Source organism: Onthophagus taurus, chromosome 2, assembly GCF_036711975.1.
Source record: "Onthophagus taurus isolate NC chromosome 2, IU_Otau_3.0, whole genome shotgun sequence".
Lineage (NCBI taxonomy): Eukaryota > Metazoa > Arthropoda > Insecta > Coleoptera > Scarabaeidae > Onthophagus > Onthophagus taurus.
In genome coordinates, this window is record NC_091967.1 from 10,454,935 (window position 1) to 11,539,328 (window position 1,084,394).

At 32.8% G+C, this 1,084,394-nt stretch overlaps 90 protein-coding genes, 10 long non-coding RNA genes and 5 other non-coding genes across 211 annotated transcripts; 53 read left to right on the plus strand and 52 right to left on the minus strand.

Moving 5' to 3' along the window:
* Positions 1-308: 308 nt before the first annotated feature.
* LOC111426822 (fab1 kinase) lies at positions 309-9,464 on the plus strand. The gene is made up of 17 exons (XM_023061602.2): positions 309-699; positions 754-943; positions 997-1,261; positions 1,314-1,520; positions 1,590-1,795; positions 3,697-3,936; positions 4,417-4,605; positions 4,664-4,899; positions 4,958-5,893; positions 5,944-6,964; positions 7,020-7,280; positions 7,338-7,504; positions 7,559-7,893; positions 8,191-8,444; positions 8,499-8,825; positions 8,881-9,042; positions 9,229-9,464. The coding sequence occupies exons 1-17, from the start codon at positions 376-378 to the stop codon at positions 9,423-9,425; spliced, it is 5,517 nt and encodes a 1,838-aa protein (XP_022917370.2). The 5' UTR covers positions 309-375; the 3' UTR covers positions 9,426-9,464.
* On the minus strand, positions 9,446-11,121 carry LOC111426823 (protein TFG-like). Of its 2 annotated transcripts, none has more exons than XM_023061605.2 (5): positions 10,745-11,121; positions 10,451-10,690; positions 10,118-10,393; positions 9,847-9,916; positions 9,446-9,789 (listed from the first exon to the last, which is right to left on the minus strand). In XM_023061605.2, the coding sequence occupies exons 1-5, from the start codon at positions 10,932-10,934 to the stop codon at positions 9,591-9,593; spliced, it is 975 nt and encodes a 324-aa protein (XP_022917373.2). In that variant the 5' UTR covers positions 10,935-11,121; the 3' UTR covers positions 9,446-9,590. The 2 variants fall into 2 exon arrangements, with proteins under 2 accessions (XP_022917373.2, XP_022917372.2); XM_023061604.2 differs by having other exon boundaries at positions 10,442-10,690.
* Positions 11,122-11,306: 185 nt separating this feature from the next.
* On the plus strand, positions 11,307-12,523 carry LOC111426842 (tRNA (guanine-N(7)-)-methyltransferase non-catalytic subunit wuho). The gene has a single exon (XM_023061646.2). The coding sequence runs from the start codon at positions 11,369-11,371 to the stop codon at positions 12,473-12,475; it is 1,107 nt and encodes a 368-aa protein (XP_022917414.2). The 5' UTR covers positions 11,307-11,368; the 3' UTR covers positions 12,476-12,523.
* Positions 12,524-13,212: 689 nt separating this feature from the next.
* On the minus strand, positions 13,213-18,122 carry LOC111426840 (deubiquitinase DESI2). 2 transcript variants are annotated; one of them, XM_071194202.1, is made up of 5 exons: positions 18,041-18,122; positions 17,471-17,652; positions 17,306-17,420; positions 16,470-16,611; positions 13,213-14,096 (listed from the first exon to the last, which is right to left on the minus strand). In XM_071194202.1, exons 1-5 carry the CDS (start codon positions 18,058-18,060, stop codon positions 13,920-13,922), a joined length of 636 nt encoding a protein of 211 aa, XP_071050303.1. In that variant the 5' UTR covers positions 18,061-18,122; the 3' UTR covers positions 13,213-13,919. The 2 variants fall into 2 exon arrangements, with proteins under 2 accessions (XP_071050303.1, XP_022917411.1); XM_023061643.2 differs by lacking the exon at positions 18,041-18,122 and adding an exon at positions 17,733-17,935.
* A 217-nt stretch (positions 18,123-18,339) lies between these two features.
* On the plus strand, positions 18,340-19,928 carry LOC111426839 (Regulatory particle triple-A ATPase 4). Its single transcript, XM_023061641.2, has 5 exons — positions 18,340-18,514; positions 18,569-18,688; positions 18,745-19,254; positions 19,308-19,623; positions 19,683-19,928. The coding sequence occupies exons 1-5, from the start codon at positions 18,421-18,423 to the stop codon at positions 19,819-19,821; spliced, it is 1,179 nt and encodes a 392-aa protein (XP_022917409.1). The 5' UTR covers positions 18,340-18,420; the 3' UTR covers positions 19,822-19,928.
* A 1,191-nt stretch (positions 19,929-21,119) lies between these two features.
* LOC111426886 (WD repeat-containing protein CG11141) lies at positions 21,120-25,263 on the minus strand. Of its 2 annotated transcripts, none has more exons than XM_023061735.2 (8): positions 24,967-25,263; positions 24,633-24,914; positions 24,410-24,570; positions 24,222-24,357; positions 23,977-24,170; positions 23,828-23,922; positions 23,056-23,775; positions 21,120-23,002 (listed from the first exon to the last, which is right to left on the minus strand). In XM_023061735.2, exons 1-8 carry the CDS (start codon positions 25,183-25,185, stop codon positions 22,893-22,895), a joined length of 1,917 nt encoding a protein of 638 aa, XP_022917503.2. In that variant the 5' UTR covers positions 25,186-25,263; the 3' UTR covers positions 21,120-22,892. The 2 variants fall into 2 exon arrangements, with proteins under 2 accessions (XP_022917503.2, XP_071050301.1); XM_071194200.1 differs by having other exon boundaries at positions 24,633-24,925; positions 24,967-25,262.
* A 174-nt stretch (positions 25,264-25,437) lies between these two features.
* Positions 25,438-26,653, plus strand: LOC111426844 (peptidylprolyl isomerase cyclophilin-33). Its single transcript, XM_023061650.2, has 4 exons — positions 25,438-25,731; positions 25,792-25,971; positions 26,031-26,237; positions 26,302-26,653. The coding sequence occupies exons 1-4, from the start codon at positions 25,528-25,530 to the stop codon at positions 26,617-26,619; spliced, it is 909 nt and encodes a 302-aa protein (XP_022917418.2). The 5' UTR covers positions 25,438-25,527; the 3' UTR covers positions 26,620-26,653.
* An 82-nt stretch (positions 26,654-26,735) lies between these two features.
* Positions 26,736-29,276, plus strand: LOC111426846 (uncharacterized). 4 transcript variants are annotated; one of them, XM_071194205.1, is made up of 5 exons: positions 26,736-26,852; positions 26,948-27,039; positions 27,690-27,792; positions 28,182-28,328; positions 28,591-29,276. In XM_071194205.1, the coding sequence occupies exons 4-5, from the start codon at positions 28,193-28,195 to the stop codon at positions 29,151-29,153; spliced, it is 699 nt and encodes a 232-aa protein (XP_071050306.1). In that variant the 5' UTR covers positions 26,736-26,852; positions 26,948-27,039; positions 27,690-27,792; positions 28,182-28,192; the 3' UTR covers positions 29,154-29,276. The 4 variants fall into 4 exon arrangements, with proteins under 4 accessions (XP_071050306.1, XP_022917420.1, XP_022917419.1 ...); XM_023061652.2 differs by lacking the exon at positions 27,690-27,792; XM_023061651.2 differs by lacking the exons at positions 26,948-27,039; positions 27,690-27,792.
* Positions 29,277-31,263: 1,987 nt separating this feature from the next.
* LOC111426843 (acyl-coenzyme A diphosphatase Fitm) lies at positions 31,264-33,197 on the minus strand. 4 transcript variants are annotated; one of them, XM_023061649.2, is made up of 3 exons: positions 32,925-33,196; positions 32,788-32,847; positions 31,264-32,707 (listed from the first exon to the last, which is right to left on the minus strand). In XM_023061649.2, the coding sequence occupies exon 3, from the start codon at positions 32,686-32,688 to the stop codon at positions 31,558-31,560; it is 1,131 nt and encodes a 376-aa protein (XP_022917417.1). In that variant the 5' UTR covers positions 32,689-32,707; positions 32,788-32,847; positions 32,925-33,196; the 3' UTR covers positions 31,264-31,557. The 4 variants fall into 4 exon arrangements, with proteins under 4 accessions (XP_022917417.1, XP_022917416.1, XP_071050305.1 ...); XM_023061648.2 differs by having other exon boundaries at positions 32,788-32,876; positions 32,925-33,195; XM_071194204.1 differs by lacking the exon at positions 32,788-32,847 and having other exon boundaries at positions 32,925-33,197.
* Positions 33,198-34,536: 1,339 nt separating this feature from the next.
* Positions 34,537-51,877, minus strand: LOC111426824 (glycerol-3-phosphate acyltransferase mino). 4 transcript variants are annotated; one of them, XM_023061608.2, is made up of 11 exons: positions 51,726-51,877; positions 41,723-41,891; positions 37,756-37,866; positions 37,035-37,366; positions 36,624-36,857; positions 36,145-36,568; positions 35,924-36,083; positions 35,681-35,865; positions 35,288-35,623; positions 34,949-35,234; positions 34,537-34,889 (listed from the first exon to the last, which is right to left on the minus strand). In XM_023061608.2, the coding sequence occupies exons 2-11, from the start codon at positions 41,879-41,881 to the stop codon at positions 34,702-34,704; spliced, it is 2,415 nt and encodes an 804-aa protein (XP_022917376.1). In that variant the 5' UTR covers positions 41,882-41,891; positions 51,726-51,877; the 3' UTR covers positions 34,537-34,701. The 4 variants fall into 4 exon arrangements, with proteins under 4 accessions (XP_022917376.1, XP_022917377.1, XP_022917374.1 ...); XM_023061609.2 differs by lacking the exon at positions 51,726-51,877 and adding an exon at positions 50,846-50,940; XM_023061606.2 differs by lacking the exon at positions 51,726-51,877 and adding an exon at positions 48,070-48,444.
* A 537-nt stretch (positions 51,878-52,414) lies between these two features.
* Positions 52,415-54,265, plus strand: LOC111426899 (scruin like at the midline). Its single transcript, XM_023061771.2, has 4 exons — positions 52,415-53,105; positions 53,155-53,366; positions 53,419-53,642; positions 53,697-54,265. Exons 1-4 carry the CDS (start codon positions 52,665-52,667, stop codon positions 54,131-54,133), a joined length of 1,314 nt encoding a protein of 437 aa, XP_022917539.2. The 5' UTR covers positions 52,415-52,664; the 3' UTR covers positions 54,134-54,265.
* Positions 54,260-54,797, minus strand: LOC111426898 (replication protein A 14 kDa subunit-like). The gene is made up of 2 exons (XM_023061770.2): positions 54,540-54,797; positions 54,260-54,481 (listed from the first exon to the last, which is right to left on the minus strand). The coding sequence occupies exons 1-2, from the start codon at positions 54,732-54,734 to the stop codon at positions 54,332-54,334; spliced, it is 345 nt and encodes a 114-aa protein (XP_022917538.1). The 5' UTR covers positions 54,735-54,797; the 3' UTR covers positions 54,260-54,331.
* A 151-nt stretch (positions 54,798-54,948) lies between these two features.
* On the plus strand, positions 54,949-57,334 carry LOC111426897 (pre-mRNA processing factor 19). The gene is made up of 7 exons (XM_023061769.2): positions 54,949-55,019; positions 55,297-55,446; positions 55,501-55,769; positions 55,826-56,020; positions 56,158-56,680; positions 56,738-56,942; positions 56,999-57,334. The coding sequence occupies exons 1-7, from the start codon at positions 55,001-55,003 to the stop codon at positions 57,141-57,143; spliced, it is 1,506 nt and encodes a 501-aa protein (XP_022917537.1). The 5' UTR covers positions 54,949-55,000; the 3' UTR covers positions 57,144-57,334.
* On the minus strand, positions 57,325-61,700 carry LOC111426896 (ABC transporter G family member 20-like). Of its 2 annotated transcripts, none has more exons than XM_071194210.1 (7): positions 61,135-61,700; positions 60,987-61,077; positions 60,599-60,930; positions 59,597-60,548; positions 57,975-58,131; positions 57,634-57,915; positions 57,325-57,570 (listed from the first exon to the last, which is right to left on the minus strand). In XM_071194210.1, exons 1-7 carry the CDS (start codon positions 61,284-61,286, stop codon positions 57,362-57,364), a joined length of 2,175 nt encoding a protein of 724 aa, XP_071050311.1. In that variant the 5' UTR covers positions 61,287-61,700; the 3' UTR covers positions 57,325-57,361. The 2 variants fall into 2 exon arrangements, with proteins under 2 accessions (XP_071050311.1, XP_022917536.1); XM_023061768.2 differs by having other exon boundaries at positions 60,599-60,916; positions 60,987-61,090; positions 61,135-61,210.
* On the plus strand, positions 61,698-95,974 carry LOC111426894 (ABC-type transporter snustorr). 11 transcript variants are annotated; one of them, XM_023061755.2, is made up of 10 exons: positions 61,698-61,779; positions 65,066-65,260; positions 87,101-87,316; positions 88,579-88,893; positions 93,233-93,434; positions 93,636-93,926; positions 93,988-94,519; positions 94,576-94,762; positions 94,823-94,911; positions 95,108-95,974. In XM_023061755.2, exons 2-10 carry the CDS (start codon positions 65,190-65,192, stop codon positions 95,584-95,586), a joined length of 2,382 nt encoding a protein of 793 aa, XP_022917523.1. In that variant the 5' UTR covers positions 61,698-61,779; positions 65,066-65,189; the 3' UTR covers positions 95,587-95,974. The 11 variants fall into 11 exon arrangements, with proteins under 11 accessions (XP_022917523.1, XP_022917527.1, XP_071050310.1 ...); XM_023061759.2 differs by lacking the exons at positions 61,698-61,779; positions 65,066-65,260 and adding exons at positions 73,683-73,747; positions 77,823-77,973; XM_023061761.2 differs by lacking the exons at positions 61,698-61,779; positions 65,066-65,260 and adding exons at positions 73,728-73,815; positions 77,823-77,973.
* LOC139428985 (uncharacterized) lies at positions 88,592-92,193 on the minus strand. Of its 2 annotated transcripts, XR_011639687.1 has the most exons (4): positions 92,100-92,193; positions 91,858-92,021; positions 89,099-89,200; positions 88,592-89,041 (listed from the first exon to the last, which is right to left on the minus strand). It is a non-coding gene; the product is annotated as an uncharacterized lncRNA (long non-coding RNA). The 2 variants fall into 2 exon arrangements; XR_011639686.1 differs by having other exon boundaries at positions 88,592-89,200.
* Positions 95,975-97,132: 1,158 nt separating the features above from the next.
* On the minus strand, positions 97,133-110,099 carry LOC111426829 (TRPL translocation defect 14). Of its 3 annotated transcripts, XM_023061617.2 has the most exons (10): positions 109,807-110,099; positions 109,516-109,583; positions 109,358-109,395; positions 108,764-108,801; positions 100,004-100,132; positions 99,788-99,924; positions 99,390-99,723; positions 98,782-98,992; positions 98,544-98,725; positions 97,133-98,265 (listed from the first exon to the last, which is right to left on the minus strand). In XM_023061617.2, exons 1-10 carry the CDS (start codon positions 109,853-109,855, stop codon positions 98,123-98,125), a joined length of 1,329 nt encoding a protein of 442 aa, XP_022917385.1. In that variant the 5' UTR covers positions 109,856-110,099; the 3' UTR covers positions 97,133-98,122. The 3 variants fall into 3 exon arrangements, with proteins under 3 accessions (XP_022917385.1, XP_071050312.1, XP_022917386.1); XM_071194211.1 differs by lacking the exon at positions 109,807-110,099 and having other exon boundaries at positions 109,358-109,409; XM_023061618.2 differs by lacking the exons at positions 109,358-109,395; positions 109,807-110,099.
* Positions 110,100-111,260: 1,161 nt separating this feature from the next.
* LOC111426819 (domino helicase) lies at positions 111,261-128,154 on the minus strand. 5 transcript variants are annotated; one of them, XM_023061597.2, is made up of 25 exons: positions 127,934-128,154; positions 126,851-127,023; positions 123,886-124,501; positions 123,102-123,587; positions 122,717-123,030; positions 122,245-122,655; positions 121,855-122,032; positions 121,476-121,788; positions 121,229-121,415; positions 121,032-121,168; positions 120,640-120,826; positions 120,271-120,583; positions 119,874-120,074; positions 119,491-119,612; positions 119,272-119,436; positions 118,266-119,204; positions 117,692-118,033; positions 117,416-117,637; positions 114,900-114,935; positions 114,033-114,614; positions 113,360-113,724; positions 113,132-113,304; positions 112,725-113,074; positions 112,062-112,664; positions 111,261-112,007 (listed from the first exon to the last, which is right to left on the minus strand). In XM_023061597.2, exons 2-25 carry the CDS (start codon positions 127,010-127,012, stop codon positions 111,669-111,671), a joined length of 7,743 nt encoding a protein of 2,580 aa, XP_022917365.2. In that variant the 5' UTR covers positions 127,013-127,023; positions 127,934-128,154; the 3' UTR covers positions 111,261-111,668. The 5 variants fall into 5 exon arrangements, with proteins under 5 accessions (XP_022917365.2, XP_022917364.2, XP_022917362.2 ...); XM_023061596.2 differs by having other exon boundaries at positions 113,360-113,658; positions 123,886-124,648; positions 127,934-128,145; XM_023061594.2 differs by having other exon boundaries at positions 123,886-124,648; positions 127,934-128,145.
* Positions 127,725-131,990, plus strand: LOC111426821 (Rad51 recombinase D). The gene is made up of 5 exons (XM_023061598.2): positions 127,725-127,798; positions 130,530-130,731; positions 130,809-130,927; positions 130,977-131,187; positions 131,243-131,990. The coding sequence occupies exons 2-5, from the start codon at positions 130,588-130,590 to the stop codon at positions 131,714-131,716; spliced, it is 948 nt and encodes a 315-aa protein (XP_022917366.2). The 5' UTR covers positions 127,725-127,798; positions 130,530-130,587; the 3' UTR covers positions 131,717-131,990.
* Positions 131,991-132,257: 267 nt separating this feature from the next.
* LOC111426884 (uncharacterized) lies at positions 132,258-133,521 on the plus strand. Of its 2 annotated transcripts, none has more exons than XM_023061732.2 (3): positions 132,258-132,357; positions 132,424-132,626; positions 132,897-133,521. In XM_023061732.2, the coding sequence occupies exons 2-3, from the start codon at positions 132,538-132,540 to the stop codon at positions 133,393-133,395; spliced, it is 588 nt and encodes a 195-aa protein (XP_022917500.2). In that variant the 5' UTR covers positions 132,258-132,357; positions 132,424-132,537; the 3' UTR covers positions 133,396-133,521. The 2 variants fall into 2 exon arrangements, with proteins under 2 accessions (XP_022917500.2, XP_022917501.2); XM_023061733.2 differs by having other exon boundaries at positions 132,296-132,357; positions 132,435-132,626.
* A 270-nt stretch (positions 133,522-133,791) lies between these two features.
* LOC111426862 (tyrosylprotein sulfotransferase) lies at positions 133,792-161,191 on the plus strand. Its single transcript, XM_023061678.2, has 4 exons — positions 133,792-133,971; positions 154,624-155,036; positions 159,902-160,453; positions 160,512-161,191. Exons 2-4 carry the CDS (start codon positions 154,747-154,749, stop codon positions 160,819-160,821), a joined length of 1,152 nt encoding a protein of 383 aa, XP_022917446.1. The 5' UTR covers positions 133,792-133,971; positions 154,624-154,746; the 3' UTR covers positions 160,822-161,191.
* Positions 161,192-162,053: 862 nt separating this feature from the next.
* Positions 162,054-164,046, plus strand: LOC111426874 (regulator of chromosome condensation-like). 3 transcript variants are annotated; one of them, XM_023061715.2, is made up of 8 exons: positions 162,054-162,134; positions 162,300-162,382; positions 162,441-162,640; positions 162,694-162,873; positions 162,939-163,167; positions 163,239-163,388; positions 163,447-163,716; positions 163,773-164,046. In XM_023061715.2, exons 2-8 carry the CDS (start codon positions 162,316-162,318, stop codon positions 163,958-163,960), a joined length of 1,284 nt encoding a protein of 427 aa, XP_022917483.1. In that variant the 5' UTR covers positions 162,054-162,134; positions 162,300-162,315; the 3' UTR covers positions 163,961-164,046. The 3 variants fall into 3 exon arrangements, with proteins under 3 accessions (XP_022917483.1, XP_071050315.1, XP_071050314.1); XM_071194214.1 differs by lacking the exon at positions 162,054-162,134 and adding an exon at positions 162,151-162,220; XM_071194213.1 differs by lacking the exon at positions 162,054-162,134 and having other exon boundaries at positions 162,228-162,382.
* A 2,444-nt stretch (positions 164,047-166,490) lies between these two features.
* LOC111426857 (leucine-rich repeat-containing protein 69) lies at positions 166,491-167,808 on the minus strand. Its single transcript, XM_023061674.2, has 3 exons — positions 167,188-167,808; positions 166,866-167,133; positions 166,491-166,810 (listed from the first exon to the last, which is right to left on the minus strand). The coding sequence occupies exons 1-3, from the start codon at positions 167,676-167,678 to the stop codon at positions 166,595-166,597; spliced, it is 975 nt and encodes a 324-aa protein (XP_022917442.2). The 5' UTR covers positions 167,679-167,808; the 3' UTR covers positions 166,491-166,594.
* Positions 167,809-176,674: 8,866 nt separating this feature from the next.
* LOC111426880 (liprin protein kazrin) lies at positions 176,675-222,459 on the plus strand. 5 transcript variants are annotated; one of them, XM_023061726.2, is made up of 14 exons: positions 176,675-177,067; positions 203,674-203,798; positions 208,408-208,963; positions 209,864-210,226; positions 211,089-211,216; positions 216,891-217,070; positions 218,271-218,730; positions 219,237-219,324; positions 219,943-220,115; positions 220,354-220,553; positions 220,627-220,815; positions 220,868-221,026; positions 221,081-221,204; positions 221,259-222,459. In XM_023061726.2, the coding sequence occupies exons 2-14, from the start codon at positions 203,760-203,762 to the stop codon at positions 221,501-221,503; spliced, it is 2,904 nt and encodes a 967-aa protein (XP_022917494.1). In that variant the 5' UTR covers positions 176,675-177,067; positions 203,674-203,759; the 3' UTR covers positions 221,504-222,459. The 5 variants fall into 5 exon arrangements, with proteins under 5 accessions (XP_022917494.1, XP_022917490.1, XP_022917491.1 ...); XM_023061722.2 differs by lacking the exon at positions 176,675-177,067 and adding an exon at positions 180,587-180,657; XM_023061723.2 differs by lacking the exon at positions 176,675-177,067 and adding an exon at positions 180,587-180,657 and having other exon boundaries at positions 220,399-220,553.
* On the minus strand, positions 205,201-208,531 carry LOC111426881 (uncharacterized). 2 transcript variants are annotated; one of them, XR_011639688.1, is made up of 2 exons: positions 208,279-208,531; positions 205,201-206,980 (listed from the first exon to the last, which is right to left on the minus strand). It is a non-coding gene; the product is annotated as an uncharacterized lncRNA (long non-coding RNA). The 2 variants fall into 2 exon arrangements; XR_002707882.2 differs by lacking the exon at positions 208,279-208,531 and adding an exon at positions 207,880-208,267.
* Positions 222,460-223,144: 685 nt separating the features above from the next.
* Positions 223,145-224,648, minus strand: LOC111426855 (uncharacterized). The gene is made up of 4 exons (XM_023061671.2): positions 223,990-224,648; positions 223,801-223,933; positions 223,612-223,741; positions 223,145-223,555 (listed from the first exon to the last, which is right to left on the minus strand). Exons 1-4 carry the CDS (start codon positions 224,604-224,606, stop codon positions 223,470-223,472), a joined length of 966 nt encoding a protein of 321 aa, XP_022917439.2. The 5' UTR covers positions 224,607-224,648; the 3' UTR covers positions 223,145-223,469.
* A 185-nt stretch (positions 224,649-224,833) lies between these two features.
* LOC111426847 (cold shock domain-containing protein CG9705) lies at positions 224,834-225,719 on the plus strand. Its single transcript, XM_023061657.2, has 3 exons — positions 224,834-225,037; positions 225,098-225,220; positions 225,272-225,719. Exons 1-3 carry the CDS (start codon positions 224,949-224,951, stop codon positions 225,414-225,416), a joined length of 357 nt encoding a protein of 118 aa, XP_022917425.1. The 5' UTR covers positions 224,834-224,948; the 3' UTR covers positions 225,417-225,719.
* Positions 225,720-225,849: 130 nt separating this feature from the next.
* LOC111426868 (RNA polymerase I subunit F) lies at positions 225,850-227,553 on the plus strand. The gene is made up of 2 exons (XM_023061692.2): positions 225,850-226,267; positions 226,316-227,553. Exons 1-2 carry the CDS (start codon positions 226,077-226,079, stop codon positions 227,460-227,462), a joined length of 1,338 nt encoding a protein of 445 aa, XP_022917460.2. The 5' UTR covers positions 225,850-226,076; the 3' UTR covers positions 227,463-227,553.
* LOC111426867 (basic helix-loop-helix ARNT-like protein cyc) lies at positions 227,550-234,636 on the minus strand. Of its 2 annotated transcripts, none has more exons than XM_023061684.2 (11): positions 233,985-234,636; positions 233,789-233,920; positions 231,101-231,172; positions 230,423-230,660; positions 230,267-230,359; positions 230,090-230,207; positions 229,360-230,032; positions 229,217-229,293; positions 228,994-229,160; positions 228,047-228,185; positions 227,550-227,985 (listed from the first exon to the last, which is right to left on the minus strand). In XM_023061684.2, the coding sequence occupies exons 1-11, from the start codon at positions 234,149-234,151 to the stop codon at positions 227,798-227,800; spliced, it is 2,064 nt and encodes a 687-aa protein (XP_022917452.2). In that variant the 5' UTR covers positions 234,152-234,636; the 3' UTR covers positions 227,550-227,797. The 2 variants fall into 2 exon arrangements, with proteins under 2 accessions (XP_022917452.2, XP_022917453.2); XM_023061685.2 differs by having other exon boundaries at positions 227,550-227,982; positions 233,985-234,579.
* Positions 234,637-236,077: 1,441 nt separating this feature from the next.
* LOC111426864 (uncharacterized) lies at positions 236,078-237,166 on the plus strand. The gene is made up of 2 exons (XR_002707881.2): positions 236,078-236,453; positions 236,518-237,166. It is a non-coding gene; the product is annotated as an uncharacterized lncRNA (long non-coding RNA).
* Positions 237,167-238,427: 1,261 nt separating this feature from the next.
* Positions 238,428-250,788, plus strand: LOC111426837 (inositol polyphosphate-4-phosphatase type I A). 2 transcript variants are annotated; one of them, XM_023061638.2, is made up of 12 exons: positions 238,428-238,596; positions 238,837-238,980; positions 239,507-239,569; positions 241,874-242,047; positions 242,109-242,309; positions 242,368-242,522; positions 242,582-242,893; positions 247,593-247,795; positions 247,850-248,194; positions 248,246-250,056; positions 250,110-250,245; positions 250,301-250,788. In XM_023061638.2, exons 2-12 carry the CDS (start codon positions 238,863-238,865, stop codon positions 250,431-250,433), a joined length of 3,651 nt encoding a protein of 1,216 aa, XP_022917406.2. In that variant the 5' UTR covers positions 238,428-238,596; positions 238,837-238,862; the 3' UTR covers positions 250,434-250,788. The 2 variants fall into 2 exon arrangements, with proteins under 2 accessions (XP_022917406.2, XP_022917407.2); XM_023061639.2 differs by lacking the exon at positions 239,507-239,569.
* On the minus strand, positions 243,052-243,889 carry LOC111426838 (uncharacterized). Its single transcript, XM_023061640.2, has 2 exons — positions 243,529-243,889; positions 243,052-243,475 (listed from the first exon to the last, which is right to left on the minus strand). The coding sequence occupies exons 1-2, from the start codon at positions 243,565-243,567 to the stop codon at positions 243,065-243,067; spliced, it is 450 nt and encodes a 149-aa protein (XP_022917408.1). The 5' UTR covers positions 243,568-243,889; the 3' UTR covers positions 243,052-243,064.
* A 1,548-nt stretch (positions 250,789-252,336) lies between the features above and the next one.
* LOC111426865 (diacylglycerol lipase-beta-like) lies at positions 252,337-266,149 on the minus strand. 2 transcript variants are annotated; one of them, XM_023061681.2, is made up of 6 exons: positions 265,866-266,149; positions 257,288-257,411; positions 253,838-254,837; positions 253,278-253,781; positions 252,962-253,224; positions 252,337-252,908 (listed from the first exon to the last, which is right to left on the minus strand). In XM_023061681.2, the coding sequence occupies exons 2-6, from the start codon at positions 257,380-257,382 to the stop codon at positions 252,737-252,739; spliced, it is 2,034 nt and encodes a 677-aa protein (XP_022917449.1). In that variant the 5' UTR covers positions 257,383-257,411; positions 265,866-266,149; the 3' UTR covers positions 252,337-252,736. The 2 variants fall into 2 exon arrangements, with proteins under 2 accessions (XP_022917449.1, XP_071050316.1); XM_071194215.1 differs by lacking the exon at positions 265,866-266,149 and adding an exon at positions 262,341-262,694.
* A 1,809-nt stretch (positions 266,150-267,958) lies between these two features.
* LOC111426833 (uncharacterized) lies at positions 267,959-273,927 on the plus strand. Of its 2 annotated transcripts, XM_023061633.2 has the most exons (5): positions 267,970-268,118; positions 268,196-268,299; positions 268,466-269,594; positions 272,119-272,540; positions 272,608-273,927. In XM_023061633.2, the coding sequence occupies exons 3-5, from the start codon at positions 268,467-268,469 to the stop codon at positions 273,779-273,781; spliced, it is 2,724 nt and encodes a 907-aa protein (XP_022917401.2). In that variant the 5' UTR covers positions 267,970-268,118; positions 268,196-268,299; position 268,466; the 3' UTR covers positions 273,782-273,927. The 2 variants fall into 2 exon arrangements, with proteins under 2 accessions (XP_022917400.2, XP_022917401.2); XM_023061632.2 differs by lacking the exon at positions 268,196-268,299 and having other exon boundaries at positions 267,959-268,118.
* Positions 273,928-274,251: 324 nt separating this feature from the next.
* LOC111426875 (broad-complex core protein isoforms 1/2/3/4/5-like) lies at positions 274,252-278,641 on the minus strand. Of its 2 annotated transcripts, XM_023061716.2 has the most exons (7): positions 278,290-278,639; positions 277,864-278,064; positions 277,327-277,774; positions 277,202-277,270; positions 275,496-275,861; positions 274,888-275,002; positions 274,252-274,833 (listed from the first exon to the last, which is right to left on the minus strand). In XM_023061716.2, exons 1-7 carry the CDS (start codon positions 278,479-278,481, stop codon positions 274,806-274,808), a joined length of 1,419 nt encoding a protein of 472 aa, XP_022917484.1. In that variant the 5' UTR covers positions 278,482-278,639; the 3' UTR covers positions 274,252-274,805. The 2 variants fall into 2 exon arrangements, with proteins under 2 accessions (XP_022917484.1, XP_022917485.1); XM_023061717.2 differs by lacking the exons at positions 274,252-274,833; positions 274,888-275,002; positions 275,496-275,861 and adding an exon at positions 276,385-276,940 and having other exon boundaries at positions 278,290-278,641.
* Positions 278,642-281,778: 3,137 nt separating this feature from the next.
* LOC111426831 (trafficking kinesin-binding protein milt) lies at positions 281,779-305,395 on the plus strand. Of its 4 annotated transcripts, none has more exons than XM_023061626.2 (13): positions 281,779-281,883; positions 293,590-293,694; positions 296,257-296,361; positions 298,304-298,636; positions 300,493-300,609; positions 301,074-301,204; positions 301,350-301,645; positions 301,703-301,996; positions 302,056-302,187; positions 303,041-303,576; positions 303,632-303,903; positions 303,991-304,240; positions 304,314-305,395. In XM_023061626.2, the coding sequence occupies exons 4-13, from the start codon at positions 298,330-298,332 to the stop codon at positions 304,562-304,564; spliced, it is 2,586 nt and encodes an 861-aa protein (XP_022917394.2). In that variant the 5' UTR covers positions 281,779-281,883; positions 293,590-293,694; positions 296,257-296,361; positions 298,304-298,329; the 3' UTR covers positions 304,565-305,395. The 4 variants fall into 4 exon arrangements, with proteins under 4 accessions (XP_022917394.2, XP_022917392.2, XP_022917396.2 ...); XM_023061624.2 differs by lacking the exon at positions 281,779-281,883 and adding an exon at positions 284,435-285,106; XM_023061628.2 differs by lacking the exon at positions 281,779-281,883 and adding an exon at positions 289,509-289,667.
* A 666-nt stretch (positions 305,396-306,061) lies between these two features.
* Positions 306,062-311,377, minus strand: LOC111426849 (structure specific recognition protein). Its single transcript, XM_023061664.2, has 3 exons — positions 311,236-311,377; positions 310,589-311,169; positions 306,062-307,746 (listed from the first exon to the last, which is right to left on the minus strand). Exons 1-3 carry the CDS (start codon positions 311,284-311,286, stop codon positions 306,195-306,197), a joined length of 2,184 nt encoding a protein of 727 aa, XP_022917432.2. The 5' UTR covers positions 311,287-311,377; the 3' UTR covers positions 306,062-306,194.
* A 704-nt stretch (positions 311,378-312,081) lies between these two features.
* Positions 312,082-313,355, plus strand: LOC111426852 (mitochondrial ribosomal protein L16). Its single transcript, XM_023061667.2, has 4 exons — positions 312,082-312,351; positions 312,413-312,478; positions 312,530-312,886; positions 312,944-313,355. The coding sequence occupies exons 1-4, from the start codon at positions 312,315-312,317 to the stop codon at positions 313,201-313,203; spliced, it is 720 nt and encodes a 239-aa protein (XP_022917435.1). The 5' UTR covers positions 312,082-312,314; the 3' UTR covers positions 313,204-313,355.
* LOC111426851 (sorting nexin-29) lies at positions 313,291-318,236 on the minus strand. Of its 2 annotated transcripts, none has more exons than XM_023061665.2 (8): positions 318,060-318,236; positions 317,676-317,973; positions 317,370-317,615; positions 317,085-317,207; positions 316,259-317,017; positions 316,026-316,198; positions 315,852-315,979; positions 313,291-313,517 (listed from the first exon to the last, which is right to left on the minus strand). In XM_023061665.2, exons 1-8 carry the CDS (start codon positions 318,060-318,062, stop codon positions 313,445-313,447), a joined length of 1,803 nt encoding a protein of 600 aa, XP_022917433.2. In that variant the 5' UTR covers positions 318,063-318,236; the 3' UTR covers positions 313,291-313,444. The 2 variants fall into 2 exon arrangements, with proteins under 2 accessions (XP_022917433.2, XP_022917434.2); XM_023061666.2 differs by having other exon boundaries at positions 317,676-317,993; positions 318,060-318,143.
* A 396-nt stretch (positions 318,237-318,632) lies between these two features.
* LOC111426905 (pancreatic lipase-related protein 2-like) lies at positions 318,633-322,140 on the plus strand. 4 transcript variants are annotated; one of them, XM_071194234.1, is made up of 10 exons: positions 318,633-319,846; positions 319,904-320,082; positions 320,141-320,279; positions 320,337-320,470; positions 320,519-320,738; positions 320,792-321,045; positions 321,104-321,224; positions 321,277-321,403; positions 321,456-321,638; positions 321,699-322,140. In XM_071194234.1, the coding sequence occupies exons 1-10, from the start codon at positions 319,744-319,746 to the stop codon at positions 322,051-322,053; spliced, it is 1,815 nt and encodes a 604-aa protein (XP_071050335.1). In that variant the 5' UTR covers positions 318,633-319,743; the 3' UTR covers positions 322,054-322,140. The 4 variants fall into 4 exon arrangements, with proteins under 4 accessions (XP_071050335.1, XP_022917550.2, XP_022917551.2 ...); XM_023061782.2 differs by having other exon boundaries at positions 320,141-320,272; positions 320,324-320,470; XM_023061783.2 differs by lacking the exons at positions 318,633-319,846; positions 319,904-320,082 and having other exon boundaries at positions 320,163-320,245; positions 320,296-320,470.
* Positions 322,141-322,491: 351 nt separating this feature from the next.
* Positions 322,492-334,302, minus strand: LOC111426892 (RAS oncogene family member Rab3). 3 transcript variants are annotated; one of them, XM_023061748.2, is made up of 6 exons: positions 329,787-329,869; positions 329,357-329,436; positions 326,607-326,828; positions 326,165-326,283; positions 325,723-325,894; positions 322,492-324,283 (listed from the first exon to the last, which is right to left on the minus strand). In XM_023061748.2, exons 1-6 carry the CDS (start codon positions 329,797-329,799, stop codon positions 324,137-324,139), a joined length of 753 nt encoding a protein of 250 aa, XP_022917516.1. In that variant the 5' UTR covers positions 329,800-329,869; the 3' UTR covers positions 322,492-324,136. The 3 variants fall into 3 exon arrangements, with proteins under 3 accessions (XP_022917516.1, XP_022917519.1, XP_022917517.1); XM_023061751.2 differs by lacking the exons at positions 329,357-329,436; positions 329,787-329,869 and adding an exon at positions 334,161-334,302; XM_023061749.2 differs by lacking the exons at positions 329,357-329,436; positions 329,787-329,869 and adding an exon at positions 328,863-329,013.
* A 3,680-nt stretch (positions 334,303-337,982) lies between these two features.
* Positions 337,983-399,571, plus strand: LOC111426888 (SH3 and cysteine-rich domain-containing protein). Of its 19 annotated transcripts, XM_023061736.2 has the most exons (23): positions 337,983-338,074; positions 351,820-351,929; positions 352,136-352,942; positions 355,625-355,798; positions 371,329-371,437; positions 372,348-372,570; positions 372,822-372,986; positions 377,064-377,144; positions 378,512-378,709; positions 378,918-379,193; positions 385,709-385,848; positions 386,105-386,149; positions 386,953-387,071; positions 387,358-387,522; positions 387,626-387,730; positions 388,299-388,559; positions 389,756-389,896; positions 392,138-392,203; positions 392,704-392,862; positions 393,161-393,223; positions 393,425-393,564; positions 396,716-396,928; positions 397,354-399,571. In XM_023061736.2, exons 3-23 carry the CDS (start codon positions 352,288-352,290, stop codon positions 397,513-397,515), a joined length of 3,660 nt encoding a protein of 1,219 aa, XP_022917504.1. In that variant the 5' UTR covers positions 337,983-338,074; positions 351,820-351,929; positions 352,136-352,287; the 3' UTR covers positions 397,516-399,571. The 19 variants fall into 19 exon arrangements, with proteins under 19 accessions (XP_022917504.1, XP_071050318.1, XP_071050331.1 ...); XM_071194217.1 differs by having other exon boundaries at positions 351,820-352,942; XM_071194230.1 differs by lacking the exon at positions 352,136-352,942 and having other exon boundaries at positions 351,820-351,856.
* LOC139428986 (uncharacterized) lies at positions 348,294-348,969 on the minus strand. The gene is made up of 2 exons (XR_011639689.1): positions 348,863-348,969; positions 348,294-348,809 (listed from the first exon to the last, which is right to left on the minus strand). It is a non-coding gene; the product is annotated as an uncharacterized lncRNA (long non-coding RNA).
* On the minus strand, positions 348,989-350,340 carry LOC139428987 (uncharacterized). Its single transcript, XM_071194216.1, has 5 exons — positions 350,133-350,340; positions 349,924-350,052; positions 349,665-349,868; positions 349,264-349,596; positions 348,989-349,203 (listed from the first exon to the last, which is right to left on the minus strand). Exons 1-5 carry the CDS (start codon positions 350,274-350,276, stop codon positions 349,021-349,023), a joined length of 993 nt encoding a protein of 330 aa, XP_071050317.1. The 5' UTR covers positions 350,277-350,340; the 3' UTR covers positions 348,989-349,020.
* LOC111426890 (luciferin sulfotransferase-like) lies at positions 393,588-395,710 on the minus strand. The gene is made up of 5 exons (XM_023061747.2): positions 395,055-395,710; positions 394,689-394,785; positions 394,453-394,624; positions 394,279-394,399; positions 393,588-394,088 (listed from the first exon to the last, which is right to left on the minus strand). The coding sequence occupies exons 1-5, from the start codon at positions 395,230-395,232 to the stop codon at positions 393,664-393,666; spliced, it is 993 nt and encodes a 330-aa protein (XP_022917515.2). The 5' UTR covers positions 395,233-395,710; the 3' UTR covers positions 393,588-393,663.
* An 85-nt stretch (positions 399,572-399,656) lies between the features above and the next one.
* Positions 399,657-402,787, plus strand: LOC111426889 (Autophagy-related 7). Its single transcript, XM_023061746.2, has 12 exons — positions 399,657-399,890; positions 399,939-400,134; positions 400,189-400,299; positions 400,357-400,580; positions 400,642-400,863; positions 400,916-401,060; positions 401,161-401,316; positions 401,501-401,689; positions 401,751-401,921; positions 402,077-402,192; positions 402,255-402,543; positions 402,598-402,787. The coding sequence occupies exons 1-12, from the start codon at positions 399,697-399,699 to the stop codon at positions 402,625-402,627; spliced, it is 2,043 nt and encodes a 680-aa protein (XP_022917514.2). The 5' UTR covers positions 399,657-399,696; the 3' UTR covers positions 402,628-402,787.
* Positions 402,788-403,214: 427 nt separating this feature from the next.
* On the plus strand, positions 403,215-428,395 carry LOC111426834 (Tondu-domain-containing Growth Inhibitor). 4 transcript variants are annotated; one of them, XM_023061635.2, is made up of 4 exons: positions 403,215-403,577; positions 415,597-415,690; positions 426,783-427,118; positions 427,589-428,395. In XM_023061635.2, exons 2-4 carry the CDS (start codon positions 415,606-415,608, stop codon positions 427,879-427,881), a joined length of 714 nt encoding a protein of 237 aa, XP_022917403.2. In that variant the 5' UTR covers positions 403,215-403,577; positions 415,597-415,605; the 3' UTR covers positions 427,882-428,395. The 4 variants fall into 4 exon arrangements, with proteins under 4 accessions (XP_022917403.2, XP_022917405.2, XP_071050336.1 ...); XM_023061637.2 differs by lacking the exon at positions 403,215-403,577 and adding an exon at positions 403,897-404,003; XM_071194235.1 differs by lacking the exon at positions 403,215-403,577 and adding an exon at positions 410,047-410,314.
* Positions 406,897-416,770, minus strand: LOC139428990 (uncharacterized). The gene is made up of 3 exons (XR_011639693.1): positions 416,667-416,770; positions 407,462-407,488; positions 406,897-407,402 (listed from the first exon to the last, which is right to left on the minus strand). It is a non-coding gene; the product is annotated as an uncharacterized lncRNA (long non-coding RNA).
* Positions 421,138-426,065, minus strand: LOC111426835 (uncharacterized). The gene is made up of 4 exons (XR_011639692.1): positions 425,977-426,065; positions 425,673-425,928; positions 425,377-425,584; positions 421,138-424,622 (listed from the first exon to the last, which is right to left on the minus strand). It is a non-coding gene; the product is annotated as an uncharacterized lncRNA (long non-coding RNA).
* Positions 428,396-436,810: 8,415 nt separating the features above from the next.
* On the plus strand, positions 436,811-464,628 carry LOC111425978 (very long chain fatty acid elongase AAEL008004-like). Of its 3 annotated transcripts, none has more exons than XM_071194236.1 (9): positions 436,811-436,954; positions 461,800-461,867; positions 462,101-462,183; positions 462,243-462,350; positions 463,090-463,173; positions 463,239-463,295; positions 463,346-463,451; positions 463,509-463,645; positions 463,700-464,628. In XM_071194236.1, the coding sequence occupies exons 1-9, from the start codon at positions 436,869-436,871 to the stop codon at positions 464,042-464,044; spliced, it is 1,074 nt and encodes a 357-aa protein (XP_071050337.1). In that variant the 5' UTR covers positions 436,811-436,868; the 3' UTR covers positions 464,045-464,628. The 3 variants fall into 3 exon arrangements, with proteins under 3 accessions (XP_071050337.1, XP_071050338.1, XP_022916067.2); XM_071194237.1 differs by lacking the exon at positions 436,811-436,954 and adding an exon at positions 443,649-443,836; XM_023060299.2 differs by lacking the exon at positions 436,811-436,954 and adding an exon at positions 461,617-461,735.
* On the plus strand, positions 457,966-534,415 carry LOC111426018 (acyl-CoA-binding protein-like). 3 transcript variants are annotated; one of them, XM_071194240.1, is made up of 3 exons: positions 457,966-457,972; positions 533,788-533,810; positions 534,073-534,415. In XM_071194240.1, the coding sequence occupies exons 2-3, from the start codon at positions 533,796-533,798 to the stop codon at positions 534,304-534,306; spliced, it is 249 nt and encodes an 82-aa protein (XP_071050341.1). In that variant the 5' UTR covers positions 457,966-457,972; positions 533,788-533,795; the 3' UTR covers positions 534,307-534,415. The 3 variants fall into 3 exon arrangements, with proteins under 3 accessions (XP_071050341.1, XP_071050340.1, XP_022916123.1); XM_071194239.1 differs by lacking the exon at positions 457,966-457,972 and adding an exon at positions 533,307-533,468; XM_023060355.2 differs by lacking the exon at positions 457,966-457,972 and adding an exon at positions 533,592-533,671.
* Positions 466,461-476,891, minus strand: LOC111426031 (very long chain fatty acid elongase AAEL008004). Of its 2 annotated transcripts, none has more exons than XM_023060373.2 (7): positions 476,616-476,891; positions 469,502-469,565; positions 469,201-469,391; positions 468,584-468,664; positions 468,051-468,213; positions 466,976-467,112; positions 466,461-466,916 (listed from the first exon to the last, which is right to left on the minus strand). In XM_023060373.2, the coding sequence occupies exons 1-7, from the start codon at positions 476,700-476,702 to the stop codon at positions 466,749-466,751; spliced, it is 891 nt and encodes a 296-aa protein (XP_022916141.1). In that variant the 5' UTR covers positions 476,703-476,891; the 3' UTR covers positions 466,461-466,748. The 2 variants fall into 2 exon arrangements, with proteins under 2 accessions (XP_022916141.1, XP_022916140.1); XM_023060372.2 differs by lacking the exon at positions 476,616-476,891 and adding an exon at positions 471,121-471,363.
* Positions 476,177-481,827, plus strand: LOC111426005 (very long chain fatty acid elongase AAEL008004-like). Its single transcript, XM_023060335.2, has 6 exons — positions 476,177-476,273; positions 480,154-480,308; positions 480,368-480,555; positions 480,614-480,694; positions 480,765-481,064; positions 481,122-481,827. Exons 2-6 carry the CDS (start codon positions 480,206-480,208, stop codon positions 481,383-481,385), a joined length of 936 nt encoding a protein of 311 aa, XP_022916103.1. The 5' UTR covers positions 476,177-476,273; positions 480,154-480,205; the 3' UTR covers positions 481,386-481,827.
* Positions 485,161-488,170, minus strand: LOC111425987 (very long chain fatty acid elongase 7-like). The gene is made up of 6 exons (XM_023060310.2): positions 488,046-488,170; positions 486,673-486,739; positions 486,240-486,511; positions 486,017-486,179; positions 485,827-485,963; positions 485,161-485,771 (listed from the first exon to the last, which is right to left on the minus strand). Exons 2-6 carry the CDS (start codon positions 486,731-486,733, stop codon positions 485,535-485,537), a joined length of 870 nt encoding a protein of 289 aa, XP_022916078.1. The 5' UTR covers positions 486,734-486,739; positions 488,046-488,170; the 3' UTR covers positions 485,161-485,534.
* LOC111425969 (TBC domain-containing protein kinase-like protein) lies at positions 491,704-495,454 on the minus strand. The gene is made up of 11 exons (XM_023060278.2): positions 495,133-495,454; positions 494,822-495,080; positions 494,534-494,771; positions 494,212-494,483; positions 493,885-494,158; positions 493,208-493,369; positions 492,769-493,153; positions 492,446-492,717; positions 492,274-492,389; positions 491,977-492,133; positions 491,704-491,919 (listed from the first exon to the last, which is right to left on the minus strand). The coding sequence occupies exons 1-11, from the start codon at positions 495,353-495,355 to the stop codon at positions 491,800-491,802; spliced, it is 2,478 nt and encodes an 825-aa protein (XP_022916046.2). The 5' UTR covers positions 495,356-495,454; the 3' UTR covers positions 491,704-491,799.
* On the minus strand, positions 496,279-522,984 carry LOC111426058 (Ephexin). The gene is made up of 11 exons (XM_023060406.2): positions 522,389-522,984; positions 509,543-511,460; positions 507,513-507,604; positions 500,157-500,278; positions 499,454-500,105; positions 498,984-499,393; positions 498,747-498,924; positions 498,493-498,669; positions 497,653-497,824; positions 496,762-497,585; positions 496,279-496,708 (listed from the first exon to the last, which is right to left on the minus strand). The coding sequence occupies exons 2-11, from the start codon at positions 511,453-511,455 to the stop codon at positions 496,551-496,553; spliced, it is 4,698 nt and encodes a 1,565-aa protein (XP_022916174.2). The 5' UTR covers positions 511,456-511,460; positions 522,389-522,984; the 3' UTR covers positions 496,279-496,550.
* LOC111426059 (uncharacterized) lies at positions 518,984-521,951 on the plus strand. 3 transcript variants are annotated; one of them, XR_011639695.1, is made up of 3 exons: positions 518,984-519,410; positions 519,503-521,463; positions 521,504-521,951. It is a non-coding gene; the product is annotated as an uncharacterized lncRNA (long non-coding RNA). The 3 variants fall into 3 exon arrangements; XR_011639696.1 differs by having other exon boundaries at positions 518,985-519,410; positions 519,503-520,984; positions 521,046-521,951; XR_002707776.2 differs by having other exon boundaries at positions 519,015-519,410; positions 519,503-520,067; positions 520,158-521,951.
* LOC111426016 (Bardet-Biedl syndrome 1) lies at positions 524,858-530,763 on the plus strand. Of its 2 annotated transcripts, none has more exons than XR_011639694.1 (11): positions 524,858-526,030; positions 526,255-526,424; positions 528,220-528,482; positions 528,538-528,733; positions 528,782-528,995; positions 529,050-529,292; positions 529,342-529,570; positions 529,624-529,785; positions 529,838-529,965; positions 530,019-530,337; positions 530,444-530,520. XR_011639694.1 is itself a non-coding variant. In XM_023060353.2 (11 exons), the coding sequence occupies exons 2-11, from the start codon at positions 526,414-526,416 to the stop codon at positions 530,645-530,647; spliced, it is 1,785 nt and encodes a 594-aa protein (XP_022916121.1). In that variant the 5' UTR covers positions 524,858-526,030; positions 526,255-526,413; the 3' UTR covers positions 530,648-530,763. The 2 variants fall into 2 exon arrangements, 1 of the variants encoding a protein (XP_022916121.1); XM_023060353.2 differs by having other exon boundaries at positions 530,019-530,153; positions 530,444-530,763.
* On the minus strand, positions 532,347-532,987 carry LOC111426017 (Acyl-CoA binding protein 4). Of its 2 annotated transcripts, none has more exons than XM_071194238.1 (3): positions 532,824-532,987; positions 532,656-532,770; positions 532,347-532,563 (listed from the first exon to the last, which is right to left on the minus strand). In XM_071194238.1, the coding sequence occupies exons 1-3, from the start codon at positions 532,851-532,853 to the stop codon at positions 532,433-532,435; spliced, it is 276 nt and encodes a 91-aa protein (XP_071050339.1). In that variant the 5' UTR covers positions 532,854-532,987; the 3' UTR covers positions 532,347-532,432. The 2 variants fall into 2 exon arrangements, with proteins under 2 accessions (XP_071050339.1, XP_022916122.1); XM_023060354.2 differs by having other exon boundaries at positions 532,845-532,986.
* A 2,566-nt stretch (positions 534,416-536,981) lies between the features above and the next one.
* On the plus strand, positions 536,982-538,372 carry LOC111425906 (acyl-CoA-binding protein homolog 1-like). Its single transcript, XM_023060200.2, has 4 exons — positions 536,982-537,066; positions 537,167-537,192; positions 537,916-538,030; positions 538,101-538,372. Exons 2-4 carry the CDS (start codon positions 537,178-537,180, stop codon positions 538,238-538,240), a joined length of 270 nt encoding a protein of 89 aa, XP_022915968.1. The 5' UTR covers positions 536,982-537,066; positions 537,167-537,177; the 3' UTR covers positions 538,241-538,372.
* Positions 538,373-539,789: 1,417 nt separating this feature from the next.
* On the plus strand, positions 539,790-540,639 carry LOC111425898 (acyl-CoA-binding protein homolog 1-like). Its single transcript, XM_023060192.2, has 4 exons — positions 539,790-539,873; positions 540,039-540,064; positions 540,129-540,243; positions 540,297-540,639. The coding sequence occupies exons 2-4, from the start codon at positions 540,050-540,052 to the stop codon at positions 540,434-540,436; spliced, it is 270 nt and encodes an 89-aa protein (XP_022915960.1). The 5' UTR covers positions 539,790-539,873; positions 540,039-540,049; the 3' UTR covers positions 540,437-540,639.
* A 1,369-nt stretch (positions 540,640-542,008) lies between these two features.
* Positions 542,009-547,282, plus strand: LOC111425882 (actin-binding protein IPP). Of its 2 annotated transcripts, none has more exons than XM_023060176.2 (8): positions 542,009-542,256; positions 542,329-542,790; positions 543,682-543,965; positions 545,069-545,337; positions 545,393-545,627; positions 545,829-546,175; positions 546,231-546,448; positions 546,512-547,282. In XM_023060176.2, the coding sequence occupies exons 2-8, from the start codon at positions 542,578-542,580 to the stop codon at positions 546,737-546,739; spliced, it is 1,794 nt and encodes a 597-aa protein (XP_022915944.2). In that variant the 5' UTR covers positions 542,009-542,256; positions 542,329-542,577; the 3' UTR covers positions 546,740-547,282. The 2 variants fall into 2 exon arrangements, with proteins under 2 accessions (XP_022915944.2, XP_022915945.2); XM_023060177.2 differs by having other exon boundaries at positions 542,009-542,219.
* LOC111425881 (uncharacterized) lies at positions 547,279-553,241 on the minus strand. Its single transcript, XM_023060175.2, has 10 exons — positions 552,948-553,241; positions 552,452-552,844; positions 552,141-552,395; positions 551,847-552,005; positions 551,625-551,797; positions 551,394-551,571; positions 549,369-551,333; positions 548,185-548,308; positions 547,939-548,125; positions 547,279-547,889 (listed from the first exon to the last, which is right to left on the minus strand). The coding sequence occupies exons 1-10, from the start codon at positions 553,110-553,112 to the stop codon at positions 547,475-547,477; spliced, it is 4,014 nt and encodes a 1,337-aa protein (XP_022915943.2). The 5' UTR covers positions 553,113-553,241; the 3' UTR covers positions 547,279-547,474.
* A 933-nt stretch (positions 553,242-554,174) lies between these two features.
* On the minus strand, positions 554,175-554,883 carry LOC111426034 (uncharacterized). The gene is made up of 3 exons (XM_023060376.2): positions 554,750-554,883; positions 554,506-554,701; positions 554,175-554,454 (listed from the first exon to the last, which is right to left on the minus strand). The coding sequence occupies exons 1-3, from the start codon at positions 554,873-554,875 to the stop codon at positions 554,237-554,239; spliced, it is 540 nt and encodes a 179-aa protein (XP_022916144.2). The 5' UTR covers positions 554,876-554,883; the 3' UTR covers positions 554,175-554,236.
* Positions 554,884-555,246: 363 nt separating this feature from the next.
* Positions 555,247-563,415, minus strand: LOC111426033 (uncharacterized). Of its 2 annotated transcripts, none has more exons than XM_023060374.2 (4): positions 562,979-563,415; positions 557,743-557,984; positions 556,293-556,461; positions 555,247-556,227 (listed from the first exon to the last, which is right to left on the minus strand). In XM_023060374.2, the coding sequence occupies exons 1-4, from the start codon at positions 563,043-563,045 to the stop codon at positions 555,473-555,475; spliced, it is 1,233 nt and encodes a 410-aa protein (XP_022916142.2). In that variant the 5' UTR covers positions 563,046-563,415; the 3' UTR covers positions 555,247-555,472. The 2 variants fall into 2 exon arrangements, with proteins under 2 accessions (XP_022916142.2, XP_022916143.2); XM_023060375.2 differs by lacking the exon at positions 562,979-563,415 and adding an exon at positions 560,327-560,445.
* On the plus strand, positions 560,848-560,919 carry TRNAA-UGC (transfer RNA alanine (anticodon UGC)). The gene has a single exon. It is a non-coding gene; the product is annotated as a tRNA-Ala (tRNA).
* A 5,999-nt stretch (positions 563,416-569,414) lies between the features above and the next one.
* On the minus strand, positions 569,415-578,713 carry LOC111426049 (uncharacterized). Of its 2 annotated transcripts, none has more exons than XM_023060395.2 (3): positions 576,955-578,713; positions 572,160-572,300; positions 569,415-570,700 (listed from the first exon to the last, which is right to left on the minus strand). In XM_023060395.2, the coding sequence occupies exons 1-3, from the start codon at positions 576,959-576,961 to the stop codon at positions 570,285-570,287; spliced, it is 564 nt and encodes a 187-aa protein (XP_022916163.1). In that variant the 5' UTR covers positions 576,962-578,713; the 3' UTR covers positions 569,415-570,284. The 2 variants fall into 2 exon arrangements, with proteins under 2 accessions (XP_022916163.1, XP_022916161.1); XM_023060393.2 differs by lacking the exon at positions 576,955-578,713 and adding an exon at positions 574,878-575,133.
* Positions 571,190-571,261, plus strand: TRNAA-UGC (transfer RNA alanine (anticodon UGC)). The gene has a single exon. It is a non-coding gene; the product is annotated as a tRNA-Ala (tRNA).
* On the minus strand, positions 573,870-573,941 carry TRNAA-UGC (transfer RNA alanine (anticodon UGC)). The gene has a single exon. It is a non-coding gene; the product is annotated as a tRNA-Ala (tRNA).
* A 61-nt stretch (positions 578,714-578,774) lies between the features above and the next one.
* LOC111425965 (uncharacterized) lies at positions 578,775-580,832 on the minus strand. The gene is made up of 5 exons (XM_023060270.2): positions 580,560-580,832; positions 579,846-580,310; positions 579,648-579,787; positions 579,417-579,590; positions 578,775-579,362 (listed from the first exon to the last, which is right to left on the minus strand). The coding sequence occupies exons 1-5, from the start codon at positions 580,636-580,638 to the stop codon at positions 579,249-579,251; spliced, it is 972 nt and encodes a 323-aa protein (XP_022916038.1). The 5' UTR covers positions 580,639-580,832; the 3' UTR covers positions 578,775-579,248.
* A 272-nt stretch (positions 580,833-581,104) lies between these two features.
* On the plus strand, positions 581,105-586,705 carry LOC111425972 (Monopolar spindle 1). Its single transcript, XM_023060281.2, has 5 exons — positions 581,105-581,263; positions 581,333-582,436; positions 585,506-585,675; positions 585,731-585,930; positions 585,990-586,705. The coding sequence occupies exons 1-5, from the start codon at positions 581,178-581,180 to the stop codon at positions 586,245-586,247; spliced, it is 1,818 nt and encodes a 605-aa protein (XP_022916049.2). The 5' UTR covers positions 581,105-581,177; the 3' UTR covers positions 586,248-586,705.
* Positions 586,706-587,728: 1,023 nt separating this feature from the next.
* Positions 587,729-589,766, plus strand: LOC111425864 (uncharacterized). The gene is made up of 3 exons (XM_023060152.2): positions 587,729-588,255; positions 588,309-588,577; positions 588,638-589,766. The coding sequence occupies exons 2-3, from the start codon at positions 588,493-588,495 to the stop codon at positions 589,711-589,713; spliced, it is 1,161 nt and encodes a 386-aa protein (XP_022915920.1). The 5' UTR covers positions 587,729-588,255; positions 588,309-588,492; the 3' UTR covers positions 589,714-589,766.
* A 390-nt stretch (positions 589,767-590,156) lies between these two features.
* On the minus strand, positions 590,157-758,848 carry LOC111425866 (myelin transcription factor 1). 5 transcript variants are annotated; one of them, XM_023060155.2, is made up of 19 exons: positions 758,301-758,848; positions 754,993-755,130; positions 669,163-669,232; positions 628,042-628,088; positions 615,563-615,615; positions 605,070-606,229; positions 603,923-603,995; positions 603,805-603,845; positions 603,194-603,385; positions 602,211-603,084; positions 601,982-602,162; positions 601,717-601,862; positions 600,886-601,223; positions 600,534-600,774; positions 596,564-596,758; positions 596,366-596,428; positions 595,854-596,122; positions 595,017-595,168; positions 590,157-591,555 (listed from the first exon to the last, which is right to left on the minus strand). In XM_023060155.2, exons 2-19 carry the CDS (start codon positions 755,119-755,121, stop codon positions 591,289-591,291), a joined length of 4,491 nt encoding a protein of 1,496 aa, XP_022915923.2. In that variant the 5' UTR covers positions 755,122-755,130; positions 758,301-758,848; the 3' UTR covers positions 590,157-591,288. The 5 variants fall into 5 exon arrangements, with proteins under 5 accessions (XP_022915923.2, XP_071050342.1, XP_071050343.1 ...); XM_071194241.1 differs by lacking the exon at positions 603,194-603,385 and having other exon boundaries at positions 758,301-758,845; XM_071194242.1 differs by lacking the exons at positions 754,993-755,130; positions 758,301-758,848 and adding an exon at positions 703,340-703,530.
* Positions 737,486-737,558, plus strand: TRNAA-AGC (transfer RNA alanine (anticodon AGC)). Its single transcript has one exon. It is a non-coding gene; the product is annotated as a tRNA-Ala (tRNA).
* TRNAC-GCA (transfer RNA cysteine (anticodon GCA)) lies at positions 755,241-755,312 on the minus strand. The gene has a single exon. It is a non-coding gene; the product is annotated as a tRNA-Cys (tRNA).
* A 2,040-nt stretch (positions 758,849-760,888) lies between the features above and the next one.
* Positions 760,889-763,020, plus strand: LOC111425865 (prion-like-(Q/N-rich) domain-bearing protein 25). Of its 2 annotated transcripts, none has more exons than XM_071194247.1 (5): positions 760,889-761,210; positions 761,282-761,554; positions 761,612-761,746; positions 761,803-762,069; positions 762,126-763,020. In XM_071194247.1, the coding sequence occupies exons 1-5, from the start codon at positions 761,141-761,143 to the stop codon at positions 762,197-762,199; spliced, it is 819 nt and encodes a 272-aa protein (XP_071050348.1). In that variant the 5' UTR covers positions 760,889-761,140; the 3' UTR covers positions 762,200-763,020. The 2 variants fall into 2 exon arrangements, with proteins under 2 accessions (XP_071050348.1, XP_022915921.2); XM_023060153.2 differs by having other exon boundaries at positions 760,918-761,219.
* LOC111426043 (protein-L-isoaspartate O-methyltransferase domain-containing protein 1-like) lies at positions 762,746-769,158 on the minus strand. Its single transcript, XM_023060387.2, has 4 exons — positions 769,068-769,158; positions 765,139-765,609; positions 764,833-765,084; positions 762,746-764,354 (listed from the first exon to the last, which is right to left on the minus strand). The coding sequence occupies exons 2-4, from the start codon at positions 765,578-765,580 to the stop codon at positions 763,276-763,278; spliced, it is 1,773 nt and encodes a 590-aa protein (XP_022916155.2). The 5' UTR covers positions 765,581-765,609; positions 769,068-769,158; the 3' UTR covers positions 762,746-763,275.
* Positions 769,159-769,267: 109 nt separating this feature from the next.
* LOC111426042 (lethal (3) malignant brain tumor) lies at positions 769,268-781,603 on the plus strand. Of its 4 annotated transcripts, none has more exons than XM_023060386.2 (6): positions 769,268-769,357; positions 775,963-777,578; positions 777,636-777,864; positions 780,320-780,631; positions 780,713-780,935; positions 780,996-781,602. In XM_023060386.2, the coding sequence occupies exons 2-6, from the start codon at positions 775,968-775,970 to the stop codon at positions 781,483-781,485; spliced, it is 2,865 nt and encodes a 954-aa protein (XP_022916154.1). In that variant the 5' UTR covers positions 769,268-769,357; positions 775,963-775,967; the 3' UTR covers positions 781,486-781,602. The 4 variants fall into 4 exon arrangements, with proteins under 4 accessions (XP_022916154.1, XP_022916153.1, XP_071050347.1 ...); XM_023060385.2 differs by having other exon boundaries at positions 769,280-769,357; positions 775,426-777,578; positions 780,996-781,603; XM_071194246.1 differs by lacking the exon at positions 769,268-769,357 and adding an exon at positions 770,012-770,118.
* A 169-nt stretch (positions 781,604-781,772) lies between these two features.
* Positions 781,773-782,445, minus strand: LOC111426066 (uncharacterized). Its single transcript, XM_023060421.2, has one exon. The coding sequence runs from the start codon at positions 782,337-782,339 to the stop codon at positions 781,818-781,820; it is 522 nt and encodes a 173-aa protein (XP_022916189.2). The 5' UTR covers positions 782,340-782,445; the 3' UTR covers positions 781,773-781,817.
* A 173-nt stretch (positions 782,446-782,618) lies between these two features.
* On the plus strand, positions 782,619-783,214 carry LOC111425911 (mediator complex subunit 9). Its single transcript, XM_023060204.2, has 3 exons — positions 782,619-782,801; positions 782,887-782,992; positions 783,049-783,214. Exons 1-3 carry the CDS (start codon positions 782,707-782,709, stop codon positions 783,187-783,189), a joined length of 342 nt encoding a protein of 113 aa, XP_022915972.1. The 5' UTR covers positions 782,619-782,706; the 3' UTR covers positions 783,190-783,214.
* On the plus strand, positions 783,210-783,555 carry LOC139429166 (protein NCBP2AS2 homolog). The gene has a single exon (XM_071194669.1). It carries the CDS (start codon positions 783,210-783,212, stop codon positions 783,459-783,461), a length of 252 nt encoding a protein of 83 aa, XP_071050770.1. The 3' UTR covers positions 783,462-783,555.
* A 3,371-nt stretch (positions 783,556-786,926) lies between these two features.
* Positions 786,927-876,979, minus strand: LOC111426062 (phosphatase and actin regulator 2). 8 transcript variants are annotated; one of them, XM_071194249.1, is made up of 13 exons: positions 876,814-876,979; positions 875,265-875,363; positions 865,394-865,423; positions 833,656-833,820; positions 830,448-830,549; positions 829,511-829,705; positions 792,692-792,868; positions 789,316-789,555; positions 788,440-788,725; positions 788,105-788,137; positions 787,677-788,035; positions 787,349-787,625; positions 786,927-787,215 (listed from the first exon to the last, which is right to left on the minus strand). In XM_071194249.1, exons 1-13 carry the CDS (start codon positions 876,914-876,916, stop codon positions 787,200-787,202), a joined length of 2,082 nt encoding a protein of 693 aa, XP_071050350.1. In that variant the 5' UTR covers positions 876,917-876,979; the 3' UTR covers positions 786,927-787,199. The 8 variants fall into 8 exon arrangements, with proteins under 8 accessions (XP_071050350.1, XP_071050352.1, XP_071050351.1 ...); XM_071194251.1 differs by lacking the exon at positions 865,394-865,423 and having other exon boundaries at positions 876,814-876,948; XM_071194250.1 differs by lacking the exons at positions 875,265-875,363; positions 876,814-876,979 and adding an exon at positions 869,139-869,338.
* On the plus strand, positions 788,536-789,249 carry LOC111426063 (uncharacterized). The gene is made up of 3 exons (XR_011639697.1): positions 788,536-788,622; positions 788,682-788,853; positions 788,904-789,249. It is a non-coding gene; the product is annotated as an uncharacterized lncRNA (long non-coding RNA).
* Positions 861,334-873,512, plus strand: LOC139428992 (uncharacterized). Its single transcript, XR_011639698.1, has 3 exons — positions 861,334-863,614; positions 872,129-872,615; positions 872,717-873,512. It is a non-coding gene; the product is annotated as an uncharacterized lncRNA (long non-coding RNA).
* A 540-nt stretch (positions 876,980-877,519) lies between the features above and the next one.
* On the minus strand, positions 877,520-878,169 carry LOC111425907 (ribosomal protein S21). Its single transcript, XM_023060201.2, has 4 exons — positions 878,075-878,169; positions 877,931-877,991; positions 877,656-877,847; positions 877,520-877,593 (listed from the first exon to the last, which is right to left on the minus strand). Exons 2-4 carry the CDS (start codon positions 877,978-877,980, stop codon positions 877,584-877,586), a joined length of 252 nt encoding a protein of 83 aa, XP_022915969.1. The 5' UTR covers positions 877,981-877,991; positions 878,075-878,169; the 3' UTR covers positions 877,520-877,583.
* Positions 878,170-878,514: 345 nt separating this feature from the next.
* On the plus strand, positions 878,515-890,438 carry LOC111425872 (ankyrin repeat domain-containing protein 29). Its single transcript, XM_023060161.2, has 8 exons — positions 878,515-878,763; positions 878,957-879,067; positions 883,719-883,817; positions 886,788-886,886; positions 887,164-887,262; positions 889,355-889,552; positions 889,618-889,713; positions 889,773-890,438. Exons 1-8 carry the CDS (start codon positions 878,752-878,754, stop codon positions 889,965-889,967), a joined length of 909 nt encoding a protein of 302 aa, XP_022915929.2. The 5' UTR covers positions 878,515-878,751; the 3' UTR covers positions 889,968-890,438.
* Positions 890,439-890,491: 53 nt separating this feature from the next.
* LOC111425873 (syntaxin-1A-like) lies at positions 890,492-894,168 on the plus strand. Of its 3 annotated transcripts, none has more exons than XM_023060164.2 (6): positions 890,492-890,683; positions 890,890-891,064; positions 891,124-891,446; positions 891,513-891,650; positions 893,894-894,004; positions 894,062-894,168. In XM_023060164.2, exons 2-6 carry the CDS (start codon positions 890,938-890,940, stop codon positions 894,128-894,130), a joined length of 768 nt encoding a protein of 255 aa, XP_022915932.1. In that variant the 5' UTR covers positions 890,492-890,683; positions 890,890-890,937; the 3' UTR covers positions 894,131-894,168. The 3 variants fall into 3 exon arrangements, with proteins under 3 accessions (XP_022915932.1, XP_022915930.1, XP_022915931.1); XM_023060162.2 differs by having other exon boundaries at positions 890,606-890,830; XM_023060163.2 differs by having other exon boundaries at positions 890,614-890,721.
* On the minus strand, positions 894,032-895,229 carry LOC111425871 (lymphokine-activated killer T-cell-originated protein kinase homolog). Its single transcript, XM_023060160.2, has 2 exons — positions 895,069-895,229; positions 894,032-895,011 (listed from the first exon to the last, which is right to left on the minus strand). Exons 1-2 carry the CDS (start codon positions 895,163-895,165, stop codon positions 894,158-894,160), a joined length of 951 nt encoding a protein of 316 aa, XP_022915928.1. The 5' UTR covers positions 895,166-895,229; the 3' UTR covers positions 894,032-894,157.
* A 7,619-nt stretch (positions 895,230-902,848) lies between these two features.
* Positions 902,849-968,418, minus strand: LOC111425932 (nuclear receptor-binding protein homolog). Its single transcript, XM_023060222.2, has 10 exons — positions 967,766-968,418; positions 914,785-915,009; positions 914,425-914,555; positions 912,620-912,714; positions 911,787-911,876; positions 909,035-909,325; positions 905,402-905,561; positions 905,149-905,326; positions 904,935-905,054; positions 902,849-903,387 (listed from the first exon to the last, which is right to left on the minus strand). Exons 1-10 carry the CDS (start codon positions 967,889-967,891, stop codon positions 903,193-903,195), a joined length of 1,611 nt encoding a protein of 536 aa, XP_022915990.1. The 5' UTR covers positions 967,892-968,418; the 3' UTR covers positions 902,849-903,192.
* A 1,039-nt stretch (positions 968,419-969,457) lies between these two features.
* Positions 969,458-970,846, plus strand: LOC139428993 (uncharacterized). Its single transcript, XR_011639699.1, has 2 exons — positions 969,458-969,653; positions 969,843-970,846. It is a non-coding gene; the product is annotated as an uncharacterized lncRNA (long non-coding RNA).
* On the minus strand, positions 970,811-974,369 carry LOC111425937 (kelch-like protein 26). 2 transcript variants are annotated; one of them, XM_023060229.2, is made up of 4 exons: positions 974,078-974,369; positions 972,924-973,584; positions 971,418-972,124; positions 970,811-971,360 (listed from the first exon to the last, which is right to left on the minus strand). In XM_023060229.2, the coding sequence occupies exons 2-4, from the start codon at positions 973,577-973,579 to the stop codon at positions 970,909-970,911; spliced, it is 1,815 nt and encodes a 604-aa protein (XP_022915997.1). In that variant the 5' UTR covers positions 973,580-973,584; positions 974,078-974,369; the 3' UTR covers positions 970,811-970,908. The 2 variants fall into 2 exon arrangements, with proteins under 2 accessions (XP_022915997.1, XP_022915996.1); XM_023060228.2 differs by having other exon boundaries at positions 970,811-972,124.
* Positions 974,370-976,342: 1,973 nt separating this feature from the next.
* Positions 976,343-988,927, plus strand: LOC111425979 (CKLF-like MARVEL transmembrane domain-containing protein 4). 2 transcript variants are annotated; one of them, XM_023060300.2, is made up of 4 exons: positions 976,343-976,725; positions 985,323-985,490; positions 986,419-986,547; positions 986,605-986,912. In XM_023060300.2, the coding sequence occupies exons 1-4, from the start codon at positions 976,585-976,587 to the stop codon at positions 986,710-986,712; spliced, it is 546 nt and encodes a 181-aa protein (XP_022916068.2). In that variant the 5' UTR covers positions 976,343-976,584; the 3' UTR covers positions 986,713-986,912. The 2 variants fall into 2 exon arrangements, with proteins under 2 accessions (XP_022916068.2, XP_022916069.1); XM_023060301.2 differs by lacking the exons at positions 986,419-986,547; positions 986,605-986,912 and adding exons at positions 987,724-987,840; positions 988,064-988,927 and having other exon boundaries at positions 976,378-976,725.
* Positions 988,928-990,515: 1,588 nt separating this feature from the next.
* LOC111425991 (CKLF-like MARVEL transmembrane domain-containing protein 8) lies at positions 990,516-994,706 on the plus strand. Its single transcript, XM_023060316.2, has 4 exons — positions 990,516-990,888; positions 993,876-994,052; positions 994,141-994,257; positions 994,314-994,706. The coding sequence occupies exons 1-4, from the start codon at positions 990,775-990,777 to the stop codon at positions 994,386-994,388; spliced, it is 483 nt and encodes a 160-aa protein (XP_022916084.1). The 5' UTR covers positions 990,516-990,774; the 3' UTR covers positions 994,389-994,706.
* Positions 994,707-994,787: 81 nt separating this feature from the next.
* LOC111425956 (MARVEL domain-containing protein sing) lies at positions 994,788-997,308 on the plus strand. The gene is made up of 4 exons (XM_023060245.2): positions 994,788-996,659; positions 996,717-996,899; positions 996,966-997,106; positions 997,160-997,308. Exons 1-4 carry the CDS (start codon positions 996,513-996,515, stop codon positions 997,235-997,237), a joined length of 549 nt encoding a protein of 182 aa, XP_022916013.1. The 5' UTR covers positions 994,788-996,512; the 3' UTR covers positions 997,238-997,308.
* Positions 997,309-998,493: 1,185 nt separating this feature from the next.
* LOC111426024 (uncharacterized) lies at positions 998,494-1,006,751 on the plus strand. 2 transcript variants are annotated; one of them, XM_071194255.1, is made up of 7 exons: positions 998,494-998,719; positions 998,799-998,979; positions 999,319-999,486; positions 1,001,249-1,001,344; positions 1,001,397-1,002,008; positions 1,006,299-1,006,431; positions 1,006,498-1,006,751. In XM_071194255.1, the coding sequence occupies exons 2-5, from the start codon at positions 998,800-998,802 to the stop codon at positions 1,001,475-1,001,477; spliced, it is 525 nt and encodes a 174-aa protein (XP_071050356.1). In that variant the 5' UTR covers positions 998,494-998,719; position 998,799; the 3' UTR covers positions 1,001,478-1,002,008; positions 1,006,299-1,006,431; positions 1,006,498-1,006,751. The 2 variants fall into 2 exon arrangements, with proteins under 2 accessions (XP_071050356.1, XP_022916130.1); XM_023060362.2 differs by having other exon boundaries at positions 998,494-998,979.
* A 1,563-nt stretch (positions 1,006,752-1,008,314) lies between these two features.
* LOC111425985 (carbamoyl-phosphate synthetase 2, aspartate transcarbamylase, and dihydroorotase rudimentary) lies at positions 1,008,315-1,022,474 on the minus strand. The gene is made up of 10 exons (XM_023060308.2): positions 1,022,179-1,022,474; positions 1,021,517-1,021,655; positions 1,020,853-1,021,123; positions 1,020,484-1,020,797; positions 1,017,274-1,020,424; positions 1,017,106-1,017,210; positions 1,011,334-1,011,576; positions 1,009,541-1,011,277; positions 1,009,100-1,009,483; positions 1,008,315-1,008,588 (listed from the first exon to the last, which is right to left on the minus strand). The coding sequence occupies exons 1-10, from the start codon at positions 1,022,294-1,022,296 to the stop codon at positions 1,008,391-1,008,393; spliced, it is 6,660 nt and encodes a 2,219-aa protein (XP_022916076.1). The 5' UTR covers positions 1,022,297-1,022,474; the 3' UTR covers positions 1,008,315-1,008,390.
* LOC111425986 (uncharacterized) lies at positions 1,012,439-1,016,052 on the plus strand. Its single transcript, XM_023060309.2, has 4 exons — positions 1,012,439-1,012,837; positions 1,013,330-1,013,631; positions 1,013,972-1,015,365; positions 1,015,422-1,016,052. Exons 1-4 carry the CDS (start codon positions 1,012,617-1,012,619, stop codon positions 1,015,884-1,015,886), a joined length of 2,382 nt encoding a protein of 793 aa, XP_022916077.1. The 5' UTR covers positions 1,012,439-1,012,616; the 3' UTR covers positions 1,015,887-1,016,052.
* Positions 1,022,475-1,022,606: 132 nt separating the features above from the next.
* Positions 1,022,607-1,024,508, minus strand: LOC111425916 (pyridoxine/pyridoxamine 5'-phosphate oxidase-like). Its single transcript, XM_023060209.2, has 5 exons — positions 1,023,460-1,024,508; positions 1,023,305-1,023,404; positions 1,023,092-1,023,166; positions 1,022,837-1,023,039; positions 1,022,607-1,022,785 (listed from the first exon to the last, which is right to left on the minus strand). Exons 1-5 carry the CDS (start codon positions 1,023,606-1,023,608, stop codon positions 1,022,665-1,022,667), a joined length of 648 nt encoding a protein of 215 aa, XP_022915977.1. The 5' UTR covers positions 1,023,609-1,024,508; the 3' UTR covers positions 1,022,607-1,022,664.
* On the minus strand, positions 1,023,737-1,026,268 carry LOC111425914 (peripherin-2). Its single transcript, XM_071194257.1, has 5 exons — positions 1,025,614-1,026,268; positions 1,025,277-1,025,516; positions 1,024,933-1,025,226; positions 1,024,635-1,024,881; positions 1,023,737-1,024,229 (listed from the first exon to the last, which is right to left on the minus strand). Exons 1-5 carry the CDS (start codon positions 1,025,724-1,025,726, stop codon positions 1,023,825-1,023,827), a joined length of 1,299 nt encoding a protein of 432 aa, XP_071050358.1. The 5' UTR covers positions 1,025,727-1,026,268; the 3' UTR covers positions 1,023,737-1,023,824.
* Positions 1,024,800-1,042,674, plus strand: LOC111425913 (dynein heavy chain 2, axonemal kl-2). 2 transcript variants are annotated; one of them, XM_023060206.2, is made up of 30 exons: positions 1,025,240-1,025,831; positions 1,026,140-1,026,559; positions 1,026,631-1,026,909; positions 1,026,960-1,027,900; positions 1,028,267-1,028,929; positions 1,028,987-1,029,226; positions 1,029,277-1,029,447; positions 1,029,502-1,029,694; positions 1,029,755-1,030,103; positions 1,030,159-1,030,405; positions 1,030,553-1,030,801; positions 1,030,857-1,032,155; positions 1,032,215-1,032,434; positions 1,032,509-1,032,671; positions 1,032,926-1,034,040; positions 1,034,091-1,034,589; positions 1,034,646-1,036,530; positions 1,036,756-1,036,937; positions 1,036,986-1,037,193; positions 1,037,253-1,037,704; positions 1,037,755-1,038,934; positions 1,039,151-1,039,350; positions 1,039,518-1,040,138; positions 1,040,187-1,040,403; positions 1,040,706-1,041,082; positions 1,041,134-1,041,481; positions 1,041,534-1,041,676; positions 1,041,729-1,041,883; positions 1,042,154-1,042,400; positions 1,042,475-1,042,674. In XM_023060206.2, exons 1-30 carry the CDS (start codon positions 1,025,765-1,025,767, stop codon positions 1,042,627-1,042,629), a joined length of 13,485 nt encoding a protein of 4,494 aa, XP_022915974.1. In that variant the 5' UTR covers positions 1,025,240-1,025,764; the 3' UTR covers positions 1,042,630-1,042,674. The 2 variants fall into 2 exon arrangements, with proteins under 2 accessions (XP_071050357.1, XP_022915974.1); XM_071194256.1 differs by lacking the exons at positions 1,040,706-1,041,082; positions 1,041,134-1,041,481; positions 1,041,534-1,041,676; ... (1 more) ...; positions 1,042,154-1,042,400; positions 1,042,475-1,042,674 and having other exon boundaries at positions 1,024,800-1,025,831; positions 1,039,518-1,039,942; positions 1,040,187-1,040,256.
* LOC111425915 (rRNA methyltransferase 3, mitochondrial) lies at positions 1,042,661-1,044,223 on the minus strand. The gene is made up of 4 exons (XM_023060208.2): positions 1,043,714-1,044,223; positions 1,043,407-1,043,654; positions 1,043,196-1,043,351; positions 1,042,661-1,043,144 (listed from the first exon to the last, which is right to left on the minus strand). The coding sequence occupies exons 1-4, from the start codon at positions 1,044,103-1,044,105 to the stop codon at positions 1,042,687-1,042,689; spliced, it is 1,254 nt and encodes a 417-aa protein (XP_022915976.2). The 5' UTR covers positions 1,044,106-1,044,223; the 3' UTR covers positions 1,042,661-1,042,686.
* A 56-nt stretch (positions 1,044,224-1,044,279) lies between these two features.
* LOC111426020 (lethal (3) 80Fj) lies at positions 1,044,280-1,054,978 on the minus strand. Its single transcript, XM_023060357.2, has 20 exons — positions 1,054,865-1,054,978; positions 1,054,706-1,054,805; positions 1,054,437-1,054,632; positions 1,054,193-1,054,379; positions 1,053,855-1,054,010; positions 1,053,112-1,053,364; positions 1,052,682-1,053,058; positions 1,052,310-1,052,628; positions 1,051,731-1,052,245; positions 1,051,489-1,051,667; positions 1,051,222-1,051,432; positions 1,049,512-1,050,537; positions 1,049,101-1,049,334; positions 1,048,605-1,049,046; positions 1,047,032-1,048,551; positions 1,046,380-1,046,952; positions 1,046,055-1,046,324; positions 1,045,653-1,046,000; positions 1,045,199-1,045,604; positions 1,044,280-1,045,116 (listed from the first exon to the last, which is right to left on the minus strand). Exons 1-20 carry the CDS (start codon positions 1,054,877-1,054,879, stop codon positions 1,044,515-1,044,517), a joined length of 7,929 nt encoding a protein of 2,642 aa, XP_022916125.2. The 5' UTR covers positions 1,054,880-1,054,978; the 3' UTR covers positions 1,044,280-1,044,514.
* Positions 1,054,979-1,056,566: 1,588 nt separating this feature from the next.
* LOC111425887 (uncharacterized) lies at positions 1,056,567-1,058,937 on the minus strand. Its single transcript, XM_023060181.2, has 7 exons — positions 1,058,412-1,058,937; positions 1,058,217-1,058,367; positions 1,057,970-1,058,166; positions 1,057,677-1,057,912; positions 1,056,931-1,057,367; positions 1,056,788-1,056,878; positions 1,056,567-1,056,723 (listed from the first exon to the last, which is right to left on the minus strand). Exons 1-7 carry the CDS (start codon positions 1,058,636-1,058,638, stop codon positions 1,056,587-1,056,589), a joined length of 1,476 nt encoding a protein of 491 aa, XP_022915949.2. The 5' UTR covers positions 1,058,639-1,058,937; the 3' UTR covers positions 1,056,567-1,056,586.
* Positions 1,058,938-1,059,040: 103 nt separating this feature from the next.
* LOC111425958 (carboxypeptidase M-like) lies at positions 1,059,041-1,062,271 on the plus strand. The gene is made up of 7 exons (XM_023060249.2): positions 1,059,041-1,059,280; positions 1,059,358-1,059,485; positions 1,059,545-1,059,854; positions 1,060,713-1,060,847; positions 1,060,907-1,061,031; positions 1,061,094-1,061,270; positions 1,061,321-1,062,271. The coding sequence occupies exons 1-7, from the start codon at positions 1,059,085-1,059,087 to the stop codon at positions 1,061,606-1,061,608; spliced, it is 1,359 nt and encodes a 452-aa protein (XP_022916017.1). The 5' UTR covers positions 1,059,041-1,059,084; the 3' UTR covers positions 1,061,609-1,062,271.
* A 148-nt stretch (positions 1,062,272-1,062,419) lies between these two features.
* On the minus strand, positions 1,062,420-1,063,859 carry LOC111426019 (uncharacterized). Its single transcript, XM_023060356.2, has 2 exons — positions 1,063,752-1,063,859; positions 1,062,420-1,063,368 (listed from the first exon to the last, which is right to left on the minus strand). The coding sequence occupies exons 1-2, from the start codon at positions 1,063,770-1,063,772 to the stop codon at positions 1,062,592-1,062,594; spliced, it is 798 nt and encodes a 265-aa protein (XP_022916124.2). The 5' UTR covers positions 1,063,773-1,063,859; the 3' UTR covers positions 1,062,420-1,062,591.
* Positions 1,063,860-1,084,394: the final 20,535 nt, after the last annotated feature.

Here is a 1,084,394-nt window from a genome sequence, read left to right on the forward strand (position 1 = left end):
TGTAATCGGATAGAAAGCTACCTATCTTGACCTATCTTGATATTATGAATATATCACAAAATAATAAAACATTAAAATACATAATTAATTACAGTTGTTAGCTTGTCCTTCATTAAAAATATTTTACTTATATTTAAAAATATATAAATCTATAATTATTTTAATTTAATGCATATTACTGCATTAATTCTTAAATAACATAAAAATCCAAATTAAAAATCATAATAAACTTAATTAATTAATATTAATTTTTTTATTTAATATTAAGTTGTCAACACCTTCTGTCAAATGTCAAAGTAATGTCAAAAATCAGCTGTGCGCCTCCCTTTAATTTAAGATAAATTGTAAACTTTTAAATGTAAATTAATAGAAAAAATGACGAATAAAAATTTACAATCGCCAACTAAATTAACGGAATTTGCTCCGTTACAGCCGGAGGAGAAACAGCAAACGGTGACACAATTAATTTCGAAATTTTTTAAGCTTAATCGTTTCAACAATAATGGACAAAGTAGTCAAAATCCCGAAACGAGTAATTACAAAGTCGTGCAGGAAAATTTACCGGCGTGGGCTGTCGATAACACCTCTGAAAATGAAAAGACTTTTAATGAAGAAGGTTACCCCGAAATTGCGGATGGAAGAAGTTTACCGAATGTATTAAAGCGTATTAGTAGTTTATTAGCGTTAAATAAGACTAGTGTAAGGGTATAAAACGAAAATTTAACTTATTTTATATTAAAGTGTTATTATTAGAACTCTCCTGTATATTCAGAACAAGATTTAAAGCAATATTGGATGCCTGACTCTGTTAGTAAGGAATGTTACGAATGCTGTGAGAAATTTACTACTTTTCGAAGGAGACATCATTGCAGAGTTTGTGGACAAATTTTTTGCTCTCAATGTTGTAATGTTCAAATTGCTGGAAAAATTTTTGGAACAGCGGGTAAACAAGTTTTATATTATAATTTAAAAACATTTAAATAAAATTATTTTTAGGTTATTTACGTGCTTGCATGTACTGTTGCAAAATCGTTATAGGATATTTAGAATCATTAGATTTAGGTTCAGATTTAACAGTTTATTTAAAACAACTCCAAGAGATTGTAGATAATAAACAAGGATTACATCATGATCCTTCGGTTGATTTAATTCAAAGCAGGTTATCTTCAGCTGATTTACCTGTAGATTCTTTGGATGTAAATAGTGGGTTGCATAGGAAGGTTTCAGTGGGTTACCAAGAGGAAAAATTTGTTCCAGGAAGGTACTTCATTAAAAAAAAATAAATCATTAAGACTCTAAATTTATTAATTTAGCACACCAGGAAGTTTTATTACAATAGAAGAAAGATGTAAAGCATTACAAAATTCAACATCCCTCCGTAATTTATATGAAGAAATTTGCCGTCCAACAACTGGAATAATTTTAAGAAAACAAAAATATAGATTAAGAACTTATTCGGATTGTTTTTTGGGATCAGAATTGGTGGATTGGTTGATTAGACAGCAAAAAGCTAATACACGGTAATTTGAATTGAATAGAACCACAATGATTTGGAAATAATTGAATTAAAATTGCATTCATATTCATAGAATACAAGCATGCACTTTCTGTCAAGCTTTGTTGGAGGGAGGTTATGTTGAATCAGTTTTTGATTCAACCACATTTATAGATGGTTTTGCCTTGTACAAATTAGGAATAATTTTACCAACAGAACTATCTCAGCCAATGGCAATCTCGATAACCCAAGATGAACCAAATTGGGTTAAATTTATACCGTTAGAATCGGAAATTGCAGGTAAACTTTCTAATTTTAAGTATACAGGGTGTCTCAGCAAGACCGGTTATTAGACGTTTTTGGGGTTCTGGCCAAAATAAAAATTTGATAATTCAGATTTAAGTATAATCAATTGCGTTCTCTTCGACTAGAATATTTTCCGATTTCTAGCACTTCCGGTTATACCGGAAGTCGCCACCTACTTTATTTTGTTAAATGGAACACCCGGTATATTTTTACATATTTGGATTTGTCTATTTTCAAGGTTTATGAATAACTTTACTTTTTGCAATTTGATTCGGCCGTTCTCGAGTTATTCGATTTTTTCTAAAAAAATCTGCTCTAGCAGACATTTGTTCAAAAAATCAGAGAACACTCGATTTTTGGGATATCAATTTAGGATTCAGAACATGCTTAAGCAACATGATGGAGTATGTTTTGGTGCCAAGAACGGCTGTCTAGATCGTTTGGTCGCTTTACTATGGCACGTTAACTTTTCGAAATTTGGAAGTACCATAACTTAAGTTTTTTAAATGGCACCCCCCATATTTTATTACTTACTCGTCTCATTTTACATCTTTTATATCCCATATATCCTATACCTAACATTAATAGTTTGGGAAATAATTAGGGTTTTTTGAAAAATGCACACATCGCGATATTTAATCTAGTGTGCCATGGAAAACAAATGTTTAATGACTTATTGACAAACGTCAAAGTCTGATTTACGTGGTATTGTGAGTCAAAAACCAGTTAAAATAGATATTAATAACGTAAATAATGTTTATACAAATGAAGAAATCCTTAATTTATTTTTTATGCAGGGGAAATTGCGACAAGATTCTTAGTAGAACTTGCAGAATGTTTAATGAAAACTATCCACATTTACCTACGATGACATAAGGTAAATTTAGAAGAATAGGAGCAAATTTTTTGCATTTTGGACGAATTAATCACGTGTTAAACTAATCAGTCGGATTTTTACTTTTGGAATTATGACAAGGACGAAGTTTATAAAAGGAGATACGCGAACTTGATTGAACCTCAGAACAGCATTACAAACGTTATAAGATACATTGATAGAACAACAATTCTAAAAGCTACAAAACATGTCACAAGGAATGCCTGAAAATGTATTGAACAAAACGGTGATGTGTTTGCATATCTAATGTGAATTTCTTCTGTTTAAATAAAATGAAAACAGTAACCTCGAGCTCTTAAACTCTTTAGCCTAGTTCAGTCAACTAGGCTAAAATGAAAATAAGCTGATAATTCGGTTATTTTCAATTTTAGCCCGACATTGCTTATAACCTTTTTTGTTTTAAAAATGTTGTACATTTGATTTTGCAAAAGATATACAAGGTGTTCCATTTCAAAAAATTACATTTTCCTAATTTTTTCTTAAACATATTCAATGTCGTCTTGTTTCATCTTTTTCTTTTTACACTATTGTAATCGGCAGATAAAATGCTACTAGTTTACTTATTTACCGACGTTGTACTAATGACAAAGTTACCAATAGTGCGCACTTAATTTAGAGCTGTATACCTCTAACACACAACCTCACACAGAGGTCTGCACATCCTCTGACAGCCCTTGCTCCTGCCATCCCCATATCTCCACCCCGTATATCATAACGCTTTTTATGAAGCTCTCAAACATTATCCTCTTCTTTCCCATAATCTTTCCCCCCGTCTCTAGATCTATCCCATAACCTTATTAGCTTTCCTTGCAATTATTCTAATATATGTCACCTTCCCATCTCCAATCCTCTTCCTTCTGTCGCCCTTACTTCATCATATTCGGTTTGTTTATATTCACCTCTTCAGGATTCCAAATCCTTCCCTCTAAAATACCCTACCAGAGACCGTATTATTGCAATTTTTTTTAATATACATTTTTTGAATACATTTTTCTTATAGATTGTGATTCTGATCCAGTAACACCAACGTTTGTGAGAGCACCCGGTAGGTTGACATCGTCTTCTTCGTATACATTAGATTTAAATGTCGAGGCGAATACAGTTTATATTTCTAAACCAATGCCTTCGAATCACAGCACATCATCTGGCGAAGAAACTTTAGAAGCTGATCAGCAAAATTTTGGAAGTGAAATATCCGTAGTGAGGACTACAGAACAAAGAGAGAAAGCTCCTGAATCTGGTAAAAGAACATTATAATTATTTATTATATTTTTGAGTAAGTCTGGGCGATCAATAAGGTCACTCAATTTTTGGCAGAAATTTTACCAACACTGTTCCTCGTTAAATTATCATCTTTATTAGATAGATAGAGCGCGGTATTCGTAGTGGGTCACGCTCAGAATCTCGAGTATATTACAAAAAGCTTTTAGATTTAACTTCTTGATCAATCTCAGCACATGAGCCTCCCACGTTAGCCTAAAATCAAAAATAAACGTCAATGACTCAATCTTGAACGTGTCCATTCCAAGATTGAGATTCTTTGCAATGTTGAGAATGTTTTTTATTCTTTCTCTAAAATTTTTAATAGGAATGTCTTCTCTCAATTCGAAAATTCCCTCAAATTTTGCCTTAATTCTTACACATAGATAAATAGCACATATTCTATTTCAATCATTCTAATTTTTGTTATTTCACGTTTTTTACTAAAATTAAATTATAGGTTGGTATAATCCTAGTCAACTTCGTGAAGAAAATAACGAAAAATTAGCTTATAATCTCCTACAAGATGCTTTTAAACAACACGAAAATAATTTATTGAAACAACTTTTAAATCAGGAAGGTTTAAATTTATCATGGGCTGAAGTTTTGTTACCATTAGTACATGAAATTGTAGACTTAGTCAGACCAGGTAGTTATAATAATCCAAAATTTATTTACAGTAATTTATAATTTACCTCTTTTTTTAGATTTAAATCACAACGCTGAAGCAATCGATATTTGTCATTATGTAAAGTTTAAAAAAGTCCCTGGCGGGACAAAATTGGATTGCAAATTGGTTCGTGGAATAATCTTTACAAAAAATATCGTCCATAAAAGTATGTTAAATCAAATTGATAATCCCAAAGTGTTATTATTAGAAGGTGCTGTGGTGTATCAACGAATTGAAGGGAGATTAATGTCATTAGAACCAATTCTTATGCAGGTGAATTAATTAAAATAAATACATTATTATTTAATTATTTAAAATAAAATACTTTTAGGAACAAGAAAGTTTAAGAAATTTAGCAGCAAAAATAATTGCTTTAAAACCAGATATAGTTTTAGTACAACGAAACGTAGCGAGATTAGCACAAGATATTTTACGTGAACAAGGAGTTACTTTAGTGATTAATGTAAAAAGACGAATTTTAGAGGCTTTATCAAGATGTATGCAAGCAGATTTAATAACATCATTAGACGCGCATTTAATGGGCAAACCAACATTGGGAACTTGTAATAAATTTTATTTGCAATGTTACAAAAGCACGTCAGGTGAAAAATCAAAAACATTAATGTGTTTCGAAGGTTTACCTCAACCACATTTAAGCAGCACTATCTTATTAAGAGGTGCCTCAAAAATTGAGCTACAAAAAGTTAAAAGAGTCGCTTCTTTATTACTTTTTACATGTTATAATTGGAGATTGGAAAAGTCGTTTTTAATGGATTTTTTTGCTTTACCACCGCACCATAAAAACGAATTCTTTTGTGATAGCGGTGAAAATTCACCCACGCTACCAGAAAATTTCCCAATTAAATCGCGTATAAATTATATTAAATCCGAAGATAAATTTGATGATTTAAATAAAACAAAACGTGAAAAAAACTCGTTAAAAGTCGTCGAATGTTTCACAGATCCATTAAATTCTTATGATAAAGAAGAGGAAATTATACCAAATGAAAATTTTAAAGGAAAGTTATCTGTAGCTGATTTACCATTTTCAAATCAATTTCGAAAACATTTGGATGATACGATTTTATGCGTTTCGCCGTATGTTACGTTTTCTGTTCCATATTTGGAGACTGAAAATGGTAGGAAATGTAAATTGAGAAGTTATTATCCTGATCAAATATTTAGTAGTGAACAATTTTTAAATACTAGTAAGAAAGTGTTGAAAACTGTTGATGATAATTTAAGTAATAAACAACCAATATTAAAGGTAGGTTTAAAAAATATACATATTAATAAAATTAATAATTATTGTTCTAGATAAAACCGCCTCATCCATTTATAACAACAGTAATTGGCAGAAACATCGACTCTAATGAAATAAAAAATTCTTTGGCACATTTCCGTGCTTGCGGTGGTCGCTATGAAAAAAAACCTTCAATTGATTTTATGAAAAATCAATCTAATGATGAAAAACTTACAGAACACCCCGCCGAAAATTCAAATAAACAACTTGATGTTTTTGATCCACATAATCATCAAAAATTGGATGCTCTTTATTATAGTTTTAGTTATAAATCGGCGAACGCCCCTGCGTTTTGCGTTAATCCTTGGGTAGTTCACATGAGTTTTTATCGAGATAATGATATTCCTTTGGGATGTTTTTTGGAAAAATATTGTTTTCGAAAATCATATGGTTGCCAATCAAAATCGTGTGGTGTTCCAATGTTAAATCACATCAGACGATTTGTACATAATTCGGGTTGCATAAGTATATCTTTAGATGAGTTACCAAATAGTTTTACTGAGGATAGAATAATAATGTGGAGTTGGTGTTCAAAATGTCAAACTTGTTCGCCTAGCGTTCCTATGTCTGGTGATACTTGGTCATTTTCTTTAGCTAAATATTTAGAATTAAGATTTCATAATGGATTGTATACAAGAAGAGGAAATGTTCCGTGTAATCACAGTTTACACCAAGATAATTTACAATATTTTAGTTACAACAATATTGTCGCTACATTTGAATACTTACCGGTTGATTTATGGGAAATTTCTTTACCCCCAACTATAATAAGTTTTGTACCCGATCGAAGTAAACAACATTTAGAAATGATAGAAGAAATTAAGACCATTGCATTAAAAGGTCACGAAATATTCTCGTTAATAAGCGAAAAACTTTCAATACTTTCACCCGATTTTGACGGTTTAAACAATTACAAACAAATGTTATTAAAAGATCAATTAATGTTTAAAGAAATGGTCGAATTGGTTCAATGGAAATTAACTTCACCCACTTTAGAAAAAACTGAGGATAATTTTGGGAATCCAGAAAGTAAAGGTAAAAATTTTTTAAAATTGTATTTCGTTTTTTTGATATATTTGTAATATTATAGATGCTCAAATGGCAACATGGAAAATATCAGATACATTGGTGAGAATAAAAAAATTAATAGCAGAAGCGGTTGATCAATGGAATTTAATATTACAAGAATCCATTAAAAAACGCGACGCTGATAAACGAAAAGAAAGAAGCTCACATTCAGAAATTGATAGCCACTCTTCGTCTGATGTTAAAAGTAGCGCCACCGATTCTGAATTTGATATTAAAGATTCTAAAAGTGGAGCTAGTAATCGAAATAGGAGTTTAGACCAAGGTAACTTTTGATTTAAATCTAATTTATGTTGGAGATAAAAAATAATAAAATTTCCAGAACATGTACCACCATCTCCTAAATCTCACCATCGTTCACAATCAGATGGAACAATTTTATCTCAATACGACGATTCTTACGATGGAAAGAAACACGATGACCGCAAAACGGTCAAACACATTTTCTCACAATTATTACCATCAGCAACTGCATTTACACCAATTTTAGTAAGTTTCTTTTCCAACACTATTATTAATACATATTATGTTAATATTTTTTAGCATACTTTTAATCCTCAAGAACATTACACTCTTCCAATCGGCGTTTACTTTCCAATTATTGTCTATGAAAATGAACCTAGTTCAATAATAGCTTATGCATTAAACACTTTTGATTATAAAAGAATTTTGGAGGAATTCGCGACAAAAAAAATTCATCAAAATGAACCAAGTCCCAGTCCGAGTCATAAACGGCTTTTATCCAATGACAAAGATAAACGTATTTCATCTGGGGATAAATTGGAATCGCACGAATCTTCTTCTGGATTATTATCGTTTTTAAGAAATAAAGATGTTAATAAAGTGGATGGTGGCAATAATGTAAATGTTGATGCAAGGTGAGAATAAAATTAAAAATGATCACTTTATTAACTCAATTTTAAAATAATTGATGAAAATGATGTAATGTTATGATATATAAGTGTTAAGATGTTATTTTGAAAACAGTGTAGGTTCTAAAAAATTATTTCTTAGACATCGTTGGCGAAATGTTGTTGTATGAGGCGCTTCTTATATTATAGCGAATATAGCTTTATATTCGCTTTTATTTCCCATTAATTAATAATTCATTTAAAATAAATATTCTCAAAATTACATAAACAACCTGTTAAACTTATTAAATAACTTTATTTTAGTCAAGGAAATGATCAAACTCTTCACGTTGATAAAATTGATGATTCAAAAAAACGAAAAAGTTCTCACATTGAAATTCAATTTGAAGATAGTAACTGTAACTTTTTCTGTCGGATTTATTTTGCTGAAGAATTTACATTTTTACGAAGTTATATGTTACCAAGTGGTGAAGAAGCATTTATCAGATCGTTAACAAGATCGATTCAATGGAATGCTAGAGGTGGTAAATCTGGATCAACGTTTTGTAAAACAACAGGTAATTGTATCGATATTGTAATTAAATTAATTTTCTTTTTAAATGTAATTTTAGATGATAGATTTATTTTAAAAGAGATGCCAAAATCCGAAATTCAACTTTTTTTGGAATTCGCCCCTAATTATTTTTCCTATATGAATCATTGTCACGACACGTCCCAACCGACTTTATTAGGAAAAATTGTGGGAATTTATCAAATTATTTTTAAAAATAATAGTACAAACGCCTCGTTGCGAACTCACGTTTTAGTTATGGAAAATCTATTTTATAACCGCACAATAACGCAAAGATTCGACCTCAAAGGTTCCATGAGAAATCGTTTGGTAAATCCAGATAATCAAGATGAAGAAATAGTACTTTTAGACGAAAATTTATTATATAGTAAGTTAATAGAAACTAATTAACCAAAAAAAATTATTTTAAATAATATTTTTAGTGTCTTGTGATTCTCCTTTATATATCTTTCATCATTCCAAAGCTGTACTTGCTGCAGCTATACAAAAAGATATTGAATTTTTATCTGCGCAATCTGTGATGGATTATTCCTTGTTAGTAGGACGAGATACAAATAATAAAGAATTAGTTGTAGGAATAATTGGTAAGGCTATTTCCATACTAAAGAAATTTTAGAAAAACTAAAAAAAAACTTATAGCTATTGAAAAATGTATGTACATTTATAATATACTTAATTTATAATATAATGTTTATAAGGTCACGAATTTTTAGGGTAAAATATTTTTTTTATATCATTTATGTATAACGTATGTATTTTATTTTTTATAGATTATATTCGAACTTTTACATGGGATAAACGATTAGAAACGATGGTAAAAAAATCGGGAATTCTTTGGGGACAAGGAAAGTTACCAACAATTGTATCGCCTGAAGAATATCGCGATCGATTCATTGAAGCAATGCACAAATATTTTCTTCAAGTTCCTGATCCTTGGATGGGATTTGGGAAAAGTTTGGAGTATTAAATTAAAAAATAAATAAATCATTTTAGAAGAAAAATAATATTTTTTATTGAATAATAATAATTAATCAAAGAAAAGTCACAATATTATACCTCAACTTTTAAGTTTAACAAAGAAATATAAAGAAATAAGGAAATATGGCGGATGTTAATAATCAATAAAATATAATTAACGGGGCATATAACCTTGATGAGGTTGTTGGTTGTATGTCTTTGAATACGGATTTCCTTGGGTTTGCCCAGGAAAAATTGGAGGTACTACTCCTGATTGGTTATATTGTTGTTGTTGAGTTGTATAAGGCATTCCCGGTTGAGTATAACCATAAGTGTTTGTATTTGGCATTTGGGGTTGATCGGATTGAACATATCTATTAAAACAAAGCAAATAAATAAATTTATCAATTTATAAATTAATTCATACTCACCCTGCATTTGAGTATGTTGGGTACTGTTGGGTTGGATATGGCATGTTAGCATATGTAGCTTGAGGGTACCCTAAAATAAAACACCCATTTTTAAATTACACATTAAAAAATCATTTTTTAAATAGATTCTTTTTATATTTCCAATTTAATTTTTAAAATACATGCATAAACCGCCCATTGACATGGCTAAGTGCATAAATCATATTATAAGAAATCTGTCCTAATTCAGTTAAGGGTGGAGAGACAGTCCCGGGGGAATAATTCCACATACCCGTTGTTGGAGTTCTAATATATTGATTGCTGGGAGCTCCCAATGAGGGCGCAACTGGAGGCGTTGGAGTCGGTCTCACCGGTACAGATTGTGGACGATTTTCATTTTCACCATGGCTGATAACCGACGAAGATGAATTGACTTGATCATTTTTGTTCGAAGAATCTTGATTTTGCTGTTGCTGCTTTTTATCTTGCAACGGGTCAAATTCGCTTGAATTTACTTTGCTTACAACGTTCGTAGAGGGCCCATTTGTTGGAACCTTCTCCGACTCTCCTAAATAAGAAATAATTTATACCAAATAAACATCATAAATAGTTTTACCTTCTATACTTGGTTCAGTCTGACTAGGAACTGGATTATGATCCAAAGCGTCTAGTAATCTATTTACTTGATTTCTGATACTACGTAATTGCACTTTAATATCAGCCAATTCAGTGGGTTTTAATGTACCACTTGATGAGGTATCACACTGCATATCGTTATTCATAAGAATGTGTAATTTTAAAATTCTGCTGCATTGTATAGCAAACGATAAGTCTGAACTATCAAATATAGTAATTAGGTCACCATCTGCAAGATTAATTAAAATAAGCAACTACAGTAAAAGGAACACAAAGAAATTACCTTCATCTTTATATTTAATTGTAACGTCATCGGTTGAAGTTAATTTCCCGCGAAAAACTCTTTGCATCATCAGTACCAATTCGTCATAAGTTATTGCTTCGTTATGTATTGGAATTCGACGGATATCATCGCCAAGTTGAACTTTTATAATGAGTTTACCACTCAGGTCTACTACATTATTTATGTCCATGTCTTTTTCGTCGTTTTAGGATTTTTTTGTTGCAAGATCTATATACTTACATAAAGGAAATTTTTAACAATTATTTTTCCGATTTAAATGTTTTAAACAAACTGGAAATTTTAGAAAAACACCGATGTATTTACAAAAAGAGAATCGTTTTATGACGTGATGAGATCGATGAAATGTTAATTGTCAAACAACAGTGTCACCAACATAAAAAATTTTAAAGCAATAAGTCACCATAATTAATTTTTTTAAATATTAAAATTAAAAATTATTACACTTGCAAAAAATTTATTTTAAAATCTACATAATTTTAATAAATCAATAATAAAAAAAGGATTATTCAACAAAAATTTGTCAAAACCACACTAAAGATAAAACATAACCTTAAAATTTTAAACGTCAAAGAAAAAATTTTATTTAATCCAAATCTCAACATTATGATCATTTTAAAACATTTAGACAACGAAAAACTACTAATATCAACCTCTAAAAGTCTTCTATTATACGATATCTCAAAAGATACATCCTCCGATATAGAATTACCACAATTAAGTGTTATTCAAAAGGGAAATCATGAAACTAACATAATATCTTTAATTGCAACATCGAAATGTGGAAATTATTTTGCTTTACTCCGTAATAAACAAGTAATAATATATGATAAAAAGTTAAATGTTATAAAAGAGATTTCACTAAAACGTGCGGCACATTCAATTATGCTATTTGGTGGTTACAATTTGTTGGTTGCTGATAAAACTGGGGATGTTTATTTGTATAAAAGTGAAAATGAAGGTGGAGATAAAGATGGGATTCTCTTATTTGGTCATTTAAGTATGTTGTTAGATGTAGTGTTAAGTGACAATGAGAAATTTTTAATAACATGTGACCGAGATGAGAAAATCCGAGTTTCGCATTATCCTAATACATATAATATTGAAAAATTTTGTTTGGGACATAAAGAATTTGTAACTAAATTAGTTTTGTTAGAGAATTCGTTTTTGTTATCAGCTTCGGGAGATGGACAAATAATTCTTTGGGATTACTTAAAAGGAGTTAATTTACATAAAATTGACACAAGCGATTATGTAAAAGATAAATCAGTTTTAAATAATTTTATAGAGACCATGAAACACAATAAAACGGATGTGATGTGTTTACCAATTGTAGATATTCAAGTCCAAAAAATCGAAAATGTTTATTACATAGTTGTTCAAATTTATAAACTAAAATCGCTTTTAATTTTTTCAATTGATGCGTTTGATAATTTTGAATCTAAATTTATTGATGAACTTAGTTTCAAATCGGAAATTCAAACGTTTTCTTTAAGAACACATTTATTCGTCGCAACAAAAGAAGATATCAAAACTTTTTGTATTTTAGATAATAAATATGTTGAAGTGAAAAAAGTTTTCTTTGAGAATTTTAAAATTTCAATTGAAGGCGATGATAATTGCGATATAATAACTTTGTTTAAGAGAAAATTTGATAATGTTGAGGAGTATTTAGAAAGAAAACGACAAAGAATTGAAACAAAATGTAATTAATAAAAAATTACTTTTTTATATACTGAAATAAAAAATTATAAATTAAAATCGATTTTTTTTATTTATCCTGAAATATTTTGTTCAAAAGAAATTGAAATTAGAATGCCATAAAGCTTTATCTATTTATGGATAGGATAATAGACAATGTATTAAAGTAAGCTATAATTATATGATATGGGGACAAAAAATCGAGCAGATGATGTCGTCATACTGGGCGATACTGCATCTGAAGACGCATGGCTAAACCCGAAACTTTCTAGAGCTACTGTTCTAGTTTTAGTTGCTATTGAGTGCTAAATTGACCAATAAGTAGAACTAGAAACATTCCTGTTTTTCTTCTTCCGAATATTTCTAGATCTAGTGTTAGTTCAATAAAAAGATACAGCAACCTGGCGCTGAATAACAAGTAAAACTAGAACTAACACTAGATCTAGAAACAACATAAACTTAACAGCTAAACGGGTCGAGACCCCTTTAGCTGTAGAAGGAGTGTTAGATACCCTTATCTCAAGATACATTTACGAATGGTTAACACCATTGCATAATGGATAATAAACATGAAGAAGATTAGGGAACATTGTTAGACCTTGTTCAGTATTAAATATTGACACAAACAAACAATATTAATCCTTTTGTGTTTGATCTCCACTTAAATTTGACCATATTATTAAGAAACTTAATAATGTGACATGATTATATACATAGTAATTATTAGGTGTAATAATAATTGCAAAAAGTTGAGCAATAACATGAATTTCATTTTATTGATTTTGTTCATTTGTTGATGTTTCAGCAACTTTAAAGCTGCCGTTTGATCTTACAATTTAATTATGAACATTATAAATTTAAAAGTATTCACACGTTTCTTTTAAATCTAAATCTATTAATAAAGCTACGTAACAGAGAAACAATGTTTTTAGATAAATACAATATATATGTATATTTAAAAATAGGATGGGATACAAATGCTTAATAAATTAAATTATTTATATTCGGATCGTTTTTAAAAAGTCCATAAATACATAAAGAGAAACTTTTTAGTAAATTTGTATAAATTAAAATTATGGGTAAAAAATTGTTTTTATTTAAAAAATATTGTTACATTTAAATATCATTTTCTTACTTATTAGATTTTTTTAGTTTTCTTGTCCACATTTGATTGAAATTTAGCTCTCATTTAATATAATAAAATTAAAAACTTAAAATTATAGAGATAATAATAAAAAACAACCCTTATATGATAAAAAATAGAGAACTGCACTAAATCATGATAATAAACAATTTAAAATTGAAAATCTTGTTGATTTAAATAATTATTATATGGTATTATACTTAAAAATACAATTAAATGTGCGTTTATTAAATATAAAAAATAAATTATTTTTACAATCTCATTTTTGTTTTATTTGTTATTGATTTGTTTGTTAGAAAAACTTGTTGGCATTCAGTACGGTGGCGTCGACGCATCCGAACACGTCGAATCCTGTTTATGTGACAGTGAGTGTTGTAACGCCATGGGCATTAACCATTCTTTTGGTAAACACCGTTCAAGAAATGGAACCCAACTGCTAAAATACGCCAAACGGTTTACCCATGATGGGATATCTTGACCACACAAGATCTAACAAAATAAAAATTTACATAAAAAATCGTTTCATTAATAGCGAACTCAAAAAGACACGAAATCCGCGGAAATCTTAACATAGTGAGGATAGTAATCAAGAATCTACTATGATTTATACAAATTTATAAAACTTTAGAGACGCGACATCCAGTCTAGATATACACCAGCACTATCTTGCCCGATTGAACGAAACCCTACACGGCTTATGTCAGATTCTTCTTAATTTAGAATTTGCATAAATCGTTCTAAAGAAATTCGATCAACAAGACTAGATATCACATATGCAGTGAACATTATTAACAGTGTTGCCAACAGGTCGGTTTTCAGACAGGCAATTAAAAGAATCGGAAAACGTGAACGTATCTATCACGAGTCTATCAAGAGTGGTTGGAATGCATTTATCCCAAGTCGCAGGGTTACGTGCAAAGGCGTCATTAGACAAATAATAGACCCATGTTTTGCTGATGAAGAATTATTAGCTCATTTTGAAACAGAAGAAGGAAAAAAGGAGGATGGACCTAAATATATTAACACTGCTTTACCACAAATAGTTAGTCCTTTTCAGTGTCAGACGCCCAGAACCATACATTGTCTAGTTAACCCAACTGATGATCCAACTCGACTGTTTATGGTCATACCAAAAAAACAGTGCAAATCGAAGATAAGATGCCTGGCTTGCACTGAAGAGCACAGTTGGAACGACTGTGATATGAAAAATTCTCAAATATACATCTTCTGTGGTAACAATCATCTTAGCAATGAAAGAAAGACTCCACCAGGTATGAAAAGATGCCCAGAATATACAAGACAAAAGAAAATGAAGGAGGTTATGACCACATATAATATTTCAGCTTATGACGCTGCGCAGAAAGTAGGTATAGACTATACTCAACAATTCTTATACAGGTAATGATGGACCTGAGAAGGTTCCCAGAACTTAAAGCAACCCAACCTAAACAAACTATCAACAAAGAAACAACGGTACAAACAATCTCATCTGCATTGTTATACAATTTTAACAATGACATAATTCTCTCTAACAAAACACAAATAAATATCCCCATCACAATCGAAAGATCGTCACAGAAAGTCAAGAAAGGTCTGGATCACAAATGGAATATGAGGAAGGATCGTGCTCCCCGCCAATTTTGTGGAAAAACGAAGTAAACAACAGACAACACATCTTAGTATAGCTGCCCAAATCCCCAAAGAACATGCCTATTCATCAAATGATTGGACCCATGCATTAATCATCAATGACAATCCATTTAAAATAATGACATGGAATGCTAGACGCACATCGACAAAAGTTGATGTTGGGTCTATGAGAGAGACGAGTCATCATACCAATTAACCTGGCTTCCCTATTTGCAACAGGTTCTTTCGAAATACATATATGTATTATCCTATGAATATGTTGCTTCCTTGAGAAAATACGGTGATAGCAAAGTCCAAAACTAGAAAAAATGTGATATCAACAAGGAGTGAATAGAAATAATTGTGATAACTATCGATTATAGAAAGATATAACTGACTGTGATACTACTTAGACCTAAATCACTATTTATACTTATAATCCCTTTCCAGATATAATTGTCTGAGGGTCCTCCTAAAGGTCTTGAGAAAGTTGAGTTAGCTTGATTGCAGAAAAAATTCCATTAATTGTGTCATCTCTATTTTAAAGTGTTGTTCCGTTTATGTAAGTCTTTATCATTATATGTATATTTATAATTTGTTAAACCTTGGGGCAGTTCAGAGAAAGAAGATACCATGTAATAAGAAACTCTGCTAATAGAGAATGATCTGAATGAAAGTTCGAACTCCAAAGTATGTGGAAGAAAACAACAGCAAACAACTAATAATAAAAACTTATTTTCGTGTTCCAAAGATTATTTTTTTTACTTAAAAGTCATATTCCATAGAAAAACTGATAAAAACTTTTACAACATAAGTTTTAAACGTCATACCTACCGCAATCAAAAACACCAAGGTTTTATTGCTTTATCTTGCTTGATATTGCTTTGATTTAATTTTATTTAATAACCAATAGTCCAGACTAAACCATAATTAATAAAAATTTAATTACGACGATAACAAATGAAATGACTCACTAAAAAAATCAATCAATTCCATAAAAGGAAACAATAAATGATAATAAAAAAACACAATAAAGCGTTTATTTCCACCGAGATAAATTGAAAAAACGCTAAAGCGACAACAGCAGATAACGAAAGAATCTTGACAAAAGGCCCCTAATAACAATAAACATACATTTACATAGCGCTCGCGTGCATTAATGAACACCTTGCAAACTAAACAAAGTTATCAAGGAAAAAAATTATTAAACAACCCGATTTTTTTGTAATTTACCTTTGTAAATGCACCAGAGAAATGATTGCAATTGTTGTTCATCAGGTGATAACGATCCCCACGAAATTCCTTTCCCAATTCGGTAACTATTCTTTTTATTTCATCTTCCGTAAAATCTGTATACCCAATATGAATGCTTTGTCTATGGAAAAAATATTCAATATCAATAATTCTTATGATTTATATATAAAAAATTTAATAAAAAATAAAACTAAATCTAAATTTCATTAAATAACTGTGTAATATGCCACAAAAAATTTACATATAAACAAATTATTTAATATCCTATATATTTCGTGTATTAAAAAAATAATAATAAAGTTTTAAAGAATGATAAGTTTCTAGAATCGGCTACTGCAAAGAAAGTAATTGTAATAATAATCTAATTAAACCAATCAATATTTTTTTAATTCCTCCAAAGTAAATTAAATTGTAATTAACTCATTTCATTTAATTAGAAAAACAATTTATGACGAAAACGTATAATTGTATAGAATCAATAGAAATGTTATAAATCACTTGCGTTAATAAACAGAAAAATTTTGAGTTGATGTGATACATTTTGACAGTTGTAATTAGCGCCATCTATTAGCGAAAATAAACGGTGCGATGAAAACTTAATTTTTTGAAATGAAATACTTATAAATAATTCAAAAGACACTATCACAATAGATCTTTTAATTATTTAGCTAGTGGCATGTATATACAAGCAAATCAAAGTAAATTAATATAAATTGACAGTTATAGCAGCGCCATCTATTGTCCTTTACATATAAAAAGATAACCTTAAAATTTTCTAAACAAAAAAGTGTGAAAAACCAAGCAAAAATATTTACCTAAATCTAAATTGTTCACCTAATTCATGTTCGTCACGTGGCATAATTTCAAATATTCCAGTAAAAGGAAATTGATGACCACCGTAAGCGAACTCGGTACCATATATTTCTACACCTAAAAATTAAAAAAAAGAAGTGATCGAAATAATATTTAAAATACTTTACCTGAGTGAAAAACCCCTAAACCTATATTAGATGTTATATCATTAATTTTGTACATATCATAAACATTTAGTAGGACCGGTTCTCTGGCCATTTTACTTGGTAAAAGTTCATCAGATCCAGAATCTCTTGTAACACTCATGCAATTGAAGGGGAGACTACAGTTTAGGCCATTTGAAAACATTCTGAAAAGAATTAAAAAATAAATATACGTATTGTTAAGAATAATTGAGTTTATAGGGGTTCTTTTTTTTCTTATTCTTACCCTGAGTTAACCAATTATATTGTTTGTTGAATAAATAGAAAATAAAGAAGGAAATTAAGAAGAAAAACGGCTTTAAGCTAATTATTACCACCGCGTAATCATATGCCGGACATCAGAGACTACCGTTCTCCGATTGTAAACTGGGCTCCGATAAATAAAAGTACGGCCACGGAAATTGACATTACACAAAAGGTTAGTTTTCGAAACATTTTATGCGCATGATCACTGCAGGTATTCGCAACTAACACAGACTTTAGAATCTTTTGTTATTTTTCATTTATAAATAAAGAAATTATAATAAACTTTACCTCAATTTAAATTTCGGCATAATTAATTCGAACTCGAACCTTACTCGTTATAAATTAACCTCATTAAGGTTAATACAAGAAAATTAAAGAATTATGTCACTGTCAAATTTAAACTTTTTAATTTTCCTAAACAACAAAATCCCTAGATTATAAAAAATCGAATTTAATTAATTAATTTATGTATCAATTAAAATTCAAATTCACTTAATATAAGTAAGTTAATAGAAAATATTACACCAAATATTATATTAAATTAATTCTGTAATTATTACAGTTTTCTATAATTATTTTTAGGTTATGTTCATTTTGATGTTGTCAAAAACTGAATTGTCACTCTTGTAATTTCTGAACATTCTTCATTTGTGTTACGAACAGAAAATATGACTGCTGTTGAAGTTGATAGGGAAAAAAGTCTTCAAGACTATCGCAAGAAGCTTCTTGAGCATAAAGAAGTTGAATCCCGATTAAAAGAAAGTAAGTATATCTAAATAACACCCAAAATGATATACAAAATTAACCGTTTTATAGTGAGAGAACAACTTAAAGACTTAACAAAGCAGTACGATAAATCTGAAAACGACTTAAAAGCATTACAAAGTGTGGGGCAAATAGTTGGAGAAGTTCTCAAACAATTAACAGAAGAGAAGTGTAAGATATCTTTGAAATAAATCTAATTGTTAATTATTTTGTTATGATTATTTTAGTTATTGTGAAAGCAACAAATGGTCCGAGATATGTAGTTGGATGTAGGCGCCAATTAGATAAAACTAAATTAAAAGCAGGAACAAGAGTTGCTTTGGATATGACTACTTTAACAATAATGAGATATTTACCAAGAGAAGTTGATCCGTTGGTTTATAATATGAGTCATGAGGATCCTGGAAATGTTACATATTCAGCTATTGGTGGCTTATCAGAACAAATTCGCGAATTACGTGAAGTTATTGAATTACCTCTGATGAATCCTGAGTTGTTTATGAGAGTTGGAATAACACCACCAAAAGGTTGTTTATTGTATGGCCCACCCGGAACTGGTAAAACGTTGTTAGCACGTGCTGTGGCTTCTCAATTAGATGCAAATTTCTTAAAAGTTGTATCCAGCGCAATCGTTGATAAATATATTGGAGAATCTGCGAGATTAATTCGTGAAATGTTTAATTATGCTAAAGATCACCAACCATGTATTATTTTTATGGATGAGATTGATGCTATTGGTAAAGAGGACGCTTATATTGATAAATTTTTTTATATAAACATTTTATTTAAGGTGGTAGAAGATTTTCTGAAGGAACATCAGCCGATCGTGAAATTCAAAGAACTTTAATGGAATTATTAAATCAAATGGACGGTTTTGATTCCTTGGGGCAAGTAAAAATGATAATGGCAACCAATCGTCCTGATACTTTAGATCCAGCTTTATTACGTCCAGGTCGTTTAGATCGTAAAATCGAAATTCCACTTCCTAACGAACAAGCTAGATTGGAAATTTTAAAAATTCACGCTGGTCCAATTGCAAAACATGGCGAAATTGATTATGAAGCTATCGTTAAATTATCTGATACTTTTAATGGTGCAGATTTAAGGTAATAAGGAGTAAAGGTGTGAATAAATTATTTTTGGTACTAATTTTGATTCTTAATAGGAATGTATGTACTGAAGCTGGATTATTTGCCATTCGAGCAGAACGTGAATATGTTGTTCAAGAAGATTTTATGAAAGCTGTTAGAAAAGTTGCTGATAATAAAAAATTGGAGAGTAAATTGGATTATAAACCAGTATAAAACTGTTTATTATAAATATTTATGTAATAATTCAATGTTTTTTTTTCTTTTTTCAATGTAATTTCTCATTTTTTTGATGGATTGAAAAATATAATAAGACACATAAATTTTTGGAGTTTTATTTATCTTCTATAATTTAATAAATAGTATATTGTTTTATATGGAAGAGAAGCAGTGCTTTTTATGGCGTGGTCTGTCGCTTAGCGACGAACGCAGTGAGTCGCTAATGACAGATGAGCCGTTAAAATTGTGGCGTGTCCGACAGTTTGCCGGACGAACGAAGTGAGTCCGGCAATGACGGACCAGCCACAAACGAATCTGCTTCTCTTCCGAATAAAACATAGTATTTTTTCTTCAAACGTTGCAAATAATACGGCGCTAAAGTGAAATGTTCTTCAACGTTATGGCGCTAAAGTGAAATTTACTTTAGCGCCATAACGCTGAAGTACTTTTTTGCTATGTTGATCTTAGCAACCGTCGTTATGCAACAATGACTTACTTCTACCGCGAGTAAACACGACAACAAAGTTGTCATTTAATGACGTTTGAAGAAAAAACCTATTACATAGAATATCATTTGTTATACAGGATGATTCACATAAGAATCAACACAGAGCAGGCAACGCAACTTGTCTCTATATTAAGTTGTACCTCTGAAGAGTTATATGCCTCTAAAGTTGGGTCTTAAATGTTTAAAACATTCAATATCTTCATAATACATTAAGCTCGTAAACCCAAATTTAATATAATTGGTAGCAAGTTGAGACCAATGTCATTTTCAAAAAAACCTCAAATTACTAAAGACATGTACAGTGTCACAATACGCGTTTTGCGTATTGTAATACCAATACTGTGATATTGGTTGCATACTTGCAATGATGACGTCGGGTACCATAATTTATTAATAGACAACCTAAGCCTTGACGTCATAGAGATGGGCGCAGCTTATACCAACTCCAAACATTTTCGTTGCTAACGGTAAATCACCATAATATATGCAATTTTTCATTAGTGTTAAATAGTATACTATTATATGAGCATATAATGAGGGCTATTATTCACTAAGGTTAAGTTTATGTCACGAGCATAGCGAGTGGCATAATTAACCTGAATGAATAATAGCTCATTATATATGAGTAGAATGCTATACTTTGTCCACGACTATTGAAATTTATTCCATAAATTTATTTTTTAAATAAATTTTGGAATAAAGTTTAAACGTCAAATGTGACACAAATTCAATGTTATTAACTGTGACCAACTTCACAACAATTTGTCAAAATTAAATGTCAATTAAATCAAACGTCGTTTTTTAGTCGGCTGTGAAATTGTACGTCAAACTTGACAAATAGGTTATAAAGCCTTGTCGTTTATACAGCATGTCCGTAAAGTAGAGTTAAAATCTTTATAAACGATTTATGGAAAAATCCCTGAAACGGGTCTAAAGATTTAAATTATTTGCAAATTTTTTGGTGATTTTAAATTTTTTCTACCTTTTTTAAACGAATTATGACGTCATCGATAGTTTTTTTCAAATGGCAATCCCCCATTTTTATTATGGAATATGAAAGAGGATTTTTTTCTGAATCTAATACAGTCAACATTAATATTAGTTACATAAGAAAATTTTCGAGTAAAGTTTAAGTACTTCAAATTTGTAAGACATGATATGGACATGATAAAAATAGCAGTAACCATGAGTAACTATGGTAACCAATTATTTTCTAAAATACAAATGTCAAAAAATGTTTTAGTAAGTAGTTAATGCAACATTTCCTGATTGAAAACTGTTTAGCTCATTAGCATGGTAAGCCTAGCTGTCACTAAATTTAAAAAGCATGGACATCTTCAAGATTTCTCGAAGTCTGCCCGACGGAATGGTTCAGAGGAGGTTCGCCAAAACGTAGTTTTGGTTGGGCAAGGAAACCCTTCAATGGTATTGAGTCGAATTTGGACATTAGTAAATCAACGGTTCATAAAATTTTAAAAACCGCAAAAGTAAACCTCATTCACGAGCAATAAGTCGTAGTTTTTCCAACAACAATTTTGCGACGATGACAAAGACTTTGTCAAAACATATTTTTTCCCAAAGAGAGAACAAGTAACTAGACAAAATTGTTACCCAAAATCCACATTGGGCAAGAACAATATCCGCAAAAGATCAATGTGTGAAGCGAAATAGTAACCTAAACTGAAGAGAGATGTTTAGATTTTTTCAAAACGATATAATATTCTCCCACCTGAATTCCAATGGCAATTATTCCAACAAGATCGCGCGCCACCACACTTCAACAAACTTTACCAAATCAGTTTTTGCAACTTAGGAAACTGTTTAAAATAATTGGTTACCATAGTTATTTGTGGCTACTGCTATTTTTATCATGTCAACTAAATTAAAAAAATTAAATCTTTAGACCCATTTCGGGGATTTTTCCATAAACCGTTTATAATGATTTTATCGCCTATATCCGTTACTTTACGGACACACTGTATATACAGTAAGCAATAACTAAAAAATCAAATAATTTTATAACCTATTGGTCAAGTTTGACATGGAAGTTCATAGCCGACTACTGAGCTGTTTTAATTTTAAGTAACATTGTCTTTAATTATTTGAGATTTTTATGAAAACGACAAAGTTTTTTAAAAAATAATAAAAGTAAAAAAAAGTTTTAGAATTAAATTCCACATGAAAGGAGGTAATTATGTATTAAATCCCCCAAAAGGTTAGAAAAGTCTGTCAAAATTTAGGGGACCATCACCCTTAATCAACCCTTTGAAATGCCTCAAATGATCTCAATTTGCTGCCAATTAATACCATATAATAATGAATGTTTTAAACATTGAAGACCCAACATTGAAGGCCTATAACTCTTTAGGGGTACAACTTAGTATAGAGATAAGTTACATTAAATCATCTTAATTTATTGTTCTCCACATGCTCTGTGTCAGTTCGTATGTGAATCAGCCTGTATATTAATTTCTATTGTTGCGAGTGGCACTTATGTAAAACAATATACAAAAAATATTCTTAACAAGCCTTTGCTTATTAAACTTTTTATTTAAAGTGATTATATAATTTCCCAATCATTTAAGGAATTATCAGATTCCGTTATCGTCCTCTTTTTCTCTGCCAATTCAACACAAGACAGATTCCATTCAGTCGGTATCGAAAGTAAATCTGAAAAGTATTTTATTTCTTTTTTATCATTTTTATTTGTCAATTCAAATTACCTGGAATATTTGGAATGGTTTTATTATCACCTTGAATGCATAATTCAACTTTTTCATCAACATTCGAGTTTGTTAAAGATTCAGAAACATCTAAACATTTATTATCACATTTAACATCATTCGATTGATCAATTTCAATTTTATTTGATTCATAGTTTTTAACTTCCAAAATTTTATTTGGAATTATTTTTGTTGAAAACTCTTTATCTATTAATTTTTTTTCATCAGCTTTCTTCATATTTATTTTAATTTTATCAAAATTTAAAATATCTGATATTAATTTTTCCTTTGTTTCTATGTCATTTTTAATTGATTCGGGACTTCTTAAATCTGGTAAAATGGGCGTACAACTTTCACTTAAATTAATTGTTTTACTTGTTCCTTCTTGATAATGTTTATAATAACCATTTTCGTTTTTTGTATAGGATTTTGAGTATCTATGGTGCTTGTAAATTATGTTATCATCATAATCTTCTTGAGAGATTTTACTGTACATATTACTTATAGATTCAACGCGTTTTTGTTTAATTGGTAAATCGGATTCATCAAAATAATTTTCTTCCCCGGTGCATTCAACTGCTTCCTCTGTGTTAATTTTACTCGGTTCATTTCCATCTAATTCTGAAATACCCGGTGTTATTGTGCATCCATCTAATGTTAATCCTAAAATATTCATTGTTGTTGGAAATACATTTACTGGTAAACCAAATATAGATTCATCTAAAATAAAAAAATTTACTATGTTAAATTAAAAAATATATATATATTTTACTGTTAATTAATTCAGGGTTATAACCAAGTCGAATTAAATTTCCACTTTCTTCTAATATAAAAATTTCATCTCTATTTGTAGCAACGTCTAAAATCCTAAAAAAAAGTTTAAAATAAGATGGACAAAATTAATTTAATATTAATGAACACCTTTGGGTTGTATTAAATTTTCGAACGACGCCCATTTTTTGTGGATCTAATACGTAAATGGTTTTATCATTATAAGTTACTAATAAAATATCTTGGAATGTTAAAAGTGTACCAAAAGCTAAATCATCTTCACATAAACTGCTTGTACTTGAGGTCATACTTGTTACATAAACATCTTTTTTCTTTAACACATCCTTAAAATATTTCAAATTATATTTTAATTCAAACCTAAGTTAATTATTTACTTTAAAAAGGATAGTTTTTTGTACATTTCCTTGCATATCAGCAATCCATATTCTAAGACCAGGGCGTGAACAATAAATATGAGAATTATTTGGTTTTGTGTTATCTGAGTAAATGATTGCTCCATAATTTCCAAACCTAGAAAAACTTCTATACTTTAAACTGTCATATCTTTTTGTTGTACAATTACAGTTTACGTCCTTTTTTTCCAACTTGAGTAATTTTCCATTTATCCAATTTCTGACAAATAATACTTCGATATGTCGTCGATATGAGCAAATTTTGATGGTAATAACTAAGTTGGACAACCTCATAACTTTCATTGAGTATTTCAATTGATTTACAAATATGCTATAAAACATAAATTACATTATCAAAAAAATTGCTTTACTTTTATTTGCTTTTTATTTTACCATGTAAAAATCTAATTCAGTTAAAACAACAATACCATTTGAATCACCAGAAAACAATTTCATCCCATTTTTAGACCATTCTAAAGAAGAAATTGACGATTTATGCACATCAGATACTAAGTAGCGTTCCACTTGTTGTTTCTTTGGTTTTAAATTTTCCGGAATACATTCCGGATGAATTTTTGGTATTTGAAATATGTTTATTGTACCTGATGTAGTTCCACAAGCTAACATATAATCAACAGTTGATATAACTTTAATCACTGTGATTTGAACAGGGCTCTATAACATTTCTTTTTAATTAAACATAATGTATATTAAATTAACTTGTTACATCGCATTGTAATTTTTGTAAATCCTTTTTCGTCCTATTATACCAACAGACTAAACCAATATTTGTACCTAAAGCAATAAATTCGGGGATAACATCTATACATGTTATTTTTACTTCTTGACTCAATAATCCACTGTGAACTTTGCGCGGTATCTTTTGTAACAAATCGGGTAAAGGGCCCCATTCTCTTAATACTTGATTAGAATTGTATTCAGCCATACTATTGCTATATTTATTGATTTACATTTTCACCTTTATGTTTGCAGCAAAGTATCTTTGACAGATGTCACCTATAATAAACATTTGAGAAGTTAGTTACAAATTGATAAGATTCAAAATAAATATTGAATTTATTTCTAATTTTATTAATGTTATTTATTTTTATATAAAAATTCATTTTCAAATATTATTTTCATTATAAAAGTTAAAATAAATTATTGTTAAAAATAAAACAATGAAGTTTGCTGCAAAACCATGAAATATAAAATAAATTTTAAGGTTATGTGTACTTAACCTAAAAATCGAATTAATTCTAATTTCTTATAAAGAATTTTATAAACAATGAGCGCAAATTCAAAAAGAACCGTTTATGTAGGCGGTTTAGCCGAAGAAATCGATGAGAATATTTTAAACGCTGCTTTTATACCATTTGGAGATGTAATCGACATTCAAATTCCTTTAGACTATGAAACAGAAAAACACCGTGGTTTTGCATTTATTGAATTTGAAAATGCGGAGGATGCTGCCGCAGCAATTGATAATATGGTATATTAAGATTTTCTTCTTAAAATCTTTTAATTAATTTCTTTTTTTGTTCAACTACAGAATGATTCAGAACTTTTTGGAAGAACTATTAGAGTCAATTTAGCTAAACCACAAAGGATTAAGGAAGGATCTACTAGACCTGTTTGGTCTGAAGATACATGGTTACAACAACATGCTGGTGAAACTATTAAACGAACTGTGGGTGATGGTGAGGAAGGAGTTGAAGGATCTGTAGAGAAAGTATAAAATTAGATTTAAATAATTTGTTAAAATGGATTAATAATTTACAAATTTTTTAGGAAGGTGAAACAGACAAATCAAAAAAAGTTAAAAATCCTCAAGTCTATTTTGACATAAAAATTGGTAAAACCGAAATTGGACGAATAACAATGATGCTTCGAGCAGATGTTGTCCCAAGAACAGCTGAAAACTTCCGTTGTCTTTGTACCCATGAAAAAGGTTATGGATTTCAAGGCAGTTCCTTTCATCGTGTTATTCCAGATTTTGTATCCTTTTTTTTAAATTAACCTTCCATATTATCAATTTTTAAAACACCTTAATATTAATTAGATGTGTCAAGGTGGTGATTTTACAAATCACAATGGAACTGGCGGAAAATCGATTTATGGTAGGAAATTCGCGGACGAAAACTTTGATTTAAAACATACTGGTCCGGGGGTACTTTCAATGGCCAATTCAGGACCAAATACAAATGGCTCACAATTCTTTTTGTGTACTGCAAAAACGGACTGGCTTGATGGTAAACACGTTGTTTTTGGACATGTTATTAGTGGAATGGATGTTGTTAAACGCATTGAAAGGTGTGGGACAAAATCAGGGGCAGTTTCTGAAAAAATTGTTATATCAACTTGTGGTGGAATATTGTAAAAAATATAAAATTAAAAATGTACTGAGAATATAATCTTGTATTTTTTTAAATATAATTTGTCATAATGATTAATTAAATTTCGTTTGTCATATAGGCAACCGATATTACAGAAAGCATCGTTGACGTGGCGAAGAATTCGTTGCGGAAATATCGCCATGTTGTTAGGCAGTGAATGTGGAGCGTATTTTTCGCGGCGAATTTAATTTGTTTGATGTTAGAATTCTTGGAGAACGTGAGTAATGGTTTAATATTTGATTAAAAATACATCTCTTAAACAAATGAAAGAAAACAACGTTTTTCTCCTTTCATATTTTTTGATCTTTTTAGATTCATTTTGTGAGCAAATAAAAGCCTATAAAAGTGTGATATTAACCCCTTAACGCAGCGTTTCTCAACCTGTGGGGCGCCCCCCCTCAAAGGTAAGAGCCGCACATCAAAATGAAAAAAACGATAATTATTAATAAAAAAAATTTAATTCACAACGAAATGATGTTTATTCTGACATTACAAAAAATTAAGTAAGTACAGTACACATTTAAATTAATATACTATTTAATTATTATAAATATGATTGTATCAGTAGGTACTGTCAAATGCCAAATAAAACTAATAATAAACTCATCAGTACTAAATTAAAAGTAGCTTTAATAATTATTAGTGACTCCCTTGGGCCTGTCTTGCACAGCAAAGCTTTTCAAAAGAAGGTTTTATATTTCAAATAGCCACTCTCAGTACTTTAAAGCAGCCATCACAGAAAATCTGGGTTCACAAAGGTAGGATGCTGAAAATGGCAATAATAAAAGGCATCATCCACTCCCGCCTAAAATTCAAAGAGAGATTTATTAAATTCTCTCTTGATTTCGCCGCTTGTAGTGAAGTCTATGAAGATTTCTTCTTCTGCAGTTGAGAAACTCACTTGCAACTTGCTACCAATTTGTCGTCAGCAAGAAAATACTTTTTAAAATTCTGTGCCAAACAACTTTCACATACTGTTCTTCTTCCTTGTATGTTTTGACATACTCATTCACATTTGCAAACATTTCTACTTTCTCACATTTCTGCTCCACAGCTCCAATTTTCTACAAAAAGCACTAACTTTATCACTGCTTTCCAACATATGTGTGTAACACATAACACGCTGCACTAAGGGGATTAGGATGAAAATTTTCAAGGTATACGTAGGTATACGTCTTATTTTATTATTATATGAAAAGGAAAGGTAGGAGACCGCCATAAAAATTGGTCCCCAAATACTGAAAGGTTGAGAAACGTTGCCTTAACGCACAAGCCCGAGTCTGAGTCGAGCTCCCAAAAATGGCGAAATTGTGCAAGCCGCGGGACATAGTATACAGTTACATTTACTATATATTTTTATAACTTTCGCGTAAAAAATTGTATGTATAGTTTCAAAATTTATTAAAGAGTACTTATCAGCAATAAAAAAAAAATTTTTTTTACCAACTTTTGACAAATATAATGTACGTTAAGGGGTTAAGAAAGAAGTTTTGCATTTATTCTAGATAAGATAAAAACTGATAACAATATAAACAATATTTTATAGCGTTTAAGAAAATGGTGGCTACTGGAGATTTGATTAAAGCTGTTGAGCGTTATCCTGTTTTATATGATTTCAATCATGAAGATTATAAAAATATTAGAGAAAAAGATAAATTATGGGCAAAAATAGGATGTCAAATAAAATCAAATGGTAAGAAATTTAAGTAAAATAAGTTATAATAATTAAGAAAACATTTCTTAACATGATCACTGTCAGAACGGTTTTAACATATTTGATCTTCAAGGCCGAGGTATAAATTTCATTTATGGACAAAATCTTCATTTTTTGGCGCATAATGCGCAAAGTTCAAATATTTATCATCTTGCAAAGATATTGACCAAAATGGCAGTGAACGTGTTCAAATCTAAAAAAACTTTGAATTGTGTGCAATATAGCAATAATTAATTTTTAGGTAAAATAGCCAAAAATAAATGGAAGAATTTGAAAGATACATATGCAAAATACTTAAAAACCCATAAAAACGGCACTGCCCGTAAAACGAAATGGTTATGGGCTGATGATATGAAATGGTTTAAGCCATATCTGTCATATCCAGAATTAGCTTCGTACATTGTAAAAAATGAAAGACATGAAAATAACGAACCCAGTACGCATTATATAGAACCTGTTGATGTACCCTTACCTGAAGCAACAGAAGACAGCTCTGAAGAGTCTCCATCAGACTCAACACACTCCATGTCAAATAACGACCCATTACGAGCTTCATCATCAAATGAAACCGTAAAAAAATCAAAAATTGTAAAATGTGTAGCACAGTCAAGTTCATCAGTCGAAACTATGATTGGACGCTTAGAAAATAAGATTACCATAGAACTAGATGCAATAGATACTTTGTTTCTAGCACATGCAAAAACTATTAAGTCATTTCCGCCAAGAAGACAAATTAAAGCTAAGATGAGAATTGCTGAAGTTATAATGGATGAGGAATTGGAAAATTTAGGAGAATCGAAATAATTTTGATATTTAAAATATATAAGCCGATGCATATATGGTATTAATAAAATTGCTAGATAACTTGTTGTAATTTAAAAGTATAATTTTTCATCATGATTCAATTTAATAAAGAAATACAATTAATTTTTACTTTTTAACATTTCCTGTTCAAAAATTGCTGAGCATATTATAAACTTCGAAACAAAGCGTTTTTAGTATAAATGAGCGAATATAGTGCTTCTCAAGCTTTTTTTTATAGAGAGGATTAGGAAATTTGCTAAATAGGTACACGATCTATGGATCCTAGTTTCGGATTGGCTTCTGGTTCCCTCATGGGATCGCTGATCGACTAAAACCCTTCTCCTCCGGAATCGCTCCTCCAAATGGCTGGAAAACTTCTATTTCTTTATGATTCCTCTATTTCACGTTTCATTCCAGCTACGTTATGAGAGTTGCTCGCTTTGTTATTTCCTCCTTCTCTTCCACCATTACACGCCGCAAGTAGTCCAGGGGATGTTACCGTTTTCAAATCTCTTGCAACGGAAAATGCAATGTTCGGCAGTGTCAGCTTGACCGCAGTCATCCCAACACTCATTCGTCTTCTGTTTTCTAATCATTTTTAGGCAGCTATTGATTATTAATAGCTATTGTAAGTGTGGGTTTGTTTACAGTGGCTATGACTTGGTTATGACGTGCGAGAGCCAAGTCGTTCACCGTGCGAATTTATCTTATATTCCTTTACCTTGCTAAAGACCACAGATAACGAGTGCCGACTGATATGTCGTCTCTAATGCCCATTGGCATATCCAAAAAAATGTTTCTAGGCATATACTTTACATCATCCTCGATATGGAACTAATTGTTCATCAATAGCAACACTTTCATCAGCTTTATGTAAAGTCCGCATTACTGCAAAAATAAATTCCAAGTATTAGAAATCGTTCAAAATTTATCTTCTTTGAGTCTTTCATCTGGTGTTCTTTTGTCGTAAAAACGCAGAAATCTTGATATACATACAAATCTTCCGACTGCCACAACAGCTTTAAACAAAGGATTGATTTTTCCCGAGAAAAGTTTCCTTATTGGCAGCCAAGAAATTGGGATTTTATTCAACACCGCCTTGTAGCACCAAAGCCAAAAATGCATAAAGCTCAATCAAGTCTATTTCGCGCAGTGTTATGTTTTTCTGTAGGCCTACTAACAAGACTGCTTTCTAAACTTCTGTATCTGTTTAACTTCTGCAGTGCATCTCGATGGGCACACTGAGAGCCATCATTTGCAAGGTAATCCATATCGTATATGTCTACTGTGGCGTTATTATTGCTTCTATTATTGCGGCTGAGAGTCGGAATTATAGTTATTCTGTGCCTTTGGTAACTCGCGTTAAAATGGCGAATTTTAAATCGAGGCCCAAAAAACGAGGTGCTGCCAACATCAAACGAATCGACGTCAGTGTCGATTATGTGTCTGGTTATTCTGCGCTAAAGACACTCTGCAACACATCTATGCGCAGCGTTGTCAGATTTTCACGAGTTTTCATTTCACAGCCGATCGTACTTTGAAAAGAAAATAGCCCTTGTAGTTACATATTATGTACATACATGTATAATTGTAAATTATATATTTATTTATGGAACTGAAGCAGCAAAGGTCCCAACAAAACCCTTGCACTACTTCATATCTACAGCGACATCATCACCTACTTTTACATTCTGCTCTTTACTGATAAGGAATTCGCAATGCAAACTAAGACTTCCGTAAGCTTATGCAAAAGATTATGGCTTCCAGTTACTTTTTATGGCAGTGTCAGCATCACAGCTATAATTGTCTTCAATCCAAAATATTATCATATAGATATGTGTAGTCGTTGATGAAGTTCTGCATGATCGCTTCGCTTATTTAGCGAAGATCCAGCGTACATTTCAAAAACGGAAAATTTTCTCAAAGAGTTTACTTTGTTCTCGCGGTATATTTCCTTTAACAATCTGCAGTTTCCCAAACTAGTATAAGCTGTATCCAGCAATCCAAGAGTATATTTGAATTTATTTAACTAGTAGCATCTACATTTCCGTGATCAACAAAAGAAATGTTTTTAAATTAAAATTTTAGGAATATTTAAAAAAATGTTCCAAATATTTTAAGTGTTATATTTCAACAACAATAACAACCCATAGAAATAAAAGATATAAAATTAAAAAAAGAAATTAAATAACAAATATTTGAAAAATATTAATTACAAAGTATTCTTGAAACAGCTTTCATTATTCCAAACTCCAAAATAAAAAAAATTCACCTAATAAATAAAGCTGTGACACCAAAATATTACGTAAATACAAACTTATATAAAATACACCTAATTTAACAAAATAAACTATCCAATTCTCTTTATATAAGTTACTTTTTTTATTATATATTAAATGTTTTTTTATCTAACATCCTCTTTATCTACAGGTGCCGCACTTTCCTGTGATTGTGACACTCTTAAAGGCATTCCCATAAATGTACTTTGTCCGTTTGTATTTAAACTTGTTCGTTTCCGTACAGCACTCACATTGAATGGTGATGTTTTCGGTTTCATATGATACTTAAAAATGCCTTCTCCAGGTAATTTCGGTAACAATGTTGATTGCTTATACCAAAAACGATATGTAAAAAACCATGTTAAAATTGCAATAGCACCCCCCAAGAATTTCTCAATCATTATGTGATAATACAACATTGTACAAATTAACATTACATCCCATAATATTTGAAAAATCGTTATTAAAATGAATAAAGATCTTATGTAAGGGGTGTACTTTTCATAATTAATTTTTAATATACTAAATTGTTCGTTTGATAATCCCCTTAAAATGTTTGTGTTTTCAGATGTTAATTTATTTATCCTATGATGCTCCTCGAGCCGAATACAATCTTTAATTGTACTCCAATTATTCATTGATCTACATTCTTCAATTAACAAAAGACTGCCGTAAATTAAAATAAAACAATGTCCAGAAAGGTCAAATCCGTTCCAATGATACCCATTTTTTAAGCAAGTTTGTTTAGAATCGAATGATTTCGTTGAACATCTTCCATAATTTGCTTCAATTACATTAAAAATAGTTGTCCACAACCACCAAAAGAACGTAGCAATCGCTATTCTTATTAAATGATGCTTTATCATCTGACGAATATTTCCACAACAATAAACCGATGATGTTAAAACAACGTATGGCACCAAAATAGTTAAATTCCATCCCCAAGCGAATTTTACAAAATATTGATTGATTGCATTATCCGATCGTGATAAATAACTTTTTGGTATAATAATTACATCGGCAATTAGCGATAATAAAAATAATGCGGCCAAATAAAGACCAACTTTTAAGTTTGTATCAAAAAAAAGCGATTTTTTACATAAATGTATCATCATCAAACCTAAAACTTCCTTTATTGAAGATTGTTCCGTCGTCGGTTTAGTCCCACGGGGTTGTTCTTGTTTCGATTCCGCACTTGTCGAGGGTCGAAAATTTAACCCCGAAGTATTGTGAATTGATCTCCTTCTTGTTGCCATTATGTCACATTTAATAGTTCTAAAATAATAATAAAATAGATACAGTTAGGTTTTCATAAAATTTCAACTGATTTTTACGTAATAGTTCAAATTGAGCACCTGAATTTATAATGAAGATAATGAACAAGTTGTGATGACACACATGATAGAATTTATAACCTAAAAAAATTGTTGAGTAGGTGGATGACCTATGCACTCTAGATTAAATATGTATAATGATAATAAATTATAATTACTTTTTCTTTAAATAAATTAAGAATAGATATTTTAAGAACCTTTTAAGCTCTTTAATATAGTTATTTATAGCTCATGGCAGGGTAAAATGTAAGGTTCTTAATTTCTGCTTTGTACGGTACTTTAACTTTGAAGTATGTTAGGCAACCAAATTAACTAAACAATTTTTGTTGTCTCTCAAGGACGGTAAAATTTAGTTTTAATTCAACGAAAATATACAGCAATCTAACGTTGAATAATTAAAACTAGAACTAACACTATCATTTGAGCTTACACTAGAACTAGAAACGTTCAGGTTTAGCTGTCTTAAGAGACTCACGGCTAAACCTGAATGTTTCTAGTTCTAGGTTTAAAAAATATACATCAATCTAACGCTGAATAACAACTACAACTAACACTAGTATTAGAACTAGTAATAAATCTTGAACTTGAAACTTTTTAATTCTAGGTCTAGTGTTAGTTCTAGTTTCAATTCAATAATAGTATATTATTATATGAGCATATAATGAGGGCTATTATTCACTAAGGTTAAGTTTATATCACGAGAGTAGTGAGTGGCATAATTAACCTGAGTGAATAATAGTACATTATATGTGAGTGGAATACTATACTTTATTCACGATTATTGAAATTGATTCCATAAATTTATTTTTTAAATAAATTTTTGAATAAAGTTTAAACGTCAATGTGACATAAAATTCAATGTTAGCAACTGGAACCAACTTCACAACAAGTTGTCAAAATTAAATGTCAATTTTATGAAACGTCGTTTTTTTACGAAAATTAATTAATTTATGCTTAAATCATACGAAAATAGTTATTTTTGATACAAGACAACGAAATGATACTTCGAGAAAAAATCGTTCGAGATTCGAAAACGATGAAAGGTTTTATAATGACATTTAGAATTCATTTAATGTTATGTCAAAAACTTAACGTCACATAGACTTAACCTCACATATTGAACAAATGTACAATTATAATTTGCATTTAAACATGAAATTAAATGTTGATTATTTTGTGTTTATAGAAACATACCTAGAACTAGAAACATTCGGGTTTAGCTGTGTTAAGAGACTGACAGCTAAACCTTAACGTTTCTAGTTCTTCTGTTAATTCTAGTTTTATATTAAATTTCTTAGTTTCAATAAAAAATATACAACAATCTAACGCTGAATAACAACTATAACTAGTACTCACACTGGACCTAAAAGACCTAAAACTAGAAACATTCATTTTTAGTTGTATATCTAAAGACTGCCCTCGTTTATTAATAAACTTTTATTTTAATTCTGGGAGAGGGGATTGGTACAAATAATTGAAATTATTATACAGATTTATTTATTATATTTGTTTCATAAGAAATTTAATGTATTTACACATATAAAAACAATCATAATCGATAGCCTTATATTATGCTAATTTTGAGTAAAAAAAATTAATTTCCATTATCACAGTACCACTAATTGTCCTGAAATAATGTAACATTCTGAGCAATTGCAGGCCGTGTGCTACTGCTATGTAGCACGGAAGTTATAATATTTTATATGTTTATATGTACAAAACACCGTTATTATTTTAACATTTCTTTTTCAAATTCATTTTAAACGAGAATTTTAAAATTGTACACATGTGAATCTGTCTTTTATTAACAATTCAATCGTTCAGTACTATTTCAAGAACAAAAATATTAAATTATACACCTATTTACTAATAGCATAATAATTATAATTATTTCAATCTCTATCTAAAGGACAAAAACTTTGGTTATAAACCTCTTTATTCGCTACTACTGCTCGTCTTAAACTTATTTATCCTATTGTATAACGTGTTTATGCTAGTTGCGTTGTCTTGACTGTCTTTCAAATAGTATAACCGAAGTCTCTTTTCTGAGTGGCATTCTAAAATATCCCATTTTTGGAAAAGTTTTAATGCATTTTTAATAGGGTCTACAGAAACACTTTCAGCTAGAAAAGAAAAATACAAATTTAGAACAATTTCAAAGTTATTAAATTAATCAACGTACGATAAAGTAGTGAACCATCCGCTAATTGTTTCTTCATTTCACTCATTATATCCCCAACCAATTCATTTTCAATTAAACTCCTCCCAATTATCTTCTCTAAAGTAAACGCTGTTGTGGCGTATGCTTCAACCAAAGATCTTAAAACACTTCTAAGATAAATTAAATAATCCGTTGCTTTCTCATTTAATTTATATTCAACAGCTGGACAGTAATCTTCATCAGAACTGTCATCGAATTGTTGAGCAATTCGCTTGCTTTTTTGAACATCTTCCGCGTTTTGATTATTCTAAAAGGAATCAAATTTTATTTTATTTTAAGTTGTTGTTAAAATTTGCTTACATAAATAAATATTTCTTTTCTTATCACCAAATCATCAATACAATCCATAATCATAATCTCTAAACTTTGGCAAGGCTTACAGAATAAAAATTCGTACTGCAAAATATCACACAGCTCAATTGCAGCATCAACCAAATCATCTCTATACACCGAACCTCTTGATAAGTCCAGTGAATATAACGCGGTTGCAACCACTGATTCGAGTGAATAAACTGTTGTTAAACTATTAGAGTAATACATCAGTTCGATTACGTTTGGTAACATCGCTACTGGCTTAATTATTTCTTCGTTATTTAGTCTTTCTTTTCTTATTAAACCTGGTCCAAGTAGTTCAATCTAAAAATAAATTTATTTTACAAATTGAATATTTATTTTATACAAAAATTAACTTACAGCATAATTAATTACATCTAAGGAATCGCCTCTAAAACCAAGATCTCGTCTAACCAAAGCAAGATCTACTCTTAACTCATCTACAGCATCTACTAATTGATCTACAGTAACACCATTTCTAAATCTATTTAATAATAGGAATGCTACAGCATTTGTTGACATCACAGCCATCGATTGAGCACAATCTATTAAAAAAATATTTTAAGAAATGTTTTTATATTAATTTATTATGCAAGAACGTACCGTATATTACGTGCTTCGATATATTTTCCACTAAAGTTTTATGTTCATCAGAAACAACATCAGTACCATACAAACTAGTAGTAGAAGGATTTGATTTCAACATTTTGGCAACAGGAGCTTTGGTTGTTCTTCCATTTGAGTTAAACGTTTTAATTAATTCCTGCAAAGAAAATTTTTCAATTTTAATTTAAATTAAAAAAAAATTTAATTTTTTAACTTACCCTGAGAGAAAATGGTTGATTAAAATCAACCCGAATCATACCATAATTACTATTTAAAACATGCCAAATTCCCTTGATAGCATTTCCAAACGTTTCCATTTCTTTAGGTTGCCCAAGTTGTTCTCTAACAAAATTACCATCAACCAGTTTTTCATAATTAACACTAACAGGAACAAGAAGAGCATCTTCAATGATCCCATCGATAAAAGCCTCAACAATTACACTAAGAATTCCATATTTGGGCATGCATGGCTTTCCGGTTCTTGTGCGGCCGCCTTCCAAGAAGAACTCAATGTTATGACCGGCCTTGAGACATTCATTCATGTATGTGTGTAAGACAGCTTTGTAAACGTGATCTTTTTGCCCCATTACAGGATCGATACGACGCTTAATGTAAAACGCGCCTAAACCTCTCAAAAGAGACCTACAAACAAAATTAAATAAAAAAAATGTAAATGTTAATATAAATTAATTTTTACCCAAAAAATGGTATCCGCAAATTATCTCCTGATGCAACAAGTGGTGAACGAACGTTATTATTTAATAATATAAATGACATTAAAATGTAATCCAAATGGGATCGGTGTAGTGGTAAAAAGATTAAAGGCAAATTCGTTTTTCCCGCTTTTTGTAACATTTCTATATGGCCAGGATGGACGACGATTGATGACACAAAACATGGAAGAAGTTTGCATAATAACCATGACGTAAATCTGAAATTAACAAAAAAATTAAATTAAATTAAATGTAAAAAAAATTAATTACAAATTAAAAAATAATTTATTTTTAATTATGGATAATTAACTTACCTAATCTAAGTCAATAAGTCAGACATAAATAAATAAAACCAATTAAAAATAAAAAAAATTAATAAAATTTAAATTAATTACCTTAATAAAAAGTCTGATAAAGTTGATCTCATATCATGTAAAATCCTCTTAGCTCTTTTCTCATTGTTTGTAACTAGCTGCGCGTAAAAATCAGAATCGTCACTGTTTGAATCTTTATACTGTTGAACGGCGGTTTTTTCAACAGCATACTTAACACGTTCATTGCCCAAAACCAACCCGGCGCACTGAGGATAATCGAATTTTTTCAGTTCATAATTTTGGGCGAGATGCTTAAAAGTGCGTTGTAAAAATCCATATCTTGATGCTTTCGGGTTATAATCAAGAATGTTTTTCAATGCGAAATTCTCCGCCGACTGGTTAACGAGTGAGTCCTGTAACATAAACGAAAGGTGTAATAAACGATTTTCTGAGAGATTCGAGAGCTTTATTAAAATGAAACGATAAATAAAGTTTACCCTATGGTTCGCGTCATAAAAACCGCGCCACGCCATTTTGGGCGACTGAGAGGTAAAAATAATGTTAGTTGTTTGTAAAGGAGCGAGGATTGCGACTCGGTTATCGTCTAAAAATACATCAACGCTCTATCATTCTACTGAGCTTAAGCTTAATGGATGGTTATAATTTGTTAAAGTAATAAAAAAAATGTAATTTTAAGTGATTTCTTTAGTTTTATTTTTAAAGCTCAATGGTTACTTAGAAATGCACAATTTTTATAAGGCTTCACAATCAAATAAAATGTAAATGAATTTTTTTTACTTACTCTGCTAGATGGGGTACACCCATAACAACTCAATCCCATCATTGGGCGTCTTTTTGGAACGACAACAGGAGGAGCATTTTCCTTGATTTCAAATATATGATTATTCCTAGCCTGAAATCAATAATACAACATAAAACACAAAGGAAATTGTTAAATTTTATATAACAAAACACGGCATCATTAAAACTACATTAGCCAACAAAAACATTTAAAAAATTCATAAAATCAAGATCTCATAATGCTCCACAGGAAATGATGGTAAACAGTAAACGATCTCAATTGTCCAACAGGAAATAAATAGTTACACATTACTTCAGGTCGCCAGATACAAAAGTGAATATGTAATCTGATGACGCCCGCATATTGTGGTCGAAATTATTCGAAGTATGCTCCAGTTAACATGATTACTCTCACCGATTAAATATTTTTTATAAGAACGAAATAAATTACCGCGTCAAAAAAATGTCGTCATAAATTACGTTAATTAATCCATTGTAAATGAGATAAGGTAATTAAGTAATTCCACTTCTGATTAAGTAGGTATCACGATTGAAAAATTGGGTTATACATGTTGTTAACCTATACTCTGGGTGATAAATATAACTAAAGTAATTTAATTGATGGCAATAATTGTTGAAGATTTTTACTGTTTGTAAAATACTTTTAATTGAAATAAGTCAAGAAGAATAAGATTTACCTTTCACAAAACTCACATATAAAGACATGATTAACGTTTTGTTAACGGAGTTTTAAGCCATTTTATATATTATAAAAAATATGTAGAAGTTATATCTAGGATTATCTATTAATCTATCTATAACCTATCTAAACAGGTTCACAAAGGGTCCTTCAAATAAACAATTTGTTCATCTTTAAAAATAATCGAGGTATGAATATAAATAAAACTTTATCTTGGGGAAAAATTCTTTAAAATAAGTATATAAACACGGTAGGATTCTCTCTAAAAATAACGGAGATAATACTATTTTTAATATATTGTTTTCATGTTAACAACAGGAAATCAATAAATTAAAAAAAAACATATTGTGACTGTATTGAAGTATTTTTTAATCATCGAAGAGTACCAAGAAATATAAAAAGCTATGTGGTATTAATCAAAGTGGTTCTAAACGCCATGAAATATCTCGAATGACTTAAACAAAACTTATTCTATTTATGCTTCCAAGGACTCCTATGCCTCAAAGCTGCCCTCCAATTCTTTACTTCAAGCAACTTCATAGAATTCCTTTTTATGTTATCTTGCCATCGCGTTCGAAATCTTCATCTTAGCCGGTTATGGCCAGTTGACCTGTCATTACTCTTTTAGGAACCTTGTCCAACCCACTGAAGTCTTCAAGACCAACAATTCTCCTTAATACCCTCTGTTCAAATACTGCTAACATTTCTTCTAATTTCTTTGTGAGCGTCCACGCTTCACATCCGTAGGTAACATATGTTTGTATGTAATCTTGATATTTCTTTGAATAAGCGATGACCTTAGAACTGCATTAGATACATAAAATGTTTTTGCACCTGTGTGGTGTAATTTATTATGCTTCACAGATAGGTAAATGTTATTGCGGATTAAAATGTTTCTAATCGATTGGAAACAATAATTCTAATCTATTAGTAATCTGCACGAAGTAGTGTAATCTGATAAAATGTGATAGACCTCTCACATTTTTGTCATTTCTAGTTTGATTGGACCACTTTATCAACACTTTATATTGCATCAATTATACACACACAAATAATACACTCTCACATTTTCAGTCGATACTCTCCGTAATCTTGTATCCCGACCAGGATCGACGCAATGCAACATAAATTTAACACTCTTCTCCGCCCAAACAACCATGACAAGCGATACAAAACCATACAACCACCGCCGATCCCCGGGCATCCTCATCGTCACGAGCCACGAAATTGTACCACGGCAAAAACTTATGAATAACAACAAAATTAAAAACATCCTTTCACTATTTTTTGACAGCGTTTCGAAGTATCAGCGAATAGAAAAATTATTACTGTGCGTTAAGATGTTTCTAATCAATTGGAAACACACAACAATTCTAATCAATTAGTAACCTGAAGATATTAACCTTCTGGTTCTGTTAACTCTTACATTTCTGCTTTGATTTAGACTAGAAGTAGCAATAAAGCTGCAATTACTAGTTCTCGCAGTTTAGGTTAAATTGAATGTATTGAAAGCGGCATTGGCAGTTTCTGTTTCTGCATTCCAATCTGGATTGAATTGATTGGAAGTTGTAATATATTAACCCCGTTGCCCCTTTCTGATTGTAACATCCATTCTACTTTCAGCATTTCTGATTAGATTACATCAATAAAATTGAAAGAGATATGATCAACTCGATTGTCATCTTCTGGTTCTAGCACTTATTTGATTTGTGACATTTGTAATTAGACTAGTTCAAATTACAGTTATAATGTGTCAGTTAGGTTGGCTACTTTTCGGTTCTGGTATCTACTTGATTTCTGGCATTTCGAGCAAGCAAAAATGAAAGTTCTGATAAGATTACATCATTTCATTATCGACATGCCCTTTCAGTTTTTAAATTATTTTCTGAGTTTTGCTTCAAACAGATTTCTAGCATTTTAATAAATACCTTTTGCTTCTGGTATTTCAGGCTGTTATCTCCTGTATTCTGGTATCCATTCGATTTCTGCCATTTCTGTTTGGATTATTTCATTATGAAGTGTATTGAGTTAACTGAACTATTATCTACAGGTTTTGATATTCTAGATATTATTAGATCAATTGGAAATGGAGTTAATCGACTAGGTTCGTATATTCATCTCTGGAATCTATTCGACTTCTGGCATATCTCGTTAGGTGAATATCTAGATTACCATCTCTTTGGTTTTAGTATTTCGAAATTACTTTGATCGGTTTTTACATTTTACTTCCAACATCCATCTGAACTTTTCCTTTTTAAAAGTTTCAGGGTTTCGTATCAACTCAATTTCAGCTTTCGCATTGATTGGAAGGGAATCAAAACAAATCCAATGTTTTTTAAAAATGTTTCAAAGGAATAGAAAAAAATATAATTCGGGTATTTTTTTTATGGCAGAATATTTGACAAGAACAAAACGAGGTAAAAATAGTTCAAAAAGATATTTAAAAACTTTGACTAATAATAGAATGTAAAAATACAAAGGTGATTTTTATGAATCATAATGATTCAAAAGTAACTCAGAGACACTTATCAACGATGACAGAATTAAAAACAAATCTATTTTGTGCAATAAAGACAAAGAATAAAGGAATTGGTGTAACAAAGTAATATGATTCTAAAAAGGAAATTCTAAAAAAAATTCTTTCAGAATAAACGATATAAACATTTCAACTGAAATTTTTTTTTCTTTTATAATATATCTAAGGAATAAGATAATTATCAATCTAATTGTATTTTTATGCGGCACATTACATTTGCAACTACTTATGTTTATATCTCCAAAATACTGTAATCAAAATAGCAAAGTCATTGCTGATGTAACAAATATATTAAAGAAGGAACAGAGGAAAGTTTATATTAAAATTGATAAAAATCAATTTTGAAAGTTTAGATAAAGGCATGTGGATACGGTGTGATAAAAAAATTATTATATTTTATTAGATAACCCGAAGTCAGGAGTAACCTTTTGTATCCCAACATCTTCAGAGATAATTTTGTGACACATATCTATTTGGAATGAACTTCAAAAGACATTGATAAAATAATTTTAAAAAATATAGGTCAAAAAAATCTCTTTCTTCACATTTAAACTATTGATGTAGTTTTATATTATTTATAAGATGTGCAATAAAAAAGATGTAAATAAAAATATGTAAAAGATAATATAAAAACAACACCAAAACGTGCAAATCTAATTCTAAAAATAAAGCAATAAATCATAATTTGAAGTTGATTACAAAATCTCTCAAAATTCAAAATTGTTCACAAACCTTTTGTTCAGCTTCTTTAGTAAGCTTTCTTCTATTTTTTTGTTCGGAAGAAAACCGTTTCAAGTTGCTCATCGTTGCCAAGGAATCATTTTGGTGACTTTCTCGGGGAGAAAACTTGTTGAAGACATCAAACATACGATTAGTTACAATATCAACCATTTTGTTAATTCTGAAACAAAAGAAAATTATTGAAGATAACTTCAAATTCATATAACCAAAATTATACAAAGATAAATTAAATTAAACCTACGTTTTTAAAGCAATAACAAAATAAGTTAAGTACAAAGCCACTGTGAGTTGAAAAGATCCATAAATAGTAAACAAAATCGACATTTTTGAAAGTTTTATTCACACAAAAAGAAAACGAGTTTTAGAGAACACAAAAGAACCGTACACTTTCGCGATCACATTTACATTAGTTATTAAGTTTGAAATGTTTTGAACCGAATAAGCCGAATATTAAATATCCGATAAACTTCATTGAGATAAGTGATAAATAACAAAAGGAAATGAAATTGTAGAACTTATTTGTTCGAGTTCGGTTCGCACTCGGTTCTTAACACTTTACAGATAGTGAACGTTTCGACCAATGTGTGTAATGATATCGTAATAACGTTTCGTTGATATCGTTTGTGCATAATGCGCAAGACTCAAGAAGAAATTTTCCTAGATGTTAATTATTATTTGCGCTCTCTCGATAAGTCAAAGGGTACACGATCTTGTAATTTTTCGATAATAAAGTCATATCTAATACGGTCGATATATTGTGGTGGTTACAGCAAAACTAAAATAATAATCTATTTATATCTTTACCACGTTATCAGTCTTTTTTGGACGATTAAAACCAATCGAAAAATTTCCGATAATAAATCGATATCAAATATATTTAAAAAAAAAATTTAATCTTAAAACATTTTTCTATAATGTGTGTTCAAGAACTTGAACTATTTCCACGGTTATTTCTCACAGGATGATCAGAATAATTCACTTCAGAAGAACGCATTCAAAATCGTTCTCATAGTTTGGTTAAAAAGTTAAATATGTTTTAATTTATTAATAATGAATTGGTTAATAATAATTTCTTAATTACATCACTTTTAAAACCTAACTATATAATTACTTGAGTAGTCACTTAAAAATACATGTCACGGTCATCGTAACGTTTAAAGATATTTTAGTTTCAAATACTTTGCGTTTAAAAATTTCTCTTTTTTAATAAAAATAAGTTTATCATAACGTAAAAACTTAAATAATAACTGTGCTTTTCACACGGTGTTTAAAAAATCTTGCACAAATGAACAATTCAATCGCCTATTTTTATTGGAATTTATATAGCTTGTCGTATATCACCAGTTATTACCCAATATGACCTTTAGAGGACAGAAATTTCGACGCAAAACGAAACACAATAATAAAAAAAAACTAGTAACCAAAGTATGTGTGCGTGTTTAAAACAACAACGAATTTATAAAGGACGACCGTCTAGATGAATAATAATCACGTCCATCGGAACGGGTCAGGGATCAACTTGGTGAACACGTGATTGCTTCGAAATTTTTACGTTATTATCAATACCAACTTTAATCTTTACTATTTGAATTTAGTTAAATACATGACCTTAATACGTGATTAATTATTTCGAGATTTTATTCTGATCAGATAATGTTTTTAAGATTGCAAGTAAAATTTTATTCAAATTGACAACTGCTTACTCGACTAAATAGTGAAAGTGTATCGCTTTTATTTCACTAAGGAAAACGTTGCAATACCGCACGAGCTGCATTACAAGTTATAATATAAGAACTGAATATCATTTAAAGAGATATTTCAACCAACAAATTCCTTAAAATGTCATAGACGTCAAAGGAATAGTTCCTATGAAATCATTGCCAAGTCAAAAGCTTTATTTAGAAAGATACAACGTAACCGTAGTAGTACAAGAAAAAAATTAATTCAAAAAAAACCACAACGTAAAGTTATTATTATAGATGTAAGAATTCAATGAATGAAGTGTGATATAAAAAGAATTTATAGAATTCTTACAATTGATTATTAACAATGAAATTACGTTTCCGTGAAATTGTATCTTGTTTACATACGCGATTATTGGAGATTAATAGGCAAATCATTTTCAAGGAATAGTTGAATAATAATTAACCGGAAAAGTTCAAGATTGTAACTTAAAACTATCGAATGAATTCAAATAATAACAATTTTATCGTACATTCCAAAATTGTGCATCACATATCTTAATAAGTATTGTTTATAATCAATTTTTAGTAATTAAAACTTTTTTAATGGGAAAATATTCGCATGTATAGTAAATATTTACAATTTAAACGTATTTATGCTTAACGTATACGGCTCACTTCCGTTGGTTAAAATAAATGTTGAATAAATACAGAAATTTTTACCGAAAACTGTTTTTAATTAACACAAACGTAGGAGTAGGATCTGATGAGCAATTAACAAACCCATCGGGAACCACTCGATGGTGACTGAGAATTAAAAATTAAATAAGTGGAAGTCTATTAATACTCGTTCTATTACGTTTGGGTATCAACTCCGCTATATTAACAACGGTTGTATTCGGATGATCAGTTTGGCAGGAACGGGTCAATAAAAGTAATTATAGAGTATTGATTTCTAATAAGTATAGCACAAAAAGGATTTTGCATAAAAACAAATAACAACAAATTAACAGTGACGACAACATACAATTGAATGTAAAAAATCGATCCATTGCATTAACTATCAACTATAATATACAGAAAAAATAAAATAAATTATTGCAAGAAAAGCAAACACCGAAATTAACTCTAAAATTTGATGAAACTGCAATTACTATCCAACATCATAGGATGAAACAGAAAGCAATCAGATAAACAAAACTTAAGAAGAAGACAATTTATTTAAGACAAACAGCAAACAAATATAATCACTAATCACAATGCAGTTATGAACCTTAGAAAATCGCTAAATTGAAAAGAATGGACACTTACAATTAGGTATGGTAATGACATGAGCACTTATTTAGTTTGTAAGATATGTTATATGAAACAACTAAGAAAAATTGAAAATATGAGATAAGTTAGGAATAATTATATCAAGAACGCCAAATCAAAAACAAAATAGAAAACTAGTATTAATAGATGTAAGAATTTCTCCTTGAGGTGTCGCCTAATAAAATTTATTTTATTCTTTGTAAGCCTAGACTTTATTCTCCACATTAATCTTGCATGATACTCTACGTGTTAATAGCCTCAATAGTCACAATATTAAGGATTTAAAGAGGTTCAAAAAAAATCCGACAGATAATCGTAATCAACACCATCATGCGGTTGGCAATACCAAAAAGTTTTTGTATTGGCACTATAATATTTGTTTTATAACTCTTAATTCAACTTAAAGACACTCGGTCTAACAACAACACAGTACGGTAGCGACTAACCTAAGAGATCTTATCATTTAGCCAATATGTAAGAATGTCTCATTTTGCGTTTTCTAATAAACAAATCTCCGTGTTTATTAAAGAGGTCAAAATAAGTACAAAAGCTATCGTTAGTCTAAGGAATTTATAGATTGTGATAAGAAATAAGTGAGAACAAAAAGAAAGAACTTATAAAAAACTTCTAACTAAAATAAAAGGTTTAGTTAAAAATTAATTACAAGGACCGAAATATATGAAATCCCTTTTAGCTACTATAGAGATATTCCCCATATTTCTGTTTGGCATGGTAATGTAATAAAATGATTAATATATTTTTATCAATGTGCGAAGTATATTAAAGAAAGAATGTGTGAAAACCAACTCTGCACATTGTAATAAACAAGCGTTGTCAAGTTTACCTCGGCCACATTCAGTCGCAAGAAGATCATATTATTGCAAAATCATTTACTAAATTCGTGGTTTTACGATGACTTATATAACAAACAGAGCTAAGAAATCATATAATGGATACTTTTTAATCTTTGAGGCTCTATCTACAGCGTGTTAATTAATTATCGTACCCGACGTCATCATTATAAGTATGCAACCAATATCACAGTATTCGTATTGCAATACCAGTACTGTGATATTGGTTGCATCTTGCAATGATGACGTCGGGTACAATAATTAATTAACACTGTATTTGGAAATTGAGTTTAACGAAATTAGTTTCTTATTGGCATAAGCTAAAGCTAGAAATTGGAAAGCGCTATCACAGCTAGAACTTAAAGCAAAGATCAAGAGGATTACACCTTGCACAAGTAAAGCGCAAGAAAAGAAACTCATTTCAATTTGGCAATGAACGAGATAAGAATGAAAAAAATCGTTTCATTAAATTATGTTTGGTACCTTAGATTTGGATTTTGAATAGTCGGCAATTTTGTAATAGACTTCGGACAAAATCCAGGTATGAAGAAATAGGAGGTTCTTATCATTAATTGAAGACGAAAAGTGGAGGTAAAGAAACGAAATTAAAGATAGAATGGGATAAAGATACTAATAACAACGAACGGAACTACAAAACAGAAGTGAATTATGACTACTATTACAAACAAAAGAAGTGGTTGACACCTCATAAAATGAGTGAATAATATTATTAACTGTAAAATCTTGTCGTTGCTGGTCGAAAATTTTATTAATTTATTCAAAAATGTAGAAAATGTAACATGCAAGGAATGTTATCTAAAACATGTCCTGTTCGAAGTGTGTATCATAGTAGTTTAAAAAAAGCTAAAGAATTGGGTTGACATATCAGAAAATAAAATGGCCTAAAAGTTCATAGTTTTGACAACCTACACTATTAATATATACACAATTATAACTAACTCGAAAATAACTCCTTAAAAATATATTTATAAACAAATATAGGCAATAACAGATCATGCATTATAAGCACAGCTACGAAGATCGAACGACTTCTACAATGATAAATAAAAAGAAATAAACATGACAACGTTGTATATAAAGAAATCTCTGTACTATCAGTGTACTTTATTTATCATTTGTAATGATAAATAAATCGAAACTATAATTAAATTAGGATAAATATTATTTATACTCTTTTACTGTTAATCAACTTAAATAAGAAAGTTAATACGCCAACCTAAATGTTTCAGGGTAACTAAAAATAGCTAATAGTTTATAGTCAAGGATCCAATATACACAACCCATTTATTAGTATCCCGTGTTCGTAATTCTTCGCTATATTGGAACAAAAATATGACTAAATATTTCAATTTCACAAATTAATATTATCGATAATGTAAATATTTACAATCAACACTAACATTTTATTTGAAATATTGGACTATGTAGAGATACGGAAACCTTATAGGATCCGACCGGAAAATTGTAATTCGTGCTTATAATAATTTTTCATGACACTGACATTGAATCTTTAATGTTCAATAGCCTTTCTAGTACAATGACCTCTCTGTACCATTTTTAAACCTAGTGAAGGTAGATTCTTAAATAAATTTTGGTTCAATTCACTAATTATTAAAAAAAATACCTGTATTAAATTTTATTAATAATAAATTTAATAATATTTATTAATTAGTCAATTTATTAATGATTCAACAAAAAATTTAGCGCATTTCGTTGATATCAAGGAAGCAGATAAAAATGTCACGTCATACAACACATTGCTTAAATTCCTTTTATATGATTACCGTTTTGGCTGTACATATGGCAGGTAAATTATTTATTTTACATCAAGTACACATGCACCGAACCGTTTGCGTTTCAATTTTTTACGTTCTACAATCCATTGCGATAATGGAAGAGATCCATTTAGACAACGCCGAGAAATGTTCTATGTAGTTATTCAATAAGCACAACAATTGTTAAGTGGAAACTTAAAGATAAAGCTGGTTACGTTTAATGGTGGTAACAATTTGGATTTAAGCCAAAAACTTTCATATTATAAATGAATTAAATGTAGAACAACGTTCTCTTAGCTAAAAAAATGTTCTTTTTATTCGGACAAGTAGTAAATTATGAGGGAATAAAAAAATAATATGTTATGGAACAAGTTTTTTGTTAATTACTTAAAAATTAAAAAAAAAATTGTTTTGTTGAAATTCACATAAGTGACTACTTTACTATTTTTAAATGTGCCATATCACAACTTTTCTGTTAACATTCTAACGTATAAATAAATGGAGTTAAAAGAAGGGTGGTTTTAAAAATACATCCCCAAGAATCAGGTTTTAGTTTACATTTAAAACTATTCATAGACTTATATAAAACAGCTTATTTTTAAAAACACAAAATTAGACACAAAGGAATGTTTCATCCCTTTCCTTGTTAAAATTCTCACAAAATACAAAATAAATTAAATAACTAAAAAACAAACCTTGATATGCCTTCAGTAAAAAAGTTCGGAAATAACCAATAAATAAGCCCCATGAAAAAAAGTAATTCAATGGCGGTTTCCATATTCGGCTGAAAGAATAAATAGGGGAAACCGGCGAATATATGGCCACGTACACGAGAAGGATCCCCAACACAAACGTCTTCGCGCCCGGACGTTTGAATGATGCTTTCAGCCCTCGGATGCAAGCAATGGTTCATTTTTAATAAACCAACCGATTAAAATCGGGAAAAGTGTTTGTATTTTTTGTGGTTTAAGTTTCCGAGATTCCGAACGCGCACTTTTTCATAGTCGGAACGGAAGTTGCTAGCACAGAAAAGAGCACGCGACTGCTGGAGGTATGCTTCGGTCGCGAACGGATCGACAGAAAACCTCGGCCACGCCAAAACCGCTCGACACCGCCGCGGCAACGTCCTTTCTCTTTTCGACCTAGCACCGATCTTTGTCCCACTCACATTTCCACCCAGGTCGTGGAGAACACAATTGGAGTTGATGTACTGTTAGGAACAGATCCGTAACTATTTTCAAACAGATATTTATATTTTCAATTATTTACGAAGAAGTTTAATTTTAATATATTTTCATAGATAGCGCTAGTGTGTAATAAAAAATCGTTTATATATAATAGTAAAGATAAGAAAAGCAATAAAAATGAGCAAAAATGGCAGAAAATTGCAAACTGTTTGTTGAAATGTATCAACATATCTTCATATCCATGCCTATTACTTTTAGTGATAATTGTGGTGAACAAAATAATAACCATTGTTAACGGTTTTGGTTCTTGCACATTGAGCAAAACTAAAAGTGTCTTCCATCAGTAAGTTATAATGGTGGCCATAAAATAATGTATTCAAGAATCGTTAGTCTACAACTTACAGTACTTCTTACATTGTAGATCAAAGAAATTATGAATATTTTTTATAAGGATTTCCACCTGAACACGTAGACGTAGTGTTGCATAAAATAGACAAAGTACTAATAACATTGATAGGTATCAAGGATGATATTTAGTGATATCAAGAACTACGTTGAAAAATGATAAAAAAGATGTCGACGGAAAAATTATTGAAAACCAGGATTTGATGATGTTCCGTTCCAAATCAAGACAGCCCCGCAGACCACAAGTCAAGAAGAATTTTTATTTAAATTTCAGCTCCAGAGCGACATATTCGAAAAATCAGAACCTCTCAGAACCAGCGATTAGCAGAACCACCCGCAACAGATCGAAAGCTCTATTACAATGATTACAATTCACACTGCTGGAACAAATCTGCAAGCAGGTTAGATTTGAAAAATCGATATTAGTTATTTTCTCTGTGTGAGAAATCAGTGAACTAAATGTGAAATAAAACAAAAAAATTCAATTATAAATAAAATTAACTGAAGATTTCAGCCTTTGTCTTCCAAAAATAAACCAATATGCAACATTAAAGGAATAACACGTTTTGATATCTAATTCTGTTTACAAACACAGAGAGAGAGATACAATTGCTAATCATTTTTTTTTTAAACGACACAATCCGTTGTTGCACGATTGCCATCGTTAATAAAAAGATAATTGTTACTAATAATAGTCTCGTAAATAATAGAATTTTAATAGTTGAACCAATAGCAAGTAATCATAAATAATTGTCCTTTATGAACTTTCGATTGAGTTTAATCAAAATATACAATGCAAAAAAATATTTACAAGTGTTGTTCATAGTGACAGTGAATTACCTCCTTGTGATTGAAATTTAACGATTTTTTTACAATTAATATATTGGAAAAAAACAAATATTATATACAGGTTGCCTCGAAAATGTGTGTACAACGGAAGACTATAGATTCCTTGGCTCAAAATAGGTCGATTTAAGTTAAATTATCTATATCCAAAGTTACTTCTTAAATCGGTGCCTATTACGACGAGATTTTGTAATTGCAATGACGTAAAGAAGGCTTGCAAATATTTAAAAATACTTTTTTCTGGCATAACCACTTACGTAATCAAAATCTTACAAGAGACAAAAAAGTTATAATAAAAGAAATATGGAGTAATATCTGCTGAACACATGACTTTGCCATCATTTCTGTATTTCTAAAATTGTATCGGAAACAATAAAAAGATGTTAATTGAACCTAGGAAAAATCATTTAAACTGACTTACGGAATTATAAAAAATTAAAGAATTTATTTTGCTAACTTTGACATCCTGTAGCAACGAAATGAAGCAATTTTGGATATAGATAACTTAAATCAACCTATTTTGAGCCTATTATTCTTCCATTGTACACGCATTTCGGAGACACCTGTATAAAATATAATATAAATATTGCATATACAGGTGTTTCACTTTAAACTTCCATGTCACGTATCTCTGGAATGAGTTGAGATATTGTAGTTTTGTAAGAAGTTTATGCTAGAGTTCGTAAATGACTTCAGTTCTTACGTATTGTTATTATTCATTGTACAAAAATAAAGGTGGCGCTGCAGTAGAATAACGAAAACTGTGCAACTTTCCTTATTAACGTTGATTTGAAAAACTTCTTTGAGGTATTATAAGGTTTCTTTGGTAGTTCCAATTATTATTATGGTGAAAAATGTATTTGGTATCCTAAAATGTAATTTTAAGAACTGAAGGCATTTATGTACTCTAACAACTTGATACAAAACTAAGACATCTCAACCCATTACAGAGATACTTGGGCCTGCACGTTTTAAGTGAAACGCCTATATATATCTTTATTATAACCAAAATAATAACAACAAAAATACTTACCGGTTTTATTATTTTCCTTACCTATATAAAAATTTCCAATAAAAACATAATAACAATCACCTATTCATCTCAAGTGTTCAAAACATAAAAACAGCAAAATCATTTTCAACGTGGTTTTATATACGTACGTTATTCGCAATTAAAAAAGCGTAGTGCGTTTTGTGGTAAAAATAAACTGCGTCAGAAAAGAAATCATTTTGCTGACGAAAAGGATTTACACCGAAAATAAATAACTTTTCCTATATTTATTGTTTGTCTAATAATATTATCCATTTTTATCTTATCAATATCTTCATTTTTTACTTATTTTTTTTAAATTTATCATCAAAGAAAATATTAGTGTTAATAAGTGTTTTTAGGTGGCAAACACAAAAATTATGTTGAAATACGGTCCTGTTTTTAAACTAATGACGAAGTATGGCGTGATCTGGTGGATAAAGAGAGAAGTAATTGCATATTATGTTGGGTAGAAAGGAATGGGGCGAAAACAGAAGGCGTACATGCAGTAATTATGCACTCAAGTGATGTTCAAAACTATAGTCAGGATGTCAGTGCACCAAAACAACCTTGATAAATAAATATCTTAACAAATACATATTTCGTAAAACATAGTTAAAAATATCCCAAATTTTATAAGCAACACGCAATTGAAATTACAATGATCAAAATCATGACTCACCAAAACTATTTTATATTTTCATAAAATACTTATCTTAACCACTAATAAAATATAATCAATTAAACAATTAAAATAAGTCGCGCTTAATGACTTCAAACCAATTACATAAGTAATTTTTTAAAATACCCAACCCAAAGAAAATTGAGGTTATGTTAGCATATTCAATGTCAAAGAAGATTAAAACGAATCATAATCACTTACCGGCTCTTAAATTGTTGCTAATTCTTGGAACAATTATTTCAACAAAATTCAAAACGATCAATACATTTCTTTTCACAGATTTTCAAATAAATGAGAGCGAAAAACTCCTACACCTGGCAACGTGTGCAATCACGCGATGACAAAACTGCTTCGGTGCCGGATTTTTTAATATTCAACGATACCCTACAGAGTCTTTATGAATCAATCGAGCGAAAGTCTCTATTTAAAGCTCAACTTAATAAATCGAATCGCAATAATTGCCGTTTTAAATGGGAAAAATAAAATAAAATGTTTGTTTTGAGGTTATTGTTTTGACAGGTGGTGTAGCTTTTGATGTGGAGATGGTGTTTTCAATAATGATTTTATTTTTAATTTTTATATCATTTCTTTATAAATTAAATACGATTTAATTTAATTTAACTTTATTAAAAAAGTATCTATATAAAACATATAATTACGTAATATAATACAAAATAAGAATAATTTAAGAAGATATCAGCGACATCTTTTATTTGAGGAAATCATTTTTTCTTTTTCAAATTGGTAATGGAATCCGGTAAATGAAAAAAAAATTATTATGTATGAAAATAAATCTATAAATTGTATTTTTGTTAAAATTTGAAATAATAAAAAGATCTGTAATGTAATAACCGCATTAACACTTTTTTAGTTGTGTTAAAGAGATAAAAACGAAATCTATATTACCCGCCGTAAATTTTATTCCCAAGATACTACTTCCGCTTAAAAAATATTGAACCTAACTATTCAATGTCAATAACTTTCATAATATCTCGACCTATTTAGTCAACGGTACGAAAGTGAAAAGAAACCGCTTGAAGATATTTGACCGGAATATTGCGCAAGCTTTTAATCGTGTTGGGTTAAAATGTCAAACAACCGTGTAGCAGGTGGATGTGTTGAAATGTTGCCGATATCGTTATGGGTTACCACCGCATATTAGAATTTATCTACAACTTACTTTTATTAATATTAATACCGTTAATCAGAATGGGTAGTAACGATGGAAAAAACCGCATCAAACCGGTCAAGAATTACACCTTTAAATTGTTTAAATACGAGAAGGTACAGGTAAACAAAAAAATCTCGAGACGGATACCTTTACCAAGAAGTGGACATAGAATCGTTTGTGATACAAAGAATTTATACTCGTTTGGAGGTTACAATCCTGCTGTTGTAAGAGATAATATGGAAATAGAAGATAGAGACGATGATGAGTTATCAATACATTCGTTCCCTTTATTTCAAGAACTTTGGAAATTTAACTTTGCTACTAGAAGGTGGACCAGATTTAATTGTAGGGAGAGTTTACCGCCGGAATTGGCTTCAAATGCCGTTATTAGAAGAGGAAATTATTTAATGGTAGATTAATTTTCCATACAAAATGGTTAAAATAAAGTTGATTTTATAGGTTTATGGTGGTACAGGTTCACCATTTGGTTATCGTTGTAGTAATCAACTGTATATTTGTAAATTAACAGATATTAATAGCCGAATGACAGAGATAAATACAAAAGGTCCTCCACCAGTGCCACAATATGGACAAGCTTTAGTGTATTACAATGATAGTCTTTACACAATAGGAGGAACAACAGGATTTTCATACACTTGTGATATTCATAAGTATGTTTTAATTGCTTTTAATTTGTTTGGCTACGAATATTTCTTTTTTTAGATTGAATATGAAAACCCAATCTTGGGAAAGTGTGTATATTTGTCAAGGAAAAGGCGATTATGAACCGGAAGGACGCTATCGTCATGAAGTAGGTTTTGATGGACAATGCATTTATATTTTAGGTGGAGGTACGGTAGAAGATGTTTTTGATTTTGCTGAAATACCAGTTTTTGATTTGGAAAAATTACAATGGTCTGTGCAAAAAGCACTTCCTGATTCATTGGGTTAATATAGTTACATTTTGTTATATTAACTATATATAAATCAATTTCGTTTAGTTATAAATTCAATCCATGATGGATATCCACCTCCAAGACGTTGTCATGGTGCTGTTCAACTTGAATTTGAGGATGAAGATTTTAAAGTATTTATAACTGGAGGATATAGTGGCGATCAAATATATGATGACCTTTGGTGCCTAAACTTACGTACTTTCCAGTGGAATCTAGTCACATCTTGTCGATTACAATATCCTACGTATTTTCATTCGAGTGCTGTTACACCTGAAGGAAAAATGTACGTTTTTGGTGGGATAATTTCACGAGAAGATATAGAGAGGAGCAATACGATACACAGTACATGGTTATGTATACCAAAATTAAGTGAAATTTGTTGGGAAGCTTTATTACATTATAACCCAAAAATGATTAGTTATTCAAAAAGTGAATTGATTAATGCTGGTTTACCACGGCATTTTGCACAGAGGATCGAGTAATTATTTGTGTATAAATGGATTATTTATGTTCATTTCTTTAATTGATTCTTTTTTTTTGTTTATGCAATTTTTTCCTTTATAAGCAGCTTAAAAGATGTTTCTAAATTAATAAATAATACTCTACAAAAAGTTTTACTTATTTATTATTTTTATAGAAAATGAAATAATAATATTAAATACTTATTTAAATTACTTTTTTTAATCATCAGTTACCCACAATTGAGGGACAGAATGTAACAAGTTACATAGTGTATTATGTGAAGCAGTATCAAAATCTTTAGATCCATCTTGTGAAAACAAAACCATTTCATCACAAATTATGGCTTTATTTTGAGCTGTTCCATGCACCTAAATCAAAAGCAAATTATTACTATATTAATTTATTGCGAATCAGTAAATAAATCACCTCTACATATCCTTCCAAAACATTTCTATTCGGTCTCTTTAGGTTAACTTTAATTAAGACATCATCTGTTGAGCGGACATCAAAAGAGAGCCCATTTGGATTGACGTTCGTAATTAAACCAGTTAAACTTACTTTTTGGTTTATAAATTGAGGTAATTGGGCCCCATTTACTATTTCTCTTAGATTTTCTGGCATTTTGAAGCAAATATAAATTGACAGTTAAATAACCTAAAATTTGTTTTGCCGCTAATTACCAATAAAAGTTATGTTGGCAAGTTTGAATATTAATTTTTAATTTATTTTAAGATTTAATTTATAAGCAAAATAGTACTTTCGGTTATTTTTGTACGTATAAATATACCTAATTATTAATAATTAATAAATAATTTAGAAAAATATTTTATTATAGGGATTTTTAGTTTTGTGGTGATTATGTTGTTAAAGCTGGTTAGCGTGGAAAAATGGCGCTTTGTTGTGCAAGTAAGTTTTTCTTTAAAATTAACTTAATTTAATCAATATCGAAATATTTTTTTATTAACCCAACTATAAAATAATGAAAAGATAATTTGTATTTCATTAAATATTACTTCTATTGATAAAGAGCTGTCAACAAACATGAAATTTGTTCCTAACCTCAACTATAATTAAAACGCCGAATGTTTGTTTTTCCTTATTTCCTTTTCCGGTTTTATTACAATTTTCACTGTTAATAATATAAGTTTCTATAATTAAATGATCATTTTTATTACTTATATAGTATCAAATGAAGTACCGGAACATCCTGTTCTCTCACCATCTTCTGGAGCAATTTTTGAAAAGAGAATTATCGAAAAATATATCCAAGAAAATGGGGTAGATCCACTTACAGGCAAGCAATTGGCGATTGAAGATTTAATTGAAATCAAAAGTAAAATTTGTTATTATTTAAATATTTTAGCATTGTAATTTTTTAACATTATAGCCCCACCAATTGTAAAACCTAAACCACCAAGCGCAACAAGTATTCCAGCAACATTAAAACTTCTTCAAGACGAATGGGATGCTGTAATGTTATACAGTTTTACTCAAAGACAACAATTACAAACAGCTAGACAAGAATTGAGCCATGCACTTTATCAACATGATGCTGCCTGTAGAGTTATTGCTAGATTAAATAAAGAGGTTATGGCTGCCAGGGAAGCTTTGGCTACTTTAAAACCACAAGCTGGAATTACTACAGTTCCACAGCCTGTAAGTAAAATTATAATGTTTTATTATTTGTTGATTACAAACATTTTTAATTGAAGGCTGTAGCTGCTGAAGCTGCTGGTGTAGCAAATCAACCAACAGAACAAGCAGGAATGAGTGCTGAAGTTATACAAAAATTACAAGATAAAGCCACTGTATTAACATTGGAAAGAAAAAAAAGGGGTCGAACAATTCCTGAAGAATTAACTACACAAGAGGATTTAAGATCGTTTAGGACATTAGCTTCACATCCAGTAATTATAATAAATACAGTATAACCTTGATATATAACTATATAGACTTTTGGCTCCCTTCTCCATATTAATCCATTATATCAAGGTTAATTAAATTTAAAAAATATCTAATTTTTTTAATTTTTTTGTTTATTTAGAGTTTACATTCAGCATCAGTTCCTGGTATCTTAGCTTTAGATATCCATAGCTCTGATACAAGTAAAATACTAACAGGTGGAAATGATAGAAACGCGACAGTGTTTAATAAAGACACCGAACAAGTTGTTGCCATTTTAAAAGGGCACACTAAAAAAGTTACCAAAGTCATTTATCATCCTGATGAAGATTTGGTGATTACTGCATCTCCAGATTCGACAATTCGAGTTTGGAATGTACCTACATCTCAAACAACTTTGATGTTGAGATGTCATGATGGCGCTATCACTGGATTGTCTTTACACCCTACCGGAGATTATGTTTTATCAACTTCGGATGATCAACATTGGGCGTTTTCAGATATTCGTTCTGGAAGATTACTTACTAAAGTAGCTGATCAAACAAATGTTGCTTTAACCACCGCTCAATTCCATCCTGATGGACTTATTTTTGGCACAGGAACTGCAGATTCGCAAATTAAAATTTGGGATTTAAAAGAACAGAGTAATGTGGCTAATTTTACAGGTAAATTTTTTTGTTTGATGAAATATCAAAATTGATTGATTTTTTTTGTTTAAATAGGTCATACTGGTGCTATTACATCAATTTCATTTTCTGAAAATGGTTATTATTTAGCAACAGCTGCGGATGATGCGTGTATAAAATTGTGGGATTTGAGAAAATTGAAAAATTTTAAGACAATCCAGTTAGATGAAGGTTATCAGATTAAAGATCTTTGTTTTGATCAAAGTGGAACTTATTTAGCTGTAGCAGGAACTGATATAAGGTTTTATAAATTAAATATGTTTAAAAAAAATGTTATTATAATTATTTACTTTTCAGAATTTATCTTTGTAAACAATGGCAAGAATTAAAAGTGTTTAATGATCATACAGCTGCTGCTACTGGAGTTAGATTTGGTAAGCATGCTCATTATATAGCTTCAACTTCAATGGACAGAACGTTAAAACTCTATGGTCTTCAATAGTAATTTAAGTAATTAATAATTTTTTTTTAATATACATTTTCATTAATTTTTTTTACAAATGAATTGGTGATTAATGTTTTTTGGTAATCAATTTGGTTCATGTAATTTGACGTAAATAAATTAAAAAATAATTATGTATTATGTTGAGTGTGACAAAGAAAAAAATCATTAAAGATTTTTTTTGATAAAAAGTATATTTATTCTTATAAAAAAAAACTTCAACTTATTTTATTAATCAAAATAGTCAGTAATATAAATATAAGTAACCAAACTAATGGTGCTATATAACCAAGATTAAAATCCGTTGTGTCGCTTGTTATACCTCTTTGCATATAACAACGTATTAAAAATATTGCTTGAGTTTGTGGGAAATACTTGACAATCGTCACCAACCAATCTGGTAATCCATTAAGTGGCCAAATAATACCTAGATAATGAAAAAAAATGATTAAGTGAATTGTATTAGTAAACTTATTTAATATTATCTTACCACATAAAAATATAGTCATTAATAAGAAGCAAAAAATCGCAATTCCAGCGTGAACGTTATCTCTTACGATATTTGCTATTAAAATACCTAAACATAACCCACACCAAATTTGTAATAATAAAACTAGCAGCACGTGACTATACAGTACATAATGAGATCCTAACATTTGATTTGTATCATTGTTTATCCAAATTAAAATTCCATACATCAAAAGACCTTCAATTATTAATAAAACACCATAAATGATTAATTGAGATAAAACAGTTTCTGACCATCTCACACCTATTTCAAATAAAAATGAAAGAATATTTTCAGAATCACAATAATCTGAAGTCTTTTACCTGCAACATAATCTCTAGTCAACATATGTGATTCACGATGACTGATTAAAACATATGATGCTATAAAAGCTGCTAAATGATATAAAAGAACAACAGCCATTCCATTTGCTATATACTCTGATTCCGTATGTGTACGACCATATAAAGGAACACCAACCTAAAAATTAAAATACAAAGTATGAGTACTCAATTATATATTGTCTTGTAAATAGAATATAGAGAATTTTAAAACTATTTCTTTTATATCTTTTGCTGTGTTTGTCAGAGGTGAAACATCAGTTAGAGAATATTTATGTAAAGCTGATTTTATTTTTTAGTCGTCATTTATGGAATGAAAATCCTTTTAAAAAGGTGAAAAACTAGCATCAAGGAAGAAACCTTTGCGTACTTATTTTAGACATTGAAGTGTTATATGAGGAAAACTTTTAGTCAAAACTTTTTCTACAGCTATCAAGTTGTAGAATACCAGCCTTTTGCTTATATTTATTGACATTATAACATCATTTTACAAATACTAATTTTGTCTCATCGATATCCATGTTTTTTAAAGATAACTTTTAATCTATTTTTGCTTGCGGTACTTGTTGTATGAAAACCTTTTTTCTACTTTTAGGTTTAGGGTTAAGAGTATGTTGTGGCTCATAAAATAGTTATTGAAGAATATTTCATAATCTGAAGGATTTTCAATGATACTCTGCATATTCAAAATAATGTTTAATCCCAAGGCGAACCTATTTTAAACTGTTGTACTTAATGCTGAGATGTTAATAACATGTCCATGTTTCATATTATTCAGGTTGTATTTATCTTTAATTATAGTCAAGGTGGTAGATGTCATATTGAGAGATCATATCAAATTTGTTGTTGCAGGACTCTAACAGAATCATCATTTTATTTAGTAGTTTGAAGTAGATTTCATTTAGACATCATAGATATCATTCAGATCTCAATGGGAAGTGAATGATCAATGTGTTAACATTTTAAAGTTGACTACCATTAGTAACTTGGTGTTACCATGTTCTGATTCTAATTCTTGACTATGTTTATAGAGTCGAACTGTATGACTTGTATAACTGGGGAACTAGAAGAAACATCAGGAGAAAATCTTTGGCGGCCAAGAACCATGTTGAATAACATGATATGAGTATATTTCTTGCAACTACAGACGATACATTTACCTATACAAGACATTTCTTCTTTTCTTGGTTTCGTATGTCAATCATTCCATGTATACTTTCCTGGTTGATGTAAAAGTTTCGTTAATATAGGCGATTAACTAAGAGTTTGTGAGGATATGATTTGAGCATATAGTGATTGATAGGCGTAACATAATGCTGCCATAGTTCCAAAAATAGATATTAATTTTTATAAACTTAGCACAAAGCGTGGGATGACCAGTTTTACTAAAGAAGTCAATTTAAAATAGCTTACAATAGTTTTTTTCAATCTAGGCCATTATGTAAAGTAATTGGAAAAAATGTATAGCTCATTTAGAAGAGGAAATCATAAAATGGAGGCTTAAACTCGAAATCGAACATGTGAAAAATAACTTTTTGAAAATGGTTTTAAGCCTTAAGTTTAAGGTTCGAACCTTTACTGTAATTTAGAATTTAAAATATTACCTTTAAAGGATATCCAATATTAGCATTTTGTACACTAGTATTTTTAGTTGCTTCATTTAAATACTCTTCTACAGCTTGTTTAGTATAATGTTCTATAGTACTAGCAATAATACTACTGGTTGCATCGGGTCTTAAAATAAGTTGTGATGTATCCGGATTTCCAATATCGACATTATTAAGATCAATATTCGCCATAGTTCGCATTATTTGATTCGTAAATTTTTCCCCAATAATTAAAATCCCGTTTATCCCTAATTTGTATGAATCTTCTTCCGCACTTTCATAACTATCGTAATATTTTTTACTTATAATGTTACTGTCTATGAGATTTACGACGTCGCAACTGACGTATTTATGAGGATCAGTTTTACATTCGTCTTCGGTTGCTTCGAAATTGACTATAGCTAATTTTAAATTAGTCGGTATTTGTCCAATAGTAAAATTAATTAATAATAATATTAGTAATGGTACTAATAAAATAAAACATAGCCATTTAACATTTCTAAACGACAACAATGTATCTCTAAAAAGCAACATTCCCAATCGGCGAAAATTCGGCAAAAATGAAAATATTGCTCGTTTACATCTTCTAAACGGATTTGGGAATTTTCTGTGAGTTTTACGGAATTCTTTATCTTCTTCTTCCGCTTTATATAAAAATCCATCTGAGCCATATTGTGGTAAAACATCAACTTTAACATAAGGATTTTCTTGCACTGAAACTTTTTTTGGTACTTCTTTACGTATTGCAAAGGAATAAATATGAGTGTAAAGTGATTCAACATTTTTTTGTTTATGTGTTGAAGCGAGTTCTTTTGGAGAACCTTCCATTAAAAGATAACCACTACGAATGATCCCCAATCTACTTGCTGTCTCTGCTTCTAAAATGTTTTTCGATGTCATAAAAACTGTACAACCCGATTGAGTTATCTTAATAAGGTGGTCTGAAATACTAAACGAAAAAAAAAAATAAAATAGTAATAAAATAAATGAATAAATTACGATTTTTTTGTGACGGGATCCACTCCTTGATCGGGTTCATCTAAAATAATTAATTCTGGTTCGTGGAAAATCGCAACGGCAAAAGATACTTGTTTTCTTTCCATTGATGTGCAATGACTTATAAATCTATTTCCTGGTGGTAAAGCTAATAATTCATTTACAGCCGAGATTCTTTCGTTGATATAGTTCTTTTTTAAATGTAAAAGTATGCCAAAATAACGAAGTGTTTCATTTACTGTTAGCGACATAAATAATCCTGCGGAATCGGGCGAATAACCTACTCTTAATCCGGGAACACCACTCGATTTTTCACCATGGCTAAATCCAAATATCTAGTTTTAAATTATTTTATTAAAAATGTTTGATTAATGAAAACCAAAAAATTTACTTTTACGAATCCTTGATTTAATTGAGTAACACCTAATATAACATTAATAACGGTAGATTTTCCAGATCCACCAGGTCCTAATAAAACATATCTACAAAAAACAACTTTTTAATTTGTTACAGAGAATCTATTTTGCCTTTTTATTTACATTTCTCCTTTGTAAGCCGTCAGATTAAAATTTCTCATAACTTGTCCCCATTTGCTTCTCACACCGAAATGTTTATAACCGTTTACAATCTCAATAACAGGATGAATATTTTGAACTGCAGTTGAAGGCCCAGAACCGCCGGCTTTTGACATCGCTGATGTCCATTTGACAAATTCATAGTTGTAAATGAATTTGTATTATTTTTCAAATGTTTTTTTTTTAATTTAGTCTAAAATTATTTTAGAGTTTTAGAGTTAAAGATTTGCTAAAAAATTTTCGATGTGTTGTACGGAAGAAAGTGAAATTCGGTGTCAGGAGACGTAACGTGTAGAGAAAGAGAGAACATTTTTGATCCGGATGACCACTCGAGCCCGAAATCCCGAAAAGAAAAAAAAACTCGCTCGCCGTTGACGTTACGCAAGTTTGGTCGTTCGCTGTTGGATACTTACTGTCCATGGCGCATTCTTCCATGGTACAGGTGCACCTCGGCCACAACCACGAACCAATGGAAGATTAGAAAGGACGCAGAGAGAACTTTCTACTTCTCGGCGGTTTTTCCAGACTCTCACGTTTGAAAACAACAGTTTACTCTCGGTTCTCCGTGTAGAACGCGTGTTATACTTAAAAACCACCGTCAGATTTCGGGTAATTTTTTAATTTTTAATATATCTGGTGGATTTATTGATAATGTTCTTCTATATTACTGATTTATTAACAAATTGTGATTAATTTTTTGGAGGTTTTGTTAAAGAAAACCTGGGAAAATTTCTAAGTGATGATTATATAATTTGTAAATCTTGTTGAAAAGTCTTCAAGTATCAGGAAGTTGTTTGGAATTTGTCCCAATTACGTAATCGGGCGCTTTCAGCCGGTGTTTTGTCCTTATGCAACTTGTAATTGGTGCGTTGGATAATGCAGATGGTGGGTGACATAAATAGAGAGATCTTATTGGATATGTATGATTACGTTTTAAATTACACATTTATTTTTTACCTTATTTTATATTATAAACTTTCTTTTAAATTAACGATTTTTCTATATTTATATACATTCAAATCATTTTTGTTGAATTTTAAGTTTTGTTACACATAAATTAATGTATTACGACTAAAAATGATTTCTTAATTTTAATAATAAGACTTCATAAAATCATCCATCAAAAATTCAAGGTCAATTTTTTTCAAGTTCTAAAGTAACTAAGTTTCTTGTTAAAATGAGTTGAAGTTGAGAATTTGGGCAATAACTATGTTGGGTGATTAGAATCCCTTAATCTAGATTTATTCATTAAAATTCTTGTTAGAAATTCATCCAAATTTGTTTTTTCCGTACAGATAATTGGACAGTTAGTTTAATATACAACAATAATTAAGTTTTTGTCTTGAATCTCATTTTATGAATACATATAAACGAATACACGTTACTGATTTCCCTAAACTCCAAACACCTAGGTTGGACATCAATTTATGGAGTATTAGCCCAAAAATGCTAAATGAAATTCGTTCGGTCAAGTAATTCCATAGGTGCTGTCTTTGGGTCTACAGAAATCTTTTCATATACGCCATGATCTTTGCCAATTTTGCTGCATTTTAAGTTTCTGTAGTTTTTTTGAGTTGCAAGATTATAATAGATAGGCATTTTAATGGTATTCTTTAGCCTTTCAGTGTAAAAGAACGGTCATGTAATGAGCTCATAGAAGTGACCTCGGCTACCTCATCTATCTATCTACCTCATTAAAAATAATACTTCATGGACTCGATATGCAATCATTATTACTATGGCAAAGTCATGGCGTTTTACATTGTCATTGAGATCTTTAAGAGTAACTAGTTAATTCATCTAAAAATAGTAAGAAGTGGTTATCAAATCAGTTTTAATATCCAAAATTAACTGGGCTTAATTGCTAGTTAATTAAATTAAGTCATGTTAAAAATTTTTCAGCTGGGTTTGTTAGACATTCCCCTGATTTTTGATGTTAGTATTGTTAATGTTAGAGATTCTGTTATTGTCAAACTAGTGAGTTCAGTGAGTTTTCTTCATTTAATCTTTCATCTTTATACTGGTATAAATGTTGGAAAAATGATGATGACCCGAGATATTGAAAGTAGAGGGCCTGATCAGATAGTTAGTGATTCGTGTTGAATCTCCAATATAATGCATTAATCAAAAAATGAAACGAACATTTTTGGCATTCTTCAACAACTTTTCATGATAGTGTTTAATAAATCACATAAAATCGATTTCTTAGCGAATTGTTCTGAAAGTTATTCATTTTATAAAGGAAAGTGTAAGCTTTCTAATGGGCTAAATCGTTTTTGAAAATTTTATATAGATTTTAAGATAACAATTTTTAAATTAACCACAAATGCTTAAAATCATCTAAAAAGAGACCATAAAGACAGTAAAAATTTGGCATTCAATTTCAAGATAGATCTTAGTTGTGAAAGATTAGATGACTTAGCTACTTGCTTCAAACGATTAGGTACATTCAGACTACAATTAAAAGTGAAATAAATTTACTTCTAGAGCGTATAATTGACCTAGTAAAAATTCAATTATTTTTCCTGTGTCAAAACTACCAGTACATCTTGAGAAGGTTTGTTAACCAATACGGTATCAACTTCAAAGATAATGTTCATTTGTACTCGTTCATGCATCAATCAAAATCGTTTAACTGAATATCAGAATATTAGTCGATGGTCTTATGGTGTTTGAGTGAGTACCTTGCGCGCCACTCTCTCTGCCGGCATTCTTCACACGTGTTCCAGCCACCTCAGTCTCTGGGCTTCAATCTATGTTGACGTTTCTGGTCTTTCCTGCAATTCTCTTATCTCGGTAGTTCATTAATCTGCATCATTCCAGGTGCTCTGCTCCGGCTTGTTTTAGTTCTGTCCCGAACTTCTTCTAAGGAAGCTTCGTCAGTGCTCACGATGTCCGTTATATTCTTTCCATCACTACCGCTATTCGCTTTAAGCCTTAGAGGCTCTTCCCCTCATCGGCATTTGCTTCATCAAAGAGCTTCTAAAAGTATTGTGCCCATACGTTGATAATTTCGCTTTTATCGCATACTAGGTTTCTTCTATGTTTCTGCATATGCTCCCTCTTGACTGAAATCTGCCTTTGGTTTTGTTTACTGTTTTATATATGTTCCTAGTATCGTTTTTCGCATATAACTTTTCAAACTCTTCTATCCGTTTACGCAAAAAATCCCTTTTTTCCTTCTTACGTACCCTGTGCATATTTCTTTTTTCTTGCATGTATTCATTAACATTATTCCTTGTCCTGTTCTGTAACATTTTACTTCTTGCTTTTTGTTTTTTCGTTGTTGCTTCTCTATATTCGTCATCAAACAATTGTAAATCATCTTGTAGATCTTCTGAACCGATTGTAAGATAGCATATTTATATTGTTCCACATTGCTTCTTCCAATTCTTCTAAACTGGTATCTTCCTCAAGTTCCTCGTCTAACCGTTCACTTATGGCACTCTCATATTATCCTCTAATTTCCTCCATTTTCTTTTTTTCTTTTCCTTGTGTTTGTGTGACTAAGAAGTGGTGTGTAGCCACATCTGCGCATCTCACGTCTAGTAAACTTATTGCGTGAGTGGTTAGAGTCATGGATAATTAGTGATTTTAATTATTATTATTTATACTTTTAATTTTTAAAATTTATATTTCTTCGTCACAAAAGGGGTGTATACAAATAAATATTAGTATATTGATTTACAATATAAATTTAGTCATCAAAAGCTCATAATTTATAGATTAGACCCAGATGGAAGGACATTATCATAGAGTAACCCGAGTAAAATTATCAGTCCCGCGTATTATTTCAACTGATATTGACCGATAGATTACTCATCTAATAAATATTGCATACAAAGTGTTATTTGGAATTAACGTCATCTGGTTTGGATCGTTTTTCCCATTTCAGTGTTAACATCGTCTTGGAATGGATCGTTTATGACACTAACTTGATGATGATGCATCGAAGTTTTTATGACTATTAAATTTTTTTATTTTTCATTTTAAAATATAAACGTGCGAAATAGTTGAAAATGGATAAGAAAAATAACTCGACGAGTGCTAATAATAGGAAGATGTTTAGTTGGAGCAACAACAGTTATGAGTAAGTACTTTTTTTTTTTAATTAATCGTTCGATTTATATGCGTCGAGTTGATTTGATTGTTAATTAAAATTGTACGAAATTATTTATTTTTGATATTGCGTAGCATTAGCGTCCTAGTTAAAAAGTTAGGTTTCGGGGTCATATAGGTTGTTACACAAAGTTCAATTACCTAACGATTTGTCCAAAAGCGAGGCGGCGCAATAAAGTTTTGCTTCGTTTCGAGTTCGACAACGAAGCAAAACTTTCATATTCAGGATGTGCTCCAGGCGAGAGAGAAAGTTTCAAGTTTCCCTCTCTATATATCGACCTGGTCCGTCTTATGTAACACGATAACCCACTTTTAACGGAGACTTTGAAGACAAGGTATCTTATACAAGACACATACCATCAGGTGGATTGTAAATTAACTTTTTTTTTCAATATAAAAAGATAATGTTTGTTTTCGAGTTATGTACAATTTTATTTTCAACGGATATGCGTGAGTTTAACAATTTAACACCAACGTATATATACTAAGAAATTATTACCACACCTAGATATCCACTGCAATTGGGTCATTTTAAACTGCATAAATACAGAATATGTTTTTATTTCACTCTGTTTAAATATTCATATTTTATTCACATTTTTTTCTTAATTTGGGAATTACACAACCTTTTTTAAAAAATTATTCCTTGGTGACGTCAATCCTGCAAAAAAATATATAAATTTCTATAAATCAATTATAATTTAAATATTAATGTAATTAATTTCAAATATTCCATTAATAATCTATGATTACACTTTTTTTTGGTCAAGGATTACGTCTTAACATTCCTTCCTTATAAATAAAATATTTAATAGGACAACTTCAAGCTCATTTTTTATTTCGCTTCGACGTTAATTGTTTAACGTTTGTAATGGAAAATTAATGTCCATGTATGCTTATAAGTATGCGGAATTTAATAAATTTATTACAAGTTGATTTGAAGAAATTCTTATAAAATTTTAACATTGAAACATTGAGTACAAGTTACATGATAATTTAAATAAATTGTTAGTAACTTTCCCCTGACTCGGTAACATTATATCGCAACACTACGATTTTAGACACGTTTTAGAAACGTTACCAAACACTAATTAACCTTGACAAAGTACTAATGGTGTCCTGGAAAGTGTCAATATAAATTTGATTTTGAATTACTTTTTAATTTCAATTATTTGATTCAATTTAGCATTAACAAATCGTGCGGTAGAGATCGTAAATAAAATAAAAATTTTAATTTCATTTGACACCAAGCTATAGTAATGTAAGAATGAATTAATAAATAATAAATGTATGGCTTCAAGTCATTATTTAAAATGCCAAAGACCTTGTAAGTTTATATCTAAAAAATAATATTCCACCGTTATTATTACAACCATTAAAATAAAGGTCATAAATATTAGTCTTCACAATAAATTCTTAAGAAAACCATATATTATATAGTGTGTTTGATTTCAGTTGTGTCATCTCGACTATTCTTGAAGATATGATAAATTGTTATAGAAAAAAAGTTGCTTAATATCATATTTATTTATTCATCTTTCATAGTTATGCATCGTAATTTTACAAGTTGTTAATGGTACCACTCGGGATATGGAGCGTGAAACCAAGTCTACCCTGCTAGAAATTTATGGAAGAAATAATCTCGCCCGACTTCAAAGACGACGGCCGCCCTAAGTTATAAAGGGCGGCCGTTATTATAAAGTATTACCGACTTCGAAGTCGGCCGAGATTTTGCTTGGGATTAGGAGCATATTACAAAAAAACTTTTAGAATAAACGTTGTAGGAAATTTTATTCTTAACAATATTTCTCTCTTCAATTTTTGCTCTAAGATGCATAAATATGGAGAAAAATAACATAATATGATGATTGGATGAATTCGTAGTTTTACATACTGCTGATAGTACCTAACGATTGGGATTCGGAGCATATTACAAAAAAACTTTTAGAACAAAAGTTGTAACAAATTCTATTCTTAACAACATTGTTCTCTGCCACTTTTGATCTCAGATGCATAAATATGGAGAAAAATAAGAAAATATGATAATTAGATGAATTCGTAGTTTTACATGCTGCTGATAGTACCTAACGATTGGGATTCGGAGCATATTACAAAAAAACTTTTAGAACAAAAGTTGTAACAAATTCTATTCCTAACAACATTGTTCTCTGTCACTTTTGCTCTCAGATGCATAAATATGGAGAAAAATAACATAATATGATGATTGGATGAATTCGTAGTTTTACATACTGCTGATAGTACCTAACGATTGGGATTCGGAGCATATTACAAAAAAACTTTTAGAACAAAAGATGTAACAAATTCTATTCCTAACAACAATGTTCTCTGTCACTTTTGCTCTCAGATGCATAAATATGGAGAAAAATAAGAAAATATGATAATTAGATGAATTCGTAGTTTTACATGCTGCTGATAGTACCTAACGATTGGGATTCGGAGCATATTACAAAAAAACTTTTAGAACAAAAGTTGTAACAAATTCTATTCTTAACAACATTGTTCTCTGCCACTTTTGCTCTCAGATGCATAAATATGGAGAAAAATAAGAAAATATGATAATTAGATGAATTCGTAGTTTTACATGCTGCTGATAGTACCTAACGATTGGGATTCGGAGCATATTACAAAAAAACTTTTAGAACAAAAGTTGTAACAAATTCTGTTCTTAACAACATTGTTCTCTGCCACTTTTGCTCTCAGATGCATAAATATGGAGAAAAATAAGAAAATATGATAATTAGATGAATTCGTAGTTTTACATGCTGCTGATAGTACCTAACGATTGGGATTCGGAGCATATTACAAAAAAACTTTTAGAACAAAAGTTGTAACAAATTCTATTCCTAACAACATTGTTCTCTGTCATTTTTGCTCTCAGATGCATAAATATGGAGAAAAATAAGAAAATATGATAATTAGATGAATTCGTAGTTTTACATGCTGCTGATAGTACCTAACGATTGGGATTCGGAGCATATTACAAAAAAACTTTTAGAACAAAAGTTGTAACAAATTCTATTCTTAACAACATTGTTCTCTGCCACTTTTGCTCTCAGATGCATAAATATGGAGAAAAATAAGAAAATATGATAATTAGATGAATTCGTAGTTTTACATGCTGCTGATAGTACCTAACGATTGGGATTCGGAGCATATTACAAAAAAACTTGTAGAACAAAAGTTGTAACAAACTCTATTCCTAACAACATTGTTCTCTGCCACTTTTGCTCTCAGATGCATAAATATGGAGAAAAATAAGAAAATATGATAATTAGATGAATTCGTAGTTTTACATGCTGCTGATAGTACCTAACGATTGGGATTCGGAGCATATTACAAAAAAACTTTTAGAACAAAAGTTGTAACAAATTCTATTCCTAACAACATTGTTCTCTGTCACTTTTGCTCTCAGATGCATAAATATGGAGAAAAATAAGAAAATATGATAATTAGATGAATTCGTAGTTTTACATGCTGCTGATAGTACCTAACGATTGGGATTCGGAGCATATTACAAAAAAACTTTTAGAACAAAAGTTGTAACAAATTCTATTCTTAACAACATTGTTCTCTGCCACTTTTGCTCTCAGATGCACAAATATGGAGAAAAATAAGAAAATATGATAATTAGATGAATTCGTAGTTTTACATGCTGCTGATAGTACCTAACGATTGGGATTCGGAGCATATTACAAAAAAACTTTTAGAACAAAAGTTGTAACAAATTCTATTCCTAACAACATTGTTCTGTGTCACTTTTGCTCTCAGATGCATAAATATGGAGAAAAATAAGAAAATATGATAATTAGATGAATTCGTAGTTTTACATGCTGCTGATAGTACCTAACGATTGGGATTCGGAGCATATTACAAAAAAACTTTTAGAACAAAAGTTGTAACAAATTCTATTCTTAACAATATTTCTCTCTTCCACTTTTGCTCTCAGATGCATAAATATGGAGAAAAATAACATAATATGATGATTAGATGAATCCGTAGTTTTACATACTGCTGATAGTACCTAACGATTGGGATTCGGAGCATATTACAAAAAAATTTTTAGAACAAAAGTTGTAACAAATTCTATTCCTAACAACATTGTTCTCTGTCACTTTTGCTCTCAGATGCATAAATATGGAGAAAAATAAGAAAATATGATAATTAGATGAATTCGTAGTTTTACATGCTGCTGATAGTACCTAACGATTGGGATTCGGAGCATATTACAAAAAAACTTTTAGAACAAAAGTTGTAACAAATTCTATTCCTAACAACATTGTTCTCTGTCACTTTTGCTCTCAGATGCATAAATATGGAGAAAAATAAGAAAATATGATAATTAGATGAATTCGTAGTTTTACATGCTGCTGATAGTACCTAACGATTGGGATTCGGAGCATATTACAAAAGAACTTTTAGAACAAAAGTTGTAACAAATTCTATTCTTAACAATATTTCTCTCTTCCACTTTTGCTCTCAGATGCATAAATATGGAGAAAATAAGAAAATATGATAATTAGATGAATTCGTAGTTTTACATGCTGCTGATAGTACCTAACGATTGGGATTCGGAGCATATTACAAAAGAACTTTTAGAACAAAAGTTGTAACAAATTCTATTCTTAACAATATTTCTCTCTTCCACTTTTGCTCTCAGATGCATAAATATGGAGAAAAATAACATAATATGATGATTAGATGAATCCGTAGTTTTATATACTGCTGATAGTACCTAACGATTGGGATTCGGAGCATATTACAAAAAAACTTTTAGAACAAAAGTTGTAACAAATTCTATTCCTAACAACATTGTTCTCTGTCACTTTTGCTCTCAGATACATAAATATGGAGAAAAATAAGAAAATATGATAATTAGATGAATTTGTAATTTTTCATGTTGTAATGTATTCGCTGTAATTAATACATTTGATGCTTAATTGTTTTTTAGAATATGCTAGATAATAGAATATTAAATATGGAGCAACTTTCCTTCTGTTACATATTGTCATATTTTTAACAATAGTCAAGATATCTGGTGTGACAGCTAAAATCAAACACACTGTATAATACAATAAATTTAATTAAATATTTGCGTATTCCATGTATTTAAGTTATTAACCTGTCTCGTTTTGAGTGAAACGTTAAAAAGTTCTGGGAAAAATTAAATTCGAAGAAATAATCTTTTGTTATACACGAAAAATGTAAGGAAATCTACAAACACAGTGCGTGTTAAAGGCGATTTGTTCGCTCAATTTAGTTTATACTTCCTGAATTCTGTATAAAATGCAATAAACTCATTAAAGAAATGCAACAATTTTATTGTTGCGTAATACTACATAAATACAAAAATAAATGAAGCAATATCCAATGTGTTCTTACCCGAAGAAAAAATAAGAATTAGTAATAAAATTGAACAGTTGTTTGAAAGTGACTTTCGTTAATAGTTTCAAGGCAGCTTCTAGATAATTACTAATATCTATCAAATGATTGGTTTTGTTACTCACCACCTATATAATTTATTATGCTTTTACATTATTTTCAGTTGTTCAATTCACGTTAAATCGCTTAATAATAATTATAAAAAAACACGATTAAATTTAAAAAAACTGACATACTTAAAATCGATAAAAAAAATTGTAAAAATCTTTCATTTCAAGTTTATTTAATGATAATCTCTGGTTTTAAGTCTTTTCGGTCAAGGACATCACCGAAAAGGCATCAAGGTGAACGGGGTTGTAATGTTTACAGGTCCAGGCAGCATTTGGATCGAAATGATGAAATGGATAACGAAATATCAATTTCTTTTTATATAGAAATCGAAACGAACTTTTTATTTTAAAACGTAAAATTAAAAAAGAACGTTATATAACGTAGTTTTTAGTTTTTCTGGAAAAAAAACTTTTAAAATGACCATTAAAATGTCCAAGTGAATCACTATTCGATAGCTTTCGATAAATGAACGAGTGCTTAAAACTATTATAGACAAAATTGCTGTAAAATTAGTTTATTTTTGTACATATTGGAAGGACGACCACACATTTTTTTTAATTGACGCCGTCAGTGAATAAACATACCCTGACATAATTGATGAATTTTACATAAATTAAACGTTGTACTCAAACTATTTTTTTAACCGCTCGTTTTAACCTTTATACGTTTTATTTTTTTTTTAATTTTCTTGTTAAACCAACTATAATAAAACATTTCTTTTTCTTCTATAATTACTTTCAGCATTAGTTTTATGATTTTAATGGTTTTTTTTGGAGATTATTTCATTATCAGTTAGATATTTAGTTGAAGTATGTGTCATCAATAATTGTGGTAATTTTAATGAGTATTTTTAACTATTTTGAACATTAATCCATTTCCTAAATATAGAGATTGTGTACTGAGTTTCTGACATAGAAGGAAAACTTATATTTTTACCAATCGAACTGATTTGACTGATTTAGGTTGCTCAATTAAATCCAATGAAACTATAAACGTTTACGTCATGCAATGTTAAATGGTCAATCACTTGCGAAAGTCCAAAGAATTATTGAAAACATCTATGAATGGATAATGAATACTTAGAAAAACCTGTTGCAGTAATCCAACGTTCAATCAATAACAGAATACTTGCACGCAATGCCACTGCAACCCCGATTAAAATCATTTTTGTGGTTCTTAGCTACTCTTTCTGGTTTTGTTACATGTTTAATCTTCTTTTATTAGAAAATATTATTGCTATACTATACATATATTTCGGCAAGTAAAAGATGCTTGTTGCAGAAACTCATGTGTGGTGAATGGGTTTGGCTCTTTTAATCCATCAGAGTTTGGTGGAGTCTAAGGTGAATGAATACATATTCTGGTGGTCTCAAGACTCTTCTCAATTTACTTTTCTAACTTCTCTGCAGTATTTTCGTAGAGAATAATCAAAACAGGTCGATCTGCTCACCAACCAAAGTTGATTTTTTCCAATTATTCTTTACTGTTCTATCCAAAAAATTGGAATTTGCATGCTGTCCTTTTAATAACTGCAACGCCATTTTTTCGAACTGGTGAAACTAAGAAAAATGTATTCTCACAACTTTACGACTCAATATGGCCTTTCTTACGGATATCCTAATACTCCCTTGAGTGGCGATCAAGGTTCAATGCTTCTGTAACAATAATTTAAATCTCTCACAGCTTTGTTAGCTTGAGAGAAGCCACAAAGTCTTTGATTGTGCCATTAAAACAGAAATGGAAGATTCTTTCTCCACTAATTTCCTGACACGCCGCTCACACCGTTTAATACCATAAAGACCAGTTGAAACTAAAGAGTCAGAATAGGACAAGAATTCTGACTGTAGACATAATTTATGCCATGACAGTGCTGAGTGCCTAATTTTGAGACTAATAAATTTTGGACTATATTTAGACCATAGGATTTGCTCTATTAGCGAAATAGATAGCTAGAGTGCTATATTTTTATAGTAACTCAAAACCGCAGTTTTTGAACTCTATGTTTGTTAGCCAGAATTGTAAGAACTTAAAATTAATTAATTATTATTAATGAACAAGTTATAACTGTCGAATCACATTTAACTAAGTCACCAAATGCACTTTTACAGAGTAATACCAAAATTACAATACTGTGATAGCTGATTATAGAAAGTAGACAATTCATTTCAAAGTTACTGTCTTTCCTGTGTTTTTGAAAGATTCTTTGATAAATTTTCTAAAAAAATATTAAAATTTAATTTTTCTACAAAACATATTAAATTCAGAATAAAAAGTTTTTAAAGCTCTAAAAGAATGTTTAAGGTTACGTTCGAAATCTTACGTAACCATAATAAAGAAATGCAATATCTAAAGTAAGTATAGTACAGTAATAAAACAGCTATAAGCACACACCGTGCTTGAACAGTCTAAAAGCCAATAGACAAGATCAAACCGGTATGTTGTAATGGTACTAAGAAATATTTTGCGAGACTTGTCACCATCTATTAGTTAAAAGAATTCCTTCGCATTCTTTAACATAATGAACAATAAATTTATTTCTAAAAGTACTTTTTAGAATATAATGAGTAATTTACTAAAAGAATTGGTATTTACCGTATAAATGTCAACGTTAATAAATTCTAATATAGTTTTATGAAAGTCTATCCGAAAATAACACAACTAAAATCGTCTAGAACATTATTTTAACAATAATGCGCTTCTAGTAACTTTACCAAGTTATTATTGTCGCTATTATAAATTCTCCATTTCGTAATGATTTAATTCCGATGACGACGTAGATTTTCGGCGTTTCAAAAATAATAAAAAACGTATCGTACGAAAGAAGTGGGGACCTCGTACGCTGCTACAAACGATTTTCGTGGAGATCCTGACGTTCAGTACGACGACGAACCGGGTTTGAAACGCGTCGTGCCGCCGCCGTCAACAACAACAAAAACGCCACCGCAAGGTTAGGGTCCGTTATAGCGCGAAAAGTGAAACCAAAATTTTCACTTTTGCCATTTTCCTTTATTCATTGTAAGATTTATTTAACTCGGCAACGGTCGTGCTTATAATTTTCACTTTTGTTTTTTCTCGCGTTCGGGATTTGTGTCAAATAAGCTTCTTGAGTGCGTTATTTTTTCTTTAATAATTCAACGTTAGTTGTTTACATTGGCGCGTCGTTCTCACTTTCTACAACTTATTAGAAATAAATAGTTAAAAAGGAAATTTTGCATTCGGTCTGTGATATTTCATTTGAAATTTATTGGAAAAATTTTGTTAATTGTAATTTATTGTAAGTGGTTTTTGTGGTTTTGGAATTGTGGTAGTAATGATAAAGACTGAAATGAGTAAGAAGAAATGTTTGTAAAAGAGTTGAATGAATGCTGATGATTAATATAAAAATTTAAATGATTATAAGTAAATGTTGGTTATTTCCAGAACGGTAGCATGGTATAAATTAAAGATGTAGTAGTAGTCTCGTAATGGAAAAACCCCTGAACTCTTAATATAAATTTAATTTAAAATTACTTTCACATATTTCTGTTAAAAATGTCTTGGAAACTCCGATTCATTTTATGTAATATTTTTAATGTAATTAATGTGGATTCATTAGAATCCACTTTATTTCATCATATTAATTATAAATTTATCGTTTTTACTTCTTTTTCGCTTCTTTTTTAACTTTCTATTTCATTCCGTATATCTTGATTGATATTGATTACGATTGTCTTAAATAGCAAACAGTTAAACAACATTTCTAAATAAATAAAAATCTAAATTTCTAAATCCAAATTTCTATTTTTATTATTAGAAACTTTCAAAATAGGACACCTCTATTTAAATTTTTCGTAAATTTCGTATACTTCTCTTACGAATAAACAATTTTCGATATTAATCCCAAATACCAAGTTGATTGAATTCCTGAATACGTTGAACAAATTGTTTTTATAGGCTATAAAATATTTACAAATACCAAACCTTTTCAAATCGAACTTTTATGCTAGAAAACATCAGTAGTCGTAATCATCAATAAATTGCCTAACAAAGTGGCAATTTAAGTATAATGAAGGACAAAATATTTCCAAGATTAGGTGAACAAGAAATGACGAGGCGATCACAAAGCCATGGTCATCTTTGGTTTGTTGAATTCATTGTTAGACACTGAAGGTTTTGTATTTTTATTGGAATTCGATTGATTCATGATTTTGATTCAACCAAAATTAGAAAATATCCTGAGCTGGCTCAAAGTCTATAAATTCCTTTTTGTCGATATCTTCTTCATTCAAGACTACTTCTATGTCTTCAGGCACTTCAGTAATGTCTATAACATTTCCATCTTCATCATCATCAAAAAATCGTCTAAAACTTTATGAATTACTTTTTATCTGTGGAAATTTTAATTAAGAAGAGACTAGGATTTAGGTGATATGCGTTGTGGTCATAAGGATATTAACTCCTAACTTCAGCTGTAGCAATGGATTGCAACAATTGCTGAATTTCGGCGAATGGAAGCACAACATAATATCCAACATTAAAGAATTTACAGAATTTCTAAAAGAAGAGAACAGAGCCCCTATTGTGCAGACGGAATTGTACAACATGAAATTGTAGTACTTTTACAAGTCTCTCTCTGAATGCAAATTCAATTCGGGAATTCGTTTTAAAGAAGTCAACTGAAGTTGCATAGAATGGAACGGAGTCAAGATTCTGGCTATATTGACCGAAAAAGAATTATTGCTTATTACGAGTAACAAAGTTTAAGGACTATTGAACGAAGATCTCAAACTATGTTAGGAAGAATTGATTTGAAAGCTAGAAAGCACATGAAATCACTAGAATCAGCTAAAATCCCAGTAGTAAGTATTATAGTAGCAAAGATGAACAATTTGTTCCGGAAATTGAATTTATAAGAGGAAGGACAGTATTATTCCCAAGAATAAGGAGTAATTTTCCATTCTGGCACGCTGTGTTGAAGTCCTCGATTTCAAATTAGAGGTGTGTCACACTGAGGAACGCGAATATATAGAGTTTTTCGAATAATTTGATTGCCTCAATGATGGTTTTTATCACCTTTGTGAGTTGTTTGCGGAATAGGCTTTAACGGTTTTTCTGATTTAGCTGACGGCAAAATGTTGGGCATACTGTAAACATAATCACTGCCTTCACACGGAGATTTTCCATACAAACTTGTCCATCAATGTCCAATTTGTAGAATCATCGTACGGATAAATCTCAGCTGCAAATTAAACTATTCGCATCTCTTTGTAGCAATCCATCTCATGGCATCGACAAGTATTCTGCCCCACGTCCAGATAGAGCATCATCAGCTTCATCTACCTCCGATACTGCTTTTCCTTATTTATGGTGAACGTCAATGTACGTAGATAGACCAAATTCCATTCCGACATTCGTAGAGCATTCTTTGACCATCTCCACCATTTAACAGCTCTCAGTCTATGAATATAACATGGTATGATCAAAATCAAGAAAATAGTTAATTTTTTTATTCCTAGATTGGTTTGTGCCTAAATTTTTAGTAATAATTTGTTAGTTTTCTTCCATTATCTAGTATCATGCTTGCTCTACAACTTTCTATTGAGGTGCGTTCCTACGGAACGTGAAAACAAACGTGTATTACGCCTTCTTGCTTTCATGCATGTGTTGAAGGAACCTTACCAGTCGTGGACCATTCACACGGATTGAAGTATTAGCGAAAACATGATACAGTTGATCGCGGAAAGTCGACCATGAACGAGCTGCTCATCAAGACTTGTGCTGTAATGATTTTCCGTGAAAGAATGAATGAAGAATGAATTAGTTGCCAAAATCGGAAAAAAAGTGATGGTGGATTAAAATCTGATATATGAGACAAGCAGTAAGCGCTAAAGTAATTTTGATTGTATGGGTGTTGCTGAAACAAGAAAATTTTTGCTGTAAACATCACTGTTGGTTATTTTCTTGAACTCCTGACAGTATGAACGTTTTTTCGTCCAAATCCAGGAATATTAAGCGCTTTAGAAATTTTCTCAGCTGCTGCCATTCTCAAATCTCGATTTCAGTATTCTTTGATAGTTGTATCATGTAACACTGGTTCACTAGCATACGTGTATCAGATGTTGAAAGAACTTTTCAGATATCCTTCGACTGAAACATTTCAGTCATTTGTAGAATAATCCTCAGTGGCATGCACATATACTGTCCATTATCCCAGTCTAAAGGACTTTAAATTAAAGCATTTGCAGATGTGTAGCTCAACAAGAAGTGTGGGTAAAGGGGTACCAATTAGACTTAGATGCCACCTGCAATTTGATATAAAAATCATTTATTTATGTTCATATTTAAGCTTAGCTTGATTTTTTAAAGATTCGAATTAATATTTTTAAGTCAAATAACTTCGTTTCTAAAAACTTATTCATCTCCAAATTAAGATTTTTTTTTTTCATTTCTTTGAAATATTAACGAAATTGTAATCATTTACAAATAGTTTTCTTCGAAATCATTAAAATATTTGTTCCTTTGAGTTTGTTGAAATCATAAAACTAATGAAAAAAACGACAAAATAAATTTAAAATAGCCATTCAATTCATGTTTTACTATTTACACTTCCAAGTAAATATAAAATTTAACACCTCCCAATAACCAAATAAACGTTGGTCAAGGATTAATTGTAATATTTTGCTGCCACCGCATATAATGATTCAGTCAATTTAGCAGAATCGAACACATTCCATTTTATTAACCAACTAATACTCGTAAAAAACTAAAATTGTGACGAAACGATTCGGTAAAAATATTTGCAATACTCAAGTGAGTATTCGCGATAAAATGATTTAAAGACAAATTTAGTATATATTTTTTAATCGTATTTATTTTAATTTGTGTGTGTGTAAGGTTGTGACTTTCCCTTCGGTTCGTTCGTAGTCGTTGCAAAAACGAATTCAAGTGGCAAATGGTAAAACGTGGTTTGTTATAGCCGATTGCAAAATTCCTTCTTGCTAAAACCATACCAGAAGACATTTTCCTATATTTATTTTCCGCAGGACGTACACGTAAGACACGAGAAAGAGATAAAAAACAACATGTTTTGCTGGCAGTGAAAGTGGACATTGTATAATATTTTGACTTTTACCGTTTTCATCGAACCGCATTAATGAAAACGTCAGCACTTGGAACTAATAATATGTTAAAAACGTAAGTTTCTTTTTATATTATACGTATAATATCAAAATCAATTTATTTTCTTGTGTAATTTAATAAATCATACAAAAAGTATGAACTCAACATCATATATTTATTATTTATACATCTGAAGACGCATGACTAATCCCGAAACTTTCTAGGTCCAGTGTTAGTTCTATCGCTAGTGTTAGTCCTAGTTTTAGTTATTATTCAACGTTCGATTGCTGTATATTTTCATTGAATTAAAGCTAGAACTAACACTAGACCTAGAACTAGAAACATTTGGGTTTAGCCTTTTGCTACCGTCCTTTGGTTTAACTTCTGCTTAGGTTAAAGACAATTTTTATTTAAAAGTCGTGAAAAATCGATTTCTCAACGTATTTTGTCAAATTTGTTACTTTTTCATGAATAAAACACCAATTGAAAATCTCTGTCTGCTTTTAAGCTAATAATTTTTGAATTTTTATGACTTTGTAAAGATAACATTTTTCCATCGTTTTTTAAAACTCGTGAAAAATCGAATTCTTAAGATATTTTGATGAAATGTTGACAGTTTATAGAGAAAGATATGTATTTTTTTATAAATCAAATCGTATTTGAAAATCTGTATTTGTTTTTGAGATAATAATTTTTGAAATCAACCTCAATATCTAAATCTTTAATAAATCACGAAAAATCGAATTCTTAAGATATTTTGATAATATCTTAAATATCGTAATTTATAGAAGAAGATATGTACTTTTTCATGAACCAAACCGTATTGGAAAATCTCTGTTCGTCTTTGAGATAATTGTTTTTGAAATCAACCTCAATTTCTATGACTTTATGAAGTCAACAATTTTCGACAATCATCTTTAAAAAATCACGAAAAATCGGACTCTTAAGATATCTTGGTAAAATGTTCGTGATTTATAGAAGAAGATGTGTATTTTTTTATGAACCAAACCATATTTGAAAATTTCTATCCGTCTTTGAGATAATAGCTTTTGAAATCAACCTCAGTTTTTATGACTTTATGAAGGTAACAATTTCCGACTATCATCTTTAAAAAATCGCAAAAAATCGAATTCTTAAGATATATTTATGAAATATTAACAGTTTATAGAGGAAGATATGTACTTTTTGATGAACCAAACTGTATTTGAAAATCTTTATCCGTCTTTGAGATAATAGCTTTTGAAATCAACCTCAATTTTTATGACTTTATGAAGTCAACAATTATCGACTATCATCTTTAAAAAATCGTGAAAAATCGAATTCTTAAGATATCTTGATGAAATATTGACAGTTTATAGAGGAAGATATGTACTTTTTCATGATCCAAACCGTATTTGAAAATCTCTATTCGTCTTTGAGATAATAGTTTTTGAAATGAACCTCAATTTTTATGACTTTACCACTAGAACTCATACTAGACCTAGAACTAGAAACACTGTGCTAGTTAGAACTAGTTTTAAGTATAATTCCGCGCTAGATTGTTATATATTTTTATTGAACTTAATTATAACTTTTGGCTATAACGTACATTCGCTTCTCCGTATTAATCCGTTATATCGATGTTTTCCTGTACTTGATTAGTTAAAAAAGTTTCGTAGTGAGTGTGGTTTGCCGATCTAGTGACCTTTGAGCTAGTACTTTTCAATGTTAAGTTCTGTTCAAGGCACGTTGTGAAACTCAAAAGACCTTGCGCGATTCCTTTTTTTAAATCGCGCTTTTTATGATAATTAGCATAATTGCCTCTACGATAATATTCTAAGTGCAAACGCAACAATCCAATTTGTGCATTAAGATATATGTTTTATGTGTTAAATTTATTTTTATTGATACGTTTTAGTGACGCACTCAAATCCAGGTATTGATTTAAAAAAAATCAAAGTAAAATCGTTTTTATTGCAAAAACATGGTGCGTAATGTCTTTATTTTTGTTGTGTCATTTGACAATACAATATCCTCAGGGGGGATTACTCCTTATATAAATGTTCGCTCACACTCTCTTTCTTCTTTCTGCGCGAATTTACGCAACGCTGACTCATCGTTTTATAAAAGTGAGTTGCACGAAAATTGGGTCGACGTATTCAGAGCGATTTTAATTAGTAACTTAGTATAGTAATTAGCAGTTTCTTTTTTTCTAAACTTCCTTATTTAGCAATAAACTTGTTAAGAACCTCATTAAATTGTTTGTAATCTTTGTAGACATCCATTACAATTTTTACGGTTATATTAACATAAGTTTTTTATTTTGGTTATCATGAGACTCATAACTTTTTCTTGTTTCGGTAACTTTATCAAATTTGGCGTTGTAAACAAACCAAAAAATTCTTTTGTAATACAATTTCGGTATCAACTAATTGTTTTTAGTAAAGTTTAACGAGGAAACGTACAAAAGATAAAACTCGTGTGCGTCTCAAGGTTTTACGTTCGCGGAATACTCATAAGATTAATCAGCATTTAATTAATTTCTCAATAGAAAAAAAATGAGGTATTCTAACTTGAACAGATGTCGTTCTAATAAATATCTCGTTTAATTTAATTTTTTTGAATGAGTAAATTGATTGTGCAAAAGTACCTGAACCTTTCACGTACTTACAAGATACGACCTGATTGTTGTTCTTGAAGGGTAACTGCTTACGTAAATCTATTAAACTATTCGTCATTGTAACAATGGGAATTTAAATTAGAATAGATCACAATTAGTTATTAAATATATGCAGAAATAATTAAATGTTGGAATTTATTGATCGTTAAAGAAATCGCTTTTTTTTTCTGCTATTTCTATAATTTAATGAATTTAGTGATTTATGAAATAGAAAATTTCTCAATTAGTATTTAAACAGTGAAACGAAGGCCATCAAGTGGCAACTTATCCAATTACAGAAAACATTACCGGTTAAAATTTATTTTGCGCGTAAATCGTGGTGGACAAACATAAATGAATGTATAAATTATTTTGCAAAATAATTTCTTTTTGTATAAGAAAATATTAAAAATAATAATGAAGTTACGAATACATTCCAATCGCCCATAAACGATTCGAATGGAGATAGTTTTGGATCGTTGGCTTCTAAAACTGACGTATTAATCGTTCGGTATTACGACACGTGAAAGTCAATGGCTGAACCACTTCAAAGTAATCGGAAGTAAATCGAATTTATTGCGATAAATCTATTGAAAAAATGTTTCCTCATTTTTTTAATAAATTTCTATATAATGTTGCATTATATGTATATTTTTTCAAATAAAATATTCGTCCTTCAATCTTAAGAAAATCAATAATAAATGTATTGAATAAGATTTCTTTCATTTCTTGCTATTTTACCTCATTCGCAATCTTTTACGATCACTTCCACCTATTCATCTATTTTAGAAACTTACAACAGCCAATTTTAAATTCTTTCTTGATATTTCATTTCTCCATTCCATTCCACTTGCAGCTATTAGTGATCTGTTTCCACTGATTCAGTTTTTCAATCCACTACTTATCAATTGTAGCTACAACTTGTTTATACAAGAATTATTGAGTTTTAATGTCACTATACTCTTGTAATTAAAACCAACAAGAATACTTCTGTCGTCATTTCGGGTGATCTTTTGAAATCCAGAACATCGAGATTGTAAGTAACTCAATAGTGCCAAATATTGTATGAGATTAGACTTAATATAAGAACCTGTATCTCTTTTGAAGGCAAAGCCAAGTATAAAAAATATGTAGTTTTACCATTACTAACTCTTATCTGTGTATGTGTTGTATAGACCTGTAGAACAATTTGCTTTACTGAGAGTTAGTAATTATGAAAAGCTCTTATTGATGGAGTTGCTGATTGCGAACTTGTATACTGCTGCTTGGTTCTAGACTTCCTTGGTCCTTTTCTCAATTCGATGGTAAAAACATTCCCAGGTAATAATGTGCACGAATTCAAATAAAAGTTAACTCCATACCGTCCCACAGAAACACCCTTCAATTTTTGCCCTTTATAGCTCTATTAATTTTATCATAATACCTCTAACCAAAATCATCATAATCAGCTACTAAGGTTTGCTCAAAAATTCAAGTTTATTCAGAATTCGGAACAATTCATAATCATGAAGTTGTTGTCCGTCTTATTCAACAACAATTGTTGCTCTAAGTTCTGGAATAAATTTAATCACAGGCTAAGAAATATAATTTTTGTACATAACGAAATTTGGGTTTGAGAAAAATCTCAAGTTCACAATTTTGTGTTTTTGAAATTAAAAATCTATTATGCACATTTCTTCCAATATCATTGTCACTTTCCTATTATTAAGTTTCTTCCTACTTCAGTATACATTCTATAAAAGCCTACCCAGCAATAAATCCAAAAACACACTGGTATCTTTGCTTCACTGCATATCTTTGAGATTATAACTAGGGCACGGAACTTTTGTAACAAAACGATACGATTTCCCCCCTCCACTCGTTCTGATTAAAAAAACAACATACTGTTCAGTGGGAAATTAAAATTTCAAGTTAAAAAAAAATTGTTTTAACAAAAATTGTTCCTGAAACAATTCTAAACAAACTTTGTCAACAATTTTTTTTGATTTAATCATTAATTAAAGAGATAACCTCAAAATAATAATTTTTCCACTTTTATACATAATTACACTTAGATGCTTAATTAATAGAGATGTAAAATTTTTTTATTAAGATAATTGATTCAAAATCGAAATTGGAACAAATTTTATTTAAAACATTTTTTGATAAAACCAATAATTATTGAGATAATTAATTTTGATAGCATACTATTCAGAGGGAAATTAAAATTTCAAGATAGCTAAAAATTGTATTAACAAACACTGTTTCTGAAGTAATTCTAAACAAATTTTGTTAACAAAATTTTTTGATTAAATCAACAATAAGGATATAACCTCAAAAATATTAATTTTTGTACCATACTGTTCAGTGGGAAATTAAAATTTCAAGTTAGCAAAAAATGTTATTAACAAACACTGTTCCTGAAGTAATTCTAAACAAATGTTGTTAATAAAAATTTTTGATTTGATCAATAATAAGGATATAACCTCAAAAATATTAATTTTTGTACCATACTGTTCAGTGGGAAATTAAAATTTCAAGTTAGCAAAAAATTTTATTAACAAACACTGTTCCTGAAGTAATTCTAAACAAATGTTGTTAATAAAAATTTTTGATTTGATCAATAATAAGGATATAACCTCAAAAATATTAATTTTTGTACCATACTGTTCAGTGGGAAATTAAAATTTCAAGTTAGCAAAAAATTTTATTAACAAACACTGTTCCTGAAGTAATTCTAAACAAATGTTGTTAATAAAAATTTTTGATTTGATCAATAATTAAGAACATAACATCAAAAAAAATTTTATATATATATTTTTATTGAAAAAATCGTTTTAGAATTTAATTTAGAACAACTTTTGTATGAAATTTTTTGCTGAGAACGAGTGGAGGGGGGAAATTGTGTCGTTTTGTTACAAAAGTTCCGTGCCCTAATTATAACAAACAGTTCAGCAGTTGTTTACCTCCCGTTTTTAGACAATTTAAATTTAAACTGGGCATTAATATCGAGGTTGAGATTGTATCCTTGCTGGAAGTAAAGATACATAGGTACGAGGTTAAGATAATGGAATGTGAAGATAATTTCTGCAATTGATTAATATTACGATCTTAGACGAAGACTTGTTAATGGTTCACAGCAAGCATCTAATTTTACACCATTTCTTTTAACAACTTCTAACTACATCTTTTCTGCAAAGCACTATGGTATACTTTTTAACCCTTAATTAATGATTTGATAGTTTTTGACAAAGTTTGTTCCAATAATAGCGCAAAATGTTTCTTCCTTCGAACGAGTTTTTCTAGACTTGGTACACTTTTTCCACCTTTCTTTCTAAGCACGAGAAATTGCAATATCCGTATGTTTAATACCATTTTTTTCAAATCTATTGATGTACACATTCCTCATAACATTTCTTATTCTCTTTAAATACACGATTTATCTTTTGCAATATTTTTGCAGTTAATGAAAAGTGAAAATGTTAACCACGTAGAAAGTGAATCGAGGTCAATGTCGCAATACTTACGAGACGACACTCAAAGAGCCATAAACCTTGAAGTTCTCACTTGCCAAATTTCATATTTACTTAAACATAGAGCTCCGTTTGTGTCGCCGAACTTTACACGACGAAACCTTTTCGAACTCGCCTCTAGATATTTATAGTTTTCTTGCCATATTTAGAAGACCAACAGACAATGGGTTGCAATTAACCGAAGCCTAATTTCGTCTTTATGGACTATTAAAATTGTACAGATATGAATGTCATCAAGGTCTGCTTACGATTTTTTAATATATATTCCTTTGATGTGTACGGATATGTTTACTTGTCGATTTGTTGTGGAATCAGTAGTTCTAGAATTCTTGACCAGGATGGAGTGAAAAAATGTTGTGTTAAAAAAAATGTTGGTGTAAAAATTGTTTTTCGACCATTTTTTAATTAATAACGTTAGGGAAAAAAATGTGAGTACTTTATTAAATCTTAATTGATTACAAAAAAAAATGATTATAAATTTTAATGCGAAAGTCTTGCTGTATTCATAAATATTAAAATCATTGTTTAACCCACTTTTATTCAGCTCATAATGTTACCTAACATACTAATTTTTGTGTATTCAAGTCTTGTACGAAGTGAACGCGATGGTACGATGCGACAACAACTTGGAATTCTTATAAAAAATGTACAATAGCAATTATTACTTTTATAACCAATTTTTTTATTAAATTCTTTTAATTGTTTTTTTCGAATATAAAAGATAAAATATGACTTGTCATAAAAAACTAAATTAAATTTTAACAATTAAAATGGTGTAGTTGATTGAAACATGTTTGCGGTATCCGCTATCCGGTATATTTTTCTATCTTGGGAAAATCGGTGACATAATCGTTTTCTGGGCGATTGGATCAAAGAAAGGTAAAAGATTTCCGAGAAATGCGTACAACTGCACGGTGAAAGGGGATTTACTTCTAAGAAAAAAAACGTAGAATTCAATCCCATTAGTAGGACATTTATGTTTGAGGATTTAGATAGTAGAAAAAACATATTTTAGAAATTAGAGAGGATTGTATGACACTTCCTTTAACATATTTTGAAATATTCTCGTTTTACTTTTTTATGGTAAAATTCGTTGTTTGCATTCACATCTAAATTATTTTTAGTCAAGAAAGAATTGTGACGAAATGTTACCTTAAAAGGTGAATTTCTTTTTTTGATTCGAAGGAATATAATTTTGAAAAATGACATTTATTGTGTTTAAAAATCTAAAATGTTGAGTAAAAGTTATATACATACATCAAAGTCTGGAAAGTTGTCCATAGAAGATTTTGAGAATTTTATGGTGATGGGAAATCATCCTGAGTCTTATTTGTGATTGTGCCTAACTTTTTTGCTACCATCTTTTGGTTTAAGTTGTGCTTAGGTTAAAGACAATTTTTATTTAAAAGTCGTGAAAAATCGATTTCTCCACGTATCTTGTCAAATTTTTTACTTTTTCATGAACAAAAAAGCAATGAAAATCTCTTCTTGCTTTTAAGCTAATAATTTACATATTTTTCCATCGTTTTTTAAAACGTGTGAAAAATCGAATACTTAAGATATTTTAATGAAATGTTGACAGTTCATAGAGAAAGATATGTGCTTTTTGATGAACCAAGCCGTATTTGAATATCTCTATTCGTCTTTGAGATATTAGTTTTTTAAATGAACCTCAATTTTTATGACTTTATGAAAGTAACAATTTTCCACAATCATCTTTAAAAAATCGCGAAAAATCGGACTCTTAAGATATCTTGGTAAAATGTTCGTAATTTATAGAAGAAGAAGTGTACTTTTTCATGAACCAAACCGTATTTGAAAATCTCTATCCGTCTTTGAGGTAATAGCTTTTGAAATCAACCTCAGTTTTTATGACTTTATGAAGGTAACAATTTTCGACTATCATCTTTAAAAAATCGCGAAAAATCGAATTCTTAATATATTTTGATGAAATATTGACAGTTTATAGAGGAAGATATGTACTTTTTCATGAACCAAACCGTATTTGAAAATCTCTATTCGTCTTTGAGATAATGGTTTTTGAAGTGAACCTTAATTTTTATGACTTTATGAATTTAACAATTTTCGACTATTTTTTTTTTAAATCGTGATTTTATCACTATAACGCATACTAGACTTAGAACTAGAAACACTCTGGTTTAGCCGCACGTCTCTAGAGACGGCTAAATGACGGCGAATGTTAAGCACAACGCTTTGTCATCAGCCGATTTAAAATATCAAATTTTAATTTGACTTGTGATTTATCTTTTTTGAGTTTGGAAATGATCATCAACTGATAAAAGAATCAAAACAGCTTTGCAATTACAACATTACATGACAGTTTCAAGAAAAAACTTTATTTATATATTAATTTGTTCGACTTAAACGAAAACAACTATATTAAAATATTTTTTTCACTGAAATAGAAATTGACTTGTTTACTTGTACTTTCCGTTTTGATTTGGAATTTCCTAATTGGGTATACACTTCCGATTAATCGGTGTCAAAATTACATTCATTTGCAAACTTTCCCTTTTTCTCATACGACCAGTTTCAGGAAGTAATAAAACTTTAACCATTACGATTCGAATAATAATATTTAACTGATAATGGAAAAACCCAAAACATTATTATTAAATTTAAAAGCTTTCCTTATTTACATAAACATGCGATTTCCAAAATTATTACATTAACAATTAACACGCGGAAATGAAATAATACAAATTTGAAATTATATTGAGGTGAAACTTACCTTAATCTGATTCACGTCGTTAAGTTTTTCCACTAATCCGTTTAAAGTAATTTCTAAACAGATTATTGCTGTCTTAAAAACAAAGACAGAGAAACCTTGAGACACAAACTAAATTAATTATAAACAATACATGTTAAATTATTCGTAGAGAATGGTTTCTTCCGTTCTGAATAAAATGTGGAAAGTTCCGTTAATATTCAAGAAATTGCTTGTTTGTTTGTCGTTATTAAAATAATTTGTTTTGTTTTTTTTTATAACAATTCTTTTTCAACATATTTAAATTTATGGTTTTATTTTCAGTGACGGTACAGCGATGGGAGAAATTGTTGAAGCGACCAACAATGGCCCGGATTTAGTTGGTGTCGAAATTCCACCTTTAAGAATGCAACAATCTTCCGTTTGGACCAGAAGTCAACAAGCTGTAAGCGTTCGGCATGCTTTCAAACATTATGGCACCAAGAAAAAACCTAATCATGTTCTTACCGATTTAAATATGACGGTGGCTAAAGGCACAATGTAAGTAAAATTTACTTTAATAATTTGAATACAATAAAATCTCGATATAAATGTTGGTGTATATAGATAGAATCTAACTCGGGTTAGATTTAGTTTTCTGTCAACAGTGGACCTAGTCTTGTATTACAAGTATATATTCTTCTATCAGTAGTGTCTAATCATCTGCAAGTAGTATCTGGTCCTTTATTAGTAGCATCTAGTCTTCTATTAGCAGACTCTAGTTTTCTATTACCATCATCTATTCTTTTTGTAGCAGTACCTAATCCTTCGCCTACTGCATCTAGTCTTCTATCAGCAATATCTAATTATCTGCCAGCAGTATCTGGTCCTCTATTAGTAGCATCTAGTCTTTTGTCAAGTGCAAATAGTCTAACATTTTTCATATAACGGTCTTTTGACTATAACGCACATTCCCTTCCTTGTATTAATCCTTTATATCGAGGTTTCACTGCAATAAGTTTTTATTTAAATCACTTAACTTTTTCATTAATTCAATACATTTAATGAAGCACTAGCGAAAAAGAAATTAAAACAATTTAATTGAATAAAAAAAGTAGAAGTAAGAAAATTAAATTAGACGATTGTTATTTATAGTTTAATTACTAAAACACGTTTACGACGTTATCGAGCAAAAAAGTAGAAATATATACATTATTTATTGTTAACTATGATTTATATACTGTTGCAATTCACTTTAACAAGACAGATCTAACCATTTAAGTACTCTAGAGAAAAAATGTTAAGTCATTATTTCTCAATTTACTAGAACAAATTTCCATCTATAAATTTAGACAAGTTTGTATCGGTTTTAAACAAATTTCAATAAATTATTCTTGATATATACAAAACCTTCAATTTAAGTTTGAAGGTTTTTTTTAATGGACGGAATTTTTGGGTATAATTAAAAATAACAGCTCGTCTCCATCAATTTATTAATTCACTACAAACGCGAATAATTAATTATTCAAAGCAAAAATTTAAATGCGTGTACGCGTCCTCAACCGTATCATTACATGTCATGGGACATTAATAATACACGGCTTATCATTTTGACTAAAATGAAATAAATACATAGACGTACACATGGCATGTGTTAATTGCAGGTTTTTCGTAATTGCGATGAAACATAAAAGCACGTCAATTAGTATTGCTGAAACAGACATTATCAAATTAATTTAATCTTTTATTGTTAGATCTTTTCTAACTAATTTTATTGTTAGACAAGATATATCAATCAATATTTGTGTTATTTTATTTTTCAGTTATGGTTTATTGGGTGCTTCTGGTTGCGGAAAAACAACGTTACTTTCCTGTTTAGTTGGTAGGAGGCGATTAAATGAAGGTGAAATATGGGTTTTGGGTGGAAAACCGGGCACGAAAGGTTCCGGGGTTCCTGGAAAACGCGTCGGTTACATGCCACAAGAAATCGCTTTATACGGAGAATTCTCTATAAAGGAAACCATGATGTATTTCGGGTGGATTTTTGGAATGGAAACATCCGAAATTATCGAACGGCTAAAGTTTTTGTTAAACTTTTTGGATTTACCTGGTCAAAATCGTCTGGTGAAAAATTTAAGGTAAGTTAAATCTTTTCTTTGGTCGAATAATTTAATTACATTACAATGTCTTTTGCTTCATGATGTCTTTGTTCTTGAATCTAAAGGTACAGTTTTTATCGTTATAATTTTTCATTTTGTTTCTTAACGTAATCTTGTGGAGATAATACTTATTCAAAAATTTAAATTAATTAATTGCCCTGCGGATTTTATTTGTTGGTCTTACCTAGACCTAAAATTATAGTTTCCAAGATCTTTGAATGTGAGCAAACACATAGCAAATAGGCCACCAATATCACACTATTAGTACTTAATGCCACGTAAATCCCTAAAAATTTTAATTATTAACACTATGCCGTCCGGCGACACCACAGTGGTGTCGCGCGAAAAATATCACTCAACGGCCGGCGTCACCACATTGGTGTCGCCCGCTTACGTATGGATCTACTATCCGTGCAAAAAGTCAAGGCCCCTCACTTTAGAGATCGATATCTTCGCAACCGATCGATGAAAAAAATTGTGACAAAATTTGTTGTAATCACTGAACATTTCTACGTAACATATGTTAATTTGAAAATGTTCGGATTCGCGGTTTTCTTTTTATCGCGAGTTAAATGAAAAAAGTACCCGATTTTTGAGTGTGCCGGCAACTTTGTCAACTTTGCGATTTTTTTTCTCGAAAACTATTTAACGAAAAAATTTCAAATTTGAACTGGTGGTAAACCGATGTGTTCTTAATGTGGGGCATATTTTATTTTTTCAATATTCCATATAGTTTCGCGGAAAATCGCGGTTTAGTAGGATGCGGTTATTTCGGAAACGACCTGGCGGATTTCAACGCGGTTTTTACCAAAATATGTCAAATCATGTCGGTTGTCGAATTCCGTTATCAGTTTTTCAAAATCAGGGCCCCCTATTTTGTTAAGGATGATTTAATGGAATTACAAATTAAAGAGAAACAGAAGTAAGCCATGCGGGGAGGGGTGGGGTTCCGGCCAATCGGAACAGAGTTGAAGAGATGTTGCTGGCGTGCGCTTCGGACGGGCCGTGGCGAATAATATTTAAAATTTTAGATAAAATTATTTTATTTCAAATTCAATAAGTATGTTTCATTTTTGTATACAAGACATGAATAATGCATATAAATTTAAACAAAATAGCTTGGCACTATTTTCTTCAAAATTTTTTATTTTGTTTTTACATAATATATCACTTATACATGGACAATTACTACAATTGTGTAGAACTTGCGGAGAATTTACTTACAAAGAAAATTCGAGTCTGTGGAACGATGCGACAACATAGAGGATTTCCAGAAAAATTAAACTTCGTAAACGAAGAAGATGCCGTGTTTGTTCCAAAAACAAAAAAAGAAGGACAACGAATTTAATGTGCAAGTCTTGTGGAGTTGCGTTACATCTCGGGGATCGTTTTGCTTCATATCATCAAAAAGAGAAATACTAAGTAGGTACCAAAGAAAATATAAATCAAGAAACATATATGCCAAAATACGTATTTATTTGTTGTGTGGTTTACGTATTAGTTTATTGTTTATTGTTATTCTTACTATTGTTTTGTTGTATTTATTTTGTGGTATCAATAAAAGTACATTATTATTATTATTATATAAAACATACAAATTTTACATTCATTTACATTTATTCGAAATTTCGTGAAAATAGCTAGACAGGATTGAAAATCAGGAGAACTAGCAATAAGATTAATATAACATAATAAAAATAAAATAATAATAATAATTATTAATATTCTTGATATATGTTAAAAAACAAAATAAAAAATTTTGAAGAAAATAGTGCCACGCTATTTTGTTTAAATTTATATGCATTATTCATGTCTTATATACAAAAATGAAACATACTTATTGAATTTGAAATAAAATAATTTTATCTAAAATTTTAAATATGATTCTCCACGGCCCGTCCGAAGCGCACGCCAGCAATATCTCTTCAACTCTGTTCCGATTGGCCGGAACCCCCATGGCATATTTCTGTTTCTCTTTAATTTGTAATTCCATTAAATCGCCCTTAAAAAATTAGGGAGCTCTAATTTTGAAAAACTGATAACGGAATTCGACAACCGACATGATTTAACATATTTTGGTAAAAACCGCGTTGAAATCCGCCAGGTCGTTTCCGAAATAACCGCATCCTACTAAACCGCGATTTTCCGCGAAACTATATGGAATATCGAAAAAATAAGATATGCACCACATTAAGAACACATCGGTTTACCACCAGTTCAAATTTCAAATTTTTTCGTCAAATAGTTTTCGAGAAAAAAAATCGCAAAGTTGACAAAGTTGCTGGCACACTCAAAAATCGGGTACTTTTTTCATTTAACTCGCGATAAAAAGAAAACCGCGGATCCGAAAATTTTCAAATTAATATAGGTTACGTAGGAATGTTCAGTGATTACAACAAACTTTGTCGCAATTTTTTTCATCGATCGGTTGCGAAGATATCGATCTCTAAAGTGAGGGGACTTGACTTTTTGCACGGATAAGTAATCTGAATATTCTGCCGGCGCCGAGCGAATAAATTTTTGCGAAACGTGCGGACGGCAAAGTGTTAAGATTATTACAAATCCTAATAATACTATAATACGTAATAACTCCTAAATCAAGTAGTTCTACTTCGATTTTTTACTTTAAAGGTTCAATTAGAAAATAACTACGGTACAAACAAGTAGTTTATTTTTTTTCTATAACCTGTTAAAATCAATCATTTTTAGGGTTTCTGTTGGTATTACTTAAGGTCTCTATAAAATTTGTCATTTTCTAATTTCTAGTAGCTTCCGGTTAGAAATGTCAACGTCAATTTTGACATATTTGTAATTGTCGTGAAAAATCCTTTAAAATGATCCCAAACATGATAAGTTTAATTCCAATATTAAACTAATTTAACCCTAAATTCTTGTACATTTTAATTGATCTAAAAATTTTTTTTTTTGATTTAATCCACTTACCTTGCTTATAATTTCATCCATTTACCCATTTTGAATTAAATATGACCTTTAAATCCAATTAATTATGTTTTTCATTAAAAAAACTTAAATTCAACGTGAATTTTGACAAGCAACTGCAATATTTGCATCTTAATCACCATGGTAACCGAGTCAAGCTGGATAACCTTAAAATAATAAAATTTTATTCCGATTTTTTTATCAATTAACATAATTAAAAATATCTTTTTTTTTATTTAACCCACCTTGTTTATAATACCTTAGATAAATCAATTTTGAGTTAAATACAGCCTTTTAAACCAATTAAATAAGACTCTTTCCTAAAAAAAAACTTAAATTCAATTTCAATTTTGACAACCACCTGCAATATTTGGATCTTAATCACCATGGTAACCAAGTCAAGTTACATAACCTAACAATAATAAAATTATAACCGTTAATATTTCGCTTTATATTTTAATTAAGTACAAATTTACTGTATAAACGTGCTTTAGTGTAATAAAATTAAACAATTATATGTCAAATTTCAATTATTCAGATATAAATTTAAACTATTTATGACATAACTTGATTTCAAAACATGACAACAAAATTCCCAGTTAATCTTACCAACTTTACAAAAATTTGACAGGTATTAGAGATAGAAACTGAGTGTTATCACAAATTCAGAACAAAACATTCATTAAAAAATTTAAGGATTAATGGCAAAGTAAAAAAAAAATTGTCAAATGCATCTTCATGATTTACACTTCTAATTTATACCTGTTCTTCTCACCAAACCTGTTATAATTGTCTTGAGCTATTTTACTATTGATTTTTCCCATTTCTTTTGTATTTCTGTATCTGAGGGCTTGTTTTATTTCTTTCTCTTCTTTCCACATGACTTTTAGTATCATCTCCCAACACAATTTAAGCTTACTTCTTAAAAGTCCGATATATTATTAAACCAAACTCAACCTAACCCAGTCCATTCCAGATTCAGCACAATCTAGGTGTGCCTAAGACCACTCAGTCCAACCTCACCTCAAAAAACTTTATTTTCCACACGATTTTCAGTGTCATCTCCCAACACAACCTAAGCTCACTTCTTAAATGTCCAAGATATAACTAAACCAAACTCAATCCAACCCAATCCATGTCAGTTTCAGCACAACCCAGGTCTACCCAAGACCACCCAGTCCAACACAACCTTCTTTTTATATTTTTATACTCGAATTTTGTAAGCAGACAAGCCCCTTTTTGCTTCTTAAAAGTCCTCTTGTAATCGTCTAAAGCTCTTTGCAACGTCACATATATTCAAATCTCACTTGTCATATAACAATACTTTATTAATTTGAATTATTAATTTATTTATCATCTCTTTTAATTATATTTTTAGTGGAGGCCAACAAAGACGTGTGTCTTTCGCTGTAGCTCTCATGCACGACCCAGAACTTTTAATTCTGGATGAGCCAACCGTAGGAGTCGATCCACTTTTACGACAAAGTATATGGAATCATTTGGTTCAAATCACAAAAGACGGTCATAAAACGGTCATCATAACAACTCATTACATCGAAGAGGCACGTCAAGCGCACACGGTAAGTTATTAAAAAACATATTCGACGCGAAAAATATTCCAATGGTTGTCGCTAACAGGTTATGAGTAAAATTTACGTAAATAACTAAACTCGCGTTGATCAAAGTGCAAGGATAGTCCAATGAACAGTAAACAAACAACATTTTAAGACAACAAAATACCTTTTATTCACGTTTATTTTTGATGTATGTTTTTTTTTTAGATTGGGTTAATGAGAAGTGGAAAACTCCTAGCTGAAGAATCCCCGCATGTTCTTCTTTCCATGTACGGGTGTCAATCACTCGAAGAAGTCTTCTTAAAGCTCTCTAGAAAACAAGGTCAACTCAATAACCCTACAGATTATCCTGTTAACAACATAAGCGCAGCGCAACTTAATTGGGATCGTAAAAATGACTCTATTTATGTTACTGAGGAAAGTGGTGTAGTAGGACTTAATTTTCATCAAAGTAAAGAAGTCCTTATTAATGAAGCTACTCATAACGGTATTCCTGATGTAAGCAAAAATTTTATCCCAAAAAAACATCTTTACCATACCATTTTTTTTTTTATTTTAGTTAAGAAATCAACAACCACCATCATCTAAAACACCATCATCTTCCGACGATTCTTGTTCTTGTAGTAACGTTACTTCTTGGGGTAAAATTAGAGCACTTCTTCAAAAAAATTTTCTACGTATGTGGCGAAATGTTGGAGTGATGTTGTTTATTTTCGCACTTCCGGTTATGCAGGTTATTCTATTTTGTTTGGCGATAGGAAGAGATCCGGTCGGATTAAAATTGGCCATTGTTAATCATGAAACGATGTTTTGGAATCGATCGTATCAAGAATGCAATTTTGAACAAGGCTGTGTAACAACGAATTATAGTTGTCGATATTTGCGACATCTAAAACACGATACGATAGTTAAAGAGTATTACGAAGATCCAGGGGCTGCAATACAAGCCGTAAAATCTGGAGATGCATGGGGGGCTCTTTATTTTACTGAAAATTTTACGGATGCTTTGGTCGCTAGGATTGGTTTAGGTCGAACTGCCGATGAAGAAACTTTGGATCAAAGTGAAATCAGAGTTTGGCTGGATATGTCAAGTAAGTTATTAAAACAAAAAGAAATTTGTTATGTTAAATTTATTGTTAATTTGTAGATCAACAAATTGGGATTATTCTTCAACGTGATCTACAATTGAGTTATCAAGATTTTGCGAAAGATCTATTAGTTTCGTGCGAACAAAATCCAGCTATTGCAGACGTTCCTATTTCTTTTAAAGATCCAATTTATGGTTCAAGTCAACCCTCTTTCACTGATTTCGTTGCTCCTGGAGTTATCTTAACGTAAGAAATAAATTGTATTATCTTTATTAGTTTGTTTTTAATTTTTATTTTCTTTTTTAGCATCGTATTTTTCTTAGCCGTTGCTTTAACGTCATCTGTATTGATCGTTGAAAGAACAGAAGGATTATTAGATAGATCTTGGGTCGCAGGTAAAACAAATTTTTCCTTAATACTAATAATAATATAAAAAAAGTAAAATTGTTTGCTGTGTCATCATAAAACTTTTTGCCCATCCCAAACTGGTTCTTTTAAAAATTGTTAAATTCCACTTTCTCTTAAGCCGGTTTCTTAACATTAAAATTTTCCATATTAAGAAAAAATTTAACATTTTTTTTTTGTTTTTAGGTGTATCTCCGGGAGAAATTTTATTTTCACATGTCGTAGTACAATTTGTAGTAATGTGTGGACAAACTGCATTGGTGCTAATTTTTATGATGTTGGTTTTTGGTGTACAATGTAAAGGAGATATAGGTTGGGTTATTGTAATAACAATTTTGCAAGGTTTATGTGGAATGTGTTTCGGTTTCGTAATTTCGGCGGTTTGCGAGTTGGAAAGAAACGCAATTCAATTAGCCTTGGGTAGTTTTTATCCAACACTTTTATTAAGCGGTGTTATTTGGCCTATTGAAGGAATGCCTATTTTACTTCGATACGTTTCTATATTTCTTCCGCTAACGATGGCCACAACGTCTTTACGTTCTATGTTAACAAGAGGATGGTCTATAGCCGAACAAGACGTTTATATGGGTTTTATATCAACAATAATTTGGATTGTTTTATTCTTATCCATAAGCATGATTGTACTAAAGACGAAAAAAGGATAAAATAATTTAAAAAAACAACAAAAAATTCCTTCCTTAACGAAAAACTAGTTTTTAGATTATATTTTCTTTGTCTTCTGGTATTTTTCAGTTTGGATTTGTCATCCGTTTCACACATCGCCCAATTTTCTTCCATCTATCTCTCTTTTCTTTGTACTTACGTGTAGATGTTACCATAGTGAATAGTTTTGTATTTCTATCCAAAAAGTTTACTCAATACAATAAGCAATACTTATTTAAGTATTAGCAATTACGACGTGACATAGATGCTCAAATACGTAGTTTTTTTTATTTAGTATTGATTAATTATTTACTTATCTGTTAATATGAAGAATACATAAGGTTATGTGATTGTACATTTTGTTACAAAATAAAATTATTTCAGGAAAAATTGCATTGTTTCATTATTACCCATCGAGTAAAATTTATTGTTAAAAACATTACTGCTGTAATTGATCATTTTCTGCTTGTCAAGCTGCTTTTGTCAAGTCTATAAGTGTCAACAATATCTTTGAAACGAATGCGTTCTTTCTTATAAACGAAGTTACTATTCACTAAGTTATTTCGGACTCTTTACAATAAATGGGGGGGATCATACAAGGCTACATATTTGGAATCTCCTCTGTAAAGTACAGCTTTTTTACATCCAAACTTGTAAATTATTTTTTGGTTAGTCGTGGATCGATCGCACACAATGGCAATAGGTTTTAGACCAATTATCTTCAACTTCTGAAGCTTGTTTGGCATATTTTGATGTTCTACCAGATTTATTCATTTAGATTCCGACTTTTTAACATCAACCGTTTTGGTGACTAATTCTTTTTCCCAATTCTTAAGTTGCACAGCTCAGTAAAGCTATTTTTAGCACTTTTCACAATAGTGAATTCGAACTAGTTTTGTGGATTTTCCTCAAACCCATTGTCTCTTGTATGCACCTGTTACAAAATGGATCAAATTTGGCAATTTATAATCGAAGAACTATTGACATTACTCATTCTCTTGTCAGAAAACTTTCGTTTACTATCCACATGATTTCCAGTGTCATCTCCCAACACAACCCAATCCCACTTTTTAAAAGGCCGACATATTATAACCAAATCAAACTTAGTCCAACCCAATCCATGCCAGTTTCAGTACAACCCAGATCTATCTAAGACCACCCAGCCCAACCTAACCACAGAAAACTTTATTTTCCACACAATTTTCAATGTCATCTCCCAACACAACCTAAGCTCACTTCTTAAAAGTCTCATATATAACTAAACCAAACTCATTGTGGCTAAAATAGAAACTTTTCTTCAATGCAATGCTCCTGTATGGTTTAAATAGCAGATGGCGATAACAAAATAACGCTGTTTCTTCTTAGAAACTGTCTGTCTGCTGATCATCCTCAAGGAAAGGTTGCCGATTTTTGTGATATAACTGCATTGCTACAAGAGATCTTGCAAATGTTCGCAATTTGCTAGCGTTGTTTGGAGTGAAACTCTTTAAGGCAGATTATGCATTGTTGAATGACAGAAAAATGAAAAGTATAATAAAGCAAAAGAAATTTTAAATTAAAACATATTTATTTCAAAGAACAACTTTGTTTTACAATATTTGGAAATCAAAAATACTACAAATAAGTACACCGTTACTAAAAGTTTTCAAATTGCTTTTTAAGGCCAGACAGGTTTAATATACTCTTTTCCAAAGTGTTTTGTCACAATTACATATTTTAAGTGAAGTGGAGTTAAGTACCTGGCCTTCAAGTACTAAAAGTTGAAGAATTAAAATAAAATACCTACAAAATGATAAGTTCCTGCCTATTGTTTTCTCAGCAATATCAAGTAATTTATTTTGTTAAGAAAAATATTTGGAAGGGATGATACAATCACAGACTTTTATTACATATTATTACCATGTTGTTTTTTTTCATTTTTAAAATTCTTTTAAATTCGAAACTAGCACTTTTATTCCATTGTACAAACATTGTAAGTGCAAAAATATATTATAGGCAATTCAAGAAAAATATTGTTACAATATCCATTTTTTTAAGTATAAATTTTGCGAATATCGTTATCATATCGGGTGTCTCTTTACATCAGGTACCCGTTACAACAAGTCATAAAAGAATTTCTTTTAATTTGAAAAGAATTCGAGAAAAAATAGTTAATGTACATTAATTACATTGTTATTAAAATTGTCTTTTTTACAATAACTTAAAAGAAAATCATCCAATAAATTTTTATCAATTTTGTTGTTGTTAATTCTCTTTTCCAACTATCTACAATCGCTCTAAGTCAAACTACAGGTAGATAATACGTGTTTACAATTAATACAATTTTAACGCCAACGATTTTACTTTTTTTTCGACGATTTTTTTTTTTGGTGTTACATCGCGACGAGTATTATTTAAAGAAAAATTACAATAGTCACTGAAGATTGAACAACAAAAAGACCCACAAGAAGAAAGACAAAAAACGACTAAGTTTAAAGGTACACTACGTGCAAACTTAAGGTGTATATATAAATTTTAATTTAATTTCAAAAAATTCTCTCACACCTTTCCTGCTATTGGAGCACTACTTTGTATTGATTTTGAATCCTTTCCATTTGCACACGATTGAAAATTCTCCAATCCATTCGAATGGCCATTCATTTTATGACTATGAGCTGGTAAATCTTCCGCATCTTTAATAACTAATTGAAAAAATAAATTATTATTTATATTATTAAGATAATATTATAAATATTGTTGTTAATGATAGCGATGTAAACGACATCTAACGGTAGAAAAGAGAAACTATTAAAATGTTAAGTTAGATACAAAACGAAATAAGTTAACTTTGTAAAAACGAATTGTTGTATGTTTTATAAAACAAGTCTTAATAAAACTTTTAAACAAAACAGCTCAGTGAAACAGTTGTGTATTTGAAGACCATAAAAGAATCCCAGAATAACAAATATGTTAAACTTACTTGTAAGATCTTTACAAAACTTTTTGGTAGTTTTCCAATCTTCCTTAAGCGATAGATTATACATTGAATAATTCGGATCCCCCGTTACTTCTTTTTCAATATCTAGGAACGGTGGTAAACATTTTCTAAGAATTGCTTCGTCTAAAGCTGAATAAGTTTCTAATAAAATCAATCCTCTACATCTACACAAAAAAAAATTTTTTAGTTCTATTTTTAATTATTTTTGCAATATCTGTACCTTGGATGACTGGGTTCTTGATAAACATCAAGTTGAAAGTACTGATTATTAACCAAAAAACATCTTCTCTTCTTATAAACGGTTAAATGAGACTTATCCCTCTGTGCAAGTAAATTAATGTAATCCCTGTGATTGATTTGCGTTTTTACCTCAACTACTTGACCTCCTGGTTGTGGTTGCCTACGAACTGTATGGATGTAACTGAAGTTTCCTGAAAAATAAAATGTTAAAGAAAAATGTAAAATGGTTTTTAATAAAAAAAGCTTTTCCACACGTATTTATATACTTAATAAATCCTCAACAAAAAAAAAACACACTAAAAATTAATATAATTACCTTTTTAAATATTTTAAAACTCTAAATATTAAGTACTTATTAACCTAGAAAAGATTTTTTTATTATAAAAAGAAAACAAGGCTACTTTATGCAAGTCCAACATTTACTATAAAATTCTTTACAAGTATAACAAAACGTTATGGTATAATAATTTAATGGCCATTTACGCACAAATTATATAACAATAATCAACATAAATACAAAATAATAAATATATAAAATAAATTAAATAGCGCGAATGGCTGGAAATACATTATTTGTCTTTTTCTCACCTTTTTGACCCCGTTTTCTTAATCGCACTTGATTAGGAGAATTTGAGTGTAAATAGGTATGGACAACTTCGAAGTCTTGGAAACGGGGAAACAATCTTTCTTCAGGTAACGGTCCCTTAACCAAGAACTTCAATTTTCTGGAGTTCTTCAATAGACGATCTCCCGTATCTATACCCATTTTTTGACAAACGCTCCCAATCATGCGACGCATTTTTCCTTCAAAATCTGTTGAATTATCAATCACATCAAAATATGGATGGCCAACCCAAGCTGAAGCTGCATTTGCATCTAATTCACGTGCTAATTCAACACCTTCTGATCTACAAGAATGATCCTTAAAGAAAAAACAAGAAAATATAAATATCTTAGAAAATATATATTTTATTTTAATTTTTTACCTCTGTTGTATAGAATTCTTCAGCACCGTTAGCAGCGGAAACCATGTGGACAATTTGGTTGTACCTGTTGTCCCTGAGCTCAATATTATTCCACTCATTATCCGCTAACATCTTCTCCCATTGTTCTTTTGGTATGACTATTAATATAATTATAATGAGGGTTTAATATTTTAGAGGTTATTAACGTTGATTTAAGGGAAATGGAAAATTTCTTACAAGCTGAAGCGTCCATTGCACCTCTGTCACAGATAATCAAGCAATTTCCTCGACATGATTTACCCAATTCAAAGAAGGTATCTTCAATTTGTAACATTGTTTTCAATAGGTTTTCTTGGAATTTAAAAGCTGCAAATAATAAATATTATTAGTTATTAGTATCGATTATTGAATTGATTTAGAGGGTCTAGAACTAATGATAATGTATCTCGTTTAAGCTTAGCAAATAGAAGCGAAGTGAACAGTAAGAGTTAAGACGCCCGCTTTGTTTTAGTGTGTTGATTTGTGCTTTCATAAAGACAAAAAGTAAAATAAAATAAAACTAACTTCATAAAGGTAACCTTTAATGACTAGCTCTTATACGCGGAGATTTATATAACGATTTATAACATATGTTTTTTAGTAGCCTTAATACAATACGATTTCTTTTGAAGTTCAAATGCAAACGTTTTCGTCTTGCACATGGATATGGATATAGAATAAGAACACTGATGAAGCTGCAATTAGGGAATTGGTATTGTTTGAAACATAAGATAACGACTTATTGATAATGCAATAAATCATTACCATAAATAATCATGTCAAGAAAAAAATAAGGGTGGTTTTGTTGATATGGATCAAAAATAAGGTATAGAAAAGAATATATGAATTGATGGAAATGTCATTAAACAAGTTGCACTTAGCTTGTATAAAGGAATTCCAGAAAGACAACTAAAAACTGTAAGATACTGAATATGGACAAAAAAATCTTCCTAGCCTTCTTAAATTTGAAGGCGGGGTTTGATCAGGTGGAAGCGCTCCAAGAATTACTAATAAAAAAAAGCAATTAAAAGCCTGTATAGCAAGGAAAAAGGAAAGGTAAGACTGAACAGACAGGTATCCAAAGCATTCCATATAGATAAAGAAGTAAAACATGGCGATAGCCGTCTTTAATTTATAATCCACATCGACCAGGTAAGCATCAAACACCAAACAACATCAACATCGAGACATTTGTTATGTGCAGATGACGACATTCTAATAATCAAAAGCCAACGTCAATTACAAAACAATTTAGAAATATGGAAGAACAGCCCCGAATAAAAAGGAATGACCTTGAATAATAGGGATAAAAGCAAAATGATACACATTATGAAGAAGCAAAATGAAACAGCTAAGAAATGAGAATCGATGGAAGAGCAATAGAAAGAGGAAGCGCATTGGTAAAGAAATAGAAACAGAAACAGAATTAGAAAACCCAATAAAATGTATTAACAAATTAACAAAACACTAACAGGAAAAGAGGAAGTAAACTCCTATGCAGAAGATCTGAACAACTTCAACCCTGAGTTGTATATTTTGCAATATGCAGACGACACGAAGCTCATCTCACATAGCCACACATTGAACAAAGCCACATCAAACCTACAAACTCAATACAAGCAAGTATTGAAATGGTTACATAAATGGAGACTTACTTCCAATCCAGGAAAATTCCAAGTCATGGTTCTATACCACCGTATTCGTGAACACTTATGCATAAAACCAACTCTATCGGTTAAATACCTGGGAATAATTTTGGATAATGCCCAAAAATTATCCAAGCATTATAAAACCAAAAGAGACGAAGCAATCAGAAGAGCTAAATACTTCCGAACACTCACCTACAAAAACAAAGGGATACACACCAACACGACAATGAAGATCTACAAAGTCATATGCAGACCAATTAACCCTAGGATACTTAACCAATAAAATAACCATAGTAACTAAATGCTCGCCGGGCCTGAGAGGCCCGGTTTATGCATCCTAGGGTTAACTCAGCGAATAAAACTAAGGATATTATTGATAAAGCAGAAAGGAGATGCATAAGAAGTATATCCAAAATCCGACATCCTAAAAATCTTCTGCAAAATATAAGTAATGAAGACTTATACGTTCAAACACAAATAAAACCAATACGACTAAGGCACGAAGAACTAATTGGAGAAAATATGTTTGAAAAAATGTGGCCAATAAATAATTATGTCTCTCCATATATATACCAACCTTAACATACTGAGCCAAATCATGGAAGGCAACAGAAAAACATCGATTAAACACAACTACGTCAGAAATGAAGTACCTACGACGGGTGGTAAGAGGGACAAGACTTAATAGGATGAGCAACAGAAGTATCATAGCAGAGTACAGATAGTACAAATAATAAGGAAAAAGAACTTCAGTGCTACAACAAGAGCAGATACCCAAAAATAATCATGGAGATGAGGACAGAAAGGAGAAGGCCTCGAAAAAAACCAAAGCAAAACCTAACAAGACAACATCGAGGAGAGAAAAAGAGGGAACAACAGGCAAGAATAAAGGAAATGGCTCAACACCACGACACCGTAAGGTAATTGGGAGACGACAAAGTAATAAAGTATATATTATTATCGATATCATATTATTACTTAAATTTTCAAGTCAAGTAAATACTTTATCTAACATATAAATTGCATGGGTGACAAGAAAAAAGGGTCTAAGAAAGATAGAGTTGAAATGAAGTTTCTAAGAGCGATAAGTAACAGATTAGATCATATCATAAACGAAGATATTAGAGAGGAACTGGAAATTTTCGCAGTTAACGATAAAATGAAGGAATACAAAGAGAAATGGATGGACCACAGAATGCAAGATGACAGAATACCAAAATTGGCACTGCAGTATAAACTAAGAGGAAGACGATCAGTGGGTACAGCATCTGTAAATGAAACGACAGCGAAAATATTTCCCCTAATACTGCAGATGAAAGTGGTATCTTCTGAAAACGATATCTAAAGAGAATCTGATTATATTGCTACAACGCTTTAAAGGATTATATGTTGAAACTATAGATAGTAAATCGCGCTATAAAGCCACGTTCAATGCAAGGTAGATATCAACAACATATGTACACACACTGGTTGACTAAATAATTAAAACTTGTTTTGGTTACATGCTCCTTGTTATCTTAGAACACCCGAACAATCAAATTGTATTTCAGTACAATATATTAAAATTACTTTTAAAAGACTCTTAAAAGAGTCATAACTAGATTCTATGCAATTCATTAGGAAAATCAAGGTTGCAAATTTAATCAAAAAAAAATACATTATTATTTATGTTTAATCATCTTTCCTTATCACTTCGTTCTATCCTTATCTGTCTGGCTGTAATAAGGAATTATTAATACAAAAACTTTTGTAATCTAACAATGGTAATAATACGTCAATGAGGCATTTTATTTGTAGACGCATTTCCGTTATGATGTCTAATGAAGACTCATCACAATTGATTCAATGACTAAACAACTTTTATAATTACACAAGAGAAATTTGAGAATTAAAAGACAACCTTGAAAAAAAATTTCATTTTCGTTTGTTGAACAATGGAAGACGACGAAACAAAGAAAGATGGAGCTATAAAGTTTATTGATAGGGGGAAAACCTACCTATTTAGTTAAAATTGCAAAGTAACAAATGTGTTATTTTTAATCGAGGGTATATCCTTCTTGGGAGATCGCCAAAACCTATTATAAATTCTTTGGCTGCCTGCTACGTGTTAGAATTGGTGGGTGGATCAGACTGAATTCAAAGGATTGTATTAATCCTACGTTTTACTACGCATACAATTTACTTCCGCGGACGTTTCTATTCATGGAATATTTTTGTGTAATGTAGTAGAAGTAAAAAAATAAAGGAAATAAACCCCGTAAAGAACAAAGCTGGGAAAAATCTAATAAAACGCATAATTTAGAAGAAATTAAAAATAGATTTAAAATAATATACATGGCTTTAAGCCAATAATAATAAACAAATAAAACCTTGCCAGGTGTGGTGAAATGACAAAACACCTCAATGACTAATAAAATAAAGAAAATTATTTCTTTAAAGCCACAAAAAGAAAATGTTTAAGATTAAATTAAAAAGATGATAACTAAAAATGATTAAAATTCCCAATTTTTAAATAAAAAACAAGATTTCGAACAAACAATAACAGCATATTTCCAGGTAGATTCCAATAATAGAAAAACCCAATGATTCATGAATCGTAAATCCGGTTATTTTGTTACTTTCGAGCCAAAAAAGGAAATAAGCAACAAACATAACTCTAGCTTATTTAAATATCTAGCTTATTATTTCTTACAATCTTACAATATGTGATATAAGGACACCAATTACAACTGTGATCCCTTAGATTTTGTTCATTTAGAAAAGCTACACAAAAAAAAATTGAAAACATTTTTCAAAAAAAATTCAATTTTATCTACCTTTGTATATTTACTTCAATCAAGTTTATCTCGTTATCACTACTAGTAAATATTTGTTACAGCGTAGCTGCGACATTTCTGTTAGTATATCACCTTTTTACATTTATTGCGATAAATTTCATCTCATTGCGTCATTCTAATATCAAATACTCCATTAAAAAAAAGATGAACCACTTTATAATTATCACCTATCACAATTTTGATTAGGAAATAAAACCTACAATTATAATTTAATTTTACCGCGTGCAATAAAAAACATCACACAAAATAAAGCGTTTTTGCGTCAAAAAGCGATAAAACGGATCCAAACCACGTGTTTGTACTCTAAAATCGTGTACGAGCGCGTGATTTAACGACGTTGGTATAAACGGTGATGTTAATCCAATTTGAGCTAAGGCGATTTACACAGATTTCGCACGAGCTCGGGTTTTACCAATCGTAACATCAAAAGGATTCACAACACGATTGTGAACATATACTTGATTTCTATTATTAAAAAGGTGTGGCGTGGCACGATCCGGCGGAGGCGCACGTTTTGCCATTTTCTTTCCGTCCAAACATGACAGGGTTTCAGATCGTTTCTATTTTTGAAATGACCCATAGTAAATTTGCTACATCAGCATCGTTACAATACGACCTTGCACTTGACAAATGTTGTAAAGAGCAAAGGCGTATTGTATCGTAAATTTGTTAAAAGTAAATTTACACAAATAAATTAATATATTAAAAGTACAAATAAGTCTCATAGTTGCGACTTTGCAAAAAATTAATAAAACAAGCTTTATTTGGTTTTCGCTTTTGAAAGAGTTGAATATTGAAGTATCGTTTTTCAACTATTTTTCAACTTTGACATATTTGAAGACGATTGTGCTGTTTGACGGCTAAACAACAAAAGGAGCTTCATTTTATGTGCTTGTTCAAAAAATTAATTACAAAATTTGTAATCGTTTGGTGCATGATGAAACCGACATAATATATGATAGAAAGCGTAAGACAAGTTTTCGGAGATCTGTCACTCTTGATACATGCTCATTTTGTATGACATTTATCATATTTACAGTAGTTGATAATTGGTAACAGTTGCAATGGGTGAATTTGGTATTTTGGCTAATTTAACATAGATGAAGAGTTAAGTAGGGACTATGGACAGAAACTTGACTTATCAGAAGAAAATTTGACGTTTTTGCTGTCAATGTTAATGATAATATATGAGAGGATAAATTAGCGTTTCTCCTACATTTTGGTTGGTTAAAGTTGGATTTTTACCAAAACACATTTCGTTCTAATATCTTAACGCTATTTCTTACAATTATGGACCAAAGTCCTGAAGTATTACATATTTCTGAATTTGTTATTGAATTATTAGAACGAAAATATTGAAAAACTCCTCGGTAGAGGAGACTACACACATGTTTTAATTAACTTAAAGGATCGTGAACTGTAATGCCGTAATCAGAGTAATTCAGAGCAGCTGTTGCATGTTTTCGATCAAGCTAGAGTTTCTGCACTGTAATCATTTCTTGTTTCTCGTATTTTACGTAATACCTAAAGTAATATAAGTCATAAATTGTTAATTGTAGAAATCGGAGCAACTAATTGGAAAGTTTTTTCATTGTAACATATCGCGATGAGTTTGCTAATGGAGTGTGTAAGATAGTACAGTAAATGTTCATTCTGTTCCTCTTTGTTCTTTGTTTCCTGGATATCACAATGTTCCCCGGTAGTCCTATTATGTAGATATTCCCGGAGTTCTGCCACAAATTTCTACAGAATAATGCAGATATTCTCTCTTTTGATCCCTTAGAAATCTTTGACATTGTCTATAAGAAAAATTTTGCAACTGATGGAAAAACAATGATGACTATACAGAGGGAAATTAGAAGCAAAATACAAGTAGCCAAAGAAGGAATTGCAATGGAATTGAATGGTGGAATTGCAAACGAGGTATGATGACTTCAATCTACATAAAAAGGATTAAGGGATTAAAAAAGCAAACACAACCAGTCTTTTACTAAACAAGAATGGTAAGATAATCCCAAAAACGAAGGGGAACCAGAAACTGTTTGAAGATGAGATGCCACAGAAACCACTTAATGAAAATATCCACAGTGATCAAGGATCAAACATAACGAAGGTTATCCCTACTAAAATTAAGCTTCAGGTCCCGACGAGGTCCCAACGAGGTAAATTTATCATTTACCAATTATGACATTTAGCACAATTTAACATATTGATAAACAATTTGATATATTACAAAACTATTATTACTTATTACGGTTTTTTTTTTCAAATTATACACATTACAAAACAATTTGACGTTAAATGTAACTTTTTTTAACATTTATTTTGCCATATTTAACTTTTGACAGGACCATTTAACATATTGAACAACAAAGTTAAAGTTTATTTCGTCAAATTTTACAAATTAAAACCCAATTTTGATATTTTGATTTTGTCATATTTGATTTTTCAGCAAACAATTTCGACATACACTCGTGCCATATTTCCCATTTCGGGTCACAATTTGACTTTTACGCCCTCACATTTAACGCTTTAAAAGTTAATTTGACATTTGATGTCATTTGTGACACTTCGAATAATAATTTGACATTTACTCCGTCATGTTTGACATTTTGGATATAAATTTGATATTTAGACCCAATTTATTCACCTTTGGTTACATTTAACTACTCAATATTTTTCATGGTTACTGTAATTTCACTTGCCATGATTGGCTATCTGACCAGTAACTATGTTAAATATCCAATAGTTAAATTTAACCAAAGGTGAATAAACTGGGCCTTAGAGTCTATCATATTTGATGTTTCAGATAATAATTTGAAATATACTTGGTTGTGTTTAACATTTTAAAAGATAATTTGCCGTTTACTCGTTTTATCTAACATAAATTGGATGGGTGACAAGAAAAAAGGGTCTAAGAAAGATAGAGTCCGCGAAAATGAAGTTTCTAAGAGCCCAAGGGCTGTAACAGACTACATCATATCAGAAACGAAGATTATATCGCCGTTAACGATAAAATCAAGGGATACAAAGAGGAATGGATGGACCACGTGGCTAGAATGCAAGATGACAGAATACCAAAATTAGCACTGCAGTATAAACCAAGAGAAAGACGATCAGTGAGACGCCCAAGAAAGAGGTGGTCTGAAGGAGAGGTACAGGTCCTAAAGATTAAGTAGACGACATTTGGTTCGTTAAGACATTTTGACATTTATACTCAAAATCAATGGGAAACAATTGCATTTCAATTAATAATTTGGTATTTACTAAATTTAATATGTGGAAGATAATTTGACAATTTAAAAGACAAATTCGTACATATCTTAAGAATCAAATTAAATTTTAAATAAATTGGGTCGTTTTAAAGATAACCTTGATGTTTATTTTTTGTTGTTCTGATTATTATGTTGTGAAATACTATGAGAAAGTAAATCCAAAAAATTTCAAATAGTGATGAGTTTGTTTTTGTTTGACAAGAATTGACTCAAAATTTGTTATGAAATGAGGTCAATCAAGATAATGTCATAACAAATATCTAATCCCAGAAGATTTATATCAACAATTCTATCAAAATTATGATAAATTGTTATCAATCCTTTATCTAAATGCATCAATTAAAATTATTATTAGTGTTGAATGATTCCATAACATTTCTGATTTAATTAAAAATGATATATTTCAACAATGCATGTTAAAAAAACAGATATTTAGGTTTTTATTTGGTGATGAACTTTGTTGCAAACATTTTCTATACCAAAATATTGATTTATTTTAAATCTTGGCTTGTTAACTTGTTTTGATGATCTGATTGATTTATTTTTACTCAACTAACTATATACAGTTAACTAAACCATTAGAATTTTCAATGCAAAATCAATTAATACTAAAAAAAAAACTTATGGAACTCAGTCACGAAATATTGCATGACTCTAAGCAATAAAACAAATATTAATAATTGCATTCTATTAAAAAAAGATTGATAAAGTTTCAAAATCTATAGTTATTACGTAAAATAGAAGTATAGAATAGTCGACAAGGAATTATTTGGTGAACGATGCCAAAAAAGTTGTTTGAGAACAGTTGCACTTGCAAAAACAGCAGCCAGGATTTTGATCCCAAACCTAACGTGTATTATTTGGACGGTGTTCGAATTGAAATAGAATTTTCTAGCGTTTCTTTACATAGCTGCTTCTCCCAGCCTAACTAATAACCGTTTGCCCGAAAAACTAGTTTAAAACGAAAACGACTAAAAATAGTTATGATCACGTAAATATTTAACGCGACTCGGTTGGTTACGTTACAAATTATTTGGGGATTCGCGGTTGGTAAGTGGCCAAAAACCGTACATACATGAGTGACTGTTTATTTTTGGTGCAAATCCCGGCGGGAATTATTACTTCATTCAAGACTTTGTTTAAAAAAAAAGCAATTTTTAAAGCAAAATGAGAAATAAAGAATCTAAAGAAACTCACCTTCAACCACACTCAGGTCGCTGAACTTTATGCCACCACTGAAAAAAATGAAAAATCACACAATGAAATACAGAAAGTAACTTTCTTTTTAAATATAAACAAAAATCAACATAAAAATGAAAACGCGCGTTTTTTTAGATTGATATTTTAGGCTCATTCATAGATTCATTATCAAATTTAATAGTTACTAGGTCAAAAATGAAAGACTTTTGATAAAAATCACCATTAAATTTTAATTAACTTGATTATATTTGAATGTTTTGACTTTACAAAAAGATAAATGATATAAACATAAAATAAAAAATGTTATATCTACAAGGACAATTGATTAAGGCTAAGCACACAGGGTTGATTTTTAATCAGCCAACAGTTTAGTTGATGGATATAAATGTATTAAGTTTGCAACAATTTTTACATGTAAACTTAACATATTTATGCCCATCGATTAAACTATCAGGCGACTGAAAATCGACTTTGTGTGGCTAGCTTAAAGAAAATGATTTATCCCCAAATTTAATGAGGGTTTCTATATGTACAAGAACGAATCGCGTCGATCTACAATACTCTCGACGTCTGTACATTTGAAAAACCTACCTCAACAATACGCTTGCGGTCTCTGGGACCCGGAATACCTGCGAACAAGGGACTATTTCGAACATACCCCCCAAGTACAAAATAGTAAAGAGGCAAATTTACCTGAACCCAATTTTTATATTTTTTCTTTTAACGAATTAAAAACTATAGCAACTCACCTTCCATCCTAAATTCTCGAAAAACGTGCATAAACGTGACTGTCCTGTTGTTTTACCACCGCAAGGTCCTACATTTGAAAAAAAACAACAAATTTATATTAAAAACTTTAAAATCATGTGATTTAATATCATTAAATTTAACCTCAATCTAAAGAATAAAAAACCACGTTTTTATTTACGACGCAATTTAAACTTACGACTATTGATTTACTTGAAAAGTACCAAAGAAAATTCGTAATTTTACGGTTAAGTTTCCTAATTGGGTTTTATCATCGAATCCGAATCACTTACCGCCTGTCAATACTAATTTGTACAGCCTTTTATTGGTTTGCTTCTCCATGTCGATGAATTCTTCTTTTAAAAAGTAAAATAATTCTTTTTTGCCGGGTGAACTGTTGATTCCTGGAAGTAGCTCCCGGGAGTTTGATGTGTTGAGTTATAATTTGAACGGTTAATTAAAGGAAACTGGTTACAGAGCACATTGTTACATCAAAAGAGTTTCTGGCGGGTGAACATCATTATTCTCTACGAAGGAGCGCAGAACGCACCGGGGCGCACTAACGTGCGGTTTAACGAAAAGTGACAGAGAAATTTTAGACGGATATATTTTTCCAACTCGGTTGGTAGCAATGATTTGTGCCAACCGTTGATTATAAAAGTCACTAATCAATTCAAATTGATTTATTAAAGTGTAAATACATTTTTTATTTTAAAACACATACTTTTACACAAATAATATTATTTCGTTGAGATACAAAGAATTGTTAATTAACGCTTTATTCGAAAGATGAGTTCTGTTATAAGTCAATGTTTTTTTGGATACATCTTACAACCAATAGATGGCAGAACTAAAATTATCTGAACTAAAATCGACCCTCACTGTCTGAATACAATAACGCTAAACTAGTTGCTTCAATTTTTTATGTAAAGAAAATTTGTTTCAACACTTTCGGTGATGAGCCATAAATTTGATGTCAAAAATATTGACTGATCAATTTCTTTTGATGAGATAAGCAATATAGATCTGATTGCAATTAACAAGTAGGTAATTAACACAAATAATTTTGGTTCATATTTTATTAAAAAAAGGGAAATAAAAATAAACTTACATTAACTCATTTCTTCCATAAGAGTAACCATTATGATTATGATATATACAAAGATAATATTCAACGTTTTCATAATGTTACATCTTTTTTGCTTTATTGAATAATCAATTAGATGATAAAATATATCTTTTAATCCTGCCAATGCTGTAGAACTCTAGAAGATTTCTTATTGAGGTGCATCGCATAAGGCTACACTAACGTATCTATGCGTATCTAACAGCGAAAGGGTTAATCAAGCATTAATTATCAAGTACATACTTCAATGTTCATAACCACTGCCATTAAACTGCCATCATACAACACTGTCATCTAGTGATCATACGCCACAGCTAATAATTATTTTACTATATAGACAGATTCCTACATTAAAGATCTGCAATTTTTCGAATTTACATTAAAATTTAACGTTGAAGTATTTAACACGACTTCATTTATGGAACCAATTAACCGTGATTACTGCAATTCATAAATTTAGTTGGGTAATGGTGATAAGTAAAGAAAGCCAAAAATTGGTGTACACAAAAAAGATCATGCAGCAGTAAAAAAATTGATTTAGAAACGTATAATGTTTATTTAAGAAACAAATGTACTACAAAAACTTTAGAGAATGAAAAAAAAAACTAAAAGCATAAAAAATGCGTTTATCCCTTTTATTGTTCATCGTAATTTGGGAGGGCCAATTTTAGTAGAACATATCACAGATAAGAGAAAAAGGATAACATTTACAAATTATTATGAGTAAGAAAATCGCTTAGCGTTAAACTATAAACAAAAACGATATAATTTAAGTATTTTTTTTTACTATAAATAATGGAATTAACGGTTGGAATACTGAAATGACGAAAAAGAAAAACATTTTACTTACGTTCATGTGCTGAAAGTAACCTAAACAAAATACCAACAAAAAGACTATTTTATTATAATTATTATATACACGTTTTATATAACATATTTTTTTTCTTAAGGTTTGTTTCAGTACATTAACGATACAATTACAAAAGAAAACATCAGTAGTAAATTATTACAAAAGAAAAACGGATCAAATTATTTTTTTAAAAGCCTATTACTTACTTGTTCGCGGTCTTTTTCGGTATTCGATTGGGGTGAAGATACCGTTTGATTAACGGTAACACCCGATTGCATCGAAACCGTCACAATAGGACTATTTGTATTAATTCCCGAGCCAGACGACGTCTGTATACGAACGGGACTACCTTGTCTTACAACAGATTGATTTTGTAACGCTGCTGTTACTTGCGACAATAAATGAGTTGGTGATGTTACATTTGAAGGTACTTTTAAACCTGCCAATGCTCCTGCAAGTGTTGAAGATCCTTGAGGACGTATTGTTGTTGTTATACCTTGAGATGTCGCAGCTACAACCTTTATAAGACAATTAAAAAGTTATATATTTAATACAAGTAATTAAATATTTACTTGTATTGTTGGCTTATTTCCTTGTCCAGTATTTACAGGAATAACCCTTGGTGTACCTTTTGCTAACACCACAGGAGTTTGTTGCACAGTTAGAGGTGTTTTAATAACTTGTTGGAATTGTTGCATATTAAGTGGTCCAGTTAAGGGTTTTGATCCAACAATTAATTGGGTCGACACACCAGGTTTCCCTGTAACTTGAGCGATTCCAATTTTTTGATTAAATATTTTCTTCTGGGCCAACATTTGTTGTTGAAATTGAATGTGTCGGATTTGTTGGGGTGTACTCGTTTTTATAGTGGCACCTGGTGCTAAGGCTTTAACTTGTCCCAAAGTTACCCCAGTTACAGGAATTGTCACAGTCTGTGTTACCCCGGTGCTTGATACTGCTTTCACCAAAGTCGCAACTTGCGTTCCTGAACTTCCCGCCTGCTGTATAGTTTGTACAAAACTTTGGGGTGTTATACTTTGAATACTCGAAGGTTGCGACGAAGCTGTTAACACTTTTTGATGAAGTTGTCTTTGTTTTAATAATTGAGTTACTTCACTATCTGCTACTCGAGCGATCGCTTGTTTATTTATACCCGCTGTTCCTTGTTTTACATACTAAAAATGGATAAATTTAATGATTTTGTTTCAAAAAATTTATTAGATGTTGTAACTTACGCTAACTTGAGCTCTTGGTTGAGCTTGAGTGAACTGAACTTGTACAGCTGGTTGTCCAGCGATTGTTACAGTGGTGGTTTTAACGGCTTGAGCGGCTGTTAAACCTCCCGTTTGTAAGCGAAGCTGCTGTTTCAACATTGCTTGTCGAATAATTTGCTGTTGAGCTGGAGTTATTGTTTTTCCAGCAGCAGTGCCACTTACGATGGCTTTAGCTTGGACTGGAGTTCCAGAAACGATTAATCTTTGAGTGGTTTGCTGAAGTTGAGTGGCGTTTAAACTGGCCACTGGAACTCCAGCTGTTGTTTGAAGTGGGGATGCTACTATGCGTTGCGTTCGAATTGTAGCTTGAGCTGAAACAATAAACAATTATTTTTCTATCTTATACAAGGATGCATTATATTACATACCTGGAGGTGTACTTGGAGTAATCGTTGTCGTAGAAACAGCAACAACATTACTGGTTGTTTGAGTAACAACATGACTAACGGTTGAAACAACAGTTTGTTGCGTACTATTTGAAGATCCAGCTTGTGATGGGGTTGTTTGAGTTTGTACGGTTCCAGCAACACCTTTCAACAACCTAAAAATGTACGTTTAACCAAACAAATTCTTTCTAAATATAATTCTTCATTTACCTTTGCGAATTTTGTTGATCTTGCGGTTTCTTTTCTCTAGCTAACCGTTCAGCGCGACGCGTAGCAACATCTCCTGGTAAAACGGGGTGGTCGATATCGATGCCGCAATCGTTTAATAAAGCGGCGTGTTTGGGATGAAGTTTCACAGTTCCGGAAGTGGATGTAGACCTGGACGTGGTAGTTCTTCGGGTTGTGTTTACTTTCAACGCGTCGAAACGTGAAGTCATAATTTGTGAAAATGTTGCATTGTTGTCCTGGGCATAGAGTTGGGAAGTCCTAAGAGGTCTTCCAGATTTGTTCTGCGTGGGAAATTTGTACGGTAAGTTACCCTTGATTTTCTTCTTTCGTGAGGACGTGTCTAACACCTAATGACCATTGTACAAGACTACAATATACGCGGAGATCGAAGAAAATATTTGTGGCTTTTTAAAGAAATATTAATAAAAAATAATGTTTAAAAAAAATAAAGAAATAAGATTTTAATTCCTTATGGAGAAATAAGATTTGATTTAGAAAATCATTAAGATGACATTTTAAACTTAACCATAAAAAATTATGCCATAAATTTTCTTCAAAGAACAAAAAAAGAAAATGAATATACGAGGGATAAACAAAATAGGTCAACAAAACGACAAAAAAATGGAAAAACGACAAATTTTTTAATTTTATTTACCTGTTTTCCTTCTTCTCTAGGCATAATAACCGATTCATATCGATGTCTGCATTGCTTAGGACTTCTATAAGTCACAGAAACTGTGTTAACAAAATCAGAAACAAAATCCCAATTAGGCGTATGTCCAGGATTAATCAAACTCAAATTCAAAGGCAACATTTGGAAGTTTTGTATCACTTTCAACAGAGTCATATCTTCGTAGATTGTCCAATTGTGGAAACACGGCGGTTCCACCGTCGGTTTAGACGGTTGTAACTTAACTCCAGGTAACGGAACCGGTGGTCGTATAATACCTCGATACTTTTGCAACTTATGATCTCGACGCATTTTCATTAAAGCCGGAGATGGACGTTCAAACAATGATCGAGGCGGAGCATACATGGTATCATCTTTTCTATGAATTTTAAACGGTCTTCGACTGTCGACCAAACCCGATTCGTGACGATTACGTTTGTTATCTTTTTTAACGTAAACTGGTGGGAGTTGACTTTCAGACATTACGTTTATATCATAGAGGAATGCCATTGTTTGATCTATGTAAACATCTGTGTCTTGTTGAGGCGGAGTTGGTGGACACCACATCTATACATTAATAAATAAATTAAATTTTGGAAAGAATATAAGATATAAAAATTAAGTTGCTACTGAAGTTTCCTGGGCTTCTACACAAAATCATTGGTTAAACCATCAAAATGGTTTTTAGATATGTTCATAGGGTTACAGATTGTGTTTAATCAATATCATTTTAGATCATCATATCTTATTAGTACCTTATTCGGTGCCAATTTTTGTAAAATTTACACAAAAAAATTGACATGGAATAAAATGGCTCTAATAAAAACATAATTGTATTAAAACTGTACTTACAGGCATAAGTTCCATTGTATTATCCGAAACCCAAACCTGAAAAAAAGAAATTTGTAATAACTATCTAATAAGATATTAATTAAACATGAATATTAAGCACATAAAATACCATACATACCAAAAAAAATTAAACTGTTTTTAAAAGAATAAACATACACAATTCTAAATTCTAAGTAGTCACAAAGGTTTTTAAAGGATAATTTAGAGGAATATTATTGATGGTAGTGGTTGAAAGGGTAAGGAAAGCGTAGGTTCTGTATTCCACAGAGAAAGAAGCCCTCTTGCTCGTGTCCAGCGGGGCAGTGTTTTGGTGCCCGCTGCGGCACGCCGGAGCAAGATGGCACCAAAACCTACGCCTTTACCCCGCCAAATCAAACGCAATTATACGCAAGAGAACTTCTTTATTGATTTTTTTGCCTTACACTATTTACAGTCGGGAGGTACCTTACATTTAAACAACAGACATAGTGTAGCAGCAACACATTCGCAACTCCGACATATACGCGCGGAATTCTCTCTCGTTAAATTTTTTAAACATGTTTTACACGGTACATTCACACATTTTCAGTAATTTTTTTGTTTCTTTTCTATTTAAATTATGTTGTTTACTAATTATGTAAAAAATAAATCACAGACAAAATGTAAGAATATGTACTCTTCCGAAGAAAAAAAAAAATCTATAAATAATGAATTTTTTGATTAAATTCAGAATGTTTAAGTTGGAATTATAGTAATAATTAAACATACAACATTTTAAAAACCATTATTTAACGTGAGCTTTCAAATTTTACTCAACTTTTTGTGAATAAACTAAAATATGTAGACAACCAATTCAAGAAACTAATTTCAAATTTTAAGTTATAAACACCTGAGAATGATGAATTAATAAAGATAAAATGATTAATGTAACATTTTCGGAAGAGCTAAATCATACTCCAACATTAGCGCAAGGTTGTCGTTCACACTCGAATATAATTTACAAATGTGTACAATAAAAATATTTCTCAGTAAAAAAACTATAACTCTAGTATTTTGACTATGTACACTTGCGATTCCGTTCCAGATTCCGTTTCTTCGAGAATCGCACTTCGATTGCTATTTAATAGTCTATTTGTAGAATAAATTAATAAAAGAGGAAAGAGAAACTAAAAACTTTTTTTTTAACTTTCCGCTCGTCCGATATTGTCAGGACTTTTCGCGTTTTTGCACACGTCTTTTTTCTCGTCCGCCGAGATATCGTTAGTGCTAATACTATCGGCATCTTTTGAAACGTCATGTTTAGGGGACCTCGTCACCCAAGTATCCAAACTACCAATCTTATTATCTACACATTTTCTAAGATTTCGTTTCTGTCTTTGAGGCGTTAATTTCGTTTCAGGCGATTTTAAAGTACTCAAGTCAAACAATTTTCTTGTTTTTACACCTTCCGAAATACAATTGCCCTTTGAATCATCTTTACCTTGATCTAATTTCATCTGCTGCACTTTATCAGCATTTTGTAACGTAAGTTTTAATTGTTTGTTAATTTGTTGGGTTATAGAGTCTTTTTTGTTATCTATATCGCTTTTATTTTTCGAGTTTTTGTTTAAGGGTTTTGCGGAATCATGATTCGTTATGACTTCATCTTTGCCATCATATTTTTCTTCATCTGTACTACTTATGTGAGCATCGTCTTTCGAGGAATTTTTTGTTGATTTTTCAATTTTAATTTGTATCTCGACGTCTTTGTTACCGTTTTTCTTTCTTAGTTTACGTACAACTATTTCTTCATCAATTTTATTCCTCAGTTTCCTTTTATATTTAATAGCCTTATCGTCCATTTTTTCAGGTTCCAATTCAATCTTTGCTTTTTTTGTTTTGTCAGTTTTGTCAGTCTCATTAAGATCTACTTTATCTTTTTTTCTTTGATTCATAGGAGTACTGGTTTTTATTGGTTTAACACCAGGCAAAATAGGACTTACATCTAAAGTCCAAAGATTTATAGCCACAGTTCCTCTTGATCTTGTTCTTGGTGAATTATGATCAATATGATTAGTAGCTTTCACAGGTAATTCAACCGAAGAATCACTTTCAATAGAATCATTACCCTCCTCCTCTTCATCTTCTTCGTCATCACTTTGTTTACTATCATTGTGCTCATTATCACTTTCATTGGTTTCCACCCTATCATTTTCTTTGCTCACATTACTGATTTCATCCACTTCGTTTACTTCTGGTTTTTCTTCCTCCGATTTTTCATTTTCCTCTGGTTCCTCCTCCTTAACAACCAGTTTCTCCGAATCAGATTCGCTCTTGTTTGCATCCCTTTTCATTTTTAACCTACTCGAAATAACCCTCGTCCTGTAAGTATTAACTCCTCTTGCACGGTAGTGATTAGTTGGCCTAAGATTACTTTTACCATTTGTCGTCTTACCGCCGACTAAAACTTTTCTTGACGTCCTCTTACCAGAAGCGTTAGTACTCACAGAAGAAGACGATTCATTGCTTTTCTGGAATTTTTTATTTTTTGTGCTGACCTGATTGATAGCGTCCTCCCTGCTGAACGTCAACAGCTCGTTATCCTCCTCCAGCTCGCGTGCCCTCCTCTCTTCTTCTTCTTTCATTGCCGCTAATCGATTGCGCTCCCATTCCAATTTTTGCTCCTCGATCTCGCGTTCTGCTGCCGCTAGTTGTTCCGGTGACCACGCCGCTTCCGTTTCTTCAATGAATCGCATCGCGTAACGTTCAATAGGTCTTAACTAAATAAAAAAAAAAGTTTTATATTTGGGTAAAAAACTTTAATTGAATCATACCTGTTTAATTAAATTCTCCACTTCTTGTTCGGCCTTGCTAATTTCTGGTTCTTTATCTTTTTCTTGATCATCAAGTGGAATATTTTCGTCAAATTCAGCAAGATCGGCCACTGCTTCAGCTTTAGCTGTCCTAGCAGCTTGTACATCTTGGTCGTCTTCACAAGCAGCAAGGGCATTTTCTAAAGCACCTATAGCTGCTTTGTCCTCAGGAATAGTTGGAGATGTACTGTTACTTTCAATGTGATTTTTCTCACGTTCTCGGTTACATTCAATAACTTCAGACATTCTTGTTGTTGCAGATTCTTCAGAGTTATCAATGTTAAATAGATCTTGAATTGTAGACTGCAATAATCAAATAAAGTCATAAGAATGTAATAGACAAATAAAATAAATAAAAAAGTTGTACATAAATGTTTGCAAGGTTCTAGAAAGCTCAGAGTATCAATTACAAAACAGAGCATGCTGGCCATTGCAAAATAATATTGCACCAATGCAAAAGTATATCAATTATTAATAATTTGATAAACTGATCGTTAGTGCTTCATAAATAAATTTTTAATTCTTATTAACTTACACTTTTGAAATAAGCAGTTGTAAAGTTTCCACCTTCAATCGCCAAATCGCCCAACAATCTCTTTTGATTAGCTTTCTTCAAGATATTCTCCTCAATAGTTCTTTCACTAATCAGTCTATAAATATGGACATCTCTAGTTTGGCCAATTCTATGACACCTGTCTTGTGCTTGCGCATCCATAGTGGGGTTCCAATCCGAATCATAAAATATTACAGTATCAGCGCCGGTTAAGTTGACACCAATACCGCCAGATCTTGTTGATAAAATAAATGCAAAAATTCGTTTATCACCATTAAAACGTTCCATAAGCATTTGTCTTTGGTCTACTTTCGTCGTTCCGTCTAAACGAAGATAAATGTGACCATGAAAATTCAAAAACGCCTCCAAAACGTCCAACATTTTCGTCATTTGCGTAAAAATTAATACCCTGTGACTTTCGTGTTTTAATTTTCTTAACAGATGATCGAGAGTTTGTAATTTACCGCAATCATATTGTATGAGTCTAGGATCGGGAAATTGGGTAACCATTGCAGAAACGATTGGGTGTAATATTGTTGTTGGTTTTAACAATTTTTGGGAAAGCTCAAGTTTTTCAACTCTCAAACGATTGTAAATGCTTGGAATAGGTTTCCGCACATGTAGATCTGGTTGTGGTGCGTGCACCGATGGCACAAAAACAATGAATCTATTAAATATTTCCGTCATTTCTTCTATACGTTTTGCGGGGTTACATACTAATTCTTGAAGACAATTGGCCGTGTCTATGTTTAAGTTTGAACTATAACGTTCTGTATATATAAACCCATCGCCCCATGGAGTCATCTTAGAATTTGTTGTAATTTTAACCGCATCACGAAAATCTTTACCGTATAATGGTATACTATTACACCGTTTTGAATTTACTCTCGCTAATAAATCAAGACGATTTTTTCTTGCACACTATAAATTTTAACAAAAAAAAACATTACTTAATAAAATCGACAAGATATCCTTATTTAAAACTTACAATGATATCATTATCCTTTTTATTTTCATCATTTTTCAACCATCGAACGTCCAATTCACGTTTGTTAGATTTGTTAGCATACAATTTCTCAATGTATTTAGATGTAACAGTTTTGGCAGGATGAGAATTACGATCTTCAATTTTAAATTCTGGCGCCGAACCGGTCTATAAAGGATACATTTTATTTTTCTACAAGATATAAGTTTGTTAATTAATTACCACTGTTGTACTTGTTGTTGTAGGAACTGATGACAAATGAACTTTTACTACAGCTTTCGTTAATACTTGAGGTTGATTGCATACTGAAGGTGATATCACAAAACGTTGATCTGATGTCATTACTATAAAAAAGGAAAGGAAATTCAATAAAAAAATCCCATCGATTACTAAATAAGCGTTAAGTTGCTAAAAGTTAAAAAAATGTTTACAAACATGCACCCAAATTGATTATAATAAAACCAATTTGGTTGGTATGTTGTGATTTTACTCTCCTTTCTATTAAATTATGAGAAAATATAATTATTTACCCACATTGGATGTAGAAAGGGGTGAACAATTATTAAAAGTTGTAATATAATTAATAAAACGCTTCATTTTCATACCTGTAGGATTTATTGGTAAATTTAAATTTGAAGTTGAAGCGACCGATGATGGTGTAAACAATATGTGTTTTCCCATAGACGTTTGAACTAAACGTGCAACCCCCGAAGGTACCGTTATTTTATCAGTTGGTTTTAAAACGCTGGACAAATTCACGTTAGTTGTTGTTGATTGGACGGTTGGTGCCTGGGACACAACAATACCTGCAAATAACAAAAAGATTAAAATAAAACTCAAAATTTCTAGTATAGAAACAAACATTACAAAAATAATAATCAGACAAATGCCTCATTGTCACTCAGTAAAGAACAGGAATTGAATGGATTTCCTGTTCTCAGTAAGTGAAAAGTTCATCATTTAAATTTAACTTATATCCATTCTATACTTTTATTTAGTTACCTTGTGGAAGGATTTGGACGCTACCAGCAGGAAATTTCATTTTTGTATTCACTGGAGTAATAGACTGTACAGTAGCTTTAACAGTTTCCTCCTTAGGTTCAGTCTTAAGTTCTTTATTTCCAGAATCGATTTTCCGAACCTGCATACTTAATCTTGTTGGGGGTGGACATGGAATTTCTTCAACATCACTAAAACCAATCTCTTCAATAAGTCGTTTGGGCGATTGGTATTGACGCATTCTGTAACATTGGTAAGCGCTGAGATGGATTTCCATGGCGAGTAGATTCAAATTCATAGCTGTCAAATTTATGTGCTACAAAATAAATTAACAGAAAAAAATATTTTCAGCTAAAATTATTTAATAAATACCTTTAATGGATTATATTCAAATAAACTGTAGACTAAAGACGGAATGTGTTGAACTATTCCCTCACAATGAAATGGAGATATTGTTGGTCTCACTTCAAACAGATTTGGATGATTACAAACTTTTCTAAGTTGCATTAAAACGTTGATTACGCTTAAAAGATTTCCACTTGCTAAAGTTTCTCTAGTTCTGAAATCAATAAAAATTATTATTAAAAAATTGAACACAGAAAACATTTAAATTATTATTATTCTTTTAATAATCAGACAAATGCCTCATAGTCTATCAAAAAGTAGATTGGAATTGAATGGATTTCCAATCTTCAGAAAAATGAAATCATCATATTCATAATAATCACTCATACATTTATTTGAATGTAAAAAAGAACACTTACTTTGCCCGTGACATATAATCATCATAAAGAAATCGTTGCCTTTTTGATAATCTGCACATAATGATGTGTTCGTATTTCTTTGGCATTTGTTTTTCAACTTCAGATTTTAACCTTCTTAATAAAAACGGTCTCAACACCTAAATAAATTAATTAATCAATAACTTGATAAGAAAACGAGTTGAAGGTAATAATAATACCTTATGTAATCTTTTAATAATGCTTTCATTGTACTCAGAATTTCCTTCTATCATTCCTGTAACAGGATTAGAAAACCACTCTTTAAATTCTCTGTGAGATTGGAATACATTAGGCATTAAAAAGTGCATTAAAGACCATAATTCCATTAAATTGTTTTGAAGGGGAGTACCAGTTAGTAATAATCGTCTAAAAAAATTTTTTTCATTCAGTTTCTTTTAGATCAAAATAAAAAATTTCAAATCTTACTGTTGTGTTTGAAAGTTAAGCAATAACTGCCACCTTTGCGATTTAAAATTTTTAATATTTTGTGCCTCATCCAAAATTAAATACTTCCATTTTTTCCTTCTAAAACTCTGATGATCTTGAATAACTAACTTGTAGGATGTGATACAAATATGAAAAGCGTTCGGTTTCGTCCAACCAGTGCGCTTCATTTTCCGTTCCTTTTGCGATCCATAATAAGTTAAAATTTTAAAAGCTGGACACCACTTCTTACATTCCATCTCCCAATTTAACATCACTGATGTAGGAACAATAATCAAGTGTGGTCCCCAATTTTCTATTTAAGGTAATAATAATACAAAATAATAAATGAGTTTAAAAGTATCAGCAATTAATTCTTTACCTTTTTCACATGCTAAATGAGCTAATAGTGCTATCGTTTGAATTGTTTTACCTAAACCCATTTCATCAGCTAAGATACCATTTAATTTCCTTTCAAACATTGTAACTAACCAATCTAAACCAATGTGTTGATATTCTCTTAATGGTAACTTTAATAAAAAAGGAACAGGAGTGACAACCTGCAAAAAAAACAAATCAAATTAATTCCTTGTTTAATTAAATTGCGTTATTAAGAAGTCACTAAATTTGATTATTAGTCAGACAAATGCCTCATTGTCGCTCAATACAGAACAGGAATTGAATGGATTTCCAGTTCTCAGTCAGTGAAAAGTCATCATATATACATAATATTCGTTTTTATACTGCATTCGAAAAATTAATTGATACTTACACTAGTGGAAGACAAAGTATTCCCTTTCGGTTGTATACTTTCCGCTATTGCCGCAGCGTCATTGATAAGATCATTATTATCAGTCTTTTTATCCTCTCCCTCATCATCCTTTTGTGATTCAACAGTCATTTCATCATCATCTAACAACAATTTTAATCCGACTTCATCTTCTTCGTCATGTTCGCTACTATCTAAAGGTTTTTCATCTTCACTTGAAGCTTCGTCAGATGAACTGCCTTCATCCATAGACGGAACAAATTCGTCTGTAGATGCGGACATATTCGTGTCTTCATTTATAGGCGGTAAATTTGCGTATTTCTTCCTTAATTCTTCTATACTCATTTCATTTTCAGCTTCTAAATCGTCTAATTCTTTTTTATGGTCTTGTTGACCTTCGGCGTCTTCTTGTTCCTATTAAATAAATAAAAATAAAAGGGAGTTAATTTTTTTTAAGGTTTATTTTTAATATTACTTGTATGGTATCTTCGTTATCTTCATCACTGGAGGAGTGGGCAACAAAATCGCCATCTTTATTTTTAGATGGTTTTTCAGATTCTTTAATTTCCGATTCGTTTTCCATATCAGATTCCGCATCACTTAATCGAATTTTATCTCTATTTTGTAAATAATCTTTGGGTAATTCGTTCAAAAACGATTCAAAGTCCATTTCGGATTCCCTTTGAAGCGCCGCCACTTCCGCGCTTTCTTCTTCTTTGTTAGTGGCTTCTTCTTGAGCGATTGTTTCTTCATCATCTGAACTATTTTCGCTATCTGGACGAAATTCCTCTGAAAATTGAATCCACTTTCACAAACTGAACGGGAAACAATAAATAGATTTCTTTTTATTGTATACTCACCATCTGAATTAACCCTAGATTCGGAACGAGACGATGCGTTGCTGATTGGTACGACGGGAGCTGCAGGTTCTAGAGGTTTATTCATACCTTCAGCCAACAACTGGGAATACTTTTCGGTTTGGTCAACAATAAAACTGAGATGTTGGTCAAGAGCCTTTTTACGTTTTTCTTCTAACCGAGTGTTAAGTTTATATTCAACCAATTTCTCAACGTTACTCCAAAACATTTTAATTTCTTTCGCGCAAAAATTCGCCAAACGTCGAATATTCTGCTCTTGGGCTTTTTCAGCCTTTTGAGCAGCTAGTGCTTTGTCTTGGAAATATTTTTGGACCATTCTCGCACATTTTTTTGCTGCCGCTTTTTTCCACTTGCGTTCCTGCGCAAAATCCGTCGCTAACCAGGCCATCTCCTCCAGCAAGAAGTCCCAGTGAACTTTTCCTCTAACTGTCTCTTGTACTTTTGGCAATCGCCTTTCAGACCAGAGACCTTTACAAAACAATTATTTTAATTTCATTTGTACACAAAATAATAAGTTATTAACAATTTTATGTAAGAAACCATTCAACCCAACCCAAACTATGCTCAATGAACACTCTAAGCCTTAGATATGTCCACACAAGCATTTATTAATTAAATGGTCATTTGGCATTTATAAGGCTTGGTGTTTCTTGAGTGAAATTTAGTAACCCTTTTTTAATGGTTCCAAAATGATGAATTATTTAAGATATTCATTTTATGCAAAAAAATGGTATGGTTTAGAACTGAATATGTAAATAAAACAAACCTTCTTTTTGTAAATCACTAATTCTTTGTACAACATATGCTTCTTGTTTAGCTCTTTCAACAATAAGTTCTTGATTTCCGCCACCACCTCCACTAGAATTTGTAAACCCACCAGTTTTTGTTTTATTCCCTACACTTAATTTAGGCGTTGAATTCACTTCCGATGGTGTAGCAACTGTTTGAGATACATGTGAAGTAGTAACCATGGTAGAAACTGGTGTACTAGTCGTAATTGTACTACCAGGTAAAGAACTAACTGCGGTTGCAGCTGGAGGTGTGGGGGGAACATTAACTTTTGCGGTAATATCTTCGACATGCTCCTTGGGATCAATGGCATTTTCCTTGAGATAGTTCACAAACTGCTGAGTCCTCGGCCGCTTTGCGAATTGATAGAGATCAAGTATATTACCACCGCACTCGAGAAAAAAGCACTCAAGCAAATGCTCATTGTACTTTTCTTTGACGATTTTCGACCGAACGTTCCGATGATTCATCACTCGTTGTAATTTCACAGAGTATGTGTCCTTTTTTTCGGGCGATGTGGATGAAAGCGAACGTTTTACTGGTGCCCTTGGTTGCTGCTGTTGAATGGTGTCTGTGCTACCACTAGAAAATAACTGCAGCCGTACGTTAGTATTCGAGGTGCGAGGAGATTTTGTTAGCGCGTTCACTATGCTTTGATTTGTTAAACTCGGACGTAATGTCGTCGCTTGATTTCGAACAGGACTTAAGTTAATTAAATGTGTTACATTTCCGGTAGTTATCTAAAACAAATAATTTTCACTTAGAATTCTATCAAGAAAATCTTGTTTAAAAGTGGTTGTAATTTAATAATCTTGTTAAAAATACAAAACATTTAATGTAAAAATGAAGAACACAGATTCGTTTAATGATTTTGTTGTCATAATGAAAATGTGGGGAATTAATTTATGATTACACATAGTTGCATCATGATTACAATTACACATAGACACAGGACAATTTAAAATTACAACCTCTTTTAAATCATTAAAATAAAGTGAATTTGAAAAAAATTAAATAAAATAAGTGAAAATTATAATATTGTTTCTTTATATCCAACTTAATTCTAAATATAGTGGGAACTCGCTAATCCGAATTAATTAAAACGATTCGAATTATTGAAAAATTTGGAATACTAAATCATCATTATAATAATTTAAAATTTTGTTTTAGACTATTAAACATTTTGCTATGTAGAGGTAAAAGGTCGTCATCTCCAACAATCCGTTCGTTAAATTCAGTTTAATTATGCTGATGACTATCAGACGAAATTTATAGCAAGATATTTCTGATTTCAGTAAATTCCTGCCGATTATCTTGAGAAAGTAGTTTTTCCTTCATGGCAGTTAATGGATGATCATTATGTCAATTATGTTCAGATGATTTTGCCACAGAAGCATTATCACTAGAATAAGAAAATATTTTTTTCCAGCATTTATTTATTGTACATTAGACATGATATAAGAGTGCGAGCCCAAGTTAATATTTTTAAGGGCGTTTGAAATGTCTTCCACAACAGCTAGAATGTGGACCAAAAGACTTTTTCGATAATAAAGGTTTATTAGCCTTATGGCATTCTGATTCATTGGCTGAAGTAACGCGAGCATTAGTAACCGCGCCTTCCCATTAAGATTGTTGTCTTTATGAAATGTTCTTACTTTTTTGTCAAAAGATGTATTATGAAACCATTCAACTAATAAAGCGGATGTCATCCAAGCATTTTTTGTTAAATGGTACTCAACTGGAATATTAGCGTTTTTAAAAGCTCTGGAATTTTAAGCTTTGCCAATAACCATCATTTGGGGTGTATAAGCACCATTAGCACAAGCAAAAAAATTTACTCTTTCTTTGGAACCTTTTCGTCCTGACGTTTAACTTTCTTTGACGCGTATTAATGTAGTATTTGGTAGCAGCCTCAAAAATAGTGCTGATTCATCAGCTAGGGAGTAGCTTAAACTCGTTCATTTTTTCAGAAAAGGCTAAATCACTGTAGGATTGTTTGATAGCTTTTCCCCCTCTACCTTTTCATATGAGAATGCTATACCTTTCTTTAAAACAGTTATGTTTTTATCAGTTATCTATTTTTCAATTCGAAGAAGTGTTTTAATTTAAAGCGCCAAAAAGAAGAGTTGCTATTGGTCAGTTTTAAGCAACAATTTATTACATTAGGAAAATTCGAGATGTTGCCGGCCGCCATATTGTTACAACAGCTTCTCTTTAAACTTGCGTTGTAATAGTAAAATAGTTCTTTTAAGAACTAATTGGGTACATACTCTTCGTGTGAACATTTTCACGTCGTTTTTCTTCAATATGGACGAAGTAGCAAGTACTTTTGGATTGCAAATATCTCCGCCGAGAAAGCGAAAATATTTCAAGTTACAAGACATCTATCTGTGATTGAGAAGCAGAATATATTAAATATATGATTTTTTAGCTCACCATCAAACTTTGACATATGATAGCTAATTCAATTATAAAAAAATGTTAATTAATGTTTATTTTTTTTTTGGTAAATGGATTAGCTATCATACCTATGTCAAAGTTTGAAGGTGAGCTAATAAATCCCTGTATATGTATATTTAAAATGTAATATGATAATGTTCAATAAATAATTATTCTGCAGTGTCTTTTATAATTAATTTAAAAAAACAATATGTTTACCTATCTACCGCCTTTAAGAGGTTTGATTTAAATATTTCACCTGTAATAATCAGCCCTTCTTACTACAGACTAAAAGTATATATTTTTAAATAAATAAGTAATTAAATTCGTAACTACACTTTATTTAAAATTCTCTCTGGTTTTAAAACTCCCGCAAAAAAATAGCTTTTCTTAAAAATAGAAAGATGGTAAAAAAATCGGATTATTGGGGTTCAGTTTAGCGAGTCCCTCCCAGTATATAGTGATAGAGATAATATTATATCTAATTCGTGGAAAATATTTACCTGTGCTAAGGCAGGCATGTTATGACTCTGCGATGTGGCTAATGTTGAAGAAATAATGTATTGGCGCCCACCCACTTGTGTATATTGAATTGGTGGTCGCGTAGAGACGTCTTCCTTTGGGGGCTGACCACTTTGACCAGCCCCCACCGCTTCGTCACTCATCGTCTACACTTCTAAAAAAAAAAATATATAAATAAAATTTAATTTTTTTAATAAATAGTAAATGAAATGTTGTGTTGGGAAACAGTTTTCCTATTGTTTTAAATGGAAAGTTAAGAATTAATTATGATTACACTTAATCTAAGGAGGAATAAAGGAGAAAAACGAAAAACAAAATTAAGATGTTACTTCTATGTTCTTCTATATTCCACTTTTTAAAATTGTAAATATGTTCACATTAAATGATTGTTTGGATAAAAACTTATTAAATCTAATCTTCAATTAGGTACATTACTCAGACATCTTACTCACCTGAGATTAATCTGATACATTTCTTATTTACTTGGTATTTAAAAAACTTAACTAGTTAAGACTTTAATAAAAATGCGTTAAGTAATTGATTTTCAAATGACTTCAAAGTGAATTAAGTAATGAAAACAATATCAAACTAACCTAAAAATAATAAAATTAAAGGGGTAATTTGTTTCAATTAAAAATTAAAATTTCTATAAAGTATTAATAATTAGTACAAAGAATAAATTTTTGTGAAAATACACATTTGCACCATTCAAAATTTCCAAAAATACATTTTCAAAGTCCATTAGAATTTTGTTGTTGTTGTCCAATTTAAAACTGTACTAACCGGAATCGATATAAACCTATGACGTAAAAATTCTACAGACCGTACGGTTGTGCGTGCGTCGGTCGACCGACGCTAAAAATCGAGGCGTTTTCGAGATTTTTGAGTAAAAAGCCATAAAAGAATGGTAATGCTAGATTTTTCAAATCGTAAGTAACCGGTTTAGCGGTAAACTATCAGAAATCTCGATCCCCAATCAAACGAAACCGAACAAAGGACCCGCTTACGCCGTCGCCATATTAGCATCGATAGAAAACGACCGTTTGCCCGTTTGGCACACTTACCATCATGTATCACTAAATTTCCACGTGAAAACTGCCCATCCGACGAAAAAGTCACGTTTACCGTTTATATCGCGACGGGCGCAACAATTGGATACTCCACGTAAACGGTCAGTCGCGAAATTCGTACGGAATTTTGAGCATTTTACGAGGTCACAACGACAACGCATCGCCCTCTTCAAACATGGCGACTGCCGTTGCGCTACGGAGACGATCGGCCTCGACGCCCGGCTCGGCCTACTCGATGGCCGCTTAATACCCTCAATACGCATGCGCACGCACATGCGCGCTGAATTAATTTTTTTTTAACATATCCGTTCATAGCCGGCTAGATTGTTGGAGGAGGAATTTAATTAACGTATAAACAAGAATTGTTTATATACGATCCGTTTGTTTGCTAATGTTGGTAAAATTTTGTCGGGTGAGAATTTAAAAAAAGGCTTATTGTTGCGATCAATGAAGTAGGTAATTCCTTTTAATTTTTACTACTTAAGTGAGTAGGAATAAAGGAAAATAATGTTTATGAGGCGTTTTATGTTTCGGCTTTGGCAAATGTGGTACAGTAATTTAAAAATGAATGAATCACGAGGGTATTGATAAACTAAATTGAAACTCAATTCATTCCAACGTAATTTCATACTCAAATAAATTGCCGATAGAAATGGTAATTTAACACTTTTCATTCAGGAAATTAAACTGCTTATTTAAATTTTGCTTCATGGGATGTTCATCTTTAAAACGGACTTCAAACTTGAGTGGTCTCATCTTTCTTACATTTTTATATTGCATATGTATCAGCAGATAATAATTAATCTAATAAAAGTGCAGCAATTTTGTTGTGCATTTTTATGCCTAAAGCTAAGTCCACATCCAAAGGAACACTGCTTGTTCCTGGAACTTGTATCTCAAAGTTTCTGGATGTTCCTTATTGTTTATAATTGCAGAAACAAATGTTTCTACAAGTTGCTTGTTTCAGTATTTAGTGATAAATATCATTTGGAAACATCTGTAAATATTTTTGTTTGCGCAGTATGGACAACATGTGTGCAGAGTATCTGTTAAAAGCAGAAAATATGTCGTTCCAGTGGTCTACCGAAAATTTTATACATTTAATTGTGATATACAAAAATGCCGAGTGTTTGTAGGACCCACGGGATAAAAAGATCGTTACAAAAAACAAGATTTGTGGGTGATACTCATACGACTAAAGTTCTTTATATTTCCATTGTTGATCCTGGATGCTGCTATTAAATCATCTTTTTTTAATGGATTCATAAGGTGCGTGATACCAGGTGTATTTCTTTCTAAAAGAGTCTGCCTAATAGTGCAATTTTTCGGGTTTTGCAAAATAATAATAATTACCGCCACTGCTGCCTGTAAGTAATTTTCTTCATTAAATATGGTGGTTATTATCTTATAAAGAAAATAGTCAAAATGCAGTTGACCACACACTCTGCAAGCTGATCCAGTCAACATGTAATGGTGTCGTCTTCACTCAAATTTAATCTCCTTTATGAATACATGGGCCACAGTAGTAATAAAGTTTCTGCAATTCTTACCCATGCTTGTTCATGCTTTTTAGTAATACCTATTGAAGAATTTATCTAAATCACTACTAATATTTGCAATAGACACCAACATATTATTTCATTAATGAATGCTAGAGTTGCGTGAATCCGTATAAATACAAATGTTTAAGCAGAAATATCATAATATGAAATGTATTTACACACGGTGAATAATAATTAATATTCAATTAGACTATTTACACTATTAATTACACTATTTTGTTCAGGGACTATATCAAGCTTCATTTTTTTGTTATACTGGGTACTCTAAAATTCCCCTTACAAAGTTCTAGGACTTGTAGTGGTAACTGAATAGATAATACTTTGAATTGAAACTCAGCTACAGCCGTTTGAAAATAAGTTTTTAACGCGACCACTTTTACTAGTAATTGGTATGGATAGAGTTGTTGTTCATGTAATGCAGTATGGCCTCTTTCAATTCGAGAGTGCGGCGTGTCGTTAGAGCACCACAGTCGATCCTGCAGGTGGTGAAGGTCATACTATCGTCATACTATGTTGCTTTAACACTGAAAGACATGTGAATGAGACTCAAAACAGTTCCGAGAGGTGAGAGATGTCAATTGAGATCGGGTTTTCAAACGGCTATAGTACCGAAACTGTGCGTTTTCGGACATGGGTTCCAATTCAAAATATTATCTACTCGTAGGTAAGTTTGTAAGGGGAGTTTTATAGCACCCATGTCCAAACATAAGACTTTAAGCTTTTAGCATAAGGAAGAAGAAGGAGAATAGTGTATGTGATGTCTTCTAAAACTGTCAATAATTTCAATAAACAAAGATAAACAGTCAACAGGAAATGAACATGGGGTTAAAATGAGAGTTATGCACTTGTTCCATCATTTTGGCGGGCACTGTATATTTGCCTAACTTCATTTATAAACAATGAATGCGATAAAGATGAATGTCCTTCAGACAACAAGAAATAAATAATTTAATCATAAATAATATAAATAATAAATAACTACAAAAGTATGAATAAAGTCCCTTACTTTAATTGAATTCTATTTTTAGATGTGAAATTTACGGAAACGACCAGATAACATAACAATTCTTAACAAACAATATAAAAATGTCACGTTTATCTACTGAACAACACAAGTTATTAACAGAATCGATGATCGAAAATCTGTTTGATAAAAATATCTACACAACTTTCGATTTTGTTCAATCTGATATACAAAAATTAATGGGTGCAACCAATCTCTCATACAAAGTAAGTTAACCTTATCACAATTTGTTAATAAAAATCTATTTCAAAACTTTTTTAACTTTTTAAAATATTTTTTCAAGGACTCTATAGATATAAAAAAGCATCTTATTAATAAAAATTCAGGTATCCTGCGAAATGGTTCAAATTATCTTAATAATTGCATTAAAAAATCATCTATTTTACCAACAGGAATTAAAAGGTAATCACATCGATACACATAAATATAAATCTACTAATAACTTTTGTAGTATTGATGAAATATTAGGTGGAGGTATTTTAACAGGTGAAATTTATGAAATTTGTGGACCACCAGCTTCTGGAAAAACCCATTTTTGTTTAACACTGGCTAAAAATATAATTAATCAAACAAATCAAAATGTCTATTTTATAGATACAAAACATAAATTTAACTTTAGAAGATACAAAAAAATTGTATTGGAGGATAACATCAATAATCAAGTATATATACACACTTTTTCTAAATTATTTTAATAAAAACTAATTAATATTTTAGGAACACATCATAATGGCATTTAATAAACTTTTAATCAAACAAATATCAACAATACACGATCTAATTAATTCACTTTTTGAAATCAAACATGAAATTGAAAATGGTCTGAACGTAAAGGTTATTATAATTGATTCTTTACCAGCTATTTTATATCAATTTGAAAGAACAGTGATGGTTAATCCGTTTTTGAACCATTTGGTTAACATTCTTCGCTTTGTAAGCGTCGAGATGCATATTTCTATTGTTGTTACAAACATTCTTACAAAAAAATACGTTAAGTGGTCAAATAATTCAACTGAAGCGAGTTTTACTGAAAGTATTGGTTGTGGAAAATATTGGATAAATATTCCTAATAATAGATTAACATTTCGAAATGAATTAGGTAATGAAGAAATCCAAGTTACATTAGATGGAAGTTTTATTTCAAAAATCAAGAAATGTAATTTAAAAATAATCAATAATAGAATTTCTTAAAAAAGAAATAGAAATTTATTGTTTTACGCCTGGTAATCTAAATCTGTATTAACCATTTTTTGTACAAACTTTGTGTACTGTAAACAGCAACTATATCGAAATATCATTATTTTGGATTAATTACATCAATTTGAATAATAGATGTTTTTGTTGGCAAATGTTGGTGTTAGTGTCCTAGGGAAATAAGATGAAGTTGTTTCAGCCAACCATTTAATAGTGTACAATTACACAAATTTATAATTTAAATAAATAAAGTATAAAAATTGTTTAAAAATGATTATCTTTTTTGTGACATATAACCATTGATTTCATCAATGATAATCAAAATTACTGATAGAGAGCTCCTTCTTAGAAAAAGACAGCTTGACAAGTGTCATTTTTTGATTGGTCGGATCCTGTTTTGATTCAATTTTATATTCTTTACAAATTAAATACATTATATTCAATTCTATTTATTATATAATAGATAATTTCCTTTTAATATTCAAAAAATCAATTTATATAAATATTTAAATTAAAATAAAATTGTTTCCTAATCTATTTTCCATTGTGAAGTCTATTATTGTTTACACGCATTATCCGTCATTTATATGTCAAGCACAATGTGCGTGTTTAGTTGGAAATCTTTTTGATATTTTAAGGTATTGTTATGAGACACATGTTATTATTTACAGTAAATATTCTCATAAAAATTAATTAAATTATAGTTAATCAACAGGTAATATTTGTTAACGGAAATTTCAATATTGGTTGGAAATATTTTGAATGAATCCAAACAAAAAGAAATCATCAACGATTAAGAGAAAATTAAGTATTATGAAATGTCCCTTGTCCCAGACTATGCAGTTTCCTCATCTGAGTCATCAAGTAGCGATGATGAATCGGAAAGTTCAAGTAATGAAATTGTCAGGTAAAATCGTTTCTATGAATATTTAAAGATCAAAAACACAACTGTGCATAACGTTTTAAGTAAATAAAAAAAGATTACGTCTTTGAAAATAATAGAAATAAATCGTTTTGCAAAGTTATTGTTTCGAAATAAATTCAATTAAAAAAGATAATTAATCACAAAATAACTTTAAATCGCAAGGTGATTACTTTATCTTTGTTATAAAATACCCATAATTATTCACCAATTAGCAAACCTCTTGCAAAAAATCTCCCAGGTAACCTTTTTCAGTGACACAAAACCCGAAAAAGTAACAACATATGACATTGATATAAATTCAAAGTTACCAACACCCGGTTTTATTAATGAAAAATCTGATGGATCACTTACCTCATCCGTTTTTAAGAATCCTTTTGCGGAGGCTGAAAACGCTGAAAAAGCGATTCTTGAGAAACACGTCAAAATGGTCGTAGCCAGTGAAAGTCGTGATTTCTTAAATGGGAAGAAGGTGTGTTGGAATTATCGTAAGGGAAGGTGTCGTTTTGGGCACAATTGCAAGTATGCCCACGATTCTGACCTCCAGAAGACCAAACAACAGCTAGATGCAGAGAATAAGGTTCAAGAAACTGTCGTTTGTCAAAGTCCTTCTACTCAGCCTACTAATCGAGATTTACAACAAATCAATCTTGAATCAATTGGACAGATACAGAAAAGAAAAAGACCCGGATTATCACAAGGATTAGTACCAGGTAAAAAAGTGATGAAGAATTATTTTAATCAGAAAAGTTAGTAATCAAGTGTTTAGGTTATGTTAAATTTTTTAAAAATAATTAATCTATTTTATATAAATGTATTTAGTTATGTGGAATGTGTTTGTATTAATATTAATAAAATAATAATGGGATTTTTTAAATTATTTTTTTTTTGTTTTTATAAAAGTGAATCGAACTTAACACTAAATTTTTTTAAAATTCTATCGTAAGGTGGCGCTTTAAAATTAATTATTTTTATATATTATTTTTAATTATGTTATTTTAAACATTAATTTATGAATTATTTTGTGCTTTAAGTGAAAATTTAAAAATTTTAATAGAAAACTGTAATTATTTGTGAAGTTGAATACGAGATGTAGCTAGTAACATTTAGTTTTTCCCCTATGTAAACTTGTCAAGCAAGCAAATGACATGCCACTAGGTTCAGTTTCGAAACAGCTGTTGATGCTGTTGGTGTGCTTTATCCGACGAACTTAACCTTAAAATTGTGTGCTGTCAGTCGTCTATTTACGATAGCATCGAAATTCCTGACAGAAAATCATTTATTGAGCACCAACATTCGTCAAGACAGGACATGAACGCTGAGAGTACAAGTAAGTTTATCTTTTATATTCAAAACGTTTTTCCTTCCAATTTCTTATTTTTTCAAAACTAAGAAGATAGTTTGCAGTGGAATTTATAATACACAAACATTATAACGGTTTAATTCCTGGTTTGTTTGCGTGCGTGTTTAACACGTATGTATATTTTAGTTGAAACAATTTATTTCGTCTGAAAAAATCGTTGTCATTTAAAATATACAAAAAAATTTTTAAATACCTGCGTTTGAACACTGAATAAGATAATGTCGAGTATTTACGATCGTTTCATGCTAATGAGCGTACATATATAGACTGTAATGAGGATGGTTTAAAGCACGGTTACGTTGCAAATAAGTCCGTTTAAATTAAAACCTTGCGTGTGTACGTCTTAAAAGTGAAAGCGTATTGTTTGGTACACACAATATTTTTAATTACGCGAGTTTTTTCTTTATTTGTTTCATCTCCGACTAATATTCCGAATATTAATAATAATGCATCTATTAATTCTGGTTGAAAATCAGATATCGGATGTAATAATTTATCGTTTCGATTTTAACTCTAATGGAAACCTAATTTAATCCAATAATGATTTATTGAATTGTTAAAATATAAATTAGTCACTGATTAATGTATAATTTTGAATATTATGAAAGCTTGAATTTGGAGAAAATTTTAATTAATAAAAAAATTAGAAAGTATTTTCTATTAATAATAAGGTAAGAAATGGTTAAGTATAACGTCATCACTTGGAAGGTTATATGGAAAAGTCCTGAAAACTAGGATAGAAAGGGAAATTAAGGAGGAAGAGGAATAAAGTGGTTTTAGATCTGGAAAATCTTGCGTAGATAATTTATTTATGCTTAGACACCTGGTTGAGGAGAAGCTGTCAAAAGGAAGCGAAATACATATTGCCTACCGGGAATTTCATATAACTCGCAATATACGAATGCAGTAACCAAATTTACGAAACTGCTATCTATGTACTTGCATTGGTAGTTTTGCAAATGGTCCCGCTTCAGAAATTATGGATCCCCAGATACAGGCATCAACAGAACTTACATCCATGCTGTGAAACTGATGGACGACCAAATTTTTGAGTCAAGTGCGCGTGAGAAACAAAGAGACTCGGAGAGACTCAGCTATCAGCAGAGATGATGTTTTGGAGAAGATGCTGCGGGATAATCATGCTGGACCGAGTTGAAAAGGAGGAAATAAGAAGAAGAAGGACGGCACCAAACTCAATAATAGACGCCATAGATGAAAAGCAACTAAAATGGTATGGACATCTACGCCGAATAAGTAAAGAGAGAATCCCACATAAGGTTTCGAACTGGGTGCCAGTAGAAAGATACAAAATAGGTAGGCCTAAGAAAATATGGATCCGGGATATCAATGTGAAGAAGAGGAGAGGACTGAGTGAAGATGATTGGAATGATGCGAAAAGCGGCAATAAAAAAGAAGCTGCAAATACTCGCCAAATAGTTTAAAGTTGAACTATTTAAGGCTAGAACAACACAACATAAATAAATTGAAACAGAATCTTTATTTTTATTTATTATATTTATAATTTAAAAATTAATTCGTGTTTTCAATTATAAACAAATCATTGATATTAAATAGTAAATTAGTATCTATGTAAATTAGTGTAAACTTGGCCGATCCTAATTTACTTTGTCATACTCCGCGGAGTTTGGATTGGGTCAGTCAACAAATTCTATTTACACTGGTTGCGAATTCGTTAAAGATGTTGAACTAACTTCGGAGATTGTAGACTTTGTTTCCTTTACACTTAACTTTCATTTTATGAAAGGAACTACTTCGGTAGAAAATTGGACTTCCAGAATGGATTAAATGAATTTACCTAGTTAAGTAAATTACAAGTAAAAATCTAAAAAATTTATTTTAATTCCACGGAATGTAATTTTTAACTTGATTTTTTTCCCAACTATTTTAGGTTTGTTTTTATACGAACCTCAGTCGCTTCTAAAAATAATACCGCAAATATCAATGTTTGCTTTCAACAAAGAATGTAATGATACAATAATAAAGGTTGTGTTTGGCGAGTTTAATAATAAAATCTGGTTTGAAAATTGATATGTATTTGGTTTAGAAATTCTTGTGTTAAACATGTACCGTTACAAATGGCATTGACAGTTCAATATCAATCATATTACAATATTAGTTCTTCAAAAAAAATTAAAAATTTTGAAATTCGGACTTAACATTTTAAGAACGCATTTTTAGATAAATTTGTGAATTTCAATTTATTTTGTATCATTGGTTCGATAATAATATGTTTCCAGTTGTGCAACATTCTGTGATTAAAGTTAATATCTTAAAGCAGCTTTTAGAAAAATTGCACAATAAACAAAATACAAAGTGCATGCGATAGAAAGAAAGAAAACTTGGGCCATGCAGTCGTGTCACGATTCCCTGAAAGCAACAGCTACAGTAATGCTGGTCGACAAAAATGCAGAAGGGAGTAAAAAGGAACGAGCTGTAATTCTCAAGGCACGAGCCCGAAAAATTATTTTCGGTTACCACAGACATTTCTAGATCCAACACGACACCGACACGTAGCAAACCCACTATTCCCTCAAAACTAAACGTATATGACACATCTTGATTCTAAAAGAAATAGACCATTTTATGCAACAGGCCACGTCATCATAAAAATTGTAGCCTTCAAAAAGATTACGTATTTTTCGTTACGCAAAAAGAATATAGTAACAATAAGTAGAGCAATCAGATTTAAACTTATGGGAATTGCGGTTGAAGAACGAGACTAATGAAATCAAGTTTTTTATAACATAAAGAATAAATTTTCTTACTGTTTCGAAATAGGTTATTATCAATTTAATTATTGGTATAATGTATGCGTAGGTGAAACAATGGATCGTAAACGTTATGTTACAAGACTTGGGATAATAAAGAAAAGTGGGTTGATTAAGGATCAAGTTAAAAAATATATATTAAAAATTAAATTTATCAAAAATTCTTTTATTGCACATTGTTGAAGGAATATACCTTGATAGCCTTATTCTATAAAATAGAATTTAACTTAAACTCTTCAAAACTTAAATAAGCCTTCTAAAACCAATTAAAATACTTGAGATTTCCCTATAAAAGCCATTCTCAAGTGAACCTTCTCCCCAAAGGCTAAAGTGAGGGTTTCTAAACCCGCCAATGACGTCACACTAATTAAAGAATAGATTAAATGGCACATAATTACCGAGATCTAGGTCAGAAACGTCCAACCAGCCGAACTTTAATCCAGTCCGAGAGACGTAATGAAAGACCCAGAGAGCTCGAGGGATCGATGAGATCTTTCCCGAAGAAATAGTTTCGGTGGCGCAAAGCTCGACGAATTCGGACTCGTTCTCCGAATTCCGTTTCCAGTCGGTGCCACCGAATGCGGAAACGCAGATATCTGAACACAATAATTAAACTATACGGGAACAACGGCAACGTTGCGCCATTGCACCAGTATTAACCGTGAGAGGTTGAGAGCGCAAAGCTCACATCAAAGGACTTTACCCGAAGAGGAACATAAAGTACAACAGAATGGTGCCCAACATGGCAAAAGTGCCCCAATTAGAAATAGTTATTTGATACGATTGCGGACTTTGTGGTAGTCTAACAGTACAAGTACATAGAATATGACATCAAAAGTTAAAGTTGAGGTGTTAAAATTTTGTTTTGTCATATGGCTTATTTAGGAAGAAAAGTTTGTTATAGTACCGGGTCCTAATTTACCCAACTTGACCTAAAGGTGATCAAAGGTTTAAGCTTTAATTATGTGGCGGTGATTAGTCTATACAACGGGAGCATGAAACCCGATAAAATCCGAATAGTCTTTATCGACATAGATGGTACCTTGATTATAGGGAGAACAATATACCTAAATGAGGGTTGAAGGAAACCCCTTTGATATGAATGAGCCCGTATTATTTGAAAAATCAATATTGTTTTGACTCGTTAAACAAAAATAAATTTTATATCTAAAATAAACAGTTTGTAATAAAAATACATACAATGCATACATATGTTTGTTTAGGGAAAAACCCACATCATCAAACCATTTAAATTGACAGTTAACCGGTATACAGTAATGAACTACCGTCGGGACACACAGGTAATCCACTTCGATTTATGTAAATTGCAAGCCACCTGAGCTATAATGGACCCCATAATTTCCCCTATCACGAATCTGTTTAGACAGTTTTTCCGTCAACGTTAATTGACGCGTGTACTGAACCGTCAATATTAAATTGAGTGCGTGACGTTCTCCGAAATTCGACCTCGTATGCACATATTGGCAAAAAAAGAATCGAAAAATAGTCGGAAAAAAACTCTTTTGGTCTACCGATACCATTGAAAATTGGGTTTTTTGCTTTTCCATCTGCGAACGATATTTTTACTGAATCGCTGTCACGGTTCCGTCTGAATCCAATAATTCAGATACTCATCGATGCGTTATTTCATTAATTGGCAGTTCAGTTACTATTTGGTTTCAACCAAAATTCTATTACAGACATTTTCACTTCGTCGTAGAGGTATAGACAGCAAATGGCCGTCATTCATAATCTTCTAAAGTAATTGAGAATTGGTGAGATATTGTATTGAGATGTAGTGAGAGCCTTTGGAAGTGATTCGGAGCAATTGCGATCTATCTTTTGGTTACGGTTCCCTATAACAAACTATTTTGAACTCTAAACAGATTAGAGACTTATAGATATGCTGAGAGCCATTAAAAGAGTTATTGAGGTTCTTTTAAAGTGCATTTAGAAATTAGTAAAACCAAAAACTAAATTGATTGCTATTGGAAGCTATTCGGAGTAAAGGAGCGGCATAGGGATGTACTGAGAACTGAAAATTTCGATGGCGAAAAATATTATGGAACGTTCTTATGAAATGATTCATAAGAATGAACGAGAGAATTTTAGGTGACCATTTGTAGCGAAAATTTTGAGCTTTTGATTAAAATGTTATAACGTTCTGTAAGTACCAGCGCCAATGCTTATGAATCGTTGAGTTATGATCTTAATTAAGAAATTTATTGCGGCTAAAAGTTCCGCATGCACGAAATATTCTGAGAATATCCCGAATTCTGAATCGTGGTTGGTGAAATGTTGGACTTTTGATGCGAGTTTAGATTACAGTTCTAACGATTATTTTTATTAATCATTGAGCTGTAATTTTAATTAAGAAAGTTGCAACGGTTCAGAACAAGTTTTGCTCTTTCTAAATACTCTATCTCACGGGAGTGTTTTTTTACAATTTCGATCTTCTGTTGTAATCCCTGCAGTTGTAATAATACTTAAGAATACGCTAAAGTTTTTGCTTCAAATATTTTCAATCATGTCTAAAATAGTAATAAGAAAAATTAATTGTGTAATTATTGGATAACTGAACAAGGTATTAATCTATTTGAAATCGAAATAGAATCGTTAATAATTCAATACGGTCTACGAACAAGGCAGGAAACGACGTGAACCCTACCTAATGGCACACTTAGCGCGAATTACGCCAGAACCAACCATTAGTTACGCCAACGAATTGACGACACGACGTCAATGACCTTATTCTGCGAATCAAATGAAGATGATACATTGGTTATTACAAATAGAACGAATCAAGGAGAGTTATTGAACGAATTGTTTCGAAAAGGAAAAACAATAACGAAAGAAATTATAAACGCCCTCCTAATTGCTGGAACGTTGAAGAGCGACGTCCACCTAACGGGACGAAATTCAGACGGAAATTTTCCAATTATGACGCTGTTAGCAGCGGCAGGTTTAACGGGATCGCAGGAAGACGTCAACAGCCGTCGTCCTCCCGGCGTCTTGTAATATTCAAATGAGTCCCCCTCCTCGACATTTTCAAGAACCCTCGACAGCTTCAAAATATTCAAATTATCTACGCCCTTATTTTGTTTCTCACAAATGAAACTGAAAAAAGATATTTCTTTCGTTTCAACCTAAATTTATTTCTTGTTTGTGTTTTTTTGTAAGATGTGTTTTCATATAACATTTCATTTTAACTTTTAAATATATCGTTTATCAAGATGGGAAGCAAACTTGTTAATTATTTTTTATTTACATGTTTATTTATAGTTTTTTATCGGTTATATTTTGGAATAAAAATTTTGTTAAAATTTCACGTATATGAAACTGTTTTAAAATAGATTAAATTTCACAGTTCAATATTTAAACAATGTTATTTTAAAATATACATATATTTATATATTTTTGTATCACTTTTTGATTAAAAACAGGAAACACAACATAAAATAACTTTTTGTCAGTGTGTTTGAATGTATTTTGAAGATACTTGGCACCGCATTTATGTCAACTATTTATACTCATTACATTGAATGAGTAAGGATTAAGAAACTGCTTCGAAAGTTACGCAAAAATTATCTCGATAATTTAAATTATTCAACTCGAGAGTGAAGTAAAAAAACTTTTTTTGTTTGATTTATAATTTTCTAAAGTTTGATTTCCATTGGAATATATTTTGCAAACTAAGCTGCGTAGGATTTAATTTGCTTAGTTTCGTTCTGAATTGTAAATGAAAAACAAAAAATGGAATCAAAACGTGGTTCCATATAGAAGGGAGGATTCAAATTTTAATTTCGCTAGTTCGGGGATTGTTCGAACATGTGAACATAATGGGAGTTTGCATCATAAACTTTTGAATAGTTGCTGCCGAATTAAAATCCAGGACAACCGAGCGGACGCAGACGGTTGCGAATTTAATTGAAACTATTTCGCGACTGTTCGTGTGTTTGCAATAAACGTTTAAATTTTACTCATTTATAACAAGTAAACATAATTTTTGAAATATATCCAGTGATGTTTTTAAAGTTTAATAGAAGAAAGAAGTTTTTTACTTTTTTTTCCATCTGACGCGATTCAACAAACAAAAAGGAAAATTAAGAAATATCTAAGCGAGAATTTTCTGTTATATACCATCATCGTAGGAAAAGATCGATGCGGGTCGCGCCTGGAAGTGGTTTTAGCAGGAAAGCGGTCACGTATCAATAGATAAATAGTAGGAGAGCAGGCGATGTTGGCAGCACTGTGCTGCGCGGCGGTTGGAATGGATCAACAGGTCGAGTACGGATCGCGTTTTCCCTCGCAGGATTTCCCAATCTTCCTTCTCGCCCCGTTTCGAACGAGATGCTTGGTTCGTTCGTGCAGCACATTAATTACCGCCCTCTGCAATATTCACGAAGGGGGAAATGTTGCAGGCACGTTCAAAACTATATAACCAACGAACCCCCGAAACTTATTTCATATAATAAATGAAAATATCAATAGTTATGTAATTACTGTTTAATTTGAATCGTATTAATCGCAAACATGATAAACTTTCATCGTACATTAAATTTTCTGTAATCAATGGTACAGAATTTTAAACCCACACGATTTGAAACTTCAACGAAATGTGTATGAATCTCAGTCTGTAAGAGTATATTTTGTTTCTCAAAATTTTGTAAGTCTTTATAAACGGGTTTTTAAGTTTCAGGAAAAAATATACAATCCACATCTGTAAAGTTGCCTTGCAAGATTCGGAATTTCAAATATTCGGCTTAACGGCGTCGTAAACTTAACTATGTGTCTCGTCTGCAAAAAATAACCTTTTAGACTTTGTTGTAAATAATTATAAGATTAACTCACTCAGTTGAGATTTTGTACATTTTCCAGAATGTACATCAAGAATATAAACTTTTTGTATAACATTTTTTGTCGTTGCGAAATGATCGAAATTTTTTAGATTATTTCCGTCAATCCAGTCAGGAGATCGCAATTTTTTCCAGCATATATTACTGTAAAACAATATAGTCCTTGAATTTTACTATGTTTTCCTCGACTGATACTATTGTTTGATATCGCCTTTTTTTTAGTATTGCTTGCTATTGTGAGCTACAAATTCTTTGTGGATAATTCTTCCTCTATCAAAATAAAAATCATCTAGCTATTATCGAATTAAACAAATTCCGAGCAGTCAGAAAAAAATGATGGCAAAAAAAGCACGATAAGATTATAAACTGTAACTAATACCTCTACCTAATGCGTTCGTTTAGAACGCTATCGATTTGAGCAGGTGATCTTATTTAATCAACTCACATAAAAGACCGAAAGAACGATATCGTCGGCTTAGTAAGAAAACCCCGTAACTCCAATTTTTACCAAAAATAAGATTTTGATGTAATTATGCAACAAATTATTAAATCTACCAATTCCGAAAATTGCGCGTATATTGAAATACAAGTTTCCGCTCAAATGCTTAAAATGAAAAGCACTTAACACGACTGTCAAATTAAAAAAAAATCCAGTTTTTTCTGTCTCCTGTAAAATTTTCCGAAACGGAGTTACGTGGTTTTCTTACTAAGCCGACGATATGTTTACATATCTGTCACGGTGTATGATGTATGATCTTTTCTTCGAGTTCTTACGCTTATTCGTTAATACTTCTGTGGTCAAGGATGCGAATACGCTAATTTTATGTTTTCAAATTCATATAACGATGAACGACGTTATTCACGAATATAGTTTTTTTAGAAAACAAATGTCGAATACTTTGGTCTCCCCCTATAACCAAAAAGAATTTAATTAAAATCGAAGGATCGTAAATTGTGGTCTCCCCTTGTATGTGATGTAGAGGGTGTTTCCACAAATTAAATGAAAGAATGTTGGAAATAAAATACTGTCAGTGTTTATTTTTTTATAAATATTGTATAAATAATATATTTAATGGAAATTCTCGTTTTTTTGGGTTAATGATTCGCGATTATTCGATTTTCGTGTCGCACATTTGATGTTTGCAGATTTATTCAAAATTCGGCAACGCTTTATCACATATTGATTGATTATCCTCGTCAGTGATGGTAATGGCGTAAACGACGGTTGCCATTCGAGTTAATTTAACGATGAAAATCGAAGTTTTTTTAATCCCATTTACAATAAATTTTGTGTGGATGGGAATAAATAATGTAAAGAAAAGTGAAATCAATAAAGCCATACAATATGAAAATGTAATTTATTTCGGGTTAACTCAAGAGAACCATAAATTGCCGCAATTTTGTTCGAATTTTGCTAGAAGATATGAAACGCTATATTTTATCAGTGAGGTGCCAACTGGAAATTTATTACTTTCTGATAAACAACGCCCACTTTGTAAGCGGTATATTTCATCCAGTTTTCACACTGTATTTAATATCTTTCGAAAACCGACGATTAAAGTTAGTTTCTTTATAATTTGATATTTTTAAATAATTGTTGTGATTTGGCAACAAACATCTGTCAATTCATTCAATACATATCATGTTTCAATGAATTTATATTTTATAAATCCATTAAATTAAATGTTTAAATATATGAATACCCTATGTGTATATATTTTTAAACATTGATCCGCATGAAATAAATAACATTCATATCTCGGAATTAATACCAGAAGGGAGTGTATTTAATCCTGAAAATATTTACAATAAAACCACCACTGGCGAAAAAGTCAATAAATACTTTTTATTTTTCACAATCAACTTTTTATATTAAACAAAAAATGAAAATGTATTTAATCAAGGAAATAAAAACTGCGATTTATATTTTTCAACCAGACAAATTCCCAATTTATTTCAAAGCTATTAAACCTTTGAGAATTTCACTTAAAAAAAAAATTAATGAAACAAAAATGGGACGACTGTTTTTTTAATTACCTATCCAACTTGCGAACGATATAGAAACTTGTTGGATATTTCGAATTCCGTTCAGCGTTCGGCCTTTGATAAAAAAAAAAGTTTCGTTCCATCTCGAACCGCGTGCTTTTAAAGTTCCTCTCGGTCTTTTGCAAGTCGAAGTAAAACCACGGGGTTGCTATATGAGGTGAAACAAAATAGATTTAAAGTTGCCTCGTAATAAAGTACACTCCAAGTTTTCTTAATATCGACCATTGTTTCGCGAAACTTCGAGTATACGTCTTTTGTACCTCAATGGCTTGGGATTAAAAAAAAGGCTCTCTTTTTTTTGTTTTCTTTTTCCACCCCTTTTCCGTGTTTTGCGAGAATAGCTTTTTCAGACAGCTTTTTATTCTCATGTCAGCTTTGATAAGGGGCAACTATACCTGATCGATCCTAGTTAATAGGTTTCTTATTAAGTTAAAATTGATGTTCAAAAATTAGTTTTGCGATATGAGATTGTAATTATAGATTAATTTAGAGTAGTTAATTGTATTTAAAACTTTATTGTTATAACCATTGTCACATTAATGTATATCCTGTGGAAACTGTTAAATTACCGTTCTAAATTGTATCTATCCATCACTTTCAGGTTTGCAATCCACAACGAGCACGCGGTAATGGTTTATTTTCCTAGTTCTAGTGGAAACTGTACGTTAATTTTCTCCCAACGGATGTTGCAATTATTCAAGATTGAGTGAAGTTTTACTCAAACAGAACTCCCGCATTAAATACTTCATTATTAATTATCCTTCAAAGTTTTGATTAATTATTTATTTATTATTATATCTTTTTGGTATTAAATGGCAAAGAAAACAACGAGATGTGTTCGATTACTTTGTTGACACATCAATTAACAGAGAATATCCATTACCACGTTGGCTACTCAAATATGTGTTTATTTGGCGGTAACGGCAAGAAATTGTTGAGTTAAAGTGGGCGCAGTAAAGGCAGGTATCGATTTGAATCCTTCGGGAAACGAGCAGAGTCCGTCGTCAGGGTTTCGCGAGAGCCCAATAAAACGGTGCCACCCCGAGGGAGGAACGCTAAGTGCCTAACCGAGACGACGACTACGACGCCGTCGTCGAGACGCGCACACCGCGGGGCAAACGGGGAAATTTATTCCAAGCGCACTTCTCGCGAGCCCCCCTCGGGGTAAATTGCAAACTGGGGAAGCCCCAGAGGCGTCGGTATTCGACAGCACGCTGACAAGCAGAGTTGTCCCCCCTTTCTGTTCCCCTCGGTTCTCGCTATCGTCCTCGACCTGCGACGACGAAATTAAGAACGCACCCAGATCGTTTTCATGCATGATGCTTGGAAGAGTTTCCTATTAGTATTATCGTTCTCTAAGCGAAAGGGGGGACAAAACCCTCTTTTCTTTTATAGGCAAGCGAACGAAAATGGTAATTTAATCTCAAAGTAATTATAGATTAAATTATTTGTTATAACTCCAGATAAATTAGTTTATTCTAATATTTTTAGTTATTTTAAGATATGTGCTCATTGCTGATAAAATTAAAATAAATTCTTATCTCTAATCTTACTTAAAAGGAATTAGGATTTCTGACTGTTTGTATCATTAATTTTGTTAAATTATTTTTAATAAATCAAACCCAAACATCATTAAACAAAACTACAGATGATATTAACTGTTGAACGTTTAGACACAAAACTTTGTTATGCTAATAATATTTTAAATATTGGAAACCTTTTTATTTTTATTGCCATCTGGTATTTTTACGTCAGAGTTTAACGACTTTGCCTTCTTTTAATATTTACGAACGTCCATAAAATTTCGCTAAATATTGATGAGTTTATCATATGTGATGAAGTGTATGTTTATTGGTATTCCAAAAATAAATGAATCATTTCCATTACGAAAATGAAAAGAAAATCATTAATTTATTATCTTCCTTTATTAAAATACAAATTTTCGTAAGCAATTTAGTCCTTTAGCTTTTATAAGATCTCGTTATAATGTTTCTTGAATATGACCATAAATGTTAAGTTTCCTAAACTCGGGAATTCTTCAGTTTACTGTTTCTCCCGGTAACAACAACAGCAACAACTCTTGAAAATTCCTATCTCGAAACCGAGCAGATGCATACTAGCCAAAATTACCCGAGTCGTTTTACGCTATAAACTTGATAACTTCCTGTAAAGTTCTCCCTGGTAACCTACTTAATAAAGAGCGTTCTCGTTGTTGAAATTCTCATTGCGTTCGTATACACAATGTAGGTATACATGTATCGTCAAAAGGGGACCAATTTCGGTTCAAAACGTTTTAACGCATTTTCACAGCAAAAACAATGAGCCAGTTCTGTAGTCCGAACGGGTCGCTTCGCAATTAGTTTACGCCGTTTCCGGGTCGCGAAATTAACAGGACTCGGAATCGTATTTTCCCATTAGCGTTATCGCGGAATTGGAGCGAAACTGGTCGAAGTCGTCGACGTGCTGCTACCACCAGAATAGAATATTTTCTGGGGAGACCGTTTCCATCTGTTTTCTACCCGTCTATCGTGTACCTTAGAGAGCCCTTATATTACCTGCATATAAGGTATTACACGGAATATACGGTGAAAGGAAGTGATAGTTTTGTGTGTATGTGCTCCGTGCGGAATGCGAAGAATAGAAAATAACCTGCACGACGTTGAGTTTCAATGCGATGCATGGCGGTCTAATGCAATGCAATGTCGAAGGATAATGCGGGCCATTCGAAGTTATTTACTATAATCTGACTCTGCGGTGTTGTATAAAACAAATTATTTACTATTTTATTACGTTTCTTTTAAACAAGTATTTTTGTTTTGAAATAAAATATTCTAATGTAATTTCAATCGCTGTCATTTTACGTCATAACATTTTTTTAAAACATATTTTGGCTTGGATCTATATAGATAGGATTTGCTTGGATTTGGTATATCTTAGGGATGCAGAAGTTACGTTTAGTTTGGGTTGCGCTTGGTTTGGGCATAGATGACTTTGATTTTGTTTGAGTAAGCAAAGGTTTAGTTTAGGCTTGAATGTTTGGAGATACGGACTTCTATTTGATCTAAGTACTGACGGAGCATAACTTATTTTTGTAATAAAAATGTGCAAATCAATATATTGAGAGGGATTTCGATGGGTTTGGTTTGTCATAAGTTCCTATGCTGAAAAAATTCTTCGTTCTGTTAATTACGTTTGACATCTATGCGCTCTTGGTGTAGGTGATCACTTTTGAACTTATTTTTAAAGATTTCATCTTGGCATCCGAAACTTAAACGTTATGAGACGCACACTATAACTGGCAAGTTTTTAATTTTAGTTTTATTTCTAATGACATCGATTGTAAAAACCTTAGTAGAGGGATACTGTAGAAAGTGTTAAGGAAGGCCATAAACGATTTTGAAAGGCGATTCAAGGAGGCAGTATCAATATTGAGGGATAATAGAACCGATGTTGAGAGATGTTGGCACGATAATCTACCTCTAGATGAGGGAGATGTTAAGAAAGGCCAGAATTATGTTGAATGATGTTCGGGAGTATATTTATAAAGGCCGTGATGATATTGAGGCATAATAAGCACGATGGTATGGATATTGTAAATAGAAGAGATGATATTTTAAGATTATATTGCGTGATAATAGTTGTGATTAGTGACAATATTGAAACTTAATAGTGCAATGTTGGGACATTGCAGAATAGAAGGTACCAGTATGGATAATATGTATGGATAAGAGATGTCATGGATGGTGTAAATATTGATGTCAAGGAACATGTCAATGAAATAATGTTGAAGAAATTTCATTTATTCGGCGGCGTTATAAATTTTATATAAAAAGGTTATAAAAAAACAGCCTATACACTCATTATCCACCATTTACACGATAAATTGATCAAATTCAGTATTTAACCCGCAGTTACTAGATACCAAAGTTGTTTTTATAGACGAACAAACAGGGAGATCAATGAGGTTATTGTGGTTAATGAAACCGTTCTTGTGTTCCACGGTAATATCATATTAATTTTTGAACGCACAAGTTGTGTTTTTACTGTATTAATGATCCCCTAACTAAATAAATTGTTAATTGGCTTCGTTAATACATCTGTTTAAACTGTTTTGTTGATTGTAACCGGTTAAAATTTTATTAGCAAATCCAATTAAATCGTCTATTTTCACTAAATCAAATTTACATTTTGTATACCCGTAATTTGGACATATTTTGAATGTAATCAAGTACAGAAGAGGAATCATGTGCAAATTTTTTCAACTTTTATATGTATAGTAAACACAAATTCTTTTAGAGTCGTCAATTTTAACAATGGAAGTTTTGCTGTTTTATGACCGATGTTTTTCGTTTATGTATTTTTTAATTTATATAGTTTATAGTTCATGACAAGATGAAAGAGTTGATGTTATTGTTTTTTTTTGCGTTACATTTTCCCCATTGATTTAGGTCATTCTAGTAAACCTTTTTTATACATAACTTTACAATGTGGGCTATTTTTACAAAATAACTTTTAAACACGATTTTTTATGTTATCGGTGCTTTGACTAAAAATAAAATTATGGGATGAATGGAAAATTATTCCATATCACTTTTTCACATCAAAAGAAGCGGACAAAAAGTTTGGTTTATAAAAGAAATGAAATTACGTTTTCATGAGGGGTGAAACGTTCGCACAAGTTTTAATTCCGCTTTTGAATTTTAAATTCAACATTACTATCAGGCGAAGTGTAACCGGGCGTCCAACGCTGATTTTTTTTCGAAATCCCTCGCCTTCCCGGCGTATATTTGTGTTCGTCCGACTCTTTAAAATGAAAAAAAGCTTCTCTTTGACTCCATGTGCGAGAGTCCTTATTTACATCGGAGCTCCGTTTTATTATACAGACCCCTTTGCGGTCCGATGTCCCATTGTTTTCGGACTTTTTGCGGATCCGGCAACGACGACCACCACCGCAACCGTCTACTTCAAAAACCGAAGCCACCGTATTTACGAGGCCAAGTCCGCAGGAGATGGGATTTTTTTTAAGCTAGTCCCATCAGACCGTTTCGTTGTGTTTTAAAATTGATCGCATCGCGAACGTGCCGGCACGTACTATTTTTCGACATTTTCTCGTCGATTCCGTTGAAAAACGAATCGCGGAAACCGTTTAGTCCGCGCCGTCGCTGCCGAAACGCAAACTCATCGCAATTCGCATCACGAACCACTATTCGATGGGTTACCCGAAAACGGCTTTAGAATTCCGGTTGTTGAATCTGGGCTTACCGCTTGTTGTGTGTAGACTCGATTTTTTTTTACTTTTTACTTCCCAAAACTAACTCTTCATTTATTTGAATTGTTTTTATTGATCTTTCAAGATTTAAAATTAACTTGATTTTAAGTTTGTTTAATAAATCGATTAATCAAATCGAACTAACTAATCAAATACAGTGTCATATTCAGAGAATTTCATATAACTCGTAATATATGAATGCAGTAACTATAGTACTATGCACATGCACTGTCCCACATAAAATGCAACATAGCTTAATAGTACAGGCATTGGGTAATTTTGCAAAGGCAAAGTTTTTCTTGGAAAAAGGTAAAAAAAGCCTAAAGCTAAACCCGAATGTTTCTGGTTCTAGATCTAGTGTTAGTTCTATTTTTGGTTCAATAAAAATATACCACAATCTAGCGCTGAATAACAATTAAAACTAGAGCTAACATTAGACCTATAACTAGAAACATTCAGACATTCAGAAATATAGTTTTGTATATTACATTTTAAGTGAATTTCACTTTATATGATGTTTATAAATTACAAGAAATAAACGGCGAGAATGCTGTATACAACAGTATACTGTTGTATGCAATACTACTACAGTAATATTTATAAACAAAGTGAGTTTTTTTAGAGTTGAGAGTTGATTTATTTTACACAATAAATTTTAATACCTGGGTGAATTCGTTCAATAGTTTTAACTTTTGTAATTTTATTTAGATTTATTCAATGCCACCTTTTATTGTGTCCATTACTCAAACCGCAAGCCATCAAAATATCCATTTTGGCACACAAGAACCCTCATCAATCTTTATTACCATTGTATCGAAAAGCAACCGTTTCAATACAATGACCTAAAAGGACCCAAATGGATCGTTTAAAGTTAAAAATACAGTAATCGAGTTGATTAAAGCAATTTTCAGGTCTTTTCTGTTGACAATTTAAATTACCTGCTGAAAATACTCTTTTTTTATTTTTTCAATTTGAAAGCAATGGCAAAAAACATTTCCATTGTTATTATATACCCCGGTATTGCGATCAACGGAAACATCCAATGACATAAAAAATGGAAAACTAACGAGAAAATACACAGCGAGAGGCGAAATGATGTTTGTTCTACGCGCGCGTTTTATTTGAAACGGAAGCGCCAATTTTCATCAAATACCAAACATCGCGCTTCGCATAATAACGAATTGATAATAAATGTGCAAATTGAGGGGATCGGCTCGTACGCGTTTTACTAATTTTCAAATATGAACACGACTGTAAAATCCAGCAAATCAACATAGAACTCATTTACCAGCTTGTTTTATTATCATAATTAATTCTCCTTTTTGTCTTTGTGTCATCGCGCCATTAAGTTAACGACAGGAATATTTTAGTAACACACAGCAGATTTTCAAAGGTGTAATTGTGTTAACAGGAACTACACATGGTGCGTCTCCAAAAATATATGGTTATTACAAAAGTTAAAACGGGTATCTCCTTTAAATAATGAGAAAATAGGTTGGTTATTATTAGTTTCATTTAATTATAGTTGGTGTGAATTAGGTTAATGTAAACGAAATTCCGATATTAATATTTTATTTTAATACACAAACTTAACGCTAAAGAGTTATACAGTGAATTTTACTTAAGATGCAATATAGAAAAATATATTTCCGCAGAAACCAGGGCGTACCTTCTTACTTTGTTCCACATAAAATGCAACATCTCAGTATAATTTGACATTACAGTAAAACCTCGATGTAACGGATCAATACGCGGGAAGGTAGTGTTCGTTATATCTCAATAAAAATATATAATAATCTAGCGTTGAATAACAAATAAAACTAGACTAACACTAGCACTAAAACTAACAGTAGACCTAGAACTAGGAACATTCGGGTTTAGCCGTCTTTAGAGACGTGCGGCTAAACCCGAATGTTTCTAGTTCTAGGTCTAATGTTAGTTCTAGCGATAGTAGTACCTAGTTAGCATAAGATATTACTATGTTACATATTTTTATTACACTAAAACTAGAACTAACACTAGATCTAGAACTAGAATCATTCGGGTTTAGTCGTCTTGAGAGACGTGCGGCTAAATCCGAATGTTTGTAGTTCTCGGTCTGGTGCTATTTCGAGTTCTGGACTAGCACTATCACTAGAACTAACACAAGACCTAGAACTAGAATCATTCGGGTTTAGCCGTCTTGAGAGACGTGCGGCTAAATCCGAATGTTTCTAGTTCTAAGTCTAGTGTTAGTTCTAGTTTTAATTGTTGCGTGTTTAATTGTTTCAGCGTTGCGTTAAGCTATGTTCATTTTATGTGGGACAGTGCAGACGCATAGTAGTTTTGTAAGTATGGACTATGGTTAATGCATTCATATATTGCGAGTTATATGAAATTCCCGGTATACAAGATACTATTTTGGGTCAAACATCGGAATTTCCATGAAGAACTTCTGGTTTCTACAATATTTAAATCAATAAATGTTATAAATCTTAAAGGATAACAGCAGAATAGAACTCGAAAATTAATTCCACTTTACATAAACGAATACAAATCAGTTTTTTTTTCTCAACTAGCAATATACAATGCAATGTCTCGTACAAATCCCCAATGCGCGGACGGCAAATCGGGCAAGAACGGAATCTCCATTCGCCCCGCGGGTAAGTCACGGTACTCTGTCCTGGGGGGTCGAAATGGGAAAAAGTGGGTGTGCAAAGAGGGTGAAATAATCGTGGAGCGGGTTCCGCTCGCGTATGATAAACGAACGAAAGAACGAACGGCCCCTCGTTTTATATTATAGCGGATTTCGCGGCTACACAGTCGGAAATTCAAATGGGGCCCCATTTCTACCATTGAAATTGTAATCAGACTGAACTGAAATATTAATCAACTAACCTCCGTACATACGCGCCCTGGCTACGTCGAGACGATCACATTTACTTGCAAATTATTTCGATGTAATGGTACTTGAAGAAAATTAGATTGACCTAAATGCCACCTTTTAAAATTGAAAATTCCATAAAGTTTTCATTCAGTTTAAGCTGAAACGTAACTGACGTTGTAAAAATTAAATTTATCAAATCAAATATAGTTTAGTAATTGAATAATATTCAATTCATCATTGATTTTGAAAAGAAACGAATTAATTCGTAACAAAATTGTTCCTTTTCGAGAATTGTGGCACTTAATTGATTGTGAATTGCTGAAATGAATTGAATTACATTGTTTCTCGGTTTGTTTTCCTGTTAAGAATTTTTTACCACGCTGTAATTGAGGAAATGGTGGCGCTCTTTTTAAGAACCATTAAGAAGATAAAAAAAATGCGGTACAAAAGCTAGGGTTGGACGTTAATGCGATATAGGGGTTTATTGTTGGAAGGTACGCGGTGAAATTCGGAGAAGAATGTGCTGCAAAAAAGAAGTGTAAAGAAAATTACTACGTTGGCCTGATGGTTTAAAAGGAAAAAGGTGTATTAGTCTTTTGACCTGCTAATTTCCGCAGTATGAACAGAACCTTCATTTACTAATTTTATGAACATAATTGGATCTTTTTGATCTCAGTTGATATGAGAAAAATTTTTTTAATATAAAAGTTTTGTGGATAAAACACGAAACTAATTTATCTATGTAAATAGTACTGGGTATATGACGTTTTAAACATTGTATCAACATAATACAACGATTACATTAAAGGGAACAAGTATCAATGTGAAATTGAATATCTTGAGCTGTTCCTTATGGTTTTATGCGGATCCTTTTGTATCGGATGTCTACTATTGGTTTACAGTATAAGTAACAAACACATTAATTCCCCAATATTTAGTAAAGCACACCACTCTCCTAAATCTTGTCTATCCATCGATTTGGTGAGCGTCCTCTGAACCTTCGTTCCTCTACGTTTCCCGATACTATTAACCACATTTCAAACGCATCAATTCTCTTCTATCCGCTGCTTTAATTGTCCAATAAGCCCTATATCGAAAGATGGTAGTTTCCAAATCTTAGATAGTCTCATAGCACTCCCTCTTGAACCTCTGTTATCAATATAGGAGGCTAAGTACATGATCTGGTCTACTATTTGAAATCTGTGTAGAGCATCCGTCAGTTGCAAAACATCAGAACGATCGACGATCATAATTTTTGTTTTTTCTGCGTTAATCTGAAGCCCACATTTATGACTCTCAGTCTCCACTCGGTTTAAAAGATCCACCGTTTCCTCTTCTGGTATAGCTATCAAAGTTGTATCGTTTACAATCTCAGGTTTGTAATCTTTTTCTTTTCCCCGCAATTGAGATTCCTCCATAACATTCGTCCAATGTATTTCTCATTATGTATTCTCTATAGATGTTAAAGAGGTTTGGAGAGAGTATGTATCCCTGGCGAACAGTTGTCCAGGGATCTTGATGTTGTCGTAAAGGCTTGTGTAAAGTTTTTAAAGTGTTGTGGTATTGCGTGATCTCCGAAAGCTTAGGTCTTTGCTTAGGTGATTTTTTTTTGTCAACTACCCTCAAAGGAACACATACATAAAAAAGTTTAAATTAATTTTAAAACATATCTTAATTATTTTAAGGATACTTAATTTATTTATATAATATAAATAATACATATATATATTATTATATTATTTATATATTTATATATTACATATGTATATTCAGTTGATCATTAATATTTGAAACCGGTTCTGTGCATATTTAAATAAATATGCAGTTGAGAAATACACATTGCGATTGCACCGATAATTTAGAATTTACAAATGCGGCATTAATAATGTTAAAATATTTTTGAAAATTTGTGCTATTTATTTTGGTTTTATATTCGATCGTATATTTTAACAGCATTATTTGTTCGGGAGTTTATTACCATAATTACTGAAAACCTCGTCCAATAAATTTCAACGTTTCGTTATTTATATTTGTTAAATTAAACATCTATTTCAACACCAAATTTCAGCTTGTAAAGTATTGTAGCACAAAACATACTCACTTCCGCATATAATTTACCCCGTACACACATTTTATTTTTATTTATTATTATAAAGTGCTTAGCTAGTTTATTAATAAATTTATTACTGAATTCTAAACAAAAATTTTCTTTGTAATCACATTTGTTTACAATAATCACTTAATTATGCGCGATTTTTCATTCGAATATGTATTATGCATTTCATTTTCGGATATTTAATTAACTTCCATATTTTTAAATTATAGTCAACTTAATCAACAACATAAAATTGGTACATTGTTACGGAATAAATTACCCTTCTCTGTTTATAATCGGTAATTGTAATTAATTTTAAATTATCAAACTGTATTAGTTCCGGTTGTGGTATTTCACTAAAACTCGTCGACTGTTAGCATCAAATTTCCATTTCCAACGTTAAATATTTACTTTATTAAATTTCTAATGCAAATATCAAATATTTGTAATTAATGTTCCGTATTAAGGTTATTTTAGAATATTACAATCACAATGACGCAATAGAAAGAAAATGTGTTTAAATAAATTTCTTGATGCTTCCACTTTTCTATACTTTCATCTTTTATCATGAGCCAACCTTATTAGATCTTCCTACCTTGACCTTTATAAAACTTACGATGGAACTAATGAGTTCATCACAATACATGTTATATTAATGAGTTTTTTTAACAAAGTTGTTTTTTATTTGCTTGTTTTAGTTTTGAAATGATATCACTTCGAGGGTTGGAGGTGTTGGCGAGGGCCGACATCGACCGAGTTCCAAGTAAAGAAGAGCCTGGTGAAGAAAAGTACTTAACGCCCTATTAGAAACGATAGACAATATGGCTCTTAGAATGAGGTCATCGGTAACACGAAGACTGTCCGTGTTCGCTTTGGCCCTGTTGTGTACAACCGCCGTCGTTCTGCTGCTGTTTGGCGGAAACGGAACGTCGGGGGTCGGAAGTGGTGCTCCCGAAACTGCCGCCGTCGTCGTCCACGACAGGACTCTCGTCGATTCAAACGGCAAGCCATACGAATATAGCAGGTCGATGCCAATGATATTTATTGGGGGCGTGCCTCGTTCTGGAACTACACTCATGAGGGCCATGTTGGATGCTCATCCAGATATAAGGTTCGTATAATAATATTCGCATTGAACGCAATATAATATGCCTAATTTTCCAACATAATCATTAAATGGTTTATTGAGATAGGACTGTTTGAATGGAACCAACACAGTGGTAGTTATTTGAGCTTTCACGTCCGGTTTTGCCTCGGACATATTAATCTCTATTCAAATCAAATTTCCGCTTGACTTTGCATTGCGGAAACAACTTCGTTTGACGAACAAAGTCCATGTTTACTCGGAACTTATTAACGGGATACAATTCTCTCCTGTGAGGTATAGGGGGTCGCTGATCGGTGAATTTTAATTGCGATCGTCGATTACACCAAACACGACTGAAACTAATCAGACCATGACCATATGGCTCTCAACAGTTGCTCGAGCGTATTTGCGCAAATTGGGCAAATTGGAGTAGTGTCAACAATGCGCTCTCCGTCCGATGGCAATAAGTGCCTAATTTGTCATTTGCTCGACGACTCGACTAATTACTACTAACCGTATGTTGCGATTACTTACAATTTCAATCTAGATTTGTAACGCGAGTATTATTAAATATTTTTATGGCAGAATATATAGATTTTTAATTTTGATTTATGATGGTTTTTATTTTTATTATACTTTATCTAGAAATACATTTCGAATTACATGATATAAAGTTAATAAATAAATTTTTGGCAACCACATCAAATCTTTTACCCGTTTAATTACGTTGTTGATTACAAGATTGGTTTTACGATTACCACGTTAGCCACCCAATTTTCATACGAGGTAACTTGGTGATAATGCGTCTGCGGACGGAGGTGTATTATTAACAGTGATTTACAGTACCACCCCCTTACGTTTGTACACCCTTCTGCTACACCAACAAATGGTTTGGACCAAGAGTCGTAATTTATGGAGCCAATTTAGGAACTAAACTGGGTAGAAACCTTGCTTGTTGGAAATTTAGACGGGTTAGCTTTTGCGTTTTTTTTTAAATGATGAACCACCAAATTAACAAATAGTTTCTAGTTTATTTGAAGGAAAATAAATAAATTCAAATCATTGGGGCGCGTTTATTTTATGTGCTTAAAGTTAAACGATCTCCATTATGCCGTTTTTTCGCGCGACATGATATACTTTATACATAGACGACGACAAATCCCTTCGAGAACACTCGACGCCTTCTTTTTCTGTATCCGTATAGAAAAGTTTTCCACTAATTGGAGTTGGGATATGAAGCTTTGCTGCTCCAGGATAATGGATTGCGTTTTCCTTCGTCGAGAAACGTATTTACGAAATAATGTCTGGAGATGAAAATTTTTCCTCTTTTCCACCTCCAAGTACATTTTAATTACATCTTTTTTCTTACAAAACTCATTATAATAGTTTCTTATAGTCTCTTTTGTCTTTTATATTTTTCGAATATGCAATAGTTATTTATAGTACAAGTGGGCTAGAAACATAATCACACGAGTACTGTAATTATGCTCTAGCCCACGTGTGATATACAGCATTTTATCTACGACTGCTAAAAATTACTAAAAAATCAATTTCTTTAAAAAACTCTATTTGACATTTATAAAAATATTTTGATATGATTGTTGACAATTTTGAATTGTCAGTTTCAACAACATGTTTACTCATCTGGAATAAGTGTTTTGAAATGTAAAAAACATAACAATTAATGTTTATAATAAATAGTATTGTTTCTGTGAAAGTAGATAGCACTTTTTCTTTTGTATTGTTGCTCGTTTCAATAAATTAAGTCTGTTCTGATTAGGCTAAAAATGCGTTACGTAATGAAACCAGTGCGGTAATGAACTTCATTACGTAACTCAAATCACCTCAAATGAGTGCGGTAATGATGACTTATCCAAGCAGTCGTAGATAAGATACTATTACATGTCTCCGAAAATAGTTGACATTTTCAATAAAACGTTAACCGACTGTAATTGAAGATATTTACCGAACATAGCGCTGGTAGGCAAACATTTACAAAGGAATTAAAGCGACCCTTTGCCGCGGACAAACGTCCTAGCTATGGAATAAGGCACGTCTGTTTACCTTCGTTATTTAATTGAAAATTACATCCGTCGTTCCCATTTTCTCTGATAATAAAAAAAAAATAGAAATCGAACCACTATTCGTTATGAAGGAATTACATTTTCATCCCTCTTTCATTATATATTTTGTACGATCCGTGTTAGAACGTAATCCTACGGGATTAATAACGTGGAGGCTGACATCTACGTTTATTCGCAAAGAATACTAAAACACGTTCGCTTCGAGTTCGTCGTAGGAGAGAAGGTGTCAACGAGCACTTGTGACGTCGAGTTAATTGTGTTGCGGTTTCGCTTGGTATGTCTCTTCGACCCTACGAAATTGACTTAACACCCCGTACATAATAAGCGGGTGAACCCACTGCCACCGGAATTCTATTACTTCGTGACGTCGTTACGTGATGTTTTTGAATAGTAATGTCTCGACCACGGCACGGAATATTCGATCAGAATAAAGTTCGTCGAATTTAAGCTTAAATAAGATTTTCCGAACAAAGAGAAGTCGAGCGGATGTTCTGTGATTTTCATTTTATCGTAGAACTTGTAGTGTTATAAAGAAATTACAATTCGAGACATTTCAAAATACGAATAATAGACTTAGACGACCCTAATATACAAAATAAACTCCATATTCATGAATAATTAGAATATAATTAGAACCAACCATCTGTAAACGTGCATTATCTCGGATCAAAGAACAATTATTTTACAAAGTAATGTAGTAGTGGTAATTAGACAGTATTAAAATATGTTTAATAGCAATTAACAATAACAATCTTCAAGATCTTTCATTTTTGTTGTTGTAAAAAAAGCAGGTTAATACAATTTTAAGTCAATTAGAACAAATTCTGAATGTAGTAATACATTACTTTGATTTAGCTTCCGCTAGATTTCGACATTTGGCTTCCTGTGAAAGTCACAGTCTAGATACTTATCTAGATTAACTCTTTTTATGACTTTTTCGTGAGCAGATGTATGAGATGGTATCTAGTGTACTTTTGAACCGTGTCCTATTGCATGTATTAGACCTTCTGTTTATTGAAGTTTTTTCTTCTCTCTGGCTTTTCGACCTCATCGCAGTTCGCCTCACCACCAGCAGGTTCAGAGGAGTCGTTGCTGATATTGCTGATAAAGCCGACACGGTCCTCCGCCGATACGGTGGTTAACCGTCTGAAGCAACTTCATATATTTCAAATACCTAGAGCGGTGTCCTTGATTTTGTACAGGGTGGTTCAAATTCTATGTCCGCATAGGCTTTCTCGGAAGCTATAAGAATAGAAAAAATAAAGATAAATTAAAAATTATTTTTATTTATAAATAAATAATTATAAAAATAGTCATGAACTTCATCACGTTAATGTTAAACCATCGAAATACTCTAGAATACGAAGCAGATCAGAACACTCAAGAGGATCAGCGTTCGTGTACACATTAATATTGGTGTGGGTTCTAGAATATAACTTTCGTAGCCGTAGTAGATTAGGTTTAAACAATACAACTCATTGATGTAAGTCAAGAGGAGATTGCAATCTCCTTAAACACAAAAAGAAACAAACTGAACTTACAGAAAGAACAAATTTATGTCCACTTGCACAAAAAAAAAGTTATTTGCTTATAACCATCTACAGCCCCGAGATGATCCCTTTTTATTGGATTAACTCATTTTACTGGTATTTTCCGACGGAAAATCCGAACGAAGTATTATATGGTATTCAAATATCTCAATGAACAAATTTATTCTAATTTATTAAAATTTATTACAATTCGGAAAGTTAAAAGAACTCAAAAAAGATATACAATTGTGAAATGATTGAAATGAGTATTTGCTGATGATAAATTGATAAAGTTTATAAACAAAAATTTGGTTGCTTACAATATAAAGTTATGTATATATCAGTATAAAAATTTGCTTTTCAAATTCAGGTGGAAGTTTGAAACTTTGTTTTATAGTTCTTGGTAAAAATCGTTTATTATTCTTATTTGTTTATCCAACAATTTATTCTTATTAAAAATTTACACAGATAATTTTTAATGTCATTAAAATAATTAATCCTCAATTTTAAATCTTATTATTTTGTTTCTCCGGTAAATGTCTTTATCGAAGCTTTAGTTATAAAGTATCTTTACGCGGTGAACATTTAAAGGTATCTTCAAAGTAGACAAGTTGTTCTTGTGGGCAAAGAAAATTCAAGTCACCCAGTTTTCCCACGGAGATATCCAGAGCAGTTCTATTCGTCGTTACTGCCGCAAACAAAACGGTACTTGGAAAAGTTTCCTTCCAGCGACAGTTCGCTTCCTTTAAAAGTAACGCGTACACACGATAAGACCGTTCCCTTCCACGATTTATATCCTCTCGGCTCTATGCAAAGATTTTCAAACTTCGCTTCATTAAATTTTCCTCCTACTGCGCAGGGACAAATTATGGAAGTTCGGTAACTCTTCCCTAAATCTAAACATCAAATAACTCGTTAAAACGCAAAGCTAAAATCTTTATTTTCAAAGTTATATATATTAATTAATTCGATTTGAATCTCAACAACTTGTTTATGGTTATTGCTTATTGTATTTAGGTTGGCGTTTCTAGTCCATCCCGTCCATATTTCGTATGAAATAATAGACCAACCGAGTCTCAATAGACCTCGTAAAGTCCATTCGTCCGTCCAAAGTTGTATGAAACCCCCCAGAGAGTTTGTATACCAACCCTTAGGAGTTTCTGAATTAGAGATGCTCACGATGTAGATGTTTTGTACTCCTCATTACTAATTTTCACCCTTGTTAATTCAATAAAATGAATTATTTTTGTTAAATAATAAATTAATTTATTTTTAGGTGTGGACAAGAAACTCGTGTAATTCCCCGAGTATTACAAATGCGTTTTCATTGGTTAAAATCAGAAAAAGAATCAGTAAGACTTGACCAAGCTGGAATATCAAAATCAGTTCTCGATTCAGCGATAGCGGCGTTCGTCTTGGAAATAATCGCTCGTCACGGCGAACCAGCTCCGAGACTTTGCAACAAAGATCCACTCACGATTAAAATGGGAACGTACATCATCGACTTGTTTCCGAACGCAAAATTCGTATTCATGGTACGAGATGGTCGAGCGACCGTTCATTCGATTATTTCGCGAAAGGTCACCATCACCGGTTTCGATTTATCAAGTTATCGTCAGTGTATGAAAAAATGGAACGCTGCCGTTGAATCGATGAATGATCAGTGTAAAGAGTTAGGCCCCGAAAAATGTTTAAGAGTACCTTATGAACAACTTGTTTTACATCCGAGGAAATGGATGGAAAAGGTACTTGAATTTCTTGATATTCCATGGAATGATGCTGTTTTACATCACCAAGATTTTATTAATAATGGAATCGAATTAAGCAAGTTAGTATTTTCTTTTTTTAATTCTGATTAATTTTAATCCATTTCTAATTTATTATAGAGTTGAAAGATCATCAGATCAAGTCATAAAACCAGTAAACCTAGAAGCTTTATCAAAATGGGTTGGGAACTTCCCGGAAGATGTCGTTCGAGACATGCCAGATTTAGCTCCAATGCTTTCAGTTTTAGGATACGATCCATACGCAAATCCACCGGTTTATGGAAAACCGGATGCTGTTGTGGCCGATAATACAAAACACGTGCAAAAAGAAAAGGACGTTTGGGAGAAAAGGGCAAAAGAAATGTTTGATATGAAATGGGAGAGCCAAGGAGGTGCTGGTGACAGCAACGATAATAATCAAGTGACGTGACGATTTGAGACTTAAATAAATAAAAAACGGGCCAAATTTCAATGACTGTTGAAAGTTGCGTTTTAAAAGTCTAATTTAATTCGGTTTGACTGTTAAAGACGAAAAGGCAACTTAGTAGTAGATAACGAGTGTGTCATATTTAAGTGGAGTTAAACTCCAAGAAAACCAACCCTGTTTCCCCTTTTCCTTGTCGTAAGAAAACAATTTTTCAAGACGCGAATCACGTTAATTTAAGTTTTTATTTGTATAGTGAAAATAAGGACGTGTGTTGAATTTAAATGATCTTTTTTGTGTATATGATGGTTGTTTTTAATCGTGATATAAATGTACCTATCGTACCCATTGGAAATAAATTTAATTTTCGTTGTTATTTCATGGATTTTTAAATTTACCACCATAAACTTCTTTTCAACTTCCATCATCAAATAAATACCCTTCTATTAAAAGTATTGGTTGCTGCCACCACCTCTGAGTATTAAAAAATAATACTGTAATAGTAAAAACTGGATATGAAGAGTTTAAGCCAAAAGTTATTTAAAATAGAACTTGAGAATAGCTTTTAGCAATTACAGTTGATGTTTGTAGCAATAATTTCTCACCATCCTAAGGCCAATCTATATTTGGGATACATCTGAGGAAATCCGAAAGCGAGACTGTGCTCGAGCGCCTGTCTTGCCTTGATCTTCGTCTTTCTTTAGCGGCGTACATTGACCGGCGACTTTAATGCGAAAGCGACCTCGAACAAGAGTATGTACACTTAGAATGGATATAGAAGAAGTAAAGATATGAAGCACCTCTAATTTTCGGACAGTATTTCGGAAGAGGTATACCGGAAGCGATTACCAATACATTAGCTTAAGTCTGAATGACCCCTGACACATACAACAATCAGACGGCTAGTTAGAATGTTATTAAAAAAGAAACGCAGTTTAAAGGAGTCAAGTGCGATCTTTGTAAAAGAGGCCCTGATGGACTAAACTATGGTATAATAAATAAATCGTAATAAATTCAAATTTAGTCTGAAACTTCCAGGTAAAATAATTTCGTATAATCGTCACAAGGTGTCGCTATTAAAGCTATCACCTGAGATAAAACAAATAAAAAAATCATTTATTACAAAATAAATATGAAATTATAAACATTTTAATGAATTATTTAAATAACAATTTTTCAATTACTAGATATTATTCAAATATTACTTCACTATTATAGATATCTACTTTATCGACATTATTGACATGCGTTTTACTTTTAAAAAAGTAAGGTTAGAAAATTGTGACAAATTCTCCCGCTAAGCTTTATATTGCACTTCAGTAAGATATTATTTTTGTATGGTTACGATAGTAACTGGAAAGATTTAAACTAATTTTAACAAGGATAAGTTTCTATTAATAATCATGTATTAATTACAATATAACCTATACAAATCATCACACCCCTATAGGTACTAATGCTTCACTTTTAACGTTGTTTTTTAGTACAAGAATAGGCACAATGCCAAATAATAAAAGAAAAAGTTCAGAAGAGCCCAGTAGTTCACGCCAGGTCAAAAGAAGAAAGTGTAAATTAAAATCAATTCTTTATTTGTGGTTTAATTTTAATGTTGTATTAATTAACAGTTACCCTAAATGAAGTTCCAATTGCAAAAGATTATAAAGAGGGTTTAGTTCTCGCTACCGGAGCCGGCGATGTTGGACAATTAGGATTAGGTAGTGAAGTATTGGAAAAGACTAGATTTGGTTTAGTTAATATTGATTATAAAATAATTGATGTGTATGCGGGTGGAATGCACACTGTGTGTTTAACACAAAATGGACAAGTAAAAAAATTCAATCATTTAAAACTATTTTTTTTATGATCATATATTTTTAGGTCATTACATTTGGTTGTAATGATGAAGGAGCACTGGGAAGATCCACAACTACAACTAACTCAGAATTTGAACCAGGTCTTGTGGATCTACCAGGAAAAGTTAAACAAATCACCGCTGGTGATTCACACACTGCTGCTTTATTAGAAGATGGGAAAGCTTATGTTTGGGGAACATTTCGGGTAAATTTAATCAATATAAAAAAAATTGATTATAAAAATATCTTTATTTTCTGGTTGTGTTGCAGGATTCGCATGGTAGCATGGGTTTAACACCATCAGGAAGTGAAAAATTACCATACTTAATGATGCCAGATCATGTAATAATTAAAATTGCTTCTGGCGCAGATCACGTCGTATTTTTAACAAATCATGGTGAAGTGTTTACTTGTGGTTGTGCAGAACAAGGGCAATTGGGTAGAATACCAGCTAGGAGTTCTGAAAGAGACTCTAGAAATAGTAATACAGATCAATTAGGTAATACAGATACCTAATGTGCTTAATTTAATTCTTTTATTATTTATATTATAAAATAAAAATTTTTTCAGCAAAATTTCTAGTACCTCGTGCCATAAGCATAAAACCTTCTTTAAAATTACATTTTGAAGATATTTGGGCTGGACATTATGCAACTTTTGCAAAAGTTGCAGGTAAAAATGACGTTTACGTATTTGGATTAAATAATTATAACCAAATCGGTACAGTTGCATTTAATTTTTATTTCTTTAAACACCTATTCATGTTTTCATTTTTCAGGTGCAAAAGAAACTGTAGAATATTACCCAACAGTATCGAATGTATTCTCCAAACATAATTGGCAATCAATTTGTTGCGGACAACATCACACTTTAGGGTTAGATGTGGAAGGAAACGTTTTTACGATTGGAAGAAAAGAATATGGTAGATTGGGTTTAGGAGAAGATTGCAAGGAGTCGGATGATTTAGTTAAAATTCCTTTATTAGAAGATAATAAGGTGATTTATATTGGAAATGGATCTGCAACATCTTTTGCAGTTACAGAAGAAGGTAAGTAAAATTAAAAATAGTAATAAATTGAGTTGTAAATTTTCTTTTTTTATTAGGAAAATTGTATGGTTGGGGTATGGGAAATAATGGACAATTAGGAACTGGTGGAGAAGATGATTGTTATGTACCAACACTAATTCGAGGTAACCAATTGGAAGGTTTAAAAGTGTACAAGGTCAGTGGTGGAGGGCAACATACTGTAATATTAGCATTATCTAATATAAACAATAACAAAACAGAATGATGTATTATTAATTTAGTAAGTATACTGGGTGTTACACAAAAAGCACTCCACACATGGGTTGTGTGCCATACTGGATTAAAATGTTTGGGGAATTCTTTGTGGGATACATATATATTTATATTATATACTTATGTATTTATTGCGATGTGTTCTATTAATTTGTAATCATTAATCATAGTATAAGTAACCGGTAATTAATTTAAAATAAGATCTGTTTGTAGTAATCAAAAATATATGCATGTATCTATTAATTTTTTTTCATATAATTTCAAACCGAGTGCCTTTAAGATATTACTGAAAATCATAATGGTTTGTTTATTTTGTTTCATAATAAATATTTTTTTAAAATAGATTGTTCTATTTACTTTATCCCATTGATGAAGAAACTTAAAAAGACATTCTAGAACTAACACTAGTACTGTTATTAGAACTGACCTAGACCTTCTGGTGTGATAAACACAACGCCAACTCTAGCAGTGGATGCTTTGCTTGGCCTATTTTTTTTGCATTTGCATATAGAGATAGTGGCTAGAACTACCATCTACAGGTTTAAGCAATACGCTTAAAACTGTTCCAACATGTCCTACTAATGGGCTATGGAAGACACTAAGCACTGATATTGTGTTATCAATGCCGTCAGATTTGACGGGATCACTACCAGAGATTAATGCTCGATACCAGATTGTACTGCCCAGTGGCGGCGCTACGTACAGGCGAAGCAGGCAGCCGCCTGTAGCGGCCGAAATCACGTTCTTCTCAGACATAAAAAACTGATATTAATCACGACTATCAGAAGTTACACTAACTGTATTAAATTTGCCATTTAGAGGAAAATCTGATGTACTCTTTGACAAAAATAACGGAGTGTTTTCGAAATATGGAATGTTCATTATCTTAGTAAAAACATACAAAATTAATTAGGTTTAATGGCACAAATGACTAAAAAAAAATTATAGGAATGGCAAAAAAGTCGATTTTTTTTTGTAATCATGGAAACAAGTCCCGATATCAGCCACAAAGAACTACTTACATTAATAATTCGATTTGTTAACACCGAATCAATGAATACGTATTTGGTGGAAGAAAATGTTCTTCCAATTGATTTTATTGAAGTAACTGACACTACAGGAGTCGATCAGTCAATAGAGAAACGTTTTCAACATACATTCGAATTTTTGCACAATCTTGCCAACCTAAGAAATCGAGAAAAAGATCGTCATAAAGCAAAGTATGAATTTGGAGATTACCCTTACACATAACAATAGAAAAGACATCGACAGCATTCAGCTGGCGGAAGAGTTGAGTTTTATTTCAAAACTTTTAAACCCAGGTGATACCCTATGAAGTTTTAAAATATATTTTAAACAACATTTGTTTAATAAATAAATATAAATAAATCAAAGTGCTTTTTTGAAAGGACACCTTTTTTGCATTTTTATTTAGGTAAGGGCAGCCAAATCCATTTTCGCCTGTAGCGGCCAAATCTCTATCGCCGCCCCGCCACTGCCTGAACGGCGGTCCTGGATCGAAAACTAAAATTCTCTGGTTCAGGCAGATATTTGCATGTTCACAGATGGATTAAAAATGCTGGAAGGGGTCGGGGCAGGAGTATACTGCCAGAAACTTCGGATTAAGCAAGCTTACAGCCTGGGTACGTACTATATTCCAGGCGAAAGTATTTGTTGTTGACATGCTGCTAAAATACTTCTTGAGAGAGGGATGAAGAACATGACAGTAGGATTTTTCTCCAGTCGCTGCAAGCTGTGAAAACGGTGTCGGCTCTGGTTAATGACTAAAAAAACTTTAAACACACTGAGTTGTGATAACAGAGTTTCTCTGATCTTGGTCTCAGGTCACTCTGGGGTTGCTGGAAATGAAGTGGCAAATGAGCTAGCACGAGAGGGTAGAGCTAAAGCATTTGTGGGTCCAGAGCCAGCAGTTGATATATCATTTGGGATGGCCAAACATAGAATTTATTCAATTCTTCTTGTGCTAAGTCCCTCAATTCTCGTTTCTGATACTTTATAGAGTCATATTCCTGTGGTGTGTTTAATATCAGTATTATGAGTGGAATTTAAAACATTTTCTGTGGTGGCCGAATGGTAAGCGATTATCAGGAAATGTTTGATTTTCGTTATATAGTTAAGTTCCTTGAAAAGCTGTAATTATTATTATTTTTCGTTTTTAAGTGGATTTCAACGGAAAGCTGAAAACGAAATGTTATAATTGTTACAGGTAACAAAACTAGTAGGATTAACAGTGCTAAACTGCTAAATTGCAGCAAAAAGTCAAGGAGGTATTTGGTTCACTTAGAATCTACTACAACCAGACGAAGTCATAAGCTCAGATCAGAGAATACATCAAAGGTAAAAACATGGGCATTGCTTCAGAGTAACCAGAAAAGGCTAGATAAAACAGAACCCAACAAAAGCAGCAAGTCTAGTGCTAGAGTTAATTTTAGTTGTTATTCATCGTTAGATTGTTGTATTTAACTAAAACTAGAATTAACTCTAGACTTAGAACTAGAATATTCGTGTCTGAAGACGTATATTTTGTAAAAATTTGTTTTTTTTTTCAAAAAATATTAATTTATTTGCAAAAAAAATCCAACAATCACAATGAGTTAATAATAATTTAATAAGTGAGAAAATATTTGGCAAGTCTTGGATAGAATTCATCAAATTCAAATTCAGGTTCATCCTCTTCACTTTCACTACTCGAAGCCATCATTTCAATTTCATCGCTATCCATACTTGAATCCCAATCATTACCACTTGAATCTGATTCATTTGAACTCTGATGTTCTTCCGGTTGTTCATAAATTAATTGGGGATAAATTACATTAGAAAACTAAAAGAAAATTTTGTATTATTAACATTTAAAAGACATAAAGAATTAAGTTTACTCTTATATTTTGAACTGGAGGTATTTTTTCAATGGGATTTTCAGCTAAGTATATTTTAAGTATATGTTTCATGTTTTCTAAAAGTTCCTCATCGAACTCAGTTATATGATTACCTTCCATATACAAAAATCGAAGTTCTTTCATTTTTATAAACACTTCAGGGATTGATTTAAACAAGTTTTTGTTTAAATTTAAATGTATTAATGCGCGGAGTTTATCAAATTCTTCTGGAAGAAAAGAAAGATTATTTCCTTCTAAAGTTAACCACCTAAAATTATCATAAAATATATTGATTGTGTAAAAAAAATTATAAATTATTTACCTTAAATTATGAAGTTTAATAATCGAATTAGGTAATTGGGTAATTTGATTATTTCTAGCGCCAAAACTATCTAATAATTCACACATACTAATTTCTTCAGGTAAATTTTTTAATTTACAATTATTCACCCATAAAGTAGTTAAATTTTTTAATTCTCTAATATTACTACTGATCTCTTTTAAAGGATTATTACATAAATTTAACGCTTTTAATTGGGACAACTGTTTTAACCCAACAGGGAATTCATCAAAATCGTTATTATCCAAACAAATCAACCACAATTTCTTTAAATCACCAATACTATCAGGAATCGTTTTTAGCTTATTCATTTGTAAAAGTAACATTTCCGCATCTAAACATTTAAACAGCTCTTTTGGTAGCTCATACAAATTGCTATCCCTTAATCCAATACGTTTACTTTTAGATTGTATAGCTTTCTCTATGACAAACATCACTTGGAGATGTTGAACGTAATCATATATGGGGTTCATCACTTAAAAAATACTAATTTTATGCGTTAATCGAGCACATTTAAGTAACCATTAATGATTTTTATTTATATTTTTAATAAAATTATATTTTTATAGATTTTTACATTGAATTTGACATTTCAAGTGTCAATAAACACAAATTATCAGCTGATTAAAAATTTTTTTTTATGTGAAATTTTATGTATAAATGTAATTAGCTTTGTTTTATTTATATGTTTTTGATTTTTTTTTGTTAATTTATAGTTATTAAAAAATCTTTTAAAATGATATTGTAGAAGGAAGTAATAAAAAAAATTATAAAGGTTTCTGTATAAAAGGTGTAATATTGGTTGCATACACTTAGGTTTTCGTATTGAACCATATTAGAATTGTTTATAAAATTAAAATTATATAAAAATGAATGTTTGTGTGTATGTCCTTTATAGAATCCTAAAGTATGCATTTGATCATGTGATGATCTTTAGCAAAGTTGTTGTGCATGAACCCACGAAGATTTCTATGTCAATGTAAATTACTCAAAATGAATAAAATATTTGCGTAATGTCTTTCCTTCAAATTTATTTTAGTTGCTGGCGTAGCAACGCGCGCAGGGTACAGCTAGTAGGATATAGACAAGGACACGTAAAGTTTAAAGTTTGCAAAAACGCATTTTGTGCATTTCATGGAATATCCAGAAAGAGAGTGAATGAAAATTCTAGCTTTTCATATTGGAATAACTAAGTCACTATCTGCACCAATATTCATTGATTATTATACACCATATATCTACGTCTAATACGGAAAAAGAGAAATTTGCTATATTAAAACTCAGAGTAATATTTTACAGCATTGAACTAAAAGGAATCCATGTTTAATATTTAGCAGATGTTTGGTGATTCTTAAGGATTTTCAAATATGCCTTCATCTTCAGATAGGTTTTTATTTACCTCTTTTGTATATTACTTTTAAGCCAATTTAAAATGTAACTTTTCATCTACAACTTTCTAACAATAGAAGTCAAATTTTTCATATTACTCGAAAGAAACTTTTCCTTATTCCTTGTAACTATTTCAATAAACGCGAGTTTCTATTTTGTACCTCGCAAAACTTTTAAAATTCCTCCTCTTTGCCCGACTAACAATAAGACGCAGTCAGTTGCAAGATCCCGTTTACGTTCTGAACGTTCTGAAGCCCAGTTTTCATGTAATCTTCCCCACCAACGAGTCTTTTACTTTATTTTGTACGTGTTTCCCGGCGAACTCTTGATTTTCTTACCACTCGAAGGGGGAAATGACACACGGCGTCGAAGGGAAACGACGGGAACCTTTAATAATTAATATAACTCCCTCCCTTCATCTTCCCGGTCTGATTCGGGGAATTGTACGATTCCTTCCCCATTTCAATCCAATTTTGTTATCTTGTTCTTCTTCGGGGTCAATTGACGACAGCCTTTTCATCTTTATAATGTCGGAAACGTCTAATAATTTATCACATCATGCTTTTAAAAAAAATATATTTTTCTGGATTAGTTAACGTGTAAGCTTTGAGTTTAATTTTATTAACTTGTAATATTTGAATATAACGATAGTATCATGTACTCCATGTGTATAATATGATCTTAATGAAGGGTGATGATGTACTCAACGGATCGGGACGGTGATTAAGTTCCACGTAATTAACACGTGTCCTTCAGGTCGTGTACATCTCCAAGAGATGTTAGGGATATACGTGTAATAATTATATGTAAACGTGTACCAAGTCTGCTAACTATTAATTAGGTTCTCATTAAATCAATTCGCGGTAAGATCAAAGGGGTCATTCATAAATAATTTGTGTCATAGCTAAATCATATAAAATAAATATTATTTTGTTTTTAAGAAATAAATAATTCATATTCCCTTGTGTAAAATGAGTAACAAGAAAAGAGGTGACAACAACACAAAGTTGCCGAACCCCATCGTTGTAGGGTCAAAGACCTGTGTGAACATTGCGTTTTCTTTCATACACCGATGAGATCGGGCGATTGTTAAAACGGGTCAGCAGCCGTGCCGTAACCCACTCCCCACGGAGAAGATGTCACCGAGTTATTCCCGCTGACGTAACACAAACCTATTAACACGTATCCGTCGTAAAAAAAGCGGCTTCTTTCATCTCGCCCTTTTTCTTAGGGAACGTCGAAGGATATATTTTCTTTTATTAGCTTCTCTATCAACAACCATGTCGAATTTGTCACTAAGAATATAAATAGAATAACAACAATATTTTTATTTCAAAAACTAACATGTAGAACTTAGTTAATGAGAGATTTTCTATAACAGTAACTTCATTTTTGATTCCGAAATTTTTATAATTCGAGAACCTCCACAACGTTCGTTAAATGCAGTCAGTGTAGTAGATTATGGTCTGAGTAAGTTTTGAAAAATCTCGACTATATAATTACTTTGAACATGCCCCAAAAGCTCCCTCTATGTGTTTATAATTTTTTACTGTAAGCAATTAATCCAAATACTTTTCCATTAATTTAAATGTCTTATTATCATTATTATCATTTAAATAACTTCTTAAACAGCTTCCAATTTACTTGAGCTTCTAATGGAACCCAATAAGGGACGCGCAATTGATGTGCGCAAGGGACACAATGCATTTATATATTTTTAGTCATGAACATCAAATTTTATGCCATTTTATGCCGATATTGACACAATGTCGAAACATTTTTGGAAAGTTGTCCATAGTTTTTTATGTAATATCCGGTGGAAGGACAGATTTTTCTTGGGCGATTACCTCGTTAAGTGCATGTAGAGTTATGGGACGATGGCCGATGAATTGCGCCTTTAATTATTCTCATAGAAAAGAAATTATAAGATCGGGTGACTCCAGGAATCTCTTCAAAATTGCTTCAGAACTTTGCAAAGTGTGAGTTATCGCTCTATATTATTGGAACCAGACTTCTCTTTCTTCATGGTCTCATATCACCATATACATCAAATCTAGAAATGGTACTTGAAGGTAAAGGAAACTAAAACAAAATCATGTGTAATGTTCTGAAGAATATTTTCTTCAAAACAATTTTCTTTCTTAATTCACGGGTATTCATCATTTTGGAAGGATGCATGTGCAGATGTTTATGCAGGATAGTTTTTACATTCTTATCAGACAATCCCAGAACAATTTTAAGTTTAAGTGCTGAATACTTTGGATGGAACATTTTTGGACCAGCGATGTTGTTTTTAAAGCACAACTTATTGCTTTAACGTTTGATACCTGAACTTCAATAACTTATCTATTTGGAACAGAATCATATCAGAAATGTCCGAACAGTATGCAAAATACACCAAATACTGGGGTCTTTTTACCGGACCTTGTACTATCAGAAATGTATCTACTTAATGTGTGAGTAGTAAATGTCATTTCACTTAGGTTACGGTCAATTTTCCATTTCCTTTATTGACATTAGAATACATATATCCAGAATAGATGTTTTCTAGTCCTGTTGCATTGGGTTGTGTTGGATTTTTTGTACCTTTACGACGCAATTGGAGTCGTATTGGTCTGTAATACCTGTTAAGATGTGCCAATTTATTTTTTTTTCTGTCTACAAAAACGAGGATATAAAATCGCCAGTTAGGAATTAAAGAAATATCAGTATTGTCCTCAATCAAGTACTTTCTGTGATGAAGTGGTACAATTATTTCTCTCAGTTGTTCCTTTGTTTTGTTGACAGGTTCACATCTTGGAAATATTCTTGAACCTACCGTACCAGTTTCCTTCGTTATTGTGTTATATTGCTTGTTAAATTTCACTTCTATGAGGTTGTATTTGTTTGTTGTATTTGTCCCACTTGGGTTCAGACATATTTCTATAGCATACGCCAGTTTTTAGCCTCTTGTAACGTTATTATGTCCAGAAACTTCTGTTGATGTCCCCCAACCTAACATTAGACACTAGACTTGCATGTTATGGAAAATATATTCCATCATAAAGCCAGTCTTTACTTTTTTTGCAGAATACGGTTGGAAAATGACATACTTGATAACCTGCATAAATTCTGTGGAAACCTTTTATAAAAAATTATCACCACTTGCGTGGTTTGCTTTCATTTCTCTGCAACGGATTTTAAAGATTCTATTTGGCGAGTCTTGGATCGCTTAACTTTTATTTTGGATAACCGCACGATATCGAGATGAATTCTGAACTATAAATACGCCTAGTTGATGATGGCGACTTCTTGCTACGAATCTAACGATTTCAATGAATCTTTCGATTCGCGGCAATTCGTAGCAATTCATAGAAACTTTTAATTTCCTTCCCATCTTTTATTCTTTATTCTCTATTTAAGGGGGCGGTTCAAAGCGTCGATGTTTATATACGCCGGGAGAGGTTACGTAGATGTACATTCACGACTTAATGCTACATATTTATAAAAAAGTAAATACGTAGGCTTGAAGTACATATATTACTCTACGGAATGACATATTTAGTATTCTAAAATAATCATGACGCTGACAGAAATAAATTACGAAAGTTAGTCATAATAAGGGCTTAATACAAATCGTTCTCTAGAAGAGATTAGGGACTTAAACGAGGTGGCAAATATGTCATCTAATGCTTATGTATCTTAGGAACAGATTCCGTATTCGTAAAAGTGCAATAGCTGTGTGATTATTTCATGAATGTGTTTTTTCTAAAGATATGCGATTTTGTCACAATTTTTAGTCATTACGAAAAGGTGTAAAATGGGTTGCCTAAAATCGACAAAACAGTACTAAGTAAACCTTTGGCAATTACTTTGTAGATGGCTTTAAGTACTAATTAAAAATTTAAAAAAAAAAATAAATATAAAAGATAATTAATTGCCAATAAAATGTTATAAAACGTATTATAAATTGATTACTAATCTTGAGTTGGTAATAACATTTGTTCATGGCCAATTTCTCTTTTAACTACAGAGTAAATAAGTATATATAACAGATAGAAGATTTGTAGGCAATTATGAATGAGTTGCTGATCACAGTCCTTCCGCCCTAATTTTTAGTGATTATATTAACACTGAGAAAGTAAGAAATAACACAGCAAATTGTTATCAAGATATAAGAACATAAATAATCTAAAGTAAAGTAATAATAATTTGTAATAGACATAGATAACAATAATACTATTTATTCACAAAAAAAACGGTTCTACATTATAAAAAATAATAAAAATCAATAACAACTTTAATTTTATTTTACAATAAAAAAACCATCTTAGAATAACAATTTTTACAAAACTATTTCACAATAAAAAACCATCATATACAGGGTGTTTCGGTGACTCGGGGAACAAATGTAACCACATATACTAGAGTGAGAATGATGACGATTCATGTAAAACAAATTAGTAAAAGTCCTCAAATTGCAAAGATACAGGCCATCAAAGTTATGAAATTTTAACACATTTTTCTAAATATCTTAAACACTATTTATGGTAAAGGGTTGAAATTTGGTACAGCGTAAACTAACATCACGTAAAATCATTAGGCAATTTTTGAGTTGGATCGGTACGCGGGAACAATGCTATACAGGCTGTTCATAAAGTTTGTTTGCTCAGAACTGTTTTATCCTATCATTACCCTACATTTATTTTTGCATTTTCTAATAGTAAATTTAGTTTAGAAACTTTTATCACTCTTAGAGAATATTGATAAAAACCACCGTTTCCGTATTAAATGCAAAAATGTTAGGCTCCGAATTCAATAACATTAAAAAAAATAAATAAATTAATAATTTGAATTAGCAATGACAAGTGAAAATCGAACTGAGCTGTCATAACTATTATGTATGCAACGTGTCCAAGTGTAGATTTAGCTAAATCACATTTTTAATTTGTTTTAGTTGGTTTAATAAAAGAACTCAAAAACAATAAATTAAAAATCAACACTAACAGGAATAATAAAAAAAGTACATAAAATAACAAGACAAGTAATAAAAAATACTAAAGGATGTTCAAAAACTTAGATTTCTTTTTTTTGGTAATAGTACTATTGAAATCGGAACCCAACATTTTTGGATTTAACACGAAAACGGTGATTTTTATGAATATTATCTAAGAGTAATAAAAGTTTCTAAACTAAATTTACTATTAGAAACTGCAAGAATAAATGTAGGGTTATGAAAGAATAAAAAAGTTCTGAGCAAACAAACTTTAGGAACAGAAGGTAAGCATTGTTCCCGCGGACCGATCCAACTCATAAATTGCCTAACAATTTTACACGACATTGATTTATACTGTACCAAATTTCAGCGCTTTACTGTAAATAGTGTTTAAGATATTTGGAAAAATGTGTTAAAATTTCCTAACTTTGATGGCCTGTATCTTTGAAATTTGAAGACTTTTACTATTTTTTTTTACATGAATCGTCATCATTTTCACTCTAGTATATGTGGTTAAATTTATTCCCCGAGTCACCGAAACACCCTGTATACAATATAATCAAGTGACGAATTCAGTAATGTTGTAAAATTAAATGCATGAATATTGTTGAAATATTAATCATTGACTGACGAAATTAAACCGATTTTTTTATCAATTTTATGAACCCAAGAGGTTCGAATCGCCACCTTAAAGAAAATACTAAAGAGACAAAAAAGTACCACTAAAGTATGTGCTTATAACCCATATTTTTTATGTTAATATTACATAGCGTTAAAAAGTTCTTATAAAATAAATCAAGGGGATGGTGAATTGCATCCCCTTAGAGGGTGCTAGGGAAGGTTAAGGTATGGTTGAAAATAAGGTATCAGCCAGTAGTACATACATACAAAAATTCAAATTCTATGGTTTACTTATACTCGAAATAAAAGATAAAATGTAAATTTTTGGCTCAACTTTGACAGCTCATAGCTCGAAAACAAAAGAGTTGGGACCCTATGTTTATATAAAAAACTTGTGTTATTTTGGCAAGTACTACATCCTAGCAAAGCTTCCCGATTAAAAACTGATCCACCTGTATAGGCCAAAAATCTGATTCCTGTGGAATTGGGTCGAAAATGTTTAATATTGTTGTAATACATTGTTAATGTTGAGTTAGGATCTAATACTGGTAAAAAATTTGTATTAACCAACATTTAGGTAATAGAAATATTTGAATAAATAATTGAAAATAAAAATTAATTGTTTAAAAGTAAAAATGTTAAGTTATGAAAATAACACCAACTATAACAATATTAACATTTCGCAAAAAAAAAAAAAAGAACACCAAATAATATCGAGAATAGGCATCGCGTAAGGCTAAACCAGAATATATTCCTCAATGAATAAAATATTTCAACGGTAGGATGACTAATTGTAAGCTGATATAAAAAAGCGTCGCTATGAATAACTGAATTACACTCTCGACGACCTCTTTTAACCAACAGCGGAACTATACAAATTTTTTTTGCACTTTTGCGAACATCACGTGATTGAACCGCGACCTTAAGTACGAAGGCTTTCACGCTCGGTGTTAATTGAACTGAAATTAGAATTCACACTAACTAGAAACAGATTCCGTGCGTCTTTGAAAAAGTGTTTGATGTTTCGGATGCCATGTTGCAACCTTCTTCAGAAGCAAGTTCAAAGTGTTTTCGTTTATTCAGAATTTTATCAATGATTTAACTTTTTTAATTCATTACATTTATGGAGCAGGTAGTAGAAGAGTTTCCAATAGGTTCCATAGATGTTAAATTGCTTCTAATTGTTTCCGATTACAGCGAAGAATTCTCACATTAACTCCAAATAACTTTTGCCTTTTTTGAAGTGGTTGAACTTAACACGTTGATTTTAAAACGTAAAATTTTTAAAAATATGTTAGAAAATTGCATTTAAACTGTTTCGATTCACTTAATAATTGCGACAATCGTATCTTGTTCGGTTCAACTGTACCCCCTGTATGTATTCAGTATTACGGGGGTGGGATTCATTTCTCCCCAGCACACGGTTTTATCTGGTTGGGGTTGTTGTGGAGGGTGGCACCCACAGTTAGATTGCCGTGGGGAGCTAGAAACGAATAGAAGTAGAACCGGGTCGAAACAGTTATCTTTGTTTCCAAGGCTTACCAAGCAATATGTTCATCCTTATCGGTTTTATACCAACTATCGTTATAACTTATTTTTTTTAAATGACGTAGTATTGTCAACGAAAATATTTGATAAACACGCGATTCATATTGTATTTCTAGATTTTCTATTAAAAATAGATATTGTATAAATTGAATAGAGAAGGTATTAAATTGAAAACGGAATTAATAAGAGTCTTTATGGTTTATGATCACGAAATGTTTATTATTGTTGAGTTGAGTTACTTTGTTCTGCTTGATTAATCTTCACCGATGTTTGTTTATTGTATTATTTCTTATTTGACCTAGTAAGTTTCCCTCGGTTTTAATTGATAGAAAGCGTGTTAGTTTGGTTTATGTTAACAAAGGATTTGAAATTAACTCATACATAGTTTTGTTAAAATTCTTTATACTACAAAAGTGAATCATTTTATTTAATAACGTTGATTCATTTTTTGTGGTTGTATAATTCTTAAATATGTCATTTTATAATTCGAAATATTTAATTTTCGATAAATCCGTTCTTCTATTTATTGATAAGAAATTCATGAAATATTAATTATTAATAACAAACATTTCTAAATAATGATTACAAAGCATTCCATTCCGGATTTCATCTTCAACTTTGCATCATAAAAATGCAATCATAGTGATTCACGCAAACATATTTTCACGTTTCCGGTGGACAATGTGGTTTGAATCCAGTCCAGTGTGAAAATTCCAGTTGTAAGAATGTGACATATTTTCCCGAACTTCGTTTTCGGTGTATCTATTTTATTCTTTTTCTTTTGAAGGCAAACTTTCCACGTTTTTTTTTCTCCTTTACAAAGCTCGGTGGTCTTCGTTTTCTCTAGGCGTCCCGACGCCGGCGTCGACATCAACGGACGTTAAGCGCATGCGTTCTCATTCAGTCAATGGTCGTCTCGTACGTTTAGTTTAAACTTAGACGTCGTCATCGACGAAGCTTCCGGGTTTTATTAAAAAAATCGAAATAGTTTCAGCGAGTTTTATGTTTTAATTATTTTTGTTTTTATTATTTTTATAACAAAATAAAGTTAGTGTTTAAAAAGACGGAGTGTAAAGAATTTTTTAAAATTAACTAAAACTATTATTTTGGTGTTATCAATAAAATAAATTGGACCAAAATTAAATCTTAAAAAAAGCGTAATCATTTTTATAAAAACTATCACAAACTTTTTAAAATTTTGTATTTTATGATATAAGTGTTACGCTTCTTGATACTATTTTTTTAACCGCAAAACGAACCCCTTTTTGCTGATTTGGGGTGTGTCTGAGGCCCGCCAACGTAATGAACTAACGCAAATAAAATCTCTAGGTAAGTCGATTAAATCTCGAAATTACTTTCTTACAGTATATGTTGATGTAATTTTTTGTTTGATTTTTACGCGGAAACTTTCAACACAAGATTGTCTCCCGGGAATTACCCGAAGTTGTGCTTTACGAAGGACGCTCAAGTCGAGTGTCTAGTTCCTGCACGTTGTAGATGGAACGTATTAAAGCCGGGTAGTTAAGGACTCTTCGGCTCATAAACGCAACATTTCAATATCTCAAGTATCACTCAACTTTTTTAATAATCTTCAGGACGCTGGTTTACAAACGTTTATTAAATTTATGATTTGTATGAAGATTAACCTCGTTTAATATGATATTTAATAATACTTTCTGATTTTTTTGATTATTAATTAAATTGAAACATTTCCTAGGGCTGCTTAGGCATTTTTGTGATTACCGGAAAATAATTTTGTATATAGCTTATGCTTAGTAAGAATATGAACCTTATTGCCAATAAAATATCGCGCTTCTCTACGGTGTTTACATTCTCGCAAATTAGTTCTGTATAATCCATGATAGAGATATTAAACGGATATTAAAGAGGTTCTGATTGTGTTGGTTTAAATATAAAAATGTTAAACAATGTTAAGTATCTGCTTTTAACTGAATTTGATCATAGATTTCAGAAAATTGATTTCGATTCTCGTTGTTGTCTACACCAAATACTACTTTTAACTTACTTTTGAGTACAGAAATACTTATTTGTCAGTTTTCAATAATATCCAAGTTTCTTCTATGAAAACGTCAATATGATCGAGATATCGACCAAGACGGCAGTGAACGTGTTAATGATACTGGGAAAAGAAAAGCATGGATTCGAAGAGAACTCATTCTCGCTCCATTTCTATATTGACAACTTACGGAAGACTAGATTAGACTTTTTGTATGTGTGTGGGCTGCCAGACCTGAGATGTAACCTGAGATTTGCCAACTTTATCTCCAATTTCTTTTCCTTTTTTAATGGAGGACTCTCTGTTTCATTAGTTACAGCTTATACGTATACAAAAGCAATTGTCTTTGGTGTAAGACATAGTATGGGGAGATGGCCAAATATGAGCCAGCAGAAAACAAATTGAATGTACTAAAAATCGAACTGCACAGCGCTGCCTGACCAAGAGCTGAATACAGAATACAATTTTGATTTTGTCTTAGATGGAAATTATTATATTAAATTTATATTACTCTAGCCAGATAATTCGAGTAAGCCTTTTAGTATACTAGAATCAGAAAATGCGGAACTGCATTAGGTATATTGAACAGGATTTCTAGTACACTCCATGCTAGATTTCAAACCTAGATTTATTGTCGGAGTGGAGAGTGAATCTTTGAAAGATGTTTGTTAAGAACTAGAACCTACGGCACCTTGGGACTACTCTAGACATTTCCAGTAGACCTTCTCCTACACTCTGTGCATATCAATATCCTCCACTATAACGGTTTGCGTAGTAGTAGAGTTAAATTATTGAATAGTAATAATATTTACATCTCCACATTTGCGTTCTCAAGCTTCAATCTCCATTCCATTCTGTCCCTTCGTATTGTCCAGTTTCGTATACCAATTTTTTTGGTGTCCTTCGTCACACCATCTCTACAGCATAGTTTAAGTAGTCTTCCTCTACTTGTAGTACATATAGGTTCTGCCGTAAATATCTTTTTTGCTAGGTCATCTTCGTCACTTCTTACCACATGACCTGCCCATCTCAATCTGCCCACCTTTATAGTTGTCACTATATACCTGTTTCCAGCTGACCCGTAGGCATTATGTAATTCAAAGTTACCTACTTCTACACACACCCTGTTCTCCTTTCTTTCGAATGTGGCTAGCATAGATTCATCTTTTTTCTGTCAGGGTTCATTCTTCGGAATCATGTACCAAAATTAGTATTATAAGGGTCGTATAAAAGGGTCCGTATAAATTCGGATCTTTGTGCTTCGGAAATGTTACGGTTCTGCAGGTACTGGGATAGGCCGAAATAATATTTATTCGCACTTGAGATGCGTATCTTAATGTCTACGTCCATATTGTTATCTATTATACATAAAACATCATTGACTGATGTTACTAAGTACTGAAATTCTGCGACAGTCTCAAAGTTCTGGTCATCAATTGTGATGTTTTGTCCAGCATCTCGCGGTCTTCTAGTAATAATAATAAACTTTGTCTTTACCTCATTGATAAGTAGGCCCATCCTTTCCGTTGAAGCTTCTAGAGTCAACACGGCTTCTTAATCTTTCCTTACTAATTTTGATATAATGTCCATTTTTCCAATAGTAGCCTTTTCTAATGCTATTACTCTGTCCACTTTTGGGCAATTACTGTATAGACGTCATTTTTAGTAGTAAATTTTGAATTTATTTTCTTAGGAACTAAAGGTTGCAGCACCATGGGACTATTATAGTTAATTCGAGTGCGCATTTCCTGCCTATTTACAGCCCCAGATTTGTCGTAGAGACGAAGAGGTCAATTTTTAGATATAGGACGTATATTTAGTTGTAATCATCTCTCATCTCTATGCTATGATAAATCTGGGAAGTATCCATAGACAGTCAGTTATTAGAGGGTACACTCAAATTATATAGGATAATTCTAGGTTGCTACACTTTTTGGAGATTTAGAAAATATATCTTCATTAATATATTGAATCTTTATTTGATTAACTTTAGCCATATTAGTTAAGTCAGCCTCTAACGTTTACACTTTATACTGAGACAGTGCTAGTAATTTCACAACGTGACCACTTTGTCCGAACCTATTAGGAGTGTGATTTTCTAATCTAGAAATGTGACACCTCCTAACAGTTCAGTAATTCCATTAAAGACCATTAATCTATGCGAGTTTTTAACAGAGATTTAACATTTATTACTTAAACAATTGTAGGAAAGATGCAAGTTTAGATTTTTATTATATCTTTAACCATACTATTTTCTTGACTTCACTCTTTGCTCAAATTGGATTCATAATATCTTAACCCGACATCAAGAGTAGATAATTCATATTGAGATCTCATACTGTTACAGAATACTTAATATACTTTGGTTTATCTTTCATTACAAGATTTTTACAATTACAATCTTTTCCATAACTTATTACTACAGCTACTAATATTGATCAATCATAAGAATCACACGAAGATTTAATCCAGGGTATTTCTTTTTAATTTTAAATCCACATTTCACCTAACATCAGATAAACACCCGGAAATTGGTTAGACAGCAAAGATTGATAAAATCACAGTTTGAGTGACGCATGATCGATTAAACTGAAACAACAATTTATTTTCTCTACTACTACATATAACGACGCTTGACGATCTATAGTACATTAATTAAATTAAAAGACCATAGTAATAGTATAAAAAATTTCGAATTTAACTTTCCCATTTTTTAAAGCGAACGTTTTGAACAGTACAATTACTTCGCTATGAATACCAAAACGGTTCCTTTAGTCCTCACTTAATCTATTAAAGGTTGTTAACGTGTTTTCGAGTTGTCATCGCGTTATCATTGCCATTCTTTCTATCAGTGTGGACAGAACCGGTTGAGGTTTTTCGTTTTATACCATGAACAATAATGGTAAGTTTAAAAATATATTTCTTTGTCATGTTTTATGTATTAAAACGGTGACCTACTTAACAAAACATAAAAATACCTTTAAATTTTTTGTTGATTGATCCATCGTTAAAATAAGAAATTCGGGTTTTCAAATTCACGTTGTAAAATGTCTGTTTCCGGGTTTAGGATGGCCGGAAACTGGTAGGTTAATATTATATGACCCGGTTCGGAGGGAAAACCGCTCGCCTGGCGTCCAAATAATTTATCCAAAGTATGTTTACAACCGTGGGACGTATATACTGTAGGATCGCGTTGTTTACTACTGTATTTATATGCTCCGAAAGACGTTTACCTCGTTCGTTTCTATGTGAAAATAAAAATCGCATAAACAGGAAATTAAAATCGTAAACGTAAATAGCAAATCACTTAAAACCGTTATGGTTTTGATTCATTTCGAGTAGAAATTCATATAAACCGAAATATATAAAATTTTATACATTAACACAAATTATGTACTAACTAGAGAACATTTTAATTAACTGATGTTAAACAATAGATGCATTATATATAGTTTGATAACAACGTAGGAACTATAACTAATCTATCAATGTATTTGCGGTGTAGTAGGAGTTTGCATCTCATGTTTAGATAAATTAGTACATTTCGAGATGGGATCGGACGGTTAGATGACGTTACTCAAACCACAATTTGACCTATATCTCCATAAACTCCACCGTTATTTCGGCAAATAGAGTGTCGCATATAACATCTGTCAAATTACTAACTCGAATGACTTGGGTGTAATTGCAAACGGTTTATGTAGAAATTCGTTTTTGATTACTATCGAATGTAATGGCTTAGAATAACTATTATTCTGTGGTAGTGGTCGGATGGCATATGTTTTATTTTTACCATTGTAATGTAAGTACTTCTTCAATTTATCCGTTTGCGAAACTCAGTATCCATAGATAGTAAAGTTAACTGTAAAGGACAGTTAGAAATTTAATAATCTAACTGTGTAATAAACAAGCTGCTTAATAAATATGCTATTTAATAAACTACCTAGTTAACAAACAAGTCATTTAATAAACAAGGTATTCATTGAACAATTTAATAAAATAATTAAAAAGTCGAAGTAAAACAATCCAACCCAACCTTTAACCTTCTAGCTAGATAAGGCGACGAACTTCTATAAATTGCGAAAATTTCATCAAGATATCTTAAGACTCCGATTTTTCACGATTTTTTAAAGATGATAGTAGAAAATTGTTACCTTCATAAAGTCATAAAAATTGAGGTTGATTTCAAAAGCTATTATCTCAAAGACGGATGGAGATTTTCAAATACGGTTTGATTCATGAAAAAGTACATATCTTCCTCTATAAACCATCAATATTTCATCAAGATATCTTAAAAATTCCATTTTTCGCGATTTTTTAAAGATGATAGTCGAAAATTGTTACCTTCATAATTTCATAAAAATTGAGGTTGATTTCAAAAGCTATTATCACAAAGACGGATAGAGATTTTCAAATACGGGTTGGTTCATGAAAAAGTACATATCTTCCTCTATAAACCATCAATATTTCATCAAGATATCGTAAGAATTCCATTTTTCGTGATTTTTTAAAGATGATAGTGGAAAATTGTTACCTTCATAATTTCATAAAAATTGAGGTTGATTTCAAAAGCTATTATCACAAAGACGGATAGAGATTTTCAAATACGGTTTGGTTCATGAAAAAGTACATATCTTCCTCTATAAACCATCAATATTTCATCAAGATATCTTAAGAATTCGATTTTTCGCGATTTTTTAAAGATGATAGTCGAAAATTGTTACCTTCATAATTTCATAAAAATTGAGGTTGATTTCAAAAGCTATTATCACAAAGACGGATAGAGATTTTCAAATACGGTTTGGTTCATGAAAAAGTACATATCTTCCTCTATAAACCATCAATATTTCATCAAGATATCTTAAGAATTCGATTTTTCGCGATTTTTTAAAGATGATAGTCGAAAATTGTTACCTTCATAATTTCATAAAAATTGAAGTTGATTTCAAAAGCTATTATCACAAAGACGGATAGAGATTTTCAAATACGGTTTGGTTCATGAAAAAGTACATATCTTCCTCTATAAACCATCAATATTTCATCAAGATATCTTAAGAATTCGATTTTTCGCGATTTTTTAAAGATGATAGTCGAAAATTGTTACATTCATAATTTCATAAAAATTGAGGTTGATTTCAAAAGCTATTGTCTCAAAGACGGATAGAGATTTTCAAATACGGTTTGGTTCATGAAAAAGTACATATCTTCCTCTATAAATTGTCAATATTTCATCAAGATATCTTAAGAATTCGATTTTTCGCAATTTTTTAAAGATGATAGTCGAAAATTGTTACCTTCATAATTTCATAAAAATTGAGGTTGATTTCAAAAATTATTATCTCAAAGACTAATAGAGACTTTCAAATACGGTTTGGTACATGAAAAAGTACATATCTTCTTCTATAATTTTTGATTTTTTAAAAATGATTATAGCAAATTTTTACCTTAACAAACCCTAACCTTCCTAGTTCTAATCCTAGAGATGTTAGATTGTTGTATATTATTTATTGAACTAAAACTAACACTAGACCTAGAAGTTCCAACTTTCAGCTATAACGGACTATAATTTTGCGTGTTTTCATGTCAACAGATTATTTGTACTCATTAATCATCGTGATAATAGTTGTTTTGTTGCATAGATCTTGTTGACATTTCAGGCAACAATCGATCACTTCTGAACCCTTCGTAATTTTCGGATAAAACGCACCAACAGTAACAGATTGGTTCTAATCCATTTAGAAGTGAACATGTTCATTTGTCAACGAGAACGTTTGCAATTGCTTTACAGAATTTTGTACATGTTCAGCTTGGATCGCCAAAAAGCGACCGAGATAACCGATGTTTATTGATTTTGTTACAGCGAAATTAGGTTATGATCATTCTAGCGTAAAATCTAAATTGCCATTGTAGAAATTCGTTGTGATGTTTTGATTTAAAATTTATCATAATTTCTTTATAATTTGATTTGAAAAAAGATTGATAATAGAAAATTCTTTTTTCATTTTACATCTTTGTATTCTATACCGTGTATGTCCTTGAGAAATACCGTAGTGGAAAATTGGCTCTCGGGGGTAAAAGTTATCAAAAGTTACAAACTTGGTAATTGGAGAAACACTGTCTAGGGATAACTTTTATAATGAACTTTAATTTTGTCTCGGAGAGCAAGTGAGAAAAATATCATTTCGCTCTTCTTCCCACATTTCTTTTTGAGATTTATTAAAATTTTTACAAAAAAATACATGAATTATCATAACATCAAATAATGTTGCAACTATATTTTTCCATTTTCACCATTGTTTAAATTTAATTACTACTTAATTAGAAATAGCACATAATTACAACTAACAAGCTTAACTATTCTCTTGCTGTCTACCGTTGGAGGAATTCGTGACCTTAATTTTATATTCTCTTGCAAATTCGTAATTAAGGTAAAATTACGTCACGTTGCCTTGATGATGTATTGTTTCCTTTTAAAGCAACTAAATTTTAATATCCTATTTATTTATATTAATTAATTAAGCAGACATTTTTAATTGTAACTGTAAATTTAATTTCTCTCAAGAATCAGGATTATCCTAGATAATTCGAGTGTGCCAACCGGTCCGTATTTACGTATCCTCATCTCCCCTAGAGAAAATTAAGATTTATTTTCTCCAGAATCCGAGGCTGCTGCACTCTGGAAGTACTTTAGATACATCGAATAGGCCCTCTAGTGCACTTCTTGCGTATGAACACCCCCGATTTTCAAATCAAAATTGTAGCACTCTTGAGCTACGCCAGATAATTCTAGTATCCTCTTCAGTTAGTTCCCTTCGTATCAGCAACCACAAATTTATCGTGAAGGCACAAAATGGGTAATTGTTTTCATTTTCGGTGTTAACTACTTTAAATACTTTAGACATTTTTTAAACTACTTTAGATACATCGATATCTGGTAAACTTTTTGCTTGAGTAGACTTAGGTTGCTGAAGTTTCTGGTTTTGAAGAAACGATATTTTAAGTTTAGAATTGGAACATTAAAAAAATTAGCTCTCTACCACTGTAGCAACTTTGAAGGTGCGGATATACAGGGAGCGTACTAAACTTACACATGGCCAGTCTCAGGATGCTGTATCTTTCAAAATTGATCGGTGTTAAGTTAAAGTTGCAGCCTTGCCTGCAAGTAAAAAAAATGTCAACCTTGAAAATTGTCCAGATATGTATTGAGTGACTTTGCTGTATTAGGTTGCATCTTCGTAAGTAAGCTTTGTTAATTATAGTGTTGATTATAAAGATTCACCCTCGGAAATAGTATTTGTTCCCGTTTATAGTCTATGTATCTCTCTGTAATTAGTCTTGTCGAAAGGCAGAATGATAACCTTTTCTGAGTTGATGAAGATATTTTCACCTACACATCAGATTATTACTGCAGAAGTCTAGATACTGCTAATGGATGAGTAGGCAATGCTAAGAGAGTACTAGATACTGCTTATAGAAGACTAGATAAAGGTACCAGAAGACCAGATACTGATTGCAGAAGACCAGATACTGATTGCAGAAGACTAGATACAGTTGGAAAAAGATCAGATACTGTTAATAGCAAATTAAACGTTGCTATTAAATGACTAGATACTGCTTGTGGAGCACAACGCACTGCTGCTGTTGTTTTAAAAGATATAACGTAAAACAATTAGTTGGTTCAAAATTTTTAATTGGTTTTTGGTTTATAGCGTTACTAATTGGAAAAGTTTTTATCGGCACATTAGTTGCCCTCGTCATTACGGTAAGGTTGTGTACGAAATAAGTTCGTTTCGCCGCGTCGCGTCGTCACGCAATTTTGCTAATGCATGGAAATTATCGTGGAGAATTGAGATATCCATCAAACGAATTTGTTCGTGACGTCGCGAGAAATCGGCGTGGGTTAGAAATTGACCGGGGTTACTTATTTTGTGGTTTTTTTAAAGATAATAATTACGAGGTTCGAGCTCGTAAACCGCTAATTTTCTTCACGCAATTTCAACGCGAGAAACCTCAAAGAACACGATTTTTTTTTCTAAAATTGCATAAATACTAATAAATCAACCGTTTAGTATGGTCGAGTTGAAGATTACATCATCTAATTCTCGTTGATAAATATGGACGATATGTTCTGGAGGTAATCGGATTGACCTACACACATTAGAACGTTGGAATTTATGCAAATAACCCTCTAACTGAAACCACTTAGAAGACCAATTACGGGGCACGAGGTCCACACGCTAATTCAACCAGCACTTTGGCAACTGCTCCTGAATTTGAGGCTGTAACTCCTATCCGAACTATAGCTACTGTCAATAGGTAATTTTAATCTAAATCGATAAATTTAAGAAATTATGATAGTTTGATAGAATATATTTTTATAATTATTTAATCCATATAAAAGATAATAAAACAAAACATAAAAACCATTGAATAACATTTTGTAAGTAGAAAACCGTGATATCGCGTAATTGGTGGAATGTTTGCGTAATTACTTCGGAGCAACACTCTAACAAAAGGAAGAAATTCAAATTGTTTCCTCGAGCGACGACGGCGCGCAGTGTGCGAAATTAATATTCATCAGAAGGGGAGAGGAACCTCTGTCGAATACGTGCGGTGCACTTCCGCCTTGGACTTACTTGGTCACGTGGAATGCCGAGGGAATAGATTACCGCGAGAGGTGGAGATTAAATGAGGTGTCTATTCATTTTATCTTCTTTTAAAAGCATCCGATTCGGTCGGTTACAATTTCAAATGCTCCTCTGAGTATAAAATGAGCTAACTCATTTTAACAAAATGTAATTATTTGGTAGAAGAATACGAATTCATGATACAATCCTTACTACTTTATGGTATTAAATAGAATTCCTGTGTATATGTTATATAAAATGTTTTTCAAGTTTTGTTCTCTTAGCAAAATAATTTATTCCAATTACTTCTAATGAAAGATAAGATATTTTTTGAAAACAACTTACTGCTTAAGGAAGTCTATATACTGCAAATGGAAGAGTTGGCAATGCTAATTGAATATTAGATACTGCTCATAAAAGGCTAGATAAAGGTATCAGAAGACTAGATAATGTTAACAGAAGGCTAGGTAATGATATCAGAAGACTAGATACTGCTAATAGAAGATTAAACATTGCTACTAGAAGACTAGATACTACTTGCAGCATACTACGTACCGATGGCAGAATAGATACTGTTAATGGAAGAGTAGGTATTGCTAACATAAGAGTACATACTGTTTATAGAAGACTAGGTAATGATATCAGCAGACTAGAAGTGCTAATAGAAGGTAGTACTGTGATAATTGACGGAGAAAACCAGTCAGCTCATTAAATAGTGCATAAATATATTACTGGATAACAGAACGAGGCATGGTTGGAAGCATCAAGGGTGGTGAAAGTGGAGTTGTTGGAGGGGATGAATAGCGTATGGAGAGGGGGTGGGATTCCGGAGGGATGGAAAGTGGGGATAATTTGCCCAGTATATAAAAAGGGTAATAAGGGAAGGGTAGAGAGCTACAGAGGAATTAACCTACTAGACTCGGCATACAAGGTATACACGAAGATACTGCTGGGAAGACTGGAGGAGGAGATGGAGTTGGGGGGAATTTTGCCGGATGGGCAGGCAGGCTTTCGGAAGGGAAGCGGAGCAATCGACAACGTGTACGTGTTGAAGCATCTGGCAGATAGAGAGCTGGATAAGAAGGGAGAGAAATTGTACGCCCTGTTTATAGATTTGAAGGTGGCTTTTGATAAGGTGGATAGGGGAAAGTTGTGGGAGGAGGGGGATCACGGAACACCTAATTGCGAGAGTGAAGGAAATATACATGGGGACTATGGCTAGGATAAAAGTGGGAGATAAGCTGAGTGACGTGTTTTGGACGACGAAGGGACTGAGGCAGGGATGTCCGCTGAGCCCAAGTCTGTTTGCACTGTATACGGCGGACCTGGAGGATAGATTGGGGAAGGGGCAAATGGGAGGGTTGGTGGTGGGAGGTAGAAAGGTGCATATGTTAGCATACGCGGATGACATCGTGGTCATGGCGAGAGAAGCGGCGGAGATGAAAGATATGATAAAGACATTGGAAAGATATTTTAGGGGGAAGGGGCTGGAAGTGAATGTGGGGAAGACAAGGATGATGAAGTTTTGTAAGGGGGGGAGAAAAAGAACAGAAAACTGGAGATGGGAGGGAAAAGAGATCGAGGAGGTTAGGGAGTATACTTACTTGGGGTATGTGTTCACGGAGGACAACAGGGAGGGGTCGCATGTGATAGCTATGGCAAAAAAGGCGAATAAGGTGATGGGACAAGTATGGGGTTGGGGGAAGAGATAAAGGTGGATAAAGTCAGAGTGGAGGGGGGCAGGAGAGCAGTGAAATATGAAGAAAGAATAGAAGGGAGGCCAAACTGCGGGATCTTGGGGGAGTGTTGGAGGGAAATTAATTACGGAGGGGCTGCCTAGATACTTGTTATTGGAAGGAGATGAGGAAGGGAAGAAGTTGGTGGCGAGGTTCCGTTGTGGAAACGAGGAGAGAGCTAACAGATACTGGATGGCCGATGAGGAGAGGTGGTGTAGGCTATGCAGGGAGGAATGGGAAACGTTGGAACATATGTTGAATGGGTGCAGTGAGTTGAAGGAGGAGGAGTTGGACTGAGGGCAGATCTTAGGAGAGGGGGGAGAGGGGAAACGATGGATGAGAATGGTTGTGGGGGTGAGGAGACAAAGGAATGGATGAGGGGAGGATTGGGCCGAGGAGCCGAGGGTATGGAAATGGAGGAAGAGGGTAGAGGGTGAAAATAATATACTAATGACATATATTAGGATGTATTAAGGAGAAAATTGTAATTATCAAAAACAATAAAATGCTTATTATTATATTACTGGATAACATCACTCAGCAGGTAGAGCGAGATTTTAGGAAAAAAGTCACTACTTAACGAAAGAAGACGTATTGGAACATTCTATCGGGTATAGAAATTATTAATCTTCTTGTCACGGAATGGGATCTTTGCCAAGAGAAAGTTTTCGACTTCTTAAAATGAGACCTAAGCCTATCATTTTAGTCATGACTAGCTTCCATTAATCAATGCTTTCCCGTAGTGTAAAAAAATTATGCGGTCATTCTGCACGCCCGGAACCTTACTACGTTCCCTTACTACACGCACTCGTTTGTATTAAATAACCTCATTGCATAAAAATGCAATTCTACTTTATAATATACCCATATTATACAAAATTTTAATTTAAAATATATTTAACAAAATGCTTTAAATAAAAGCAATGTTGATGTTTTGAGAAATAAAAAATCTAAATTAATAAATTGTGACTAAACCCACCCTTTGACCAGAAATCTGCAATTTTTTAATTCAAATTGGTACTGATGGTAAAACTATATAACGTTATTAATTATAATGTATAAACATTTTATTAATGTTATATGATTACCTTTGTTGATATATAAGTGAAACTTCTGATGTGAAGTTTGTTGATTTATGAGATACTGGTGACTTAATATTGAGTGTCTTGTATTGTAGTGTATTCGTGCATACGTATTAGGGGAGATCAGTTTGCATCGTATTAGCATGTAAATTACAGAAACTCATCAAGCACTGACAACGTTGTCTACTAACGGATGGGAATGTAATTGTTTCTGGACACATGACATATCGATTATCTTACCTTTTCTTTTACATTTAAAGTCAACTAAAATAACTTGTTCTTTTTGTTAAAGATAAGTTTTAGCAATTTTAAGAATGCTAAGTGAATTCGGCAATTAAGATTACAAAAAGTTGTTTTTGTATCTGTACAATCAGAAAGAAAAATAAATATATTTTAAAGTAAAATTTGTATAAAATGAAAAAAAAATTTCCCCGGCCTATAAAAAAATTTTATTTCAACTCCCTTTTTGTTTTACTTTGCCCTTAATGAATCCCTATCAACTCAATATTCGTAACAAAATGTCTGGGTACAACGACATTCACCTTGTTATTTCCTGTCCCTCGAAACGGTTTGATATCAACCCAGAACTCGGTTCGATTAGGGCGTAACAAGGGCGACGATAAGGGTTGGTTTTGTCGGTCTCGTTTCGCGTTGGTCTTTCCAAAAAGGGAGGAAAGGTAAATTGCCGATTCAACTCAAATATGTGTGCTCTCTCATTACGTTTTGCATACTCTGATAAATTTAAAAAAAATTAACGATCATGCCCTTATTTCTCATGTAATTTTACCAACAAAATGTCCCCCCTCGACAACGTAAATTACTTCGGGAGATACTTTGTTATGCAAAATAGTGTTTTGTCAACGAGACCCAAACGTCCTCTTTGTTGTAGGATTTTACAAAAAGGTTACATTAATCTTTTTGTTAGATTTACAACTAAATCTGTATAACTTTTCATTTTTTAATACATCGTTTCTTACTAAAACATGATTAAGGAACCTCGAAAAAGCATTCTACTTAGTTAATGGTTTCCTCCCCATCAAGCAACTCAACTCTATAATTGCCAGAAAATTTGCATAATCCTAGTGCTGAGCGGAATACTATCGCCCAGAAGGGATCTTTAATTTAAGAGCATCCGTTGTTAACTATTCATCGCTTTAACGTTTATAATCAAAATTGAAGTTACATCATCTGAATATAGTGAAATCCTTTGTATTCGTGAAGATTAAAACGAAACGGAGACGAAAAAAGAAGAACTGAATGAGACACGCGCTCGAATTAAGATGTTGCGAGCAGATAAGAGCTGCAGGGTTTCGAAATGTCATCATGGTTCTTGTTATTTGCATATTTTTTGGGGTTCTCTTTGGGGAGGGTTACAAACGTTGAAGAGGGTGACCACAAAGTTCTTTATATTTATGGTTCTATATATAGACCTCGTTAGAACAAACTTCGGATATAACGGACACATATTTACTATTCTATTTTCATAGACACATTCGGGGTATTCCCCGAGTTGTCTATAGGATGTATAAATCAATGATGGTAGTTCTAGTTTTAATTAAAAGTAGAACTAACTCTAGACCTAGATCTAGAACTAGAAACAGTCGGGTTTAGCTGTCATAAGAGACGCACGGCTAAATCGGCAACATTCTAGTTCTAGGTTAAATATTATTATATATTATTAAATCTATAACTGAAATACGCATATGATATAAATAGATAATTGGACTATTGTAAAGTCTACTAATTATTAGTAGATTAAGGTCTTTACCAAACTAAAATAATACCTATTAATGATGATTCAAAACGAATTATTGGTGAACTCGAAGAGGATTAATAGTTATGCTATACAATAAATAGTTCAATTTCACAAGCCCTCACCGAACACATAATATACAAATCGATTGGAACGAACATGTTATATTTTACACTATTTTAACTCCATAGATAGAAGCATATTTCTGCTGAATTTATAAAGTAATGGGGATAATTTATTGAATTACACTACACCATACGATGAATCATAGAGATAATAATTCCTAGCTGTAAAATGTGATAAAATTTTATTTAGAGAAATCTAAAAGATAGTTATTGCGATTTGTCATGCTATAGCATGTTAAAGAATCATTTAGAATGTAAGTAAATATTTAGAGAAAACGCCAAATCTTTTAATCTCAAAAAAGATATGATCTGTTTGATAACATACAACCATATCCTCTGTTATTTCTTATCAAGCTTTAATAGTATAAAACGCCAGTTTTCTATAGAATTCGAACACAATTGAACGGCAGCATCACACAATCAGGAAGTGGTTCTGTGCCCTCCTTCACGCGATGGTAGAGACCCATATCTTTCGTGCACGTTGTTGAATGGGAGGTAGGTTGTCAGGGGCAGGCGGCATATCGCGAAATTCCGCAATATCGATCGGTCCCGGCCGGTGGCGTTTGTTCGAGCGTCCTCGCTGAGTCAACGTAATAGGGTTAGTCCAACCGCACTTTTCGAGAACCTTCCTTGTTCAGAGGCCTAACAAAAAAAATACCTCAAAGTTATGTCATTCGTTCACCTACCTAATAGTTAGGATCTATATCATAGCGTTTAAGTTGTAGTTAACAAAGCTGTCAGATAAATAAATTTGAGATGGACCACAATTATAGACTATATCCCATCTAGATAAGATTTTAGTGCCAAAACTGCGGTGAAAATTTTCTTTGTGATTACTAAAAAACTATCTTACCACAAATTAATTAATTAAAATTTTAATTTGCAACTTCATCCTTTTGTTAATTAATTCTTTGTATGAATTTACTAATAAACTTTTATTACTTAATTTATTATAACATTATTTTTTTACTGTGAAGAAAGGATTTCCCATTGTGAAACGAGTTGGCTAAAATTTAATTAAATAAAAAGTTTTATGTTCCTATGTTCTACGTGAACATGGTTTGAATTTGATTCCACGTTTAACAGACAATTTGTTAACAACGTTTACTACTACTGCTGTTGAATACGACCATGTATTGCTTTATTAAATTCCAAAAAGCTTATTGATTTTGTACCTTTCATCTCCATCTGTGCCTAATTTATCATTTTTTGAATTGTTATAAAATGATAAATCATATTTTGATAGACACCTGCAGCTAGTTGGATAACATTTTCAAATTTTCATGGATGCGCATACGTTCCTAGAGAATTCCCGACAAAATGCCAAATATTTTATATCACAAAATGCTATTATATTGACCTAAGCGTATTTTATATTTCGTGTTCAGTGTTAGCAAGTTATATAAAATAAAGTGTTTAAACTCAATTTTATGCATAAGTGTCTACTTTATGACGACAATAGACCTGTTTTACTACAAGAGTTTTGTAGTTGTGAACAGTTTTAAAAATTTCTGCGCATACATATTGCATATTATAAGTATGCGCAGCAAGGTTTAGAACTGTACAGAACTCTTTAATCAAATCTAAACGATCGGATTGTTTTTAAAGACAAACACATTCGACCAACAAATGTAATAGTAATAAGAGTAGTTTTAGACATAATAAAAATTGTCACGAGACCACCAAAATCAATTTGAGCAAAATGTATTAGTTGAGTAGGCACGAAAAAGTGAATAACTTTAATTAGAAGAAAAGAAAAAAAAATGAGACTGACAGCACAAATAAAGTTGAAAGAAAAGTGAGAAATGAGCCTTTTTAGACTTCTGAAGAAAGACTGGCTTGAAAAAGAGCAAGAATAAATCAATAATCGATTGATTTTCTTAGGTTAAGTTTTGATTGGATCATTTATTGGTTGAAGATGAAGTTGGGTAAGACATATTATTCTTTGCAAAGCTTCAAAATGACGTGATCAAGATGAAATATTATTGAATTGCTTAAATTGAGATTGCAATGATTCTGTTCGAAATGATAATTTTGTAGTCTATCAGACTGATTTATGACATTCTTTCAGAATGTCCGAGATGATTCAAGTATTAGGAAAATGTAAGCCTGCTTTTGATTTGATAGAACTTTGATAGATCCGATAGTAGTGATCGGACTACCCTCTTTTCGAGCAATTTGGTGCGGAGCAGGTCTCAACCGGATCTCGAGCTAATGTAAGGAATAACCACTACGTATGAATGAAGTATTATTTTCTGGCCAACAATTGTATGATTGTTTTATTGTATTTTGAATTCTGTAATGACATTATCAAATTGACTTAATAGAATCAGTTTGGATACTGCATATATAATAAAATTTTTAAAACATTCCTTCCTACAATAATGTAAGATACCATCTCTATCATAATTAAACATCATAAGGAGTACACGAAATCTGTTTTCTTGCTAATTATTTCTATCTACAACTTTCTCTTGACCTTTCTGTTTAATATGCACTAATACTTCTGAATGTCAAGGTTATATTGTAGGATAAAGACTTACTTATGGGTTGGGTCCGTAATACCATGTATAGCTTACTGGAACGATATATTACTAACATAACAGAACTAAAATATATTTTGCTTGTATAGTTATAGCAGCATTATTTACATAAAGCTTCGCGTGGTACTTAATACTGAATATGTTAATAAATTAAAACCTTAAGGAAAAATCACTTTTCCCTTATCATTGTTATGGCTCGCTTTTGTTCTATTATTACACTAAAACTTTCTGCGTTTAAGAGGTCAATGATACTTTATCGATATCATACACTGTAACACACGTAGTACTCTTTGGACATCACAAATACTTACTACTTATTATAATATAAAATATCTTAGCTTCATTTAAATATAGTCTTAGAGGAAATACAATGTGGTAATATACCCAACTTTGTTGTCAAATACACTTCAAAATTATTGAAATCATAAGTTGATTTATACATGTTGGTGAACACGAAAGCCACTGTGCAATAACATCTAATGATAATAATATCACAAACAAACGGTTGCTGATTAATTGAGCAATAATGCTCAATCCAGCGCCTTTGTGCATAACAATAGATTTAAACAATGAATCCGGAAGTCATTCGAGTGGGATGGAGATTACGGTAACCCTTTTCCACCCTATCTAGCCTCGGTGTGTATTGACACATAACCCTAATCATAATTTACGGTTCGCTCTTCTCAAATACACCGACGAATTAAGCCATTCGCAATGTTATCACACCGAAACCTGCTGTATCTGCCCTCTGGGCCCAAAATTTAATTAGATCTCTGCTTTGTACGTTTCTCCATATTCGTTTCGTCCGGGTTTTAATTTAATTTCATAAATAAACAAACAAGTACATACATGTCAAATTGAAAAAATTCTCTTTTTTTTGTAAAGTTTGCTCTTATTATTCAGAATATTTTACTAGTTTTATACTAATTTTATTCTCTTTTCAACTCCATTTACTCTTTAGAAATACACATTATTTAACATTTAAACAGCTCTTTTCTGAAGTTAATCCGTGTGGAATAACGAGAATATTAAAATGGTACTTCTCCAACGATTCCGGATGGATTGTTGGCATGAATATTTATACATCTACTTTGAACTGATCTCTTCCACCGACTATTGTTCTCTTCTATGCTTTTATCTTCGACGAAAGCACGTACGATGTTCTCGTCAAAATTGCTCTAAATCCAAGTCTCGAAATCGAATATGGAATTCAATTTTATAAGGGCCCACATACTTATACCCTGAAGATTTGAATCCGCGGAAATCGTGATGTACTCGAGAGGGAGTTGGTGCAGAGTTTGCGTATTCTCTGAAACTTTAGGTATATTACCATTTGGAATAAATCCTAGACGACTATATTAGTCGAGAGGAACAGATTTGTAGGCTATAAAATAGTACGAGTTGTGGAAGAGATTTACAGAAAACCGTGAACGGAATTTGATTTAGTATCGGTTTAAATGCACCCTTCTAAGATTTATAGTTGATGGTGGCAGCGAATGTTTCCTCTCCAGACTGATTTATAGAATTACCTTGTTGCTTACTGTTGTGTTTAAATGTTTGTGAATGTTTCATGTTCCGTTTTCATTTTGTAAATAAAATTAAATTGAATACCATAAACTTGCCTTAACTTGATGTGTAGGTGTAAAATATCGTAGTCTCGACACGTAACGTAGCTCAATAATATTAATAAATGTTATTACCCATTTCTCTTGCCCTCGCAATCTCTGGGATTAGATTCCCGCCGCTACCACAACCACCGACATGTAAATATTACAGTAGACCTTCCAATAAAGTGCACCTGAACAATAGAGATGCGTGCAGTAGGGTGCATTGCCTTTTCGAATTGATTCATAAAGGGGGACCCATCTCTTTCCCCCGAGACCCGCGGCAGGACGACTATAGTCATAAATCGATATTTACCAAACGACTGACTGTGTGTGTGTGAAGTGTGTCCAGTAAGGGGCGTATACGTAGTGTCACAAACACGTGATGAACCGGAAGATAACATTTTGTCAGAATCATGAGGGTATTAACACTTGGGTAGTTCATAAACACATTATTATTATTTGAGTTGGGTTCATTAAATTTTTTTAATAAACCACCAAGAGGCTCTTTTTTTTTTAATATTATGAATACTCGTTTGGTTTAAAAATGTAATAAAAACAAACCAATTCGATGCTTTATTTCGCGTCTATTTACCTAAAAAAAGTGTATAAACAGTCACATACAAATAATGACGACGTTGGTACAAAAATAATCAATGATTTCGCGTTAACGATCACATCCGGCATAAAAACACAAAATAAACAAGAAAACACATCGTTAACGATGTGTTTTTTTAACATTAATGTTGTATGAACTGCAATGCGTTGGAAATCATTACAAACCCTTTCTACAACAAAATTTTCCTTCTTTGATTCAACATATTGCCGTTTTGGAATAATTCAAGAATAACAGGGTCGCCTAAAAATTGCTTTCGATGCATAACGACCATAACGACTAACTACCTGTCGTTTGGTAGAATGTGTATCTACCAACTGTGTATTAATAGACGTTGTGTTAATAGAGTGTGTTAATTGATACAAAAACGCAAAACGACTGAAATATCCGAAGACTGGTTTTAGATAGAGAAAGAATCAAGCTTTCAAATGGTGAGCTTTCTTTAGAGACGTGCGGTTAAACCCAAATGATTCTAGTTCTAGGTATAGTGTTAGTTCTACATAGTAACAGTGCTAGTGTGAAACTAGAACTAACACTAGATCTAGACCTATAAACATTCGGGTTAAGCCGTGAGTCTCTTAAGACGGAAACTCAGAGTTATTATAAGGACGTCACCTTTTCCAAGCAAAACTTTTCCTTTGCAAAACTACCCAATGCCTGTACTATTAAGCTATGTTGCATTTTACGGGGAACAGTGCAAGTGTTGCCAAATTCATTAGTCTAATAAACTCATGAAATTCTATTTTATTTCATTAGCAATGATCTGTCTTAATTTGCGACTGTTGGTAAGGCATTGTACGCTGGTACTAGGAGTAAAAGCAGCAACTTATCCTCTATTTTCACCTCACCTTCATCTACTTCATCTTCAACATCATCTTTGCATAACATAAGTTGAAACATTAAAAACAAAAATCATTAAGCGGTTAAAACTTTGATGATTTTTTAATCTAAAACTTGGACTCAAATGATTACAAGTTTGTTTAGATAAATTTGAAACTCAGAAGCATGTTTCTGCCGAAGGTCCGTTCTATTTGCATATACGAGTTGCGCGAACCGCACAGATGCGGTTACTCTGAGCTGGCCAAAGTGCTGGTCTGCATATGCCGTGGCTTGGTAACCTTCAGGCAATTTACATGACAACGGTAATTCAGGCGTAACGAGTGGTCGCTTTCAGCAAGGATTTCATATCACGAACTAACGTCAAGAACGATCCTCTAACGCGGACTTAATGAGCAAGGTCGTATTTCAAACTCCATTTCTACCGTGTTTACAATGTAGATAGGAATCCTTAATGAAAAGGTTTAAATATTTTAATTAAATTGTTTCATTCTATTCGGGTAGAGGTTTTCAAAATAAATATCAATTAGAATTAAAATCAATATGATATTTTAATAAAAGCTAATATTAAATTTGGAACTAATTTATATTTTAACAAATCTTATAGTATGAGTGAGTCATTTCGTGATACGACTAAACTGTCGGTGACACACAATTAAACTTCTATATACTACATTGAGGTCTTGTCGGAAATGGCCACAACTCCACCGCTTTGTTTACTTGACAGTGCACTCACGGTGCCAATATAAACATGTCATTCGCATATAGATCTTCAATTTGTCCATTTGCACTTTACACAAAACAAAAACTACAGTTTGATTTCCACGTTTATTCCTAAATTTACGTTAAGTATCCAGTTAACATGTTAATGTATGTGTCATGAATATTGATTCGTATCAAATTTAATTATTGATAAATTGATAATTGTGTTCATCAATAAACATACAACAGATGTTAAACTAACCAATATACAATGCTGGTTAGTCTATATTGTTAAACTAACGATTTCCTACACAATATACAATTTATTACCCTATAAATTAAGCGTGTAATGGTCGGAAACAACGATTTAATCTCTTATTACCCGAGAATATAAGACTATTCGTTTAAACAAAAATATTTATTACAATATAAATTTTAAACTTTAAAATGAATTAGGTTGCGTAGCAAATATAGTTCTATTTCAACCAAAACAAATTTAAACCGTCTAGCTTTTACGTAAATTGTTTGAATAGGAAAGGAGTCTAAAGGATACCCAAGGCTCGTACGATTGACTTTCACAAAGGGTGAGTTGAGTGTGTGAACACTTACAAACGGAATATGGAGTGGTGTTGAAAAGGAATCAGTCTCTCAAAGTTAAAAAAAAGAGATGCTGTGAAAAAATATTCAATTAGTTATGATTCTCAAATATTAATTTATTCTAGTTCTTTATAGCTTTGTGTTCTTAAGTTTATTTCGTTCTTTTTGTGTTCTATGCTATATCACTAGAAATTGGTGAATGATAAATATGAAATAAGTGTGGATCATGATTTCTTGATGCATTAGAAATATTTTTTATTCATAACGTCTTTTTCCGTCTCTTTTAGTACTTTCGTCATAGTTAATTTCATTAAGAAAAATCATCCAATTTTGACATTTTGTGATTTATGCTAAATCATTTGAAACTGGTGATAGATAAATATGAAATAATTGTGGATCATGATTTCTTGATGCATTAAGAATACTTTTTACTCATAACGTCTTTCTCCATCAGTTTTAGTACTTACGTTATAGTTGATTTTATTAAGGAAAATTGTCCAATTTTGACATTTTGTGGTTAATGCATCACTTGAAACTGGTGATAGATAAATATGAAATCAATGTGGATTATGACTTCTTGATGTATTAAGAATATTTTTTTATTCATATCGTCCTTCTCTATCAGTTTTAGTACTTCCGTTATGCTTACATATTTTATTAAGGAAAATCGTTCAATATTTTATTACATTCCTTTCTTTGCTTCTCAAAGGACAAAAATGTTTTAGATTATCTGTTGTGTCACTAAAGCACGCAGCTTTAATGTCTCGTGATACAAAATGAATTCGTGCTGTTTTAATATCATCATTTATTTAATCAATACCACTGCCACGTTTCTTCTTATATAACTTCATTTTCTCCTTCTTAACATTTTCAACATCGTGTTAGAAAACAAATACCTAGTTTTCAATATTTTATCTAAGTTGACGTACCCTTCCCGGTTATTCGAAGGGTCAATTTCAGAAGCAAAGCCGAAAATATAGAACGTTTCGAGGAAACTGTATATTTCAGCTGTTGCCTCAGAATAAATTCTGGCCACCATTGCCCGTATTTTCGCTTGGAAATTCAGATTCCAGACATCCTGAGACGTTCTCTGAATTTTAGACAAATATTTTCATGAATCGAAAGTAGGAACTATTTGTCTATCCCTCTCGGAACACTATGAAAATATTTGAATATTCTAAAGGACGTTTTACACTGAATTATTTGTTATTCAAAATTTGTCTCGAATGTACGAAGGAAATTTCAGTTGTTTTTATCTTAGTTTTTGGTTTCATTTAAAGAAAAACAAATTATCTTTTACAATTTAAATTCTTTATTACTCTATTAATTGAATTTACCTGAAACAAGTTCCGGATTCTCTTCCCATCTAATCCAAACTGTGAAGTAATCAAGATTTACACTTCTTGTTCTTCGTCCCACACCAAAGTATCGATCGTTAGGGAAAAGGCAATCATCCATCGATTGCACGGCAATTTGCTTAAGTGCGAGGGTGCGGGTGCGTTCTAAATGTAAAATAAAGGACGTAAATCAACGAGGAAAACTGCGTTGACGGACGTAGTTTTTTCAATTTAGTAATCGCAACGTCACCGACGGTTTATACCCTAACAAATAACTACATTAAATCATTTTCGAACGAAAGAATGGTCTCATTTTTATTCAGAATCAATTTTAAGTTTTTTTTTTTAATCAAAATAAAAATAACTTTAGCACCATATTAAATCGAGCATTAACCAGAGTTTCTTATTAATATTCCAGGAGGAGGAAATTTAGTCCCGCCGGGTACTGAACCGTTTGTGGGTTTGGAAAAGCGTAAACAGGGAAATGCGCGTTTCATGTACAATAATAAAAGCCCCATTTTCCCGAGGTTTCCTTTTTTCCATAGAACAGTCGCTTGTTTGCTCGAAAACGTTATATTCCACAAAACTATTATCGTTACACGACCATAAAAGTATTATTGCAACCTATATACTCAAATATTAATGTATTTCTTTTTAAAAGAATATTAATGTAAGTTTAACGTTTCCATACCAAAATTAATTTAGAATTAACCAAGAAAGTGATAATTACAAAACTAATTTAATCTTAATACATATTTTGATTAAGCCAAAAGCAAGCTTTAGCAAATTAACGCAGCAAGCAATTTCATTTAGACTCTTCGGAATATAATTAACAATAAATTTCATGTACTATCGTAACAAACTACTTAGTTGAGAGTGTCTCGAATAATTTAGTATCGTTCAAAACCCTTTCCTAACAATGTCACATTGATTAAATTAGTTCCCTTACGCCCCACTCGTTATCTAAATTGAAATTAATAAAAGCCTATTTTGTAATTGGTTTGGATTTGTTCTTTGGTAATTACAAGAATTAATCATGAACTCAAACAGGAAAATGGGTTTCTATAAGCTTTCAATCAACAAACATTTCGTACGATTTATACGGAATTTATACGAGCTTTTAGATATGTCACAACACGTCACATTGTATATTGGCAGCGATTTCAGCGCGGGAAATGCTTTTCGTATACAAAGCGGAACACTATGTCTTCTGAGTTTACTCGTATTTCTCACGTGAAGGTAAACGCTTTGTTCAGTCGCTACCGTTATCTACGAATTTATGTCCAAATGTGTCGGAAGTGGCGTTATGTGCAAACTGCGAGGTGCTTTTCGCGTCATTTAAAACTCGCAACTTGCTTCTTGCTGTTTTACGTACAAAATCTTTAAGAAAGATTACCAACCTATATTATGATAAAATATTATTTTAAGATATTATAGGAGAATTAATTTATATTGTTAATTTGTTACAATCAAATGTATCCCAACTTTAGATACTTTCTGTAATCATATGGAACGTCATTGAATATTAGAACTCGCCAGGAATCATTCCTTGGTAGAAAATATTTTAAAAGGAATTGAACATAAATTAGGATAACACAAGAAGCATGTCAGTGTTAAGTCCCTACTTAAATTTCTTTCAGTACAGAAAATCAGTTTCTCACCTGTACCGTTTTCTTTTGTGGGCGCACATGATTACAGCCAAAAATAATTGCAACCTAAGTTCAATAAACTTTTGTAGTTAATGTTTAACCCAGCAACTAGAAGACAGATGAGGTGGCGGAGAAAAAGTAAAACGTTAGTGCTTCAATACAGGAAGAAGCAAGGAAGAGATATGAAGAGGTGTGTAGAGCAAAGCAAGAGGGAAGAGGCAGACATCCTTAACATAAGGTGAAAGTAAGGTATGGAAATATATAAACAGAAAGCGAAGGAAGCGGGAGGAAATAAGTAGCAAGATATCCCCGAGTAGTGGAAAAGAGATTTTATGCAATTGTTGGAAGGCTACGACGACCAGAACAGGAGGAATGTAAAGATGAGAGTCGGAATAAAAGGTACAGGGGAAATCGAGATGGATGAATTGAAGCAACAGAGATTAATCCAGCAACTACAAGAGTTTTTCTGCTTTGACCAACCTGATTTGGTCCAATTATACTTTTTCATTTTGCATTATTTTGTCATAATCTTTCTTCCTCTTTTCAGGAATTAATAAGCTCTTCTAATGTTTTATCATATTCATCATTGCAAGATTTGTGACTAAACAAATATCTCAAATTAATCATAAATATCTCGACCTCTTAGCTAAATCATTTGACGTAATGATGTAAAAAAGGTTTGTAGATTAGTAGAGCAATGTAAGATTATTAAAAACGAATCTACACGTAGTCTTGGAAGCTTTGGTACGAAAACAAATTCATGATTGAGATGATCCTCTTGTTGACGAACTGGGTAATAAATCGCAGTCTACATACCTTCCTAACATACAGGCATGTATGAACTCTGTCATTGAATAGAAAATGTTGTCCAATGTCTTTCCAATGTTTCCCCAGAAATGTTCAAGATCTTTAATAATTTTCGTGATCATCTATATTGAACGACTTGTTTATATTCTATGTCAATATAAAACATTTATTGAGAAAGTTGACAACATTATGAGAAAGTATTGTTGAAATGTCTTGAAATTTATGTCAGTACTTCCATTCCAAGATCTATTGAAAGGAATTGAAATATTATGGCATCATCTGGTTAATTTACAAAAAGCTTTTGGGGATATACTTTCTATATATTTTATGATAATATCTTACGAGTACAGGGTGGTTCAAATTCGATGTCCGAATAGACTAACTCGGAAACTATAAGAGTTGGAAAAAAAGTAGCTTACATGTCATGATCTCGTTTTTCGAGAAACTGCTAATGCCGAAAACCTCATAGCGCTATCGTCTTTTGTTTTTCCGCTAGAGGCCAAAATTGAAAATATCGTAAAACCAATAAGTGCAATTATCTTGGTTATTATTATAGGTGGAGTATTATAACTACGACATTATATGGACACTTTTTCACAGAGAATTTCATGACATAGTCAAAAAAAATGTTTCGGTTTTAGATTTTGAGATATCATGAGAATTTTCGTTTTTTTAAATGGAAACAACCACTGATTATTCGCTTATTAAATTCGTTATTTTTTTCTGATTACAAAAATATAGGGTTTGACAGGTCTATTTCTTATTGTTTTAGAATAAAGCTAAAAAAAAACTTTTTTTATAAAATTTCCATCTAGTGTCGTCGAGGAAATTAAATTTACAGTTTCCTGTAAGTTACGGGGCGGTAGGTAAAATCTAAAAAGTTAACAATTAAATACGAAGATAACTTCTGGTATTTAAAAACAAATAATTTTTTAATATGTATCATTCTAACATGTCAAACTTTTCGTAATTGATCTTAAAAACAGGATTTTTAAAGTGACACTTCAGAAAATTGTTGAATACAAACAAATGTTGCTATGTTTATTTGAATTTAAAAAAAAAACCTATGAGCGCCATCTATCGATAATTTATTAAGTCATTTAAAAATAATATTAAATCTTAATAAAAAATGTGAAATAATGCAATCTATTCCAACTTTTGTGTAAAACATATATAAATTAAACAGTTCAACAAATATATTTGTTTCAAATATCAGAAATATGTTTTTTTAATCTTTAGTTATAGAACCGTAATTTACAGGAAACTGTAAATTTAATTTCTTCCACGACACTAAAAGAAAAGTTTATTTTTAGTTTTATTCTAAAGCAATAAGAAATAGACCTGTCAAATCCTATATTTTTGTAATCAGAAAAAAATATCGAATTTTTTAAGCGAATAATCAGTGGTTGTTTCTATTTAAAAAAACTAAAATTGTGATAATATCTCAAAATCTAAAACCGACAAAATTCTTTTGACTACGTCATCAAATTCTCTGTAAAAAAGTGTCCATATAATGTCTTAGTTATAATACTCCACCTATAATAATAACCAAGATAATTACATTTGCGGGTTTTACGATATTTTCAATTTTGGCCTCTAGCGGAAAAACAAAAGACGATAGCGCTATGAGGTTTTCGGCATTAGCAGTTTCTCGAAAAACGAGATCATGACATGTCAGCTACTTTTCTTCTAACTCTTATAGTTTTCGAGTTAGCCTATTCGGACATCGAATTTGAACCACCCTGTACATGTGCGTTGTGTTAAGAATATTTTCATGTACTGTAAAAAATCAAAATCTTGTGAATAATACTTGTGTTTGTTAGATTAAATTATTAATCAGAAAACTGTACTAAACCTAATTTGATACAATAATTTTATAATAATTTTATATTTTTTGTTTTAGATCAAAATGGGAACGGAATTAAACCATTCGAAACGTACAATGTGGAAGGGTGCGTTATTTCAAAATCCAATCGCCGAAGAGGTACTATGGCGTTATTGATTCGTCGGATATTAGGTGATGTACAGGTAAGTTTATTAAAAAGTAAGAAAAAATTGATTGGTTTGCGCGATTTACTTTGTGCGATTCACTGTGTGCGCTTTTCGCCATTAATCGAATTGACTTTTAATCTTATCGGAACCTTTACGATTACGTCTTTATGGTCCGTCGGTTACTAAAACGTATCGTTTAAAACCGCAACAGCAAACGGGGCGAAACAGACGAGTCTCGGCCTTAAAACGATATACCAATACACTTCGGAATTGGATAAAATCAACAGGAAACGTCTGCGGAGGCTTTGATCAGCGAATCGATTGGCGTTCCGCAAACCGTCTGTGAAACGAATACGTCAGTCTACAATTAATCGTGGTTTCTATTGATTTCCGGGACGTAATAAACTATTTAGTATTTTAGACAACATCTATACATTATGAGGTCCCTGAAACATCCTTGACATGAAGTTATTTTAACTTATGATTTTCAACTAAATATAGGTAACGTTATTGATTTAAAAAGTAATTTAAATTACTTTATGATATACTTAAAACTAATTTATGAGTTGCATGCATAACTTTATAAAGCCTTTAATAAATTAACACCACGTTAAAATGTAAACAGTAATATGCAAAGTTGATTAATTCCATTAAAAATGCTGTTGCTTTTTAAGAGTTATAAATTTTTAGATGACCATCGCAGAAAACCCTCCGGTTGTCCTGGTTGAATGACGTCAAGCGTAACGAAGATAACCAGAATTTTCATTTATTCGCGTTGTTTTTACAACCCGGCTTACCGTAAAATTCAATTTTGCAGTACGGTGTTTTCCAACTACTAAAACTTGCAATGGCAAGTAATCAAAATAGTTCGTGTTTTTTATGTATTACAATCACTGCAGAAGATTATTTTAATTGGGTAATATAAATGTTTAAGGACTACATATTTACATGAACTAAAAAGAAATTTCGATTATTAAAAACTATTAAATATAGATCCTGCTGAAGATGATATAAAATTAGTGAAACTTAACTTAATTCAATTTAAGTAACAAATTCAATTTGTTGTCAGTTCAAAGGTGCAAAAAGGTTGGTTACTGCAGTTGTCGGAATTAAAATTTACTGAGCAATTTTCAGGTAGGAAAACGTTGGTGCATCGCTCGTTTACCGGACGATGAAATCACCCTACATTACCGGCTCAACCGAAACAATGCAGGAATATAAATTGGACCTTGTATAACGCCGCAATAGCCACACAATTACTACGACCATATAAACTACCTACTTTAATTTTCCCCGTAGTTTTATCCGTTCCACATAAAATTATTTTAAATTCAGAAACCCTGTTTTAGTAAATAGACAAGTTTTAATAAATAAAAATTTAATATCGGGATATTTGCTGATTAAAGTTATTATAGGCGAAGTAAAAAAAAATATAAGATGAGCTTTACTTTTTGTATTTTATGATATTAAATTTGAAATCGATTTCAATATTGGTACACTGTATCTGAGGCGGATTAATAAAGCCTGGGCATATAAAACACAAGGGTTTTCTCGTTCCAGTTGGATTACGTGACAGAAACTGATGTCATAACGATAATCCCGGATATAGGTATTTCGATCCGCTCATCTAAAAGCGATATTAGTTTATAAATCCCATCCAGTATTGTTGTTGTGGTCGTTTATTTCAAAAATATTCCAATACCGAAAAAGGTTTATTGAGTTACAGTATTTATTGAAATTCAAATTTAGTTGTTTAAATTAAAAAAAAAACAAAAATTATTGTTAATTTATAACAAATGGTCAAATACTATCAGTTACATTGTATTTACAGAATCCGGTAAAATGATGAGGTTAATAAACTGGTTCAAGTAAATGCTGTCTTAAATTAACATTTTTCAACTTAGTATAACATAATCAAACGGTAAAAGAAATCATAAAAGTACATTGCACAGAAGAAGGAGTGTGACACTAAATCTTTGCAATGAAATAAGTAAACTCGTAAGATCGATGACAGTAGGTATAGGGCGCGCCAAAAATTTAGTATATAATATAACAACAGTTCGGAAATACTCAATATCATAAACATAAACTGTTTAGAATAATTTTAATTGCGTAAAGAGAATTTTCATTAAACATATAGGTAAAGAAGTAATGTTTTTCTGTTTATATTCTTCTTCTTTAATTAATACCAAGTCTTATGTTTTCTGTTATAAATTATTAAGCCTCTTGAGATGTATAGTTTTCATACCATGTCTTCCAGAAAGACACTTCGTTGTGATAACCCAACCCAACTCGAAACCCATCTAGAACCCAACCCAAACACATCCAGAACTCAACCCAACTTTTTTTCTTCTTATTGTTAGCGCCTGGCGTTGGTAGATAATGGAAAAGATTCTTCGGCCGGAAGTGTGAGAGTATTAATTTTAATATCCCACTAAAAACTCCCCTCATTTCCTCTCCGGAACCATCAAATTAGCATATCTTCAGAGAACTCAAAACCTGCTCTGTTGACTGCTCCCTCGTAGTTTTTTGACGCTCATCGGGATGTTGAGCGGTTGGAGTTCAATAGAAACCCCCTCTTTCTAAGCATTACTCCTCTTCCTGCCCTCTCACCCCGTTACTGGGACGTTGACATCACCCTCTCCATATGACAAGGACAATAAAACAAGCAAATAAAAAGTTCCCTCTATATTTTCAGAATTTTAACATATGTTTAGTGACTAACCTGGGTGGGAGGGGTTTGCCCACGGTTTTGCCCTCCAATCCTTGTGCCGTTCGCTTCCATTTGGAATTCCACCTGTTCCTTATATTTCATTATACGTCTGAACATATTCGTGACAGCATCCCAGTTAGATTCTGACTTCAACTCATCCCGCATTCCTGTCTAAGATCTTCAAATTCCTCACATCTAAACAACGTGTGCTCGGCAGTATCGAGCTTCCAGTAGAATCAACAAGCTTCCGATATGGAACCTGTCGATAGTCTTCAGGTATCTTCCAAAGATAGCATATCCTCTTTATTAACCCATGCTATTAGGTTATGCCATTGCACCTTGTAATTTTTGCCTCTTTCGTGTAGTGCATTTCTTTCTTCCACCAGGAGGTCAGTTGGTGGCATTCTCGCAATTATTTCCACCGCTACCGCCAACAACCCAACCCAACGTAGTCCAACCGAACCAAATGGAACCAAGTCATGCTTATATTTTTTTCCCAGAAAAACTGAAAATAATAAACAATTTCGAGATCATAATTTTTCGAGAAACGTAAACATTAATTAATAATTGAATAGTTTCAATTTCACCGATCCAATTTAAAATTACCCATCAAGGAATTTGATGAGTAAAAACTCATTTATCGATTACACGTTAGATTTAATAAGTAATGATAGAAAATGTCTTTTTATCCGATGCACATTTCATGCATTTAAATTATTTATAAGGAGGTTACTCGGTACTCTCCCTCGACTATATAACGTAATCTCCTGTATGTTGCCGTCGCGGTTCTGGCAGGTGGAGAGCATTGGAAAAGAAGGGTTGGAACGAACGGTATAAAGATAAATGGTCGGTTTGCATGCACGGCCACGTCTAGACTGCTTAGCACAGCGTTTCCAGTTTTAACAAGCGTGTTCGAATCGCCACTTCCACCCATTTTCCCTAGACCTTTTGACTTGCTGATTTTATAGGGCTGTTAAACACGAATTTTCACATTTCAGCTTTTTTAACCAATTCTTTTAGAAATCTATAATACTAGCCATAATACTAGTTTTGAGGATATCTCAAAATTTATTAGTTTGTCTTTGATTCAAATCTCTTGAAAAGTCATAATATAAAAGACAGCTTTTAATGGCTTAAGAAACGTTTTTAAGAGGGTTGGAAAATGCAAATCAATTCCATAAATTACCAGACTAATTTAGTCGCAATGTTCAATTCAACGGCGGCAAAAAGAAAATTGAGAACCAAGTCCCGAGTCGACGTTTCACACTTGGAGTTATTACTAATTACTGGTCGCGTTAAAATTTTAATTAAACCGGTTGACACGTGAGATTCGGTTATTTAAAATTTCAACTCAGCTCGTTTAGTCAGTTTGGCCCTTTTAGCGGATTGTATTTTCGAAAATACCTGAGGTAGACAACAATGCGGCGGCGCGAATTGGACTTTTCAATTAATCCCCACAATCAAATCCATTGCGGCGATAATTGCCAACGGAATTTACGTTATTTAGAGGTGCAATTCCAACAATACACGCACCACCTGATGTTTTTAGCCGTTCGTTGATCCCCGAGATAGAAAGGAATTCGATTAAATAGATAGATGTTTATTTACGCGGAATAACTCTTTATATTTTCGTTAATACGTCTTGTATTAAAAACAATTTTTAATTAAATTTTTCTTTTCATTCATCAATAAAGTTATTATTTACTTAATACGCGTTGTACATTCATTATCACGAAGTATACTGAACTAATTACATCAACTGTCAATGCACAAAAGAGATAACGATATTTACAAACCACTCACAAAGTGTGCACGCGTTCTTCACAAACATCCAATTTCAAATCAACCAAAAAGATAACGATATTTTGTATAATTTTAATCTCTATTTTCAATTTCTCACAAAAATTTTACTATGAAATTTATTTATTACAGACAAAAGTTCGCAAAATGGTAGAAGAACACTCAACAAATTTAAAAACACAAATCGAATCCGAATATTCACCGTTAAACGCAATGCACGTTTCAGCAAGTTTAAAATCATCGACCGATGCAATGCACGACGTTACCGAATACATATCGGTAATCAAGTCGAACGATATCGATAACCAGCAAATGGGGATAATGATGAGTGAGAAACCGATCGTCGATGACGGAACGGACGTATCATCGTCGACGAAGAAATTGGGTAGCAAAAGTAGTACGAGGCCGAGTTCGATAGAATCGAAACGGAGCAAATCATTGTGTAACACAAGTTCCGTCGATTCGCAAGAAGATCCAAAGACTAAAAAGGACGTTAAAAAATCACAATCAAATCCGATCAAATGTGATGGTGATCCGATCGAGGATGATGGTGACGCGAAAGTGAAGTGCGACGAACTTGATATGAAAGTGATGGAAAAATCTAGTCCTGTTGAAAGTCTTGCTAGTGATTTTCTTAGTGTTGGTAGAAATGATTCACCCAAACCATCTACTAGTCAAGGAGATAATGGTAAGATAATGCATTAATAATTCATTAGTTTAGTTTCAATTTTACTTTTTATCATTGTACAAATCCATACCATCCGTTTTCTGAAAATCGTGTCATATCCGGTGGAAACAATAGCGAACAAAGCCACTTTGAGTGAGCGAGCTCAACATCATTACTTCCCAAGGAGACCAAAGAAAAAAGTGGTAAATAGACCGAAACCGATAGCATTGGATGAGGGGTGTATAGATGTGTGCGTGGTTGTAGAGAAGGAAGACGCCTTCGTTTCAGTACCATTCGTGTGCCATTTACCCGAGGGCCTAATTTCCTGAACAACTTGGCCCGTTAGGATTAAGGACTGAAAGCTCGTGCTATTGGGGAAATGGGGTTGAAACTGTACTCGCCTTCGCGACTTCGTCGTCCTTCGTCCCACATCAGGCTTTTGCCGTACGAAACTCGAAGTTTAACGGCGGTTATTATCGGAAAGTCATTAAAGTTGCTCTAAATTGTTATTTATAGTTATAGTGCGTTGCCATTTTCCTGCTGCACTTCTTGTTTCTAAGCGATTTCCTCTAATTGCTAAGTACCATGATATTACCACTTTATAAAGACGAAATGTTCTTATAATAGATAATATAAAAGCGTTACTACTAAGTTTATTTTTTAAAATTTTTATGTTGAAACCTATCAAGTTGGAAGAAATCCAATCTCGTTAACTTCGCACATGAGCAACGATGTAGAAAGAATAAGTCCTTTTGTTAACACGTTTATAAATGTTTTTGCCAACTTCCTCAACTACTTTAGAGTTAACCTCGTAAAGTTAACTCTTATATTTTACATTCCTCAAATTACTATTTAAGTCATCTTCAAAGGTTGATATGAACAGATAATATTTTCTATTACTTATGTAATTATTAATTTCAGAATCTCCATCTCCAAGATCTCCACGAAGCTCAGATGGTGCTGTAACAAAAGACGAACTGGCAATTTTAGCTATTCCATCGAACAGTTCGACAAGAACTAATGGAGCAATAAGACGATTGCGCCTGGAAAACGAGAAACTCCAGGCCGAGGTGACGAGATTAAGAAGATTGGTGGTTTCTGGGGCGTTGTCACTCCTTAATGAGAAAAAACTGGCTGCCGCCGCAACAACCGCAAGCACAATTTCCCCGAACGCCACCGTTGCCACACCTTCCGTAGGTTCTACGGAAACCGGAAATGCAGAATCGCCTGTTAAAGTACAGGCCCTTCAAATTGAATTACAACTAACCAAAGAAGCACTTTTAAGTAAGTTTTAATAACGTTTTTTAATGTAAGTTCAAATTAAATCAAATGTTTCTGGTTCTAAGTCTAGTGTTAGCTCTAGTTTTTGTTGTTATTCAGCGCTAGGTTGTTGTATAGTTGTATTGAACTAACACTAGACCTAGAACTAGAAACAGTCGGGTTTAGCCGTCTTAAGAGACGTGCGGCTAAATCCGAATGTTTTTAGTTCTAATTTTGCACTAGAACTAACACAAGACCTAGAACTAGAATCATTCGGGTTTAGCCGTCTTGAGAGACGTGCGGCTAAATCCGAATGTTTTTAGTTCTAGGTCTAGTGTAAATTCTAGTTTTAGTTGTTATTCAGCTAAAACTAAATCTAACAAAATTTTTCATATAACGGATACACCCTTCCCCATATTAATCCGTTACATCGTGGTTTACTGTATATTACTTTTTATGGTAGTAAATTTTCAGATATATCATGCCAAGTATTTGTTTTTAAATTTAGCCCGCAATATACATTAAATTTCTGTACATATTCCAGTCACGAATTAGATAGCAAGACATGCAGTGTGTTTGTAATAAAGTCATAGAGTCACATATTTATAATAACACCTGCTGACTTTGGCAACAATGCATTTTGTGGTTTCGTTTAAATGTATGCATAATTATGAACAGAGACATTAAATGTTTCACTTTTTAAATTTTTTATTAAAAACTGTCATTTCGCGGTTAATTAAATCTCATATTAAATAATCAGGACGTAATTACGCTTAATTATTAAATTTGAAAATCACATTTTCAAACAATAAATAAACAATATGTATCAATCAAGTTTTGACATTATTCTGCGATTGAAAATAAATATGTTTTATTGTATTTCTAGCTTTGAAGTCGGATAGAAGACGTCTGAAAGCTGAAAAGTTTGAACTACTCAATCAAATGAAGCAGTTATATGACACTTTGGAGGACAAAGAGAAGGAGCTACGAGATTTTATTAGAAATTATGAGCAGGTAAGCTTTCCTCTTCATTTCTCCCCCCTTTTCATTTTGTGGCCAAACTTGTTACGCTGGATTCAAATAAAACAAAAGACCACACTGGGTTAGGTTACTGAGAAAACTTGGAAAGTTCATTCACAGTTTGTGGATTAATTTTAACTTTGGTTCTTCACGTTATTGAATTGGAAACAAATATATATCAAAAATTTTCGGTTGGATAATTATAGTGGTAATAAATGACTCGGATGCATGATAAATGATCTCTCCTATATCAAAATGTATTGCTCTTACGTTTAGTAATTAATCATTTGTAACATGGTTAGTCATTAACGATGTTGCTTATCAATTTACGACTTAGGTAAACTCCGATAAATACAATTAACGTGATAAAATTTTTAAATGTAGATATATTCAAAGCTTTGTGGTATTTGATTCCATTATAATTCCGAACTCGTCGGATTAATTTCAATAATTAGCCCCATAACTTCACTAAAAACCATCCACCTCTATTCCAAAAACTTTTCCTCTCCAATGTCCCCGGAAAATGGGAGAAAAAGTGAAAAAAGTTCTCGGCGACGAGAGAAAACTTCCGATCGCATCCGGAGTACGAGGATTTTAATTGAATTCCGAGTCGTAAAAACTTTTCAAACGTTCAAGTCTAATTTACAGTCATTTCATTGTTGAAATTATCTCATCTGCTGGTTTTCCATTTAATTTTCCTTTATTTTAAATTTCATTTCATTAAAAATTTTAAATAAATTAAAAGTAAATAACAAAATTTTTTTACCTCATTAGAACGGAATTCAAATATAACGGACAAAGTGTCTGTAGACGCACGACTAAATCCGAAACTTTGTAGTTCTAGAGCTAATGTTAGTTCTAATGATATTACTACACTGTGGCTAGAACTAACACTAAACCTAGGACTAGAATCATTCGGGTTGGGTTGGGCACGTTTGTGCGGCTAAACCCGGATGTTTCTAGTTCTAGGTCATGTGTTAGTTCTAGTGATAGTTCTAGTTTTAATTGTTATACACCGCTGACGTCACGAACGGGCCTTCAAGCTGTATAAGTGTTCCCAAGATGTAACAGTCCTCTTAGATTCTATTATCCTTAGTATATATAGAACCACGTAGACTAAACGCAACGGTGTGGATAGCTGACGGAATTTGTGTGCATTAAAATTATTCATTCAAACAGACTTTTGGCTATAACGAACACTCCCTTCCCCGTATTAATCCGTTATATCAAATTTTTGCTGTTTTTTAGTAGTTTGAACAAAGTTAAATACCGTTAAACATCCCTCGGACAGAAGGATTTTGTCTTCTCGGAACCCCGAAATCGGATTACTGACTATTACGGATGTTACACCTAACAATTCTACTCTGGACTGGATAAAAGGGGGATTTAAACCACTTTATTTTTGAAATCCGATTTGCGTGTTTATTAAAAACACACAAAATCAATTATTCTAGAATTAACACAAAATGTGGATGGAAAATTTTTTTATCTACGAATTGCTCCCGTTGGAGGCATATATTGAATAATGCATCAAAATCCACCCCGCCTGGGTAAATAATATCGACCTTTGCGATTAAATATATCCTTCACGTCGTGGAAGGTCGATAGTTTGCATAAGCTCTATCATCAAAACCCGGGTCACAATTGATGCTATTTGGATCGTAGGGAACGCTATCAGAGTTCGTGCTATATGGGATAGTAAATTTAAGCGTCTCTCGACGATGCGACGCGACGCGCCCTCCTATATTCAAAAACCACGTTCGATATGTGACGCGGAAACGAAGGGGACGTCAATAATAAATTTTCTATAATTTGCGGAGGTCGTAAAAGAGCACGGCATCCGCACCGTTTGCGTTCCCGTGGATGAAAATTATGGCCTCGTTCCAAACCTTTCCCCTTAATATTGATAATTAAAATCGCACGGCAGCAACGTCCACGTTTTGGAAGAAAAATATCGTCCGAGTGAATTATCGGACTTGGAAAATTGGAATTTTCCCAAGTTACAACCAGGTGCAATTTACTGGAAATTATGAAAGGGTGGAGAATGAGTTTATGAATTAATAAAATGAATGTCCGTCTCGTTGTTTCAGTACTAATTAAATTTGAATATGAAACATATTTTCTTATATCTCGTCTTACCAAACGAATACAGAACGCAAAAAGTATCCCTTTTGGAATTTGAACGCTACTAAGATGGATTACGTGGAACGCATTTACAATTGTAAGTCGATGGAGGTCCCCCTCCACCTCAAGATATCTATTCATGGAAATGGATGCGGTGACTGTTGGTGACCTAGTTGGAACGGGTTGGGTGGGTGCACGTTACCTTATATACGGGGATCGTTTGTATTTCATATACTTTTTCCTTTTTCACACACAACGTTAAACGCGTTTCAACGAGAAAGCACCGCGATAAGTTTTCGAAACATATTCGTGACGATATATTGGAAACTAGTGAAAGGCTACTTCCTTTTATCGATTATGTGCGTCAAAAAAGTTCAACTCAACCTTTATTAACCTTTAACGATTTTCTTTTAACGGCGAATGAAAAGTACGAATACAACCGTTTTTATTGAGAAAAGCGGGATAGTAGAAAGACGAGTAGAGGTAGTAAAAGCCAGTAAAAACAATTTGACGAGCTTTGCGACGAGCCAATGAAAAACATCAGAGCCACATAAAGCTTTCTAGTACACGGATCTACTCAACAAATTAGTTTTCGTTTGATACTCGACATCAACCTCCTGTAGCCAATTATCTTGGAAAATTACGCCTTACTGAAAAGATAAAATTATAGTTTGGAAACTTTACAAAATTGAAACATCAAATTAATCACCTCAACGAAAGTTTAAATTCGTCAACATCGTTAATTTAATTCTAACATTTAATAATCTTTTTTTTAGATATTTGTATATTTACTTTAAATTATGGTAAAAGATAAATGTTATGATGGTTTAATTAATATGCCAATCAAAGTCAGCTTTAACTTTAAAACGGTGTGTTTAAAATTGAGTGTACATTTTAAAATTTCACCGACAACATCGTAAATTAAAAGGGCGGGTTTATGTGGTAATGTACTTACCTCGAGGGGCCTTCTTGTCTTTATTATTTACGTCGAGGTTTGGTCAACTTATTTATAAATGGGACTAAAAAGTTCTCCGCGTTGGCTAAAATTAAAATTAAATACAAAATATACCAAATACAAATAAAAACGAACCTCATTATTTAGACATGAAAAATCGACTATGTCCACCATAAACTAGAGTAAACGACCTTCGTGTTAGCAAATTCTTAACTAAAAGCATGTAACCCCGTGGTCGCGTAATATACAGCGTGTCCCGTATCTTCCGCATCAGAGCATTATACGGTTGTAGAATACATTATTCTGAAGCGATCTTTCTAATAAAATTTTTTCGAAATGTTTATAATAACCGCACGGGAACTGTTTAACGACGACCAATAACGGACAACTTTGATTCATCGAAAAAGTTTATTTCTCTTTCCATGACGAATTTATTGGTGAGTACACGTGGGAAACAAGTTATCATGGGCGTAGCGGACCGGCCGAGGGTGGCACCGATTACCTGAGTCTGATTTGCGATCTGCTGATTGGACGAAAAACAGTTCCTTTAAACAGTTCCCGTGCGGTTATTATAAACATTTCGAAAAAATTTTATTAGAAAGATCGCTTCAGAATAATGTATCCTACAACCGTATAATGCTCTGATGCGGAAGATACGGGACACGCTGTATATCGTGAAGTTTTATTTGAACGGGTCGTGTCGTTGGAAAAGAGAAGATAAACTTCGCTTCGTGTTACCACAGCTTCGAACAATTAGTTCTCGACGTCGAATGAATCATCTCGAGTTTGACGAAGTTGCTCGTTATTCAAGCGAAGAGCTAGAGCAAGAGGGAGGATATTAAAACGTGTCTTTTTGCAATACCACCAAAATCCTCATCCTAAACTTGCAACGATCCGCGTTGACTGTAATTGATGGCACAAAGTTTTCCTTCGGTAATTAACAGATAACATGTTCGTATTCAATTTGAACTACCTAAAAACAAGGTTCATTCATCAATTAGCTTTCTAATATTTTTGAAAATTAATATATGAGAATTCAAACATCTACAAGAAGTTTTGGCATTTGTAAAGAGTCATATACGGTAAATTAATTAATATTTCTAGTTCTAGATCTATTATCTGTTCTAGTGTTAGTTTTAGTTGTTATTTAGCGTTATATTGTTGTATATTTTTCATTAAATTAAAACTAGAAAGTTTCTGGTGTTTAAGCCATACGGAGAGAGAGGGATTCCGGCGAATCCGACTGGTGTGTGTTCCAGACTGGACGTCGCACCTTTATTTTACCTACATAAATATAATAAAGGTGCGACGTCCAGTCTGAAACACACATCAGCACGAATAGTAACAGTTGTGGTTGTAGAAAAATTGCAATCTGCAATATTTTGAGGCTCATATCGATTTAGCCTTCCACATTAAAAAAGTCCTGAATATATAATACCAGAGACTGTGCTTAGCTCCACTTCATCAATTAACTTAATAGAACAAATTTAACTATTTCGTAGATGAAATTTTTATTACATAAAATGAATTGTATTGTATTACTTTATTCCCTTAATTTTTTTTTACAAATAACAAATACATTTCAACCTTCACGTAGATACACGTTTGATACTCTTGTCAGTTACAAATCACGAATTCACAAAGCACCATTTCCGCTATAAACTTTATGAACTGAACCCTATAAAGGGCCCATTCGAACAATTTTTCGTTTTTATCTTTTTTTGGGCACGTTTCGGGTTTACCGCCGATTTGCAATACTGCTCGATCAATACCTACGCCGAGGAAAAGTCTGTGTAAATGAATAGGGTATTAACAAAGTAGGACAGTGGGTGTCGCGTACTCACGATGGATTGTGAAAATTTTCATATAAATTAGTTCCGTCACCGGCATGCGGTGGAAAACCGCCTCCTCCAAATGCCGCCTTCTGGAGGTTCGGAAGCCTCGACGTTTTTCCATTTCTCATTACTCATTTCCTGAGGCGATGGGAAAAAAACTAAAAAAAAGTGAAAGAAAAGAAAATAAAACTTTAAAAAGAATTGCTCGCATTCCGATGTTGTCGAGAATTTATATCTTGACAGTAATATTTTCTAGAAAGAATTTCTTTATTTAAATCTAAATAAATTATTTTGACAGCAATATATTAACAAGGAGGTGTTCTAATTAATAGTTTGTTGATCAATTGAATTAATTTTTAGAGAATTGTTTTAAACCGTTAAAAAATAAAATTCTAAAATTTTCCGATCTTATCTAGTGAATGTAGAAAAGAAGCCTTTCTCATCTCATTAACATATTGCATCAAATTTAAGATAATATGTTTGAAGAAGGCTAACCAAGTGCTACGAGAACCATTTTGTCAAGAGTAAAAGGCACGATACGCTCAAGTTCGTTCTTTTTCGTCGGTTATGTTTGAATAAGGCCTGAGGCAAATAAGGGGAAGCAAACTAAGGACCCTCCAGTTTATAAACAACAGGTTGTGTGAAGATATTTTTTTGTAAGCCTTTGACGTAACATCCACCAGCTAATTTGAATATAAAAAGAATTCCTTCAATTTTAACAAAATCAAATAAACCATTTTCTTTTTATTTTTAGAGGATGAGAGACAACGAAACATCTTTACAACAACTTTCAACGGAACGCGAAGAAAGAGAACGCGAACGATGGAGTCTTCTACGTCACGCAAGAGACGAGGCGGAAAGAAGTCTTTCGTTGGCAGCTCAACTCAACGCCAAAGAACTTCAACTTCAACACGCCCAAGAGCAATTACACGACGTGAGTAATTCTTCGTAAGAAAAAAAAACGCGCTTCCCTCTGCACTTCACACGGTGTCGTTAAGATGCTATTTAGCGGCTGTAAAACTCATGACGAACGACGAAAGCGGTAGCGAAGAGTAAATAATAGTCGATTTTTAACAGTTTGGATTACAGCCAGAGGAAAAGCGATGTCTCTGAAAACGGTGAAGCGACGACAAGCTTTACACCGAGTTCTGAACCGTAAATAAGAGTTAAAATCGCATTTGGAGAAGGACTCGGTGAGGGTTGAATAGAGAGCCTTAAAAGTTCGTAAATATTGTGTTAAAACCGTGGAGAGGTCTCTTTTTCTCTACAAGATTTATTATGGCTTTGGACAATTTCATTAATAGATGTTAAGATTTTTAAGTTGAGATTTGAGTAACTTCAGTATTGCTTTCGTTGAAATCAAATCATAACAGAAACACTTTTTTTTATATATATTAATACTTTGCTATCTCATTCACACTTGAAAAAAAAGCTAAAACACGTGTACAGTGAATTTCACTTAAAATGCAATATACAAAAATATATTTCCATAGAAACCAGGGCGTACCTACTTACTTTGTCCCACATAAAATGTCTAGTGTTAGTTCTAGTTTAAACTACCACTATCACTAGAGCTAACACAAGACCTGGAACTAGAATCATTCGGGTTTAGCCGTCTTGAGAGACGTGCGGCTAAATCCGAATGTTTCTAGTTCTCGGTCTATTGTTAGTTCTAGCATTGCACTAGCACTTTCACTAGAACTAACATAAGACCTAGAACTAGAATCATTCGGGTTTAGCCGTCTTGAGAGACGTGCGGCTAAATCCGAATGTTTCTAGTTCTCGGTCTAGTGTTAGTTCTAGTATTGCACTAGCACTATCACTAGAACTAACACAAAACTAGAACATCACTAGAATCATTCGGGTTTACCTGCGCGTCTTTTAAGATTGCCGAAAACTCAGTGTTATCATAAGGACGTCACATTTTTCCAAGAAAAACATTTCCTTTGCAAAACTAGCCAATGCCTATACTATTAAGCTATATTACATTTTATGTGGGGCAGTGCAAGTGCATAGTAGTTTCATAACTATGGTTATTGCAGTCATATATTGCGAGTTATATGAAATTCCCAGTAATTAGTACAAAACATTTTTCACTCACGAACACACGTCTCTCGACGCTTTCATTTCGCAGGCAAACAGCGCAAACATTTACGAATCTTTAGTGTACGGTGTATGTGATTTGCGAAAAAATACGCAGGCGAGAAGACAGCTCGCGTCGAGCGGTTGCCTTTCAGATCAAGAATCGGTGGCCTCGATGCCCAGGCACAGCTTGAATGGTGGCGGAGGAGGCGGTGGAGGTGCTGTAACCCCCGGTTCCGGAGGTTACCCAACTTCAGCGGCGGCCGGAACTCACGTTGGTCTTGGTGGTTTGGCTGGACTTGGTCTTTTACCCGGTGATCGAGGAAGTTGCAGTGCGGATAGCGGAGTTCGAGTTAGTTCCGATCGTGAGAGTGCGGCAACTTCCATCGGTGGAAACTTGTCGGATTCGACGATCGACGGTACGCCGACGATTACGATCGACGGAAATAACGTGGTGGACGTCGATACCATTTCCATAGTGTCTTCCATTCCTCCACCTCATATGTATCAATGTAAGATTAATTCCATTTTTTTTTTTGAAAACTCAAATTTTTGTTTTAATTTACCAAAATGAATATATCAAGAGTTTTCTTTAGAAATTACATTAGTTAATCCGACCTTAGCTCATTTCTTTTTCTAAATTTATTATGTGGGTTGTCTTTTAATTCTTCAGTGATCCACCTCGGTAATATTTGTCGATAGAGTAGATTTAGTGTAGTTTTTTATGGGAAAGAAAATAAAAAATAAATGTACAGGATGCAATATCTTAATTAAAATTACCTCAAAGAAATCAATGCTCAAATTTGTTACATCCTGTATATTACGAATGTTTGTTATAATTTTCAATGTTCTCCTCATTATTGCAAAAATCTTCTCAAACATTAAAAACATTGAAAATTATGAATCCCAAATAACACACTAATCATTTTTAACACAAAAACACTTTTTCATATTATAAAAATTTCTTAACCAAACATAAATTAATGTTAATTATGATGAAACATATTAATTTTTGTAGCCGTATCAAATAAAGACTGCAGCCCAACTTTATCACCATCAATAGCGTCGTCGTTCTGTAAATCAATGGGTTCGGCGGTGTTATCAAGGTAAATATCACAATGATATAGTAGTGTATTGTAGAAGGGGCTTTGACTTATAAGAAATATCTTAAGAAATCCTTAGAAACCTTCTAAAAAATCTGGGAAATACTGCAAAAATCCTTAATAATCCAGAACTATCTCAGAAGGAATTCCAAAAACCATTACAAAAGTCAGACAACACTTGGAATTCTTCTAGAAATCCTTCTAAATCCTAGAATTAATTAGAACTTGTTAAAAATCCTTTGAAACAGATTGAAATCGTTATAAAACCTCAGAATATACTGATGTATAAACGTCTGGCAAGGGATCGGCTTCTCATTGTAGGAATTTTCAGCAAAACTATTCCTAACGATAGTTTCTACTATCATCTTTTCGCACATACCAATGCTTCTAGTCACTAGACTACTGAAACTTAACAAAAAGAAGTTTTTTCGCCCTGTATAAGAGGGGATATAGTTGTCTACAATCAAATTTTGTTAAACTTGACCCATCTTTTTCTAAAAAAGTCCAACAAAGAAAAAATGGGAAATTCGAATCGAATATTTCGGACTAAAATAAAATTTTAGTATTGATTATAGAAAAATATACTTGAAAAATTGTACTGTGACACTTGATGCTTTCCAGGTCTGTGGAGCAGCTGAGTTCGCCGTTAGATCCGGAGCCGGTGAATTTAGGTCGTCGTGCTAAAAACAGCCATAATAGACCAGGGGGTGGACGAGGCGGCACTTGGGGCAGCATATCGCGCGTATTCGCACGATCTCGTAATCGGAACAAATCTCAATCATTACAGGACAACAGTAAGTGTGTATGCACAACAGGCAAAGTTAATTCATAAAAACGTATTTTAAGATTTTTTAATTTTTTTTTCTTATTTTAATTTTATTGTAATAAAGAATCAGATATTTTACTTTAATAGTGATATTACAAAGACCTTGCCTAGTTAGTGCAAAATCATTTTCAATTCATCTTCTTGTTGTTTTTTTGGCGTTCACAACATACAAAAAAAAACTGCCATCGCGTCCATCTGTGTGCTAGGTGAAAGCAATTTAGAAGCGTATCGTAATTGGTCTCCTTTAACAGAAGAGGGCTATGCCGAGAAGTTGAGGTTGCTTAGGGAGGCATCTTCCATTCCGATGGAGCGATGGAGAGCGCCAACGGTCGTCGCCTGGCTGGAGGTCGCGCTGGGAATGCCGCAATATGGTGCAAGATGTGCCGAAAATATCAAAAGTGGAAAGGTAATAATTAACAAAAAAATAATAACAACAAACGATTGATTTTAATATTTAATGAGTGTCTTTTTGCTACAAGGTTTTATTGGAATTGAGTGATTTTGAGTTAGAATGTGGATTAGGTATCACACATCCAATGCACAGGAAAAAATTGAGATTGGCTATTGAAGAACATCGACATCCCGAATTGATTCGTTATAGTTGTATTGCCCAATTGGGACATACTTGGGTTTCAAGTGAATGGTTACCTGATTTAGGATTGTCACAGGTAAATATCTCAAAAATAAAAAAATGCAAAGAAAATTAAGTTTTTTTTGTAGTATTCTGATGCATTTGCTGCAAATTTAGTGGATGCTCGAATGTTAGAACACCTCAGCAAAAAAGAATTGGAAAAATATTTAGGTGTAACAAGAAAATTTCATCAAGCTTCGGTAGTTCATGGCATTCATTTGTTACGAATTATGAAATATGATAGACAAGTAAAAAAGTTATTTCTTGAAATAATAATCATAATTAATATTACCAAATTTAAGGCTTTAGCTGTAAGAAGACATCAATGCGAAAATATGGATACTGATCCGTTAGTCTGGACCAATCAACGTTTTATTAGATGGGCTAGAAATATTGATTTAGGAGAATATGCAGACAATCTAAAAGGTAACTAAAACATTTTTACTTTTTATTGCATATAATCTTTTTATTTTATATTAGATAGTGGTGTTCATGGTGGATTAGTAGTTTTGGAACCATCTTTTAATGGGGATACAATGGCAACGGCACTCGGGATCCCAACAAGTAAAAATATCATTAGACGTCATTTGACAGCCGAATTAGAAGCTTTGATACTGCCAGCAAGATATGTTATTTTCTGCCAAATGGAAGAATTCCAGTTGGAAGCGGCAAGAGTTGCTACAAAACATCATAAAACCGGCAAGGCCAAAAACAATAATTATTAAACAATAATTATCATTTTTTTATTATAATATGGTTTCGTTGTGATATTTCAAAAATAGGTAGCAATATTAACTAGATTTTATTTGTTATAATTTTATACATTTAATTATAATTTTACTCAAAGCGGGTTATTACAAAAAAAAACATATTTATTTTTGTTATCTACTTTAAATTTCGAAATAAAATCTGATACTTCAAAGAAAAATTAATACAAAATTATTCGGCAATATTAAAATTATATCCAATATTAAAAAAACACAGTTATCATAAAAATCAATTAAAAAAGTTACTACGCTATTAATTAATTAATAAAATTGATTAAAACGAAGAATCAGATGTTGTGTATTTACTAGTCTAATTATATATATGTATATGATAATTATAAACGATACCTGTAACATAAACCAAATATTTTATTTATACCTCTGAACGATTTTAAGATGTCGGAACTGTACTAAACGGAACTGTTAGTTTATCTATTACTTTTATACCCCCAAAAATCAAAAAAAAATCGAGGTTAAAACCTAAAAGCAGACATTTTTTTATTATTTATGTTCTATTTTTGATTCATAACATTATATTGTGATAAGAATAAAAACGTGATTTGTTAAGATTACGCAACAATAAAAATAAATATAACAAAGTCAAAAAGCACAAAGAAAAAATTGTACGAAATCTTTACAAATTAGTTGTTATTGAAATTTTTTTGTATTAAGCACTTTTCGGCTATCTTCCCCATATCTATTTCATGTGATACGTGTGATTGATGTTAACATGAGATGATCACATTCCAAAACAAATATATATATTAAATAAAAACGGTCGTAACACAATACGTTTAATAATCCCGTGACCATCTATTGCTAATTGATACCTTTTGTTCATTTATTTATGCTTTTAAATGTAACTTTTTCGATTTTATTTTCTACAGGAAATATATTTGTCAAACTCAAAACTATTTATCGACTTTTATTACTCTACGTTTTACGGTATGTATTGCTTGCTGTTTTTATTGTGTTATTTATATTATTCAAAATTAGCGGTAATGTTGTGACCACAAATGCAGATGCAAATGGTAAAATAGCATTGTGTACATTTTCCAGCCACTACAATAAACAGAAGTCTGTTCGGCGTTACTTATCAAGTGATTTGATTATTGAATAATTATCAAAAAGTGATATTTATGGGATAGAACGTTTCAAAGAAGACATTTTTCTGGGGAATGTACGTATGTAGTTTCATGTGGGGGTGAATTCCTTCACAGCACTTAGGCCCCAGCGGACTATTGAAGCATTATTAAAAAGTTCTTTTTCAGTGCCATTCTCTTTACTTCCTCATTGTTTCTTCCCCTCAGCTGATTCGCACTCTTGATACAGTCCAGCCACTTCTTTCTGAATCCCTTTTCCATTCTCCTTTAGTCTCTATAATCCTCTTATCATTCTTATGGATCACGTGCCTATACCAGCATTGTTCTGTATAGTTGTCTATCCTTAGTTCCTCTCTTGTAGTTGTATTTCTGTCTCTACCCCTTCTGGTCTTGCTAAAATTCGGCTTATGTACCTCATTTCTGCAGCCATCACTTTGCTTTTGTGCCAGGTTATTGCTAAACACTTCTGTAATAATGTTCATAAAATAAGAAAAAACTTATTTAAATTTTTATTTAAAAAAACCATTTGTACATTTTAAAAAGTATTGCAAAAAATGGCACTATAAAGAGGCAAGATACGTATACTACAAACTAATTTTGTACTAAATTTAAATATACTACATTTTGACATATAAAATGTATCATAAAGTTTAAACATTAATCATAATTACATAAATATTGACACAAAATCCTGTTTGTAAATAATAAATAATATAATTATTATTTTAAATAATGATTTAAAATGGCACTACATCAATTGATATACAATTCTACTGAATGAATATAATAAAAATTGCATTTTTTAATGTATTAAATTCTTTTTATCCATACTCAGAAGTTATGGATAAGCTAAATTCTCCTGGCTTTATAATTGTTTGATGATACCACACTCTTGTATCAATTAAAACTAAAAATAAAGAAACTAAACATTTCATAACTCATAATATTGTTGTTAATTCATACCAGCATCACCAGGGTTAACAATAAATGATAAGGTTTCACAAATACTGTCACACTCTGGGGAAGGTTTCAATATCCACTTTTTAGATCCTTTAAGTTGAGCCTGCCACATAAGACGGCTTATAAAATCCAACTAAAAAACAATTCTCTCTCAAATAATATTAAAATAATGTTTTTTAGATTAAAATTTACATGCATTGTTGCGCCATCATCATATCCCATAAAAACATACTCTTTTGATGGGATTTCACAATCCTCAGGCAAGAAATGTGGCTTTGGATAATATTTTCTCATTTCTTGTAAAATTTGATTGTGGCAATTTCCCCTAAAAATATAAAAATTATAATTTATTTCTTTTTTTTTTATCTTTTTTTAACTCACCATCCAACATACCAAGATTTCTCTCCTTTATCATTATTTATTCGAGACTCGCTCATAGAAAAAACATCACGTAAACAAATAAAATTTGATTTGAAATGAAGAAATTGACATTCTTCATCCACACTTTTATAACCACCTTCTGTATTTTCATAAAGATTTTTAAAAAATATAAAATTAAATATGTTAATAGCTGGCCAATGTAAAACTGCTTCTCTGACTATTACAGGCTTTGAAGTGTAAGCGTAAGGTGCAAATTCATTTCTTGAAACATTTTTTAAAATTATTGGCTTGCTTACGTTCAAACAATAATTACAATCAGAAATAGGACGAGTAGCCTCCCAAATAATATAGTTATTTGGGATTATACATCTTACCCCCGCAAAATAATTTAATAAATTATTGTATAAGTTAATTTGGTATAAAATACATATAAAGGTGAATAAAATTGGTAGGAAACACCAAAAATAATTTGATGATTTTTGAAGCAATTTCGTAGGGTTTTTAAAACATTCATCCTCTAAATCGTTAACAGATACACCAAGTTTTAAAAATGTATTGTTTAAATTTACAAATTCTTGTTTAATTTGTATTAATTTTGATTTTTTTATATGTTTCATATTGCACCATTTTTTAGGTTATGTTTACAAAGAATAGCTGTCATTGCGTTTGTCATTTCTGGTGCTATATGGATATAAAACAAAAAAAAAATTGTTATTTTTATATATATATTAATTTTATAGTTTAAAATATGTATTTGTTGATGTACTATTTGTTTTTAATTTAAATTCATTTTTTTAAATAGATTAAATATATATTTTTTGATTATATCTTTTTCTGTTGGCACTCCTTCATATTTGCATCTAATTTCACATCGATTCCCTAAAACACTCCGTAAATTCCGGTTCGTTATCTAATTTCTTGCATTTTTGAGTAAATTCTTTTAAAGCTCACCTAAAAATATGTCGCATCCAAGTTCCCCTCAATCTCCGGCTCGTACTTTATCGATACCGAGCCCAATAATCACTCGAAGAACAAGAACTGCTTCAACGTGCGTTTAATAATAATAACCACTTAATTATCTAACTTAATTAATTTCTTTAATTTTTAGGTCGGAAAGAATATTGAAAACACCCGAATTAGATGGCGAAATCAAGAGTTTTTGCAGAGAAAAGGGACATGGTTTTATAACACCTTTGGATGGTGCAAACGATGTTTTTGTACATATTTCCGAGTAAGTTATTTTGTAATGATTTAAAATTAGAATCATTTATTTTTGTTGTAGTGTTGAAGGGGAATATGTACCATTACCTAAGGATAGCGTAAAATACCGTTTGTGCCCCATTCCGCCAAAATACGAAAAGTTTCAAGCAGTACATGTGCGTATTATTAATTTAAAACCGGAATTGCATCAAAAGTGGGAGTCTTAAGATGCCAAACATAACAAATTCATTTTCTCATAAGGATATGTAAAGTTCTATCTTTTTTTAGGGATAATTTTTAACTTTCATTTAAAACATACAATAAGTAATATTTAAAATCTTAGTTAACATTTACAATTAGCACAACATTTACTTCATTTGTAATCTATTTTCGGTTCCTGTATTACATTTTTAATATAAGTGTTTTAAATATATTACATTTAAGCATTTAATTAGTACTGGTAATGGTAATAATCTGCATTTATATTATGTATTGTGCTAATTACATTGTAAAATATATAATTTCAAGTGTTTGACTCCTTTATTTCTATATAAAAGCATGAAAAATTCAAGAAACACCATAAATATTGCGATTTGTGTGACATATCGATTTTGACATTTAAATTTATGCCAATAATACCAATGGTAAATTAAACAATGCTAGTTTTTGTAATAAAAAGGAATTATCATTTTGAATTTTAACAAAAATTATAAATTTATTAAAACGTTTCTTTTAGAATCGAAATAATTCTAAATTTCCATTTAAATGTTAATTAATTTATCATTGTTATATAGTTTTCAATGTTCGGTTGGTACCTAACCTATAATTGGTAAACATAACCTATAAATTGAACACGCACAATTCTTTTTAAATTAATTTAAACAAAAATGAGAAAACTAAATAACAGAACGATATCATTTGATAAGAACTTTTTAAGGAAACTTAAAGAAGATTCAAATAGTTGTGTTCACATTCAAAAAGATGTTAAACGATTACCAATTCATCCGTTTAGATTAATTGATATAAATGCGTGCATAAAAGATATCTTCCAAACAAAAATTGCTAAATACGATGAAAAGTAAGTTATGTGTTTATTTTTACATCCATACAAAGTATTTATTTAAAGGTTAAATGGAATTTTATTGGGATACCAAAACATAACCCTTTTAGACAGCGATCGTGGGACTTTCGATGGATCTTTTACTCATATGGATATAGAAGGTGAATTTTACGTTTTTAGACCGATTATAGGAAGCATTTTAAATGGAATTGTTAATAAAAAAAGTAAAGATCATGTTGGGTGTTTGGTCTATAACACATTTAATGTTTCTCTTCCAAGACCGCAAGGCGAAGAAACCTGGTTAGGACAAAATATTAATATTGGGAGTGAAGTTCAGTTTAAAATTAATTTTACAAACATGGATTCAAAATTACCTTATATTAGAGGTGAATTGCAATCGATTATTAATGATAGTGGGTTTAGTGCTGATGATAGTTTTCTTAAACAAAGCAATAAAATTAAATTTAATGATAGTGATGATGAAGAAACTACAAAAAAATTAATTAAAAAACATAAAAAAGCTAAACATAAAGAATTAGAACAAGATTTTCAAGAAATTAAATTAAAAAGATCTAAAAAGAATAAAAAAGAAAGGCAATCAGAAGAAATATCTTTAGAAATTGATGAAAAAAATGTTAAGAAAAACCATAAAAAAGATAAACCAATGAATTCAGATTTGAATCAGCTAGAAGAATCTGAAACATTAATAAAATCAAAACGAAAAAAGAATAAGCATAAAAATGAGTCTAAAAATGAAAGTTTAAATCAATCATATAGTGAAAATGATAAAATTGATGAGAATGAAATTATGCAGACTTCAAAAGAAAGAAAACGGAAACGTGAGGATCAAACTGATGAATTTAATGAGATATTAACACAAGATTTTGATAAAAAAAGTAAAAAACATAAAAAGCAAAAAGAAAAAGCTGAATTAATTGATGATGATTTGAATCAATTTGAAGAAAATGAAAAGATAGAAAAAGTTAAAAGAAAAAAGAATAGATTAAAAGATAAAGAAGACTTTTTAGAATCTTTAATGCATAATATTGATGAAGAATTTGATCCAAAAATAAAAAAGCATAAAAAACATAAACGAAAAAAGGAAGAAAATCAAAATGAAGAAGATGGTTTCACTCAAAACTTGTATGTTGAAACTATCAATGAAGAAATTTGTAGTAAGAAACATAAAAAGAAAAAGAAGGAAAAGAATTGATTAAATTAGATTTTATTTCTTTTTACAAATAAAATTAATAATTAATTGTTTTATACAATTGGACTTTTTAAATAATATAGACTAGAATTAATTTGCTAAGTTATTTATTCATAATATCACATAAACGACAATAACCTATTAATCATTGTAGTATTACATATTGTTTGGCACAGCTTTTTAATGTTAGTTTTAATTTAATTACGAAATTTGATTCGTAAATTAATTAATATACATTTGAAGAGATTTTATTACACCCTACTACTTCAAAAACAAAACAAATCTTATAGAATTGAATGTAATTAATTTTTGCAAACATTTTCTTTTTATTTTAATGATCATGGCAAAGGCCATGGTAAACCGGAAAAATCAACTGGACCACCCAATCCAGCATCTGCTTCTAATAAACTCATAATAACAGCCATGGCAGCTTCATCATTTCCATCGGTGGTTGGTCCATTACTAGGTGATTCCCGTACTGCTTCTTCCATCATGTCCATTATTCCTTCCTCTGGATTACCACCTACTTAACAAAAAATTAAATTCTTTTTTTTTTTTTTCATTTTTGTGTTGTTTTTGATACGCACCTGGATCGTTCACAACGTTTAATAACGAAACGTTATTTCTAACGTGGTTGAATGAGTTGTTTTGTGTTGGTTGATTATATTCGTGAATAGGTTGTGTTATTCTTTGTTGATCCGATGGGATACTTGTAGATATGTGAGACTAAAAGAAAAAAATAAACTAAATTATTGATTTTTTTGAAATGTAAATCTGCATGATTAAGAACTAGTAGAAGTTTTTGATTTTTATTTTTGTTCTACAAAGTAATGTTGAAAAAGAAATAGCCATCTAGCGAAAATATTAAAAAATGTTTCAAATAAAAATTGTTGCTGATTTAATTCTAAACCAATTTTATTTGAAATATTTTTAATACAACCAATATTTATTGAGATACTCTCAAAAATCTCAATTTTTATACTAAAAAAGCGCCACCTGGTGAAGATATCGAATATTTGTGATAACAAAAACTGTTTGAAATCGCATTCTAAATAAATGTTATTCGAAACATTTTTCGATAAAACCAATAATTATTCCGATATGGCTTAATATATAATTTTTCGTACTGTTCAGAGGGAAATGAAGAAGATTTTATGAGTGTATACAGCGCCACCTAGGAAAAAATTTGAAAAACGTTTCAAATAAAATATGTTGCTGATTTAATTCTAAACTAATTTTATTTAAAACTTTTTTTAATAGAACTAATATTTAGAAACGTACGGCTAAATCCGAATGTTTGTAGTTCTAAGTATAGTGTTAGTTCTAGTGACAGTTCTAGGTTAGTATAAGATAGCGCTAGGTTGTTGTATATTACTATTAAACTAAAACGAGAACTAACACTACAACCAGAACTACAAACATTCGCGTGTAGCCGTGCATCTTTCTAGTTCTAGTGCTACTATTAGATGTAGTTTTAGTTCCAACATAATACCTACATTAATTTAATTTAAATGATTTATTTTTGATTACTTACATCATTAGTAACTTGTATAGTTGATTCAGAATCCGGATCTGGACTACCACCAGAAGAATTTTCCTCCACTCTTCGTTGCGAGTCCATAACTTGTTCCGCAATTTGACGACCAATTTTACTCGCTTCGACGTGATTGTTAATTAACCTTTGCATGTCTCTTCCGGCACCTATAAAAAATCATCTTAAAGAAGATTTTTATTGCGAATCAATTAAAATTGTTTACTTTGTACGAAAAAGTCAAAATTTTCTTGTATTCCATCCGATCTACCAGCTGTACTTTCAACGGTCCTAAAGTCAGTTCTACAAAAATACTTTTCATTATTATTTTTTGAATTAACAATGTTTGTTAATAAATTTGTTACTTACAAAATTAAATTATTTTTTGAAATCATGTATTCGATTTCTTTCGTCCACGGATTTTTAAAACTTTTCCATTCGCTTTGCAGGCGGACAAAGCCTCCGTTTTTCGTTCGAAACCGGTAAACATTCGTTGAAACTCTCTCGGTAGTTTGTAAAGCGCATTTATGGCAATCCGCAATTGTAGGAATATCATCGTGATGATAATATTCGTACATGCTACTCCCCAATAACTCTTGAGGTAAGAAACCTAACACCAAAGTAGCTCTTTGATCGACAAACAAAAATTTGCCATCTAAGGCATGTCTTGAAATAAATTGAATTGGCCGGATGTTTGTTTTTGTTTTAGTGGCGGTTGCCGCTGCAACCGTAGAGATATGCGGAAGAGTTCTTCCAACAGCCACCAAGCACGAAAGATTACAAGAATCATCAGTTTCACCTTCTTGTTCTTCCAACCCTATTTTTGCCGGTGCCCAAGATTTTAAATAACCCGTACATTGTATAACTTGGTACTTTTTATCCGAATTTTGTTTTTTTCTTCGATGACAACCAGTTGTTGTGTCAGCTTCTTCTTTAACTTGCGATGGATGTCGACATTTCATCCTGCAAAAGAACGATCTTCGAGCTCCAGGGCATAAACGAGTTACGTTCTGCGGGACGTCCGTTTTTACAGGTAACATAGCTAATTGAAGTAAAAATTTAATTAATTTTTAAATTTATCTTTTAGTGATTTATTTACTTTTAGCATCGATCAGTCTTTCACGAGGATTTAAATCCGAAGATGAGAGTTGTTCTTTAACTTTAGCAACATCTTTAGGATGGAGAATGTCAAATAAACTCTGTCCCAGTAAATCACCCTGAAAAAATTAACTTATTTGAAAATATTTTTTTTATTTTTAATATTACAATGTTTCACCTGAGAATAATTTAAAACTTTAGATACCGACTCGGAGACGTAAAGAATTCTTCCTCGATCGCAACCCACCACAAATAAAAAACCATCAGCTACCTAAAACGAAATTTGTTTGTACTCGGTTGGCCAAAAAAGAAAAAATTTGAAGTTTGTATTAACCTGTAATATAAGCTGTTTTAGTTCTTGATCCGATAAAAACGATGGTTTATAATGTCCTTCCGTATAAGAATGAACCGCACCTCTTATGGTTTTTAAATGTTGAACCGCCATTCTTAAAACTGTTAATTTATCCAATTTTCTGGACATAGCGTGACACATTGGAATCATCGCTGATAATTCTGTGATGTAAGTGTTCATTTTATCTCTTCGCCTCTTCTCGATTTCACTATGATTTTGTCTAAAAACAAAATAATTTTTTTTGAATTTTATTTTATATCATCTAATTCAGATTTATATAAGCATGTTTTTATGAATAATCAATAAATAAGTTTCATAACAATTATTAAATCGGTTAACGGTAAAGGCATAGTTGAAGGAGTTTCGACCTTCCACGGCGGTAATAATTAAACTTTTTTTAACGGTATTATACTGTTACTTTCATTTGTGCAAATGCGGTAAGGTACGTTATAAAGTTATATACAGAGTCGAATGAATGCGCGAACATACATTCGATGTCGTCGTGACATTTCGTAATGACCTAGAAAATAACTGGGGAAAAGTCTAGGTTTTGTAAGCACGGGTGCAGTTAAAACCTTGAACTCTTCTCGAACTTAGAGGGCTTCCTTGTTATGTCATCTTATTAGATGTAGTGTAATGATTTTTTAAATTTTTACTTACTTTTTGTTTTCATCGGTGGTTTTGACTGATTTTGCGTCATCACCTGTTTCATCTTCCATATCACTGGTTTCGCTAAAAGAAAATAAATCGATTTAGAACAAGATTTTACATTCAAATTAACTTAAAAGAAGGGATTTTCCAATAATCTAAAGTCTAACATTAACTTTCATTAACTCTAACATTATATCATGTGCCAATTTGTTACACCATTGATCATCAAAGTAGCTATTAGCCACGCATTATTATATACGCTTTTAATCTGGCTTTGATAAATGTAAATCTTTGACATCGTAGAATCCATAGTGAAACAATGCTAGAGTTTCCTGATTCCAAGCCGAAGTATTAGAAATTGTATACAAACAAAGGTAATATTTATCTATGCTATCAATTATTTTTGACAACTGTTATTAATAACACCGACATGGGCATTGTTCCGAAACTGGTGATTTCTGCTTTTTATGCAGATAATCTTCAATTAATCTTCAATGCAAATAATATCATTTCTCCTATTACACTTTTAATATTTGTATTAAAACCAATGATCAGAAAATGAGCAAAATTCTCCCTTTTGAAGTTGAAAATGGTTTATGCTTCTTCGATTATTATGAGCAATTGTAATGACTATCATTTTTCCTGCTTTCCTCTTTGTGCCTAGATAGTTAGTGATGCGATGGGATTCACTGTATGTACAAGTGAAACCAGCAAAATATCATATCAAGGAACACGTGAATTAAATTGCTCGATATGTCCTTATCAGTTACCTTATCATCTTCTTGACATCGCAATGATGTATACCGCAAGGGTATACATTTTGCACCACAGTATCACAAATCATCATTATCTATTGCGCTAATACCCTATACGAGCCAAAATTTTCTCCTCTATTCACCCTCATTCCGTGCTAGCCTCTAAATCAAACCTTGGTTTCCTCCTCTGTTATCCCGTCTTCCTATTTTAATTGAAGCATTCCTTGTGGTTTGACATCTATATGATCCTTTATGGCACATATATTTATATCTGGTGCTCGTTCTACATGACCCGCTTATCACAATCGCATGACCTTAATTTTAGTCACGACATCCTCGTATTTTTCTAACAGTTACTATAATACAATGTTGTATCTGCGTTGCTATGTTCTGTTCTCACACAATTCGTCTTAAACATCTCTAAAAACTTCTGCGAAGGATTTTCTTTCGAAGATAAGCAGGAAGCCGACGTCCCGCCTGCTGACGATTGACCCCGATAATTGAACCATTTCTTCTCTAGATCATATTTGCTTGCATATTTTGTGTAACTAACACATAATTTTGTTTTTGATTAATTCCGCAGGGATTTGGTCACTACCAATTAAATTTTATTTCTTAGCTTTTGAGAGGTTTCCTCTATCTCTGCTAGATTTGGTGCTACCTATTCCTTGTCATTTACTAACCTCCGATTTTTCACGACCATGTCAACCTCTACATTCGCGTTAAGCAGCTGATCAAAATACTGGATCTATCTTTATAATATTACATTGAGGTCCAACACAAGACTTTAATTTTTTTTCTTTTTTGAACCCTTTCTTTGTTGAATCTAAATCTTTACACATATCTTAATCCAAACCCTACATACTCTACTTAACAACGATCAAACGTATCATTACCCCAATTTCCCTTTAAATGTGCCCTATTAAAGCGAAGTCATACAAGATTACATAATATTTCCTTAAAACAGGTTGATATTTGCCAACCAGGAATCTAGAGGTTGAAAATTTACGTAACAACCACCGCCAAAGTCGCGTCAGTGGCAGAATCGCGACTTCGTCGCCTTAAAATAGAGACGCAAGCAAGTAAACTCAATTATAAGGGAATCCCAATCGGTGCGGGTGCCTTTTGCAGACGACGTTCCCCGGGTGCCGTTAGCCAATCAAACTGTGCCGACTGAAAACGACATCGTCACCGTCGACGCCGTCCTCTACGGTTAATTAGCGGGCTCCATTCTGTCTATGTACACGAGCCGCCAAACTCCCCAAACGGGGGGACTCAATAATTTTCCCTCGGCTACTAAGAAGTTTTCCTTATCGAAAAGTTTTGACTACTTTATTAGGTTTCCTCGACTATTGAAAATGATTTTCTTGTGTTGCACGGGGTTTGTACGCGAGTCGAGCGTTTAAATTTCTGTTCACATCTCAAGAATAAAAGGGAAACGCAAAAAAAAATTTAATTTGTCATTGAACTTATTTGAACCGACTTAATAAACCTTGCATTTGTGTCACTCGGTTATCTACAATTAGATTTATTTATCCTTGCCTTCAATAAGAACTTGCTTTTATATCGAAACTATTAATTATATAAATTTTTTCTTAATCTGATGGTTTCAATGCCAACAAAGTGGAATTATAAAATACCAAACTAAAAACAATAAATTAACATGAAAGACCGTAATACACTGTTATTCGATTGTATAACAACCAGCGTCGATATATAAATATACTATAAAATCTTTCCGTAAAACGGTATCTTTAAACTGCGTTAAAATTAAAATGCCAAGGCTTTACAAGTTAATCCATTAATCTTTTCTATTTAAAAAATACAGGAAGATCATGTAAGAATGGTTGCATATATTACAGTTTATTTAATACTGTAATACTAAAAAAAGTTTTAATTATTGCAGCTTATCTTAAAATATCTTTAATGTTTATTAACTTACTGAAATGATGCCTTTCTTTTTCTGTTCGATCCGGATGATGATCCATTTGTATTGGTGCTATTGACATGGGGCATATCCAATAATTGAGATTGTTGATGCGATTGATAAGAAATCGATGAAGAACAAGGATCACTTTAAATAAAAAAGAAAAAGTTTCAGTTTATATCAAATTAATAGAAACAAAAAAAGAACTTACTCGACCATATTATGTAATTCATAATAAGTTGGTTGATAACTTTGCGGTGAAAAACTTTGATTAACCGATGGTTTTAATTCTTCTAAGGTGATGTACTCTCTATCATCATCGGGAACTTGAAGAAGTCTTGAGTAGGGCAAATCTTGAACGAAGTTTCGGGCAACCATCTTCGAAAAATTGTTAAGTTCACTCAAAGATGGATAATCAGATGCACTCAAAAATAATCACAATATGAAGAAAACAAAGTAAAAAAGGAAAATGTTTGATGTATATTTAACAAAACTGTTTTCCATAACCCCGAAAAATGTTGATCAGTATTTGAAAAATTCTTAGAAATACAAGGTTTAGTTATAGAGTCAAATTTTGAAATAAAATTAGATTATTCAAAACAGTCTTGAAGGGTTATTACTGAAGGAACTGAAATGGGATGAAAAGAAATTAAGATAAATCACAAATTAGGATGAGTATTAAAGGATTAAATCACTTAAGTCTTTTAGCGAAGATTTCAAAAAATGTCTTTTGGAGGTAAACGGGAACCGATCGACGCCGTTCCCGCAACAGTAACAGGTGTCACTGGGGAACGGCCGCTAATTTCTTTCCGTTTATATAGGTGTATCGCGCTCTCGACTACGTTTCCACTGTGTTGTGCAGAAACGACGTCAAACGATGATATAAATCTCCATTTGCGCATGTAACGAATCTACTTGTTGCATTTGACAATCTCAATATATCTCATAATTCATCCCCTAATATTTCTAATCGACGAAGAAAAGGAAATATCAAATATATATTAATTAATTAAAGTAAGTGTAAAAGAAATTACTAAAATTTTTACTTAAAAAAACTTATAATTGAAAAATTTTGCTAAACTAAAAAACGAAATTTGATTTTCACTTCTTTTGACTTACCTTCTGTTTCTGTAATTATTTTCTTCTGCATTATTTTGCGTATCTCTTAGCTGGATATAAAACCTAAATCATTTCTTGTATTGTGGCCATTTTCGTGTTTTTTATTGTCTCCGAGCTCCACTAACATTGTTGGCTAATTGGCATTGGTAACCAACAACTTGACGCAACCCCTAAAAAAGTAGTCTAACGGCGTTAAATCGAAATGCACAAGGTGGCCTTTTGACTGAGCTATTTTTCGAAATTAACGAACTCGATCAGATATTGATCACTTTCTTGGAACCACATACCACTGATGTCAAGTCCCTCCAATTCTGGGCAAAAATTGTCTTAAACATGCAGAAGAGTGAACTGAACCTCTATTAACGTGGCGATTATTTTCATTTTGGTATTGAGCCTCTTGAAACACATTTGGGTTTGTTGATGTCCCATAACGCATATTTTGCTTATTGACAAAGCTATTAAGTCAAAAATGCTTATTTTCGATGATTTTTCTTTGATGAAGCTAATTACCTTAAATCGAAATATCTTAATATTTTTCGAAAGCGAAAGTTGTTGTTAGCATTCAGTATCAATATTTACTTCTAAGAAGAAGTAAGAGATTTAGTATCTACTTCCAAAAGGACTAAAGAATCTGGACTACAAATACAGATTAAAAAATTAAAGCCGTTTGTACCAGAAAGTGTGCGATTAAATACTGTTATACATTAGCCTAAGCGTGGACCAAGAAGAAGGTGCGGTTTATGTAACACCAAGGCATAGCCAATGCGCAATGACTGGCATTTAGCAGTTGTCAGATACCACTTTTATTAGGATTAACTAAAATCCTGCTTCCAAGCTTATCACAGCAAATAATTTCTTTATTTTTATTATTTGTTAAATACCTGCTCCAGTAAGAGTTGAAATGTGCCCTTAAATAGAAATTACTTGTATAGTGATCATGTTGATATCCATTCCTCACCAGAATGGTATTAGTCCTTTATTAGGTAGAATAATAAATACGATAATGAAGCTTACTCCGACGTACGCTGTATTGCTTGGTATGGAAATATTTAATAGAACTCGATTTCTTGCTACTCGTTTTTTGATCTCTATTTCTTCTCCGTATTTTATGGTGTTTTATTAAAAACAGTATTAATGATCATTAAAACGATACTACCAAAAGGCTTAAAGAACCATTACTCCTATTATCCTTTTCGTTTATAAAATCAACCTTGCATTTTCGAGAGATTACATGACAGTTTCAGAAAAACGATTTAAAAGTCTCTGATAAACTCGTGTGATATAGAGCTTGCGAATCTCGTTATTCCGGCGCTAATTAGTAACAAAGTATCGTCTGTTGACGTTTAGCCGATTGCATTCAGTTCGGAACGACTTTTGTCAGTCGCTTCGGGGACTTCGTCCCGCGAATGGATCGCAGTAACATGAAACCGTTAATAACACGTACGATATCCGAGAAATTCAAGTCCAAGAATCGTACAAGATTATTGCCCACGGCCAATCTCAGGTGTTCGTCCCTGCATCGAATGTCCATTGTGAAATGGATAACGAAGGGTTGCTAACGGTGACAAAGGCAATTATTTTTTAGTCCGTGAACTTAATAATTTCCGTATTTCTACTTCTTTTAGATTTAAACGAACCACCGTTTTTTTTATTCGCCAACTTTATTACAACTTGTTTTCTTTTAATAAGATAAAAAAATTGGTTAAATTGGAAAAAAAATTTATACACATTGAACAATCTTAATTAATAAGATAACCAACAAAATTAACTATTATTTTTTTTTTAATCTGCTTGAACAAACGAAGTCTTAGGAAAATGGAAGAAAAACTATAAGAAAGGAGGCCTGAAAATTTGGAATGAAGAAATACAGGAGGCAATTAACGAGAAGAAACAGGCATAGACTAGATAATAGAACAATCCAGAATATAGATATATAGAGAAAAACGGAATTAGGCTAAACAGCTCACAAAAGAAGCACATAGAGGAAGCTGTGAAAGATACATCTCCAACATCGAAGACGACGTCCATGGTAGGCAGAAATATGCATACAAAATTCTCAGACATCTGAATCAGAATGAGAAAGACTCATCATGGATAAATGTAATAAGAAACATACATCGCATTCATTGATTACACTAAGACCTGTGTTAGGGCAATAAGAAGCAAATTCTGGTCAATACTGGACAAAAGGGGCTTTACCAACAAAATTTTGTGTATAATTTTAATAAATTTTCTCTTTCATAACTTTCGAATAAATAGATGTTCCTACCTCCAGTCAGTCTCTTTCTTTCATCATTCGGCCTCTTTATCTTATTGCTCTATTGAGTCTCAAAAACCAAATTTGATGTTCAAAAACGATTTTTTATTTTGAAGGTAAAAAATGATATTTCATAAATGTCAAAAACGATTTTGTTACCAACTTAAATCAACTTAACAGGCTTTAAAAACTTAATATAGTTTTAAACTAATAATTTTAGCGTAACAATTCAGTTTTGATAATTTTTAATTATTTTATAATAAAATTGTTACTTTAAAAAATTAATAAAAAAAAATTCGAACGAATAAACTAAATGTTATAAAATTTGTTACCAACTTTAAAACAAATTATATTATCAATAAGAAACATTACTTAATTAATTCTAAATTTAAAATATTTTATTTTAATATTGTTTTGCTTCCATTTTATTACATATAGATAAATCGGCAAAATTTACGGATAAAATAAAAGAAAATAAATTTATTAGAATGTTTTTGACACATCTCTTGTTGTCCGTTATAAAATACGTAACGGTTCAGTAAACCGTCCCCCTAATAATATGAAAACAAACTCAATTGCTTACGTAAGCTTTGGGTAGGCAGACGTACGAATCATTCTTTCGACAACGTCAACGTTTGCTAAATAGATGTCAGTTGCAAATTTCCGCGTGTCTGAGTTAATTACCATTAAATCCAAGCCAGCAATTAATAACAATCCGATTATTACACAATTAAATAATGTGTATAATGAGGCTTTATCTGTTCTATTGTTTCATTGTAAAATTATTGAAATAAATTTGTTACTTAAGGGCATTAAACAATTAACTGTTATTTATGCACTTTTCTGCCATGTGGTATGCAACCAATTATACACCAAGTTATAACACGTTTATAAATAAAATTAATTATAACAATTTTTAGTGTATAGAATTAATAAATAATTAAAAATCAATTATTTATATAAAATACATCAAAAATTGATTAAATTTAATTAACTTAAACTGTAAAAAGAACATTTAAATACCGAATATACGAGTGCATATTTGGTTGCCTATAATTTTACAATAATTTAAAATTAATTTAAACTGTTTTAATCCATAACTAAAAATAAAAGTAAACCTAATCTTATCTGAAGATATCGTTTTATGTAAAACAGTTTTTTATAAAGTAAATATAAAAAATTTGCTGAAAGAAATAAAATTAATATGACCTTTTCTTTTATGTTAACAGGTGGCTCTGGTTAACATCCGTATCGTTTGACATTTACGTCAAATTGATCCAAGTGGGGGTTAAATTTTTCTATCCAATTGACGTTTCACCGATTGCCGTCAATACAAATGGCAAAATAAAATATGTAAACCGCGAAATATTAAAGAAAGTCGTATCGATGATGTAAATTGTTTAAGTATCGCTTAAATAAGCAGTGTAAAAATGTCATTTATAAAGGAGTAAGTACGTCACACAAATTGTTTGTGATTAATTTTACTCACACCCAAAAATTGTTTTCTTGTCCCATTTGTTGATCTCATAATATGACTATTTGTTAAGATCATCAAATCGTTTTCTTTTACGTTGACCTAAAATCCGTTAATTATACGTTAAAAGTACTTAAGTTACTTAATAAAAATTTAATTGAGTCTTAATCAATAAAGTCTGTTTTTATGGTTATTTTATTTTCATTGTTCCAGCTGGATTTTAATTGTATGATTTAAAAATGAGATTTAATAAATTGGAACTTGAGACATTGGCCACTCAGCCTACCAGTAAATTTGAAAAGGAAGGTGTTCTTTATATTAGGGAAAGACAAGAAGGGTTCTTTAGAAAATCAGAGAGTGAGTTTACCATTTAAATTATAAAACATTTTTAATGTTTAATGAGCATGTTAATGTTTATACTTTCTTCTGTTAGCATGACTTAATATCGTTCTTTAAATTTGATGTAAATCTACTTTTTAATTTTATTCTTTTTTGTTTAAATATAAATAGGGTTGGGTTGGTTTTAATTGTGTCTAACTTTAAAACCACCGTTATTAAACCTTAAAAGTATCCCTTTGATGTTAATAATATTTATGTAAATAACCCAAAACTTATAATAACAATAAATCCACCTAAATAAGTAAAATATCTTTTTAATGTAGGTATCAACATTACATGCTTCTTTTAATTTTAATTGTACAATTAAATTGCAAAAAAAATCAAGATTCGATATTAATTTTTTTTTGAAAACACTTATAGTGAATGACCCTTTTTTTAATCTTCATATAATCAGGGTAAAATCATGTATATAATAAAAAAATAACTATTGTTGCGAGTGCGACTAATTTTTGGTGAATTTTTCGTGATCGTGGCACGTTTGCAGGACGGAAAAAAGAGAATCAAAAGAGACTCCGGAATCTGAGCTGTGTTGGGGGCGTCAGTAAAGGTACTACTACTACCATTCACCATATAAAGCACGTAAAAAACTAACCAAATTAACCAAACAAAAAATTACACACATTTTTTTTCTAATATTGAACTAAAATTTAAAATAACATCTTAATGATGTAAGTAATGATGTTTTAATTCGATTTTAACAATAATGATTGGTTCAAAATTAGAAAATTCTTTATTTTCTAACATTGTTCATCACTAATTCACGTTTTTTATGTCGATTGTTGTTTATCTAATCATTTAATGTGTACTAACATGTTTATAAGGGTTTATAAAAAAGTAGGGAAGCTTTTATGTTTGTAAAAAAAAGTGGTGGTAGGTAAGAGATTTTTTTTACACATACACAAAGCACTGCTTCGACTTTTTGTGCGTTTTGTTTGAGTTTTGCTTAATCTGAAAGGGTTTAAAAAACTTCAATTAAAATGAGAAACAAGATTAAATCATAAATGATACATGATTTTTGGTGTATTAATTTATAAATTATGTAAATTAATATAAAATTTTGTAGTGTACAAATTTTATTGTTGATTTTTATATTTTTAATACAGGGTTTTGCAGAGAAATTTTTTTTTAAATAAATCAACAGTGTCAACGCAAATTAAAGCATCAAAATATAACCCAATCAACCCAAATTTCATACAAGATTTCCAGAACTTCCTCACGCTATCTTTCACACAATATCAGCCTCTTCCACACATCACAGTAGACACATCGATTATAAAACCCTCAAAAATAATCTTCATACCGAAAGCGGTTTTTAGACCCATCATACCATACGCGACAGAGACAAGGCCAAATATAAGCAGGACTCTCTAAATTTTGAGATCAGTCGAGATGAAAACACTAGGACAGAGGTTCTCGAACTAATTTCTTCTACTGCCCACTTTGAGAATCAATCCTAGATTATCCAGCAGAAACGTCAAATTGATGGGAGAGTAAATTACGTTCCCCCAAAGCTACATATATCTTTGTAATGATTGCCTATCAGCAATACACTGACAAAGATTTTCCTTGACACGATATTTTTCGTTCTATTGTAGTTGTGCGAAATCTTCAAGTAATTTATAAGCAAGTTGTTTCTGGCGATAAATAGAGACAAACAGAATTATGGATTCAATCTGAAAATTTTCTGTGTTTAAGATGCTACCCAGTGCGGACTTTCTCCGATTCTGAAAAATATTAACTTAATATTCAGATTGTCCAGGTTGACATTTAACTTGGAAGTTATCAAATGGAAATGTCTTTAAAGATAGTGAATTGTTATGATTCTCTTGAGCCATAGTAAAATTGGTCTATAGTGAAATAGGATCTTTGTAATCACGTAAAGTTCCAGCAAAAAAGTCGTTATTTGGTTGAATATGATAAATAAACAGTATCAACTGTGAACGTCTCCTACGAGCTTCAGTGATGAATAAAGATTCATTCATAAATATTTTAATGAATTCTTTCATTTGCATTTAATTCCCATTAGAAATGGCAAATTACTGTAAAGAATGCAATTAAAGTTGTTGTCCATTTATGTGGTAAACAGGATATCATAATATCAAGAATGTGCTGGACATATTAAAATTACTGAATTGTTTTTTATAAATTCGAAAAAATGCAAGGCTCAGTGTAAGTGTATATTTCATCATTACTGAGAAAAGGAAAGCCTTTTCAGAATCGTTTGTTGTTGACCACACTAGTGTTGGTTTAAAATTAGGTTAGTCATGGGATGCAAACTTTTTACCTCTATGCATTGCATAGAACTGCTGCTCACGTAAATCATATAACATTGAGCGGTGTATTTGCCTCCCACTCAATTTTTTTTGTTGAATTATTCGTTATCTTCGTGTTGTTGATCCAGTCAGGAAATATAAATTATTAAGGTTGTCGTTATCATTCAGTGGAGGTTTGAACCTCGGCTCCAACAAGATTATCATCAAGTAATATCTATTATTAGAGTTCCAGTTAAACTCTAGTAAGATGCTGCCATGTTGTGTTTTGAGATTTAATGAACATTTCTTGGTGTTATTTTATCCCCTATTGCCCAACGCTTTAATTAGTGGCTTACATTGATGGTAACATATGATCTCCAATAGAAAAGATGTTTTTAGATTTAAATTTTTAATAATAATTTGAAAAAAAAAAGATAATTTCTCTGCCGCACTCTGTATTAGTAATTTAAAACGTAACTCTATTTTAAAAAAGGATTGAAAATTGTATATAAAAATTATATTGATTAGGTGGTGGTTTATTCATTTAAATCAACATGTTATGTAATTCAAAAATGTATCTTTTTCTTATTGCCATTTAGTTAACTTAGAACGATGGTGTCGTTTGCGAGGAAATCTTCTCTTCTACTTCAAAAGCAAAGATCCATGGTCGGAACCGATCGGGGTAATCGTTTTGGAACAGTGTCAAGTGAGAATGGATCCACCAATGGCAACTACCCCAATATCAGCAGATGGCCACTTTCCTTTTTATTTAGGTTGTTTTTAATTTAAAAAAAAATGAAATTAATTAAGAATATTTTATTATTTCATGTTTAGTTTTTGATGGTGGATTATGCCAGTCTTTAGCGGCAACTTCAGATGGTGAAAGATCGAGTTGGATGGATGCGATTCGAGGAGCTAGTTATGAAGGAATTCGCGCCGAAATGCATGCTCTCAGGCAGTGTATCGAAAGGAGGAGAAATCATAAACCGTTGGTTGATCTTTCGATATGGCGACTACAAAGGGGGCACGTAATAGGTTGCTAAAAATTGTTTCGTGTCTATTTAATTCTTCATTTATCGTTTTTTTTTTGAAGATATGTCTGAATTACCTCTTTGCGAAGTCTCCCTAGCTTGCGACAATCTTCTCTGCGATGGCCATGGTAGACCCCCAAATCCTACACTTGTAGTTGACGTTTACATGCCATCAACTAAAGTTTGGGTGCAATATGCACGAACAGAAATAATAGAAGTAATTTTGTTTAAGACACCGAAATATTGTTTGTAATAATGTTATTTAATAATTTTTAGAGAAGTAGTAATCCCGGGTTTTTGAGTACAGTAAGCTTCCGGAGTAGCGATGGTTTAACTGGAGATTCAAGGATTCGATTTACGGTTTTTGACGTGCGCGAACGCGTCTCACACACTGCGATTCCATTGGGAACCGCTTGCGTTTTACTTAGTGCCATACAAGATTCTTCAAGATTAAGAATACCGTTATTGTCGCGATCTCAAACTACAGTCGGGTTTTTGACGCTCAGCGCTTGGTCTTTAGAGGCTGAAGATCGCGGAAGTAGCACTGAACACACACCCTGTAGAGTTCCTACGCACGGAAATAGTCAGGTAAGTTAGATTAGATTAATGTTGACAATGAACGTTTTAAAGTGAAATTTAAAAAAGGAGGACTCGGTTTCTAATTAAGAATTTATCTTTTACAAGATAAAATAACCTGGTTTACTAAAATTATCTGAATTAGAATAAATTAGATTAAAACACAAAGAATCAAGTAACAATTTATTTCCCATATCCGACATCGGGCGGCAAATTTAATAGTATCTCAATTAAAATTTCTTCTAAATTAACACTAAGATTCCCCATTTCTGAGTTAGATCTTCGAAAATCGAGAGCTGGCATACGTTTAGTTAGCATTTCGTATCCTCTTTGTAAAGAAGCATAAGCGTATTCGACCATTGATTCGAAATTCCAATAAGAGCTCTGATTCTCTTCATCTTCGTCTTGAATCGGTTCAGATTTTTCAAGTCCAATGAAAATCGACATTTTATATAAAAGTTCTGAAAACCAATCCGATCCTTTATTATCTACTTTATGTGTTTCTGGTGTTTCATTATTTTCAAATTGATCTGATTCTTCAATTAACTCGGTATCTATTTCTTGTTTATAATTTTTTCTTCTTGCTAAAGAAGACTTGAAAAAAAAAGGAATGAGAATTATCTTAATTGTATTAATCATTTACTTACATGTAACAAAAACATTAATAGAATTATTTTGATGCGCATTGTTTATATGTGCTTCTACTTCAAAAGTTAGAACTCAACTGATTCGACGCAGAGTTTTATTAGTAAGTGTCTTTTTCCCCCCTGAGGAATTAAGAAAGCATCAAACATTCGATCACTCGATAGTTGTTTAGATCGCCACATAGAATAGAAGGAATACAGTGAGCTTTAAAAAACCTGCCAGATCTGGGTTTTTGGGTCATAACCATCATATTGACTTTTATTAATGCACCAAAAAACCGAGCCGTCACGTCTTTTAATAGTTCTAATAGATGTAAATTTTAATTTACGTAATTAAAACTGTAAATACATTTAGAAAAAATTAAAACAAATTATAATCCAACATCCGTGACGTTAATTACAAATTTAGACAAAATTAATAATTTATGTTTAAAAAGAACTTTGTTGAATTTTCTTGCTTCGTTCTATTAACCAATATTTACCACGGAAAATTAAAAATTTGATACAGCTTGTTGAACGAAATAATTAGTTGTATTGTACTGAAAGTAGATCGCATCTGACGGCGAAAATTATTTATTAATTAAAGTCACCAACACAATGATTGCTTGGAATTTGATACTATGACCCCAATTTTTCATTTGCAATTTGAGATGCAATTTAAAAGTCGTTATAAAATAAAATACATTTCACTGTCTAAACTAATTTTCGTTTTATCGTTAAAAACGTATTGTTATTTGCTAATTTTATTTAAACGTTTAGTTAAATTATGTTGTTTAAAAGCTTTCATTTAATTATTTTCTTTGTTGTTTTCTTAACTTTCTTTGACCGGTTTCACCTAGTATTGGATTATTTTGTTGTTTTGATTCATTTCATCGCCTATCACTATGTTTTTATGATTTCATTAGTATGTTTACCTGCTTCTCAATTTTCCTTTCCTTTCATTAAGAAATGTAACTTTCTTCTTTCATTCATTTTATCTTTTTTCCATTATTTTTAAATGAAATATCTTTAAATTAGAAAAATCGATGTAACAAAGATGTATAAGTTAATGTTATAATTTAAGATTTATTCATAATTCACTAAATAGTTTTGCGTTCACGATGCGCGGTTTACTTCTTTTCCCACTCCAATTTATAACGCGGAAGAAAGGATGAAAGAAAATGGGAGAAATAAAGTAGGTCTTATGATGTAAACGTCAACAACTAATAATGATGTTTTCGTTTTATCTTTATTCGCTACGCAACATGTACGAACATGACGAATTTAGCATTTGAAAACAACGGAAATCTGTATCATCTTAAACTTTTTTTCTTTTTGGAGATCAACTCTCTTAGAATGTAATTTTTATTAACAAATACTGCAACGGAGTGTTATCTTTGATAGTGTTCAGGGTGGTTCAAATTCGATGTCCGAATAGGCTAACTCGGAAACTATAAGAGTTAGAAAAAAAGTAGCTTACATGTCATGATCTCGTTTTTCGAGAAACTGCTAATGCCGAAAACCTCATAGCGCTATCGTCTTTTGTTTTTCCCCTAGAGGCCAAAATTGGAAATATCGTAAAACCAGCAAGTGCAATTATCTTCGTTATTATTATAGGTGGAGTATTATAACTAAGACATTATATGGACACTTTTTTATAGAGAATTGGATGACGTAGTCAAAAAAATTTTTTCGGTTTTAGATTTTGAGATATCACAATTTTCGTTTTTTTAAATGGAAACAACCACTGATTATTCGCTTATTAAATTCGTTATTTTTTTCTGATTACAAAAATATAGGGTTCGGCAGGTCTATTTCTTATTGTTTTAGAATAAAGCCAAAAATAAACTTTTTTTTTAAATTTCCATCTAGTGTCATCGACGAAATTAAATTTACAGTTTCCTGTAAATTATGGTACTATAACTAAAAATTAAAAAAACAAATTTCTGATGTTTGAAACAAATAAATTTGTTGAACTATTTAATTTATATATGTTTTACACAAAAGTTGGAATAGATTGCATTATTTCACATTTTTTATTAATATTTAATATTATTACAGGATTTTTAAAGTGACACTTTTTGAATACAAACAAATGTTGCTATGTTTATTTGAATTCAAAAGAAAAATATATGAGCGCCATCTATCAATAATTTATTAAGTCATTTAATAATAATATTAAATATTAATAAAAAATGTGAAATAATGCAATCTATTCCAACTTTTGTGTAAAACATATATAAATTAAATAGTTCAACAAATTTATTTGTTTCAAACATCAGAAATTTGTTTTTTTAATTTTTAGTTATAGTACCATAATTTACAGGAAACTGTAAATTTAATTTCGTCGATGACACTAGATGGAAATTTAAAAAAAAAGTTTATTTTTGGCTTTATTCTAAAACAATAAGAAATAGACCTGTCGAACCCTATATTTTTGTAATCAGAAAAAAATAACGAATTTAATAAGCGAATAATCAGTGGTTGTTTCCATTTAAAAAAACGAAAATTGTGATGATATCTCAAAATCTAAAACCGAAAAAATTTTTTTGACTACGTCATCCAATTCTCTATAAAAAAAGTGTCCATATAATGTCTTAGTTATAATACTCCACCTATAATAATAACGAAGATAATTGCACTTGCTGGTTTTACGATATTTCCAATTTTGGCCTCTAGGGGAAAAACAAAAGACGATAGCGCTATGAGGTTTTCGGCATTAGCAGTTTCTCGAAAAACGAGATCATGACATGTAAGCTACTTTTTTTCTAACTCTTATAGTTTCCGAGTTAGCCTATTCGGACATCGAATTTGAACCACCCTGTACAACTGGAAAATTTGAGATTAGCATATTAATATGCCCGGTTTGAACCCTAGTTAGTATAGTTGGCACAATTTCTGGTAGTTTGATGGAGAAAATGTGGATAGAGACTTGACTCAACGATTCTGGTTCATTTTAGTCTTTGTTCATCTTCAATTTGCGTTAACCTAGATTTAGTAACCTGATAAGGCGCTATTATACCTATGTTTATCAAAAAAATGCAGATTATAAGCCGATATCGACACCGCATGCTATTTACCTGATCATATACATATTAAAAATGTTCCCATAACAAACTAACTTATTGATAATTCTAGCCTTAACCCACATTCCTTTGGTATAAACAAAACTAACCTTACTCAACATTTTTCCACGGTATAATTGGCATATCTAAAGAAAAGTGGCCTACCCTAACATTCCTTAACGATATAATTGGGGTTTATGGAGATAACTGACCTATCCTAACATTCCTTATGCTATAATTGAGGTTTCAAAAGAAAACTTCTCCTGATGTTCTCAAAATTGTTTTAGTTAAATGTTTCTGGCACACATTATGATTAATTATCGTTTCATTTACTGAAATCACTATTTACTTTGTTGAATGATAGTTTGGTGAGTGCAGAATTGGTTCTAACCTCTTATACCACGTTGCGTATGGACAAAAATGTTTGCTGCCAGACTAAGGAAGGTTTACTAACTGCTACTTTAGATTCTATAACTTGTTGACTATATGGATTGATGCTGACAAAATATTTAGTCCAATTGATTTCTGATTTTAACATGTCAGTTTTGCATAGAATTTATACTGAGGTTGTCACGAAATCTACATGAATTAGCACCGTTTCTCGATTCTCAAATAAATAACATCCTTAAATTCTTGAATAAATATTTGGACATACATCATCACAATGTGTTTTGGCCCTTGTACTTAAGAATCCACCATTCTATCTTATCCAGCTTAAAATTTATTTAGGATATAGATATATCTTAAAAAATTCTTTTTATATGTGTTCTAATACATTTTAGTTTTTTGTTCATCAACGTAAGATTCCTCACATTTCCTTATCAATATCACGAGGTTTACATTTCGTTAGGCACCACATTTCTTGATATTAGAGATTCATCACAGAGTGTCTCATAGAAACCACATCACAGAAAGGATTTTTTCATTTGGTCTCCTCCAACTCTAATCAAAGACCGCTGTTGCAACCGTTTCTGCCAAAAGCTAACATTATTATAAAATGATAATAAATAATTTTTGTTTTAGATTTGGTCACATCGAAGATCCCAATCATTACCCCCCAGATTAGGCGTTAAAATGCGTCTCCCAAGTCAAGCAGAATTAAAATTGCTTTTCTCTTCATGTTACCTACAAACCTATCGTTTTCATTCTGGCTTGGGTGGTGACATTTGCGTACACGAACTCATGGCTGAAAGTAAACTTTGTTTTACATTTCCCCATCAATTACTGTAAGTCAAAAAAAAATTGTTTGTTAAAACTAGTAACAAATTTTCTTTAAACAGAGGTATTTGGATTCAACAAGAAAAGGAATTACTCCAAGAAGTAGCTGGAATGGGCGAATTACGCGAACCTTGGCATTCCCGTCAAGTGGAGCTTTTAGATCGTCACTTACAATTGTTAAGGTTATATTCTCAAGCTCGGGAAACTTTGCAAAATCATAAGGGTCGTTTATTTAAACCAAGTTCTCGAAAAAACGATCGTAGTTTGGAGTTTGCGCCGATTAATTTGCATTTACAACGAATGTGGGTTCATAATGATACTTTAAATAAAGCTGGTTTTTATGATTGGATTACTGTAGGAGCTTTCACCGCTCATTCGCATAAATCGAAAAATGGTGGTCTTATAAAGTAATTTTCACAATTTTTTTTTGGTGTCAATTAAAATTTTTTTTTGTGTAGATTAGTTCAACAATTGAAAGAATCCCCAATTCGCGCTAATTTAAATTATCAAATAACTACAAAAGTTTCGATGGCGAATGACGCGATTCAAGCGATTAAGCAGTTACGTAAAGAAGTGGTTGAAGCAATGAAAACTTTAATGAGATTAGCCAAAGAAAAGCAAACGGTGGGAATGTTACCGATTTGCGACGATATGATTAGTAAGTCAAGAATTTTATTGAGTTTATGGGATCCTGGGTTGGTTGAAGAGGCACTTAGTTTTATAGAAGAACACAAATTGGTTGTAACAGACGACTCAGGAGTAAGCGACGACTTTTTAGATCCAAATGGAAAACCAAATATGGTTTTATCCCCGTTTAAACGCATTACGCAACAATTAACGAGTTTGGATTTAAAGAGTCCCGACTTGGATGATTTTGCAACACCATGTACGCCTAGAAATATTGAGAGTATTTGGTCGTCACCAAATTATCCGTTGGAGGATAATAAAAAAGAAGAAAAAATTGAAGAGAACGAAGAAAATATAAATGCCCCATTTCCTGATGAAACAAATTTCGAAATTTTTCCCGATTGTAACGAAGATTCAATTAATTCAAGCGAACAGAGTTTGCAACATTTTAATTCTTTAACAACTAACGGTGAAGAATCAAAATGTTGTTTATTAGAACCAGAACAAGGAAAATTATTTTTAGACACTCACGTTATGTGTAGTTCACCATCTGCGAATTATTATAAACCAACGGATGAACCGGAACCTTGGGATATAACCCAATTAAACATCGAAGCTAGTGTAATGTGTTTAGTGAGTAAGGTAAAATTTTTGTGTGGACGTTGTGGTAGCCCTGCAGTTCGACTTAGGCAAAACCAAAGATCAAAAAAACCTATAAATAATTTAATTTCAAATCAAGATAAAATCGAATCAAAAAATGATAATCCCATTAATAAAGTAATGAAAAACGGAAATAAATTTACGGATGGTTTGGATTTAACGAAAATCAATGATTGGGCTGCGGAATTAAGACCGGCAATGAGAAAATTACGTCAAGCTATGGATGGTTTATTAAAAACCGCTCGTTTAACTCATTCAGTATTTCGTGTACAAGATGATCCAAAAGCAGCCCAACGAGTTTGTAACGTTCAATATCGGAGGGATGTTTGTTTTTCGCAATCGCTTACTTCTTTAGTAACCGGTTTGATGACACGTCTTTGGTGCCACAAACCAGATCCGGCTTTTGTAACTTGTTTAGTCTCATTAGGACCGTTGGCAAGTTTTGAATGTCTTTTAAGTTATCACGGAAATGAAATCGATATGTGGGGTGATATGTCTGTTGCTGTTGAAGATTTACGAACGGTTATGTTTACATTGGTTCGTTCAAATTCGACCGATAAAAATCCAATACCGAAACTAACCGGTTGTAGAAATTCTTTAACGGTAGCACTTCCGGTACCTGATGCTTTTTATCGTTTAATTCCAAGTCGACAAGTTGTCTCGTTTCACGTAACTCCAGTGTTTTTTAATATCGGAATAAACGAAATGGCTACTATTGCTGAGGGCATTGGAGCGACTCGATCTCAAGAACGATCGAATATTGATAATTTCGAACGACTAAACGAATATTATTTGAGATATCGAAAGTTGAATATGCCGGAAAACTGCGGGTTTAATAGTAGTAACGGCGGGAGGGTTAATTCTTCAACTCAAAAACCTTTAGGGGAGATTTTGGATCATTTAAAGACCAGCGTGCATTTAGGAAAATCGAAAAATGTGGAAATTTTACATTTGGCGGGACAAATTTGTAGACAAATGAAAGGTAAATTTTATTGTAATAAAAGAAATATTAAAACTGCTTTATTTTTATTACAGGGCTACGTTTTACCAGTTGTAAAAGTGCTAAAGATAGAACTGGAATGTCTGTTACTTTAGAGGCGTGCCAGATTTTAGCAGATGAATATCATTTGGCAGAACATGAATTTCAAAAAGCTTTAGATTGCATGAGAAGGTAATTTTTAATGGCTCATTAAAATTTTGTTATATATTAAATTTATTTGTTGTAGTGAGGGTTGTAGAAGAGAAAATACTATGAAAAACACAGGAGTGAGAAAATATGCATTTAATTCATTACAAATTCTGGCGTTGCCAAAACTTTATAGGCCTCCTGCAGGAACCTACGGTTCAGCACAAACATAGATTACCTGATGACTTGCTTTAGTTAATTTTTTTCTATTATATTATTTTTCAGTAAAATATAAAGTGTATGTATGTATATTCCAAGGTGCCAACTTTATAGTCACTACGATTAAAACATAAAGAACTAACCGATTTAATTGTTGTTAAATAATTTTTTAAGTTATAAATTATTAGAGAGAGGCATTAATATGCACGTAGAAAAAATTATAAATTATCTATTATTAAATACAAACGTCATTATTTAATTTATTTTATTTACGTACTTAATTTAAAAACGGTTTCAAAAAGAAAAAGTAGTCTTAATATAAATTAAATAAAGTATTGGGACAATCTCCTAATAAATTGTTATAACATCTTTATTGGTTTTTTTATTTATATAAATTAATTTAAAATAAAAGTATTAAAGTAGTATTGTAATAAAGTTAATTTTTTTTATTTCCAAACCAATTTCTAAAAATTTTATTTATTACAAAAAATTATAATTAAGGTCTAGAGATATTTTAAAGCGAAGGGGTTGGAAGTAAACGCCGAGAAGACAAAGATCATGAAGTTCAGCAAAGGGGGGAGAAGAAGGAATGGAGGTGAGAGGGAAGACAGATAGAGGAAGTCAAAGAGTATACGCACAAGAGGGCTATGGAAAAAAGAGCTAACAGGGTGATGGGACAGGTTTGGAGATGGGGGAGAGAACTTTTGGAAGGGATGTGGGAACAAGAATGGTTATGGTTGAGGGCTTGGTGAGGAATGCAATGTACAGCGCAGAAGTATGGGGATGGAGAGAATAAAGATTGCTTCGCCCTGGAAGATGTACAAACAAGGTATTGGATGGAGACGGGTATTAGGGTTGGCGAAGAAAACTCCAGGGTATGTAGTGAGCGAGGAGGTTAAGGTGGATAGAGTAAGGATAAAGGCTGGGAGAAGAGTAGTGAAGTACGAGGAAAGGATAGAAGGAAGACCTCATCACAGGATCCTGGAAGAGTGCTGGAGGGAAATCAAAGAGAGGAGGTTGATATATGGACAGGGAGATAGGGAAGGATCGACAACAGAATACTGGAGAGAGGTGAAATGTGGAGAGAAGTGAAGGATAGAGACAGGGACATACAGAGGCAGGAAAAGAAGGTCACAAATACGGGAAGGGAGATATATAATGTAAGTTATGGGGAGATAGTGACAGAGGAATTGCCAAAGTATCTGTAGATAGAGAGCGATGAGGGTGGGAAGAGATTGGTGGCCAGATTCCGCTGCGGCAATGACAAGAGAGGGAATAGGTACTGGGCAGAGAGGTGATTGGGGCAAGGAGCTGAGGGTGTGGCGATGGAGGAGGAGGGTAGACGGTTTGGGTGTATACATGTATTGTAATAATATTGTAAATTATAAACAATAAAGGCTTATTATTACACTTCTGGACATGTGGAAATCCAGGTTGATCACCTCCACATCAGGTACAACATTTGAGTGTTTTCCAAGTGTAAAAAAAACTATTGGGAATGACTTTCGCGTCAATGATTGGGTTACTCTTAATAATATAAACCCTAAATACTCATTTATTATTTGAAAATTGCAATATATGTTGTTTATTGCATTTTTAGTGTCAAGCTCCAGCGTAATATGAGAAAATAGTTTAACATAAATTATACACCTTCCTAGAAACCTTAAAATAAAAGCATTATGGGAAATAATCCCCTATAATAAGCTTAATATTAAATGATCCGATCTAATCAATATATTGATTACAAACAACTACCATACATAGTGCTTTGCCTTTCTCCATACAACTGCCTATTAAACTATCTTGAGCTCTTCTTAAAGACTTATTATAATAAATATTGTTTAATAATGAACTAATTGGTGAGACTTGCTTAATTGTAACCATAATGAGTAAATAGCAATTCAATAAAAGTCTTGATTAAAAATAAGATTTTTATTTTTATTAATTTATTTATTTATATTTACATCATTTACCTTAATACAAAAATATAAATACACGTCTCCGCAGTTTACAAAAAAGAAACTAATAATCAATTGATCATCAAAAACTTAAAATTACCAATCAAAAGTAAATAAAAAAATCAATGTTAAAACGGTAAAAAAATGAGATAAGAAATCAATCACTGCTGATATGTTTTCCTTTTTTTAAATCACTTGTTTTTTAATTGCTTTTCAATTATTAATATATTCAGTTACAAATTGACAACAAAATAATCATTATTTGTAGATTAAAAAATTATTGGTTCGATTCTGTGACTGATTCTTGTTGATTATTTTGTTATCAATTAATAAGCATTCTTATATAATTTTGGAATGATTCAAATAACTTCACTTGCGTTATTTCTTTGTTCTACAAGAATTGTGTCAAGTGTTTTATAAACATTTTCTGGTAAATGATCCAAAATCATCCTTGGCATAATTTTCAATTCCATGAAATCTTCAGCCGTGGCCCACCGCATCTCAAAACTTGGACCACCAGTTCCAGCTTTCCTAAAAATCGAATATATAAAAGTACATTAAATTACAAAAAATTTTAAATTTACCTCTCCGCCTTAGTCTTTTTCCTGTGAACAATATGAAGTATCCTGCCGGGTGTAAAAAGACGTGTTTTTGAGAATCTTCTAACACCTATATCACGTGATAAAAGGGCGGCTTCCGTTGAAGCCGCAACGGTTGGTACTGGCCTTCTCCCGAGAAGCGGCGATGTTCCCGGTGAATTCGAAGTGTAATCTCGCCAAGTTGATTCTAAATCACCAGATGGAATTCCGAAAAGTGCATAACCAAAACCATTTAACATAATTCGATACTAAAAAAGATGTTTAGTTAAATAAATAATTGTTGGTTTAATTTTTGCTTCACCTTAGGTAGTTTACTTGCATGAAGCGTTTGAATAATCCCGGTTCGAACATTTTCAATACTATCCACACCCAAACGCATCACAAAATCATCCCCAACTCCAACAGTAAAAATAAATGATTCAGTCATTTTAGCTGCTTCCCTACTTAAAACCCCAGCGGGAGTCGCGAATGCATACACTTTTAAATCGGGATAATTAGGTCGCATTTTCAAGGCAAGAAGAGCCGCTACTCCAGCTCCTAAACTATGACCTGTTAAAACCAAACCATATTCCGGGTAAAGTCCAAGCGCTTTATCGATAATTCCAGTTTCTTTCAGTCGCTTTGCTACGTATTTAGCACCGATTATCATCCCTTTATGAGCCATTGTATCAGGTGGTAAACCATCTGCTTCGAAACGATCTGACGTCGCTGTTAAATCGGTGAAGATATCTCTGAGAGAAATCGAACCGCGAATTGCGATTACAATGTTTGAGGTTTTGTGGTCTGCCAAAACACAAAATGGTAACTAAAAAAAAATTAAAACAATATTTTATCATCAATAAAAATAAAATCATAACTCACCTCAAAAACATGATTTCTAAATGATGCAAACAAAATATCTTGATCTCTTACTTTTGATGTATATTTAAACCCAGCTAAATGACACAAACAACAATTATCATCCGTAACCATAACTGCTTTGCTTCTAAAGCAAGAACAGCAAGTGATCTCTTTCAAAAGTCTAAACATTCCGGTTGCGCAATATCTATACATAACAAACGGCCATCCATAAGCTGCCATAGATAATCTCAAAAAATGTCGTGCATTTTCTAAATTAACCCATTTCGGTGCCATACAAAAAATTCTATTTAAATCCGTCGTATATTTCGGTTCGTCACTCGATATCATTTGAATTCGTCTCATTTCGCGCGTTTCACGTTTTTGTTTCACTCTGAGTAAAATGCAACCGGCCATAACATCGGACGGAACTAAATCGGTGCTTCGAAATAAAGCGCTTAATAAAGCGGCGACTTGTTGGAAAGCTTCGTGTCCATGTTCGTCTTTTCGTACCCAACAGAAAACCCATCGAAAGCGTCGTTGCCAAACGTTGGTAACTTTGCGGTGTCTTAAAGATTCGCCGGCGCTCGGCGTTTCTTGAACTTCGTGATATCTTCTTGAACCGACCGGATCGAAAATTAAAGCCAAACCAAAAATGGCTAAACCAAATAGAGCCCAATTAAAAATTACTAAAGCTTCGATTACGGTACGTGAAAAGTGTCCTTCGTAAGGACAAACGACGAGATCGCCGCAAAATGCCCACATTGTACCAAAAACATTTAAAACAGCTTCTGGAATTATTAGGAAAAGTTTAACCAGGAGTATTGATGGAACGTGTTTTCTTGCTTCTTCGTCGGTTATCGATCCTTGAGCGCTTCGATTTATTAATGTTACGAGTACTAAGATGACGATTGATAGAAGGGACATCATCCCTATGATGTAGGTTCGGACGTATTGGCCACCTTTTGAACATTCCCATGTTGATTCGTAGTATTTTAAATGGACGCAAATTATTAAACTTAACCTGGAAATTTTAAACAATAAATTATTGAAATGTAACTCTCAACTAAGCAAATATATGATTATTCCTAGGTCGTGTGTATTCTGTATGTGCAATCACCATAAATGATCATTTTTCTCATAACCAGTATATTTTTAATGACCCGTTAATTTTCACAAACATAAATCACTATAATAATAAGAATGACTAGGCATACTTATTGTTAGTAGTGCGCATAATGTACAGAGTGTTGTACAATTACATCATTAAAATTTGCAATTATTTAAAAAATTATGTTTTTTTTACGACCGTGTAATTGCTTAAGAAATGTACTTGCGTATGTTTTTTTGCGTAAATAAATTGGGTATGTTTTCGCAAAAACATTATGTTAGTCTATTAAGTAAACTGGTTTTTTTTTCAAATTAAATCAAAACAACATTTGTTGTACAAGTATAAATTATAATAATCACTCTGTACAACTTTTATTTTTTATTGTTTTTAATGTTGGATTGTTTTTGAGGTAATTTTCTTAATAAATTGCCGTTCTGTCCACTGTACTTAATGTCATACTGGAAATCCCTGTGCTAGTTTTTTTTTTTTAGATAACTCACGCTGATGATTATTACATACATCAACTTCTCATTATGTGTTGTTAACTTTAATAGACTTATTTTCGCGAAAAATAATGTTAATAAATGATACTTACAAGAAAACCTTTGATTTTAAGGGCGATTTTTTTTTAAATTATCAATTTTGTTAAATTGTCAAATTGACATTTATACTGTCAATTTTGGACCAAACGTCAACGTTTGCAAACTATTTTAGCAAACGTAAAATTTGTACGTTTACATTTGCCAACGGTTAAACCAATAAAAATAGGCCGTTCACCAAAGAAAGTCAATCCAATCGTAAATGATTTGCGTTTGTGAATATGAAATTATCAACTGTAGATAAAGAAGACAGTTAATTAATAACTTCGTAGGTGTGGCGGTAGATGTCGCTAGGAACTTGTGATAAATACGGAAATAAATACGACATTCGAAGGTGACGATTAATAAGAACACTTTAAAGATTAACGAAAATAATTAACTTAACCTCCTAAATTCATTAAAATGAATTAGCAATTCAATAGTAAAGGATGGTATTGAGAAGGACATATTGGTTATTCAAAATTGTAACTTGACGCTTTAATGTCAAATTAGCATTTATAAACGTCAATTAACCAAATTGATAATTGAAACGACAATTGGTAACTCAACATTTAGTAATTGTTAAATTCGATTGTAAGAAAAGACGTCTTTCTCTTGGAAGCAATGGCTTTTATCCCCGTTGCTTAACTGCCATCTGCATGAGACGGGGAGACTTGGAAAACCTGCAAAATTACCTCTATACAGCTTGGTAATATTCAAAACTACTCAGGAATAGGAGATCCTTGATTCCTGACTCAGGAGTTGAATCAATTCTAAGTCAACTATGTTTGAGATTCGGAAAACACCATAAGGTTAACGAGGTGATTACCAAAGCAGATTGAAATTAATGGGGTTAGAATGGATCCTAAGCCTTAACTAACAAACTATGTTGATGTATCTTTGAAAGAATTTAATGAAAAGGTTCGGGTCATCAATATGTATCATCAATATATAATTCATCTATATGTACTGTATATGTATTGGTTGCTTCAAATCAAAGCCAACTGAAAATGTGTTTTTTTTTAAGTTTCTTCACAAACCATACATTTTAGATATAGGGATGTACTAACAAAATCCTCTTATTTTTTAGCGTACCATAGGCTGGCGAGGTAATAGAGTGGGGATGTCTTTTAAAAGAGTTGCAGAAAACTGAAAATATAATTAGCTGAAACAAGCTCCTAGGACAAACCTTGCATGCAAATTTTGCACAAGAATAGTGCCAGCAATTTGCCATATACATATACACTCAGTTCGTCGTGGCAACGAACAAAGGAAGAATCGTTTTTATATGCAGACTGTTTACTTATTTCCATAAACCTTCAATTTTCATGATACACTAACAGGAAGATACAGTTCGAATCGAAATTTTCCTCTCGAAGACTGTGGTTTTAGCTTATTTGATCCAAGCTCCGGCCTGTTCTCTCCTGTGGCTCGGTGACATACACTGTTTAGAACCCGACTGTCTAATCCAAACAGCAAAATTTCTGCGCAGCGTGATTTCTGCGCATTCTGAGAGTAATAGTGAAGAAATGCAAGAAAACACATAAAGATGAGAGTTGTTCTGTTATTGTAGTTTGGCTTGAAAATGTGTATTCGTGCTGTCATTTGTCATTGGCAAATTTGTAGGATCAAAACCAGAGGAAAGAGTTAGCCTATTGTAGAAGTTGAGTTGTTATGACTCAATTATAATGATGGCAAGCAATAACACGATTGACGGTGCCTCATACTTCCGTACACTCTTGATCAAAATGATTGTGCTGAAAAAGTAAAGCATACAATACTTACCATAAGAACCTTACTGATATTTCAAACAATCCAGGGAAAACAAGATCATCCGAGGCTGCCAACCATTTTCTGCCAAAAAGTCGAATTGCAGGCATCACTTGCTCTTCTTAAAAGAAGAGGAAATCTGAAAAAGGAAATAATACATTTTAATTATTTCTGGTTTTTTCATTTTTTTGTTCGTAAATATTTAAGAAATATAAATAAATTTTAATAGGTGCTGATCGTGAGTAAAATAATTACTATACCTTATAATTAAATGATCAAACATTTTTTTTTATGACGATTCTACGTATTATATTATATAAAAAAAATTTTTGTTAATCATCACGTTGAAGGTAAAAGTAAAATCCCAACATATTTTATAGAAAGTGAAACCGCTGACCAGACGAAATTTCTTTTCGTTGATCCTTATGTAACATCAATTTTACCGGACATACCACTTTCATCTCGTTTAGAGTCCTCCCAGAAATTTATATTCGAAGGTCGAAACAAAATTAACTAACAAACAAATCGACTTTTAAAAAAGTGATATTCTTACTTTTATATCAACTTTATGTATTAATATTTCTCTCCTGTAAATGTCAAAGGATATAACCCAGTTTTGAGCTGTTCCCAGGATCCGGGAAAACCACCCTGAGCAGGTCAATGCTTCCAGGGTTAAGGTCGGAAAGGATTGATCTATACTGTACGAGGTCACACGTTGACCTTTCATCCGAAATAAACCTGTAGGTTTATTCCTGGAATAACCAAAACAAAATCTATTACAATTTCGTTTTCATTTATAATTTCAAAACAAACATAATCAACAAAAGGTTTTTACGGCTAAATTGGGGTGTATAAACTACAAGTTGGGGTGAATAAGTCAATTAAAATAGTAATAAATTGAAAAAAAAAGTAAAGATGTCCTTTAAAATTTGTTGGAATGAAAGTCGTGAATGTATGGTATTTGTGTATGTATACAGATTACATGAAAAAAAGTGGATCTTATGGAGGTGTGCCAAATACCAGATTTAACTGGAGCTTGCTTAACCGGTAAATGGTACGTTGTCTCGTACGGTTAATGGCCACATTTACTTTTACAAAAGTTGGAGTATGAAATTGACGCAATAAAAGTGGAATTATAGTAGAATTTAACATTTGAATGTATCAATGAATTTTACATTTTATTTTGAAGTAATGTTTAAAAATTTCAAACATAATTGATTATGACAGCTGTCACAACAATGCGTTTTTGGAGAACAACCTGTCGGAATTAGGTCAACTTATACAGGTTTTTGTGTAAGCTGCAATTTTAACCAGATTATTTAAGCCATAAAAAGATATAAACATTAAATCTTGAAACAATCAGAATAAATTAATGATTGAAATTAAAATTGATCTTGTTGCCAACTTAAATCTAGTGATTTTGAAATCATAATTTAATAATTTAAAAATGAAATACATTATTAAAATGAATTATGTATATGATAAGAAAAGTAAAGTAAGAAAAAACTAACCTTAACATTCAATAGTTCGTTTTTAAATAATTTGCTATCATATTTAAATACAATTTGTGTTAAAATTTTTTTCTCAATGAAATATCCTCATTAGGTAATGAATTATATGAAAACTTCGATGATATTTTTAATATAATATGCCAACTTAATTCATTACACTCAGAATAAAATGACTTTAATTACCCACGAGCCAGTAATGTGTTGTTTTTGGTTGAAAAAAAAATTAAACTTTCTATTTTAGAGTGTAATAGCAAATTGTAATAACAAAAAAAAAGTAAATTATGTCGAATGAATAAATCAAAATGAAATTCGCAAATATCCTTGAAAAAATTAATACCTTATTTTCCGGATACACTTCTAAAAAATACAGGAACATAAGTTCAGAGTAGAGTTAAGAGTACAAGTAAAAAAATTGATGTTATTAAGTTATTATCATCATTGCCATATTATTAATGCGTCAGTTCAGGATTGAGACTTATTTGAGGTGAAATGTCAAGAAGAGAATGTTTACCATAAGTTGATTACCTGAACTTTGATTACTTGAACGAAATTTGGAAAATTTACGACTAAAGATGTAATAGTGTTTGTAACAAGCTGAAACGTCGAAACTTCTACTTTAAATATTGCAACATACCGAAGAAAAAGACTTTTACGAATAGACAATATTCAATGACTAGTTAATTTTTTATATAAATGACAAAGTAAATAAACAACGTTCGATAAGAGAGAGAAAGTTCACAGTATGTCGGAGCATTTGCGTGATTCTAAAATAGTGAATGTCTATGTGGTATCTCGCGCGAAGGTGCATGAACCACACTTTTTGGAAGAAAATACAGTTATGGGAGTTACATATTATCAAATGTTGATTGGTTAGTTGATGGCTTAAATCCTTTTTATTATTTTCCAACAAGGAGGAACAACATCTCAGCGGCATAGTGTTCTTAGAAACTATTTAGACAAAACGTTTCCGCACCATCTAGATAACTGTGTTTTCGTACGGTGGGATAATTAGTTTTGGATTGATGCCTATTTTTTTTGTAATAATCCTCTATACAACAACATGTTTATGAGAAATTACTGGAAAGCATATTGGCGTCCTTCAATGTTTTTTGTATCGAAATTTCATTACATATTATGTATTATAAGAAAAAGATTTTTTATAAAATACGCTATTTTATGTAAGCGTTAAGAACTTTACAATTGGTAATGCTATTCTCCAATCGCTCTACAGTCATTTTACGATTCGGATTGAAGTCGGATCGAAACCGACCTATACACTTGGGATTTCATGTTGTATTGGTCCCAACGTTCCTAACATCAATAAAGATTTCGCTCGAACTTTCAGCTGTATAATAGTAAAGGAGAATCGCACAGAATATAGAACGCTAAGATAGCGATTACGAAAACCGAAATCGATCTGAGTTTTATTTCTGGCTTCCACATTTATCACCAAGAAATCTCTAAATGAAAACATTAAACTGGTTCATGAAAGTGCGCAATGCCAAATTATTTTAATGATGTATATAAGCACAACATAATCGTGTAACCTACTGTTTTAAGACCTTCAAACGAATGCTGAAATGATATCACAAGGAACACTCCAACTAGAACCCTATAATCTATCAAACTACCACATTGCAGAATGTTTTCTTATAGAAGACTTTGCATCTTTACAAAGATGTATAAGAAACAGCGAAATTTAGCGTTATAGAGTCTACGACACCGCGTACATTAAAGATAGATGCATCTTTCTTTAGAGTAATTGCCAAAAATATACCGTTAATACAGAAGGCCAACATGAAGAGAAAGAGGAATTGTATGTTGTCTTCAATGTAATAGAGGGGTTGGAAAGGATCTAGGTTGTCGTAATGCACAAGTTCTATTTTGTGGGTTAAAATGTTAAAAAAATTAAATTATTATTTATGCTAAAATGTGTTGAATATCCAACATATATTTATCCAGCTTAGTTGTCTATCCAAATTTAGATAAAATTAAATGAAATGTATTTAAATAATTAATTATCTTAAAAGATCCTAATATCCTAATCGACTTACCTGTTAATTAATCGTCAACAAACTAGTTTTAATAAACATTTTAGACCCATAAAATTTGGTACATCTGATAAATAAATAATCAATTCAAATAGTTTAATTTAAATAAACAATGAATAGTTTAGTTGATATGGTAAGATAGTTTTTATTAAAAAAATAAGAATAGAAATAAAAAAGGTGCAAGTCATAATAACTTACTCGTTTTTTATCGCACTAAACAACGAACCCGATTACAACATTCTCTCTGCTATCATATATTTTAATAAAAGAAAAATTAAATGATTTCTTATTATATTGATCTGTTATCGTTTAAAATTTATTATCTTTAAACAATAGCCAATGTTTCTTTAAAGTAAGTTTTTTAATAGATAAGCTACATAAAATTATGTTCGATTGTTATCGTTACGATTACATCAATATGAAAATTTTGCGTTTAAAATAGAATCGGTTTATTTGAAAAAAAAAGTTAAGAGGGTCTTTTGATTATTTTCTACCAAAACCGTTTTGTTTAACAATATATCATGGCAGAAATCGTTTGTTTTCTTAGGTCTTTCAAACCCTCCAAACAAATTTATCCCAAATTTATCTCATAAAATTTTTTATTCCAATTCTTTTTTTAGTTTTTTCTAAATAAAAATATAAATAAATATTGTTTTTATTTTTATAAGAGCTCGTTTTAATCTACTTAAATTTAATTTGCAAATTCATTCATTTACAAACATAAAAACGACAGGTGTTCCCTCGGTTCCACCACATTAATTATGTAAAAACACGAAACCGTTCAGTTTGAACATACAAATATAAATTCCATTGGAGGAATTTTTCCATATTTATCCAATGTATACTTACACGTATATATAACTATTCGGTTATCTATAACCATAGTATTACGACCAAATACACGCAATACATGTGTTGTAACAACTATAAATTAAACAATTTTTCCAAGTTCTTTTCTTCAAATCCATTAACAGTTTAAACCACTTTAACTTTCCTTTGTACAATACTGTGTTTTTGCACACGATTATATAACCACAAATTAATTTGCATATATCTTTTCTTGCACATGTAAATTGGTTATAACAAAATTTTAAGCTATAATTCTTGTACTGCCAAAATTAAATATCAATTGAATAATTTTAAATATTAGAACAATGAATAATATAAAAATTTACTATTCAATCAAGTTTTTTATATTCATATCGGATCACGTGAAATCGTTTCTCAAACGGATTGATTAAATTCCATTTGGTTTAATTGTTGCCAATAATTCAGATGTTGGCATCATGATTCATTCAAAATGAATAACGTACTAAAAGAGTTTTATAAAAAACTTTCACTTTTTACGGTATCTATATTAATGTGATCTTTATTAAAAATATTGCACTTATATATTGTAAGTGAAATGCAGTAAAACCTCGATAAATATCCGTTATAGATAAAAGTCCGTTATATTAATAACTTTAATACACACAAAATCTCTTAAGACAGGTATTTAGTGCTTACCTAATTCTCACTCCCTCCACATCAACCTACTTCCCAAAAACCACAACAATTGGGGATCTATTTCTTTGCTAACAATATCTAGGCGTCTGCAAACTGTATCTGATCTTCTAATAGCAGTGTTTAGTCCTTTGCAACCTGTAAGTAGTCTTCTGGATCATTTCGGCAGTATCCACTCTTTTGCCAGGAAAATGTAGACTGCTATAAATAGTGCATAGTCTTTTGCAAGCAATATCCAGTCTCCTGGCTGTAATTACTTTTATGCGAGGAATGTTCACCATTCTGTATGTAGTCCTTTTCACACCCTTCAGATCAACCACTTCCCAAAAACTACAAGAATTCGTACAGTATGTAGTCTATTGGAAGCTGTAAGCAGTGTTCTGGAGCAGTACCCAATCTTTTCGGCACTATAAACTCTTCTGCCAGGAGAATGTAGACTGCTACAAACAGTACCTAGTCTTCTAACAGCAGTAGTTACTTTTCTGCTACGTCTTCTGTTAGCAGTATCTAGCTCCTTGCTTGAAATATGTAGTCCTTTGCTGTTGACACAGTTAAAAAAGTTAAAAATTTGTCAACACTTGTAAGACAAGCCGATTTATTTTTCCACCACCGCCCGGTAATTAACCTAGAATTAGAAACATTCGGATTTGGCTGTCGTAAGAGACGCACGGCATCCGATGTCCGTTTTAACGAGGTTGTACTGTATTTCTATTTTCTTTGCGAATGGTGAAAGTAATCGGTATTGAATTTATAATCACACAATATTGGTTTCAACAAAATTGTTTGTATCCGTTGGTGATATTAATAAATTCCTTAGATCTGACCTGATCTAGATCTAAACAAAATCATTTTTACTTTTAATTAATTAAAAAATGTATTGAAAAGAAAAATAAACTTTCGCCTCCTTTCTCTGAGAATACAGAATAATTACAAAATAGAAGCGGTTATGCATGACATATCTCGAAAGAATCTCTCGATCTACGTTTACATACTTTCTTTGTAATCTTTTCAAAATTGCTTTGCTACTACACGCCGTGTCTAATGAGCAAGCGTATCCTAAGAAAACGGTATTGTTACGAAATGAAATGTGCTTACAGATGCATTTTCTGTTGAAATGTCAGCATGTCGTGGAATTTTATCCTACTTTCTCAAGTGTTGGAACAACAAGCGAAAGAAATATAATTCAAAAAAAACCTTCGTATTTGATTATGTTTGTTATCCTTGAAGGTGACTAATAAATTTTGTGAAATACCTGAATATAAATAAGGTAATAAAATAAAAAGGAAATAGAAAATAAACAAAGCACCATAAGTGTTGTATTTAAAAGGATTCAAAAAGTCTTCTTTTCATCCTGTTACAGGTTAACGATTTTTTTATGTTTAAAAGAACTATTTCATTAATAGCTTTTTATGGATTATAAAAGATAGGCGGATAGACAAAGAGAGGCAACTAGGTTCAAACGATGTTCATTGAAATAATAGGTTGGTATCTTCTTCGATCCGATAATGACATAGTTTAGACATATTGTTTAGACAAAACATATACATCTTAAAATAATGCCATCTCTCAACCTAGAAAAAATGTAATATGTATGTAATTTAGTGCATCTAAGTCAATATGTCTCCGAAGAAGTTCCAATATTATCTCAGTGTTGGAGCATAGCTAATTTTTGATAAAAACAATCAGAAGTAGAAATATGTTTTAAGTTCACAACTGTATTCAAGTAATGGTGATAAATTCAAAGTACCAATGAATTACTTCATTGGCAAAGATCCCACCAATCATAGCAATAAACATCACAGCAATAAAAATGGGGAACCGAATGTCAAAAAAATATATCAATATCAGATGGTATCAGGCATGGAGATATAAACATAATAATAAATTAACAAAGTCAAAGCAGACAAAGTATACTCACTCTGTAAAATCACATGGTGTCGACGCTGTACTTATTGCTGAGGACGAGGACAATTTGCATATTTGTACAGAAAACGAAATTCCTCACAATATCCAAAGAACTGAGAAGTTGTAAGTTAGCCGTCTACAACCAGACAGTTAATCAGGTAATGATCTTTAAATAAATTGCTAATAAGTAACTTAGCGGCACATATTACTATTCATATTTTCATAATTAAGTGTTAAAGCTTTCTCGATCGAGATTAGATAAAATGAGATGCAAAAATTTAATGAGCAGAAATCACATTGCATCAATATCTGCTAAGGTCATAGTTTTAACTACATAGTTGGATTCCTCGAGTCCATGCCAGTTCTGAACTGATCGTTAAATGGCAGCAGAAGAAAAATTATTCTATCGACTGAGAATCTTTACCTTGAAAGCCTGCTGCGAATGTTGGTACAACAGGTGCAACGTCTCTACATGGCTTTCTCCTGAAATATCCATAGAACTCGAGCACGTATGCAGAAAAGAAAATTTACCTTAGATCTCCCGTTGGAATCTTTACATCCAATTTTACATCCTTTTCAATGAAGCTAGCAGAGAATCATATAAAGGTGCAACTAATCAGTATATTTGTAAAAACACAAAATGTCATTATGGCAATTTCTGCGTACTCTTTAGTTGGTTCAGAAAGCCGTTAGCTTTTAATCTAAACGAACTTCTTTCGTTGCCTATATGTTATTTCCATGTAAACATTTTCACCTTTTAAATAGTAGAAGATGATGTCCCCAAGTGCCCAGGAATGACTCCCCAAATCATTTCAACGATTTTCAAACAATTTTAATATACCAATCTTTATCAATTTGGATTTCGTAAACATAGCACAGGTCTCTGCTGTCCACCATTACTTTAATAAAGTGTTGGTTATGTCAATTAATGAAAGTTATACTGTAATTGTACCAAAATATCAAAACATCATACTAAAATTTCGTAGAAATTACATAATTGGTGTTATTGAACATATGGTTAGCGTGATGGAAATTCTTTTAAACAACAAAAATTGGTTTAACTATCTTATTTTATGTATTACGTAACTTAGTTGTTTCACTACAATAATATTATAGTGAACAGAGAAATTATACTTTAATAATTTTACTTCCCTGTTTTAAAGTTGTAACGAGATCCGAAAGATTTTCATTTTCTTTTGATTTTATCGAGCGATACGGTAAAACAAGGAAATGTAATTATTTTCTGGAAGTTAATAGGACAAAACGAGTTCGGTCAATTTGCCGGTTTGATCATGACGTACAAAATGTGTTATTAAATCTAATTAGAGACATTGTTATAAGATAATTAAACGTAATTCTTACGTAAATAATCGATGTTTTGGTTTTTTTAAGTTTATAAATTGAAATTTCTGATTGTAACGTTTAAATGGTGATGTAAAGTAATTAAGTGGTTTTTATTTAAATAAATTGCTTAGATTTAACAAAAAAGTATGGTTTTATAATGTTGACCAAATAAATGTTTATTTAGAAACCATCAAGTAAACAATAATAAAATCACATAAAAAAATAGTAATAGAATCATTTCTCGCCTCCTTTCTTAATAACTTTATGTGTCATACTTACTCAAATTACGAAGGCAACTTCCAAAGATACCTCGTAGCACTCATACAAAATTACGAAGAAAATTCACTGCTTAAAAAATCACCGATCATTTTTAATAAATAATTCCATCTGATCAAGATTTGTCATCATAATCATTCTTAATTTACTTTCGATGTAGTATTGCAAGATTCTATTTTGTTGAATTATTAGAATAAAGTTATTTACCCGTAAACCGAACCAGTTTTTTCTATGTTATCAGGTATAAGCGCGCGAACGTTACGATTTCTGGCTACCGACTGACACCTGTTCCGGTTTGGACGATCAGCCAAGAACGAGGCCCCACCGATACAAGAGAAAGACGACAAACACAAAAAAATGATATTGCGCGGCCCCACTACGTTGTGCCGTGTGCTATTCACTTTAAGGAATTGCTGCTGCTGTTTCGTTTGAAATTGCAACCATTTGGCCTAAATAAAACCATGCAAAAACTTTTACAATATTTAAAAATTGTAAATTTAATAAAAATATATGTCTTAAATCATAATTTAACACTTAATTAAGTCTCGTAATTATAAATAAACTAAAACAAATTGACAAAATAGATTAAAACGTCAAGTTTGACACAATGAAGAAACTAAAATGTCAAAAAGTTACAGTTTTAATAAAAATAAAATTATAATTTGAGCTTGCAGGCTGCCACTCCGTATGTGATCAGTGTGATCACAGTCACATAGAGCCTTAGAGTCTTCCTTTATTGTGTATCTTACTGGACTTAATAATAAAATTATTTAATAAACACGGGTTCAATTTATTATAAATAACAAGACTGACAAAACTGTCAACAATGACAGTTTCAACATGACATTTCTCATATATCTTAATTTTAATACTAAGTACCAACTATCAATCATTAAATTTTACATCATTAATATCAAAAGGAACTGTTTAAAAATATAGGTTTAACATTTAGATTTATGAATTAAAATAAAAATAACAATTTAGATTAAAAAAATACACATTATTGTTTTTTGATGTTTTATTATTAAATGTCTTTTAATTGCTAGAAATTAAATGATTGATGTACATATAAGTATTTATTCTACCGATTATGATCTTAAGTTTTATAGCATCGGTTATTCTTTCTTCCAAGTTCTTTATAGCATTTTCCAGCTTATTGTATTGCTTAAATTTAGAAGTAACACTTTAGAAGATAAGCTATCATCCCAGCAGATGGAAAGACGTTCGAAATAGGGTTATTGAAATTCTAGGTTGATTTGGGTTCGATAAAGTTACGTTTCAAGTAACTTAACCATAGAAAACCATGCGGATTCCGCTTTAATAATATTTTATGTTCGTCAAATTCGCAGTGATTACTGATAAGTCTGATCACACATCATAAAAAGCAGAGTGAAAACGCTTTCCTTTCCAGCAACTCATATACTATCCCCTGTGTACGGTTTTTACTTAAAAAAAAATAAGTATTGTTCAGTTACAAACATTTTTGCACCAGAAGAGATACATGCTATGATGTTTTGGATGCACAAACATAGAGATGATTACTCTGTCGAAATTTGAATATAACATATCTCTTTATTTTACCCAAGAAATTCAAGAGAATTACTTGATAATTAGTTAATGATTTGAGAAAAGCCGTCTTCAACTACAAAGTGTGATGTATTAATAATAATTTTCACTAACTTAATTAATTTTATTGTTAAAACTACCAAATAGGCAACCCATATTGCCCAAATAAAAATATTTTATTTTCTATATTAAATAAAAATATTCAATATTATTTGTTCAACCAACATATTTACAGCAATAAACATTTAATGAAAATCTCATGTTTATTTAAATAATTAAAGAAGAAAATTTTTTAAATGTTGATAAAAACATTTACCTTCCCATAGATATAAAACTATATAGAGCAGTCGTCACAACTTTATTTTCTGTGATAATGTTTAAATTAAATTACAACAATCAAAATGACTGCGTAATATTAATAATAAAATCATTAAAAAGATTTTTACAATATAATAAAACGTATTAGTATAAAACAGTAATTCGAGCAATCACTATAATCTACTTTCAATGGTGAGAAATGTCAAAAGAATTATCTACTTTCTTTGCACCCGTCAGCCATTAGTTGGTCGCTGAGTGTTGTTGATCGCTAATTAGTAAACAGTTTAACGAGCTCTTATCATTATTTCTAGCATTTTAAGTAATCCTCGTTATAAGATTTACATTTATTTGATTCGTTTTGATAAAGAGAAGGTATGTAATCCGTAATTTACGTAATAATACTTAAGTTATGTTCGGATAATATTCGGGGCTTACCCTTTTTATATCAGTACGATTTGGATTATGTTGAGATACGTAAAAGGCAAGAGATAATCAGTGTTAAATAGTACTTTGTCCTCTCGTTCTTAAATTAAACGGCTTTAATTTGATTTAAGTAAGTAAAAGTTTGAATTAATTTTATTTGTTTTTGCAAAAAATCAATGATTTTTTGTTGTAACACCAGTTATGTTATCTAGTATTGTTTTGATATCATATCAACTACATTTAGGGTTATTCATATGTGATTTTGTAATTAAATAAATATTTTTTATTGTTCATAGAATGGCTGCAAAAGATGATGTTGAAGATTTAACTTCAAATTTTCGCGAAATGTCAGTGGAAGAAGATGACATCAACATTTTATTATTAGGAGAGACAGGAGTTGGAAAATCTACCTTCATAAATTCATTCACAAACTATTTACAGTATCGTTCACTTGATTTAGCTGAAAAAAGTGAATTAAAATGTCTTATTCCTGCAAAATTTGAAGTTGAAATTGAAAAAGATGGTAAATTGGAACGACACACGATTTCGGTCGGTAGTAATAAAGATACAAATGAAAACAGGAATATTGTTACTGCTGCTACACAAGGTGTCCGTTCATATGTTTTTCCAGTACCAGATTTCAATAATAAAAAAGTACGAATAATTGATACCCCAGGAATTTGTGATGATCGAGGTATTGAACAAGATAAAACAAATTTAGAAAACATTTTATCCTATATTGGACGCATACAAACGTTACATGGAATTTGCATTTTATTGAGACCAAATGTCGCCCGTTTAACACCTGCTTTAGAATATTGTATAATTCAATTGCTTTCAAAATTGGAAAAATCAGCTGGAGAAATTATAACATTTGTATTTACTAATTCTCGAGGTTCTTCTTATAAACCTCAAGATTCTAGTTCTGCTATACTCTCTCTTTTGGAAAAAATAGCAAAGAAGCCACCAAATGTAGTAATTAAATATGACATGGACAACATTTTCTGTTTGGATAATGAGAGTTTTCGTTATTTAGCCGCTTTAAAACAAAATCATGATACAGGGGATAGAATTTTAAAGAAGCAAAGTTGGGACAAATCTTCAGATGAATGTTATCGATTAATCAAATACCTTATAGGCGAAGGTCCTAATAAACCAAAGCCTCATGATGTTAGGCGAACAATATCTGTTAATAAGGCACGTCAAGTAATTATGGAACTTTCAAGACCACTTGCAGATATAACCGAATTGATCGACGATAACTTAACAGCATTGCGAAACCATCAAAAACTATTAAAACAAGAAGTTAAATCAATTGATGATTTAAATGGAAAATTGTATATTCCTGTTATTGATTTGGAACAGATTGAATGTCCAAAACCTAAAACTGTTTGTCATAATAGTAAATGTTGTGAAAAATATTCTGTAAGTTAACTTAAGTGACACATGGCTAAACCCAAATGTTTTTAGCTGTAGGTTTTTTAGCTATTTACTTTGTCCAACATAAAATGCAAATGAAATAGTTCTGTTTGTCGCCATTTTGGCTAGAAAATCAAGCGGGAAATTTAAAAATATGTCGTTTTGTTGATAAAATTACGAAAAATTTCCTTTTTTTTTGTGGTACCATAAAGAGTTGAAATACCAAGGTTTATAGAACATAAGGTTACCTCATTCCCTATGCCTCTGTAGTATCGATTATTACCCCGCAAATTGACGTCACTGGTTCGATACAGTCAGAATAAAAGATAGCCTATACTGTGGTACAGTCTATATAAAATATTTAAACCTCGTATCATGTTGTGTTGTTCATAGAACCAGCTACGTCACTGACCCACCTTGCCTCTCGGAGGAGGAGAATCGGTATTGGGTAACCTTATGTTCTATAGACCTTGTTGAAATACAATATAATATGTATATTATAGAAGGTCATCATGTCGGTATAAACTGCCTCTTCTAAAGTCCGTAGATTTACAAAGTACTGCGGTTCATGAAGCCTGTTTTCGAGCCAAAATGGCGGTTTGACAGCTTGTCACTGCATCTCACCACTTATTTACAAAAATATTGCCGTCTTGTTGCCTTTGGAGTTGCAAAAATGGCAGTAAGAAGGACTTTCGACTCTTAAGAGTATCACGAGAAAAAATAGAACGACATAGTTTTAAATTTCCCGCTTGACTTACTTTAGCCTTTAGAGGAGGCTAAAGTCCCTAAATTTACAAAGTACCGCGGTTTGCCGCCATTTTGGCTCGAAAGTCAAGCGGGAAATTTAAAACTACAGACCAAAACATTACGCCAAACTTCCTTTCATTTTTTCTCGTGGTACTCTGAAAAGTCGAAAGTCCTTCTTACAGGGTGGTTCAGTTTTTATTCGGGAAACTTTACTAGGATGTAGTACTTGCCTAAATAACACAAGTTCTTTATATAAACATAGGGTCGCTCTTTTGTTTTCGATCTATAAGCGATCAAAGTTGAGCCAAGAATTTACGTTTTGTTTTGTATTTCAGCTACTACTGGTTAAGACCTTATTTTCAAGCATACCTTAAACTTCTCTAGCGCCCTCTAAGGTCATGAAATTCACCACCTCCTTGATTTTTTTATAAGAACTTTTTAACGCTATGGAATATTAACATAAAAAAATATGGGTTGTAAAGCTCATTATTTAGTGGTACTTTTGTGTCTCTTTAGCATTTTCCTTAAAGTTAATAGTTTCCGTGTAAAAAAATAAAATATCGGGTCATGTACCCGTATGTGCCGCCATGTGTAGTTAAAATTATTCTAAAAGTTGGCTCTGAGAACATGTAAGTTTCATTTACGGTGAATCTTGATAATTGTTGATGATTATTAATAATTTTTGACTGTTATTAAGAAAGAGTATCAATTTTTTAATATTGTTTAAAACACTTATTTGTGGTTTTTCTTATTAAAATCATAATTAATCGTTGTTATTTAGTTAGTACTAGATCCTAGTAAGTTCACAACTTCCATAGCCAGCTATAAAGAAAAAAATTTTTTTAATGATAGCAGCGCTTTACAGTACAATGTAGCCTATTTTATTTTTTTACGCTAAAACTATTATCTTTAAGGAAAAAACTAAACAGACAAAAAAGTACCAATAATGAATAAGCTTTACAACCCATATTTTTTATATTAATAATCTATGGCGTTAAAAAGTTGTCATAAAAAAGTCAAAGAGGTTGTGAATTTCATCCCCTTAGAGGACGCCAGGGAAGTTTAAGGTATGGTGAAAATAAGGTATTAACCAGTAGTACATACATACAAAATTTCAAATTCTATGGTTTACTTATACCCGAAATAAAAGATAAAATGTAAATTTTTGCTTGGAAACTATTTTAATGTTTTTCTCTGCTACAATTACAATTAATGATGTTGTAGTGTACATTCATGGATTCAGAAAAAATCTATCCAATAACATGAAGAAAAACATACCGAGCAATTTGAAAATCAAAAGTTGATAATCGCTTGAAATTGAAGATGGCGTTGGAAAAAGTTTATTTGTAGCATGAATCATACCTTTTCATTTGATAGCTCATGAAAATCGGAATGTAAATGACAGAGTTACAGCTTGCGGCATTCTTGTGTGACAACCTGTATAAACCTTGGGCAGCGCTAGTTAATATAAAATATCACTATGTTGCATATTTTTATTGAACTAAATCTAGAGCTAACACTAGAACTAGAATCAATCGGATTTAGTCGTCTTGAGAGACGTGCGGTTAAACCCGAATGTTTCTAGTTCTAGGTGTAGCGTTAGTTCTAGTTTTAGTTGTTATTCAATGCTAGATTGTTGTATATTTTTATTGAACTAAAAGTAAAACTAACACTAAACGTAGAACTGGAACCATTCTGGTTTAGCCGTTTTAGTTGTTATTAGCAGTTTAGCTGTCTTAAAGAATGGTTTCCATTTTTATAAATAATTTTTAATAAATTTCAGGTTGGGGACATAACAAAATTACATTATAAACAACGTTGTCATGATCCTTGTTTCCTAACAAATGTTGCACGAGAAATTGTTGGTGATACTGAGTTAAAACATTGTGCAGCAATGGATCATACTGGTAAGTGTAAACTTTGTGGTTGTGATTTTTCGGCCCACATGCACATATACTACGAAACAAGAACAGTAAATGGACAAATTGAAGGGGAGGGAATTCGTACGCAAATCAATGACATGACCTTAGGAATGAAAGAGAGAGAAAAAGTAATTAAACAAATAGAAATAGAAATGAATGAATATGAAAAAGAAAAGGATATTATAATTAAATCAATGGCAAAGTTTGCCCATTTCCTTGAACGAAATGCTATTACACCATTTAATGATGCTTATCAAAATTATATTAAAATATTAATTGCAAGGTAAGATACATGAAATAAAATTATTCTTTTTAAGTATTTTATTTAAAAAATGTAATTTTTATCTCAGAGAAAGAGGTCGTGGTCCTGAGTGTAATCTTCAACAAATTAAAAATTTAAAAGATATGCTGAATCAATATAATGAAGAAAAGAAGATTTTACAAAATGCGCTCAATACCCCTGTGGTTGGTCATTTAAAACCTAATGATATCACCCCTAATTTGATAATAAAGGAAATTAAAGATTTGTTTTCATTAAATAAAATGGGTGAAAAAATAAAAAATATGCACGAGATGCAAAAGAAAGGTGAAGCGGTTGAACATAGAAATACAGAGTATGTATTACCTCAATCGAAAAATAGTGGTTTAAAGAGAAATACTCACCAAGCTCCTAGAGGAAAAGGTAGCAATAAAGTTAATATGATCCACGAAGATGGTAAGTTTAAAAATAACAAAAAAACTGGTCAAGACAAATCGTTTCCTCGGGATAAAATGCAAAATTTTGGGAGAAATTATCAAAAACAACAACAAAATCATTCAAATCAAAAGGGATATCAACAAAAAAACTGGAAAGAAAAAAATACAGATTCTACTCAAAATCAATTTCCTAGGACACAAAATCAGAACCGTACACAACAACACAATATTCCTCCTTTAATGCAACCAAATCAATTTCCGCCTAATTTTTATCAAGGCTTTCCTATTAATTTCCAAATGCAACCTCCTCCACAATTTAATTATGCGCCTCAATTTCCATATCCAAATATTCCCCCGAACGCTTACCCACCAAATCCTCATTGGAATAATTATCCACCAAATCATCAACCGCCAAATTTGTATCCTAACGTGCCAAATTATCCTCAACAACCTCCAAATTCACAAGAAAAAACTCAAAATGTTCCCATGAATAACATGGAACATCCTTCCTTTCAAAAAGAGAAAAAAGATAAAAGCCATGATTCAAATTTGTTTTATGAGGAATTGTATTCAAATAATTCTGATAATCAAAAAACTGAAAAATCGAAGCAAAAATATGGAAATAATTATAGGGATGATAATAATAAGGTACCAAAGTATCAGGATAGTGATAGCGACAATGAAGGTGCTGCTAAATTTGATAAGTTTAGAAAGCAAAAAGGGAATGAGAATTATGCCGATTTATATGGCGATGATGATGATGATGATAAACCTACTGGAAACAAGATTAACTCACTTATGAGTGGATTTAAAAATCTATTCAATTGAAAAGGTGTAAAGTTCTAAAGAACAAGATAAATATGAAATATGAATGGACTGGAAAAGTGCCTTATGTTATGTAACATTACTTGTATTGTGTTTTATAAGCATATTATTTTGTAGAATGTGGAGTTAATACATGTATATTCTAATAATCTTGTTTTTATGGACTAGTACCAATTCGTTATTTAAATATGACTTAAGACTCTAATTTATTATTATTAATCATTCAAAGTTCATAATCATGAAAACTGGTTGAAAAAATCTATTTAAATGTTTGTAAATAAGTTCATACGACTGTTACTGATTGGTAATAATTCAATCCTCCTCTATTAATTTCTTAAATAATTATAATTATGCTGGAAACTGCCACATAGTTTTAATTAACTTAGATATTTCAGTTTTAAATAAAACGCTATTAACATTATTGATAACATTAAAAAACAAATTTAATTTCATTAAAAAATTAAACAATCAGATAAAGGTTTTATAAAAAAATTAACGGTTTATTGCACAGTTGAATAAATACAAATACAATTAAATAAAAAAAAATCTATAAATCGATTGAAAAATGTTAAAAACAAGATCTTTTTGTTATCTTGAACTTTTTCTTTTCAATCAATTTCGTTTATTAATCGAAATATAATTCGATCGTTTATAATTCTTTTTCAACTACATCAATTTTGGCACTTGGTGTCCGTTTTAATTTTAATTTTTAATGTTACTTTTCCCTTTAACACACTATAATTAATTGTATTGTATGTATATTTGACACAACGTTCTCTCCTATAATTTCTATTATAATTAAAATCAATTAAGTTCTAATTTTTTTTTCTTACTTGAAAATATTAAAAAAAATTAATAAATCAGTCAGTAAAAAAAAGTTCCATTCTGATAAAACGCGTAGATATTGTTATGATTAGTAAATAAGTCAACATTTTATGCTACTAAAATCTTCAAAGTTGGCAACATATTTTTTATTAAAACTTAATTGATTATTGTTATCTCTAACATCCTTTTTTTTCTGGTAACTTTATTTGTCCACTTCTCTTGGAGGATCACTAAAAAATGATGATGATAATCTTAATAATTTTGGATACATTTAAGATTTTTACCTGTAATATCGTACAGATTTCATTCTTAGAGCTGTAGAATTTTCTTTGCATTTATACGCCAAAACCTGTTTTATTCTGCTTACTTCCACCATTGGAAATCTAGTTGCTACGTATGCTGCCAATAAAAAAATATCACCAATTTCTTTTATGATATCATTAATTACGGGTTTAGACGACCGTCTCTCAAGACGGCTAAACCCGAATAATTCTAGTTTTAGGTCTTGTGTTAGTTCTAGTGATAGTGCTAGTGTAAAATTAGAACTATTACTAAACAGAGAATTAGAAACATTCGGGTTTAGCCACACGTCTCTCAAGACGGCTAAACCAGAATGATTCTAGTTCTAGGTCTTGTGTTAGTTCTAGTGATAGTGTTAGTGCAGTACTAGAACTAACACTAGACCCAGAACTAGAAACATTCGGATTTAGTCGTACGTCTCTTAAGACGGCTAAACCCGAATGATTCTAGTTCTAGGTCTTGTGTTAGTTCTAGTTTTATTTGTTATTCAGCGCAAGATGGTTGCATAATTTTCTTGAACTAAAAGTAGAACTAGAAACATTCGGGTTTAGCTGTGTCCTTATCGAATTCTTAAGAAGTTAATTTCTCTTACATATGATAGCTTGTACTTTTTTGCGATCCAAAGCCGGTTTAACCGGACGTTCATCGTTTCCAGCCCTACTCCATCGTTGTCCCGTAACAGAACACGTTGCTAACTCAGCGGGACTAAACAAAATCGTCGCCAAACCTCTCGTCAATTTTCGATAATCGCTCCATTTTACGCTACGTAGTTGATCTTCACAAATTTCAATTCCCTCCCCCAATTTTACCAAACGATTTCGTGTCGATGAAGACGATTGAGTGTCTGTAAAATCTGTACTTGTTGCATCTTGTTGATAAACTGGACTGGTATCGTTGAAACGATAAACGTACGGTGACCAAGAATCTGATGTTCTTCTTCTATGAATTTTTAACGTCCCTAAAGAAGATGTATTTGAATAATATGAGAAGTGAAACGCTCATATTCTCGCGTAATTTCAATTTTAACCTTAAAAATTTAGGTTATTACAGTAAAACCTCGATATAATGGATTAATACGGTTACATGAATAATTTTAAAGCACACAAATTTGGACAGCTATCCACACATTTGCGTTCAGTCTACGTGGTTTTATATTCATAACAAGATCGGTGGAATCTAAGAGGAAGATCCGTTCGTGACGTCAGCGCTGAATAACAATTAAAACATCGTATAGACAAGTCGGGGAATACCCCGAGTTTATCTATGAACATGGAATGAGCAACTTGGGGAAAAACCCGAGTTAGATTCTATCTATAAGCGCTAACATTTATATTTAAATATACTGATGTATTAAATAGATAACATTAATAGTATCACTTAAAAATTTTGATCGTTAAATCCGAAGTCTATTAAATCGAGGTTTTACTATAACTTGTTAATGCTTAATTATTATATTGGTGGTTGTAATTAAAGTTGAATAATTTTGTAATTATGGCGTTTAATAGTTCTTATATAAGAAAAAATTGCACAGTTTGTCTAATTTTATATAGGTTTCCGCTATACAAATCGCAAATATAAAGCGTGTTTATTTATGATTGAAAACCACATGATTTAAAATTCATCAATTCTTAATAAAAACAATTTTTTCATTTTCAAGTGGAATAAAATCACAACAAAAACCCTTTTAATTAAAAGATAACAAAAGTTTGCGTTTTTAATTGTTTATTTACGTCTTAGGAATAGTACTACTCTGATAACCGAGTTGACTTGTAACGGTTTTCGCGTGAATTATGGCTTTTTTTTGTTTAAATTTGTCCCCCCCGTTAGGTAATTTGCCGCCAATTTCGTGGGAGCCGAGCATGTGACGGCGTAGGTACAGGTCAGTCTTGAAGTCTTTCTGGCAGATGGGACACTGCACGTATGTAGGATAATGAATCAGTTTCATGTGTTGCCGCAAATTCGACAAGTTGCTGTACACTCTGCCGCATTCTTCGCAGGGCCGCGGGTCCAGCGAGTGGAGCTTTCTCGAGTCCGTGCCTGCAACAGATTTCCGGACCGGTTATTAATTTTTTTTTTCTGTTTTATAATTTACAATGTTTCGAATTATATTTTTTCGTTGCAAGCACGCCCAAAACGACCACAACCCGCTGAACCCACAATTTGTTTTTTTTTGAGGACCTCATTCTCACAAATATCATACTTTTTTTTGGTTTTAAATCCATTATGAATAGTTATAACAAAAATTGGATCACATGGGTTTTAATCATTCATGAATCGGCTTTTATGTATTAATCTTACCTGTATTTACATCTACTGAATTATCCTTTGATGAATGAGCATTAGCTTGTGGTATGATTTCCATGCCACCTAACACAAAAAGGATTTTTTTATTAAACATCGGGATATATTAAATTATATTTTACCTGTTAAATCAGCTGCATTAGGCGAGTGTTGATAAAAATCTGAATTTTCATCTTTTTCCTCATCACTAATGTAATCTGGTAGTTCCACTTTAGGAATGACACCAGGACTTTTTGTCTCTATACCATCACCAACCACTCCATTTCTTTCAACATCCTCTTGTAAAGAAAATGGATTAACGCTAATCGCCTCCTCATTAAAAGTACTCAATTCCTTTAGCCGTTGCAAATCACTCTCAATCCTTTCATTTTTACACTGCCTTTTACTGGGCGGAGGTGAACCGATTTTATTAATATTATTATTATTATTAGCTGGCACATCTTGACTAGAAGTAACTGTGCTTGAAGATGACGACGAAATGTGCGACTTGTGAGCTATTCTTGAGTGTTTTAACGGAAAACTTGGGCCATGTTTTGAAGACGATGGTTTTGGGTTTAAGTACACAGTGTCCTAAATTTAAAACGGGGCCTGTTTTAAATGGAGTTCTTACATAAAAGGATATTAGATTTTTATATAGGATTCATATTAGATTAACTTACGTCGTCCCTTTCTTTGTAAGGTTCCGACGAGGATGTGTCAGTAAGACCACGAATTTTAAGTGATTCCGCTGTTTTTAAAAATGCAGATAACTGAGCTTGAGCAACGTTCACTTCGCCGGCATACATAAATTCCATTAAAGCTACTATGTGACGGGCCTCTACATCCCGCATGAATATTATTGGATGTGGACATGGATTAGTCTACAAATAACAAAAAAAAAACTTATCGTTTTATAAATCAATAAAAAAAAGGTTATATAACTTAATTCAAGTATTATCAACAAATTTATAATCAAGATTTATCTTAATTCATCATCAGATTTTAGATAATTTAAATTTGGCGCCACGTCTATATTTGACAGATGATTTACTGCCAACCTATTTCGGGGATATCGACAGCTGTCAATCTGTATACACATGCCTCACCTTAAACAATTCTTTAAAAAAGGGGCTACAGGCAGAAAGGACGACCTTGTGCGCTTGTAAACGTTGCCCGTCGCACGCGATCGTCACGTCCGTAAAGTCCTCGTCGTCGCGGAGCGCCTCAAATTGCGACGTGATATTAGCCTGGAAGTTGTTCCATCTTAAACAGAACTGTTGCTCGTCGGCGATGGACATCCTACACGTGCGCGGTTGGCTGGCGTTCGAAAACCCACCGTACACCAATTTCAATCACCGCCGCGATGCAAAAATATCGCGAAAAAACCGGACCATCTCAATCATAAAAATAAACCTTTTAATTTCAATCAATATCTTGCTACTTCTTTTCGCCAACCAAGAAAAAGAATTCCCCTAAATTACTATTTTAGAAATGTCATTAATATATTTTAATAGATTTAATTATTTATTATAAAAAAAATTAATGATGTTGTTTAAAAAAATGTAGTCATTTAATTTTTAATTTTTTTAAAATAATTATTAAATGTATAAAAAAAAGCGATATTTCAGAACAAAAAATATAATTCTAGTAACTTTTTTATACAAACAGTTGGTACTTCTGAAAAATAAAATAATTCGTTCGGTGACTGTCGGGAGGACGTACAAACTCAAAAATTAACCTTAATTGAAGTTGTTTAAAGGAAACCCGGTTCAAAACGCACAAATATAACTCCTATTAATTTAACAATTAGCCCCTCCTCACGCGGTTTGCGTCTTTCTTTACCTTTTTGTCTACATGTCACATAACCTAAAAGCAAGTGATTCAATACTTTCGAATACCTTACCCACCCCAAAGAGCGTATGGTTAAGAATGAAATGCCAAAACGTAAGTAATTTATCACATTTCAATCCATCTTTTATATAAATCGAGTCAATTTAAAGAATTCATTAAATAATAAAGTACACATAAAGTTACACATGTGAGTCATTCTTAATTGTAACGAAACCAGCTGATTGGGCAATACTAATTTTTGTTACAAGTTTTCTTTGTTGAGTTAGGTTATTTTAAATTGCGGTTTATTTAAGATTGTTTAAGTATTACAATAGGTTAGGCTAGGTCAAATGTGAAATCGATAGAGAGATGTTTTCGAAAAAAACGGAAACGTTACGTCCCCATTTTGCACCTGTTTATTATAAAATTTAGCTTGTGATTACGTAATGTTAAAAAAAACGTACTGGAAGAGAATTTGAATGCATCGTTTAATTTATTCCAATTATTTTTTTCGCCTAGGCAACCGTTTCAAGGTTAATAACTATATTATTTTCTTTCTCTATGAAGCTATACATTAAATTTAGTTGTAACATGTTATTATCATTTCGAATTGCAAAATGTTTGCCTAAGCATGAATGGTCTGATATAAATAACCGCATGGATATTTTTGGTAGACGGCACCAGTCTTTTCTATTCAGGAAATTCCATACGTTTAGGAAGCGATCTGAAAAATTTTAATACTTATTATAACATAGAATATTTTAAACTATTATTTTCTTAATGTTTTTAACCAATCTGAGTATTTAATTTATCTTTATTAAGAAATTGTTTAAATAATCCGCTTTTTGATTTTGCAGATATTTTAAGTAACGTAATTTTTCACTTCTACAACATCATATAGAAAAGCACCTTTTTTGCAATTTATCAAGTCTCCGGAATATTGGTTGGAATACAAGTAATCGTCTGCAGATCGTTTGGGATCAATATTAGATACTTTTTGGTATATTGAATCAATTTCCTTTGTGTTTTCTTCACATACTTTTGACAGTTTTTCCCATTAGCTTACATGTATTTGCAGACAGTCCACCATACTGTTCCACCTCAATCACATCATTTAAAACTATTACATCGGTATATTCAAGCCATATACTTATAGATCTAGGCAGGTGATTGTTTCTAAAATATTTCACAATTTGGATCACATGCTCTTTGACTTTAGTTACTTCAAGGTCTTTGCAAAGCAAATTTAGAAAGTGAGCTGAGCATCTATAAGTTACAACAGAACCACTAAAGCTTAAGCTTTTGATCTATGTCTTCTCATACTTATCATATTCGCTATCATCGTATAAATACATCACAAAGCAACACTAATCTAAATCTAATCTAAAAATATGACTAATTGCCGCTTTGAAAAAGTTGTACGGCGTATCCTGATGGCTGGCGCTTTCTATAATGTGGAGGAGTTTCTTTAACTACCACCTTCGGAGATGGAGTCTTATGTTTAGTTTTGTAAATTATATAATTATCTTTTCTATTTATATACATTGCTTGTGTTTTGTATATATTTATATTTTTCTCTTTTTCCTCTTGACGGTGCTTTATCTGTTTTATACTTTCTTTTATTACTTGTAAAACGTTTGAAAGCTCAATAAATATTATTATTATTAAGTATTATCGGTTGCATTCATAGCCTCTTTCGCCTTTCTTCTCTCCTCAACTGCTTTCCAAGTTTCAGACGTGATCCATTCCTTTCTTTCCTTGTGCACAAAGCCAAGAGTTTTTTTCAGTAACCGTTTTGACAACATTATTAACGTTCTTTCACTTGACATTAACGGTTCTTCGTTCCGATTGGAAAGAAACATTTTCTCTAAGGTTAACGACAAATTCACGTTTTATTCACGTTACCTCTTCCTCACGTTCATACTACCCTTGTCACGTGTTCACTTAATTCGTATTACTTTCCATCAGATGGTGGTCGCTGTTTATATCCGTCCCTTTTTTTGTACAAACCTCTAGTACCTTCAACATCGAGAAATGCAGATGTGGTCGATTTGGTTTTCCGTACTGTTTATCGATGAAATTAACCGTGTTAATTACGTTTCAGACAATAAATAAATATAAAACCATATAAAATTAAGCTACATACGATTAAAATCGAACCTAATAATTTATGGGTTATGTGTTGTTGCTTATAAAATGATCCTTACACTTCGGTGCCGATTTATCTCTAACGGTCTCGAGATTGATTTTGGTTTGGTTATATAAGTAATTCAATTAATAACGATTATTATAAATATTAACACCAAAAATTAATAAAATCGAATAAACAGATTTAATTTACCAAAAATATTATTGTTCATTACTTTTTAGTTGCATTATTTTTTTAAATAATGTTTAAATCAATATTTGTTAAGAACTTTAACACTTTTAGTTCGTTGGTGTTGCCTACGTGACTTCGGACGCTTATAAACTTATTGCCCTTTTTTGTTAATTAAACCCGAATACGTTGTGCATAATTCAGCATCATTCATAATCTATATAGATAACGTTCAAATCATACCTTAGTTCATTTATTATCATCGGGTCCATCATACAGGGGATCCTATCGTTCAACACATTCATTATAAACGCCCCGTTTAATGCAGTTTTGATTTAATTTTGTTATTGTGTATCAAAAAATTGTGAATCAAATATTTTTTCTTGTTAGTAATAAATAGAATAAATAAAGGTGGAGTGATAAATAATTCGTTTTATTGTGTTTAGGGTTAATGAATATACTTTGCTATCCAAGCTGGCAGCCCCGGAGAACACCGAATTAGCCCTTGGGGCGACAAACGTTACCAGCACAAGGAATCAAGGAACTTTAACTGGTAAGTAAAAAATTAAAAATCACTTTTATCCAACAAACAATATTTTATTATTTAATTAAATAATATTATTTAATTTTTGTGGTAATTTTATAGTTACATTTGATAAGTATATTCGATTTACTAATGAAATTTGAAAACGTGACAAAACTCACCGCTTCATAATCATAAATTGTATTTATACATTTTATTATTTCTACATTAATTTGTTAACGTAAATTTTCAATTGGAAAGAATAATAATGAAATCTATTTAATTCTAAGATTTCACCTACTTATATATAAATTATGCTAAAAAAATTGGTAATTAAACGTATATTCTAACCTAACATACAATCAACTTACAAACGAATTTCACAATAATGAACTATCTTATCTCGTTTAATAACGGTTTTTTAACTCGACGCTTTCTCATTTTTTGTTTCATGTGTTTCGTATTTGCTATTATTATTTTAAAAATATTAATAGAAAGTTGTGATTAGGTTTTAAAAACAAATTTTTAATAAATATTGTTGATATTTGTTTGTAAAGTTTATAAGTAAGCTTAAATGAAGGTTAACTCTAAGCTTTTTCTATTTATATCTGACCCTAAGCGTAGAGGTGCTTCAAAACAAGGTAGACATTCCGAGAAGTCGCTTTATAACGTTCGTTAAATGGGCTTGGCTTCAATCAAAATCGATTCTTTTTACCATTTAGTTTTCGAGCTTACAGTTTGCATGGAAACTTGTTCGAGTTAAGAAATGATTCTGAAAGTTGTGCGGTATTTACGATCGGTACACTTGTAATATTTTGAGTTTGCGGGATTACGTGATTTTTATAATACGTCAGTGGAGTGTATAATATAAGACATCATTATTCGATTTAAATTAGAATTTGTATTGAAATGTGTATTAACAACAGTCTGTTTTATTTATTTTTCAAAAAAAAATTTTTTTTACTGTTTGTTGAACGCCTCTGAGCAAATAAAACTCCCATTAAAAAATTGGAAATTAAATAAGTTGGGAAAAAATATTATTTTAGCTCGAACTGTTACTATGACCTATACAGGCTGTTTTACGCAAGTAGTTTTTACTTTTTTGGGTTCTAGTCTACTCCCACATCTTTGAAATACAAGCTGAAGGGTTTGTATATGCCTAAAATGCTTACAAGAGGATTGTCATTTCCGCACTGCAGTTTTGCGTTATTTTTAATTACAACTTTTTTTTTAATAAGCACGCTTCGTTAAATCTGTATTTCTAAGACATACATCACGCTAGACAGATAAAAATCAGCGCAGTATCGATGTATTTTAAGCAGATTTTCAAAAAATGTATTTAGAATTGGAACAACCTCAAAAATATTAAATAGAAGAATTTTTAACTCTTATAATTGTAAAGTTTCTCCCAACAATCGTGTAATTTCTATTTTCCCATAATTTGGTGAAACTTGCTCAACTATTTTACGATTATATCCAAAATAAATCCTGAATAATACTGTCTTTGCTGGCTGTTTATTTGAAAGTAACTTCCTGCTGACTATACTTTGTTCTATAAACTCTTCAAGTTGATTCAATTGCAAAGAAGTAACTTTTGACTGAGGTGATCATAACATTCTGTTGTCTAGATTCCACCTTAAAAGATAAATATCACCATCATTATATTTTTCAAGTTCGCACTTCTCCAGATTTTGAATGACGTCTTAATTTGTTCGGGGTCTTTTCTTTTGTTGATGCCTGGATGAGGGAGGCGACCCCTCGCCCTCCCAACGTTTAGAGCAGATCTAGATCCTTAGTGAACCTTAGTATTGCTCCAAAGCCTTGTTCGTTTATGTCGGTAGATTCAAACCTTTCCAAAAATTTGTGTCTTATGCGATCCTTGGCGACGCAGTCACACAAAATATGTTCAGCAGTCTCTGACTTATCGTTGCTAAGTCGACAAGTTTGGTCATCAGCTTGTCTCAGTTTAGGGAACATTTGCTGAGACATAAAATCTGTTTGGTTTTCTTTTGCGACGGAGTTATCATACTCTTCGTCTGTCTGTGAGTCTTCCCATGTGGTAATCACCTGTTTTAAGTGGCTTATTGTCTGCCTTTTTCATAGTGTAATTTCATTACCCTATGGTACAATACTTCAAAGTAACTGGAAAAAAGGAACTTTCACAAATCAGTTTTCCTCTGTCTCTTGTTTAAAGGCTGGCATAGTTGAGCCGAGTCTGTATTAAATCTAAACCGTGTACTTCAAAGGTTCGACTCAAATTTTTCAGAAAATAATACAACCTTCTTCACCCTGGTATTCAATAACTAAATGTTTGTAATATATTTATATTGGAGGTTTAAATGTAATGCTTTGTCAATGGGAAAGTATAAAATCACCTCAAGTGGTTCCGAGAAATTCTATATACAACAACAATATATTATGTTACGTTATTATTACAACGCATTCATGGAGTTTTAAAATAATCAGAGCATACAAATTGGTGTTTTAAATAAACAATAAACACTATTCGTTTTATTAAATTGTTTGTCTATACAAGATCCGTTATCATAGAATATTTAACACCAATAACAATTGATAAAACGGAAACATTATATTAAAATTCCCGTGATATCACCGTTACTTTGATTTCATTCATTCATAAAAAAATATAAACAGTTTCGCTTTAAATTAATTACTTAACGAAAAAGCTTTAACTGTTTCCTTTTTTAAAAAGAACAAACTTTCGTTCGTTCTTCATTCTGTTCGATCGTTCGTTCAGTCGGTTTTAAAACGTTATCCAACGCGTTACCAACAAGCACAAGAAGCTCTATTCTGTTTGGTTGATGTTGTTGGATCGCTGCCAAGAAATCTAATCGGCAAACAGTTTGAGTCGGATCAACAAAAGCTTTAAAATTTGTGTTAAGTGAATAGAACTAAACGGATCGGAAGGGAGGGACGATCTTAAAGAAGACGTAGGCGTTTTATTTTTTGGGAACGCTTCTCTTTGTCACGTGCTGCGTCCGTTTGGAGGAGAAGCTAATAATATCGTTTTTAGAGAGAAGGTACGGTGCGGTCGATGGATGGTAGTGTTGGAATAGGTGCCGACGGCGACGACGTCGACGTCGCGAAATGAACGGTACTGCCTCCACCGCAAACGCCGCGTCCGACGACGCCACCGGAAGGAGGCTTCGCGTTCGACGCGCGAAATCCGTTTATTATTTGGATAAGGAGTTTGCCAACAAAAAACGGGAGGTGCTTAGTGCTTGGAATCAGGGTATGAATGGATGAAATGGTTTCTTTTCTATTTATTTATATTAATTCTTTATACTTTAAAATAATTTGATTACCAGAAAGTCGCAATGATTCGAAAAAGTTAAAATCATTAGTATTCACCTAAATCTGCCTAAAAACTAGATAAAAATAATTTGGAGATTAAGTTTAATGTTTTAATTTTCTGCGTAGAAGAACGTATTCACATCAAATCTGTTTCTAATTTTTAAATTTATTAGATTAATCACGATTATGATAAAATTATTATTAGGTTTTTATCAGAACACACCTTATTTTTTATTTCCTAGATTAGGCTATAAGTACTTATTAACTTAAAATATGTTATTTTAAGATTAATATTACTTATTATAACGGAAAAGAGTTCAATAAAACGTTCTTTCTAACACTATACTTATATAGACTCGTGAATTAATTATTCGCACGTGAATTAATCGATTAGTATTCGAAGTGTGATGGCAAGGCGTCCGCAATTAATTCTACGTTAGGTAACGTACATACGCAATTTGTGACTCTTGGCTATGGTTGAAAACGTTCTTTTAAAATTAGCCGATTACCTCACTTCATATTCCCAAAACAAAACAAAAATAATGTTTGTTATATATACTTAAATCGTTCATTTGGAGGTGTTTGGTTGGTTGTTTATGGAGTTGTTATAACACATTATTAGTTAGGGGAAGAAATTATGTGTACTTCTTTTAAACCTTGGGAATAACGGTTGTAATACAACTACACCATAATATCTCACAGTTTCATTTAAATACAGTCCATTGTTTAACAATCTCTCGTAAAATTACTTGATTACGTTAAAAGGTACGTTTCTGAATATTCATGAGAAAAGCTTTTTCCGCAATTTAACAATGTCGAAACACACTGTTAGATACTTGGATAAAAATTTTCTTATTAATTATCTTAAAATTAAAACATAAATTATTTTGTTTATTATTTTTCCAAATTAAAAGGTTTATTTTTTATATTAATCTTTGATTTAAACGTCTTAATTTTTAAGATTAATTTCAATTGTATCTGAAAGATTATGTTAAAACTTCAGGATTATTATATTTAATAAGAATGAACATTGATCACAGGCCACGACGAAATCTAATCTAAAATTTGAAGTTTTAAAAATGATTTTTTTTCGTGGTTTAATTAATTATGTTGTCACGCAGAGTGATTTTCATATAATTGATCAATTTAATTTGTCTAAAAAGAATTAATTAACGAGAAACGAGGAACCTTGCCACTTTTTCAACGTAATATGTAAGAAATGTGGTTGATGTTTAGAATTTATATAAACTTAATTAATCTTTCATGCCGTAACGGAAAGATTTCCCGTGAAATGTTTCAATACGTACTTAAAAGGTGTATTAAAGAAACTTTCTTGAATGTTATTGTGAATAAATTTAGTTTGTCTTGCAATTCTTATAATTATGTATAACTAATGAAAATTGGAAATCTGTAGAAAATTGTTTTAATTTGAAAATATTGTTTCTTTAATGAATTGCTGCAACAAAAATAATACAGACTTTTTCAAGTTTAAAATAGGGTAAATTAGACAAATATTGCATAAACATGTCAAGTCAAACCTTGGATGTGAATGAGTATCAAACAAGATGTTTTAACACCAACCTTGTTAACAAAATGTTTCCCTATACTGGGTGGTGAATTTATCTTGTAGATAAACTAGAATGGATAGATTGTCTGCTATTATTATTTTTCTTTAATGCAAGAAAAAGATCAGCATATCTTCAAACCTAAAGACCTTGTAGACCAATTTATAAGGTCATCATATCCATCTATAGCGATACTTCCACTTAATATGAGTAATCGTGAGTAATAAGCTAGATATCTTTCATGTTAAAGCCACATTGATCGTTTCAGCGGTAAAAACAGATCTTCTAACAGCAGTGACAATTTCTTATCCAGAAAAAAAGAGCAAAATTAATTGTATTAATTAATAAGTGTGACATCGCCGGCTTTGTTAGATTATGCATTTATAATGGTCTTGAATTGAAACAGTCTTCGATTTAATTCAAGGGCAAAATTGTGCAAACTGTTCACTTTCTTTCAGGTACGTTGCTCACTTCAGTAAATGTCGTACTATTGTCGCTGAACATATGAGAACAAAATCCATTCTTGATATAAATGTACGCGCTGCAGCTAGAATTGCCACAGTAATCAGCGCGCAGAAGTATAACAATGTATACACTTTATGACCTCTGCTTTTTGTCGTTCTTAGCTTTCAATATGCAACTTACACCTATCTAATGTAGTTTAAATTTGAGTCTTTCTATCCAGACCGAACTAAATGACTTTTGCTAATTGACGAGTTGCCTTTCTTGAAAGGTCATTCTGGTTGATTTTCTTTTGTAGTGTCGGGTGAAATAAACAATATTTTGACAGCGTTCACCAAATACTGTAGCCTTATGCTTATTAGAGAAGATTTCTTTCTAGTCCAGTAGATAAGCAACACTTATGAGTTGCTCAGTGTTTTGTAGTTATTAATTTTGCTGACACCGACTTTGTAAGGGATTCCCTAGACAAGTTATTCAAGGTTATATTCAACTTGTTAAGAGGTTTGCCTACTATCTTAAACATTCATCTCCCATTATCAATCTGCTTTATCTTCATAAAGTGTCCTTGCAGTATTGCTCTTCCATTTATGTCTCTCCCTTCTCTTTCCATTACAAAATTTGTCTAAATAGTATCTTTTCTCTTTGCTTAGTATCTTGTTTCTCTTTCCGGTTTGTGTTCAATTTTCTTATGTTTCTTCTCTTTTTTATCCGATCTCTTCTTTTCTTTCCAGTTTCTGTTCAATATTTTTCATATATCTATATTATCACTCTTTTCAGTAGATTTTTTTGGATTTTAGTATTACTTTCGGCATGTTTGAATAATTTTAGTTTTTTCATGTTGGGCGAGCTGCTGTAGTATTCTTACAGTATGATACGGCGCACATCTGGCACCATACGTAATTACGTAACCATGTTTAAGCGAAACTTTTATGCAGGTTTCCTTAACCTGAAAAGAATTCTTTGATATAAAACACCTTGCAGAGATCATTTAAAAAATTCTATGATTAATATCGTGTTAGTAACTCCATCTATTATAATTTTAATACAATAAAATACAAACAACTTTACTTGTTTCTCAAACAGATGTCGTTTCTACATTTAAATTTAATTTTTAAAATTAAAAAATGATAAGATTAAATCTTATCTAAAATGAACAATTTCTTAAATGGAATTTTCTAAGATAATAATAATAATGCGATTATCACCCTTGTTAATGCATGTTTCAAATTTTTAACAATAGCAACTTACATTCTTATCTAGGTCCACCGAAATGTAATTAAATGTAGAAACTACTTTTTTTACTAAACACCGTTTTGAACCGTCCCAGTTTAAAATTGACCTTACTCACTGCGTTGTTGTGTCGCAAATTGTAACAACATCCTAATTTAAAGTTTATTTTTATTAAAGTGTATTCGTGCTGTTGTTACGTGTCGATTACATTTATAGACTTTGGCTCGTGCTTCAAATCTAAAGGACCATTGAACCGTATAAACCGCATAAAAATTGTTGCTTTTTTAAATCAATTTGTATCATTTACATTTGTTTAAATTTCGGGTCTTCAACGTCAACGACCTTCGATAGGTGTGTATACGCGATCACTTTCACTCGATTTTTTTTCGATTCTTTTCATCAACACGAAGAAGAGGCTGTTGAACCATTTTTTTCATCCTCTTCCTTTCTTTTTTCCATTTAGAGAGAAGGTGTGAGAAAAAACTTGGGAGTTAATTAGTTTTAAGTAAAAGCTAATTTAAAATTACAAAAGTTATCAATGCTTTTACAATGACCTAATAACGTGATTCGTTTTTTATTTGTAACGAGTGATTCATTCTTTTTTCTTTCGATTGGAAGATAACGTCGTATTTAAATTTAGAGTTTTGGGATCCGTTCTACTTGGTTGGGCTAGGAAATGATTTTTTTGTCTTAGTTCTTTTCCCTTTTTTGAGTTAGCACCTATTGTTATGTAGGCGTCTTAATACATGTCAAAGAGGAGCTTTTGTTCCGTCAATCATCTTTTAATTAGAAGAATTATTAGAGAACTTATTTGAAAGGAAACAATAAATATAAAATAGATGAAAGTACAAATTATATAATTAGGTAATTTCTTTTTAATTTTATTTGTGTTAAAATCTTTTCATGAATTTCTTTATCTTTCTTTTCTATATTTCTTCCTCCACCTCTTTCATTTCTCCTTCCAATTTTCCGGACCTTTCTTCAGCAACCTTCCAGTTCTTGAAGCCAGACCAAACTACACCGGTAGTCGTTCACCTGGTTTCGCTTACTCGATACCGCGTTTCTTGTCAGTTTTCTTCAACATTCGCTCTCGATATCCATCCGAGTGCGCGATCGATCCCTTTTGCTGCAAATAAATTAATTTTATTCAAAAATTTTTGAATTGTTGTCAAGCATAATAAGTATTTCGCTTATTTAAAAATAATTTCAAGTTGTCTTCAACGAATTTGCCAATCAACTCAGGTCAGTTATTTTTGAATGAATGATACACGGTGGTGGTTAAGTAACATAGAATGATGTCAATGGGTTAATTTTAAATGTAACCTTTTTTCTAAATAGGTTTCTTTATTTTTGGGGTTCGAAAAGAAATTTTTTAACTTAAAAAAAAAAAATATTCAGATTAAGTCATGGTCTAATAAGTTTTTAGATAATAAATTAATTAATCTTTGATGATTATAATTCAAATAACCTCGTTTAAAATTGGGGAATCCACCTTATTTTTTTTTTATTTCTTTAATCCATAAACCTACATTGCTTTAAAAAGTTATGTGTCCCTCATAAGTGTTACACAACTCTTTCTCAAAAGAAAGCTCATCTCCTGGTTCAAGTGTATCATCTCGAATCAAGTTCAATATAAATTGAGATGGTGACCTGTTCGTTTTTATGACAGTTAAATGATTTGTAATTTACGATGTAGTAAAATAAAACAATTTATTTTTGCTTGATTATGTAATATTATAAAGCAATTATTTAAACGATTTTACTAAAAAGGCACTCCAAACATTTTAAAGTAAACCTTTTTAAATAATTTTGTGATAAATATAAAATTAACGATACACTAATTAACAATTTAGCTTTGTGATATATTCTAAGTTAGAAACCGTGTTCTTTTTATTTTAAAAAATTTTCATGTAAGGGAAATTTAACATAAGGCTTCTAAGAAAATAAGAGGAGTTATAGTGTTATTATAATAAGTATTGCTTTTACTTGAAACTATCTCACGATTCGATTACAGTAAAGCCAATTTACATTTTTCTTGATCATTTATTCTCGTGACATATGCTCGAGATTATACTTAAGTAAGAAAATTATTCTGTTTTCACTATGATTAGTATAATGATAATACACTGCATTAACAAATTAAAATTGTTTCCAATTAAAACTATAACGAAGGTTCAAAAACGAAAGGTTTATTTCCCACAAAGTAGATAAAAGTACTATTATAAGGTGAAGAAGTCGTGACTAAGTCTTGCTTTAAATGTCAATTATTTTTACTAACTTCATTGAAAGTTTGAAAAAAAAAATGGTAACAACAACACTCCTCCAAGAAGGAATTACATAAATATTTTCATTCCCACCACACCCACCGTAAGATTAAATGCAAATTATATAAATAAACGAGGTATTAAATTTAAATACGATTAAAAACATTTTCCCGTGAAGATTAAAAGCTCGCCATTGCAAATTAAACGTTTCATCCTGATTTAATTTATTAACAATTTCCTTTCCCATCTCCACCTACACCTTAATAAATAGCTAAAAGTGAATGTTAAGTTAAAGCTTTTCAAATGAAAGATTGATGTCCCAAATACACCTTTTTCTATGTTTTTTTTATAAATCTTTAAAAAAATAGTTATCTGTGTGGTTATAGAAAGGCGTAGAAAATCCAATTCGAATTCGAGAGTCATTCTTCTTCGTGATCTCAACTGCAGGTCAAAGAGAATGGCGTGTCTTAAGTACTGATATCTTTGTAGAATTATCTATCAATAGAGTGTGTGCAATGGTTAATAGGAACGGATGGATGAGAGGTCTGTTGGTCTATTTCTAGTAACAGTGCCTGACCTAGAAATATTCGGAACGCTGTATGCACCCGCGGTTACGTAATCTAACGTATGAATTTTAATTGTGGAATGTTGAGGTTGAATTATTTTCGTTGTAGATCAGTTAGGTTCATTCGATTATACTTACTTAATCTCTATTTATTATATCTAAATTAAATTATATCTATTTGTAAATAAGAAAGTTATTTTTTATTAACAATGAAGAATGATGATTTATTATTTACAATGAAGAAATATGAGGTTAAATCCACCCCATACCAACCCAAAGTTATATCATCACTCCTGTTATTTAAGCACTAATTAAGGTTACATTGTTTTTCTTCTTCGAGAACATGCTATAATGGATAGGTTCTTGTTGAATACATTTCCAAATTATCAACTCTGTGCATCTTCTTCCCACCTGATTATTGCAGCTTATACATTGTGTAGATATTTGCCTAATTTTTTATATTTTCATTATAAGAAACTTTGTAAGATTTTCTTTTGACCTTGTATGATTTCTAATTCTTAATTCAGTTATCTTTAACGTAAAAGTTTTATGTCAGTCTCTGATTATTCCTCAGACTAATTAGTTCCTCAAAGTTCACACTTGCAAATTGCATAAATAGGTTTGATATGCTTAACGCAATTTTCAAAAAATAGTTCCCAAATCTCTTTTCTCTCTTCATTTGCCTTCTTTTTGTCCTTAATAAAGTTTTTATGTCCTAAATTCCAAAAATATTTTATCATGATGTTTCATGTTAAGAATTTAGTTCCGGGTAAACTTTTAAAGTTTTATTCAATAATTATATTTTAATTTTTATTTAACTAAAACGCAAATGCACTATGTATCTTTTCTACGTCATATTCTCATAACTGAGAAGTTTTGATAGCATGTTTAGGAGGATTTGTTTTACTTTATTTCTCTATAACTGGCGATCTTATGCTTTTCGAAAGTCCTGGTCCAGTCAGGTTGGCGACCTTCCCTTGGTCTTCTGCCTTTTACTTTTCCTTCCCCTATTAATTTTTTTTGGTTATCTCCATCTGTTCTGATTATATGCATAAAATATACGTAGCCAGTCTGTCTTTGATCTCGAGCTCTTTCAGTATAGATATGTTATTGCGTTGTCTGTCCAAGAAATACGCCTAATCCTTTCTCTCTCGGATTCTTTGATAGTCCAGGATTCTTTATAGTAGCAAATCATTTTAAATATTAAATTTTAAACATGCCGTCTTTCACGTATATCGATTTTATTTTTGATCGGATAATGATGTTGATATATCCGACATTATCTGCTCTACATTATCGGTGCTTGTTAACATATCTAAATTCATTTAAGATTTTCTAGTCATTTAAATTTGACTGTTGGATAAACCAATTTTATGGCAGCGATAAACTCTGCAAGGACAACCTCATTTATAAATTAGTGTTGTGTTCCTTTTCATTTATCTATACAGTTATCTCTACTATATTACCTTTAATAATCAAGATTATGATTAGTTTTCTTAGAAACTCTTATGTTTTAAATAATTTTTATACCAGATTAAAGTCGCCACATTATCTTGCGGGAAGTCAATCAACAATAATCCAACTATGAAATTAAACTTAATTAAAAGAAGCAGTCTTATAATTAAATTAAATAGGTTACTAAATTAAAAAAAATAACATAAACTACAATTTTATGAATGATTTCTATTAGCCCAAATATTTGCTTCCTCTTATCTATTGTTACGTGCCAGTTATAAACACGTACAGTACTAAATATAAAACGGTTTAATCCGTCCACTCAATATTATTCTTTTTTGGCATATTGCGCAAATATAAAACAATAACAAAAAAATACGCCGATAACATTTTTGTAGCCCAAAGATAAAATTAAAACCGATATTTACCTGGATTGAAATCATTAAAACTGGTATATTACGGTTATTTCACTTTAGCATTACCGGTGGGTTTGGTTTTCCTCGATAATTTGAGTTTTAAAGTTTCCTGTAATCGCGTTTTTGTTATAATCACATTTCCGGTATTTTCTTGTGCCCCCGACTCTCCAACGAGTACTTTTTCGATCCATCTAGGTCAGGTTTACGATATCGATCGAATCCAAGTAGGGTAAAAGGTACACGCCATCGTAAAAAGCGCCAGTTTTAACCTGTAAACCGGTACGTTTTGAAGCTATTTTAGTCTTCATAACGATTTCTCTTCTTTTTAAATAGTTATATATAACAAACTATACGAGAGATAATTGAGAAGTTTTAACTGATGTTATTAATGTATTTGAGTGAGGAAATTGATTACATTATTAATTAAGCAAAAATATTGATTTTGTTTTCTTATTTATTTCTAGAACTTTGTAGTGGAGAATCGTTACCTGAAGTAGAAATCATCAGTTTGCTCGAGGAACAAATTCCTCGTTACAAACTCAGGGCTGACACTCTTACAAAATTTGGTGGTAAGTTTTTTTAAATTTAATTTTTAATATAAAAATGTTTTTTAATTTTTGAAATACTTGTATAGAATCATATTCTGTAAGGTTAAATAGGTTCAAAGCGAGTCCATAAACCTTGCGTAACCAGTCTCTTTATTGCTTCAACACTGGATCAAAATAGGAAAGGACGACGTCGTAAAACGCATTTCCGTTTTCACTGTCACGAACAGAAATGAAAAACCGGTCTAAAAAGACACGCTTCTTAGATTTTCAAAATATTTTGTATTAAGTCCGCGATTTAGTTTTTGATATATTCATTTTTATTACCTTCCCTAGATAAAGTTATTACGTTTTCTTTAAAAATGAATGATATCACCATTAGATTAATTTGTTTGCGTTTTGTCAAAACAATTTTATCTCCAATATGAGTTTTCTTATCAATTTTACTAAAAATATATAAAACACTTGTTGATTTGCGGTGTATTGTTTCTTTTTTTATTTTGAACCAGAAATAAATACATTTTTTGATACGACTCTTTTTTACTTGTGAAAATACTTGTTTATCTTCAAGCATTTTATTTTGCAAAACTGCTGCAATTTTAGTTTGAGGAACATTTTTGTGTATTGCTTAAAATTAACAACGATAGTTTTTGCTGTGCTTATGGTTTGATAAGAAAACCATACTGATTATTTTTATTACTATTTGACTAATAAATCGTTTCGAGAAAACCGGGAGCGATTGTTTAGAACTGAACCTGATTTGCAAAATGCAGAAGTAAGATTCCTAATAAGAAACGACGATAGTAGCTTCGGAAGTATGCGAAAAATTCTCAAGAAAACGAACTTTCTTTAATTTTAGATTTTAAAACTGGTATATCTTTTAATGAACTAGAATGACTAGTTATTATAATCTCTACTTTACAACCTATAAACCTAGCAGTTGAAACATTATGTTAGTTTATACATAGTAAACGTGATATCCATGTTAAAATTTATTCAGCGGCGTGGTTGCCTGTAGTTATGGCACAGAATAGCCAGAAAGTACGACGATGTCGGTTACTTTGATGTTGGAGGAACCGCATTTTTTGACCTCGATTTAAATTCCGCTATCTTTAAGAAAGGAACCCAACGATCTGGTATCGACGTTGCTAGGTCGATGGCAATGTTCGTCGATCGATACCTCCAGTGTCCTTTCTGGTTATTCTGTGGTTATGATCCAAGCTGTTCCCTAAGGCCGTACAATTTCATCTTATTGGCAATAACGGCAGTGCAGTGACTTGGTATATAGTTCCTCATTGATATGCCTGTCAATTTTTGCCTTTCCTTTAGCCTTGCAAACAGTTTTAGGAAACCAAAGCTTTCCATTGAATTTCGGTCAAGACTTTGATCTGATCATGCCAGAAGCTTCACTTTGTTCTACTCAACCCAGTTCTTTGTGAAATGGAAAGCTGTAGCTGCAAAACCCAATGCCTTCCCATATTTCATTGGGAAGAACAACTACTTAACAGTTCTATAAACATTATTGATTGGTGTTCTTACGTCTGGCTATCATCACGTGGTTTAGTGATCACCTTACATGGATAAACATAGTCTGTGATAATTGTTCCCTGTAGGAATGCGGGGAACTTTGGCTCAATGCCACGGTCGGGATGAATAATTACAAGATGAACGGACTTGGTTGATTGTTTATGGTCAAAATCGTATACACCTTGAGCTAATTGGAAATGGACTTAAAACACAATGATGACAGCTTAAGTGTTAATGGCGATTCTTTATAAATATGGAACATTCAAGATTTTTATGTCGTTTTATTAGAAAATCTTGCTGCGAAAAGTACTAAATATGCACTGTAATTAGTATGGTAATACTTTTAATTCGCGTTCTTGTAATTAATGGAAGGGATTTAGTGCTCGATGGATCTTTCCAGAGACTAAGTTTTATTGGAAACGAATAATCAAGATTTCGAAATTAATTTCAAGACTATCAGATTGGAAGTTATCAAATTAGTTTTAATTTTTTGCTATTGTATTTATCTATGTTTTGTTATAGCCTACTGTTTTGTTTGATTTTACATGTTATTAATATAAATTTTTAGATAACATTATCAATAGATCAATCCAATTATATGAGCAAATACACAGTAATAAATTATGTAGAATTATCAATGAATAAAATTATTATTTTTTTAAGTGTGATTAAAAGGACACTTTTAATTAAAACTACCGAAATAATAAAATAAAATTTCTATCCACGTCATTCCTCGTGCGCATTTTATCTATTTAAAAACAAACTCCTTTTATTTAACACCTTTATAACTAAAACCGCAAATACACCTCGTCTTAGCGTTTTTATTATTATCATTCACTATGGTCTACCGTTTTAACCTTGTACGCGATTCGTACAAAAATAATAAAAATGTTTTGTATCTCACACACTTTGCGTAACCATTCTTCGCGTTTTTAATTTAATTGTAAAGATCGTTGGGATGCAATCGGGGTTTAATTCTCGACACTTTACAACATAAAGTGTTTAAAAATATGAAATATATATTATTTTAAGAATGGTGTGTTATGGTCTGTGTTTCAGGATACGAAAATCAAGATTGGTTTATACCTTCACCAGCTTTACCACTCGAAGAGGCCGATTTGAAATTATCCCCGGATCAAATCCGAGAAACTCTCAACTATTTTCGTAAGTCTTTTGAATATGTATGAAGTTGTCAGAATATTCACATTAATTAAATTTGCTGCATCACGCTTTAACCTTCACAAATGTATAAAGTAAATATTTTTAAAATAGTAAGTAATTAATTATTCTAAATCTAAAAAAGAACTGAAATGAAACGCATGCGCATACAAATATTACAAATTCTGAAAAGGATTACTACAAAAAAATTTTGAAACCGTAGCAATTCCCCTTAAGTATTCCCATTTCTTTATTTCTTTCTTTTAAATTTTTTGTACTCTCATTAAAATAATTCCCTTTGGATAATTCACCATCGATTTTCAACCATGTGAAAACGCCGTTGACGAGGGCGTCACCTAAAGGCGACGCATGCGAAATAAGCAGAGACGTTTCCAACAACGAATAACCTCAAATATTTTTCAATTTACCAACGCCAAAATAGTTACTCTTGTTTTTTGATCGGTGCGTTTGTAAGAACAAAGAAAGGTTGGTTAGAAAGCAGCTTAAATCGCTTCTTTTATTGCTTAGTTTTACATTCAAAATGCACTTTTTCAAGATTATGCACTACCACTTATGTATGTTTAATGCGTCTATATAAATATAATTTTGTTGCGTAATTTCGGTGCTTTTTTTACTCGATAAAGGAATGGTAACGTCGCAGTGTTTCTAAACTAAAAATAAATTGTTGATTTTTTTGGGAGTGTTATTGTGTACTATATACCATCCCATTTATTATACAGGGTGTTAATTACAAATCAAATTTTTAATAGGTTTGGTTGAGTTTATTTGAAATTTTGAGTTTATTCATTAATTATTAAGACAATTTGTTTGTTTAATCCATATTTTTTAAGAATATACTAAAACCTCGATATAACCAAATACTTTTAAGTCATACCATTAATATTATCTATTTAGAAATATTTAAATATAAATGTTAGCGCTCATCAATGATGACAACTTGGGGGGGTATTCCCCAAGTTGTCGATGTATAAATCACGGACGGTAGTTTTACTTGTTATTCAGCGCCAGGTTGTTGTATATTTTTTATTGAACTAACACTAGACTAGACCTAGAAGTAGAAACTACTGTTAGTTCTAATGCTAGTGTTAGTTCTAGTTTTAGTTGTTATTCAGCGTTAGTTTGTTGTATATTTTTTATATAACTAAAACTAGATCTAGAATGTTTCCGACACTCCTTTCCGCGTATTAATCCGTTATATCGAGATTTTACTTTATACATCTTTAAAATCTTGTCGTTTCATTAATAATTATTTAGATATTTGATTAACATTATAATGAGTGTCATGAAATAGAGTCGACAATTTCCAATAAAAGAAAATAGGATAATAACTGACCGCAAACCAATTTAGATTTGTACTTAACGAGATATCTTAATTTTATTATTCCAGTAAATAACTTGTAGCAAAACCGTTGTGAACAGTTAAACGTTGATAGCAAACGAGTTATTCGCAATTCCTTATACTCGATGATTTTCCTTCAAGCTACAAACGGATTCCTTTCCACTATCTCAATAATTTATCATTGTCCCTCTACTATTTAAACGTTGCTTTTATATACCGTATATTTTACCGTTCATTTGCTTATTTAATCAAAGAAAAACAATTTTCTTTCCGCATTCTAAACGAAATATTTAGAGTATTGTTAATAATATAAGAATAAATTCGTAAAAGTCGAAATTTCTCTTTTCACGTATTAACCACGTGTTTAATTAAAAAAATTTCTAGATGACAATAATAAAATCTATCTAATCAACTTTTGTTATCTTTATCGTTAATATCCTGTATTTCTGGTTTAAAATTGAAATATGCCGCGCGAAAAAGATTAGTTGGTTTTGTGTTTTGGCGACCCGAACACCTTTATTTTCCCTCAACATCTCATTTCCTTATTTCCTCATAACCCCTATTCTTATTACTCTTGTTTCTTTGTAGTTCTATGTAGTAACCGCGTGAGCCAAATGACCAGCACCTACGATGATATAGAAGCGGTAACTAGGCTTCTTGAAGAAAAAGAGAAAGATCTGGAGTTGACCGCTAGAATCGGCAAGGAATTGCTCCAACAGAATAGTAAATTAGAGAATACGATTGCATCGCTGGAAAATGAATTGCGGGTCGCCAACGAAAAGAACACCCAACTCACCCATGAAAATAATAAGAAAACGGAACTCATTCAAATACTCAGCAATGATATGGACGATGCGTCTTCGTTTGAAAACATTTCTGGCCTAGGAAAAATTAATTTGGATTTTTTACAAAAGCATGCAGGTGAGTTCATAGAAGATAAGTTTTTTCTTATTTCGTCGATGACACATCGAAGGATTAAACGATTTGTTACAAACGTAATCTTTTAATTAGAAAATACGCAAAAGTTAAAATTTAAATAAAATTTGTCAAACATTTTTAATAAATATAGAAACTATAATCATATTTCCACTCAAAACAAACTTGTATAATTGTTGAATCATTTTAAATTTAATTTGCTCTTAATCTATTTCTCGGGTTTAATTCGTTTAATTATAAAAGAAACCCATTAAGCGGTTAATCTAATAATTATTAAACATATTTAGAAACAATCGTATACAGTTATTCGTAATTGCTAATTTATGTTGGATTGAATCTCTCATGTGATGTGCTCACACGTGAACTAGAAACCGTTTGCTGTAGAAAAAAAGAACAAGGAATGCCACGAAACTTGTACAATAGGAAACGAATTAGATTTACTTCCGCATCTCTCACAATGAAAATTGTTCTTTTATATTATTTTTTTATCAAGTTATAAATTTTGAAGGATATTTACTTTTATGTAGAAATTTTTGTTTATTAATCGATAAGATCTTCTATCTAAAGATATTTATTGTTTTGCGATTATTTCCGTAGGGGTTTATTCGTTTTATTATAGGTATTATCTTTGTTTATACATCTTTCTATGTGGCAAAGTAAATTTTTCACGTTTTCTAAAAAATTTAATAGCATCTTCGATTTACTGTTCTACATTATTTGCCCGGCATTTGCTCCTCTAGTAGGATTTACTAGCTTTAAAATGATTGTGATTATATCTTAAAGATTGTAAAATTGCGATATAGCGACATGTTTACTTCCGCTATATTTGTCATATTATGACAAAATCCTTAAGGTAAGTTCCATAGCTCTACTTCTGATGTTATTACAGCTATCACCATTCTTCTGGAATTTAAAAAATACAGTTAAAGTTAGTGACGTTTATCAATTTATCTTCGGAAACATGGAATAAAACTGTTTGCAACAGTGCAGACAAACCCAATTGTTAGATTAATACCTAATCTCATTTCAAACTGTTTATGAGCTGTTATGTTTCCTCTTTGTCTAAATGTTGTACGTCTATTAAATGTAAATCTTTATCTATCGGTTAGCTGAACTGTTTTAGTAAAGTATTAGCTGAAAAATTACAAAGGAAATTTAGTATGCATTCAACAGCTGATGTAATATTACGATTTTTTTTGCCGGGGATTAGTAATCCTAGTCGTGCAAAAAGAGGAAGAGACAGAGTCTATCCAATGACACATTAATTCCCGAATGAGTATTGAACCACTTGTAATAGCCTCAACTCTAGCGATTTTAGTCAAGAGGAGTTCTTTAGTGCTTCTCAACACCATCGGGACAAACCGCATGATGGCTTTATTAGCTGTAATATGTTTCATTTTTATTTTTCCGAATTGATACTTAGGTTAGAATAAGTTTGAAAAAGTTGCTGATGCAACCTCTTCAGTTAACTAAACAGTTTAATACACGGTTTTGGACTGCAGAAATTAAGTGATTTGTTTGTTGCTTAGGGAAAGCTCTGCTTGTCAAGTTGACAAATAAATTGAGACAATCATTTGTTATATCAAATCACCACTTCGATACCGTTCCAAAATATTTTTATATGTTTTCGTATTTGAGTATCTGGAAAGATATCCAGATAACAAATGATAAAGCAAGCTATTGCGACCTAATTGTAAGATTCAGTTTGCAACTTATCCACTCAATCAAACATCTTTCAAAAAACAAATTTATAAAAGGAAAATAATTTGTCCATTTATAATTTTGAAATGCAATCTAATATGTATAAATTATGTATTAAAGTACTAATTTTTTATTTTTAGCTTCATTGGCGGAAGAGAACAAAGTCCTTAAACATGAATGTCAACGATTAAGCGAATTCACAACCGATGCAGAGGCTCAAGAACAACGTTTATTAATGGATATCACCGGACAACTCGGTAAGAATTGGTCAAATTTAACGTTGAGCCTTATTTACATAAATTACGTTTTAATATTTACGCTGCATACAAAAAACAACTTTGTTTGTCTAGAAACGGATTAGACGTTTCGTTTAATTATAGACTAAAAATTTAGAAATAGAACGAAAACAGTTTTAAAGAACAAAATTCGAATCCTCCTTATTTAAATAAGAGATAACGTCAAACGGAGATAAATCAAAAAGTTATCTCACAACACCGGTGAAGATAACAAACGTAACGTTTATAGTCTGGTTAAAATAGTCATATGACTCCTTTATTATAATAGTTAAGTTTGAACTTCGTAACCACGCGTTTATTTGCAAAACAACCTTTAGACTACATAGAATAATGGTTTAAAAGACTCATTACACTAAATTGTTTTAATCTTTTCGTTAAGTTTCTTTTATTAAATAAACATTCTCTAAAGTTTTATTTTGGTGTAGCTTGTGCGAATTCAAGCATGACTTTTCTTGAGGACGAATTGGATAGGGTTAAAGAAGAAAACCGGCTTCAACACGAACAGATTTTAGCTCTTACCGCAAAATTACAAGATACAGAATTAAAATTGCACAAGGTAAGATTTCAATCAATTATCAATTATTTTTATATTTCATTAACCTTAACCTTCAAATAAACAACAAAGATAAGATTGATTTATGATGTTATTCATACATAACATTTACATGAATTTAATTCTTTTTTATTCCTTTTTGGTGTAGTTTATGACCGAAAACGATGAAATGAACAGTTTACTTCAAATAACCAAAGATAATCAGGGCAGTATCGCAATTGAATTGGCAGAGTTTAAAGCGCGTTATTACGAAGTGGAAGCTTTATTACGCGACGCTCAAGAACAACTTCGAAAATTGAGGAAGAAGCAAATGCCGGTTGCTCGTAGCGCTTTATTCTCTTCATTGGGTACCTCGCAAGCGCCATTTGATAGTTTACAAAACGAACTTGCTATGTCGATGCATTCTGAATACAGTATGGATTCAGGAATATCAAATGATAACTTGTAAGGTTATTTTTACAAATGTTGTTATTTAATTAAAAATATTTTTGTTTTTTTTAGGCCGCAATATAAACGTGTTTTTGATACAGTTCGTTGCGCCTCACAAAGTTCGTTGAGTAGCGGCGATAGTTTGGCAAGTTTGAATAATTTCGGCAGCAGCGGAATCGGAGGTTTTGTAACCAGCTCTGGTACGATGTTTGGATCGAGGATGGCCTCACATATGCAAGGAACCAACAACCGACGATCAACCGGTTCTATTTACAGCAGCAGTTCTTTGGGTTATCCAAGTTTGGATTCTACGGGGCAGTCGGACAACGAATCTTTCCACACCGATTCTGATTCAGATGGTTATCCGTAAGAAAATATTTTATTTCGTTTACATCAAAAATAATTTTATAATTTTTCTAAATTAGAGCCGCCCCGCAAAAGGGAATACCTGGTGCTCCAGGTGCTGCTGATTTAGAAGCTGCTTTGAAACGGTTAACGCCAGGAGAAGTACTTCAACGTCGGGCGAATTTACAATGTGGTCATCATACTTATGGAGGGTAGGTTTTATTGTGTGAAATCACTTTTAGTTCTTGAGATATACTGTCTTAAACTCAATCGGAATTTCTAGTGATTTTTAAGTTTTCTTAGGTTTTATTAAAAAAATTATGGAAAATTCGAATCGTTGGAAAATTGTTATGGAATTTGCACTAAATATCAGCAAAAGTATCAGTTTTTCAATGAAAAGGTCCGTTTTGCAAAATCACTTTTAGTTATTGAGATATACTGTCTTAAACTCAATCGCAATTTTTAGTAATTTTTAAGTTCTCTTAGGTTTTATTAAAAAAATCATGGAAAATTCGAATCGTTGGAAAATTTTTATGGAATTTGCACTAAATATCAACAAAAGTATTAGTTTGTCAATAAAAATAATAAATAGGTCCGTTTTGCAAAATCACTTTTAGTTATTGAGATATACTGTCTTAAACTCAATCGCAATTTCTAGTAATTTTTAAGTTCTCTTAGGTTTTATTTAAAAAAATCATGGAAAATTCGAATCGTTGGAAAATTGGTATGGAATTAACACTAAATATCAACAAAAGTATCAGTTTTTCATTGAAAAGGTCTGTTTTGCAAAATCACTTTTAATTCTTGAGATATACTGTCTTAAACTCAATCGCAATTTCTAGTAATTTTTAAGTTCTCTTAGGTTTTATTAAAAAAATCATGGAAAATTCGAATCGTTGGAAAATTTTTATGGAATTTGCACTAAATATCAACAAAAGTATCAGTTTTTCATTGAAAAGGTTTTGCAAAATCACTTTTAATTCTTGAGATATGCTCTAAGATTTCTTAAGATATCGAAAGTAGCTTAATTTTTTAATCGTTTTTAATCGTTTTGTTTATTTTTAGTTATGAAGGAACCGATACTTTCCTTCCATACGGTTGCAGAACACCAGATAGCTTAATGTCAACTGGTTCCTACACATACCAACCCTGGAAACTCCCTGAAAAACTTCAAATTGTAAAACCATTAGAAGGTTCCCAATCGCTTCATCAATGGTCTCAATTAGCACAACCAACATTAAGCGGTTTATTAGAGGAACGTCCAGGAGTGAAAATTAAGGGTGGTAAAGAGTTGGAAGACATCGGTTTGGAGCAGTATGGTCTTAGCGACCTTGAGGAAGATGAAGAATATGGGAATCCCGGGAAGGGTTTCGACACGTCCGCGCCAACTTACACGTTAACGAACAGTACCGTCATGCATCCGGATGATGGTACTACAACGACTTTCGTGACGCCCAGTAACCGGGCGAGTCGGGTGGCTTCCGTTTGTTCGAGTATACAGAATTCGCCGCCTCAAACGCCGAATGGTGTGTTGAGTAGAAGGAATTCTTGTAGTACGTTCAGTACGACGCTTGGATTGGCGAAAATGCTCAATGAAAGAGGTGGGTCTAATTAATTTTGATTATAAAAAAGTTTTGATTAAAATCTTTATTTTAGGAATAAAAGCTGTGACACCTTCCGCTTATAATACACCATCCGGCGTGAATAGCTTTACACCGACGGCCACCCCTTGTAACAGTCCCGACGGAAGTCCGTGTTCTTCGCGTTCTCGATCTCCGGAACCATACTACGAATCGTTTAGTCTTCCACAACTCTTATTAAGTTCGATGCCAGAATTTGTACAGCAAACTATTGGTGGGACAAAAAAGAAATTACCGCCACATTCGAAGACATCCGCTGCACGACAAAAAAGATCCAAACAAAAAGAAGTAAGATTTTAGTAATTAAACATTATCTTTTATAGTTGTAATAATTATTTTAGAATTAGAATATTGAAAAAAAAATTGTTGTTCCAGACTTTAGTGAATAAAATAGAACGTATAGGCATTAGTACTATGCTAGTAAATCCAGGTAACCTCACCATTTCCGCCGGATTATACGCTAGACCCTCGCTGACCAGCCCCATGGCTCAACTCACCTGTTTACTTCCCAGTCAAAGCACAGAGAATCTCAAGAATGTTACAACTGGTAAACCGCCTTTACCACCATCTTCCGTTTCCAAACACAACATTAAATCACCTTCAACACCAACAGAAAGCAAAAAAAGTAATTAATTGTTTAATTATTTAAGTAATAATATTTTATATTTTTTTTAATTTAAAATTTAATTTTTTTGTAGTTAAATCGTCATTAAATAGTGGTGTTTTGGGAGTTCCTGGACGTCCAGGAAGTGATTCATTAGCAAAACGACTTGAACAATTAAATAATCGGAAACAAAGAAGAGTTCAAGGAATGACCCGACCCGATTTAGGAACAGTTTCGACGAAAAATTCACCCCAAATTGAACAACAACAGCAGCAACACCAAACGTCGACGACTTTGGGTACGTTGAGTACGTTGCTTTTTGGTCGAAAAGGCGGTTTGTTTTAAATTGTTGTTGAATTGTATATAAGTTAAATTAACGAGTTAAACAAGTAGGTACTTAAAATTGAAAAAAAAAAAAGATGAAAAGAAGATGATGTCATTGTGATTAAAACCAGTATTTCTTATTATGGAAAAGTGGCACAAGGAGTTAATTTTTTTTTATTAGATGAACTTTGTTTAAGATGGAAAAAAAATATGGATAATTTTTGATTTTGTTGAAATTATCTTTTATTTTTTAATATCTTAAATCTGTTTTATTTAATTAATTAACAATTTTTAATTAATTGAGAATAAAACGATTTCTAATTTATTATTTTTGTTTGTATTAAAGTGCCATAAAATATGCAATACCATAATAAAATCGAAAAAATATCGCCCAATCCAACTTAACTTATATTTAAACAAAAAATAATGGGTATTGGATAAGAAAAATATAATAATGTGATTTTAAAAGAAACATTTTTTGTTGATGTTTTTAGAAACCTTTTATTTTACCCTCTTGTATTTCTTTTACGTATTTAGTTTGTTTTGTTCCTTTAATTTGTACGTTTTTGTGAGAATATACTCATGTTTATATATCGAAATCATAATCCTGTGTTTTAACAGTATCTATTAGTATTTACTAAAAAAGAATGGAAAATTTAAATTACCTAGTATTTTCGATGGTGGTATTCAGCGGATTGTAAGCTATGTTTTATTTTAAAAAAATATGTATTTAATAAAAGAGAGTAAAAAAATACGTAGCGCGGTGCATTTCAATATTAATTAGATTTTGTGTTATCTGTATTATGGTTTCTTGTAGTATATTAAATAAATAAATAAATTCAAAATTAAAAAGTTGTTTTTTTATTTTAGATTTTTGGAATGCTTAGTTTCCCATGGTCGAAAAAAGAACAAATTTAGGAGCGACAATTTTTATTTAATAGTGATTAAACACTACCTTTTGACTTTTTTGTATAAGACAAAGTATTGAAATCCGGTAAGAAAAGTCGACCTTGAGATTTTAATGGATTTATTCGATTTAAATCCTCATAAATCCATGAGACTATTATTTAGCATTGTTTGTGTATACCGGAAATCCCGGGAATTTAGACTATATGAATACAATAATCATAGTTACGAAACTACTGTGTACTTGCACTATCCCACATAAAATGCAACATAGCTTAATAGTACAGGCATTAGGTAGTTTTGCAAAGGAAAAAGATGACGTCCTTGTGACAACCCTGAGTTTTCGGTCGTTATTTTGCATTAGGTTATTGTATATTTTTATTGAGCTGTAACAGACGCTGCCTCCTTCGTATTAATCTGTTATATCGAGGTTTTATTGTAATGTCAAATTATATTGCATTTTATGTGGGACAAAGTAAATAGATACGCCCTGGTTTCTATGAAAATATATTTTAGTATATTGCATCTTAAGTGAAATTCACTGTATATGTATATAGGTTAAATATAGACTTCAGATAATCCTAAAATCCCAATTAAAAATGATTCAAGATGTTATTACTAAAAATTAACATATATTTGACAAGAAAATACTTATTTTAAAACAATGTAAATAACTATTATGCTAAAAAAATAATGTAAGTAACCATTAATCAAATTACAAAAGTAAATGTTCAATCGATCTGTTTCAATCAACATCCATTTCACTTTCAGATCCAGATCCCCCACTTGAAGCTGGAGTACTTTCAGCTTCTTCTTCATCGTCATCATCAGACTGTTTTTTGGATTTACTTTTTTTCTTGTCCCTATCGCCCTTACTTTCTTTATCAGAACTTTTCCTTTTTGATTTATCCTTCGACTTTTTCTTTTCGCCATCAGACGAACTACTTCCATCGCTTTCAATGTATTCCTTGCTTTTAAATCCGCTTTTCGGTGGCGAAACTGTTACGGTAGATGTAGGTTTCTTTTTGGGTGCAGATTTTTTATCTTTATCTTTATTACTATCTTTATTAAGAGTAGATCCACCACCAGATTCTTTATATTCTTTAATCGCCTTTTGATATTCTTCTTTAGCTTTTAAAGCTTTTTTATCCCACTCGCTTTTATCTTTAATTTCTTTCCACATTTCACCACCTTTTTTCGCAATTTCAATAACGGAAATTCCAGGATTTTGAGATTTTATTTTTTCGCGGTTTTCGTTTAACCATAACATGTAAGCCGATGGTGCTCTTTTTGGTTTATTAGCATCGCGTTCTTTTTTACTACCGCGTTTCTTTCTTGGTTTTTCTGAAATTGTCTTCGTTTTCTTTTCTTTTTTATGTTTCTTTTCGCGCTTTTTATCATCACCGCCGGATCCGCCTTCTTCGGAAGAACTTGTCCCGCTATGATTAGAATCGTATTCTTCAGCAACATCACTTTCTTCTTGATTCGGATTGAAATCTTCATCGGTACTTTCTTCACTTCCACCATCATCATCTTGATCGCGTTCTTGAGCCTCCGCTTTAACTCTTTCTAAGTAAGCGTCGGGTTCATTTTCATTATCAGAATCGCCGAAATCATCTTTATAATTTGCTTTGTCGTTTTTACCACGATTTTTGACGTGGAGTTTTTTTGATGTTATGAAATCAAATAATTTTCCGTACTCCTCTTTTTCAATGCTGCTAAAAGTGTGATTCGTGCCAGATTTTAACTCAATTTCAAAATCGAACGATCTCGTTGATCCACCACTTCTCGCAAAGTTAACTGTTGCGATTTCTTCGAATCGTATGTGGAGAGGTGGTTTATGAACGTAAATGAAACCCCTTTCTAATGGGTATAAATACCCGGCGGCTGCTTTAAATGAACAACCCACAGCGGGAGTTCCTGAGTGACCAATAAAACCCCCCGTTCCGGTTATTTTTCGATTAATAATTGTTTTCATAACGCGACCTAAGACGTCAAATGTAGGCCCAGAGAGTTCTTTTTCTAATTTACCCTCATATTTATCTTTTAATTCTTCATCGGTAAAAGGTAATTCAATGGATGTTTCATCCTCCATTCCAAAAAGGAGAACCAAAAAATGATAACGAGTTTGGCCTTGTTTTATTGGAGGATCTAAACTTATCACGAAAAACATTTGTCGACTATCTTTGTGTGGTAATAAGAATAAACGTAACACAGTTGACATAGGAATTTTATAGTCAAACGTTTTTCCGTGTAATTGAAAGAAAGTTTGGAAAATTTTGATGTCGTATCGGCCACTGAAATTAATAAATTAAAATTAAATTCTTTATTGTTGCATAATAATGGATACAAAAGTGAAATGATAGATATGCTGGAAAGAGAGGTAAGACGTAAAAATGTGGTAATAAGGTTTGAAAAGAGAGAGAATAAGGTAATTAACTTGATGAGGAATATCGGGATCAGAGAACAACAATAGCCCGATATTAGAAAAACTAACAAAGGAAGGCAGAAGGATGGATATCCTAAAAAACGCGAAAGAGTTGGAAAGAACGAACATATAGATAGATGAGGACTACTCTAAGAAAATTCAGAGAGAAAGATATGATTTGATGACTGAACTAAGAGAACTCAGGAGGAAAGGAGTTAAAGCTCATTTACATAATACAACAAAATAATTGTAAAGGATGAAGAAGTATAGGAGGCAAGATAAATATACGTTTGTGGCGGAAGAAAGAAAGGCTAAGAGTGTTATTGATTACATCATATACACCCGGAATCTCCAAAACAGAGTTGAGGTAAAGACTGAAGCAGAAGCAAAAATGGGAACCAACCACAGACTAGTTGAAGAAATGAAAACCTACATTAAAATAAACAACCATAAACTAAAGCAGGATTAAGAAAGACTAAAATACCAAGAAAAACCAAACAACGATTATAAAACTAGAACAAACAGAGAATTTAACACTGGAGGAAAGGTGGCGAATTTTTAAAGAAATAATGTGAAATAAAGTTATGGAGGTGTGTGGAATGAGAAAATATAATAATCAGACAAAGAGAACACACTGGTGGAATGAAGAGGTCCGACACGAAATCAAGAAGAAGAAAGAGGCATGGAAGAAATACATAAGAACGAATTTGGAAGAGGATAGAGCAAATTATAGAACGAACAGAGATGTAAGAATATGGTAAGGGAGGCGAAAAAGAAAAGTTGGGAACAAATCGACACAAAGTGCTGGAAATTCTGGAAACAAATAAGAAAACTACAGAGAGATCAAAGGAAACAGATAAACGCCCTCAAATATAAAAACAACTACAAGGGAAATTCTGGACATATGGGCGGATTTTTATGCAGAAAAGCTCAAGGATGGGAAACGGACGCAATCAATGGGGGAAGACACTACACACATAGCAACTGAAGAGATAACAATGGAAGAATTAGGAGAGGTAATGATGAAGATGAAAACAGACAAGGTTTGCGACAAAGACAAGATAGATCTGGAGATGATAAAATATTTAGGATTCAAAGGGAAGGAGTGGCTTCTGACAAGTAACACTAGGGAAGTGTCATACGGCGAGTTTCTTGAAATTTGGCACACAAGTAGTGTATGGAAAAATATTCGACACGTATATTGTCATTTCTGCCCGATCGCTGTTTTAAGGGTAGAAATCATTCGTTCCGATTTTGGAGATAAGTGCAATTATTTTACGAATTATTGCGAAATCATGTCATTAGGGGTTTTAGGGGTCGCTGATGACGAATCTGATGTCCGTTTTCGAGAATTCAGAATGGGGGGCGCATTTTTTTTTATCTTATTATATCTCATTGATGCGAAAAATTCAAGGGGTGATTTTTCAGCAAAAATTAAGGGGTGTCTTTCATATAACTTTTTGTTCAAAACCCGTTCTCCTCCAAGTTACAACCCTCTAAAGTTAGGGGAAAAAATTGTTTTTATTTAATAATCCACTATGGAGGAATTTAGAAGAATGAAATTTGGCAGATAACTGTTGCTAATAAAATGACACCTTTTGACGATTTTTGTAACCCTAAAATGTTATTACATTGCATCAGAACTTTTTAATGCGTTTACATTTCTTCATTTATAAAGTTGATTTAAATAAAGGGATTTAATCTGCAATTTTTTTGTCTCTTAATATTTTCTCCTAAAATTGTTAGTTTGACCATAAAAAAATAAAATCATACTTAGACCCATTTGACATAAATTCACAGATTGGTTGTTACCCAAGAGTTAAACATATGCTATTCTGTATTTAGGATTTTAAAAGAAGAACTGTTGTATCCTTATTATGGATAGCCTAAGTCCCTTCTTATTTATAATATTAATGGACAGAGTGATAAAAAACACAATAACAACAACAAGTAAATATCAAACAGTAATAGGTTATAAAAGTTTAAAAATAGATAATCATATAACCATAAAAAGGAAAGGAAGTTAGTTGAAATGTGGACAGAAAAAATTGAAAAGATGGGCCTAGAATATAACGTGAATAAATGTAAAATTGTGATAATAAACAAAAATGAAAGAACAAATAACACAAAAGAAATATTTATTAAGGAACAAAAGATAGAAGAAATATCATCATATCAGTACTTGGGCAGTATAATAGCACAAGATGGAAGGATAGATTTAGAAGTAAATGCAAGAATAAGGAAAACAAACAACATATATCATACTCTAAACTAAACAGAACAATTTTTGGGAAGAAGGAGATAGATAAAAAGATAAAATGGTAAGTGTATAACATGGTGGCACTTCCAATATTAACATATCCCAGTGAATCATGGACACTCCAAGATAAACAAGAAGGAAAGATCACAACAATAGAAATGAAATTTTTACAGAAAATAGTGAGATAATCAGCAAAATAGAGAGAAAGCAACTAAACTGGTACACCCATATAATTAAAATGGAACATAAAAGAATAGTAAAAAAGGTATTTGAAGCAAAGAATAAGGATAATAAAAATAGGGGAAGACCTAGGAAGAAGTGGGATGAAAGAATAGCAGAAGTTGGGAAGAGAGAGAAGACTCTAGCAGATATAAAGGGATTAGCCAAGAACCAGAGGGAGTGTGGAAGAAGTGGATGGAGGCATAAAAAGGTTTTAAAATTAAATACAAACCGTGGTGTGAGACATTGAATTTCTCTGAATATAGCTATAGCATCCCCAGAGACACTGATAACACTAGCTTTGTTCATAACTTGTTTTTGGAACGCTTCAACAGGATCTAAATCACCAGCTAATTCATTTGAAGGTATAAAAAATCTCATTTCCATTAAACTAACAGGAGCGTCATCATTTTGATGAAATTCCATCGTAATCTCATTCTTTCCAGTGATACATTGCGAAACGTGATTTAACGGAATTTCAAAAGCTGTTTTATCATCGATATCAAAGCCAAGTACGGAGCCATTAAACTTAGCAATACCCCAATTCCATCCTTTTAAACTAAGCTCCTTCTCTAACATATCAATCTTATACATTGACGTAAAATATTTCGCAATCTTTTCTTTTTCTGAGTCTTTGAAGCCGGCGTAACGATGAAGGGAACCATTTTTCAAAAATATACGTAACCCCCATGTACCAACAAAGTTTTGGAAATTCACAACATCCATTTCTGTAGCGGGTATTTGCTCCACTTTACCCGTTTTACTGTTTTTAAAAACTATGTTTTGATCGGTCATTTTTAATTTACCAGGAGTCTACATTTTGAGGGAAAATAAATGGTTACTAATATTACGAATTGATAAATAATTAGGTAAATTTACCATTAATCCTTTTATTTCCGCTTGTATATCGGAATACTCTAAGAAATCCATTTTGAAAACTCTATTTCATGCAATAACGGTTTACGAAAAACGCGGAAAATAAATGAGGTTATGTATTATTGACATAAACATAAAATGTCATGTATTTGCTAGAATTTCCATTGGATAGAAATAATTATTTAATTAATAAATGTTTCATTCTAAATCAAATTTGATTTGTATGATAAGTTTAATTAATCAGTGTTACTTATACGATAAAATTTGAAATAAGCAATACATTTTTTTCATTTTAAATCTTTATTATAAGAATCAATCGAACCCTAAACGTCTAAAACCAAATGAATTAATTTCCTAATTATTGCAATATATATTAAATATGTGAATACTTTTTTATTTATAAACGCATATAATTAAAATCTAAAACAATTTCATTTCTTAAATTTTTTTAAATCCAATAGAATCATTACTCCAAATGGGGTCATACACGATTTTTTTTTTATTATAATTTCTGAAAGTTTATATAAAAATATAGTTACCGTTATTTTTTTTTTTATATTTTCGAACAAAATCATTGTTAAAAAAATTATTGAAAATTTATACACCCATTTGCGCTTTTAAAATTCCCGCGTTGATGACGTACGATTCTCACTTTTACGTCCCCTGCTCCCCGCTCAAATGCGAGAAAGAGATGAACGTCATTTAGGTTGTATTGAAAAGAGATAGAGTGTTTGTAGGTTATGTTTATTATGTTTTGTTCATGGATGTAATAGAGACACTGTATTACATCCATGGTTTTATTTTGACACTGTCACACCGCAAGCGCTATCTAACGGACAATTTAACTTGTTTTAGGCAGTGCGGTTCCTACGTCACAGAAAAGCCGCGAAATTATTTCGTTTGAATATTTGCTATTTTTCACTTCAAATTACGCAAAATATAAAATTGATCAAAATATTTCTTTTACTTTGTGTTCATGCATATACTTACATATATCGTTTGACATAAAAATTTTCTCTAAATTTAATAAGTGTGTATGACCCCATTAGACATGACATTCCTTGGCAACCTAACCTAAAAAAATGATAACCTCAAATATACCGAAATTTATATTTAAAGGTTTTTATTTATTAATTCACTCTATTAATTTACTTTATTGTATTTAAATCTTATTTTTAAGCCCCCGCTGTTAATCTAGTCCAAACATGCGGAATGAAATTTTTCAAACCTCCAAAGCAATACAATGGTAAAAAAAAATTATAATTTAAGAAAAAATTACTTTAATACATAATTTTAGATGTCGTAATCCCGGAAAAACCGAAATTACGTTTCTTTGATAAAGTACCTCAATATCCAGCAAGTATTAAACCCCCAAAAATGCAGAAGAAATTAAAATTAATGCGAGGTCCTGAATTGGTACATAACACATTTTTGTATAAACAATATGGGATTATTGCAACTGGGGGTGGTCGATTAAGATGGGGTCACTTTGAAATGTTGCGTTTGAGGATTGGTAGGGAAATGGATACTAGTCGAATGTTTGCTATTTGGAGAGTTGATGCTCCATGGCAGCCGGTGACTAAAAAGGGGCAAGGACATCGCATGGGTGGTGGAAAAGGAGCTGTTGATCATTATGTAACACCGGTTAAATCAGGTGGGAAATTGATTTAGTTGGAATTGCAAAATAAAATTTGTATCGTTTTTCTTTAAGGTCGTGTAATTGTCGAATTAGGTGGAAAATGTGAATTTCTTGAAGTTAAAGACTTCTTAAACGATATCGCTGCAAAATTACCATTTAAAGCAATGGCTATTTCTCAAGAAATGTTAGATAAAATTAAAGAAAAAGAAATATCTGATGAAGAAAATAATATTAATCCATATACTATGAAATATTGCATACAGAATAATATGGGTGGTTGTAGAAACTGGTTATCTCCTGTTGATTATAAATGGTTTGGAAAGTATCATTAATTAAAAAATGAAAATATTTCTATTTATGTATTTTTGAATAATAAGTACATTGTAATAAATCTTTTGTAATCAAGAAAAATATTTGAGTATCAACAATAAGAATCATTTTAATTACTTAAAATCTAAAAGAATAAATATTTCTTTTTATCATATACAGTATTATACACATAAGCAACTTTGAGTTGAGTTTAAAAAAATAACTACATAATAAAATTTGTCTAAATATAAATTAAAAAACAGATTATAATCCAGCATGATGAGTATCGTTTGGACTACGACGGGGAGAAAAAATGTTTTTATCACATTCTTGGTCCCTACAAAAAAGTAATAAATATTTGATAGACTAGGTCAAGGTTTATGTTTAATAGTACAGTAAACCCCCCTGAATAAGCGGCTTCAGTAACCGCGAATTTTGAAAGACTACTACATCCTATGAACAGATGCTCAGCTTGATGACTTAATTAGCCTTGTGTATCTTAAGATGGCTAAACCCGAATTTTCTAGTTTTACTTTTAGTTCAATAAAAATATACAACAATGTAGCATCTACAACAACTCTGCTTTATTCATTTTTATTAATAACGCTTCCATCCAAATTATTATTAATAATCGATGAACATACCGCGTGGTCCCAAACCTCACTTATTCCTAGAGATAAAAAACTCCGCTAGAAAATTGTCCAAGGTAATTTTGTCATCCTACATGATGGCTCCCTCTGTCGGTCCTGGAATAGCTCGGACGGTTCGGGAATCCCAGAGACGTGAATGAACGCGTTTAGGTTTGTACATTTATTATTGTGTGAAGTATCGCATGGCAGATGAGGGAATAGTGGAGGGTAAAAACAAAGTTGTGATCAGTGTTGCCACCTTTGCAGCAGCAATATTCCTTTTCTGTCTACTGAAAATTCCCTTTTAGCCACCAAAATTCCCTTCAAGAGGCTTCTGCAACGAGCTAATTTTGTTGTTAGCAACTAAGAAAAAAGTTGTGGTTGTGACCAAGGTCCGTAAAGCGTGTTGTACAAGTTTGGCCAGACAAAGGATTTCAACGTATGAAAGGTGAACTCCCCTGAGATGCCCTACTCGTGACGTGACGTGGTACAGATGCTGACTTTTAAAAGAAAAGTATTCTATAGTTCATTTTTTTTCTATAATACCTGTCAAATTGTTGTAAAGTTGGCAAAACTAACAGGGAGTTTTGTTATATGATGTTTTGAAATAAATATGTCACACTGACGTTTATTTGACTCTGCTGACGTTTAAGCTTTCGTTATTCAAAAAGAAAACGTGCATAAAAAATGTTGTGGGTGTGTATTTGGCATTTATTTACCTACAAAAGGTGTTTTGTTCTATTTAATTACTATGTAGCACGTTTTTACAATAAATATGTACTTGGTTAAAATCGTATTTATCTAAAAATTTATTAGTATTTTAACCTCAATTATTTAGTTACTGAAAATGTTACTAAAAATCAGAAAAACAACATAAATTTTATAAAGGTCCTAGATAATACCAACAGAAACCCTAAAAAATTTACATTGACAAGTATTATAGAAAAAAACGAACTATATATGTATACCTTTGTCATTTTGTCACTGACAAACGTACAGCAGGTCAGAAAATTGCATAGTAGAAGGGTACTTTTCTTATTTGCGCATTTATCATCCCCACAGTAGCATTAACTTTGCCGTGTGGCCGGTCGCTTATCCCTACAATGGTCACTGTTGGTTGCCTAACCTATTGACATCACTCTTTTACACGGGAACTATGCTGAACGCTCAGTCCAGTTAATAATCATGTCACTGGGTTAAGACAAGTAGCTGAATGCTTTTATCAGTTGGAAAGTAATTTTGAAACAGCCGTTCCTAAAGCCCTTTGCTTAACCAAGAGGAAAGGTAAGTAAAAAACTGTTCAGATAAGAGAAAGCAAATGGGAATAAATCTAATCCATTTTACTCCAAATATTCTAGATCCAAATTTCAATGGAATTCTGTTCATCTTAATAGAGAATAAGTACAAGCAACAGCTTATGGACAATATGGCTACTATGACAAGCCCAGATGAATCTGCAGAGGTAATGGTAGAATTGGCCCTTTATCAATCTAAAAGGGTTATTTGTAAAAAACGTATGTTTTAAAATCCTTCCTATCCTATCTATTTTATTGCTCATAATTTAAAATTATTAGATTCATGTGATACCACCTAGTCATAGTTCTGCCACCAATGTGGAGGTTAATAAAGGCAATGAAGTGATTAAATGCAGTGATTTGGAAACTTTGCCAGAGTTGTCTGAAAATTCATTATATTCTAACTAATAATTGTTTAAAATTTTTCTTAGAATAATATTTGTTTTTTGTTGTTTTTTTTTTGTTATTTATTTCTAAGAAATTATTTTTTACGCCTAATATATTCTAAACATCATAAATCAGCCCTCCATAGTAATTAATCCCATAAATATGAACCTTACCATGATACAGCTGTCAAACTAAATTTTCCAAGCTTGTTCTCAGAAAATTCTCAAAATCAAGAATATTCTATTTGTTCTTCTATCTCTACTTATCTCATAAAGCCTTAACTACGCCATCCGCGGTATATTTAACTGAACCCTCGCGGATACGGGGAGTTTACTGTATAACATAATAAAATTATCTTACTTAAAAAATGAAAAATGCTGTTCTAATAAAAATCTGGAATTACACTGTGACAGTTCCGGCCAATGCGATAAGATGTTTCTTAGATATTTTTGAAGACGTTTGCGTCTACCTTCCACTAAATTTGCGTCCTAAAAGTGGCTTTGTAACTAAGAAACTTTATTATCAATATCGTACCTTTTTGCCTATACTCTTTTTTGGTGGAAAATCAAACGTTGAAACAGCTGGATCTAATTTTTTTAAATCAGTGTGTAAAGCATAAAATTGAGCATATCTTCTATAAATATTCCATTCATCTCGACCAGCTCTCAAAAAAATTTGATAAACATGATGAGAAGTTGAACCACTACCTGAAAAATAATTGATGAATAAATTAAAATTTTTCAATTAATTCAAGTGTCTATTTCAACCTGTTAGAAACGCTGATGGTATCCAAACATTGACGACACGTCTAGAATCATCATCTTCATCCAAAATTCCAACAGGTCCTCTTATTTCTTCCAATTCATCGCTCAACCTATCGATAATCCTATCTTTAGCGCATAATTTCTTTTGTAAAATCACATTAAAATCGATTAATTCAGCGTGCATTTCAGCTACTTGAACCAATTTAGTTTCAAAAATTTTCGCTTCCTTCCTATAATCTGGGTTGAGATTCTGTGTGGAAACATTTTCATCAATTACAGCATTTTCTTGTTTCAATAATTGAACTGCACTGATGTATTTCTTTAATTGTTCTCGTAAATTTTCATTTTCTATGGTTAAATTCCCAATTTTCTCATTTAACCTAACTATATCTAAATTTTTTCTTTCAATTTCAGTAAAAACGTTACTTATATCAATTGGATCATCGGGAGATTCAGGGTTTTTATTTGAAATCGGTGTCAATTCACCAATATTCGCTTGTGTTAAAGGAGTTAAAGGTCCTTCTAAACTAGTAAAACTAAATTTATCTCTCGACCCACTCGTTTCTATACTTAATTTACGCCTAATTTGTTGTTTTTCGTTGTTATCTGGTGGCTTTTTATCAATTTCCGTTGGTAAAGTATCTGAAGTTATAGAACTGGAACTGGAAGGAACGCTTGAAGATAATGATAAAGAAGTGGTTTCATCATCATCAAACGAAATTATCTGTTTTGGTATTTTGCGTTTTTTCTTTTGGGTGTTTTCTACATTTCAAATAAACAAATTTTGATCAATTAAAGTTAATTAATTATGATTAAGAGTGGAATTAACCTGGAATTGGGGCATCAATAATCGGTTCAGCCATCGATTTTAATTTATCCATTTTTTCCATCGCATTACCACAATTAAATTCCGATTTATCTATACTTATAGCAAATAAAATAGAACCTAAACCTTAAAATTAATTAAAAATATATTAATTTCATAATCAAATTGAAAATAAAAAAATTTTTAAGTTGGCATTCTGAAATTTGACACTAGTTGTCAAAATTGTCAATTTTCAAATGTCACTTCATTAATCCTTAAATAAAGGGAGTAAGTATATTAATTATTTACCTGCTGCCATATTTGGCAATAAACTGCTTTGTTCTTCATTATATAATAATGCCCAATCCTCATAATAAATTTTTAATAATTCCTTATTGTTTACTAAAGACTGAAAATACCGTTCCAAAGATTTTTCATTTAAAGCTGATCGAATCCAAGCTTTTCCTCGACCTGTATCGGTCCAAATTTGTTTTAAAATCGCGTAACGTTCGTTTTCGTGTTTAGTTAAGTGTTTTGAAACAAATGGCCAAAAAGCTATAAAAGTTAAAAAATTATTAAAAAAAAAAACTTGAGAATTAATTAAATTAAACTTACATATATTGTCATTATTTAAATGTAAACTGTTACTAACGATATCAGATACTTGTTTTAGCGTCGAAATTTGTTGAACAACTAATGGTTTATTTCTTAATCCATGTAATAAAACGGATTCTAATGTTAAACATAAAGCGGCTACGCAGCTATCGTACTCGGTGGCTAATTCTTTTTTACCACCGTACCTAGTTTGGCACTTTTTTACACAATCTAATAACTGTTGAATCAATTTCCCCGATTCTTCCGTTTTTTGAGGAGCCACTGAAGACGAAATTACCGTTGACATCAGTTTTAATGACTAATACAAAAAACAAGGTGCTAGAGAAAGTTGTTTTTATTCTTTTAATCCGGAGATGATTTGAAGCGTTTTTAGGTTAGACTTACCATAATTCACAGACGATAAACAGTGTGGAACATTTTAAAACAGTTTTAAATCGATTGGGAGTTAATACTGTTATTTGTTTCTAATAAAAAACGGGAACAAAACGATCAGTTTACACATAGTTTAGTTAGATACTGTAAACGATATTCGTTTCACAATTTGATATAAAATGCGCAATCGCGAATGAGAAAAGAATAAAGAGAATTATATAGGTGCCCTTCACGGAGGCCTTGAGAAGGTTTTGAGTTTAAGTAGCACGTGTAGTACTATCAAGTAGACAAATAAATGCGAAATCTTTGTTATTACTGATTATCATAATAAATAATGAAATATTTGTATAAATTAATAAAAAATGGAATTTGGGTTGAGTGCAAGTTTTATTATTAGTTGACCATTTATATCATAAAAAAATACTTATTAATATTGTAAAAATAGTCCGAGAAATAAAGGTTAAAATTTTAAAATATTTGTCACTTTTTAACTCTTGAAATTGACGTTTAAAAAAGTGCCAAAACATTTTTATTTTATTTTCCAGAACCCTACTTTACCTACTTTAATACATCTAAATGACAGCTGAGAAAGTGTGGTTATGTTTTAGTGTTTACTTTTAATATTAAATTGCAGATATGATTTTTATTTAATGCGAATGTTATTTTAGAGATATGCAGTAGTATTTTGTTGTCCCCAATACTTATTTATGTATTTGTTGATATCTTTGCAATTTTAGCTTGTGTATTTATGTATGTCAAGAATGGTAGTAGATATTTCAAATATTTTTGTTGATTTATTTAACTTAGAAGAGTAAAAGCAATAGTAGACATGTTGATTACCTCTGCAATTTACCCTGACAGCAAAAACAGTACTCGGACAGTACAAACTTTAATAATAACAGAAAATTATGCATTTGGAATAACTAATACTTTGTTGGATGCCTGTTTGCTTAACAACAGCACTTAGACACCTCGGCATCGAATCCACTAGTTTAGTGGTTAATTGAGGTTGTATTTTAGTCCATTCTGTCTTTAAAGGTATTTTTAAGTCGATTTCTTCTTGAATATTAACAATAGGATTAAGGTCTGGACTTTGTGATGGTGTTTTAAAGTGCTCTGAACAGTTGTATACGATCCAAAGTCTAGAATCTAGTGTGGTATGCTTCTAATCATCCTGTTGAAACATAAAATTTCGTAAACATTCCAATTTTTCTGCTCATTGCTCAATTTTTTATTTTAAATATTTGTACCCCACTTCACAAAATTAAGACTTTGTATTCCTGCTGCTGAAAAACATCCCCATATCATTATCAAACTTCCACCATGTTTGAACATAGGTATCAATTATGTTTTCAACATCGCGGATGTACGCCAGATAAATGTACATTCTGGAAATTTTTATCTTTATTGACTGGATTAAAACAATTACATTAATTAGACGGTAGTAAATTGAAATTTAACAATTCTTTATTGTTAAGATGGATAAAGTAAAAGAAAATTTTTTTTGAGAAAGTCGTGTGCATCAAAGAATGCACTACAAATAATTTGCATTCCATAAATTTTGAGATTTAGAGATCGCAACTCAATGTTTTAAATTTAATTCTCTTGATTCAAATGTTTAAAACATTTCAATCATTTTGATTATTAATACCAAAAGTTGTCAGGGACAGTATTTTGACAACAATGTCAGAGTCAAATGTTCCTCAACTTTTTTATAATACTCCTATTTTCTCTGATATTATTTTCACATGCGAACGTAACGATTGTTAAAGGAGATAAAATTGCTTCAAACGAACCACGTATGTAAATATGTATATTCAGGCTTAAATTTTACTAATTAATTATTTTATCTATAGACATATTTGCAACCTGTGTTGAAAGTTTGGGTTGTTTAGACACGAATGAAAAATGGTACCATCCAAAGTACCGACCAGTTAATTTGGAACCACTTGACAGAAATACGATAAGAACTGAGTTTTTCTTATTCAAATCGGGATCGGGATGTAACAATACTAATAATGAAACCAAAAACGACGTTAGAAAATAATTACGTTTAAGGTCGTTTTAGATTTAGCTTAATTTTGTTTTTTTAGAAAGATATTCTGTTTGATATCATTTCAAATCAAAATCCTGATACTGCAAAAGTTGCTGGATATAAAGATTGCGGTTGTTTGAAGTTGCTCGTCCATGATTTCACGGCAAGTGGGCATGCGGGATGGATTAAAGTACTAAGTAAAATCATTTCTAGAAATGTGGCTAAGTCGAAGTAATTGTAGCATATGGCTAAAGCGTTTTTAGTTGTTAATCCTTGTAACGTCGTATCCGTTAATTGGGAGGCCGGAGCGGAACCACCGTTTGATCAAGCGATTGCAAACGCAAGAGTTGTCGCATTAGAAATTTACGCTTTCATAAGAATGTTACAGGTTGGATATATTTTGAATGTAAAAGATAACTCAGTAAGAATATTTTAGGAGCACTTTCATTTAGATGTAAAACACGAAATTCAAATCGTCGGTCATGGAGTTGGAGCTCATATAGCTGGATACGTTGGAAAAGCTTTGCAGAAAACGTTACCGAAAATAACCGGCTTAGATCCAACCGGTGCTCGATTTGAAAATATGCCACCTGTTGTAAGATTAGACGTGGATGATGCAAAGTTTGTTGAGGTACTTCATACTGATGCTTATAACTGTAAGAATATAGTTTTAAATAAGAGATCAATTTACTACTATGTTTGGTTTAAGCAAGAAGCCAAGGTACGATGCAGCCTTTAGGGAGAGTAGATTATTATTTAAATAACGCGGGTCACCAACCTGGTTGTAACGACACTTGGCAATTACCTAAGTTTACGGAAGTCACAAGAGATGTGTTACAAGAAGGAAAAATTTTACCTGCTTGCAGTCATAAAAGAGCTTATAAATATTATATCAGCGCTGCTATTAATAAGGAATGCCCTTTTATCGGGATACCATGCGAATCTTACGAAAAATTCATGAATGTAAACTAAAAATGTTTTTTAAATCCAATAACATTTTAATTTTAATCATTTAATTTAGGGTAGTTGCACTGATTGTAGGAAAAGTCAATGTTTAATTATGAGATACGACTCATTTTCTAGTGATGTACCAAAAAATACTAAAGTCTTTCTAAATACAAATTCAGAACCACCTTTTTGTAGTAAGTGCAAAAAGATAAAGTTAAATTATATTAAAAAATAAGGAGTTTTTAGTGCATACGTATGAAATTGCAATTTCAGTGGAAAAACATGATAAAATGAAGAAATTGTTGGGATTCTTTGAATTTATTTTAGTAGACGAAAACAATAAAGTGTCGTTCGCGTCTCCATCTATAGATGGGTAAGAAAATTGTTTTATAGATACCCTAAAATTCTTTTTAAACACACTTTAGCACGGTGGCTAGAACATTTTTACCTGGTTTCGTTCATTACACAATTGCATACGCTCCTCCGCCAGAAATTGACAAAATCAAAGAAGCCAAAGTTAAATGGAGAAATACTAGTAAATTTAATTTAAAAAATAAATCAATTTATGTAAAATATATAACGATAATGAGAGTTTCAGAAAAAATGAAGTAAGATTAATTATGTTTTAATTATCATCATCTAAATTATTCAATTTTTGTTATTTTTAGCGCTCCGGTAAATGGTTTGTGTCCAGAGGAAGGACCGGAAATTAAAAATCGTGATTTCGTGCATTTCAATAAATGCGATGTTTCTAAATTTAAACACGGCGAAGTAATAGCGGGTGCTGCTGAATCGGGTTCTGATAAGACAGCGGCGGCTTCAGGGGAACGAAAAAATTATTCTAAATCTAATTCCCATGAGGGCACATCTGAATGCAGTAGTTCTGAAGAAACAAAGTATCCGACAGCTGGAACTACAAAGAGATCGAATGCGCCACTTGCCCCAACAACCACTAGTGACCCAAAATCATTAGAGAATTCAAATGATTTACCCGAATGCGAAGCAGTCGAACCTGGAAAATAAATTAATCATATTTATTAATAGGACGTGATTTATTAATATTTTATACATTTTCTTATAGCAATAAAACTATATGATAAGAATATTAAAGGATGGTTTTAGATTTTAAATTAAATTGTCCAGTTAAAATTTTACAAGAATTTTTTTAAAACAAAGCGTGATGAAGTACTTGTACTTTAAAAGAAAGGAATCTTAGCTCTACCTTTCTTTGTGCACTAAATGGATGTAAAGGATATAGCCCTGAGTAGGCGCGGAAAGATGAACACTACATATTCATGCTGAGGACAAAACTTGTTAATTAATCAACAGTTAATTACAGACTGGTTATAAGACGAAATTGTGATTCAGTTTTAAACATGAAGCATGCTATATATACTGACTTGTATTATAGCTTTACATCTTAGAGTTGCTTTATCATTTGATAACAAAAAAAAACATGAGGCATATACACTATATTTATTATACACTAATTTCACAAACTGTTTCAGTATTGTACAATTTTTTTTTATAATGACAACATAATATTCGATATACATAAATTGTATGGTATTTTCGTATAGGGTAATACGGTCGAACTTTGGCGATTCCATACGAGCGAAAATGCCATTTTGGGAATCCACGAGAATATATCAATGTGCGAATACATCGACAGATTTTTGAACGTCCCGGATTTTAAAAAAAGTACCACATTGCGTTGTTACATATACAATACGTGAGGCACAGATTCTTTAAGTAGGAAAATTTCCGTTAAGTCTGCAATAGATCGCGGTAAAACGTTAACATTTCAATGAGTTTTTTTTTTGCTTTTATTGAAACAACAATTTTTTTTCAACACCAATCGGCGCTAATCAGCGCGACGTTCGATATGCGAAAATCGATTCTTTTTAACACATATATTTTTTTATTAAAAACACCTATATATGGAAAAAAGAAATACTTTTTGTTAACAAATTTGCGAGCGTACTCATGCGTTGTTACTGCTTTGGTTCAACAGTGATTTTTAATAAAATACAAAATATAGTTTGTAGAAATTTTGACGAGATTTCATAATATATTGTTATGTTACGTAGATGTATATCTTATATTCAGTTCTATACAAACATACGGCAATATTATGAATGTGCGAACATGATTACACGATGTTCCAAGCACCAAAAAAATAAGCAATAATGCAATAAGAAATAAATCAAACGTTCGTAAAATCAACAATTTCATATAATATAATATTTACACGTATATTTTATCTGATCGTTTTATTTTCTAATCTTAATTATTGTATCTACGTTCAATTTTCGCACTACCAGTCAATACCAAACTTAAATACACTTTTAAATTAATTAAATTAAAAGATGTTTATTTGTTATTAAATGCTAGATACAAATTTAATTTTCATCTCTGAACTGATCTCTCCTTTTTCTGTTACATACATTTACGTAGGTATATGTGGGATTAACATGCTTTTACTACAACATCAGCCGTTCTACAATAATAATACAACAATCTCTATAAACCAACGCGATATCATGATAGAATCTTTAACAAAATAGGCCAAGATATGAAATGATCACACAAGGGAACTGATGATGATCGTTTTTTTCGTTTCATAAAAGGTAACCTAAACTCGTAGGATACAATATTTCTCAATTTCCCTTTTATCGTAAATATAAATTAGATCTACAACTATAACCAGTTTAAAAAACAACTAATTAGTAATAACTGGTAAAGTTCTCTTTTTTAGATTTTTTTCTAAGATACTCATACATGTCCTTATGGGTCGTGAAGCTTTTTTTATTCATCTTGCTTTCGAAATATTGACATCATATTGTTTAGTTTTATTTTTTAATTATTTATTTAATTTAGTATATTTTATCAATTGATTGGTTGAACAGGATGGATAACTAAATTAAAGACATCTAACGGGAGAGAGAATACGGGACGTTTTTTAGGGAGGGAATCATAAAACTCCAACTATTTAGGTAAAGGTATTATTAAAGGTACTAGTAGGTAAGGAGTAGTTGTCGCGCTGTTTAATATGTAACTAGGGTAGCAGTAAGGATTGTTCCAATGTTGACACGGTACAAGGTTATTAGCAGTTACAGTTAGCCGCTTGAGGTCCTTGTGGTGCGTCGGTTAATCTAGTACCTTTTCCACCAGCACTCATTAATGTTGGATCCGTATCTAGACTATCAGACATTTTGTCGCAGATTATATCTACCAATCTTTCGAAGACAGCCTGTTAACAAAAAAAGGAAAACAAATTATTAATTTTTATTATAAAATAATATAATATAAATAAATTTTTCCAGAAAAATCTTCCACTTTGGCCAGAAAGAAACCCACGATCGCGATGGAGACTATACTGAATGTGCTGCTCCTAGATATTTTTATCAGGAACGTGGTCGTGATGGCGTTGTTTCTACTCTGGAGTGAGGCTATTCGTAAACAACCCCTCCTTGAAGCTCGCACTGACTACATCACACCTACTTTCTTAAACAGGCCACACTTTGGCATTGAGACGATACCCCAGAGCAAATTTAGCACAAGTAAAACGCTGACCATCGACACTGATGGATGACAGGAAAAGATCAACTCAGTTGCTGGGAAAACCAAAAAGGGCTCCTCATCCACTTCCTGACCGGACACTGCAGGTTATGTAAGCATATGTTCTACATGAATTGGCGAACACACCCTTTTGTAGAGTGTGGAAATGGAAGACGAGACGGTAAGTCATATTCAAACTGGTGTACTTAGGAGAATCCATTTTTGGCATACCATGGCCCCAAATTTCGGACATAAAATACACCCTTCTGTTCTATATTAACGTTTATTAAAACTTTAGGCTTTTTTTCTGGCCCCTGAATGAACTGTAAATAGTGGGGATGTACAAAGGGTTTGCTGGGGCCGTGAAACTACATACATAAATTTTGCTCTTTTAAATTAAACTTCTTAGACATTGGTTTAATTCTAGTTTGGGATAATCTTCTGTCATTGGCAATTTCTGGGTATTCTGGATGCTTCATTATTTTTGTCTTTATTAACTACTTGTATACTTTTAATAACACTCAAAGTAATAGCAACATTTTGGATCTAATTCGTAAGAACATAAATTAATAAACCTTCTTATATTAATATTTTCTTATAAAATATAATAAATGGTTTAATAAATTGGTCTTATTTATCCAAAATTATTTTATCATTCACTTATTTTAATATAAATTGATTTACGCGTCAATGTCAAGCCCACTAACTTTATTACTGCAATAACCACACAACATGCTCTCGCAACCTCAATCAATTCACGCTAATAGGCGACAACGCTAGTTCAGTTTACGGATAAGACATATTAACGAAAGTAAATTGTGATAAAATAATTACATAGCATGATATAGTAGATAAGCGGATTATCCCTTATTAGTATGTACAAAGAAGCTTCTAAACTGTCGTTTTTACAAGTTAAATTAATAGTTCAACGAATTTTATACATCATTTATGGAGCGCTATTTTCCAAGTATTTATTGATTAATATTTATATCTAATAATAGAATAACAAGGTTCGATCAGAACTTCTTATGCAACACCCCATTTATAAGTTATTTTATTGTTCTATAAATTATTCCCAGTGTATTCGGATATTGATCGACGATAATAAATGGCAATTTCACTTTTGCTTACCTTGACATTGATGTTTTCCTTCGCACTCGTTTCAAAGAATTCTACACCAAGTTGATCGGCCAATTGTTTACCTCTTTCGAAACTGATTACGCGTTCGTCTTCCATGTCACACTTGTTACCGACGAGGATCACTTGGGCATTATCCCAGGAGTAGGTCTTGATTTGAGTGACCCTGAAAAACAAACAAATCCCGTCATTCATTCGATTCCGCCGGGCTTAAACTACCAGTAGAAAGTGCCAGGATTGAATAAAAAGAAGAAGAAAGAATTCGAATTTGTGTTACTTGTAAGATATTGATTTTCTGCCTCGCGAGACGTTAAGGACAAGCAATGCGTTTAAGAGAAATGGAACACCCAGTTCAATATAGGGCAGCAGAAACAGGGGCGTGCAACTAACTCCTCTTTATTTATTTATTTTTTTGCTTTTTGTTATAAACACTTACCAGTCTTGAACACTATTAAAAGATTCTTCGTTTGTGATGTCGTACATTAAAATGAAGCCCATAGCCCCTCTATAGTAAGCTGTGGTTATAGTTCTGTATCTTTCTTGTCCTGCGGTATCCTAGAAAATAACATATGAGTCAGTGCATGTCTTGAATAAACATCTACACAGACGAAATTGCATTGCGAACGTGATCAGATTTTCAGTAAACGTTCCAACACTTTCATCTACTGACAGATTTCGACCGCCTCATTGAAAATTCTGTGGGAGTAGGGCGTTGGCAACACAGTTTGAAAGGGTTGTGGATATTAGAATTATTTCGCTTGACTGAATTTCTTCAAACAACTTTTTATTATATTGATTTAATTAAACATTTCAGGTACAATTTTAGTTCTAATCAACACAAGTTGAATTTAATCTAAATTGAACAAATTACCACTCACCCAAATTTGCAATTTAACACGTTTGTCGTGTCTGAATACGGTCTTAACTTTGAAGTCTATTCCAACGGTACTGACAAAGGCTGATGTAAAGCTATCATCCGCGTACCGAAACAGGAATGAAGTTTTCCCCACGGAGCTGTTACCGATTATTAAAAGTTTGAACATGTAATCGAAATTCTGGTCCGCCGCATCCTTTTGCCATTTCGGATCCGCTCCGGCCATCTACAACAAAGAAAACAAAACGTTATAATAACACTGCATCCTGCTGCTACGAGTTTGTTAAAGGTAGTTACATAATTAATTTCAACGTAGCGTTGTGGATGCATGGTGTGTACTAACTAAAGTTTGCCGGTGACGTTCACCTTTTTGCTCTTGATAAAGCTTTCGTTATCGCGTTACATGTTGATAAATAAGATAATAAGCTCTGCATTTATAATCGTTTTTGGATAAGTTTTGTTGATTAAGCATTATGGGTTAATAAAAAATAACAAAGGTTGTAAATGTTTGTTAAAATAGGAATTTGGGTGGATCTAAGAAATTGATTGCTTCAGAAGGTAATTGAAAATCGACGGCGCACCTATACTTGTTAAAATGATAGAAGGTGATTATGGCATGTTGTACTTGGAACAGTCAGTTTGCCTAGGAAAAAGACATTCCTCACAAAAAGAAATCAAAATATTGGTCAAATTTACTAAAATACATACATTCGAATCTAAATTTACCGTCTTTGAATCTGCTGGGAACCTCATTAGATTTGGCAAAAGAAGATTACAAATTGAAAACAAAGAATAAAATTTTCTGCTGCTGTAAAGCATGGAGATGGATTTCTCGTTTGAGAACGTATGAGCGCCGAAGAAGTTGAAAACTTGGTATTTATTAGAAGTTGGAAGGGATTATTAACATATGTACTTGTAAATTTTGCAGGAACACGTACATTAAAGTTTCCCAGAACTTAAACTAGGTGAGTTATTTATCTTTCATCAAAATAGTGACCTGAAACTCACTGCAAACCGGGTGACGGAGTGGTTAATACTTAAACTGCAACATCGTATAACTTCTCAATCGTCGGATTGGGACCTTTTGGATCCAATGAATATATTACGCAGCGCCTGGAAATGTGTAAACTCTTCTTCGACGCTTTCCCTAACTTAACGTATCTCCAAAAAAATTACAAAATAACATTGTTTCAATTGCTGTTTCATTTATGATATATTTCAGTAAATTTTAGATTTACATTACTTCTATACTTTTGTGATTTATGTTAGGTTGTCCTTGATTCATTTTTGCTCTGTTCATAGATTCTAGATTTCTAGTTAATCTGTTAAAATCATTCCGCTGCTTATAATAGACTCCTAACATAAAAGCCATAAAACTCAATCCTGCCATATCCAAACTAAACCCAATTTAAGCAAATCCAACCTAAATTAAGTTCTACAACTCACAAATCATGCATATCTAAGCGAATCCATATGATCCACAATGAAGTCGAACCCAATCAATTCACATCCAAAACCTTTGCAACCTAAACCACACGATCCACATCACGCAACCAAACCACACCGAATCCAGAGTCAATCCAAACTACTTAAGCCAAGCCTAGACCATCCATATGGGTCAAACACAAATCAAATCCAACCTATTCGCACTCAAAACTAGCTCAATACGACTACACTGGAACAAGAACCAAGCAGTACCTGTCTGATAGTACACAACTAAACCAAATACTACCTTTCCAAACTAGATCTAATCTAAACCACGTACCTAATCCGAATCAACGACTTTATTTCTGTTATCCAATTTTTTTCTTTATAATTAGCTTAAATTAGCAAAGTGTTATATACAGTTTAGACAAATTTTATTACAATGTATCACACCAATAACTGTTTTTGTTTTTCATATTTTCATTGTTACGCTGCTCGTGATGATGTAAAATAATTTCTCGGAAAATAATAAAATCCTCTTATAATTCGTGGCTAAACTGTTAACATGAACTTTTAGTTCGTGGGAAATTTTGCCTAAAGTTTTAATGAAAGGATTTTACAGTAGCGGAGCTTTAATTAAATCCGTTTAAAACCGACTGCGATAAACTTTTCCAATCTAATGTGTATTTACTTATTGCGTTTTATTTCACTTGAATGGTAAAAATGATGAAAAGAAAGAGAATCAGCAGTTATAATAATAATTACTAATTTTAATTAATCATTAGTCAAGGTCAGAATGAATACATTAACTTTATCAATTAAAAAGAGTACTTACGTTGTGGTTTGCAGGATGTAATTCAACTGTAAACATTTTTATATTGGTGAAATTTAAAGCTATGCTTGGAAAAATTAGAAAATCGACTCTAAAGTATTGGAAATTATCACTTTTTAAACGATCAGCGCCATATTTTTAAATGTATTTATAGACGTCCGTTGTTGATAACGTTTTCGACGTAACTAGCAGGTAAATTCCTGTTATAAAGTTTTTGCTTTATTTTTAAATACTTTCAGTAAAGTTCCAATGATTTTGAGGTGAGATTATAAATCAAAATTCAAAGTTGTTAGCCATGTGAACAATGTTCTTTCACTCCATTTATTATAAATTTACTTAGTAATTAACAAAGTTTAACACTAGATATCTTACTGCCACAACTTTATTTTTTAGGTTTAAAGGTATGTTTTACGTTCTTTATATTAAAAAAAATTATGTTAATAGAAAATGTTAATTTAAATAAAGAACTGTCTTTCCGTATTTGCTTTAGTACTTACATCGTGATGCCAATATCCCAAAGGGATTTCAACAAATGAAAGTAGTCTTGATAGTTTTCGAAATTCACCGGGTTCCCAACCTGAAGAAGAAAAAAACCATGCAATTACAACCCGCAGAACATTGGTAGGTAGTCCAATTAACTAAATGTGAATTCGATTGTACAGCGACACGCGAACACAAATTGACCATAAAATCGATCGATTTTTCATTTACAAATTATTCCCGAACGCACACAAAACATGAGTAAATGAATTTGATGTTGTACCGAAATCACTATCTGCGAGAACCATAACGTTGCAAGAGACCCAAGTGAGTCGTTTGTGTCGAAAATGGGACACAGAGGAAACGTGGAGACGCGATAAAATTCGGAATTCGATGTCACAGCGTATATCTGAGTTTCTCGTAATGTTTAAATTGAAATCAATTTACCTCCGTCAGCCATTTGACGAGATGTTCTTTTGAGGTTTTAAACGGAAAAATGTTTAATCTAAAATGACGAGGTTTCTCGTGTGGTGGTAAAAGTAAGAATTGATCAAGTTGTGGTAGTTACTTGCGGAGCGATAAAATAACGACGTTATCAATGGGTGACGTCATATTTTACACTACATTTCGTATGTTAAATCGTTTACTTAACTGTGCTTAAAATCCATATTAAATAAAAAGAATGCATAGAAGTTGCGTTTAATATTAAACATTTGACATCACGATTTTTTACCACACAAAAAATATTTTTCTGTGGAAGAGATACGTTTCGCATTGTGATCACATGGAAACGAAATTAGGACAACAGAATCCTTGACCTACATTTACAAATTAATATTTTCATCCCAAATATTCACAATAGAAGGGTATTGGGTTCGCCTTCTATGTATTTTCGTTCCTCGACTTTGTGTTGTCTGACAAAACAATACCATAAAGTTTAAAATTTATAAAAGGAAGACTCAGCGCGTCGTTTTAATTCTATTTAATTTCTACCAATATCATTTTCAAAAGATTGTTGCATTTTAAACGCATTTAGACCACGAAATTCAATGAAGTAGATATTGAAAAGGAGGGCAATTGCATTAAATTTGTAATAACATACAATTTTGTAATTTTACACAAAAAATATTAACATTAACTTAATACATCTCTAACATTAATTTCTCTGGAAGGAATTACTATCCGTGCCAAAAGTCAATGCCCCTCAGTTTAGAGATTGATATCTTCGTAATCGCTACGGTAAAGTTAGGTAAAGTTTGTTGCAATCACTGAACATTTCTACGTAACATATGTGAATTTGAACATTTTCGGTTTTGCGACATTCTTTATATCGTGAGTAAAGTGAAAGAAGTACCCGATTTTTGAGGGTGCGGACAACTTTGTCCACTTTGCGATGTTTTTTCTCAAAAACTATCCGACTAAAAAATTTCGATTTTGAACAGATTGTAGCCTGATGTGTTTTTAATGAGGGGCATGTTTTATAGTTTTGCGGAAAATCGCGGTTTAGTAGGAAATGGCTTGCTGAATTTTAACGCGGTTTTAACCAAAATATGTAAATAATTGCGTTTGTCGAATCTGGTTATCAGTTTATCAAAGTCATGTGTCTGCAATTTTTATAGAGCGATTTACGTGAATTATAAATTAAAAAAAAAATAGAAATTAAAATTTTCCAATCACAAAAGATGAAACATTCCAGACTGGACGTTGCGCCTTTATTTTATCTACATAAAGAAATAAAGGCGCGACGTCCTGTATGGAAGACCAGCACCAACTTTTCCGATTGGATGAGTTAATGTGCGCCTATTATATATCTCAAAATAACTTTCTAGCCATAACGATAATGTGATGTTCTAATTACTGCCCACTCTTTTAAAAGAAATAAAGTTTGAATAGTATGGATAGGTTAAATTTGGGTAGTGATTTATTTTCGTTACAAACTAGGTTGTTCTTTCATTCGTTCTCGTTACCACACCAAAATTAGTAACCTCAACGCAATCAAAAATTGACGTGAGTGTAAAAATAGGCATGGATTGACATGACCTGTAAATTACCCGCTTGGGCATGCGGCTATTATTCTGGCATGCGGCTATTCGATTACGGTGCATTAATATTAAAATTCAGTTCGTCATGAGACCAATCAACGCTGATCGGTCCAACTGATTAGTGGCCTCATTATACTTTGGACAAGTACGATAAAATAAAGGAAAAATACAGGTTTTTAAAATATTAGGAAATCAGAGATAGGAAAGCATCTCAATAATTGAGACATTTTCTTGCGGTAACTGGGCGATCTTATCGTTTCAAAAACAAAGGCCGTTGTACGAGTTAGCGTGATCGATGCGAACGCGCGAGGTCGTATAGAAGAAACCGCTTCGGGTGAGGTTGTTACAGCAGATGACATCAATTAGCACTACTCGCTTAGCTTAGTCGCGAAGTCGCGACTATCCTGAAGCAGATCACAGATACTAATTTCAGTTGCAAAACTTGTAGTTGGTATTACGCTTTATTCGGTCACTGTGCTAATAAGTGCAAATCCTACTGTTCACGTAATTGGAGTTCGCCGAAATACTTTCCTGGGGTCTGTTCGTGACCAATTGGATAACTAAAACAGAATATTTTATGGACACCATCTTCATCATTACTGCTGTTGAATTTGAGGCCTTTACAAATTGTTAGTAGATGATAATATTACTGAAAGCCCAGGGAAGAGATACGGGAGATCAGAATGAATACATCTGAATCTATTAACGAAATCACAAGATCATTGGGAGTTCCGTAAGGTGTTATACGAAAAACCTGATGAAGCATTACATCCACACAACTTTATAACCATCGGATAAGGTACGTTACGGGAGCATACTGAATCTGGCTTTGCAAAACTTTCGGTACACTTGTGTAGTACTACACCCTTATGTAGAACCCGCGTAAACCACTTAGTGTACATCCCATTTTGCCAAAACCAAAGCTTCTTCCTATACAAACTTCGTACTTTGGAAAATTTGGCAAAGCAAAAGACAAAAATTTGAAAATGTCGATGTGGGTGTGATTTAAAGACACTGAAGGCAATTTCCTGTGCACAAGATTCATCATTGCGTTAATTTCTGGGTGTGATAGTTGATGAAGAAGATTGAGAGTGTTTGGATTTGAAATGGTTATAGATCCACGACCTACGACAGTGACTTAGACACTACGTTTCTCAATTTTCTACCATGTGGCGAAAGTATGTAATTGACCCTATAGTACACTTTTGGTAGAATAAACGAGTAAGTAGGGTTTGAGCCAAAACTATACAAAGAAATGCACCACATGCGGAAACATAAGGTACAGAGACTAATCCGAAAAATCCTTCTAGAGATCTTGACAAAACACCATTGATATATAATAATAAATAAAGTTGTGACTAAACTTGTGATTTAACTAACCACTCAAAATACACTTTGAAATTTTTTATATTTATCTAAAGTTGGGAACACGAGAAAGGTTTTGTAACACAATATGTATAGTTTAATGGGGAAGTTGGAAATTATAACTTAAAGCTCAACTAGGGAAATTATTTGGTACAGTTTCATTATGATTGTTGTTGTTTGCGTGACTATTCCAAAAACATAAAGGGAATCTTTGTAACAGCGTTTGTAGACAAAACTGGGTCACAGTTTCAGTAATTATTTATATAACATATCAATTTATAGAATTTGAATAAAGTCTGAATAAAATTATTCTGTATGAACAGTATATTTTAACTAAATTTTTATTAAACCTCATGCATTTTAAATGAACTCAAAAGCTTGAGATATATTTTAATAATGAATTTTAATAGAATACCGGAAAACCCACCATAAAAGTGTGGTTTTTCTTTTAAAGAAGATAAGGGGTATTGGTTACCGCAACGAAAATTATTTCTTTAGTTTGTTTTTGGAACAAGATCTTTACAATAATGAACTCATTAAATAATAGCTCATTATCATTTAATATCATCCAAATTAAGATAAGTATTGTTTGCGATCCTCAAAAGCAATTTCTTCCCAAAAAGGTCAAGTCTAATATCAAACCACATCTTGACACATTTGGAAACTAGCCAACATAGTTGTGAACTTCACGTCCGAATTATATTAACTGCCCAAATATGACATCTTTTTATCAACCAATTGTGGATATTTAATGAAATTTAAATTTTACTCATTACTTTTTGTTCTTCTTATTTCTTCTTTGAATTTAAGATGGTTTCTTAAATTATTTTCCAGTATATTAAGTGCATTAACTATTTCGTAATAATAAATCATTGTTTGTACATGTTACCATTCGTTTCCCGAATAAATCCTTTCGGTAAATTCGAGCTTTTCGTTTAATTACAACCGACAACTTGCGACAGCAGTAGTCGACGGTAACTAAAGCTCGAGCCCCCGGTGTTAAAGCTTAAGCTCGATAAACCACGGGAGACGTTGAATCTCGTCGTAAAATTTATGGATATACGAAGGATAGATTGCTGAGTGCACTTTTCATACACTATTTTACTGGTGTGCTTAAATTTATTCAAAAAAAGTGAATTCCTATAAGTTCACAGATATTATATCGAGAACTGTGATGCTATTTTTAGAACAGAGTTTCCCTGGCCACTTTAACAGATCGTTTTCACTTCGAGCTTTTAACCGCTATGTTAGAGCACTTTCTTAAGAAAGCTAACTAGTTAATTTGGATTATTCGAAGTAATTGTAAATCAATAATTAGTTTAAAAGAAAAGAAAAATATATTGTACAAAAATGTGTTTAACAATGGGAAGGAGTATTTTTAAAGGAAATTTTTTAGTGATACGAAAAGGCTTACCTTATTTTAAGTTCGTTTTAAATCAACAACTACACACTCACCACTAACTTTTTAACGGAGATTTTCAATAGAACCCTTACAGTAACGTCTGATAAACAAAATTTCGGACCAAGCGTCGTCGCACTGAACAACTTCCCACCACTGCTTCCTGAAAATCGATCAGCTGGAGTACAGTCAAGGACACAATTTTCAGAGCAAGCTCTACTTGAGTGGTGGGAGCTTTTCATTAAAACCTACATAATATTTCATGTTCAAACCCATAGAGGGCATATCAAAGCTTTTCTAATTTTTCACAATCATTAATAACATAAATATTCGTGTATTATTTCTTTTATTTAGTAGTTACTAAATTTTATCTTTTTATATTGTGCAAAATTTTTGGTACGAATAAATCTACAATCGTTACGTCACAACTTTTTATTGATAAGCATTTGCGACATAACATCGCCATCTAGTTGAGATTTTCACCAACATTAGGAAAATTGGAAAGTTCGCGGAAAAATTTTCAACGCCTATAGTTTCACTACTTTGTGTAAGGGGGCGGTTTGTTTATAAGTGGATTTCTGCAAAATTCTACGACAGTTATTTAATAAATAAAATAGTTGAATAATTAAATGGTGGACTTTTCGGATGACTTATAAATTATGAAGTTAAACTACGTCGATCTCGTTCATACTTTATCCAGCTTCCAGTAAACTTGACAAGAATATTTAAAGCTGTTGTTAAGATAAAGTTAAAGAACTGGAGGGAGCGTTTAAATTATAAATGAAGACATTTTTCACGAAATTATATTGAATTATGAAAAGATTTACTTAGTTATGTAAAAGATTTGATTGAACATATATGTTTAACCCATTTTAAGTTGTAAATGAAATACATGATGTTTCTGTATTAAGCCAAGGTCGCTTGCGGGCGAGGCGCTAGTGTTAATACCATGTCAAATGACTGTTTACAGTTGAGCAGTAGTTGAATGTCCTGAACACATACATAAAATAGCGACTTCAAAGAATTTATCAAAAAGAAACGTGATCTCTAAGAATCCGATTTTGTGAGGCGATTTACAAGACAAAATCAATAAGTTACTTTTAGAAGTATATTGATTGATAAAGCTGAAATTGCAACTTATCAAGTCTCATAATTAATCGCAAAAGATATGAAAGCTCATAATTTAGATGATGAGTTATTTATTTTATCTGCATGCAAACAAATGGTCATGACAATACTAGGAAATAAGGTAGTCCAACGATACTGGCCGTAGAGGTCTTCTGATATCAAGAAAAATGTTGCAATGCAATAATAAACTTCGGAATTCAAATTTTGCACTTCAAGTTAATGAGTCAACGGATACTGGCAATAAGGAGCAACTCATAGTGTTCCTTTTATTAATGAAGATCAAATGATCAGTTCCATTTTTGCAAAGAATTAAGTGTGTCACTCAGTTTTTGCTTGTTCCTTTCTCTTTTCAAGATTATTGAAACGAACGCAGGCGGATACAAAAACCTTTTTTTCTGCCATTGAACTTCTAAAAACGACTCTTTCCGTTCTAAGATGCGAATAGAGTTATATCTTCGTGATTTGATTTGAATATCTGCTACTAAAGCAGTAATCCTAGGAAGGCTTTGAATTCTGTATGGAGGAACTTGAATTCATCAAATTCAGCAATATCTTCCTGATTTATTTCTACAACCGCAACGTTTTCAACTCACATTAAAATCCAATTTTGGGTTTCTGACAGAATATCTTGGTTAGTCATTGAATGTTTTATGAAACATTTTTCAAATTTCAACAACACTTTGTATATCGACATATGAAAATGTATCAAGGTTTTAAGATAAATTTACATGCTATAAAATGTTTTTAAACATATTTTAGATTAAAATTACAATACCGTAATCTAGGCGTTTCGTATTAATTATTTAATTTCATTCTACGTCATTTCTAAGCTCTTAGTGTTCATACTGGAATAGAAATTTCATTAAGAGACTCAGCGTTCCTCTCACAGCTTCGATAAGATTGGGTTTCTAATCCGTAACGTTACCGAATTCTCAACGTCAACCATCCGTTCAAACGTGAATTTGTGGATTGCATCGTCTCAATGTGACCCATCCTGATTTGGACGAGAACTTCCCAGACTCCTTTCCAAGAGTGAACCCATTCCTGTTTATCGTATGATGCTAGGTTTAGTCAATTATAATCAAAAGTTTGAAAATGTGGTTAACTCTTCCGAGATGATCGTAACTCTATCCAAGTTTATCGATTTATAGACCTAAAGTTAAAGTCGAAGTTTGTGAGTGTATATTGTCGTATTATGAGACGTGATAGCTAAGTTAGTTACTAACTTATAACAATGACTTAAACATAAATTATTTGAGAATTTAAAACTTTTAGTATGGTATTTTGTATAGCTTTCAATGTATTTTGGTATACAAATTGATCGTTTCTTTATCATTAAGTCGAAGTTGAGCAGTCAAAACAAGGTTGGCAGCCGAGGAGAAGGCAGCATACGAATTACTTTTTTGCTTTTCCACAACTTTATCGCTTCGTTGTTGTTTCGAAGCCAACCGCGTGCTTTTGATTTTAGACTTTTACTACCCGTTGTAATGCGATACGTTTATGGCAAAAAGAAACAACCGAGGCGAATCGACTTCACGACTCCATTTGGCAAGGAAATCAAAAAATCCATCTTCCCAGATGTACTCGTCTCGAAACGTTGCCACATACGATTTCGGCGGACGTTTTTATATAACTCGGAAGTTCGGTTATAAATTAAGTCTTGTAATTTTCTTAATTTCTACTATAAAATGTGTGTATTTGCTTTTCATTTAGTTTGTATATGCAATGCGCGCGAGGAGTTAAAAGACGGATAAATATTAACTTTGGAAATCTGCACATCGCGCTTTGTGTACGTTCGGTAAATATTTTTCTAGGATGCGCCCAAACCGGCCAGGAGCCTCCAACACTTGGGCTCAATTGTTGAAAATTTATTTATCCTGTCCTACTCGAAATGCAAATATCAGCTACTGCAAGCACCCCTATTATTCAGCTTACTTGTCAGTCCAATTCCCATTGCAATTTCAACGCTGAGATATAGTTGTATGCACACTTTAGAAAAGGTATTAATCTTCAAAATTTTCTACACAATAAATTACGAAACAATAACATTTCGTTGAATTCTTTTAGATTGCCGAATTGTTAAACATACTGCTTTTAAAAGAAATAAGCTGTTCAATCATTCTGGCAAGTATCTATTTTGGTGTGGAGACAATTATTGAGAGTACTTTCAAAGATTTCTTTGTAGCTTATTAAATTCTACATAAAACCAACAATTTTATATAAAAGATGTATTCTAAAGATGTTTTCGCAACGTTATTATTATAAAAGAATTTCCTTTTTCACTGAAATCCCTTTCAATTAAGAAAAAAGCCCACCCACAAAATACATTATGAAAAAGATTATGAATAATTTCATAATTTCCTTCCTTGATGGCATTTGCCCCTGTATAAATACATTATATTCAACCGGTAGCTTAAAATCCTTCCTTGCTTGTTCGTTGACCTGTTAAAACCAACCAACCCTCATTTTTGCGACAAGAACATAAACACCGGCGTCCCAAAAGTAAATAATTATTTAATTAAAACATCAGCGAAAGATTAAAGGTTAATTAGAAAATGATGATGACCGGATGTGCGCGGAAAATTTGAATGTGCGTTAGGCAAAGTGGAAGAGAATCAAGCTGAAAAACGGCGTGACGCGTGCGCAACGAACGACGCCAGGTGAGTTCGTCGGCGTCGCGACGCCTTCCCGCCACCAGTTAGTTCAGCTCCGGCTGCGGACCGATTTAACCGTCACGTTGGCGGCGGAACGGTGAGAGCGTCGCGATGCCAACACTACGAGACGTGCGCGCTATGACTTAGGTAAGGTTAGCCAAAAAAAGTAACCTGCAACTTTTATAAATTTTCTGGTAAATACTCCTGTTTAAACTAATCTTATCTTAAAAATTTCCTCAAATTTTTTTAACTTTTTTTTTGTTTTTTCTTTTTACCCAACATTCAAATCACTCATTTCGAGAACTTATTTATAAGCGTTGCAATTTTAGCCACGTGGAGAGGTTATATTTTCAAAATTATGTAATGGAATAGGATTTTAAGTTATTATGTTAAAAGATATGTCCTTAAATTATGACTTAAACAAGTTATAAGTCTGTGAGCATAAATTTAATTAGTTGTAAGAAAATTATATTAGATTAGGAGTATTTTGCTTTGAAAGGTTGCTTTTAAACGGAACTTGTTATACAATAATACTTTATTAAGCCAAATATGATTTAAACTAAATAAACTTACAATAACTTTTTAGTTAATCTTTAAAGTTTCTCGTCGACTGCTTTCTATTAGCAAGAGACGAATTTTGATCAATATTACATGAAATAAGTATTATTGTAGAGTATATGAAATCTGAATGTGTAAATATCAATATTTAGATTGCCATAAATTCTTAAAACAAACTATATAAAAGATTCAATGGATTTAATGGATGCCCTTTAAAGTAGTAATTATTAATGCTTACTAATAAATGTTATATCTCGAACTCGTAATCTCCCAATAAACTAACTTAATGATTGGAAATGTAATTGACATTAGTAAATTGGATTTCAATTTTGTATGCAGTTTAACTTTATTAAAGATTTTAACGACGTTATTGTATCTGTATCATTAGCAAGGAATTTAATTTCCTGACATCCTTGTAATATTTATTTGTGTAAAGTTTAAATCAAAACATTTCGCAACATTATTTCTCTAACTCTTCCTGATAATGTCATTAATTTTACACTTAACTAACAACTGGCCCGTACTTATTTGAAATTTGTGTGAAATTTGGCATACCTCACACAAACATCTGAGTTTGGCTGATGAAAGTGATAACTTTAAAGATATGTTAAAGATAATGTAATTCAGTGATGTCAGAACAGGTGACGAAAATTATTTCATCTAAATTACAACTATAAATTATAGTTGTAATTTCGAACACAAAAAAAACTTTATAATCGATAACTCTTTTTAATCATTACTTATTGTTAGCTTCGAGAAGAAGTGGGTTGCTTCGCGTTAAAGTTACCGAATAAATTTCCATATTAACATTAATAATAGTTGCGAAAAGAACATCACTTTCCTTGTAAAATAAATTTATGATTTTGGAAGAAGTTGGAGTGGAATTAACTTATACGATGTTAGTTACCCATGAACTTATTGACGAACAATTCGATTCGAAATCTCTTTTGAATTCCGCTAAAGTATATGAAGATAGTACAAAAATTACATTTTTAGATGGTCATAACTCGTAAACGATATACTCGGTTATCAAGATTAATATGTCATTCGATTCGTCATAGTTTCTTCTATCAAAAACTCAAAATGCTCAAAATTCTTTCCTGTTAACCTTGTGCAGTCCTCAAAATGATAATGAAATGAGGTTCGATTCGTAGTTCGGAATATTTTAGAAAAAAAGTTTTAGTATAAAAAATGTGGAAAACTTTATTCTTAACAATATTGCTCTTTTACACTTTTGTTCTCAGATGCATCAATATGAGGAAAAATTCAAAAAGGTGAAAATTTGTTGAAATCGAGGTTTTACATCGTACTGTTGGTAGAGTACGGGATCCGGAGTGGTTTAGAAAAAAAGTTTTAGTATAAAAGTTGTAGCTAACTTTATTCTTAACAATATTGCACTTTTACACTTTTGCTGTCAGATGCATAAGTATGAAGAAAAAATTTTATTGATGAAAATGAGATGAAATCGTGGTTTTACATATTGTTTTTGATAGTGGATGAAATTTGAACGTTTTAGAAAAAAAGTTTTAGTATAAAAGTTATAGACAGCTTTATTCGTAACAATATTGCTCTTTTCCGCTTTTGCTCTCAGATGCATAAATATCAGGAAAAATTAGAAAATGTGAAAATTTATTGAAATCGAGGTTTTACTTCTTGTTGTTGATAGAGTGCGGGATCCGGATTGGTTTAGAAAAAAAGTTTTAGTATAAAAGTTGTAGCCAACTTTATGCTTAACAATATTGCACTTTTACACTTTTGTTCTCAGATGCATCAATATGAGGAAAAATTCAAAAAGGTGAAAATTTGTTGAAATCGAGGTTTTACATCGTACTGTTGGTAGAGTACGGGATCCGGAATGGTTTAGAAAAAAAGTTTTAGTATAAAAGTTGTAGTCAACTTTATTCTTAACAATATTGCACTTTTACACTTTTGTTCTCAGATGCATCAATATGAGGAAAAATTCAAAAAGGTGAAAATTTGTTGAAATCGAGGTTTTACATCGTACTGTTGGTAGAGTACGGGATCCGGAATGGTTTAGAAAAAAAGTTTTAGTATAAAAGTTGTAGCTAACTTTATTCTTAATTACAATATTGCACTTTTACACTTTTGCTGTCAGATGCATAAGTATGGAGAAAAATTGTAATAGATGAAAATGAGATGAAATCGTGGTTTTACATATTGTTTTTGATAGTGGCTGGAATTTGAAACGTTTTAAAAAAAAAGTTTTAGTATAAAAGTTATAGACAGCTTTATTCGTAACAATATTGCTCTTTTACGCTTTTGCTCTCAGATGCATAAATATGAGGAAAAATTAGAAAAGGTGAAAATTTATTGAAATCGAGGTTTTACTTCTTGTTGTTGGTAGAGTGCGGGATCCGGATTGGTTTAGAAAAAAAGTTTTAGTATAAAAGTTGTAGCCAACTTTATTCTTAACAATATTGCACTTTTACACTTTTGCTCTCAGATGCTTAAGTATGGAGAAAAATTGAAATAGATGAAAATGAGATGAATCCTGGTTTTACATATTGTTTTTGATAGTGGATGGAATTTGAAACATTTTAGAAAAAAAGTTTTAGTATAAAAGTTGTAGCAAACTTTATTCTTAATAATTTTGCTCCTTAACAGTTTTGTTGTCAGATGCATCAATATGAGAAAAAATCGGAAAGATCAAAATTTGTTGAAATCGTGGCTTTACATCTTCTTGTTGGTATAGTTTGGGATTCGGAACGTATTAGAAAAAAGTTTTAGTATAAAAGTTGTAGCAAATTTTATTCTTAACAATATTTATGTTTTACTCTTTTGCTCTCACAATGAGATACATAAATATAGAGAAAAATTCGAGAAGGTGAAAATTAGATGAAATCGTGGTTTTACATATTATTTTTGGTAGAGCATGGGATTTGGAACGTTTTAGAAAAAAAGTTTTGGAATAAAAGTTGTAGCAATCTTGATTGTTAACAATATTGCTTTTTTACACTTTTACTCTCAGATGTATAAATATGGAGAAAAATTTGAAAGGTGAATTGACTTGACTTTGTATATAACTCGAATTTAAATATGATAAATTTTTATGTAAAATTCTTTATATTACTACACTCTTTTTAAACACAACCACTTCAATTACCTACATTAATTAAATTTAGTAAATTTTAAAACTAAATTCGCTAGGTACCAATAACGGTGACTTTAGAAGTCCCCATAAAAACTTTTATAAGCCTTCATTAAGAATAACTTAAATTGCTTTGAAGTACCTTTCGGAACTAATTTCACTTACTACTTAAAAGTTTTTCTTTTGTATGTCTACTCAAAATTTTTAATTTAATCATAATTAAACATAAATGTTTCTTAGTAATTTATTATTTTCTTACTTCATTCAGTACCAACAATATTTCCCATGTAATATAGACGCAATTAATATAATAATGATCACAGCACGTGTTTACACCACTTATTATCTTATCGATCGCAATTAAAATTCATACTAATGGATATCGGATGTTATTCGTCGATTGTTTGTGCAGTACGTACACAAAGTTGTAATTTAGTACGCAAAGCTGAAGTGTGGATTTATTGCAAAGTAAGCGAAGTTAGTCTACAATATACAATCAATGATAAATGATCATTTCCATTAAATCACCGAAAATTATTCGAAATTCTGCAACCAAATTACTTAAATGTTTACATTTTGTAGTATTGTTATGAATTTTAATAACATAAAAAGCACATTTCAAATGTACAATTTCATTTGTTTGCTTCGTTTTAGTTGCACTTAAAACCGTCTTTTATTAGTTGTCCTTAAAATCCGTTTTATTTGCTCAGGAAGAAATTATTTTCGAACATCGAATAAAATTTTTTACGATCCAAAACGTTATTGGCCCGAGTAGATTTATCAGCATATAAATGTTTCACACATTTAACCTAACAGTTATTTTATGTTACGAGGATTTCTTTGTCGATAAAAATTTCTCTTAATGATGGGTAACATTAATCTTTTTAATTTTAGATAAGAAATTTGGGGACGACTTTTCCCATCGAATTTTTACGAACACCCGGAGCTTAATATGAAGTCAAACTGACGGGAAAAGAGAAATGTTAAAAGTTGATTTATCCCTCTTGTAGGTTTTCGTAAAATTCTCGTAAATCCAGCCCAGCTGGAATTTAAGGGTTTTCACAATTTAGTCGTTACTGTTTTGTTTGTTTGTGGACCTACATTCCGACTTGGCTTTATTTATAAATCACCACGAATCTACTTATTTTATAAAGACTATATTTCTAAAGAAATTTTATTCCGATGTAATCTGCATTTGACGTTTTAATTAAAAACTCTTTAGTATCTTCCTAGAAAAATTATTGAACTTAAGCTTCTCAGGCTTTTTTAAGCGAAAATTTTTTTTAAAATAAGAAAATGAACTTCAAGGGACTAATTTTCACTGCGACGTGTAACGGATTGTAAGTAACTCCCTATGTGGTCCTTTTCTTTTATACCCAATGGCAAAGAAGTCCGTGGTATTGTAGTTCTTGTCGAGGCGACTTAATTACAACAATGAAAGAGGATAGTTGTAGGAGAGAAATGTCACGGAAATTGTAGTCGGAAGTGTGCTGGGAAGTATCTTAACTTGAAACTCGGCGAGATTATCTTGGTCTTAAATCGAATATTTTATCCGTGGTTCGCTTCGGAAACCTTGTGGACGACAAAACGATAAGTCCTCGATTCTTTTCTAGTATTAGGCTTTCCAATCTAGATAAGTGAAACTTTCTTATAATTTGAAAATTTATCGACGTCGTCCAATTATGTAGGAGCTAAAGGAAAGTGCTGACCAATAAAATTTATTTAGAGACGGAAAATTCTAAAGTCCACAACGATAAAACACGGAAATGATCAAATATTTTTTCTCGTATAAAACGTGAATGAGTTTCGTAAAGTTTCTTGCTCTAAACTTTTGTGCACGTGTTCATCCATAAAACTTTGATCGACATTCCCTAAACACCAATCGATCTAAAATATTTTTCTCGTTTATTTTTCATCAGAAGACGAGATAAAAAAGGCGGAAAACGCAAACAATGGTTTTCCTAGTTTTTAGAAAATTTTACAAGCTTTGTGGATTTTTTCTTTTGTACCGGAAGCAAAAAATTGATTCCCGTACACAATAACTGAGTGACAAGCTCCTTAATTAAATTTCAAAACAAATGTGGAGATGCGCTCTTTTTAATTAAAAGCAGCACGTAGTATGTTTAATATGAAGAAAAAAAGAGGATTTCAATTTATAATATTAACGTTATTTTTATCGTATTCGCAATTATTCAACAAAGGTGCTTTTCCGTAAACGAAACCCGCATCAATTCAATCGTAAACTGTTAGATTGAATCGTGTTCGCGTTTTCGCGGCTTCTTTTTGTTACATCCTCCGAGGATTTCAAGCGATACGTGATGATTCGTTTTCTGGAAATAACGTTCTTGTTCCCATGAATACCTTTACACGTGCCGATAGACCGCATTATTCCCACATTCTTGTCGAGAACACAACACACTTTTACGCCGTTTTATTTTCGAACGGCTAAAATCTAAAACGTAAAAGTCGACGTAAATTTTTCGAAGCAGGAAATAAAAAGGCTTTATGGAATCGATAAAAATGAGGTGGATAGAATATGTGGTATTAAACAATACTTACAAGTCATTTTGGCCGTACATGAAACGGTTCCGTAAGTTTCTTTCCGCGTAAATTTCCGTTCTAAATTGCCTTCCGGTCGTATTCGTGCGCGGTTTTTCGTCCCGCAAAGTTCAGATTCGCTGCAGGCTGTACAAGAATGGCGTTAGAGTAATCCGGTTTATCCTGCACTAAAACAACGTCCAATATCTTTGCGAGAAATAATCTCCTGGTCGATTTTCTCGAATTGCTTCAGATTTGATATTGGCGAACATCGAATATTATTAGATTTCAAACTCGGGCACCGAATTGATATTCTCTGACCATTCAAGCTCTTTTTGTTGTTTTTCTTTTTTCTTAAACTCATATCCTATATCTTTTCAAAATAAAAATAAATTTTTATTTGTCAGGTCTTAAATTTTAGGTGAAAGTATTAAATTGAACTAAAACTAGAACTAACACTTGACCTAGAACTACAAAGTTTCAATTGTTGACATTTTCCATTTGTCATAATCTTCTTTTATCTACTTTTTTCTCTCTAGTACAGAGTTTTGCCAGTATTCTGCGAAGTATTTTCATTTCTTCTGTTTCCAAGATCCGTTTTGTTTTAGATGTATCAGGTCTAGGCTCAGTCATATAGATCATGATGGGTCTTATGGTGGTCTTATATATTCTCGATTTTGTGTTGTTTGGATCTTTTTAACTCCTTTTTTGATTTAATATACTATATGAGTTGTATATTCATTTAACATTACCAATTTTTAACTTTAATTACTTTATATTAAAATAACTAACGTTATAATTGGTTAGATCAGAACATCCTGTATATAATTAACGTATCTTTTTATAAATATGAATGAAATTCCAACGCATATATAAACATGATAACGTAGTAAATAAATAATACTCTAATGCCGAAACGCACAATAAGCAACAGTTTAATTTATACAACGACGAGAAGTTAAATCAGATCAAAATATACATTCGGACGCGTTGATTCCCCTGCTAAATAAACAGGGGCACATTTACAGATATAATCTGTGCGGTAGTCGAGCTGTAATGGCCAGTATAATCTTTCATTGAATCTCCGTTGATGGGCCCCGATGGTGGTCGAATTACGTTTATGGATAGGGTCATGTCCACTGGCTTTATGTTTGGGATTACTGCCGGACCGTACGGGCTTAAAATATTTGATTGACAATTATTTTGGTTCAAAGCCAATCTAGAAATAGGTGTATGCTCCAGGTTGTGCTTACCTCCACTACAATCTCGCACCAGACGGTGTCGAAATAAATTAAAATTTTATTTGTACGTCACGCATTCAACCGAAATAACAATTTATAAAACAAATCACACCGGAATTTTTATATTTTTATATCTTCCTATTATTACATAGCTCAAATGTTTAAATTTGTAAAAACCAATACTAACAACCTCTTGGTGGGAAGTCACATAAAAATAGAAGATTTAATTGGCTCTATGACAAGTACTCTTATAAATGCGATAACTATGCGTTTGCAAATACTTCTTCTCTTAATCCCAACTCAACGAAGCGTTAAAATTATTTCGGTCCTGAAAAGTTTTAATTATTAAGTAAGTCTTAAATTTATGACCAGATTATAACGTTTAAGATAAATGTGTTGGATCTAAACTGTTCCAACTAAAAATATTTAAAATCTATTATTCACAATTTAAAGTCATAATAAATTGTGTGAATTTTAATTGTTTCCAGAGAAAACTGTAAATTAGTTTTTGAAAATGATCACTTAACGAAAATTAGATCAACACATTCACACCCGACAATTAGATTAATTAATTAATTAAGTTGCAATATCGATCGACGAATAGTGAGTGGTTTACCTATAATTTCATTCTATCGGTCAGGCTTAACAACGCAATAAATCAGCATTCAATTGCACGCGCGAAATTAATTAAAACTAGGAAACTAATTACCGCAAAAATGTTATCTCATGGGAAGGGTCTGAGGACACGCCTGTTACTGGAAGTTTGACAAATTCACTTTAATGTAAGTTCGATTGGAAATTTTGAGGTTAATCGGGTTTCAAACTACAATAGATTCCACGGATTTATCACACTAGTAGACGTGTGAAATTTCAAATATTTCAGTTTAAAGTTTTATACATTTATTATCTTAATGGAAAAAATGCTGTGATTTATTAGCGAGATATATGAGGTAGAGGAAACCAGAAAAGACCTATCAATATCGAGTTATGATCCATACTTGGCTTAATTAAATAGGAAGGAATCCACACATTTCCACCACACCCTGGGAAACCCTTTAATTGCATTCCCCAATCGAACTACGTGAGGCGTTTTAAAAATACAGAAACTGAATTGGGAAAATTCCATCTACACCCGCTGAGGCAAAACCTTCGAGACCTTTGTTTTTTCATCCGTTGTACTGAATGTAATTGGAAGGGTGTAGTGAGATCGAGAACGTTTTAGAGATAATAAAAGAACAAAATTGTAAACACCAAAAATTTTTAAAATACTTAATTAACGTTGACACAATTAATTTTAGTGTCTTTAACTATTAAAGTTCATGCTTCTATTAGTTAAGTTTTTAAGTACTAAGGAGTATAATCAGTTTTAATGCTGATCATAAAGACTTAGGAAGAGAAGTTATACGTAAAATGAGGTCTAGACTTATAGCATATCGTAAAAACTTGAATAATAAATCTCATAATAAATTATCTAGATACATCATTATTTTTTAAACAATCAATATTCACATTCACAAAACGAGAAATCAACTAAAAACCACTACTCATTTGTAATGTACGAATTGAATCCAATTGTTTTTGAAGGGTCATTCGAACGTTTTTTTTTACCCGTTTTGAAGCGAATTTACAATCAATCTCATTAAAGTACAATTGGACTCAAACGCTCGTTATAAAGTTTCGTTCGTCCGGATGCGAACTTTGAACTTTGCGCGTGATTAATTTTTTGTGGAGTTACGCTGCATCGATTGCATTACGTTGAAAAAACAAAGCTGAAGTCCCTCTACATATTTTCGAAATGGAACATGTAAATTATTTTAAACCGTTTATTGTTTTGGTTGGTGAATGGGTTTTGCTTTGAAAAATATTGCTCGATTTATAAAAATTTCTATTGCAATATACAATAAAAATAAGAATTTTTTATGACCTTTATTCAGAATACAATCAAACGAAATTGTTTAAATTTACAGAATTAGAAACAATCGGGTTTTGCCGTACATGTCTAAAACGGCTAAACACGAATGTTTCTAGTTCTATGTCTATGTGCTAGGTAGCGTTAGTTAGTATTGGATAGCGTTAGGTTGTATATTTCTATTGAACTAGAACTAACACTGGTCCTAGAACTAGAAACATTCAGGTTTAGCCGTCTTTAGAGACGTACGGCTAAACCTGAATGTTTCTAGTTCTAGGTCTAGTGTTAGTTCTAATGACAGTGCTAAGCAGCGCTAGTTAGTATTAGATAGCATAAGGTTGTTGTATATTACTATTGAACTAAAACTAGAACGAACACTAGACCTAGAACTAGAAACATTCGGGTTTAGTCGTACGTCTCTAAAGACGGCTAAACCCAAATGTTTCTAGTTCTAGGTCTAGTGTTAGTTCTACACTGAGAAAAATAATGTGGGAAAACTACCTAAAATTTAGTTATATTATCTAAAATGTATAGTCAAAAATTAGCTAACTACTACTACTAGTTATACAAACTAATTCTATTTCGATAATTTAAGATAGATAAATGATCGAAAAATGTATCTTATAAATACCTAATAAAATTAGTTTCATTATATAATATTAATAGATGTTTTTACTATTAATATTATATTTATTATTAATGGTAGTAGATAGCTTTATTACTTAAATATAGACGTCGTACCTAAATTTTTCACTGTAATATCGACGATTTGTAGTCAAAATATCCCATTGTTGGTAGGTGTTATTACAACATTGTTTTGATGTATTATATAATATATTGATATTAACTACTGCAAATAGTTGAATTTAATATTGACGATAGTTCGTTTATCAAAATATTGTAAATATTTTGATCATTTTTTGTGTTTAAAATGTCTATTAATGTTTATTATTCATATCCGTATCACTAGATACTTTATCAAGATGTATCTATAAAGAAAACAAGTATACATATATATAACAAATATATTTTCAAGTATATTGTAGTAAAGTACATTTTTACATTTATGTTTAATTTTTAGGTGATTTGTGTACGTTTTAACGTCGCTAAAAAATATTGGGCATAAAAAACATTTTACGCCGTTTTCCATTGTCCTTAATTTTAATTGATACCTTGATCCTTACCTTGTTGGTTTATGAGTTCAGAAATTAGTGCAGTTCGAGCAGTACTACTTTTCTTTGGTTTATTTGGCAAATTTAATTCATAAAAATACTCTTCAATAAATTTCCACACTTGTACACTTTGTTTAGGGTATTCCAAATTGAAGGCGATATATAATTGAAATGTGACAGAAACTGCCTTTAAAAAGGATTCAACTTCATATAATATGTCATTAACGTATATATAAAAGCATTCTAAACTTTCAATTGTTTTGCCTATTCCTAATATCAATGGTTGTAACGTCCAGTGGTTCTTTTCATAAACTTCCTTTCTATTCTTAATAAAACTTTGTATGAAGCTCTTGTCCTAAATTAAACACATTATATTTTGCTGCTAAATAGTAAAAGTTTTAAATATACCTTTAAATGATAGGCGAAACTTTCTTGGCCATCTAGTATTGTTGGTCTGTAAATGTCTTGTCCAGTTCTAATTATAGCAGGAATAAGTATGGCATTCAGATTTATAATTAAGAGGTAAATTTTTGAATCTAAAATGTCTATATAAATAAGAAAACAAATCAAAAAATACAAAACAAACCTTCATTTAAGTTAGATGACTGTAATAAATTGAAAAGTGTGCGAGATTTTTTATCTTTTATATCTCTATGGTATATATTTTTTATAAGGGTTTCAAATATTGTCCACTTGGAAAATAATAGTGTGTTTCGCTTTGGATGCAATTTTTTAAAATCTAATTCAATCTGAAAATTAAGTTATTTTAATGATTTTATACGTTTTGCTACAACTAAGAAACAACTTACCAGTGCTACAGCAATGTTTTGTTTTAAAATAGGCCATTTTGTAAAAACATCTATTGATTTGTCACGAACGTCTTTTTGTCGAACATTAAACGTGCTTATCCACTTTTCAAACACTATATCGTTTGGGGAGTAGTTGTTTTTTAACCATTTATAATCGCTAAATGTATTTATGTCAAACGTCTCTTCATCAGTATCTGCTTCGTTAAAGGCATCAGTAACGTTTCCTGTTTTTCTTTTCTGTCCAATAGAAAGTGAATGCTTATACTTCTTTCGAAGGGAATAATATTTTTCTATTAGTTTTCCCCGTTGTTTTTTGGTACCCAAATACGTTACCTGAAAGGCATATGAAATTAAAAACATAAAAAATCATGTGTACTGGTAGTTTTAATTTGGAAACGTACCTCACATTCTAATGGGAATAGGTTTTTTATTTCCTTTGCGACATTTTGGCACAATTGGCGATCTACAGATGTGTCACTCGCTAACCAATCCTCCACGATTATCGTGGTAAGGATATTTCGATTTTTCGAACTTAATCCACTAACTTTATATTCTGATAAAATTAACTGACCACTAACCGATTTTAATAAGAGATTTTCTAACTTCTAAAATAAATACATCTATGATTTAGGAAATAAACTGGAATATAAAACAACTTACAAAGATCGGTTGATTTTCAGGATTACCATTTCCATCTGTATCTATTATATTAGCATTTATCCAATTATTTACTGTTGATGATGATGAATTCGATGCAGTAATTGTACTTGCTAGGGGTGTTGTTAATCCCTATAAAAAGCATTTAAAGAAAATAAACTTATAGATTGTGGCATGATGATGGCAATTATAGATTATAGCTGTCAACTTACGTTGAGTTGTTTCCATACAAAAAGCTTTTTTATAATAATAATTCGTAGACCGAATTGTTCTGCAGGAATTAAATGATCAATATCGTTGATGGTCAGTTCTGCAAGAACGTCGATGTCTATTCCTTTGGCTGTAACATAACACATACCATATACAGAGCTGCCTTTAAAACAGTTATACAACTACAAGTAACATGTCTGCCGTCAAAAATTCGGTCCGTCGATAATCCGGATTGAATACCGATGAAAAAAAAATTTATTTCTCTTTTTCTGATTGTACATACAAAAGACAAAGTACAGTGATTCCCCATTTAACACGGTACTCTTATAACGCGTTTTCATACTACGCAATTTCATGTCTCTGTATAACGTGTTTTCCCCCATATAACGCGGGGATTTCCCACGTTCTGTGAAATTTATAACGATATAATGAAATTATAATAAGTTAATATTAATTAATGGTTTTATTTATCTATTTATCAATTATTTAACCACAAAAGTCCATTATTTTTGGTTCTTTTCGAAAATCCGGACATTTTGATAATACGGACAGGGTCCGGTCACAATTAAGCCGGATTATCGACGCTCTATTGTATATGTATAACAAAATAATTGAAAACATAGTTAAATACTTGCCTTGAAAATCTGGAATTAATACGTGTAATTCCCACTGCTGTAACAAAGTAGTTACAGTATCTTCAACTTGCACATCCATTTTTATTTCTTACCAAATCGTAAAAACACTCCGAATGCCTGAACACGTTAATGACGACTTGTGACGACTGAGAGTACCACAAAACGTATTAATATTAGTGGACTTCCCTCTAACAAAACAAGAGTACAGTCTTACAGGTTTGTAACCGTAATAATGAAGAAAGTTTGTAACTGTAAGTTGGTAGCGAATCCTCAAAAACAGATGCTTTATCGATCGTTTTCGATGATGAAAAAGCAATGTTTGTATTAAGAAATATTTTCTATAAACGATCGATGTAACGATGAAAACAGGTAGACAAAACGACTAAAATACATTTAAATAAAGTATTTAATAATAGTACATTTGTCCATTTAGGTAAAATATTTCATTGTTAAATGTATATAGAAATTCAGACTAGAACAAAATAAACAAAAATACCAAATACATTAGGTAACTAAACTACTCAACAACTAGACTTATCAACTAGTTTCCACGATGTAGTTTCTTTTTCTAAAAATTAGTTACATCACCTCAGTAAATAGATAAATTAACTATCATAAATTTGACTAATTAGAATTGTATATGTCAGCTAAGTTACGTTAGGTAAATGAATAAATTTTCTAGCATAAATGACTATTTGTCTAACAACTAAATTGATTTAGTTCAATTTTCCATATCATTTTTCTCAGTGTAGTGACAGTGCTAAGCAGCGCTAATTAGTATTAGATAGCACAAGGCTGTTGTATATTTCTATTGAATTAAAAGTAGAACTAACACTAGACCTAGAACTAGAAAGTTTCGGGTTTAGCCGTGCGTCTGAAGACTATTATTATTTAGCGCTAGATTCTTGTATATTTTTATTAAACTAAAACTTGAACTAGCTCTAGTTCTAGAGCTAGAAACATTCGTGTTTAGCCGTCTTTAAAGACGTAAATATACCTAAATATATTGAAGTATTAAATAGAAAATAAGTAATAAAGTTTTTTTTAATTTCAGGTTTCTTAAAATGGGTACAACTAAACTATAACAACAGGCAAGTGACTAACAACAATACGAAGAGTAAATTTAGATCGTGTATTCAACGAACGTTTGTATTTCTTCGAAAGGTCAGATGATTGAACGTGCAAACGTGCGTGTTCAGTGCATAACAAAAAGTTGTTGATAATTACAAGAAAATTGGCTATTATTGTAAAGTTCGTCTCAGTATAATGTAAATATCAATGTTTTTAATTGTTCGTTTGCACGTTTTTATTTTAATGACCTGAAGTTAATACTTTAGCCGTTATGAATTTATTACATTTGTTATTAATAGAACGTTAGAATAAATAGTAGTGAGTAATTCCTCTTTATATAAATTGTGGATGTTAAAGCCCCATCGGAAGTGTTTTTGTAGTGTGTGGATGTGTAGCCAACAAAGGAGCTCGCGCATGAACGCTCTTCCGCGATGCGTGTGTCTACGAGAGCATGTATGTGATATTCCCGGCCGATGAAGTAGTTTACCTATCATACGGTCGACTTATCTACGTTTCGAGTACACCCGAAGTTCGCGATCCTCAATTAGCTCAGTTACAACAACATTTCCAATTTGTCAACCAAGATCTCCAATCCTCATCGTCTCAGGAGGCCCCAACAAATCAACCGAGAAGCAGTTGCCAATCTACAGGAAGTCACTCTAGCGCCCCTTCCACTAGCACTAGTTCTAGTAGGAGCTTTCGCTCCGTTCATAGCGCTCCTTTTCTTACCCAAAGCCATCAATCAAACGAAAAACTAACACCACCGAAACAATCTAAAAGCAAAGACGACTTATCTGAACGGCCACCAGAGCGTCCGAAACGACAGAAGGAGAAGAATTCGGGGTCGTTTTTGAGGCTTCCTACCCGAAAGAGTTTCCACATACGGAAAAGTGACCCGAGAGATAATAGGAAGTTGTCGTTCTCCGATTTCGCTCGCACCAACAATAGGGATTTCACGCTGCCTGTACCATCAACTCCCGTATCAAGTGCAGACAATCGACCAAGAAGTCGAGAACGTAGTCCCAGAGGGTTAGAACCAGGTCGATATAAAACTGAATATTGGGACAACAAGCTGCCAGTGGCTGTGACACAATATCCTGGGCCAGGTGAACGCCAGAGTTATTTTCGGATGACTAACGTACTAATGTGCCTTTGGTTTTATTTACTAATAACCTCCAATAATAAATTTTCCTAGACTTATATCGTATCATATTTATACATTGAAAGTCGTTGAAACCGTTATCAAAAATGTTAGTGATATTTTCAAGGTTATATGAAGGTCAAGACCAATTTTTTTATATTTTTAATCAATCTATATGTCATTCGAGCATGGATACTCTACTACTAAATATCGCAGAACAAAATCAAAGTGACTCTATACCGAGATCGTTACTATGCCTTTCAAAAGTCCCTAAAATTCTTTAAAATTCACAAATGTTAAAAATGTGGGAATATTAAAAAGGACACTCTGAACAAGCGTAACTGTTATGGGAAGGATAAATTGATATATTAGTGAACTTTTTCTATAATATGTATTGTAAGCTGGGTTGTACAGGATTACACTTGTAACGGAGGTCGCTTGCTGCCGAGGCGCTACAATTGATTCCTCATGGATACATAGTTGTATCCCATATATTGCAACGCCTCTAGTGCAAGCGACCTCGGCTTAAATCATACATTCTTTAAGTTCAATCGAAATCGTTTGCGGGCGAGGAACTTTAAAGTATGTTGTCTAATTTTGTATTGAAGTTGTATTAATGCTAGCGCTTCGGCCAAGCTTAATTAAGCGCAGTTATATATTCTTTGTTTTAAGTTTAACCGAGGTCGTTTTCAACCAAGGCCGTCTTTAGAGACGTACGGGCTGAATGTTTCTAGTTCTAGGTCTAGTGTTAGTTCTAGTTTTACTTCAATAGAAATATACAACAACCTAGCGCTATCTAAAACTAACTATCGTTCGAAGCAGACTTCGAACATGTTTCTGAATAAGGTTGCGACATAAATTTGTTTCCACTATCATCAATTGAAATGGGATTATCGGAAATTTAAGTTACCAAGTAGCATTTCAAGTTTCATATAGCATCAAAGTAACCACATCGTCTTGACGTCTGTTAGGTTAGAACTTTCACATGCATAAATAAGATAGTTCCATTTTGGCTTATTTCTCACTTAGCTTTAAATACTTAATTAAAAAGAAACAAATTTTCAAATTGAAATAGTTACGTGATGAAAATAATATTCCAAATACGCTGACTACACGATATTCAAACTATACAGACGCCAAGTTTACCTTATGCATATATAAATTTTCATCGGCGATATTCCACATACGTTTCATATTGCTTGCCATAAATTCGAAATGTCACCGGGAGATTCCGGTTTATTTTTAACATTACATAAAATGCTTTGTACCGAGTGCGCATAACAACAAGTGATTCTTACGGAAGGTGCAGATCGCTTCTTTTTTAACACGTTTTGAGTGTAAGTATCAATGTCAAAGAAAGGAAACGGCAATAATTTGGCGTAACAATTATTTTGGTTGGACGAGTCGAAAATTCGGAAATTCGAAAACAAAGCTCGTCCCCACGCAACACTCACAAAGCGGAGACAATAATAATAAAATTTATTTTGAGATGAGATTTCGGACGGTCCGCTCTAGAAGTGATTTTTAGATAGTTGCCAGCACCGTATCTCGCGATACAGACTTTTACGAAAAGTTTTCAATAATTCTTATTGCGGATTTGTGATTTTTCAATATTAATATGTTCGTGATTGTTTGCTTAACTTGAAAAGTAAGTATTATAAAAGTTACATAGTCTGAACTCAACTTCGTTATCAAAACAATCAGTACTATCTTAATAAGTTAATTACATAAGAATATAATCCGTATATAATCAAGTTGATTGATGATTAAACATGACTTTGGTGTTAGTTAGCATTGCTAAGGTAGTTGGCATTAAAATAAACCTTACTTTCAATCAGCTTGAAAACGATGTTTGTTATTTTTATGATTCACAATTTCTATGAGTAATGTTATTACTTCATTACAAATTTGTTTTTGTTTCTATTTTCTACGGAAAAACAGTTTTTTGTTATTGACACGGGGTCTGCAATTTTTAATACCTCGTAAACTCAATGTGTAAACTCACTTTTTTCTTGTTAAAATTAGCTTTTGTTTTGCATCTAAAACAACAACAAAGTAATGGACCGGAACTACGGTCTTAAATCGGTTATAGCATGAGGTTAAAATCATTGAAATTATTAGTATTGGCAATAGTCCAAGGTAATCAAATACTTTGTTTTTTAATAACGCTTCTTCCAATGAAATAATTAAAATCTTTAATGATCAAAAAAGAACTTGATCACGAGCCATATTCTTAATTGGAGCACCTTTTAGATGGAAGGTGCAATCTTATCGGAAATTTGATTATTCAGCATTATCCTAGGTCTTCATTGATGCTTTTCTAGATTGCTTCATCAAGTTTTATGAAATTTCTTTTAAATTTAGTTGAATACTTGGAATTTCTCAATTAAATTATTTGATTTAGACAAACAAATTAATCGTTGTTTACAAAAAAAATTCGATCTAAACATATTTAGTGAAAGTTGGGTGGTTAGATTTAACGGGTACTCGTTTGGCAAAAGATTCGATAATAATTTTAGATGGGAGCTTAGTGTCTACTGTTGCCAGACGGAAAATATTCGTATAGCGAGTAAACATTAATTTTTTGTTTTCACTAATGATTTTAATCGCCTAAAAAAATGAATTAATAATTGATAATTATTTACAGATAAATCTCCCCAAGGGAGGAAGAAGGGTCTTTTCGGTAGCGTAAGACACCGAAAAGCTCAAAACACAGCGGAGATGGCCGCAAATGAATCTCCGTTAAAAGATCTCATCCATCCAAGTTACAATGACCACCTCAAGACACACAACTCGGTCACGTTCAAACTTGTTCGAACCGGTAAGTGATTTTGCTTTTGAAGTTTACGGTTAAGTTCAGGTTTTATTGCTGGGAAACTTTACGACCGTGTGAAATTATCGTGCGTGTTAAATCTCGATTTCTATTCGAACCCCGTTTATGTTCTTTGACGCTTCTCTCGTAAGTATTTTCATGCGACAAGATTTTCCGCATCTTGCGTTCTGTGCCAAGGTTATAAATCAAAGGGTATAAATAATACGATACATTTAAGATATTGTCTGCCAAAGAATGAGTCATAAAGCTTTAATGTGATTTCATAAAAATTAATTTATTATAAAACATTTGTTAAGATGTGTAGTTGAGGGTACCAAAAAGAACTTTCTTATTCATATATTAAGAAAATAGGTCGAAAAGCAAACAGGATAGAAATTTGGGATCACACCGTTGGCGTTCGTTCAAGGCTAATTTATGCAGTGGTCAACATAAGAATTTCCGTACGTCATTGTGGAATATTGTGTAAGAATGGCACACGTTTTTGATCTTGAACCATATTTACTGTATTCTTTGTTATGCCTGTATTATTCCCGGAATTTATAATTTCTAATGAACGATCTAATACCTTCCTGCCTCATTTTTACTGCTGAAGGATAAATTAAATAACCAACAAAAGATCACCGTAACGTGACTGTTTAACAGTTTTAAACACGCAAACCCTTTTTCAGTAAAGTCAGTATCAGCTCGTTGAATCTCAATTACACGGACCAATTATGTTGATCTTTAAACGGTATATTTTCTAATCTTGATTTTCTATTTTATATTACTGGTGAATACAAAAAATTGTAATAAACAAATCAAAATACGATGACGGTATTGAAAATCTGATCTTACAGATATGACGCCTCATTTGCCCATGTATTTTAATAATTCAATCTTTCAATCATTCTATCGGTTGATTTACGATAATCGAGCTCTCCATGATTCATTATTTTGTGGGATTTTAACTGCTTTATTTCGTTAACTTGAACTGCTTGTATAAATTCCATTAGCTAACAGTGTCTTCTGCAGTTTAACAGAATTAAAATAGTTATCTAATTAATGATAATCGTGGACCCCAAAACTTATTGTGTCTAGATTTGGAAGTTAAATATGATTTGGAAACCACTGCTTTGTTTGCAAAAATCGCATGAATACTCTTGGGATAGATCGCTCCTCTCCTTCCTAACTTAAAATATTTCTGAGTAGATCTATTAAAATTCATGATTCTTGCAAGCGATGTTGGCTTAGGATTACGCAGCTTGATGTTTGGATTTCTACTTAGAAAACCATATAACCAAGACGTCTTCTTCAATATATTTTCAAGAGACTTTTTCAAAACCTTATTTTTTCTTGTTTTGATTAAATTGATGGTCCGTGTGATTTCGCTCTGCCAATTCAAACGCCGAAGTTCTGAATGCATTTAGTGTGAAACCAAATAATCATGATAGCTGATCATATTGCTGAAATGTTCTAGAGATCGTTGTGTGTGGCAACACAATTTTTTCTTCCATGACACTTTGCTGTTATTTTACAGTGAAATCCGTGATTAATCGTCACACACGAGTGGTAATCTAGGATTGTCATCTCCAGCTAGCCCTAGCCATAGAGAATCGACATTAAACTTTTATAATTAGAAAATAAGCGCCTCACCCGCAAGCGACTTCAGCTAAACTTGAAACAGGCAATGTAGTATTGTACTTAATTAAGCTGAGGCCAAGGCGTTTCTATACCAAATCGATACTAATGTGTACAACACCTTGACTAATATTAGAGCGTCGATATGACTTTCCCTGATTAAATCGAGGTTGTTTGCGGTCACGGCTCTACAATAAATGTCATATTAACTGGTCAACACGTAGGAACGCCTCGGGGGGAAACGGCCTCGGTTAATATTTTAGCGCAAAATAATTTCGCCTGATCAAGCCGAGGTTGGTTGCGGCCGAGTCTCTATAGTTACAGTCATATCAAATCAAAACTTGTCTACATATTGCAACGCCTTGATTACAAACGGCTACAGCTTCATAAATTGCAATGCTGTATTGTATGTTTTGAGCTTTAATCGAGGTCGGTTGTGGTTAGGCGCCGCAATATGCGTTGTTCAATTTAGTATCGATGTGTATGAATCTAACGGTCGGTTCATATGATGATTTTTTGACATGTCATAGGCACGAGTTAAACGCAACAAAAGCGTTGCTCAGGTTGATGGGACGTAAACAATATTTGTTTTCTTTTGAAGTTTTACAACGTGAATACATTGACGGCGCCTAAAAAGTCGTCGTGTGTATGGGTCTTTACATCAACAGTGTCGTTAATAAGTTTTTTATTGTAATAGAAAATGTAGTTAAGAAAAAATAGTGAAAATATAATAAATGTAATTTTGGTAGTATAATTTGCCTCATAACTATGTACCTAGTTTTGGAACTAAGTTTTGGAATTTTTAAAAAGTATTCATTAGAATTTCAAATATAGAGTCTCCAGCTTTCATAACAATCCATTCTTTTATTTTTGAATTTCAATCAACGACTGTGTATACTCTCTTATACTGTGGATTCGTTATTCGTACAATAATAACGTCGAATTTGATTTGTTCTGAATGACATTCAATTTGTCTATTCGCAGTATGCAATAGTGTTGAATTTGAAACTGGCATTAAAATGTCTGTTATGACAGAAGTTATGGCACGTTGGCACGCTGAAATTGTCCTGAAAAGCATTCGCGGTATTCCATTTCGAAACTACTAGTTACGCGTGTGAGGGTGAGTGAAGGTCAATTCATTGCACGCTCATCGGGTTTTACTAAAAACACAACCCGTGTGTTTTCAATCCTAATCGAATAAACATAGAAAGGATATGCGTGTGAATATCACGGTATTCACTTTTCATATATTTTTAAAATAAATTTTCTGCATTTATACAATGAAATCCTTTAATGTCAATTTGAGTATTTTTATTAAAAAAATATTTTAAAGCAAGTATGTTGTAATTTAAGTTTAATTTTGTGGGTTGTATTAAAATAGGGAACGGGTCAATTGTAAAATAATTTGTATAGATTTGATTTTATTCATATTAAAATTATTTGAGCGTGCTTTAATTTTGTGTGTCAATTAGTTATTTTGTTTGAAATGTGCTTCCAATAAGCATTTTACAACGAAGCAAACCGCAATGATTATGCTAAACATAATCAATACAATTGTTTTCGAAAACAATAGGTTTGGATGCTTAACACAATACCTCACTTCCAAGAGTTACCTTCATGAAAGCTCTCGAATATGCGTAATATTCTGGTCTGGCAAAGTTCGTCTTTGCAACTACGAACTAATTAACATCCGATATTTGCGTATTGCTTTAACAAACAGGGACCAGGTTTGGCGAACTCTACTAAGCGCAGTATAATACGTTGGTGGCACTTGTTGCGCCAAGCGGATCGATAGTGACCTCAGGTGCAAAACATGGCCGTATATGTCATCTAATATGCACTCTGAAAAAATATTGTGTATTGGTACTAACACTCATATATGTTTTGGTGTTCATTAAATGTTATGGTATAGTGCGATAAAAAAAATACAAAAAATATTTGATATAACGTTCTCAGAGGTACATTAAAGCCGAGTGAAATATTATGTCGTTCCCAGTGGTGTATCAACATTGGGGTGCTGTATTGGAGTCGAACAAACAAAGATTTAACTCTGATGTCCTGACGCTTTATGTAAATACCACTTTAATAAATAACGGTGATACATGGCTTCACGTCATATTTTATAACAGATACATTTTTGGTTGCTATATTCTTCTATATGAACTATTACCTTACATGGTGGCGAATATACATAAATTTGTTATATATAACAACAATAAAGCTCAAAAATAAGCAAGAGAACATGCGAATATATTTGTGTTTGCAAAAGTGTCCATTCCACGTTGTTGTTTTTGTCGAAAACTTTATCTTCATTACCTGGGTGATGTGCATTTTCCAAGTAACTTTTTTACTGTTTTTTTTTACTTTTTAGTTTTACCTCTTCTTTTATTACTTATAAAGATACTCTTTAGCATAATGAACATATTATCTTTTTGCTATTTTTTACATAAATGAAATTACTAGTCATAGAACGTAACGTAAGTTGACCGTTTAACACTCGGTAACTTTGCCAATTACCAAAGTTCAGAGCGTGTCGTCGAATATTAGCAAGACTTTTCGAAACGAGTAACAAGATTGTTCAATTAATCGAATAGACGAAGTATATGCATTATCGATTCAAAAGCAAATACTCAACAAAACTTTACAAAAAGAGTTTAAAACAAGAAGCTAGATTTAAAAGACTGTTGAGGTGTTGTTCAAAATTTTTGAAGCTATTTGAATATTCATAACTAAGATTAAAGGCCAACTCGAACGGACGTAGTCGTACTCCGTGACAAAATTTCCATTTTCCAATCTAGTCTAATCAAAGGGACCACATATTCAACTGCCAGAAACAAACTGAAACTTCTTCAACTCCATAAAATACTTCCGTTTCTAAAAGTGAACATATAAACGAATGTCTTGTTTTAGTAAAAACCACGATAAGGTGAGGTTAATGGTAGCAGTGACCTCGTTATAAAAAACGTCGACGTCGAGAAAGTTGTACAACCACCCAGTATTGATTTTACGAAGTTCAGGAAGGCACCGCACAATATAGGTACCAACTGGAAATTTATAACTGGGTAATTGATGGAGTTGAAAGCTTTTGGCATAACTTGGTGTCGACAATTTTTTTTTCATTGAACGCGTCAGTCGCGTGAACAATCAACAGCTGTCGATTAAGCTTTCAAATTGGAACAAACAGTACGTGTATTATCCCATTTTCTCTCTACTATTAAGCTTAACGTATTGCTATATTGATCGGAAACCGTGAATTGTAGTTTTATTGTTAATCAAATTTAATATTGATTGAAGCGTTTTATAATGCAACCTCATTTCTCAAATGCACGTTTTTTAAGCTGCGCTAACACGAAACGAGACGTTTCGTAATTCGAAACGTCTCTGTCAATCAAAACCGTTTGCGTGAACACGAGTACTTATTATTCATCGGAGACTTACGTCAATTAAAGTAATGGATTGCACGCTAATAACTGTCGAGGTTACAGTAATATAACCCGGTCAGTTTCCGTGTGGTCCACAGAGGTCGGGCTTCATTACAAGCTACATGAGAACCTACTCGAAGCTTGTATATATTGCACGAAATCCGGCTCCTTGACAGAGAAAAGTCACCAGACGAAAGCTCTCCCTCTCTATAAGTAGCGAAATGTAGTCACGTCAAACGTTAAAATGCACAAATAGGTCGAAATTTTTATTTGGCAAATATATTTTTGTTCATGTCACGCTGCTAAAGCTTTCTACTAAAAAGATCAGTATTTTATTACGAAATGTTCAATTTTGTAGAGTGGATTGAACACTTTAAAACGATCGTTTAATCTTGTAGAGGGTAACAACCTGGTTTACGTCCTGTTAACCAAAATTGACACATTACCAGGCACGTGACAAGGGTAAGCCACACTGACAGTTTCATCAAACCCCGAAGACTATGCCATCGCCGTAATTCACATCTTGAAATACGTAGGATATCATACCGTAAACCCGTCATTTATATAGAAGGGATAATATCAAGTCGTTTAGTTGCTTCATTAGACACGAAAGGCACGTTCTCGACTTCCGGCAAAACGCCAATAATCGATTCCAAAGGAACCAAGACAATTCGACCTAAGCTAAACAAACGGGTTGTAGTCGCGTTCGTTGTAACCTAACAAAGCCACGGTGCGTTTTCATGAACAGCTGCACGAGTTCCCAGCGCAGTTAATTATTTTCCCACCAATGAATGTCCTAATTAATCAAGAACCATGTCTTTTGTTGGTCCGTAAATAACGACGGTTTCAACGTACACGTGGAGCATTAAAGGTGTTTGTATAAAAGGAAGCATTCCAATTTCTTTTATTTTCACTTGTGTAACAATCGTTAACACAATGAATACGTTTTGAAGACAAAATTAATTACAATTACATATTAATGGACCTTGTGATAACTCTACAATACCAGTGGGTAAATACAGCTCTTAACATGTAATTACACGCCCTTGTTGTGTACGTTCCTGGATTCCCTAATGACAGGACGCAATAATAATGGATCTTAATAAAGCAGATTAAATGGTATTTTCGAAATGAAATATATCACGTTTTTATTCATAATTTTAAAAAGTTTAAGAATTATTGAAAATGATACAGAAATAATTATGTATAATAATCTCTTTATTAGGTATAATTGAGATAAGTGGGTTTGCCGATTTCTTGAATTATGCAGAATCTACGCAGACTGATATGATCGTCGTATTTTTCCTGATATAACAGAACAGGAATACGATTTAGACAAATTAGTGTCATAAAAAGAGACGATAAGAAAATTGAGGCAATAATCGATGATGAATTGGTATTAGCAAAAACTATTGCCAAAGTTAAAACAGCTGTAGCAATTATTCCGGATGAAAAACTTTTAAAATAACGCAAATTTATTCTCATTCATAGAACTCATATAATACTACTGTTAAAATAGAAGGATAAGTACCTTTGAACGATGAAATAGTGGTATTTCTATCACGAAGATACATAAAGCACTACCAAAGGTTTGTTGCCAATTACTACCGTCACGTTTCGAAGAAATATGTTCTCTGGAGTTGCGAGAATGTCTAGTCAATAAATTAAAGCTGTCTTTGTATATCCTATTCTTTTTAGAGACGTTACCCTATGATTCACAAAGGAATTCAAAATGTCAAAGAAGGATGTTTTATTATTTTCATTCACCGCCCTGATGTGCGATATAAATTTCCCTTAATTCGCAAGTGAACCCTCTTTCGATCGGGCCTTAAGATAATGATTAATAAAACGGTCTGAAGTCTGAAGTAAAATTGAAGCCTTACCCTCGTCGGATAATTAGGTCTTATTCGCTTAATCTCCCTAATAATCTTCAGACTTTCTGGTAGGATTAAGAATCTAAATGTGTTTTAATTTTATAGTGTTGTTATGATTGGTTCATTAACATTTAATATTCAAATGAGAACAGACATTATTTAGAAAAGAATATTTCCGAATAAATCATCCAAGTTTATCCGAAGGTAAACAGATTTATTTGCGTTTACATAGAAGGGTGAAGGTCAAAAGAACGGGAGGTAAAGTGTGTTTCATGAATTCCAAAGAAGGTCGCTACAAACAAACCCTTTGTACTACGTAACTTTGTAATATCAACAATCCTAAGCGTATGTATATTAAATTTATTATAGAATTGATCCCATTAACTTGCTTTGAATATTACAACTTGACTGGCCCCGATTTTCAGCGCTTTTCCGTTTGAAAAGAACTCGGTCGGGGACACCAATTTAATCAGTTCCATAGCGATTTCTGAATTATCCGAACTGATTGGATCAAACCCTAGACGCCGCCTTCGATGTGACGGCAATAAATCATCCTCTGTGCACCGTTTGAATACCTAATCCTCGACAACTCGAGCATTCGAGTACATCAAGAGCAATCGCAAACCTTCTGATGTCGATTTTGATTACGTCGGACAAATCAATATTTCGATAAGATTGGAAACACGGTGATTTTGTGTCAATCAACTTGTCAGGGTCTAAATTATGTATGTGATTTTATTTTAACGTTTTCACGTACTTTTACGTTAAAATCACTCACCGACACCTTGTGTGTTTATTTCTGATGAATACAATTGGCACCGATAGGGACTCACTTACACCTAAAAATAGAATATCATTGCGTAGATAATCTCCACGTGGTGACTCAATTTCCATTTAGATTCTGACGGCTATATGGAAGATGACGGAAACGATTTGAGAGAGATTCAGTAAATAGCGTGGGTAAACTGCGTCATATTTCTCATAGCCCAGACCATAACGTCAAAGTGGGTCGAGGATTGATGCTGTTGCGGGAGAGGTAAAAGTGCTAACCGAAGTAGTGTCACTGTCACCGTGATAAAAATAACTTGCCCGCAACTATAAATATCGAAAGTTCAGCAATAAACGTCTTGTCAAAAATAAATTGAAAGTCTAATATCGGGCAGATGTTCGTCAAATACTGAGCTTGTATCGCTTCATTTTGCTAATGGGTCCCGTTTATTTTATGAGGATGAGTTCAATTCCCCGGAGATTGTAGACATTATGACGGGAAAGATTAAAATTTCTGAATACAAATTGTTGGCGACTAGCAAGTAATATTTTCCAGGTGCTTTAGACATTAAAATATTTTTTTTTGTTTTATATGATTTAATACAGGTATTAGTTTTTATTATACAATTATTTATGCAAGTGAGGTATTTATTTATGTGAAGAATAAAATTTGCTACAACTTTTGTTCTAAATATGCTCCGATTCGCGAGTGTTGCCATTAGCAAGTAGTAAAACAACGAAATTCATCAAATTTTCATATTTTTGTATTTTTCTCGATATCTATGTATCTGAGAGCAAAAGTACAAGACAGCAATATTGTTAAGATTAAAATTTGCTACAACTTTTGTTTTAAACGTCTTTTTGTAATATGCTCCGAATCCCTAGTGTTACCATTAATAATTAGTAAAACAACGAAATTCATCAAATTTGCATATTCTCGTATTTTTATCGATATCTATGCATCTGAGAGGAAAAGTACAAGAGAGCAATATCGTTAAGAATAACATTTGCTACAACTTTTGTTCTAAAAACTTTTTTATAACACGCTCCGATTCTACAGTATTACCATTAACGGCTTGCAAAAGGAACAAACATGTCTCTGTACTACTTAAGCTTTCATTTTAGCCTGATCAACTGGGATACCTGCACCAAATTCATATTCCTTGTATCTTGTATGTCTAATACCCAGCATCCACTTTGCATAGTTCAAAACCTGGTTAACACATTCTACCATCCTGCGCAGAACCATATTGGTAGAAATGCTCTGGATGTAAGCATGTTAATACGAATCCAGAGGAAACGTTTTAAATGTTATTCACATTAATGTGAGTATAATGAAATTAGAAATCATACGTAGAGCTAGTAGAGTCCTACTAGATTTTCCAAAGGTTAGGATGTCTCTTAAAGATGACTTGCTGATACCATTTGTGTGCTATTATTCTACGAGAACTAAAACCAATAACGATACACTATCATTCTTATTTCTATTCATAGTAACTCGTGTAGTAAAACATATCGTCGTTGCCAAGCTAAAACGGCATGAAATGGTCACTGTTTACTTAACTATACCGTTGAACAGAATTTTTAAATCTACATCCAACAGTTAAAACGGCATAACCGCAAACAAATTTTAACCGCTACAATATTAGTTTAAAGTTTGCGCAAATGCCTATTTGAATACGACGTGATGAAGGTTTTTTGTGTTTCCTGGGAAATCAACTAAATGTCGTTTCGGCTTGGAAGCGACGATATTTTGCACCTTTTTTAATCGAATATAAAAACTAATTTAAGTTTGTTGAAAAAGAAAAAGTTTTTAAAAACAACAAACCATTAACATCCACCACGGTAGAAAATATAATATGCAAATTGATATATGATATACTTAGATCATACAAACGATTTTTTGTGCCATATAAAAGTAAATAACAATTTTTTGCATAAAAAATGGGTATGTTATGGTGAGTTATACATTACGAAGCGTTTCCCTTTAAAAACGGAGATCTACAAGGGGTGAAGAGCTTTCTCCTAAATGGAAATGTCAATCAAAAAGCTCTTCAATCTCTCTTATACTCAATTTGACATTAGAGAAATGATCTGTGGAAATGATGCATTTACACTACTTAAAGTAATGCGGATAATATTTTCTTAGAAACAAGAGATTTTCTTGTTATCCAATTTTCTCCATTAATAATTAAAATTAATTGTTTTCCTTTAAGATTATAATGAAATGGATTTTTATACGCTACTTTAATGCACCTAGTTATGACAGACTTTTCTTTCGCAACTTTACGACTAATAAATTCACGCTTCAATCGTTTCGGATGCGGGTTCTAACCGGCTTTACTGCTCTTTCATTATCCTTAAAAGCTAACTCGCTGCAGAGTATTTGTGTACGTAGATCGAAAATATCTCCGACGTTTATTGAATGAAAAGTTTGCCTCCACGTTCTACAAACTCATTACCGTGAATCATAAAATCGCCTCAAAAGGGCCATCTGGTGTTCTATTGTTAATTTCTATTCAAGGGAAATATCCTGCTTAAAACGCAATTATTTTTGCTAAGGTCGGCATTTATAAGACGTAACCTAAAAAGAAAAAGTAATATTGTAATAAATATACGAAAGTGGTCACATCGTATATGGATGATATTTATGATACATATTAGCATGTACACGACCTTCTCCTTTGAATTAGTTAAGAACTACGAGTATGAGATAACGCAGAACGTTCGCAGTGAATTATGACGTTGTAGAGGATGTTATACGTCCATTTAGATAGGAAATGAATGTGATTTATAGCTACTATAATATAAAAAAATTAATCTCAAGTATGTATCTCGTTAATACTTTTAAAGCTCAAGTAGATATTTATAGAATTTCCTTAAATCATCTCTTTATAATTTAGCGTTATGAACTTGAGCACCTTGAATACATTATACACGAATTTCTAACCTTTACAAGTTTCATGAACACACTTTGAAACTTTACTACCAAAACGACTACTTCCTCAGTATAAAATAATCCTAGATTGTCGATACCGGCGTGGTAGAGAACAAAGGATGTTTAAATTATTTAATTAAATTTTCTCTTGTCTACCAAAGACGCAGTTTTAACCGCTTTTACCGGTGTACGTTGAAAACTGGACTTAGCACATGTCACACGAATATGTAACATTGAAATTAAACTACCCAGGAAACTATCCGTGGATGAACATTGTCAGTTCCGACGCTTTCAAACTTTCGTGTTTGTAAAGTTCTGTCAACTCGTTTAGGAGTCTGATGCGCGCGGTAAGCTTCCACATGTTAGGATATGCAAGATGCAGTCTTGACAAGATTATTACAAGAAATACAAATATAGAATCTTACACAAAATAGTTTCCAGTTTTGAAACTAGAACAATAAATTCCGTGATTAAGTAACTAATTTCAAAGTTAAATTGTTCTTTTAGTATTTATTAAAATTCTTTGCATTTATAATACTTCAAATGATATGTAACTATGTATATATATATATATATATATATAAAGCATATTTAATGAAATTTTTAAAATGTTTTCAAATGTAGATTATAACCCGGCTATTTCTACCGCTCCAATATGTAAATTTAACTTCCGTCTCTTCTGGAAAAACATCCCCAAATCATTACGTTTCGCGAAACTTTACTGCTTTTTAATGTAAATTTCAAAAAGAACTTTTTTATATTCTCAGAAGGATTATTACAAATTTCATCTTGTATTATATACAAATAAATTTTTGTTTTTTAGGGCGGTAAAGTCGTTATGCTTTTGGGAGGATGACATTGTACTTCTTTAATAAAGCTTCCTTATCCTGTGTTTCTTAGGAAACCGTTGAGGCACTCGGAACAATGAAGTGAGAGGCAACGAACGCCCGCTCATAAATGGAAGAGTAGTAAACCGCTTGACACAAAACTTCGTTCGCACAACAAATCGTCATTAAACGGGCACAAAGGCACGAGAGCAGGTGGTGGGAATCTAGCGTCGCGACGTCCTCGTAATGAAATTTTACGTCAGTACGGTCATTGAACTCTATAACAAGGAAGTTCCGGCGGTGCTTCTATGAAACTAGGTCGAATATCCAGAGGTGGATCCAGTCCAACTTAGTCTATTTATCCCTTGCTCTATCGCTCTCTCTCTTTATCTTCGCCTTGGTACATTAAACGTTGCCGATTTGGAGAGAATGCACTGTGTTGGAAGAAATTTTGGAACGGGTCAAATTGTAAATCACCGTTTTACAGCGCAGATGTTACAGTGGAGAGTTTGTTTGAATTACTGACTATGTTTATGTATGTGTATGTTTACGAAACCGGAAAATTTTGCAATTAAAAAAAATAATTTAAATTTCTAATTCCATAAAATAATTTATCAGTTTATAACGGAACGTAGAGGAGCTTCATATTTTAATGAACACAGCGTTGTTTACTTATTTTAATACTAATACCCTTTATAGTATACAAAACGTTGGAAATGCATTATATTTCCATTATAATCCCATCATGCTCGTTTCAAATTAATTTTTACGCTTCTATCTCTAAATAAATTTATGAAATATCCAATTTTGCAATTTTGCTAATCCACGTTAATCTCGCAATAATTCCCAGTATTTCAAGATAAACTAAAACTTTCATAATCTCATAGAACTATCAGTACTAATTCTAGTTTCAATAATTCCATTTGGTTATCAAATGATATAAGTTCAAAACAGTACGATAAAACAAGAGCTTAAAGAATATCTCACTTAAATTAATCAAAAATTTGTAATTTGCATAAGAGATAAAATCTTAATTAGCTTTATTATGGAGGAAGGTCAGTGATATGCAAGCGCGCCTAGAGAAACTGACTGAACACGCCAACATAGCGGGCCTCGAGATAAATACAGCAACAACGAACAAAGCTTCACAGAACCAACACAGGAGGCACCGAAGAAGATATAAGAAACCGCACAAAAAAAAACAAAAGGAGTCTATAATTGAGTTCCCGACCGAACAGCCAACAGGAATTACTTCGGAGTTCTACCAGACATCTGGGCTTCTTACATCTTCAGCCTTTTCTTTTTCTTCTTCATCACTTTTCCCGCTTCATGCAATACGCCATCCGTCAGATGACATAAAACAAAAGTATTAACTTTTTGCAGAATTACATTTCTTCGCCGTTTCCTCCGCTATCCTCCTCTCTCCATTACGTGTCTTTCTTTCCCGGCTTCTCTCAATGTCATCTTTTATGCTAAGAATCTCCACCTTCATTTTGAACATGGCATTTCACTTTCTCTCGCTGTAACCCAACCCAACCCAACGACACTCAGCTTTACTATAATTTCAGAAACGTTCTACAAATTCTTATAAGTCATATGTTGTTTCCTTTAGTTCGAAAAGTGTAGAAGCGACAATACCATGATTATTAACATTTGCCTAACTGTAACATATAACCACGTATTATTCGAACTGTGAGAATCGAGAACTCATTTGATGATGTTCCATTAGAATATATCGAAGATATTATATTAAAAGTTATCTCAGCTGTGTTTTCTCAGATTTCTATTTTTTTCTTCCATGCACATCAATATTAAGTAAATAAATTTTCATTGTACTTAAAATGTTACTTTTACTTTTAGAATCCTTACATGACACTGAATAAAGAGCAAAACAAACACTGCAATGTATCCACCAGCTATATATAACTAGCTAATTTATATTCTGCAAAGATTTCGGAATACTCACATAACTAGACACACGACATTTACATCATCTTCAAAATTTAAAGCTTATTTCTCTACACATGGGATCATTTCCTATTCGTTTTTGAAGTTATGGCATTTTGAAGCCGGAGGGCTGATAATTTAATTAAAAGTTGTCACGAACTAGTCGTGGCCGAGCCTTTAGCCTGACAGCAACTTGGGCCAACTTCGTTCGGTTCCCGCTCGATCCGCCTCGTAATTGTGTCTGTAAATGTTTAATGACAACGTCTGAACGAGTTGTTCTCTTTTTGAAAGGAACGTTTCCGAACGAGTGAACGTTCTAGATGAAAATGAATAAATTATTTTTTTAACTGAATTAAAGTGAAGAATTATAGTTAGCGGAAAAAGATGTTGACATTGAAAACATAATTACGATTCACACAAGATTTCACCGCATTGTTTAGCTGACACGGTCCTCTATGGTCCATTATTACATTCCTATCCTTTCCCTGCAAATTCTAGCCGTTTTCAGACATCGGGGCTTAACCACATCGTTAACGTAGCGCTCGTTCTGCTAACGTTAACTATATTAATTGAAACCAAACAACGCCTATACATACAAAGTACATTTAATATGCCAGTTAGCGAGGGGATACTTCCAAAATACGGTTATACCCTTGAGATTTAACTTCCCGTTTATACGTTATTCCCCGCTAACTGAATAATATCAAAGTAGTTCATGAAATTAATCATTAACATAAAATTAATATAAGTTTTAACATTTCTACATACTCGTATGAAATGACTTTTATTGACTAAAGGAAGCTCTATGGCGTACTGTAAATATTTCAATGCCAGCAGCGATCCTTTGTAGCGAATCAGGTAGCGAAACGGGAATTGTATTTTTGAAAAGCTGAAACGTAAAAGTTTAAAGTCGGATACAGACAGAGTGCACTTTGCGCCACTCCTTTACCAACTCAATTTCTCAAACGCCCAGGTCAAACTTTTTCCGGCAATTTAAACCAAATGGGCTTTAAGGGATTTCCAGGGCCAAAATAACTGTGTCTTTAAAGGTACGCGCGGAAGAACACTCGTAACCATAAAACAGTTAATATGATTTCTTCGGTGTTTACAGTCGGATTTTCAGAAACTATTTGCTCTGGATATCGCCAAACCAGGCTACAACCTTTACGTCGACATTGTTGTCATTACTATTTTATTACTACTTATAAAGTGTGAACTAGATTAGGTATGCTCTAAGGAGTACGAACGAGAAGGATTTTATAGCTGCTTTCATCTCGTAAACCGCAACAAACACTAGAGTGCTTTTTGTTAATTAATCTGTTTATATTTTTCGACATCCTCAATAAGAATAGTTTGTTTGTTATAACAATGGTGGAATTTGAACAATTTCAATGCAACATAACTCGATGTTTAAATTGAACGTTAAAAGCCAAATGTATAATTAGGACTTTGTTTGGGGTCGCCAAAATTCCTGCCGCCAAATTGGGTCGCTAACGTTTCACGTATCTAATAAAAAATTGCCTGGACACTCGTGTTGCCATCGTAATTAATATGTTCTGCTCTATATCAAATTTGGCTCTTATAGTCTCGTAAAGTTTCTCTCCTCCGACATTTATCGATATTAAACATTGATTTAATTTCAAATTTTTTTGATATATTATACAACTTAGAGATCAACATAAAAGTGATGGTTATTAAATAAAAAATTATGTTTACTTAAGCTGGAAAGTTGAAAGCTTGGGAAATGGGTGTTTTTTTTATGTTTACAAAGACCTCTTCGTGCCGGGAAAACAAGGGAGCTAAATCGAATTAAGAGTTAGGTACACCGAACGTGATGGGAATTCGACACGTTTAAATCGTCTTCCTGGACAGCGCAAATACACCATAAAGTATAAACAAAATTATCTCGGCCAAGACTTTGCGCTGCAAACCCAATTTAATTAAAGCTCGTGTCTAGTATGCGAGTTGAACAAATACACGATTGCCCCGAGTCTAATAAACTTTACTGTACTAATTTAGGTAACTTGAAACTACTTCCTTTGATTTGAAACAGATCCTGTTTCATCAATTCCATCAAAAATCCCACTTTTACAAGGTATCATCTTACCGGATTATCTCCTTTCAGTTTCAGATTTCACCCAACAGTTGAGTCAGATGTACGAACATCATGCGGAAGAACTGCAACTCTTAGTATCCAACTTCCGCAAGAGAAACGGAGAATTACGAAAAGAAAGGTAAAGGGATTCTTATTTTTCTTATTTTTAACGTTGAGGCAAGCCAAATGTGTCACCGCGTCTACACTTCTAAGTCATATTGCAGAGCACGTACACAGACAGCTAACAATTTATAGCCTCACACAATAAAGCGGTTTGTTTACGTAGTTACGAAACGTTACGTGCTTCAAACCGCGAAAACCTGATGCGATGTTATCGTTATGAAATAACCGGGAAAACAGAAACGACTGTGCAAACCATTCGACTAACAACTGTAATAAATCAAATGTAACACTTAATGTAATGGCATCCAAAAAAACTATACTAAAGTAATTATAAAATATCTAATTTAGAAAGACGACCATATCTTTAAAACTATTTGAAACAATTAAAATTAGTGCTAACTAGCGCAACCTAGAACTAATTTATTTTTCAATGAAAAATATAGAACAATCTAACGCTGAATGACAACTACAACTAACACTAGCATTAGAACTAACACTAGACCTAGAACTAGAAACATTCGGGTTTAGCCATACGTCTTTTAAGACGGCTAAACCCGAACGTTTCTAGTTCTAGGTCTAGTGTTAGTTCTACTTTAAGTTCAATAAAAATATACAACAATCTAGCTGTGAATAACAATTAAAACTAGAGCTACCATCCTTGATTAATACATCGTACAGACTCGAGGAATACTTATATCGAGATTTTACTGTACTTAAAATGCACTAAAACTAAAATAGCTGACGTTTTCAAAGAATTTAACCCTTAGAGACCACCTCAAAATAGAACTTATCGTCATCCAAACTACTTTAGCCGAATTCTTCCGTCAGCACCAGATATGGGCAATTTGAAAATCGCTTGCATCGGCAAATTACTTGAACTCGGACTTTCACGAGTTGGTTGAGAATCTCTTTCATATCGGTTTCAGGCCCGCATGTCCCAGTTCCCTCTTCCACACGTGGGAAACTCTACTCCAAGAAGTTGAGATCGACTCTCAGACGCTAGGTGATGTCGCGTCGATACTCGGCCGACAAGTATCACGCCCTTTGCTGGAGAAGTCTTTCTACAGGAAGATCCAGTCACGAAAGGTCTTCACCCATCGCGAGAGCTACGACACCATAATAGCGAAAACGGAAGAGAAGCTCGCGAAAGTAAGTACAGCGTTGCCTCTTGAATATATTAGGATCGGATCGAGTGTACCACTTTTATTATAGTATGTATATTGAATAGGTTGGACTAGGTCGAAGGGGAAATATGAAACTTTTTGGTGGAGAACAAACTAAAATTTGTTTACAAGTACTTAGGAGATGTAACAACAAATCTTTTGTGATACCTACACATTCTAATACTATTCCATAAAAATGATATTTTCTTCCGTTATACCTAACGTTCTTTGTTTTAGTGCAGGCAAGACTACAAGAATGCTTATTTGTCATACCTAACAACGCCCACGACGGATAGTCTTAGTGCGTATTTCAACACTCACAATGCCTACATACAACAGTTACATGCTACGAATGGTATGTTAGAAGAATACGGGAAAGAAACGTTGCCCCAATTGTTGCAGGTGGGTGGTATATGTAAACACACGCAATGCCCTCATTAGTGGTTTGAAAATATTCACCCATAGCGGTGACACGTGCGACCAACAATATCCGATTGACCCGATTAGCTTACCGAAACACACTGAATGTAAAATAAGTGGATGTTACCACTAAAATATATAGCACAAGGCTTAAATAGATTACAAATCAATTTTTTTGATCTTGATATTACGATATTGTAAATTCCTCGTTTATCATTTTACTATGTCATACACTGACCGAAATGTTAGGTTTAATCGGGATGTGCTATAAATAAAATGTTCCAAGAAGAATTTGTTTTCCAACCAACTATTTTTAGTTGGTAAACAAACATAACGACTCTAATAAAGTACAACCCAATTACTTAAACTTCATTTTATATATTGCAGAAATCTCATTTTATAAATAACTGTATGGCGTATTAAATCTATTATTCAATCATTATAACGAACTTATGATATAATTTTATTTTCTCTATCAAAGGCAGCTCTAAACGTTTCTCTCCACTTACACCCTATTACCGAAGCTTCTGTCAAAAAGCAACAGAGATAAACTGTCCCGGTACCAGTTTGACCAATTCAATCTCGTCATCGATCGCTCTCCATTACCAAGCTTTTATTCGATACCAGCCGTGTTTACGGCACTTACTATGGGAGTTTGATTCACATACGTCAATCCCAGAAACCCAATCAACCGTCATGCTGCCAGAAAAAGTTTGATAATTCGTTCACATTCTTCGCCAAGTTTGCCCATACCAAAAACAAAGATTACTTTTCGCCTCAACAACTAACGCTTTTCTACAGTATTTATTAAGGTTTTATCCCCGTAAGGGGTTTTGTAATTTCGATAACATCGCCCCGGTTTCTTTAAGGAAAATCTTTTTGCTTTCGGATTGTTTTGTGGTGAAAGAATAGAAAGCTTAGTAGCCGACAGAGGATATCAGGAACCAAGCATAAAACGTTACTACCCCCACAATTTCCGTTCTCTACATTTTGTAAAGCGCCAACGAAAATACACGTTTTAAACCAACGCAAAAATTGAAATATTTGGAATTCAAATTGCGAAATGAATTGATTAAATAAAATTAAATAACTGGTCGGTTTTGATTGTTATCCCATTATTAGCTGAATTGACACAGATTATAATAACTGTATGTTTAATATATAATTCTCTGAAAATCGTTCAAAATATGTAAAAAAGAATACATAATTGAAAATTTCAAAATTCGACTATAATTAGTTGGTGTAGCCTGGTCTTAGCCGTACGTCTAAACCCGATACTTTCTAGTTTTAGGTCTAGTGTTAGCTGTTAGTTTTAACTGTTATTTAGCGTTAGATTGTTGGTATCTTTTTATTGAACGAAAAATAGAACTAATACAAATCATAAGAACGTCACCTTTTTCCAAACAAAACTTTTTCTTTGCAAAAGTACCAAATGCCTGTACAATAGTAGCAGTTAAGCTATGTTGTGTTTTATGTGGGACAGTGCAAGTGCATGGTAGTTTCGTAACAATCGTAACATTATCCTTCAAAAAATGTTCGATTTTTCGACTCTCACTACTTTATTTAGTCTTTTTCAATTGTTTCAACATTCCGTTTTTTTAATGAACTCATTTTATAAATAAAAGAGCTCAAAATACAGCTTTACACCCACATGTACGGAAGGTCTATCGATTAATTTGACACTGCTTCATGGCTGCTTTATGATGTCAAATGCAAGGGCCGTAACCACAACCTTTGCTGTAACCGTAGAGTAAAGAATAGTTAATCTATTGTGTGCTATAATAGGGTGTTAAAATTGTCGCTTACGGTTACCTCAAATTTAGTCGTAACCTAAAGTCTCTTTAAAGCCTAAACTTTCTGTTTGTGTTCTAAATGAGATGGTAGTATTGAGAAAAACTTATATTAATTATCAACCGAATAGGGTGTTCAGGAGAAATAATCTAAAATCAGGAATAAACAGACCTTAAATTGCAGAAATTGTAATTCTTGTAATATTCATTTATTCAAGATACCATGATAAAAAGGCGTAAGGAATTGAAAATTCCTGACTCCACTTTACCTCAAGCAGAAGTTCGATTATGATGTTCGATCATTGGGGGAGGAATTCCAATTCGTTAGTGCACTCAAGAAGTGATGACACCCAAGAAAGATAAAAATACACATAGAAATTTTAAAAAGTGTTGTATAAATTTAGAAAATATAATATAAATTAGGATTCATTTTGATTGTGACTGCGTTATTTTAGTCAATTAGGCAGTTGAAACATATAACGAACTTAAAATATAATTTCATTTCCTCCATCAAAGGCTTCTTTAAACGTACCTCTCCACTTACATCCCATTACCGAAGCTCCTGTTGGAAAGCAATAGAAAAAAAACTGTCCCGGTTCCAATTTGACCAATTCAATCTCCGCATCGATCGTTCTCCATTACCCAGCTTTTCGCCCGAAATTGAGCGTGTTTAGGGCAATACTATGGGAATTGCATTCACGTGCGTCAGTCGCAGACATCCAATCAAGTGTCATGAGCCAAATAAAGTTTGATTATCCGTTCGCGCTTTTTACCTATATCAAAAGCTTTTGTTGCAAGGAAGATTGCTGGCGTCTGACGCATGGATTTGAACCACTTTTCGCCTTGCCAGCTAGCGCTTTTACCGGTTTCTAATAAGCTTTTATCCCCGGTAAGGGTTTTCGTACGTTCGATACCATCATGCCGCGTCGGTTACCTTAAGGAAAATCTTTTTGCTTTGAGATTGTTTCGAAGTGGAACAATAGAAGGTTTTGCGAGCACTTAAAGGACCTTTAAAAGTGGGAAAAGCTACAGTTTGTATAAGTCTCAATGATATAAACTATTTGAAATTAATATTTATGTTATATTATGATAGTTTATTTTATTTTATTACTTAAAGTAAGACTTTTAATGATCACATTCTGATAGAGTATTCATTAACTACAACCCCTAAGATACACCATAGCTACTAGATGTACAGTAGTTAGTGGCCAAAAAGCGATAAAACTTTATATCCCCACCTATACGATGGCAAAGTACCGTCGGGAACATAAAGAGGCCTATAAAATTTTCAAAACACCCACCAGTACGAACGGACTTTGCGTGGTTTTATTTCTTCTCTCTATCCGTCCATTGCTCGCTTCCATTTAAATATCTATTAATAAGCAAGTACGTTCCTTTTCCCAGAATTTTGTCTGTCCTTTTCAGTCTTGTGAACGATAATATCTTGTGTCTAATATATACCCTTTATTAATAATGTACCACAAAATGGCTTTTCTTATCTACTTATGGGACAATATCACGCACACCTTTTAAGCGCTGGAATTTTATTATAAGTTATTTATTACTTGTAATTATGTCACTGCATTAATTAGGAATAAATTATTCAATTTTGTAAGTAAAGGAAATGTCAAATGGGTTCTATTTGAAATGATGAAGGATTTTGGATCGGAATGTATACAGAGAAAAATAGAAGTTAGTTCAGTAGTAAAATTCAAAAATGTTTCAAATGTGAAAAAGAAACTTTAAAGTCATAAATAACTGCTTAGTTTATATAATTCACACTTATATGTTGAGAGTAGAACCCTATCCAGCATAAAACCCCAGAAAAATTGAAATACGATTTAAATTTAATAAAATATAAAATCCATATTATGTGAGGGATTACTTTATAGAATAGTTTGTAAGCCGCTAACAAAAGATGCATTGCTATAAATGTTTTTCAGTAATTAGTTATCTGGACGAAATAACAAACAAGTCGTAGAACAATTCGGTGAAGTGTGCCAGGATTGAAAACGGACACAAAACTTGAAGCTGCAAAACAGTTGTCCAGACATACAGTTTTTTGAACGTTTTTCTTGCATAGTTTATAACGACCCTCAAGTTGTGGTATTTATAATATCTTACTTCTCACTCTTGACCAAGAAAATAAGACAGGTAACGCTTCAGTTACAACTCTTTTTTCGGGTATTACATTATTTACTATTCATTAAGTATGCCACAGTTCTACCTGAATTTGAATGCAAGTTTAACAATTTAATTAATTTTATAGGAGTTGGAAGAGATATATTCCGACCTTTGTTCTACTGTCGCCGATTCAGTACTTCAGGGAGCTGAGGTTTTGTCAACAAGGGTAAGTTACAGTTTCGAAACTACTTCGCTAGTCTTGATTAAAATTTAAAATTAATTTTCTGTACAAAACAATATTTTTTAAACCTCATTCAATTAATTAAATACTATAGATACAATAACATAGAAACAATATCTATGTTATTAATTGACATAATGGAATATGATCGCCATTCCAAGTTTCTGGTTAGTTGTCTTCTACTGTTAATTAGTGTATTCAAATGATGAAATTAACAGTCGATTAGTTTACAAAGCAAATGTTAATATTAACGTGTTTGTTTTCAATTATAAAATAACTTCTCTCAGTTGAACCCACAATCACGAGGTTCAAGTAAATTTTGCTCACCTGTTTACATTCTCATTTAACAAGACCATTAATCAAGCGCTATAAATCAATGTAATAATACTAATCTAAATTTGAACGCTATAATTTACTTATGCGAAGTCTGCTAAGTGACGGTAATTCTAAACGCAATTTGTTTTCTGGTTGAAGTTAAATTATTTTAGTATTGGTAAAAAGTTTGATTTTAAATGTAGTCTTTGAAATACGTAGTCGTAAAAAGAATTATCGCTAGATATAAAATTCTTATTTTAGCAGTTATATTTCAAGTACATCGTAAAATTATGAAGTCCAAGGGATAAATCAATAACTCTAACTCCTATTTGCAGTAATAACAGTAAAAACAGATAGTTTTATTATTTAAAAACAACGCTTTAAATGTATACAAATATAAAATATTCATAATATACAACCTCGATATAACGGTAAAACCTCTAGTTTTAGTTCAATAAAAATGTACAACAATCCAGCATTGAATAACAATTAAAACTAACACTAGCATTAGAACTAACACTAGACCTAGAACTAGAAACATTCGGTTTTTGAAGAAAATTTTTGTTGAAATTACTGCCACTTTTCCTAATTTATAGATATAAAGTATAAACTTAACGTTACCGAAAAGATTCTCAAACTTTTAGTCAAGGGCAAACGAAATTGGGAAACTTATCAGTATTAATATTCAGAATGGCATGGCTATCGTGGTGAATAGAGCTCTATTCGTAAAAGTTTTCCACAAATTTCGTGCATTCGAACCTCGTGCAACAAAGCTACCGAGCATTCAAGCTCTTATCATATTCTAGAATAAGCTTGATTACATTAAATATTTAGCCGGTGAAGGATGCTTTGCATTTTAATTTGTAGCTGGTCAGATAAGGGAAATAATTAAAATTTGCAAACTGTACCGCAAACTTAATAAGTACTGTTCGTGTACAATTTACATTATTTTATGCAACTGTTTCAATTGAAATTCTTTTCTTGCAAGTATTTGAATAAATCTGAAAATTACAAATCATTTTCTATTCTTTTCTTAGGCAATGGAGCAATGTAGAAGATACGAAGGATTAGTAAGTCAATGTAAAAGTGTTTCGGGTCCAAACGATTTATCCCATTTAACGAGAGCTTTACCCGTTCCAACAACACGAGGGCATATTCTTCGAAGGCCATTCGTACCACCTCAACCACCCCCATCGGTTCAAGACCAAGCAGACGACGGCACCGAACTACTCAGTGTAAGATTAACTAAATCGTTTGAATCTCCCGCAACCACCTTAATTACTCCGGAAATGGCGTTTCGCTTGTAAATTATATACCTCGATTAGTTATTAACGCACAAGGACGTTTCATCTCGTATATCGAAATTCATTCGAAGTAAATCCTACTAATTACAATCTTATAGTCATTAGGATTTGATTATAATTTGGTATTCTGTATTTCCAGGACAGTATTCCACCCCCACTTAGAGACGAGCTGGTAATTGATCGTCTTTCAGCTGTACAAGTTAGGCCATCATTTGATGCTTTAAAAAGAGAAGCTACAGATTTAGAAGTCCAGATAAGACAGATTCAAGATGCATTGGACAATCTTTTAAGAGTACAACAGAGGTCAGTGGAGGCGAACCTCTTCAACAAAGCCAACGAAATCCAAGAAGACATCTCCATGAAGCGATTTGAATTACGAGTGGCTCAGATCCATCTAAGCGCGATAAACGCTCAGGTAAGTTTCTAGTTTAACGTCTTGGTATAAGTGGATTGAATTTAGCGAATTTATCGAGTTGGAATTGAATTGGATGAAATCAAGTAAAAGGAAGTAGATGAATCCGTTGAGAGAATAAAGAGTTCAGAATACGATAAATTGCGAGTGATTTCAAGTTATATAATGTATTCTGGTCATCGTGTGGAGTATTTAATTTGAAATGATCGAGTTAGGCGATTATTTGCATCTTATAGTAGCTCAAAATGCAAATATTGCCAGTAATTGTGATGAAAATTGAACTATGAATATGCAAACATCGATTCAATGCATAAAACATAATATCCACGCGGCCAAATGTACCGGAAATCGCGATGATATCGAGGACACACGCGAACCATTTAAAAGAATATTTATTACGAATAAAAATGTCTTTAGTTTTTGAAATTAAATCTGAAAAAACGATTTATAATTAATATGTCACACGCAACTGCATCAATCGCTATTAGGATGTAATTGATGGACCACCCGCGTTGATTAAATATCGAACAAAATCCCGGAAGAGCGCACTAGGCATAGTGAACTGTCGCATCGGAAGTGATTGATATACCTTTCAAAATAACTGCGGCTAAATTAAAAAGTTGGAACATCTAACTATCCTTGTATGCAGATGTGCTCTTAACTTGATTCATTATGAGACACCATACTTTCTACTTTGGTTATTCATTACGAATTTTTTAAAAGGTAATTAAAATATAGTTAAAAGTAATAACTTAATGTGATCATGGTCAAATACCTTCCTTGTCATCTTATAGAAAGATTTTGCTATATTATATTAATTCGGTTTTTTTCCAAATAGGACCGTTATCGTAATATTGTTTTTCATGCATTCCAATGAGTTGGTATAGAGATCGGTGAAAGTGTGTCAGTTTATTTACCCGAGCTGCAATATCTGATCTGCTACAATTGGAAATAAATGACAATTGTCACTGTAATTCCAAACATGCATTAATCAAATATGAGTTGTTTTTGCACATCAATGTATCGTCACATGGGAATCGATACTGGTGTCATGTTTCGAAAATTATATTTCTCTAAGTTTTGCTTGTGCGTTTTGTTTGTGTATATTTCCAAAAATCTAATCCCAAAATCTTTTTTGATTTTCTTAACTCAATAACTACAACATATTTAATTTACGAACATTTGCAATGTGATCACATCAATTCCGTTTAGGAAAGCAAAGGGAAGTAATTGAGCAGAATATTTAACGTATATTTGTACGAGATAAGTATCCCAATATTTTTTCTGCACGTACATGTAATTCGCGCATGGTAAATATCAGTTGTTACATACTTGACAATAATTCTCCCAGAAGGCATCTTTGATAATGCCTTCTGCCTTTGATATAAGAATAACAACGAAAACATAAAAATCCCTGGACTTAACAGTTGAGTACTGGAATCGTCTATTGGATACTAGAATCAACCATTGAATACTGGACGTTATTACTGTGTATAGTGTTTCGATCTTCTGGAACTAGGACATGGGATCTGGTTCTAATCACTGTAGAAATTCTGATTTTAATCGCTATGAATAGTTCTAATTTTTAGATACTGAACTCACTGGAAGCTAGAATCATCCACTGGATGCTTTTTTGATACAGGAACTGATTACCATACCCACTACATTAATAACTGTATACTATAGTTGCCCACGGGACTCTGTATCAGCTACTGAATGCTGGAATCAATAAGTAAAGTTAAGTTAATAAGTAAAGTACATGAATTATATAATTCATAAATAATTTTTAAGTAAATACTATTGATCTAATGATAAAAGTTAAATCTGAGAAGTGTGTTGAATCATAAATAAGCAAATAAATGTATCTCGGTACACAAGTAATAGCACTTACGCCTTACAAACTCGTAGGTAAATTGTGCCGTTTTCCTTTATAAACCTAAAATTCCAGTCTACGTTGGCAAATTGAGCGAGCGTAAAAACTCTATCCGCAATTCAAATCGAGCCTTGCAAATGCAAAAATATGCACATACCAATGGCCGGATGCAAGCAGACGCTCGTCGGCGTCATTCAGGAAATCAACCACCGAGTGCGAGGCCAACGCCAATTGCTCTCACATCCGTACTCCGGCTTCGGAGCGAAGTTTCAAAGAAAGAAATTAAAACGGCAACGAGAACGAGGTGAAAATCCATGAAAACGAGCCGGAGGGTGAAAAGGATTTTAAAAATGGAACACTTCAAATTTTGATCTGACAGGAAAGTAAAAAAGTGTTAGTGCCGTATAGGTTAAAAGTTGGGCCATGTATCTTAGAAAACCCGGGTAAGTATTTGCACATACTTTGAAAATGGGATGGGGTGGAGCATCTCAACGGAATGAAACTAAAGCCAAACCGAAAACCTCAAGAGAGCAATAATTTTCGAGCTCGGGGAGCATGGGATTATAGTCAAAGCCAGTTTGTTTACATAAATGTCAGCGTTAGGTTGAGATTACATTTTAAAGGTACTTATAATTCAGCAACACGGCAAAATATAGTAATCTAACTAGTTAGACAATTAAGACAAGTTTCAAAGAAATATAATTAGATGTATTTTCAAGACCTCAAACCGACATATACGTTAAAAGTTAATTTAGGCCACACAATGCATTGGTATATGGGTCAAAGGTTAAAACACAATCCAATTTAGAGATCCGGTAGGAGTGAATTTCATTGTATAGGGGTAAAATTAAAGCAGAGAACACGTAGACGAGACGAATGAGGCCAATCTCATTGTTTCTAATTACAATTTGTACAATTTGATTAAGACTTAAACAGGAAATTGAATGACGTCCGCTGGTAAGCTGGACATTATCTAATTTGTTTCCTTGTTAATTTGTAATTAACGGAGAGATTTTTTAATGAAATCTAAAACATTTAAAACCGTCGTTCGAACTTAAATTATTATTGATTAAAACTTTTCATTGAAACGAATTTGATATGATAAAGTAAATTAAAGATCAGATTAGTTTTGTATCGGGTATCATCGTTGAAAATCGGAAAATTCGCAGACCGCCGGGATGCTACGAATGCGCAAAGTTCAATTGCGCATTCAGGATTATCAATACAACGTTGACCTACCGTATACTGTATATAGAATGTTCGGTTTTAAGGAGATCCGGAAATCACGTACTTACTAAAATCGTTTAACACGTGTTTCCTCATCCTTTACTTACCTAAACGATCTGTGATTGAAATCGGAGTAATAACCGCGAAAAATAGTGCGTAAATTACGTGATAATCAAACAGGGCTTTACTGACCTTATTCGCCGCAGCAAATTCCCGCGTTTCGAAAACCCGCATTCTCTTGAATTTTGCAAATAAATTAATTAAAAGTAAATCAAAACATTATTTTCATTATTGTTGTAATTTATTGAAAAGTTTTTTAAAACTGTTTGTGATAATGGGTTGGGTAAACCTACGAATGCATTTGGTAAGTTATATAATGAAACTGAAACTTATTTTGAGTAAAATTAATGGGTAATTATTTGATTGTAGCTCGAAGTTATATTTACCTAAGCTAATATTGGCATTCGCTTATTTACCCAAAACTTGTTAAATCCACTAAAATTACATTTTTTATATTGATCTGAACATCGATATTAACGGAATCGTTAATTTAATTTAGGTGGATGCGCCGGTGTCATAAGTTATAATTTCATAATACAATTAAATTTAATTTGATAAATATTGAGAATAATTATTAAAAATTAAATCAATAACTCATTTAACGATTGAACTCGTTTAATTAACCACATCTATTTAATCCAAAATGATTTATGTAATACATATATAACCGTTTTTATTAATATATTTTTTGTTATCTATATAGAGTTTTAAAAAAGCTGAGTTTGTTGACTTTACGAAAAAAAAGATAGTTGTGAAAATAACCGCAATTTAAAACGGGCTCTAAAGCGAAAAGGTCATTTGAATTTTAAAACCTCGGCAGTTTACTAGGTTTCGGCACGGACGGTCAGATAAAATTTCATTACTTCGCCGTGATATCTCGCAAAACTTCCAGAAGGAAGGAAATTGAATGAAATGGACTTGAGGTCTTATTGAAGTTTATCAGGATGTCCCATTTATTGTATGACTGCGCAAAGAACTTTTTTAAAGTGAATAATATTATAGCTACAAGAAAGTTTCTCTTGCTTTCAGTTATATTATCATTTTTTCATCCATAATATTTTCCTTCAATATTAACTGTACATGATCTATCAAAGTTTAGTTTGTATTACACCTGAGTTCATGGTGTATAGTTATTAGTTATTCTCGAAGTGTAAGCCCGGGTCCTCAGGGCTACAAGGGGCATAGAGAACAAACAAGGGATCGGTGAGGCATTTCTGCAAACGCTGACAAACATAGCGGTAAGCAATATTCTGAATACCGATAAACCTCGATAATTGGGTGCTTTCGAGTACACATAATATTCCAGCTCCTAAATAACAATGGAATAATTTCAGACATCTGAAAAGTAATAAAATTCTTTGAAAACACACATTACCAGAGGAGCTTCTACTTTGTAGGAAACCGGTGATAACAATTTGAATTTTAATTCTGTTTCTGTAAAAGTAATTAATAAAGAGAGCAAATTTTCATTTTCATTTAGTGGCAATTCCTTATTCCATGCATTCAAGCACTGCCTAAAAATTGATTCAAAACTCTTCAAAGAACTAGGACTCTTCACTTCTTGAAAAGTCCTAGTTCTTTGTAAAACCCGACTTTTTGTTGAACTTCTGGTTTAAGATACTACGTTTTATAAAAAATACTTTGAATCTCTCTCTGCAATTCAATAATATGCTGCTTTTAGAATTTTAGGAGAAGATAGCAATGTTTAGGAAAAAGATTTGTAGATAATAAATATCAATGAGATGGCATATTATAAAGGACCATCCTTAAACCATATTAACTGGAAATAAAACTAAACCTAGAAAGTTCTGTATTATGCCGTGCGTCTATTAAAACATTGTTTGACGATTTGAATGACAACAACTCAACTTTTTGCTCGTGACGGAAGTTGAAAGACTAGTGACCTCATAACTCGTATTTCTACTGCCAGGACAGAAAAGCTTTCGAGTTAAGGAAATAGTTGGCTAAATAGCCTCAGATCTGCACCACGAGAATTGTGTATGGTCAGCTGCTGTGATTGGGGTTGCAGCATGACGTCATCTACCTCAGCAGTTGTATCATTTGGTATGTAGGGAAGTTCTTCTCGTCGTTACAGCTTTTGATCGCCGATGTGTAGCATCGTGTGTGGAGCTTGGTCACTAGTAGTCACTAGTGGTAGCCGATAAAATACTGCTTAATAATAGTATGCAAATTTTTCAAAAACTGGTCTAGAAGAAACTAATAATTACATTAGTTCTGTTAATTTCCAAGATAGTTTAGAAGAATATAAAGCTATTCCCATACTTCCGTTCGATGTCTCTCAACTTTTCTTTTGGTGGATAATTTTGCTAGAATATTTGAAATAATTTGTTGATGCTGGTGTTGGATGCATTAGTTTTAGAAGCAAAAAGAACCGGGTAGAACTAACAATGAATGGAAACTGGTTGACAAATATGAAAAGATGATATTTTAGATACTCAAACATCATTAAGTGTAAATGGGTATTTTATCTATTTGCCTCTTTATCTCCACAATAAAAATTTAAGTTTGATTTTAATTAAATTGCCTTTATTATGAACATTAAGATGATTCATAGTGCAAATTCATTTATTCATTTACCCAAATATTAATTTAGTATTTACCTAACAGTATCCACATTTACCCTGTTGTACATTTCTGTAATTATTATAACTCAACACATCGATGCACACCGCGGAATTTTATTTTTTATTTGTGTTATCTCTATCGAGTTAAACTAATAATTTAGTTTTATTCTTTCAACCGTTTTAGAATAAATGTTATGGGACATCAAATAAATTTTGCTTTGTGGTTATTATCGAATCTACAAAACGCATTATAATTAGAGAATTGTTTTGACTATCACATAACTTCGCGACCCTTTAATATCACAACCAATTTAAAGTTTATTAATTCCGCTGAGTTGGTCGTTCTTTGAAAGTACCCTTTTAATTCTAGTCTTTGATTACATTTCAATTATTTTAGCGGTACTGGATTATTCAAATTTTCATACTGAATATTCATCGAAGAATAACTAGACCTCTTTCGGAAAGTTTTGTGTACAATAGATTGCGTCATCCGGAATTAAGACAAAATTGATTTTTTTAGGGAATAAAGCTTTTAAGTTATAAAAAGTCTCCATTCAAATTAAATGCTAAATTGGATCAGGAAATTACACGAAAATAACATCAACACTAAAGGTTTTCCCCTCTCAACAAAGTTTTTAATGAATTATCAAGGCATAATCTAAATTTAAATGTGTTAAACTACATGAAAGTTCCATCAACATTCCAAGTCGTTCTCACATTATTAGAATTTATGATAGTTTTGTTATAATAATTGCTATCTTGTCTTGTTGCAGAAAGAACTATTTGCTCATAAATTAGAATCGGGTGACGCGACTGGTCGAGAACGAAAGAATTCTTCGTCCTCAACAAACAGTATGAAAAGTAAATGGATGAAAGCTTTTAAAAGCTTGAAGACACCACCACCAGAAGAAAAGTAAGTATTATTCGTTTTGTCACTAAATCGAGAGAAGTTTTTTGTTATTCGTTATTGAATGTAGATTATTGAAAGTTAATGTGTTTTTTCTACAACTAATGTGTCGTTTACATTTATAAATAAAAATTTCTGGTTTTGGGTGAAAAATAATTACAATCAGTTCTGCATCAAATGAGTTAAAGTTGGTGTTTTGCCTCTACTTTTTTCGATCTTATAACGTTTTTTGCTATTCATGTATGTGTTTTTATTAATCTAGAAAAAACCAAATGTACCATGCCGTCTCCACAATCATACAAATGAGGTAAACTCAGGTGTATTAGTTTAGCTTTCTTGCAAAACCTATGCTGTATACGGAGACCTATCGATGTGCTTCATTATTCTTCATGCTTGCTTTACATTTTTATTCTACCTATACACTATTTATTTATAAATATGAACATTTGCATGAATTTATTATTATTACCCACATTTATCTCCTTGATTAATTTAAGAAGTTATTTACAATTGCAAAAACAAATGTTATTAAACAGCAACTAAATTTTGGCACGACGTCATATTAGCTAACAAGCAAAAACTGAAGATACATCTAATTCATGACATACACAATTTATGTCTTGAAACTTGAAACTGTTCCAGGCACAATCTCCTCACGGATATTTAACCAACGTTTTCGTAGTTTACTAGAAAACCTTGTTGCTTCGTTGTTTTATTGAACATGAATTGGAACGATTCTTATTTACAAGTTTATAAGTAGCTAAATAATAAATTTGCGTTAAAATTAATTTAATCAGACTTCTCCAGAAATTATGGTCTACCCAGGTATTGTAGGATATTAAAAAAAAATTAAAAAATATCATCCAATTGATTTTTAATATAAATAGAAAGTGTCATTTAACCTTAATCACCGCTTTTTGTGTACCTTTCCACAAAAACACAACCCCACGATAAAGGTAAAATAATCATCTCTTTTCGTCGTTTAGCTCTTCTCTTTTCTTTTTCCCCTTTATTCTTTTCCGTTTCTTTCACCACCGCTAACGGCAGCCCCGAATTGAGTTATTTAGTCGCCCAATTGAGGTTAATTACTATTTCTTTCTCTGCCTGTAGGAAAAACGGCGCGGCTGCCACGAGGGAGCTGCTTAAAGGCGATCCAGATGCCCACAATTTCCAAGAGTATACTTACAAGAAAATTACCCCATGTGACGTGTGCTCGCAGGTGTTGCGAGGTGAGTACATAGAAAGTGGTTATAACGCAAGGGGTGGTTGTGGGATGAATTTACCCGTAATTGTCCCAGTTTACCCCAAGAGGAAATCGCGAACGTTGCTTAATGAACCTAGGGAACACTAAAACGGTATCTTAACGAGAAGCCGATACGAGAAGGCAATCAACGTTAAGGTGATCTGGGTTTAGGTCTCGACTTTATTAACATTTCATAAATCGCTAACGTTGTTACTTCTAAAACCATTTTGTTATTGTATTAAAATTAACCCACTTCTGACACTTTGTTATAGGACACACAAGACAAGGTTTAAAATGTAGAATTTGCAAAATGAACGTTCATGTCGATTGTCAAGAAAAAGCAAGCAAATGCGAAGCGAAAGCTAGGTTATTGAGGCGACAAAAATCAACGTCCGAAATTGAAACAAAGATTCCAGATACGACAGCCGACGAAGAAAGTAAGTTTTAATATGGATTATTAATGTTTCGTAGCTATTCTTTTAACGGGGTCTAGTCAACGAAAACTTCTTTGATCAGACTAATTTGTTATTCACACGTAAGGTATAGGAATAGATAACTCATACTCAGGAATGCCGACCATGAATCGACAGCTGTCCATAAAAAGCGATAGTCACATTTTGGAGAAGGAATCCGATTCTATAATAGGTTTGTTCGTTGTGGTGGTTGATTGTTATGTACCTCAAATAACTTCGACTTAATTTTATCTTATACAGGATCATAAAAATGTGTACATCATAACTTTATCATTTAATTAGAATTTTTAATTAAACGATAAATAATTTTTGAATGATTCTGTATAACATCATCCTATTAATGCAAACTGGTTGAAATCTGCGATGTATGGTGGTAGCGGCTTAACGGTTTATTGAAGCGCGACATAACATCACCCGAGACTGTAACATTTTACAGTGTGTTCATTGAATCTGAATAGGAAACCTATCCGGAATCGCCCTGTTAACTTTGTGATATACAATTCACGGTTTCTAGACAAGATAAATCATTTCACACATAACTTAAACCAAATTCTATCTGCAAACTCTTATTATTAAGTTATTATAGCCGCTACCATCAACACGAATTATATAAATATTTAAATCCTTCGTTCATTTATTCACGCTTAAGCGATTAACATCGGTCAGCTCAAAAAAGGGTGAAATTCGCATTCGATCGATATGTACACATTCGTGTCGTAAGCCGGTATATCCTTTGGCAGAGACAACAGAGGTGGATCTCATTTACCAAGTCCTAAAACAGGCTGGAGAAATTTCAAGTAGCAGGTCCCGTACTAATTTGGATGCAACCGGGCCTCCTGGTATAACGGTTGACGGTCGAAGTGCTTCCGGTTCAGGTCCCGGAAGTTCTGGAAGCTCTGGACAGAGTTTAAACAGGAGGGCTCCACCACCAGCTCAACCACCGCGTAACCATGGCTCCAGCTTGTGTGTTATCAATCCTGCCCCTTGTTCCACCAGTTCAGGTTTGTCCCTGGGTGTATTATAGAATAGTTAACACCGATAAATGGAAAAATAATGTAACATAACAAACTGAATGTTGTATGTGGTGTTAACTATTCATCAATTAATTTTCTAAATTCAGACAATCTTCAATCTTTCTTTCAACCAATGGTAGTATTTTGAATTGCATGTTCTACTTCTATCCACGTCTATAATTCGAAGTCCCTTTATCGTTTAATTCCTTAAGTCTGGGGGATAACACACTTACTTAAAATAATAATATCAACTAAACCACCCAACACTAATAACCGGTGAGTATTTTCAGCTGTCGCAACAAACCATCACTAACGTTGTCATATTTACAGTTTGTATTTATCTGACTGATTTTTTTTAGCTTGATTAACATTACTGCTTCATAAAAACTTATGTATTGCTCTTTATTCGATACGTTCACAAATATATATATTTAATACAATATTTTTGAAATAATTAGTATTCAATTCCATGATTAACAAAGGCCTGACAATTTGTATACTAAAAATGCAAAGAAAGTTATGATTATTAGTTACATAATCAAAATTGAGTCATATTACCAATTTCCATTTGTGCACATTTTTGCTCCAAAGACTTACAAGTCTCGTCAACGTCTATTTCCATTCCTTTAAACATCTTCTCGCAACTTGCCCCCTCCAACAATGGACACTTGAAATTACACTTTCCAGTCGCCAATTTGAAAAGACAAATCTCTACAATAAAACAAATCTTAAAAAAAATTACACTATCTTTACGAATGTACTCACGAAGAAGAAAATAAACTAACGTAGTTAACTTCATGATTTCTTCTACTATTATCGATGCTGCAATTACCAGATTTTTATATATTCTCAAACAATCAAATTTTTTTTCTTTTATTGGTGCTCGCTCGCTTGTAAAGTAATAAGGATTTTAGTATTGTTCTATTAATATAAATATAAAACGTGACTTGAAAAAAGAACGAAAATCATAAAAAAAAGCTTTTTTCTTTCCACATAAGATTTAAATGTTTATGATTTAATTGATGTGAACGTATCGATCAAAAGCTGTTGATAATCGCTTTATAGTGACGTGAATTTCAAGCAGGATCATTTCAACATCCGGTGGTGTTGAGTCCTGCAGGAAAGCATAGTACCAACGGCTTAAAACAAAAATTTTTTTATTGCCCTCGTTGCTTTACATATAGATCGTAGGCAAGTTACGGGACCATGCAGCTCGGATGGATCAATGAGGAGGAGGCTGTTTGCAGGCATGAAAAGCCTTACAGGATTTGGATCTAGATCTAGACACGGCTCACCAGGGCACCGCTCCATCTCTCTGCCTGAAAGTACGCGAGCCAACCCATTTTGTTTTGTTTTTCCATTTCTGTACCATTGTTTGATTGTCACCTTCCCATTTCCTAAAGCAATAAATGTCATAAAGTTTATCAAAAATTAAATAGGTTTCTAAAATCAAATTGTTACCAAATTTTATTTTAGAATCCATAATTGCATTACATTTTATTCATGTTGTTTTTTCAGTATCATATTAATAGCATTGCTTTTGTGATCATTTCTTGTCAATATCAATATACCCTCGTTGTAAATCTAGATGTGGTTAGTGGCATCGCTGTTCTCTTCTGTGTTACTTCTTTCTGTGTTGTATCGCTGTCGTATTCTTACGCATTTTATTCATTATTTTACATAAAGCTTCAGTGGTAATCGCCCTTTTCCTTATTCCTTCATCTATTATTAGCTCTGAGTTAGCATCTTTATACTCGATCGCTCTCTTCTGCATTGATTACCTCCTATTAGATAACTGTTGTAATTCACACGCCGATCTTATTTTAGACTGTTCTTATTATACAATTAGTTAGATTATTTCAGTTGATTATATCTGTTATAGCATGGTGGAGAGATGGAGCGAACGGGTATAAGTGTTTGGCCGAATTTCCATAATAAACACATTTATTTAAAAAAATATCATTAATAATAATAAATTTCATGCCTCAGCGCATCATTTGCATTTAGAATTAATTCGGTATTAATTCTGTATGCAAATAGCGTTTTAATATCAGAAAATCTAACCAAATTCGCTTAAAACGAACAATTTTGTATTCTCAAAACCATCGAACAAATTGCAGAACGCAATTCCCAAGATGGTTCGGGAAATCGGCCATTTGGTCAGCCGCTCTGCATAGGCCTACCGTACTTAGAGAATGGCGAAAGCTTAGGGTCAAGTTCTCCTCCAACTCCGCCTTCACCCTCGCCTTCTAAAGGCAAACACAACGCCCTCTTCAAAAGAGACGTCAAATCCAAGAAATAATGAAATTTTAATTCTATTGAAAAGCAATCACTCTTGTACATAATCTTGTATTATAATGTATTATAAGGATACCTTCCTCAAAATTATATTTTTACAACAAGATTGTTGATGTTGATTTTATTCAGTGCTTGTTAAATTGGAATTAAAACATAATATCACACTAAATAATGAAGATAAAAATGACGCAACATCGTCCAAAGGCATGTAAGTCTTTTGCGGTTTGATTTTCAAAAATAAAAAAGTAACTAAAAGGATTTATAGAAGTGCGTTTGAAGAAGAATAACAAAATCCCCCAGATAATGATGTTAAAACCCCTCTAGCTTACAAAAAAAAACGCTGCAAAATCCAATTTTTTTTCTTCCTCTCTGCCATCCCATAATTATTGTGATTTTTTTCGTTTTATTTTTTCTCTTTCTATTCATTGTTGCCTTTGTGCGTACTGCTACTTGCCCTCTTTTCTATTTTATAAATATTAGGTCAATGCATAATTATCTGCTATTTTATAAACAAAATTTATTAAAAAGGAAAAATAACAAAAATGTATTGTGGCATATATACCATCATCTCACTTATGTGACAAAACGTATATGAAATCATTTAAAAAGTTACAATTCTTGGATCAAATTCATTTTGTGAACAAATTTTGTTTAAAATGATTGCACAAAAGAATCTTGCAAGAGAGAAGGTAACCGAAGATACAAATGTCAATTGACAAAAGTTGGAAATAATGTTCAGATTCTAACCTATTTTCTTTTCTTTCAGTTTTCGTTCTAGATTAAACTTTCCTTGAGTATCCTCGATATATGGTTGAATTCCTTGAGATTATCTTAAATGATGCATTTATCGAGTGTATCCGAATGCTGAACCCAACCCAATCTAGCAAGCCATTGTTACAATTCTACAAGATTTTTGGTTATCAGCACTATTTTCTATTTGATGATTTTAGACAATAATTAAATTCATAAGTGAATATTGTAATTTCAGGCAGAAGCAATTTTGGTACCTTTCCAAGCTTTATAAGTGTATTTAATTAACCTTTGGATTCTTAAGCTGTCTCAAAAGTCATTTCAAACTTTCTGAAAATGGTTCGAGAAATATTTTTGGCAACTAAAGTAGCAAATAATTATGCACTAACCAATATATTTCGTTTACACGTGTGAAACGCTAGGTTTACACTTTCCCAGTCGCTTTCATAGAGTTTGTAGACAACGATTCGCGAAAAGAGTGTAAACATAGTAAAATGTGTTGTTGTTGTTTTTAATAGGAACAAGCATGCGAGGCTCCACAAGCGCTGTCAATATAAACCCCCAATATGGCACCAACAGCGTCGGTCGGTATCATGGGGTCATAGACCATAGACAGAGAATAGAAATTAGAAAAGAACGGGACAGGGATCACTCCTGTTCCCAATAGAAAAATTTTCTTTTTTAATTAATTAATTTGTCGTTTATTTCATTTGTGTGTTGAATGGTTTTAACGGCAGCAATCAATTTATGGTCATAGTTCACTCAAAAATATAGCCTAAATTGTATTTTGTAGTTGTGTTAAAGATGTTGAATTTTGAGTGAATTATGATTTCTTTATCAAAAAGAAAAAATGTACATAATCAAAAAATCTCGCAAAAATAGGTAAATTTGCCATATTATTATTTTGTTTTCTTAGCACTTACAGTTTTATTATAACTCAAACCCCGCATGCCCAATTTGAATGTTATTTATTTCTTCCTTTACTCACTATAACTGTATGTTAATGTTAATTTAATGTCTTGACGTGGTTTGCAAAATAAACCTATCGCAAAAAAATTACAATTTGACGTTCTTATTTTGCCAGCTCCCCATTCGCCGCGTCGCCAAAAGTTGAACTTGCGCATGAAGAGCTTATCGCTGGATTCGCCGGAAAGTACAGAACACGTCCAAAGGAGAAAACATCACGGTGCGCAGGCAACCAGCGATCCTCATTCAAACCAAAGCTCGTCATCGCGGATCCAATGTACGGATGTGCTTTCGAAGTGATCAAACCGCTTTAGAGCAGCGATCTACTACACACACTTTCTTCTTTCTGCCTTTAAGAAACTGGCGCTTTTTCTCTCTATGCATTGTAATATATGTTTTAATGCGACGTTTAATAAGCACGCTATTTTCTCCTTTAAATGTTTTAAAATTAATGTATTGAAATTAACGACTTGGAAAAGTTTAGATAAAATTAAATTTTAACCACATAAAATTTCTAAGTCGATAAATGTTAAATTGTTAATTAAAAATACTAATCGTCCGCATGATTTTCCCAGTTTCAGTTCCTGAAAGATTCGTTCAAAGCTACGTAGCACGAAGTGACCTGAAATCTTTATCAAGTATGCACCTTCACATCAATTAAATATAAAAACAATTCAAAATAAACTATATGTACCTATCTCCTTGGCTATTTTTAATTAATTCAACAACACTATCTTTTAAACAAAAAAAACACCGATTTGCATGCTTGAATTTTCTTTCTCAAGATAAGTAATTTTATTTGATGTAGTGTTTCTTGGTAAATTTGTAATCATTTTCAGCTCCTTCAAGTCCTGTTCATAACAGACGTCTTCTTTCCGCTAAAAATATAAGGATGTCATCGGTTGAGCTTCCAGATGAAAATGAGAAAAGTCCTTCTTCAGCCAGTACATCGCCATGCCCTAGTCCAGTAGGAGCTAAGGTAATATTTTTTTTTAATAAAAAGATGTTTTAGTATTTTTTTATTAATACTTAAATTAAATAAATAATGTTTTTAATAATATTTTTACAAATTCTAATTTTACCGTCGTTGTGTAACATTCACAAAAAATTCATCAAATTTTAAGTTAGTATTTAAGGTATTTTGAGCGATCCAAGTGTTCATTATTTTAATTATATCTTGAGATAATTCGTCTTTATGACTCCCAACAATTCCTTTTCTCATAAAACTTCCTGGGCATTCTTTGTACAATTTCATATTTTTAAAAGCCTCTATCATCGGCTGGAAATTCACCGCTTTATTTCTTTGCATATTTTCGAAACACAAATGCCTTTGTAATCCGGCAACTTGTTCCGTGTTCAGGTCTTTTCCAAGAAAATTCGCAACCTTTCTTATTGACGCCGGTAAGTTTTTTTTCATTTGTTCGTACGTCATTACGAGAAGATTCGTGTGAGATTGCTTCGTCCAATAACTCAGAATGTTACTCCAAAACGGAGTATATGGCACTGAAATCGTAAATATTTTAGTATTGAATCATCCAAGGTTACATTAAATCCTGATAATTGTTTTAGGATTACGTTGATATAGGTTAACATGCTAATATTATTACAATAAATTTTATCTATTCCGATAAAGATAAGAAATTACGCGGCGTTTGATGATTGAGAAATGTTTAAACAAATTACAGATACTTACTTGTATCTGATAAGAAAGCATTTACATCTTGTTCTAAAGTGTTTCTGTATCCGGGAAAAAGTTTTCCATGATGGTGATATGAAACGCATACATCTTTCGGATTTCTTATTATATGAATTATCTAAAAATTATTTTTGCTTAATACGTTATAATTAAAAAGACATAAAGGATTACTTTAGGTTTTACTGATCCATTTTGAATTTGTAAAGGTAAAAGTTCCCAGGGAAGATGCGTTTTTATAAACCTTCTTTCTTCCATATTCGCTAATTCTCTAACAGAATTTGGAATGGATCCACATACTTCATCGGGAACAGAACGTAATCGATATTGTATTATTGGAGTGAATCTGCAATAAAAATTGTCGAAAGATGATATATTTTTTTTTATTAATTTATTGTATTAATCATTACTCTAAGTAAGGAAATCGATAATTAAGATCCATCTTAGCGCCTTCGTAATCAAGGTTGTTTTCAATCAGCCAGACCATCTCTTGTAGCCACGTTGTGCCTGTTTATAAAGAGTTGAATGAATCATTATTAAGTGTTAGTCTGAAGAAGTAAAGAAAGTTAACAGAAATTGAGAGTTGTTTGAAAATGTCAAGGTAAAATTTATTTTTAATAATTTTATAAATTGTTCCTATTGTTTTATTAAACAAATTAATAATGATAAATTGAGTTAGTTACATTAATCTTCTCACTATAAATAACCTTTCATTAAGATTATCGTAGAATCTCTCATTCTAATGGTTTAGCACCTTTCAAAATTTTCTTACTCACCAGTTTTAGGAAATCCTGTTAACCAAACATCGTCTTCTCTAACTTCAAATTGTTCGATATCATCCAAATAATTTTTAAATTCGCACGGCATAACGTATCCTTTATAATTTCTCAAAGAAGTATCCAACGTAGTTTTATTTTGGATAGAAAACAACTCAATTTTAGCTTTCGTTGTCATCTTTTTCAAAAAAAAAATCACTTTGTCCACTAGTTTTGTTGTCTCACACACCTTATCTACACACTCACATCGACCATTATTATTGCGAACGTTTTCGAGCCGATCGCGAATTACTCTATGTGCAATCAACGCGTTTCGCTAATACTGATAAGCAAATTACCCAGATCTCAACAAAGTTTTTTTGTTATTTTTGGTCGGGTGTGTTGCATTGGCGATAATCTTTATTTGGCGATTGCAAACTAACGTCTGAGCAATATTATGATCTCATCGGCGATATTTACCGAGTCCGAGCTGTACAAGATCGTAATATTTACAAGGAGCGACAACACGTTCTCCATTCCTAAAAAGGTTGACGTTATTAACATACTTGTTTGTTTTTGTTCTGATCACTGATTATAATATTTCTCGTAGTCACATTGTCTTATAAATAAATCATATAATTTCTATGCATCAATTTTTTTGTGGAGATGTAATTTAGAAAGGCATAAAAATTAACTTGTATAATACAATTTAACTTAAAAATCAGAAATAAGCTAGGTCAATGAATACTAAAGGTGTAAGTTGTAATAAATTAAAGAAAGATAAGATTTAAATTTAAATATGTGATAAAAGAGTTTAAAATAGATAATTTGTAATATCTCGGAGTAAATGTAACAATGGAAAACGATAACAATGTTTTGGGTTGGTTCATTTTCTTTATTAAACAATTTAATTGTTGTAATTTTTTAGATACAAAAGTCAATTAAATTTAATAGTTTTTAATGACTTTTTAATAACTTTAGTGGGCTCTTAATGACACATAGAATTAAAAAGTACAATTAATAATTTTAGAAAACTTAATGTTAATAAACAATTTAGAATTATTATTACATTCTATACAACAATTTATATTAACTTGGCAAAATATATATTAATTAATTTCTTGTGGTATTCATATATACCGGTAAATATTCCAAAACATTCCAACCTCATTTCACCCTTTCAATGCTGAGTTGTTTCTGAGTTACCCACCAAAAACGATCCTACCACCAAATCGTAGAAACTCGAGTTTTATGGTATAAGAGGCCAACAAGTAAATTTAATTAGATCTTACTTGATGGACAGACAACAGTCTGTTGAGTACAGTGGTAAAAGATCTGCAACCCAACCTTTGTTTCTTTCCTTTATTTGCTTATGATATTAATATCGTCTGCGTATATGCTGTTGGACGATTTTATTGATTTTTATTTAATTTTCATCTACAAGATGACCTATTAAGTGTTAAGTTTAATAATGTTGGTGCCAACCCATCTTCCTGCTTTAGCCCTTGCGTGATGTTAACCGTTTCTGTTAACTGGTTTTGTATTCGAATACACTCTGAGATATCGTAATCACGAATTTTGAAAAAAATGAATTAAACATAAAATAATTTTTAAATTCTTTTGAATTAAACAAAATCAATAAGATGTGCTAAACATTTTAACAGTATGATAATTAATTCTAGAAATCGCACAGACTTCTCCCCACAAATCTCTACGTCGTGTTGTATAATTTTAAGTCGAGACATCAAGACGAGCTGGATTTGAAAGCAGGGTACAAGGTGACGGTGATAGATACTTCAGATCCAGACTGGTGGAAAGGGAAGTGTCTGGGGAGGGTTGGATATTTCCCATCGAAATACTGTTCCAAGCTTTCCCCCGGAGAAAAAGCACTGCAGGTACGTTTCTGATATTATCCTGAAAGATTAGAACTAGCCCGCGTTGAGCCTTTCTGTACATCTTTCCTCGGCTTTGATTTTCATTTTAGTTTTATTTCCATCAGACTTTTAATCCCCCGGATAATCTCTCAATACCAAAACAAATCCGATTCGCGCACAAGTCATGCATTAAATTAAGCAATTTCGTCGATGTACTGTGTATAGGATATCAAACGAAGCTTTTTTGTTTTAATGCAATGCGATTAATTCATCAAGTGAAGCATTATGCCAAATGAGTCGTGCTTCGACCTACATACGCAGATTATGATATATTTAGTTCGTACTGATAATGGTTTCGAATCGAATCGAAACAATGCGACACGTTAATCTCTTACAGAGAATATCGATTAATTCGTTTGGTATATATATTTTTTTCTATTTTATAGGTAACACATAATCTGCAAGTATCTGATGGTGATAATGGGTTAATGTTATTGCGGGATCAAATAGTAATTCAAATCGGTGAAGAATTAGATGGAATGGTAATGATTCGTTCAGGAGATAATCGCCAAGGAATTTGCCCGATAAAATTTTTGCAAGAGGTGTGACATCGTTCTGAGGTGGCCTGTCAAGTGAATAATATGTGCACGTGCTTGTCGAACCCACCAAAGACCTTAGATAAAATTTATTATCCAGATCCAAAGGCCCCGGTAATGATAACCAATAATCCTCTTAGACAAAATAATACCGCATTAAAAAATTCGAATCATAAAAATTCAAATCACAACGTACACAATGTAATAAGAAGTGGTAATAACAACAGTAGCGCTCTCCAATATTATTACAACAACATCAACGGAAGTAATAAAAGCAACGCTGCAACGAAAAATTTGGTTAAACAAACGAACGCCTTCGTCGATAAACGAAATGATTTTCATACAAAAGCACCCTTTTCGTCAACGAAAAGACCGTTATCGATTAGATTGGCGACTCCAAAACATGTAGCCAGTTTCTTTAATAGAGCGTTTCGAACGGATTCGCAAAAAAGGCCGTTATTATTCAATGGATCTAACAATAATCTGAGCATGATGAATGAGTTTCGACCAAACTTTCAAATTATTCCCGGGAAAAGTGGGTTGAAAATATCATCGATATATACGATCAGCGAGAATGTTGAGAAGTTCTCCTTGAAAAGTTCCATTTACCGAAACAAGAATCTGTACATCTCCTCAAATAGCAGACCGTTATTCGTTAGAAAGTAAATGGAAATAAAAATATATTAAAATAGATTTAATAAAATCACCGTAGTTTACCTATTTTTGTATGTGTTAGGGGCCTACCAAAAAAAAACTTAAAATTAAATGTGATCAAGCACCTTAAATATTTAGATTTTTTTTCTTACAATTTATGTCTTCGACTTTATTTATATACATTATATGTGTGCTACACTAGCAAAAAAAACCTATAAGTGTGGTAGTTACTTGTTGTAACTGAAAAAGTAACTTTATAAAAAGTGTTTATTGAATTAAAAAGAAAAAACACTTAATATAATAATTATTAATAATGTAATTATACTAAAGAATTATACTATATCTAATTTTAATTAGTAAATTTTAATTTTTTACTTTGTGTAATAGTTTAAAGAGATTTCCCATTTTGAACAAAATTACAATCAGTATTAGGTCAATTTGACATAAAATCAACAAATAAATCTTAATTTCAAAGCAATAAGTGTTACTAAAGCAAGTAGCAATAATTTACCCCAAGAGAAACTAAAGGATTAGAAACAAAAGTATAAAAGACGAATTAAAACAAATACCTGAAATAGAAAACAAACAGCTGAGTATGGACACCTAGTCAGAATGCCAGAAGAGAGAATTCCCAGAAGAGTAATGAAAATGAGAATAGTTGAAAAACGAAGGAGAGGCAGGCCAAGGATAAAATGGGAGAATGGAGTGGAGGAGATATTGCGCAAGAGAGGAAGAAGTGTGCAGGAAGTGAAGAATATGACAAGACGTAGTTTTAGACAACCCAACGCTGTGATGGTATCTAGGGGAAATGATAAAGATGAAGAAGAAGAAACTAAAAGATTAAGTTTCACTTTGGGAAATCTCAATGTCATAATATAAGGCTAAAAAATATTTCATAAAAATTAATAATTATTCCACATTTATTTTGTTAAATACATAAAAAAAATAAAAACTAAAGTCAAAAGTACAAGAACGTGCATTTTCCGTCTTTTAGTTTATTATTATTACTAATATTTACGATCGATTGTATATATAACTTTTTTTTCGCATAAAATGTACTAATTATACAATTGCGACCACATACACAAATAAATTTGAAAAAATAAAATTTAGAAAATTATAAAAAAATAGAAATTGCATTTTTATAAAGACTGCAAAATTTCGAAGACGCGTTTAATGAGTTGAATTTATAATTTCGTACAAATCGACCAATTTAAATCTAAAACTATTTAAATAAGGATTTAGATAACTTATAAATTCCCTTACGATATTTAGATAATGAAATTTAACGCTGCACTTTCGCACTATTATTGTTATTTAATGAAGGTATATGTATATCTGTTAAATCTGTGTTACCTATATCCAACAATCACTAATCCATTACAAAAATAAATAAATATTACATAAATCTAAATCATATTTATTTAATTTAAAAGAACCGCCATAAATAATCAGTCCTACCACCACACATTTTCTTAAATCACTAAATAATTTCATTAACTGTCAAAATTGTATGAATGTCAACAATAACTTTTAAACATGGAATCAAAGCAAATACACGATATTGTTCCATTTTCTTCGTGTGTTAATCCTAGTTTTTGGCACAAACTCGCTAACTTAAAACTAGACGTGTATAAACTCGACGAAACAGCTTCCAAAGTTTGGGGTTATTATTCTAACCTCAATTGCCAAAACAAACCTTTACTTGAAGTGGATAGCACCTCCTTTAATAGGTAAAAATCACTTTTTTCGTCCTTTACAACTAATAATTAAATTTGCAGTGAATATACAGGAGTTAAATTTAGTTTGCCATACCATGGATTATTGATTAATAAAAACACAATTGAACAGTTTAAAGACTGCGATAAATTGGAAATATTGGCTAAAATGGGACAAAATATACAAGAAACTTTTAAAGATGATAGAGTAATTGAAGATCCATCTTTACTTAATAATTTTTTGGTTTTATCCCATGCTGTATGTACTTTATATAAGATAATATTAATTTATGGATGTTAATTTTTTTTTAAGGATTTGAAGAAGTATAATTTTTATTATTGGTTTGCTTTTCTGGCACACAATTTAATTGAAACTGAGATATTGAATGCAGTTTCTATCAGTTCTTTAATTAATGAAAATAAGGTAATTTTTTTATTATAAATTATATTTATAATAAATTTTATTTTATTATTTTTTTAGTTAGCAGATTTGTATAAAAAATACAGTGATTTATCTATAAATAACAAAACATACTTTATAATAAAAAATATAGATGATTTACATGTCCTAACATTAAAAGATGGTTTAAAACTAAATGATCTCAACAACTCTGAGTATTTATTTGCATTTTCTGATCCATCCGGTTTAAAAGAAAACCCTGGATGGCCAATTCGAAATTATATAATGTTTCTTTCTTTCCATTGGTAATTTAAAAAGATAAAATAATATTAATTCTTTTCTAAATTGCTCAAAATGTTATTGTAGCAAACAATTACAGAATAAGCGAGTAAAATTCGTGGGATTACGTTTGAAAGCAAAAGGACCAGAAATTTCTTGTTTGGAAAGTGTGATTTGGGAAGCTTTTATACCTAATTGTTTTCAATCTTTATCTGAAAGTGGAAAATCTTGGATTGGGTATGAAGTCAATGAAAGAGGTAAAATGGGACCTCGATTAGCTAAAATGAAAGATTCCATGTCACCAATGAGGTACTTTTTTGTTAGTATTTATTTAAAAAAATAAATAAAATTGTTTATTTAGTTTAGCTGATTCAGCAGTTGATTTAAATTTGAAATTAATGAAATGGAGATTATTACCTGAAATTAATTTGGATAAAATTAAGGAGACTAAATGTCTTTTACTTGGAGCTGGTACTTTGGGTTGTTCAGTTGCTAGAAATCTTTTGGTAGGTTACTCCCCAGAAACCCACCAAGGTCTAAAACATCTCTCATTAATGTCTAAATTATTATGTTAACATTAATCTTAACTTTTTATTATCTTATTAGGGATGGGGCGTAAGAACAATTAATTTCGTTGATAATACCACAGTATCTTATTCAAATCCAGTAAGACAAAGTTTGTACACTTTTGAAGATAGCGCATCTAATAAATCTAAAGCTTTAGCAGCTGCAGAAAATCTTAAAAAGATCTTCCCTGGTGTTGTAAGTTACTTTTAAAATTCAATTTCTATATTTACAGGGTTTTAAAAGTGGTATATTAAACGTTTTTTTCCTAAAAACTTATTTTGATAGAAAATTGTAAGAGATGAATCTTGTTGTCTCATTTTGAAATATTATTAATGTTTATGTTATGTTATTCAACCAATTAATTTGATTTGTTTTTTAGAATTCTGAAGGTTATAACTTTACTATTCCAATGCCTGGTCATCCAGTCGGTCAAAGTTTATTAGATCACACAAAAGATTCTATAGAAAAAATCACAAATCTTATCCAAGAACACGACATCATTTTTCTACTTATGGATTCGCGAGAAAGTAGATGGTTACCTACAGTTTTAGGACGAACTATGCATAAAGTAATAATACAAAAGAAATATATACTTTTTTTTATTGAATATTCTTTTATGTATCTGTTAGATTGTTGTTAATGCAGCGCTGGGTTTTGATACTTACTTAATAATGAGACATGGAGTAAAAGTATTAACAGAAAAGAAATTGGAGGGTATTGATAAAACTTCTGAGTTAAAATGCGTCCCAGGAAGTCAACTTGGATGTTATTTTTGTAATGATATAACAGCACCTGGAGATGTAAGAAAATTATTATGATGGTGTATCTACAAAAGAATCAATAAATATTAAGAGATTTATTCTTTATTGAATTAGAAGAATAATAATCTAATCTTTGTTGATGTTTTTTAAATAACACTGTAGTAATACTTAACTGAAAAACTCTTAATTTTTAGTCATTAAAAGATCGAACTTTAGACCAACAATGCACAGTAACAAGACCAGGAGTTGCTAATATAGCTGGTGCTTTAGCTGTTGAACTTGCAATCTCTGTACTACAACATAAAGAAGGGTAAAATATAAAAAAACAATATTTTATAATAAATTTTAATTAATTACTTATTTTTAAATTAGTCCTGGAGCCCCAGCTTTTTATACAACTTCAAAATCTGCTGATATAAGTCGTGAAAATGAGACGTCTTTAGGTATTTTACCACATTCAATACGAGGTTTTCTTTCGCTTTTTACTCACATTTTACCCGCAACTGAACGTTATAACCAATGCATTGCTTGTTCTGACGTTGTAATCAATGAAATCTTAGAAGGGGGTACAGATTTTATAATAAAGGTCTGCAACGATTCGAAATATTTAGAAGAATTAACTGGATTAAGTAAAATGTATTCTGAAAACTTAAACATGGAGGTTTGTATCGAAAATTATTTAATTCGTGTATTAATAACTTATTTTTGTTTATAGGAATGGGATCTCAGTGAAACAGAAGACTAAAAAATAAGGCTGATTGAAAATACTTTTGTGCCTAGTTCAATATGAGAGCTTAAAAAATTGATATTGCTAAATTATATTTATTTTGTTGATTATTTTATATATTTAAGCATTTAAATTTGTGCTTTAACTAAAAAGAATTATAATAGAGCTTATAAGCACACCTCCTTTGCTTATTTATTTTCATAAAATTCACTTATATATATTAAAGACATCAAAAGACTGATTTGAAGCTTTTTAAAAGCTAAATTTGCACTTTATAATGAGAGTAAATCACATTTTTACATAAAACGATTTAATAAATGTGTTAATTAAAACATAATTGTTGATTTTTTTAATTAAAAATAATACAGCATGAGTCGTTGAATTTAAAAACAGTTTTATTAAAAGCTTTCTTTGCGCAAACGCATAAAATTAGTAAAAAGTTTCGATAGAATTCACTGAGTATAGGAAAATAAAAGGGGAATTCCATCGTTTCAAACTGGTTTTATACTCAAAACTACTTTCCGAACTTGAAATCACCGATGCGATGCGAAAAATTGTCCAATGAGCGAAAAGACGCGTTCACAAAGCATCGTCTTGTTTATATGTAGTCGCGAGTTGCCTTTGTTGAAATAAAACATGAATTTGCCGATTATATCGCTTAAAACGGTTAAAATACAAATTGAAATGTAGATTTGTTAATTTGAAGTAGTGAAACTCTGTGGCGGGTACAAGAGATAGCGCTAGTTGTGCCGTATAAAGCGGGCTGCGCAGTAGAAAGGTTTGTCGGTAGAGGCGCCAAACAAATATTTCGGATTCTTGGCATACCGCAATTGCAGGTTTGACCGAAATGTCAAATTCTTCACAGAGTTTTGCTTGTTAGTGCAGTAAATAGTGTCAATAAAGGGGTTTAAAGGTGTTTTCGTGTCGTTCGAGTGACGGCTGATCTGATTTGTGTTATAACCTTGTGGGTAAGTTAAAGAATTTTCTAAGGGGTTGAATAAAACACGTGATACAAGAGCGAGTATTGATTTTTGGGGTGGTATTTAAATGGTTTTAGAGATAGGGGCGGTTGTTGAAGGTCCCTTATCGTTGTGAAAGACGAGTGTCGTCATTGTCGCTAATTATTTGGCACGAGGACTGGCGCAGTTTTTCAATTTAATTGACGACATTCCTTTGAAACGCGTACCGCGAAGACGCAGTATGTTTATTTTATTGTTAATTTACCGGTTGTTTTCGCGTTTTCGCTTGAATCTCTTGTAAATGGATCGATCGTCACCGTCGAGAAAAACGATTGACGGTATTGGAATTCCAATTATTTTGCGCAATTGAGGTCACCAATTTTCACAGTTTCTTTCCCGCTCCGGTTCGATCGACCACGCTTCGAAATCTTATCGGTGTGTATTTATTAATAATTTTTTTCGTAAAATGCGATGTTAAATATTTGCTTCGCTTGTTTACATTCCCTGTGGAAAGAGTTTTTTTTTTCAAAATACTCTACGACACTGTGTTTATCTGCGATAATATTAATTTATGATAAAAGATTATCTACTCGGCGGGAATGTCCACAAATTGAGTCCGTATCTAAAATATTTTGGTGTCATCGTTCAAAACTTTTCTATCCAGACAAAACTAATTTTATTCATGTTTATGTTACAGTTTTACATTCATTTTAGAACTCAGCATTTATGTTTTTACGAATCAACTATAAACTACAAAAAATTCCTCTACTAACATATTATACTGAATATTGACAAATAATGTATTAAATGAAAATATCAAAAACACTTATATTAAAGCGATATAACAAAATTTTATTTTTTTTAGGTTTGTTTTCATTCTCGAGATAATTATCATTAATGTTCAAAACTAAAATTCCTTAATCGGGTTTAATTTATGATGTGTCAATATGGTTGCTACCAATTGATTTCGATATCAATATTTCGGCTTTATTTGCATAAATTTTATCTCTTTAATATTACCCCCACAAAAATTCTAGTCACAAGAGGTGAGATCAAAAGAATCTGGCGGCGAAGCGGTTCCTATTCAAGTAACCTTTGAACCTCCAAAGCTAGAAAGTGCTCTGGCGCATCAACTCCTATTTCTTTTGTTGAGTGCTATCCTTTTTTATATTTCCTCAGTTGATTATGCTACTCTGGTATAATATTAATATATCCATACTCCTCACCTCGGTGTTAATCTCCCTCCAACACTCCCAAAATTTGAAAGTTGCTCCAGCACGTTATCGCCCTTTTGTCTACTTCCACTTTCAAATTTCTTTAATCTTCCATAGCTTCAACACATCTTTAATTGTATATCCCGCAGGCTTTCTGCTCAACCCCAGGGCCCAGTTCAAATATCTTATCTGGATCTCCCCCTCCGTATTTCCAAAATGGGCCTTCATATCTTGGGGTTAAATAGGCTTGAATCCCGTTAATTTTGAGAAAACAGAATTTGAGGGAAATAAATTTTTATGGTAAAATTTTTGCTTTCAATGAAAAACTGTATTGACAGGTTTCAAACAAGAGAATGTTTCATGTCAAGCTAGAAAGCAATGGATCAGACTCCAGAGATTGTTGATTATTGATGAAAAATTCTCCGGGAAGCCTAAGTGGTTGACTGTATACAAGTTCGGGTCTTTCTTAAGAGATGATCAAACATCACAGCCAACCTCATTTTGAATATGTAATCATGTAAAAATTATTATTTATTTATGTACATATATTTTATTATTAGAAGTTCTGCAGTACACAGTAACTAAATCTTTCTCCTTTCAAATACCTTTTATACAAGGGAAGATCATTGTTCGACCTGGTAGTGTTATCCCTGGCTGTGATGGCTGTTTTCAAGGAATGGTGAAATCTCTCTAAAATTCAGTTGCTATACGGATGGAAAGTAGATTTGTGAATTTGACGCATGTCGAGAAGAGTAAAATTTTGGAAAGAGTTTTGATTCAACGTTGAATTACGGTGTGTACATGAGATTGTATATTTTTTGATACATATTTTGGTACTGGAATTTTGCTAACAAATGATTTTGTGTATTTGTGTACTTTTGCTTGTTGGCATAGCAAACAGGTTTTTTTATTTTGATGATGTTTGTAGTTGTGCGAATACCAGGATATGTTAAGTTGTGAAATTTCGTAAAAGTTATTTTACTAAATTTTTGTGGTATGTATATGCGAGGATTGTTTCTTGAGAGGCCGTACCAAAGCTTTACATCTGATTGTGATGAAAACAAGCGTGTAGATATATAAATTATTGTTGATACGTCAATTATTCCATTAATAAACATTAATTCCATTGTCCTTCATTCATTCTATTGGCCCGAAAGGTCGATCTGCGTTTTACATGAACCATATCTTGTTGAAATCTGGGTCATTTCAAATAGTAGTCACTTTAAACAGTTAATCGTGACATGGGGAATTTCAGTACTTCCATATTCATATCAAATATTTGTTTGTCAATCTCAACAGTATTGAGAGTAGTGTTGGCGAAACAATATTCAATGGCTGATATTTTCATGGCAGTATTCACACCTGCTTGGTGACCAACATTACCAACACTGTCATCATAAACACACTACCAGAAACGTTTTAATCAAATTTTCATCTTTGATAGTTGTAACACATGATTAGGTTGTTTTGAAGTTATACTCTCTGTTGCCTTTAATTCCCTTTGAGCAGCAATCGGACTGTTATTGCCAGTAGGTCTTCGCGATTTATGAACAATTCGGGTGCATATGCTAAAAGATTCCAAAAATGGCTCTGAAAACAGGTGGAAAAATTTTGCATTTCATAGGCAACAAAAACCATCTACATCGCAAAGTAAATAACAGACCAATTGAGCAGAAGACAAACTGCTTCCTAAATAAACTGTAAATATTGCAAATACTCCAAAGTCAAAGTTTTGGCTATCTACGAAATCCCTCAAAATGTTCACATGTTGGGATTTTCACAGGATCTAGCTACTTCTTAATTATGCAAATTGAAACATGCAACAACTTTATTCATTATATGAAGAAAAATGAGAGACATATCGTTGGTTTTAATATCATAGTTAGATAATAGTGTTATTGTTCAAAACAGCACTGAATATAGATAAAAGAGAAATTAACTTTTTCATTAATTGGGGTGGATTAATCTATTAATAGATGAGAGACTAAACACACCCACGAAAGGTATTTCAAACTGCGCTGGCAGTATACAGGAAATAGGGGAGACCCCGAATCGCAGGGAAGGATAACATATGGGTGTTGGCAAGGAAATAAGGAATAACCAAATGATGCTGTAAACAATAATGATTTTTATTAAGATTCTTTATCTATAATTATTTATATCTACTAAATCTTATGTATCTCTACGAATAGGTGTCGTTTAGAAACTTTCTTAATTACAATTTTAAATGTTGAATTTTTTCCTCGAAAACCATTTTAAAGCACAAAATAGATGGTTTCTAAGAATTCTTGAGAAGGTATATTTTTTAAGTTGTTTCAACATCTGGTAAACAAAAACTTGTACAGGAATGTGTTGGGTAAGGAACACACAAAAGAGACAAAAACACGTGGTAGCGGCACCACAACACGAATAATTTCGTCCGCATGTTCCAGTAAAATGGTTGTTGCTTATGCGTACGTCGTTGGAGTTCGATGCCAACTCAAATATCGCTACGTATTTACTTCAGAGTCGTTTATAATTAGTAGGAAACCACGGTAAAATGTCATTATTGAATTATTTACGACCATATTTGCAGCTTGCGCTAATATTTACTGCACAGGCACGTTCGACTGGCAATAAACTTTAACCAATTGTAACTGTATTAAAATAAAATTGTCGCGTTATATGTAACTTACTTACCGATCATTGTTTATAATCAAAAGTTTGCTGAAAGTAAAAAACATCAAAAGTTATTTGTGTGTAGGCACAATTAAAACTTACATAAGCATATAATAACAAAATTACAGATACTTATAGCTTTTTTTATTGTGAAGGTACGTAACATTAATTGTTCATCGTGTAACGTAATTATATTTTTCAAAATAACATTACAGAACCTTCTTGTAATATAAGGCATGAATGAAGAATGCATATCCAATGTCAATGCTAATACAATATGGTAATTGACGCAAACAGATAAGTGGGTGACAAATCGTGCAATTTAATGTTTTGATTGTGGAATTTCTGACATTCTTTATACTATTATTTCGATTCAAATGATTGCTAACATTTTTATTTCAAAACAAATATCCTATAAAAATTAGTTTGGATTTTTGTACTACAATATACATTAATTAAATATGTTAACCTTACGATCATCTCTAAATCTTGTCAACGATATATATCAAATGAGAGCTACATTTAAAATGCTATCATGTCAGTATGGGATACGAAAACCATCAAAAAATCATCATCGAAAATGATCTAAATCACTTTTTGGTTTTATGATTTCGATGCGTACACGTACTTCGTTAATTTTAGGATAATAATAAATTAATATCATAAAGGGGCAATTCGTGCATCGCTGACAACATATTTTCCTTAGATATTGGGGTTTTCGAGGTTAATAATCGTTCGCCCATAATGGAGTGTATAAAGATCTGAGATTGCTGGACCACGTATCATTAATTTTAATGATAGGATATAACGCAGCTATTCGCGACAAGTAATGATGGAGTATTAAAATAATAGGATATGTTGTAGGCATTTCTTATAAAAGTTTTTATTTAATACACTCCAATGAGTGTAGTTATTTATTTAGATTAATTCAAATGCTCCTTGCAGCCTCGTTGAAATTTATGGTATCATAATACTCATAATTACATCTGAAAGCTTGTTTAAAGCTATATAGTTGACACCCCAATGAATTTTCATCCAATAAATATGCTATTTCCCATTACTGGAGTGGAATCAAGTTCTTTTAAATACCGCACTGCTAATCTCTCTCTAGAATGCCGTTGACCAATTATGGCCTCTTTGCTCTCTTCTCGTGTGGCCACGTGTTGGCACCTTCAATTAACGATCCGCATTCCTTCCAGATGTCGCCTCCGTATTATTTTCAACGCACGCACTTGACGATCTTGCGCGAGGGAACATATTAAGACACATCGTTGCCGTCGGTGAGATATTGGCCTTAACAAGTTAATATACGTACGGGTGATTGAATGCCAGCGGAATGCAAAACGAATAAAAAAAGCTTGTAAACAAGTAAAACAACGGATTGAATGCGCGCCGGACGCTAAAGGTAGGCTTCGGTGCGTATCTATGCATCACATCTTGGTCATCATCCGTGTAGTGTTATGGCTAATTGCTCCTCAATGGACTATTAGGTAAATTGAAGCGTTTATCTTAAGAATGTTAATTTTACTTCAAACGTTGTGTAAAATATGGGAATTTCTTTTTTGAATAGTAATGTAAATGTCACAAGAACAGAAACATATACTTCATTAGTAAGATTTATTTAAGTAGAACCTTATACATGTGTGTTATTTATGTCACCAACTGGGTATGAAGGCATCTAATTCATAAGTCATAGCTCGCAACGCCCCAATTCCTCACTATATCACAGATAATGCGTCGCACACATTCATTCATACCTTGTCTCCGTTATGAATCTTATTTAGACGTCTCTTTGATGTGGAGATTTTATTCGAAATCTGATGTATACGTCAACGCATTTTTTTAATTATTCAATCATTGGTGCCGAGGCCGCCAGTTAACACGAGTGCAAAAACTTCTGACAAGGACACCCGTACCAAAGCAATTTAAGGTTAAAAATTATTTAGCGCAAAATTCACTGTAATTTATTTTTTTTATCTTGAACAAGGTCAACTTTACTGTCAAAAACCTTTAAATTTAATTTTTTTTACTACAGTAAAACGGGTCTCCTTAGAACGGACTTCGGATATAACGGATAAAATATTTTTAAGTTATAGTATTAATATTAACCATGCGTCTGAAGATGCACGATTCAACCCGAAACCTTCTAAGTCTAGTGTTAGTTCTAGTTAACACGTTAGATTGTTGTATATTTTTCATTGAAGTAAAACTAGAGCTAGCACTAGACCTAGAACTAGAAACATTCGGGTTTAGCCGTCTTAAGAGACGCACAGGCTAAACCCGAATGTTTCTAGTTCTAGGTCTAGTGCTAGCTCTAGTTTTAGTTGTTATTCAGTACTAAATAAATATAAAGTCCGATTAAAGTTATTCATTCAAACAGCTTAAAGTGAAAATTAAAAATTTTTCATATAACGAACTTTTGGTTATAACAGACACTCCCTTCCTCGTTTTAGTATCGAGCTTTTACTTTATTAATCTTTTTCGTCATTTTTCTAACATTAATTTAACGGATTATTGTAAATATATAGTATGTTAAATTCATGTTGTTGACATCTCGATATTTACACATGGTAAAAGTATTCATGTCACAGAAATAACAATGAGTGAAACAACTTCGTCCACGGTCGCAGCGTGCAACAGTTTCTCTCGAAAAATGCGGTACATGGCCTGCATATGTAAACGTGATGTGTATCGCTGTCATCAGTAAAAGTGTCCAAATGGCTTTTTTTCTAAGGATATACAAGTGTCTCTGCTTGCCTAACGTAAGAACACACTAAGTAGAAAAAAGCTTCCGCTTGTTTTATCTTCAATTATGTTGGTCTGGTGCTACCTCGTACTCCAAATCACGCAGACCAAATGTCGCTCAAGGACAAGGTAAAGCAACGTTACATAAACTACTATAAGCACATGACATATACGCATGTAGACGGTTGAGATGGAGGAGGCGGATTTAAAACGAGCTTAAAGTACTCTTACCACGCTTCCTTAATACCTACTAATGAATCTGCTATATTTAGATGGATAAATCGTTTGTGGGGTGACTGGAATTTCTTGAATATATGGAGGCGGAAATTTATTTTTTTTTCGGTTAAAAAAATGTGTTTAGATTTAACCAAAAAAATATTTTAGCAAGTAAAAATATAGGTATCTTGTTTTTATTTTTACAAACATTGGAATTCCTCTACTAATAAGCTGTCAGACAATTTACAAATTCCTCCAGAATTAAAACCTCAAGGCAGCTTCAACTTCATAACAAGGCGAATTCCGCGTCAACGCGCGAAAAATTCCTTCACTCTCATAGGGCAACAATCCAACTATTTTATTTATTTTAAACCGACGTCTGTTGCGTTCCTCTTTATCCGTTCTCAATGTAATTTACGGACTTGAACGAATTTCGCTGTAAACGTCTCAGCAGGGATAGTTGATAGGTGTTGGTCTTTACGAAAGGATTAACTAAAGCTAGAGGTGGTCGTAGAGATGGTTGTATATACTCTGAGATGACGTCTTGGGGTTATAACCGTCGAATTTTATGACCGAAAGTCAGTAAGAATATTCTCTTACATAAGGTTGAAGGACTAACAATAACGTTTGCTCGAGTAATTATTGTCGGTTCGCCCAATAAAACAATCAAACCAAGCGTGGTAATATTACCATGGGTGTTCGACAAGAGGGGTAATTACCATTAGCGTTGGTTTATTACTGAAATAATGGGGGTTACGTCTTCTCCCGACAATCTTGAAACTAAACAAAGAACAGGACCGTATTAAGGGGAAGTATTGTATCGCACCGTTTATGGCTATGTATTTATGCAAATGTGTCGAAGAATGTTAAGATGACCGACAACTTATTTGAGTGACTTGCGAGCTTTTATGAAGTTGAAATGCGACAAATATTTTATGATATGTAAAAATACTCTACTAATAAGAACAATAACAACCAAAAAAAGTAAAACTGCTTGGATATTATAATGAGTACACATTTTTGTTATAAGTTTCAAAAACAAATTCCAAGTTATGGTATGTTATTATAATTGGCATTGTTTTCGTGACCAACACTATAACAATCCTCGATTTCCTAGAATATTACCCAATGACAACGGTTAGAATTTCCTTGAGATCTGGATTGTATTAAAGTTTTGAGATCTCGATCTTTTCCACGAACTCAGATGCATCTTTGTAATATTGCAAACGAATGAAATTTCGTCGCATTTATACCGTACAATTCGCGGTGTAAAGAGGTGAAAGTTTTGCGCATTCACATTCTTGCCGATATCCTTAGGTAAGCCTTATCTTTTTTGTTAATATTATCGCGCTTGAAAAATATTATGTTATTTCGGTTTAAGATTGCATTTAATCGTCGTGTAAATATAGTCGCAAAACCAACGCTTACCATATCTTATTTAAACGTTAAATGCTGAAATATTTGTCGTTGATAATCAAGATTTAATGATTTTGCTTAGTGAGTAAGATTGTAAGTATTATTGAATGCAAATATACTATTGAAAAAAGATTATTGTAAAATAAAATTTTTTTTTTCATTTTAATCTAAGATTTCGCATGTCTGGTATATGAAGGTAGGCAAAAAAGAACATGGGAACGAAGAAAACAATAAACAAAAGAATTTTAACTGTCTGCAGGATATCGCGAGACAATCCTGGGTAAGGTTGTTAAACATATTCGGTCTAGAGTAGATAACAAAGGCGGGATGTTACATAAATATTTCAAACGTTTGAAATTGGTTTTCGTGAAGATAGGTGAAATTTCATTGGAATGCCCGTACAACAGCAAACATTGCACGAATAGTTTCTCAAGGATTTTGGGGAGTATAGAAAAGCTACGTTAGTACGTTTTACGAATCGATTTTGTTTATCCTGAATTTCGCACCAAAAGGTCGAATCGGTCCAAAAATATTTGTACTAAATACCAGCTGAAAATTATCTTTGTTTTCATCTAAACAATACGTCAAGTCGAAACAGGTAGAATTCATTCTTTTTAAATAGTTGGAGTTGTGACTTTTTTGGCAGATTCCCAAGAAGTAAAAAAAGTTGCGCGATAACAATTTTTTTTTGTGACAGTTTAAAAAAATTTACGATAGAACATTAATCATTAGAATAACCGAATCAAGTCAAATAAACAGTAGTAGAAGTCCATAATGGTTAATTAATAATGAATTAATCAATTAAATTAATTATTTAATTGATTTTTATCCTTGAATTTGCTCTCCTGGACGTTTCTTTGAACAAGTCACTTATTTGTTGCAGCTGAGGGGAGCGGCGCTTCTTGTCATCGTGGCTATTGTAACTTACTATTTTATGTCTTAGGCGACTTCTAGCGATGCAGAATATATTTAGCAGTCTCTGACTTGTTATTGCAAAGTCAACAAGATTGGTCCTCAGCTTGAGCTTAAAGGCATCTTAATGCAGCTTTTTGGTCCGCTGATGTCCACACCTATTTCAGATCCAACTGTTTTTGAAGTATCGGTGTACCAGACTGGGCTCCTCTTTAACGAGTCACTTACAATTTAATGTTTCAACATCTGAACATTTTTCTTGTAGTTCTTCCGAACCCTTCTATCTTTTCTAAATGTTGTTAATGTGTTATGAAAGCGTGTTGTTATGAATTGTAATTAATCCTTTTCCGTTTAGATTCTTCCTCGGTATATTTACGTTGTTGTAAATCTTCTGGGGATTGTTCCTCATCATTAAGTAGGTAGACACTGTACACGGTAAACATTACGGGCTTTCTATTTCCATGCTTAATAATTTGTGGATGCTTCTATGTTTCCACAAGATTTACTCAGGCCAACATAAAATTCTATCCATACATGTTAAACAGTTTTTGTGTCCTTTTAATATGGGTAAAGAACCAACCAGAATGTGTTCCAACCTTCCACTTAGAGGAACGAATATTTATCTTTTTATGTACGGCGATTAGCATATTTGTCACTGTCGGCGTCATCTGGTAGTGTTAAAATTGTCATTACATTAATAGGCAGCGATTAACTCTTCTTGAAGCTCTTGCTTCTATAAGATGTGATCATGGTGTCACTGAGAATTAATTAATAGTGCTACAAATCCTGCATCGTTCCTGTTATGGCAATAAATCGCAAAACTGTCTTTATCAACAGGGGTAATTTTGGGCAAGTAATTCTTCATTAGTTAGCTTTCAAAAACTTTTTTGAGGAATTTATTTAATTGAGTTAATTTCAGTCTATAAAAGTTAAGTGAACCTTTATGCCATCAATTCACAGTTTTTATAGGGTTACGCAAAAAATGTTGTGTACTACAAGGCCGAGAAGATTGTCTTTAACGAGAAAAAGATTGTAGGAAATTGTAATACAATCTCGAGACATACCACGACAAAGCGTGCAGAATACTTTGAATGCATGTATATAGTATAACAGTAATTTCCATTCCGTTTCCATAGCAACCGAGTCCCAGTTATGGACTCCTTAAGAGGATCGTTCCTGTGAAAAAAGAAACTGAACCAATAGATTATTACAAAGAAGTTAATGTAAAAGTAAATTCTTTCGTAAACTATGTTAATTAATTTTCTGATTTGAAACAATCGCTATTAGATACTTTTATCAAGTTTCCACCTTGAATTTTTTTAACGCGCTATGTGTCCTCTTCATTACCCAACAATACTCAATTAGCATAATAATCGTGCAATTATCCTATGTAACTCGGCCAAATAGTCCATCAAATCGTCAACGATTAGCATAATCGAAAGTGGCTTTACGAGGTTTGATTATGTTGTGGTCCTATCAGACATGTTTATCACGATTTGTTGCGGTAACGCGGTCAATACGGGTCGAAGGTAGATAGGGGCGAGCTTTCAGTCGTTTTTCTTTCGTTCGTTGGCCGACGACCACGTTGGGACATCTGGGCACGAACTGGTCGACAAAAAACGAAAAAACCCGGCGCGTATAGAAAGAAGAAACGTCGTTCGAAGTGTGACTGGCATTCGGCAGAAGAAGAGAAGAGGTCCATGGTTCTGGTATGCCTCCGTTCCCGTTATGAAAGCTGGGGGAGTTGTGGCATCCGACGACGCTGGGTTTCAGATTACACGACAACGAGCACATGGCCTACGAAAATCGATGCGATATGGGTTGCTATCCGGGCAATGCTTCTTTATGCATATGTAGTGTCTTTGGCATCATGAGCTTAAAAACGAATATGTCGGCGCCCGACATAAACATGATAAACACCGTTTCCGGTTGAAGAAAATGTAGTTATTTAATTTTTTTTGGAACAAATTAAATATCTATTTGAGATGTATTTCTATGTTTTAAAATTATACATAATGTTGAAAGAATTCAGAACCAATGACTAAATACAAAGATAAATGAACAAACACAATTTCTTTTAAAACAATATGATGACTACAATTGATTGGAATGCTACAACAATTTGATGTTGTATAAGGAATGTAAAAATGGTGAAATGAAGATGTAATAAAAATGCGCAATCTTGAAATGGCATTCTTGTATTAATCTTGCGTAGTAATTTAAAAGTTTAGTAAAGAAGTCTTTGATTTCTGAAATTCTTTTTTGAATTGTGTTGTTGAAGTCGTCTGTATCGATCGTCCACTCTCGTGTACCGCGCATTGATTTAGCTCGTCTAGGGGCCTTTCCAGTGTCGGAGGCAGCAGCAAGTAGTCCATCTGACCTCAACTAAAATTCCTACAATTGTCGACGGTGCTGGTCACGGCCCCGAAGCGCGCCGGCTTCGTACCACCTCGGGCCGTTTATTACCAGATACTTTGTGAATAGCTCGAATTCTTTTGGCATACTACCGCGCTGTAGCAACCGCCTTAACCACCTCGTTCGGTTCGGCCCTCGACTTCTTCACCTACCCGCCGACTTCATCACGGTCCGTCGTCGAAGCGCTGCGCGCCGCTCTTTTGCTCCTCCTCTTCGGCGCTCAGGCACCCGTACAATACCGAAACGAAGCAAATATCGAGCGACTTAAGTCATCCAACACTACTAAATTGCCCCCACCGCGTGCCGTCGTCGCGGGCATTCTTGGCCGCGGTGGTAGTTTTACGAGAATTTCGTCGAGGCCGAATGGAATCGTGCACGTGAATACCGCGATGCCCACATGACTTCATTGTTATCAGGCCTCAGAGTGATAACCTGACATTCCTCTTGTGCAGATCGCTGCCATGGATGACTGCGAATCCCCGCTTGAAGTCCTCTCCAGAGCTGCCACTATGGTCCAGGAGAATCAACAACAATCCATTATTTCTGGTAAGCATTTATTAAATTTTAATTTACATCCACTTTTTATTTAAACTATTTTCACCGCATTTAATTCAATAAAGATGGGTTTATTCAACAATTTGATTCATTAGTTTCGGTCATTTTACTGACAGCATTCATTTTAATTTATTGGTTCGAATTTCACCGGATTTCAGGTTTAATCTTAAAATAACGATAACTTTTGCTCTTTTGATAGTGAGTATATACTGTACGGAAAAGTTAATGTCCTCTTTGTGTCAATCTAATTTTGGATGAAATAAACGAAACGAATGGAATCCTTTGGAATTTGATTCTACTTTAAAATAAAACTAGATTAAGGATCTTATAATTGCTGCTAAAAGGTTCCATAAATCAACGTTTAAAAACATAACATCCATCTTATGCAAGTAATTTTTATTTTTTACACTTTTATATTAACATCTCCATCATAAATATATCCAGTGGAAAATTAGATATTCATAGTTACTCATATCGACGTGATATCCTATTTGAGCTGAGCAATTACTAACAAACATCCCAATTACACGCCCAATTTAGTAAAATAGCCGGGGTTGAGCAATCTACTGTCTAATTAAACGACTTTCATAACGTGTTTTACGACTCGGGTTAATTTATTTCAAAGACGGTCACTATAGCCTTAGGTCGACATCTCTTTTTATTAGATCGTTTTCAATTTTGTCTCGTAACTAAAGTACATAGCAGATAAATTGTATTGATAACGTTGTCATTTTCGTTGTCATTCTAACGTACACTATTTCGTACCTCCCCTATGTAAATATCTTTAAATGCATTCTTCATTCAAATTAACTGTCCCTTTTAAATTGCTAAATAGCTCAACTCTAGTGCTATTTAAATCGTATTCTGTCGCCGGACAGAAATACAAATATATCGATTTGATGGGTAAGATTATCTGAATTTTATGTTAAAAGAAGTTTGAAAATGTACAAAATAAGCTCATAACTACCTCCTAACTAATGCGAATAATTTTCTAGTTCAACTAGCTACGTTGGTACGCATGATGTCTCGACACACTCCACCTGTTTTCTTCTAGCGTATCGTTTAATTAACCGCCAGAGCACTAATAATAGACTGGCAACAACAGTTTGTGGCTTATGGTTTCCTTTTTGCTCGCTGTTATCGAACACATCCTCTTGTTTCTGATAAACGGAAAGGACATTGTTTGTTACTTAATCGCGGTTTTTGTTAAAATAACAAAAAAATTTGCTTGAAACTGTGTTCTACTTTCTACCGGAAGTGATTTTTTTTATATAACAAAAACATCTGCGTTATAATATTAAAAATATTAAAAATAAATTACAACTGATTAACCGAACAAGATACAAATCTTAATAACGCTTAAAGGAAATATTATTGTGTATCCGGTACATATATAGGTTACAATTAACTGATAGTTTGTCAAACAAATCAGGTTAAATTGGGTCCGAATTAATTCGTGGTATAATTGAATTACGGATGAATCTAACGAAGCAATCTGCAATGCACTACATAGCTGTCTGAAAATAGAGCGAGTAAAGAAGGTGAATTAAAAGTCGATTGCAGATTGATTAGAAGACAATTATAGTTTAACGGTACGTCAATTACGCAATTTCTTTAAAGAGCTTTTTCAATTTGTTTCATGTCTCTTTTTTAGTTTCGTTAAGCACTTATTGTATAATTGAACTCGTAAAAGTATGTGGCCTCAAACGCGGTGAAAATTTCAATGTAATCACACCTATTGTGTGACGGATATATTTGATTGCCATATAAAATCTGAGAGAGCTTACATTCCTGGTCATCAACATTCCCAATCGCCCACTGTAGTCGTTTATCGTCCCGGACATTTATAGGTAGTTGTACCTCCATAATTGGGCTAACAATTTTCACATTATAATGTTTGTCTAAATGAAAAGTTTTACTTTATTTATTATGAAACAATAAAAAATTGATAATTAAATAAATTTAAGGCAGTTATAGGAATCATCTAGTTAAATCCAATAAGATAAACGAGAAAGCTTGCGTGGTATTTTTTTGGGGAACATTGTGTAGAAACCGCGACATTCCAAACTTTCTCGTCAGCTATGTCTGTGGTGACGTCGAATGTGCTTTCAAACTAAATCTCACAAAAAATATTTGAAATGATGATACAAAATCATTTCAAAGGGTTTAAAGATTCAATATTAAGTTTTGTAATGGTAAAATTGATTGGATAAGTAATTTGTGATGTTTTTGCACGCATTCCTTCAGATTTTTTTGTAATACCTTCATGCAAAGAATTCGCCTTTCTATTATAAACGTAAAATGACTACGCCAATCATATTCGTGGCAAGGTGAAGGCCGGGGCTTGTGCAGGCCAAGTCGAAAGGAGGGAATTTGGAGCAAATCGCAGGTACAACGCGCTCATTTGCGCCTCACGGCCACTGAGTCCATTAAATCACGCCAAAGTTAACGAGATGCAAAAGTGGAGTGTTTACTTTAGGCTCCGTGTTGACGGGTCGATTCATTATCCTGCAAAAAATAAAAAAAAAGGACGAAGCGTTGGCGTTAGGACATTTAGCTTATTCTTAACATTGACGCATGTGTGTGGTTAATTATTTTCTCTGGCGATTAACTGTTAAATTACATTTAAGTTGAAAGAATCTTAAATAAATCACAGTCCAGCAATCATTTCACAAATTCGTTTGAAAAACTGGACGTACTCAATCGTCCAAGTTCTTTTCCTTTGGGGACATTTCCGCGGCGCTTCGTCTCTTTCCTCTTTCCGCGGTGACACTCGTTTAGGAAGTAGGAATCCTGCCATCATAATACCATGTATCACGTTGGAATAACAATCAACCAACGGAGGAGCAACGGGCCATGCAATTTTATGGTCTTCTATCTTCCGTCTAGCGACAATGAACAGTTAAAAAGAATCTAAAGAATTCTTAACCACATTTTCAAAGATTATATATTTTTAGATAAAAATATTAACCCATTTCTTTTATTGTTGGAATTCATGTTATTTCCTTTACATATTGTGAAAGAAACGGATTTAGATAATCAGTGTGAGTTCACTTTTTATTTACTTGTATATGAGAGGTCAAATTTCAAAACGTTCAATCTTCCATATAAAAAACAAGTCGTAATTAATTATAACTCCGATATGTGGTTTTTCGTTTATATGCAGTACAGTACAACCTTGATAGATCGGAATTCGTATATAACGGACAAAATATTTTTAAGTCATACTATTACTATTATCTATTTAATGTAAATATATCGTCTGAAGACGCACGGCTAAACCCGAAACTTTCTAGTTGTAGGTCTAATGTTAATTGTAGCGACAGTGCGAGGTGGCGCTAGTTAGCACTAGATATCGCTGTTATATATTGTCATTGAACTAAAACTAGAACTAACACTAGACCTAGAACTAGAAAGTTTCGGGTGAACCCAAATGTTCCTAATTCGAGGTCTAGTGTTAGTTCTAGTTTTAATAATTGTTATTCAGTGCTAAATTGTTGTATATATTTATTGAACTCAATGTGAAACTAACACTAGCACTATCACTAAAACTATCATAAGACCTAGAACTAGAAACATTCGGATTACATCTCTTAAGATGGCTAAAGCCGATGTTTCTAGTGCTAATCTAGAAAAAATCCATTAAATCGAAGTTTTACTATATATAAAATTGAGTATAGACTTCAATTTATTTATTGTTAAATTTCATATCTTTTCATCTACACATTTTCAAACAAAAACAAATCCGGATATCCATTGAGTCCACTTTTTTGTGGTTTACAAATAGTGGAGGAAGTGGGGGCAGACGAAAACATTCTAAAAATCCTATAGCACATTATGGGGCCGCTGTTGAGCCCTGTTGGGGAGCGTATCGTTCAAAGGATTCCCATGCCGCAACCAGATGTGTTTAGGTGTGAAGTCGGAATTCCATCAGATCTTCTGTACCGTGGCGAATGTCTCTCTTTTGCAGCGTTTAAAATACCGACAATATCTATTCAATTTTACTTCCGACAAACTGTTGAATCAAAAAAAAAAAAACGGTAGATGATTGACAATTTCTATTTTTAAGGAATCTAAAACATGTTTAAAATTAGTATTAATTAAAAAAAATAAACAAAATGAACTGTTATAACGATTTAAACGATTTTAAAATGTCAATAACCACGTGAATTTAATTGTGTTATGGTATAACAGAAAATATCGGGATTGAATGCAGCTGGTGTAAGAAACCACACACAAGAATGTATGTTACATTCCTGATCAGAAGACGACAAAGTAAAACCGTTCGAACAATGCAGACGATTCTTCCGACAATTTATAAACTCTCTTCTGTACCCCTGACCCGTAAAAAGCGATTTCTATTGAATCGAATGTGTGGTCCAATAATTTCACTTTGTTCCGTTCTTTGATTCATTTCCGACAATTCTGTTTTTCATCGCTTTTACGTTTACGGTACCCAAAACAATCGATAATTACAATCAATTTAGTAATGTTGCCATGTATAGACATAATGATTGTTTACTCGCGGTAGGGCGGCATCATTTAACGACCATTTTAATCATATTAAAACTGATGGTTAAAATTTCCGAAGGCGTTACGGAATGCTGGCACTTTTTTTAAATTTATTTTAAAGAACTGGAATGTAAAATGCATCATCAGTTTATTGGATAATAGGCATGGTGTAAAAGAAATGATACGAGTATTAAACGTTGGAATTTTTCCCAAAGAATTCCTTGAAGTGGTCGTTAAGACAATTTTTTGATCGTTGTATCTCGATTGGGTTCTCACAATGCGACCTTCAATAATATCTGATTATTAAGTTGCCTATATGAAAGGATTTAATCTACCTGAAGATTTGATATATTTAAAAATTAATTAATAAAATAAAATAAAAATGAAATAAATGTCCTATAAAGCTTTTTATAACAACTTAAATTATAGATATATAAAACGCTTAATGTCATAACATAAATTTTCAAAATAATCTTGATAATCTTAAGTTTTGAAAAGAGACATTAAAATATCTCGACTTTTATCAATCCACATTATCGCAAGCATTGCATTCCTGAGCCAACGTTTTGACATTCTACAGTTTTATTGCGTCAGTAAAGCAGATATGAGCGGACAGAGACGCATTCCATTGTGATATTTGGCTTCGAAAACGATTCGGATATTTGCAAATAAGCGTAATAGTGTTTAGCGACCGTTGGTAATAATAGCGACTAAACACATCGTAGGACCGCGTCGTTATTTCGACATTTATTGGCTTTTCGACGGCTCATTAATTAATGTTGATAAACAAACACTGTTGGAATGTAAAGCCTTAATTTTGAAAAGCAATTCCCAACCGTTTGAAAGACAGTTTAATTAGGAGTTCAATTTGAAATGTTTAGTATTGTATGATGTATAAAATAAATACAATTTCGATTAAGAAATAATTTCTTGGTATTTTTGTCACTTTATTATTTCCAATATTTTACAGAGAAGTTCTAGAAATTGCTAACACAGCAATTACGAACCATAACAATTCATTATCTCCTATTATTTATCTTACAAAGAGTTTTATTTCATAGTATTATTGTTGTTCAGAAAACGAAAAACAAAAATTTAATTTCTTGACCACAATTTATGAGCTATAATCGGTACATTACGATCTTGACCCTTTTATAATTAATAATGAACGTTTAGCTCCATGTTTTCTGCGATTTGTTCTCGCTAAATCCGAACGTTGTTTCGTAGCATTGCATATTTTAGAGGATTATTGGAGTCGGGAATGGTTTGGGGATCGGCTGCCATAAACATCCTCTTAACGATTACAGTCGGCTCCTGTATAAGCCTGAGTAATTAGAAATAACAACCTTTTAATCGCAGCAAGGAAGCGCAAGCAATATTTCCGTGCATTACTGCACGAGATGCAGTTTTCCGACGCTTTAATTGGTAATTAACCGGTGAGCACAGCCACTTTGCCCCGGACATTCTAAACATGGGATTGTATAAATAGCTAACTGTATATTGTTAGAAGTAGAACATTTTTCATCAGCGACCATCAATTCAATAACAATGATATTTTTGCTAAAAATAACGCAAGTTGATTTTTATTGTTTTTATTGACGATGTCTACTGCCATCAAAGTGTGTCGTCGCAGTTTTCAGTGCTAATTGCAAACAATAAAGAATTTTACCGCCGCAATGATTCAAGATGAACTCGGTTAAAAATACCGGAAATGTTACGGTCGCGATCCTTTTCGGCACCGCGCCGTTTGGGTTGTTATGAAATATCGAGGAGCTATTCAGATCACCTAAATTAAGCAGGACACATCATCGCACAGTACCGCGGCATTAAATCCGTTTAGTACGTCGACCACTTAAGCAACGACTTGTACGAGAGCACGCACAATGGACGCTGATTAAGTACGGCAATTAATATCCGTCCACTTCGGAATGGCATCCGCACTCCGCTAACGTATACACGTTAGCAACGTAATTAGCATAAAATTGAAATCTACGTTTCCGCCTATGTTAGGGGCGCCGCACCGCTTGCAGCTGTCAAATCGACATTCCACTGTCACTTATATTAATTGCATTACTTTGACAATCTAGTTTTAAGAAACCCATTTCAAAGATATCTTTAACTATTCACCGTGAGAAACTTATTTATGTAAACCAATCAACTCCTAATCAAAAGATTTACATTAAGATTTATTTCTCAATTTATATGTGAAATTTAAATACCAATGGATAGGATAAATTTAATTGTTTCTAATTTTAACTATATATCATTTCTTTTAATGATCAACTCGCCAGTCCAACATTGATTTTTCTGAAGACCCATCTTCATTGTATCTGGTCCTTTAAATCATTACTAGCGTACCTGCCCAATGGAAAAGTTTGCAAAAAAGATTATTGTTCTTTAGTCTCTTAAGATATTCTTCGGTCGTCGTGTCACATACTTCTTCTTTCTAATATGGATATCCATATTGCTTCGGCCTGTTCATTGCCAACACGTCCTCTCCAAAAAATGAGGTTCAACATTCTTGTCATAGTTTTGGTCATCTTCTCTGTGATCTTTTGAGTATTATCATCATTTGTAGAGTCTTGTTTGTATCTGGTCTTGTCTTTGCCATGTATGCTATGATATGTCTTACAGCTGTTTTATATATCTTAATTTACCTTTTTGTATGTGATCTTAAAAACAATCTTTCGCAAGCATCCCGAAATTCGAGCCGCTTTCATTGTTTACTCTTTCAATTCGTTAGAAAGATTTTCGTGCCTCGTTATTTCTGCCTTCAAATATTTGAAGCGATTCACCGAATTGACAGCCTTGGAGTCGATATCCAGCTTACATCTTATAAGTATTTGGTCTTCTCGGTGTTGATGAGCATATATCATTCTTTTGCTTTAGTGTTAAAAGAATGTATTAACCTTTGGAGGTTGTTCTCAGAATCTACAACGAGGGCAGCATCATCAGCGTAGCAGACGGTATGGAAGAATGTGTTTCTAGAATTCAGCTGTTCTGGGATCCATTATCCATTATCAGATTAAATACTATGATGGGGCTGCATGAGTCGCCGTGTCTAATCCCTGTGTTTACATATATATTTTTTGTTGTCATATGTCTTACTCTGATTTTCTTTTGTTTGAGTATTAATGTTGTATTTTAGATTAATTAGCTTATGGTTTAGTCCTTTTATTTTCATTATTTCTAAGACATCCTTTAAGCGCATGCTGTCAAGTCTCAAAAATCTCCCAAAAGCTTGTTACCTGATATGTAAGAATTGTAAATGTAAGTTTATTCAGTATGGTTGTTTATTATTAAAAATTTTTTTAAATCGTTTCTGGTAAATCAAGCTACACGATCAACGTTACAAGAATGCACAACAGTTATTTCCTCAGAACATTTTTTATTAAGTCGTAAACCCCAATCCTTTCTGGCCGATGTTAAAAGGTGGTCTCGTTTTAAAATATTTTTATTTTCCTAAAAAATTATGAGCGAGTTGATTTTTGGCAATCAATTTCTCAAAAAATTCTTTTCTATCGCCTTAATCTTCTCCTTTTTTTGTTCTTCAACCTATATTCATCCACTACTGGATATAGGAATTTCCAAATGTTTCCAGTTTTTTGCTATTCTTATCTATTCTGTCTTTTCTTTAAAGTTACAAAACCAGTTCCGCAACCCCTACTAAATAAGTTGTCAAAATCCAACTGAAAGCACCTTCCAAAGCAACAATTGTGTCTAAGAGATTCTGAACAGTTATTGACTTACATAGAAAACAAAGATTAGATCACGTTGTTGGTCCTAAAACAACATCTTTGACAATGAGACTAGTTGAGAATCACAATGTGCTATCTTATTATAGTGTTATTAGATCTAAAAATCCAAACAGCAAAAAGGAAATGTCGTTGAAGATAAAAATAATAAAGAGTCATAAATGAGTTATTGTTAATTAGTTGGATTCTAATCTAATTTGACATTCTAAACCATCCATAAAAACTTTTTCTAAAAGAAAATAAATGTAATCTTAAGTTAAAGTATAGGCTGACATGAAACCAGTAAGTCGTAAAGTCAGCCAACCATAACAAAACAAGAGAAAACGTCAAATAAATGTAAATCAAAAATTCTCGGACGTTTTACGTATTCTGAGAAAAGTGAAGAATGAAGAAAAGGATATAAAGCGAACTCATCTCAACCGGCGAGAGATGAAGAGAAAGACGTCAATCGAGTCCGCTCGTTTCCACAGCATCTCGAGTCCGGTCGGATTTCGGAGAGGTCACAATCGGGCACACGACCCGCGGGCTGAAGAATCCCCGGAATGTTTCCCGGTGCACACGGGGCGATCCATTACGGACGTCACGACGTTGGCGGCCGCAGAATGAAAAGCGGAGAGAGAAGATGTATTCGTTCGTGCCGGTGCCGCCGCTGGACTCTGGAAGAAGAAAAACGTTCATTGTCGATCGGTTCGCTTTAAGGAACGCGCGTGATGGGCTATAATTGAGACGTGGAACTATTTGCTTTCGTGCTATGGACCGAAAGAAAGTTCCCTGGAATTCGAGACGAGATGCGGTCGTTAGCTGATTGCTACCGAGAGACGTATCGACGACGTTCAACTCCAATTTACACACTACAAGTGCCGTTTTGTATAGAAAATTGGTCGTCATTGTCATAATTTTAAAGATTAATAGTTTATACAGAAGTTGTTTCGAGAAAATTATATGAAAAAATAAGCAATTTAAGTATTAGAATTTAATTGGTCGGGTTAAAGATCAAATCTATTACTTTTTATGGTTTATAACTCTATTTAGCATTACCTCACTTGATACTTAAAGTTTGCTAACATTAAAACTCTATTAAGTTCATATTCGTTTAGCTAGAAAGAAGATAGGTAGTTATTACGTTATAAAGATAACGGTAATGTCCGTAAAGTTGTAGAGCGATAAAAACCAGAAAACAAATCATTTTCAGAAAACGTACTAATCTGTTGCAATATTAAGATTTCCTCATCCAACAATAAGAAGAACTAATTGTTTATATTTAAAACACATTTGTTGTGAAATTCGAGCACTTTTCTTAACTGCTCTCGTAATTTCTTAGTCATCATACTACGTAGAAAATTAACGTCGCAATAAAACAAAAAATTACATCGTACTAGTTTGCGAACCAAAATACCACAAAATTAGCACCTTCCAAAGCTAAACATCCTGTGCCTGTCTCTACAATCTCCAAATAATTTTCGTCTATACGTTGAACGACCTTGCCATGATGCGAGGTCGCCCCCGGAATCTATATCCATTGAAAAATGTGAAGCAGCCCCCGAAGAGTTTCTTCACGTCAATTCTTCATCCGGTATCCAGCCTTACGTGGCGGCCATCCTGCGTGCTGCGGTGGATCCTTAAAAAACAAAAAAAAGTTAAAAAAAAACCGGGCGGTCCGTAAAATGTTGGCGTTGCAAGCGAATCTCGCCTCAAAGTACCCCTACCATTCGTAGTCGCTGCGGCGAAGAAGAAAAAAACTTAATTACGAATACCTGACCGTCCAGCTCTTGGTTCCTACCTGAGGATCTTATGAATGAATCCCGCGTTACTATTGCGTCGGTCGCGGTCGCGTGGTACACGTTCTGTAAGTAGAGGAAGAACTGCTTCTCGGGACCCTCAAAACTCGCCGACGCCCGTTGTGGCTCTCTATTTACGTTCAATTCAAAGTTAATACAAGTTGTGCTTTGTTTGCTCTTGAACCTAAAAAAGCGTCCGTGATAATTGAAAGGAATGGAGCTTTTAACCTACGTCCAAGAGTTACTATTAAATAAACGTTTGTATTCAGAGTACTCTCTTTTTACCGCCGAGTTACAACCGAAAAAATATGAACTTTGGCAACCGTGGCTAGATAAAGGTAAGATAAATCTTTGATGTTTTAAGAAAGAATGTGTTTTTTTTCTTGTGTTTTTGTAAGTTTTAAATAGCCGACGTATCGTTTTGTGAGGACTGTAGACCCCTGGTCTTCCATTTATGTTAATTGAGACCTGGTCCCACCGGATGTTCTCAATCTTCCAGTTAATTTGAAGCCCGCCCTGACCTTGAGAGGGCAGCTCCTCTCGTTTTGGTCGTAATTGCCAACGGATTGAATATAAGCACCTTTCCGCTACATCCACTTACCTTTAATGGCAAACCATGAATACATTATATACGCATATTGTCACGTCATATCATCTCCATTATTACTTTTTTTTCGTATTGATCAATTTGTGATTATTTATGGAATTACATGCTTTTCATCTAGCTTGTTTACCGTTAAAATAACCTATTGTTATTACGGAATTAATTGCCCCGAGGATAAATTGGGTCTAAAAATCGCGTTTCTTTCAATAAGTAACAGATGCCCAATGGACTATGCGATTGTGGATATTGTTCCAATTCCTATTTATTAAATGCTATTAGTATTATGGTATGTGTTGGTTGCCTTGGGACTGTAATTGAAGAAGCATCTGTTAAATGCTTTACAACTAGAAACTCAATCATTTAATAATAACCTTCAATGTTTAAAAGGTTATTTTTGTTAATTAATTTATTACAATTAAATATTCTTCTTCCAGATGACTCTTCAAAACAAAATGGCAATAAGCAATTACCCACCACAAAATGGAAAAGAGATCGACGAAGTAGAAACGAATACTCAAGAAAATCTGATCCAAAACTTCCGGAAAATTTCGGACAAGAACCCGAGGTTACCTCCAACTCGCCAATTAATCCACAGCAAAATGGGCAACCAATTAAACCATCTGCGGACACACCCCTAGATATGACCGTAAGGCAAAGAGGTCAACCGCCTTCCTACAGCCAAACGATCAACAATCCCGGCTACAGATCAAGCTATAGACCATCTGTTGTAACGAACCAAAATAATGGACACAGAGATGATCTTCCAAGTGGTAAATTATTTCTTACACTATCTCGAAAACAATTTAATTTCCGGGCTAAAGTTACACGTCCTTGTCATTTCCTTCATACGTGTGTAGCTGTGTCGACAAGTATATTTGTCACGAGTATGGGAACGAACGACGTCGGAACGTGTTAAGGAAATGGCATAATAGTTGTGCCCGAACTTCCTTGAATAATTATATTATGTGTGTCTACGTGATTGCCGAACGCGACTTAATTACTAGAATCGATGATTTCCCGCTACCATACAGAAGGAAAAATAACGGGAACCAGCGGTTTATTCTTGATAATAAAACTACGTTCGCAGAAGTACCATACAAAAAATAATAGCTTTTATATGACCGCTTAATTGAGATAGCTATACGGTTATTTAATGGTTGAATTGACGCACGTTTTTAATTGTTGTTATGTTTGAACGTATTTAGCAGCTTTAATAATAAATATATTCTGTTTGTTTTAGGTATATCTATGTGTGATCCCATAATTGACGAGCATTTCAGGAGATCTCTAGGCAAAGATTACATTGCTATATTTTCGAATAACAACGTTTCGAAGGAAATAGCGACAGTAAGACCTCCTCCAGCAAAAAGTACCACCAGCGTCATCGAATTAATGGATACAGCGGGATTATCAGTTGACGATCATTTTGCTAAAGCCCTAGGGGATACATGGTTGAAACTAAACAAAAAGGAATCCGAAATCAAGAGTAATAATTCTGAAAATTCGGGTGTCGTCACTGTATCCTATTCTTAAATAAATCGTTTCATACATGGAACATTTACCTTGCATTATATTGTATTGGACATGGTGTAAGCGAAAATTTAAGAAAAACTATTGACTGTATTTCTCCCGTCTCGTTTTTATAATAATAATAAGCTTATGCCATTATAAAAAAACCATTGATACGCTCATTAATTTTATTTTTTTGGAGAAAACGTACCCAATCGTTTAGACCTGTACATATAATCCGTATAGTTTCATCATTAAGTTAACACCTTAATTTAATTTAACAATGTCTCAGCGATTTTAGGTTCTAAGTTTGTAAATATTAGTTGTACCCCTGTACATATTATCGTTAAGTTCCACAAATTGTATTTATATATACACCAAAAGAAGTATCCAAATTCATTAGAGTACATTAGAGATGATGTATAACATTAATTTTTTTTGGGGGATTGTATTTTTTGGAGATTTTTTTTCTACACAATAATTCACGACACAAGTTTATCCAGATTATATACTAAATAATAAATGTGGTCAACACTTATTTGTGTTGTTTTATTTCATCTTATCCTTTATTTTTTAAATTAATTTTTCCAAATTTAATTAGCTTTAATTAACTTAGGATCAAACAATTAACAACTTTTTGGTATTGCATAAAGTCAAAAAAGTATATTTATTTTCTTAATTACATTAATTGTTATTTTCTTTTATATTTTATGATTAAAATGGAAGTTGTTCTGGTTAGAATGATATATATCTCTCCAAACGACTGAGTTTTACTGTCTAATTCAAATATAAATAGTAATTCAATAAGTTCATTTAAACATTGTTAAAAGTAGTTCTCCAGAAATGTATCTAGAACTTCTTTCGCAATTAAAACCAAACGGTGCCGTTACATTTAAAGTACACCTCAATTTTTATAAAAAACCGAATGAATGATCCAAGTAAAGCAACCTCAAAATTATATTAAAAAAATAGACGTAACACGGTCTCCTGGAGTTTTAAGAGATACTCTGGAGTTGCTCTTTTATTGCAGAAATTCTATTAAAGCATGACACAATTTCCTTTTAATTTACCTTTTTGATTTGAAGTGGAGTAGCAAAATGGTTATTTTGAAGGGAGAATACTACACGTTATTTCCTACAGGATTATTCGAAATCCCGCAAATGTATTAAATTTACATTACAACTGTATGTACACTATATCTACATCTATAAATGACATGTAAATTACTTTTGAGCGTATTTGATACCATATTTTATCAAATCTAATAATGATAAATGTAAAACTAGCAAATTAAGTAATTTCAAATCTGAAAAGATAACTAATGTCATTTTGTAATTCTTGACTATAACACCTGAATTATTTTATATCATAACCAAATCCTGTTTTGGAGTCAACTATTTGGTTCCTTTGTACATCACCCCATTTTGTTTGCCCTCATTCCCAGTCCCAAGTCTTTTCCAAAAAGCCACTCATATTCGAGATACTTAAAACTCAAAACTATACTTACCAATGGACGCTTGTGGAGTAATTTGGATGAAGAGCCTCCATGTTAGAGCTGTGATAAAAAAAAACGTAGCAGCAAAATATGATAAATAATATGTTGACAAAAAAGAAGAATAGGGAAAGCAACAACAATGTTAAACGGCATACCTGATACATGTTGCACACCAGAAAAACATCGTTAAAGTCATAGTAGATATGTAGAAATAAATGATATTGTGGTCCTTAATATACTTCAAAATGAAGCCTTAGATCCTAGGGTGAGTAACAAACATATTATATTGAAAACTAAACAAGAGAATTCACATTTCTGATATGCTTTAGTTTAGTTAAGATTGTATTATAGTTATCTTGCTGTGGGGTGGGATACTTTATAGTTGAGTTTCTTTTAAATTTAATTGAGTTTCTTTTGGGTTTAATTCTTGGGAGCTGGGTTAGTTTGATTTTGAGTTGAATCGCTTTATAGTTACCCCACTATGAGGTTGGGTTATTTTACCTTGGAGTTGGTCTGGGTTGCTTTGGGATTGGGTTGGGATCCATTACATTAGCTTGCATTGGTATTGGATTCGTTTGCTTTGTGGTTAAGTTAAGGTTTTGGTTGCATTAATTGGTTTGTGGTTGGGCTGAAACCAAAAGCAAACTAACCCAATCTCGTGTCGAATTGGGTTTGGTTTATTTAGAATTTTGTTTGGATGGTTTAAGATCGCTTACTGTGATGTTGAATTGGTTTGCTTTGAAGTTAGGATGGGGTGGATTATATACTTATCATTTTTCAGCTGTTAATAAATGACTAGTGGGCCTATGAAGGCATAGTTAAATTTCATCAGTTTTTGTATACTAGCTGTTTCAAAAACACCCTTTCATTCTGCACACTTAGTATTTTTATGGACAATAACGTAAAAGTTTTCAATAATTATAAATGTTGTTTTTTAGATTTTTTAACGTGCTGTGATGTCGAAATCATAAACGGTGAACAACTATTTTTTCATACTTTTGAATTTTGTAGAGTTCTTTTTTTTTCTTGTTTCTCCTTCTCATTGATAATATAATCAATGGGCCAATTGATGATTTGTATATCTCCCTCGGGAATTGTATAAGAGATTTATTGCAGTTGAGGTTTCTTTTGTCGCGGAAGTTACAGCAACTGATCACGTAATTGAAAATAATATCTCCTTCTGGGAATTTCTAAAACAAACATAACATTTTCGCATGGAGAATAATTTATTTTTGATACAAAACAAGATCTATCTAACCTTAATTTGTACCCACCAATTTAGTCTACTTTCATTTCTCCAAAGTACAAAAGATACTTCAAAGCTCCCAAAAACAACTAAGGAGATGAAATCGATATTTTTTGAAGTTCATTTCTGAATGAAATAATGTGCTTGAAAAACCTGAAGTATACTTTTAAAAATGTGCAAGATAATTGAAGTGTGTAGGCTTCTTCATTTGCATAATGCATATGTGTTTTTTACTTTATTTTTTATTTGCTTTGGGTATCTAAAGTCTCTCAAATAGTTAAAAAAAATTTCTTTTCAGTATTAAAAGAACCCAGTATATATAACATCTACTAGTTATTTGAAAACTACTTACCAAAAAACACAACACTCCACATATAAAGAGAACACGTATTTGATTGAATAAAATATAAAAATATTTTTTTGCAGGATTTTGGTGCTAAGAACTGATTTCGTATGGTGCTAGACTTTCAAAACAATCTCGACACCATAAGAAAACAGTACTCCACCCCCAAATTTCTTTCGGAATATTAAAGAAAATTCATTTTCTTCACAAAAACCATTTAAAAACTTAAAAGGAAACCTTTTTGAACACATTGTCGAACATCACTACAAGCTGAGGCAAAGCAGCTAACACTGACTAACCAGTAGCACCATGTCACTTAAGTATAGTTTACCTGTCACAGTTCGTTCCCAAATACAAAATAGATATATTCACTTACAACAAGTAACTGCAAACATTTAAAACCGCTCCAGTTTTGATAACGTGTTGACGGTGGTCGCGTGTCGTGTTACCTCCACGTTCACCTTATCCCCGAGCTCTAAACTAATTTCCGACGTGTATTTTTTTTCTGTTCAGGCCACGGCGGCCCAAGTCTTTCGTTTCATTGTGTATCGTGTTTCTGTCGGTATCGAATTTGCGGTCGTCGTGTGAGATATATCATCGCAACGAAACGTTCCCCGCGCGCAAAAATCTGCCCGCTCGTTGGACGCGAAGCACACACGTTGCGGAGGGCCGTTACTGCTGGACAGTCCTGTGTTCTATGAGCGATTTTTCGACCTATTTGGCCAGAGCACCGGCACAACCGGGCAATATGATCCGGAGTCCAAGGTATCAAGTTTTTTTTTAATTAGGGATTGTGGAGGAACGTGCACTTCCTTTAATCATTCGACGGGTTAGTGTCATGTGGGACCATTCTTTAAGTACAACAATAGTCACATAACACTTCATAGATTTCAATATAAACAGACAAAATTTAGGTTGCAGAACTTTCGAAAATTCATAAAATTTGAAGATATTTTAAATTAATCTCACATTGAGGTAAAATCAAGTAAGTAATTATTTTATAACTTTTGCTTTTCTTTTCAGCGCGATGATTCTATTAATTTTATTTTTTTAGAATTATGTAGATTTAAAAAAGCTGGTATGAAAATACTCCTATGTGAAATTTGCAATTATCATCTCATAACTAAAATTATTTGCAATTTCAATAATTCATAAAATAATGTAAAATTAAATAAATTAAAAAAAAAACCTATTAAATAATGTGTATTCTGCGAGACAAAACTCATTTATGCATACAAATGTTTTACCCCTATCCCTTTTCGATCCCTTACTAAATCTATTTTTTTGTTAATATCACCATCAAATATCACCAATTCTTTCATAAACCACACTGCCCCGACTAAACATCACAAGAAATCACCAAAAGAAGACTAAAAATTGGACGCTCACACGTCTGTATATCTTCTGATTGATCGTGTCTTAGCGCTTATGACTCACGTTTTATACTGATTTCGCCGGTGGTGTAAGTTCGATTGCAGTTGCACCATGGCGAGTACATCCTGCCAAAGAACTCGAGGACATCCCCCGTGGTGTCGCCATCGAGGGGGAAGTCCAGCAATTGCATGGGTGACCAGACAAGAAGGGCAACGGTTCGGAGGGAGACTACGCCGCGTGCAACGTAGTGGTGTTGCGTTTGTGTGCGTGCTGCCCCGTTTTTACTTTTTTTTTATGCCCCGGGGGTTCGTTGGTTCCCGTCTGGAACCACTTTTCGGAGGGGTTAGACATCGACGGTCGTGTCGCTGTTTGCAGTCTCGCGAAGGGATCGTTTTACGGTAATTAATAATTTCGACGGGCGACGAGGTATTTCCACGATACTCTTTGTTGTTTAGTGGTGAAGCGAATAACGTCAGAAGAAACAGAAAATGAAGGCCGATTTTTAATGAGATATGAATGTATTGTTTATTGAAGTTTGATTATAGATAAGAAAATTGTAATATAAACTTTTATGGACCTTTATAAAACTTTTATTCTTGAAAAAGTTAAGCATAAACCATCCCTATATGGATTAAACATCTTTTTGTTTTTTATGTTCACTTGTTTATCTATCTCCTTTTATATTGTTTTTTCAAAGCCCACCATACAGTTAACCATCTAGTACTTCCATTGATTTTGAATTATCTAGGCATATTCAGATACACTCTGCAATTTCTTGAGAGTTTCTTTAGTGACGAACAACAATTGTAAAAACAAATTAGATTAATTATCAAATCGGTGGTTAACACCCTTTGAGGTTAGCGTTTGACGTGGAGGCATGATTTTGTAAACTCAACAAAAAAACCTTTTGGAGTTGTGAGATTTTTTTTGTCTTCCACTCAAAATAATCACCAGTTCTAATTCCACTTCCATCCAATTCGTTACTGTTTCCATCACTTCTTAGGACTTAATGCGTGGTCTTTAAATATCTTCTCCTTTTCTATATCTGATTTGAATTCACGATGTTCATAGGCATTGTCATCATCATTTCGGCATTCCAGGAACAAATACTCAAGTTACTTTGATAGCAGAAACGAAGAACTCTGTGCCACAAATGTTGGTATATCATTTGGGTATTCCAGGCAGTGTGCAAATGCTATAGTCACGGAGTTCTCTATTTCTGTGTTTTACGGATTGCTTTTTATAACTCGTGTATTGATATTTTCTTCGCAAGTATGGTTGATACATCAGCATATCAACTCCCATCACAATGTATTTTGTATTGGTTCCATATTCTGGTCAAGTTTTTCGTATACTCTGAATGTGTGTAGAAATACGGATGTTCTCTCGCCTAACGTTATCTCATCTGTAATTTTTATCCCTTAGGCAGTTTTTCTTTACAACATCCTTAAACATCGAAATACAATTCTGGTATTCTACTGAGTGGTGTTTCCTCAAGATTGAAACCAAGCAAAGTATCACTGCAAGGCTGTTTATGGATTTCAGTTCTACTAGTCGACAAAGAATTTGAGGAGTATCAAACCAGCGATATTTTGAATGTCTGTTTATAAGATACAATTCAGTGGTCGAGGTATGATGATATGGAAAGGCATTTCTTTACAGCATATCGACAATCTTATATTGGTCTTAATGCTATATGGAGCAGTTTAGACTACTTTATAAGCGGTTTGTTGGTTTTGTGTTTTTCATAAATTTAAAATGTTTTTTTAAAATTTATTTATGACAATAATGAACAATAATATGTAATAGTCAACCAACATTACAGTGCAGAATTCTATAGGTGTAACTGTCAGGTTTTTATAAATCCTTTTCTATTCTTTATTAGATTTTATACTAGATGTATTATTTTTGCGAACTTTAACTTGAAAATTATCTACAAAGTTTTAATATTTTCATACTAATTTGAATTTATTATTTTCTCAAAACAACATGTATAAAGAGATTACTGCAGTTATATTCATGTTACGTTCATTTAAGGCCATGATGTTTACGCAGGATAAAACAAAACTGTCGAGAGTGAGATATTCATCAATTGACTGTTTTGATTTTTTTATGATTAATTAACAGCAAATTTAATTTATGTATTTATGTTTAAATGGTTGCAGAATAATGTACCCAATAAAGTTACCTGTTGTATAAAGTGCACATTTATACTTTTTCACTTACAAATAAGATTTATCGTAAATAACTTATTTCTGAAGATAACACATAAGATATATCAGTGTCAAGTTTAGAACATAGATAATGATTTCTAATTCAACTACTCCACTATCAAATAAACTAAATGAACAAATATGAAAAAAACATAAATTGGAGATTGAATTTATTTTTAATTAATGACTTTATAAATTCCACTTTCCCTTTTGTCGTACGATAATCATAAAAACACCGAAATTGGTACGGTTACACATATTTCTCCACACCCATCTTACTTCTTTAAAAAAACGTTATTATAAAAAGGACACAGTCTAAACCGAAAAAATGAAACTTGTAAAATTGCTATAATTAACTTGATCTGTAGTTAATTATAGCACTTATAATGTTTATGGCATCCATAATTAACGAAAAAAGTTTTCTACTCAACAATTTTATAACTAGTTTTCGTGTATAAAGCCTAATAAACTCGTATAACAAGTAAGCAAAATAATATTATGCAAGCAACTCGGTTTATTAGCCCATTTTACTTTCACCGTAATTCGCGTTAACCATTATAACGTATATCTAATGGAATTTGGCGACGATAAATGCTAATTTATCTTAAGAAAAATGAGTGTTTTTTTATATTTGTGTACACTATTTCACTAAAAAAAATAAAACATTCGATTCCATAAACAATTTTAGTTTATCAAACAATAATTATTTAGTAAATACCTACCAAATTCTTCAAAAGACTTCAAGGTTTTGAAGTCGTTATGTTGTATGAATTTAAATTTGAAAGGAAGTCTCAAGAAATTTGCAAAACGTGAATATTAAATTTAATTTATGAAAATTGTTAAGTAAAAGGAATGTTGAAAGCAAAAAACTATTCTGCTCTTGCTTATATTATACTATTTTAGTTTTAACTGAAATAAATTTTCTGCTTTTAAAAGTAATGTCTCCAGAGTAATGATTTCCTGATTGTCAGAATCTGCTTTCAAAGAGTTGCATGACTCCCTAGATGGATAACAAGGATACGTCACACTTTTCTTTTTCCCAGATTAAGTATGTTGAAATTGTAACCCAAGATAGCCTGCGATTTGCTATTGCAATTAGAATGGGGGTGAAGTATTCTTTTCTTTTTCGTTAGATTTAGATTGCAGGTGGCACGTGAGTTTTCAGAAGTGTTAAGGCAACAACCAGCTTTTTATTAGTTCAAAAATATGTTTATAACGTTTAGCTTGCATAACATTTGTCAAAAAAAATATTTCGCTAAGAATAAAGATGGCAAAAAATAATTTTTCCGAAATAATCATTTACATACGATACATTCAACACCTGAGTACAGATGCAATTAATGTTTTAGCACATCTTATTTTCCTATTGAAAAAAGTAGTAGAAGTGCTAAAAGATTGACAAATACAGGATGCACCTGAATTGCACGTAAGTATGTTACAAGCTAGTTTCTTAGAAGATTAGGAGAAAAAATTGTCATTTAAATTAATGACAATATTTCGAAGATTTTTATTCGGGAAGTTCGCAATAAAAATAGTAATTGCAACATTTGGCTGTTTTATCCTTAACTATTTGACATTTTCCTACTCTTTCCTTAATAGCTTTTCTGGCAAACTAAGAACTCTGAGAAGAGAAAGTCATCTGTTGAGATTACACCATAGACGCATAAGATTTCAGGTGTTAATTTAATTGGCGCTTTATTCCGTACTTACTTTATTCATAAATTAAATAGAAGTATTGATAAATACATTAATAATAAAAACAAAAGTATCCTCTTATTAAAAGTACCTACAATAAACTCAATTAATTTGTAAATATGACCCACTTTAACGAATAACACACTGTTCAATTTAATAAACAAAACTTGTGTCACCACTTAATAATGAAATAAAAATAAAGTTACAAAATTTCCTGATTCATCGAATTATCTAAAAAACATGATCTACTTTGTTAAGTGTAATTATCTCAATTTTTTTTCCTTCCGTACTGTTTAAGTACCAATTGAGTACTATTTGATTATCCCATTGAGTTTCAATTATTTAAACTCCACCCTGAAATGGAAATAACAAATGACGACAACAACAACAACGACATTTAACAGTAAGAAACAGCTTTTGAAGTCGTTCGGGTGGTTTGTTACATAAGACCCCTTTGTATGTTTCTGGCTCTTTGCAATTGGCTTGACCTATTTTTTCGCTTCTTGCCCGCGTTTTATATTCAATAGGTATACAGCCGGCAAAAACTGTCTTCAGTGAAAGTTTCGCGTGCTTACTTCAGAGTCAGTCGATTGGGGACTGAGGTGTCATCCGCATCTATACTAAGTACGCGATTCAACGCACGATATGTCGCCAAGTATGAAGTGTTTTGATGTGATCGAACGTGTTGTGCCGCTGAAAACTTCTTGGCGTGGATTATTCACAATCTTTTTGTAAGTTATTTTTCTATTTAAGTATTTTCTTTAAGTTTAAGGCGGACAACTTTTTATTACCGGCAAAAAATTTTTATAATGATTTTATTTAAATTTATACCGTAAATTTAAATCGTAACACGTAACCCTTCGTTGCCCAAACATATATCGCATTTGGTTTGCAAATCTTCTAAAGAGAAACGTCGAAATAGAGTTAATCTACAATTGTGTAACTTTGTGCTCATCATCAAGTGACGAATCTTAACTTTCAAACTGGTCATATTATAAAATTTCAATTCACATGGTGGGTTGATACACAAAATATAAATGCTTATAAATATTTAAAAATTTACATAAATCAAGGATAATACTCGATCACGAATCCTACAGTTTTTCAATTTTTCCTACCTTGCTACTATATAACCATAATAAATTGTAAGTTTGAATCATGCAAAGGTCATCTACATGAATTTAATGAAAATAATATATAAAATGAATACGACCTTTTCTTATGACCTTAACCCTTTTAGGAGTACGAAAAGAGACTTTACTGATACATAATGTTTAAAAATACATAAATTTTTTGCAATTTTTGGCGAATAATCCATTTGGTTTAAGAGATTTATAAAGATAATCATTTATGAGTAAACAATGAGTTGCATTTTTCCTTTGTCATCATGTTACTGCAATATAAATAATAATATTAAAATAATCAAATTTCTTCTTTTACATTTAAAAGTTGATAAATCATCTTGGATTATTAAGCATTTTTAAATTGATTTTGCCGACTCATTTAACGACAGGTCGGAAGAGAATTGGTCCGAGCGAAAAGTGAATTTTTCCCAACGGAGAAAGTAAAGAATGCGGTTCCAAGCAAATGCAAACAAACGACCTCTGAGTATTGGTCACGCAATAAATTATTATGTAATTGTAATGATGTACCGAGTTTGGTTTCTACATCTATAGTCTTGCTGCAATTCAAATGCCGCACCTGACCTACTAACCCGGTTATTTATGGGTGTTGTTATACTTATAAAACTTTATAAATACTGATGTTATATTAACATCATTGTAAGTAAAATAACTTGCACTTCCTAAAGTTATTATTTCCTCGGTAGTTTTAACTTTTACTTCAAAATAGGAAATGACATACTTATACGAGTATGGTACTTTGCCTTTTCAAATTCTTCTGGATGATTTCAATTGTGATCCAGGTTTGACCCAGGTTAAAGAAAAATAAATATTTGAAAGCTTGGCATTTAAGTAAAGAAACTCATTTCTGGTGTAATTGTTACTGGTGTTTGGTTATATTATGAGAACGGTTAAAGTATAATCCTCCCTAACATTGTCCACAATCCAGTACCTTGCGTACCACTTTCTTTGCTGGTATTCTCTTCATCTCAGTTTTTGGGCTTTAATCCACGTTGATAGTTCTGGTCCTTCCTGCAGTTCTCTTATCTCGTAGTTCATCAATTGTCTCCATTCTGCCAGATTTGTATCAAATTTTGGCCCATACATCTTTCGTAAGATCTTTCTTTCAAACTTGTTTAATAACTCTTGGTGAAGATTATTGAGTGTCCATGTTTTAGACCTATAGTTTACTACAGAGCGTCTTGTACAGCGTCCTTCACTTATTAGCAGACCCAGTTCAGTTTAATTTTAAACTCCTCCGGCAGAAGGTTGCCTATTTTACATTGACACTTGATTTCTTCCACTGCAGATCTTATCAGCTTTCGTATCTTTAGTGGTATTTGGAACTCTTCGAGCATTTTCTAAGTTTCTTATCGTTTTACTCTATGATAATTAATTTTTCATTTCTCTATAATTTGTCTTAATATGAATATCTGGTCAACGGTGAATCGAGGACTTGTAAAACCAGCCTGCAAATCTCTTATGATCGTTTCTGCCATTGGAATTAGCCGCCTATGGATCATCTGCATGAATATTTTGTACATAACCACAAGCAAGGTTATTCCTCTATAGTTCGAGCAAATCAGCTTCTCCTCCTTTTTGAATACAAGGCAAATTATGCCGCTTTTCCATTCTCTACGGAACTTTTCCGTCTTCCATATTTCCTTAAACTATTTATGCATGGCCTTCGATGTTTCATGCTAGAAGTAGTAGAATCGATCACTGGTGAAGACAGAAACTTGCAAACTGAGTCAAAAGTGAGGTTAAGGAGGTAAAAAAGTGTGTATATTTCTTAATTTCAATCTATGAGAGTTTTCAACACCATCAATGAAATTTATGAACTTTATATCAACCAAAGCTGCAAAATACACTTTAATGGTTAATATTGACAGTACTGCATACATAAAGACCCTATAATTGAGAACAGAGACGCAATACCGGTTCTCCTAGGAGTCTTGCGACATTTCCTAGCTGCTTGAGAAATACTTTTTGTAATCTTTATTAGTTTTGCCCTCTTCATTTGGATGAATCCATACAATGTAGCTACTGCATTAATGTCTATCATGTTATAAAAAACCACTATTATCTTCTTGTAAAACTCTGTACATAATTCGTATTCTTATTACAAAGATTATTTAATATAGGTTTTAATAAAATAGGAACAAAAGATTTTATTGTTTTCTAATTAGAAATTATATTTTTATTCTTATAAGAAGGAATAAAAGGAAAGTATACATTCTATTCAAGTTACTTTGTTATATAATATCCTACTTCCAGAACTATTAATCATTTTATTGTAATCTAATTAATATTGTTAAAACTATAACAGTTTGTGCTACTTACATGTCGATTTATAAAAAATACTGTGTCAAGCTGCTTTCGTTTCTTTTCCTGTAACTATCGTCGATACACCTACTTAGGATTCCAAGAAAAAGAAAATGCGTAACAGATTCAAGATTTATTTCTAAAATTGTAAACGAATATAAACATGTGTATTATTCGTTACATATTAACTTACTTATTGATATTTTCTTAGAGTTAAATATTAAATAAGTGACAAACTAAAATATATATTCGATACAAAATATCATTATAAGATAATTTTTTGAAGAGATAACTAATATAGATTATCCCATACAAAATATTAGATACTTTTCATTTAATGGCTGTACAGTTAATTTCAGAAAATACTAGAAAAGATTAATCGCTATTGTTAGAAAAGTAAAGAATCGATACTGAAATGGCATGGGCGTTACAATTTTGAAACGACCCCATTCTACGGGTGCAATAAAATTTTAACGGCCTGATAAAGCCATGGAAACATAGACCAATTACTGTTACCTTGACTCTTATTACAAGAGCGTGCATTTTCAAGGACATTAAAAAAACACAACCGACATTTAAACGCATTGTTTTGGAAGGAATAAATTTAAAAGATTTAGTTAAGGTAGGGAATTTCCTGGCTATCATGACATTCTTATCACGTAGATCTCTTTTAACTTATTGTCAATGAGCATAATAATAAGGCTTATCCCATATTCATGAGACCACGGTATAATGCTCAGATTATAGAAACATTTTGAAAAAAATAAGTGGCGTTAAAAAATAAAACACTTTTGTTTCGTGCACGAAATTACTTCCTCTTCATTAATTAAGAAATGAAGAACCAAACAATGAAAGTGTTTGAATAAAAAAAATAATAAAGCTGTCATATCAAATCAACATAAATTCTTTACACTTTCTGATTTGCTTATTTATGATGACTCAAATTAATAATTTACATATGATGATGGGTGGCATTGAAATTCTAGACTTGCTTTAACATTAAACTTTATTATAAAGAGAGAAGAACAAAACGTCACATCACTTGATGACGATTAGATCAATTAACGTTAAGCTGCGGATATGCATCCTGTGTCTGTGTGAGTGTGTTGAAGAAACGAGGTTGTTGCATTGACCTTGAATCGACGCTTATAATAGAACTTAACGACACTCTCAAACAAATGTTATGTAAGCAGTAGTACAGTAAATTTATTTGTAGACTTGTCATCTCCATTTTTACTCTTCGATTTACATTGTTGTTTTTTTATATTATAAAGCAAGGTTATCGACTCCAACCAATCTACAGCGTCAATGAAAGCAATTCAAATCATTCATAATCAGGGATTAATCATCATTGCAAATTAATTATTTATGTTGATTGGAGATAATCAAATCAATTATATATCATTCAGACTGTTTATGTATAACGTTTTATTTATTACTTTTACGAAACGTGCTTTGTGCATTAATGTTTTAATAATTCCCAACATTGTCCAATAATAATTAATAATTCTAAGGAAGATAATCTATTTTTAAACAACCAATTGTTTTAGTTCCCAGAAAGAGTTACGTAAATGTGCACGATGTAAAGGTTTTAAGAACATTGTGGGAGCATTACACGAAATGTCGAGGTTTTATCTTGTTTCTTTTATTCTAGCTGGTTGATTGACCCAATTTTCTTAACAGGTTAAATTATTGTCAGATTTATGGCATAATATCAAAAAGAACAAAAATTATACAAAGAAGAGGAATTTTGAATTTATTTTGGAATCTCTCTGCCTTTCTTCTGCCTTCTATCTAATGTATATATTTTGCAAAATCTGAAACAACCCAAAAAGGAATTACTTTTGCGTTTTTTGTAATAATTTTTGCAATCCCAAAGCACATTATCCCATTTTTTTTTCTTTTTGTTCAATCCTGTATTTCTTTTTTCATTTTTAAACACATTGCCTTAATTTTTTATTGACATAAAAATAAAATAAAACAACGAAAACCCAAGGTGAGTTTGGTGACCTCTTACTGGCTTAACATATTAATTGAGCCAGAAAGGACATAAAGAGAAATCAGAAAAAGCTAATAAAGCAATAAGAATATAAAACGAAACTTGACGAAGTTAATAAGAAGGCAGAATAAACCAGGAAGCAGCAAAATCGTTTGGATTCTTTTTGAATTCTTTAATTATATTTTTTTTCAATTTTTACTACAAGAAGAGCGCTTTGACTTTTTATGCCTCGTTTCTGAACAATAAATGTTTATAAAATAATAAAATTTAGCTTATTACCTTATGAACAAGATTATTGGCGATTTCATACCATTTTTCAAGCAGAAGTTCATAAACCTACAATCAAAGAGGTTTTAAGCCTCAGCAAAAGGGATCTAAGGACGCTCTTAGGTTTCCTGACCCTCAATGCGCCCCTATAATACCACCTCTTGCACATTGGACAAGCTGAGATTTTCGGTAAAGCTCTTTTGACACCTATCGACATAAAGGAATAAGACCTTGGAGCAATACTAAGGTTCATTAAGGATCTGCATTTGTCTTAAACTTTTGGAGGGCTTAAGTTACAATAGATCTTATAGAGTAGCCGCTCCCCTCTCGTCACCAATAATAATAAGTTAAGAAAGTCAGAAACAAGCTTGTGTCCCTTGAGGTTGGGTTGATAATTTTGAGAAGTCAAAAAGATCCAAAACAATAAACAATGATCGTCTACGATTAATGACAGTATTTCCTGGACGAGGTTGTATCTTTATGTGAATAACTCTAAAATGATGCGTCTAATCAAAAATTTCTAAGAATGAAAATGATTTTAAAATGAAATAGGCTTTTAGAATCAGTTGTAATTTTAAGGGTTAATAAAAAAGTTTTAAGAAAATAACCTTTATGGACACTCTGTAGCATTGATCCTGTAGTTGCATGGTTTAAAAAGTGATCTTAAACGATTTCTCATGATAACATTGAGAATCATTTTAACTCTAGTATTTGTGATTAAAATTATGCCACAACTGTATAAGGAAGGAGAAGCAACAACAATGCTTGGCAATAAGGTAAATGAGAGAAAATCCAATAAAGGCAGAAATTGTCAGAATGAGATTTGGCTTCATTCTGTTTTATATTTAATATAAATAATTGAAGAAATCGATAAGAATCCTAAGGGAATTCACAAAGAAGGTTAGATAATAAAAAATATTTGGCTTAAAATTTATTTCGAAAAATGACTTACTTTAAATAATTGAATGTAGATTTCTTCAAATCTGCATAAAGCAGTCTTATAACTTGAGTTTACATGGTTATGAAGTGTTAAAAAAATCTTTATTGTGTTTCTTTTTCGTATATTTGATACAACCATATGATACAAAAGATCTTTAAAGTATGACGTCAACGGATGGAGTTGGAAAAACCATGTCGTTGATACTCAGACCAACGGAAATACCGTACCATAATAAATTCACCCAACATGGTGCTGAATTCACCTATCTACTTATTGCTTATAACACACTCTAATTATTGTTGATATAAAGAAGCAATTAAGATTACTTTGAAAAATACTATCTTCGTCCAGTTTTGTTTGATTGCACTGTACATATAAATTTGATATCACCTTACAAATTGAAACCTTACAAATTTTATGCAAATTAAAGAGTGGTAATAAGAGAACTGTTATCGTTATACGATTTGCTTTGGTTTCGCGTTTTTTAAAATGTAACAGAGGCGACGCGACGGTGGCGTCGTCGACGTCTGCTACAGCACATAGTAATCGTCTAGTCCAGAAAGAAAGTATTGAGCAGACCCGAACTTATCCGAAGCGCACACCCGCCTCTCCCGAACATTACCGGTGAATCAAAGTTATTTTCTGTGCACGCCGTCTGTTAGTCATGTGACCTCTCACGTTACTTATACACTATCGCGTCGTTCCGTTCCATTCCCCTGTCCTATCGGCGTGGTTCGTATTATAACTCTTTTTTCGCGTTTTCATTCGGCATCCGATCCACCCGCACACACGGCGCCGCAAAAAATACAGTGCCGCATTAAAAAAATTAATAAATTATCGTTTTCAATTTCGACGTGCTTATAGCTTAAATTTAAAGCTACTTACATTACAATCACCAGCATCCCCGGTGCCCGGAATCAGTGTCTGTGATCTTATTTAAATAATTATTTAATAGCCACATGTAAGTACCCACTTGAGAATTCTACTTATATCAAGTATATTTTTTATTATCTAGATTATTCTGTGTATACGTTTCAATCATTTTAATCGCCCAAAAAAATAATTAATTTTTTATGGTAGCATTAATTAAAAATTGGCTAATTAGCAAGATGATTCATGTAGACACGTTTGTACACCTTAACCCAATTTCCCGTACACGTTTTTAAATAACCGTGTGGGTGGAAGAACAAACTTCGCTTTTACTTTTAAATATTCCTTTTGAATTGGTTTTAATGCCTATTTCTATCCAAGATTGACTCCCACCTGAAACACATTGATGATGTAATAGATAACAGTGATGTTTGTACATTGAGACCGCGTGGGCACGGATTGTGTCATTCGGTGTGCAATTAACTCCTAAAGCATTAACCTGAACAATAATGATTTAAATTTTTTATATAATATTTATTAATATCACCTCTTGATTCTTTTTATTGCTATTTCTAAAGTCAAAAAAAAGATTCTTTTGCAAAAACTATTATTTAATTTCGCTTTATAGCAAAGAATATAAAAGAAAAGTTGGTCTCCACAACTCTAGGATATGCTTACAGCTAATATAGCTCCAGCATAAAGATCATGTAGAAACAGCGATTTAAGATTTCTTATAATTTAAGAGAATGAGTTAAAATTATTACATATTTTGAATGAAATGTATAATCGTACGGTAGGTTGGACTCCCCATGTTATTGTAATGCCCGGATGTAAAAGTCCCCTTACCCTAGTAAATCTGCCGCTATTTAACAGTTACCACCATATGCTGCTAGATCTAGATCAACACAAAGACACCTTTTTAAACTTTTTTTATTTAAATCTACTTACCCATATCTAACATGGTGTGTCCAAAACATAAAATATTTTATTACGCTAGTGTTTTCTAGAATCGCGTCTAGTAAGAGAAAAAATATTATTGCGAACTGTTTTCCAAAAACGTAAACGTTTGCGATTTAATGAGCATTTTGTGTATTAAGTTCACGTACTATTTGTATTCAAAAATCTAAACATTACTTTGTGGTGTGGTGGCGCAATTTCCATCAATTTGAAATGGATTACTAGAACGATTAAAAATATTCCATAATGGTAGCGCGGTGAATACAAATTCATGTTTGTGAAAAACAAATCTTAGCCTAAAGCAATGTTTTCAAGGTTTATTTGAAACTAAAATTAAAAAATATATATTATATTATCTTCCTCATCAATAAGAATTCTAAAGTGTTCATGAATTATTATTAACTAATAAGTATTTGCAATTTAAATGAAAAAATTGATCATTTGCTATCGGCAGTGTATCTTAGATTATTATCGTCCCATATCTCACTACAATGTCGTCGTTCTTGAGTTATCTGGCTATGCTTTACATCACACCTGACACATAAGGAAGGCAGATAAAGCCACAGGTTGATCATTTACCGTATCTGTTGCTTCTTTTCTTTGTTGGTACGTTGTATGTTTTTGGGAGGTAGCCATTTAGAGCACGATTTAGCCCAATAACTTCTTTCGTTTTTGTGGATCTCTAGAAAAGAAGCGAATTACTACCTCTTTATACATGAAAAATCTCGATACAAGGAGAAAAGTTAACTTTCTTTAACAATTTTGACTTACAATTAGATGTGGTGGCTCGTAAATTTAATGATATTAATAATTAATTTCTAATTATTAAATGATTGAGTCTAGTATTATTTTCTATATTCATCTATTATTATCAAAATAAAACTTCATGTATCAGTATTCAGTATTATTGGCTGTTCCTGTCTAGTTTTGTTAGTTTATGGCATCTTTTTTGTCTTTATGGTAGTGTTTCGCTATGGCTAATTCTGCTCCTATAAACATCCTCCTTTTTATGGAAGAAGTTTCAGTTTTTACATTTTGTGGTTTATTGTTTAAGTAGTTGAGTTGTGGGTTCACTCGCATCAGAAACAGAAATAGGCAGATAAATCTATCTCTCTTCAGTTTGTTTCTTCCATGTCGGACTTTACCGCTGCATGCTGTTTTTAGTGTTGTAGGAATTACTACTCTTTTTGATGTTCCAGATAACAGATATGTCATTACTATATTGGACCCATAACTATGTTATTCAGTGACTACTACCAACGATGCGTAATTTTGTAATGGTGTTCTGCAAAAATTTCGAAACCTCCTCGAATTGTTTCAAAACACTTCAATTTTACTGAAATAAAATGATGACAAAAAGGCTCCGCCAATTAATTTCCCAAAATAAAGGGTAATAAAACCTTGGCAAAATGAGTATCCTGCTGCTCAAAGGCCTGTTATTCATAACCACCTTAATCTATCCATTACCTTTTTTACGTTTCATTATATTTCCATTTACGTAAGGATGGGTTTTTATGCACGGAAACTTATGGACATTTCTGTCGATAGACTTTCAGATGGACGAGGTTTGTTTCAACAGAACAAATAGCTAACGTAACAATTGAATTTTTGGGCACCGTTTTCGAAAATCTAATTTTCGAATTCTGATGTTAATTGGCTGTGGTTTGAACCAGTTGGAGTATTTTTTGTGGTGAGCCGCTAAGGATAACGTTACGCTAACCATCCAGAGACGATTGAGGCCTTGAAACACGAAATCTCAGTTGGCATTCATGAAATTCAAGCCCAAACAGTCGAAAAAGTACTTGAAAATTGGGTTGCTCTGATAACGTACTGTAAGGCTAGTCGTGGCAGTCATTTAAATAATGTTGTCTCATTTTTAAATGTAAATGTTCCATCTTTCTAATAAAACCATACTTTTGAAAAAATATTCATTACTTTTCGTTTTATACCGGATTCAAATTCCATACGTTAGATGTCTCATCCTTTATTTGTCGTTAACAGCGACTTGAGAGTTTTTTGAATACTTGGATAGCGTTCAAAAATTCTACACGTGCAAAAACGATAACTTTTGATCTAAATATGTCTTGCGGAAATGATACTTTAAACGGTGAAATGATGCTTTATTTGATCACATGCATAGTTTTTTTTACATGTTATTTAGTATTTTGTACAGACTAATATTTTGACCACAGCAATCCATACTCCCCCATGGAAAGAGTTGCATACATATATATTAAAAAAATATTTTGGCACATCATAAACTTATAATATTATTACATATTACTTTTCAGGTTTAATAGAAAAACCTTGTCTTTAACTGTATGGAAATATAGATATTGGCACCTCATCCAAAAAGTATAAAAAATCATTGATCTAACGCTTCTTCCTTAGCTGAATCCTGCCCATCTCGTTTCTTGGTCTATTTTTGCATAACGGTTACAGTCCATTTTGAAGGCATTTTCGACAGATTATATATTTTCTCACAGTCTCCTGATGCACCAACGAAATGTTATAAGAGCCAATTTATACGTATATGTCAAAGAAATCTTACGTATCTCGATTAACACGTTGACTGCCATGAGAAGCGTAACTTGATGCACGGCAAAATTTCCACAACTACCAGGATAAGCACCAGTTGATTCTCATGCCTATTTAATTTTACATTGTTCCGGCCAGAATGGATAGACTTTCAGTGACTATTGCGACAGTCAACATGTTAATCAGAAAGTATATATCTTAATTAAGTAGAATTGATTGTATTGATTTTTTGTCAATATTATTTTCCACAAAACACAGTATATAAAAAGTGGTCAATCGATGCACAAATTAAATCAATCTGTTGTCCAGAGAAAACTATATGATTGATATATTTATTTTTAATTACGTAATTGCTGTAGTTATGAAAATTAGTTTACTAATTTGCATATAAAAATTCAGCGAAATGATGCTTAAATTAACATACGCACCAATAAATGAAAATTTATCGTTATGTTTGTTAGACAATTAGAGCGTGTAGAAAAGTGCAAGTAAATTAATTAAACCATAAAAGGATTGGAAATTATTTATAGTATGTAATGTCATAGGTTCGCTTCTATAATAAATTATTTCCCTTTTACTACATTTTAATCACTTGAAACATGTATGTTATTATTTACATTTAAATCGTTTAACGGTTACATCACTTCAAAAAGTAACAAAGTAGGTATTGTTTTCTAATACTGTATTCTTGTTTGATAAGAATGTTGTTTTGGAATACGATATGTTTGAAAAGCTCATAAATAATTGTAAAATGAGTATCGTTAAACTCGAAAGAGTTACAAATTGGTTAGGATAGTATTACTTTGAGAAGTTGTTAGTTCTGACGGCATTTTGAGCGTCCTCCAATCCCGGACACACGCGAGGACATTGATTTTCCCTTTTACCTTCTTTGGGACGTGATAGTTTTATTTCCCATTTTCCCGGAAGTCTGCGACATTCAGCCAAGGTGCACTCATCCTGGCGCATTTTCAATGTAAATGAGTCTAAAATCGTCTATTTATAGACGGACTATCTTTAAATATTTGGCGATGAGTATTTAAAATAAAATATATTACACATTTCATCATTAATAGAATAAAATAAGTATTACTACACGGCGGTTTTACTACACGATAACGTCAGCTGTAAGTTTAAATGCCAGAGGGAGCATATATGCTGTCAGTTAAAACTCGTAACCGAAGTAATAAAACCGCTTAACAACCCAATGTAACGTGCATTTGATGTAAACAAACGTACTGTTTCAATCGATATACATTCGTGTGGGAGAAACATGAAGTGCTAAAAGATGGTTGTAATGAATATATTGAGTTTTCTGCACAAAGTAAACTCAAATGAAGTGGACTACTTCATCAGGGAAAAGCTGCTGTGTAGCCAGTGGAGCAAACGCACAACTTCAGCCCCTTTTTAGGTTGAGATTGGGTAATCAATAAGTGGGACAAATACGAAGGCCTGAATGAGTGCCTCGATTGCGAAGCTGCTACTAAAAGAAACCTTTCAATAAAGAAAATAAAAAGAAATATTAATGAGAATCTATTTTGCGAATAGTTTTTTTTTAATAAAATTAATTAGAAAATTATTGGAAATTAAATAATAATAGTCTAAAGATGTACGGCTAAATCCGAAATTTTCTAGTTTTAGTTCAATGTAAAATATGCAACAATCAAACCTTGAATAACAACTAAAACAAGAAGTAACACTAATATTAGAACTAACTCTAGACCTAAAACGAGAAACATTCGGGTTTACCAGTCTTAAAAGATGTACAGCTAAACCCGAATGTTGCTAGTTCTAATCTAGTGTTAGTTATAGTTGTTATTCAGCGCTGGATTATAGAACAACTTGGGGAATAACCCGAGTTAGATTCTATTTATAAGCGTTAACATTTATATTTAAATATTGCATTAAATAGATGATATTAACAGTATGACTGAAAATTATTTTGTCCATTCTAAGGAAATCTGTTATATCGAGGATTTATTGTATTAGGAAAAGTATTCAAATTGATTAAATTATCCATTAGCAAGCTTTGTTTAAGTCAATTAAATAAAACAAAATTTTTTCTCCTCTTTCTTGCTATTTATTTTATTATGCTTCTAAATCGATTTCGAGGAAACAATCCTCATCTTCAGTAGAATTGTCAGTTTAGTTGAAAAAATATATTAATCATCAAATTTAACACATCTTCCAAATTTAACTTCATCTTTTTTATCCAAACTTGAAAATTTCTTACTTTAATAATTGAACAAATATAATAGAATATCAAATTCAAAACCAAAAGTTAAAATACACTTAAAACAAAATCCAAAATAATATAAAACAAAACACGCGTTTACGTTAAAAATGTTTTCATTTTTTCGTATCTTTTGTCAAATGTAAACGCGTGTTTTGTTTTATATTATTTTGTTTTGTTCAATTATTAAAGTAAGAAATTTTCAAGTTTGGATAAAAAAAATGAAGTTAAATTTGGAAGATGTGTTAAATTTGATGATTAATATATTTTTTCAACTAAACTGACAATTCTACTGAAGATGAGGATTGTTTCCTCGAAATCGATTTAGAAGCATAATAAACTAAATAGCAAGAAAGAGGAAAATTTTGTTTTATTTAATTGACTTAAAGTATTCAAAGTTTATTGATTTTCATACATTTCTATGTAATGAAGGTTGAACTAAATCATATATTGAAAATAAACAATTTCCCAAAATACTGCAAAATGGATGGACAATTCGAAATGTCGTAACGTTTCATTGGTTATAGAACAAGTTGAACTTTAATTTTGGTGCAATGCCAGCTAATCTAATTACATTTTCTTGATTAACTGCATCTTGTGACCTAGGAATTTATTAAAGGTTAGTTAATTAATCTTAATATAACAACAAGTAAGCGACAAAGTTAAAATTGTCCTACAAACCAACAGTACAAGGTAATGAAAATCTTTATTGTTAATGGGAACTTTTAATTGGTTATAAAACTTGAACTCTTGTTTATGGCAAAAAAGGATTGTATAACTATAAAAAATTGTTTTTATTATATATCGTGAAATTGACACATATTAAAGAAATTCGGTTACTAAAAAACGTTGATTTTTTCAATTACACACTAAAACATCGTTCGGTAATACTCCTATAACATTACTTTACGACCTTGGTTAGGATCATGTCATTTCAATGTCATTTCCTGTGATGTTTGACCTTAGCTTAATTGAGTAAACTTCTTCATTTCCTAAATCGGTCGTTTTTATATCCAAAATAAAACAAAATAAGTATTTTTATTAATGCTTAATAAATTCTTTCGAAAAAATGTATTGAGCAAATATTACGCAACTGAGTAAATAAATTGTTAAATCAACTTTTTTTTTGTAATGGATGTTATATTAATAAGATACTTTTTGGGTGTTAAATTTTTACGTTTCAAAGAACAATATTTGCTTAGTTTATTAGTGTCTATAGAATTTTCGGTATTATTAAGACTTGGAATCTTACGATAATTTATAAAAATTACAACCGGTAACTAAACCGAGAGTATTAAGGAGCCAACTTGTGTGGTATCAAACGGAGATTAGATAACAATCATAAATCGTAAATCGAAATGGTTGTTGATATAGAAGCGACAGGTCTCAATATTATAGTAAATAATTTTTTTTTAACTTAGACATGTGATCCAATCTTTTTCACATTGTATTGTTTCTTGGAATTTTTATTAAATTGCTATAATTGTATTTGTAATCAAAGGAATCAACTCGTTTACAGCATTGAACGTTTAAAAAATATTATTCAAAGAAATGTTCAAAAAGGAAAAATACGTTAGATGCATTTTTCAAAACGAGTGTTATTAATTGGCCATATTTTTCTTGTTCTTGGATGAATCACATTGATACCCGGTTAAAAAGAACTTCTTTGTTCCATTTGAAACGGTTAACTAGAATATCTCACCAGCTTTCAAAAACAAATTGCAACAATTTATCCATATTACCCACATTTTTTTAAGCCGTGCGAAATAGGTTTAATCTGTTAAGAAATTTTAATCTGTATAACGGAATGAGAGCGTTTTCATTCAAATTTTGCATCGCCTTTCAAAACTCGTTTTAGGTTATTTTAGATATCTTTGTAATACTCCTTTAATCCTTTGGTATGTTTAAGGTGCAAGTTTTGTTGGAAATGTATACATCGAATACATTTCATCGCATATTGTTATCCTACTTCTATCAAAAAATTGGATTTCATTGTGATTCTTAATACCATCGTTTGATATCGACATGTTTATAACTCGATTCTGACTTCTCAATGAGTCTGCCAAAGATGATAAACCAAATTTTTTATTGTGAGAAAAGAAGCCGTTTAATCACGTTTCAAAAAATAATCTTTATTCATTATAAAGAAGTGAAGATTTATTGCCATGATCATAGAGCCAAAAATAAAATTTATTTGTTTTTGGGTTTCAATTGTTAGTCATGGAGATCTACCTCGTTATTGTCTGGCTTCAGCGGTACAAAACCTTTTAAATTAAATAACTGGATTAATATTCAAGTTTTTTTGCAACGAAGTTATATTATATTCTATTTATAATTTAGGGTATTCTCTATATGTTTACAATGTTTTATTATTCTCATTTTCAATAATAGTTTTGTAGTACAACTTTTATTCTTTCTATCAAAACAATAAAATTGTTTCATTTTCATTTTCCCAACTAGAAAAATTATCCTGACAGTTTCACTTGCGTAATTTTTCTTTCGCTCTGTGCTTTATACCGACTTTTCCCCTGAGCAAAGTATTACCCAACATTTTCGATACACTTTCACGAATAGCATCGATTGCCAATTTCTATTTTTATTTTTACGTTTCTCTGACAACCTCCTTCTTCCCGCCGACTTTATTTATTAGTGTTCTATATAATTTTTAAAGCCTAACGATGATTTAATAACCGACACTTCCTTATTTCACCTCACATTAGCTATAAGTGTAAAATAAGTGTTATGCAACTGCACTCCTACTTTGTGCAGTCTTAGTTTGCGTCAAAATGTGCAAGGTGCTTTTGTTCACGCACTGTTTAACATGAAATTTTATAAAAGAACGATGTTATTGTTATGTAGAGAAATGCAATCAAGTTTAATCAAGAACATTTCATAATATTTTTTTAATTATTTTTGATGTTAGGTAAATTTAAAATATAGGAAAGGACTTTGAACTTTATAAAGTTGTTTTGTTTTTGGTGAGTTAACCGTATAGATAACAAATCTGATAATAAATGCGTTAGTACATACAATTTATCATTAATGTATGTGAACACAGACAAGTTAATACAATAAGCTGTAAGATTAAATTTATTGGAAAATTATGAAATTTTTTACACATTTTCCTCCACCTTTAAAATCAAGTAAATTGAAGTAATTTCAAGTTATACATCCACTTAAAATTATAGACTTTAACGACCTACTTCAATATTGGACTCATTCCAAAAGTTGTTTGGATGGTCAATGTTTCTTTTTATGACTGTTATACAAATGTTTTCAATATGAGAAGATCTGTTGATGGATTACTTAATTGCTGATTTTTATTAAGAATTTTCAGACTTAATTTTTATACTTATAAAGTATAAATTTTAATTTGTAACAATTAAAATAATTTGCATAGCCTTTTGTTTATGGAAATGTATAAATGTGTGTGTTAATGATTGGTCTGCATTGCAGTCAAGGTCTCAACAAACGTCTAGCGAGCAAGTACACATAGAGAACTCGAACCCCATTATGCAATTCAAACAATGAGACAGAAGTGGCGTACGATCGCATTTATGTTTACCGATAACTCAATTATTCTCTGTTGTGACATGTGGAACGTGACCATTTTTCATCACTTAGCCCATTACCTGAACTTTGAATGTGTCACGCTTTTTCGATACCTAATTACATGTATGGTTTGGTTTCCACAAAACACAATTACGTTAATTGAAATTAATAATTCTAGAAAGCTTTATTTCATACATTTAATCTCTGTAATGTGTTTGTTTTGGTAGACGAAATAAAATGGTTGTTTCCAGTAAATAATGATCTAAAGATGGTGATTTATCTTATCATTAACTAAACATTGATTTTGATATACAATACCAATTTGTGCTTTTATATTATGTGTTATTAGAATCGGTCGTAATGACGTGGTATTTGCTTCCTCTTATAAACGGTTGACCGTAAATGTTGGTTCTAAATGAGCGGGTATAAAGGCGTGAAAGTAGTTTACGTAACGAATGAATGCCATTTCAGGATTCGTTGTTTTGCGAAATACTCATTGTCTTAACTGGTTGAGGATCTTTTAAAAATGTAAACATTAAAACTTATGTTGAAAAAACTTTGATTAATATCTATGACGAATATTCTGATTTATATTTCGTAGTATATGTTCACATATAAGTGTTAATCATAAACATTCGCAATATTTCGCAATAAAAATACAGATATCGTAAAAATATTTTCTGAGCTACAACGTTGCCAAAATTTGGATTATTATTTATGCATCAATGAGAGCAAAAGAGAAAGGGACCAATATTGTTAAGAATAAAATTTGCTATAACTTTTGTTCTAAGAGTTTTTTTTATAACATGCTCCGTTTCCCGAGTGTTACTATTACAACTTGAAGAAGCAACTTTTTATCCTATTTTCATATTTTGACGATATCTATGCATCTGAGAGCAAAAGTACGAGAGAGCAATATTGTTAAGAATAAAATTTGCTACAACTTTTGTTCTAACAGTTTTTTGTAATATGCTCCGATTCCCAAGTGTTACCATTAACATCTAGTAAAACAACGAAGTTCATAAAATTTTCATATTTTCGTACTTTTCTCGATATTGATGCATCTGTGAGTAAAACAGAAAGAGAGCAATGTTGTTAAAAATAAAATTTCCTACAACTTTTGTTCAAAAAGTTTTTTTATATTATGCTCCGTTTCCCGAGTGTTACCATTAACTACTTGAAAAAGCAACAAATTCATTCACTTTTCAAATTTTCATACTTTTCTCGGTATTGACTCATCTCAGTGCAAAAGTGTGGGAGAACAATATTCTTAAGAATTAAATTTGCTACAACTTTTGTTCTAAAAGTTTTTTTGTATTAAGCTTCGTTTCCAGAATGTTAACATTAACTACTTGAAAAAGCAGCAAATTCATTCACTTTTCAATTTTTCATACTTTTCTCGATATTGACGCATCTGAGTGCAAAGGTGTAAGAGAGCAATATTCTTAAGAATAAAATTTGCTACAACTTTTTTTCTAAAAGTTTTTTTATGTTATGCTCCAAATTCCGAGTGTTACCATTAACATCTTGTAAATAGGGTGTTCCATTTAAGAAAACAAAGTTGACCCATTTTCCGGAAAAACTGAAAGCGATAAAAATTTCCAATTCCCCATAACCAAACCACATTTACCATAATTTAGCATATTTTACGATCACAATATGTAGATACGTTCAAATCGTCAATGTTAATGATTCGATTGTCACATTTAGGAAAATCACTTTACGAATAATTCAATTTGCACATTTCGTAGATATATTGTTGATATAACACAATCAAGGCAATGCCACACCAATTCTAACGTTGTCGCAAACTATTTTTTGGCAATACGTCTATGTAAATACGAAGGTCGTCCAAACGTTACAAAGCCATTTTCTTTCAACATATCGACTATTTGTAACTGTGGTTGTTATAAAACCAGCAATTCACCGATTAACATTTTCTCTAACCAAAGAAAGCTTTTTTTATTGATAGTTTCATTATCGTACTTATCTAATTAATATTATTGAGGTGTTTAAACTTACGTAATAAGATTTTTAAGAACGTCGAAAGTTGCGTATGACGATCTTTTGAGAAAGTACAATTGCTTACAACAATTTGATGAGTTCAATGATTAGTCACGTCCACTCGCTTGTCCATAGAATTTGTTATATCACCTTTTATCATCAGCGCACATATTGAAGACGATGTTTTGTATATGTACGATAATTACTCGGTTATAACGAATTTTCAATTTTCAATTTTCAATTGAGAGTGAAACTTTGGAATTATGTAAGTTATAGATTATTGTGGATGCTACCGGTAATTAACTTCACTTACATAAGCTAAGTATTTATGTAGAAAATGTAAAAAGCTGTGAATATATGATATTTTTTCCTTTACGTCATCGAGAGATTATTTAGGATTAATTATCTTGTGCACGCGTAGTCTGGATTAGTTATACTATTTTTAGAGATTAATATAAAAAGAATTAGCTAATTACATTAAAATTTGTAGATAAATTCAGTAATTAAATTTATTAAAGTAATTTGATGAATTAAATAGATTGTTGGTTTTGTTTATATGATTATTATTTTAAATTAAGAAAGTTATATTAAACAGGTGTGTTAATGATTTTGTTTTTTATCGTAAAACCGAGTAATTTTCCAATTACAAGAAAGTAAAATCTGGAACATAAATGTATCTCGTTAATAAAATATATTGTGGAGTATCAAACGCAAACACAGATAATGGTTTAATTATTACAGTTGAATATCAATTAGTTGCATAGTTTTAATTGTCATTTCCGATTACTCGCTTTATTGGTATAACATTAACAATATTGCAAATTGTTAATTCAACCGCTAATTGATTGTATCTTTATTGGTTGTTATCCGTCAAGCAATTATTATTTCTTTTATACACATAATAAGTTATTATTATGTATTTTAATTCAATCATCATTAATAATGTAGGGTTGATGCCCAAATTTTCTACATTAATAGCTTAAATGTCATAACCATTGTTACAAAGAACAATAACTGACTGTCTCAAAAATGTTATTTGCTTCAATCCAAAGTAATTTATAGGTTTAAACAAAAATGTGAGACAAAAAGATTATGATTTCTTTCCAGAATCCGACGAGAAATCACTATAAAGAGAAATTTCTAGATATTTGCTGGAAGTATAAAAGTGATTTCTTAGGTTCATGGAGACATTATCAATGCTTTGAAAGATGGCGTAAAAGATTCACTACGAGTATCATGATATTTCACAACATAGAGTTGAAAGGAACTTAAAAAAATAGAGTGATTCAAGAAATAAGAAAGCAATACTTAGTACACTATAAAAGATGAGATCAGGAATTTTGAAGATAAGAAATTGCTGCGACGTGTACGTCAGTTATTGATCTGGATTAAATTATCTGGTTGAACTAAAAGTGTAAGAGTAGGTATGGCAGAGAGCAAAAAATTTGCGATGAAAATAGATTGATCAACACAAGGCTTTTAACTTAATAATAGATTAAGTGAACTGATCATCAGATTGCCAAAGGAAAGTGGAACGAAAGGAGAGGGTGAAAGAATGAGTAGAAGTGATGAAATTGGGTATTGTGACAATATGAAATCAAGAGGAGTTCATAAATTTGAAAGCCTTCCTTGTGAGGTTGATGAGAGGGGGGTCTCGTCATCTTGCTCCCAAGTACTTAACCTCTATAGACAGTTTAATTAGAGTTGTGTCGAGTATACAAAATGATAAACATGATTCGTACCTCACCTAAATCCCATTATCTTCTTACAATTAGTGCATCTTCCTCACACTCACTTTGGTCACATCAGCTAGCTCAGGAATCTCTCATAGATCAGAATGTCTCACAGATTGAGTTTCTGATACCTTCTGTGTTGCTCTCCAAAAACCTTCCTTCTGAGGTTGATGTAATCTTGGTCATATGCGCGACAACGAAAACCTACAGCCTTCATTTTGATACGCTACAAACCTTACGAAGGACTTAGCTGTTATTGCTCGAGCATATTTTAACAATACCTTGCCTTATGGCTGTATTCCACCAGTTAAAGAACTTTTTGTGGGTGATCAAAATCAGGTAATTTTCGGTAGACACTTAGTTTGCATTATGCTCAAGTACTTAACCTCTGCAGGCAGTTTAATTGGAGTTGTGTCGAATATACAAAATGAGATTATTTGTTACACCAACTCTGAATCGAATCAAGTGATTGATACATCCTGTCAAAAATCATTGGCATAGCCAATAACTCCTTGTAAACTCCTTATGGTATAGTACACTATCGACTAAGCTGATCGCAAAGTGAATTTGCGTAAACTTGTAGTGATTGCAATCGGAACTTTAACGATTTTAATGAAAAGAATTGAGATTAATTGGTAATTTTGCTTACCCACTTTAGATATAGAGTTGACTGATTTTATGCCAACTTCCCAGTATGCAGTGAAACGGTATCTAGTCCTGGCAGATTTTCTCTGGTGCAGTATTTGGTTTTCCACCGTATTTTCCGCAGATATCTTTTTTCATGCAGATTTCTCCTTTTGAATAGTTTGTCAAACTTTCAGTTTTTAATAGTTTTTCTCTTTAATTATTTTGATTCATGTATAAAGCCTGTAAAACTAATAATAATTTAGAGAAGAATAATTTAAGTTGTTTTCTTTAACTTGTTTTTGAAAGAATTCCCAATCGGAAGAAAAGGGTAATGTCGAATGCTACTAAAAAGGTTGTTAACATATTTTGTAAACAAGTTTTTGACGTCAGACTTCCTCGGAAATTTACCTCTTACCGATGTACAATTTTTAATCACGCCTAAATGACTTAACGAAAATGTTTGTGCGTGGTATCCCAGTATTGTGGTTTTTACGTAAATGTAAATCAATATGTATTTGGTGCGCTACATTAAAGTCAATCAAATTGTTAAATGACACCATTATACTTAACAATTTACTAACAAAAAGTACGTCACTTTGAACCATTAAGATCAATAATGTTAACGATATTTTTGAGTAAAATGTACTTGAAATCATTATAATTAATTACAAGGGAATTAAACGTTATCATATGTAATTTAAAATAATTAATTAACAATATAAAACAAAATTATTGTAGTATATACTTTTATTTTGAATAACAAATCTATTTTATTTATTTTTCATCTTAACCACGTGTAATATTAAGAAGACCTTAAACGTGAGTACGTGTTGAGACGCAAAATAGAATCTGTGTAATTTAATAATTCACTTTACGGCGATGTGTTTGTGCAGTTAAAGTTGCATTTAAATTAATGTATGCAAATAGATATTGAATACTGGTAGTGGTTAAATAAAACATTGTATACATTCTTTTGCGATTTATTTGTATACTTAGGTGGTGAATCTATAAAAGATTAAAAAAAATAATTTGTTTTATTCGCAATTTTGAATAGCAATTGTTTAGTCAAAAATTAACAACTTAGAATTTATACTTTAGACAACGGCTTAATCAAAAAGTTCGTGTTGTAACTTTTTACACAATCTGACTATTCTACTTTGAAAATTACCATTTGCAAATAGTAAAATTCCTTGAAAATTCACTTAATACCTACGCAATTTTTACTGTAAATATATTGTATAAACAAATTTTTAATAAAGGTAATTTTTGTTTACTGGTGGTGTAGGTTTTCCCTGGTAATAATTAACAGAGTCTAAATAGAAACTTGCTTCCTATTTAAACTTTCAATGTGCATCTTGATACTTTACACGAAAATAATATTTCTTTGAAAAAGTGTTTAGTATTTAGATAATAAAATTGTAAATACAAAATAATGAGCAAGCTTTCAACAAAACATGAACTATTTTTAAATTAAAGTTTCTTGTAAAAACTATTTTAATGAGTAATTTTTTAAAGAAAAACTTTCAATACGTTCCAACCAAGAATATTGTATCTCCATAGATCCATAAATCTTCTTAGTATTGAAATATGCATACACTATCAACACAATAGATCTGTTTTGGTTCAAAAGTTCTGTAGTTCCGAACAGTTCTGAACCTTTCCACGCATTCCCATTACATTTTATAGGTATGCGCAGAAAGGTTCAGAATTATTCGGAACTACAGAACTCTTGAACCAAAATAGGTCTAATAGGTTGGTAAGATAAATTCGGCTATTGTTCTAATAACCAGAAACAAGTTATACATTTTCGCAGGTGTGATACTAGATTGGGACAAAATTGTACAGTTTTATGGTTTTTATGCTTTTACAACAACAGGTTTTGAAATTTATTTGTACTAGAACTAGTAGTACAGTACTACTAGTTCTTATGCAGTTGTAATTGCTTAAAGCAAAATAAGGGATTGTAAACTGTGATGTTTGAAGAGTTATATATTAATGACGTTGACTTTGAGGCATGGCATGAATTACAAAACAATTGGGTTGGATTGGGTTAGATTGAGTTGGGTTGGGTTGGATTAATGTAGAGTTGGAAAGGTGGAACTTGATGGTATTCCTGAAATGTTTTAAAAATCAGAACCAGTGTATGATGTTGAATATGCAAATTGTAAAAGCCAAAAAGAATCGCCAAAAAAAGACCACAACAATTTTGTCAAAAGAATGTTTTTAAAAGTGAATACTCAAAAATCGTTTTCTGTTAAAGCTGCTGAGGGAAACACCTAAATAATACTTTTGCATCAAATAAAATAAGTCCTCAATGCTTAAAACCGATTTCAGAGGTCCATCATCAGCCAAATTGACAAACAAAAAAAAATTCTGAATATTAAGAACGTAGAAAAATATTCCATGCAAAGTAGATCTTATTATTCAAGTTATGCTGCATGACCCCTAAAACCATCACTATTTCTTTTGAAAACCCTTTTTTACTATTTTTTCTTCTCAAAAAGGTCTGGTGTTGAAATGAATTAATTTGGCGAACACGTTAAACTCGGGAATTAAACGAACTAGTTAGCACGAATCTAAAGATCACGATTTGTGCATCGCATTATATCATAAAGTATTAACACTTTGTACAATAGGGAGTGTATAATGCTTATTTAACGAGTAGCGTATGTGAGAATCATAGATAAAATCAATTACAAACATCAACATTTTCACTGGATTCTTAGAATTACTAAATATATCTCAACGATTAGATAAATAAATATTATTAATAGTATCATATGCCGATTATAAGTTTAGGACTTATCACTTTAAGAAATATTGTATTGATGTAATTTATATATAATTTTGTTATAGTTTGAATAAGATTGTGAAACCCTTAATAAGTCTCGTTTTAGACCTGTTAATTTATCAAATTTTGTATTTGTAGTCCAAATGTGTTTGTGGACTTCGAGCTGTCCTTCCATCTTTTCATTGAAATTCCAGGCGTTCGAGTATCTGCTGGTTTTCCCTCTAATATTATTCGTGGTATTCTGCCTTCATTCATCCTTTTCACTCTTCTTCCCCATCTTATCACATCTAGTATACGATATCGTTTCCTGATCCAGGAGAGTTCGCAACGTTTTTATTTTGACAAGTCTTACCATACTCTTTATTTTGCTCGTATACGCGAAGATTGTTAGAAACCACTGAATCAAATCCGAAGAGGCCGTCAATTTCAACCTGCTTAAATTGAAGTAAATTTAAATAAATATATATAAATGTTTGAATAGATGATTGAATATATTACGATGTACGAATATATAAACGATGTACAAAAGTCATTAAATTTGATGAATGTGTCTACTCGAGTTCTAACCAATCTATATGTTGTGACCGAGATTGTTTTGCGTTTTAAATACCAATTAATTGATTATTTTCGTTAATTAAAAAAATATAAAATATAATGATGCTTTTTGAACTTGAATTACTACAATTGTTTACAATTATTATAACTTGCCTTTGAAACTAAATTATAATTTATTACTTTTAAGAAAAACTCCTTGATATTTTTCACTTATATTTTTATTAAATGAAGATTCATGACGTGCATCATAAAAACTCACATAAATCAATCTTGTTTTCTATTTTATTCATATTTTCAAACTTATATGATAAATACAACTAAAAATACAAACTAACAATAAGTCACACACTTATTTGTTAATATCTTGTGTAATTACGATTTGAGTCAGATATTTACCGTGGGCTAAAATAAGGTATACACAAAGAATTTGAATTCAATTTTCTACTATTTATTTATATGTTTAGTATTCAATACGAATCATCGATTTAATCATGGTTGTTCGTTGAAAACAGCCAGAATCTGTTAATCCCCAGTTTACCAATTGACGACAATTTTTTTTTGTAATTGTTGGATAAAATATTAAGTGCAAAAAAATGTAATTGCAGTAAGAACATTAAATGTTTACTTTTTAATTATCTATTTCCTGGAAATTCCTGTCTACACGTGCACTTTGTTTTTGATGTTTATAGGCGTTAATAAGATCTTAAATCAAAATTTATCACCTCACCAGCGCACTTTTCCTAATTATGCCACGGAAAAATTAAATTTGGATGCGTCAGAGCTGGTGCGACGATTGTCGTACAAGGTTGCAGGCCGAAACCTGTTTCATTCATCAAACTCTATATAAATATTGTTTGACCGGCCGCTGGTCGGCATTATCAGTTTGGAAGTAGTGGCGATAAGTTTGGTGATACACACAACAGTTCCTAAACACACGATTTTTTTGGATTAAATTTCTTTTTCATTTTTTTTATATACGTTCTTAGAACATAGTTGATATTTTGTAAGGATTTAAAACTTTTTTGTTGCATGTTTTATTAATCGGTTATTTTCTCTTTTTATTTCAGATTTATTAAAATGGCATTAGTAGTAAGGTATATAGAAGATGTTAACAGATTTTTAAATAAATACCAAGGTAAGTTATTTTTCTTTTTTAATTATTTTAATCTTATTAAACATTTTGCCTGCTGCAATACATTTATTGCTTGATTATTTTTTTTTAATATTCAATTTTCAACACTTTTAATCAACAATTTTATAAAGGTAGGGTAAAACTTAACTCACCTTAAAATACATTTTTAAAATTTTTTATTTTATTCTTTAATTAATTATTTTATTTCATCGGTATCATTTTTTTATTTGTTACAGATACTAGAACAGCAGATTGGTTTTTAATGTCTAGCCCATTTTATACATTAGCAATTTGTTTATCATACGTGGTAGTGGTAAAGGTATGTTATTTTTTTCTTTTCTCAACTCGGAGTTCTAAAATCGGCGTGGATTTTTTTAGTATGTGGGGCCAAGGCTTATGGAAAATAGGAAACCCTTCCAATTAAAATATACCTTAATAGTGTACAATCTATTGCAAGTTCTATTTAGTACCTGGCTTTTTGTAAAGGTATGTATGTAACGGAAAAATTAATTAATAAGCATTGCAGACCAATAAAGAATTTAATTTCTTTTTATTGATTGCATGTGCAAGAATTTAAGATTTTTAATTTAACACATCGTTTGCTATCAATTTTTTCTTTGCATTTTTTTTATTTTAAAACTTATTTGTGACCTGGACTACGGAAAGGGGGTTTATGTGCGAAAATTTACTTTTATTTCTACGAAAAAAAAATCTAAAATTAAATTTTACATTTTGCGTTTCTAATTTAAAGACATTAAACTTTCGATGCAAATAACTCAGCCGCGAAGATAGTTGCGAAGCTGAGGTTAAGTTCATTGAAAAGACCGCACTATTTTAGAAAATTCAAAATCGACCTCTTGACACCTAAACTCCCTTTCCATAGTCCAGGTCACATTTATTCTTATATTAAGTTTTATCTGGCAACTTTGTACCACTTACATCCCACATATTTATATCATTCGCTAAAAAATAACTGGATTTTCGCTTAAATAAATATTTATTTGAAGTATTTACAAAAATAACACATTAATAAGTCCACTTTAATGTTTAATCGCAAATATTTACATATCACAATAATTCTACTTTAAAACTTTTTATGTACTTATGCAAAGTACCGAAATAACGGTTTTTATAATTTTTGAATAAATTATGTTTTGGTAACAAACGATGTGTGTTGGTTTCGTTAAAATACATCAGTGCTAAAAGTGTGGTTATTTTTTATCAGATAGGGATGGGTGGATGGTTGACTGGAAAGTATAATTGGAGATGTCAACCTGTAAATTATTCAACCGATCCTGAAACGATGGAAGTAAGTTTTAAGGATTACCTCAATACAAATTATAACAGTTTAAAAATAAATAATTTATTTTTTAGATGGTGTCCGCGTCTTGGTGGTATTTCATATCTAAGTTTACTGAATTTCTCGATACCGTAAGCTTCTAATTTTTATAATTTTTTTAATCTAACACATTTTTTTTTAGTTTTTCTTTGTGTTAAGAAAAAAGAATAATCACATCTCTACGCTTCACGTGATACATCACGGAGTCATGCCGATGTCCGTTTGGTTCGGAGTTAAATTTACCCCAGGTATTTTCCAACATTTTTTATTTCAAAATTTTCCTATCACAATGTCTTTTTTTGTAGGCGGTCACAGTACATTCTTCGGTTTCTTAAATACGTTTGTTCACATCGTTATGTACACCTACTACATGCTTAGTGCCTTTGGACCTAGTGTACAGAAATACTTATGGTGGAAAAAATACTTAACTACTTTACAAATGGTACAATTAAAAACAATAATAACACTAGAAAATCTAATTGTTTTAATTTTTTAGGTGCAATTTGTAGGAATAATGGTACATGCCTTCCAATTGTTGTTTACCAACTGCAACTACCCACGTGCCTTCGTCTGGTGGATCGGAATGCACGCAGTGATGTTCTTCTTCTTATTCAAAGAGTTCTACACACAATCATACATAGGAAAAGGTGGAAAACAAAAAGTCTCCGTCACTGCCACTAACGGACATGCCAACGGTTACGTCTTACAAAATGGTGAGACGAAACTGAAGAGTAATGGCCACATAGGGAACGGCGGCTCATCATCGCAAACCAGTGCCTCCGATTACTACATGAATAGTAATATTTCCAATGACCTACAGCAACGGTTGAAGAGCCAGTGATGGTTAATAAGAGCAAATTATTTACTACCGCGAAATTTTTTTGTATAGTTATAACTTGTAAATGAACAAATATTTTTTACTTAATTATTTGTAGATTATTAATTGTTAATGAAAAAAAAAAACGAACTAATAATAAATTTTACAAGATCATGTTGCTCAAAAACCGCATAATATAATAGCACACGCGCGACGCTGAGAGTATTTATGTACCATATAAATAATGTATTTAATTTTTTTTGTCAGGTGCAAATTTTGGAATTGATTTACTTCTTTGTAAACTTTTTGTATTTTGTATAATCATTTGAGTGTCTTTGTTGTGTGCTCGTAGGTGCTCATTCTTCCATCATCAGTCCACCATAAAATTAAAAAAAAAAGCCTTTTTGTTGTTATACCATATGCGGGAAGATGTATTATTATTATTCGATATGGTAATATATCACCTAGTACAATTTATTCCGTGGTTGAATATTGTAGGATTGTTATTAATCTTTTGTACATCATAGATTTTTAATGATACTGGTTATTGTTGTATTTTTTTTACATCCTGCGAAAATATTGATGAGAATAAATTATTTACGTTTTAATTGGATAATTCTTGTTTTTAAAATGATTAATATCCCAACATTCGATTTAATACAATATTTTATTGTATATGTAAGTCATATTTTCTAATCGGCTAAAAGTAAACATTATTAATTGGCCTATATATTTCAATAAATCATATATTATTAGTTAGAAACAGGTTTTCAAGAAAAATAGAGTTCACGTTTGTAACTGCTATGGTCAGTAGATGGCAATACCTACAGTATAAATCGGTGTTTCCCAAACTTTTTTCATTTAGAGATTTGACTTGATGAATTTATGTTGACACAACAATAAGCGATATCTGATAAAACGGATTTGTTATTTGAATACACGTGTCGTTTAGCCGTTAACAAAAAGGTGTGAAAAGCTTTCCTATTTATTTTCTGACGTTTCATAGAATATCAAAATATAATAAAAATAGATTCTTGCTTCAAATAAAAATAATTTGAAGCTTGCAAGCTTCTTGTTATTAAATAGGATTTGTTATTATAGGAAATATAAAAAAATTCTAAGATGCCAAGTTCAAACAGAAAAATTTTTCTTGCACAAAGAAAAAAGGATTATAAGGTGTATGAAGAAGATTTCGCTTTGCCAGATAAATTTACATTTTGAAAAAGAACTGCTCCAAGTAACACTGACCAACGATCAGAGATAATCAATATTAAAAAATGCAACCAAACCGCAAAATTTAGGAATGTTCTAAACCACATTGATGAAGTGGTACGTTTTCAATTTATTTATTGGTGAAGTTATGATGAGTCTTAAATAAAAAGAAGTTATGATGAGTCTTAGACCAATAAAGAAAAAAAATCATGAAAGAAAAACATTGGAATGAGTTGTTGAAAGTAGAACTAGAAGCATTTATGAGAATCATTACGAATTTACATTACAGAAAAAAAAATACTGCAGAAATGTTGAGTACAAATGAATCGATCTTTATTGGATCTATGTCAAAACGTTGGATCAATCTTCATTCATAGGATCATGTCAAAATTACATGCCTGCTAAGATAGCAGCAGAATATAACACTAGTTAGTATCTATTTCTATAAAATCATCAACTTCATCGATTCGTTGAATTAATTCATCTTTATCATTACTTTTATCTATTACCAATAACACCCACGATTGCTTCTGTTTGTCAAAACAAGCCCACATATCGACTTATAAGCTTTTATTACTTTTATGTTTCTATTTTTTAAGGTTTTTGGGCGACTTGTGGTATGTAAAAACAAAATTTAAATTTTTGGATTGTATGAAGACTTTTGTGAGTAACTGTATATCAACATCAGCGTTTGTGGGGCTGCAAAAAAATTTGTTAGGTGGCAAGATGACATTTTTTTTATCTTTGGTGAAGTAAAGGTTGTGGAAATAAAATTAGAGCAGTAACCGTTTTGAATCGTTTCAAACTTATATCTATGTTCTCCATTGGGATTCGAACTAGATCGATCATATATTTCAAAATTTATCAGATGACCTGTTTTTGAGTTCTGTATTCTAGCTTACATCGTTATATCGCATTTTTCAAATCACGAATACATTTCTGGCCAAGTATATATTTTCATCGTACCTAATTGTTAGGATAGAACACAAAGTTGAAGAAATCAGTAATAAATTTGAAACAACAACAACAGTTTTTTTATAATTATTTTTATTAGAAATTATAAATATACGTAAATATAATATTATAGAAAAATATTGAGCAATATTAGTAGAAACAGTATACAATAATCAAATTTGTACAACTTAATATTTTCATAAATGCTAGGTATAAAAATGCTAAAGTAAACTTTGAAATTACGAATCAATTCTATGTCTTTTATACCACCAAATCCATTCATGTCATCCATTCACCTATGAAGGAAACTGGATTTTCCATAATGAATGAGCTTTTTTATTAAAATACATAAAAAAATATAACCTCAACATTTACACAAATCTATTGACTAGGTTATATACAATCTTGTAAACGCAGCGGGATGATTGCACACCCACTAAGGTAAAACTTATCCAAATATTTAAAAAGAGAGATTATATTTTACGTTATGTACATATTTGGATAATGATACGGACGTTTTTGGAATACAGTGATAAATAAATAAATAGTGGTTATTGTAATATTAAACCTGCTTCTTGCGGTCTTTAGAGTAAGTTTGATAATAGAAGTGGCTGAATAATCCAAAGAATATCGTGGAATGAAGTAAAAGTATGGCGCCCATAAATCTTGGATATCCACAATCAACGAAAAGTAGTTGCGCAGAATGGATAAATACCAAGAAGAATTGAGCCTAAAAAAATATAATAAAAATTTAGTACGTTTAATTTATTTGCATTAATAAAATCTTACCAACTGCATCGTTGTTAAATGTTTCTTCCACCAAATATATTTTTGATATTTCGGCCCCATTGCAGCAACCATGTAGTAAAAGTACATAATGACGTGAATGAGGTTGTTGATCAAGTTTGAAAATGTGCCATGACCACCTAAAAAATGCATTCTCTTATTTTCAAGGATTCTAAAATTGGATTACCTTTAATTTACGAGTAAAACATCTGCGCTAATTTGCTTAAAAATGTAACCATTTATGTCAACAATGTCAACAATAAGTGTCGCGCATGTTTTCGACTTGCAAATCTTTTTTTTTCTAATGCTTTTTTTTTGTAAATAACTCGCCGAGAATTTGTAATTTGATTTCGAAATAAACGATTTTATATGGAAGTTTATGAGAAATGTTCTAAGAACCTGGTCCCACTGAAATACAGATCGTATCTCTTTGCTTTATAAAACTAAGTTTCACAATGGAAACGAATGTCAAACATTTGCGTGCGACGAATACGAAATGTCGGTTAAAAAATCTCCAGTTCACGACTGCAGCAGGTGTCATTAAAGATATCACACTGTTGTAAGAAACGTAAGAGGTCGTTAACGCGCTGTTTTTTCAAGGATACAAAATCTGGCGAAGCAAGTATTTCGTAAGGAACGGAGAGTAAACAAAAAGTTGAGCCGATTTTTATGTTAAAGAGTAAGCCAAGGTTGGCAGATGAGAATATATCGTGACTATGCTGAAATAACTATCCGAACTATCGTTATTATTATAAATTTGTTAATAGGTTCGGAATCCGTATAATACGAATTTATGTAGTATTTGTGAACTAGAAAAGGTCAATGTCAGAGATATTTATGCTAATTTGATGCTAATTTTCTTGATTTCAACAATAACCTTTTTTTAAGGTTAAAAAATCATGGTTAAAACATGAATATTTATTTATTTCAACCTGAAAAGATTTACTATTGGGAATTTTTGTTTTTTTTTAAACAGCCTGTATTTTTAGTAAATTGAGGCAATCGTAACCTTTATTATTACATAACCAACCCCAATGAAATCGAGTGTTGATTAAAAGTGAACGGATTCGCATCTTACCCGCAAGGAATTTGACCAGAAACCAAGTTTCAATCGGTGTCAAGCTGTGATGGTAAAGGTGCAAAAGAGTCACCTGACTGTTCTTCTTCCGCAGGATGAAGAAAATGGTGTCGGCGAATTCAGTAAGCTTGGAAATGTAGTACCACCAGCACAAGTTGGCCATCTGAAAAATCGGATATCGCAATAACCAGTCTAGGAAAGTGAAAGCTGAAGCGCTGTAGCGGCTAACTGGGTTTGCCAGAAATACATACAACACACACTCTTTGTCTAATCGAAGAGGTGGTATTTGCAAGGATCGTTTCGCAAACCACCTCACGACGAGCGAAAAGTTTATCTCCGTCGTGAGAAGTTGCGCCACCGACTATTGCAATTCACGCAAAAAGGCAGCATTAAGTGCGAACAATATAAAAAAGTCGCTGGTACACAAATGTTTATTGCCTATACACACAAAGATCCAACCAACTTGTAATATTGCTTAATAAAAATCAATTAATAAGTTAATGTAAAATTTGTTGTAAAAATTATTCACATACCCTCATAGCTTTTTGATTATTGGAATAGTCAACAGGTTGACATTTGTAGCTATAATCAAGAAACCATCCACTCATAAGATGCTATAAAAATAAAAAGAATAAACATAAATCTAATTTCTATTATTAATCTTTATAAATTCATTGATGAATTAATGATATAACGATACGATCAAGTTCAAGAGATAGGAAGGAAAGCTTGCAAACGACTACGGTTATACAACAAATTGACCTTGTGAAAATGGAACTAAGCGCACGGCATCGAGATCGCGTTATGTAAAATCCGACTGTTTATAGAAGCAGCTTTCTCCAACTGACACGAAGTCCTTGAACCTTACATCGACCCTGACAAGAAATTCTCCGAGTCCTTGACTTGAAAGTAGCCAATGTTAAAGAGACGTAACACTGCAGGTACACCATTATTGTAACCTGCTATACGAGAAGCGGTGAGAGTATTACGATATTTACGTAACATCCATTTCGCCTTATAGCAGGTTACATTGCCAACGAGACTTAATTGGCGTTCTGCACGTTGTTGATAACTTCCTATATTCATTCATGGTGTTTCACCATTCATGACGAATAGTAAGTAATGTGATTGTTAACACTGTTTTACATACCTCATATAACATATACAAACTAAATAATACTTGGCCGCCATTATACAAAATTAGCACTTCTTTCAGCTTGAATGGTTTTTGGTTCATCATTAGGCGTGGACCAAGAAATAGGACAATGTAGAGATAAATTAGTACCATAATTATTGTTGGAATCGGAGTGTCAATTAGTGGCCAATCGGTTGTTCGAGGATCTAAAAAAAATAAATTATAATTTTTGTTATGTTTTAGTTTTCAGGATAAAATCCATATTTATTTAAAAGAGTAACATAATGGGCTTATAACGATTAATAAGGATACATACCGCTAACTTTATCGACAATTGTTACATATTGATCCAAAGCTAATCGTACAAGTCCAGCCATTTCCTGAAACAGAAGAATTAAGTTTACGTTACTTTTATGTATTACAAATATTACAGACACTAATATACTAGATTCAGTTTTTTCAATGCCATACAGACACTTCAATACTAAATTAATGCTTCCAATATCGATCAACTTATTCAGTAATTCGTGAGTCGTGATACACTGAATAAAGTCTTCCTATGACACCAGTAATACATGATAGAAATCATGAAGATAAATGTTGGCAACAATTAAAAATTGCCCCTTTTACGCAATTTGATTCAGACTCACTCAAAACTAACTGGTTCTTCTTACCACTTTGTAAGAACAATATTAGTAGAAAATTTGAACATTTGCCAAAATTGACGAAATAATAATCATAAGATAAAAACTAATTACGTCATCATTTTTTTAGTGCCTACTCGGAGTAATGGTTTTCAAATTGACCTTTTGTGTTGTCCTTAATTTCAGGAGAAATCTTACCTGTCAGCTTATATAAAATAAGTGCGTTAAAATAAATAATAATAATCTAATTTCTTTCTTAATTTTTTTTTGTGGTGCTACACTAAACTTATTGATGTTATGTTATACTTTTTGGTTATTACACAATTCGTTGCTCATAATTTTTTTACTGCTCCTTTCATTTGTTGATTGAGGACAACCTTAACTTGTTGGACAATTAGATTAAATAACATAGAGGAAAGTTTTCCTGCGCAAATCGGCAATAAGACAAAATCGAGAGACTGGAACTAACGAAAAGAAAAAAAAATAATGAAGATATTATTTGAATCTTGGCCGTTTCAAAAACTCTTTTCTTAAAACGGGGTAGAAACTTAAACGTTGGGTCAAAAAAGAAACTCAACGAATTTGTCGATGCTTTTGTAAATTCTGTTTCTCGAGTGTTGCCAAAGAGATAGATAGACTCAGACCTAGTCTGACCTGGTGTTTTGGTTCCAATCTCTTGTTATATAACCAATTTGACCTACTTCTTATGCTGTTTGCGTTGAGCGAGATGCCGAACAGTTTTTAATGCGCTGCAATTCAATGCATATTAGGTAATTTATTGAATAACTTGCATCTTCTATTTGAAAATTTAATTTACGTGTTAATTTTCAATTTATTCTTAAATTTAATAATTCTTTATGTTAATCATCATTAAATATTAAATAAAATATTTAACTAAAGACTATAACTTTTTCATTTATATTTTTGTATTGTTTAAATTTATAAAATTTTAAATTAAAATGAGATTAATCTCAAATTCTTTGTTATGTGTGAAGTTTTATAATTATTATAAAATAAATTATTATTTTTATTAAAAGAATGTGTTCCAGATAATTTTTATTTAAAAGTCGAAGTTTGTCATAACGTTAACTTTTGCTACTAATTTCACTTTCTCTTCCTTATTACAAAATTCAGCTAGGCAAACCTTTATAATGCCTTTAATAATCACATGCTATTTAAAGTAGTTCATCCAAGCAACTAAACGTTTTGTGTATTGACTATCATTAGATAACATGAATAGATAGTTTTACAATAAAAGCTTTTGTTATTTAAGATACTTTTTTTAACTTACGGTATTATTTTGAAGTATAAACGAAATGTTTTGTTGTGCACTTGGTGGCAAATACGGTGCCAAAGACCCCAACCACATTAACATCGACATAATGAAATCAAAATCTAAACTAAAACTAAATGATCTTCAACGATGTTCACTTCTCTGCACAAATTAACAAACTCGTCCTCTCAAACCAACTACAACTAAACCACTTTTACTATCTTGTCCAACCGTCCAGCAAAGGTATGCTTCGCTCAACTGCGTGGTGATTTTTGCGTTGTTTATTTTTCGATTGAAATGAACCCCACTCGAGTCACACTCAAAAATGAAAATAACATTTACGGATTTATGGTTGCTAGAAGTCTTTCGTGGCGAAGTGGGCTTTGATTTCTGCGATGGTGTCTTTCGCCTGCGGTAGATCAAGATTAGAACAAAAATTCAAATTCTTTAGCAACGATGGTGGGGAATTCTAAGTGGCCGTGTGTAAGTTGCCGTTTCACTTTTGACCAAACGAGGATTTTTTCAGCAATTTTTTTTTTCGACAAATTATCTCCTCTCTATTATTTCAACGGTGTTACTCAACTGCCAGTAAACAGTGCGTAAAGAAAATTTAGAGATTTGCTTTACTGTTTCTTTCGTTCTGCGTAAATGTTCATAGTTTTCTTGTTAATGTTTTTAGATAATTAGTTAAATTGCGAGGTAAAAAAATTGAAAAAAAGGTGAGATAATATAAGTTGTTAAACTAGATGTGAGAAAGTGCAGGTGTTAAATTGACGTTTGTATGGGTAAATTCCCTGGAATAATTATCAGTTAATTGATATCTCATTAAAAACTTGTATGTAATAAATTAGAAATTTTGAAAAACTGGAATGTGACTTTAGTGCGTAAAGTGTTAATATTTTAAATGACTATTATTATAGTAAAACATCGATTAACTGACCTCGTTAGACAAAATATTTCGGCTAAACCCGAATTATTCTAGTTCTAAGTCTAGTGTTAGTTCCAATCCAGTGTTAGTTCTAGTTTTAGTTGCATATTTTTCATTGTACTAAAACTAGAACTAACACTAGACCTAGAACTAGATACATTCGGGTTTAGCTGTGCGTCTTTAGACAGAAACTTTCTAGTTCTAGGTCTAGTGTTAGTTCTAGTTTTAATTGTTATTCAGCGCTAAATTGTTGTATATCTTTATTAAACTAAAACTAGATCTACAACTAGAAACGTTCGGGTTTAGCCACACATCTTTTAAGACGGCTAAACCCTAACGTTTCTAGTTCTAGATCTTCTGTTAGTTCTAATACGTTAATTTGATGCATATTTTTCATTGAACTAAAACTAGAACAAACCCAATTTTTTATACAACGGACTTTTGGCTATAACAGACACTGTCTCCTCCGTATTAATCGAGGTTTTAGTGTATTTAGTTTCGATTTTTTTTTAATTTAATCTATGTTTTGTATCAATTTGTTTTATGACTTATTTTATACGCAATGTATTTATAATTAAAAGAAATCCATTTTATATTCCCATTGTGTGTAAACGAAATAAGTAATTAAATTGGAATAATACAATTTTACAATATAAATTTCTCGCTCTTTCAATACCACCTACTTTTACCGATTGCGTATGAAATTGTATCTTGCTATAAGATGCTTGGGCAATCTTGATAATTAACGTTTAGATCTTTCACATCTGCTACGATTTGTAGTACAAGAAGTAGTTGATGTATTTGGAAATCTGCTGAAATTATTGCACAATCAAAAAGTAGTTTTTTGTTAATATTTACTTGGCATAATTGCCACATAATTTTTTATTCGAACTTTGATTTTTAAAGTTTCTACACATTTCCTGACTTTCTTGTTTGTTATTTATATTGTGGATGGTTTCGTTGGAATGGTGACGATGCGTACTCGACTATTAATGATACACCTGAAATTGCAACACTAACCGCTTCGTTCGTCGATAACGCAATTGCAAAAATGGTAAAAGTTGCCCACCTTTGGCGGATAATTTTCAAAATGAATTCGGCTCTCCCTCGATTTAAACACCAGCAGATAACCTACTTTTAATCGTTGCAAAATCGTCTTGTCTTTATGACCTTCATCGAATTAGAGACCATCTTTATTTTCTTTTTTAATCTTTATTTGCGCAAAATTTATTTCCCTAGGCTTATTATTATACAAACACCGGCAGATAACTATTAAGTTGCGCCATCAAAATCTTCTCCAGAACGAATGAGGTCACTGAATAACAATGATTTGCTCGAGCTGGTTTATTCTAACAATCGTGGCGAGAAGAATTGTGTGTTAACTTAAATTAATTATTTGTACCATATGTTAAAATTTAAATTTTGTGTAATTCGACCTTTATATTTGAACTATAGTAAAAAGTTTAAATGATATGATTATTGTAAGTGACATTTCGTGACACAATCAACCTTAATTTGAATCATAATAGCTTTCGATGCATAATCTAAGACTGGCGTTTACGAGAGAAACCATTTTTAAATAATCAAAAAATTACCAAACCTTTCGAATTTCACTTCGGGAAAATTGACAATAACGGTTAGAACCAGCAGTATTAACAGCTTTTGCGGTAAAGCCAAGACGCAAAATGGGGGTAATTAAGTGTTATAAAATCGCATTGCAAAATTTAGATAGTTCGTTCCGAACTGAATCATTATTTTCTCCTCAGACTCTACCAACGTAGATCTGGTAAATCGGCGTGACTGACCGATTATGTAATTGTAAGTAATAGTAACACTGTTCGATATTAAGAAAAGAAGGAATAGTAACGGCGCGGCCCAGATTCAAGTCAAGGTTGTACGAAAGCATGCAGACCTTATTTTCACTTTTCTACATGTACTTGTATTTTCACTTCTTGAGAATTTTTTCAAGTGTTTATAAACGATTAAAATATTTGTATTGGGCAAGGTGCAAGGTTATTAGCAAGGTTGGATGTTTGTTAAAGGGCGTCGCCCACCAGAAGAACTAGTTGGGTGATTCACGAAATCATAATCTTTTTATAGGAAGGTTAAAATTTTTTTTCATTATTATTTTTCGTACAATACAAAATTTAACCTCATGGTAAGGTTAAAAATTATTATTTTTTATTTTTCACATAAAGTGAATTAATAAAAGATATATTAAAAAAAATTGTGCGTCTAAGGTTAGCACTCTCTAAAAAAAATTGTTAACTTAATAAACAATTACATGTTGATTCGATTATCGTGGTGCTCAACATCGTGGCAATTCCATGTTAATTAACACCAGTGTATAACACCAACTAATTCTAACCAAGACGTAATATCGGCTCATTCACAATCTTAATTAAGATGGTAATGTTTTTCTTTCTCAAACTTGGATGTGACTTTTTGTTCAGAAAACTTTAATATGGAGATATTTTTGTGAGTCGGGATTCTCAACATCAGTTGCAAAAAAACTAGACATGAAACATGATATGCGTCTTGCGTTGTCTCATTAATTTTATCTTTTTATTAAATGTGGTATAAAGGCTTCTAAAAACGTCGTTAAATTCTGGAACAATGCTCATAAAGTTATTTGATCATCAATGTGTCTCACATCAGCACTAAAAGGATTTTTCCTAGACTTGATGTATCACAATACAGAGTATGTAGAACTCTCAATAAATGCTTTATCCATACTCATCCTTTGCAACATTTGAAACCTTTGGTATACGAAGCATGAAACTTTGTGAATGAATTTTGGATAAAGTGAAGAGAGATTTTGTATTTCTCCGTACGCTAATTTGGAGCGATGGAAGAAATTTGATAAAATGAAACTCTTTTATCTCAGTTTGTGGATCAATTTGCGTAAAAGCATAAAAATTGTAAGCTTTTGCATAAAAACCTCTATATGAAGGCTTACTAGGCTGGAGATCGCTTTTTCAAAAATAAACATTTTTACCGAAAAATCATCTTTTCAGATGAAGCCCATTTACACATCGAAGGCTATGTTAATAAGCAAAATTGTTGGATTTGGGGCTCAAAATCATTTAAAATAGTACTTGGGTACTTGGGGCCAGCTATAGCAATTATTTGAATAACGTTGTATTTCATTCTTAAATGATAAGTTACCGTCTATCTAATAAAATCATACTTTTGAAAAAATATTCGTTACACTTTCTTTTATACCTGATTCAAAATAGTTAAACCCTTTAGCTTTATTTCCAAGATAACCAAACATTACAATACTTTACATTTGTTTTTAATAGAATTACTGTATTAAGTTTTAATTATAAAATCTAATTTAAGTTAAAGAGTAAACTATATGATTTTCCATTATAAACTAGCCAATAAAAAAATCGTAAGCAGTCTATTGGAAATTTATAATTAACAATACAGAAAATGCACAAGTTGCTGCAACGTACACGTAACACTATGTCGAAATATTTTTACACCAAACCAGTGTCAATTAAGAAGAATTGTTTGAAGTTATAACATCATCAGTTAAGAACAACGTATAATTACACCACATAAACAGAAAAATCTAATAAAAATGAATATTTTCTCTTTATGTAATAATTAAGATTTATTTGATTTTATAATTCAATGTATATAACAAATAATATTTAATTTTTTAATGATATAGAATAACCGTTACTAAAATAATTACTGGCATTTTCATCATACAAGAAGTAATGAATAAGTCGTAAACTATTTTAGTGATTGGAAATATTTTTAATTTCCTATGTATATAAATCTTTTAATTAACCGTTCAAAAACACATTCAACGTGTTTTTCCTCCTCATTTATGGAAACATTTACGATTTTTTTAACTTTCAATTGAAAATGTTAAGTTGATTATTAACACTTTTATAGTTATTTAACTAAACATTCCACGAATAATGTAATAATCATTAAAATGTAGTTTAATACATTAATCGCATTGAGGTGTAATGAAAACCGGTATTTATCCCTCACTCATTTCCAGAATACATGGTTATTAGAGAAATTACCAAAATTCCCCATTATGAACATCTCTTAATTAGCTCGTAACTTTCTTTCCATTGTTATAAAGTGTTAATGCAACACGCATTTTTATTATATCAGTCGAATTGATATGTTCAGTTAGTTAAGTTGCGACATTTAACACCAAATAAATTTAAGTGAAAATATATAAAGCAGTACTTTTTTGGATAATTGAATTAATGTAAGTTTTAAATATTTTTTTGTTTTTATTATCATTCTTTCCATTTTAAAAGATTGAAGTAATTAATGCTGATACCAAAGTTTTTGAGATGAAATGGTTACCATTAGTTATAAACCTATTGGTACTTAGAAATGTTATGGTTGTAATAGGCAATAAAATGGTTTATGCTTTTATTTATTACCTATAAATGTTGTATTATGTCTTTTTTGAAGAAACTGCATTAAAGTTAACAACTAATTCTATAAGAATATTTTATTATAGTAAATTAACTAAAAATTGTCTTAAAAATCAAAAATTAAAATAAATTTGATAAAGCTAATAGTAATAAAAAAATGTACTTACTGTAGTACTAGTAAAGTTGTCTTGAATTTCAGTAACATTAACGAATTCATCTAAACCGGTAAATTTGTAAATTTTTTCTAAAGACATTTTGGAAACTATTATTTAAAAAATTTACACGCAACTTGGGCTGTACTTCACGGTTGACACACGTATCGTCTTTTGACGGACCACGAGTAGCCACAGATGACTTTAAAGCATTCGCTGTGACGCAAAAATAATTTCAGAGAGATACCATGTGAGAGATAATCACTTTACTTCTAAACTGTTTGTTTGTTTCTCGCCGATCAAATTACACCTACCGATTGATCTGTGATCCTTTCGATCATTTTGGTTTGGAACCCCACTCTTCACAGATTTTCAACAAACACGAGTAATGCGTATGGTGAAAGGAACTTTTTAAAAATTTTAATTTGTTAAAAATCTCAAATTTTTTATTAAAGGATGTAAATAATTTTTACTTTGCGTGTTTTCGTTAATTATCGGATATATGTATTTAATTCGTAGGGACAAAAATTAATCTTTATTCGTTTCGAAATTGTCTTCCTGACAACGATAATTGCATAAATCAATAAATTCATTCTGATTTATTATCAATAATATTACCTCCTATCATCATTTCACTCAAAATAATTCACTGGTGAGTAAAAGTTATTAAATCTCCTGAATAATTTACTTTTCAATGTGTCCTTTAATTGCCGTCCAAATTGATCCTACGTAAATTACATTAAAAACAACTCGTTATTACTTCCTAGTATTTTTTTTCGTAAAAACTTTTAAATTACTTTGACTATTGATGAAAAACACTAATTAATTCTAATTTCTCCGACAATGTTTGTTAGAAAGAATAGTTTTTTTGCAACACTTTTTATTATCAATTAAAATATTCTTATAAATAAAGTGAGCAAAGGTCTCAATATTTATTCAAGGCTTTTTATCTTTTTTTGTTAATTACACAGGATGTAAAATCCAGCTAGGAATTCCTGGAGATTAAATTCACTATAAGTCCTTTAAACAATATTTTTTTCATCTTACCAATTCTATGTCTTCATTATATCAAACGAGCTAAAGAAATAGCTTCTCAACTACTTGACATATTAACTCCATTTGCAGCACCTACTTAGTATTCTACATTCTGTTATAGCAGAACTTTGTTTTTTGTGGTATCAAAATTGTGAATAGCAAATCTCGGTATAGTCACTTATATGGGTTAGTGATACGTGGTAACTGATATATCCACAACGTAGTTACAACCTTGATGGAACCAGTAAGAGCAGGCTCTGCTCAGAGTCTTGAGATTTATACAAGCAATGAAAAACAGAGCTTACCATGAAGGTAACAATCGTTGCATGAAAATGAGTCTAGCTATTTTAAAACTATCATCACTATACTCAAGAGTTGAGAGCACGTAACACCAAACAATAATAAGCCAAAAAATGATATCTCCAGTTCACAGAGCTAACAGCCGTTACAACCGATAACGTTGGGTCTTTTGTACATTCTCATAGCTTTATCCAGAACCGTAAACTTTTACATTAACATCCGTCATCGAAGAAAACAGCTCTACAGATTTATAGCATCCTCCATTTTGCCATATGCCATTAATAACTACTCTACGTTTCTTGAAAACGAACTTAACAACAGTTCAAGTATAAATGACAGCCTTGTAAATAATGGAAAATAGTGAGAATGGTAATAGCTTATCAACCAGTACACAAATTAAGTATCGTAAACAAGAATCTCGTCGAGGTTAAAAACAACAGGCGAAATAAATGAATAATAATTATATGAATTATTTATCTTAATAGATGACTAGATAATGTTTACAGAAGCTTCGAGTTTGCCTACAGAAAACTACATATTGCTAATAGACGGCTACATATTTGCAGAAGATCATCTACTGCTTGCAGAAAATTACCTACTGCTTAAAGAAAACTAGATAATGCTGACAAAAGACAAAATAACGCCTGCAAGAGATTACCTACTGCTGGCAGAAGACTAGATAATGTTGACAGAAGGCTAAATAATGCGTGCAGAAGATTAGATACTTCAAATGACAAAATGCATGACTAAGAATTTCATTGTCTAGTACAACAGGATAGCTTGCGAAACTGTTTTCCTATAAATCAGTTTGCTACATATTATGTAAAGAAAAATTATTGATATCTTATTAGCAGATGTACCAACCAAGGAATTACTTTTCAAGCTATGTTTACCTCTTCCTAAAAGACATGGTTATCAAAAATGTAATTGTATGAAGAAATACACAACCAAGAGGTGTTTGTATCGGGATGAATCATAAGAGAAATAAGCAGCTATGAAGGAGTGGCTTTGATTTTGTTCTGAATTTTGTAATTAAATTTTATATATCAGACTGTTTATCCAAACTGCGATGGATAATGTCAAAGAACAAGTTTCATTACGAAACCATTCTCTATCACTTATGACAGCCGATTAAGTTTATAGCTATAATAATAAGAATCATATTTAGTTCTTCTCGAGTTTCGTTAGGCAGTTCATTTATTATTTCAAGTAGATTGGATATTTTATATAAAATATTTATTGGTTTTTAATTATTCATTGAATTTCTTTCGTTTTGACTTCTTTCAAATATATTTTTATCACATGATGATGATCTTCATAGAACAATATGCTGCTATAAAATGCTATACAATATATTCAAACATCATATTCTACATGATTTCCTTACTGTTCTTTTCGTTGTTTTTCATCTTTTTAAACTATAGGCTCCATTTGAAGATGGTATTATTAACGAAAGCTTGCTGAGTGTTGAATCACCATTTGACATGATTTAAGAGATAGGCAACCAAACATACACACAGCGTATTCTCTAGCTTATTACCTAAATTAATTAAAATTAAAATAAGTATAAATAAATATTTTTATTTTTGTTAAAGATTGTTAAAAAATGACAACAGAAAGATGTCGTGTTATTCGAAGATTAAATGTCAGATTATGATGTTAACGGCAGACTCAGCCACTTCTTCATCCTATCTTAATTCGATATCTTTTTCTGCCTGACTTAAAATATTCCGATCCATTCATTTGTGATCACCACAATGTCGATACCTTGTCATCGCCATATCCATCTTATCCAATGTATTAGTTGTACTGAAGTTTAGAATTAACCCACAATAACTCCTTATGGTGCAATCTATTTCTGAACTCATCGATTTTCTATGAACGTACATTTTTCTAGCCAAAGGGTCTAGTTTAATTTTGTCATAAGGCTTTATATGCAATTTTGTTTTCATTTAATACATGTTACAGTTCAATGGTAGTTTATTGAATCTTGATTTCAACCTTTGCCAAATACTTTTTTTGGCAGCAATCATTATATTTTTTTTTAGTAAAAAGTAGTCATTCTGCAGTGTTTTTTTTAATTAACAGCTGACGATTTTCTATCATTATATATAGTACCTATAGAATTAGTAACTATTTTGAACAAAATATTCATAAATCTTAAAAATCAATAAAAGTATCTTAATTTTAATAAATAAATATTTTTTTTTATTTTTAGGCTATTCCTTTCTTGGCTGATTTCAAACTCCAAATTATTATAACACCAAACAATGGATATTGTTTTTGATTATTTAACACACACGATGGAAGCAACGGCAAATATTTCCACCTATTGTCATGAACTTTATAATTATTTGATATATGATTTAGCAGGTAAATGTTTTTAATTCGATTTTTTTCTGTATTAATTAATTCTGTAACATTTATTTTAGATCCAAGAACAAATGATTGGTATTTAGTTAAACACCCCGTCGTTTTTCCAATTGTCATGATCTATTTATTTGTAATTTTAAGAGTAATACCGAGATTTATGAAACATCGAAAACCGTTTGAATTGAAATCAGTGCTAATCGTTCATAATTTTCTTCAAGTTTTAATTAGCATAATTATAGTAGCTATAGTAAGTTATTTTGTAACATATTTTTATAATAAATAAATATGTTTAATATAAATTTTAGGGTGTAACAGGAGGATATTTCACCCAAACCAACTTTAGATGCCAACCAGTTGATAATTCTTATAGCAAACATGCTGTTTTTGTACGTATTAATAATCATTAATTCTTAAAAACATTTTTAGTAATTTCTTTTACTTCAAATTTTTTTGCAGATGATGATAGGATGTTACGCATATTATCTAGCGAAATATACTGAATTATTAGATACAGTTTTCTTCGCACTCAGGAAAAAGAACAATCAAATCACGTTTTTGCATCTTTATCATCATTCTGTGATGCCAATGATTAGCTGGGGTGCCACTAAATATTATCCTGGCGGTCATGGAACTTTTATTGGTATGGTTAATTCTATGGTACACATCGTTATGTACACGTATTATTTAATATCCGCAATGGGACCAAAATATCAGAAGTTTTTATGGTGGAAAAAATATATTACAACAATACAATTGGTATGTATTGAAATTTATTCAAAATGATTAAGGATTTATTTTTATGTGTGTTTCTAGCTTCAATTTGGTTTAATTTTCGTTCATCACATGCAACTTCTCTTCTATGATTGTGGTTATCCTAGATGGGTAACAATTCTGATCATGCCAAACGCATTCTTCTTTTATTACTTATTCTCTGACTTCTACAACAAAGCTTACTCGGCTAAGAAGAAGCTTACAGCAGTTAATGGTGTAGCCAAAATAGAACACGCTAAAGGTTACAAAGAAACTAACAAAGCAAACGACGTACTCAACGGAGACATTGCTAAGAAATCTTTGTAGTGGATAGAAAATGTTCCTATTATTTTATAACAAAAATATGATTTAATTAATGATAATTTAAGTATTAGTATATGCGAAAGTGTGATGAGAAATAAATATGTTAATATTATATAATATTAACATTAAAGTTCCGTTGTTATATACCTTTTAGAACGCATAGTTTTTAAATGGCTGTGTGTATTAAATAAAAAGTAATAGAATTTGAATAAAAACATGGTCAATTTGAAATTTTGATACAGTTTACTGTGTTAGAATTAAGCCGTAACAAACACGCAATTTAGAGCTCAATTGTTAAGGTAGAATATTTGTTAGTAGGATCGTATTATGTAAAATTAAAGTCAATTATCTCAATAATAAAAATTGTAGTATATGCAACAGATTGTAATTATTTTTAATCACTTAAATTGTGTACTTTCAGGTGTGAACCAACTAAAGTTTTAAAAATTACCGTAATAAAATTATATAAACTTTTCTAACGACTACATTTAATTTTATAACTTTTTGTGTAATTTTGCTTTATTAAGCAAGTGTAAAAGAAGTTGCCTAAAATTCATTAATCATATAGTAATTGTATACTAATTGTAATTTTAATACCTAGAATTCTAAATAACTATTCACGAATGTATTAATGAATGTATGTATTAACAAACCATTAAATAACTATTTCTTCATAAACTTCTAAACTTCTAAACTTCTAAAGCTATAATTCAATAATGAATTACAAGCCATTTGTTTACCTGAGCACAATTAACTAACAATATGAGTTAATTTTAATGTTGATGGGAGGCACGAGCATTAATATGTTGACTTGTCAACATCGATACCTTGAACCCAACCAAAATGATTGCAAACGCGTGTAACAATAATAAATTAATTAAAATGAAGCGATACATAAAACTGCATTTACATAGATATCAGCTTGTTGCTCTATAACCCAACTAAATAATATATTGCTCCAAAACTGCTCAGGTTAGATTACGAGACTTTTATGTCAAGAACTGTAATCGGAAGAGGAGTGTACTGTTAGAACAACGTATATTTAAAGGGTAAAAGCTTCCATAAATTGACGTTGTTCGTAAAAGAACATTCTCTAAGAACAACATAAAACGTACAAAAGCACGTACCTAAATAATTCTTTCATAAATCTCTATAAAAGACAAAAATTCCAACCCCACAGACAATCAAAGACTGGACAAAAGACAGCAGATGAGGCAAAAAGATCTTAGCAACTAAGTTTATAGGTAGGAAAGAGGGAAGAGAGGAGTTAGTTTTGAAGCATATAATCTCTTTGTATAAAACAGCGATAATGATCTAATGGACACTTAATCTAGAGTAGCCCACCGTACACCTGAAAAGCTACATGGTCAAACTGTTAGACCACGTTCAATTGAAAAATGAGGCAGTGATTTCTTCCAAATTAGAGAACATACTCTTGATTACAATTTTATGTACTTCACAAACTGAGAAGGAGTAGGAGAATGAATTATTGATGAACAATTAAGTTAAGTCAACCACAGAGTGAGATGTTAAAGACTTTTAAGTTCTAGTTGCTCTAGATAGATACTAGAAATGACCTCTGTACAGATTCCCAAGCATTTCTATGGAGCTGCAAATCGCTAAAAACCTAGGAAAGTTTTAATACTAGAACTACTTAATAGTATTTATAAATGAGATTCTTCTTCTTTATAATTTTCCAATTACACCATGTACCTATCTTTAACATTCGCGATGAAAATAAAGATTTGTGCCATTTTTTGTAAAATTTTGATAAATCTTGTTACATCTCGAAAACTCCAACAAATCTGATAGGTTAATCAAATAGATGGTGTTCAATTTAAATTTCTCCAGTTGTTTCGTAATTGGCCATAATCAATTGCATGACGGGATGCAACTAAAGCCGTTCCATTTGGGTTCCATCTTATTTCCTTGATTGTTGGTTGAGAGCGGAAGTGTTAACCATCATGTACACATATTTTAAATCAAACGATCATTATGTACTATTCCCATATTTTAATTTCAATGGCGTAGGAATAATATAATCCATAAATCTAATGAACTCCTTTCGTGGAATAAGTTTGAGTGTGTTCTTTTGGTTCTTATTATCTTATACATTTTATTATGCAGATGAGTTCAAATCTGAATCGATTTTAATATTACCGTTAACAGAATTAAAATCAGAATTTATTTTTTTCAAATTATGACTACAATTATAGAAAATTGGAATTCTTACACCTTAAATTATTATAATAGCTATTATATACTATTATATCATTATCAGTTATTAGGTTTACCTTTAATTTCACTTTTTTGGTTTATTAAACGCGCATAATTAAACCTTTAATTTCATTCAATTTTTTGAAACTACTTTTTTTTTATTAAACCTTTAAAATAATTAAGCTGCGAATACGTCATGTTAGGAGAAACAAGGCCACTCAAGATATATTACACCAAACAAATAATACAAAATTTCTTAGAAGTTTGCAGAAAAATGGAAATACCAAAATAACACTTCTATGTAGGTGTTAATTTAATAGTTAAAGACGCATTCAAACTTAAACCAATGTCTATAATGTTTGGGGAATGTGAGTCAACAAGAAAAAGATGTGAATTGCCGACAAGAGGAAGAAACATTTAGACACATATCAAAATTAACTTAATGTAAACACCATCAAAAGATATCAAATTCACGAAATACTGTGCTTTATAAATAATAGCGCTACACAATTTAAGATGCAAATCTTTAATTACAACATGATGTCACCTAATGCTAATGTCGTGTGGAAAATTTTTTAAACATTTTATTTTCAAATAATACATTTATTGAGTACAGTTCTACATTCTTGTGTACAATTGACAGACACCTTTTTTTGTGTTTCTATAAAAACGGCCTAACGGCAATGTTAATTTAATACCCACTTAATTACAAAATCGACCATAAGTAAACTACAAGAACAATTAAACCTACGAAAATTGTGTCACCAATTTTTTAACCCTTCTTAACTATGTCAAAATGTTTGGAAAAACATTTAGTTTTTTTCGCATTTCTAAATGTATTTTTACATGTTGCTCATATGACACTGTTACATGTAAATACTTATTTATATTTCGTAATCTAAATGAAGAGAAACATGTAGTATCAAAACACATCGGCTTATAATTCTTTTATATTTTCTAACTGTTCTATGTAGACATATCTATTAAAGCCACCAACAAAGTCAGTTACCAACGATTTCTGTCCAAATGTTTACTAAATCGCCAACGATTTTAACGATGCAAATTGATGGTTCTCGCAACTTTGAGCGCGTCATCGTTCCTACAAATCCTCTCGTTACTGCGTAAGTTAAATACACGTATGTGTACATGATATTGTTGTATCAAATCTTTGAACGTTGGACGGTCTCTCGATCTGTAATTATATAGTCGATGTTAACAACCTTTTTTTGTCATTGTGTGCTAGTGGTATATAATTTTAATAATATGGTACCTGGATTTAATTGGAGTGATTGGGCATGTTAATTATGGCTATTTACACAATTAAAAAAGGGTACGTAACAATGGTGAAAATATAAAATCAGGAAAGTTAACCTGTAAGGTAGCTCTTCTTTCTTACAATACACTATGATTAACATCGGTAAGATTTGTTAAAAAAAAGCCTCGGTAATCTAGATCTTCGCAATTTCTGAAAACGATATTTCTGATGACAAAGTCCCAACGGAGTTTCTGTTAAGTTTAAGTAAATTTCAAAATTAAAATCTAAAAAATAAAGATAAAGCACTAAATTGTAATAATTTATTATTTTTAACAACACCCTACTAGATATAGTGTAACATATCTATATTTCACAAAGTATTTTTTAAATAATAATATCTAACTTTTAAATTATAAATATGTATGACTAATTTTATTTTATTTTAAAAAAATATTTACAACACAATAGACCACTTAAAACTAGCAAATATTAAAAAAAATTGTCTTTGCTCTCTAAACATACTGGGATAATTCAAAATTTGATAACTAACTTGAAATTACATGAAGCAAAACGCCAACAAGAGTCATTCAAATCCTACCATATCATTTTGAATCACCTATCTACTCGTTCTTTAAAAGTAACCGAAAGACTCCCTTAAATTCTATATAATATTAATTAAATTAATTAGTTTTTAATCCATCCTTTTCTTTTAACGTTGTCGTTATATTTTTGGGATCGCTATGGGTGCCGTTTTCAATCAATTTTGGTTTCTTTTTATAAGCCTTTCTGTAGAAATCACTAAATAAATATAAAAATATGGCAACGTTTCCAACAAAGAAAAAGGTTAAGGCTTTAGGTAACTTGCAATCCATAATAACAAGTGCAGATAGGTATGCTAACATAATGCAGAATTGACCCTAAAATTAAAACGAGAATAAACGTGGAAAATGTAATTACTATTTTTATACTCACCAACTGAATCCATGTCATATACTTCTTCCACCATAAGTATTTTTGATATTGCGGTCCTAAAGCAGCGATTAAATAATAAGAATACATAACAATATGTACGGAAGTGTTTAAAAATCCAATAAATATCATTTGTTCAGCTATAACACAAATGCAATTAGTTAAGATTATAAAGTAATTGTTTTAATATTACCTGGTAATAATTTTAGATAACACCACGAAAAGAACGTCATAATCGAATGATGATAAACGTGCAAAAACGTAACTTGAGATTGTTTCTTTCTTAAAACGAAAAAGACAGTATCCAAAAGTTCGACTATTTTTGAGAAAAAGTACCACCAAGCTGCTGTTGAAACCTATTTAAAACATAATTTACCATTTAATAAAATACCTATAACAAAATTATTAAACATTACCTGTAATTTATAAGGAAATGATTCCGAAGTTGAGCAACTAGATACAATATTATACATAATTCCTTCTTTAAAAATCATTACGTTACTACACAACCAAAGGCTAAATACTACTTGATAAGCATTATATGCTATAAGAGAATTTTTTAAATCAAAAGGTTTTCTATTTTTCATTAATTTCGGTCCAAGATATAATACGAAATAAAGATAAAGAATTAATATGGAAACTACAGGAAGCGGCGATTTCATAAAGAGCCAACTGTCTACTAAAGGATCTGAAAGATAAAAAATAAAAAAATAAAATTTATCGAATATTAAAACAGTTCCGCATTCAGGTCGTAAAAGTTAACCAAGATATAAGCATTGAATGGCTGTCATTAAAACACTTATGGCAAAATCTAATTAACAAAACAGTTCAAATCGTATGTGTAATTACCTTTCTTCGCATCCAAGACCTCATTGTAATTGTCGACCATCATATGCATAAAGGACGACATACTGACCTGCAAAATCAAAAATAAAAACGCTATTTTAATCCATTAAACATAGCTGATCGAAAAAGAAAATTCATCATATATACAAAAAAAAAAGAAACGAAAAGAGAAAGTATGTCCAAAATATACCGCAATTATCGGAGGAGAAACGAAACCTGCTGATGTCAAAATAACGGCACCTCTTTCACGAGGTTGGTTTTGTGACCCAGAATTTGATATAAATCACTTTCTTTACGGTTTCTAATAATCATTTAATTTTTTATTAAAAATTTTTTTTCCTTCCGTTATAAATACTATTCGTCGGAAAACTGACTGTATATTTTATGTAAATGTTGACACAACATAATCGAATACCTTAACATTATTTAATTATGCAGCAAATTTTACTTTTCACTTCGTTTACGTGCTTAGATAGCAGTTAAGCCGTGATAGATAAATTTACATTCATTCATTTCAAAAAGTATCGAATTGTTAGACAATGAACAATGAACCATATTATTTTATATTCTAGTTTACATTTATTTCCGTTCATTGTATTTTATACAATGATCTAAACATTAGTTCAAATATTTGGTATCACATACAAAAAATCCAAATAATTAACATTTTTCGATTTTTTCAATAATTGCTCATGATTAATTTATATTCAACGTAGTTCATCTAATTTTGTGGATAAGTGCTGGATAAGTACTTGATAAGTATGATTCATTTAAAAATAAATATAAATTGAGTAATTAATTGAAAAAACGTGGGTTAATTTAAAAGTGCTTTTTTATGTACTACACTTAGATGAGCTATTATTTTTTTCCAAAAACAACTTTAATTCTTAAACGAATTTGGAAAGCTAATCCTTTTTGAGAATTACACCAAATTGTTAACAAAAATAATTAGTTTGGTGAAATTCATAAAGCTGTATTAAAGTATAGTTTAAATTTGTAATAATTTTAAAGTAGTTTAATAATTACTACTTTCACGTGCAAACTTATTACTTCAACGAGAAATTGTCTATTGTTAACTCGCTAAAATGACTTCTTAAACGAGGTCTTGTTCCGGTTCGTTTCCAGCGACTCTCCATCAAATTGATCGTAAGCTGAGATATCAGAGTAAAATGAATAAGACGATATATCATCTTGTAAACTCAGATTCTTATTCTTGAACTGACTTATAAAAGTATTTGGGCTTAATACGTAAAACCATTAAAAAAAATTAACTAAAATTACAGTTTAATGTTTCAAATTTAAATCGTTTATTCGAATAAAAAATTTAAATATTTTAAAACTTTTATAAAATTCTTAACTACTTGACGAAGCTTTACCTGTTTTTTCTTCTTTGGTTCTTGAATACTCTACTAATAGATATTTAAAATCATCAACACTTCACTAAATGGATGGTGGTTGTAATGACCCAAACCTTTCTGGCTTTCCAATCACCAACTGTTTCGATTTTGGACCGATGTAAGTCCTTTAAAAGTTCTGATGTATCAACGGAGGTGTTTCCCACCTTTCACCTTTTCAGTGGGGAGGGAAATTAATACAAAACGTCTTCCGTGAACTTAACAATAATTATATCGATTATTGAGATTAATAAAATGACAAAATTATAAAATTATTTTCTAATTATTATTTTTTCCATTTTACCAAAAAAAATTTTAATAAGTGACAAAAAATGTGAAATTGCAGTTATAAGGTATGGAAAGGAAATAATTATAAAAACTCTCTTCCTAAATGTTAAAATAATGACAGACACTCCAGAAGAAACGTGATCCTTTGTTATTATTCTGTTCTGAATATCTTTTTTTATCTTAATCCGAATTAATAGCAGTTTGTTGCGGAAGCTCATTACAAAATACTTAGTTTTAATCGTTTAAAAACGAAATATCTTTTTTTTAAATCATGGTTTATCAAAGTAACACTAAAAGCAAGTTAAGTTAATGCAGTTTTATCGTAAATAAACATTAAATGTTTGTCGTAATATGACCTCTATAATTACAACAACTAATCTTAATACATAGAAAAATAATGTAAAAGTTATATATATAAACTTCGTTTTCGTTCTACTTTGTTTACAATTGATGAAAATGGTTATATATGGTAGCAAGAAAGAAAGGATGAATAGAAAGATACTTCAATGCAAAAATTTAAGTCTAACAACTCCAAAGAATGTTGCAGGGAAAAAACTCAAAGATTAATTAGCACTGAAAAAATGAATTCTAACTATCAGAAAAAAATGAAGATTATTAGTAAATTGTAGGTACCGAATATTTGCGTTTATACAAATTCAAACAATTCGAATTTGAATAGACAAACCCACGTCATTAAGAAATACCAAGGACATACCCACTATTCAATCTCAACATTACTACTATTTTACATAAACTATTTTCTTATAAATATAATATTAAATAAATTATGTTATGTTTTAGAAATACATATAACAATAATTCATATATCTTGACATATTCAATGAATGCTAAATTTGCACAAACAAATTATTCTTTGACAATAAAGTGTACCTCATTATCGTTTCTAAGAAATCATTTATTTGTTAAATTTTAAATCCAAATTATCTATTGAAGTATCCAAAACGCATTAAACAATTTTAGACGTACAACATATTCCATTACAACTTTCTCTAATTAAACCAAAAGGAGGTTAAAATATTATTGGTCGTCAAACTATAGCTATTGGCGTAGAAATAGCGTTCCATCAGATTGTAAATGAGTGAGCATTCGCACTTAGACGTCTACGCTTACATTTCTCACATCACATTCTTGTTTGTATTCTCCGTGTTCATAACTAAATTAATATTAGTATTTGTTATTTGGTCATACAATTCTGCGGGCTTTCATAAAACACAAATTTTTTTTTTATTATTGGTAATTATTTAATGATTACAAATTTAACCTTCATTTTAAGTATTGCAAATATATCATCTTCATAATAAAGATTTTCCTCAAATTCCTTTTTGTATAAACAATTTTGTTATAGAACATTATGAACACAATTATTGCCGTTAACTTAGGAAGTTTTAATATGTATCTATTAAATTTACGATGCATTTTCACATATTGGTTTTCATTGTACATGCATTAGCATAACCTTAGGTGAGGCATTAGCACACGCGATAAAGTGGACAAATCAAGACCTTACACGAAATCGATTTAATGTGTATCGTACATGCCTAGAATAACAAAACAAGATATAATAAACATCAACACTAAATGTATTTGTGGTTTAATGTGATTATTGATTTACTCTCATCGGTGACTATTACGAAGAAATTAATGTTATACAGAAGGCTGCGGTTAAGTTGTAGTTGCCGATCTAATGCTGGTTGAACATGAATGGTTGTTTTACAGCAAAACGTTCTAACGGCAATCATTAAGATGTATGTTATAAAGCTTTATTAATTCGCGTTGGTATACAATTTACATTGCTAAGTACACCGATTAGTATAGTTTATTAATCGAAATTTTAGAATCTGTGTTATCATTTTCTTATAACTATTAAATCTGCATAATTATAGTAATTAACAGGTTGTATTTTTATGTGATTTGGAATTAATGCTAAACTAAAGTTTAAAGAATATCTAACAATTTTACAAGTACTCTAAATATAACAAAATTTGGCAAGAATCTAAACATTATTACACGCAACAATATAATGTAGGTAGGTATGGTAAAATACAGATAAGGCAGTACCATTTCAAACATTACCTACTTGGGTAATTTTGTAAGAAGGACTCTCTCCTGGCATCAATCAATATACTCCAGATATCGATTGATGCCAAGAGAGATCTTAACTCTTGAGATTCTTGATTTGTAAGATTTCAAGTATTTGCTTGAGAGTGTATGAGAAGTGTTACTTTTGTATTTAAATACTTCTAAACTTTTGGGGTCCGCAAAATTTAGTTCAGTCACGGATTTGCCACGAAAAACAGAAAAGAAATAAAAACTTTAAGATCCACTTGAACATAAAAATAGAAGTATCTGGGTAAAATCATGGATCCAATTTTAAAAGATTATAACCATATCACGTATCTTGCTCAATACATCTTTCTGTAACAACTTTTTCTTTTCATTACAACACTCAGTAAATTTACACATTTTCAAAGGATGGCAAGGTCATAAGTACTCAATTATTGTCTCTGCTTGTCTCTTAATGACTTCTACAAGTCCCGGATTGTATCATGTTTTATTTATTTTTAGATTGTCCCTTTTTGTTTGTTTATCTATTTTTATCTCGTTTCTCTACATTTGATTATTTAATTAAATTAGTTCAACAGATTCCACTTCTATGAATTTCTCCTTTCTAAATTTTTTTGAACTTAAAAAGATCGTCTACTTTTTCCTACTATATCAGCATCACTTTGGTTTTATATTTCTAATTCCGGTCATTGGTATTTCTATGTCAATCAAGTCCATTTAAATATTCCAATAGTTTTATAACGTTTGTAATTGAATCCTTGAATACATTGTAACCATTCAATCTATATATTCTATTAGGTCTTTTAATATACCCTCATTTTATAAAACTATAACTTATACATGCTGTCAGTAACAATCATGTTAAATGGGCTTGATCTAGAAAAATTCAGCAATTTACATAAAAAATGTAGCAGAGGCAACTCATCCTATACAACCTTTTTTAGTCAACGTTACAGAATCGTAATAATAATTTCATTGATACATTATTCATATCTTATAGTCTATTAACATTATTGAATTGCTGTTTAATTTACAGGCTATAATTGAATGATGAGAGATGATCATCCTTTTTTATGGCCGCCTTGGCATAAAATTAGAATAAATAAACATAGACTTCTTGTTGAAAAGAAAATTTTAAATTGTTTAACAAATATAATTCATAGCAAATAGAATCGTAATTGCATTAACAAATTATATTGCTCATGCGATATTGTCTCATATTAGAGATTTATTTATCCATTTTGAGGTTCTTTAAAACTACATTGAATCAAGCTTATTTTAGTATAATTTATTTTAGGATAACAATAAATATGAATAAATACAAGTATAATAGTATAAAAATTAATAATGTATCAAAATGCATTTAAATTGATAATTGGCCTTGTGGTGTTAAAACTGTAGGTGATATTGGCAGTAAAACATTAAATCCTCCATTTAATACGCAAACTCGGTTTATGTTGCTTTTTAACAATAATTCGGCGAACTATAAAATTTAAAAAAAAATAATCACCTTAAAAGCATTAAAATACTCTCTACAAACCTGCATTGAGCTTGCGTCATCATAACCAACAATGACAATTGCTTTACAACTGTTTGCCTTTACATGAACGTTATGAACATTTAAAGCTTCTAAATTGGGATCATTTCCTAAAGTATGAGGAATATTTACACTTCCTATTAAAGCGCAACGATTAAATCTAAAAGAAAACAATGTTTGTACAAAAACAAGTAATAAATAAAACGTGTGTTCAATAAAATTACACCTAGGATTTGATAAACTTGATTTAACACAAAATAAAATCATTGAACACACGATTTAAAATAACTAGATTCTTACTCAATAGAACTTCTTATGTCAATACAGAAAATATCTCTACAACCACTCCTTATCAACTCAACAACATCCTTTACGTATATTCTTAAACATAATTCGTTAAAATGCGTACTTGGTTCCTTTAAAAAAAAAATATTTAAACAAAAACTGTATATATATAATTATTTTAGCTTACAAAATCAAGATGTTCAATTTCTTTATTTTGATGTTCCCGAACTGTTAAACTCTTCGGCGTACTTTTATAAGTTCTTAAAGAATCGTTAACGCAACGTTCCATATCAACATCAGGTAAATCAGAAAATAACAAAATGCATTCATTAAATCCTGAGCTCAATAAACGTGATCGCAATTGAGTTAAAACGGACAAACCAACGTGAAGTGGAAATGAAGAATCACCTTGAAGTAGTTTATCCCAAAGATGGAGAATTTTGTGTAGTGGAAATACATCTATAATTATTTTATGTAAAAATTATAATTTTTTATATTTAATAAACTTACGAGAAAACATAGTTAAAAACCAAGGAATCGCGAATAATTCCGGTATAAAATTAATATCGTTTAAATGGTTTGCTAAAGGAGCATCGTGGAATGCGATTAATTGTGAAAATTTGGCTAAATATTCTTGAATAATCGCCGAGTTATCTTTTAAGAAAAACTTGTACAAATATATAGGAATAAATGCGGATAAACAAGCAAAAGCTTTGGCTTCATCATTAAAATTTAAATACAAAAACGGCGCTGTTAACGAATCCAAACCTTGCCAGTAAACATATTGGGAATTTTTGGAAACCCAAGCTTTTAAAATACGTTTCAGCTTTTTGTGACCTTCCGCTGAAGACAGCAGTTCGTTATATTGGTGACATCTAGGAATATCAACTTCAATCTGTATTAAAAAAAATTAATTAATAACGAAAAAGTTAGAAACATGTAATCTTACTTGGCGATCAGTAACTGTTGGTGTATCCTTATCAATTTTCATATATTCATGTTCATAATTTCCGCGAACATTTAAAAGAGCAGCCCAAATATCACCTCTAAGAAGCGGAGGAATATCAACTAAAGATTGGTTTATAATTAAATCTCGTGTATATGGATATCCCTACATAAAATAATTAATACTAAATATTAAAAAGGTGTTGATTTAAGGGAGAAATATAAACACAGGATGTTACTGTAAGTTGTGGCATAGTTTTTTCGATTTCTCATGATAGCATTGCACTGTTTGCCAAATTTTATCTTTCTAAGACAAACCATATTGAAAATATTTAAGAAAATGTTTCAAAATTTCTGAACTTTGATGGCCTATATCTTAACCACTTATGGGTTTGGACCAAACATTTTTACACAAATGGTCATCATTTTGACTTTAGTATTTGTATATTAAAATTATGCCACAACTTACAGAAACACCTGTACATACACAGGTGTCCTACGTAAGCAGCAAATAATTTTAATGTTATTTATGTACTTTTCCGCTTACGTGAGACACCTGTACAATATTAAAATCAAAATTATTAATAAATATTTGTTTAACTTAAACATGTATGTACAAATGATATTTTTCAAGTTCCTATATCAACACGTAATTTATATAATACACAATAAAAAGCTTACATGTAATAATTTTCTTAATAAAATAATACGATGAAATTGATATTCAGGATCTCTTTCCTTAATAACTAAAGGTAGATCAGAAACGTTATAAGCATCCAACTCAGAACGAGCGATTATGTGAGATTTTGAAAAGATAATTGGATAAAATCCGGAAATTGGAATATTTCCTAAACGTTCATGTAAAGTGTCTAAGGGCATTGGGGTTACTCTTGGATCAAAAAGTACGGCGAAATTTCTGTCTTGCCCCAAAACGTTGCCTTCAATCGGTACTAAACTAAAAATTAAAAAAAAATTAAAAACAAATCTTTTGGTTGTTTATTTATTTACCGAGGCAATGATAAAATAGGTGGACCACTTCTTAAAAGGCCACGCTTTTTTAGTTCTAAAAATACGTCACCGCCAGTTAATTGCCACCAATGATAAAATTCTTTAAGTGTAAAGATTTCATATGGTTTACAAACTTTACTTTTTTGAGGGATTATTTTATTATTAAGATCGTTAAAAATCTCTTTTTGTAATAATTCTTTAGTTGAAGGACGTTCTGATGGAAAAATATTAAGACATTCATTTATTATCTGTTTTAATTCTAAAGGAGTGTTCTAAAATGTGTTAAATTAAATAATGTCAAAGAATGTTATTTATTAATTACTTGATATTCATTAAACGCATTGTGTTCTCTTGCAATTCTTTCAAAAACAGAACTGGTTGATTGTGCTAAACTTAAAACTTTTTTAATTTTTTGACCCAATTTTAAATTAATCCACAAAACCCTATCTAGAACCAACTCAACCAATATTATCCCCAAAGACCACAAGTCTGATGAATTATGTGATTTGGCATTTTCTGATTTTTGTAAATACACTTCAGGAGCTGCATAATTTGGTTGTCTAAATTTAAGAATCAATTAAAATCATTAACAGAAAGAAATAAAACTTACATCAATGGAAATGATACAAGCTTTCCCTCATTCGTCATATGATACATTCCACCATTAAACAATTTAACATCATTATTTTCTTGTAAAAGTACATTTTGGGTACACAAATAACGATGAACGATTCCTTCAGAGTGTAATTTATCTAATCCACATAAAATTTGATAAACAATTTGAACAATATCAATTTCTTTGAAACACTGTTTTCCCAAAAAATCAGATAGAGGTGTACCACAATATTGTGAAACAACTATTATTCTTTCTAAACCAAAAACATATTTATGTTGGAACTTTTTCGTTGTTGTTTATCTTACCATGACTTCCTCTAATAGTATCTAAATACTGACATAAATTAGGGTGTCTAATTGTTTTAAGACGCTGAGATCTTCCATAAATTATTATTGAATTTGGGGTTAAAGGTAACCCATTACTACCACAACTTTCACCTTTGTGGGGCTTTGCAAAAAAGGTTATTGCACCAAATTGTAATTCAGGATGGCTCAGTTTTTGACAAACTGTTAATTTATCAGGAACCATTATTTATTTCTATTTTAAATTAGTAAATCAAAATATTTTCTTGTATCTATAACTTAATTCCTAAAAAAGTAAGGTTATGTGTGTATGTGTGGTTGTCTATCTGGTCAGGTTTTGGTAGCTCGAAAAGTAAGGTTATGATAAACTGTTTGATAATTTTATTGTTCAAGGACCAAGGTCAAAAAAAAGATATAAAATAAAATAAATATTAAAATATAAAGCGAAATATTAACGGTTAAAACAGCATTTTATTATGTTTAGGTTATCAAACTTGACTCGGTTACCATGGTGATTATGATTCAAATATTGCAGGTGCTTGTCAAAATTGAAATTGAATTTAAGTTTTTTTAAGGAAAAAGTCTTATTTAATTGGTTTAGAAGGCTGTATTTAACTGAAAATTCGTTTATCTAGGGTATTATAAACAAGGTAAGTGGATTAAATCAAAAAAAGATATTTTTAATTTATTTCTCTTAATTAGAATCGATTTAAATTAATTACAATTAACGAATTTGTTATGAATGCGAGATAATCGTAAAGAATTGTTTTAAAATTAATAAAAATTAGGATAGAATTGATAAAAAAACCTTATAACCAATACTCAACGGACTTTGTTCAAGGACTGCAGAATCTAAGAGGAGAGTAGGCAACCACTATTTCACACTTTGAATTAGCAAAATGAATCTTTCAATTTTGATCTAGTTTTGCCATGCCCCTCTTAAAACGGCTAAACCTGAATGTTTCTAGTTCTACTTTTAGTTTAATTACTTTTAGTGTAACAACAATCTAAAGCTGAATAACAACTAAAACTAGAGGGTGCTAGAGGTAGCACTACAACTAATCAACAATCTAGTGCTGAATAACAATTAAAACGGGTTTTATTTATTTTTAACTCTGTATTTTTGGTAATATTAAATAAATTAAGCAATATATTTCCAATATATTTTAATAAAATACATATTCATAAAATACAAAATAAGTGACCATCCCTTTTTGCTTTTGGCCACAATCATTCAAATATACATCTTTCTTTCACTACCTTTTACTGTCTGTAGTAATTTTCTTCTACACTTCTTCCTTCCAAAGTATAAATAAAACAATTATATTATGAATGTACATTAAAAAATACATGCATATGTATAAATACATAACAATAACAAAATCTGTATAAACACATTATTAATTAACCAATGAATGAATTTAGCTCTTCGTTTTTAAATAATGTTCAGAAAATGCCAATAATCGATATCGTTGCCTTAAATTTCTGGCTCTAACGTGCGGATTTGCTATTTCTTGGATATAATTTGATGGAAACCAACCACATTCTCCTCCACTTATTTTTTCCCCATAATACCATCCTAAAAATAGACCATAAATACAACTTCTTTAAAATCACATTACAAAAACTTACCATCAGCCATTTTTCTGTTAACATAAATGACATCTCCTCTAATTAAAGTTAATTCATCAGCTTGATTTGCGACATAATCATGAACGGCAGTAACTTGTGGACAATCCCATCTTTCATAAAGTGTCTCATCAGGATCTTGCGAATTGATTGGCATAAGTACATTTAACCATCTTTCTCTATCCGTGTCTGTATTACAAGAAAGTAACATTTCGATCAATTTTTCTTCTTGATTTTCCAATATAGTCAAAAAGAATAAATGTCTTCCCTGTGCATCTTTAGACGATAAATTTGGAGCAACATCCACGTTGATTTCGATAAAATTCCTGGGGCAATGATGAACAACCACGTAAGAATCGTCAACGCTTTTGTATTTAGCAATCATAAAGAGGTCGTTGAAAAGGAATAAGAATAAAGGAACTTTAGAAAATCGTCTTCCGAATGTAAGTTTTACATCTTCACCTCTTGTAACGAGATGAGTAACCGGACCAGATTTAACTAAATAACGCGAATGCGATGCGATATCAATCGGTTGGAATCTGCCGAAATCAATTCGACTCTTTAAAGCTAGTATTTCAGTTTCGCGTTCTTTATTTCTAGCTGCTTCGTTACATTGTTTAACGATTTTATTAATCGTTGCCAAAGCTTCCTGACACGTTATATATTCCCGATCAGTAACGCATAATCTTTTAAGTACTGCATCCAAAAGTAACGGCCATCTGGTTATCCTTTGCATTGGTAACATTAAAAACGAGTATAAAGTTAAAGCTTGACAGGTAGTGCTTTTTTCTAAACGTTCTAAAGTTTCATTAAAAATTGTTCTATCCCTAAAATAAATTGATATATTTTTAGATGGTTAATAGCTTTTTATTGGATATTTTTAATAAGACTTACTTAATTCTTTTTAATGTACTATCTAAATATACTTGATTTTCACAATATTGAACGTAGACGTTAAAATTTTCTTCAGCGTGCTTTTTGATTACATCGCAGATTTGGTGTAAGAGAATTGAGTCTTGCCAACATTTTTCTAAATCTTGTAGTAATTTTTCTGAGCAATTTTTCACTAAAATAAAAATGCATTTATGTAGTGTACAGAACGATCCTTAAATTACACAACATATTTTTCATATTTCTCAGAATGTCTTATTCTATAACATTTTAAAATAATGCTAAAGCGGTTTATAAAATTCGTATTGCTTTTGGACATTATGAAGTATATGTGCAACTATTCTGGATTTAAGCAACAAATTTGCAATAAAAATTTCAATAATTACTGCTGTAAAGACTCCAAATGAAGCTAATGCAACAGTGTTAAATGAAAACAGCCGTAATATCTGCAAGTTTGATAGAAAACGTAAGTTTATTCATTCAAAGAGATTTATTAGAGTTGATTATATAACAAATGAGTTAGCACAATATTTTACACAAAAATCTTGCTTTAAAAACCAAGTTCAGCTAATTCAAGAGTTAAGTGAAATCAACAACAACATCTCTCAAGACTATCCTGGACTATCTCTCGTTGTTGGCGAATTCTTGGATAACTCAGCCAACATTTGAGTCATAAAATTCTTAAAATTTGGTTATTTTTGCAACTTGCAAAATGCTGCACTGTTAAAGTCCGATTGTCACTTTTCAATGCGATGAAGTGGTAGAGATTAATGTGAGAATTATGAGTAAATAATTATTGAAACACTGAATAATTATGCAACAACTAAACCTTTCGTCATTTACCTGGAGGAATTTTTCCAAATAAAACTTCTTTTTCCTCATTTGATAAACATTCGGTGTTATAGAGATTCTTAATAAAATGATTATTTAACACATTCAATGAATTTAAGTATGAAGCTTCTGACGTCATCATTTCGAATTTCGCTTCTTGTAGTTTCTTTTGCGGTAAACTTAAAGTACCTGTAATTTCAAGTAATAAATTAGAAAAAACTTTCAAGATAAATAAAAAAATCGAGAAAATTAAAATGAAAACTTACTAAGTACGGCGGATTGCTTAACTTCAGGAATTTCACACCATAAAGTTCTCGTAATAGAAACGCTGTTTCCATTCTTCAGAATTAATTCCATTGCGCTTGGTCGAACTTGCGTTTCACTACTACTGTCATTACTGACTTCTTCATAATCAAGATCAAGAGTTTCTCCTTTACAATACGACTAGAAAAATAATTATCAAAATTAATTATAATTTTGCAAAATTTGAGTTTTTTACATACTTCTGATAACGCAGCATCATATAATTGATACAACGGTTCATCTTGTAACAATTGTTGCATTTCTCCTGAAATGATAACTTCGTTTTTTTCGGTTTTAGAATCATTACTATTAATACTGCTGGGGCTATCTTGGTAATAAGTATGATTATCATTTTTTAAATTATAATATTCTTCAGTCATATTCAAAAAGATATCGTTTCTATTATTACTATTATTTCCACTATTTTCAGTCGAACTTGTACTTGGAGTACTTGTTGGTCCTGATTGATAGAGTCCAACCTCCGCGTACCAACACGTGTTTGGTCTCCTGGGTAAATTGGGTAATGGTAAATCGTTGTTTTTGAATAACCCGCATTCCGCGTACCATGATGTTGTTCTTTTTGGGTCGTGTTCAATTGGATTTCGAAGTTCTAAAATAATATTAAGCGATATTAATTTATGTACTTGAGTTTACAAATGCGTTTACTTACCAACTTGAACTGGTTGATTTTGTATGGTGGGAAGTGGTGGCGGAGGTACCATCGGCCGTATTGGACTAGATTTAGGAGTTTTATTTTTAACTGGAACCGAAGGTGATACGCTTGCCTTGCTTTTATCGCAAACTTTTTCTTGTTCATTATCGACATCTATTGTGTCAGTCAAATAAAAAGTACTTTTTGGTTTATTTAGTTCTTGAGTAAGTTCACTTGCTGATTCAGCTGACAATGACATACTTCTTCGGAATTTTGTAAAAAATCTCTTTTTAGCTTGTTTTTCATAAATGACTTCAGTAGCTTCGGTGTTTGTTCGATTATATTTGATATTTTGGTAGGAGGAATTTTCTTGCGAAATGCTTTGATACGGAGATGATGATTCATTGTCAGACTTGATTGAACTTCCAGATTTATTTCTATTTTCTGAAGCGCTAGGACTTGATTGTTCTTCTTTCGTCGATTTATCTAAATTAACTAAATCAGTTCGAGATTTTCTTTTCGTCATTCTACTAAGTGATTTTGTTATATCATTCTTGGTAAGTAATCGTTTCATACGTTTCCCAGCTGATGCTAATCTTGTAAAAACGTATGTCTGATTATTCGGTGGATCTGGTAATTGGGTATTTTCCATATCCACTCCACTATCACGCTAAAAAATCAATATTATACCAAAGTTAATGAGTTTTATTTTTAATTTTACCATGTTAGGTTTATTTTCGTAATAATCAGAGTCACTATCAAATGAGTCCGATTCATAATGAGATTCCTGATGCTCTCCATTTGCTCGAACACTTTCGTAATGATGGTAGGAATCTGCATCGTCTGCGAATAACAGATAAATGGTTAGTGCTTTAAGTAGTAGACATTTACATGTATTTTACATAAGTTGGCAATCGTATAAATTCCCCTTAACCCATAAGCGCGCACTAAAGACATTTTCTACGTCCATATAAAGAACTGGTAGAATGTTACAACACTGCTTTTGAGACTGGGAAAAACTTGAATAAAAAAATGAAACAAGTTACACTTTGTAAAATTATTATTATCCGTCATCATTTTTCAAAATCTGATTTGTAATACTGGAACACTAAAATTAGCAGAATTACTGATTATTTTATTTATGCATCGCATTCCTTGTTATTTATACTCGCAAATACGGAGAGAGTAATTTTTGGCATTTTCCTACATTTTTGAACAAGGTTTATTGATTTTTGGAGCTATTGGGTTGAACAGAATTTCTGATTCACTTAGTTCGAAGTGGGTATATATTTCTTATCGTCTATAACAGGAAAATACGTAATGAAAATAATTAGTCATTTTAAATTTTTTTGGAAACCAGATTTTTCTGGTCTTTCGTCTGCAAAATTGAAGTTGAGCCGAATTTCTGGACCATTTAATTTAAACTACATCGTATTTCTCATCATCAATAGCACCAAATATTAAAAAAAATAATTTTTACCATTTTAAATTTTTCTGGAAAACAGATTTTTCTGGTTTTCCTGTAAATTTTAGGTTGAACAGAATTTCTGGTCTATTTAGTTTAAACTACATCGTATTTCTCATCATCAATAGCAGCAAATACAGAAAGAACATAATTTTTGCCATTCTTAATTTTTCTGGAAAACAACTTTTGATAGTAATATATCAAAAAATTTAATATAGGGGAATATAATTTACAATTATTTAAAAAAAAGTTTATAGTAACGGTCTTTTGTTATTGTGCAACGAAACTGCGCCAAAAATGACATCACCAACTGCACTGGTAATCACACTGCGTGACTTTGATGTAAATCTGACGTAATTTATTAATTATTAAACAAAAAAACAAAACAAAAATACGCAATCAACGTAACATTCCCATAAATTTCAAAAGACTTGCAAATATGTCTTTTAAACTTTTATATATAAACTGTCATATAAAATGATTTATGTAACCAAAAATATCCTGTTTGAATCGTACTTATGTGTTATAAAGTTTTTACGGGTAACGATTTATAAGTTGGAGAATTCACTTAGAAACTTTCTCTTTATGTAATCGTTTTTAAAAGCTTTAGGTTTTTCCGATTAAACGAGTAGAGGTGAGACCTTAAGATTTCGGCCTTCTTTAGTAAAAACTTGGAAGGTTACCAAATGGATTTAAAATGTGTTAATGAACGGAAGACTACAATTTCTAATGTTAGTCATAATCATCAATATGAACATCCTTAGTAATTAAATAACCATTAACTTAAACGAACTAAATTAATTAATGCAGAAGTTTTGGAACCTTGAAAGATTTTTCTCATTTTTACAAAACTATTTTTAAAAATTATATCGAAGAATTTTTCCTGTACTATATTGATTATCTATGTGGGACGGTAGTAAATTAGAACATTATTGAAGTGTGAAAGAATAGAAAATGTCAGTTCGCACGGTATCGAACTCTTTCTAAGGTAGACATCCGCTTTTTCACGAAACTTTCGTTTTTATCTAGAAAATAACACTCTTTTAGCACACCTTTTAAGGAATCGTAAAAAATATCACTCAGAATAAAATCACGATCGTTCTAAATAAATAATACAATCAATAACGTCGTGTATCCAACCCACACGGAGTAACAAGGAGTTCGAGTAGAATAACAACTATGACCCACTAGGTATATTTTTATTGGTGATATCATAAAAGGGTCAATTTAGCTTATTAATATTCATATTTAATTCATATAAAGTAATTCTTATAGCGAAGAAAAATTTTCATTCAATCATAACACGTTATACAACACCACAAGGAAATTTTATATTCAATTTCATGAGTGTAAAGTGATCTAACCATGTTATACATGGATGATTAATTGAAATATACGTAACGTGAACTTTGATTTTCGTAACACGAAACATACTCAGTAATGTAGGTGATGATGGTTTCATTTTTTATCATATAAACGTTTAGGAAATATTTTAATAGGTATGCTGGTATTTCTGCTAATTTAAAATGCAGATAGGTAATTGCATATTGGAGAGAAGTGAAAAGGTCTGGAAATGTTAGCAACACCTAGTCACCAATAAATAGATATCTTTGAATTGACTGCAAATAACCATGAAAGTAAAACCTACTAATGTACGAGACAATATTAGAAAACGTCTCGGTGAAATTTGATTACAAATTTATCTGCTGATAAATTACGAATTAACTGATAATTGATGTGGTAATGATTTATTAAACAGTATTCATAAAATAAGATTTTTTTAGAAATGTGATTGAATCAAATTATGGGATAATAAGAGATCTAAATTAAGTGAATCCGTGCATGTCAAAAAAAAGATGTAGCAAGCTGATAGAACAAGAAGTGAATTACATACTTCTGTAGTTTAGCCGGTGTAATTGCAATTTAGGAGTAAAAAGCTTTTTGTGACTATCTTAAATTTTGTACAGATAGATCTTAACATTTGGATATTTTTATAGACGGGGTCCGACAAAACGTATGTGTCCTTCTCAGTCATGAGGCATACGGATACTTTAAGTTGCTAAAAATCTGCGTCCAATAAGACATCATCCACTTGGTAAAAACTTCTTGAACAAGGATGCTTAGAAGCCGAAAGCAACAAGATTAAGTATACTCGGCACTACAACACTCCGAATTTGGATACACAAGAGGAGCAAATACAAATGTTTGAGAAGCTCGATGATCATTAACCAGAAGGCAGTGACACAATTTTACCTTTGCCCAGTCTACGTGGGTCCTTCCCAGGTAACAAATAATGGATTTCAAGTAATCAGTCCACAAATTGATATATACTAGACATAAATGTGTTGTTGTGGTCAATCCGAGATTTCATCCGTTCTTCACCAGATTCCGACAAAGTCAAGCCATCTTCAGACGAGGCAGCAACTAACAAAAACCAAACAAGAAAGTTACTACTGGACATAAATATATCGATACCAAATAGCCAAGAACCTTATAAAAGGAGTGAACCTTATCATCGATATCCTAACGCGCAACATTATTCGGATGTGTCATAAACCAATACAATCCCCAACCCAACAGCCTAATTCAAGCGGATTCTATTTCCAATGCGTCCAATACAAAGAGTATAACTGTACCACTCTATCACAATCAGGGCGGAATGATTTAGTTCTCGACTACCCCTGACAAAGCTTTCCACATCACAGTGACTTCATTAAGATCATTTTACAATTCTAGGTTATCTTTATAATTGTCTCCAATTAAATTGCTAGACAAACACTTTCAATTACATCATCCATACCAGGAAAAGCATTTTATGTTATAAAGTCATTTCGCGTCAAATTCCGAACAACTGTTATGCCATTTTTGAAACGACTCGACATGAAATTCTAAAGACCTTCTCTATTTACTGGATATGTCCAAAACCTTATTCGCACGTGGGTTGATATACAGAAAGAAGAGAGACATCGTTCACAATGGTCTATACTGGCGACGCCTAAAGAGAAACTCACTAGTGGATTTCAAAACGTGTCTTCGTGCTTAGGGTTGGCAGCAAAGGTACGGAACTGTATTAAAGGTTATTGTTGCACAGTACTTAAGACAGATTACCACAAGCTAAGCTTCCACTGTGTAAGTCTTAAACATGAAATATCTACAGCGGTATCAACCGGTACAATCCAAAAATGGATTTTTGGATGCCGTATTATACAATTTAAATGTACATAAAGCTTTGACCCAAACGGGGTGTGCGTGGATGTAATCTGGAAAAACATTTGACACAAGAAGACGTACAAAACTTAGTCTCCCGCATTCCATAAAATTTCCTGGCTGTGAACATCTAGTTTGCGCACGTGGACATTTCACACAAAGAACGAGATATTTGAAAAGATTTAGATGTTTCTGAATTCAGAATATTCTATAATTTTCCAAAAAAAGAATTCAAAAATATTAGTTAAAAGTATATCTTCTGACGTAAATGAAAAAATGAATCACAAGCAGTTTAAAATAGCTTCCAGAGCTCATTATTAAATTGTTAATAAGTGGTCTTCAAGGCAAATATTGGAAGACCAAGGTCGACAAAAAAGAGAAACCAGTAAACTTTGGCATTAAAAAAAAACGAATCTACTAATATAAAATCAACTTCTAATAAAAACCACAATAAATCGATTTATTATCACAGTTTAACACTTAATGTCTGTATCTTTATTGATTGTGTCTTTACCTATATGACAACTGATTTCCTGAGTTTCTAATTGTCCCAACACGAAGCTAGTCTTGATCTTTGGCACAATCCTGCTGATTTTAACGTCACCAACATTCACGTAAACTGCGTCTTTTTTGGTAACTTGTTCATCCTCGCACACAACTTTATTATTATTTAAAAAATCTAAATTTTGATCTACATATTCGATATACAACGACGATGCACTTGAAATATAAACCAAATCGCCTACATCTCTACGCGGTTTTCTTATCGTCGCTGGCAAAGATCTCGGGGGCGGTTGAGGAGGAAAATTTTTCTTTTTCTTTGAACTTACACTGGAATGCGAACGTTTTTTAATGGAATACATCTTCGTTACGCACGAAATGAAAGAGGTCACTTAATGTTTTATTTAAACACTGAATTATTAAAAATTAACATCTTTTTAAATGTTATGTTATGCACTAAAGATTTTTTTTGTGTAATATTTCGCGAATTTATGCCGGATATTTTTGCTAAAATCATTGTAATGTACACCGTTTGACTTCGCGGCTGCAACTGTACGCTGCCAACAGAGAACTTTCACTAGTTCACCTTGCTCTGAAGCGTTGAGAATGGTTGCGAACCCAACCACTGAATGTAGTTGGTATATATCCTTTTGTACAGGGAATAGCAAAAGAGTCGGATCATACTAAAAGATATTTTGAATTCAAAATTATTTTAATTTGATACTGTAAAGTGTTTAATCTTGTCTTAGATTTCTTTTTATTCTCATTAAATATTCCAAACATACACCTGTAATTATAGTCGCGCCATTCTACCTACAAACCGGTAAAATAGTGAAGGTTACAAAGTTAAGTCATCACCCACCAGGAAAACAACGCCGTTGTTCGATGAAAAATAGAACAGTTAAAATAGAAGGAAACCTGTTTCTACTTATGACACATTGTAAAGACGCACATTATCATTACAAATAAGGGAGTCACTGCATCGATTAAAGAAAACGAGATATTTTACTCTGTTTCAAGTTGAGCAAGTAATTACGTTTTTAAAGACATCAAGGTTGGTTTTGTTATGAACCTTTAAAAAATCTTAATCCTTGAAACTTGAGAAATTCTTTTCAATTCAAATTAATATTCTATTTTTTTTGTAATGTAAAATTCTTCAAGGTAAATTCTAAGAATTCACCTAAACTTATTTCTCAATTGTTACAAAAACGTCGAAATTAAATTCAACACGCGTCACGGAGCTTCCTTTTGTGTTGGAACGTAATAACAACAAGTGGAAACTTTTACTTTCACCAAGAAACAGATAGATAGTTTATTTGATTGTGCGAATTTAAGAAAATTGTCACGGATGCCACAATCAATCGAAGTCGATTTACGTAAAACCGAGGTGAGAATAAACTATAAATAAACTATACACAACTCGACTACAAGAAATAGAGAAAGAAACGGAAATTGGAATCAATTAATGATATTAAAAAAATCGTCTATAAAAGTTTGTCAATCAAAACAGTAATTTTCTTATTTCTTTGTCTAGGGTTTTTTTTTTTAATTTCACCTCTCTCTGTTCTAGTTTAAAGTTTAATTTCCCTCGTTAGCAATAACAAATCTTGATAGGTATGGGAATTTATAGTATAACAGCCCCTATTGTTAATGCAAAGAAAGACGACACTTTCTCTACATTAACGTTAAGAATCAAAATCCAACCGCGATGTATTCAAGCTCGAATTCAATTAAATCTTGGTTACTTTGTACAATGCGGCAATTCATAACCTTAACCCGGCCAGTAAGAATATCCCATGATGTTTAGAAGAAAACAAAGACTGCAAACTCAATTTTGTATAAATCGCAAATTGTCTTTTCTGCAAGGTAAACGCATAGAAATGTATTTGAATAAAGTTACAATTAGGGGTAAAAACGGGGTTAAGGAAAAACATGAATGTAAAACATAAAGTTTTCAGAGTCGAAATTGCGGAGACATTTCTAATAAACCAAAACTAATTAAAACCATGTCATAACCTTAATTAGCAAAACAAATAATACATCAACAGAAAATAATAAATTTATAAGTAACAAAATACCGCTTTGCTAAAAACCATAATTGTCAGAGTGATAAAAGTGCTGGTGTAATTCTACATAGACTGCACGTCGCGTCTTTAAATTTTTGTATAGGTAAAATGATTATACAGTACGCGTCAAAACAACCCATAACCATCACTGTTTATCTCGTAGCATGAATTTGAAGATAAACATTGGTAAGAAGGTCCTTGGCAGTAACTAAGTAGCTAAGCTTTATGTTTATAAGGTTATATTAGATACCCAAACTTGAGTCCTGTGGACTTAAATACACTAAATACAGTGAATTAAAAGGTAGCCCTATGTAATCTAGCGCAGACAGTACAGTATCATGTAAATTTGATCAGAAACCATGAATAAATCAGTCATTCCTAAAACGGTATTCTATATTTGGCAAGATAGCATATGGTTCTAGTCGATGCACGTGAGTTTATACCTAAATTTACCATTATGGCAGTGCAGTTGCTGCTAGATGGGAAACTTTTAACTCAGTGGCTAAATGGAACGATGACTGAGACTGCTTTTTTGCAAAAGGGGTCTTACGCAAATCGCAAACCCACGATTATGGACGTATCTTCGCAATTGTTCTCCTAATCCTATCCATCTGTACTTCTTGGTGGAGATGGCTTCTCCACAGTAGGTCTGATTAAATTATTGGGTGGCGATCAGATTTTGCCTAAATATATATTGGATTCGATTCCTTGATTGAGTTTAGAGTTATGGTCAAATTTTGAAAGTGGGGGTATTTATGAAGGAGAGCTTTATCTAATCCAAATGTTTAATACAGCAAATCTGCTTTATGTTTATATTCTGTGTTTTAGTAGATCTTACCTGTATCTGTAGAATGACTTTTCGACCATTGCTCCCTTAGCTGCTGAGACCATTCAGAAGTTTTTTTGCTGATTTTTTGTTTTTCACGAACTCTGCAAATAGCAAAGGAACGGTTAAAAATATAATTATTAAATTCATTACAATGTAACAGAAAAACAACCAAATATTTTAAGTGGTAGAAACTGCAACATAGCGGCTAATTTTTATTATAATTGCAAAAGGAATGTAGGTTGTTATTAACTACGACTTTGATATAGCGGTGTAGCAATTAAGCTGAATGCTTTCACAGATATTCCGCTATTTTTTTTCTTTCTAATGGTTAAAAAGTGTCATTGAAGTGAATGTATTCTACAAAAACATATCTAATTATGTACTTTCTGTTTAAATCTATTTTATAAAATAAAAATTTATGTTTAATATAATAAAATACTCTCTGTTACCAATACACTCGGATATATGCAACAATTTAACAACCAACCGTTCTTAAAGTTTTCTTCAAGACATTCTTTGTGCTATTCTGGTTGTCTACACTAACGTATTCATCGCCAATGATTTATATCTGCTTTAAAGTTTCTCTGTGGGTCAGTAACGGAAATCAAATTCAACGAATCCCACCACATAAGATTTATTGAGCGTTGTTAATCAATTGAGTTAAATGTACTTTTGTACTGTTGTCGTGTGCCCATTTGCCTTTTATGAATTGATTCAAACGTGAGTGTTACAAAATACTCAATTGAATGGCATAGCTTGTCTCAATTCAATGAATTTAATAGGATTCCATGGTCTTTTTAGTGTGATAGAAAAGCTGGCATAACAAATTAATTTTAAAAGTACTAATAATTAACTTCTTACGAAACAATTCTATAAATTATAATGAACTAGTTACTTGTATTCCTTTTATTTTACGAGAATATTAACAGTTACTATTAAAGTAGGAAAAACCACTCCTTTGAATGTCAATTATGTTAATTGGTATCGAGTTAAAGGAAATAGGATTGGTAATTTCGCTTCTGAAATAAATTGCTAGTCCTTTAAGAAAGTTAATCTTGACCCATTAATTATTATTGGAATAAAACTGTTCCTTTGGGTTTAAAACTTTAAAAACTAGACAGTAAAGTTGCCTCATCGTGAGGCAAGTTAGTATATAGTTACCCAAATCAGTATAGTTATTCTGTGGCCAAATGTTAACCACAAGTCTGTGACAACAAACTTGACTGGATAGAAAATATAACGAGGATTTGACGAAGAGATGATGTAGGTTTTATAAGGGGCTATATCGAAGCAAATTTAAGTAGAAATTTAAAATCTTAAGCTTACTGTATTTATCAAGTTAGGAGGTATAAAGACTGAATTAGTTAGGTTAGGATAAGAGGTCGACCTCAAAGAATTAATGTATGGACTGTGTCAAGATTTTTTGAAATTTTGGAGGTTTAAAAAACTTTATACGGAGTTGTCTCAATGCCAATCTGTTAAATCAGAAGACATAATGGATGTAATGAAGATGTTTATAGAAATCTTCAATACACTTCTAAAGAAGTAGAAACTTGGGAGAGGCTTGGTGCAGGCATAATAGAGATTTGAAATGAACTGTATCATAATGCATCTATCAAGTTAAAGGCATAATTGACATTTTTTACAGAGAAATGATGAAGATCTAATGAGTACTCTGTAAAAGTTGCCTTTTATTATTGTTATTCGTTAAACAATTATTTCCACTTACAATGATAAAAAAATAATAATATAAGAAAATCAATCGTGTTAGTCATAACTGATGATAAAATTTTAAAAGCACGTTATATTGCTTTAAAAGTATTAATTTTCTATTTTAGTCATAAAATGATTTAAGCCAGTTTATTCTTTAAATTTCTCTGACGTAAACACCTAGATAAGACATTTTATTTTCGTCTGATTTAAATTTAAGCGTGTATGAATCATTCTGATAAAATAGCAAAAACATACATACTGTATCTACGTAAACTGTAAATAAATACTACGTGAAAAATATTAATATTAAAATGAATAAAACTTACTTGGGTTTATATTGACTAAATCCCAATTCTTCCTTTTCATCATCGTCCGGTAAATCTTCCCATTCATCACTTCTATCACTTGAACTAACACTGGTCGTTTTATAATTTAAAACGTCTTCAGTCCAACTGGGAATAGATCTACCGTACAGACTGTTGCTTTGTTGATCCGAAGATACAATAGAATCCCTATTAGATCCCGATCCCCATCCTTGACCCAAAACTTCGTAATTGCTTTCGATATCGTCGCCATTAATTCTTATCCGAATCGCACTTCCAATTGATTCATATCCGTTTGAAATAATTTCCGGTAGATTATGGATGGTGTAGTAAGAATTTTTCGCAGGAAGTGCCGGTGGGTTATTTTCAACTTGTCTTTTTGGAAGTGGTGGTGGATTTTGATCATGATGACAAGGTAGAACTTCATAAATATTTTCATTTTTTTCGACATCGATGGGGTTAACGGCTTCGTAACCATCATCTTCAACTTTTTGTTCGATATCTTCATACTTAGGTTGAACTGGATAAATGTATGTATGTTTTAGTTCTTCGTACATTTTTTCGCAATTTTGATCCGGTTCTGGCATCTTTGGTTTGATCGTTTTAATATTTTGACTGTTTTGCGGTGATGAAGAATTTGGTGGTATTTTAAATGTTGGAGGTCCATCTGGAGGTGGATTCACAACATCGTATAAATCTTCTTCGGTATCCGGTTGAGTTGGAGATTTATCGTAGCGATAAAGAAACGATGAGTTTGGTTTGTATTCGCTGATATCTAGGTTTAAAGTTTGTTCTGAATGGAATGTTTTCGTTGATTCTTTAAAATGTTTTTGATTGAGGAGTTCGTAAGCGGATTCGCTCCGTTTTGGTTTTTCAATTGGAATGTTAATGTTAATGACAGGTACTTCTACGTTTTCAGACTTTTTCTCTGTTTCTTGCACAATTTCTTTCTCGATTGTATTTTTTGGATTAATCTCAAGATGAGTTTTTACTTTAAATTTTTTCGTGCAATTTTTTGTTATTAAATCCATCATTTCTGGGGTAAACTTTTTTTCGGGTACTTTCGGTTTGGGTTTGGCTGAAATGTTTGGAGGAACGGGCGCGCCCTCCTTTTTTGAATCTCCACATTTCTCAAATATTTGTATCGCAGCTTTCACGTTTCCCGCACTTTCTCTTTTGATATCCTTTTCCTCAAAAGTGCTATCAACTTCATCCCTTTCTTTACACTCTTGCGTCAACGATGAATTTAGTTGAGAAATTCTATCATAAACATCGTTACATTTTTCGTTTGGTTTTGAATGAGATTTTTTCACACTAACTCTTCTAACTACAACGGTTGGCTTTTTAACATTAAACACCGGTTTTTCTTCTGGTTTAAGCGACATTCTGATTTTTACGCTTGGTTTTTTAGTTAGTTTATTCGAGTCCGAATTGACTCTCTTAACAAATTTCGCAAATTTCGGGTCTTCTAAAATCGATTTTTTTTCTGCAATCATCTTATCGAATTTCGAAGTCAATTCGGCAACGTTCGATCCTTTAATTGGTACTTTAGTTTTGGCTCTATACGCCGAAGACGATCTCTTTATTTTATAACTTATCCGTTTCGAAACCTTTTTTGTCCCGTGTTTATCATCCTGTTCAAAATCTACACTTCCTTTGGTCGGTCGCTTATCTTCAATAATAGTATCGTTTATCGGCTCTTCTATTTCACAAGATGATAAGGAGAGGTTTAAAAAGGCCGCGCGCGATTCCTCGATTGAACGTCGTATTACTGTTGTTGAATACAAGAATGAAGTGTTTGATTTCAGTCCTTCGAAGGGATAACTCGTTTTCTTTTTTTCGATGTAATTACTCAATTGCGTTTCGTGCAAACCCGCGGTGTCCGGCCATACTACTGGATTCATAGGCAGTGCCATTCTATCTGCAAAATAAAACCGTTTTATCTTATCAATGTGATTAAGGCATTGAGAACATGTTGTTTTTATGTGTATATGCGGCATTAATTCTACAAAATAGAATATCGCCAAAAACATTTCCTGTCTTATTTATGTTTGGCTATCATATTTATGTTATTTATTTTTTTAGTCTGAAGTAGGAAGTTTGTTTAGATTAAACAATGCTTTATTAAACTTTGCGCGAAATTACGCAGTAAAGAACAAACAACGGAAAACATCAACAATTAAAAAAGTAACATTAATTTCAAACCTTAAAAAAAGAGGAAAAAGTTCAGCTGAAAAAGTGTGATGAACAATAGTAGGTTGTGAAATATGCGGAAGTTAAAGTACGATTAAAGAGTGAAGTCTTGTACATAATGTAAATTACGTGAACAAAATCACTTTCTCGACTTGTGGTTCAAATATATCTACTTATTGTGTTTAGTTTAATTAACACCATTATGATAAAAAATTGGAAACAATGTCATCTACTAAAAATCATATCAAATAAGTGCGTTATCATAATTTGATTACAGATAACTAAATACCGTTTTTGTTTAGGTTGTTTTTTTTGTTAAAGGACAGTTCATCATTTACGGTTAACAGAACAAAACCGTCATTAACCATGCAGTTTTGAGTACCGTTTCACAAGACAACTAGTAATTCTTCTCCGTTACTTCATACATTGAGTGATTTGTATGAAAAAAAAAATCGCAGTTTGAAATTTTTTATTCCGCTTTGATTTTGCAATCAAAATTGTACTGAAACGGATTTGAACGGTTTATAAACGATAATAAAAATGAACACAAACGGCATAATGAACAGAATGTAACGGACTAAATCCTGTTAGATCCTAGATCATAGTTTTCACACCAAGGTATACAGAAAAGTTTTCATCAACTCCGTTAAAATCCAACCAGAAGCCGTTCGTTCAGTTAAGCGCAGTTAAGATTAGATTATAGATATAATTGCACCTATTGTGATTTATTTTGGTTTCTTGATCTGTGAAATTGAGGAAATCAAATTACTCTAAAGTAGGTAGATTTCTATATAATCTACAATGTATGTTTAATCATTTTTTATAGAAGTGTGAATCATTTCTAATAATGATTATCTTAAGGACACGTTACGGTCTATTAAATTTTTAGTGAGAGGCGCTTAAAAATAGGTTTAGAGATCCAATTTGTATTTATACGTTTCGTTTCGTTTAATAACTGTCACAAAAAAATCTGAAAGGAAATTATTATTAGAACAGCTCATATTAGGGTTAAATGAATCTGGTCAATCTTTGTTTTAATCAAAATATAGTGTTAGTTCTAGTTTTAGTGCAATGAAAGGTATACAATAATCGAACGCTGAATAACAATTAAAACTAGAACTGATACTAGCATTAGAACTAACACTAGACCTACAGTTCTAGGTATCAGTTCCACTTTAGGTTCAATGAAAATATACAACAATTTAGCGCTGAATAACAATTAAAGCTAGAATTATCGTCTTTGATTTATATATCATATAGATAATATAATCAGCTGATCTTATGATATTGTAAGATTAATATAGTTGTATTACAGCTGAAGTTATATTGAAGGTTGTTGACACTTGATTAATTGTTAAAGTTCAAGATTCAAGAAATTTCTTAACAACTGTAAGGTATAAATTTTCAGCATATGAACGTAAATGTTTGAGAACTATATACATATCTTTTTTGCTAGATCAGTTTGAATTTGGAACGTTTAAAATATAACCAAAAAAAGATTTAAAGTTACATTTATCTTTATAACACAAATAATTTTCCGACAAATTATTAAACAATTTCATCTATATTATTAATTTCAGTTAAGTGAAAGTATTTTAAATCATAGCTTAAAGAAAAATATTTTTTTCTCAGTAATGATGTTATTAAAAAGGGAAAACGAAGTAATGAAAGATTAACCTGTTTGCTTTACTACTGAAAGTTCTCCACCGGGTTTAAGAAGAAGTTACGATCAAGGGTTTCGCCTCGCTTTACTTCTTATAAGTTGTAGCTGTTTTGGTTCATTTCACCGCGCCTTTCATCCGATAACCATCTCCTTGTTTAAAATCGTGACTTTCTTTAAAAGAGGCTGAGTGCGCTGCTTTTAGAACACGTTCTAAAAGTTTATTGCAACTTTTTTCTCTTTGATAAATTAATATTCAAAGAACTTCGGATTTAATTTTCGCAGAAGGAGAATATGGATTTTTACATATGTAATGTTTCGATCAAAAAAATTTTCTGATCATTAAAATTTTCGTCTCGTTTTCTTTGTTTATTGTTTTGTAATGTGTACCATATCGGATATGGAAACGGATGTGGTTATACTTTAATGTCTTGAAGAGATTATTAATTAAAAATTAATATACTACTTAAGTTCAAGAAAAAAATAATTTGTGACCTCAATCTTTAAGATCATTTATCATAAAGATTTAGATGTGACATTAATAAAAAGAGATTTCTTTTAATCAACCCAAATCGCGATTAGACCGGAACCAAAAATAATTAAATAAAAATAAAAAACAACTCAATTTCCTCTTTTAGCCAATTCAAGTTAAAACTACTTAACACTTTAATAAATCCTTTACACAAATTGTGACGGTCTTTTTTTAATCATGCTTACAACACAACCACTTTGAATTTTGCAATAACTTCCTGTCCAGTAAGAAAGAGATTGCAAGTTAATAATAAAAACAATAAACGTTTTGCATTTAAAATTCGTTATTTGAATCACGTATTACGTTGTCCGTCAAAAAGGACAATTGTTGGATGAGAGAAAATGAGAAAGTGGTCTCCACGTGCTTTACTTTTTTCTATCTATTGTCAATTAACAAGTCCGTACGCGCCGATAGATAATTACCCGAATAGAAAATTGATCAGGACTTATACGCTCAACGCAATTCCTTCCTTTAACCGCTTATGGAATGTTAACACCCGGATAGATATCGTTTTAAATGGAATTCAAAGACGTGTTTATGGTTTGAAATGTGGTCATGTGGTTTTTAATGGGATTTTGTGTAATACTTATTGGGTAGTGTAACAACAGAAAGTACGAGGAAAAATTAAGATACATTTTTTATCTAAGGAAAAATTAGTCCTTGGAGATTAAGATTAAAAATGGAGAGCTTTTAGAATAGGAAATGTAACAGATTTACGACTCTTAACTATAAATTATATCATAAAATAAAAGAAACAAAATGTTCCGCAAAATAAAGCGATAAAGTTCGTAGTTTAACTTTAGCACCAAAATTGCAGCTTTCATTTTATCAGTATCGATAAAATTATCTAAAAATAATCTGCAATTTATTTCTCAATTATCGTGATTAGTTTTACTTCTCATGTTTACAGTTACATAGGTAGAAATCGTTTCTTTTTGAAAACTAGGTCGTTTTATTAACATTAAATTATTTTCATTTAATGAGTATGTATTTAATAAGAATAAATTAAAGTATTTTTTTGCGTATAACGATTAAAAAATGATGAAAAATAAAACAATATCAGCCACTCCCTCCTCATCAAATCTCACGGCATGTCGGTTAAAGACAAGTTTTGTACTTTCCCAATAACGGATCTTAAAAGACATGAGTAAGCTCAGGTATTTTCCAAAGCGACCAAAACGAAGAAGCGAAGACGTGACTCATTCCTATCACCACTGTAGGGCTAAAAAGTCAGTGTCGTCCTAGAATATCAAGTTTTCCTTTCAAGATCTCTTTTCAGGAAGTAAACTTGTAACATCCAAACGAATTTACTGTTTTAGTGTGTCAATTGGTACCTTTAACAGTGTTAAAGGTCATTCGTGTTAAATGGAGAAAGCTTAGATTGGTTTTTATTCTATAAGAAGGAAATCTTGCAATATTTATATACTTAAAAAATAGTTTCTGCCATTACAAATGGTGTTAATATTTATTTGGTAAATATTGCAACATTAGAAAAAGAGGTGTGGTGATGTTAAGTGGCCTGAATACTGAACGAGAAGCGTTCCAAATGACAAAGTACTTCGGGGTTAAGTTCGTTGTGTAACTTTCGAGACAATGGAATTTTAATACAGGGTCAATTAGCTGTTATTCGTCTTTGCAAAATTGATTTAAAATTTATTTTTAATACAACATTTTAGCATTTCAATTTAAGACTAATAAAAACATCAAAACAAGAAATAATGAAATTAAAAAGAAATCAATGACTGTTGTTAAATGATGATTACTTTCTTTCAATTTGCGGATGCAACCATAGAAAGAAGAAAATTGTAATTGTCGATTAATTTGCTTTCTATGTTAGAGAAACATATTTTCTCTAGTAAACACACAGTAATAAGTACTTAATAATACAAAAATTAACGCAAAATGTTACCAAGCTAACCTTTAAATTCAGTGGCTACAAGAATATAGAATGAATCACTTAAATGTGAAAGCAAAAGACATATCGATGAATGGTCTAAGAATTTTCCAAGTACATGACACATCTCGTGGTCTGTTAATTTGTTTAGGAATCATTATCAAGTAAATGACAAGCTTTTTGTTAATAATAAAAAAAAATTGTTTGTAAGAATAGGTGAGCAGATAAGGATAAGTGAGAGTATTAAAACAAACAACTAAGTAGGTCAATTTGAAAATGATTAACATCCGATTGAAGACACAAATGTCAAACGACTGTGAAAAACAAACGACAAACTAGGCTTTTATGCAAATGCAAATGTTAATCCAAAAGGTTTGTCCCGTTGAAAAATGCAAACGATTGTGAGAATTCTAATTATTTCGATTTGCTTCGTCTTACTTAATCCTCGCAACGGTTTGATTGCGTTACGCGCATTCTGTTGAGGTTTTGCAATATTTATCAGTTTGCAGAAGTCAGCAATGTTTACAATACGAGACGCAAGGTACACAATGTTGTAAATTAGAATAAAACGTAGTTAATTGACCTGATTTGTTTCTCTAACAACAAATTCAATATAACAATCATAAAATTATTACAAAAAAAACTGTATGATAAGTAAAAATAATTTTAACCCATAAAAGTAGATATAAATGAAAAACATCTGGTTAAATGGAAAATATTACTTTATAGTAGAATAAAAAATCTGGCGCCTTTAGACATCCTGTTTGCTCGGACACGTTGCTGCCATAAGTCTGTATGTAATAAGTTCGGAAGTGTTTTAAGTACTTTCTTCCTTTTTATAAATAACCATACCTCTGGAATAGTTAATTATTACTTTTCCTGAATGAAGAAATATTGTTTTTTGTACAGTGCAATGGGAACGATAAGAAGGAAGGAAACGACATTTCCATTAGTAGTAAATCCTGAAAGACTATTGCGTTTTAATTATAACCACTTGCCATTACATTTCTTTGTGCTTAAAAATTCTATTCTAATCCTGGGAATCTCTTACATAAAGAACCATTCAACTTTTTAGTAGCTAGAAGATAATGTATTTACTATGGGAACATAAATTGTGCCGTTTTCTTTTCTACGTAAGTTAAAAAAACTTTGTTCATAATGCCTACATAACTAATAGATGATTTATTGCATAAAATACGTATCTATTAACATCTCACACCTTAACCTTGCTGTTATGTTATGAACGTGTATTTATAGACCACAAATAATGACATCACTCGACACAGACCACACGTTATCTTTGACGTCACGTAAACTGTTGATCAATAACCAACATGGATTACAATTTAAGCAACTTAATACATTTTTATTTAAATCGTTTTCTTTTGGAAATCATTAATAAATTTATGTTGCAAATTATTACTACTACAGTTTTGTCTGCACTTCCAATTATAACAATTTAAAAGAAATAAATAAAATCGTAATTGCATCATTTTCTCTCTCTCTCATTCTCTATCGACAAATCTTAAACCCAGAAAGAATATGTACACAAATGTTAATTTATATTAAAGGGGACTTGACAGCATTTAACACCATGAAATATGTTCTTACAAAAAAAGGAATCGATTCTATCATTCTGTTATGATGCAGTACAGCGCAGAAGAAAATCAAATCGATTATTGTCTAAAATTACTTTGACAGACAATTCTGGAAAGATAGACTCACAGTAAAAGGTTGTTATAATGAAATCTGAAGCTAAGGAAAGATTTAAAGTACAAAATCCAGAAAGCAAGAACTGCGTGTACCCTGGATTGATGTTGTTTTCGGCAAAATTCACCATTCCTCTCCATTAAACCCCAGTATATTCGAAGTTGCCTGTGGCAGTCATATAAATAAGTTAAAAGGTCACACTCAGAACGCACATCCGCTTAAGCGGGATATTTCCAGTTAATTTTGAACCCTCACCAACAGTTGGCAAAAAAATTATTTACTGCACATAATTCATCAATTTCACAACAAAATGGTTAAATAAACTTTATCGCAAATCAAATAAAAATCGTTACAAAATATGTTATTTGCAAAACATCCAGTAAATTATTTAACAAATTAATCTTCTATACTTGGAATTTATAACAAAGAGAAAAATAAAAATAATCGCTGTGTTTAACATGTTGTTGTAACAAAAAAAATATTGATTATAAGAAACGCTGAGACATTGACTCCAACAAACTTTTTATTTGCAAAACAATCTTAACAAAGAAGATTTAAAAAAAAATTGCATATAAAATCGTTTAATCATCAGTCAACAAGTTTAATGTATAAAACTGTTTCGATTATCCAAGTGCCGCTTTTGTTAACATTAACCTTGGATTTTACATTTGTCGCGTTTTATTGCTTTTATTGTCTTTATGCGGTTTTATTAGTAACATATTGTAATTTAATCATCAAAATAAAAGAAAGTAATAATCAAAGTCGGGTTTTTATAATACTAGAATTATAACGGGTTCTTAAAAACTTTACAAAGAAACGTTTAACAAATTTTCTTCAACGTGTGGTCTCTTCGTTTTGTTGTGCTTGTTTTGTTCGATCGAGGATGAGCACATATGGTGAATGTAAACTCCTGTAACTTGTATATAACGACGTTGTGCATACTGAAGTTATGTGGAGAAGCCATTTAGAATCTGAATGCGACACGGTTCTTGTCCAGTTTGAAAAGAAAAAGACTGTTCAGAAAAATTAGTTTGATGTGTGCAGCTGTTGCAACGCTTTGAGGTCATTACCAACCCAGCTATTACAGCAATTGCTATAATTAATTAAAAAAAACATTAACAGATAAATAACTCTATAATCTCTTTGTGGAATTGTCTAGAGAAAATTTTCATACTTTTCGATGTTTGTTTGAAGAAATCGTTTGAATACAAAATTAGCCACACCTTTATCACGCAAATCTTCGTATGTAGGTCAATGTTATGCGTTAAACAAAGTTTTCATCCTTAATCTATTACGAGCTTAAATCGCGTTATGTTATGTCGTTAAATTAACCGCCTTTGCCTATTTGCTGGTTCATTCGTTCGTTACTAAAAAGGGAACGGTAGGTTGTTGACATCATAAATGCTTATTATTAAATAAAGCCAGACGTCGACTACTTAGTATAAAGGCGGTTGAACCAGAAACACTTATAAGCATTAAAAACTTTGCTTCTGTGATATTTGCGGAAAGCTTATAAAGTTCTACGAGGTTAAATTTCACATTTATACAATTCCGTTTAATAAATTGCTGAGTTTTGAATTAAAAGTTAGACGTTCAAAGTTATATAATATTTAAGAAACGGACTCTAAATTGTAAATAGAGAACACCAAAGAATTCTTTATGTTTATGAGCTCTCAATTTAATCTTTAGAACGCCTTTTACGCGCGATAATAAATATGAACTTTACGTCCCGCAATATAAACAAACTGAAAAGATAACGGTGGCAGATAAAATTAAAACTGGGAATCGTGTTTCTTTTTAAATAAGTGATTTTAAAACTAAAGCATTCGTTTTGTAGACGTAAATAAAAAAAAGATAAAAAGGTGTCCATTAGAATAAAAAAGTAAGCATTGTTTAAATTACTTAGCTACGTTCACGAGTGTTTTGAATATTAAATACTTTACTTTATTACATAACTTAATCATTATTTTTCAGTCTAATATGAAGAAATATAGCCTCAAAATAGCACTTTATGAATTAGCAACCAGCGACATTGAACAGAATTACCATACGCGTACCAAGAATTCAAAATATTCTCGATAATGTTCGGAATTTAACATTTTAATATTTCAATGACCAACTTGGTATTGGTACCACCGATTTACATTATGTGAAAGTGAAATACAGTTTTAATCAATAATGGCGTAATATAGAACTATTAAATGATTTCAAAAAGTTTATCTCTTAGTTTATAATTTATGGTAGTAGTTATATTGATAAATAGAATTTAATTAAATTTTAGATTGAAGATAAATCGTTGAGAAGAATGAAGTCGTTGAAAAGAATAATAACAACATTTCAGTTCGAAGTCACTTTTAGTGAAAATCTTTCTTTTATGTTATTCATTATTGTAATATAAATGCTGCAAAAAGCTCTACATAAACTTCGAGGGTCATAAAACAATCACGCCGAAGTTTATTACACTAATAACTGCCAAACTGTCTCCTTGTAACAAATTGACAATTATTATTTGTTATTTTTGGCATGCATTTTATTTCATGTTAATTTATTCGTTAGTTCAATGTTGTTATGAGAGAAATTTATCATTAATTTTGATTTCTCTCTTGTGTGTAATATTTCTTTTTTTTAGTAATAATGAAATTTAAATGTTGGTAAAAATGATTTCTGATAGAAAATGTTTTCAGTGTTCTAACCCATCGTTAAATATTTCTAACTTATGAGACATAAAATAGAACAGATCTCATATTTGACATCTATATAACATTATTACAAGTTATTATAGGATCTATTCACGAATCATCTCCAATTCCAAACAAGAACATAAGATTTTTGGACATCGAAGTTATTTTGACCTAGTTATGTAAGTGTGAAAAAACGTTTCATCAAAAAGAGATGCAACTTTTCAGCATCCAGCAGAATATAACTTTGACATCATTTAAAAAGAGACAAATACTTTTCTAAAGAAATTCTTGAAGCACAGTTTAGCAAAAACTGAAATTAGGAGAGATACCTAATAACCTATAAATCATAAACTAACTTTTAAGCTTTAAATCATTTGTTTTCCTAGTGACAAAAGCATACAGGTTTAGACATAAACATGCTGGATGTTGTGGTCACTAGGAAGATAGATGAGGGCATGGAACTGGGCGTGTATTAGGAGAAGACACATACGAACAGGTATCCACAAGTTTCGTCCCATTGTCATCCACAACAGAAGATATCAGTGATCCAAACCCTATTCCAACGAGAAGAAAGCAACGCAAGGAGAGAGAAGACACGTTAAATTCAGGTGTGATGATATTATAATACGATATAGTACAGTTAACAAAATTCGGAACTCACTTCCGATAGCTAAATCTTTCCGGTTTAGTTCCTTCAAACTTGTTTCTGAAGAAGGTTGCAACAAGGCATCCGAAACATCAACATGGCTTAACCCGGAAGTTTCTAGTTCTAAAGGTCTACTCTCGAGTTTTTGTTCAACATTTATATTACTTTTTTGTTTGCGAACACAAAATAGCTGGCAGAATATTCTGTACTACCAATGGAAGACTAGGTACTGCTATCCAAGATAGAGATTGAATCAAGTTACTTTCAGAACTGAAGAATACGGGGAAAAGTAAACATTGATGTCAAAATTAACTAAAACTCACTTTTAAGTTAAAACCGGAGAGCTGCATTGTTCGTTGCACCAGATGTTATCTTTGAGATCTACAAAATAAATGTTCAATGAAGAAAGGTATAAACACCAACTTCTCCTTCTAAACCAAATTGTTCATGTACCAATATAATGTTGATATCGACGTTTTTGGGGCTCGTGATATGGCGTATATGGAGACAAATACAAGAGTATGCAAGAAAATACAATTATTTCAAGAAATACTGCTTTCAATGTACAACTCGAGCCCCCTTCATTTGAAAACTTCATCATTGAAAAGGTTAAACTTCAATCAATAATTCCCTTCAATCCATTTTTAGAAATTTTTAACTTAATCCAAGAATAGTTAAAGTTTAAATTATGGTCAAAAACTACAAATGAATAAATGAAGAATGTGGTTATTTTAATACATTAATTAATATTGTTGCCTTTAACTGGAATAAGATTGGAATTATGGAATCTGGAGTTAGGTTGGATTATCATTGAAAGATTCATAATGTAGTAACTAATAACTTTATGCAAACATTATATATCATTGCTGACAATTTGGGCAATTTATACAAATTCACAGTGTAACTAAGCATTTTATAAAATATGTTTGTTTGGGTTGCTTCTTATCGCCCTGAAATGTAAATTGAAAGAGATTTAATACATGCAGCTGATATAACATCTGCATACCGCGAACTGATATCAACAGATCTGCACTTCATTTAGACAACATTCATTCTTGGATTACAATCTTTGCTATTTTTGAGTAACAATTGAGTAACATAATAAATTTGACGTTTTGGACCATCACCAAAATACAACAAGATAAAAACAAATTTTTCATTTCAAGCATCACTGATCTGATGTTTATAAAACACACCATAAAAATTTTGTTGGTCAATTTAATACCCAATTTTAATCTTTTTCGATTAACCTGTTTCAAAGACGCCGAAGAACTTGTTTACCTTGAACATCTGACATACAATCCTATTCTCAAGCTGTGGGTAATACCGTGCAAAATATCAATTAACGATATATCCAACAATCGCCGATAACCATTGAAATTAATATAACAATTACTTCACTATTCCGCAATAGATACAACAAACACTATTGTGTGACACACTTAAAAGCGGTTTATAAGAAATTAAAATTTACAAACAAATTAATCAGTTTTAAGTTAAAGCATAATGAAATTAAAAAAATCGATAACTTACCGATATTTTTAAACTTAATAAACTATAAAACTTTACAGACACTTCACATTTTTTAAATGATTTCAAAATGTTATAATAGATAATGTTATCGTTTTTTTAATAGTTTTGTGTTGAACTGCAAGTCATATACTGAAGCACTTTTAACAAAAATCACATGGTCTGCAAAAAATTATTAAAATCGCTGTTATTCGAAAATCACTGATTGGTCGAGCGAAAGTAATCGATTTTATTGGAAGAACTAGAAACACGGTCTTTTCAAATACGTAACTTAACACCATAGAACGTAATCGAGTTCAAAGAAAAGTAGGACCGACCTCTTGCCGTTAAGCGCATGGACTGTCGCCGTATCCTGTTGCTTGGAGTTAGGTATGGTTTCACCACGTCTGCGCAAGATTCTGCCTTAAGGCTCTCCGTTACGGTGGTGGATGCATTCTTGGGATTCCGGACTGGCAGACTTACCAGAAGAAGTCTTTTGACGTATTCTTTTGTGTTGTTACCATTCATGAGAAAAACGGTCTTTCTTTTTATGATTTATTAACAAGTAATGAATTTTCAACACTACATATTGATTTATATTTTTTTGTTAGATTTTATTATTATACATTATAAATGACCTTCTTATTTTTATTGCAAGAAAACTTTCGTAATATTTGTTACTAAGAATCTTCATTATCTGCGTTTGGTAAAGTGATCCTCTTTGGTTCTCGGAAAGAGACTATAAAGAAGAGACGACGTAAAGTCAACCAAGATTCTTTTCTACTTCTTCATCGTATTAGCGGGGATGAATGAGCGAGGAAACCAGTACACGGAAAATGTACCAACAACTACAAGAATGCTGTCGCAATCACATTTATGCCACCGCTATAGGAAAAAAAAATATATTGACGTTGCAAAACTATACGGCTTGATTGTGTGAAATTCCCGCCAACTATCGCTGTAGTAAATGAAAGTTGTAGCAATTTAACAGAAGAACCACTGTGGTTGAACGAGTTTATGGTGGTATTACATAAAGTTGATCGATGGATGGATTTTGATTGAAAGTATTTTTTTATGTGAAAAATTAGAAAATGGAATGTGATAGATATCAACGAACTAATTTAAATAAAATTTTTTTATATATTAACAAAGTATGATGATTAATTAAAGAAATTGGTGATGTTCGATTTTTTTTTGTACCCCAACTTTCCCTTTTTGACATATTTGGAAATATTGTCGGTGAAAATATCCTCATTGAAGAAATTAAAATGTACCATTTTTTTCAGATTAACCGTATGTCATGAGTAAACGAAAAGAATTTGTCAGCTGCAGTACTCTGGCCGTATTTTTATTCATGTATGGTGTTAAATATACTTTCTCTCCTGTTTCAAGAGTTTACTTATTCTACTTATGCCCGCATTAAACCGATTACGGTCGACCACCGTCAAAGAACCAGAAACATAATCCATAAGAGAAAATCACGAATACTAATAAGAATGGTTACTTTATAATTTTATCTACATAACACAAGGAAGTAATCTTGTTCTTTGTATGATAAGTTCATTATTTTTTCTGTAACGTCGTGTTATTGTTGATCAAAAATTAATGACTACAAATATTTAGTAGCTTTGTCAAATTATCAATTATCAATTAGTGTTTAGTAAGGCATAAATGTTGCAAAAGTGTTAAGGTCTCTGACCTTCTCTTCCTTCTAGTTTCATTCAAACCTGAAATATGCTTTAAAAGCATTGCCCATGAAAAGTAGATACTGAAAAATGTTAATATGTTTTTTGTACAATATGGAAGAAAGGTGTGAATCAGAAAACTTGTTAAGGGGTATGCCACATTAGAGACCTGAAAATAAAGATAACTTTAAGATTTTTTAGCAATGAGGGAAAAAAGTTTTCTAATAATGAATTGTGGGGTTTTAATCAGCAGTATTTCTAGTTTTACATCAAATTATATTTATTAACAGTTATTAAAATTGCCCCATTAGATGTCTGCAATGTTAAGCTTGCAAATTGTGCAAGGTCAATTGGTGTGCAGGATTTCTCCTAACCCAGAAATCGAAGAATCAAATTTCGTATTGATGATGTGGTTTTCAATGCGGTTAAGCTTGCTAATACAAAAAATTACATTATTAAGTTATTAATTAGTACATTTATGCTTCCTGAAGGTTATTTTCTTATCCTGTAGCTAATCTGTCTGACAATAAGCTTCCACGAGCTTGTATAACCTCACCGGTCATGGAGAGCTCAGCGTGGGCATTGCGACGTAAGTCCGCTTCGTGGCAAAATTCAAGCACGATCTTCCAATTGTATACAATTGTATAATTTTAGTACTTACATTACTTCCATAATGCTTCTAAGAGTGTCATTACAATTGGACGCAATACCAACGACTTTCTTGCCACTATGTGTATATAGCTTTTTTCTAAAATACACTTTAAACAAAAACAAAACTTCTTTTAGATAAAACGAAGAACTAGACGAAGATGGCAGTACTGGAGGGATGTTCAGGAAAGATCGGAATCCACTTGACATGAGAGAACTTGTTAAAAGAAAGCGAAGTGCTAGGAGAAGATGGTGGCAGTCGAGGGATTTCTCAAACAAAGCTATACTTAACAACAAGATCCACAAACTCAGACGAGAAATTCAAAAACTTAAACAAGAAGAAACCATGAGCTTTTATCTAGGAGAACTGTCAGCATATGAAGAGACCGATTGTTCATTATGGAAGGCAACTATCTATCCCTCCTATTAGAACCTATTACGGAACATTGGGCAGAAACAATAAGCAAAAAGTAACACTGTTTGCAGAACATCTTGCTAACATCTTTGCTCCAAACCCAAGATGAAACAATCCGTCAATACCAACCAGTACAAAATATTCCATCAGTTACTAAGAACTACATTTAAAACATTAACTTAAATACACCCAACAAAAGAGCAAGTACATAAAATAACCCACATCATTAAACGAAGCTTCAAAGAAAAGAAAACCAATTTTTTATTTATGTGTAAAAAAGATAAATCCTGAACAGTAAATTAGCATTTGAAATCATCCCGTCTCATTAGAAAAAGCTATACATCTATCAGATAGCTACATACATCTATAGGTATATGTACATCTATTATAGGAACGGCCATTAAGACTGCTTTCAGATTATAGTGATTATTAAATCAATTAGAAAACGAAGTATTAAAATTCAAAAAGTTGACTTCTTAAGTTGTTTCGTTTTTGTTAAAGCCAGGTTTGAAAACCAGTTGCTATAATTTTTTTTCCTCACTTCAATATGTTATATATCGTAAATTTCACCAATAAAATTGATTTGCCTCCCTGGTATGTAACAACAAATTGATTTCATTACTATGTAACTAACAATAAGATTAAAAAATGATGTATTCTATACAAAATCGTTGAATGAGTTTAGTCACGTAACTTATAAGGTCTTGGTACAAGTTAGTACGACCACCTCTATAAATAATAAACGCAACTGTAAAACAACATCGACTAAGAATCGATTATAACGTGTCTACCAAGGTCGCTGCGAAGAAATAGTCACAAACATCAAACGCGGTTTTAGTCGGTTTCCAATGGTGTTGTGCAATATGAATACGTATGCCGTTTACGACGCAAAACAGGTTCAACGAAATCTTGGTTGGAGTAAGTATACTCAACGTATATCATGGTGAGCCCCACGAGGGCCTCTTAATCTTCGGGCAACAACATCACAAAAACCTAACTGTAACCGCACATGAATAATATGTAAAATAAGAAGTTTTACTCTCTCATTAACAACCAGGTGTAAATTTAGTACTGTGACCTTTAAACACTTTCAAATAAAAAAGATTTTATACCATTTTTTTGTTGAATCAATTTATTTACAGAAGCTGCCATCTATAAATCGAACGTAGAATCCTACATAAGTATTTTATCGCCATAACAACCACCCAGTAATACAAACATGAATGTATCTTTTGTCGACATTTGCACACAGCCTTCTTTAGATACTTCAATATGTGCTAAAATAAATACTTCTTGAAGCGATGAGCAAAAGGTAAAAGACCTCCAAAGTTGTTCACATTCACTTTTTCTGTAGATGGAACATCTTATTTTCTCTTATTTCTTTTTTAGTTTGTTTTATGCAATCGGTTTCGATTGCAAATCACGAAATTCCTGCATACACACTCCTTTTAAAGTAATATCATGCCGTATCGCACCTGTATACGCTTTGGAATGTGCACGATTTTGTTTGTAAATACGGTAAAATAGGCTTTGGGAAAAACTGAAGATAACATTGAATACACACATTCAAAAAGTAATTGTTTTAATTTGCTGAATGTGCGTAAAAATATTAGTAAAACGCATGATATACATTAAATTAGCAATTTCATAATTGGTTGCGAAAAGTTGTTTTTTGTTGTAGCGATATTTTTGTATCCGTAGGCATTGTTCTTTTTCAACAAAGCACTTTTGTAGTTTTTGAATGTAGTTTTGTTTATACGTGTGAAAATTTGTAATACTTTCGCAAATATGGATGTTTTTACGCATTGGAAATATTCTGAAATTATTTACTTTTGAAAATGTTATAAATTAGAGTTATTGAAACAAATTTAAGTAAAAATTGAAAAAATAAAATGTATTTGTAAAACAGAAGAATATCTATGTTTATAGGCAACCAACTTTACAGTTTGCGTTATTACAATATTGCCAACATTTTGGCGTTATCAAATATATAAAATTTTATCAAATATAATTTCGTGTAATATAGCTCTGAGGAGTTCTAAGTTATTTTTGAATTGTTTTACACAAATTAATTTAATTCCTCATGTTTCAAGACACTTCAATTTGACTAAAACGAATGTTGAAATTTCTTATTTACTTAATATGGGTACATACAATAAAACATAACGGACAAAATATTTTTAAATCATACTTAAATATAAATGTTAGCGCTCATAGATAGAATTCAACAGGGGTTATTCCTCAAGTTGCTCTATTCCATATTCATAGATAAATTAGGGGTATTTCCCGAGTTGTCTATACAATGTATAAATGAAGGACCATAGTTCTAGTTTTAATTGTTATTCAGCGCTAGAATGTGGCACATTTTTATTGAACGAAAAGTAGAACTAACACTATACCTAGAACTAGAATCATTCGGGTTTAGCCGTCTTTAGAGACATGCGGCTAAACCTAAATGATTTTAGTTCTAGGTATAGTGTTAGTTCCACATAATAACAGTGCTTGTGTAAAACTAGAACTATCGCTAGACCCAGAACTAGAAACATTCGGGTTCGTCTGAAGATGCACGGCTAACCCCGAAACTTTCTAGTTCTAGGTCTAGTGTTAGTTCTAGTTTTAATTGTTATTCAACGCTTAGTTGTAGTATATTTTTCATTGAACTAAAGTACTTTTGGTTGTGCAGTCTAAAAACTATTTTATGTAATCAGCTCCAAAAAATCCAATAATCTTTCATCAGAAAATATTACATTTTCACAAAATCTCAAGTTCTTACAAATATATTTTAAGTACACTATTTCAGTGCATACAAAATTATATTATGAAATAGATACTCATTACAAGGGTGTGCAGCTGATCCAATCAAAAATTTTATAATTTTAAAAGTACCAATGCACATGTTTGATTATCCAATTTGAAATTGTTTCATAATCGTACATACTTACTGTTTTTTCTAATCACACTATAATTTTTTTAGAAGCAGTTTGAAAACACTTGATTAATCATATTACGATAACGTTTTTTAATAACACTTAAAATCCAACCTAAACTTTCCACCAGAATGTCTATGTTTATTTTAAACTTAAAGAAGAAATTATTTATGTTTTTAGTGAATTAACTGTTTCAAGATGGCTGGAAGCTCATCTCGACAGAAGCGCGGGTTTAACAACTCTACCAAGAAGTCTTGTTTTGGCCGATGTGACCGGTGATGGCGACCATAAGCTAGTTCTTACAGATTTAAAGTTTGCATCAAATGAAAGAAGTCGACTCAAGGTGTATAAAGGAACACTTTTGACTACTGACCAAACTTTACCTGAAACCCCATCCTCGCTAATTACTTTTTACACAAATTCTTATGATTCAAAAATTCCTGGTAAATTCAAAAAATATTTAAAAAAGTCAAACTTCATTAAAAAAATTTGTTTCAGCGATTGCTGTTGCTTGTGGTACAGAATTATTAATCTACAAAAACAACAAACCTTACTTTAAATTCACTGTCGTGCCCTTACCCTTTTCAGCGTTAGAACAAGCTGTTTGGAAAAAATTAAGCGATGAATCGAATCGTGATGTTAGTTCTGCTTTAAGCGATCTTAAAAGCGTTCCTTTCCATACTTTATCATCAAGGTGAAACATCATTTTATTTTACACTGTTTTTTAATTATGAATTTTTAGATCCCAAAATCTACTTTCATTGGAGGTAAATGAAATTTCTGAATATATCAATAAATATTCTACATCAGAACCGAAAAAGTTCTCCCCCATCACTTGTATGACCACGCTAAATAGAAGCACACAAGATAAGGATGCTCCAGCTTGTCCAATTTTAGCTACAGAGGCTGGACAAGTTTTTATTTTAGATCCACAAACTTTTGCACCTTTACATCAAGTATGTATATAACATACTCAAAAGATTTATGAGTGCAAGTACTCATTTTAATAGGCAGTTGCATCTTCTAATAAAACCACCCCATACATAATCCAAACAATTGGTGTGTACGACGTTGAATTTCGAATAACAATTGCAAGCAGAGAAGGTTATGTAACTTTACTTCGAAGAGGTTGGCTTGAAGGAAAAACTCTGTTTCAAACCACCCCAAATATTGTTGATATGGCATTAATTCCTGGTGATGGATTCATTATGATTGCAACAACAGAAAAGTTATTGCAATGTTATACAAAAAGAGTACGCATTTTTTATCTAAATGCAATTTTTTTCCTTAACATTTTTTTAGGGTAGCAAAGTGTGGAATTTAAAGACAAAATATGAAATAACTTGTTTATGCGTAATTCCTTTGAGTTATATAAACACTTCCTTGTTGGCGGTTGGGTTTCGCGGCGGTAGTATTCATTTATACCAAGGAAGAACTTTAATGGACGTCATTATTGGACCGGATACACCTTCTGCAATTATTTTTGGACAGTTAGGTCAAGAGGAACACGTTATGGTCATTGTTACAATGAGTAAGAAAAATTTTTGAGTCAAACTCATCAAAACATCCTTTTTATTTGTTTAGGTGGTGCATTAAATTTAAAAATATTAAAAAGAACAGCAGATTTTAACTTAAATAAAGAGGACTCTATGTCGGCTCCTATTCAACAAGCCAAACCTCTTCCACTACCAAAAAGAAGTAAATTATTTTTAGAACAAAGTATGAGAGAAAGACAAAACCCGATTGGTACTAAATTAATTAAAAAAAAAATTATTAATTAAAAATTAATCTTTTACAGATATGCATCAAAATTTTCAGAAAGACCTTATTCGTTTAAGGTTATTAGCAGCAAGAGCAATGGTTCAAGCTCAATCAAACCAAACAGGTGTAGGAAATGAAAAAGAACTTCTAAAATTATCAGCTCAAGTAAAAAAAATATAAAAGATCAATTCTAATCCGGGTTTTACGGTTTTTTGTAGGTTTTAGGACTTGGACCAAAGTTTACTTTAAATTTAACGTTGGAAAACATAAACATTGAGCGAGCATTGATCGGATTAAACATAATTTTGCATTGCAATCCGACGATTTACAAACTGTCGTGTTATCTAATCAAAGTAAGTTATGATCCAAATCTGCAAAATACTTTTTTAAAAAGGTAAATACAGGTGTTACGTGATGCAACGCAATTCAACGAGTTGTGCCACGTAATCGAACAAAGTGTTTAATTTGCTTTAAATAGATATCAATAATTGTTCTCCGCCTCACTTCTCCAATTTTATTATAACTTTATGAAACGAGGTAAATAATTATCTTTCTTGATCAAACTGATTAGTACGTTATCTGTGCTCGACTTTGGCAGGCCAAGGTTAAGTTGGATAACGTTGTTTTTTTTCGTAATACTCAGGTACCTTTGATACCACCAAATTTATCGTATAAGATTGAGGTAAAAGTGCAAGAAAGAGATTTAGAAAACGTCGTTGAAGAAAATGATGGTGCAACGGAAAATGTTAAAATTATTAGAGTCTTTGCTAGTAAAAATGGGGAAAATCGACCTGTGCTAGCTGCTATTATTACTATGCCACCAAGTGAAGTTTCGACATTATTATAAATAAATAAAATGAATTTATTGATTAATAATATGAATAATACTTATTTTTCAAAAAATAAATGTAAATAATGATTATTGAATTGAATAATTAAATAAATAAATATTACAACTTTTTATTTAGTGTGTTTTAATTTCTCTTATTTCTTACGGTTTCTTTGTTAACGATTTCTTACAAAAATTCTGCATAGCTAAAGTATAAAAAATTACTTATTAATTACTTTTTTATTAGAATGTTAATCATACTTGTATACTATTCGTGCCAGAAAAAAAAACAGAAATAAGATATGCGGGGAAAGGGGGTTTTGTCCAATCGGAGAAGCGCCTTTATTCCTTTTTGTAAGTAAAATAAAGGCGCGACGTCCAGTCTGGAACACACACCGGCCTTGTTGGAAGAAACCCTTCTCTCTGTGCATGGGGTTCGCTTAAAATATACTTTTGAACGTGAAAAAAAGGCACAGAAACACCCCTTGACTCATGAATCAAGGACTATCAAGACAATCATCAGAGAAGACTACAAGCATCCTATAGATTGAACAATCATTAGTAGCTACAGTTTACCACGGCGATTTTGAAACTACGACCTGTACTATAATTGACATCTCAATATATCTGAGACCCTCTTCGATTGAAGAGAAGGATAGCCAGGCGATCTTGCACAAGCATTCAACGGGAAAAAAGTAAACGAAAGCCACTGCTTAATGTAACAAAGAAATTAAAGAAGTGTCCACTCAAAAACCATCATTGAGCTAATTATAAAACAGAAAGATCTCCACAGCAAACTATTATTTAGAAAGCCTACAACCTTAACATCAGTGCCACTTTCTACTCAAATAATGTTTCCTGGTGCTAAAATTTCGGAATACGTAAAAATCTTCACTAACAAAGATCACAACCAAGTTCTATTAAGTAGAAAAGTAAATGTCTACGAAGAAATATGGAATTGAAGAAGTTGCATAAGATAGGTTTGGCAGAAACTACCACTGTTACTCCAAAGCCGTCGACTCTTTAAATGAAAAATGCAACTTCCGAGCCATCTTTAATTTTAAACAAGCCCTCTAACCTTAATTGTAGTAAATTTCACCCAAAAACGCCAAAAATAGGTTTTATTACCGAAACTCGAACGATTAACAAATCGTTTGAGCATTGCCAATTATAAGACTAACGCAAAGAAACTATCGTGGAAGAGGTATGATAATTATTGGCAAAAACCTCCATCGACTATTAATTCATTGAAGCCTGATCATTAGGAGATATAAGCTGCGAAAATCAAGCTTAGTATAGCAACAGAATGTTGTTACTTGACTTGAACTTCACCCTTTTTCAAGCAGATAATTGACGTTCTTCCTTATATTTTCGGTAGCGTACTTTGTACTTCGTACTTAGATGTCGCAACACTTTCTGCAAGGTCAGCATAGAACGTTTTTGCCATTAATCAGAAGAAATGGAATTTCCACTTTCGATAATTTGCATATATAATATGTTCACTATAATTTTGCAAAAACTACCCTCCTTTACAAAAAACCTTTCTGCCTCCAAATAATTCATTTGTATAGATATAAGTGAAGATGTAAACATTGTTTAAATTGTATATTTATATTATCTAGATTTGGGCGTTTCCAGCACCAAAATTGGTAATAAAGTAAACATGAATATCGTTTCAAATGAAACAGCTATATTAAGATTAACAAATAAAAAAAAATTAATATGCAATTTCTTTTATTTTAAACATATGTGATTTTATATCGAACTAATTAAAAACATTTTGGTGCAAAACTTTATAAACTTTTACTTTTCATATTTTGGTGCTAAATTGTGGACGATTTGAACATACTTTTCCTTCGCTAACGGTTGCAAAATACCTTTTCTACTGTTCCAAGCTTCCCATTTGGCTTTTCCTTTTGGGTCATTTGGTTTTGCTAGAAAATTTAATTAATTAATTACATTTCCATGGCAATTTTAAATTCTTTATCACTAATTTCAAACCTGATTTAAACTCAGATACACTTACGGATGTTAACGTCCCCAACAACGGCTTGTTTATAATAAGAGTAAAGTTCCAATAATTCATTATCCGGTGGACGCTTGATGAACTTTTTAGCTCTATCGCAAGCTTCTTGAAATTTCTACAAGAAAACAGTAAGAAAAAAAAATAAGGATTATTCATAGATTAAATTACATAAATATACGACTTTCTTACTTGTTCCATGCTTCTTCATCTAACTCAAATGATTATTCTCGCGGTTTTATACCTTTACAAACATTTCAATAAATAATTAGTTCAATAAATTAGTTCATCTTTTAACATTACAGTTTTGACACTAATTATTAACTTCTATGACATATTTCAATTTTAATTATTTATAATAATTATTAGGTATTAAAGTAGAATATATGGAAAAGTATAACTTATTATTATTAAGTTGATATAGATTTTTTTGTAAAAAGTTTATCAAACATATCAATAACGTTTCTTATCGCTACTGTTGCATAACCTTATTAATTATTAGGATAGAAGTATACGTGAAGGGCGTATTGATATTTGACCATAAAAATTCAGCCATAAAAATCTTTAATGAGATTGCCAGGACCGTATTGAAAATAATTAAGAAAGCATTAAAGTAAAATTGAATTAAATAATTTATTTTTAAAAATCATTTAAAATTATACGAAATACGATTTTATTTGAATTTAAATCTTTTTAATACATACAAATCGTGTCTTTTTCGTAAAACGAGTTTTGCGGCTTACAAAAACGCAGAGTGGTTTATTCCACGTAAAAGAGATATCTTTACATTTCATTCCTCAACTACCTCGATATCAGGTAAGAAATGATTTCAATTTTTATACAATTTTTAATAAAACGAATACGGTTCTGGCTTTTACTTTGGAACTTCATATTTTTTTGCGGTATCCTTCTTATCTAAGCTTGCAGTCTATGTGTAGATTAACCCACGTGGTTTCTATATAAGCCCAGGTAAAATTGATTGTAGATTAGTTTTAGTTGCGATCCCGTACTAACAAAAAGTAAGTGAATCACTTATTTTAATAATTATTTTACACAGATTATTATTATTTAGTGCAACGTTTTATTTTAAATTAAAACTGAAAGAAAAGGTACTAATTCAGATTTTTTTTTTCAGCTTTCATCATGTCTGCTGCCGATGTAAGTATTTTAACAAAAAATGGTTCCATTTTTCCATATAATTCAAAGAAATTATATAAACCACTTCATGTTATACATTTGCAACGACAATATTTACGTATTGATCTATATTTATCTTTTCATTATCATTATCTTTATGAAGTATCTCGGCAATCACATATAGCAAACAAATTTAATAAAACACGACTTGATTGAAAACAACAAAATTCTAAAAAAATATTTTTTGTGTATTTTATTCTAATTTATTTTTTATTTCTGGCAGTTCCAAGCTACCGCTGACAAAGTCAGAACCATGAGCCCACCAAGCCAAGAAGACCAATTGGAACTTTACAGCTTGTACAAACAAGCCACCGTTGGTGATTGCAACACCGCTGCTCCTGGCGCTTTGGACGTTAAAGGAAAGGCCAAATGGTCCGCCTGGAACGGCAAAAAAGGCATGAGCCAAGATGATGCTAAACAAAAATACGTTACCAAGGCTAAATCCTTGGGAGTTTAAGAATTAACTAGACCACTACTCACAACATATATTTTATTTCCTTCATATGTTATCAATTATTGATTAAAAAGTATAATTTAATAAAGTATGCACATTTTTTGATACGTTATATAGATTGTTTTATTTGCTGTATTTTATTCAGACGATTTAGAAGCTGTATTCAAATACCTTTATTCAAATACTTCAGACCAATGACATTCCTCTCAATAATTACACTTAAAAAACAATATTTTGGAATCATTGAAACTAGCAAAGCAATTTAGAGAAAGTCACTCAGTTTACTTACCGTGATTGTAATAAGCTATTGGACCTACTGACATTTTCGGTATTGAATTACAAAATGAAAAATTACCTAATTACTCATCATCTTCTTCAAGATCTTCAAATTCATGTATAAGAGATCCAGCTATAGGCAACGTTGGTATTCACATAAAATTACTTCATCAGATATGTACTGTGAGGCTTGAACACTCTTTTGAACCATGAATGAACCTCTATGCTTCGTTCATGGTTTACAAGCAACTCGGAAGAATGTTCAATAAGTATGGGATAATATGCCTCTATTCAAATGTTGGTACCGTCTGTAATAAACTTATTTAATTTGTTACTATTTACGCAATTACTTTACCGATTCCATTAAATATCAAGACTGAATGGTGATTAATCAATAGGGTAGTTAATGTAAGCACATTATGATAATCATTTTCTGAGCATAAGTGTGGCTCCTAACGGTTTTTCTTCTGATCTTGCCTTCTAAACACCGTTTTGCAAGAATTCTCATCCACCATAATAACCCCGCAATAACAAAATATACTATTACAACACTCACAATATTGTGTAATCCATATTTGTTGGTTGAATCTGTAGTGGTTGTCATTTTTTCACTGTTGCCTGACTTCTTCTGCTTATTCTTCATTTAGTTAGTTCTCGTATCTTCAATTTTTCTTGATCGGAACGGTTGGCACAATAACCATGTAATGTCTATTTCTTATTGTTAGTTGAAATTTTGGGTTAATTTACAAAAATCCATTTATAACTGTTAGTATTAATTTTATTTAATAGACGTAGAAACAGCATTATTAAGACTTTATTATTGTTCAACTGTTGACTACGCTTAACTCAGTTCATTCACTTACTAATTAGAGATTTAAGCCATCTAGAAACTTCCGGGTTATGCCATGCGTCTATTAAGACACAAATTGACATTTCAAGTTAAATATCGAGTGTACTCAGTTTTCACAAAAGCTTTCACCTTACAACATTACCATTACACCACCAGACGACCTTATGAAAGATTTTGATTTTGGTAGGCAAAATCGTTGGTCCACCTACGCGCGATGTAACCTCAAACTTTTCCCATCGACTTTATGTTTGGTGAAATGTAGAAAAATTGGAGACCATAAGTCCACGAAAATGATATCCTCATAATACATCGTCACCATGCTCAGCGATTAACATTTTGCCATTTTTGTTTTTCTTGAAGCAGTCGTTTCCGCAAACTTGTTGCAAAGTGATGTTGAAGAGTTATTAGAAAAAATTCCCTTAACCGTCGCAGTTGATATGGATTATTTACATGGAAAGCTATAAATTTTTCCCAAAGTTAGATTGGCCATACTACGCGAGATGTTTTTGTTTGTGAAAATTTATGAAGTGTAGTCTACAATGATAAAATTATCCGTGAGGAATTACCCATTCGCATTTTAAAAGTTGCTGCTCCCATAAAAGAACGACGAGACAACCTTATTGCGAAAAGAGTTAAAATGTCAGTTATACTTATAAACGTGAAATAACCTACATCTATTGTAATATTTTATATATTTTTAAGTATAATATTTTTAATACTAGAATGTGCTCCATATATTTTGCTTGACTAATTTCTGTCCGAATACTTGCATCGAAAAATGGTTAAACGCTTCTGTAATCATTTGATCAAGTTTTGTCTGTAAAGCACTTGATGTAACGCTTAACTTACTGAAAAACGTGTCGTTTCTTTCATGATAAATTTTTTTAATTAAATTTTGTTTCTTAATCTAAACTGAACTATTGACTTTAAATTGGAAGTAACGTCAATTTCTAAAAAGAGATTATGACAGTTGTGATTAGATGATTACAATGATAACGATTTATATAACCATTGTATTGTATTGATGCAGACATAAAAAACGATTACACGTTGACTCATTTTGGTGCAAAATTCATGTAATTTTTCATCCAAATCACTACTCTTTATTTTTTTTGTAATTCAACCTTTACGATCCTGTCAAAGGTACAAAATCAAAATCAGATAGTGGTTGGCACTCGAATAATAGATTACAAAATTTGTTATCGAAACCCATTAACAATGATAACTTTGCTTTCAAGTTCTTGTGTGATTTATCAACACGTTTTCAAAAAATAGAAAAAAATTGAAGGTGATAAAGTTAAAAAAAAAAAAAAATCGATTAAGATTCGCATAAAAATAGATTTACTTTTATGTTTTTTTGTTTAATTGACCAACGTATTTTTTTATTTGTTAAAGTTTGATGTAAAAGTTTAAGTACTGATTCATGTTTTCTTGTGATAAAAGTCCACTTTTAACGCATAGCTATAGGCAACCAAAATGACAAAAATTTTTGTCGAGTGGTTTAATGACGACAAGTTCAAAGCCGGTCCGTTTCAACTTTCAACGGTATCTACGGCCTATTTAACGACCATCAATTCGGAAGGAACGCTCAGTGCAAATCTGTGATTCGTTGTGTTACTAACAGGAACAACCAAATTGTAAGTTGAAACAAATTTTTAGAATTTTAAGTATTAAATAAATACATTTCAATATTAAGACAAAATTTAATTAATCCTTATTTTGTTTTAATTTTTTTAGGCATCGCCAACATGTCTCTTGAAGCTGTAAGTATAATTATACCAATAGTATTAGTTATAATCAATTTGTATGCTATATATAAGGTGAAAATTAATTACCAGAAGAATTAGTGCACTTTAATTACTAAAGTTCTGTCCTACATATTAAGTGATTTGTATCCTAAATTAAAGTGAAAGATAATTAATAACTAAAACAATCCTAAATAACAAAATTGCAAATATATAATAAATTTAAAGAAATTGGCAAAATCTTATATTGTAGACTGCAACTATTCCAGAACAAAAATCTAACTATTTCAAATTTTCAACAAAGAAAATTTTCCCAGTTAATTTTATATTTTCATTGAAATAATTAATTTTTGTCACGTTCAAAAATATATTTCGATAAAAATTTTCTAGAAAAAACCAATCAATCATGTAGTATATATCTTTAATTAAAAGAATTTAAACACGATGTTTTAGTGCTTCATTTTATCGCAAATAAAATTCATTCGTATTTGAACAGATACTCTTAAAGTGCTTAAATGCAAAGTAACAGAAATTTATCTCTAAATAAAAGATGTAATCATTTCTTTTACATAATTATTTTTTGAAGTACTCATCCAAAAAGTGATTCAAATGATTAAAATGATCACACTTAACGATTAAAGTGTTGTAATACTACTTCAATATCTTTTTGGCGATTATATCATTCTTTTCTTTGTTGATAAAAACTTTTTTTTTTTAATTGTTGTAATTTTGTGTGTTTAGCAATTCAACGATGCCGCCGTTAAAGTCAAAAAATTAAAAGCAATGCCAAGTAATGATGATTTGCTTGAATTGTATGGCTTATTCAAACAAGCTACCGTTGGTGACAATACCACAGGTAATTATACGAATATTCAATGAGGTTTTAAAAAAAATATATAAATAATATAATTTTTTATTAATTTTAGAGCGTCCTGGTATGCTTGATGTAAAAGGTAAAGCCAAATGGGACTCTTGGACATCAAAGAAAGGCATGTCCAAAGCTGATGCTCAACAAAAATACATCGACAAAGTCGAAGCTCTTGTTGGTTCAATTGGTTTGCAATAAATTGGATCAATCCAAAACATAAACTATTGTTGAGATGTACACTCATTTTTTATACTCTTTTTGTTACATCACAAATTTGTTAAAAAAAAATAATTTATACATGGTTAAATAAAAAATAAAATTTTCACCAAACTTTTTTTATTAAAATTTTTTTTATTAGTAGTCAATAATCAGAAATTATCTTATTTAATGGCCAAGGTCGCAATACTAGTTTAATTATTTACGTTGCTGCAATCTGCTGCAATCGAACGTTTATTGCTGACGCATCGATGTAAACTTTTCTTTAATAATTCAAATAGTTACAAACACTTTGATATCAAAAAAGGAATTTTTTAAAGTTGCCTCAATTCAGAAAAATTAAGTATATTAATTTTGTTAAAATTGTAATAAGCCAATGTAATCCAAAAAGAAGAAAATTAAATCATTTATATTTATTTAACTCTTGATGTAGGAAAATAAACAAAATCAATAATTGCGGCAGTTAAGAAGTTGGTAGTACTGTGAATGTAGCCGCTTTACATTCTTTTATATACAAAAGAATTCAAAAGTTGAGTGGCATTAATTATTTTGTAAGCAACCATCATCTTGCTATTCTGAAGTATTTTACGACTCCGGAGTAATTTGCTACTCTTGAATACACTACAGTATTCTGTAATTCCAGTGTTGTTCGTTGCTTTCAAATTTTTTTTCTTCTGTAGTATTCTGCGAACTCATTCTGGAATACTAGATTAAATTGCTACTCCTGAATAATTCACTACTATATTCCTCTACCATGTTTGTCATCCGCTTTAGTGTTTTTCTTTTTTTGGAGTATTCTGCCAATCTGGAAATCCTTGCTATTTCGAATTACTTTGTTATTTTAAAGCTTCCTAGTACACCCAAGTAGTCTGAAGTAGGTCGTTATTCTCAAGTTCCCTCTTACCGTAGTGTACTTTCTTATTCTGGAGTACTCCAGTAATTTAATGCATTAGGTTACTGAGGATTTCTTTGATACTCTATAGTACATTAATTAACGATGCAAAAGAATTCTGCTGCATCTCCTGTTATTATGATACCCCTTAAACCCATTTGGTCTTTTACAAAAGCTGGAGAACTTCATGAGAGAAAATATTTGGCTATATATATCATATATTCAGTTAAAACTGTACATATAGAATGAAATGTATCCGAATTCGACTGTTTGCAATTGGACCATAAATCAAAAAGTAGATTATGATTTAGAAAATGTGTTTTATAGACTTTTTAGTACTTCACCACAGATGTCGATATTGTGAAACTGAGGGCCTAATCCTTTCATTTGCTTATTAATTTTAAAAGAATAGTTTTTAACACAACTCATTTGTCACATTACTTTTGATACAACCTGTACTTTTACATTTACTTTAATTGATAAATTTAAAATTATACATCTAAATTAATGATATCCTCACATTTACCGTTTAATTATATCTCAAAGTGAATATCTACCATTGATTTCTATTTTAAATTTGATCTCAAACTTAAATTTATACGGTTTAAAATAAGTTAGTCTTTTCGTTGCTACATTCACATCGCCACCATATAATTACCATTCACCAGTGATTCACCATCTTGTAAATCTTTACCTCGCCGGCATCTACTTCGTAGTCAGAAGGTAATTTGATGATTTCAATATTTTCCTGATTATTAATATTTTAAGAATTTTCTGAATAAAGCTGTAACTTTATATTTTTTAAATTTTAAGAAGTTAATTTTATTTCTTTTTGATGTTTTTTAACATTTTTTTTTTTATTTACTGATAATTTCTTTCTTATCACAGAACAAATAATCATGACTCTTCAAGCCGTAAGTATTAAAATGAATTCAAGATTTTAAAATTAATTTTATTGATATATTTATTATTTTTTAGGAGTTTGATGAAGCTGCTGAAAATGTTAAAAAATTGAAAACTATGCCTGGCAATGAAGATTTGCTAGAATTATACGCCTTGTTTAAACAAGGGACTGTTGGAGATAACACCACAGGTGAAAAAAACTACATTTTTATAAAATTTTTTTAAATTTGAACTATTATTTAGATCGCCCTGGAATGCTAGATTTTAAAGGTAAAGCTAAATGGGATGCTTGGACTACAAAAAAAGGGATGTCTAAAGAAGACGCCCAACAGAAGTATATTGAGAAAGCTAAAGGTCTCATTGCTTCAATTGGATTGCAATGAATTTTTTGTCCATAAGACTTAAAAAATGTGGAAAAATTATTAAATTTTTATACTTTAATTTGTTGAGATATTAGAAAATAAAATTTTTATATACTACACATAAATATATTGTTGTTTGCCACAGCACAAATTTTTAAGTGTGGTAATTTTTTATATATTTTTATATTTGATTAAATAAAAAAAGTTATCTAAATTAATAAATATTTTCTTCTTTTTAATTCTTAATTTTTGTTGAAATCTAGAATCTGGTTGAATGTTAAGTGAATGGCAATAAGAACACAATGACTAATTTATAGATACTTTTGAGATTATGTAATAGTTGAATGGATATGTTATATGTATGTAATACTTCTTAGTCAAGACAATATTTAAGATGTTTAAAATTGTTTCTGAAAAAGGTTGCAACATGGCATCCAAAACGTCAAACACTTTTTCAAAAGACGCTGACCCTGTCAGAATCTACTTTAGTGTTAGTTCTAGTTTTAGTTAACTCAAAACATTTAGATTCCAGAATATCACATTCAGAATTCAAACTTTCTGTCGGCACCTTAGATCTTTTTAAGTTCACCTTACGTGGCCTCAAGGCTCCATATGGGAATAGAAAGCAGATTAGATTTTTTATTGAAATTGATAGACTGAAGAAAATGTAAGGTATCATCATGTGGTTTGTTTTCTTGGTTTTCTGCGTTGAGACTAATTGGCCAACCATCTGTAGTAGCTATGGTAGGTTTGAGAAGAAAGAGTTGTGTTGAAAATCTACCTGGCATTGCACAACAATCATAACACATTTTCATTTCAAAAGAAAACTAACTTTACCCAACATTCTTTTCTGGGATGATTGACAGTTCAAAAGAAAACTGACAATACCCAATATTCTTTTTCGGCATGATTGACATTTCAAAACAAAACTGACCATAGTCAACTTTCTTTCTAGGAATAATTGCTATTTCAAAAGAAAACTGACTTTACCCAACAAAACGCTTTACAGCATAAAGAATCTCTATACATGTAAAATCGTACTGTGAAGTTATATACATTGATTATTACAACATTTCGTGCAGAAAAAAGATAAAACTTTATACTTTTGATGTAGCTAACTCAATACGATATGATTTTCTTTCTACACACAATCAACCAAAACGGCAGCCAATACATGATAAATTTTTTATCATGTCTCTTAGAAATCAAATTTTTGTAAACTCAGAAACTTTTCTTTGTTAGTTTAATACTAATTGATTTTGAGTCATCGCAAATATTGAATGTACAAATTAAGCAATTTTTTAATTTCGTCATCAACTCATAAAGAATATTAAATTCTAAGAAATATTTATGCGTAACACAATTTTATCTTCCGGTTTTTTCTGTTATCACGTTTACTTGTGAATAAAACGATGCAATAAAAATTCCTATCAATGTTTATGGAAATCTTTAAAATGTTTATTCTTTTATGGAATAATTATAAAACTAAGAATTCTTTATTAATATATTCATAACATGTCTACGGATAAGCTGGCGGTCAATTAAAGTAATCTAACAATTAAAACAATTACGGCATTGTGTCCGTTTCGTTTAGTCATTCATTTTACTGGCGTAAGCGAGCCCGTTTTGTAACACAACTCGCTTTGTAAACGAACGCGAGACGTATATTTTTACGTACAGCTTGGTAAACGTTTAACTCGGGCTGGTTTGCTCGAGATTGATCGATAAAATAAACGGGAGTGCACTGTTTGGACGTTGGTATTTCTGTACTATACTGCATCACGTTTTGTGGGGAAGTTTAAAGGTGTGTGTTATTAGGGCAGATCTTGTTTCACACCTGCGTAAGAGTTTTTTTTTATCTGACAGGCGTGGTATGTTTGCATTCATTATTTTTAATAATTCCTCTTTTCCAGTTGTCGACAAGTGACGATGTTAAATTAAAACAAGAGGGGCATTGACGCAAGAAACACTCTCCTACGGCCCTTTATTATAGACGACGTTTAATCCGTGTGGGCGGGAAATAAAAAAGACCAAGAAAGAGATAAACAACCGGGAGCGGGTGTGTCATTGGAATAGTTCATTTATAAGAGGTTTTGGCGGTGTCTTGCGATAGTTTCAGTATCGTTTCAGTAGCTGAAACGGAATTATTTGATTGCGCACGTATGAAATTCCTAATGGACATCATAATTCCGCCCTTTCGAGGTATCAATGGTAAATGCAATGTTGATATGACGAAGAAAAATAATTTTTTGCAATCACAAACTGATGAAACTTGCTGTGATTATCCACTGAAGGTTCTTGATAATCTAAATGCTCTAAGACAAAATTCTAGATTTTGTGATGTGGAAATTATTGCTGGGGAGAAAATTATCAAGGTAATTTTATATTTCACAAATACAAGTATATTTCTGAAATCTTTATGTATCAAATATAATTATATTAAATAAAATTATTTTTTATAGGCAACTTATTAAACATTCTAATATAATACAGAGTGTCTCACGCAACTGGTTCTTTAGAACTTTTTTAGGTTCGTTATTTTAAATGGAATGCTACAGTTTTTATTAAACCATTTAATTGTACATAAAAAATATGTTGACTTTCATAAAAGTAATTGGTACCTAGCGTTTTTCGTTTTCGAGTTATTTTGATTTAAAAAAAAATTTTTTTTTGGAAATTTCACCATGCTCTTTAAAACCCCATATCCCAGCCAACGTTCTTTCAAAAAAGGTCTAAATTGGCACGATTACTCTTTAGATGTTGTTAAATAGATTGTCATTTGTTGTGTCAGAATATCTTCTACAGGATGGTCATAAATTGAGTTACCGTTTCCCCATTTTCAATGAGGAAAAAGTCGAAAATTTTAAACAGAACGCAACATATTTTATTAGCCAACCCAAAGGGGAATTTAATTCTCTTCAAATTATCTATAAACATTCCTATACCTATTTATTGTAGTTTTCTCATATTGGGAAATTTATTAAAACATCTTCTCTCCAAAATTTCAAACCTCACCAGTTACGCGAGACACCTGTATAGTAAAACCTCAATATAACTGAATAATATAGGGAAGGGAATGTCTTTTATATGAATACCTTTGCGTTCAGTCTATATTTACACCAAAGATGGTAGAATGTAAGAGTACTGTTAGCCTTGCGTCATAAGACGCCTATTTTCGTCTGTTATATCGACGTTTTACTATATTATGAATTATAATTTGCTTTTTGTTTGTTGTTGAATTCAATGATTTTTTACTTAAATTCTAGGCTCACAAGGCAGTTTTAGCAGCTAGTAGTAACTATTTCCAAGCTATGTTTACTGGTGGATTATGTGAAAAAGATCAAAATTCCGTCGAATTACACGCCATATCACCAAATACTTTAGAATCTCTAATAGACTTTATATATTCTGGTAAAGTGTGTATAAGTCAAAATAACGTGCAAGAATTAATGATAGCTGCTGATATGTTGGAGATGCATGAAATCGTTTCATGCTGTTCAACTTTTTTAATCAAAGAACTCCATCCAATTAATGCCATTGGCATTTATAGGTAACATACAGTACTGTGCGAAATAATAGGTGCAAGTCTATTTATGTGTTTTATAATAATGGGTATTTTTTTGAGCAACCTCTCTTAAAGAGTAGCCAAACTTGATATTGGATCCACTTTGATTCTATAACTTCTAATTGCCTCTTTTGAGTTTGAAAGATAAAATTAATAAAGAACTGTCAAAATTTGGCTGTGCAAAAAATAGGTGTTATAATTTTAAAAGTTAAATTTCAATATAGGTTGTAATTTCAGAAAGTTTTTATAGTTTCCAGGTAAGTTGTCTAGATTATTATAACATTTATAACATTATAGCAAGGAGATAAGAGAAATTATTATAAAACTGTGTAAAGAGGGCAAAATATATCGTGCAATAGCCAAAATAATTGGCTGTTCTCAAAATATGATAACCAACGCACTAAAATGGCGCGATAAGGTGGAAACCCATGAAAGAAAAACATCAACGCGTACCGTTGGAGCAATTATTTGCTAGGTAATTTGTCTGCTAGCCCATGAAGACTTCCATTATTGTCAAAAAAGAACGTATCGAGAAGATTACAATTTACATGCTACCATGGAAGACTAGCTGTTTAAAAATGGCGAATATATTATCAAGCGATGAAAGTAAATCGCATCACATAGACTTAATGGCTTCCTCCAGGAAAAGAATGTAATCCTAGCTTAATTGTTTGGGATTGCTTTTGCTGATATGAAGTTGGCCCAATTTTTTAGATACAGGGTATTTTACATCAATATTCTGGAAAGTATAATATTGCCCTACACTGAGGACAATATGCCTCTGTGGTGGAAGTTTCAGCAAGACAACGACCCCAAACACACTTCCAGGGCAACAAAGGCTTGGTTTGCTGCAGTAATGCTAAAAAACCGCATTCTTTGTTGTATTATTATTATTTATTGAATAATATTTGTTTTGAAAAACAATCGTTTAATAGTTCTGATTTTAGTATTAACCTTTTTCCCTTATATATTTTACAACTAAAATACATTTAAAGACTATTTTTAGGTCACACCGATTATTTTGCACACCACTAACCTCGTTTATGGTGATTTTTATAATTTTTTAATTTAATTAATAATTTTACTAGATTTGCAGAAGGTCATAACTGGCTTAACTTAGCAAATGAAGCAATGGGTTATGTAGAAAGTCACTTTCCTGAAATTTGCCAAGAAGAGGAAATTTACGAGTTACCAAAAGAAGAATTTATCAAGTTTTTATCATCAGAAAGATTGCGTGTCGATTCGGAGTTTCAAGTTTTTCAGGCTGCTATTAAATGGGTTGAGCATAACATAATAGATCGTAGGAGATATGTTTTTGAAATTTTAAAGTACGTTCGACTTCCACTTTTTTCTATCAGTAAGTAATAATAATAATAAAAATGTTATAATATAATTACATGTAATAATTTTAGATTTATTAGAAAAAGCAGTTAATGATTGCACAGATGGTAGTTTAAAAGTCGCATTAAAATCCGTTCACAACGATTTAATTAATAGAAAAGGTTGTCTTGTTACCTTGTCAGTTTTACCTAGACATTTAGCCAAAAGAGATATATACGTTATTGGCGGGAATAAAAGAGAATTGGCTTGGCATAGGGGAACAGAAAGTAGCTACGTTAGTGTTGTTAAATTTAACACATTCACCAAGTAAGAAATAAATCATCCCATTAAAAATTGCTTTTACCATTGTTTTAGATACCTACGTATAATCAAACAACTGTATTTAATTCGCAGGATATCTTGCAGTTAAAACATGGAAATTATGTCGAAATCAAGTTACCAAACTGCAAATTAAATCCAGTTGATTAATTTAAAATACAACATTCCTTTAATTTAATTTATGTGTAGAGAATGGACAACAGCTCCAGATTTAATAGTAAATCGTATTGTACCGGGTGTAGCCACATTAAATGGAAAAATTTACGTAGTCGGTGGTGAACAAGAATCAACAAGTCTAAACAGCTGCGAATGTTATGAACCTGACGATCCCTGTTGGAAAAGTGTCGCCAGTATGATCGTCCCAAGATGCGAATTTGGTTTGTGTGCTTTAAACGGATATCTTTACGCTTTGGGTGGTTGGGTTGGAAGCGATATTGGTGGGTGTATAGAAAGATACGATTCAAGAATCGATGAGTGGAAACATGTTGGTGTTATGCCAGAACCTAGATTTAGTATGGGAGTTGTAACATATGCAGGTTTTTTTTTTATTAAAAAATAATTATTTAAATAGATTGATTTGGATTTTTATAGGATTAATTTATATGGTTGGTGGTTGTACACATTCAAGAAGACATTTAACGGACCTATTAAGCTTCAATCCACTAACTGGGGAATGGAAATCTTTACCACACATGACTGTTGCGAGATCACAAATGGGCGTTGCAGTTATTGATGATTATTTATATGTTATTGGGGGCGATAATAAAAACAGTATTCTTGATTCTGTTGAAAGATATTCTTTTAAACAAGTAAGTTTAACTATTTTTTAATTGAGATATCATCTTATATTATTATAAACTATTTTGTTGCAGAATAAATGGAGTAAAGTTCCATCAATGATGGTAGCAAGAAGTAGACCAGCAGTAGTCGTTGTGGACAAATTATTGTACGTTATCGGGGGATCCCAGACGACCGACGATTTTTACAGAGCCCAATTCACTTTGGATTCGGTGGAATGTTACGATACGGTGTCATATCGATGGACAAGTTGTCCAGCTTTACCCGAAAGTAGAGCTGAATCTGGTGCGGTTGTGATATGAATTCATTTTTTTATGATTGTACTTGAGCTTCCAATGTGAATAATGTGGTATAATAATTTAAATTCTTATCAAAAATCGTAATCATACCAACCAAATATAAAATTAATACTTATGTGATCTCATTATACCAAATCTCATTTACTTGTTTCATATTATGTATATTTTTATTTGAATCGTTGTAATTAATTGAAGTCTAAGTAGCAAAAAACAATTTATAACAAAAATCATAAGTTTAACGTTTAAATGTGATTTTGCGCCTTACAAAAAACAGTTACCTGATTTTGTTCTTAAATTAGTTTTTTTTGCAAATGTGTTAAATCGCCGTAATCCAAGTAGTGTAGCAAAAAGTTTTTTTGCATTCTTTGGAGTCGTAGTAAAAATTATTTTTTGTTTTCCTGACAATTTATACTAAATTTTGAACACTTATATTATTCACCAATACGTTTATTTTTAATAATAGAAACCGATGTATTTACGTTTTGTGACTCTTTCATATTGACCAACTAATAAAAACACTTTGATAATTGTAAAAACTGTTTAAAACATATTTTCATTAATATTACAATTAAGTTACATGAAAAGTGCATAATTTTTTTTTATCGCATCAAAAATAAATATAAAAAAGTATTGTATAAAATAAAAATAAAATCTCCAATTGACCTTTTATCATTAAAAACTTTCAAATTAGTTTCGAACTTCGAAAATTCTTATACTTGATCAATTTAATTCTTAAATTCAAGTAAAAATGTTATCCAACGAGTAAAAACTGGTGAACATTGAGTGTTTCACCCACATGGAATTCTCGAGCATTCGGTACAAAGACAGAGCGAACGCCGGGAATGCGGTTAATATGTAACTGGAGAGGTTTAAATCGGTGTGAAAACACAAAGGATCCTTACTTTCCATACAGTTCCTGATAAATTTCAATAAACCGGTCGGTGTGTCATCGTTGAATGAAAACGAAATCTTCGGAAATTGTTTTTTAACAACTTGCACCCATTTACCTTTTATATTATCTTTATAAGCTACTCTATACAGGCAAAGATGAAGATCTTCGAGTTTAAGTGCTGGTTGACTGGGCCGAGTTCCTAAACCGGCGCATGTCAAAATAAATCTCCATTTTCTTTCAGGAGACCAAAAATATACATGACTAAAAAATACTAGTAAAAAAAAAGATATAATAAAATAATTTTCTTTACGTGACGACTTGTTGAATCGTTGGTCTTTCGACTGGTTCATACAACAACATCCACGTTATCAAATCTGAAAGTTCTAAATTTTTTGCTGATAATTGAGGAACTGCTTTATCCAAATTTTTGAGAATTACTCGCATATCATCGCCGTAAGGATGCTTTCCCGCGGTCATTAAAAAGTGAATTAACATTCCTAGAATTTTATATAAAAAATTAGTTTTTATACATAATCATTAAAGAAAATTGTACTACCAGCAACTTGAATATCAGAAGCAGAGGTACATTCCATTGTTGAAAGTTGCTTAAACGTTCTGTAAGTCTCTGTAGCAAACCAAATTATTGAAGAATTTGGTGCTTCTTTAAATTTAAATAAAGCCTAAGGAAAGAACAAAAAATATAATTATTAATAAAATTAATAATGGACAAAAGATGAGGCAATACCAACTCATGGAATAAGAGCTAAGTAAATGTATGTAGCAACAGAATGAACATGGGAAGAAAGCTGCAAAGTATAGAAGTAATACAAAGCTTTCTGCCATAAGAAACGAATCGTTTCACCAAAGATCAGCAAGCAAAAATTGGTCTCGAAAAATCCAGTATAACGCTACGGAATTAATTTTAATTACAGACACTATGGTGTATTTAATGGTAAACAAGAAGTGTAGCTCCACATAGTTCTAACCTGGGTAGAGAATCTTTAATGGGACAACTCGAGACTTGCCACCGATAAAATAAATTTTGATAGACTCATCTTGGTCTTGGTAACGTAAATAAGTTGAGGTAGCGTATCCAACCTCGGAGGCCTTGGATGACATAAAGCGAGGTATCTCAAGATTTGATAATAAAGATAATTTTTGTTTAAATGTTTCCCATTGTGTTACCAGATGAATGAAATGCTTGGCTTTGAATGTAGATGGTGTCAAAATAAGTAAATCCTTTATTGATGTTGCACTAGTGACAATATTATTAACATAGATATTATGATTTAGAATATGAGCACCATGAGGATGCGTATCGGAGTATAAATTTGTTAATTCAAGTATTGTTCGAAGAATAAAACCTTCTGGCATAACTTTTACGATGGGGGAGCTTTTGAATCATTTCTGCCTCATTTCATTACTGACTTCTGGCTGTATAATCATTAAGTCGATCAACTTTCTTGTTTCTAAATGTAAAAAATCACATATTGATGACATATATGACAACTCAATACAGAATGGAACGGAATATCAAAGGCTAGAAAGGCAAAGAGAGTGAGCATCATGATAACCATGAAATATCATCATGATTGCTGAACCATCAATTAGTAGTTATAAAAGTACAAGAAGGAAACATAAAAAAACTCGTTGGAAAGATGAAGTTGATGAAAAGACAATACACGATAATTGCTCGAATCATCAGAAATGGAACAACTGTATGTTTATTAATATTCTTACCCTATGTATTCCAAATTCAGCAATTTTAACGACACCATTCATATCAACAAAAATATTGGAAGGTTTTAGATTTCCATGTACAATAGGATAAACTCGATTATGCAAAAATAACAGTCCGGTTAAAAATTCTTTAACAACATCCAAAGCACTTAAATTAGTCTGATTTTGTTTCATCAGCATTAAATACTGTCCAACGTTGTATTCGCAAAGAGGAGTCGCTATGATTAATTCGTTCGTATCGTAATCGCACGCGAAATAATGCAGTAAATTTTTGTGTCTTAAATCGAGTAGATCCACTAACATTGTCCTGATCATTTCGCAAACGCAACTTCCTTTCGGTATTCTTTTAACCGCTAATGGACGGTCGCAAGAATCTAAACCTAATTCGACGGGAGTGAAGTTTCCTCCGGTGGAAATCACGTGAGATTGCCGTTTTTCCTTGCAACTTATTCGAACTTTGCCGTCTAAAAATATTTGGCAATCTTCCATCATTTCTAAACTTCTTACTAAAGTACACCACCGGCTGGTTTCTCCTTCGTTTTCTGGTTTTCTTAATGGATCAACAAAAGTATCGTTAAAAATCAGATCGGAACGAACCGAAAAAGCGTTTTTATTGAAAAACATCATTGTTTTTGAAATCCGATCGTAATTGAAATCGATTTCTTTAAATCGTCCCATTTCATCATCGCTTTCATCGCAAACATTCAAAATCGATTGTTGCATGTGATAAGCATTCTTCAACGTTTTCTTTTGAGCTTCAATATTGATTTTTGATTCACTCGGTTTTGATTTAGGCAACGTAATCACTTCCTTCATGAATAAAATGTCGTCTGATAAATAATTTTTTGTGAGGAATTTGAGTTGTTGGTCTAAGACGTTGATGCGAATTTTGTCGAGTGGTTCGCGTCGGTTGTTTAAAACATCTTCCATGTATTTTACGATGGCGTTTTCTGTCGAATCGGGACAAGGAAGATCAATGTTTTCTGGAAGATTAATGTTAACAAAAACCGTTTCCATCGGACAAACTTCCGATATTATTGTTGTGCCACGAATTTCGTGACTAAGTAGAACGTATTCTACGTTTTTGATGAGGATTTTGCATTGTTTAATATCTTTTGCCGCTACTTGTTTGATGTATAGTATTAATCCGTCGAATTCTTTTCGTAAAGCATCGATTTTTTCTTGTTCTAATTTTTGAAGTATCGTTCCTTGTTCTAAACATTCGTCGGAGCTTAAAAATCCTTCTCTAGCGCAAAAATTTTTATCCGCTTCTTTTTCCAATTGGTTATCAATGATCCAATGTTTTTGGTACCGATTAATAATTTTCATTAAAAGTATTTCTAAATATTTTAAACTGGGGTAGATTGCGTCGTTTAAAGTGTTTCCTGGCCAAGATTTATTTTCGCTGGAAAAAATTATAAAATCGTCTGGTTTTAAATAGGTAGGATCTTTTAAGTAATCAGGATTATAAGCGGAATTCGCACGGGAAGAAAATGGCAAATTCAAAATGTGACTTTTCCAATCTTCGGAGGAAAGCGTCATCGACTCTTTGGCTTTTTCACATAAAATTTCAGCTTCGATTCCGACCAATAAATTTTTTTTAAGCGAATTAACGATATCGCATTGATTCATTTCAAAGTCACGGAGGGATTCTTCTAAGTTAAAATCTTGTTGGGAGTCATCAATCCATGAAAAGTCTTGGGTTATTTGATTATCTTGCAATTGTTCCATATATTTTCTATTTGAAGTTAATCGCTCTCTTAACTCAGCAGTTTTAACTTTGTCGATTTTAGCTTTTAAAGCTTTTGTGCGTCTTTTAGTCTTTTTTAAAAACATTTTTGATTCATCATCGTTTTTTTCGGTTTCTTGTAAGATATTTCTTCCGTAAATGATTTTTTTGCAAATCGTTTCACCGCTTATAAGTAAGTTCATGAGAACTTCGAATTTTTTCATTTTGTTATATGTCTAGTAAGAAAGTTAAAAAATACATAAAGATGTTGATACAAAATTATTTTTTGTACTTACTCGTTCATCTGTAGTTTTGTTTTGAATTGAAATAATTCTTATTTGCTCATAATATGGTTGTAAATCCTCGTAATTGTTTTGTAACCATTCTTGACAGCGCCCTTTGACCAAACATGCTTGCATAATAGAACGAAAACACAAAGGAACAATCCAAGAACAAGTTTTATCATTTTCGTACCTAAAAAAAAGTTATTTAAATTATATTTATCATCGTAAGCTTTGTTTTGATACTTTTTCATTATTTCTAAAGCAACATCAGCATAATCACTCCTTTCAAAAATGTCAGACAAAGTTAGTTCATCTACTACGGGATTTTGACAACATTCTGGATGTTGTAGGAGTTCCAGAAGGATTGAAAGAATTATTTTCAATCTATCTGGTACGTCAATGTATTTTTGAGCAGCCTTAAAAAAGGACATTTTATTCAAGAAAATTAAAAGACACGAAAAATACCATCCTGATTTTTTGGAAAACGTTTAAATCCAAAAGAATTCTCATTCCTTCACCGGAATATCTTGCTACATACGTAAAAATGTGCAATAATATGCCTGAAATAGTCTGTCCACTGCATTGAGTTGTATTTGGGGAATTTATTATCATCATTAATCTTTTCTAAAATAAAAGCTGTATGAGATCTCATCAAAATTATAACGGAAAGTGTTGAAACTGTCAAAAATCTTGGAAATGTAGCTTAATGACGAAAATGTGGATATAAACTACATTTTCAAGACCAATAAAGATATATACTTCAAGATATTCTTCTAATGAAAATGCGTATTTATATAACTCGCTTAATAATTTTTCCACAACCAAATTTGGAATTTGTAATTGTTTTGTAATAGCCGAAGATAAAGCATAACACAAAGCAATAAATCCATTTTTATCTTCTAGCGATACATTAGCTCCCGAGGAAATCAATTTTTCAATGATTTCAATATTATTTCTAAAACTGGCTAACATTAATGGCGTTATTCTCGTAACGTTAATAATATCGACGTTAGCCTAAAACATTTATTCAGTTTAATTAATCACATTTAAATGTCGTTTATTTTAATTACCCCTCTTTCGATTAAAATGTTAATAAATAATGTCCATTCTCTTCGTACAGCCATGTGAAGCATACTGTTTCCATTTCTGTTTATAATGTTGCTATCAACAATTGTCGTGTTGTTGATATTATTCCATAAGAAAATAAAAGATTGTTCGTCCCAGATCTTGTTATCGAGGGCTACGAAAAGGACGTGATCGCCGTTTGAAGCTTTCGTTGTAGCATCGGCTCCGTTTACTAATAAAGCTTCGATACATTCCAAATTTTTACATTTGATTGCCCATGTAAGTGGTGATATATTATTTTGATCGGTACAGTTAATTTTATGTCCATCGCTTAAAATACTTCCAATCAAATCGACTTTGTTTAAAATCGCTGGGCCAATCATTGGTGGAATTCCAGACTAAATTAATGTGAATAAGAAAATACGTTTTAATTTTATGCATCAAAATTAAAACGCAATAACAACAAAAAAGAATTTATCAATACTAAATTATGATAATTACCAAATCTTTAACTTTCAAAGTATTTCTTATGGTAAGAATTTCTTCATGCGTAAAATATTTGTTAAAAGATACTATCGAGCAATCTTTTGAAACATCCGTGACACTCATTGCTTTCTTCTCTTGGTTATTACTTTTGGTCTTCTTCTTTTTCTTCGACGGCATCATTTAACAGTAGTTCAACGGTCAGTATTACTCACGTATAAAGAAAAACGGTAAACGTGAGATATTGGATGTAAAAGTACGAAAAGGCAAGTGTTATTGTATTGACATGACAATGTTTACCATTTTGTCATTTTTAGTATTATTTGGAAAGTATAAAATTGAATTGGAAGGTAACGCTTTTACGATTTAAATAAAAGGACATAATAATATTTCTTATTTATACTTTAAGTGTATCATAAAAGTAAGAGATAAAATAAATACATAAATTTTTGAAACATAGATTTTGATTGGAATTGTTCGAAGCATCTCAAAAGTTGGTGAGCAGAAAACTTCTATCTCGGAAATAAATTGGAAATGATGATTATGATACGAAACACATTTAGTCTTCATAGAGAAGGCAATGACAGCGTGCTATGAACCACAACATCCGCAGTAACAATAAATCAAAGAATGTCAGAAAGTTTCCCAACTACTACAGCCTTGTTACAAGGATGCTGTCTGTGTACGGATAAATTACTCCTTTTTATACACTTTACTGTCCGCAGACGACCAAGTCGTTGTGGGTGCAGATAGAGAAGATGCAAAATACATGAGAAGGAAACTTAAAGAAGAATACGAATCCTGAGGTCTTGAACTAACACAGCGAAAACAGAATACTTAGCGGTGAGAGCAGAGTAAGATTCCAAATAGTGAGAGGGATATATCTCATACAATAAATCTAGGGCGTAAAGCAGTAGAACAGCTAAACGGTATATGGTGGTCTAACGGAATAAGGAACTGCACTAAACGCAGAATATTCCTATTTATAATAGAAAGTATTACATTGTATTGCTCTGAAACTTGGAACTTCTCAAAAAAATATGACTGGAGGTGCAAAATATCTAGACTCATAATAAACAGAATAGAGAAGAAAAGGTTGACATAGTATGGGGCATTTGAACAGATTGGTCGAGAACAGATGGCCAAAAAAGATGTGGTGGAGGATCTCGCCAGTAAAGCATAGAAGAGGAAGACCCCGGAATACGGAAGCGAGAATGAATTGAAAACGGAGGAATGAAACGACAATTGTGTGTATACGTTAACATATAACATAAACATTTTTATTAAGACCAAAAACGTGACATAAATTATTTACAGTTATCTTTGGGGTTATAAGGATATAATTTTACATCACATCCTTTTATATCCAAAGTCATCTTTTGCAAAGTATTTAAAAAATCTGGTTCTTGGTTAGGGTTTGATGTATAAACATACAAGACTTTATCCCACTTCGTATACAAAAACGATTTTTCACCGCAATCTGTTCCATTTACAAGATAAAAAGTTAAATATTTCCCATTTTTATCTGAAATAATTACAATTTTTATTTGAAGAAAAAATTAAAAGAAATACTAACCTTTAATTTTATAAAACGGTGATTTTCCTTGTTTAATCATCTTAATCGTTTGATTAACTGCCGGCTCTTGGCCTTTTCTGTTAAATTCTTTAGTTTCTAAAATGCCGGGCGATTTTTGGTGTAATTCCCGCAGTATGCAGCAATTTTCACATGGGATTGAAGCGGCGTAAACATAAAAATAACGAGTTTTTGCACACTAAAAAAAATGGTAAATTAAAAACAATTTTTAGGAGAAATTTCTTACATCATCTTCGTTAAAATTATCACTCGGAGGTGGATTGTTACATTTTCCTGATTGAGCACCACCAAAATCAAGAAATAAACTTAGAGAAACAAAGATTACCACCGAATTTAACACATTTTTAAACATTTTGTACATTTCAAATCGAACACTGTTTTAAAATTAGTAAAGTTACTCTTTTATAAATACGATAATTAGACAAAAATGTCAGGATAAAACTGAAACTAACAAGTTTTTTTAACCACGCGTTTTAAACGTGCATTTTCTTCAATATTTTTATGTTAATTGTCTCGCAATTAGAGTTAGAACATTTTTCATATGATTTTCAATATTTCTTTTTAATGAACGGACTTCGCATATAACGGCCAAAATATTTTTAAATCATTACGTAAATTATATATCGAGTATGAGAGAAATCTGACTACATTGATAGCACAATATCAGTGCTTTAGTGTCTTCTGCAGTTTTGACTATGGATAGTAATTAATAAAAAAACGAAATGTTTATTTATGATTTTATTTCATATGTAAAAATATACACAGCTTAAAACATAAAAATACGCATTTTTGTACAGAAATTAAATTATATCAGTCCATTTTTTAACGATAATATCACAATAACGTTGAGTAAATAATAATAAAAAAATATAGTTGTACGTAGAACTTTAAAAATATTAATTGTCGTAAAACCCTTTAAAACAGAGTCAAAAACGACTATTTTCAAAGATTACGTTTGGCTCTCAGTTTGTGTTGCATCTTGCAATGAAAAACTGGTTTCTCCATTATGTCTCAAGTTAGAATCAGTTTGTTCAGATGAAGAAGTGCTTTGTTCATGTGTATCATCATTTTCCATTGAGGAATTTCTTCGATCAACGATATTAATCGAATTCTCGTCATCCTCTTTTGCATTTGGAAATAAGGTGTTATAAGAAGGCGGATCTAAATCTTCGTATCTCGGTGGAGTGGCATCATCTTGTTGGTTATTTATGATTAATACTGTTGTTGGAGTTGTTTGAACGGGCTCAACAGGTTTTGGTTTTCTTAAACACTCGATTACTCCACAAAACATTAAAACTGCCGCACATAGTAACATCCCCAAAAGAATATAACCCCAAGGACCGTATTGGGAAAGAGTCATCGAAATCGACTCTAATGCTGTCGTTGGTTTGTCTTCTTCCGGCTGTGCGGTTGTAGTTGATTTATCATAATCGTGATTTTTTGGTACAATGTTAAATAAAGGTGCCTCCGAGGGTTTCCTTAAACTATGAAATATATTTTCCGCGAACATATCGTTTTTTAAAAACCGTTGTAGTTCATTTATGTTATTAAAATTAGTACATAAATGAGTGTCTTCATCACTTTTCGTCGCACCTTTCGGACAATTTTGATAACCATCGCAAATTAAATGATCCGAAATGCAGAAAAGTGGTTTATGCCCGATACTCATACAAGTGTGTTGATCTTTTCTTTTGCAAACGTCTCCTAGTTAAATAAAAATAAAAAAGGAATTAGTTAATTGAAAATTATCGTTTTAAAATCATAATTACCTAATCCAACAGCCGTGAACAATAATTTACGATTATGCGTTGAACTTATTTTGGTGGGTTGATGCCAAAGGAGCGTTATCTCCGGATTCAAAAGGTCAACATTCCTTAACAGTCCATTCGAACACATATCTCCATTCCAAACTGGTTTATGAATGCTATCGATCTGAAACTAAAATATTTTTTTTAATAGGTAAATATTTTTGGGGAAACGAAATATAAAGATTTTGTAATAATATACAAAATTAATAAAAATCTGAATGATGAATCAAATCCATTAAGACTATATCTTACTATTAAAGATTAGATAAGAAATATTTCTTAGACTTTGACCGTATAATACAAGTTTAACTACAAAAATAGTTTTCGAAGATTTGTGGACTAAAATGATTTTACTTTATAGATTTTTTCAAAACACTCTAAATTTAGAGCTACATTGCGTTTTTGAATTGTATTGCTTTTTCTGTTCTTCATTGTAGTGTAGAAATTGATTGACCATCATAATATGTCCTATAGTGAGATAGATAAATAAGGTCGTGCAGAAAAGATAAAGCATCGGAGGCCCAAAATCATTTCTTTACTTAGCTTATAAATAATACATTTCCTTTTTTACGTTGAGGCAAAAAAGATGCTGAATTTTATTAATTCTATTATTCTGGAAGTATTGAATTTTATTTCAATAATCATGTCATTAATCTTGTTTTCATCGTTTAGTATCCAATACTATTTTCTTATGATTTATTCATCACACTTATCTTTATTACCTATTTTTTTTAGTTTTTATTTATCAATGAAAATGATTTACGGTATCTTTGTGAGGTCTTATTCCTACCATATAATAATTATTAAATTTGTCTTTATTCAAATATTTAATTTGAAATCCTGTTAATATTGTTGTTAAATTTTGTCTAAATTAAACTGCCAAATTTCATTAAAAGCTGTTTTGAGTAGCATTAATATCCATAAGCACAAAATAGAGATTATTCTTTTTTTGTGTATTCTTATAGTAGCAAAAAATATTACATCTGGTTTGTTAACCTTGAAAAGACGAGACAACAATAGCTTTATGCAGGTTTTGTGCCGTTATTGTCGGATTCAGATGAGTCATGTTCTAGGTTAGTAGAGATTTCTATCAGTTTAACCGTAATTTTCAAATTGAGGCGAAAAAAGATGCTGCAAAGAGGGAAGTTTTTTTTACACAGAGAACAACTACGTTATAAATGGCACGTATTGTACTTGCAATTTACGTAAATCAGAATTTAATTGATTCCGAGAGTAAATTACGTAGTATTAGTTTTTTTTGTTAACTTATAAACAAATGGTAGTAATAAATTTTTATACGTTCCTTATTGTTCTAAAATTTGTTTACAATAAATATTCTAAGAATATATTTCTTAATGTTTTCAACTTTATAATATTTTAATCAATAAGTTGTGTTTAAAAGAAGACTTACCACGCTCATATTGCATGATGGTTGTACTGGAAAATGCTTCCTAAACTGGAGGTAAGGCGGTGAGGGAATTTCAACAATGGTCATGTGAACAACATAAGTTTTCGGCGCTTTTATTTTTACTTTACACTCTCCTTCAATTATATTTGGATCTAACGAGACAAGAACTGAAGATTCCGATCCTTCTTTTAATATAATTTCCGAGTCTTCGCATAATTTTTTGATCGATGTATCTACGGCGTATTCTGAAAGAACAAAAATCAATAAAGTTTGATTCCATAACAGAATTTTATTTATAGATCAGTCACAATTTTTTATTGTTCTTTGTAAACACGAAAAAGGAACATCTGCTATTTTTAGCACAGCACTGATATCGCAAACAACAATTCAACGTTGAAATTCAACGTGTTATGTCATATGCTCGTTAGCCTTTTTAAAGCAATCGTGAGATACATACAAAATAGATGGAGAGTTATGTTTTTTTATGATAAAATCGACAAAAAGATTGTTAAATTAAAAATAATTGTTATCTGACATGAATCGTCTAGTTAAAAATTTAATACTCGTTTTGGAATACCTCATAAACAATAATGCAATGAAAATATTTCGTAAGTAAAATGAATTAGGTATTTATTCATATAGGAAATATCTTGGTAAACACGTATTTTTAAAATTGTTTATAAATTCACCACTGATAACATGTTCAATAAATTAACAAACAAAATCAAAGTCAATTCAAAATATTTACTGCAATTTGAAATATTTATATTGAAATCGGTAGCATTTTGCGTATATTTTAAAATAAAACGGATATTTGTCGCCGAATTTATTTACTCCCGAATCGTAATCAAAATCAAATGACGAAATGCAAATTAAAGTTCTTTTTTAAACATTTTGAACTTTGGCCAAACGTTTTCAAGATTAATTTTGAACATTTTTATTAACCATAAATATTGACCTTTGGTGTTCAGGGGAATATCAAGTCAAAGTCTTCGGTCACTGCCGTTAAAGGTTCTATATTTTTCTAATTTCTTATTTCAGGTCTCATTCATATTCATATCAATTCGAATAAGGTGTTGAAGATCTTTTATAAAGGGGTCAAATGCCAACACATTAAAGCCCACTTAAAGACAATTAAAAAAAGAACTGTTGCAAATTGTCCAACTTGCCCTTGAATGTTAAGTTTTAATTTCATATCTACTTACTTACGTAGATGTAATTACATCTTTTGTAATAATTGCCCAAGATTAATTTTAACATATATTTTTAATGAAAATGCATTAATAATTGCCAATGAAATCGACAAAATAACGAAGATTATTTCCGTAAAGATAAAAGTTATAATCGTACAGTTACTCAGCATCTAGGTCGTAAAAAATTTTGTTCTTATCGTTAACTTTGCGATTAAACATAAATCTAACTGAAAAATTAATTAAACAAATGTTTAAAATATAATTTGAAATAATCGCAAACATTTTAAATTTTAAGTGGCATGGAACAAGTTTACACAAGAAAATGAGTTTGTAGCAAAAAAATTGTCTTAAAACTTCTAGATGTAAGTGGAAAGTAACTATTTTGTGATTATTATTCTGCATTATTATCATTACAGTAAGAACTATTAGAAAAAGGTGTTTTCGCAGCAGGAACCATTCGCTGTAATACACTTGAAAAATGTCCTCTGAGGACTGAAAATGTGCTGAAAAAAAGTAGACGTGGTTGCAACTATTCAATTGTTACAGACGATGACTAAATAGTAATAGTTCGATGGCATGATGATAAAAGCATAAACATACCATTGAACCTGAAGATGAAATGAAAAAATGGGACAGAAAGAAAGGAACCTATGTAATGGTGAAACGCTACTCCTTTTTGAGTGATGCCCATAAAAGTACACATTAAAATAGTTAACATCATATCTTTTAACAACGTTTTCTATCTGAGAAGGATTTTCTTCCATGGTCTTTCTAACACTAAGTAGATTCCACTGGTTGTTTTGTGCAGATTTGTCTTTCTATTTTAATGTTATTCACGTTTATGTAGAATTATTTAGGCATAACACTTTTTAAATGAAAGGGAAGGTAACCTTATCCTATAATTTTACGATGAATGTTAACGATTGAGAGTCACTGCGTTATACCATCCGATTCGGGTGGATTCTTGTGTCTAGTGTCAGTGAGTTCAACTACATATAAATATAGATTTCACTTGGGACCTGTATTGCGTTCCCACTTCATATCAACATCTTCAAAAATAACTTAAGGTTTTTCGCAAAATAGGTTTTCCTCCAGTATGTAAAAGACTCCACAGTTTTAAAACGGGAAACTTCTTTTTATTACCAAATGACGGGTATTTCACGATAAATATATTAAGGTACGAGCGATCATAAAAATGTTATTCTAGAATCTTGACGCCAAAGGATTTTACTATGTAATGATTTTCTTAGATCTCAACGTGATTACAGATATTAGTCACGCAAATAAACTCGATTCTCGAAACGTTACATTAATGTAAAGTTAATTGCTCATGGTGTTAATAGTCATATGCTAGTAAATTTATGCTCTTAGTACAAAGTACATCGTCTACGTACGTTATAATCGTTTCTACGTAGATATGAGAAATACTAGAAAATGAATGAATACTTATTAAGTTACTTGTACAATATTGAATTTTGTTGATTTCTCTAAAAGTATTCTAAAGAACTAAAGATGTCAGATTAAAACTGAATTCATGACACGTGTCAAGATAGCTACTAATTAACGATGAAAAAATAACGATGATTGAATCCGTTTTAATCAATATATTTACAAAATTTTATCTTAATTAAATCTGGAAATTAATATTACGCAAATGAACGATTTATTCTTAGAATAAAATTTAAATTTTAGATAAATGAATGTTAATTAATGAATTTAAAGGAATTATTATCATTTTAGTTTCTAAGGATTAAGAGATAATAGCATATCAGTGCAGCTGTTCATATTCAAATAAAAATTTGAATTTTGAGTTAACGAGTTATTTAATATAATTAATAGATCACGGAATTATTAAATTGTGTAATATTAAGTAAACAACAGGAGTGGAAATTTGTTATATTTTTTTAATAACAAAGGGGATGTAGCTCAGTGGTAGAGCGTTCGCTTTGCATGTGAAAGGCCCCGGGTTCGATCCCCGGCATCTCCAATGCTTAACTTTTTTTAAACCTAACTCCTAAAGCCATCTCAAAAATCTCTGATTTATTTTTGCACTCTTGTGCTTTTTAAATAGCCCGATACACAAAAGTACACGACCTCCTCCTCGCCTTATTCTAACTGCCAGGAAATGTGTTGTTTAGATATTCCTTTTCAGCAAGCATACAGTGTGGCGCAGCTCCATCCTGCATAAACCAGAAATTTTGTGTCCAATTTAATAGTAAGTCTTCCAAAAGCCCAGGAAAACTGTTTTCCAGGAAATCAAGGTACGGTTTTAATGGTTGTGGTAACAGAATTGGCCCTAAGAACCTATCCCCTAACATGCCTAACCAGATGTTTAGGTTAAAACGCCGTTTCAATAACACCTTGGTTATTCTCATTAGACCACACATGGTTATTATGGAAGTTGAATATTTCATTTCTGGTAAAACCAGTATAGTATCATCAGTTAATTAAAAAGTTTGGAAGTGAAAACCATTGATAGAATGTCGATCTTGCATGGTAATCCGGAAGAATGAACTTGCACGCGTTGGATATGGTAAAGGTGCATGGGATGCTCAAGGAGAGTTCTCCAAACAACATGTGTGCTTCTACTCACTTCAGAAGAAAATCTTCTCACACTTATTTTGGGATGTTCATCCACTGCACTTCATATTTGTTCTTCAATCTATGGTATAGATATGTCAGAATGATCGGGGAAGAAACGAGTTATATAAGTCTGATTAAATTGTCGTATTAAAGAATTGAAAAAAATCAGTCTCATTACTTAATTTACACACTTCGTATATCTTTCTCCATTCTAAATTTAACAGAGGAATTGTATTAAGTACTTTCCTGAACTTGTCAAAATCAATTTTCCTCAAATATTTCGAAATTTCATATCGATTAAATTAATCAGTTCGAAATTTATAAATCAAAAAGTATTTGATAAAAACCACAGAATTTCGTATAACTTCGCAAAACTAAATAGTACAGGTGTAATAATGTTTGTAAACCTGTATTATTAGTTTTTGATAACGATCCTCATAAAATTATATAAATTACGATCGTTTTATTACATCAGAATCTAGGTTGTGGCAACATCATAAATATGCAAGCAACTTTCATCATTGTAACTTTAACACGTAAATAATGCTAAACAATCACGATTGCAAATTCAGAACAACAATCAGCAATCGAAAAAATAAACATTTTTATGTTCCACTTTTACCGGGGGCGCCTATCTGCAATTTTAATGATCCTATTTTACGATTTCTATTTTCATAAATGGTATCTATAAATCATCAAAATAACTATTTAATCGATTATTAATTAAATTTGATAAGGTCTAAAAAAAATGAATCTATTTCTGTTCTAAGTACTTGATAATTATAGATATTACATTCTAAAATATATTGTTTGCGACTTAATTCGTGGAAATTGAAACAAAACTGAATCAATTGTTGATTACAACTATTTGTTTTGTTATGTATGATTAACAGCGATTAAAACGATTGTATTTTCAGAAAAATCATTGTTTACAACGTGTTAAAAAATCTATCGTTTAATATTTGAAGCTTTATTTAATTCATGCAAATCCATCTACATTAAAGATCTCGTGAATTATTAATCAATATTTGATATTCTACCATTGACTTTATGAGGTAGCCATCAAGGACAAATCTATAATTAAATTTTATTTAAGATGTTATTAACAATGTAACTACATTTACGTATTTACAACTGGCTATAAAAACGTTGATTAAGTTAAATATAGAAAATTAAGTAGGTACAAGAAATTGGTTTCTTTTTGATTAAATTGTTTATAAAAAGTTATAATTATAATTAAAACAATATAAGCATAAATTTTTATTAATAATTGTTTATGACGATCCGCTATCAGTAATGGCAGGATTCTTTTACATCAAGAAGAACTGGGTTATAGGTCTCCAGATAATAAATTTATATCAGTGAAGTAAACTAAGAACAGCTCTAAGTTGAATTTAAAAATAACCTATTTTCAATATAAATCACTAATTTTTTCAAAAACATTTTCAAAAAACTTCTTTTACCTCCAAAAACGTGACTACTCATCATCCCAAAAACACCCAAAACAACGATTCCATAAACACCCATCATAGTTTTTTTTGTATCTTTTTCTGTAAAACTCTTTAAAAAGTAATACTTTCTTTTGAATCACTTTCACTTCGCCGAGAAAACCAAAATTTGAATTAACTTTTTGTTAGTTAGTTTTAAAATAATATACCGCAAGTAAGCACGTTGATTTATTTACGTTCGTTGTAGTAATACCGTTAAACGACACGGATCGTTTGTGAACGGACGAGAAAACATAACGTACTGACCGGGAAATGGTTGGTGAATGCACTTCTTAAGCGTTCACGTTGAATGGGAGCGAGTAAAGTGTGGAGTAAAGAGTTGATCTCATCCAGCACGCGACGACGACGAACTCGATCGAAACTCAATCCCCACTTTATTTGAGTCACTTTATGGTTTTAACAAAAATGCTCGAGTGTAATTTTTATAACCTGACATGAAAATGATTAATTTTGTATTGTCGTCATTTTATAAATAATGGCTGAACGTTAACTTATCTGCTCCTACCTTTTGAAATACATTTCAAGTATTTTTATAATACAAGGTTCAAAAAGATATTACGACTCAACCCAACATGCCTTGGTACCAACGCTAAATTAGGAAATACAGAGTCGATTTTTTTTTAATTTTTCATCATTTTAAATTTATGCTTCATACTTTAGTAATTTTTACTGTACGGCCAAAAAAACAAATACTTCAATCAACACCTTTCAAGTTTCTCGTTTATAAAATATCATAATTGTTTTAATCGCAATTAAAGCAAATAGTTGTAAAATGTTAGCTATGAGGAATTAAGTTTCTGAGAAAAGAATTTGAGAAAAGATATTAGGAAACAACTAAGAGTTCACTATAAACATCAATCGGTTATAGATTCCACGCTAAAAATTATACATAAAGTATACAGAAACAACTTCATTACGTGGAAATTGAAAATATCACTCAAAAATTACTCAATTTAGTAAAAGAAAAACAAAATAATGATAAAAAAATCGAATATAATAGTCATAAGGTTAAAAACAAGAATGTTAATTTAGTATATAATCGCAGCGAAGTCACTAATGACTCGGGTCGAGGAGTAAAACTAAATAATAATAAACATAATCCCGTTCAATACATACAAATGGATGATTTAAAAGGATTCACCTTTTCAGCACGCTTCACAAATCTAAGCGATTCCCAATTAAATAAGAGCAACATTGATTTGTTTAACTTGGGACACCAATTTTCAACACCATCTTGTTTGAAACCCACTAATTTTGCTATCACTATAGAATGATTCTAGGTCTTGTGTCAGTTCCAGTGTTAGTGCAATACTAGAACTAACACTAGACCGAGAACAAGAAACATTCGGATTTAGCCGCTCAAGATGGCTAAACATAAATATATTTTTATGGCTAAATATATTTTTGTATTTTATTGTATTTTAAATGAAATTCACTGTATAAGAATCATGGGTATTTCATAAAGCCATATTGCTAGCTAACAAACCTGGTAGTTTCAAATCACCACATATCTTCCAATCATGAGTACACTATTTACTTCAGACAGATGGAGCAAGTGATAATGATCCATAAATGTTAATGAGTTTCGCTTTTAACCCAACAGGCCAACCACATAAGTATCAATCTTGTTAACCTCTCATCATCTCTAAAATCAAACAAAATTTTAGCCGGACTTCCATAAGAAAAATGATGACAAAGCTGATTGACCATCGCATCTTAGAACCGTTTCTCGAATAATAGGTATAACTACTACATACACATAGCTTATATCACCATTAGATAACACATACATAACTGTATAGACTAAATCAACCTTTTTAGTAGTTCTTACTTCCTTCCCACTGGGGCTGATGGGAGATTTGTTGAAATTAGTTATCGTCATAAGTCATAATCGAGAGAAGGAAATTTCTTATAAGGACCATCGGCCAATTTCTCCCAAGATGAAAGGAATCGTGATATGTCCTTTAGCAAGTTACGTCCATGAAACTGCGATCCATCAATGAGGATGGGAATTAAAATACGAAAAATGGAACAAACTGATTCAAAAAGTTTATTAAGAAACATATGGCTATAAGCTATTATAAGCTATTGAGGCTATATGATTCAATCATTAATTTTAACCTCCATGTACAACATTTTGGGACTTTTTATTTTGATATCGTCGCGATTAGCAAAAACCTCTCGATCTCACATAATTAATCTAGAGTTATTGGCAATATTTGTTAACTTCAGAACACAATCTCAAATGGTGACTCTTTGCACGATAATAATTGCTCCATATCAATAGCTATCATTTTGATAGACAAAGATCAGGCTAATCCCTCTTATTTAAAATTACACTTCCATTTAGTAAATAGATAATTTTATAAGTTTTTTAAACTTTGAGATATCGTATTTTTTCAGTCCATTTTCGAAAAATGTAATATTTGAAAAAATTCATGTAAATGTGTATTGAACTCACATCTACTACAAAAAAAGATAAATATACACAGCTCCCGGTAAAAGTAGCTATTTATTAAGACATTATACTGCTTATTTTTTTATAATAAAATTTTTTGCAGTAATTGATGTGACTTAAATTATCTGTATTTAATTAACTTATTTTTACATTATGACATGCTTTATAAATGGAACAAAATTAACATGTTACGAAAACCATATCCAATTGAAAATTTGGAATACATTTTAAAAAAGCACCTTCGACCTTTAGTTTATTGAATAAATCAAATTATATAATAATACAGAAAACAAATCGCCTTTAAAAACAGAGGTTGAATTAAAATTTTATTAGTTATATATGTATTTGTAGACCTTGTGGAAGTTTTCTTAGCAAATTTTTCATCGCTTAGTGTTCATAAATGGCATCTTCGAACAACCTTCCATCTCTACATATAAATAAAGAATGATGTCATTTTCGGGTCGTTCCAATGAACTTGGATAACATTTTTCAAATTTTTTTACCGTACCTAATGCAAAATAGATGAATAAACGATGTATTAAAATTTTCTTCATGTTGTAGTTCCAATAGATTAAAAAAAGCAATTCGTCCTTGTGTCTAAGTTTTAGATGATGTGTCTGATTTTATAATTGATAAATCAAATGGAATTAATTTGTCAACTTACGTAACGAGTTTAAGTATTTTCTCACACTCAATCACAAGCCAAATAACAATAATAAATAATTATAATTAAAAACAGAAAAATAAAGCACTTATTTTGGGTTATTTTTTTATTTCTGTACGTCAATAAGTTATATTTAGTGGTTGTCATCGGAAAAAATCGGCGCCAGAAATTTATATTTGGCACTTGATTTTAATTGTTGATCTCGATGGGTACGATGAGAATCACTTGTCTTTGCCCGAAGATAAGTACATTTTACAAAATGATTAATGACGAAATATAAATAAATGACTATAAATCTAAATTTAGATCGAACGAGTACTTTAATAAATTAAATCTGATAAGTATCTAAAAAAAGTACTCGTAATCTAATAAGTTCTTAAAAACAATATTCGTTTTAGCATCAAGGACAACAAGTTAATTTAAGGATAAATGATTAAGTGTACCTTTATTTTAATTAAAAGAAAAAAGTCGATGATAATTGGTATCAATAAACATAAATGAATTTATTTAATTGATTCAATTAGTAAAAACATGCCTATGTAGTACAATTATTTTTCTAATAAAAACGAGACAATCGCTCAATATCAAGTACTACTAAATATAACATAACTGATATTCGCTGAAATATCGCAAAACTACACGTGGAATAGAGAACGACAAGGCTGAAGTGTGGCTATTAGAATTGACATAGAACAGCTCTCATACAATATCGGTTATTAGGCCTGCTTGCATTTTGAGCATGGCACAGAATAAGAATGTTAGGGGGTCATTGTACCGATCGATGCCAAAAATAGCTGAGGTACGGGAAAAATATAGGATAGCCGAATTAAAGAGTCAAAAATTTGATCGTCCTGCCAACAAAGCTCTAACTGTTGAAGATTACTGAATACTTCTCATATCTAATGGTTTCTTTTTATACTCATTGTGGATGTCTCCTTCCCATTTCGCTAGTTAGCAATTAGAAGAATTTATAGGTACTATGTCATGGACACAATCAATCCAATTACTTTCGTCTCTTCTTTTATAAATGGTACAATACATTTCCGTTTTCTGAGAGGTTCTGCAAAAAACTTCATTCATAGAAACTATAGAAATTATATGAATGGAACGTATGTAAGGTAATGAGATAGTCTCCGCCATTTTCTCAGTTTTTAAACTTAATGATGTGACTGCTTCTAATGCAGCAAACAATTCTCGTCACATTTCAATGTTAATTTTAAGAGTATTAGTATTCCAGGTTTATAGTAACTTATGAGAATGGGCTGTTATGTTAGGTCCGGTTTGTTGTGATAAATAGTCATTCATAGTCTTATATCTCATAGGTATGATAATCCAAAAAGTTAAATAAATGCAGTCTCCTGCAAATAATTTTATATTTTGTAGTGAGAAATATGCAACAATAAAAGCATTTGTGTAAAATTGGTAAAAATCCATTAAAAAGTTTCGACTTTTAATATTACAACCAACAATTGTTACATTTGTAAAAAAAATTAACAAATAATGAACATTATTAATAATTTATTCTTTATCATCTTTTACATCTAATCAAATTTTAATAAACCATCACCATTAAGTGGACCTTTAAAAATGAAATCATTGCTACTTAAGATTATTTTTAAGTACTAATTGCTGTGAAACGACAAAAAAAGCAAGTTGTATTAAAATATAATTAAAAGAAGTCTTAGATAATGTCATTGTATCGTTGATTTTTATCAATACATGTGATTTTTTTCCAATTCCATTACATTTTCAAAGTGGTTCTTGAAATCATACGTCATTATTTTATTATTTCAATTATACTTTTTAAAGTGGATCAATTTTCCTTATGAATTAAAAGATTATTTTTTAAAGTAGATCTTAATATCTGTCTATCTATCGCTACAGAAATACATGGAGGCCTACCATATTTATAGTTGATTTTTTGTTGTTTGTTAAGATGATGACCAATGCTATGGACTACTAACTGGTGGAAATAAATTATTATTATTATTATCATTTTATATATTATATTATATTGTGAATAATTTTAACACAACTATTTCAACAGTTTTATATTTATAAACTTACTTATTTTCATGTTATGTCATTTAACTAAAGCGTACTTACAACACGCAATGCGACTCTTCTAGATAAGTCAAACCAACGTTATTCAACATTTCTTACCTTATGGTCATTAAATTTATTGAAGGTCAGTAATGCCTTTCCCAATTTACCAGAAATTCCGCAACGTCTTTGCAATTCTTGTAATTCTACCACCCAATAGTCTTTATTTTCAAATGACTAACCCCGATAAACAAAACTGACCTGGCAAAATCTAACGGGCATTGTGCAACGACCATAACCTTGCCCAATATTCTTTACCGGAAAGTCACTGTCCTGGGTCAAGTAAACTAACCTTACAACATTTTTTGCCTGGATGTTGTTGACCCCAGTAAACAGAACTGACCATATGCAATTTAAATTTAAAAAATTTCGTAAGTCTACGAACAAAATAGTAATTTCAGAACGACATGTGATTCTAGAATTTTGTCTACAAGCTACATCAAACAATCAAATCTGTTGATCATCAACAATTTTCGATAACAAGCTATCCAATGACTAGGCCTTGCTCAAACTGTCTAGTGAAAATGAAAGATATTGTCTGCAGCATAAGATATTAGCTTTACAATAATTACCAAAGGTTTGCACTGATTCTTCATCAAGATTTGTGGGTAAAGCTTTTTCTCAAACATTTTCATTTCCCGGTCTTTACCAGTTCTTTAAGAAACTGGTCGTTGCACCTACAGTATTCTAATCAACTATCGCGGAAGTACTAAGTAATCAGTAATGGGAATACCAGGGCACACAAGACATTATATTGGAGCTTTAAATTGAAAACTTGGGTTAAATCGGTTAAATCCTATCAATAACAATCCCAACCATAGTTTTCAAGGTTATTTCAATAACAACAACAATAACCTCGGGTTGGTATCAACCATATGCTAGTCCGATAAACAGCTAGAATGACAGTCGCTTGTTACCAATCAAAGATTAGTAATCTCGGTTCAATTAAAAACTGTATACTAGGCACTTTATTTGTTATTTTAAAATTCGTGTTGGAATACGTGCATAAATCCACGAATACACCATCTTAAAACAGAATATTACACTTATAATTTGACCCTATTGACCCTCTCATGACATTTAATGTTTCGGTATGCGTGTTGCGTAAAAATATATTCAAAACTTGTACATTGTACTAAGGTAAATAAAAACAAAGAACGTTTTTTTCAGAACATCGTCTTTTAATTACAAAATAAATAACAAACAGTTTTCTACGACCCGTTTACGTAGAATATTTTGTGAATTGCAACCGTGAATAAAAAACACTGTGAAATACATTGCTACTATTGTTTGTACAAAAATACTTTCCTTCTCTTAAAATAGATCTCTTATCGCTAAAATATCACAATATGTACTCGCAATGAATTGATTAAAATCTATTGATTTGAGTCTTAAAATTCATTAAAAATTTATTTTAGATTAAGATAATAATCACGTGGCTTAATCCTAAGTCGGAAATTTTTGGTGATTCAACTCTAATTGATTTTTTTCTCGATATTCTAATCACTCACAAGTTTCTATTACTAAGATAACTTAAGTAGTCGAGCACATAAAAAGAGAATATTATTATTTTATGGCCACTTAATTGTATTGTTGTTTCAAGTTCCCCAAAATTTGTTGGCCTAGTCAAATAACAAAAACTGTGTTAACGTATAAAACATATTTGTTTACTTTTTAGATTCATTTAACTTTTATAATAGAAATTATCATTATTTACATTACATTATTTGTGCAATAAGTTTTATAACGGCAGTATTTTTGTTTGATTAAATGACTAGTTTGTATTTTGTTCTGTAATTACATAAGCTAAAATGCATCTTATTCATTTTAAAACCAACCTGACTTTAATTAATTCATTGCGATTTTAATACTTAATTAGCACATTCATTAAAAAACGCACCACACAAACATATCACAATATATCAATAAAAAAAATAATCACAATCACTCGTATAATCTTCGGAATAGTAATATCTTTTTTGTAAAGTCTTATATGGCACAACCTCCAAATTAAAATTCTTCACTTAATAAATATACTAAGCGTCGGAAACTCGTGGATTTTGACGATTTTCCAAATTTACTTCAGTTTGTAAGTTTTGTTCACTAATCGCGTTATAACTAGGAGGATCTTCTTCTCTTTGTCTCGTAACATTTTCGTCAACCAAGCTTCCGATGGCATGAACGGGGACGACGTAAACATCAAATTCGCTTTTTTCTGATGATCCGGCCGCGTTTAGACTCTCGTAAGAAGGTGGAGCGAAAAGTTCGTAAGAAGGGGGTGGCGATTCTGTACTAAGCGATGGTGAAGGTGACGATAATCCTCTTCGTGATTGTTGTTCTCTGACGTGTTTTCTGCAACACCATTCCGAACAAGACACCACCAGGAAAAATGCTACTAAACCTCCGAATGATGCGATGTACCATACTAATGACCACGAATCAAAACTATCATCTGTAAATAAATGGAAAATGTATTAGTATTAGATATAAAAATAAAAGTTTTAAATTTAAACTTATAAATACTATACTAGAACTATTTTGCTAAATCATTTTTGCATGCCAAGATATTCGTTTTTGAACTTGTTCGAAACTTTTATTAATCTTTCCATTAAAACAAACCGCTTTGAAAAATCTCTGTTTATGAGATATACATGTTTCAAGTTGATCGAAAATTCTAAAAAAAAATATTACATTTCCAGTTTTATAGTGTTGTGTTTAAAAATCTGTGAAAAATCGATTTCTTTTACAATCATTCTGGTTTTTTAGGATTACATCTTTGATGATAAAGATGCATGAATGTAGTAAATGATAATGATCGAGGTGTCTTCTGAAAGTGTCATCATGATCCCTAAAGTCTAAGAGGTAGCTACACGATTGGATTTCACAATACTGCTACATTTCTGGGTTTCAGTGAAAAATTCTGCAAATTTATATCATCCGTGGGGATGTAGCTCAGTGGTAGAGCGTTCGCTTTGCATGTGAAAGGCCCCGGGTTCGATACCCGGCATCTCCAGAGGCTCTTTTTTATTGTATCTCTTCGTATCCTCATATCTTAATTAAAAATTCGCGGATAAAAACTTTAAATGTAACAAATACATTTTTTTTCGCTTACTAATCGAAAAAATGTATTTTCGTTTAAAAATATAAAAAGATATCTTAATGACCAAGTTTTTTTAATTTAATTTGCGGTCGAAACGTGAAAACCTCCTTTTATTGTTCTTTCGAAATCCAAAAGAAAAAAACTTACCATAATATCTGCGAAGGTCTCGAATTGTTTCAAGGTTCTTTAAAATTGTTAACGGTCACGCATCTGCTAATCAATTATTTCTCTTTGTTTAATTCTTTTATTTTATTAACCAAATAAGTTAAAGTAAATCAAATTTAAAGAAAATTCTTATATTTTAAACAGTGGATTGAATTTGGTTTTGATATCATCGATAAAATCGAAACTATAAGGTTGAGCGTTTAATTTTTTTTAATTAACAACGGCCGTTGATTAAATTCACAAAACCGGTTGTCGTTTAAAAACAGAAATTATTAATTCAGGAAAGGTCCAATCGACGGCGTAAATTCCAAATGCCATATAACAGCAAAGCAAAAATCCTGCGATGCGTTTTAAGGAGAAAAAAACACGACGAAATAATTAATTAAAATGAAAAAAAAACATCGTAATAATCTCTGACGACAATAACGTTCTATACATATGGATATATTACATTATAATTGATTATATCGAATGGTGCGTATGACGTATTCAATAAACCTTTATTGGTTTATTAAAGAGCATTATCCCGTCACAGAAATTATTACATAAACAGTAAAAATTAATTGTAGTCGTTATTGTTACTGATAACAACCAACGTAGTATTTTTTGTTTGTTTAATTTCCAAAATAAAAGAAAGCAGCCTTACCTAATTCTTCGGAGGATGTATCATCTTCATCCGACCTATCAGGTCTTGACATATTTTCATCTGAATTCCAGTCCAAATTGTAGTTAAAACTATTCATAAAAGTATCTCCAAGCACTATGATGTCTTTGTTGACGTGATCATCTGTAACAAGTTAAGTTACATTTGAAAATGTTTTAAACAAGTAATTTAAGATAACGTGTGAGGTGCTAAACCTCCACTTCTTATTCCAATAAGATCATTTTATTGAAATAACAGGAGAAGCAAATACCATTACATGTTAAAAAATAATGTTTTTGCATAAAATGTTCATTAGTATTGTATTTATATTTTTACAACTGTTTAGTAAATAAACTTGGATTTGTTTGTGAGTTGAGTTGAGGGGGGCCCATAATTGTTTTGTTGTTTATTTGGGGGAGATAAGCTAACCCACTTATAAATGCTCCAAATTAAAAACATGGTCATGCGTTTTGCTATAGGATGTCAATTTTCAAGGAGGATAAGGATAAGATTAGTGGGAAAAACCTGTTTGTGGGGTCGATTATTGTTGGATTGTATGGGATTAGGTTGGGGCCACACGGCTTAGATTGTTGCTTTTATTTGATGTCGGTGAGGTTTTTCTTGGACAACCTGCTTCGTTCAGTAATGCTGCTGTATATGATTGTTGGCCGAGCCTGGTTGTAAAGTTATGTTGTTCTATTATTTTTCCAACAGTTGTAAAGATTACGAAAAGGGGGAAGATTGATTTGTAGCTTGTGGACTTGGTGCTGTGGACGCTTACGAAATGATTCACCAGTAGGTCAGCTTTCGCTTCGAAGCCGGTATTTTGGGTCCTTATTTGATTTTAGAGTAGGCCCCTATTTTTTGACAAAATAATATAATACTGCACAAGTTACATCTTTGATAACCATGTCTGGTGGGCTACCTCTATGGGGTTTGGTTGATGACAAAATTCTCCATTAATTGGCTAAAATACCAAAAACACATTTAACTCACTTCCCCATTTGACTTAGATGATAGTTCAATATTCCTTTTGTCACCTAAATGGGCGTATCCAAAACATCGTATTGTTTCTTGGCTTTAGCATTTTCAAACCGATATCATTTAGTTTGTGCGAAAGTCTCATTGTTATCAAGGAATCACATTCTTTCGTATATGCAAAAATAAACCAGTGTTCTACAAATCAACAATGGTAAGTAAATCAAATGAAAAATAATTCTTGTTATGAAAATACAACGAGCCACTATGTTTTGGTTTCGCCACTTTTAATCTAATCTAAGATACCTAGACTACAATGCATGTATGAAAGAACAAGGCGGTTTTAGGATGTCTACAAAATTATTACCAAATACTTCTAAAAAGCATGGACTTAGACTAGCGCAGACAGTTGTTATTCGATTGTAGCTTTATCCTGGATTTGCTGTCATCACGTTTGAAGATCTAATCACTATGTCCAATATGACGATAATACAGTTTTATTTCTTCAGAGGTTTACTGAATCTGATTCTGAGAAACGAATAGCCCCAATATTCAGACTTATTATGCTGACAACTTATGGACTACGCTGAATCATTGCAAATTCGTAATTATTGAGAACTAAAACAAATTATTTGTATGTACTTTGAGCTGATTTTGATCCTCACTGAGTCATGATGAGGTCTACTGCCTTTTGATCCTATTAGAAGAGGATGATGATCAATAAAAAAGAGAATTTGGAGATGCCGGGGATCGAACCCGGGGCCTTTCACATGCAAAGCGAACGCTCTACCACTGAGCTACATCCCCAAGATTGTTTGCAAAACTTTTAATTTTCTGGTCTTGTTATATAAAAATGAAATTACCAATACAAAATAATACTTAAAAAGGAATGAACTTACTTTCAACCTTGAGTTTTTGAGTGAATTTAATTATTAAATGTTACCATAACAAAAGTGTTTTGAAAAGATAACAAAGCCAATTGCTTTCAATATTTTATAGATGATCGTGATATTGATTGTTTTGTAAGCCGTAATGAATTATCGAAAAAAAAATAATTGCAATGAATAGGATATACGTGCACGTTATGATTCAATGGAAATCCCATTTTACTATCTACAAGGGGACATACTTTTTTCTTTACTTACTCAAATTAATAAGCAAAGATATCATTTCCTGTAATCATTAAGAAAATGTTTGATGATTTATTTGTGATTGTTAATATTTTCTTAGTGACTATTTTACATAGGGATTACAATTCATTGGTAATTTAATTACCAATTCAAGTAGATGTTTTTCTATTTACCCAGAAATGCAATTCTTCACCAGCAAAAACATTTTCTAAGAAAACAAAAAACTATTTTGCATTTACACTTTATTTTTTAATATAATAATTTTATGTTGTGATGAAAACGTAGTTTGAACGACACAAACATTTTTAATTTCTGAATAAGGTCGGCGTATAGAACACGTTTTAAAGTACACCGGGAATAAATTAAAAAATAAGTCGGTAACACAATGGAAACGAGTATTTGTTTTTAAAAACTTTTCGTTGTTTAAATGTAAACCTCACAGGACTTGTTTAAACTTCGATTATGTCGCGATTATCATCGTTTGTGTATAAAAATTTCAACAATTCTAATAATCATGTTCTTTCTTCTTCATTTTTGTAATAATCTTAAACCGGAAGTTAGTAGCCGAAAGTAATCGTGTTTCAAAATATTTGAAAATAAATAAATTTCTTACCATCAACTTGAACAACGCTCATACTGAAGACTTGAAAAGCATACAATAAAAGAACGGCAAACACTTTAAAAAACATGTTGAATTATTTATTGAAAGGATAAAGGAAGGAAACTTTAAACTTCACTTTAACCGTAACTTTTTATACAGGTAGGTTTTGTGCTTTAGCTGTCAGTAAATTTAGAAAAGTTAACACGAAGTGAATTGGTAGGTTTTGAACGTAAATGTCGTCTCCGTTCTGTTACCTGGTTGATTATAAATAACCGTTATCGGTAGAGTACGAAAACTCCTGGTTCAGAGAGTTACCCCTTCTACCAAATTTAGCGATCAGATAAAATAAAACAACCGGAGGTTACAAGTTGCAAACTTGTGACGATATTCTAGAGAAGGTATGGTTTTATCAACCATTCTCGCAGCTGTTTTTTAACGCTAAACATAAAATTTTAATAAGTGCGTCAACGTGGGATAAACATTATTTATACAAAAGATTATTAATCTTTGAAGGTCTTTAAATAAATCTTTACGACTTACATAGAACAATTATTAATAATTACAAAAATCGATTTATTTAATGTTGCGTAATCTTTTCTATATTGAGAATAAAAAGTAATGAACTTTTTACTCTAAAGCAAAAGGTGTTACTTAACACTAATAAAGAAATTAACATAAATCATTGGAATAAAATTAACCCATTTGCTAATATTAGAACGAAACTTCATAAATAATTATGAAATAATCTCTATGGTAATTAAAAGTCATCGTAAAAAGTAATTGTTAAAGATAACTTTGGGATGAATTAATAGATTTTAATTATGAATGTATTAACCCTTAGATAATAATTAAATCGATGTGGTTTACGGAGACTTAAATAAGGTAAAATTAATAAAAAATAAATTTTTTGCACTCGGAAATAAAAAATGATCCAATTTTAAATGTTGCACACAACACCAACATCATTCAAAAATAACTTCGATTATCAAAAAGATAAAGAATCTCATCAAATCGGATTGAAAATAACACACGGTACCAATTTACAATCATTTATATTTATTATTCAATCAATTTATTTTATAAAATTCTTTGAAAATAGAACCCACTTATTTAAAATAGTTTGTAGGATGAGAAAAGGCGTATATACCGTAGGTTACGTTTTAATCCGGGGGACGATAAGAAAAAAGAATAGAAGATAAATTTCCTTTTTTATTAAGGTTTAACGCACTTTAAGAAGTCATTGTTTCATATCATAATGCAGCACAAAGTTATAACAACATTATGTAGATGCGTCAATAATTTTATCGACTTTAAAAAGATTAAGTTGAAAGTATTAAGTTATATTTATGGATTTGTTATCTTTTAAATCTATTGATTCTTGGAATTAGAATTTTTGGGTAAACGTAAATAAATTTTTTATCAGAAAATTTAGTTGTCTACAACTTTTATTTTATGATTAATAGAATTATTACGGTTGCACAAAGAGATGTCTTAAGATTTCATATCTTCCAGTGCTATAATGTGAATGATACCACTAACAGTATTGGTTTTCTGACTAATAAAAAAATGTGAATGTTTGTAATAATCTTTTCTTATTTGTAAGAATGATAAAAGAATATATAAATGCATAAGGCATTGCTTTTCTTGCTCCTGGCAAAGTAGTGTATTCAGGAATGCATAAACTGCATTAATTTATCATTTGGTGTAATCGATATGAACTAAATGCATGCCCATCGCTTTGTTTGCCGTCCTTCCACTTCAATTCTTATAAATTTGGTATGTGCTTCTGCCATTGATTACAGCACAATAAAATAATACTTCCTACAATTAAAAACATCCTACAAGTTTGGCAGGATTTGTCACGAGTGTGTTTACGAGAACGTAAACATTCTAAAAAATCACAACCTTCACAAAATTAGTCGGATGAAAGATTAAAGAGCTGGCAAGAGCTTGCAGGTCGAAATACAATGCCTAGTATATCATGCTTACGTCACACGACGTCGTTACTGGTACACCTCTTGCTTCTCGTACACACAGCGCGTTCATCTATACTGTCTTCTCCACAACAATTAAATTCAATGATACACACCTTTCATCCAAATGAAAACTTGTTCTCTGCTAATCACTCAACAGCGATAAATTTTCTTCACATCTTTTCTTGTTTTACGAGGTTGGGGAAAATCTGCTAACACACATCCGGCCTGACGGTTTTGAGCGATCGGATAGTGTGGGGTTGGTATCATGATTGGATCTCCGACCCACTAAAAACCCCTTTCCTCGTCTTCTCCGGAACCACCAGCACATCTTCTCTCGTTCATCCCCTTCTTTCTCTTACATAGCGGTCTCGGACAGAAAAAAGGATATACATTTTTTGATCTATTACATTTCGGTTATCTATTACCTGGAGGGGGGATTGAGACCCTCCTCTCTTTCCTCTTGTGTACCCATGACTGTCTATTTCTATTTTCCTTACCGCTTTCCTCCAGCACTAGCATCCCATAGTCTTCTTCCTCCCATCATTCGGCCAAACCCAGCTAAATCCAACCCAACCCAACAAAATCCAACCAAACCCAATCCCCATTCAAACGTAATGGTAAAAAGAAATAAATAAAATTTGTAAGTTTATCTGTCTAAACAGATATTAATCTTTTATTTTACCTTATTGTAGAGAAAAAAAATTGCACTGAGGCAATAGTTTTGGAGTTACTAATTCTAATATTATATCAAATGTTAGTATCGATATTTTTTACGCAAATGAGCTGGTTGACTTAATTTTAACAAAGCCACTTTCCAGAAAGATATGTTTTCATACCAACACAATCGACATCTTGCAAACCTCAACTCCAGTATCGATGCTATGCTTGATGCATCACGATATAATACCAACCTTACAAGTTTCAGGATAATTATTACTTCGAAAAATTTGTTGTAGTGGTGTAAGCAACTTCTTTTGAATGGCCATCGCAATCAGGGCTGACCTGAATCAACAAGTTGTCCTGTAACTGACGGACTTCTTCTTGTCTATCTTTATTAACATCAATTCACGATGGTCCCACGTTGATACAATTCATAGGTACCTCTGACTTTTTATAGAAATCCTCCACGTTGAAATTTTTTGTGTTTAAAGTCTCGATTTTGTTTGGTAAGGTTGTTCCATACTGGATTAAATGTTAACATTTGTTTTCAATATTCCAGGTTAACTTTTAAGTGATTCTACAGCTTAAGAACTGTCCAGGTGTTAGATTCAACATTTTTCTCATTATTCTGACGTGTTGATATGGTCTTCCTGATGGATATCTTATTAAGGCTCAAAGTCTGATTGACATTGTGATGAATCATTTAGAGTGAGAGGCATCTTTGCTGTCTTAACGCATTTAGGTTGTGATGTTTAAATCTCTTAATTCAATTTTTGACAAAGTATCCACATTTCTATTGAATTTATCCTTATTATAAACGATCTCTAAGTACTATTAACTAATGATAATGATAAAGTAATGATTTTTAGAGCCCTATGTTGAAAGGCAATAAGTTTTTAAAGGTTTTGATTATATTATTCGTTTTAGAATTCGTATAACAATATTATTTTTCTCCAGATTAATCTTACATCTCCATTCTCTCAAATAAACTCACTGATAACATAGCACAGGTATGTATATTATAAAAACTGACAAATCATCAATGTCTTTACAATATCGTGTTAATATTTCTGTTTACTTATTTAGTATGACATTTAATTTTCTAAGGAGTCTTATTATACAATGAATGATAATATGCTTTGTTTCAAGTAACATCGACCCTGAACTCTGATTACATGAATAACAATAATAAATACGTTCTTTACAAGACGTAACATAATCAATTTAGGAATATTTTAGATTTTAAAGTTTGGAGAATTTGTAATTAAAATAATTTGGCGTATTGGCACGATATATTTACAACAAAATATACAATTACAATATATTTACAAAAAATATTCGAAAATTACATGGACTATTCCTAATTATTCTTGTTGTAAAGGCATTTATGGAAATATAAATTTAATACTAATACTGTTACATAGCAAAATATATTTATGAATATTCTTGGAGCTTAACAATTAATGATAAAAAGATATTCCCCCAAAAAACACTAAAGCTACGTCTAAAATTCTTTTTACGGTACAATCACATTGCAATCAATTCTATTTAATTTAATACCTTTTACGTAATTTTGGAATGAAAAATTATTCAAATAATAATTTATATTCCTATTTTTAACATACTCTACAAAATTCTAAGTTTTTTCTTTGTAAAAACATCACAAAAATATTGTTATTAATATTTTAGTACTCAAATGTTAATAAAAGAAATAAAATACAAATAAATAAGTAAGAAGTCAAGTGATTTATCTATCAGGAAATAAACTCTCATAAGATGGAGGTAAATCCTTTACTACATTTCTATCATCAGTTTGTTCTTGGGATTGAGATGGTTGTTCATTCATTTCTATAACTCTTGGCTAAAACCATAATAAAGTTTTTTATTACAACATAATTTAAAAGAAGAAACTTACCGTTTGAGCCTCTGAAGACTGTTGAGGTTGTGACCAATCTTCAGACCAACAAAGTTTTTTATACTTTCTGCACAAATAAATACAAATAACGAAAACGACAAAAGAAATTACTAAGGAAGACATAGAGCTTATTATCACTTTACTACCAATTGATAATTTGTCGTTGTATGTACTCTATAAGTTATACAAAAAAAAATTTTATTCTTGACATTGTTTACACTATTTAAATACCTGTATTCTACATCCACCCTCATCTACACATCCTGCATATGGACAATTTATAATTCTGTCATTGAAATACCAAGGTTTTATACACACATCCCCATCATCAAGACATGGTTCATATTGGCCAAACATTCTGTATTGGCATTCTAAATTAAAAAAAAAAAAGTATCAAATTAAGTAAATACAAAAAAATTGAAATCTCACTTTTATACAAAGTAAAAACAATATTAATCGTAGTTGGAGTTAATTCTCTAGAAATATCCAATTCAGAAATAAAAATATCAACAATCAAATATGCATTTATATCGTTCAAAAACGTATTTTCATCAACAGGCTCTACAGATGATTCCTCATTGACAAACATTGGATCCATTTTCCATTTAGCATTCAACATTCCACAATATTTTCGACTTACAACTCCATTCTCCGAAATGAACGTCACATAGTCTATACATTGTCCTGAGCTCTCATTTCGCCGTAAACCTAGTTCTTGAATTACCGCGATTATTCCATTTCCTTTAGTTGTCGTTTTTACTTTAATGGTACAATGAAAATTATGTTTTGGGCGTTTGTTTAATAGTTGTGCTGCTGTATATTTCGATTCATCCAATTTTATTTTTCCTTGTTTTAACTCAGCTGCTGAACACAAATTTGGGTCTTCCAAATAATCTAATAAAAATAAATAATGGAAATATTTACAAAAAAAGTGAGGTTAATTTTTTGGCAGCAAACGTCAAATAAATGTCAAAGCAAATATTTATCATTAATCAATAATAAAAAGATTAAATATAAATTCTTATCCAGAATACAAACAGCTTGTAATCTATTCAACAAATCTGTTCGCATCTTTAATTGATAACCAATTGTTAAACAAAGGTTATGAACCAGGATCAACAATAAAATAATAGAACTACTTACAATGTTTATAATTATCATCGTTTCCTTGGCAAACACAAATAACTATGGTTAAATAAACGAGCCATCCTATCTCTTTCATGTTTTCATTTGTATAATAAACAGAAAAATCTTTGCAATCACATTTCCAAATGAAAATGTTTAAGACCTGTTTTTTTATGAATCACTCGATACGCAATGGTTTGAAGAAAAACAAATGAAGGGGGGAGATTCTAAGAACTCAAATTTGCTTTATAAGTTTTATAAATGTTCATTATATATAGAAACACATTAATGTTGAAGTTTCATCACAAAAGTGGTAAATAAAAATAATAAATAAAAATATTTACTTAAATTCTTTATCAAAACTAACTTCACACATCTGGTTTTGGTATATTTTTCTGTCAATGACACCCAACATATCTGATTAAATTTAAGCACATTCCTAAAATGATAAATTAAAATCAACAAACTATTTTACTTTCAACAAAGAATATTAAAATAAAATTATTTATTTAAAACTGGTACATTTATATTTATAAGGTTGGTACGAAATGTAACGATTGTTCCGTTCAAATAAATGTCAAGTTTTTATGTCAACCGACTTTTTTATTTAGTAAATCTTTTTCGCATGTAATAAAAATGAATGGAAACTTAAATAATATACAAAATGGAGATAAAATTTTAAAAGATATCACACTAATTCCCAATAGTAACGATAATCAGGCGTAAGTATTGGGTTCAATTTCTTTGTAAGCAATTAATTCAATTTTTATATTATTATAATATTATTTTAGAATTGCTATGCCTTTAAGTGCATTTCAACAGGAACTTGAAGAAGCTGCTAATGAGCCTTTATTCAATAATGTACAAGGTGATGAAAAATTGGCTGATTGTTCGTACACATCAGAAATAGATGCAGCCGATGAATTAGATGTAGCTAATACTTCTTTTTGTGAAGACGATAATTTATCATCAAGTTCAAATACTCCCATAAAACCTCAATTTTTAACGCCTTTAATAAATAAGCCTAATAAATATGTTGGATTCACTCCAAAATTAACAGAAATCCACGAAAATGTAAAATCTACCAATTTTATGCAAACACCAAATAATATTTTACTTGGTTTAGATAAAAAACCGATTTTAAAGAATTTTATGACTTGTTCACGATTAAAAGATTTACGTAACGTACCTAGCGATGATCTAAAATTAAGTAGAAAATTGAATATGTCTGTTGATGGGATTATTGAAAGAGCTGATCAAATATCGTTTAAACATTTACATGATGAAAAAAGGATACCGTTGAATAAAGCGGAATTAGTTGAACCTTTTAAAACGCCAAAAAGCGAATACAGGGCGGGTCAGAATTTGATTCAACACGCAGGGGTTGTATATTCCTCTCAAAAATCTGATAAAGAAAATGTTTTAAATCAATTAACAAGTGTACCGAAATTATCAATAAAAAATTCATTACAAAGTGAGAAGAAGTTTCTTGCCTCGTTAAAGGATGAAAAAATAACAAAAAATATACCAGACACAAAACCTGTTCTAAAAGTAACTTCAAATGTGGTAAATCAAAATAGTCAAAGAGAAAATCACCAAAATGAAAATTCAAAAAAAGAAAATTTGAATAAAATTTGTACAGTTTCAACAAATAACAACCTACAGCAATTTGATGAAATCATTGTAAATAATATAAAATATCTGGTTTTAAATGAATTGGGTAAAGGTGGATCATCTGTGGTGTACCTTTGTTATAACATGGATAAGAAAGTTCATAGAGCAATTAAAAAAGTTAATTTAAGAGGAGATAAGTTGTGTGTAGAGGGATATATTAATGAAGTCAGAATGATACATAAGTTACAAAATTGTGATAGAATAATCAAAATGTATTCATAGTAAGTATATTTATATTGTTAAATGGAATTAGTTCTTAAGTACTAAGGGTACAGAGATAGTTAAAATTTTTCTAATCCCTTTGTATAAACTCTTCATACCCACAAAAGCTCATCATTTTATATCTCGATTTTATTTAGGATATTTATTTATGTAGAACTTTTTTAAAATGTATCTGAACACACAGAATTTTTACTTTTCAATAACAAAAATTTAGGGTGTCAAATGTGTGGAATATAACCAATAACTTCGCCATTTGTGGTTTTAAAGAAAAATGTTTCAAATGCAAGTTTCTTTATTAACCATGGCGCATTTTTTGGCGATATTTGTATTGTTTTTGGTTTTGTTGGTATGGCAACCATTGTTATTTTAAATGGGATGCATATATTTTTTTTGTATACTTTAATAGAGGATAAATCTCTCTATGCGATGAATATATCAAATCATATGGTTGTATAAAAAAACATCGAGAAGAAATGTGTTTTTTGAATGTATTAAATCAGGTAATTACAAACAAAGTAGGCACCGAATTAACACCGTTGACAGCTTTAAATGTCAAAAAAATTACATGTTTTCGGATAGCGAACCGGAATTGGTATTATTTCGTCGTATTTCGAAAAATACTGAGAATTCTAACGAATAAATTGATTTAGATTGCGCTCGTGTATTCTGCGAGGTTGATCTTAACAATCCAACATCGGATATTTTCGTTTATTTTTTACTGACTACCTATCAAAGTGTCGCACAAGAAACCAACAAAGATGCAGAATAAATCAAAGCTAATTCAATAGCAAAAGACTACTCATGTTTGAAGGGTTGGACAGCAACATCCGCTGAAATTTTAGTTTTTGCCATTATAATAATTCAAGGCATAGTAAAAAAAAACCAATGTGGAGTGGTATTGGACAAAGTGACAGTGTAGGAACCCCAATTTTCGTCTTATTCAAGATTTACGCTCTTGAGAAACTTCATTCATTTTGAAGAAATGACATCCATAGAAGAATGTCCAGATCTAAAGTTGAAAAAAATTTAGCCAATTTACCATTACCTGAATATGCGTTTCGCCGAAATGCTTACACCAGAAAGAGATATTTCTATAAACGAAAGCTTACTGCTTTATAAGGGACGACTAAGCTGGATTCCAAACACGCTTGATTTGGAATAAAAAGTTTCTTACTTTGTGAATCGAGCTCTGGACATACATATATGGAAAATTATCATATACACAGGGAAAAACACTTTATTGCTAACCGAATATAACGATTTGCCTAAAAGTACACAAATTGCTATGACTCTTATAAAAGATTTGTTAGGAAAAGGAGATTGTCTAACTACTCATAATTTTTATACGTCTCCTCAACTAACAGATCTATTGATAACACATAAAACAGATACATACGGGACATTGAGGTTGGGGCGTAAGGATGTTCCTGCAAATTTGAAATCACTAAATTAGGAAAGGTGTGTACCGGTCGCGCCAATCAACACTTCACAGATTACCCAATTTTAAGAAAGAGGAATAGTATATTGTTTTATATGGAAGAGAAGCAGTGCTTTTTATGGCGTGGTCTGTCGCTTAGCGACGAACGCAGTGAGTCGCTAATGACAGATGAGCCGTTAAAATTGTGGCGTGTCCGACAGTTTGCCGGACGAACGAAGTGAGTCCGGCAATGACGGACCAGCCACAAACGAATCTGCTTCTCTTCCGAATAAAACATAGTATTTTTTCTTCAAACGTTGCAAATAATACGGCGCTAAAGTGAAATGTTCTTCAACGTTATGGCGCTAAAGTGAAATTTACTTTAGCGCCATAACGCTGAAGTACTTTTTTGCTATGTTGATCTTAGCAACCGTCGTTATGCAACAATGACTTACTTCTACCGCGAGTAAACACGACAACAAAGTTGTCATTTAATGACGTTTGAAGAAAAAATGTTTTACATGAAGATTTTTCTTCATTCATTGAATCAATCTATTTGGAACTGTCATGTGCTTTATAAAAAAAATGGGGGCGGCAATTTACATGCACAGTTTCGGGTGGATCTGGCAGAGGCACTAATTGAACAAAATAAAATTAAAACTGCATCAACTAGTTCAGCTAGAGGACAGCCAGGAACAACACCAAATCTACTATGACTGTCGGACCGCCATTTCCCGGATTTTGTGCCCCCAACGAAAAATGAACAAAAATCTACTATCTATTTTCTAAAAAGGACGAACTAGGGAAGAAAGTCAGGAGAGAAAGAAACAAGATACTGCTGTAAGGAATGTGATGTTGGACTTTGTGGAGTCAAAATATATCATACCCAGAAATATTTTTAATAAATTCCGTTTACGCAAGCTTTTTTCTTTTTCTTTATGTTTATCTTGAAAAAATCATCACATTTGTTATTTTCAACAAAAATCTGACCAAAATAATCAATAAAGAAAATAGATAATTTTATGAGCATACTTTCGAAAATTTATCATTCAGTTAAGGGGTTAAGTTGCGTTCAGTGTATGTGGTTTTATATTTATACCAAGGACGGTAGAATCTAAGAGGACTGCTACATCCCGGGAACAAGTCGAAGGTCCGTTCGTGACGTCACGCATAAACACTAGCACTAGAACGAGAAACATACGAGTTTAGCCGTACGTATCTTAAGACGGCTAAAACCCGACTGTTTAGACTGATTTAGTATTAGTTCTACTTTTAGTTCAAGAAAAATATACAATAATCTAGCGCTCTGCTCTTCGCTCCCTAAGGAGATACGCCATTATTTTCGCCATTGAATTATATTTTGAAATCTCAAAGTTAAGTAATACGAGTTGAATATAGCTTTATGTACAAAAATAAATTGCATTGCAAATTACTTCACCAACTTATCTATTATGTTAATCGAAGTATTTGATACTAAAATAATTTTAAAATTTTTAGGAAATTCCATAGTATATTAAATGTTGGTGAAATTATTTTCAGAGTGCAAAGATATTTTCCTCTATTTATATGTTAAAAGTAAAGACTAATATTTCGAAAAATCTACTGTTAAAAAACATTCAGAAAAAGATTAACATTTTTTTTTATTTTTAAGTGAAATTATAAAATCAGAAAAAGTCCTGTATATAGTTATGGAATCAGGCGACCAGGATTTATCAAGTATACTAAAAGATTTATGTTCAAATACAACACATTTACCTATTTACATATTGATATATTATTGGATGGAAATGTTATTTGCTGTTAAACAAATTCACGAAAATGGTATGTTTTAAAAAAATTCTTGTGGCTTATTTTATTTCATTACTTTTTCTTTCAGGAATTATACATTCCGATTTAAAACCTGCAAATTTCCTCGCCGTTCGAGGTAAATTAAAATTAATAGACTTTGGAATCGCATCGACTGTTGAGCATGATATGACATCAGTAGTAAAGAATGTACAAATCGGTTCGTTTAATTATATTAGTCCGGAAGCTTTACACAATAACAGTCGAGACACACAAAAAGCCGAATTTAAGGTATTAAAAAAATATGATAAAAATGATTTTTTAATTGTAGGAGTATTATTTTTTTGTAGATTAGTTATAAATCAGATGTTTGGTCATTGGGTTGCATTTTATATCAATTTGTCTATGGCAAAACTCCTTTTCAACACATTGGTAATATGTACGCGAAATTGGGTGCAATATTAGATCCTGACCAGAAAATTAATTATCCTGAAGCTAATTGGGTCCCATCAAAAATTATTTCAACCATAAAAGACTGTCTTAAATACGACATGAAATCAAGACCTTCGATTGATGAATTAATTAATCAATATGATATTCATGTTTAATAACTTTTTATGATTTCTTTTAAGTATGTAATAGTACAAATATTTAACTTTTTTTGATGATTGTGTCAATACTTTAATAATATAATTGTATACATTTTTATTGTTTGTTGAAATTTAAATGATTATATATAGAAACAAAATATTAAACATAGATGTCTTGTAACATGTGCATATATTATGTACTGTATGTATGTGTACCATCATATGAAAAATTATTGTATAATTTAATTTAATTTAATTGGTTAATTAAATCAATTCTAAACAGTTCTGAATAAGTTTAAAACAAGTTTAATATAATATAAATAAGTTTAGGTTATTAATTTTTTATTTTAATGATTTTTTAGTCGGTATTATATACTTAATGTATAAATAATGACCAAGTTTGTCATAATTTGTTAGGTAATGTGGAGTCGATAATGACAATGACTCAATACATTGTATTAAATTGATCCATTTTCCCTTGATGCTTTCATTATTAACGTTATAACGATGTTGTACAGATCATCACGGTGTCTTTGCTCAACGTCGACTCCTACATCAATACTTTGTAAGCTATTTGGCGTAAACCCAATAAGCACTAAACACGAAAATGGTTTGTGTGTGTATTTTTCTTCAAAGCCGGCTTTAATTTACAGTTATTTCATATTGATTTTGTTATCAATTAACTTGTTTGCAAGGGATGTAACGTCTTTAATGGAAATGGTGAAAGGAAACAAAAATTATTTACAATTTTTAAATGAATTTAATCTGGTGATATATAACGTTTATTCGATTATTTTAATTGGATTGGCTTTGTTTAATCACAAGAAAATTATTATTTTTTTAAATTTTTGTGCAAAAATGGGGTTGGAAATACCAATTTGCGATTCGGGAAAAAAGAAATTATATGTTTTGAATTTTGTGTACAGCTTTGTTAGTTTGTTGATGATGTTTTATCATTTAATGATATATGGTGGTTATTTTCTTGATAATTCGACAAATGCATTTAATTTTTTTTCAAATTTATTTGCTCTAATCCTTCCTGATATAATCTATATTAATTTTTCAATCGTTGGATTAAAATTGATTTTATTGTTTTCTTGCTATGATAAAACATTTATTAAATCGCTACAATTTCAATATGCTCACCCATCCTATGATATGATAGAAAGTGATATGTCCGATATTACTGGTACTTTAAAATACAGGTTATGCAGTGAAAATCATAACTTTGATCTCCTTAAAGATATGAACTATTTAAAACTGCTTGAGTATTTAAGAAAAACCTACGATGATTTAATTAAATTGGTTCAATTAGCAAACTCTGGAAGAGAATCACAATTTTTGATACATTTTTGTATTGAAATAATTAATTTGGTTCTTCATTATTATGGTATTTGTATATATTTTATAAAAGATTTTGGAGGTAATTTTCGGATTCTACATTATATGAACTGTGTATTTGTTGTTTGGCATACTTATGGTATACTTAATTTTCTAAGAAAATGTCAAGATTTACAAAATAAGGTAAGAATATATTTATTTTATTATCTCATCGCTTAGTTTTTCTAATAATGTGGTCTTATGTTTGAGATTTTCGTCGTTATTTTGAGATAACCACATAAAATTCAAAAAGTGTCTTTTACTGTCCTATTGATAAATTTTTGTCATAACAGTTATTGGTGTGATAGTTCATATAGCTTTTTATTTTGAATGTTGTGTAGTGGATTATTCGGATGGCGCATCTTTGTTATTACTTTTAACCATCTTCTTCCCAATTTATTACTACTGCTTTGTAAATGTGTACTGCTGTTTTAGTGGAAATTTCTTTATTTGGACTTGTTTTTCCTTATACTTTTAGATACTCCTACCATTAAAACATTTATCCGAATTTCACAATAAAATTAATGCAAATTTTCAAACTACAGAAATTAATTTACAAATAAGAATTTTTCAAAGTAAAATTCAACAAGAATATTCTATGGGTCCTTATGGAATATTTCACTTAGATTTAAGAATAACTGGATCGGTGAGTTAATAAAGTACTTTTAATGTATTTTAATATGTTAATATCATTTTTAGCTATTAGCAAACATATTTATTTACGTTCTTGTGGCTTTGCAATTTAATTTTGCAAAATCTTAATGTATCTTAGACATTGTTGATAGATGGCGCTATATCAACGTGATTTTGACAGAAAACATAACCTCACTAATAAGTTAATGACAAATATTAAAATTTCTATTTATTATTACTGTATTAAAATATGGAATTATCAAGTGAAAATAAATGGAATCTTAGAAGTTTAGAAGCACCACCATTTACAAGTTATAAAACATTAAAAGTTATCAGTAAGTATTTTATTTTTAAATGAATCCATTTATAAATAATAAAATTCTTATTTTGTATAGATATAAATTCTTTGATTAAATGTTGTGAAGCTGCCCAAGAATTTTTTGGGAATCAAATCCATTTAGAAGGCGACTCTTTATTGTTATCAAGAACAGTGTACAGAATGAAATACAAATTTCGTACTGATAAAGGGTTTAAATTTATGCAAAAACTAAATCGATCCTTAAAAAAGTATTTTGAATTAAATTTCTTTTGTGTAATCAAAGATTTTTATGATTTATTACCAGAAACTGTTCAAGTAGGAAGTTATTTACCCACAAATAATATGTTGGATTATCTTATTGTAAGGCTACAAGGATTAACAGCTTTAATGAATTATGTATCTGAGTCTGCTAAAACAGCAGCTGATCTTATGGAACAAAGAATGTCAATTGGACATTTTTGGAAAATGGCGTTTTATTCCTATGCTTTACTTTCAAGGATTTGGTTTCTTTCAAATGATATAGTCAGATTTTGTTGTAAATTGTATATGGAGTTATTACCATTAAGGAATGTTTTGGATGGTGAACATAATTGGGTTGGTATTGATTATCAATTTCCAAGTAATTTAGAAAGTTGGCTTAATATTAATAAATCAGAAAATAATTTGAATTCATATCAAGATCAAAATTTTCATTCTGAGTGTGGAAATAAAGAGGATGAATTAAGTGCTGAAGAAAGTGATACTTTAAAAAAAGATAAACCTAAATCAGCTTTCGAGTTGATGGTGGATGATGATGAAATAGGTGAAGTTATTCATAAAAAGAATGAAGAGAGAATAGTTAAGAAAAGGAAGAAGAAAGGATTAAAAAAGAAAACAAATAATTCTAAAGAACAAATAAAAGATGAAATTTCTTCATTAGAAATAATTGAAAACTTGACAGATTTTGTTATTTTAAATAAATTTATAGAAAAAGAAAGTAATTTAAGAACCCAAGATCGTAATAAATGCGTTTTTAAATGTTTAGATGGATTAGAGTGGAAAATGTTACTAGGTAAAATTAAAAAATTGCGTAAAAATAAAAAGAATGTAGATAAGAATTTGCAATTAGCAAAGTCAATTGAAATATTAAAAGCTTCATTATGTGAAAAATAAATAATTGTATAAAATAATACATATATAAAATATATTTCTTGCTAAACATTTGACTTCCTGTACAGTTTTCCTGTTTTGGTGATTATCTTGTTTATGCCTTATCCCAAATATCTTGTGGTTTTCCTCTCTCTCCACTCCCTTGCTTTCCTGCTTTCTGTGTAGATGGTCTCACTAACTGAGCTGCCTATTTTCTATATACTCATCCATACCCTGGATATACTTCGTTCCCCCTTTGTTCTTCTCAGGTATATAATTTCTACAGCCTGCAATATATCCCTTTCCTCGTTATTTCTTTTTTTTCGTGGTTTCCACCCGCTTTTTTCTATATCCAACAATTATAGGGGTGTGATTGAGATGTTTCCACTACTTTATCAGATATAGAACTTACAGAGGATTCTTTTTTTATCATTCTTTACAAAAAATCATTAATGAGATTACGATAATTTTGTTTTAAATTATTTTTATTTATAATAACAACACATGTAGTTTAACATATATATTTGGTGTGAACAAATAATACTTTCATATTGAGAATTTGACTTCCTAATAATATATGTACAAGATTCCACAACATTATTTCCGATTGCGTATCTAAAACGGAACGCGCGATCGTATTTTATTATAATAAATAAATAAAAAATAGGAAACAATTTTATTAATAATAATCATTATCAAAAATTAGATAGAAAAAACATGTCTATAAATATAACGCAGGCAAAAACGATAATTGAACGAAAAAACTCGTCGAGAAGAGTGCATCACAATAATAATATATTATTTTAACTTATTATAAACGCTTATGAACACCTTCCGAGTGTTTTGTGTGTATGTATGTTAACTTTTTCTGGTTTGTTTAATTTTTATACATTGCACATTGTTAATGGTTTTACAAATAACACCGTTCTTTGGTAACTATTCGTTATAAACACTAAGTATACATAATCACAGATTATCTAGAAACGAATTTGTTCAACAAAAAAACGCAAGATTTCGGGGGGAGGGGGATTTCTTAGGGAGACGGACAGAAGCGAGATATTAAAATATATATTACAACTCCTTAAACTGGAGGATCGCTAATATTAGTTTTTTGTACAGCTTCTTCGTCTTTAATGTTTCTATAATGATCAAAATTGTTTTTTTTTCACTTTTAATCCGATTACAAGGAGCTTATATGCTTTAATTAATATATTTTTGTTTCAAAATGAACCAAAAAGTAAAAAAGAAAACTTGGATGTTTGACTACACGTTTATACAATTAACATTAATTCATGAGCTTTCATGTTTTCTTAATGGAGAAGTACGTTTTCTTTTTTAAACTTCGGTATTTTATATACAATGTACACGATCTAAACCTGTTAAGGGATGATTTTCTTTTAGTTTGAATGAATAACGTTGTAGAATTAATCCCTTGGAGTACGTCTTCAACATTGACTTCGAATTAATAAATGATCGATTATTATATTATATACACAAGATCACAATTTAAATTTACGTACTGGTTTGAAAAATTTACATGTTTTATTTTCACCTCCCCCTTTTTATCATTTTTTTTTAATTGTTTCCACTTTGGCTAACTTATATTGGAGTTGGGAGTACCGTAAAATCTTGTAGAGCGCATTTAACCGTCTCGTATAAGGGCCTGTTCTCTTCATTTCCGTAACCTTCCGGCGTGCACAGCGTCTGTAACTTGGTTAGATACGAATCGAAATTCTCCTGGCCAATCTTGTCTTGCGGATTAGCGCCCGGCAGTCGAACGTGTTCAAGCAACGTTATAACGTTGTTCCTCAGGCTCTCGTAGTACTCGTTCAGGTTGTTATTTCGGGCGGCAATCACTTGGGTTTCCTGGTGAGGAAAATTTTAGTGTAGTCCCATTGCTTTTGTTACGATAAAGCTGGGCAAATAACATTTTTTATTAGGATGCTATTACCAATCAAAATAATTATTTTATTATTTTTTAAAATTTTCAATCATGGTTTATTATTTTAACATTCAAAAATATCAAATATGCCCTATTTTAATTGAAAAGATACATATTTGCAACCCAGACAGGTTAAGAGATGATTAACTAAGATAAGCAATGTGTTCTTAATATAGCGATTTAAAATTGAAATTTTTGAAAAACCTAAATCATATAGGCCGTCTTTAAGGTTTCCAAAAGGGCCATGAAATTTTCTGAACACTACTTTTATGATATTTAGTAATTTTTAGATGCTTCTTGGGATTGCCAACATTAAAAAAAAATCTGGAGTTTATCAGTGGTATCCATGATCATCTAGAATTTCCAGAGTATCAGCATAGAGGATAAAGGATATTTTTAAGAATATCGAGAAGGAAAGGATTTTTCTAGATATCCTGGATTTTCCAAAGGTTTTTGAGATTATGAGATGTCCTGACATAACCAAAGATATCTGTAGGTTGTGTTGGGTTGGGTTCATCAATTTCTAGATGATTTTCAAGAACTTAAGAGGTTTTTAAATATGGCAAAGGATTTTCAAATATTATACAACAAGACGATCGAAAATACTCAATAATTCGAGATGCATTACTTGAAACACCACGATACCGAAGGTCAAGGTGTTTCATGCATTATGCATTTCTAAGTATTTCCAAATGTGTCTAAGAGAATTCCTAAATATACATACAGATTTTCAGAAAATGATTAAAGTTTTCAAAAAGTCAGATTGATGTTAAAGATTGTCCATAAGAGATTATCCAGATCCACTTAATTATTGCATGTTTCTCGTTTGCTTCCATAACCTTCGCAACTCACCCACAACCTTAATTATTAAGAAAATAAAATTTGCACAAGTCTTTTGAACCCCAGTGTGAGATGCGAAGGTTAAGTATCTAGCCGGTAGTGATAATAGATTTTAACAGATGACGCTAGTTGAAGGCGAGAAGTTCGCTATGTTAGCTCTTTAACAATTTTATCGAGGTAAGTTAAGTTATTTTCTGTTTAATAGGGCCGTTAACGTCAATCGATTAGAAAGACCGTCTTTCAAAAAATCGATAATGTAAATTAAATTAGACGGATTAGTAACGTTTTCACGTTCGAAAATTGTTTAATTTTTGCAATAATTAATGTAAAAGTTTAAAATTCCCCACCCCTGATTCATTGTGACGTTTTAAGTAAGAAGAAAGAAATCACAGACGTGATTTCTCTCCCGTTTTCTTCTGTTTTCTTCTAGCGCATAAGATTCGTAGCATTGTCTCTCTCTAGGAATTTTATTGATTTTTATACGCTCCAATCATACGCTCAAATCTGAGTGACGCGCTACTGAATTCGCGGCCTGTAATTTCTAACTTTATTATTTTTTTTTGGAAAAACTAAGCCTCAGAATCAAAAATTAAAAAATATGGGGTCAATCAATTTTAAAAAACTTTCGAATGAGCTAATAAAAAAAAAATAGTTAACGGCCCTATTGTATTGTTGCAACTATATTTTTCAATTATCCGCCATCTTCAGATTTTTTGTACTTGTCATCACATGTAAAGTGATGTAAAGAGCATGGCAAAGTTAGGCCCACTTTTACCATCCTCCTGATAAACTATCTAGGAGATGGTTGCCATGTTTGTTTGTAGCAGTTTTAAACGCTCTCATTGGCTAAGAGCTGGACTTATTTATTAGATAAGTTTATCCACAGGTGGTAAAAGTGGGCCTTAGTGGTAAACTGTCTTAAGGAAGTTGTAATGATAACTAATCTACGAAAATCTCCTTGATGACTTTATACCTAGCATTATGGTTTGGTATATATTCCCTGTTTTACCCTGTTTGGTATTATGCGTTGGAATATCTCAACGCATAATACTCAATCTTAATATTTTCTTCTTTGGGAGTCTCAGATGTTGACTCCCGATCTCATATAACTGTCCCTAAGTAATTACAATTACCACTCTTCTTTGTTTGTCTTTATCAGGATGCTCCATTTGCCAGTGTTGACGTGGTGAATTTGCTGCTTGTACCAATGTAATCTCGTCTATGTTCAAATATGCACTGTCTTTGTTCAACTTTTTTAGGAAGCGTGGCAAGGTAGTCTGATTATAGTTATTTCCAAAAACCTCTATCCACAACTAATTTTTAGGGTCATTTCGATCGGTGAAAAGCAGCGATAAAATTTCTAAAATTCTCTAAAATTTAGGAGACCTTCTATTTACCATAGTAGTCTAAAATAAATTCTTTCAATTCGTTTAAATGGTTTTTCTGCCAAATTCCAATTCAAACAATCACAGAACAACTTCTATAGTACCAATGATGTGTGTGGTGATTGTAATCTCATTGTAGGTTGAAGTAGCCCTAACATTACATGCACCTAAAATTTTCGATTTGAGCAGTTCTACAACGTATATCGTTTACCCAAGATGATTCTTAATGTAGAAGAGCAAATTTCTGACTAAATGTAGTTATGAATGGCAAAAAACTTTAGATGTAAGGCAGAGTTTTATTGAAGATCCCACATGCATCGTCACGCAGAACTGCGTGGTTACATAAGTAAGTCATTCTTCAACTTTGCGTGTATTACATAAGAATAGATTTTAACCATACAAAATTCAGCTAATGCAAGAATTAACTGAAGATGACTTCGATCGTAGATTTAACTTCCGTTTACAAGATATGTTTTATCGACGAAGCAACTGTTACGTTGTTTCGAAGTGTAAATCAAAATAATCTAAGGTATTGGCATGATGTGAATCCTTACTGGATGCGTGAAACTCATACTCAAGGATCACAAAAGTTAAAAGTATGATTGGGTATAGCAGTATGTAATTAGTTAATTGCACTGACAAACCTGTTTACAGACAATATGAATCAGATATGGTTTCAATAAGACAAGGGGCCATCTCATATTGGCGTAAATATTGAATGCATTATTATAACTTTAATCAAAGCACATAATCGAATATTATATAAGCCTATTATTACCGAGAATCGCACTTTCTCAAATTTAATATTCCGTTATCTATCAATGGACTTTTTAAAATATTGTCAATCCCCATTAGCATCATATAAAAAACCGAGAAAGTTGAGTGTTGTCCACTTTCATATTGATGTTAATTCTAAAGAGAAAATTTAATGGTAAAAATACTCACTGTCAAAAATAGAATAATTTAAAAACGTTTAAATACATTCCTCCTTTAGGTTTAAAGTCTCAATTTAATCATTAAGATATATTTTTTGGTTTTGATTGAAAGATGTTAACAATAAACCATTCGTGACTTTTTTAAACTAAATTAAATTCAAATCTACAACATCAAAATAATTTGATTGGAAATAGCATACCTTTCGATTATTCTTTATTACTTACCTTTTCCCCTTGACTCAAATGGCTCTCCATGGCATTTATATCAGACTTAAGCTTGAGCATCTGTGATTCCACTCGAGCGTTTTCCCGCTGTAGCTCGGTGATTTCAGCTTCCAAGGTCATGAGATCCTCTCCGCTTCCATTGTTCTCCATTCCTAGAAGAAACGAACAGGAAGACGTCGTTAGGGTGTTATTTCACGTTAAAAATAGGTGAGTTTATAAAAGAAATTTATGCTTTCCAATCGCTTTTTGATGATTTATTTAAATCTTTGTAAGTGCGAGTGGTTTGGAAGGAACGACGAAACCATCAATACACCACTAAATATCGAATGGCTAAAATGTGCCACTAGATATTGACAATGACACGTTTAGAATATTTTTAATTGCCAGGATATTATTTCTTTTATAAGATATTGTTTTTAGTGCAATTTCTTCGTCGTTTCTTCCATTTTAAGTTGTTGGAGTTTTTTTTTTGAAAAAATATTGTGATTTTAAAATAAAAGAGTAAAAGTGGGTATAGTTACCTCAAAAAAATCGTTATACACGATTTTGTCAATTTTTGTGATATCTGTTAAATAAACAATATTGGTATCAGATATCTCACAAATTTATACGACAAATAAGTTTAACTTTTCGAAAATAAATTATCTGACTTGGGCATACTTTTATTAAAAGTCACAAAACATTGCTTCTTACCTTATCATTATCATAACTTTTTTTCTTTAATTAATATTTGGTGACCTTTAATAGAAACAGAAAAAACTTAACTTCTTTTAAAAATTTAATACCCACTTTTTACAATAATATACTAAATATATCATCTAAATAATATATTCTTACCTGTGTATCCTTTTGAGTAAAACGGCATCTCATCGGAATATTTCGTCTTCTTTACAGTTTGTCCAGCAACAGGACATCCGCTTAATGACCGATGGGTTAGAAAGGACCCATTTATATGTCCCGTTCCATCACAACCAGGCGTTGGACAGTTAACTCCTTCAAATTTCATCGCTGTGGCAGCAGCTACGGCAGCTTTATGTTGTTCTACGGTTCCTCCGCTTTCCAAAACTCTCATTTTGTTACGATTGGCGATGGGACAGCCGGAAGCGCTGCAAGAAAAAATTATAAAAATTCTATAATGGATCGAAGCTAATTGAAACCGTTTAAGAAATTAAGACAGCAACCCGGCCTTTTGCAACATAATAAAAAAACATGCTAAAAATAACCGGCGGAAACAAGAAAATTAAGATGAATACAAAAAATTATTTGGGGATGTTTTTAGATGAAAAGGATTGGTGAGAAAAGTAAAAGAAAAATAAAACATCTATAAACATTTTATTGGCTGATGTTACCTTCTGTGCGACAAGAATTTTCCTGTCGCATGTCCACTTCCGTCACAACCCGGTATTGGGCATCTGTTTGCATGAAAAAGTAGAGTACTAATAGTCATTCGAAGAATCAAATCAATAGAAACTTTTTTATCCATTACAAAAATGACAAACTTCGTGAAGTAAAAAATTAAATTGTTCTTGCAAAATGTATTTTCGTACCTTAACGGTTCCGAGTCCTGTCCATCCCTTGGTTTGCTCTTGGGTTTGTTCGCTCTGGGACAACCCGACAGACTCCTGTGGGACGAATAGTTTCCGGTCACGTGTCCCGATCCGTCGCATCCCGGCGTTGGACACTTCAACTCTTGGGAGTGAGCTTGAATTTGCGAACGGTCCGCTCGCGGACATCCCGATAAACTGTAATTGGATAACCATGTAAGTTAATATTAGTTTAAACATTTTGTTTGCTTAAATAATACAACGCGTTTAAATTATAAAAAAAAGTTGACAAAAAAGAACATTTATTTAAGGATCTGACTCAGTCTGCAACCAATTTCTTTAACTGTTTAATTTCATGGACATGGTCTGGTGGCAAAACCCAGTCGTAATTATTTCTTTAGATTTTTAATTTTCCTAAAATCGTACAACTACATCACGATATAAATTTGATAAAGGGGTTTTAACTCAACAATATGGCCTTTGCCCAGTCTGATGGATTAAAATTTCAAGATACTTTAAACGTTTGAAAGACACTTTTGTCCATGCAGATTTCAAAGACATAGTCCATATCACCAAGTTTCGTTTTGGTGTTATATTATGAGAGTGCTTGCCTTCTATGAGTGGCGTAGTTGCCAGACACATGACCCATGCCGTCACAGCTTATGGTTGGGCACTGAATCAGCTCCTTACCGTCCCTGCCTCTAGCACAGGGCCGTACTCCACCGAAGTTAGAAGCCCGCCGCGAACTAGACGGAAAACCGACAGTCAGTTAAACGAGTTACATGATAAACAAAAAAGTTTAATCAAAAAAGAAAATATGAAATAAGTACGAAAGCTTTCACGGCCGGTTTTAATTAAACTAAAACTAGAACTAATAGTAGCACTATCACTAGAACTAGAAACTTTCGGGTCTTCAGAAACACTTCGAACTTGTTTCTGAAGAAGGTAACATGGCACCCGAAACGTCAAACACTTTTTCAAAAGACCCGAAAGTTTCTAGTTCTAAGTCTAGTGATAGTGCTACTATTAGTTCTAGTTTTAGTTTAAGAAAATATGAAGATTTAAATTTGAATTATTCCACAACAAAATCAAATTTAAGTATTATTATTGCTATGCAACCAAAAATACAACCAGAACTTGTGTTGACAATTACAACTTTTAATTTTTTTCCCTTTAAATTTAATAAATTTAAAAGCCTCGAAGCACTCAATCGTCTAAAGCATTGCATTTTAATAAAAAAATCAAAAAAGAACCAATAAAATTAGTTAATTAATTAATTAATTTCTTTTTTAAAAACTTATTTGAACTCACTCGTTTGTATCATCCACGTGTTTGATAAGAATATCGACAACGATCGAAGAAGTTTCGCTAGAGACCGCCATCGATCGAAAGTACTTATTATTTAAACTTGGTCAAACGCGATTTTTTCGAGAGAAGTCATTTTTTCACGAGCACATAGCACGCGTTATTATTCGTATTTTGATGACGCGCGATAGCGATTTTTTGTTGACACATTGTGACTTTTTGTTCGTACAACGAAATTAAGCTCGACCGTGGTAGTAGTACGTTTTGAGCGGTCGGTTACAATTTAACGACGGCGTTTTCCGTCTCACTAAAAATAGTTTAAATAGCGTTGAATTTATTAAAGGCGTACGCTTATTCTCATCGCGGCACATGCTACGAACCTAACCTACTCTCCTCTACTAATGTTTACTAAATTATTTTTAGAATAGTTTTTCTAAAAAGAAACACTCTCTTTAAAAGACATTTTTTTAAGATTAAAAGTAAACTAATACATAATTCTCACATATGTTTTTAATAATATTAATATATTGATGAGTTACTTAATTACTTGTAGAAAATATATTTCATTTTCTATAAAGTTGAAAGTTTTTTAAATAAATAGAATTAATACCTTTCATTTTCGCCCATTTATTTCCTAACAGCTTAACCGTGTGTGAGGTGCGATAGTTAGTCACGTACTATTAAATTGATTGTGTTAGAATTTAGTTGCACTGGCTTGCTTGATTGTGGGTTATATCTTATCGTGCCTTATCTACGGTAAATATATACACAAAGAATTCTTGTGGAATTATGTAGTATTGAGTCATCACTTTTAACGCATAACTATAGTTATTATATAATTATTATTTTATTTGTTAATGATCAATAATTCGTCGTCGTCGTTGTCTACTTAACGGTTTAGGCCTTGTTGACCTGTACCTTCCTTTTGGTTTATATCGCAGTGCCAACTCTGGTATTATGTTCTAAATAGTTTTCTAGAGCGTTTTAAGATCTTATTAAATTCCCAAGTGGGCTGTAGGGAAGGCAGAGTTACATGAGATGCTATTGCAAAATTGTCTAAATATGCGCGGTCTCGATAATATACTCTGTACTATAGCAATATTTTTAGATTTACGTAAGGCGTTTGACACAGTGGATCATAAGCAATTGTTGGCTAAGCTTGAGCATTATGGCATAAAAGGTCTTCCACTTCAGCTTTTTTAATCTTACTTGTAAGATAGAACTCACAGAGTAAAAATAAACTTAGATAGAAAACTATCCTGTGGTGTACCCCAAAGTAACAGTTCTGGACCCACCGTTGTTCTTAATTTATATTGATGACCTTTTGAAAGTTGGATTAAATTGTAAAATGATATAAACATTCCTCTTGTTTAAAAATCAAACATGGGCAAATCTTTTATCTTTAGCCAGAGACGATATGAGAGTCTTATTAAATTGGCTTGACTCCAATAAATTGTTCCTAAACCTTGAGAAAACTAGTCTCCATACACGTTGATTTTCAACCTACAGTCTCTGATCTTTTGGTACACAACGACTTATGCCAACAAACTGATTGTGATTGTTTTATGATTACTAGAGTTAGGTGGGATCGCGGTGGATCAGTATTTCAGGTGGGATGTGCATATTGGCAAAATGTGCAAAAAACTAAGATCAATAATGTTCTTGATTAAAAAGCTGTCACCTCATGTGCCGAGCGCATTCACGAGGAAATATTACTTTGCAATTGTTGGGGTATAAGATCATACTGAGCTTATAAGAAGCTAGAAAGATCATAAGAGCTACTGTTGATACTCACATCGATGCTTTATTGACCAACACACTAGGATGAAGAAAGTTCCGCTTGCGGACGAGATAATACTACATTGATTTAATATTATCCATAGTATGCCTTTAATAGTCACGACAGTATGAGGTTCTAAAGCAAAGATGGTTGGAGATGGATGCAGCTATAGCCTTTAAGATCTAACGAAAGGTTTGGGACTTATGTCTTATTCTCTTGTTTTTCATAGAAAATCGAATAGATTTTGCACTTATCAAATCGACTAGAAACATCTGCAAGGTACTTATTGAAAAAGAAAAATGATGAGTTTGGTGTTTTTCGAACACATCTTGAAAACGGAAAAGATTGTTGGTGTGAAAATGGTGTCAAAAAAGCTTCGTAATTCCTTTTTAACTATGCACTACAATTTATAGGAACCCATTTCCATGTCTAAATTGTATAAGCAGCGGTTATCTTTCCTGACTAATGCTGCTCGGTGTACGTTTATTTTTTGTTAGAAGGAATGGAGTCTGCTATAACCGCGTTTTTTGTGTTTTTAATCGGACAATTTATGCTAATACGGTTCGCGAGATATCTTTTTTCTTTTGATACTTGGTTATTTGTAAAACTATTAATTGTGGCGATGAATAAGATATTCAAAAGTGTGGCGTTTTAATAGAAATCAGATAAAACATGACAAAGTTTTGATTTTTTATTTATCGATTTTTGCGCGAATTTAAATCGCGTAAAATTGGTAACATAATTAGCTAAGTAATCGTTAAGTATTGCGTGTTTATACTTTTAATGATTCAACAGCAAAAAATAAAGTAGGACAAAAATAATTTGTGGATCTCTCATCGAAAATAAAAATTTATTTATCCATGTTTATTTACAAAGCTATTGACTAACCTTCCATCTTTGCTGGGTTGCTTGTCGTGTTGGGTCATGGTGTGTTGCGGTGGTGGCATCGAATAGCATGGACCTGGAGAGTAACCCCCAGGAGGCGCTGGATACCCGGTGGTTACAGTACCGGGATACCCTCCGGCGCAGGAATAGCCGCTAGCAGGATACGATGTGTAAGGATTCGCTGGGTAGTCAGCCGTAACGGTCGTCATACCATACCCCGGATGTGGACTCATGGGGCCGTATCCTGCAGGGGGCAGCGTAGTTTTCATAAATATTGACTTTTAATTATATCAGTATGTTGGGTTGTTGATATTTCGATTCTGGTGTCATTTAAGAGAATGACTTGGAAACTCACCTGAAGGGTCACGATAGGCGTCCATATAATGTGAGCCACCGCTTTCCGGTGTTGACTCCCTACTGTAACCAGCGGCTGCAGCTGCTGCTGCTGCGGCGGCGGCCGCGGCTGCTGAGGCGGCTCCGGGCGCCGCCAGAACAGGACCGGCGGCGGCCGAAAACGCCGTCACCGGGCGCACGCCACTGAAATTGACCGGCTCGTTAGCGGCGGAAAAGTCAACGGGTTCGGTTTGCTCCCTGCTCCTGCTCGTCGGGTGGGCGGCGGCGGCGAATCCACGCACCGGCATCAGCGGCACTGGCTCTCCACTTTGGTATTGGACGCTCGTGTCGCTGCTGCTGCTACGCCACACGGCAAGAAGAGGCGGATAATATTTTTTATGATGGATTAGCAATGATTTTTACTCATGGGCACTTGTGGATAAATAAGATTAGCAAGAGCAAGAGCAAACACGTTTGACCGCAATTTTTTAAAATGTCCAATGAGTTAAATCATTCCCTATTTTGGAGGAACACCATTAACTAATTGCTTTTATAGTACCATTTTTTATTTTGTGATTTATACATCCTGATATTGTTATTTTTTGAAGCCAGGCTTTTCAGGTAGGATTCAATCAATGCAGATTCGGTGATATCGAAATTGGCTTATGTGTACTATTGATCTCGTCAAACTATTTTGAAATTTTAATAGCCTCGGTCGACCCCCCCGAAATTATTTACGGGCGGTGTTGTCTCAGGGGTGGGGGCCGGTTCCCTGAATTAAGCATAAGCATGCAGCAATGATCTCCTCCTACCGGGGGCGGCTCTGAATAATGCATCGTCAGGACCAACCAACCTGTGGGATAGGCGACTAACGCTGAGGTCCAAGGTCTGCCCCTGCGGACTCGGGACCTGCGGACTGGCGGACAGGTGGGGACTGGCCGCGGCCTGCGGGCTACCCCCGACCCTTTGGCCTCCGTAATGGGGCGAACTGTAGGCCACCTGAAATATAATAACCGTGTAACTGTTCATTATGATACCGTTAATTATTAACCGGTCTTGGTCGGCTGGTGGTTTTCATTAATATATAACAAGAACTCAATCTAATCGTTTTTACTAACCTGTGGACTTGTTGTTGTAACACTAGATGTAGATAAGTCAATAACACTACCACCAGGTGATGTCTGAGGACCCACACCCTTCATATGACCTTGTGCGGTTGTTGCACATTTCACTGATAGGTTGATGGCTGAAAACCCCACCGGCAAAGTACCACCCGGAGTTTCATATTGATACATAGGCCTACAAAAGTATTAGTTAAACTTATTGAATCATAATAGTTATTTTTACCTTGGATATAATGGACCAGTTGGTTCTTGATCAGGTTCAGTTTTCATAACCCCAACTGCAGATGCATTAGCCATGGCCATTTGATGTTGTTGTGCAGCTTCTTGTTGATACCTCTGTTGTTCCTCCAAAGAATATTCGTACATACCTTGAGGAGGTACCCTGGGAGGCATGAGACCCTGTTGTAATGATCCACATTGACTTGATGAATCATATCGTTCGAAGGCAGTGGCGGTACCAGGATCATACGGTCTATGACTCGCAGCGCTTACTAAGGAAGATTCGTAAGGTCTGCTCATTTCATTTGAATATGTAACTACTGGTCTTGCGATTCCTCCACTCATTGGATCACTCATATCCGCGTACGTTCTAATGTCAGCTCTTTGATACATTTCTTCAGACATCGGCGATTGATGGTAAGGTGATCTATGAGATAATTGATTTCTACCATCGTCAATTCCATAAGATTGCTGCGGATGCTGGGCTAAAACTGAATGATGAATTTGGTTTTGTGGTATTCTTGTGTTAATATTTTCGGCGCTAGACATTGAAGATGAATTTGAATCTTGATTCATGTAAGAATCGTACGTAGGTCTCATACTGGACGAAGGAGAACGACAAGTATTTGCCTCCGTTTTTGGTATAAGTAATTCGCTTCGACCACTTATGCTACAACAACTGGTCGAAGATATTTCAGCTTTTGGAATTTTCATTGGTTCTTTCAGTTGTTGCTTGTAATACGTGTCGTAGTCTGGCTTTGAATCGCTTTCAGATGAACCGTAACCTACTAAATAAGTGGGTTTAACGTCTTCGTGGGAGGGCATTGGAGTTTGTTTTCCATCGTAACTAGATGAGTATTCTGATTGACACGATGAAACTATAACGAATAAATGTTATGTTAAACAAGAAATATATTTAAAATTAATTGTAGATGTTCTTATAGTAATGGCTAATTTGCGGGGTAGATATTGTTTGAGAAAACTCACCAAATACGTGTGGTGATTTAACTCTATGTTGTAAGCTAGCTTGATATTTTTGTTCACGAGCAGCCTGTTTATTAGCTGCAGCAACTGGACAACCAGAAAGGCTTCTATGGGAGTTTCTATTTGAGCTCACGTGACCTCTGCCATTGCAGCCGGGCGTCGGACATTTCAGGATGGTCTCATGCATGGCCAGGACTGAGAACGAACGGTTATTGAGTATAGGTGAATGCAAATTGCAAACTGGCGAAATATTTTGTTTTGCTTTTGTCATTCGAAACGCAGTGTGTGAGAACAACCAACACAACAAAACCAAGAAAAACCAAGTCAGCGGGTAGAGAGTTCACAACAAGAAAATAACACACACTGGGCGGACATCGAACGTTACGATTTTAAGTTCCTTATACTCAATAATCGTGATCTCGAGGAGGCAAACCAAAGGGAAATTTGGGAATGTGAAAACTACTGATGCGCATAGCATAATGGGATGTGAGGAAATCAACAAAAGAAAGGCTCTCTACCCCGCAAAAGAAGCGCAAAAAAATGTAAGGTTGTAAAAAATAAAAGAAGCAATCATAAGGGTGGTGGGCATTCTAGCATTTTTGTTAAAGACTTACTTTCGGGAGTGACTTTGTCTTTTCGCGGGCATCCGGAAAGACTAAATATAAATGGTATTTATAAATTGCTTTATTTCTACTTATTTATAAAAATTGTTTCTAAATTTAATAATCTTACCTTCTGTGATGCGAGTACAACCCCGTAACGTGACCTTGGCCGGTACATCCTGGTGTGGGACATTTACTTCCTTCTGGAAATGAAAAGAAATTCGAACAGATTCTATCAAGGTGAAATATTGGTCGTCTTTTTAATCAAATTTTAATCACCGGGGGCGAAATCTATTTTTAACATCGTATTACCACCACAAGGATTAATCATCTAGAATTATTGAGGATACTGCGGTTTCCTGCCAAAAGGGCTCGGGAAGGAATTTAATTTTGCTTTCATATATAAACCCCTACGTTGTTCGCCGTAACTTTTTTCTCTCATTTTCATTTCCAACTCCGGGAAACTTTCCACGTCTGCGCATTGGAGGGAACGGCCCTTTTCTCGTTTTTTGCCCACGAGTCCGACCCGTTTTGAACAAGAGAAGAGGAGAATTTAATGCATGTGCCGTGGACCGCAACGGAAAGGACCTGCGTAAATTAGCCCCGAGAAGTATTCGTCCTGCTAGAGGCATGTGAGAGTTTTTAGAGATAAAATCCCTCTCTGTCGCTCTCGTTATCTCGGTCTCTCGCTTTATATGTATATATGTGTGCTGGGAACGTTGCTGGGAAAAAGTGCTGGACGCAGGACCGTAGCAGGACGAATGGTGGGAGACCCCGCCCTGCAGGTCGATCAGCCTATAGGACGGTGCGGGTGGAGACTTGCAGGAAAAATCTCTCCTGGTGGAAAAAAGAAACCGCAGCTGAATGGAGAGTGCTGCGCATCGGGTCACCGCACCTGCGGACTAGAGTTTTCCCGGTCTCTCCACCCCGGGAGAAGAGAACTTTTTCACACGGACAGGACGTCACGGTGGAGGCAGGGGTGCTGCCTCCAACTCTGGTGGACGCCCTACCCCCACTGTATGGAGGCAGACCGATCGTTACCTATTTACGTGACGCTTTTCTTCTTCTTCTTTTAATCTCCACTCTGGAGAGACAGGTCGATATGTGGAAAGCAATATTTTTTTAATTTTAACAAATTGATGTTTTCGATCAAATATTTAACATTTTTTTTATTTAACCATGAAGTATGATATCACAAATTTAAAGACATTTATTTATTTCATTACTATTCTATTTTTATTATTTTAATAATTACTATTAAATTAAAGTAAACTTACCTCTGTTTAAACTTGATGGTGACATTGACATTGTAGGTGTGGTTAATTTAGTTTCAGTGGTTGAAGCACTACTAACTGCAGAAACGGTAATTCCTTCTCTTGCAGCTTCTTGTAAAGCACTGGCAGCTCTAGAACCACCAGCAGGTTGTAGGATGGTATACTGTTTATTGACTGCTTCAGGAGACGCGACGGATGCCTTTACTGCAACGTTCACTGCTTCCGGTTCGGGAGTTTTTAGATGCATTAAGTTGACCGTTGACTTTTTTTCTTCTGGATTAACTATGCTGGGTGGATATCCGACAAAAGTTGCTTCTGCTGGATAAGGACCTAATGCCGTGAGAGTTTTCGTGGTTGTTTGAGGTGGTCTGAAGGCCGATGTGGTTGAAAATGGTGATGGATGCGATGTGTTTGGTCTTGGAAATGGGTGGTATATTTGTTCGCTGTAGGATTTGTCTTCATCTTTCTTTTTGTGTTCTCTATCGTCACCGCTTTCTGTTCTATCAGAGTTTGCTTCAGACATATCAATTTCCAATTCATTTGAAGAGTCGTCGACCAGTTCATTAAAGTCTGGTGGTTCGTAATGTGACTGTTCCGTTTTGATATTAATCTTAGTTTTCTTGTATTGACAATCTTCGGATTTACTATCAGATAATTCCTGTTTTATTTTTATGGGTTTATCGGAGTCTTCGTGTTGATCTCTAAGGGTAATAACGTCTTTTAACGAACAACTATTGTCATTACTATTGGAACACGCCGATGATGGAGATAACTTCGACTTCTTTTCGGCAAACAGATTTTCGAAAGCTGGAGATTCGTCTTTGTACGATGTACCCCGATGTCCCGCCCAACTTCCTGATAAGCTCTTTAATGCGGCTTCCGTTTCTCGAATTAAATTTTCATCAGCACCAGGTTCTTCTTGCGAGATCTTAGCACATTTTCTTGCCGGGCTAGCTTGCTGTGGAAGAACGCGTTTCTTTTGCGGCAAGACTAATAACTTGGGCGATTCTAAATCCGTTTTAGAGTCCTCTTTTCTCCGACGTTTCTCGTCGCACATATCTTGATTTGGACTACTCTTTTGCACAGTTTTCATCGATACGACTTCCGGTTCTTCGAGCTTTCGTTTCTTCAGTTGCGTGGGAAAACAGAAAGCTCGGTTAGATCTGAAAAAAATGATAAAGCGCATTTTAGCTAATTATTTCTAAAACGCCCACAAGCCACTCAGAAGGTCACACTTAACTATAGGTTTAAGGAAAACAAAGGGAACAGTCACGCAATGGAAATTATAAAATCTCGGCAATTGTGATCTTTATCGTCTTGTCAACGCAAGAAGCCGATTTTTTCCGTTTATCAACTGAGGTCAATCGGTACCGCTTTAGCTTATCGTTAGGTGGGTGAAATTGGAATTGGAATAAAAAGCAACCAGGGCTTTTATGGTTTATACGGAATGTTAGCTCATTAGCAAGTAAGTGGAGAGTTAATGTGTTTTTAAGTAAACAATTACAATATCTAGATGCCATTAGCCGCCCAAGTAAATTATACGGTGAACACAAATTGCTATACAATTTTTGGGGGAGTTCTGTTTAAGGTTACTTTCGAAGAATAATGCAACCTCAAACATATAAATTGCAGATACCCAGTTATTATTATTTATGGTCAAAGAGTTACTTCTATAGATATAAGACTTTAGTACATCTTTTTGTTAATACAAATGACATTAATGTCGATCAGTTTGGATTGAAGTTAACACCCAGAGTTAGCTTGTAGAGTTGCCTTGTCTTCACTGAATTAGTGATTATTACCACACGCCATCTCCGCTGAACTATTGCCGTTCAAGGCGATGTGCCAGAGAAATCCCAAAGCCGTCGGGGCATCCTGCTGGATACAGATAGCTAAAATAGGCATCCTATCCAGACGGGATAGGCCTCCGTTAATCCTCTTCGTTCATTTCAAAATGAACCTTGCGGCTTCAGACCCATCGAGAATGGCCTTTCCCCTATCCTTGCCGAAGATCATCGGTGAGGGTAGGATTAATTCATTTAAGTTTGGGGTAGAAAGTTTTTCTTTTGGCAATGGGGGAAGTACGACTCACGGAATGAAGGGGCGCGGAAAAATTAAGATTTCATCGGGGTTGCTGCCCACGTTGTGTGTGTAATCGATAGGCTGTTAGTGTTTGTGCAACATTCTTTTACGGAGGGTACGTTATTTGTTTTGAAGGATCTTTTTCGTTTTTGTATTCAAAATTTTTAAAACCTCGATTTCAAATTGGTGATTTATTTTTATACTAGATCCTTAAAGTTATTTCATAGGGGAAGTTACATAAAATACTAACGCTGAGTTTAAAAAAGATTATTTTCATATTAACTGAAAAAATTTTATTGTAAACATTTTCTTTTGAATTGAAAAAGTATTTGATAACTCAATACGGATTTGTTAACTAGTGCTGTGTATCAAAAACTTTTCAAAACAATTACACAACTTGAAATTATTCACGAAAGTCCGGAGAAGACAACTTCGAAGAAGTTGGTCAAGCTTCGAAAAGAAAATTTTCAACTGCAGTTAGGCAAAGTTTTAATCGCCCCAACTTTTGCCCTTTATATTTTTTTAATCTCTTCTCAAAGAACTTTTTATACACCATAAACACCTCAAAATGTCAAACTATCAAGTTAAAAAAAAATCTACCTGGTAGTCTGAAGAGTGGCTTCTATCATTTTAAAACTCTAACAGTTCCTTTCAGACAGTTCGTTGCACACTCCACACACATTTTAGACAAAAAAATATGCACTTTCAATACAACTCGTTTAAAAATGAGATTTAATAATAACCTCAAAAATTACTTTTTTTATTTTGGACTTAGCACGAAACGCGTAAAACGTGTCGTTTTCGACGATGTCCGGATCGACGTTCAACGTGATGCTTGAAGGCGGTTACAAGACTAAACTTGCCACGCGCGCTATTGCAACTGCAGCAGGGTTCTCCGTAGAGGTGGTAGCAGAGGTGGCCTTCTGGGGGGGTAGATGCAGGCTTGCGCACGATCGTCCTGCTTCAGAATTGCAGGAACCGCTATCGGTAGCCACCCCTCGAGGTTTAGGGACTCCGTTCGTCTCTCTTTTACTCTGAAATTACACGTAACTCTTCGGACCATACTTCTCCCTACGTTTGGAATTTATTATGGTGTTGTAATTCATCAAAAGTAACTCAGGGTGATTTTAGATTATAAATACAAATATTAACATTTTGTTGCCTAGATAATTTTGAGATTTCCAAAAATGCATATATATTTGTACAACAAACAATAAAGAAGTTTGTAAGGTTGTTACTTTTACAATATTAAATTAATAATTTTAATCGAGGAAGAATCCGGTATTGTAACAGTAACTATGGTTCATTTCAAGTCGATTTTGTATCGAAGTGTCAAAAGTTTCAATCAATTTCTGTTTATACTTGGATTGTGGTTTCTTTCATTCACGTTTAACGAATACGAAATTTATTAGAATCATTCTTTGTTATTAATGATGATGTGTTGGGAAATAAACCAGTTAAAAAAATGCTTTCTCAATGTTAACAAAGTATTGATTTTCTGAGATTCATCGACCGGTTAAGACGAAGTTCTGATACAACTTCAAGTACTAGGTCGTATTGATCCATACCAAAAGTTCTAGTCCGGGTAGAAATTTGAGCGAGAAACTTCGGTAGTTTATCTCGCCCACATACTCAAACACGTAATCAATGGAAATCGCAGAGGAATAACAATCACCGACGCAAAAATTAACAGCGAAAGTTGCGTCCGAATTCTCAAGGTTGCCACTATTTAACCACAACCCTTCGTAACGGTTGAAACGGTCGACGAAAATGTAAACAGTATCGATTGCTCAAATTTCATGCCGCCCCATAAAAAGTTCGCCTTAATTTCGAACTGCGGCGCCAACTTCTGTGTGCGCGCGAAACTTCGCCGACACAAATTGCACTTACGTTCTTTGTACTTTCTCTTTCTGACTTGTGTGAACTAGTTAGGGAACTTGATGGGGTAGGTCGATTTTTACGTCCGTCGGCGGCAGTCCATCCCTTATACTTTCGAATTAACGGGGAACTTTGGAAAAAGTTTCGCGAAGCGACATAACGACGAAAATCTTCACCGCTTTATTAAATTTTTGATTTAAATCGACCGGAAAACGAAAGTTCTTTTTTGATTTTCCAATTTGACCGGATGTCGCGTCGTTAATTACCTAAATGAAAAACACACTGGGGCGATATTTTCGGTTCCCCCGATTTTTTCACCAGCAAAACCATCGAGTAATTGAAATTAAAAACTGCCCCTGGTCCAACGGCAACCCAGTGACGTCACACCCCTATTGCGGGGGAGAGAGGGTGGATTAAATTTTAAGCCGAGCCCGCGGAACTACCGCACGTCTAGCGTGTAATCTAGTGCTTCAGAAACTTTTGTATTTAGCAAAAATGAGCTTCTGGAAGGTAAAGTTTACGGTGAATTTTATTCCTATCCAAATCCAGCAGGAATTTAATACATATATATAACAAATTCTCGTCATTAATTAAAGTTAACTGTTTGTCCAACGACATTTTCGAATTCGTTTTGGAAACCACCATATGTTAAGCAACCCATCGATTTATTTATAGTATTAATTAGTGCTGGAACAGATATCATTATATTACTTAGTACTCCACCATTCACAAGAATTAGTATCTTTTTAGGTGTTGGACACTGCAGATAATAATCAAGTTCAACCCCAATAGGACTTTTTTCATTTAATACAACTTTATTTATTTCAGGTTTATCATTAGCAACCTCATGGTAACAATCCCGATTCCGTTTCTTCTGCTCGCTTGTAATTCATCATCACATTCATTACTAACAGAACTGTCGCTGTTATCACTTTCAGCTGCTTCGTTTGTTAAATCTGCATCAAAAAAGTTCACTTTGTATCTTGGATCCAAATAAATTGACATATCTCATCAGTTTTCTTATTAATTTCATTTTTATTCAAATATCGCAATGATGTAGGGTATCACTTCAGAAATGCATCAGAAATTATAACCATAATGGCCGGATAGATATGCTGGATAATCCGGCTATCCGGCTTTTCGCAAAATCACTATCCGTTCCATCACTAGTATTAATATATGGGCGAAAATTTTATTTTGTAGCAAAAATAGGAATGAAAAGATATTCGTAATGTTTACCAACAAAGTCCACAAACGTCAACAACACTCGCAAGTTCGCTATAACAAATTCTGCAACTAAGTGTATAGAAAATTTTATGCAAACGACTAAAAATGGGGCCTGCAATTTGTAGAGTATTAAAGTGTCAAGCTATACGTTGAGATTTCTGCTAAGAGATGCTGTAATGCAAGAAAGATTTTTTTGCAAATGGAATTTTGTGTTTAGCCTGCTTTTTACAAAAGTGACAAATTGAATACAGTGTTGCAGGAGCATATGCGAGATTCTCCAAAAGTCTTTTATGCTGTATCTTTTGCAAAGGTATCACCTGCAGTGGGCACAAGTGATACATCATTAAATATTGATTAATTGGTTAATGCCAAACTGTGTGAGAATAGACAGACCTTTATTTTTCAACAGTCACCAAGGCGCTCCAGTTCAATATTAGATTTGTTACGCCATGCTTGGAATGTTACAGTGAATTTATTTCTGTAACACACAGTAGTAAGTGTGCACCACTTTTTGTCACAGCAACAGACAAATCGCAATCACCGTAAAGTGAAACATATCGTGTATAGTGCATTTGCTTTCAATTCATAATGGATTTTATGGAATCTGCTTGTGTGATAGTCTCATTGAAAAGACAAAAAATATTGGGTGTATCTATTTGTATGTCAAAGACTGTTTAAAGGTTAATTTTATCAAATTCATCACGATTTGGTAAAATATCCGAAGAAGTTTTTGAAGTATTACCGGATGAGCAAAAATAGTTTCAATCTATTGAACTTACAATAAAATACCAAGACACCAGACTCTGGAAGTCTATAGTCTTTGAGAATGATTAATTTCAATTAGCGACAATCTCGATGTAGAAAATTAGGATCGCTTGCATCTTTTTTGTTGCTACACTTTCAAAACAAGGCGCTTTATTTTTGCGACAAAGAAATCATGCGCCAAATCTTACTCCAGTATTTGTGATTATGAAACGATTCACAAAAACATCCTGTAGAGATAGTGTCAGTCAAGTCTACCAAGAATGGTAGCTTGAGTTTTTCTGAAATTAAAAAGTTTATTATGGCCTAGATCTTAAAAAGATATCTTCTTTACCAATCTAATAATATCCACTGAGCCAGGCTTTTCTATATCCCTTGAAATATTATGACTACCCAAGATGTCATAAGAAAAGTTCGTTATTATCAATCAAACATGAGTTTCCTTCAAACTCGTTTGCTTCAGCAACATTGATGGAAAGTTTTTCGTTCCATCCATCGTACTCAAATAACTTCTAACATATTTTTTATTAAAAATGCAATTACGACAACACTAAATTAGAAAATATACACGTGTGAGTTTCTAACCCATAAAAATTCAATTTTTTTAAGATAAAAATTAGTTCGAAAAATTTTTCTCCAACTTTTAATATTAGACGAGTTCATCATATCCGAACCCCTGCAAACTCGTCCAATAAACAGTGGACGTTTTAATAGAGATATGGATGGAGTTGCATCGGCTGTCGATAGAACTTCATTCGTCCGGTTGTCTCCAGTGGCATGCATTCATCATTCTCGCGGATGGGGTATATTGATAGCGGATCAATCACCGAGACGTCCTTAGGGATGAAGATCTCGATACGGAGAGGCGAGCTTTTAATTGTCATCCGATCTAGATTTCCAATTACCGACGGAATCGGAAAAAAATCGCGAATAGTTCCCTGCACTCTGAAGTGTCGCATCGTTGTTCGCGAGTTTTAATTGAAGCTCACGTCGAAATTTCGATTAATCAAACCTATCCGATGATGGTTAAAAAGTTTTCTGCAAAAACGATAATGAACTGAATAAAATCATATTTTTGTTTATCAACATACTTTGAAACTACGTAAAAAGTCTTTTTGTATATGTCACGGTTTTAAACAGTCCAGACGGTGCGGACAACCCCTTGAGGGATACCCTTCAGGAAATGAACTTTCAGGACAGGGAACACTGTAACGTAAGCGTATTTCACGCACTGACAGCCACTGCGGGTTTGCGATTAAATTTTCATTTAAAAACGTGGTCAGTGGAAAAACCCTCCCACATGACGGTTTTCTAGATGAAGTCTGTCCACTTTTTCTAACCCCTTTTTTACTCATTAAGATTTACTTAAAATAAACTCAACAAATTTAATAAATTCAGATTTTTTTCAAAATGTATTTGTTAAATTTAAAAAGGAGTAAAATAATTGTTGGAAGAAACCCTCGGAGAGAGTTAAAAACCCCGTAAAAATTAAATACAATTACGGGCGGAAAAGCCAAACAGAAAAATGACGTTTTAAATGGTTCTTAATTAGTAAACTAAACCCTGCCCTCTTTAAAAAAGATTAAACCGTGTGTTTGTGAAGCGGTGTAATGCCGAGTGACTGACGTGAACGGCGGAGGGAATTCCATGACGAACCCCTCCTCATCCGCCTTTTCCCTTTTCCCAAAGTAGGGGGAGGAAAAAAAAACGGAAAAACTCGGTTAAATTCTATCTGCGCTTTAATATTGGATGCGGTCATCATTTATTTAGAACCCCCGCGTCGAGATATCTCAATAACAGGGCATGTTTTAGAGACCCACATAATGTTATTGATATTTATTTGGACGGCTCGTTTTGGAGTTTTTTGTTCACATTCCTCCGGTTGTAGCTTTTCTGCTCGACGCTCGTTTAAATTCTCCTTTTGTCCTTTAATTTTTTAACGTGTGTAGCAACCGAAACTCTCTCGTGCTGTTTTAGCGCTTTACAAAAAGGAATTATTACCCTTTCATATTTATATTTTATAGCTTTTCAAATCATTTACATAGGGGATTTTTTACATTTTCCTTTTTTTTTTTCTGATGTATGTGTAAAAAGTGCAAGAACATTGAACATAAGGTGTGACCTGCTCCTTGGACTTGATTTACGAGTAACTCCCGATATACCCGCTTGATATATGGAGTTCAAATCGTAGTGGATCCAGCGGAAAGTGCTGGTGGAATCCGAGTGGGGCATATCTCGGACCGATCTGGATGGGGCGCCCAGGAACCGTAAATATACTCAGATTTATGCGGGATCACCTTTTTCCGTCTCCTTTAGCTTCACCCCCTACCGGAGGAGATCCGATCGCGAGAGACTTTTCTAATTACGCGAATGTCACTCAAAAAATCGCCCCCGTGATTTGTGGGGTCGTCAGTTAATTCTCTTTACGACTATATTTTGAATTCGAAATCGAACGAAATTTAATTAATTTTGTTAGAAGTTACACATACGTTTTTATCACACAAATATGCTTTATTAATGAAAAACAATATTTATTTACTGATTTGAATGCTCCATAATGATTCATGATTGAAAAGTTCATTGTCTAATTAAACAGCACAATTATTCGTCGCAATTAAAGCTAAATATTATTAAGATTTGGAACTATGATGAAATCGTATTTATCATTTATTGAATTAATGTTCACGGATTTTCAATATTGAAATAGATCGTTATGAAATTTGTTTAAAGCGAAACAGGATGTAAAGAAAAGTTTCATATCCAGACTTATCATGAAAAATGGCATCAAAAAGTGTTCGAATGAAATCAAGGTTTGTAAAGCTGTGTTATGTCACAAGTGTACAAATTATATTATAGTAAGGCAAATTTGTCGAAAAGTCCAAAAAAGAAGCTGTGCAGTGTATAATTATGCCAAACTTTGGATGTAGCTTTGCTACGAGATGCTCATAAGTAAAGGAATACTTCAGCAGATGTAAACATAGAAAATATGACTTGGCTCTAATCAGAGCTGTAATAACTAATAGTTAATATTAATTGAAAAATATGCAAAAATGTTTACTGAGAGAGAAGTGTCAACAAACTAGAATAGCTAGAAATACTAACAGCACCTATAAAACTGACTAGATTCTCTACAGAGCAACGAAGTATATAAAAAGAAACTACAACATATACCACCTTAATGATGTCTACCTGACGATAAGAATGGGATCAGAAATAGCAAAGAAAAATAAAAGCATTTGTTGCGATGTGTTATAGGAGAAGGTGGTAGGTAGTTAAGCAAAACGTCATCATCAAATGCAAATTTAGTTACAATGACACTTTAGTATACAGTGTGTTAATTAATTATCGTACCCGACGTCATAATATCACTACTGTGATATTGGTTGCATACTTGCAATGATGACGTCGGGTACGATAATTAATTAACACACTGTACATCATGATTTTGCTTTTTTTATTTGCTGTTGCCCTGCCTGATTGAAACCACACTTTCTGTCTATACTGTTAAGTTTAATACAATTATCTTAACACTATCTCATAGGCGAAAATCGCTCAATAACGGACTGTACTGGGGACATGTTGAAACTGAAAACACACTGCTTTATAGTTTATTTACTTTCCATTCATGAGTTCTATTTTCAGTTCTTTAATTAAGAATTCTTCGAACAATGCGTTTTAAAAATCGTAACCAAATATTCAAGCGTTTTGCCAATCCGAGGTCGTTCAGATTGTTTACTTTTGCAACATTTTGTACTTTCCATATCAATGACATAGAAATACAAACAACGGACAATAAGCTTCCTCTAAGTTTTGTCAGAAGCCTTAAAAAGAGATTTACACAGAACAACAAATCAGTAAGATTTACAGAGAGTAAGATTAAGAACAAATTATTAAGAGTTCCCTAGTGGTGAGAGATTATGGAAACTTTGATTTAATTAAATTATACTGGATGAGATGAAACTTTTAACATTTATGTTTGTAAGATCTAAAGAAACAGAAGATTCCACAAATGGTTGTCATATTCGTAGCAACACATACATTTATCAACATTATTGACGTGTATATTAACTTACACGACAACATTTTCGTTTGAAAGTAGTTTTGATGAAATTTTGAATGCACTAAAAGAGACGTCTATTTGTAAGAGAGTTTTAAAAGGGGGAATGGGGGCGGCGACCCGTGGCGTAAATCGGTCGCGATCCTTCCAGGCGAATCAAATTTCCACTGATTTAAATCTATTACCCCTGGAGGTCGCGAGCAACCAGCACCAGCAGTATAGATCACTCGATGCCGAAACTTTTCCGAAAACATTGCATATCTCTATGCGCCCCGTCCCGGCCCTACCAATGCTGCTATTCGGCGCCCCCTGCGGCCGCCACCACTAAATCATGCACGGCTAGACCCCCCGAGATACGGATCGATCCCCATACGACCTGACAACAAAAGTTTTATTACCCCATATCGAGGAAGATCCCGATGACGAAGACCGGGTCATATTATCTCTGTATGCGATAAAAACAGATATTTTAATAAAAAAATTTACTTACTTTTGCTCGACGTTGGTAGTTTTTCTAACCCCGCCGGGTCGACAATCGTCCACCTGAAAATCAAAGAGAACCACATCAAGGCTTGTCCTTTCTGCATTGTCGCAAGTGCTAGCATAAAGAGGCACAACAGTCTGGATAGTTGAAATACTCGAGTTACAGCTTTATAACCCTTTTGATCGTCGCACTATGTCCTGTATACTGCACAACGTATAAAATATTCGTAAGTTAACTACAATAAAACAGTTGAAATAACAACGGTTACGGATGTAATGATTATTTTACTGTCACGGACGTTGTTGAAAAAATAGAGAGAGAAAGAGTGTAGAAAAAAAAGAGTGGTATTCGTACACATTAACGCGGACGAAAAAAGGGGAGCGAACGGCAATCAGAAAAACATTTGTCGCCGGAACATAAAGATGCTTTAGTGCTGTAATTCGGGATGATTTACCGGGAGAGTTACGCGCGGTGCTGCTAACGGCAGTCAACTTAGCAAATTGGTCGACAGTGGTGGAACAAACAGAATGTGTTAAGGGTGGGATTGAAATATTTTCATCCAGATTTTAATTAGATAAATTGATTACAAACTAATGAGATAATCTATATGAAAGCTCCAAGAAAAACTAAAATAAAATGTTTGGTAGACTAAATTAAATTATGTAGGTTTTTGAAAGAATATTCTCGTACAGATTTTTTGGTCGTATTTAATTTTTGTGATTCCATTTAGAGTACTGTAGAGACTCGCTGGAAAAGCCAGCTTGTGGCCGAGGCGAATCCGTGCGGAATTAGCGTCGGGTTCTCCGGTTCGGTCGTTAATTCAATTTTAAACATCCCTCTTCATAAAATATTCCGAATCATTTGAAATAATCAGGGTTGGCCGCAGGAAAAGAACACCACCTATAAAATCATCCGAATTATTTTCCGGCGGGGCATCGTTAAATATTGAAAGAGCCGCAACCATGTCGTAAGGGTGGTCGCCGACATCGGTTCCCCTAGGTCCCAAAAATTTTTTCACCCTTTCCTGAAGAATTTCCCCTTTAAAAATTTCGGTTCATCCACCCCCCAAATTTCAGAGGGTTGGATGTCTTCCGTTAACCGTGCTGTCCTTTTTCGATCTCTCCGGTAGTTTGCACTGTGAATGGGTACTAAAATTTATACGGGCTGTAAAATCGGCTCTGTATGACTCTATATTGATAGATCGTTATGTTTTGAGGTTGAAGTAATGGTTTGATCACCTCATGAAATTTACCATCAACACAAGTTTTTACCAATTACAACCGGCTCAGTTATATTAAAAATTGCATCTAAAATGATCTATCTTCTTTATTATTTATGTCTAGTGCCAGTTTTAATTTTAGTTGTTATTCAGTATAAAAGTAGAACTAACTCTAGAGCTGGAACAAGTAATATTCGCAGCCGCACGTCTCTTAAGACGGCTAAACTCGAATGTTTCTAGTTCTAGGTCTAGTATTTGTTCTAGTGATAGTGCTAGTTTTAGACCACTCCATATATTAATACATGGCGAGGCAGCTGGGCTACCGAGGCAATGGTTCTTCCTTACAATCCAATAAGAAAAGGATTTTTTGTAGTAGTGATATATTATTACAAGCCGAGGCAAGACCTTTTTTTGTTACAAAATAATAAAAAGAGATTTTTCTTCAGTATTAACATATCAATATAAGCTGAAGCAGCTGTGTTGTTGAGGCAGTGGCTATTTTATTACAAAACAATAAGAAAAAGGTATGTCCTAATACAGATGTGTGTCCTCTGTATTATATAGGGTGAGTTATTAAAAAAAATATTTTATACAAAAGTTGTTTGATTCATCACTTATTATTATTATTATGTAAAATTATTTTCATTTATACTGGACCCTGTATATTTGATCATGTTATGAATACAACTAAATTTGTTTATACAACCGTATAGTTCATTTTTTTTCTATAATACTTGTCAAATTGTTGTAAAGTTGGCAAAATTAACAGGGTGTTTTGTTATATGATGTTTTGAAATAAATATGTCACACTGATGTTTGAGTTTTCGTTATTCAAAAAGAAAAGGTGCATAAAAGATGTTGTGGGGGGTTTTGTTCTATTTAATTACTATGTAGCACGTTTTTACAATAAATATGTACTTGGTTAAAATCGTATTTACCTAAAAATTTATTAGTAGTGTAACCTCAACTATTTAGTTACTGAAAATGTTACTAAAAATCAGGAAAATAACATAAATTTTATAGGGTCCTAGATAATACCAACAGAAACCCTAAAAAATTTACATTGACAAGTATTATAGAAAAAAAACGAACTATATATGTTACTATTTGATAGCATTCATAGTTCCTGAGATATTCAATTATTCTTCCAAAATGTACCCATTACAGGATATTTTTAAAAACGACATTTTTTCCGATTTTGCCTTGAAACTACATCAGACAATAGTCAATGCCAGTAGGTAGATGATAGTATCTAAAGATATTAGATACACTATACAGCGTGTTTATAAAGCTTAGTTACTTTTAATGTTTTTCAAATGGCTTTTTCTTAAGTTTTTTCCGCTGTATATTAATTAATATAATTAATATACAGGGTGTTCCATTTAATTAATGATAAGTATGTCATATGTCTAACTTTAATAGTTTTTTTGATATTTAGAATTTAAAGAAATATGTGTAATAAAATGTCATTATTGTACTTAAAAAAGTGACAGAATATATTATATTCTCCTTTTTTGTAAGCATTAATGCGCTGTATAAAAGATCTTGAGGTATCTCTTAACATGTGCCTCGTATTTTCTCTAAAGTCGTAAATTATATGGCAGAACAATTGCATATTTTATTACTTAAATCTTTTTAAATCTCATAAAGTATCAAGTCGCATTCAAATTTGGTATATGGCAGCAAAATTATTTTACAGCGATAGATTTTTATTGAACTAAAAGTAGAATTCAAAGTAATTTTTTTTGTATCAACCTAAAAATGCTATACAATTGCGTTAGCTCGTGTTTATACAAAACAATTTATGACTATCATTCATTATGCACATTATCTCTCCACACTTGTCAAAAACATTTGACATACGACGCCGTCGATAAATGACGGACGGACAGACATGGTGGAACGATTTAAAGTGGCTCATGATGAGAGATACAAAGCAACGCAAACGACATGAGCGTTCGATTTCCAGTTTGCAGTTGCCGCTGTGGTTGCGGTGCGTATCGTGTGACACATCTCGCCACTTAATCTGAACGCTTGGCCCCAGTGAAAGGGGGCGCTTGGAAACACATTGATCCGATAAACTAGCGCGTATAGAGAGGTTGTGAGGAATGTGGTGGAAAATGAGAGACCATTCGTCACCGGCCCAATGGGATGTGTACAGGTGCGCGCCATTTATGGGCTGCTGCTCTCCAGTTTTACCACCCTAGCGTACAAGGAGAATTCCCTTTTACACGGTTTACCCTTAGGCAAGCAAGATCTCCCTGCATGTATTATGTTATATTCTATAAAAGTCTTCACAGTTGTTATTATTTATTTCATACACGATTTTTTTGAAATTTTCTTTAATGTAGTTGATGAACAAAGAGGTTCTCGTAATAGTTTATCGTCTTGGGGGATCGCCGTTGACGTGTCGAGTTGTCCAAGTTGAGCGACGGCATTATTGACTTCTTGCCCGAGGGCGTGCACGCGCTTCTCCATGGGTCATTATAAGGAAATATAATGGGGATACGGGAGAACGACAACGACATCAGATTCGCGTTAGCTGCTTTAAATATGATAAAGGCTGGCGGTGACGCGTCAACCATCGAAGAAGCGGGTTTCCGCCCCGAAACAATGGAGCCGTTAATTAAGATTTCTTTCGACGACGTCCGGACGAGGGGTAAAGAAAACGGGATTAAAGGAGTAGTTTTGTACGAAACCCACGTAGACTTACGACTTTGTCGTCGTTAGATGCGAACCTAAACTTGAGTTTTTTTTTCTATTTTAAATTTCTAACACGAATTAATCTAAAATCGAATTAAATCAGATTTTAAATTAATTATTAAAATCTCTTTTCAAATAATTCAAAAAGAAATTTGATTTCTTTGTAAAGGCCACAATTTAACATTCACCTCTCAACCACGTCTCGACTACTAAAAGGGCGCGTTCTTTTTCCCAGTTGCTCTCAGCCTTAAATGCATTACACTAGACGGTTAATTGAAAATCCACTTTGTGTTGTTGAAGTTGAAGGCTGCCGGTTCGCCGTCTTGAGCGTGGATTCGTAATCAACGATACAATTTCCACATTTTTAAATCTAATTTTAATGTAATGAGCGAAACGAGAGCGCAGGGGGAAGTCGACGTCGCTCTCTTTTTTTTTGGACCGGAAAAGCCGGCACGTAGAGTATAGGGAAAGAATGCTAATTAATTATTCCGAGACGCTGAGCCGCCGAGAGTGATTAGCATTCCGAGGTCTTCTGAGGTTTCGAATCACCATCTAATGTATACAAATAGGGGTGGGGGAGTGCCACAGTTGGATGAAAAAAAAGGCACGTCTCCTGGTTTTTCCCCCTTCTTCAAGAGATTTCCCGTCCTTCAGCGATTTCCAGTAGAGAGATATCCAAACGCCGGGGATGGAACCAATTAATACACCCCCGGGGAAACAGAGGAAAATGATTTATTATTATTTGGCGGAAGAAGGGAAAAAATGTGGCGACGATCATTTGATATATGGCGGTATTATTTTTCGATTTTTTTTGCTAGTTAATTGTTAACGGTTTAACTTAAAGACTTCCCTTTTTATGGATGTTTTATAAAGTTGTTTAAACATTTCGATATAGCGTTTCTTATAATCCATACTTTACAGCCTACGTTATCATGGTAATACCAAAAGTTTTCAACTCCAGTTATGGGTTTAATGATGTGCCGTTATCGCCTGTAAACATTCATAACGTGTGTCAAAGAATAAACTTTCCCTTAACTTTTGAGCGATATGAAATTCTCGTTGAACTCGATATTATTATCATATCTATCTCCTTTCATATTCATGGAAAATATTTAATATGAATAAGATCATAATATTGACTTTGTTAATATATGTTTTGGAATAAATATTTCTGTGATTTTACAATAATTCGAATCAGAATTCCCCAAAGGTTTAGAAAAATAGTTGTAGATCTAGAAATGGAACATTCCCCTGACAATTTATCGTCGTAAAAATATTGGAGAATCGGAGTGACCAACTACTCCCATGGGTATACTCCATCTTCAAAAAAAAGACGAATGCTTTTTAAATGCATTTGGCTACAGATCCATCAATAACCAGGTGTATTTATTTGAGGTTGCAAGGTTTTTCTTTGTTATCTAACCTTCACATGAATAAATCAATCAAGATGTTTTCATTTGAAAGCAATTAACATGTACCCGACCCAATCTGACATAAAATTAATGAAGCAGCATGTTTCGTGTAGCTTTGTGATTGAAAGATCACGCTAGCTGAGTTTTACAAAAATATGCCTAGAAAAATCAATAATTTAAAACTTTACACCTTGCATTATCAATAAATTATTTACTGAAAAGATGATTTTTGTTACAAATTTAAAATCCGGGGGAACCAAAAAAAATTGACTAAATTTCCGGAAATTCCATTCTCCACTCCTGAATCGCAGTAATGAAATAATCCCGACGAAAGAAAGTGGGGTCCCCCATTTGTTCGATTTTAATGATTTCAGAAACAGCTTCCTGCAAATTCAATTTCTCCCAAAATGATGATGTCGGTGCATTTAAATCTTTTATTATTTTTTAATATACTTTTTATTAAATCGTTCGTATTTTTTTCATGTTAGATTCATCGGTAGATATCTTGCTTGGGGCTTTATCGTGCGGTCGAGGTTTTACATGAAACGTATCTTCAATGAAAACGCCATGTACAATGCAGTCGTGTAAAGGGCATTTTTCTTTTTGAAATGCCATTCATCAGCCTTTGCATGACAACGTTCAGTTGAATAACTGCGAACGTTCATCGTTCCCGTCAGCACAGGACTGATGAATGCACGCCGCCACGTCCGTTTTCGGTCGAAACTGGAACGAAAACCTTCCACAGTTGCGTTTTTGTTGTTTACTCTCCCCCATCTCCCATTTAGCGGTACAGCGGTAGCAGCATTCCCTTCTGTTTGCTAGTGCATGTTGTCCGGTCACTAAAGCTGCGCTTCGCTACCTTTGTGCATCTCTCCGAGTTTTTTTTTTCAAGCCAAGCACAAAAACAAAAACACCCATCGCGTACATGACGCATTTTGTCCATTCCACCCTTTATGAATATTATCTTGTCCATTGGCATTGTGATCGGTCCGCCAAAGAGGATTACTTTTGAATTGAGATTGTAACCACCCCCGCGGTTGGGACGTTGACGATAACATTTTATACGCTACTTTTGTACTTTTCGTGTCAGGTGTTCCAGATTACACGTGCGCTACACGCTACTCAAAAATCTCATTCATCTTCACGCCCAACGAAGCGTGATTGATGTTTTTCAAATTGTATTATGTAGAACCATTGAACATATAAAGCTACTAAAGTTATATTAACAAAACAAAAAGGTTTCATGAAAAATATTTTTCCAACAGTTTATAATCTGCGCAGAAAATCCCACTGCTACTCACAATACAATCTGTATCTTAACAAAAAGGATCCCAAATAACTTTAAATATTAAAGAAACAGTGATTTCGTTAAATTTCATACGAGAATACATTTGTTGCAAGTTGCTCTTGGATTACATCAATTCAAAATTATGGCTTTATACTCTACAGTGTGTTAATTAATTATTGTACCCGATGTCATCATTGTAAGTATGCAACCAATATCACAGTACTTTTATTGCAATACGCGATTTGCGTATGATGCGTATTGCACTGTGATATTGGTTGCATACTTGCAATGGTGACGTCGGGTACGATAATTAATTAACACACTGATCTTCTACAATAAAGCAATTGGTGAGACTTGATTCTACCTGTTTTTACGAGAAATAGATACACTATTATGAAATATGCTACCATACGTTAGATCGATGTTATTCTTGTTACATTTTGCCTTAAGAATTAGTCTTTTCCAAGAACCAATTAACCCAAAATCAACCTTTTCAATCTATGGATATGGAAACAAAAGTGATACCCAATTAAAATGTTTAATACGATATTTGAAAGCATGATTTAAGCTAGGAATTATTTCCACATGGTGGTTAATGTCGAGGGATTGTGAAATATCCCATAGGCGGTGTAAAGATAGCGGGAAATGAACGTATTTGGACAAGTTTATTCGAACGTTCTTGAGTAACTTTTACAGAATTCACCTGCTAGCATTACAATGACCAGCTTGGAAGTCGAAGGGAAGTGTTTACAAAAGTTGGATTGGGTTGAGTAAGAATGTATACTAGAAGATGAAGATAACGTTAAAATGCGAACAGAAAATTCAGAAAGTGAACACTAAATCTGGAATGGCGAAACTGAATTATCAAGAGAAGCAATTTTTTCTCGTTTAATAGTGTCTAAATAAAAAAGTATATATATTTTTATTTGCTAAAACAACACAACAAGACAATTTCACAAAGTAGTAAATGATCCAGGCTTCAACAGAACAATGAAAAAATATAATCTTTAATCTAAATTTATTGTCGAATATTTTTTGTCGTACTAAAACTGTACAACTATCGTTAATGTACGAGCATGGAATTTACAGAGTTGTAGGGGTGGAATGGTTAGGTCATTAGGAGGTGTCCTGGGTCCCACGATTCGTAAGGGGTGGTGAAACGTGTCTCGTGCACGTAGCTTTAACCCTGAATTCCGTTTCGTGCACTACCACTACTACAGCCCTTAATCGATGTAGGCTTCGTATAATTTCGCAGAAACGGGTATGATTGATAATCAATATAAACGACATATTAATGCCGAGTTTTCCGCACCTAGGATTTAGGCACAAATTACCCGGTTACGACGTTTATACGCGGGGGAGACTCGCGAAGCAGACACGAGTAATTGGATTTGCTCACTGAATCATTTCCTACCGTTTCATGCATAATTTCCACTTAGGGGTATCCATGTTGTGCGTTCTCTTAACATTAATCTTCATTTTCATTAAATTAAAAAAAAAGGAACAATACTCAAGTGAATCTATTAGAGAATTAAGCGGCATTCGCCCGACAATGATCCACCCCCGAAACCCAAAATTTATATTTTTTAATGGAGATTTAATTTCCCGGGGACCGTTCTCCGGAGCTTTCTCTGGGATAAGGTCCCTGGTTGTCTCGTCCTGCGATGTCGGTAAGCGGCCGTCTCCTTTGCCTCATCTACATATGTTCTCGTCAGCTGCGCTTTGTTTCTGAAAGGGGCTTATTACGGATGCAAAATTTCCCATTCATATTCAAAATTTTATATCCCAGTTTTACCACTAATTTATTCAGCTTTGGAGGGAAAGAATGCCTTACCGCTCTCTTGCTCTCGCGTTAACTACGCCACTGAAATTGTTTCGTCACCATCTTCAATTTCATCTATACAGAAAACTCTTATTCATACTACTTAAGATAATAATTTTCTAATTTTTTAAATGTTATTATACGACGTACAGCTAAACCCGAAACTTTCTACTTCTAGGTCTAGTGTTAGTTCTAGTTTTAGCTCAATGAAGAATATACAACACCATTGCAAGTATGCAACCAATATCACAGTATACGGGATTTGTACGCGATTTGCATATTGCAATACCAATACTGTGATGTTGGTTGCATACTTGCAATGATGACGTCGGGTACGATAATTAATTAACACACTGTACATAAACTCCAACATTAGAACTAATCATAGACCTAGGACTAAAGACATTCGGGTGTAGCCGTGCGTTTCTTAAAACGGCTAAGCCTGAATGTTTCTAGTTCTAGGTCTAGTGTTAGTTCTACTTTTGCACTAGAACTAACACAAGACCTAGAACTAGAATCATTCGGGTTTAGCCGTCTTGCGAGACGTGCGGCTAAACCCGAATGATTCTAGTTGTAGGTCTAGTGTTTGTTCTACTTGTAGTTTAATAAAAATATTCAACAATCTAGCGCTGAATAACAATTAAAACTAAAACTACCCGTGCTTGTATAACATCGTAACTCTGCAAATATCCCGAGTTTCTAATTTTAGATGTAATATCGAATCGATGAAGTGTAGATAGTGCATCATCTAACCTGCACAGAATACAGTGACAGTTAATCCAACGAAATCATGCGACGACAGGTTACTAATAACATAACGCTGTCGCCTGAGGTGACGGATTGCGAACCCATCCGGCCCTGTGATTGATGGCGTCACGTGACTTCCGATACACGATGACCACCTGTTGGATGATCACATATACTCACTTTACACAATTTATAGGTGTGGCAAAACCTATAAAAAATATCATAAAAAGTTAATTTTTTTTTATAATAACTAGATTTGATTGGATATTTTTATGATCGTTTAAGAGTTTACGTCGTAAGAAGTCACTCAATATTCTCACCTAATTACGTAAATTGATCGTTCAATTCCTGAAAAAAATTCGCTTGTTAACTTTATTAAATGCGACGTCGGCGACGCGTCGTCTGCGTCAATAACGAACAGGAAGCAGATGAAGAAAACTTTTAATGGTTTATCCGAATGGTTATAAATAACAACTCTTATAAGAAAAAAATGTACAACATTCAATGTTATTCTATAAATTAATCATTTTCTTACTAAAAAATATTGAAATTTAATTTAAATTTATTTCGAAATCTGTCAGTTACAGATAGAAGATGGGGACAAATCCGCGCAGATTTCTTATTTCACTCGCGTCTCCGCCATAATAAATTGAATAGATATGCGGAAGTGGTGGTGAGAAATCGTCTCTCTTAGGTCGTATTAGCCTGCGTTCCCCTTTTTCGCGGGGTATAGGTGCAGGTGTCGGCGTGTGTAATCCGGATCGAGACGCTTTTCGAAGGGGGGGCGCGCTGACTATCGCCTCGGGGTTGGCATCCTTCTGCTCCGTATTACAAGGAGCACGATCGAACCCTACAAGAAAAATCTCCACCGGTAATGCGATGCTACGTTAAGACAGATGAGAGAAGGATGTCATGGTCGGATCCGGTTTTGGCTTACGAACGATGGGTGCCAGATAAAAATACCGGAAGCTTCAAGACTTTGAATGATAACTTAAAACGATGAAAATGGTTTAAATTCTTATTTGTATTTAGTACAGAATGTGCCAAAAAACGAGAAAAAATATGGGTTGGGTTATATTTCGTTCTGGCGAGTTGAGATAGTGACGCAATGAACATATTGATACTACAAAACAAAGTACTATTTGAAAAGATAATTTGTTAACAATACCAACCTCACATTTTGAAGAATGATCAATAACATTTTTGGTTTCTCTGTATATTTTTTAATATACTTTTAAATTTATGCTAGATTTGTTCTCATCAACTGCAATCTGTCTGCAATCTGCAAAGCTGTCTTGTACGTTTTCAGTAGACACACCTAAAGGTCAACTAGTTGATGCCAGAAATAATATCTTACAAACAAACGTTAGAAATTCGGGGGAAAGGAAAGATGAAAATTGATGGAATGGACGACTTTGGAGCTTAGTCATGTCAATAAAGAAGGAGTACAGACAATGTAGGAGATAGAGACTGCTTAGTATCAAAAGAGAACACGAGAAGAAGATTAAGGTAGTGATGTTGCGGGAATTTGCAGAAGAATTAATATAAAAATATAGAAAAATGCCAAACTGGAATTAACAGGTGTATACATTAAATATAAGGCAGAAATGAAAAAATATCAACTAAAATCTCAATAAGCAATTGGAAGAAATATTTTATCAGGCTGTTGGCAGATAGGGAAGGAAGGCAAGTGTAATGGTGGATTTGGAGGAAAAATAACACTTAGAAAAGTAGAGGTTCAAGAGAGAAGAGAAGATGGAGCTATAGTGGCATGGTTGGAAGCAATAGAAGTAGTGAATGGAAAGGTTTCAGAATGAATGGAGGTTAGGAATGAAACATTTGGTTGGCTGGAAATTGGGTTGAGTTGGAACAAAATAGTTTTATACCTTTTTCATTGATTTGAACATCGCATTTAACCCGGTGAATGGAGGAAAGCTGTAGGAAGAGATGAGAAACTATAAAAATTCCTGCTACAAAAGCTATTTTTGACCTACGTTTCCCAATATGCATGGTTTCAATATCGCATGAAAACCCGCTTAGGGATTGATAAAAGAGATAAAAACCACATTTATAAAACCAACTGATTGTTCTGCAATTCTGCCACTGATTGTTCTGATGATCAATTTTATGCAGCGTTGGAAGCCAAGCAAGACGAAAACTTGAAATTGCTAAGGGAGTCTGTTTACGATATATGACGAAACTAATCTACAACTCCACTTTCTTACCTGAAGTACAGAATAAGGATTAGAGGGATTTGAAAAAGTTGCAGTTCATTGTTAGGAACTGAGATATGTCCTAAATGTTTTTAAATTCTTTTTAAGTTATTCAAAAGTTTCGCTAATAATGAAATTAGTATTCATTTTCTCTTGAATATTAAATCATTATTTGTATCAATTTTGTTTTATACATATAGAATTTTAGAGGGTTCTTGTTAGCAATATTCTTGTTGCTAGAGAAATTGTATTCTGAGGGTCAGCGAGCAAGGTCCTCAGGGGTTGAAACGTCCCGTGTGTGCGAGTTGTCTTCATCAGCTTGTCTGCTACATTAGCAGCAGCGGCCGGCGGAATCCGGCTGGGTTGTAGCAGCGTGAGAGCAAAAGGAAAAGGAAGAGAAACACCACCCTAGTATCCCTAGCCCGCGTTCCATCACAATTTGCTGGGACGTTCGCGCGGTGGGACAAATCGAACATTACGGGACCTAGAAACCGTAGACCGCAGACACGCGAACTAGCAGTTAAGGCCCGTGGGGATGCCGAAACGCTCGTCGTCGCGACGCTCCTCCTTTCGGCACAAGAAGACAATGCGACGATGGTTGCGTTAAAACAGCTAGGTGATACCAGCATTAAGATTTTAAAGTGGTTAAAAAAATATTATAAAAAAAAGTAATGTATTTTCCCATTTGGATTCATGTTTATTTAGTGACGATAATTTGTGTGATAAAATATTAACGATCAACAGTGGGACATTAAAAGGGTTTTGGTACGGTATGTGTTGAAAGTAATCGAAAGCTATTAATTCATGGAACACTGCCTGTTCAATAGCTATCTGACGGTGCCGAATCCACGTTTACCAGGGTTCGCGTTTGTGCTGGGGTAATAATGAGGAACTCGCGTGCCACAGGTGTCGGATCTAATGACACTGTCACCCCCTCTTTACTTTTATTCTTTAGCCGTTCCAATCAATATGATGATCTACATGATAACCTAGGTGATGAATCTTTTATTATGTACTACCACATTATCTCAAAATTAAGATTGAAAATAAGACTAAAATAATTATGAGACAATTAACTCACCTTGCTCATTGCCTTACTAGTAGAAGGTCGACTTGTTACAGTAAGATCTGAAAAAGATAAAATAGAACAATAATTTTTTTTTGGTTTCCTTCAGACCCTAACATCCAGTTTGGCAAATTAAAGCCATCAATATTGGGTGGCGGGGTGAGTCTAAATTAAGAAATTTTAGCTGGCAGCTTAGGCGTTTCACGTAGGTGGTAGCACTGAAATCGCAAATCGTCGTCGACTGCTCGTTAGTTATGCACGAGCGATCGGCAATCTTAGTAGGGCGAACGGTGCGTTTTATTGCCGCCGATCGGAGAGGCACTCCCCCGACACTGAATTAGGTAAAAGGAAGCAGACGGTGCCCGATAACGCCAAAAAAATAATTAATTACCTTGCCAGGATCGAGGCCTCTCAATTTTTTTTCTTTTTCCCTTGTCCAGAAGGGGAACGTCAACTTACTCTCCTTTTGAAAAGACTAATAGTCTCGCGGTAAAGCGTCTTTAGATGCCGGTGGGGAAGTTGCAATAAAATATTACGCACCGTGTACAATTTGTGCTAGAGGAAGATCGATAAATCCATTATTTCTTTCCTTCTATTTTATACAGGGTGATTTATTAGCTCACCATCAAACTTTGACATATGATAGCTAATCCAATTACCAAAAAAAATTTTAATGAACATATGTCCTATTTTAATTATTTAGGAAATTATAACACTTTAAAGTTTTAATTTTTATATCATAATTAACTGCAACGTTTTTTTTAAACACATAAATATTACAAATATTGTTCAAAACAGCCTCCTTCTGCTAGAATAAATGCTTCACAACGACGAAGAACACTTTAAGTTCTTCAGCCGAATTAAAATGTCTGGTTGATTTCTTATTTCAGTAGCAGCCATTTGTATTGTGTTTAATAACTGTTAACATTTTTTTTTGGTGATTGAATTAGTTATCATATCGCACCGCGGCAAGAACAGTGACATAACTCAAAAATGCAGTATTTGGGAAATAACAAATAAGAGAAAACCATAAAACTTAAATTGCAATAGTATAAGTTTCTGTTAAATTTCAGGTAAGTATTTTTGGCAGTAAATTCTATTATATTCTAAAGAATAATATTAAGGATATGTAAATCAACTTTTGTTGGATTTTGTGGTGTTACCAGGTCAAAACAGGTGAAGTGTCTGAGTTATGTCACTTTTCTTGCTTCTTCAAAATCTTTTTTTTGTTGTGACCTATCTATCAAGTATCACTTATGTCACATTTCAAACCTAAATTATAATATTTATTTAGCTTAATTAACCTCAGATTAGACTACTTATAATAAAAAAATAAGAAATTAACTGTTTTATTAGCTTATTTAAACTACAAATATTAAATGAACGTAAAGTAATTAGTAAACAATTTACATAAACATCGATTCATAAATGGGCTTATACAATGTAGGAATACATTTTATCGAGATAAGGTATTTAATATGAGCCTGCTTTGTAGCAGAGATTTCAATTTTTTTTTTGTATGCCGAAACGTATTTTATTGTAGAGATGCTCTCTTGCCTTCTCTTGGTTTTATTATTTACATTGATTTGCGCATATTCTTTTTGTTTGTACGTAGTTTTCACAAAAAGAATGCCGGGGTCAGTCTTCTGCACTTTAATTACTTTTATGTCGGATATTTTTATCTGTTCGTTGTTTGATGTTTTGCTGTAGTTTGACCCTACCTGTTCAGAGAGCTGTTTCAAATCTACAAAATCCTCATAACCCAATTCTGTTACTTTATACTGATTTCCTGTTTTTCTCGCAGACCGAATTAATCTGACATAATCTGTGGGAATATAGATGTTGCCCGATTTCAGAGCTCGTTTAATTGACTTCTCTATGACAGAATGCACATTGTCCCCTTCATTTTGTGTGTGACCCCTGATAAGAAATTTGTGCGTGATCGATTTGATTTTCAATTGTTGCACAGCGTACAGGTACATTGCCATTATAAATTTGTTCTTTTGCTGGCCGCAACAATTATTCGAGTAGAGTACAATTTCAAGGTTATCGTCGTTTTTAGTGTTAGCTTTTTCTTCTAAGTATTTCAGAACGCTAGAGCCAATTTCTATGGCACCCCGATTTCCTTGACATTCATGCCAAAAAAAGCACTTGACGTAATCTGACTGAAGTTCGTTTACAGTTAAGTTGTAGCTGTTGATTTTGCTTTTATAATAAAAGGCATTCGTATCCCCTTTTGGTGCTGGGAGCACAGCTTGAAGATCATAAGTGGCGACTATAATTTTTCCTTCGCTTTCTTTTGCTTTCTTTTTATCCTCTTCTTTCTCTGCTCTTGACAAAACTTTCTCCTTTAAATGTTTATCGTATTTTTCTTGTATCGCTTTTTTTTCTTCTTTACTTGAGTTGCATAGGTTCCATACCAAGCCTAAAACAAACAAGTTTTAAGCTACATTATTAATATTTAGTTCCTAAAGTTCTTTATTTGAAATTACAAAGTTAGGTAAATACAGTGTAAGAAATACATTTAAATCAAGAAAAGTGACCGAACACAAAATACTGATACTTTCAGTCAGGAAAAGTGACACAAGTCGAAATAAAACAGTACAAGAAAAAAGGTTTACAGATAATTTCAAAAAAAGTGACACTTTCTTACTTATGACTATTTTAATAATTATATTCCACTTACCTTGCTCAACGAAAACTGTCACAACTGAAAATATGTCGTTTATCTTGACCGAAACATGCACACTTTCTTGTAGCAACACTAAAGTGACACTGTTCTTGCCATAATAAGTAATGAACTAGACTAAAACAAAACTGACATAACTGCCTTCTGACGGATAAATTGTGAGTTTGAAATGTGACGTTTTTCTGCACGTCGGGGGCACACCAGACCTATTTATTATTGACATAACCTCAAAATTGTCATTTTTTGAGTTGTGACACTATTCTCGCCGGGGTGCGATATGTCAAAGTTTGATGGTGAGCTAATAAATCAGCCTGTATATATCACATAAACTATCATGTATTCTATGTCGATGTATCAACTTACTAGAGCATGGTTGATTGGCTGCGAAGAAAGCTTGCTTTATTATTGATGCACTCCACTGAAATATAATTAAGTATGGAACAAGGAAGAAAAATGGCTGTAGGAAACCCGATACGTCGAAGTTGGATAGAACTTTACCGTTAATTATAGTAACGAACAAGTTAAGTAAAACAACAAAGCTCTAGATAATTTTAATTTATCGATTCTATCTTTCTAATAAAAATGTTTCAAAATTCTAACATTATATAGGGTGTAACAAAAATAAATAGAAATTTGGTGGTAAAATAATGTGATGCATAAATATTCCTCTCTGAAAACTAAATTTGATACCCTAAATATCATCATATTACAATGGTCATCAAAATGGAAAACTTTTGATATCAAATCCCAGTATCTCTGTACTACATCTAAAAAGTAGAGTATTTTAGCTTTAGTTTATTTAATATTGAATCTCTGCGTATTTTGATAATACAATGGTTTCATAAGTACTAGTTTCTAGTTCTAGGTCTCGAGGTAATGTTAGTTCTAACGATAGTGCTAGTGTTAGTTTTAGTTCTAATTTTAGTTTAATGCAATGGTTTCATTTTATTGTACACACATATTAAGTACTGCATAATCAAGTTTCATATTTATATAACCCTATACCCCTAATGTGTTTTTAATCAAATCTCTCATTATGGGCGTATCTTAATTTTTAATGAAGGGTCCAGCGGCGACGTCCGCGGTATAATCCGACTCCGGTGGGGACGTACTAAAATCCCTCTCGTCCTCCGGTTCTTCGTCCGGCCGTCGTTGGAAAAGCGCTAATTTCCTCAGCGCCTGGGGAAGTCGCGCGCATGCAAAGCGAGAGGGTGCCACGACGAGCCGGCCGGCCGCCGAAATAATAACTCGGCGACGGCGGCGACGGCGGTCTCTGTCTGACTTGATCAATATACATCCCTCCTTGGACCCGTAGGAGCGGGCCCCCTTCGTTCGCCCCCGTTCTTAATTAGGAGTCGGAATCTGTGGCGGACACACATAAGGGTCGCTAGACCAATATGCGCCACCCCACATTCTGCCCCCGTTCACCTCCGCTCACGCCGCCCCCCTCCACGGCTTTGCTCATTTGTGTGCGATTCGTTCTGATTTCGACCACCCTCTCGGAGGACCTGGGTGAAAGGACCAAGGGTTCGGTAGAGTCGGGATATGCATTCATGGTGATGTCAATTAAAAACCTTATATTCTACTCCAAATTCGTAAAATATAGTAATGTAAAAAAAATGGTGGAGGCGCCAGGAATATAATTTACAAAGAACTTGAAGTTGATTCTTCTTACGTTAGTTGAATTTTTAAAGTAACTCTTGGCATGCTAACAGTGTTATCGCAGGGTGCTTTAAGCCGCTTTTATTGCCCCCCAATAGATCGTAAAAGGGTTGAAGATGATAATTCAAGATTTTAACGTTCGTTTTATGCCCGCACAACATTCCGATGAAAAGGGGGACATCTACGATGACGATCCCTCGGTGCACTTGACTCATCTTAATATGCGTACCACGCTTGATAATTACCCACCTCAAAAATCTTTAATTACAAGTCGAATTAATTTTTTGGTAGGAAGTTTTCTACAAAGAAAGTTTTCCTTAGACGGCTAATTACGTAATTAAACCGTTCCTGGTAAAGTAAACGAAACGCTTGGTCGGAGGCAAATTCTCTCCCTGACCACATCAACGTTACCGTTGGAATCCTGAACATACTCTGGTCGGTGGTGCTTACCTTGTCGTTATTAAGATGACGTTCAATTAAGATTAGTCAGCGATACTGATCTCTCTAGCTCAGCGAGCGGTGGTAGCGTCCATCAATTCTGGAATTATTGTGCATCGTACACTTGTAAAGTTTGTAGTCCTGAACAGTTGTTCGAGAGTACTACACTAATTAGCAAGCTCTGGTAGTGGTGCTGTGGTCGCAAAGGGGCGCACCACCCTGTATTTAATATGAAAGCGGATGAAGGAGTTATAATCAACAAATGGATAGTAATAACTGTGATTTAAAATACTAAAATATTCATTTTTTATCAGTTAGTTGATTTTGAAATGATTTTTTTTAACTGGATCTATCATGGACCTTGTTCCTAGAGGAAATGAGGGTCCCCCAGAATTTAAGGTAAGTACGCTAAATAAATATAGTTTGGGTTCGGGGCCGTTTGAACAGTAACGGGAGGCTTTATTAATTCGCAACAGGGCTACTTTGATTTAATTGTTTGACTTTTAATTGTAATTCTCACCTTTATCACGTTGGCTAATTATCCGCTTATCTCGGTGTTTGCCATCCCCGTGGGTTTCCTCCACCCCCATAGCGTCTCTTTCTGTGCGGTAAAGGAGTCCGTAAAACCCCGGGATACAGAAAGAGGCTTTTCCCCGGGCGGTACGAGGAAAACGGAAGCGACTGTTTAAACGGTAACGGAAAGTACCGGGCAGAGTTTTCTCTCATCGACGCCGGAAGTTTAATGAGTTGGTAGCAAAGAATAAAGAGGAGAGATGATGGCCTACGTGCAAAACCTCCAGTAAAACGGAAAAACTTTTTTGAAGTGGGCAATTATCAGATATTAAGAAAATGTTTTTCAAAAAATGTTTAAAAAAGAGTACTAAATGGTTATTTTATTACGTTGCAGCTGGATTGGAAAACTGCTTTCTCAAGTTTCGACCAAACCCTGAATACTTAGCATGAATAATTTTGTCGTAATAATAGACATATATTTCAAAGGAAATTTCGGAAAATGTTTGGAAATACTTAAAAAAAAGTATGGAATTGCATTGATCAGATCCATACAGCAAAATATTCTTGTGGACTTACTAACCAGAATCCAAATATCAAGAAATTTCCAGGAATTAGGTTAGCCGAATTCCAAACTGAAAGGGAAAATCTGTAATAACATTGACATGATTATCAACTGTAAGAACAACTATATAATTACATTGGAATGATTTTAGATTGTGTGCATGAAAAAATCTGTAATTACCTTAGGTAGATTAAAACTTACTAGACACCAAAATATAGTATTAAGAAGTCATGAATTAAGCTGGCCGCATTACAAGGAATAAGAAAAAGTCTAATTATGCTGATAGGATTCTAGACTGCAAAAAGAAGTCTGATATGTTGCGGACAGGATATCAAGCTTTATGAAAAAGTCTTGAATGTCGCTGGTGGTTCTTCAGATCATAAAAAAGAGTCTGGAATAACTCTGGGAATACTTTACAGATTAACAAAATGTCAGGAGTTATTCTTATTGATTCTAAACTGCACAATAATGTCTGGAATTACTCGAGTCTTTCAATTTTCAAATATATGTTTAGAATTACAATGGATAATATAAATAGAAGAAACTATATAACTTAAAAAGTTTAAAATTATTCTGACCAGGCTTAAAACTTCATGAAAAGATCAAGAATTACGTTTACAAAGTTCTAAATTGCAAAAGGTGTATGGAATTACATTTACAATATTCTGAACTATAAGAAAAGGTTCTAATTATATCGATAGGTTTCTATACTGCAAGAAGAAGTCTCAACTGATGCGGGTAAATCACTTAACTGTATGAAAAGAATGTTGAATAAAACTAATACTACTTTAGACATTATGAAAAAAATCTGGAATGACATTGGCAAAAGTTCAGATTTTAACGAAGTGTCAGGAATTATTCAGATCGATTCTGAACTGCATAAGAATGTCTGGAATTACTTTCGTCCTCCAGTCTACGGATACAAGTTGCGAATTGTAATGGATAGACCAGGTACAATTAATGAAAGTTTAGAATTATTCTGACCAAGCTTGAAATTTCATGAAAAAATCAAGAATTACGTTGCCCACGTCTCAAAACAAGAAAACGTTAGAAGAGATTCTGGACTGATGAAAAGATTCCAAAATTTAAGCAAATGTCAACACTGGTATAAAAATTTTAACTGGATGAAAATGCCTGGAAGTACCTTGGTTAGTTTAAAGAGTTCAAAAATAAGACAATAACATTATCAGGACATATAAAACAAAAAAAGGTTTTCAATTGCGCTTATTAGTCTGAAACTTATACCGGGAATTTCATAGAACTCGCAATATATGAATGCAGTAACCATAGTCACGAAACTACTATGCACTTGCACTGTCCCACATAAAATGCAACATAGCTTAATAGTACAGGCATTGGGTAATTTTGCAAAAGAAAAGTTTTGCTTGGTAAAGGTGACGTCCTTGTAATAACTCAGAGATCATGAATTTAGTTGGCTTAATAAAATTTTTTTTCAATTTGAATGTAAGGTACTTCACTTTATTTATAATAACAAACACGATTTATCAAAATCACCTAAAAAAAAATTGTAGATTTAGAAATTTCCATATTTTACCTCGAAAACATGGTTTCACACCCTCTAAAGAGCCTAAAGTAAACCGTCGACGAGCCTACTATACATTCATCCACAAAATAAATCGTTTTACTGTGGAAAAGGAAGCCGCTAAGTGGGCGTTTCTCTGCGAATAAATTACCGAACGAACAAAGACGGGGGCTATACAGGGCGCGCAGTTAATAATGACAGTACGGTGACCGAATAAACAGGGCGGTCTGCGGGCCGCCGTTGTTCTCGCTACGAAATGAAATGCAAACAGGGCCCCTTGGATGGATGGAGGAAGTCGTCGACATCGTCGACGGAGGCCCGTTTTGGACCAGACGAGACCCGCGGGGGGCCCAAATTTCAACTCGGCCCAACGCTTGTATATATTTCGTATTTATTTAATAGTTTGTGTTTTCATTAAGGCTGTTGCTCGGCTCTCCATTACACGCGCATTAACGATCCATCCTTGTTGATCTCTGGTTTTTGTTATTAAAGCTCTCATTGTATTAAATAAATTTGAGTTAACCAACCGCAGAATACAATTTCCTGAAACTACTCTAGAAATTGACCTACAGTATTTCTACAAGAAATCTTCTTTTGATTTCGTTTGAAATTGTTTCAATTTGAGAAACCGTTCCAAGTTCAGTTATATTCGTCGAAACTTTTGGAAGGTGAGGTCAAAGTTCGTCGTAGTTTCAAAAATCGATAGTTAAGGCGAGAGTGAGACATAGCTTCGAAATCGGGTAATTGTATTTATGAAATATTCAATTAACCAGTTATTTACTATAACTGTGGCTTGTCTGGTGCAGCCGCGGATCTCGCTATCCCATTAAACCGCGCCGTCTGGAAACAATCAGACACTGAATTGATTCGCAGGAGGGGTCCATTACTCCTTCGACTAGGTCTGGAGCCCCCAGACGGTACTACTGCTGTTGCACCAACACCACAGACGCGCGTACGTACGTGGACTTCGCGTTCCAAACCTCTCCTACACAAAACGAGCTGGTAGAGAAGGATAGCGCCCGATGGGGAAGAACGAGAAGAGGCGATTGCTCGCGGTTCCTTGACGATATTACGGTGCCAGTCCTAGACGGAATTAAAATCCAATCTCTGGGGTGTTCGCCGCAATTTCGGATTCGACGTTATTGCTCGTACTCCTTCTTAATCTTCTTGTTTATTTTTTATCTACTAAAATATGTCTTTCGAAAAGCTTTCACTCTTCAAAAACTGATCATTGACGACTAAAGAACATTGACCCTTCCCTAAAAAAACTTTAAAAAAAGTAGTGGAACTTGAGAAAGTCGAGAAAATCGATGAAAGTTAGCGGTAGAATTGTTTTGGCCATAAGTATAAAAGTTTGTTTATAAAGTTTGGGCATATTTCTGAAAAGTGAAGTAAGTAGATAAGCCCTTGAAAAAGTTACGCAACTTCCGGGAAGTTTTCGGAAGTTACTTTGACTTACTTTTCTGTTTCCCATTGACGAAGACCACGGGACAGTAGTTTGCATCTATAACTTTACAGATATCAGTCTAACTGAACAAATTAAAACTCTATCCACACGTTTCCTTCTCTCCTTTCTTCCATCACCAAGGTAAAACCCCACCACAACATCTTTTAAAATTACCTTTGAAAAGATTCTCGTCCAAGGTACTCAAAAAAATGTACCTGTTGATTAACGGTGAAACCGGAGAGAATAGACTGGGGCGCGTCGATGAGTCAAAAGAGGAAAAAACGCGGGGGGCCTTTGAGGACACATTACGGGACGAGCTTCCGGAATCGGCTTTTTCACGACGACGAACCCTTCGTGAAACGCCCGGTAAAATCTGATTCAGAAAAGGGTGTCAACTACACAAACACTTGATTCACTCTCTCACCGTCATTTCATCGGCTCATCACTTAAGTGAGCCCGACACCAACGGACCCTCAAACCTACAGGGGTGCCAACCTGGATTATTTTTTTAATTAAACAGCTCCCTTTTGTCTACACAATTTTTTTTTTTTTAAGTTCTATTTAAATTGTAATATTTTTAGTCCTACAATTAGATTTTAAAAGTATACGAAATGCATCTGTTCCCGACATACAAAACGGTTGGCCTATTTGCGTTGTCAGAAGCGTTTCAAACAAAGTTCGGTTCGGGCGTCAAAGTTCACGTTTACTATGTAAGCAAATTGGAAATCCCGTTCACTAAATATACCGAGCGGTCGAACGGCGTCGGCATTCAATTTATCTAGATGCATGTACGCGGCCAGCACAAGCAACTTCATTTGTGCACCAGACGTCCAAAGTTATTTCCAATCAAACCCCGTCGCCGGCCTGACGTCTGTGCAATATCTTATTTGCGGCCCGACACTCACGGCCGGCGCGGTTATTGACGGCGTCCACCGAGAAAGGGTCCCCGACACCAAGGGCCACCATTGTATCGCAGGAGACGACGACGGCTGCAAACCCACCAGTATTCAAACGGTCAAACTTCAAACAGGTGTTACTCTCAATCGGCAGAACGTCGACCGCAGCCAAAGGACTTTACAATGGTCGACGGTGTATATAGGATGAAACCTGCAAAGACCATAGTATACACCTCAAACTCTGTCCACAAATTTCTATGAATCAATGATTCTAATCAACATTTCTCAAGTAAATGAAACAAGACCAAGTACTATATTAATTGGTCAAAATGAATTCCTTTTCAACAGATTTATCAACAAATATCAAAAAATAAATAATTCTTGAAATGTCGGTGAGAATTTCCTTGGTAGAAATGTCGACTGGAGTCCTAATTTGTACTTTAGGAGTCGCGTCACGTAGAAATCCTGACGACGGTGACAACGGCGCGGTAGATGTCGGACCGGATTTAATTAAGGCCCTCGTAAAAAGCGCATCTCCAGAGCTCCAAAGCTCGCGATTGCGGCTCCGTCAGGCGGTTAGAATATAAGTCAAATCACGTTAAAAGACGACCGTCACGGCCCTTCCTCGGTACAAGAAGATAGACGAGGGCGAGATTTGCCGAGATTACCGTCGCCGACAACAGGTACTACGAGAGGCGTCAACGGTTATTTGTTTCGAATGGAAGAGGAAGCGAATTCGAGGCACGTTCAGAAACCGAATGGCAATATTGAGATGCCAACGATTTCTCAACGTTCTACTCAAATTAGTAACCATTTTGATTTCTCTTCAAAAGACACGAACTCAAAGTTATAATCTCGTAATTTTGCTATGGATTTTATGACATAATAAAATTTCAATTAGATTAAGTAGTGTGTTTTGTATCTTCAGCTTTTTTGATTCTGATTTTCTAGCAGTGGGTTTCTTCTATGCAATAAGAAAAGGTTTCTTTTCAATATTGATATATTATTACAAGCTGAGGCAGTGTCTCGTTTTTCATTACCAAGCAAAAAAAATGGTTTTTTGTTCAGTATTAATACATTAATACAAGCCGAGGCAGCTGTGCTGCTGAGGCAGTGATTATTTTTCTTATAAAATGACAAAAAGAGGCGTTTCTTCAGTATTAACATATCAATACAAGCCGAAGCAACTGTGCTGCAACTGTGCTTTTTAATTGCAAAACAATATGAAAATGTTTGTCCTCCGTATTATATATCTTTAGAAGCCGAGGCAGCTTTTATTGAATTAAAACTAGAATTAACACTAAACCTAGAACTAGAAACATTCTAGCTCTTTCTAATTTTCTAGCTCTAGATCTAGTGTTAGTTCTAGTTTTACTTATTATACAGCAATAATAAGAATAATCGATTATAATACTTGGTCTTATATACTTCGTATACGAGATAAAAAGGAAAGTAAAAAATTGATCACAACAGATTTTATTTAAACTCTTTCAGTTCCCTAAAACAAAAAAGTAATTAATAAAAAAGTTGTTGAAAGAAAGTGGGTCACCGTGATAAAAAAACTTGAAAAAAAGGGGTAATAATTTATCTCGGGTTCAAAATTTCAATCTATTGACTATCAATTAAGGTCTTGTTATACGCGCCCCATGAATTATTATGTGAGTTTGGAAAGTTTTGGACCTTAATATTCATTTTTTCGAAGTTATACAAAAACTCAATATATTTTATGTTTTTATTTTGAATCAAACCAAGTTTTTGATACATCTTAAATCGTCTTATCCCGTCATCTGCTTTTCCTTCAATTTCCTGGTCGCAACGTTATTTACATTCTCACGAGGAGGCGATCAACACCATCTGCATTCAGAATCGTACCCTCGCGAATGAAATTTCCTGCAACCTCCCGCGACTTGTCTCTCCGATTGGGGGTGGAAGGGAATGGAATCGACTGGAAAACGCCGCAGGAAGTATTCAAATGAATTTCTAATCTTCCGCGATCACAAACCGTCTCTACTCCATCCTTAATAGCGTTTTAGAAATGTCTCTTTCCGTTCACAAGATCGACTTAATTACCATACCACTAATTAAATTTCCATCTATCCGATGGAATTAAACAAAAAATCCAAAAAAAAATCTGCAAAATTTTATGCTTATCCGTAAAAATAAATTTCACTTTCAGATTAACAGATTAAATTTTAATTGTACTGGAAAAAATCTCGAAAAGAAAAATGAACCGGGATCCAGGCTTTAAGTCCTGGCATTAAATAGAACATCGCCCATTAAATTAAACCCTCCCGTTCTTTTAACCCCGACGAGCAGGCATCACAAAGCGGGAGGTTAAAACTAACCTTATTTTTTCAACACCCCGGTTAAAGCAGCGCCTACCGAACGAGAGAAGGGTGCCCGAAATTGGGAATTCGCTCCATCCCCCCAGACGATGAGGGAAAGAAGTCGTTTTCGGCGTTAAAAATTCTACGAAATCGCTACGCGCCGCCGAAAGCCGTTACTGCCTTTTTGCCACACCGTCAAATTACTATAAATTATGGAGTGAGCTAGCGCGGATACGCTTTTAGCGTTTACGATGGTTAGTGGTGGCCCCCGAAAGGAGGGAAATGAGAAGCAACGAAAATTCCTGTTAATGCTCCCCTGCGAGGTCCCAAACTGACTTGGGAATGCTGGAGGACCTCCGGAAAACGCTAATGAAGTCTCGATATACCGCAGCTGCGATGGAGGCTATCTTCTTCGACTTGGAATCCTCTCTTCCCGGACGGATCAGAGAAGGGGTGTAGAAACGGCGGAAGGAAGGAAACGTAGTCCTGCGTTCCGGAAGCGAAGGAGTTCGTTACGTTTCCCGCTACCTTCCACCTAGGTGGTAATAAATTTAGATAAAGTTTAATAAATGTACAGTTATTGCGGAAAGTATGCGTCAAATTCTATTGGAATTATACTCCATTCAGTAACTTCTTTTTGTAAAGGGAGGAAATTTTTGTGTAGTCATCGTCTTTTAATTTTAGAAGATAATCCAGTATTAAGAAGGGGTTGACTGCGTATATTCGGGTTGGGGAGGGAGCCCAAAGAATGACATTTGTGAGGTGGTGGTGGTATGCAGATGAACTGATGAGCGTGTACCCAGAGAGCAGGCGGTAAATGGCAGCGGATGATTGATCGGCGGGCTAATTGGATGATCGATGGGCTTAGTTCATCAAGCTCGCTCTCTCGGCCACCGCTGCCGTCACCAAAACCGCCCTCACAACCACCCTCCAAACTCTGTAGCACGGGAAGGACGTCAGAAATTAGGGCGAGGATCGTCTCTCAAAAACTACACACGTACTAGAGAGGAGATTTATTGACCGCCATTTTCTTTAAGAGATAAAAATCAATACTTTCTTCCACCTCTTTATCCGGTATCATTTTTTAGTAATTAAAATCTTCCCCTTGTTGAAGATTGTTATTGACACGGAATATCAATCCGTCGTATTCACTGTGAAAGGAAGCCTTCATCGTGAGGTCTTTCCAGTTGGCAGTAGTTGTCGAGTATGCCTCTGGGCGGAAGGCAGACATCCTCGGTCCCACTCGAAGGGGTTAATTACCAATGTCGCCCAGGGGTGACTTATTCCTCGTCTCGAGAACATGCACTGAACGACGGCGAAATTCGAATAAACCCGAGACCCCCTCATAGGACAGTCGTAATTGCATTAATATTGCACGCTGATGATTGCTTATTCAGACAGATCTCAAAAGGCGAAAACTGTCGAAACTGAAAACTTAATTTCATCCAGCAAATATCGCCGGTATAATTTTATTTACCACTGATACACAATGTAGCCACCTCAAACGAAAATTTATTTCCTTAACATACATAAACATAATGATATATTTTACTTTCAACTAAAAAAGCAATAATAAAGTAATAAAAAGTTTTGCTTCCGGCGCATCCACCATTTCGTACTTTGCACTACCTATTATATTTCACCTCCACACTTTAATATGTCCGTTCTCAAAACGCATTCTACGGTAATTCCACCTAATGCACTAATAATTCACACAAACTCGCAGGTGGGTTGAGGCGTTTTAAGTTTCAAACGCGGTCTGCAAACATTAAAAACTTATGGAATTTATTTTGGTACCCTTTTAGCGCTCCGGAGCAGCTTATAAAAAGGAATTAACGTACTCCAAACTATAATCCGCTGATATAGATTCACCACGAACGTAGCTTAGAAAACTCCAAATGTACCTGAAAACTATATCCAGATTTTTATACACTTGAAAAGTAAATATTAGTGTAAATATATTTATATGCTTTTTAAAAATAATACACAGGATCAATCAATTGTATTGATACAAGTATAGAAGTCCATATTCGTAACCTTGTAAATAACGTTCTTACGTGGCAAAGAACTAAACACGAAATAAACTTTGCATGGTTACAGTAAAGTTAAGTCAAATATAGGAAGAGCAGCAAACAGACCCAAAGATGCAGAACTTTGCGACAAGCTGAACGATCTCTGGAAAGGTTAATGTAATAGTGAGCAAGAAACTAAAACTTCGTAGTCGCCCTTCTGTATATAAAGAAGCTGTTATGGACTAGATATGAAAAACCTATGTGGCCTATGCCATTGGTTACTCCTATTTAAAATGCAGAGCGTGCTGATGAAAGTATTGATAACCGCTGTCTATGGATATAAAGACACCTTTCTTAAATTAGATATTATTAGAAAAGGACACCGGTGGAGGTATATCTATTAGGTGATTTTCCTTCGGAGTTCTCCAAGGATCAGTGTTGGGTTCAACGTTATGAAATGTTTTCTATAATTGTGCTATTCTGGAAATGGAGGTGTTGATGGCCTATTTGGACGAAGAGAAGTTGATCAGGGAAGCAAGCAGCTTTCAAAAATGCTACAAGTGATTTGTAAGATATTTGGATTAACATTGCTGCAAAAATAGTAAATGTGATAATCCTGAAAGGTATAGGAGAAATTTTAAATACATTGGCCATATATTTGGAAAATATGTTAACTTGTAGTTAACTCATGGCATAAATGGTTCTAGGCGTTTTCATAAATAAAGATATGAAAATGATTATCCATGAGATGATGACATAGACTGCAGGCTGTATAATACGATTTTGTAATCAAAAAGCTACTGCCTCGGCTTGTAATAATATATCACTACTGCAAAAAATCCTTTTCTTATTGCTTTGTAAGGAAAAAAACGAGTTCTGTTATATCGAGGTTTTACTATAATGAAAAATGGGAAGAATTTCAAGTTTTAAAGTGTTTGTTTTAAAATAAAAAAGTATTTCATAAAATTTAATACCATATTTTTGTAATCTTACACAATATTATACCTCAGTCTTTAGTGGTTACGCTATAGACCCCACAAAAAGTAAAGGGAAGGAAAAGCTCCACTTTCGCAGAAGCTTTAAAGGGAGGCATTTTAAAATTAATAATAAAACAACGCGGACGTAAGCGGATCCACAATAAGTAAATCGAGCGCAAAGTACACCTGAGGGGAACGAACGTCGATGGGGGGAAGTATGGATATTTCGAAAAACACTGTGATGCTGTTTTGTTTCGGCGCGCCGTCCCGGTTAAGCTGATGATGTCAGGTGGACCGTGCGCGAAACGTCTACATCACAAAGAGGAACGTCGTCATAATGAAAAAGCGACCAAAATCCGCTCCGGAAAGAAGCCCAAAGCAAATTCTTTAGCGGGGCGAGGAACAAAGGCGCTCCTTCTAAGGTAGAAAACGGCCGTTTCTTAATTAAATCACTCCCGGAAATATAGTGGGTGGAGGTCGGTCGACGCGTTTTATGCATGGGTTAACGATTAGACTTTGTGAAGAAAATGAAGTATATCACAACCTAAATTAAACGTGTCAAAATTAACTTGACACTCAAAATGTTTTTATAATGTTATCATCATGTTGTAATATTTGCGATACTTATTATGTTCTGGATGGTCTTTTTAAGTCAACAAATTTCATTGTAATTCGAAGACAATGTGAGGTTTTTGATGTAACAGCAGTTGATTATCCTAAAACAAACAGATACGTAATTAGAAATGACCAAGGAAAGAAAATATTGTATGCGTTCGAAAAAAGTAGTAATTGCTGCAAAGTATGGTGCTGTAAAAGACGATCTTTCGGGATGAACATAGCTGATAAAGACGGCAATATTTTATTGTATTTTGAGAGACCCCTTCGTTGTGAATCATGTTGGTGTTGTTGTTGTTTAATGTACATCGATGTTTACGCTCCTCCGTCAACATTTATTGGAAGTGTTCAAAAAGAATGGTCTCTTTTACAACCATTATACACAGTCAGAGATAAAAGTGATAAAATAATGTATGCTATAAAGGGAAATTATTTATGTGGAATTGTGAATAAGAAACATGCAGAATTTGATATAGTAATTAAAGGAAAAGTGAAAGTTGGAAAAATATTTAAAGCTTGGACAGGACCCTTACCAGAAGGATGTCAATTTATCGATAATTTTGGGGTCATTTTTCCTGAATCAGCTGACGTTTTCTCAAAAGTTATGCTGTTAAGTGCATGTTTCTTAATAGATTATATGTATTTTGAAGGTTTTTTTTAGAAAATATTTTATAAACTATTTCAGTCCTGTTTCTTTTAGTCGTAAAACATTGTTACATTGTAATAAAACGGAGTTTTATGGAGTTATAAATGGTCACGCAATGAATTCGTAGGTCATAAAATCGTCGAGGCAACAGTTAACCCACGCCAACGCACGCATCCTCGCAGTGTGTGTACATTTTTACACTTTATGATTGCATTATCTCCCGAAACCGCGACTGTGGCGCGACGCTCTCAGTAAAAAAGGGGGAAATTTATTTTAGTGCCGTTTATGGCATTTAACTTGCAAATGTTACGAGCTTTATTCAGTGTGTGCCCAAAGTGGGAGTCATCACCTTTTGAATATTTTTATTGCCCTGGTGGGCCGACCGACAGTTTACAGTCTGGGGGACTTTTTTTTTCTTGTTTTTATATCGCACTGCGAGCAGAAATTCTAACCAAATCCCTACGCTCCATACCCTCCGTTTTGCTTTCGTTTTTGTAGTGAGAACTTTATCTTCTCTCTTTTTACGAACCTAAATTTTAGGATATTTAAACAAATTTTCGAATATTTATAAATTTGCGCATTGAAAGTGTGAACTTTTATTATCAAGTAATAAAAGTTTTTTTGTAACCAAAATTTGAAACTATCTAAACGCTATCGTAACGAAACCTCTCGAGGCATAGATTTCTCGGTTAACAGTCTTGGGACCTCCCTAGGCTATATCGCCAGACCAAGGAAAGCAATTCGGTACCGAAATCGTTACGAACTGATCGCGAAACGAGATTTAGATGGTTATAAATCGATGTCTTGCAGAAATTAATTGTATCCACGTTGTTGCACCAAAATCTTATTATACTTTTTAATATCCCCTAATAATAATAAAAAAAGGGTTTTTTTCAGTATTAACATATCAAATCAAGCCGTAGCAGCTGTGCTGCTGAGGCAGTGGTTTTTCTATTACAAAACAATAAGAAAATGTTTGATATTTACAAGCCGAAGCAGCCGTGCTGCCGAGGTAGTAGCTTTTTGATTACAAAATAATAAAAAGATGTTTTTCTTCAGTATTAACATATCAATACAAGCCGAAGCAGCTGAGGCAGTGTTTTTTTTATTACAAAACAATAAGAAAATGTTTGCCTTCAGTGCTAGATTATTGTATATTTCCATTAAACTAAAACTAAAAATGACACTAGACCTAGAACTAGAAACATTCGGGTTTAGCTGTCTTAAGAGAGGCACGACTAGTGAAGAACACAACGGTGTGGATAGCTGTTCCAATTTGTGTGCATAAAAATTATTCTTTTTAGTTACAACGGACACGCTTCCCCATATTAATCCCTTATATCGAGGTTTTAAATTTTTTTCCAAAGAATAGATAGGATTTCGACATTCTTATTAATACACATGAAGTGTTCTCAGGACGACTGTCTCGTCCCCTTTTGGTTTCCGGCGCAACCTTCGGATAGGGGGATGTTGGGGAGAGACCGAACGGAAAGTGGAGCAAGCGGGAAACGCGCGGAAATTAATATCGTAAATATAAAGTTACGGTGTAATTCACGCGACCGGCCCGTTCTTCGGGGAGGGGATCTTTTTTTGAAATATTGGGCCCACAAATTAAAGGCGGAACACGTGGTCGCCGCTTAAAACCGGATTTATGTCCGCTCGCATAACTCACGTCTTATTTATTGTACAGGTGGGCACACGGAAACATCAGATTTATAGGTCGTTTGCCCTCGCGGTCGCTTTATTAGTGTGTGGCTTCATAAAATCCCAACGATATATTTCATTTCAATTTTCTTATGATATAAATAATATAACAATATTGTTACCATTGTCTATAATGCTAGAAGCAAGGGAGGATAATTGTTTGTAAGTGTATCTGAAAGTGTAGTGATTCAGATTTATATTTAAAATGAGTATGATTTCTTTAAATCTTAATCTAATTAGATTTTAAATTTCAGGTTATGACCATACTTAATAAACCGCGGCGTCATACTAAATCGTCTACAGTCCAATGGTCCAGAGGGCGTTTTCCCTTCGGGACCGGGACGCTCGGATGAAAAATTTAGATTGCATTAGAGGGCTGGGGACCCTTGAGCCACTACAAATCAACTAATTAGACTGCCTCGAAAGCTGGGAGCGACCGGTTTTTGCGCGGGCCCCTTTCCCTCGGGCTCTTCGCCATCCTCTTCCATTCCTGCAGCTTTTCTCACCCATTTCTCTCCTTTTCGCCTCCTTCTCCTCTTCCTGAGCGGCGTTGATCTCTTGCCTACCGCCCTTATCACTTATCTATCGGCCAGTTTCTTCCCCCCTTTAACCCTTTAGCTTACACCTCGAGGCTCTGGAAGGGAGGTATCCCACCGTAGTCTTCGGGGTCTCACCTCGGCACATTCCTCATTAGGTAATTAACTTAGTACACAGGAGAATGTATCGCTGTTGAACGTTATCTAATTCCGTCCGCCCTGGCTGAACCAGTCGTAGATGCTGAATGTTGTGTAATTACAGGCGCTGAACTGTGTGTGTGAGTCGTCAATTACTGGAAATGTTTAATAGACCGTGTGCCCGCTAAGGTCTCATCAGCCTCTAACGGTGGAGAAGATGATGTTGAGAAGATTTATTGTATAAAAAGTAAATTAATTAACTCTAACTCAATTTCAGTTCCACCTTTTTTTTATTTTGAATGGAAATACATAAATTTATATAAATTTTCTGAGCTAAAGATCATCTACGACCCCGGAGCCCATATATTTGTATATTTTAGATTTGTTCGTAAGGTCGAAAGAGAGTGGATACGAAGTTCAGACCCAGCTGGTCTCCTGCTTCTCCGCCAATTTATGCATCTATTCCATATTTCCCGAGTCATTTTCATAATTCCACGCATCAGGGCGGGAGACAAGCGTCTTCGCCCTAGTACCACCTCCCATCGTATTTCCATTTCGACGGCACGGCGACGACGCCATTTCCATCGTACCTCGCGTCGCGTAAGAGCTAGCGACGACCTCTCCACTCCGCCTCCATTTGCATACACGTCAGCTGTGTCACCTTCCAACTTTTCCGCGGATAAAGTTCGGCTAAAAAGGTACTCAACGGAAACAAACTATCGGGCCAAATGTGATGCATCTATAATGCGCCTCTTAGATATTCCAGCACCTTCTGTGACAACGTTTCTCCCTATACGCATTTTCAGCACATATAGGGACTGAACATGCGTGCGAATTCGGCTATGTGAGTTTTCGAATGAATATATCGAGACGTAGGGATATGGTGAAATCTAAAAGCAAATGGGGTGGAATATTGACTGAAATGTAACGAGATGTTTTATTTTTTGGAAACTATTTGACGATAGGGGAATAGATTACTACTTCCTGAAAATATATGACAATAGAAAATAATCAATAAAAAACAATTTTTTTTCTCACTCTTTTTTTTACATTAATAATCTAAATCGGCTATTTCAAATGAAGAATGGTCAATGGTGACACGTACGAGAAATTTGTCGATCTATTATTCATGGGACTGTGATCCGCTAGGGTAGAAACATATGTTTATGTGCGGTGGTGTCAACAACAAGTGTTCGGGACCGTAAACTCGACGGTTGAGTGTGGCACGTGGGCACCATCATCTCCAGGTCCCAATGCGGTCTTTGCTCATTCAAAACTGCCTGCTTAGATCTGCTATTTACCACCCTTTTTGATAAAACACGAGTGTCACAACTTTTTATAACTACTCTCAAAAATGAAAAACTTTAACGGCATTCAAATTTTTTATAATTTGACCAAAATCATCAATTTCTTTTTTGTTTTAATTTTATTAAAAAATCAATAATTAATGAGTAATTCATTTAGACAAAAAGGAATATTTATGCGTGCCTTTTTTTCAATTTTCAAAGACTCTGATGAAGGGACTCCAGCATCACTACTTCTAAACACTACGATTAAAATATTTTTGATGTCTTGGTGGTAAAATCAAATCGTTATGCAACCTCGAATAATGAAGGTCACAATCCTTATGTTGAGTGAAAAGGATTGGATTTTTTGGATTGGTTTTATAATGAAGGTATTTTAAGCATATGATCTCAACGATCTGTGTATTAATACGTGGCAAACCAAAAAACATCGTTTATGAATTAGTATTTATGCAACTGAAGTATTTATTTATGTTAAGAATAAAATTTGCTACAACTTTAAAACAACGAAATTCATCAAATTTTCATATTTTTCTCGATATCTTTGCTACAATTTGACTCTCGACTTGAGACTTACATAGTTGCAGCTTTATTTATAGCGTGCACTCGATTTAACTTGACACAATAACCTTGTTGCCAAATTTGGTTTTGAATTTTTTTTATACTTTTTATTAAAAAAAATTTGTCTCTTGGTTTTCTCTTGAAGTGTATTTTCATTTTTCTCCTGGCTCTCTCCTCCTACACCCGGCTATGAATATTTAACAGGGAAGCCGTCTTAATCTGTGCCCAGGGAGAGAGTCGCAGTAGCCAATATGAGTTTCTTAGCTACTGCGGGTAGGTTGGCACCCCTCGATTTCTTCGACGCCACCACGGTCTCTGCATCTCGTAAGGATATTAAGAGTCAAATGATTTCTGATTTATGGACATTACTTTAACGCCGGCACATTAACGGTTCATATAAGAATCTAAGATTTATATCGCCGTAAGTTACAAAGTAGGGGAACAAAACTAACTGGTTAAGATTACGTAAAATCGCTAAAAATATTTTTTTAAAAAACTTTTCTTAATACCATAAATAAGAAATAAATCGAGTTCTTGCTCTATTAACTTTAACTTGTCAACATGTCATAAAATTAATAATAAAAATAGGACATCTTGTTGCTGTATTACAAAATATAATCATTCTAAAGATGAAAAACCGAACCGACCCTCTTGGTTTATTCATAAAAGGGCCGATCCCTTCTTAATAAGGATAAAAATTACTCCGTGGGACATGCTGATTAAACAGCAATCACCCAGCCAAACACTTGCCACTGCTCACTTCCTCCAGGTCGATGGCGCCAAAGATTATATCTCCAGGGCCCAATTCATTTTCTTTAAAGAAAAAAAAAACGCCATCACCGCCAGAAAAGATCAGGGGCAACGTAGGCGTTTAAGAGGATCTTACCGGATGTCTTGATTCTTTGCCACGTAAAAGGGATAGGGAGCATCATCTCGCGTGCAGAGATGAGAAAAAAGGGACGAACGAAAAAGCTCTTCTCTGCTGAGAAGGAGAGGTTGCAAATAAAAATCCCCTACAGGAAGGGGAGATTGTTATCGTATCCTCTAATTTACTTATTCTCTCCTTAAGACGTATTTACAACACAATAGGATTGGGTAAAAAATATTTTAAGTAAACTAAATGATGGGTATTTTCCACAATAAAGAGCAATTTATTTGTGAAAACGTCCGGAAGTAGTAGGTAATTAACATAGCTTTTCATAGATAATATAGAAATATCCCTGGGCATAAATTTTAAAGCTACACCACGGCGACAGCGGTGGCATTACTCGGAGACGCTGTCCTAATATATCAAAGGCAATTGTATACCCAGGTATACGTGTAAAGTCGGCGGCTGCGGTGAAATGTCGTTCAAGCATTAACACGACCCGGCAGGCAATTACTGAATGCATCATTGTGACGACAATATGTAAAGAAAAGAAAAATATGGCTCTGCGCTACCGTTGTTTCGACAATCGTACAAAAAGCTCCGCATTAATCACATAAACTCCACCGAGTCCTCTTCATTTATTTCTCTCAAACTAAAAGCTACCAAGCAATTTTTGTTTTAATTAATCTACGCTCGATGCTCATTATTATGTTTCTTATCCATCTCGAATAATTTACGAACCAAATGGTTTAGTTCCATCAAGCGTACCGCGTACGGAAGAAAAATTGCAACAGAATCCAATTTGTCGACAATCAAGGGCGACAAATCGTCCGAGGCGACGCACATCTCGTAAAGCGAGGAAGCTTTATGCGATAACACTGAGAACGCCGTCTTTCCCCCGTCTTTTGAAAAATGCCCCCTAATTAGTCTCCAGGGCTAAGAACTCATGCCATATCTTCACGTACGAAACGTAGGAAAGGGGGACGTTTGCCTGCCGTCTGTTGGGAAATGTGAAAGAAAGTCGCGCAAAAGTTTCGGTTAGAAAAAGAAAAACGACATTTTACCTTTTTTCTTCACCTTAATAAATGTTGATTTAATACTATTTTTAACATTTTCTCATTTTGATCTTAAAGTTTTCTGTGTTGATCTTGAAGTTCTCATTTTGTTAACAATGATAAAGGTATATTTTTCATCTAAGATTTTTTTTTGTGAGGTTGTTGTCCTGTTGAGGTCCCTGGCGTAATCCAGTGTCCTTAATTCCGTAAACAGCGTCAAGTGTTTGCAGACAGGGGGCGCGGTCGTTCCGCCCTCACCTCGAGAGAAGAGCTCGTATCACAGATGGAAATAACCTATTTAAATGCAAATTCCATATTTGTCACCTCGCCGGAGAAAAACTTCGATCTCGGTTTTTTATTTTCTCTCCTTACCTTTTTCCTTGGAGAAAATTTCCATCTTCTTCTTTCCAACATTTTCAAAAATATTTAAACATTTTTATTAATATAAAAAAAACTAAAATAAAGCTTTATAAAAGCACCTATTTTGCTACAAAAGAGTAACAATAAGTATTGTTGAAAAAACCTCAAGCCCCTCTGCTCTGAAGTTAAATCTGCGTTGATCCCCGTCTAAGACGGATGAACGTGATCCCATTATGTTCCTTAAGAAAGCTGATCCCTTGTGAAGTCGACACCATCGGCGGCTGCCTAACGACTTCGCGTCTTCTGTACGGATATTAACATCGTCTTTGTCGCCGCGTCAAAGGGTAGAGTAGACGTATCGACGAAACCACTTGACATGTGTAAAGTTCACTCGGGGTACGCAATGTCGCGGTTTAAGGGTGGTTCGAAACGTGGTAGGGAGAGATTGCCGTTGCCTTTCCATGCAGATAAAACGACGGCGACCCGAAAAGCGCCCGCTGTGAGCCGGCGCTGCAGAGAGATTTCAATATCCATTCATCTATCATACGTCAGGACATCAGACAGGTAGAAATAAGCAATACCAGCCACAAATCTTCCATATCTGATCGTTCTCTCGAATCGACTCAAGACTTGGGTGTACGAGAAGTAACTTTTTGATATAGGAAATCTTTTTAAAGGAATTTGTGTATGGGGAAAGTTTATATCACGATATTTTTTAACTTTATAATATATTTTTTTTAAGAGGATGAAATAAAGAAAATGATTAAGCGATTAATGTCCCTTTTTATGTAGAGCAAATAGACCCATTTAGGAAAGTGATACATTGACATTGGGCCAATCCTTCGAACAACCGAGAGGGCGAACGACCGAGGACAAAGGGCAAATAAACTGACCGGAAGTCCACCGAACCCGTTCGACCTGCAAATAAGATGTTCTGCCGTGATACTCTCCCTTTCGTGTTATCTTCACGCCGTTACAATATTTGCTCGATGATACCGATGTTTGCACAATCGACATTTCCGTGTATTCAGGAAGCCATTTCAACCTTGAAATCTTTACAATATATTTTTTATTTAAATATAATCATTAACAATTCGTTTCGAGAACTGACCGGTTCGATGAGTTTTAGTGGAACTTGCATCCCCAGGGCGACAGACTCTTAATGGACTCAGAGAGATTAGAGACGTGGATGTGTTGAGCATGTAAGTGGAGAATGATGTTCGGTTTAACTGGCAAACGACTTGTCCCTGTTTTTGCCAGGCCCTATTATGGCGTTTTTGCGTTCGAGGACAGGAGTGTGTTAATAATCGGATTTAAACCTAAAAACCTTAAACTTCCATTGGTCCTAAAAAGAATTAAGAGATATTTTTTTACTATGTAATGGCACATTTATCAATAATCGAAGATATTTTCTTCTTTAATGTACAAATCATTTTTAGGTTTACACTTATAACAAGTAAAGCATGGCCTAAATACATTTTTAATTGTAATGTCAAAATTGTACTCCAATATATGGGAGAAAATTATTGCTTGAGAGGCGACAAATCAGGCAGAAGCAGATATTGAAAAGATGGGAATAAGTAATTATGTTGTACTCCCTTTAAAGGTACCTGTGGAGAAGTTAACAAGAATAGTTAAAAAATTGGTAACTAAAGTACTCGTTAATGTCCGCTCTTTTATTTTTATATTTCTTGAAGACCAGCTTTTTGCGCAGAAACAACAGCGGGATGATTGATAGATTGAACTACAGTATTTTGTATGCCATGAGCTGTATGCTATGTTGGATAGATTGCAAAAATTAAAATTATAGTCCAACAGATATGAGAAAATCATTGCTTGAGAGTGGAAAGTTGCTTCAATCAGAAGCAGATATTGAAGAGATGGTAATGAGTAATTATGTTGTACTCACTTTAAAGATACCTGTGGAGAAGTCGACAACACCAGTTGCATAACTGGTTGCTAAAGTACTAGATAATGTCCGCTCTATTATTTTTACATATCTTGAACACACCAGCTTTTTGCGCAGAAACAACAACGGGATGATTGATGAACTATAGTATTTTGTATGCCATAAGCTGTATGCTATGTTGGATAGGTGGCAAAGGTATATACTCAATATTTATCTACATAGGTTAAGACCAATTTTAGTTATCTAACAGGAAGAAGAACTCCTTAAAATGATGATGTCATCAAAATCAATTAAAGCACTTCATATGATTTCCTAGTCATGTGTCAACTGATACATTTGTAGGATTTTAACGCAAAAATCCGTAAAGTTGCTATTTAAAATCTTTTGAACCATACTTGCTACTTACGACCACAAACTAGGACTCTGAGAATAGAGCCACAGTGTTTGATGACAATCATCCAAGCACAGTAAAGATTAATGTTAGTCTAGTTAAGTTGGATGCAAACAAATATGAACACAATTCACATATTTTTCTTTCTGAAACACTTCTACTATCGTATTGTGGAAATAAATTGCTTTAAAGTAGACAGGCTGGAGACCAGCTTACTTCCAGACTACTTAATTTCAAAAAAATTTTTAACCACACTTACTCTTCAATATTATAGTAGCTACAAAAATAACTATTCAGTGTAAATTCTAGAGATGGATTTCTCTTTACTCTTAAAATGAACAATTTAAAAAAGTCTAAAAGAATCCATTGGTATTCTTGGGGCGTTATTGAACGTAGCGTTCAGAACGGATTACGCACATTTTATAAATTCATCACCGGCCTCCAAGATACCGTCAGGATCGACCGATATCCTTTGTAATCTTATCAGAGTTTAGTAACATTTTCTTATTTAAAACTTTGTAACTTCCCTTTGCTTCATAATGCTTGCGTGTACAAGTAATTTTAGAGTAATTTCGCTTTATTCTAATTGACATTTTTTCGTGGAGAAATTTTTATCGCCGTCGTCATTTTATTATGCCACAAACCCGCGTGGCACGTCTTTGCGGTTGTTGTTTAATTTAAGAGGCAGGCTGGGGTTTGGTGCCCCCTTCGCGCCCCCGCTCAAAACTCTGCGGCAGATTAAAACTTCATCCCGTGACATCGCCCCGGGCGCGCAGAAGGAGGTTGTACGCTGGCTTTTAATAAAAGGAAAGGTCGTATTGTTCCGCGCAAGCCATCACGGTTTAATTTTTAATGTAATTTAGGAAAGGCCGACGCGACCAACGCGATAAATCCACCTCTAACCAGCTAAGGGGTAACGCCTTCAAAGCTTTATTTTGACTGGCAACAAACCGCCTAAGATTAACTCTTTGTGGTCAACCACCACACACTTTATAAATTAACACATACCGCATATACCGTAAGAATGTGATGACCATTACATTATTTTATTGTGAACATTTTCCCTAGTCAGCAAGTTCTGCTTTGAGCAGCATCACGTTTACGGGCTGCTAATTCGGAGAAAAAAAGGGGGGAGAAAAAGGTTCCTAATTAAGCCTCTGTCGCAAAACGTGGTGGAGCTTTTCAAATCGGCCTTAATTTTTGGCCACAACGTCGTCGTACGTCTTCTCCAAAAGCAGTCCCCGGGGCAGCAGCCGGCCGCTGCCCCTGACGCCCGTCGCCTTGGAGACGACAAGACGCGAAGGGACGCCCCTGAGAAAAAGTTAATTTTCCGATGTGATGAATAATTTGAATTCGAATTCGAGCCAGTTGAGAAAGGGCTAACTGCGGAAGGGTTGACGCGGTTCAATGGATTGAATGGATTCTATTTGGATCATGAAGAAAATTTGATAAAAAATAGGCTACCTAATATTACATTCAGTTTGATATTAATTTTACTTCGCAATTAAATCGCGAGGAAATAGAGAAAGAGAGAAAGATCGTCGGTAATCACTTCAGGAAGCGCGCGTCGTCGAAGAACAATCCGCAATATCCGCCGCGACGAATTAAAATCTCTTCCTTCGGCAAACACGGTGTCGGAATTGAAACGGAATTACGCGTTCGGATTTTAATTCACCGTTAATTACTGAGACCCATTGTACGGTTGCCAAATAAAAGTCGTTAGGAACGTCGTCTCTTTGGCTCGACGACGAGAAATGGGATCGGAGGAGGGCGTAAAAACCGAAACGCCAGAAGGCGCTTCGTCGCACCCTTTCTGCTGTTACAGGAGTAATTAGGGATGCCGCGCAGTACGGCACCTGCCGGTGACGGGATCTGCACCTAAGACGACGCCTCCTCTCATCGGTGTTTTAATTACGATCCATTATGCTAATAATACGACCCTGCTCTTTCAATTTTTCATCGTTCTTTACGATCATCTCTGCTGGTGGTTTGATGCAATAATTGCTTTACCAGATGGTGGTGGCAAAATCATCCCTACAATTCAATTTTAAATTGCTTACCTTTAAGGAAGTTAAAGAACAAATCTTACTTTTTTATCAAGTTAATTACGTTATCTTTCCTACAAAATAAAGAAAGAAAAGTTAAGGGTTACTTTTACTATCTATCCCCTTATTTAACTTACAATTTAAGATAAAACTTACATTTTATTCGAAACACCTTTTTTTTGTAATTTTTGTCTGGATTACCTCTATTTCATTTGTTGGGCCAACTAAAATTGTTATCCAAAAAGTTTTTGAGGAGAAATCCCCCGTTGCGCTTAAAGCGTAGTGGATGGGAGCAGCCAGGCGAACTGTACAACGGAGGAGGAGAATAAGAGAGACTTGCAGATGAGCGCTTGGAGGCCGGGCAGAGATTACACGTGAATTATGGCACAAAGATATCTAATTGTAGCCCCCAGGCCTTCGAGGGTGGCGCAACTTGACCCCGTCTTCTTCTCGTATGCCCATATAACCGACCCGTTACTGGAGGCGTTGGATTCCCTTCTCCTTCTCACAGCCCATTTACCGATTCAGTACATTTAGCACCACCACCAAGGAAAACCACAGATAGTATCCAGGGCAGTGTTTATATGTAGTATTGAATCAAAAGTTTAAAAGCCTACATAGTTTTTCTCGGTTTAAAACAAATTTGTCAAAGATCAAGCTTGGTTTTGGATCATTTAGCTTCCGGGGGCGAAAGCATTATTAACGCCAGAGCTAAACCGACGTGCACGAGGTGTGCCGCTTACTAATTTCAATAGATTAACCGCGCGCACTTAACCCATTCGCCCAAATCGAGTTATTTGTAATTAACCAGAGGGTTGGTTGGTTGGGTTGGTTGGTGGTACTGTTTGAACGTGGTGCCTACAGCGAAAGGTCGATTCCGTTATCTCTACGTCGCGACGCCCAGCGTCGTCGTTCCCTTTCCGGTAGCGTACGTGCGAGCTGTACCTTGGGCTCCTGTACAGGTTAGCCGCTGCTAAAGATTAATGGGCGACCGCTTTGATGGCGCTAATTTATAACTAATGGGTGTTATCTCGCGCGAGCAATCTACCTACCGGCGGAGGAGGTTAGTAAAAGCCGCGCATTTGTTGTGCGTTGATTCAATTTATCTTCGGACACCCACTCCAACTCAATTACAAGAAGCAATTTATTCTAGAAAAAAGATATTTCTTAATTCAATAAATAAATATTAAAATTCTGTTGTAAAAGCAGACACGTCCAATTTGTTTTATACAAGCTATACTATTGCGTGATAAACTCGACTTGAATGGAGCAAAACGTATAAGAGGGCTTTTGTGAAGGGCTTTTCCTTCGGTGTATATATCCTATACGGCCGTAGGGGTCTTTTATCGCCCGTAAGTCTGTAATACGTCGTATCACGGGTCAGTTCCGGGTTGCGACGGAAATCGTGCGTGATTTGGCCAATTTTTTCGCACTCTTTTCGTCTCCTAAACTGAGTTCTACGTCAAATTACGAAGGTTTTCGATCCAATTTATCTTGATTTCATTTATTTAATATACGAGAATGTTTCTATATATAAATTTATTTATTATTGCAGTAAAACCTTTAGCTGTTGTTAGATTATTGTATATTTTTATTGAACAAGAATTAGCACTAACGAATTTTTTGTTATTAATTTATTGTTAAAAATATTTGCATGGAAATCTGCATGTTTTCGATTAATTTCGCTCAAAAATGTGACACTGGTACATATTTGTTCCATCAGTGTTTTTCAACGGCCATATCTGTCCCAGTAGTGCTGAAGAGCAAAAATTGTTCTTTGTCTTGCAGAATGGCTAAAAAATATCTAACCCAGAAAGAGTTGGAAGAAGAAATCGACAATCTTTCCAAAAAAGACTGCCTTCTGAAGAAGAAATTCCATCCAAACGACCAAAAAATAACAACGATATTAGTGAAGATCAAGGTTCATCAAATAGCTCTTCAAATTCCTTTTCAAATTCGGAGGAAGAGCCCCAACCAAATAACAAGAATAACGATGATGTGGTACACTGATATGATAGCGACAAAATCGCAAATTTTCAACCCAGAAGAGCTATGCCTCAAGTTAGAAACGCAATTGTATTAGCAAAGCTGAATAGGAGTTCACCCAAACTTGTTTGCTTTTTGCAAGGATCTCGAAAAGTTTATTCTTGTACATTGCTCAAACTACAAATAAACGAATCAATGTTAAGAATGCGAAAAATCGGAGACAATGTGCTGCAACGGATGCGTTTAAGATCATGGTAGTCACAGGGTGTATGCCAGTGATGAGCTACAATCGCCTACCATCATTTCATGACTATTGGTCCAATAAGAAGAGCATGAGAAATAATTGTATCAAAAATGCGATAAGCTCGATCGTTGCACATATGTAGAAAAGCCAGAAAATCCCAGCAAGACGTACTATGTCGACGAGTTGATCGAGTGCTTGAAGCAAAGGTTTCAATCAGCCTGAACTTTGTGCTCGCATATGAGTACAGACGAATTCATGGTGAAGTTCAAGGGCCGGTTATCGCTAAAACAATACTTGCCACTAAGACCCATAAAACGGGGAATAAAAATTTGGCAACTTTGTGATTCGAAAGCAGGATTCGTCTACAACTTTGATATATGTATATGCCGGTAAGGATACTTCAGGTACGTAAGATGCGTTTGTCTGCTTCGATCGATTTTTTACCTCAGTAAGGTTGTTCTATGATCTGCCGTTTGCAGCTGTGGGCACTGGCATGCGAAATAGGAAACATAGGAGATAGCAAAGTTATTGGTACTGGATCTGGAATATTAGCTTGTTTTTGGCTACACAGAAAGGAAGTCCTAGTCCTCAACAATTGCCATAAAAACGAATTTTCTTCAGTGAACCATAAATTACAAAATGGCGAAAGAGTTTCTTTAGAATGCCCTCAAGCTATTGTTGATTACAACAAATTTACGGGGGGAGTTGATCTGTACAATCAGCTTACCACTATATACGATTTCGATCATAGGTAATGCAAATGGTGGCCTAAGGTGTTTTACAAGCTACTCATGACATTATAAATGCTTGCATAATATACAATGAAGTTCGCCATAAGAAGGAATCTGTACTCCCATTTCTAACTAATTTGGCGTAGGAATTGATTGGAAAGGGCAGAGAAAACGCAAAGGTTGTTAGAAAGAGAAAATTAGGACGACCTTCTGCTACAGCAAGACACCTTCTAAATGTCGACGATTAGCCGGTAGACAGAACTTCTCGTAGAAGATGTCATAGATGTTAGCTGCAGAAAAGAGAATTTTATGAATTTTATTTCATTAGTTTGAAAGTAATATTTTGTTTTTGAATAAAGCGTCCCAATTGAATGTTTCTAGTTCTAGTTTTAATTGTTATTCAGTGATAGATTGTTGCATATTTTTCATTAAACTAAAACTAGAAGTAATACTAGACATAGAACTATAAAGTCCGTTTTATCCAGGTTTTAGTGCATTTATAAATTTTCAGTTCAGTTTCTTGTTAATATGATTCACCTCTTTAGTGTTGCGGTTTGTAATGCGGTAAACCGGGTAAGAGTATTCTGATTGAGAGACGATCCACTTAAGCGATGAGAGGTTGCCGACAAGGAACTTTGTTAAATATCAAAGAGCAGCCTATAAACATATAAAACGTCTTGTATGGATAATAATAATTAAATGATGTCTACCAAGAACTTTCTTATAAAAAAGAATCTCGTTACATATTGATTACTTGCAATTTCTTCCCCTTTGTTTTTCTTAATAACAGTTCTGAAAATCGCACACAGACTTTAGAGAATGTAGAGTCGTAGCGAGAGTTATTTACTGGCGACGATGAGTAGGAAATTAAGTGTCAACGCGTTTGCCTTCGCCTCCATCGCTTTGAACGCGAGGTTCCTGCACAGTCATCGAACGGTAGTTATTTCGGTTGGTTGTAAATGAGGTGAACACGCCACGGGGCACAATGAACCTCTCGATGCGGGACGCATCTGCTTCGCGTTCGCAGTTTAGAGCGGGTGGAAGATGGAAGTGTGAAAATCTCCCCGTTTTCAATCCCTCAAATCGGGAAATTTTCAAACAATCAGAATACACTTCAATGGCAACGCTTAGTCATCAATACGGAAGCAAAAATATAAAATACTGAAAATTTCTATTTAAAGAAAATGGTAAATACAAAATTTTTCGTTCCAACTCAACGTTAGTGTTTGATGTAGCATAAAAGAACACAAAGATCGTAAAGCATATATCTTACAATGATTATCATTTACGGTTTGTTAAAGTAGAATCCAAATAAAGGGCAAAAAATAGCTAAACGTTTATGTATACTCAACATATATATTTTCAGTCACTTTTTGTTTTTAGAATTTTATTGAAACGATTTTAATATGATCATAATGTTAATATATTATATTATAAGGTTAAAAGAAAAGGGTGTTGGTAAATTAGCTGTTTTATGAAGTGAAAAGCTCTGACGGTATAGCATATGAAATTTTCATGATGTGTAGACTGAAAAGGTGAAGAGAGGAAACACGTTGGTAGCATAAAGGTAACAGTTTGGTGGCGGCATTGTGCGGGGTAAATAATGAAAAGAAAGCGGCTGAAATCCCCGACACCCTTTCCTGAATGCGAAGTGGCTGCGGCCGACTAACGCGTGAGGGTGTCTCCACAAAGAAGCCGCTTGAAAAATGTTATCTACGTTGAAGTAGACGGCTCGACCCGCCGCCACCACCTGTGGATCCTTCCCGTGCGTGTGTATGCGTACATAAACGGCCGCAATAGAAAATCCACAAAAAGGAGCAGATTTTATTTTTCATTACCAAAAAAAAAAAAATCAGATACGGAATTTCTAATTAAGCTCATAACTCATTATCATCGTTTTCGCTATACAATAAAACGTTCAATAACGCTTCCTTTTTACAGTTACGAAACGACCCCGTTTTTAATTTAAGCAAAAGGTGAGAAAACTCTTCATTTTCTCCCTTCCCCCTCAACCGGTCGATCAGGAATATTAATTAAGGTTATTAGCCCTTCGATGACCGTCCCGCTCCCGGCGTTTCCGCGAAAAAAGTAATTAGTGTAAATCATCTGCTCGCTAATAACGGCGCTGCTGTATGTAAAGCCGAAGGAGGGAGCGAAATCCGGGGAGACGGAGACTTTTGAATCAATATTTGATTGCGGGAATTAGCGCTTTATCGGGATTCTGCAGACCTCGCCAAGCCCTTGATGAAGGTTCACTGATTGTTGACAGCGGCCTCTGTGCCGTACGCGAGAAGAATTAACGAGCATCCCCTCAACGGTCATTGTCGCTTGACCATCTTCCGGTTTCGTTCCACCATCTGCTACCCCAAAATATCCCTCAAAATATTTCTCCTATTTAAGCTTTCACAATATTGATTGAACCCAAGTCATCAATCACTTCTTTAGTAATTTTATGAAAATCGAGAAATACAGAAAATAATATAATATAAACCAACTGGTGAAAATTAACGTTAGTCCAATGACACCAAAGAAGAAAGGGAGTAGCAGCGAGAACTTTCGTGTAACGCAGTCGTACCGTAAAGTTGCAAAGTTCTAGGCGGTTGTTGTACTTCGGACAGTCTTGTAATTAACAGCTGCAGGAACGTGAGCGTGTGCGAAACTGAAAACTTGCCTTTCAAGGAGAATGCATGCGCTGTGACGTCGGCAATTATCGACTCTTAACGTTTGAACTGAAAGCAAAAATTACTCCTGTTATTACCTTAGCACTTTTATACTAATTACAGCACGTTAAAGACGTTGAAGATAAAGGTAGGAAAATTGTCAAGATAGAAAATGAATAGTATTTAAAAATACATTTAATTTCAATAAACATAAGAATTTTTCGATTTGATTATAACATTTTTGATTTGCATCATACAATTCAAGTCATACAATTTCATAGATGGAATAATTTTTGATATCATGAGATTGCTTTTGCCTCCAGAGATCCTTTCCATATATGGCAAGTCGACTACCAAAATTATTATGTTTTGTTATTATTTCAACGTTCTTTTATTTAAAAGTTTCTGAAGTAACTTAGATTTTATGAATTTGTTAACTATGTATAATACGTCAATAGCTTTTCATTTTAAATATGCCGTGCGTCTCTTAAGACGGCTAAACCCGAATGTTTCTAGTTCTAGGTCTAGTGCTAGTTCTATTGCTAATGTAAAATGCAGGGTAAGGTCATACAGATCAAGCAATAAAGAATCTATTTCAATAGATGCCAACGCATTATTATCAGTTCTATTATTGTAGATGAAACTCTCGTAACACTAGTAGGTTTTTGGATAAGCTGTATCGCTTCTACTGATTCCAGGAAACTCATGTGAAAAATAGTAGATGGATCGTCAAATTTCAAAAGATCAATATTAAAGTCTTCAAGGCAAAAGATATTTAGAGATTCAGATAAACGCTCACTAAATGAGGTTTCCAAGATATCGTGAAACTATATCGAGGTTTTATTGCATTTGCGTCTTCATTTTTTTAGCACATCCTATGTCAACATCTTTTTTTCTTTTATTATGACAGGCTGCCAAAATCTGCTGATAAGAAAGCTAAAATACTTTAAATATGTATCTTACATGGACGTACCTCAAATTTATATGATGTTCATCATATAATTGCTCAATTTGATTCATTAAAAACGTTTTCTAAGCATAAATGTGTAAAAGTTTTATCTAGGTTTTAACTAAAAATAACGAGAATACCTTTATTAATTTTTACCTCTTAAAATATAATATAAATTCTACGTTTGCATATTCATACACCATAAGTTACGTACCCTCCCGCACAGATACACTGTAATGCTCTTATTCGGTGCGATATCCACTACTCCATTCCCGGATAAACTCGAGCTCCGTGCTTTTGGTCTCGCCCTTGCCATAAAGCCATAATCATGTGTCTTGATTAGCGGCATTTGTATATAAGATTTCTCCCCCTCTTCGTATTATTGCACTCACACCTCCACCCTTAACATACCCACTCTAGTTAATGTAAATCAAAGGACATTTCTCCTTTAACTCGTTGTCTAAAATAGTTTTGAAACTGATGCAGAAAAAAATCTTGTTGCATTTTTATTTTAAATCGTTGCATTTATAAGTTGTAGCGAAACGTAAACAAAAAAACCGTTTTGTTTTTAATACATATGTGAGGGGGTGGTGATATCGGGAAACATATAAAAGGTTTCCATGTCGGCTCACCCCAAGGGTCTCTTCATTTAAATTTTCAACGTTGGTACGCCGCGGAAAAACTGCTACCGCCGCGCCGTTATCGCATGAATTTTTAAATTCCGGTCCGTCATCGGGTGCTTGCCACCTGAAAAATTGCGTCGAATTAGGGGGTAAACCTTTGTGGACGTCTATTGAAACCGGGACCACGGTCCTCCCTTCTGACAAGCGTTTTTACAAATGATTCCATCCCCCGTTTCGACGCACTGAATTTTCTATTGCTCTCTCACACACTCTCACCCATCCACCTATAGTACACATTGATATAGAGTATGAATCCACAGGTGTTGGCTGAAAAACTGTTTTTTTTTTTAATTCAATTAAAAAGCAAAAAATTGTAAGTCAAAATATAATAACGCGTTTATCCAAAAGCGATGTTTTGGTAAATTGGATGGTTATTTGATCCACAGATATACATTAATTGTCAGGGGAAAAAATATGTTTATAATGTATTAAAATTTGTTAAAATTGATACAAAAATTCTAAAATGGAATAAAAATGGTCTCAAAATCTGTAACGATTGTTACAACATGTTGAAAATCTACAGTAAATTTTATTTCTCATTAAGTAAGATAAAACTATAAAAGGTGCCTAATAAAACCGAAATCCGAGACCGGGACAGAGAAATTCGGCCGAACTCAATTAATCAATAAAACAGTAAAACGTTCCCCCGTCGCCGTTAAGAGTGTACTCGTTGCGGGGACTGAGTCTGGGGGTGGGTTTGGAATGGGGAAGGCCTTGGGGTTCGAACCCACGGACTGCCGCGGGGATGGGGTTGAGGATTCCCCCGAAATGTGCGGTTTCGAGACGCTGCTGCTGGCTGCTATAGCAGGAGAGGAACAGCAGCAGCGCACGCGGCCTGCGGTCGACGAGGAATCTCGTGCTATTATATTGAACACTGGCTTATGCCCTGCTAGCGTCGCGACGCCATTGTCCCTTCAGGAAATCGCTTTAATTTCTAAAACCAGAAATAAACATAATTTATACCATATGAAACATATTTAAAAACAAAATAATATATCGGAAGATAATTCACTTTCTTTTCTATTAATTTTTATTATTGGAAGATGGTCCCCAAGATGAGGGTAAAGAGAAAATAATCGTCCGGAAAAATCGAATGGGCGCGTTATAAAACAATATCGCCCGAAAAGCGATCTCGGTCGCCATAAAGGCGATAATTACGCGCGGAATCGGCGTTTCCGCTTTAATGTCTTTACGACGCTCTCAAGGATAGCGTCTTTCGACTTCTCAGCGCCCTTGTAATTGCCTTGTAACGGTTAAGAAATTGTTTTTGCGCGATTGACGTTATGATAATTGAGACGATGACCATAATCATTTCGTTATTTTTAATCACAAAAATTTAATGTATTTTTATCTCTATCCAAAAATGTTATATTGGTAATCAGGTGCGTAAACGACAATTTTGTAGACGGATGACAATATAATGTTGTTGAGGTACTCTGCGACATAGTTAGTGTCTCGAAAGCCCTGAGTCGTGTAGACTGGAAATTTCTGGTAGTATGAGGACACGCCACCGGCGGTAACGATTCCCGCATTACCGGCCCCATAATGACTGTATTAATGCCCTGCGGGCCGGGCGTAATTTCTTGCCGAAACTTCTCGTTTAATTTATGCGTAAGATATTTCAGGGTTCGCTCTCGGCGTCGACCAACGGACCCCACAACTCTAAAGACGTAGGAGTCGCACGTCTCCAAAATATTCATTTCAGAAACAATATTTTTCAAGATTTAAACAAAAAGGAATAAACATTAATTTACTAAATAAAATTTTTAATTTGACGATCAACACATTCTTTTTGATTCTTGTTGTGAACTGCACAAAGCAATATACTCTACACACTTTAAAATTAAACTTCTGGATAAGTTTTTGGGAGCAAAATATTATACGCTTGTGTTGAAGTTTTTAGAAAATAATTAAAAAAGAGAAGGAAATTTAAGTTTGCTGTTATGGAAGAAGCCCAGCAACCACACTAAGGGTTCAATCGATGTTAGTGACTATACATTCTAGATATTTTTAATGATATTTTATACTCAAACCGAGCTAGCTGATTTGACTAGTGATTATGGAGAATTACTTGTTGGTAACAAGAACAAATATTAATGTAAACGAAAAGAGGTTTTCTCAAAAAATGTTAAAACAGATGCTTAATACTGATTAGATATTGCTGACTTGATGAATACATTGGGAATTGAATATAAATTGTGAACGTTTCCAATGCGAATGGGACAATACGGTAAAAAATAAATATTCCAATAAAATGGAATATTAATTAAAGGAAATATATACAGGGTGATTCACATAAGAACCGACACAGAGCAGGGACATGTAGAGGACAATAAATTAAGATGATTTAACGTAACTTACCTCTATACTAAGTTGTACACCTGAGGAGTTATATTCCTGCAAAGTTGGCTCTTAAATTTTTAAAAAGTTCAATATCTTCGTAATACATTAAGCTAGAAAAACCAAATTTGGTATACGTTATAAGTGTACCAAGGGTATTAATTGGTAGCAAATTGAGATCAATTGAGGCATTTCAAAGGGTTGATTATGGGTGATGGTCCCCTAAATGTTGACAGATTTTTTAACCTTTTAGTGGATTTAATACATTATTACGTCATTTCATGTGGAATTTAATTCTAAAACTTTTTTTACTCTTATTATTTTTTAAAAAACTTTGTCGTTTTCATAAAAAATTCAAATAACTAAAGACATGTATTTCGTTAATGCTACTTAAAATCATCGAAAATTTAGTAGTCGGCTGTGAAATTGTACGTCAAACTTGACAAATAGGTTATAAAACCTTGTTGTCAAATAATTTTATAACCTTTTTGTCAAGTTTGACGTACAATTTCATAGCCGACTACTGAATTTTCGCTTATTTTAAGTAACATTACGAAATAAGTGTCTTTAGTTATTTAAGTTTTTTATGAAAACGACAAAGTTTTTTAAAAAATAATAGGAGTAAGAAAAGTTTTAGAATTAAATTCCACATGAAATGAGGTAATAATGTATTAAATCCGTCAAAAGGTTAAAAAGATCTGTCAAAATTTAGGGTACCATCACCCATAATCAACCCTTTGAAATGCCTTAATTAATCTCAACTTGCTACCAATTAATACCCTTGGTACACTCATAACGTATACCAAATTTGGTATTTCTAGCTTACTGTATTACGAAGATATTGAATGTTTTAAAAATTTAACACTAAACTTTGAAGGCCTATAACTCTTCAGGGATACAACTTGGTATAGAGATAAGTTGCGTTAAATCATCTTAATTTATTGTCCTCTACATGTTCCTGCTCTGTGTCGGTTCTTATGTGAATCACCCTGTATATCCAATAGAAAACTTCGGTTTATTTATGCATCTGAGAGCAAAAGTGAAAGAGAGCAATATTGTTAAGAGTAAAATTTGCTAATACTTTTGTGCTGAAAGTTTTTTTGCAAAATGCTCCAAGTGTTACCATTAACCACTTAAAACAACAAAATTCGTAAAATAGAGTAAAAGCGCAACAGAACAATATTGTTAAGAATAATATTTGCCACAACTATTGTTCTAAAAACATTTTTGTAATATGTTCCGATTCCCCAGTGTTACCACTAACAACTTGTAAAACAACGAAATTCATCAAATTTTCATATTCTCGGATTTTTCTCAATATTTAAGCATCTGAGAGCAAAAATGAATGAGAGTAATATTATCAAGAATAAAATTTGCTACAACTATTGTTTTAAAAGCTTTTTTGTAATATGCTCCGATTTCCCACTGTTAGCATTAACAACTTCCAATAAACAACGAATTCGTCAAATGTTAATATTTTCTTATTTTTCTTGATATTTACGCGTCTGAGGGCAAAAGTGAAGGAGAGCAATATTGTTAAGAATAAAGTTTGCAACAACTATTGTTGTAAAAGCTTTTTTATAATATGCTCCGATTCTCCAGTGTTACCATTAACAACATGTAATACAACGAATTCATCAAAAAATGTTAACATTTTCTTATTTTTCTTTATATTTACGCATCTAAGGGTAAAAGTAAAGGAGATCAATATTGATAAGAATAAAATTTGCTACAAGTATTGTTTTAAAAGCGTTTTTGTAATATGCTCCGATTTCCCAGTGTTAGCAGTAACTACTTGCAATAAACAACGAATTCATCAAATGTTAACATTTTCGTATTTTTCTCGATATTTACGCATCTAAGAACAAAAATGAAAGAGAGCAATAGTGTTAACAATAAAATTTGCTACAACTTTTTTTCTAAAATTTTTTTTGTAACATACTTCGATTCAACAATTTCTGACTTTATATGTAAATCTACCGATTTTTTAACATTGATTCTACCGACTCGACATTTGGCCAGCATAAATTGGCAACGCTGATCACAAACGACAGCAAATTGGGAGACTTTTTGTGTCATACAAACACGTTGTTACCATGTTGGGTAATCAAATGAACCACATTGTATTTCAATAATTGCAAAACTTCTAGAAATGTTAAACAGTTAAGGTGTTGAATGAACCTAAAGATACAGTTTTTGAACAATTATCTTAATTTTTGCCAGATCACTTGGGTGATATCAGTGACGAACAAAGTGAGCGATTATATCACGAAATCAAACTCTTCAGGTTAGTATAACTTCTCTTTATGACAGGAATTGACGATCATATTGGTGATCAAAATGTCTTCCGATTGAAAATATCACAAAGCATTTTACCAAGAAGTTTACATTTGTGTGAACAGTAACCTAAGTTAATTTCTGCTCCCACTCCTCTGTATCAGCTGGAGCCCTTCCAAGAGCTTGTGGTACAGTATCATAGACATATTTTCCATGCCTAGAAAAAGTCAAATCAAGATCTTGTTTTACTTGGGTAGTATTGGATACTCAACCTGCCAAATTAAATAGAGCTAGTTCTACTGACAGGCAGAACTAGCCTATTTAGTAGGAAATTAGAACTAGACAGGACTTCTTGGTTGCTAAGGAAATTTGTTTATTTAGCCAATTCGTCGGAAAATGTCCTAATAGGTAAAACTTCTCCGATAAGTTGATGTCTTAAAGTGACAATGACACCATGAAGAACTCAGCCATAATGTCCAAACCATTACGAATCTTTTAATAAAGTCCTAATAAACTTGACCTCAGACTAGTCATAATATTCTTCTTTTTGCAGTTGAAAAGATATCAAGTAAAGGATTGTAAGTCGGTGAAATATTGATTATAATAAAAATATTTTTAATTTTCTGACATTATTTGTAGATAATTCATTTAAAAACATAAATTTCGTATTCGTACTGTAATGAGTTCGGTTTGTAGGGTAATAAATTACAGTAGACGTTAATTTCGTTTTCCCCAAGAATGTATCATAAGTAGTAAAAACGGTTGGGCTTCGTTTAAGCCTCCCCTATTGCCATATTTATTCATACACATCCGCTCGTAATGGCGTATAAATGGCGGTAGAGACCGAAAGTCGCGTTTTCTATCTAAATCACGGCGACGACGACGGCGGCGGCATATTGCGACGTGCCTCGCAGGGTAAGGGCAGAGCAGGGAAACGGTGGTGCGTTCGTTCCTTCCCTGCAACGCCCATAAATTAAACTGTAAATTACTTCATATAATTTAGCCGGGGCCGTACGCGAGACGTTACTCCTCGGTACCGGGCACATGCGGGCGATATAATAAGTATTTGATTAGTGCAGCGAGATCGTGCCAGGAATTTCAACATTATTGCTATTCCACGAGTTGCCTTCGCCTTCGTCTCTACCGCCTTTCTTATTTCCATAAGATTATATACGAATGCACACCCCTCCAATAATGGGGCGCGCTGTATAAATTTAAAGGCTTTAATGCAAAACGCAGGAAGGTATAATTTCCTATCTTTTCCGTTCTAATATATTTTCTACTCTACAACTACTATAAGTTTTCCCTTAATCTAAACTTAAATAGTAATTATATTAGTACGAATAATAATTACATAAAATTTTGAGTGAAATTGGATAAGAGATTCTATTTAGTCACAGTTTAAATTAACAAAAGATTGGTGTCGATGTAATTATAGTTAATTCGAAAACCAGGATCCACAAGTACTATAACAAACGTCAAGGTAAGGATTCCTCGAGTTGATAAAGGACCCTTAAACAGCCTCTCCTTAATAATAATTCTCGAATATTCTGAGATCTTGCCAAGAGGGACCCCCAAACACGATTTCAACACCGCCCCGTGAGAAATTAACCAATTTATATCAATTCAATCTTCTACATTATTTCGATTTAACATCGATATTTTAGGTTAAAAAAAAGAAAGAAATCTGATAGTTTCGAATAAACACGATCAGGAATAGAAAAAAAGAAGAAATAATTTTATGTATTCAATCACCATTATTCTTATTCTCGCCCAACATAAACCCAACTCCCTTGTGGAATACACTTGGTAAAACTTTTCTGAGAACAATGAAATTCTTAACGGGTCTTCATTCTTTCTCTGTTCCACGCTGACTTTCCCACTTTTTTTATTTAGTCGTTTTCTTAGCGGCCGTTTGAAATGGCTTCTTTCAGACGCGAATTCAAAATAAATAACTGAAATTCTTTATATATTTAAAAAAAAATGTTTTTAAAAACCTCTTTGTGATAAAACGTTTAAGATTTAACTCGCGGATTAATACGAATAACGCAATTAAAAGGAAACTTACCTTCCACTTCCGGTGAACTTGGTGCTTCTAATCTCGTATCTTCATCTAATATTCTTACTTTTGAAAAGCCCTAAAACAAGAAAATATATTTCTAAATCATCAATTTTCACTAAGTTAGATATCACTTTTTCATCAGATAAAAACAATACGGACAGAATAAACTAGGGAAGAGACACACGAAATTGTTAGGATGAGGGAGACAAAAGGGTGCGTGAGTGCGTGTGTTGGAAGCAGGAAAAGAGGACAACTTTATCGGGGTGCCGATCACGCGCGCGGACTCAATAAGGACAATAAGAGTTACCTTTGGTCTTTTCGTTCACTTTCAATTTCCCGAAAATATATCTCGCACGCATCTCTCTTCGCCCAGGAAACTCAAAGGGAAAAGTTGGCCGGCACGTTCGGCTTCGGCCCCGTCGCAATCCATTTACGACCGAAAAGGGGGCCAACCAAGCCGACGTTTATTTGTAACCATCGCGTATAGATAAGACCATCGCGGTCGTATAGTTAAAATTCATTTCCTACCCGCAAAGTGGTCCGTATACAAAATTTTCTGATAGCAAAAACAAGGAGACGAGTCTCTCTCTCAGAGTGTGGTTTACGATTAGCACATTTCGCTTATTTAAATGAGAAAGGGTTATAAATTTTCGCGATAATCTAAAGTTATTGTTTTAGGTTACAAAAATTAAAACGAAATTTTCATTATTCTGTTATTTTTAAGTCTAGTGATTAATATTTCATCCGTTAATTTTCACAGTTGTGTCCCCTCAAAACACAGGAAACGCGGGGTTGGTCGTTATTAAAAATCTTCTCCGATCGCGTCGACGAAAAATTTAATTTTCAACACTGGATGGGACAAACAGCAGGTTTTGAATACGAAAACGACGGGTCCTAAGGGTAGTCCAGCTATAGGGGGAGAATAAGGGATGGACAATGGTCGGCCTATCTTATTTGTCAGAAAACTTTTGGCAGCTTGACGCCAGAATTTTTCCCTGGCGTTTTTGCATGTTCCAAACCAACTAAAGGGGATGAAAATGGAATAGCTGTGTTATATTTTATGTCACTCTATTTAAGTACGGCGTGGTTCAAGCAACTAATTCTTTAAAGTTTTTTTTTTGAGTTTTAGATTTCTAAAATAAAAATGCTTAATATGTATGTAAAAAACGTTCAAAATGTGATTTGTTGTCGTTTTGCGACGTTTTGAAACATACCGTATTTTCTCGAATCTAATCCGCACCCTTTTTACAAATTTTGTATGCTCTTAAATCAAATGCGGATTACAATCGGATGTGGATTACATTGGAAAACCAACTTTTTTTACCATCATTGCATTTTTAAAATCGGGGTGCGGATTAGATTCAAGTGCGGATAAGATTCGAGAAAATACGGTATTTAAAATTTCTATCTCTTTCTGTTTCGATAAAGAAGGAGGACAAAATCAAACTATTCAACAATAACTGGTGAAACCCATTCTTGAGAAACAGTTCTTTGAGCTTTTCTTATGGAAAGAGGAATGGGTCAACCTGAAAATACACTTTTCTGTCACAACTGAATATTGAAATTGTTTGATTTTGCATTTCATGTTTTTACTCTTTGGACGTTTTACCACACTGAGACGTAATGACAGCTTCTCTCATGTTAAAAGGGCCATATCTGATTTTCTAGCCAGAAGGAATGGAAAGCCAAAAAACGTATCAAGGACTGCTCTAAGGTTTAGGTCATGTCAGCCGATAAAGAGAACATCATTGTTGTGATGGATCAGATGAGTTCCGCCATTAAAGGCTTGGATCTCGTTACACATGAAAAAATGTATGTTTCATCACTTCAGACCTTACACTCTTCCTGAATCGTAGACATGAACGTTTCGTCACTTCTCCAAGTGCTTACAATGTCTCTATCATCAAGATATATGTCAATGATATCATTCTATCCATACCAGAAACGAGAATTAAACTTGAAAACTTCTGTACTAATGACTAACATTATTTTTTTAGTATAAAAATCAAAATCTTACAGAATTAATAAGAAACTTTTAAAGAAACGTTTTGAGATTAAATAAATAATTTAGAAATCACACCGTGGAACAAAGGAAATTTAACTCTCAAAGAGCCGAGCAATTAAGAGATTCTGTACCAAGTCTTTTAATAGAAACCGGACCTGGATTTTCTGGGAATACGGCCCAGTCGGGCAAATTAACGAACGAAATATCAATTATCAAATATACCGAGGTTTCCCAAGAGGGAGGGTGGCACAAATGGTGGTGCTGGGAAACGCCAACTGTCGCGTCAGTTAAAATCTTGAAGCCCCTTTTTGACGAGGCGCATTCCTTGAAAAGTCCGCCTGCTTGTCCCATTTTGTGCCAGATTTACAGTGGGGACGTTCATAATCGAGTGGAGCGGAATGAATAATTAATAGAAGCTCGTGGTCAGATCAGTCACAATTTTATTTTTAGAATTAGGGGGGAAGAAGAAATGTATTCAAGGAAATCGAGCCAATAAGAACTAAACGTAGAGTCACGGTTTTGTTTAATAATTATAATTCGAGTGGAATGAATTTTGATTACTTCGGTTTTTCGCACTGTCGCCCTTCGAAGGGGGCAACAGCCGGCCCACTAATTTGTCTTCTTGTACTCGGAGGTGGTAATACATCGTCGGAACATGCGAAAACGGTGTAAAGGAGGCGTCAACGGCACAACGCCGAAATGGAGACATTGCACAGGGCGTGGAGGCCGTAGACCCTTTCCCAAGGGCAGATTTATGGCGTTGTAATGGGGGCAAGTGTTTCTCCCACAAGTCGCCCGACCATCACCATTTTGTCGCCACCGAGGACGACTTCTTGTTGCCTCCAGAAATAAATTGGATTTTGGGTCGGGATTGCGAAATCCGGGCGAAACTACCGCAGTTGTTTCTTTATGTTACCAATTCTTCTTTGGCGTAGGTGAATCTCCTTAAGCAAAGACTTCGGGAGTTACAAAGACTGGTTTACGGTGTTATTACCTTCGATTGTTATGTTTTAAGAGATTTATACTGAGGAGGGGAGTTTTACGGCGCCATTTCATGGTCTAAGGCAGACGAGGTCGTAATGTTGATTCCTTACACAGGGATCTATGATCTGTTTGCTAAATAAATATTTGTCTACTTCGTTTTATTGGGAAAGAAAAAATAGAATTGATGTGCTTTAAACACAATTTATCCTTATCCCGTATATTTAAACTCACTTTCAAAGACAATATGATGACATTAATTTTATATTACCCTGAGGAACATTATAGAAAACAGATAGGTAATTTATTTGCTTATAATGGAGCGAACCTCATACATATGTTAACTATAAACTAATAAATAACGCTTTAAAGCTCGCATGCCCTCTTCATCCCCTTTATAGAAAAATTATACAATAAATCCAGGGGAGATTTTTACTTTAACGGCAATATAAGCAACAGAAAGAAGTGCTTTGGCGGTAAGAATTTAAGAAAATACTAAAATGTTGAAGTTTTATTGTAATTTAAAACCGCATAAGCTCGCTAACGCTTTTTATCGGTTGTTTGAGGGTAAAGTTACATTAGCGTCGTCTCCGTAATTTTACTACAACGTCAGAGCATCGTTTCGCAAGTACTTTACGTCTTCTTTAACCAGCGGGAAACCGGGCATCTTTAAGTAGACGGGCTTTCGAGGTGCTTATTAGAGCTTTTATGTTAAAGCGATACGTAAGTCGGCAACGCTGTTCCCTAATTAATCACGCATTTTCATGTGAGATTGTTCTTGTTTTAACAGGTATTTTTTATTATATTGAATAGAAGTTGATATAGTTTTCTCTTAGGTAATTATTCCTTTAATTTTAAATTAAAGCCTCGATATAACGGATTAACACTGGGCAGAGAGAGTGTTAGTTCAACGAAAAATATAGAATAATCTAACGCTGAATAACAATTAAAAGTAGAACTAACATTAGTATTATAACTAACACTAGACCTAGAATTAGAAACATTCGGGTTTAGCCACAAGTCTCTTAAGACGGCTAAACCCGAATGTTTCTATTTGTAGGTCTTGTGTTAAGTCTGATGACGCACGACTAAACATGTAAAAACATTATTTCCAATTAATTTCTAAAAATAAAAATAAAAAGGTGTAGTAAAGTTTTATTTTTGGCAATTTAGTTAACGCTTTCAATTGCCGAATTTCCGAGGGGTGGATTTATAGACATGCATCATGCAGCAAGTTTTCGTACCAGCGTAGATCTTAAAGATAAGATCGAGCTCCCTTTAAAACCGTAAATTTCCGGGCCGGAGCGTCGGGTCGCAATCGCTCCCGGCCGAGCTTTTTCTTTTCCTTTTTATGTTTAGAACGTACAAATTGCTTTTATTGCCACCGTACTTAATTACAACGACTCCCAGACGTTCGATAACGATTTTCATGACTATACACGGAGAGAACGGTGAACGATGTGCCGGGCCGCGCCTTTTTATCTTGTTTTCTTTTCTCCCCGCCTGCGTTAATTTGATTGCAGCCGGAAAACTTTAAAACTGCCGCCGCTTCCTCAACCCAACCCCAGGCCTCGGATGGATATAAAACTAAATCGACTCTTTACTACCACCGCTCCTGTGATATCTATTTGAACGAAGATACCATTCGTTCACCCACTTACGCCCTAACGGCAACGGGATTTGTTACCCATTACTGTGTGAATTTTACACCTATTTAACTTTAAACGAGAGGGAAATAAAAAAGGGGTTAAACCTAATGCGCTTTCCGTGATTCCGAAATGTTCCAAAAATAAAGCTCGTACAACTCTTTTCGTTAACGTGTTCTAAAATACAGCGAAACGTTCTTAAACGTAAAAAAAGATACAAATAATCTGATCGAAAAAGTGGAGATATACGAAATGAGGTGGAGAAATTGGGCAAATCACGGTTCCGATAGAATAATATTGAAGGTATTTCCGTCGCGGCCGGGTCGGAGTTAGGGCAGGCGTCGTGGAATGGGGCCCCAGCGTTGGTCTGGGGAGGTCTGAAAAGAAAGTTTTCCGAAAGTTTCGGCCCGATCCCGTCCCGGCCCCACCGACGCCGCGTCGCGCCTCCTCTTTCGTATCGATTATAGATATCCCAGCAGGAGTAGCATCGTGAGCACATCCGTACCTACGCGGACGATAATGACGACAACGTAGGTGAAACTGGATGGAAAAAAGTTTGTTCGTGACTATGACCACCCTTCGAGTTAAATGGATCTGAAGGAATTCCCCGAGCGCAACTACGTTCATCCTTGTAAGAAAAAAGCATCACCTACATTGTGTTTCGATCGACAGCTGAAAGCTATTTCTATTTTTTTGTTTAACAGCTTTGTTTTTCTTTCAGAATATTACATTACTTTTTTTCTTTGAGACAAATCAGCTCTATTTGATTAGGAACTATGCAAATTGTAATAACATCCCAGCTTCTATAAGGTCTAGGAAACCACAACGTGCTGAAATTCGATATGTAAACGTATGCAGATGGACGGGGCGGGTGGTCGTCGTCCGTTTGACCCCTGCTGCTGGTTTTCAGTATAGTCCTGCGGGTTCTCAAATCGCCATTAGGCCCTACGTCGCCTCACAAAGGAGTCTCGTTAGTGAGGCACAACTAACAGACGTGTCCTGGCACTCCTAAGGGAAAAGCTCAGGTACACGATGGAATTTGCGAGGATTCAGAAACGAACATGGCAATAATGAGCGGGTGTCGTCCTGCATTCCTTTAACGATGGCGACTTAAAGCAGAAGGAAGGATGTAATTTTGTGAGCAGATACAACAAAATTTTTTTTTGTATGACAAAAAAATCAATTCTTTTTAGAATTTTATGTTTGAAGTTTTTTACTTGAGTCAGCTGAAATCGTTGTGACGATATTTCTTAAGATTTTACGATGGGCCACGCGCCAATTTACAATCGTTTGTCCGGCAATAAAAAAACGATCCCTACGCATTTGCATTCGAATATCCGCGGAAGTCGCGCCGTAAATAATTCAGGACGCCCCCGAGACTCAGACTCCGCCGATACTTATAACGATATGTGACCAGGGTCCGGTCCCATTTACATAAGGGAAGGACATGTTTGCATATGTATGGGGGTAGAAGAAAAACCATCGCCGCTCCTTCGGCGATGCCCTCCTGGTGACAGTTGTTGTTGCACTGTTCGGCAGACTTCGACAGCTTCTTTTTATGCTCCCCGATCTGACGCCAGTTGGTCCGGCGCTATGCAAATGCCTCCATATCTATAGTTTGACCATCACCCTCGTTGTTGAACTCTCTCCTCCCTCTTCGAGTTGGATTATGAAGGAAATGTTCGTGCAGATGTGACAATATAAATTTTCAACACTTACATACTTTATTTTTAATTAAACTATGGAAACGACGAAAAGAAGTGATTTCTTTAGAAAAATAAAAAATTATCGAGTTGGTGTTTTTGTTGTACACCTAAGTAAAATTGATGACGATCTGGGTTAAGGGTTGAACAGACCATGCAATAACCGACTACACAAATCATACAACCCCCTGTACGGCCGACAACCCCGTAGTCGGTTTCGACAAGGTTTTACCGTCGTCTACCCCTTTGTAATTAATACGTTTTTGATGGAGCTGCATACCTTCGGAATGGAACAGTTTCCGATCAAGCCAAACAACCCTCGGAGTCCACAGCCGCTATGTTCGATAAATGGCCGAGGAGGCGCTGTTCTTAGGCCGAAGACCCTCGGGACCGGCCCGAAGCACCGCGGCGGAGGATCAACCGGGGATCTCCTTGTATTTATCTTGTCATATAACTAAATTACTTCATTAATATGTGCGTTTCGGCGTTTAGCCCTCCCCGAAGGAACCTCACCCCCATTTTCGTTCACGTGGCTTATTTACGGTCCGGGCAATTCGTCATCGACGCTTAGCTCGGTCGGCCTGTGTTCGACAGGAATTTATGGTTTTCTAATATCTACCGCCCTATTTCTCCAGGGCGTTCTATGTCGTTCGGACGAGCGGAGAATGCAGGACGACGCGCCAAACTTGTGATTTATATCTTTGGCGATGAGATTGTGACCGGATTCGTGTTTTATACAAATTAGTCAAAAACTGCACTTAATCAATTTATAAGACCCGGTAATAAATTCTATCGTTGTCATCCTTACCATTGAAATATTACCGTGTGGCGAATATTGGCGAGGAAGCACTTTTACTCTTTCTATTTTGTTTCCCATGATAATAAATTTTTGTTTAGCTGTAGGTAGAAAATGCGAGACGGAATAATTTAAGTTAATGAATCAATATTTATTAATTATTGATGATTCATCGATACACAAGCAGTTTGCACGCCAGGAAATAAAGTTAATACCGACAATAAAGAAAGTCTAAAAAATCAGATCACATTCAGGTATTCTTGAGGATGTTCCAAAGAAAACAATAAACAAAGATTATTTCCTGACCAACATTTACTGAACACCAAAGCAACTCAACGTAACATTATATTAAGTTGAGACATGGTTGGAATAGGTTGCTTTAGGAATCCAAACAAACCTAAGCTGATACCAAATCAAGTGAACCTGATGCCAAAGCAAAGCAAATAGACGTGTTCTTTCTATTTGGATATAGCGATCTTTATTACAAAGTTTTCTATAAAGCTGCCTAAAATTGCTATGACCTTTCTGATCAATCGTTTGATCTCTTCTAATATTTTTAGAATCAACTGATGAAAATTTATCTCCAAAACATGGAAATTAACTTTTTAATCCAAAAATGTTCAATAGCATCAAACCCTAGACTGGTACAATTTGAAAATGTTTATATTAATATTTGTTTCTACACTTAAATAATCACTCATGGAATTTGTAATCGTAGTACAGAAGTAGCCGCAGGGCCCAAAACCCGTTCCTCAACCCAATAAAATGGTATGTTATCACGTGCGCTCGACCTGAAGTAATGCAGTTGTTCAAGCAACGGGCGAAAGGGCAATAATGCGCCACAAAAGCTCGACTCCGCAAGCTTCGGGCCATGTCAGAAGGCTCCCGCAGGGTATTATATGTGGTGATCGTTGCCTTTGGCGCACACAACGTCACCACCGCTGATACTTTGATGTGTTCGCCGCGGAAAGATGTAGGTCGGCGGTCTCTCCCTTTCTGAACCGTGCCGCTTTGGTATTTAAACGAAAACCTTATAGTGGGGTTGTGTTGGGGTTTATTGGGTTTCGAGGTTTTCATGTTATGTAAAATATTATTTAACATTTTTTCTTAAAACTATTATTTTATGTATAGAAAAGTATATTTCGAATGTTCGGTTTTCTATAAAGGCGATATTTTTAATAACGATCCACTATGGTCATTCTGGTGGCGGAACCGGGGTTATTTGTAGGATTTATACGAAAAATACGTCCCGTATCCCCAAGCTATATATTCCCTCACAACACAATACGCATCGAACGGGGTTGGTAGTGTGCGCCCTTCGTTGGAGAGAAAGCTCTCCTATAGATTTATAAAACGGGGATGTTTGGACTTTTTTGCTCGTTTACGACCTGCCCGGCACAATTCCGAACGCTGTTAATTTTTATTTTTCAGGTCGTCGGTTTGTGGTGAGATTTTTTTTGGCGCCACCGGCACCGGAAACACGATCGCGTGAAGCCAACCCTACTGGTTGACTTGTTGACACACGTTTGAAATGATTTTACGTATAGGTACGTAACAGTTACAAAGTTTAAACAAAAAAAATTTTTTTATTAAATCGATCGTTTAGTTATCCAATGAAAGATGTAACGAATTCATCTATTAACAACAACTCCTTTGAAAATTGCCAGACACCTAACGAGGCGGTTCTGCCAACTGAGCCTCAATCAAATATTTAGTATCCGCCCAGCTGAAAACTTCGCGACCTCTTTAAATTTTATGAGGCTACGCTACAATGAGGGTGTCGTCGTTTCCTCCCTTCGTCCATGATGACATGGTTAATTGAGTTCTGGGTGCAAATATTGGATGGCATTGTCCTAGAGTGTGGGTTGGACGTGTGTGGGTTGAGCTGAAGGCTGTAGAGAACTCTCCAGGTCCTAAGGGAAAGAGTCGATGTCGTCGTAGTTTTGGTAATCCCACGGGATACACTCTGCCTGTCCGCTTCTGTGACATGGGCAGAACTGTTGACCTCTGTTGACCGCTTTCACAATTGTTAAACATAACATTTTTGTCATCCAGTATTTTCGAGTTCATTGAAATTAATTTGTTTAGTAAATCATTGTAAATGATTTGTGAGGTTACCTAGTAACTCCAAAATCCACCCCTCATCAATAATTGTAATTCGGGTCATTTCGTAGTCTCAACGGCACCATTTTCAAGACATAGTATGGTGTCACGACCCGGCCCGTTCCATCACGGAGCCGTTGTCCCGGAGTGCCGGTATAAATGGACGCGCACCTCAGTTTCGCGTCTACTAATTAGCGGTGACGCGGCCCAGATGGGGCACTGAAGAGACGGGTTTTGTAGGTAGGTAAGCCGAGCCGCCTCCGCCGACACATGTCTGAGAGTTTGGGTGTCAAGTTGAGTTACTATCGGCATATCTCGGCAGCGCAGCCAGGCATTATTTCGCGTCGGACTCGCGCCGAAGCTCTTTAATCTTGGGCCGGCTTAAGTGCCTCCGGATTACCTCATCAAAGTTATGACTAGGTCCCGGACTCGGACGGACTAATGCCTATCGGTTCTTGTTATCGCCACGTTGGATTTTCATTAATTTCTGTTACTACTCTATTTCCTAAAACCTTCAATTTTAATGCTTTTTATATCTTGCATTATTACTTAATAAAATATCGGATATAAATTCTCTCTGCTTCGTAATAATAATGTTATAACCAACGTATTGCTCTCTGAAAACTGCGACGTAGTCGTTGCAAGAGGGGTAGGAGACCCCGGGGGCGTCGCAGGTTCGATAAGATAAGGTGCCGGCGCGCCGAACGGCACTTTAATTACAGTAATGGGAGAGCCAAATGTTAATTACAATTCAAAGTCGAAAAGAGAGAGAGGCAATTTATAGACAACGGGTCCGTTTTCCTCAGACGTGAGGGAGAGGAGGGCTCCGGCATCATCCCCGCGACCTCCCAATTACCCCGTCGAGGTTGGTACGGCGGTGGCAGAGGAGAGATGAGCAAGCCAGCCGCCGTCGTTCAACCGCGCGGCAACCGCAGCTGCGACCGTCGATATTATTAATGAGACGTGTAGAGCGGCTTGTCAATCTTGGCCGAAGAACGTCGATTCCCCTAGACGATCAATCGAACGACCCCGGTTCCAATCCCCCAAAACACAAGATCCCAAGGCCGCTTAAAGTTTAACCGGAGCTTAATTGGCGCCTTCGTCATATAATCGTAATCGGAAGCAATGTTGTATGACGCAGTAATATAGCTTCTATGTTCCTACATAGATCTCTCTCGTGTGAATTTGCTGGTGTATCCATCTTTTACAACTATTCGAAATCGCAACAACCTAATCCAGAATTTATTCTTTATTAACAAGGTGGAGGTGAACTACAATACCACAGTATGAATCTTAAACAGACAACAACAACAGGGATTTTATGACGTAGCTCTTATTCATAAACTCCATCTTTTGTTTTTCTCCCCCATCTCCGGAAAGAAAGATAACCCTTCGTTCTGCAAAAGCAGGAAGATAGGCGTTCTCGTTTTTATCTCAAGACGTCGTCGTAGTCGTCTTGGCACTTACTTTCACGTTGTCGACCGCCCGGTTCACTTTTGTATTCTCTGCGAAGTTTTTGGGCGAGACTTTGCAGCCCTTCCGTTCCAACGTCGCACTCGTTCCCGCTTGTCTATCACACATCCTGGCCCGCGGCATTGTTAATCCCATTAGTCGGGCTTAGCCGAAGACCTTTGTTCGTCAGGAGCCATTGTTGGCGTCTTCGCGGAAACATGGACCCACCGCCATCACGACGGTTCCAAGCCTCCGGTTGCGTGACGTCACACTTCGTCGAGTTACAACCTCAATAGTTAAAATATTAACTATATCATATTATACTAAAAATTCGTCTTCAATAAAATATCCTTTGTGTTGTAATCAAAAGAAAACAACTTGTAACTTGTAAAAGTAGAAATTGTGTTAATATTTTTGTTTACTTAAAATGAAAATTGGATTAGCTTAGTAATAATTCACCATAGTGAATAAATCTTTATGTTTATATGCACGATAAAGTATCGTTTCAAATCGATCGAATTGTAGGCGTCTCGCCCGATACGAATCGGGAAACTTGGAAGGGGTAATAACGTCTCTAGCGTGATAATCTCATTTGGGCGAAAACAAAAACGGGTTCCAAGACTGTGGGCCGCCAAGCATAATAACGTAGGGGTAGGAAACTCGGATCATAACGGGGTTTTTATCTTTTCCTGTTGCAATAAAAATAATGGCCGATGCTGTAACAATTGGAGCTAATAAGGTTTTTCTTAATCGTTTGAATGTTTGTTCTGTGTTACAATTCATATATTCTAAGTATATTTATATACGCATGGGAAAATGTGTGGAGAAGAGTTTTACGTACCACACGGTATGAGGGGATACCGATTAAGTCCGTTCTTCGGATGGTGTCCGTAATCTAGAAGAAGAAGAGGGGAAGTGCGGCCCTCGATAGAGTTAGAAAAGGTCGGAGAGAAAGCCGTCAGCTGCGTCGGATTTTAATACACGTAAAATTAAAATTAGGGGTTGATTTGCATCGCTCCCGCGCTCAACCCGAACGGGGAGGGAAAAAGCGCGAACTTTAAGACCGGATAAACTGATTTCCCCGGGAGGGAAAAACCGCCTTCGCCGCCCTTCTCCACCGTGCGAGCACGAAAATATGTTTTTGCTCGAGTTTCCCTCCGAGCAATTAATTAAGGCATTCCGTTGTTTTTCCATGCATATACTACGTATGGTATGAAAAGCGACCACTTCGGCTACCTCTAATCCGCCACCACCGGAATGATTATTCAGCGTTATATTTCTCGTCTACAGAAAATTATTAATTCAAAAAAGATTTTACTAATATTTTCTACAAAGCATATTGCATAGTCATGTTTATAAGTTCTTGTAAAGGGAAGCTCGTATGTGCATGTGTACGGCTAAGAGGTCGGAACGGGCGGTAAAGACCCGACATGGTAACATAATCAGATCTGATGAGATCTATTCAAGAGGAAGGAAAGGGTCCACTAGGGAGTACGAGGAATCGGGGTTGCAAACCACTGCTCTTCACGTACCGTCGTCGTCGTCGTCGTCTCTTTCACACACACAATCTCACATACACTAAGGAACGAAGGTCGGCAAATGAGCGAGAGGGGCTGCAGCCCGCCATTCAGCCACTGCTAATAGCCAATTCAGGACCTTCGATGCCGCGACTTGTACACATAAACACCGCCAATTAACAAACATCTTATTTGAACCACGATCATATATAGACCATGGTTACTTTTCACCAAAGAGAAAACATTCTAAAGTTTGCTGTATTGGTTAAAAGCATTGCATACCAATTATATAGATCGCGATAACTTCGAAATATTTGGATGCTGACTTAGGAAGTAATTAATTCCCAAACGTAATTGCAAGCCGCTATTGGAGGAAATGCCTTCAAGAAGATTTTTAAGATGTTAGATTTTTAAAATCCTTAGATCACTTTAAGTGCATCCCTTCATCTTTAATTATAGATCCCACTCACGTACTTCTTTTACCCACAACGGAGTTGAGACAACAAAATAAAGAACGAAATTCTTCGATTACTTAGGATTCCTGCGCCACACTCATTTGGTCAGCACTCTCCCAGGAGTTTAAATATTTGATGACAAGTTACCGGCCTTTCAACGTTCCCCCGTTCCCAGATCACTTCTTACGACGCCCTATCCGTCCGACCCTTACCCTCCACTTAGTGCGAAAAAAGAAGCCGGGAGGAGAAAACCAGACTTAGACGAGACTGATTTTTAAAATTCTCCTATCCAACGCCCTCGCATAAAATCATCTCCGTTTCCCCGAAGACAATTCATCTGTAATCAATGAGTGCGGTTGGCACCGATGTCGCGAGGCACCCTCTTCTTTCCCACAGATCGATCTCATAAAAAGATAAAAGAAACGTGCCTCAATAAGGTTATTACGATTGCCGTCATTTGTGTTGTTTGAAGTGTTGTACTTTCGAACACAATTAGATTACTTAAGAAAGTTTTTGATATAAATTCAAATTTCGCGTGGGATATCATTCTGAAGCACCAATAACAAAATTACCCACCCTTAAACATTTTCGTTATACAGTCACTTTCTCCTCGTATTTTCGAAAACTGAAAATTAACCATACTCCCCCACGTCAGGTGTCTGAACGAATTCATGTTTACAGCGTGAGAGAAGAGTCGAGCACTTACGTTAGTCCTCCACGATGTGTATCCAAGAAGGGGTATTGAAATAAGCGAAGAGGAGTTGTTCTTAATTAGTAAAGGCGCGTATGCGGGCGTCGAAACCCGGAGGGTTGGAAAGACGCCGCGACCGTCTACTACGTTAGGTTTGTTTTAATAAGTGCCGCGGTAGAAGCGTAGGAAGAAGCGGGCTATGAAAGGCGTAAATTTAGAGAGAAAGAGAGAGTCTTCCGGTTTCGGCTATGTTGCTGCTGAGAGGGCGGATTAATGCCAATATTTGCTGATGAAAATTGACTGAATGCGTTTTTAGTCCGGATTAGGAAACCTCCCTCAACGGCGAGGAAGAAATGGATTCGCACTTTAAAGTAAAAGGGGAACCAAAATCTTTTGGTTTATAAAACCAGATTGAATTGTTTCAGGAATCTTAAAGGATTTTCAAAAATTACCAGTTTTGTTATTGTTCATAATATTGGAATTTTATTATTGGACCCATAGTTGGGTTGCTGTGTTAATGATGATAATGAACCTGACTTGTGAATAGTGCCGTAATTGAATTCATTGATTTAATAAGAAATTATAAGCATGCAATGTTGACTTCAGTTTACTTTCTGTACAAGAATTATACCTTCTAATCAATTGGATTTCGATAGACAAGTTGCTGTGCATGCAACTATTTTGGTATTTTTTAGTATTTTTAACAATAAACATATTATAATTATTATACTCAAACAGCCACCACAAACAAAATACTGTTGTTCATCCATTTTGTATAATAATATGATTAAATATATTACGTAGTGTAAATCGACATAATATTTTACATAACATTATTTATGTTAATTAATTATCGTACCCAACGTCATCACTGCAAGTATGCAACCAATATGACACTGAATATATCTAAATACGCAAATCGCGTATTGCAATGCCAATACTGTGATATTGGTTGCATACTAGCAATGATGACATCGGGTACGATAATTAATTAACACACTGTATTTGATAATAGATCTATGACATAGAGCTATGATAGTGTAATACCGGCCTAATCTCTATAAATTATTTAAAAAAATCGATTTAACTCTAATTTACATCCCTTGTTTTATAGAATGTAGAAATCGATCAAAATTTTTTTGAATGATTTTTTTTTGGTGGTTTGTGAATAAAAAAAAAGTGTCCACGGGGAACGAATCCTCCCTACGTATTGGCTTTAATTAAGTTTACAGGTTCCACACATGTCGTTCTGGGGGTGGCCGCGTTCGACGCAGTTCGCCGGAGGTTCGCGGTTTGTTTGCCGGGAACGCAATATACTTGATGATGACATTAGAGTACGACTGCCAGGGGACCGATAGCGTTTACGAGCGGAGGCCCCCGATTTCTAGGGAGGGTCCCACATCGTCACCTATTCCCCCCATTGTAATCTTTACGATGCGAATCGGCGGCCTAATCAACAAATTGGAAACCGTACTATGAATAAAATGTCCAAAACACAAAGAAAAGAAATAATTAAAAAATTTCAAACCGCAATTAGAAGGTGATTATTTGAGTAAGAGAATTAGCAAACGTTTCATGTTAATTCGATCGGACTTGTCTTATGTTTACCTTTAATTGGACGAAAACCAAAACACAGGTCGGAAATCTAGGAGCTTGTATTTGGTTTCAGGCGGCCGAGTAGACGGAGCCTTCGCCCCCACGTGTATATGCACGATATGGTGTGAGTGAGTGTGAGGGAATGAGATTTTCACGTTGTCGTTCTCCTTCTCTGTATACCTGTTCTCTCCACGCCAAACCTTCGTCTAACACCCTACACCTCCCTACGAGGTCTGCACATTATTTACTTAATAATACACCGGCTTTTCCAGGGATAATGGACCGCGCCGGTTAATAGTTTTCCAATCTAAATTGACTAATGTTATTGTTATGGCAGCCGGCGGGCCAGGCCACAGTGGTTTTTCCTCCATTAACTAAAAGGGATACGGACGTATAGTGTAACGCATGTAACATCATACTTGAAGGTAATGAAACCCGGGTTTATGGTTATTAAATATTAATTATGAAAAGAAAGTTTTGAATGTGGGGGGATATCTTTTGAATTTAACTTTAACCCAAGTAAATTTTTAATAAAAGAAATTTTTAGACATCCATTCGTTTTTTAATACGATTATTGGAATAACATGTAACTAATATGTATTGTGGGCAAAAGTTGGAGATGAACAGGTGAAATGTTTTGAATATTAATTAGGTCAAAGTTTCTGGAGAACTAAACTTTGAAAAAGTTTCGAAAAAGTTAATTTTGCGTCGTACGGGCCAAGTTTGTTCAATCGTTACTTCTTCCAGACTTTGTTACACAAGTCGAGCGAAAGCGGGGACACTGAACTCCCAGTATAACTTTTTGAATACCCTTCATATACAGGTGTATATTGTTTTTCTAATTTTTTATAAACAATAGATCTCTAAACCATACAAGTATTTTTATATTTTTTTTTATAAATCTTAAAAAAATAATTGATTTGTTAATAAATAATTAATGATTGCAAAAATATCTTTCTTCGAAGATATTACACGTAATGTGTGTAATTTAAAGTAACGAACGATGTACAATCTTCCAGTCACCTCGATCGTCACTCGATGAAAGTAAGACACGAAAGCAGCTATCATTAGTCCATATCCTATTAGATACTTGGGGAAGACTAGGTAATTACGATACCTGGTAAGACAAGTGCTATTGACGCAGGGTATTATTTAACTACATTATCGGTGATCAATTGCAATGACCCGTTTATTAAAGAATATAAAGGAATACGAAAATGATCAATAACGCCATTGCGATAAGTGAAGGTATTATTACTATTATTTCAAGTCACGGTCGTTGTAATATCCTAATAAAATGATAATGTTTATGATAATTGAGAAAGAATAAATTAAATCATTAAGAAAGTTTCTATTTTGTAGGAAAGTTATTGGTCGATTTACGGCGTTTTAGATGAGGGCAGCATTTAGAATAAGGCCCTTCGTAGATCTGTGTAAGCCGGACCCTGTGTAATGGCTTACTTTAACTGTTCGATGGAATCCGGCGGGGTTCTTAATGGGTCCGAAATCAATTTAACCCGAAAATATTGCACTTTCGCCACGGCCGCACTGGGACCGCGGTAATGGGGACTTTCCTCGCTCTCTTCGCACACTAAAACGTGTAACGTCATTAATCACCGGCAGAATTGCCGTGTTTATAAAGTGCCGACCCCTTCGGATCAACGGATTTTCGGAAGTCGTGTAAATTTAATGTACCGTACTTAATTTTTCATCATTATCCGCCAAAAAACCGTAAAATTAAGATAGCATAAATATTTGGATTTATACGAAATTTATTTAATAACAAGTAAAAATATTTTGACTTTGTTAAGAATATTTGATCGCATCACGTTTACTAATTGAGCGATTAGTATTGTGAATTCAACCGTTGTTCTAGGTTTCCGAGTAAAAGTCGGCCTTCTACTTTCGTATTCCGTGGACACGAGAGTGTTTAAATATTCACCGGGTCGCCGTTTAGTGCCAATTTGTGAATAGCCAATCGATGAGTTCTTTAATAAAATATGAGGTCTACGTTTCAATACCTTTAATGAAAACTGGTTTAGCGGGATTACTAATTTTTTTATCAACTTAGGTATTTAATACGGAAAATACACAACGTAGATTACTAGTACCATAAAAGTACTATTTAAACTTGAGATACACATATCTCAATATTTTAAAAACAATATCTACAAGAAGGTGTACAAAAGCGTAATCTCATGGTGTGTATTTGACGATCTTTTATCGTATTCCCCACATTCTCCCAATTCATCCACAAATGACCCCATCGAGTATTGAAAGACGTTCTTAGAACGTCCGTTGAATCAATTTCAAACAGGAGGCAAAGTAAGTAATTTGCAGAGATTCTGCCAAGTTAGTTTCGGGTCAAAAATAAAGCTACGAAACTCACTTGATGTAGGCCGACCATCAAATGTGTAGTCCTACACTTATTTACCGCTCGATATAAGATAAGCAAAAGTTGTGTGTAGTACGCAGACGTTATTAACATTAGTTGTGGATGAATGGTTTATCATAAATAAACAATTACACAAGGAATTAGAAATAAGAAGAATACCAGAGTTTATCATAACACAAAGCAAAACATATATAACGTTTGGGTATAAAAATCATATATATGTTACTGTAAAAGCCCGAACTACGGTAAATCTTAGGTTTAAGTAGTACATCTTAAGATTTACCAACATGAGTTGGTAAATGTGAGGATTTTTTAAACAAGAGATAATTTCTCTGTCTTTTACCAATAGAGTTTGGTACATGTTAAGTTTTACCAATAAGGGTTCGTAAATGTTGGTTTTGGGAATAAAACAACAAATATATTTTAAACAAATTAAAAGAAGGCAAATTATAAATTGCTAGGTTTCATTGGAAAATATTAGCATTTACCGTCGTTCGGGTTTTTACAGTTACATATACATCTAAAAACAAGATAGTCACAATTCAATACAAGTTTTAAAGTGAACTTAAATTGCAAAATTGTTGGGGTCTCATTTTTCGACAAGCTTCCCAAAAAAACATGATAGGGTAGGATACAACAAATTGACCCAGACCTAACATTATATAAGATATCATAGCAAAACAGAAATATCCATTTTCTCAATTATTCTCTCAATGAATGCTTTCACTTCAAATTGCCTAACAGTATCTTCGCTGCGATTAATTTGATTATCAGTCTTATTCTGATCAACATTAAGGTTGCAGACCGTTTTAAAAAATTATTGTTAAGGTTGAAAAAAATGTCTATTACAAAATGTTTAGATATTATATATTTATCAACCTCATATATTTGCAATTATTCTAGCAACCAAATTAACCCTCCTGGTTCAATTGTTCCTGAAAACAATTTTTTTGAAAATGTCGGTTGGATTTTACAACAATTGCTCGTATGGTGTTCTCTTCTTACACAACAATGTTGTTAAGCTTTATACAATACAGGATTAAATTATTCAATGACGCGATTTTATCAATCTGGTTCTTGAGAGAGAACTATTTCATCTAAATTTAAATATCTTTTTGTAACCTGACTTAACATTTAATTCACTTCGTTGCTATCTCATTAAAAATTATATATTGTTATTTCTATAACGTAATATTTTAGGTGATGCCTAAAACAGATGACATAAACAGCTAAACCGGGTAAAGTATCGACTCACAATTATTATTCGACAAAACAGAGAATCTCAAAATGTACCTGTAGTTGTATTACGATGAAGAGTTTGTAAGTTTCTGATCCAGTTGAAGAAGTGTCAATACATGTTTTGTTGTACTGTTGATGTAACTGTTGACAAAATCAACATATTTTCTGCACTAACATGTCATTTCAAATATATCATATCCATTATTAAAGCTTTTGATACGGTGTAACACAATGAGACAACATTTTAATTCCATTTAGTTTAATACTAACAAAATTGTACTGTGATAACACTCTGTATAGAAAATAACCTCACACCAAGCATACCCTTCAAGTATGATTTCCACAGACCTAAATGAAATATGACACTTTTTGCAAAACGGGCTCGCACTCGGATAAAATATGGATCACCTTACTTTCGTAATTATAAGAAGCCATTTGGCGGGGGCTGTGGCCGCATTTCCCTTTGCGTAGGGTGGGATGGGAGTACTTTTAGGGCCCCAAACCGTCTGTCCGCGTGGTGACGGCTCGTAAATTAGCTCCACCGCCGCCGCTGCAATAAACATTCCTCGCATAAATTACCTGCATTTTCGGATTAATTACACACTTCACTAGCGACTCGTGTTCTTACAACATCTGCCGTCGTTACATCGAGGGAAAATTACACCCCAAAAGTGAACGTCGTTTGAATGGGGACCATAAAAACCAAAACCTTCGTTGAAATCAGAAAAATGTGCAAAATTGTGTTTTTTTTAATTAAAAAGGATTTGATTTTGAAAAATTGTACTAAAAATATAAGTAATTATTAATAATATAACTGAAGTAAGACTGAATTTACTCCAGTTCTGGAATTCAGTTCCAAACGAGGTCGCTAGTGGTAGAAGTTCTATGAATATTAATTGGGTCAAAGTTCAACGTACAAGGAACAACAGGTTCCAAAAAGTTTATTTTACTCGCGATACTATGAAACAACTATAATTGTTCTCAAAGGAATGTAATATTTGTTTTTTTCTTTATTATTTTCAATGATATAGTAAGAATATATTTATTGAGATGATTAAGCAACTTTTTATGCAGTAACTTTTGTTTAACATATTTTTTAGAAAAAATCTTAATTATTATGATTCATCATTCTGGATTACGATGTTTCTTTTTTAATTTCCATATCTCTATTGAATACACTATACACATTAACCCTCGACCTTAATAAAATACTATCTCCCCCTTCAGAGACATATCTACTAAAGTAATATACAATATTTGCCGGTTAATTAGCAGCAAGGGCATGGACCTTGGGCTAAACGTCTACAACGGGGGTAAGGAGTCAACCCCTGGTACGGGGTATCACCGTTATTGGCGCTATGCAGTTCCTACTTCACGTGTGCTATGCTCGGCCATACAGCGTTAAAGCCTGAGGAACGCTTTAAAGCGGAAGACACAGAACGCTCGCCGCAATGGAGAAGGAGCGGAGGCGTGCGGTCTCGAGGAAAGGGGAGGCAGCCACTGAGATCAATTAACAGCAACCCCTTCGCGTTTGCCTTCTTACCCCAACCGTGAAGACGCGGCATTAGAACAGAACGAACGTAGAAAGAGAAAGGATGAATTATTAATGAAATCCGAGAAATATTTGAAAACTATGTTTCGGGTTAAAATTAATTGATTTCAATTAAAAATTGAGATTGAGATTAAGTTAAGAAACTATTTAGTTGATTTGCAATAATGAGATGACCAAATCCTTTACTGGACTCCTTACAAAGGTCCTAAATAGCAAACTTCATCAGACATACGAGGGTTCCTTTGGCAACTGCTACATTAGCGTAATTTCCTTTACGCTGTGATTAGATGCAAACTGGTATGGGATATTCGCGCAGTCCTCAACAACTTATCTTAAGAAATCACTCTTGAAGTATTAAGGAGACCTTTGACCAATGCATGGATCCCCAACGACGCGTTTCAACGAATATATGAGGGGGACAACATCCCCTACTGAGCAATAGCCTTACTGCCCAAGCATTACGAATAGGTATAAATATGGAAGTTTGTGAGAATATGGGGTCCGAGCACCATTCAGATCTCCTTCAGTTCAAGAATTTTTATGAAGCTCCGCTGAGCACTAAATATACTACACGAAGGGTTCTCAACGGCATTATTTTCTAGATAGACATCTTTTTTAGTAATTTAAGCCGATTTTGGCAAACGTTGTAAAGTGCTTATAAGCAAAAGTTACTTGTTAAGATCGCCCCTAGGCGTATGGGCCAGTAATTAACTGCATGAAACGGTTTCGCAAACGCCAGCAAATCGATTTCCAAAGTCTTGCATCTATTCCCCTAACTACAGCACATTCAGTTGTGACGTAAACAGAAATTGTGATGTGGCTTCCTTTAAACTGTCGTAATATTCCCAGTACAAAATCTAACTATTCATATCGTTACGTGTAAGATTAAATTGAATACTAAACTATAATCGTTGCATGAAAATAATTATTAGTTTAGCCATCTCAGTTTCTACTGTTCTCTCCTTTATCTTCCGGGTTACTTTGTCCTAGCAATGTACTCGAAGAGACGTCGTCGTCCCAGTCACCGACGACGACGTTAAAATTAAATATAATACATTTAAAACTTTCTAGACTGTAACAACGGGGAAGCCTTCAAGTCTTAAAACTAACGTCTAGTGTATCGTCCCGGGAAAACTTCCTCAACCATAACGGAACCTGTCCTTCATAATTACCAACTTTTCCTAACTCGGATACGTTTTCGTATCCATCCCTCTCGAACAACCACGTCGTTTACAAACGTGCCAAAATCTTTCAAAAGATATAGAGAAATTTGCACATTCATTATAATGGATGAAATACTATAAGATAATTTCAAATAATTTATTACTGATTAGAATTTATTACTGTTCCAATGAATTTCTTGATTCATGTAGAACATTGCAATGTGCGTTAAGAGGAAGGCAACCATGTTGGGGGATTACATTTGCCCTGGAGATTATTAGGGGTAATATTTCATTACTGCGAGATTCACGTGTGTTTACATGGTTACTTAAGTCGTGCTGAATATAAAAGGGGATGTACTTTAAGAAAGTATCATTAACTTTTTCATTAATTAAAAAAGTAATTCGTTTAAATTGTAAGCGCGGTAATTTCAGAATACTTTTATATATTAAATTGTGTATTTACTTTTGTTGCTCGGTTGGATCTCTCAACATTTAATAGGTTTTCAATTTGCATCAATTGCAAAAGTTCACATTCAACGCAAGTATACGTCTTCAAGAGTAAGGTCAGTTTTCTTTTGTAATGTCAATTACACCGTGAAAAAATGTTAGGCACTGTATATGATTGATAGTGGAGTTATCCTCATGAGATGCGTTGTGATTGCATGTCGACCATGAAAAATTGAAAGAACTTCGAGAACGCGGATTCAAGCAATACCTTCCTAACAAACCAGCTAAATATGGTAAAATGTATTTGACCTAGTTGTTGCAAAAAGTTTGTATGTATATAACGTAGAAGTTTACTGGCAAGAAACGAAAAAGACAAATTTCGAGGGATATGTTGTACTTGGATTTCTACGACCAATAAGAGGTTCGCATAGGAACGTTACATTTTACAACTAGCATGAAAGCTTTCCAACGGTAATAAAACCGATATATATAACCGATAAAAACGAATTCTATTCACTAAAAAAAAAGAAATGTACTATTGATTATAAATAATTAAATAAACTCACCAATATTTTGTTTTTTGATGGTCTACTTCATGTCCATCGAATTAGACAAATAACTTTTCTAGAAAACGGAAATTTTGTTATCAATGTACGATTGGACGATTTTTAATTTAGGTTTTTCTGAAAATTCAGTTTGACAACCAGAAAATGATGAGAGGCATGCCTAATAGACTGTTGGATTTATCCACTAAAATGGATTGAAGAACAGACTGTTCTGTTAATATCAGACAACTATAAATGTGATTAATAAAATGAAGCCATTGGGAATTCAAGAGATTCATTCTTCGTTAATAAATTATGAGGGATAGACATTGACTATTTATGATCTTCCTTTTCTCACTTTTCACATTCCATTTAGGCTTGAGACATTACAGGATTTAAACGCGCTGGTTATATATCCTGTGATAGATTTATATTTACATCAAAAGATAATGATACTGAGAAACCGTTGCTCTCATTTTTCAACATCTACACCAATTTCCAGAATACGTTCTTAATCTAATCCTACTGAAATATTGCAGATCAAAGTCCGACACCATCAACTGCTTCACTATTCTCTTGAAACGATTTACAATTAATGCAGATCAAGGAAAACAAAAAATCATGATAGTTGCTGACTCACACCCTGCAGCACATCTTGCAAAAATGTCCGGATGGGAGAAGAGTGAAGAGGAGGTCAGAAGGAAATGAGAGAGAAGGTAAGAGAGAGTTTTTCATGAAGAAATCTATATCAACTCAAAAACCAAAATAGATGGCAGAAAAACCTGTGATCAAGAAAATCGTTTATAATGGTTTTCGCCAAAAATAGATTTAGCTGGAGAAATACGTTATGCAAGATAATCCTAACAACCAAAATTTAGTAAACTTACATTCTAAGCATGTAAGTAATTACCAAAAATAATTAATATTAATTGAAAAAGGTTGAATAATAATAAAGCGTACAATATGAATTTAACTAACTTTGATAGTATCAAAAAGGCAGAGGCTTAAACAAAGCGACCGGCAATAAATAAATTAAATTAAAGTTCGAAACGACGAGTACCGCCGCCGTCTGTGACGACCACGATTTTGCAAGTGCTCTGTTAAAATAATTTATTCAGATGCGACTCCAACTTTAATCTATCCCCGAACAAAGATAATTGCATTAGAGAGAACGGCGCATAGATAAAACTGTAAATGCACATATGATGCGACGGTTGCGCTATCTGCGAAACGTACGTGTACGCGTCGGTTTTACCGTGTGAGTGAGTAGTTTGTACATATTCCGGTTTACCATTGGTCGTCTCATGTCGCTTCGGTCGGCCGTGCAAAGAGAGACTGAATAAATAAACAGCCTGTATAACATTTGGACCCGGCCGCTTATTGATCGGTAAAAAGTTTTGTAACAAAGTTAGGGATGGAGCGGGGGGCGGAAACTGGGTAGCACAGATGAAATACTCCTCTTAACGCAGTTAAATATTTTACGAAAAATACGCTTTTGTATCCTCAGGTCAAAAAAAGTTTGCAAAAAAATTGTTACTTACAGTTAAATCCATAACTCCTTATAAAAATGACTTACCTGAAAAAAAGAAAAATGTATTACTTTTTTGATATATCTTAACAAATGAACAGTAATAATGATAAGTTTCGAAGCGAATGGGTCGCCTAAAACAACAACCTAATGTGCAACAGTGGTTGTTTCGCACGTATATCTAAACCGGGGACGTCCCAAAATCGGGGGTGAAACCTGCAGATTTTAACATTGCAAATTAACGGTCAGACTTATTGTTGGAAACGTTGGGTCGTGAAGCCAACCCTCTCCCGTCACCATCGAAAGTAGCGGAAAAACAACATACGCAGACAGAACGAAACGACCCTCATCCGAATAAGAGGTTATTATGACGCGCTTAACTCGTTTACATTTAACGCGCTTTTGTACGTTTAATTGAAGGCCCCCTCTTTTTCGGACCACACACCAGCGACTCCAAGCTTTTATTGAATTAATTTGAGCCCATTGATTTTGTTACTTTTAACTGAAAAGGGTTTTTCATTTAAAGTTTTAATTCAGATACAGAAAATAAAGTCAAGTTTAAATTAATATTTTCTCATCAAGTATTTATCATTGAGTTTTATTCTTTTTATGTATCATATGAAATCTATATCTTTAGATCTATATCGGATATAATATCTAGCTTTTAACATCTATAACAATCTATTTCGTTTTTCAACTTAATATATCATTTTGGAAAGTAACTATTAGCTTCAGAGAGAAATATAGAGAGATAAGAATAGGCGTATTCAGAACATACAGTGTATTTTACTTAAGATGCAATATACAAAAATATATTTCCATAGAAACCAGAGCGTACCTACAGTGTGTTAATTAATTATCGTACCCGACGTCATCATTGCAAGTATGCAACCAATATCACAGTATACATGGTTACAAAACCTTTACTCAGACTTTCTTTTCAGAAATAACTTCGCTCGAATATGAAACGACATGTTTAAAGTTTTGTTTCAGTTTTATCAGAAATTTCGATTAATTGCAAATATTGATATATCAAAAAAATGATATTCAAGAACAGACATCTTCCTTAAAAAGTAGAGTCTATATAAAGTATATCTCAAGTTGTTATGGATTTAATATTTCCACCTATATTGGATTGATGAGAAATTGACCTAGTTTAAAATAATAATCAAATAACGATTTATTAAAAGTATACAAAACGACCTTTCGGTTGATGATAAATTATAAATCGGTAAGTGTATTTGGGTAGCCGAACCCGATAACCACTCATTAAAAGGCATAAAGACCGCGGCAGTGGCGTAGAAGAGGATGGGGGGACAACAAGGGGCGCACGCGACTACCCGAAATTACCAGCAGCGCTCGAAAATTAATTACTGAATATTAATAGGGGGGAAATGACTGGTTCGTCGGGCAGTTCGTCCTCTTCCCGGTCCTACCCATTCTAGAAATTCTCGAAATAAGGAGTAGCTTAGCGGCCGGACGATGAAATTATCGATTTGTAATTAGGACAAAACTGTGCTTCAAAATTAAGCAAATCCTGTGTGTCAAGTTTTGTTAAATATAATCTAATAAAGTATTCACTACACAGAAGTTGAGTAATTTTTAAATTGATAAATTTGCGTGTTCGTCGATAAGAAATTTCTAGAAAAAAAGTCTAGTCCATAATTTTATCATTGAACACAGTTTATTACTATTATTACCTAAGCACATATCACACGAAAGGGACAACTTTAGCTCCGCCCTTTTAGAAAAAAGCGTGTTCCCACTTGTTTCCCAGTCATGCCACTTTTACTAGAATTGTAAGTACGTAGAAGTTACTACAAAGAGTAAAAACGCAAAGGATAAGAATCATACGTGCTACTAAAATAATCTTGTTACTAATTAAAATCGTTAAATATGAAAAAATATACCTTTTCATGATAATACCAGAACTTAATGGACGTTTTAATTGCTAGGTTACCGTCATTGTATGATTAATACGTCTTGTGATGAACGAAAAAAATCGTCAAAGTAAAATGTTCACGTATCTATATCGATCCAAGAAAAAAAACCTGTAATCTCACATAAAAAAAATCTGGAATTTTTCCTGTTCCTTCCACGTGTATGGTAAACGTAGACGGTTTCTACTGGACATGTGGCGGGCGTGTTTCTCTTAAATAATACATACCGACCCGGTGGAATAAGACGGATGAACAATGCCGGCAACTTTCATGTTCGCATTATTAATAATGCAGATGGCGCCATGTATAAAGTACCAAAACGTCCGTACGGGCTACACACCACCTACTTTAATGGATAATTACGCTTTAAACTCAAAAATACAATTTTAATTTAACCTATTTTGTATAATATACAGAATTATTCTTTTAAATAAAGATAATAACTTGGGTGACGAAATACTTTTTTAAACAGTTTTGTCAACAACGTTAAGACTCTTTCAGAAATAAGTTTACTGAGACTTCACAGTTTCTGATATACTTAAAAGAAACTTTAATGACGTAAACAAAAACCTAATGCAGCAAGACAAAACTGAAGAAAGATTGTATGAAATTTTGCGATGTAATAAATTTAAGTTCCTACGTTGATGCTAAAAGTTGCCTATAACAGACGATCTCATAGATGGCTGCACGCACTTAATTCCTGACGAACCTGTAAAAGCTTTTATGTTGGAAGACAAGAACTTCACCAATCGAAGACATCGATTATTGTTCAAAAAGGGGTCTTATATACTCCGGGTCTTCATATTCAAGCCAGTTAATCTTTGCAGATCGTCCTTCTCCTATACATACAGTCTCCTGTACCAACTGCTACATACATTCATAATCTAATTGCGAAAACTTAGCCTCATCAAACACCAGGCAGAAGACTAAAATTTTCTGCACATACCTCCAAGGAATGATTGAAATGAAAATACATGGATTTATAGAAGTACATATATGAAAGCCAAGAACTATACATGAACGACTTAATAACTTTTATGAAAAACGTGTAGAGATACAGTCTAAGTGTTTAAGTCTGCACGTTTAAAATTACTAACATAATAGTACTGTAGTGGTGTAATAAAGAATAAGTCCCGTTATAACACTTCAAACGACATAAAATTAGTTAATGAAGAAACATATACCTCAAATAAGAATTGATAAATAATAAAAAATGATGAATTTATCGACATGAATTATAAACGTTGTAATTTACTATATCCATATCCATTATAATCAATTGACTACTAATTGCTGATTTAATTTATGCCACATTTGGCCTACATTTTGAAATTGAAATTTCACCGCAAATCCAGTACATTGACACACGTAAGAGAGGAGGGTGTGTAATATACGTGAAACAGGGAACGGTGTAGTGCGGAGCATACTCGGTCTAAATTACAATCTATTAGGAACCCTCCCGCTAATTTGGCATAATCACCGTTTAATAACTCATAAATCATGCATCCACAGACACACGCGTATTATTGACATATTATCATAACCCGGTTAGAACGTGCATTATTTAAACCATCGTCGAAATGTGGCGTAATTTAACCACATTTTACTACTTCCAATTTTCATTGCGGAAAGAGAAAGCAGCTAATTGCGTATTACTATAATTTATGTATTTTACGTGCAAGATTGATGGGTAGTATGTTTGCAATCGATGCGGAAATGGGGCATGATAATTAGAGGTGAATAAAATATTTACCTGGTGGTTAATTAGCTTAACCAATACTAATTATGTCATAGTTTTGTACTAATAATATCGTAAGGTGTATCATAACAATAAAATTAAAAATCAGTAAAGGTTAAAACAAACCAAAACCATCATCGTGCCGGTTGGTAATAAAGGTTTTATGAGAGCTTTCATAAAATAATAAAGTTTACATCTGTCGCGCGAATATTGCACCTATAAAATTGTGCAGCGCAGCCTTGCCCTTATTACGTACAGCTACGTATAAAACGGGAACGAAGTAAAAAAAAGCTCTCGATATTGAATCAAAACCAAGATCCCTCTGAAAAAATATGATCTCCAACTTTTACGGTACGGAACTTTGTGCTTTACTTCAAAATGAAATTAAATTAAAACATTTACTTCAAAGTAAAAACTATTTTGTGTAATTTCAAAAAACGTTATATCAAAGAGAAAGAAAGTTTTATGTAAGTATAGATTAAAGATGATTGTAAGAAACAAGAAGTGTAGTTCTAATCAAGAAAGTCATGATAAACAGTCGCTTGTCATATTAACGGAAGACTTGATCAAGCATATGGTGCGTGTATCCGTAGTGAAACGTGGAAAGGACTAACAAAGACCCCGACAATTCGTATTTCGTCGACGAACTAACGCACGATTTATTCCGTTATAGGCTGCCTTACTGCTCACGCACCACTGCAGCCAACGTAACACGCATATCATACTCGAATGACTCCCAATATATCCAGACGTGGTGGATTTATACGTCGAACACAATAAGAAATATATTGGATCTTCTATAAATAGAATAGTTTCGTTGTTTATTGTATCAAGAATTTATTATCTATTAGTAAAAAAAGAAATGAAATTATAAATACTTAATTATCGTATAGATTATGTTTTAGCTGTGAGAAGGTGTTTGATGGCGATATTATTGATCGTGGACACCTGAACGAACCAAATGCTTTAACAGCTTCCAACTTTCGATAAAACTTTTTCGATTTACTCCGTCATCAGCAACTCTTTACGTATCATAAATATTGAAACGGATATTGGATGTAAATACGGCACGTAGGTCGATTAACTAAAAATCATTTGACTTATTTAGTGTTTTCAAAAATTAACTTCAGTAATAAATTTTTATATGAAATGTATGAAATAAAGATCTGTATGATATTCTTGATTTTCTCATCTTTGTGAAGCCGTTTTTTCGAGAAATGTCAGCTGTCTTCGATACAATTGTACTACCGTATTTTCTCGAATCTTATCCGCACTCGAATCTAATCCGCACCCCGATTTTAAAAATGTATAGTGGTAAAAAAATTTAGTTTGCGAATGTAATCCGCATCTTTCTTTGAGCAATTCGACAACAGCAAAACGATGCGATGCTTGTTGTTAACCATGAATATATATTTTTTCTGTTGACTGACGCTGATGTACCTAAAGAAACCTTGCTTACGGCGAGTTTTTATTAGACTAGACTTTAAATTTACCAAGCCAGAAAAAATTGGAAAATAAATATGATTTTAAAAATAAATAGTAATGCCTAGCACGAATGCCGTTCATATACTGCCCTCGTAGTAGCTCGAACGTGGTGTGTGCTTAATTATACATATAATAGCGTAATTATAAAAAAAAGTAGCAAAAATCTAAAAGGTTCTTCTATACAGCAAAGTTTAAAGAGATGTTATTAAGTTAGCGTTAAGGAAATCGAAAAGCTGGTACAATTTTTGCTGTTAATGAGAGTAACGTTGCGGCTGTTGCGGAAAGACAAGGTAGCTATTGCAGACTGTCAGGCATCGTGCAAAAAATTTACCGGGCCAAAGGAGAGACGATTTCATGAAATTGACGAGGCAGTTTTCTAGTTCTCTCAAGAAAAACGATAGAAGGGACTAAAAAATGTTTAATACTAGCAAAGGTTGGACTGTGGGATTTATGCGCCGAATGGTGTTATCGTTGAGGCGCAGAACTACAATTTCCCAAAAGCTCCTAATGATTTTCAAGAAAATTTCAATTTGTCTCAAACTGTAAATGTCAACGAAATGGTAGTATATCTGGATATGCCACCCAATTACACACTGGAAAGCAGAGGTGTGTGGGAAATTTCTTTATAAACGTGTGGTTGCGAAAAATTGCGCATAACATTGATGCTAGCAGTAACAAGTGATAAGGAAAAATTGCTGTCATTAGTAATATTGAGAAAAAAACCATTCTGAAATCTGAAAGACTTCCCGAATGACGTCCTAGTTAGGGCACAACAAAAAGGATGGATAATGAAAAAGCTGATGATGGAATGATTAAGACAAGTATGGAGTCTTAGACCAGGAGGATTATTAAATAAGGATATTAATTAATCATAGACTGATTGCCCTTGGTTTAGACTTCTTGTCATAATAATAATACCTGGTGGAATAACATCCATAATACAACCTGTGTATGTATATGTATATTAACAAACTCGAGAATTAACAAAACCGGGAGCAATTAAAGGAGCTTCTGAACTTGCTCAGTGAGTGTAGGCGACATGGAAAACGTTCCCTGAAAACAATATTACATCAATATACATCATTTACGAAGTTTTGTATAATCCGAATTGATCTGTATTGATCCGAAGATGATGTAATATGGGAAGAAAATGATACATAAAAATGTAAATATCGTTCTAAAACCCTTAATAAAGTGTTATTGTTATAATGTGATTTTATTTTACTATTTTCCAAATTGCAACTATACGACTGCGAATCTAATCCGCACCCGATTGTAATCCGCATTTGATTTTAGAGCACATAAAATTTGTAAAAAAGGTGCGGATTACATTCGAGAAAATACGGTATATATCAGCTGGCGATCTTGAATATCTAGTCCTAAATAAATCCGCTGTACAACTTTTTGAGGGACTTTTGCCATGTTTAATACTGTTGCATCGTAGCAAGATTAACGAAGCTGGCCTTTCATATACTTTGTAGCATGTACTTCCCTTCGTAGTAAAAACTTCCACTTTCCACGCAACAAACTACCGATAAAGTAACTTCCGGGAAATATAGAAGTATTTACTGCAATTAGTAGAACCTGCTTCATAACCATAGAATTTACTTGAAGAAATTACTTCAGTATTGTAGAATTAGCATTTACTACTGTTTTATTCAACCCACCCAATATCGTTGTTAGTAACTAGTTTCGTAATGGAAAAAAATAAAAGGTGTTAAACAAATATATGATCTGGGCTATAAATTGAAAGTAATAGCGTGTGCAGCAGAACATGGAAGCAAAGCAGCTGAGTGGCATTTCCGCCGTAGCAAAGAAGAACCGAAAAAAATGAGGAAGACTAAATGTGCAATGCTAAATGGACAGAACTAGAAGATGTCTATTGAAATAGATTCAAGGACACCGTCAAAATGGTATTGGAATTAGTACAAAAATGACTTTGAAGGTGGAGGTGATTGGTGCTACAAGTTTATGAATGACTTAGCATGCGACCGAAACAAAAACATCTCAGAACATACCACAAGAATATGAAGAGTTAATATTATCTTTCCATCGATTTATTATTCAACGTCGAAAGATAACCAAAGATCATTTTCAAGCGCAAAATAATGTCAAAAGCTTCTGAAATACCGCCAGGTGTTGTTGTTCATGACAAGGGTTGGACGAACGAGGTTGGTATGAAATTATGGATTAGCAGAATGTGGGAGAGAAGAAAAGCGCTTTATTGAAGAAGAGTTCTCTTTTTGTGCTAAATCAGTTTAGTATTCGTTTGAAAAATTCTGTGAAAGAGAAATTGAGATAGGGAAACACAGAGCTTACTGTTATTCCGAGAGGACTTACTTCATAATTGTATAAATAAACCACTTCAGTCTGCCGACAGGAGACTACGACAATGCAGTGAAGATGCCAGTTGAAATTTTGGCGAAACGTCTACCCCTTTCCAAAGGGAACCAACAGGAAGAACGGATGCAATCTTGGATCGACCACAACAACACATACTTCTCCATAAGTAAAGTACTACGCATTACCAAACCATTTAAAGTGTATATGAGGGAGGCATGGAACAAATAGATGATGGATGAAACCCAACATGAATTCATGTCGTAGAGAGTTAAACATTGTTAGTCTTAAGATTTTAACGCTTTTAATATAAAATATTTTTAGACAGATTAAAAAAATCTGTATTTACTTTAATGATAATATTAAGAAAACTTTTGGAAACTTATTATACAATTTAAAGCATTTCCCAATGAATAATAAATATTCTTCTTGGCTTATTTTTCTTCACTCAAGCCAACAAACAATTTAAATGATGATAAACCGGGCAACGTTTCGGCGTCGACGGTAACCTCGTTAAGCCGCAGGAAAAATAAAAACCGAAAATTTGACGCGCTTTCCTTCGCCCAACACCGGGTAATTTCACATTAATGTATGCACACCGTAAGCGTTCGCCGGCCCTATTAGCCGGGAACGGTCATAAATATTAATATCAGTAATGAAATTTAAAAGACGGAATCGCGATTCGCTTTAAAATTCATCATTTGTTGATTTAGAACGCCCATATATGTTGGGAGCGCGGAAAACACGTTAATAGGAGGCGATTTGCGATTCAAATTTCATCGAATTTATAGCGTCCGATTTGGAGGCAAGATTTATCGCGATTCGTTTAAGCACGATTCTTTCAGCTGTTGCTCTTCGTATGAAACGAGGGTTGATGGCGGCGCCGCCAGCACCCCCAAGGCAACATATTATACTTTTTTCCAACCCCCGGTACTGGCGGAAACGACTCGACGTACGTGCCGGTGATAGCGACTAATCTCATGGCTATTAAACGCTGTGATTGCGGCTTATGTTTCCGCTTAACACTTCGTAAATTTTCAAAAACAGATTTTTCCACCACATAAAAATACTTATAAAAAAAATGTACCTCTTTTTCTACTAAATAAAGAGGTGAAATAGGCTTTAGTTGTACGAGGGAAAATTAATCAATCCCACACGAAAAGTTTCAATATCCATTCGCAGAGAATGGTATATTGTTGGAATCCGGGGTTGTTGCCGCCGTGCCAGACTTTATTGCCTCTTATTCTTAATGGACGTGAGAAGAATTTGATGGAGAATTGGCATTCGACCAAGTCACGCCACCCGAGATTATCCTCCAAGGATAACCAAACCACAGTTAGTAAATGAAACCGTTGATTTAAATATAGATAACCCCAAAACAAAGATTACTCATTTAAGATTACGCCCATTTAAATAATGGGAATAAACTGAAAATTAGAATCTTAAACGTTTCTAAAAATAAATTACACCATAATTTATCACCTCCATTCTTTGTTTTTACGCTATTCGAATTCATTTGAAAAATAACAAAAAGGAAAATGGTAAAAATGGCAGTAAATTGTAACTCAGGGCTAATTGATACGAATTAACCTCTGCGGGTATCGTGCCGGGACTTCCCCAACAATTTGCCAGGTCACACTATTTTACGCGACAACAATGATAAAAATCAGAGACTCTCAAACAAAAATTATTAAAAATTTTACAATCAAAATTAGAACAAAAATACTTAAATTCATGTTATAATATTGCGCAATTATTTAAATTTAATTAAAATGTTAAAAAGTAATTTTAAAAGGTGGTAGTTTAATTTTATTATCTCTGTAATTGTTTGAGAAATGCTGTCACAGACAATGGATATAGAGAACGAGAAGGAAGACTGGGAGACCTCAGTAATCCAATAACATGGCGCGAACAATTAAATGCACTTCTGGGCGAACGGGTTGGCCGTAAAAACGTCCCTAATCGAATTTCGACCGGATCTCCCGTATGCCCGTGCAGTGAAAACATCGCCTCCCACCACCAGGAGATTGAGTTTGGGGACCACCACCGACCTTTTGCCTCACGTGACGACCTCCACATTGTCGTCTCAGAGAGTGTGGTTACCTTGGGTCAGATCCGTTCGGGCGGAAATTTCATTTGGAGAATCACGATTGTGACTGGAGAATGGACCGTAGGAGTAAATGTCGCCCCCGAAAGCTCGTTCATTTAAGCTGAGAGTTGAATAGTTTTTGGTAGCCTAAATTTAACCGCAAAACCGATATCTTTTAAAATCTAATTAAATTCAATCAATAAGCTGATAACGATTATGGGTATAGTAAGTAAATCACATTGATCGAAAACTTACATGAATTGGTCGAGCATTATAGTTCAATAACTTACACAAATAAAAACTTTATTTAAACGTTTTACTATAATAGAATGTCGTAGGATAATATGATGTGGACACAACTACAAGCACATAGAAATAGGTTGGACTTTTCGCGTAGGAACAAAAACCGTGTAACGTGCAATCCGAACGAGCATATTCAACCGGAAGAAATCTACGGAAACCGGGATCTCTAATTAATGGACCGTGGGCGCTAAGAAATGTCACTGATTGTGGTAACCAGGAGCGGTGACCACTTGGTGCGCGCAGGAGTCGCCGTCGTCGTGCTGGAGAAGTGGGAGAGGGTTCCAAGGCGGTGCCAGCTACCCTTCCCGGAGTAAAAGAAACGAAACTTTTGCCCGAACTGTCGTAAACTCCGGAGGAACCGTATCGATCCGACAAACTTAAATACTTAAAACTTTCCCGGAAAGTTTAAAAACGACAGAGAGAGAAGGGAGAAGCGGTCGAACGTTTTGCTAAGCAACGAGCTGTGGGACCTACCTGGAGGCCCACAGAAGAGGAGGGGACTTCGGCTTCAACCTTGAAAGCACCTCGGGGACGTCATTCTTGGAGTTACCAGGAGGACTCGGCATCATCCTCGTCAGTCAGTCACCTTGGAAAGAAAGAAGTGGGCACGAACGACTTTAAACGACACGGACCGACGTGAACCGAAGCTTGGTGGTGCTAAACCCTACATGGGTGTGTGGGGGTGTGTACGTGTGATATTTGTGCGCGTGTGTGAGTGCGTTCGCTGCCGACGTCTAACACACTTTGGGAGTCCCTCTCTGTACAGCTCCGTGGAGAGCGGGATGGACGCAGGATCGGACCGCCCGCCCGTCTGGACCGACTATCGATTCCTCCTCCTCCTGCGGGATTCTGGGTGCGAGAAGAAGACGGTAACGGTTGCGGCGGTCCGCTTGCACTTGCACCGGGACAGACGAATTGCCAACCTGCTCCTCCTCCCGCTACACTCCCGGCACCTCTTCCAAACGCCTACACCTGGACGACGGCTATGGTGTTGCTACCGTGTTCGGCCATTTGCACTCTCTCGCACCTACACCCCTTTCGCCCAAGAGAATTCAACAGAAAACCTTCAACACTAATCCAAAATATTTATTCGAACCTCAAAAAATAAATTCAAAAAAAAATCAGATCAAGAACTCACCTCGGAGTCATACTGAGAAAGGAGTATTCCATGAAGCGTTACAAAGTCCATAAAAAAGTTAATTAGCCCTTACTCTTCGGTTTCGACATCAGTGGTCGTTTTAATTTCTGCCCTTTCAGGGCACCCATCTACGTGGTGGCTCACACGCGGTCGCTGAAAAGGGGAGCCGACGGATCGGATAATGAAGAAGAAGCCCTGACTCTTTGCCCGCCTAATCCTCTTAATAGATTCTGTCCAAGGCGCATATGACTCTGTGCGCGTTCAGCCAACCCTTTCGGCTTAGCTTTGTTAACACAAGATCGAATAAGTCACTAGCATGGAATGGACCGAGAATCGGGGGGAAAACCGAGATCGGGGCTGCGGAGACGGGGGATGGGCACAGGGATTTAGGGTCGACCCTTAATTGATAAATAGCCTAGTAGACATTCAATTATAAAACCGGCTGAAATTTTGACAAAACGCGCCCGAATCGAGAGCGGATCTCGCTGCTCCAGCAATAATACCACCGCCGAGGATGAATCGCATTTTAATCAAGGACCCCCGAGTAATGAAGATAACGGCAGCTACAGAAGGACGGGACGTCTGGTATTTTGAGTTTATCGCCTGACGTGGATTTATATTCGAATATTCTCTGTTTTAATTTATTTCATTATCATAAATTGGATTTAGTAAAAATTAGTCTTTAGCAAAAGAATTTCTCATCTTCTCTCTATGTTTTTATTAGCTTCAATATTATTTAATAGAAAAATGATGAGTTGCTTTGTAATGATCTTTGAATGATAACGAGATTTTATAAAATAACTTAAATCTTTTATATTGATAGTTCGATAATGTTACATTGAGAAAGGAATTTTCTCGAAGTGAACCGTGCGATGGATTCGACTTCTCTGGCCTCTAAAATAGACTCTGTTGCGCAAACTCCAACCCTTCCCGTGATTTCTAGGTCCGCTGGCCCCGTATTCCACGCCCCTGGCCCTAGGCTTACCAAACTTTTTTCGTTCCTTTTCCACGGAGTTAGGAAACTTTTTCCAACCCCAAGCTCGGCGGTGGTCCGCGGCCTGACGGGAACAGGAGTTTTTCTTGGTCGTTTTTCTACCTACCGCCTATGTCGAGCTGGTTTCTCCACCCGGACGGCTTTTGAAAGCTCTAGAAACGTTTGTTTTACGTAGGATAAGAGACCCCGTTTTACGTATGAATGTTGCTCTTGCTTCAATCTAAACGGACGAGTTGCGAAGGAAGAGATTTCCACCAGAATTAATTTTCCCGATTATCATCAAAAACATGTGCAGATAAATGTTCATTGTTTTTAAAATTGCAAAAAAAGCTAAACGATATATCTTGCAAATAAAGATCTGTATTTAGACTTATTTTTGTAAGAGATCATGGTGATTTACTGTTTTGGTGGTTCTAGAGGTGGGATCGTGTTTGCGACGACGACAACTGGCAAAGAAATAAATCGCTCTTCGACGGGTCGCCAAACGGTGCAAGGAAAAACAATGAAAAGGGAGGATTTTGTTCCGTTAGCTTTCGATACCTTCGGCGTTGAAGGGGGCGAGGTCGGCTCTTAACGTAATTGAAAGCTTATCCCCAACACATACGTGGCGACATAATTCTTGTACAAAAATGATATATGGTATCTATTTGTGATAAGATGTTTGGAAAATATTTCTTAGAGAACTAATAAGTCACACAAAACACAACTTTAATCTTTACACGTAGCAATGATACAAAGACATCAAGTACAAATAAGAAAATTGCATATACTGTAATAATCAAAAGATATTAAGAACCAAGACGCTGTAAACTACAGGTTGAAGACTTTATTATACTAGAACAAGTTATGCATATCTAGGTGTAGAAATTACAAGCTATAGAGATCTATGTAAGGAAGCACAACCATAATTTACAAAGAAGACTAAATAGAAGATGAGAGTGATGGAGATGAAAGTCTTGAGATGTGACACTGCGAGATAGGCAGACCAACACCTCTATCAGAGAAAGATATAACATACAGGATGTAGTAAAATGGACAAAAGTAAGAAAGAAAAGGTGGAAGGAGCATGTGGAAAGAATGGATGAGAGGAGATTGGCCAGAATATGCATGGATGGACGACCAAAAGGAGAAAGACTTCAAGGACGACCGCCTTGAGATGGGCACAGAGATGGTTCTCCTCATCTGCGGAGTAAAGTCCAAACATGAGGCTTTACAAACAAGGATGCATCCCTAAGTAGAAGAAGAATATAGTATTACTGCACTATCTCTTTTGTGCAATTTCTCAAGACTCTAAACTTATAAGGATATGAGATCATAATGTTTCACTACTAACACTTTTAAGAAACCACAAGAAATCCACCAAAGTTGTCATGCTGCATGAAATAAATTAGGGTCTCTCCTAATCAATTGTTAATTACCAATTAACAAATGGAGTCTTGTGAGTACATAATAGTCCAAGAGTGTTTATGGTTATTTGAACGCTAAGAAACAAAACTGCTATTCAAGGTTTACCACATTTATATGTTATCATATTATACCAATCAATATCAACTATTGTTTATAATCTTATAGAAACTCTTAGGGATTGAATGGAATTAGGCATATATAAGACCAGGAAATAAATAAATATTGCAAATTACCCTGATTGCTTAGAATAATTAATTTGTAAATAATTACATAATTAATCAATTATACATAATATAGTCATTTTATATGATATTGTAAATGACTTAATAAACTTAATTTTCTTTATATTCAACAAAGAACATATTATACACACACCTGAATGTTCGAGTGTGCGTCTATGTAAGCAAACCGCTGTTGTTTACCACATTGCGGTGATTCGCTCATCTCATATCTGCCATCCATCCCCTGTTGGTGCGGTTAATGACTATTGAAGCGGTTACACATGACTCTTGTGTGCGTGTCCCAACTGTTCTATTTACTTACATTTTGCCCTCGGCTCTATTTCGACATTCTCCACACACGAAGATATCCTTTATCACTAATTTTCATCTACCTATTTTATGTAATTAGTCGTACACGTATAACGTAATAATTCCCTTTGCGAAATCTATGTACGGATTTCGCAAAATCTTCTATAGGGGTAATAAAACCAGGGCAGTCTATTAGAAAACTTTCTCCGAGTGAAGAGAGAAAGGGTCGGACGGAAGCTGCTGCAGAAAAAGTCCTCCCTTCGCCCGGGAAAGGCAGATGCGATAGTAAAACGCTGTTAGCGTGCCATCAATCGCGAGCGATTCGTGTCCTCCGATAAATAAGGAGCGAGGAGGCCGAGAGTCGACCGAGAGCCAGGAGAGAAATAAAGAGGAATTGGGGCCGTAAATCTGGGAGACCCCCACGACGATTGTTCGGAGACGGCGGCGTCACGACCGTAGCAACGACGACGCCGTTATTGTTGTTTGTGCGTAGTAGGACCGAACCCACTAGAATCTAGATACCTAGTAAAGATACCGTCCATGGTCGTCTCGATCATGTAGTTAACGTTATCTTACCCTCGGCCATGATTCGATGATGACCCGTGATAATCCTTTCGACTAATTGCATACTCATTTTTCAAATCGAACAATCACAGTTGATAAGAATAAAACTTAAAGAAAATCAATGTAATATAAAAATTATCATACCAAAATCTCTTCGGATTTACTGCTCCTTTTTTGCTGGCCATAAATCGTTTAATAAAAGACGCAAAAGCATCAAACGTCACACAGCTACCACGGATGATGGATAGTGGATATCCTTCCTGCGTTAAGGAAGAATCTACCCGTCTGCGGGGCTGATATAAATGTGGTGTACGTTGCAGTTTTCATGAATAATGTAGGGTTGGAACGGTGACAGGGTGCGACGCCCGTCGGACTTATCGGGTTTTCATGAAAAGATTGGAATTGAAAATTAGTTACCGGCTGTGGTCTTCGCGACCGGACGTTTGGGGATGATGCTCCGTAGAATACGTAAATACGAAATTTGTCAACGATGACATATTGGGGGAGGAAAGATTTTATTTCCGATAAATGTGCTAATAACAACATTAAAAATATCTCAAGATTAAATCCTTAATAAAAATCTTGTATATATGACCCAGGGTGGTAATATTCACACATAGGTTGATTCTCTCATAACATAAATATGAGAGTTTTAGCAGGTGGGGTTAGCTTATAAAAGCGAAAACACCTCAGGCTTTTCTCGCTAAACGCCAGATAAAATGGGCTTAAAAGCGGAAATATACGCGCCAAGGCGAACTGATAACGAGTAAATTTATTGTGTACTCAAAATAAAGGGAAGCCACGTATTATTATAATGGAGACAATTACAAGAACAAACCTTGCGGATGTTGATATGGTAATGATAACAAGTAAATTTAACGTGTTAATAATTAAAGGGAGGTGAAATAATCGGACAGCGCGATTTTATTATTTAATTATACGCTACGGAGCAGGTTCTCCTAAGTAAAATTATTATTTAAGGGATCGATCGAAGACCAAATATCATTCTGCCTGTATAATTATACGGTCGCCGCCGCGACTCCTAATTACCGGATTAATAAATTATTATTTCTCCGGTCACAATAAGCCGGAACGAACCGTGAACCGTGATCGTCGGCTACAATTCGTAGTCACGCACTTGTGCAGTCGTATTCTCCATATAATTATAACTCACCTAAAAAATCATTGCTAACGCCCACGATCGAATAATTTTTTTTTCATTCACTTTATTTTTATTACTTTATTATTCAAAAACGATGTGTCCCAGTTTAACTCTATTCCACGTCCAAATAATTCAGTACGAAATTCTATACACCGAAGTTATAAACTCTTCGGATCATTCCCACACGAGGCAAAGAAAGTTCGCAAACGCGTTTGATGTGAAAGGAGTTGACATTAAAATTGAAATCCCGACCCCGCTTCGTTTCGGCTCGATCAAAGATCGGTATAATTTAATCTAAAACGTGGAATGCTAGTCATTCGTCGGTGATACAAAGATCCATCGGGTAATAGTTTTCTGCCCCGTTTGGGGTTGCCGGTGAGGAAAGGGGCTCCCGTTTTAATTATACAAGGGAATCGAGTGGCTTCGCTAGCCCCGTCTTGAAATTCGATAAAAGACGTTTAGTCTCAAAGACGATTCATCTCATTCAGTAGGAATGTTTTACTGTAGGGATATGTCTAGGTATTTCTAATCGTTCATGTTATTTGGCCTTTGGTATTCGAACTGATATCAGATAAGTTAATACAATATATTGACTTATTATTTAAAACGCACATTATAAATTTACACATTTATCACCTAGAAAAATAAAATCTGAATATATAAAAAATTCCTCAGCCCAACTCGTTCGTTTTACTCTAAGTTACCTAAGCAACCTTATTTAATAGAATGAGAATGTATACATTTCCCGGTAAATCTACAAATTTGCCGAAACACATTCAGTTTTATAATAGTACTTCTAAAACAGTTATTGACATAAAGTGAAATAGATGAAGCAGTACAACAAGTAATAATCTTTTGACGACAGTGACAGTGGTTGGGAGGAATACATAAAAACAGAATTGGATGAATTCGATAATGAAATCAATTTAGATAAAGGCAGACTGAAATTTAGAGTAACCAACGTAATTACAGACATTTTTTTCAAGCTTGGATTTATACCAGCATAATTCCAGACTTTCTCAGCAGATTAGAGTTTTAGCTAATATGATTCCAGCCTGTTTCTTCAAATGTGGAGTTTGGCCAGTGTAATTCTGGACGTTTTCTTGCAGTTTAGAGTTTTGTCAGTATAGTTCCAAATATCCTCTTCCAATTTCCAGTTTTTCCAAAGTGAATTCAGACTATGTATGCTAATTAAATTGTGACCAGCGTAATTATAGACAATTTTTTCCCTTTGGAGTCTTACCAGTATAATTTCAGGCTTTTTACACAAATCATAGTTTTGGTTAGAATAACTTCAGACTTTTTCTTGACATTCTCCTACAGATTCGATAAGTTTCTTCTTTTCGTATTGAATCTTAGAGAATAATTATCATTTTTGTTTACTAACTTTTTTATGGTTCCTCAATACTCAACTAACAAAAACTGAAAAGTTTCCCCGATACTTTTCAAATATAAATATGAAATCCCTGCCGGCCACACGTCCAGCCTCCGGGACATTTCAATAAACCATCCACACAAGTCACCCCCATTCATCACACGGACCCCATCCGTCGTCTTCCACCCCTATTTTTCGGTTCAAAACGCTAAAATCAAAACAAATATGCGGACACTTCTTGTGGGACGGGCTGGTGTTCTCTTACTGTCCGTCAGCTTCGAGGTTTTGCGGCGCAGGAAACAGGGATTGGCGTCTTGGAATTGCGTGGCTTCCACTAAAAGGGGATGACGGATGACCGTCCGTCGATACCGTCCCTTTGTGTTTCCGGTCTGACACGTCCTTCGTACTACGAATGAACATGATGGATATTTTCTAACAAATTTCAAAAAATTTTAACGTTAAAGTATAAAATTATTTAATTATTTCAAGTGCAAAATTATGTTAACCAATAATCCATAAACAAGATATCAAAATGTCCTTCAATAATTAATTTTTCGATAACTCATATTTTCCTTTCATCTCGACGGCAAACAATAACACAGAAAGTAACGGCGTCTGTTTCGATAGCAAAAGGGTTGAAGGAAGTAAGTTGCTGCGTGTCGCCTTTAACTTCTTAATTCCACGCGATATTTGTCAAAATATTTGCCATTAATCAAGATAATCTCGAAGCGACCGACGCTTCTTCGAGATGGAATGGGGTGGTGGCGGCGGCATCGTAGCGTCACCCATCTTCTCTACCCCGGGCAGACGGCGTCGTCGTCTTCTTCATCTTCCAAGAAAGCAAATAAAGTCGAGTTTCCAAGTAGGTGGAGCTACTTATAATGATTAAAACATCACACGTACTCCATAATTAAATATGGCGCCGTTCAAAGAAGAGCCCAATGTGCTCGACGAAGAGAAACGAAGGGACTGACTCACAGACGACGCCGTTGTCGCAGTGTAAATACTCGCCAGTCACAAAGGCGATTTAAAAACGAAAAGAGATTTTCCCAATTAACGGACTTTAGGTACTCTGCGCTTTTTAAGGAAACCGTTCTTTCTTTTTGTCGCACCGTGGGTTTACGTAATGGAGTTTTCATCTCTTAAAAGAAATCAAGGTGCCGATTTAATTACTATTAAAAGAATCACTAAGAAAAATATCTATTCTTTATAACATACATTTAATTTAATTATTTATTTATAAATATATCATTTTTCTTTAGTTATTATGCAAATGATTATCCAACGTAGTTACATTCTATGAAATTAGAAATTTCTACCAAGAAAGAGTAAACTTGTGCTGTGCAGAAACAAACTTAGCACTTTTCAAAATTCTTAAATAATTTTCCAAAATCTGAATCCTCAAGCAACACCTTTAGAATAGAGAGGAGGGTGATGGAAACGACGGGAAGGAGAATGTAATAAAAAAAGAGTCTGTACAGGGTGTCCAAATTTCGATGGGTTTGCAGAGTATCTCAGTTATTATGAAAGATACAAAGTTGCTGCTTTCGCGAACCTGAGCTACTTTTTTGTGAAACTTACAATGGCGCAAACCAAATTTTCATAGCCCTCTTCATTTTTAATATACAGGAAGTGTTTGAAATTTACGATTTCCAGACATCTCCTGTATCTCGGCTATCCGGAAACTTAGTAAAAAAGTAAAAACGGGTTCTAATAGATTTTTTCACGTGGAATTCAATGGTGCACGTAGAATTTTTCTAGTCATCACGGTTTTTGAGTTATAAACACAACACAAATACTGAATACTCAACTTCTAAAATACTTAACTATTTATAACTCAAAAACCGTGATGACTAGAAAAATTCTACGTGCACCATTGGATTCCACGTGAAAAAATCTATTAGAACCCGTTATTACGTTTCCGGATAGCCGAGATACAGGAGGTGTCTGAAAATCGTAAAATTTGTAACACTCCCTGTATATCAAAAACAAAGAGGGCTATGAAAATTTGGTTTGCGCCATTATAAGTTTCACAAAAAAGTAGCTCAGGTTCGCGAAAGCCGCAACTTTCTATCTTTCATAATAACTGAGATACCCTGCAAACCCATCGAAATTTGGACACCCTGTACAGAGACTGAAAATAAAAAAAGTGTAGCCAGAGATTAAGAGAATGATAATAGTGTAAAGGAGTCTGGGCAAAGAGGAGCAAAACTGGAAAGCTATATCTGAAACGGATTGGGAAGAGAAAAAACTACTCGGAGAGTAAACAGAGAGTAAAAATACTAGGTAGCGAAGAATTAAGTTAGGTTGGGTTGGGTTGGGCTGGGTTGAGTTGAATTGGGTTGGGTTGGGTTGAATTGGGTTGGGTTGGGTTGGATAAGGTGAAGAAAGACTAGAAAGATATTGATAATAGAAAAAAACTGCTCAGAGACTAGACAGATATTAAAAATAGTAGGTAGCGAGGAATTAATTTGGGTTGGGAGGAAGTCTTGAAGCAGAGTGATAATAGAAGAAAAATACTAAATATAGACTGCAGAGACAGGAATGAAACTGGATAGAATATAGGGAGGATGAAAAAAAATATGGAGAAATATTGGAAATAGACTGGTAATTGATGCAAGAGACTGAAAAGTAACTGCTAAAGAAAAAACATTGACAATAGAAGGAAAGGACGGTATAGAAAGAAGAGAGACTGGCAAAATTCTTGTAATAAAAGAAAGGACTAGCTCTGGCCTTGTAGCTCTTTTATCTAAATAGTAATGATAAAAATAGTCAAAATAGATTCAGAAGTGGTTAAGACGATATTGTGTTGTAGAAAATACTGTATCTTAGAAGGTTTCTTTTAACACGTTAAACATCGCCCACTCAACGGTCTACATCGTAGCCGTTCGAATGCAAAACCGCGAAACCTCGCCCAAGGCTTTACATTCACCATTCTCCTCCTCCTCCTCCAAAGGTTTTCCAGCACCCGATGCGGGCCGGTTATCATCCTCCCAACGCTACCGCCGCCCGGAGGCTAATGTGGTATCATAGGCCGTAATTAGCCGACTGAGACTACAAGATAATGTACTTCGGCGGCGTAAATCTTTCCGTTGCCCGGGCAGAGCCGGAGAGCTCTCTTTCGGATGTCGCCTCTGGTGATCCTGCGGATCAACGGAAGGATAACGCTCACGACGAGGACGGGGCGAACCCCTTAATGGAGATTTTCAAAAGGGGCGAGCGAGAAAGACAATTGATGGTTGGAAACGGAGGGTGAGTATTTTCGGAGTGCCGTAGAGCGGCCTCGTTTCCGCAGATATTGCTAAATTATATTAATATCAAGGAAAAAGGAAATGTGGGAAATAAGGTTGTATGAAAGAGGTGTATTTTTAAGTTTTTTTAACTGTAGCCACTTTTGAGTAAAGTTTCAGGTGAAATTAGTAATATATTTACGGTAGAAAACATTTTCATTGATGAAACTCCAATTTAAATCAACCTCCCTTCGATTTTAAACCATTCAACCTCCGGTAATTACCACAAACCGCGAACTCCGTTGGAAACTCACCGCCTCCGTTCGCTAGTGACAAAACGAATTCGCTCTTTAGCAGCAACCAGATCGCGGCGGGTTTCGTCGCTTCGTCGACGCCAAAGAAGAGCCACGAAACAAAAAGGATTCCCCGCAACGAGACAATTACCAGCCGCCGCTAGAATTGTTCACTTTCCGATGAAGCCCCCACGTTTCAAGGGTGGTAACGCCAGGGGTATTGTACCACTGCTAAATTGTGTAAGTTGCGCACGGAGAGGTGCGAAATAATTAGCGCCGACAGCGGCCCCCTTCGGCGGGCGAAGTCGCTTACACCTCACCATTGAAAACAAATATTTTAACAACCGGATGACGGTGATCGTTAAATCACAAAGACGTTGTCGTCGCGTTCGCAATAAACCTCCTTCTCAAATGGTATCAACCTAATTATGAAAATTCGACAAGAACATGTTGTTAGCAAAATCATTTAAAAAAAATCACGTCGTGAATCATCTCAATCTTGAACATTATTAAGATTGGTCAATTTGAATAGGGTAGCTAATCGTCCGTAATATCATACCGGTGGTAATCTTCTTGGTGAAGGAGGAGGAACGTATCCAAAGGTCCGGTTCCGGAGCTAACAATCAGGACGGTGTCAAGTGCTTGGGTTCTGAGGTGTCGGCACTAGATCAAAGACGCAATAAGGGAATTAAGGGACGGACAAGGGGTATCATTAGCTGCCCGGCGGCCGGCTGAGCCCGCCCCCGGCCGTTTATCACGACCCGGCACCTTGGCTCGCAATTTGTCATAGCGCCACCCCCGGTCCGGCACCTTCTGTGCAAACAATTTCGAAAGGGTCACCCTTCTCCGATTGCTGCTCCAGACGCTGACGACTAACTGCAAAGGCTAGTCTATGAACATTCAGTAATTGGAAACTGCAAAACAAGCTACCAGAAAATTTCCTGATTTTTTTCTAAGAAATTAAGACAAGATTTTTTTAATTCTGATTTTCTACAACCCTCATCTTACCTGCTCACAAAAAATAAGGGGGATTCCTACAAACGTTCGAGTGGCATTTTTAAAATTCTTTTTCTTACCCCTCGAAAGCAACGCTCACGACTTGCTATTATTAGCGGGAAAGAGAGAGGCAAAAATAAAACGAAACAAAAACGAAGGAAAATGAACAGATTGGGGTGTAAAACAAAAAAAGATAAAGGTATCTGAAGCAGTGATTGCTAAAGGTGAGGGGCGAACTCCCCTCGACACCTACACGTTCCAACTGAAATCTTTTTTTTTTACACGAGACGAGTAAAGTATGGTGGATTTAAGATACACAAAGTCAATTATCACCAGTGTGCGTTAAAAATAAATAAAAAAAGTCGTCTCTTGAACCGGAGGGGAACGTTAAGGACGAGTCGTTTTAACGGCATCAAGAGGGTGTTTGTATTTTTCTCCAGTTAACGAGATTTCCACCAGCCTCTTATGAATTGAGCACCGGCACAAAACGGATTTAGACTCTTCTTCGTTCGGTTGAGTCCTGTTTAATGACAGGGCGCTGAAAACGTTTTTTCCTGTCCATCCCCTGAAACGTTAAATCTCATAATAACCTCCTAGGGAATTTTATGGGTCGACAAGCGCCCTTAAAGTACACTCTCGTTCGCAGTGACCCCCTTTTTTAGGGAACAAAAGAGAACCAAAAAAAATGTTAAAGAAATTGACCTAGAGAAGTTAAGAAATGTTAATTAGTTGCGAAGATAAATTCCAGACGAGTGTTAGGGTTGGTCCGCTCGTTTATTCCTCATGTAAAATATGCAGACGTTGGTGTTTGCCCCTTGGATCGGGCCAAGCAGTAATGTCTTGGGTATCCGAAATCACTGGCGACGGTAACGGCCCCAGCGGTCAGTTAGGAATTTTCATTGTGCATGTTCCTGGAATTGTTTTGAATTCACGCCGTCCTAAGACTTCCTCTGGACCGCTAAGGAATGCGCTGCATTACGCACGACTATGTCGCAGTTAAAATTCTTAAACTGAATAGTTGTCGCTCATCGCATTGCTAAAGTTAAAATAAAACGGTAAGAAAAAAAAATATTTTAAATGTCCAGTCAACTAATTAAAATTTAAATACAATATCAAAAAGAAAAACAAAAATTTTTATTGTTTAAAGTTGAAAATTGCTAACCATCAAACTAATTAACTAACTCCCTCGAACAGACATCATTAATCCACAGTTGGCACAATACGATTCCATTGAATCGGAACCGGTCTGCTGACTGACAAAATATTCCGACTCGTCGCTCCAAATAACGGGCAGTTAATAATCGGGTGAATCAATTCGTCCACAGAAACACGAGTTTTGGCACGATGGCTTTGTGTTCGGAAACTCGTGCCTCCGCTGCTCACGTCACGGCACTAATGATGGCCACAGCAAGGCCAATAAAAGCACCACCACCATCCAGCCCTCGACGGTCTTTCCTCCACTCCCGTTCCTGTCAAGGATAATCATAATGGCATTAGACGAATGAGTCCGCCGTGGTTAATCGGCGCGGACTTACTAATTACCACGACCAGACAATGGAAGAACAGGAGGAAAGGCGCCCGTGGAGGATGAAACGTGGCTTCTCCGGTGCGTGCCATCCGACGTCCTGGCCCTATTATATTGACTACACTACGAATTATTGTCCCTTCTACTTCGAGATGAAAAGGACGTGTCACGTCTTTCCCCAGCTTTTGTGTTTCTAGAATAGATAGCTAGTCAGTGAGATGTTAATAAAATTTACCAGCTTTTTGTTATAATTTTAACAAAAGATTATAAGAATTGTTATTTATAACATTACTAAACGTTAGTGTTAGTTCTAGTTTTAGTTCAATGAAAAATATACAACAATCTAACGCTGAATAACAATTAAAACTAGAACTACCGTCCTTGATTTATACATCGTATAGACAACTTGGGGAATAACCCGAGCTGGATCCTATCGAATCTATTTACTGGATAATATTGATAGTATGACTTTCAAATATTTTGTCCGTTTTAACGAGATCCGTTATACCGAGGTTTTACTGTAATTTGAAATTCTTGTATCTTATCCTAATATAAATAACTATTAGAGTTGTGGTGTCGAATTTATTACGCTCTGAAAAACTTCAATATCGTCGATATTACATGAAATTCTTTCGATAAAAGGAAATAAAACGAGTCATTTAGCAGGAAAGCAACTCCGTCAGGCACCACGCTCTCATATGTGCACGCGTGCGTAAGAAAAGTTATAAAGAACAATTTCGCAACATATCTGCGCAATGTCGTCCCATTCTCCGCTCCCGTCTGATCTAATAAACGGTCAGAAGACGCGAAGATGGCCACTAGAAAACTTCCGTACAAGTCATCATCTTGATGGGATGGTATTGGGCCTCAATATTAATTTCGTTACTTTTAGTCTAACCAGTTTTTAACTAAAATATATGAACGTAATCCTTTTTAGTTGTCTCCGTATAAACTCAAAGAACATACATGGTGAAAAGCTCTGGTGGAAAGTTTCAGAAAATACGGTCAAAACGACAATGTGTTCTTTCACTTTGGGAGTCTCTCAGCGGCTTATATTAAGACCAATTTCGGCTTATGGTGTGCCCGCACTCGGAGCGCTAATATGGAAAACAGCGCGGATTTTCCGCACTAATATAGCTCCCCCACCGCAAATGAGACAAAAATCTGTTACTCCGTAATGACGCGCGATAAGCGCCCGGTTGCATTATATCCAGCGGTATTAGCGTCGAGATTGCGCGTAGCTTGTAGTGGTACTCGGGCGTCCCTTATAATTTCATTAACGTGAGAGGCAGATAAATGAGACTCTGGCGCAAGATGGCGCACCCACAATATCCACCAATATACGTAGATTGCCTCGACAAATATAATAAAAGAAAGTATCTGAGAAGAGATAGAAACTTCCTTATACAAGTAATATATTGTGAAGAAAGATTACAAGATAACTTAATGTTATACAATCAATATTTTTTAACACATTTTTCAATTTGTTCAATCAATTTAATTGCTAAACAATAATCGATTTATTAAATTCATGTCAAATATTAAAAATTTGTTACTTACTACATACTTATTAATTATTTAGTAATACTTCTCGCGTAAAGAATATGCAGTAATGGTACAGACAAGACAGTAAGACATCATCATATTAGGATATGATACAGTAACACGATTAAGACTCAATCCAATGTATATATTTTGCCGATAGCACAAAACAAAATTACTCAAAAATTACTGAATGGTTTAAAGGAACACCAAAGATTGTCAACAGATTGAGAAGATCCAAGCAGAAAGTGGTAAGACAGAGCATTGCCAAATGATAGTGCTTAACCGAACCTAAGAAAATATTATTAGAGTCTGCTTTTATCCATTTCTGCAGCGAATTCTAATTCACACAATTTGTTGTAAATGATTTTGAAAGCTATAAGCTCAGCATCATTAAAGTTAAAGATAATAAAAGTGGCATCAACAAGAAGTGGTTAACCAAGAATTAAAGAATTATAGGCGTCCATGAGATATCATTTCAAGAAAGTCGTAAAATTGCAATATCTGACTAAATTAAGAATTTACGTAAGTTGGAGAAGTTATTTTAGAGACCATATAAATGAATTTGGTTGTTATTACACGACATGGAATTTCCACATTTATTTTTAACAATTTGTTTTGAAATTTTAATTATATAGTAGATATTTAATAACCAATATAACATGCCCCAATAACTTGCAATTAATCACGACACGTTTGGCAACGATATTAAACGTGATTCTGCGAACGAACAAAGCGAAATTTACCAACCAGGGCGGTTTATACAAAACGGCGTATTATTATTTGGTGCTGCGAAATAATGGGAAATAGTCTCTTTACCGACACTGCGCGGGGAATTGTTCGTTGTTGCGATTATAATATCTGTGACGTATACAATCCATACACCGGGGGCTCGTTATAACCGTCACACTTACATACAGGTTGTTATAGGTGTGTCGAGTGAGTCCATTGTTCATGAGGAGTGATTAGCGCTCTCGCATTATCAATCGGGGTAATTGTTGCTCCCGTAGCATACAGCAATACACAGAATACAATAGAGGCGTGAATTCAAATGAACGAGAAGTTTACGAGAAAAAAAAATTATTTAATTATTAAAGTTTGTTTAATTATAACTCAAACTTTATCTTCAAAATAATTCAAGCTAATTCTGAATCCTGAATGATAGTGGCGATATCGTGGACTAAGAACTGGATCTAGTAGCTGACTAAGGCCCCCGAAGTATTGCAAAGTTTGATAGCAAAGTTAAGGAAATCCATGCGAGTAAACACCTTTGGTTCATATCTTTCACGCAGCGTTTACTGCAGACGCGAAATTAAACGAAGCAGACTTAGTTGATTAGAAATCGGGCTTAAAATCTCCGCTCCACTTAAGCGACGCCGAGGGGCGTCGCGCGGGGACGTCGCCGTCGTTCGCAAACTTTTCACTAATGGTAATGGAAAGCCGCGCGAAATCGCTCCCGCCGGATTCGACGACGTACCACGTCGGAAGTATGTGTCAAGTCGCGTACATGTGGGAAACCGAGAGCATCAAAGAGGAAGCGCGGCTTAACCAGAAGCAGTTTTCGATACGGCGACGCGTTGGTTTCTGGCTTAGACGTCGTCTATCCCCTCTAAATATTTACTAGTTTGGTAATGTTATAAATTACGTCAGAGTACCGCCTGATATGCCTCCACTCAATTTAATTGTAGACGGGAGCTTAATAGGGGCGAATATGAACGAACGTTAATGGCGAGCTTTTAAGCTTTATGAAATTGCCAAATTTTGAAATTTACGTTTAATATGATGGTCTACCCCTTTCTAATTCGATATTAACAAATGTTAACCAGAAATTGATGTTTAGAAAAATAATTTTTGGCACGTGCACAACTATGTTGAAACATCTACATTTTGTTCGTATTTTCAAGGGAAGACATAATTTTCTCCCCAACATCGCATAGTTAATCCTGCGATTCCCCAGTCAGTGATAAATACCCCAAGAGATATAACAAGGACCAGTAGAAAGGACACGCGTACTAAGATCCTCATCCACCGTAGCCAACCGCTACGTCTCTCCCCGGTATCCTTCGGGCGTAATTGCGTAAGGCCTTACATTAGTATGTAATGGAGTACGTCTAAGGATCAACTGGAGCGACTTGATCCCACGCACGGCTTCTTAATGCCACTGCAGCCTCCTAATCACCGAGACGGACGCGCGGGCGGCTTAGGAAGGTCTCGGGATCGGGGCGAATCCCCCGGCCGCGGCCGCACTACATCGGGCAATTATCGCACGGGTTATTGTTGTTGGAACGGTTTAGCTCCGGGCCCGAATATTTAGCCCTCTTTAGCGGGGACGATTTGACTTTGAAATTGGCTTAGTTCCTGTTTATGCATCGCGAGGGACCAAGTCTTGGACCCGGGGGAAGTACTCCTGAGGGAGTTTATGCAAGAAAAATGATCGGGGTCTGTCTCAACCTATTAACGATTAAGTATTGAGATCGTTACAATCTCCCAAGTAACCATTAACTAACCAAATTAATGAATAATTTGCATAAAGAATACTCCCACTAAATAGAACATCAAAAAGTACTTATCTATAGGAGAACCTTCCTTCATCTTTTATCAATTGTAAGAGTAGTGAATTAAAAGAGAATTTTCTCTGGCTTCTCCTAGCTCTTGTAATGTCGAATTACAAGCTGGCCGAAAAGTTAAGGATGCTTAGAAGGGGTGCTTTTATACAAAGAACTCGTAGCCATCGTTGGACACAATGCAGCCTTCGCGCTTCCGTTGCATTGTCGCGGTGCGTTAAAGGGTGGATAATGCGACTAAAACGCGGAGGTAGAGGCGAAAGGGGCTCAGAATACCGGAGCGTCCCTTCTCAATACTGCAAAGAAATTAACGACACAGGACACAACGTCGTAAGAAAAGGACAATAGGGCATTACCGCCGTGTCGAAAAATTGTTAACATTAAAGTGAAATATTGCGCCCCACCCAGTGTGAGATTTTTAACCTTAAGAATGAGTTGAATGAATTGAAAAAGTTTTAAATGATTTAACGAGGAAGTTTTAAAAAGGTTTTAATTTTTATTTCCCAAAAAATGATTTATTATATTCTAATAGAAAAAAAAAAGTATTTTTAAAATATCTTATTTTCACGCCTTTTGTATGAAGAAGTAACTCAAATATAACCTACTTCGTCTCTTTATTCGAGACCAATGAAGTGTAACTTATTTTTGCACCCGATCGTACGTGCCCTGTTAAGTAATTCAGGGCGAATATTACCTCTACATGCAAAAGTCCTTCTATGGAGAGGCCGCAGCCCCGCCGTGCGTCCGAAACTATCCTTTGTGAGAGGATAACAAGGCAGCGGCGGCTACCCCGGAATGAAGAACTCTCTCGAAATCGAATTTCTGTTATTCACAATTCTACGGCCGCCTTCGCACAACCGAATCTACATACATTTCGACATCTGGGAGCGACGCCCGTGGTCGCTTTACGAAGTTACGCGATTTACCATCGTCCTTCTAGTCCAAGCAAGGAACATTTTCAATATATTCTCCAAGAATAAATCTATCAACTGTATACTTGTGTTCAATAATATTGCAAATACAGTGAATTTCACATAAGATGTAATATACAAAAATATATTTCCATAACTAGGACGTACCTGTTTAATACTTTGTCCCACATAAAATACGACATGTCAATATAATTTGACATTACAGTAAATCTCGATATAATGGATCAATACGGGGAACACACTGTCTGAAGACGCACGGCTAATCCCGAATGTTTCTATTTCTAGGTCTTGTGTTAGTTCTAGTTTTACATTAGCACTATCACTAGAACTAACAAGATCTAGAACTAGAATCATTCAGGTTTAGCCGTCTTGAAAGACGTGCGGCTAAATCTGAATGTTTCTAGTTCTAGGTCTAGTGTTAGTTCTAGATTTACACTAGTACTATCACTAGAACTAACACAAGACCTAGAACTAGAATCATTCGGGTATAGCTATCTTGAAAGACGTGCGGCTAAATCTGAATGTTTCTAGTTCTAGGTTTAGTGTTAGTTCTATTTTTTCACTAGTACTATCACTAGAACTAACACGAGACCTAGAACTAGAAACATTCGGGTTTAGCTGTGCGTCTCTTAAATCAAAAACACAGAGTTATCATAAGAACGTCACCTTTCCCAAGCAAAACTTTACCTTTGCAAAACTACCCAATGCCTGTACTATTAAGTTGTCTTGCATTTTATGTGGGACAGTTCAAGTGCATAATAGTTTCGTAACTAAATTGAAACTGAAATTCCCGGTATATGAACTTAAACTTTTGGAATTTGATCTAAAAGTTGTCTAATTTATTATAATTAGTATCTATAGAATGTCATACGTAGAGATTTAATACTAAATGTTAGGTTGTACCTCGAAATGATCGTAAATCCTTTTAAACCATATCAGAGTCAACGACGGCCATCGGGTGCACCCTAATTATTAATTAAATAGGGAACGGCCGGCGGTAAGTCGGCGCACGACGACGCTCGTATACAAAATAATAAACAATTAAATCATGATTAGGAGCGTCGACGGTGGCGTCGAGGAGGGCGACACAGGTGCGACACCCGTAGCCGCAACAAGCCCTTCTCGTAACACGGCCATTATCTTAAGAGGTTCACGATAGTTGGGGTGTAGGCACACTGCAAACTTGCGGACACATGGTCCTCAACCCTCAACCTCCTCCTCTCTGTGGTAACCTGGGGTACCCCATTAGCGTCTCCGACCGTAGCAGACGCAAACAGCCCGGCGCAATGACCAACGGCCCAAGTTTTACAACAAAGAGTTAGGGCCCGTAATGACCTGTTATTGAAGTGGTCTCCCATGGGAGGAGGAGGGACAACAACTTGCCGAGGAGAAGAGGCCTCCAGTTTGGTCGGCGGGAAATCTGATTAAGAGGCGCGGCGCGTCCGGTGACGCCATTTAAGGAGGCTGAGTGCTGCCGGTCACATAATTCGATTTCCGTTCGGACATGTTACCTTAAAGCAGGTCCAGAGGAGATCCTCCGTGGCCACCGTCAACTTTGTCCTTTGGCTTTTAGACCCTTTACTCGTTAAACATGTTAAGAGGTTAGAGTTTGAATATTGAGTCTCTATTCAAAGTTTCCCATATTATAATCAAATATAGATATCTACATAATAAATGTATTCATGAAATCTATTTCAAACTCTCATTATGTTTTTAACAAAACAAGAACAACGTGTAACTAGAACGTTGCGAACTTCTTAAACTTCAACAATTATTAATGGAGCTCTGTTGCAAAATTAATATTTGGTGGCTGCAAATTCGGCCGGCGGCGTCGGCCGACCTGTTCAAACAAAAATCAACCGCTAAATAATAAAAGCATCCGGAAGCGGGCGAGCGCAGCGCCAGTCCGCGTCCATGTTGTTATTCGCAGCGTCGTTGTTCTGCCGTTACACGCAAGACTCCGTTTATTATAAAACTTTTCGCTAATTAGCGTGTCGATAATTAAACGAATTCGAGAAGCCCCTTCAAAAATACGGATCGTGCACCGCGAAATAGTATCCGTCGACTATAACACGAAAATCACCATCACGGTTACTGCTTATTTCGCTAAAGGAGTAGCTGTTAGTTTCCAAGTTGGAAGGGTTGGAACTCACCGCGGCTCTCCCAAGTTTTCGACTTTAATGAATGACCGCACACAGCAAACTTGGGCGATGCTGATTTAGTAATTAGAATGCGCAGATGGTAAGCGGTTCAGGTAAGCACTGGATATAGGTAACTTGAACATGACGATTACAAAACAAAGGAAAACGAAAAGAAATAATTATAAAGCATAACTTTATTATTTAGAAGAGAATTTCAATTACTTAGTACGTTCTATTACAGTAGGAACAACGAGAATTTCCAGCTCAGTCCGCAGAGAAACAACTACAGTAGAGCCATGGGTAGTGTTGAACCTTCATCGGACAGTAACAAAAGTCGGCTCGGATCCAATCACGCCGTTCTCCCTTCGATTGAGGGAAAAGCCTTTGTTTTGGAGGCTGCTAGAATCCGTTTCCGCGGAATCAATTATTTAACTTTCGAACCAATATTAAAATCACTTCCGATCTGGGCAAAGGATTCAAGAGGAAAAAAACTTTTCAGGGCGAACTCTCTTAGGTTCTATCTCAAAAATTAAATTTCGTTCAAAAATAACACAAAGTAAAGAGTTTACTTTTTCAACGTAGAGAAACTTTTACGTTACTTTTTCAAATAGTTATATCATTTAAAATTTACAACATAATTTTATTTAATCGAAATCATACACTAAACGCCTTAATTCAAGGTCCACCAGGCAGGAACATTCTTAATCGGATTAGCTGACATACGAAGTGACCAGCAAACCTTTGCAGAACTGCAGTAACTCGACTGACCCGTGTAACATCCCAAATTAAATCGTTCTTTCTTTCAGATAATTAACCGTAACTTTGCTCTTCGAGACCTCGGGTCTATCGTGGCCGAATTGCCTCTCCGTCGTATACTCTGCTCTCGTTGATCTAATTATCCTGTTCTGTGTGATACGGTAACATCCGCCCAGCGAAAAGCTAAATAACGTCTCTTTAATCTTCTCTACTCCAGTACATTAACTTTCGGTCGCATAGAAAATTGTAATTTAGTTAATTTTTTAAAAAATTATTTTTACGAAAATGTATTCAGAAAAAAGCTCACTTCGAACTTGTTTCGCACGGCTTAACCCAAAGTTTCTAGTTCTAAGTCTAGTGTTAGTTCTAGTTTTAGTTTAATATGTCAATCTACTCAAAGAAAACAGGATAAAGGGATTCTATCCGTTTGTCAAACATCACCGATGTAGAAGGTTGACTTAAGGGGGAAGACCACAAACCTCGCGCCTGTCAATAAATACGTCCCGTCGATTCTGGTTCGGCGTGTAATATAAAACAGATTACCTAACGTCATTTTAGGAACACCAAGGGGAAACAGATATGGCGCGTTAACACGTTTCGCCCGCGTAATCTGTGACGACAGCACGGATCGTGACCAGAAACTGCGATGGTGTTGTAAGCGCCTGATGAATACCGTCGTGGAAAAAGACGACTACAACAAAATCGTAATCGTTTATCGACTTTAAATCGTTCAATTTTGTTTAAAAATATAAATAATATATAAAGTCTTAAGTAATGTTGAAGTAAGATTAAAAAATCTGCAAAATCCGAGAGCAAATTATTTTCATTAAAAATATTTTTGCAGGCACTCGAGTAAATTCGCGAAAAATTTAGCGCGGCAACCGAGACGCGCCCTCGAATTCCCTCTATTTTTTGCCTCTAAACTTTAATTAGCACCAGAAGCGAGCGCCGGATACTTTATTTTTTCGCCGGCTCTCGTCGGTCGGAGAGTTCACCGGGATGTAAAACGGCCCTTAATCGTCGATTAAGAAGTTCTGGGCCCGCGAAGCAGAGCAAAACAGCTCTGGGGTCAAGTAATCCCTAATATCCCGATCGCTGAGAGTGCTTTCGGCCTTCCTCAGGATAAACCGTCCTGGAAGCGGATTTAAGCCCCACGAGCTGAGTCGAACTCTCGAGTACGTACGGTTCGCCAACGACGTTGGCCTTGCATCCTCTGCCTTGCAAAACGTCCGTTTATGGAGTGCGCCGATAGACCCGAAGAGATGAATCGACGAGTCTCCACGTCTACCCTTTACCCCTTCTTCGTCTCCGAACCCTTTCCGGGGCTTGTAGGCCCTCGAAAACCCTTCCAGCTTAGTTGGAATTTCTGTTCGTGTACACTCATTAAATACAAGTTTATATAACGTATGGTGGAGCCACTAAAACAACGTATTGGTGCTTCACTACTCTTATACACTTAGTCAAAATATTTCATCAGTATACCAGGAAAGTTGTGAGTGGTTGTATAAAGAAGGTTTTATTGTGATTTTAATAAATTAAATCGAAAAATCGTATAATTTGTGTAAAATGATTAAGACTTGCCTGTATACACTTTTGATGTGATTTAAATAAAGCTTTGGAGTGGAAAGGCGTAGAGAGAACCTTGCGAGGCCAACTTAGGGCATCAGTCGCTTTTGTGGTTTTCGCTGCGAAACACACTTTGACCATTTTAGGGCTTCTGTACACCGTCGCCGTAAACCTGGCGTCCACGACGGTGTGTTTTTGAAATGGGCAAGAGCGAAGAGAAGCGAGAGGCGGTTGGAGAGCGAGCGGGTCGAAGCCGCAGTTTAACAGTTCCGCAAGTGCGGGAACAGCTGGAACGGACAGATTCATTTCGGATTGCGCCATTTCCATTCCTGCCCGTTCCTTGCGCCCTGACCGCGAAACTTTGCAGGTACCTGCCGGACGACTAATAGCACAGTCGGGTTACGACGACCTATAAAAAGACTTCGTCCTGAAAAGAAAAACCACACAATCCCATTTTCGAAACCGATATAACATAATGATATCAATAAATAATATTGCATAAAAAAAACAACAACAAAAAATAAACACACAAAATTATTAACCAAAATGACATAAAGTTTTCTTGTATATTGTAAAGCTTGATAACTTTAAATAAGAAAGTTTTACATTCCCAAAAATGTTTTAAAGTTTACCTCCATGTAGTTACATAATCCACGAAATTACCTAATGCATTAAAGCAACTGGTTTGGTCCTAAGGGATATTTGAAGGTGAATTAAAATGTATTTTCATGGTGCCACAATTTGAGAGAGAGTCTACGTAACGAACATCAAAGTGAAAGGCCAAGATGTCATCATCTCGAATAAACCACCAGAGGGTTCGCTGCCAAGAGTATCCACGTCGTCCACAAGTAATAACGCGACCGAAAGTTGTGCAAACACGTGACTGGAGAGCGGTTGGAACCCTTCCTTCCGATCTTACTACTATACGCAGTAAACCGAACTCGCCAGGATACAACTATGTAGCACAACTACACTAGAACAACAACAACAAGCGCCCAGCACTTGAAAACTAACTTTGCCGTCGTGAGTCTTTAATTCGATCCGCATAGTTTCATGGTAGACGTCTTAATATTCGAAGCTTTGGATGAAAAGAGGTTGTGTATTTTTTATTGTTTTGATTTTTTTATAAATTTATGTCTAAGTTAGAATGTTTGAAAATAATTATAATCAAAACTAAACGGCCACTAGTTTGTATATTCGGCTACAAACATAGTGGTCCGTTCCGGAGAAGTAAAGCCTAGGGGACCCATGTCAAGTATGGGTCATAGGTTGAGGCCAGTGTATCCGCCCTTAAAGTAATTAGTGGACGTAATGTCTTGTCCGGTCCGGACCTCGTTGGCGGTCTTGCACTTTACCCTTACTTTCGAAAAATTCGCCTTGCTACTTAACAACATTAAGCGAGTTTCAGGTCATGTTAATCAATACTTTAGTAGACTAAAATTTTTAAAACTTTTAAGGAGTAGAAACGGTTGTTTGTAGATTGAAGACAATCTGGTATAATACTACAAGATAAAAATAAGCGCTGCAATATTACCTGCCAATATGCCGGATTAATGGGGGACATTGTTTCGGGTAAGCGACGGTTAAGCACCTCGGGCGCTATTGTTCGACATCTTCGGAACGCCCGTTCCTCTCCCGATATCCGGTCATTATTAACGTATAACACGGATCCTAAATGAATTACATTGGAGCGCCTGTATTAATTGCTCCTAGAACCGAGTCTCGCCCCGCGGCCCCTTTTCAAGATTTCAACGGAATGCCCATAACGCAAGAATGATTGAGTCATTAAATCGCTTATTGTTCCGTTCAAATCACGCTCAAGTTTTGATTGATCTCAAAAATGCACTAAAATAAATCATCTGTCTAACAAGTTCACGAATCGATGAGACTCAATGAATTGAATAAATTACAGGTTCGTCGAACCATATTGCAAATTACAAAAAGGGAGATTCCCTCACCGCAAATTAGCAATCCGACCGTAGCATCGTTTGTTTCGTGTTTTCATTTGTTCTTTCTTTCACAGCTCACTCGACGTTCAGACAATTATTCTTCGTTTATCACGCGGCAACTTTCTTTACGAGGTGCTGTTGTTGTTCAACCTTTTTCTCTAGAAATTTTTTCATGGCAGACGTATTATTTCTTACAGATAATAAAGATCGATTATGTTACGTTAATAAAATAAAAACGTTATTTATAAAAAACAAACAGTAACGGTTGATAAATTCGTATGAATCGAATTTCTCGACGACAAAAGTACCGACCGGAAGATGCACTTAGAACAACACGAGCATCTCCCTTTCAGGATGGAGACAAACGTGGACAACGTTTGTCAATCTGTAAGTTTCCGCATCGATAAATGTTATTCGTTTCTAGTTCGGACAGATCCATTATTCTTGAAAGCCGGAGGAAATCTTTGAATCATCGTTGAACGCTGCGAAAGTTAGAACATAATAGATGCATTTATGGAAAACAGTATTTATCGTAATGATACAGATGTTATGGATAGATAAAAAGAAATTACCCTAACTTTTCGTGACGTGCTTTTGAATCGACCCCTTTGGAAAGATAAGGTAGAAATCAAGAATCTGCCAATTTCAACGGTGGCTTTCATAATTACCTAAAGGTTGTTTTCGAAAGATATATGAAAGGTAGGCGCTTGCCCGTGACTAGCACGGCACCAACTTCAATTATTACTGTTAAGAATAACTACGGAGAGATGAAACTGTTTGATAAGTGAAACGCGATGAATATAGGTATTCTTGTTATTACTACACAGCTGGTTTTAAAGGATACCCCGCGAAAGACTAAAGTTATAATAATCTGAAAATACCTAGCACCCTAAAGTCCTCCATCCCATCATCCTACCCTAATCGTTTCTTTAGTCTTCTTCTAGATCTCCGTAACTGTAGTTTCCATTACAAATCTCTTCAATCCTCAGTCTCCTTGCATCTTTTCTAGATGTACCAACCATACAATTCTCTCTGCTTTCCATGTTTTGTGCCCACCATTCTTGACCTGGTCCAATTTTTGCTTCAATCTTATTCTCCACTTTCCAGTATCATCGTTTAAATGAGTTATTTCTTATGTTGAGGTAGTAGTTGAGTGTACTCCATATCTTTTGTTTAGGATTCCTACTTTTGAAGCTTCTTTTCTGAGTTGTAATTATTACTTGAATAGCAGTTTGAAAGTTAAGTATTTTATATAAATATGTTGAGTTTTGTTCCAATTATTCCAAACTTATTATACAAAATGAGTTTAACTTGTTTTGTAGAGATCGAACGTGTAAAGTCACCTCGATTTTCAACGGAACATTCAAAACTTGTTATCAACAGATGTTTTGAACGACCGTGGAACGCTTGTTGTTCGCGCCTGTTTCGACGACGAACAGGCGTCCGTCGCTGACCAGAAACGAGAGAAGCATGACACGTCTAAAGGTTAACAATTAATCACCTAGAAGGGCGACGAAGCCCAGCTTCGCCAATTAATTACATATCTGGACGACGTGGCCGAGTGCGTGACTGCGCAAAACGTTTGGTCGTTTGCCCATAAACAAAGACAGGGTGAAATTATGTAAATCGAAACTTTCGAGCGTAAACACGTTTTACGTTCGATCGTTACGCCGCCAATGCCGCGTCGCTAATTAGTTACAAGCCCCACGTTCTAAACTTGCAACTATACATACGTATAATACATATTGTTATTTAAAAAATAAATATATCCCACGAATTTAATAATTATTATAAAACTATTCCAGTAGATAGCTGGGTTTAATTTGAATATTTTGAACGAAATCTGCTAATAGCAATATTAAACACAAAACAAACGCTTTGAAAATTTGATATAAATGTGTGGGACGTGAACGACGTGGAGGCGTAGCGAGCGCAACGATGCAATATGTAAAGTGTTTACAAAACACGACGTGGGACGGATATTGGCGTTCTGTCGGCAGGACCCCACTTTAAATATTAATATCTGTTTGCTCTGTCCACAAACTGCGATTGATTCAGTGGCTTTTATTATTTGCTTCGCTCGCTCCGCATTTCATTGTCCGCCCTATATTGGATTTTTCGGACCGATCTTGCCGCTTAATTGCTTTGCATTTCATGAATAATCCATTCGTTCAATAACCGATACGGTTTTACCGCAATTCAATTGTATGTGATTATTTACACATTTATTTTTAATCCTACTCAATTAGTTTGTTATCTCCAATAATCTTCTTCTAATCAGTGGAAGTCAATACAATACGGATTTATATGCATCACTAAGCTTTGGTTTCTATAGGATTTTATGTTTATGGCACTTCAACTTCTTGTTTATGTTGTTCCAAGTTTTCATTACTACAAAATAACAAAAGTATATAATATATAATAAATGTATAGGAAATCTTAAAAAATGGAAATAACAAGTGGAGAAACCAAGGTAGCTAAGATGGAAACAACGCCAAAATAATTAAATGATCCAAAACGACCAATTTAAAGAAAATAATTAAATTATTGAAACAATCATTTATTATTTATTGTACAAAAATTGAAAATTAGTCAGTTAGTTCGTTTCTTAGTGTTAGTTCTAATGCCATCGTTAGTTTGATGAAATATTTACTATTTATAGAGCAAAGTGTCTACTTTACCATGATCAAAACCGAATTTGAAAATCTCTACTCGTTTTTGAAATAATAATTATTGAGATCAACCTGATTTTTTATGATTTCATAAAGTTAAAAAAAAACTGTGTTTTAAAAAATCACGAAAAATCGAATTCTTAAGATATCTTAATGAAATATTCATGATTTATAGAGGAAAGTGTCTACTTTCTCATGATCAAAACCGAATTTGAAAACCTCGATTCGTTTTTGAGATAATAATGATTGAGATCAACCTAACTTTTTATGATTTCATAAAGTTAACAAAAATGGATTCTTGTTTCAATAATCACAAAAAATTGAATTCTTAAGATATGTTAATGAAATATTTACGATCTATAGAGAAAAGTATCTACTTTCTCATGATCAAAACAGAATTTGAAAATTTCGACTCATTTTTGATATAATAATTATTGAGGTTAACTTGTTTTATAAGTTTTTTTAAGCGTAGAATCATGTTTCAAAAATCACAAAAAATTGAATTCTTAAGATATGTTAATGAAATATTTACGATTTATAGAGGAAAGTGTCTACTTTCTTATGATCAAAACCGAATTTGATAATCTCTACTCGTTTTTAAGATAATAATTGCTGAGATCAACCTGATTTCTTAGGATTTCATAAAGTCAACAATCTTGTTTTAAAAAATCACGAAAAATCGAATTCTTATGATATCTTAATGAAATAATCATGATTTGTAGAGGAAAGTGTCTACTTTCCCATGACCAAAACCGAATTTGAAAATCTATACTCGTTTTTGAGATACAAATTATTGAGATGAACTTGATTTTTCGTGATTTCATAGAACTTAACAATCTTGTTTTAAAAAATCACGAAAAATAGAATTCTTAAGATATCTTAATGAAATATTCATGATTTATAGAGGAAAGTGTCTACTTTCTCATGATCAAAACCGAATTTGAAAACCTCGATTCGTTTTTGAGATAATAATGATTGAGATCAACCTAACTTTTTATGATTTCATAAAGTTAACAAAAATGGATTCTTGTTTCAATAATCACAAAAAATTGACTTCTTAAGATATGTTAATGAAATATTTACGATCTATAGAGAAAAGTATCTACTTTCTCATGATCAAAACAGAATTTGAAAATTTCGACTCGTTTTTGATATAATAATTATTGAGGTTAACTTGTTTTATAAGTTTTTTTAAGCTTAGAATCATGTTTCAAAAATCACAAAAAATTGAATTCTTAAAATACGGTAATGAAATATTTACGATTTATAGAGGAAAGTGTCTACTTTCTTATGATCAAAACCGAATTTGATAATCTCTACTCATTTTTAAGATAATAATTGCTGAAATCAACCTGATTTCTTATGATTTCATAAAGTCAACAATCTTGTTTTAAAAAATCACGAAAAATCGAATTCTTAAGATATCTTAATGAAATAATCATGATTTATAGAGGAAAGTGTCTACTTTCCCATGACCAAAACCGAATTTGAAAATCTATACTCGTTTTTGAGATACAAATTATTGAGATGAACTTGATTTTTCGTGATTTCATAGAGCTTAACAATCTTGTTTTAAAAAATCACGAAAAATAGAATTCTTAAGATATCTTAATGAAATATGCATGATTTATAGAGGAAAGTGTCTACTTTCTCATGATTAAAACCGAATTTGAAAACCTCGATTCGTTTTTGAGATAATAATGATTGAGATCAACCTAACTTTTTATGATTTCATAAAGTTAACAAAAATGGATTCTTGTTTCAATAATCACAAAAAATTGAATTCTTAAGATATGTTAATGAAATATTTACGATCTATAGAGAAAAGTATCTACTTTCTCATGATCAAAACAGAATTTGAAAATTTCGACTCGTTTTTGATATAATAATTATTGAGGTTAACTTGTTTTATAAGTTTTTTAAAGTTTAAATCATGTTTCAAAAATCACAAAAAATTGAATTCTTAAGATATGTTAATGAAATATTTACGATTTATAGAGGAAAGTGTCTACTTTCTTGTGATCAAAACCGAATTTGATAATCTCTACTCGTTTTTAAGATAATAATTGCTGAGATCAACCTGATTTCTTATGATTTCATAAAGTCAACAATCTTGTTTTAAAAAATCACGAAAAATCGAATTCTTATAATATCTTAATGAAATAATCATGATTTGTAGAGGAAAGTGTCTACTTTCCCATGACCAAAACCGAATTTGAAAATCTATACTCGTTTTTGAGATACAAATTATTGAGATGAACTTGATTTTTCGTGATTTCATAGCGCTTAACAATCTTGTTTTAAAAAATCACGAAAAATAGAATTCTTAAGATATCTTAATGAAATTATCATGATTTATAGAGGAAAGTGTCTACTTTCTTATAATCAAAATAGCATTTGAAAATCTCTACTCGTTTTTGAGATAATAATGATTGAGATCAACCTGATTTTTATGATTCCATAATCTTGTTTTACAAAACCTTTAAGAATCGAATTTTTTTATTAACTTTTCATTTAACTAAAACTAGAACTAACACAAATTTTCATACAACGGACTTTTGGCTATAACGAAAACTCCTTTCCCCGTATTAATCCGTTATATTATAATTTTAAGTTTAATTGCATACAAAATGCTTCTTCATCAATTTCTTATCGACAATTAATTGATCTAGATCGGTTTCTCTTGTGAGTTATTTATTACTCATATCTCTGAATTCGATGAGTCTGAAACTGACCAGTAATAAAAATACTCCCATAACGTTTACTCTATCTAGGGTTGGTTCGTAGATAAGCTGACCGTTCGGAATGCTATCTTTCTCGAGTAGTTTATGAGGATTCTCATCCTACAAACCATCACGAGGGATAATATTAGTATATAATTTATCTTTCGGTTAATTTACTACTAGTTGTAGGGATCCTTTGATATTGAGAAATATTATTCGTTGGAAAAATAAAAGTTAAAAGGCAAAACAAAAACAATGAGTTGTTGCTACAATTTTATCCATAAAGTGGAGCACTTTTAAAGTCTGGAAAGTTCGTTTGCAAACCGACCTTATTAGAGTGTGAAAGTCGAAAGTTTTAACTGAGGAGGTAATTTAGGGGGAGTTTAAGAATAAATGCAGAGGGAGTCGACCGTTGACTACGTTTGTTTACGCAATTTTATGCAAGGGCTCAGGGGAAGGTTCAGAAAAAAGTTTTTGCGGTTCGGATATTATTTTTAGATTTACACCAGCGACATAGTTGAAGTTAACTTTCGTTCCGACTTTAGTAATACTTTTGGTCGTCAGTTTTAAAACTTTTGTCGGTAACTTTGAAACTGCGAATAATTTACTCATTTTGTGTGTAAGTCGCTTTGCCTAAGTACTTCTTGACAAGAAAATTTTCTGTGCCAGGTGACGTTTAAACATAGACTTGACAGTGTATTTATGACGACAGCAACATAAGCTTTCAACTACTTAGAATCTTAACATAAAATACTTTTAACTTCTTTAAATCGATGAGTCGAAGGGAAAATTGAAAAAAGATTTGTAAGACCGTCACGTTGTGCTAATGAAATAAAAAACCTCTTTCCCTAATTGCGCCCGGTTGTTCGGGCGCTCCATTACCATAAGAATAATCAACAGATTGTTTCATCATAATTAAGCAGAGCTTTTTATCGCCGACGTTGAAAGCGTTACGAGATGTACTCAGGCTCGCAAATGACTAATTGAATGGAACAAGGAGGACACAAGGGGAACGGCTTGAGGAGAACGGCGCGGAAAAAAACTTAGAACACCTATAACGGAACAATAAAATTCCAGTTTACAGCTGAAAAGGTTCGCGAAACGTAATTAAAACACAAAGGAAACTCTGTTGGATCCATTCAGGGACCTGGCTGCGCACAATTATAATGAGAAAGGGGCCCCGTTCTGAAATAAAAGTTAAAAAACAGCTGAGGAAAAAGAGGTAAAGGAGTCGCCTTGGAATTTTTATCGAGAATAATAAATGTCCAAGTTAAAGTATTATTTTTCTTCTCAATTAAGTCAACGAATTAAGTCATTCCCAGTTTTTTTTGTAGTACACGTTATGTATGCATAGAAACCATGTACTCGCAAAGTCGAAACGGCGTTAATAACGAACGCAAAATTCAACTCGGTCGGTTTTTAATCAGTTCGCGACTCTGAGCGCGATCTGTCGGCACAACTTTCCCCACAAATTTCAATGTTGAAAAAGTCCCTTGAACTTTTCCGAGGGGTAGATTAACTGCGCGGAAAGCAAAATATGCTCCAAACGCGGTTTCACTGAGGTTTCTCCATACGTAGTACAACTTTTTTTATGATAAATCCTAACGTTTCAACAAATAAAAACATGAAGAGATGTTGATTCCAAAAACAAAACTTTATTTTTTCTCTAATTTTGAATTTGTTGCATGCAACCAATATCACAGTATTGGTATTGCAATACGCATACTGTGATATTGGTTGCATATTTGCAATGATGACGTCAGGTACGATAAATAATTAACACACTGTATATATTTTATATATTTATCGATTAAAACAACCTTAGTAATATAACGATCTCGGTATTAGATTTGGTTGGTTTTTAATCAGTTCCCAACGCGAACCGAGCTCGACGTCCCAACTCGACCAACTTTCCCCACAAATTTCAATGTTGAAAAGTTTCCTGAAACTTTTGCGAGGGGTCGGCTTGGCGAGCGGAAAGCGAAGGGAACCCTCGTGGACGCCCTTTCCGACGAGGTTTTCTTTTCCGACCTCTCCACCAGGTCCAGCTGGTGAACATAACGTATTTCCACGCGTTTGGAAACGTTGCAAAGCTCTCTGAACGTCGCGTTAAAACGGGGTAGGCGTTGACCGGCTCGGATTCAACCCTCTCGAAGGGGCGCTGATGGTCGGACGCGGTGTAGGCGGCGCTGACGACGCCAATGGCATCGACGAAACTGGGAGCTTTGGGCGGTTACACCTCGACTGCGCCGAGTCCGATCTTTTGGGAAAAAAGTAAACAGGCATCGAAACGAGTAACGACCTCGTCAGGTGATGGAAATGATTATATCATCTCATATTTCTATTAAAAAATTGTTTTAAAAAATCTGGTATTGGGGATAATTTTGAGCTGAAAGTGTTTGCTGGAAAAGCTATTAGTGAACTGTAGCGTGGTGTTCATCTAAAAAGCACTCAACATAAAAAGCGTAGTTTGAGTAGATATAACGAAACTAGTAGGAGTAAAAAAGAGGTACTCTTCACATTAGGTAAATGCAACGGTGCACCAACTGTAACCAGTTGGCAGCAGCAGCAGTACCAGGAGCAATGCCGACGTAGGGCAAGAAGTTCTGAAACTACCCCGTTCCACCGCGCGGTCGGGGGCGTCCCGACGGTGCCCCGACGTCGTTGGAAAAGCGCATCATCAGTGCCAGTTATTTACGGTAGTCTGTTTTTGAAATGCGAGAGCGGAAGGTGAGACGGTTATTAATGAACCGGTCCTGGAAAGTTCTGCCAAGCTCTCTCCAAAATAATAAACGGCACAGTATTAGCTGTTATGAGCAACAGACAGCGTCGATTCGTCATTATTTTCCGCTACATTTAGCGCATACTTTTGCCGTCGCCTTCGACTTCACTCACTCACTCTCTTTACCCTCAACGTTCGACTTCATTTCATCCGCATCATTGAACCATACGAAACAGTTTTTTGCTTTTTCCAAAGACTAATCAATATCTTCCTCAACACTTAACCTATAGCAACTATACATTTAGTCTAATTTAGAAAGCCATGTGCATATTATTTGCTAACTTAGCTTGTGAATAATTAGGCCATTGAAACTATCGTCTGGCTCTGAAATTCCAAGTTTCCCGGTTTTGTTGCGTCTATCGGACTGCAACAAAGTAGTTCGGAGGTAGGACTTGTTGACGACAAGTTCGCTTTGGTATGTACAAGGTTAGTTGAACACGAGACAAACTTCACTGCGGTCATCATTTATGTATCGTTTCCACAAAGTGATTAATGTCTCGTTCTAATAGGAATAAAAATCAAAGGCAATGTATAAATTTTTTTTCAAGATCATTGAAAAATTAAAATGTTCCAAAAAGCTTACTCAAATAGAAACAGAACAAGGCGCAAAGAATTTTTGATAAGTCTGACGAAGAAGGGTTGGTAGTCAAAGTTAGAAGAAGAAGTAGATGATGACATACAATGATACTAATAATGAGCTGAAAGTGGAGTTGCCAAAAAAAACTGTTATTAAGGAGAGGAAACTTTCGTAGATTCATCCCTTCGACAAAGCTCATCTGATGGTTGAAAGTACGAAAAGGCTATTTTCATGCGTTTTACGGAAACTGTATTTCTTCTAATTTCCAAACTACAAGAACATTATAATCGATGGTCAGTGTCAAAGCACTTGTGACACACCTACGTTCATCTTTAGCTTTTTAGGCTTTTCTAAACTTTCTCAATTTGGTGCTCATCCTGTTTTAAATATGACCAACACAATCAAACTTTTTATTATCTCTTTCTTCATCATCTCTCTTCAGTGTACAGAGCTCTTTATCACATACTGCTTGATATGCAGCCTCTTCAGATCGCTTCACTGCTTGAGATCAAGTACAATAAGATATCATTAGACATTTTTTTTGGAAAATTGGCCTTTAACGACGTATGGCCACGCTTTTTCCAAGAACCATCAATTGCAATGGAAAAGTCCCTTGTGTTTATGTCTTCGGACATATCTTCGAAAACCAAAATTAGAGGTACTTTTCTCTAAAATGTTTAATAAAGAGGTAGTAAGCATTCAATTTTTGAATCCAAAAAGATATGGCAACAGTGATCATCTCCTTCCAACAAACTATCTGTCTCACTATCACTAAACATCCTACGCATTTTGTTAAATTTGTTCCAATTATCCCTCTAAACTTTGCATCTAAAAGTATAACGTGTAGTTCGACATTGTCATACAATATGACCCATAAGCCATATTAAATGTTATTAGATGTTTACACTCTATTGGCAGTACATCGAAACTGAAATAACTAGTTTCGTTTTTGTCATCTCCTGGATTGCGTAGGAAATTAGTTGCTCACTTAGTGAGATCCTACACCTCAAATATTAACTCCTAACTATTTTTTTACTATATTTGCTTTCTCTCTTCAAAGAAGGCATCTCAAAGTTCTTATGTATTACTTTAACCGAGGGTGTTGAAAGTTTCCATAAATTTATTTACTTTAGAACATAATAAAGATGAGTTCCTGAATTGAGATGAAAAGTTCTCTTTGTTTGGATATTATCTACTATACAGGGGGCGTAGCTCAGATGGTAGAGCGCTCGCTTAGCATGCGAGAGGTACCGGGATCGATGCCCGGCGCCTCCAAAAACTTTTTTTTTTCTATTTCTGTTAAAATTTCCTCACCAATCAAGATATTTTTGTGTCTGTAAAATGAACACACTTGACGTTTTGTTTTTCACAAAATAATTAACTCACAAAATCATGTTGGTGTCGTGGGATTATTGTTAGTCCAATTTATCGAGCCGTCTCTCCTCGTCTACGTACTGCCATGTACAGTAGTCATTGGGACTGTTAAGGCCCGGAGGGGCGAACTGCCAAAACTTTTCAAAGATAAAATTGAATATGGATAAAAGTGCCGCTCGCTAACCTGCCGCTATTCCTGCGAGCCCCCGACCTATCTGTCACACGTCCAACTCAATAATGAACGTCGAGTTCGAATTATTTAAGATCGAAAATACCCCGTTATGTTTAAGTTTGTATCACGTCATGTTTCTTTCTTCAATGTCTATATGTGATATTTTTTTGATTCTTTTTAAATAAACAATATGTGATTAATGGGGCTAAATGCAAAAAAGTCACGCTTTATTTTTGGTACTTTTGTAGAATTCTTTACGATCGTCATTTGCGGGATCGTGTTTCCGCTCTGTTTCGGCTTTATTTCCCTACTGAATGCCGTTCCGGAAATTGAGAAAAATTCAATCTCATAATAAACTGTGCAAAGAGCAGACATGAAACGGGAACAAATTGACTAGCGGATTTTCAAATTATACAACAGTCGTCGACAACATCATTTAAAAAAACTCATTTTGTAATAAATTATATTAAGAGTTAAAAAGTTTTTTTATGCGTTCCCTCTCGTTACGTCCCCCTCTGGTATATATTTACTCCAAATAATGGTTTAATCCAATTTATGATTCAAAATAAGATTAAAACAGTTATAACAACTGAAAGTTTATGTTAACTTATGTTATGGCATCTGCAAATGGTATTTAATGGCATTCGAGTTATTCAAGTTCATCTTAAAAAAATGATATTCCTCTCTAGAACTCATGTACCTGAATTTGAAAAAGTAATTGTATAAGCACATCAGCCTAGCTGAAGTCATTGAGATCGCGATTCTTGAGAAAATTATCAAAAGCAGCAAAAATCAGATTTCAAGCATCGTCATAAAACTAAAACTTCCAGCATGAAATGAAACCTATGTATTTTTTTTAAATGTGTATAAACACTTTATCAAGATCAAGAATTGTAAAATCTTCAAATTATTGCCAACTCGACTTTTTGCCGCTTAAACATTTTCTTCTTTTCCATGACGTGATATTAGACAATAATTTTCTCTGAGAATAAGATGTATTTGAAATAGTCAGAGAATTATTGGAATAGATTACTTGAATTGATCATAAGGGTTTTGATAGATAATGGTATCTGGTATAAGATCTGGTATGTTCAAATATTCAGTACATTTTAGTATTTATATCTGATATAGTCTTGAAAATATGACCAAAATCTTCCAGCTCTCTGCCTTTAGTCAACTTCAAATCTATGATGCAAAGACAAAAAATGACAGAAGATAGAGTGAAAGAAGAATCAACAGCTTTTCAAATACTATGAATTAAGAAATTATATAACATCTTTGATGTCTGGCTTTGTCATTCTGTCATTACAATCAAGCAGTTATTACAACTTGCTATTTGAGCTTTATTTGACCCTTATTGGGATGACTTTGTGTTTGCGCATAAGCCGCGGTCGACTTTTCGATTTATTTTCCTGCTATCTATTATTGTCTTTTCCTACTTACCTCCAATGAGTATGTGTTTGAACTATAGTAGAGTTATTATGATGAGTAGACACACAATCAATTGCAACGCTTGTCAAGGTGCCATCCATTCAACTTGTAGAAGGTTCTTTCGATTTGAATAAAATCCTAAATCCAAAATATTGACCAAGTGTCCTTTTTCTTTTATCTCAAAGTTAGTAATTTGGCAGCTGCAAAAGTGATGTTTAAATTAGAAGCATTGCCATCTCCAATACTCCGAAGTTCGGCAGTTGGAACATCTTCGCAAAGCTCAGAGTGCAGAAAACGGTTGCGCCACACACTTCGAAAGGTTCACACTTTTAGCAAGAAAACACAATGACGATTAATTTCCATCTTATATTTCAACAAATTTTTCTAATTCTATTTTAATAAATCTTGCATCTAACAACATTTTCTTATAAAAGATTTATTGTTCCTAAGGAGACAAAGATCAATACGTCACCAATCATGTATTCATGACCGATGGTCAGTTTCGCGGATATGAAATACGTTCCGGACTACGTGACCTGCCCGTAAATGAAAACTCACCCTTCCAAATTTCGGTTTATATGGAAATAAGAAAATGCAATCAATTTTGTGTTTGTTCTTAAATCTTCTCAATCGAAATATATTCCAGATGGTTACTGACACTAATCCCAAACCAGATTTTAAAATTTTCTCATCCATATTTATTCCTATCGTAATCATTTCGCCCGTACACGTAATAAATTGAAACGAATAAGCATTTATTTTCTAAACATTTTCTCATCTTCACGTTTCCAACTTCCATCCTTGTCTTATCTGGAAGTTTATGCGAGTTGATAAACGAAGATAGTCTATATCCAGCGCCGTGAAGTAGACGTCGTCAATCGTGAGTGGCCTGCAGTTGTATCAGGGTAATGAGTGTTCGAAACTGTCGTAAAAGTGAAGACGTGTAGGTGGAGGCCGTTATCGTACGTATTCCAGGAGGCGACGTTGAGTACGTACAGGTGATGGGCTATTAGTGGCCCAGAGGGTCGACGTTGCACGGACGTCGAGACGCGCGGCATACGAATTTGGCTAATAAATACGAGGCTACTTTTCCGGCCACTTACGGCCGGCTTTGTATTCTCGGGTTTATGACCACTCTGCCAGATTAACCGACCCTGAAGTCCACACAGTGTAATTTACAATATTGTAAAAAACTTGTGAAACATAAAATATTTTTTGTTCAATTTTTTTCAAAATGTGCCGATTTTGTAGTACCAATAAACTAATCGATTATGGCAATTAAATCCGTATAAAAAACGTTAAATATTTTAAAAGTCAGCGACATCAAAGGATTTTGTGTGGAAACTTCACCACAGTAAACGGTCGTCGAGAATTACGTGATTAAAGTAAATACGAAATTAGCCGATGAAACGACAAATTAGCGGGCTAGCGCCAGAAATCGTTTAACGAATGAAAAGCGAGACCACCCCAGTCAACGGTATTTTTCGTTCGCCTTTGAAGCCATTTCCTTTTGCGTGATTTCCAGAAATTTTCTAATTTCTAAACCTCATTAGTAATTTCGGAGGACGGCGGTAAATTTTAATTGACCATTGATGTTCATCAAAGTATCGATTAACGACTTAATTATCAATTTTTATTTCAATTAAGCTGTATTAACATTTGCTTACTTGCGACTGAAGTTGTTCATATAAAGGGTAGAGAGGAGGGTATTTCGCTTATTCCTTATTCACGAACCAAGACGGTGCCCGCATACACGTTTCGCGTGAACCCAGGCGCAAACGCAAACACCGGGCAACTTGTGCCAAGTTTGCAAGTTCGCCCATATCAGCCGAAGTCCGGCCGAACAACTTCTCTAAGAAGAAAAACGGCACCTTCCGGTCCCTTGCTTGGTAAGGACTAAACGGACCAAAGGCCTCCTTCACTACGTTCCCTTTCAAACATTTAGCTCATACGCCTGACAAGGTACTAAGTTTGTCAACATTCGACCGAAGACGTTGAGAACTACTTTGGAAAGGAAGAACTATTGTTCAAAATCACATGCTATTGATGGTATCATAGTATTTATGTATATAGTAAAACCTCCATATAACGAACCTCGTTAGAACAGACTTGGGATATAAAGGACAAAACATTTTTAAGTAAAATAAAAAAAACTCTGGGTTTCCCCGAGTTGTCTATACGATGTATAAATCAAAGACGGTAGTTCTAGATTTAATTGTTATTCGTTATTTAGCACTGAATAACAAGTAAAAGTACAACATTAGACTTAGAACCAGAAACATTCGGGTTTAGCCGTCTTAAGGGCCGTACGGCTAAACCCGAATGTTTCTAGTTCTAGGTCTAGTGTTAGTACTAATGCTAGTGTTAGTTGTAGTTTTAGTTGTTATTCAGCGCTAGATTGTTCCATATTTTTCTTTAAATTAAAACTAGAACTAACACTAGACCTAGAACTAGAAAGTTTCGGATTTAACCGTCCATCTTCAGACGTCATTATAAGTAAGTATTTCCTAATATATTCATCATATTAATAATCCTTTCTATGCAGTTTTAATAAAGAAATCTTTTTTACATAATAAAGTCTACGGGTTCACAGAATGAACGTAAAGAATGTGTCGGCTGAGAAAATTCATCGCAGCAGTTTTGGTTCATGAGGTCCTAATTTTAATTTTCGCGTAACATTCCCCAGACCAGATTCTATATCCGTCCTTTTCCTTCGTACGCATTAGATGGTGCAACAGCCCTTTCAGAACAGCCCCTCTCGTTCGCTCGCCATGATTGTTAATTAATTAATAAGTTAAAAGTGGAAGGGTTGCTGTTCTTTACGGTTAGTCGTTGCAATTTGCTAACATTATTAAGAGAAACGAACCCAGGGCCGGCTTTCGTAGCCGAGTCTCGCTGTTGCTCTCCCTTTGAAAGGAATAAACTAAGCTGAACTATAGCAAATATGTCTAGTAATAATCTTATGAGACAAATTACGTTATAATTTTCTTCAAAGAATTTTTTTTAAATAATTTATTAAACTGAGTTAATAAATCACGTAAACAACCCCAAGACTGTTCTTGTTGTTAGTCGCAAAAGTGTTTTAAATGCGTCCGCAAACAAGATTATCGGGACCCAAAGCAGTACCGCTGGCAGATACACTGGTTTCTTGGAATTTATAGTCACTTGGAAGGCATAAAGGCGTACAGGACGGCCGATTCTCATGCGAGGGTAGCTCCAATGTTCCATCGAGTGTATCCCCGGCTATATTCTTTTTATTTTTCAACCCAGACGAGCACGATTTATAGCCACAATAATACTCGATGTCATCAGTAGGTAATGGGGGGTTAGTTTATAGCTTTCTTTTATCATTTTTCTTCAATATTTATTTGCTTTAAATTTTTGCATTTTTATCTAAATAATTTAAAAAAAAATCGAAATTCGCCCTTTTAAGTGGTCGAAATTATTTCCGACCGTAATTCGATTAGACTACATTATCTCAGCGCGTACAGCCGGGACTCTCATCTGGTAATGAACGTCGCGGAAGTCGAGCTTCAAGCATCGTACAGAGGTGAGCTTTTGTTCTCGCCGGCACCGTCGTCGTCGTTATTATTTTTTATCTGTTTAGCCGTCGGCAGCCGCACTGGAGGGTAAAGGCGTAATTAAAACGGGAACGGAGTTAAGTGGATTTAGGAACGAAATAGACTTTCGACCACCGAAGAAGAGTTTTACCCCAGTTCTTCTTAAAGGGGTTTCGGTTTTACTAAACAACTAAGATCCCCTTCTTAGTTAATTTTGAAAAGATCCGAAATAAAGTGCTTTTTTATTTCAAATTAATCATTTTTTGGTCATTACTATAACAATTTATTTTTGTATTCACAAAAACCGAAATTTAAGGTGAATTATTATGGGGGTAACCAAAAATCTATAGTCACTAAAGCTCAAGGTCGTCTCGATTGTATGGCATCTGAAACCCTTCTCCAACCGAAGGGGTGGTAAGAAAGACGTGCTCGGATGGCGTAAATGACTGGAAGGGGTGATCCACCCCTTTAGGAGAGCGCCGTTGCGATGCAGAGTATGTACACATAAGAAAGGCAGCGGACCCGCGGAGCCCCTTTATGTGTGACTGTACAATGCGAGCGCGGGCCCCAAATTCATTCTGCTAAGCCCTACAATAAGTTGGGAGGAGTGGGCAAGTAATGTCTTAGGTGGTAGTAAATGGCCTGTGTTATGGACTTACGGACCAATTTGCTGCCGCCGCTTTCAATGCGCTTCGCCGACCGTCCCAGAAAGTTTTTAATGATAAATCGGGTCGAATAACGCGAAATTGAAGTCAAGACTTTGCCGACTACAATGGTGAAATATATTACACTTTTTTGGAATGAACCATTCTTTGCTTTAAGACATTTCAAACTGCAACTATTGCAGTTTTCAATACAACAATGATCTTACACTTCATACTAAAACTATAAGATTATTTCAGATTAATTTTGAACTTCATTGTTAACTAAAACTCATCATGCTCTTGATGTTTCTTTATTACAAATACTCGATGTTTATGTCTATTCGGGTATAAGAAGAAGAGAGATCTAATTGTAGGACTTTTGACTTCTGCACGTGTTTTATTTGTCGGCATTATTAAATATATAAATATAGTTTAAGTGCATTTAGGCACTATCGTAATTTCTGTTTATTTTTCTTTGTAACGTTAACTAATAGCTTTTCGTTGTTGTGGTGAGTATCACGGAATCCTCGTAGGGTTGCCTAGCAAAAATGAGGAAATATGGGTCCCTGCATAAAAGGCTGCGTCGGAGGCGTGATGATGACTTTGGGGCAGTTGCCCCCGCGGGTGCACTGCGACCCGGAGTCTGAGATTTATTTCTGCAAGCGACCGAGCGTGTCCGGCCTCTTCTCCTAATGAAATATTGTATTCATAGGGCCGGCCATCCCGTGGGATGGTCAGCGGAAGAACCCGTACACGGCTCTACCATACAAGTTTTATTAAGCCATGTATTTTAATTTTATTTTTGCCGGTTATTAATGATTCTCCAGAATTTATTCTTTCGGGAAAATAACCAAACATTAGATTTAAAAGTTATTATTGGATTTAACAATAACTAATATCTAATTATCTTTGGCTTTATGTTCACAGTAACAATGGATATACGCCTTCCGGAGTAGCTGGACCCAATTTCTGATTACACACCGAAGACATCCTGCTTTCTAGAACGGTTCACGCTTTCCTAAGCAATGATAACGTTCCGGTCGCATCCGGCACTGAAACCGGAAGAGCTACAGACCGTTCACTTTAGACTTAACCAACAAATAAATTACTCCAACCACCCCTCTCAATACGAAATTAATAATATTAGTTAATAATGAAAAGCCAACGATGAAATAATGCAAGAAAACAAATCATTTTGAATAAGATTTCAATAAATGAGACATAAGTGATGGTAACTTTTAAAAACTTGCTCATCTCGAATAACGATCACGTAGAACACAAAAGACATTACGACCCGTCATAACAGCCCCACGGGTAACGTAAAAATAATGTAGCAGAAAGAGAGCGCGTTTCCGTTGCGGATTTGTCGGAGTCGCCATCAAAATCAATCCACTAAAATGAAATGGGCGATCCGTTGTGAGCAAAACCAGCGGGGAGCGCTCGTAAAGATGTTGATTTCCGAAAATGCCACAGTCTGCAGCATCCCACCGCACGTAAATTGGTTAAGATTACCGTTTCCCCTATTGGATTTTTCTATTGATAATACCTTATCATGATATTTCTATGATTTTCTAAAGAATCACAAACACTTTGTTTACAAGGTAAAATCTTAAAATGTAGTAGTAATAAAGAAATTTTTAATACAATGTACATTTGGATGAGATTCATAGTCATTAAACTAAATAATAAACGCGAAATAAAACGCAATTATGCCATTAATTAGCGTCACGGCACGGCAGTGTCGGTATCCTTGAGGGCTTCGTAGCCGCCCCCCTGAATCCCGTAGAAACGGGACGGTTGGGGGGCGTCCAGCCCCTTCAACGGGGAAGGCGTATATTTGCTCTGCGGCCTGGGAGACGAAAGGGGGCCTCTCGGTCCGGCGAAATGAAGCATTCCTTTACGTCGACCCCTGAGTGGCTCGTAAAGTCCACTTTATGATGATAATTACCTTCTCTCTACGCTGGGTCCCTTCGACTGTAAATCTGTTCAAGCCTTTGCGACGCAGAGATCGAGGGGCGACGTCCAGTCTCTTAAAAAAACGACTATTAAAAGGCCGGCAAAAAGTACTCGAAAAAAAGGTTCATAAAGCTTCTTCTTCATATACGATATTTAGTATTTAATTAAAAGTTTCATGTAATCAAAGCGCTTTCGGATTTTGAAAGATTTTAAGGCATGGGTAAATCAAGTCACGTCTTCTTTGTGGTGAATCTTTCGGAATCGTAAATCTGCCAAGTTTTGAGGTTATGTTCGATGGAAACGATTAAATGGCGGTCGTTCATCACGAAAACGACCCCCGCGCAGCGTCTCTTATTGTTTTTAAGTCGCCCGACTACTCCCCAGTGTATCGCTTCAGGCTCCCATAAAAAGAAATTAATCCAGGCTCTAGTAAGAGACTCCCTCGAGATAACGTGTCACCTGGTCCGTGGCCGTCGCGCCACACTATATTACCTCGAGAAATGCAGTAAATCCGATTCTTGGATGGGCTCCGTTGGATTCAGCTATCTTCTTCTTCTTCCGAAAACACTAAAACATGACGGTAAACAGTTCAATTATTCAGTTTTGATTTGCAGTTGTATCCAAAAGAGGAGTTAAAATTTTAATTTTTAATTGAAGTGATTGCTTAGACAAATGCCCTCAAAGGAATCCTACATGGTTTCGGAGAGAAGGGACTCTCGGGTTCAATCCACAAAGCATTCCTCCAACGAAATTCTCATTAATTAAATTTAGGTATTTGTTTTCCAGGTCAAAACGGTAACCGTTGATTCTTTTTGCATAAATTGAATTCTTGAAACTAAAATAATTTTTATATGTTATAAATGCAAATGTATTGCGGTGATTGATTTCTACTCAGATTGAATGCAATTTACAAGGTGCGCCTGTGGGGAGTGTTGGTAATGTGTGCGCCGAAGTTGCCAGTGATTTACTCGGGCATAACAGCCTCTGATCCGGGCTAACGAAGAGCTTACCGCGTACTCCCAAAGGTATCATAATCAGTACACGAGTGCGAGGTTTTCTAATATATGCAAATGTTCTATCCCCGAGGTCCCTTAGCGTGACCCATGGGCAGTTACACCAACTTCCCAAGCTTTAATGTAACAGATAATGACTGCGGGCCTTATATAAAAATCAAAAACAATCAATTTTCAAAAGAAATTTTTGTAAAAGCAGATTCCTAAACGGCGAAGTTGACGAGTATTAAAGGGGATATCGGAGAACAATGCGTGTATTGCTTTGGACGACCCTCAAAATTTCCCGCTGGGGCGATTATCACGTCCCATTACCTCCACTTTTCGCGACACCGGGCCGCAGTGATCAGTCATAACGCCTTTACGCCTCCCATCTGGAAACGTGGCAGTCACACATTCTTCCGAATTGTAGTCCTCCCCTTTTCTCTACGCAACAACAGATGCATTTATCAAAGACAAGAACTCACACATAACAATGAACGATTAATACGATATTAACAGCGATTTTAAAAATATAGAATTTTTGAAATATTTTAAGAACTTAGTTTTTTAACCCGTTTCATTGTGTATTTATCAGCACCAAACAGACGTTATACTTCGCAAGCACCTTCGAGAACTCCAGTTGGGGAGAAAATTAAAACAGCTTATTGTCGGTCGAAGGGAACCCTGATTTCTTTTACCCTCGACAAGAAAAAGAAAGAAAGTAAATATCATCCAGTAAACGTTCAAGAAATTTTAAGTATGCTTTGTGTAACCGATCGAAAAGTTGAAAAGACTAATTTCATTTATCGTGTAAATACATTTTTTTCTAAAATACCGTTTTATCTTATTTTAACACATTTCAAAAAGATGTAACAAAATGAGGTAGACTTAGATAAAAGTTTATCAATAATAAGATTTTAGCGTTTTACTATGTATATGAACTCTTCGTGTAAATTCCAACCTTTAGTGGCCACGTTGTAAATAGCTCCAGTACGACCAGGTTTTGGGGCGTGCTAATCCCGGTTCATAACGAGGTCCTCAACCGAACCGTGAAATCGTTAGGCCGACTTTACGGTGGCAATTTCGCTAAAACGCAGACCACCGCGACACGCCCGGTTACCGTTCGTCTTCGGTGGCGGCCGTACGTTAAGGAACCGCCACCGACGCCGCCACGTTCCCTTCCGCTTCCGCAGCGATAAAGATTCGGATTAGTCGACGACTATAATAATGTCACCGGCTGCGCTACACGTCTAGCTCGTAATTCGCACAAATCTGCCGTACGATCGCTATGTGCAAAACCCCTTTCTCTACCTGGTACCAAACACTACTTTTAATTGTGTTAATTAATGTTCAGATAAATGTAACCATTAACTACAAAACGGTTTCTTTTACAAACAACAATTTACTATAAATTGTATTGATTAATACATTTCATAAACCCAAAACTATTTAAAAAGTTAACTATCCCTATTAAAGTTAACATATCTTTGTATAGAGAATAAAAATAGGGAATGAAAATATGTCGTTGAAACTGCTATTCCATTGAAAATACTACTAAGAAACTTGCCGTGTACTTCTGGTATATTTTCTGCCTTTCAACAAACATTTCTCTGGTACTCTAAACTTCAAACACGTAGGAATACTAGAATCACTAACTTAAAAGAAGGCAACTTAAGAGGAAGATGAAGATAGATATTTTCTTCCTTCCCTACTTCCGGCGTTTAAGAAATTCGACGAATATCAGAAACTTATGGCTAATTGTAAAATAGAAATTATGAACATAATAAGTCTATTCCGTCTGTACCGCTGAGGCAATACTGTACAAACTTTGTATCAGAACTCCCAGAGCAGCTAGCGTACCAACCTCAACAGTGCACCTCTTTTGCTAATCTATCAACTCAAGATGCGTTATCATTTTCAAGATCCCCATCATCATACGATGGATCTTCAATATCAAACGTATCCACATTAAAGAAAGTAAGATATTAAAACTTGTATAACTGTAAGATAATTAAAGAATTTCACAGGTTGGTCCTAAATGATTCATAAAGTTTATGTAATTGCACACATGCTATGTCAGTAGCGTCTATGTTGAAATTGAAGAGTACTGCAACAATCCAATCGATACTTGGTAGTTCTTCAGAAACAAGTTCGAAGTGAAACAAGTCACGAAGTGAACTTAGTTCTAGGTTAATATTTTGTAATTTATTTTTTTGTGAAACGAAATTCAAAATATTTACAAAGTTTCAGCATGTACAAGAGATCAACTAGAGCAGTCGAAAGGTTAATTGACATTTCAAAAGAAAACTTCACGCTATAATTACCATTACTAATTACTAAGGAAAACTTCACGCTATAATTAATGTTTGTAAACAAAACTAACCTTACCTAACATTCCTTCACGGTTTAATTGAAATTTCAAAAGAAAACTTCATACTATAATTAATGTTTATAAACAAAACTAACCTAACATAACATTTCAAACGAACACTTAATAACGGTATAATTAATGTTTGTAAATAAAACTAACCTTATAAGTACGAATGTTTTCACGGCCGGTGTTAATTAAACTAATAGTAGCACTATCACTAGAACTAACACTAGTCCTAGAAACTTTCGGGTTAAGTCGTGCGTCTTTTGAAAGAATATTTGACGTTCCGGATGACATGTTGCAACTGGTTGCAACCTTCTTCAGAAACAAGTTCGAAGAGAGCAACGCCTACGCGTTACCAACTATCAAAATCGTTTCTGAAATATCTTAGCATAATCCCTAACATTTCTCGATATTGCTTACGTTTCTCATAGCATCCTCTTCGGGATATATCAACATCGTCTTCGATATCACTAAACATTGGATCTGACATCCTCCAACATAATCCCTAACATTTCCCAACATTGACTTTAATATCTGCCATACTACATGTATGTATGTGTCATGTATGTAGTTTGGCATTTCATAAAATTATTTAAAGATATATAAAGATGATATTGAGGGATGCCATCCTCAATATCATCTTTGGCACCTTTCACGACAATTCCTAACATCTCAACACTTCTTCATCAACTTACTTCCATCATTGCTGTAGTCATCTCTGTCTGGCTAAAAATAATGATCATTAATATTATATTACTGCATGTGTTTCACTATTGTCTGCAGAAATTGAACTTTTCGTAAATCTCACAAGCTTGTAATCTGTAAGATTAGAAAATTTCTATATACTTATAAATAGTATTTGCTTTTATTATATTGTTATTGCTTTTAAAGTATTACACATATCTTTACTAGAAACGTCTTTTTTACAAAATATGGTCAACACCAAAAATTGTTGATAGGATTACCTTTACACCAATACCTTAAATTGCCTAAAAATGAATAAATTACGCAAAAATCTTCATTATTATATGTTTTCCTTAATTATTTAACTCGTTTACTTCCTCAAAAATAACATGTCCTAATTGTTGTGTTCTAATTTTCTCATTACATTAGCATTTCATTTTGCATAAAGATAAGTCCTATTATAAATACACTATTTTGAAAAGAATTCAAATTAAAAGAATTTGTATGAAAATGTTGGGGCTTCAAAATATAAGGGTGTAGTTATCATTTAAAGGAGGGTTGTTACCGAGTAGATCCCATCGTTTCGAGCTGGTGACTTTTTTTTTCGAGAGGAAGAATTGTAACTGGCAATCATGGCATGGAGTGTAGTGTCCCCGAAACATGTAAAATTCAGGCAAGTGTGTCTCAGTCGTGCGGCTAATTTGGGGTTCCGGTAATAGGCGATTTGTGCCCGAACCTCGACTGGGTTCTTCTGCCGTCACCGGTCGGGGACTGTTTGTGTACGTATTTAGTAAAATATCAACTGTCACGCGAGAAAACCTCAGGGAGACCTCGTCGTCCGTGAGAACTGAACCGCTGGAAACGCCATAAAAATGTACTATGACGCGAAATCGGCACGGTTAATAAAAAGTTTTTTTCCTCTCCGCCCACAATAAATATCTAAAATATAGTTGTCGACAAGGATTTTTATTGTACATATTATTATCAGTGTCTTTGATGGTACTCTAACACGAAAAACATGAAATGACTTATTCCGTTTTTTATATCAAGGAAATTTGTTTGGCGAAGAAATTTTTATTTATCTTCTACTTGATTTATTTCTCCAGTACCATTTAATATTCGAATTTCGAGGAAAACATCGTTTCAGATCGGATATTCGCAAAAGCCAAGATACCGTGTCGCCCCGACGACAAAAATAACCCGGAAAGAAGTAGCTCACCTCTCGTCGTCTCAAGAAACCGGTGGGAGTAACTGCTGAAATCGAACATCCGCCGCCCTCGATTTGAGCTATAGCGGAAATAAATTAGTACCGATGACGTTACGGGTATGATTTACGCGAAAGAGGGATTTCAGAACTGAGAATATAAAAAAGAGAGGAGAAAAACGAATGCAACGAAAAAAATCCATTTTAACATTTTTACTTCGTGTTTGATTTCATCAAAAATAAGATCTTTATCAGCTCAAAAATAAACACCCCTAATCATCAAAGACCACAACTTCCTTTAGCTGAATTCCACACCAAACTGAAAACACTTTCCCCATCTCTCTAATAAATTAAACATAACCAAGTCCGTGGGTCGGCTCACACCGTGGGTTTAACCATCTCTCCTCCCCTTTTACAAACTTCTATGCGGCCATCGTCATCTTGTCCTGCATTCGGATGCCGCTCACGACACCTACAAGGAGATCCTTGGGCTTAGCCCGACGTAGTACAAGAAATCGCCGCCGCCAAACAGAAACTCGGTTAAGACGCCCTGCGGTCCCCCGCTCGGCGAACTTCCTCAAAGGAGTTTTAAGACGGCCGGTTACCTGATCGCAATGCCAAGGGACCGCGGGCCCCCTAACACACACTGCATAAATACATCTGAGATGGACCTCTAACCCTTCTACTTCACGACGACGACGGCATTAACAGGCAACAAGAAGAAACCGCCAAGATGACTTATTCAAGGGTCGCGAAACTGTGAGGGTGGAGAAAATCGGCCCTGGAGTCAAAGGGGAAGCGACTGCTATTTTTGTGAAGCGATTATTTTAAGCTGGCGCGGTTAGCTTTTTCTCCTTAAATTCTTCATTTACATATTAAAGAAGGTTATAAAAGGGAACTTTTTTAAAAAGATCTTATGGTGTGTTAGAAGGGATAAGATAGCAAGGCGGATGTGGATGTTCGTTGACCCGATATATAAAGGGATATATTTCCGGCTATATTGAGAAATTGTTCTGCGTTTAGTTAGTATTGAGGAGACGATAGGAATAAGATAATAGTCGGAATACTCTTCACCGGATGTGGGACGATGTGGCCATAAACTTTAGGGTCCAGATTGCGGGTGTCCACGGTATTTATGGTGACCTGAACAACCTATAGACCTACACCTCCATTGTTTATATCTACTAGCAGATGGAGAAGATTTAAATTATTATAAGATTAAGAACAAACTTATAAGCATTAAATAATGATACACTCTAATATAACTCTAAGAAAAAAACAAACAGTTTTTAATTGTGCAAAATTGTTTTGGCATAACCTTTAGCTTTTACCTATAAAATCATTTTCGTTTCATTTCATCAGATATATGACATATTCTATACAGGGTGGTTCATTTAACGTGAGAAATATTTGAACATTTATTATAAATTTTATACTTGCTGTTGATTAATAGTATAGTTTAATCATTTTTTATAAATCAACAATATTTAAAACTATTTGAATAAAAAAATATTTAGATTTTGTCTACAAAAGATGTTTCGCCGTCGTACTGGCAAAACCACACGGTAATTTTTTTTTTAATTATCTTCTTTTATCCATAGATTCAGATTTTGCAATCAAAAACAGAGGGTGTCATTTAAAAAATTGGACGTGACCTTTATATGACCTTGAAAATAAGGTTAAGGTCAAAAAATGTTATCGTCATATGGTTTCTTCCAAAAGGCAACAACATTCGAGGTAGTCGCTTGTCTCACGATAAATGGACCACCCTGTATATTATATAGTATAAGTAACGGAGAATTTCTAAAAGTTGAAATCAAGGGGTATTGAAGATGAGAGAAGTGTTGAAAGAAATTAGGAACGTATCAAAATAGTTTTAAAAGATTTTTGCGAGATCACGATTATCTTCTCTTCTTCTTAGTATGGGACTTTAGTCTTATCTGTTCTGTCACATTCCTTCATGTGATAAGGATCTCCACCTTTCCTGCCAGCGTTTGGGCAGTGTTCCAACTGGATTCTTGTGTTTTTTGGACTCAACTTTTACGATTTGTGCCAAGATCATCCTATCAACGTGGTTTCTCGTCTATCTCATCACGTCCCAGATCTCTCATTATACCCACATTTCGTACTCTGTCTCGGATTATAATGCCTTTTATACTTCTTAAGGTTCTCATTTCTGTAATTCTCATTAAGACTTTTGTTTGGAATGTTGCGGTTCTAGTCTTGGCCACATAGGTGAGTCCAGATCGTGCACAGATCTTGTATATTCAGACTTTACTTTCTACACCCATGTATTTGTTGCGCCATATTATTTTGTTTTGGCCGATTGTGTCGCAGGCCAAAAACTTGGGTTTAATTATTGACAATTCTTTCAGATACCGCAATTATATTCTAAAATAATTGGTATAGCTTATCCTACATATAATACATATTCCATGTACAACTCTCTCCCTCAAGATGTTAAGAATGAAAATATTGAAAGGTTTAAGGGTGTCGTTGGGTCTTATGTTTAATTTCGGTTCTTTTTTTGTTTTTATTATGCTTTAGTTTGTTTGCGGATTGTTAGGATAGGTAGATTAGGCATTCAAATTTGTTTGTATTCTAACATGATTTATTTGTTCGGTTTAAAAGCAGGGAATGTCTTATGGGACATTCATCTGAACGGCCCCTTGAGGTTCTCCAAATGCATAACTGTACTGTAACTAGTATTAATATGTTGTTTGTTGTGTAATACGTTATGTTGGTGAATAAACACATTTATTATTATTATTATATTATATCTGTTAGGTAGCCTGATATTTTCGCTTCCTCATTTCCTCACTTCATCCATCAGCCGCTTGTTGCTGGACGTACATGGTCTTTCTGGGTCTTTACCGATTACCACAGATTTGGTCTTCTCACACGCTATTTCCATATTCAATTTTTCGGCTGGCCTTGTAAATCTGTACAGAATGCGTTGTAGGTCGTCCTCGTTCTCCGCTTTTAGTATGGCATGGTCTGCATAGCAGATGATTCATAGAAGGCGGTTATGGACAAGTCACAGTGTTTTTGAAAAAAATGAGGGATGTGTTGACATAATACCAGCTGCTATTAAGAACAAACGCAAAAGAGGATAAAACGTGATTCCTAGATATTGGGCAAGAAATGAGCAAAGTTGGCAAATGCGGTTCAACCTCTTTAGAAAGGTTGAAGACATGGATACGACCAACCATGGGTTAAGACAGACTCAATAACTTGGCATTAATACGTTTGGGTTGGTTTGGGTATCACACTTGATGTGAGCATTAAGTTCTAATAAGAAAAAAACTAAAGATAATATACACAAAATTATCTGACTGTAACGCAAGTTTAATACATGTGTAAAAATATAATATTAGTTATTTTAGACAATCTTTTTACACAAATAATATTTTTGTAAAACGTACAAAAGCCGATTATTCCATTGCGTACTTCGAATATAGAAATACGAAAATTGAATCATGTTGGTTGTCAGTGGTAATTTAAGGGATCTCTCGAATTTCTCTCTTTCCAACCGGCAGCGGTGGCGAATCCAGAACCCGCGACCGCCCCTAAACGGCACCCGGTACACAAAACAAAGGCGAGTTAAAAGTTGTTCAAAACTTTCGTACATGCGAACGAGAGGAATTAACCGAATAAATTATGCGGGCGTTATTATGCCCGCCGTCGAGTCGGTTGGGGCCTTTAGAAAAGGGATAAAGTCGCCGAGACCGAAGCTGCCTGTTCGAATCTCTCGACTGGTTCAGGTGAATCTAAAATTTCACCCTTCAGAAACCTTTTCTAATACAAAAAAAACTACATATCGTTTAGAAACGTAATAAATTAAATTGAAACAATAATCAACAAAAACAAAAATTAATCGTCTCTTAATAAAACTCAATGGTTTTTACAAAATACACTCCAAAAAACAACCCTTCACCGTGATAAATCCATTATTGAAAAGGGCTTAAAAGTGGAACCTTGGTTTTAATGGAACTTTGTTGTACCGTGCGACGTAAATAATTAGTAACGCCCTAAAACGTCAATTCGTAACACTTTTCACCCTTTTCGAACAATTAACAACGTCCCAAAATCCTTTAGACCCCAATCCTTCTTTCGCGGCGCAATCAAGAACGAATATTTAATACGTGCAGCACCACCTTGGGGAAAGTAGTGGAACCGAATCGAGGGTCGTTTCTTTTATGGATTTATTATGTCTAGATTTCTACTTGGAAGTAGGGAATTTTATATTTGTACGTTTCTTAAAACCCCCATTTGGGTTTGCGAGAATTTATTGATCAAGAAAGTTTGGGAAACTTACCTTTTTAACTGGCGGGTTTGTTCCGCTTCTACCCTGGGCATTTTGTCTCCTCCCACGAGCCGTCGAAGGTTGAATACTTAGTAGGTATTCTATGGAATGACTTTGACCTTTTTTACTATTACCACTCATTTTGGACACCTAAATGCAAGAAAAACATGTTTATTAAATAATTTTGGATCAGTTTTGTTTTTTATTTTATTTAATTAAATAAAAAGAAAAAAAGAAGTTAAGAAAAAAAAAAGATTTTGAGGGGGCACCCGGGTTTGAACCGGGGACCTCTCGATCTGCAGTCGAATGCTCTACCACTGAGCTATACCCCCTGATATAATACTGACTATGACAGAGTTAGAAAAACGTAGGAAGCTTTCTAAATATAGTAATAAGTGGGCGAATATATCTTTTGAAGTTTTATTTAGCACTGCTAATACATATTTATGTAAATTAAGATAAATTATTGAAAGAAAAGGGTATCGAATATATAAATACAAATTGAGTTAGATATTCTATAATAAAGTTTATTAAATTATTTATAAATAGAATTTTTAAATCTGATTAAAAGTGTTTTTTCATTTTTAATTATCTAATAAGTGTAAATAATCAGTGATATAAATAAAACGTAGATAAGCTTAAATAAACATTGTACTTAAAATAAAACTTTAAAAGTTGTGTTGATTATGATAACCATATAGTTTCCTCATATATCAAAAAATACAAAGAATACAGAAAATCGTTGCACACTTATAAATGTCCAAAATATTTAGTGGTGTCAAAATAATCTTTGTAGATTTTATAAACAAAGCAAAATATATTATATATTAAAGTTGTAGGACTTTTGTACAGTAATAGTTGTGCGAAGTGAGAAAAGAAGATTCAAACGAAGGAAAACAACAAGGATCATAAATGACAAGTTGCTAAAAAATTGCAGATCAAAGATTAGGATAAGGAAACTGACTATTCGAGGAGATGGTTTATCTTTGGACAGTTCTGCCGCAGAATATTTAAAGATAAAATTTAACTAAATGTATGCAACAGTGGCTTTGCTAGGGAAGACATTTGCAACTGTGACAAAACCAGGAAAATTTGCAAGCTTTAGAAACTTCAAGGAAAAATCAGTCTTCAATCGTGATCAATTTACTTACGCATCCGTTTTTTAAGAGTTAATTTCCATTGATGAAAAGATTGAAATGATCATGCCATTAAATCCAGTCAATGGACCAAAGATATCATTGAAATTAAAAAGAATGTACAGAAAAAACATGCAACGTAGGCTTCGTAAGATAATGAAGAGTTGACAACCAAGAAATATATCTTATCTACATATATCTCATTTAGAGCTCTCTGCAACGGATGTTAAAAGTGAATTAATTGCTGAAAACCTTTTCGAATTATCTTCTCAAACTATTAAAAGATGACTCGTCGAGATAAACTTATATCAAAGTAAACTAGGTAGATGGAGAAACAATGGTAAAAATTTGTTGATGCGCACAAAACCTAATACTTCGTTACGTCAAATTTCTGGTCCAACTGGAACTTCCTTGAGTACTGTTCATAAAGTTATAATACTTCATAAATTCCATCCTTATAAGTTTAAAATAGTAAAAGCTAAAAATAAGTAAGAAAGTTAAAACTGCCATGAATAACTTGACGAAAATATGAAAAAGATCAATAATCACAAAAAGGATAAAAGTCAAATTAGTTAGAACGCTTATATTTGCGATCTTCCTATACGGTGTAGAATGCTGGACCACTATCAAAGAGGAGTTAAATGCTGGGTATTCCTGGGCAGACAAACGCAATATACTGAAAGCTCGAGATCAAAAGAAAATCAGGAAAAGTCTGGAAGAAGACCAAGAGGAAGTTTACCAACTAGGTGACTAGACCAGGAAAAAAGATAACAAACAATCCACTTCAAGGCGCACTTCAAGTAGCACAAGACCGCAAGTTATGGAAGAATAAAGTAAAAGAATGCTCATAAACATAAAATCACGACTTATCAGTTGTAAGAATACGATGCAGAAGAAGAAGATAAGATTAAAATACATTAAGTGCTAACTGATGATGATTTTGATAGAAAAGTACGATAGTATGAAGGAATGGCTAGGATCAATAACAATGCATTTGTAAAAATATTTGTTTTAGTGATGGTTATTTGATTTGGGAATAAATATAACTGTAAATATTGAAGTAAGGAAAACAGTCATCAGTCAGATGGGATCTTGGAAGATCAAGTGATTGGTCAGTATCACTCTCCAAGGTAACACTTTGACTCAAGAAAATCCGTTTAATAACTGTGTAATGAAAATTCTGACACTACAGAAAGAAAGATTTATTCAAATGTCGCCTTTTGATCAGAGAAAATCCGACCACAACTACCAGAAAAATTGCTCACAACTTAAAGCTATCTCACTCGGCGATTTGGAGAATTTTGAAAAGGCAACTTTTGTATCCCTACCATATCCAAAGAGTGCAAGCCTTATTGCCAAGAGTATTTTCAATTTTCACAATAACCACTACCCTACTTCCACCTTGGCTTATTATGAGTAGAAAATGCTTAAGAACGCTGTTTTCTGTACAATAAACGGTTCCGGAGATATTCGCAAAAAACTATTTTTTTATTAAATTTCAACACCCTGTATCTCGAAAATGGTGCATTTTAAAGAGTAAGTTGATAGAAACTTTTTTTCAAATTTTTGGACAAGCTATCACATCCTGAAGTCCTGCGCATATTATGAAACATCCTGTATATATATGAGCAACTCAGCAAGTTGTGACGAATCTTTGCAATGAGTCAGTGTCACTTAGTTAACTTTTTGAATAAAAAGAGTCCATTTTTTAGAACATGTAGCAAAAGTGATGCTAACGATACCGATGTTTCTGCATTCTGGAAAGAATTGGAAAAACTTTGTTAAAGAGTTTTCTCTTTAAAAAGTAATCATAAAAATAATAAAAGTAAAAGAAAAAAGCTAACGACTACATCAATATTAACGTATAAATAATAACAGGTGGCTCTAAAAAGGGGAGCCCTCATCATCTCGAAAATCCTCGAGATCGAATCGATAGTAATCACCGCGGAAGAGGATGAATCACGATAGGGGAAACTTGTAGGAACACGCGAACGACGAACTCGTCGCGCCGTCGAGAGAGAGAAATTTCCACACTTAATTTTCCTTCACGTCACATGCCTAACACGGAAGAAGACCTAACCTAACAAAACTCCATCGGAAAACAACCCGGAGAAACAGCGGCGAGAGTGCGCGAAACCGGCGCAAAAGTTATCGAAACTTGTTTAAAACAATCAAAATACTCACCTGACAACCGTTTCTGTAGATTATACGCGTCGAAAACCGCACAAAAATCAGTCCGGTAAAAGTCCGCACGCAGTTTGCGAACTTGTCCGCAAGTTGGTTAACAGAGACGGAGAAGGGTGTAAAAAAGTTTTCGAAGCCCGAACACTCGGAGCATGATCCAATATGGAAGTACTTAGTTATAAAATAGTCTGTTGCGCAGTCTACGGACAAAATCAATAACCGTACGGACGTCGCACGCTCTCCTCCACATTGTTCTTTAGTACTTTTCGCACGGCACACTCTGATTTTCCAGTTGCAACCCTCACTTGTTACCGAGCGGACGTTTTGCTACTCCCGATTTTATGCCTAAAACTTGTCTAAAACTTCATTAAAATCAATCAGTCTTCATCAAAAATATCTTCTAATCATCAGGAAATATTCGATAAGTATCTTTGATTGTTATCCGTTTAGTTATATGGATTAAAAAAACTAACATGATAACTTCGTCAAGTCGGCGGTGGAAAACTTTAATGTTAGCGCGTGCGCACAAGAGGAGCTTTTATATAAATACTACTTTGTATTTATATCCGGGTCTCTAAAAGCGAGTCAATAATCCTATTACTGTAAACGTTTTTAGCGCCCGCACCGATTTTATAATAATTGTTAATTCTATCGCACTTATTATTTTTATGGGCATATAGTTTATTACGAACGTTAAATGTATTAAAACTAAAGAACAAACTCTCGGTGGCTATTTTAAAAATAATCGGAGTCCTGGCAATGAATCTTCTCGAGTCTCAAGGTTGAGCTATTAAAAGATTACTTTTAAAATGGTCAAGTACTAACTATAATGATGTATTTATTAATTCAGATCAGTTCGAATGGATTCTATTTTAGATTATAGATACTGCATGTTTCTAGGTAATATTTAGTAAGAATAACAAAAAAATGTGTTATTAATAAATCCAACGAATTTAAAACTAAAACTTTACGCACATTTGTTTTTTATTTAGTATTAGAGGAAATATATCTCGGAATGATGGCGTTGTTATCTATGCGATATTAATAACGTTTTTTTAATTCATAGCAGGCATGGTTGTTTATATTAAAGATGTTATAAACTAGTATTTTTGGGGAACAGGTACAATATTGTTCTCTTATATAGTTAAAAATAACATGTACAATGTGTTAATTAATTACCGTACCCGACGTCATCATTGCAAGTATGCAACCAATATCACAGCGCAATACACATCATACACAAATCGCATATTGCAATAAAAATACTGTGATATTGGTTGCATACTTGTAATGATGACGTCGGGTACGATAATTAATTAACACACTGTATATGGAACAACTGTTCCTCTGTTCCTAATGATATAGCATAAATCCCCAAAATGTCAAAATTTTAATATTTTTCTTAATTAAATTATATTATCGAACCTAAGTACTAAAAGTGATGGAGAAAGACGTTATGAATCTCGTCTGGAGGCTCCAGAGTGAGAACTTTCTCGCACGATCTCCAGCTGCACTTTTCCATTTCACTAGAGTCAGACTGCACGACTGCTCAGGACGAAATAACTGATATAGATATAGCAGCTAATGTGATTATTGACTCCAAAAAAGTTGGCAGAAACGTTGTAATCTGCACTGATATGGCTATGCTAACGCTTACTTAGTAGACATTGAACCATATCATCGTTAGTGAAGTACTGTCGGCAATCACTTGAAGAGCATAAACCACAAAATGTCAAAATTGGACAATTTTTCTTAATAAAATCAACTACAGCATAACTACTAAAACTGATGGAGAAAGACGTTGTGAATAAAAAATATTTCTAATGCACCAAGAAATCATAATCCATGCTTATTTCATATTTATCTATCACCAGTTTTTAGTAATATAGATTTTTCTTAGATTTTAGTTCAGTTCTGAGTGATAAATTTTAATATTTTTTTGTAATGAAATTATTTTCTACGGTAAAAGATAAACATTTATTTATTTTTTATTAAAATTTATAAAACTAGTACTTAATACCTACTATTTTTTAAATTCAGTAACTGTTCCAGGGAACAACATACAAATACTTGCTACTAAACAGTATCAAATATTCTTGAAACGTATTATTACAATTAATGTTAACCATTAATTTTTTTTTTTTGAAGAGATAAAATGATGGTTCCCCTTTCAATACGTAGGTAGTATACATGACCTTATTTCCATTTTCCATCCCCCTAAACAGAACTGTAAGGGGTGACGGGACATTGAAACTCCTCCAAGGATACGCTGATGAGGAATTCAAGGCAATTATCCTCCTCGTCGGTCAGGCTGTATTAGCATGGAGGAATGCAATTACTAAGTGTCTATTCTCTTCACGAACCCTTCTTCTCCAAGTTTCAAATATGTTACTTTCAACAATTTCTTTATACACATTTCACCATTTTTAAATTTTTCACGACTCGCATCTTTCTCGTTTTATTTTTGAATGATAAGTTCTAATTTATATAACAAATTAAAACTAAAAATCTCCACTTTAAACGTAATTGTAATTTTTTGAATTTAAGATTATCTAAAACTTAAATATCTAACCTAAATTAACGTTTGCACGTTTAATACCTGTTTTTGGGCAATTCAAGTATTAAATAAAATTCATATTTAATAATTTTTAAGGATCTTCAAAGTTAATGCCCATTTTATCGATGAAAATGATAACAATCTCGTTACATTTTTAAATTTAAACGATCCCCTTAAAAGTTCTACGAACATCCGATTTTTTATAAATTTTCCGGGCCGGTTTTCGACAACCTCCTTCAACCTCTAATCTTCTCTTCAGATGTAGTGAAGCCATTGAACGAAAATGATTGCAAATCGAGCTGCATTAACATTAATTTTTTCGATTAATTTCGCCGTGCGATCTTTCGCTTATAGTTATTTAAGTAATATTCTATTACACTTTTTAATCATTAGTTAATTTTTTTAACGCATTTTTTTTTAATAGATGAGGAAAATGTCGTCGTACCATGCATTGCGGACGCCACATGTTCGGATGTCCTTCCTGGCTCGAAATGTCTAAATTATGAATGCAAATGTATGGTTGAGAATGGTTGTAGCCTCCTGCACCTGAAACAGCCAGCGAATGCGAATAAAATCGGCGAAACTTGTATTACGGATGATGATTGTGTTTTCGAACATTCGAAATGTTCGACAAATGGAATATGCGATTGTAAAATTGGATGGATCCCTGCTGAAGATAAGAAACAATGTGTTAAAGGTATAAAAATACACAAAATAATAATTTTCTTTTAATTTTGTTTGCTTTTTTTATTAGCTATTCCAAAACTTCTTGGTTCCGAATGCGCAGATACGGCTCAATGCATCATTTTAAACGCCATTTGTAAAAATAACACGTGTCAATGTTCTTTAAATACACACGAAAAAGATGGTATTTGCTACGAAAGTAAAAGTAATTTTTTTTTGACACAAAAAAAATTATTTTTAATTTAATTTTTTTTCATTTAGGTTTAGGAGAGTCATGCAAAAAAAGCAAGGAATGTTCCATCACCAACAGTCAATGTGTTAAAGATGTTTGCCAATGCAAAGAAGGATTCATCACTTCCGAAAAATCTTGCTTCGCACCAGCCAAAACTATTTTCGCACAATGTACCGAAAATGTACAATGTGAAAAAGCTTTGGGCGAAGGATCACATTGTTTAAATTCTAGCTGCTTTTGCATGGAGGATTTTGAATTTAAAGAAGATATAAATCAATGCGGTAAAGTTGAAAGCGGTATGTTTTTTTTTATTAAAATATTTCAGTTATTATATTTTGTTGTATTGTTTCAGATTCAGGATCCTCTTCTGTTGGTGTATACTCTATATTTTTAATTTGTTCAGTTATGTTTATGTTATATTTTTAATATGCATTTAGTTTTTGTTATCTTTTTATTTTCGTTCGATAGTTTAATGTAAAAATGAGTCAGGTTAAATATATTTTATTGAAAAAAATCTAAGTTTATTTTCTTTTATTTTAATAATACATTGTATTCAGTTTGATTCAATCATAATTCGATTATATTATTTATTATTTAAAGTATCATTTATGACAACTATTATTTATATTGAAAAAAAGCCATCTTTTCTCTGAGTCTGTCCTGCATTTATGATTTTTTCTCCATTAAGTATTGAATTATCTAAGCTCCATGACCATCTTTGAAGTAACACACAGATTTTGTCTAGTAACTTAGCAAAATAATATAAACTTTAATATGCAATTGCATCAAACTGTAATATTTAAAAAAAATGCTTAAATAAGAACAATAATAGTAATAATAATAACCCAACCTTTAAATTTTTGTATGTAATTAACTTCTCTGAAAACAAAACCTGAAAATTTTTAGAAATGTAATATAGGTAGGATTAAGTTTATATATCTTCTAATTACAAAAAAAATAACCATTAGAATATTGAGCTTAACATTTTATTGAACAAATTGATATGATGAGTAATGCACAAAGAGAACAAAAATGTAACTGTTATCGTTGTTATAACTCTTGAGACCAACTTAATCTAAAACTTAAAAGTAACTTAGGACACAGTAATCACAATCCTTGAATCCATTTTTTTTTATTAATAATCGATATTTTATATATACATACGACGGAAAAAAAATATAACATTTTAATATTGTAATCAAATAAAAATACGTATTCTATATCATAAATAAACTATTTCATCATCACATATGGCTTTGTTTTTTAACCATAGCGCCTTATCCGAAAGAGTAACACTGCCACAACGACTACAAGTATATGAAAAATTTCGAAAAGTGGTTCTTCTTTCACTCCATTCTTTAACAATCTTTTTTTTTGGAAAATATAATCATATAAAAATATTTAAAAACGTTTTACATAAAAACTATTTCCTAAAAAAACATCGTTTTAAACATTAATACTCGCTTAATCGGATCTTTCCCGCTACTTGATTAATTGATTACTCAAAATTCCCGATAATAATTCAAATAATTCTTCAGTACTGAAGGCAAAGGCAACTCTTGTAATTTTTCACGCATTAAAGGCGTGTACATACTTGTAACCGTTAAAGATGTAGCCGTAGGAGGCGCCGTTTTCTCTTCAGCTACTTCACTATCACTACTAAGACAGCTACTTCCAGAACTATTATCGAAAACCATCGCAGGAAGAACTTTTCGATTTTTCGGTCCCGATGAATCTGGATGAAACCTTGAGCATCGCTTATACCTCCTTCCTTGTCTATCTTCGCTACTCGAACTTGAAGCAACTCCCATACTATCAGGGTCAGATAAATCCATCGCTTCTTGTTTTGATACAATAGCTTCTTGGTCCATTTCTTCAACAAAACCACTATCATATTTTTCTCTTGGTTGCTTTTTAGTTTGCTTTTTAGTATCTTTTTTGGTATCCTTCTTTGTATCTTTTTTAGTTTCTTTTCCACTTTTACCAGCTGATTTAGTATTAAAACTAGTACCAGGATGATTATCATTCAATTCTCGATCGTTATTATCATCATCTTCAACATTTTCAGTTTCTAATTTTCGTTCGGATTCAAGAACATTCTCACATTTCGGCGAATTTTCTTCGTCTCTATTATCAAAAACATTTTCTAAATCTTCATCAACATCACTTGAAACAGCATCAACTGAATCGGCCATACGTAGACCAATTTCTTCAACACTAACATCGCTATCATCAGCATTTTGAGGTCTATTTACTCTATGTACTCTATATCCCAAATGATCCATGACGATATCGATTATGTTATCGGCCGTTCGTGGTCTAATGGAATGTGTATTTCGGCCAAGACCGTCATCAGAACTGTATTGGTCGTCCCCAGAACTGTATAAATCTTCATCAGTTTCATCAAAAATAGGGACAATTAATTTTTTTAGAGTACGATCGCGACGTTTATATTTTGCAATTGGTACTACTTTTGGTTTTGGTGCTGTTAATGATGGATTTTCAATTTCAATATTAGTCCGCAAGATGGAACGAATCGCTGTACGTGTTAAGAATTGTAAACTTAAAGGACTGACTTCAACTAGAAAAAAAAATACCTTTACTTTAAATCTATTTTTGATTCTAATTTAATATAATTCCTAAATAGGTATTGTACTATAACGTCTTCTTATAGGTACTATAACAAGCTATAATCAAGCACTATCTAAAATGTTTAACTACAACTACCATAAACTACAATTGAATTTTATCAATAGGCTGATTAAAAATAATAATGATAATTTTATCAAAACAAACCAGAAACAATAAGTGATCGCATTGTTTATATCAATATCAATTAAAACTGTAAAAATTTAAAAAAATCGTTGTAATTTGAGCGAAATCATTGAAAAATTTCATTCATCCCAATTACCTAACACATCGCCTAGATATTGTTTTTGGTAGTCGTGCCAAAAGACCTTGCGACGTAAAATTAAAAATAAACCGACAGACAATAAAATTAGAAATTCAAGGGACATCAAAAATAGCCAAAAAGAAAAACAGGAAGTATTAAAACTCACGTAATTCGACGATATCTTGGTTTCCTTCAGGTGGAAGAATCAAAGTGGCAAATGATACAGGAATTAAAGTGCGATCGACCCATTCCACTTGCGACACGCGTTTTATTTCCATCAAATGATCATTTAAAGGCATTATTAGAATACCACCCACTCTTAAAAGACTTTTCATATAACTTTCGTATTGTTCAGGACAAGATGCTCCGCAATAAACGCGATCATATTGACGACCGTTTGCAAGACATAAACAATTTCCTTAAAAAATGATTAAAGTAAGATATTTAATGTTAAAAGAAAAGTTTTTTATACCTTGAATAAATTTGGGTTCGCTAAAATCAAACTCATCGATTGCGCCTGAAAATTTTTTGAAATCCTCCAATTTTTTATTTGCGTACACGATAACATCCTCGTGAATCTCAACGCCATGATTAATGCCGTGACTGCCCAAAATCAATCCGGCCATAGTGCTCAAATAGCCAGTTCCAGAACCTAAATTGAGAAAACTCAACCCTGGTTCGAGACATAACCCTTCCATAACTTCGCTGTAAATGCACGGCGCTGATAGATGTAAATGCCCCATTTTCCAGGCAAGATCCTTGTAGGCATCTTGACGAGCATCTGGTAAGAAGTAATCCGCCCTGTCGATGGCTCGAAACACCTTCTCCACTTTGCGAGAACGAATGTAATCCGCTCGAATGAGGTTATCTATCAGGTCATCGTTATTTTGACCAGTACTTACAGCACCACCCATTATATTTGAATGATCTTTTCAAAAATTATCTGAAAACAAATAATTATTGTGATAGAAATGGATTTTTGACACAAAAAATACAATTCATAACTTTTTTGTTTTTCTTGAAATTCGCTCATAAACGTATTTAACCTAGAATCAATACAATTAATGTCAAAGTGAGGTGAAATTGTAATTTCTTAGCGTGGTTTATACATATAAATGTTAAATTATAATGTTAGGTTTTCACAAGAAACGATGAAAAAGTTTAAATAAAATTACACACCAGACTTAGATTATCATTTAGAAACTGCTCTAGAACCTTTAGTTCCTATCTAAACTTCAACACTCTCCTAAGTTTAATTTTGTACAACAAAACTTTTGTATACTAAGGTTTAGTTCTGTTTCAATATAAATATTTTAGTCTAATGTACCTCTCACAGGTACATAGACTAAAGTAGCCCTCTCACATTTGTCAAAAATTTGCCTACAACTACAATGATTTCCAAAGTTTTTTAACCAGAGTTTTTTCACTACTATTGAAGGCAGAATGGAAATGCAAAGAAATTTTTTCAAAGGGTACTTTAAGCAAGATATAACGACGAGTGGATGGATATAGATATAAATTGGTGCAGATTATGAGTTAACCCCTTGAATTAACCACCTGTTTGCCCAAACTTACGCAAAATGCATAATTCCTTACAACGAGTCAGACTCGCTTATGGCACAAATTCTTTACCACAAGTCAGACTTGTGATTTTCTCCTATGGCACAAATTCGTTATGAATCTCACTCGTGGTTATAAGCCAAAAGGTTAATCGACAAAAAAATTGATAACATAATTACAAGTTTAGACCATGCTAAAACTGAAAGTGATGGAATGGTAAGAAGCTCATTGTGGGGAAGATATTATGGAGAAATTTGCAAAAAAAATATAAATCTGTTTGTTACATGAGTGTATAAGGGAAGCGAAATTTCCAAATGTGAGACAAACATTATGTAGATAATTAATAAGATTGTATAATACAGTTGAGGTTGAGTTGAGACTTGAGGTCACAACTGAAGAGAGAGGACGGGTAGTAATGCTGACGAGTGTATGCATGTTTGAACCTGCTTATTCGCCCAGTTGGGTACCACAGCGCTATATGTTTGTGTTATGCAGTGATAGTTTCATAATTATTTTTAACTTATTATTTTGATTAGAAGAGTGTATATTGATTAGAGATATATATTTCAACCTACTACGTCGCCACCATCACAACCGTCTTGCTGGAATTTTAGCCACGAAAGCATAAAACCGTCAAAATTACAACGACATTTGAATACGAAACATGCTGCATTATCAAGAATTATCACGGACCATTTACTATTGGAGGAAAACTTTACTCTACCTGTAGCTATAAAAATGTCCGAAATTATTTATGGAAAACAGTATGGCGCTGAATTTCTTAAAATACCTTTAACGAATGACACTTTGTCATAAAGAATTTAAGATATGAGCAATTATCAATTTCAACAACTTGTTAGGAGGCTTAAAAATAGCTCAAAATTCGCAATCCAATTGGATGAATCGACCGACATTTTCAAAATGGCATTTTATGTAAGACATATTTATGAAAACACCACCACAGGTGTCCCAAAATTCTAAGTATATTTCATGTAGCACACCCTGTATCGATATTCAGTTGTCTTCGAAAAAATGGCGTATAATAGACAAAACTGTCTGTATAGAAAATCCCAGATTGGCCCACTTGTTTGATTTCTTACAACAATGTCTATTAAACAATTTAAAAGATTAGCCAGTGCTAATGACTGGTTAATGAGTGACCCAATGCTACATGATGAAAATTTATGGTAAGTATATGCAAGATGGCGCACCACCACATTATGCAGTTCACATTAAGCAATATCTCGATAAAGTGGCATTTCCTAACAGATGAAAGGCGTGCATCAATTGAATGGCCATTAAGATCCTAGATCTACAAAACTAAACTTGAGTCGCTTGACAACTTAGTAAAGAAACAATTGTTAGAGTCCGGCATGAATTTATCAATAGTTTGAGATACTGCCAGGCACAAGAAGTGTTTCAAATAAAGACAGATATAGATCAGAAGCTTAAGCTTTAATGGTTCTGTTATAACTTATAGATGCTCAGCTCAATTTCTAAATTTGCTTTGCACAGATTTTGAAGTAACTAAAGTCAAAGAGATTGTTTTAGAAACAATAACCTGGCTAACTCCTAAGTATATGGCTTGTATATACTGATGGAAACGTTTCAAACGATGTGAGGTGAAACAATATAGTGGATTGTATGCAAATACATGTAAGTTAATGAGAAAAACTGTAAAAACTGTGTGAAATAAAAAAGAAATTTATCTTACAATATATGTATACCTAAATATACCAAATAGTATCTAATATTGATATCAAACGATCTGCAGAAGATTACTTAAATGTCTTAAAGCCAATAATCTGAGGACTTGACAAATTGCAAAAAAGGTGCTTCTCTATATGATGCTGTGGAAGAAATTAGTAAGTTCATTCCAAAAAATTGAAATTATCACTGTCTCAAATACAAATTTATCAGAAATTTTACAAACAGAAATTATAAATTGCCAATGGAAGAGAAAATTCAAGCTATGAACACACTTAGGGATATATTAATACTGGATTACTACCACTAATAGTTAAGCTAGAGGGAAAAATGGAACCATTTTCTGCAAGGAAGTTATATCCATTGCTACTGCTTTGCAATGGTGGATTTCACAAAAGAATCTTCCTCATATTGAGAAACTTCTACCTTTAAAACAATTTTTATGTGTTGTTTGTTCTGTAGCTTCAATAGAGAGGGGTTTTCACAACATTTGAGCTCGTCCACTCCAATGTGTGCAACAAATGAGTGGAAAAAGTTAGAAAATTTGTATTGTTATATAAACTTTATAATTCCTGTAAGTATTGTTTTCTTTTTGATTTTACGTATATATTGTTTGTGTTTGTCTTAGTTTTATTTGCCGGATTGGTTTAAATCATTAAATTGGGCGAACCCGGCTTTTGGGACACCTGTACATTTCAAATTTATCTCAAAAAATGCGTGTTAAAACAAATAACATAAACGTCCAAGCCTTTTTTCTGGAAGAGCATCCCCTGAATTTTTAAGGAATTAATTCCTTACTTTATGTACTCAGTGTAATATACATCACAAACTTTGAAATAAATTATTATTTGAAACATTTATAATTATCTATCTTCAATTCCCTGTATTCTCAATTTTGTGAGGAACTGTAAATAATATTGTGGACAGATTTTTAACAGCTGATTCCAAACTCCAACAAAAACGGCAATTTCCTATTTTCTTAAAGTTGACATTTAGATTAATAAAAACGATCATAACCTCAAAAAAAAATAACATTTTAATTGGTTTTTTATTATTAAATACATGAAAAAAGTTGTTGTTGACGCTTAATACAAAGATGGATTGTAGAGATTGAAAAAAATATGTTTGACTTACGTTGAATTTGTGTGTCGATTGTTGTGGTTTAAAGGTTGATTTTAAACGGCGATGGAATCGATGCAATCTTGAGACTTTCGAGATGTAGACATATTTTTCAATAACGTTCAACAACCGTTTTAGTTAGTACGCAAACTCTAAAATGAAAAGCAACGAGAACGTAGGCAAGCAAAACAACTCTCAGGCGGAATATGTCAAAAATATAATATAATTCAAATAGTGGGGGCACAATCAAGAACACTTTGCTGTTTTTACTTCTAGTTTCGAACGGCACATGCGCGGTTAGAAAGGTAAGAACATCATAGAATTTAATATTTATTTTTTGATTAATCTTATTAATTTTGATGTTCTTGTTAAATTAGTTTTTCAAAAATTACACAAAGAAATCCAACACAATACATTCCGAACCCAACCCAATTTTATTTACACTTAAATTTTTTCTCGGTTTCATGTTATGTTTTTAATCTATTAGCCCGTTTTAATTCAAACTTTCACATTGATCTTTAACAATTTATTATAAACACTGTAAACGTGTGTGTTAAAACGAGTTATTTATAAAAACGGTAAGATTGAAATTGTATCTCGCCGCAATTTCTGTATGACCTTGTAGTATTGAGTTTTTATTATTTTTTTTTGTGAGACAATTAAAAGGAAATATTAAATTAAGTTTTACGAAAAGTTTTATCATTAAGGTATTTTTAGGCGTGTTCATATCATTTAATTTGATATAAAACTTGTTTAATGTTCACGTGACCTCTTTAATGTTTATCGATATTGTTTTGTTTTCTTTTTGAGAACAAATGATCTAACAATAAGAATTCATTACTATATTCACACAAATTAAATTAATATATCACAAAAGAAAAAAAATTAGATATTAATAGATATGTTCGCGTTACAAAAGATAAAAATTAATGCACAAAGTAGATTCCTTTATTTCTTCATAACGTAATAATCAGAAATGAATTGAAAAATAATTTAACTTTGGTGTGTTATCAATTAGTTTTTATTGCATAACTACTAATAGTAAGTAGGTGTACAATTCTAATAGGTATGTATGTGTTTTAATGTTCTAATGTAGGTATTATTTAAAGAATCACAACTAAAAGAAAATTAAAACAACAAAATATGACCCATTAAAATTCAAATGAATCCGATTTAAATGTTGTTTTAAATATTTTATTTTGTACGCCATGAACCATTTAGTGGTACTCCTCCATACACCTCTTACCCCCCTTACCCTTTATATATAGTAAGTACATTTTGCGCATGCGCGGTACAACAGATTATTCGTGTTGTGTTTCTGTGCTCTTAGAAAATTAAAGTTTATGGAAAAATAAGCCGTTTGAGGACCGAAGAGAAGGTAAATACCGATACATAGAAACTTTATTGATCGACTTTTAACTAGTTTTAACGAAATTCCGATACGGCATGCTCGTTATTTGTAACTTTCGGTTGTGCCGAAACACAACCGTCATAACAAGGATTTCGCACGAATTTCTCGTTCGTTTTTTTTAAATTTTACAAAACCACGGGGTTCGTTTCATCTACGACTTAATCTTCAATAAGTTTTTAATGCAATTCTTAAACGAATCTTGCTATCGTAATTATATTTAGAACTAGTTAAAATAAAAATCAACACATGGATCTATTTGCTATTATATACAGCGTGGCTAAAAAGTCGAGTTAATCTTTTAAGATTGCAACATTAACCTCGATGTTAATGTTGCCATGCGAATTAATAAATTTAATTAAGTGCTTAAATTTGATTTGAATAAATTAATATATATTAATAATCTTTTCTTATATATTTACGCATCGCGGTATATATTAAGATGTGGAGTGAAAATTTTATTGTCCCCACTACATCAAAAATCAATTTATCATGAAATATGAAATATTCTTGAAAAATTAACCTAGAAATAAATAAAGTTAAGTAAGAATTTATACCTTTTTTAAATATTAAAGTGAATTGTGTATTAACTGGAAACTGAATTAACCCCCACCACAAAAATGATTACATGAAATGTGGCCATGTTGTAAATTGTAACCAAGTTCCAGCTATATAATATATTAAAGTTTTAATTCTGGATGTGTTGAAAATTTAAATGACGTTTTAGCGAAAATACACGATTAATAAACTGTTGTGAATAAATGTAATATCTTCTTAATTATGAACGTTTTATTGACTTCGAAACTCTTACTGTCTTTATTAATAATTAATGTTTTTGTTACAAAAAGTATCTGATTAGTTTAAAACTATACTCTGTTTTTAAACCAGGAGGAGTATTTTAAATTTGTCACCAGATTGACCTTGCACGTGATTGGTTAATTGATAATTCGACAGTTTCGTGTCATTATTGTATATTTTGTGTTCTTAAACCCTTTTTTATTATATTTTGAAATAAATACACTCTTAACTTCAATGTTAATTTGTATGTATAGTGTTGACGATAACAAACGAAAATAAATACAATAATAAGTAAATAAATAAATAATAATTTTTAATTTAAATTTACCGCCAAAATATCTAGTGATATTTTCTGGTGATTTTTTCCAGTGTAAATCTGACTTTCGCGTTTACTCCTCCTGGTTTAAAAACAGAGTATAGTTCTAGTGCAAGTGTTAGTTCTAGTTTTAATTGTTATTCAGCGCTAAGTTGAATATTTTTAAGTTTCGGGTTTAGCCCTGTGTCTTCAGACGCTGAATGTTAGGCAAGGTTAGTTTTGTTTACAAACATTAATTATACCATGAAGTATTCTTTGGCAATTAGTAATGGCAATTATAGCGTGAAGTTTTCTTTTGTAATGTCAATTATAGCGTGAAGGAATGTGAGGTAAGGTTAGTTTTGTTTACAAACATTAATTATACCATGAAGTTTTCTTTGGCAATTAGTAATGGCAATTATAGCGTGAAGTTTTCTTTTGTAATGTCAATTATAGCGTGAAGGAATGTTCGGTAAGGTTAGTTTTGTTTACAAACATTAATTATACCATGAAGTATTCTTTGGCAATTAGTAATGGCAATTATAGCGTGAAGTTTTCTTTTGTAATGTCAGTTACAGCGTGAAGGAATGTTCGGTAAGGTTAGTTTTGTTTACAAACATTAATTATACCATGAAGTATTCTTTGGCAATTTGTAATGGCAATTATAGCGTGAAGTTTTCTTTTGTAATGTCAATTATAGCGTGAAGGAATGTGAGGTAAGGTTAGTTTTGTTTACAAACATTAATTATACCATGAAGTTTTCTTTGGCAATTAGTAATGGAAATTATAGCGTGAAGTTTTGTTTTGTAATGTCAATTATAGCGTGAAGGAATGTTCGGTAAGGTTAGTTTTGTTTACAAACATTAATTATACCATGAAGTATTCTTTGGCAATTAGTAATGGCAATTATAGCGTGAAGTTTTCTTTTGTAATGTCAATTATAGCGTGAAGGAATGTTCGGTAAGGTTAGTTTTGTTTACAAACATTAATTATACCATGAAGTATTCTTTGGCAATTAGTAATGGCAATTATAGCGTGAAGTTTTCTTTTGTAATGTCAATTATAGCGGGAAGGAATGTGAGGTAAGGTTAGTTTTGTTTACAAACATTAATTATACCATGAAGTTTTCTTTGGCAATTAGTAATGGCAATTATAGCGTGAAGTTTTCTTTTGTAATGCCAATTATAGCGTGAAGGAATGTTAGGTAAGGTTAGTTTTGTTTACAAACATTAATTATACCTTGAAGTTTTCTTTGGCAATTATACTCTGTTTTTAAACCAGGAGGAGTATTTTAAATTTGTCACCAGATTGACCTTGCACGTGATTGGTTGAATGCGAGGAAGGTTCACACACAGGCAATTTTGAATTTGAAGGTTAGGTTATTGACAATTCGACAGTTTCGTGTCATTATTGTAAATTTTGTGTTCTTAAACCCTTCTTTATTATATTTTGAAATAAATACACTCATAACTTCAATGTTAATTTGTATGTTTAGTGTTGACGATAACAAACGAAAATAAATACAATAATAAGTAAATAAATAAATAATAATAATTATTAATTTAAATTTACCGCCAAAATATCTAGTGATATTTTCTGGTGATTTTTCCTAGTGTAAATCTGACTTTCGCGTTTACTCCTCCTGGTTTAAAAACAGAGTATAGTATATATTAACTAATGCTAATAATTTGACATCCAATGACAACTGCAATGACAGGTTTTGTAAACTTATCTCTTTAATATCATTAAACGTCAATTTAATTTTAATTGCGGTAGAAGATCCTCTTAGCGAAAACATAAGCGGGCTTAGACTGAATTGCACCACAATAAGAACACTGCCTGACAAATCTTGATAAAAATGACAAGGAAAATTTAATAATTAAGGAATAAGTTAAAACATTTTATTTTCAACATATTAATAATTTACCATATTCTTAAATTGTATGTTTTAAGCTTCAATTTGATCCTTAATTCCTATAAATAATAGATGATGCTGGTGTGTGTTCTAGACTGGATGTCGCGTCTTTATTTCTTTATCTAGATAAAATAAAGGCGTGACGTCCTGTCTGGGACACATACCAGCCCGATTGGACGTAGTAGTACAATCAAAATCTTTGTCGACAAAGCTCGACATTGAAGAATAAATATTTTTTTGGTATACATACAATTAATAATATAAATGAAACTTTCTGCATATATACAACAACAATTTACTTATATTTGCGATTTGTGAACCACGACTAAAACGAGACCTTATAAATATTTTTCTAAAGGCAGGACGAATAACTTTGTTTCGATTCAGACTCGAGCTTCTGTATCAACTTATGAGTTAATCTGTCAAATGAGTAAACACTTAACCTGAACACATATCTTTTTATGTGTTACTTATATCAAATACCGTTATGTAATTAAAATTCTTAACCAGTAAGAAGCGACTATTGGAAGAAAACCATATTTGCTTATTCCAACGTAAAAAGAAACAATTTTGAAGAACCAAATTTTTCGCAAGAACATTAGTGACATAGTTTGTAATAAGAATAAATGTTTCATATTTCATATAAATATTTTTGGTGTGGTGGCGATAATAGTAGGACATAAAATTATTACTCCATATATACTGTGTTTATTTCGACAGTTCATCTAGATAGAGAGTTGTTATCACAAATATATTATTTGGCAGTTTTAAATTTGACATTCAAAGCAAGCTCACCGCAGCGACAAATAATATCGACGATAATTTGAATAAATTTTAATAATATATTAATGTCGATTCAAAAAAACAGAAAGTCAAGGTTTATTATAACTTGTATATTAAATTATTAATTATTAAAAACTGAAATTGATTCCTGACCTTTGATTATATGTTTAAACTTCCATATTCATGGCGCTTACAGTGGGTATTAGTAACCTATATTACTTATTCAAAACTAATTAAGATTTTGACAACCAAGTGGAGTTAAAAAATCATTACCCTGTGTGATTTTCTGGGCGAAATAAACATCTACAAAATTCTTATTGCAGCGGCCAATCTTTCTTAATTTACGCACAACAAATCTGTAAATAAAGATGATGAAATTTTGCACCATTAATTATAACTGATTGTAATGGTAGAAACTAACAACTGAAGGAGTATATAGCCGTTTTCAAATATACATAACTTTGTCGAATATTAAAGAAAGTCAAAGCATCGGAAACTGAAAGGCAGAAGGGAGCAGGAGGCCTTTTATAGTAACTACCTACCGAGAAAATAAAAGCTCTCACCGTCTTTACCTCGTTGATGGATGGAATTGGAACTTTACCCTCAAGTAAACCAAAGATTGCAAAGGGAAACCTAAGCAATGAGATAGATAAACTCTGAATTCTGAAATCTCATTAACTAAAGAATATGCGTTAACCAGAATCTTTCAAGCAGTTGAAGAAACGGTTTTAAATCAGCAATATGTAGTCATATTATATCTAGCTCTAGCCAGAGCTGCTCAACTCTAAGGACAAGTAGAACACCAAATAACTTACATGTTTATGTTGAACATAAAAATCAACTCAAGTACTTCTAGATAGTTCAGCTGACTTAAATAAGCTATAGTCATTTACATGAAGATGTTGATCAGCAATGCATGCTTTCAATTTAGTTTCCAAGACAACAAGCACATCATAATCAAAAACCAATAGGTAGTCCTCCAGTTGTTTGTATACTAGATCTTTAAAAAATATATAATTTATCAGTGTGAGTCGAGCACTATCCAGATAGAACTGTCGAAATGAAATAAACGAAATTATGTTTACAATATAAATAATATGTAGTGTCGTTCAATCCTCGTTTGGAACTAAGTAGGATTGAAATAAGTTTTCCTTTCTTTTTCTTTATTTTACAGAAATGGCATTTTCCATTTCGAGTTCAACCCCGTCCATAATTTCCGATTATTCTGATCAAACGACCAAATTAGAAGTTAGTAAAAATGGCGGGGAGAAAAATACTATTGACATTTCAATAACAACCGAATTAAATAATAAAAATAATCAAAATCAACCAACCTTACAAGCAAAGCATCAAGTTTTACCCTTTGTATATATTCAAACGCCAAAAATACAACAAACCCAAACCGCGAATAAACCGAACATTTTAGTAAATACAATTCCACAGTTGCAACTGCAAAACATCAATAATATCAATAATAAATCGAATATTGCGTTGCAAGGTAATCAAGGTGTTATTTTAACAAAACCACAGCAATTGGTTTTTCAAAAACCCTCAGGTGGCGTGGATGGAGTACCACTTTTTACAATGATCAAACCATTATATAATAAAGACACAAAAACGAATTTAAAATTGACTAAAGTAAAATCAGAAAATTTAAAATTATGTACTAACACGGCTACGATTAATACTAACGGTCATAAATTTGTGTTAGCTCCAATGCCAAAAGTATCGTCAAATAGGCTGCCCGTTACTGCAACCACAAATACAGTACAACCAAAAATTGCCATTATGCCATATCAAGTCCAAAACACCACAAACTATAAAAGCAAGTTACTCAATTTTAAATTAACCGAAAACGATAACAACACGATCACAGTTTTGTGCGATCAATCGGAAAAGAAAGACGAAAATATTGTGAAAACTAAAGATGAACAGAATGTTATAGCGAATAAAACCAACGACAAATCCTATCAATTGTCGATTGTGGAAGATTCCAAAGACGTGAGTTATACGGTAACGATACCCGAAGAATCCGAAAAACATAAATCGACATCAAAAGATAACACCAACACTTCATCGAAATATTCGAAACATGGCGTGTCCATATTAAAAAGGAATTTTAATTTGTTAGAGAAACCGAGAAATAATTTAATAATTACACCTGTTATTAATTCAATTACGACAATATCAGATGCGAATACAAAAGAAGTGAAAATTACGAACACTTTTGACGCTATAGATAATCGCGATTTAACTCCAGCTGTTACAAATCCTATTAAATCAGAAGGAAGAAGAAGAAAATCACAATTTTTATGTCGAAAAGAATACGATGACATGACAACCACGGAACCCGAAATTAAACCAAAAATACCTAAATTGAGCAATAATGATGACGATATCCAATTAATGATATGTGAAGATGAAGATAAAGATAATAAAGAGCTTATGGATGTTGTTAAGAAAGATGAATCCTACGAAGAATATGATGCTGTTAAAGAATTAATTTGGGAGGATGGAATTGGAACTTTACCTGGATCGAATTTAAAATTTCAAATCAACGAATTTAATTTGTTAGAGTTTTTAACTGACGAAGAATATAAAAATATTATCCTAAAGAAAGACAAATCAAAACCAAAAACAGAATTGAAAAAGTCGGACATTGAAGAAATTAGATGTTTACATTGCGGCTGTTTTGGAATGCTTTCAGATTTTGTTAGCTCAAATCACTGTAGTTACGATTGTTTATCGGCTACTGAAAAAGAAAAGAAGGATAAAGAAACGAAATTTAAAAGAAAACGAAAAAAAGGACCCTATGTGAAAAAAATCGATGATAATCAAAGTAAAGAAAAAGAATTATCGGGAAGTGATGAAGACACTTCAAATGATAATTCCCAAGATAAATTTAATTATCCGTGGACTTGTAGTAAGAAAGGGTTTTCATGGGCGAAATATTTAATGCATGTAGGTGCTAAAGGAGCTCCCGTCAAATTATTTAAAGATCCGTTTCCTTACGCTCGAAATAGTTTTCGACCGGGTATGAAATTGGAAGGAATCGATCCGCAACATCCGTCTTATTTTTGTATACTTACCGTTGCCGAAGTAATCGGATATCGAATGCGATTACATTTCGACGGATATCCGGACAATTACGACTTTTGGACTAACGCGGACAGTATGAACATTTTTCCCGCAGGTTGGTGCGAAAAATATGGTCACACTTTACATCCACCACCGCGGTTAACCGAAGAATTTAATTGGAACAATTATCTTAAAATAACGCGATCAACAGCTGCACCTAAACAATTATTTTCTAATCGAGTAGGAAATGTAAGAATATATTTATTTATTTTTAAATAGTATTAATTTATTTTATTGAAATTTTAGGCAATCTGTCCGAATGGATTTCGAATAGGAATGAAATTAGAAGCTGTCGATAGAAAAAACACTGCCTTAGTTTGTGTAGCTACAGTTACAGATATGATGGATAATAGAATTTTAGTTCATTTTGATAGTTGGGATGATATTTATGATTATTGGGCCGATCCAACTTCACCTTATATTCATCCAATAGGTTGGTGTGATCAAAATGGACACAATCTTACACCTCCAAATGGTAATAATAAGAAACTAAAGAAGTTTTATTAACAAATACAGAGAATTAACATTTAAATATATTTTTTTTAATGTAGAAATCATAACAACAAATTCTTTTTTTTATAACAGTTACTAAAAATATCAAAATGTTATGAACTAATTAATAAACATTAATTTCACTGTCATAATTTAAGAGTTATGCGAGCGAAATATTCTAGAACAGACATAAATATTTCTAAACATATTCTAATAACATTATAACAGGTGGTTAACAAAAATAGACTATATAAATTGATCAAGAATTATCTATGTTAATGTTGAAGTAACTGTTTTGAATGTATAGTTTTGTATAAGTGTCAGAATAATATTAATATCTCTTCCTCATTATGTCTTTCAAAATTATGAAAACTCAGTAGAGCTCCTGCAAGAGATACATGTCTCATAAAGAACATCAGCGTTGTTTCTATATATGTTTTTGCATGCGAGTGCAAAAGAGTGCGCGGCTTGCCTCACATATCCCGCGCAAATATTCTTTGGTATGTCCAAACTTGTGCGTGGCAGAATTGTATTCTTTGCTGCCACACACTTGCCGCTATGTTTAGACACACATTAAGAACAAACATCTAAGTCGTCATCCGATTTTTGCGGTTACAACCGTCATCAATCTTTTCCCTTTCAATATAGGAGGGGCAGTTTTCTTGTTAGCCTTGTATCTTCCCTTAGCGAAGACATCGTTTTAATAGATATGGCGCAAAGAATAGCTATGATGCATTCCAGCCACTCAGAGAAATTTTATGGTTTTCCCATCTCACGAGAAATAACAGATACCATAGCGGTCTGGATATTAAAACATGACATATTGCCTCAGAAACATCCCAGAGCGTGACATCCAGCTCTTCATTACAATTTTGTTGACTTTCTTATTTTTACCTATCCACTATACTTCAATTGTTGTCTTCTGTTTTTGTTTTAGATGTACAGGTGTCATAAATATGATGTTATGACAGGCTATCTCAGAATCTAAAAGAGATAAACACAAGTAGCTTACATGTGATCTTGTTTTACGAGTAAATGCTAATGCAGAAAACTCTAAACCGCTATCGTCTTGTTTTTGCGCTATCAAAAAAAAGAAAATTTTCGAAATTTCGCGAAAACGACAAACATGAATATCTCGCTTATTACCAAAGGTGGAGTAACATAGCAAAAATACAAAAAGTTGTAAATAGTTGCAAAAAGCAATTATAAGGCGATAGCAAAAAACCAGAGCGTTTAGAGTTTTTGGCGTTTATTGGACACCTGTACAGCCAGGTTACCTGAATTCTGATTCTCATAAGTGGTGTTGCATCTTGATCTTTAGTGTATTCTGTATCTTTGAATTTGAACTTCAATCTTTTTGCTTCCAACATTTTTGTTTTGTTTGTCGAATCTCTGCCATTGTTGCTTAATGCAGGTTGTTTATAAGAGATGTGGGATAGACTATTGGTATTTTGTGGATAAATATGCTCTCACATTCAGAACTGTATATTTACTAATGTACATACGTAGAGCAACTTTATACATTGTAGACAGCATCAAGTCCAGACTAAATCATTTTGTATTTTGTTCATCTTAGACATAGCTTGTTTGAATAGCGTTCTTCTTCTTCAACCTGTATTCATCCACGGCTGAGCATAGGCCTTTTCCAAATGTCTCCATTTTTTCTGTCTTGATGTTTTTATCTATTCTTTCCCCGCCCACTCTTCATGTCATCAATCCATCTCTTTTGCGGTCTTCCTGGTATCTTCTAGATTCTCGTGGTCTCCAAAACGTTATTCTTTGTGTCCATTTTTCTGTGTTTTCTCTTGCCACTCGACTCTCGACATCTATCATTTGTGTTCTTCTGCGAATGTTGCTATTTCGAATCTTGTCTCTCAGAATGACTCCCAGCATTACTCGTTCCATTGCTCTTTGGGTTACACTATGTTGTTCTGCAGGTTTTCTTGTCAAGCCTATACTTTCAAGTCCGTATGTAGTCACTGGCAGTATGCAATTATCATACACCTTTCGTTTTAGGCTTTTCCAACGTATAACCATGATATTTGTACTTGCTTGCATTCTCTAAGGAGACGTTGTCAATGGCAATATCATTTTACATGTTTTACATTTTACGTGCTCATTACTTCGATTTTATACAGGTTCATTTTGTCTAAACTGACCAGTATCACATCATCTGCGAACCTCAAATGATTCAAGCGTACACCACCCACATTCAGACCCATATTTTCCCAATCAAGTTGTTTAAATACATTTTCCAAGGTGAACAAGTTGGCCGAAATAGTATCACTAATCGTTTCCATGATTTTCTGCTGCATTATCTCTGATACACATAAATTATTGGTCAAAATAGTCCGTTCAGAGTCTTAATTGTAGTTAATAGAGATTAAATAAATAAATTTTCTATGATGTTATTTATTAATACTGTTGTTTTTTATTAGGTTGGCCAAATCCTGAAAATTTTACTTGGGAATCTTACTTAAAAGAAACAAAATGTGTGGCAGCTCCAGCTCGTGCATTCAAACAAAAACCAGCAAATGGTTTCAAAAGAGGAATGAGACTAGAATGTGTAGACAAAAGGGTTCCTCAAATAATTCGCGTAGCGACTGTTGATGACGTACGAGATCATCAAATTCGAATTAGTTTTGATGGTTGGCCAGATCGGTATAGTTATTGGGTAGATGATGATAGTATGGACATCCATCCTGTCGGTTGGTGTCATAAAACAGGTCATCCTTTAGAACCACCACTAAGTAAGTCCGAAAACCTAGATCATTCACCAAATCATGGTCAAACTAAAACCTTCATATATCCTTATTTATTTATATTTATAGCTCCAGATGACGTTTACGATTTCTTAGAATGTCCCACGGTAGGTTGCAGAGGTCAAGGTCATATTCAAGGTCCATCATATCAAACACATTCAAATCAAAAATATTGTCCGTACGCTGATGAAAATATAGATAATATAGAGCATAATTTACCAGATAGATTGTTGAGTCCTGACAGACAATTAGAAGCTGTGGTTCCAGTATCGCGCGAACCAAGAGAAAGAATGTAAGATTCTATTTCGAGTTCTAAACCAATAATTATAATAATATTTTATCAAATGTCTAGAAAACCTCGGGTTGGTCGTCCTCCAAAACAAATTCCAAAGTTAGAACCGATTATTCTAAAACAGGATTCGTCCGAAGAGGAGGATAAAAAACCAATTGAAAAGAAATTTGTTCGAACTTATTCTAAAGAAGTGGTGAAAGAAGAACCTCCAAGTGTTATAAGAAAAGAACCTGGCGAATTAACGAATGGATTCGTTTCAATTGAAGAACAACAAACATGGGAAAGACATAGTAGATATTTAACTAATTATACTAAAACGGATACAGATCCAAGAGAATGGACGGAAAACGAAGTGGTCGATTTTGTAACGAGTTTGCCGAATTGTAGAGAGCATGGTGATATTTTCGGGAAACACAACATCGATGGGGAATCTTTGCTTATGTTGACGCAACAGGATATTGTTGATATTTTACATATTAAGTTAGGTCCGGCGATCAAAATATATAATAGTATTTTACTTTTGCGACAAAACGCAAGATGTTATACGTAGTAATCTTCTTTTTTGTATTTTATTTATATTATTCACTTTTCTTCCATTATTGTGATCATTTTTGGAATGTACATTCAAGTAAAGTAAAAAAAATTTCTATTTAATGTTAATAAGTTATTTTATTTATAATCCATATTTATCAATGAGCCTCTTAAGATGGAATTAAAACACTTTAAGAACAGACTGTATATCATGGAATTTAATACATCAATTTAGATTATTTAGAACCAATTAGTGTATGATATTTATCAATTTTATTTTAAAATTGGTTCTTAATTAAAAACACATTAGCTTTTGATAAATTTTATTTCTTAAATATTATAAATAAAAAATTATTTGTTTAAAGGTGTAGTAAATACTGTAAATGCACTAATCCACGAATTACAAAGAGTGGAATCTTCCATCATCAATTGCAACTGACATTGATTAGCTTTTTCTAAATTTCCCTCGGCCAAAAATGTACTTAAATTAAAAATATTATTCTGCATCTTTTCGTTAAACTTTCCATCCATCCACATTTGCTTCATCACCTCAAGTTTACTACAAACACCTCCGGTGGAATCTCCAATTAATTTATCTTGAGCTTGATTTATATTTTGTAAAACTCTTTCTAATAATGTTGTGTTGGAAGAGTTTCCATCTGGAACTACAGGAATCATTGGAGGGGTAGCAGTTGGAATACTAGTGTTGGGAGCTGGTTGAGGTGGTAAATTTCCTGATTGATTTCCCGACAGTGGAAATGCAATTCTTTTATTTCCAATTCTCGATTTTGGAGGTGGATTTGAAGAATTATAATTTAAAGTAGGTGGATCATTCCAACCTGGATCCGCTTTTGGTCTTGTTATTTCAGACATTTTTACCTAGACAATTTTCTAACGTTACAATAACATATTTTTAGAAGAAAATCCTTATTTTATAAAAATCACCAAAATTGACATTTGACATATTAAAACAGCTGTCACATTAGATTATGTCGGCAAAGTAGTTAGTTATTGCTGTCTTTTTATAAAAACATTTTATAATCAATAATTAAATTGTTGAAGTATATAAAATTAATAAGTTTATTAAATGTATCAATAAATTCTTTAATAATTAATGTTAAAAAACATCTTTTAAAGTAATGTCGATAAAGTAGTTATTAATATTTTGAATAAACATAACCTCGAATATTTGACATATGCATTGAAAAACACTTGAATATTAATTAAAAATTTCAGTGAAATGGAAATATTGGATCAAAACCAAGAAAAAAAACGTATTACAGTTGAACAATTAGACATACAAATATTACCGGTTATTTACGAAATTATTAAAAGGTGCGTAGTTTAACAGTTTAATTATAGAAATAGAAACAGTTTAATCACAATCTTTCGACTTGTTTCATAATATTATTTTTTTTAGTATTGAAAAAGATCATCACGATAACACCTCGAAAACCAGAGAATCCCAAGATTGTTCCTTGAAAGTTTTAGAATTACAAAAGAGGTTAGATAACGCCAGAGCTCAGGTTGCATAACATTTTAATCTGTTTAACACCAAATTTAATGTAATACATTTTTTTAGATTAATTCTTTGGCGGGTATAGAATTTAGCAAGGAACAACAACTGAACCACTTGGAGGCTTTAAAAACTCAATTGAGATTAAAACAAGAACTTCTTCATAAATATCGCTATTTGTACCCATTTGGCATGCAAAAATCTTAGACTTCAATAAAAAAGGAAGAATGGTTTTACGTTTTTTAATAAGATACCTTGCTAACAATGAGGAACTTGTTAGGCGTTTAAGTGAATCATATCCGATGCGGCGAGCAGCTAGATTAGTTGTGTATATTATTAATCGTGGTAAATTACTTGCTGAAGAACGAGGGTTACATGATAAACTCGCCCCAGAAGAATTAAAAAAATACGTTAGGCGTTTTTCGAATAATTTAAAAGAAGAAATTGAAAAAGCTAAATCTAAATATGAAAAGAAATAGATATAGTTTTTTTAGCTTAATTAATTATAAAGTAAAAAGAACTTTGTTATAACAAATTTTCTTGTGATTATTAATAAAATAATGTTGATTTAAATGTTGTTTTAATAATAATGATACAGTTTTATAGTATGTTTCACCATCCAATTGATGTGGTGAGTTTGTGAGACTTGCAATAATTATTTTTTGTGTTTATGGTGTACATATTTTAAATTGTAAGCACTACTTTGTGTTTACATGTCAACTTTAGATTAATTTAATTACTTTAACTTTAATTAGGATAGAAGTGGTTTTATTTGGAATATTTCGGCCTTGAAAACGGTTCTTTTTAAATAAGAACCTTCTAAACCTGCCAAATCTGATGAGGTTATGGGTCAAATAATTTTAGTATCAACTAATTGTAGTGGCAAAAGCATATCAGCTAATAAATATACATCATTGTATACTGTGTTTTCCTGTTTTTGCTTATATTAATTCTATGATGCAGTCCTCATTTCGAAATTAGATGTTGCAACTAGTCGTACACAACTTTTTGAACAACACGGATTTTTTAATCAACAACAGCATGGGAGTTGACAGTGTGATAGGACGTTTAAGCCAGAATTGAAGTGATGAGAATGTAGCCCGCCATTGAAAGCTACCGAAAATTGGGCAATATTATCTGCAACCGACGACGAAACAGGGTTTTCTGCAAATGTTAAAGATGTGATTAGTGATGATTCTTTGTGAGGGAGGAATTTATGGACGGCTTTATAAGGAAGCTTTATATTGAACTAAAACTCGAACGAGAACTAGAAACGTTCGGGTTTAGTCGTGAAAAAAACTTTCAGTTGTCAATGTCAACTTTAATTTTATTATTATATTCCTAATCTTCATAAAATAACCTTTAAAGTGAGTCCAAACATGACGCATTTTTATCAAAAAACCAAAAAGTTCGAACTTTCAACTATTAATTTTGACATATTTGTTAACTTCATAAAAAATCATTTAAAATGAGTCCAAACTCGACATATTTAACTTTGATATTAATGGAGATACAATCACTTCCGGTTTGAAACGTCAACGTCAATTTTGACATATTTGTCGTCTTCATTAAAAAACCTTTAAAATGAGTCCAAAGTTGACGTACTTATCTCAAAAAGCAAAAAAGTTAGAATAAAAAACATTAAATCCGAAGTTAGCAACAATGAAGGTAGCAATTTAATTTTTCAATATTAATACCAACCTTAATTTTTGATTTTTTTAAAATATATATTTGTTTTTGTGACAAATATTATCGGAAGTTGCTTATATCTCGAATAACATTGAAATTAAACGTATCATGTTTGGACTCATTTTAAAGGATTTATCACGACGATTACAAATATGTCAAAATTGACGTTGACATTCTTACCCGAAAGTTGACCATAACATCATTAATATTGAAGATAAATATGTCGTGTTTGTACTCATTTTAAAGGATTTTTAATGAAGATTACAAATATGTCAAAATTAAGGTTGACATTTTAAATCTGAAGTTAATTAATATAAAATAGAAGTTTTATAACTGAAGTTAATCTAGTGTTAGTCACTTTTCAGCACTTTCTTTTTATTTGTAACATGTTTTTTGGGTCATTTCACATTGATCAAAAGAAAGTCGTCGAGTTTTAAGCCACATGATGATTTTGTTAAAAAAGAGCGTTCTTAAATTTTACCCTGTAAAGTTGTAACACTTCGTCCTTAATTTCATTTTACAACCTTTTAAACTTTAATTTTGTAAATTAGTAACTAATAATCTGATTTCGACTTTGATATGTGATCTTTTTTAATAAAAGAAAAAGAAATATTAAGAAACTTGTTTGTAAAATGGATAAGATGAGAGATGTTAATCTATTTGTAGAGGTAAACCATTAAATTTTGCAATTGATTTTGAAACTTTGAAATTATTCTCAATGACTCCCTCTCTTATGTCGTTACATCTTGGCATAGGCTCAATTATCTCCCAATCAGCCCTACATAATCTACACATCCTCTCTTCATCCTCCATCCAATATTTATTCGCCCTTTCTTCATTCCCGCACCGAAATCGCGCTATCATACGTTTTTCTTTCCCTCTACCGTCCTCCATCAAATACCCTGGGATTTCCTGCGTTATTATGGTCTTGTTGTCCATACACCCCCACGCCAGTATTAATCTCCCTCCAACATTCTTTCAAAATCTTAAAGTCGCTCCTCTGCTCCAACTCATTCTCGTATTTTATCCCCCTTCTGCCTGATTCCACCCCCATCTTCTCCAGCTTCAATTCTTCTCTCATAATGTATCACGGGGTTTCCCTGCTTAACCCCATGACCCACTTCCAATTTCCAATATCTCTCCTGAATCTCCTCTACCATCCTTCATACATTACCACACTCCTCAACAGATCATCAAACATTATTTTCCGCCTGCACAAATCTTTCCCAAATGTTTGTTCCCCCCCTTTTCTTATATCTTAACAGGTATATGCACGCGGAAGAATTATGTATAGATTACTTTATTACGTTTTATTTTGGTTAAGGTGAAAAAAAACGAAAATTTTTTTAATGTCTTGTTTATTTGGAAGACATTTCTTCTTATTAAAACCAGTATAAATCGATTGAGTATGAATACAATTACTTAGTAAATAATACATAGAGCATTATATTGCATGTTTTTTCTTTAAGCAAACATTTCTATTTTACAAGCTGGAGTTCAACAAGTGTGTACAATTTCGGTCACGTACCATTTCAATATTTTCACTTTTTTCTTTAATATTTACGCATACGAATTCGCAGTCTAATAAAATATTTGAATTTCTTTTTTTTAGGAAATAGATTATTATTAAAGGTTTTTTTTCTTATCATTATTATAATGTATTTATCTCTTCCTTTTAATTTATTAAATATTATCCATAGACTTATTTTCGTACGTAATTTATGTTTATTTTTTTAAAAGAACTTCATATAAAATTCAATTTTCTCTATTTGTCTCATCTCAAATTTTTATTATTCTTGTTTTAAATATTAATAGAACACATTTGATTTTCAATAAACTAGTTTCTTTTCTCTTTCTCTCTTGATACAAGTAAAATACAGATGTGGTCAAGTCGTTTAAAATGACGTAGTCTATGTACGATTATTATTAAATTAAAAAATAGTACGTATTGATGTACAATTTGAAATTTTTAGCAACTCAAAGAGTAAAAATTACAGAAGACGACACAATTGAATTCTCGCTCTACAGTTTTTATTATTTTATTATTTTTTCTTTCACAGTTAGTGCGTAAAATGCACTTATCAGTGATGTAAATTGGTAATAATAGTGTTTTCTTCTTTTAATAATTAATAATTGTAATTAATAATAATGAACTATTAAATAATAAAAATCATTACACTAACTAATAACTACTATAATACGTAATATACTATAATATTTACAGGATTTATTTTTTTTGTTTTCTATTTCCTTCATTCTCATTTGATCCGTGTGCTTTAACGCAAGATTTATACCTACCTATTTCTTTTAATTGTATAATTAATTAATTAATCAATTTGTGTAATAAAAAATCACGTATGTACAAAAAACAATTACACGTTTACGAGTCTATACAATGTTTGTATAAACCTGACCGACTTGGCAGTCCGGCATGAATAATAAGCGGTTATGGGAAAGTTGATTTTCTCTACGGCTATGCCCATCACAGTATTTAGCTTTTTCGTATCTTCTAACGCACCTTGGAATTGTCAAGGCCTATGAAATCTATAACAAAAATTAATATGATATAATTTAATTCAACAAAAATTAATTATGTTAATAAAATTATAATTTAACATAAAAAAATATGGGTTGTAAAGCTCATTCTTTAGCCTTTAGTGGTACTTAAATAACATACCTTGTCAAATGTTTACTTTCTTCATGCACCGTCATTTCCGAACTTTTAAATTCATTTAATTCTTTCCTGATAGCAGCTTTGTCTTTTGGTGTTAACCTCGTCCATGGTTTATCCGCCCTTCTATCATAGTCATGAGCTTGCGTTACTTCTATATAATCGTTAAACCGAATGATTTTTTTCTCTTTAAGTTCCTCAACGGTTGGCCTGAAGCTTAATTTTCTTAATAAGAAACGTTTCTTTTCTTCTTTTTGCTTCTTTTCTTCCGCGGGACTTTGTTCTGTAAATGAAAATTAATTAATTTGATAAATATTTAGGTGAATTTAATTACTTTTTAAGATATTTCTTTCTTCTAATTCTTCTTGGGTCGGTCTCATACTTAATCTTCTAATTAATCTTGCTCCAATCGCTTCTTTAGATTCTTGTCGTTCATTTTCCGATTGCATCTGAAGTATGTTTCTGTTAATTAGTTCCTGACGATCCGGTCTCAATGATAATTTTAGGGATAAACTCTCTTTTCTCGCAATTTTTAATGCCTGTCTGTGTTCCTCGGACAACATCTCTTCATCTCTATACAAAACGGGACCGTCATTTGAATCGTTGTCGTCCTCTCTGATTACATACGGACGTGCATTTTCTTTGTTCTCCATAGTACAAGGAAGACCAATTGCAAATTTTCCGGGTTTTCCACTATTACAAAAAAAAAAAACATTTTTTAATCCCATACAAAATGAATTGCGGGAATAAGTTGATAATTACCATATTCTAATCCGAGGCCTCAATTGTGACCTCCTTTTAATTAGTTTGCAAGAGAAAAAAAATTCTTTTCTAGTGAAAGCAAATAAGTTATAATTTTAAAAAACATGTTATTACATCTTAAATTAAAGGTAAAGAGAGAAGATTTGATATCAAACGTTTTTAAAAGCAAACTTTTTTGTAGGCTAATTTCACTTCATTTTCTTATCATAAAAAAAATGAAAGAATAAATTTGTCAACGATGACAATTAATAAATTTTGGTGAATATAATTTTAAGTAAAAACGGTTTCGGTTTGTGAAAACGAAGAATAGACAAAATTTTTAATATGGTTCTTACTTGAAACTAGAGTTCAGTTCGGTTTGGGTTTGCCGCACGGTCAATGGGCGGTTTTCTTGCGTAGGCGTATTGTGAGGAGTCCCTAGACCGCCAGCCGCCGCTCCCCCCTTTTTCTTCAAGGCCGATTTCAACGGCATCGCGTTGAACTTGGGCTCCTTGGCCGGAATCTCGTCTATCCGCGTGGTATCGATCGTCGGATCCGGTCTGGGCATTCTAAATATGCACATATCCGAATTTTCCAGGTCATCCTCGTTGATTTCGGCGTCTTCCTCATCGTCATCCTGATCTACAAAACAAGTTAATCTATTATTATCAAAAAAGAAATTTTTTTCTGTTTTGGTTTGCTAAGAAATGCCTAAAGAAGCTTTTGGATGTTAATTATCAGGAGCGATTTTAATATTCGTCTCAATTCAGGTACGTTTTGTTTTATTTTTGAAATTTTGATTTTGTTTTTGTCGTCGTAGAGGTATGTGATCGTGTGAAGCAAATCCTGCTGAAGCTTATCCTTCCGGTTGGCAGATCGGTGGTATCGTTATTTAATGGTTGGGATAACGAGAGTGATGACTCGGAGGAAAGCACCGAGTCTGATATTTCACGTCATTCCAACGAATGCACGCATTTGCGATGGAGTGAAATTTACCTGCTTTATCACAACGCTCATTTCAACGATGAAAGCGCTGCCAATACGGATATGGACGAGTGCTCGGCAAAGAGAAGTCTTCAAGTTATTAGAAAACATTAATCATTTTTGTACAAATATGTGTTCGTCTGTTGTCTTTTTTAATAAAATAAATTTATTGTACTAGAAAATAGCTTTTGGAATGGGTCATAACTTCTTACATATCTTTTGCGTAATTAGAATCATAGCTAACTTACTATCATAATCGTAATCTACATGTTGTGGCAGTGGCGATTGCCTATTTGGTACTGGACTCGGCGAACTGAACATCGGCGGCGGTGGAATCGGACCGATTTCCGATACTGGAATGGGTGGCTCTGGCAATTCGGACAGCATAAAGCCTCCCGGGCCGGAAACAGGCGGCGGAGGCAAGTGGTGTGGCTGTCTTTCTTGTGCGGGTGGCGTACTGCCTGGTGGCCCCTGAGATCCGTCTGTAACTAAATTAGATAATTACTACTTTAAAAAAAAATTTGAATTGATTTCATAAAATACCTTAAACTGGCCTCAAAAATTAATTATATTATTTTTAAATTAATTTTAGCACAATTTAATTTAATCGAGTGGTAATAAAAGGAATTAAAACTGCTTTGTGACCCAGAGAGTTAAGGATTGCTAAATAAGAGGATTAAATTCAGCAGATGGAAATTGCTGGAATCCAATTGCTGAAAAGGTCGACTCCAAAACTTCAACCACAATAGCCTGAAAATCATGTCGCAATCCCAGAAGGATGGGTTTAGATATATTTGAGTTGTTGACGAAATAGAAGTATTACCCCTACTCTAAAAGCTAATTAATTAGCAAATTACCTCCTTCTACCTTAATAAGATTTATTCCAACGACGCTTTTTGAACAGCGGAGTGATACTCGATTTTTTGTCAAGCATTCGCAGAGATTACTCAAATTTGTCCCTGGTTTGAAGCAAATACGTTATTTAACGCTTGCGCATAACTTATTTCAAATTGGGCAGTGTATCTATCAGCACAGAAAGGATACTGACATCGATTCCTTTGATGTTGAATGAATTGCATTTCGATTTAAATTCAGCAATATTGAAAAGGAGATCCAAAAGCACAAAAAAAAAGAAATGTCAATGGGGTATCCCGCCGAAACTGTTTTTTCTGCGTCTGTGAGGTGATGTCATATTTAGTGATTTAGTCGTTTGGTGTTTCCCAATCGTGCCTACAACTTTCAATCTGCTCCAACAATGTAGACGATTTTACATGGATGAACATATGCAGAAAGGAGTCGTGTACACGTACATGAACTGGACAAATTTGTACCAATACCCACCGTGAGTTTCCAATTTATTGGAAAAGTTTTTCAGAGCTACCTGGCAGGTCGCCATGAACCGGAAACTTGGCGTGATCACACTAAACTTTATACCTAAATGGGATAAGCAAGATTACTTCTTCCTGAACTCCTCCTAAACGATTCGTTTCTCCTCTTTTGAATTAATCGTTAAAAAATGTATGCGATTGCAACAACAGAGACCCATGTCTACAAAATAGACGACGTGTTTACTAATCAACATCCTTATATCCAGTACAATTCCACGCTGATGATTTTTCACTCAGCCTTGGGAGTCTTCACCACCTTATTGAAAACTAACGAAGTTTAATTAGAGCACAATATTTCTTCTGTCCTAAGTGTTTATAAGGAGGAGTATTAATAAGATCAACTTTCCTAGGTAGCCTTAGAAAACATCTAAACCTTGGTAGTTTCAGTATCGTTGACTAAGCTGATGATTTGATAATCCTTATAAGAAATAAATGTATTAATGTAGTTCTTGACAAGATGCACTCAACCTATTTGATGGTTAGTCTAATGATGAATTATCTTTTTCTGCCAACCCCAAGAAGATGGGAATAATTCTTTTTAGTCGAATGAGTAGCTTAGGCAATCTTAGATTAGAGAGCTTACGTATTTGAGCTTAATTGATTGTTTGTTATAGTGGATAGTTCACATGAAAAATAGAATATGTAAGGTCTGCGTTACTTTCGGCCAGTGCTAAAGATCTTATGATGCTGTGGTTTGGAGGACCAGAACTTTAAAATCATTTGTTACCACCACACTTAATATAACACAGAAATTAGTGTACAAGAGCGTTGCGATCAACACCCACGGCGTCTATAGAAATGCTATTAATGTACTCCCTAGTAGGATGCATCTTAACTAATTTATTGTTGGTGTACTGAATTATCTTTTTCTAATAAGATGGGAATGTTTTTTTTTTACTTGAATGAGTAACTTAGGTAGTCTTAGATCAGAGAGAGCTTAACGAGATAGATAATTATTAGGGTTGCGTCACTTTCGGCTTGTGTTTAATTCGACTGAACCAAACTTATGATGCTTTGGTTTGGTGGGCCAAAACTTTAAAATCAATCGGGACCAATTATTACAAAACGGAGACTGTATTTCACAAGATACGTTGTGATTAGCACTCACTATAGAAATCGCAGTAAATTTATCATCACTAAACCAGGTTATTAATGTGGATTATAATGATGTTAAAGCTAGATCTAAGATCCGTCTGCGAAAATAGTATTAAGTGTACCTTAAGTAATCACAGTATAGAGTCATTACATGTAAAAGATTTTGTTAATTTGATTCAGGAGACATTACAATATTCGTTGCTTCCTTTTCTGGATCAGGTGTATGAAAGGATCAAAAAAAGATGATCAAAGAACTTTTAATGGTCGATTTAATGGTTATGATTTCGCTGAAAAAGTTGGGTTCTCTGAGGATGGTTTATGAGTAGAAGACAACGCAGTGAGAAGTGTCAAAAAACTATGTATGTATAAGCTACATAGATCTTAATGGGTTCAATTTCTGCTCAATGTAATTAGGATATCTCACGTTATTTTTATAAAAATCATAATAAAGAGTTTTATGGAAACTAAGAATTTTATACACTTTTAACGGTTTAACAGTTATTCGTTCAGTATTTCTTTATTAGTCGTAAAACTTCACTTTTTTATGGGTGTATACATAAAAATACAATAATGGTTCATACAAAGCCCATTTGTGGCTTTACACCAAAATTTTCGCACAATTCCTCATTTTTAGAGTGTGATTCACGTTGTCTATATGTGAAAGTAACAAAAAAAGAAATAAATTACACAAATAATCTCAACATGTTTAAATTTAATTTCCAGGATGTTTAAAATTTTCATTATTAAATATTTATGCGGGAATTACCTTTTTAATTTAATTTTTTAAGAATTTCTTTGAACCACTTATATTTAACTCTTTCTTAATTATATAGTCAAAAATTTTCCGTAAGCAAATAATATTAATCACCACATTAGCAACGTGCTAATGATAAATGTTATTACAAAAGCCAAAACCAACTGAGCATATTTACTTAATAGCAGAGGATTTAAATCAAATTGACATGTTTATACATGCGTCTGGCGCCAATATAAAAAGAGCAAATCTCGGCATCGCCTACACACATGTAATCCCTAAATTATGATAGAACAATAATTTTGTTTGGCACAGTTTCCTGACACGAAACAAGAATTTTAAAATTCTTTCGTTTAATAATAAAAATACGTTTTTTGTTAAACTTACAATGCTCGCTATGGTAACATAACAACCTTCTGGTGAGCTTTCCGGGTCCCAACGAGTTGGGTCTTTCCGGTTTCGGAATTCCTTCACAACCACTTTGCATCGTCGGCGATGGAGCGTCCCCGTTGGGCGACAGAGTACCATTTTGTGACGTACCATCAGTCTTATCCTTTTTCGGCTCTGCAACAAAAAAGAATTACTTTAAACCGGATGTACAATAAACATTTTACGCCCGCTATTTCGTTGGTAAAATCAATATATTCGCCGGCTTGCCTTTGAATAAGTAAATAGTAAAAATGAAAATCCAGCTACGCGAAATACGGATTCCAATGAATTATTCAAAAAACCCCGGAAGTTAAGTAAAGGTTTCGTTGTCGACAAGGATGTTTTTTCACGAACTCGTATTAAAAGTGAATAAATAAATTTTTACATTCACAAGATAACGTAAATTTAAATCAGATTTTAAACAGGTTTGTATAAAATACCTTTAAACCTTACATAATTAATCATGTACTTTGAATTTATCTTAAAAATGGAGCCGTGAATGAGATGAGATGAGATGAATCGACTAAGATGAATACAAGTACGCGTTTGGCTCAAGTCCAAACATACACTTCGATGTTTCCTGTATAAATTCTCCAACGAAATCTAAGTTTTCTATCATCGTGGCACACCACGTGAGTATTCGCATATCTACGTAAATCTCGACGTTTCTTCTATAGCAAAACGAAAACATAGGGAAATCACGTAAAATATTTCTTTCTTTATCTAAACTTTACTATCGGGGGAATATTTTTAGATTTCGTACGTTGGAAAGAAAAAAAAAAAAGAAACAGGAATTGGATTTGGTCCAGAAGTTTACGGTCGCATTCTTCGTCGGTTTACGTTTTTTGGTGAAGGCGCCGACAGTTTCAGTATTTTTATATATTGTATTAAAACAGGTCATGATATAAATGTAAATCGTTGAAAATGTAGTAAAATTAAACGTTTTAATAGATTTTAGAAACATTTAAGTTAACAATTTATACTAGCATTAGAACTAACACTAGATCTAGAACTAGAAACATTCGGGTTTACCCGTACATCTCTTAAGACCTATGAATGTTTCTAGTTCTAGGTCTAGTGTTAGTTCCACTTTTAATTCAATAAAAATATACAACAATCTAGCACTGAATATCAAAACAAAACTAGAACTAACACTACCATTAGAACTAACACCAGACCTAGAACTAGAAACATTCGGGTTTAGCCGTACGTCTTTTAAGACGGCTAAACCCGAATGATTCTAGTTATAGGTCTAGTGTTAGTGCTAGTTTTAATTAATTGAAAAATATACAAAAATCTAACGCTGAATAACAACTAAAACAATAACTAATACTAGCATTAAAACTAACACTAGACCGAGAACGAGAAGGATTCGAAAGTTTCTAGCTCTAGATGTAGTGTTAGTTCTACTTTTCGTTTAATAAAAATATATTACTGCACTGAATAACAATTAAAACTAGAACTATCTAACAGTCCTTGAGTTCATCACATAGACAACTTGGGGAATACCCCGAGTTTATCTATGAACATGGAATAGACTAACTTGGTGAATAACCCGAGTTGGATTCTCTTTATAAGCACTAACATTTATATTTAAATAGGCTAATGTATTACATAGATATTATTAATAGTATAATTTAAAAATATTTTGTTCGTTATATCCGAAGTTCATACTAACAACGTTCGTTATAACACGGTTTTATTGTAATAAAACTATTTAATTTTAATAGAGTATATTGATGTTTTTATTCTATTTTTATCGTTCCTGATTCAGTCCAGGTTCATGCTGGCGTATACACAAGGGCAACAGTATGTCGAAGTCCCATGCCTTGCATTTTTTCGGTGTATTATTTTTAGATGGGTTATTTGCGCATAACAAGCTACGTGGTTGCCGACAAAGCCATCATAATTTCACGTTCTAATAACCAAAAAGCTACCCCGAGATAAAAAATGAACAAAAACCTTTGACTCCCTTTAATAACTTTTTTTGTTCGCATCGCAAGTATCGCAAGCAAAATCAACAAACTAAAAATAATTTTTGTTTGAAGATCGACACTGTATCATGATACTTTTTCAGTGTCAATGTTTTAACGTTGATGGATACGGTCATTTTATAAAGAGCTTTACTTTTTGTTATTATTCGTGAGTTTGAGTCAGAAGTTTTTTGGGTAAATTATTTGGCCCACCTCAAAAACCTACTTAGTGAACGAGTTAACTATATTTCGCTTAACCTTTGATAATGAAATAGAAATTTGTAACTATTTTAAAAATATTCGGTCTTGAAACTATAATTAGTAGTTTTGTAAAAAGTTGCCAGATTTCGTAACTTTTAACGTTTTAAACAAAGTAAACTGATTTACAACCTTAAGCTAGTAAAACCGGCACTTTGTTAAAGGTAGTATTAACTTTGGCGTACCAGCCGGGCAAATAATTACTGTTTATCTTGTTAATTAATTTGAAATTTGGCTACGTAGCTAAACGGAACTTTTCTAACAAATTGCTGCGCTGCTATTAAATTAACCAGTAATTATATTACACTGCGAACGAAACTTTACATGAATTTATGGTCTTAGTCTGATCTAAAAAGTTTTCTTTAAGGTTATAATCATTAAATAGCGGCATAATCCAGACGTTTTTAGCTTCAACTTCAGCTATAAACGACTACAAACAATTAAGACTGCTGAGTAGAATGTAACAAATTTGTTTTAAAGTGTAGCACCACATCGACTTAGTTATAGCCCGTAAAATCTTTATCAGGAAGAAAGAGCCATTTTACATGACAAAGTACAGAGTGGTTCAAATTCGATGTCCGAATAGGCTAACTCGGAAACTATAAGAGTTAGAAAAAAAGTAGCTTACATGTCATGATCTCGTTTTTCGAGAAACTGCTAATGCCGAAAACCTCATAGCGCTATCGTCTTTTGTTTTTCCCCTAGAGGCCAAAATTGGAAATATCGTAAAACCAGCAAGTGCAATTATCTTCGTTATTATTATAGGTGGAGTATTATAACTAAGACATTATATGGACACTTTTTTATAGAGAATTGGATAACGTAGTCAAAAAAATTTTTTCGGTTTTAGATTTTGAGATATCATCACAATTTTCGTTTTTTTAAATGGAAACAACCACTGATTATTCGCTTATTAAATTCGTTATTTTTTTCTGATTACAAAAATATAGGTCTATTTCTTATTGTTTTAGAATAAAGCCAAAAATAAACTTTTTTTTTTAATTTCCATCTAGTGTCATCGACGAAATTAAATTTACAGTTTCCTGTAAATTATGGTACTATAACTAAAAATTAAAAAAACAAATTTCTGATGTTTGAAACAAATAAATTTGTTGAACTATTTAATTTATATATGTTATACACAAAAGTTGGAATAGATTGCATTATTTCACATTTTTTATTAATATTTAATATTATTATTAAATGACTTAATAAATTATTGATAGATGGCGCTCATATATTTTTCTTTTGAATTCAAATAAACATAGCAACATTTGTTTGTATTCAAAAAGTGTCACTTTAAAAATCCTGTAATAATATTAAATATTAATAAAAAATGTGAAATAATGCAATCTATTCCAACATTTGTGTAAAACATATATAAATTAAATAGTTCAACAAATTTATTTGTTTCAAACATCAGAAATTTGTTTTTTTTAATTTTTAGTTATAGTACCATAATTTACAGGAAACTGTAAATTTAATTTCGTCGATGACACTAGATGGAAATTTAAAAAAAAAGTTTATTTTTGGCTTTATTCTAAAACAATAAGAAATAGACCTGTCGAACCCTATATTTTTGTAATCAGAAAAAAATAACGAATTTAATAAGCGAATAATCAGTGGTAGTTTCCATTTAAAAAAACGAAAATTGTGATGATATCTCAAAATCTAAAACCGAAAAATTTTTTTTGACTACGTCATCCAATTCTCCATAAAAAAGTGTCCATATAATGTCTTAGTTATTGTTTCGTAGCTCAAGTTGGTTAGGTTCCTTTTAAACACTCCCTTTCGTTTCTTTGACTTTATTATTCGTTAACAAAATAAAGATACACTTCTAAAAACACTGCTCAGCTCTACGCTTATTATATATGTCTGCTATATGAACAACACACACACGGAATGTGTATCACGCACGCGTCGCCCAGCGGTACGGTGGGATGTCTAAACGCTCGGCGCTTCCCTCTCCCCAACATACTCCCCCGCCTTGGAATGTTCCATTTCAACACTCTGTTTAGGAAGTGGGCAGACATCAGTTGCTGCTCTGACGTAGGTTTTTCCTTGCACCAGAACGGTCACTACTCTTCTTCGCTTGTCGCTGCCGGGATGAAATTTGAGGATTCGTCCCAGTGGCCAATGTTGAGATGGTGAATTTACTTGCCTTACCAACACGATGTCACCCACATCCAATTGTGCGGTATCCTTGGCCCATTTCCCTCTTTGTTGCAAAGTGGTGAGATAGTCTCGCTGAAACTGCTTCCAAAACAGTTGCTGAAGACGTTTTAATTTTTCATAACTTCGTAATCGGTTTGGCAGTTCGTCTGATATATCCACCTCAGGAATCGCGTTAATTGGGCGACCGATCAAGAAATGACCAGGAGTTAAAGGTTGGAAATCGTTGGGATCGGTTGAAAGCGGATATAAAGGTCTGGAGTTTAGGATACCTTCTATTTGACACAATAATGTCGTAAATTCTTCGATCGTTAATGTAGCTCCGGATGTTACTCTTTTAAAATGCCGTTTAAATGATTTTACCGCTGCTTCATGCAAGCCACCAAAATGTGGAGCACGTGGAGGCATAAATTTCCAAGTTATAGAATGCATAGTCAAGAAGCCATTTATTAAATCATCCCGAAAGAATGTTGTAATGGCTCTGTAAGCTAATTTTAATTCTTTATCAGCAGCCACAAACGTTCTGGCGTTATCTGAATAAAGCTGCTGTGGGAGACCGCGCCTCGCGACGAATCGTTTTAAGGAATTTAAGAATGTCTTACAGGTCAAATCCGAAAGGAGTTCCAAGTGAACAGCCTTTGTTGAGAAGCAAACGAAAACACAAACATACATTTTCAGCATTCGTCTGCCGCGGTATTTAGTTTCTTTAACCTCAAAAGGACCAGCGAAATCCAGTGAAGTGCATTGAAAAGGTAAGGTTATCGCTGTTCTAGTTTCAGGTAAGTTTGCCATTTTTAATTGAACATGTTTCGGCGAGTATTTATAACATACAATGCAACTTTGTAGGACACGTCTAACGGTATTCCTCCCAGATATTGGCCAAAAGGACTGTCGAATAGCAGCCAAAGTGGTTGACGCTCCTGCATGAAAATGCCTATTGTGCTCTTGCCAGACAATTAATCTCGTTAATGGGCAGTCTTTTGGTAAAAGTATTGGATGCTTAAAATCATACGGTATGTCAGCATTTTTTAATCTACCACCAACGCGTAATATGTTATTGGAATCAAGAAAAGGTGACAATGACCTTAATTTACTCGACGTGGACAATCCACCCTTTGTGTTCAGTTCATTTATATCGGAGCTAAACTCACGCTGTGCCAACAATATAATTTTTATAAATGCTTTATTTATTTCATCAGAATCTAGGGGTCCAAATTTTCTAACATTACATGGCTGTGATGCGTTTTGTTTAAATCTCATTACGTATGCCATCACTCTTTTTAATTTGTTGAGTGATGAAAACTTAGTCAACAAATCATCTGTTCGTTCACAAGTAAGTGTAACTGCTTGCCTCCTTTCTTCTTTAGTTTCGGTTGTATCAACATCATAATCTACCTTCCAGGTTTCAGGAGAATCATACAGGAATTTTGGACCACTCCACCATATAGATTCATTTAATTTGCTTATGTCATTAATGCGTGTTGGAATATCGGCAGGATTTTCTCTTCCTGCGACATGGTACCAATCAGTAATCTTGCTGAGGGCTTGTATCTTGGCCACTCTATTGGCAACAAATACCTTCCACCTTGTCGGATTTCCGTTAAGCCAGTTTAGTACTATTGTCGAATCAGTGAAATAAAATAGTTTGGAAATGTTATAGTCTAGATCATTTTTTATGCGGTTTACCAATTTGACTAATAGTAATGCACCGCATAATTCCAAACGTGGGATTGAAATTTTTTTCAATGGTGCTACTCTCGTTTTAGAACAGAGTAGAGAAATCTTTATGCTACCATCATCCGTAACGCATCTCACATAAACGGCCGCTGCATATGCTTTCTCGCTGCTATCGCAAAATGCACAAAGTTGAACATCCACAGGCTTGTTCACAAGTACTCGTCGAGGAATGGAAATTTCCGAGACGGAAAGCAATTGCCCCTTTAAACGGTTCCAAGCATCAACAATAAACTGCGGTAAATCGTCATCCCAGTCCAACCTCATTATCCACAGTTGCTGTACAAATACCTTTGTTTGAGTCGTAATAGGTGTTACCAATCCCAAAGGATCAAATATCTTGGAAACACCTGCTAGAATAGTTCTCTTTGTCACTCTTTCAGTTGGTTTGATACTTGCGTTAATAATAAATCGTAGAGTGTCATCTGATGAAGACCAAATAACACCTAAAGTTTTGTTATCTGTCTCGTCTTTAATTAAATGTTTATCATTAGCATTTGTACTTGTACATTTCTTTAAGATCTCCATACAATTGCTTCCCCATTTTCTTAAATTGAACCCTCCACTGGTTAGTATTTTGGATATTTCTTCTTGAAGCTCTAAACCGTCTTCTAATGTGTCACAACCTGTGATAAGATCATCCACGTACATATCCTTTATTATTGCTCTTGCTGCCAAAGAATGCTTATTCAAGTTTGAGTTAGCCAAGTCTGTCAAACACCTAGTAGTTAAGAATGTTGCTGGTGCAGTTCCGTAAGTAACAGTACATAATTTGTATACTCCAATTTTGTCCGTAGGTTCGTTTCTCCAAAGGATGCGCTGAAAATCGCAATGATTCTCACAAATTCGTACCTGGCGAAACATTTTCTCGATGTCAGCAATCAAAGCTATTTTGTGTTTTCTAAATCGTAACAATATCGAAAATAACTCGCTCTGTATTGTGGGTCCTACCAATAACGTTTCGTTTAATGATAATTTACCTGGAGTTTTTGAAGAGGCGTCGAATACAACTCTAAGTTTAGTTGTGGAGCTGGATGTTTTAAAAACCGGGTGATGGGGAATGTAATACGAATTTTCTCCTTTAAGCTCCTCCAAATTGTCACTATTTAAATCAGTAATTCTACTCATATGCCCCAACCTTTCATATTCTCCCATAAACCGTTTGTATTCTTCCTTCAGAATAGCATTGCGACCCAATCTTTTCTCCAAGCCTTGGAATCTATTTAATGTTTCTGCTAGGTTGTTTCCCAACTGTTCCATCTTTTCGTTAAAGGGCAATCGCACCGTATAACGTCCATTTTCATCTCTTGTGGTAGATTCAACAAATTTTTGTTCGCATTGCTCCTCTTCTAAAGACAGCACTCGTTCAGAAGGACATTCATCTAAACTCCAAAATCGTTGCAACTGATTATGCAAGTCTACCGGGTTACTTACACTTAAATGGCAAGTGTTCATTGTTTCGCGGTCTAGGTGTAATCGGCCAGTTATCAACCACCCAAACCTGGTTTCTCTTAATACAGGACTGTTCCTTCCCAGAGTTATCTTCCCATTAAGAAGTAGCTCATAGAAAATCTCAGCACCAATCAGCAAATCGATATCACCTGGTGTATGCCAATTTCGATCAGCTAATTTCACACCCTTAGGAATTTTTAGATCTTGTTCATTTAGCTTTATGGTAGGAATTTTTTCAGTGATACGATTCAATATCAAAAACTGTAGGTTCACTTGATAACTAGTGTATTTTGCTTGTATGGTCAAGTTTGTTTGTTTGGATACCTGAGAGGTAACTCCATTCACACTGGCTATTGTTATTGGGTCTATGGTTGTCTCAGTGACGTTCAGTTTTCTCGTGAATGCCTTCGTAACATAATTGGTATCGCTTCCGTTGTCAATAAGTGCACGTGCTTCAACCAATTCATTTCCGTTTTTTATGTAGACCGTGGCAGTCGATAAAATGACATAAGTTCCTCTGTTAACAGCATGAGAGGTAACGGCTGTCCTTGGGGCTTCACTGTTCTCATTTTCCAAATGGAGTAAGGTGTGATGTCGCTTACTACATTTGAAGCAATTTCGCTTCGATTTGCATTGCTGTACAGTATGATTTAAGTTTAAACAATTTGTACACAGTTTTAAATCCTTTGCTAATCGTATTCTATCAATAATAGCCCTCTTAAGGAAAATTTCGCATTGAAAAATGCTATGGGAGGCCTTGCATTGAACGCAACTAATTTTCGTAGCTGTGACGTTTGTTATCGCACGTTGTTTGTAGGGTTTGGAATAGTCCTTGTCTAAAGTTTTATTCGACTGAGCAATAGTTTCCAAAATTTGGCATCGATTTTTGATAAAATCCGTAAATTCGTTTAAATTGGGAATATCCTGTGATACTGATTGTTCCCATAAACGACGCGTGTTATTATCGAGTTTTTTCGTTAATAAATAGACCATTGGAACATCCCAATGTTCTACCGGTAATTTTAAAGCTTTTAGCGCTCGAAAATGCTTCAAAAAACCGTCTAAGAATTGTCTCAATGACTTCGGTGCATCTTTTATTACGTTTTCCAACTCGAAAATTCCGCGAACGTGGCTGTTAACAATGATTTTCTTGTTTTCGAATCTTTCGTTTAATAACTCTAAAGCGACAGGATAATTTTCACTTGAAACTTCTAATGATTGTACTACTTCTGCTGCGGCATCTTTCAAAGATGATACAAGATAAATAAATTTTTGCACTTCAGAGAGCTTATTGTTCTCGTGAACCAATGCGTTGAAGGAATCTTTAAATTTGTACCAATCTTCATAGTTACCGTTAAATTCAGGTAAATTTATTGTTGGCAAACGTACGTTATTTGTATCTAAATTACTGGCAAAGTTGTTGTTAAATGTTGACGTGCTCGTATTAGCTGATAATTGTACCGTTTTTTGTAATATTTCCTTAGCTTTGCTGACGTTTTTGTAGTACGCATGCTCAAACTCGACCCGCTCGCGTTCGTTATTAGGTTCATCGACCTTTAATTCCTCGATTTGATCTTGTATTATTTCGTATTCGGAAAGTACCTTTAGGTGGTTTTCCAAACGTATTTCTAACTCCGTAGCACGTGTTTCGTCCGTGCTAGCTATGAAGTTAGCAAATCGTGTTAAGGATGCTTTTAACACAGCACGTTTTCTAACTAGTTGATCCGCCATTACAATGATAACAGTAACATTAATCGTCGAATGAAGGTTTTTATTTTTTATTTAGGATTAGGAAAGTTTAGGAAGATCGGTACTTACTGTGCCGCCCCCGTGGTTCTAGACAGTTGTCGCCTTTTGTTGTCTTCTCTCCGTTCTCGAACGCCTCGCGTTCCGTGTCGTTTGCTGAAGGTAATCTTCAACAATCCTGCTCGAAGGACCAATGTTTCGTAGCTCAAGTTGGTTAGGTTCTTTTTAAACACTCCCTTTCGTTTCTTTGACTTTATTAATCGTTAACAAAATAAAGATACACTTCTAAAAAACACTGCTCAGCTCTACGCTTATTATATATGTCTGCTATATGAACAACACACACACGGAATGTGTATCACGCACGCGTCGCCCAGCGGTACGGTGGGATGCCTAAACGCTCGGCGCTTCCCTCTCCCCAACAGTTATAATACTCCACCTATAATAATAACGAAGATAATTGCACTTGCTGGTTTTACGATATTTCCAATTTTGGCCTCTAGGGGAAAAACAAAAGACGATAGCGCTATGAGGTTTTCGGCATTAGCAGTTTCTCGAAAAACGAGATCATGACATGTAAGCTACTTTTTTTCTAACTCTTATAGTTTCCGAGTTAGCCTATTCGGACATCGAATTTGAACCACCCTGTACACAAAAACTTCAAAACCCTACAATTGGAAAACTACTCCAATAGCAGTTTTGAATAGCATATCCAGGCAGGACTGAGACAAAGAGTATAAGATAACTGTGAATTAACTGAAACAAGAGTTGCAGGAGAGCCTAAAAGCACAAATCAAGAAATTGAAGTCATTATCAGTGATTGTAGTACGATGGTAGTCGAGCGATTGAAGTTCTTTGAAGTGCAAAAAGAAAAGAATATGTGTTAAGTAGATTTAGTTATTCAGGAGGATAACGAGTTCTTGTACGTGAAAAAGTACAGAAGACCTTCAAGAGTCTAAAATTGAAAAACTATTATAACTACACTTTAATCATTCAGGCAGGACTGGGACAAATGGATAAGATAACTATGAAGATTGAAGTAATTAAAACAAGAGTTGCAGATGAGCCGAACAGCATAAATCAAGAAATTAAAGTCATTATGAAATTATGTGTTAAGTGGTCCTTTTGCCTGCAGGCAAAGGTAATGCCACCGTCGATGTTGGTTAGAACGAATACGAGGCCAAGAAGAAAACTATTGGTTCCAGAAAACTACAGGATCATCAAAAGGGTCCAATAGGAACGATAAAGAAGATTCCAGCAAGACCAAGAATGAACCAGGCAAAACCGGGCAATTAACTCATCCTAAATATTCAACATACTTTCTTGGATTCTTTCCATAAGGTTTTGAAAAGCTATTGATAGGTTATGCCAACACAATTTATATCTAGACTATTTTTAGATCAATTCTGATATAATTCACCATGATAGCTACAAATAAATTCTCTTTTTTTGTAGAAAATTGAAGATAATAGAGTACAATCAAAATTTATAACCATGTTTTTATTTAGACAAACATGTCCATGAATCACCCATTAAAATGGATTTAGTAAACCAATGACGGTAAATCATAAAAGCTCTATAAACCATTAGAGATTGCAAACAAGTTTTCGAACCCGACAAAAATACTGTTTTGACCATAAAACCCATAAATTCAAATCGCACGAAATACACATACAGCACAATTTCGACGGGTACACATTGAAAAATGGATTTAGTAGAATTCGCATCATAGGAGAAAATCCCATTTCCATTGTTTCCCGAGAAGGTGGAAACAATTCCAAAATGACCGAAAAGTTTTTAAGTGTATAGAGTTAGCTTACGAGGCTACATGCGAAAACTGAGAACTCGATCAAAAGCTTTACCCAAAAATTTTTGTTGTTAGGGGTGAAAAGTTTCTTGTTTCTTTGTAGTTTAAGTTCTCGATCTGTCCAAAACAGTTTACGAAGATGTTCGAGCAATTGGATTCAACTTAAATAGATTAAAAGTTTTATTAAGAGAACTAATCCAACATAAAAACTTATCTTTAAAATTAAATGGGGGCTGACCTTGATTAAATATAATTACGATTAGAGTTATATTTATAGAAGGAATAGAAATAGAACACTTTTTTACTCACCAGTTGACATTATTAACAATTTGTTCGAAATGAATAAAAATTTAAAAATTCAATACTTTTATATTGGTATGTTTACATATGACTCATATTTATGTAAGTATTTGCTTTGTTATTGAATTTGTAAGCGAAACATGATTCATAATTAACCAATTATTAGTTATTATTAGTATGAAATAGATAGTTATTTGTTGTATTGCGATTGATTAAACAAAGGAAGTTTAAATAGAATTAATTTAGTGGTAGTTTTTCTCACCAAAAAGATGATACTTTTTATCTGGAAGAAAAGCAGCTGGAGGTGTAATAGGAGCGGCATTGTCCCAATAGGGAACAACATCCGGTTGACATTGACCATAACCGGGAAGCTCGAGCTTGTGTTGTTGCTTTTCGCATCTTCGACGACGACGCCCACCCGGAGTGAACGTCTTCACCAGGAAACCAACCCCGCTCATGCGTACCAAATAATCACCTGACCAGAAAAAATCGCAACAACCCAAAGTTCACAAAAGTAATGTTTATTTTTCCTCTTTACAACTTTCAATCAAAACACCAACAATCAAAAATGATAGAAACCTGTCAAGATTGATTTTAATTATATTTTATCTTTTTAATTTACGTTGAGATTTTTTTGGTACCGTTTGCAACAACAGGTCGTCGCTGACTGATCCGGCTCGCGCCCGTTCGTAGCCGACGTCGAACGGTTGCGTGGGCGTCTACGCCGCGACGCCCTTTCGATCGTTACCATCCTGCAGCATCGGTGACGTCACCGCGCGCCGCTGGTTGATCCTCGTTTTGCAGATTACGAAAGCTCGCCGAGTTGGGGAAAACGCGCGATAGAGGTCGGTTTCGAACCGAAATGCCTTACATGCTTTGAGAGCTTTCAGTGTAGGTGGCTATTTGCCTTGAGGCTATAGTAACTACCTCTTCATCTTAGCCGACCGGTAGCATCTCCTTCTCTAAACTGCTCTTGTAATGTTACGACGTTGTTAAGGTTTCTCCTTGATAAATTACATCTCAAATGCCATGAAAGATATTAGAACTATGCGTTTATATCTTTTTTTTTTACTAAATAAATAACTAAATATTTTGTCTATTCTATTACATATTTTTCATAAATCGTTAAGTTAATTTCAATATTCCAAAAATTGATTGAGTAAAAATCACACAAATAACATAATGTAAAAACTAAACTTATGACATACAGGAATCAATGAAAACTGAAAAACCATGCAAAAAATTGATGGTGACCTTCAAATAACCTTGCGAATAAAAACACAGATAAAGTTGAAATGAAGGTACCTAACTGCTATTTCGAAGTTATTATTTACAAAAGATGTAAACAGTTTGAGTACTGCTAGTACAGGGTGAGATATTTATAGAATAACGACGAATTGAAAAAGATTCTTTTTCCTGCTTTCACTTAGACGATTTGACGATCGCGATACAAAAGAGGGAAAAAAACCTAACAATGACAAACTTGCAGTATCGGAGATTTTCGACAGATTCATCAATAATTGATGACATGTTAGTGGGATCTAAAGGAAAATGCAGTTTCCGTGTTCACATAAAAAGTAAATAATATCTCATCATAAACATAAATTTGCACTTTTGTGTATACTAGAAAAAAATCGACCTAATTGCACCAAGCAATCGTAATATAACAGGATATAACTGGTTTACTTCTTTTGAGTAAAATTGAGTTAAATTCTCCATTATTTCTTCAGAGTGGTATTAATAATTAAAAACACTTAAATGTGCTGAAGAAAACGATAAATATATTCATCGATATTTGGTTTAACATTATGAACTATTGCATAAAATAAAAGTGTGCTTCATGACCAATGTTGTTAATTGCCACAATGTTATAAAAGGTGGCAGACTCTTCAGATGAAAAGTGTGCTGTTTTCACGTAATCGTAGAATGAGGCGATGGTAACTTGTTATTTTTATGCAATGTTGAATGTAATATGCGTTCGAATGTAGTTCTAGGTCTACAACAACCTAATGCTGAATAACAACTGAAACTAGAACTAACACTAGCATTAGAACTGAAATATTCGGATTTAGCTGTCTTGAGAGGCCCACGCCTAAACCTAAATGTGTCTAGTTCTGTCTTCCTAGCAGTGATGGGCGCTGGGTAAGTACCCAGCGGGTAGGTATTTATAAAATGGTTACAAGGCAGTACATATAAAAGTGATACAAGTAAAAATATATCAGATTCGGAAAAAAATGTAGAGGAAGATGATGAAATGGGCGTTGAAGGCGAGGAATTGTCAGCAATCGAAGACGTATTATAATCAGGCAACCACTGCTCATTCTTCATTCTTGCGATGATGATCCGTCCAGTTCCACTTGAGCTTTGCCACAATGTTGACCACATCATTTACGCCAGTTCTTCTTCGTAGGTCTTCATTTTGTATGTAGTCCCTCAGGGTTACATCCAGCATCGACCTCCAGCTTTCTTTGCGTTACTTTGAGCCTCCTGGTAATGGCCACCGTTAATGTTAAAGTTTCGGAACCGTATGTCATAACCAAAGGAGGAAGCACGCATTGATTGGAAGCCTTTCTTTTCAAATATACAGGAATATCGTTCATGAAGATGTCTCTAAGTTCTTCTGTTTAGTTCGCTTGTTTGATTATCTCTCGATACACGAACCTCATGGCCAAGATATACATAACTGTCAACTCTCTCAGTCTCATTATCCCCAATGTTGATGTTAGAACTGAGGACAAGATTTGTCATAAATTTTGATTTCTCCACGTTGATTTTTAGCCCGACTTCGTTCCCGTGGCGCAAATTACTTAGGTATTGCCATCAATGTTTATACCTTTTTGGGTCCAATCTAATTGTTTAAATGCACTTTCCAGGACTGTGATGAACAATTTGGGTTCAATATTGTATCGCCTTGTCTTACTCTACGCCCAATGGGTATTCGGTCAGTACTTACATGCAATTTTACCGTCATTGTAGCATTCTTGTAAATGTTATAAATAGGTTTGGTGTATCGATAATTGACTCTGTATTCTTGAAGTACTTGCAAAACTGCCATCAACTCAATTTAAAATTTAAATCAAATTTTATAAATACCTTTAAATAGTTAAATTTTCCATTGAAAATAAATATCCGGGTATTTAACAACACTGCTTCCTAGTGACCAAAACATCCAGGAAGGATAACTGTTTAGCAGCTTCCTTTTCCATGTTAAATTTCATTAACAGGTGTTGTGAGTTCAGGTGGTATAGGAATTTCTAGATGCGTTCATTTCCATGCTGCCAGATCACAAAGATGTCATATACGACCCGAAAGCTTAGCTTTGAATTCTACTGACTCTTCCTTAACGTTTCTTCTTCATACATCTCTATGTAGAAATTAGCGATTACCGGTGATTCATGGTCGCTCCTTGTTCGTAGAATTCTCTCTATGACTCTCTATGGTCTATGACAGCTGCATTCTTTCGGCGGAGTTCAAATGGCAATGGGTAGGACATATAGCTAGGAATCATGCAGAGCGGTGGAGTCATAGGATCACTTTCTGGAGGCCTAGGGAAATCAAAAGAAATGTAGGAAGAAGCGAGATGAATCGATGACATCAGGAGCGTGGCGGGGAAACAATGGATGAGGCCTATATCCAACAATGGAAACAAGAAGGCTAAGAAGAGAAGATAAATTCTTGGACACAAAGAAATTTCTCTGTTGTTCTGCTGAAATTTGTATAAATGTTATCAAATAACTTAATTTCATTAACTTGGATACATATTATTGAAATAATATGAAAAGTACTTTAAAGAAATGAACAACATTAATTTTGTGGAAAAAGGCATAAACCTGATTTACCAGAGTCTTGGTATGTTTTATTAGGATTTTTCCGACTTAATATCGTTCGAAATTGATATTGAAACACGTAGTAGGAGTTTTCGCTTACGTAGGCAAAACGTATAGAAAGAGAAAAAAAAGCGATTGAAAAATATTGACGTTAGCTTCCGTGTGTTTACACACGAAGTAGCTATTTCGAATCTTTCCACGTTATATGAAGCACGCAAATACGCGATTTGTCATAAACCAAAGGTATTTTTAATATCAAAATTTAAAACTAACGATAATGTTTTGTTCTTTAAGTACACAAAATTATAATCAACTTTGTGAAATAATCATTTTGGATTATTACGGAATTCCCGTTTTGGGGACAATCTTCGTCGATTAAATCTTGTTTACCCACTCGTCGGAAAGCTATTACAAGCGCGAACAAGCTCCTCATCGATTCCGTGTAGGTCAACGATGAACGAAATCGTCCGAATTTCCACGAACATTTCCACCACAACCGTAACCGATTCCAATTTGACCCAAAATACGACGATAACAAAGTCTTTTAAAACCGCTAATTTTGAGCGACATTTGTTAATGTCTCGTTTTGTCATCGAGTGTTTTGGAGTCTCGTGTCTAGTTGACGTGGGTTACGTTTAATTATTTGCATCGTTAATCTTCGTCGTGGGAAGTTACTATTACTAAAATATTGACTAGAAAACAAAACACCTAAACTTAACATAGGAGTTACAGAGTAAAGTTAAAATGAGTTTTAAATGATATAAATGTTTACTTAAAGAACTAATTAAAAGAAAATGAAAATGCATCGTAAAAGAAGCCCTGTTGAAAACGAAAGAAGCAATCGCAGCGAGTGTAGCGGCAGACGGTTTCGTCAGTTCAGATAAAAAGAAAATGAAAGAAGTCGCAATACCGTAAATATACCCTACGTGTCCTTTATCTTTTACCGCAGCACCCACTCTTCAAGAAATATGAGTACTTCCGGTGAAAATCCCACCTTTATGTTTTTTATTCTGAGGTCACGTATGTCGCGAAAAAGGAAAGCTTGGAATTATGACTAACACGAAAAACGCGCCGAATTATTCTGATTGTAATGAAAAACACACATATTGTGCCAAAAGTCTACTACAGCTGACGGTGCGGTGATTCAGCACACGTTAAAACTATTTCGTGACAAGTTGATTATTTTATTTTTGTTTCCTCCAACAGTTTTTTTTTAATAAATATCATTTTTGTTAAAACAAATTGGTTTTATTGTGAACGAAATTCAATTTTTATATATGAATTGAATAATACATGATACAACAACACATAACGTGTTTTTTTTTAAACAAATTGATTTCACTTAATTATATTTGCAACTAAAAATAAATAGATAATAAATTTCAAAACCACATATAAATTTGGATAATTCATTAATACTTGAAAATGTCAGGAATGTTTTTCAACAATATAATTTCTGGAATGGCATGACATATTTGGGAAGTATTAAATTTATTTAATTCTGTGTTGGCAATATTTAAAAAGAGGTTTAACATCAAAACGTGTAAACATTTTATGTAATTCTGTTTCATTTAATAATTTGTGTAAATCGCATTAGCAGCACGGGTTCTCTGGTTACTTGGGGTGAGATAAATGATATCAAAGGCGGCATAATTCAACATTTGTCCCCCCTGGGGAAATGTGCGACGGAATTTCAACTCGTATTACGTAATCAAAATCGCCCCCGGTATGCGAAGCTTCGCAACAATGCACGCTCCACTAAATATATCTGCACCGACAACAGTAATCATTAATGTCGTTCTGACCGGTCCGTAGTGTGGTATTTTATCTGTGAACGTCACGAGGCTTTTACCTCTATTAATTACTTTGTTCTATTCGTATATTGTTACAATTTTAATAAAAGTACTTTTTCTTAAGTAAAACTAACGATTTATTTTTCATTTCATATTGATAATTGTTCTAGTAAATCTATCCATCGCAACATTCATTGCAAAAAATTCCAAATTAAGTATGCTACTTATTTTTGAGATATGCAGAGGATCCTTGAGGAGCTAAGACATTGCATTATTTATCTGATTGATCACAATGTTGAGATCCTATTGCCAAAATAAACCAAAACCGATCTACATCAGTTCTAGATGATATATGTAGATCTAAAGATTTCGATTAAATATAACTTCTTAGAGCAGAGTAACATTACGCCTAAAAATAATTATCGTCCTTTCGCGAAATTAACTGACACCAATCACCAGCGGAAATCCGTTTACAAATCCTTCCGCTTTGTCTTTCCACAAAATGAACTACATCGTTTGTCTCCAAAATAAAGCGACTAATCATCAAACCTACCTTATATTTATTACACCGCATTCATTAATAACAACCTTAATAATAAAGGACTTTCACTTTTTTCTTGAGTCTCATTCACTTTAAGTGTTAGAGCAACCTTGTTTGCAGAATACACCGATATGATCCTCCTGTATGGCAAAACTTGAGGTAATGAATTAGCTTTATTAAGAAGCGTCTTTATTAAGAAGAAGAATGACTTCCATACTGCATCACGTTGAAGAAAACCCATCAAAAGGTACACAAGCAATTGCGCGTATAAAGGATGTTGCTCCCTGCACCGTCTAGAATGTTCTGCATGAACAACTACATCCATATCAATTACTTCAAAATATTATCTACTCAAGTTTGAAAGAAGAATTTTAGAGCACCTGTAGATTAAAGAGAAAAACATCTTTTTAAACATTTAAATAATTTATTAGTCACTTGAAAACAAATACACAATTTATTCAAAAAATTAATAACGTCGTTGGACGTCTGTAATGGTGTAAAGTGATCGCTTAATATCACCAAAATTTTCGTGTTTATCAAACATGAGAGAATCTTCCATTGAAGATCTTGATGGTATAAAAAATTTCTTCATTAAATTAATAAACCCCGTTCCTATGGTCAAAACGAAAGATGTTTCAAAGCTCTCCGCGTTCAATTGATCTTGTTTATTTTGCCGATTAGGGCCACTGAAACACTTAGAGATGATCCCCATTTGTACGGATCACACAAAATTTTGTACCCGCTACCAAATTATCAACGGTCTGAACCTTTGGAATCGCGATGCACGATTTATTTGGTCACAATATGACAATATTATTGTGACATTTAATTTATCAAAGCTCGCTAAGGAAAAAATGTAAAAAAATATTTTTGTTAAATTACCTTGAATTTTTGGCGAGTCATTTTTTCAAATTTTAAACGTCCACTTTTACTACACGTTTTCCACTTATCTTCACGAGTATCAGGTACAAGTGTCGTGACATCGAAAAATATATGGCTTATGTTGCATGTGCACAGGTGAAAAAATTTTAAAAATGCCGACGTAAAGTTTTTTAACTACCGAATGTCCAGCGAATAAATAAAATTTATTCTATTTTTGTTGCGAAACGATGCGTATACAGTGACATCGTCTATTATTTATAATAAATTAGAATTTTTTGAATGAATAATTTTAATCCACATCGTTGCGTCCTGTATTAGTTATTTCTACTTTTAGTTCAATAAAATATACAAGAATCTGACGCTGAATAACAACTGAAACTAGAATTTACACTAGACCTGGAACTAGAAACATTCGGGATTAGCAGTCTTAAGAGATTTACGGCTAAACCCGAATGTTTAAAGTTCTTCGTCTAGTATTAGTTCTACTTTTAGTTCACTAAAAATATACAACTATCTAGACCTGACTAACAATTAATACTAGAATTACCGTCCTTGATTTATACATTATATAGACAACTAGGGAATACCCTCAATTTCTGAATGAACATGGAATAGAGCAACTTTGAGAACAACCCGAGTTGGGTTCTATCTATGAGCTCTAACATTTCTATTTAAATATACTGATGTATTAAATAGATAATATTAAAGTATGACTTAAAAATATTTTGTCCCTTTAATTTTATAAAGAATGCCGGTAATTGATTTTCTCCCTCATATTTTATTTTTATTTATAAATTGGATCTTGGAGCACTTGTACTGGCGCCACACGACTAAAGTACCGAATCGATCGAAACTTTCATGACCCCATCCTCGTCTTTCTCAAATTTATCTCCAGCTTAACCGAGAAGACGGGAAATCTCGCCTATTGGCCACTGGAAATCTCACGTCCCACTCAAAACACTATGCATCAACTGAATGCCGTTAATCTTGACGATATTGCTCTCCATAGTAGAATGTACGAAGTAAGAATCGAACCTTTTTCGCTACTTCACCCCGCATAATGATTTAACACTTGTAAAAGAGAATGCTGAATAGTGTGTTTTTGTTGTTATGAATATTGTTTGTAGCTAATAAATATGTTTAATTCAAACGTTTCATTTTATATTAATTATATTTGGAACGCTTTGTACGATTTAATTGGATCTCTAGTTACAATCAAAGCATAATATCCCCTTTATTCAATGTACGATTCCATTCACGGCGTCTTTCCATTTATGCGCAATGGTATTAATTTAACTGGAATAGGTCCTTAGAACGATAGGTGTGACCGAGCTCACTGGAGCATGACCAGCAGGAACTCTGTCAATGGCATGACGATAAACCTCAAAGCGGTCATTGAGCAAGAGAGAGAAGTTAGTGCGGTTGTGGTCGAAAAAGGAGTAAGATATATCTACAGAAAAGCTCCGTGAAAAGCAATAAATAAAAGCCTTCAGCACATTGTTGCTTACGCGCTGTCTCTTTTTGGATGGCTTTTTTTATAAAGGATGTCTCATTCCCTGTTTATGACAAGATTGATGCTGGGAAATTCTAGAAATGGAGTTATCGAGTATAGGATTTAATTGGCACTCAGAAATAAGTTGAAGACGATGTACTTTCGAAATTATTATTTATGTAACAAACATTTCAAATTTATCGACTGTGTTTCTCTTGAGTTCAAATTACAAAGTTTCATAGATTACATTGTGAGAAGAAAGAACGGAGCGAAAGAAAATAAGCTTCCACCTGGCAATATTTTAGCATTATGTGACTCCAGAGACAAGCAAAGTAGAATTGTAAATTATAGCTTTTTAGAGTTTTGGGTGTATTTTTTCAAAACCAACATAAATTATTTTACGTCATTTTAAACACCACTCCTAAGAGACAAGACAATCTTTTAATAATACGATTCTAATTTTATTGTCACGCTTTATAATTTCATTTCATACCATAAAATTTGCGAGAGATAATTAACTCTTGTATATAACGGTTAATTAATAATGGTGCAACATAACGTTGAAAGTTTCTGTAGTGTTGCCAAGAAAAATTTAATGGGGAAATAAAACACCTATCGTTGTTCCACTTTCCTAAAATTGAGTTGACAGACTTTGTCGTCTAGGCACGCAAATAGGCACTTCTCTGACGAACTTAAACGACGGTATCGACACGTTATCACACCCGGTGCACCACGAGTGTCCTAATTGGCAATTGCTCGCGAGTTTATGGTGACTGAAACCGATAGGGACCGGTGCCAGACATCAATTTTGCGGTAATGTACCGTGGTCAATGATAACTCGGTGTAAAACATCCTCGAAAATATCCCCAACAATATTCGTATATTGTATCGTAAAATATGGACTAAACGATTACGAGAAAATTAGAAGCGGATTAAAAGCTTTATTATGGATCTTTCCGCCTTGTCCAAAGCGATTATACAGGTAATATAGCCACTTTGTAATTATCGGTTTAACGTATCGTTTAATATTTTTTTAATGAAACATAAAAGTGTATAATTAAATTATTAAGAAATAAAATTAAGTTAAGTTTTAAAAAATGGTTTCAAATAGAATTCCTACGGGTGACAAAAGTAGTTTTTCTATCGCAACTTTGTAATTACTCGCCATGCCCGGTGGCGAAACCTGAACGATTTCCAAACTATGGACGCTATGTACCGTTCCTAGAGTATACTTTGTCGGGCAGGATTCGATCAATAAAGTTTCAGCTCGATGCACGTACTTGCGAAACGCAGACGCTAAAACGATCGAATATATAGTTTAAAAGTACAGTAAAACATCGATATAACGGATTAATTCGGGGAATGGAGTGTTCGTTATAGCCAAAAGTTTGAATTAATAATTTTAATGCACACAAATTCGTACAGATAACTATTCACATCGTTGCGTTCTTTATTAGTTAGTCCTACTTTTAGCTCAATAAAAATATACAACAAATTAGTGTTGAATAACAACTAATACCAGAGCTAATACTAACACTAGAACTAACACTAGCCCTAGAACAAGACATTCTACACCCTAAACTTTCTAGTTGTAGGTCTAGTGTTAGTTCTAGTTTCAATTCAATGAAAAATATGCAACAATCTAACGCTACATAACAACTAAAACTAGAACTAACACTAGCACTGGAACTAACACTAGCATTAGAAGTAACACTAGATCTACAACTAGAAATTTTCGGGTTATATGTATTTATATGTAAATATCCGTTATATCGAGGTTTTACTGTGTATATATGACCGGCGCCTCCACCAAGTTGATTTTGTAAGTATTATAGTTGTTTTAATATTACAATTATTGCAACAAAATATAATTCGGAAACGTCGTGTTTGAAAATCACGTTTAGATCCTCTTCGGATTAGAGGGTTGGTTATTTCCATTAAAGAACCAACGCAACTCTCCTCATTTGCATACTTGATTTTACTTCGGCGAACGTGTATTTGCTTTGGAAACTGTTTGTGTTTTTCATTTTCAATTGGAAATCGTTTTTAATGGAATAAAACTGAATATCAATATAATGATATAAAATTGTAGGTACAAATTTTAGTTCAATATTTATTCGTTAATTAATTCATCTATTGATTTACCAAAGTGTGTACATTTCAAGATAGAAGTTTACATATTCCCATGTTGAGACATCTGGTTTTGTTTAAATTAATAATTTACAAGTTAATGCTTACATAGTTTGTACCATTAGTAAATTACATCAAACAAACATTAGCAAACTGGGTCAAAATGATACAAACGCGGAAACAGTTGTTCCATACCAAATAAATCCCCAAAGTGGTTAAAAATTGTTTTGGGACTCGAACCGCTTTATTAAAAAGTATACGTTGAGGTTCAAATAGATTTACATCGATATCTTCAAGGTCTCGTAAATACTTATATCATCAATATGTAAATTATCCATTTGCATACCTCGAGTGGCTTCTACAGTGACAGTAAGTGAAGAATTGGTTAGTAAAGCACTCGAGCGAGTTCGAACGAGCATTAAGTAGAGGAAAAATCGATTTTGAGGCTTGAACATTTCAAGTGTATTTGTTATACCGCAACGAGGTTAAAATTAAAGATTTACTTCGATAATTTTAAGCTAATGTAATGGTATCTATTTCTAATGGAATATTATCATTAATATAGAATGATAATATACCAGATAATAGCGACTATGAAATGCTATTAGTGATAACATTTTATTAACTTAGTTGGATAATGGGATTTTAAGACAATAATTATTATTATTTACTGAGTTGATAGTTAACTTTAATCTATATCCTTTTTTAACTCATTTTTTGTTTAATTTTTGTTGTGAATCACCTTTATACTCGTGTAATATAGATTAATGGGTATTTTCGAGTTGATTACATGTGGCTATATCATTTATCTGTGATATAAATAATAAAATCGAAAGTTGTAAATATAAGCAGCAATGAATATTTTAATTTTTTCTAAATTTACACAAATTGCTAATCTTTGCAAAAAAGAAGATTAGCATTTTTAATCTTTAGCTAGCTCTTGTAAGTTTAGATCGTTGAGAGGAACCTCTTTGGATCAGCAACAGGTTCCTGTCTGCAGTCTCCCGTCTATCATAATAGGTCTTATCTATCCAAACGCAATTTATTAATAGGAGATTAACTCAATCGGTTTTGTAAATACGTTAAATGAGATTATCTCCAACTTTTACTAACTTGTGTTTTAGCATACACAGAACGTGTTTTTTTTTAAACTCGTAATATAGCTAGTCATCAATGAGAAATATGATAAATTTTGAGAGAATCTTTGTTAGAAGTAATTAAGTAAACGATATCGAGCAACGTTCGGACAAACGCAATGTTCTTCGACTGAAGAGAATTATGACCAGAACGATGACGTCAACTTGCGCAAGCACGCAACTGGAAAAAGAAGCAAATAAGCGCCAGTGCAAAATGCAGGAAAAGGATTAAGCATCAGTATTTCTATATGCTATGGTGTAGAATCTATACTATAGCTCCAATCGTATGTATGAGAACAAACAACACCTTGAACTTAGACACCTTGACCATCTTAGGCCGGAATCCTCCAGAAGTAGGTATCTTTCGCTAGAAGAATCTAACTTGACCTTGAGATGCAGGGGAAGGTTCGACATATAAAAGTGTAGGTCAACTTGTATATTTTGCCCATGACCTTGATCTTGGAATTTCTCCGAGGACGGATCAATGACTTATTGAATAGTTTGTTGGACGCTTCTGATAAGCAAAAAGGATAACATTAAAATAAAATGCCATGAGACTATCTATACTATTAACCTCATTTGGCAAGTATTTCATAATGCGTACCTATTTATCACAAAGAGTTCTTCTCAAGTTGTTCATAAAGATAATTAAGTGTGATAAATGTCGCCGATTTTAACACAAATTCTTTTAACCAAGAAATAAAATACTAACTTGTCTATGTTGCAAAATTTGAAAATGTGTTTGAATTCGTTTCGGTATTCAAAGAACGATGTCATTGTTCTCATCCATTAGCGGTAAAACTGATCGTATTCCGGAAGTGGCTACTTGCCGACCAACTTTAAGCTCCGTATTTATTCGAGGGCTCTGTCCCAGAGACCTAGTCAGTGAGCTTGTAGGTAATTTTAATTGCCACTTTACGAGACGGTTGGTTAACGGGTTGTTACCTACATCCTGGTAATGATCGAGGGCGCCCTCTAATGCGACAAATCGATATTTGTTGCTTTCGTATTTAAGAATAACCTAAATCTAGGTTAACCGTTTTTATTAGTTCTTGTATATTGTTTCTTATTCACAATAAAAAATGTTGTTGATTATAAAATGATTAAACATCGATAAAGATTTGTGTAATGGATATGACAGAAGCGATCATAAATGGATATGAATGTAATGACCAGGTTTCATTGCATATTCACCTCGTAAAAGACAGCCCTGTTATTTAGGTGATTGATGGCTAGTCATGTCACTTTTTAACAACATCTCATTATTTCTTTTTGTTTCGATTTGTAAAAATTATGGTTGAAAAACTAGCTAGTAATAATTTAAAACAAAATAATTGAAATGAAATGAAGAACATAAACCGGGCAATGATTTTAACGTCATAAAGATAATTAAATATATAATGTAAACGTTTAATTCAATTTTGCGGAGGCTTTATTTTGATAGGTCGGCCTCATTAAATACCAATTGGTCCACGTTTATGGCTTTTTATTTATACCACTGTTAACTCAATGAAAATAAATCGATATAAACTACATTTGCACAAATTAAACTCCTCTACGCAGAGAATAAATTTTGAAATAATTATCTTCGCGGCGGTACCATTATCCCATAAATTATTGTTAACGTTAAATTGTGTAATATTTTCAAAGGCGAATAACAAATTAATTCAATTTACCAAAAAAAAGGTATCCTGTAATTTAAATTGAATTTAAATGTGGTTCGAATAAGAACTTTAAAGAGATGGTCGATATTTCATTATTATAGAACCTAGTCCAGGTCGATGCACAATGGATAGCTATAAATAGCCAAAGCCACAATCGAAACTGAACATCCGAGAAACGTTACAAACGTTATCTGAACTTATTGATTTCGTATTCTAGTAATGTCACTTGCCGGAAAATCAAAATACATTTAATTCGTATTGTTAGATTTAGGTTAGTGTTACAACTATTCAGATCAAGTAATACCGGTTCAATAATATATATTTTTTTAATACAATGATAGTGATGTAATTTGTATAACTTTCTGTTAAAACGTGTTAGTTTCTAGTTTTAGTTGTCATTTAGAGTTAGATTGTAGTATATTTTTATTGAGCTAAAAGTGGAACTAACACTAGACCTAGAACTAGAATCATTCGGGTTTAGCCGTCTTAAGAGACGTAGGGCTAAACCCGAATGTTTCTAGTTCTGGGTTTGGTGTTAGTTCCAATGCTGGTGTTAGTTCTAGTTTTAAATTTTTTCAAATTAAAAACTGTTCATACTATGGACTTTTGGCAATAATGGACACTCCCTTCCACGTATTAGTCCTATCATATTACTAAAACTTCACCTATCATATTGATTTGCATACTAAGAAAAGCGAGGTAATAAAACGTAAAAATTTGCATATTGTATTGATATAGGTGCGTGTAACGTTGACATTTATGAATGAAGTTTTCTCCCTCGTCGGAAGGCGCCTGGATGAATTTGCTCAGTGGTTCAACGCCATTAACCTTGATTTATCTTACGTCAAAAATTGAAATCGTATATGTTATACGTATAGGAATAACTTGAAACGTTATGCAAATGAAGTGGTTTGTATTGGGAGTCATTCGTTAAACTAAACGGGTAATATAAAGTGACCGTAAAAAAACTTTAACGATTATTCTATAATTTGTGTTTGAACTTGTTTACAAGAAAATCATAATTTATGGGTTTGTAACATAATTAATCGACCGATAAAGTTTTAAGATTGATCACAAAGTTTGATTCAAAATACATTTTAGATCGTCGTTTTAAGTTTATCTCGACGTTTGCAAATGAATAAGAGTGGAATATGATAAGTGGAGTACTCGAATCCGAAAGTAGAATCCTATTTATTGCTCGCCGATACCGAACGCTTTAAACGAAAATTCGATCTTTTAAAGTTCCCTATAAATCCCACGGGCATTGTACTGGCGCGAAGCTCAAGTTTAATATTTAAATGTACGCCCGATAAGGCGATTACGATACGTGCAACCGCATATTTGAATATTCCTATCAAAATGGTGAACTTTAAGGATACGAATACCACATCTTTTTACACACGATGTATAATTTGCAGTTTCCATTGTTATATAACACATCCTAAAGGTTTAAAGGAAACGAGGTAAAATGCACCGTGGATCGGGGCGATACAAGATTGGATTAAAGGTCCGCCATTGTTTTAGGTCGCGTTTCTGACTTGGAAACGGCTCCAACAGCTCTTGGCGACCACGATAATTAAACCGTTAGCTTTGCGATGGTCAAACTATACCGAACAAGTCGCCCACTATTCCTAACGTCCAACTTTGGCCGTTAGTTAACAACGGATGTTCCACTGATAGTCCCAACATTTATGGTACAACGAAGTTAATTCGGGAAATGTTCAAATTTTACTTGCTATAAATTAAATAGAACAACGATTTTTATACAAATGTAGATATTTTTACGAATATTATTGACATATCCATTAAGTTGTCCAACAGATACTGACATTTTACTGCTAAATGTCAGATGGATAATTTTACCTGGTATTTTTTTCTTATTTCTTTCATAAATCATTTCAGTGATACATTTTACGATTGTACCCGGCCATAATGTAAAACCATTAAATTTCATACGATTTTTTTTCAGGCATCATCCTCGAGATCTTATCCATCTTAATACAACATGGATTTATTTTCTCGGAATCTTACTACAAGATGAGGTCATGACGAAGTTATCCTTTCTATATTAAAGAGAAAAAATATTTGTTTTAAATTAATTTTATTGGAATTTAGTATGCAAAAGACAGCAAAAAGTTTAAATCTGAGGTCGCTCTTTAGCGTTGAACTTTTCTTAGAACGAAAACGAACTTTGTTTCGGAATTATCTCCAAACTTACTTTCTTTACGAAAGAGTAGTACTGATAATGCTCGTACTATTCACTTAAAGTTCACTACTTTAAAACGATTATTACTGAGCCTTTTGAAATAAATGCACCGAATGTTGGCATTAACTCACTTATTAACACTTCTAAAGAATCGTTTTAACGATAATGGTTGAGAGTGTCAATTATGAATAACTTTTGCTTGAAAAAGAAGCTGAGTATATCATCTATCTATATGTAGTTCCGGATAAAATCCTTTTGGGAGAAGAGAGTGGTAGAGTTTAATTGTTATGGAGAAAAAACTCAATATGTTAATCTAAATTTGTTTTCTTAACTGAAACAAAATCATATTTAATCCTTTTCCATAAAGTTACGTTGATGCAACAGTTTGCAAATGTAGATAGTAGATTTATGACCGCAATAGGTTAACATTCGTGCGCGCAATTGGCGAATGTGTGAATCGCGCTCGTTAGAATGTATGTGTAAAAATCTCAACTCGTAAAGATTTGACCGATCTGAAAGGATTTGTTGTCATCTGGTGAATACGGCGATGCATTTTCTAAGATATTTATCCATCTAAAGCGCACATGCCTTATAACTCATAAGATATTATTAAACCTGAGTGTTTATATAATTAAAGATTTTCGCTTTTATCCATTAAGTTCGTTGGTTAATTTTCTCTGGAAGTCATTGGCTAAATTTGATTCTATTGGATGAATATTTTTTGTCTTCTATTGCAAGTGTGTAAATGATGGAGTCAGGTATAGCTCTGAAAACGGAATATATCAAGTGTCCAGTTTCTATTGTTTTGGTCTAACCTAACAACCATTATTATATTAAACAATATACTATTGTTTAAAGCTACACAGATTTTCATGTTTAACAGACTAAGTCATTAATAGTCTTTATTGCGAAGCGTCGAGTATTATCTCAATAACCATCAAAGCTGCTGACGCTGAAACTGTTTTGAAAAAAAAGTATTGTCTAAATTTCTGGCCTCAACTCTCATTAAGAAGTAAATTAAAATAGAAGAGAAAATGTGTAGGCAGAAGAGAACAAGAATTATTAACAATGTCAGCTTCCATCAGCTTTGTAAGGTTTTGGGCTGCTATTGCATTATCCAGGTATACAATTGCATTTCCAGATAAAAGAAATTTTTGTGAATCCTGATACATTCAACACAAAAAGCAAAAGACTATTCTGTATCCGTTGAGTACCTTTTCCATAGAGCAAGGCCGCGTAAGTAACGATTTTTTTGTTAACTTTGTATTGAAAAGGAGGTTACTGCCTTTTCAAAAGCTAGGTGACAATTCATAATTAAATTATTGGACTTAATGATCAAATTCCTGCTAACTGATTTTCCCTAAAGATCTCAATAGCTGTGATCTACATCATTCTCTCTCTATACATGTAATTGCGATTATAATAATTGAAATCACATACTAAGAAGGCCAAATACATTGAATTAATTTAATGTCAATTTATTTGTAAAGTATAAAAACGTGATCATCATATTTTATCGTAAATTTTTGTTAAATTAAATTTTTATTGCTCACAAACACGAAAACATTTAAATGAAAAATGAGAAATTCAGTAGATAATTACATAAATTACAAAGAAAATTGGGTTAGGTTTACCCATAAAATAGAAAATTTTATTTAAACCTTCATTTACAGCATGCAATAGCGATTTAGTCCAAGGACGTGGTGGTAAAATGAGATCAAATTTACTCATAATTTAAAATTCAATCAACCCTGGTTCCGTTGCGGTGAATTCAACAATTCCTCCTTCCACCCAACTATCAAGAAATAAATTATTTTGAGTCTGGTAAATTAAATATTTTCAATTCCACTAAATAAATTGTTTGAATCGAAAAATTTTCGAGGTCAATGATAAGAATTTGCAATAAGATTTTTCATCGCCGTTCGTCTTTTTTCTTCGCCTATTGTTTTTACATGCCATCTCTTGAGATGGATAGGTATTGCGAAAACTTAGCCGTTGACATAGCACGCGATTATCAAAAGCCCTCTCAAAGCCAAAACTACGTCGGTGGAAAAGACGTCCTGAAGCCGTTGTCACAGCGCCTGTATATTCGAAACGGCCCAAAACTGGGTCACATCCGTCGCTTCCTAAAACATTTATTCCAATTATGGTAGCGGCGGCGTGCACCCTCGGGAAGCGTCACAGGGGCAACTCTTTTACGAATTCATGGCAGCTGCGGCTTACGCGACATCCACAAAAGCAAAAGAGTGATACCGCCTTCCGTCTTTTCTCGGGTAATCCCGGTTCTTATTCAATCTAACGAAAAGATTAGTGTCGAATTTAACACTCATAAATAGCTATTAAAAAAGAAAATAGTAAATTTCTTTTGTGTTGTTTCCGAATATTTATTGCGATATGATGAGAAAATGACGTGTTATGATAAAAATTTGTTATTCATGGGGAATATTGTTAAAATTCATAATGTAAATGGAATAATATTATAAGTAAATCATAGGTTTAAAAATGTCTTGTTTGAGATATGAATTTGGATAATGTTAATAAGGTAATTCAATACACAAAACTGAAATAACGTAGACGCAAAAAAAAATTATCTTACTTTTATCAACGTCTTATTTTGTAATTTTTAAAATGTTTTATTTTAAAAAAGATATCATCAAGAATTCATTGGTGGAATTTTATATACTGAAATAGAAAACTCTTTTATGGTATCAGTTTCATTTGGTATGCAAAACAGATAATGCTCGTTTTATACATTTGCATATTATGCGACACGCAAATACACACGTACATTTTATGGACTTGATCGATATTAAAATAGCCTACATTCTTTACGATCCGGTTACCTACTTATCATATTTGTGATAATATTCCTAAAAAAGGGTAATTCAAATATTTTCCTTTATGTTAGATCTTTCTTTAGGTTTTTAAATCAATTGTAAAGCCTTTTAAAAGAGACGAGGATCATCATATGATCCGCTGTGAAATTCGATATTTTTCAAAGGGTGAAAATGGATACAAGCTTATAATTATACAAAAAAATGATTAAAGGAATGCGTTAAAAAATGGTTAAATATTCTTGTTTTAAGTAGTTTTTGTCGTGTTATATAGAAGCTTTATAAACTATGTACGTTAACATCCGCCGCTGTATCCAAAGAGGGCTTTTAGTATAGTAAATTATTCGACAAAACCGCACATCCTGAGCGGACTACGCTGTATATATTTAAAATTTAGATCATAGATCGCACAATACGTGTATGTTATCATTGAAATTCTATTAGTTATAATTAACAAATAATACCAAAGAGTTTCAAGAAGATAATATTGTAGGTATAAAAATTTTCTATATTCCAAACGAATTCCATAAGCACTATGCGCAAAATCAATGTTACATTACAATGTTGCTAGTGTTCTTAGTTTAGAAATATCATATAAAAAAGCCCTTCAGGGTCTGTCAGGGTCACTTATGTCAAAAACCGTTCAGTCCTTGCAGTTCTCAACATGGTGGAATTAATGTGAAAATTTGCTCCTCTTTGCTATTTTCCTGTGAAGATATGGATGTCTATCTGTCCATCTGGATTGCTAAACAACAGAACTATCTCCTTAAATCATATACTTGTAAAATTTTACTGTGTGTAATAAACTGTTTACGATCACAAATACTCCCTAAACAAGCAGGATTTACTAAGGGAAGAGGCACATGAGATCAGATTTGTAATGTCAATGAATAGAGAAATCTCGAGAATACAATACACAAATGCTGTCGTGTTTCATGGCAGCAATGGGAACACTTGTGGTTATTTCTCGGCGAAATGGGAGTGCCAAATCAGCTCTTAGTGCTAATAAGAAATCTTTATAAAACAGGAGAACCAAAATTTAACTAAACGTTAATATTTGACGTGCATTTAGTGTAGAAAAAGTTGTCAGGTAGAGGTTATCACCAAGATAACCGAATGCCGGCGTTACGACTCTGCTGGCTAAAGACAAAGAGGACCTCTATAGAATGCTGGATTTGATGAGAGTAGAAAATCTAAGTCTAGTCCTAAGTCTCGGACTAGAAATGAGCAATACTCTAACACAGGAAAATATTGTAGATAAACTGGAAGAAGTCAAAGAATTCATATAGTTAGGCGCACTCGTATACAATTGAAGAAAATGTGAAAGCGAAATTAGAAGACGAATAGCGATAGCTAAAATTGACGGCTAAACTTATATGTATATCAAAGTAATAAAGCAACATGAACGCTAAATCTTGTTTACTTGCACGATTGCACCCTAATATGAAAACAGTGTATTTCAAAGACAAATATTTTCGTTTTGAAGTGGCGCATCTCGTACTTCTTCATTTATATATTTACGCCCTCAAATATCCTTTACTTCAATAAAGTTTATATAATAAAACATACTTCTTGGTTGGATGCAAAACATGTTATGGTGGATATTTGTAAAAGTACACACCAGTGTTCATCACTTTTACCAAAACAATACGTGTTCTGCAAATTAACTTAACGTTATTGTAAATTACGAAGTCAGAGCACTTTTCTCTTCTTTGAGTTATATTCGTCATACCTTGATTGGTCATGAACGTGAGCGGATTTTTTTATTATTTTGCTACAATTTAAATGTTTTTGCATTTTAGCCTCAAATAAATTCATTTATATTTCAAGCCTTTTTGGAAAAGTCATCAAACAGAAATATCGTCGGTATATTACGATTTTCCTTGACGTGCGTCTTAACGTTCCTTGTTAATTAGTGTACGACGTCGAGTGCACCACTTCTAATTAGCGAGGTTCCCAGCGAATAAAGTGCCGAAACATCATCTGCAATGGGCGAGATGTCTAATTATTTTACGAACTCGCTATTTCGTAATTTGAAAAATAAATGAATGATACGTTTGTACCATTTTTTGTTAACACAACAAAAAGAAACGAATTAGATGAGATGAATTGTTAGAATTCTTCTTGCAATCGTAAAACAATGGTAAAGAACTACAAGTGCAGACTGTAATTTAGATGATTTCCACTGATAACTACTAATGAAACACATTCCACACTAACACGTTCACAACAAGATTACGATATCTACGCATATCTGGAATATTTTAACAAGTAATACTATCAGGAAAATGTTTAGATAACAAAATTGGGATTACAAAACAAAGTTTCTTTGAGAGAGCGTTATATTTCGATAGAAAATTAATTACTATAAACATGGAAATTTCAAATTTATTATCGTAGGTATTTCTAAAGTTGTTTCAAAAACGATTATCAATCATTTCGTGACAACACCAATTCATCACGGGAAATTTATATCATTAATCTCATTTTTATGATAATAAACTAAACATATGCATTCATTTTTACACGTTGTAAACCAAAACAAACACGAACTACTAACACAAAAAAGAACATCACAATTAATTATTATCGATTACGACCATTACCAGTCTCGTTCATGATTAAACCACCTGAGTGCACTTTGTACAAGGTGAGCTTGAAGAAATTTTAAATCAATACAACACGGTGTACGTCAAGTTAGTTATTGTTCTTGCGGAGTAGGTTTAAAACGGAGCCCAAGAAATAAGGTAAAAGGGATCGATTTATGCAAATAAATTGTGTGGACTTTTCAAAGAGGAACAAAGAATGAGCTGTGGTAAAATGAAAAAAGCGGGTTTATAAATTAAAATAATAAAACGCATACCGTCAAAACAAACAAAACCGAGCTGTGTGCATCGAATCCAGGAGTCCTCGACCACTGGCAGAACATAATCTGAATCATAAAAAAAGCCCTTACTAAATTAAAATTCAAAAAAAACCGCGATATGTCTCCCAAATTTTGATGACATCAACCAAAAAAATTAAAGAAATAATGAATGAAAAAAAGCAAAAAGTGCTTAAGAGCGTGGTCATACCTTTGAAGCAAGTGCAGCCCATAATGTATCCCATCATTGATGTGCGACGGGAAATGGTATCCCGCCAGTGGTTGGTATCGAACGATCAACGAGGTTTAAATGGAAGTAGATGATAAACCCATTCGTTCGGACCCTTCAAGTCTCCTATTATTTTATTGAATTTTTTTTTGTCAACCGCACATCACGTACACACCGATCTCAACATACGCAATGGCCTGGCCTGACCGACCGACCGTCACTTAGACCTGGTGGTGGCGGAGGAATCCGCGAAACTCCGGGTTCGACGACGCGACGTCTGGCGGCCGAATGGAGAACGGTTGCCGACGCCGGCTCGCACCCCTTACCCCCACCCGGGACGAACGAACTGACCTACACTGAGTTCCCGGGAGGGAGGAAGAGACGTCACCTGAGCGCGAAGCATTCTCCTCAAGTGCGGTTATGTCAACTAAACAAGTAACAACAAAACCTTGGCAAAGAACTACTCAAGAGAACGTTGATCTCGAAATCATTATGCCAACCAACTTTTAATATCAAAAACAATGAATGCCTAGACATCTTATTTTCAAATCTGCCTAACATATTCTGTTTGGGTTACATACTCAGTCTGAGTAAGAAGCAAAAAAGAAACACATTGCACATAACAAAGCAGAAAATGTAATGATACTAAAGATTGTTGATAACGACGTATAAGACATTTTAAGACAATATTTTCCATAAATATTCAAGCAGTATCGCAGAGAAAAGACAGGCTATGCGTGATATAGATGCACCATATTGATTACAACGTGAAAATTTACGGCGTGTGCGTGCTTATAACGGTGCAAAGCCGGAATAAGTAACCGGAAGTAGAGGCGCTACGAGGACATATCCGGCGCGCTTCATCGACCAGGTCAGGAATTTTAATCGGCGGTTCCTATCGAAAAGTGAGGCATTGTCTTTTAGAAAGTAATCTAACGTGACTTATTGGAATCCCGATAGGTTGATATTGACGAAGAAAATTAAATTTTGCAATGACAAAAATTATAAAACTATTAAATGCGATGATGAAGAAACCATCTATCATGTAGAATTTGGTTAGTTACAAAAAACGATTAATACAAAAATCGTTTCTTGTTGGCAAAGAGGACAACAATATTTGTTAATTTATAGTTTAAAGTTTGAGGGTAGTAAATTATAATGTGGGAAAATGCACGAATAAGAAAAAGTAGGTCAACAAAACGATGTGGTGCTAATTCAATGGGATTTTGTGAAATATTTGCGCTGCGACCGTGTATTACTATTATTTATTGGGTAAGTCATATGACGTCCACCATGTTTTCGGACGAATCTGCAGAGGCTGGCTATAAACCACTTTAATGAACATCCTCGTAATGAATCCTAGGTTGCATTTTATGAATGCAAATCAAAGTTTAATGAACACGCCCACGCTTTCATACGGTAACTAATAGGAAGTACGTGAATAGACAGTGTCTATATGATAGGAATTTATAATGTACTTTCAAATGTTTAAGAATATACAGGCCGTTTGCTTCATTTATTTTAGAAATTTTTAATAATCTAAGTTATAATCTTTATCGATCAAAATATTAGGTTGATCACTAATGTGTATATTGTTTTATAATTGCTAATTTTATACTAATTCTTTAAATCAAAACGGGAGGTAAAACTATTCATAATCAATGGTAACCCAGGTACCACAACGAGAAAACCACTATGATATAGTTTGCTGATATATTTCAGTAGTATTTTTACTCAACCAGCTGAAAAAGTTTGGTTCTCTTGGGAATTCCTATTAACTTTAAATTGTCAAGGAGCTCGGATAGACTCGAGGTTTTCATGTTGGCAAAATCGTTATCACTTTCATAGATCGATAGTAACACTTTCATGTTTAGAAATATGACGACACAATACTCTTAGATATTCTTGTCTTTACATCTCTCAAATCAGTGTACGCATTTTCCTGCTTTGTATCAAAATCCCTTTCTAATAGGTAGGATTTTAAAACTTCTTTATGCCGTGGTAACAAAATTTTCAGTATATAGTTAAACATTAAAAAAACCGATGAATCAGACTTTTTTTCTTATCGGGTCTTTTCCATTATGTCTACAATCTTTGTACTTGTTCGACCGCCGGACGTTTTTCTCTAACGCTAAATTTATAGGGGGTACGTATAAGGTCCTTATCTTCTATTATACGACTTATACGATGTATCGTCATGGAAGGTCTTTCTAGCTTAGGTATGAGTATCATCTTAGCCTCTTTACAAACCTCCGCTACATACTTCAAACTGAAACATGTACTTATAAGATTAGTCATCTTAATAATCTCATTACATGGAAGTTGTTCTAACTTCTATTGAAACTTGTATAAGTTCTTTAAAAGTAGTTAAAATGATGTCTCTTATTATGGACCATACGGCAGTATGTTGGCTTTCCAGTTGATAGTATTTTAGACAGATAGTTATGGGTAGAAGGCATGGGTAACTTATATTTCTGCTGTTTAAAATACAGTGTTTCCCAAAAGTTTCCCATAAATTACCATTCAATTGAGATAGAAAAATAGCTGTGCGTAACCATGGCAACCAATTGTTGCAGTTATTTTATTAAAGACAATGATTAATTATTGATTTCTGAAACAATTGGTTGTCATGGTTATGCATGGCTACTGCTATTTTTCTATCTCAAATTTTTCTAGCTCAAAATTTTGTATTTTTTCTTGGAAATGTAGATTGGGTGTCATTATAAACTCTATCTTTAGCTGCATTATATGAGCAGATGGTATAGTACACTTTATATTCCTTCATATAATCACTACTTGAGTGTGATTCTCAAGCTTGGCTTTTTTCGTTATCTTATTTCTTCTTTTCTGAAGATATTTTGCTACAATAGACCCACAGAAGTTATCTGAGCGGACTTCACCGCAATAAACGTATTTTTAGGTTTATTTAGGGAGCATCTTTTGGTTTGTCACCGTTTGGTGTGCTTTTAGATCTTTTCATTTGGATTTTCTTTGTTGTAATTATTAGGTTATTGTTGTAACCTCCACTTTACAGCAATTTTATTTGCAAACTATTTATCAAGTTAGCTATGAGTTCATAATAATATTCAAAGTTCTCAGCTCCATCTGCAATTATTGGCAATAATCTTTTTACATTTGTTGATCGTTTTTTTGATTTTGGTACTGACTTGGGGAAGGAAAAAACGCGAATATTCCAACTACTAATAGGTATTATTACTAATGCAAGGACGAATTCAATGGTAATTTTTAGCTTAAAACTGGGTATTTTGTAGAGGAATAGATTGAAGCTACTTTCTCATGATTTTGTGCATTATAATTATAATTAAATACTCGTAAGTGATTTTCATAAAAATATGTAGTTATGTTCTTATGACTCTAAACCCTCGATTAGGTATTAGGTTATTATTCTTTTTTGACTAATTTTGTAAGTATTTAAACGTGTAACTGTGATTTCGTGGTCAACTTGAATCTAAAAAGAATTTTGAATTAAAAATGCTACCTAAGCAATCGTTATCATATTATCTGGCATGGTGAAAGATACACAATACATAGATTTTGATTATACGGTCGACGTATAGAAAAATATTACACATATAATATTGCAATATTAAAAGTCTACATAAATTAGAATTCGCAATTCATGATATAAGATGTATAGTAATATGTAGTAACGGTCGTTATTAAGATGTGTTCGCGCTGGTAGAATATGTAATATGTAAATTGTATGAAATGACTCACCAATATTATTGTTTGCATTCGCCTGAGCGAATTGCGGATTCTGCAGCAGCTGTTGCTGGAGCAAGTTGGGTTGAAAACCCGGGAAGGGCGACATGTTGGGATGATAAACGGGCGGAGGACACTGAGGCGACGGTTGAGGCGATGTTTGCGTTTGCTGAACGATTTCTGGAGGGAAATGACTTGGAACGGTTTCACCTGGAAAAATAACTAGCATTATCTTACAAAATTTCTAAAAGAAAAAGCACAGATTGTGTCATCTGTAATTAACCAAAATACACATACAATGCAAGTACACACAAATATTTTATTAATATTTTATGATATTATACATTGTATGCTGATTGGCACAATCATAATCTAAATCTAACAAGTGTTAATTTTTACATTTAAATCTAAAGGTTAACCATCACCAATATACGTGTTAAGTTTCAAATTCGAATAATAACAATTAGTAGTAAATCTACATCAAGATGCAAAATGATTTCCAATAGAAAAACATAAATCTTAATCTTACAAAAACCCAAACATGAAACAGGAAAGGAATAAATTAGAAACCATTAGACAAAAAATATCTCGTCATAAAGAAATCTACATATAGCCCAACATAAAACCTTCAGCGTCATTGATCTATAAAAAAGGCTACCCAGCAGGAAGGATCCGGAGTAGTGTCGCCATCTGTCGGTAGGTCTCAATACCTACATTCGTTAGCAAGGAGCTACTTCGAACGCGTTGCGATAGATGGCGCCAAGCTAACCGTTTAGAGGCGCCTTCACCAAAAATCAATATCCACCCAAAGAACCATCAACGGGAATAGGAGTGAGCGTTAGCATTGTAAATACAGTGACACGAGGGTAGTTAGTAAATAAACAAACAACAAAAATTAATTTTAGAGGGGGCGGGTGGTTTTCGCTACTTATTTAATGAGTGTTGAACAAACCTGGCTCGGAAATAGGCGGGGTCAGGGGACTTTCTGGTAGAAGAATACCTTTTTGAACCAGTTCGTCCCTGTTTGCTCGCACAGATATCTTTCGCTCTAATGCTGGAAAAGAAAGAGTCGTATTAGGATTTCGATACAATTATTTTGTATCGCGATCTTCATCAATCTATTTTGGCAGGATTTATTGCTAAAACTAAAAATTAAATATATTATCTTCACTGAAAAAAAAAAAAAAATAATAATATTAAAATAAAAATTGTTTCTAATTATTAATTTTAATTAGCCACTAAAATTTAATGATCGTCATTTCTTACTACAACATCATCTATACAACCATTGTTCTCATGATTACTTCATCACATACCTCTAGGGCCTATAGTAAATTATATAACGAAGTTTATTTTATATTAGTTAAGGTGGGGAACGTTATAACGACTTTATTGCCATGTGAACGAGCACACAGTCGAAGAGTGGTAAATTGAACTCAATTGTGATAGTAATGGTTGCGTGCAAGGCTTTTGATAAACCAGTAATTGAATTAAATGTGATATTAAGTGGTTAATTCTCATCTATTCCCCGAAAATTATTTGCAATTTATTTGTTTACTGTTATTTTCACACTTATATTTATTCAATTGCATAAGTAACTATTAAAATAGAAACCGTTTAATTTTAAAATTGTAATCTTAATAATTTCAACTGTCCAATCCGCCAACTTCATAACAAGCACACATCCTTCGTTGAAGTATATCATCCAACTCCGCAACATACTTAACAGTTACCAATTCCGTAGTTACCGCTTCGCCAAAGAATCTTCCTTGAATAACGTTCGCCTGAGCCAAAAAGGCGTCGAGTTCGTCGCCAAAAGTGATAAAAGCCGTTGTCGAGTTTTCTTGAGAATTTTTGATCAACGAAATGTGATGTATATTCCCATACATCTTCAGAGTATTGTAAATTGAGTTGGAAGATGTGTTTATGGCCATGTTGTATAATATCAAAGCGGCTGGACGATCCATTCGGATATTGAATTAAAGCAAATTGTTATAAATCATTAAAAACGGATTTGTTACTTTGACAATTTATTTAATAGTATATTGTAATGAAAAGATTGTTATGTCAGTGGCGTTTCGATTAATTTTATGTAACAAATTAATGATGGAGCTAAATCAATATTTAACAAAAGGTATTACGTATTTAATTATAAATTGATATCGAAAAACGCTTGTGTTATTTGCAATTATAAAATTACTGATTTATCTCAATAAACAATGAATCTAAATGATTTCCGGTTCCATCGGAAATTGTAAATAAAGGAGCCGTTATGAAAATTTACTTTTTTCGTCATTTCCTAGTCCCGAGGGCGGAATTTTAATTTTGCGCTGACTGAAAAATTAATCGCTAAGGAAATTGAGATGAAGCCTCTCTTCTAGTTGCAATTTTGCTTCATTTCCAAGGCCAATTAAAATTCGGTCATTGGAAAACATTTTTACTCCATACATTTTAAGTACGTTTTATGAACCTAGATCACATTAATCTATTATTAATATTCTTACGATCGGTAGATTAAATTTTTCGAAATTTACATAATATTTTAATCATACTGTTGGATTTCATTCATGGCAACGCTAATTACTTTTTAACTTGATTATTATTTGGTGATATTATGGTACCTGTTAATAAACCTAATCGAAAATCTCGTTAACGATTTAATATAATTTTTAACAATTTTTAATAATTTTTAAGATAATACAGTAAAACCCCAGGGCTAAACCCGAATGTTTCTAGTTCTAGGTCTTGTGTTAGTTCTAGGTTTAGTTCAATGGAAAATATGCAATAATCTAGCAATGAATAACAACTAAAACTAGTATTAACACTAAACCTAGAACTCTACCACGCTTTCTCTTTCCTTCTGACCTCATGTTGAACATTTTCTTAGGTGTTCTATCTTTTTTCATTTGAACCAGATGACCATACCAACTTAATAGTTTTCCCTTTATTACCTGTGCCAGGGGGCTTAAGCTTAGTTCTTCTCTAATGTTTTTGTTCCGTACCCTATCTCTTCTGGTTTTCCCCAATATCTTGCGTAGGTACTTCATCTCTGCTGCTGCTATTTTCAATTTGTGCTAGTCCAACATCGTCCAAGTTTCTGATCCATAATTAAGTGTGGGTATATAGATGGTTTTACATAATTGTATTTTTGCTTTAGTGTTCAGTTCCTTCTTGCTTACGAGGGTGTTGTTCATTTGATAGTAGATCTTTCCATCCTTACTTATTATGGTTCCAAGATATTCATAGTTTTCTACCACCTCCAGTCGTTGTCCATGTAGAGCAGAGTTTTCTTTGCAAAGACACCTACTGCAGTCTCATCTAGTCTATCGCAAAAAAGATTGATGAGAGATGGATTTGATCAGTTTTGATGCTGTATTAAAAGTTAGTGGTACAAACTGTTCTTAGCCGCCCATTTCGCCAACCGCCCTTTCCGTCACTTTATCGTGAAGTTGTTGTAAACATTACCCTCCTCAAGTGATTGCAGACAGGACTTCACTAACGATGATGTAGTTCGATGCCTACTAAGCGCTAGCATAGCCTCCCTGCTATAAGTGCAGATTTCAACGTTTCTGCTAACTTTTTTGGAGTCGATGATCACATGAGCCTTCTTTGATCAATTAGTGTATGTTATATACATGTTTTAGTGCTGAGCACTAAAGTATGGCTCCGTGGGCTACCATGGGTCTGTTAGTATTTGTCATTGAACTAAAACTAGAACTAACACTAGACCTAGAACCAGAAAATTTCTGGTTTAGGTAAACACTAATGTGCACGCAACGGTGTGGATACCTGTTCGAATTTGTGTTATTAATCAGGTATACCGAGGTTTTACTGTATTTAAAAAAAATCATAAAAATTGACATATTTATTGAACTTAAAATATTTTAAATTAAGTTAAAATCGTGATATATCGGAAAATATAAATCACTTTTATAGTGCACCTGAACCTGAATTGGAAGCAACAGTGTTTCGAAATAATTTCACCACCGCCGGTTCAATTCTGTGAGCACCAGCAAATTTTAGAGCAGTTAATCGAAATTTACGACTATAACGGTAAACGATAATTGTCATCGTGCAACAACCAAGTTCAAATTTAATTAACATTTCCATTAACTTGATTATTAATCAAAAAAATAAATGAATTTACTGTTAGGACTTACTGCGGGATACAGCTTCGAGTTTATCAGACTTCTTTTTCCTCTTCCATTTCCAAGGTTTAAAAAATTTTCCGAAAGCTGCCAGTTTACTTTTGCGTTCAAGTGGTGGCGTCCTGGTACCGCTGCCCAAGCTATTTGTTCTGAATGCGGCTCCATTCTGTTTTTTGGCTGAAACAAAATAAATTTGTGAAAAAAAATATTAAACGAACCGTAAAGTAAGGACAATCGCCTACTAATCGAGAAAAGTGAGGTGGAAAATCAAGAGGATTTTTTTTTAGTTAGTGGGGAAAGGTACATTTCGTATGATCAAAGTTAAATGGAAAACCGGTCGTTTTATCTGTTCTCTTTAATTTTTTACGAGCTTCTCTTCTGCCAGTTTGCCAACGTTGGCAACTTCGAGGGTTCCTGGTTAGAAGGGAAAATTGCAATTCGTCGCACCCTTATCTTTTGCATTTTTAATATGTTGTTTCCCCTTTAGCTGGATTTTTTACCATTTATAAAAAACAAAATTTTGAGGAAGAAATGGTTTTAATGCCAATAGAATTTAAATGAACGTGAAGGTGAAATATTATGTAGAATTATAATATGCCAGGAAGGCGATCGATAGGGTATTCAACTTTGTTCTTGCCGAGTGCAGAGGCCACCGCAATGCGAGCCAGTATATTAAAAATACATAACCGTTGACATCGGCATTATCTGTGGACAAATAGCAGGCGAAGACGAATGACCTTAGCTTAGCGAACCACCGCATAGAATCCGCAGTTGTACTTTTGTACAGTATTACTCAAAAATTTTAAATATTTACATAAAATTCTGATAAGTAGATAAAACATTTTAGTTTCTAATAACAACTTTTAAAAAGAACGATTAAATTGTTTCAAAAGTTTTATTCAACAATTTCACAATAACCAAATACAAGATAAATCAGGTTATAATATCTTTAAATAGTTTTGCTCAACCTTGTACAACTTGATTTATTTCTCTTCGGTTCCATTCATCTGCTAATGACGTTCGATTCGATTGCTCGAGCCGCATTCTGGGAGGGCGTACATAGCACTCACTTTCTGTATATTGATGTATGGGAATCGGTCAGCGCTCTTGCGGTTTCCGCCCTTTGTTCAGTACACGCTGTTTAAGTAAGGAATTCAATGAGCATACCGCAACAATTCCCTTCGAATCGATTAGGTCAAGAGAACTTTGGACGATACAGGATATCCCGTTTCGGGATGCACAAAGCAATGATAACCAATACGAAATAAAGACATCCATCTCCAATCTGAAATCCTACTTAAAAAAAGCTTTTTGCTTCAGTTTTGTTACTCTAAGATTTTGTATTTCTGATTCATCAAAATATCATCATTTTGATCTCCGCAGATTCTTTAATCATCATCCACATTTATGAAATTCCATATTTCGCATTCAATTGATATCGTTCTTGACCTAGAATATCTAGATGATATTCTTAACCAGAAAGGCTTCGAAGCAAATAGAACATAATTCTTAAATTCTAATCACATAAGAGTATCAAAAAATGTTAAACTTAAATTATTGAAATCCCTACCTGTACTGTATATTGTGTAGTAGTTTGATTATACTGCAGTATCCAATGTAACCTAAAGCTAATGCAACAATTTCGTATTTATTGAAAATAATAATGTAAAGGGATATTCAATATTAATTAATAGTAATTCAAGTGTTTGCTAATATTCATTAATTAATGAGGACAAATTACAACATTAATTGTAACATCACACCGAGATGAAAGTCAGCTAAATCAAGCTACATGCGGATATAAACCAGAACAATTCAATTATATACATTTACGAAGAACAAAAAAGGGAACGAAGAAATAAAGGAACTAAAATGGGTAGTTTCTTTCCTGATCTAGTCGTCTCGGTGGTTGCCTAGCAAACGAATACGGGCGTTTCCTTGGTAACTACTTGGAGTAGAGGAGGGAAGCTTTTTGCTAAGCCGTCATCTGTCGAGTAATTGTCCTGTCTGTCGTCCGTCTGCGTGTTTTCGTATTAAGGCGACACCCAATTACCCAGATAAAAAATATTGACGATAAAAGATACTTTCTGTAACTATTTATGATGTTTTGTAAAACTCCCAAAAAGTTTTAGTAACGTTAGACACGCACTAGTTAATTCGGTGCAATTAATTTTATTAAAACGTAGCTTCGTAGTTCCAAAGCAAAAACAATGTTTGTGGCAGTCTCGCGTGTCATGCATGATAAACGCATGCTCTATACAAAATAATCCCCTGAAGACACAAGCTACTTTTCCCTTTGAAGTATCTTTTCATTCCCGAAAAGGTATGGTGCATTGAATAAAAATTTCTACTTCACAGAGTTAATTAATAAACAAAACTGATAAAAAAAGTCCTACATGCAAAGAAAAGCTAGTTTAAAAATACATCAATAGCAAACCTACCACAAAAAAGAACAACCCTTTTTTTAATCGACCGAAACACATCCGGTTGGTGCAGCATTTCGGTCTATTTTATTTCCAAATCAGTGATTTCCTCTTCTCAACATATGCCCCCTCCTTTCCAAGGAAATCGATTTGAGCGAAACGAATGTCGTTCCGAAATGAATTCCGGCACGTTCTCATCACCCTGCCAGACAGAACTTTTGGAATTGCAATGCCATTGTCCTTGTCCGAGAACTCCCTTTGATTTTCAAACGTAAATTGTCTGGGATCGTTTCGACGAGGTTATTTGAAACGGCGCAGCATTTAACTGGCCTATGAATAACTAAACGATATTACACACTAGTAAAACGTATATTTAAATATAAATGTTAGCACTCAAAGATAGAATCCAAATCGGGTTATTCCCCGAGTGGTTTATACGATGTATAAATCAAGTATGGTAATTCTAGCTTTAATTGTTATTCAGTGCTAGATTGTTGTATATTTTTATTGAACTAAAATTAGAACTAACACTAGACCTAGAACTAAAAACATTCGGGTTTAGCCGTATGTCGTTTAAGACGGCTAAAGTCTCTAGTGTTAGTTCTAGTGCTACTATGGGCTCTAAGTTTAGTTGTTATTCAGCGCTATATTGTTGTATATTTTTATTGAACTAAAAGTAGAAATAACTGATAGAGAACGCAATGGTGTGGATAAATTAATTTAATATCTTTATGTTGTAGTCTAATTTTTGGTCCAAAAGTTAATTAAATGCATTAATCTATGTAAATTTTGGAACGAGCTCGGTCCAACTCGACTCATCATCATTTTGGCAGCATTGTTCAAAATTTATACGCCCTTATATATAACTAGGTCAAATAAGCAAGAGTTCCCCCGCAAGTAATTATATTTTATGTAATAGATATCGTTTTATCAAGTTGACTGCATCTCTACAACATCATGTTCTTTAAGTACTAAAACTAAGTTTACATCTGGTCCAAACATCATAAATTCTCTTAAAACATTTAAATAATACGCGACGTATTAAATATAAATTCGTCGTTTGTAATTTAAAATAGGATGTATTTTAACGAAGATGATTTCAAACGACTTTGTCCTTTGTTAATTTATGCTAAGAGATATCCTGTTACTTTTCTGCTTATTATGCATATTGGCTTAAAGAAAGGAAGATTCATTGAACGTAAGTTTACGCAAAGACAATTCATTTTAAATTTCACTTTGTATTCATCTCCTCTATGAATAAATTAACCTACTTAACAATACATGCAATTTTAATTCTGAAAATTTTTATTTAATAAAGAGAGTATTAAGAAAACCTTGAATATTCAAAGAAAGTGCGGATGTTCTATTTACTGAAGCGAGGTTTCCTCTTTAGTGGAGATTGAATTTTAAATGGAAGGGCGGAGACGGAAATCATGTTTATTTGCATGATGACTGACTTGAACCCCGACTTGAACAGGTCGAGTTTTTCCTACCGCGCTAAAATAAATGGCGAATGGAACATAACACCAAAACGAATCGACACAACCAAAGAACCCGAGCTTGGAAATTCGGCAAATATCCACTCCCAAGGGGCATTTCAGCTTTATATACGAGATCTCTTCCTACCCCGATATCTCTTGAGCGTTGTTACACCAAACACCTTTTCCCTTTTTTACGATATATACGAAAAAGGTCACGATTGAAATTGAAACGGTTGTCAAATCAACTGAAAAGTGAATGTAAGAAAATGAAAAAGAATTTTTTGAAATATACATAAACATTTTTGTGATTAACAAAATGTTTATGGTTGAGTATTGCAAGTGTGAATCGTGCAAACTATGAAATTGTGACACGCACCGAATGCTTTCACTTTTTAAAGGGACCCGATGGTGAACGTCTTGTGACCGAACCGAGGTCACTACACGGCACAGCGGCACTTGTTTGATGCGCCCTCCGCAAGAATGTGATTGTGACGTCATTTGTCCCGCGGTCACATTCAAGGTTAACGAGGAGCTGAACTGAACTGGCCCCATCCCATCCATGGGTGTGAAGAACTTGGCCCAACCCAAATCGGGATTATAACACTCAAGACGCAAAAAAACATTTTATAATATCTATGAATTCCAAAAGTTATTAGCTGTATTTACGTCTTTTCTTATTATATATGGTGAGTTGTTAAAGGTGTCCTTTAACAAAGTGCATTATTTTTTACAACTAGCGTGACTTGCCGCAATCAGCCTTGGTTATAATGGCACGATTCATTAGTTATTGTTCTCTAGCAAAACGTGTCTTTGAAGAGCGATCCAAGTCATATACCATTTCAAAGAACCTGTATGGAATTAACTTTTTAGACATCGTTTAAAACAAACAAAAAAAACATCGATTGTAATCGCCATAATCACATTTAAGCATGTAACATTAGTTATAACATATATCTTACAACAAGTTCATTTTAGATTGATTGTCTTGATGGCAAATATAATAAGTTGTTATAACAGAAGCTGATTTAAATTTACGTTAGTATGTAAGTTCAAGTCAGTAAATGGTTAGATCAGAGGCAATAAAAATCATTTCAGCGAAATTCACTCTACAGCTTTCGTAGTTTATGCAGCTGATTAAAGATAAATGTTTCATCTGACCAATGGCAAAATACTAAAAGAATAGGTTTAATTGATATTCAAAAACGTTGCGAAAGACTTTTTTAGAGATCCAGTGTTATATCCAGTGTTATATCGAAATGGTACAGCAATTCTTAGAAATTCAGAATACTTAAGTATTATTGAGCATGTTGTCAACTATAAAATTATCTTAAAAAAGTACTAAGAAATAAATTTTATGAATAATATTCTGCGTTTATTCTGCCTATATGCAAATTTTGCAAAGATTGTTATTTATAAAGTTTATTGAACGTTTCAGGATATGTAATACTACATAATAATGACATTGTCTAAGAAAATATACAGTTACACAAATTGTGAGGCGAGGCAATTGCATGAGAAGGTCACTACATTAATAAAGGTTAAACAATATCGTGCTACTGGAACGGGGGGAACAACCAGAGCGAAAATGATCGCGACACACGAGCGAACACTGGTACAGACGATGAGGAAAAGTAAACGATTTATGACAACAAGTATTACTTTTACAAATTACACCCGGTATAAACGAGCGATCCAAGGAGAACACGTTAACGCTCGACCATTGAAGGAAGCTATCTGTTATCCGGACGGAGAAAAATAAAAATAAACGCCATGCAGCTCGACGATTTCTCGCTCTTAGTAAATAAAAGAATAAAGTGAACAGAAATACTCTGCAGACGTTGGAATAAAATCAGTACGAATCGGTTCTTAAAGATGACGAAAATAAGAATTGTATAGAAGTAATGAGCTGCGGGAGAAGTTCAGATATAATTGGCACTTATAGAACATCTAAGAATATAACTTTAAATGATACTATATTGAGATAATAAAACTTCTACCCTCACAAAAAACTTTCTGAGTTATTACGAAATATAAGACAAGATGTTTCACGACATGAAAAGTTCACGCTTTTGCGTCTCTTCGTTTACTCGCTCTGGTTACTTGCGAGGTCATGATCCATACGAACGACCTACCGTTAGGAATTCGTTTGCTCACGTCAACCCAACCTCAACCAACCAAACGAAGATAAACCGCAAACTACGGCAGAAGGAATCGCGAGAACCTGCTGGAGATGATTTATGATTTTGCATCGTGCTCCATTTTCCACCTCATACTCTCTTACCGTTTGTGAATGCATATTGACGTTACAGATATGGAAGACACTCACAGCTTACCCAGTATCCTATTTATTATCCGCAAGTTTTGACGTTCAAGAAGCTATTTTCAAAACCGATTGAAAACAGAAATTAATCATTTATTATTCTCAGAATTACGATTAAAGGATAAATTATTGAAACGATATATTATTAAATTAGAACACATATTTATTACCATATTGGAACAGCATTTCCGCTCCAATCGTAAGCAATATCGTAATTAACAAATTCCATAATATTTTGTATAATACAGTAAAACCGTCTGAAGACGCACGACTAAACCCGAAACTTTCTAGTTCTAAGGTTAGTTTTAGGTCTAGTATTAGTTCTACTTTTAATTCAATGAGAAATATACAATAACCTAACGCTAAATAACAACTAAAACGAAATAAGTCTTTCGTACATTCAAAACTTCAAGAAATAATAAATGATCTTCTCAATTTCGCGATTTTTTCCATCTTCACCACAACGACTTTTGAGATTTCTTATGTGAGGATGAAAAAGAAAAATGGAAGGGAAAAGAAACTGACTACGACGACGTCCTCTCCACCGGGAAATTAATCACGTGAGACCCTTTCGACCCAATCACAATTCCCTCATGCATTAATCATGACGCGGTTTCGTACGATATTATCAAATTTAGGAGAATATAGAGGGATTTATAAAAAGGAAAATTTCTAATAGTTTCTTAGACATTAACGGCACATATAAATCATTTTTGAGAGTATGATAAATTTCCTTTTACCGTATTTTTAGTGCACCGGATGTTGTGTATACTATAGGTACACGATCAAAATATAACGAGAGGAAAAGTCGCTATAAATAGAAAACTCTAATTATAGACCGTAAAATGGGCGTGCTAATCTTAGCGAAGCACCGTGAAAGTGGGGTAACGATGAATACAGTTTAAAAGTCTAGGTCTAGAGTTTCTGCACTCACCATTGTTATAGCTGGAGAGGAAATATTTCCGACAGGAAGGAAACTCTTTTTGAATTTAATGAATAGGTTTACGAGTATTCCAGTTTACTCATGAAAACACTTTCATAACAAAATTTTCCTTTTAATTTGGCACTTCGATAACCAAAAATATTACTCCTAATTATTATGGCGATTTAAAAATTTCAACCAAGTACCTTTCACAAACACCTGCAAATAATTATTTGATTACATAAACTCATTTAAGTGTAATCCTAGGAACGAAATAACGCAATATTTCCAATTAACTTTTTTTAATCTTTATTAATCTTTAGCAACCAAGAAATTATCATTACTGCACTCAAATTCAATTAAACAATCAAGATTAAATTACAAATTGTAAAAGAATTTTAAAATTTTTTTTAATTACCAAAAAATGTGGTACAGTTTTTTTTAACCTTCGAGAGTGTCCCTCGTAATTTTACATCCTTTATGGATGGCACTTTAGCAATGAATGGCGACTCCCCATTTTTGGATGGAGCAATTAAGAGACAAGACAAAGACCGCGTTTGTTCAAGTAAAATATATATAGACATTCTCTTTTTAATAACCACACATTCAGAACAAGTTATGACGTGCCGTGAAATCATGTTTTTCTTGTCTCGCACGTGAAGAACGTTGGCGCTAAGAAAACCATGCGAGTTATGGTAATGCATAAAAAAAATTAAACTTGTATAAATAGCTCACGACTTGCAACTTAAGTTTTCTTTGAATAGAGAATATAATTATGGTGATTAAAGATAGTTTTTTTATGCAAAAGTCTATGAGTTTCTCATTTTTTTAATTGCTAGACGGAAGTTATTTAAGTGCACATCTTTCTATTTCATAGTATCAATTCAATGTGGTTAGGTTGCGATATTGTTTCAGATGAAAAAACAATTAGAAGAAGATTAATTGATTTTGAGCCGTTATCACAGCTATAAACGAGAAATTTGATCATAACAGAAATCTTAAATTATGTAATTCATAATATCACGATAGGCATTGAAACTCTACAGTATGACTGCAACACTAAGAGTCGAGTAGGAATTAAGAAATTCATTAGTAAATCGAGGTGAAAGCTGGATATTACATTGGTGACACCGCCTATAAAGATCGATAATAATGCCTTAGGCACACAATTCGTGTTAAGACTTTAGTTCTAATCAAGTATATGTGAAAAGCTGTGTTATGTAAACGAGGTACTGAAAACTGTACCACGATATAAATCTGAGATAAAAATTAAGGTGCAACAATTCTGCCTAAATTACCGCCTAGTACTAATGTAGATAATTTTAATAACTTCTCATTAGGGATTGTTATTGAAACCTAAATACTCCTGTTTGAACTTCTAAAAGAGATTCCATTTTTGCCACAATCTTGCAAAATTTAGTTTAATTCATCATCGAAATTTTCAATTCAATTTTTTTGCAAACCAAAACCATTTTAACCTTTCATAGTTAAGACAAATCAACGCACAAGTCGCTTATTATATTGCCAAAGTAATGAAGGAGTATATATACAGCACCCACTACTTTTTATGTATCTCAACCTCAGTAATAGAACACGTAAACAATTTACTACAGCTGTCTTCCTCGAGGTTGCTAAGTCATTGAACTTGGTTTGGATAGAAGGGCCAAAATTTAAACTAAACAAGATTGTATTGATAAATATCTTCTGATAATTATCTACTCCTGCCGGGAGAAAAGAATGCTATTAACAAGTTTGTAAACTGTTAAAAGCCATTCATCGAATACCAGCAAAATATCTTGTCTCTTATTCAATTCAACACAATCATGCATGACATTTAAGTTGACTCCACACAATATAAGTAAGACAACTATTAAATATCTGATGAAAACGAATTTTATTAGTAATTGTATAAACAGTCACGTAGTAATGCTTATGTTAGTCAGAATTTTTGTTTTTTTTTTTTTTTCTAACAAAGCGAAGCTGTTTCTGGAGACTTGTAAGTTATTTTGAATTAAACTTGTAGATGTCTACTACTTAAGTAGTCCCATAATAGCAATGACCTCTCGTTGCGTATTCCCTTTTCGTATACAGTTAGTTGGCAACGTGTGCATACGTTGAGAACGAGTGCGCATTACACGCAAGGAACTGTTGCTTTCCGTGTTTGAGCCACTGACCGCAACAGTTTGCACAATTCACGATTGATTTCCCACCAGAACCATGCTTTATCAACTTGAAATTGAAATAAATATTTGTTTCTTAAAAATGTTTTAAAATATGTTATTTTATTTATAATGTCCACAACCAAACAGTATTTAAGTTTATAAATAAACGGACGGCCTCTATTCGCCTTCTGCGATGGTAATAAAGTTATTATCGAGAGGCCTGCGCCAAAGGCGAAACTTTGACTGGAAGTCGATGAGTCATGCCGAGAATTTTAAACCGGAGTTTCGTTGGCGCCGAACCGTAGATTTTCTTTCGGTTAATTTTGGAACGATTTCCGCAGTGTGCCACTCCGTTAGCAGCTCACGTTGGGAGGTCGAAGCGTATGCTAGCTCTTTATACCTATTCTGCGTTGACAGAAGCTTGAAGTTGTGTTTATACGACGTTGAAACGATCTTCTATGTGATATATTTATGAACGTGTGGATACGATGTGAAAATATTTCCTTTCATTTTTTTATTTGATGAGAAATTTGATTAAAAAACGAAGAATTTAGAATGTGCAAAGATTTTAGTTTTATGACAACCTTGTCCTCTTTACGAATGACATTTTAATGAGGTTTTCTTTTTTAATAACAAACTACTCATACAATTGGAGAATCTCCAACATAAATAGTTTGATTTAAGTATGGGAATCGAGGTATAGTACGACGCAAGTACGTTTCTGCACTACTGGGAATTAGTATCTAAAAATAAAATTGGAAACCACGCTTCCGCATTACTCATTTTGAATATTTATTTTTTGTATACGATTTTCCAAGTTTGGCCTTTAAATTAAATTTTCTAAATTACCATAATAAATAAAAGTCAAAAACGCGTATCTTATTTGTAAAGCTGTTCAACATACAAAGAGTGATAGAATCGATGCCTTCTTTTTGGCAAGTCTCCAACCAGTCTGCCGAAATACTTTTTCGACTATTTTTCTTAAACCTGTAAAGTATGTCGTATGTCGCCGTACCTTTGCCAGGCATCAAAAGATATTTTCGGCTCCATTGCTCGCGTGCCAAAAACTCGGAAAGGCAATGTGCAACCCGAAAAGTCTTTAACGTCTCGGATAGTTCGTTGACCATAGGGTTTGTAGTGAAAGTACTGTTGTTTTTCATGTAATTGTAAGGAAACTATTTGCTGACATCTGTCGATTGATGAGTCTAATAAGAGAAATGAGATGATAATTATGATACAGAATTGCAAATGAATGGTATACCGACATTTCTCTTCCGCGATTTCTTTTTTCGAAGAAACCGGGAATTAAGTTTTTTCTTGTTATAAAACCCGTTATTATTAATGGTTATTGCTCGCATATTTAAATTGACTACTACCATATATGTGCACTAAGTTGCATTTAAAAAGTAAACTATTAAAAAAAGAGATAGAAAATGTTTTAGATGTTGTGATTCACATCCTCATCAATAATTTACAAGTCAATTGTGAAACATATGTATTATTTATCAGATATTGTTTTGTCGCACGAGTTTAGATATACATGAAATGAGTAATTTATCACTTACTAATTAGTTATGTTACATTACGGTGATGTAATGGTTACCGTGGGCACATCAATCTCCGCTTCGGCTGACGGCTCTTCGTGGAAATTCTTGCATGTAGAGCAATCGAGCATGGGGTCGCTAAGCAACAACAGAGTGCTCCCTAATTAAATTTACTAATTTCGAACCTATTAAATTACGTTCCCTTAATGACCATAGAAAGATGTGTACAATTTATATGCAAAATAGCTGACGATATAGGACGTAATTGCAACAAAATATGCAATTGTAATTAAACGCAACATCTGATTGTACTCAGTAATTAACAAAATCGCATTAATTATTTCAAAAAAAAATGTTACATCCGCAAGGTTATATAAAGAATAACTCCGTATTAATTAAAAAAACCTTAAAAACAAAACTATTTTGTCAATATCATTAAAAATTAAACCGGGGAAGCACATTCACTTCAGGAATTTTCTTTTCATCGTGTCAAGGTGAGATCTCCACTACGTTCTAACTTCTAACACGTGAAATTCCGACTCTATCGTTTGCTTACGTTTCGTATTGTCGCTTTTAGCGTCGATTACGCAAAATTTAAAACCCCAAGCCAAACCGGATTTTAATTCTCACTCCGGTCTGAATCTAAATCATTGTACGCAACGACCTAATCGTATAATACACGTACTATTTAATATTGCTGAGAATATGCGGATTAAATTGTGAGGTATGCGGATGAGACGTGCGGAAAGAGAGGAGAATTAAAAAGATCGTTTAAATGCGTGGAATGTAGACTCGTTAAGCGCGTGACGGGATATAAAATAAATTTTGAAACAAGAATGCAAGAAATTATGGTCAGGTTGCGTAATGATATTAACTTATCTTAGGGTCAAGTTTATTATTTGGTATAAAAATTAATATGTAAATAGTTTTTTAAATATTTATAGGCTGAACTTGATATTGTATTTTTCTAATCCTCAGATAAATATGGAAAAAATATTTTCGTCAATAATAATGAAAGGTGAAGTTTCAATTTTAGCATTTCGATCATAAGCAATCTTTCTGCCAATGAAAACAATACTTCATAAACTTGGTATACTAATAGCTATTATGTACTAAAACGATGAAAGATTTATGGTAGATTTATGTTAGATGGGCGGAATAGATGTAAAACATGAAACGATTCATTAGAAATAGAGAAAAATAAACTTTGGTATCTCGGGCACACATTTCAGCCTTTGTTGTCAAGTTAAAGGTAATTTGCATTGAGTTTGAAAGTATTAAAGCTGTTACTGATCGTACCCTTCGTAGCGCGTAGTTGACGATCCAATATTGGCAGACCCGAAAACTTTCTTCTTCTCTATAAAGTTACTGCACACATTGTATTAATTCCAACTTTACTTGTGTATGTATGGCTTTTCATAGAACTTTGAACTAGACTGTCAGTTTTCCATGTGCCATGATGAAAGCTTTATATAGTTTTTTGAGGTCTTCCTATCTTGGAGTCATTATCAGGCTCGCGCTTACTACGATTAATACTTACTACGTACTCGACCAGAAGAAAACTTTAAACAATACCACCTAGATTGTTTTTTACAATTATAAAGGAATTAAGGATGAAATGAAAAGAAAATTGAGTGGTAAACATTCATCTATAAATTTGGTTAAGATACCTTCGATACTGCTTCTATAAAAATATTGTAAATAGTATGGATAGAAGTGTTGGTACCAACGAAAGCATTGAAGACTGCACCACTTCCAGTTTCGACTTCTATGACATTGTAATAAATCTACTAATATATTTTCTTAACGGAGTAAATTATAGATCCTCGGCCGCAAGCGACCTCGGCTTCTGTTTTTACAACATTGTAGTAAATTAGCTGATAATTCTTTAGCGAAATAATTTACATATCGTGATATAACATTGTTTTCTTAAAAATTAAATCCCAAACAACATAAGTACGTGACTATTTACAGTATAAATTCATTTTCAAAACCACAAATATTCTTAGAATAGCCATTATAAAAATAAAAAAATAACATGCACAATTCTTGAAATAAAGAGAGATTTCAAGAATGTGAGTTTATAAATAAAAATACGAATTCGGATGCGATAGAGAAGGATTTAAATTAAACCCTAGGGACAATATATCAATTAACACGAATCGATACCAAAATTCGCGTGCATCCGGAAAATCACACCGCTGTTAGACTTAATTAACATTTACGGCTGGTCGTTTCATACTCATCCGTGTAGGTCTAGACGACCTACCTGTTTCGAACGAAAAAGTACTCATTTAATGAAAACGTATCGCGTGAACTTACTGTGAGCAACGTTTTAGAGCAGGTGCAAGACAAAGCAGGTAAAATGGGGAGTGGTCACGTTAAGGGAAACCCGCTTAAAAATAGAAAGAAAAAGCAATTAGCTTTGTTAGTATCTCGTATCGGTTACATTTGCGTGATTATAGTTTGTGCAAACTCTATTGAAAAGGTCAATTACGACCAAAAATTAAAATTAATTAAATTAAAAAGCTAAAAGCTAAAATATTCTAAAATAGCTTTGTGAAAATAAAATTTATTTATTTAATTTAATAAATTAGAAATTATATACATCGTTTAATTTATGTGTTCTAGTTTTCAATAAGGGAAATTTATAGACAATTTACCTGTCATCGCGTTGTCCGGCAAAAACCCTCCAGAAATCCACGGAAGAATATAAATATTTTCCAACCTTGAATACTACAGGTATACAATTTCTCAACTGTGCTGTAGGCACTTTGAGTTATTACGTAAAGGATTCCGGCGCGGTGTCAAGCGTGCCTGTAATTTTATCTCAGTTCATCTTATTACATCTCTCTTAACGTACTTACGTGCGTGTCGACGATGCATAGAAAACATTTTTGAAAAAATTATTCCGTTGAACACAACCTTGTATCAATGCCTTAAGCTTTCATAAAGACTCTACGCCGTAAAATTAACATTTAACTTTCTTTTTTGTTAACATTGTTAACGTGCCAATTGTTACATCGCGTATAGTTTCATTTATACTCGAGATAGCGTCTCATTATGATCTTAAAGGTCATGTAGCCCTCCTAGAAACATACTCTCCGTCTTGATCGACAACATCCGGTACTTGAACTTGAGCGGTCGCGTCTCGTTCAGTCGACTTAATAATTGGAATTAATCGTGTAAACCACCGTGTAGTAATCATTCTATTTTTATAGGAGGGCCACGTGCTTCTAATTGTACCTTTGGTCGATTCAACATGGCACTATAAAGTTTCCTAAGTTAAGATATAGTACGTCAAGTACATTTGTCTTCGGGAGAACCTCTTTCCGTTGAAAAACGTCTCCGGAGATTAGTTGAGCTCTCTTTGGAGATTTAAATCCCAGACATTGCCGTTCACCTCTTCGGTATAGCACGTCCCGCAATCGTATTTACGAGTGGTGAAACTTATGGCATATACACAGTGGGCGTTATTATTCTTCACGACGATTTGCGTCCTTAGTGACCGGTAAATCATTGTAGATATGTATCTTAAAGACCTAGTGTAAATAAATGCTCTTGCTTAAGTGAAATGTGAATACCTTTTATTATATTTTATATTCAAAGTTATCCTAAGTTATACGTATTTTCAGTACAACACTATTTCAGAAAGGCTTATAACCGTCCACATTCATACTTTTAGGTAATCCCGGATGTTATAAGGCTCGCAAGGCAAAACATAGGTATCAAAATGCTGTAGTGGAATATTCGTTCTTGCATAATTTCCAAGGGGCAGGGGGTGATATATATTTTGGACTCCTGCGGCGGGTTTCCGAGAAGGCCCTAGGGAGCAATGGTAAGAGGATGATTACCTCGAACCGTCACCCCCACTTAATTTAGCGGGACTAATTCGATCTTCACGAAAGAGATACTCTCTCGGTTGTGGTTGAACTCCAAGAATATGGTAGATGCGAGCCAAAACTTTCGAAACGCGGCTTATGTTATAATCGCATTATCTAAAAATATTGTGGTGCAATATAAATTTATTCAAGAGTTTATTAATTAGGATTTAAAAGTTTGTGAAGTAATAATTTAATTTAAATTAAAAATAGGTTGATAAAAGTTCGAAGCGATTCGAAAAGGCAATAACTTGCCGGCAAACCGCATCCTGTTCTAATCATCCAGAAGATCAACGTGCTGATTGTCCCTCATAATAACATGACATCATAACTAAAAATATCTTAAGAGCAATTTAGCGAATCCTGTCTTAATAGGCATAGTGAATAATAAGCTTGCTCTTCAATCTCTTCAATCTTTAGTAGCCATTATTGATATAATATAATGGTATAAACAACACAATTATTTTATAAACATCTAAACGACGTTGTGTTATACATTTCTCATCGTTCGTTCCATTTGCTATTTTTATTTTAATACTTGACCCAAATACGTATACATAAATAGGTAATTTAATATTGACAAAACAATGTTTAAAAACTCGCATACTGTATCGCCAAATAAACACTCATAACCTGATTTATACAGTTATACTATTTATATACTGATTTATAAACCGACTAAAGATACGTAATTTGAATTCTCAGTAACCTTTAGTGTTATTGGGTCAAATGATTTGGTGGGCAATAGGCGTTGGAGTACAAGGACGAATTCCTCCATAATGCGTGAATTTACTTGAAATTTTGGCAAGCGATTATCCCTCCTAAAAACCGTGTGCAACGAGAAACAGAAACGTGTTTTTCATATCCGTTTATAATGAAAGGATTGATTTACTTATCTTCTACCTATTCTTCTTTCTCCAACGTATTTTTCTTGTTTTATTCATAGATAAAGTAAAATTCAATAAGGTGCCATCCTCTGTGTAACAATTCATTATGCAACTTTATGGCCATCAATAGAAAATGATTTTCCATTCAGGGATATTATCATTCGTGACATAGTCAAATGCACATTCACGGACTAAAGCTGAATGTAAAGTAAAAGCCGTTGCGAGAAATCATTACATAAGGCGCCAGTAATCTGCCTTGAGGACACATTGTCAGACTCTGATGAAATGTGACATGAATGTATTAGCGATCCAGCAAATTTCAAAGCCAGTATTTTTAAACGCATCGTTGCTGAGACGGTTACTGTGCCAAACTGAATAGAAATAGATTACCTAACGTGTCTAAGAACGAAACATTTTCTCACACCGTGTTTTACAATATCCCGTGTAACTCCCCTTCGTTTCAAGAACGCGCGTCGTTGCCCAATCGGCAAAATTTAATCTGTCTGCCGCCTTATAATCTACGGAGAAAGAATATTGTTTCCGCTATTTTCAATTCGCTGGGAAGATCCCACGGCCTTCCGGTCGCATTTTACTTCGTAGCTCCTAAACTTTGTCCAATTCAAATACTAATGAAATCCATTATACCAGAGATAATGGAAATTGCAGAATCAATTTTCAATTATTCATTACGCTGGCAATAGTCTCGATTTTTAATAGACAAAGTTAATTGATCTTTAATTAGCCAAGTTGATTCAACCTAAATTTATGAATCGTGTTTATTTATAACTTAAGTGCTAATTCATTCTTAGATTATAAGTCTTTTAAGATAAAGCTTTAATCAGTTCATAAATATAACTTAAGGAAAGTACACGATTCTGTTCACAAACCGTATAACCAGTTATAATATCTTTCAGTTACTTTAACAGTTAGGCGAATGGTAATTCCATTATATATTACACACTTCAATTATTGAAACAGTATAAAGATTTACTGTTGTTATTGATTGAGACGTAAATATAATAAGTAAAGTCGTTTTTGAACGACATTTTCTACATTATATACACATCAAACCTGCTGCACTATAAGGTCAATTAACATGCCGAATACGATGTTGTGTGACGCATGTTCTGCTTGTGGTTTGGATGTCATCGAAATTCGAACTCACAATAAAATTGTCCATTAACTGGTGTTATGCAACGAGATAATTATTTGTATCCTCGCGGTGGGAATTCTGATTGAGTGTTAGAAATTTTGACAATACGTTAATCAACACGACTGATTCACTATGAATCCGCTGCAATTAGATGAAATGCTATCTAATTTCTAGCTGTCAACGCGGTAAATTAATTCCAGCAATTACCGTTAGTATTACCGCCATAATTACAATAACTGCTAGTTATACAAGTTTTTGATTAAAAATAAATTTCAATAAAGCTATTTCAAATCCGTATTTATTTTCGACGCTGTGGGCAGTAATAAATACCAATTTTTGCTTATTGTGAACGTGACTCAGACGGGGTATTCAATAACCGTGACATCAAACCGCTTAGTATTCCATTTGCATACCTTAAGGCTATCGCTATTCCAGTTTACCTCGATAGAAAGTGAAAACACAAGCGTGATAACACAAATACAATCGCCCAAAGACCTCGACTATCTTCTAAATAACCTCAAAAATCATTACTTTTATGCTAACAGTGTCAATTTATTGAATTCAAATACAAAAGATATACTCGTTCTACGTGGTTTGCTTTCTACGTATTTTAAAAGGCATGTTAAACTTAAGTGAGCGAAAATAAAAGTTAGTTTCTAAATGTACACAAATTGCATCAACTCCCGACATCCCAAGCCCTTTTGTTGGTAAACCTATTAATACTAAATTGTGGTCATAATAGAGTTAAAGCGGTGATAAACCGACATTTACGTTTAAGGTTTATGCACCTCCTAAGGTTAACATTGTTGTAATAATTTGTAACTGGATAAATGCAAGTCTCTCCAAATACACGTGCTTTAATATTAACAATAAAATAAATATATATTTAATTCAACACTCGGTGAAGTTAAATCAGTTTTTAACGCCGATAAAAATATTCTGTTGGAAGAGATTATTTTTGGTCTCCACAAATACCACAAACCAAAGTTAAAATAGTTCGTGAATGAAAATAATACATCAGTTTACGAATATTTGAAATTCCTAACATTTTTTAAAACACTTTAAATCTTGTAATCGGTAAAGTTTAATAATTTGTAAATTTTAAAATATTTCAAATTCATTCAACAAACCGATTGATAAATCTCCTAAATTTCCACGTTTATAGAAATTGTTATCTGGTAACACATTCGAATACGTTAAACACTGTTTAGAGTGAGTATTCAGTTGTAAATAACAGGTTCCTAGACCATTGTTCTCCAAAACACGAAGTTTAGTATCTAATTCTGAGATTTCCCATTTCTGCCCACTAACTTTTTTAATGGGATTGAATTTGGATTGTTGGAAACAATATCGTTGTCTCACGTGCTCTCACGGTAATTCACATAATGTGCAAAAATAGTATCATCTAACATGGTAGTCATGGTGATTTAGTATCACATTTAGGAAATCTCATGCTTATCACGTCGTATCATCAATCTCACTCGTAAATGAAGATGACATTGCGATTGTGAATATTGTGTATTTGGAAACACAACTATTATACAACAAACAATTATCAGCCGATATTTAATATGCTTAGGGTCCCTGTTATTGACTAGATGGGGTTGCTCTCTACACTTCAAGAAGTTAACCAGCATACACTTACAGATAGCCAGGGTTATTAAGGGTATAACAAGTTTATAGTTGGAAACCACTTAATGAAAACAAGACCAATCGTTAAGTGGTGAAGATAGGAGAGTGTTAATAAGGGGGTGAAAAAAGGTCAAAATCTAACATCAGACTTACTTTTCCAATATTTAATGTTACTAGGTACTTAGTACTTTGATGATATGTAACTTAAATGTTGATTACAGTTCGTTTTATGACAAAAAAATTTTTGTTACTTTTGACGGAGTTTCCAATAAAATAAATTTCTAAACCGTGAGAAACCCGAAGAGAAATATTTGAAGCGAAATAGACCACATCAATTGAAAATGTGAGTTATGTTTAAAAATTTGAGATTTCCTTTTATCATTCCTAAACAGCATCAGTTGCCCGTTGGTCCATTGTATTGCTCGACCCAGATTCGTAAATTGCTGTGATTTCGTAAATAAAGGCCTTCTTCCGCTGCATCACTTAATTGGTTTACATGAACAGCTGTTGTTTGAAAACAGCTTTCAAGGCTTGGTAATTTGGTCTTCATTATTAACTTACGTGTGTACTATAAACTAGTATCAGATACGCAATAAATATTGAAGCAGCTATTATAATTAATATTAGATTTATTTAAATATATTTTTTACGAATAAGGTAGCTATAAAAATGTGATTAATAGAACAAAGTCCATTGTAAATTGGAAAATAACATTCCAACACGATAAGTAAAAACGAATTATTTCATGAATGAGTCATTATATATGCGCTGTACAGATTTCAATCGAAATACATATTAAAACTATTCTAAAAAAAATTTGTCATTTTTAATTCCATCAAAAAGAAACTTGTAAGTATTAAAACGTAAAGAATATAAATTTTACGATCATCGTAAAACTTGTTTACTATTTTCAGGCTTTAAAATGTAAAATATTCCTTTTTTATTTTACCGCATATCAAAGAACCTTTTATTCGACCCAACAACATTTTTATTTCTGTTATACCATAATCGAACAGCATTTCCTAACAAAAAAAAATAATACCAAGAAATATCTCTCTACTTGGTACATTACTTAACTTATTTTATGGTTTCACATCCGGTCAATTACCAAGCTACATAAATAGAAGAGGTCTTATCTGACTAAAGTGCATTCTCGGATACCATTACCGTTCTTTCTTCCCTTAGAGTTGGGTAGTAGGAAGTGCAACATCGCTCAATGTAGATTTTCTTAGTAAACCTTATCCCAAATTTGGTAGTTGACCATATCAATGGAAGACGATGTGGCATTCTTGCCGGAATATCAATTACTATAAATTTACCGGAGCTAATCCCAAACGCGACGTTCACAGTATGGATTCAATTAAAGCGACGTTGAAACGACATAAAGAAACCTGCAGCACTCGGAAAACCGAACATCCGAGAAAAAGCGATTGCTTATACGCATCTTGATCGAATTGGCCATTTACAAACATAGATTAAGAACCATTTAAGGGAAGGTTAACCCAACCAAATAGGGGAAAACGTGGCAGAATTATAGGCGTTAGTTTACCAACGGTTATAAGAGGATTAGTGACATCATTTATACGAGACCTGATAAGTTGATAGTAATAAATAACGTATTACGTAGGAGATAAGATATAAACATAAAACTTGTACAGTTAATTTTATGAATAAAATTTCATAATAAAACATTTACTGGGATAAATGATCTTGATAAACATATCTGAATTAATTTATATTTAATACAAACTGTCCAGAGTTTGGAGAGTCACAAATTCAATGTACGACACCACGTTTAAATTCTAACCCAAGTCGTCCGAACGACCATCTTCTTCCAAGTTCTTCGCCTTTACTTTTTCCCTATCTCCGTCTTTCGCCTTTAGCTTTTCATTTATCGTGCGGGAAACGTCTCGTCCCACGTCGCGCCGTCCCCGTATACCTAGTGAATATTTAATAAAAAACGAGAGGAAGTCGTCTCCCTGCTACTTGCATATTCAATAGGCATAAACGTGGGCCTTTAAGGTACTAGAAGGGCGACATGAATGGCTCCCAAGAACTGGTTTTTGCTCGCCGAGCACTCCGACGATCCTCAGTACTGATTGTAAATTAAACTTTTAAAGATCGGAATCTTGGCGGCGGTAGCAGAGAATAAGAAGGAAAACCTTTCCGCGCGCAAACTTAGAAGTTACTAAAACACTTAAAATGCAAAGAAAAATAACGCAACATTTGATAATTTTGTATAACAATGGCATTGTGATCATTACTTTTTACCGGCGTACCGAAGGGTGGACTCAAGGATTGTATATCCGCTAATTTCATTAAAATAAAAGCGTGGCGTGCAGACGAGGTTTAATGTAAAGTAAGTACGTTAAATCTAGATTACGTAAGGGGTCAGCGCTTTCAAGCAAATCACTATTTCACCTTGAACGTCTTATAGTAAAAAATAAAGACTTATCAAAACAACAAAAGAAATTTAAAACTTAATCAATCTTGGGTTAATTAAGATTCAATATAATTAGTACTATATTTACATAAACATATAATCTAGCTATTCCATAATAGTCATTTTCAAAGAACAATTTGAAAAGCTAATCAGAGAAAAATTGTAGTGCACAAACGTAATTGGCAATTAGCCACGCAGTCTCATTATGTAGTACACCGTAACGGACGCATTTGTCAGGAGTTTCCCCACAATTATGATTGGTTAAACAACCCCGTGGTTCATGTAACATGTTGTGTGACGTTTCAACTGGTTCTATAACACACTTCAGCTACACCATAGTTTCACTCAACGCTACAAAGTGATTCATTATCGATAACTCGTGTCAACAAGGAATTACCGGCGCGTGTATTGATGGTACAGGCAATGGGTTAAAGGAAATTAGGTGAATGCACTTGTTAGACATCAAACAATTTGCGATCATACAAAAGAGATATTTAATTACACACTTTACACAAAACATACAAAAGACAATTGGTTATTAAAACAACTTAACAAAACTTCCTTTTATTACAACTTAACGTGTCACTTTTCTCCGTATAAAGGGGCATAAAAACCATATTTGACGATAACCTATCCGATATAAGAGGCCATTATAAGGCAATGGTACGCGAAGAAATTAAAAAGAAATCGTTACAGCATATACGCTCACACCATTATACGGCGGCAGAATATTTATTGCAGCTATAAAGTTTGAACTGTAAATCATTAAAGCGTTATGAAAGGATGCTGATAAATCATCGGCAGGGTTCGTGGTAAACAATAAAACGGATGGATAGGTAGGATGAGCTGTAAGTATGGTATAATGCTCGGTATCCTGTGGTTAAGAAAAATGGTCGAGTGATGGTAAAGGTTCAGGTTTTCTACCAGCATAAACAAAACGGCAATGTTAAGCTTGAGACACGGTATTTAATTTTATTTTTGGATTACAATAAAGCCGTCCTCCTTCAATGCCTCGACGATGAGAGATTGTACCAAAACAATAAATTATTAATGAAATGTTAAAACAAGTCGACAGTTGTATTTGAATTACAGAAGACTACTTGTTGTGTAAAATACATAAGGTTCTTGCTTTCTAAGAAACACTTCCGAATACTGGTTATTTTTAAAATGCAAATGGTTATCAGCAAATTCCTGGTAAATAAAATAACTTTATTCATAGCTAGTCGGTGAATAATGTACATCGAGGTCGTAGCATTATATTATTTTAATAATTACAATAAATGGAATTAAATTAAATTTTCATCTAGTATTATTGATTTGGATCATGGGATGATCTGTGTTTAGTTTAATGCCACGCCATACTACCATTGATAGATGTCAAAAGAATACTTGTACATTGAATACTTTTAATTTGCCTTGAACCTTCCTTGAAAATTGATGGCAAGTATACACGAAGCTAGGAAGAAAATGAAAAGGTCGATAGACAAGTGGTATAATAGCTACATGCTGACTCATGCATCGAGCAAACCATTCGGGATTAATGCAGCAGGTTGAATTGAATCAGCCACTTTTTGTAGTATCATAAACACCAAGACCACATTGTTTGCAAAAGACTAAATACTACTGGTAGAAGACTTTGTCCAATATTATTCCACACATTTTATTACAGATTAACTAGACCACAAGTATCACAAACACCAATACTTTGTGAAACCATGTAAGATGAAATGAATGAAAGAAGGGACGGCCGACGTCTTCGAAGTCACCAAGACCATACTGTTTGCAAAAGACTAAATATTGTTGGTAGAAGACATTAGCCAGTATAATTTCACACATTTTCTTGTAGCATAAAGTTTGGCCACTTCTCGAGTATCGCGACAACCAGAACTTTGTAAAACCACGTGAGACCAAGCTTACCTTGCTGGAAACGGATGAAAGAAATAATCTGGGCCGAGTTCAAAGACGTTGGCCGCCCCAAGCATCTCAAACACCAACATTATACTACTTACAAAACCATAAATACTGCTGGTAAAAGACTTTGACCAGTATAAATCCACACATTTTATTGCAGTTTAAAGATTAACCAGGCTACAAGTATTACAAACTCCAAGACTTTGTATAACAAAAAGTTCACCAACACTTCTTATGTTTAATAACCATGCCTATTCTTTATCAATCAAAGCTATTGACATGGCAGTTACAAATAGCTGGGTGATGATCTCTTTTTCGTCACATTTCCATGTTTTTTGAAACGGCTGAAAACGTTGTAGCTAGCTCGAAGCCACTGGTATTAATTCATACGATCTAAGTATTTTCATGAACTCCTATTTTGTTACTTTTGGCCTAAAAGCAACAAATGCATAAGCCGTTTAGAAATAAAACGATGAAGAAATTTGACGTAACTGTCCTCGAAATATCCGAGTTATCTACATGTCACATGTTTTGTGCGAGCAGCTTGGCCTCAGTGATATCTTCGATTAAGCCCTTGAGAGGGCAAAAAAAGGAGAAAAAATTGCTTTGTGGTCGACAGCCACAGCAAACAATTACCGTAGTATTCAATTCACATCGTGAATTATATGATAAGTTATGTGAATAAGAAGAAAAAGAAAAAAATAGTTCAATTTTTAATCTTTTTTATGATTTTTAAATCATGCTAGAGTCGTTAGATAATAAAAGAAAAGTCCATTCACGATGTAATAAAACATGCAGATTAAAATGTCTAAACAAAATAACAAAATATGAATGAAAGGAATATATTTATGTAAAGATAAAACGTGTTTAAATAACTTACTATACTCTGTAAAATAATATGTTATTGTAATTGTAACTTATAAGCCTTCAATAATCAAGCATAGTAAAAACCTCATTAAATCTCGAAATTGAGTTTATGAAAGAAGGTTTAGAAGAACTTTTTAATACAAGCATAAAGACAAGATATAAGTTATTTAGAAACTAATTTTACTACATAACCGACTTAAATAAAGTTGATGACGAACTAGACGTAAGTGGGGATACCTAATTGTAATTTAAGAACTTTAAGAAAACTTTTAACAATCTATTACTTTTTTTATTATAATGAGTATGGCAAGGTAATGAGCAAGAAGAGTAAATGGAGAAATGGAAAATAGGAATGATGAGGCTGGAGTGGTAACCATGGAACCCAGAGCATTGGGATAGTCAGGTCGTTACCGTATATTGTGGTTCTCTGGGTCTGGGGGTTTTTAAGGGGGTTATAAACACTTGTAAATATATAGGTTTATGTTACCACTAAAGCGTATAATCCGACGTTCCATAAAATTATTAATTATTAACCGGCACTGCAGTAGGTTTGCGATGATAAAGTGCGATATAAAAGGTATAAAAAATAGCGATAAGATGGAAATTATAAATTACATTGACAAATTACATTCTTCGTCCTCCTTCAACACAATTTTTTGTATTTAATTTTACCTATTTTTATATCTATGTTACAGTAAAAATGAATCAGAAAAAATGTAGTTTCGCAGGAATATGCGATAAAGAAAAATATCTTTATCTTGTTTACGATTGACAACAAAGGTATCACGAGCAACGACAGAAATATCTGCTCTAGTTTTTCCCGATATAGAAATAAAATTTGGTGGAATTGTAGGAAATAAAAAAATCGGAAGTTTTTTCTACTTGACATACGATTAGTTATTATCAAAATGTTACTCGTTTTTAGTGTTTAATTGCTATTATTAACAGATTTATGAACGCAGCACCATGTACCTTCAGGTTTAATTTTTTATAACGTCTGTAATAAACATAATAAAATAAATGAAACCAGAATTATACAAGCTGTTATCTTTACAGTATATTATAAGTATATTACAAGCAACAGTGTGTCAAGTACTTAAAGATTAACTCTATTTTAATACAATAAATTTTCTTTTTGTTAATACGAGATTACACGAATGTGTGCAATCGGTTAAAGTGCACATTTACCGGAAAATGTGTATCTCAGCTATTTCGCCGTATCGCTTATGCTAGATCAGATACTAGGTTTTATTTACCACAATCGAAACATAGGAAACATTTCCTACATTTTGAAGGAATATGTAGGTACATTTTGGCAAATCTCTAATTTTTGAATGTTCAATTACATTTTCAATTAAAGAAAGTACTGATAACAGCATGTAATTTCTAATGTCACCATATTAATGATATCTGTCAGCGAAGTTTGGGACGTTATTTTGTTAATGTGTAGTAAATAACATGTTCTAAGTAGACGTTATCACAATCGATTTTTGGAGATAACCGTTTTATGGTTTCCGCAAGGCAATTTCATTATCTCACTATTATTTCAAAATTAGTTGCTAATGTTTGTCAAAAATGTAAAAATTTTAAAGTAATGTGCAGTAATCCTTCACCACCACATATTTTGTTTCACATTTATTTTATTAGATTGCGCTCAACGCTAAAGCTATAAAAGCTGTATAAGGGAATTGAATAGTATAGACTTTGTCTCTGTATGGCACACAAACCATTAAATGTTATGAAATGTCATTTCCTCGGCAGAATTTGTCATTCTTTTACTCGTAAAACAGAACTTCAATAATCATTTGAAAAATATCTTGATCCTGAAATTTAACTTAATATACTTAAAATTAATTCATTAAGTGTTGGCAGATGATTTAAAAAGAATATTCTATATTATTGGATGTAGCATACAAGAAGATTTTGAACCAAAACAGTATTGTGTGGTGTCAACCCAACAAATTTTGCGATTTTAAGTTGTAATAAAATTTTGAAAAAAAAACTGCTCGGAAACTTTCTTAAACAGCTTGAAATAATAATTTTATCAAGACATTAACTTTTAAAATATGTCTAAGATATGCTAAGAATTTCAGAAATAACTAACTGATCCAATATGCGAAATATTTCCAAAGGAATATTTTTCGCGTGATATTTGTGCGAATAACTAGCGAGCACATTTTTGTGTGACTGTTGGAATAGTACACAAAAGCTCGTATGTATTTTTAACATTCAATAAAAAAATATGAAAATTAATCACCTTTTCGAAAATTAAAAATAATTTAAAAATATTGTATCTATACTGCCACACGTTAAAGTGTTTCTCATTCCTCCTGAAACACTTGCATAGGAAAGTGTTCCTAATCCATGATTATATTATATCACAGGTTTAATAATATCACAAATTTGCTTTGCTTAATTACTGAATTCAAAAAATAATTGGGTCACTAATTTAACTTTGACGACGAAGTTCTGTACGCTCACTAATGGCTCAAGGATTATCAAGGCTTAACTTTGACGACATACATGATATATGGATGATTTAATGTGAAAATGTATGACCTCTTTATTAAAGCTGATCACTTCAGCTTTCTCCTTAATTTTATTTTAATTAAGTATTTCATTTAGCAATTGATAGTTAACCTTATTAATCTATACAATAAACTTTCACATTACTTATATTAGGTATCAATTCATCGGAAAACAAATTCTTAACTTGCGATAACACGTGCTTAGTTAATTATTAATAATTATGATAGTTATTACAAATGAGTCATGATACTGACGTAGCATGATCTTTAACTCACATAACAACAATTATTATTTATTATGTTGCGAGCGATATTTCCTATGTTTTATTTTGAGTTTTTACGACATTCCGCATTCAAATTTCTCGTATACATACTAAAACATTCACGTCTATTCATATTCCGGAATACGCCTCAAGCAAAATAACGAAACATATATAAACTGTTTTCAAGGTTATCGACATTACTACAAAAACATTTATTACAGAAACATTTTAAGAATCTGCTTATAAATATAATAATAGATAATAAATTTTAACACAAACTTTAATCACCTGATCTAAGTATTCAAATAAAATGTTGATTCGAGATAATGCATTTAGGAAGCTATGTTTAACTTTTGACGACCTTGATACGTAAGCTAGCAGTGAATCATTTTGTTTAACAAGACGATATTTGGTGTGTCAACAAATTCAGTTGCAACAAGTGAGTTCTGAAATCGGCTACATTAAAATGGAAAGTATTAGGTAATAACATGCATTATTAATATAATAGGTTGGTATATAAGAAAGAAAAAGTGATAGAAAAATAAATAGGTATTTGAAATGTTCCCAGGTAGACATATTGTATCATAATGAAAAATAGATGTATAGACTCCCACACAATTTATTTGTGTTAATTTAAATATTGCAAAATATATAATCTTGCATTAACTGTTTGAATGTATATTATTGTTTTTGATCTTGCTATTTAAATAGTAACCTAGGGTTGGGTTTCATTAAATTCCTTTTGTGTTCAAGTAAATTTTGTTGAAATCTGGTTGGTTTCATCTTGAAAATTGAACTTACCCACAATTACCGTAGCTACACCTTCCTTAATTTCCTTGCCATTACCGCCAACGGCCAAGAAATCCGAAAGAGATAGCGACGATGCGATGAGCTGTCTCTTTTCCTCGAAGTTAAGGTAATCCAGGCTGTTGCTTCTCTGGGGAGCCACGATGGCTACGGATTTAGTTTTGGCGGTTACGACGGTGGCGGTTCCGCCGCCGCCACCACCGTGGTTCGTACAGCTCCTCTCCGGCAACATTTGTGTCGGAAGCAAGTATACACCACTTATCTGAATAGACATATTTTCAACATAACGTCGCACTAACAACAATCTACAGGAAAATCACATTACCACGTAGTGGCAAAAGAAAGTGAACGAACACATTAAGAGAAAATATATATTATAAGACTTAGTATTTATAAATGTAAACGTCGCGTGTTGACACTGTACAAACGGTGACCGACGACGTCCTACTTCTCGGACGGTCAGCGCACAAACTGAACTCGGTTCCCCTCTCTCTATGGTGGCGTTCTGTTGTAGTAGTATAGAGCATGACTGGAGATGTGATGTAGCGCGGGGAGGGAGTCTAGTAACTATGGTGATGGCTGCTGAATGCGGTGGTTCAGATGCGAGGGAATTCGGATTTCTCCCCCTTTTACGTTTATCACGTCCGTCCAAAAACGAAGATGCACACTGCTCCACAACATTCAACATTCCTACGTTTATTTTGGCGCCATCCGAATTGATGGTGCGGTTATTTTCATGTCTAACAAACAACATCTTGTGTAGACCAACCTTGATTATTACTTCATATAAATAAAATTTCTTTTATAAATACTCATATCACAAAGACAATTAAAGTATAGAGCTAAAATATGTAAATGATTCATTGAATTTTAAAAATATATATTTCAAAATTATTATAAATGTGATATTAAATAATGAAACATGTAATTATTAAGTTGGGAAACTGACGAAAGTTTAAAAGCGTGGTCATTCAAAAACGTCAGTATTCAAAATGTCATGTTGTGTTAAGTGTAGCAGAAAACGTTGTGTGAAACGCGCGCTGTTTATTGATTATTACTGTGGAACCTAATTTCCGAATGCAATATGATACAGTTGCTCCATTACTAAACATAAAGCCACCGGAAAACATAAATTACTGATGAAATGATGGAGGTGGTTAGACAAAGTTGGTGTCAGCAACTTTTTTTTGAAAATTTTGCGATTTTAACCGCATCTTACAGATATAGTACAATATTTACAATCCGATAAACTTGAGAAAACGAACAGAATTGAATTCTATGAAGTATCCAAATTTATCAACAAAATAGAGTTAAACCACTAAACGAAACACTCATTCATAGTTGGACAATGTGCAACAAGATTTGGTATTGAATTCGGGGCTTTCTAAATTTTCTGATTTTACACTCTACTATGTTCTTTTGTGTACCTCAAAGATATGATTTGGATAACACCAATGCATCCACAACACAGCATCGATCGAGATAAACTGCAAGTGTATGGGTTGAATTGGAATACCGCTTGGGCGTGCGTCGTGTAATGTGAGGAGCTCACCTCAAGCGTTTGTAGTAATGTATTCAAAATCCAAAATATTTTTTCTTTCTAGTGCCACGTCATTTATTAATTGCTGAAATATGCTTGTAAAACTTGATGAATCATTTGTAGTAAACCTGCATTATCAAAATGTTGTGTACATGTCAAATATTGATTAATATGATACTACAAAGAGATAATACGGTATAAATAAAGTAATCCAATATTTATCGGCAATAATTACCAGAAGTGGACGTTTCAATTACAACAACATTTAGTATTACAAAATAGCGCAGAAAGAAATGTCAACATTTGAAACTACATATTTTCAACAATTTCCAAATAGATTTAATTATTAATCGGCCAAATTCCAAAACAATGTTAGTTGAAAATTAGTTAGTCGTGCTAGTTGATGCACGATTCTAGTATTAAATCTAAATAAGTTTTGTTGAGAGATTAAAGAGATACTGACTTTTAATTTTAAAAGTAAGTTAACACAAAAAGATTGTATGTGCCGTAATGGTGAGGACATTCCTAGAGACTGCATTACTTTCCAAAGTAAATACGTCGTTTGTAATATATGTACATAGTAGCAAAATGTCATACATTTCTGGTAATTCACATATTTTCCGACGCGTGGTTTGATCTTTCACTATATTTATCTTGCTATTAACGTCCGTGTATGTACTGAAGGAAGAACAGAATGCTCGTCTTTGGGTAATGTTGATCCTACTTATTTGAATTGTTTACTCATGAGAGACAACTTTTTAACGATTTAGAAAGACTTAGTAAACAATTTTAAGGCAAATTGTATGTTCCTAAATATAATTCTTTCTTACACCAATAAACATTTGCAGTTGTTGAGCATTGAATTAGATAAATAGAAAACTAAATAATATCATTTGAAGTTAAATGAAGTTCTAAAAATGGTGATATCGAATATATTGATAGATTGAAGCTAGATACTCGTACGATTCTATTTTTAGCCACCTCTCACCTGAAGATGACGATGGCGCTGCCGTTCGATGTCTCAACTGCCTTCCGGAGAAGAGCAGAGAAGGCGTCACGGATTTTCCGCCCCCGCAATATGGAAGGGACGTGTGGTTACCAACCGGAAGATCGAAGTCAAATGCCGCAAGAATGTCTTTTTTCCGTTTTGTGGCGCGCGTCGCTGCACTATATCGAAAAATCCACTTTCGGCGCCAATATTATACAGGTAGGTAGTCAAGTTTCCTCGAGAGGAGATTGACCTCTCCTCTCCAGATGTACCTTCAACGTAACAATCTCAAATTGAGAGTTTTGTGTTTTCGTTATATTTTAAATCAAAGTGATTTGTCGTTGTTATAAAACATATGATGTTAATAAATTTTAATCCAATGAAGTTTAAAGTAAAAGTTTGTTGACGTAATCAGTATAATTTAAAACCCAGATTACGAAACGGGCGCAGGTGACTTTCAAACAAAATGATCATTTGGTATCCAATTATAATAATTAACACAAAACACCGCTAAACACGACACGATCAATATCACCAGCTTATTTGCAGGCAAAGTTTATCCTATTTACTTATTGTTATGCAACTCGATATCAGGGAATAGAAGGAAGTACTACACGCATAAATTAAAGCTTAGTCAGTCACACCTGCTACGAGATTCTTTGTATTGAAAAAAGAAATAAAACGAGTGGACATTCTCAAGTAACATCTGTAAGTTTAGATGTTTCTATTAAAGATGAACTTATTTGGATTGGCTGAATGGGGCTGTAAAACATCATTAGCAGCTGACGTGATATTTTTAGACTTACTTCCTTGAAAGGGGTGCATCCGAATAAGGGGACTAGACGTCAACACCAGAAATGTACTTTATCAAAACATCGATTAAAATAAACCACTTTTAGAATTATTCCATTTGGTCATCAAGTAAGCGGCAAATAATGTGAAAGTCATCACAAATTTGGTACGGTTTGATACCATAATGCAACCGATAGAAAGTGTCACTTTAAAAGTTAAGCGCAGTAATGCAAGTAATCGATTTCAATTCTATTGAAACTATTATCTTGTTTAATGCTTTGATAAATAAAAAAATTGCTATTATTAAAGAATATCTCAGAAAGACATTTCGGAAAGAGAAATTGCAAAATGACAGGTGTGTAAGCTGCTTCGTCACCTGCCTACCTGAACTGCAACGATAAAACGCGTTTTATGCCACCTGTTTTAAAGCTTTTGAAACCTTTTCTATATATGGGTAATATTTAGTTTTAGCATTTCGTTGACATGTATGCATGTTATTTGTAAATTTATTTTTCAGTGTGGAACAATAAATGGCCCGTCCGTTTTGTTTTGCATTAAAAATAGTCCATATCAACAATAATATAGGTTGCAATTAAAATTTCATTTAAAATGCATACAAACGGACATTTTATATTAAAATTTCAATAAAACGTTAGTTCCAAACATAAACTTATTATTTTTAGAGTAATACTCTTACCAATTATAATAATAAAGTAATCAAAGAGAACCACTTTCTGTAATTGCTCTTCAACAAGTAAATTACCTTGAAGATAATTAACTACCACTTAACCCGAAAGAATAGCAATTGACGGAAAGTGGAGTGGCGAAAGTGGATTTTAAGGTTGGTATCACCACTGAATATCGCATAAAGCGACCTTTGCTGCTAGAGGAAACTGGAACAATTGCAGAGATCCGCGAAAGAGCTGTCTAATTGATCTTAATTGGCCATCGCGTGATCCCCAGCCACTTAAACTTATAGTGCCTGGGGGATAAAAAGGAAATTGAACAAATAAAACTCAAAGGAATTGTTGCTACCGATGTAAATAATACACATTATTAAAAATATCAAATTCAGTTTAAACGATGCAATCGTTATAGGTTAATAATACTTCTAAACTAGAGTTAGAAACTGTTATAAAACTAATCGCAAACAGTTTTGTTAGATCATCAGCAAAATGTAATTACTGAAAACATAGAGTAACTCACCGTCGTTGCCATGGGAATCGTCACACGTACCTGCAACAACAAAGGGTAAAGTTTACATGTGCAATCTCGTTTTGGTGTATTTGTATCTGTTGTTCCGGTTTTACACATTCCATTGTAGTTTAACCCAATTAACGTACAAAAAAGTTTAGGCACGCGAATTTTACTCATTCATGTATAACTGTATCCAATTTAAGTATCCTGTAACATCATTTTTCAATATTCTTTGTATTTTTATCAAATTACAATTAATATTAGATAGAAGTAGAAGTTCTTCCATATTTTCATAATGACACTGGAATATTGTATGGGAGGAATTAAATAGATACACTTCATGGAATTCTAGATAAGAAATATTTGAATGTCTTAGGTTGCAAAAGTTAAATCTTGGTAATCAACTAAACTGCTTTCCATGAACACTACATTTATACAATGCATTACAACAACACCACACAAATTTGGAATCATGTTTTGATTGGATGAAGATGTTGAATCGCGATACATCTTGAATAGGTTCCTGTTAACTTATTCCTTAGCAACAAAGGCATTATTAAATAGGATTTGTCTTATGAAGAAACTGAAGATATTGATGTCTTATCTATAGATGAAGTGATCATGTATTTGTAGACGTGCTGCCGACGACAATCCTTGTAAGAGTGCAGAATGGGCGACGAAACAAGCTGACAAATAGATTCAGAAAACAACAATACGTTCGCGTTTTGTAAGCGAATTATTGTCATACAACCCAAGTTATTGTCAACAATTCTATGCCATCATGTACAGAATCATATCTATACTTTATCTGCTCTTAATAACATAGTTATCTAGGAGGTGACTACTTGGGACAATACTTTCGGAGACGTCGGTCACCCCAAATATGACGAACAATACTTATAGCTTGTCTTCTAAGTATTTAACACCTATCTAATATTTATCAAGTTGTCAATAGAGACAGTGAATTAATCTCTCTTAGCTTTGAGACAAATTTATCAGCGTTAGTTCAAACCGAGGCCCGCATCCTTTCTAAAAGATGTCTATAACCAGCAACAAGTAACAATTTTAAGAGTGATAACAATAATCGTAGTCTTGAAAATATTAGTTAACGTTAAACTAAGATTATGCTTATCAGTCGAACACTGTTTAATTTTATGCATGACATTTACTTCCGAAAGGAAATGTTATCTTAATATTCCTCGAATCATTACACTGTGGATCTATCTCTTACGCTTCATAAGATCCTAATGGAACTGATAACTATTGACAATCTATCAATCGTTATGGATTTGAAACCATTCAGATATTTGTTTTATTACATATCTCATTTATTTTAGCGATCATACTATCTGATTGGTATTTTTCCGAAATCCCCTAAAACTCATCGGATTTTGTTACGCCTGTTCGAAGCACGACAAAATAAATCGAATATTTATGTAAATTATCCGTAGATGACATCCTCCAAGATTTCGTTTTACAAGTTTGATTTTATGCCTCACCATGTTACATGGTACAGCGTGATAATAGAAGCGCACCTAAAGGTATCGGTACTTTGTCATGGGGGTCATATGTCGGTAAATTTAATTGCTTCCCCCCCTCCCTACACGGCCCATTAATCTTGCGGGTTCGAAACGATCTTTGTTGCAAGAAATATTCGCTAAACTCAGAGCAATATGGTGTTAGAGTAATATAGTTTAATGGGTTGACCTTTTGAGAGCGAGTTTATAGCAATACAAGAAAAATTCCAATAAAGTTTCATAATATTGTTAATAATATTTAGAAGTTTGCTTCAGCGGATCATTCCCTACTTCAAAGCTCTAATAATAATTTAGATACGAAGTGTTGAATATTCATGGTATTAATGAACAAGCCAACCAAAATTGTGAAGTTGTTTAACGAGGAGACATTTATTCTGTCAACATCGGAGCAATGTTCCTATAACGACCAAGTCTAGACTGCAGAGTTAAAATGGATAATTGCGTAAATGTAATTGTGATGAAGTTACAAATAGAAATTACGCATTAATTATAAAGTATTGATCGACTATTAAAATTTTATTAATAACAAGGATGCTTTTTTTTAATTATAACCATTAGATCTAACAACATGCATATTCATGTTTTATAATTAAAAGAGCTATTAAAACAAACTGCATTTTCCAAACATAAGATATATAATTCTGACCACAAGCAAGCGATAATCTAACTCGGTTTAGATTGTAGAAAATTATATGCTAAGAATGTTTTGATAAAGAATATTATATTTATTTTTGTTAAGAATAAATTACTTATTGAAGAATTAACGCAATAACAGTATATTATTCCAGTTAAATTCAAATGTCACTATCTTGATTCGAATTGTACAGATAACGTTCCAATGAAATTGATTTATATTTTTATACAACTCCCACCTTGAAAGTTTTGGATATCTAAAACTTTTTCGATAAATCGGGGCCATTAGTTAGAAGATCGTCCCTTTTAATCCCTGACTTCACCAACGCCTCCCGTTGGGGCGTTAAATCAGCGGTATTCATCACCGGGACGATAATTAAAACTTCTTCCGGCACAAATGGACCGTCTCGTAGATTTCAGGATGGATGTCGTGCGATTGTGGCGTAGTCAACCGTGAAATACCCCTCTACCCACACCCCACCGACGAAGTTTAAGTGATGATAAATGTTTTTCCATCCTTCTAAATCGTTCCCGTACGTATTTTAAAAATAGTAGTGAAGGCTGATAGGATAACAAATTATATCTGTATGATGTACGTACACTGTTTTTTTTTATACGTGAGGATTTCCGCATAGAGCTGCTTAGAATGAAAGAGTTTGCCAAGAAGGGTTACGATGAGGGTTATATCTCGAGACGTTCTTTAAATAAAATATCGAATCTCACGGCGGGGCGTGCTTCACAGTTTCAATCAGCGTCTCTTTAACATGCCCCAGATATCGCATAAAATTTAATTTAACCTGTCATATTTCAACGCTCCTCCGGCTTTCAAGCATGGTCTTTGTGTTGCGATATATTGAAGGAATACATGATGGATGGTGGACACGGGCTTTTGTCAAGACGCTATTCCAGATGATTTAGTTACTTTGTTGTGGAATATTTTTACACGACGAGTTCCAATTTTATTATTTTGTGAGATATATTTCAGGACAACCACATCAGTTTCGTTTTAAAGTACCAAAGTCGCTGTCAAAAGAAGGTCTTATCATCGGGTTTCGCAAGTGTCGTCATGTGACAAGCAAAAAGGGTGCCACCGTCGAGTCAAGGGGGTCGATCATTAGCTCGTCGCGAGCACTCCAGATATGATGGAAGACACAAGAAGAGACGTCGAGAAAAGATAGGCGTTGGCGTCTCTCGCCTTGATACAAGTTGTCGATTTTGAACGGGTTTTCCGCTTCTGCTGTCACGATAATTAACCCACAATGTTGGCGAAAGCCATCGAATCCGCGCTGACGCCGTCAACGTTTCAATCGATAAACGTTTCCTTAAAATAATGCCCAATGACAAACACGAAATTAACTTCATTAAAATTAATTTCAGAAACATTTTAATTTTTAAGTAAACTTATCACTTTGTTAATATTGATTTAAAGATAAGTTTACCGATTTGGAAATCTGTAAAATCGTTACAAAGTCTTGAAAGGGTTCGCAATTATTTGTTTTTTTAAATTTTTATCGGTGAGTAATACATATTTGATAAATAAATAAAACAGGTTAAATTACTATAAAAGTGATAATAAAGCATACTAAAATCATAGTGAATATCCTCAACGGGCGATGATGGCACAGTAGCAGATTCTCGGTAAAATACACTTTTTTCAACCACTAACTCAGTAACACTATCCCCGATGCCTTCTCTGGAATGAGTCGAATGATGAGAAGTAGATCTTTTGAACGAACGTGACCATCGTCTCTTAAAAGAATCCATCACGACGCGATCGCGGAATTCAACTACCGAAAAACAAATGGGCGACACTTAATCTTATCTTATCTGGATTCGATGAGTGTTGTAATGGTTGTCCAACCTAACGAAGTATTTCACGTCTAGGCCACATTGCTGACGATCGCACTCTACGATAAAAGATCGATATCGTGGAAATTCGTCCAACATACAAGAAACAAAGAAGTCGAGACACGTGAGAAGTGGGTGAAAGTAGATTTCCACTTCACACTTCTAGGGAAAATAGAATAATGTTATTGTTGTCCACGGATAAGTGTTTACTTGAAAGTAGGCTAAAAGAATACACATGTACTATACTCTTTTGCACTTTCGTTCATTCCTTTTATGTATAGAATATGATTACTTTGAAAACAAAATTGCTCTTTTCCTATGTACGTTTGGAGTTGTCAACAATTTCTAAATAGTTTTGGACACACCTTCACGTAATACATTTGGGAAATGAAGAAGTATAAAATGTAGGTGTCGCTGAATGAGGAGTGCTCGTTGCGCAAGAGCGGCCTGAAAAGACCTATTAAGGCAGTCCCGGAATGGCGATAAAGTAGTTGGGAATAGAGTGATGAGAAGAGACGACCCACCTCCCCTTTTTCTTCCCCTCACTGCTTCTCGAGAACGACGACTGTGCCACTATGAAAGAAACGTAAAAATTATACGGGCTTTTAACTACGATATAAAAGCACACCAGAGACTCCAATAAGATAAGAATAACTTTCTCAAAGAGAAATTAATTTTTTCCCCAACAGAAAATTGTATTCTCAAAATGGTTTCAACTAACAAAATGTTTTAACAAAAATAATCCCAAATCGATTCTTCTTTAGAGAGCAAATCCTTCTCACCTTGACTATAAACAGGAAAATCTCCATCGCTGTGACTGTGCGTCAACATAAGATGACCGTTCCAGCCGCCGCCCCTGAAGTCGTCCAGTTTGCAGCACGTTTCCAAACCTTCACCGTAAAGTCATGTCGAAACAAGCTCCCCAATATTGGGACGAGTTAGTTGACGCGACGGTCTGAAACGATAGCCGCCGGACGATCGTCTGTAACGTCGCCTCCACCACCACCGTCACAATCGGAACGAACGAACGGGTTTGGACGCGTCGAATTCGCCACCGTTGGCCGCGACTGAACGGATTCAGGGGGCGGCGGCAACGATGCCCTGCTTGCGCGCGACCCGCCTGTCTGTCGAAATCGTGCCCCGTTAACGCACCGCCACCGTTCTACAACAACCGCCTCCTGCTTCTCTTTCAAGAAAAGGGTCAGGCGTACCACAGAGTTCGTAGACTGTTGTTGCTACAAATCGAGGATCGTTTGCGACCTCTAATGTGCTTTAGGTCACTTGAGGAGGATTAATGAATAATAAGTGAAATGTTATTCAATTGTTTATTTTTTTAAATAGCAAGGTTGAGGTGAAAGGGGTTATTGTGGTTAGCGGAAAAGAGAAAGGTTTTTTAATTATTGTTGGAGGTTATTAAATAAAATTATAACATAAACCAAAAAGGTAAAACACAAAGTTAAATTAATTGTCTACAAAAAAAAAGTGTGAGGTGATGGAAGCGAATTCGTGTTTTTCATTAACAAATTTGTTCTGTCCTAATTAGTTGAGCACGTGTTTTTGAAATAAAGGATTATTGATTGAAAGTTTTCTCACGGAGGTTAAAATTTAATAAAGTAACACTTAGGACTTTGACCTAAGTCAAAGTTACTTAGGTCAAAAAGTGTCATTCAAATATCATTAGTTTTAGTGCTATACATACTTTTATATCCGTAAATAAAAAATGATTTTGTCTATGCCAGAACATTGTCTTTGGAATATTTTGGTCAAAATCATGCAACAAAAGTTGTTCTAACATTCGAAATTCCTTATTATGTCTCTATACACTAATAACCCGAATCCAACTAAAAATGTTGCAAAACCAGACAACCACTGTAATTTGGAATCTTGGTCCACCTACAAATTGGTGGTGGGTTTATCAGGGACTTGCAAAAAGTTCCATGACTAAGAAATGTTATCACACAACATATGTGAACCGTATTGGATTTAAACACGATTGATAATATCATACAAAGACATCAAAAGGGCAATTAGTAAGTTACCTTAAGCTATCACACTAAGCTAAACACCATCTGTACTAATAATCAATGTAATAGAACCTAATATGACGACTGATATGATGGTGGCGGTTGACATAACAACTGTCCATCGATTAGATTTGTTGCAATGTTCACACATAACCCAAATTTAGATGTTGACGAGTGATTGAAACCCTAAAGGCTGATTATCAAGTAATTTGGGGCTAATTTGGGGCGAGAATTTCAAAGATCCTTATTTTCAAAGGGGTATATGACTCTGAATCACATTTTGTCTTTAGCTGTCGAAATTGTCCATCGTTGCATTTACAATTTCCCGGGTGGTTTTTGCAGCATGTCCTGGTTGAAAAACTTTTTTGTAAGTAGCGCGTGTTAAAAAACTTTCAACCGAGTGATTCGCTTTGGAGACTAACTTCGTCCGGAATAGTTGGCGTAAATGAAGGGGGAAGGGTGATTTAATACGATAACGCCGAGGAGAAAACTTGGGCTTTATTAAAGGATACGTTTGGTGTGCGGAAAATGACATGCTTAAATACGTTTCGATAATTCTTGTAAATTTCATATCTATGCTTTGATTGCTTTGTTAAAAATAAAATAAAAATGTTTTAAAATAAAAATCAAGACTAATTTAACATAATATCGATTCGATGATTTGGTTCCCAAATCCATTAAGGTTTTTTTTTTTGTTCTAGGTCGGAAAATTTTGCAGACGGTATCACACTCACGTCTAGAAGACTTTCCGAGGATAATTGAGCGACCTTAGAAGTTGGCTCTAAAAGTGGCCTCCGGGGATCAACCAACAGCGATGGCAATATCGCCTGAACGGATGCGCTTAGAAAACACGAAACCCAATACATTTATAACTCCTCGCAAAATTACGAACGCCGTACGACTCCGATTTCACCACCAAAAGCAAAAAAAAATCAATGCTCAACGCCGTTGATGACGGAAGGCAGAAGAGTACGAAGACCGCGAGATAAAAACCTCTCGAAAATTCGAGGCACGTTCTGAACGAGCACAGACTGGACAATCACTGGAATTCAGTGAGGAGGCTACTGCTAGTCCCGCAGGACGGGAAAAGAAAACACGAAGGAATCCTTATATCTTCCTATATCTTAACTAATGGAGTTAACTCGAGGTGTGGAATTAAAAATTTATTCTTGGTATTCCAAAATTTATGTGAGTTCATTTAATTGTCAATTTAAAATTAAGTAATTAATATATTTAGAAATAATCTATTTAAAATACCTTAATGTTTAGTAAAATCGATAAACTTGCAGCGAAATCGACGGAACATCAGAGAGCGATCTCAAAGGACTGGTTCACATACATAATCCAGGGCAAATAGTGGAATACCCCCGAGGGTGGTTTGGATCTCGGTGGAACATGCAGACCTCGCTCCAGATTGTGTGTTCCTTTCCTTCACATACCTCTATCATGAATATTACTATTCCACCTACTATATTAGTCATTCCCATTTTCCCAAGCAATTAATATTTAAACAAATCATAACACCATCGCACGATTAGGATCAATAGTCTTCCTCTACTTGAGCCTTTGTCAAACACGGGGGGCAGTTTCCGCCGGTTCTTATTCAAATGTACACGTGTTCCTGTCACATATGTCGTTCACGTAACGTACAAGAGAACAAAAGACGAAATGTAGATGCGAGAGAGCAACGAAATGAATGACAACACAGGTCGCCGCCTCCATCGGGGTGAAATAACCCTGACGAAAATAACGGGAAACCAAAAGACCGGGAGAACAAGAACAAAATTAGAACGCTCAGATCGATGGCTGACGGGGTAAAACAAAGGGGGATAAATATATACGCATAACCTTGCCCTCTAGAGTACCGAGATTGGTCCAGGTAAAAACGCACTGAAGCGAGATAAATGAATGGTACGCACGGCCCCAAAAGATCGATAAATGCTTATTATTAGACTGGATACGTCGCCACCTATGGATAAATGGACTAAATCGGAAACGATTTAATAGTTTTAGAATTAAATGTTGAAATAGAATTCGATTCTTAAAATTAAACAAATTAAAATCTAAATAGATTTAATAATTTTTGTAATTAGTTTTGAATATAAGGGGCAGATTTTGATGACAAAATCAATATTAAAACAATTTTATGGTATCGCTTAAACCCACATACGTCTGACTTATTAGGAGTTTATTCAGATAATAATTTGTCTGCTTTAGTTTCGGTCCGATTTTGTTACTTTTGTAAACGAGCGTCATCTTATCCCTTAAATATAATTCTGCATTGTGTCCTGAAATCCGTAACATGAAGCAAAGTTGTTGCTTATAAACGCAATCAGCTTGATAAGACTCCCTGCCTCGTCATCGATGAAATTTTTATTCATGATCAACGAGATGTAAATGTTCCTGTGAATGCATTTTTTCACTGTAGCTTCGCAAAGTCGTCCTATACAGTAGACCAGAGGCTGATGGGCAAAATAATATAAGAAATACGAAAACAATACAGAATGATCTGATATTAACTTAATTGTGTGTGAAGGGGTGACTTAAAGGTTTTGATAAAATGAAAGGTATTGTTGCCATGACATTTGCGCTCCGCAAACGATTGACTGGATAGTTGCTGTAGTCTTAAATTTCAACATGGACGCTACTGACATCAGATGTGTTTGTGCGTTGATTATCAAAAGAAAAACCGACATTTTGGGTTCATCCCTTGATCAGTCAGCGACTATTTAACGGTCAATTTTATATGAATCATAAAGGACCACCCTATCAAATTCTTCAATTGCTTTACAATGAGTCATATGAGTTTTAACATCTTACTGGCTTTAATGTAACACCCATTACCACTTAATGATGGGGATCGTGCAAATGGTGATGCATTTTGAGTTCATGGACCAGCAAAAGAGCTGTGTGGTTGAGGTTGGTACACTAGCAGCTCTGGGAGTCGCGATGTAAAGTTAGTAAAGTACTGCCTCAGCGGTGCAGACTCAGTATGTTTATAATTTCTATCTTAGCCATAAGTTTCTGGTCTTCGTCGAATTTCTTCATCTACTACCTCCGTCCTCTTTTCAAGTAGTATGTCTAATAATGACTCCTCATAAGTCTTTGTAAATTTTTTTTTACCTGTGTTGGATGTCAACCTAGGATTATTTGGCGTTTGTTATTATTTATTATTCCAGGCAATAATTGAATCGCCTTAAAAATAGTTAAGATGTAATGTTTTAGTCGCCGTGATTAAAAAGCTCTGCCACAGTTTACTTCAACATCTCTCCTTTTCTTTTTAATGTATAATTTATTAAGTAAGTGCAAGAAAGCTGCATATTGTATGATGTTCTGAAGTAGTTTGAAAACGCGGTAACTAAATGAATATTGTAAGGTTGGCTAACTTGATATAATCAGGAATACATCTATTGCACATGTCATAAAATTAACTAGTTAACGGTATTTTTATGTTCTACGCAATTTTGAAACAATGTTTTGATGTTAAGAATGGTAAAGTAGTGGTCAAATTTGTTGATATATAGAAAATAGTATTTTTTGTACTAAAATTAAAAGTACTTAATAAAAAAGGGTATAATTACGGTTTTAAGCATTTATCTATCAGATAAATTTATCAAGTGGTAATAAAAGTGGCCCTAAGAATGGTGAATATAACATAATTGTCTATAATGAATATCATTTTGCTTTGACATTCTATATAATGTTTTAAATTCATAAATAATCTTGAAGATTATATCTTATCAATACAGAATAGAAAACAGCAAAAAAAATTTGACCATTTATTTACACTTTAAATACATAACAGCAAAAACGTAATTAAAATGATTTTGTACTTACCAGAATCACCATTGAAGTTGGAATAATCAGGAATCCTTCCAGTTGTGCCTAAATTTGTAGCGTCCAGTGTAGAAGGCATCTGTATTGTAGAATCGTTTTCTATAAAAATATTTATAAAAAAGCAAATTAAAACGAATTTTTTGTGATAAATAATTTACTAAAGTATCATTTAAACTAAATCAATAAAATGATAATAAAAGACAATTAAATCAAAAGTATAAATATATTTTCTAGTGCATATACAAACAAACTAAATGAGATTTATTATTACATTATATCCTATTTATGTTAAAAAGTAACAACATAAAATATCTAAAGCAAATAATTCGTTTTTAAAATTGGACGACAAATTTTAAAGCGCTTTCTATATACTGTATGTTTAAAATGTAAAAGAGTGTCATCGCAAAGTTTACACCTATCTTTGATTTGATTCCATAAAATTTTATCGTGTACAACCGTCCTAAAGAATCTACACGTTTCTTCTACGCGTGTCAAATCAAGTGGATTAAGATGTTTGAGAATGAGAAAGATAATTTCTATTGGAAGATTATCAAAATAAAGACCTGGATATCCATTATGCACCAAAATATTATGCTTTGCTGGAGTGCAAATACAATTTTTGACATTTATTGATAGATGACGCATATTTTGAAACTTATTTTGAATCCTTAACGTAGACGTCATGATATACAAGGAAGGATCCAAAAGAATGCTATATGTTGCTTCCGGAATATTTGAAATCGTACAGTTAAGTAGTAAATCATCTCCAAACATAGTAAAACTTAACTTGCACTCATTTTCAAGAAATTTAGGTAAAAAATATCTCAACAAAAATGATGTTTTGCTTGTTTTCCATTTTTTGGGAAGTTCAGAAAGCACAGCTATAATTCGTCTTCTATGAAAATGACACCAATCTTCATTGTAGAATTCGGTGGAGTGATGTGGAATAAATCCAACTTCAAGCATAAGAATGTGGATCAACAGGACGAGGTATTCATCTCGATCCAAAGGCATATTCATTTGATGCAGCGATTTCTGTAATGTTTCTAAGCTTCTTGGCAGAACATCAGGCTGCACCTCTTCTAATAACAACGGTTCCATTACTGAAAAGAAATCCTGATTGTAGTAGAAAAATACTACTGTATTAGCAACACATTTTCCAAAGTCAATGAAAGAAAAAAATGCACTATGTAAAACACACAACAAAACCAAACTGCACACGAAATAAACACGCAACATCAGTAAACGTTGCCGATTGCAAATAATAAAAAAATAAATAAAAACAACAATTAGAGCCGTTTAAACTAGCGATATTTACAAAACATAACCTAAAAAATAAAAGTTATAACACGTTTAGAAGATTAATAAATTAGGATTTTGAATGAAAAGTAAGCCAAATATATTGAAAATTAATGTAATTTTAAGGATTAACGGAGAAATTCGAGCAAAAATCGCAAAAATATCTAAGGATAAAAAGTGTAAGAAACAGCTGTCAAATCACAAGTAAGGTTATGTGGATGAAAAATGCAATAACGTCAAACAACGTTACCTTTGTCAGTCTTGTTTTCCTCCTTAGAACCATTTTGTTCATTCACTACCGATTGATTAGACGAGTTTGAATTATCTATCGCTACATTCTTACTTTCCGCCATAGTTACTAATTTGAGACACTTGTTGCGGTCCTTTCAAAACAAATATTCGTTACTATTACGTTCGATAGATGGCAACACCATAACGGTGATGTCAAATCATTTTACAGATAACTACTTTTAATAAAATAAATAATTTATTTAACATCAAATAAAAGTTGTATTTGTTATTCATTATTATTAATAACAGTTTATTAACCTTCCCATACACGCCACTTACACAATCACAGTAAGTGTAAAGTTAGTCAGTAGTAAAGTTCTCCTAATAATACTAAGGTTTATAAAGTACCTACATTTTCCCTAAACCTTTGGAGGGCTTGAGTTATCATAGATCTTAGAGGTCGCGGTGACGAGAGGGACTGCTCTCCTGAGTCCGGTAGCAATAATAATGCAGAATAACAACTAACATTAAACTAGAAATATTGGGGTTTAGCAGTGCATCTAATTATCATATAAAAAAGTTTAACCGATAGTGACTTTTCTCATCAAAAATCATGATGCTAGCTGGACAAATCTCTTGATGTTTAAATATCAATCTAATTTTCATTTTTCTTAATCTAAAATCAGTTTTTAAGGTTGGAATAATTCAATGAGAAACGCCATACATTCACATTTTTTTGGATTTATTTATTCATATAAAGATCTTATAAACAACATGATTAAATAAACCTTAAAAATTGCTGAAACCAAAACAAGGAATTAAAAAATAAGTATTAAATCAACATTTTTAAAATTAACTTACGGTGCAAGTAAACCATCTTTTTTAGCTAACCTAACAATACAATCGTCGGATTCTCCCATTCGTCGAATAGCCCCACATAAAGCGTAATTTTTAGTTGTGTCCGTCATCCTTCCCGTAACGGGATCAACATCAACAATCGCCAATTGAATTGAGGCGTGATCTTTAGCGTGAATAATTCTGTTGCTAGCAGAACTATAAAAAAGAAAATTAAGAAATAATCTTGATGTTTTAAATAAACTCTAATTTATATCGACAACACGTGGTCATAACCTCACCATTTTCTCGGGCGGTATAAATCAACGAATTCACCAGCGTCGTTTTCCATGATTATGTTTTCTATAAAGGAAATCGTATTTTTAATATATTTTAATTATTTAAAGTATTAAAAATAACCGGATTTAAAATTAATTCATACTTACAATGTTTGGATATGGAACAGAGAAGTTCACAAAATGGCTGTCAAACGCCGAAAGGATAGAGGGCGCTATCAACCAAAATGAAGTTAGTTTAATTAGTACGTCAAAGAATTTATTAATAATTTAGAGTTAAACATACAATGATAATAAAAATAATAATTGTTTTGCTTTATTCTATATATACATTTATGAAAATTAATTTAGTGAAGATTATTTTTAAATGGAAATTAAGCAATTAATTGACTACTTTATTATTAGATGGCGCTGAGGTGCAATTGCAAAAAGAATTCTGGTTGATTAATAGTAAAGTTTGTCTTCCTGAATAATACGTGGTGCTGTTATTTCAAAAATGAGTGAGTATGTATTTATGATAAGTTGGTTTTGGAAATGGTTTGCGCTTGCGTAAAATTTCTGTTGAAAACCCGCGCGTGAAAGGTTGGCTCGATATCGGATCGACGTTGTCGGTGGAAATCCGACAGTCGCCTTTCATTCGCGACCAATGAATTTCGCTCAAACAACCAGCGACTCTCACCTGTTTTTCTTCGCGCTGCAATTGTTCCGGTTTTAAAAAAAATTTTTTAAATCGATTTAATTCGTCGCAGTATTGATTCAAAAAAAATTTAAATAAACATATCATTTTCAATACAAAACTATTATCACCATAAAGTTCAACTATAACCATGTCATTAAAGGTAGGCTATAATTTTTAAGTCTTATTTATTTCATTTTTAGTGTTTGGTTTGAATAAAATTATGGTTAAGGTTAAAATAGATGTTATTTTAAACGAAAGCTGTTGTAAAAATTGACGTCAATTCTTGACGTAAACAAAATTATAGCTTCAAATATATTCTTTTTATTTCAATTGAATTTTTTTTATTCTTTTAGAAAGAATCACCATCGGACGTCCAACTTCATTTAGCTGCCATGAGAGGAGATGTAGAGCACCTGAGAAGAATATTAGACAGCGGAAAGGTTCACGTAGACTCTAAAGACAAAGTAAGTCACTCAAATGATCTATTTTTATTTTTACTTTCAACTCACGTCGTTACTTTATATGGATAAACTTTAAAAAAAAGTCAACAAGAATTTTTTATATCATTATCTTAATAGGTAATTAAGATTATTAAACTTCATTTTAAATAATTAAACTTAACATAATATTGTTTACATTAAAAATCGTTTTAAGTTATTAAATGTTTCTTAAAAATTTTGACAGAAATTACATGTTTTTAATTAAAAATTGTGAAATTTTTGTTGCTTCATAAAGTACACTGTATATAGGTTTATATTTGCAATAGAGTATTATGTCAATGGCTTTACTGGAAAATACGCATCATGTTGTCGAAATTTGCCATGATCCTTTTGCATAAATGTGGCTTTGATACTTCCTCTTTGAAGACGTGGGTGGTCGTAGATTTGTTGGCATAACCTTAAATTTCAAAAAATCTTTAAGAATATCCAACGGCATTAAAAAATTGCATGGCCTAGCCAGGAAATGTCTCATGCAATAATTGAGTTCCGTCGGGCTGTAGGCAGTGTCTTGTTAAAGCCACGCATAATTTGCAATTTAAGCACAAAAATCTGGATTATTATGTCGCATTAGCTACCGCTATTAAGTGTTATTGGATGATCAATCGCATTTTTGAGAAATCGACTCCAGCCAAAAATCGACAATAACACTCTTGAATTTCCAACCTCCAAACACGATAGTTTTGACGATGAAATACACCGTGAAATCTTCTGCCACCTCCCGTAAAATGTATGTGAAATCAGTTACGTTATCTGGACTGACAATGACCTAATATGAGTTATACGTATATTTCTTTTCTGTCCTTCATGGAAGCGGAAAATACCATGGACAGAGAAGCCTCCGGTCGTGATGGACCCCATCCCATTCCGAGGGTCTTCCTCCCGAAGATTCTTTTATGTACGTTGGATTGGAACTCCTAAATTTTGTTTATTTGTGGAAATGTCCTCTTGCAACCTAACCCAGTGAAACCAATTGCTCAACATTTTGTGTTTTCTTTATTTTACTTTTATAATAACTTTCCAGTTTCTAATTTAGCATTCGTAAGTGCTACATGATGCTGCCCTAGCTTTTCTCTGGTATATTGATGGATTGTCAGGTAGGTTTTTCACCTCAACTGCCAATTCTTGTATACGGGTTTTAATTCTGCTCTAGGGTTTATCCTAAATCTAATAAATGTATATCTTCGAGATCTATGGGTTTACTATCTTTCGGAGGAAGCGACAGATTCTTCTGCGTCCATTAGGTTGGAATTGCTAAGTCCAATCGAAAATGTCATTATCTTTTGTAACCTAAGCCAGATTACATGATCTTATTTTCATCTTATTTTCTCTCGTAGGTGGTGATTTTTTATCTCAACTGCCAATTTTTATATAAGTATTCGTTTTTCATTAATTATTTGGCTGTACCAGATACCTAATTATTTGAATCCAGATAAAATGTGAAAGTTCATCTTTAGTAAAAGATCGATTTTTTTTAGATTTTTTCGTAAACACTCTTGATGTCTGTTACGTAACAGAATATAAACACAGGCGTATTTACGTTTGTAGGTAGGTTTAGAAAGATAAAAAAAAGTTAGAATGCGCTTCGCTTGAAAGTTCACATGGAGTGAGGAGTCCGGAGCCCGGAGGAGTATGCGGTGCGCTTCGACGCGAGAAAATATTCAGCAATTAAATCCAGCTCTAGACGGAAATTCTTCACGCGGCTTTGATCACGGAAAAACGAAAGTCTCAAGTTTTAATCGAACGCATAAGGAAATTAGTTTTCGCTTTTTATAATAGACGTTGAAAGCGGGCTATAAAATCGATAGCAAAAAAGAAATGCTTAAAAAAGAAGATTTTTAGTATACTAAATGTATCGTCGATAACGCGATGTCTCTTACCTAACGCGTGACTCCTTATAAGATGAAGAATGTTGATTATTTGTTATTGCGTAAGACGTTGTAAGTAAGTGTCGAAACTGGTTTTGAAGTAAATTTTTATTTAAACAGTTAAGGATTATAAGATGATTTTGTGAAGAAAATTTGAAATAAACATTTTCCTTAAATTTTCATATAAATGAGTTAATGTTCATAATAACAAAACTATAAATGTGATAGAATTTAAGAAACAATCTCAAAAACCCCAGGAACAATCTAAGTCACATTTTGCAGTTAAGAACTAATTAACATAAATATTCTTTTCAATTTAAAATATTGAAAAAATCTCCTTTCACTTTCTTATTATCTTTTAATTATTTTTTTTTCATTTCAGTATGTATTCAGCATCTTCCTATCTCCAGTCTCATTCCAGTCATTCTCTTCTCTATCAAACCCTCTCCTTCCTCTCTTCCCAATCTCCAAATTCTTCTTATCTTTTTACTCTCCGTTCAGTCTATAAGTTTCTTCTAATACCAGTTTTCCACTTTTTTGCTTAGTATCTTTCTTGTCTCAGTCAAGTCTTTGTATCTCATTCACAGTTTCTGCTCAATCTCTTTTTTTTTGTTGCCAACCTTCCTTCTTATCTTTCCAGTTCCTGTCTATTTCTTGTATTACCAGTCTCTTTTTAGGCATCCTTTTATTTCTATTATTCCTTTTCTGCCTTTGCAGTATCTTTGCAGCTTCTCTCCTCACATTTCAATTTGTAGAGTACTATTTCTCCAGTCTTTGCCAGTCTTCTATTACCAATCTTTTTAATTTTTCTCTTCTCAGTTTGGTATCATTTTCCTTTTTCTAGGTTCCATTCAGTTTCGTTGTTCTAGTTACAGTCTTATAGTTTTTCCAGTTTCTGTTCAATATCTTTCTTCTATTACCAGTTTCTTTCAAGTGCCTCTTTCTTGCCTTTATAAGCTTTATATGTATTTTCCTCGTTACTCAGTCTTTCTCTTCTCTGCTTAGTATTTTTTTTCTATTACTATTCTTTCTTTTTTTGTCTTTCCTACCTTTACAGTCTCTATCCAGCTTGCTTCCTCTGTGATCAATGTAAATTTCTGTTTGTAACTGTTTTTAATATAAAATCTCGATGAAGAAAAAAAAACGAACAAATATATTTAAAAAATCTTTTTTTTCAATCTCGAAACGTTTTCTAAATAAAAACTTAATACCAAATTAATCCTGAAATTTTCACAATTTAATCTCGGTATTATAGCATTAAGCGAGTAAACATTAATTGATTTTTTTAGATAAGTTTTTTTCGTCAAAAATTTACGTTATGAGAAAAATTAAATAAAACGAACAAAAAATAGACAAGTAAAAGTTTTTTTGCGTGTTTACGTGCTTGATTTTTAACTACGAGTTACCTAACACAACGAAAGTCTAAAGTTTTTAATCGAACGCAAGGAAATGAGTTTCGCTTTTTAAATTTTTTAAACTAACATCACTTACTTATTAAATTATTATACCGTTTAGAATTCTTACGGTGCAATCTTGAGATTATAATATAACTTTAAAACGATTGAAAAGTGCAACTCAGGACCTTGATTTTATTTATCACATTTGCTACCAAGCGTAACTTACATGGAGTGTTTTGTTGTAATAAATTCGTCAGATGCTTCATTAAAATATTCAAGTTAATTGCATTATTATTATGATGTTAATAGAATCGAGGTAAAAATAAGCAGACGTTTTTTGCGTGTTTACGATATTTCCTAAGTTCTATTTTTAGCTTCCTATCATTATTATAGTAGAACATTAATAATAATCGTATTAAGAACTTGTGTTAGTTTTTTGAAACCAATTATGGTTGATTTAAAATCGTTTGATTTTCTACTAACCAATAAAAAAAAGATAGAAATCTAATAACAAAACATTTCCCGGAAACAAGGTTTGTAGATTTTATTATTGATACTTCAACTCCATTTCCTTTCCATCGCGGCTTAAGTACCATGCTTCAATTACTTTAATCCGGAAAAAGGAACGGCTCGATTCAATCCTGTTTTTGTGTATTTTCAATTATTAAATCCAGTTACTAATCAACACGTCTGCTCTGTGAGAAATGAAAAGAACATATTCCCGTTAAAATATTTGTTGTGGAATCTTGTTACGTAAACTTTTTTTTTGGCCTTGATATTTCGATTTCGAACAAGACAAAATCAAACTCGATTAACTACACGAAAACCCGTCGCTCGGAATCGACAGTTTCCTTTTAATTAATTCTCCAAAAATAGTAACGAGATGTTTTCTATTACGACGCAGTTCTAGTTTCTGGTGGATTGGAGAAACTATTCGGGGCACGCCATAAAACCGTAAGTGCCAATAAAGCACTTACGTGCGAGATACAAAACCGATCTTCTATTAGCACCTATACGGTACTGTACCTTTTATATCTTTTTATTGGAACACATGACCGCAATTGGTTAATACCGAAGAGAATCAATATTGTTTATAACCATTCCTTGAAACGGTTAATGTATTTGCTCCGAATTGAAAAGAAGTTTTATACAAGGATTAATTTTTTTTAATTAGAAACTTTTCTTTTTATTCTTTAGACGGATTAAAACTGTCTGTTATCCAAGACGTAATCGAGATTCGAGACAATTAGTGAGCTATGGCTTCGCGCTATATTAAGTTACAAAAATAAATTTTGTTATTTAAAATTATATCTAGCTTAAAGAAAGAAAAATTAAAAAAAAAATTGTTTTCAGGAAGGAACTACTCCACTAATTTTAGCAGCTGCCAATGGACACTTCGACTGCGTTCAAGAACTTTTAGATCAAGGAGCAAGTCCAGTAGCTAGAAGAGTGGTAAGATTTACTTCTCGTTTTGATCAATAACAACCGGATATTCATTATCTTTGATTATTTATTCAGATATTATAATACAATAATTTATGATAACTTTATCAATTAACGTTAAATTTATCGTTAGATCAATGTTTATGGCACTAATAAACAAAATACGGTTAAACCACGATATAACGGACATCGTTAGAACGGACTGTTAGTTCTAGGTCTAATGTTAGTACTAACGCTGTTTTAGTTGTTACTCAGCGTTAGATTGTTGTATATTTTTCATTGTACTAAAACTAGAACTAACACTGGACCCAGAACTAGAAACATTCGGGTTTAGCCGTCTTAAGAGACGCACGGCTAAACCCGAATGCTTCTAGTTCTAGGTCTAGTATTAGTTCCACTTTTAGTTCAATATAAATATACAACAATCTAGTGCTAATGTTAGCTCTAGTTTTATTTAGAACTATATAGAAAACCGCTTGTAGAAAACTATATCTATGTATTTGCAGATGATTAAATACTGTTTACTTAAAACTAGATACTGCTGACAGAAGGCTACATAGTGTTAGTAGAAGACTAAATATAGCTTGTAGAAGACATGTCAGAAGACTACTACACTTCTAATGGAAAACTTGATACTCCTTATTGAATATTCGATCTTTTGCAGGTGATGAAATACTGTTTGCAAAACTCTAAATACTTCAACTAGAAGACTAGATACTGCTAATACAAGACCAGATTACTGACAGAATGCTAGATAGGTACTGTTAGTGGAAGTTTAGATGTATTTACCTTGAAAATCTCTGAATCTTTCTAGTTCTAGGTGTAGTGTTAGTTCCACTTTTAGTTCAATATAAATATACAAAAATCTAGTGCTAATGTTGCCTCTAGTTTTAGTTGTTATTCAACGCTAAATTATTGTACATTTCGATTGAACTAAAACTAGAACTAACACTAGACCTAAAACTAAAAACATTTGTGTTTAGTAATTTATTTTCAAAACGCAATTATTTGTTTAATAATTGATGTTAATTAGTATTTTCTTTTTAGAAACTGATTTTATCGTTACTAAAAAAACTTTCTTAAAACATTTTGTTTAAAATAAAAAGTGAGACGGTTACTGTACTGTTACTTTTAAAGTGAAGTCGAGTTCACGGTCCAGAAAAATTTCTTGTACACCATGTAATTCAATTAATTTTTTTCTTAATGGTCGGGATAATAAATAATCAAGTTGCGTACACGCAAATAAACGATTTAAAACCGTTTTTCTGCTTCGTAAATCCACGGTTTAACAAGTTCAACACGCTCACGAGTCGAGCCATAAATATAAAAGTTTTCTGTTTCAAGTCGCCAACTATTCTTTTACCTCCCAATTCAAACTGTTTGAAAGTTAAGCAAAGTTAAACAGTTTATTAGAAACTCAATATTATCTATATTAAAAACAAAAAATATATAGATTTATTTTAATATTTTGTTTTACCGTTAAAGTAAACCACTTAAGTAACCGGTTGAGAGGGCGTTTTAAAGTTATTATCATGTTCGTTGTACTCAAGAATATGTACGTAGGTGTTCTTCTCCGCATTGTCGCCGTTGTGTACCGTCGTATTCGTAACAGTAAATTGAAATTTATCGCAGTAGGACGTTGTTGAAAATAGTCTCGAGATTGGATCGGAAATAAAGAATAATCGTAAAGACATCGGGCGACAGGTAATATGTTTTTCGTTTTAATATGGAATCGAGGTTCAGATGTGGTGAAAGGAGACCAAAACACCACGACGTATTCGACGGTCTCTTCATAAATATGAAACGATTCACGCTGATCTAAAATCGCGACTCGAGACTCGAAGATTATAACGGGATCGATTTTAAAGCTGGCTGCTTTATTGGCCATTTTTTACTTTGTATCATTCGCTGAGTAATAAAATATGTTGTAAAAGGATTATTAAGATTTTAATACTTTAGTTGATTTACCGTTTTGTTAATTTTTATATTCTCATATATTCTTATTTTATAAGTACAGTATCAAACATCATCTGAATACTGTGTGGATGAAACAATAAAACTGAACTTAAGGATTGCGATTGCAAAGTGAGGGTGAGACACGGTCAAAATTTGTGTTAATTTCATATGATATTTAGAACCATATAGAAAATCGCTTTGAAAAATTATATCTATTTGCGGATGATTAAATACTGTTGCGGAAAACTAGATACTGCTGACAGAAGACTATACAGTGTTAGTAGAAGACTAAATATTGCTAGCAGAAAACATCATATTGCTAATACAAGATTAGATATTGCTGTCAGAAGACTACATGCTAGTAGCAAAAGTCTAAATATTGGTGGCACAAGATTACATACTTAATGGAAGACTTGATTGAATATTCGATCTTTTGCAGGTGATGAAATATTGCTGAAATACTGTTTGCAACTTACTGTTACTATTCGTAACTTCAAATCTAGCTTTTCTAATTCGCCAGTACACACTGACAAAATTATTCAAACATCAAATCTGCTAATTCCTAGACTCCCATTTGCTGCACAGTATAACAACAATAACTCAACTCACCATAAGTAATGTTCATTGAAAATGAATTATTATTTAATTTTTTTAACATCATTATCATTTTAAGCATATAAAATAAACAAAGAATTGTCAAGTAACTCTATTTATGAAATTATCTTCAAAACGGCGACCTTTATAAAACCAAAGCACGAGTACTCTTTGTTCTGCAAAACGGACGAAAAGGGAGACATTTGCGAAAACATGCCTTTTGCCAACTTTGACCCCGCATAATTTCTTTAGTAGCACAAGGATCGATTGAGACTACGTTTCAATAAAACACCGATAGGAAGCTCTACACTAAATTCCAACTGACCTTTGAATTATTTTGTAACATTTAAAATATTTAAAAATTGAAAATTATTTATTAATGAAATAAATAAATTTCGCTTTATTAATTTTTTTGGTTTTCTGTTTCAGACTGGAACCACAGCATTATTCTTTGCTTGTCAAGGCGGTTACCTCGACATAGTGAAACTCTTGCTGGACAACAAGGCACCGGTGGACACGGCGAGTGTGGTCGGTATTATTTTCGTTCATGTTTTCCTCATCAAAACCGCGTAATTTCGCCTCGACGTGACGGGACTTTGAACCTGCAGGTTCTTATTTTGAGAACCGCGTCGAGCTTTCGGTTATTCCCCCGCTCCATTGACCCAAATCGAGGACTCTGGTTGATTTTGTTTTTGTGTAGAGGCCAATTCGTTTCGGCCGCTGCTGCACTTTCACGCAACAACATCAATCATAGAAACTCAATTATTTACTTTCTATTGTATTGCTACAATTACGATTTTTTTAGGATGGTGGAAGTCCATTATTTGTAGCTTGTCAATGTGGCCATATGGACGTAGTTAAAGAATTAATTTCACAAGGAGCAAGAGTAAATACCCATATGAAGGTAAAAGCTATTCTTGGTGCTTACATATTTTTGTTCGCACGTTTTCATAACACATTTATACAAGAGACATGTTGTTTACTTATTACAATACGTAAGTAGTTCTAACTGTGTGGCTTACGGTAGTTTCATATTATGCATCTGTTAATTATCCCGTTGTCGTGGCCGAGATGCCACCAGAAAACTTTTTATTTCAATTAACCGTAAATCTTCGTAAAAATCGATGTATTACAAAAACTAACCGCCGCTGACTCTCTCAATTGATCCACTTTGACTTACAGTTTTAAAATATGAACGTGATCAATAAAAGAAAACATAACAAGTGCACCGGCGACGATTAAAATAATTGTCACGTGCTAGATTCGACAGGCTCTCGTTGCGTTCTTTTTTTAAAGTATCTAGTGCAATGAAAATAGGTCGAAGTCGCGTCGTCGTGATTGTCTCTAAATTACGGTCAATTTTTAATGGTTGGTGAACATTTTATGACCATGAGAACCACAATAATGGACTTAAATGTTAAGTCGTTTATTTAAAATTACATAACGGAGAAATCATCAGTCAACTTTCTTTCGTAATATACTCGTAATAACATAATCATAATATAATTGGGAATGTAAATTAACATTTGTATTACTTTTATATTTCTTTAGCCTAGTTAAGCTAACGCGTTGTTTAGGAGCTGTACTCTAAAGGCTAATAATCCTTCCTCATAGAAACGTCGTCTTGAAATAGCACTCATAGTTACTTAACCACGAGTAAGTCATCCTTCGTGGTATGTTGCAGGAAAGCAAGTGTACAGCCAAAATTTATCACGACATCAAGAATATCACGTTTTGTAGTATTAGTTAACCTATTGCAAGAAGAGAGACAACTGCGTCTGCTTGCCGTTTCATTATTCTAGAATTCGCATCCATAACAGGAATCTTATTCATTTGTAAGGTAAACTGTAAATCTTCAATTGGTTTTGCGACCGTTTTCAACATAAATAGCTTTCCAGGATCATAATCAGAGTGTAAGGCAGTAGTTGCTCTTTTGTACTGAATGGCTCTATTCGTACCACTCCTTTGGTTTGAATTGAAAGCGTATACTCGTTTTAGGTGCAAAAGTTATTCTTCTCAATTAACACACGACACACCGATATCTTGAGATAGACTAACGCGTAAATTCGCAGATATTTTGGTAAAAAATATCCTCTGGCGGCATCTCTGGAATGTTTTTGATTCGTTTTTCCATAGAAACTAGCATACTGGCGGTGACTTGGAGTTTACCTGTTCTACTCTAGAACACCTGCCATTGTAAGCTGCATGGGTTTCATCGAAAAGGCCAATACAAAGAAAAGTTGCATAACGTTTGTCAAATGCCACTTCAAAATTACAAAGTCCTCAGGATACTTGGATAGATATTGCCCGTTTGTTCTGGCCATAATGGGGCTACTATTTCCAATGGGTGTGGCAAATGAGGTTTCTAGTCCAGTGATGGCCAAATAGCAAAGAGGTCACTGTATGCAAGAATCTTCAGTGTCTCACAAAGTTTCATTTAATGATACCGATTCATCATTATGTCCAACACGACAAATTGTGACAAACACAATTTAGCCCTTAGCAACCCAAACAATCTCTAGCAATCGTTCTAATCGTAATAAATTCGTGTCTTTCACAATAATACTTTATCTACCAAGAAGTCGATCATTTCATGTACATACCATAAGAGTCATCATAGAAGCCAGGCTTATTATAGTAACTAACCATCGAGACTGGGTAGCAAGACATTTCTGTGGAGAGAAACTTCCCTTATTCTAATCACTCTTTTAAACAATTTTTAAGAACGGCAATTTAGCTGTTTTTACAAAATCATCAAAGTATTTGAGAAAAGCTGAAAATCTATAAATTGTTATTTTTGTATTGTGAAGGTTTCATTCATTCTTCAAATTAAAATGATTTGTAATCTATCTTTTCTGCTTTTTGACTAAATTAATATCAAATTTCTTTGATATCTATCTAACAATACTTTTTGAAATCTTTATTTCATAAGTTTGTTTTAATTATTAATATGTATAAATACAAATATAATTTTTTTTATTATAAATTTCTTATAGGACAGAGCAACCCCTTTATTTATAGCAGCACAGAATGGTCATTATAAAATTCTAGTTTATCTGTTGGCCCAAGGAGCCGAAGCTGACACAAAAAGGACAGACGGAGCGACGCCTCTTTGGATTAGTGCACAAATGGGTCACGACCACATCGTGGCGCAACTCTTAAAAGCTGGGGCAAGAGTTGATGCTGCAAGACATGTAATAACAAAATAAAATAAATTCCCTTTTTCCCTTAATTTTTTTTTAATCATATTTATTTTTAGGATGGAGCGACAGCATTATTTAAAGCGGCTCATAAAGGGCATTCTGCTGTAGTTGGGGAATTGTTAAAGTATAAACCATCATTAGGAATGCTTCCAGTATAAGAATAACAAAGTATACATAAAAAATTTTATTATTAATTATTTTTCTTTTTTAGAATGGGGAAAGCGCCTTACATGCAGCTGCTTTATCAGGGAGTCTCCCTGTTTGTAAACAACTAATAGCAGCGGGAGCAGATCCCTTCCTTAAAAATCAAGAAGGTTATTCCCCCTCGGAAATTGCATTGCATCACAAACACAACATCGTTTACGATTATCTTAAAGGATGTACGCCAAGAAATAACGTGAAATGACACCGGGTTAAGGAGCTTAACTCCTTTATTCCCGTTTAACCGACTGAATTTATAAAAAGGCTTTGAACTTAAGATCTAAAATGTTAATTTCAAGTAAAAAGTAGACCGCCTTGATGATGCACTTGTGCCTTAACCCGATAGTAAGCTAAGTAATCCGGGTTGAATGCACGTACGATAGTACAATTAACACATTATCATAGGACTCAAATGAAAAGTTATGCCAAGTTAATGTCTAATTCTATCTAATCATTCGAATTTATTAATTAGTACATTTGTAAGTATTATCTTCCTGAGAAATTGAGGATTTGTAAATAGTTATGATTAAAATTACTTGTGTTTTGTTGTTATTGCGATTTGTTTGAATATCAAAATATATTTATTGCGTATTTTTAACAATGCTGTTGTATTATATGGTTATGTGTTATGTTGTGTTCTCAATTTGTAATTATTAATAAATAATTCATTTTCTGATACACAATTTTATTAACATTCCATAATTCATTTGGTTCAATATAAATTAGTGTAGAAAACAGGCAGCCAATTTTGCAGTCAACTCTTGATAGTGAATAATTTTAATTCCCACAAGGTCACTTTTATTTTATTTGTTTTTCACCTGTGTATGACTCATTGTTTTTTACACCTTCCTAAAAACAAATTCTTCAATTTTCTACTAAATAATATGTTGTTAATAATTTAATTCGATAAATAATTTAAAGGTATGGTGATACATAAAAATTTCGTAGAATAGAATAAGGTACACCTATATGTAAACAATTTATAAAGTAGATAAAATATAATGTTGATAACATAACTGTAGATAACGTAAAAATATGCCTGCTCGCGACCGACTAAAAGAATTACAAGTAATATTTTGTAAAAAAAATAGTTTAAACTGACTGTAAAACTATTTATACATTTGCAGGAAAACTATGAAGAACAAGACAACTCCGAAAAAAGTAAGGAAAAGAAAATGGATAAGGAAATAAAAAATTATTTAAAAGAATGCGACCTCGTTCGCGATAACTTCGTAAAAATCAATGAAAACGTCTCAAAAATCAATGCATTTCTAAAAGAAAATAGATGTTACAAATTCGAAGGTAAGTTCAAGTACCTTGTTATTTATTATTTTGGTAAAAAATTTCAAAAATATTTTTAGATTTGCAAAATGGTGTTAAACCAATTTCAAGAGAAACCGATAAAATCATTCAAAAAATTAATCAAAAACTTAAAGAGTTACACATCAATAAAGAGGATGTTGAACGAGTAACTACAGCAAATACAAAAATGAAATTTATGCAATACACGAGTTTAAGAGAAGGATTCACCACTACATTAAATTCATACATCGACGCTATGAAACATTACGAAGCAAATTTAGAACATTTCAAACACAGCATACAGAAAACGGTGCAAGGGGACGATTACGATGAAACTCAACCGTTAACTGGCGGAGATCAAGATCAATTATTTATAGGAAACGTAAAAATTACAACAATGATGATTCATTCAAAAATATCTTTATGGTTAATGTAGTTTATTTTTTAGTATTTAATTGAAAAACATGAAGCTGAACAACAATTGAAAGATGTTGAAGAACGACACCAATTGTTATTGCAAATTGAGGGTCAATTGGTAGAAGTTAAAGATTTGTTTATACAAATTGCTATATTAGTTGATCAACAGGTTTGTTAAATATTCTTTATTCCTTGTCCCATTAAAACCTATTATTATGTTAAATATATCGTGATTGAAGTAGGAATAACAATATAAATATTTTATATCTGATCACATTAAGCACTAGTATTGTGAATACCACAATAACTCCATCCTACCTGCAATAAAAATTGTAAATAATTGTTTGGTGATAAGAGCTTATCCAGCTTATTCTGAAAACGTGAAAGTTTAAAATCGTATGCTTAACCGAGCAGAGGTGATAACATTAACAGCAGATTGATAAACATTACAATTCACGAGATAAAGAAGATCCTAAAGGAGACGGCTAACAAGAGACACCCAAGGAGCCGCTAGTCTTCAACAATAAGTGATAATTCACAACATCAAATGTTCTCCATCAAATGATCCACCTGGTTGCGATCATCCAGAGTTCGCTTAAAAACTGTCGCAAGATGGTCAAGTTCATACTAACTCTATCAAACTGAAATTCTTGTGTCAAAGCGATATAAAGAAATGTAAGCTTTGTGAAATTGTTTATAATAGGAAGGCGACAATAACTAAACCTGGCTCTGGTCATCTTTTTGAAAAAGTCGTATAACTTTGATGAATATCCGTTAATTTGAAAAGATTGAATTTAAAATGGCTATATTAAGTGATAATTCAGAACATCAAATGATCCACCTGGTGCGATCATCCAGGGTTCGCTTAAAAGCTGCCACAAGATGGTCAAGTTGGTACTGACTGTTCTATCAAACTGAAATTCTTGCGTCAAAGCGATATAAAGAAATGTAAGCTTTGTGAAATTGTTTATAATAGGAAGGCGACAATAACTAAACCTGGCTCTGGTCATCTTTTTGAAAAAGTGGTATAACTTTGAATTTAGAATGGCTATATTAATTAACGCTAATAAAGGAGCAATGAATGAACAACGATAATCCCTAATCAGGAGATTGTTGGTCTAGGTTTCGAGATTCCAGGTTTATTAAAAAAGTTTGTCAATACGCATTATTTCCTATGAAATATTATATTTCCTAACAATAACAAGATTGTCAATAAATGGCATAATTTCATCGTGATCCTACTCCATAAGAAGAGTGCCATACCTGGACCAGAAAATTATCGACCAATAACATCTTTATAAACTTTTCACAAGAATTATAACCACTGGATTGGGAAATAAAATTGATTTATATCAGCCAGTAGACCAGGATTTCACCAAAGATTTGGAACAAATGACCACCTTCTGATACTTGAAAACACTTATGGAGAAGACAATAGAGTATAACACACACATATTTTTACAAGGCTATCGAAACAATTGAATTGATGACCAGTTTGTAAGCACTTCAAAACTGCAGAGTCGATTAGATACATTAAACTTAATTATAACATCTACAAAAATACTACAATGACAGTAAAATTGCATGAAAGTATTGACTGAATACCCGAAATTGTTCATCACAGTCCTGAGTGCATTTAAATAGCTGAATTGGGCCCAATAATATGTAAACGGCAAATATTTTAGTAATTTGCGCTTCGCAAACGAGATAGTTCTTATTTCAGATAGTCTTTGAGAGATGAAACTGATGATGGACGAATTATAGGATGTGTGTACGAGTTGAGCTAGATATCAATATTTATGCCAAATTTTGGATCCAGTTCTAATATATATCTATGTATATTTTGGCCATGAAGTTCGTGTATCGAGAGATATTCAAGCGAAGTAAACAGAAAGCTCTCTCTCGCATGAACAACCCATGGAAAACTTAGCGATATTCCAATACATTTGAAAAGAAAGGCTTTCAATTAATTCTCTTCTAGTCCAGCCTTTCCCCCCCGTTTCTACTGCTACTACTAATATTTGATCTTTCGTGGTATATTTAGAAATATGGTCCAACACAGAGCCCAACTTCACAATCTTTGCGCATAAATCTCGATTCTGTGCTTTGTTGCACTGTGCATTGTATGAGAGCAAACACAGCATCTCCATTTTTGTGGGAAACTTCTGAAAGGAAGTACTTTCCTGATAGTCTGGGCACAATATTAAGTTTAGGTAGTGGAGTTTGTCATGTGCTTAAAAAGATAATTTGCCAAAGATGGACTTGTGTAGTAGGAAAGTCTCCAAAAGTTTTACAACATCGCCCTTGTAATCATTGAAAATAAAATTACTATTAACACTTTGAATAACCCTTCTACAGTTTTCATAGCAACACAAATTTATAAAAAACTAATACATTTTTTTTCTTTGGCAGCAAGAATCAATAAATAGAGCTGAATATCATGCTGCTATTTCAACACATGCTGTAGAAATGGCTAATAATGACTTGGAAAATGCTAAAAAGAAGAAAAGAACAACAGGAAAGGTAAATAACTTAAACAAAATAATTAAATCACTTTCTAATCTACTTTTTTATTTTCAGATAAAAATAATTTTAATCATATCCTCGATTATAATTATACTAATCTTACTTATTATACTTTTAAATTAAAATAAAACTTTAAAATAAATTTTCCTTTTAATCTTTAAGACACTCATTCATTCTCTTCACTATCAAAACAAGATCACTTGCTTTTGGTCGTAAACTGGGATCCTCTTCTGTACAACAATGAAACAACTCTAAAACATGATTGTATTCTTTTCCAAATTCCTGTGGGGGTAGTTGAGGTCTGCTTCCAATTTTTCTTATATTTAAACAGTCGCTGTCATCAAGACTCATTTCTGAATCGTCTAAAAGAGAATAATCCTCTTCTTGTAATGGTGGAGGAACCAAAGCCAACATTTCCCAAATTACTATTCCATAAGAATAAATATCACTTTTATCACTAACAATATCGTTTGTTAATGTTTCTGGTGCCATCCAAGGTAAAGTTCCAGGACTATTATTATCTTCAAACGTTTTCTTATCAACAGTTCCATCAGGATTTAAAGGCAAAGTCACACCAAAATCACAAAGCTTACAAACTTCAAAATCTCCCTTTACAAGAATGTTATATGATTTGATATCACAATGAACAATTTTAGCATCATTATGAAGATAATTTAATGCATCAGCAACATCAATCGCAACTTTTAAGATGCAATCCGGTTCAAAAGCAGGTTGACCATTTTCGTATCTTGTCTCGATTAAGTCCCCTAAGGAAGCTGAACAAGCTTCCATAGCTAAACAAGTTATTCCACTAGTATCAGTAGTAAAAGCTCTAAACCCAACAATATTGGGATGTTTTAATTGTTTTAAAACGGACGCTTCATCACATAAACGTTTCATGAGTACATTTTTGTTACGATTATGATTTGAAACTTTCTTTATTGCCCATGGAGAATGAGTTTTATTCGATGGAGATGCTCTGTTTAATTCGTAAACTGATACACCTAAAAGAAATCAAAAATTAATGAAAATGGTATAAATAAATTAAAAAAGGTAAATACCCGTTCCATATCCCAAGTTTTTCATTAACGGCGAAGCTGGAATCGTTACTTTTGATGATATTAAACGATTTCTTACTGGAGTTTTAAGGGGATCCATAATTTTCTTATGACTTCGATTGAGCTTTTTTTTTGAGGTTAAAGTTAAATCGGTTAGAGAAAATTTGAATTTAGTTTTATTTAGTGTTTAATATTTTGAGGGGTTGGTAGTGAGAGGTTAATAAATATAAAATTAACGGTGAAGGTTATGTGAATATATTATGAATAAATAAACGTTTTATTTTGTTTATTGTAATAATAATTATTAAAATTAATAAATCAATTATCAATTAAAATTGGTAATCTATTTTGTTGTTGACGTTTATTTATGTTGGCAACAATCAGACATATTGGATATGAACGAAAAATTTTGAATTAAAAAAAAATTTTATAATGAATCTTACGTACTTTTAAGCCGATCTAACTTTACTCTACTTGGTTTGATAGAGTACCTGTTTTAACTTAAATTGAAAATAGTATGGTACAGAAGGTAATAGTAAATAGTGATAAACTTGAAATGTCAAGAATGAACCCTGCTCATCTCATCATCGTTAAGCTTTAAAAAAGCTGAAGCTGTGCAGAAACAGGATAAGAAACAGGCATTTTCAGCTACTATTGCTTGGTACGTAGATGTTCGTTTTAGTTTTATAATTCACCGTACAATTCTACTAATTTAATAGTTTTTGCCGCTAAATACTTCAACACAAAGTTTCTATGCTCGACTAGCTCTACGCTGTTTTCATTATTGTAGTGGCGGTAGAGTAGAGTTGAAAGGTATGGTGGGAGACGCTGAAGTGGTAGAGTAACTTTACCACGGTGCTATACCACTCTACTCTACCACAACCAACTACTCTACTCTACCACTTAAGTTTTCATTAGGCGAGTTCACAAGGTAGTACTTACCCAATAAACTCTACCATTAATTCTACTACAGAATGTTTCTAGTTCCAGTTTTAGTTCAATAAAAATATATAACAATCTAACGCTGAATAACAACTAGAGCTGACACTAGCACTAGAACTAACACTAGACCTGGAACTAGAAACATTCTGGTTTAGCCGAACGTCTCTTAAGACGGCTAAACCCGAATGTTTCTAGTTTTAGGTCTAGTGTTAGTTCTAGTTTCAGATGTCATTTAGCTTCAGGTTGTTGTTACAATTTTATTGAACTAAAAGTAGAACAAACACCAGACTTAGAACAAAAAAGGTTCGGATTTCGGACTAATTTGTTAACAAAAATCTTTCTTTTAACATTATGTAGGTATAATTTATAAAATTGAATAAATTAAGGAATTTTGTATGTTAAGGTATAATAAAATGATAACGTCGCAGAAAAATAAAAATAAAAATGATATCTTATTTTCAAATAATATTTATTGAACATTTTTGATGGCATCTCAACTTACTAAATCGCGAGCGCACTCTGAAGATATCTTCTCCCTCTCTCAAAAAAAAAATAATAATAAAAAGAATACCGAAATAAATATACAAGAGTTATAAAATTGTCCATATTGCATATTTATTTAAATTAGGTATACAGTAAACAGCCTGTGGTATATGATACTCTATATTACAATACAACTTATATAACGTAGTTTTTTTAATAATAATAATAATAAAAAATAATTATCACTCTTCATCTAAAATATCCTACTTACTGTTATCCATATATCACTTCTTGTAATCGAGAGAAAAAAAATGATGAAAACGTAGAAAGAAAAGAAAACGGAAAACTTATAAACAGAGAAAACGGAGAAATAAAAAGAAAAAAGAATATGTAATCTACACCTAAATATATTATCGATATAATGATTATACAAAAACGTTACACAGGAAAAAAACTACACTCTATGTGATATATATCTTCTCTTATAAAGGCGGCAATTAAAAAGTATATTATTAATATGTATATTGAATGTAAAATGATTAAAGAAAAATTAAAAGAAAATGTAAAAAATGCACTGAACACACAAGATAAGGTGACAAGAATCGAGAACAAGAAAAGTAGTATATTTTAGATGAACGTAGAGCACAGGACAACAATTACAAAGTGATTTTGGCAGAAGCGTAAATGCAAGTCTTATTCTTTTGCTTTTTATAGTTTAAAGATATTTTTTTCGTATTTTACTTTTCATTTTTAGCATTCCTCAAAGGATTTCTATTTTTTATGTATTCCTGCTCAATATGAGCCAGCGGGGGAACAACAATGCAGAGCTGATCTTTATTTTTTTTTGTTTTTTTTTTTGTTGGTTTCTTAATTAGTAAGGATATGGTTATTAAATTACCCTTTACCTTACCTTTTTCGGGTTTTTACGTTTTTTCTCTTATTCGGAAGATATCGCAAAAAATATTTGTTTAAAATATTATTTATCGGTTTAAACGTTTTTTACCCTTTAATTTTCTTTATTATAAGAAGGGTAAGCGGAAGTAACTTCGATAAGGAACACTTATTTTAAACATTTATAAGAGCGACTCTAGTATCTTAATTTAACTAAATAAAAAAATCGTATAAGTGGGTTAGTTAGAAATTAATTAAAAAAAAAACCTATATGATTTTTTATGTTATTTTAGCTTATTTTAGAAGAATATATATGTATAATATCATTTTTTTTCCTCTGCATAGTTTGTTCCGTGTTTAAGGAAGATCAATACATTGTATTAAAAAAAAGTGAATTATTTATATCTAGTTTTATATTAACTAAAAATAGCAAATAAATTTTGTCTCCAAATCAATTTTAGTTCAACTTTTTGCTGTTTTCGATTAATATATTACTCGATAATTAGTAGTGACTAAAGCATTTTTTTCCTCTTCTTTATGACTGCTTTATTTTATAACATTCGAACTTCCTTCAATCAATTTACGGCTTTTAATTATCAAAAAAAAATAAAAATAGGAAGAACCTAAAAGGAATTTGTTTTAAAAAAATCTTTATTTTATATGTAATTTGTCTCTAATTGTTTTTAATAAAACTTAACTCTTTTAGCATTCTATTACACTCATTAGGAACTCAACAGCTATATTTATCTGACAGATTAATTTACCAAAAAGATGCGAATTGCTACACTAAGATTTAGACTCTTTTGGTGTTTAAGATTGTTAATGAAGGGTTTCTGCACATCAAAATTTCATTACTTTGTGTCAAAATTAAGTGAAATTGTGCTGATACCAAGAGTATACGTTTGATTTAAGCAGTCCAACTTTTCTTATATGTTTATGACATATGCTTACACAACGAATATATCTTTCCTTTAAAAGTCATAAAGATATCTGAAATTACTGCAATTCTGCATCAAATCAATTTCTTTTTGGAAAAGTTTTGGACTAATTTTTGAATACAACAACTACTTGTGCAAGAATTAACACTGAAATAAAATAATAACACAGAAAACGTTATCCAAAATATAGTTTTTACCAAATATGCAGGAATTATCGTTAGAATTCTTCTGCAATTGATTTAACACATAGAGCTCACAGACACTACTATGCCATTGGCAGGAGAATTGATGAAAACGAAATGTTCAATAGACTCAATAGACTCTAATATTTTTGAAAAGTAACTGTTGGTTGCAGAGAAGGCTGATTATGTTAACATTTTAGGAATAGCATAATTTATGTATTTCAAATCACGATTTTCGACACCAAACTGTATAACTTCTGTACTCTGAATTGTTGATGAAATATCATATTTTTCTAAAAGTTTAATGAAAATCAAAGAAAAGCATCCGTTTGATTCTCGCAGAATATTGATTATAGAATATTGTTAATAATGGATAAATACAGAACTCATTGTACCTTAAATGTTTTTAACACTTTAATTTAAAGTACATGAAAAATAGTAACAACCCAACCCATACAAAGTTATCAACATATTTAAGAAAACAAAAACCGTTCTGATGGATAAAGATGTTATTTGATGATTTTACACCTTTTTGCACAGTCTAGCACAAATTTTGATACATATATATTTGAAATTATTCCTTCAAGCAAGCTACTCCAAGAACAGTTAAAAATTGATTGTGAAGCTTTTTGAAAAGAAATTCCATTTCACCATAAAAACAAGAGCTAACCAGAATTATTACGATTGTGCTACTTAATAAAGACGAAATATCTCAATTTTTTTACAAGTTTAGACAAAATCAAAGAAAAGTATCTGTTTGATTATCGCAGAAAATTGAATATGGTCAAAACAGAGATTTGTAAAGTTCTCCTAAAATTCTGGCAAAAATAAAAAACTGGTCTGGAGAAGAGAGGATGACACTTCTTTGTTCAGATCTTTGTTAATAATAGACAATCCCAGAACTCATTGTATTTTAGATATTTATTACACTGGATTTAGAGTACATGAAAAATATTAACAGCTGTTGAGAACGTTATCAACTTGATTTTACTAAAGATTTTGCATCTGCATGGATTGTGGAACAGTCTAGTGCGAATTATGAACGAAAGCAACATTTATAAGTGCATTAATAGCAGTCACAAATTTTGTTTAAATCCAAACGAATTAATTTTAGAAGATACAGATTCGAAACAAATTTGAAAACAAAGCAAGACCTAGAAGAATATGTAAAACGCTTAAAATACATTACTTCGTTGAGATGAAATATTTTTGGAAATTTGGATAGTTTTGCTACTTTGGTGATTAATTTGAATTTTAGTTTTTTCGTCAAGTCATAATAATTGCCTCAAAGTCATGAAGTACTAATAACAGCTCTTAATTAATTTATATTACCTTTTTCCAAAAGTTTAACAAGTTTAATTGGTTGTAAAATGAAATGGTTTTAAATTGCGATTGACCTCACAATTTAATGAAAATTTAAACACCTTGGAAAACTCTCTATATCAGAACACGTTTTAAAAACCATTCAGGGTTAACTCATTCATGTGGGGATAACTTCAATCTGCCATATAAATAAAGCTCACAGCTGTTGAGTTTTACGTTGTATTTTCCATTGGGTTTTACGACCTATAATGTAGCGCCTCGCCCGCAAAGCGACCTTGACTCCAATGTTGCGCAATAGGCAAAAGTGTATTATGGCCATTATGTTATTATATCTTTACCAATATCAAAAAGTTAAAGACAAGACCGCTTTTGGCACAGCTGCTTTAATTATAATCTTTCCACTCGTCTATTGCAGTTTACAATCCACAATTAAACTCGCAATGATTTTTTTTTAGCTTCCTAGGAAATGAAGGCGAGGTCGCTCTTAAGGCAGAAGCACTGTAATTATAATAATCGTGTTCTTCCACTGTGCTTTACCACTGCAAACCCAAACTAACCCTTATTTTTTTGATAAAGAAACTTTTTTTAAACAAAATTAAATATTTATAAAATAAAGATTTTTTTAAAGAATAAAAATGAAAGACAAAGATTGAAAATTTGTGGGAGATTGATCGAAGTGGATTAGTAATTATTGACTATCATCGAATAGCGAACATCATCACTACTTTAACCAGTTACTAAAATGACCAAGCAGAACTCTCATCACGTGTTGTTTTTTCTTTTTATTTTGAGCGTAATATCACCCGGGATCTCTAACTATTAATTAATTCTTCGATTCTTTTGTTTAGTATTAAAAGTTGATTTGTTCATTTAAAATTAAATGAAAACGGGCGCAGCTGCTAATCGACGAGCAGAAATAGATATTCAATTTAAAATAATTTATTAATTCTTAACGTTCACTAATTTTGGTACAAAAGTAATTATCTACACTTCTTCAATACAAAGTATCATAATTTAGCTATTTACATAAGTCCTACGTCCTTGTTGGTTTTCTTGACTATAATTCATTTTTCATATAACATGCTTTTTAAAGCTCGTTTCGTTCCATAGTTTGCGAAAAACGGGAATACATTTCATTAAATTTTTTTATTGATTTAAGACCAAAAAATGTTAAGAAGCTTAAAAATTTAGGCCTATTATAGCTTTAAATTGCATGTTGTTGGAGCGTTATAATCGTTAGAGCATCCCTCATTTTTTTAAATCATTTTTGCGACCAATTTCAAGCAAAAAATTGATCCTAACCTCGCATAGCTTTCTCCAAATCTCTTTGTTTTATTAATTCTTTTTTTAAATTTACTAACCACTACGTCTATTAAATTACATTATCAGTCTCAAGGGCAAAGAATAATACATTTTGCAACACGAGTATTCAATTAAAAAACGGAAGCTTAAAATATATTTTTATGTATAATATATATATTTTTATATTTATTATAGATATGAATCGTCGAATTGTACGTTTGACATAACTTCTTTTTAAAAAATTTTATGTCAAGCCTACATTTCGGTCGTAAAGAACATTTTTTTTAAATCTCCTTCGATGGTAAATCTACAGTTCCATGCAAGTCATAATTTTAAGCGTGTAAGATCTTATTTTAGCGAAATGATTTATATTTTAATAGCTAAAAAATGAAACTGAATAATGAGGAAATGATCAAAAATAAAATTGTCTTTTATTTTGGGAGATGAGCTTTTTTAAGCACCTCAAGTGAACGAATATATAAAAAAATGTTATCTAAAAGAAATGCAAGGTGTCTTTATAACTTAAGTGTAGGAAATTGTTCATAGCAGATAAAAGATTTGTCGTGAAATAATTTTTTAATACTGCTTTGAAGTTATCAAGGTCAAATTTAATGTGTCAAAGAAATAAATCATAATTCTTCAAAATAAAAATAACATCATTGATACTTATTTATACTGTATGAAAAATTGAGTTAAGAAATAATTGAGACAAATCTTGTATCCTTAAAAATAATTGTTCATAGCATTTTTGTGTCATAAATAATTTAGTCATGAAAATATTCTTAGTTGACATAAAAACAGATTAAAAAATATGATCTTGCATGGTTTTCTTTTAAAGAAATGAAGCGAAAGAAAATAAAGTAGATGATACACTGAAGATTACCGATTTTCGAAGGGAACCTGTACAGATCATATTGCAGAACAAGTACAAAAAATTATGAACAACAACTGATCACATAATACATACAATATAAACATATACCTATGATGATAAAAACAGTCCAGTGCGGTTTGTCATCAGAGCTCTGATCACAGATATCTTGTGGTCACTTGACTAGCACACCTCTAATCCTATATATCAATGTCCGGCATTTACAGTCTTTACTTCTAAAAGTCTATCAGATAATAGTTCCAACCTTAATATAAATTATGTTTCTTTTTTTTACTTTCCTGTTGCAAATCTCTGAATATCTCTGTGATCTATTCTTAAAAATTTTTTGATTTGATTTACTCAATTTAGTTTGTAGACATTAATCAGATAACAGAGTTGTTGAATTAATAAAAAACTAAGTTATCAATAAAAATAAAATCTATCATACTCTGATATCCGGTATTCAATCAACTAAACTTCAATTGAAATAAACGTGAATTATTTAAGGAACCAAAACGAACACGTATATACAAAAAAAACTGTGAATTATATCTTGAATACAATTACATATTTTTTGTATCAACTCAAAAAAATAATTTGAATCCTCTCAAATGCTTCACGATATTGTTATAATTTTCTATTTCTATTAATGTTTTGAAATTTGGATAATTCTGTCAAAATTTTTCAATAAATATTTAGCTAGATATCAAAAAAATCTCTTGATTAATAAACCGAAAAAAAGTAAAACGAGACGGTGAATTACGTACAACGTATATTAACGATCGAGATAATTCGCGTTTTATAAAAATTCCGTATCCTTTTGGCCTTTTTAGTTTTACTAAACGCAGCTCTATCTTTTTCATTTTATCTTTCTTTTTCCGAATACAAAAATAAACATTTAAAACGTTAACGAATAACTAATAACAGAAAGTTATATTCAGAGAAGTGATCTCGATTTCGCTCTCTCATTTTCCTTCTTTTTTATCTTAAAAATCTTTCTCGAAATTCGTCAAGGTGTGTTTATATATATTTTTTATCCGATATTCTCCTTAGCTTTTTCTTAAGACTCCTTCCTTCTCCTCTTGACCCTGTTGCTTCTTCCTCCTGCTCTTTGTTATCAATGTGGGGGCTCTAATGTGTGGTTTTTATTTTTGTTTTTTTTGTTGTTTTAAGAATAGCGTCGAGACAGTATCTACTAACTAGTCGAGTGCATGGGCACTTGTGTCGTCGCTGCGCTGACCACCGACAGCGGCGGCGGATTCGTGCTCAGCTGACAAGGCGGGTTTATGGGCATTGGTATCTGGGGAAACGCGTGACTAGGGCTACTGTGTCCGGAATTCCTATGATGAATCGCTTCCTCTATTTCACTTGCCACCCTCGCTTGGTCATGCTAGAAATAAATAAAAAAATAAATACAATTTAATATACGACTTTCTATTAGCCATATTTTATAAACCAACGAGACATCAAATTTATTGTAGTTAAAAAGAAATTTAATGGACATAAAACCTAATATACTACATTTTAATATAGGCTAGGGTGGGGTAGGTTCGGACATGGGGCACCTCCGGACACTTCAAATTTAGCCCCTTAAAATAATGTTACTGCGCATCTAGTATTCAAACATACTTTTACAACATCGGACGATTCTATAATCAAAACGGCTAAAAAACAACTGAAATAATCGCGTTAGTGTATTTTCCATGCTTCTAATAATGCTTGTTGGGGTGCATTCATAAGCGTCTATATTTGGAATAAAACAATTCAGGTGAGTTCTACTTATTTTACGTGAAACACCATTTAATACCGTACAACTTAACCTCACTAAAATTGATCATTGGTACAGTAGTAAAAAGTGTGGTGCAGATTCGGACACTGTGAATTTGAATGTGATTTGATCACATTTGCATAACAAAGGTTCTGTAAAATTATGTTACACTTTTTATGATTAAGAAGGGATTTAAGAAGACCAGACAACGTACAGCCAAATCTATCGACGAATAACAAGATCAAGTAAAAATTTGCTTTTGACATGTAAGCCAGAGGAAGACCTAGAAAGCGCTGGAAAGGTGATGTATAGCAGGACCTGAGGAAGATGGAAGAGGCTAACGTTAAAAGTCAAAACCCACTTTAGGTTGTAGTGCCAAGGGACAAGCACAAGAGCAAATAAATGCCAATTTCTATGGTATGATATATCTAGCTTTTAATATTAATTAGGAAGCTTGGCAGCAGTAACCCAGAATTTTTTCCACTTGTGCAAGAGTCGCAAATGGCATGATAGAGAGTCGGATTGATAGAATCTTTGGCATCATGGCAGAATAACATTTCTTATTAACCCAGATTACATAAAGCATTTTGGTGAGATTAAGATTCCTACAATTAATTATTCCACATATTTGGAGGAAACCTAAATAGTCTCTGACCTTAAAATTAGAAGATCAGTAAAAGTAGTATTAACTGTATTGTGTTAAAATAATAGAGCACATTTTGGACGCGTTATAAATCTTAGTTGTTTTCATATTTAACCAAACCTGTTCTGCCGACGTGGAATAAAATTTTAGCAAAACACGAAACTGTATAGTTGTGGATTAAATTATTTTTACCATCAACTATTAATGTCTGACAGGTAGAGGGTGTAACTTATAGCATGTTAGTTGCCAGTAGTGGGATGGGATTTATGTGTTTCGTTAAAAAATAATAAAATCTATTACCCGATTGCTTATTTATCAAGTACATGAATAAAAAATAAAGATAATTTCAGTGTCATGCAATATCCTGTTCAACACAGTTTTGTTCTAGACACGAACTGTAAGTAAAGTAAAACAACTAACTTAATCCCGAAGGGTACAATAACTTTCCATATTGCAGCTTAACACCTACTTAATTCATTTTTTATATATTTTTGTAAGCAAAATTAAATGCTAAGAAATTACTTACTTCGTTAATAAAACCATAATGAACAAGATCTTGAGCAAGCGTTTGAGGAATGTCCTGGTGCGTAATGATGGTCGTCAACTGCCTGTTCATTTTGTCGTCCATCCGCAACACGATTTGCAGCTGTAAGACAACCAAAAAACCATTACCCATAAAAGAACTTTTTACCTTTCAATTAAATTTATGTAAAAGACAATAAAGTTTAAGAAAAACTCACTACAATCTCCGGTGTTTCATCCTTAATTTCGCAAACGATGGAAACGATCTTCCTCGTTTCGACGTCCGTCGGTTCCGGTGTAACCGACTTTTCCGACTCGGTGGATTCCGGCGTCATCGCTCTGGACCTCGACGGCGGTTGTTTGATTCCGAAAGCGGTCAAAGGATAGATCCCGTTTCTGCGAATAAAGGAATAAAAACGCGTGTTAGTCACGACCACTGTACCGCTGAAATACGCCGAAATACTGTTATACTTGACGTCCTCAATGAACTTTTCCAATTTTTCTGCAGAGTGAACGTCCGAGAGTTTCGTTTGCTTCCCGATTCGGTCACCGTACCTAACCTCGGCTATTACTACTTCCGGTCTGTACACTCGTTGCATTAATTCGTCCGTTATCGTCTCCGTAATGTTCGCTGGAACAGAAAAAAATCCCAAAATGAATCAATTTCATATTTTTTTTATTAAATTAAAAATGAAAAGAAAAATACGCATTACTTATTTATAAAACTTACGTGAAATATCGTTGGATAAGTCGTCAGCAAAACCAACTACATTATTCAACGTTAATTATGAGCGAAGCATTCTGAATCTTTCATTTAAATTTTAACGAATGCAATTAACGCAATTTAAAATCGTCTTTTCACATCCGTTATGATGTTAAGATGAGGAGGATGGTAATTTATGCAAACTGATTGGTTTTGCGTCAATCCGACAAGACCATCAATAAAAATAAATGAGAAGATTTTCTTGTCGTATACAAAGTTCGTTGAAAAATAAAAATGAATTTTTTTACCATCGTTTATTATAAAGCATTTTGTATCTTTCACACGTGTTTGTTGCAAAATAGACATTTTTTGAAGAATTTTTCTAATTAAAATAATTGATGTTATGGATCATTTGAAAAAATTATGGCTTTAGATTTATTTTAGTATAAAGATTGAAAGTAATGTAGATTTCCATCTCGTTGAACTTATAACAGAAACGTAAGTTTTCTTGTTATATTGAAACTGTTGTTGTTGAAAATTTTTGATTGACAAACTTTGTAAATTCTAAGTATGGCAAGCATTTCTGATTTTTTGTTTCAAATATTTCAAATTGCTCTATGATCTTTATACTTGAACATTCCCACAATAAATGAAAGAATATGCAATGAAAAAGTAGAATGGAAGAATCAATATGGAGAGAGAAGAGAGACAGAAGAAGAGTTATGCCAAAATGAAAGGATAAAGTTATGCCAAAATGATATCAGAATAGTTCTGGTAGTATTCAATAGCGTGCGGAGATAATGCAAGGATTAATTAAGACTTGCCGACACTTATTAAGTTACCCATGGCCAACAAGAACGGGTATTCGATGTAATTTGAATACATATCTGATCAGCATACAATAAATATTCAACGTTAACATTCATCAAATCATTAAATTATAAGAATTACGAACGGATTCAATTATGTTGAAGTCCTGAGAAATACTGTGAAACTCAGAAAGACTGCCAGAAACGCCGAAATTGAATAATGTAATAAGTAGACAAAATTATGTACATAATTCGTTCCTCTTGGAGCAAATATATTGTATTTATAACAACAAAAGAAATCACCAATTTAGAAGCTGCAACATACGCTCACACACAAAAGCGACCATAACCTGGTCGTGACTACTTAGAATATTCAAAGTAGTTACAAGAATGGTATAAAATATCTCAAGGTTATAGTTAAAAGAAGGACATAAAATTACAGACAATTCACATTGAATTTTTCATAATATCGCATAAGGCATTTTATGCCGAATCTTTTATTCCAATACACACTTTATTATTCCAATAAGATACAGCAAGATAAAATGACACTACCTTTCTCCAGAATATATTCCATTTTCTTTTGCATAAATTAACGTATAAATAGATATCCCTGCGCTTACTAATTAAATCATAACAGCATCCCGACAGAATTATACAATCTAGTTCCGTATAATGTTTACCCAAATGTCCGATGACATCTAACACATCAGCGTAATTACGGCTTAGCTTGCAATTAAATCAGGTCAAAATTACTAGTTAAATAAATAGATACTTAAAATCAATCACGTCTATGGTTGTCGCACAAAGCATCAATTTTGGAATTTTGAATCACGAACTTGCTTTAAAAGCTTGGTATTATACACTGCAAAGATGTTAAAGCTGTCATAATCGATACAAATTACATCGTTTGATGAATCCACACTGACATCGTCAACAGAAAACACAGCATTCATTTTGCAGCATTTTATTATTTTATTTTTACTACTTTTATTGCCGTTATAAACCTTATCGCGTTTAATAGACCTTTTGAGTTTAATATAAGATACTTGCACGCGATCTATCCCTATTCTAATATTATGCATAATTTAAATGAGAAAAAAGTTAAGTAATTAGAATAATTCTCAAAGGATTTCGTATTGAGAACTAAACTTAAAATGAGGAAAAATCTATACCATTAACTCGCGCAGATGCTCAAACCTTCAACATGGATATTGATGCGATTCTACCGCAGCGATTTCATCGTCACTATTCCCCTTGAGTAATTTTACACGCATGGCATAAAATAAATTAATTAGAAAATAAATGTAAATACTGTTGTACTGATTATTTTTGGAAACACGATTAAATTGAAGTTGTATTGATGTTATTTAATCTTTCAAAAAAAAAAATAGTAAATTGTGGAGAGGCATACATTGTGACATCAAAGGAATTGTTACTCAACATGACGTTTTACGATACACTAAATAACGTTAAACATGCGGAACAAAGCACAGCAGAAACCGAATAAAATCATAAATTACTCAGTTGTATAACGCAACACAAAATATTAGTAACTATATTGTTTGTTAAGATTTTTCATTCAAAAAAATAGAAGCAGATACAATCCATGAAAAATAAAGGTACCAAGAGAAAGATTTTTTTTATATATTCCTCCCGTCTTTATAGAAATTTTCCTTAAAAAAGATTAAGTAGAAACTAGATAAGAGAAATTTTCTATAACATTCCAGGTTTGTGGTTTCAGCCTTGAATTTTTCAATTGTATAAGCCTCGAAGGCGATCATTTTCAAGCTTTTATCCATATTGCAGAATAATTCTATTCAAGTGGTAATTGAGTCTGAATTGTAGCAAAAAATGAATTGCACAAATTACTATTTATTTTTTTGTTTACAAAGAATTTATTTGGTATTCAAATGCAAACATCCTGCTTAGATAGATAAACTTCAAATCATTTCGAGCGGAAATGGATGCTCACAGAAAGAGACCTACTTGAAAAGGCAAATGATAGCTGATCGCAAGATATCCAAAGGTCGGCCACGGCAACTTTTTTTGTAATCCAGTAAACGAATAGCGGAGATTTAATAAATCCAACCCCATAAATTAATACGCACAACTCAATCTAATTCTATTTACTCGATCTACTAATTAAGCCATACAACAGGAGTGCAATAATTTCCTCCCTTAATGGTCGGGTTAAATTAATGTCTTTACACAATGAATTCATACACATCACGTTTTGGCGATTAGGGAGGTCAAAACATTCATAGTTATCTCATTTATCCAATATTTTCAAACTTATTAGATATTGAAACGTATGAAAGATACAGATAGATATTTGATTTTATAATGAAAAAACTACTTACAACATCTTTATACTCTCAAAATATTAATTAAAACCAACAATTTTCGTACTATGTCAATAAATGCTTTGTTCTCGCAAACAGCGTCGATGAAAATGATTTACTGATAGTTTAATATCTTATCAAACATTATTTACGTCATCAAGACAAAAATACATATTAGTAATTTACTAACAAATATAAAATTTACCTAGTAACATTTTAATATTTATTTTTGAATTAAAAAAATTACCTGCACTTTTGTTAACTAAACAGTGTGCGGCTAACAACTTCAGACTGTGAACCTCGAAGAGAAGCGGATGGAACAGAAGTTGTGGCGCCGTCGGCCTAAAGTATGGGTCCTTGTTTAGGCAAAGCTTTATGAAGTCCTTCTGTTGGTTGTCCTCCAGCGATTCAATGGTTTTCTCGACATTTTCATCGGTGACGACGTTTCCGGAGTCGCCGTTTCCCTGGATTTCTAATGCGGCCATCTCCAGGGCGCACATACCAAAAGCGTAAATGTCCATGGCAGGATTTGATTTTACTACAAAAAAAAAACAATTTAATTAGGAAGCTAAACAACTAAATTAAGAATAGAAACAAAAACAAACGTTATCAAACTATATGTATTCGATGATAAAAAGCTAAATTTAGATAGTTCGATTATACTTGGTGTAAACTATTTTATCAAACTTTTTTCTTTTTTTTTTGTTTATAGTTACCAAATGGTTATTGAAACATTGATATTTCTTTGAATTTATCACTAATCTAACAATTAAACTAAAACTGATGTGGAAACAACCGGGTCTTCGGAGGAGTCTACGTGAGGTTTACCATGACGATTCGCACAAAATGAACATAGACGATAGAACAAACGTGAGCGATTCTCGTAGATAACGCAATCTATGTCGATAAGATAATTAACATTGTTGAATAGAAGAGAATAGGTAACTTTGAAATAACGTACGATTTAATTGCTTTATGTTACATTTTTTTAATCACATATAGTGCCTTTTTGTATTGTACCAATTTACCCAAAGTAACAGAAAGAAATTAAAACAATTAAAGAAGAGTGATGCATTTGAGTTTGAGGTAAGTTTTTTGAATTAGACATCAATCAAGAAGTCGACTAAGAGTGAGGGAGAGAACTCTGTGTTGAAGACTCCATCTTTTGTCATATTGCAAAAAGTTCTTTGTGAAGAGTGTAGTGAACACAATGCGGAAAGTTCCATTGTTTAAAACATAAAGCCACATTACACATATAACAAAAAGTCTGGAATATAGCTACTAACTTTGTCATTGTCTATCATGTTCAGATGACATTTTCAGTTTGTTATTAAGGAACTATTTTATCTTTATTATAACATAAGGCAATAAGTTCCACGATAAAACATCGAAGTTTTAAATAATAACAACAAACTCAGTTACTTATTTCTGTGTCTCATAATATAGGATTTGGCAGCAATGAAAAGATATTCTTTGTGATTTTAATTTACATTACAGGGCTTATGCAAATATAGTGTTCTGGGACCCTCTTTATGTTGTTTCCCAATACTCAGAGAGCCATTTGCTATATATCAAAGCGTTAGGAAACACATTTAAGATATCACAGTTGTTTTCTAAATTGATAAAACAATAACATTTTTTTATCAATCCGCGAATGACGAATTTATAAGTAAAGTTAACATCTAGTTAGACCTAATCAATTCATATTGGAAGAAATTTTTTTAAATGTTTATTATTAACACTTGATATACGAGCAAAGTTAATGAACCATCGAGGATTGAAGAACCAAACAGATATAGATATTTGAAGATCTTTCATTTGATTCTTTTACAGGCACAAGTCGTTATGGGGTGCAGAAAGACAGTTATTAGTTTTAATTATAGATTAGTGAATTTGAAACAGCTGAAAATAATCTAAACGAAGCAGTTAAAAGTGCAATCAAATCAAACCAAACTAACTCAAATATTTATAAATTAATTAATACCATTTTCGACACACTCGTATTATAGGAAACTGTGTTTAGCATAAATCAAACTTTGTTGACTTAAAATCGATAAACTTTCAATTTGCACTGATAATTGTAACATGATGAAATGAAAATTGGCTGTACTTTATAAAATCATAATTCTTAATCGTTATCTATATTTCTGCAGTTTTTACTAATAAAGTTAATATCAATTTGTGTCTTATTTTACAAATTGAATGCACCAATTACAATTTAAACAACCTTCTTAAATTCATAATTTTTAAAATATTAATCAAAAAAATGTGAACATAAAGCATTGTACCTTTAAATTTTACCATTCTAACTTTAAACAATCCACACTCGATTTGATTTTTTTATTCGTCTTATTTCTCAAAAAACTAAAATGATTCCAAACTATAAAAAATAAATAAAATAACAGCTGCGGTTGGAATCTATTTACAGTGTTTTGCTCACACACATACAATGTAGTGAAAAATACAAAATTTATTAGGTCGTACGTCAAACCGTTCGAGGCTGATGTTTATACTTTTGCGTTCTTGGCGTTCGTTGCACTGACGCAATAGCTATTAGACTCTATGGATGTTCTGATAAACCCAAATCGAAATTTGCGAATGGTAAATATTTCTGCTAAATGAAGAAAAAAAAAACCTCTTACTTTGTTGAGATGCTTTTGATGTAAAGCAACACATTTCGCTTTTAAAACCGTTTTTTTTAATCATGAATTTATTTCGTTTTTTTATATCGTTTTAAATCGAGCGAAATGCTGAAGTAAAATACGTGGTTTATGATCTGTAACTAGTTTTAAAAATATCTCTAAATGGTAGTTAAAATTTTCTCTTTCAGCGTTAAACAGCCGTGAACTAAATGAATGACGGCTTTGTGTTATATACGAAATGGTTACGTTTCGTATTTTTGTTTTAGTTTATGTTTAAATCCTGTTATTTCATTTTAAATGATGTAGTAAAAGATTTACAACGTTCCTTTATGATTACTTTTAATAAACATTACTTACCTCCTTGTGCGAATTCTGGCGCGACAAAGTGCATATTTTTGATACTGTCCTGATACGTTTTGACATGATGGTGAATCTGCTCTGGTGCCACTAAAGAAGAGAAAGATCAATGACATCTCCGTTTAGAGCTGTAGAAGGAAGCCAATGGCCGTTAATCGATACCGGCAAATCCATCGAATCGTTTTCGACACCGTTTCCCCCAAAATAAGAAAAAAAACGTCCTTTCACCCTCATTTCATTATAGGACATTAAATTACCAACGATCGGTGTCGAATTCGACTGGGATGCGGTCGGGCTCTACACCCATTTTACAGAATATCGGATCTGGTTTATGGCTCCGTCCCAAGGAAGAACAACGTTTCGGCAATGACGCCTATCCTCAGGCAACGGGCATACTCCAAATCAGATTAACGGGCGCAGAGACGTCCCACTTCCCGCCTGTCCCGCACAGAATTTCCACTTTTCAATGCAAAACAATCAAGGCACTGTTTTCGGTGATATCTCTAAATTGGAATAAGAATTATATAAAAAAACTACAGTTGCCCAGAAAGATTGTGAATCGAAGAGTTCTGCACGAAACGTAATAGTTAAGCCAATACCCATTCGATCGGCCATTCGGCAAAAAGGAATATAATGCGCAACAATATCGCAAAAAGTAGTAATCGATCTTTTTACAAAAACAAATTCATCACGTCGTAATAACAATCAGAGAGATAGAACAAGATAGGGCAATAATATAATAATAAATAACAATTTGTCAGGCACACGACATTAATTTTATTCTGTATGGTTTTTTTTTGTATAAAATGAATGTCAGATCGTTGCATGTTTACCTGATCCTATTTTGACGAGGCCATTGTGTTGAATAAATATGGTATCACAGGTGAGATTGCCGTGGGTGATTGGCGTAGAACAGGAATGCAAGTAACTGGAAAGAAAACACACTGGAGATATCAGTACTGATGCGGGCCGGCCAATCTTGCTGGAAAGGTATAGAGGTTTCGGGACAATTTTGACATACTGACGCCAGTACTCACTTTTGCTCTACTTTATTTTTAATCTAACACATTCTTTCAACACATTCGTTTAGTACGTCGTCCTCGGACGCTTTCTCTTTCCTACTAATGCAATCATTCATCCTTCCCCAAACACACTTAGGATACTCCGTTTTACACCGATGTTAAATTTGTTCGATTTTATTGAATATCTTTACGCTGGCGTCAAAGTCGAAAATTTCCAAAACGTAGAATGGACCACATACTAAATAAGAAGTTTATTGGTATGAATTTAAATAAATTTAAACATAATTAATTGACGTATAATTAACGAGATTTGAAACAATACAACTGAAAAATTGGAAAAATTTATGATTACTTAAGTATGAAGTGCGATGAATAAGATGGTGTATTGAACGATAAGTGTTATTAAATATGATTCTATGGTTCATAACTAACATTCATTCCAACATGTGTATTTTTGCTTTTAATTCATTTTTGGGGTTTACTGTTTTGTTATTACTTATTACAACGAAATGGGGATGAGTATCTTTTATGGGGAGAATCGTTGTTGTTGCTGTTGCACAGAAGAAGTATTCCATTTTCTTTGTCAAATTGCTATATAATTCGAACCAAATAGTATATCCAAAAATCTTTATATAAAAACCAATAAAATCTTGTGCAAACATCACTATCATTATGTATTTTATCAATTTTGTGACTTAATGGTGTTTCTAATTTAATGATTATTTAAACAGTTAATTCCCAGTAAAACTTAATTTTATATTTATGATTACCATAAATGGATGTAATAAAATTGAAAGTATTAACATAACAAGTGTAACAAAAAAAGGAATATAAATAATCAAAAATATTAAACAAAACAATTCATCCCCATAGATTTACATGCACAATTCACCGAATACTGTTAGTTTCAGAACACGAACACAGACATCATTCATATGAACACGTAGTCGATAATAGATATATCAAATACAACTGGTACTGCTTTTGTGTACATTCGACTAGAACCGAATCGTGATCTGTATAACACAGAATACGAACATATAAAACCCAAAAATGTTTGAAATATCTTGTGTTAACGTCGATTAATCATTAATAATTATATAAAAATCATTTTTTTCTTAATATTGTAGTCCAGTATGTAGTCATTCTTGTGCCATCTTTTATATACTCTTTTTTTAATTCTAATGGTAAAACGATGGTAGAGTTCTTGTAGCGATATAAAAGCGTTTTCTTAAAAATAAAGTTTTTTCTGATTAAAGATGCTTCCCTACACAACGTGTCACTTACCTTTGCGCAGACCACGCTGTGAACACAGAGTTTTAAACAAAAACAAAAAATAATATTGGAGAGCTTGAGCGGCCTAATAACGAATAGTTAGAACTAGAGACATTTTCCCTTACAAACTAGGTCATATAACTTTTTCAGGAGTAAATGTCTACACATGTTCGAAATTGAGGGCAATCGCTCTGTATTAATAGTCATAAAATGTGTATCATCAACATGTATATGCCGTAAAAACTAACAAATAAATACGGTATACTAAATGTAAAAAACGCGTCCAACTAAACCTAATCGGACGCCAGATTTAGTGTTTTTAGCAAATGTGGTTTAGTTACCTTAAAGCTGAGAGGATTTGTGTGCACCATCGCTTCCAAGCTTGAAGTGGCAGTCTCTTGACGTTGCGCTTTGTGCGCTTCAGGAACTGTTTCAGGGAACCAGAGGACATGTATTCCGTTATAAATATTACCTAAACAGAAAAATAAATGTGTAAAATTAAGCAATTAATTTAATTAACGTGTAAATACTAATATATAATCGTTAAACCAATTAGAGCCGTTTTTTTTCTTAATTAACCTTGAACGTTAAATAGGAATGCGAATCTCTCTTTTTGTTTTAGAAAGCTTTAAAAAACTAATCTATACTACATCAAACTGCAATCTAAGATTTTCTAAATCACAAATAATTAAATAACATACCCTAGGTTTATCGTTGTGTGTGTCAGTCCAGTAACGATGGAATTTGACAATATTCGGGTGCTCGAGTTGAGTGAGATTTTCGAAGACCTGTCTGATGTGCTCCTCTTGAGCCTTGAAGTTCTTCCTTTCCGAAAATTGAACTTCATTCCAGACCACTTCGACGCCTTCCTCCGTATCCATTGCGAGGTACGCCCAATCGATGCCTGGTACATCCCTTTGTTCCACCTAAAAAAAAAATAATTATTCAATTTAGATACTAAAAAAAAACTACATTCAAATCTAAGTTAATTGACTTCGCTAGACACATAAAAAAAGTTTCCACTATGTGTATACCGATAATTCAACTGGCTTTTTCCGGTCATGCATAAAAAAGCTCAGCTGCCTCAGTAGGTTAAAACCTAATAGTATCCCGGTAAATTAGTGGCGTTTTCCTTTAAGAATGATTAATAGACTACGGCACGAAAATAGAGTATCGATCGTTGGACGAGTTAAAGCCTTCACTGCTGCTGTTACTGCCTACGTAGGTTGCGGGCCCCCATTTCAGTGCATGTGGCCAAAACGTTGACAGCCAACGGCTAATGTTGGCGGAAGGCCAAATCCCGAAATGTCGCGAACTTTTTTGCTCAAGGATAGTGACCTTGAAGCCGCGAGCTGAGTAACCTCGACTATAATCCATACGAAAAACGGACACACCATTATGTGGCCTTGCCATTGCTTTAATGTTCACGCTAATAACATTAATAGGTGGGAATGAAAAAAAATGGAGGAAAAAAAGTTAGCGGCCCAAATAGAATAGGTGAAAAATAGGCATCCTTGTTCCCGTCGTAAGATGAGCGAGGTGAAAGTAAACACACTTTCATGGCTTTCCAAGTTTAAATGGACCGACAAAAATAAATTGTTCGTTTAAAAGGCCTAATTATTTAAAAGTTCCGACTACGACGATTTATTAGACATTATCTAACATCTTAAAGAATTTAAAATAAAGAAAATAATAAAAATATATCGTTTTTATATCGAGTATCTGTAGGAAGTTGTTCTATTCTAAGATATCACCATGAAATGAGATCGCTTATCCAATTATATCTCTATAACAGGAAGTTTCCAGGCAATCTACAAATTACCCGCACACCTACCATGCATTTATACATAAATTTTAACCGATGTAGATAAACTATTCGTTCAACTCCAGTTTCATTAACAATTATTGCCTTTCCATTCCATTACAAATTAATTAATAGCAATCGATAAATAGAAGGTAAATAATTCACAAAATTAATGCACAACACTAAACTTTCAGAAAAAATTGTATCAATTAACTTCAAAATAAAATTTTCTTTGAATCCAATTTTTTTTTCAGACATATTTTTTAAGAACTTTCACACATATCCAATGACTTAGTAAGATTTCTCAACAAATCTGAAAATTATTAAAGATAATCAGAAAATTGTTGAAACTTTCATACCTCTCAGATAAATGTCAGAAAGCCTTCAATGTAACTGGAAATCCTTTAAACCTCTTTGAAAATTATGAGAAAATGCTTAAAAATCTTTCACAAATTCTTGGAATTAGTTGGTTTGTGGGCAACCGCAGATTATGAAAAATAAATTCGTCTTAACTGAAACCAACCTGTCAATCAACGCATCGGCTCTTGGAAATACTCGACAAATCTTGATACAACCAAAGAGATTCTTTAAAGTAGAAATGCTTGAAAAACAGCTGAAAACCTTTTAAAGATTCTCAAAAATCCTGACTATTTCTAAAATCATTGAAATTGGTGGATATTGAAAATCCTTAGAAAATACATAGAAATGGAAATCTGAAAATTATTTTAAAGATACTCCAAAAGTTGTTGAAACTCCCATACTTTCCAAATAAATCTCAGAAATCTTTCAATATTGCTGAAAACCCTTATAAACCTTTGGATTTCTTTGAAAATTATGAGAAAATGCTTGAAAATCTTTCAAAAATTCTTTGAAGTAGTTTACAACTTTAATAAGCTTTCCTGACTTTGTATATACGAGAAAGTTACAATACTGCTTTTTATCATTGGGTCGTGGGCAATCGGAGATTATGAATAATAATTTCCTCTTCTAAGATTTAAAGAATGTAGAGAAGTTTTGTAATTTCACCGAAACGCTTATATTAGCTTTGGCATTACTTTCTATGAAATCTCTGTACATTATATTCTGTTCTTAATCTTCTGCAAGCACGCAGTTTTAAAACATAAATTAACAATAATCTGATTTGATTCAATCTCTGTGACTCAAAGTGTCCTCGCACTGCTTTTGCAACTCCAAGTTGAAATGAAAAATGTTTTATTCATTTTAATCTCTTTTCTACGAAAAGTGAAAACACTATTGTTTGGAATTTATGATATCACTTTGTTGATGGAATTGAAGGTCTGATTGTAATTGTTGACGAACCCAGGCGCCAATTCTATTAATACAAATCGTTTCGTAGCGTTTCGTTACAAGAAATTCCATTATCTGGGTTGGATTCGATTTGTTTGTTTATTGCTACTCTAATTAGCTTTTCCTTTTTAATAATTTTTTATTGTAAATAACGTGAGATCAAAGATGAAGTATTCTCATAAATCTTGCGACAAAGTGCAATAACATTTGTGTCCGTTATCGACTTTTCAAATATAGAAATAGAAATAATTGTCTATAATCAATGTTTTCAATCAAAGTTCGTTTGCTTTCACTACTTGAGTAAATGTGATCTGCAAATATTAAATTAGATTTTTTAACTACATTCTAGACTTAGTTCGAATCATTTTTTTGTTGATGTAGGTAGTATTTGAATTTTAAATAAGAGTCGATAGTTGCACTTTTATATTGGGTAATAAAATAGGACGATATTGGTAACAAGGTTACACAACCACCTGAAATAGATCCGTCTTTTAAGAGCGCTCGTGCGAAAATATAAAGTGGAAAAGAAGCTGTTTGTTTGGTTTGGTTTGGTAGTGTATCACCGATGAAAACGTTAAATTTATTGTGATCACTACTATGTCACGAACAATCAATGTACCAATTGCGTCGTAATATTCGTTATTATACAAGGAAGGTCAACTTTACGCACTAACATTGCGTTGTAAACAAATAACTGTTTTATATGGTCGGAAATTTTCAATGTAATTTAACGTTCAAATTTATTTAAAAATCTTTTTGAAAATCTATTTTATTTAAATACAGTAAAACCTTCTTAGAACAGACTTCTTTGTCTATACGATGTATAAATAATCAAGGACGGTAGTTCTAATTTTAATTGTTATACAGCGCTATTGCTGCTTAGCGATTGTTGTATATTGTTATAAACAAAAAGTAGAATTAACACTGAACCCAGAACTAGAAACATGAACCCCGTTATATTAATCCATTATATCAAGGTTTTACTGTATTCCTTATAAATCTGTGTTTTAAGTGCTTCAACATAAAGTTTATTTTTTATTTTCAAATGAAATAAAAAAAAGTTACTACTACTATAAATGTTTCATACCAAAAGTAGAAATATCGTAGAATTATAAACAGAAACTGAAACGTTGAAACCAAACATAGAACGAGCTTTATTTTTAAACATGTTAACAGTCCAGGCGAATACAAAGTTTCAGTCAACGCAACTCTTAAATATCAGACTTCAGTAGAAGAAGGTAATTTGTCTTTCAAAGCGAAACCTCGAAAGTTTAATCATAAATTTTTCTAAAAATGCAGGAAAAATATAATTAAACCGTCCTTTTGTTTACATTTTCATTATATTTTGTAATCTTAAGTTCTTTTTGATCGTCACAATTTCGAAGTAAAAAGTTGCTTCATTTCCTGTTCAAATTATTTAAAATTGAAATATCTATAATTTTAAGATTTTCCTTGATTCCTGCATATCGAGAGTTTACATTAGCTGTAGATATTAAACATTCACAAACCAACATTGGCGTAATTTTCACTTAGCACTTATTCAGAGTACCATTACAGAGGATCGAAGATTGGCACTGTGCCAGTAACCCACCTCGGGGGGAGTTGCATTCATTTCAATTTTAAAACTACCCATAAATCCGTTCTTTCGTGAAACTTTCAAAATTATGGTATTCTAAACCAAATTTTCATATGTATTCATGGAAGTAAATTAAGTTAAATGTTAACACGAAATTCTTACAAATGAAATTAATCGAACTTTTTCTCTCTGTAACTCCCTGTATAACTTAAAATGAATTACTATTCCAAGAATTCACCTTTTTTTCTGTTTCTGTAAAAAAACATAACGGGCCGGAAAAAGTTCCCTACGTAATATACGACGTATATAGGCTTTTTAACGTAGACCTGGCGGCGTCGCCTAATAAATGGGTTAAAAGAGAAACGCGTAGAAAAAAAACGCCGTGTCACGAAATTTTCATTAAGTCGTTGTGATAAGAATAGATTCGTGCTGCTCACACCATACCAGAGGTCAGGGCTTATCTTAAAAATATTCACATGCCGCTTAAATAAAACGCTTCCAATGGGCTTTGTGACAGCACCAGCCAAGACATCATTCATTAATCCAATAAAAACAACATTTGTTTTGAATGACGTCGACCACTTAAAGACTCAAGCCGAACTTGATTTCCTAATAAATTTTTATTTTTTACATTTTCTTTTTATTAAGTTAATTTTTTTTTGAATGAAGAAGGATGAATATAAGGATTTTTGTATAAAATGAATTACAATAGTAATACCAGCGGGTGTTTCTTGTTCGACTTACGTACAAAATTGGTGCCTGGCTCTCAATGTCACCAGGTACTGAAACCGTTCTCTATCCTCTATTCAACTATGTCAACGTCTCCTCCTTCGAAATGAATTGAAAGCAGAAGCGGTACGTTTAGAAGCTCACGTAGGCACTTTCAAAACCACACACCCCAACTAAATCAGGGAATTAGAGGAACCATCATTTTTTTTCTACATCGACACTTTCTATGTATAGAATTCTAATTAACCTAATTCAAGATATTTTATAACATAGAAGCATTTAGTATTATTTAGCACGTTATGTTACGGCAGATGTGGAAAGACAAATGCATAGTGAGTAATTCTATTGATTTAAGAGAAATTTATAGGAGGGAAAGAATAAGACAAGCGACACTGATATAATAAGTAATATTCTTTGAACTCTTTATTTAAACTTTGAAGCAGATAATTATTTTCTGATACATTTAGTAGTTGTATTTGTTTATATTTAAAGCCATAGCATCTAATTTCTTATTTCTTTTCTTTTAGTTTTAGATTTACCAATTATCTATGGCTGTAAAAGCTCTGGCAAAGGGGTCATCAACATTAATCACAACCAAATGAAACTGCGGATGAAATATACCTTCCGAGAACAAGAGATACGTGTTGCTGTTATGATCTATGTGCAGTTCACTACACACTTAATATGCTATGAAGCATAAATATCATAACGATTTTGGGGTTAAGAGAGTCGGAAAGCCAAGAAATAGATAGGATGGATGCACAGTGGAGGAGGACACAAGGGGGGTTTGGGTGCGAGGTGTTAGAGGTGGAAGTGTAGGGATGGGGGAGTCTGCTAAAGGAGGCCAAGGCCCGAGATCGGGCTATCGCGCCATAGAAGAAGAAGATGAGGCATAAAACGAGTATAATTCAGTCATTTGTTGAATTTGGATATGAAAAAATTACCATACTATCTTTTTTTTTTAATGTTAACATGTGGCACTGTAGCAAATTTAATCAAGAAATTATAGACTTATGGTTCCCTTCAGGATGTGTGAAATATATTTTGGATTAGTGATCCCATTAACACAGTAACCATCAATGGTCTTCTTATAACATGATAACAAATTTAAATTAATATGCCATATCTCAACTAAGCCCGCATGACCTAAATTAGACTGGAGTAATATAAGGTCAGTTATGATTTAAGCCGTGTTTTCAACAGTTACATTACTTGAAGTCTTGTGTGAAACTAATTTTCTGCAAGGTCTTTATGCTGTTTTGGCTACGACTTACGCCCGATTTCATAATCAACTTTAGCAAAACTGCAACTTTAAAATTAGATTTCATAAATATGTGCTCCATAGTCACGTTTACGCGCTTTAGTTACAGTCTAAAGTCACCGGTTCAGTCATATTAGATCATTTTTACGATTTAAAACACTCACTCAACTTTTTCAGTAACTTTGAAGTTACTTTGTAGTCTTAATCATTTATTAAAAAAAAAACCTTTAATCTTTGGTTAAAATTAGAACATTATCTATTTTGAGATTTGCAATTTAACTCGTTGAATGAAACTTACGGACAATATAATAATACAAGTTGCTATTAATAGTAATATATTAACATTAATAACAACGTTGCGCAATACGGCAATTAATAATTTTCTTCAACGTATATCATTTCGACTATGGTATTTATGTGAAAGTAAAGTTCTAAATTTTCTGTCAAGATATTATTACCAAGACTTCGAGACCACAAAATTCATTGACATTAATTTTAAAAGACACAAAACATTGAAATCGATACGTTTAAAATTGGATAACGTTTAAAGGATTATACGGTTTAATAAATCTTATTTTATATTGACAATCATTTAGTCTTCGTCGGGTTTAAACATTTAACAGAATAACAAACGTATTATTTATAGCAATAACTCACAAATGAACTATCAATAAAATTCGAAAACACAAAAAGAATACAAACATTCTTCCTAATATTACAGACGTCGGATGGAGGTGTTACAGCATTAAACGTCAACGTATTTTATCCGTTTAAGCGCCAGCCTCATACATCATCCGAGTTTATTTTGACACGTCAAATATTGAATGTGTCACAGTGAGCACAAGTTCGCATCTACATTTTCCGTGCTACTATACATTATCTTAAGGCCTAGGGCGACGGTAAATTGCATTTTCTCTTCAAAATTGTTTTGTTTCTTTATCGTGTAAAAGCTTTTTGACAGCGTCGAGGCTAAGTCCGGAACGTTCGGGTTTTCTTGGATCGATGCCTTTAGGTCTTTTTACTTTTTATGGTGTTCTCTATTATTTCTATTCGAGAAGAATCACAAAAAATAATCCGTATGAGGCAAAACTTTAAAAATGTTAAGTATAATATTATTGTACTGACGTAAATTTCCAAGTCGAAGTCTGTTTCAAGTACTTTCAAAATAAATCTATTTTAAGTTCGGATGCTTTTCAACAATTTCATTGATTTTGGCGGCCGTTCGTTCACAAACCCACTTGTGGAAATAGCGTCAGACGGCGCCGTTTTTAGTGAATTTTGTTGGTAAACTGTTTACAACCTTACGCCTTTCATTTTTGCTGCACGTGCCGCGTAAACTTATTGGCATCTTCTGACAATGGATTGCTATGTTGTTTTTGGAAGACAGTCAAGTGCGCTGCAAATTAGCCTTTAGTCGAATTAATTCCAATTTATTAATACTGTTAATTTTCCCTACACGTGAAATCATTAACAAAATTAAAAAAAAAATAAGTAATAAATAAATGGATTATTTTTATTGACGTTGGTAATGGATTGCGGAAGATATCGGCCGCAAAATAAGGAAATTGAGGTGACTTAATGAGTCGTAAAGAAGAATGGAAGATCCCACGCTATATCGGACATAAAAGGCATAGGCCCCTTTTGATAACGTCCATTATCGTTCTAAAAATAACTGTTGACCTTTCGTTGTGTTTTCATTTTCAATGAGATAAGAGTCCAATTATTCTCTTCTGGGCTTATTGGTTTCAATTGGTAAACACATGGCAATGACACACAAAGTTATACGTGCATACGTTGTAAGTTAATTTTATTTAACAACTTTATTGGCATATTTTATTTTTTCCATACATGGCATAATTGAAATATTTTGTCTACGACATTCAACACGTAACGTCAACGTTGCACATTTCGAAGCAATCAGCTTTACGTGTTTTTAATTGGTAATTAAATTAAAACTATAGTCTTGCAATTTCCATTACAATGAAGATCCGATCAGAATGATGTTAACGTATTGCAACAAAGTTGCCAATACGGGAGAGAACAATGGTTCACTTAATCAATAAGGATCACCACGAATTCAATTTCTACATTACCGTTGTTGATACACGAACTTGCTAAATCGAATAATCGTGCATCTCGGATTATTCTCCCATGCACAATTGGTCATAAACTTGTCACTTGTACATTATTCCTGCGAACGCACCTTGGTGACTGTAATTATCATAGATTTGAAAGAGACGGTGAACGTTTCTCGGTAGAAAAGGTTTCGATTTATGTGGGGAAAGGTCTCTCTTATGTCTTCAGTATGATATCTAACTGAGATCCCGCTATCTTACACGGATTTATTTCCATTAATATTTAAGTGTGTATGACACAAAGGGAATGGCGGATAAATGTTTCCGTTTCTACTTTAGTAAATCTCAACACTATTGGCTATTTTCACATTCATCAAATTTTATATGTTCCTTTTATCCTTTTACCAAAGACGATGGTAATTGTATGACCTTATTGGGAACCGTAATAGCATCCGACTTCGTGTTAAACTTGACATATTTGACACGTTTGTGAGTAAATTATTCTCATTTGGTTGTATCCTTGAAATGTAGCAAAATTAAAGTATTCTTTTACTACTTTCTCTAAGACAAATTAGATATTATTAATCCATGCTATTTAGTAATCAATTTTATGGTGTTCATTGAAACAGATTTAGTTGGTGTCAAAACGTTAGTTCACATTATTTGCAATAATATGATATATAGCGGAGCTCCTAAGCAAGTGAAATGGAACGTTGTTGTTGTTGAATTGTTTCATCACGTGTATTTAACGACCACCACATTCCACTTTGCCACTGAGACATGCCGATGTTTTTAGATTGATAATTACCGGCGACTATCTCACGTGAGTTTTTATTACAACCAGTAATATAATTAAAGCCGCCTGATAATAGAAGAACGGACAATTTAATAACTATTGTAACATACTGTTATTGTCGTCATTAATAATTTACATTTCAATTGTAAAACAATGCGCACCTATTATATGGTTTGTTGGGCTTTGCACAACACGTAGAGCACGCAGTGTTTTGCGTACAATTTTATTTGGGGTTTTATAGTCGAGTTTGTGACCAGTCGTCCGTAAGACGAAACACGTGTCGATAGAATTGACCCATGACAACGAAGTACTTGTATGTCTTGCCGTGTTCAGTATTGTAACAATTTGATTTTTGTGTATATATGTGTGTAACACCAACAGGGCAAGTGATTCGAACGGTTCGCATGCTGCGGTGTGGCATAGAAATCAACGGACCGCACCTTTGCCGGAGTATTTACGATCCCTTCGATTGCCGACCGCATCTGTTTGCTTGTAAGGTCGGTTGGCGATAAATTTCAACTGCACGAAACGAAGAAAAATCACACCGACAACAACCGACACGGCCGGTCGATAAATAATAAAACGACCACATCCTGATTGCGAGTGGCTGAGAAATCTTTGAAAGTCAAAGGTCTTATCGCACCGCGGTGTTCTCGCTTTCTACGGTAATTGTTTAAGCGATCAAGATTAATTTTAACCCAACGAAAACCGATCGTTCAAGTATTTTTTTAAGAAAGCAAGTGGGTACAAGTACCACAGTAATCAATAAATTCAATAAAAATGTATTTTATCGACAGCGTAAAATCGCCATTAACACCGATTATAACAACAAAGGGGGAAAAACTGAAACGAACAATAGAATCAGGTTACTGTTAGAATTGGTAACTGTTGACTTATGCTACAATACGATTTTAACGCCACCAGTAAATAAAACCGACCTACATCAACTCAAAAGCACACTAAGGACTTTTTATATGAGATTACGAGCGATATCGACGGTGTAGATAGCACAGAAGTGCGATGTGATCCCGATAGGGAACGAGAGAGGAATTGGGTCATCCATATACACGACGTAGATTATTTACACTGATGTTAGGGTTGCTATATAATCCTGTCGGAGAATGTATCTTAGTTGGTGGTCTGTTACTAGGTGACTTATAACGCTGACTTTTCTGTTCGTGATTCAAAAGGGGGTCCGAGCAATAGAAAGCGCATCAGTTTTACCTTCCGTGGCCATACCATTGCTTGTATTCCAATAAATTTACAGGCGATATATATAGATAGGCCATTAAAGAGGAAACCTTTGGCGAGATTAACTGCATCCGACATAAACAGGACCATTGCTACCTTGCGCGAATAGATTGACTGCGGTACTTGAACCGTATCCTTCCAATGAACTGGACAGTTCTTAGATTTATACGACCGTAAAGTCGGTCAAGTCCACTTTATTATTCTTTAAACTTACTTTTAACCAAAATAATATAAAATTTGAAAAGATATCATTTTTTTTATTTATGATTTTTATAATAAAATTTGCACTTGCTTAATATTAAGGCGTTGTGATTTATAGCTAATACAAATATTATGAAATACAATGTATCAAAAAAGTACTATCGAATATAAAGAAACAAACAAGAGATGAAAAAAAAAAAAAACAAAAAACAAAAGTGAAAATAATGGTAGGGTGCTATATAACGACAAAACACTTTTAAGAAAAATGAGATCATTGTCACATTGTATATAACGAATGAATACTCCATAAAATAGAAAAAATTGGTTTGGATATCATCTTGGAAAAATTGAAAAAAATGATGTTAAATGCAGAAGAATTGGAAGGCAGGCGAGAATGAATATACGTGACTAATAAGACACAGAAAATAATAAAAGAAACTTATGGAAGTAATAGAAAAAAGGAATCTGGTCGATGCAGTTATTTCCTTCTAAATGTCTAAAGAAGAACATTGATAAATGTGAGAAATGTATGCAGAATTATCTCTACGGAAGCTCTATTGGCATCTATGGAACAACAATGCAAAAGGTGAAACAGCCTAACAAATAACACAAGACGAGAAGAAAGATGGAGCGAATACAATGGATCACACGACAATAGGAGAAATAAATTACAAAGCACACCTTTATCTACATGAAAGAGCAAACGATGAACAGTATTAACAGTCGACTTTTTGAATCTTTAAGCTTTGCCACATTATTCGTATCAAATCTTCCAATTTATATCGCACACATAGAAGTAATGTAACTGTTGTTATGGAAAATAATGGAAAATTAATATCAGTAGTTTTGCCAAAATTCGTACTAAAACTTATACAGTTCCACTTCAATATTATTGTATTACATCAATATTATATATATATTATATCAGCTGAAAAAGTGTTTTCGAGCAATGCGAGTGGGAGAGTGGCCTTGGGATGGTCGTTAACACCAATAATATACTTCTATATGGAGTTATTTAAGGAAATCCATCAAACGAATACTTCCTGGAAGAAGAAGTTGTGTTTTCAATAGTTCGTCTTCGGAGTATTCTACAACTTTTAATAGACATAACCCAATAATAACGTTTACCACGGAGGAAAAGAAGGTCAACCAGTTGCAATTCCCGACGTGACACAGACTCTGTGTCATTCTGTTTATCCGAAGGAAATACACGAACAAGTGCCTACAAGTTGCACACAGGTAATTCACGATTCTGAATTCGTACTGCTTTGTAGACAACTTCACTCATGGAATACAGGATAATATAGAGTATATAATCAGTTATATGTTATCAGTTGGAGAGGAAGATTTATTATAAATGTTGTAAAACCGGAAATGGCGATATAAATAAAATGGATGGTTTTGTGCCATATTAATTGAAGTCGTAGAAAAATATGTTCTTTAAAATCGCCGATATTTGTCGAACCTTTTAGACGAATACATTTGTGTTTCCACATTTACGTTGTTAATTTTCTTTAAAAATACTTTATGCTAATGTGATTAGGTTCGACTTCATAAAAGAGCTAACCAATATTTTATTGCTCATATTCTGCAATGGTTGTTTCAATTATGAGCCCATCGGCATCACATTTAATCTTTCTTTTTATTTGGTAAGATTGCGAAATAGTGTTTTGCCTCAAAGCTACACTACACTTTTATTGTACACTAAGATATTAGGGAATCGAACCAAGTTAAGATTTTATATTAGATATGTGAGTTAATCAACTATGGAAGGCACTGTCAACAGTTAAAGACAAACTTCTCTCGATACAAACAACAAAGGTAATAAAGTAACCTAACAAAAAAATAGTGAAATTTCAAGTGTCTGAAGTCTAGACAATTGCAAAATGTTTACGTAAATACAAACTATACGCAATAAGACCCACATACACTTTGAATTGCTTAACACTTTTATATCAACATAACAAAACGAAACGACTTCCTGACACAAAACGGGCTTTGATGCATACCTGCAACCTACATAAGAAACTCTATAGCCACTTTAGTAACTTTGGAATGAAATAGGTCAGAGACGTATTTATACCGCAAATTACCCCGGAAATATCAAATTAAATATATCGCAATAGGTACAACAAAAAAGGTCGCAAAAGTCGTCATTTCTTCCATTTGTTGAAACTAGTCGTCCTTTTTACTATTCCTTTATTTCTATTTTTATCTTCTATTGTTCACCGCTTTGTTGAATACCAAATACAACGATAAAAAGGAGACGTTTCTCTGTAAAACTAGACGAGAACACGTGAAACTGTTGTTTAAAGTATTTTTAGGAATCGCCAATCTGGTGCCATGCACCTGGTGCCATTATCTACAATCGATTCCGAACAATAGCTTATCTCTCTGGATTGGATTCCGGCCAAAATCGCGGTAGTGTTACGCGATTTATAACTTAATGGATTTTTGGAGGTGCCACACATAGCGACCGTAAAAATGAAAATATAAAATAAAATACGCCCACAACTTTACTGGTTACTGCGCGTTGACGTTGGAATTATGCATTCATTTCAACAATATTCTGTCTTCTATAAAAGTCAAACACAAATGATAAAATATGGTCGAGATTAGGATGCTATCTGTAAAATATCCCTCAATAAATATCAAGCTATTTATAACAAAATGTCTTTCTCGGTAAAATTAAAAAGAATTTCTCAGAAAATATAATATATTAATCTTAAGGCGCCATATCTGCATTAATAATAATGTCTACATCAAAACGTTTTATAAAGCTTTAAATATTCTGAAACTGTCAATCAACTTTTAATCTTGGTATAAATTCAAAAACCCCGTAATCCTTCTAAAAATAATTTTATTTTATTCCATTCTGTATTGATAAAAATCAACAAGCATTAAGATTAACTTGAACAGTAAATTTAGATTGATTTGTATTTTCGGAATTGGTCTACAATAACAATACTCACCCGGAAACACCATGTTTAAACCGGTTCATTGTAGTCTGGTCAATTGACTTTAAATGTGGAAAAAAGTGCACGGACGAGGTCAGGGATGCGGCGACAACAGCATTAACAATCAACCGAATTAGCCAATTTAAAAAGCATGTGATCGACGACGAAGCCGAGAGGGCAAATAATTGTATAGCGCCGTATAATTTTCTAATGGACGTAATTACACGTCGACAATACGTCGCCTTCTCATCCATTACCGGGTTTTGTAACGTTCGAGATTGATTGGCGACAGAAAGGAGTTTTAATTAAACCGCTGAAATTGAATCTCAAAGATTTTCACCGGTTGGTTTTATGATCTTTTCTTTGATCAGCCGAAATGTATATTTTATAACTCACTTATAAGACCCTTAAAAGGATATGACTATTATGTCTATCATATAATTAAAAAAAATGGACGGTGCGATTAGAAATTCGAGTGATGTAACGAAAAGAGAATGAATGGATGATATCTGCAAGAAGAGACGTTTTGTATTCAAGGGAATGTACACAGTAGTGGTGTCTGTTCCGTTGTGTGCAAACGTACGGAGTCGTATAACTGCCGATTGAATGCCTATTAACTCGACAAAGTATGCTAATGATTACTAAGTAGAGAGGACCTGAATTACTGCTAAAAATGGTTGTGCAACAACTTGGTATTCTCCACAAATTACCAGCCGTGCTAAATAATTACCATGACATTTAATCGCATAATTAAATACAGGATTTTCATTAAGAGTAGTAAAGGTGTCGCATAAGGTACATTAATTACTTAGGTACTTTGCAGAGAGAGAGAGAAAAATATAAATTTTTATCCTTTTACGTGGAAATTACTTTTAAAACACACTCAATGTGGGTTAAATACGGTATAAAAATGAGAAAATACTGGGTATCGTGTATCCAATGCAATATAACCTATATTAACATATAAACTACATGTAATATGTATTAATATAAACTTTAATTAATGTACATAATCATAAAGATTAGTTTGCTTATTAAAGATTATTGGTATGATATTTTTCATCAGCAGCTTTTTTCATCATGTTTCAACGCCAAATCATCCGCGTGTGCGACGATCTTAATCGAATCTTCATCGTCATGTGATCTCACGATCTAATAGAAGTATAAGTATATGTTCTAGAGCAGAGTAATCTAATAGAAGTATATGTTCTAGAGCAGAGTATAATAATGATGGGAACAAAATTCCGTTTCTTCTGTTACTACCCAAAAATTAGGCAGCATAATTGTGCCCAGCAAAATTACGTTCCTATGTAATCAAAATATACAAAACCTATCTAGGTATGTTGCCAAAACCATAGAAGCAAAGCACAAACACCAACTTTATCGCAATTCAGTGCGTTCATTGATATTAAAAGAGGTTCGGTAAGACGACCTTAACTTACGTAATTAAATGAGTTCTGAGCATGCAGTACAATATAATATTAATACTTATTGATGTCGAGATGCGGAGGAATTTTAAGCTCCGCGTCAAATTTTATTTATGTCAACAGCAGCCTTAGGTTATGCTGTTTAAAGGTCCGAAATAGACTAGTTGAGAATGTGCAAATGATAGCACTAATCTAAAAGTATGCTAAACTAGTTGTCATGCTATGAGAAGCTGGGCGAGCAACATTTGATTTCGGTGTGCGAAACTCCAGAGCCTTGTTACAATAGACCTATTGATTCCTTCACCTGAAGAACATATTGCTGGGAATGTGTCAACGCTACACTATTTGTCTAGATGGTGACGTAAAGTTATTTCATTCTGAAACCATTTAAAGCAATCAGTTTTTCCTTATGATATTAGCATTAAAAATGTTTTTGATAAATCGGCTTGCTAACTAGAATGCAACAACGGCAAAGGATAAAGTCCCATTCCCTAAGTAACCATATTTTTCAAAATAACGACACTTTTAAACAACATTTCATAACATTATGTATCAAAAAAAAAATTCCATTATGACTAACCAATTTATAAGATATTCCACCACAAAAATTCCTTAAATGGTTATTATTGCAAAACCTATACTCGTGACGCAAGATTTTAAAGTTATTGGCGAAATTCATTAGCTTGAATCCTCCGAGAGAATACCGCAAGGCACCAACTGGTACTACTGCGTTTGTTATCTAGACAGTCTGGGCAATCGATTTCATATTAAAATTTACTGGAGCTATTTTAATTATCGTAATAAACTAAAGGATAATTGCCTTCGTAATAGAGTATACCGGAAATTTATGACCGCCGTGTCCATAACTTCACGAAAACTATATACGGTCGAAAGTCTTAATAAATCCTTATTGCCTTTTTAAAATATAAACTTAAATTTATGTTTAACAATTCGGCGTATATAACACGTAATTATTAGTTGTTGTAAATTCATCATGCCACTTGGGTAAAAATTAGAAAAAGCGGTGCAGTTGCTGTTACAACATCCATCAGAAATAAGTGACTCAGCGTTCTGTTATTTACATTCGTCGGCTGGTGCGAGTGAGTCATCGACCTGCTAAGCGGCAAAGTGAGCTAAACCACTACATCAAAAAAAGTGTGTCTTGTATTAGAAAAAGGAAATAACCTTCGACTTCCGCCAATTGGTTTTAGTTTAGGACTACTATTTCCGATACCCGCCTTCTTGGAACGTTTCGCAAAATAATTCAATGACACGAAATTCTTTTATATAATAAAAACAACCTTCCTTTGAATTTTCGATGAACAAGTTCCATTGACATTTCAAATATTAGTTTTATGCACGTGGTGCAAGAACACTAGTAAGGATATTATTAATCAATGTCAGTTAGAATTTCCTATGACTAAAGAGATAATCATCAAAGAATCAAGGTTTTTTTTTCGTTGTTCTTTATGTAATATAAAACAGAAAGTGTTCCTTAAAGGAATTTGGTGTGTTTTTTGGTCTTTTTCGATCTGGCAGTTGAATAGATAAGGTGAGAACCATGGATAATCGGCCATGGTACTAATTAGTTGACGGTGACTAATGGAGCAAGCTAATTGCCTGCCGGTCGCCGATCGGCCGTTAGAGGCGTGCACGCGGTGATTAAAGAGCAGATATGGCCAAAGTCCCGCGTAAATCATTTCGAAAGAAAATAGCTGTCGCAGGCGTGGGCAGAGGTGCATTCAATTTCGCGAGGAGAGAGTCTTGCATTGCGCGCCTCGCCTTTTACAAATCGACCGGGGCTTTATTATTATTATGCGCCTATGCGAGCGGCAGTGATAGCTTTCAAACGAATGATTTATGCGCGTATTATTGTAATTGTTACCCGACCACGTTATTGATAGCGGTACGACCGTGCAAGTTTATCGTACTCCTTAATTGTTACGTTTGACTATCTAAGGTTTTTCATCTTCCGCCCGCGGTAACAACGGTGCCCGTACTGTTATATCAAGCCACGGGTAATGTCAATGTCTGCCATAACGAAGACCGTATCCGTATACCCTCATCCGTAAATGGTATGACCGTTCCCCTATTAACCAGGAGTAAAACGCCGACGGAGATGTTATTCTTATCGTGATGTTCGTTTTGTTACCTCTCTAACACAATTTCACACAAGTAATTATGAGGTTTCGCGTCATGCAATCAAGTATAGAAGGCGTCAGATTCAATATACGTTCGAAATTAAGTAATTCTCTTGAGCACGTTATCTGATTGAGACGCATGGAATGTGTAAAACGAGTGAGTAACATTTCTACGGCTCGTTAACTTTTGTATATCGATATACCTACGTACATATAACGTATAACGTCATTGGATTTTACGACCAATTAAATTATGAAATCGACAATTTAATTTTTAACCGAAATGGGAAAGTAACAACATCTTTTGAAAGTTAAGGTAGGTAAACAGTTAACGAACTTCGTTGAGATTAAATTCTAAAAACATACATTTATTTACGCCATAAATAAGAGGAAACGTACGTTTATTTTAACGTAACGTTAGTCTGTGACTATCATGCCTCGTTATGCATCCGTGACATACGACTTAGTTGACACAATTTTCGAGAAGTACAGTTTCCACGTAAGTTGGAAAGTGTGTAGTATTCCAACGTTAATAGCTGCTGCAACGCCGGCAGTTTCTCTGGCGTTTCATGATGTTTTATTTTTAAACGAGGCGTCGCGACGCTCCTCCGGGCACCAGACCTTCCCACGTAACAACACACCCGTCGCAGCATCGAGCTTGACGAACTCAACGCCCGTTATTTATGCCGAATTCTTTTACGAGCTTGACTCCCTCTAATGATCGACCGTTGACAATCGGTTAAAATCCCAAAATTCTTTGTTATATTTATTATAGAGGGAACTAAACTCTATATCCTATATATCCCATACATAGAATCTTAACTTAACTAATCTAACTTTAATAATTCGATGTAGGATTATGTTTTTATGAAACTTGATTTACAACATTATAGAAGAGTGCAATGATAAATTGTTTGTAATAAATAATTCAGAACGGTTATTAAGGCAAAACTATACGCAAGGTTTAGTGGTCTATGTATATGCAGATGATATGTAGATGTTGAGTAAGTATTAGGCTTTATGCAGGCAATACTAACTATTAATGCAGACTATTAATGAGTTATCTAATGTTGTTGGCAATGTGTGGAGTCTTATTACTATTGTAGGTTATAGACAGGCGAACTGAAGTTCTAAACTAAAATTTTAACATTAATTAACTATGTTCATGATAGGTACACGTTTTTATAGAATCATCAATCATGATTGAAGTAAAGCCATATAAAGTACATTCCTGGATACACTGTAGCTATCTTAAGGATTTTCTAGGGATGTATATACCAGATTCCAACCATACTTGGCAACTTATCTCTAACTCATCATATTATTCAAAACCACAACCATGATAGCCGTTTACAAATCGTTTATTAGAAATCTGATGATTAATCGTAGTGCACTTCTGCTAAGTCCCATAAATAACTATGCTGGTTATCTTAGAAGTTCCATGAGACAGCTAACGGTTCCTAACTCTATCCAATTAATTAATAGTTGTTCTCTCTACTTGGTGTAAGCTTTTAGTATTAACTTTAAAAGCTGATATTAAATTTATTATTATTCACTTATAAATACATATATACTTGGTAGTAGGGGCAACGACTTCTTGACATAAATGTACCTACATAATAAATATGTACTGTAATAAATATGTATTCATCAAGATCGCCGCAGAAAATGGAAGCAACAGTATCGTTTTGTTATAGTACGGATTATGGTAGCTATTTAAGTTCTGCACCTCCATCTATTAGTATTAACATGTCATATAGTAATTGCTGTTATTCCAAGGTGGAAAGGAGAATATTTCAAAGTTCGCGACGCGAGATTATGTTTATCTGCCGTGGACGTTTCGTTGCGGTGACGTTAAGAGCATGTGTTCGCATTCTCCCAGGCATATTTCATTATTTTATCCACTCGGGTTGGCGCGGCTTTTGAATAAATCGTTATAAATAAATTGAATAACCAGCTTTAGGAGACGTTACGGATCAAAACCACCTGTTGTGTAGTACTAAGCTTATAATTTATTCGAAAAAATTTTCCGGGAGGCTTATCAATGTACCAACACAAATTGATTTTTATATTTTGAGCATTAATCATTAAAATTTCATCATTTTTCTCACCTCAATTGCTCAAGTAGTAAGTTTTAAGTGGAAGTGGTGCTTTTTCTTCTTATTGTCATTGGTGAATAGTTTCAAACTGCAGTTCTTGCAGTTGTTTACGTATACTGAAGAGATTTACTGCGCGCAAACTCCGACAACAGCTAACGGTTTGTGGCTTTCTTTGCAACAAAGCTACTTTTAAATCCAAATCTTACTAAAAAATCTGTTCTTGTACAATTAATTGCGTTATTTTCAATCATGTGATAGAACGGTAATAATTATTCTATAGACAACGTGTAAACATCACATGATGTATGTATATGAACGACGACAATAATATCATTGATGTCAGTTTTAAATTGCGTTCGAATGTGTGGCAGCCAGTTACGCATAGTTATTAGTTTGAATAGAAGAGAACATACTATGATGCAACTAAATTACCTCGTTTATTCCATGTAATTTAATTTGGTTCTGTGTGTGTTAATCGTGCGTGCAGACAAACAAAACTGGGCTTGTTATTGGAGCCACTTGACCGTAAACGAAATTGCTTACATATTTCGAATTTGCTTCTTTGAAGATATCTAAGATAATTATAAGTACTTACAGGCAAAAAGGAGAGAGTGTACAAGAGAAAATTTAATTAACATACAGAATAAATTAAGGAGATATGAAAATAGATCTAAAATGGTAAATATATTATTTATACGTATTTACTAGCTGCGCATAAATCAGTTAGTATATCAACATGTATGAACAGCGGAAAAACAGTCAGGCTATTAATTTGTGTGCAATGATGCGGCAACAACTAATCAACCGTGCTATTTTAAGATAATTTAAACGATACAATTTCATCTCGCAAACTTGAAAGTAATTTGTGTAATTCATGTTCTAACAATGCCTTAAAAATTTATTAATAACTAATTGAAAGTTGCTATTATCGATGACAATCTGTTACAACATATATTATCGTATCCCTCCAGACAACCGTAGGCGAAAGAAGGGTGCATATGAAATTGCAACAAAAAGATACTGACATCGTTTTGCCCACATAGAATACGACCTACTCGTTAAACCGAACGCATACGAGGAACTAGTGAATTATCGCGCATTGTATGGCAAACCCACACGTGTCTTGATGCAAACTGAAATGAAGAAAAAATGCGAATTGTAAACTGAGGTATGTCGGTTACTTCCTGTCGGCTCGGCCCTGATTGTTTATTAATATTTAAAGATATGAAGTGTGGGTTTATAATATTTAACCTACACTTCATCTCAAAGATAATGTATTTGCTTTTTTTTTACATTAGATTCGTTTCAATATTCATATCGAGTAAATGCAAAATTATCATTAATACTTGTATATTGACTAAGCATCTAAAATTGTCAACATAACTATTTGCACTGATGACCCAATCAATGTGTGTATAAGATTCGGCGTTGATCCTCACACAATGAAATACAAACACGAAGCAACTATTGTGTAATAGATTCTAAGTTGTGTGTTAATAATTATTGATTGCTAATCAATCTAGAATTACCGGTCGCAACGTGACGGAATTAATTTACATATACAGCATTTTATTTAGTTTGATGTAATGAAATTGCGAAACCTGTTCCGGTTTGCTAAATCAAGCAACTTATATTGATTATTAGTCTATTAGCATTGGCAATGGCAGAGCTAAGGAAGCGCATAATGGTTCTGGGTCAAACCGTTCTACATCATTGATGTCATAATTTCAAACCTTGAATCAATTGAGTTTATAACTCGGAGTTCACAACTCCAACTCCAAGTTTATAACTCTGGAAAAATTTCCATTGAAAAATTAAAAATAACTTCAAAGCTTTTTTCTTTTAAGAAACGAGACTTAAAGGAAAACATTTTTTTTATAGAAAAAGTATACCCATTCGATCTTAAGTTAAATACCGGCTGTAATGAATGAGCAAATGCGTTTGCCAAGATTTTTGCCCTTTGTGTGGTTGTTCACCTTTGACTCACTTTCCGCGCAGTCTTCAAAAAACTTTTCTTAATAATAGCAGGACATCTAAGAATATCTCCGGCCATTTAGGTTTTAACTGCGCCGGTTAACTGAGCGTACCACGGTGGTATGGTGGTTCCGAGGCCAATTTCTTAAGATATAACGTTATGACCTCCTCCCCTTTTAGTTTAACGCCCTCCCGGCGACTATAAACCGCAATGGGGCTGAACGTCTTCATTTAACGCCCCGTCACAATTATAAATAGTTAAATGGAGGAGCGGATGGGAGGAGGATAGGCTTGTGTCGGCGGTAGAGCGTCGTCGACCCTTCTGGAAACAGGAATAAGTCGCGGCACGTTATTTTCGCACTGACGACGGATGAGCGAAGTCGACAACCCAAAAAGATATCCTCAGATTTCACCAGGACTAAGAAGGAGAGCGAGACTCTTTTTCTCCACGACCGACGCTTACGTAAACCAGCAACAACAATTCTAAAATCGTTCGGACGCGGTTAACTGGAGAAGTCGTCTACTTTGAAAACAAGAGCAACGTGGAAGCTGACGAACGGCACATAGTTGACCTTCCGTTCACCTCTCTAAATATATTTTACATGTATTTAAAGATTGTTTGGGTCGAATACGTTGTTACACATCTTATTCATCACACCGTAATAACAAACTTCATATTAGAAACAAATAAAAAGTCAAAAAATGTCATGTAAGAAATTAATGTATGAAATACATGGAGAAGGGTTAACAAACAAAAAGAATTCAACCATAACGATTTCATAAATTCTCATAAAATAAGAAAATACAAAACCAAGCGTCATTAAAAAAGATAGCCTAAACAATAAAACTTTATTATCGGCTTTACCGCCACAGCTTAAAGACCACTCAACGAAATAAAAGCTAAGTGCTGCTGCAGCAACATTATGATTCTTGGAAGTCGACTATTAATAAATTAGAAATATCATAAAAAACAATTTGTTGAAGAACAAGAAAATGAAAGAAATTTAAAACTTTCCTCACGTTCCATAAAATTCAAATTTAATGCATATAACTAACATCTATAACTAACAGATGTATTTTAAATTGCTATAATTTCGGTTTTCTGAGTGTCATATTTCAAACGACAAAATTATTCCAATCATTCCAAACGGCACATAAATCACAGGTTATAAATCTAAAAGAATATCATCACCAAAAAAGTTGGGCTCTTATTTATTCGATTAATCGAGTGCAGTGGTGGCAAAAAAAGCAAGATTCAAAAAGACTATAATCTTCATCTTAGAATATCAAAGTGTTCACAATAAAGATAGCAAATGTCAACACAGTCGTTCTATTATGTACTGTTGTGTGTGGGAAAATTGTTTTGATACTTATATGCAGCTTAATCCTTGGCAAATACGATAATGGCAACATACGATTCGAAATCACGATGGAATTCTGTTAAAACGCAAAAGTACACGAAAATAACGCAAAACTAAGTATGTGAGAGTGGTCATAATTTGTAAAAACAATTTTAAGTGGTCATCCTTATTATTGAAACGAGAACATATGTTCATAACATTCCTTTCATTTCAATTAACAAAAAAGAAAAATTAATTCCTACAACCAACATTATATACGTATACACATAGCCAACAGATGTTTTCTCATGTACTTGCTATTTCCGTTGTGCGACTCTCACGTTTCAAACGATGCTACACCCATTCCAAACACATCGTTTCCAATTTTGTCTCCTTAAATATTCCCTTCTGACATATCATTAGCAGTCATCGTGTACTTGGCGGCAATACAACACCTTACATCGACCCTCCTCACGTTACAACCTTCATATATGTGCGTGCCAAACCGAAACGCAACTCCACAACGAGCAATGTACTGAGCGCCAAAGAAAAGTACCTTGTGGTAATGTATATCTCTTGTAGTCGCATCTGTACACGGAACGTCCATCAAGTAGCCTTTTTAAGTCGACAAGCGAAATTCCGACCGTTCACTTCGTAACACGATTGCGGCCGTTGTACCTACTACACCTATTAATATAAATTCCGCTGCAACTGGTTCTATTCTTAGTCCCTGCATTTTTAGCGATTGACAAGGACGCCGCGTTTGTCACTCCTAAGGAGTTCCAAGAACCATACTATCCAAGTCTTGGTCGCTTATTGACATTCTTTGCTTTAAACATAGCTTATGTTTAGAACCTTCGAGACTGTTTATTTACATCTTGTTGAAGAACAATCCATAAATATTAATTAAGTTTCTTGCTTTTTTTAGACTCAAAAGAGAAAGTATTGTTGAGGACTATACAATTATTTTTAATTTTTGCTGCAAGGTATTAGAAAGATAGTAAGGATGTTATGCGATAACATTGTTACGGTGCATCTAAAATCTAATTTTAACGTGTTATATTACCGGGTGTAGGCGTATATACGAGGTGACGTTACAGTAACATCAAGGGGAGGCTATTTTCCGCTTTAACAAAATAGTTCCAGAAATAAACATATGTGGGGGCGTTGTAAAGAATCCTAGAATTAATGTTGTCTGAAATAATTTACGATCTCCTAAGGGTGGGCTCGAATTTTCATAGCATGAATGAAAAGCTAAAATAAATTCACTTTGAAAAAATTGTTTTTCTATCATCCCTTTAACATCTTAACCATAATATGAAATAAATTATTTTTTTACGATCATATTTCACGTTTATCTACATGGTATTGTAAATTTGTACACGTTCATTTATTGGTTTTACTCGAAGCTTGTAATTGTACGGTTCGGTCACGCGATGGTCGAAAAGAACAAAATTCTTTACTTTCCCCAACCAGCAACGTAGGGGGCGTCGTCCCAGTTTGAGGTCGAATTGTCGCAAATTCACTTTTTCCTCCGATGACAATTCAATTTCTAATTGGAAAGTAAGGTCATCTTAAACTTCATCTAGAATCGGTTTACGTTGAAAGGAACACTTACAATTCATCTAAGATCGAAGCTGCACGAAAGTAACCTTAGAGAAGAAAATAATCCATCTTGGGTTGCATTCAACAAAATTTTTGCGTCACCTTTCCGTTTTCCTTTCTCATAGATATTTATATCCGAAGTCTAATAGAGTGTGTAATAAGAAAAAGAGGATCTTGTACGGACTGACGTTATCGGATGACTAAGGAACCTATTCATTCGTGTAATCACGCGCACGGGTTGAACCAAAACTCTTAACCAATTTCTACATAAACAATTTAATGAACGTGTAAATTTACGATGATAATTAATTTTACAGTTGCATAAGGTACCAGTATGATAAGTTCACACACACCCGCTCAACGAGGTTAGCCTGGCAATAGAAAGTAATTCCAACACGGCTGTAATATCAAATAGCGCATGCAACTAACATAAATATTGATCGATATCGTGGACCCGTAAATAACGCCAAGAGAAACTCGGGGTGCGTGAGAATCGGGCAATTTAAATAAATCTAAATCGTGAACGATGATCACTTCGACCCGTTTGTCTAACGGGTCCATTCGGCCGTAGACGTCTACATATGTGGCGTATGTAACGAGGTACTAGAGCCATTGACGTATGAATGACAAGTAGGCCTCGTTAGGGCAAACACTGTCGCCAGATATGTTGGTCACAGGCCCTTCGGGCGCCAACAACCTCCATATTTCCATATGCTAATGGATCCGGACCATAAACTTTGAGTGGATAACTATAATGGAAATGGGAGGAGACAGTGCTTTAGACTTTCCATCCGACCAGCAGGATATTGTTATCAAATAATAGAAATCTGGAGACGTAAACCTCATAAGTATTTATAAAATAGAAGGTGTTTCTATATATAGAGAATAAGAGAATAGACAAGATACTTATTATTCCATCATTAAATAGTTCTTACTTGAAAATTCCATTGATATTTTCATAAATCACAAGTAATCGAAATAGATTATAAAACAATTAAGCATCACATTTGGATACAATAAAAGTCGAAACTGAAACGTCGGCAGTAAATTTTTTATGTAGTATTAAACTTGGAATTTTCAACGGAGGAAAAGAGAAAAATAGGCTTTTTCTTCTTTCTTTTCCCCAGCGTACCCCTATCCTGGCATTAGGGGATGTCCTCCATCTTCTGAAGGTATCCCTAGCAAAACCCTTGAGCTACTGCTTAGTTTTTCCTCGGTTGGCCGTAATCTGCCTCTATTTTATCATATTGTTACTGCAAAGCTAAAACGACATAAACGTCAAAATGGTCACTTTTATGTAGGTGCATCGTTAAACAAGATTTTTAAATCTCCATCCAACATTTAAAGAAGTATAACCACAAACAAACTTCAATCGCTACAATATTAGTGTAAAGTTTGCACAAATGTCCATTTGAATCATGCCATATTGATGATGCCGACGTGATGAAAGTTTTTTGTTTCCTGTGAAAAGAAATAAACACCGTTTATGCCTTTTTGACTTGGCAGCATTAATATAAGAACAATGATTGAGTTATTAACTATGTCTTTCAGAGCAAATTTCTTTGCTATCTTGTCCGATATATTTTTTAGTGGTGTGCTGTTTGAAAACCAACTTACAGATATAACGTAAATACGTTTGGAAAATAATTGGATTGATTCTAACAAGTTTGGAAGCTGAGCAAGTTGGTCTTTTGTTTCTGAGATACATGAGAGACGTCACACACTTTAACAATTTGTCGCTATAAGCATTAATATACTCATACATAAGTTACCTTCTCCACTACTCTGATTTTGGATTTATTTCTATGGAAGTTGTCAAAAGTGATTCAAAAGCTTGGGTATACGGAGAATTGTCTAGATATTTCTAGGAATATATTATTAATGTTATTATAATATATGTTTTTGCAACCTACAATTTACGAAACAATCAAGTGACCAACTTCACGAATATATTATGCTGTAAAATGTCTAGCGGCAAACCTCTAGCACTACAAATCCTACAAAAACGCAAGAACTAACACAAGAACTAAACCTGACACGAGAGATTAAATGAAGTGATAAAAGCAATAAACTTCATAAAAGGCAGAATATATAATCTAGAATGAGATAATTGCGTTTTAATGAACAGCTGCAACCAAAGAAAATGGGAATACACAAATGCTCACACTTACTTAAATACTTCATTCAATAAAAAAACTTTTTCCTATAATTTTTATTATATTTTCAAAGTTTAAGTTCTATGATGATAGCACAACATTGTCGAAACGTGTAGAAACTAAAAATTCCTTCGTGATAGAATTTTGAGCATTGAATCATAAAAAAAAACTAGATTCAAAAGCAGCATCAACAATTAAGTGACAACGAGATAATCGACCATGTGGTTTTAAATTGCTTTCGTAGATGTCTAATTGGTGATAATAACATTTAATTTACGATCTGCTTGTGGGATAATTAAGTAATTCAGTAAAATTACAGTTTTGTGTTATCAAGAGTGTACATACCATTTTTATCCCTTAATATTTCCTCTTCGTATATACAATCCAGTAATAATAGACATAACAAGCAAGCATCCAAAGAATACACGGAAATTGAAATTCAAATATAATGGAGTTCTTTTCATATTTCCATTATTATAAAATCTAAAAGAAGCGGTATCGTAAATCCAACTTTCTGCGAATATCTTGAAATTGAATGCCTGTCATGACTAAATTTATTGAATACAATTTAAGGAGATTGAACTCATTTTATTAAGTTCTAAGAAACATACTTATAAGGTGAAGTTTTTTGCAATTTGAATCGGCTCGTGAGCGTGACAAATTTATTTGTTAATTGAATTCCTGTAATACAACGTAAAAACTAGCTCGGGCAAGGTTTGCAGAATTTAAAAGTAAAATGATTGATTTCAAAACCTTTTTCAAAACTGTGTCACAAAACCTCATTCGCATATTAAAATGAATTAATAACAAAAACAATATTTTCTAAGAAAATATCACGGAATCAGCGTAAACTAATACTTATTGTTAGTATTTCTTATCGTGGTGAGAAATTCTCTACGATAATTCAATTGATGTTTCAATTTACTGTTAATAACTATCTTATTACTTTCCAATTAATTACACGTCATTAAATATTGAATTTAGCCAACAAAAAAGTTAATGGAAACTTTCTTGAAACGTGATATTTCGTGCCGTATGGAAGATAAACCATATGCAAGATAAGAAATAAGTTCTCAAAGGAAACTTGCAATTCCATCAAACAAAATTTTTATCTAAGATTCAAGCGGTATGATAAAATCACGATTCGCACATTAATTATCGAGACGAAAGTCCTGATGAACGGTTTCTAAAACACCCGATTTCCATTAACACGATTTCGAGAGTAAACGTTTGACAATGGTACCGAGGACCCCGCTTAGCAACTTTCATCTCGACTTTCCACCACTAAGATTTCAAAAATTGCTTAGACACCGTCATTAGCGAGATTTTTCATTCCGATATACATATTTGCATAGATCACTGAGCGCAGCGGTCGTGAATAGAGATAGATCGCATTCTCAAAAACAAAGGCTACGGTGGAATCGACTTTCCATTTGCAGTACTCGTGGTGGCGCGACGCCCCCGGGGCCCCCAAAGGTGACTCAAGTGCTTCGACTCTTGGAATGTCGGTACTCGTGCACTGAGGAAGACCCCCACGATCGCCTGCTGGCCGGCTAGTCGCTGCCCAGACGGCCAAACCGTCACTTTCACGGCGGTTTCGAGGCTCTGACCTCAAAAGGAGGCATTTCCTGCTGCCTCCGCGACTCGTTCCCTGTGTAACGTCGCGTCGGTCACCGTCATCGTTGCCTGGTGCTACTGCACTCCTGCAAACGAACACTGGCTGCTGACCAACCTGTCGAAACTGCGAACAAACGCCGCCTGGCGCCACTCCGTCACGCTATTATTAATTAGCTCGCTAATTCGTCATGCGAAATGACTATGAAAAGAAGTCTTCGCAAAGACCAACACAATACTAAAGCACAGCTATAGTTCATAATACTTCATATAGTCTTCGTAAAGACGTGTGTGTTATTTCCATCGAAAATTATATCTTCCTCATTGCAACAAATAAATATTATTGACATTTGGATAAGATCCAACTGATCCAAACATAAAACGGTATCTATTTTCTTGTCGCGCTTTGATCTGCCTTAATAAAAGTTTCTAAATTATGTTGTATGTCTTAAATTATTAAAATTTGACCATTTATTTTTATTGATCTTAACTGGTTTTTATTTATGTTCTGGAACTTGTTCCAATAAATATCGTAATCAGTCCAACTTAATCCGCGGACGGCCGGATAGTCATCTACAAAACACAGCCGTATACATGCAATCACGCAAACCATTGTGTACCGAGTACAAGTGAATCATACCCAGTGCATACCCAAATAGGAGCGTCCTCCGATGAAACAGGAATCCGCTATGCCGCTTATTGGGCGGCATTATTCATTCCCCACCAAACTGGACTCAGTGACAAAAAGGTATCCATTAGGAGTGGAAAGAAACGCCAGGAATGTACTGGGTACGCCGCCGTAGATGCCGTCCACCAGATAGAAAAGGAAAAGCATTAGTCGTAAAGCTCTCTCGGCTAAGCTGCACGTATAACTCGTGAGAGGTTCTTTCAGCAAAAAGACGCGCTCTCTTTCGTGTCTGTTTCGACATGAAAATAAGCTCACTTTGCCTGATCAGATATGCAGAGCGAAGACATTTCGTATTCAAAAAGGCTCAAATAGAACAACTTAAACCTTGTCAGAATGTTCAAAAAGCCAAGATACATATTTTATTTAATAAAGTCTACATTAAAAATGATGTACAATTAATTATCTACAAATTTTAAAGTCCAACAATAAATCTTGTAACAATTTCAAACTTAATTGAACCAATTTCTGGGATAGCAGACGTCTCAAATTGAAAGGAGAATGGGGAGGGGCTGAATTCAAGAAGGTGCGCCATCGTTCATTGATATCGACTCGTCTAGAGAGGTAGGTTGTCTTCCGGGTTGCGCGGGGGTTCCCTGAGGAAAGACCCAGAGTCTGGGAGTCGGGACCACCGAGGTTCTGTGCGAGAACGAGATGGCGTTCCGTAAGAAAAAGAGACGATGACTCGGACGTGCAATGACCCGATCTTCTCGCGCCGGTATCCTTGAGGTTGTCTCGCCGGCAAACAGCTTCCGCCCGGCGATAGAGTCATGCTCGTACACGCACCAATGGCCTCGCGAAACTCCTTAAACCCGCGCGCGCGCGCCCTCAATTCTTTTTCTCCTTTTATCAATGGATGAATAGATAGATTGGTTCTAAATCCAATCGACGGAAAAACTTCATCTCATAGAATATGAATACGGATTTCGTATTTAGAGCTGTTTATAAATAAACGACAAACCACAATGTTGAATGCTCGCATTGTAACCGTCTCGTCTATTTTCAGCAGACCATACAGTCGGGTACTTGCCATTATACTGGACCAAAAAAACGATAGAGCCAAAAATATTGAAGCTGGCGCCACGACCATACGTAACTGGGTATATGCCAAAATAATCTATACGTTATTTTGTTTTTTTTTCACGGTCATGTTGCGACGGAGTTGTTACTTTTAAAACGATGGAACGTAGCCTATACGTAACACCTATATTTATAAAGTAGACTGTTCGCTAAATAAAAGACAATTACGACAGTAAGATGTCTTCCTAATAAAATGTTTTGACTTACGTTTAACGTAAAAATATAATAATGGAGACGATGAAATTATCTAAGAATTTATTTCCTTTTACCCATAAACTAGGCCATTCTCTAACCACGCTGCTAATGCCTATCTGTTTGCCCATGAGTCAATTGAATGTACCATTTCCAACCCATCAACCAGACGTCTGTAATTAATGTCTTCTATTTTATTTTATTTTACTAACAAAGTCTATAATCTTACTATCATCTTACCTAAGGAAAAAATTACGCAAAGTAACTCCATTTTATTTTTGAACTACAATGTTGTTTATAAAAGAGTTTTTGCAATAACCTAAGCTTTCTAAACAAGACTATCGTTAAAAGTTTATACCAACTACACTTAACGATCACTTAACCATTAAGAGGAATTTGCGTACGCACACGTTGGAAGAACACATTCATCAGATGACGTAAAGAATGTTGTTTGTGGTTACGACAAAATGACGAGGTATTGTTCTAGAATGGGACACAACGGTGATATAAAATATCAGAACGGTTTGTAAGGTTGTAAACTTCGTATATAAATCACGACACCGGACGCTTTCTAGAAAAAACGTTGTAGTTTATTAGGTTCGTTGGCACCAGTTGACCCACTGTTTTCAATAGAATATTATCTGCCCGGTTTGGCTAAATATTTAAATGCACAAAGTGAAAAAGTCTAAAATTTTTATATGATACAAAACTAATGGCCATCTTTGCAATACATTTAACAATGAAATGTTGCAACAATTCTAGAATATTTCTCCTGATGTTTTTGCAAGAGTGTATTTCTCACTTCAGATCTTTTGGGGATTCAAGCAGTAGAGGTCGCCCCCACCACGTCTCCAACCGCCTCTTCGGTGTTTTAATCGGAAGACATATGTCGTTAATCGTTTTTAACGACTCCAGTTCTCGGATGCCAACGGCAGTTCGTTGACTTCACCTTTACCGCAGGGGAATTTTCGAATGAGGCCAATGTTGCATTCTTTCCCATCTCACCTCCTTTTCGTTCTTTTTCTTTCATCGCGTGTTAAAGAAAACGTACAAATATGCGATATCTTGGAGGCGGAGGAAACAGTTTAGCCGTGCGTAGGTTTGACTGTAGAAGATGCTTTTTGTCCGAGCGGATCATTGCTAATTTTTTGCCTTAAGCTGTCATTAATGATATATGCACTTTTCCGCGATACTCGCTGAACAAGAACTGTCTAATTATGTAGCTTAATAACAGTTCATTCGAGCGGACTACTGCAATCACTAAATTACTACTTTCTGTTGCAATATGAAAGATAAGTATGTAATTACAGCTTCACAAATCAGTAGATTGAAGTCATTGTATTATAGAACAACCAGATATATTTTCTAGTTTTAAATCATTTTCAAACCTATTCGTCAAGATAAATCGTTTTGTGAAATGTTATTGTGTTTATCTATACTAGATAATTCGATTATTCGTCTGGTGTAAAATTGTTGTTTACAATTTTCCCGGTACGGCGTCGATTCAATTATCGTAAAGTGGCAACATGTGAAATTAAAAATTTTGCAATAAATGTCACATATTTGTTCTCCCACTTTTGCAATTTAAAGGGTACACTTCATTTATAAACAAACTTTGCGACAACACAATGTTATCGTTGTGTGGGTAAATTGATATTACACTTCAGTTATGAAACAATTTAAGTTCGTAAACCCATTTCCAGTCAGTACAAAACAATAAAACTATAATTAAACAATTTGCAGGTAAACAGAGTGAAAATATAAAAGAAATTTTAATGAAAGCTCACTTGATTAACCTATATGGCATCAAATTAAACTTATAAACTTTGTTATCACGTTACTAAACTAAACTACATCGGTCGTATATGCGGCGTAAAAGAGAAATTAACCTGACCGACTTCTATCAGTCAATTTGATTTCACCGATAAATTTCCGTTTGATTTACCGTTTCCCGAGCATGACAGTTGCGTAATACCCGCGGTACATCGCAGACCAAATAGGAAAGCAGTTTCAAATACCTTCGTTAACGATAACTCTATCTCGAGAACGGAAAGTTGCCATTGCCCTGTAAGGAGAAGCGATGATTTCCTTCGAGAGCTTTCCACTTACCTGGAACAAAGGAAAGAAACATTAAATAGGCATTAAAACAGACAAAAAAAAAACGAATGAAATTCAATATTGCAGCGTTTCATAGTTCCAACCCTCGCACAAATATGTTTCCCGCGAAGAATTATCGTGATTTAAAAAGAATATTCGAAATAATAAATTTTAGAATATTGTAGAATAATTTGGAATGTTTTGGCTGTGAATAATGACTAGATTACGCATTCATGGCATGAACAAATATTAGTAAAACAAACGTCGTTATTGTAGTAAGTAAAAGGATTAGTAATATTTTAAAGTCGAAGGTTGTCTATAAATAAACTCAGGCGCCTAGAATTGATAACGAAATAGTTTGGAAGAATTTAGATAAAAAAATTTGAACGAATTAACAACGACTGGGTTATCATATTTTTGTATTGACGTATTCTTGGAATTCTAATGGTAAGTACTCCATTAGAATTTCAGTAATAATTGGATCAATTGTAAAAGTATAAATGGTACAAAAGCGAAATGTTTTTAAACCTTGATGAAAATAAAGTTTGTTGTCCATAAACATTTGTGACATTTCAACCATTTTCAAAGAAGCTCTAACACTTTCTGATAAACCTCCTAATATTAAGATTGTTATTAAAATTTTGTTAAAAAATGTACCTTTTAAACATTTATTCCTCAACCAACCTATAGTAAGAATTTATTATGTTACACAAATTAAATATTTTTCATTTCTAGACTTTGTTGCGGTTTTTGTTAACAAAAGTTTATCTTAAAAGTAAGTAGCGGTTGTTTACTAAGTAGTCGGCTGATAGCGAAGATATTAACAAGAATTTTAAGGTTTTATTTTTTACAAACAAAAATAAATAACAAGGACAATTTCGACGATAAATAAAGTGTGGTTTGTTTTTCGGCGCGATAATGCAAGCGACCGGGCTTCATTCAACTAATTTATGGGTCTGGTATACGTGCGCGGGCGCAAGGTGTACTCTACCGTGACTTCGTAATGTTTTTCCAGGCATACTGCTCTCCTGATAAACCCGTTAACAATCTCGAGGTTTTATTGTTGTACTTAACAGCCTTGTTTAACGAATAAACTTTCTAAACGCCGAAAATAACCGCGGGTACAAAAAACACGTAGACTGTATAGGATTATAGGTACTGGAAACCCGACTCCTTCAAGACGAAAAAACGTAGGTCAGGTTTCAAGTAGTTAAGTTGATGCAAACATCAAAGTGAACGGTTTCCCGGCGATTTTGATACGGGGATTGTACGTTAAATTTATTGCTGGATAAGAATAGTTTTCCCGAGTCGTAAAATTTATGGCTGTTGGCTATAAACCTCAAAAATTTGCTATAAATATACGTTTGCAAGTAGGAGTGAGTTTAGCTTCTTCAGTTCTTAATCGATGCATCAAAATATCTAAGAAAACACAAATTAAAACTTGTTTATTCGTAACGCTGATTTATTGCACTTGGAATCATTAATTTTTTTCTGTAAAGATAATAATTATGAGTTCCTCGAAGACAAATTATGAAGATTGACACGTTGTCTGATTTATGCTCAACTCTGATCATTTGCGCGTGTGGTATAATGACCCAAAGAGAGAGAAAGAAAGAGAGAGGGTAATAGAGTGTTTCTAAATAATGGGGTCACTCTGATATTTGAAAACGTGTTAATTAGTGACATCTGGTGACTAGACTAAACACACGATGACCGGATGCATCGGTTAGAACCATTCATGGACATTCACTTGTACACTCTGCTGTAAAAAGTTAATCGATGTATTTAAGCAGGAAAATGACTGCAATTACTTTTTTTTGAGATTTATTAATACAGCATCTACAATAATTAATACTACAAACAAAAAAAGATTTCCGTCCATTTAAGCTAATTGAAAATGCCGATCGTTAATTATAGGCTATATAAAAACATCTACGATGTGCGGTGAATCATTTGCCAGCTGATCTTTCAATCTCAGTCCTCAACGTGTAGACATACGAGGAATGCCTTTCGCATTAAGCAGATTTGGCAACCGCTAATAAAAAGTCATTTATATTATATCAACTCGTGACATTTATATACTTGGTTATTGCTTGATAAATAATTCCATTGGAAAAGTGTAAATGCACCCATATCACTTGTGAGTTCTTTGACTTTAGTTGATAAGCCCTGGGAATCTTTACGACCGAAAAAATCACGAATTACTTTGCTTATAAAGGAGAAACGTTAATTATCTATTTAGCATGATTTTGATACATTACTCAATAGGCAATCTAAAAAATACCAATACATTTTAAAGTATTCGTTATCAATTACATGATTAATTATCGGAGGGCTTACTTAATGTGTCACCACTTTTATGAATACCCAGAACCATAATTATAAGATACGTGGCAATGCATATTTTATAATGTGTAATAAAACTTCTAAGTAAACAAAAATAAAAATTTCGCAATACAATGCGTTATTTTTTGTTTGATTGTACTGATACGACCTTCATCATCCAGCATTCGTGCAATAACAAATGCGATTTTTTTAGAGATACAAGGTCGTTCTCTAATCGCAATCTATTATTTTTATGCCCGATGGGTTGGATCACTTTGATTTTGAGTGATGTGGTGTTATAACGTAATATTGATCGAATTCGTCGATTATCGTAGTCGAATAGTTTTGTAAATGCGTTTCGTCACGCGTCGCCTAATCGAAAAGATTTACTAGGTTCTAAAAATAAGTGCCGACAATCTATAAATAACTCTGCAGCAAATTATCTCAGATAAAGTGCCTTCCAGCGACGTGGAACGACAAGGTTGGGAATCTTGAAGGCGCGCAAAACACAATCGCCGCTCTCCAACCGATGGAAATATATTAGTGGTAAACAGATGATAATCAGGAGTTCAATAGCAGGTTGTGCTAGTAGCAAGTTCGCAATTTATTTAACTATTTATCGGTTGTCCTTGCATAGTACACAGTTCACTCACCTTAGCTTTTTTTTTTCATGCACACCGACACGCAATCGTTTTCCTACTTACTGACTACACATTTCTTTTCTAATCAAATACAAATTGTCCACATGTTTTCTGGACAATTTAAAAATATCTAGAAATAATGGTAAATTTTCTTTAAAGTAAATATGTCTCTATTTGTAACGTCTCAATTTCAAAAACGGTAGTTGTTTAAAAATATCAAATGTACCAAACAAACTTAAGTCATTATTTAGAAAGGATGAAGAAATGAAAGAACCGAAATATTCGCGTAAGCTTATTGTCTTCCTTCAATTGCAGTTTATAACACATTGAGTCCAAACGGATTTCAACAAACTTAAATTGAATGCTAATCAACGCTTAACATGATCTTAATCGAAAGTTAATTATAGGTTAAATTAAAACAATCAACTTAAATTGCAATATAACTCAGATCCATCATCTGTCGTTGAGGGAATGCTTAAAGTTTCTAAATAACTATATAAAGATGAAGAGCAAAGTCTTTATCAAAATTCTACGCAGAATTTGAATCGCTCATCTTTTCGACAATGCGTGTCTTCAGTACGCCGAAAACATCGAAGAGGCATCAAAACTTTTAAATACAGAGATCTCTCAAGTCTTTATGATTAAGATTTAACTTTATATTGCTGTAGACGCAAAAGATTCTATAGATAAGTAAACATTTGTTCTTTTTATTATGTTATTTGATTCAATCAAGGTACAGTTTCAGAATGATAAACAAGAAGTTTGTGTATGGTTTTAATTTGCTGTGATTTTGTTTCAATATTTGAACATCTGCTTCTCTATTTAGATATATATATATATACCTTAAGTAACTCATATGATTACATTCACATATGTTTCCAATGAATTTAAAGAAAGATATTAATGATGTAAAACGTGTTGATAGTAATGTAATATTACTAAAAGTTACAAAAGATCTCAGTTCCTGTTGAAAAATTATTTGAAAAAAAGGATAATTATTACCAATTTTTACAATAACCACTTGCCTATGTTGTTATAAAATTAAAAACCTAAGGTTTGATAAATAGCTTTCTAAACATAACTAAAAAATATATGTGAAATACGACATATGCAGTCGTATCTAGTTAACTTCGAGTGTATAACTTGCAAAACTTATAATAAGCAAGTAGTAGTTATCCCGGATCTAGTCTTGCAAACTCATATTCAAAACCATTCAATAATTTATGATTGCGAGTACATTTATTTCTGGTTTTATTGATATGATATAATGATGTTAGTTTATCTGTTTCACGTTAATATTCATTATTTGTATTTCTCTAACTTACCAAAATTACATTGATGTTCATTAATTTTTGTATTTATTGCTGATGTGTTGCAACGAAGACAAATGATTTATAACAAGTACATACAAGGTTGCCTTAGAGATACAATACTAATAAGCAAAAGCAGAACTGATAAAAACTTATTACGATGGTCATTTAGAAATGATTAAATCTCAGTTGCTTTTAAAGATAACCAAATCATGTATGGTGTCAATTTTTGTCGGATATTAAGGCCCACTTTTACCACCTCCTGATAAATTTATCCGATAGATAAATCCAATTCTTTAGCCAATGAGAGCGCTTAAAACCGCCGGCAACTATCCTCTAGATAGTTTATCAGCATGATGGTAAAAGTGGGCCTAAGAACTACTAACGGTCGATTAAAGTTAATTGTTACAATAAACTGATCGTGTATAATTTAAATCATATGCAGGGCGAAAAGAATTAATAAAGCTAATTAATGATTTAATCCAACCGTAAAGTGTTTAAATTCCCCTTCATAAAAAAATCTTTTCAAGGTATGAAATGAACTCCTTACTCACTTTATAGATCGTATGTCGGCGACCTACCAGAAAGCCCCTGCCACCTACTCGAGTATCCTGCGCTCCCGATACAAGGCGACCGTGTATTCGCGGAAAGCGAACGCCGAGCGACGCGACGCAACTCTACAAGAGTCGCGCCGCGGCGGTTGCGTTCAAGCCGCGCACATACCGACGAACGTCAGTCGATTATTATTACATTCCGCATTAATTAGGCGGGCGCCAGCGACCGTCGACGTCGCCCCCTTTTTCCCCCCGTGTGGGGGCCATCACGGTCCGTCACCGAGAGACGTTCTGCTCGGACGCCTTCGGTTCGATACGCGAACACTATACAATAACACACGTCGATAAGCAATATTTACTTGGTTCCAATGACACAAAAAAAATTATTTAACGAGAAAAAATCAATAAGTAAATGCAATAAAAGAACTAAAACTAGAATTAAGACTAGCACTAGAACTAACACTAGCACTAGAATTAACACTAGACCATAGGGTTTAGCCGTGCGTCTCTCAAGATGGCTAAACCCGAATGATTCTAGTTCTGGGTCTTGTGTTACTTGTAGTGCCAGTGCAATACTAGAACTAACACTAGACCGAAAACTAGAAACATTCGAGTTTAGCCGTGCGTCTCTCAAGACGGCTAAACCCGAATGATTCTAGTTCTAGGTCTTGTGTTGGTTCTAGCGATAGTGCTAGTGCAATACTCGATAAAAATATACAACAACCAGATGTTGAACAACAAGTAATACTAGAACTAATACTAGACCTAGAACTAGAAACGTTAGGGTTAGCCGTGCGCCTTCAGACGGTACGGCTAAACCCAAAACTTTCTAGTTCTAGGTCTAGTGTTAGTTCTAGTTTTAGTTCGATACAAATATACAACATAGCATTATCTAGTGCTAACTACCGCTACCTTGCACTGTCGCTAGAACTAACACAAAACTTCTAATTCTAGGTCGAATGTTAGTTCTAGTTTTAATTCAACGAAAAATATACAACAATCTAACGCTAAATAATAACTAAAACTAGAACTAACACTATCATTAGAACTAACACTAAACCTACAATTAGAAACGATCGAGTTTAGCCGTCTTAAGAAACATACAGTTAAACCTGACTATTTCTAGTTTTAGATTTAGTTCTGTTTTTCGCTTAATAAAGATACACAACAAATATATAGCGTTGAATAACAATTAAAACTAGAACAACCGTCCTTGATTTATATACGTCGTATACACAACTCGGGGAATAACCCGAATTGAATTTGTCCGTTATGTTGAGGTTTTACTGTATAAGAATGATTATTTTATTTCAAATCTTTATTATGATTCCTGTGACGTTTCGGAAAACCCCACAAAACAATATTTACGCATTATGATATACGTTTCAAGTTAAAAACAGTAAATTTTATTATTCCAAGTTAATCTGAACTGTTCGAGAAACTCGAATTTCGATAAAAGTAATTCCCTCATTCCCACGATTAATTTTCGTGATCACGTTTTAGCGATAACCTTAAAATACAAATATGGACAGAGTGTGACACGATGTTAGTAGATTTTGTGGAAGTAGCAATCGCAACTATACGATAACCAACCAACTATATATACTAACTCTACTACCAGTATAGGTTGCGTGTATTTGCGAGAGATTACGATTGGATTTATATTTATTTGATCCATACCGATATTAATTTTAAAAGGTAACTTCAGATACACGTTCATTCACGCATTGATAAGATAACGTTTACATGTATGTTTCCTTACGCCACACTATGTGTATAAATTTAGTTTATCGTAATAGTAGGTCAGAGAATTAAGCTATTCGACGTCATGTGACATCATATAAGCGGGTTTTATGAGAAGCTATAAAGTTGTTGAAAATGAAATTGAAATTTTTTACAATCTACGTGGTAACCTCAGTTGAGCGTATGTGAATTTTACTTAAAATTTCATTTTCACTTTGCGGTTTAATGGAATTTATTGCTACTCATTACTTAATCCTCATTCATTAAAATAGTTGTATCTACTAATGTTGCGGCGGATAGGCCACAACTTCCGGAACTTGTTTTAGATAACATAATCAAGCTGACGCGGTTCAGTGCTCCTTAGTAGTGGTTCAGCAAACTGTTCCAAGTAAAAACAAACTCTCTTACAACGCAATCACCACGATTTATTCTCCTCTCCTTCATTTGCGCCGAGTGCGTTTTAGATGGTACGTGACTTGGAATACGAAAGTCCACAAGCGCACGTACAACTGGCAATGTATATTCAACTGAATATGGAGGAATTCCGATTGTTTTGCTACAATGGCGAAATATGTTAAGAAAACGTCGTTATTTTTGTGTTAAGGGTACATTTTACATTTCTTGTAGTGGTCGTGCAGATGTTGTGCACAGGTGTTACTTGAATCTACACCTGTTGATCTTTTTTTTTATAAAAGAGTAACAAGATAAGGTTGTTTCTTTCCAGTGGATGTAATTGAAATGAAAGTGAAGATTTAATTAAGTTTGTTATAATGTTCCTAGGTGGTAAATAATAACAGTTTATAAATTGATAACAAAACAATGCCCGATTTGTACTTTGGTACAGTATATTTCCAAATGTTTATTTCGCGGAATAGACTCAATAACTTTATGCAATCTTTTCGCAATATGATACTTCGTTTGCGTACGTTGCAAAGAAAAAACTAAAGAGAAAACAACCTAAGCAAAAAGTAGTACAATGAACAATACACATCAATTTATTTATCAACCTAAATTTCTTTGTATTAATCAAAATTCATCAACAAACTGACCTAACAATATATTTTTTTTTAATATTAATCTAAATCGATGGTACTGATAATTTCTTTATTATTTCCTGAAGTATCTACTCATTTTTTTTATCTCCCCAATAAGATGTCGAAGATAACAATAGCAATTACATTTTTATATGACGGTGAATATTTGGTTTTTGCAAGGACACAAGGATTAAAAAATCTAATATTTGATTGATATTTCTAATATCATGTGTATTCGTGAATTTTTCACCTCTCTGGAAAATGAGGAAAATGGCTAAAAAATCTCCAAATATAAACAACTCCGCCAATTTAATTAATTTTTTGTTTATAAATACCGTTGTTTAACAAAAAGCCTGAGCGTAAACTCTAGTTAATTAACCTTTACTTTTAATTTTTAAACTTCCTGTACGTCGAAAGGTTGGATAATGGAGGTTCAGATATAATGGGTATAGTTAATGGAAGAAAAAGAAATGGAAAAAAAAACTAGAAAATGATGCGGGTAGTAACAAAAGGATTCAGAACCGCGTGAGCAATTAACTGTCATCATAATTAAGCTTCCCTTCTGTCTGAAAGGATTTTTGTAGTCGGTGTAGAAGGATTTAAAGGGCTCTAAATAAGGTGTTTGCGTAGGCTGTAACTGGCCATTAAAGCAAGTAAGGAAAGAATTGTTTGCTATGAATTTATTCATTTTCTAAGCTATCATTATTATTTATATCTGCTAATTTCTATCAATAATTTAACATTTCTCTTAAGACTGCTAAACCCGAATGTTCCTAGTTCTAAAAGTTTAGGTATAGTGTTAGTTTCACTTTTAGTTTTAATATCGTCGGATAAAGATAATTAAGTTACTGATTAAGCTTCGACAAATTCTTGATAACTATAAATAGTATTGTTAAATGTATAATCTAAACTAAGCAATCAATACCCGAGAATATGGAAGCTTAGATCGTACCATATGATGTATCTACGTATAAAAGATCACATGACCTCCCACGCGGTTAACAATGCAAATAAGCGTCGGTTAAGTCAACATACCAACTCGTTTTATAACGTAGCAAATCCCCTATTTGCGCAATCGAAATAAACAATGGTAAGAGAGGAAAGTTTAAAACGATTGTAAACAGTCTTTCATTCTATCGGTCGTTGAACAAGCCAGCTGGTTCGCTTAAAAATCCGACCGACAGCGGAAACAAAAGCCAGAAAGACATTTTCGGGTCAGTTTTCTATCATTAAGTTTTCTATTATATCGAGAATGATTCACAAATGAAGGATAAGCATTAAACTTATTTGCGGACGAAGCACGAGCGTTAGCAAGAACGTAATCACTTCACCTTGATGCGTAACACGATCCTCATGAATCAACAATGCGTTATGATTAACACTATAATTATACGGTACATTACGTAAGACTTGGACTTTTTTTTGCCTTTTAAGTCATTAGTAGTCAAAGTAATTTGTGTGTGTCAGGATTTTCTCAATGGATTTCTTTTAACATTACAAATTTTAACGGTAAACGTTTTGTTTTACGTACCTAATAAGAAAATTCTTACGTAGGTGAATTTTCTTATTCTATCATTATTTTAATGGTTTACGTAATTATTTGATGATCACTGTTGTTGCCTCACTCATCATAGTTCCTTGAATTTAAAAAATTTACTTTCTTAAAATTTTGGAAAATTCATTTAAATAAATTGGGATAAGGATTTATGTTTTGTTGAATCAAAAACAAGAAAAGAATGTTATACAAGGGTGAGTCGAATGTTTTTGAAATAAACGTAAATTACCTCAACTGGCACTTACTTACCTTCATTCGAATTACTGTGTGACCGAATGTATATGTCCTCCGGGCGTCAAATTTACGATTGCCATTTAAAATTTTAGGGGCAATAAATAACTTTAAAAGGCAACAACCTCGGGAAACATATCGCAACTGCCGACGCCAACCTAAATTTACGCGAAACAAATAAAAGACGAGATTGAAGAAAAGAAGACTATCGCGCGCGCAACCGGTGGCATTCATAAATAAAGACCTACCGCAATTTTCTGACAGACGAGCGAAAATAGCTAGAAAAATTCTGTTCCTCTCTCGGCATCATGTCTGCACGTAGTTTTCATACGATATCTGTCCGCGCATGTGAGTAATGTAAACATGCTTGAGGTATTTTTGGATACCGTTTGTTTAGGATACTCGTGCTAACCAAGGCGAACGGTTTACCTAAGCGATAAATAAATCCGTACACCATTTCTCACCTTATCAACCGCTAAACCCATCATTTGACTTTCAGTAGAATTTTCAAGTATTTTTATTACTCAAGTTTTTGAAAAATCCATTGGTAAATCAATCATAATTTTAAAATAACGGAAAGAACATGGATGAGTAAATTAAGATGATCTGCTTCACTTTGTGGAATTCACGTAATCAATGATAGAGAGCAACATCTTAATCTCAGATTTGATAAAATAAGACAGCAATACTTATTCTATTTTTGTATCAGCCATAAGATAACGCAAAAGGACTGCAAATTATTATTAATACCTATATCTATTTTATATGCATTAAAATCATAAATTTAGAATTTACGTTAATAACAAACTCAAATTAAAGAATTTTGATGAAGAAAAATTGTTACGGGAAATTTATTATTAACCAAAAAGTTGTTTTCCCTTATCTTATAATAAATGGTTTAATCTTGAATTACAGATATAAATCATTAGTTAATTCTCGTTAATAAAGATTACGCTTTCTATTGATTTTTTACAATAATTTTCCAATAAACTATATGATTGATGGGAGAGCTCTGTTGAGTACTTTGTAGTTATAGTTGCTGAGTGCATGTTTATGTCGGTAGATATCTTTTCTAACTTGAGCTTTGCTAGGTCAAGAACATTTTGATAAAACGTTTCTCGTTTTCTCGCTTTCGAATGTGCTTGCCCCATTATTAAACTTGTTTGACGTATTATGTAGTTTTAGGAGATTTCCTTATGTGTATCTGCACTAGCGATCTATGGTACATACAAGTATGATCAAGAGCCTCTATTTCAATTATCTGTAATGTTACCGTCAGGTACTGTTAAGAAGATCAGATACTGCTAATGAAAGACTAGAAAAGTCTAGCAAAACACTAGACTCTGCTTACAGACGACTATAGTGCTGACAGAAAACTAAATACTACTAATAAAACACTATGGTAATGAAAAACTAGATGCTGCTTACAGAAAACTCGATACTGCGGTAAAAGACAAGATAATACCCATGGAAGCCTTACTACCGGCTGAAAGCTAGATACTGTTAATGAAAGATCAGACGCTGCTAAGAGAAAACTAGATTTTGCTAACACATACCTACATACACTTCAATACACTTAAATATGACTATATACTGTCAGGAGAAGATTAAGTACTGCCTTAGAAGAACTATATGTTGCTCATGAAAAACTAAATACTACTGGCAGACAACCGAGTAGATGTATACAAAGACTATTGAGATCAACTCTTACACTTTCGTCAAGTATTCACTTTATTTTCTGTGCACACTTATATAAACTAAGGTATGTCTCAATTTTGTAATTAATCAAAGTTTTGCTGGATGTGCATGAGACTTGCGACCTATCCCTAGATTTATCTATATCTGAATTTTCAATTTTTTAATTAAATCACTAACTGCGACTACCACTACTGGAGCTCCTTGTAGTATAACAGATGTCTCTAATTGAATCAACACAGTAATTCTAAGATATAAATATTACAAGATACAACAACTACAGCACCTATAGATACAATCGTAAACAAAGTTATCAACTGGACAGGACATTTAAAAAATTGGTCATGTAGCAACTGTAAAAACGAACTGTAATAAACTACATTGAAAATATTAACATACATAATTATAATATGAATATTAAATTTTGAAAATGAGCAGATTAATGTGAAAACCTAGTATTAATTTATATTCATGACGAGTCAATGAATATACAGTATTTAATCGTTCATAAGTGGCTTAGGCTGGTGGCTTTCATTTAAAGGTAATTAATTTAATTAATTAGCTTAGTGTAAACATAGGTTTTCGTTTTAACAAATTGAATATGTGTTCCATTTGACACAGAAAAACGTGTAACGGGGTACGTAAATAGCTTACCATCGCGTTTCGCAGAAAATCGTTACGAACTACAAAACACGATGCATCGTAGGTGGTGCTTATTACACAGCTCGTTACGTCACTAAAGTAGGAAACGAGAGGTGGCATTTCTAGTCTAGTCAGACACTTGTTGATATACAGAATAACCCTGCGTGACGTAAATGGCGCCGGCCGTCGCGACGCCGACGTTTTCCAAGGTTTTCCCTAGGATGGAGAAAATGTTATCCTATTATAGGATATTAACGTAAACGAACCGGCCGTCTATATTTTCCTATGAAGGTATTCGTTATGAAAGCTTTCAAAAGGGAAGAAAACAAAACAATTTTTCTTGTTTACCTTGGCAGGAAAAAAATTTATCTCGTTAAATGAAGTTTCTGGGAAACTCGGCGTTCGCAAGAGGGAAAACATTATTAGAGGGGTTGATCCTGCCGGGGTAAAAATGTTCGACGTGTTTGCTAGTTCCGAACATTTTTGTACCAGGTGCGTTTGCTTGATTTATATGCGCAAAAAAGAAAACGTTATTGCGGACATGTACCCTCTGCAATTTTGTGCCAGCAGTACACGGAAACGAATTTAATGCTGAAAACTGAAAACGCCCCTTTATCCGAAAACGAGAAAGATAATAATATAAGCTTCAGTGAACGGTAAAATAGGTCAGGACAATACCTTTTACCATCCCATTTGAATTTCAAATAAGAAAAAGGTTTTTCTTTTCTAAGAAACGAGCCAAAACATAGAACGTCAATAAAACACATCTTTCGATTACGTTAACCGTTTTAATTTTCTATTTGCATAGGGGACTTTCTAACCATTACCAAATCCAACCATAATTTCAATTGCTTATCGCAAACCATTTTCGGTATATTTACATTGAGCAAGCGAAGTAAGTCTTTCGAGGAGGTTTAGATGGAAATTTTTTCTTACTCGTCGTTGCTCGAATGTAGGGTATCGAATTTCGTAAGGTCACCGTCATATCAAGTCATCCGCCGTCTAAAAATACTACTTATGACGATAACGGCGTTTATGCGTGTGGCGTAATTAAACAATACGGAGCAGCTGCGGTGGTGTATAGGAACGAGTTTCAACATCTGGACGTTTCAGTTTCATGAATTACCCAAACAGTTAACAACACTATACGGACAAGGATTCCATCGATGTGTATATCTGGAAAATCTCCCGGCACCCGTTAAATATTTTACCATTCGTCCTTGAACAGTAGTTCTTTGCCCCAATTTATTACATTTTAACAATATTACTAAAAATACCACATTGCTGTTTTAATTTTCTATTTAACATATTAATTTCATTTATAAATACATCGCGAAAAATAACTATGAAAAGAAGAAGCAGCCCCTCATAATTAACTATACCGTAGTGTGAGTCTCGGGTAGCAACAACACGCACTATTCTTCTTTAATTAGAGGCGTGCGTTCCAGAAATAACACACGGCGACTTGTAAGAGAGACCGAGAGAGTGTAAGATGTACGCACTTTTTCGGTTTGGTCTTTTTTGTTAAAAGGCGCATGAGAAGAGAATTTTGCGGTTCAAACTGCATTCCGAGGGCTCTAGTAATAGAACGGACGAGGCTGGAGCATCATTATTCACACGTACGCATCGCTTAAATTTAACCACCTCCAAAATGGAAACGTCGTTTATCCGCGTCAAACGCAAGAACGCCGGCGCGTGCTCGTCGCCATAAAACAAGAAAGATAATGCGTGGGTCGAGAAACCAAGAGTTGAACGGACGGTTTCTTCCTATTTAGATAAGGAAGAAAAATTAAGAAAGGGTGGTAATTTTTCAAATAGTTATTTCGTGATCCGCTAAAGAAACTTTTATTGAGCAAGTAAATTAAGAACGTTAACAGTTCATTTCATTGTGAAAAGATCATAAATAAAACAATTTAAACACGATTAATTGAACTGATAAAAACTTTAATCATCAACCAAGAACTAATTAAAATAAATTAGTACAATAAATTTTATTTTTAGGAAACCATTAACATTAATGACTTTTTAAATAAAATTACGAAATACGTTTCTGCAAACTTGTACGAACGTATAACTAATTTTAGATTATATTTTTAAAAAAGTATGTATAATTTGTTCGTCGTAAAGTGAATTTTAAGTAGCACCAAGTCTATATTTACTTGCAACGGAACTGACGTCACATACATATTAACAATAGGGATGATTAACGAAATTACCATTGAATGAAAATCACAAACCAAAACACAACAACCATAAAAATTCTTATCGTTTCCATCTTCATTTAATCATCATTTAACCTCTAGAGAAACGTGTTTTTATTTTTGTGACACAATTAATTTCATTTTCATCTGATTTTTTGAGATTATTAATGAAACTGCAAAACAGCAAAACATTAAAACGGGGAAGGGAGTATTCGTTATAGCCAGAAGTCACTTTATACTGTTGTAAAATGAATAATTTTAATGCACACAAATTCGCTAGCACTAGAAGTAACACTAGACCTAGAACTACAAATATTCGGATTTAGCCGCACGTCTCTTAAGACGGCTAAACCCGAATGTTTCTAGTTCTAGGTCTAGTGTTAGTTCTAGTTTTTAGTTCAATAAAAAATATATAATAATTTAACGCTGAATAAGAATTAACAAGAATTAACACTAGCATTAGAACTAATACTAGACCTAGAAGTGGATCATGGAACTAGAAACTACTACTTTAAAACGACACCATGAAGATGAATATAAAAAATTCCAAGAAAACCAAACTGAAGATAAAAAACTTAAGAAAACGTTAACGGAAGAAGTACAACTAAAAACTAATATGCAACAACCAACTTTACAACAATACCAAGCGAACAATAAACCTTGGGACATAAACGATTCACAAGCTAAAAAAATTACCGTCAAAATAGCTGAGATGATCTTCTTAGATAGAGCACCTTGGGGAAAAACAATGCATTCATAGACAAAGATGAACTTGTATAATGATCCAGCTCAAAATTTATACACATTGATATACAAAGGGAAAACATTGCTGATAATCAATGTTGAAGAAACGGTTACAGCCAACTGCTTGGCTTTTCAATCATATGTGATATTTCTATTGTGTGAATCATTAATTGAAGGGCAATGATTGCAACTTCGAAAAGAAAAGGAAGTAATAATCCGAGAGAAATTGAGAAGAAATTACAGAAATTGAAAAAATGATGGAAAATTAAACCAGTAATACGAGAAAATGTAAGGGTGGAGGAATTGAAAGGGGAAAATTGGTGGATTTAATACAAAAGCTTAATTTATTGTACAAATTTCCGTCAATGAGAACCCCTCGAATGTAATTGTTTAAGGTAATACTCGTTCTTTTCTGGTTTCTATTAACCATTTTGTCTTTCAATTTTACCTTTTCCGTTTTGCGTTTCAGAATGAATCAACCGAGTTCTCTCTTTATTGCGCTAATTGAAGAGTCTACAAGAGACTACAACAGTCTACATCATATTTGATTCCAATTTCGTATAAGCATAAAGTTTCGAAAAAAAAAAAAAATAAATAAGATTTTCAATTGATAAATTTTTTGCGAATTTAATTCTCTTTAACCGGACATGCAGTAGACAATACGTAGTGGGGAAACAACACTGTATGAAAAGGGGGGCCTTGACCCCTCAGCCTTGAGAGGGGCCCGTGAAAAAACCGTTCCAGTCACAAAAAAATCTAAACGTCCGTTCGACCCGAAAATAGTGAACGTTGTACAACTACGGCGCCACTTTGGCACGTGCTTAGCAAATTTAGCATCAAATACTTATTTTGTGCCAAAAAAAGTGGCGTTTGCAAAAACTCATTTGTACCCAGTTAAAATTACAAAAAAACATAAAAATAAAAACGTTAAGGTCAAATCATAATTTCGGATTCTTTTTTCAAATCTTTTTTTATTTTTTTTGCCTTGGTCTTAATGTTGAAGGTAGAAAAACAAAATTATTTTTAATAAACCTTTCTCAATTCCCTCTAGATCGTGCAACCTAAACTCACCCACCCCTTCTTGAAATTAGTTTTCTCAAGACATCTTCTTGATTTCCCCCAATTCTCTCTATCCAAGTTCCGCATGGTAACAGAGTTGGGACACTCCCAACTCGCGTTTCCGCCTACCACCAACAACGTCCAACCTACTGCCGCCCCCTCGACACGGTGAAAAACGATCGATTTTCACCGCATTCCCGACGACGACCTAGCATGTCGCAAAAATGTACGCTATTTTCCGGACGTGTAGGAAACTCCACGGGGAGAACAGACAAAAATTGAAAAAAAAAAAAATTATAATCGGGGCACAAATGGTGGTTTAAACGGGAAAACAGGAGACTTGAAGATAATTAGTTTAGAACTGGGGGATGGAAAACCTGACCATGCAGGCGTAAAATTAATAATTCGATAAAACGGTTTTTGACGTGTTGGAAAATTAGATTTTGTTTTAACAAGACAAAACAAATACTAAATTAAGATGGTGTAACGTAAAATTTTTCCAATTTCCATAAATGGTATCAATTTTCAAAATCGATGACTAAAATTGTAACTAAAAATGTGAGTAATAAATGAAATGAGTCAATGTTAACATATTGGCCACCTACATAATCTTGCAACTTAAATGTTGAAATACAGAATTCATATTTACAGAATACTTATGGTATGTAATAATTATATAAGTAATAAATTCTTTTCTAATATGCTAAGATTAGTTATCTTATAAAACACAAATTATTCAAATAAATAATCTTATCATAAATTACTATCATTAATAAAATTATTTATATATCGACTAATCTAAGATTAAAAAATAACAATAACATATTCTCGGAGCATAAAGATACTAAAAAATCCTTGACATTCCATTCGTTAAACTAAAAATTTTAATCAAATCGAATTTCCATGAAAACGTTATTAAAGAAGTGTTTCGATTTCTTCGAAATATATCAGTGATAAAATTTTAATAATTTTATCAACTTTCAAAGGAATGAATCTGAGACGTCTAAGCAACAAGTCTAATTAATGTGTTACTATACCGTGAGAAAGCAGCTCTTCGAGAGTACGGTTTTTTAATACAATCCGAGGTAAATTGGGAAAAGACCCTCTCCTCTCACCGCGCACAGTGAACAGCACAACGCAGTGGGTAACAAGGTCAATGATTCAATGGAATTCACGGTCTGCATGACTGGACGGTAAACCGTCGTCTCTGTCTGGACACGCATGTACTACGAAAATACAGAATTCAATCAAAACATGGAGGAGTTTTGAAAAATATGAAAAATCATGTAATCAGAAAACGAGATATCAGATATATCTTAAAACCTTACTTTTCAAATAATTCACTTCTCGATTCAATTTTAATTTCTTAATCGCTGCCGATTAATTATTGAAAATGTGATTTTCGCTTTACGAATTATTTTTAGCTTAGCTTGCTGAAACTATTAATAAAAGTACTAAGGACTTTGATACTTAATAAATCTTATACAAAGTTTAAGAATTGTTAAAACTAAAACTGTTAATTAAAATTTTGTGGTTTTTGTACGTGTTTGTATTTTTAGTACGTGTTTCTTTAAATAGAAATAAATTGTTTTGATTTGCGGTTTTGTCATCGATGGCGAGGTGGTTCGTTTGTTAAATCAATAATCTTTTTCGCAATTGTTCAATAAAAAATGAACGTTAACACGCACCTTCTTTCCACCGGTTCGTATTGTTTTCCATTATTATTATGAACTGGAAACGAATTCTAGGTCAACGAAAATCACATAAAATTTAACTATTAAAAGTTGAGTTAATACATTATGATAAGGCTCCTATTTTTAACCTTAGGAAATATGTAGCACCCAAAAAGTTAAATTAAAAAAATTCTTTCTTAGACAAGGTCAAATTCCAAACCTAATCGTTATGTTAACGAAAAGTTAAGTTTATGTTATACAATATGTAAGGGTTGCTTACAGTTGATTTCTTAAGTATCATACAAACATTATTAACACTTAACCTTTTCATTAACCTCACCAACATTTTTCTTAAGAAAAATAATCTCTTCTAAGGTAGTCGTCTCGACACCGCTGTTCATAAACACCAGGTACTCATTCAAACCGGTACTCATTAGTAAAACATTAACAGGAATTAACAGGATTTCTCGCTTATTTTGTTTTTGAACAAGATTAAAAACACGTTTCCACCATTTAGTACATTTAATCCTTAAATATAAACTATCAAATTTTAAGTTTTTAATGAACACGCCATATAACAAGAATATTGTCTTAACCAACAAATTTTGACTTAAAACTGAAATATATATTAAACACAAAACAATTATTTTTCCCGAAAACTCATATCCGGCTCATTCCGGAAACGAAACGTAAACTAAACCTCTAGTCCCACATCCTAAATGTAACGTTAAATGGAAGATTTTATTAAAATGTTGGATGTCCTTCCTTCTACACGTTTAGACTATACCACTAATTACAATAACCTACAGAAGATACAGAATTATTGAACTGCAGCTAAGATAAAAACAATCATGTTACTTTGTTTAATAAACATGTATTTTCCAAAGAAAAGTGTTTACATTTTCTCCCTATAAAAAGCAATTTCATCTGAACAAAACAATCAATATTGCATTTTTTGGACATGAATCCAATTTTGCTGTATTTATTTACTACATGCTATTGTTAAAGAGTACAAAAACACCAATACTATAATACAACGGTCATTCTAGTCGCGTCAATGTTCGAATAATTTATAATAAAAATAATATTACAATAGTAATTCTAAGGTCGAGAGTTTTTTGTGCAGTCTGAAAAGAAAGCTTGTATATTAAATTGTAAAAAAATCGAGATTTAGTTATGACTTAAGCAACCGGATGTAAACGCCCAGCAGACTGTTTCTGCTACATCTGCGAAGAATGTATCAAATGGAAAAAAATGTTTGTCTTAATCTCAGCTGCAAAGTGTATTGTAATTTTTCCATTTGGAACCAAGTTAAGCAATGGGTTTCATGTTTAATGCAACAGCTGCAAACAAACTATGTTGGGTAAATAAAGGGTGCGGCAGAACAAATTAAGCGATTTTCAGGGCCGAATATTAGGGTGTTGTCTCATTCCTTTCTGTCGGTAACCCCGTTTAGTATCCAATATGATTTGGAAATCAACCGCCGAAATCTGTGTGAGCAATATAGTGGTGTCCCAATTATAAGGATCGGTGATATTTCTTCAGATTGTGATGTTCCTTCGACAGCGATGTTCAATGTTGAATTGTCACCACGTTCATGATCTCCACAAAACACACCATAATAACTGGAAACTGATAACGAGTCCAAACATTATGACTCGAAAGTAATAGGTGATGACTTCTTTAAGAGACGGTAAGAACTATTAATTTTTAATTTTGTTTTAGCTTTTATGTTTTTTCCTATACATTAATGCATTCAATAAAGTTATAACCTGTAAAACGGAAGTGACACTTGAATGTAATGAAGTGATTTTTGAAGATTTTATACAATAACCAGCATTTTTCTGAAAGAAATCAGAAAATACAACACAGACGCATGAATGCCTCTTACCGGTGTGATTCCCACTGCCAGGCCTATACATTTATATGTAAGTAAATTACTTGTTAACATTTACCTCGGTGGTGTGGGTATAAATGTAAACGTGATATGGCAAACACTTAATTCTATATTTTACCATAAAAAAAAGTTTCCTATTTTCATACATCACAACTGACATTTTATTGAATATGTTCCATGATTTTTAAGCGTGCTGCATTTCATAATGATGCGGCTAGCTGCAAACAGATCTTCAATTTCTGTGCAAAAAATATTTCAAGCAAAAAAAAATGTTTTTGTTACTGCCGAGTTGAAGGGAGCGACCCAAAAGATCTATTATTGTAACTTACGCCCTCCGAAGCTTTAGGACAAAACTAGGTCCTTGATGAACCTTAGTATTGCTCCAAAGTCTTGTTCATTTATGCCCGGTGCACATTATTCCAATTTAGTAATCCAGCGAGTCAATCTAGTTCACTACTGGACTGGATCATGTCGTTCACAATATTGCAGTTCCCTAATCCAACGAGTCAATTGACTATTCAACGTACCCAGCACTGAATTTGCCGTCCACACTATGCCAATAGCGTTGGAATGAGCGAGCTGGAATGAAAAGGTAGACCATGCAATCAAAGAATTGCAGCACTTGTTTCGATCGCTGTACTGGAATAATGTGAACCGGACATTATGTCAGGCAAAACTTTTCGAAAATTCGAATTTTAGACGATCTCTGACGACACAGTAACACAGAATATGTTTAGCAGCCTCCGACTTGTAGTTGTAAAGTCGATAAATTTGATCCTAAGCTTGTCCAATGTTGAAGACATGGTAATTTAAGCTTTGCTAAGGCATAAAACCTCTTTACCCGAAAAGATTTACTTGAAGTTATAAAATTATATTCAAGAATATTAGGTTCAATTGATTACATATTTACATTGTTAATTCTTCGTACTTTAAATTGTTTACATAAGGTGATTTATTTTTAAACAATGTTAAACAAAAATTAAATTAAGACACTGTTGTTGGCAATAATACAGGTGTCTCAAAAAAAAGTACTCACACTTTAACTCTCACTAACATGCTGCCTATTTTGTATTGTAAGTGCATGGCAGGAAATCAACTTAGTTTGGAAGAGAGGATGTTTGTCCTGGAATGTTATTGAACGACCGAAAACGCCATTGAAGTGCAAAGACGATTCAGAATGATCCTCACCGGAGAGTCCAATTCTGTGAATGGTACCTAGCAAAATGTGTAGAAGATGTAGGGTTTCAACAAAATCGTGTGGAGCGATAAGGCATCCTTTAAATTAAATGGCTCTATTAATCGCCATAATTGCACGTACTGGAGTCCTGTAAATCCTCATGTAACACTTGAACATCATGTAAACTTACCAAGATAACTTTGCAGCATATTAGCGAAGTTTTGGTGTTGTTATGACAACCCGAATTGTGTGTATAATCAGAATTAAAATAAATAATTTAAGCAAAATATGATTTATTGAAATAATTGTTTCATCAAAAATTCTAACATGAAATTTTGGTTTAACATCCTTACTTTCAACGTTTTTATTTTTGTATTTCTTGAATACTTGATACTATTAAATACAAAATATGAAACACCCTGTATTTAAAAAAAAAGTTAGTAAGAGAAAAACCGTAGGTTGTTACAGAACCGGTTGTCCGCATCTGGGAAGGTCAATACTTCTTTGAAACGTCTAAAAATAGAAGCCCGGATCATTATGAATGATATATTAAGTACCTTATATGCGATGAAAACAGTAAAATGTGGTTTTAAATAGTATACACTAATAGTAGACAATGTGATGTCTATTAAAAAGAGAAAGAGAGATATGATTTTCGTCCGGAAGACGTCACACCAACAGACAGACGGACGAAAGCGGAATCGATCCTGTGACGTAACATAAAAGAGAGGGAGAGAAACGCATGCGGGGTGAAATGCCAAAATTGCAAAATGGTTGCCGGTATATTATAGGTTAGAATTAAAATAAAATAATTTTTCTTAAATGAAACTTACCTCTTCACGTCGTTTTAACCATCTACCGCAAGGACTCTCCTCCAGAATTTCACTTTCATCTTCCGAATCTTCGCCACTCTCCCTAGGCGACTTGTGGGGTTCCTCATTAATCTGGTTACCCGACATCACACAGATTATATTAATTTTTTTTAAAGGTTTTCTTTTTTTTTGTGTCCTCGATGGTTAAGTATCCGTCGATGGCACACCACTTGCGGGTGTTAATAACACACAATTACTATTATTACTATAAGAATTACGTAGTAGATAAAGCACACCGCAAACGTATTCCATCAGATTTATAACCCGGGCTCGTTTATAACCTCAAATAATTCGATTTTATGTAGGTATTTAATCAAAAACAGGAAAAACAAAAGAAGCAACTTAAAACAAAAAAGCAATAAAAAAAGTTGAACACTCCTTCTTTTGTTGCCTACTAGCACTTATCCCTCGTTTTTATTTTCAAATGCACCATCACAGTTTCTTCGTCGTTATACGCGAAAACGAGAATGGCACTCGCGGGTTCAAACCGAAACGGGTTCATTCAAAAAAAAAGTGACAATTAACCGTAAATAGGCCGATGTATCAAGGTGAGTTCCGTTTAATTATCACACGAAGAATTTAGTTCTCGTTGATGTTTTTTTTCTAATTATTATAAACCGCCTCGAACGTGTATCAACTACTCACGGTATCCAAATCGAGTATTGAGACTGTTCGTAATAAACCACTGTATATCCAGTGGATTTTTGAGCCTGCGCAGAAACGATGCGCCGACATGCGCCGTGTTCTCCCTCCACAGTTTATCGCGCCGCCACAATCGTTTTCTCCGTCACTGCAGCACGCCTGTCACAACTAACACATCTTTCAAAAATCATCATTTTTCCTATATTCGCCACCAAATTCACTAAAACTACGAACGTCTATAAGTTGAAGCGTTTTCAGACAGACAACGAAACATTGACACTTTGAATTTTATGAACCGCCATTTTATTTCGTTCGATGAAGGTTACGGTGGTAAACAAACGAACGACGACCGACGACGCCAGCGCGTTTAGCGCCACTCCAAATGACGTTCAAAAACAGCAACTCTCATTTTTATCGTTGTTTATATTTATTTCCGAGATTTTGATATTAACAAGATAACGAAACGCGAAACGCAAAACTAAACAGAGAATGGTAAACAATAAAAGCGAAATTAGTTTGCGGTCATTCAAGAGAAAATAATATGTGGTTGCAGTGACATCTATTAAGACAGTTGGTAATGTAATAATAATAACGATTTTTGACGCATAGATGGCGGTGTAAATGTTACGTGACTTGTTAAAGTACAATTGGTAATAGCGAAAACGTTTTTTATACTGTAATAAATTAATTTTTTTTTAAATGGTATTTATTTAATTTTGTATAAAATAAATACATTAAAAAGCAAAAATAAACGTTTTTTACATTCTCGCACATAAGACGTATTTAAAGCGAATGTATTGTAATTAGGGTTGCCTTAGAAAACTTTTGGTTTAAATAAAGACAAATTTTAGAGCTTCTAAGTTTGATTGGTTGCCTTCGCACAAATTGTGTTTAATAATACTTCATATTTATGCAAGGTCCGTTGAGTAAACATACTGCATAAGGCAATCACTTAAGAAGCAATATACAAAAATAATAAAATTAAAAAAATATTAAAATAGAAAACGAAATATTAACGGTTATAATTTTATTATTGTTAGGTTATCCAACTTGACTCGGTTACCATGGTGATTAAGATCCAAATATTGCAGATGCTTGTCAAAATTGAAATTGAATTTAATTTTTTTTTAAGGAAAAAGTCTTATTTTATTGGTTTAAAAGGCTGTATTTAACTCAAAATTGGTTTATCTATGGTATTATAAACAAGGTAAGTGGATTAAATCAAAAAAAGATATTTTTAATTTATTTCTCTTAATTAGAATCGATTTAAATTAACTAGAATTAACGAATTTGTTATGAATACGAGATAATCGTAAAGAATTCGAATTGTTTTAAAATTAATAAAAAATAGGTTAGAATTGATAAAAAAATCGGAATAAAATTTTATTACTTTAAGGTTATCCAACTTGACTCGGTTACCATGGTGATTAATATCCAAATATTGCACTTGCTTGTCAAAATTGACGTTGAATTTAAGTTTTTTTTAATGAAAAACACAGTTAATTGGATTTAAAGGTTGTATTTAATTCAAAATGGGTAAATGGATGAAATTATAAGCAAGGTAAGTGGATTAAATCAGATTAGGTCAATTAAAATGTACAAGAATTATACCAAGAACTAGAAAGTTTTGGGTTTAGCCGGGCGTCTTAGACAAGAACTTAGAAAAGTCTGAAGACGCACGGGTGAACCCGAATATTTCTAGTTCTAGATCTAGTGTTAGTTCTAGATTTACTAGCACTATCAGTAGAACTAACATAAGATCTAGAACTAGAAACAGTCAGGTTTAGTCGTGAAAAAAACTTTATCATCTTCGTTTTGTCTACGTTCACCTCCAAATCTTTCCCCCTACAACACCTTTTCAGAGACCGCATCGTTAAGACACTCCAACATTCTGTAGCTAAAGTATTTGACTATATACAATATAGTGTAATATTCTGACCCCTACAGACGCAGTCGATTCCATCAAATTCAATAGCGACATAAAATTGGAAACCCGTGTGCCAAAGAAAAGTATATGGGGAATGTGGAAAGCCTATATCAGGCTGTGAAACAACTACGCACAGATCATGATGAATTATGTGTAAATGAAAATATTGCTTTTGCCAAATACGTAGGTCTGGAATTGGGTATACTGCCTTTGCAATAATCAATTATGGCACAAAATGGAATTGAAGAAATTTTGAGTTTATGGATTCAACTTATTCCAGTTTTAGACAAAACCTCCATATGATGCAGACATATTGAACCGTTCTCAATTCCTATACTTAATATAGAGTAGAATTAAATATCGAATACAGGGAATAAAATTCGAGTGTTATGGTATACATTTTTAATGTGTTAAGGAAGGGATACAGAAAGAGACAATTGTAGAAATAATCTCAAATATACTATATAAATATACTCAAACATAAAATAATTCAAGACTCACTATATTATATTGTACATGATTGTCATATTTTTAATCAAACTTTAGGTACTTTCCTCTTATTTCCATTTTGCGCCTTAACATCATTTTCTTGCACATTTTTTGGAATATAAATTGTAACACAAGCATGTTCCCAACATTGTTGGGGAAGTTTCTCATTGGAAGACCAAACGTCTGTTTTTATGTCATAAGTTTCGACTGGGGTTACATCTTTATGAAACATAGCGTCAGTTAGAAATCCACCGATAATATAAATTTTGGAGTCGTCGGCAACAACGCCCGCATGATTTCTTGGTGTGGGTATTCTAGTGACGACTTCCCAAGTATTCGTTAAGCAATCGTATGCATCTATGGTGGAGGCGGCGACTCTTCTTCGTGCTGGAAGTTCAAGATCTTCGTACCATCCGCCGCAAATATAAATTTTATGCCCGTACGCGATCATGGAATGATCTGCTCTCGGTGTTAACATTGGTGGGCAAATACACCAGACTTTAATATCAGGGTTAAATAAATACATTGAATTTTTTACGTTGTCTCGATATATACCTCCACTTATATATAACTTTTCAACGCCGTTGATTTCTATTGAAGTCCCTGCATGTTGCGTTCTTCCGCATGGCAAAGATTCAACAAACTCCCATTTTTGTGTATCAGCATCGTAACATTCACAAGTATTTGTACATTCTAAATCATCGGCATCTGTAGCACCACCGACGGCATATAATTTTCTATTACAAGCGTTTAAACTAAATCTACATCTATCGACTTTCATAGCTGGAATTCGGTACCACTGCTCATTTCTTGGATCGTATTTAAAACCATACGGATGTATAATTTCTTGTAGAGATTGATTAAAACATCCACCTACAATATACAAACAATTATCTAAGACAGCAGTTCCATAATTACACTGTTCATGGTGTGGGATGGTTGTTAATTCGATCCATTTATTACATCCACGAAGTGAGTACCAAATTTGATTTGTTAAACCGTTTTCTCCAAAACCACCTATTCTTAAAACACCCAATTCCATTCCACGAATATTAAAAGTTCGAAAATTTGGAATGGAACCTATGGAATTTCCTATGGAATCTATTTGATCCATAATTTTTAAGTAAAGGGGATGTTTCGTTTGGCGATGATTAAATGGTGCAAAGTGTTGTTCGAGTATCCAATTTAAATCGGAACGAGGAATGTGTTTAAAATTTATTTTTGATAATATTGTTTCGGCTTGTTTTAATTTTTCATTTAATCTGAAATTAAAATATTTTTTTAGTTAACAACATCTAATGTGTAAAGTGTGTTCAATAAAATAAAACTAAATCCTAAATTTACTACCTTTCTTTAATAGTGTGCCAAGTTATGGATTAATAATTACAAAATATTCGATTAATTCGGGTCGGTGTTGAGGATCTACAGATTAAGGTTTGGATCCATGACACTACATCCGAAATAGCTGCCGGCGGATTCCACGACATCGATCCATAGAATAGCAATATGGTTGTCGTAAATCCATTTAGAGAAACGAGCTTTGCAGAAACGTATGCGTAACAGATAGCTCATCGACACCGCCTTTGCTCGTCAAAAATCAATACACTGATAGTGAGGATTATAAATGAAGTAGCCAAGAGTCATTTTACATCTTTTTCATGTATGTACCCCATCTATCCCTCAACTTACTTCTTTGATGGTGTAAAGTTGGAGAATTAGTATAATGTTTCTACCCCACATACAAGGACATTTCTGTTAGCAAAAAAGACAAGATAGCCACAGAGATTGTGCTCAAAATAGTGTTTAATGCATACATGTATAACATCAGTAAATAATCTTTTAAAGCTTGCATTTTCAAACACATTTGAACAATTACTAACTTTTGTGGTAATAACAAGGAAGTGGAGATACAAACTTATGAGATAGTTTATTTAATTGAACACACTAAATTTAGATGAAATTTTGCAAAAAGAAGCAAACGTAGTTTCTCAAAAACATTCTATTTTGAACATTGTTTCTTTATGCAGAATTGCATTGATTTAATATGGAAATAATTCTTACTCTGATTCATTTCCATTTAAAAACCATTTTAAAATAATATACAATACACCAGGTTCAGGCGTATCAATGGCAAGATCTAATGATAAAACGTTAGCTATTTGGGATGGTTTAAACTTTGTCCATTCGTCTAAACTGGCTATTTCAGTTAATTTATGACATAAAAACGAATAAACCATTTTTCGCATTCTCAATAAAGAATACTCTTCCGCTACGTTTAAAATATCTAAACAATTATATGTAGTTAAATTAACAATTAAAAATGCCGCGCATTCATTGATCACAGGTACGATTTGTAAGTACATGGCTGCAGATAACATTTCGTTAACATTTGTGTGATCAATTTTGATGATTGAGGTATAAATATAATCTAATAAAATTTGAAAAATATTCGACGTGATTCCATGTAAGTTAACATGACTATTTTGTGCTTCAATCATGTTATCTGAAAACATAGCCTTGAAGTAGTCACTTGAAGCTGCTAATACTACTTTATGAGCTTTAAATTCCTTGGTTTGCACAATTATGGTAATGTCTGTGAGAATTTCGTCTTCTCTTAGTTTGTTTAAATTTAATATTAAAAAATCTGGTTGGTCAGGTGGTCTTAATAATTCTTGTGGTTTCTCTGCTTTTTTACTGTGGTCACAATCATCATCCATGGTTTCTAAAAAAATGATTTTAATTAATTACGTTACGTTATACTGTAATTGTGTTATGAACAAAAAATGGGAACTTTTAAATAGAGCGTAATTAATCTTAGAATGTCATAATAATTTATCTTACATAATATTACATACAAGTAATATTATGATCATCTTAAATATATAGGATTTGTATAAACCTTAAATTTTCCACTTAAAGGATTAGCTTGTGATCACTCTATACAGGAATGTTATGTATATAGAAAAATTAAAACTTGATCTGACTTGACAACAACAAACAAAAGACTTTTTACAGTTATACGACAGAAGATGTGAAAGTACAAGTTCGATCTAAGAGGTGGAAGGTTACATGATTTTATTGTTTGCCGGGAATAAGTAATTAATTTTCAAATGTTATGAAAGTTAACTGTAATTGGCTGTAGCACGTGCGTGAATCCACGCATGTCATTGACCATAAATCAAACAGTTTAAATTAATTTTGGTTTGTATACTTACATAATTTAGTACAAAATGTTGGACAAAAAAAATTCACTAACTAATTATTTTTGAGTATCACAAAAGAAATATCTTTTGGTTGCAAAGATTCTTTTTAGTAACACTTTAAAATTGGTAGAACCATTAATTTTAGATCTAGGTACGAATGCCATAAAAGAACAACAAAGGATTAAAGTGGATATATTGCGTTAAAATGTCTCTTCGCCTCGCTGGCTATTGCAGACTGACTGAACCCGAAGGCATCTTGTTGGTATCAAGGCTGAAGAATGGCCTTTCTCTTTTGAGACAAATAGACTGGTTTGAGGACGCAACCAACTTAACTGTTTAAGAGTAGGCGGATTTAACCTATTAATGCACTTAACCTTTTATAAATAATTTACATAAAAATCGTTTTTTACAGATCACCAATAACATCAAATTTATCAATATCAAATAAAGCAAAAATTCAAGAAGATAACATGGGGTTTTTACTAAACTTTTAATTTTCGTGATTAGAGTTTTTAAAAACAAAATAGAAAGAAGATAATTTCTAAAATATTAGCAAAGAATAAATTTATTTGTGTTTATTTAAAAAGTATATGATGGTATAGTTGTGATATCATCGATATGCAGTATGTTTGGTTGTCGATACTAAATTTAGATTTTAAGTAGTAAGATTGGTTGTCTGCAAGAGTTATTAATAACAAAAAAGAGCGTCTTTCTGAATATAACCTCATTCATAGTTAAAGGATAAAATATGTAGCGGTAAGAATTTGGCCTGGAAAATCTGTAATACAACCTATATTATTGGAACATTCCAAATTTTCAAAAATTAAAATTGACCTCAAATGGAAGAATATGAGAAATGATTATTTAAGAGAAAAGATTTTCTCTGCATACTGATTAAAAGCTGAAGTGGCACTAATAGTCTAAAGAACACCAAACGCTTAGGCTGTTATGATCTTAATATTGCATTGCTAAGAAAAATAGTGATTGTCTCATCACTTTACTGACGTGTTATCTTACAGATAGAAATCAAAAGTAAGGAATCATCCCTGTAAACTTGACCGACTGATATAGTGTTTCTCAGGGGTCAATTCTTGTACCTTTCATATTTTACATTAACTATTTATCTCTCAAATAATACTACATTAAATTAATGACATTTTATATCTTTGGAGATAGATTTGTGCCTAAGCACCAGAGAGTTCTGAATCAACGTAAGACTGTGATATGACTTTCTCACAGCGACTTAATGATGCCACATTAGCACAAAATAAGTTTCTTAGGATAATTGTTGACTGAAAACTTTCTTGGTGTTTCACCGCAAACTGCTTACTACTTGAGCCTTGTGGTGTTTGTTGTCTTGTTGGGATTGTTTCGATGACGTTTTGAAAACGTGGTGCTTTAAGTATTAATTGTCGTATCATGGGGGGTTTTGTCGGTAAATAGTTATTTGTAGTATAGAGGGAGTGATTGGAGTTATGGCACGTCATGCTTACATCAGGGACGCCTGTCGAGAGGCGTTTAACGATTTGGGATTCTTAATATTATCCTTGAACACACAAAATTTTGTTATAAAACCAGAAAAGTTGTCATGGGCAAGCGACAACACTTGTGATGAGACTTTCAGTAATTGGCACAATTAGCTTTTTGATTGTTAAAAGGTAGAATGCAGGATGTATTTTTTGGCCAGTTCTCATTTTCATCTTTTTTTATTTAATAAAGTTGTTGCTCAGAGAAAAGAGAAAATGTAAACGAAACGTATAATTTTGCGATTTTAGAATTCAAACCGGTTCTTCTTCCAAAAATGCCGTTTAATTAAGCACGTGTCGTATTCTCAACTCGATCGGAGTAACCTTTTAACTACCGAGCCTCTTACGCATAATTTTTCTTCGCATACCTGGAAGCTACTAACGGTACTGTAAAGTTTTTGTAGGTCAGTGTGTGGATACGTGATTATGTCAAGCCTGGACCATATACATTTTTAAGAGAAAAGATTTGTTTATCTCTTTCTAATTTATTTCCTGAATAAGTAGGGTACAATTTAGTTATATCTTAATAAATTATCTTTTAGAATTAGATGTATTAATTGACAAGTTAAATTGATGAAACGTTCGTATCCAACGAACTGTAATGGTTGGATACCAACTGTTATCGAACCATAACAAGATATCGTCCACTAAGTCCACTTCCGTTTCCTCCTGCGCCATACCATGTCCCAAACTCTACTTTCGTACCGGCGTACATGGCGAAATGTTCGTGTCGTAGCGGTTTCGAAGCGACCGTGTCGATTCTATGAGGAGAGTCTGTCCCACCTTTTCCCTCGAAGTTGGTCGTTGTGCACTCGGTGACCAGCTGCAAAACACATCGTCGAGAGACCCAACTCAAACGTTTTCAGTACGGCGTTCCGGGCAGAGAGATTGTTGCGTTGTGCGCGCTACTTAGCTCTTCGTCGTGCGGTTTTTTTTTGTGCGTTCAAAATTGTTTCTGTCGAAATTGAAAAAAATTAATAAAACAAGTAAAAAATGACGGAAACAGTTGTTACCGTTGAAAATGCGCCCAATAATAATACAGCTAAACCAAACGAAGGCAACGGATTGAGTTTTATCAAACTCAATGTGGAATATTTTAAAACTTTACCTGGAATAATTAAAATCATCGAATTGGTAAGTTTTTTTTATTATTCATTGAACTTAAAGGAAATCTGCAATCTTTTCTTAAAGGAAAAATGCCACACCTCCATTTATTTATATTCCCAATTTCGATAATTATTAAATTTATAACAAATAAAAGTATTTTTACAACATAATATTTCCAATACAAAAACAATCAATTGTTACGCGAAAAACTCATAGATATAAATACCAATAATAACCACATTTGTTACGTCAATTCCAGTATGATATATTCATTCGCTATGCGCTTAAGTCGCTGAAACTGCTTGCAACAGTCCTTGAAATCTTTCTATTCGTAATCGTCTTATGCGTAATATTTTTATATTTAAATATTTACCAATTCGATGTAAAAAGTAGACGTAATCTATTTAAAAAAAGTAACAAAGGCAAACATTTACATTCTTAGGAATCTCAGATAAAAATCCGGTTGAATTTTTGTTCATGTTTTTTTAATTTACTGCGAAAATTTTCAGTTATCAACAAACCGAAATGGTATTTTACTATCGAGATATAACATACAATCAAAATGAAGGATTAGGGTACGACATTTACAACAACACATGGAAATGTAAATTATTAAGTTTCACCTTGGGTTGGCAGAAAACTTTTCAGGAAAATCAATAACACAGTTTAGGAAAATCTATAAATAAAATGGAAATTCATTTTCATTATCAATTACATACAATCTAGGTTTAATTTTTTGTCATAAATAGAAAAACTACTTAAAAAATGTGACTTCTAGGTTGCAGTATGAAATTGCAAAACAGAAAATAATTAACTGTTCAGAATAACTTGAAATGCTTAAGTATTTCACATCGAACAAACGTAATCCCTTACATAATCATTATAAAACCGAAGATAAAATAGTATTCTATCACCCGACTAGACTTATGCACGTGCACTTTTACGATCGTGGTCTAACATAAGGCTGCTATTAGCTCAGTATTTGAAGAACGCCATATTACGTAGGCACGCCAATGTTGTCTGAGTAACAATTCCTCAGGCTGCGGCGACGACGACAACGATGTGGAAACCTTTGCGGCCACTCCACTTCATTTTCTCGAGGTTGGCTGCACCTGTTGCTCCGTTCGTCCGACATTGAAAAATGCCGTCTCGTTGCGTTGTGGTTTGAGGTGAGAGCTGCTTCGTACAATCGTTAATTTATCGCCTTATTGTAACGAATGGCAACGATGCCAACAGTGCATTTGTTATTATGTAATTTCAACTGAGTTCAAGACTTTCCTTTTCATCTTTTCGGATATTGTTCAGTTGAACTGGAACAGTTCCAGGTTTATTTGCAACAAGCTTTCACTTTGGTTTCGGAAAATTAGGTCATTGAAACTGTTGTATTAGTCAAATACAAATATAACACTTATTAAATACATTTAAAAATCAACCATAACAAATTACAGATTCACCTTTTGTTACGAAGAGTTCTTGAGTCATATATGGAACGAGTTTAATAAATGTGGGATGTTCACAACCTCTTTGGAACGGTTGACTTAAGGTCGAGTTGACGTACTAACTCCGTACAGATTGCGATAAAAGTATTTAAAAAGAAACGGTCACTGCATATTAATGCAGACCTAACTGTAACTAATTATAGACATAGCGGTTAAGCAGAAGTAGAAAACTCTTCGCTCGTCTGTGTCTGGTTGTTGATGTTATCGATGGAACTGGGTCGGGCAGATGACGAGACGTGTTAGTGGTATTCGCAGTGAAAATTTATTTCCATGTATCAGGCGAAAGCTTAAAACGTTTTTTTAATTGAACACTTTCGTATGCATTTAATTGCAGTTGAAATTGATTGATGAATAAATGATATATAGAAATTGGTACCACTTTCATTCGATGACAATACAGCTTCTCATAGACAAGCAAATTATGATCCTTACAGTGTTTGAACTCACAGGAGAAGATCACTGTGAAAAAAAATTTTAAAATCTTGTAATATCTTTGAAATTTCCAGGTTAGAGGTTCAACATGGACTTAACTGGTTTCAAACTTCTAATGAAGACTTATTTCTAAGTAATCTCGAGACGGGGAACAGTGATGCCAATATGTACTATTCCAGCGCTGATAAGTCCTTGCAAAACGATTGGTGTGTGGCCAGAAAGGTTTCATCACATCTGTCATCGAGCAATGGTAACATTGGAGTCATACGTAGATGACGAAATTTTTTCTGTTATTGCCTACTCTGGTAATGATTTTTAGCTGATTAAATGATTGAGCTAATGTTGTAGGTCTCTGCTCTCAATTTCTCTCGATTACTCACTTTAAGTTGTTTCTTAAGAAAGTTCTGGGAAGTTATAATTGATATTTAGTTCGCCGAATTACCCCCAGTATGCCTACTAAGGGGGAAAAAGCAGCAAAAATAGACTTATATGCATTTAAACATGCATTTGAAAATATCCTTGGCTTATTTGTGGTATGCGCTTTTGTCCACTTTCGTCTATGTTGTAAAGCAGTTTTTGTGCTGACATTTTCAATTCATAAATATTTACATAATTAATTCCTTGACCCATCTTCTATTTTGCTAACGAGCTAGCTGACTGCAAATTCATCTTAACGGTTTTTTTGAAATATGAATCTGAAATAGGCCAGCCTTACCTTGCAGAAGAATAAGGAAAACTGATTAATGGAAACGTTTACCACTTACCAAAGAAACCTGTTTTTGCGATCTCTATGAACAGATAACATCTGTGAAAGTCTATTTTTGAAATGTTACAGAATTGCACATAAAATTTTTATATGAGGACTAACCTTAGGTTTTACGAAACGTAATTGTTGTTTATTTTAATGGTTGTTTATCCAAATGTACTTAAAATATATTAATCCACACTTTAAATGTACCGTAATTTAACAAACCCACCAGGTAATAACAATCCATTCTATTCCCGTTACGTCGAACTTAAATCTATATTTCACAAGATAAATTACTACCATCTGTTGCTACGTCACTATATTGTGTGTCTGAAGGCGAACAAGGGTACATTTGAATCATCTCGGTAATTGTTAGGCATAATTGTTATGCAATCAAGATGTATCCATTGTAGCGGCAACTTTGAAGTTATGGATAAGTTCACTTTCTTCCATAATAAAGTTGGAGAATCTTTCGACTAGTAATAAAAACGATTCTGATTCGTTACATCTGCTACATAATAGACGATTAGTCATGGGTTGTAAAGATCGTAATTTTTTTAACAACGTTCACGAACAGTTAAATATGACTCAAAAACAAATGGACCGTTTTAAGACAATGATTCGGTTATTTTAGGTGGGTCTTTCCTGGATCCCCGCCAACGACGATTACACAAAAGTCTGTGTAGAACGCTGTAGAGTGTAAAACGATACGGCACTTTCTTTGGCACGGCGAAGGTTAACTTGTCGAGGAATGCAATTCATGATTTCTAATACGAGTATAATACCTCTCATCGATTATTTTTTATGTTTTAACTGCAAACAAGAGTTAATCTAAAATCTCACTATAGATAGTAATCGGCGCCAAACTATCTTTAATTTTGTAAAGTGGGTGTACTTATAATTAATTGACACCTACTCATATGCTGGCTCTATTAGTAAGTGATGACGTACCTCTCTGGCAGGTAATTACACATGTTAAGTGGTGAAGTGTTGCTTGATGACTATGCTGTAAGCGTTAGAGTGGTTTGAAATGCTATTAAAAGCATAGGAATATACTATGAGTTTTAGTATATAGTGAAAGTATCCGTTCTGTTTTATGTATGTCGCCTTTCCTGTCCTAGAAAAAACAGAAAAGTCCTACGCATAACGTTGAATTTGTATTCAATTGAAGAATGCAACCACGGTAAAATTTCTCCTACCTTCCGCCACTTTATCGCTCCTACTTTACTATTTTAATCGAGTAGGAGTAAAGTGGGATGTAGCATCATTGGGGGGCGTTAATGACGTAACAGCTGTATGTTTACTGGTGTTCATATATGGACACTTAACTCTGAATATGTGCATAACTCACTTGTCTTGAGTAATTGAAAATGCTGTTAATGACATAGTATAAATTGAATTTTTTTGTATCTTCAATGTCATGAACGTAAATTAATAAAACGATTATATATTTTAGTTTTTATACTTATTTATTTTAAATTTTAATGATGTCATGGTTTTCATATAAACAACAACCATTTTATTCTTGGACAGTTGGTTGAAACGAACTAGTCGGTGTAACGGCCTGTTACGCCACCCCACCTGCCCCAGGAGGTCATCTACCTCCAACTGGAGACCGATCCATGGAGAGCCCATTTTCATCTCGACCAGCAAGCGACTGTTTTGTTTTTGCATCTTGTGTAGTTCCGCTAACAGCCTAGATCTTTTTGGTCCAATGTCCTGGGAAATAGTCTTGTGGACCAATACCCTGGGACATTATAAATATGCATAATGTTTATTAAATAACTTAGTTATTCTACTGCGCACAATGAACAAACGTGAGTCCATCTGATAAAAATTATCTAGGTTACCTGAGTCGTTGGGAAGCGGTGTTTTAATTTTTCTTTATCAAACAAAGCACGAATGTGCGTGACATTATGGTTTTTGCGTGCGAAATTTCTATCGAAGACTTATTTTAATTCGGTCCATATTTAATAAGTTATCTATTATACCAATTTATCAGTTGAGTTCGATAAATATATTGATTGTTGTATATTTTTATTGAACAAGTAGAACTCGGAGTGGGAGAAAAAATTTGAAATTACCACACATTCTTCTGAAGATGCACGGCTCAACCCGAAACTTTCTGTTAATAGGTCTATTATTGCATATTTAATAATACTAGAACTATCACATTTTTTCATATAACGAACTCTTTTATATCCGAGAATTTACTATATAATGAAAATTAGTTTTGTGTTTATGACGAGCATAAAATAAACCTATATTTATGTCGGAATGAAAAATAAAGCGAATAGTTTCTATTTCTAAAATCTTAACATTTATACAACGTTATTAAAGAAACATAAAGAATTTATTGTTAGTTGCGCGCGAAGGCGTTTGATGAAATACAAAACCAAGGTTAAACTAGACCTGCCTACTTTAGCTCCGTTACCGGAAATACGTCCTTTAAAACTGTAATATTAAGTAATTCGTTTTCAATTTATGCCTTCCCGCATTTTTTCACGTATTTGTACCGATTACGTCAATACGTATGTCGGTCAAAGTACCTGACCGGAAAGACAACGACAAATTGTAACACATAGAAGTGTTGCCATTAAATAAAAAAAATTAACCAAAATCTCATTGGACAACAGTAAAACTATTCACCGTTAACAGATACTTCGTACCACTTCGTACAATGAATATCAAATCCAGGTGATTTCTTTAAGTAGTCCGAACGGTATTAGTTGGCACTTATTCTTGGATTCAATTAAATTTTACAGCTGTTTTACGGTGGCTTCTGATTCCGGCGTTTTAATTGAATTAATTCAAAACGTTCCACTGTAGATCTAGTTTAATAAAATGTCAAGATCCTGGTAGAATAATTTTAACTCTGATTTAAATTTGGATGAGCTCTACTCAAGGATTTCAATATTTACGTTACAATAATAAACTCAATTTAAAGTTATTTTTAAGTTTTGTCAACAGACTTGTGATAAATTGAAACTGTACCATGAAACACAATTTAAAGTTAAAAATAATGCATTAAGTACATAAGGAAGTTGGGTAAGGAACAGTCTCGGTTGAAACACGTTTAAAAAAGAATCATTAACGTGGAAAGATAAAATGAAAAACTCGTTTTACTAGTGCTCTGACATTCCTATACCAAAGATAGATGTAAGATCATGCCTATAATTCTTAATGATAGCGACATACCACTATGCATGGTGCATGATCGTGTATAATCAAATCTTTTTTCCTGTACTTGGTGCTTGTTGTAAAAGAACTAACCCACCAGTATTAATTAAATACTTCTAATAATTCAAACGTTTTTTTTAATCATTCGAATATTATTAATATTCATGGTGTATATTAAATATTTTTTCTATATTGGATAAAATTTGAATGGTACAGCTTTGTAAATAACGAAATCTTTTAACTACTTTTCTTTCAAGATGTTGATGAAGCAATACCTAGTTGATTCTTACAGAAAAAAGTTTGAGGTCTTACCTGCACTGGTTTAAAACGAGGAGTTGGAATGCGAAAATTAGCCATTCATGGCAAGAGATTCAGTGTTAATGATGTAGCTATGATTTGGATTGCTATGGTTTGGAAAACACCATAATTCAACTGGATTCATTTAGTATTGCCATGGTTTTATTTCTGATCTTTAGATAGCCCCAAAATAGGCGTGGAGTGTGAAATCGTCGCCGTTTTTTAGTTCAGTCCTGTTGGAACCAGATGCTGCTAGTGGCAATTTTATTTTATTCAAGATGACGAATTAAAGGCATAGTGAGGCACTGCTTGTTATCTCTCATTTTGAAAAAAATTGGATTCGCACCATATATCACTTTTTAGCTGTGTAAAATAATAGTGAAAATTATTTTGCTTGTTGACCAAACCGTCCAAGTGAAAATGAGTCTCATCTGTCAACATCATAATTGCATTTACTCTAAAATTTGCAGCATACGTACATTAAATTGTTCACGTTGACGGTGGTTTGTCGGAAATACCCTTTGAACCACCATAACTTTGTAATGACGAAACTTCAGATGTTTGTTCAAAATGTACGTTAAACTTCCACGAGGAATTCGGAGTGCTTGAGAGCGGTCTCTACTTGATCGAGTTCGACTCTGAATAATAGATATTCTTACACGATCAATATTTTCCTGTGTATTCCACTCAATTCTCTTTAACAACTCTTCTTTATCTTCTCGAAAATCATTTACCCACCTTTCAGATGAACAATATCATAATCACATTCACAGTCTTCTTCAAACTAATGAGTATATTTGTTGTCATTAACGAAATAATTAACCGTTCCTCTGGAAAAACATTGTTTTTATGTCCTCCTTTCTAAAATTCTGCAGCACATTTTCAAGGTTATATGTACTTTATTTATACATTTCATCTTCATCGGTCTTGATTTTTAAATTGTTCTTTCTGACACGTATTATATGTATATACGTGCTAATAGATGATGTTTCAATTCTCTAAGTCTTAGGAACTGCTACATATCTTAAATTAGTAGACTAATTGTAAGTCCTTAATGTTTCTGCTACATATCAGCATTACTAAGAATTAACACTCTAGCGTTAACACTCGTTGATTTGTATATAATATTTGGGAAATAGTAATTTGTTATTTCCCTCTTAAGAATGTTAGAAAAACATCCTGTGTTTACCTTTAGAATGGTGTAATTTGACTAGAGGGCTTATTAATAAATTACTAGGAAGGTCTTAGATGATCCATAGAAAGTGCTTTTAAAATCTGAAATTCTTTTTAAAACAAACAAACTTTCTAGAGATATTTACTAAACAGGATATGATTAAAATATCTGTTTATATTATCAAATATTTATAATCAGTTCTTATTTATTCATTAAATCTTTCCAATCGTTATTGGCATACTGCATTTTTATGATCATAAAATCCTATAAACTTTACATTGAATGTAAATATGAGAAAAACGTAATTCTATTTACCATTTTCACCATCAAAATTGTTAGAGAATTCTAAAAAAATGTGTTACAAATGTTATTTTTTTAATTTTATGCAAAACCTAAAAGAAAATGTTAAAAAGCGCTTTCAAATGATAAATAAGAGTCACCTTTTTGGTTGTGAAATATGTTTATGCAAATCAAATGACTACATCTTAATGGACGACACCATATAGTTTAAAAATAGCCTGTCTATTTTGTAGTTGTTTACCAATTTAAGGCAATGCAAGTATTGATGTAAATGGATGATGTGTACTAAAAATATGCAAGCTAAATTACTACTTAGAACGTATCGATTTTATTTAGAAAACAACGTACCCAATTAAATGAAAATCAAGGTCAATCTTAAATAATAGATACATGTAGTTCATCAGCTGGTAAGCGGCTCAAAAATTCTCATGTTAATGCTAAACTCATTAGTATGATTATTACTCTTATCCACGTAGTGAAACGTAGAGAATAGGAAAGATGTTTCACGTTAATGGAAATTTAAATTTTTCAATAGATGCATCATCTACACTTCTCATTAAATAGTAATATTAATGTTTTCTTGCCGGTTTCCACATGTTTTTCAAATCGTAATAACAGAAGAACCATTAACTTAAATTGATGGTATTCGAATAAAATGAGAAACGAATAGAAAAATTGTTATTTGTAACAAATTGTTTTATAAAAATGTAATGACCTAGTAGAAAGAAATTAGTAGATCAATAAAATTACTTTGAACTTTAAGTAATAATCCTAATACTTACGCAGCGAGACCTTTTCGCCGTTCTATTTCTTGAATATTTTTGCGAATGTTTGTTTATTTAACACTCGGTTCAACTGAAATTCAACTGAAAACCGAAGAACGAAAACATGTTTTACGATCTGTTCTCAAAATACATTCAAATGTTATAAGTGACCGTCGATTTTTCTAATGTGAAATATTTATCACTTCCTGTTTTTTTTCTTTTGTTTATAGATATTGGGTATTATCTGTATGTCGTGTGCATCACCCGCTTACTTATCGGGTACTCATTGGTTCCTCTTTGCCGTCACCATCAGCTTTATAAGCACGTTAATATGGTCCTTTGTTTATTTGTTAAGTATAAGAGAGGCGTTGAATCTTCCGATTGACTGGTTGTTATCGGTGAGTATTAAATGACTTAATTCAATATTTTATTAATAAATTAACTATGGGTTGAGGATTAATAATGGCTAAATATACACGATGATTCAGTTAAATGGTCTAATTTTAAAAGTATTAACATATATAAAAATGGACACACTTTCACACATCATAATTTGATGTGCACGATCCATGCTGAAATTATCCCTCTGGAAATCATTTAAATGCCTCAAAAGAAAAGACTGGTTGGATGAATAAAATTAAATAAAATTTATGTTGTATCATCACGTCATCAATACATAAGGCGTAATCAATACTGGTGTGAAGAACGATCAAGAGGAGTAACACCATACACATCTGTTGCAACAGTCGATCAACATTGTAGTAACTCTTTTGCAGAAAAAGTGGATAATTTTTATCTCGGATTAATAGATTCGACTAGATTGTTTAAAAATGATAAAATAACTTTTAATTGGCTTATTTTAGTGATTATTATTGTTAGAAAATGTCATTTAACTGAATCATAGTGTATATAATTTTATGCAAAATTTGGTTGCTTATCTTGTCACTATTTATTTGCTTATTTTTCATATATTTTAACTTTTTATAAAATATATTTTATTTTGGTTTTACAAAAATAATCTTTTCATATCAACCGACGAAATTATGAACGTAAATTATGTAACAAAAATATACGGATGTGTTAGTAGACAACCTTGTCAAAGTTGAAAACCTTCTAACTCTAATTGATGAGGTGGAATCTTTGCCAATTGGCTCCGATTCCGAACACATTATCTAAATCAGAATGTTGCACCCTCACAGGATTTTTACCTTCGTTACACAGAGTGATTCAGAATGTAGTACAATGTGCCAACTTGAATATTATACATAAGATTACAGAATTAAGAATTTTCAAATTAAAATAGAATTTTAACGAAAGGAATTTTAGGAAATGGGAATAACCGGATTATTTACGGTGTTTTATTTGCTTGCATTTGTGGTTCAAATTTCAATTTGGAGCACTAATGAACTTGTGGATTTGTTACACTTGCCAAAAGTGAAAAATATCATTGCCGGTGTAAGTTTAAATTATTCAATGTATATTTAATCAACAAAAAAGAAACTGTTTCTTTAGGTTATTGCAATTTTAAACACGGCTGTGTATATATTCGGTACGATATTATTGTATAAAGAATGGAAACTGAAAAGATCAACAGATAATGGACCAACAAGGGGGTATTAAAATAAATTATTTTTTTTTTTAATTTTCTTTACGAAAAATGTTATTATTTATTATCCATGTAATGTAATTTCGCATACATAATAATTTTATCACTTTTTATGAAATATTCAACACAGTTGTTAATTCTTTTTTGTTATAGTTTCGTATGTTGATAATTTATAAAAAATTAACCAAATAAAAAAATAATTAATTAAACTTTAGCTTTGTGTATTAGCCTTTAACAATAACTGACGCTTCCTGGAGAGATTATTTCTAGCGCTAACATAATGGACTATACCAACAGTTACACATCAAATTTTTGGACACAACTGTATCTTAAAAATCTTTAATTCCTGAGAGCACAATCTACAATAACAGCATGAAAGGGTTTTTGGGTAAAATATTATTAACACTTTATTCGTGTAATGACAATAAACCACTATTTTGTGGTTTACTGTTTATCATTTAATAAATAAAGTGTAGATAGTAACTATCTACAACTGTTGTAGTTCACATTAATAACAAAAATATTAAAAACTTTTACAACGTACTATAACATGTTGCTTTTTCTATTAAGTTGTTTCAAATTTGGTGATTTCAAAGTGAGATTCTCAATAGCAATAGAAGTAATGTAGATGCATATAGGTCAAACTATGTTTGTCTCATAACCTATAATAGTACGTTGTATAAGTTATTTTAGATAACCTATATTCGTAATATCCAAATTCGGCCTCTAACTTTTTAAGTAGTTGTTGCGTTGACTGTCTACTGAGAAATATTTAAAATATTTCTTCCCATTCTAGGAACATAACGTCAGCCAACCACAGAGTCAAGCAGACTGTGATTAATCAATGGGGCAATAACCAAATTTGAATATTACGAATAGTGTCGAAATAATTATTTTCTATACTGCCATTACTAACAATAATTATTTAAAAAAAACTTTAAGTTCACATCATTAAGTTGTTCATCGATAAAAATAGTTTAAATGTTTTTCTATTTCTGTTTTGCTAAGTTTATGTGTTTTTTTAGGAAATGATAAATACTGGAATTGATACTGTTTTCTACTGCATTGGCTTTATTGTTCAATTAGCCGTTTGGGTGAGTCCTTATAGTCAAGTCATCAGAGTACGAAATTTAATTGCAGGAGTAAGTATAAAAATAATTCTTTAATCTAGAGTTTATTTTCAATCAGAAACACTTAACGCTTTTAACACTTTTTATTTTCACAAACAAGGTTAGAATATTTTTTTGTATTCTATTTTTATGTCAAAATTTAGATTGAAGGTTTTTGTATTAAAATATAATTGATCTTTATTATTTATTTCTTTATTCATATATTATGTAATTATATCTTTAAATCTCTTTATAGGTGTTTGGATTGCTTAATACGTTTGCTTACGGTTACGGCACGTTTATGCTTCATAAGGAATGGAAAAGTAGCAGGACAACGAATTGAGTCATCACATTTCATCGTTTAAAGTACCTCTATCATTTACGATCAAGTATAGAACAGAAATTACATTCTGTCGTTTCAACGTCCTCAAAGCGATCAACAATTTGTCAACATTGTATAAATCTATTTTTTTGTATTATTTATGTTTAGAGATATTTTTTGTTTGTTTTTGAATAACCTCGATATAGTCTTCGGCGTAGCCTTAATATGACAAGTGTAATCTATAATTTTATTTTTATTAATTTTTACTTTGCAAGATTTCCTCACTGCGTATGTTAGAAAAGTTGTTTAAAATACAAAGTCGTGTCGCCGTCCGACTTTATTATATTATATTTAAGTTTTCAAAATTTATTTTATTACTTTTTCATCATACTTAAGTACCTAATAAATTATACATACAGGGTGAGATATAATTTTATATATAGCTTATTGCAGCTGTAAGTAGTAACATTAATAAATTTTGTAAGAATTCCTTTCAAGTAATTATAATTTTTTGAAAATTTATATGTTAGGTGCTAGAAGTTGTGATTGTTTTTGTTTTTTTTTTAAATTGTTTTAATTTTAGTTATATTAGTTTTATATGATTTCTCAGTGACAACTTAATTGAATTCTCACTTAATTCTGAACATGTTACTATTAGCATAAAGCTCTGTAAACATTTTCATCTCACCTTGTACTTGAAAAATTAATTGTGTATAATAAATTTTATTTTTTGTATGTATCGTGTGTATTTTTATAATAAATTTTATTGTAACAGAGAATAAATATGAAATAAACTTACTTAAATTTGAATCATTTGAAATCTTGAAATGAGAAAAGGATTCTTTCTACGGAATATTAAACGAAACGAAATCTATGTCTATAAACTGTTAATCAAATCTCACAAGGGAAAGATACTTTAAATATCTTGAACAATCATTCTATAATGATAAAGAAATATTTTATCCAAAATCGACTTTCTTATTTTTCGCCTTTTTTTATTTTTCTTTTGAAACTTTTTCGAACTATGTCAGTTTACTATACAGAATTTGTAGGCAACTAAATACACAACTAATTGGGTTGTTTAAATTTATAATAGATTAATGTGAGATTAATGTTGTATGTAAAAAGAGTAATAAGCTAAAAATGTTTGCAATAGGAAGAAACGCATTGGTACTTGGTACTAAGCTTTGCTGCATCAGACGTTGAGTTTAGAAACGAATATTAGAAAGCAAACAAAACCTGTGTACATCACGATGAGTTATCATGACTTTTCTTTATTGTTCCAAGTGGATTTATCTTAGCTCACAATCTGTTATTAGATGTGTTTTGAGTTCTTGTGATGGGTCAGTACCACAGTACACAGTGCATCTAATTTAGAGTCTCAATATTTGAAAAACAGTGATGATTGTAAATCAGACTCATGTAGATATTTTGATCAAAGAAATTTATCTAAATAAGCATTGGAACATGAATCCTCTTTTTCTGAAACGATGATTTAAATCTGTACTCTTCCATAATGGCAATAAACTAAATTCTTTGCTTATTGCACAATTAATCAAATAATGATATGTTACTTTCGTTGGGATTCTGCTGAGTTAGTCCCATTAGAGAAGGAGGTGAGGGCTATACTTATGGACTACAAGAAGGTGTTTTAGAGAGAAAACTATGAATAAAGTATGATGGCAGATGGTAATCTTCCTCTTGAATCAGCAAGGTGGTTTTACTAATCCTGTTTTATATTTTCATGGGATAGCATAGCTAAAAATGAGTATTGGCAAAAGTGCTTTCAAAATACATACTCATGTAGGAATACTATATGTATTAAGTACGTTTAGGTAGATTTTTGATTTCTTCCAGAAAATCGGGAAAAGAGACACCAGAGTTGCAGGAATACAAATATGATGGCTGATTATTGCTGGGGAATGAAACATAATAACCGATATATTTTTTTTGTAAAAATTTCGTCTCATATCTCAATAAGCAGAGCTCTTACTGTAAAAAAGCCATATTTGAGAATCATCGAGGCATATAGATTTATAGTTAAGTATAAAACTTTATGTAATCAAATCACTATTTCGGGTAATCAGTAATTCTTTATTTTCAAACAATAATAACATTAAGTATGATGTGAACTTTTTGTAAAATAAAAATAATCTTAGTATCAAAGATTTTATCTTTTCTACATTAAAAATCGTTTAATATGAAAGCGTTTTAAATTATGATCGATCACCTCGAAAGAATCATAGTTTTTCTAACACCGAGCATTTGACCACATGAATTGAAATAGACTTTTCAAATAAAATTAGCGTTTTGGCATCAAATCCATCTGATGTTCGTCAAAATTAAATGGTTTTGGGTGGGAGTTGCGTGGGTGTCTGACATTTAGCTGATTTTTTCCTGATTTTTTCTCCAAACAAAGGAAATAGCCCTCCTTCCTTCCGTTTCTAACGATTTTCTTACAACCGCTCTGTGGTGGGTTGCTTATCGATTGCGCCTCCTCGCGAGTTTGTGAATCATCACGTATCGGACCGGTCGCGACTGTTAGTCTGAAACCGACCGTATTCCTCAACGCACACGCGAACCAAAATCACACCTGTTGTTTAAGTTACCATTAAAAATTAATTAAAAGTACTTATCAGAAAAAAATGTCGCACACCGTAACTGTAACTAGAACAACTACAACAACTACTACCTCAGCAATAATTATCAACACGGGATTTTTAAAGACTTGGCCTGGAGTGTTGAAATTTTTTGAATTGGTAAGTTATGGCATTATTAAATAGTGTTTTATTAAGTAATAGCAAGGTTTATTAAGATCTTCAAAAAAATTTATTTAAACACTGTTTCATGTGTTCAGGAGTAATTTTAGATATTAGTCCACGGTGACGTCAAGCGATATTTTCAAACAGTGCACATTGGTGTAACTAGTACTGAAGAAATCCACCCACTCCAAATATCCTCATCGTCTCTGACCCTATTTCTGTAGATTTGGGTGCGGTGATCTTCGCGTCTGCCTATAATTACGACTTGTTTATGCCCCAAATTTTTGCAGACGCAATTCGAAACCTTCGAAATTATTGGCCATTGTTCTATTTATTTTTCTTTTTAATTTTTAACCCAACAACTAACCTTTCGATTTTTTTTTTAACGAAATTGTATCATTTAGTACTGAATTTCAGTAAATCAGTATTTTCTTATCATATGTGTCATTGAGTATGTATGACATCATAAGATTTAAATAAAGACGAACATAATAGGAACAGAATTTATGTGTACAGTTGTCATCACAAATAATAAATTTATTCCAGGTAAGGATATTTAATTTATAAAAAAAAAGATTAGTTCTTATCTTATCAAGCGTCTCATACATATAAGATGATTCAAAAGGTCATCGCAATTTACACAAAAATGTTTACTCGACCAAATAACTATTCTTTTTGTTTTTAACTAAATTTGTGAGTACTGCAATAGAAACAATCGTTCTATGTGATGATTTGGAATGATCACCCGTATTCAAACATTGTCTTCATTAAGTTTAAGCAGGCATTCTTGGCATTTGTTTTCCAAGGCCGGAAACAAAAGTGTTGCTTGATGGTTAGATGTTGATAAAAGTTCTTTTTTGATTCTTTTCAATATTTTGATATCTGTATAGACTTTGTCTTAACTTCAAATACAGGTTTGTTGAAATCACTCTTTTTCTCTGTCAGAAATATTTTTTAAATTCTTGTTGCAGTCTCCAATGAGATCAGTATTTACATCCAAATTCATTATTATGGGATTTGATGGAGTCTACTTTGTTGATCTCAGTGCATAATTCACTCAATGAGTGTTAATGGTCTTGAATTTAGACAGTGTATTCAAAGTAATAATGTAATAAACGATTTATCTCCAACAACGACAATAATAGCAGGAAATGATAATTCGTGATCTTGATACCTATTTGCCAAGATCCTCCAAAATGGAAAGCTGCCAGCGAAATGAAGTGTCGATTTTGTACCTCTAGATTCATTTTAGCAGAAGAATATGTGTTAGGCACATATTTTCAATCTTTTAATGTTTTTGGATTTTGCCAGAATGACTTTTGATTTAGTGAGAATTAAATCAAAGTTGTTGTAGTGTTCCTTTAATAAGTTTTTAAGCAAAACTTTTAGATAGACTGTTGATGTTCACGATCAATGATGTTTCAGGCACAACTTTACGTTTAGTAATTGTGCTTGAGGGTGTGTTTAATAATGTCCAATGTCCGGTTTTGTTAAATCACTTTTAATTTTAGAAACAAAATATTTTAATCATATTTTTATAACCTAACATATACAGATATCGCAACGCTTGATAACTGATAACAATAATAAAACACAAACATAACAACAAAATGAATTTCAACATCAACGATTCCAAGTTCTCCAGAAGGCGAAGTTTTACTACTACAGCACACAAACCAAAATAAACAAAGTACTATTTTTGACTATACAACAAACTCTGTATTAAAAGGCGTAAATAACGAAGTGTTGATGTGGAATTGTCGAATGATGAAGCGATTGAAAGTCACATTTACGATTAATACAACAACTCTGTTTATCGTAACTTTCTTACTGTGAAAAGAAAGAATAATTTTATAGGGGTATCATTTTGGTTCATGACGAGACAGTTTGGCAACGCCTCGTGTTGCGGCAAATCATTCGCGAATTCAGTGGAAATGCTTACTCTTCGGTTAAAAATACCGTAAAATCAGGAACACGTGTTCGGGCCAGAAGGAGATTTAAAACGTCGAATTGCTACTACTTTTCGTCGCGATATTTTCGGAATATTTTAAAGAAAAAGTTTAAGAACAAAAGGACATTATTTTATAGTTTAACAGTATTTAGAGGTATTTATTAGCTATTTTTGTAACCTTGAAATGAATAATACTTGAGAGATTATTTTTTCAAAGTATTTCAAAATTGATATAGATTACGTAATCCTGCAAATATTTATAAATAAAAAAAAGATTTCTTGTGTATTTTCTTTTGAATTCTTACTTCTCAGTTTGTTTATACCAAATTAGTTGGTAACCTTCACGTGCAATGAGTAATACCTTGTGAGAATTTACTTAAATATGAAATACATAGTTTATACAGATTACGCAATGTGTGATTCATATTGGATGTATCTAAAAAACGAAAGAAAAGTGGTACAATTATTTTAAAAATGTCTTATTTGCTAATGATTTTAATCATTAAATAGTTGTCAGATTGTTATTTCCATTATGTTGTAAATACGCATATGGACTTTTAAGTGAGTTTCTCATTGAAGAACGAGTTCAAGGCTTAACCTAAAGTCTTGACCTAAAAATGTCATCGAATACTGCAATACTTTCGCGTTGCATTCTTACAAGTTTTCAAAAATTTTATTTTATTATTATAGTAAAATCTCGATATAACGAACAAAATATTTAATTGTTATTCAGCGCTAGATTGTTGTAAATTTTTATTGAACTAAAAGTATAATTAACACTAGTCCTATAACTAGAAACATTTAGATTTAGCCGTACGTTTCTTAAGATGACTAAACCCGAATGTGTCTAGTTCTGAGTTTAGCGTTAGTTCTAATGCGAGTGTTAGCTTTAGTTGTTGTTCAGCGTTAGATTATTGTATATTTTTATTGAACTAAAAGTAGAACGTTATACATATACATATTAGTATTAGATAACGACCTTTTTACTTTTGTTTTTAAATATTGAAATTTATTTTAATAAAATTTTCTTTAGATTTTAGGAGTTGTGGTTGTCGGCTTGGTAGCTTACTACAAGAACACATATATTAAGACTGACGTATACCTCTTCTTCTTGTTAATGGCCGTAACATTTTTGATAGGAACGTTTTTATTACTCCTATCATGTCTTGTTTCAATATCAACAGCCTCCATTCTACCGAAAACCATTTATGTAAGTATTAATAACAGGAAAACCGCAATTAGTGTTATCAAAAACGGAAAACCACATTTTTAATTTTTAAAATTGTTATTTTTTGTAGATATTCCTCTACCATTTATTCGCATTTTTGTTGTATTTGATTGCAAGCATCGTTTTCTTGATCGAAGTGGATAAAATCAGAAATTCTAACACGTATGAACCATTATTCGCCGCTGGAGTAAGTAAATATATTTTTTATTACTAACAAAAATTAATGTTTATTTTTATTTATAGATAATTGGGTTGATTATTTCAGTTTTGTACTTAGGAAATACAATTTTCGGGTACAGAAGTTACAAAGGGCTTTAAAATCTCTTATAACCATAACAAACTCATAATATATTTACGCTATTTATTTACGTTAAGTATATAACCGTCTACTTTTAACGATGTGCCTTTCTCAGTCAAATAGAATCTTAAAAATTACAACATAAAATGTACAACTTAAAATTTAACTAGGTTTATTGGCGCTACTGTTATTTATTTTTATATCTCTCTATTTCTATTTATAAGTTACAATACAAAATGAAATCAATATACTATACTCGATGTTGTATTTTGATATATATTTTGCATTTCGAATAAATGTTTGTGTATACTAAAATTTGATTAAACTTTTATTATGAGTATGTGTTGTTTTGGTGGCCTAATTTTCGAAATCACTTCGGCAAACGTTTTATGAACTTTAATTCATTAATTTTAATAACAACTTAGATATATTGCTTATATCATAGCCTAAATGACGCTAAAATTTATTAGTGGGCTACCTACTATCTTAAATAGCGATAAAGTTTGCTGTAATCACTGAACATTTCTACGTAACATCGTAACATGAGTGAATTTGAAAATTTTCGGCCTGCGGGTTCTTTTTTATTGGTTTTCATTATAATTAAGCCGAGATTTTTGCGGCCAAGGCATTGTTATCTATGTTGTCATTCCACACAATACACTGAATTCATCTTCATATTGCTTTAAGTCATTAAGGTTGCCCGTCAATGATTATATCCTTTGTTCGACTGAAATTGGTAGACCGAACAAAATGTAAGGTATCATTATGTGGGTTTCAAGTTACTTTGAAATAATGAGTAGCCTATATGGCTTGGTTTTTTTGCAATTGACACTAATTGGCCGACTATCTATAGTTACGAGAGGCTTGAGAAGAAAGAAGGTGTCATTATTGTTGAAAATTTACCTGGCATTGCACAATGATCACAACACCATTTTTTACTTGAGATCTTCATAAATAAAAGTAACCTTACCTAACATTCATTCACGGTATAGTTGTGATAATAAAAATATAAATCAACATGTTTTGACTCATGACAATATCTCGAACCGTTTTTGATCGAACTTTTGACGTGGACTGTATATATTATTATTTTACCTACACAAAAAAAATAAAGATGCGACGTCCAGTCTACATGGACACTCCTTTCCCCGCATGACTTTTTTCATTTATATCGCGATTTTAGTCATATTTAATGAGAATCTGCACTGTCAAAGTACATAGAATATAGATACATAGAATTGGTCTGATTTTATTCACTCCAAATTTATAATTTACTTAATTAAACATTGTAACACTAATTTCTGCTTTTACTATAGCTGATCTGAAGAACAATCAAAACTATTAGAATGCTGCATAAAAAAGAACATCACATTTTTTTAAAACATTTTTGCAAATCAAAAAAAAGTGGGATGGGAACAGAAGAGTTGTACATGCCAAATTTTTTTGCATTAAAAGAGCTAAAATGATATATTTCTAAATAATGAAAATTTTTTTGCTAACATCATGATCAGCAGATTGCTTTTTTGCCCTGGAAATAGGAGTAATAGTCCCAGTAGTAATTCTTCATTACTAAATCATTGAAACAATTGTTTATCTGGTTAGTTCAAGGTATTAACAAAAACAGGCTTATTGAATGCAATTTAAAGTATACTTAGCGCGATTATATCAACATTAATTTCAGCGATGATATGAAACATATCATTAATGTTTCTTTATTAACAAAATAGTAGTAAAAATAAAAAAGAAGAATGAATAATCTTGAACACAAATAAAATCCTAATATAGGTGTGAGTTTGGTAGCCTACATTTGGCATTCTAATTTCAGAAATCACCATGTGGTATAATTAATTAATTAATTAAAATTATCAATTAATAATAAATCAGATTAAATAATTAAAAATGCTTGTTTATATTCTAACTTTTTTATAACTTAAGTTTATTTTTCAACAAGTAACGAGGGAGGGAGATTTAACTTAAGGGTGTCCAAAAATAGATGTTAAACTCCAAAGCAAGGGGTCTGTGACATTTTAAATTTCCTTAGTTTCCTCTAAGTTATTGATGGTGTTCTACGTCCATATTACATTACGTATTTGTTACTATTTATTAAACAGTTTCAAATATCCGGTTCGATTAATTAATCAATTATGATTCGCGGTCCAACAGTAATTAAAATTGGGAACGCGCCTTCCGGCGGAAGCGGTTTCACATGTTGTTGTTGTTTTAAATGTTGTACTTGTTTAAATCTACAATTTTTAAGAACCGATATTGGTATGATTAAATTAGCAGAATTGGTGTGTATAATTGTCAATGTTTTTTTAACAACTAAAGTAATTTTTAACTTTTTGTAGATTTTAGGTTTTTTTTGTCAATCTTTGGCGTTAAATTTCGGTTCGGCTTATTCAAGTTCAATGGGATCAGCTTATTATGGATTTATAACAACAGCTTCTTGGTCGTGCATGACCGTTTTTTTATTATTATTTTGTTATATATTTTCAGAAAAATCCGTGTATTTAATGCGCCAGTCTTTATTTGTAAGTTTATAAAAAGGAAATGGGAAAGTTATGGGATATATTACATTCTTTTAAATTTTATTACAGGAAACTTCTTTTAATATCTTAGCTAGTTGTGGATATTTAAGTTCATGCTCGGTGCTTGGGTTCATAGTAAACACGGTTTTATATCCGCTTTATATGGTTACACCATTTTTTCAAGTATTTCCAGCTATGACCAGTACTTATGTAAGTAAAAAAAATTACAGAAATTTGATAAGTGATTCAACAAATTTTTATAGATATTGGGAATAATTCTGGGACTGATTCATGCTTACGATGCTTACAAATCTTTCAAATTTTTGCAAGGTTACCGATAAAGTTAATTTTGCTTGTATTTCCTAACATTTTGTATTTATAATTTAATGTAATAAAATTACATGAAATAAAATTCTGTGTATCATTCTTTAAATAACTAAAATTCCACTATAAATCAACTATGTAAGAAAATATTATCCATCACAACCATCCTTTAAAAGTAATTTTTGCGATAAATCCTAAATAACACTACTCTATAAAAATCTAACCTGACACTACCAAAATCTAGTTCTACCATTTCTTGGAGCGGCAACAAGTACCACTAAGAAGTGAATCCTCAGAGAATATTGGAGAGAATATGTCCCAGAATTATGTGAAAACAGTGATAAACCTTTATCAAAGGTTGAGATGGACGACCATGAGGTGGCTCTTCCACAGCCTTGATGCTGCTAGATAACAGAAATGTTAGAAACGCGAGAAAACCTGAATCTCCAGACCTCAAGCTGTCAAGCATGGACTTTGCTGAGGAAATTCTCAAAGACAAAAAGCAAACATAAATACCATGGCCACTCACATAGCAGCAACGTTTAGTACACCAAAAGACATTCATCTACAGTCCGACAACAGCATCTGCCAGACAGTGTTTGATGTAATACCGATCGAACAAGCAGGTTTCAGGTCAAAACGGAGCAGCGTTGACCAAATCATCTCGCTTTCAACTTATATTGAAGCGAGATTCCACAGAAAGTAAGTTCCTCCAACAGCTGCTGATAAATATGCTGAATGACAGAACATTCTGAATTGTTATGGGCTCTGATGCGAGCTCACCCTGAAAACTCAAGAACGACCTGCTCCTCCTTAACCTATATACAGATAGCAGATATGCCAGAAACAGAACGTTGACAGAAAGCTTAGAATGAAAATCGAGAACACAAGGCATTACACTTGATAGAACGCCCTCATTCAAAGAACATATAATGAAAACAGCGAAAAAAGTAAATGTTTACTTTCTTTTGATAGATAAACTGCTAATACAGTTTTAGTTCCTTTTAGTAGTAATAATTTAATTTAAATTCATTTTTAACACAGCTCTAATTACATTAATAAATTACATTAAAAGCTGCCAGGGAAATGTATAAGTACAAACCAGTTTTGTTGGAAAACATCGAAAAATAATGTTCCCTGGCAAACCATTTGGTGCGTACAATCAATTGTACTTCAGAAAGTATTTCTGTTTTAGTGCCGTAATTTTAAAATTCTTTCTGGATAAATGCCAATCTGTTAAATCGGCCAAAGCTCATAACAAATCTCCATAAAAACGGTGCGGCGCGATTGTCGTGTGCTACACGATGTATTAAATTTACATCCTGTCATCTATCAGTAACAAACAATAAATAAATTAGCTCATTCTCATCTTGTTTCAACCACCCGACTTTTTCGGTTAACTTTCGAAAGAAATGGAGGAGATAGTAATGAAGATTCAATAAGAAGACATTGAAAATCGGCTAAAAATAACCACCTGTCGCGGTTGAATTTCAGTGGGGGTAGACATTGAATTTATACGTGCTAATCAATTCAAGTTTAAAATTATTTCATTTCTACTCTGAAAATTCGCCGCTTCAGGATGCTTTTCAGTACTCGAAGTCTTCGAATCGACGATATCATCCGACCACAATGCGAAGCGGGTCCTGAAACACCGGAAACCCCGCAAAGTTTTGATTCTTCCTCACCTGCCATTAGACCGGTTATTAGTGGATTCGATTTCTTCAGAACTGAATTAGGAATTTTGAAACTAACCGAAGTGGTAAGTTTTATTAATTAGTAAAAATTTTAAAACTTTTAAAAGGCGTATTTAAATATAGTTCTTATAGTTGCCGAATTATTTTTAAGAGAGGAATGGTGATTTTTCTTTGGCGTGTGACGCTGTTTTAAATTGCTTATTAATAGTTTTTGCCGAAACTTGCCGCCACATGCGAACTCGTTATTTATTTTATTAACGTTATATGTAATCATTTGAATTAATAATAATTAAATTATGATATGTATATACTATTTATAGTCTATTTTTTTGCTGATATAAGACACTGGGATAAAACAGCTGATTAATTTTATGTATTTAGTTAATAGAAAAATTTTATTTTAGATTTTAGGAATTTTAACAACGTTTTTCATTGCTGGGTACTGCCAACCTTCAACCATCTACAACATATCTTTGGTTATCATTTCGATATGTATCCTCTCTATAGTATTTTTAATTTTTATTTATATTCACTCCATAAAATTATTCTTCACCATCCGTCAATCACCATTTGTAAGTATTTATTTATTTTTTAATTTTAGTTAAGCTAATTTTGGATTTATGCAGAATGATTCAGAAGTAATCTGCTAAATGAAATATTTTAAAAACGAAATTAAAGAATGATAATTGTCTATTTTTTCTTTTAAGAGCATTTTCAGTTGAAGAGAGTCTATTATTAACTATAAGTTTCGAAGTTAACATCGCAGTCAACAGTGATTGGATCCAGTTATTGGATGATTTTTCGGAATAAATATGGATGAATTTGTTAAATCATAACACTGTAATTGCTGGTTAAAAAATGTTAAGACACACAAATATTCGCTGCAAAATGAGATATCCTTTATTGAAACGTTTGAGGATTCTACAACCGATGTAGATTTAAAAGTATTCAAAGTTCTAACTATATGGAGACATTAAGTAGCAAAATTCGAATTCATCAATGAGTTATCCATACTCTTTTACTAACAATAAGTCATATTAGGAAACATATTTTCTTTCTAGTGGTTTTCTAGTGTTAGGAATTTTAGGTCGAATTTTATCAAAATGGGATCCAATCTAGACTTTAGTGTTGATCTTGGTAATCCACAGAAGGGTTGGGTTGTTGCTATATAAATTGTATTTATTAATAAGTTATACTAACAAATCAACATTGTTTTACGGTTCTTGTTTTATATTTATTGTGGACAAAGCACTACATAAAAATGCATAAACTTGCAAAATCACCAAACGTTCCTTGATTACTCATATGTAGTCACCATAACTGAACGTTTCCGTAAGCCGGAAACCTTTTCTCTTAACGACATCACTTCTGGTATCATTTTGGACACTCTCTTCCAGCACTATTTCAGCAGATTTGGCATTCCAAGCATTATCACCCAAGATCAGGGGCAATAATTCGCTACCAGGTGGTACAATCATCATTCCTTACTTCTCCTAGACCTCAGATCATCCCTTAAGGAAGACCTAGGTTATTCATCTGCCAAACTTGTTTATGGTCAACCACTTAGACTTCCTTAATCAACATATAATTTCATTAATAATCAACATTGTCTGGACACAAAGAAATGTTGTGGTAGCAAGTTTTAAATCTCAACAGGTCGACATTTCCACTACGAGACAGGGAAACTCCTTCATATCATTTTGACAATAATATTCTGTGGAATGTACGATTTTGTCATGGGAAGCAATTTCAGTTAGTAAGATTGTGTTCTGCAAGATCACTTTGAATTCTGTCTCAGTAATGTAAAATCCTTAGAGTTTCAACCAATATAAAATCAAACTTCTTTTTCTTCATTTTATTATGATCACAACAGTAAACTACAGTTTGAAAATAGAGCCAGCTTTTAAGGAATAAGTTCTTTGAGAATACACACTGTTGCCAAAAACTCCAAGATACCGATTTAGGGAAATATAAATATAGTTATTAGGATTTTGAGTTTACTCTAATGATTCTAGCTAAATTTAAACGTTGATTGTTGTGGACTGTGGTAGTCATTGAAATAATTATTTTTAAATTAGTTTGTTTAAATTTATTTTTATGATTCTAACTTCATTACATTGTTTATTAATGCGCGTTGACCTTTGAAATGATTTTTGAGTAATTACATTAATTACTCGGAGTAATTTGAAAATTGAAACAATGATAGCGTAAATTTACGCGCATCAAATGTAATAAAAATGTCATTCTTTAACTTCGTTTTATTAAAATTAATTTATTTATAATTGAGTATTTCCATATTTCTTTTTAATCATTTTTTACATGATTTGTTTCCAGGAAACGTTTTTCAATGCCATTCTATCGATAATATATCTAATATTTCCAACAATTCTTTTAATTGAAGCGATGAATGCAGGAGTCATTGTTGTTACTGTAAGCATTTATATATAAATCTTAATTTTAATTTTTTTTTTGTAAATTTTAGTTACTGGGAGCGATTCTGTTTATTATACATGCTTATGATGCCTACAAATCTCACATATGGTATAAACAAGTTTTGAAATAATCATTATATTTATGTTGTTTTTAATTATATAAAAGTAAATAGTACAAATTATTATATTACATTTTTTTAACGTTACATAAAAAAGTTATGGGTTATTTCTTTGAAACAACTACATTTTTTTTCTATATTTTACAGCTGTCTTTTTTTCCTTTTAATTTCCTCCCCTAACATTCTTTTCGTCTACCGACTACCTGAAATTCCCATAAAATATTTTTGGGTTTACTCCCAAAGCTGCATTGTATAGACTTTTAAGTTATCCGAGATGGTACCATTTGGTACCTTGCCTCGCCCCCCTATTTTTCTCCCACTATAATCAAATCACTGGTGGCACGTGTTGTTGAAGCCATACACGAAACTTGCAGCACACATCAAACAATTTGCCGCTAAAAAGTCATACGCCCGCGCTGCATCGATGAACATTTTGGTTTTGAAACGTCTAAGTACGAAATAGAAAATTTGTATTAAAAGTGTATCTAGTAATTTATTTTATTTTTAACATGGAAGAAAGTAACGGGACAGTTTGGAGCATGGGTAAGATTTAAATCGAGTTTTTATCCGCTTTTTAAAAGGAATTGTTTTTATTGTTAAGCGACCTTCATTGAAAAGAATTAATCGATGTTGTGTTCGTTATTGGACAACTATAAACGTATTACTTAAAGTTTCTGCTTACCTTGACGAGTTACTAACAACAAATTTTCTATTTTAAAACATTCAGGTGATTGTATATAAAAAAATGTTTATTCACATTGCAAATCCTTGAATGCATTATTATTTTTAATAATCTACCCAAAAAAAATGATTAAACGTGTATGAACAAAAATTATGTATAAAGAGGCTGTTATGTGTTGTACACGAATCTATAATCTCAAAGGATAATAACTGTTTATAGAGGACGATAATAACAAAGCGCCATTTTAAAAATTATTGTAACCACAAAGAACGAAGAATTTAAATTTTTTTATTCGTTTTATTTCTAATATATAAATTTTCTTTAAACGCATTCTTGCTTAATGTGTAAAATAATTTGAGTCACCACCTTATCAGGAGTTGAACTTGAACCCAAAAAATTTGTTCTCTTTGTTCACATAAATTAGTTATTTTTCGTTTTAATATATACAGTTCTCAACTAAATTCTCGTAAATAATAACATACATTTCCTGGTAATCTACTGATTTAATACTAATTTATTTATGATATCGTCTATAACACGCGCGCATATTTTTCAATGGAAAAATTATTACGCAAACCATATATCGAATATCTTTCGCTTACGCTTATTGTAAATTGTGAAATAATTAACAATAATTAATTACCATTGAGATACTAATATTTATAATTTTCAAGTGTTAGTAGTTGTTGTGGTGCTAAAAAAATTTATCACTTTCTTCAATTAAAATTATTTATAATATTAATTAATTAATTTAATGAAATAAATACTTATAACTCCAGTTATCAAATCTTATTGTGGCAGTCCAAAAAAAAATACCTTTGTCATCAATGAAATAATAAGTAGATAACTCATGTAGACAAATGGTTATTTTAGGAAAACTAAATAGCCATAGTATCCCAAGAAAAAGTTATTGAATCATACTAAATTGAATCATGACAATCCAATATTGAAAAATTATTACACATAATTTAGTATAAAAGGAAAAACTAATGTATAGATTTAAAATTGCTAAATTAATAAGAATTGTTTGTTGTGTCATGTGGCCTTGTGGATGAGCCACAATGATAAATAATTCATCCATAATGATATCACATCATATAATGGTCATGTTTCACGACACCTCCAAATATTTGTCGCAGGATCTATCTTTCGAATGTTGCTAGCAATGTTTCGTCATTCTTGGACATTTTCCAAGTTTTGTATCAATACCCTAGAATTGATCGTATTAAGATTTTATATATTTGGCATTTTGTGTTTCTTGTCAAAGTAATAGATAGTAAAACCACGTTATTTTAACAATATCTCTAAAACTTGATATGCTTTTCTATAGGTACCCCCAAAAAACAAAGATTGTCGAGTATTTGCTTTACCAAAATTTTTCTGATGGTATTGTATAGTGTTACAAATGTAGAATAATGTTACAAGGGATGTTGGATAAAATGTTTTAGGGCGTCAAAATAGTGTTCAGATATGTCAGGGATAAGTTTTACACCATAATCGATTTTGGAGCAATATTCGAGGATACCACAATGTTTTAAATGTGATGCTTCAACATCATGCGTGATGTTTGGTGATATCAAGGACGCTAAAAACTTCTCAACCCAACACAACTTTAAGCTTTCGATTAAAATATTAATTATTATAATTGGTCTATAATAGTGGTGGAACGAATATCCGGCAACTATCCGGTATCCGGCCAATATCACCAATTATTAATTAAAGTATCCTCTTTTTAAGGCAAAAAGCCGTTTTGAAAAATCACTTTTAGTTCTTGAGAAATAAATTTTTGAAATGATTGACAACTTTTTCGAATTTTGCAATTTTCGCCGATTAAGTTTTAAAAATTCGTATAAAATCGATTTCTTGGAATATGAGTATGAAAATTTTCCAAGACGTTAATAAAAGTGTCCTCTTTCCAATGAACCAACAGGTTTTGAAAAATAACTTTCAGTTTTTAACAAAACAATATTTGATAAAATTTTTGATGTTGCAATTATCTTCGATAACTTGCAAAATGCGCTATAAAATTAATTTCTTGAAGGATCCTTGTGGAAATATCACCAATTATTAATTAAAGTATCCTCTTTTTAATGCAAAAACCCGTTTTGAAAAATCACTTTTAGTTCTTGAGAAATAAATTTTTGAAATAATCGACAATTTTTGCGAATTTTGCAATTTTCGCCGATTAAATTTTAATAATTCGTATAAAATCGATTTGTTGGAATATGAGTATGAAAATTTCTCAAAATGTTAATAAAAGTGCCCTCTTTCCAATGAACCAACCGGTTTTGAAAAATAACTTTTAGTTTTTAACAAAACAATATTTGATAAAATTTTTGATGTTGCAATTTTCTTCGATAACTTGCAAAATTCGCTATAAAATTAATTTCTTGAAGGATCCTTGTGGAAATATCACCAATTATTAATTAAAGTATCCTCTTTTTAATGCAAAAAGCCGTTTTGAAAAATCACTTTTAGTTCTTGAGAAATAAATTTTTGAAATAATCGACAATTTTTGCGAATTTTGCAATTTTCGCCGATTAAATTTTAATAATTCGTATAAAATCGATTTGTTGGAATATGAGTATGAAAATTTCTCAAAATGTTAATAAAAGTGTCCTCTTTCCAATGAACCAACACGTTTTGAAAAATAACGTTTAGTTTTTGAGAAAACGATATTTGAAGTTTTGGTAAAATTTTCGATGTTGCAATTTAAATCGATAACTTGCAAAATTCCCTATAAAATTAATTTCTTGAAGGATCCTTGTGGAAATATCACCAATTAGTAATTAAAGTATCACTTCAGAAATGTACCAGAAATTATAACCATAATGGCCGGATAGATATGCCGAATATCGTAAAATCACTATCCGTTCCATCACTAGTTTATAAAAAAAGAGATGTTTGTTTTTTCTTTGTGGTTTGTATAAAAAGTTGAGCTTTCGATTGCGGCATAAATCATTATATTCCCTTAAAGAGGTGAACAGTAATTTTGGTAGTTAAAAAACACTTTTGAATAAAAATTTGGATATCTACAATCAATTGTCAAATTTTGAAAATTGTACAAAAATTAAAAGTTCCATTTAATTATTTTGTTAATGCTATGAAATACTTTGTAACGAGACAGTAGATATGAAGGCTTTATTTAGTTATCATGTCAACTGTCGTATTTATCTATTACTTCTGGAATTTTAACACGTTATTTCCGTTCTTTCCATACTACAAAAGCTGATTTAACTCTAATCTTAAATGCACGTTCTCAACATATATATAAAATAAAACATTAATTTTTAGAATCAATTAATTACTTCGATTAATTGTTATGGTTTACGATGTTTTTATCGTCTGTTTCAACATGATCTCACCTCGTCTCGCCAAATAAAACATATCCATTTGCCAAATAAAATACTTGAAATTAAATTAAACACTTTAAAACACACTTCCCCGGGGTATAATCTGCTACTTAGTTCTGATGATCAACAGGGCAATACTCAGAGAGAACGAGTTTTCAATTCAAAACAAATCTTTTGATAATCTCGCATTTTTTTTAATCAAATGAAAAAAATAAATTAATGTTAACGTTAAAAATAGATGTTTTGAAACCGTCTTTTAAAATCCCATAAATACCTTTTTTTAATTAACTTTAAAGATTATCTATATAAACTCTAAACGATAAAATATTTAATAATTGATCATGATTAGTAAATAAGGTATCCTTTAATCGGTGGGATATCACTTTTTGTAATCGCATTTCTCATCAACCACCGGATGTATTATAAATAACAATTAATCATTGTTTCATTATCAATTTTACTTATTTATGATTATGTTTACTTTAAGAATTATGTGGTATACAATTTTAAGAAACACTAAACATTCTTTTTCTTTATGAGTTATTTCCTGCTGGATGACGATCTCATTTATCGATTTCTATCAACTTCACCTTTGATATGTTTCGATTTCGAATGGAAACTGCTTATATTATCTTTATGTACAATGTAATACACGGGTATTACAATTTCTAACAATAACCCGTTAGTTTAAAATATGGTAATTTTAAATAACATAATAGGACTCGTTTATATTTAAATATCATGGGTTTTTCCATCCAGATTCTATTTAAACGAATTCAATTTAAATTATTTTTGTAGAAATAACTACCGCATCAACATTACAAGAAGCTGAAGAAGAAACAATAGCCACTGTTGTAATAATTGTTTTAGCGGCAGCTGTTGTAATAGCAGCATTATTTGTTTTGGCGGTATTCATAGATTGCAGGCAACAGTAAGTAATTAAAAAAAAATGAATTACACAATAAACAATAAATATTTTTCAACTATGTTCATTTAGAAAAGTTCATAAATCCCGACTGCAAAAATCAAAAAATGTACTTAAATCAATAATCCCTCAACTAACAAAGGGAGAAGATCGTTTGGAAATAGTCAATCATATTCAAGAGGAACATAGTACTAACTCTGATTTGCCAGTTTAAATTAAAAAATTAAAATTGTGTGATATTGTATAAATTTATTATATATATTATTATAATATTTTAGATATTTCTTCTTATAAAACTGTTGTTTATAATAAATGTATAAAAACCACTACTGAACTTTTTTCATCGCAATAATCTCCCTATATATATTTTTAATTATCTAAAGTAACATGTAATGCGACCTCAAGTAAGACGAACATGACATGATAAGACGATATCTGCTTCGATTGGCATAGTTCGTTATTGCTATTGGACACTTTGACTTCAATATTCTTGTCGTGGTGCTCTCGTAGTGGTTGTTGAAGTACTTCTAGAATTTCCGATTACGGTTTGACGTGATATATTTAGAATTTTACAGGAAGAAGCGCCTGATTGTATTTGAAGTATTCTTCACTTTGTTGGAAGATATTCAAGATAATTCCCGGAGATCTAATTTTTAGAACCAAAAGCTTAGATTTTAAATGTTTTATTATAAGTAGAAAATATTACGTTATAAGTGGATGTAAGGCAGATAAAAAAGATAAAAAAATAAGTTTCTTAGTTTGCATTAACATGATTAAAAAGTTTTTAAGATTCCAACCACGAGATAGAAAATAAAAGAACATTTTTAATTTTTATTTATCATTACAATTGTATCAGAGTAGCGAATAATATTGATTCACTTTTTTAGAATCGAAAAAATTTATAGTAATTTTACGTTAATATTTCTAATTGTTTTATAAAATGGAAATAATGAATATGCATATAGGAAATAAATATTAAAATAATTGGTGTACTCAATTTTCGTATTTTATATGACACCTAACAATATTTGTATCGATAAACGATGGAAAATTAGTTTTAAAAAGCGCAAGAATTTTTGCTAAGATATGGATGGTGAGCAGATAATCGTGTTTGTGATCATTTAGCATTTTTAGTCTCTTTATATTTTGTTTCATTTTATAATTTTAAGTCTATCATTTCAGCCTTATGTGTTTTTCATTTCATTTTCATTGTCGGCAATTACAATTTTATTGTTATTCGCTCTCCTTTTGATATAAATTTCTGAATGCCAATCTGGCCAATCTTAGCCTTAGAAGTAGCCTTACAAGTTTTCATTTCATCAGACGTCGACCAACGCAGCTTAGGTTTTATAGAAGTACTTCATATTTTTCAGGATGCATCGATAACCATAGCGAAGATACTTCCATAACTTTTATCATAAATCAATGATCACGTGTATCATAAATTATAAGCGTTAGAGTAGTTTTCTCTTTTTTATTATCTTATCTATTTTTTGTTATCTATTCGGAAATAACTAAAATGTTAAATATTAGTCATAAAACTTCAACCTCTTAAACTTACCACGCAGTTAAACGATTGACCTTATCATTTGAACGAAGTAATAGAGTTTCAAATAAATATTTACGGAGTAAATCCAATATTTTATTTCTTTGAATCCCGCCGAAATCACTCCACAAATGTGTCTCCACTCCCTATTCTAATACACTACCATCTCGCCTACTTATCCCATCCATAACGCTAAATACACAGTGTTTAGCACAATCTCTTTTTAATTTGTGACATTTTCCCGATATAATGATATAATGTATGAGAACATCTACATTACACCAGAATATAACATAGTTTCAAACAGTTCAGACAAATAAATAAAATGATACTACAACAAACATTTTAGCTTAAACTACTTTATTGATTTTTTTTGTTCCCATATAAAATAAAATCCATCTTAAAACAATAATGAATTATTAGCACCTTCCAAGAACCATGGCCAATATCGCCATACGAACAAACAAACCATACTCAGCTTGTCGGAAATAAGCAGCTCTGGGATCCGAATCAAATTCCGGGCTAATTTCGAATACTCTTGGAAACGGATGTAGAACCACCATACGTCTTTTTGCTCTGGTCATTAATTGAGGTGTGACGATGAAATGGCCGCAAGCCTATAAAAACAAAACAAATGACGTTGAGTAAATTTAGATCGATCACGTATTTGTAAAATGTTATAAAAGCAGACATATATTTATCTTATCTAATGTTTGAATTTCCATTTTATTTATTAGTTGATTTTATTGCCTTGAACGAGTTTTAATGAATTTTTGCTATTTTATAGAATAACAGAAAAGTAAAGCCTTCCTAATAAAAACGTATCTTTCATTTATTTATTTATTTGGCCAGTTTTGGTAAGAGTTATTTATTTTTACTGCCATGTAGGTTATAAACCAATATTTCACAATTTACACAGATAACTTAAAAATAGAAATGATTCCCTTTAGGAGTAAGTAGTAATAAAAATTGGAATACAATATCAATTGGAACGTTATACTTAAGTTTTTTTTAAGAATGTGGGAAACCGGAATGTATTTTGATAAGAAAGTAATTAAAAGTAAACAAACTTAAACTCATTGTGTGGAACAAAACCTTATTGACTATTAAGATTTTTTATTTTATTACCTTATCATATTCTTCTTGACTCTCGAATCGCTCTCGTTGAATTCGTGTCATGTACAAAACATCTGTATCAGGTAAAACGGATTCAAGGTTGTCATGCTCCTCTTGCGGGATTCTTTTAGAGCCGACAAAGTCTACAATATGCTTAGGCATTTTTAAATTCGGCGGACTAACGTAACGCAATTGAACGTTGTACAACGTGAGTAGACGAGCCAAAGAATGAACGGTTCTACCATTTTTTAAATCTCCTACTAAACTGATTGTCAAACCATTTACAGTACCGATTTCTTCGCGAATTGTAAAAACATCCAATAAAGCTTGAGTTGGATGTTCTCCAACACCATCGCCAGCATTTATTAATGGCTTACGACAATGAGCGGCTGCTTTCTGTAATACACAAAATATGTTATCTTTATCTGCAACACGATTGGTTTAAAATCTTACCTTAACTGATCCTGGAACAGGATGTCTCAAAACGACTACATCAGCATACCCCGCCATAGTAGCAACAGAGTCTTCGAGACTTTCACCTTTTTTCACAGAAGAAGAAGTTTCGTCCATGTAAATAACACCACCTCCCAATCTTTGCATAGCCGCAGAAAAACTACAACAAGTTCTTGTGCTAACTTCGTAAAACATAGACGCCATGATTTTTCCTTTAAGTATATGATCCAAATGTCGATCTTTGCTCACATATACTCTAAAGGTTTGAGCAAGATTAAAAAGATCGTTTAGTTGATCTTTGCTGAACATGTCGACATCTAGTATACACTTTCCTGTTAATCCATGACTGTGTGTTTGGGGAGCATTGTCGGAAGAATGTTGGTTGGAGAAACTTTCTGTTCTTATACGAGGGAATGGTAATGGAATTGGTGAAATATTATTGTGCATTCGGTTATCATCACTGGCGAAGTGAACGCGACTTGCTGGATCTGAAAGAAGTCTGGAGAACATTTCGTTGGTATGACCATCGCTTTCAGCCGGCGAGATTGGGCGATCAAATCCGGAAGAAGGTCTGCTTGTATCCAATGATAACGTAATAATCGGTTTTCTTAGATCACATTCTCGAATGTTTTGCCCATAACCTGGTTGTATTAATACTTGACCATCAACATATGCAACTTCTCCTCTTAAAATAACTCTATGGATAGCTCCTTTAATTTTTTTACCAGCAAACGGAGTCCATTTGCATTTACTGTAAGTCATGGCTTCGGGAATTGTCCATTCTTCGTTTAAATCAACTTCGATGTAAGTGTTTGGTTGATCGGGCAAATTAAAGATTTTTCTTGGATTTTTATACATCTTATTGATAATATCTTCGATGGTCAACCTTCCTTCGTTAACAGCATTAAGAAGTAATGGCACGATAGTTTCTAATCCTGGAAATCCAGGTAACGGTTTCTTAGCAGTCTTTTCTTCTATAGTGTGTGGAGCATGATCAGTTGCAAAACAATCAATTATATTCATATTATCCCATAAAGCTTGTTGATCTTCTAAGGTACACAAAACTGGTCGCACTTCACTTTTACTCCCCAATTTCGGGATATCTTCAGTTGACAAAAATAAATGATGGGGACAAACCTCGCAAGTAACTTTCAACCCTTTTTCTTTCGCAGCTTTTATTATAAGAATTTCTTCTTTTCTTGCAATATGACACACATGTATTGGTCTATTACAAGAATTTGCCAACAGTAAAACCATAGCTGTAGTACTTCCTTCGGCGTGAACACACAAAGGAGATCTTTTCGGCCAGTTAGTTAAATGCTTCATCCATATCGAGACATCATTTAATCGTAAAGTGGTGAATGTTTCGTTCAAATACATTTTTAAAGCAGCCGCATCTAGCGCTAACTCATTGATTGTATTAAAATTATCAGATGAGGCACCAACGTATAAAGCATAATCGCATCTCGAGTGTTCTTTTGCAATCTTTTTTGCTAATTGGAAAGACGCGGTATCTACAATCGCCGGATTTGTATTCGGCATTGCTCCAATTAATGTTATTCCTCCAGCTAAAGCCGCTGCTGTACAGCTTTCGAAATCCTCTTTATAAGTAGCCCCAGGTTCCCTAACATGAACATGCATGTCGATTAAACCAGGAAGTTTTATTAATTGTTTAGAAGTCATACAATCGCAATGAGTTTTCATTAGCGGAGCTTCTTTTCCTATCAATCTCAAAGCCTGAGAAAGAATACATCAATCCATAAAAAGTAAAAAGATGCATGATGAATATTTACCTCTACCAACAACTTTGTACACTTTACGTCAGTTACTAAAGGAATAGAATAATCGATGGCTAATCGCCTAGTTCTGTAACCGTGAGTCATGAAGGACGAAACACGTCTTGCACCACCATTGCGCATTGGTAAGTTAATTACTAAATCGAATTGTTTTTTTGAAAGGAATTCGGCTAATGGTTTTAATTCTCCTTGGCTGGTAATGTCATCTATGCTGTCGAATGTCCATTGAACGGATTCAACCTAGAAAATTATTAATGTACAAGAGTGATACATTTGGAAGGATCAAAGAAAATTGCAAATATTGATGTATTGCAAAGGAAGTAGGCGTTTAATTGGATTATCACAACTTTATAGCAATAAAGCGAGCACCTCCGAAATGTTGATTTACTTTTGCTTAATTTCATCTCTATATCGCATGCTCCTGTATAACCGTAAATTTAAATAAAGCACATTTTTGTGTTAAGTAAAATAGTTTATATCCATTGTAAACTACTAAGCGACAGTAGCTACTTCAAGTTATCTAAATTCAATGATAATCACTCAATCAATTTGCGAGCAATAAAAAAATATGGCTGCGACGACGTAATATTTTGAGTATACTTAAATATACTTTAACGCAGATTATCTCAACATGTGAGATTAAAAAATGTGTAAACTTTAATCTTGAAGCATTTAATTCCTAAAATTGGTTATTTTAAAAAGTAAAAATTGCTTCAAGGATATTACAAGACATATTAAACGTGTTGTTTGGACAACATAAAAGTTCTTGAAATAAACAACACGTTGTGTTGGCGCAATCGTTTATCACCAATCTACGTGTCAATCAAAAATAATTACCTATTCCAAATTTGTACTCCAAAGAAAATTATCTAAATGTTTAAATTTAGATAAAATGTAAAGTAATCATTCCAAAAAACCATTATATTAATTATGTTATTAGATATTAGAAATAAATAAGTATTAATTAAATTGCTAAACGGAAATAATAAAACGTTTTTATGTTCATAGCTGAATGGAAATGAATAAGATAACAAAATAAAAAGTAAATTTCAATGTATTGAGAATATGGTGTCCATTGGAAAAAAAATTCATTCAGTCGTGCAGTAACCACCGTGATTAATCGTTAATCTAAAAATTAATGATAAGATATCTTTTGCACTTTTAAAGGACATGGCGTGAGATAAGATTCAATTTGCGGAATGCAGTGTGCTGAGATGGACAAATCGCGGATGATGATTTGAGTGTAGTGTTAGCATCTGTGTTCTTTTGGGCAAACAAAAATGGGGTGTTCCAATAGTAAAGGACGTCCAAAACCTGGGACGCAGCAAAGGCGCCCGACTACAATCGACATGTCGACGCAAGAAGAGACTGTGGAAATTTCCCAACGAAAATTCGACGAAAAAAGTATCGAACAACTTAGAAAGGATTTTAATGAAAATTTTGATATGTTCTTACTCAATAACATTCTTATGTCGATTATGTTCTACGAAAATTTTGAAGAGTAAGTTTTCTTTGTGTAATGATTGTGTAATTACGTAGTACTTGAAACATTACAAACATAATTTTAGTTGCATTGATTTGATTAAAATATAAATATGACGATATATTACAATTAAAATCATAAGAAAAGATAGCAAATTTAGAGACACTTCAACACAAATAAGTGCTGTTAAAAATGACAGGTGTATAAAGATGAATGAGTTTAAACGAAAAAAATACATTGAAGTAGCCACCACATCAATAAATTATACAGTGACATAAATTGGTTTTTACAAATTTCTTGAATACATTTTTAAGTATATTTTAATCAGATTATTATTTTTACCGATAACCAGTACAATTGGCGACAATAGATTTCGGAAGTATCATATCAGTTCCGAGAAAAATACGTAATATTTTTAGTTAGCTAGATCAATAGAATCGATAATTTTTAACTGAGTTATTGATGATGTGCAAAATTGTTTTTATTAACAATCTCATCTTTCTTTTTTAGTGAAATATTAAAAGCAAAAACGTTGCTTACGAAACCAGAACAAGATCTTAACGATAAACTAATCCGGGAACATTCAAAACAATGCGTTATGCCAGATACCCTTTACGACAAAGTAAACCAACGGGTTCATTTTAAAAGAAAACATGGTCCAAAAAAAGATGTTGCTGAGCCGTTAGTTCCTATGAGGATGTTTATTATTCATGATAAGATCGAAATTTTGAAAGAAAGTGAAGATTTAGATCATTACAGCGGAATAGATAAGCCAACTCATAGAGTGAACGTGGAAAATTCAACGCACGCAGGTTAGTTAAATTTTGTTTTGTAAAAATTATCGATTTTTACTTCGAAGTCACTATCTTACACACTCATCTTAAGGTTAAATTTGCTTTCTAACGTTTTACTGAACATCGGAAACGATTTTTACAAAAGTGGCAGCGTATTTTTCGCCGATACTATCACGGAAACCAATTGATTTGATTACCGTTGTTCAAGCATTCGAAAAGATTAATCATCAAATAATAACGTTACAAGAAAGATTAGATTAGACGCGATATCTCATCCATTTGCCATGCCAAATTGTAACGTACATTTTTAAGAGATAAATATCGCAATAATTAAAAATTTACTTTCGTACGTGTTTAGGTTTTGTGAAGCTAAAATTGCTCTACTTTCCAACCTTGGAACGGTGCGAATCTTATACATCGTTAAATTCGGGTTCATCGACTTACGCTCACGGTCAAGCGGCATTAAAAAACGGCTACGATAAATCACAAGCAAGCACTTCATCTTATAGTGACTCTGACGAGTACGATTACAGTAGAGTCAATCAAGCAAGAACCGAATTACCGATAAATATTACAGAAAAAAGAAGTAGTTCCGTCGGTTTACCACCTGGTACAATAATCGAAGTCAAAAGTAAAAATTTAGATAGAGAAAATGACGAGGATGATATGTTTCGGGTTGATCGTTATATTAACTCAGAAGCCTTTATGAAGTATTTTAGGGAAACCGATTTTCCTGCGAATTTAGGAAAATCGTTAGGATTTTCATCCGAAGAAATTAGGAAAGCGACTTACACTGCCACTTCCATTTATTGTTGTATGTACGACATTTCCAAAGAAGTTGACGCTAAATGTGAAATATTACCCGCGGTAAAAAATCCTTTCCCCGATTTAAAAGTATTCCATAAAAGGGATAGACCCAGAATTAAACACAAAGATGATAATCTAATTTACGTATTTCCTACTCAAAACATGCTCAAAGACATTTGCAGTCAACCCTCGATAGTTGTTCCAAGAGGATTTCTTCAAAAGAAAGGGGATAATAAAGATTACAAATTCGAGTGGGAAACTATCTTTCCCAGAGCTGAGAGGCACATACAAGTACGAATGTTTCACGGTCAAGTACGATGTTTCTTATTTTTGATTATCTTGCATAAAATGTTTATTGAACCTATTACCCAACATAAAGGTTTAACCGTGGATCATATTAGAAATTTAATGTATTGGGAGTGCGAGAAAAACTACAGAAACTGGCCTGAACATCGTTTAGGCAACAAAATGATGTACGTTTTGGACGGTCTTCGCAAGTACTTAAGCAAATTAGAAATGCCCGATTATTTTATTGAGAAAAAGAATATGTTTTGCAACATTCCCGGCGCACATTTATACAAAGCTCAAGAACAAATACACAGAATCATAGAAAATCCTGTTTTATACGCCATAGCGGCTTTAAGAAACGTGTATTACACAAATGATGCATTTTACCCATTATTGGACTTTGATCAATTATATAAGTTGATAACAAAGAAAGGAGAAGCCGAGAGAGCAGCTGCTCCAAGCGCCATGAGAACAATTTCCCAGTTCACTCCAACTGGGAGATTTGACCCAAGTCGCCTCACAAGGGAACAAAGATGGGAATTAGATAACATGGAAAAACAACGTGAGAAGAAAAGGAAAGAATTGGAAAAGGTAAAGAATCTCAAAGCAACCGAGAAGAGAGAATCCGTTGATTCAATAGATCTTAAATTTTCTATGGTAAGTTGTTCTTTCTAACTAAGATTAAATAAATAAACACATTTACTTTTTCATAGAATTCATATTCCGTAAAAGAGAGCTTTCTCCAACAAAAAACCTTTTTGGTCTTTTTCATGGAACATTTCCTTCAAATAGTAAAATATAGCCAAAAGTACAAAGCTTGGAATCAATACTCAATCTATTTGGATCAAGTGAAATATTTAAACGCACTCTTAGACGACATCGACGGTGGGGAAAGTCAAAAGTTTAGCGAAAAAATTCGAGAGGCCGACGAAATTGCCACCGAACAAAGAGAGTACACTCCGCCTACTCCTATAATTCCCGCCAGGAATTCGATGCATGGTGGACACACCGGGGTGTTACTTAAAAACCAAATGAAACCGAAAACGATTGATCTAACAAATGTTACCAAAAATTTTCAAATGGGGATCCAAAAAACGATATTAGAAAATGAACCTTCGGCGTCGTCACCAACGAGAAGAAAAGAAGTGCGTTTGATGGAAACAGCCGAAGTACATTAATCATCTCGATAATTTATGAAAAAATGTAATTAGAAAAAATTTAGGCGTTAATAAAAAAATAAATGTGTTTGCCACTAAACCAGTATTAAGTGAGTAGAGAAAGATTGTAGATTATCTTCTATATTTTTTAAATTTGTATATAATGTAAATAAAGATATTTATTATTTGATTGCCTTTTTTTCATGTTTCAATAAAATTATGAGACACTCCAAAACTATGTACTTATTAAATTTAATTAATTAAATTAACCGATATGAAAATGCTTTAAAAATCGTTTCGAGTATTTATTCATTAACCGTTATCTATCACCTGTAATGTTTACCGCTGCAATTAGTTGTCTAATTTTTTTTTTAATTGTATTGTGTGATGTTCTCATACTATTACTCACAAGGAATTACGTATTTAAAACTTTATCTTATTGTTTTACAAATCATTCACACTCATGTACAATTGCACTACATGCTATATGAAGTTTTGTAACTTATGTTGTTTTGAGATGCTTTTATAGAGGGCTGACGAAAATCACATAAGATGTGGTATCGGTCTCTTAGAATCTATGACTCTAAATTTTAGTCTATATTACTGGACTAAAATATATTTCATAAATATACTTTGCGTTTTACAATGTTTGAAGTTTTCCAAACACAATGATCGGACACAAACTGATAATCCGAACTGTAGTATAATATTATATAGAGAAGGAGTAAGGTCAAAATAATGGTACCGACCTTGACTAGGTTATAATTGACTTTGATCTCAAGATTAGGTCAGCGGTACTTTGAGTTTTTTAAGACGTATGTCACGAGTTCAGCTTTGGCCAGTAAAGCTACCGGTTGTCCTTTAGCTTATATTGCTGCTGAATTAGGTTTGGGTATTCTTCTTCCAAAAATATCATATCATGATTTGAATAAATTTGAGTAAATTTTTAAGAATAAGTACAAAAATTGGAAGCTCAATGAAAAATGTTGGAGAAGTTTTATCAATTAGAAGAAGTTATGAAGCGGCATTCCAATCCACGTGAGCACGTTATGACCTTGACCTTTGGAGGGTTCAAGGAAGAGGTTCATCAATCGGCAAATACCTACTTCTAGCCAGGTTCATAATAAGAGTCATGTAAGTAATTATATATAAGGCAGTACACAATAACAACTATTGATTGATTGAAAAGCATTCTTAATTTTTATTAAACGATTATTAAATTAAAAAAAATTCTACTTACTTCAACTCCATGCTCATTATAAAAATCTGCTGTTCCTAAACTGGCGTACAATTTATATCCCATTTTTTGAAGAGCTCTCATACTTGGCAGTAATTCTACTTTGTGCTACAATGACATAAATAGGATTAAATAAGTATTACAAAAAATTATCAACTTGTAGCAAATTACCTTAAAACTTCCAATTGATAAAAGAATCGATTTTTGAGGGATACTAAATCCGGTACTCATCATTGCCTTTAAATACGCCTCGTATCTATTATCGCCAAAACAAGCAACTTCTCCGGTAGATGCCATTTCAACTCCAAGCATAAAATCGGCGCCCGCTAATCTTGAGAATGAAAATTGTGGAACTTTTACGCCAACTTTTCCACATCCACCCAAAACATCAACCGGTTCAACCGTCTCTCCGACGATTACTCTGGTGGCCATAGCCACAAAATCATGATTTAAAGTTTTTGAGACAAAGGGGAAAGATCTTGAAACTCTTACATTACACTCGATTACTTTGAGCATATTATCTTTAGCTATTAATTGCATATTAAATGGGCCGGTAACTTCCAATGATGCAGCGATTGCTTTGCAAATAATTTTAATTTTTGCTAAGGTTTCTGGATTTATATCTTGCGGTGGAGTAACTAAAGAAGCATCTCCCGAGTGAACCCCCGCGTTTTCGACGTGTTCTGAAACGGCCATACATAAAATTATCCCATCGCAAGCAACAGCGTCAACGTCAATCTCTTTCGATTCCAAGATGAATTTTGAAATTACAACTGGATATTCTTTGCTTACTGTACTCGCAGCGTTTAGATAAGTTTCTAAATCTTGGTTTGAATGAGCAACATTCATTGCGGCACCACTTAAAACGTAAGATGGTCGAACTAGGCATGGATAACCAACTTCTTCGCAAAATTCAATCGCAGATTTTAAATTTGTAAGTTCTTTCCAACGCGGTTGGAGAATTCCGATGCGATCGAGCATTCTTGAAAATTTGAATCTATTTTCTGCGCCGTCTATTGAGTCTGGTGAGGTTCCTAAGATTCTTGCTTGTTGTCTATGAAGATCCATTGCGATATTATTGGGTAATTGACCACCCATTGACAAAATAATTCCCGTAGGATTTTCTAAATTATAAATGTCCATGACAACTTCAAACGATATTTCTTCAAAATAAAGTCTATCCGACATATCGTAATCTGTACTGACCGTTTCTGGATTATAATTAACCATAATAGTCTTTTTATGTAAATTTCTAAGTTCTCTTAAACACCCTACAGCACACCAATCAAATTCAACTGAACTTCCAATTCGATAAACACCAGAACCGATGACCATCACGTGTTGCTCATCAAATTTAATATCGTGGGTTTTTGCGCAGTATGTTAAATATAAATAATTTGTACTTGCTGGCCATTCAGCGGCAACTGTATCAATTTGTTTTACGAACGGCAATATTTTCTGTTCCATTCTTCTAGTTCTAACAGCAAGTTCAGTGCTTTTAACAGCAGATGCGATTTGTTTATCAGAAAACCCCATTTGTTTGGCTTTTACTAAGATATCGTGTTCCAATGAATTCCTACCAAATGATTCCAAAACGGTAAAATAATCAATAATATTTTTCATTTTTTGTAAGAACCATCTATCTATTTTTGTTAAATCGTACAACTTATCAACAGAATAACCACTCTTTAAAGCAGCAGCCACAACAAACATACGTTTATCCGTAGGTTCTTTAAGTTCTTCATCGCAAACCTTTTTTAAATAAGGATCGAATCCAGCCACTGATTCGTCAACCATTCGTAAAGCTTTTTGGAACGCTTCTTCAAAACTTCGCCCAATTGCCATAACTTCCCCAACACTTTTCATTGAACTACCAATTTTTGTACTCACTCTCGAAAATTTGCTAAGATCCCAACGAGGCATTTTTACAACGCAATAGTCCAAACTTGGTTCAAAGCATGCTGTAGTAACTCCAGTAACGGAATTCTTTATTTTTGGAAGAGGAATACCCAAACCTAATTTCGCAGCAACATAAGCTAAAGGATATCCGGTAGCTTTACTCGCCAAAGCTGAACTTCTCGATAATCTCGCGTTAACTTCAATAATATAGAACTCTTCTGAGTTAGGATTTAAAGCGTATTGAATATTGCATTCACCAACAATCCCAAGGTGTCTAATAACTTTAATCGCCGTTGTTCTCAACATGTTGTATTCTTTGTTTGATAATGTTTGGCTGGGAGCTACAACAATTGATTCTCCAGTATGGATCCCTAAAGGATCAACATTTTCCATGTTGCAAACGGTAATGCAATTATCGTAAGCATCTCTAACAACTTCATATTCAACCTCTTTCCATCCTTTTAAAGATTTATCAATAATTAATTGGCTAGAGTGAGCTAATGCCTGAGTTGCCAATAATTTCAGTTCGTCTTTATTGTCTGCAAAACCAGATCCTAATCCTCCTAACGAAAACGCCGCTCTCGCCATAACTGGATAACCAAGTTTATCAGCTGCATCTAGAGCTTCTTGTACAGAGAACGCAGCTAAACTAGGAGCTACTTTCTCGCCAATCGCAGCTATTCTTTCACTGAATATTTTTCTATCTTCTGTGTCAATTATAGCTTGAATTGGAGTTCCAAGAATTTTTACACCGTACTTTTCAAAAACACCGAATCGTTGGAGTTCCACCCCGCAATTTAATGCTGTTTGACCACCAAAAGTTAAAAGAACACCTCCAGGTCTTTCAGCTTTGATTACTTGCTCGACGTATTCAGGCACTAATGGCAAAAAATAGACTTTATCCGCTAATCCTTTCGATGTTTGAACAGTCGCAATATTAGGATTAATCAATACCGTTTTAATGTTTTCTTCTTTTAATGCTTTTATTGCTTGCGACCCAGAATAATCAAATTCACCAGCTTGACCGATGGATAACCCACCAGAACCAATTATTAATACTTTTCTAGGATGATCATTAATCAGTTGATAAACAGGATCGTATCTTAACGTTTTTGTAAGGTGATCTTTAATATTAACGAACGATGATGAAAGATATAATCGAGTGGTTTCTATGAAAACATCGAAAAGGCATTCTAAATCTTCAGGTCCAGCAGTATGTTCAGGATGAAATTGAACACTGAAGTATGGCAAGGATTCGTGAATTATACCCTCGTTTGTTTTATCGTTTGCATTGTAAAAAAGAACCTTCCAACCGGCGGGTAAATTATCTGAATTTACTGCAAATCCATGATTTTGAGATGTTGTATAACATCTTCCGGTGTCTGTGTGAATGCAAGGTAAATTATGTCCACGGTTGCCATAACTAAAAATAATTAGCTTCATGGTTAAATCGGTTATTAAATAAGAACAAATATTATTTACCGCATTTTGTATGTTTTACAGCCTATAGCTGATGATAACAATTGATGTCCTAGGCAGATTCCAAAAATTGGTTTAATTTTTGATCCATTAACGATAAATTTTAGATTTTCAATTGTAATGTTGCACATAGATGGATCACCGGGGCCGTTGCTTAAGAAAAGACCATCATAATCATCAACATTTAATTTATGATTCCAAGGAACAACATCTACCCTAGCCCCTCTTTTAATTAAACACCGGAGTTGATTGAATTTTAATCCACAATCCACTACGCAGATACGCGGAGATCCGTTTGGATTGTATGTTACAACTTCCTAGAAAAAAATTTGTTTATTGATTAAAGTTATAAAATTAAAATGGTTTGATTACTTTAACAGAAACATCCTCCACTAAATTTGTTAGGTTGGGATCGACAAATAATTCGTGACTATTCGGCAGTTGAAATATTATTTTACCCAAAATCGTTCCTTTTTCTCGAATTATCTGAGTTAACGATCTTGTATCAATTCCGGAGATACCCACAATTCCCTCTTGTTCCATCCATTTGGATAAAGTTTTTGAATTTCGCCAATGGCTTGGGTAGTCGCAGTATTCACCCACGACCAATCCTGTTGCCCAAATTCGGTTTGACTCGAACCAACTAGACCAGAAAAAAAATTTAAGAATACAGTAAAACCTCGATATAACGGATAATTAATGAATAATTTTAATGCACACAAATTTGGTCAGCTATCTACACTGTTGCGTTAGAACAGAAGAAGGACGTTAGATTTTAAGAGGAATACTATATCACGCTTGGAATTAGCAAATGCTTAATTTATTCTATTCGTGTTTTGTAATGTTGGCAGTTTGAGACTTAAGGTTCAAAATATAAAAACGATCTTGATCGAGTTTAGCGGTGCGTTTCTTAAGACGGCTAAACCCTAAACTAAAAGTTCTTGGTCTAGTTAGATGTCTTAAGAGACGTACGGTTGTAATGTTTGCGAAATTTGCGCTAATTTAAAATTATAATGTTATAAAGATTTTTCCTTACTATGGCAAACCATTTTCATCTTTTTGATCTCCTGGAACACCATAATTACCGATTATTGGATATGTAAGCACTAGAATTTGTGAATGGTAACTTGGATCTGTTAAAGATTCTGGATATCCTACCATTCCAGTTTGAAAAACTACAAAAAAAGATATTATTTTATCATGCATAAACTCTTCCTTTGTCATTTAATCATCAAATTTGGTTTATGGGTTACATCCGTTTCATACAAATAAGTAGGAAATAACAATTCCTTTTATAACTTAGACTCAAATTATAGTATTAACACATTTCATAATAATTCTATTGAAAAATACAGATTTCTAAACTACATTTAAAATCAAGGTCAGTCGCTACTGCGTCGCTTGAGCACATGCGCTTAAAATATCAATAGTATCTTTATTTTTTTTCAGTTCTACAAACATTAAAACATATTTAACAAATTTACAACTAAATTATAAACGTTTATCTCTACTTGGTCTTTTAAAAAAACCTATGATTTTTAATAAAATGCCGCATTTATCCTAAAAACCAAATTTTAATGATCAATAAAATGAAATTAACGTCGAAATTTTCTTATCTTTAGTTGGTTATAAACACGTGGTCAACAAAATGCGGGTTATTTTATCTGCCGGTAAATATATTGCGCAAAATATACTCACCAACTTCGCCATTAACCGGTTTTTTGGCACCGAAATGTTCTCCCGAAAGAATCGTCCCATCCTCAAGCAGTAAAAAGCATTTTTCACGTATTGGGGCTGGTGCCATGTTAAAAAACATGTACACGCATTTAACAAAATATAACAAGTATTAAAATTTTCTTATCACTTTTTATCGAAAACAATTAATTAATTCTTAGAAACTTAACTCTTTAACAAATATGAAATAATTCTTTAAAAAACCCGGATATTTAAAACGTCGTGAACACGATGGTATTCACGGCAGTGTAAGCATTGTATGACTGAAGAGATTCCCTAGCACAGTAGCGGTTATCCATTCGTGAAACTTGATCTTACCTGCCTTTCATAATGGTCATAATGTTTAGTAAAAGGGATAGGACAAACAAAAGGGATTTATTTAAAAACTAACCTCCATGTTTTTTTTTATTATTTTGACTCAAAATTTGAAATAGAATTTTTAAAATTTATTTATGCAGATAAATGCACATAATTCCAATTATTTCCTCGATAAGTAAATAATACTCTATCAGCAGTAAAGTTATCATATCCGTAATAAAACTCCATTGCTGATGGTAGCAATTTGTAAGCGCTATAATACAAATTATTTACATTAAAGCAATTAAATTGTTTGTTTGCTTACGCCACATATGATGGCATCTCTAATATACGTCCATTTTCGACGTCTTCTAATATTTTATCATGTATTTTTTTAATTTCTTTCTGATCAACTATTAATCCCTGTTTGCATACGTTATATCGAATTTTTCTAAAAGTAGGAGCCGCGTCATAAAGTTCTTTCGTTTGGTCTAGATCCAATTTGTTTATGACACCTTGTAATCTTATCTAAAACTCGGGAGATTTAATAAACAATATAGATTAAACAGGGAGGAATTACTTGCTTTGTGATGATTTCCCCTCCATCGTTACTATAACACCATAGAAATGTTGAAGCTACATTTGGGTTATCTGCCTAAAAAATAAATTGTAATTTTCCTTCTTAATTATTAATTTGTTATCAATGTTTACTAATTACGTTTGATTAAAACCAAACTTACAAATAATAATATTTACAACTTTCTTTCTTAAAAATAAAGTTATTTATACTTACAATATCTTTAGCTTTTCTGCTACTAGAATCAGTTAAAAATACAAATCCATCAGGATCGTAACGCAAAATCTGAATATTTCTGTTACTAACACAACCATCTCTAATGAATATTTGAAATCGTATTAAATAGCATATTTAAAAACACCGCTACTTACTTTGAACTTGTAGCTAAGTTCATAACATTCAACGTATTGGGTTTAGATAAACATCTAAAGGCTTCTTCTTTCCACAGGTAAAATAATTGGAAAGGGTCGCTTGTATTCACCTCAATCGATGCTATTCCACTTATAATTTTACTAGCCATTCTTGCTTAATTTATAGCAATAAGATTCCGTGTATTTAACGATTATAGTCTTTAACCTTACTATTTAAGATGTTTATACATAGAACTGCGCATTGTAGCTGCGCATTTATCCGGAGTTTTAAACTTCCTAACGTTTATTATTTATTTATTAAAATATTGTTTACATGAACACTTAAACAAATACAGAATTCAACTTAATATTAAAAAACCAATTAATTATTTAAGCATTAACGCTTGTTCATCTTCACTTGAAATCACACCTTCCTCCGTTGTATCATAAGTTTCCGTAGAAATTACTTCTTCTTTCTTTTGCCGAGCTGATACTTGTTGAATTTTATTTCGAAGTGCTTTTGGCGATAATTTCGTTAGTGTAACCTTCCTGAGATTTTTCGCAGCAATAAATTTGGTTTTAAGCTTCTTTTTTGGCGTAGATTCGGCTTTGGTCTTTTTTCGATCTTCCTTAGATTTCAAATCGATCACCAATTCAGAAATTGTTTTGTGGGCTTTCCCGATACAACCACGTGTTAAAATATAACCGGGTGATTCGCCTTCCGGATCTCTTAAAATAATCGAATTTTTACATGATGTATACAAAAGTCGTGATACTATTATTATTGCAAGCTAAAAGAATGAGTTTTAGTTTAAATTAAGATTTTTGTTAGTTTAAAGGGTGGTGTAAAAGTAATTACTCGATTTTCGAATACTCTAAAACTATTTATATCTACATCAATGTGATTATTTGTAATTCCATTATCAAGTATAGTGGTGTAGGGCCTTTGAAGCAGGACGTACAGACATTCATGATGCAGATGAACATGAAACGCTGTCTTGGATGACAGAAGTTTGTCTTAGACAATAAGCGTCGAGAATTGACTTAAAGTCCTATCTTCTATAACAAGGGTATTAGAAAATTGATGAGGACTAGCTGTAAGATTAATTTTGCGCCCGATCGGGCTTTCACTGATTTTTAGAGAATAAAAAATTGAATGATTATTTTTGCACCCCCTTATATAGTTAAATAAGTACTTGAAATAAAACCAAAAATGTGCAAACTACGGTAAATCCAATTAAAGACCACCGAATAGGAGCTCTTAGCTTATCTAAGCATCCTTCTGTATTTATCGACTCGAGTACTAATTTTGGTTGTTCATGCCAAAGATGAACTGATTGTATTTGTTGAAGAGGATCATGAAGACATTGCATAGGAAAGCTTCTACGACAACAACTCCAAGGAATTACCGGAAAATGGAAACGATCTTGTGACAAACGCAAACTAAAATAATAAATTGTATTGTAATTGAGAAATTCAATAAATAAGGATTACCTTTGAACTTCTGTTTGTGTAATATCAATATGATATTTATCTAACCAAGTTAATTCGTACCAATCTTTATAATCATTAACACCGCAACATTGCATATGAAATTGCCAATTATCTATGGTTCTTTTCCACATAGGTGATGTTAAATAGCTTTGCATCCCTTTTTCCAACGAATGTCGCATTGATTTCGCGATGTGCTTAGATATCTTCACCCCAACAATTGAGAGGATGATAATGTTTAAAATTGTGTTGCATCCTATTAAACACCAAATCAAAAGATGCTGTTTAGTACTCTTTCTAAAAAAATAAAAAATAATAATTTAATTAATACTTAGGTGTAAATGTACTTGTGTGCTTTAAAAATAGTTTTTTCACAAATTTTCATTCCAACCAAAAAGTGGATAATCACGTGAGTACCGTACATTCCAGTACATGTAAAAACGAAATCGATTTCTGGTTTTTCAGTGTACAATTTAGGAGCAACACCCAGTATTACATAAAGTGACCACGTCGTTGTTAGAATACCTAACAACACTTGTAGCGCATTTAAAACACTAAAAACAACACCCATTCGTAATCTTTGTTGTCTAGAAAATAGATAAATCCTTGCAAGAACCATTTTTTTTCAATATTGACGTATATTGACATCAATATTGAATTTTTATGATATGTAATAGTCGTTACTTGGTAACGTATTGAAGGAAACATCGGTATCCCGGGAAGGTTGTCCGAAGCAACGTGTAAATATTTAGTTTTGCGTAACCCGTAACAGACAGGGTTACGCATTTTGTCTTCATTAAAATCGAATAAAGAATCTTCTCCTCTGGTTGCAGCAATGGCGTCGCCCGATGAACAGCAGCCAGAAGAGAAAGATTCCTTATTCTCCGATGAAGAGCCTACAGGTATGAACAATCTTATATTCTAAAATTAAAACTAAGATAATATTAAATAATAATAAATGCCAGAGGATATTAGCTAAAATTAGGATAAAAATTAGAATAAATTTAGAATAAAAATAGAGTAATTTTAAGATTTAATATAAGCTTAGAATAAATTGGTATATTTTGACAATTTATTTTGACGATTAGTGTTTTTTTTTCGCTACCTAAGATTCCTAAAAATAATCCAAGGATACAAAAATTTTACTTACCTTGTTGTACTTAAAGATCTAATTAAACACATACAAACTATATTTTCCCTAAATGTTTAGTAACTGAGGCAGAGGCCGTAACAGCTGTAGAAGAAGACGTAAAACCTGAATATACCGAAGAAGATTTGGAGAAGTTAGTGCGTTTTGTGAAAGACATTACAACTTTGTATGATTTACGTGACACCGATTGGAATGAGGCGAACGAAGACGTTATAAGGCAGTGGTTTTTGAACATTAAAGAACCAGTGTTATGTATTTATTTCGAAGCGGACGATTTAAAGTGTATGTACGGATATCCAGACTGTCCCGTGTTAGATTTAACTTATTTTTTACGCGAACCAAATGAAATTTTTGATGTGGAAACGTTTCATGATAAAATTACTTTTGCGACTGTCGATGATAATATCGAGGGGACGATTTTGAAGACTTTAGAAAACGTTTATGCTCCAGTTTTTTTCCATGTTACTACTTGGCCAGATAGTATCCTTTTATTTGAATTTTAATAACAACAAAATAATTGATCGTAGGTGATTCTTTAATGATTTATCTAGGTGTAAAATCTGATTTTTGTGCAAAATTGCATATGTTATTAGCTAAGTTAACTGATTTGTATTACAAACTGTTGGGTTTGACCGTTATTTACGTGCCTAAAGAAGGATTAGATATACCAGTTGAAGTTGCCAGTAAAGATAAAGAACTTGTAAAGCGATTAGAAAGCATCGTTGTTTATTGGACAAGACAGATACGTGTGGTAATTCAAGATCAAGATCAAAACGCACCTGATGATTTATTATGCCCTAACGATGAATATGAATTTTGGATTTATAGATGTAAGTAAATCATAATTTTTTTAATTTAATTAATTTAATCATAATTTTAGATGAGAATCTTTCTGGGCTAGCTTACCAATTAACAAATAAAGACTTAAAACATACCTGCGATATTCTCGCAGCGGTTCAATCTATATACGCTAAACAATTTATTAGTTTATCAGAAGAAATTAATCAAAACTTAATTGAAGCAAAATCCAATATTGAATATCTACAAGTTTTAAAGAAACCATGTAATGACTTACGAAAATTAGAATCACCTGAACTAATTCCACCAAAACTACAAATCATTCTCCATCTGATCCGTTTTATTTGGATAGAAAGCCCATATTACAATACCGTAGAAAAAATAACAACCATATGCAGAGCGTTAACCAATCAAATCATTCTACAATGTACGACGTATTTAGACTTAAGCATTGTATTCAAGGAGAGACGTACAAGACAAGCAATCGACATGTTTCAAACTTGTATCGAAACCTGTATAAAATATATTCAAATTTATACATTGGTTTCGGAATGCCACACAAAACACACCGAATTACCTTGGGATCTCGATAAAGCCCCGATATTCAATCATTTGGATTCATACATCCAACGGTGCAAAGACATGATTGAAATATGTGAAGCGATGATTACCTTTGGTAGATTTGACGAGATTGAGGTCATACCAAAACCGAAATTTGGGGGAAGTCGGGGAGAGGAATTTGAAATGTGGTGCGAAAAAATCGAAGCTATGTTATTGGAGAGCATAGAAGATGTAGAAGCTGTCCAACACTTAATATTAAACGTGCAAACATCGGCTTGGTATGATGAAATTTTAAAGTTTAGGGGGCGCATGAAAGATATAGAAATTGTAATAGAAAATTTGGTTAATAGTGTTTTTGAACAAATTACAACAGTTGAAGATGGTGTTGAAGCTATGGGTGCTTTTTTTAATTATATACATCGTGATACATTAAAAGGATTGTTTGAAAGAAAAACTTTATTTGTAAGTATGGTTTATTTTTAGGTTAGTTTCGATTATTGCCATCACATATGATATTCTGAAATGTGTTTAGCAATTAATGATGTCTCCAAACTGATAATATAGCTTAATTTTCTGCAATGATGGTGATGTTTTTGTAGGCCAAAACATCAAACTCGTAGTACTCAGATTATGCACAATATATTTGAAAACAAATGTAGTCAAAAGTTAATATTACTATTTTACCATGCGCGTTATGGGCTCGGTTCAAAAAAAACGTTGAAAGAATAAAAACCATAAACATAACTTTTTTATTAAGTGTATAAATAACAATTAAAGTTAAAATATAAAACCTTTCTTCAGTCTTCTTTAAATGTTTGTAAATTTTAGATTTATCATATATTCAGAGCAGAAATACAAAATACCAAACTAGATTTAGTTGAAGAAATGGAAGATTATCCAGCTAGATTTCCATATTACGCTGGTAGAGCGATGATGGTAGAATGTAAGAAGAGTAATTTGAAAATAATGAGAAAAATATTAGATGCAGCCGCGTGGCTTCCGTCTTGTAGCATTGCAGACGAAGTCTTTATGCAATATGATCATCTAATGTCCTCTATCGACGAGTTGCGAATATCAATTTACAGATCTTTTGTCTCAAGTTTAGGAGATGACGTATTGGCTAGACTAAATGTAACGTTAATGTGTAGAAGTGTCACTAAACCGGGGCTTATTGAATGCAATGTTGACCGGGTGATAATAAACACCATATTTGAATTAAAATGTTGGCTAAATATGGGTTATGAAGTGCCACCACATGTAGTACCATTAGCTAAACGGGAAGAAACTATAAGATTCATATATGAAAACGTGTTATCGGTTGTGATGGATTACAATAAAATAATTACGTCGCTTTCTGAAACAGAAAGATTACTTTTTAAACAATTGTTATATTCTCTTGAGAAGAAAATAGCACCCGGACTTTCTCAACTCACTTGGGCTACTGATGTGTGTGATGAATATATCGCCGAATGTAGTGCTTGTACATCTGACGTAATTTTGTATTTCAGTGTCGTTTAGTGTCTTTTATTAACATTATTTTAATTTTAGTTACAAGAATTTTTGGATGATTATAAAACATGTAATTTAAAAATTGTGTCAATTTGCGAAAGAATATGTGATACACCAATGATAAATTTGCAAATTAGCCAAGCTATGCAATTATCTCAACTTGTCGAAGACATGCATCTTTACCGTAATAAAGTTATTGAAGAATTGGTGGTACATTATCAAGATATTGCTCGTTATATAATCGTTGTTTATGAAGGATTTGAATCTCATATAGCCAATGTAAGAAATATAAATGAAATCAACTTCATACGAACATATTATATTTTTAGATGGCAGACGAGTGGATAAAATACATGTGTAGGTTCGATCATCTTTTAGAGGAAGCAGTCAAAGTTTGTGTTAGAAACTCTTTGCAGAATATGTACGAAGCTTTACATGGTGATGGCACTACGGGGCCAAATTCAGTGCTAAAATTAGAAGCTAACTTAAAGCAAAATCGAGTTAGTAGTAATAAAATCGAGTAGTTAAAGCAAAACAATATACTCATTTTTCAGATTAATTTTGAACCATCCCTTAGTGATGTAGCTTATTTTGTATCGGATATTTTGCCCTCAATTACCAACACTTTATGTTCTCTTCCACGATTAGTGGACAAATTTCAAATACAAATAGATTTCTTAAAACCATTTCATCAACTAATTGACGAGGATCTCGAATGCCAGCGACTACAAGCAGCACTAAACGAAGGCAATTATCTTTTAAAATTAAAGAATTGAACGAATTAAAAATAATTAATTTAATTTGCAGAAGTTAGAATTAACGTTAGACTAATACAACAGTATATGGTGACTTGGGAACCATTTAAAGAATTGTGGGAGGTCAACAAAGAAATGTTTCTAAATAGATATGAATCCCAAAAACCGGGTGCCGCTCAATTTGACTCCGACATCGGACGATATACGGAAGTTATCAATAACATACAAATGCAAGAAACTATGACTGCAGTTCATTTTATTTTGGTTGATTCATCGGAATTAAAACGCGAAATCAGTGAACATTGTTTAGATTGGCAGAGAAAATTGTGTGCGTTGCTTTACAAAATGACAGTAGATAAAATTAATCACGTTTTCCTATATACTAAAAAAAATGGCAAATTGTAAGAGAAAGTTGCCGTGTATTTGTTTTATTTGTTAACATTAAATATGTTTTAGAATAATGCATCGTCCGGAAAATTTGGATGAAATGCAATACTCCGTGGTATTTTTCCAACAACTTTCGGATGAAGTGCCAATAGAAGCAGCACAATTTCCTGTAATAGCTGATCAAATTACCGTTTTGGATAAGTACAAAGTAGAAATTCCTAAACAAGTGCTTGAAGATGAAAAGCAAATACCCATTGTGTGGGCCGATTATGTAACTCTTCTAGAAGACGCTGATAAAATGATTGGCTACGCTAAGGTACTTATTGAGGAAGCCAAAAAAAAAGAAAAGTTAAAGTAAACAACTCATCACAACACTACCATGTATATATATATTTAATGCCAACACAAATTTGGGAAATACGTTTTAGTATAACTTAATTTTAAAATGTAGTGATAATTTTAGGATGAGTTTAGAGCTGGTTTATTAGAAGCTGCGGAGGAGTTTAAGAAAGAAGGTGCAACTATGTTGGAAAACTTCATGGCACAAGGTCCATTTAGTTCAGAATGGACCGCCACCCAAGCCCTTAGTTTTCTGGATGATATGAGAGCTCAAATATCGGCTATGAGAGACAAAGAAGCTCAATTGCGTAAAGATTTAGGTCTGTTCGATTTAAGTTTGTTCAGTTCTGCAGAATTGGCAGCTTTGGAAAAAGTAAAGCTTTCGTATTTTCTTCCAAATAAGTACTATTTAATTTTTTTATCTTTAGGAGTTAGCAGCACTTCAAGGTGTTTGGGAAGCAGCACGCGAATGGGATATAGCTTGGGAAAAGTATAAAGGAGGAGGGTTCTGGACAATAGAAACTGAAGAAATGGAAGTAACAGCTCAGGGATTATTTAGGAAACTAACTCGCATGTCAAGAGAATTTAAAGATAAAGGGTGGACGATAGTGGACGATACCAGAGCAAGGGTGGATGCATTTAGAAGAACATTACCATTAGTAAGTGATTTGAAGAATCCATCTATGAGAAAAAGACATTGGGATAAAGTTAGGAAAGTGATTGGTCAAGATTTTGATGAACAATCTCCATCCTTTAATTTAGAGGCTATCGTTAGAATGAGAATGCAAGACTTCGCCGATGAGATAAACGATATTAGTAATGCGGCAACTATGGAACTAAATATTGAAAAAGGAATAAAGGCCATAGAAGATCTTTGGAAGACAATGACAATTGATATGGCCCCATATAAAGATAAAGGTGTGTGTCGCATCAAATCGGTAGATGATTGCTTTCAAGCACTTGAAGATAACGCCACTCAAATATCAACCATGAAAAGTACTAGATTTGTGGAACCATTCGCAAAAGAAGTGGACTATTGGGAACGGTTACTATCTTACATTAGCGAATCTTTAGAAAATGCATTGAATGCTCAGAGACAATGGCTTTATCTAGAAAATATTTTTACTGGAGAAGATATTCGAAAACAATTACCAAAAGAATCCGAGGATTTCATTAGGATCACAAAAAAATGGATAGAAATAACATCTGCAATGTATAACGCCCCAACTGCTGTTGCAGCATGTACTTTCAGACCACCGCCATATTTATTAAATCAAGTCATTAAAATGAACGATCTATTAGAACAAATACAAAGGGCTTTAGAAAAGTATTTAGAAACCAAACGTCACGTTTTTCCAAGATTTTATTTTATTTCTAACGACGATATGTTGGAGATTCTTGGAAATGCAAAGAAACCAGAAGCTGTTCAACCACACCTTAAGAAGCTTTTTGACAATATGAACAAAATCAAGCTTCAGAAAAACATAACTTCTGGTAAAAGCGAAGCTGCTGGAATGTTTGCTGATGATGGTGAATACATGGAATTTCCCAAATTTGTAACGATTGATGGCCCCGCCGAAAACTGGTTGCGAGATCTAGAAACTGCAATGAGAAACACTTTAAGAACTGAGTTTAAGCCGTGTAAAAGCTCCCTAAAAAAGATGTTAACAAAACGAGATAAATGGTTATTATCGAATTGTGGGCAACTATGCAATGCTTGTAGTTTGGTAAGTAAGATTGATTATTTTAATTCACAATTTTGTATCTTAATACTTTATAAAATTAGATTCAATGGACTAGTGTATGTACACGAGCATTGATACATTGTAAAATTCTTGAAAGCAAGAAACCGTTAAAAAGATTACGGAAAAAACAAAATAAAGTTTTGGCAAAACTTTCTGAGTTGAGTAGAAAGGACCTTCCTAAAATCCAAAGATTGAAGACCAATGCTTTAATTACTATTGAGATTCATTCGAGAGATGTAATTGATAGAATGTACAAAGCCAGTAAGTATTAAATATCCCGTAATAATGTCAATAAACTTACAATAATATAATTACACATTCATTTTTCATTTAAGATTGCACTGATACTAACGCCTTTGAATGGTTCTCACAACTTCGATTTTATTGGGATAGAGAAATTGATGATTGCGTAGTTAGACAAACCAATACTAGATTTATGTATGGATATGAATACAATGGAAATTCTGGGAGATTAGTTATTACCCCCTTAACTGATAGGTAACTAGACTAAGACTAGACCTAGAAATAGAAACATTCGTGTTCAGTCGTACGTCTCCTAAGACGGCTAAACCCGAACGTTTCTAGTTCTAGGTCAAGTGTTAGTTCTGATGCTACTGGTAGTACTAGCTGTTATTCAACTACTAAAAATAGAACTACACAACACCTAGAAAATTTCTGAAGACGCACGACTAAACCCAAATGTTATATCGAGGTTTTACAGTATTTTATGTTAAAATATTTCTCAATTTTAGATGTTATATAACATTAACCACCGCACTACATTTATTTCGTGGTGGAAGTCCGAAAGGACCAGCTGGAACTGGAAAAACGGAAACTGTGAAAGATTTAGGAAAAGCAATGGGAATGTGGGTTATTGTTAATAATTGTTCGGAAGGGCTTGATTTCAAAAGCATGGGTAAATGTTTTTCGGGGTTGGCACAAACCGGAGCATGGGGATGTTTTGATGAGTTTAATAGAATCAATATCGAAGTGTTATCGGTCGTAGCGCAACAAATATTATGCGTGTTATCAGCAATGTCTCAAAGATTAACAAAATTTACTTTTGAAGGCACTGAAATAGGATTAAAAGATACATGTGGCATTTTCATTACTATGAACCCGGGTTACGCAGGCAGAACAGAACTTCCGGATAACTTGAAATCAATGTTTCGACCTATTTCCATGATGGTTCCAGACAGTTCCATTATTGCGGAAAATATCCTCTTTAGCGATGGATTTCAGAGTACTAGATCTCTAGCTAAAAAAGTTTTTACTTTATATCAATTAGCAATGCGACAACTGAGTAGGCAAGATCATTATGATTTCGGTTTGCGTTCTATGGTTGCATTACTTCGGTATGCTGGGAAAAAACGCAGGCTACACTCAAACTTTCCAGAAGATCAAGTTGTATATTTAGCTATGGCCGATATGAACATTGCTAAATTAACTTCTGATGATTTACCATTATTCAATGGAGTTATGTCAGACATATTTCCCGGAGTTACATTACCCGAAGTTGATTACGAAGAAATGATAACAGCTATTGAAGAATCATTTAGAAGTGTCGGGTTACAAACAATTAAATCAGGCGTTATAAAAGTTATTCAGCTATATGAGACGAAAGGATCTAGACACTCTGTGATGATTTTAGGAGCGACAGGAACGGCAAAGAGTGTTACTTGGAGTGCTTTAAAGGACACCAAAGGTCGAATGAAGCAAAAGAATAAACCGGGATTTCAGGCTGTTCAAGTTTATCCAATAAATCCAAAAGCTCTCAATTTAGGTGAATTGTACGGAGAGTATAATTTGAGTACAAATGAGTGGCATGATGGAATTATTAGTGCAATAATGAGAATTACGTGTGCAGGTACTATAACGTCTATATTCATTATCTTTACCAATTTTGTTTACATTTAGAGGAAACCCCTGATGAGAAATGGATTTTATTTGATGGTCCAGTAGATGCAGTTTGGATAGAAAATATGAATAGCGTAATGGATGATAATAAAGTTCTTACATTAATTAATAGTGATCGCATTACTATGCCAGAGCAAGTATCGTTATTATTTGAAGTTGGTGATTTAACTGTGGCATCTCCTGCGACTGTTAGTCGCTGTGGAATGGTTTATAACGATTATAAAGATTGGGGGTGGCACCCGTACGTAAAATCATGGATACAAAGGCAAAAGCAAGGCACAAAGTACCAAGATGTTATGCAAAAGTACTTTAACACTTATCTTCAAATAATGCTCGATTTTAAACGTTTACAATGTATCGAAACTGTTGTGACTACAGAATTGAGTATTGTTCAAGCTCTTTGTCGATTATTAGAAATTTTCGCCACAAGAGAAAACGGAATAGACCCAACTAATGATGAACAATTTGATGAAATGTCGAAATTATGGTTTTTATTTTGGTAAATTATAAACAAAAAATATTTATAATTACGGATTTAAATATTTTAATTTACAGTCTAGTATGGTCAGTAGCATGTACAGTTAATGAAGATGGCAGAAAGAAAATGGATACTTATATACGCGAAAAAGAAGGAATATTTCCATTGAAGGATACCATATACGAATATTATGTAGAACCCAAATTGAAAGCGTTTTGTTCTTGGGAGGAGAGGTTAACATTGGGGTGGAAATATGAGACGGGAATACCATTCTTCAGAATTATCGTTCCAACAATTGACACTGTTCGATATCAATATATTGTTGGCAATTTATTGAAACGAAACTATGCAGCGTTACTATGTGGCCCTGTTGGTACCGGAAAAACTTCCACAGCTCAATCAGTACTCAATGATTTGGATCCTGATCGATACCTACAGTTGAATATCAACATGTCGGCGCAAACAACATCTTTAAATGTACAGGATGCTATTGAAGGACGAGTTGAAAAAAGAACAAAATCAAAATTTGCACCACCGGCCGGAAAATTATTAGTAGCTTATATGGATGATTTAAATATGCCAGCAAAAGAAACTTATGGTTCTCAACCACCTTTGGAATTGTTGCGACAATGGATGGATTATGGGTTCGTTTACGATCGTGCAAAGCAAATCAGAAAATATATTGAAAACATGCTTATTTTGGCTTCAATGGGGCCTCCAGGTGGTGGACGAAATGTGATATCACCGCGATTATTGAGTAGATTCAGCGTAATTAACATGACGTTTCCAACAAATGAAACTATTGTTAGAATATTTGGAACTATGCTTGCTCAACACTTAGGTGATTTTTCGGAGGATGTAAAACGCATAGGTAGTATTATAACGGATATGACTATAGACCTTTATGAAATGGTAGTTTTGAAAATGTTACCAACACCAACTAAAACACATTACTTATTCAACTTGAGAGATATCTCAAAGATATTCCAAGGAATGTTGCGTGCTCATAAAGATCTTGTAAATACAAAACCTTTGGCATTAAGGCTATGGATACATGAATCGTTTAGGGTATTCTATGATAGACTTGTTGATAACAAAGATCGGGAATGGTATAACGAACAAATAAACACACAATTAGGACGATATTTTGAGCTAACTTTCCATGCTTTGTGTCCAAACAGAGAAATACCAATGTTTGCTGATTTTGTAAATCCGTTTGGTTTGTACGAAGATTGCAGAGACCCGGTCGCACTTAGAAAGTATCTAGATACACAGATGGAAGAATATAATGTCTCCCCTGGTGTTGTTAGAATGGATCTAGTGCTGTTTAGAGATGCGATGGATCACATTTGCAGAATTGTTCGAGTTATTTCTCAACCGAGAGGAAATATGTTACTTGTAGGAATCGGAGGTAGCGGAAGACAATCATTATCTCGAATAGCTGCTTATATCTGCGAATACAGTACTTTTCAAATTACAGTCACTAGAAGTTACAAAGTAGTAGAATTTCGTGAAGATCTTAAAAAACTTTACGGAATGACAGGTGTAGATGTTAAACCACAATCATTTCTTTTTAATGATACTCAAGTTATGGAGGAAAGTTTCTTAGAAATTATTAATAACATGTTGAGCTCAGGAGAAGTAGCAAATTTATATAAAACTGACGAATTTGATGAAATAAAAAACAAACTTTTCAGTGCGGTCGTAAAAAATAACATTCCTCAAACAAACGAATGTATTTACAATTTTTTTATTGACCGAGTTAGAGCAAACTTGCACATTATTTTATGTATGAGCCCAATTGGTGAAGCATTTCGCAATCGCTTAAGACAATACCCAGCACTTGTTAATTGTTCCACAATCGATTGGTTTTGTGATTGGCCAAAAGAAGCATTATTAGAAGTAGCTAATAAGTACATCAACGATGTTAATTTTGTTGAAACTATCACTGGTGATAAAGCGGTACGTATTGTTTAATAAGTTTTTAATTTATATTTGTTCATACCTCCATAATAATAATCCATACATTTTTATACCGATCGCTTATATCTTAATTGTCACTAAGTTCTTTAAAATAGCAAAATCAGCACTATAAAAGTTATAAGAATACAATTTTAATAAAACGTTTCATCATGTCGTTCCGTGTATTTAAGAATATTGCGTAGTGTTAAACAAAATTTGTTACAGGTTAAAAGAAAAGAATCAGTTTTGGTTTCATCTCAAGACAAATTACGTACCTCAATGGCTGCTACTTTTGCTACCATTCACGCATCAGTAGCACAATATGCAATAAAAATGGCAGAAGAACTTAAAAGACACACTTATGTAACACCAGTTAATTACATCGAATTGGTCGCTGGCTACAAAAAGTAAGCAACAATTATGTTTCAAAACAATACTATTACAAACAATTTTAGAATGTTAGCTGCTAAACGATTTGAAGTTTCATCTCAAGCTAATAAGTTAAGAAATGGATTATGGAAAATTGACGATTGCAAAGATAAAGTTCAGGTTATGTCTGTAGAGCTTGCTGAAGCCACGGTAAAAGTGGTAGAATTTCAACAACAATGCGATGAGTATTTGGTTATAATTGTAAATCAACAAAAAGAAGCTGACGAACAAGCGGTATTGATAACATATTAATAGTTTCCGTGTGCAATTAAGTTTATTTCTTAAACTTTCAGAAAGATGTTGCTAAAACTAGTGAGAAAATAGCTGAAGATACAGTGCAATGTAAAAAATTAGCGGATGTTGCACAAGCTGATTTAGATTTAGCAATGCCTGCATTAAACGACGCCATTGCCGCTCTCGATGCTCTTAATAAAAAAGATATTAGTGAAATGAAATCGTATGCTAAGCCACCGGCAAAAGTGAAAATCGTTATGGAAGCTGTGATGATACTAAAAGGGGTTGATACCTCTTGGGACGAGGCCAAAAGACAATTGGGTGACAATAATTTTCTAAATGATTTAAGAGAATTTGATAAGAACCACGTAACTGATAAAACACTAAAGAAAATTGCTGTATATACTACAAACGAGGAGTTTGTGCCAGATAAAATTGGAGCTGTTTCATTAGCGGCTAAATCTCTTTGTCTATGGGTAATCGCTATTGAAAAATACGCAAAAGTTTATAAGTAAGCACTTTTTATTGTCCCACATTTTCTTTTAAAAATATATATGTTAGGATTGTAGCGCCAAAACAAGCAAAACTAGACGAAGCGATGGAATCTCTAAAAGAAAAACAAAGACTTCTAGCTGAAGCTCAAGCAAAACTAGCTGAAATTCAAGCAATGCTTGCGCGTTTAGAGCAAGAATACCAAGAAAAACTTCGCCAAAAGGAAGAATTAGATAGAAAAGCTAAAATGTTACAATTAAAATTAGAAAGAGCTGCTATGTTAGTTGATAATTTGGCAAGTGAGCGAGATCGATGGAATATAACTGTGCAAACGTTAGATACGCTTTACGATTATCTCCCGGGAGATTGTGTCATGGGTGTAGGATTTATTTCTTATGTAGGAGCATTCACATCAAATTATCGAGAAGAATTGGTAGAATTATGGAAAAATGAAGTTCAGACACAAGAAATACCATTCAACCCAACATTTAATATTATAGGATTTCTAAGCGACCCAACATCTATACGTGAATGGAACATACAAGGTCTTCCCTCGGATGCATTTAGCACAGAAAACGGTATTATAGCAGTTCGAGGGACAAGATGGCCGTTAGCCATAGATCCACAATGCCAAGCATCTAAATGGATAAAAAATATGGAAGCAAAGAACGATTTGAAAGTAATCGATTTTGGAATGCCAGATTTCATGAGATATGTTGAACAGGCAGTTGTTTTTGGAAAACCGATTCTTCTACAAAACATAATGGAAAGTATGGATCCATCATTAAATCCAATATTAGACAGGGCTGTGGTAAAACAAGGTGGAATGAATATAATTAAATTAGACGACAAAATGGTCACATACGATGACAGATTTAGATTTTTCATCTCGACTAAACTAACTAATCCTCACTACCCACCAGAAATATCAACAAAAACCACATTAATTAACTTCTCCGTCAAACAACAAGGTCTTGAAGCCCAATTACTTGGAATTGTAGTTCGAAAAGAGCGGCCACAACTAGAAGAACAAAAAGATAATTTAGTTATGACTATTGCAACAGGAAAGAGAACACTAATTAATTTAGAAAATGAATTATTGAGGTTATTGAATGAATCTAGAGGGTCGTTGTTAGATGATGCTGAATTATTTCAAACTTTACAAACATCGAAAGCTACTTCGATTGCTGTACAATCAAGTTTGCAAATTTCAGAAACTACTGAAGTACAGATTGATACTGCAAGAGAGGTATTCAAAATAATTAATAATAATATCAATGTGGTGGTTGATTCATCCAGGTAACAATCTTCTGAAAGGTAATACTAGTTATGTCTTGTCCACTTTACAATAGCCGTTAATTTTCGAAAATGTCAACTTCCTGAAGTTTGGCTGGATGTTGAATTCACCCACCATCATATAAATAAAATTACAATTGTTTTGTTAATTTTATATTTTTAAAAATAGGGTTATAGACCATGTGCTGAACGAGCAGCTATATTATTCTTTGTTTTGAATGATATGGGAAAAATTGATCCTATGTATCAATTTGCATTGGATTCTTACATCTTATTATTTAATCAATCCATTGAAAAAAGTACAAAATCACAAATATTAGCAGACAGAATAACGGGATTGAATGAATATCATACTTATTCAGTTTACAAGTAAGATTATTCGTGAACTGCTGATACCAAAACGAGTTAACCAATCGCAGTCTTCGCTTGTTACAATCTAATTTATTGTTGAGCGGAAAAAAATGGTTGTCTCGTTTTGGTTTTCGTTTTGTACGAACCAGGCTTTAAAGTTTTTTTAATGAAAATATTTTCTTTAGGAACACTTGCAGAGCAATCTTTGAAAGGCATAAGTTATTATTTTCGTTTCATATGTGTATAAAAATATTAGAAGCACAAGGAAAAATAGTAGTGGGGGAATATAATTTTCTCTTAAAAGGAGGTGTTGTTTTAGACCGCTCAAATCAAATGGATAATCCTTGTGCGCAATGGTTAAGTGATACAGCATGGGATAACGTAACAGAATTAGATAAATTGGGAGGATTTCATGGTGTTATAGATTCGTTCGAGCAATTACCAAGGGATTGGTACCTTTGGTATACTAATCCAGAACCAGAAGTATTACCTTTAGCCGGCGAATGGGAAGAAGTATGCAATGAATTTCAAAAAATGCTTTTTATACGAGCATTACGTCAAGATAGGATAGCATTTTGTACATCTTCGTTCATCGTTAATCAATTGGGAGGTAAGTTTGTGGAACCCCCCGTTTTAGACATAAAGGTAGTCTTCGAAGAGTCTATTCCACAAACTCCTCTGATATTTGTCCTTTCCCCCGGTGTCGATCCCACCAACTCTTTAATCCAATTGTCCGAAAATCTTAACATGGGTTCGAGATTTATGTCGTTGAGTCTTGGTCAAGGTCAAGCACCCATAGCTACCAAGTAAAATCTTTCCTCTTTAAGACTACCAAAATAATGTTTAATTTTCAGAATGATTCAAACCGGTGTTAGCGAAGGTAATTGGGTATTTTTAGCAAATTGTCATTTATCATTGAGCTGGATGCCAAAATTAGATAAGATTGTGGAAACTTTACAATCTGGAAAGGTGCATAAAGATTTTAGGCTTTGGTTGAGTTCCAGTCCTCACCCAGATTTTCCCATTTCTATTTTACAAGCTGGGATTAAAATGACTACAGAACCTCCAAAAGTAAATAAGCTAAATTTAATCCGCCTTTACAATTGATTCTGAACAAGAGAGGACAAAGCCTCTATGGCAAGGTTGGGTTGCAAAATATTAATTTTATAACTTAAGTAATTTCTTTTGCAAACTATACCATGGTTTTTCATTAAAACAGTAACATCCTAAGTCTGTCTATTCTAAACTATCGAAATATAGAAGATGCCACTGAAGAAAACTATGTAGGGGTGGGATTGATGTGGGATTCTGCATATGTTCAAAATCAATTGTATAAACTTGTGTAATTCTTAATTACAATTCATTATCTTCAGGGTTTAAAAGCGAATTTGAAAAGATTATATAACTTAATGACAGAGGAACAATTTAATTCATGCCAAGCTAAAGATAAATACAAAAAGTTATTATTTTCATTATGTTATTTCCACGCCATTTTATTAGAGAGGAAAAAGTTTCAACAACTTGGTTGGAACGTTGTTTACAGCTTTAACGATTCCGATTTTATTGTATCGGAGTCATTGTTAACAATTTACTTGGACGAATATGAAATAACTCCATGGGATGCTTTAAAATATTTAATAGCTGGGGTTAACTATGGAGGTCATGTAACTGATGATTGGGACAGAAGATTATTACTTACTTATATTAATATGTATTTCTGTGACGAAGCATTAACTACTCCATTTTATAGGTAACCAAACTGAAATTAATTATTATAAAATTATTAAAAACATATTTTTAGATTATCTTCATTGGCTACATATTACATTCCTAATGATGGTACATTACAATCGTACCAAGACTACATAATTCTTTTACCAAACGTTGATAGACCCGAAGCTTTTGGTCAACATCCAAACGCCGATATCACATCACTTATTACAGAATCGAGAAATATTTGCGAAACATTAATGTCTTTGCAAGTACAGGCAGCCGGTTCTGCTTCGGAATCAAAAGAAGATAAAGTAATTCAACTTGCGGCGGATGTCCGTACAAAAATACCGGAATTAATCGATTATGAAACATGTTATAAAAATATGGGCGTAAACAAACAACCTTTAGATGTTGTTTTATTACAAGAAATATCCAGGTGAATCTTAAAATAATACTTTAATAATGATAATTGTTGTTGTTTTCCTTAGGTATAATGTGTTATTGTTCAAAATTAAAATTTCCTTGGACGATTTACAGAAAGGTATTAAAGGATTAGTTGTGATGTCCACTGAATTAGAAGAAATATTTACGTGTATGTACGAAGGAAGAGTACCATCGCAATGGTTAAAAGGTAATTTAACAAATTATTTGAATATTAAAATTAAAAAAAATATTATTTTTAGCGTACTCTTCATTGAAACTGTTAGGATCATGGACACGAGATCTTATTCAAAGAGTTGATCATTTTCACGTTTGGGCAGAAACTACACATCCTCCAATACTATTTTGGCTGGCAGCTTTTACGTTTCCAACAGGATATCTTACTGCAGTCTTACAAGTAATAAAGCAGTTTTTCACATTCTTTTCCCTATTCATACATACAAAATGTATGAAGTGAAAGTATTGTGGAAGTAAAACTAGAACTAACACTAGCATTATTACTAGAACTAGAAAATTTCAGGAATAATAAAAATACTTATGACAGCCAACGTCCTAGAAGTCGGCCGAGATTATTTTTTATATCAACAGAAGTAATCTCGGCCGACTTCGAAGATTGAAATTGATTAGGTTTCTCTTAAAAATGAAAAACGTTTCTTTGTTACTACAGACTGCAGCCCGTCAAATGCAAATACCAATAGATTCATTAATTTGGGAATTTACTGTTTTAAATGTTGATGAAAATACGATTGGAGAAAAGCCTTCAAGTGGTGTATACATAAAAGGAATGTATCTGGAAGGCGCCGGTTGGGATAAAAAGCTTGCTTGTTTAATAGAACCACAACCGATGCAATTAGTTTCATCAATGCCTGTCGTTCATTTCAAACCTGTTGAATCATTGAAAAAGAAAACTAAAGGTATACTTCAATGTTCAACAAATTTTGGGATATGATTATTATATTAATTATAAAATTAATAATTTAATTTTTAGGATTATATGTATGCCCTTGTTATTACTTTCCAATTCGAGAAGGAGTACAAGGTAAGCCATCTTTTATTGTAGCTGTTGATTTAAAAGTTGGCATAAAAACATCAGATTTTTGGGTGAAGAGAGGAACTGCGTTGTTACTAAGTTTAGCAAACTAATAATTTGTTAATAATTTTTAAATTCAATAAATTCTTTTAATTGTGTTTTATTATTTATCATCCAATATTTGATGCGACCATTTGTGCGTTCTTAGATAGTACCATTTGTTTACGAATTTCAAATAAAATTATACCTGCAGCTACACCAGCGTTTAGACTCTCAACTCCATTTCCTAAAGGAATATTTAGTCTTCCACCATGAAATTCCTTCACTAATTGGTAAGCTTCTTCACTCAATCCTTCTGTTTCACCTCCAATAACCACAACAGCATAATCATCTTTAGTAAAAGGAACACTGTAATATGGTAAAAGTGGTATTTGTTGGATTGAATTGAATAAATTGGTGGAATTTGTTGAAAATGTTTTTGCAATGTTATTATCAGCCAAAAATACTTTACTTTGAGAGTACAATTTATCTTTTATTTCTGGCCATTCAAGTTTTGTGTGAATTTGAAGTTGAAAATGAGCTCCACAAGCACTTCTTGTTACTTTAGTATCCCATAAATTTACACAACCTAAGAAAGTAGTAAAAATTAAGTGAAAAAAATTAAGAGTTAATAAATTACCTTTTGTTAATATAACATTTTGACATCCAACTCCAGCACAAACTCTTAAAACTGATCCTAAATTGCCTGGTTCTCTTATGTTATCACAAATTACTGTTAAAGGTATTGAATTTTTTGGTGTGGAGAAATTTTCAACAGTTGGGTGTTCAAAAATTCCTAAAAATGAAGTTTTACAAAAGACTCAGATTTTTTTTTATATATTCAAATATACCCATTACTCCTGGACATTGAGTTAAATCAGACCATAATTGCATCTCTCGAAGAGGCATTTTATAAAGTGATGCGCCACTTTTAGGAAGAATAGATTTAAAACTGTCCAAATCATCCTTTCTTGAAAATAACAAATATTTTAGTTTACACTTATTTTCCAATGCTTCCTTAATAAGCCTTTTTCCCTCAAGTAGTATAAGATTTTTACGGCTTCTTTCCTTCTTAATCTTTACTGCAGTCATTATTTGTCTAAAAATAATTCGTATTAGTTATGGACATAAAATACAACATCTAAGTTGGTTACTTACGAAATTCGAGAATCATTATTATCCATTTTTGTATAAATAAGTTCTCCCTTTGCATCTACCACGGTTTGTAACATATCAAACCTAGAATTGTTCGGTTTATTACTTCTATTTTTATGAGTGGGTTTTGATTTCTTCGACATCAAACTTAACCCTTGCATTTCATTCTTTGAATTATATTTAGGTGGTCGTATTCTTTCAAATTCAATTTCCTCTTCGTCATCTTTATACTTCTGAACAACATTTTTAGCATTTTCATTTTCATGCTGTTCTTGACTCAACACACGTACCGGTCTTCTATGTGTCCATCTAGCATAACTTGCAATTTGATTATATTCGCATCGTGTATGATTACTAATTGTCCTTGCAATAGAAATTTTAATAACACTAAACATTTTTTGCACTCAATAAATCAACTAGAACTAGATAATTAATTTCATCAATTTATCAAACAAAGTAAGGTTATGTATTTGTTAGGTTATGTTGTAGGTTCAAGAAGTTAAGGTCGCGAAAGGCAACAAAAGATGGCGCTGCGTATATTTTTAATAACGACAAGAAGAAAAGAACTATTTCAATACTAAATTTTATTTTATATGTATAACGCACGGGAGCACTGTAACAAAATTTCAAGGGTTGTGTGTTAAATAAACAGTTTGTATTCTGATGGTAAAGATACAAAATGTACAATAATAATCCTAACGTTATTAAAGAGCTAGTAGTCATAATAAAGTTAAAGAAGTTGAAAATAAAAATCGAACGAACAACATCTATCAGACTTAAATCGTACGATAAACACCCATTTGATCAAGTCAGTAAGGTGTCGTCTAGTTCATCTTCTTTGCCCTCCGGTTGAAGCATAATTTTCTTCAACACCTTGCTGATTACATCCTGAAGTGATTCCCTTGCTCCAATATCCAAAATACTTAAACATTTTTGATTCATTTCATCACCTTCTTTTAATCGTAAAACGGCAATCAACGCGATCTCCGAATTCGCTTTCACATAGCTGTTCTTTTCTTTCGTTCCATTGACCAGCATTGGAAGTAATAACTTCAGAAATTCGGGCGTCATTTTATTGGCGGGTACAATTTTTGCCAAATGAATACAGACTTTTGCAAATAACTGTTTTACATCGTTACTATTGTTATTCATTTGCTTTACAAACGGTCCAAGTACATTAATTGGAAGTGTTAAATCATTCATCATCAAATACTGTAGAAGATAACCGCATGATCTTATCGCTGTTTGAGTAACAACCATTGTATCTGATGTTAATTGTGATAAAATTGTTTTTTCTATCTTGGGTTGGTATTGTTCTACCCACATAACTTCTGGACATTCTTTCAGAGATACTGATAAAGCTGCAGCCCTTCCATGTTTTAACATCCAATCGCAAGATGAATCAGCTACAAAAAGAATTCACAACATTTTAAAACATACAAACTTATGATGGACACAATTCGTAATTGGAGAATTATTTTTACTCACTTAAAATATGTTCTGTAATTGTGGCATTTAATTGTTCTGGAGGTAACCATTTACATAAAGCACCAAGACAACCAGCTGCTATTAAGCGAGTGGTATCTTCTTGATAACTAAGTAATCCAATTAAAGTACTGTGAATTTGTTTTCTTAAGGAATCGGATATTTTATCTCCAGCAGGAGCAACAATTCCTCTTAAAGCATGTAACGTTGTTTCTCTTATAGCCGATTCTTCGCAGCTTTTAACCGTTCCGTGTAATTCCAAAAATAACGTTTCTGGTTTTTGATGAATCGATATTAAATGACTCAAAGCTCCAGCTGCTTTTAATCGAACAGTACGGTTTTGGTCGTTTAACGCTTTTAGGAACGTTGTTTGAAGTTGGGGTATAAATTGTTTAAGCATTGCACCAACCTTTAAATTTAATATTTATATGGATGAAATAAAAACATTATTTATTACCTTAGCTAATAAGAGGGCCAACGTTTCCAAAACAGCAATCTTAACATTTGCACTAAACCTATCCCCTAATATCCTAATTAAAGGTCCAGTTATGGCAACAACACATGGTTGAAGCGCTTGAGCGTTAGTTACTTTAATAACTTCACCCAAACCTTGAGCAGCGGCTTCTTTTTCGTCTCCATCTCCATTTAAAATTGCTTCGCGGAAAATCGGTAGGATTGGTAAAATTCCTTTTGGTAGACAAAAACCTGGTAAAGTATCGGAAGTTCCTTTCATATCGGAAATTGCGTATCTTACTGCTTGACGCACATCAGGTACATAAGTGGAAAGTTGTTTTGAATCTAATGACTAACAAAAGATATATTAGATTATAATAAGCAAGGCGGTGATTTTTTGATTTACTTTTGTAACTGCATTTAAAGCTTCCCAAGCTGTCCTTAAAATTTCTTTATCACTATCAGTACACAAATGAACAATTCCTCGAAGTAATTGCGGTACATGAGTGGTGTATTGAGCTTTCGAATTAGCACAAAATGCGCATAAAAGTGTAACGGCTCCTTTACGTTGTTTTACGTTGGTAGTTCGGCTACTCTCAAGTAATGTATCAATTACTGTTCTGATTCCAGTTTCGTCCATAACAGACAAAACCACAGCTTGGCAGTATTCAAGTTGCTAAACAAAAATATGTTTACAAAAATTTGAATGTTATTAAAAATTGTTTATTTACTTGAGTTTCTTCTGGAGTCCCAATAGCGTCTGCTAAAGCTGTTTGCAATGCTGGTAAAATTCTTGGAAGATATTTATTCAAAGCTTCACCAGCCACTGAAGATAAAATGGAAAGGGCTTTTGTATTTGGTGGAGGTGCTGTTAATTGAGGGACCAAATACGGTAATACAACCCTAGATTTAATTGCCATAACTTGACGTAACCCATCTAAAGTCCATTCAACAAGCTGAGCGTCATCAGAATTATTTAATTGATTAAGCATTGGTGGTAAAATATCATCTAAAGCTCGTGAACCAACTGTGGAATGCAAACTATCAAAAGTTTTCGCGGCAGCTTGACGAACTTCCGGTAAAGGATCGCAAAGTGCTTTTCGAACAGTTGGCACCAAAGAATTAACAAACGTTAACACCATTTCTTTAGACGTTGAAGTCATTATTTCAGATAAACCAATACAAACGCCTTGTCTTTGATCGGGTTGGTCCGATTTTAATCCGTGTTCTAAAATCGGGATGATTTCTGGAAGTACTCTTTCACCTAATTTTCGAACTAAATCACCCAAAGTTCTTGCAGCAACCTAAAATAATATAGGCACATTTAATATTTGCACTTTCACCAGTCTGATGGAAATTAATTTTTTTTTTTAATCATCTCACCTGTCGTTTATCATAACTATCACTAGCTAAACAACCCAATAACAAACTGAATAAAGTTGGTAAAATTTCCCTTAATGTTCTTGGTGTATTTGTAACAACAACCTTCCAAACATGAAGAGCAGCTTGGCGTACCATTAAAGCGACATCAGAACGCCCCATATAAAGCCCTGCAAGAACTCTATTTCGACGTTCGGCGCCTAAAGCTTGAATAATTGCCAAATGAGATTGTTCAGTTCCAAAATTATCATCTTCACTAGCAGTTTCAGTACTCATTTTTCCAGTAACGCCAGATATTCTATACAAAAGATCTCCTAATAATTGTACAGAGCTGTAGCGAATCCTCCAATTATCATCAAATAATCCTCTTTCTAACTCTGGAAGTAATAACAAAATTGCTGAATCTGCATAGAGATTAACGATGCGTTGTCCGGCTTTTAAGGCTGTATCTCGAACGTATTCGTTTTCGTCAGCTAATGCTTTTAGAATTGGATTAATAATTTGTCCAATGTATGGAGTGAATTCCGTGGTAAATACTACCGGCATGTAAATAAACATCATGATGTAACCATCTTTGACATGAGGGGCTATATCGGTGCGTTCAGCTGTAGCAATGATTTCGGGCATTAATTTATGGAGTTTTTCAACTCCAAGACCTCCAACGACTTCTGATAAACCTTGAGCAGCTCCGGAACGATCAACAGAACTACTTTCTGATGTTAAAGTTTGCATTAACCAAGGCAGGAGATCTTCAAAGCTGGATTCTCCCATTCCACGAACCATCGCACCAAGCGCTCGTGCACTAACGCTTCTTACTTCTGGGACTGGATCGAGTAATGATGTTTTAAGTCCAGGTATAATTGTAGGAAGATATGGTGCTAAATCTTTTTGATCAGTTAAAGAGTACATATTTCCAATAATCTGTGCTGCCATTTTTCTTGTTTCTGTAGATCGATCCATAAAAGCTCTTTGTACAACTGGCATGATTAAAGCTAAAGATGGTGCATCGATAAAATGTACGAATTGAGTATCTAAAAGAACTTGTAAACAATTTGAGGTTTTATTTGATGGATCTTGCACTGCTTGAAGTAAAACCGGAACGATCGCTTGAATTTCTGGGTTTCTAATAACAGAGCCGATAACGCGCAAAGCTTCGGTGCCAGCTTCTTGAACTTTTGTATGGGAATCACTAAGAACCTCGATTAATTTTGGAACGATACTAGGAAGGCAGGATGATAATTGTTTTGGAGCACAATAAGCCATCGCGCCGAGAAGTTCAATAGAACCGGTTTTTGTTCGCCATGAATCTTCTTCTAAAGCTCCTAATAAAGCTGGTAAAACCAATTTGACACCGTGTCCTGAGAGTTTACTCATAACAACTTTAGCCATATCATCAGTTGCATTACGAACGTATTGACTAGAATCACCAAAACATTGCAATAAATGAGGAAGTACATGAACAATGTACGGCTCAAATAATTTCCCCAACATTTGAAACAACATTTCAAATGCAAATAATGCCCCTGAAAGTACATTAAAAAAAATAAAATATATTTTATGATTCAGAACTATGTACCTTCACGATGTTTATAATTTTTCTTATCTTGTATAGCATCAGTTAATTTCGTCATAATATCGAGTTGTTTTAAAGCAAGAATACCCATTCCTTTTACTAAACCAGCTAAACCATAAGCAGCCCCTTTTCTTTCGCCGTATTTATCGCTTTTAATTAATTGATGAAGCAATTTATTCACAAGACCGGGAGCTTCATCTTTAATTGATGGAACTAAGAAGGGAAGACAATTCGCAACGGATTCTTGTACTTGTTGTGATGGTGTCGATAAAGCTTGGATTAACCTCATAACGATCGGTTTAATTCGAGCGTCATCTTTATCTAAATGTCTTGCCAAAGATCCCATTAAAACAACCACTGCTTGTTTTACGGCATCGAAATGAGCTTGTTTTGAAGATTTATCTAGGAAGTTCTCAAAAACTGGAAGTAAAGTGCTTACTGTGTCCTAAAAAAAATAATGAAATGAAAAATTTTGAAAATGAGAGGTTGGATTAATTACTTTTCCGTGTAAATCAACAATTTTTAAAGCAGCAGCTAACATTTCTTTTCGAACTTTTTCTTGCCGGTCCCCTAAAGAGGTGGATACGAAAAATTCTATTAACTCCCCAATGACATCGTAATCTAACAGTGGAGCTATTCGGCCCAAGGCTAGGGCTACACCTCTACGCGGATGCCAAACGTCGATAGGTTTTTCGATTTCTCTTCCAAACTCATCCAATTTTGGGGCAATAAGCTGTTTATAAATTAATAAAAATGTATAATTTTTAATTATAATTATTTTACAGATGTTACTTAATGTAGAGTATTTAAAACAATACAAAACAAATTTAATGAAAATATTTTTGAATCTCTCCATATATTTCAATAACATTAAAGAACATCTTATACAAAATCTATTCAAACGACTTACATTTAACCTATCCTTATACAGTTTAATCAAATCAGTAAGAATACACTTTAATTGCTCTCGATCTTCACTAAGTAAAGCAGCAAGTGCTTCAGAAATAGCAATTTGAATGCATTCAACTGGATACTCCAAATCTTTTATTAATTGTGTGCAAAAACATGGCGGAAAATCTAAATAGGCTTCTTGCCAAAGCTTTTCGGCCAATTCCCTATTTTCTTCGATAACATCAAACTTGGTGATCCAAACTTGTTTACTGATTCTCAACATATCCTCTTCAGTTACAGCTGCGGTTGGGAAGGAAGATTTCATCGCTAAAAGTCCTCTTAAACCAGCATCTCTAACGACTTGCACTTGACTTTTTAACGATTCCAAAAGAACGACAATTTCATCCATCGTCGCATTAGTTGAAGATGCGTTTGCGATGTCTAAAAGTGTCACTTCCGCTTGGGATTGTAATCGAGCTTGTGTTTTACCAATAAGGTCTATTAATAACTCGAACATTTGTTTTCGAGGTAAATGAACTGGACTATAAAGTTCATCGTCATTATCGATTTTAACATGCTCAGAAAATATTTCCAAACACATATGAGTTGTCGTTTCATTTTTCCGAAACACCGCAATAATTATATTTCGCAATAAACTGAAAGAATACGCAAGAGCTGGAGTTGTTAACGGAGCAACCGGTAATCCAAGTTTTGATTTAACAGTTTTAAAATGAATGTATTCAACCAAATTGTTCATTGCTTCTTCTAACGGAAATTCTTGCCAAGCGGGATCTAAATCACAACTAGGCTTTTCAAGACGTAACGTCAAATTTGCGACTTTTTCCCCAGTCAAATTAAGTCGTTCGCTAAAAACAGCCTTTCTCAAATTTAGGTACAACTTCGTAAGGTGCGGGGCTGCTAGCGGTGATTGCATACTGGACAAAATGAACGGCAAAAGAGACCGTAAATGAAATGAACAATATTGTGGATTTCCCAAGAACGAAGCTTGAAGCATTGAAACGACTTTTAAAAGTGTCGTGTTTAACTAAAAAAAATAAATATTAAAAATTATAAAGTATAAATAGCAAGCATATTTTTTTAAGAGTTTTAACTTTAAAGCTGTTGATAAATATTCGATACGCTTCCTCAATCATAGGTATCAATTTACGCAGAAGAGCAAATTGTGACAGCAACCACATTCGCTGTTGTCAACTTTTAGATACATAATTGGGAGTGTGAAGAATAAAATAGGACCCAAAGAGGATGCAGAGTGAGTGAAAGTTAGAGAGTCCTTCCAGCAACAACTGGAGACTGTGCTGAAGTCGAGATAGAGACTTCTAGGAAAGGATTGAAGAAGAATGGGATGTGATTACAAAAGTAGCAAACGAATACCAGAACGAGTGACAGAAATGTGGAATGGTATGATGAAGATTGTAGGAGTATATGGATGAAAGAAGAATCAAAAAAAGTCTTTGGCGATGTAGGAAGACCTAGAAAGATGATACATGGTAGGACCTGAAGAAGATGGGGTTGGGATGTGAGGCATGAGGACAGAGGCAGATGAAAGAGGCTAAACTCAGAGGCAAAAACCCACCACAGGTTGTAGTCCCAAAGAATAAAGATAACTTTAAAGTTAAAATATAGGTAAATCAGAATTATTATATAGATACTTGGGATTGATTTTGCCATTATCTCCATAATTTTGGGATACCTATATGATGAATAATACCTCAGTTAATTTTTCTCGAATAGCCTGTTCTTTAGCTTTTTGATTTTTGATCGCTTCTAATTGTTTAGGTGTATACTGAGGTTCCTTAACTTTCCCTTCCTTTTTCTTTTTGTCTTCTAATTCTCGTCGAAGTTGCATCTCTTCAAGTTGTTCTTTGTAACTATACGCTTTACTTTCGCGTTTCATATTCATTGCGTTATTATATTCATCCCTAACATTTTCAAATTAATCATTTTGATCACATAATAAAATAGCAATAAAACTCACCCAGGTAAAACGCTTTTATCATAAAGATCTCCTTCAGGCGTAAGATAAATGAAATAATCATCTTTAGTAATTTCCAAAATTTTTTGATTGGATAAATGACTGATAGAATACATAACGATATCGTCAAAAATCACATTTGCATTAATAGATGTTATTTTTGTTAAAGCATTTTCATAAACCTAATGAAAAATAAAAATAAATGTTTAAATTGAGTCTATGTACTTCATGTATAGAATATTTACTTGAGAATCTTCATATTCATAAATGAAAAGTTTTTTAATCTGCCCTGAATGTTGTGCAATCAAATTTTTTGGGCACACTTTTAAATGTTTAAGAATGGTTTCCCATAAATTTTTCATTGAAACCATAATTACTGGATGATGACAAGGCAACAAAGCATCGACAGCAATCAAGTTAACGTCTTCTGATGTTGTAGGAACTTGCGAACATAGTGTAGTGATGCAAGTAATAAACATACTAGATGGAATAATTTGGTCGAAATCTTTCTCGTTTTTCACTTGGATTTTATTGTTCGCAAATTTAGTGAATTGTTGGAGTAAATTCCGAATAAGTGCAACTCCTCCCAATTTAGATAATTCCTTCCTGGCAATATTCAAACATTTTTGACGAGAATTTTCGTAAGATCCAGATGTTAGACAGAAAAGCATTGCTTTGTATAACACTTCAGGATCGCCTTTAATTTTTTCTTGATAGTCAAGGAGTAATTTTGCAGATAATTCAAAAATACATTCAAAAGCTGCAAAGAGAAGTTGATGAATAAAAATGTGTACATTTCATTAATCAAATCCAAAATTATTTACCTTCTTCAGTTGCCAAAGACAGATATTTTTCTGAAAGAAATAATTGCTTTTCTAAATCACAAACAGTATTCCAAAAGTTGTGTAAATTGTCTTTAGGTGTTTCTGTAGCTGTTACTTTCAGAATAAAACAAGCAGCAAATAATCCTTCAGTTACAATCGGCGCTTGGGCTGGTTGAGCAACAGCTCTATCGATACTTTTTAGTAAAGTTGGAATTAATGGTAAAGAATGCGAAATCTTATTGCCTTTAAATAGCACGGTCATAAATTTAATGTATGATATCCTTAAAGTTGGAGTAGAATTCTTATTGTCCATACCAGACTGAAATAATATAAAATTTTATATATTAATCTAATTAAAACGTATTTTTATACCTTAATAGAATCAATAAGTTTTTTTGGATTATCGCCACAATAATTAGCACACCATAATCCTAAAACATCTAAAGCGCAGCAAAGAACCTTTTCGTTAACTTCAGTCTCAAATATCTTTACAAATTGATTGATGACGTTTGTTGTTAATTGAATTGAATTTGAACCGTTAATGTCGTGATAACTAAGATTTCCAACACCTAATAAAACGCTTATTTTGTGTGTAATAACCGTTAATTTCCCATCAGATCCATTAAAAACCCCACAAATGTGAGTAACAATCTTATCAAGTACGGAAACGCTTTTGATTTTTTCCGCCATCATTTTGCAAGCAAAAACTGCATCATCCCTGGTTAAATCATCGGTAGAATGTAAATTAACTAAAAGTAATATCATAAAGAATTAAGGTTTAAATCAAAATTTAACTTCTTACCGCTTAAACTTTTTCCAATATCAAAAGCACAATCACTAATATCGATTGTTAAGCCACCTAAAACTAGACCTACACATTCCACGATAACTTCAGGACTTCTGAGAAGAGCTTTTTGTAAAGCTGGCAGTAAAGATTTTGAAAATTCATCGTAAGTCATCGTTTTTAAGAATGGATAACAAGCTTGAACATAGGTTTTTTGAGGTTTCTTTTTGCAAGTTACAAAAGATTTTATGAAGGTGTCAATAAGGGATGGCTAAAAATGTGAATGTAATTAGAATTTCGTTTCTTCTTGGAAAAGGTTAATTGCCAAGTGAAAAACTGCTTGAATTAATTAATTTTGTGTTTTTGAAAACTATGCGATAATAAATATAGGTGATATCACGAGAAACGCGAATGATTCATCGATTTCCGTTATTATTTTCTGCATACGGTACAGATATTACGCCGATAAGTTGAATGAATGTGCTATTTCGTACGTTTTCACGCGATGAGTCACTCTCCCTTCTGGTGGTATAGACTATACATCCAACTATATAAACTCTCTATATAAACATAGACTTATATAAAAATTACATTTTTTTAGAATTGAAAAATTGGAATAGCTTAAACCTAAAACTTTCAAGTTTATTAAAGTTGTCCATCTCCACAAATATCTAATAAAGAGACTTTCAAAAGATTTTTTTTATATTTTATTCCAAATATTTATTCAAAGCAGTTTTTGTTTTGGCTGTAGAGATAAATACCTTGTATGGTTTAATTTGTTCTAGTTCATTATTTGAGGATAAATATTGGCAAACTGCAGAAGATAAAATAATAACATTTGGAGATTGTTCCATTGACTTAAGAATGTCTAAGTATAGTTTTCCTGAATCTGGAATGGCTTGCCAAGAATGTTTCAACTAAAATATTATTGAATATTTTGTTATTTTTATCATTTTATCAAAAGATAATATAAAGTATACCCAAAAAAAATACAACAACACAAACAATCTATAAATATTTTATCTTTTTCATAATAAATATTGCACAATGTAATGAAAATTTTAAAAATGTTTGAATTTTTACATATAGGTATACTTACAGCTACAATAGCTTTCGAGGTTCTTTTATTAGTTCCAATTGAAGCAATGCTGGTATATAAAATTGATTGTATTTCAACCAATTTTGGTAAAACCATTTGTAAAAGTTCTCTATCACTTTTAGATGCATATTCATACAATATACAAGTAGATCTCAAAAGATACAAGCAGTTTTTGGAGGTGCTTGTTCTAAAATAAAACATTTACCTATAAAGGAAAACTATTGCTTTCAAATCAATAACTTACGTTGCTATTAAACTTTTATACTGATTTGTTATGTTTAAATAAACGGGTAACATAAACTTGATAGTTGGTTTGATTTGTTTATTTGCAATGAAATGTAGCAATTTTTTAATCAAATGTTGGGAATAACTACCTTCATATAACGGAATCACCATGTAAAGTACTTTACATATTTCCTTGACACTGTTTTCATCCAAATCTATAAAAATCCCAAATGAATAATTTAAACTCATTACATAAAATAAGTTTAAAAAAGTTTTTAGATTAGTTACCATTTGGAGAATTTTCAATAATATAATCGACAGATTCTTTGCGCCCCTTCAGACTGGTTTCTTGCATCTTGAAGTAAACATCCTTCAATATTGAGGAGATCTACGGAAAGTGAAATATAAAAATGGAGTTGTAAATGTTCTCTATAGTTTTTAAGCTACCTGCGGATCGCCCATTTTCAATAGAAACCATCCGAATCTTCGATTTAATAATTTTTATCCGGCTTTTGCACTACCGCACGTTTCGGACGTGTAATCTAACCTCAAACGTCATCCGCTAACACTAAAAATGATTTTTAATGTCAACGGCGACATCTATTATCGAGTTATTGAAATTTTAAAAAAATATTTATTTTTTTATTATCTATTTTACAAATTGTACAAGTATTATAATATAAGAAGTACAATTTAAAATAAACGTAAACAAAGCTGAATATTCCATATTAAAAAATCCTCCAGCTGAAATAGTAGCTGGTTGAGTTCCTGATTTTTGTGCCATAATAATAAGGTCGTTTTTGAGTTGCTTTATTTCTTGTGAATTATCTTGTAAAGTGTGGATTAATAAGTAAGACCAACCGGCTACTTTTTTAGACTCCTTTGTTATATTGTTACCAATTCCCGATAACATCGTAATTGCTAACTGAAATTTAAAAAAAAGTTTTATATACAGAGTGTTTCAAAAGTAATGTACCGTACCATATCAAAAACTGTATATGATTAAATCATTGAGGTCTTATATATAATTATATATAAGACCTCAATGGATTAAATAAATAATTTACTTACAAATGATGTTGCTATGGCTTTTGCGCAATAATAATGAACTAGAACATCGTCATTATTGCTAACTCCAATAGTTTTGTCTCCACGAGTAAGTAAAATAAAATTGATTGAATGTAAAATGTCCATCATGCAAAACATGGAAATGCTAAATAACGTCAATCCGAATAAATTATTAAATAATGACACTAATTCATCGGTTCCTTCGTAAATCTTTATTGAATTAACAAAATTTCGTAAATTTTCTTCTTTTAGTGCTTCTTCTCGACTATTTTTTAATATATCATTTACCAAACGAAAATTATTTCTTGCTGTTCTGGCAATTTTTTCTAATAATCTTACTAAAAATCCGTAGTAAATGTCCAAAATGTGTTGAAGCAAGTAAAATTTTATAATCGATTCGCCGAAAATTGCTGACCAGTACATTAAATGAAAGGTGGCTCCTAAAGCTGCCATGAATAGCTGAAGAAAGAGATCGATGTAAAAATGAATTTTATCTTCTTTGTTATGAAAATCTTTTACTAACGAATCGATTTCATATAATTTTATCACCAGGTTTTCGTAATCATTAAATTTAAAAAAATATATGTTTAGAGTAGCGTGAACGATTACCACGGTTAAAAGAAAAAGGTGTAAAATATCTGTTAATATTATGGTGAAATACAATTTGGGATAAACCAAAATCGATTTAACATATAAATTATACCCAAAATCAGTAATTATTAGCAAAATCCCAGCGGATACTAGCACTTTTTGTGGGATATATCTTGATAATTTTTTGTTTATGGAATTAAAAGTAGGCGTTAAACCAATAACACTACAAGCTTTTAGGTACAATTTAAACATTTTTCTTGGGTATTATTTGATTTTCTAACGAAATAAAGCAACACAGCTTATTTTATAGGGAAATGTTCTTAAAGTATTCGTTAAATAAATGGTTTATTTATGGCCTCTAAAAGGTATTGATCGTTTAAAAACACTTTTTAAAAGGCTCAATTTTTCAATACGATTTTTTTGTCGATTTAACCTTACACATAAACAAATTTCAGTGCGGAAACCGGTGCAAAATAAAATAAAATTAGAATTAAACACTAATTAATTTTATTAATTACTAGTTTTTGAATGTTCCTCAAATTTTTTTACAATTTTTAACAGAACTTCATTTTGTCGTTGCATCTTTTCGATATTTTCGTTGTTGTCCTTAATCTGTTTCATCATATCCAAAAAAGGATCGCCTTTAACTAGAATAAAAGTACAAAAAGAGTTTATAAAAACTAACAGGAATCTGAAATAAAACGTGATTACCTTCCATATCTCCCGATATATTTTTACTGTTAACTATTTGCATAGAATTATTTAAGTTTTCTTCTAATATCGTACTGGAGTTAACCACATCCTGCATTTGAACGATTAAGCTTATTTAAATGAAAAATTTAAACAAATATTACCTCAACACAATTAAAAAAACTTTGAAAACTATTCATGTTGTCTTCTACTAAAACCCAACTTTCCGAGACATTTTCTTCGATACCTTTGCAGGTATTTTCAATGGAATCGATGGAATCCGCGATTCGTTGTACGTTGATTCTAAGTTCTTTGTTCTGTGTAGTAATATTATCGTTTGTCTCTTCTGCGCGAGCAAACCGTGCTTTCCAAAGAGCTTTCTCTGATTTTAAGAGCTCCTCCTGAGACAATAAACGTTTGTTGTTCATTCTAAAGTTTTCGAGTTCTTCCTGTAATTCCTTAATGTTAGCAGTTTGACTTTCTACTACTGATTCAAGCTGTTTATATTCGACTTTGTGCCATTCCATTTCGTCTTGTGCGCGTTTTTTATTTTTTAGCAATTTGTTGATAATATTATTTAAAATTAAGTGTTGTTGTTGTTCTGAAAATACAAGCATGTGGTTTTATTGTTGTCGATTATACTATATAGATAAAGTTGGGGTTTTTCGACTCTTATCAAAACAATGATACAAAGAAAAAAAAATGGTTTAACCGCATGGTTGGTTAAGTGTTATAATGTTCTTTGTTTTGATATAAAAAAATATTACCTCGATATGGTGTGTTATATCTCTTGGAGTACTGTATCAATCTTATTTTTTATGAACTTAAAATTTAATAAATGTTGTTCATGTGAAAATTTGACAAATAAAATAAATCAAAAATAATAAGTCAATTCACCTCATTATTATACCTTTTAATTTAAATTCTTCCAACTTGTTTATATTTTCTTCCAATTCTCTAATTTTATTTAAAGATTCCTGAAGAGCTAAATCTAAATTTTCCAGTTGATTTTTTAGACCACCTAAATTCGCCTCTAGTTCTGAATTTCTGTAAGTCAAATCTCGAACGTCTTTGTTTATGGCATTAGTTAACAAATCAACGGATTCCTCTTGAGTAGACGTAAATATTAGGCTTTTCATTTTATCTCTTAAATCAATATAACATTTTAGAAACTTCTTAACGATAAACGGATTTGATATTTACTTTGCTATGGACACAGATCTGTTTTCTCCAAGTTTTGATAATTGATCTGCGATTAATTTAATACATTTTAATGAGATGGAACATGAGGAACATTGAACAATGTTGGTGTTGATTTGGGTTTCTTTATCTGATTTATTCGATAACTCTTTAGGATTAGGTGCAATTAATTTTGTGGTTTCATCAAGTTTGCTATTGTTCTAAATTAATTAATTTCTTTCTGATACTTTGCATTCTTTTTATCACTTACCTTAAAATTAATTAAATTTTTAATTTGTTCATACACGTTCGTTACTATTAAACTTAGCGTCATTTTCTCTGGTTTAACAACACTTTTATGAATATTTTTACTAGATGTATCATCTAAAAGATATAAGCAAGAACCTAAAATGGAATAAATCCTAAAATTTTAATTCAAATAAATTCAAAACATTAAAAGATTCACCGATCAATAATTAATTCTAAACAATCCATATAATCTTCATCAGATTCCATTTTTAAATTGTAAATATTTTCTGGATTATACACTATAGGTTGGTTTGGATGTAACCAACTCATGGCTGGTTGATTCAGGGAAGTCGAGTGATTCAAATCATCAAGACGTTTGAGATCTTGTTTAAGAGAGTGTTTTAAATGATTATTATCGAATTTAAACGATCGGTTTGATAGCATTATAAAATTGTTAAGGTTGTCAATTTCAATTTTTTGGTTTGATTAATCTTTCATTTAAAATAAATAAATTGTGGGAAGAGAGAATGATGTCATTGTAAGGAAATGGTTTACTTTATCTGCGTTTTCTTTTCTTTTAACCAATTCCATAAAGTAAGATAATAAAATATCAACTACAACCTCTTCGTAAACATCTCGGATTCTTTGCCATGCGTAATATAGCAAAGTTATCATATAGCTGACATCATTTTTTAAGGAAAAATCCTTACACAATCCTAATGTTAAGCACGGAACTCTTTAAAAAATCATTAGCGAAGAGATTTGCTTTTATATTCGGTTGCTTATCAAAAAGCTCACGTCATCGTTTGTAACAAAAGTAGAAGGGGATATTATTCCTACTGCGCGCCTGATTATTTTCAGTTATTCTCAGTTTGTATTTAGTTTTAACAATGCGTTTGTTTAACATATTTTGTGTATCTTTTATCATAGTCCTAAGATTGAAATCTGTACAACTTTTAGACTTCGAATTTCATAATAACAAAGCTTTAACTAATGTTTTAAAAAATTTTTCGTCGATGACTCGCAATGGAATTGATGTGAAGATGTATTCTATTGGAAAATCTACAGGTATACACGACGTAAAAAGTAAGTTTACACTAGAACTTTGTGATTTTGATTTAATTCGAGTTTCCTACAAATTATTTTTGTTAATTTTGAATTAGGTGAAGATATGTGGGTTCTTGAAATAACAGCCGCTCAAAATTTGACTGGAATTCCTAATGTAAAATTGATCAGCGGTGTTTTTGGAGATGAACACATTGGAACTGAAATTTTACTTCACTTCGTAGATGTAAGATTTTTTAAAATACATTTCGAAAATTTAAATTAGTTGTTAATTTTATCAATTAGTACTTAATTAGTTCCTATGAAACTGAAAAATCTGTCAAGTATCTTTTGGACAATACAAGAATTCATATTTTATCACGAATGAACCCAAGTGGTTATCCTATCACTCACGGGAATCCGTTTCGGTATGATTTGGATACAATGTTTCCAGATCTTTATAAAGGTCCACATGGAACACCGCAACTTGAGTCCGAAGCAGTTATGAAATGGATGAACGATAATTATTTTGTCCTTTCTGCAACTTTAAATTATGTTTACAATAATTTTGATACGATGGAAATAATTTATCCATACAACACAAAAGATTTACATCGTAAGTAAGATTTCTTTAATAAATGTTTAACATTTTTGTTACATAAAACTAGATTTAAAGAGTTCCAATTGTTTCACATTTTTGATCAGTTATGTTGAAGTTCAGTGAATCTTCCTACTGAGTCTAAAACTCTGTTCACGTTTATTGATCTCGACTTTGCGAGGCATTTCTGAAGCATAAATACAATAGAATGACTTCTGAAAATCTTTTCTGGAACATTGGAATTGATAGCATTTAAAGACTTCCCATCAACTTAAAAGATCTTAGTCAGAGACCCCAATTCAGATTTGCTGTTATCAAATCATTTCAAAGGTTTATTATTTATTTATTCATTCATTAATAGTGTAGGATCACATATGATTATTATCAGAGTCTTTATGATGGGGCTTGTATTAATTCAACTCTGTACTCTTCAATATCGGGTTCAATGTGGCTGCTTAGTACTATTGAGAACGCCAACTAATATTCATTGCTTCAGTACATGCCTGTTTGCACATAAGTAATAATAATGATAACCAGAGGCGTCGACTAATTATAAAAGCGTCATAGTTGTTTGCTTCTGCCTTCTTCTCTACTTCAAAATACAGAAGAATCAACTCCTTCGTCACTACCTTAACAATTGTAATCGAAGTATCACAACATTGTTTATTTATTCTAGTTTGGCTTTCTGCACTCAGGCTGTTGTTGGTGGCACTTCTAAGCTTATAGTACACCCAAGGTAATGTTAACGTGGCGTTCGTAGAATTGGAGTTTTCTGTTTTTCTGTTTTTTGCTATAGCTAAAAATTGGGCAGTCGATTTTATAAAGTCTTTGTTTATTGTAGACCAATACTTCTATCAGTTTATTTATTTATTTTAGAGACATCAAAAGAGTCGATAACATCAGATAACGATGTTTTTAAACATTTAGCTAACGTATATTCTACAAATTATCACTCAAATATCGAACAAGAAATTAATATCAGAAATGGAGCTAAAACTAGACCAACACTACGTTAGTATTATTACTTAATGATAAAAACCAGAGATTACAAATTTATTCTTAAATTTTAGGTACGATGCAAGATTACAATTACTTTAAACATGGTTGTATGGAACTGAATATAAAGATTGAGGATTCGAGTAAATACAAGAAGAATACAATGAAGATTCAACAATCATTTGAAAATAATAAAAAGGTAAATATATAAATAAATAGATATAGACTTAAAACACTTTCATATTAAATAATACATTTTAGGCTTTAGTAGAATATTATCTTCAGGCAAATCAAGGTGTATTCGGGGTGATTAGAGATTCTGAAACCAATGAACCGATAATAGCTCGATTCAAAGTAATTGGGAGAGAAATGCTGTTTAAAACGAATGCTGCTGGAGAATTTTGGAAAATTTTAGTACCTGGTAATTACAAAATTGAGGTGAGTCATTTGCTTTTGAATATCATACAAGTTCTACAATTATATAATAGGTTTCAGCGGACGGTTATTATAGACAAAATGTATCATTTCAAGTAAATTTAACAACACCATATCCACAATTGACACGTTTACAAATTTTACTTGTTTCCAAAAACACAGTAACAACGACAGAATCAACTCTAACGCAACCTCAATCAGAAATGAATACAATTCACCTGAAACATATTCCAGAAGTAATAGGACCAAAAATTGGTGCTCGAGTATCAAATGCAAATCGATATAACATTAATCTAATTTTGATATTTCTTTCAATACTTGCTTATGTGCTCTGTTATTAATGTTTTGTATATCTGAATTTCGCAAATAGGGGAACCCGTCCCATAAGTACATATCGTTCAAAGTGTTAAGACAGTAGGATAGTTTTCAACATTAGTTATATTTCTTTTAAGTCTTTGTATTATATGTCATACATATAGTAATTGTGATTAAAAAATAAATAGGGTGTAATATATTTGTGTAACTGCGTATCAAATTTGAATGAAATCTTGTAAAGTTTGATTGAGATGTTTTCACCCTTTGCAATATTAAATAGTATTTTGTAGAGTGGTGCTAGTTTTTCTAAAACTTTATTATTACATTCTATTTTCAGTTTTATAGTTTCAACTTTGTTTACTAACCGGTATTGTCGGTTGCCTATTCTAGAACGTGTTCGAATATTGATTCGTTAAATTAAACATTATTAAAGTTTATACCTTAAAATGTTTATCATGGAACGTTAAGGACTACTATCGTTGTTTACAGATTATTCTATGCTTTTTATCGATAAGATCTTTAATAAATTTTTTATTAAAGTTATCTATATCCCAACCTTCACAAAATTAGAATAAAATTGTAAAATTATTGTGATCTAGCTAAAATAATCAATGTTCCCATTTCCAATTATGTTATACAAACCCAAATTAATATACTATGTATCTTCTAAATAAAAATTTCGAATGTTATTTTGGACTTTTTTGATTAAATTAATAAAATTAATATTTTTTTTAGAGTACCAACATCCAACATTCAAAATGATTATTAGAGACTCATAAAATAGATAAAAATTCTTCTAAATATCAAGAGATTAATTTGGAAAAAAAGATAAAAAAGTACTTGAAAATAATTATTTTATTAAAAAATTATCCAAGTTACACCATAATATTAAAAATAAATAAGATACACTTAAAACTAATTGAAATCTTAACTATATAAAGTATGTAAGTACTTTGAGGAGTTTTAAAAATAAACCACATGTCAAATAAACGTGAAATAATCCACAAAATTAAAATAGAATAACATCAGATAGTTGAATTTCTAAGCACTTCTCGAAAAACGTGAGTTTTGTAAGAGGTAAACAAAATTTGTCTTCTTTCATAACCGATTCAATGCTATCACATAATCTGTCAATAGCACCATCTGAAGACTTACCGATGTGTTCTTGAAATTCTTGATATACCTTTTGTGTACTAGGTTGTTCGGCGAAAATATAAAATTGTTTTAAAAATTTTTCGTAACCTTCCGGAAGAGTATCCGCGTTTTGGCAACATTGAGCATAAGCTCCAAAACAATTCAATATATTTTCGTTAATATTCTTCAACTCCAATTTGACATCCATCATTTCTTTGTTTTTCGTTTGAATAACGATGTTTCTTGGCATGATAGTGAATAAGCAGAAATAAAAATTTTCAGTTGGTATTCCGGCCAATTGAGTTTTTAATTGAGGAGTAAGATCCATCCTCATGATTTTTTCATAAGTTTGAAGGTATTTGTGAAGAGGAACATCAGATTTTTGAGCATCACGTGGCGTTTCTGGATTGGTTATGAATCTCATCGATTTCATCGAAAGCAATTTCGTTTCTACAAATAGTGCGTATCTATTTTGCTTTGAATCTATTATTACCGCAATGATATGACCGAAATAATCCACAGATTCCGGTCCAGTAATTAACCAATAATCTTCGATGGTTTCGTCATTTGCCAATTGTGCCGCCAGTAATGTTATTCCTTGTTTAGCATATTTCATTATATCACTCTTTGCACCTGGATGTTTTGGAATGCGCTGAAATAATAAAAATTTTTTAGTCTCAAAAGAATAAATTTTAAAAAGACGTGATATTGCGCACAAAATATAAAAAATTGTTTACAAAACCACGTTTTACTACATAACATTTCTGATAAGATTGTGTTCTAATAGAAATTATAATTTTTATCATTCATTATTGATAAATCTTTCGAAGTAGATAACCTTCACGTATCTTTTGTTAAGCTTTGTAATCATATGTGAAAATTAATTTTCAATATTTTATAAATTTAATTATGAAAAAAATTATAATCTTTGATTAAAAACAATTTTAAGAACGTAAATAATTTAAAAAAAATTAAAAAAAATAAATTCCAATAAAATGAAATTTTACATTAAATTAATGATGAATTTGAACTTACTTGTGGTTTATCTTCGCACATGATGAAAAAGTTTTTTGTTTGTTTCGAACAAGTTGTGAGATCAGCAAACTACTGAAACGTTGTGAGATGCACCACGTTTGGTTAAAATTTATATTCGCTGGATATAAACACTTTTGAGTGTTCTGATAACATGTTTGATAACGAGATTTGCAATTTTTTTCGTCGGTCAATGATAATTCTAATACAATCGAGAATTTAAAAAAATTAGTAATGAAAATAGACCAAAACATAAAAACATATGTGATTGAGGTTTGGCGGGATTTTCTTAATAATATAGTATACCACTAAATTAGAAATAGTTATTATCAAATGATGGATCTCGCTGATTAGCCTTAATTATTTGACGAATATTTATTTTCAAACAATAGATTTTAGCTATCTATATCAGTAAGTTCTGACGAAAGCAAAATTTTTTCTCTGTGTAGTTGAGTGTTTACAATTTATTAACTAGTAGGAAATAACGAGTACTTAAAGTACACGTTAATGTGATTAAGTTTAAATTACATTAAAATAATTTGCTCTCCAACGAAGTCAATTTAGATAAAATATTTCTTATTCAAATGATTTCTATTATTAAAAAACACCTTTAAATGAATTAATTAAAGTGTTATTAAGCTATAATAATGTGTTTTTAAACATGGTTTCGAGTGCTTAAATAAAATTAGATCTAACGATCACTCGTAGTATGTGTGTTCATCAAAATTTTGAACTTTTTGGAGTCTTTATACACAAATTCAAGGACGGTATTAATTACAACGCATTCTGTGTCCAAAGTTAAAAACAAGAAGTGGTTGTTATTGTCAAAGAAAAGGAACCAAATATGTTTTATATAAACTGCTGTGTCATATCTCAGGATATCAGAGCACAATGCGACTTCAATTAGGTATAATATATGTATATTTGTTTAGCACTTAGTTGGCCAATCCACTTTGTTCTAGGTAAGTGCCATACAGTTTGTTAATGCCGGTGTCCTGCCGCAAAGTCTTCCGCCGGTTTAACTGGTCGATTATTACCTTAATTCCTCATTTTCATCCTTAGTCCCATTTGGTCTTCCGTTTTGTCATCGACGAGCAATGTTTTTAACAGCGCATTCGCTGGTTCTTTTCACCTTATAGTTCCCTCATTTCACTATTTCTAGTATGGATCTCTTCTCTTTGTGACATTCTCTGGAATCTTTTTCTAAATGTCTTCGTAGGAACGTTTCTGCAATTTGTTCCTTTTTTGTTTTATCAATACTTTGTTACATTCTTTCGTTTGCCTACATACAGAAGTCTTAACTCCTTGTTTTTGTCATCGTATTATGCGAGACTAGGGTTAACTGCAGACCTTATGGTACGTGTTAGCCGTGTTGTATCGTTATGGTCTTATTCCCTTATTCGCTTGCATCTTAATCGACTTAATTCGAGTATTTTCATTTTTAGTTGACTTAAGTCGATATCTGTTGCTAAAACAATGTGACAATGTAACATTTTATAATATTTGTATTAGTTTTTAGCAGTGCGTGAAGCAGATTTTGATTGGCACCCGGAAATTATAAAGGATAATCCTCATAGAGGTGTTCTAATACAGGAAAGTGATCCAGTATATCGTTGACAAATTACATGGAGCAAATTACTCTCATGTATTGGTGGGTGGTGTTAGGGAGTTTCAGAATAGTTCAAGTTCCGAGTGTTAAATATTCCTTGCCAGAAACGTGCCTTAGTAACAAAAGAGATTGAAGAAATTGACTTTAGCGCAGATTTTAATACAAAATATTGAGTATATGCTATTAAATATATTTGCCTTTCTGATGGTTTGTTGACTTTATAGATTTTGTTTTCTTAAAAAGACGTTAAAATAAAAATGTATAAAAAAGGAAACGTTTGTTCGTTTTTGTAAATTAAAGGAAATGACACCTAAGAATCTTGTAACGAGAAAATTCTGTTCACGACCGCGCCTTAAATTATGTTCGCAGTTAGAAAACGCACCTGCAATAGATGTGAAGAGATAAAGTGGTCGGGTACGCGAATGGGCCCGTTCTTTTCAATGGCCATAGATTTCAGAACCGCACAACCTCTCTCGGATCTTTAACGAGAAACAGTCCAATCAAAGCGGTATTTACGGCTGCGATGTTCGTATTGTCCACGTGGATAAAATCCAGTTTTAACAGTTACCGTGAATGGATTCTCACAGACTTTTATATTTCTTTAACACATTCATCCTTATGATTATAACCCATCTATTGTTAGTGTTGTTGAAAAATATATAAACAAAAACTAGCGATACAATTCCAAATACCATATATTTTTGTCCCATATCGATTTGCCAATTACGAAATCCGATAACCAATGGACGTGTATGTAATGTGCAATGTTATTCTTTCATTAATAAAATCGGATTTTGGAATAAATTCGCAAATGAAATAAAACCTAACGTAAAAAAAATCGGTGTTAATCAGCTATATGTTCAAATAAATAGTTCTGTTGGCGGTTTGAATATATGATTTATATCTGTAACGTTTCATTATTAGTTGACATGATGAATGTTGGTAAGTAGTAGACAAAAAGGAAAAGGGATACGTTAACATGTAGGCCGTTATCTACGACGACAACATTTTTTACGCATACCTACACGATATATAGGGATTTATTCCATAACTTACGCGGCCGCATTACATAAGCGGCACGGCCCCCTTTTTAACGAGTGGTAAACGATCGTTAATCACAATTCCGTGTGGACAAAACGACAGAAGCAGGGTCTGCACGAAGTTTGATTAAGCGTGACGATTCGCCGATGACAGTTCGATAATTTTATACCAGTTCGCGTAATTGCCAGCAACAAGTCGGAGGAGACTTAATGACGCGTTTAGCCCGTATAGAATACCGTGGAATTAATTGGACCGTGCGTTAACGTTCAATCCATAGAAAATTAATTAGCCGCTCCTCGCCAATTCTGAATACGTCACCGAGACACCGAAGAATGATAATTAGTTGGAAAGATATTTAATTAACTTCTTTAAAGAATTTCCTTAAAAACTTTTTTTTTAATAAAACAAGCTACATATAAATTTATAGCTAACCCAGAAGTCTATTCGTTTTATTTTCTATTTGGGAGATAACATTTTCTGATCAGACTTTCGTGTAGAATAGAAAAATACGCGTCTATTCGCTTGTAAGGAACCTCGCAAATTCTGATAGAAGACGAGAAAAAGAGGGGAACACACATCCCGTTGGAACACAACAAACGCAATAATTTAAGATCGTAAAAGGCCATCCATTACGGGATTTTCGCCTCCAAGAGCTTGTCCGGAACGTAGTCGGGCCCTATTTAGACACTTCCATTCAAGACCGTGGACGTATACAACGTTAGCAGTCTCATTGAAAATGCCCGCGATGTAAGAGCCATCACCATCTTTTCTCAATTGAAATAAAATTTACCACACGTACATAAAAAAAATCCTTTTTTTTTACCGTGTGTATTCAATTAAATTTAGGACAAACTTTGAGTCTTACATTTAGAACAACATATTTTGTTGTCATTAAATATTATATATAAAACAATCTTTCAGTCTTTGTGTAATCTTTAGTATATATAGGTATAGCTACTTTATTCTGAAAAGATCCTAGCAGCTAAGTTTTAATACATATGTTTATACTTCCACAATCATAACTTAACTAATAACGCAGTTTTATATGAAAATGTAGAATGTAATTTTCTTTCTGTTCACAAATTGGTTGATTAAAAACTTTTAAAGTTCATAGGTAAGAATTTTATTGCATTCAATAGTTATTACAAAATCTATTGCAATAAAAAAATCAGATGTACAGCGAAGCTTGCAAAATGTTCAACGATTACAATGCAATTCTATTGAAATTTAAAGGTTTAATATTTCATTAAATAATCTCATTTTTTTATAATCTTTTTTATTTAAGTGTTTGTTTATATAAAAAAGTTTCGATTTTCGTTCAGGTTAAGTTTACATGGATCCATAGGTGTCTACAAAATTCTTAGATATAAATTACTTTACACTTGAAAGAACGAAACTTCGTGCAAGTTCAAAGCCAACAATGCATATTCTTGCTGTAACGTTCCCACAGAATCTCCGAAACTTGCTACGCCGTCAAGATGATTGATAGATGATATCCTTCTTTTCGAAAACTCGTATAGTTTCATCGCCATCGATGCGGATACGTTCTTTTGGTGGTGAATTCCCACATATCTATCGAACTATCATTGTTCTTTGGAAGTAAAACTTTCCTGGATGTCCTTTTTTTTGTTTTCGATCTTTTAAGGCTAAAATATTCATCCTTTCGGTACATAAATCACTGTGACCAATGAAATAATCACGACTCGCTGAGAGCGAATAACGTTGAAAGCGAGTAGTATAAGTGATGTTTATAAAAAATAAGAAATTATATATAGCGTATTAAATTTGCTTTAAAATGTTCTTTATTTCATGATGATATCTTAATTCGTTCTTGAGATACGATTTTTTTAAAATTTGTATTTCATGACACAAAAATAAGGGATGATGCATAATCCAACGTCTTGGCTACTTCGTTTTAATAATTTTTTGGGCGCCTGATTCTTTTGCAGGAAGTGTTAAACATTGAAATTCGATTAGTGTGTTTTATTTTAGTAAAATGGCGTAAGTTTTATTTGAAATGTTTCGAGAAAACGAATAATTTTTTTATTGAAAGGTTGAGTTTTAAAACCAAAAAACGATTTAAAACCGCTTCGGCTCGTCGTCTTTACATTTTTTGTTTATTCACCTCCAGTATTCCTTCTTCACGCAATAAATTAAAGAGGGGATGTTTGGAAATAACGCATTTTAGTTGATATGCGGGAGTTTAAGGGTGATGAAGTAGTTTAGAAAAATAAAACTTATTACATGAATTAAGTGATAAATAGTGCTATATTTATGCTAAGTGTTAGGTGATATTAGTGATGTGATATAGTTGAGATGATCGGATTGCTATTTTATGGATGTTAAACGGTATCGTATTAATTTATCTTTTAAGATTCGTAACGTTATAAATTTAAAAAATTACATTAGAGATAAATTTATTTAAATAAATACTTTAAACTATTTATATGAGTGAATATTCGTTAAAACTGATCATTATCATTTTAATTTTGAGAACAATACGAATAATTTTGATGATCGTAATGGTGACGAAAACGTTTATATGTATTTTATTTATCAAGATTAATAAAAAATTTTTTCTTATTGATACACTTATTAGAACAATTTTTATTTATGTATCAATAATTATTATACCAAGAGTATTATTATAAGAGAATCTATGTATTTAAAAAAGACATTTCCGTTAGGTGAAATTTTGTTTACTGATATTGTTGATATTTGATTATCAAAATCGACGTTTCATCACGTTTGATAGTACCTGTCAAGATGAAGTATGTATTTACTACAAGTTATTGAAAAGGGATAACGCCCAGGTAATATTCACCAATCAACTGCTTAACCAAAGGTTACAATAACATATAATATCTAAAATCTAACTTATAGGTTAGATTAATAAGATAATCCTAAATTATGATTTTATTTGAATTAAAAAATCCTTTCACGCTATATCTTTTCGTATCATCGACGAATATCGAAGCTAATAGGAATAATAAAAAACCTACAATTGAGTGATTTATTTATTTATTTGTTGTAAATTTTCCATTAATGGTGAATAAATAAAACATCAATAACCGACCGCGAAAATGTACAACGCTTTAGTGATTGATTGAGGCCACGCTCTGCATTGATAAGCCAATTATCAGGCAATTTTTGCTGTCGTACATTCATTTATACATGTATAATTGAAACGCCACCGATGCCAATTTCAAGCCCTGAATTTCATTAAACATATAACCAGAAATTCACGATATATAATATCAACGATATTAATGTATATACAGAAATGTCAATTGTAACCATTATAATACTACAATTGTATGAATTATTATGTAGGATTTTCTTTATTTAGTTGACACAACAAACCTCCATTTCCAATATACATACAGTTTAGCGTAAAACCTATTTTGTCAAAGTTTGCGTTTCATCCAAAGGGTGAATATGTTTTTGCTTTGTTATGTTTTGTGATTTAGGACTGAAACAAGCATTAGAAAATGCAGTTGGAGATGGAAAGTAGAGAAACGCTTTCAGAGTATCCAGCCAACATAGGTAATCTTTTATTTCCTATCGTCAGTTAGGAGCCAAAAACTATCAGTACAAAAAGTCTTATTATGAATGTAATGTTCGTCTCACCAGTCACAACTAAAACTGCCCAAACACCCAAATTGTAGATCGAACAACAATTGTGGCAATGATAAGATAAGAAGCAAACTCTAAACAGTGATAGGCATGAAGTTGAGTAGAAATCAGCGTTGCGTGGGCATGTGATTTATACATTATGGCATCAACAATTTCGATATCTAGCATTATTAGGAGGTCTGCCATAGTTATATGGAAAAAGAACTTTGATCTGAATGTTTGCCACAAATTGTCAAGAGTGTGATTAAGTCACATTCGCTTGCCTTCTTTTCCTCTTCGTTTTTTTCATCTTCCACTATCGCCTTTAACTCATAAGCTTAGTTTGGGCTTTAGTGCCCAAAGTGTAAACTAGCTTCTAGTAAATCCTCGATAAAATGTGACACCACAATTAATTTAAGGATTGTTTTTTAGATATGTAAGTATAGGATAGTATTTGTAGGCACATAATTGAATATTTGCTCTAATAAGCTTTTAGGTCATCAATCGATCGATGTGTTTGAAAGCATAATCAAATTGTTGATATGGCTCGACATCCATTATTTTATACACGATTTCGAAAACAAAATTGATATTGACAGGTACGGTGACCCAGGTTCAATAATCGCCTTTCCATCGATGAATTATTCAGAATGCTGCAACTTTTCGGTTATGTGATGATTTAGCATGTAGATGGAATTCCATATCTGTATACTTTAAAAATGCCAATTATAATTTTGTAAAATGGTAATCCACACTTTGTATTGTATCGATCTGTTATGAAACGGTCACAAAGTCAAACATTTGTTGAAACTATTTTATGTAAAATGTAGAAATTCAAAAATTTTTCGTTTTGCAGTTGAGAGAAATTATGTGGAAATTTGAAAAATTAAATTCACAACGAATATAATTGCCTTATGACATGTTCAATTTTAAAATATATTGCAGCAACGGCCTCGCACAGCTTGCTTCACTAAATTTATTATTTATGTATTATTAATACGTGCACTGTATAATTTTTGTAACGAATATTAAAGATAATTACTATAATTTGTTATAACAACAAATGCAACTAATTTAATTAATTAAAAAAGTCTTGTTTAATTATTCAATTTCAATTTTAATTTTTTATCATTGTTAACCGATTTCAACTAATTTAATAACATTTGGTTTTGTTTAGAAGAAAGTTTGTTGAATTCTTCATTGCAAGAATATCGATCTATATTTTTTTCGCACGTCATTTCATCATAACCTTAATCCTAATTGAATGCGTAAAATATCTCACGAGATAAAAAAAATGTAAATATCTCTTCCCTCAAAGTACCCAACGTAGCTTATTACGAATTGAAAAATGGTGGAGGCGCAAGCGATATTTCATTTTAAAATATTGAACGCTTAAATTAAACTTTTTTACAGAAAAAAAATACGCTCGGTTAGTTCGGTAAATAAAGGTAATTTCAAAAACTAGTATTTTATAAAATAAGGATTAAAAAAAATAGTTGTTTGCTGCCTTTAAAAAAAAATGATCCTCAATCGTTTTTTGCGCGAACAAATATACAAATTTGAAGGCCGGTTAAATATTACCATTATTTGTTTTGTATGCACGGTTCAATGAATCGGTTTTACAAATATACTTGCAATGAAAAAAGGTTTGTTTCAAAACATCCAACGTTTATCTTTAAGATTTAAACAGCGACAATAAAAACTTTGGCTATATATCACTTTATTTTTCCTTTTCAAGAAAACGTTACCTATTTGCTAACGCGATCCTAAACGTTCAATAGTACAAATACGTGCAGAAAGTTCGGATGCAAATCCTGCGACACCTGCTCACGTTTCTGCATATTCAGCGGCAGAAACGGCAACAAGAAATCCACATCCTGAAAAGCGTAAAACGTTGTCGTATCGGTTACGAAGCTTCTAGGACGCAGATGGCTCCAGCATTGCTACTGTATTCGTACCCGCATTTCCACTATTTGTTCTGACCATTACGATATCTGTTCTCTATTTTCGCGGAAGGGAAAAACGCCCGGCTGTCTCCGCAACCGTTTATTTATTGTCTGTCGATCTGTATCTATACAGGAAATTCTATTTGATTAACTGTTTGATTCTATTGCAACTGTGAGAACGGTGCATTTAGTTACTATGTTTATTATGTTAAATCTTTAATCAATTCTGTATAAAGAGTGAATCGTCATTTTTTTGTGAAAATGTGAAATAACATATTCAAAGAGTTTAATGTTAAAAATTGTGCATTAAAATTTAAATATCGTTTAAAATTGGCTGTCAAAATGGGAGGGCGAGGCAACTAGTTTAGATTGAAAAGTTATTGACTTTCTAATAGTGTTTGGAATCGTTTTAAAATGCTTATTTTCGGTAACAAAGTCAACATATTTTTAAGATTTACTTTCGATCGATAAATTCGCTGCTATTATAAACTTTATTTTTAAGTAAGTCTTATAGAAGCTGATGATGTGCTTCTTGTGGACTTTTGGTGTGGTACTAAATATGATTTACGTAGTAATAGCTCGCCTTTTTTTGATCAGTTATTCAAGAGATCAACTGATCTCTGGAAATGATTTCTCCACAAAATCTGCCTTCATTTCTATTTATTCAATGATCAAATTGATGAAGTCGATGCTGTGCCTGCTAAAATTTTGCCAAATGTGAAAGTCTCTTCGAAGATTGAATATTCTGGGGTGTGCAAAAGTGTATTTGCTTCCAAGTCTAGGGTTGGAAAACTAAGCTTGCATACTGATGAGTTAAAGTCAGCCCTGTTTTGCTTGTGAACTCATCACAAATAACTGTCACCAGCACAACCAACTATACTTGTGGTTGCGAGTTGGTGCGCGCTAAGAGTTAATAATAAGTATTAATCGGGGTTTTACATGGTATGAAGTAAGTACATAGACAGTGAGAAGAGCACTCACTGAGAGCAGTTGGTGTGAAGTTGTGACGTTGCAAGATTTAATTCAAGGTTTGAGGTTCGATGAAAAATAAATTTATATTGGGTACATAATTAAAAATAAAGGCTTGGATATTTGAATGAACTTGGATTTATATAAGAATGGAAAGCTGGTCTTTGAAACATTGACCACAAATTTGAAGTTTTAGAATTTTCTCAAAATCTCAGGATTGTGATTTCAGAATTCGCAGCAACTTTTGGTAACCAATTTGATGCATATCTTCTGTTATGGCAAATACCATATATAGATCTCCAGTTACTTTTCCAAGTTCTATCATTCACTCAAAGATTTAAGTTATCACTAAGTGTCTTTCATCTAGGCGAGTGCAGAACTCACGTTTATGATTAAAAGATGTCAGAACTCAGAATTAATTAATCAGATGTATGTTATCACAAAATATATGCGTTATGTCAAGATCTAGTAGATTGCTTCTCAAGAAACCTGCTAAAAATTAAGCTTCAACAGTTCTATTCAATTACCGAACAATTTTTTTAATTCAATTTAAAAATTGTAAACCGTGTTATTGGATAAAAGCTATATGAATAAAAGATTTTAGATAAAGGTTTGATCAACATTATAATTATTTACTTATAATTGTTTATACTTTGTACTTCTTATAACCTTCTATGTAAAAAAAATGAATAGTGCGTAATTGAAATGGGAGTGATTATATCTCGTGTGATTTGCGATAAATGTTGTTGAAAGGCCGTCGATACAACCTGTAAATCCGCGAAGTTAGCGGAAAACTCCGATGGAAATGGTGTAACAATGTCAAGTGAAGATTTATTGATGGTTTTGTATTACATTGGGTCGGGCTTAAATGTCGTACAGCTTAGATTGAATCTAAATTACATTTCTTTGTTATTGAAACGTCTACTTACCGATTGATTAAATAGAATAAAAAAGAAATTAGTAATGTCACGGTCGAAATGAAATTATTGATTTACCTTGATATTTCTATTATAAAATTTATTTAAATTTAATTTGTACTTGAAGACAATGTAAGCAACGTTGGGTTGGAGATGACTCAACCAAGAAGGGTAATTCTTGATTGTGAATGAGAACAAAGAAGTAAAGTTGCCTTACCACCATCCTGTTTCTAGATTTTTTTGTTTTATTACGTCTTGAACATCTGGCGCGTTGTTGGTTCGAGATATACTTTTGTATGCGTTCGGCATGGTCAAATAGCGGAGGCGCTCGCGTATATGAATTTTTAAGACACCATTAACATTTCGAATCGGCAATTACGGACGCATACTCGGATCGCCGAAGGCGCAGGATGCATAAACCATGGTGCAGCCTTGACGCATTGACGACGTCGACGATGGAAGACCGATCGGCGAACGAACCGACAAGAGCTGCTAGCTGCTGCTGCTGGACTTCCGACCGTGAGTGATCGCCAATTGTTTCCATCGTCCATTAACGTGCCCTGAAACGCTCCCTTCGGTGCCTGATGCGCTTTTTGCCTTCCGTTGCAGAAACGCGCAGGAATTCTCGCTGCCAAACCCTAATGAATGAAAGGCCTCTATGAATGGGATCCTCCTCTACAGACTTGTTCCCGTTTCGATGGGCATCGTCGCTCTCCATCTCGTTTTTGTTTTTTTTAGCATTTGCCGTTTACCAACTAGTGTAAACGGAAATAGATTTTTTTACATTACTCGAAATTACTTTGTTTTCTGCTATTATCTAGTATGAACATATTTCGTTTAATTTCATAATATAATGTGATGAAATATCTTGTTATATTCGTATTACCGCGAATAAGTTCAACATATAATTTCCGCATAATGTTTAATCAACTTGTTTACAACTATGTCTATAGTTAAACGCGAAACGCCCACCTTAGAACATTTCACTTCTGTTCCACCCAAAACGCTCAATTAAATTCGTAATAGTAATTTTGTTGTTAAACTTGCTATTAATGTAAATACGTCTAGGCAACTTTATAACGAGAAACCGCGAGCTCGTAATTTATACCAGCGACCGGTACGATACAAAGCGAAAACGATGAATTCCGCATTACGAACAATGTAATTACCATTTGTAGAGCATTGCGTGCCGTTTTTAACGACCACAAGTAATATAGGTGGCGCCTGGTTCGTTTGTAAGCCAACTCTTGTTGCCCGTTTTACTCGCAACTCGAAAAATTATAGCTTATGACCGTGTCCGAGCCCGGAGGCAAAGCCGATAAACGCTCTATAATATTATCATAACAAGGTTGGTGGAAAAATTGTGTGATATACAACACTCTGGCGTGTAATTATTGTATTACGTCTTAATAAGAAGCCAACGATTAGAAATACCATCTATTAATAGATTGCTTACTATCAAATTAAATACTATCATATAGCTGTATCTAACTCTCGTTAAATCATTAATGAAATTAGTACTAAAACTAAATCAATCTAAATCAAACAATTTCCTGAACCTATCATTTTCAATCCATCATAATTTAATCAATGCATTCATTTAAATTCGTAATGAAAGTTGTGTTACAAGATAAATCTTTATATCAGAATTGCAACTAACTTAAGTACATACGTACAGCTTGATTGATTTATACGCGATAAAATCTATTGGCGTATACAAATGATAGTTGTGGGCGTTATTACTCCCCTTTTGACCTATCGAAGTTGTTTATCTTTTCTGTTAGCATCGCATAAGTGAGATTGTGGGGGTCGAAACTGATCGCTTCCAATGGGGATGGAAGACAAATGTATGCTATTAACTCTCAGGGAAAGATTGATACATCAAATCATCACGGACTTGTAGATGCGCTTGTATACTACCGGAACTTTATACGGAAGATTTGCTTTATTGTTGACCGATAACGTTGCGTTTAGTCATAAAATTCAAAAAGTTGATCAAAAGCTTTGTTATACAGAACTCATTTCTTTTCAATATAAATATTTACAACGAACGCTTAGATGTTACAACAAGTTCTGACCAAATTAATCATCTGATGATGAATATAGGTGATATTACTAATGACAGTTTTAATGAACAAATTAACAAATGTCACCATGGAGTGTACAGTAACAAATTATTTATATTAACAGAGCCTTTCGTTTACTATTTCAATGCATGGTTTCGATGCAACGTTGAATATGTTGATATGATTAAAAATGTTGTGGTGTAAAAAAAGTAAATGATTTTTTCTTCCGATTGGACCCCACGGAATTTCAAAGCGCAGCTTGAAGAATAATGGCCAAGCTTGGGGTGAATACAAACCTCGTGTGTTAGTTTCAATGAGTAAAGCACTATACGTGACCGGCATCTAACCATGTCGAGATGTGCTTGTTACAGAATCGCGTCCGTTCTCAACGTCTAAGTTATCGGATCTACGAATGGTGATGTACTGCTTCTATTCATAAGCATACCAGTTGCTTCTTTCGATTGAAATCTGAAACGAATTGCGATTTTAACGTAACCTGCTAATTTAAAGTTATCAAATGAATATTTGAAAAACTGTGAGATAACAAAATATTTTTAAGCTACCATTTTACGGAGACCCATTTACATTCTGTCGATAAGTTCACCAGTGTCGAATTCATTTTCATCCAAAACCGTAGTATAAAAAGCGGGGGGAAAAAGCTCAAACAAAGCACCGTTTAATTAAAGCTTTAGATTTTGGGGGTAGCACGGATCGGGTGTAGCTTTGACACAATTACTTTGTTCTCGTCTACCTCAATCGATTGTCGACTATCTGTACTGCTGCAGGTGGGATTACAAAACAATTAAATATCCATTGTGAAAAGACACCATGTATTTTCAAATTTTATTTTTGATTTTTTTTTCGTACTGTCAGTTTCACAACAATACACTATTTTACATTCAAAATTTGTAACAACTGTTAGTTGGGCATATGAAAGCTTAGGTAACAAGTTAGAGACTCGTTGGTAATCATTTTGCATATTCAAGGCTTGATTCTAAAGGGGCGAGTAGGAACTGACATGCATGTAATATAATTGAGTAACCCTTCTAGTGGTAAATACGACGAAATGTAGTTGTTCTTTCGCATTAAAACGGCTGGCAATGTGCGACGAGGCTAGTGTTGCGAGTTTCAAAGTTAAAACCTATGTCGGGATGTATTTCTGAAATGTCTCATCAAACTTTGAAACTATATTCCTCCACGACCAGGGCGAAAAGTTCGGACCTGGAAAATTTGGAGAGCGTTGGGAATTGTTTCCAAGTAATATAGAATGAGGGCTTGCTGTATAAATTTCGTCTTCTCTTCAGTTAAGATTAAAAATAAAAATACTTTGTGACAGTGTAATATGGTTTAAAAAGTATAATTTTTCCATTATAAGAGGAATCTGAAAATACTTCAGAAATTTATTAAATACGATTACAAGATTAAAACTGTATGTATCATTTAAAGTTAACAATTATTTGGGATTCACATAAAATGAACTTGAGTGACTTGAATCATGTAATTTACAACCATTTTTCAACATAGGCATTAAAAAAAAGTGATGACAATCGTCGATTTTAATGAGATCAGCGGTAATAAACATAAAACCACGAGCACTACGTAACAATCCATGGTTTCAAGGAATGCTGTGGAATGAAAAATGCTGTAAGTAAACGTATTGGCTATTAAGGAAGGAATAAGAAGTGGTTGACTGCTCGCCAGTATTAAGGTGGAATTTTTACTTAACATGAACTTGTATTTAAGATTAACCCCGCTAAAGTACGTAAGACTAGCGGCAAGCTCGACTTATTTTTGATTGAAGACCTCATAAAGGCTTCACTGCTCAATATGGACACTGGTACTAAATAAACCACTTTGGTGGATGCGCTTACAAACATCCATAATAGTGACTTGATAATTTTCGTACTTTGTTATAAGTAGTGTAAAAAGTTTTGCTTTTCTTAATAATAAAGTAAATAAATGGAGAACAACAGGGCACATGATTTTGAGGTTCTTATGAATGATTCCTATGATGAAAACTATCGCGAATTATCTCTGGACAAATCATTAAGTGACTGCCAAAATTAATCTTGGCTACACCGCCTCACTAAGTGTCTGCGAATCTAGTGACTATGAAATTGAAGATGAATCCGTACAATTATATTGAAGCAACATTAGGGCGAAATCAGGTAAAAGGGAGAGTGACTGAGATCGTTCACAGTGAAAAATGTCTTACTCAAAACTTACCCAAAAATGTGTTCCAATATAGATTGGAATCTTGAAGACTTTCTATATCAGACAATGTTATAGATCTGTTTGTATCTAATTGTAATGTGTAAAAATAAATAAGTAAAAGAGCTTGGGGGACCATTCATAAACAGCAAATTTCGACCATGTATGATGTAGAAACATTTGAAAGTTCGAAGTGTGTTTGGGAAAAGTAGAAGATGCAAGTGACGAACTAAAGGTTCAAGAATTGTGAAAACTTTAGCGCAGCATTGGCATAAAAGTGGAAGTAATATTATGATCAACAACTTTGATAAACATTCCTATGGGAAATGAATTGTTTAGAAAAAAGTAACTTTGGATGCCATCGTTGGAAAGACTCGAAAAGATGTCTCTGCTGATTTTAATTTACTCAACAAATGACTTTACACGAAGAATCCAATGCAGAAAATGTGTTCAAGCCAGAAATAATTTTGACATACAACAAAACAAAAAATGTGTTGACGTTTTGGATAAATTAGTGAATACTCATGCCAGAGAAGCACGATTGCTACAGCAATTTGGTGATCTAACTTTTGAAGAATTCTGAGTGAAAGTCTAATTTTTCAGTTTTAGTTGAAGTCAAGTTTAATTTTGGTGGCCTGATTACAGTATAATAGCTACAAAAATTGCTTGTTAATATTATGTAGAAATATAGCAAAATTTTCATCTCTATAAAAGAACGAAGCTTGTGTTAAAACTAGTGTTTTTAGAATTATTGGTATTACAACATTAATAAAACATGTATAGAGTCATTTAAGACTACACCATTATTCTTTAATTTCAATTTAAAATGATTTTTTACTATTTGAATTCTCGTTTGACACCTGCTGAGTCACCCCTGCATGTGCATTACTAATTATTATTATTAACAATGACGTGATTCTCTTTTTACCTTTTTAGTGTGGGTTGAGTTTTAATAATGGTTACAGATATGAAATATGACGGGAACAGGGTGCCCTTTGGCCGCGCGTATTAATTGTTTCTTCCGTTGTTGGCGATATACCTGACATTACTAAATATGCTCACGATATGCAAACGATATCCAGTGCCGGGGCTGAGAGATCGTGCGTGGGAATCGCATTGTGTTTCTTTCAGCGTTCTATACGCTGAAGTGTCATGTTAAATGCCCGCGTTCGAGGCAGGAACCGGAGCCGGTTACCTGGTCCATCTGGCCGTATACGGGTATGCCCGGTAGATATGAGGAATGTATCGACGGTGTCCCCATCGTAGACCCCTGTCTATATGGTTCGCAAATAAAAAAATCCAACGACGGGACTTAAAATCGCGACCGCCCACGGACCGCGAATTCTAATTCGGCGCCGTAACATACACACACACACGAATCGAATTAACATTTGATTCGTTGTCCATTGTCTGCGTCCGGTAGGTCACAGTAAACAATAGGAGTCGCATAATGTCTTTAGATGACATTTTGATTGGCTAGATTTGGTTTTAAAAGATGTATAAGGAAATACCATCGAACTAACTCGCTATCAAAAAATATGGCGATATTATTTTCAGTTATGTTATTTTTATTGAATACACTATATTTTGAACTCGAATAAATTTGCCATCCAAAGCCCTAAATATACGAGCAATACTATATTAGAGCACATAAATTTAGATGGGAATAACTTATTTTGCGGATGGATGACATTTTCATTTCTTCGTTCGAGACCATAAAACTATTTTACGACAAATTTTCCAGCGGACACTTAAGAGCTCATCGTGACCAGACTGTCTGGAATCGACGGTTATGCAAAAGTGATACATGGAATGGAGACGCCCACGAACTCGCGCAATTCCAACTTCCGCCCTTGGAACGAAAAAATTGGAACGAAATCCTTGGTGAGCACGTCCAGTTATATAGGATATGGGTTGACATTGGTAGAAACTCCCGGAGAAATCGATACGTGTGGGCGATGAATGCAATAAACATCCCCGACGGGGATTTACGGTCCAATACGTTCGAGGCGAACTGCAAATTAAGTACAACTCCATACAATTTTCACCAACTTGCCAAGTTCTTAACTTAGGATGTTTGTGGAGGTCATAACTATAACGAGGAAATTCTATGTTGTATTCATAAATTACAAACTTTATTTAATTGCAAATAAGTATTTATTGTTTGATTTTAGAGAATTCGAACGAATCATTCCCGATAGACTGTCAAGGGTTATTGGATAAATCGTATAATCAATACCGAATGGGCGATTAATGCAATAAACTTGCCCTAGATAAGATTTATGACCCAATTTCTAGAGATTCACGACGAATTAACTGGGACTCTCGGCTCGACTGGTGCTTTTCTTGTCACCAAACTTTGTACTTAATACCAATTGTTTACTCATTTGGGTTTCACCATTATCACGAACAATATTTAACTTATTGGATGATTTCTGCACAAGCTATATCTGGTATATTATCACATTCAGGAATATTTAAGATGTATTAAGATGAAAAAAATTTGATCCTCGATGCATGTAACTAACTACCAAAGACGAAAAATTTCATAATGTAATTGAAAAAATTATTTCATAAAAATATTAAAATTGAATGTGATGAAATAGATTATTCTTTCAATTAAATTAAAGAAAATTGTGCAAATCTTGTGACTGTTTACTTGGCCTCGATTGCAGACTGAGAACGATTAACGTTTCTTCACGCATCGATTATGATAAAATGCTAACAACAGCACGGAATCTCCGCGTTCAAGATAACTGAAAATAACTTTGTTTGATTAATGCATCGTTTGGCTGCGTAAAATTACTTCATTTAAAGGATGTTCATACCGTTATCTAAGTGTGTTATCTCATGGCATTGCATACCAATATAACGGGTATAACGCATTAATAAGTCGTCCAAATCAATTTTACGGATATTGGAATCAAAAAGCTTAACACAAAAATAAAATTGAATAAGCGAAAAATTAATATTCAAAAAAAGAACTATCAAATAATCCTGATTTTATCGATTTCTCCTGGTGAAGTAAACCCCTTGATTTATCGCTTTGCCCACCAGTTACTGATTTATTATCCGGAATACCACACCAACAACCTCCCCGAAACGTTAAATGGTCTTTTTTTCTAGTCTACTAAAAATAAAAAAGATCAAAATAAATTAATTGTTTCCTAGACAGTTAATTAATTAGCTTTTTTAGCCGATTTAATTTAAAAATTTGCAATGCCTATAGAGTGGTGAATTTTATAAACAAAGATCGATTGATTAATGTAGCACCTTGGATCTCACGTAAATGTTCTCCGGTTCAAAGTAAAAGGCAAACAGTAACACTTCATTTGTCAGATGAGTCTCACGATATGCTCCGGTGTACCCGCATAATAAAATCCATTATTGCAAACATACAGTGCGTTAAGATCATTAATTATGCCAACGTTTAATGGGTGAATGTAAAATTGCGTTGAATATTCTCATTAAGCTGAAAACGTAAACTTAAGATCATTTCTTCGAAAATGATATTAAAACTTTACAGTTATTAACTAAAGTATAAATTGCGAATTACGAATTAATTAGTAATAAAATCTATATTAGAATACCTAACCTTTGTCTTGTATTTATTATTTTGTTCACTCTTTGCGATTTAAAGGACGCATAATAATTTTTCAGTAGTATTTATATTCAATTAGCAAGAGATAAGTCCACCTATTGTTTACAAATCTTTTTTGATTTACGACTTTTAACGTTTCATATGCATTTTTAATGCTAATTTAAAATTTAAATATTATTTGACGAGTAGTAATTCATACAGATTATTTATTCATTATTTTTTTGTTGACTTTTAATAATACACACATGCATTTCTATTCATCTACTTTAAAATGCAGTACGCCTAGACAGACAAAAACATGAAATTTGAGACCAGAATTGCATTCAACAAACATCTCGTGTAGGTACTCGGCGAGGCAAGGGCGTTAATATCTATACCATTGCAATGGCAGTATGCAATATGTCACATTCTTAAGTCTGTAATAGTCGCATATTTCAAATGTATAACAAACGGCTCCGGTTTTAATATCTAGAATGGAAGAGGCGTGTTCTATGTGACGATATCTAAATTAAAACGGTTTGAGCTTAACGTTCGCGTACCATCGGCCCAAGCGCGATAACTGTACGTGTGTTACGGAATGCGACCGCTTTTGATAAAATTTACGATCTGAAAGCCGTGGCAAATTCATTAATCCAAGAATAATGAATAGGTGGCGACAGTCTCGCATAACTTTTTAAAACTCAACTAACTCGTGTTGGTCGCTACACTCGGTAATAATTGACTACAATATCTCGAATTATATGTAGTAACACCTGCTCAAAAATTTTAGATTATGTAAGAATGAATATGTTATAAATAATGAATATTTGAAGTTTTGATAAAATTTTTGATGTTACAATTTTCATCGATAATTCGCTATAAAATTCATTTCTTGAAAGATCCTTGTGGAAATATCGCCAATTATTAACTAAAGTATCCTCTTTTTATAGTTGCTTCGTTAGTTAAATCAGCATCAAAAAAGTTTATTTTGTATCTTGGATCGAAATAAGTTGACATATCTAATCAGCTTTCTTACTAATTTCATTTTTATTCAAATATCGCAATAATGTGGTTTTGTATGGTTAGTATTCAAAAGTTTTATGAGTACGAAAAGTTTTAATATGGCACATTTCGAAGTTATTATAATTTACTAATAAAAGAGCATTCTTTAGTGAGTTCAGAATGTTCTAAGACTTTAGATTAAAGATAAGTTAAAGTTTTATGAATTTTTAGGAAACCTTGCTGACGAATTTCATATCGCCAAAACCAGAGTCGTTTCTCTTGAGGCACGGATGTGACCTATAAGATACTGCGGAATCCAAGAGACGTCTATTACGATCCAATATTACTACTTCGTCATATGCTCACTTTATTGCTATAACGATAAAATTTCGAATACTTCGCTTCACAAATTTGAACCATGCTCATAACATATATTCGAACAAGAAGCATATAACAATATTTAATATTTGTTATTTTTAATGTTGCAGTACTAATTTTTTACTTATTTAATAATACATATAGATTTCAATGAGTAAGACGTTTGTGGTTTATTGCTCATATAGGATAAAGATTTATCATTCGATTTTGGTGGTTATTAAAAATCAAAGGTTATAAAGAAATATTGTTTTGAATCACTGTTGTTTCTGATTCAAAGATCTTTTATTATTAATCACCACAGATAATAATTAGAAGCAAATTCTCGTTTCTAATGTCAATAAAGATACAAAATAAAATGTTTTGTGGGTGTACTTTAGACTATCAAATTAAGATTGATAAATGTTCTGCAAATTAATAAATTATCGTTTTTCGGTAATAAATTAAAATATTTCCATTTGTGAATCATTATGGGTAATTTGACCTTATCTAAGTTAAATTGATTTTCTGTCAGGTTGTTTGTTTATGAGTTGCATGAAAATCTTCCATTTAATGGTAACAAAAATTGTGTTAATTATGCATTTAGTAATAATTAAAATCTAAAATAATTTATATTTAAACATCATTATAACATATATGGCTTGTTACTAAGGATCTAAAAGTTAAACAATTTTTGTAATTTTATTGGAATACGTTGATAATGAACCAATTATAAAATAACACTGACCTCATTAATACGGGTGCTGTAATTGATTGAAATTTTATTGAATCAATAGAACGGATACAATTAGATTGTTCAATTAACTTTTATATTATTACGCTTAAATTACCTATACATACCTATATAACAAAAATAATGATTCCAAGTTGAAAGATAAAATAAAACCGAATGAATCAAAGATTAATGTATGATGTTTTTAACATTTATAATTAAAGCCATTATATTAGATTTATTGAATCGTAATTTATCACGGCATTTATAGCCAGCAGTTGTGAAAATAACTACAGTTTTCGGAACGATTGATGTTTATCGATACGAAAAGGAATATTACGGCCACAAAAAACGCGATCGAATGCCATTACGAAACCACTATTTCGCTATACATACGCAGCAATGTAAACATCTCTCTTTATATATCCATTAATAACTTCAAATTGTTGTGGAATTGATGATGTATATGTATGTACCGGACGTAGCGTTATGTTGACACAGTCTCCTGCTGTAATTGTGGATTGTACTGCGTCGGTAATTACTAATAGTCGTTGTTTATTCCAACACAACCGTGTGTTATATGTACGAAGGATTTGGGATTAG

What these genes read in the sequence shown, in the direction of transcription:
- LOC111426822 (XM_023061602.2), top strand. Translation starts at nt 376, where the DNA reads ATGACGAATAAAAATTTACAATCGCCAACTAAATTAACGGAATTTGCT. An exon ending in AAAAATTTTTGGAACAGCGG is followed by an intron (nt 944 to 996) that starts GTAAACAAGTTT and finishes AATTATTTTTAG; the next exon opens with GTTATTTACGTGCTTGCATG. An exon ending in AATGTAAATGTTGATGCAAG is followed by an intron (nt 7,894 to 8,190) that starts GTGAGAATAAAA and finishes ACTTTATTTTAG; the next exon opens with TCAAGGAAATGATCAAACTC.
- LOC111426823 (XM_023061604.2), bottom strand. Translation starts at nt 10,934, where the DNA reads ATGGACATAAATAATGTAGTAGACCTGAGTGGTAAACTCATTATAAAA. An exon ending in AATTAAATATAAAGATGAAG is followed by an intron (nt 10,691 to 10,744) that starts GTAATTTCTTTG and finishes TTAATCTTGCAG; the next exon opens with ATGGTGACCTAATTACTATA. An exon ending in TATTAGAACTCCAACAACGG is followed by an intron (nt 9,917 to 10,117) that starts GTATGTGGAATT and finishes GTTTTATTTTAG; the next exon opens with GGTACCCTCAAGCTACATAT.
- LOC111426842 (XM_023061646.2), top strand. Translation starts at nt 11,369, where the DNA reads ATGATCATTTTAAAACATTTAGACAACGAAAAACTACTAATATCAACC.
- LOC111426840 (XM_071194202.1), bottom strand. Translation starts at nt 18,060, where the DNA reads ATGCCGAAATTTAAATTGAG. An exon ending in ATGCCGAAATTTAAATTGAG is followed by an intron (nt 17,653 to 18,040) that starts GTAAAGTTTATT and finishes AATTCTTTTCAG; the next exon opens with AATGTTTTCAAATGGCCTAA. An exon ending in TCTCTGGTGCATTTACAAAG is followed by an intron (nt 14,097 to 16,469) that starts GTAAATTACAAA and finishes TTATTTTGTTAG; the next exon opens with ATCTTGTGTGGTCAAGATAT.
- LOC111426839 (XM_023061641.2), top strand. Translation starts at nt 18,421, where the DNA reads ATGACTGCTGTTGAAGTTGATAGGGAAAAAAGTCTTCAAGACTATCGC. An exon ending in ACAATTAACAGAAGAGAAGT is followed by an intron (nt 18,689 to 18,744) that starts GTAAGATATCTT and finishes TGATTATTTTAG; the next exon opens with TTATTGTGAAAGCAACAAAT. An exon ending in GGATGAGATTGATGCTATTG is followed by an intron (nt 19,255 to 19,307) that starts GTAAAGAGGACG and finishes ATTTTATTTAAG; the next exon opens with GTGGTAGAAGATTTTCTGAA.
- LOC111426886 (XM_023061735.2), bottom strand. Translation starts at nt 25,185, where the DNA reads ATGGCTGAATACAATTCTAATCAAGTATTAAGAGAATGGGGCCCTTTA. An exon ending in TACAAAAATTACAATGCGAT is followed by an intron (nt 24,915 to 24,966) that starts GTAACAAGTTAA and finishes GAAATGTTATAG; the next exon opens with AGCCCTGTTCAAATCACAGT. An exon ending in GGAAAAAAAGGACGTAAACT is followed by an intron (nt 24,358 to 24,409) that starts GTAATTGTACAA and finishes AAGTTTTTCTAG; the next exon opens with GTTTGGAAATTATGGAGCAA.
- LOC111426844 (XM_023061650.2), top strand. Translation starts at nt 25,528, where the DNA reads ATGAGCGCAAATTCAAAAAGAACCGTTTATGTAGGCGGTTTAGCCGAA. An exon ending in CCGCAGCAATTGATAATATG is followed by an intron (nt 25,732 to 25,791) that starts GTATATTAAGAT and finishes GTTCAACTACAG; the next exon opens with AATGATTCAGAACTTTTTGG. An exon ending in ATCGTGTTATTCCAGATTTT is followed by an intron (nt 26,238 to 26,301) that starts GTATCCTTTTTT and finishes AATATTAATTAG; the next exon opens with ATGTGTCAAGGTGGTGATTT.
- LOC111426846 (XM_071194205.1), top strand. Translation starts at nt 28,193, where the DNA reads ATGGTGGCTACTGGAGATTTGATTAAAGCTGTTGAGCGTTATCCTGTT. An exon ending in ATGTCAAATAAAATCAAATG is followed by an intron (nt 28,329 to 28,590) that starts GTAAGAAATTTA and finishes ATTAATTTTTAG; the next exon opens with GTAAAATAGCCAAAAATAAA.
- LOC111426843 (XM_071194204.1), bottom strand. Translation starts at nt 32,688, where the DNA reads ATGGCAACAAGAAGGAGATCAATTCACAATACTTCGGGGTTAAATTTT.
- LOC111426824 (XM_023061606.2), bottom strand. Translation starts at nt 48,287, where the DNA reads ATGAACCATTGCTTGCATCCGAGGGCTGAAAGCATCATTCAAACGTCC. An exon ending in TTGCGGATACCATTTTTTGG is followed by an intron (nt 36,569 to 36,623) that starts GTAAAAATTAAT and finishes TTTTGTTTGTAG; the next exon opens with GTCTCTTTTGAGAGGTTTAG. An exon ending in GAAAAGAAATATTTATTTAT is followed by an intron (nt 35,235 to 35,287) that starts GTAAGCAAATTT and finishes GATTCCTTTTAG; the next exon opens with AATAATCAAAACGCGGAAGA.
- LOC111426899 (XM_023061771.2), top strand. Translation starts at nt 52,665, where the DNA reads ATGGGTTACCACCGCATATTAGAATTTATCTACAACTTACTTTTATTA. An exon ending in GAAGAGGAAATTATTTAATG is followed by an intron (nt 53,106 to 53,154) that starts GTAGATTAATTT and finishes TTGATTTTATAG; the next exon opens with GTTTATGGTGGTACAGGTTC. An exon ending in AGCACTTCCTGATTCATTGG is followed by an intron (nt 53,643 to 53,696) that starts GTTAATATAGTT and finishes AATTTCGTTTAG; the next exon opens with TTATAAATTCAATCCATGAT.
- LOC111426898 (XM_023061770.2), bottom strand. Translation starts at nt 54,734, where the DNA reads ATGCCAGAAAATCTAAGAGAAATAGTAAATGGGGCCCAATTACCTCAA. An exon ending in TTTTGGAAGGATATGTAGAG is followed by an intron (nt 54,482 to 54,539) that starts GTGATTTATTTA and finishes CTTTTGATTTAG; the next exon opens with GTGCATGGAACAGCTCAAAA.
- LOC111426897 (XM_023061769.2), top strand. An exon ending in TTACTACAGTTCCACAGCCT is followed by an intron (nt 55,770 to 55,825) that starts GTAAGTAAAATT and finishes TTTTAATTGAAG; the next exon opens with GCTGTAGCTGCTGAAGCTGC. An exon ending in TAATGTGGCTAATTTTACAG is followed by an intron (nt 56,681 to 56,737) that starts GTAAATTTTTTT and finishes TTGTTTAAATAG; the next exon opens with GTCATACTGGTGCTATTACA.
- LOC111426896 (XM_071194210.1), bottom strand. Translation starts at nt 61,286, where the DNA reads ATGTCAAAAGCCGGCGGTTCTGGGCCTTCAACTGCAGTTCAAAATATT. An exon ending in ACGGCTTACAAAGGAGAAAT is followed by an intron (nt 61,078 to 61,134) that starts GTAAATAAAAAG and finishes TGTTTTTTGTAG; the next exon opens with ATATGTTTTATTAGGACCTG. An exon ending in ATATTGGATATCCTTTAAAG is followed by an intron (nt 58,132 to 59,596) that starts GTAATATTTTAA and finishes TTTAATTTTTAG; the next exon opens with GTTGGTGTTCCTTTATATGG.
- LOC111426894 (XM_023061755.2), top strand. Translation starts at nt 65,190, where the DNA reads ATGGATAAGAAAAATAACTCGACGAGTGCTAATAATAGGAAGATGTTT. An exon ending in AGTTTGGCTGGATATGTCAA is followed by an intron (nt 94,520 to 94,575) that starts GTAAGTTATTAA and finishes GTTAATTTGTAG; the next exon opens with ATCAACAAATTGGGATTATT. An exon ending in AGATAGATCTTGGGTCGCAG is followed by an intron (nt 94,912 to 95,107) that starts GTAAAACAAATT and finishes TTTTGTTTTTAG; the next exon opens with GTGTATCTCCGGGAGAAATT.
- LOC111426829 (XM_023061617.2), bottom strand. Translation starts at nt 109,855, where the DNA reads ATGGAGAAGCAAACCAATAAAAGGCTGTACAAATTAGTATTGACAGGC. An exon ending in CGACCTGAGTGTGGTTGAAG is followed by an intron (nt 100,133 to 108,763) that starts GTGAGTTTCTTT and finishes TATTATTTGCAG; the next exon opens with CTTTTAAATTCCAAGAAAAC. An exon ending in GTTTTGTAAAGATCTTACAA is followed by an intron (nt 98,266 to 98,543) that starts GTAAGTTTAACA and finishes TTTTTCAATTAG; the next exon opens with TTATTAAAGATGCGGAAGAT.
- LOC111426819 (XM_023061594.2), bottom strand. Translation starts at nt 127,012, where the DNA reads ATGAGTGACGAAGCGGTGGGGGCTGGTCAAAGTGGTCAGCCCCCAAAG. An exon ending in TCATTTAGCATGTGAAAAAG is followed by an intron (nt 121,789 to 121,854) that starts GTAAAGAATTAA and finishes TACCTTAAATAG; the next exon opens with AAAATTGGGGACCACACTTG. An exon ending in ATACAATGGAACTTATGCCT is followed by an intron (nt 114,615 to 114,899) that starts GTAAGTACAGTT and finishes ATTAATGTATAG; the next exon opens with ATGTGGTGTCCACCAACTCC.
- LOC111426821 (XM_023061598.2), top strand. Translation starts at nt 130,588, where the DNA reads ATGTCACGTTTATCTACTGAACAACACAAGTTATTAACAGAATCGATG. An exon ending in CAACCAATCTCTCATACAAA is followed by an intron (nt 130,732 to 130,808) that starts GTAAGTTAACCT and finishes TATTTTTTCAAG; the next exon opens with GACTCTATAGATATAAAAAA. An exon ending in TTACCAACAGGAATTAAAAG is followed by an intron (nt 130,928 to 130,976) that starts GTAATCACATCG and finishes TAACTTTTGTAG; the next exon opens with TATTGATGAAATATTAGGTG.
- LOC111426884 (XM_023061732.2), top strand. Translation starts at nt 132,538, where the DNA reads ATGTCCCTTGTCCCAGACTATGCAGTTTCCTCATCTGAGTCATCAAGT. An exon ending in TCAAGTAATGAAATTGTCAG is followed by an intron (nt 132,627 to 132,896) that starts GTAAAATCGTTT and finishes AACCTTTTTCAG; the next exon opens with TGACACAAAACCCGAAAAAG.
- LOC111426862 (XM_023061678.2), top strand. Translation starts at nt 154,747, where the DNA reads ATGGCTCTTAGAATGAGGTCATCGGTAACACGAAGACTGTCCGTGTTC. An exon ending in GATGCTCATCCAGATATAAG is followed by an intron (nt 155,037 to 159,901) that starts GTTCGTATAATA and finishes ATTTATTTTTAG; the next exon opens with GTGTGGACAAGAAACTCGTG. An exon ending in AATGGAATCGAATTAAGCAA is followed by an intron (nt 160,454 to 160,511) that starts GTTAGTATTTTC and finishes AATTTATTATAG; the next exon opens with AGTTGAAAGATCATCAGATC.
- LOC111426874 (XM_023061715.2), top strand. Translation starts at nt 162,316, where the DNA reads ATGCCAAATAATAAAAGAAAAAGTTCAGAAGAGCCCAGTAGTTCACGC. An exon ending in ATGTTTGGGGAACATTTCGG is followed by an intron (nt 162,874 to 162,938) that starts GTAAATTTAATC and finishes GTTGTGTTGCAG; the next exon opens with GATTCGCATGGTAGCATGGG. An exon ending in TTTTGCAGTTACAGAAGAAG is followed by an intron (nt 163,717 to 163,772) that starts GTAAGTAAAATT and finishes TTTTTTTATTAG; the next exon opens with GAAAATTGTATGGTTGGGGT.
- LOC111426857 (XM_023061674.2), bottom strand. Translation starts at nt 167,678, where the DNA reads ATGAACCCCATATATGATTACGTTCAACATCTCCAAGTGATGTTTGTC. An exon ending in ATTAAACTTCATAATTTAAG is followed by an intron (nt 167,134 to 167,187) that starts GTAAATAATTTA and finishes TGATAATTTTAG; the next exon opens with GTGGTTAACTTTAGAAGGAA. An exon ending in CTCCAGTTCAAAATATAAGA is followed by an intron (nt 166,811 to 166,865) that starts GTAAACTTAATT and finishes ATTTTCTTTTAG; the next exon opens with TTTTCTAATGTAATTTATCC.
- LOC111426880 (XM_023061722.2), top strand. An exon ending in TCAATCATTACAGGACAACA is followed by an intron (nt 220,116 to 220,353) that starts GTAAGTGTGTAT and finishes TCTGTGTGCTAG; the next exon opens with GTGAAAGCAATTTAGAAGCG. An exon ending in AAAATATCAAAAGTGGAAAG is followed by an intron (nt 220,554 to 220,626) that starts GTAATAATTAAC and finishes TTTTGCTACAAG; the next exon opens with GTTTTATTGGAATTGAGTGA.
- LOC111426855 (XM_023061671.2), bottom strand. Translation starts at nt 224,606, where the DNA reads ATGAAACATATAAAAAAATCAAAATTAATACAAATTAAACAAGAATTT. An exon ending in ATGATGGCGCAACAATGCAT is followed by an intron (nt 223,742 to 223,800) that starts GTAAATTTTAAT and finishes ATTGTTTTTTAG; the next exon opens with TTGGATTTTATAAGCCGTCT. An exon ending in TGTTAACCCTGGTGATGCTG is followed by an intron (nt 223,556 to 223,611) that starts GTATGAATTAAC and finishes CTTTATTTTTAG; the next exon opens with TTTTAATTGATACAAGAGTG.
- LOC111426847 (XM_023061657.2), top strand. Translation starts at nt 224,949, where the DNA reads ATGTCGCATCCAAGTTCCCCTCAATCTCCGGCTCGTACTTTATCGATA. An exon ending in AGAACAAGAACTGCTTCAAC is followed by an intron (nt 225,038 to 225,097) that starts GTGCGTTTAATA and finishes TTTAATTTTTAG; the next exon opens with GTCGGAAAGAATATTGAAAA. An exon ending in GTTTTTGTACATATTTCCGA is followed by an intron (nt 225,221 to 225,271) that starts GTAAGTTATTTT and finishes TTTTTGTTGTAG; the next exon opens with TGTTGAAGGGGAATATGTAC.
- LOC111426868 (XM_023061692.2), top strand. Translation starts at nt 226,077, where the DNA reads ATGAGAAAACTAAATAACAGAACGATATCATTTGATAAGAACTTTTTA. An exon ending in ATTGCTAAATACGATGAAAA is followed by an intron (nt 226,268 to 226,315) that starts GTAAGTTATGTG and finishes ATTTATTTAAAG; the next exon opens with GTTAAATGGAATTTTATTGG.
- LOC111426867 (XM_023061684.2), bottom strand. Translation starts at nt 234,151, where the DNA reads ATGGTTGCCCGAAACTTCGTTCAAGATTTGCCCTACTCAAGACTTCTT. An exon ending in AAAAGAAAGGCATCATTTCA is followed by an intron (nt 231,173 to 233,788) that starts GTAAGTTAATAA and finishes ATTTTCTTTTAG; the next exon opens with CGAAACCAGTGATATGGAAG. An exon ending in AAGACTGATCGATGCTAAAA is followed by an intron (nt 230,033 to 230,089) that starts GTAAATAAATCA and finishes TACTTCAATTAG; the next exon opens with CTATGTTACCTGTAAAAACG.
- LOC111426837 (XM_023061638.2), top strand. Translation starts at nt 238,863, where the DNA reads ATGAGATTTAATAAATTGGAACTTGAGACATTGGCCACTCAGCCTACC. An exon ending in TGTTGGGGGCGTCAGTAAAG is followed by an intron (nt 239,570 to 241,873) that starts GTACTACTACTA and finishes ATTGCCATTTAG; the next exon opens with TTAACTTAGAACGATGGTGT. An exon ending in AATTTGTAGACAAATGAAAG is followed by an intron (nt 250,057 to 250,109) that starts GTAAATTTTATT and finishes TTTTTATTACAG; the next exon opens with GGCTACGTTTTACCAGTTGT.
- LOC111426838 (XM_023061640.2), bottom strand. Translation starts at nt 243,567, where the DNA reads ATGCGCATCAAAATAATTCTATTAATGTTTTTGTTACAT. An exon ending in TATTAATGTTTTTGTTACAT is followed by an intron (nt 243,476 to 243,528) that starts GTAAGTAAATGA and finishes TTTTTTTTCAAG; the next exon opens with TCTTCTTTAGCAAGAAGAAA.
- LOC111426865 (XM_023061681.2), bottom strand. Translation starts at nt 257,382, where the DNA reads ATGCCTGCAATTCGACTTTTTGGCAGAAAATGGTTGGCAGCCTCGGAT. An exon ending in ATATCAGTAAGGTTCTTATG is followed by an intron (nt 254,838 to 257,287) that starts GTAAGTATTGTA and finishes TAAAATTTCCAG; the next exon opens with GTTAAGTTTAATAATTTGCG. An exon ending in AAAAAGACTAAGGCGGAGAG is followed by an intron (nt 252,909 to 252,961) that starts GTAAATTTAAAA and finishes TTCGATTTTTAG; the next exon opens with GAAAGCTGGAACTGGTGGTC.
- LOC111426833 (XM_023061632.2), top strand. Translation starts at nt 268,467, where the DNA reads ATGGCTGCAAAAGATGATGTTGAAGATTTAACTTCAAATTTTCGCGAA. An exon ending in AATGTTGTGAAAAATATTCT is followed by an intron (nt 269,595 to 272,118) that starts GTAAGTTAACTT and finishes AATAAATTTCAG; the next exon opens with GTTGGGGACATAACAAAATT. An exon ending in ATTAAAATATTAATTGCAAG is followed by an intron (nt 272,541 to 272,607) that starts GTAAGATACATG and finishes TTTTTATCTCAG; the next exon opens with AGAAAGAGGTCGTGGTCCTG.
- LOC111426875 (XM_023061716.2), bottom strand. Translation starts at nt 278,481, where the DNA reads ATGTCCATCGCCGACGAGCAACAGTTCTGTTTAAGATGGAACAACTTC. An exon ending in AAAAGTACAAGCTATCATAT is followed by an intron (nt 275,003 to 275,495) that starts GTAAGAGAAATT and finishes TTTTATTGGCAG; the next exon opens with CATACGTAGCAACTAGATTT. An exon ending in AAATCTGTACGATATTACAG is followed by an intron (nt 274,834 to 274,887) that starts GTAAAAATCTTA and finishes ATCATTTTTTAG; the next exon opens with TGATCCTCCAAGAGAAGTGG.
- LOC111426831 (XM_023061624.2), top strand. Translation starts at nt 284,962, where the DNA reads ATGAACGGTACTGCCTCCACCGCAAACGCCGCGTCCGACGACGCCACC. An exon ending in CACTCTTACAAAATTTGGTG is followed by an intron (nt 293,695 to 296,256) that starts GTAAGTTTTTTT and finishes TCTGTGTTTCAG; the next exon opens with GATACGAAAATCAAGATTGG. An exon ending in TTTTTTACAAAAGCATGCAG is followed by an intron (nt 298,637 to 300,492) that starts GTGAGTTCATAG and finishes TTTTATTTTTAG; the next exon opens with CTTCATTGGCGGAAGAGAAC.
- LOC111426849 (XM_023061664.2), bottom strand. Translation starts at nt 311,286, where the DNA reads ATGGATTTCTTAGAGTATTCCGATATACAAGCGGAAATAAAAGGATTA. An exon ending in CGGAAATAAAAGGATTAATG is followed by an intron (nt 311,170 to 311,235) that starts GTAAATTTACCT and finishes CTCAAAATGTAG; the next exon opens with ACTCCTGGTAAATTAAAAAT. An exon ending in ATTCAATGTCTCACACCACG is followed by an intron (nt 307,747 to 310,588) that starts GTTTGTATTTAA and finishes TATTAATTTCAG; the next exon opens with TGGCCGATACGACATCAAAA.
- LOC111426852 (XM_023061667.2), top strand. Translation starts at nt 312,315, where the DNA reads ATGATAACCTCAAATATACCGAAATTTATATTTAAAG. An exon ending in ACCGAAATTTATATTTAAAG is followed by an intron (nt 312,352 to 312,412) that starts GTTTTTATTTAT and finishes CTTATTTTTAAG; the next exon opens with CCCCCGCTGTTAATCTAGTC. An exon ending in ACCTCCAAAGCAATACAATG is followed by an intron (nt 312,479 to 312,529) that starts GTAAAAAAAAAT and finishes ACATAATTTTAG; the next exon opens with ATGTCGTAATCCCGGAAAAA.
- LOC111426851 (XM_023061665.2), bottom strand. An exon ending in TTTAAATAATGACAATATAT is followed by an intron (nt 317,616 to 317,675) that starts GTAAGTTTAATT and finishes TAACTTTTATAG; the next exon opens with CTTTTTGGCCATTTGTTTCA. An exon ending in ACCATCAGCGTTTCTAACAG is followed by an intron (nt 316,199 to 316,258) that starts GTTGAAATAGAC and finishes ATTATTTTTCAG; the next exon opens with GTAGTGGTTCAACTTCTCAT.
- LOC111426905 (XM_023061782.2), top strand. Translation starts at nt 319,744, where the DNA reads ATGTTCCTCAACTTTTTTATAATACTCCTATTTTCTCTGATATTATTT. An exon ending in CTTACGAAAAATTCATGAAT is followed by an intron (nt 321,046 to 321,103) that starts GTAAACTAAAAA and finishes CATTTAATTTAG; the next exon opens with GGTAGTTGCACTGATTGTAG. An exon ending in GCGTCTCCATCTATAGATGG is followed by an intron (nt 321,404 to 321,455) that starts GTAAGAAAATTG and finishes AACACACTTTAG; the next exon opens with CACGGTGGCTAGAACATTTT.
- LOC111426892 (XM_023061748.2), bottom strand. An exon ending in TTTAATAGTGTTCAAGACTG is followed by an intron (nt 325,895 to 326,164) that starts GTAAGTGTTTAT and finishes TTTGTTTTTCAG; the next exon opens with GGTCACTCAAATCAAGACCT. An exon ending in AGGAAAACATCAATGTCAAG is followed by an intron (nt 324,284 to 325,722) that starts GTAAGCAAAAGT and finishes TTTTGTTAACAG; the next exon opens with GCTGTCTTCGAAAGATTGGT.
- LOC139428987 (XM_071194216.1), bottom strand. Translation starts at nt 350,276, where the DNA reads ATGTGTTATGTTACAGCCAAAGGAATAGACATCGACGTTCTTGCAGAA. An exon ending in TTGTATGGAAACAACTCAAC is followed by an intron (nt 350,053 to 350,132) that starts GTAAGTTGACAG and finishes TGCTTTTTATAG; the next exon opens with GGATTAACAACACCCCTAGC. An exon ending in CTGAAAATCAACCGATCTTT is followed by an intron (nt 349,869 to 349,923) that starts GTAAGTTGTTTT and finishes TATTTATTTTAG; the next exon opens with AAGTTAGAAAATCTCTTATT.
- LOC111426888 (XM_071194217.1), top strand. Translation starts at nt 352,288, where the DNA reads ATGTATGTGATATTCCCGGCCGATGAAGTAGTTTACCTATCATACGGT. An exon ending in CTGAGGTTTTGTCAACAAGG is followed by an intron (nt 377,145 to 378,511) that starts GTAAGTTACAGT and finishes TTCTTTTCTTAG; the next exon opens with GCAATGGAGCAATGTAGAAG. An exon ending in ACGGCACCGAACTACTCAGT is followed by an intron (nt 378,710 to 378,917) that starts GTAAGATTAACT and finishes CTGTATTTCCAG; the next exon opens with GACAGTATTCCACCCCCACT.
- LOC111426890 (XM_023061747.2), bottom strand. Translation starts at nt 395,232, where the DNA reads ATGACAACGAAAGCTAAAATTGAGTTGTTTTCTATCCAAAATAAAACT. An exon ending in AACAGGATTTCCTAAAACTG is followed by an intron (nt 394,786 to 395,054) that starts GTGAGTAAGAAA and finishes CTTTATAAACAG; the next exon opens with GCACAACGTGGCTACAAGAG. An exon ending in TATCGATTTCCTTACTTAGA is followed by an intron (nt 394,625 to 394,688) that starts GTAATGATTAAT and finishes TTTTTATTGCAG; the next exon opens with ATTCACTCCAATAATACAAT.
- LOC111426889 (XM_023061746.2), top strand. Translation starts at nt 399,697, where the DNA reads ATGGAATCAAAGCAAATACACGATATTGTTCCATTTTCTTCGTGTGTT. An exon ending in GATAGCACCTCCTTTAATAG is followed by an intron (nt 399,891 to 399,938) that starts GTAAAAATCACT and finishes TTAAATTTGCAG; the next exon opens with TGAATATACAGGAGTTAAAT. An exon ending in ATGTTTCTTTCTTTCCATTG is followed by an intron (nt 400,581 to 400,641) that starts GTAATTTAAAAA and finishes ATGTTATTGTAG; the next exon opens with CAAACAATTACAGAATAAGC.
- LOC111426834 (XM_023061634.2), top strand. Translation starts at nt 425,959, where the DNA reads ATGGAGCTTTTAACCTACGTCCAAGAGTTACTATTAAATAAACGTTTG. An exon ending in GCAACCGTGGCTAGATAAAG is followed by an intron (nt 426,083 to 426,782) that starts GTAAGATAAATC and finishes TTCTTCTTCCAG; the next exon opens with ATGACTCTTCAAAACAAAAT. An exon ending in CAGAGATGATCTTCCAAGTG is followed by an intron (nt 427,119 to 427,588) that starts GTAAATTATTTC and finishes TGTTTGTTTTAG; the next exon opens with GTATATCTATGTGTGATCCC.
- LOC111425978 (XM_071194236.1), top strand. Translation starts at nt 436,869, where the DNA reads ATGTCGCCAAGTATGAAGTGTTTTGATGTGATCGAACGTGTTGTGCCG. An exon ending in ATTTTTAAATAAATACCAAG is followed by an intron (nt 461,868 to 462,100) that starts GTAAGTTATTTT and finishes TATTTGTTACAG; the next exon opens with ATACTAGAACAGCAGATTGG. An exon ending in ACTTAACTACTTTACAAATG is followed by an intron (nt 463,646 to 463,699) that starts GTACAATTAAAA and finishes TTAATTTTTTAG; the next exon opens with GTGCAATTTGTAGGAATAAT.
- LOC111426031 (XM_023060372.2), bottom strand. Translation starts at nt 471,210, where the DNA reads ATGTCGATGTTAATGTGGTTGGGGTCTTTGGCACCGTATTTGCCACCA. An exon ending in ATAATCAAAAAGCTATGAGG is followed by an intron (nt 468,214 to 468,583) that starts GTATGTGAATAA and finishes CCGATTTTTCAG; the next exon opens with ATGGCCAACTTGTGCTGGTG. An exon ending in ATTTAACAACGATGCAGTTG is followed by an intron (nt 466,917 to 466,975) that starts GTAAGATTTTAT and finishes ATATTTTTTTAG; the next exon opens with GCTCAATTCTTCTTGGTATT.
- LOC111426005 (XM_023060335.2), top strand. Translation starts at nt 480,206, where the DNA reads ATGGATATTGTTTTTGATTATTTAACACACACGATGGAAGCAACGGCA. An exon ending in GCATAATTATAGTAGCTATA is followed by an intron (nt 480,556 to 480,613) that starts GTAAGTTATTTT and finishes TATAAATTTTAG; the next exon opens with GGTGTAACAGGAGGATATTT. An exon ending in ATATTACAACAATACAATTG is followed by an intron (nt 481,065 to 481,121) that starts GTATGTATTGAA and finishes GTGTGTTTCTAG; the next exon opens with CTTCAATTTGGTTTAATTTT.
- LOC111425987 (XM_023060310.2), bottom strand. Translation starts at nt 486,733, where the DNA reads ATGTCGTCCTTTATGCATATGATGGTCGACAATTACAATGAGGTCTTG. An exon ending in CATTTCCTTATAAATTACAG is followed by an intron (nt 486,180 to 486,239) that starts GTAATGTTTAAT and finishes TGTTTTAAATAG; the next exon opens with GTTTCAACAGCAGCTTGGTG. An exon ending in ATATGACATGGATTCAGTTG is followed by an intron (nt 485,772 to 485,826) that starts GTGAGTATAAAA and finishes TTTTAATTTTAG; the next exon opens with GGTCAATTCTGCATTATGTT.
- LOC111425969 (XM_023060278.2), bottom strand. Translation starts at nt 495,355, where the DNA reads ATGGTTCCTGATAAATTAACAGTTTGTCAAAAACTGAGCCATCCTGAA. An exon ending in TACTATTAGAGGAAGTCATG is followed by an intron (nt 495,081 to 495,132) that starts GTAAGATAAACA and finishes TTTTTGGTTTAG; the next exon opens with AAAGAATAATAGTTGTTTCA. An exon ending in GACATAAGAAGTTCTATTGA is followed by an intron (nt 492,134 to 492,273) that starts GTAAGAATCTAG and finishes GTTTTCTTTTAG; the next exon opens with ATTTAATCGTTGCGCTTTAA.
- LOC111426058 (XM_023060406.2), bottom strand. Translation starts at nt 511,455, where the DNA reads ATGGCACTGCCTATGAATCCAGTAGTATGGCCGGACACCGCGGGTTTG. An exon ending in AAATCAACCAGTTCAAGTTG is followed by an intron (nt 499,394 to 499,453) that starts GTAAGTAAACGC and finishes ATATTATTTTAG; the next exon opens with AACTTCGAAATCCAATTGAA. An exon ending in TAACAGAAAAATGGCTGATG is followed by an intron (nt 496,709 to 496,761) that starts GTAAGTTTTTGT and finishes GTCTATTTTTAG; the next exon opens with GATGGTATTATGGGGAAAAA.
- LOC111426016 (XM_023060353.2), top strand. An exon ending in TTCCATACTTTATCATCAAG is followed by an intron (nt 528,734 to 528,781) that starts GTGAAACATCAT and finishes ATGAATTTTTAG; the next exon opens with ATCCCAAAATCTACTTTCAT. An exon ending in TGCAATGTTATACAAAAAGA is followed by an intron (nt 529,293 to 529,341) that starts GTACGCATTTTT and finishes ACATTTTTTTAG; the next exon opens with GGTAGCAAAGTGTGGAATTT.
- LOC111426017 (XM_071194238.1), bottom strand. Translation starts at nt 532,853, where the DNA reads ATGGAACAAGTAAGAAAGTCGTATATTTAT. An exon ending in TAAGAAAGTCGTATATTTAT is followed by an intron (nt 532,771 to 532,823) that starts GTAATTTAATCT and finishes GTTTTCTTGTAG; the next exon opens with AAATTTCAAGAAGCTTGCGA. An exon ending in TGTTGGGGACGTTAACATCC is followed by an intron (nt 532,564 to 532,655) that starts GTAAGTGTATCT and finishes TAAATTTTCTAG; the next exon opens with CAAAACCAAATGACCCAAAA.
- LOC111425906 (XM_023060200.2), top strand. An exon ending in CGTTGGTGACAATACCACAG is followed by an intron (nt 538,031 to 538,100) that starts GTAATTATACGA and finishes TATTAATTTTAG; the next exon opens with AGCGTCCTGGTATGCTTGAT.
- LOC111425898 (XM_023060192.2), top strand. An exon ending in TGTTGGAGATAACACCACAG is followed by an intron (nt 540,244 to 540,296) that starts GTGAAAAAAACT and finishes ACTATTATTTAG; the next exon opens with ATCGCCCTGGAATGCTAGAT.
- LOC111425882 (XM_023060176.2), top strand. Translation starts at nt 542,578, where the DNA reads ATGAAATTCCTAATGGACATCATAATTCCGCCCTTTCGAGGTATCAAT. An exon ending in ACTTCCACTTTTTTCTATCA is followed by an intron (nt 545,338 to 545,392) that starts GTAAGTAATAAT and finishes TAATAATTTTAG; the next exon opens with ATTTATTAGAAAAAGCAGTT. An exon ending in AAAGATATTCTTTTAAACAA is followed by an intron (nt 546,449 to 546,511) that starts GTAAGTTTAACT and finishes ATTTTGTTGCAG; the next exon opens with AATAAATGGAGTAAAGTTCC.
- LOC111425881 (XM_023060175.2), bottom strand. Translation starts at nt 553,112, where the DNA reads ATGATGCCGTCGAAGAAAAAGAAGAAGACCAAAAGTAATAACCAAGAG. An exon ending in ACATTTTAATCGAAAGAGGG is followed by an intron (nt 552,396 to 552,451) that starts GTAATTAAAATA and finishes TAAATGTTTTAG; the next exon opens with GCTAACGTCGATATTATTAA. An exon ending in TTTTCCAAAAAATCAGGATG is followed by an intron (nt 551,798 to 551,846) that starts GTATTTTTCGTG and finishes TCCTTTTTTAAG; the next exon opens with GCTGCTCAAAAATACATTGA.
- LOC111426034 (XM_023060376.2), bottom strand. Translation starts at nt 554,875, where the DNA reads ATGTTTAAAAATGTGTTAAATTCGGTGGTAATCTTTGTTTCTCTAAGT. An exon ending in ATAATTTTAACGAAGATGAT is followed by an intron (nt 554,702 to 554,749) that starts GTAAGAAATTTC and finishes CATTTTTTTTAG; the next exon opens with TGTGCAAAAACTCGTTATTT. An exon ending in ACCGTTTTATAAAATTAAAG is followed by an intron (nt 554,455 to 554,505) that starts GTTAGTATTTCT and finishes TAATTATTTCAG; the next exon opens with ATAAAAATGGGAAATATTTA.
- LOC111426033 (XM_023060374.2), bottom strand. Translation starts at nt 563,045, where the DNA reads ATGATGGGTGTTTATGGAATCGTTGTTTTGGGTGTTTTTGGGATGATG. An exon ending in GAGTAGTCACGTTTTTGGAG is followed by an intron (nt 557,985 to 562,978) that starts GTAAAAGAAGTT and finishes TTGTTCTTTCAG; the next exon opens with AATACGCCGTAGATACATCG. An exon ending in CATCATGCAATATGAGCGTG is followed by an intron (nt 556,462 to 557,742) that starts GTAAGTCTTCTT and finishes AAAATATTTTAG; the next exon opens with TTTCAGATCGATAGCATTCA.
- LOC111426049 (XM_023060393.2), bottom strand. Translation starts at nt 574,953, where the DNA reads ATGTTTTTTAAAGTGTTTGCCGTTCTTTTATTGTATGCTTTTCAAGTC. An exon ending in GAGCGTTGTTCAAGTTGATG is followed by an intron (nt 572,301 to 574,877) that starts GTAAGAAATTTA and finishes AACTTGTTACAG; the next exon opens with ATGATCACGTCAACAAAGAC. An exon ending in TACATCCTCCGAAGAATTAG is followed by an intron (nt 570,701 to 572,159) that starts GTAAGGCTGCTT and finishes ATTTATTTACAG; the next exon opens with ATGATAGTTTTGATTCGTGG.
- LOC111425965 (XM_023060270.2), bottom strand. Translation starts at nt 580,638, where the DNA reads ATGAAAGAGATAGGATGGCTCGTTTATTTAACCATAGTTATTTGTGTT. An exon ending in CGATGATAATTATAAACATT is followed by an intron (nt 580,311 to 580,559) that starts GTAAGTAGTTCT and finishes TATTTTTATTAG; the next exon opens with ATTATTTGGAAGACCCAAAT. An exon ending in TGTTTTTACTTTGTATAAAA is followed by an intron (nt 579,788 to 579,845) that starts GTGAGATTTCAA and finishes TTTTTAATTTAG; the next exon opens with AATGCCAATACAGAATGTTT.
- LOC111425972 (XM_023060281.2), top strand. Translation starts at nt 581,178, where the DNA reads ATGAATGGAAACTTAAATAATATACAAAATGGAGATAAAATTTTAAAA. An exon ending in ATAATCAAAATGTATTCATA is followed by an intron (nt 582,437 to 585,505) that starts GTAAGTATATTT and finishes TTTATTTTTAAG; the next exon opens with TGAAATTATAAAATCAGAAA. An exon ending in TAAACAAATTCACGAAAATG is followed by an intron (nt 585,676 to 585,730) that starts GTATGTTTTAAA and finishes TTTTTCTTTCAG; the next exon opens with GAATTATACATTCCGATTTA.
- LOC111425864 (XM_023060152.2), top strand. Translation starts at nt 588,493, where the DNA reads ATGGAATTATCAAGTGAAAATAAATGGAATCTTAGAAGTTTAGAAGCA. An exon ending in TAAAACATTAAAAGTTATCA is followed by an intron (nt 588,578 to 588,637) that starts GTAAGTATTTTA and finishes TATTTTGTATAG; the next exon opens with ATATAAATTCTTTGATTAAA.
- LOC111425866 (XM_023060155.2), bottom strand. Translation starts at nt 755,121, where the DNA reads ATGAGTGGTAATAGTAAAAAAGGTCAAAGTCATTCCATAGAATACCTA. An exon ending in GTTAGTCGCCTATCCCACAG is followed by an intron (nt 601,224 to 601,716) that starts GTTGGTTGGTCC and finishes CGTGTGGCGTAG; the next exon opens with CAGCAGCAGCGACACGAGCG. An exon ending in CAACCCAGCAAAGATGGAAG is followed by an intron (nt 596,759 to 600,533) that starts GTTAGTCAATAG and finishes ATCCAATTACAG; the next exon opens with TTTATCGGGATGTCCGCGAG.
- LOC111425865 (XM_023060153.2), top strand. Translation starts at nt 761,141, where the DNA reads ATGATTGCAAATCGAGCTGCATTAACATTAATTTTTTCGATTAATTTC. An exon ending in TTTCGCTTATAGTTATTTAA is followed by an intron (nt 761,220 to 761,281) that starts GTAATATTCTAT and finishes TTTTTTTAATAG; the next exon opens with ATGAGGAAAATGTCGTCGTA. An exon ending in TATTTGCTACGAAAGTAAAA is followed by an intron (nt 761,747 to 761,802) that starts GTAATTTTTTTT and finishes TTTTTCATTTAG; the next exon opens with GTTTAGGAGAGTCATGCAAA.
- LOC111426043 (XM_023060387.2), bottom strand. Translation starts at nt 765,580, where the DNA reads ATGGGTGGTGCTGTAAGTACTGGTCAAAATAACGATGACCTGATAGAT. An exon ending in CGAACCCAAATTTATTCAAG is followed by an intron (nt 765,085 to 765,138) that starts GTATAAAAAACT and finishes TCATTTTTTAAG; the next exon opens with GAAATTGTTTATGTCTTGCA. An exon ending in CCAAGATATCGTCGAATTAC is followed by an intron (nt 764,355 to 764,832) that starts GTGAGTTTTAAT and finishes TTTTTTTTCTAG; the next exon opens with TTGAAGTCAGTCCTTTAAGT.
- LOC111426042 (XM_023060385.2), top strand. Translation starts at nt 775,428, where the DNA reads ATGGCATTTTCCATTTCGAGTTCAACCCCGTCCATAATTTCCGATTAT. An exon ending in TTTCTAATCGAGTAGGAAAT is followed by an intron (nt 777,579 to 777,635) that starts GTAAGAATATAT and finishes TTGAAATTTTAG; the next exon opens with GCAATCTGTCCGAATGGATT. An exon ending in CGCGAACCAAGAGAAAGAAT is followed by an intron (nt 780,936 to 780,995) that starts GTAAGATTCTAT and finishes TCAAATGTCTAG; the next exon opens with AAAACCTCGGGTTGGTCGTC.
- LOC111426066 (XM_023060421.2), bottom strand. Translation starts at nt 782,339, where the DNA reads ATGTCTGAAATAACAAGACCAAAAGCGGATCCAGGTTGGAATGATCCA.
- LOC111425911 (XM_023060204.2), top strand. Translation starts at nt 782,707, where the DNA reads ATGGAAATATTGGATCAAAACCAAGAAAAAAAACGTATTACAGTTGAA. An exon ending in ATTTACGAAATTATTAAAAG is followed by an intron (nt 782,802 to 782,886) that starts GTGCGTAGTTTA and finishes TATTTTTTTTAG; the next exon opens with TATTGAAAAAGATCATCACG. An exon ending in TAGATAACGCCAGAGCTCAG is followed by an intron (nt 782,993 to 783,048) that starts GTTGCATAACAT and finishes ACATTTTTTTAG; the next exon opens with ATTAATTCTTTGGCGGGTAT.
- LOC139429166 (XM_071194669.1), top strand. Translation starts at nt 783,210, where the DNA reads ATGGTTTTACGTTTTTTAATAAGATACCTTGCTAACAATGAGGAACTT.
- LOC111426062 (XM_023060412.2), bottom strand. Translation starts at nt 861,141, where the DNA reads ATGTCTATTCAGATAAGTGGTGTATACTTGCTTCCGACACAAATGTTG. An exon ending in CCCGCCTATTTCCGAGCCAG is followed by an intron (nt 829,706 to 830,447) that starts GTTTGTTCAACA and finishes TTATTTTTCCAG; the next exon opens with GTGAAACCGTTCCAAGTCAT. An exon ending in GAACTGAACTCTAGTTTCAA is followed by an intron (nt 788,138 to 788,439) that starts GTAAGAACCATA and finishes ACTAATTAAAAG; the next exon opens with GAGGTCACAATTGAGGCCTC.
- LOC111425907 (XM_023060201.2), bottom strand. Translation starts at nt 877,980, where the DNA reads ATGGAAAACGACGCTGGTGAATTCGTTGATTTATACCGCCCGAGAAAA. An exon ending in TTATACCGCCCGAGAAAATG is followed by an intron (nt 877,848 to 877,930) that starts GTGAGGTTATGA and finishes TCTTTTTTATAG; the next exon opens with TTCTGCTAGCAACAGAATTA.
- LOC111425872 (XM_023060161.2), top strand. An exon ending in ACGTAGACTCTAAAGACAAA is followed by an intron (nt 879,068 to 883,718) that starts GTAAGTCACTCA and finishes AATTGTTTTCAG; the next exon opens with GAAGGAACTACTCCACTAAT. An exon ending in GTCCAGTAGCTAGAAGAGTG is followed by an intron (nt 883,818 to 886,787) that starts GTAAGATTTACT and finishes TTTCTGTTTCAG; the next exon opens with ACTGGAACCACAGCATTATT.
- LOC111425873 (XM_023060162.2), top strand. Translation starts at nt 890,798, where the DNA reads ATGCCTGCTCGCGACCGACTAAAAGAATTACAA. An exon ending in ACCGACTAAAAGAATTACAA is followed by an intron (nt 890,831 to 890,889) that starts GTAATATTTTGT and finishes ATACATTTGCAG; the next exon opens with GAAAACTATGAAGAACAAGA. An exon ending in ATCAATTATTTATAGGAAAC is followed by an intron (nt 891,447 to 891,512) that starts GTAAAAATTACA and finishes TTTATTTTTTAG; the next exon opens with TATTTAATTGAAAAACATGA.
- LOC111425871 (XM_023060160.2), bottom strand. Translation starts at nt 895,165, where the DNA reads ATGGATCCCCTTAAAACTCCAGTAAGAAATCGTTTAATATCATCAAAA. An exon ending in AAACTTGGGATATGGAACGG is followed by an intron (nt 895,012 to 895,068) that starts GTATTTACCTTT and finishes GATTTCTTTTAG; the next exon opens with GTGTATCAGTTTACGAATTA.
- LOC111425932 (XM_023060222.2), bottom strand. Translation starts at nt 967,891, where the DNA reads ATGTCGGGTAACCAGATTAATGAGGAACCCCACAAGTCGCCTAGGGAG. An exon ending in AAGTTCATTGAGGACGTCAA is followed by an intron (nt 905,327 to 905,401) that starts GTATAACAGTAT and finishes CTTTATTCGCAG; the next exon opens with AAACGGGATCTATCCTTTGA. An exon ending in ATGAAACACCGGAGATTGTA is followed by an intron (nt 905,055 to 905,148) that starts GTGAGTTTTTCT and finishes GTTGTCTTACAG; the next exon opens with CTGCAAATCGTGTTGCGGAT.
- LOC111425937 (XM_023060228.2), bottom strand. Translation starts at nt 973,579, where the DNA reads ATGGATGATGATTGTGACCACAGTAAAAAAGCAGAGAAACCACAAGAA. An exon ending in TTAAATGGAAATGAATCAGA is followed by an intron (nt 972,125 to 972,923) that starts GTAAGAATTATT and finishes TTTTAATTTCAG; the next exon opens with ATTAAATGAAAAATTAAAAC.
- LOC111425979 (XM_023060300.2), top strand. Translation starts at nt 976,585, where the DNA reads ATGACGGAAACAGTTGTTACCGTTGAAAATGCGCCCAATAATAATACA. An exon ending in CGATTGACTGGTTGTTATCG is followed by an intron (nt 985,491 to 986,418) that starts GTGAGTATTAAA and finishes AAGGAATTTTAG; the next exon opens with GAAATGGGAATAACCGGATT. An exon ending in TGAAAAATATCATTGCCGGT is followed by an intron (nt 986,548 to 986,604) that starts GTAAGTTTAAAT and finishes CTGTTTCTTTAG; the next exon opens with GTTATTGCAATTTTAAACAC.
- LOC111425991 (XM_023060316.2), top strand. Translation starts at nt 990,775, where the DNA reads ATGTCGCACACCGTAACTGTAACTAGAACAACTACAACAACTACTACC. An exon ending in TGTTGAAATTTTTTGAATTG is followed by an intron (nt 990,889 to 993,875) that starts GTAAGTTATGGC and finishes AATTTTCTTTAG; the next exon opens with ATTTTAGGAGTTGTGGTTGT. An exon ending in TTCTACCGAAAACCATTTAT is followed by an intron (nt 994,053 to 994,140) that starts GTAAGTATTAAT and finishes TATTTTTTGTAG; the next exon opens with ATATTCCTCTACCATTTATT.
- LOC111425956 (XM_023060245.2), top strand. Translation starts at nt 996,513, where the DNA reads ATGATTCGCGGTCCAACAGTAATTAAAATTGGGAACGCGCCTTCCGGC. An exon ending in TAATGCGCCAGTCTTTATTT is followed by an intron (nt 996,900 to 996,965) that starts GTAAGTTTATAA and finishes ATTTTATTACAG; the next exon opens with GAAACTTCTTTTAATATCTT. An exon ending in CAGCTATGACCAGTACTTAT is followed by an intron (nt 997,107 to 997,159) that starts GTAAGTAAAAAA and finishes AAATTTTTATAG; the next exon opens with ATATTGGGAATAATTCTGGG.
- LOC111426024 (XM_023060362.2), top strand. Translation starts at nt 998,800, where the DNA reads ATGCTTTTCAGTACTCGAAGTCTTCGAATCGACGATATCATCCGACCA. An exon ending in TTTTGAAACTAACCGAAGTG is followed by an intron (nt 998,980 to 999,318) that starts GTAAGTTTTATT and finishes ATTTTATTTTAG; the next exon opens with ATTTTAGGAATTTTAACAAC. An exon ending in CCATCCGTCAATCACCATTT is followed by an intron (nt 999,487 to 1,001,248) that starts GTAAGTATTTAT and finishes ATTTGTTTCCAG; the next exon opens with GAAACGTTTTTCAATGCCAT.
- LOC111425986 (XM_023060309.2), top strand. Translation starts at nt 1,012,617, where the DNA reads ATGGGGTGTTCCAATAGTAAAGGACGTCCAAAACCTGGGACGCAGCAA. An exon ending in TTCTACGAAAATTTTGAAGA is followed by an intron (nt 1,012,838 to 1,013,329) that starts GTAAGTTTTCTT and finishes TTTCTTTTTTAG; the next exon opens with TGAAATATTAAAAGCAAAAA. An exon ending in TAGATCTTAAATTTTCTATG is followed by an intron (nt 1,015,366 to 1,015,421) that starts GTAAGTTGTTCT and finishes ACTTTTTCATAG; the next exon opens with AATTCATATTCCGTAAAAGA.
- LOC111425985 (XM_023060308.2), bottom strand. Translation starts at nt 1,022,296, where the DNA reads ATGTTTTTTAACATGGCACCAGCCCCAATACGTGAAAAATGCTTTTTA. An exon ending in CTGTTCCAGGATCAGTTAAG is followed by an intron (nt 1,009,484 to 1,009,540) that starts GTAAGATTTTAA and finishes TGTGTATTACAG; the next exon opens with AAAGCAGCCGCTCATTGTCG. An exon ending in GTCAAGAAGAATATGATAAG is followed by an intron (nt 1,008,589 to 1,009,099) that starts GTAATAAAATAA and finishes TTGTTTTTATAG; the next exon opens with GCTTGCGGCCATTTCATCGT.
- LOC111425916 (XM_023060209.2), bottom strand. Translation starts at nt 1,023,608, where the DNA reads ATGGCTAGTAAAATTATAAGTGGAATAGCATCGATTGAGGTGAATACA. An exon ending in GGGAAATCATCACAAAGCAA is followed by an intron (nt 1,023,040 to 1,023,091) that starts GTAATTCCTCCC and finishes CCCGAGTTTTAG; the next exon opens with ATAAGATTACAAGGTGTCAT. An exon ending in GAGATGCCATCATATGTGGC is followed by an intron (nt 1,022,786 to 1,022,836) that starts GTAAGCAAACAA and finishes TTTGTATTATAG; the next exon opens with CGCTTACAAATTGCTACCAT.
- LOC111425914 (XM_071194257.1), bottom strand. Translation starts at nt 1,025,726, where the DNA reads ATGAAGACAAAATGCGTAACCCTGTCTGTTACGGGTTACGCAAAACTA. An exon ending in TTCCTTCAATACGTTACCAA is followed by an intron (nt 1,025,517 to 1,025,613) that starts GTAACGACTATT and finishes TCTATTTTCTAG; the next exon opens with ACAACAAAGATTACGAATGG. An exon ending in ACACAAACAGAAGTTCAAAG is followed by an intron (nt 1,024,882 to 1,024,932) that starts GTAATCCTTATT and finishes TTATTATTTTAG; the next exon opens with TTTGCGTTTGTCACAAGATC.
- LOC111425913 (XM_023060206.2), top strand. Translation starts at nt 1,025,765, where the DNA reads ATGGCGTCGCCCGATGAACAGCAGCCAGAAGAGAAAGATTCCTTATTC. An exon ending in ACTAAAAAAAATGGCAAATT is followed by an intron (nt 1,030,104 to 1,030,158) that starts GTAAGAGAAAGT and finishes AATATGTTTTAG; the next exon opens with AATAATGCATCGTCCGGAAA. An exon ending in AAATGATTGGCTACGCTAAG is followed by an intron (nt 1,030,406 to 1,030,552) that starts GTACTTATTGAG and finishes TGATAATTTTAG; the next exon opens with GATGAGTTTAGAGCTGGTTT.
- LOC111425915 (XM_023060208.2), bottom strand. Translation starts at nt 1,044,105, where the DNA reads ATGTTTAGTGTTATTAAAATTTCTATTGCAAGGACAATTAGTAATCAT. An exon ending in AATAATGATTCTCGAATTTC is followed by an intron (nt 1,043,655 to 1,043,713) that starts GTAAGTAACCAA and finishes AATTATTTTTAG; the next exon opens with ACAAATAATGACTGCAGTAA. An exon ending in AAATGTTATATTAACAAAAG is followed by an intron (nt 1,043,145 to 1,043,195) that starts GTAATTTATTAA and finishes CTACTTTCTTAG; the next exon opens with GTTGTGTAAATTTATGGGAT.
- LOC111426020 (XM_023060357.2), bottom strand. An exon ending in TATTGGAAAAAGTTTAAGCG is followed by an intron (nt 1,053,059 to 1,053,111) that starts GTAAGAAGTTAA and finishes TATTACTTTTAG; the next exon opens with TTAATTTACATTCTACCGAT. An exon ending in TGGCCCTCTTATTAGCTAAG is followed by an intron (nt 1,045,605 to 1,045,652) that starts GTAATAAATAAT and finishes TTAAATTTAAAG; the next exon opens with GTTGGTGCAATGCTTAAACA.
- LOC111425887 (XM_023060181.2), bottom strand. Translation starts at nt 1,058,638, where the DNA reads ATGCTATCAAACCGATCGTTTAAATTCGATAATAATCATTTAAAACAC. An exon ending in GTTTTTTTAATTGTGTTGAG is followed by an intron (nt 1,056,879 to 1,056,930) that starts GTAATATTTGTT and finishes GTTCAAATGCAG; the next exon opens with GATGTGGTTAACTCCAGTAC. An exon ending in TATATCGGGAGATATGGAAG is followed by an intron (nt 1,056,724 to 1,056,787) that starts GTAATCACGTTT and finishes CTTTTATTCTAG; the next exon opens with TTAAAGGCGATCCTTTTTTG.
- LOC111425958 (XM_023060249.2), top strand. Translation starts at nt 1,059,085, where the DNA reads ATGCGTTTGTTTAACATATTTTGTGTATCTTTTATCATAGTCCTAAGA. An exon ending in AGGTATACACGACGTAAAAA is followed by an intron (nt 1,059,281 to 1,059,357) that starts GTAAGTTTACAC and finishes ATTTTGAATTAG; the next exon opens with GTGAAGATATGTGGGTTCTT. An exon ending in CAACACAAAAGATTTACATC is followed by an intron (nt 1,059,855 to 1,060,712) that starts GTAAGTAAGATT and finishes TATTTATTTTAG; the next exon opens with AGACATCAAAAGAGTCGATA.
- LOC111426019 (XM_023060356.2), bottom strand. Translation starts at nt 1,063,772, where the DNA reads ATGTGCGAAGATAAACCACAA. An exon ending in TGTGCGAAGATAAACCACAA is followed by an intron (nt 1,063,369 to 1,063,751) that starts GTAAGTTCAAAT and finishes TTATTATTTCAG; the next exon opens with CGCATTCCAAAACATCCAGG.